The sequence below is a fragment of the Hemiscyllium ocellatum genome, chromosome 11, assembly GCF_020745735.1.
Source record: "Hemiscyllium ocellatum isolate sHemOce1 chromosome 11, sHemOce1.pat.X.cur, whole genome shotgun sequence".
Classification (NCBI taxonomy): Eukaryota; Metazoa; Chordata; class Chondrichthyes; order Orectolobiformes; family Hemiscylliidae; genus Hemiscyllium; species Hemiscyllium ocellatum.
The window spans coordinates 77,538,129-78,691,561 of NC_083411.1; the positions used below are offsets into that span (position 1 = coordinate 77,538,129).

Consider the following 1,153,433-nt stretch of genomic DNA (forward strand, 5'->3'; position numbering starts at 1 on the left):
TTCATGCCAATCTGGAATTGGAATTCAATTGTTGATGATGATCAAGAAGCATGTTTAAAGGGTGCCTCCTAATCAGCCTGGCTCAAAGTATGCTTAACTGAGTTGGTCAATATTAGCGTGTCTACCTAAACCTTGAGTACTGACAATGTTCCAATTCATGATGCTTGCCTTGCATGACACAATTGTATGAAACACATTCAGGGAAGGCTGAGCCACAAATAATTGATTTTCACTTTCTAAGTAACCCATTGTAGAAGTGATGATCATTTATTTTGGTCAATAAATATAAGCCATTTTGCTGCATATTACTCATATTAAAAATCAATAGAAGTTTAGATGAATGGATGGATGACGTACTAGGCTCTCTGCTACAGTGAAGAATGGCTGCAGCTTTTGTGTCACCTTTTATTCTTTCTTGGAAGCCAAGATTGCTGCTAAGGTAGCATTTATTATTCGTCTTTAATTGCTGTGATGTTGTAAGCTGCTTCTTGAACCTCGTTGCAGTCCATACGTAAGTTATTGAGAGAATTGTTCGGAAGGGAATACCTGGAATTTGATCTAAAAACAGTTGCAGAACAGTGATAGAGGTCTAAGGCAAGTTATTGTGTGGCTTCGAGGGGAACTTGGAAGGTGGTGGCATTCTCAAGCATTGGCTGCCCTTTTCCTTCTAGATGCCAGAGGTCGTGTGTTTGGAAGATGCTATCAAAGGAGCTTTGGTGGGGTTGTTGCAGTGTGTGCCATCACACATCAATAGTAGAGTCATAGAATAAAATTCTAGAATCCCTACAGTGTGAAAACAGGCTAGTTGGCACATTAAGTCCACGTCTGACTCTCCAAAGAATACACCATCCAGACCCAACCCGCTACCCGATAACCCTGCATTTTCCATTGCTAACCCACCTAGCCTGCACATCCCTGGATAGTATGGGCAATTTAGCATAGCCGATTCACCTGACTCACATATGTTTGACTGTACTCCTCCAGAGCACCTGGAGGAAACCCATGCAGACACAGCGAGAATGTGCAAATTCCACACAGACAGTCACCCGTGGAGAAGTGAAATTGAACTAGAGTTGCTGGTGTTGTGAGGCAGCAGTGCTAAGCACAAGCCACTATGCTGCCCATTAATGAGTTTTTAAAATGGAGGATCAGGTGTCAGTCGAATGGGCTGTTTTGTTCTGGATGGTGTTGAGCTTCTTGAATGTTGCTGCCTGCTCTGTCCACATCAGGAAGGAAGGGTAAACAGAATAAGTCCTCAGACTCTGAAATAAGGAATGCAATGTAAATAAATTCTCCATTGTTCCCATTCTATATGGATATATATTAATCTTATAAGTAAGCAAATCAAAATGGATATTGGTCACTTCAATAACTAAGCCAGACATCTGATCAAGTAACCTGCCATAGATTACTGTTTCAAGTTACACAGAAAAATTGGAGACACTGTCAGAACCTTTGGAACTTTTTGACAGTCTGAATGGAGGATTTGGGATGGAGAAGGCAGCAGAGGGTGGTTAAAGAGAGGGAAAGCAGGATTTACTTTCTAAATGAGGAAGAACAACTGAATTGGCCTACGCTTCAGTCAGAACTTGCAATTCTACTCAGAGTGCAGATTATGCTTCTGCTAGAAATAAAAGATTACCATGGAGGAAGAAATGCTGTCCTACCAACAGGTGACACAATCCTGTGCATAGTGAGTAGGACATTTAAATTTTTCATTCAGTTTCAGAGTAAGGACAGCCGATTTTAAGTTGGCGAATTTTGAGATGTGATAATTATTTCCCAGATTCCTGAATGCGAATGTCAGTGAATTTACTAGGATTCCTTCTCTATTTTATCTCTGCCTGAAGTTGTAGAGAGAAAGATCTTTTTAAACGTTTGCTGCAGTTTATTTATCTTCCGATAACAGCAGTAAGAGATTGGTGAGAGTGTACACGTTTCAACTCAAAAGGGCTATCTCAAAGGCCAGTTTTTAAAATAGCAGTAGGTGTGCAAGCTCAACAAAACTTTGAGAGAAACAAACAATTGTGCTGTAATATACAACCCAACCAGTGCATACATGTTTCCTGTGTAAGGTGAAAGGTTATTCGTGTGATAGATAAGATGTAATGTCCTTTGATAACTACCATTATTAAGGCACTTCCATGTGTAACTGGTGCTACTCATATAATGTCAACCATGAAAATTCTGATGAAAGTTGCACTCCAAGAGCTGAACATGAATAAAAAGTAGATCATGTTATGAGATATGTACGCTCAGAGGTGAGACAAGTTGCTGGAGGATGAATGGCAGTGTTACCCCCAACTGAGTTACAATAAGCTCTTCCTTGCCTTATAAAGTCCAAACTAGTTGGGGCAATAGCTGGATGAGTAAATTATTACAATGCATGATCATGTAGTTCTGACAGCACCTGTGAAAACTCAAGTATAAAACAAAGAACTGCAGATGCTGGAGATCTGAAACAAAAGCAGAAAGCACTGGAGAAACTCAGCAGATCTGGCAGCATCTGTAAAGAGAAAATCAAATTTAATGTTTCAAGTCCAATCATCCTTCATTAGAACTGTGTGATGATCAGTTGTGAGTAAGTGAGGACTGCAGATGCTGGAAATCAGAGTCAGGAGTGTGGTGCTGGAAAAGCACAGCAGGTCAGGCAGCATCCGCGGAGCAGAAGAATTGACATTTTGGGCATAAGTCCTTCATCAGAATGACCACGAATTATGAAAGTTCATTGGCCTTCTCAGATTTTAGAATGGAATTTTAAAGTCCATCTTAACAGCTGCCATTTTCACATTGTGAAGACAAAATAGTGGGGGTGCAACTATTTCATTATTTAACTAATTTAATCATTAACTAATGCATTGCAACTGAGTTGCAAACAGTATGTAAAATTATACACAAAAATGTTCAATCAGAATATAAAGGTAATGGGATGGCTGGCATGCCACAATTATTTCAATCAAAATATCTCTGCGTATCTGAAAAATGTGTTGCTGGAAAAGCACAGCAGGTCAGGCTTTCTATATACAGTTTTCTATCTCTGCATATCTCATGGAATCCTGATCAAAATTTAAATTCTGTTTACATAACTCATTTGGCACTCAGTTATTAAAGACAAACTTGTGGATACATGCAGAAAACTTCAAAGTAGTGTGAGGGAACAGGGATTTTGACACATTTTTCCACGAAGTGCCTTAAGTGGCAATAAAATAGCCCCTGAATGACCAATTGTCATCCTAACTCCGTAAACCTGTCAATAAAATGCTGAGCAGATTTTACATGGTGATACCCATCTACTCATTTTCTGAACCATCCATAGCCATATCAGTTGAGTGGCAGCGTCTTAGTCACAGAACTGACTTTGTCAGGAGATACAGCTGGAAGTGATTAAGATCTGCTACTCTTCTTCATTTTTTATGACAAGCATATTATTTGTGTAACTAGTGCTGACTGTAATAGAACAGAATATTAATGGCTGGAAATGAATTCTGTCACTTCTGGTGACATCAAGTCTTCAGTTTGCATTTTATTTTCAGATTTAGTTGCGCTGACATCAAAATATACATATTCTATTTTATCAGCATTCAATTTTTCATTTTGAGCAAGTGGCAACATTTCAAAAAACTGATAGTCAATAATTTAATTTTGTAAGTGGGTGAATTTGATCTGCACATTTGTGAGATGAACTGTGAAGACTATCTCCATAGAAAACTGTTTCCCTCTATGCTTCTCCTTGGCATAGTGCAATGTAGTTTGCACTAGGTACTGAGTCACTGGAGCAGCTCTCTTTTTATGTTTTATGAAGGTGAGGATGTTGGAACATCAAACAGATTTACAATGCACTCAGTGATAGCATCAAACACTTTCCAGACAGGCACAAAGAAGATCACCTTCAATATTTCCATGACAATATGTTTTTACACTCTCAGAGAAAATGTTCTGCGTTGCACAATAGAATTTCAGTTTTCCCCACTCTCTATCCATGGGATCTCTTAGAATGAGATTTCTGATTTAATAGTCTTTGGAGCCACATTTTAAAATAAGGTACTTTGGCACAGTAATGGATTCATTCAACTCATCTGGTCCAATTTCAAACCTGGACTCAAGGAACCAAAGGAATCTATGTCAATAATATTATACTGCCCAATCACAATACCATTCTAAATAAAATGCAGTTCAGAAAGCATAATGGATGCAAGAATGAAATACAATGGGTAGAAATAACAACTTCCTTGTCTTCTCTGGGGTAATTTTTCTACAAGTGACAGCAATACAGAAACAGTCACATTCATTTGATGGAGATTTAATAGTTAGTTCTCTCAAATATGATGCAGCAACTTGACTATGGAAAGAATGTGTGATTTACCTGACATTGTCATTGTAAATGCCACAAATGCAAAAGTGTCAAACTAAGTAAAATTCACTGTTGACTTTCAAAAAGAGGATGAGTTTGGTTGCATCAGATATGCAACATTAGAAGAGAAGTAGTGGTAGTCAAGTGATTCAATTAACTTCAAACTAATTGATTTCTGCTATTTCTTTATTTTGCAGCCATTAGCCTGGATTTAGTAAGCTTACTGGTTCATGGGTTCAGAAATGTACTTTTTTTTAATAAAGGTTTATTTCAATCAATAATTTACAGAAATATGTTTCATGCAGGTGTTGGTTTATTTTAGTTTTTAAAACTTAGAATCTATGCTGAAGCAATTAGTGAAATTTTCTGAACTCACTCAGAGTTTTGTCAGGTTGGCAGAGGTATATAATTGGGTGGGAGGTAAACGCCCCAGTTCCTGATTGTGGTTAAAGCTTTGCTGTTGATTCTTCCAAATCTTGCGAGTTGGGCTTTCCTGAACTGGTTTTGTGTTTATTAGTGTACTATGAATACTCATTAAAACTGCATCCCACTGGAATTACAAATTCACAGAATTATTATGGTGCATTAGGAGGCCATTGGCCCTGATGCCTGCAGTCTCTCTATTGTCTAGTGTCAATCTTCCACCTTGTCCCAACATCTCCCCACTCCAGCGTCTACCAAATAACTGTCCAATGCTTTCTTAAAATGATGTTCACTGGCACAATACTCCTGGGTAGAAACATGTGTTCACAAACCCGATCATATATAAGTGTGTATCCAGTGAGGCAAACTTCTTCTTCCAAAATCTAGTGAGTACAAATTTCTTAAATTAATTGGCTCTTTCATAACTAAGGTATTTCTTTCACTCTTTTGTGATTGTGTCAATGTCCTTTGAAAGGCAGAGGTCAAACACAGTCAGATATGTACATTCTCCTAGTTATGATAAAAAGTCAGTGATATGTTGGTGCTGACGCTCCTTTGATCCTTTCCCTGGCAGCTGTGTGAGAGGCAATATCACTGTCGTGTGAGTAATAAATAGTAGATGCAATGAAGTAACAAACCATGATTGCATATGAGCTATGTGATGCAGAGCCCTGGCACCCAATTTTCTCTGTGACAGTTCAAGTCAATGGCATAGTTATTGTCCAATTCATGCTCTTAGAGCATGGTGAATTGAGCAGACAGTGACATATCCTGCAGAGTGCAGCAGACCATTCATAATATGGAGGAACTGGAGTCAGGTCTATTAAGCCGTCACTGACCTCTGTCGAGATGTCTGTTCAAGCTTCCGTCATCACTTGGGAGGAGCCCTTGTTGTCATCCTTAGAGAAAGGAATTTCCCTGGTCAGCCTTCAGGAAAACCTCGTGGGAAGCATAGCTAGAGCATACTTTTTTCCAGGTTCCTGACCTCTCTAGGGAGTGTTTGAGGATGATGAGCAGAGGTTGACTGATGGTCCTGGGTTGCAGAATGAAGTACTGTCTGTGTGTTGTTTCAACATGGATGTTAGAGCCTGGTAGATCTTAGCAGACTTCAAAATGTCCTCCCTGTAAAATTTTCCCATGTATGCATATGTAATGAGATGAGAAAAACCTGGGGAGTTTCTCCATTGAAACAAAAGTGCTGCAAGAAGTTGGGAATCCTATGTTCTGATCTGGAACCTGGTGCTTTCTATTTTCGAGAAGGCAGGAATGGAAGCTATATACGTTGTGCATGTATGATTCCCAAAATTTGATGCCCATTGAAATGATCAGCTGCCTTCAATGAAATCAAATTTTGGAATCTCCTGAGTATGGACCCTGGAATATGGAAATTAGACCAGGTTAAGTCAGGTCTGTTCTCAGTGCATTTCCTTTGGATATCCAAGACATTCCAGTGGAATTGTTTGTTCCTGCCACACTACTCAGAGAAACTCCTGTAGTGATGTTCTGTAGCTAAGATGACTGACCTCCAACATTTGATAACCATCTTTCTTAAGGTATGCTCTAAAGTGCTCAGTATGGAAAGCTTTCTCTCTAATTCCCATTGACTTCAGTTCTTCTAAGGTTCATTGTTGCCACACACGGCTTGATACTGCCTTTCTTGAAGTCACTCTCACTTCTTCTCATTTTCACGTCTTTTGTTCACCTTTGTAATGAAGTCAGGAGCTGATTTGTCCTGGCAGAACCCAAACTGGCCTTTCTGTGCAGGTGAGTAAGTGCCACTTGGCAGCACTATCAACCATACCTTCCATCACTTTGCCAATGATTGAGAGCAAATTGATGGAACAGTAACTGGCTAAGTTGAAGTTGTCCTGCTGTTCTGTGGAAGGATATACCTGTTTATTTTTCCACATTGTAAAATGGATGCCAGTGTTGTTAATGTGCTGGAGCAGTTTGGCTCAGGACACATCTAATACTGGATTAAAAGTCTTCAGTAGTATTGCTGAACTGTTACCAGGGCCACAGTATTTGCTGTTTCCAGTGCCTATAGCCATATCTTGATGTCTCAAATTGGTGAAAGTATGGTATTCGTGATGCTGGGGATATTAGGAGAAGGTTGAAATGCTGTTCATTTACTATTGCTCCATTGCTTAGTCCCAGCATGGGTGACATCAGTAACAGCAGGCAACTTACCAGCACCTTCTCAATGGAAGTTAGAAAATGGCAATAAATACTGCGTCACCCACATTCCAGAAATGAACTGAAAAAATTAGGACATGGTTAGAGGTTGAGAGTACATTTTCAGTGCTGGTCCCATGCATTATTGCCTTGTCACTCAAGATACTAGAGATTGTGGTCTTGGAAGATGTTACCAATGAGTTCTTGGCAAATTGTTGCAGTCATCCCATAGATTATGTGTGTCCAGTCTATGATTCACAGAACACATATGCAGAATTCCCATTCCCCAGAATGTTTTGCACAGCCCAAAACAAACAAAAGCGAAAATTGTTGGACAAACTCAGCAAGTCTGGGAGCATCTGTAGAGAGAAAATAGACTTGCCAGTCTAGTCACCCTTTTTCAGAACTAGAAGCAGCTAGGAAAAGTTAGTATTCATGCTGGTGGTGGATGGTGGAGACAGAACCCAGACAGAGAGAGAGAAAAATAAGTCAGCAGACAAAGGGATTGTTGATAACAGGCTATGGAAGAAGGGCAGATATACAGGTGACAATGGGGACTATGTGTAATTGAAATAGTTGGTTGTACTGAAAGCAACCTATTTCATGACAGGACTAGGGTTTTGAGGTTTATTAAGGGAATGAATAGAGGTGTCCATGCCCTAAAATTGTTAAACTCAATGTTGAGTCCTGAAGCAAAATATGAGGTATTGTTCCTGCAGTTTGCATTGAGCCTCACTAGAACACTGCAGCAAACCTTGAACAGAAACTTTGGCATGGAAACTCAATGGTGTGTTGAAGTAGCAGTCAACTTTAGTCAATTTTACTAGTAGACATATTTACAGCTCATTCATGGGTGTAGTCACCATCATCCCAGAAGACGTATGGCTGCCCTTGAATGAGCAGAGAGACATTTGGTGGTGTGTTTAACCTGAGAGGCACTATGCTTTCTGTGAGAAGTGAGATTGAGAAGGTGGAAGCACGTGTGGGAATTGAACCCACACTATTGACCAACCAACCAACCAACAAACTAACTGACCCCTAAGCTCATTCATAGGGTTCTCATCAATATTACTTTATTTTAAATTAGAATCCTTACAGTTTGGAAACAGCCCTCCGAAGATTAACCTACTCAGACCCGTTGTCCAATATTTACACCTGACTAATGCACCTAACCTATACATCCCTGAACACTATGGGCAATTTAGCATGGTCAATTCACCTAACCTGTACATCTTTGGATTGTGGGAGAAAACAGGAGCACCCAGAGGAAGCCCATGCAGTTACAGGGAGAATGTGCAACCTCCGCACAGTCACTCAAGACAGGAATCGAACCTAGGTCCTTGCTGCTGTGAGGCAACAGTACTAACCACTGAGTCATCATGCCACCCCTTATGTAACCTTATGCAAGAAGGATCACAGACCATGAAAACATCGATGTCAGAAGAAAGTTTTTTTCATTTTGCTCATGATTTACTTGATACCAGATTCCAAATTCAGTTAAGTATAAATTGAAGATTTTATAAGGAGCTGCTCCTTTGATCTCTCTCCGAGGACCTTTTTCCCACATTTGTCCTGCTGCTGATTTACTGTCAATAGCAAATGCTGGAGAGAACCACTCTGTGATTGGAAATGTCAGCGAGACCTGGAGCCTTGGTGGTGAGTCTGCAGCCAGGCCCTGAAATAGGAGCTTTCATGGAGACTCTGGCTTGAAGAGGAAGGGAAGGAGGTGAGAGTCACCCCACAGGGAGAAAGCAATGAAAATCAGGTGACAGCAAGGACCACTATAGATGACTGGGCATGACACTGATAGGGTGAACTGATAGTCAAGCTTCCAAGTCACTCACACTATTGTTTCTTTCCCAAAACCTTCTGGCAGTGATCATCTTTTTACTACATCAATTGGTTAGCCTTATAGCATCCCCGTTTGTTCATTTGGCCTGGACACTCTTCTTCGAGATTGCAGGCGTGTGTTCAACTTGAACCTTCATGCACATGGCAGAGTGGGAATTCCTACTCAGAAGGATTCATTTCTAGATAAATTGTCTTTTACCAAATGGCACTTAAGTCTCTATTGGGAAAAAAAATCTTCGCTACTTTCATTTCAATGCGAAATGTTTGCTGGTGGAAATAGCGGTGAAAAGATTTGTAAAGTCTCATGGCTTATTTTCTTGAAGTTAAAGGGGGAAGAGAAAAAAACACAGACAAAGTGAGACGGTGGGAAAGGGAAGGGAGCAAATATGAGAGAGAGACAGGAAAAGGGATTGTGAGAAGCAGAATGATATTGTATTATTGTTAAGATTTGCTGCTTGTTACTTTTTAAAGTTCTATTTTGATTAATTACTCATTTAATTATTAATTTATTGGTTTTAGATTTTATTTTGTTTACTTTTCTGTCAGCCCTTATCTTTCTGAAATTTTCTCACTTCAAGGAAGAAAAAAATTGAGATATGGTTCACCATATGAAAATTTTGGATCACAGTGCAGATGATAGCTATTTTATCCAGTTGTGGAAGAATAGACATTTAAACAAAAAGGATTGGATACCAATCAAGACTGAAAGTTTACAGTAATTCTCTGCACAGTATCACTACATTGTTTTTCTGCATCAGTGCTTGCAACTTAGTGGATGCTTCAATAATCATATCATGGATTTTATTTCGACTGGTGACTGTAAGAATTATATCGGCAACATCACGAACAAAAGTGAGCGCTGGCAAATATCACCGATTTTACATTTCACATTGCTGGCTTGATAGTTTCAAACAGGAATTTGTCATTAATTTCTGCATTTTGGAATTCACTGGATTCATTTTTACAATAGTGATACCCATCTTCACCTACGCATTTTTCTCTGCTCATTAAGTTAAACATAAAGTGCTCAGCACATGAATCTTCATGAAATTAGACATTTTGGAACCTGTGACCTTTACTTCTCTTACCATTGGGAATGTACTGGCACAATGATGTACAATGTATCATAATGTATGCTTGCTGTAGAGAAGTAATTACTTACTGCTCATTTGTCATGATTTATTTGATGCTGAAGTAATTGTCCCATCCTTTGTGCAAAATCATAGTGCAATTTCTTTGAACACCCATCGGCATTGAGAAAAGTTGAACTGCATAGGTAACAGGGTATTGCAAATCACAGCCATCACCTCATGAAAGGGAGATCCAAAAATTATCATTGTAAAATGATCTTGATCAGTGGTAGCTTTGAAAAGCTTTTTGTTCATATCAATGTTACCACATTGATTTTATGTTACATTTCAGTACATTAAGATACCTAAATTAGATCAGGGACATAAAATGCAAAGAATCAACTCACCTTGTGAGAAAATGGAAAAGAACAAATGCAGTACATTTATCTTCAGGGAATTTAACAAATGGATGCAGGCTCTGAAGTTGTATATAATTAAAGGAAAACAAGTGAAAAGTACAAGCACAGATGAACTAGTTACTTCAGAATAGTTTGAATCACACACATCTTTTACGTGGTCATGGCAAATATCCCATAATGTGATTTAACAGGAAGTTCAAACTTAATTATTAGTGACTTGAAAGATTACTTTCTACAATGATCAGGTTTTGTTCGTAATTGCCTGTGGAATTTCTTTTGTAAAGGCATTTGTACAGACTCAGCTGGGATATTATAACTCTGATATCGACAAGCATTCTCTGTTGAAAATTAAGTGCTTACAATGGGCAGATCATATCTACACTATTATTAAAGCTCAAGAAGAAGCTTTAACAGTTTATACACTAACCTCAGATATAAGTGATGATCTAAATGCTATTACATTGGTTCCAGTGAAATCAGAGTTAAGCAAAAAGATAACAATTACAATAATTGGCCTTTTAAGTGGCTCACAATTGGAACAGTCTACATTTAATCGGCAAATACTAACATACTGATGGAGGAATAATATCTTGCAGTAGAGTTCATTGATTATTATTTCTTTTATCATCATTTTGTCATATTTATAAAACTTCAGTTATTTTCCTCATTTAACATAAAAGTTTAATTGATTTGACACCAAAATATTTAACTGAGTATTTCTGTGAATGGTAGCATTGCGTGAAAATTTGGCCCATTCAAATTAACTTGCTTTCTCGATAATTTTGATTGAAGCATTAATTCTTTTAAGTAAATTAACTCCTTGGTTAAATGTTTACATGATTATATCAGTCCCAATAATCTCCAGGCTAAAAGAATAGTATTGGCATGCCATACTAGCCTTATCTTGTTCCTTCTAATTATTTAATATGCATTTTTAAGGAGTTAGTAAATACCACTGATGGACTTTAAGGCCAACTGACCTCAATGTCACAAACAAATCACAAATAATAAATCAAGTGGGCTGCTCTTTAAAGGGTCAGTGTGGATTCGATGGGCCAAATGGCCTGCCTCCACACCGTAGGTATTCTATGATTTTATAACTCCATTACTTTACATCCAAGCCATTTTCAGTTATTCAAATTTTTTTCTCAACCCCTTAGTGATTTAGATGCAGGCAAAGCCGATCTGACTTTTGTTATTTTGTCCTTTGGTACTAAACAAATCAGTTACATTGAAATATCTGTAGATCTCAAGAGGATCCAGAAAAAAAGAAGAAATGTGGGAGCTTGGGAAATGTAAATTCCAAATGCATTTGCTTCCAAGTCTTGATGCTTTTTACATTGACACCATCACTTGTAAAGCAATAATAAAAATGGCCATTGTATTCTCATGAGCTATTTAACTATGCAAATGTCGATAATTATCCTTGGATCTGAAGGTTGCAAACAGGAGCTGATGGAGAATAATTTGTGAGGAATGAAACATGCCCTTTATTTCACAATTAATATTCCAATGCAGCTTTGTATATTTATTTTCAACAATGGGCAGATCTTTTTCCTTATATACCTGTGCCATTTGGAAGATAATTCATAAACCTGTTTTCTGATCCCTGTCAGAGTCCAATTTAGCAAGCTGTCCGAACTGGCACAGTTGTTTTCTTGAAACCTATTTGCTATAGAATCATAGGATCCCTATAGTGTGGAAACAGGTCATTTGGTTCATCCAGTGCACACCAATCCTCTGAAGAGAATCCCACTCAGACCAACCCCCTCTACCCCTGTTATTTTGCATTTCCCACAGTAAATCCACCTAACCTACACATCCCTGGACACTATCGGCAACTTAGCATGGCCAATCCACCTAACCTGCATGTCCTTGGAATGTGGGAGGAAACTGAAGGAAACTCACTTCACCCCAACTGTAAGCAACTTGTGTTCAATCTTTACATCCCTGTCTATTACAGCCATCAGCAATGTCTTCTTATCTTCCATTATCATTTTTTTCCAAATGAAAGAAGCAACTAGTTTCATTAGGAACCCGAATGGAGAGTGTCACCTGACTTGTGTTTCACTACCTTGCAGCACTTTAAGCATACACGTCAGCCATGTTTAACGTGTCAGTCAGTCTTTGGACCCAGCATTTTCTTTGTACAGGTTAAGTTTCAAAACCAGCGTTGAGTTTGTACCTACTGTCTGCTTCTTCACTTCTAGGCTACTATTCTTCTTCCTTCTCAAACAATGAAAGAGGGAAGTTGTACTTATACGGCAAATTACACAACTCTGGGATGATAAACATAAACCCACAAGCAATGAAGTAAAGTTACAAAGTAGGAAAAGGGACAGTCAACTGGCACACAGCAAGCTCCCACAAAATGACCTGTTTTTATCAATTCATAGAATGTGGCATCACTGGTTAAGGCAGCAATATTTGCCCGTCCCTAATTGACCTTTAGAAGGTACTGGTGAATTACTTACTTGGACCACAGCAGGCCATGTGATGTAAGGCACACCCACAGTGTTTTAACAAAGGCAGCTTCCCCAGAATTTTGACGTGAAGGAACATAGATATAGCTCCAAGTCAGGATAATGTGAGCTTAGAAGGGACTTTACAGGTGATGGCATTACCATACATCAGTTGTGTTTTTCTTTCTGAGTGGTAGAGGTCTTGGGTTTGGAAGGTTCTGTTGAAGGAGCCTTGGAGCATTGTTGCAGTGCATCTTGTAGATATGCACTCCGTTGTGTATTGGTAAAGGAGGCAATGAATTCTTATGGATGTGGTGCCAGTCAAGCAAGCTGTTTTGAGCTGGATGACATTGAGCTTCTTGAGTGTTGTTGGAGCTACACTCATCCTTGTGGAGCGAATTCCGTCACACTCCTGACCAGATAATCTATTTTAGGAAAATTCCTTGAATGTTGGCCAGGAGCAGTGAGAACTTCTCAGTTCTACAAAATAATGCCTTGGGATATTTTGCACCAGTTTCAGAGTCAAATGGAGTCTTGGCAACTCTGAAGTGAAATAGTAAAGAATCTGATTTTTTTAAAAAATTCTTTACTTATGAATAGCTATCCAGGCACAAAAATACCATCAGAACACTGAGTTGTATTGTAGGATAGCTGAAAATTTCTAAGGCAGTAAAGCTGGGGCTGAATGAACATATCTGAATAACTGCTTTGTCATTGCTATTCATCTCACTGAACATATACCATAATGATAAAACAAAATGCACTAAACTAAAATATGTCCATACTCCCATGATTATGAAAAGGATAGTCTTCCAATAAGCAGCCACTCATGTACAGAATCAAATTAGGAGGAGTGTTGACTTATTCACAATATATTTAAGTTTTACTTTCAATTTTGTTCAAATGTGCTTGTATAAAATTAGTTGTGCATCTGATTAACAAATTCTGCAGTAGAAAATGCATTTATGTTCTTTTGATTTCCTGCATTAATATGAACATGTTGAGGTTTGCGTAATGTGATTTTTTTTTAAAGCTGCAGTTACCATGGAAATTATTTTAACATAAGTAACTTCATCTTGAAATCAGTCCATTCAATCCACAGCTCATGGGGAAATAATATATTGCAAAAACTGTATTTTGCACAAATAACTTCTTGAGATTTGCCAATGTGCAACATATAAATTGTCACCAGTGTTTGCAGATGGAAGTGGCAATAGTTCAACCAGAAAGGACTGGTGCCAACAGGGACTTAATAATAGTGTTTAACTATTATTCATTAAGAACATAGGAAATAGGAGCAAGAGTTCAAGAAGGAGCTTGTCCCCTCAAGCTTGTCCACCTTTCGACAAAATCATCCCAGGCTGTCCTCCTCTTTTGTGCCAGCTCATCTTAGCCCCCAACTCCTTGATCATTCAAACCTCTACCATCCTCCTCTTTCAATACTTTCAGTGATCTAGCCTCCATAATTCTCTTCGATTGAACTATTTCAAATAAAAATCAAGAAAATGTCCACATAGCCGTCTAACAGTGGCTCAGCGGTTAGCACTGCTGCCTCACAGCGCCAGGAACCCGGGTTCGATTCTGGTCTTGGGTGACCGCCTGTGTGGAGTTTACACATCCTCCCTGTGTCTGTGTGGGTTTTCTCTGGGTGCTCCAATTTCCTCCCACATTCTAAAAGATGTACAGGTCAGATGAATTGGCCATGCTAAATTGCCCATAGTGTTAGGTGCATTAGTCAGGGGTAAATGTTGGGAAATGGGTCTGAGTGGGTTACTCTTCAGAGGGTCAGTGTTGGGCTGAAGCATCTGTTTGCATACTGTAGGGAATCTAATCTCAACTAATTCATTTTGCATATCTCAAATATAGCAGCATTTCTATTTGTTACTTCATCACTGAGGTTTTAATAATTTTATTGAAATAGTCAAGTGATCAAGGTATTTCAACATTTTGTTATGAACTAAGCCAGACCACTCAAAATGTCCTTCAGCAGGCAGCTCAGACCATAACTTTGCAATTTGTTTCGGTAAGAGTATAATGAAAATTACCCGGATTAAGTTAGCTAGTTTGACTACTACATTTTAAAACAGACAGAACTTTATTCACAAGGTACACAATGAAACACAAATAAAAGAATAAAGAAAACCTACAGAATTCAGCCTATCCAACTAGACTTAATTATGCTGTTTCAAATATACACAACAATCCCAATAAGCAAATTCCTTTAAAAACCAGTATAAATGGGGCAGATGCTTACAAGTTTAAGTTGAAGGGCAGAAAAGAGAGAGACAGTTTCCACAAAGCTCCCTGATGAACTTCCAATCAGGTCAGGACTGAACTAAAACTGCTCAGCTCAGCTTGAGAGCTGACCACTCCCCTTTCTTTATACAGGTCACTTCTAAAACATGAACACTTTGGCCTGAAGTCTCATCTGTTTATATAAACAAAAGGCCTCTCAAAATCCTTTTAACTTTGTACAAAACCAGACTGATCAGAACCCAGCCCGGTTTATTATCCCTCGGAAAAAAAAGTCAAGGACAGAGTCTCCTTGAACCAAGAAACAGTTTTTTTTTAAAAGGGGCTAGCTTTGTGACAATATAGATAAAAAAAAATGATATGTATATTTACACAGTACTTCACAATTTGTGTTCAATTAGTTCCTGTTGTTGGACTTGATTCCATAAGCTTTTGTCACAAACGCTGCTGTGCAACTTTAAAAATATTAAGCTGGGTCCAAAGAGAGCAGACAACTCAATGAGTTGATCAATGTATACCAAAATAAAATGCTTTTAGCTGACATGCATTAAATGATGAAACTGCTGCAAATGTGTTGCTGGTCAAAGCACAGCAGGTTAGGCAGCATCTCAGGAATAGAGAATGCTGTGCTTTGACCAGCAACACATTTGCAGCTGTGATCTCCAGCATCTGCAGACCTCATTTTTTACTCGAAGATTAAATGATGAAAGAAATGTTGGTCTGAGGATCATCACAGAAAATGCCCATGATTTCATATTTACAAAAGAAATAAAGACTTGCAATTGTATAATGCCTTTCATGACACCAAAGCATTTTATAGCCTATGAAGTACTTTGGCAGGGTAGTCTCTGTTGTATGATAGGAACTTTCCCAGCCAATTTCCTCAGCAAACTCCAACAAACAGCAATATGATAATCACTGGATAGCCTGTTTTGTTAATGTTGATTGAAGAAAAAACATTGACCAGGAAAGGGATCATTCTCCTGCTCTTCTACAAGATAATGCCATGGAATGGTTGGTGGATAAAAGGAGATCTGTATAACCGGAGGCTGAGGGGTGACCTTATAGAGGTTTACAAAATTATGAGGGACATGGATAGGATAAATAGACGAAGTCTTTTCCCTGGGGTCGGGGAGTCCAGAACTAGAGGGCATAGGTTTAGGGTGAGAGGGGAAAGATATAAAAGAGACCTAAGGGGCAACTTTTTCATACAGAAGGTGGTACATGTATGGAATGAGCTGCCAGAGGATGTAGTGGAGGCTGGTACAATTGCAACATTTAAGAGGCATTTGGATGGGTATATGAATAGGAAGTTGAAAATGTGTTGCTGGTTAAAGCACAGCAGGTTAGGCAGCATCCAAGGAATAGGAAATTCGACGTTTCGGGCATAAGCCCTTCATCATTCCTGATGAAGGGCTTATGCCCGAAACGTCGAATTTCCTATTCCTTGGATGCTGCCTAACCTGCTGTGCTTTAACCAGCAACACATTTTCAACTGTGATCTCCAGCATCTGCAGACGTCATTTTTTACCCATATGAATAGGAAGGGTTTGGAGGGATATGGGCCGGGTGCTGGCATGTGGGACTAGATTGGGTTGGGATATCTGATCGGCATGGACAGGTTGGACCGAAGGGTCTGTTTCCATGCCGTACATCTCTATGACTCTATGGCTTCCATTTCAGTGTCAGTCTTGAATTTTGTCTTCATTTCCTAGAGTAGGACATGAACCCACAATCTCTTCATCGGAGAGGAATCTACTACCACATTTGTCATATTCTAGTTGGCATACTCTGTTGTTAGTGAACCGTTGCCACTTTTCCACTCTCAATTGCTGATCTTCATAGATATTAAATTCTGTGACTTCAGCTGACTACACCACAAGTTAAGTTATGACAAGCCTATGTGCCACAGCTATTTGAATATGACTAATTATTTTTGCTTGCCAGTCTACACTTCCAAATCTTTTCGAGGTGTCAGGTTTTTTTGGCTGTCTCAGTATTTTTGAAACAGTTCTGCAGCTTTTTCTAAATTTCCAAATTGATATGTTGGTTTAAGTTTGCTTCAACTTATGTCATCCTAACTTAGTGAATACTTTAATCACTACAGGAATACATTGGTCATAATTGACAAAATATTCATATTTAGAAGCAATTACAACTTGAATATTGAACCATAAATTGATTTTTGATTGTACATATTCTATTTCTGTTCATCTTGAGTGGATTCCATTAATGTAACTGAAATATAATACTTACAGAGAATTTGAATGGTAGGTTTTCACTTTATTCTGTTTTAACATAAAGAATAAAAGGGCTCATGCCCGAAACATCGATTCTTCTGCTCCTCAGATGCTGCCTAGCCTGCTGTGTCTTTCCAGCACCACATTTTTCAACTCTTAATGTAAAGAATGATAAATAAAGATTCCACCAGGGAGATCAACTTATCAGCAAACATCATTAAATTCGATAAAGTCAATACTTGCAGAGTAGAGCAGCAGTCAAGTCATTGCAGTGCATGCATCTTAAAGAAATTCATGGCGTTTACTTTGTAATTGATGCCATCCGTCTATCAAACCAACAAAGCAATAACTGGGCAAAAGTACTATATAAGACATTAAAGATCAAGTGCATGCAATTACAAACATTAGAAAACACTAACTACTGAATGTGCAATTCTTGACTTGTGCCATTTTAAAAAATATATAATTTTTGATTAACAGTGTTACTCTTTGGTGTCATTAAACCTTTTGACAGCTTTTTAGACACAACATATGAATCAGGTACAGAAACAGAAAGTCCAATGAAAATAAAAATGATCCTACTGAAAATTATGCTAGACTGAAAATACTAATAATAAACAGAGGATATTAAAGAAAAGGGATAAATTATGCAACAATATATCAATCTCATTTTCATGAGCTGTATGCTCTATATTCAAAACGTTTTTTATAAAAAACACCAAGGCAGCACTTCAAAAAGACTATTAATCATGTTTTTGTGTCTGGTGAATACATTAACTAACAGGCAGTTGCTGGGTTGAGAATGGGTTCTGTTCTGGAGTCCATTCGCAAATTAAGTTGTACACAAGTTGGAACACAATGGAGAGTAATATAAAGGAGCCATTTGTAAGTATAGGAAATACTCATAAGTTGGATCTTTAAAATTACACCGTGGTATGAGATCAAGTTATAAGTATGAGCATTTGTAAGTCAGACTTTCATAAATTGGGTTGTCCTTTATTAAGACAATAGATACAAGGTATGTACCAAACATCAAAATTCATGCTTTGATTCAGTAATGCCTGGATTCCAAGGAAGAGTAATTGAGTATGCTAATATTGTATACATTATGTGTCATCTTCTTAAAAAAATTAGTTTTTGCCTCCTACAACTTCTCATTGCTATGCATCCTAAAATGACCCAATTTTCAATCTTATTTAAACTAGGACATGGTTGCTACCTGTAAATAGAAACAACAACATATGCCATGACTAAGATACATGAAGGTACTATAATATATTAATCGAACATACTGGCAACTTAAACAGATTGCTATTGAAAAGACTTATAAGCATTATTTGTAATGTTGCCTGTCAGGAAAACAATGTTTCTACTCTTCAAACAGCAGTGAATTAGAAATGAACATTCATATTAATGACAGCTTCTTATTATTGCTGTGTCTTTCTGTCTCTCACCACATTAAGTAGCACCGTCAAGGCACCAATCTATGTGTTTTAAGATAATGACATTAGATCAACTATTGTAATGGATTCCACCTTCCAACCATTCATAGGATGACGTTCCTGATACGAAGCTTCTGTGGTATGTAATTCTGACCTTCTTTCTAGTGGATTTAACTTAAATGGATTATACTGGTCTTTCTTATTCCTTTGCAAAGTAAAGAACTGCAGATACTGGAAATCAGAAACACAAACAGAAACTGCCGGAAAAGAAAACTCAGCAGGCTTGGCAGCAGCGTGGAGAAAAAGAATATATTTGCTTTCTCTCCTCAGATGCTGCCAGACCTGCAGAGTTTTTCAAACAATTTCTGTTTGTGTTTCTTATTCCTGTCTTATCCAAATGAAACACTTCATTTCCTCATGTCACCTTGTCAATGCAACTATTTCAGAACTGATGGCAACTAGCACAACTGAGGCAAATTATTGTGAATGATTGACAACAAAACAGAGTTAACGGGCACAATCTTAAGGCTTTGTTTTGCCAAGTGTGATCGCACCAGGTTTTTGTGCAGTATTTTTGCTGCTAGAGTGTTTTCTCAATGTGAGTTGCCAACAGATGTCATTAACCACCAACCCCATCCTAAGACTTTCCTCTCATTTAATTCTGTCCCCACTTCACCATACATCATTCCTGGAACAATTCATCACTCACCAGGTATCCCAGAATTGACTGGAATCGCTGGCACCAGCGCCAAACTTAAAAGGCCAATGTTTACCTGTACAATTATGCTCAGTCAGGAGCTGCCCTGCATGGTGCTGATATTTACCCAGGACATGGCAGACAAAGCATTTGGCAATCCCCATTGCATAGAAGGACCTGAAGCTATTGCTGGATGGGATGTTGCAGAGGAGTGATATACTCCTCCCTTCCCCCCAACAAGGACCAGCAGCGGAAGCCATTAAACCAGACTATGTCAACTTTGTTCAGCATTGCCATCCAGGTGTACAGTCTGGAGGAATAGGCAACAATGTAGGAAAAAGGTTGATGTCTTATCCATTCTATCAGTGCTACCATCTTCTTTGATACCTCACACTCAGTCTATTCAGTGTCCCATCAAGGCTCATGCTGCATCACTCTCAATATTGCCTGCAACATCTTCCCTCATTCACTTTCATCTATCCCAAACCTCAACAGCATCAAACCTGCTTGCCCTCTGCGTAGCCCAATCGCTTTCTAAGGACATCTACCCATTTGCATCAAAAATAACAACTGTATCACCCACTTTCACCTTCCATAATACCTGCATTATTACAATCCAGAAGAAAAATAGCCCAACAAATTGGTAAGAAGAGGCAGAAAGACTCATGACAGGTAGTGGACTGACTGACTGACATTTCACTCATCACTCCATATGTGGATAGCATCCTGCATCTGACTGACAGTGTCCAAGCACTGGTATTGGAAGTTGCCCTTGACAGACTGAGCTGGTACCTACTGAGGGAAGACTATTCCCTTGACTGGACTGAGGTTTGTTGGCATCTATAACAAACTTCCTGGCTTTGTGTCTGCTCTAAGAGGCAAGGCAATGAAGCAAAACTGTGAGCCTGATATCTCTGACTGAGAGGGCAAAAAGGCAAAGCAAAGCAATGCTAGACAGGATACTCTGAGTAACTAGGTAGACTGAAAGTCTGTGAGCAGTTTGACAGCAAGCAGACAGGCTTCAGATGCAGCCTGGTCCACTCAATAAGTTGGATTCACATGCCTGAATGCAGAGTGTCCTTGCTACAGCATTGCAATAATCATTGCCAGTGCAGCACTGAAGTGTAGAAGCATTCTGGTCGTGGAAAGGAGATGTGCCATGAGGCTTTTTAGAGGCAAGTTTATGGAGAATACCCTGGGATGTTGGTTCTCTGTGTCCAATATGGAGGTCTTTTGGACCAAGTGGTGAAATGAAGTCACCAGGGGGCCCCGAGCTCAAAATTTCTCAACATCTAGCTCGCTTGGTGCATTTGGTAAAATAGGATGCTAACTGTTAATAAGGGGAGAGTCTGTGTTAGGAAGGAAACTGTGTTAGTAAGGTGTCTAACAAGCTTTAATCCACTTTAATTGGCAACTTGCTCTTGCCTAGCAAGAACCTCACCTCACCACTTGACAAATGCATAAAAGGTGGAATGAGTTGCTCCCGACATTGACGATGGCCTTGCCCAGCTTTTCATGGGATGCTACTACAACTCTCACTGTAGCCTATATCATTCAGGTCACGATAAGATTACGCTCAATGTTTCTTTTTTTGAGATTATTTATAGTGTGGAAACAGACCCTTGGGCCAACAAGTCCACACCGACCCTCTGAAGAGCAACCCACCCAGACCCATTTCCCTCTGACGAATGCACTTAACACTACGGGCAATTTAGCATGTTCAATTCACCTAATCTGCACATTTTTGGAATGTGGGAGGAAACTGGAGCACCTGGAGAAAACCCACGCAGACACGGGGAGAATGTGAAAGCTGCCTGAGGCGGGAATTGAACCCAGGTCTCTGATGCTGTGAGGCAGCAGTGCTACCGTGCTGCCCACAGATAACTTCAGATAATTTCCAAATATTATCATGGGATTCCTCTCTGCAAAGATGCTGAGGGCAAATTCTCCCATTGCATTTGAAGTGTGGGAGTGAGTGCTTTCAGCAGTGTGGAACATGCTGGCCCCACTACCAAGAAAGTGACTGCATCTTCCACCAATCAGTTCATTAAAACCTGACTGGCAAGGTAGGGCAGGTTCCTTGATGAATTCCACATCTCCGGAATCTGCCAACCCAATCAGAAGCCCGAAACTTCAAGATTCTAAAGTCGAGGCCTATTCTTTGGAGACTCCAGTGGCAGGAAAATAAGTTTGAATTTTACTTTTCTCATGGGGTGGAGCCCAAGGGTTTGGATGCAAGTGCAGGCAGCTGGCTTCCAGATTGAGGCAGTTGAAGGCCACCCCCAACCCAAGTAGCAGGTCTATCCTAGTTTCCCAGACAAGAAGCTACCCACATTGAGGAAGGAGGAGATTACGGAGGCAACAAGATGAGAACCTCTCACCTAGAGGTTAGCTAGTGAGGTAGCAAAAAGGAGGTAAGTTTCTCTCTGGGGCCAACTGTCCTCCTTTCCACCTCTAAGGAGAGCAAGAAAATCATGCCTTGATTAACTTCTTGAGCTTTTCCAACATTTTATGTTTTCATATCAGATTTTCCAGCATCCACCATATTTTAAAGTCATCCAGTCATAAGAGGTCTTTAAGATGGAGAAAGTCCCTTCAACCCATCAAGTCTACAATGGTCAAAAACAATCCCTTAACTATGCTAATCCCATTTTGCTTCTATTTTAAATAATTGATGGCTTTGAGACAATGAGATTTTTGCCTTCACTTTCACTGAATACCTTGAATATCTCGCTCTCCATCCGAGTGAAAGAATTTCTATTAAAAATAATAAGCCTCTTTATGCACACAACAATCACTGAAGTCCTTAGTCTATTCATCAGGCGATCAATTATTTCAGATGTGGTAAATGCTTTCATATTCACTATCAGCATCCAAAAAAAGCTGATGGCCACATTGGTTACAGAGATTTTTATTCTGTCACCAAAAATCTGGAACTCAGCCACAAATCACTCATCATAGCAACTGCTAATCTAAATGCGGCATATACTGTGTATGGATTTCTCTTCACATCATGATCTGGGTCAGTGAACCATGGAGTAATAATCGTATACTGCAGATGGGTCTTCCATATAACAAAAGCATTGGCAGGGAAACAAAAACAGATGTCATGTCTACCAGATGTGGCATCAATTTTAACACCACCTGTGAACCCAATCAGCATTTATCAAGAACAGGTCAAGTAAGTCAACTGCTCAAAAACTGAAACACAGTTTAGCTGTAGCCAAGGAAACTATTTAAATATTTTGCCAAGTATATGGCTACCTCTTTTCATACTGTTCAATACATGTCAGACTTAACAACTTAGACATTTTGAAATACATAACCATTAGAAAGAGCTGAGCTCGCTTCCAGTAATCTCACAAGACAAGCCCAACACTAAGTGCCATCTATGTAACGTGGAGGTTCAACGATAGCCAAGGTACTGAATGACTTTGAACATGTATCAATCTCAAAAAAAGATGGAGGAAATCACTTTCTTTAAAGTGCTTAAGTAAAATGGTTGCAAAACCACAGCAAGTACTCTAGTGATTCTAAAAATAATTTATGATAGCATGACATAATTGCAACAGTGTTTCTCTGAGGAACACTTCATCCTTTGGGATTGGCAGTATATTGGAGTGAAATCCTTTATGGTTACTGCCAGTTTATTGTGCTTTATTTGATAGGAAAAAGAAAGTGACAATAAAACAGCATCATTAAATTTCTGACAATCCTTTCAAAATACAGAAAACCTGAATTGCATCAGATACCACATAAATGATATCACCAGCAGCACAAGGAGCAATTCATCACCTTTATACATCTGGAGAAGGTGCTGAAGCAGAGCTAAAATCTTTTTTTTCTTTTATAATTTCTATCACCATTCACTAAAAATTGTGCCGACACATTTCATTCAAATGTATGCTGAATCAGTTGATTTTCTTTAAAAGGAAAAAGGACACTCCTTCATTTCTCATAATTGTGTGCCCACATCCAGCCATTCCTTTACAAGATCACGAGGAAAGTAATGAGATGTTCGACCTCTGTCAGCAAATGAAGAAATACCAGGCAGTGTGACATATATTCAAAGAAGCCCATTTCAAAATGAACTCCCTTCCCAGCTTAGCTACCCATCTGACAAGACCATTATTCCTCTCCAACTCCAAATAATCATTGATTCAGAACCAAATAAGCTGCTGCATGTATTACCCCAACCTCCCAACTGACTGTATCACTCTTGGTGCAATAAGCTGCTGTGGTAATGTATTCCACATGCATGTAGTCAGAATCCTTGCAATAGTGGCATTAGAATCTATGTCTGGGAATGTACAGTTTCTTAAAATCCAACCAAATATACTTTGGAAAATGTATGATATTATATCTGCATATAGAATGGACTCATCAAAGGAATTAATAAGAAAACTACTAACGAGCTCATCGACAAAATTCCTTGCTGTTAGAACATATTCTCCACAATCAATGTATCTTATCTCTCCCTAATTTCGGTTTACTTTTGGGTCCTCGGTGGTTTTCATTAGAAAGTTGCCTTAATTCATAAGGTTTGGATTTAGTGTTGATTGTTGCAATATCACCCACCAAGAAAGTAAGAATCAGTATAAATAATAGGACATCTGCTCCAAATAACACCTCTTAAAATGGCTTTAAATGAAGTGAGAATCCTGCATAACAAAAGCAAGACACCATCACTCTAAAACGTCATTTCTTTCTGCTCCAAGGGAGTCCAAGGTTCATAATGGATACAGTGAATGCAAAGTTTGCCAATGTCTGATTATTTTGGAATATCTCCCATGAGGAGTTTTTTATGTTTCAAGTTCATCTCTGTTAAGCTCTCAGCCCTGCCATTTTAATCTGCAGCTAAAAAGTTGTTAAATGGTACTGCAGAATACTTCATAATGTAATGTCTAAGTTGATGTTGGCAGCAGCACCTGTCTATCCCAAAAGCACATAAAGTTGAGAAGGACTGCCATCTGTTTTCACACAGATGGAAATACCCATGTCAGTGCTTTGCCCAAGAAATGATCAAATTCATCACACATATGGTATGTGAAGTGCAAGAACATCAGTTTCATCTGGGACACAATCCCAAAATCGTGAAGCGTTGCTTTTATACCAGATTGCATAGAAATTTAAAAAAGGCAATAAAAATTGCAACTTAAAGGGAAAGTGTGTGCATGTATCTTAATTACCATCATCGTTATTTTATATAAAGATGCAGATCAATGTAATTCAGAACAATTTTCTACACAGTAACATGAGTTATGCAGTGTGTGAGTTAGAGGAAAGGGAAAAATCCTCCCCAGAACTATCTTTGCAGTGTACTTTCAAGATAAAAGCATTCACCATTGTATCAGCTAGGACCTTCCAACTTACAAACCATCATTTCTTATGTGGTGAGTGAACATACAAAAGTGATTTTTAGCAGTCCAATCTTTTAGGACAGATTCATGCTCGTAAAAACTAAATATAAAATGCAGGTGATTCAATTTATTTTATTAAAGATGTTTAATATCCAATAAGGGTCAAATGCAAATGGTGACCATTCAAATAATCACAATCCGAACCCACAACAGAAACATATAAGGATTGCTTCTTTTATTCAGTTTGTCAGGCAGTCTTTCTATCTCAATGATTTTATGTTTGGTCAACCCTGGTTTTGATTTATTGAGGAAACGAATGAATGTTCTTGGGTGGACAGTTGGACAGTTCCCAACAAAGAGATTTATGAAAGGTTCATGATACCATTCATTGAGCTTGGAGAAAATCCAAGGACTTTTATTTTCAAGGCAGTGATTGTTCTTAGATTCATGAAATGATTTTCATTTTGTTTGCATTTTTTTCTCAAAAGAACTCTCAACTCTTGAAAGACAGTCACTTTTAGTGAAAAGCTAATCAAGTTGATTCATTGAGGTGATAAACTAACATTCCTAGACAAGCAGGCAGACAGGCAACCTTAAGCATGATCATTTCAAATGGAATGCTGGAGTCCCATGAGATGAAGTCACTTATGTTTGTTGAAAAACAATAAATCAATGAACAATTTTTATGGTTATTGAGGAGACAAATTATAGTCTGATGAAAATGTCCTTGTGAGATTTGGTGGAAAGTTGATGGATCTATTTGCAGACAAATGGTTGGACACAAATTATTTCACTGAGTTTAACTCAATGTTCCATTCAAAAGCTAGATTTGTTTGCATGTGCACAATTCATTTAATATCCATTGGCTATGGTTATTAATGAATAGAGGTAAAATTATAGAATAATTCATTCCATCTGTCAAATTAATTACCAGCACAAACAACACCTAAATTAACTATCAAGCTGTCAAGTTTCATTCATAAAATGGAAACAAAAACTCTTGGCTACGAATATTCACAACATGTTTTTAGTGGGCAGGTTGCAATGTATATTTCTGACTTTGCACAGCTTGACTTTGTTCCAGCTTCATCAAATTGACCCAAGGAGCCATGACAAATCCTACCAGTAAATAATAATCATCATTTAGCTGATTCAATGTTCCTGATGTCCATTCAGTATAAAATTCCCTTTAATGACACACAAGGAGTCTGTGATCTATGCAATGTCTGGAACATTTATGTTCTTTAGTTTGCTAGCTCAGTATTCAGGAAAATACAAAGGTGGCTCTTAGATCTCAGTTAGTTATTACAGAATCAACTTTGACTTTCATGAGCTGCAAAAGGTTGAACACGAAGAAAACATGTCCATTATCTGGGAAATTGCTGTGGTAATGTAAGCAATAATGGAGAATCTTCTGTAATGTCAATCCAATATAACTCAATCAGAGGCTATTTAAAGTGTACTGTGTAATAGGTGTTCTTGTGCTGTCTTGCTAAGTCTCAGGGCAGAACCTGACCCATTTGTGTTAACAAGTCTGAATGAAGTGTTGGGCACGGTTGAATAAAACAAAATCAGGCAGAGAAACAGGTTATTAATGAGGGAAGTCAGGCCACTGTATTGCTGCAAGTAATCTCAATAGTATACATAATTAAGGCAATTCCAGCATGCTGCACTCTTCATAAAACTGAACAACATAACCTGCATCAAATATGTATTTCTACTTCACGAACAGTACAATCATGATCCGCAGAAAGGCATCCATTGACAATAAATTGGTCTCTACCAAAACCAACATTAACACATGCTTTCAAGTAACAATATTCTGTTCAGTTACAGAGTTGGCATCAGTGAATACAGAGAATGATGACAGAAAGATGAAACCAGGAAAACAACATACTGGTTGAAATCTTGAAGGGAAAGAGATATTTCAAATTTCAGTCTAATTACACTAGAAAGGTAACCTGGAGGCACTGAGCACTTAGAAATTGAACAGCTTTTTCACTCATACATTTCAGTGCTGCTAATGAAAGGTTTCGTAACCTTTCCAAACCGCAGCAGCTTGGTCAGAAACAGATCTTCCCTCATCATAACCGCTGAGTTCTTTTCAATATAATTGTATGAAAGTTTTGAAATGTGCTTTCAAGTGCCTTCTACACATGAGGCTCCTTTTTTTTGCAAGCTAGAACATCAAACTAAACACCATAATTGGTTCAATTGTATTACAGAGGAATTTGATTGCTTTGATTTACAATTCTTTTCTTCTTTACAGTTTGACTGCACTGTGTGAATACTGTCCTGGGCAGTTGACTAAATCTAAAAAGATCCATGGTAGTAATAAATAGCAGAGTGCACTTGCAACTTATAGGTAGATGCAATACTGAAATTACTACTTCCAAGACTATTTTAGTATCAACCCTGCAGGTATATGCTGTATTTCATCTTATTGTTATTTTCTGATGCTGATTTCTCATTGATAATGCAAGTGGATAGTGCTGATAAAGAGCTCCTACAAAACAGTTTTCTTGAGAAATGTGGTTTGGGGCTAAATAAATAAAATAGAGAGGAAAAAAACATAATAAACACGCAATTATTAAACATATGGCTTACAAATTAGACTGGCTGATTAACTGTTCAGCAACCATCTCTTGAGTTCTCCTTGATATACTTATCGGTCAGTTATGCTGATTTTTTTTTGATGATTGCACAATGATTAGTGAAACATCAAATTAAATTATAGAAGCAAAGTAAAGTAGCACCACCTAGCTTCACCCAAATGAGAAAAGTCCTAAGAATGGCACAAACAATTAAGATGAGACATTACATTCATAACAAAAAAAACAAACTAAAGTTTCACAACAAAATAAATGAATTGATAGCAATATTGAAATAAATGCATTTGATCTGGAAGCCATTACAGAGTTGTGCCTAAAAGATGAATAGGTTTGGGTCCTGAATATTGGGGACTATATGACATTCAGGAAGAATTGAAGGCTGTGTAAAAGTGAAACATTAAAATGCTATTCAAGGAAGACATTTGTGCAACAGTCAATATTGACCTCAGTTCAGAAGATCAGTATGTAGAACTGAGTTGGTTGCAGGTGAGGAATAGTAGAGGAAAGACGTCATTAGCGGGAGTGGTCTACAGGATTCACAACAGTCACCACAAGGCAGGACAAAAGATGCAAGAAGAAATGTTGGGTGTTTATGATAAAGAGACAGCAATAATTGTGGGCGGTTTTAACCTTCACACAAACTGCAAAAATCTGACTGATAATGATAAACTGAATGAGAAGCTCATAGATTGCTTACAAGATACTTTCTTAGTGCAACACATTTTACAGCCAACCAAAGAGTGGACTATATTAGACTTGATATTGTGTAATGTGATAGGATTAATTACGACCACAGAGTAAAGGTAGCATGAGGCAGCAATAGCTATGTGATCGAACTTAACATCCAATTTGAAAGGGACGGGTTGGTCTAATATTTGCATTTCAGACTTAAATAAGGACAACCATGTGGGCATGGAAGCAATATTAGTTGAAATGAAATGGGACACATGAAATGTGGATAGATTTCTTAAGTGCGTACGAGACCATTTTCTGATTCAGTATGTGGATGTACCTACTAGAGAAGGTGCAAAACTTGATCTGCTCTTAGGAAATAAGGCAGGGCAGGTGACTGAAGTGTCAGTGGGGGAGCACTTTGGGGCCAGCGACCATAATTCTATTCATTTTAAAATAGTGATGGAAAAGAATAAACCAAATCTAAAAGTTGAAGTTCTAAATTTGGGAAAGGCCAATTTTGACGGTATTAGGCAAGAACTTTCGAAAGCTGAGTGGAGGCAGGTGTTCGCAGGTAAAGGAACGGCTAGAAAATGGGAAGCCTTCAGAAATGAGATAACAAAAATCCAGAGAAAGTATAATCCTATCAGGGTGAAAGGGAAGGCTGGTAGGTATAGGGAATGCTGGATGACTGAAGAAATTGAGGGTTTGGTTAAGAAAAAGAAGGAAGCATATGTCAGGTATAGATAGGATAGATCGAGTGAATCCTTAGAAGAGTATAAAGGAAGTAAGAGTATACTTATAGAATCATAGAGTCATAGAGATGTACAGTATGGTCCAACCTGACCACACCGACCAGATATTTCCAACCCAATCTAGTCCCACCTGCCAGTACCCAGCTCATATCCCTCCAAACCCTTCCTATTCATATACCTATCCAAATGCCTCTTAAATGATGCAATTGTACCAGCCTCCACCACATCTGACATGGGGAAGATATTACACTCAAAGATATTACAGCTTAGCCCTTAGGAAAGCTCAGAAATTTGAAAGTCAGCATTGTTTCAGTTTGTAAATAAATAAAGATAGGTTAAATGAGAAGACAAAAATCTGGCAAATGCCAGAGAAAAATGTGAATTCACTCACCTTAGCAGGAAGAATTTTTTTTAAAATTACACACGATTTGGAGGTGCCGGTGTTGGACTGGGGTGGCCAAAGTTAAAAATGACACAAAACTAAGTTATAGTCCAACAGGTTCATTTGGAAGCACTAGCTTTGGTGAAACACAGGATGAAAAGGCAACACCTCGAAAGCTAGTGCTTCCAAATAAACCTGTTGGACTATAACCTGGTGTTGTAAGATTTTTAACTTAAAAATTAAAGCATTACTTAAACGAAGAACATCTGCAGAATTCTGAGGGACAGAGGTATAGGTGTTCACGTGCATAAATAACAAAACGTTAATATGTAAAACATATGTAAGGCAAGTGACATATTGTCCACTCTTGTAAGATGAATTGAGCATAAAGATAAGGATGTTATGCTTCACTTATACAGGGCATGTATGAGACCACATCTTGAATATTGTTTTGGCTTCCTTATATAAGGAAGGATGTAATATGTAAGAAAGGAGGAAATTCAGAGAAAGTATACGATATTAATAATGGAATGAATGAGTTTTCTTATAAAAATATGTTGGAGAGCCTGGGATAATTTCTATTATAGAAGAGTGAGGGGTAGCTTGATTGAATTCTATAATATTCTGAATGGTCTTGTCAAGGTGGATATGGAAAGGATGTTTCTTCTTGTGGGTGAGTCTTAAACTAGGAGGCGTTGTTTTAAAATTAGGGGTCGCCCTTTAAGGTCAGAGGTGAGAAGAATATTTTTCTCTCAGATAATTGTGCAACTTCAGACTGCTCTGCCTCAGCAGGTGTGGAAGGGCACTCATTTGATATTTTTGACAGGAAGACAAATTCTTATTGGGAAAGGGAATCAAAGGTTATTGGAGGTTGATGGAAATGTGGAATTTGAAATACAAGCAGATCAGCCATGATCTTATTGAATGAGACCACATGGGGCCTACATCTGTTTCTATCTGCCACTGCCATTATATAAAGTATCTATGCCTCATATATCTATATGTCAAATTTCACAGATTTGTTTCCCCATTTTTTAAGAAACGTTGTTCAATTAGTAATAGATGCACTAAAAATAGAAAACCAATTATATATTTTGAGCTGAATTAAAATGATCCAACCCTTTCCCAACGGGCACTGTTCTGATCGATATTGTATTTAAATTTGCAATGAGTTATATAGCACATCTTTGTTGCCTGTCAACTACAAAGTGTTAATTTGCCAGTTTGCCTTTTAAATATTTTTAGGTGAATAATAATACAACAAATGCTGGGAACTAAATTTTTTGAATTCCAGTTTCCAGGGTCATGTTCGGACCATGTTCGGCAGTGCTTTTTGGCATTGTCCTCACTAGTACTTGTAGAGAGTTAAGAGGGCACCAAATTAGCACTGGGCACGTGGCCTGGATCCATCATGAGTGACGTCTCCATATGATTGATCTCTTTAGCTTCCACACATCTCAACATATTTATAGATCCACAGTTTCTGATTATCCTAAAATCCAAAGGAAGACCAGGGGCCAGTCTCCTTCCATTTGCCATTTGGCCTCCTTTCTTTTGATAGGACATGTCCTGAATGAGCATTGGATGCAGATAGTCCCAGTCTTTGGAAAGTAAAATCATATTGGGCTCAAAAGGATTTCTTGATTTCCCCATCCACAGAGACCTGTTGAGTTTTTCTACCATTTTCTGCTTTATTTCAGATCCCCAGCACCTGTACATTTTGTTTTCATCCTCCCAGGAGAGGAGGTCCTCAAATTGGCTCCAATCCCAGTCACTAGCTGCTTAATAAGGTGCTCTTTGTAAGGCAAAGAGCAGTCTCACATGTAAAACAGAAACCCAGTAAGCCTCCACATATCTTCTGGGGCAATTTGCTCAGCTCCTGCTGGAATTATGCTGGGAAGCCAGAGGAACGTTCAAGGATTTAGAAATCCTCAGTGTTCAATAGTTTAAATCAAAATAACTATTCATAAAAACATTTATGCTGCTGCTGCTGCTTCTACACATTTCAAAATTGGAACAATTGATAAAAATCACACAACACCAGGTTATGGTCCAACAAGTTTATTTGGAAGCACTAGCTTTTTGAGTGCTGCTCCTTCATCAGGTGGTAGTGGAGTATAAGATCATAGTACACAGAGTTTATAGCAAAAGATTACAATGATGTAACTGAAATTATAGATTGAAACAGACCTGGATTGTTTGTTAAGTCTCTCAGCTTTGAGAATGGGCATGTTGGTTTCAGTTCTTTCATATGGTAATCCCAGAATTTACTTAAAGTTACATTCTCAAGTGAAATTTAACAATAGGTGCCATGTCAGCCCAAATAATGCATTCAGGGTGCATTCCGATGTATAGTTTCCGTTACACCACACTGTGACCGTTTGCTATATATTCTGTGTCATACGATCTTATACTCCACAACCACCTGATGAAGAAGCAGCACTCTGAAAACTAATGCTTCCAAATAAACATGTTGGATTACAACCTGGTGTTGGGTGCTTTTTTAACTTTGTACAACCCAGTCCAACACCGGCACCTCCAAATAAAGGGAACAATTGATGTTACTGTTCTCGTAACCTAAACTACATTTTCATACTCCTCAGAACAACCTCCTAATATCAATTATCTCAACTAGTTAATTCATCCAAAATTGCCCTGTAGCATGGATCAAAGAAGAATATGCATTCAAATGCCTGAAATGTGGATTAAAATTGATATAAATAAACGCATTTGAATTATATGATTTATATTACAATGTGTATCGATTATTTCGTACATGTGCATGACGAGACACTATTGAGAACAAGATGGAGAAAAACAAACATCCAAAAATGCCAAGAGTCAACCACTTCTCTTTGTGTGTTTGGAATCAGTGTTTTTCTTCTGATAGTACGAGATCAAGATGTAGCAAACGCTTCACTGCTTCTGTTTGTAGGTGGTGCTACTGGCCCGACAGTCAGGAAACAGCTGCAGTTCAGGAGGGTATTTCTCCAATTAAAACAGCACGATTGTTTGGTCCCATGGCAATCCAATTTAGGGGAGCCTTGAAACCTTGAAGCCAATCAATTAGGTGGCGTTTGTTTTAGTTTATAAAGAAAATGACTGCCTTATCAATTCTGTTAATTGACATTGGCCGGTGTTGTTTTTTTTTAAAAAGCTGAGAAACACAAATTTTACTTGTGAGTCTGTCAAAAGTGCAGTCAAAACACAGACAACATATAAACATCCACATGACCACAAGTACCTTGGCAGTGACTTTGCCTATCATGCAATCCTGGTAGGGAAGCTTTTGTCAAATGCCGGAATCAGACAGTCTTTCTGTCACAAACCCAATAGCAAAATGATCATGAATGACCATGACTAAATTTAGAGTTTGCCATTAGTTTGAGAAGTCAGGAATGAAATAGCAGAAACAAAAGCACTAAGCCAAACTGAAAATATAAGGTAATCCAGCATCCACAGTTTTATATTTTAAACACTTTCACTAGCTTATGTTGAATTACTGTATGTAAAATAACATTTGTGATTCTTGTTACTGATTGTAACATAATCTTAGGATCACAACTGCTTAAATTGCTTCAGCTGTAACCTTGCAGTTTGTGAGCAGTAAGAACTTCAATTATGGAGAAATCTTTTAAACAAGCTACTCGACAATTCCAGAATAACTCCTTCAGTGATGAGAGTATTATTTTAGGTGATCATGCCCCCATTGAACTGAGTGTTATGTTTTGGCAATTTTTGCCCATTTCTCGACAATGGAAATTGGAAATACTGCTCGTTGTAAATGTATTTAACACAATGTGTTCACACAAGTGAATCTGTTTGAAAGCCAGTTAAAATACTAACGAGTTATCTTTGATGTTGTTTCCCTACAGACTGTAAATGAGTAGCAATCTGTTGACTTGTCTTGGTAATTGATAATACTTACACCCATTTTGTTAAAAACTTGCTGAATCAGAGTGCTCACTAGACAATCTGACTGTCTTTCCCTTTTATCTGTGAATACAGAAAGACTAAAGAGAAAGTGGACATGAATTCCATTTGGTAGCACCTGTTTTTCAGAACTATTAGATTGGTATGGTTTCCAAAAAGGCATTCATGCTGCAAGCATTCACATTTGATGTGGAATCTGCCAGATTCCTTAACAGTAAAGGAATTAATGCTTGCAAATTAACTTTCACTGCAGAAAGGAAGGACAATCAGGATGCAATGTTGTTTTGACACCAGCGCTACTACTTTGGAGCTTCCCATCCCAAACTGTGGCCTCCCTCAATATTCTACAGGTAAGGATTTATTTAATCCTCTAAAGAACCCAACAATGTTAATCCAAGAGTTCACCGATTACATATAGGTTAATGACTGAATTATTTATATTTGCCAACAGCTTACAGAAACTGGGTTGACTGATATTGAAGCATTTGCCAACTTAAATATGCATGCACAATCCAGTTGCTTCCTGATTTGGTTGGCCAAGTGAATTCTCATCTTGGAATCGAGCAAAACCACAAAGTATAGAGGCCATGCAGAGCTGGACAAGCTGTTAAGAAATTGGAGAAGGAAAGAGGAAGGAGAAGAATCAGTGCTGTCATCCTAAGCTATTCCATTGACACACTACCACTCTTGTGAGGTGGTGCCTCAGTAATTCTTAAAAATATGTTGAAGGACAGATTGTTGAGACATCCTTTGAACATTAGAGTCTGTAGCTATTGTAGCAGCAATCTCTGCTCATATGACAGAAAGCATGTCAGGAGTTTCAAATTGCATGTTGTGATCCCAGATGATGTTTCTACTGGACAAATCACATCCCAGAATAAAATCTGGTTTTATAGCTAATACTTTTGTATTAATTTAATGTGGTGGTCTTTGACTGAAACATTAGCACACAAAGCTGTAAACTTAATATAACAATAAAATAGAAGTATAATATGCCCAAAATAAATAAAATGAAATAAATCATACCAAGGGATTGAAATATAATATTTTGAAACACACAGCAAATGAATGACCACGACTAAATCATAGCAAAACCAAATCTTATTTACTCCCCAACACCATTACATTATCAAACCACAGATAAAAAAAAGCCTTCCCTATCAAATCTGTAGGTTTGATATAACCGCTTATTTCTCTCAGTTCCTATCCTGAGGGTCATGAAGCCTTTTCCTTGAATCTTCACACAACTGAGATTTTAGACTTTCTCAGGTTTGAATAATCATTGCAGGTTTCTCAGCAAACACTCCTGGTTTGGATGTTTTCAGAAACTACAGTCTGTCACTAAGGTAACTTAGTTTCATGACTGCTCTGAACAATCTCCTTATTTCTAAGATAGCCTGAATCTTGTATCTCATTCACTCTGGCCTCCTTCAAACTGTCTAAATGTTTTCCAGCTTCTGGGTTTTTCTCAGTGAAAGTAACCAACTCTTGATTATTCTAAGCCTGAAAGCAAGCTAATATTTTTCTCCCCCCTGTGGTAAACATCCACAATATAAACAAACTTCCATTAACACTCCAGGAGTCCCTGGGGGCACTTGCTTTTTCACCAATACTGGTTTACAATCATGGTTCTGAAGAGGCTGAGCTAGTTAATTATCAAAGCTCTTCAGAAAAACAGACAGGTATCAACATGCCACTAGTTCAAAGGGGGAATTATATGGCATAGAGTCCAGAAAGCAGAATAATCTTCCATTATTCAGATAGAATTAAGATTGCAAAGTTTGAAGTTTGAAGAATGGATGCTTCACAATTCATCTACAGTCATGCAAGTTTGCAGATGTAGGATCAAGACAGCAAATTTAGTAATGATAGAGGAACAAATGGATAATTTTGATATTGGATTTCATGTTTCAGGATTTGCAATTCAGCAAGGCTCCAGGGAAAAAATGAACTATAGAACTAAAGGCCAACTTCAATCTTGTTGATGTTGTTGTGGTTCTGTTCGCCAAGCTGGGAATTTGTGTGGCAAATGTTTTGTCCTCTGTCTAGGTGACATCCTCAGTGCTTGGGAGTCTTCTGTGAAGCGCTTCTGTGATGTTTCCTCCAGCATTTATAGTGGTTTGTCTCTGCCGCTTCCGGTTGTCAGTTCCAGCTGTCCGCTGCAGTGGCCGGTATATTGGGTCCAGGTCGATGTGTTTGTTGATAGAATTTGTGGATGATTGCCATGCCTCTAGGAATTACCTTGCTGTTCCCTTTGGCTTGCCCTATAATAGTAGTGTTATCCCAGTCAAATTCATGTCGCTTGTCATCTGCATGTGTGGCTACTAAGGATAGCTGTTTGTGTTGTTTCATGGCTAGTTAGTGTTCATGGATGCGGATCATTAGCTGTCTTCCTGTTTGTCCTATGTAGCGTTTTGTGCAGTCCTTGCATGGGATTTTGTACACTACATTGGTTTTCCTAGTCCATGCAAGGACTGCACAAAACACTACATAGGACAAACAGGAAGACAGCTAACGATCCGCATCCATGAACACCAACTAGCCACGAAATGACACGATCAGCTAATAAACACATCGATCTGAACCCAATATACCTGCCACTGCAACGGACAGCTGGAATTGACAACCGGAAGCGGCAGAGACAAACCACTATAAATGCCGGAGGAAACATCACAGAAGCCCTTCACAGGAGGCTCCCAAGCACTGAGGATGTCACCTAGATAGAGGACAAAACGTTTGCAACACAAATTCCCAGCTCGGCGAACAGAACCACAACAACGAGCACCCGAGCTACAAATCTTCTCCCAAACCTTGTTGATGTTATTTTGGAGCAGCTTTTGGCTTACTGACTGTTTGATGGCAATAAATATTTAGTCAGTTTTTGATGATCGAGGTGACTGACTCTCCCTTTAATTAACTTATTTGAATGCTGTTAATCACATTTGAAAAGTTCACATCAAGCAAAGCCTGACAAAAAAAAATTCTTAAACAACAAACTGGTGAGAGTATTTTATTCTTGTCACAGCCACAGTTGCATGCCACAGTTCAGACCAGCCTGTTACACAGCAGTCCATGTCTCACCATCTGCAAGAGCAGCATGTAGAACACACCAAGTGAAGCAGAGTACTGTAATGGCTCCAATTATATTACAGGCAGAAAGATCAAACATGCTGGAGATTCCAAATACAATTAGTGCAGATAATGGCCGATTATTTCTCAAATAGGATGTTCAGAATGAAGTGTTTCTGAAAGTGGTATTAACTTCATTGAAAACAATGGTTTGTCTGAAAAGCTTTATGTCAAGTGCCTCCTCATGATTCTGTCTCTTACACCAACAGTTTTTTTTTAACTGACCATCAATTATGAAGTATATTTTCTGAGGTATAATTCTTTTGATGCACTATTATACCTAAGAAATGCTAATATTATCAAGGGAACCAAACAATGTTTGCAACTCAGTATATTTGAAGTTGTTGGCACGTCAGTGTCTTTGAAAGGTAGTTATTTAATAATTCATAAGTTGCATTTATGAGACACATCCTTGTAGTGCAAAAACAGGAATTCTAACAGTTGACCTGTAAAGCCTCATAACAATTTAATTTCTAATAAGATGCTTGTTTCATGCATAGTTATCCCAAGTTAATTATTATAATACCCATTCTGACATCTAAATGATTTAATATTTTGGCGCTCATGTGTTACAGAACCATCCAACACTCAGTGTGATTTGAAGGTTGTTTCTGGTCTGTGGGATCACGTATCCACAGATTGCAGATGAAGAACATTTTAAGACAGAGATGAGGATCATTAGAATGTGGAATGCTCGTCCCCGAAAGGTAGTGGAGGCCGAAACATTATGTTTATTCCAGATGGAGTTAGATAGAGTTTTAGTAGACAATGTAGTTAAGGGTTATGGACTAGAAGAAGCAAAGTTAAGCTGAGATCACAATGAGATCAACCATGATCTGATTAATTAGAGGAACAGAGTCAAAGGGCCAAATAGCCTACTCATATTCCTATGTTCCTATCAATGTTCTGCAGTGAGGGAATTTAAGATCTGAAGATGAGAAAACAATGACACAATCATTTGAAAGGAAGTCAAAAATGAGGGGATGTGTAGTAGTGGTGACCAAATTGCATTCATTGAATGACTGACAGTGTGATTAGAATTTTGCATTGTTTCGAGATTGAACAACTTGGCGGGGTAGGAGCATGCAGAGACAATGGGTCAGCAGGGATAGTGGATCTTGGGAGCAGGTAGATCCGGGCAGTGTGTGGCTGAGGGATGATGAGGTTGGAGATGGTGGAGGGGAGATCACTGGAGGCAATGAAGGCATAGGCAGTGCGGGTGAAAAGTGTGAAGTGATATATTTTAGTCATAATTTCAAGGTAAGGGAGCACACAATGAACGATAAGCATCTTGGACACAAATTAGCAGGCCCTAGATTTCCAAGCCTGTGACCCCATTTGCCTCCGGTGATCTCCACTCCACCGCCTCCAACCTCATTGCCCCCAGCCCCACACTGCCCAGTTCTACTTGCTCCTGAAGCCCAGCTACTCCGGCGAATCCATCGTCTCCGCATAGTCCTGCCCCACCAAACTAACTTCTTCCTAACTCAATTCCATCCTCTCCCCCTTTGTTTAGACACTTCCCACCTACATCCATGACACTAAACATGCCCTCCACTTCTTCAGTACCTTCCTGTTCCCCGGCCCCCAGCACTTTATCTTCTCTGAGGACATGTCCATACCTCACAAGATTTGGAGGTCCTGGTGTTGTCCAATGGGCCAAGGAGCAGAAGATGGAGCTTAATTTAGATAACTGTGAGGTGCTGAGTTTGGAAAGGCAGATTAGGGAAAGACTTATACATTTAATGGTAAGATCCTGGGGAGCATTGCTGAACAAAGGCACCTTGGAGTGCAGGTTCATAGTTTCTTGAAAGTGGAGTTGCAGGTAGATAGCATTGTGAAGAAGGCATTTAGTATGCTTTCCTTTATTTCTCAAAGCATTTAGTATTGGAGATGGTCATGTTGCAGCTATATAGGACATTGGAGTTAGGCTACTTTTGGAATATTGTGTGCAATTCTGGTCTCCCTCCTATAGGAAGGAAGTTGTGAAACTTGAAAGGGTTCAGAAAACATTTACAAGGATATTGCCAAGGTTGCAGGGTTTGAGGTACAGAGAGAGGCTGAATAGGCTGGGGCTGTTTTCTCTGGAGCATCAAAGGCTAAGGGATGATTTTACAGCGATTTGTAAGATCATGAGGGGCATGGATAGGGTAAATATACAAGGTCTTTTCCCTGGGTTGGAGAAGTCCACAACTAGAGATCATAGGTTTATGGTAAGAGGGGAAAGATTTAAAATGGACCTTAGGAGCAATTTTTTCACACACAGACTAGTGCTTATATTGAATGAGCTGCCAGAGGAAGTGATGGAGGCTGGTGCAATTACAACATTTAAAGGCATCTGGATGGGTACTGTATAAGAATAGGAAGGGTTTAGAGAGCCAAGTGCTGGTAAATGGGACTAGATTAGGTTAGGATATCTGGTCCGCATAGATGAGTTGGACCGAAGGGTCTGTTTCCATGCTGTACATCTCTATGACTCGATGACTACAGCAGCCTCAATGGGCTAAAAGGTGTCTTTCCATGCTGTAATATTCTATGATTCCATGACTCAGTTGGCATTAAAACAAAACATACTTTGAAACATGCCTGTTTGTTAGCTTCAACCCTATTTTAGAATCTTTTGGCCTCTTAGACAAAGATTCTATAACGTGAAAATATTAATTTCCATCACAGTTCAATGATCATGTACAGTTGGGGTAAAAAAATACCTTGACAACAGGCTATGACAAAAAGCTTTGTCATTTATCTCAATCATCAAGGCACACCCACTCCATCCCCACAGCTTGAGTAGCTTTCTCAAATCTCAGCAAATAATTTTTCCCAAAATATTGTTAAAGTAGTCAAGAGCTTCTAACAGTATTGGATTTTTTAAAATATGCATAACAGACTGTGACAGTACAACTCAAGGCAGCAACTAAGTATGCCTACATTTTTTTTAATGTTGGCTTGCAATAAGGATTTTGACATGAGAGAAACCAGAATTCTGAAACGTGCATCGGTCGAACTGTGTGGAATATTAAGGTTGGCAGACACTTTGACAAATGATTAGTGTTGGAACTTTATTTGAAAAAAGATGATATCACCAAAGGGGTTGAAATCATTATGAGGAAAAAATTAAGTCTGTTGTGTTCATTGTTATCGACATTTGATTAACAAAATTGACAGAAATTTAATGCCCTCTCCAAAGGCAAGTTTGGCAGTGAGGGGATTTAAAAACACTTAAAAGAACAACAGGCAGAGATGTGCCACCTTTTCCTCTCTCCCTGAACCTGATGACATCCGAGGTGGGAGGTTTATGAATGGTGTCCCACCCCATTCGTGGAGCAGAATAAGAAAACCTGTGCAGGGCTGTTTGCACACTCCCAGGTGGGTGACTTATTTAAGGGTGCACAGGCTGTGTCTGAGGGACCCAGCATTGCGGGGTCAGCCTTGCTGCCAATCATCTCCCCCATCTGACTATTACTATGACCTGGGATCCAACTACAATAGTAGCTCATGGTGGGTATTGCCAACAGACAGTGCCTCTGATTGGAAGGCAGCATTGAATGCGTGGATCCTTTGCCCTATAGCTTCAAGGAAAGACCTACTGCTCTCTAATTAAGCACTTGAGTGGCGTTTAATTCAGTAGGCTAAAAGAGGAGTTATGGATCTTCTGTCCCTTTGTCTGGCAGATGAGAACCCCGTCATTAAATACCACTATCTGTGCCTGTTAAAATGTTGCCTTTTTGATTAATTTCAGAAATAGATTTGATATTATGGCTGCAAATCCCATATCTAGGCTGTGCTATATTTCTCTCTTTTCCTCACAGGAATGTGTATATTTTTCTTCCATTAAAATTGTCACGAAATTCTAATTTTCTCTTCCCTGCTACATTTTGCTTCAAAGTGTTTAGTATTTCTTTGTTGGCTTCCTTCAGTGCAACAGTTTCCCATTGGAATTTCAGGCAATCAGTGCAAAAGAAAGTGGTTAATCTGCAAAAGTTGATGATATTCAGACGGTGAAACAGATAAAATGTGAATGATGTCATGATGCTTTACTGAGTGCCTGGGAAGCCAATAACATGAATTGCCAATAATTCTTTAAAGATAAGGTTGCGTGAGCAGTGATTGGACCAGAGAAACAAGCAGAAATTTAAGTAATGAGATATAAAATAAATTAAAATGAGGCGAAATAAATTACCTCACTGTTCGGTTTTTATTCCCTTCAAGCAAATTGTTGATACATCCACCCACCATATAATGAAATGTGCTACATTATGTCACCTAATTACAGCTTTCAACCTACATGAATTATGAGGAGTGAGATTTCATGAGCATAAGTGTGAGACAGATTGCAAAGCCACTGAAGCCTGTAAACCTGGAGTTGTTTTCAAGGTGTATGACACACAGGAAAAGTTTTAATGAATGCATCTCAAGACACAATGAAGCCGTGAAACTTGCAGTCAACTATATTGTTCATTCCGCAACTCGAGAAGTAAATCGCAAAGGTAGGTACCGGACCAATATGGCTGAACTTAAAAAGAGACCGCATTAAAATACCCTGGGCTCCTGCTACTGCATTAGACATAAGAGAGAATGTGACTAGCTGTTTGTGGAGCTGTTTCTTTGGTCTCCAGACACGTGACAACAATGACCAGACATAGATGGTGCAGTAAGCACTGGGGAAAAATCAAGTGGCCATCTTGGACAGAAGCATATCAGAATAACATGGCAACCTGGGCTATTGGTAAGAGCATTTTGCATCACTTGTACTGTTCCAAATACACTGAAACAAAACTTTCTCTTTTCGTTATTCCTCCTGCTACTTCCAAAGATAGCAGTTACACTTTAATTGTATTATATGGGAACCATCAAATCTTTTGGTTTTGTGAAATTGCAATGTCATAAATGATGATCCAAGATGACGTGGGGAGAATTTTCCAGTTCAGTGCAAGAGCAAAACTGACACACATCGAAGTACCAGAAAGAAAGGTCATGGAGGAGATCAGTTTGTCTTACAGAGTATTCAAATGTGGCATGAAGTTGCTGGCATTTGTAGCTCACCCAGATCCACTGCATTGATAAGTCCCTAAGGTGAGATAGAACATTTAATAATAAAACTGTGCTCGAATAAAAAGAAATGCAAAGTTTTCTAAAGGAATGAATCTCAAATTAGTTTTCTATTTTGGACTCTGGAAACAAATAAATGTGAAAATTATATTAGAGCATGGACATTTTTGATAGCTGGTCCAGTATTTTTGGGAGATATTATTAGTAATGGCCTGGTGTTTCTGATTTTTGCATGGTAGATGGGAGTTGTGCATTTGGATCCTGTGAGGATCCCCACGTAGCAGACTCTGAAGGAATGGCCCAGGAAATTGAAGATTCCACTCGTCAATTCCCCTCCACCTGGAACACTCTGACAGTATCCAGTCAAAGCGAATAATTCAAATGGTCCCATTGCAGTTAAGTCAAGTTCAGATAACTGAGGAAAAGTACTACTAAAACCCAATTAAAAACCACATGACACCAGGTTATAGTCCAACAGGTATATTTGGATGTACAAGCTTTCGTAATACTGCTACTTCTTCAGAAAGCTACAAGGGAGCAGTGCTCTGAAAGCTTGTACTTCCAAATAAACCGTTGGACCAAAACCTGGAATCATGTGATTTTTATAACTTTGTCCACCCTAGTCTAACACCTGCACTTCCACATCATTAAAGACCTAGATCAACTCTTGAGTAACTATTAATCTGATCCCTCAGCTCACCACCTACTCCCACCATCACACCTTTCACATTTCCCAAATCTCGAAAAACCAAAAACCCCCTCCTCACCATGACCAGATTCCCCACCTACTGCCAATCACTCCCTTTCTTCCATCATGGGATCTTACCTCCCCAGGGTCTGATGTACCCTGCTAACGCCCTGGACCCATGGTTTCAATTTATCCCATTGAAACTTGACCTCCCCTAAATGCTCCATCACTTCCCTGAACCCCGAGACATATTGGACCCTGGCACCTTACCCACTTGGCACCCTACTTAGCTGGTTCCCAGCCTCTACAACCCACCTGAAGACCTACCCTCCCGGCATCTTAACCTCACAGTTAGTTTATGTACTTAGTATTTCACAGCAATGGCTCTCTGTGATGCTGGACTATTAAATTACAGGATACAGCAAGTGACTGCTGTGTAAAAGGAGAAATGGTTTGCCTTTCCCTGACTATCTGCCACTTCAAGGGACCTGTCAGACTTAAAGCATTGCTACACATTTCTGGAAGAAGTCCTGATCATAATCTCCATCAGAAATTTGGAGCTTTTCCTCAACATAAAAAAAGGAGCAAGTGACAATCTTTGCATGTTTGCCACTCCTCTGAAAATCCAGCCTAATGTCTAGCCCAGTCTTTGACACAAAGCTTGGAGAGTTTTGTGTGTGGAATGTAGCAAAACAAGGTTTTACTGGATGTGATACACGGAACAGCTTATTAAAGGTTCTAATTGCATGGAGAAACAGCAGAACATAGAGGGATGGACAAGATTGCAATAGGCATAACACAATTTCCTAGTTTCACAGACAGAAGTTCTGAGGAAAGGTCACACAAACTGAACCATTAACTCTGATGTTTCTCCACAGATGCTGGCAGACCTGCTGAGTTTTTCCAGCAAATTCTACTTTTGTCTCTGATTTACCGCATCCGCAGTTCTTTCGATTTTCAGTTTACACAGACCAGAAATCCACTCACCAAGGGAGTCTTTGGGCACTGGGATTTGAACATATGCCAGTAATGAGAAACATTGGCTTTTATGTGTATTGTCATCCATCAGTTTCTCAGTGGTTCTGCAGTATCTTGTATTGTACTGGACTCCACACGTAAAGAGTCAAAAAGTGTGGTGCTGGAAAAGCACAGCCGGTCAGGCAGCATCTGGGGAGCAGGAGAATTGACTTTATGCCTTATGCCCGAAATGTTGATTCTCCTGCTCCTCAGATGCTGCCTGATCTGCTGTGCTTTTCTAGCGCCACACTTTTCAACTCTGATCTCCAGCATCTGCAGTCCTCACGTTCCCCAACACATTAGGAACCGACAATCAGACTGGCACTATCCATGGGTTTGGCTGATGCCTGCTTGGGGTGTCAGATTACAGATATATGCCAAGCTTTTTGGACAACATGTAGCATAATAGTAACACATCCAAAAATGGTGAACTGCATTCACTTTTCTCCTTGGATACATTCAATCGAACTACCTTGGATTCAGAATAAACCTGCTGTGCATTGTTGACATTTGACTCCAAATCATTTCTGAGTGGTCACCACCTGTCCTAATTTACTTGAATGCTGGAAGCTGAGAATTATATCCATGTCTCCAACTTGCAAGTGGCTCATTTCATTCAATCGTCAATTCCAAGCTGTCTTGTCTGACTCACAAGGGAGAACCAAATCATTATTAAGACTGACACAAATGTGTTTGAGTGGCACTAATTCTGGACTCAGACCCAAACTTGACTGCAGCAGTTGTGTAGCACTGGTTTAGAACACATTTGGTGATGATCTATTTCCTATCTGGAGGCCAAGCTATTTTCAGTTCAGGACAGGAGCTTGCTTGGTCAATTGAAGCCGATGCATCTGCCATCCACTTTGTAATTGGCCTTTATATTGAGATAATGGGTGAGCAGACCTGCTCTTTGGCTTAAATAAAAGGTGACACATCTGGTGACACAGTGATTCATGTTGGTTTAGATTGAGTGTCCAGAGTGGCAGCAAACACTTCTGCAACAAAAATGGAAAGGGAATACAGGAAGAAAGTAAAACATGGTTAAAATGTCGTGATTGTGTTCATAATGCACCATAATACATGTAAAAAGCGACCTTGCTTGGCAAGCATTTGTTAGCTTGCCTCACTTGATCTGTTTGAAAATGCAACAACTTATGGTTAGCACACATCTTTGACTGCAAATGAAATGTTTGAGATATGTGTTAACTGCAATCTGGTTGTGAGAAAACGTTAATTTCAAAATGCATCTTGATTTGCAATTGTTGACTTGATTGTCTGAATGAAGACTTTACAGGAGAAAGAAATCAGTAGTTTTATTTCACACATTAACTAAAGTGCAACATTTTTATCCATTTACAAGCTACAGCAAAGCAATAAAACAATATTACAGTGACCTTGAACGTCTCAGTTGTAGTGAAATAGATTGAGCTGAACATCAGAAATGAATTGAAGGCAGCAGAATCGAAAATCTGACACTGATGCACTATGCACTTTGCATAACCTACCTTCCTGGTGAAGAAAAGTACAGAACAAAATGTCAACATCAGACTCAAATCTTCAAATGCCATAAAACACCATTGGGAAATGAGTTTGGATTATTCCATTTCTAGACAGAATGCAGAGTTTAAAAAAAGAGTGCAGTCATTTCCAAAAGGTGATATTTGTAGTGGGAAACAATTTCAAGGACACCATCCTATAGCCATTTTGGATGTGGAAGGTTAGATGGTTAGGAGTGGAATATAACCACCTGGCCTATTCTTTTAGGAAGAAGCTAATTACATTGATGGCATGAACGTCATGCCACCAGCAAATTGCATGCATCAAAAAAGCGACCGCCACTTCCCACCACTTGCACATCGTTGTTGCTATGGGCCCTTACCGTTAATGTCCAAATAAGTAGTTGCAACATTTTAATTTTTTAATGGACTTTGAAGTTGTATTGAGCAGAGTTTCCGTGATATATGATTAGTGTGCCTCACATTTGATTCATGTTTACCATAGCAATGGGACATCAGAAAAATTACAATAAAGCAGCAACTCACAACCTCTATTTTTATCTCCATCAAGTTTCTACTTTTGGCATTTTTGCATGTGGAAGATTGGATGGAATTGAAATGGTTTCAAGTCAGAAAGCCACTACACTGGGGGGTGGGGGGGACGGGCGAAGGTGGTTGGCGACAATGGAGTACACCCCTAGGGGTGTTTTCCCACTCTCTTCAGTGATGTGTGCAATAATGAGTAGTTTAAACTTACTTGAAATACTGCACAGTGCCAATTGCTGACAAGAAGTTTAGAGCAGTTACTTGGTGGCAGCAGCTTGTCAACTGCTTCCCTGGGTCTACATTCACAGCATCCCTGAATGCTCCATATACACAGTCCTCTTTCACACTTTATGCACGCAAGCCGGCACTGGCAAACCACCAGCCACACCCCACCATCGTGCCTGCTCTTGAACAACTCAGACACCACTTCATTCCTTCAGGTTGGAGGACAGCTTGCATGTTTCTGCCAGGGTATTTTGTTTATAGACATGCATTGGCATCACATGGGTGCTAGTGGCTTATGTGGCAAAGACACTGCATGGATTACAACCAAATGGCCACGTCAGAGGACCAGTCTGTAGTCGAATCATCAGAGATTATGATTGGCCAGGTGATACTGCCACACTCAGTAAAGACTCTCATCTGATGCCAGTCCAGAGGATGGGCTACTGTCAGTCAAGCACTGCGTCCTACAAAGTACTGGGCCACTGTCAGTCGTGGCTGACCCATCAAGTCATTCCAGAAAGTGGACTATGGTCAGTCTGGAGGTTTGGGTGTTAATAGCTGAGGGTGTTATCAGAGGGACAGTCTATGGAGTTTTGGCGCATGTGAGAAGCTCAGGGCTTTGAGTTGGGCTTCTTTGGACTGGGTCACGAGGGAATGCTTACAGTGAAAGAGGGCAATTCAAGATTGAATGCTGGGTTCTCCTACAGCAATAGAATTGGGTTTTCACATGTTGCAATCATTCTGGCTAAGATGTGCACGCTAATTTGCAAAGCTGTGATCTTGGGGGTAAACTGGGGACATTAACCATTCTATAAAGGGGATGAACAAAAACTCGGTGAACAAAAAATGGGAAAGCTGAAATTGGGGAGTGGGACAGTAACAGCAAGGAAACATGAAGGATGTGAGAATCCTGCATATAAGGCAGAACCTACAAGTCAAGCACAAGATCACATAGCTGAAATCTCGCTATCTTTGAATCAAAGTCAATTGCACAATAACAAGCTAAAATAGTTGCCACAAGTGGAATAGGCAGAGTAACTTACCTTGTTTTGGGGGTAAGAGTCAAATTTTTGGAACTTGTGGCACTGCTTAGGGCAATTGAATCTATCATGCATCTACTGATTCAATAATGCCACCCATCTGGCATTAGATTATTATTCATTGGCAGGTGATTCTTTTTGCAAGAATGAACACTACAAATTATGTCCTCAAGCAACTATAACTATGACACCACTTGCACTACTTACCTCCTTGTTATGTCAGATAAGCAAATCTAAATCAGACATTAACTTGAAACTCATCTGTTCTTGTCGTTTCTGAATTCCAGTTCATACCTGGCATGGGAAGACAATGCTTCAGATTTGCCACGTTCACTCAACATACTGTTTACAAGCAAGGACAATCTCTGTGATTTCTAATGAATGGCATTTTTTGAGTGACAATGGGGGGAGTTATCATAGTCAGAATTTAATTCCACTAATGTTTCTGCTTCAAACATCTGAATAAGGTGTCACAACTCAGACCTCCTTCTGGAGGCAACGACATTGGCCCCTCACAATGCCTTCATGGCACTGTGTCAAGTCACATTATTCTTCGCTGTGGTTGATGAGAGGCCTCAGGTGTACTATTACTGAAACAGTGTTTTCCCTTCCTGACATTCCCTACAGATTAATGGCTCATTTATCTGACGTGATCATTGCAATTGCTGGAGTTCTTGTAGCCTTGGTTCACAGCATAAAGTAAGACAGAAATTACAAATTTGTCAGTCAGCCTGATAAGAACTGCAGCCTCCAGAGGGAGAAACAACAAATAAATATTCCCTAAGTTGACGATGGAGAACGATGAGACCCTACATCTATTGACTTAGCTAGCACTCTCTACAGATCTCAGAAACATTGTGAAGGTTCAGACAAGTCCATCATCACTGAACTGTGTCTTCTCCTGGAGCAGAATTCACTCAAAAAGAATAGGTGGCCATCTTGTCTCAGTGATATGAAGGTGACACCTGCCTGGAAATGTTATTCTAGTGGTTCATTTCAAGGTGCAGCTGGGAAACTGTGTGGCACTGCCCAATCCTTGACAAATGCATCTGGGATGTCACTGATCCCGGTTTCCATACATCACAGCTGTTTATTTCCGTCCCCCATGACAAGGAGAGATGGATAGTGGGATTCTCCATCTTTGCTTGCTTCCCTTAGGAAGGGAAGGGCCCTAGGGAATACATGCATGATGCTTTGAGAGTGCCCTATCACCAGCCTGTTGAGTCCATCAACACAAAAGACTTCGATCCCAACCAATGTTCAACTTATCCGTGATCATCAGTGCCAGATTTTGGACATATGCAGATATGTCCTAGTAACTGTATGATGTACATATTGGTGAACTAAGATATTGCTGAGATAAAGGCTAAGCCTTCTTTATATTGCTGATAATACTTTATTAAGCCCTCACACTGGCACAGAATGGTGATATAACATGGTTCACACTTCTACCAGTGGAATAACCACATGCCTCATTAAGAAGAGGTTGGAATGCTCACACAGGGCCTTGCAGTATAAAAGGAGGGAAAGTATGCAGTGTAGTATACTGTGTCTTTAACAAGTGGAGCCAACAAAGGAGGGATGTTCTGAATTGGGGGATATGCAACAATCATCTGAGGATGAACATGAGAATGAGGATTGAGAGATTGACTGGGAAAGATATCCAAGACAGAATGATAAAGGCCAAGAATCTAGAGAGAAAGAAACTGAGACCCGCTGACAGGATGAATGACTTGTATTTAATTGTATTTCTGTTGGTTGTATGCCAAGCACCCCTGTTAACTGCAAAGTGGACCTGGCTATTTTGGAGTCTTTATATTTTTCTCTATGTGAATAAATGATTTTATATCCAAAAAAATCATATGCTTGGCACCTTCAGTGGCCCCATTCTCAAGTATCTGCACTTTACAGGTCCTATTCACAGCTCGGGAGAAAGCAGCCTTCGGTGAGATAGGATGCGATCATTGCATTGTGCTAAGGTTAGGGAGTTGTTAAAACTTCAAACACAATATGAGATCCGAGCATTGTGCAATCAAATTTCTTGTGGCAGGCAGCAGGTTGAGAGGAATCCTGAGGCAGTTCCTTTGACCCCCTCCATCATCTGTGAGTCCTCCAACTTTCAGAATGAGCATTTACTGTTAGATTCACCAAAATTCCTTGAACGTACCATAGCATAGAATTTGACCCCCAATACAGGTAGCACTTTACACAGTTTCTCTCAGCACGATGAGGAAGATGGAGATGTGAACTTCCTTTTGAACACTCTTCTGGCCTTGAATGGCCTAAAAACTTTTGCCTTCAGAGATGTGTCAAATCATCACTAATTCCGCACTCTCACTCACAGGGTAAATGTAAATGTGGAGTGATGTGTATAACGATCCCTGCACATGGCACTTTCATGAAGACAACACTAAGCCTACAATCTGTTGGCTGTAGTCAACAATATCATTTTTCAAGGATCCAAGATATCTGAGTTTTCCTGCAGTCAAGGGGTCATTTGCTTGTGAAAGATGAGCAATATTTGGCCACTACAACAGCTTTCATTCTTGGAATGTCTGAAGAGATTCTCACATGAGTGCAACTTCATGGTGTCTGGTAGAGACAGACACTAGAGCAGATATATTATATATATATATTTATAAAAGTGCAAGATAATTTACAATGGTGTGTTATTATGACACCTATGTGCCCTCACTCGGTTTTTTTCCTTCCCTTCCCTATAACTATGCCAGCCAATATCAGCTGGTGGCATAGCCACAGTCTTCTTTGAGTGCCAGAGACTGAGAGCATTTCTTCCTTGACCAGCAAGGGACGCTGTCAGTTTCACACTCAACAAATTCTGTTCCAAATCTAATATTAACAGAGTACTCACTGAGGTGAATGTCTCTGAGCAGGTGGACAGCGTAGGTGAAAGTCTTTCTAGTGCTTCCTCTTCAGAGGTGGAAGCAAAGCAGATGGCGTCCATCAATAGTCTCTTCAGAGCAGAGGAACTTTGGCCACCATTAGTGCCTGCAAAATAAAAAGGAGGAATTGGCTATGTGAGACAGATAAGTACTTGCAGTCATAGTGTCATGCAGCATAGAAACAGACCTTTCAGTCTAACCAGTCCATGCCAACCACAATCCCAAACTAAACTGCGTGCTCCTGGCCCATATCCCTCTAAATCTTTTCTATTCATGTACTATTCCTAATGTCTTTTCAACGTTGTAACTGTACCCATGTCCAGAAAATTCATTCTACACACAAACCACCCTCTGTGTAAAAATGTGGCCCTCATATCTTTATTAAATTTTTCTCCTCTCATATTAAAAATGTGCCCCTTGGTATTTAAATTCCCCCATCCTAGGGAAAAAGGCAACTAGCATTAACTCTACCTATATCCTTCATTATTTTATAAACTTTCACAATGGTTTAGCCTCTGTAGTAATGAGAGAAGAGCACAGAACAGCACAACAAAGATGACTTGCTTGTTTGCCCACAGTGATCTCAACATCCCCATACGAATGATGGTGTTCTTTTCCAGCCAAATCGTACATCTTTCCCTCATATGGAATGAAGAGCCTGATGTCCATCGTCTGCCAAGCCAAACCTTTTTGGCATGGTTGTGTGATCGTTTTCCTGCAATGAGACAAGAAGCGAAGATGAGAAAATTCAGCCCCTTGTCTATGTGCGTTTCAGAAAGTCTGGTTGAAAAGTGAAAATAGTGGGATTCTGATTAATGTTCCAGACAACCTACATTTACGTAACACTGTATCACAGTAAAACATGGAAAAACAATTCACAACAACACAATCAGACAAAAGTTTACACCAAACAGAAAAGTGACCAACTGCTTGCTCAAAGATACATTTTAAACACAGTCTTAAAGGAAGAAAGAGGTTTAATGAGTTATCACAAGACACCTTAAGACACAGACGTGAATGGTACCAAGTCTACAGGTACTGAACAAACTTCTAAAACTTGCTGCCTAAGTTTGGCCAAATTAATATCCACCTGGCATTGAAGCTGACTACTTTCTGTTTTTATGTCACCCACTGAGTGCTGGTGGGATCTGCAAATATCAGTCGATTCTTAGATATTTGCATTAGTTTTTCAATACTTCACACAATTTTCCAAAGATTGTGAATAAACATATTATAGGTTACATTATGAAAATTACTTTTGCAAAACTATTGCATTAAGATCACTAAAAAAAAGCATTAGGAATTATAAATAGAGGCGAACTTCTCAATGTTTAGTAAGGCAAATAGAGAAACAATCAGACTGTACTACCTGTAGCTCCCATAATTATGTTTTATAAAGAAACTGTGGATAGTATTGAAGGATCAAGGAACTATGATAACTAGGGTTGAAATGAGTCAGATAATCATGGAATAACACAACACAGAAGGAAGGCATTTGGCCAGTGGTGTCTGAGCTGGCTCTTAGATCAGCTAGTTCAGTAAATCTATTCCTCTTTTTTTCTCCCCCATGGCCCTGTACATGTTTTTTCTTCACACATTTGTCCAAGCATCTTCAAAAATGTGATTTTTGAATCTGCTACCATTTCCTTTTCAGGCTAGACGGTCCAGACCATATTAGATTACTTACAGTGTGGAAATAGGCCCTTCGGCCCAACAGGTCCACACCGACCCACCGAAGCACAACCCACCCAGACCCATTCCCCTACATTTACCCCTGCCCCTAACACTATGGGCTATTTAGCATGGCCAATTCATCTAACCTGCACATTTTTGGACTGTGAGAGGAAACCAGAGCACCTGGAGAAAATGTGCAAACTCCACACAGTCAGTCACCTGAGGCGGGAACTGAGCGCGGGTCTCTGGCGCTGAGGCAGCAGTGCTAACCACTGTGCCACCGTGCCACCCAAATAGTTGTTTGCCTCATATTTTAACAGGTTATGGCATGAGGTGAACTTTTTCTGTGTGGCTGGTTTAAATTAGCAAAGGGGTTTACCTTGTGTTGTAACACAAATGAATGTATGCAACTGTCTTTGCTTTTGGAAGCTGAGAAATTGAAAGTAAAGCGTGAGTTGCTAACCAACCACAGGCTTGAGAAAATGCATTCTGTCTACAGTGGATTTGTTGCTGCTCCACTTGTGGGAACTTGGTAGAAAAACTTTTTCATGTACCTTTTTTTATTTTCACCTGCTAGTTTGTTTCTTTATAGGTCAGACAGCTCTATATCTTGCTGAGATAAAAAGAAATGGTTTGCCTCTGGATCTTTTGTCAACCATCTTAAGTTTGATCCTTCCACCATTAGTTTCTCCTTATTTATTTTCACCCATTCACGACTTTGAACACTTCTATAAAATGTTTCCGGAACATTCTCTGCTGTAACTAAAACGATCCAAACTTCTCTAGGCTCTCCACATGACTGAAGCCCCGAGTCACTATTAAGTCTCTTCTGCACCCTTTCCAAAGGCTTGACATCCTACTTAATGGTTGGCATTCGGTATTGAAAGACAAAAACAGAAGTTAATCAGGAAGAATTTTATAGATAACACCGAGCGGGGGTGCACTATGTTGTCAGGAGGAACAAAAAACTTAGAGCAGGAATGGGTGAGGTCTTAATTCAAAACAGTCACGTACTTGGAGATTAAGGCAAAGTAGGAAGAAAAGACTAACTTTGAAACATTCAAAGTACAAATTAACTAAATGAATTTATATATTTCTTACCACAAGCATCCTGTGTTGGCTGGAGATGTATTGCAAGTAGCAATAGGAACACGAACTCCCCAGTCACAAAGGACATGTTTACCAGACCTTTTTTCCCACAATTGCAACTGATTTTAGTTGACTGCCAAACAATAAAATAAATGCAGACATGACATGGTCAAGATTTTCAATCTCAGTAATGAATTACCCATCATTGTATATATTCTGTATCTATTTTCTTCAGGGTTCATTGCTAATGTCATATTAATTTCCACAAGTATTGTTTTTATCTATTCATGGGAGATTGGCATTCACAGTCGCCTTTGAGAAGGTGGTGGTGGGCAGGTAGACACACAATACCATGAGGAAGGGAGTTCTAGAATCTTTATCCAACAGCACTAAAGTAATGGTGAATTATTTCCCAGTCAGGTTGGTGAGTGGTTTGTAAAGGAACTTGCAAGTGCTAGTGTTCCTCTGTGTCTCTAGCCCTTATCCATCTAGATAGTTGCGATGGTGGAATTTGAAGGTGCTGTCTAAAAGTCATGGTGAATTCATAAAGTGTATCTTGTAGATAACACATGTTGTTGGCACCAAGTGTCGGTGGAGGAGGGAGTAGATGACTGTGACGGGATGGGACCATTTGCCACAGCAGATTCGCTGCCGCTGATTAGCCACTGCCCTTTGACCACCGAGGACGCTTAGCCACCGCCCACTGGCCACTGAAGATGATTTGCCACTGCAAAAAAGTTTACAATGTTAGAGAACAAACATATCTAAACTATATAAAATTGTCATCATATTGGTTAAGATAATGTTTGCATTGTTTCAGTAACATCTTATTTTCATTACAGGAGAGTTGTTTTTTAAGCTTGCATTTTTTTCCATTTACCCTCAAGTCTTCAAAATGGAAACAGAAATTATTAGTAAACATGGAAATAAGAAGTTTTACCACGATGGTTTTATATATGTTTTTGATAAACTGTCCAAGACCGATTCAAAGTATTACATTTTGGCGGTGTGAACATTCTTATTGTGTTCTTATAGCGTTCTTATTAACGAATGTGCAGCTGATGTCCCTCAGTCAGTCCTAGCATCTTTACTGATGACAAGCAGCATGAAGAAAATAATTTGACAAAAAAGGAATGATAGGAGACACAGACGATAGAATCCAAAAAATTATTCTTGAATACGGTGAAAGAGATTGTTTGGAATATCTTAGAGGAATAGCGTATAACTATCAAATGAACTAAAATTTCATTGATTAATATTAATGTGAGATTTTACTGCCATTATAAAGGTTTTTAAAATATATTTCCTTTTTCTGGTTAAAGTTTGCAGCTCATTTTTATACATAAACCAATAAAATGATATTTATTTTACCTCTTTTTTTAATCAATATGTAGTATGTAGCTGTATAAATAAAGAAGAATGAGAAGTATGAAAGAACAGGGGAGTGGGAAAACAATCAGTATATATATACATATATATATATATATATATTTCTGGTGTTGAATAGTCTCCAGAGGTCAAGCGATCCCAGTGGAGAAATGCTGGTAGCGAAGTGGCAGTGGCTAATCATCGGCGGTAAATCTACCCTGGCAAATCGTTACCAACCTGTCTGTGAATGCTGTGCCAATCAAGTGGACTGCTCTATCCTAGATGTTGTCAAGCTTCTTGAGTGTTGTTGGAGTTGCACCCATCCAGGCAAGTGGGGAGTATTCCATCACACTCCTGCCTCATGCTTTGTGGATAATGGTCGGGCTTTGGGGAGTGAGGAGGCGTTTTCCTTATTTTTCCGTGGGAAATATAAAATAATTGAATTTAATTCAGAGAAAGATGTATCCACAAGGAACAAATGAGGTGTAACTGGGGAAGGGTGTACACTTTTGGGATGTAATAGGGTGTGCTTGATCTCAGATATAATAGAATAGATAGTCACAGAGTTGAGCCTTGTTAAGTGGTAGATGGTACATGGACTAATGCCATGGAGGAGTGGAACGTAGCCTCAGGATGTGATACAAGTTAACACACAGACTCAGGCTGCATGCAGAGTGAGAGCATGCATTCAGTAACAACAACGTGTATTTATATAACCCCTTTAAAATGTCCCAAGTAACTTCAGAGAATCATTACATAACAAATTATGACACAGAAGGCCAAAAACCTGTTCAAATAATTAGGCTTTGAAGAGTGTCACAAATGAAGTACGAGTAGTGGAGAAATTAAAGAGGTCATTTCAGAGTTTATGGAATTGGTAGCTAAAGATCTGATTCCTAATGGTGCAGCACTTAAGTTCAGAATGCTCAAGAGGCCACAATTAACAATTTGCAGATATCTTGGAGTGCTGGGTCTGGAGGAGATTACAGAGACAGCAAGGGATGGACTCAAAAGCATGGATGAGAATTCCAATAATTGAGATGATGTTTGACCACAACCCAATGTCACTCAGCAAGCACAGGGGTGATGGGTGAACAGGCTTTAGCGCAAAAAAAGTCAAAATACAGCACTTTGAAAAGGGAGAGAAACAAGCAAAGGCAGCACATGGTGAGGTCTGTGCAGGAGAGAGAAAACTGACAGAGCACTGAACCTGCACAGTTACTGCCTTTGCTGCTTGAATTCATGTATCGCTGGACGTCAGAGTGCATCTGGGAAAATGAACAAATAATGAAATTCACAACTAATCTTGGAGGAACCTGTTTGGGAGAGGTTACAGCACAGAAACAGATAAGTGAATATTTTTAAGTGTGGCCTTACAGAAAGTCTGCAATAGTGAGTAGAGTGGGTTCCTTCTTGATTATATGTTTTGTTGATTAAACAGTTGACTACACTCAAAAATGTAAGCCATAAGTATTAAGTTAAACTGGAGCAATGCTTTGTAGAGGAAAAAAAAAGTGCTATTTTTCTGGGTCTGCAGACTGGAAGAAGCAAAAATTGCCTTTAGTGGAGTGATATGCTTTTCTTGTTAGATGTGAGAATTTAGGGAGAGTTTATATGTTATTGAAGATTACATCTGCAATAAATGCTATTGGTTGTGAATCCTATCAGATCAAATGGATCGGTTGGAGAGACAGTTAGAGGCAAAGAGGAATTTACAAAAGCAAGGGGATATGATGGATGACAGTTGCAGATACAGTACGTAGATGAGTTAACCCCAGGAAAAGTAAGAGAAATAGGCAGGTAGTGCATGAGTCTTCTGTGGCTACCCCATTTCAAACAAGTATGCTGTTTTGGAAAATGTAGGAAGTGATGGATTCTCAGGGGAATGCAGCAAGAACATGCAAGTTTCAGGTATTGAAACTGGTTCTAATGCAATGAGGAATACATCAGGTTCCAAGAGATCAATTGCATTAGGAACTCTCTAGTCCAAGGCACTGGTAGACAGTTCTGTGGCCAGCAGTGAAACATCAGAATGATATGTTGCCTCCCTCGTGCCAGGATCAAGGATGATTCAGAGAGGATGCAAATTTTCTCAAGGGGGAGAAGGAACAGCAGGAGGTCATTGTACACATTGGAACCAATGACATAGGAAAGCAAAAGAATAAGATTCTGAAGGGAGAATATAGAGAGTTAGGCAGGAATTTAAAAAGGAGATCTTTGAGAGTAGTAATATCGGGATTAGTCCTGGTGCTAGTGAGGATGGAGCAGATGAATGCATGGCTGAGGAGCTAGTGTATGGGAGAAGGATTCACATTTTTGGATCATTGGAATCTCTCCTGGGAAGAGGCTACCTGGACAAGAAGGATGCATTGCACCTGAAATGGAAGTGGACTAATATACTGGCAGCGAGATTTTCTAGAGCTGCTCAGTCATAGAGTCATAGCGTCATAGAGATGGACAGCATGGAAACAGACCCTTCAGTCCAACCTGTCCATGCCGATCAGATATCCCAACCCAATCTAGTCCCACCTGCCAGCACCCGGCCCATATCCCTCCAAACCCTTCCTATTCATATACCCATCCAAATGCCTCTTAAATGTTGCAATTGTACCAGCCTCCACCACATCCTCTGGCAGCTCATTACATACATTTACCACCGTCTGCATGAGAATGTTGCCCCTTAGGTCTCTTTTATATCTTTCCCCTCTCACCCTAAACCTATGCCCTCTAGTTCTGGACTCCCTGACTCCAGGGAAAAGACTTTATCTATTTATCCTATCCATGCTCCTCATAATTTTGTAAACCTCTATAAGGTCACCCCTCAGCTTCCGATGCTCCAGGGAAAACAGCCCCAGCCTGTTCAGCCTCTCCCTGTAGCTCAGATCCTCCAACCCTGGCAACATCCTGGTAAATCTTTTCTGAACCCTTTCAAGTTTCACAACATCTTTCTTATAGGAAGGAGATCAGAATTGCATGCAATTTTCCAACAGTGGCCTAACCAATGTCCTGTACAGCTGCAACATGACCACCCAACTCCTGGACTCAATATTCTGACCAATAAAGGAAAACATACCAAACGCTGCCTTCACTATTCTATCTACCTGCGACTCCACTTTCAAGGAGCTATGAACCTGCACGCCAAGGTCTCTATATTCAGCAACACTCCCAGGACTTTACCATTAATTGTATAAGTCCAGCTAAGCTTTGCTTTCCCAAAATGTAGCACCTCGCATTTATCTGAATTAAACTCCATCTGCCGCTTCTCAGCTCATCAGCCCATCTGGTCCAGATTCTGTTGTAATCTGAGGTAACCCTCTTCGCTGTCCACTACACCTCCAATTTTGGTGTCATCTGCAAACTTACTAACTGTACCTCTTATGCTCGCATCCAAATCATTTACGTAAATGACAAAAAGTAGAGGGCCTAGCACCGATCTTTGTGGCACTCCACTGGTCATAGGCCTCTAGTCTGAAAAACAACCCTCCACCACCACCCTCTGTCTTCTACCTTTGAGTTCTGTATCCAAATGGCTAGTTCTCCCTGTATTCCATGAGATCTTACCTTGCTAATCAGTCTCCTCAGGAGGATTTAAACTATTAAGGTGGAATGGGGGGTGGGGTGGGACCAAAGGAGATAGTGAGGAAAGAAATCAATCTGAGACTGGTATAGTTGATAAAGGAAATGAGTCAAACAGTCAAGGCAGGCAGGAAGAATGCAGAGAACAAGGTAGGACTTATAAATTAAACTGCACTTATTTCAATGCAAATGGCATAACAGGGAAAGCAGATGAACTCAGGGCGTAGTGAGGAATATGGGACTGCAATGCATAGCAATTACAGAAATGTGGCTCGGGAATGGACAGGACGGGCAGCTTAATGTTCCAGGATACAAATGCTATAGGAAGGATAGAAAGGGAGGCAAGAGAGGAAAGGAGTGCAATTTTTGATAAAGAATAGCATCACAACTGTGCTGAGGGAAGATATTCCCAGAAATACATCCATAGAAGTTACTTGGGTTGAACTGAGAAATGAGAAAAGATCGATCACCTTATTGGGATTGTTCTATACACTCCCAATAGTCAGAGAGAAATTGAGAAACAGATTTGTAAGGAGATCTCAGTTATCTGTAAGAATAATAGGATGGTTATGTTAGGGGATTTTATTTTTCCAAACATAGACTAGGACTGCCATAGCATTAAGGGTTTAGATGACCACTTTGGGGCCAGCGACCATAATTCTATTAGTTTTAAAATAGTGATAGAGAAATATAGACAAGATCTAAAAATTGAAGTTCAAAATTGGAAGAAGGCTAATTTTGACAGTATTAGGGAAGAACTTTCAAAAGCTGATAGGGGGCTAATGTTCGCAGGTGAAGGGATGACTGGAAAATGGGAAGTCTTCAGAAGTGAGGTAACAAGAGTCCAGAGACAGTATATTCCTGTTAGGGTGAAAGGAAAGGCTGGTAGTTGTACAGGATGCTGGATGACTAAAGAAATTGAGGGCTTGGTTAAGAAAAAAGGAAGCATATGTAAGGTATAGACACATTAGATCGAGTGAATCCTTAGAAGAGTATAAAGGCAGTAGGGGTATACTTAAGAGGGAAATCAGAAGGGCAAAAAGGGGACATGAGATAGCTTTTGCAAAAAGAGTTAAGGAGAATCCAAAGGGTTTTTTTACAAATACATTAAGGACAAAAGGATAACTAGGGAGAGAATAGGGCCCCTCCAAGATCAGCAAGGTGGCCTTTGTGTGGTGCTGCAGGAGATGGGGGAAATGCTAAACGAGTATTTTGCATCAGTGTTTACTGTGTAAGAGGACATGGAAGATATAGAATGCAGGGAAATAGATAGTGACAGCTTGAGGAAGTGCTGTCACCATCTATTACATTGGAGGATGTGCTGGATGTCTTGAAATGCATAAAAGTGGATAAACCCCCAGGACCTGATCAGGTGTACCCTAGAACTCTGTGGAAAGCTAGGGAAGTGACTGTTGGGCCCATTGCTGAGATATTTGCATCATCGATAGTCACAGGTGAGGTGCCGGAAGACTGGAGGTTGGCTAACGTGGTGCCACTGTTTAAAAAGGGTGGTAAGGACAAGCCAGGGATCTACAGACCAGTGAGTCTGACCTCGATGGTGGGCAAGTTGTTTGGAGAGAATCCTGAGGGACAGGATGTACATGTATTTGGAAAGGCAAAGACTGATTAGGGATAGTCAACTTGGCTTTGCGTGTGGGAAATCATGTCTTACAAACTTGATTGAAGTCTTTGAAGAAGTAACAAAGAGGATTGATGAGGGCAGATCGGTGGACGTGATCTATATGGACTTCTGTAAGTGTTCGACAAGGTTCCCCATGGGAGACTGGTTAGCAAGTTAGATCTCATGAATACAGGGAGATCTAGCCATTTGGATAAGGAAATAGCTCAAAGGTAGATGACAGAGGGTGGTGGTGGAGGGTTGTTTTTCAGATTGGAGGCCGGTGACCAGTGGAGTACCACAAGGATCGGCGCTGGGTCCACTACTTTTCATCACTTATATAAATGATTTGGATATGAGCATATGAGGTATATAGTTAGTAAGTTTGCAGATGACACCAAAATTGGAGACGTAGTGGACAGTGAAGTAGGTTATTAGGATTACAACGGGATCTTGATCAGATGGGCCAATGGGCTGAGAAGTGGCTGATGGAGTTGGATTTAGCTAAATGCGAGTTGCTGTATTTTGGCAATGCAAATATTAGCAGGACTTATACAATTAATGGTAAGGTCCTGGGGAGTGTTGCTGAACAAAGAGATCTTGGAGTGCAGGTTCATAGCTCCCTGAAAGTGGAGTTGCAGGTTGGTACGATCGTGGAGAAGGTGGTTGGTATGCTTTCCTTTCTTGGTCAGCGTACTGAGTACAGGATTTGGGAGATCATGTTGCGGCTGTACAGGACATTGGTTAGGCCATTGTTGGAATACTGTGTGCAATTTTGGTCTCCTTCCTATTGGAAAGATGTTGTGAAACTTGAAAGGCTTCAGAAAAGATTCACAAGGATGTTGCCAGGTTTGGAGGATCTGAGCTTTAGGGAGAGGTTGAATAGTCTAGGGCTGTTTTCCCTGAAGCATCAGAGGCTGAGGGATGACCTTATAGAGGTCTGTAAAATCATGAGGGGCATGGATAGGATAAATAGACAAAGTATTTTCTCTTGGGTGGAGAAATCCAGAACTAGAGGGCATAGGTTTAGGGTGAGAGGGAAAAGATATAGAATCACCTAAGGGGCAACCATTTCACACAGAGGGTGGTACGTGTATGGAATGAGCTGCCAGAGGCTGTGGTGGAGGATGGTACAATTGCATCATTTAAAAGGTATCTGAATGGGTATATGAATATGAAGGGTTTGGAGGGATATGGGCTGGGTGCTGGCAGGTGGGACTAGATTGGGTTGAGATATCTGTTCGGATGATTGCGTTGGATTGAAGAGTCTCTTTCCGTGCTGTATATCTCTATGACACTCGGTGTCTAACCTGACTCTACCCCAAGAACTGAGCAGCAAGGATTTGAGACACCTCAACTTAATGGAAATACAACATGTGAATCTGTTGAGGAGCACATTTCAAACGTCATTTGGTGAGTCAAAATCCTGGAACTTCCTAACAGCATTGTGGATGTAGCCGCAGCAAATGGCAGCAGTGGTTTGAGGTGACAGTACACCCAAACCTTTCCAAAGGCATGGGGATGCCCATACCACATGAATGAATAAATAAAAACATGAACCAAGGCAGGGCTGGAACTGGACAATGCTTTGTTGGTGAGTATAGGCAGTTTTATTGATTGCACTATTTGTGCTTGTAAGCTCATCACAGTGTCAAATATAATATTAAGTTTACGAGCTATCTGCTTCAACTTCAGACAGTTGTGAAGTGGCAGGATTGATTTGCTGCATTGAGAACAGAGCAACGTTTCATTTTCCTAATGTTTAATGAGAGGAAATCTTCACCAATCCAGTATTAGATGTCAGACAAGTAGTGTGACAGTTTAGAGACAGTGAAAATGGTAGTAAGCTTGAGCTGGTGTTCATGCAGAAAGAAAGCTGTGGATTGAACATTCTATGCCACTGCTGGGGGTGTTTTCAGTGCTGGGGAATGTAAGCTAGGGTGAATGCTCAGCCAACATACCATCCACCCTTGAACTCACCCCATTATCACACTAGTAATATTGGATAGATTTATCAGAATTTTGACCATCTGCCTTAATATTGCCTTCTGTGTCACATTTTGTTCTCTAATCATCCTTTGAAGTCACTTGGACATTTTATAACATTTTGAGATTAGTTTAGATTAATAATACTGTGGAAACAGGCCATTTGGCCCAACAAGTCCATACCAACCCTGTGAAGAGTAACCCATATGTACACCTGAGTAATGCACCAAACACTATGGGCAATTCAGCATGGCCAATTCACCTAACCTGCACATCTTTGGATTGTGGGTGGAAACCAGAGCATCTGGAGGAAACCCACACAGACATGGGGAGAATGTGCAAACTCCACACAGTCCCCTGAGGCTGGAATCGAACCCGAGTCCCTGGCACTGTGAGGCAGCAGAGCTTTACTAAGTCCTTGCCCTCACAACCTGAGTCTGTGTCCCATTCTCACCATTGCCTTATTCCATGATCAACTTCTCTACCCATCAAGTCTCAATTCTGTGACCATCGATGGGAGGACAACCAAAATTGGCAGCCAAATGCAAATCCAAACTGAAGGGTTTTTGTTATAGTGTTGGCAAAGAAGGGAAGGGAGTACTCATTGTGAGAATTGTCCTTTCCCACTGGGAATATATCCTGAGAAGGGAGTAAGCCCCTTCCACCAAAGTGAGCGAGTCTTCCCCAACCTAATACCACTCTCACAGCAGAAGCTGTGGCTCTCTTGCACGTGGGCCTGCCTGCAGTACTGGCAGCATTCACTAAGCTGCTGGAACTACTGGGGCTGCTGGCCAGAGGTTGCAAACTGTTCCCCACGGAGGGGTGTAAGTGCCACTCTTAATCATGCCGAGAGGTGGGGGAGGGGGTGGGGGTTGTCCCCTTAAAGCTGCACTCACCCGTAGTCTCTCTGTGGATCTGCATATTGCTATGGAAATGCCGATGCCATTTGCAGCAGTGACTTCTGACTCACCCTGCGCTCAGGCCTCAGAGATCCTTGTCAAAGAGAAAAAAAGTTAGTTGCCTGTTTGGAACAGGAATGTATTGTGGCAGGGTAGATGTTTTCATTACTTGCTGGTCTCTGACTTTTTAGTTTGGAGCTAAAGCCTTCTGAATCTCTACAAAAGTTAGCCCTATGTTTTTTGATTGATGCCTATTATGCGCTCCCAGGATAACAGTCTAGCTTTTACCGTGTGGTTATTGAAAGGGATGGATGTCAGCCGCGAGTGTCACCTGGGAGAGGATGCATGACGATTTTAAACCAGGAAGTACATTAGCACAGCATTGCATTTCCTTCCACACAACACCTACAAGAGCTGCCTGCAGATGAGAACTAGATGGGTGGGCTAAAGATAGACCAGACTGTTAGAGGGCAGCATGGAAAGAGAGCTTAGATCTGCATTGTGACAAGGTTCTCAGATTCAGAAATGTGTTAGAAGAGGGGCTTGGACAAAGTAGATTCTTAACTCAGGCTGTGAGGGGGAAATGTGATGTCAATTGTGGATTAAGACTTGAGATGTGAAGGCTGATCAATTTTTAACACTTTCGTTTTAAATAAATAGTTAATGATGTCTCATTGTGCTCTGTGTCAGGCTGGGACATGTATCGGCCTGACTGTTCCACTGCCGTGCATTTGCCAGTCAAGGACTGGGGAGCACAATGGTACAACTTCCCACCTTTATCAATCATATCTCCCTTCCAGACTGAAGTGCTGAAGGGAAGCACTGAAGAAATCAAAACCTCCATTCCAAATATAAATGTGAATTATTGAAAACACATGAATTTCATTACACTAATCATGCTCTTCACAGATAGTGATTGGGATATCGACATGAGAAAAGTTCCATAGCATACCTGTATCAAAATCAACCTTCAGGTTTCCCTGGGTTTCCACATGAAAACACACATTCTTGAATATCAAATATCTCCTGCTGTGGCAGCACTGTTTTCTTTGGTTTGTTGACAGTCTTTCAGCAGTTACCTCCAGGACCACCCCCTCCCCCCCCCCCTTGAGTATTTCAATATTCACAACAGGAATTCATACCAAAGTATGTGAAAATCACTTAGTTATAACATGCATCATAAGAATCGCACAGCAAATCTGTGTTGGATATTTTAAAGCATTTATATCTTCGAGGTTGAAGATGCATCTAATTAATAATGTAGAGATTAAGGAACAGCAATGATATACTCAAAATATTCTTCTGAATCCATTACGAAGCAAATCCCTATTTTCATCAGTTCAGAGGGAAAGAGTGAAGGAAATTTATCCTATTGATGACTCCAGCTCTAGGCATCTTGAGCACAGTGTCAGAGTTGATGGACAAAAAGTAATTTATGGAGCTGCAACAAAGCCCTCACTGCAGGATCCACAACAGAATTACAGAGTAAGCTTTGGGGCAGAAAGGTGAATTTTAGGTATGCTTTTGTCAACAGAAAAGTAATGTAAGAAAATCTTTATCTCAAGGTGGCTAGAATACAAAGTAATGGAAATTATCCTTCAGTTACATTAAATTTGGACTACTGCGCAGTTTTGGGAATCTAACGTCAGTAAGGAAAAATAGACCTTGCAAGGGACCTGGCAGAGATTCACCAGAATTACTTTGGATGTAAAGGGTTAATTTATGCAGCTACACAGTCTAAGTTTTCTTGCATCCTTCTTAGTTGACAAGGCTTAGGATGATTGAATCAAGGTATTTAAAATAACAAAAAGATTCCACATGCTGGCCATGGGATGGAGGAGTTAGGAACAAATGGGCAGAATCTCAAAATTATAACCAGTCATTCCAGTGTGTGACCAGGAAGTACTTATAAAGGGTAGTAGAATTCTGGAACTCACTCTGTCCAAAAGGCTACAAATACAGCATCAAATTAAATCTTCAGGATGAAGAGTGACAGAATTTTGTTTGCTATTAGTGACAACGAATATGGATCCGGTTGAGGCAGAGAAATATTCTCATAGAATTATGGAGCTGGTTCAAGGGGCTGTATGTTCTATTCCAGTTTCCACATAAACTTCTTATTAAATTTTTGATTGAAACGGGTCATCTAAGTGACAGCACACTTCAGCTCTTCTGACTGCAATTCTCAGAAAGTTGCTTTTCATATTCCCAATCAGATTTTTAAATAGATCTCACAAAATTATTCAGAGTGGGGGAATTCCCAAGAACCAGTGTCAAAATGCACAGTCATTTTTCATGGTGCTTGTGAAACCTCATCCATCTGCTTCGATATTTCACACATCGATAGATGAAGTTTGGTGGTGTCATACATCGGCTAAGTGATTTGTTATTGCTACACAACTGCATTTTCATTGCATCTGGGATCAGAGCAGGAATACACCACGAGCTGAGAAACTCTTGGGAAAAACACAAGATGTCATACGGCTTGTTGTGTCACTTGCTTCTGTAGCCATGCACCTGGATTATAGACTGACAGCATGCTCTCTGCACCCCAGAGTAAACACTGGGGCTGAACTCACCTCCACTTAGTCGGGTCAGCCCTCTTTCGTCATCTATTTCAGGCGATGGCTCTGTAATGAATACGAGGCAGGATGTCCTGCCTCATGGAGCTGTCAGCCAATTGGAAGCTAGCAACTCAGCGTTTCTTCAGGATTGGTGGTCACTGCTGGTATTGCAGGAAGTCCTGGAGGAAGAGTCATCATTGATGTCCCCAGACCCAGGTATGTGCAGGATGTTTCTCGGTCTAGATTGAGGACTTGTTGCACAGGGTACAGTGGCAGTGGCGTGGTTCTGGGGAGGTTACGTTGTGGTGGTGGGGTCTCTAATTAATACAATAAGCCTGGGTAGTTAACAGCTCACCTGTTGAGCAATAGTTGGGCATAGGTCTCTTACACCGCAAGTTAGATTGGAGCAGGAGAAGAGGCCTTTATTTGGGATTTAACTGCCCATGAAAAGCCTCGATTGAGCCAGGAGCAGGTGATGTACCTGCAACATTTCTTTTAGGGATGGTGTGTCTGTGAGCCCATAAAACTCATCTCATGGTCTCCCGAATAAAAATAGTCCATCTAACTCATTTACCCATTCAACAATCTTCACAGCCGTGCAACAATATTGTCAAACTACTAAAGTGTCAATGGTGCTGCATGAAAGGGATCTTAAGCAGAAAAAGTATCCAAGCAATGTTAACCTTCACCTTAAACACATCGGGCCTTGTCCATTGTCTTTTGATGAATAAGTTCTCCTGTTTCCACAGCAACCATGAGACACAATGAAAAACATTTAAAGGTATCTATGAATGAGACATAAATCAATAAAACAAAAACTTGGTCATGTGTTTGACAACAACAGCACTGAATAGATGAGAAAGTGAACTTCAGACCTAACACTGCCAGAGTTCTTTCTTTGATACAAATTTCAGAATTGTACATAAATACTTGAAGCAAATGCGATATCTCGAAAAAACAGTAATCAATATGTCAGCACAATGAACAATGGCAGAAAAATGAAGTATCCGAAATTCAAACGTGATGAAAAATTTACCTCAATAGTTAGTTGCAGCACAAATTGACAAGTACCGAACAGAGAGGATTCCTGGTCACAAAAACAACTAGATATTTTTGAAGCATGTGGAAGACCACCTGCCAATTGACTATTTCCAGAAATTGAGGAGTCGTTAAGCTCTGGAATTCGCTATCCCAGGAGGCTGGTTCATTGAATATATTTAAGGTTGCGGTAGACAGATTTTTGCTGGTGCCAAAGGTTATGGAGCTGGAGCAGGACTAAGCAGAGTTGAAAGCCACAATCAGATCAGCCATGGTCCTATTGAATGGTAATGCAGGCTCAAGGAGCAAAAGGCCTACTTCTCCACCTATTTCTTATGTTCTTAGGTTGAATGAAAGTGACATCGATACGAGATGTCACTTTCAAACAGCAGGAGAAAACATTTCTTTCTTACTCAAAGGGTTGTGAGATTATGAATTGCAATCAGAGATTATGCTTAAAGGAGAGACTTTGTCATAAATTCAGGATAGACTACACGGTTATAGACCAGTTAGTCTGACCTCAGTGGTCAGGAAATTATAGACCAGTTAGTCTGACCTCAGTTGTGGGAAAGATGCTAGAGTCTATTATAAAGGGTGAAATTACAGCACATCTGGATAGTAGTAACAGAATAGGACAGAGTCAGCATGGATTTATGAAGGGGAAATCATGCTTGACTAATCTTCTTGAATCTTTTGAGGATGTAACTCTGAAGATGGATGAGGGAGATCCAGTAAATGTAGTGTACCTGGACTTTCAGAAAGCTTTTGATAAAGTCCCGCACAGGAGGTTAGTGAGTAAAATTAGAGCGCATGGTACTGGGGCAAAGTACTAGATTGGATTGAAAATTGGTTGGCTGATAGGAAACAAAGGGTAGTGATAAACGGCTCCATTTCGGAATGGCAGGCAGTGACCAGTGGGGTACCGAAGGGATCCGTGCTGGGACCGCAGCTTTTTACAATATACGTTAATGATATAGAAGATGGTATCAGCAATAACATTAGCAAATTTGCTGATGATACAAAACTGGGTGGCAGGGTGAAATGTGATGAGGATGTTAGGAGATTACAGGGTGACCTGGACAAGTTAGGTGAGTGGACAGACGTATGGCAGATGCAGTTTAATGTGGATAAATGTATGGTTATCCACTTTGGTGGCAAGAACAGGAAGGCAGATTACTATCTCAATGGAATCAATTTAGGTAAAGGGGCAGTACAGAGAGATCTGGGTGTTCTTGTAAACCAGTAAATGAAGGCAAGCATGCAGGTACATTAGGTAGTGAAGAAGGCTAATAGCATGCTAGCCTTCATAACAAGAGGAATTGAATATAGAAACAAGGAAGTGCTTCCGCAGCTGTACAGGGCCCTGGTGAGACCACACCTGGAGTACTGTGTGCAGTTCTGTTCTCCAAATTTAAGGAAAGACATTCTGGCTATTGAGGGAGTGCAGCGTAGGTTAACGAGGTCAATTCCTGGAATGGTGGGATTACCTTACACTGAAAGACTGAAGCAACTGGGCTTGTATACCTTTGAGTTTAGAAGACTGAAAGGGGAACTGATTGAGACATATAAGATTATGAAAGGATTGGACACTCTGGCAGCAGGAACATGTTTCCGCTGATGGGTGAGTGCCGAAACAGAGGACACAGCTTAAAAATACGGGGTAGACCATTTAGGACAGAGATGAGGAGAAACTTCTTCACCCAGAGAGTGGTGGCTGTGTGGAATGCTCTGCCCCAGAGGGCAGTGAAGGCCCAGTCTCTGGATTCATTTAAGAAAGAGTTGGATAGAGCTCTCAAAGATAGTGGAATCAAGGGTTATGGAGATAAGGCAAGAAGAAGATACTAATTAGGAATGATCAGCCATGATCATATTGAATGGCGGTGCAGGCTTGAAGGGCTGAATGGCCTACTCCTGCACCTATTGTCTATTGTCTATTGTTTACTTAAGGAGCCAGGAATGGGGACAGACTCATTGGAATTGGACTGCTTTTCATGTGAATAATAAACATCAGTGGGGGCTGGTTGGGGCAAATGCTTGTTTTTATGTTGTAATTTCTTGTAAAAACTAAGGCAGTGAGCGAAATAAACAACTACCAATAAGGAAACAAAGGTTGCAATTAAGTTATGTAACGAGGTTCTCCCTTCAAGATTGCAAGCCAACCAGTTTACAGAATTTGTTGAGTCACATTTAATTCATTAAAGTCACATTCTCGAAGTTCTGGGATTTAGATTAGATTAGATTAGACTTACAGTGTGGAAACAGGCCCTTCGGCCCAACAAGTCCACACCGACCAGCCGAAGCACAACCCACCCATCCCCCTACATTTACCCCTTACCTAACACTACGGGCAATTTAGCATGGCCAATTCACCTGACCTGCACATCTTTGGACTGTGGGAGGAAACCGGAGCACCCGGAGGAAACCCACGCTGACACGGGGAGAACGTGCAAACTCCACACAGTCAGTCGCCTGAGTCGGGAATTGAACCCGGGTCTCAGGCGCTGTGAGGCAGCAGTGCTAACCACTGTGCCACCGTGCCGCCCACTGTGCATTACATATTAATGAACTGAAAACTACAACCTATTCTAAAAGATGAAAGATGCAGGTTAGGCAGCATCTCAGGAATAGGGAATTCGACGTTTCGAGCATAAGCCCTTCATGGCTTATGCTCGAAACGTCGAATTCCCTATTCCTGAGATGCTGCCTAACCTGCTGTGCTTTAACCAGCAACACATTTTCAGCTGTGATCTCCAGCATCTGCAGACCTCATTTTTTACTAAAAGATGAAAGACTTAACAACAACCTATGTTTGTTCAATGTATCATTTCAGTTGCATGACACTATAAACCTTTTGCTACCAGTTCTGTGTCTTATGTTCCTGCTCCATAACTATCTGATGAAGGAGCAGCACTCCGAAAACTAGTGCTTCCAAATAAACATGCTGGACCATAACCTGGTGTTGTATGATTTTTAACTTTCCAGGCCTGAAATTTGCGTGAACGGCAGCACGGTCTCTGTGATTGGTAAAACTTCAAAATGTTGCATGTTGGTTTTACAACGTTGTCACAAACAGACTCTTAAAGTAACACATCAAATTTCAGGCAATTTCAGGTCATAAAATAAGTCCATTCAGAAATTGATTATTTCTAAAAGAAGAGTTTTTAAAATAAAGTTATCCTGAATCATTATAATGGATGACCACAATATAGGATTGAATTCCATATAGTAAATAAAAGCTATTGATATTATAGGACAGATTCGTGCAAGAGGAATAAGCTTTACTCTTACAGAGTCATACAATCACACAACATGGAAACAGACCCTTCAGTCCAACTAGCCCATGCCAACCATGTTCCCAAACTAAACTAGTCCTGCGTTTGGCCCATATCCCTCCAAACCTTTACTATTCATGAACTTATCCAAATATCTTTTAAATGTTATAACTGTACCTGCACCCACCACTCCCACTCGCAGTTCATTCCACACACAAACCACTCTCTGTGTAAAAAAAGTTGCCCCTAATGTCCTTTTTAAAACTTTCTTCTTTCACCTTAAAAATGTGCCCCCTAGTTTTGAATTCCCCAACCCTAGGGAAAAACCCTTACTATTCACCTTATCCACGCCTCTTATGATTTTATAAACTTCTACAAGGTCACCATCATCCCCCCCTCAACCTCCTACAAACCAATGAAAGAAGTCCCAACCAATCCAGCTTCTCCTTATAACTCAAACCCTCCACTCCCGGCAACATCCTGGTAAATCTTTTTCTGAATCTTCTCCCATTTAATAATATTCTTCCTAATGCAGAGTTGACCAGGACAGCCACACAGTGCTCCAGCAGAGGCCTCACCAATGTCCTGAACACCTCAACTCCCACACCTAAAGGTATGAGCAATGAAAGCATGAAAACTAAATGCCTTCTTAACCACTGTGTCCACCTGTGATGCAAATTTCAAAGAATTATGTATCTGAACTCCTAGGTCTCAAGTCCTGCCCTGGTTTGCTTTACCAAAATGTAATACCTCACATTTATCCAAATTAACCATCTGCCATTCCTCAACCCATTTACTCAAATGATCACGATCTCTTTGTAACCTGAGATAACCTTTTTCACAGTCAGCTATACCACCAATTTTGATGTCATCCACAAACTTACTAACCATGCTGGCTATATTCTCACACAAATTATTTATGTAAATGACAAATAAAAGTGGACCCAGAACCAATCAGTTCAGTTGCAGACTACTGATCACCGACCCCCAGTCCAAAAAAACAACTCTCCACCACCACCTTCTATCTTTCCCCAAAGCTAATTTAATATCCAGTTAGCAAGGTCACCCTGAATCCTATGTGATCTAACTCCACTAACTAGTCTACCATGCGGAACCTTGTCAAAAGCTTTTCTAAAGTCCAGGTAAACAACATTTACTGCTCTGCCCTCATCAATCTTTTTAGCTGCTTCCTCAAAAAACTCAATCAAGATTGTGAAACATGATTTCCCTCACACAAAACCATGCTGACTATGAGGGATGAAACAGACTGAGCAATAATGAAGGATGGAGAGAGAAGGCTAAGAGAAATGGCAGGAGAGATGCAGAGAAGTGCAGAAACACAAAGAAATTAACAATTTGAGCTTCTGTGAACTGAATTTTCAAGGTGAGCCACCCGCTGCTATGTACGAAACACTGTGGGGGATTAACACACAGCAGGATCCAACAAACAGCAATGTGAAATAGTCCCCTCTGACCCCAGAAAGTGCTAAACCTCTCCGTTCAACAAGAGACAACGATATTGGTTCCTTGTGAGGAAGCTTGGTTTAAGTCATTAATGTTAAAAGTACATGCAACATAAGAATGATATGGTTGGACGCAAAAAAAATCAGACAGTAGTGAATAAATATCAAAATGCCTTCTAAACATAGAATAGAATAGAACAATAATTTATTGTTACTTGCATTTTTACCACAAAATACAGTGAAAAGTGTTGAAGTCACCATACTCTGGCACCTATATTAACAACAGAAATCAGACATTAAAAGAATCATAAACATTAAAACAAAGTCCATCTTTGAGGAAAATACAGAACCCACATTCCCCAGCACTGCAGAAAGCCAACATCAAAGCCACCAAATCCAGGGCTGTTGGACCCACCAGGACATGGCTGCAGTGGCAACGAGGAACAGAGCACGCTCTCTTCACCACTACAGAGGGCTCCTGAAACATCCTTCCTCCTCCAGCCAGTCGACTCTGATGCTGCCACCTCACTGCCAACATGAGAACTCCAGCCCACAAAAGTAAAAGCAACCCCGCTGCTACCAAAAGTCTCCCTCCAGACGATGCTCTTCAGCCACTTGCCAGAAGGCAAGTATAAGGAAAAACCTAAAGGAAAATAAAGAAAGGAGGAAAGAAAAAGAAGTGGACAAGCTCCAGGCTCAGGAGCTTGGATGCTGCTTAAGGGATGGGAGATTAAAGAGGAGGAGAGAGAGAAGGGAGGAAGACAAAGAGGGGAATGAAGAAAAAGGGGAGATGGGAGAGGAAGGAGGAGAAGAGATTAGAGGGGATAAATTGAAGAGAGAGGGTGAAGGGGGAAGAGAGGAAAGTGGTCAGGGAGAGAGGGAAAGAGGGATGAAGACTGAGGGATCGAGAGAGTCTTCTTTTGCATAACATTTGAAAGCTTATCATTGCTACATCCCACAGTTAGCATACAATATACCTCTAAGAGGCATGTTCATGATATCATCACCATAATATGACACGTGACCCGATCATGCAAATGTCTCAACTTCCTAGGGTCACTCGCAGTATAGCACAGTAAGTGTGCAACAGTTAGGAACTGAATTGCTCAGGACTAGCACTGACGCTGCCACCTCACTGCCAACACGAGAACTCCAGCCCACAAAGGTAAAAGCACCTTTTAATGTACAGGAGCAAACTTAAAAACTAGACATAGGTAACAAAGCACTGAAAAATTCAATATGACTTATATTGCAGCTCCTATGATCTACATCTGTGACAAACACAGGCACTAGCCAATCACTGCACAGACGAAAGATTGTGTGGATGCTACTGGCTTCCGGGATATCACCAATCATAAAGGAAACGGAGGGAGAAGGGGAAAAATATTTGATGGAGAGGAAGAGTCTGGTCAATAAGCAAATTCAATGGAGATGCAGGCATTTTAATTTTATTTAATGCAACACCATGTTTTTAAAAGAAGCAATGTTGTTGACGTGTTATGATTATCAAACTCAGCATAAAAAAGAAGCGAATACGAAAAATGCAAAAGATTTCTTAGAGTGATTGCAAGACTATCTAACTCAATTCCAAATTCTCTAACAGAAGGAATCTTATGGTGATTACAGAGGGGTGCAACACTGGAACTGGGATTAAACCAACAAAAAACAATTATTTTAGCAGCTGAAAGGAATGCAATTCAGATGTGGAAGAAGCAGACATGTGAAAAGATGAATCATGGTGTCAGTGGACCCATCATCTGGAGGACTGGGAACATTGCTTTGTCAGTTATCAGCTAACAAGCTTTTAGTCACATAAGGAACAAAAGCCTTTATGCAGATACTTAAAAATGTGAAGAGATGGAAAGAAATGCATTCAGTGTTTAGTTATAGAGAGATTATATTGTTACACTTTCAGAATGTCAATGGAAACACATCAGGATCCATTCAAGATTTCACTTGAGCCCATTACAGCTGCGTCAACAAAAGAGTCTATGTGAGTTAAAACATACCAAAAAATGTTGCTTTTATATGTTGCCTTTCAACAACCCAACCCATCCTAAACCACTCACATCCAGTGAAGATTTTTTTCAAACTGTAGTCACTGTTATACAGTAGGAAATGTAATAGCCAATTTGTAAATTAAAATAGTAATCAAAAAGACTGAGATAACAAACACAATAAAGAAAAATGTTAGGTCATGAGCTAACTGAATTAAAATATGAATGGCCACCCTCTCAACAAAAGTCAATTACACGTTACATTATTGTTCAAAAAACAAGATATTAATTTCTAAAAAAATGTCGTCAAAAGCATTTATCAGAATCTTGTGAACATAAAAATGCAATTTCATTGCAACCTTATATGTCTGACCATTAAAGGTACAACCATTATAGCGTAAACCCAAAGAAAATATGGCAGAAGACTACGGGTAGAGTGTTAACCATGATGCACCATTCCCAGGGACAGTTACTGCTTTCTTTATTTTTGCTGGTTCCAAAACAACAATTAAACATTTAAAGCACTGGTGACATTCATGAAGATACAGGCATCCAAACACAGAAGCTTTTCAGCAGTGAAACCCACTTTGGTTCTGCATTGTTGTTGTATGCATTCCTGTTCAGATAAGTTCAAGCCAAGGTATTTATTTAAATCATATTCAATTACACATTGTATTTGAAAATCTTGCAATCAACATTGCGGTCTTCAGCTAATCTAGTTTGAATTTTCCAGCAGAGTCCCTCTTCCATGACATTGATGTCATTGTTATGCTCATCTGCTTGTTTATTAAACCCCATCTCTCCATAAACCATAGCTGTAGCTGGCCTGCCAACCACACTGCCTTTAACATAAGCTTTATTAATAGCTCAAGAGTGTGATGGGTTTTTTTGTAAAAATAAACTTCAGTTATACATTTTTCACATTAGATTGGTTTGTACTATATTCTTGTGAATCATTATTTATTGAAAATAGCTTAGTAAGAGAGATAAAAGTACTGCATGCTTCATGGTTGGCATGCATTGATGTTTGTAGGAGAGTTAGAGACATTTCCTTTACTGTCAAAAGGCATTTTGCCATTTACCTTTTATTAAATAGTCATGTTAGTGTTCCATGTTATGCTTGCCACTCTGTGGTACATGGATGAACCCGTAGGCTCAGCTCAACCTTTCCATGTTTTGTGAAGGGCATTTATCCAAGATCACTCAGTGGAGATAATTGCAATTTTGGAAAAACTCAAAGCTCAATAAGCAATCCATCGCCCAGAATTGCAAGTACTGACAATGTCCCTTAAGCCCTTATTTTCTTGCCTTGACTGTTGTTGATGGTGACCTTCCATTACACCCAGGATGTCAGGCCCTTCGTTCTTTCACTGCCTTATGCTCCTGATCTGACTATTTGTCTTCCCTAACTTCCCTCATTCACTTGGAATCATCATGCCCCTGAACCCACCCTTCCATCCCAGCCCTCACCGTATACACATCCTAGGCAAAAGTGAGTCCTCATGACCCATCCCATCTGTCCATCTTCCTTCCCATTTATCTGCTCCACCCTCCCCTCCGACCTATCATCTTCCCCCCAATCTCCATCCACCTATTGCACTCTCAGCTACCTTCCCCCTAGCCCTACCCCTCTCCCATTTATCTTTCCACCCCCCGAGGCTCCCAGCTTCATTTCTGATGAAGGGCTTTTGCCGGAAACATTGATTTTCCTGCTTCTTGGATGCTGCCTGACCTGCTGTGCTTTTCCAGCATCATACCCTCAACTGATATACACATCCTAACCATCTCTGAGCTTCCATGCAGACTGCCATTCCTGTGCTCCAACCACCAAACATATTGTACACATGTGATAATAAAGGCTTAGTTTGTGATTTTAAGAATAGAATATAGATTAGAAGTACAAACAGGAAAAATGGCCCAGATTTGGCAGTCCCAATAGGAGCAAATGCTGAGACCTTTAATGCCTTTGAAGGCTGCTGCAGCACAACAAATTCTGGGAAGTTGACTTCTGCTGAACTTTATAGTTTGCCTATGTGGACTCCAGGTGTGCACATGCTGATGGTCCTTGCCAGGGTGTCCCAACAGTGTTAAATTATGGCTGTCAATTTCCAACTTCCAATAGGTAGATAGAATAGTGAAGAAGGTATTTGGTATGCTTTCCATTATTGGTCAGAACATTGAATATAGGACTTGGGAGGTGTTGTTGCAGCTATACAGGCCATTGGTCAGGCCACGTTTGGAATATTGTGTGCAATTATGGTCTCCCGCCTATAGGAAGGATGTTGTGAAACTTGAAAGGGTTCAGAAAAAATTTACAAGGATTTTGCCAGTGTTGGAGGATTTGAGCTACAGGGAGAGGCTGGACAGGCTGGGGGTGTTTTCCCTGGACCATCGGAGGCTAAGGGAGAAAGGTTTGTAAGATCATGAGTGGCATGGATAGGGTAAATAGACAAGGTCTTTTTTGTGGGGTAGGGGAGTCCACAACTAGAGGGCATAGTTTTAGGGTGAGAAGGGAAAAATTTAAAAGGGACCTAAGGTGGAGAGGAGAGTACTTCGGTCCACAGGTACTCTCTCGGTCAGCACCCTCTATTATTTATTAGGATGTAGTGTCTCGAAGGATATTGAGCAGCTGTGCGGAATCTGGACTCAGGAATTGGGGGTCGAGATCCCGTCAGAGGTATGGGAGGATATTTTGGGGAATGTAAGGAAGATTTTGAATTCCAGCAGGATGCAGGCTATGTAACTGAAGGTACTCCACATGTCTTATTTGGCACTGGAGCAGCTTGCAAAATTTAAGACAGGAGCACCCCAACCTGCCCCAAATGTAAAACAGATATTTGTACTCTTACTCATCGCTTGTGGTCATGTCACAAGCTTCGTAGGTATTGGGGTGCTATAGCGAGTGTCTTGGAAGGGGTCTTAGGAACCAAGATCAAGATAGATCCAGTGTCCCTCCTCTTGGGTTTGCCGAATCTCTCCTCTTTGGACACGCATGGGAAGAAACTCTTCAATATCCTTTCATTTTGTGCGAACAAGAACATTCTGATGAGCTGGATGTCGGATCATCCCCCCAGGGCTCTCAGGGTGATGTAGGTTAGTTATGGAGCACGTCCTTCTGGACTTCCTTACCAGTATGGTGCACCAGAAACAGAACTCTTTTATAGGACATGGCAATCCTTTTTGATGCAGATGCAGACTTGTCAGCTAGATTGACCAGGGCCTTTGTGTAGCCATGATGGCTATGTCTGGTGAGCCAGGAGCCTCTTGGAGGGAAGAATTCTGAATAAATACAGGTATGCCAACTGATGCTCCCAGTGATGGGAGCTTTGGTGGGGTTGTGCCGAGTGTTATAACTTAATTTAATTTAATTTGCCTTGCTTCAACTCGATTTAATTTAGTTTTTGGTTTAATTTATTTATTGATTTGTAGTTTGCCTAGGGTTTATTTTCTTTTTTTCTTTTAAATTGTTTGAGGAGTAGAATAGTAGTCTGTTTATTGTTATTATATAAGATTGTTATACTATTTTGTGAAAAAATTCAAAATCTTTTTCCCATTTAAAAATATTTACAAAAAAGGGACCTAAAGGAGCAATTTTTTCACACAGAGGATGGTGTGTATGGAATGAGCTCCCAGAGGAAGGGGTGGAGGCTGGTACAATTACAACATTTAAGAGGTATCTGGGTGGGTAAATGAATAGGAAGGGTTTAGAGGAATATCAGCCAAGTGCTGGCAAATGGGACTAGATTAGGTTAGGATATCTGGTTGGCATGGACGAGTTGAACCAAAGGGTCTGTTTCGCTGATGTACATCTCTGTGACTCTATTTGATCTTAATACCTGGGACTTTCATGAATGTAGGGGATTATGGACTCTCAGGAGAATGTAGCACGAACAGCCAAGTTTCTGGTACTGAGACTTGCTCTAACATAACAAGGGGTATGTCAGGCTCCAAGCGATCAATTGGGACAGGGAACTCTAGTCAGAGGCAAATTCAGATGCTTCTGCAGCCAACAGTGAGAGATCAGAATGGTGTGTGGCTGCCCTGGTACTAGGATCAAAGATATCTCAGACAGAGTGCAGAGTATTCTCAAAGGGGAATGGGACCAGCAGGAGGACATTATACACATTGGAATTAATGACATAGGAAGGGAAAAGGTTGAGATTCTGAAGAGAGAATATCGGAAATTAAGCAGGAACTTAAAAAGGAGGTCCTCAAGGTTAGTAATATTTGGATTACACCTGGTGCTACAAGCTAGTGAGGGTAGGAATAGGAAGATAGAGCATCTGAATGTGAATCTGAGGAGCTGGTGCAGGGGAGAAGAGTTCACAATTTTGGATTGTTGGAATCTCTTCTGGAGTAGACGTGACCTGTACAAGAAGGACAGATTGTACCTAAATTGGAAGGGGACTAATATACTGACAGGGAGATTTGCTACAGCTGCTCAGGAAGATTTAAACTAGTAAGGTGGGGAATTGGGACTTAGGGAGATAGTGTGGAAAGAGATCAGTCTGACACTGGTACATTTAGGAAAGGGAGCGAGTCAAACAGTCAGGGCTGGCAGGAACAAAGCAGAGACCGAGATAAATTAAACTGCATTTATTTCAATGCAAGAGGCCTAACAGGGAAGGCAGATGAACTCAGGGCATGGTTAGGAACTTGGGACTGGGAAATCAGAGTAATTACTGAGATGTGGCTCAGGGATTGACAGGACTACCAGCTCAATCTTCCAGGATACACATGCTACTGGAAGATAGAAAGGGAGGCAAGAGAGGAGGGGGAGTGGCGTATTTGATAAGGGGTAGCATTTCTGCTGTACTTAGGGAGGATATTCCCAGGAATACATCCAGGGAAGTTATTTGGGTGAAACTGAGAAATAAGAAAGGGGTGAATACCTTATTTGGATTGTATTATAGACTTCCCAATACTCAGCGGGAAATTGGGAAAGAAATTTGTAAGATCTCAGTTATCTCAGTAAGAATAATAGGATGGTTATGGTAGGGGACTTTAACTTTCCAAACACAGACTAGGACTGCCATAGTGTTAAAGGTTCAGATGCAGAGGAATTTGTTAAGTGTGTACAAGAAAATTTTCTGATTCAGTATGTGGATGTACCTACTAGAGAAGGTGCAAATGTTGAGCTACTCTTGGGAAATAAGGCAGGGCAGGTGACTGAGGTATCAGTAGGGGAGTACTTTGGGACCAATTACCATAATTCTATTCGTTTTATAATAGTGATGGAAAAGGATAGACTGGATTTAAATGTTAGAGTTTTAAATTGGAAGAAGGCTAATTGGAGGAAAATGGGAAATCTTCAAAAATGACATAACGAGAGTCCAGAGACAGTTTGTTCCTCTTAGGGTGAAAGGCAAGACTGGGAGGTGCAGAGAATACTGGATGACTAGAGAAATTGAGGTTTTGGCCAAGGAAAAGAAGGAAGCATATGTCAGGTACAGACAGCAGACATCGAGTGAATTTTTAGAAGAGTATAAAAGCAATTGAACAAAGAACAAAGAAAATTACAGCACTGGAACAGGTTCTTTGACCCACCAAGCCTGCGCCATTTGGATACAGTAGGAATACACTTAAGAGAAAAATCAGGAGGGCAAAAAGGGGACAGGAGATAGCTTTGGTTAATAGGGTTAAGGAGAATCCAATGGTATTTCATAAATACATGAAGGACAAAAGGGTGACTGAGGAGAGAATAGGACCCCACAAAGATCAAGGCAGTCTATGTGTGGAACTGTGGGAGATGGGGGAAGATAGTAAACGAGTATTTTGCATCAGGAGAAGGACATGGAAGATAAAGAATGTGGGGAAATAGATGGTGATAGATCTTGAAAAATGTCCATATTACAGAGGAGGAATTGCTGGATGTCTTGAAACACATAAAAGTGGATAAATCCCCAGGACCTGATCAGGTGTAACCTCGAGCTTTGTGGGAAGCTAGGGAAATGATTGCTAGGCCCTTTGCTGAGATATTTGGATCATCAATAGCCACAGGTGAGATGCCGGAAGACGGGAGGTTGGCAAACGTGGTGCCACTATTTAAGAAAGGTGGTAAGGACAAGCCAGTGAACTATAGACCAGTGGGCCTGACGACTGTGGTGGGCAGGTTGTTGGAGGAAATCCTGAGGGGACAGGATGTACATGTATTTGGAAAGGCAAGGACTGATTAGGGATAGTCAACATGATTGTGTGTGTGGGAAATCATGTCTCACAAACTTAATTGAGTTTTCTGGAGAAGTAACAAAGAGGATTGATGAGGGCAGAGGCAGTGGATGGGATCTATGTGGACTTCAGTAAGGCATTAAATATGGTTCCTCATGGTAGACTCGTCAGCAAGGTTAGATCACATAGAATACAGGGAGAGTAAGCCATTTGGATGCAGAACAGGCTCCAAGGCAGAAGACAGAGGGTGGTGGTGGAGGGTTGCTTTTCAGGCAGGAGGCTTGTGATCAGTTGTGCCACAAGGATCGGTGCGAGGTCCACTGTTTTTAATCATTTGTCTAAATGATTTAGATGTGAACGTAGGGGGTATAGTTAGTAAGTTTGCAGATTACACCAAAATTGGAGGTATTGTGAACAGCGAAGAAGATTACTTCAGAGTACATCAGGATCTTGATCCTGATGGTTAATGGGCCGAGGAATGTCTGATGGAGTTTAATTTAGATAAATATGATATGCTGCATTTTGGAAAGGTAAAACAGGACAAGACTTATACATTTACTGGGAGGTTCCTGAGGCCTGTTGCTGAACAAAGAGATCTTGGAGTACAGGCTCATAGTTTCCTTAAAGTAGAATCGCAGTTAGATAGGATAGTGAAGAAGGCATTTAGTATGCTTTCCTTTATTGGTCAGAGCATTGAGTATAGATGTTGAGAGGTCTTGTTGCAGCTGTACAGCACATTGGTCAGGCCACCTTTAGAATATTGTGTGCAATTGTGGTTTCCCTCCAATCAAAAGGATGTTGCGAAACTTGAAAGGGTTCAGAAAAGATTTATAAGGATGTTGCCGGGGTTGAGGGTTTGAGCTATAGAGAGAGGCTGAACAAGCTGGGGCTGTTTTCCCTGGAGAATCAGAGGCAGAGGGGTGACGTTATAGAGGTTTACAAAATCACGAGTGGCATGGATTGGATAAATAGACAAGGTATTTTGTCTAGGGTGGGGGAGCCCAGAACTAGAGGGCATAGGTTTAGAGTGATTTAAGAGAGACCTAAGGAGCAACTTTCCCATGCAAATGGTGGTGTGTGTATGGAATGAGCTGCAAAAGGAAGTGGTGGAAACTGGTACAATTACATTATTTAAAAGGCAGCTGAATTGGTATATGAATAGGAAGGGTTTAGATGGATATTGGCGAAGAGCTAGCAAATGGAACTAGATTAGATTAGGATATCTGGTAGGTATGGATGAGTTGGACCAAAGGGCGGTACAGTGGCTCAGTGGTTAGCATTGCTGCCTCACAGCACCAGGGACCCGGATTCGATTCCAGCCTCGGGCAGCTGACTGTGTGGAGTTTGCACATTCTCCCCGTGGCTGCAAGGGTTTCCTCCAGGTACTCTGGTTTTCTCCCACAATCCAAAAGATGTGCAGATCAGGTGAATTCACTATGTTAAATTGTCCGTAGTGTTAGGTGCATTAGGCAGGGGTAAATATAGGGTTGGTGTGGACTTGTTGGGCTGAAGGGCCTGTTTCCATACTGTAGGGAATCTAATCTAATCATAACAACACAACCACAGAGCTCCCATAGCTTCAATTTGCGTGAGCTGCCTGTGTCAACTTGCTTAAACTCAGATCTGCTTTCTGATCCTCAGTTGTATAATCCCCATTGTTGAGGAAAGTGTCAGCTACGCTAACCTCTACATTCGGTATAACTTTGACTTCTGATGATAAACTTTCTTTAACCATTACTCTGGTTACCATATACGATGGAAAAATACCTGGAAATTGTTACTGTGACTGTTCCTATCTCTACACATTCACTTGGATCTCCTGCGATACAGACAAAGCTTTCACTCTCACTCCTGTGTGTCATCACATAGCTGTAAGTTCACTTGATTCACTGGTAATTTCAGAATAACTACCACCATTGTTCCAGACAATAGTTCATATTTTAAGTGCACTTTGTACAAAGGAACATGTATACAAATCCTATTTATTAAAACTTTGCTTTCAATAATGCATTCTCTGGACCAAAAATGAGGTCCTTCTCTTGCAAAACAATTCGAGTACCTCTTGTATTCTTGATTAAAATAATGAGTTTAATTCCATATTTTGATGGAAAAGGGGTTACCTTCCTTTCAACAAAATGTTTCATCCACCCTATCCACCTCTCCTGCATGCATGGCATTGTCTAAGTTCACTTTTGTAGTGGTAGTTACAGCTACAATGTGATCTGTAGAATGTTCCTTCTATGTCCTCTTACGAACCCCAAAGAGTCCTAATAGCTTCCTCTCAACTTCCAGTATTCTGAACAAAAGGATCCCACTTTGTTACAATGGAAACACTCAGACCCGAGACTCTCACTTGCATTCTCAGCACCTCCCTTTCTGCTCTGCGCGAAGTTGTTTCATGCTCAGTGAGAGAGCAGGTTGCCACAATGATAAAGGTAGGGATATAGTTTTAAAGTATTGAATACCTCCACTCAACTGAAATATCATTTATCATTTGTCAACAATTTACCAAAGTATTTTTTTTCTCAAGATCAATGCTGATGGAGCATGAACAGTAACAGATGGCGACAGTAGGGTAGGCAACATCTGGGCTCCTGTGCCTGGGCTTGTTCTCTTCGTCTGCTTTTAGTTCTCTTTTTATTTTTCCTTTTCCCCTTCTTTTCTCAGTTTTATTTAGTTTGTGTTCAAACTTACTTGATAAAGAGAGCTCTTTAGTAGGAAGGTGGCTTCGATGGGTTCTAGTGTGGTGGGTGGCATCTTCAGAGGCAGTGTGGCTACAAAGTGTGAAGCCTGGAACAGGACTCTCATTTCTGCCTGGAGTGGGCAGGTGTATCCGGGAGCAGGACTCTGGTGGTGGCATGGCATGGGCTGGGAGGCCTAGAGTGAGGCTGTAGCAGCGGAGAAGGAAAAGTTGGACTCTCTTTAAGTTATCTTTCTTTATTTTTTATTTTACATTAATGTGAATGGTGCCAATGCATGGCAATGACACACACTCTTCACTGTATTTCACATTGAATACACGTGACAATAAATGATTCAATTCAATTCAAATCAAAGTAGATGCAGAAAATGAATAGTTAACACCAAGATGCTTTTTAGTGAAATCTGTACATTCTCAGTGTAAAGCAAGAAATTTGGAAAGTAACAGAGACAAAAATAGACAATTGTATAGGATACTGATGCAGTAGTGATAATTATGTGACACAAAGAGATGGAAACACACGAATGCACCAAAGAGTCATAAGAGTTCCAACAAAGAAGGTCAAAGTAGGGGAAAAGGTACAAAATACAAATCTCTTTACTCAATTGCATTCATAATAAAATTGATATTTTGCTAAAGCAAATAAAAATAAATGAGCATATGATATGATTGCCATCACAAAGACGTGGTTGCAAAACCTCAACGTTATAAGGAAGCTGATATTTCAGAAAGACAAGGAGAAAGGTAAAGAGGTTTGTTCACAAACAATGAGATCAGTGCAGTTGTGAGAAATAACCTTGATTTGGAAGATCAAAATATAGAATTAGTTCAGGTGGCGATTAGAACTAGTAAAGAAGTTACTGATACACGGAGTTTTTAGGGCCCTTGACATTACCTACATTGTTGCACCAAATATATATCAAGAAATAATGGGACCTTGCAATGATCATTGGTGATTTTAATCTCTTCATATTGATTAAGCAAATTAACTTGGCAAATGTAGCTTGGAAGATAATAAAGTGTATTTATGATAGCTTTTTAGATAAATACGTTCTGGAACCAACCAGGGAACAGCATAATTTTGACTTGGTAAGCGTGAGGAGACAGAATTAATTAATGACTTGTAGTAAAGGTTTGTCTCAGTAAAACTGATCATTACATGGTAGAATTTCACAAGCAGGTTGAGAAAGAGAAATTTCATTGGAAATTAATGCCTTAATCTTAAATAAAAAGAACTACATAAGTATGAAGGCAGAGTTGCCTAAAATTGAATGGAAAATAAAAGGTAAGACAGGATATAAGTATCAATCCTTTAAGGAAATATTCCTCAACTCTTGACAAAGCTATGTTCCAATGAGAAAGAAAGACTCAAATGAATGCACTAACAGTGTTAATTATAGAGACTGACATTTGGATTAAATTTGAAGAAAAGATGTACAACTTTGGAAAGATTATTGGTAGCCCAGAGATTGGAAACACTTCAAAAACTAGCAAAGGAAAAGAACGATTTAAAAAAAGGAAGAGATTGGAGTATGAGCTATAACTAGAAACATAAGTACAGTAGTAAAAGCTTTTACAAGCACATAAATAGGAGATGAAACTGGGGAGTTAAAAAAGATGGAAAGCAAGGAAGTGGCAGAGGCTTTTAGCAAATAGTTTGTATTTATGTTTACCAGAGAAGATACAGAGAGCATCCTGCGAGGATAAAAATATCAAGGGGTGAAAGGGAAGTGGAACTTAAAACAAAGTTGAAAAGATGAGGCACTAGAAAAAGCACAGCAGGTCAGGCAGGATCGGAGGAGCAAGAGAATCGAGCTTCAGCCATCATCAGGACTGGGGAGGGGGAAGGGGGAGGGGTGTGGGGCTAGAGAAAAGTAGTTGGGATGGCGATAGAGGAACTTAAAACAATAATGACTAAAGGTGAGGTTGACCACTGTGGCAGGAATAATAGAGAAGCATAATATTAACTAAACAGAGGGAACCAGCAAAAGGTAGAGTTATCTGGGAAACTTTGCATTTGAATCACAATTAAGTTAAATGCAGCAACTAATTAGAAAGGCAGTTAGAATATCGGCCTTTATTTCAAGGAGCCTGGAAGATAAAAGCTGGGAAATCTCGCTACAGCTGTACAGGACATTGTGAGACTACAGCTGTACAGGGCATTGTGAGACGACAGATGTACAAGACATTGAGAGACTACAGCTGCACAGGACATTCTGGGACTATAGCAGTACAGGGCATTGAGAGACTACAGCTGTGCATGGCATTGTGAGACTATAGCGGCATACGACATTCTGGGACTATAGCAGCACAGGGCATTGTGAGACTATACCTGTACAGGGCATTGTGAGACTACAGCAGTCAGGGCATTGTGAGGCTATAGCTGCACAGGATATTCTGGGACTACAGTTGTACAGGGCATTGTGAGACTACAGCAGTACAGGGTATTGTAAGACTACAGCTGTACAAGACATTCTGGGACTATAGCAGTACAGGGCATTGTGAGACTACAGCTGTACAGGACATTCTGGGACTATAGCTGTACAGGGCATTGTGAGACTACAGCTGCACAGGACATTCTGGGACTATAGCTGTACAGGGCATTGTGAGACTACAGCTGCACAGGACATTCTGGGACTACAGTTGTACTGGGCATATTGAGACTACAGCTGTACAGGGCATTGTGACTACAGCTCCACAGGACATTCTGGGACTATAGCTATACAGGGCATTGAGAGACTACAGCTGTACAGGGCATTGAGAGACTACAGCTGTACAGGGCATTGAGAGACTACAGCTGTACAGGGCATTGAGAGACTACAGCTGTACAGAACATTTGGAGTAGTTCTAGTTTTGGTTTCTTTTCTTCCAAGGAATATACTTGGAAAGAAGTCCAGAGAATGTCCATAAAGCTGATTCCAGGTTTTTCTTAGAATCAGGTTTTCTTAGAATCCCTACAGTATGGAAACAGCTTTCAGCCCTATAAGTCGACACTGATCCTCTGAAGAGTATCCCACTAAACCCATTCCCCATTACTCTACATTTACCCCTAATCTACACATCCCTGAACACTATGGGCAATTTATAGAGTCAAAGTCATTGAGATGTACAGCATGGAAACAGACCCTTTGGTCCAAATTGTCCATGCCGACGAGATATCCCAACTCAATCTAGTCCCACCAGCCAGCACCCGGCCCATGTCCCTCCAAAGCCTTCATATTCATATATCCAACCAGATGCCTTTTAAATGTTGCAATTGTGCTAGCCTCTGCCACTTCCTCTGGTAGCTCATTCCATACATGTACCACACTCTTTGAACAGAGCAGCGAGGAGAGAGGGCAGAGAGGAACGAGGGCTGCCGGGAAGTTTTTAAGTGGGTGAAATCTAAACCTGGGACCCTACACCATAGGGCATCCCTCCCACCCACCTCCTCTAACCTTACTAAGAGTCTGTAAACTTGGTAAGTTTTCAGGTTTTCTCATTTTTCTTTCTTTTCATCTCTTCCTTGTTCAGTCCCGTGTGGGTTTTCAGATTAGCGGGGTATGCATGTTCCTCCTGCAGAATGTGGCAGGTGAGAGACACGACACATGTCTCCGCTGACCACATCTGCGGGAACTACACCCAACTCCAGCTCCTTGAAAACCGAGTTAGGGAACTGGAGCTGAAGCTGGATGAACTGTGGATCATCTGGGAGGCTGAGAGAGAAAAATGGAGGGGATGTACAGGGAGGTGGTCACTCCTCAGACACAGATTGAGGACAGCTGGGTTACAGTCAGGGGGAGGAAAAGGAACCAACAGATAGAGCAGGGATCCCCTGTGGCCGTTCCCCTCAGAAATAAGCATACTGTTTTGGATACCGCTGTTGGGAATGGCATACTGGGGGAGAGCCATAGTTGTCAGGTCTCTGGCACTGATGCTCAGAAGGGAAGGAGGGGAGAACAGAAAAACGCTAGTGGTAAGGGACTCAATAGTTAGACGAATTGACAGGACATTTTGTGGCACTCCCGGGAGCTACGTTGCCTCCCCGGCGCCAGGATTCGAGATGCCACCGATCGGATTTACAGGATCCTGAAGGGGGAGGGTGAGCAGTCAGAAATCGTGCTTCATATGGGCACCAATGATGTAGCCAGGATAGGGATCGAGGATCTGAAAAGTGACTACAGAGAGCTATGTTGGAAGCTGAAGAGCAGGACGAGTAGAGTAGTGATCTCAGGTTTGCTCACGGTGCCATGAGACTGTGAGGTGAGGAACAGTCAGTGAGTGCAGCTTAATATATGGCTGCGAGGCTGGTGCAGGAGGGAGGGCTTTAGATACATAGGCCATTGGGATGCTTTCTGGGGAAGGTGGGACCTGTACATGAAAGACAGGTTGCACCTGAACTGGAGGGGTACAAATGTGGGAGATTTGTTCATGTGGTTTGGGAGGGTTTAAAATAAATTGGCAAGGGGTTGGGAATCAGAGCTACATATCTGAGAGGGGGTTAATTGTAGATGGGGCAGTGACAGGATGTAGTCAATCTGCTGGAAAGGTTTTTCACGTGATGAAACAAAGGAATTGGTTAAAGTGTGTCTGCTTTAATGCAAGGAGTGTCAGAAATAAGAGTGATGAACTGAGAGCATGGATCAGTACTTGGGACACCAGTTTCACAGGGGCAGGAATGGTTTGCTTGATGTTCCAGGGTTTAGAACATTTAAAAAGAACGGGGAGGGTGGAAAAAGAGGAGGGGGTGCAGCATTGCTAATCAGAGAATGCATCACAGCTACAAAAACGAAGGGGTTGTTGAGGAAGGTTTGTCTACGGAGTCAGTATGGGTGGAAGTTAGGAACAGCAAGGGAGCAGCCACCTCATTGGGAGTTTTCTACAGACCCCCTAATAGCAGTCGGGAGATTGAAGAACTCATAGGCTGGCAGATGTAGCAGGGTTGTTGTTATGGGTGATTTCAACCTTCCCAGTATTGACTGGATCCTCCCTAGTGCAGATGGTTTGGGTGGATCCGTTTTTGTCAGGTGTGTTTAAGAGGGTTTCCTTACTCAGTATGTAGACAGGCCAATGAGGGGAGAGGCCATTTTGGATTTGGTGCTCGGTAATGAACCAGGACAGGTGTCAGAAAACGCAATGGGAGAACACTGGTGACAGTGACCACAACTGCCTCACATTTACCATAGCCTTGGAGAGCGAAAGGAGCGGTCACCCAGGGAAGATATTTAATTGGGGAAAAGGAAATTATGACACTATCAGTCAGGAGTTGAGAAGTATAGATTGAGAGCAATTGTTCCACAGAAAGTGCACCGCAGACATGTGGAGACTATTTAAGGAGCAGTTGTTGTGAGTGATGCACAAATTTGTTCCTCTGAGACAGGTAAGAAGGGGTAAGATTAAGGAGCCTTGGATGACAAGAGGAGCCGCTCATCAAAAGGAAGAAGGCAGCTTACATAAGGTGGAGGGAGCAAGGATCCAGCACAGCTTTACAGGATTACAAGTGTACTGGAAAGGGGCTTGGAAATGGACTGGGGAGAACCAGGAAGGGGGCACGAGAAAGGCTTGGCAGGAAGGATTAGGGAGAACCTAAAGACATTTTACTCATTCGTGAGGAATAAAAGAATGATCAGGGAGAAGATAGGGCTGGCCAGGGATAATGCAAGGAACTTGTGCGTGGAGTTTGAGCCGATAAGGGAAGCCCTAAATGTGTTTTTTGCTTCGGTTTTCACCAAGGAAAGGGACCTTGTTATGAACAAGCTTGAACAGATCAAGATTAATGAAGATGATGTGCTGGAAATTTTGGCAAACATTAAGATCGGTAAGTCCCCAGGGCCAGACTGGATTTATCCTAGGTTGCTTCGAGAAGCAAGAAGGGAGGTTGGTAAGCCGCTGGCAAAGATCCTTGCTTCCTCAATCTCCACGGGAATCATACCGGAGGATTGAAGAGAGGAGAATGTTGTTTGTCTTTTCAAGAAGGGGAATAGGGAAATCCCTGGCAATTATAGATCAGTCAGTCTTACATTTGTGGTCAGCAAGGTTTTGGAAATAATTCTGAGGGATAGGATAAATGACTATTTGGAAAAGCATAGAGCGATTAAAGGCAGTCAGCATGGCTTTATGAGGGGCAGGGGGTGCCTCACAAGTTTTATTGAGTTCTTTGAGGAGGTGACAAGACAGGTTGATGAAGGTCAAGCAATGGATGTGGTGTCTATGGACGTCAGCAAGGCATTTGATAAGGTTCTCTATGGTAGGCTCATTCACAATGTCAGGAGGTATGGAATACAGGGAGATTTGGCTGTCTGGATTCAGAATGGTTGGCTGACAGAAGGCAGAGAGTGGTTCTAGATGGAAAGTATTCTGCCCGATGGTCAGTGGTGAGTGGTGTCCTGCAGGGCTCCGTTCTTGGGCCTCTGTTCTTTGTAGTTTTTATGAATGACTTGGCTGAGGAGGTTGAGGGGTGGGTTAATAAATTTGCCAATGACACAAAGATTGGAGGTGCTATTGATAGTATTGAGGGCTGTTGTAGGCTACAATGCGATATACACAGGATACAGATGGAGTTCAAAGTGGATAAGTGCGAAGTGATGCATTTTCAAAGGTTGAACTTGAATGCTGAATATAAGATTAAAGACAGGATTCTTGGCAGAGTGGAGGAACAGAGGGATCTTGGTGTTCAAGTGCATAGATCCCTCAAAGTTGCCACCCAAGTGGATAGATTAGTTAAGAAAGCATATGGGTTTTGGCTTTCATTCACAGGGGTATTGAGTTTAAGAGGCACGAGGTTTTGCTGCAGCTCTACAAAGACCCTGGTGAGACCACACTTGGAATATTATGTCCAGTTCTGGTTACCCTACTACAGGAAAGATATGGAGGCTTTGAAGACGGTATAAAGAAGGTTTACCGGGATGCTGCCTGGACTGGAGGGCTTGTCTCACAAAGAGAGGTTGACTAAGCTTGGACTTTTCTCTCTGGAGAGGAGGAGGAAGAGAGGTGACCTGATTGAGGTATACAAGGTAATGAGGAGTATGGATAGAGTTAATAGTCAGAAATTTTTCCTCAGGACAGGACCGACTGGCACGATGGGTCATAGTTTTAATATATTAGAAGGAAGGTTTAGAGGAGATGTCAGATGTAGTTTCTTTTCGCAGAGAGTTGTGAATGCATGGAAAGCATTGCCAGCGTTGGTAGTAGAAGCAGAGTCATTAGGGACATTTAAGCGATTGCTGGATATGCACATGGATAGCAGTGAATCTAGGGGAGTGGAGCTTAGGTTATTTTATTTTTGATTAGGAATAGTCCTCGGCACAACTTTATGGGCCGAAGGGCCCGTTCTGCACTGACCTTTTCTATGTTCTATGTTCTGAGTGAAAAAGTTGCCCCTTAGGTCTCTTTTATATCTTTCCCCTTTCACCCTAAACTTATCCCCTCTAGTTCTGGACACCCCCACCCCAGGGAAGAGGCTTTGCCTGTTTATCCTATCCATGCTCCTCATGATTTTATAAACCTCTATAAAGTCACCCCACAGCCCTAGCCTATTCAACCTCTCCCAACAGCTCAAATCCTCCAACCCTGGCAATATCCTTGCAAATCGTTTCGGAACCCTTTCAAGTTTCACAATATCTTTCCGATAATATTGCAGGCCATATTCCAAAAGTGGCTTAAACAATGTCCTGTGCAGTTGCAACATGACCTCCCAACTCCTGTACTCAATACCCTGACAAATTAAAAAAAGCACACCAAACGCCTTCTTCACTATCCTATCTACCTGTGACTCCACTTTCAAGGATCTATGGACCTGCACTCCAAGGTCTCTTTGTTCAGCAACACTCCCTTGGACCTTACCTTTAAGTGTATAAGTCCTGCTAAGATTTGCTTTCCCAAAATGCAGCACCTTGCATTTATCTAAATTAAACTCCATCTGCCACTTCTCAGCCCATTGGCACATCTGATCAAGATTCCATTGTAATCTAAGGTAACCTTCTTCACTGTCCATTACACCTCCAATTTTGGTGTCATCTGCAAAATTACTAACTATACCTCTTAAGCTCACATCTAAATCATTTATATAAATGATGAAAAGTAGTAGATCCAGCACCGATCCTTGTGCACTCTATTAGTCACAGGCTTCCAGTCTGAAAAACAACCCTCCACCACTATCCTCTGTCTTCTACCTTTGAGCCAGTTCTGTAACCAAATGGCTAGTTTTTCCTGTATTCCATGAGATCTAACCTTGCTAACCAGTCTCCCCTTGGGGAACCTTGCCGAAAGCCTTACTGAAGTCCATATAGATCATGTCTACCGCTCTGTCCTCATCAATTCTCTTTGTTCCTTCAAAAAACGCAATCATGTTTGTGAGAGATGATTTCCCACACACAAAACCACGTTGACTATCTCTAATCATTCCTTGCCTTTCCAAATACATGTACATCCTGTCCCTCAGGGGTCCCTCCAACAACCCGCCTACCACCGACGTCAGGCTCACTGGTCCACACATCTGGCTTATCCTTACCACCTTTGTTAAACAGTGGCACTATGTATGCAAACCTCCAGTCTTCCAGCACCTCACCTGTAACTATCGATGACACAAATATCTCAGCAAGTGGCCCAGCAATTACTTCCCTAGCTTTCCACAAAGTTCTTGTGTACACCTAATCTGGTTCTGAGGATTTATTCACTTTTATTTGTTTCAAGACATCCAGCACTTCCTCCTCTACAATATGGACATTTTTCAAGATATCACTGTTTCGTTATATTCTATATTTTCCATGTCCTTTTCCACAGTAAACACTGATGCAAAATACTCGTTTAGTATCTCCCCAATCTCCTGTGGCTCCACACAAAGGCTGCCCTGCTGATCTTTGAGGGCCCTATTCTCTCCCTAGTTACCCTTTTGTCCTTAATGTATTTCCTACATTTACCAGCCTTTCCTTTCACCCTAACAGGAATGTACTGTCTCTGGACTCACCTTATCTCATTTCTGAATGCTTCCCATTTTCCAGTCGTCCCTTTACCTGCGAACATCTGTGCCCAATCAGCTTTTGAAAGTTCTTGCCCAATAGTCAAAACTGGCCTTTCTCCAATTTCGAACTTCAACTTTTAGATCTGGTCTATCCTTCTCTATCACTATTTTAAATCTAATAGAATTATGGTCGCTGGCCCCAAAGTGCTCCCCCACTGACACCTCAGTCACTTGCCCTGCCTTATTTCCCAAGAGTAGGTCAAATTTTGCACCTTCTCTAGTAGGTATGTCACATACTGAATCAGAAAATTGTCTTGTACACACTTGACAAATTCCTCTCCATCTAAACCCTTAACACTAAGGCAGACCCAGTCTATGTTTGGAAAGTTAAAATCCCCTACCATAACCACCCTATCATTTTTACAGATAACTGAGATCTCCTTACAAATTTATTTCTGTATATCCCTCTAATTATTAGGGGGTTTATAATACAATCCCAATAAGGTGATCATTTCTTTCTTATTTCTCAGTTCGATCCAAATAATTTGCTGGTTTAGCATGACTAATTCACCTAACTTGCACATCTTTGGATTGTGGGCAGAAACCAGAACACTCGGAGGAAATCCATGCAGACACTGGGAGAATGTGCAAACGCCACATAGATAATCGCCCGAGGCTGGAATCGAATGTGGGTCCATGGCGCTGTGAGGCCAGAGCGCTAACCACTGAGCCACCGTGCTGCAGTTTTGAAGGAGTTTAGCTTACGAGGAGAGGGTAATCAATTTGGGTTCGTATTCATTGGAATTTGAAGAAACAGAAGTGATCTTATTGAAATTTATAACAATCTGAAGGGGCTTAACAGAGTAGATGCTGGAAGATTATCTCTGACAGAGCAATCTAAAAATAGGTTGATACAGCTAGAAATTAGAGATCTCCAATTTAAGATGGAAATAAAGACAAACTTTTCTGGCACGTTTGGGATTCTGCTCTGTATAGCAGTGAAGACTGGATTATTTATTCCTTTAAGGCAGTGTTATACTGACATTTGATTAATAAGGGAGTTATGGGAGTCAGAAAAGTAGAGTTTAAGACCAAACTCAAATCTTACTGAACAGCAAATCTTTCTCGATAGACCAAATGGTCAACTGCTGCTCTTATGTCCGACAATCCTCAGAAAGAGAATATTGCATTTATGTTGCACCTTTTCTGAACTTTGTATGATCCAAATAACTTTCCAAGTGATTCTTTACTTTTAAAAATAAGAGACTATTGTTGTAGTGTTAAAGTTTGAAAAGGTAGCGAAGAGATTGAATTTTTTTTATTGATAAATTCCTGAAAAGATTTATTTTTCCAAGCACACAATATGGTCACATCTTGAGGTTCAAAGGTTCCCTATTGCGATTTTAATAATAGCTATAAATCACGCAGAAAACATCTTGCTCTGTGGTCTTACAGAGTACTAAGTAATAACGTACTAACTGGAGGCAATTGGAAGAAGCAAGCTGTATTAAAGTGAGTGTTTCAACTGAAAATAGATGATTAGTAAATATCCCAGTCATCAAGTCCTGCTGCTTACACACTGGGTAAGGAACAGGAAATGAATAATTAGTCTTTGAGTCATCCTGGATTGATTTTGCCCAAGTTCAAATCTGCAAACAAAATAATCATCAACAGAAGTTGGCTTCTCATATTCTGAAGTTGATATGACACAAAAGAGATGAAGAGAAAAAGCTGTTCTTCATATGGTATTTTACAATTCAATCATTTATAGTAGTTTCTGGAACTGTTTTGTTTGTAGTTGTGTTACGTAACATAGCACACTCAATGCTGCAATGTCCAGCAACAGCATTTCTTCTCGCACAGGCCCAGGACAACGCTCTCTACAATTTTTGTTAGAATCCAGGCTGATTTCAAAAACTTCATTTTGAATGAAACAGATCTTATATCCAAGCTGCAGACTGGTAATCAAATTGCTAGGAACCAAGGCAATGTAGGAGGCCAGAGTTGATATAAACCATTACCAACCTCTTGAAGCTCTTCAAAATTATGGATGTCAGAGCAACCGGGTGGTAGACAATAGGCGTGGACTATTTGGTAACTTTCTGTACAGTCACCAAATATGGCTCTCTTATTTCTCCTCAAGGTACACAGATGTGAATTCATTGAATTCTAAGAATTAAACTCAGATCTTTTCTCAGCCCTGTCCACTTGAACTGCTAAAACATTTTAAGGTTCCTTTCCAGCTCTGATGACCTGACTATTGATAAAACGTAACTGTCCTTCTGTTGGTATAAATGGTTTTTCTCCGATCTATATCTGCTTATGGCGTCCGTCCACCTCTCTCTCCCCGGTAACACTTTTGCAATAATCCTAGCAGGTAGCTATGTAAGTTCTTGTCAATTTGCTTAATTCTGGGTAATCCAAAATGGAGGATGGGAAAAATTTCTGGCTGTAACAGCTGCTCCTTTTTTGAGGTATTTTAGGTGCTGGAGGTGATTTCTTCGAATTCCAGGAGCAGCAATTACTGTTTCATATGCTGTTGCATTGTTTTAGAACTTGGAAACAAAAAGTCAAAACAACAGCAATTTTAAAAAAGAACAGACAAAGGAAGCACATGGCAAGGTCAGTGCAGGAGAGAGAGAAAGAAACTGACACTGCCGTTGCTGTTTGAATTCATGTATTGCTGAACATTGGAGTGCATTTGGGAAAATGAACAAACAGTGAAATTCACAACTGATCTTGGAGGAGCGGTTGGGCGAAGTTCACAGCACAGAATCAGATGAGTGTATTGTTGTTTTAAGTATGGCCTATAGAAAGTCTGCAGTAGTGAGTAGAGTGTGTTCTTTCTTGGTTATATGTTTTTGGAGATATGTCTCTTGATTAAACTTAAAATATAAGCCATAACTATGAATTTAACCTGGGCCAGTGTTTGTAGAGGAATAAGACAGTGTTATTTTCTGGATCTGTAGATTGTGAAGGAGCAAAAATGGCCTTTAGTACAGTGATATGTACTTCTTGTCAGATGTGGGAGTTTAAACAGAGTTTAAATGTTACTGCAGATTATATCTGCCAAAAATGCTGTTAGTTGCGAATCTTATCAGATCGAATGAATCGGTTAGAGAGACAGTTAGAAGCAATGAGGAATTTGCAACAGCAACAGTATGTGATGGATGGCAGTTATAGGAAGGGGGGAAAGTCTCAGATACAGTCACATAGATGGGTTAACTCCAAGAAAGTTAAGAGAGATAGGTAGTTAGTGCAGGAGTCTTTTGTGGCTATACCCATTTCAAACAGGCACGCTGTTTTGGAAAACGTAGGAGCTGATAGATTCTCAGGGGAACGTAGCACGAACAGCCAAGTTTCTGGTATTGAGACTGACTCTAATGCTACGAGGGGTACGTCGGGTTCCAAGAGATCAACTGTGTGAGGGGATTCACTAGTCCAAGGTACAGACGTTTCTGTGGCCAGCAGTGAAAAAGCAGAATGGTGTGTTGCTTCCCTGGTGCCAGGATCAAGGATGTCTCAGAGAGGGTGCAGAATGTTCTCATGGGGGAGAGGGGCCAGCAAGAGGTCATTGTCCACATTGGAACCAACGACATAGGAAGGGGAAAGGTTGAGATTCTGAAGGGAGATTATAGAGATTTAGGCAGGAATATGAAAAGGAGGTCCTCGACAGTAGTAATATCTGGATTAATCCCGGTGCTACAAGCTAGTGAGGGCAGGAATAGGATGATAGAGCAGATAAATGCATGGCTGAGGAGCTGGTGTATGGGAGAAGTATTCACATTTTTGGATCATTGGAATCTCTTTTGGGGTAGAAGTGACCTGTACAAGAAGGATGGTTTGCACCTAAATTGGAAGGGGACTAATATACTGGCAGGGAAATTTGCTAGAACTGCTCAGGAGGAATTAAACTAGTAAGGTGGGGGGGTGGGACCCAGGGAGATAGTGAGGAAAGAGATCAATCTGAGACTGGTACAGTTGAGAACAGAAGTAAGTCAAACAGTCAGGCAGGCAGGACTAATAAATTAAACTGCATTTATTTCAATGCAAGGGGCCTAACAGGGAAGGCAGATGAACTCAGGCATGGTTAGGAACATGGGACTGGGATATCATAGCAATTACGGAAACATGGCTCAGAGATGGGCAGGACTGGCAGCTTAATGTTCCAGGATACACATGCTACAAGAAGGATAGAAAGGGAGGCAAGTGAGAACGGGGAGTGGCATTTTTGATATGGGATAGCATTACAGCTGTGCTGAGGGAGGATATTCCTGAAAATACATCCAGGGAAGTTATTTGGGTAGAACTGAGAAATAAGAAAGGGATGATCACCTTATTGGGATTGTCCTATAGATCCCCTAATAGTCAGAGGGAAATCGAGAAACAAACTTGTAAGGAGATCCCAGCTATCTGTAAGAATAATAGGGTAGTTATGGTTGGGGATTTTAACTTTCCAAACATAGCCTGGGACTGCCATAGTGTTAAAGTTTTAGATGGAGAGGAATTTGTTAAGTGTGTACAAGAACATTTTCTGATTCAGTATGTAAATGTACCTACTCGAGAAGGTGCAAAACTTGACCTACTCTTGGGAAATAAGGTAGGGCAGGTGAATGAGGTGTCAGTGGGGGAGCACTTTGGGGCCAGTGACAATAATTCTATTAGATTTAAAATAGTGATGGAAAAGGATAAACCAGATCTAAAAGTTGTAGTTCTAAATTGGAGCAAGGCCAATTTTGACGGTATTAGGCAAGAACTTTCAAAAACTGATTGGGGGCAGATGTTCGCAGGTAAAGGGATGGCTGGAAAATGGGAAGCCTTCAGAAATGAGACAACGAGAATCCAGAGGAAAGTATATTCCTGTCAGGGTGAAAGGAAAGGCTGGTAGGTATAGGGAATGCTGGATGACTACAGAAATTGAGGGTTTGGTTAAGAAAAGAAGGAAGCATATGTAGGGTATAGACAGAATAGGTTGAGTGAATCCTTAGAAGAGTACAAAAAAAGTAGGAGTATACTTAAGAGGGAAATCAGGAGGGCAAAACGGGGACATGAGATAGTTTTGGCAAATGGAATTAAGGAGAATCCAAAGGGTTTTTACAAATACATTAAGGACAAAAGGGTAATGAGGGAGAGAATAGGACCCCTCAAAGATCAGTAAGGCGGCCTTTCTGTGGAGCTGCAGAAAATGGGGGAGATACTAAACAAGTATTTTGCATCAGTATTTTCTGTGGAAAAGGATATGGAAAGTGTAGACTATAGGGAAAGAGATGGTGACACCTTGCAAAATGTTTGTATTACAGAGGAGGAAGTGCTGGATGTCTTGAAACACGTAAAGGTGGATAAATCCCCAGGACCTGATCAGGTGTACCCTAGAACTCTGTGGGAAGCTCGAGAAGTGATTGCTCGACCTATTGCTGAGACATTTGTATCATTGATAGTCACAGGTGAGGTGCTGGAAGGCTGGAGGGTGTCTAACATGGTGCCACTGTTTAAGAAGTGTAAGGACAAGCCAGGGAACTATAGACCAGTGAGACTAACGTCAGTGGTGGGCAAGTTGTTGGAGGGAATCCTGAGGGACAGGATGGACATGTATTTGGAAAGGCAAGGAATGATTAGGGATAGTCAGCATGACTTTGTGTGCAGGAAATCAGGTCTCACAAACTTGATTGAGATTTTTGAAGAGGTAACAAAGAGGATTGATGAGGGCAGAGCAGTAAATGTGATCTATATGGACTTCAGTAAGGCGTTCAACAAGGTTCCCCATGGGAGACTGATTAGCAAGGTTAGATCTCATGGAATAAAGGGAAAACTAGCCATTTGGATACAGAACTAGGTCAAAGGTAGAAGACAGAGGGTGGTGGTGGAGGATTGTTCTTCAGACTGGAGGCCTGTGACCAGCAGAGTGCCACAAGGATCGGTGCTGGGTCCTCTACTTTTTGTCACTTACATAAATGATTTGGATGCAAGCATAAGAAGTACAGTTAGTAAGTTTTCAGATGACACAATTGGAGGCGTAGTGGACAGCGAAGAGGGTCACCTCAAATTACAACAGGATCTGGACCAGATGGGTCAATGGGCTGATAAGTGGCAGATGGAGTGTAACTTAGATAAATGCAAGGTGCTGCATTTTGGGAAGGCAAATCTTAGCAGGACTTATACAGTTCATGGTAAGGTCCTAGGGAGTGTTGCTGAACAAAGAGACCCTTGGAGTGCCGGTTCATAGCTCCTTGAAAGTGGAGTTGCAGGTAGATAGGATAGTGAAGAAGGCATTTGGTATGTTTTCTTTTATTGGTCAGCATATTGAGTACAGGAGTTGGGAGGTCATGTTGCGGCTGTACAGGATATTGGTTTGGCCACTGTTGGAATATTGCATGCAATTCTGGTCTCCTTCCTATTGGAAAGATGTTGTGAAACTTGAAAGCATTCAGAAAAGATTCACAAGGATGTTGCCATGGTTGGAGGATTTGAGCTATAGGGAGAGGCTGAACAGACTAGGATTGTTTTCCCTGGAGCGTCGGAGGCTAAAGGGTGACCTCATAGAGGTTAACAAAATTATGAGGGGTCGGGGAGTCCAGATCTAGAGGGCAAAGGTTTAGGGTGAGAGGGGAAAGATATAAAAGAGACCTAAGAGGAACTTTTTCACACAGAGGGTGGTGCGTGTCTGAAATGAGCTGCCAGAGGAAGTGGTGGAGGCTGGTACAATTGCAACATTTAAAGGGCACTTGGAAGGTTTATGAATAGGAAGGGTTTGGAGGAATACGGGTTGGGTGCTGACAGGTGGGACTAGATTGGGTTGGGATATCTGGTCGGCATGGATGCGTTGGACCGAAGGGTCTGTTTCCATGCTGTACATCCCTATGATTCTAAGTCACATGACTTCTTGGAAATGATGTTTTGACCCACTCTGAAAATGTTTTTTACACTTAAAAATAACTGACCTTCACAGAACGAATATCTTATATCTATTTACCTCAACTTCATACACCAGGTTCCAAAATAATTATAATATAGAATAAACCTTCACCACAGGAGAATACCTCATGTAACTGTTGTACTTGTTTTCAGCTCAATAGCTGCAAAATTATTTTTATTATATTTTGTAAATGAAATAAACAATGCTTACAGGTGCTTCAAATGCTTGTGAATTCACCAGTCATCCAAGCTGAATACATTGCATGTAGATATTTGGAACTGGACTCTGGGATGACTCAATTCTTTTGTCATCTTCACACAAAGCCCTGGTATTTGGATTCTGTTATGCAAACTAGTTAAAAAATCCCTCCTTTGACAAGTTTTGTCTTACTCAATAGTCAAAAACTTCATGTTGGCACTGCCTCGATTGATTTTTTTTTAAAAGAAGGACACTCTTGTGGTTTTAGAATTCACACATTAATAGATTATAGGCTTTTTTAAAAAACAAATTATAATGATTTGTTAGGCACTCATTAACACAAGTTTAAAACGGCAATTATCACTCTGTATGGCTTTCAAAAAGCGTCATAATATAATTAAGACTTTAAGTAAGCTGCAAAACAAATGATTTTCTTCAAACTGTAAAAATGTGAATGTGTTTCAGAAATAGAACATTTCGAGTCTGACTTTCCTCCTGTGCACAAGTGCCTCCTGACTTCATCCTTGAAGGACCTTGCCTACTTTCAGGTTCTGGGCCCTGTTCTGAACTTCCCCACTAAAGGAGTAATCTCTCTCTCTCCACCTGTTTACAGATTTACCTTGATTATTTACCATGCAACAAAAGGTTGTCTCAAAATTCATTTTCATGGTCCAGGCCCAAGTAGGCTGAAAAAAAAGCTTTAAGGCATTTTGTATAATGACCATAAAGTTCTCTGTAACTGTGCTACTGTCAGAGATTAAATGACTAACAGTTGACAGAGTGTTCTGATGAAATTGACCTGGAAATTTAACGCTGTCTCATCCACAACAAATATTGTTAAATTTATACTGGGAATGAACACAACCCAATTCCTCCATTTGATGATGAGATTTGACCTTCCTGGGTTACTTCTGATTGTCCCAAGAGTTGTCATATATAGAAGAAACAGGTACAACATACATACTATTTAGCTGTTTTGAGCTGCATTTTCCCACCAAGGTGATGCCACGTTCCAAACCCCTCATCCCCTTTACCTTAATCTCAGTTTTACAGGCTCTCCTGACCCCTAAGTTCTGATTCTTCATTTTGTTCCAAATGAAAATCTGTCACTGGTAGATTCAACTAATAATTTTAACTCCGAGCTCACACAGTGCAAGAGAAGCCAGCAATTTACCCCAATGGGTCTGCTGCACCAATGTGATCATTGTTGGTCAAGGGAGGTGATTGCTTCCCCTGTGAATCTCGCCAACAAATATAAGGTCAGCCAGAGGCAGCTGCACTTTAACAGAAACAACTGACTCCCTGAATCACAGATTTCCAAATTAGAACCAGCCTCCATTTGCTCTTTAACCTCCTGCTGTGCTTAGTACTTCAGAACTCTACCATTTTCATAACGTCAGAAGGGCTTTCCATGTTGACAAAATTCAGGCCCATGCTTCTCTGTTCACAAACGTTGTCACTTATGTTGAGTATTTCCATCACTTTTTTTTTAACTTGAGATCTCCAGCATCCATAGTATTTTGGTTTTATTTTGGGATCAAATGGGTAAATGGTCAAAAAATAGTCAACATTTGAACTACAACCTGTTAATTCCTGTAATCATCTGAAACAGAATTTGATCCCTCTTTACACTGCTTATTTAAGGGAACTCCAGCTGATTTCATATTGCCTGCTGTCACAATTTAATCCTTTTATCTCAACTGATGAATCTATGTTGTGTCTTGCACCAAGACCAATATTCCTTTCAAGTGTTATTCCTCCCAAAATTTAATTCACCCCTTTCGATGGGACGTAGAGTCATACAGAACAGAAACAGACTCTTCAGTCCAGCTTGCCCATGGCAAACAGGTTTCTCAAGCTAAACTAGTCATATTTGCCAGAAGTTGGCCCATATCCCTCTAAAAAAAACAAATGAAATTACAGCACAGGAACAAGTCCTTCGGCCCGCCAAGCCTGCACTGATCCAGATCCTCTATCCAAACCGGTTGCCTATTTTCCAAGGATCGGTCTCTCTCTGCTCCTGCCCATTCATGTATCTGTCTAGATACATCTTAAATAATGCTATCGTGGCCATCTCTACCACCTCCACTGGCACCACGTTTCAGGTACCCATCACCCTCTGCATAAAGAACTTTCCACATAAAATTCCATTAAACTTTTTTCCCCTCTCACCTTGAACTTGTTACCCCCAGTAATTGAGTCCCCCACTCTGGGAAAAAGCTTTTTGCTATCCACTGTATCTAGATGTCTCATCATTTTTTAAACATCAGTTCGTCCCCTCTCAACCTCGGTATTTCTAATGAAAATAATCCTCATCTATTCAATCTCTCTTCATTGCTAGTGCTCTCAATACCAGGCAACATCCTGATGAACCTCCTCTCCACCCTCTCCTAAGCATCCACATCCTTCTGGTAATATGACAACCAGAACTGTTCCAAATGTGGCTGAACCAAAGACCTATATAACTGTAACATGACCTGCCAACTCTTGTACTCAATACCCCGTCCGATGAAGGAAAGCATGCTGCATGCCTTTTTGACCATCCTATCGACCTACATTGCCACTTTTAGGGTACAATGGACCTGAATACCCAGATGTCTCTCTACATTGATTTTCACCAGGGTTTTTCCATTTAATGGATACTTTGCTCTAGAATTGGATCTTCCAAAATGCATCACCTCACATTTGCCTGGACTGAGCAACATCTGCAATTTCTCTGCCCAATTCTCCAATCTATCTATATTCTGCTGTACCCTCTGACAATGCCCTTCACTATCTGTTATTCCACAAACCTTAGTGTCATCTGCAAACTTGCTAATCAAATCACCTATACCTTCCTCCAGATCACTAATGTAGATCACAAGCAATAGTGGTCCCAGCACGGATCCCTGTGGAACACCACTGGTCACAGTATACCATTTTGAGAAACTCTCTTCTACGGCTACTCTCGGTCTCCTGATGCCAGCCAGTTCTCTATCCTTCTAGCTAATACACCCCTGACTCCATGAGACTTCACTTTCTCCATCAGCCTACAATGAGAACCTTATCAAACACCTTACTTAAGTCCATGTACATGACATCAGCAGCCCTTCCTTCATCAATCAACTTTGTCACTAGCTCAAAAAATTCTACTAAGTTGGTAAGACATGACCTTCCCTGCACAAACCATACTGCCGATCACTGATAAGCCCATTTTCTTCCAAATGTAAATACATCCTATTCCTCAGCATCTTCTCCACCAGCTTCCCTACCACTGAGGCAGGCTTGCCAATCTATAATTACCTGGATTATCCTTGCTATCCTGCTTAAGCAAGGGGACATTAGCAATTCTCCAGTTCTCCATGAACTCACCATGTTCAAGGATACTGAAAGATATCTGTTAAGGACCTAGCCATTTCCTCTCTTGCTTCCCTCAGTAACCTGGGATGGATCCCATCTGGACTTGGGGACTTGTCCACCTTAGTGCCTTTTAGAATATCCAACACTTCCTCCCTGCTGATGCTGACTTGACCGAGAGTAATCAAACATCTATCCCTACCCTCAACATCTGTCCTGACTCTTTCCTCGATGAATACAGATGCAAAGTACTCATTAAGAATCTCATCCATTTTCTCTACTCCATGCATAACCTTCCTCCTCTGTGCTTGAGTGGCCCAACCCTTTCTCTAGTTACCCTCTTGCTCCTCATAAATGAATAAAAGACTTTGTGATTTTCCTTAACCCTGTTTGCTAAAGATATTTCATGACTTCACTTTTCTTTGGCAGCGGTTGGAGTGGGAGGAGCGACAGTAAGGACCAGAGGCCTGATGGGAAGGTAAAATTTTAAAAGATATAAAGGTTTACTTCATCTATAGGCAGAGTGCTCACTGAACAGGAACAGACACAGGACCGCTGGGTAAGTGAAACATTATATTTGGGTGGTTGCTTTATCCAAAACACTACTCGGGTAGTGTTTCCTACCCTTCCTCCTCCTCTAACCAAGAAAAGGTCCATTACGCCAATTGGTAAGTTGGCTGGTTTCTTTTTTAAAATTTTTCATGAGTCTCGTTGGGAATTTAGAATAGTGGGAATGGAGGTTAGAGCAGTTGAATGTTCCTTTTGCAGAATGTGGAAGTAAGGGTCCCTGCTGATTTCACCTATGGGAAGTGCATCCAACTCTAGTTCCACGAAAACCACATTAAGAAAATGAAGCTGGATGAACCCCGGATCATTCAGGAGGTGGAGGGGGTTATTGAGAGGAGTAACAGGGAGGTAGTCACACCTCAGGTTAAAGAAGAAGGTAGATGAGATACTGTCAGGAGATGGAAAGGTAACCGGCAGACAGTGCAGGTATCCCTCTGGCCGTTCCCCTCAACAATAAGTATACCATTTTGGATACTGTTTGGGGGGGGGGGGGGGGGGGGGATGACTTACCAGCGTAAGTGATGGGGCACAGGTCACTGGCACAGAATCTCTTCCTGTTGCTCAGAAGGGAAGGGGGAAGAGAAACAGAGCATTAGTCATTACGGACTCCATTGTTAAGGGGAAAGATAGCAGGTTCTGTGGGAATGAGACAGACGAATGGTTGGTGTGTTGCTTCCCAGGTACCAGGGATCGTGATGTCTCTGATCGTGTTTTCAGGATCCTTGGAGGGGGAGGGAGAGCAACCCCAAGTTGTGGTCCACAAAGGCACCAATAACCCAGGTAGGAAGAGAGATGGGGATTTAAAGCAGAAATTCAGGGAGCTAGGGTGGAAGCTTAGAGTTAGACAAACAGAGTTGTTATCAGAGCCTGTGCCACGTGCTCATGAAGCGAGGAATAGGGAGAGAGAGGAGTTGAACTCGTGGCTATAGGGATAGTGCAGGAGGGAGGATTTTGGATTCCTGGATACTTGGGGCTCTTTCTGGCATAGGTGGGACCTCTACAAACAGGATGGTCTTCACCTAAACCAGAGGAGTACCAATACCGAGGGGAAAATTTGCTAATGCTCTTCGGGTGGATTCAAACTAATTCTGTAAGGGGATGGGAACCAAAATTGTAGTTTGAGTAGAAGGGAGGATGAGAGTATTGAAGTCAGAATTAAGATTTTAAGCTCGCAAGGAGGCACCGGCAGGCAAGAATTTGGTTTGAAGTGTGTCTACTTCAACACCAGGAGCATCCAGAATAAGGTGGGTGAATTTGCAACATGGGTTGATACCTGGGATTTCGATGTTGTGGCATTTCAGGGACATGGGTAGAAAGGGGACATGAATGGTTATTGCAGGGACTTAGATGTTTCAGTAAGAACAGAGAAGATGGTTAACAGGTGTGGCACTGTTAGTCAAGGACAGTATTATGGTTGCAGAAAGGATGTTTGAGGACTCCTCTACTGAGGTAGTATGGGCTGAGATTAGAAACAGGAAAGGAGAGGTTACCCTGTTGGGAGTTTTCTACAGGCCTCCAAATGGTTCCAGAGATGTAGAAGATAGGATAGCAAAGGTGATCCTCGATAGGAGCGAGAGTGAGAGGATAGTTATTATGGGGAATTTTAACTTTCCAAATATCGACTGGGAATACTATCGTTCAAGTACTTTCGATGATTAGTTTTTGTCCAATGTGTGCAGAATGTTTCACACATATATGTGGTCAGGCCAACAAGGGGCGAGGCCACATTAAAATTTGGTACTAGGTAATTAACCCAGCTGGGGAAAAAGCAATTACGATGCGATTAGGCAAGATTTAGAATGCATAGGATAGAGAAGGAAACTGCAGGGGATGGGCACAATTGGAATGTGGAGCTTATTCAAGGAACAGCTACTGTTGATCTTTGATGTACCGGTCAGGCAAGGAAGAAGTTGTCAAGTGCAGGAAGTTGAATCTCTCTTCAAGAGGAAGAAGATGACTTACATTAGGATGAGATGTGATGACTCAGTTAGGGCACCTGAGAGTTACAGGTTAGCCAGGAAAGCCCTAAAAAGAGAACAAAAGAGCCAGGAGGGGACATTAAAAGTCATTGGTGGTTAGGGCCAAGAAAAATCCAAAGGCCTTCTATAGCTATATCAGGACTAAAAGCATGACTACAGTAAGATTAGGGCCTATCAAGCATAGTAGAGGGATGTTGTGCATGGAGCTAGAGGAGTTAGGGCAAGTGTTAAATGAATAATTTTGCAGCATTCACACTAGAAACAGACAGTGTGGTCAAGGAGAATACTGAGATACAGGCTTCTGGATGAGATGGGATTAAGTTGCATAAGGAGGTGTTAGCAATTTTGGGAAGTGTAAAAGTAGGTAAATCCCCGGGCCCGATAGGATTTATCGTAAGATTCTCTGGGGAAGCCAGGAAAGAGATTACAGAACCTTTGGCTTTGATCTTTATGTCTTCACTGTCTACAGCAATAGGGTCAGAAGGCTGGAGGATCGCAAATGTTGTTTCCTTGTTCGAGAAGGGGAGTAGAGACAACCCTGGTAATTATAGACCTGTGAGCCTTACTTCAATTGTGGATAAAGTACTGGAAAGGGTTATAAGAGAGAGGATTTATAATCATCTAGAAAGGAATAAATTGATTAGAGATAGTCAACACTGTTTTATGAAGAGTAGGTTGTGCCTCACAAACCTTATTGAGTTCTTTGAGAGGGTAACCAAATAGGTGAATGTGGGTAAAGCAGCTGATGTGGGATTTCAGTAAGGCATTTGATCAGGTTGAAAATGTGTTGCTGGAAAAGCGCAGCAGGTCAGGCAGCATCCAAGGAACAGGAAATTCGACGTTTCGGTAATAAGCCCTTCATCAGGCTTATGCCCGAAACGTCGAATTTCCTGTTCCTTGGATGCTGCCTGACCTGCTGCGCTTTTCCAGCCACACATTTTCAGCTCTGATCTCCAGCATTTGCAGACCTCACTTTCTCCATTTGATCAGGTTCCCCATTGTAGGCTATTGCACAAAATACGGAAGCATGGGATTGAGGGTGATTTAGCGGAAGGAGGTGGTTGATGGGAAATATTCATCCTGGAGTTCAATTACTAGTGGGGTACCACACTGATCTGTTCTGGGTATACAGTTGTTTGTCATTTATGTGGATGCCTGGATGAGGGCACAGAAGTCAATTTACGGATGACACTAAGGTCAGTACAGTTGTGGATACTGACGAAGAATGTTGTAGGTTACAGAGAGAAATAGAAAAGCTGCAGAGCTGGGTTGAGAGGTGGCAAATGGAGTTTAATGTAGAGAAATGTGAGGTGATTCACTTTGGAAGGAGTAACAGGAATACTGAGTACTGGGCTAATGGTAAGATTCTTTGTAGTAAAGATGAGCATAGAGATCTTGGTACATAGATCCTTGAAAGTTGCCACCCAAGTTGATAGGGTTGTTAAGAAGGCATACGGTGTGTTAGTTTTTATTGGTAGAGGGACTGAGTTTCGGAACCATGAGATCATGTTGCAGCTGTACAAAACTCTGGTGCACCCACATTTGGCATATAGTTTTAGGAAGGATGTTGAAGCTTTGGAAAGGGTTCAGAAGAGATTTACTAGGAATTTGCCCGGTATGAAGGGAAGGTCTTATGAGGAAAGGCTAAGAGACTTGAGGCTGTTTTTGTTCAAGAGAAGAAGTTGAGAGCCTACGTAATTGAGACATTTAAGATAATTGGAGGGCTAGATAGATTGGACAGTGAGACCTCTTTTCCTTGGATGGCAATGGCTAGCAGGAGGGGACATAGCTTTAAATTGAGGGGTGATAGATATAGGACAGATGTCAGAGGCAGCTTCTTTACTCAGAGTAGTAAGGACATGGAATGCACTGCCGGCAACAGGAGTAGACTCGCCAACTTTAACGGCATTTAAATGGTCATTGGATAGACATATGGACGGGAATGGAATAGTGTCAGTTAGATGGGCTTCTGATTGTTGCACCAATCTGTGGAACCATCGAGGGTTGAAGGACATGTTCTATGCTGTAGTATGTTTTATGACCCCTTCTAGTCCTCTTAATTCCTCATTTCAGATGGGTCCTACTTTCCTGATATTCTTCCAAAGCTTTACCTGTTTTCAGTCGCCTAGACCTTATGCATGCTTCATCTTTATCTCTTAGATAGTCCTACAATTTCACCTGTCATCCATGGTTCCCTAATCTTGTCATTTCTATCCTTCATTTTCACAGGGATGTGTCTGTCCTGCACTCTAATCAACTTCTCTTTAAAAGCCTCCCAAATATCAAATGTGGATTTACCCTCAAATAGCTGCTCCCGATCCACATTCCCTAGCTCCTGCTGAATTTTGCTACGGTTAGCCTTCCCCCATTTAGCACTCTTCTCTTAGGCTCATTCTCATCTTTGTCTATGTGTATTCTTAAATTTATGGAATTGTGATCACTACTCCCAAAGTAATCCTCTACTCAAAATTCAACCACCTGGCTGCGTTATTCGCCAACACCAGGTCCAGCATGGCCTCTTCCCAAGTTAGACTATTTACATATTGCTCTATGAAACCCTCCCGAATGCTCCATACAAATTCTGCTCCATCTAGACCTCTGACACTGAGTGAATCCCAGTCAATGTTGGGAAAATTAAAATCTCCCATCACCACCATCCTGTTGCTCCTACATCTTTTCATAATCTATTCACACATTTGTACCTCTATCTCACGCTGGCTGTTGGGAGGCCCGTAGTACAGCCCCAACATTGTTTCCGCACCCTTCCTATTTCTGAGTTCTGCCCATATTGCCTCACTGCTCGAGTCCTCCACAGTGCACTCCTTCAGCACAGCTGTGATATAGTCTCTGACCGGTAATGCAACTCCTCCACCACTTTTATCTCCCTCTCTATCCCGCCTGAAGCATCTATATCCTGGGATATTTCATTACTAATCTTGCTGTTCCCTCAACCAAGTCTTGGTAATAGCAATATCATATTCCCAGGTATTAATCCAAGCCCTAAGTTCATCTACCTTACCGAGAGTCATAGAGTCATGGAGATGTACAGCACAGAAACAGACCCTTTGGTTCAACTTGTCCATGCTGACCAGATATCCTAACCTAATCTAGTCCCATTTGCCAGCACTTTCCTCATTCCTGAAGAAGGGCTTATGCCCGAAATGTCGATTCTCCTGTTCCTTGGATGCTGCCTGACCTGCTGCGCTTTTCCAGCAACACATTTTCAGCTCTGATCTCCAGCATCTGCAGTCCTCACTTTCTCCTCGAAGATTTTAACCTACTGCGAATCCTCTTGCAAGGATGCCTTCCTTGAAGAAGCTCTCTTCCTCCCTCTACAAGGATTTCAGTGAGTCTCTCTCTCACTGCACACCCCAAGTCACCTCCTCTGCCCAGAAGCTCTTCAGCCACATTCTCAAACAGACTCGCTACCACAGCCACATCTCCTTCCTCAGCACCTGCCTACGGAACCGACTGATCCCGCACGGACTCTGGACTATGTTCCGACCAACAACATTTGGACCCAACCAGGACAACCAGTACCTACAACAAATCCGAAGCCTCCAGCAACAGACCTCCCTCCGGATCCTCCGCTCCACACTTGCAGCCATGCGTCGCTACCTACATTCCCTGCAGTTAGACCTACCCCAGCTCAGGATAACACACTCACAGATCTGCAAAGGACCTCTACTGTTCTTCATTCACAGAAGAATCCATACACTAAACAAACAGTTCTTCCTAGCCATATCGGAAATTAAAGACAGTAAGTACCAAAAACTTTCACGTATTTACCCCCACACTCTAGGTTCCTCAACTGTTCCAGAATCTTCCATCAGCGTCCAAAATAACTCGGACGCCATTAACCACGTGGCCGCTACAGCGCCCGCGGCAACAACCGCCGACGCCGACCATAACGTCACTTCCGCCTCCACCGACCTCGCAGCCTCCACGATCGCCGCCCAGACAACCGACTCCACAATCACCAGGAAGACCACCGCTGATGGATTCGCGACCTCCACGGCTATTGGGAATAACACTGTTTCTGTCGTCGCCACAGCCACTTCCACCCCTTGGGTTGCCGTCGCCGCAGCCACTTCCGCCCCCAGTGACATCACTAACTTGCACGACCACAACGCTGCATGTGTCTCCGCCCCCACGCCGATCTCCGTCACACCTAACCCCGCCCCCACGCCTTACCCCACCCCCGTGCCGATCTCCGTCCCCGCCCCCACGCCTAACCTCGCCCCAACTCCCAGCTCCAGCCCCACACCAGGTCCTAGCTCCCAGCCCTGCCGTGTTTTCACCATCCCTCCAGAACTACCCCTCTCTGAGGATGAAAGATCAGTCCTCAGCAGAGGCCTACCTTCATTCCCCTACGCTCTCGGATTAACGAGTTCAACACGCGACGAGACATCGAACAATTCTTCCGCTGCCTTCGCCTCGATGCCTACTTCTTCAACCAAGATTCTCGCCCACCCTCTGACGACCCCTTCTCCTGCCTCCAACACAGCCCATCCACCTGGACGCCCCGTGCTGGCCTCTTACCCGCCCTCAATCTCTTCATAGTCAACTGCCGCTGCAACATTAACCGCGTCAACCTCTCCACCCCTCTCACCCACTCCAACCTCTCACCCTCGGAACGTGCAGCCCTCCACTCCCTCCGCTCTAACCCCAACCTCACTATCAAACCAGCAGACAAGGGAGACGCGGTAGTAGTTTGGCACACCGACCTTTACACCGCTGAGGCTAAACGCCAGCTCGCGGACACCTCCTCCTACACCCCCCTTGACCATGACCCCACCTCCCACCACCAAACCATCATCTCCCAGACCATCCATAACCTCATCACCTCAGGGGATCTCCCATCCACCACCTCCAACCTCAGTCCCACAACCCCGCACCGCCCGTTTCTACCTCCTGCCCAAAATCCACAAACCTGACTGCCCCGGCCGACCCATTGTCTCAGCCTGCTCCTGCCCCACCGAACTCATCTCTGCATACCTCGACACGGTCCTGTCCCCCTTAGTCTAAGAACTCCCCACCTACATTCGGGACACCACCCACGCCCTCCACCTCTTCCATGATTTTTGCTTCTCCGGTCCCCAACGCCTTATCTTCACCATGGACATCCAGTCCCTGTACACCTCCATCCCCCATCACGAAGGACTCAAAGCCCTCTGCTTCTTCCATTCCCGCTGTACCAACCAGTACCCTTCCACTGACACCCTCCTTCAACTGACTGAACTGGTCCTCACCCTGAACAACTTCTCTTTCCAATCCTCCCACTTCCTCCGAACCAAAGGAGTAGCCATGGACACCCGCATGGGCCCCAGCTATGCCTGCCTCTTAGTAGGATATGTGGAACAGTCCATCTTCTGCAGCTACATTGGCACCGCCCTCCACCTTTTCCTCCGCTACATCGATGACTGTATCGGCGCTGCCTCGTGCTCCCACGAGGAGGTTGAACAGTTCATCCACTTTACCAACGCCTTCCACCCTGACCTCAAATTCACCTGGACCGTCTCAGACTCCTCCCTCCCCTTCCTAGACCTTTCCATTTCTATCTCGGGCGACTGAATCAACACAGACATTTACTATAAACCGACCGATTCTCACAGCTACCTAGACTACACCTCCTCCCACCCTGCCCCCTGTAAAAACACCATCCCATATTCCCAATTCATTCGTCTCCACCGCATCTGCTCCCAGGAGGACCAATTCCAATACCGTACAACCCAGAAGGCCTCCTTCTTCAAGGACCGCAATTTCCCCCCAGACGTGATCGACGATGCCCTCCACCGCATCTCCTCCACTTCCCGCTCCTCCGCCCTTGAGCCCCGCCCCTCCAACTGCCACCAGGACAGAACCCCACTGGTTCTCACCTACCACTCTACCAACCTCCATATACAGCGTATCATCCGCCTTCATTTCCGCCACCTCCAAACGGACCCCACCACGAGGGATATATTTCCCTCCCCTCCCCTATCAGCGTTCCGAAAAGACCACTCCCTCCGTGACTCCCTCGTCAGGTCCACACCCCCACCAACCCAACCTCCACTCCCGGCACCTTCACCTGCAACCGCAAGAAATGCAAACCTTGCGCCCACACCTCCTCCCTTACTTCTCTCCAAGGCCCCAAGGGATCCTTCCATATTCGCCATAAATTCACCTGCACCTCCACACACATCATTTATTGCATCCGCTGCACCCGATGTGGCCTTCTCTATATTGGGGAGAAAGGCTGCCTACTTGCGGAATGTTTCAGAGAACACCTCTGGGGTTGATAGATCTGAGGGGTTGGCATCGAGATCTATGTCGAAATGGTGGTTTTTTTCATCCGTGTGTAGGGCTATGAGGGAGAGGGGGTCGTGTCTTTTTGTGGCTAGCTGGTGTTCATGTATCCTGGTGGCTAACCATTTCGACTGGGACAACACATCTATCCTGGGACAGGCTAAGCAAAGACATGCCAGAGAATTCCTAGAGGCCTGGCACTCCAACCACAATGCCATAAACAAGCACATAGATCTAGATGCCATCTATCAACCCCTCCGAAAATGAACAGGAAATAACATCACCACAAACCCCAGAAACCCCACCCAGGAGAAAGATATAAATTGAAAGCAGGAGACAACAGCTTCGCTTCACTTGGAGGTCGCCACTGATGATGTTACCTAGCCAGGTAATGAAACATCTGGATATCAAACCGACAGCTCAGCGAGCAAACCCACACCCTAAACCTCAACCTGAGCTACAAACCTTCACAAACCTTGTGAAAAGGAAAAGCCTTACAACACACGCTTTATTTTGGTTAGAGGAGGTGGTAGGAGACACAACTTGTGTAGCGTCTCAGGTTTAGCCACTTCCCAAATATATGAGTTCACTCACCTTCCCAGAGTGCAATTTGTTCGCTCCCACTCAGCTCCTCGCTCTGACCACTCCTGCTGCAAAATGGAGGCCTCTGATTCCACGAGGTAAGTATTTAAATGGGAAACCTTACCTTCCCGGCAGGCACTGGTCCTTGTTCCCACTACTCCTACTGCTGCTGCAAAATGGAGGCCTTTCCTAATCATGTACCTTTCCAAATGTCTTTTCGATAGAGGCCAACATACCATTAGGCTTAATAGTTATATTGTTCTGTAGGTTGCCTGATTACTTCCATGTTAATCACATGAACGCAAGGCCTGACCGTCAATATTGGCAGGACCATCTGATGATAACAATGAAGGTTAGCATTGCTACATCACCCTCCAGTGACCTCTTCACATTACTTTGTTCAAAGTGATTATCCATAATGTTGAAGATCCCACCGTGCTGCACGGTGATGTTAGCTGGTTGTGATAGACTGCAGGAAGTGACTGCATGTATGCGCCCAGTTGAGAGGGTGAAAAAAAGGTCAAAATTGTGCTTGACAAAGCAAATCTTCCTGTCCTTTATGTTATTTCCTCTACTGTCACTCCTTCATTGCCCTTGCCTCACCAGCACCAACAAACTGTCTCCCGCTGCCACCCTGCTTGGGGAGATGTCCTTCCCAGAACTGGGACGTAATGCTCAATAAAGGTGGCTGCTGTTGCGCCTGTTCCTCACCAACCTCCTGCTCCCTCTCAGATGCCAAAATACTCACCGATGCATGTGCAGATGGGGCCAGTAGTCTCAAATGATCACAATGCTGTACGTGCATTCATTGCTGTGGTAGGGGCCGCTTATAGTATATCTGGCCTATTTTGTTACATAGAGTAACACTACGGCAATTATCCCATTTAGCAAGAATACAATTCTCACAGTATATTTTAAAATTTGTACAAGAGGATCTTCAGAATTATTGAAGACAATACCTTAAAAAAATGATAAGTGCAAAATCAGTTGCCATTGTCTTGTTAACGTAGCAACTTATGTGAGTTTGTTAAGTCAGATTCACATTCAAATTAATGATAAAAGACACTTTATTAGTGCAATATTTATAGACAGCACTAATCCATCATCCACATACAACTTAATGAATAAGTGCCTTCATCCAATGCATCTAAGAGTATTCGATAATATTTTCAGTGTTGGCAGTTAAATAAATCCTGACTAAAACTACAATAAATGTAAAGATTATTTTATGCTTCATACATTAATTTCAACTTCACAAATGACAATGTCATGATAAGTTCTTAAAATTTTTAAAAAGCATGCTGGTCTTAATCTTCACATAATGTTCAATATTTTGATAGCTATTGATAAATGTGACCTCGCTATTCCATGACAAGTTTAAATTTGGAATATTCAATGACCATAAAGTAATATGAGTACCTATTAAACAGTCCATAATATTAAAACATGAAGGCTGATGTGACATTAAAAGTCCTACTACACAACTAGATTTTGCAATAAATCTAAAAAAAAATTCAGAGGAAAAGATTTTACTTTTAAAATTCACCAATTATTTTATTGTAGCAATCATGAAAGTTAGCAAATATATATACTTCGTAAACATACATACTTTGTAAACATGTTTTCACAATGATCATGCATCTAAAAATCTAACCTCACAATTTGCAAGGACTTCACTTCATTGCTTCTCTTGATATTTTCAGGAATACTGACTGGTTCAGCATAAAGCAGGAGCTATGAGAATCATTAACAATTTCTCATGTTTCTGAGTGAAATGCACATTCACACCACATTTTTAAAAATTTGCATATGATGTTTATTTTATTTATTCTGGTTACATCAATAAACTATCTCGATATACACAAGGATTCACTGTAACATGTGCAATTTAATGCATGGATCCAGCAATTGTTTCCAAATAGATTTTTTTTTGTACAAATGATCAAATATTAAGATCATCAAAAATGGAACTACAAAAACACATGGATTTCAAACCAATACAAAACCTCCAGGTAATTCTAGAAATATGTTTTAAAGACCCAATTAATCCCTTTATGAATATTAAAAGTGACATCACTGCACAATACATGTATGTTCTTAAATGCAATGATATGTGACTCAGCCAAAGACAATTAAGAGGAAGCAAATAGTGAAGGAGATAGAGTAGAAATATAGCACATTGGAAAACTGTGATGATTTTAAGTTTGGGCTGTTCCAGAAACCAGTTCCCTCTGCAACCAATTCCAAATTAATGACACAGCATCATTAAGCAATTTGAGACATTGAGGCTGTTGAAGCACTCTAGAACTTCAATAATTTGTTTCTACTTTCACTAAGTTAAGGAATTCCAATACAATGCACTGCAAAAATTAGCTAGTGGAATTATCTGTAGGTAATAGTACTGAAATGAAGTTAAGTGCAAGTTCAAAATAATTTTGATTCTATTCTCTCTCAGCTACCGGTCTTCTGAGTTGATATCAAGGCCACGTGATAAAGTTCATTGTTTGTACATCAAGAAGTTATGTAAACAATTCATCATAAAATAAGTATGCAGATTCATAAATTGAGAAACATTTGAACTCCTATTTAATGAAATGTTCACGTGCAGTGTTTTTTAAATTTAATCACTCATGGGAAATGGACATTGCTGGCTGGGCAGCATTTATTGCCCGCCCCTAGTTGCCCTTGAGAAGATGGTGATGTGTTGCCTTCTTGAAATGCTGCAGTCCACCTGTTGTGAGTTGACCCATGATACTTTGAGTGAAGGACTTCTTGGAATTTGACCCAGCAACAGTGAAGGAATGGTAATACATTTCCATGGGGAACTTGGAGCAGGTGGTGTTCCTATGCATTTGCTACCTTTGTCCTTCTAGATGGAAGTGGTTGTGGGTTTGGAAGATGCTGAGGATCTTTGGTAAAGTTCTGAAATGCATTTTGTAGATAATACTTACTGCTGCTACTCAGTATCAGTGGTGGAGGGAGTAGATGCTTGTGGATGGAATACCAATCAAGTGGACTGCTTAGTCCTGAATGGTGTCAAGCTTCTGGAGTGTTGTTGTAACTGCACACATCCAGTCAAGTGGGAGCATTCCATCACACTCCTGACTTGTGCCTTGTAGATGGAAGACAGGCTTTTTGGGAGGGGGGGGGGGGGGGGTGGAGTTCAGGTGGTGAGTTACTCACCGCTGTATTCCTAGCTTTTGATTTGTTTTTGTACTCACTGTGGTTATGTGGTGAATCCAGTTCAATTTCTGGTCAATGGTAAACCAAACCTCCACCTGGATGTTGACAGTGGGGGATTCAGTGATCGTAACATTATTGAATGTCAAGGGGCAGAAGTTAGATTGCCTCTTATGGGTAATGGTCAAAGTTGGCATTTGTGTGGCATGGCACATATTTGCCACTTGTCAGCCCAAACCTGGATATTGTCTCGATCTTGCTGCATTTGGATGTAGTCTGCTTTAATATCTGAGGAGTCGCGAATGGTGCTGAACATTGTGAAATCATCAACGGACATACCCATCCTGACATTATGATAGAGGGAAGGTCATTGATGAACAACTGAAGATGGTTGGGCCGAGGACACTATCATGATAAACTTCTGCAGCTGACATGACTAACCTTCAACAACCATGATCATCTTCCTATGTGCACTTTATGACTCCAACCGGATACTCATTGACTTCAGTTTTGCTAGGGCTCCACGATGCCACACTTGATCAAATGCAACCATTACGTCAAGGGTTGCCACTCTCACCTCTGGAATTCAGCATTTTTGTCCATGTTTGAACCAAGGCTGTAATGAGGTCAGGGGCTGAGTGGCCTGGATAGAATCCAAACTGGGCATCACTGAGCAGGTGCTGTTTGATAACACTGTTGATGGCACCTTCCATCACTTTTCTGATGATTGAGAGTATACTGATGGGGGTGATAATTGGCTGGGTTGTATTTGTCCTGCTTTTGAAGTACAGGACATAGCTGGGCAATTTTCCACATTGTTGAGTAGATGTCAGTGTTGTAACTGTAACTGTACAGGAACAGCTTGGCTTGAGGAGCATAAATCTTCAGTACTATTGCCGGAATGTTGTCAGGGCCCACAGTCATTGTCTTATCCAATGCCTCAAACTGCTTCTTGATTTCACATGGAGTGAATTGAATTGGGGACCACTGAAGTAGGCTGAGATAGATCATCCACTCAGCACTTCTGGTTGAAGATTGCTGCGAATGCCTCATCCTTATCTTTTTGCACTGATATGTTGAAAGCTCTTGGGGTCACTATCTTAGACTTTACTTCACTAAGTTACTCTTACTTTTTTTCCTTTGTTCATTCACGGGATGAGGGCATCACTGGCTAGGCAGCATTTATTGCCCACTCCTTATTGCCCAGAGGGCACTTCAGAGTCAACTACATTGCTGTGGGTCTGGAGTAACATGTAAGCCAGATGAGGCAAGCATAGCAGTTCCTTTCCCTAAAGGATATTACTGAACCAGATGGGTTTTTGTGACAATCAACAATGGATTCATCATTAAATTCTTAATTATAGATATTTATTGAATTCAATCTCCACCATTTGCTGTGGCATGATTTGAACCCATTTGACTGGAAAGTTATCTGGGCCTCTGGATTAACAGTCCAACAATAATACCACTAGGCTATCGCCTTGTGCCTTCTAAGCCAGAAAATTTGCTTCCATCATAAAATTTAACAGATTTAAACTCTAGATTTGGGTTAATTTGTATGTCAACCTTGTTTGTGCCAGTTTTAGATTTTCTTAGCAACTTGACGTTTCCCTATGAGTTTACTTCTTTGCTGACAAATCATGAAGTATCACCAACAGTCTCAGGAAAAACGTGTGGCCTTGATGAACCCATATTTCTAGCCGGAGGAGGATCTACAGTAGTAAGGGGTTTGCAAAAGCACAAAGTAGGAAAGAGTTCACTTAATTTTTTATATTATACTCTTACAAGGCAAGAACTCATGAAATCTTGGCAAGTAATTTTGTCATGTACACTGCTAAGAAGCTCGCTCAATTTTTAAAAGTTGAATTTTTCTTTACAATTTGTCACTTTTTCAACCATATTTATTTGAGCCCTACAATGCCTGATTAATTCCAGAATTAATTTTGCACATGTGCATCCCTTCGCTGTAAATCTGCACAATGTTGAATATTTCTTCAATGCTTACTATGATTGCAGAGGAATCTGGTATCATCGTCTAGCATCACGAACTTTCTCCAATCTCTGCTTGATTCTTTGTCTAATTTACAGGGATAATTCAACATATCTAATTGGTTGCCTATTTGAGAAGATTTACTTACCATTGTACATTCTGTCATTACCATTTGTCCAGCTGTCTCCCAAGTTGAAATCTCTCAAAGGCATAGTTTCCTCTAGCATTTGGAACTAAACTGTACACATCTTTTCTGATGAGGCTTTTGAACAGAAGGATGTGCATACATTGGACAATAGACTTTGGAGTCAGAAAACTGCAGCAAACTGGTAAAAAGTCTTATTTCTCTGGTGTAATTCTAAGAATATGAGACCAAATAGTAAAGTTATATCCTAACAATTAAATCACAGTATTTAAATAGAGAAAAAGTAGTCAATAACAATCCAGTGACAAGAAGAATTTAGTAAAACAAAAAAATTGTGAAAGAAAGGTTTAAAGTTACCTCTACAGTTCTTTGCCTTGGGGTGGAAGTAATATCAATGAAAGAGTTAATCATCACTCTCAACATTACCCAGACAACATCTGTGGTAGGAAGTAGACCAGTCTCTTGCATAATTAGAATTTGAATTGAATAGTTCCATCAACAAAAGAGCATGTCTGGTCTGTTGGCCTGAAAACAAATGCAGCAGCAACGCAGGGCAAAAAAGGTCAGTCAGAAACAATGGGACCATTCGGGATGTCTACAAGATGAAGATTTCTCCTGATAGACTGAGACAACTTGCTTTCTCAGCACTAGAATTCACTTGCGGTTTTATAAAGTACTTTGAATTGAGAAGAAAGCAGGTGCTGTGTGAAAATTGGAAATACTTTAAATGACAACAATCTCAATAATATCAATTTTATTTTAAACATTAAAGGCATTGTGCTGATATACATTCTATTTTCATTTATATAAGACAAGCAACTCTTAAGTATTTGCAAATTCATTTACAACAAACCTTCACTATATATTTAATGGATTTGGAACTTGGTTGACTATTTGTAATTGTCATGGGAAGTGAAGATATTTGCTAACATATAAACTGGTTATGAAGTTTAAAATGAGTACTTTATTTGTCTGACCATTTAAACACATATCCCAACTACTGCTGAGATCTGCTTATAATACTTAAAACACATTTAAATGGAATGCATTTTATGATGCAATTTCCAAAATCATAATTTGTATAAAACAAATATGAGTGTTGCAACATTGCTATTGCACAATGTGGATATGACTAAACTTTCACTGCAGCAAAGCGGACTGTGCAATAACTATGTTATATTAAAACTCATACTTAATGTATTTTGCATGTGACTTCAGAAATCATGTAATACACACATTACTTAATAGATGTCAGTCTCTTGTGACAGGCAGTGACAAAATAAGAATGCTGTATTCATCATTTTGTTTCCTGAAAATATGCATATAAAGTACATACAAGTGCATAATTAGAAAATATTTTTGCTCAAGAAAAATACTTATTTTAGGGAAAACAGAAATGTAAAATAAGTCCTCCTGAAAAACCAGAGAGCAAAAGAAGGCTATTTTGCCACAGTTGATACACTGAATATGTTCAGACTTTGGTTATTTTGGTAGCATTCCATGACCCCAAAGCAAAATAACTTTGAACTAACTCATGTGAAGTACAAACAGAAAAGCATGAGAATCACGCCAAATTGGGATCTGAAGTATTTGAATTTCTTTTTTTTTAATACACAAAAAAAATTTAAACGAGTTTCAGAACACAATGGACAAAGTTACCTGTTCGCAATTTTAGGTCAGTTAGTGGGAATATAAAAATTAAAACTTTCTGAAGGGTCAGAAAAGGGTGTTCAACCTTGTGCATTCTCAGACACAATCTTTTCATGATTCCTTTGGAATCTCCTCTTTGCTGTCTTCACAGATTATTATCTGCACTAACATTCTGAGCTGCTCTGATGCCCAAGGCTTGTTAGAAAATAATCTTCAAACTTCAGTCCTTTGGCACCTTGGGATCATGCAAATGTTGTATTTCCATTGTGTCGTGAACGTGACCTCTCCAAAGTAATGCGCCTATTTTCTGTGACAAGAAATATAAACATTTGAATTTTAATGGCAAGTTTTCCAAAGAAATTGGTAAAACTTGAAAGTAAAATTGAAAACATAAAATTGCTATGAAAATAGAAATAGCAAAATTACATTGCTGTTGAAATGCATTTGAGGATCTTTAAAAAAAATTTCTTATGCGTAGTGTGATTTAGCAGATAAAGGATGCACAGGCACATTATCTTGGACAGTTATGAAGCAGAAATTACAACTAAAATTGCCTACATATTAGGAATCTATCGAGGTGACAATGAAGTGCACTTCAGACACCTTTGGGGATGGAATTACAGAGTGGTAAAAATGCACAGTGATTGTTAAAAGCAAAAGCAACAAAGATTGAAATGGTAGAAATGCACGCAATGTTTGCTGGCTCCCTTTCGTGTTGAATGTCTGCGATAGACAACACCAAGTCATCAGTTGTCCATAATATTAACCATTCCATTACCAATAAGACTGGGGTTTGGTACTGTACAGTAGATTCTATTGAGGACATCTTTAACAAAGTACTCTTACCTGCAATGTGATTGATTTTTCTTGCAGTATCTGGAGCCAAGTTGCAAAAGCATTACTGCAACAAACATGTCAGTTCTGCTACCTAAGGCTTAGTATAAAAGAGCTAATTCACTAAAATTGCAGTAATTCTATTAGACTTCATTTTGTTAGGCCATGAAACTACTTCAGAAGAACACAAGATACAGATGATATTTCAATAGGATAATCTGATAAGTGTTTTCTGCTATAAAGTGCATTATTTACATCATAAATAAAGATAATACATAATATAATGGGTCCAAGAGAAGCTGTTTGTTCTCTTTTCTGGAAGACTGATGCATGGTCAACAAGTACCATGTATGAATCACATAGCTTTTTCTCCCGCAGTTGATGATCTTTTTCATTGATGAATTGGAACAGCACTGCTCTGCAATGAGCTCAAGCAGTATATAAAATAAGAGATTATAGTCAAATGATTTTCAAGACTGCAGCTATTACACAATTATTCATCATCAGCAATGCGACCACCACAGTACAGACTCCAGAAAAAACCCTGAAACTGAAGATCCTACAAAGTTGTATAACTACATAACCAAAAGCACAACTGTTTAGTAGTATTCTTTAAACAAAAACTCTGAATAAGACAGCAGGCAAATTTGACAACTTCAAAGAAAATTGACACAATTCAGAGCTGTGACAACAAACAATATTTTTTAAGCAGGTTGTTCATGTCCAAAATTTCAGCTTTGATAATTAATACAGTTTGCATGCCAAACATACACACAATACAGCCATCTGTAGTAAGTAACTTAGCAAATTCAATTTCTGTTACCAAGTACAATTTGCAAACTGTTTGTGACAGTGTAAGCAGTGCTCTCTTGGATCATCATACCATGCAATAATGTAAATGATTGTCGACCTGACCCCTGCTAAACTTCAAAATTAAATTGCAAAAATGTCCCAAATACATGCCAGTTCCATGGTGGAAGAAGTTGTCAGCTCTCAGGATAAGAGTAACCAAGTTCTCTGCAAAATGTTTCTAGTACATCCAATTATACACAGGCGGTCTCTGGGTTGTGAACAGGCTCCATTTGCAAGGTGATTTGTAAACACCGAAAAGAATGCACAACTACATTAAGGAGTTGTTCATAAATACACAAAATATTTCTTTGACAGATCTTTAAAATTACAACACCTGTATGAGGTCATGCTCAGAAACACAGGCGTTAGTAAGTTGGACATTTGTGAATTGGGCACCCCCGTTCGAGCAACAAAATATTTAGATTAGGTTAGATACCCTGAAGTGTGGAAACAAGCCCTTTGGCCCAACCAGTCCACATCGACCCTCCGAAGAGTAACACACCCAGATCCATTTCCTTCTGTCTAATGCACCTAACACTATAGTTAGTATAACTATAGGCAATTTAGTATGGCCAATTCACCTGACCTGCACAACTTTGGACTGTGGGAGGAAACCGGAGCACCCGGAGGAAACACACACAGACACGGGAAGAATGTGCAAACTCCACAGTCATCCAAGGCTGGAATTGAACCTGGGACCCCTGGTGCTGTGAGGCAACAGTGCTAACCACTGGGCCACCGTGCCACCTCTATTTCAAATCATTTAATATAATGATTTGAAATAGAGTAAACAATTTTTCATTTCTATGCGCCAGTATCTTATGGGGTAGAAGTAACAATTAGAAATATTTATGCAATCAATACATTTGTGGACAACAGATTTTGATGTACTCTTTTTTCAGCAAGACACAGTGAGCAACGGATATTGAATCAAATGTACAATTCTAAACTGGATATCACAAAGAAATGGAGAAATAAAAATAAAGTTGCCATAGTCCCTGAGGATCATAGGGCTGCTCTCTCATTGGAGAGAGATAACTAATGGTGAGTTTAATCCCAGGTGAAGTGTGAGGTTGAGAAGGCGGGACCCTCATAAGTACCCTCAACCAGTGCAGGAATTGAACCCTGTATTGTAAATTGGCCCCTCTTTGTAAAACAGAGAAAGATTTCAGGAATCCAACATTAATGTGATTTATTTGAGATTGTCATACCTGAAGATTTGGGAGAACAATTGAAATGCTCATGACATTGGGGTGTCAAGAAGAAATAAATATTCTTCATCTTCTTTAATTGTCACCTGATTTGCAGTGTATTTTGCAACAGGATTCAAACAGTCGTGATTTTCTAAGTAGTGAATTCTTTAGAAGTAATTGGCTGCATGCATGATTCAGATTTGCCTCTGCTTTTTCCAGAAGTGCATCAAAACAAAAGAACCTGCGATATTTAAAAGTAACTAAAAGGAGCAAAACTGTTTTAACTACTCTTGTTTTAAAAGGACTAAACAATTTTGCACCACCTTATATATGAAGGATCTTTTACGCCAGGATGAATGATATCCTTTTAACAAGATCAAGATCCAGCTTTGCAGGGTCACCTAAAACAAATTGCATATATCTTCAACGAGCATGGATATTCTGAGAGAATCCAGCAAGTTTTGATGTATGCTTCTGTTTGTTAATTTATCAGCACTGTAGCTCTGTCAACCTTTGGTGACAAATCAAAGCTTTTAATATGGAGCTAGTGTTAAACTGCTGAATTGCTAGTTGTTGAAAGAAACAAAAGTTAAATTTTTACTTAGTTTTTGTTTCATTCACAAAGTGAAGCCTTATAGATGTATAGCTCCTAACTCTACAACCCAACATTGGAGTCAATGTACCTCTTTAGATGCATTGGAATAAATGAGAAACAAATTGACCATCACTTAAAGGGCCACTGTAGCAAAGAAAAGCTTAACTGAAATTTATAATATTAAATTATTATTTCTGGGGTTGATAAACTGCTCCATCCCGTGGCACCAACCACTCACAGAAGGTCTTAAGTGTACTGGTGAACAGCGTGTACTCTGTCACCAGTGCATGGACGTAACCATGGAAGAGGGTTAGAAATTTGGATCATAATACCTTGCGACCATGTGCTACCTGGACTTGTTAGTGACCACTCAGGCCAGTTCAATGTCTTTTTGTAAACAGTATCATCTAGCCATAGTTCTCAGAGGACCATAGAGATCTCTCTCAATCATAAAGAGATAATTTTGACCATAAGAAATAGGAAAGGAAGTAAGGCCATTCAGCCCATCGAGTCCCCGCCGCCATTCAATCATGGCTGATGGGCATTTCAATGCCATTTACCCGCATTCTCCCAGCATCACTTAATTCCCTGCGAGACTAAGAATTTATCAACTTCTGCCTTGAAGACATTTAACATCCAAGCCTCCACTGCGCTCCGTGGCAATGAATTCCACAGGCCCACTACTCTCTGGCTGAAGAAATATCTCCTCATTTCTGTTTTAAATTGGGTCCCTCCAGTTCTAAGGCTGTGCCCACAAGTCCTAGTATCCCCACCTGACAGAACAACAATTTCCCAGCGTCCACTCTTTCTAAGCCATGCATTATATTATAAGGTTCTATAAGATCTCCCCTCAACCTTCTGAACTCTAATGAAAACAATCCTAGGATCCTCAGCTGTTCATCGTATGTTAGGCCTACCATTCCAGGGATCATCCTTATGAATCTCTGCTGGACACACTCCAGTGCCAGTATATCCTTCCTGAAGTGAGGGACCCAAAACTGGACACAGTATTCTAAATGGGGCCTAACCAGAGCTTTATAAAGTTTTAGTAGCACATCACTGCTTTTACATTCCAACCCTTTGATTTGGCTACTTGGAGCTTGAGAGACACTGCTCCACAAGCATGGGGCAAGATCTCTATGAATTACCACTACCAGTACAGAGTATGAAGATGCACAATGGGTGTCATTTTGCACCACATTCTAGCTAACAAGGTAATTGAACTAAACAACTCCCTCACAGCTCCAAAAAGAGTCTCTTTACCTGTGCACAATTATCCAGTGAGTTACCCCCATTGTCATCATTAATTACTTTATACAGCAACCTTCTCCTTCCCAGAGGCCATTTTATGAGTCCAAACCACAGGTAGACAATGGTTTCTAAGGTTATGCATATTGGAGAATTTAGGTGCACACTGGCCACATGTTTTTGAAACTATAAGATGCAGCTGCAGAGACTTGTAAAATGACTCAGTAGATGTCTATCTCCCCATCCATTTTCTTCAGGACACAAATTTGTTTCGCTTATGCAACCAAAGTTGCCACTAAAATTGGTACAATGTCTTAAATGTAAAATAAGGCTCATTTTCTGTTAAGTATTTAAGTGGAACTATTTTGTATTTTTTTATTTTTCTTCTGTCTATATCTACGTCACTATGTATCCTCCATAAGACAGAATTCCAAGTTAATCCAGGTGTACACATTCCAATCAATGCAGTCAGATACATACTTCAAAAAGTAAATGACACGAGATTCAAGCATAGTGCAACACAAAGCGTTAATTTTTGTTTCCAATTGAATTGAAATATCTCATCTCTTAATAAATTGCATGTTAACTGACTAAATTCATTTGAATGTCAGATTCACTCTCATTCTTCTTGTTGAGAAATGATAAAAAAGCTGCCAAGATAAATTATTATATTAACTGTTGCATCCTAAAGTCATGCAGTGCTTACCAGAATTAAATAACAAATGTTGACAGTTGGGGGTGCCATTATAACAGTGCTGCCAAAATTGTGACATGACTAGTTTAAACTTGAATTTTGTAATCTTGATTCTCTAATGGACATTTAGTTTAATAGGACTCAATGCTAGTGGTATCTGTACACCCAAGATACCTTGGATACTTAAATACTTTTGCTTGATTGATAGACATGCATTTAATAATCTGAAGTTCAGCCTATCTTTAATGCTGTGAGCATGAGAGAACTAATGAGACTATTGTGATTCTAATCTCCTATTTGATTCTATTGCTATGGTGCACTTTTTCCATACATAACCAATCTGTTGCAGAGACAGAAACATTAAGGGAAAGTTACATGACCAAAATGCTCCTCAAATATCCCCAAAATATCCCATAGGAATAACAGCAACCCAGTTCACCTGGTGCAACTGAAAAAGTGAATCAATTAAAATTACTCAGATTACTTAAAGCTGCTCATGAAGAAATGGGTCAGACTCTAAGTATTGTGCCAGGGTCACGAAGGATAACATAAGCCTGTAAAGACAGAATTAAGTTCTTGAGATAGAGAATGTAAAGTGGAAAGACTCAGTGGGTCTGGCAGCATCTGTGGGAAGAAATCTGTGGTGAGACTGGTGTTTTGCCAGTGCTGACTTCTGTGGATGAAAATCAAGCAGGTTGCTGCCTGTGGAGTGTGTAATGTGATGTTGCTGAATGAAGGTAAACATGGATGTCCACAGAAGCAATCGGTGAACTTCGTTCACCGGGTAATTGCACACACATTGAAGCTAGGTAGTAGCATCTCTTAGCTTCTCACCAGTGCCTGGGAAAATCATGCTGATCATGAGGTGGGATGCAAAGATCCCTAAATAAGGTCCTTGACAATTACTAATGAGAACTCATTTAGCTGATGGAACATTAAGGGAAATGGGACTATTTTCCCTCAAGAACCTAATTTTCTTTTTGTTTTTGCTGTTATCATCCAAATTTCTTACCGTTGCCAATGCCTCGAGGGTTGGGAGAATTCAGTCAATCTCATCGATTCTCGTAATAACTCAAACATGTTTTGAAGAATAAATATGCCCAAAATGAATGTTGGAAGGCCAGAAATGCAGAAGTCAATGTCAATCAGAAAGTGAATCAGCTGCCAAAATAGATTTCTCAAAATAGCCAATTTTTTTTCTGGAGTAAAGAGATCTTCAATGCCACGAAAAGCAAAATAGCCAGCAAATGTAAAAACATGTTAATGGTGTAGAGGGAATGAGTGTCCATTTGAAAAGATTCCCTTCAACATGATCGTGAAAGACTAAAACCATTCTTTTCATAACACCAGCAAATTCAACACTCAAGATCTTCGTGAAAATACAATGGCAGTGACGTGGCTATTACTCAAACAACAAAACCTTTGTTAAATTTATCTCATACTTCTATGCAGTGCAGGGACAAGAGCATCTTGATTACATGCTGCATAACATTTTACTTGGATCTCTTTATTCTAAAGGAAATGAACATTTTCAAATTAAAAAAAAATCATTCATTTAAAAAAAAGCAAATCAGACTTCTCTATTCCCGGGATGGCAAATTTACTACTAATTGGAAAGTCATGCCAGAAAGACACAAAAAAAAATCAACATCCTCATGGCTACAAGGAAGGTTTCTGTTTATATTGAGTAACTGCCTTGGTATTACTGTATCATGTCAGGAAGCTGTCGAAGATCTTGTTCAATAGAGTTAATCTCATTGAGTACAAAGTAATGGAGCAGTTGTTAAGAATAAAAGGAAAATTGAATGTGTCTTAGTGAACAGGATTACAAATACCATTGGGGTATGTCCAGTGTCATGGATGGAATCAAATCACAAGATCGTAATCCACATCAACTATCCAATTTCCAACATTTCCACTCCCCCACCCCCCAACTTTCCTCTCTTTAAGTTCTCTAATCATACAAAATGCTCCATCTTCTTGTCAGGGTTAAAATGTTTTCTATAATGGAGATATTAGGGCAAATCAAGACTTTTACCATTGTAAAATCAAACTTAAAATGTACAACACTGACTTTATACTTGCAAGGAAAGCAACAAAGGATTTTTTTTAAAAAGACTGTGTGAATTCAAGTTAATATGATAATACAAGGATAAGTGTCAAAATCAGACTAAAGATCTATAGAAAGGCTAAACTCAGAGTGACATGAATTGTTCAATGTTAGTAGTCAGTGCCTGATATCAGATGAGTTCAGATCTGAAAGACTTATCAATATAGACAATTCCTTCTGTCTGTACAGATAAGGTACATTAAGGCATGTCCACAATGAGGTCACGTGTAGCAATCACCATGTTCTCTGATAAAGAGTTGAAATCTGATCATTAATAGTTACTGATATCTGTTTCTTTAAAGTAAATGGCATATAATCATATTGATGCAAATATTATTATGTTGTTTTAGTCTCTAACTAGTGACAGGCTGGCTGATTAGAGGGAAAGCATGGATTTGCAGTAGCTTTCATCATGGCTGATGAAACTAATTAAATCTTTTGAAAAGGCATTGACAGCAGAATGTCTATGGATGTAATTTACCTTTTAAGCAGATTTATAGAGGCATCTGATAATGTCCCGAATAACAGATACTTAACTGAAGTTGAAAGGGAAAATTGAGGGAAAATTATTCACTTAGTAGGTTGAGCTGAAATAGATTGCAGACACTAACAGCAGATTAATTAAATAGCAGGATTTGTCCAGTGGTGCTCACAAGGATATGTAATGGAGCATCAACTATTCACTGCATCAGTAATGACTCAGGTATTATTTTAAAAATCAGGCAAAAAGTTTAAGCTTTTCACCTTGCACCTCATTCGGACTGAAACACACAATTACCAACTTCTGAATGAAACAACAATTCATTCAACAATGGAAGAGGGTTCTTACAGTATGGAGTATGGTTGGTGTGGAGATGTTAATTATCTTCATTAACAGATTAAATTCAAACCAGGCAAGTCCATTCTAAATGTGTAGAGCACTGCCATGGTGATGCAGAACGGACTGGTTGTCTCTGCAGCTCTTTTCTCAGTGAGAAAGGCGAGATACATCAGTCTTCTTTTTGCCTAAGAATAAGGCCTTGAGTGTGAATAAATGTAGCTTCTTCAGTGCACTGCTTGACTGAGATGATAGGTTAGAAAACCACATATCCAAATTCACCAGTGTAAACAATATAGGTGGAAGCACAGCATGAAGGAGATAGTGATAGATCAAATGATTGAGGAAAGTGTGAAATAGATTTCAATGTGAGCAACTGTTAGGTTATCCAGCTGGGATTAAAGGAATCCTAAAATAGTATAATATCCACTTGATGGAAAACTAGAAACTAGATCCCGAAGAGACTTTGGGATCTAAGGTGCATAAATCATTCAAAAAAAACATGATATAGGAACTAACCTAAAAGGGCAATGGAATGCTGTTGTTAAAGGGTGATATGAATAAAATATTCATGTGATAAAGCGATAGGCTAAATTGGGAGAAATTATTCATGCTAGCTAAGGTCGGCTAGGAGCATGGTCAAAGAAACTAAGCTACATGTTTCAGGAATGAAAAAAGAAAACACTCTTCATACTAAGTGGGGTTGAAGCTTGGCATTCTCTTCTACAAATGGTAATTGGTACGAGATCAACTGTTAATTTTAAACTTCAATCTGTGTCACAACTCATTGGGGTAAGGTGGAAGAGTCGACACAAAAGTTGAAGCTGTTATCAAACTACACAAAATCCTTAATTTACCTGTCTGTTTAGACTCAAATTAACAGAAAACATGGGCTAGGTTTCTGATACATAAATAGATTCCAACTACAATAAATAACTATGAACTGCCAACACATAACATCAAATGTTCAAAATTCCTTCTAAAACCTGCCCTACATATATAGAGAGATTCAGAAAAAAGAAAAGGTTATATAGATGATGGGAAAAATTGCTGGGGAAATGGTTCAATAGTGCCAATCCTCAGGATTCGATGAATTGTTCATTTTGTTTTCCAAAATCTTCAGTTCTCAGATATTTTCCTTCAGGTTCTCTCAATTATTCACTGGTGGCACAGACTGATTGTTTTCACAAATGATGAAGTCTCTGAATTATTGGTTAACAGCAACAGCTTACAGCAACTGGTAGGAGAAAAGAAATTGGCTTTCTTCAGGTTTCAGTTATTTTACTGAAAGGATACACAAAATGTCCTTTCAGCAGTCTAAAGGCTTCTGCCAGTATTATTCACATGTATAAGCTGTTCCATTATCCAGGAACTAATCAGATAATTGTTGTCACGATAATGGATATTGGCATCCGCAATAGATCACAACTCCACAAACTAATCGGCAACTACTTGTTGGCTGAAACTAATTTTATAAACTGATCCCGATGTCAGAATACAGACAGTAGCAGAGAAAGTAGTCACTTTCCTGAGAAGGAAACCAGGATGAACTACCTACTCAATTTTTGGGGTGGTGGTTTACCTCTGTTGGCAATTGAAAACAAGGATGGGGAGTGTTCAGACATGTGGCTTGTGAAAGTCACGTTGCTGCCCTTGCCTCTGATTCTGTTTTTGTTGTGATTCTTCCCCTCCATAACTGTCCCCTTAAAAAACATACCTATTTGCCTATTCTTCTTGGCTGCATAGCTTGGGCCTCTAGCAACATGCCTCAGTTACTTGAGTCTCAGATTCTCCAGGGTGGGACATCATTGGCGAGCCTACTGGCTGGACAACAAGCTTGCCTGACACAGTTTAAATACCTAATTGGTCACTGATTCAGTGAGCGCTCTCACTGGTGGGGTTGAGGAATTATAAGTTAACAGCAACAGCTTGCAGCAACTTGCAGGAGAATAGAAATTGGCTTTCTTCAGATTTCAGCCATTTTACAGAAAAGATACATGAGGCTCTGCCATCCTGTATCTTAATTTCCATCACCAACAAAAATGAATCTGACTGAAATGAGGACAGCACCTCCACATCCACCTCCCATTCTTAAAGGTTCATGGAGTCAAACCAGTGACAATCCGACCCATTGTTTCCCCTGGAATCTAGAATGAGAGGCACAATTTCAGGCTGAGGGGCTGTTCACAGACTGAGGAGAAATTTCTTCACTATGTGGCTAGAGAAGCTTTGGATTTGTTTTCCCCGAGTGTCTGAATGCACCATCACTGAATATAATTAAAGCTGATGTGGACAGTTCTTTGGACTTTCAGGGAATCAATCAATATGGAAAATGAGGAAGGAAATCATAATGGAGTCTAAGACTGACCATGATCATAATGAATAGCAGAGCAGACATAACAGGTGATACAGTCTTCTCATATTCCGATTTTAAGGTGAAGTGTTCAATTTGAGAAAAGCAACTTATCAAGTGTATTAAACTGCTATGTAACCTTTCATCAAGAGAATGGAACATGATTAAAAAAAGAGAAATATTGTGTGTAAGTCAGCAGAATAAGAGAGTTAGCACTGCAGAAGTAGGCAATTAGTGTAGATTCACCTCACATGGAAAATTTATTATTAAACAAATGCAAGGCTTTAAGTTGTCACAGCCATCAAGGTCTTCAGCCAGACATTCAAAACTTTGATAGTGATAAGAAACCCAAAGTACAAATTTAACCCGATTTCGTAACATGGAAATTGTGGACACTGAGAATAGCTGCGAAAAACAAAATCCAATGAGCACTTAGATAAACTATTTACGGACCGCCATGATATAAAGTGTTATTTATTAAAAGGCAACCAAGTCTCTTTTGCAAACCTTATTGCGAATAGAAATTGGTTAAATGTCAAATATTTATAATCAGCTTAATAAGTTTCATTTTCCTGCAAACTATTAAAGTTTTAATTTCTAAAAACAAATTAGTGGAATGACTATTCCTTGATGATGACATCTGTACTGAGCCCGGAAATAGGCTATGGTTAGATGAGGCCTATCCGGAGACCAACTGAGTAGGTACTTAAAACAAATAACTATTCTACAATGTGTTGGGCTTTCCAGTTAACCTTGCTGGAATGTAAGTTAATTAGTGTGCAAGAATAGAATAGGAGTTATTTTAGTGAATCACTCCATGGCTCAACAGTCTGATAAGGAATTAGAACAGATAGACTGGTTAGCAGTTTTGAACTGCTCATTAACAGGCAATATGAACAATGAAGTCTCTGAGGATAGTATTTGAGGGAGTTATGAAACCGGGCATGGAGAACAGCTTGAGATAGATTTAAAAAAAGATAGTACAAGGCTTAGGTCTGATTGATCAAGGACAGACGGTATAAGCAAAGGCTCATGAAGTTAATGGCATGTGGATAAATTTAAAAGTGTATGATTCACTTAATGGCTTAAATAGAGAACTCAATGTTTCATGGAATATTTCAAAAGCAATTTGCATATGTCAGACGTCCTGTTCGATTTGGTTCAGTCCTCACTACTTGTCACAGCTTTGAGGTTTTTGCTGTATAACTTGTCTGTCATATTCCATACCAGACTCTTTAACTCAACATTCCACCATTTTGCTTGCAGTCAAATGTAATTGAAAGATTAACATTTTCACAATGGTCAATATTGTGGTGGTGATTTCAACTGTTATCAGAAATCTTTATAAATTACGACAATGTTAATTCCCATATTTTAGCATCTTAATGACTCAAGCAATTAGAGACCATAGTCTGTACTGCAGATAGTTCTTGTGACTGATTTGGTTTACGTAATTCCATGTATTTCAGAATGGATAATGCAAGGTTGTTCAAAGGATGATACATCCTTTCATGCTAAACTATTTCTAGTTTAAAACTATGCATGTTAACAGAAAGGAATAATTTTGAATGATGTTGTTTTACACAGATTACCTATCAGACGTTCAGAAAAGTTTAATGTATGTGGAATTGGTTCAATCATCTACATGGCAATATCTTCAATGGCTGAGGAACCTGGATAACCTGAGCAACTAAATCACAGTGGTAACTAAAACAAAACCTTTACTGATATGTGGAAAAAGGTTCTTCTGATCAGTTACTGAATAAAAAAGGAAGCACAAAAAAAACTTAACTTTTTTTTATGGGTCAGTTAGGCTACCATTTAATGATCATCCCTAACTGCCCATGTGAAAGCCACAAAGAAAGCCTCCCTGAACAACTGCTGATCATGAGATATATCTGCAACACTGTTAGAAAGGGATTTTCAGTTTTTTGAGCCAGTAAAGGAGAAGGATTCCAAGGCAAGACTGTGTATGTCTTGGAGGGGGAGTTGCAAGTTGTGATGTTTTCATGCACCTGCTGCTCCTATCCTTCAGATGTTAGGAATCACTGTTTTGCAAAGAGCTATTGACAGATCCTTGGTGATTTGAAGTGCATGGTGTACCTGGTACACACTGTTACCATTGTGCCATGGCAAGTGAAGAAAGTAAACACTGAAGGTAGTGAAAGAGATGTCGAGCAGCAGCTACTTTCTCCTAGATGACGTTGAGCTTCTTGAACGTTGTTGGAGCTGCACACAACCAGCTAAGTTGAGAGCATTCCATCATACTTGTGGCGTGTAGATAGTGGATAAACTTTGGGGAGTCAGACAAAACAAATGCAAAATTAGAATGTTATTTACTTGGGATGTAGCATAGAAACACTTTTAGTCCTTTTCTTAAGGTTACATTTGTAGCTAATAAAATTAGGGGCTGTTTAGCTTTTTGTACCATCAAATTTTAATTCCATACCAATCAGTAGAGGCATGTGACAAATGGATATGCACTTCACAACCAGTCTAAAATCTCAACCTGATAATTGCATGAACACATAAGATGCTCGGATCAAACAATTAAGCAACGTCAGAAATTCAACATAAGAAAGCTAAAGGATAATCTTCAGAATGATTTACTGTCCCAACAGTTTGTGGAATGGATCTTTGTTTCCATGTCATTTAGAACACAGCTTATGGCTTCAGAAAATGACTGCACAAAACAGCAGGTGCCGTGTTTGGTCACTTGCCAGGAATGTACAGATGTAGACAAATATTTTCAAACCCAAGTAACTATAGGAAATTTGACGCTCATTACACAATAGCACCACTTAAAAGCATTGCTGGATATCACACAGTGCAAGTGCAGTTTGGAATACATGCACTGTATGGATTTTTTTGAATAAGTACAAACATTTTAGTAAAGCAGACTGTTCTGCCTAGATTATGATTGAGATATTCTCTGCGCTCTGAAGATGAATTGCATTTATGTGCCCTATAACTATTCTCTTGACGACTCATTGAATTAATTTCCATGGAAATAATTCTTGCCAATGTTTTGGGAATAAATGTGATTTTACAAAGACCAACTCTGGTTTTTAGGTTCTACAATGTCCCGAGGGTTGAAAGTAGCTATGAGAGTCCAATTTTAATAGCTTACACCCTATAACCTTCTCTTTAGCTGACAGATTGCTATGGAGAACCTTGGGACAATTAACCTCTGAATACCACTGTGCACAATAAATGAAGTATCTTAGTAACAGTCAGTTCTTAACAAAATCTTCTGCTACTGATCAACTTACATATAAGTTTGGAGTTGTTTGCCCACCAAGTTCCATCAAGGTTCCAATGTACTTTCAAGATAGAAAGTGATCAACACATTTAATTCCTTTTAGAAAGACATGTCAACTTGGCTTTCCAAATTTTAAGTACTGCCACCATGCACAAATAAATGCTCTTATTATTACAAACATCAAAAATTGATTCTGCTGTGGAGGGAGAGAAAAACTAACAGAATAATTTCCAGAGTTCTTTAAGTCTATATACAGATGTTCAAGTTCAATCCATATGTTCTCCATGCATGGATCAGTGGATGAAATTGAAATTACCAATGTAAGGTTTAATGGTTCAAGTATGGCATTGAACTGAATGCCTGAATATTTTATAGATATAGAGAAAATCAGCATCGAGTTCATTTATTTGCTGATTATTGTATCACTAAATATTTCATTTCAGTCCTGTATTAATATTGTTAAGTTAATGAAAACAAGTCTTAAATACCAGTACAAAGTTTAGTAAATTTACCATGCATACAACAGTGAGAGCAGAATATCGAACATGCCAATATTTTAGAATCAGATGCCACTAGTCAAATATTAATCCTTTGGTTCTATGCTTCTCAAATAGTTCTTTATTTTAAAGACCCTTGGAGTATTTCTAATGAATTCAAATCGAATTCTGCTTGGTCATTATGTAAGACTGGTTGAGAATGCTTGAGCTTATTTAATTTGAGGGGAATTAATGGTTTAATGTGAAGAGTCTAACCCCACTGAGAATCAACAAGTCTTTAACAGTAGACAGATTTTAATTCTTGGCTGACAACTTTGAATGTCAAGCAATGCTGAACACAAATCAGTAAACATAAGGCTGTGAAGTTAGCAATGTAATAGCTACAGGTCGTTCTGCTGCAACCTGACAGTTCTGTTCCTCTGCGCTATAGAAAACTGCACTGTGGAAGATTGCTATACCCATTCAGCAGAACGTTTGCATATCCAGACAACGTGCACAGTTGGTCAATTGCATTATAACCAATTTGCGCTGACGAAATACGTTATAGCAGAATGACCTGTTCTTTTCAGTTACAATTACGTGGGCGGCACGGTGGCACAGTGGTTAGCACTGCTGCCTCACAGCGCCTGAAGACCTGGGTTCAATTCCCGACTTAGGCGACTGACTGTGTGGAGTTTGCACGTTCTCCCCGTGTCTGCGTGGGTTTCCTCCGGGTGCTCCGGTTTCCTCCCACAGTCCAAAGATGTGCGGGTCAGGTGAATTGGCCATGCTAAATTGCCCGTAGTGTTAGGTAAGGGGTAATGTAGGGGTATGGGTGGGTTTCGCTTCAGCGGGTCGGTGTGGACTTGTTGGGCCGAAGGGCCTGTTTCCACACTGTAAGTCTAATCTAAAGTCTAATCTAATCTAATTTTTGGTTTATGCTAACTCATAATTCCAGGAACTGCTACTTTTCCCTATTTAACAACTTTTTAAGAGGTGGCAGGCCAGTTTGATCCTATTTAAACTTTGATCACCAATTTTGAGAAGTAAATGCAATCCATTTGCCAGTTAAAATAACTTATTAAAACAAAAAACTGTTGAAGTAGTTAAAGGGTGGCATGGTGGCACTGGTGTCTCACTGCCTCAGGGATCTGGGTTCAATTCCAGCCTTGGGTGACTGCCTGTCTGGAATTTGCATGTTCTTCCCATGTCTGTGCGGGTTTCTGCTGGATGCTCTAATTTCCTCCCACAGTCCAAAGATGTGCAAGTTAGGTGGATTAGCCATGCTCAATTGCCCATAGCGTCCAGGGATGTGTAGGCTAGGTGGGTTAGCTGTGGGAAATGTGGGTTTACAGTGGGTCGAGGCGAGATGCTGTTCAGAGGGTCAGTGCAGACCTGATGGGTTGACTGGTCTATATCTGCATTGTAGGGATTCTAAGTATTCTAGTTGGAAGTTAATTTAATGAGTAATCTAATGTACCTTGGCTGTATGCTAACTTTATACTTGTTTGTGAGAATAACCCCCAAAATATTTTTGTATTCATGTCAGAACACTCAACACTGATCATAATATCCCTCTGTTTGCTAACTTAACAAGAGTACAAACTTACTCATTTTAAAAGGCTTAATGATTCTCTCAATATTGTAATGAGTATCAGATGAATATCACAGTAGCACTAATTTCAATGTTCGTTGTTTCTATATGAAATTAAAATAAAGACACAGAAACCTTACTAGTCTGTGACTGGAGTTGAGAATTAATTTGGTTTTGCAGAAGTAAATTTTGTTTTCTTAAATGGAAGGAATTGCTGGAAGTAAATAGTAGGTGTATCAGCATCTGTATTGAGAAAGACAAAGGCAGTATGTAATGGAGGTGATGGGGTTCCTTTATTGGTTGGAAAGCAGGTTAGAGACCCATCATGTTATGTATCAGCAAGTTAAGGATCTCAGGTTTAGAATCCCCGCCAATAAAGAATTGCCGGTCAATTAGAAGCAGGCAGTCCTATTGAATGGCAGTGCATCTGGAGGAATATGGTACCCATTTCTGCCTAATTTGAATTTCCTAACTGCAGTTGTTGGATTTGAAATCACAAATTTGAATTATTAATTTAGGCAACTGGATTATTAGTCTAATAATTGAATCACTATGCCACGATGTCTAAAACTGTGAATAGTAATTATAGGTCTAATTCCAATTTTCAGTTTCATTACTGTGAGGAGATTGTTCAACTTCTGGATCCCAAACCACAACTGATGGTGGGAAGGAAACTGTAAAGTGGGGTTGCTGGGGAGTATGGGTAAGGAAAGTGGCAGGCTTCCCTCTCACCAAATTAAATGGCCCCTCATCACCAAATCTGCCACCATGAAGAGAATTAACTTTTGCCTAGAGTTAATGTTTTTATGTGACCTTTCATCAGGCCATTCAACGTGCCATTCTCTTCATACTTGAATGTAAGATTAGCAAACAATTAGTTTGGAATTTTTCTTTCTTTTAAAATTTTAAATCTTGTAGAACAGTTGCTAGCTGACAATTGTCACATCATGTGCCTCTGGAATTGGACAATTCCTCACAGTAGTACTTTTGTGCCACACAAATGCTGGGCCATGACCATCACCAATAAGGAACAATCCAACCCCTGCCCTTTGACATTCAATGGTGTTATCATCACTGAATCGCACACTATGAATATTCCGGGGCTTACCATTGACCAGAAACTCAACTGGACTAGCTGCATAAACACAATGGCTACAAGAGCAGGTCAAAGACTAAGAATACTAGAACAAGCAACTCATCTCTTGACTCCCCAAAACCTGCCCATAATTTATAAGGCACAAGGCAGGAGTGTGATAGAATATTCCCCACTTGCCTAGATGACTGCAGCTCCAACAATACTCAAGAAGCTTGGAATCATCCAGAATAAAGCAGCATGCTTGATAAGCATCTACTACCTCCACCACTGATGCTCAGTAGCAACAGTGTGTACTATCCATAAGGTGCATTGCAGAAATTCACCAAAGATTCTCAAACAGCACCTTCTAAACCCATCACCATTCCATGTAGAAGGTCAAGGACAGCAGATACATGGGAACATTTTCACCTGCAAGTTCTCCTCCAAGCAACTCACCATCCTGATTTGGAAATATATCAAAGCTTCTTCACTGTCACTGGGTCAAAATTCTGGAATTCCTCCCCTAATGGCATTGTGGGTCAACCTGCAGTGGTTCAAGAAATCAGCTCACCACCACTTTGTCAAGAGCAACTAGGAATGGTCAATAAATGCTGGCCATTCAGTGACACTCACATCCCATAAATGAACAGAAAAGAAATCTTAAAATAATCAAATTAATTTGGAATAAAATATATAATGGTGACAACAAATCAAATGGTTCAGTACTTTGAAGGAAATCTGCCATCATTGAGGTCTGACCTATTTGTGGATGTATAGCAATGTGCTTGAATTTTCATTGTCTCTGAAGTGTATTTACAAAGACAGCTTCCCACACCTTCTCAAAGGCAATTAGAGTTTAATGATAAATGCCAAAGACAAATATCCTGAAATAAACAAAGAAAGAAGTCTGTCGATGGGAGCTCTAGTGGCTCTGTTGGCAAGTGGTATTTTCTGTCGATTGCTTTCAGAATTTACTGCACAAAAAATAAGCAGGTATACTGAACTCTCAAAATAATATTTTCTTCAGTTGTTTCATCACCTTAATGCCATTTGTTTTGCCCTTCACTTAAATTTTTGATTTGTAGTTTGAGCTTACCTTTGCTTACATCAAACCGTTCCATAAGAGACCACAGTAATTATACAGATCTGCTGGCAGCTTGAATCAATTTGAAATCCTAAAATATCTTGACACTCCTCTTCATTGATTACCTCCTCAAATGCTTTCACTCAGGACTATAAACCTAATGGTTTTTGTAAATTTCTACAAGGAGTGCAGGGATGCTAAATATCTGTGGGAAAGCAAAGTTAGCAAGGCAATTGTCTTTTCAAAGAATGAAACTGACATTGCGGAGGTCTCCTTGCCCCGTGCATCTTTTCACTAATGATATGTAGTGGCTGTGAGCCTGCAATAAGCATGTATGTGTCCATTCAGATTCCCATCATTTTGTGAAGCCAGACCGAGTTTCTCAAAAACAGAGTCACAGGAGACCAGAACCTGCTGAGGCTTGAAGGCATTTTTTGACAACAGCCTTCACTTTGCACTTAAAATGAAAATACTGGATTTGACACAACATACACCAAGTCATATGAGAAACCTTTTTATTCTCTTCTCCGAAGAAAATCCTTGACAGGAGTCAATACCAATCTTAACATCGAGCCACAGAATAATCAAAAACTTGAAATGAAAGTCTGAAAGTTGTTTTGTTTGAGATATTCTGCAAAAAATATTTTATTAAACAGTATGGAGAGTGCACTTTACGCAGAGGGAATTTTATTTCTATTTCTGTACAATCTATGTTAGCACATGCCTTTTCAAATAGCAGAAAGAGATTGAAAGCAGTCCAGGTGGATTCATCCCACACATAACGCAAAGCACTATATGCAAAATGAGAAAAATACATGAATATACTGTTTCAAGTCATCATTTTACTTCTCTGCTACTAGATTATTGTTCCTTTATATATTTCTGCTAAAAGCAACAGTGTTTTATCCTAAAGCAATACATTTTTTCTTGCTTTCTCCTCGTGTAGTGGTTTAAAACAAAATACCACTTCAAAAATCAAAGGCAACATTGAACCAAGCAAGTGAAGAAAATGCTTTGTTTCACGAAAAACTAAAGACAGAACCACTGTCTTTGTTTCTTGTATCCCAATAGTACAAACTAGTCTACGAAACAAAAACTGGCCTGAATCTTACATGAAAAGGCATTGTATGATGCCAATCGATATTTACTTTCAATCAGGCCATGTCAATGTCAACAAACACATACAACAGCAAATAATGTATTGCAAAATGGAACATTCACAAGGACCTTTGAGTCATGAATGACTGAGAAGTTGCAAACTTTAAAGTCCACTGGTTGCTCACAACAAGGAAAATGGGATATCTACTTTATCTGTTAGAAACACACAAAAATTCAAAGAGTTACTTGCTCAGCCTAATGGTTTGAAGAACTCTCTCCAATTTCAAAATTATACAATACAATAGTACAAGACAATACAATAGTACAAGACAATACAGCAAAGGAAGAGGCCCTACAGCCCACCAGGCCTGCACTGATTTCTAATCCTTATTGAGACCCGTTACTTATTGCCTGTATGTGTGTCTCTCTGTTAACCTCCCATTTATGCATCTATGAAGATATGCTTCAAACGATGCTCACTTGCCTGTTTTCACCACTTCTATTGGCAGTGCATTCTAGGCACCTACCACTGTCTGTGTGGAAAATGTTCCTTATACTTCTCTCCTAAACTTTCCCCTTTCATCTTGAAATGCTGAAAATGACAACAAATACAGAGTCTATATTTAACATTGCGCCACAAAGCATTGCCATGCTTTAAAGTTGTTTAGTTATTGACACCAGAAATCTTATTGAAGGCTGAGAGATATTTATGCTAACTTTGATTGTGGTGGGGAGGGGGTGGGGGGGATGGAGGAGAAGAGGTGCCTCTCTTGGTGAACCATGTGCACCAGGTGGCCCCCAGTCACTCAGCCTCTCTCGGTGAACCATGTGCACCAGGTGGCCCCCAGTCACTCAGCCTCTCTCGGTGAACCATGTGCACCAGGTGGCCCCCAGTCACTCAGCATGACTGCAGAAGTGGTAGCTCTCCCTCAGTGATACAACAGCTGCTGTTTAAATGGGAGGTACTGCCACATCCTCCAGGGCCTGTCGGGGTATGACAATGCCACCCCAGTCAGCCTACAGTGCGCTGACCTGTCCTTGTCTCCCAAAACAGCAGCTAGACAGTGCTACCAACACCATTACCAAGGAACAGATTCCCCATCTCCAACCCCTTCTCTCCCCACCTCTCCTCCCCCAACCAGCTAAACCACAGCAAACTGTGGTCCATCGACAGTAAAACAACACAGGAGAGTTGTTGAACTCCATCTGATTCAGAATGGCAATTATTCTTCACCAAAGGCCCCAGTCCTTTGCATACAGAGAGGCTGAGTGTGAGAGAGGAAAGAAAAGCAGAATAATATTGGCAAGATCTTAAGAAAAATACTGGGAAAGTGAATCCCAGTGACTTATGCATCTCTGAAAGAAGACAGTTATCTAGAGGAGAATAAGTAATCATAGTATGTATTAAAAATCTGAGTATTATTATCTCTCCTGATCTTGGTAATCAGTTTAATCAACTCTTTCCAATATTTGCCCGGAAGGAGGCCATTTGAACTTTATCCAAGAGCAACCCAAAAAGGATACACCCAGGCTTTCTGCATAATCCTCATTCCTGATGAAGGGCTTATGCCGAAACATCGATTCTCCTGCTCCTTCGTTGCTGCCTGACCTGCTGTGCTTTTCCAGCACCACACTCTCGACCCTTTCTGCACAATCCTCCAATTTCTCAGCTCTCAGGGGCTTATCCAATTCCTTTTTGAAAACCCTGACTGACTGCCTTCATCGTTCACTCAGAAAGCACATTCCACATTTGAACCACTAGCTGTGTATAATTTTGTCCTCCTCAAGCCAATGTTGGTTCTTTGTGAATAACTTTAAACTGGAGTCCTTTGGGTCTTGACCCTACCACTAGTTGGAACATTTTCTCTTTATCTACTCTGACAAGTCCCCTCAAAATTGTGAACACCTTTAAAAGGCCTCCTCTCAACCTGCTCTTGGTGAAGGAGAACAAGTCCAAATTCTTCAAACTATCCATATAACTGCAGTTCTTCATCTCTGGAGTCATTCTCTTAATTCCTTTTCTGCTTCATCTCTAAAGCCTTCAAGTCTTTCACCAAGTGTAGTACCAGACCTGGTCAAAATGCTCCAGCTGAAGCCAAAGCAGCATTTTATAAAATGATTCATCATAACCTTCTTGCTCTCGCACTCTCCGATTCTGTTTTTAAAAACCAGGATTTCTTATACTTTTGCTCAAACTGTACTGCCATGTTCAAAGATCAATGCATGCATATCTCAGGTTTCTTTGTTATTGCACCACCTTTACAATTGTCTCTTCCTAACAAAATTCCCATGGAATTAGAATTAGAATCCCTAAAGTGTGGAAACAGGCCATTTGGCCCAACAAGTCCACACCGACCCTCCGAAGAGTAATCCCATCCAGACCCATTCCCCTACACCTATTACTCTACATTTCCCCTAACTAATGGATCTAGCTTACACATTCCCTGAACACTACGGGTAATTTAGCATGGCCAATTCACCCTAACCTGCACATCTTTGGACTATGGGAGGAAACTGGAGTATCCAGACGACACTTAGGCAGACACAGGGACAACGTGCAAACACAGTCACCCGAGGCTGGAATCAAAGCCGGGTCCCTAGTGCTTTCAAAGCAAGGAAAACAGCCCAAATGACCCAATGAATATCTTGAAAATAGATAAAAGTGATTAGCTGATCATTTTTATATTAGTGCTTGTGGGAGTTAGCTGTATGTAAATTGGCTGTTACGATTCCTACTTACAGGACTTAATATATTACACTATACAAGCACTTTTTGACACTTGAAGGTGATGAGAGATGCTATATAAATGCAAGTCTTTCAAAATACATCAAACCACATCTCTCTGCATTAAATTTCATCTGCACATCTCCCTATTCTATAATTTATGATTTTATGAACTTTATCTTCAATACTTTCCAACATTTAACATATACATTTTAGCTATAGTATTACTATATGTATTCCTTTTGCCTTAACCAGCTGATCTCTCATTTCTAGTGATCTTACAAAACTTCAGTGATTAGTGAATGTTAAATTGGCTCTTCAGTAAGGCTGTAGGAGGTGCATTACACTGACTTCATTGTCAGTTGAGAGACTGATGAAGTGAATGGAATGATATATAAAATTCAAGTTCTGTTTTCGTCTTTAGCACTATCCTGTGACAATGATTTAAAAAATGCAAGCATCTAAGTGTTGGTAAAAATGGGAGACTACGTTGAGTTGTGACTTTTCCATAGCAGAATAGCTTGCCTAATCTTTAATTTCTGAAGTGAATAGAGACACTGAATGTCCATTGATATCTCGAAGACTTCACCTTCACATGAATCAATATTTTCAGAGAGTTACAGAGTATCTGTATAACAGAATAATGGTAGCAAAGGCAAACAGCAGCAATTATCAGCAGGAAAGTTTGATGGAAAATTTAGGAAAGAGAAGCAGAGGAGAAAACAGATGACAGATATAATGGCTGGATGAGATTCACTTTTTTTTCCCCACTTATTTTTTGTAAAAATACACGTGACAATAAATTGCTATTCTATCCTGTGTTGAAGTATAAGGGCAGTAAATGGCAGGCAGAGTTGTGGATTTGTGACAGCCACCTTTCTGGGTAGATTATACTAATGAACAAACAAACAGATATATCCAACCTCAAATACCCTGCAAAACAATCACCAGTATTCTCTGCCAGGTTCTGGCAGATAAACTAGATTCCTTGCTTCTTTTGGAATTTCTCAATGGTTTAAACTTGAATGTAGGGAAGCATAATTAAGTAACTGTAGATGATAAGCTGATTGCCTACTTGAGTTGTTGTAAGGAGGAATACTGCAAACTGCAAGATGATAACAATGAATTGGTCAAGTGTGCAGAAATGTGGCAAATGGAGCTCAAAGAAGTTTTAGGTGTTCCATTTGGGAAGGCAAGGGACGCACAAAAGATATTCAAAACTGACTGGCGTAGCTAAGCAGACAGACCATGGAGCCCATGCTTCAAATTCCTTGAAGATAGCAGCATAGTCACTATGGCAGTTATGCAGTACACTTTCCTTTATTAGCCAAAGCAATAGAGCAAAACAATTACACCAGGAGTGTAAAATAAACTAGTTGGGACACAGCTAGAATACAGCATTAATAGTTACAGAGGAGATGTTACCACACTGGAGGGAACGCAGCAGAGATTTATGAGAATGTTGCCAGGAATGCAGAAAATTTGCATAGTCTGAGGTTGTTTGTCATGGAACAAAGGAGGGAGATTTAACTGTAGAGTTTAAAATTATGAAGGTTTTGAAAAGTAAATATGAGGGATCACTTACTCCTAACACAGAGGTCAATGAACAGAGCGTATCACTTAATGCAATTTATAGAACAGATAAAAGAAAGTTGAGGAGAAATCTTTTCTCTGAGGGGTGTTAGATCTGGGAGGCCCCTGCTGGGGGTGGAAGATGGTGGCTAGATGACTAGGGAGAGAAGGGAGGAGGGGGACAGGGAAGGACAATTTTCAAAGCACCAACAAAAAATACTCAGCTAAGTGAGAGCCAGCACAACTTGGAATCTTGAAGCTAATTAATTCCTTGCAATTCCTTGCAAATAAATCTGAAATCTCTAGCTCAAGATTGCACATGCTTAGGGACTACTACTAGGGGTAGAAATGTTGTAAATGCTATTGTAATGAACTCTGTGACAATTCTAATGTTTTATCAGAATTTACAATCAGAGATGCAGTATAAAGAACATTCACTGCCATATTAAAATATTCTAGCATTGCACCCATGTGCGGGAAACACAGAGGAACCTCGATTATCTGAACGACGGGGAGCTTTTTGTTCAGATAATTAAATGCCAGATAACACAGTTTAGCCAAGCATCGGGACGTTGTGATCTTGTTTGGATAATCCAAATTTGGATAATTGAGGTTCCTTTGTACACCTAACCAGTCTGTGGAAGATATGTTTAAGGTAATTGTTTTTTTAAGTGTTTCCCAGTGTGCATGAGTTATTTTGAAAAATACTTTGACTGAAAATTTGTACCTGTTGTCCTGTGCCAATTTAAAAAGTGTGGTGCCAAGGAAATTAATGCTTTCCTTGTGTATTTTGGCTTTAACGTTGATGGAAAGTTGATAATCATTAAGCGCATTGATGAAGTCTTTTAATTGCATGCAATATTCCAAAAGTGGTCTAATCAACATCCTGTACAGCTGCAACATAACCTCCCAACTCCTATACTCAATTATAATGGTACTCATTTCAATATTAAGAAAAATCAAAGATACTGCACAGAATACAATCATCCTTTAAAATATTCAAGCAGTAGAAATGTAATTTATAGTCACAACTATCCTAAGTTGGTCAATAGATGCAATAGAAATAGGACATCTGAGGTGGAATACAAGAGGAGAAAGGGAACAGAATTTTGATTTAATAAACCTTGAATTACAAGATCTATGTAGCTCATCTCATTGTCAGACCAAAATAGCCACTAGGTTAACCTTGCAGGCATAAATTATTTCACACAGAGATGCTTAAATGCTGTACTGAAAACAACAAGCCTGTGCTAATTTTGAGCCAACCTACTGTGCCACTCGAATGGTAATTTTGTGTAAAATGGTATGATTAAAATGGATCATTCTCCTCAATAAACACAAGCAACAGTGAGCCTGCACTTATTCTGTATGTTTCATATAGAATCAATGCCGTACTCTCAAGCATTATTAATTTCTTCATATAAATCAATGTCACCAATGGTCTCTGTTCCAAAACACTAATAATATTATATTTGTTGTGGGTTGAGAATTATACCTTTTAAATGGAAACAATTCTGACACTCATCACTCAAGCAAATCACATTTACTGAGTGATATACTTTTCCATTAGGGGTCCTTGTTACAGAAAAAGGGTAAGAAAAACTGCAGCCAGGCACAGATCAAAGAACTTAATGCGGCTTCCAAACATTTCATCTTTTAATCTGAGGAACACATTTCTAAACTCATCAATTTTTCAAGCATAGAAAAAGCGATATTTCAATTTATCGTGCTAAGCATCTAAAAGCTTCAGGGAATGACACTGATTTGATTATTAGGGGGAAAATAACTCCAATGTAATACATAAGATTAAAAATTCAATTTGTATTTCCCTTTGTATAAAGTATATAAATTTTTGGCAACCATTTTAAAAGGTATACATAATTGTTTATTACAATGTCCTTCTGCAACTTAAATCCATTTAGAATGGTAGATTAATAATTCCTTTTGACAGAAAATCAACATTTAATGAACAACTGCCACGCTTGAGGGATAACTAGTTATATATAGTATCACTTCCCTGAAATTCTAAAAGCTCTTGTCCAGACAACTCCTGTAAGTGTACAGGAGGCATTGCCACTATCTACCAATAATACAATATGTCATAAATGAAGAAAATAAAAAATAATTTGTGAGTTCCCTAAATGTAAATTGCTTTTAGAGATTAAAACACATGTTACCTTGATACTTCCATCTGTGGCAATGTTATTCCATTTTTAAATCTAAACTGAAAATACACATTAATTCAGCCCATATGAAAGCCAAATTATTCACTATATGAATCATTTTAACCATTTATCAACTATCTGTATACATTGAAAATGTAGTTATTTTGAAAGGGTCAGCCTTGATCTGAAGTGATTTTGGCCTTGTATGGATTCTAAACTTGCATAGCGTGAATCTGGCATTAAGGCTTATTAAGGTATCTCTGGAGCAAAGTCGAGAAAGATGTCCTTCTCCAGGAAATCTCAGTCTCCTCCACTCTGATATCAAGTTAGGCCCTGACTCAAGGTTCATAACCAAGATAACAATTCAGTGGTGTACAAACAGCTCTCAGTAATTGAAATGTGAGGCAAAAATAGACAAACCAAAGTAGAATCAAGATGTTCGTGTATGAAAATATGAATGAATTGAACGTTTGAAGAAATATAAGACTCAATACTAAGAGCATCTGAACAAGGCCAGAAAAATAAAAATAAATATGGGGAAAATAACCATTGTGTCATAAAAATGTCTGCGTTCGCAAATATTTCCTCATTCTTACATCCAGTAAAAGATTACGGAATCTTCAAGTGCATAAACTGTAGCATTTTGGAAAAAAAATCAATTATAATTTATAACTGGGCATGGCAAGTGGTCAATCAGACCATTCAGACTCACATGCACAAATGAATCAAAAGTCAACTATTTATTCTTCGAGTCTGCTCCTCCATTCCATAAGATTGTGGCTGATCTCTTAGTATTATAAATTCCACATTCTAATCTATCCAAGAACCCGTGAATCCCTGAACAAATAACAATCCTTCCACCTCTGCCTTAAAGATATTTCTTGACTGACTCCGTTGCAGAGTTCCAAAGTCACCTCAACCTCAGAGGAAAAACATTCCTTACTTCTATGCTAAAAGAATGACTTCTAATTTTAAAAATAGTGCCCCCAGTTCTAGATTCACAACAGTAAACACCCTTCTCATGACCATGTTGTCCAAACCATTCAGGATCTTCTGAACTTCAAATAAATCACTCCTCATTCTTCGAAACTCCAATGAAAACAAGTCCAGCCATCTATCTTTTGATGACAAATCACTTGACTACTGCTTCTATATAGACCTGGTAAATACTTCCATTTCTTGCAGCTTTCTTTTTAAAAACTGGTATAAATCTACATGCAACAATTGTTTGTGATGCAGTGGTAGCACCCTCAACTTTGGACAGAAGGCCTGTGTTCAGGTCCAATCTGCTCCAGAAGTATTTCATAACAAGTCTGAACAGGTTGATTAAAAATATCTAAAATCTACTTCTACCACCAACAGGGAACTTCAAACAACATTTAGAACAGGAATAGGGCAGTCAAAGTAGCCTGGACTGTAATATCTTCTGACTACAAAGGTAACAATGGGCTGACAACACCCTGCTTAACAGCAAGCTATCTCCTGTGCATTATGGCAGACAGTGTTTTTTTCCTTTGAAGAATACAGAAGGACAAGAGTTAAAAGGCTAGTTTCAACTTCATTGAAGTGAATGTTCTTGTGTCTGCCATGTGTACTAGCATGGATTTGAGCAGAGCACACTGTGAAGGTCACAGTTGAAGAAATATCCCCTAGTCACCCCTGTGCTGCAGGTAAAGATTACTGCATATTTGTTTCATATTTGGAGTGCTGACAATCAGCCAGCCAACTAGTAAACAAGACATAATGAAACAAGACAAGAAAAGGGCTCTCTTTCCCCATGAATGCTGGAATTCAATCCTGGTTTATCAAAATCTCAAACAAACCAGCAAAACCATGAAACTTGAAATCAACTGTGCACGTCAGCACAATCACAACCTTCACTGCAATTGGATCCCTTTAAAACAGAAGTTCATCTGAATCTGGAAGTATCCCTAGGGAGGGGATACATTTTTAATTTAATCCTGTTGCAACTAACTGAGGGGGTAGGTGATTAAAGAAAGGGAGCTAGTTCATTCCTCCTCTCCTGGAGGTTTAATAATTTGGGTATCCTATGTGGAATTGTATGAATTATATTGCCTTGTTGACTTAAGTTATCATGGCTAAAATACAACACAAAGTGAAAATTGGTAATATTTTCAAAATATACCAAAAGGTGAAATGATCTGCTATAGTCACAGAACATATAACTTCTTCACACATGTAAGAAAATTGGTGATTTAACTCTCTAAAGGTGGACTGATGTAAACTAAGTTCTTGCTTTACATTGGTATCTATAGTTAAGGATAAAGAATCAAATTCTGATTTGACATCAAAGTGAAACAAGATGTCCTCCTCTTTGCTCCAAAGACAGGTAAGACATGAATTCCAGATTGATACCACATTAGATTAGCATCTATACAAAACCAGTACCATGCCAACAAAAGAGAAAACCCATGTAAAGTCTATCAACTCTGACTTGTAAAAGAGGAGATTCACTCAGTCTTCAATAATTAAGCTCTACATCAACTTTCATTATCACAGTTTTCATTTTATCACTTTAGCTTATGTACTTGCCCAAATAAATGACACATATACACATGATTCCTTTCTAATAAACCTCTTGGCCTTGATTTTCTGATCCGGAGTAATTGGATTATCATGAGCTTTAAAGTAATATCAACTGGATAATTTAGAAGCATGTGTTTATTGAAGAAGCCATAAAAGTAGGTGGAACTAGATTTAAAGCCTAAGTAGTACACAAGCTGCTTAGTCTCCAAACAACAGTTGCTAACTTAATGCTACCGTTTCCTCGGATATCTGAGGTGCTGCCCTGATGGAGGCAGAACCTGCATAAACATATGCAAGTTGTGCTCCGGTCACCCTGACTCAATTCTGACTGGTTATGAAGTATCTAATGCAGTGTTATTCCTCTGGATGGCTAAAAATTAAGCTTTAAAATAAAAGCCTACTTGATTTCTAATTGACTGATGTTGGAGGTGTAGTGGACAGTGAAGAGGGTTACCTCAGATTGAAACAGGATCTGGACCAGATGGGCCAATGGGCTGAGAACTGGCAGATGGAGTTTAATTCAGATAAATACGAGGTGCTGCATTTTGTGAAAGCAAATCTTAGCAGGACTTATACACTTAATGGTAAGATCCTAGAGAGTGTTGCTGAACAAAGAGACCTTGGAGTGCAGGTTCAGAGCTCCTTGAAAGTAGAGTCGCAGGTAGATAGGATAGTGAAGGTGGTGTTTGGTATGCTTTCCTTTATTGGTCAGAGTATTGAGTACAGGAGTTGGGAGGTCATGTTGTGGCTGTAGAGGACATTGGTAAAAACAATGACTGCAGATGCTGGAAACCAGATTCTGGATCAATGGTGCTGAAAGAGCACAGCAAATCAGGCAGCATCCAACGAGCAGCGAAATCGACGTTTCGGGCAAAAGCCCTTCATCAGGAATAAAGGCAGTGAGCTGGAAGCATGGAGAGATAAGCTAGAGGGTGGGGTGGGGAGAGAGTTGCATAGCCATTGTTGGAATATTGTGTGCAATTCTGGTCTCCTTCCTATCAGAAAGTTGTTGTGAAACTTGAAAGGGTTCAGAAAAGATTTACAAGGATGTTGCCAGGGTTGGAGGATCTGAGCTACAGGGAGAGGCTGAACAAGCTGGGGCTGTTTTCCCTGGAGCATCGGAGGCTGAGGGGTGACCTTGTAGAGGTTTACAAAAGTATGAGAGGCATGGATGGGATAAATAGACAAAGTCTTTTCCTGGGGGTCAAGGAGTCCAGAACTAGAGGGCATAGATTTAGGGTGAGAGGGGAAAGATATAAAAGAGACCTAAGGGGTAACCTTTTCACGCAGAGAGTGATAAGTGTATGGAATGAGCTGCCAGAAGATGTGGTGGAGGCTGGTATAATTGCAACATTTAAGAGGCATTTGGATGGGTATATGAATGGGAAAGGGTTTGGAGGGATATGGGCCGGGTGCTGGCAGGTGGGACTAGATTGGGTTGGGATATTTGGTCGGCATGGATGGGTTGGACCGAAGGGTCTGTTTCCATGCTGTACATCTTTATGACGGAGTTCCTGGAAACAATTAGAGCAAAGTTTTTGCCTTTGATGTGGAATACAGGGTTGAGACTCCCACCTTTGGTTTGGGCATAGGGAAGCCTATAATTGATATGGTGACAGATTGCTATCACTTTTGAAGCTTTGGAGGTTGGAATAGAACTGGGTAAGTTCAAGTGTGGGACTCAATTAAACAACCCACAGCAGTTATTACAGATGGTGTTGGTTGCCCTGAGGGAGAGGTCTGTTGTTTGGGTCATAAATTTTCTTACCATCAGGAGAAAGTGAGATGGTATGGGAGCTGGAGGCCTGGTATCTAGAATAGCTCCACACTTCAGCAATTCCAAACTGCATCTAATTCTGGAGGCCATGAGGGAAAGGAGAGAAATTCTTTGCTCACTACCAGAGGTGGTAACCATGTTGTGCATCTCCAATCATCTTCCTTTATCTCCAATTTTGTCTTCTCTCTTAGACTTGCATCTCTATGACCAGTCCCATTCCAGGGTGTCATTACCTTGAAGATCCACATATTCATGGAGAAGTTTGTTGTGGAAAAGGCAGCAGACCTTTACAATGACCGTTGCAGGTTAGTGTTAGAGAGCTAACAGATCCAGACACCAGAGTTGCATCTCTAAAACCCATATGATCAAGAATTGCAAATACTGGAAACAAAAAAACACAGAAACTGTTTTCTAGTTCTGAAGATAGATCACTGGACTCAAGATGTTAACTCTGCTTTCTCTCCTCAGATGATATCAGACCTGCTGAATTTCTCCACCAATTTCTGATTTGCGCCTGCAGGTTACATTGGTTGCATCATCTGTGTTCCTGTGTATAGAGTAGCCATCTCAGCAAAGGGTTTACCTTGACGCCTCGAATCCATTCATGTACTTTTGAGATCAGACTGAAAGTCTGAGTGAGCATGGACTGCTGAATATTGAGAGTCATGAACGCCACAAAGTGGAAACAAAATGCACACATGAAGGAACTTCTTGTTTTAGATGCTCCTATAAATGGATCCTATAAATGATTGGTCACTTGATGGCTTGACGGTGACATGGATGCAATGATGGTATCCTGTCCTTCGAGGAGTTCAGGAATGCCTATAACTTCATTGTTCTATATTCCCATGAGCCGAAGTCCATCGTGAAATAAAAAGTGTCTCCAGCTCTGGCACACTTCATTGATCAGGAAGATGCAGCGGTGTTTTCAGATGCCACTAATGTCAGCAACTGATCCTTAGAATGAGCCAGAACAGAAAACATTCAAGGTCAGTGATTTTGACCCCTGCAGGCAGGGCATGGAGACAGTGCTACGGGGTGAGAGTTCTTGGATGACAAGGTCACAGATCGGCTTGGAAAGTCACAATCTCCAACTGCACTAGTACTTGGTCATCTCCTGGTAATTCACTTTTTGGCAGTAGATCCAATGGAGAAGGTTTGGCCTCCATTGCTTTCCTGCTCCTACTTTCTGTCCTGTGTCCTCCTGCTGCTGGAGATTCTGCAATTTCTGTGGATGCTGTTGCTCCTTATTATCATTGTGCTCAAATTCTGAAAGACATTACTAGCTGCAGCCTTTCTTCAGAGCAATTGACCTTGGCTGCCTTTCACCTGCACTTTTGTCCACACAATGGCAGGAGGAATAGCTGATTTAAAGTTGGCATGATAGAGTGCCCACTCCCCCTACCACCTGCTCCATGCCAAGGGCACCCCTTCACCAAGTCTCCAGTCCATCTTTGGCCATCTGATCCACTTTTGGGGCTGTGGTGCTAGCGTGGCATATCGGTATGGCTTACTACATTTTCCCCCCTCCTTTTTGCTGGTCAGTTTCTCAAGATGTGGGTAACTCATCTGACACTTTAAGAATTGAGGAGTCTGGTCAGAACAGAGCTCCTAATGAACTTTTATAGTTTTAATTCATCCCTGTGTTTCTTTTCCTGGTAATTACTGTCAGCACTGGGAATGGTGTTTTGAAATAGTTCGGCTGCTTAAAACCAGCATTATTGGGGAAACTTCTGCCTCCATTCCTAACTATGGCCCTCAGACTCTAATGGAACTCATTTTATGTCGAACTATGTCAGACAGAGTAAAACCGCCCATTACATACATAATCCAGAGGAAACTCGATTTCCGAAAACAATTGTCTGAAAACCGGATTATTCGAAGGAGATCTCCAGGTCCCAATGGAAACATTACATCAAAGACGCGTTTCCAACAGTGATCGCATCTTTTGTTTACAGTGATTAAACAGGCACAGTCTCCAAATGACTGACTGCCCGCCCTCTCTCTCCCCACACTTGCCCTGGAGTTCTACACAGGGGTGTACCTTAACCACCCCGCCCCCATTTCCCCAGATAATTTGACCAACATTGTCCTGTACACAGCAAATGTCATAAAGTTGCAGTAAAAAGTTGTGTGGGGGGCTGTGACTGCGCGTGTGTGTATATGTGTGTGTGCACACATGCACTATTTGGAGACCTACCCCACAAAAGCAGCAGCAGTCTGGATGTTGGTGGACAGTCCAGCTGCCCTAAGAGGGGGCGCAGGGGTGTACGGCGTTGGGGCGGGGAGCGCTGCACGGGGGCGAAGTTGGGGGTAGTGATGGAGGTGCTGCACAGAGGCGGGGCCAGTGTTGGGCGGGGCCATGCTGCATGGGGTTGGGGCGGTTTTGCATAGTGTTGGGGGTAGGGGCGGGGCCGGGGCCTCACGTGCTGTGTGCTGTTGCAGTCTCCTGAATGGGGAGCAGACTTTAAAAATTCCGAGCCTCAAAGGAAAGGCATTTAAATCGATTAACTGAATAATCGATTATTCGAACGAAATATTACCCACCCATCACGTTCGTATAATTGATGTGCCACTGTATTCATCATGTTATTAAGTAGCGGATCTTCATGGAATCACAGAAATGTTACAATACAGAAAGAGGCTTGTCATGTTGGCACTAACTCTTTAAATGTACACCATTACTTACTGGCAATTACCTAATTCTTCCCACATATCCTTGCATTTTATTTTCATCTAAATGATCATCAAATATGCTCTTCAATGCCTCACTTGAACAAATCAACACTTAATATGAGTAGTGCTATATTATCATCTAAAAAACACTCATCAGTAAATTAGGTGGGATATTTGACTTAATTCTGGATTAACTCATAAGACTCAAAATTCTCAAACCTGACTGAAAATAACAAAATATTAAACATTACATAAAAATGAAAAAATAGCAGAATATTTTCCACAAACATTGCCCCAACAGTCCACCATTCCATTAAAAGAAATTCTACGTGTACTTGCAGAAGGCGATAACTTAATTTAGAAATACAGGTAATAAACCATAAGCCACTTGAGCTTCATTCTCATGGGTTACAGGATCAAATGAACCACTGCAATAATGCATATTCATATTGATTATTCCCAGCCATCCGTATCCCTACACAGACAGAGAGGGAAATTGAATGTAGCAGCCATTTTGAAATGACCTGCTTCTGACAGCAACAGTAAAGGTAAGAATACTTGATGCTGAAATAATAGTTAGTCAAAAGCATAGAAGTTACGTTGCTGGACAAGTAACCCAGATGCTAGCATAACTGGAATTCAGAGAACGGGATTCAAATCCCATTGTACCAACTTGACTTTCAGAGTTCAGTATTTGCAAATGAAAAACGTTTGCAAGTTAAAAATGGTTGGAAACATCCAATCAATGCATCAATGTCACTGAATGAAGTAAAGCTGCTGCTATTATTTGATTCTGAGCAATATGTGACTTCTTATCCATTAGAAATGTTTTTGAATTTTAACTGTCATCTGAAGTGCCTGAGCAGGCTTTGAAAAATCAAATGGTGAGGACCACTGCAACCTTGGCATTTAATCAGAGTAGGAGAAAAACAATGATCTCAAATTTAAGACAGCTGTGTCACAGACCGGACAGGCAACAGCCCAGTAGTTAGATTTCACAATATTAAAGCAATCCCCATTTCAGAGTCCTCCACCGCCATTTCTGGTTTTGCTCCAACTCACTAGTGAGACAGGCAGACCCAACAGAGTTCGTGCAAAGGGGTTGAGTTGAGTAGTGACTAATCGATGGTGTGGGGAGGTGCTTGGAAGGGAAGACTGGCTTTCAAAATCCATGACAATCATTCTGGATCCAGAACATCTTGTGGATTCAGGCCAAAAAGTGCAATAAAACCCTCTGCTGATTACAAGCCTTTCTGACCTTGCATATCACACTTCTGTGTTGAATACAAGTTTGAGAAAGTATTGTGGCAGCAAGGAGATGGAATGTTGCCCAGTGAGAATGAGGACCAGGAAATTAAGGAGCCTCAAATGTCCAACAAAGTCACCACAGGGAGAAAATGGCAGAATGTAGAGTCTGTGGTGAAGCTGAATGGCTATGCCTAAACCGACTATGTTGAGCTAAGTAAATGAGTAATATAGTCTCCCATGTCCAGGCATTGTGGATCTAAATGGGAGAATTTGCCAGGCTTCTAAATAAATGATGAGATAAAACTACACAACTCAACATAAATGATAATTGGATTTATGGTAAAATACAGCCTAACATAATATGCTGTACACTTTGGCAATCATTCTGTCTTTTAATATGGGCATGGCTGCATTGCAACAAAGACTTTGTGGTGCAGTAATATGATTGTATTGCTGTCCATACATTTTACAGGTTCTGCACTCAAAACATCCTGTCAACACAAAATGTTAAACTGTTACATTTTCTTGCACCCACATATAACAGCAAGTAAGCTTTGAATTGGTGAGTACAATCTCTGCCTTTCCAAATCTGAATATGTGCTGCTTTATATCTTCCTATGGTAAAAGACTACATATAATACACATGTGTGTAAAGATACTCGAGAGACACCTTCACATTGCTAGCTCGGATTTTGATGAGAGAACATTGGCTTTTAAATCAAAAGGCAGAAAGCAACAGGAGTAGGACAGATGGAGGTCAAAAGGGTTTCCCAAAGCTCAAGACTACCAATCTTTTCTTATTTATTTTCCTCTTTTCACTAAATTAGTATCATACAAGCACACATCGAACAGTCGTGGCATAGCACACAATATATTGGCATGTGATCTCTTCTTGAAGGGATTCTTTACTGTTGCCATTCTAACTTACATTGCTCTTTAGATCTCTGGAGCTGTCAGCAAATAAGCCAATATCTCACAACAGGCCATCACTCACTTCACCTGGCAGGCACCAAAGTCCAAAAATAGCACAAATGAAAGCTTTTTAAATTGTGTTTAACGTGGAAAAACATATTCCAAAGTGCTTCCAAAAGATGTGAGCAGACAAAAACAGGCATTCAGCCAATGTGCTATTCGATGGAATGTTCAAAAACCTTGCAAAAGAGGTTGCTTTTAGACCAGGCATAAAATAGGGAAAGGCTGGAGGAAAGAGAAAACTGGTTTTAGGGAAGGAATTTCACAGCATAGAACCTTAAAGGAAGACTTTAATTTCTTAAGTGTTTTTCAGAACCACTGACATGTCAAAGCATTTTATGGCCAATGAATTGTCCTGTTGTAATGCAGTAGTGAAATGGTGGAGGAGTGGCAATGTCACTGAATTACTAATCCAGAGGCCCAATCTATTCTTCTGAAGGCAAGGACTCAAATTCCACTATGGTCGCTGATTAATAAAATCTGAAAATGAAAAATAACATGAAGCTAACGTCAATTGTCATTGAAAAGTCATCTCATAGACAGCAAGGAAAACCCACCAATATCCATTACAGAAGAAAAGTTTCCATCCTCACCTGGTCTAATCTATGTCATTGACTTTTAATTACCCTCCGAAACAGCTTAACAATCCAGTCCATTCAATGGCAATTAGGGATGGCAATAAATGCTTGTCTCGATAGCGGTACCCCATGAAATAAAAATTGGGAACTCGCTAGCTAATTTGCACTCATAAAACACTCACAAACAGCAATCTGTCAATGAGCAATATTGACAGGATGGTGGGGACAACTCCCATTCTTTTCAATGAATTGATGGGGTTTTTTATACCACCTGAGCAAGCAGATTAAGCCTTGGTTTAATATCAGAAGCTAATTGTAATGAGGGCAGTGGTGACCAAGAATTAGTGAATACTGGGTATGGGTAGCAGAGTTCAATTTTATAGATGGGATCCATTTTGGGAATGTGAGTAGCCAAGAAAACAGAGGTACTTTTGAATGTCTAGGTGACAGAAGACATGGACATGGGATGCAGCAGCAGACAGAGGTTGGGGATAGCAGCCAATGTTACAGTTGGAAGTTGGGCAACTTTGCAACAAAGGGGCTATGAGATAAGAAGCTCATCTCTGGACTACGGAGGATGTCAGTATGCAACAGCTCCATTCAGCATGATAAAGTATGAAAGCATACACAATAAATATTTAGTTTGCTGTGGGGGCCAAGTATTGAAGATTCAATCTTGCCATGTTTCAGCAGGAGTAAATTGTAGGTCAACTAAGTCTGAATGCTTGGTAGGCATTTAGTAGGACAAAGCAGAAGGACAAAGGGAAAATGTTCGTCTCTTTTTCATAAGGACTTGTGACCCCATCAAGAAAATGCAATTTATTTGCCAAGCAACAAGTTTGCACTTATGTCTATTTCATTAGTCTTAAGTTGAAAAAAATATTTTCATGTCATGCACTTTTTAAAATCTCCCTATGACATAAACTCCCAAGTTTGCCAATTATGAAATCATCACTGATGTCAGCTTTCCCTATTGTCACTGGTTTACTGGGAGAATGAGATAATTTTCTCTAATAAGACATAAATTTTATCCAACAGCATTGCTAGCCAGTAATTTGGATCAGAGGATTAGATAGGGTAGACAGTGAAAGTCTTTTTCCTAGGATGATGACGTCAGCATGTACAAGGGGGCATAACTACAAATTAAGGGGTGATAGATTTAAGACAGATGTCAGAGGCAAGTTCTTTACGCAGAGAGTAATAAGGGCATGGAATGCACTACCTGCTAATGCAGTCAACTCAGCCACATTAGGGAGATTTCAACTATCCTAACATAAGCACATGGATGATTTTGGGATAGTATAGGGGGACAAGCTGAGAATGGTTCACAGGTCGGCACAACATCGAGGGCCGACGGGCTTGTTCTGTGCTGTATTGTTCTATGTTCTATATCTCTCTCTCTCTCTCGAAACTGTCACAACTTACACTTGGGGGTTGAGTGGGTCAGCATACATATATGGTAAACCTAATCTAACTGATTTCACAATGCTACACTTCTCTAGCTTCCACCCAAAACATATTAAAACAGCCATCCCCTATGGACAAGCCCTACGCGTACACCGCATCTGCTCAAATGAGGAGGAACGTGACAGACATCTGGAAATACTCGGGGATGCCCTCACATGAACGGGGTACAATACCCAAGTCATTGACCGCCGTTTCGCCATGCCACAGCAAGGAACCGTAATGACCTCCTCAGGAGACAGACACGTGCTGCAACCAACAGGGTACCTTGCGTTGTTCAGTATTTCCCAAGAGCTGAAAAACTATGCCATGTTCTTCATGACCTGCAACACATTATCAATGAGGATGAGCACCTCACCAAGACCTTCCCCACACCTCCACTTCTTGCCTTTAAACAACCGCCAAACATCAAACAGATTGTTGTTCGTAGCAAGCTGCCCACCTCTCAGGATAACTCCATACAACCCTGTCACGGTAGGCGCTGCAAGACGTGTCAGAGTGTGGACATAGATACCACCATTACGCGTGGGGACACCTCCCACTTTGTACATGGCAGGTAATCATGTGACTCAACCAATGTTGTTGACTTTATACGTTCCGGCCAAGGATGGACGGAGGCATGGTACATTGGGAAACGGAGCAAAGGCTATGATAACATATGAATGGGCACCACACAACAATTAACAGACAGGAGTGTTCCGTCCCAGTTGGGCAACACTTCATTGGTTCAGGACATTTGACCTCGGACCTTTGGGTGAACTTCCTCTAAGGCAGACTTCGGGACAGGCAGCAGCGAAAAGTGGCCAAGCAGAGACTGATAGCCAAGTTCGGTACCCACAGGGAGGGCCTCAACTGGGACTTTGGGTTCATGTCATATTACAGGTGACCACCATTACACTATACACACACACACACACACACACGGACACACACATACATGGACGTACACACACCCTTTCAGAAACACACTCCCACACGGACCCCCTCACAGACTTAAGACACTCTGCACTCACTACACACACACACACTTTCTCACACTCACAACCCCCAACCCAGACAGACAGACATACACAGGCAGACAGACAAAGACCCACATGCACACACATATTTTGTGGGGTGAATTTGTACTTTCAGGGCTACATTGTACTTTGCTCAAAAACTGCATGAATTCATGTAAAACTCCATTATCTCACTTTTTAGATTAGAATCAATCTAAACATCATGGCATAGACAGAGAACACAGGGGGCCAACACCTTCAACATATTGTCTAGCTATCACCATTGTTAACAGCTAACCCGAAAATGCAACTTTTTTAAAAAAAGGTTTTGTGATTTACACATGAAAGAAGTGAAACTGTCATGGTATTCTAACAGATGAAAGGCTTCACAGACTATCAATTTTTCAATGTATAATTTCAGTTACATCACACTGTAAATTTTTTATATAAATTCTGTGTTAGGATTGAGCCCTCCACTACCACCTGATGAAGGAGCAATGCTCCGAAAGCTAGTGTGTTTCCAATTAAACCTGTTGGACTATAACCTGGTGTTGTGTGATTTTTAACTAATAGAACTGAAATGACAATAGTACAATGTAGATACATAAAGAGAAACACTAGTATTTGTGAAATAAACTTGGTTTTAAAATGTTATCAATGGATAATCCTCAACTCACAGAGTCGTAGAGATGTACAGCATGGAACCGGACCCTTCGGACCAACTCATCTATGCTGACCAGATATCCTAAATTAATCTAATCATATCTGCCATCATTTAGCCCATAATCGGTCATAATCCTTCCTTTTCATATATGCATCTAGTTGCCTTTTAAATGCTGTAACTCTTCAGCCTCCACTATCCTATCTGAGCTCATTCCATACATGCATCACCCTTTGTTTTAAGTGTTGTAACTGCACCAGCCTCCACCACCTGCTATGGCAGCTCACTCCAGACACAATTCATGAAATTTGAATGTAAGAAACATGAATCAGAGTAAAATTGAACGGGTCTACTGATATGAAATGGAAGAACACAATAAATAGTATAAATATCAAATAGTACCTTGAGCCTACCCTGTAAGTCATTATGATCTTGGTTGATCTTCTGTATTAAACCTATTTTTCTCCCTATTTCTCATATCTCCAATTCAGGGAGACCAAAAATCTGTCTTCCTCAGCCTTAAACACACAAAACAACATAGTATTCACAAACTTCTGGTGTAGATAATTACAAATTGCTCTTTGGGATTTCTTCCACACTACCGATGTAACTCTTGTAGCCATCTGCAAGAGATTTTGAATACAGTAGCAAAAAGACTTTCTGTCATTCCTTCACTAAAGTTACTGTGTTCAGGAGAACCTCAAGAAACTGCTGGCCAAAGTCATTTCAAAGCATTATTTATTTACACAGTGTGTACTGCAAAACCTCATTATAAACTTCGTTTGATGGACTGGTTATACTTTATCTGCACCCCACCAAGACCTATAAAACATCGAGTCTGAGGATAAACATGGAGTCATACAGCACGAAAACAGACCCTTTGGTCCAACCAGTCCATGCCAAACAATCCTAAACTAAACTAGTCCCACCTGCCTGCTCCTGACCCATGTCACTCCAAATCTTTCCTATTCATGTATCCATCCAAAAGTCTTTTAAACGCTGTAAACTGTACCCAAATGCACCACTTCCTCAGACAAATCATTCCACACTTGAACCACTTTGTGTGTGAAAAAAAATCGCCTCATGTCTTTTTTAAATCCCCCTCCTCTCACCTTAAAAATGTGCCCCCTGGTTTTGAAATGTCCCATGTTCGGGAAAAGCTAACTACCATCAACCATATACCTCTCATTATTCTGTCAGGTCACCTCTCAACCTCCTATGTTCCAGTGAAACAGTCCCAGAATAAGTAGCCTTTCTGTATAACTCAAACCTTCCATACCTGACAACATCCTGAAACCTCTCCAGCTTGATAATATCCTTCCTATAATTGGGCAACCAGAACTGGACACAATGCTCCAGAAATAGATCCTCTACTAGTCTGCTCTTGTCACACTACTCCCTGACCATCAAGATCCATGCCAAGTCACTGGACAAAGTGGAACAATTCCTATATTCTGTGAGCAGTCTCTCAGCAAGGACAGACAACAATGGTGAAATTGAACCTCGTCTCCAGCATAACTATTTGCTATCTGAGAAACAAATTCATTGATAATAACGATTTCGAATCTGACACCAAGCTTATGCTTCATAGGGCAGTAGTATTACCAGACCTCCTGCATGCATCAGAGACATGGGCAATGTACCCCAGACACATCAAAGCTCTTGTGAAAGATCACTAGTAATGTCTCTGCAAATTTACTGACACGATAGCTGCTACAATACCAGTATCGTCTTTTAGGTCAAAATCCCCAATATCGAGGCATTAGTTATGGTCAATCAGTTGCATTAGATAGGCCACATCTTCCAGATGCCTGACACAAGACTTCCAAAAGAGACTCTCTATCCTGAGCTTCATCATGGTAAGTGGTTGTCAAGAGGACAGGTTCAAGGATGTTATTTAAAGCCTTTCTGAAAAAATGCAATATCTCCAAAGGCTTGTGGGAATCTCTAGCCCGACACTGCCCAAAGCAGAAAAGCGTACACTAAGGTGCTAACCATTTTGAGTAACTCTGACAGGCCCAGCACAAGCAAAAGAAGAAATGCACAAAAAAGCTTGAATGTCACATGCACCTGCCTCTTTAAGCACCATCTGCAACATGGTTTGCAGATCTGGTACTGGACCAGTTAATCAGCTCAGGAATCACACAGTGGAGTAGAAGAAAGGCATCCTTGATCCCAAGGAATTGCCTGAGGACAAGATGATCAGCAGCCCAAGAGCTTTGAACCATGAGCTTTGTATATTAATTTTCCAGTCATTGAAACAACAATGGCTGATGGATCGTCTAAAATAAAATGTCTGTAAGTATGCGAATAGATGATTGAGTTCATTAGCCTCTCAAAAGAAAGAAAGTGAGACTTCCTGTTCCACTTATTACACATTTTTTTTTGTTCTTAGGTTGGGCATTGGTCACACAGATTCATTTGCACAGGAATTATAAAAGCAGCACAAAGCCAACTCAGTGCTACATGTGGAATGTGAATATGCTCTAACTGTGCACAAAGAACTACTAACTTGAATGTTTTATTCATACTTAAAAAATAAGTGGTTACAACTAAAAATCTAATGACCTGGCTCCCAGAGCTTCAAATCACAAGTGTTTCTGTTGAGACACTCTAAGGGGTAACCATGTTAGATTCTAATAAGTTAAAAATCACACAACACCAGGTTATAGTCCAACAGGTTTAATTGGAAGCACACTAGCTTTCGGAGCGACGCTCCTTCATCAGGTGATAGTGGAGGGCTCAATCCTAACACAGAATTTATAGCAAAAATCTACAGTGTGAGGATCAATCAATGTTTCAATGTATAATTTCAGTTACATCAAGCAAAAATCTACAGTGTGAGGATCAATGTTTCAATGTATAATTTCAGTTACATCACACTGTAGATTTTTGCTATAAATTGTGTGTTAGGATTGAGCCCTCCATTATCACCTGACGAAGTGCACACTAGCACTCCGAAAGCTAGTGTGCTTCCAATTAAACCTGTTGGACTATAACCTGGCGTTATGTGATTTTTAACTTTGTACACCCCAGTCCAACACCAGCCTCTCCAAATCATGATTCTAATAATATTGCGTGTGTTAAGACTTGCTAACTTACAGATGGATTTATATATCATAGTTCAGGTTTAATAGGAAATATTCTGAAACTCATGGATATGAAAGTGAAAAATTCTGTGCTCTTTTCCACAAGTATTATTTTGATTATGTGCAAACTGTTCATATTTCAAGGCAGCTGAAGGGTTGCGATTCACATGATGTTCTTTGCACTTTGAATTGTTCAGATGCTTCTTAAAAATATTCTTTACTTACTTTTGCAGACAGGTAAATTATTACAAAAGTTACCTAATTTGCCACATTATGCTTCAAGAATCAGAATGGTGGCTCTGACCCTTTTTATATTAAGTAATGCAGATGCACCTTTCCTCCTGTAAAATCCTTGTAGGCTGTAATAAATCTCATAAAACTTTACAAGATTAACTTATTCAACTGGGGAAAGGAAAACTGCAAGAAAATGGATTGCCACTCCACACTACTTCCCCATTCCACTCCTCCGAATGGAGTTATGCAACCAAAATATCACACTACAAAGTATATCTGAGATATGCTCTCAAATATACACCACCACTTGGGATTATATTAACAACAATAAAGCTGTTAGCAATTTCCAGTTTACTATGAGAGCACTGTTTACAACCACCCCCTGCCTCATTTACACATACTGTTCTCTAATAACTATGTTGATCAGATTCATGATGATTAATTAGGAAGGACAATTTAAAAATCACAATGCAAACGATGCAGTTACGGTGATGCCGAAAACAATAATTATTTCTCCCAGGGTTTATCAATACAGAATTGGTTCAGAGCCCCTGTGCACTGCTATTTGTTACAAAGGTGATTATTTTTGAACATGTTTAAGATATTTAATTTTGCACTTAGTTACTGATCTTGTAAAACCAACCACGTTTTTAAAATGTTGATTTATATTTAAGAAGAAGAAATCTCTGGCTCGAAAATACAGTGGAAAAGTACTTTTGTATTTTGAGACCTCTTAAAAAACAAGAGAAGTTAAATTTAAAAAAAAGTATCATTCCTTTTATAAGACACAACTGTGGCAAGAGAAAAATCGCTTCTACGAATTCATCATAGTTCTTAAATAATAACCCGTCCTTGTGTGTATAAGGACCACAATTTGGGCAGAAATGAAATATAAACACAATTTCACGAATGTACAAGCCTTAAATGTAATGTTTAATATCCTGAATAGTGAATAATTCCTAATCACATATATCCCATTTCAGCTCTTCATCCTGCCCTGAATTGTCAAGTCGTCAACAACTCTTCAAACAAAACCTCTTGAGAAATTATCCTTTAAAACATTATCCTTTAAAACAATGTGAAGAGATAAAAGGTATAAAATTTGATTGCATAACACGGTTTGTTTTCTCAAAAAGGATATAATTCATTCATAAAGTTTTGCAAAAATATATCACATAATAGCACAATTCTGACATTACATACAGACCAATACAATTCAATTTTTTGCAGTACGACCCCTGGTATTTACAAGTATCCCCTCACCCTTATTGCTACTGTGGCTCAATAGTTAGCACTGCGTCAGGGATTTGAGTTCAATTCCACTCTTCGGCAAATGTTTGTGTTGAATTTGTTCATTCTCCCAGTGTTTGCATGGATTTCCTCCGGGTGCTCTGGTTTCCCCCCACAGTCCAAAGATATCCAGGTTAGATGGACTGGCAATGCTGAATTGCCTGTGCAGGCTAGGTGGATTAGCCATTGCGAATAGGGATAGGATAGAGTAGTGAGGTTGTTTTGGATGGGGTCTCTTTGGGGGAGGGGGGAGCCTGTGAGTGGACTCAATGAGCCAAATGGTCTACTTCCCCACTACAGCAAATCTATGATTCTACAAATAAAGATTACACTTAGAATATATATTTCATATTTACAGTCACAGGGGGTTTTCATGGATTCAGCCCTCAACGTATTATGCCAGGAGGCCCTTAGACTGTGGCCTTTTTCTACTGAGCCTTGACAAGAGCTGCAGTAAGCCTCAAAGTGCTGGATTTTGGATTGTGTCCACAATACTTGTCTGTGGTCAGGTCGTTGTACTGGAAGACTGTACTGTATTTATCACTGAGTTGATGACCTTCAAGCAGCAGTTAGAATTTGTCTCACCATTTCCCTGGGAACAGCCCGCATAGTGCAGAGGACTGTGCTATACAGAACAACCTCGGTTATCCAAATGTCAATTATCCAAATTTCGGATTATCCGAACCAGATTTCAAGGTCCCGTAAAAATGTCATCCGTTATCCAAATATTCAGTTATCCGAACAAAATACTCCCTACATATCTTAGTCAGATAATTGTGGTTGTTCAGTATATCTGTTATACAAGCTTGGAGAAAAAAAATTGAGCAGTTTTTTCAGACCTGCTTTACATATGCACTTACTTTGCATATACTTGAAGAGAAAATTAAGTACTTCCAGCTTGGGGATTGAGTTATTTCTCCTGACTCTTGCTAAGTATGAAGAAACCTTTGATTGATTCTACTGCAAGTTAGAGTTAGTGAAATTTAGAGGATGTGGTGTGACAAACATGAGGTCCTTGGCTCTGATTTGAAGGGCTTATGCCTGAAACGTCGAATTTCCTATTCCTTGGATGCTGCCTAACCTGCTGTGCTTTAACCAGCAACACATTTTCAACTCTGATTTAAAGTATCCTGTTCTCAGTAATAGAAACAGAAAGTTGTATCCTCCTTATTTTGGAGCATGACGTAGAAATGAGCAGAGGCAATCACATGTTGCAAGAGGAAAGAGGAGGAGAAGAGGAACTCATCAAGAAGTCTTATCTGTCCAGGATCCTCAGTGAGCAATTCTCCTTCCTCCACTTCAGTATGGAACAGTGCATCAGATGTCCTTGCTTTACCAAGGAGATGCTTACTGAAGACAGCCACCTGCTGCAATTCAAATCAGAGTGTCAAATTAGAATATGGATGGCATTGCAATTGCAAGGACATTGAAAGACAAACTGGAAGAGGCCTACTGGTGACAGGGAATCTCTAGATCCCTCACTTCTGAGGCACTTGCAGGCAGTCACATGATATATCTTCCCTTCTGCATTTCCTTGAACAAGGTATTTATTGCAGGTCCTTGGGAACCCACTCTCTTCTGTGAATTGTCACAATTCAGTGATCATCTTGCTCAGCCTGTCTTCTGAAACAAGTTGCAGCATCTCCTTCAGCCAGAATGCATCTCCACTTTGAGATACAGGCTGAATTTAAGTAGTAGAGACCAACTTTAAGTGGGGTTAACCTCTTATCATTGTGCATACTCATCTTCTGAGGGGTGCAGCCAATTAACTCGGGGCTACCAATATGAGTTAAACATTTAAATGAACAGGTAGTATGAAGTTTACCTGCTGCTTGTTTCAGCAACTGGCAAAGGTTAATAACTTATTACCATTCATGTCCCAATGGACACATTTTATCAAATTTTATGACCTGAGACCGTACAGCTTGTTACCACTTGTGACAACCATTAGCTCAATCAGATATCTGGTAAGAGAGTAAGTAATTAAACAGAGATAAATGTTGTGTACTTAACAGTATAGTTGTTGACCAAAAGGCGAGTATGCATGCATAAATAAAGCGCTGATATGTTTACAACTCAAGCATTATCCAATTACTCAAGGAAGTCTGCAAAGAACATAAATGAGCATATCAGGTTTTCTCTCGAAACACGAGAAATCAGAACAATGATGGTTTACAAAATAAGATCTATAAATTTGACATTTGTGATAGAGGTCACATGCTTCTGAACTTCCTCTTTAGCTTTTCAGTGAACTCAGAAGAGATCCTTTGGATTACAGTACTCTGATAAACAGTAAATATCAAGGAGAATGAACATGGGTGTACTGCCACAATAGTGGGTGGGAGTTACAGCTGAAGTTCCTTATTATAATGTACTACGTGATACAATCTAACAAGCAAGCTTCGTCCAAAAGACAATACATTGCCTCTTAGCATAATTAATTGTTTTTGAATCAATTCAATTTTTAAAGGCTAAAATAATTCAAAGCCTTTTTAAAAGCTGATACTTTTGTTCACAAACAAAGACCATGCAATAGGTAGTCCGCTGGCTGAAGTCTGTTAAGAATCAGATTAATTCCATATCGTACTCTTTTATACACCTGCCAGTTCAAAAATGTATCCTGCATTATGTCCCTGTGAATACACATTTTTCTCTGGCTGCTGCTATATGGTCAATGTTGTAGTTCAGCCGCAGAGAGAGAAAAAACTGCTTTCTGGAAAAAACTGGGCCACATGCCTCGGAGGAGAATGTTTGCATTATTTCATTCCCACCTTTTCTTCTTTTTTGGCATCTCAGAGGCTTACTATGCCCAGAAGTGCTTCAGTCAGACTGGACCATCAAATCAATTATCACAGCAGTCTGCTTCACAAATATGAATAGCAATGAATGACAAAGGCGAGGGTAACTTTCAGCTTAGATTTATCAGCAGTCAGGCGTCTTTTGTTTCAGTGAAGTTTGTTGAAGCCCAGCAATTCATCTGAAACTCGCAATGCCTGTCGCATCTGCAGTCTTCGAACCTTGAGTAAAACAGCTTAAAAAGAGACATTTACCTTGCTAAGTTGATATGAATGCACAAAGAATACTTAGTGCTACAAAAGCTTTTAGACTGTGGTGTCCTGAAAGCTTCTGGCAAAGCATATTTATCAACCTTTTTTTTTGTCCGAGCTTTGAATGGTTATCATCAGGAATATTAAGAAGAACAATAAGATGGAAAAGGACAAAAGATGTCGATGAAAATTGTATCCTTTGTCTTAATAGGAAAATTGCTACAATACCCAACATCAGAACTACAGTGAAATTTTTACACAGCAGTTGAATGATCAATGAGAGGTTTATCATTTTTTATCAGTATTTATTCTTACTTAAGGAATTCTGACAGCATTTTAAAGCAGCAACATTTTTCTTGGTTGCCTAATTAAGCTGACCTTTAGGACTATTGAATCATATCTAACAAATATATCTCATTATAATATAGCCTGTATCTGGTGAATACTTATGTATGAAAAATGATGTTGAGATATAAGACAAAAGGCCTCTGGTAAATTTTAAAAATTTAACTAGCAAAACAAACACTAAGGAAAACATTTGGACATATAAAGGCATATCATATTGCATACAGCTACTCTAACAAAAAGAAAATAGCTATTTCATATGGAAATTTAACTCAACTTTAAAGCTAACAAAGCAGTTTGGATGATTTATCAAGTAAATTTTATCTCTATTTCGATTTGACTTTTTGGTACATTTGATATATCTTTCAAGTGAGTCATTCACTTCGTTTATTTTAAACAGGACCAATAAATTTCCAGTATGATGTGGAAAGTGAGGAAATGTGTAAAATGGCCACAGTTCTAGAGAAAAAAATAGATTTGAATAAACTTACAGCCATTTTATCTCTTGGAAGCACAGCCCAAAATCTGAGTAAAATTCTTCTTTCCTATTAGCAGAATCTATTGCATTTCTGTAACATCATTCTTCTGGTTACATGAATGAACTAAATGGAACAAATCTTGTAGCCATAGCAATAACAGTCACCAATATAAAATATAAATTCCAGTGGGAAGAAAATATCAATACTACACTAATCATATTTAAATATGATTTAAACGGTGTTTAACTGTGTCACAGGCCTGTACAGCCTTCAGTCAGACATCAGTTATTCTTTGTACATCATAAAATGACTCAGGGTCTATCAGACCTACATGAATTACAGTAAGCCTATTATCCAAAATAATAGTTATAGGAGTTTTATAACCTGATAAAACAGTACATTACTTTTCAGTTGAATCTTGTATGGCCATTTGATAAGATTGCAATCACAGTCCATCATCATAACCTCATAACCCCCATTTTTTAAATAATCTTGTAATGAGTATCCTTGCACAATTCAATGAGTTAAGATGTTAAATTATCAATTGTTGAGTCATATAGCATGGAAACAGACCCTTTGGTCTAACTAGTCCATGATTACCATGTTCTCAAACTAAACTAGTCCCACCTGTCTGCATTTGGCACATATCCCTCCAAACCTTTCCCATTCATGCACTTATCCATGTCATTTAAATGTTGTAACTGTACCCGATCCACCACTTCCTCTGACAGTTCATTACACATACTAACAATTCCCTCTGTAAAAAAGTTGCACCTCATCTCTTATTGAAAATTTCTCCTCTCAACTTAAAAATATATCGCATAGTTTTGAATTCTCCAATCTCGGAATAAGAACTTTGCTATTCATCTTATCTATGTCACTCATTATTTTATAAACTTCTATAAGGTCACCCCTCAACCTCCTACGTTCCAGTGAAAAAAGTCCCAGCCTATTTTTATAACTCAAACTCTCTGGCAACATCCTGGTAAATCTTTTCTAAACCCTCTCCCATCTGTCTCATTCCAAGAATTATGCTCAAGCATTTCATACAAATGAGGTCTTGCCAATGTCATTAACATTCCGAAAACAAATAAAACAAAAATCAGAGAAGCTTTAAAGAGAAAAGCTCAAGCTCTAAAGGTGGGATGCACATAGGATAGAGAAACAACCTAGACGTTGAATATGGGGAAAACTTGGTTAAAAATTTTTGATCAGCTCTGTGAAAGCAAGGAATGGTGGAAAACACTACATAGTAGGGTAATGCTGAAATTTCCAGTTCCATGGAGGAGGTAGGAATTTGGCTTGAATCTGTAGAATCTCTGGGTCAAAGTAACTTATATTTTCGAGGGCTAGTGCTAAAATTTTCTTGAAGGCTTTTAAATTTTCAGGGTGACATGTTTTCAGGGAATTGTTTTTCATTCTCACAAGCTCCTTTGTTATATGATATAGTCACATAAAAACATTACCTTCTGTATGTGTTAAATTTTCAGGCATTTCGTTAGAAAGATAAGATCACACAAACATCAAAGATTGCTTACAAAGAGTATGATTAAATCTTTGATTTAGAATCAATAAGTAAGATTTTTTTAGTGCCTTATTAAATAGATATCCCAAATCTTATATTGTTTTGTGCATTCACAAAAATAAATAAATTGTGCAAACTTTATGGAAAAATTAAGATTAATAACAACATTAATAATTTTTTAGGCACTATGGATGAAATCTTAGAGAGGCCCGAATGATGTAGATTATGGTGAGGAATTTGGGAGAATTCTGTAAGAAGTCCAGAAGGGTCTTTCTTGCTATTGGGAGCAATAACTTGCATTTTCTAAGAAGTCTGAGTGGTGAAGCAAGAATTGGGCTTGCGAGTGTTGAGATGGTTTTTAGAGATACACCACAGAAAGCATTGTATCTGGATAGGTTACAACGTGGTATGGCAATTGCTCCCCTCGAGACCAAAAGAAACTACAGAGTTGTAAACACAGCCCAGTCCATCTCACAAACAAGGTCCCCAACCATTGACTTCATCTACACTTTCCACTGCATTGGGAAAGCAACCTACATAATCAAGGAACCCTCCTACCCCACTCATACTCTCTTTCACCCTCTTTCGTTGAGCAGAAGATATGAAAGTGTGTATACAAATACGAATAGATTCAAGAACAGCTTCTTCACTGCTGTTATCAGATTTTTGAATGGATCTCTTTAATGTTCATGTTGATCTCCCTCTGCTCCTTTTTAGCAGCTGTAATATTGCATTCTGCACACTGTTCTGATGCACTTGTATAGTACGATCAACCTGTAAAGCAGGTAAGACAATACTTTTCATTGTCCCTTGGTATACATGACAGTAATAAATCAAATCTAATGCTTATTAACGGCTTGATTGCTTGTCAGCCTCATTAACGGCAAATCTTGTGTCATTAATATGAAGATCCCCATTTTACCACCCACTGTGAGGAACAGAGATGCTAATATCTCCAACATGAAAGTCTAAGCAGGTATCTGACTCCAGCTCACTGCTTCTAGTTCTGAATCTCCAAGTTGAATACCTGACACCAGAGCCTTCGGGCATGCTTCATGGGCAGCGATCACATGCACCCTACGTTCATGGACTTTGACACTTTTCAGCTTCTATGCATCTTCATAACACACCTCCAGTCCACTTGAAGCATGCTGCTGTGGGGCCATACTGTTGCCATTAGCAATGCAATCCTACTGCAAGGACACTTGGTGTGCAAGGGATAGGAATCCAGCTCATGCATTAGACTAGGTTGCATATCAGGGCTGCTTGCTTGCTGGCTTAGGAGTCAGTTATCCTGAGCTTTCCTCAAAACTCTCAGAATCCTTGCCTTGCTTTGGCTTTGTGTGCTCTTCTCCTTCAGACTGTGCCGGGCCCACCAATGTTAAAGTCACCACGATCCGGCACCATCTCTCCCAGCATTTGTTCTATCTTGCTGTTTAGTGCAGATATAAAGCTAGGCAGATTGTCATAGTTGTCAGCAGTTCTCACTCAAGTCAAGGGAAACACTCCTCAGTCAGAAGGTGCCAGTACATTTAAGTCAAATGCAGTCTTCAACCCTAGTCCAAGGGCTTGGTCAGTCAGCTGCTTGGGATCATCAAGGTCAGTGTTATCTTCTAAGTGAGGAGGAACTATATGTGTACAGTTTACCCCCTTTGTTATTCCTGATCTAATTAGGATTGCTTTCTCCTGAAATAAGAGATGGCAGCAGCAGCACTGTAGCAGCATTCGGGCTCCATCTCTTCCACCCATTTCTTTTTGTTTTTGTTTTTCTTTTCTTCCACTTTTCTTATCTCTACAGCTCTCTCATACAATTTGCCCTTGGGGACCTTGGCTGTGACGGAACTGGTGGCATTGGCGACCATAGCCTGTACAGTTTCAGGAATAAAGTTCTCTAATAGAAGTTCCTTATTTGCTCTGTGGGCATTGTTTGGGTTTGGGGGGGTGGGTTATCCACGTGTTGGGTAAGTAGTCAAAACGTGAAGGAAGGGGAAAGAGACCAGAGACGGTGAAAGAGAGAAGGTGCAAGGGATAAAAGAGTGCTGAAGAAAGGAGAAAGAAAGGTAAACAGGAAAAATTAAAGATTTGTTCTTAAATCTGGCATATACAAATGACTATGGAGATTGATGAAATACAGGCTGTGGTAGATTTTTCATTTTTAATTAAAGGATTCATTAGTTACTAAGATAGCTGCTTCATCAAAAACAGAAACAACTTGCAGTTAAACATTGTCTTTACTGCAGAAATACCTCTCAATGTACATTATACACTGAGTACTAGAAACAGAAGTTAGGAGGGACTAACTAAAGGCAGCAAAAAGGTATTTCTTGGGAAGGCTTTTGAAGTTGGAGGAGATGTTGTAACTGGAAATAAAGGAATTTTACAGAGGAAGGGTACAGCCATCAAAGTCCTCCATGGAGCAGAGGGCGAGGAATCCATCAGAGTCAGAAGAGACTAGCATGAAAGCTGAAATTCAGGCGTGAAAGAGGATAAAATAAAGCAATACAAATAAGGATAAGAATTTTAAATTCACTGCATTGACAGACAGGGTTAAGAAAGGATGGTGAGATCAGAGGTGATGGTTGAGTGGGACTTAATTGGAAGCATAATTCCTAATGCTGTAGATAATAGTGCAATAGTCTCGCAATTTTGTGCCTCATCATCCTATGCATTTTCAAAGTGGCTAATTTGGCCACCGAAAGGTGACACAAGTGAACAAATGGCGGGTCAATCTGATTGTTTTTGATCACTTCAAATGAGGGATAAATGTGATCCAATGTCTTGGGAGAACTTGCTTTTCTTCAAACAGTGCCTTGGATCTTTTTTAAATTTCCTTCTCAATATTGAAAGCATGGACTCAACATCTGATTTTGAAGTACTCGGTCTCAGCCTAGTTTATATACACACGTCTTAAAGAATGAACCAAAACTGGAAATTGCTAGAAAAGTTCAGCATGTCTGGCAGCATCAGTGAAGAAAAATCAGAGTTAACATTGTGGGACTGGTCATCTTCCCTCAGAATACCTGATTTTGTTTTTGTCTTAAAGAATGAAATTTGAATTTATGAGCTTCTGATTTGAGCCAAGAGTGCAGCCAACTGAGCCAAACTGGCAAGAAACTTTAGAAATTGAATGGCAAAAGAGCAGGGATTAAGGATACAAGATGTCAGCATGGATGCATTGGAGTATGCAGCTGAGAGATGGACTTGGGATTCAAGGTGGAACATTTCTGGTACAATGGCTTTGATATCAGTAATACAGAGCTAGAAAATGTTATGTCTTGTCTATGATTTCAGACAGGTAACAGTGAAATGCCGCAACTGTTCAGGAGTAAAAGATGATGGTAGAAGGCAAATTAGCATAATTGCCTATATATGAAAATTGATCCATGAATATGAATAATTGCCAGCAGAGAGGTAACAAACATGAGGAGTCTGTGTAGTTGTGACTCAATTGGTAGCACACTCACTTCTGAACCACAAGATCTCAGGTCAAAGCCCCACTGCAACGCTTGAGTGCATGTAAACCAGGGTTGACACTCCAGTACATTACTGAGGAAGCACTGTACTATTGTTACTGCTATCTTTTAATAAGACATTAAACTGAAGCTCCATCTGCCTACTCAGGTGGATGTAAAAGATCCATTCTTTTGTAAGAATAGACAAGTTATCCTCCACTACTCTGGACAATATGTATCCTTCAATCAGCTTCACACACAAAAAAAATCTGATCCTGATCACAATGCCATATTTACAATAAAAACAAAATATGGATATTTGACTTTAAGGCTGATGCAATTAAACAGAAGCAACTCATCCATTATGGAAGAAAATTGATACACATGAAAGGAATGACTGCAAGGACATTAAATATAGGTTACTGCACTAGATACAGAGCATGGCCAGTGTGAGGAGACTTCAGCAGAGTGAGATGAAGGCTGAGTGAGTATATTGACTATACCAATTGGAAATTTGGTTCAATAAGGACTTTTGGTTCCAGGGGAGTAAGAGGTGCTTTGAGTGGGATTTACCATGAGATAGTAAACTTTCCCAAGCATGAGCTGAAGAGAAAGAGAAGAAAAGGCATGAATCGAGAGGCTGACCTGAAGTGAGACAAGCAGCAGATTAACGTCACAAATCAAAGGGCAACGCCTGTGCAGGGAAAGAAATTGATTGGTAAAGAGGACTGGTGATTAGATCTGGCTTTTAAAGTAAAAGTGAGGTGTTTAGTTTGCGTTTAGATTTCTAATCTTCTGTCTTTTCTTAAAAAGTAGCTGCTTAAGTATCAGATTTTTCTTCATTTTAGTTTACACAAACAAATATCATTACATTTAAGTGTAAAGAGCCAGAAACCTTGAGCAATTAATTTATAAATTAAATCTAATCACTTGTAATGCAGGATGGGTGATGTGTTGCTGCTGCAACGCATGGAAGTTGCTGGTCACCAATGTGATCCAGAGCAAATGTATCTGTAGTGAGTGTTTGCAGCTTGAAGAACTTCAAATCTGAGTTGAAGAGTTGAAATCCAAGTTTCAGACTGGTCAGGGAAGGGAAGATTAACTGGACACCTTGTTCCAGAGACTAGTCACACCTCTCAAATTAGATAATTCTGTGGAAGGTATGATGACTATGCAGCAGGTATGGGGGGGTGGGGGTCAGTGGTTTTCAGATGAGGAGCTCTGGTGACTGCAATTGTCTAATAGTTATGAGGTTCTTGTAAAGTGACCACAGTACCTTGGCACAGGAAGCCATTCACAAGTGGAGAGAAGAAACAGGAATGTAGTCATGGTAGTAGATCTAGATATTCTCTCTAGCCATGAATGGGCGTTCCAAGCCTGTGTTACCTGCCCGGTGCCAGAGTTAAGGACATTTCCTTGGGCAGGAGGGTACCAGTAGTCATTCTCTGCATTGGGAGAACTAGAAAGGAGGTTCTGTTGAAAGATTTTGAAATGCTGGGAGGTAAACTAAAAAGCTGAACCTCCAGGGTAATAATATCAAGATTGCTCCCTGAACCATGGGAAAACTGACATGGGGTAAATAAAGTCAAGGAATTAAATGTATGGCTCAAAGATTGGTACAGGTGGAATGGGCTTGAGCACAGTGGCCCAAGTACTGGGGTAAAAGGAGCTATTTCAGAATGATGGGCTTCCCTTAAACCATGCTGGAAACAGTGTCCAGGTGAATAAAAAAAACTAAAGGGGTGAAGAGGGCTTTAAACTAATTTGTGGTGGTGGTTTTGGTGGGTGGGGTGGGATGGTGGGCAGAGGGGAAAACGTGGATTGACAAAGCAAAAAGCTATTGCAGCATTACGGCTCAGCTGTCTGGAAAATGGTACCCAGAATGGGACAAGAAGAGACAGAGTATAGAAACATGGAAATATGGCAGTTAAATAGGATAAAAACAGTAGAAAGGCAAAATTAATAGCTTTTTACTTGAATGCATACAGTATTCAGACCAAAATAAATAAATTAATAACACAAATACAGATTAAGGAGTATGATCTTATAGCCATTATGGAGACTTGATTACAAGGAGATCATAGCTGGGGATTAAATATTCAGGGATATGTAACTGTTTGAAAGGACAGAGTAAAAGCAGGAGAGTGGAATTGATGGTTCTCAGATCAGCCATGATCTCACTGAATCCCACGTGGACAGATTCCATGGCTGAATGGCCTACTTCTACTCCTATGGTTTATGGTCTTATCCACTGACAATGTTATGGTGAAAAAGAATGAAACAGCCATGTGGATCAAACAGAAAATATCAAAGGCACTCAGGAGATGGAGGATCTGACCCTATCCGAGACCAGGAAGTGGTTCAGTTGAAATACAAGTTACTGTTCAAATCTGTGGCTTTGATGAATACGTTGTTAAGAAAAGGAATGCTGATAATAGATTTGACAGAAGGGATCAAACAACATCTGCAGTCTGAAAATAATTGACAATTAGAGCGAACATTGAACAAAGAAAGAGTTCAATGACCAGTGTAAGAGCAGAAAGTCAAATGTAGCAGTCTCATTTTAGAGATTAATGAAAGCACAAGTTCCATACATATCAAGAAGTGAAGGTAGAATACATAATACATCCACCTTATCGAATTTTCTGTTATTATTTTAATTGCGGTGAACAAATCATCCCTTAAAATCTTAAACTCAAGGGAATATTGAAAGAACTGTGGATGTTGTAATTTATCACAGATAAAATTAGAAATTGCTGGAAAAGCTCAGCAAATCTGGCAGCATCAGTAGAGAGAAATCAGAGTTAATGTTTCGGATCGAGTCACTCTTCCTCAAAACCGGTTTAACCTTTTAATTCCTAGATGAGTCAACATTACAATTTTTGAGGCCAACATATCTTTCTCGAAACTAAATCAGAAAATGGTGAAAAATACAGCATCTGTTGTGAGAGAAACAGATTGATCTTTGGGTTGGTCAACCCTTCTCTGTCAGAATTTAGAGGAGTAAAATATTTTCAGCAAGGCATAGTGGTTAGAGGATTAAAGAATAAAAAAGGGAGGTCTGTGATATGGTGAATACACAAGAAATTAAATGCGCAAGATCAAAATAGACAGGTAACCACAGCAAAAGATTTACCTGGAGGCTGTACATATGGGAAATGAGAATCATTATCACAATTCTCATCTTAGATTGAGCTTCATGGAAACTGTATAGGATGAAACCAGAAAGGATACAGTAGCAGTAGGCCAGAGAATTAAACTGACTATTGACCATAAGTCACTCGTCACATTTGCAAATGCTTCCTAAGGTCCGGTGTCCAAAACTGATTGTGGTATTCCTCAGTGCTGAAACGTTCTGACTACATTTTTCAAAAATGCACGAGCTATTACTGACATGTCTATATGGATACCTAAATCCCTTTGTTCCTCCACTGCTCTTAGCTTGACGGTAGGTCGATGTAGAATTGATAAGACTTCAGCATTTATATCAGCAAAAAGAAACATGAAGTTGAAGTTTTTTATCATGCACTAATCAGGACTGAAAAGCAAGAAAGCTGACTTCAACATATTTTGAATAATATTAAAGGTGACTTTTGTGAAGTCAAAGTCCTTCCTGATTTTTAGTATCCTTTCAACTTGTTGAAACAGAATGATATCTTAACAATGGAGACAGAGATGGCAGCTGAGCCAATACAGCCATTGCTTTCACTAAAAACTACATTTGAAAGAATTGAGAGGTTGAAAATGAGGTGATATGAAAGAAATATATTTGTGGAAAGAAGGGATTAAGTAAATATAGTTTTGTCGTTCTTGGCGCATTGGAGAGGAAGAATGGTAACTCACTAACTAAAAGGGAGCCTATGGAGATAGTACTCTAACACACCTCCATTTGGAAACTTGTTTCAATAACAGCTACAATGCTACTGCTATTGGTCATTCAATTTACCATACAAAATTCTTTCTTTTAGCTGTTAGGTAATAAGCTTTATCCATTCTTCTCCATCAATTTTATGTCACAGAGGAAAAAACTTCTTTGCAACCATCATGATTCTTCACATTGCTCAAATCATACATCAATATTATGCAAACATAAGAATAAAAGGTGTGAATCCTGCATATTTTAACAACCAATGAACACAACAGAATGGCTCAATATCAGTAGCATAACCAAGTGGGTGAAGAGAGCATTCTGTTCAAATAAATCATGTTATTCCAAATTGATCTCAAAAAGATATAACACACGAAATACACCTCAAGTAATAGAAGTATTTTATGATGTTCTTCCCCTTCACGTCCCAAACAGAAAAACAGACAACAAGCAAAGCAACAGCTGACTGAAGATTTCAGTTGAAGTTGGAAACCACAGTTCACTGCCTGAGGTGGTCAGTCACTGCACAAACATTCTTAAACACCAAGCACAGACATTGCACTTTGCAACTAATGCTCAGCAGCTTGCCCCACAAACATTGATCATTGAACTGTTCTCCAAAGCACATTCTTGGAGATGCATTGAATTTTCACTTGCTCTACAATTTCTGAAGTTGGCAGGACAAGGTGATAATGTTGTTATACAGGAATAGGCAATCTTTACCTCTATGAATAGAAACATAGGCTGAGATTTTCTGTTTTCAAGTTCAAGTACGATGTTAAGTATGCTGGCTGATGACATATCCACCGTGCCAGGGTGGGTGAACTCCTTTAATCTTGTGCTTCTTGAATTATTCGGTATGTGAGTTATGCATGAATTACTTTGTGAATCATGTGGTGGGCAAGCCAGAAATTCTTAGCATTGGCAGGACCTTTGGGGTTCATAGAGCTGGCATCATATTTAAAGGCCACCTAGACACCACTTCAGGCTCTCCAAGCCAGAACCTCCCCTCAAAATGTGATGATTACTCCCAGAAGCCGAGAAATGCCTGTGTTCTCCCAGCCTCCTGCCTACCTACCTTGGATTCCAGCATTTTTTTGTCTCCTTCCAAGAAATCAACAGGGAGAAAAAGTGAGGATCCTGATCCTGGAGACCAGAATCAAAAAGGGTGGTGCTGGAAAAGCACAGCCAGTCAGGCAGTGTCCGAGGAGTAGGAGAGTCAATCTTTTGAGCATAAGCTCTTCATAAGGAGTGTGGGGGAGGACCAAGAGGTCTGGGACTGGGGAGGTAGCTGGGAATGCAATAGGTAGATGAAGATGGGGGTGATGGTGATAGGTTGGAGTGGAGGGTGGAGTGGACAGCTGGGGGGAAAAAAATGGAGAGGTAGGACAGTTCAAGAGGGTGGTACTATGCTGGAGGATTGGATCTGGAATGGGGGGGGGGGGGGGGCGAATGAGGCAACTGGTGAAATAAACATTGATCCAGTATGATTGGAAGTTCCCAAGTCGGAAGATGAGATGTTCTTCCTCTAGGCGTCCTTCCTCAGGCAATGGGTGCCTAGAGTCTGGTTGTGGAGGTGTTCCAGGGCGTGCAGGCCCTTGTCAGGGTGGGAGGGTGAGTTGAAGTGCTCGGTGACAGGGTGGTGGGGTTGTTCAGTGCATGTGTCCCAGAGATACTCTCTGAAACTTTCTGTAAGTTGGCGCCTTGTCTCCCCAACATAGAGGAGACCACATTGGGTGCAATGAATACATTTGTTGACGTGTGTGGAGGTGCAGGAAAATCTCTGCCGGATATGGAAGGATTCTTGAGGGCCCTGGATGGAGGTGTGGACGCAGGTTTTACACCTCTTGTGGTGGCATGGGAAGGTGCTGAGAAGGGAGAGTCGGTTGGTGAGGGGCACGGATCTAACAAGAGAGTCATGGATGGAATGGTCTCTGCAAAACGCAGATAGAGGTGGGGAAGGAAATATATCACTGGTGGTGGGGTCAGTTTGTGGGTGATGGAAATGGCGGAGGATGATGCTTTGAATCGGGAGGTTGATGGGGTGGAATGTGAGGACCAAAGGGGTTCTGTCCTTGTTGTGATTAGAGGGATGCGGTTCAAGGGCAGAAGTGTGGGAAGTGGAGGAGATATGTTGGAGGGCATTGCTGACCACATGGGAGGGGAAATTGCAGTCCTTGAGGAAGGAGGCCATCTAGGTTGTTCTATGGTGGAATTGCTCCTCCTGGGAGCAGATGCGGCAGAAGCGGAGGAATTGAGAGTAAGGGATAGCATTTTTACAGGAGGTAGGGTGGGAGGAGGTGTAGCCCAAGTAGCTGTGGGAATCGGTGGGTTTGAAGTAAATGTCTGTTTTGAGTCGGTCCCAGAAATGGATATGGAGAGATCCAGGAAGGTGAGGGAGGTATCCGAGAGAACAGGGATCACCTGGACCATCTCATGGTCAACGATGCCCTTCAGCGCATCTCTTCCATTTCCCATACCTTTGCCTTTGAAGCCCAGCCCTCCAATCGCAACAAAGACAGAACTCCAGCATCCCCTCCCTGGTCCTCACCTTTCACCCCACCAAACTCTGGATACAACACATCATCCTCTGCCATTTCCACCAACTACAATCAGATCTCACCACCAAAGATATATTTTCCTCCTCAATCCTATCTGCGTTCTAAAGAAACCATTTCCTCAGTGATTCCCTTGTTAGGCCCACATTCCCAAACAACCCAGTCTCCACACCCAGCACCGTCCCTTGTGCATGAGGAACTGCACCCTTACCTTCCCCCTCACCAGTATCCAAGGCACCAAAGGATCCTTTCACATCCAGCAGAGATTTTATTGCATATCTAAACTCCTCATCTTCTATGTCCGTTGCTCTCGGTGTGGTCTCTTCTACATTGGGGAGACAGAATGCCAACTTGTGGACAGTGTCGGGGAACATCTCTGGGACACGCACCAAACAACCCCATCATCCTGTGGCCAATCACTTCAATTCCCCATCCCACTCAGCCAAGGGCACACAAATTCTGGGCTTCCTCCACTGCCAAATCCGAGCTACCAGATGAATGAAGGAAGAACGCTTCATCATCTGCGTTGGGACCCTCCAACCACACGGCACTTTTTAATGACCAGTTTCCTGATCTCTCCTCCCCCCACCTCATCCCAGATCCAACCCTCCACCACCCTTTTGAACTGTCCAATCTGTCCATCTTCCTTCCCACTATCTGCACCACCTTCTCCTCGGACCTATCACTATCAACCCCCATCTCTGTACCTACCCTATCACCTTCCCAGCTACCTCCTCCCCACCCCCACGCTTCTACTCATCTTTCAGCCACCATTCCCCCTACATTCCTGGTGAAGGGCTTATACCCAAAACATAGACTCTCCTGCTTCTTGGATACCGCCTGACCTGCTGTGCTTTTCCAGCGCCACACTTTTCAATAGGCATCCAATACAACCTGACAGCCTGCAAACTTCAGCATCACAAGTTTAATGGGCACTCAAAGGCCCACATTCACCTCATTGTTCCTGCCCATTTCACCGCTTTCTTACTTAGTTATGACAGCTCACATCACACCAAGTTATGCTCTCAAAATTCCCACCACACTGACTCTTTCTTTCTCACTGGAGAACTAACTGACCCTGACCCGGCCAGAAGTACCAGGATCGAAGGAGGGTGTCAGCTATCAGGATCACCCCATTATGAGGAGAGGAGAGTTGAGCTAGCCAGGGAAAGCCAGGACCGTTGCTATGGTAATGGGGGAGGCAGTGACGGGCCATGAACCTCGTAAGCAACATTGTGATCCCTTCTTCTCAGTTGTGCAGGAAACAAAACACATTGATCTCAATAAACTGCTCTAGATCTTCACCAGCTAATTCTTTCGATCCACTTATGCAGGCACCAGCAGCAGCCAGGAGTCCACACAATGAAAAAGGCTGCAGCCTGAACCTATTGTTCCATTACCACCTCTGAGGACAAGCACTATAAGAGGTCGCAATGGACAAAACACCTATCTGCACCCTCCACTGGCTGAGAAACTGTCAGAGTATCTCAGAGACACAATCTGGTGAGCATAAATGGAGAAACATCAAAGATCTCTGACAAGCTGAAGACTGTTGGAGACCAAGCATCTACTCAGTCCCGTGCAGAAAGGTCCTTGGCCATGTGAGATGGTCAATCTGCAGAGGTAGGCGGAAGTGAGGACTGCAGATGCTAGAGATCAGTATCAAAAAATGTGGTTCTGGAAAAGCACAGCTGGTCAGGCAGCATCTGAGAAACAGGAGAGTCGACGTTTTGAGCCTAAGCTCTGACCAGCTGTGCTTTTCCAGCACCACACTTTTTGACAGCAGAGAAAGGCACAGAACATCAGGCAAGCATGCCAGATAGCTTTTGGCAGACTGGAATGAAAAGTAGAGGAATCCTTCAGTATTTTTCAGCAGAATATTTCTTGGCTGTTAGATGTAGCTTCAGACCTGTATTTCATCAGTGTCCATGGCAAGGCTATAGGATGATGAAGCAATATGACTTCCCACCAGTGCCCTATCATTTCAAGTTGCTCTCTCTTGGGTGGAGGTAGGGGTCGAGGAGATAAAACCCTAATAAGGGCACATATATGGCACACAGTTTTAGTCATTGTACAGCATAAGTACTTTTGTCAAGATATCTTCATTTGAATTGTTCTAATATGTTATAATTTTATTATCTCAGAAGAGCCAGAGAAAGTTCTCCAAACTGAAAGATATGGAGCATCAACAACTAGCAAAAGCATTTGTTGCATATCAGTCATCTCACTTTGTCTCTGATAACTAGCGAAGTGGGGATTGCAAATAGTCTAATTGTCAGGGAATCACATAGCTATCAATTAGAGATTGCAGTCAGGTGCCTAAAGATAAATCTCAGAGACACTAAGCGTCTAGGAGAGTAGCTAGGACTCGGGATGTCCAGTTGGTAGACCCCTCACAAGCAGCTTGAAGTGACATTGGTATCTGTCAGGTGCCTACAGACAGGCTACAGGGCTTCTGGAATGGTGTTATACAAGGCCACACATCTCAGCCCTGAAATATGCTCACTTCCAAAAAGACAGTTACTTAGACCTCCACTGTGGGTGCTGCTTTGCTGATACTGAAACCTTATTGTGCAGTTGATTTGCACATCAATATCTGGATTAGTGGTGCTGGAAGAGCACAGCAGTTCAGGCAGCATCCAAGGAGCAGTGAAATCGAAGTTTCGGGCAAAAGCCCTTCATCAGGAATAAAGGCAGAGAGCCTGAAGTGTGGAGATGGTGAGCTTAAGACTTGGCATTCACTTCAGTTACTTCCAGGCTCTGCCCGTGACCCGCAAAATAACCCCTTATCCCTTCATACTCGCTTTTGTTTCATTGTCCTGTGCCTCCAATGATCTTTTATTTCCTCAGTCATTGAATACTAGTAGGCGAATGCTCAAATTTGAGCTACCAAAAACCTCAGTGACAGTCTGGACTAATGGTAATGTCACTTACCTAATTTACATCCCACCCCCTTGACATATCATATCCATTTCATGAATGGATTTTCAGGACAGCTCCCACTGAGTGAACTGATCTCTGAACCAAATTTGCAAGATGGCTATATGATTATGTGACCAGCAAAGCCCGGACTGAACGTGCTCAACTGCCAGGACTGTGTCCAATTTCCAGGCTGCAATGGCTTAGAACTACAAACACGAGCTGGACCAAGCATCTTGATGACCGTGGCCAAATGACTAGACTGGACATGGTCCAACTGCTGGACTGGCATCTTCCCTTTCACACATCAAAGGTCTTCAAACATATCTACTGTGCATGTCACATAAGCTACCAGCAAACGCACCATCTCTTAATGCAGCTCTATGGCACACACCATGCACCCCTAACTTTTATAGTGATGCCTCATTGTTTCACAGTTCTTGCCTCTCTTTCGGTATTAAAACCCCCTTTTTTGTCACAAGTCATCTGACTGTCAGCCTATACTAGAGTTTCCTTTAAAACCACAAGTTTTGTTTGATGCTAAAGGGCCCTCTCTAAAACAGAAGTTGTTGCCTGACCTTGCCCATTGAAGTACCACCTCAGAAACCAATGCTAGTGCATTGCCATTGCTCAGTTTGGTGGCATGGTGGCCCAGTAAGGCATTGTGCCTTGGTCATAATGAAAGTGCCGGTCACAGGTGGAGCAGCTCCAACTCAAGTGAAGAGAATGAGCATTGCAAAGATATCAGCAGAGGCTAGCAAAAGCTATATATTTGGTTGACCTGAAGAGAGAGAATCAACATCGCTGCCACATGCAGATGAGTAATTGGATCGGGCAGAAATTTAACTGGAAAAGGGAAGTTAATTCCAACAAACCAAGGTACTTAATGAAATGCAAATCAGTGCAGATAGGCTTTTTGCCATCTAAGGACAAATAACCAAATTGCGAATGTTTAACTTGAGGGTGAGAGCCCGATTGTTGGAATCTTGGCTGAGTAAGTTTATCAGAATCTCCATTATTCTTGACACCCCGGGGGGGTGCAGAGAATTTCAGGCAGTCGAAAAAAGCAAGTTTATGCTAAACTCTCACAAACACTCATTTGGTCCCAGCTGGACAACAGTGATAATTTTTGACAACAATATTTAGGAAAGATTTCAAGGCCTTAGGCAGGGGACCACAGCACTGTGAGGATTCAGCTATCCAAAAAGACAAGAAAATCTGGGTTTTTCTCCCAAGAGCAGAGGAAGTTAAGGGAAGATCCAATAGCAATGTTCAATAAGAGTAAATAAAAAGAAACCACATCTAATAATAGGTAGATAAGAAAGAAGAAAAGACCATTTTAAATTAAGTGAGAAAATTAAAAGTGGATATGAGAAATTAGTTTTAAACACGGCGTTGTTATGGGCTGGAATATGCCACCTGAAACAGCAATTAAAACAAACTCAATAATAATTCTTAGAAGGAAAATTATTAATCGTTTGAATGGGAAAAAAGAATTATTGAGTTAAGGTAAAAGAGCTCACTGAATAGCTGTTTCAAACAGTGATACTGGCAGGACAAGCCAATGGCCTCCTCCAACATTGTAAGGTTCTATGATTCTAATGATGTATGAATAACACAAAAATAGAAGTATAGGAGTATAAAGAGCAGGAAACTTCCTATATTTAAAAAGAGAAAGAACTGGCAATGTTAGAGGACAAATACTGAACATGCTCCTGTGGCATTTCTTTTTCTCTATTTTATTGGAGGCTATAAAACAAAGGTCAAAGAAATGACATAAGAATGAATCAAGTAGTGAGTTTGTTGTAGGAATATATCAAGAAAGTTTGTTTCTGTATATATATTGCATACTTAAAGCACAATATTAAATTAAAAACAGCTTGAAATTTACACTGTAGCTGGATTGTATAGCATGTAATATTTGGGAATGCTTACAAGACCAAAGGCTTGATATTGTGAATTACAATGGAGGCACCCACATCAGCAGCATTATTGTTTTCTTTTGGTTAATTTCACTTTGTTGCAGGAGCTTTCAGTGCAAATGACAACAGTCAGTGGATGACGTATGATGAAACTATATTAAAGCATTAATGGTTTTGATGCAATCATGTGCAATGAAATGGATTCCAGTGATATTCAGCAAACAGATGTTCATTCACAATGCATAGTGTTTCTAAATCTATGAAGTAAAGGTTATCATTTTTAACACATCAGTAAACAGAGAACAAAATCTGCATTTAGTTTGTGTTAAAAAAAAGATGAAATTTCTGATCACTTAAGAAATATTACCTTCTGATTATTATTCTTCCTAAAATAATTAGCTTCGGGTTAAAGGAAAGTGTTATCAGACCTGGTCAGTTGCACATGTAAATTGGAAGGAAAATGTCTGGTTACTTCAAGTTTGCTTTTAAAAACTGAACTGAAATGAGAAAGAGCTGTTTTATGAAATACTTGAAAACAAGTTTTGAAAACAAATAACCCGACAACCATGCCATGCATTGTATAAACAACTATTGAACAGAGCGGTAACTGTGGATTGGGTCTCATGTAATTGAGCAGCTTGGAGCTGGAAACAATTTAAAGAGAGGATGTGTGGTTCTTCCCCAGCTCAGGAACAGTCTCTCTGTTCTCTGCAGTCAAAACTCACTGCAAATTTGAAGAAAACCAGTTAATTTTTCCTGCAGCAGCTATTGTAAGCTGTGGCTTTTAAATGATAGGTTAGAAACTTTTTATGAGTGAGCTGACCACCATTTGTCTATTACCAACCAGTTGAATATCCAGAGAAAGATGACTGAAGCAATGTGCTGGCCAGCAGCAGAATCCTAAAGATCATCTCAATGACAGAACCAAGGTAGATAAACGAATGTACTGCCTTTCTAGCTTTTTATTCTGTCCATAACTTATTCTAGCAAGTATTTTTGTCTGCCTTTGTGTGTATAAAAGGGATGGGTTATAAATGGATTAATGTCTTAATTAGTAACGTATATGCCAATAGTTTATAACTGCCTATTTGTAGCTAGAGTCTAATTACTTGTAATAAGTATAATATTGTTCAGTATAAAATCCTGGTCATGGCTTTCTATCAATCTGGATCTGAAAGTCAGGCAGATTGAGGAACTTTGCGAACTTCTGACACCCTCCTTAATGATGGGAAACAATTTTGTCATGTGCAAAAGTGCGACTCATCACAGTCAACATGGAAAGACACTAATGGTCCTTGTGGACATGGAACATATGAACAATTTACAAGCAAGTCCAGTGAAGTGGAGGAGAGACTGAAGTGTTTTGAATAAAATATATAGATATGATATATATTTGGTAGAAATTAACTCGTCAGTAATTCAGCAGAATAGTTAAGCCACAAAACACGAGGCACACTTAGTTTTGTCATGAAAAATACTACTCGCAATTATACGGAGTTGAAAAATTTCACGTTACTGGACATAATTAGGTTTTATTAAATGCCATGACTGCAGTTATTAAGGCAAACTAAGAAATATAGCAAAGTTGTGAAGCTGATTCATTGCTTTAAATATTTGTTATTCTTCATGTTGGATATGATGAATTCTTTTGTTTTTTTACTCACAATTATTCATTGTTACGCCTCGTTTGCTCTGTCTAAAGCTTGAAAATGGATTAGACAAGAGAAACATAGGATCTGAAAGTTAATGACACTATGTAGTTGAGAGACTGGTACTGCAGGAGTACCAGTTTTTATTTCAAAACAGACTAGGAAAAGCATTACACACTATGAAAGATACCAGTTTGGAGGAATGCATTGTTGTATTAAATCTCTGCGGGATACAACAATATATTTGATTTCCCAGTATGCAGGAAGATGAACAAATCTTATGAATAAATCAAGTCTTGCAATGATTGTACCTCAACTGCCTTCAGTTGACCTGTTGTAGCATTTCTCAGAAACCAAGCCGCGTTAGTGAAAGGTTAATGCAGACAGTCCCAGTGTGGGACCATTTTTCTCCACCTTTTTAAATGAATGTAGTCCCTCACTGCTCTAGCTGACTGACAGTGGACAAACCCTGACCTGATGAACCTTTCACACTCAGAGCTGATGCACCTCTCTAGATAAGTGATAAGCCAAAGTCTAAGCCTTCGTACCCTCTATTCAGTCCCTTGTGTGCTGAATAACTGTATCAAGGTCTGAGAAACCACTGTAAACATTTATGAAGGACAGTCTCTGTAGAAATGTTGTCAAATTGATTTCCTTTCCATCAATTTACTTCCTTTAAAGAAGTTCCCATGGAATTATTTTTCTGCTCCTCTCAAAGGTGTGAACTTTAGTATGTAAATGGGGCATACATCATTATTTTCTCCCCATGTTCAACTTTTTCTCTTTTCTATGTATAGCTTCAGATGGACATGGTCAGCCTCGGCCTGATGGGGAGGTGTATGAACTAGAAGATAAATCTAATGTGGCAATGGTGTCCCAAACACCATAAAACCACAGTAAAACTGCATTCTTACTTGAAAGATGGTGCACCCTTTGCTCATTAGAATTCTGCCATCATGGAAATGTACTGTAAGCAATCTTGACTGGCATGTTGAAAAAGCCCTCTGCTTTAAAGATAGGGCCAGGCAAGAGGTATTAATTCCTTGCCAGAGATTGGCTTCTAAAGTTGTCCCACAATTTGGAAAGAAGCACTTACAAAGCATTCTGGCTAAAATCAAGGATTTATCACTTGGGATATTGCATCTTCTCTGTTTGACAATAAACACAGGCACATGTGTTATCTGACTAGCTTACCTCATTTCATATCCCTGTGTTTTTACTTTGCTAAATTGTATGACCTCTCAATATTTTTACAGATAGTTAAGAATCTAAATAAATGTTCCAATACTCGTTTCTTTACTTAACAATCTTTGCAGCTGCTAATTTCTCTCAATTCCATACAGAACAATGTGATCAACGGTCTGATATATTTGGTGGTCTATTTTTCACTTTGATCCTGTGTAATACAATGCGACATATATGCCCTGTTTGGAAGCAGATTTAGAGTGAATCAATCCAGCAATAGCTCATAAAACTGAATTTCAGTTGAATACATTGTGAAAATGCTTTACAAATAGCGATATGCTGTACTGCATTTTATTTTAAGTGATGGTATTCTATAATCTCAAGTGCATATTGAACCTAACTGGCCCCACCTTCAGCTTGATGAAGGAGAATGACAGATATGAGAGAGAGTTTATTGCTTCTCTCGATGTCCCATGACAGCCTGTGAAACAGGTCAGGCTTATAGGCAAGCAGCACCATGTTGCTGATGTTTTTTCCATTCCCTTTCAATTAAAACGGCAATCCTGCTCACATCTCAGGTCTGTTATTATTTTAAAGTAGTGTTAATGCTAACTGCACTGCAAAACATAGCATTTTTTGAATTAGTGAATTGAAATTAGCAGGTCATCGGTTGCAACACCAGGAATTATAAAGACAACTAAAAAACGGAATAAAGGCAATTTGATCCAGCGACCCTGTTTCTGCTCTGCTTGTACAAGCTGTGAAAAATTACTACTTCTTTAACTGTGCATGAGATTTTGCAAATTAAACATTCCTTTGGTTTTCAAAAATAATAATTGAACCATTATAAAGATGTTCCTTCTCTCACAGATGTACAATAGAAAAGAATTAATTATCTGAAGACCAACAAATGATACTATTTTATAACAGCTTCATTTTCAGTGCTGCAGCTACATTCATTCACTGTAGGTGTGAGAGGAAGTGCAGCAATTTTCACATTTATTAATATTACATATTTCATTTTCCTACCTAATTTCCTACCAACTGACAAGGATTAAACTGTCGAACAAAAGAAGAGGAAACGTTTGAGAAACAATTTTATTTAATTTGTACAATGAACGACTAAGATTTAGTTGAATCAAAGTTAACATTTCTTGATTGGATATATCTTCTAAGCAAATTCAGAAGATTGCTTTTAGAGTTTGGTAATGACTATCTTTCTAAACTAGCCAGGATTTTCATAATTTTCTTCTAAATGTGGAAATAGGTGCGTCTGGTGGCAAACTCACTGGAACCATTTATGCGAGAACTCATCATATTGTTCACCCATCAGTTTTTTAAAGAGCTGACAGGAAAACAAAGGAGAGTATATCAGGCATCTTGACACTGGTGACCAGAAGTTGCCTGTCTGGATCCTAAAGTCTGCTGGACAAGGTCTAAGCTGGAGATCCAGCAACAAGAAGCTAACTTATTTTTATCTTCTTGTTGCAGGTCCAGATCAGGGGAGAAGTGGGTAAGGGGGTCTAGGCAGTAGGCTTCCTTGCAGAGACATTGGCTCAAGCAACTAGAGGCAATTGCCATGGTTACCCAGTTGGAAAGGTATCCACCTTTCTTGTCAACCAGAGTGATTGGAGATCAGCAAGGTGCCATGTAGTTAATAATTTAATAAGTAATGGCTTTTAATTGCTGGGGAGTTGAAAAACTCACCCATGGATCTTCTTGCCCAGCATGTAATTGCCAGGGCTCTGAGAAAGGTGAGTATTTTTCTCTAGAGAGACTTGACAGATAATTTCTCATCATATTTTACACAACCTCCAGTGAAGGGAAAGTTCTGCCTAATAATGCACAAAATTTACTTGGAAAACAGATAACTTGGAGGAGAAATGGATGAAAACACACAAACTTTGCTCTACTGCATGTGCTGTCTGTAGTTTGCTCCATATTCTTATAAGATTCATTGGAAAGTCTATTAACAAAGTGGGCACAGTTCTGACATGGACCTATCTACATCAGCTCCATAACTTTTCTTTTCCTCTGTACTATGTTCTCTGAGAGGTGCGCAATATTCTTCTCATTGGCGGGAACAAAAATACATGAGGCAGCTTGAAGTCTCTGCTTGGAACATTTGAGCACATTTCAAGCAAAAACAGGCTGAATACAGGAATCAATGCTCACAGACAGAGTGAAACAATGCCATTTACACAGCTGCTTCTCAGTGGAGGCCCCTCCAGTGGGATTTGTTTTTATTGTTTCTGTTTGTGCATGTGCACATTTATCTGCATGCATGTGCAAACAAAGTAAATTTTTTTTATCTCATGTGGGAGTTCAAACAAAGTAGAGATGGCTGAATAAAGCAGAGGTAATCATAATTGTGACGACTGTTTATAATGTACATGATTTGGAGATGCCGGTGTTGGACTGGGGTGTACAAAGTTAAAACTCACACAACACCAGCTTACAGTCCAACAGGTTTAATTGGAAGCACACTAGCTTTCAGAGCGATGCTCCTTCATCGAATGATTGCCAATCACCTGATGAAGGAGCATCGCTCCGAAAGCTAGTGTGCTTCCAATTAAACCTGGTGTTGTTTTTATAATGTAGTTCTTCAATGGTCACCTCATATCACATTCTAATGACCTTAGATTTGATCGAAGTGGAGACTGTTACATTTAAATTAAATCCAGATTTTGGGGTTACTAAAATTATCACAATAATCAGAAGATTCTGGCAGCAGGGAAAGGGATAGATGCATGTTAAAGCTAAATGAACCAGCTGGTGGACATTGCTACACATTGTTATGATTCCAGTAGCTAACTGCAAACCATAATTACCAAACTTACTCAATGGACTTCAATGTAGATGTTATTGACAAGATTCCACTATTTCTAACATGAATCAGAACCAAAGCAAATTATACACAAATTCACAGATAAACAATACTTCAAATTAAAAGGTAAATGTCAACTTAAGTATTTGACACACCAAAGCACATCTTACACAACCACAAGTATCCACAGCACTCCCTAAGATACGTGAAACCATGCATTCATACTGTGCCACAATATACTGCTCTATAACCATGGCAGGAAGTTCAGGAGTTTTCACTTTCAAATCTCATGGCAAGGCACGCATCTCTTTCCTTTGGGTCATGACAATCCTGATGGTATAATTTTCTGAAGTTCTTATTCAACTGACTAAATCATAAAAATTTTGTTTGTCTGCATCTCAGAAAGCAACAAGCTCTTCAGCGTTTCTGAACTATTTTCACAGTTTTCTTAGTTTTCAACATTTTCTCCATGGGCTCCCATAATTTTTCCTGTCAAACTGGAAACCTGACCTTGTCCTAAGAGTTATTTGTTTCTTCTCACAGAAATTGTGTGAGATTTGCCTTCTGTCTGTTTGCACCTGCACCAGCCTTTGCAGATTCTCTGCCGCTTGTTTTCTTCCATCTGCTCTTCTGTCTGTACCTTTCCTTTTGTCTGTCAGCCATGTAGTTCTACTTCTAACTTCCTTATGGCTGGTACTGCTACCAGGTCATGGGATACCAGATCATGCAGACTATTATTTATTATTCAAGAAATTTGCAATTGATCCCTTTTATAATTCATGAAATCTATAGAAAATCCTCTTTTCAAACATATATTAATTCAGATTCTTTAGACATTTTACTAAAATTACAAACTTTTCTTACAGCATTGCTTCTAAATTAATGTCATGGCTTAACACATACACTGAAGTTACTTTTGAAGTTGGATGTCTGCTTTTGCGAAAAGTAACTCAATGACATAAATATGCTAGCCCTTCGAACATAAGAAATATGACCAGTAGGCAGCCCTGCAAGGTTGCCCCAGCATTCAATAGGATCATGCTTGATTTGCTTCATCTTCTGTTGTTCTTTCATGGCTGCTTTTCATGTCTTTCAACTTTTCGAAATTTCAACAAGCTATCTACCTCTTATTTAAATACTTTCAGTGATCTAGACTCTAGACATCTCTGGAATAGAGAATTCTAGATATCCAAGAAAAGAAATTCCTTTGCATCCTGTAGCTCTTATCCTGTAGCTATGACTCCTAGTCTGAGAATTCCTCACTAACATAAAAGTCTTCTCACGTCTACAATGTCAAGCCTCCTCAGAATCTTGTATGCTTCAAAAAGATCACCTCTCTTTCTACTAAACATGAACAAATAAAGGCCTAACTTGTTTATCAGGACGTCATAAGTCAACCGCTCTATCCAAGGAATCAGCTAAGCGAATCTCTTTTGAACACACTCCAATGCTAGCATATCCTTTTTTAAATACAAGGACGAAAACTGCACTCAGTACTCCAGGTGCAGCCTCATCAGCATTCTATGCATTTGAAACAAGACTTCCCTATATGTAAACTGAAATCCAAAATTCCATTTGCCTTACTTGTTTTACCTGCATACTAACTTTGTCCATTTCATGTACAAGAACCACAAGATTTCTCTGTGCTGTACATTCTTTGAGTCTCTAATGCCCTGGAACTCAGTCACCTGATGTTCCATTCCAGAAGAAAACTAAGAGTCAACCACACTGCTGTTGATCTGGAGTCACATGCAGGTCAGACAGAGTAAGGATAGCAGATATCTCTCTGAAAAGGACATTAGGGAACTAGAGGAGCTTTTATGACAGTCACAACAGTGACAGAGTCATCACTAGGCGAGCTTTTAATTTCACCATTTGCCATTGTGGGAAGTGAACCCATGTTCCAAGAATATGGGTTCATGGTTGAACAGTTCATTGACATTGCCATTACAAAAAGAAGTCATGCTTTAAATTAATTTTGTGAAGGTGGCAGCACCTCTGGTCTCCACTGTAATAATGTGGACCACTGACACCTCATGCTCCACCACTTCCTCTTGAGCCAATCTGGCTTGTCGCCAGGTCAATCTCTGAATTGCCAAAATTATGAGGGTTGGAGCTGACAAACTTCAGCATAACCAATGGAATTTTGAATACAAAATGCATAGGACCTTGCTCTAGTTGGATAAGGCAGCTGGCATCCTAGTTAGCAGTTACTGAATAATTGAGATCTACATTAACAAAGAAATTGTTGGCATATATTTTTATTTCTTTTCCCCATTGAGACACATTATCTGCCTGACTTTCTTTCTGTTAATTTCAAAGAATGAAAACTTGGGTGGGTTCTGTTATGCACCTGTTACCCTCTTTGCCAGAGACTTTGCATTTTGCTTTCATTCTGATTGACATCCAGGAAGTAACGACTAAAATCTACTTCATTATATTGAGATAGCCCTATTTGTTCTGAAAACAGCTGGAAATACTATATAGTGAGCTCATTTCTCAGGGCAAATTGTGAAAATGAAATTGTAGTCCACTGAACTTACAGCCATTCTGATCAATTCATGGGAGAGGTAAAAGTGAACTTATGTACCGCATAGTCTGAAGGACAGAACAAAAGCCACTGGATCAGTCAATGAGGATGGCTTGCTCAAAGACAAGAAAGAAAGGCTTAGGTAGCTTGTTGTTAGGTTTGCACTGAGTGACTTCGTAGTAGTTTTGTTTGTTTCTACCTAAAGCTTAATTAAATACAATTATATATTTGGCCCACTAATGGAACAAGGTGCATGTTTGAAAGGCATTTAAGGTGAAGTGAACTGAATTTTGATATTAACTGTTCAGCTGTAAAGCTATGTTTGAATCAACCTGTGTGGACACATTAGGACTAGTTCTGTGGGAAGTGGGACTTGCTACAGTGGAAGTTGGCACAAAATCCAGCGCATTGCTGGAACATATGAATCAGGATTGCTTGTACAAATGTCATTGTGCTGGGTACTAAAGCTGAGAGAATATGCAACAGATTTTTGAAATGAAATCTTTCCCACCTAACATGATATCCCTACTTCATCCACTAAAGAATATACTACGGTTTGAACAATCCACAACATCAAATTAATGGGCATTAGAAAACTAAAAGGCTGGATTTAGATGCACATTGAATCAGTTCTTTCCAGGCGAAGGGAAATCTTTCGGACAGTCGATGAAAATGTCTCATGACTGCCAATTTATATGCTTTAGTATCTTAACAACAATAAGTTTGGAGATATCCCACTAAAATTTTATTGTAGTAATCAGTTTAAATTAATAAGATGCATGTGAAAGATTTTATTGCATACATCTTTTCATACTTAGAGCATCTTTTCTCAGTTTTTCGGTCTCTGTTTTCTTCTTTCATAATAACTTGTGGCTGATAAAGAAAAAAGTTTTCTTATGAGTGTGGACAGAAGGGGATGAATCATTGAAGGATTATTTTCAATGGTGGAAATGAAATTCAAATACATTTATTCCCTGACATATCCTGTAAAAGCCAAATCTTTGAAAATACATTTCAAATGTTATGGATGTCTGACAAGATTTGTATCTTGATATGAAAGCAACAGATGACTCATGCTGACAACTGCTGAAGCAGCCACGTTCACTGAACCACTGAAATTGTCAATTCCAGCAGGGGCCCTGAGCATCCATTAGTAGTCGGCATTATTTGAAAGTAGCAACCAGTGCTGTTTGGAGTCCAAATTGTCCAACAACCTAAAAGGACAAAGACCTCGGGCCTGAAGCATCAATTATTGGTCCTCAATAGCCACTGAAGAAATCAGCCACCACACAAAAATGGCCAGAATAACTTTAGGCTGAAGCATCCATTTAGAAGGCAGTGGCATTTTGAATGTCCATTTAGGAGAAATGATAAGTATATTGCGCAACAATTGAAAGCACTTTCATGATAGCTGCAACAGCTTTGGCCTGAAGCCTGGACCTGGGAATCGGCTAATGTTGATCAGAGACAGAACAAGAAAACACAAAAAAAGGAAAATACAATACAGACAGCTAGGGGCTAGAATCTTACTTAAACCTGGATTGCCATACTGGAATCATGGATGAGAATTAAAATGAATTTATGGTAGACTGAATCATGTCGTAAATGTTAATGTGAGTCTAACACAATTTACTCATGTTTGGTAGTCAGGTCTTCACTGACAAAAACTAACAAATCACTTAGATAGCCAACAACAATACAAAATATAGTGAAAACACTACAAGATTCTCTCTCTGGAACAGGATGAGATTGCGTTAAAATTAAGTTATCATATCAGATTTGTTTCACCAATGAACCAAGTTGGGCAAGAACTGAACCAAATTTTTAGATTTGGAATATACAATTATTTGTTATAGTAATAAATGAGATTTTAGCTGGTTCTGACTATAATTCCTGCATATTAGAAAGCTTTTTAATGTTACTTTATACATTGTTTCTTAAACTGACTAATTTACACATATATTGAAGCAAGTATTTTTAACAACATATTTAAGACATACAAATAAAAATGAACTCAATATGGTACAAACCCTGTGGCATTTTAAAAAAAACAGTAGATGAAAGAATATTTTTTCTGCATTAAGGATGTCCACAGAAGCAGAATTCAATACTAAATTTTAAAAAAAACAATTTTAAATCCACGTTGTGTACAGCTAGTAATAGGATTAGAATGAAAGTTTCTGCTCATCAATCACTCATACCTAAATGCTGTTATAAAACTTTTTTTTTAATGTAGATATTTACACCTCCATTTTAAAGTGACAGAAAATAGACAAATTCCCATGATAGCATTTCAAACCACTGTCAACTAACATCTGAAATCTCTCCCTGTATGTGGTACAAATGTTACAGGAATGACTCAAAATCTAGGCAGCTATCAACACTAACCTCATAAATGTGCTTTAAATCCAGGCAGGAATATGAAATCAAATAGGCTTAATTCATAACTTATGCAATTATCATTTGTCGGTGTTGGATTTTAATGTACTTTTTCTTCTCTGCTTACAATGATGTGTTCGGTGGGTCAAAAAAACCATAGAACTCCTTGAATAACTATTCTAAGTGTAATCACCAACCCCACCCATGATCCTTACACAGCAGTGTAAGAAGATGGTGAACCACCACTTTCTCAAGGACAATTAAGGATGGGCAATAAATATCGATCTACCCAGTGACACCAGAGCCCTGTGAATAGATGTAAAACAAAAATCAATGCTGCAATATGAAATATTTTACTTAACACTTCATTGTCAAGTGGCTGAGTTTGTGGCCTAGTCAACTGAGTCTGAAGACTATGCATTCGAGACATAACCTATGGAGGTAACTGATGGTGATTTCACTTCTGTTCATCTGCCAAAATAAGTGTTAAACAAGGAACTGCCTTTTCTCCACCTCCAATACCATCCAGAAATCTCAAGAAAAAATACCCCACCAATAACAGTATCACATTTGTCTGGAGGGAAGGCCAACAAACATGACAGATACCCTTTTTACCCAGTTAGTTCAAAAGATTGGATGGCTGGTATGCAATGCAGAGTGATGCCAACAATGAAGGTTCAATTCTTACAGTGACTGAGGTTACCATAGAGGTTCTGGCATTTCAACCTCGGTCCTCACCTGAGGTGTGGTGACCCTCCCAATTGGTGACAATAAATAAACCAAATATTGGAAACTATTTTCCTTGAAAAAGAGAAGAGTGCGAAAAGATTTGATAAAGGGATTCCAAAGCATGAAGAGTCTGGGCTGAACAGAAAGGGAAAAGATTCTTCCATTGGTGGTAGGATTGAGAACCAAACGACACAGGTTTAAAGGGATTTGGCAAAAAAAAAGTGGTGAAATGTGGAAAATGTTTTCATGCAGCAAGTGGCTAAGATTTGGGATGCACTACCGAAGGTGGTGTTGGAAATAGCGTCAATCTAGGCTTTCATCAATGAATTAGATCATTATTTGAAATGAAAAAAAAATGCAAGGCTATGATGAAATGGCATTGGAGTGGCACTTTGAGAGGACCAGTACAAACACGCCTTTTTAGGTGCTAGAATCACTAGATGATTTATGTAAATTTCTTTCTCTGGAAGTATCTGCTCCTTCACGAGCAGATAATGTCAACCCAAGGTTTTCATCCTTTGAAATGATAGTTACAATCTGAATTTTAAATTTAAATTAAAAACTCTGGTAATAATGTTAGAGCTGCCTCACAGCGAAGCATATCGGGAGCTGGTATAATATGAAATACCCTCAATTTTCCACCTCGATCCTGGGTAAACCCTGTCTGCTCATTTACGAAAATAGCAGTCAAGCATTATTTCAAAGTGGCAACCTCCATTGCTGGACTCTTCAGTGCAACATGATCACCAATTGTTTCTTATGTTGATACTGCCACCCACACATGAAATCAAAAATTTATTAATTCCCCTTTCCTGTCATTCATTCAGTCCATTATCATGATCTGCCCCTGTAAATTTCTTTGTCACAAGAGAAACCACTTCGCTAAGATTTATAATTATCACTGTTATAATCTCTGCATATTATAAATATCATTAAATTCAAGGCTGTTCCTGAAGTTTGCCACTTCTCAGACTCATGGTGGCCCCTAACCCTTTATCGATTGACTTTCATGTCAAAGACCATCTTTCCCTCCTACTTTAATATCCATGTAAACTGGCTCTCTTGATGAAATTTTTGGGGTCTCATCTTTCTGCTTCTCTATTGGGAGATTTTAATGTCTTGTATCATTCTCAATGAGCCTATTTCAAAGGCCAATATATCTAAGATATACACCACACCTATTCTTTTCTCTTCTACTCCGAATTTTTATGCCTTTCCAGCTGTTTTTGATTAACTGTCCACCCATCTTCTCTCCTGCTCACACACTCCACCTTCTCTGTCTTCTCCCTTAATACAAGCTATTTTATCATAATAATTGTTCAGTACTGCATAAGCAGAAATTTCCTCCACTCATGTACTGGGAAGATTGAAGCCATTTTTTTTCAAACCTTGCTTCACACTCTGTTCCCTAGCAAGTGAATCAATCAATCAGTCCCCCTGGTAACAGTCAGAAACTAACGCAGGCCGTTTGCAATCTAGATTTCATATGGTTCTCTGTGTTGAGCTGCTGGTCACAGTTTTGAAGCATACTAAGACTGATTTCTACCCTCATAACATTGCCCAACTTGGCTCCTGTCTTTGCTCATCTGCCTTTGAAACTCAGTAATACCTTCCGCGGAAACCTTCATCTGGTAAGATCGCAGTTGAGGACTCCTAGGGTTTCCTTCACTCCATCCACTTTTTGTTTTCATTTTTGTTCCTTTTTTCCCTCTTTGCTCATTTATTTTCTTTTTTTATTTTACTTGCCTCTTGTTGAAGAGCTCAGTCGCAGCGACATCGTTGCCAGCGAGTGAACCCAGCGATGACTCAAAATGAGCCCAGTGCAGTCTCTTCGCAGTTGGCCAATGAGCTTAGCTCTTCTGCATCAATGAGGTGGCCATAGCACTGACACACGCTTGCTGTTTGGGAGCAAGTTTGGGTTCCCAGCATGTCTGTGTCTAGCACAGATTCACAAAGTGGCAGTTGAGGTGAGTTTGGGGCCAGTACGAGACCCTATGGCATCAGCAGTGGTTGCATTGGTAAGGTAGATCAGAAACAGACTCATGGCAGCTGCGGAGTTGAGTTTAGGCTGGTGCAGTAACTGGTGGCATTAGCGGCAACTGCATTGAAGAGGTCCAGCGCGAACTCATAGTGGCAGGGCATCAGTGGAGGCTGGATCGTGCCGAAGAGTGCCGACTCATTCCAGTGGTGCAGTGAATGGGATGCGTGGCTGGCCACTATGGCCCATGCCAGAACACTTATCAAGAATGATTGTAAAGTTGAACCCTTTTTTTACTTTTCTGTGTTTAAAGATGTCACAAGAGAGTGGCAACACTTTACAACACTCTTCACTGTATTTACAAAATACACATGACAACAAACAAAGTGTACCACTCCTTGTCTTAATTATTCTGATATTTTCCTGATTGATGTCCCAAATTGTGCCCACCACAAACTTAAGATCATCCAAAGGATCCCATAACCTAACTCACACTAAGTTTCATTCCCCGAATATTTCTGTGCTTGCTGAGTCAAGCATTATCTTCATTTATACATTCTCATCCTTGTTTTCAAATCATTCCATGGCCTCGGTGCTTCCTATCTCTGTAAGCTCAAGTCACATAGTCCTCCAAAACATCTGTACTTCTTTTATTCCAGACTCAAGAGAATCCCCAAGATTAATTGCTGTGTCATTGCTGGCTGGGTCTCTAGTCATCTCAGTTTGATTTTGCTTCCCTATACAACTCTCTCTCCACCCATCTCCCCTCCTTTAATCGTCTTCCTTAAAATCTCCCTCTTGTACCAAGCTTTTCTTCATCTGATTGAAACCTTATGCAACTCAATGGCATGTTTAGTTTAATAATACTCCTTGAAATATTGCCTGATGCTTTATAATGTTAAAGAACTATACAAACATATATTATTATAATACATACTTATTATGAACATGTGCTCCTTTTTCTAACTACCAGGGCTACAAATATGTTTGAAAATGTACACCTTGGTTTTTTTTCAAAGACATAACTTATATTTGCAGCCAGTAGCCTGATCTTATTATTCCCAAATACTTGGTTAAATATAAAAATGGGATCATCCTTCTTGAAGTTAGCAACAATGCCTTGATTGACAGAAGGTAGAATGTATGATCCAGAGTCCCTTATTTTACCACGTTATTAGATTGGATTTTATTAGACAGTCCATCAGTTGCAACTGAATCATTCATTTGCTCCTTATTTTCCCTATGCGTCTGAATTTTTCTTACACCCATGGATATGGACGAAAGAAATATTTCAGTCTTGGCTCAGTACTGTGAATTGGACACAGGAAAGAAGAAACAAATATATAGTTCCAGTAACTCACTAGTGTTCCCATCTCCAGGGTAATTACAAGCAGCTTACCTTTAACAAATTGTAACACAGAGCCCATAATAATTTGCATAATCTTGAAACATTGCAAGACAATGTTCTAAGACTGGAGCTGCAGTCAGCCACACATTGTTACAGCCAGCAAGATTTATTTAGTACTGCCCAATTTTTCTAAACAAAATGAGGTATCAATTGCAATAAATAAGAATTGTGTCCAATATGCAGTAATGAATCTTAAGCCCATGAAGTCAAATAAGTTGTCAGATTTCCAGACACCTACTAGAATTAATTCAAATTAAGCATTAAAAACTTTCAAAAATAAAACCTAAAGCTTGTTTTACAATGCTCTGGCTTTTTTTTTCTGACAAATTATCTGCCAGGGTGTCAAACTGTTAATGATATTATAACTACCTCTGGTAACTTAATCAAGAAACACAAATGAATTTAATTGATTCATGAAAATTATGCCTGAGGTCTTACAGTACTATCAGGGAACGGGATGCAATATGCAGCATGATACCTGGGAAATTAGTCCAAAAAATGAAATTGAAAATGGAGTTAATATTCCGTTGCAACATTCCAGAGATGAACCTATTAAAAGTAATAATAACATACACATCTTCAAAGCTGCTGCTTCCCTACGGCAAAAAGAAAGCAGATAAGACAGAATATCATAGATGTATTTCTACAGCACGAAATACAGAGTAAAGCCAGATTCCATTAAGAAAGTTTGGACTAGGTACAGTGCTTGACATTTTGAGCTTAATGTCAAGGCACCGGTTGAGGCAACACTGGGCGTGAAATTGATATTGCTGAGAAATCTAAAATAGAGATTTTCTAAGAACTAACATTAAGGGAAAACGTGCCATCATCAAACTGTCCTCCATCAGCCTACTGCCTCAGGCTCAAAATGAAGGTTATGGCCTATTATCTATCTACAGTAAAGAAGCTTTGGGTTAGATGAGAAAGTAAGATAAAAGCAGTAAGCGAGAAGTAGCACTTGAATTTTTTCCTTTACCCTTGTCAACAGGCCATCGGGATGTTGGACTAGCTGGACCTTGTTCACCTGCAACGACCAGGAAGCAAGCTATCAAAAACTACTTTAATTGAATGACAGATGAATTTACAATGAAGGAATCCTTGAAAACTACAGTGCATAAATTAACAGATTAGTCATAATGATCTGTTATGCAACTGGGAATATCTAAGCTGACTCAATAATATCCATTTTAATGACTGAATTTTAAAAAGACAAATATAGGTAAGCATATCTGAAAATGTTAGATCAGCATTACACATTAGTTCAAATAAACAGATTCTCAATGGCAAACCTTTGAATAATTTCTTGTAAACCTAAGTATTTTGGAAGGTGATTAATAACAAATATTTCTACTTGCTATTTATAAAACATGTTCAAAGGTCTGTACTCATTTGTGTTGAAATTATGAGAACTCACTTCTTTTACTTGAGGTTTTGTCAAGACATACATTACTATTTGCAAGATATTCAAAATTATGTGATTATCCAAACAAAACTAAAAGTGCTAAGAGATAATTAATACCTATGTACAATATTTAAATAAGTTTATACATAAGTAGTGATTAGTTTAGAGACTATATCGAGAGGAAAGAAAATTAAGGACTGAATTTCAGGTATTATTAGAAATATTTTGTGTAATTTAAACCTTTCCTCCTCTTTTTGCCAAATTAAAATAAAAAAGACCGCTAAGCTGTTAATTGCATAAATTGGCCTCGCAGTGACATTCATTAAGTCTGTGTTGAAGTAAAGTGGTCCATAGTTTCTCATGAGAAAAAGCTACTTTAATTTCTCCTTTTCCACGACTCTTATGGCTTGCACTTAAGTAACTGCTGATAACTACTTAATAACAAATGCATACAATTTCTTTAAGTACTCCTTAAAATATCCCTAAGGTCAGTGATAACACCTCTGAGGAAATAATCAATGCATCCTTTGTCTTACTTTCTATCCTGCACATCATATAGATTTTATGACTTACCGAGATTTCTTGGTGTGCGCTTCCTGCGATCCCTGAATGCAGCACCTGACTGCAAGGCCTCCAGCAGGCTATCCATTACTCCCGTTTCATTACCCTCTACAGAAGTGAAACAAGAAAATTACTTCAATTTTGCAACATAAAAGTACATTATCTGCCAAGAATATTTCAGTCTGCATACTTCAAAAATCAAATACTTAACAAAGGTAGCTTAAATTAAATGGGAAATCACAAGATTAGACAAATGGGGTGTGCAAATTTGAACAAAATGCAGCAGTCAAAAATATTATTCCATGGCAGTTACTTTATTACTGAGCTCAACAATAATGGAAAATTCACCTTAATGGATATGTTTACAAAAAAAATCAAACCGGAATTTTAGATGTCAACAAATCAGCACTTCAATAAACTCGATAAATACAACATTGCCAATCAGGGAAAAACGATGTCTGTAGTATAAAATCATTAGATGTCAACTCCTTTATCGTAAAAGGTCGATGAAGCATTCCATTTTTACTTCTTTCTTTCACATACTTTGACCCTTTCCTATCATAATGAAAATTACATGCTCAGATATTCTGCGTTCAGCTTGTAAACAAATAGTGGACAAACTATGGCATCACCTCAAAACATCTCAGCACATTTGCAATTTTGGAGAAGATTTATAGCTCAGGTTGTGAGTTTGCTTGCTGAGCTGGTAGATTTGTTCTCAGACATTTCGTCACCATGCTCGGTAACATCACTGGTAAGCTTCCGACGAAGCACTGGTATTCTGTCCTGCTTGCGATTTGTGTGTCTTGGTCTGTTATGGTGGGTGATATCACTTCTGGTTCTTTGTCTGAGAGTTTGGCAAATGGGGTCCAAATCTATATGTTTGTTAATGGAGTTCCGGTTTGAATGCTAGGCTTCTAGGATTCCTGTGCATTTGGTTAGCCTGTCCCAGGATGAATGTATTCTCCCAGTCAAACAGGTGTCCCTCTTCATCTGTGTGTACATGCATAGGAATTCCTGGAACATATCTACCAGCTCAGCGAGCAAACTTACAACCTGCTATCATAGCACAATTTGTAATGTTACTGTTCATCTTTCCTCAAGATTGGGCAGTCCACACAGTCTTTGTCAGAATGTGTTTCCAGTCACAAACAGCTATTTTCTTTGTAATTAACCCCAACTTTACAAATATGCCCCAAGAATGATACTGTTTTCTCAGGCAGGTTTGACAAATACATCTAATTTTAGTTCAACGTGAATTTAGTTTGTAAATTGAAAAGAGAAATAAGCCCCAGCTACCATGAATGCAGGCTGCCTTCAAAGATATAAAATTTACCAGATCTGTAAACGAATACACAACATCTAAAATATATATTGCAGGTACTCTTGTTATGAAGAAATGAAGCAGATTTAAAGTAGGGCTTGAAAAGCAGCTTCAAATAAGTGAAAGGCAATATAATTGTAGGAAGCAGTTCTTCAGACAGAGCAGGCAAAACTTCTTCTGGCAAAAAAAGAGGAGCATGGGAGAAAGTTGAGAAGGAAAAGCTTGGAAAACATTTAAGAGATATGTTGATGTTAAAATGGACAGATTTATCGGGCCCACATGGATAAATTAATTAGGGTGGAGTAAGTAGTCTTTTCATCTGTAATTATCTTGTGTACAAGCATTTTTTTCTCATTTATAAAGAATCTGGTTGCTATGGAAAAGAGCCTTACTTCATACTGTCCTTCAGAACAATGAATTTGTTCTTACTACTGAAGGAGCACTTGGAATTAGATGGAAAGACAAGTTAATTTCCCTTGGAGTCCATTTGCTAATTGAATCTCGAGGTAAGTTTCCTCTGGGTAAGAATGTCCTCTGATATTTCATTCCTTGTCACATCAGAGAAGATGGTGACTTGAAAAATAACAGTTACTAAACCATTTCATCAAAATAAAACTATTCAGTGATGTTTAGACAAAAAGAAAGATTTAAAATAGTAGTTTTATGCATTGATTAAAAATGTACAGTCCAAATATGGACATTCTGAGGACATCTTTCCTTTCAAAAGATCCATGATTCCATCAAAATTAAGATGCTCCATTAAAAAAACACCACAAAGGAGTCAAAGTATGGTTATTAAAAAATATTCAGTGCGCTGCGTCAAATTAAATCCATTGCAAAATAAAACAGCTTGGCTGAGCATAGTTATCCATGTGCTGATAAAATAAGCAAAGAAGAAAACTTGGCAAAAATGCCTCAATTAATTTATTCAATATATGATGGGGGCCTATTGTGGAAATGCTTTGAGAATCAACACGTTCTTACCTGTGACAGCTGAAAAGTAAACATGCCATTTATCTTTCAAATTAAATAACATAGTCATGTTCAATTGAAAAGCAGAGCAAGGAACATTTACATTTTTTTTATGATTAAAGTCTTGATTTTCACTGTCATGTACCAGGCCAGCCCTTGTCAAAATATTTCAAGAAGGTAGCCCAGATGTTAACTTTTCTACTTGTATCAAACAGGTATACAGTGGATGTTCCAGGAGTGATGTAGCTGGCCCAACCACTCAGTTTTAAACAAAACAGAAATTATTTATACAATACTGAATGAAACATGAACAAAAGAGAACCGAATTAAGAATAACTTAATCTATCTGAAAACCAAATTGACAGTATCACAACTGAATGATACTGTTCAAATACTTGCAACATGCCCATAATCAACCCCCTTGGGGGAAAAAAATAAAATCAAACTTAGATACTTAGAGAGAAATATCAAAAAGAGAGAAAGAGAGACAGATCAGAGAGAGAGCGACATATATATCAGGGCGAGAGAGAGAGATATTGGGGCGAGAGAGAGATAGATATATTGGGGCGAGAGAGAGAGAGACAATCGGGGCAAGAGAGAGAGAGACAGACATCGGGGAGAGAGAGAGAGACATCAAAAAGAGAGAGATCAAAGAGAGAGAGAGATCAAAAAGAGAGAGATCAGAGAGAGAGAGAGAGAGAGAGATATCAAAAGGAGAGAGGGAGATATATCAGAGAGAGATATCAAAGAGAGAGGGAGATATGAAAGAGAGGGGGACAGATATCAGAGAGAAAGAGGTGAGAGCGAGAGATATCAGAGGGAGGGGGAGATATCAAGAGGGAGGGGGAGATATCAAGAGGGAGGGGGAGGTATCAAGAGGGAGGGGGAGATATCAAGAGGGAGGGGGAGGGATCAGAGGGAGGGGGAGGGATCAGAGAGAGAGATCAGAGAGGGAGACAGCGATCAGAGAACAAGAGATATCAGAGAGAGAGAGAGAGAGAGAGAGACAGACAGATCAGAGAGAGAGAGATAGCAGAAAGAGAGAGCTCGATAGCAGAAAGAGAGCACGATATCAGAGAGGGAGAGCGCGATATCAGAGAGGGAGAGCGCGATATCAGAGAGGGAGAGAGACATCAGAGAGGGAGGGAGACAGAGAGAAGGAGAGAGAGAAGGAGAGAGAGACAGACAGATCAGAGAGAGATATCAGAGAGAGTGAGATAGCAGAAAGAGAGAGCTCGATAGCAGAAAGAGAGCACGATATCAGAGAGGGAGAGTGCGATATCAGAGAGGGAGAGCGCGATATCAGAGAGGGAGAGAGACATCAGAGAGGGAGAGAGAGAGAGAGAGAAGGAAGGAGAGAGAGAGAGAGAGAGAAGGAGAGAGAGAGAGAAGGAGAGAGAGAGAGAGAGAAGGAGAGAGAGAGAGAGAGAGAGAGAGAGAGAAGGAGAGAGAGAGAGAGAGAGAGAGAGAGAGAGAAGGGGGGAAGAGAGAGAGAGAAAATCAACATGGAACTTATTTTTTGGGTTTCTGGATTCCCAGAGAAATCTTGACCTGCTCAAACAAAACAGCCTGCTCAAATCAAACCAAATGCTGAACTGGGAGAATTAGCTACTCCCTTTTCATTTCAAAACACTTGTACAAAAATACTTAAAAACTTTTTTAAGTATGTATTTCAAGACCTAATGGAATCTCTGCCTTTACTATCCCTCTAAAATAAAAACAAAGGATAACACAACCTTGTTAAAGGAGCAGCATCGTGACACCACTGATTTTCGTTAAGTAATTATGCTTTGAACTGTATTTTTTTCCTAAGTAAAGTGATCTTTAATTCAGATTTCCCCACCTCCCAAAATTCTTAAGTAAACTTCAGGATCCACAAAGACCAATGATGCTGTGCTTCAGAAGAATAATCTCAAATAATGATATTTCACACTTGCACTCTTTCTGCCATTTTATAGATCAACTAAAGTTGTGAATATTGCTGGCAAATCTTTTCACAATTTTTCAACTATTTTACTTTGTTACTGGAATAACAGTTAAGTATCAGCACCTGAAGAAGGTGCACAAAATTTCAGACTTCAAAGTTTAATGCTGAAAAGTGTGCAGTTGCTTTGCCTGTATCTGAGTACTTGATAATGTAGGGCAGCCTCCAAGCTGGGAAATAAGCAAACAACAACAAACATACTGTTTTCTTAGCACCTCATTTATCTTTCGCGTTATTGTGATGCTGTATAGAAGCATGGTTCCAAGTTGTGTTTGATGTTCAATGCATGGATTAAACCCAAGATTTTATAAGGAACATCTTCAACTAAACCTATTATTTCTCTGCACTTACATTACATCTATAATACTTCAAACACAAACTCATATTTAGACCCCAATTTTCACCCACGGCGAAAATGCCAGAATTTGCTGAGAATCACAAGTGCTGCCCTTGAACTTGGCCTCAGCCATTTTTGCGAGGACAGGACGTATTTTGTATATATGCGCTTCCCAGAGGCTAAGAACCATATAAATTACTCACTGCCCACAGTGAAATGGGATTCTGGAGTCCTTATGATGTGAACACTGAGCGTGGAGAGGGAAGAGCAGTACAGCCCTCTAGAAAACTGATGTGCTCTTGTGGATATGAGGACAGGGAGGTTGTGATCCTTATCAGGAGGGAGCATTCAGTAGCCTCTGTGGGTGGGTGCATAAAGTACCATTTGGATCAGTTAACCGTGGAAAAGATTGCTTGTAAATGCCGCAGAAACCCCTTGGAAACTTCCAACTTGTCAAGACCTGTCAACAAATACCAATTTGTCCAGAAGTGGCTAGTTGTCTAAAAATGCATGGCACTAGCCAAAATATGAACTGGACCAGCCATATAAAAACTGTTGCGTATGAGAACAGTTCAAAAGCTGTGAGTTCTGTGTCAAGTAACTCACTTTCTGATTCCTTAACCAATGTCTGCTATCTGCAAAGCACAAGTCAAGACTGTAATACAATACTCGTCAATTGTCTACATCAGTGTAACTCAAACAGCACTCAAGAAAGCCAGCGCCATCCATGACAAAGCAGCCTGCTTCACTGGTATCAATATAACATCTTCAACATTCATTCCCTTGGCATCGAAGCTCAGTCAGCAGTTTATACTATTAACAAGATGCTCTGCAGCAAGTCACCAACACTCTTTAGACCGCATTTTACCAATAAAAATAATCTTTCAAACCCTAATCTCTACTGCCTACAATAAGAAGGACAGCTGATGTGAGGTGATACCATTATCTCCCAGTTCTCCTCCAAGCCATACATCATTCTAACTTGGAACTGTAAGACCATTCCTTAATTGTTGCTCAGTTAAAATCCTGGAATTTCCTATCTAGTGTAGCTAAATCACATGAATTGCAGAGACAGCTCACCAGCAGAGTGAGCTGTTGTAGACATTGGCAAAAACATTTATCATAAACAATGTATGTTGGTATTGGAGAGACTGAATATTGAAGATGCTAAGTAAGGGACTAATCAAGCAGACAACCTCTTCCGAGATGTTGCTAAGCTTCTTGAATATTGTTAGAGCTGCATCCTATCCAGGATATTCAAGGTGTTTGCAAAATGGATGAAGGAGGAAGGGGTGATTGATGGAAATTGGCACAGGGGCATGGGGAGCATTGTGGACTGACATGGACATTAGCTTGCATCGGCTGGTATGAGTGTGCATGGGGAGTGAGAGGGAGTATTGGAGGCATACTTTAAAGCTTCCACCTTTTCAAGACATAAGGCATCATCTTTGGATGTTACTGCTGGAGATAAATCACCATCAGGGATTGCGAAAAGACATGCTTACACTTAAGACATGAATAAGCTTACTGGGACTTGCAAAGGCTTTTGGATAGTTCCTTGACAAATATGGTTTAAAAAGTTCACTGCTGCAATGTTTGAGAATGCCAGTTTATATCAGACCCTTATAAAATTTGTGCAGCATGACTGATTTCCTAAACTATCATTTTCGTGATGGGTGTTTACTGATGATATCCATACTTGCTTACTGAATAGAAACGTTCATTCATAAAAGTATTTTTTAGGTACTTAAAGGAGGTGTTTATTGACATAAAGCTATAAGTGAATGTTCGCTAAGTCATTGAACACTTAAATTAAATGCTCGATTCTGTCAGGAATTTGTTCTACCAATTTCATTGCAATATATGTTTATTTTGCATCAAAGTGAGTGCGCTTTTTCAATACTAACAATACCAATAAATTGATGAAGGTATTAATACATGAGATATTGAAGATGCTAGACAGATACCCCGAAAGGGATACGGAACCGAAGGAGATTAGAAAAAAAAGCACAGTTTCACAAAGGTTAAAAGTTTATTTAAAAAAAACTAGTGTGAATAGTCATGATTACACACGTGGAGGTGTATAGATTAGAATTTAAACTTCTTTTTAGCTTTCAACACAAATGGAATAAGTATAGCTATGGATAATCATTTTAAAATCAACAAAGAAAGAAATATCAAACCTTCCACTACAAATGTTTCTCAGTAATGAAGCTGAAAGATACATTTAAATTATGAGTGAAGCCAGTTCTGACCACTTGAATTTGCTCATAATTATTAAGGTTTTACATCCTTATCCATGGTATGTGTTTGTCTAGCTTCCATTGAATACTAGACCAAGGGAAAGTGGTCTCACATTGCACATAAAAGGATCAACCATCTCCCATCTGCACTGGAATGAAGGGGCAGTAAATGAAACTTGAATGAGGAAATAAGTGTCAAAAGTTTGTCGCATTGTTCTCAGTTCCAGGAAGTGTGAATGAAATTAGGTTGTTGTGCCTTCTAATTTGCCTATAATAATCCTAGACCTTACGAGTATTAGGTCATAAGATGTAGGAACAGAAATAGGCCATTCAGCACATTAAGTGTGCTGTATTATTGGTGCACTACCTCAAATAACAGGAAGCAATAAAGTGATAATACTATAGAAACATCTCAACTTCATAGAAATTTAATGCAATATATTTGGCATGCAACCGTGTGTTGGAATAATGAAGCAAGCAGTGCCAAATTCAAAATACTGAATGCTTTTACAGTGAGAACTAACATCTTCATGATTCATATGGTTTGACATGATAAAGCAACGCTGATCAGGTCAAGCTCAGAAGTTTATAAGTATTTGAAACAAAATAACCTGTTACATTTGACCCATTCTTAAAAGACAATGAATGGTCAGGGAATAATAAGGACAGAAAAGTCATTATTTTGGACTTAATATATGTAGAAATGAAGTGGAACCTAATAAAACAAATAAGCTAGTCAAAAGGAAAGACAATAGGAACTAATCAACCTTGACTGAAACTAATTGCAAGGAGCAGCTCAGCAGCAAAGTGGGATTTACAAAATACACATAGGGTATTTCCATTTAAACAAGAGCAACTATGGCCATTCGGATGTTTGGCAATAGAGGCTTAAACTGCCACTTACAGTCTGTAATTTTCCACTCATATTCCGCAATGGCAAAACAAACATTTGTCTTGCAATATACCTCCAATCAAATTTCAAAAGTAGCTTAATTAATCTACCATAGTAACAGAATTTTGTTTGCTATGTTACTCGTACGTTCCCTTATTCCTTGTTTTCTATTTAAGTGATTTTTACATCATTATTTTCAGTTTTATTTCTCTAAACTCCCAAACAATTAGTTATTCTTTGATTTTTTCCCCCCAGGTTTTTTCAGATTATAGCTAAAAGCTGATTGATTTCATTTTCTCTCTCCAGGAGAATTAGCACAAAGCACAGGAATATATGTTAAATAGATGTCTGCACATATTTTTTCAAATGGGTAAGATAATTTTGTTTTCAATGGGAGGGAAGCAAGCACAAATGCTTTTTTCATTTAGATGAGGCACACCAGCACACCTCATTACCAGGATCAATTTTCAGTTCAGGACAAATGAGAAAATGTAAAATGTTTTAAAAAAAACAAAAACAACTTGTTAGCTTAGCTGGGCTGACAGAAACACCTTAATACAAAGCAGCATTATGAAAACGGTCACCTGGCGACTAATAATAACAGAACTTCAAGGTGCAACCTGTATCAGTTAGGAGTTTGGATAAGGAATCCCCTATTGAATGGTAAATATGGTTTCAACAAAACAAGGAATTTCACAGTGATCTTTAATATCAGTTGGCACTGTGTTCTCACTTTTTGTTAGCTGTTAACTCAGTCACCTAAGTGTCAACAGGTTTGAACAAATTTCCTATTATTAGTTTGTGTTCCTCAGTCTGAAATAGTTTTGCAACAATTATTGTAAAAGTGTAATAACTTGCTTCTCAGTTACAGATTCTTAGTTTCAATTTGCAAAACATCTGTGCCTTCAAATTCAATCTACAAAATAGCAATTGTGCATCAATATTCATCAAATACAATGCACTGTTATTAACCCAAAAGCTGCTAATGGTGTTCAAACAACCCACTTATGCAGCTAAACTAACAAGGACGAAAAGATTAAAAGGACAAGACCATTTTGATTGCTTCATACAGACAGTAAGCAAGAGATACGATGTGAGAGTTTGCTCGAAAATTGAAAGTTTTAATTTGAAACTTTGCTCATTTAAGAATGTAATATACTTATAAGTATCAAAAGAAAATTTCAGTCTTCATTACTTCTGCACTAACCTCCTCTCCCAACCTTCTTTGTTTCGGCTGACATTATGACAAAAGTTTGTCTGAGTGCATCAGCTCTAATCAAAAGTTGCATCTGAAATGCTCACCTTTTCTTTCTAAGGTACTCAACAATTTGCTGTACTTTTCCAACATCTGAATGTTGCATATTTAACAAAGTAATAAATCAATACATTACATAGCTAAAAATCACACAACATCAGGTTATGGTCCAATAAGTTTAATTGGAAGCGCACTAGCTTTCGGAGTGACGGTCCTTCATCAGGTGGTAGTGGAGGGCTCAATCCTAACACACAGAATTTATAGCAAAAATTTACAGTGTGATGAAATTATACATTGAAAAATTGATTGCCTGTTAAGCTTTTTATCTGTTAGAATGCAGTGATAGTTTCATGTGTAACTTCTTTCATGTGTAAATCACAAAACCTTTTTTAAAAAAAAGTTGCATTCTCAGGTTAGCTGTTAACAATGGTGATAACTAGGCAATATGTTGAAGGCATTGGCCCCCTGTGTTCTCTGTCTATGCCATGATGTTTAGATTGATTCTAATCTAAAAAGTGAGATAACAGAGTTTTACATAAATTCATGCAGTTTTTGAGCTCAGAGTTCTACATGAATGCATGCAGTTTTTCAGCAAAGTACAATGTAACCCTGCAAGTACAAATTCACCCCACAAAATGTGTGTGCGCATGTGGGTCTTTGTCTGTGTGTGTGTCTGTCTGTCTGGGTTAGGGGTTGTGAGTGTGAGAAAGTATTATTATATACCATTGAGTTTAGAAGAACTGAGAGGGGATTTGATTGAGACATAGAAGATTATTAAAGGATTGGACACTCTGGAGGCAGGAAACATGTTTCCGTTGATGGGTGAGTGCCGAATCAGAGGACACAGCTTAAAAATACGGGGTAGACCATTTAGGACAGAGATGAGGAGAAACTTCTTCACCCAGAGAGTGGTGGCTGTATGGAATGCTCTGCTCCAGAGGGCAGTGAAGGCCCAGTCTCTGGATTCATTTAAGAAAGAGTTGGATAGAGCTCTCAAGGATAGTGGAATCAAGGGTTATGGAGATAAGGCAGGAACAGGATACTGATTAAGGATGATCAGCCATGATTATATTGAATGGTGCTGCAGGCTCAAAGTGCAGAATGGCGTACTCCTGCACCTATTGTCTATATACACAGCCATGATTAGTGTTTCAGGTTGGGATAGCAACTGAAATTAGGAATATCGGTATGTAAACAGGAAACTTGACTTTGGTTCTAATTAACCTAACTTGGGAGTACGCTTCAAGAATTTTCAGTTGAGCTCAGTTGCTAGTACCCACACTATTGAACCTAAAGCTTATAGATTCAAGTTTCACTTCAGAAATGCTCACAAAAGGTGACATTTTAATACAGTTCTGAAAGATTGCCGATAGTTGGAGATGCTGTCTTTTGAAAAAGATAGAGGACCAAGTCAATCCTCTCAGGTGGACACATACATTATTTGGAAGAACACTAGGCAGCTCTTCTCAGGGCCTGGCCAATGTTTAACTATCAACTATGTCACTGAATGTATTACCTGGTCTTTACAGACAATTCCTGTTTGCGGGGTCTTACTGTGGGCATATTGGTTGCTGCATTTTCTAGATGATGGAATTTTCAATTTCAAAATACTTAATTAATTGTAAAGTACTTTTGCAATTCCCATTGTTTCAAAGGGAGCTATAACAAAGACAAATTTTTTAAATTTAATTTTTACAACAGAAAAATGTATCTAAAATATCTTAGAATAGGGAAATTTCAATAAACATGCTAAATCTGAAATAACTAGAAACTTGAAATTAGAAACAAGTGTCATTACTTAACAACACAGTCTATCGCAAGTTGGTCCATTTCAGCTATTATATATTGTATAGTCAATTCAGTGAAGTGTATTTCTTTCAAATATGGTACCTTTTATTGCTAATTCAGAAAGTGACCTTCAGCAGAAATACTTTTTACAACTCCTCACTAGAAAGTGGTTGGAAGTAGAGGCCACTGTGAAACTTAATTCATTTTAACCCTGTCAAAAAGTTCTGACTTCTTTTAACATCTCCGAAATTGGCAAACTTGTTTGGGAATTGCTGGCTGGCCATAGGAACAGATGCATTTGATGGCAAAACGTGTCAAACATCAAACTGACACATCAATGGCTTTCTCTGCAAATTATGTCAAGACAATAAAATCACCTGGAAACAAGAGTGAAACTGAACTTCAAAAAAAAATTGTAATGCGAACAATATCTCAGCAAGTAATAATGGATATTGAAACAACATCGAACAAACAGCCCACAGATTTTTCATAATGTTATTAGCCTGTGTAATTTTATACTTAAAATACCAAGGTGTCAGAAGCAATCAAAACTTCCACAGCGACTACTGCGCTTTCGTTGAACCATTATAAAGTAAAATAGGAAATTCAATTACTACAAGGGATTCTGACTCAGAGTTCAAAATCAATTCGCTTTTCTCTGGTTGGTACAATTTCCTCCATAATAAGCAGGACCTAATGAGGATGTAAAAATAATTAAGTTAAAATATCATCTAATTTTAAAAAAATACTGTCCAATCGGCATAGGACAGAATATTTTATGTTCTGGATAATTGCTCATTAACTCACATATTCATCTTCATGTCATTGAGTAAATAATGCAGCATGTTGCGGAATAATCTTTAACCAAGCCAACCTCAGTAGCCTCCTGCAGCTCCAAGCTTTCTGATCCCTGTCCATCAATAGTCTTCTGCTATCCACTCTCTGAAACTCTTTCCCACTGATACTCACTTTTCTTTTTAAGCTGCTTTTGTATACAATTGCCTTATGTAGTTCAGTTTCCAATCTTGCTTTATAACTCTATGAAGCATTTTTATGTTTTGCTACATGAAAAGTACTATAAAATACTAATTGTTACTGATGTTGTGACAACTCTGTTGTAATTCTCTCTTCAATTTCCAATCGAAATGTAGCACATAAACAAAATGGCCGAAATATTGACGTTCTGTTGCAAAACCTATCTCCTGGTGCCAGTTTATATCCAATGATGAAACACAGCTTTTGAATCAGACTAAAAGAACCATGATTCAAATTCACTAGTCCTGCTTCATTGTTTGTGAATGTGCACATGTTGGACAGGTAAGCTCACTTATCCAGGACAATATTATTACTGATAAAACAGCAAGTTGTCCCAACTACAGAAAATAGGCAAGCATAAATTTAAATGAAACAAAATGCAGAAATGTTACAGTAAAACAATGTTTAAAAGGCAGTTACATATGAGATAACCAACATTCTAGTCTAATCTATATGATGATGAATGGTCCGGGTCTAAAAAGGAACAGACTGGACTATATGTCTGACAGGCTAGCGACACCACCATGCTGTCAGAAAGCATTAATTAGTGAGGCTCTGTCTCCTATTTGATTCAAATAGAATTGGAACTTACTTTAAATGCCATTTGCGGTTATTTGTAGCTTTCTTTTTGCCATACAGACTCCAGATACATTACACATCAATAATGTCTGGAGCAAAACTTTAATAAAAAACATAATTAATGGCCAGAAAAATCTCTCTTTGACAAGTGTCTTGACACAATATACTTTAGAAACCATTCACAAAATAATCCAAATGTAACTAAGATCCATACACACAAGGGCCTGGAGACATAATTTTCCATCGCATAAAAATATTCAAAATGCTCTCGATACAACTTTCAGAACTCTTTAAGAGCTAAATCCTTGTTTTGGTATTTATTGATTTTACTGCTATTTAAAATGTTTAAGAAAAGGAAGCACACTAATTAAATCAGGTTGTAAGTTTGCTCGCTGAGCTGGAAGGTTTGTTTTCAATGCTAGGCAACCATGCGTTTCATCAGCATGCTTGGTAACATCTTCAGTAAGCCTCTGGTGAAGCACTGGTGTTCTGTCCTGCTTTCTATTTGTGTGTCTTAATCTGTTAAGGTGGGTGATATCATTTCTGGTTCTTTTTCATATATTTCCCCACATTCTGTATCCTCCATGTCCTTCTCCATAGTAAACACTGATGCAAAATACTTGTTTAGTATCTCTCCCATCTCCTGTGGTTCCACACATAGGCTGCCTTGCTGATCTTTGAGGGGCCATATTCTCTCACGAGGCTACCCTTTTGTCCTTAATGTATTTACAAAATTCCTTTGGAATCTCCTTAACCTGATTTGCCAAAGCCATCTCATGTCCCCTTCATCCCCTCACGATTTCTCTCTGAACTCTACTCCTACTGCCTTGATACTCTTCTAAGGATTCACTTGATCTATCCTGTCTACACCTGACATATCTCATACGCTCCAGGCAAGGATGCCCTGAGGCATAGTATATTGGTGAGACCAAACAAAGGCTACGGCAACGGATGAAAGGACACTGCGGAACAATCACCCGACAGGAGCGTTCCCTCTCCGTCAGAGAACATTTCATCGATCCGGGACATTCTACCTCGGACCTTCGGGTAACTGTCCTCCAAGGTGGACTTCAGGACAGGCAGCAGTGAGAGGTAGCTGAGCAGAGGTAACCAAGTTGGGTACCCATGGGAATGGCCTCAACTGGGACCTTGGGTTCATGTCATACTGCAAGTGACCACATTGCACTTGCACATGCACACGCGCGCACACCCTCTCTCATACAGTCCCGTACACACCCTCTCAGACTTAAACCCCTTTACACTCTCACACATATACACACCCTCTCACAGACACTCATAACCCCTTCCCCCTGACATACACACAAACCCACATGTACACTCACACATCAAAGTTTGTGGGGTGAATTTGTACTTGCAGAATTACATTTTATTTTGCTCAAAAACTGCATGAATCCATGTAACATTCTGTAAATCCGTTTTTTAGATTAGAATCAGTCTGACCAGTGTGGCACAGACAGCCTCACACAGGGAGTTAACACCTTCAATATATTATCTGGGCCGACATGACACGAATTATTAAAGTTCACTTGAGAATGTAACTTTTAAAAAAATTTTTGCAATTGACAGAAGAAAGAAAGGAGATTCTAAAAGATGAGAGATTAAACAAACAATCCAGGTCTTTTTCAATATATAATTTCACTTACGTCACACTGTAAATGTTTGTTATAAATTCTGTGCCTTACAATCTTATTCTCCACAACCACCTGATGAATGAGCAGCGCTCCGAAAGGTAGTGCTTCCAAATAAACCTGTTGGACTATAACCTGGTGTTATATGATGTTTAACTTAGTGCATCTGACATGTTTCCTTCTTTTTCTTAACCAAAACCTCAATTTCTCTCGTCATCCAACATACCCAACACCTATCCGTCTTCTCTTTCCAAGAACCATCCTCTGTTATCCGCTCAATGTCGAGGACAAGAGGGCATGGCCTCAAGATTAGAGGAAGCAGGTTTAGAACTGAACTGAGAAGGAACTTCTTCGCCCAGAGGGTTGTTAATCTATGGAATCCCTAGCCCAGGGAAGTAGTTGACGCTACTTTAGTAATTGCTTTTAAAGTTAAGGTAGTTTTTTTTAAAATAAAGGAATTAAGGGATATGGTGAAAACATGGGGAAGTGGAGCCGAGTCCACAAACAGATTAGCCATGGATCTTATTGAGTGGCAGAGCAGGCTTGAGGAGCTGGACGGCCTATTCCTGCTCCCAGTTCTTATGTTCTTCCGTTCACCCAAACAGGAATAGCCTGTCTCTGCACTCAAATGTTTGAAGGCTTCTCATTTTCCAGCCATCCTGCCCCCATTCAACTTGGCCTAATATCATCAAAATTGGCCTTCCTTCAAATCAGAAATTCAACTTTTAGATCTGGTCTATCCTTTTCCATCACTATTTTAAAACTAATAGAATTGTGACTGCTGACCCCAAAGTGTTCCCCCATGACACCTCAGTCACTTACCCTGCCTTATTTCTCAGATTTAATATTTCACAACAATACCTACAAATTACCTACTGTAAGTTCCATGTTGAGAAAAATCAGTAATCTACTACGACAGCTCATTTTTATTTGCACCGTTCTCTGTTAGTTATCATTAAACTGCACTAAAAAGTCTTCCACATCGTTCCTGAGATGGTGAGTTTTTCTTACAACTCTTTACTCTTATTTCAAACAGAGTAATCAACTAACTATATTCAATTGTGCTGTGATACTTGAAACAACATGCTGAAACAAGCAACAAGGACTTCCATTTTGATAGCAGCTTCAAAATAGGCACACAAAAAAAAAACAAGCAAATTGCCTCACTGAGGCATAAACAGAAATGAAATGTGAAGTCAAGGAAGAAGTTTTAGTAGATGATCAGAGATTAGGTTGAAGAGCTAGGTTTCAAGGAAAATCTTAAAGCAAGAGAGAAAGATGGAAGGATTTAGCCAGCATAATATTAATGAAACTGAAATGAGGGTGTCAGGGTTGAAAGTATATAATGTTTTCGATATTTTCAATGAATGTTAGCACACATCTCTGGAGCAGATAGGACTTCTGACCCAGAAATACGGTCATTACCACTATTCTGCAAGAACCTCATTGACAGCTTTGTTATTGGCCTTATGCAGTGTTCCAATGAGCCTCAAAGCAAACTCAAGGAACAGAACCATAGTTTTTACTTGGGCATTTCATAGCCTTCTGAGCTCAAAGAAATTCCACAAATTTAGATCATTATTGTTTTCCATCTTTCCTCTACAGAGGTTGGTCTTAGTCTGATGAACAGCAACTGTTCATCATTCTGCCATTTAAGCCTTCTTTAGACCTTAACCTTTCCTCCTTTACTTGTTCTATTGCTATTTTCTTCGAGTCTGCCTCTCCTTTAGTCTCTTCTATCCTTTGCTGACACCCATCATTTGATTGATCTCAAATCTTCCTTTTACCTGTTAAGTACTTCCATGATTTTCTACATAAATGCAAGTTGTTGGTGTCGTTGTTATCCAGAGGTCTCTTAGTATTGTGATTTACACTTTTTCTGGCATTGCCGATGGAAGAAAAGTGCTGTGGTATGAGCTTTCTCTGTGGTTGTAAACATAGAAACAGCTGCCAAATGAATATGTTTAATTAAATCTCCATCACTTTTCTGTTTTTTGCATATCTTTTGCTTAAAGACGTGGCCTATTTTTCAGAGCTTCACGCTTCCAGACTTCAAATTCTCACTTCATAGTAAACTGAACATTCACACATCCCACTGTCTCTTTTCAGTTACTCATCAGTTCCTAGTATGAAAGTTAATTAAGTAAGTCATATTGAGGGGATTGATCCAAATTGGAAATTACTAAAATTGGCAGAGTTCAAATCCTAGGCATACTAGCCATTGTTCTCACTCACTCTGCAATTTGGAACTTAAAGCCCTGAATTATAATATTATTAAGATTATGCAACAGGGATAGAAGATGACTTTTGGTAAATGAGAAAGCCACCTTCATTTTATGATGATGGATCAAGACTTGAATCTTAACCTCGGTTTTTCTCTTCACAGAATTTGCCAAACTTGCGGAGTATTTCCAGGACTTTTTGTCCATTTAATGATGTTATACTGATCTTGAAAACAATGCAGGTGGTGGTAGATGGGGTTTTATTCCCACCCATGACAACATAATCTGATAGAATGGAGGAAGTCCAATTTAAAACTCTCTATAAAATAGAATAGGAATTTCTGACGGAAAATGGAAAATTAGGAGAGTAATTAGTTTATTTCTTGTCTTAATCAAGGATAGTCTCACAATCCATTGGCAATAGAAAATTGAGGCACGCTTTATATTTATTATATACACATATATAACACACATACACACTTATATATATGTGTATGTATGAAGGAGCCCAGAACAAAATAGCGGTTTTAAAGTATAAATCATAGAGATTGCAGTTTACACTTTCTTCCACATGAAGGTGGGATGATGGAATTAGTGAACACAATTAGATTTGGTTTTCACTTTGTTTGTTCTTACAAAATGCTGTTTATTGAACAAATTCTTAACCACACACAAAAAAAGTCAATTTTAACGTAAGGTGTTAAAGTACAAACAGGATAGTCTTCACCCAAACCAGAGGGGTGCCAATACTCTGGCTGGGCAGGGGAGGGTGATTTGCTAACGCTCTTTGGGAGGGTTTAGACTTAGCAGGGGGATAGGAACCTAAATTGTCATTCCAATATACGGGAGGTTGAGAGTAGTGAGATCAGATATAAGGTTTCAAGGTTGCAAGAGGGCGCCCGCAAGCAAGAAGTTGGTTTGAAGTGAGTCTACTTCAACACCAGGAACATCCCGAGTAAGGTGGGTGAACTTGCAGTATGGGTTGGTACCTGGGATTTTGATGCTGTGGCCATTTCAGGGACATGGGTAATGGTTGTTGCAGGTTCCGGGATTCAGATGTTTCCGTAAGAACGGAGAAGATGGTAAAAGAGGTGGAGGTCTGGCATTGCTGATCAAGAACAGTATTACGATGGCAGAATGGACGTTTGAGGACTTGTTGGCTGAGGTTTGAAACGGGAGAGGAGAGGTCACCCTGTTGGAGGTTTTCTATAGGTTTTCAAAAAGTTCCAGAGATGGTGAGGAAATATAGCAAAGATGATTCTGGATAGGAGCACGGGCAACATGGTAGTTATGGGGGATTTTAATTTTCCAAATATTGACTGGGAATACTATAGTTTGAGTACATTAGATGGGTCAGTTTTTGTCCAATATGTGCAAGAGGACACAATATGCAGACAGGCCAACAACAGGCATGGCCACATTGGATTTAGTACTGGCCAGGTGTTAGAATTTGAGGTAGGTGAGCACTTTGGTGATAGTAACCTCAATTTGATTATGTTTACTTTAGTGATGCAAAGGGATAGGTATATACTGCAGGGCAAGAGTTATAGCTGGGGGAAAGGCAAATATGATGTGATTAGGGAAGATTTAGGATGCATAGCATGGAGAAGGAAACTGCAGGGGATGGGCACAACTGAAATGTGGAGCTTATTCAAGGAACAGCTACTGCGTGTCCTTGGTAATTATATACCTGTTCGGTAGGGAGAAAGTTGTCGAGTGAGGGAGCTGTGGTTTACTAAAGAAGTTGAATCTCCTGACAAGAGGAAGACTTATATCAGGATGAGACATGAAGGCTCAGTTGGGCACTTGAGAGTTACAAGTTAGCCAGGAAAGACAAAGACAGAGCTAAGAAGAGCTCGGAGGGGACATGAGAAGTTGTTGGCAGACAGGATCAAGGAAAACCCTAAGGCTTTCTATAGTTGTATCGGGAATAAAAGAATGTCTGGAGTAAGATTAGGGCTGATCAAGGATAACAGTGGGAAGTTGTGCATGGACTCAGAGGAGATAGGGGAAGCACTAAATGAATATTTTTTCTCAGTATTCACACTGGTAAAAGACAATGTGGTCTAGGAGAATATTGAGATACAGGCTACTAGAATAGATGGGATTGAGGTCCACAAGGAGGTGGTGTTGGCAATTCTGGAAAGTGTGAAAATAGATAAGTCCCCTGGGCTGGATGGGATTTATCCGAGGATTCTCTGGGAAGCCAGGGAGGATATTGCAGAGCCTTTGGCTTTGATCTTTATGTCATCATTGCCTATAGGAATAGCGCTAGAAGACTGGAGGAGAGCAAGTGTTGTTCCCTTGTTCAAGAAGGGGAGAAGAGACAACCCTGACAATTATAGACCAGTGAGCCTTACTTCAGTTGTGGGTAAAGTGTTGGAAAAGGTGATAAGAGATAGGATTTATAATCATCTGGAAAGGAGTAAGTTTATTTGGGATAGTCAACACGGTTTTGTGAAGGATAGGTCATGCCTCACAAATCTTCTTGAGTTCTTTGAGAATGTGACCAAACAGGTGGATAAGAATAAAGTGGTTGATATGGTGTATACGGATTTTAGTAAGACGTTTGATAAGGATCCCCATGGTAGGCTATTGCATAAAATATGGAGGCATGGGATGAGAGTGATTTAGCAGTTTGGATCAGATATTGGCAAGCTGAAAGAAGACAGAGGGTGGTGGGGTTGATGGGAAACGTTCATCCTAGAGTTCAGTTACTGGGATCTGTTTTAGGGCCACTGCTGTTTGTCATTTTTATAAATGACCTGGATGAGGGTGTAGAAGGATAGGTTAGTAAATTTGCGGATGACACTAAGGTTGATAGCATCGTGGATAGTGCAGAAGGATGTTATGGGTTAGTCAGGGACATAGATAAGCTAGAGGTGGGCTGAGAGGTGGTAAATTGAGTTTAATGTGGAAAGGTATGAGGTGATTCACTTTGGAAAGAGCAACAGGAATAAAGAGGACAAAGCTAATGGTAAGATTCCTGGTCATGTAGATAAGCAGAGAGATCTCGGTGTCCAGGTATCTTTGAAAGTTGCCATCCAGGTTGACAGGGTTGTTAAGACAACATACGGTGTCTTAGCTTTTACAAGTAGAGGGATTGAGTTTCGGAGGTCATGTTGCAGATGCACAAAACTCTGGTGCAGCCACACTTGGGAGTATTGCTTACAGATCTGGTCATTGCATTATAATGTAGAAGCTTTGGCAAGGATTCAGAGGAGATCTACTGGGATGTTGCCTGTGTGGAGGGATGGTCTTATGAGGAAAGACTGAGAGACTTGAGGCTGTTTTTGTTCGAGAGAAGAAGGTTGAGAGGTGACTTAATTGAGATGTATAAAATAATCAGGGTTAGATAGGGTGGACAGTGACAGCCTTTTTCCTTGGATAGTGATGGCTAGCACGAGGGGATATAGCTTTAAACCGAGGGGTGATTGATGTAGGACAGATGTCAGAGGTAGTTTCTTTACTCAGCGAGTAGTGGGGACGTGAAACGGCCTGCCTGCAACAGTAATAGACTTGCCAACCTTAAGGTCATTTAAATGGTCATTGGATAAACACATGGATAGTAATGGAATAGTGTAGTTCAGATGGGCTTCAGATAGGTTTCACAGGTTGGCACATTGAGGGCCGAAGGGCCTGGATTGTGCAGTAACGTTCTATGTTAAGTTAGTTATGGGGGAAAGATTTGTAGAATCAGCATCACTTACTTGATACTTCTAAAATACAATCAATATGATAGAAATATTATGCTAGTAGATTAGATTCTGGATGTCTTTTCCTTTAAACTTTAGATTCTTTCATACTTCTGTTATGATTTATAAAATTATGCTATTTCATTTCATTAAGATGTTGACATTCTCATCAAACCCAAAATTTAGATACATGTCATTCTTGTTTCTCCTGACATACTAATGTCAATGGATATACAACACACAGAATCCAATCTCTGGAATATTTCAGTTAAAGGTGTAAACCCACACAAAATAGAACAGGTGGAATGAATTGAAGTTTCTGAAGGATAGAATGTAAGACGTTTTCCACTAAAGCATTGGAGCAGACTAGTCTGGAGGTATCAATTGTATGAATGAGGATTTTAATTGTTGATTCACTGAGGTAAGGTGGTGACAATAAATATCACCTCATAGGAACAACTTGGTTTATATTTTCTCAGTTTTTCCAGAAATGTTAAGTACCAATGTAGCTATATCTCTCTTTTGAAATAGAATGGCTGTGAGTTGTTAAATTTATTGAAATATTCAGTGCGAAACGCATCATTGCATTAAGTTATGTAACGAAACCCTACACAGTGGTATGCATTTCATTCGAGCAGTGCCCAACTGTACTCTTTTGTATGCTGCCTGGAGTTAATGCTCCTTGCTTTGCTCCCAGTTGCTTTACCTCACCCACCACATCAGATCTTAATATGAAGCATTAAAACATTATCAGGAAACACACATGACGTATTGCACTATTAGTTTGGAAGTAGCTGTACTTATATTCTCTGTGGTATAAGCATCATCAAGTCAATAATGAATTTAAATTAATATTTCACTGTTTTGGATTTCAAAGGCATTGCAAGATAAAGCAGGAGATCTACCTTCTGATACAACAATTAACTGCTGAATTTCTCTCATGGATTAAATAAAGTATTTGATTTTTTAAACTGGTGAGCTTTCTTGCAGCCACATAGTCAAGAATGTGTCAACTCTCCAAGCCTCCTCCAACTGCACCTTCCAAAACTGTAACCTTCACTACTTAAAATATTTAATGACTTGTAACAAATATTTCAGTGAGGAAGAAGGATTCTAGGAAGGGGATAAACCAACCACAGAGAACCAAGGAAGCTAAGCTTAGTATCAAATTCAAAGAAAAACATGCAATGTGGTAATGATTAATAGTAAATCAAAGGATTGGGAATTTTCTAAAAGTCAACAAAGGACTATATAAAAAAGGGAAAATATAAACTGAGGATAACTAGCATGTAATAGGAATACAGGTGGTAAGAACCCCTTTAAGTATAAGGATCAAGAGATGCCAAAGTGAACACAGGCCCCTTGGAGATTGAGGCAGGGAAACCAGGAAATGGCAGAAGAGTTGAATAAACATTTTGCATCCAATGTCACAGTAGAGACTTTAATAGAATTCCAAAAGATGGGGAAGAAATGAAAACAGTAATTATCACTGTAGTAGTAGTATGAGGTAACTAATGGAGCTAAAAACCAATAAAGTCCTCTGGACCTCATGGATTGCATGGTAGTAATTTTCCAAGAATCCTGAGTGAATGACACAAAAGCAGGTAACTCTAGGCCACCCAGCTCAACATCCATCACTGGGAGAGTGTTAGTCTATGACAAAAATGTAATTGAAGAGCATTTAGAAGTGAGTAACATAATCAAGAGGAGGCTTTACGAAGGAGAAATCATGTTTGAAAAATTTATTGGAATACTCCGAGGAGACAAGCAGGAGAGATAAAAGGGATGTATTACATATTGATTTCCAAAGGATGCTTGATGTATAAAGCATGCTTAAAAACATAAGAGCCTGTGGATAGATGACTGGCTAACTAACAGAAAAGAGTTGAGTTTAAAGTGGATATTTTCAGGATGGCAACCCATAAAAAGGTGAGTGCCGAAATGATCAATGCAGGGCTACAATTATTTAAAATACAAGGGAACCTCGATTATCCGAATATCGGATTATCCAAAGGAGGTCCCAATAGAAACATTACATCAAAGAGCTGTTTCAACCCTGATCGCGTCTTTTATTTACAGTGATTACAGACGATCTTGGCTTACTGAAATGCTGCCGAGAACAGTCCTGGCCATCGATAGGAGCCCAGGTACCGTCTCTAAATGACTGACCTCCCAACCCTCTCTCTCCCGACACTTTCCCTGGAGCTCTATATAGGGGTGTAGTCTAAACCCTCTTCCCTAGATATTCTCTCTTACATTGTCATGTACAGGGCAGAGGTAAAACTTGTCAAAAGGTTGCAGTAAAAAGTTGCACACACGCTATTTGGAGACATACCTCCACAAAGGCAGCAGCAGTCTTATTGTTGGTGTTCACTCATGCTGCCCTGGAGGGGGAGGGGCTGATGGGGCCGGGTGGGACATGGAGGGTAGGGGGGCCGGGGGCGGGGCGTGGACAGGAGTCGGATAGTGGGTGGGGCAGGCATTGTTGGGGGTGGACAGGGATCAGTTTTAGGTGGGTTTTGGGGTGGTTGCAGAGCAGGTGGGGGTGCGGTGTTCAGGATGGTCAGGGATGGGTTTTGGACAGATGGAACTGGTGTTGGGGGGGGGTTGCAGGCTGGGCTGGGGGTGGTGTTGTGGATTGCGGCGGTGTCTGGGGGGCAGTGTTGCGGGTAGGCCATGGGCGGTCTTTTGGGGGGGGGGGGGGGGAAGACGTGTTGAGAGAGCATTGTTGGGGGCAGGCCGGGGCGGTGTTGAATGGGGTCCATTGGCTGGGGGGGGGTGGCTGGGCTTGCGTGTGGTGTTGTGGTGTGCCTAGTCTCCTGAACAGGGAGCAGACTTAGGGTGGCACGGTGGCTCAGTGGTTAGCACTGTTGCCTCACAGCGCCAGGGACCCAGGTTCAATTCCTGCCTTGGGTGACTGACTGTTGGGAGTTTGCTCATTCTTCCTGTATCTGCATGGGTTTCCTCCCGGTGCTCCGGTTTCCTCCCACAATCTAAAGATGTGCAGGTTAGGTGAATTGGTCATGTTAAATTGCCCATAGCCAGGGGTAAATATGGGGAATGGGTCTGGGTGAGTTACTCTTTGAAGGGCCGGTATGGACTTGTTGGGCCGAAGGGCCTGTTTCTATACTGTAGGGAACCTAATCTTAATAGAAAACTCCCGAGCCCTAGAGGAAAGGCATTGAATCGATTAACTGAATATCTAAACAAAATAGTGCCCACCCATTTTGTTTGGATAATCGAGGTTCCTCTGTATACACAAATGACTTGGATAAAGATAGTGAATGTACCATCGCCAGGTGTGTTGATGACACAAATGTAGGCAGGAAGACAAGTCTGCAGAGGGATACAGACAGGTTAAGTGAGTGATTACAAACCTAGCAGATGGAGTATAGTTTGGGAAAATATAGTGTTACTGCTTTGGAAGGAAGAATAGAGGAGCTAAATAGTAAGCGATGAAAGACCACAGAAAGCTGTAGGACAGATTTTGAGATGTTCATCCATGAAATTTATAAAGCTGGCATCCAAATTCAGCAGGTTATAGGGAAGCTAAATGGATAGTTGACTCTTTTTTCAAAGGGAATGAAATATAAAAATAGGGAAGTCTTGTAAAAACATATAAGGCAATAATTAGACAACACCTAGAATGCTGTGGACAATTTCGGTTCCATTATTTAAGATATACTGTTCTTGGAAGTAACCCAGACAAGGTTCACTCAGTTGATGTCAGGTATGCAGGGATTTTCTTGTGAGCACAGCTTGAGTCGTGGCACTGTAATCTTTAGAGTTAAGAAGAATGAGGGGAGGTCTTATTGAAAAATAAAAGATTAAAGGACCTGACAGAGTAAATGTGGAAAGGTTGCATCCTCTTTTTGGAGAATCTAGGACAAGAGTAAGGGGTCGCTAGCTAAAGACAGAGATGAGAAGGATTGTTTCTGAGGGTAATGAATCTATGGAATTCTTTATCACAGAGAATATCAAGATGGAGTATTAAGAATATTCAAGGTGAAGATAGACATTTTTTTAACCAATAAGGCAATCAAGAGTTATGTGGAAAAGGCAGCAAAGTTGAGCGTTATCTTATGAACCATTATCTCATTAAGTGATGGAGCAGACTCAATGGGCTGAATGGCTTCATTCTGCTCTCCTATCTTATGATCTAAAAAGGAAAAGGACAGTCAAAGCATAAGAATAACTCCATCTGCAAGCTCCCCTCTAAACCATATGCCTTCTTGACTTGGAATTATATCACTGTTCCTTCACCATTGTTGAGTTAGAAACTTTCCCCCTAGTAGCATCGCAGGTATATCTATACCATATTGACTGCAATGGTTTAAGAAAGTGACTCAACACTAGCGAACAGAGGACGGTAAGAAATAGTCAACAAATACTGGCTTTGCCAGTGGTACAATCACTACACTAATTCTTTATAAATTGCTGCAGACACTCAAGAGCAAGTATTGAAATTTCATCGAGAGATAACTTGGTTATTAGTAAGGAGGATGGATAACCATTATTGATGGCAGGCTCTCTCACAATGGAATTCATCAATGCCTTGTTGATTTTTATTATTGGCTAATAACACATTACACCTGTTACTGTTTTAATAATTTTGTGTTTGCTGATCCTATTTACCTACCTAATCTCAGAAGAACATAATCACTTCTGAAGACATGTGGGTAGTCTAACAGTTTCTCACATGTTTTAATGCTTTTTTTAATCATCTTGTCACTTATTGCATTTCTGAATTTTTCTTCAAGTTTTTTTTAAACTGAGTAGCAGTAGAAAATAAAAATAAACTTACTTTTACACGTAAATCTCACAATGACTTTGCCCCTTTCTGTTGCTGTAACCTATGACTATTTCGATCCGTTTGAGATTTCACCAGCTCTTGAGGGAGACAGTGGCAATATCATGGGACAAGTAATCCAGAAACCCAGGCTCGTGTTCTGGGACATGCGTTCAAATCCCACCATGGCATCATGGGTTTAAAAAAAAAATAAAGAGCTAATAGTGACCATTTAACCAGTGACAACCCATTTGGTTCATTAGTCTCCTTTACTGAAGGAAAGCTGTCATCCTTATGGTCATCCATGTGACTCTAAATTCTCAGGAATGTGGTTGACTTCTAATTTCCCTCTGGGTTAAGCAGGAATTGGCATAGCTCATGAACGAATAAAAAACATAATTAAATTTCATTGAACTATCCAGGTTCCGAATTCTCTCACTAAACTGCTAACTTTCCACCTTCCTGTTGCTATTAGCATCAAACTTAAATTTTAGTCCTTTAGCTACTTAATCCCCACTGTTGTCTTATTTGGCTGGGCAAAACCTCTTGACCGATTGCACCCTTGTGAAGGCTTGAGGCTTCTAAATTAAAAGATACTATATAAATATAAGTAGCAGTTGGCAACTTTGAATGGAAGTTGAATAAATGAAGTATATAGTGGGCAGGCAAAGATGCCAGAACTGTGCTGTGAAGAAAGTGCTGTCGTCATCAGATTGAGTGACAATTTTATTTCCACTCATGACAGTGGTGAAGCAAGCAACTTAGACAAACCTTAATGAGGTCGATTCTAGACTTTCAGCAGTATCTTTTAAATGCAGAAACACTCTGACAAATCTCCTGTTCATTTAATTCATATGGTGCTATACAATTACAATGATTTCACAGAATGACAGTGGGTACAAAGTCAGAGACCAAAAATTATTCTGAGCCTATCATTTGTACACAACAGAATTGTTAGAATAGAAGAAAGTGAGATCTGCAGATGCTGGAGATCAGAGTTGAAAATGTGTTGCTGGGAAAGCACAGCAGGTCAGGCAGCATCCAAGGAACAGGAAATTTGACGTTTCGGTCATAAGCCCTTCATCAGGAATAGTTAGAATGCCAAGATAGTTTCTATTTAACTACTATCAATTTTCAATTTCCTCATCTCATTTTAATAACCAAGACCTTCATGGACTCAGGGTTTAATATGGAAGAAACATGGACTGGAAATGGCTGTAGTGATCACCTGACCACAGACTGAGGCAAGTTTAGGATACTACTGTGGAATAAATGAAAATCTTTGAAGTGAAATTATCATTTTATTTGTAAGACATTGAAACCAGTGAACTAAGTCAGAAATCAGGAAATTCCCATCTGTCAATTTGTATTGATCTGATAAGTTGCATGAATGGACATGAAAGGTTGCCTGCAACTATCCATTTTGCAAAGACAATGAAACAAGCCTTGGAAATACATAAAAGAACCATATTTACATAGGTGAATTAGCAAAAAAGGAAGTGGGAGAAAGAAAAAGACTGGTAATGGCAAAGAGGGAAGACTTTCTCTCTTCCTCTTTCCTTATCATCACAAAGCTTAGAGAAACACTCATTCATTGAGTACATAAGGTTCCAGAAATTTTGGTACTGATGAGGCTATTGGACATTGACTCAACCTTTGTCATCTCAGGTTCAACTAAAACATGCAGGGACTTTAAGAACATTATAAACTGCATTTTCTTCACCTTCCTTTTGGCATTAGATACTTTTTAAAAAAAACTTTATGCCTTCATTTGTGTGTGTTTTGTGTTGGGTTTTATTAGTTTACTCAGGATTTGTCAGCAATAAAATTCTTTGTTTCATTCAAGTTCATAAATGGTTTCCTGATTTTGATCTCGTAAATTGTGTTTTCACTGAAGTGTGATACAGCTGAGTGCTTAAAAGAATTTTTAAAGTCTTTGCTTCAGTCAGCTTGGGGGTTTCAAAGGGAGCTTATTCACCCTCCCTACCTGGCTATAACAATAAATATATTCTGTGGTATTTACTGCAAGAAATTAACTCAAGTAGTACTGCTCAAGAATACATGCTCCATTTGTAATCATGGCCATGATTTTCAAATCATTTTCCACCTGACCAAACCTTTTGTTATACGGTGATAAGACAGAGAAAGTTGTTCTTTGTATTGAGACAGCCATTAATCATACTTGGGAATACCAATAAAGAAAGTGCCAAAGATTAAATGCAAGTTGTTTGTTGAAAATAATAAAAAGAGGGGGGCATCAGTCACTGTACACAATGAACCGCTATTTAGTTTAGATAGCAGTAAAATATGGTGTGCATTAAAACACCCTAATTATTAAATAAAGGAGCCTCCAGATTCTTCCTCTAATCCAATTTTGACTTAAATCCTTTTATGCCTCTACTTTGTTGTCGTAACACAAACAATTTAAGTCCATTTGGATAATAGGTTTGAGAGAAGGATCATAAAGTTACTAAGAATATGAAGTGACTGGTCACCTTTCACTAGGTGCTTATTCAATGACACGGTACATCATAAAATCCTGAATTTCACTATACTGCAGTAAAGAATATTTTTAGCCTTTCAGCAACATATTCTGAACCATAAAGGATGAATTAGCAAACTGCTTTCAATTTGACTTATCTGACATCTTCATTTTACCAGCATTGATTAAATAGGATGACTGCTTTATTGTTTTCACAGTATTTAAGCCTGTAAACCTTTTCCAATTTGTAAAATTGTGGAATCAATCATTCTACAATAGAGTGCAATAAAACAAGTGTTTTTTTAAATCCTTCTGCCAAATACTCCAGTATGTTGACAAAATTGCACCAAAGTAGATTTTTTTTCCCTGTATTATTTCTTCAGACAACTTGCATTTATATAGCAGTTTTGAGGCTGTAATGCATACCAAGGTGCTTCACAGCATGTTACAAAGCTAGAGCCACATGAGCCGACATTGGGACAGATAACAAAAATCTCAAACAAAGAGGAAATTGTAAAAGAACATCATAAAGGAAGAATGAGAGACAGTTCTACTTCGGGAGAGAATTCCAAAGTGTATGACTTCAGCAGCTGAGTGCACAATCACCAAAAATAGAGAAATTTAAATCTAGCCTCTTGAATCCTGATTTTGAGATGTTCAAGGGCTTGTGAAAAGAAAGGGTGGTTACAATTTGGGCATTGGTTTACAAATGTGCTTGGGTGAATTTTTTTGAGTAAGGAGTTAATTATGGGAGAGATGATATAGAATCAGAATTCCTACAGCTTGGAAGCAGGTTATTCGGTCTATCCAGTCCACACCGACCCTCTGAAGAGCATCCTGCCCAGATCCATTTTCACCCACATGCCATTGCCCCCCACCCCCACCCCACTCCCCTAGCCCTGTAAACCTGCATTTTCCCAGGCCTAACCCACTATCCTGCACATCCCAGGACACTATCAGCAATTTAGCATGACCAATCCACCTAACCTGCACATCTTTGGATTGTGGCATAAAACGCATGCAGACACGGGGAGAATGTGCAAACTCCGCACAGTTGCCGGAGGGTGGAATTTAACATAGTCCCTGGTGCTGTGAGGTAGCAGTGCTAACCACTGTGCCACCGTTTTGTCTCACTTCCTGCACTAGGAAGAGTACTTGAAGAGAAAACTATCAGCTAACCTGGAAACTACGAACAAAAATTGGTTCATCTGCAGTTAAATGGGAATAAAGTATAAATGGAGGAGATGTTCTTATGGACAAAATGAACACAAAAAGGGTACGAGTACAGTTTGGAAAGAAGTGGAGAATGAGGAGTAATCAGGTTAGGTTAGGGGTCATCCTAGTGGAAGTTTAGCCTGGTGATTAGATAGCATCGATCTTAACAGTAAAAAAAAAGCATAAATTCCTCACACTTACTAATGGTGATGAGGGTGGAGGAAATATCTTCAAAACTCTAACTACACAACTGCTGATATTTGAGCTTTTTTTTCCACAAGCTTGAACAAATGCCTTAATTATATTTCAGAAAATAATGTTCTCTGTAGGAGATGCCAGTATGTATGCAAGCTTTAACTAGAACACTTAGTTGTGAAATGAAATCAGAATATAAAATGAGAGAAAATGAAACAGCCTAATTGTGCAGTATATGAACCATAGATTTAGCTGCCACGCCAGAGTAAACCTATTTCTGATCTCTAATATGGAAATTAGCCTTTAATTAAACATCCCACAATTCTCCGTGCACCACTAATCTCTTCTCAACACCACTGCCTCACCCCTGCATCTATGATTTGGTCACAATCCATATCAAAACATTATCATCAGTCTCAAATAGTGAAACAGTGAGGTCTGACAAAGCATAGTTTAAATATGATGCTGACAATGTTTTCATGTTTGAAATATGCCATGATGATAAGAATCAGTGAAATGTGCACCTCTAATGATGTTGCGGAGACGTGGTGAAGGAACTGATGTCCATAGGGGGAAATAAAATTTAGACTTTTTGATGATCTCTTTCCAACATGGAAATAGGTGCAAGATCAGATTTAAACAATTACCTATTTGGAGTAGAATAAATGACTGACACAAGGTTTTTACACATAGGAAAGATCATTTGTACAAGAAGTCAGGAAAGGGGAAACAATAAGTTGAATTAAATCAAGGCATTTATTTGAAGAAAAGTCTACAGAAAGTGGAAACGTGTTGTGAAGAATTCTGTAAATCAGCACCTTGATGTGGTGGAAAAACTTGTGTACTCCAACGATCTCTTAAGCCATGCGGTCAGGATGTCCTTATACCTGGTTGAGCCACCAACGGCAACAAGGTCAGGGAAAGGTGCTAGACAATTTATGGTTCAACAATAGACCAGACAAATGAAGACCTACAACTCAGTGGTTGCAGAAGTAGAGGGATGCAGCAATAAGGTGATCTCAGTCATTTGACATGGCACTGAAACCTGACCACTAGCCACTTAAGATTATGTAGAGAATGGTAGAGCCCCAAGGTAACCAAATTGAATTCAGTCACATTCCAGATTCAAAGAGGGTCAAATTGACAGGTTTTGAGGTGATTGAGGATAAAGAATGGATTTCAGGCTGTAAACCCAAAAGTCCCCGTGTAGAATCTACACACAGGCGACAGATATCTGTAATCTACAATTTGCATTTGACAGCAATCTGCTTCAGAATTGCAAGCCACTCTCTATATCTTCAGTTCTGAATACAAGAAACTTAGCTTCTCCGTGAGTATTCTCAAAATTCCAATCAACCCACAGCTGCTCAGGCACATATTGCAGATCCCATGCACGTTGAGGGTGAGACTCTAGAGTACTTCTTGTACCTCTCTCAAAGGACACCAGATATAACCCCAGAGTACCTGCACAGGGTCAATCTTGATAAGCCACAGCAGTGAATGCTTGACAAGCAAGAACTCCACAAGTCTGAGTGTATTGAGCAGTTGCTGAGCACAAAATCCTGGATGGTGTATCAGCGACACATATGAAGATGAGAGAAATTCCATCAGTAAGACCTTCACTGGATCCCCCATACTCCAGAAGCTTGTCAAATGCTAGTCTCCTTCTTCAAGCCAGACACAATATCATTGAGAACAAATAATCTCAATGGACTCGGCATTATATCCACATGGTTAGAAATTGTCTCCTGTACCAGATTCTCTTCTCCCAATTCTCAAATAGACAACAGACCAATGGAAAACTAAGAAATTGCCACAAAGACACTTTGGTGTTTTCCTTAATGCATGGGAACGCTGGCTTTGATTGTGGAAGGAGCCTGCTACGAATGGCTCAGAATAGCTACTTGTCCATTAAGCTGCGCTTCGCTTCAAATCATAATAGGTTAATGATGAGGCAGTCAAAAATTGACCTGCTTAGTCACATCAAAACTGATGACAGAAACATTGAGTCTGATTAGCTATTATCCTTGAATCAAGGAGAAGCTGACAACGGAATTGACACTAGTTTTATGTAAACGATTGGAACAAAATCTCTGCTCTCATTTTATTATGCTGAAAAAATTTTATGATCAGTAAACTTTGTAGATAATTAGCATTCATACATCAGTGCATAATTTCATTAGAATTTGTCATACCTCATGCAGCTTTTATTTAGAAATATAGGGATAGATGGAATTTAAAAAGATGAACAAAATATCTGTGCATGGAAGACATATGTATTTGGGTATTCGTCTAGAAGAGAAATATTTTTATAACATTTGGCACAAACCATTACTATGCATTATATAAATAACTTCATATTTTGCTTGAAGCTGCATTGAGAGCCTTGTTGAGTGTATAGAAGACTCATGGAATCTGGGACTCATTTCTACTTGGTTGTGATTCCTGCCAACTGACGTTAGGAAAACAATAAGTCAAGTAGAGTTTCACAATGAGAAACAATGATTGGATTTGCTGTTTTCACAATTTTCTGTCAATTATTCAGGCAAATGATTTGTTGCAGCAAGACACTCTGTCACAAGCCCCACAAACCTGTACATTTATACCATTTAGCATGATTTGGTGCCCATATAGTGCATTTTTTTTTTCAAGAAAGCCCTAAAGCCTGAAGGAAAATACTTCTTTCTGGTCAATGGTTCCCTCGCCATCCATTTCTGCTCCCCACTGACCTCTGCACTATTTTATCACAGAAGATTGGAGCATCTCAGAAATTGAATCGCAATGACAATGAGCGCATCACTGGTATACTTAGCACATAGAATCAGCAACTGTTTGGATAGGAATAAGACAGAATTCCAGCAATGAGAGTGCCACAGACCAAGAGGTTTCCCCAAGAAACAGTTGCTATTCCTGATACTTCTGCTTCAACAATCACTTGTGAGAAAAATTTATTTTTAATGCCAAAGCCTTACCTTTGTTCATATCAATCAACTGTTTCTTCTTTTGCTGCCGTTCCAACTTCTCCCTCTCTGCTTTCTCTTTAGCCAGCTTTGCTCTTTTAATCTTTTCTTCAGTTTCCCTCTTCTTAATGTTTTCTTTCAGTGCTTCCTTTTTTTAAAGAAACAAATATTTGTGTTACTGATACATTCAAAACAGATACACTGGCATTGTCATATCACCATCATCATAAACTACAAGAATGTCCACTAGTAACTGTTGCATATGGGTCTTGAAAGGGTTAATACTGACTCAGTGTCATCGGCATATCTGCCAAGTAACTAAGGATCCTGAAGGAATGAGACTTCTGATCAGTCTCTTTTATAAAGTATACCACTTTCTTGTTACATAGAAATAGTCGTAGAAATGCGATGCATCCTCTTCACTATAACAGATCCTTGCAGTGAGACCCGAAAATGGCTATCCTTATCCATACTAGACTGTAGAAATGTATATCTGAAAGGTGGTTGTGGCAGAATGTAGAATGATAACAGCATTCAAAGTACTAACAACAGTATTTCCAAAGGGATTAGATATCAGAAAGACTTCTGGCTGTGGTTGCATCATTTTGCATTTGTGACTTCCAAGTTATGGATGAAGAAATAAATCATACCTGTTATTACACCAGCTGGGACACTTTCTAACCAACTCAGTTTATGGCTTAAAAATATTTACCCAAATTGAACAGTATCTCACTTTACTTTCAAATTTGTACTTCGGGTATCACATGTTTAAATTAATTCAATGTGAATTTTTCTCATTTGCTACCTCAGCCAAATCAAAGGTCAAATGGGAAGAGGTATTATATCAAGCTGCAAGTGAAGTAATAACCATTGCTGTTTTAAACTCAAACACTTTTAATGTGTGATGTACAGGCTCGGAACAAAATGAAAACTGGCACCTCTTTAAAAATCAGCAACACCCATATTCAGATTTTAAAGTATTAGCCTTGAAAGAAGTTGCAATAAACTAGTTGAAATTTATTGAGAAGATTCATCATATTGAGAAGAGTTGTTATCTTCCCGTGCTATTACAAACTGTAAGAAGAGAGGGGGGGAAGGTGAAAAAATGAGTGGAACTTAAGGTGCTGGCATTCAGGAGACAGACAGCAGCACAGTGAATACTTTAATTAGATTTAATAATGAAGCAACTTTTAATAATTAAATAATTATGTAATTGAGGCTACTCAATTCGTTGTAAACTGTGAACGCGGTTAATTTAAATATTAAAATGTAAACTACATCTAAATTTTAAAGGAAGAAAATCTGAAAGAAAGCTTTGAAGATGTGCTTTTTTAACAAGTTAGATGAAATTTTAGGTACAAGAATGGAGACATATAATCAAAATGAAAGCCCATTTTGCAGCTGTCTCAGAATGCTGTTAAAGTAAATAATACAGTCACAGCTTGTCCATAGTTTCAAAACATCTTGGCAAGATATTATCTACATTTAAAGTGGGACCATTAACCTTACTATTGGAAAGAGAGAGAGGCCAACCTTCTTTCTGGTCAAATGGTTGTGTCAACCAGGTCAGTGTCATGGCTTTTCTCTTACTCACCAGGTCAGGTGTGGCAGGCAGAAAAAAATCCTGAATAATATCTTTTACACATCATATATACAAACTTACCTCAATAGTATTGTTATTTTGCCCTGTTGGATTTTGTTCCTCTAAAATACACAGAGAAAGTCTGACAGCCTATAGATTAAGAAGGATAATACCTGGAATATTCCAGTTGAACAAGAATTGCTGAACACATCATTGGCCAAATTCAAGACATTTTGGAGCATAAAACTGAATGTCATAACAAACTAGACTGGTTGGTCCAATACTACCATATCTGTGTGTCAAACAATAAAATTCTTATATTGTAGGGTGAAAAAAGTTGATAGATACTGTGTCAGAAATTTGCACAGACGCTTATATAATGAAACAACAAAAATAAGTGTCATCTAAAAGGCTAAGAATTCCTCTTTCATTTTACAAAAAACATGCAGAGGTGGAATACACTTGCATTTTCTAAAGTGCAGTGTATGGCTGTTTTCAATTTCCATACAGAGATCTGGGTACAAAAACCTATGCTGTGGCAGTGAAACCAAGGCCTCATCTGATCTCTTAGGCGTATGTAAACTGTTCTGTGATTATGGGATTGACAACTGAAGAAAAACACAGGCGTTCTCCCTGGCATTCTGGTTAATAAATAACCCTCAACATCACAAACTGATTATCTAGTTATTATCAGAGTGCTTATTGTGCCCATGGCCTGCCACTTTTCCAATATTACAAATGACTCTGCTGTAATGGATTGGCTGCAAAGGCTTTCAGAATATTGAAGGTTGTGAAAGGCTGTGTAAATGGAAGATTTTCGTCTGCTTTGTTAATATTCAAACTTTTTTGGGAAATGATTGAAATTGAAGAATACTTCATCTGTTTTCTCACCAAGAAAAGTCGAAGTGCTATTAAGTGGATTTAATAAACTAAATTAATCTTTTGCAAATAACATAGTAACATGGGAACAAAAGAAATTTGAAGAATAAAAAGAACCCATTCAGCTCAATCGGCATCAATCTCATCTTTTCACAGCATCCATCATTTCTTTGTCCTCGCAGAAAAGTAGATAATTGACTATTGAAGTAATTGTTACTGCTATCAGGAATTGATTTTTTTGGGATCTTGTTGGGCAATAAGCTCTCAGTAACTTCATCATACTGAATTCTTAAATTTCTTTTGGCACTTCAAACTAACTTCAAAGTTATCACAACCAAATGTGGCAGCTCTCCTCAGATTCTGGAGAACTTCAAACCGGTCATACTGATGTAATATTTTATACAGACAGTCAAGATATACTTTTCTAAATCTTTCTTGGATGTCTATTTTTGTTTTTCATCGTTGTGGCCCATGAAATGTACCTGCAATGTCGTGACCAACTCATCCAACAGCACAATAGCTAGCATTGCAACAGAACAATTTCTGAGGCAGGAAACTATTGTTGTTGAAATGATTGGATTAGCCTGTGGTATTCCTCTGTTGGTTATTTTAATGGAAGCCTGGATGTATTCTTTCAATTTTAGTTTGCATTCTATTTTGCATTAATAAAACTTATTTCCTGTTATTTACTGAAGTAGAGATTAATTGTCTGAAATGCCATTATAACCCTATGACTGTGCTCAGTCTATTCAAGAAAGTTTCCATTTAGCGAGTGGTTTTCTTTAATTATTTTCTACTCTATGACTATTTTCCCCACTCTGGACATGTTCTCTGGACTCTCTCTATGACATCAGAAGACTCAAATTTCTCTTCATCTCTTATCAGTTTTCCACACTTCCACTCAAGTGTCTTTCTTTAGAGATTTCTCTTCAAACTTATGAAGAACACAACCTGATGCAAGCTTTACTGTTTCAGAGTTATTCAAGTCTCAAGAGAGTAAGCATTCGGGGTGGGAGGGGGGGGGGGGGTGTGAAGAAGGTGGAGTGGGGTGGAGACACTAAACTCAACTTTCAGAAAAATGGGCTTTTATGATATAAATTGGCTGCCTGTTATCAGGGATTGACCTGCCGTGTCTGCTGCTGAGGAGCTTTCGCAGCAGCATGGCTGCAGTTGGGAACCTTCTTGCTGCTATACTGCCTCCATCCATGTCCATTCCCACAATCCTGGGGCTAACTTAACAAAAAGCAATTGTACCTTACATTTGAAATTTTGACATTAAACTAACTGAAATGCATAATGACTGTTTTAAAACATGCAGCCTCACTATATGAAGGATTGTAGAACAATGCAACAACATGTGATCTGAAATGCACTGCCTCAAAGAGTGATGGAAACAGGTTCAATAGTAACTTTTAAAAGCAAATTAAATAACAAAAAAAAGGGATTTCGTGGAAGGGGCTGGGTAGGAGGACAAACAAAAGATCTAGTACAGGCACATTTGACCAAGTTACGTATTTCTCAGCTGCATCATTTAGCAATTATATGATATTACTACACAAGAACAGCTGAGCCACATGTATGTTATAGGTCCATTGCTTCAGAGTCAAAGGATTAGTCATGTGTCTCATCAGGTGACTCAAGTTTGCTCTCCCTTCTGATTTGATTCAACAAGCACTACACATGGAAGATTGCTGTTGATTTTATACACCAAAGAAAAAAGCTCTTTGCAATACATCACAATGAATTCTACTATTTGTAGAATCTGAGAGGCAGGAGAAGTGTGTTTGTCATGGCAATAATTTAAAAATTTCCTTTTATAAACTTAAGGCCTCTCAGAACAAAACTAATTTCATTACATTAACCATTTAGGCTTAAAGATCGACATTTTCAATTATAGCGTTTTTGCTGTTCTCTTATAAGCACATGCTTATTCCCAAGCATAACCTAACTTGACTTCTAACTGCAACAGATTAGTTATGTGATTAAGTTAAAGAGACGGGAGGAAAACTGGCTTAGTGAGCAACAAAATCATTGCTAGTTCAAGAAGAAAATCAGCAACTGTTGTAAAAATCTTGGCTATAAATGACAAAATGGCTTTGTGACTTTAAGGTGTGAGCTAATACCACAGAGATTTATTCAAATGTTAAATTTAAATGTTATGCTCATCATATTAATCTTTATCTCATTGATCAAACGGATGAAACCATATAGTGCGAAGGTTAACTTTGTGATGTGCATGCACAAAAAATGTAGTGTGGTTCTTGTTGCAAATCCACTGAACACTTTTATTTAATTTCCATTATAAGCATGGATATCAGAAAAGTTGACAATCAGAAGAAAGAATTTCAACATAAGAAGTGGATATGTACATTTAAAAAATATAATTGCAGTAACTGAAAGACAATCATTTGCTATTTTCATAGAATAATGAGCAAACTATAAGATGTAGGTGCAGGAGGCCATTTGGCCCATTAATCTAATTGTTATGTGGAAAAATGGAATGAATAGCAGAGCCAGATTCAGATTAGATTAGATTCCCTACAGTGTGGAAACAGGAGCTTCGGCCCAACCAATCCACACCGACCCTCCGAAGAGTAACCCACCCAGACCCATTTCCCTAATGCACCTAACACTATGGGCAATTTAGCATGGCCAATTCATCTGACCTGCACATAGGAGGAAACCGGAGCACCTGGAGGAAACCCATGCAGACATGGAGAGGACATGCAAACTCCACACAGACAGTTGCCCGAGGCTGGAATCGAACCTGGGACTCCAGTGCTGTAAGGCAGCAGTGCTAACCACTGAGCCACCATGCCACCCTTGATTGCTTCACTGATTAGAAATGTCTACCTCAGCCTCAAATTTTCAGCCCCTGCATCCCTCTGTAGTAAAGATTTCAGACTCATTCTCCTCTGAGAAAAATGTCCCTCTCATCACATCTTATGGAGGTACCTTCTTGATAGCTCTCATGTGGCTGTATGACACTTGCCCCTTAAAGGAGTTGGACGCAAATCCTCTTACTCTGAGGACATGTCTAGACAGTCTCACAATGGAAACAAGTTCTAAGTACTGACCCTGTCAATCCCACGAAGAATCTTAATTAGACGAGATATTCATATGGCCAGATTATTGTTACCCGAGTGTGGGTTGGAATTATATGTTGGAGAGCTGTGAAAAACCCTCCTAGAAAACACTGCAGAAAATGCCTGGAAACCAATCGCAATTCATCTACCCTTGGAAACCTCTGAAAGATTCCATTTAAATTCAATAATGCAGAGGTTTTCATAAAATTAAACAAATACTTACAGACAAAAAGTTATGTTACTAAATGCAAAGTCTAACTCCAAAATACCAACTGAACCTATCTTATGTTTAACTCACAACATCCAACGACACCTTGGCCAGACCACTTACACCACCCCACACTCTTACCCCGATACACATCTCAGTTCCTCGGGAGCTGAAATGTTCCCTTCCCTTGATCTAGTTAAACTATCCCCACCTAACCCCACACCCTTACCCCCATTGTGGGCCAGATCCGATCCACCTCCTTCCATTCCCCCAATATCATGGTAATACCGCCCCTCACCCTAACTCCACATCTGCCTCTCCTCTTACCACGGACCCAAATCCCCTGTCCTACCTTCACACACACCCACTTTTCCCACCACATTACAAAACTACACTGGCGAGGAACTTTTTCTACTCCCAACCACTAATTGGGACTTCAAACCCATATCCTGCCCCATCATACCCAATGTCAAGATTAGAGTGGTGCTGGAATAGCACAGCAGGTCAGGCAGCATCCGAGGAGCAGGAAAAATCGACATTTCAGGCAAAATCCCTTCATTAGGAAATGAAGCGGGGAGCCTCCAGGGTGGAGAGGTAAATGGGAGGGGAGTAGGTATTGGGAGAAGGTAGCTAAGAGTACAATAGGAGGATAGAGGTGGGCATGAAGGTGAGAGATCGGAGAGGAGAGTGGAGCGGATAGGTGGGAAGGAAGATTGGCAGGTAGGACAGGTCATGAGGATGGTGCTGAGCTGGCAGATTGGAGCAGGGGTAAGTTGGGGTGAGAGGAAATGAGCGAACTGGTGAAGTCTACATTGATGCCCTGGAGTTGAAGTGTTCCGAGGTGGAAGATGAGTTCTTCCTCCGGGCATCGGATGGTGAGAGCGCGACAGTGGAGGCGGCCCTGGATCTGCATGTCCTCGGCAGAGTGGGAGGGAGAGTTGAAATGTTTGGCCACGGGGTGGTGGGGTTGATTGGTGTGGGTATCCCGGAGCTGTTCCCTGAATGCCCTCTGCGAGAAGGCGTCCAGTTTCCTCCCCATATCGGGACAATGGATACAATAAATGACATTAGTGGATGTGCAGGTGAAACTTTGATGGATGTGGAAGGCTCTTTTGGGGTCTTGGATAGAGGTGAGGGGGAAGGTGTGGGTGCAGGTTTTGCAATTCTTGCTGTGGCAGGGGAAGGTGCCAAGAGGGGAGGGTGGGTTGTTGGGAGGCGTGGACCTGACCAGGTAGTCACGGAGGAAATGGTCTTTGTGGAAAGCGGGTATGGGTGGGAGGGAAATATATCCCTGGTGATGGGGTCCACTTGTAGGTAGCAGAAATGTCAGCGGATGATGCGCTTGTTATGTGGAGGTTGGTGGGGTGGAAGGTGAGGACCAGGGGTGGGGTTCTGTCCTTGTGGTTGGAGGGGTGGGTTTGAGGGCGGTGGTGCGGGACGTGGAGGGCATCGTCAACCACATGGGAGGGGAAATTGCGGCTTTAAAGGAGGAGGCTATCTGGTGTGTTCTGTGGTGGAACTGGTCCTCCTGGAAGCAAAAATGGTGGAGTCGGGGGAATTGGGAATACAGGATAGCATTTTTGCAGAAGGTAGGGTGGGAAGAGGTGTAATCCAGGTAGCTGTGGGAGTCAGTGGTTTGTAAAAAAATGTCATTGTTGAGTCGGTCATCATTGATGGAGATGGAGAGGTCCAGGAAGGGGAGGGAGGTGTCAGAGATGGTCCAGGTGAATTTAAAGTCTGGGTCGAAGTTGTTGGTGAAATTGATGAATTGCTCAACCTCCTCGCAGGAGCACGAGGTGGCGCCGATACAGTCATCAATGTAGTGGAGGATGAGGTGGGGAGTGGTGCCGGTGTAACTGCAGAAGATAGACTGTTCCACGTAGCCGACAAAGAGACAGGCATCGCTGGGCTCATGCGGATGCCCACGGGTACCCCTTTCATCTGGAGGAAGTGGGAGGATTCAAAGGAGAAACTGTTAAGGCTGAAGACCACTTCAGCCAAACGAATGAGTGTCAGTGGAAGGGTACTGTTGGGGACGTCGGGAGAGGAATAAACTGATAGCTTGGATGCCCTGGTATTGGCAGATGGAGGTGTAGAGGGGATTGGATGTCCAAGTTGAAGATGAGGTTTTGGGGAGGGCCAGGGAAACGGAAGTCTTGGAGAAGTTGGAGAGCGTGGGTGGTGTCTTGAACGTACATGGGGAGTTTCTGGACTGGGGGGAATAGGACAGGATCGAGGTAGGTGGAAATGAGCTCGGTGGGGCAGGCCAGGCTGAGACAATAGGTTGGCTGGGATGGCCAGGCTTGTGGATCTTGGGAAGGAGGGTGAATCGGGCGGTGCGGGGTTCCCGAATTATGACGTTGAAAGGTCCCCTTGATGTGATTCGGTTCGGTATGGTCTGGATGCCTTCTCACAGAGCACTTTAGGGAACATCTCTGGGACACCTGCAGCAATCAACCCCACCGTCCCGTGGCTGAACATTTCAACTTCACTTCCCACTCTCCCGAGGACATGTAGGTCCTGTGCCTTCTCCACCGCCACTCCCTCACCATCTGATGCCTGGAGGAAGAACGCCTTATTTTCTGCCTCGGAACACTGCAACCCCAGGGCATCAATGTGGACTTCACCAGTTTCCTCATTTCCCCTTCCCCCCACCTTACCCCAGTTCCAACCTGCCAGCTCAGCACCATCCTCATGACCTGTCCTACCTACCAATCTTCCTGCCCACTTATCCACTCCACCCTCCTCTCTGACCTCTCATCTTCATCCTCACCTCCATCTACCTATTGCACTCGCAGCTACCGTCTCCCCAGCCTCACCCCTCTCCCATGCATCTCTCCACCCTGGAGGCTCCCAGCCTCATTGCTGATGAAGGGCTTTTGCCTGAAACATCGATTTTCCTGCTCCTCAGATGCTGCCTGACCTGCTGTGCTTTACCAGCACCACTCTAATCTTGATTCTGATCTCCAGCACCTGCAGTCCTCACTTTCGCCATCATACCCAATGCCTCTTGCCCGCCTTTTCCTATCCTAGGCATTACATCATTTCCTGGCCTCTTTGTAACTTCCAATTCTGGCTTACTTGGCATCCTATCCCACCTGGCACACTAGGCCCATACATATTTTACATGCTGCTCACCTACTTGCCACCCTTATGCCCTGCCCTCCACAACACACCATTAATCTGGTACCATACTCTCCACTAACACCATACTAACTTCACACTTAGCTTATGTATGCCCTGTTCAACAGTGTTAACCAAAGTAGCTGTGTGTTCCAAATCTCTGAAAAAGGGGGCATGGTTTGGTCATCCCAGGGTGTCTTGCACTACAAGAGATCTTGTCAGAATGGAAGTCCAGTTTTGCAACTCTGAAGGGGTTCTGTTCAGAATCTCCTGTCAGAAATGCAGAGTTCTCTCATTTTATGAGGGGGGGGGAGCAGATCGCCACCCTTCAGAAAATTCAGCCCTATGTTGCAATAAGGTTATCTTTCATTCTTCTGAACTTGAGGACAGGGTATACCTATTCAATGTCTTCTGAAAATCCCTCCATGCTTAGGAATAAAATACTGAACCTCCTCAGGACTGACTTCAATGCTAGTTGATCTTTTCTTTGATAAGGGGACCAAACTGTTAAAAATATTCTAGGTGTGGTGCCTTGTACAATCTGGACAAGATATCCTGATTTTTATCCTCCTGTTTGCTTTGAAATAAAGGCCAATATTGCATTCACCTTTGACAATTATCTGCTGAGTTTCTATGCTAGTTTTTGTGATTTTTGCACAAAGACCCTGGAATCATGTGCTGTGGTATTCTGCAGTTTACCTCCAAAAAAATATTCAGCTTGTTTATTCTTCCTGCCAAAATCTCACATTATATCCGATCTGTGAAGGTTTTGCTCACTTACTTAACCAAAGTGGAATCCAAAATGCACAAATAAAGAAAAACTTCAGAGTATCATTCAAAATAGCTAATTAGGTCACTGTGGTAATACTAGGTAAAAACAATGACTGCAGATGCTGGAAACCAGATTCTGAATTAGTGGTGCTGGAAGAGCACAGCAGTTCAGGCAGCATCCGAGGAGCAGTAAAATCGACGTTTTGGGCAAAAGCCCTTCATCAGGAAGTACTGTTAATGCTAGATAGCATAAATGCTCTTCTTGCTACACAGTACCACATCAGCTGAGTCACCCTAATCAGGACTGGCAGCAAATGTGCTAAAGTTCATGATCTTTTGTGGCTTTGTTCAGACTAAAAAACATGAATCTTCTACTTCATAATATTTGTAGAGGTACAAACTTACCCAGAGAAGGCCTGTTTAATGGCAAAAAGCAAACAGAACAGAGTTCCAAAGCTACAAAAAAAAAGCTGTGTTTCGTGTATTACCAACTAAATATGAATCCTAGGACTTTTGCACTCAGTAAGCTCAGCACAATTGGGATAAGTTTTTTATTCTGTGAAAAAGTACTTTTAAAAGAGAAAGCATGAATTAATATCATTATTACCTATCAAGGAGCAAGGTATCCTACTAATTTAAAAGTTGCACTTTGAGCTTGTAATCAGCAGTATTTCAAGCAATCTCAGAACATAAACTTTCGATGGGAACCATATGCTATGTTCCAAAATATGAAATAATGGAAACTGGGGAACTTTTATATCCATGATTTTAGAAATGATGCTGTGATACTCAATGCATATGTGGAGATTTAGGACACATTCAAAGTGAGAACAGACATGATGAACTAAACTTTGATATTTCTAGCATGTAGATTTGGCACATGGAGAACAATAAAATCAATGGAATCATTTTTGTTATATCTTTATGTTCAGGATAGGTACACAGATTCACACGAGGTTAGAAATTATGTATCTGTTTATAAGTCATTTATAAATCTTGGCTGAAAATGTGTTGCTGGTTAAAGTGCAGCAGGTCAGGCAGCATCCAAGGAACAGGAAATTCGACGTTTCGGACATAAGCCCTTCATCGGGAATAAGCCCTTATTCCTGATGAAGGGCTTATGCCCGAAAAGTCGAATTTCCTGTTCCTTGGATGCTGCCTGACCTGCTGCGCTTTAACCAGCAACACATTTTCAGCTCTGATCTTCAGCATCTGCAGACCTCACTTTTTACTCGAAGATTTATAAGTCTTGCTCCATTACTCAGTGTAATTTCAAATCTGGGAATCCACACCTTTGGGTTTGTGTTGCATGGACAGAAGAGTATTTTTGTTTGTTCATATAACAACTCACTTGCTAAATTTATGCTTATTTCCAAACACTGAAGACCTTTGAACTGGAAACTGAATGACAGCAGGTGGTAACATTTCTGGGATTTAATTTGAAGCCAAAAGCAGAAATACCAAAATTAACACAATTACACGTACTGCAACATGATATCTGAGTAATAAAAACAGAGATGAAACAGTCTGTTTCCAAAATATAATGCAAAGTTTTGGTATCAACTAAATTATAATCTCCTGAGATGGATGCATTTGAAGACGTACATAAAAGGTGACAAAATAAATCATTTTAGCTACCCTTAACTTCTACAAGGAGATGAATATAATTAATGTGAGGACATCAAATGTTGAATACACAAGTAAGTAAAAGGTAAAGAAAACTAAGGGAGATATTTCTTGATCAAAGTCAGACCTTTTTCATAACAAATGCAAAATGGCTTTGGAAGAGTTGAAAAGAAACATTAAATCCTTGACAGTATGGAGATTCCACATCAAGGTTTCCTTTCCTGTCATAGGATTATTGATTATTGAATCAAGAAACAAAATGGATGCTGTAATTAAATATCAAACATATTTCTGTATTAGAGACTCAAAATCACTTGTGGCACAGAAGAATCCCTGTAGAGCATGCCAACTCTCAGTGGAGCAATCCAACCATTCCCTTCCTTGGACCAATCCTCATTGCCCTGCAGATCCTTTGAAATGGCTATTGAATTTCTGTTTGAAACCATTGACTGTTTCCATTTCCAATATTGATGCCAGAGTGCAATCAGTCCCAGGCGACTACGCCTCACTGCTTTTAAAAAAAGTTCTTCAAATTCTCCCTGCATTTCTTGCCCAAAGACTTAAGACTATGCCCTTTAGTCTTTGTATTATTATATACTACCTTATTCAATGGATTTATTTGATTGCTTTAAATGAGAAGTGACACAGCTCGATTTTCTTCCCCTTCATATATTTTTTGTTTTTAGGGACCATTTACATAGAGATGGCAATGCATTTTTTTGAAGTGATAAAAGCAAAGGTTGCAAGTGTAAATTTTTAGTTTGCGGTAGAATCCACTATTCATCTTTTCTGATTCCAGAGTGGATATGAATTGTAAGTTTATTTACGTTCAGATCAGAATGTATAAAGCTCTGTAAATCACAGAGTTAACCACTATAGTATTTTACAATTTCAACAGTGTTGTTGAGTTTATATTATTTGATAGAAAGGTAGGCACGAGTGGAAAAAAGAATTGATAATATTTCAAATTAGGTTATTAAGTTATTAAGTAATTCAACTGTCAGTTATAAGGTTAGATTTGATTGACACTTCTCACTTACCCCCTTCCCTGATTCCTCATGTCTACATGAACTACTAATCATAGGTTACTCACTCAAGTTGGACTTTCAGCAGAATTACCCCTTGTATCTCCTTGAATTCAATTCGTGGGCATAGAAAAGGCGACAACTGCAAAAAAACTGCAGTATAAAGTTTAAAACATCAAAGCCAACTTGTTGCATATTTTCTGTCATTGTACTTGACTGGAAAGTATATTAAAAGAACTTTTATTTTCCCCAATGCCATGTCAGCACATTTGCTTTCATGATTTTTAAATTTTCCTTGTCAAGTTTCTGCCAACAGAAAAGATTTAAAAAAAATGCAAATTTCTTGAGTGCTAAACCAAATTTCTAATGCTATGGAGGAAGCTTTGTTGTTTGAAGTGATTTTTTTTCTTTCTAAATATACTTTCATGGCGACACTGAAGTCTATTATAAAGATGACATTTTTGTCCTATGAGGACTTGCATATGTAATACACTGCATTCAGGATCTATTAGGCTGAATGACAAGGACTTTTACTCCAGGCAAAAAATAATCGATGTATAAGCACAACAAAGTATTGTTGTCTGGAAATCAAAAACAAGTGGAGAACGTCTGAAACAGCAGTTGCTCCTATTGGTTTCTATTTTACAATCATCTAGGATTTTTCCCAAACACCTTTAAAGTCTTCCATATAAATAAATTATTGCAGGGAGGTGGAAAAAGACTAATCCTGCACAACTGGGTTTTTCAACCAATGCTGTGAGAGGATAGATAACAACTGGTCGTACAAAGCAGTTTTGTCTTTTTAATTGATTGCATGAGGTGACAGTAATACTGGATCTCTATCTATTTTATGAAATCAAACTTGAACATAACAGTTAATTTCAGCTAAAGATTCTGTGAACTTTAGAAACTTTCTTTCTTCATTGCTCGAGTTTCTGTGCAAAGTACGTTTTACCTATTAACGGCATGCTCAGTATGAATAAATGCAGTCAACTGGTTGGTAGTGACATATATCAATATCAGCAGATGCAAAAAACTGGTAAATAGGTAATATAAACAAAAAAAAACTGCAACTCAACTGTTCTGAGGTATTTGTTAATATTTTAAACTGGAGTATCTAGTTCACACTTCAATGAAAGTTTGTTTCTCTCTCATTTGTCTCAATATGGACATTCCACAAGGAGAGCTTTTTCAGATGTTAATAACTTTTATGCTATTAAATGATCTTGGCAGTGTAATTCCTCTACCATTTGTTTAGCAATGTGAATACGTGTAATTATACTTATGGAGTGGAAGCAGATTGATACACATTAAATTAGATGAGATTTCCCAGAGTGTGGAAACAAGCCCTTTGGCCCAACAAATCCACACCGACCAACCGAAGACTAACCCACCCAAACCCATTTACCTCTGATTAATGCACCAAACACTACGGGCAATTTAGCAGGGCCAATTCACCTGACCTGCACATCTTTGGTCTGTGGGAGGGATTCGGAGAATCCAGAGAAAAACTACGCAGACACAGGGAGGATATGCAAACTCCACACAGATAGTCGCGTGAGGTTGGAATTGATCCTAGGCCCCTGGTGCTGTGAGGCAGCAGTACAAACTACTGAGCCACCGTGCCAGCCCTTTGAGTTGGTTTTACTCCGGTGAATACTGAACATCAATCTAAGTAAAAGACTGAATTTTATTTTACAATGTACATAAAAGTGATAAGCCTCACAGATGACACTACAATCAGATTACAACGAGATGGGCCAATGGGCTGAGGAGTGGCAGATGGAATTTAAATTGATAAATGTGAGGTGCTGCATTTTGGGAAAAATCTTAGCAGGACTTATACACTTAATGGTAAGGTCCTAGGGAATGTTGCTGAACAAAGAGACCTTGAAGTGCAGGTTCATAGTTCCTTGAAAGTGGAGTCGCAGGTAGATAGGATAGTGAAGAAGGCGCTTGATATGCTTTCCCTTATTGGTCAGAGTATTGAGTACAGGAGTTGGAAGGTTATGTTGCAGCTGTACCGGACACTGGTTAGGCCACTTTTGGAATACTGCATGCAACTATGCTCTCATTTCTATGTTATAAAACTTGAAAGGGTTCATAAAAGAGTTACAAGGATTTTGCTAAGGTTGGAGGATTTAAGCTATAGGGAGAGGTTGAAAAGGCTGGGGCTGTTTTCCCTAGTGCGTCGGAAGCTGAGTGGTGACCTTACAGAGGTTTATAACATCATGAGAGGCTTGGATTGGATCAATAGACAAAGTCCCTTCCCTGGGGTGGGGGAGTCCAGAACTAGAGAGCATAGGTTTAGGGCGAGAGGACAAAGATATAAAAGAGACCTCAGGGGCAACTCTTTCTTGCAGAGGGTGGTACGTTTATGGAATAAGCTGCCAGAGGAAGTGGTGGAGGCTGGTACAATTTCAACATTTAAAAGGCATCCTGATGGGTGTCTGAATAGGAAGAGTTTGGAGGGATATGGGGCTCGTGCTGTCAAGTGGGGCTAGATTAGGTTAGGATATCTAGTCGGCATCAACGAGTTGGACCAAAGGATCTGTTTCTGTGCTGTACATCTCTATGACTCTATGGTGTGGTGGTAGTGCCCCAATCTCTGAGCCAGGATGAATGAGTTGAAGTCCCATCTGCTCCAGAGATGTGAAGAGATTAATTAGAAAATATCTATAAAAATGAGTTGCAAATCTGTTTCAGGGTGAAAATAGACAATGTAAGTTCATGAGCTGCATGTAGTCTTCCCTTACAGTACTGTAGGTTGGCACTTGGAATTGTTACAGCACAGAACATTGTATCTATGCCAGTCCTCCAAATGACCAATTGGTTTTGTGCGATGTCTCTGCCCTCACCTTGTGATCCTGCACATTCTTCATTTTCAGATAGTAATCTGCTTTCTGTCACTATTGAATCGTTTATCCAACAGTCAAGCAGCAGACTCTAGATTTAATCACTCACTGAATGAAGTGGTTGCTGACATCTCAGTTGCTACCTTGGGGTCAGTTCCTGGACATAACACTCGAACAAGCTCAAACAAGTGTCTTATAGAAGTTTAATGTAACACCCTTCCTTGTGTACTCTATGCTTCTATTAATAAACCCAGGATTCCTTTATTAACTGCATCCTTGTGTCCTGCCAACAACCCACTCCTTTGACTACACCTTCCAATACCACAATCTCAATCACAAACACAAAAAAAGTACAACAGAGACCTGGGAATACGACTACTTGTAAGTTTGCCATCCATATATTCTCATCACAAATCATCTTGACTTGGAACAATTCCTTCACTGTCATTGGGTCAAAATTTTGGAACTCCTTTCCTACCAATATTGTGATTATTCAGATATAATCAGAACTGCAAGAACTCAAAGTGGCATTTCACCGGGACTTTGCCAAAGGACAAAAGGAATGGGCTTTAAATGCTATAAATTTCCTACCACTTAATCAACTTCAAAACAATGCCTTTTCTGTTCTCCAAGCAATAATTTTGTTCATCAGTCTATTGTGTGGCATTGTATCAGATGTTGTTTGGAAGTCAATTAACATTGCATCCACAATGTTACCCTCAATAACTTTCTCTATTACCTCTTCAAAAAGCTACAGAAAATTTTGATTGAACATGAGTTGCCCTTGACACATCCATCCTGACTTTGCTTAATTATGCAAAAATGAATGCAAAAAAAACTATTAATTTTGTCACAACTTATTATTTATAGGATCTTCGCAATCTCTGAAGTTAAACTGACTGGTCTATAGTTGCTGGGTTTAAATTTACATCCTTTTTGATCAAAGGTATAACAGTTGCAATTCTCCAATCCTGTGGCATTATCAATGAAACTAAATAAGACTGGAAAATTATGGCCAGAGCCTCTGCAATTTTCACTCTCACTTCCTTCAATGTGCTTGGATGCATCTCATTCAGCCCTGGTGCCTTATCCACTCTAACGATAGTTAACCGATCCTTAGAAATTTCAATATGACTACACATTAAGAGTGCATCATAATAGCTCTATTCTACTTGTCGAACTAACTGCATCCATTCATTTCATGAGTAAATGAGGCAGCAATATTCAATTTATAATGCGCATAACTTACAACATTCCTGAGGAATTTAGCTTTAGTTTTATAGCCAAGTAAATTGCCTGCTCCTCTCTCTTTCTCCTTTCTTCTACTTTTCCAGAAGACAGTGAACTACATGGGACATAGCGCATAGGTACCAGGAACTCACCAATGAATGCTCGAGTTGATCATAATGTACCATCTACATCATGAAAATCTCAACAACTGCTGGAGAGATGCAAATATTCAAATCAAGGTGGAGGAAGACTCTGGACCATGCAGGGGATGTTTGGGGGGGGAGGGGGGGGGGGGCGGGGGGGGGGGGTTGGTGACATAGCAAGGCAGGACTAGAGGCTGCCAACTTGAAGCAGACTTGACCAAGATGTGTTTCTAGGTCCAATCTATCACAATGTTAGGAGATTTCAGTCACAATAGTGGTCAAGTTTGATAACTGACTCAACTCATTAAAAAAAACAGAATTTTCAGTTGCAGCTTTGAATGAGCTATTGAAAAAGTATGTCTGAAAACGTTCAGCACAGACACTGAAGTGAATAATTAGCCCATAAGACAAAAGGTCTTCATTACAGAAGTAGGCCAGTCGACCCATCTAGCATGCTTTTCCATTCAGTTTGTGGTTGATCTGATAACCCACAACTTCCCTTTCCAGCTTTAACCTAACGACCTTTGATTCCCTTACAATTTAAAAATGTCTCTAGCTCAGCTATGAGTAACTTAACAGCCCAGTCTCAATAGCATTCAGCAGTAAACAGTTCCACATATTTAGTACTCTCAACAGAAAGAAATTCCTCCACCTCCTCGGTCTTAAATGGGCGACTCAATCTGTGATCAGGTCCTCTGATCCTGGACTCTCTCACAATCTCTATACATCTGCTTTCTCTAGCCCCTTAAATAATCTTAATGTTGCAACAAGTTTTTATCTCATTCTTCCAAACTCTAATGAGTACAGGACCAACCTACTAAATCTAATGAACCTCCTCTGGAATGCCTCAAATGACAGTTTATAGTTTCTTAGATAATGGAACAAAAATAGTTCACAGTATTCGAGGTATGGTATAACTAGTGCTTTGTGTAATTTTAAGAAAACTTGCACATATTTTACTTCATTTCCTTTGAAATAAATATTAATATCACGTGTTTTCCCTATTACTCACTAAGCTCAGATACTTTTTGTGATTCATGCATGAAGACTCCCAATTTCTAATGCTCTGTCATCTTCTGCAACTTTTTTCCATTTAAATAAAATTTAGATTTTCTATTCTTCCTGTCAAAATGCATAATCCGACATTTTTTTGTCATGTTACAAATTTTCAAGTTTGTTGCCCAATGACTTAATCTCTATCTCTCCACATTCCCTTTGTGTCATCCCCACCACTTACTTTCCCACCTACTTTTGTGTAATCTGCAAAACTGGCTACAGTACATTCACTTTCCTCAGCCAAGTCACTCAGATGTATGGCAAATAATTGCAGCCACAGCACTGATCCCTGTAGCATTATACTAGTAACAGGTTGCCATCCTGAAAATGCCCCCTTAATCTCAATTCTCTAGCTTCTATTATTTAGCCAATCCTCTATCAATGTTAATAACACATCTCCAACACCAGAAGCTCTTATCTTAAGCAGTCTGAATTAGGCAACTTAGTTCTCTGACCTCTTTGGGCAATGCTACAATTTACCATGATCACCTCAACATAGAGAATAGTTATAATCAAGAATATCTACAGCAGAGTCAACCACGTCAGTGTCTACAATTCCAATAATTATCGGGAATAAACAGATTGATGTTTCTCAAGGACTTAATTACACGACCGATTGACCTTTCCTTTCTTAATTATGTATAGTAGAATTTAATTAAAACAAACTTTTTGAAGGAAGTATACCATACATTGTTTTCAGCTCCCAGCACATTAAGTACTTAATTATGATAGCAGTATTGAGTTTTTTTTATTACCACTGCAGTTGTACAGGCATTTTTTTAAACTCATCATTAGAACCAACAAATGTGCAAATAGTCTGCTGCCAATACCACGTCAATGCAGAATCTTTAACAATGCAGCGTTATCTTCACATTTTAAACCAATTTTGTACTTTGTGCAACATGAAAATATTTTGCTACATCTCAAATTATTTTTAAGGTAAGTGTGAATAATTTAAACATTGTATGAAAATAAAAATGTGCAAATCAATTAGTCATTGATTCAGAGTTGGTGAAGCCACTTTGGACTATTGTGTACAGTTGTGGTCATCCTGTAATAGGAAGGATATTATTAAACTGGAGAGGGTACAGAAAGGATTTATAAGGATGCTACTGGGAATGGAAGCTTTGAGTTATAGTAACAGGCTGAATAAACTGGGTCTATTTTACTAGAACAACAACATTTAAGAGACATTTGGACAGCTACATGAATAGGAAAAGTTTAGAAGGATATGGGCCAAATGTTGGCAGATGATACTAATTCAGTTTGGAAAACTTGGCCGGCATGGATCAGTTGCTCTGAAGGGTCGGTTTTTGTGTTATGTGACTCAATGACTTTAAGACAGCAGAAGAACTTCCACTTCTATTACTAAATTAAATAAGATTTGGAGATGCCGATGTCGGACTGGGGTGTACAAAGTTAAAAGTCACACAACACCAGGTTACCGTCCAACAGATTTAATTGGAAGCACTAGCTTTCGGAGTGCTGCTTCTTGACAACTACCTGATGAAAGAGCGTCACTCGGAAAGCTAGTCTTCTAATAAACCTGTTGTCTATAACCTGGTGTTGTGTGATTTTTAACTAAATTAAACAAGCGATAGTGAATCTATAACCTACTGTACACCTGGACTAATTTTTTTGTCTGGTCTTTAAATGAGGAGTAAAGTGATCAATAATGTTTACATTTATATACTGTTAGTGAGTTTTGAGAAAGATTGTAGCTCAGGTTGAGGTCCTGGATGTAAGTTTGCTCGCTGAGCTGAAAGGTTCACTTTCAAATGTTGCGTCACCATACTAGGTAACATCATCAGTGAGCCTCCAGTGAAGCATTGGTGTTATGTGCCGCTTTCTATTTGTGTGTTTCAGTTTCCTTGGGTTGGTGATGTTATTTCCTGTGTTGGTGACGTCAATTCCTGTTCTTTTCCTCAGAGGGTGGTAGATTTATATGAAGTCTTTTGACTAATTCTGCTGTGTCTTCCATCCTTACCTCCAATAAAAATTCAAGGAACTCATGGGCTTTTTGCCACAAGCATTGAGACAACTAAAACAGTTGCCTCTGCTGCTTTCTTGCCTCCATTAGTCAATAGGATTCTCTTTTGGTACTGTTCTTCTCTACTTTGAAGATCTTATAATGAGCATTCTCTTCAAAACCATAGCACTTGAACCCACCCACCATCCTTACGAATTACCACCCATTTCCAAAATACTTTTCTCCTCGACTCCTTAAAAGTATTATCACTACCAAACCCACTCCCTTCTTGTCTGAAGTCAATGCTTGAATTGCTCCAGTCACACTTCCAATGCTGCAACACTAATTAGGTCCCAAATATCAACCATCATGACCATGAGTCACCGACAGTGCTATCCAGCACCATTTGCACACCAAGAACCTGCTCGTCAATTTTCAGTTGGGTTCTTGACAGGTCACTCAGTTCCTGAATTCATTAAAGTTTAGTCAATTTGAACCTACCACTGGGAAAACAAAACTTGAGTTCTTGCTGAATTACAACATCCAGATTTCCCACTCTTGCAGGCCCCATTATGGTATTAGTTTTTACACACATCCTGACAAAACAATACGCACCTCAGCACCATCCTCGTTACTGTTGCTCATCAAACTGCTTATCTGACATTCGACACTGAATGTGCAAGAAACATCCAATTAAATATTGCGAAGACTAAAGTCTTTGGTCACAATTACAGGCTAATGGGACTAATTGCACTGCTTCCCTTGAATATGAACTATTATTTGTCGCATGTGCGTCATGTTTGAAAGAAACGGAACCTCTCACGAGGTCGATGCACCTTTACCAATCCACCCAATTCCATCGACTCTGTCCCCAGCTACAATCTGATATTTAAACTTTTGTTGTGATTCTGTTCGCTGAGCTGGGAATTTGTGTTGCAGACGTTTCGTCCCGTCTAGGTGACATCCTCAGTGCTTGGGAGCCTCCTGTGAAGCGCTTCTGTGATGTTTCCTCCGGCATTTATAGTGATTTGTACCTGCTGCTTCCGGTTGTCAGTTCCAGCTGTCCGCTGCAGTGGTTGGTATATTGGGTCCAGGTCAATGTGCTTATTGATTGAATCAAGGACTGCACAAAACACGACATAGGACAAACAGGAAGACAGCTAATAGTCCGCATCCATGAACATCAACTAGCCACGAAATGACACGATCAGCTATCCTTAGTAGCCACACACACAGATGACAAGCAACATGAATTCGACTGGGACAACACTACTATTATAGGACAAGTGCTGAAAATGTGTCGCTGGAAAAGCGCAGCAGGTCAGACAGCATCCAAAGAGCAGGAGAATCGCCGTTTCGGGCATAAGCCCTTCTTCAGGAATGAGGAAAGTGGGTCCAGCAGGCTAAGATAAAAGGCAGGGAGGGGGGACTTGGGGGAGGGGCGTTGGAGATGCGATAGGTGGAAGGAGGTCAAGGTGAGGGTGATAGGCCGGAGTGGGGTGGGGGCGGAGAGTTCAGGAAGAAGATTGTAGGTTAGGAAGGCGGTGCTGAGTTCGAGGGATTTGACAGAGACAAGGTGGGGGAAGGGGAAATGAGGAAACTGGAAAAATCTGAGTTCATCCCTCGTGGTTGGAGGGTTCCTAGGCGGAAGATGAGGCGCTCTTCCTCCAACTGTCGTGTTGCTATGGTCTGGAGGAGTCCAAGGACCTGCATGTTCTTGGTGGAGTGGGAGGGGGAGTTGAAGTGTTGAGTCATGGGGTGGTTGGGTTGGTTGGTCCGGGTGTCCCAGAGGTGTTCTCTGAAACGTTCTGCAAGTAGGCAGCCTATCTCCCCAATATAGAGGGGGCCACATTGGGTGCAGCGGATGCAATAAATGATGTGTGTGGAGGTGCAGGTGAATTTGTGGTGGATATGGAAGGATGCCTTGGGGCCTTGGAGAGAAGTAAGGGGGGAGGTGTGGGCGCAAGTTTTGCATTTCTTGCGGTTACAGGGGAAGGTGCCGGGAGTGGAGGTTGGGTTGGTGGGGAGTGTGGACCTGATGAGGGAGTCACGGAGGGAGTGGTCTTTTCAGAACGCTGACAGGGGAGGGGAGGGAAATATATCCCTGGTGGTGGGGCCTGTTTGGAGGTGGCGGAAATGATGGCGGAAGATATGATGTATATGGAGGTTGGTGGGATGGTAGGTGAGAACCAGTGGGGTTCTATCCTGGTGGCGGTTGGAGGGGCAGGGCTCAAGGGCAGAGGAGCGGGAAATGGAGGAGATGCGGTGGAGGGCATCATTGACCACATCTGGGGGGAAATTGTGGTCTTTGATGAAGGAGGCCATCTGGGTTGTACGGTATTGGAACTGGTCCTCCTGGGAGCAGATGCGGTGGAGACGAAGAAATTGGGAATATGGGATGGCGTTTTTACAGGGGGCAGGGTGGGAAGAGGTGTAGTCTAGGTAGCTGTGGAAATCAGTCGGTTTGTAGTAAATGTCCATGTTGATTCGGTCACCCGAGATAGAAATGGAAAGGTCTAGGAAGGGGAGGGAGGAGTCTGAGACGGTCCAGATGAATTTGAGGTCGGGGTGGAAGGTGTTGGTAAAGTGGATGAACTGTTCAACCTCCTTGTGGGAGCGCGAGGCAGCACCGATACAGTCATCGATGTAGCAGAGGAAAAGGTGGGGGGTTGTGCCAGTGTAGCTGCGGAAGATGGACTGTTCCAAAGAGGCAGGCATAGCTGGGGCCCATGCGGGTGCCCATGGCTACTCCTTTGGTTTGGAGGAAGTGGGAGGATTGGAAAGAGAAGTTGTTCAGGGTGAGGACCAATTCAGTCAGTCGAAGGAGGGTGTCAGTGGAAGGGTACTGGTTGGTACAGCGGGAAAGGAAGCAGCGGAGGGCTTTGAGTCCTTCGTGATGGGGGATGGAAGTGTACAGGGACTGGATGTCCATGGTGAAGATAAGGCATTGGGGACCGGGGAAGTGAAAATCATGGAGGAATTGGAGGGCGTGGGTGGTGTCCCGAACGTAGGTGGGGAGTTCTTGGACTAAGGGGGACAGGACCATGTCGAGGGGTGGGGAGTTCTTGGAGTAATGGGGACAGGACCGTGTCGAGATTATAGGACAAGTCAAACAGAGAACAGCCAGGGAATTCCTAGATGCATGGCACTCATCCACAGATTCAATCAATAAGCACATTGACCTGGACCCAATATACCGGCCACTGCAGTGGACAGCTGGAACTGACAACCGGAAGCGACAGGTACAAATCACTATAAATGCCGGAGGAAACATCACAGAAGTGCTTCACAGGAGGCTCCCAAGCACTGAGGATGTCACCTAGACAGGGGACGAAACATCTGCAACACAAATTCCCAGCTCGGCGAACAGAACCACAACTATGAGCACCCGAGCTACAAATCTTCTCCCAAATTTTGAATTTAAACTTTTATTGATGCAGTTTTGATTATTCAATACAGTCCTGCCTGAACTTTCACATTTTACCCTCCACAAACTTGAAGTCATGCTAAGCTTACTTTAACAGTAGCTTGTCTTTCACAGTAGCACGTCTCATGGAATTCTGTTCTTTATTATGACAAGAATTGAACATAAAGGTAAGGATGTTATCTGTCATTCATACATGGCATTGGTGAGAGCACATCTCCAAAACCGTGCAGGGTTTGGCCCCTTAATAAAGGAGGAATGTAAACGTATTGTTGTTAGTTCAGAGGAATTTTACAAGATTGAAACCAGAATGGAGCAGGTTGTCTCATAAAGAAAGGTTGGACAGACTGCTCTTGTAGTTGCAAGTTACTAATAACTGTAGTGGAATGGCAAGAATTTTGTTTTCTCTCTCAGAGGGTTTTACAACTTTAGAAGATTTGATGAATGTTTGCCATGGTGGAGGATAATTTGTTTCTTGTTCGGTAAGGGAATCAAAAGTTTTTGGATTGATAGGAGTGTAGAATTTAAAACACAAACATACAAGGCATAATTTTATTCAATAACATAGCATGCTCAAGGGGCCAAATGGCCTACTTTTTCTCTTAATTGTACATTCCCAAGTCTCAGTCAGCCTTCATCTGTATACTCACCCACTCAGGCTGGCTCCCCATCAAGCAATGCATTAATTTAAAAATCATCATCCTTTTCAAATCCCTTTAATGCCTTGGTCCTCCCTATTCCTTTAATATCGTTAAGCTCAATACTGTCATAATTTGAGCTCTTTAGCACCTCTAATTTCAATTATTCCACCACAGGAAGTCATGCCTTCAGCTTCCAAGGTCCTAAGCCTCTCCCATCTTCCACAATTTTCCTTAAAATCTACCTCTTTGGCCAAGCTTTTGGCTATTTACCTGAACATTGCTTGATGTGTTTTACTGTTAAACTATTATTTCTTAACACTTCTAGGAAGTGCCTGGAGATGCTTTATTATGTTAAAAGCTACCATAAAAATACAAGTTCCTGTTGGCATAATAAAATCACCAAATTAAATTGCTTCTGAAGTTGATGATTATAAAATTTATAAAAAGACCTTTAAGAAATTACTGACTTTGAAGTTGGCTTGCACCTTTGCAGATGGAAACATTTTCTCTTTATTCAACTTCCCTGTACTACTCCTGTTTTGTTCTTTTCATTAAAACCCTTTGAGGTGTGTTAAAAAAAGACAAAGAATTCATACAAGTTAACATTTAATGCATATATTAATAAGATGTGAACAAAATTCCATCTTTGAAATGGATGAAAATTCTCTCTTGGTTTGTCAAACTTACCAGGAACATGGACCTGAAGTGTTTTAGATCAGTGAAGAAGTCTTCAATGCTGACTGTTTTGGGATTAAAGACAAAATAGTCACCCAGTCCTTTGTACAACTTCATCATATTGCTGTACATGTTGGAAAGCTTTTCATACTGGTCTCTTGCATGCTTGGCAAAGCTGTGAATTCTGGTTAAGGAATTTATTCCAAAATAAACTTAATTTTAAAATGGACAGTTAAAGCAGTTTCAATTTTTGCAAAATCTCAGGAATCATGCAACTTAAATAGGAAAACAAAAACAGCCATGTCAATTTTATATGTTCCATCAGCAGAAAAAAAAAGTAACTTCCTATTAAAACAAATTGCTTTTTGTAATTTTATTCCATTCATAGCAACAGTGTCTCCACAATGTATTAATCAGCCATGTTTTCTCTGGCTGTACCTCAATGCTGGTTATAATAGGTAGTATGAAAGAAAACTGGCAAATAAGTTCACAAAAGGGAATAAATGTTTTCTCTATAAACATACTGGCGGTGAAAAAAAACACACTAGCTACTAGAAATTGAAGAGGCTAGAAGCTGCGCATTGACAAAATAATTAGACATGCCAATGACCTCAATTTGCAGAAGAACTGGATACAGATAGCGTAAAAGCACATTGATGAGTGAGAATAAAAGAACCAGGTTTTATTTTTAGAGGTGACCTTCGAAAGTATGGTCATTTACAAAGATAATTAGAGATTTTACTCTCAATGCAGTTCCAGATACAATATATTTAAAATATAATATAACTAATTATCAAGTTCTTAAGTTTCTTTTTCAATTCAAGGTAAATGACTAATGGTTTAGAAATATCTGATTGTGAGTTTTCTTTTGAATGAAACAGTTGGCTAATATTTTGCTATATTTGGTGATCTCAAACATTTAAAGTTCAACTTTTCTTGGCAATGAGATTAATACCCTCTAAATATGACCTTTTTACCTTCATCAATTCATCTGCAGTGTGACCATTGTGCAACAACATCTCAGTGAGAAAATATGACAAATTTTTACTTTGGGATAATGGAAAGCAATTCACTTGAGACACAGTTTTTAGCCAGCAGTAAATCAACAACTTGTTTCCAGCATAAAATCTATGGACCTGTGTTCTTTTTGCAACAGCTGAGAGTCTGGCTTCACTGCATTACAGCTCAGAAGTTTTTAAAAGCACTTTACATGCAATAAGTTACTTTGAAATAAATTTGCTGTTCTGAAAGTACTTTGTGGATTAAAGACATGGACAGTTATACTCTGCTTTTAGTAACATTGATTGAAGTAGGAATGTTAAGCTGAGACAGAAGAAGACGTTCTTTATTTTCACCACTTGAACCTATTGAAATAAACTGACAATGCTGAGTTTTTGGGGTGTAGTAATCATATGCACTTGTTGTTTATCAAGGGATAGATGGGCCTGGATGTGATGCTCTTCAGAGGGTTAGTACAGATACAATGGGTCGAATGGCATCGATGCGCACCGTCGGAATTCTTTGATTCTATGACCTTCGTGCTTATTTTCAGTGACTGGGATACGAGGACACCCAGATCTCGATGAACATTCCCCGCTCTCAATTCATAGCAACTCAAATAATAATCCACCAATTTTTTCTACTAAAATGGATAATCTCACATTTATCCACATTATACTGCGTCTGTGAGGCATTTGTCAACTTGCTTGACTTGCCCAAATCACACTACAACATCTCTTCATCCTCCTCACAGCCCACCCTTCCACCCCAGCTTGATGTCATCAGCAAAATTTTGTGATATTACATTTCAGTCACTCATTTAAATCATTGATGTAACATTGTGAATAGCTGGGGTCCTCGTACTGAACCCTTTGGTACCCTACTAGTCACTGCCTGCCATTCAGAAAATAAAAACTCCATATATCCCTACGCCTTACTTCTTGTCTGCTAACCACATATGTCTCCAGGACAATACATAACTTTAAATAGCATTCTGAATTAATGTAGTTTATAAGCGAAAAATATATTTTGTTAGCTAACTTATCTGTGCAATGTGTCATTGCATTTTTTTGTGAATAAAGACAGAACAGGTTTCCAAGTTAGAATCATGGCTTTTTTTTGCAATTAAAGGTTTTGATTAACATCTTCCACCAAACAATTTAATATAGTGTTCAGATAAACTTGTACAAATAGTACAGCACAGAGAGCAAAGAAGTGAGATTTATCATGTTCTTGTTAGCTTATTTTCTTCATTGTTTATGTTTCATCCTTTCAGAGAACACCTTTTGACAGAAGTTCTTTTGGACATAAGTTTGCTCGCTGAGCTGGAACGTTCATTTTCATCACCATACCAGGTATCATCATCAGTGATCCTTTGGTGAAGCACTGGTGTTATGGCCCACTTTCATAGAAGGTTTTTTTGTAATATAGCCAGATTTTCAAAGACTTTACTACACAAGTAAAGTCTGTGCTTGTATTTTGTTGGAATGTTGCATTCAAAAACTTTGGTCGGCTTGTGTGGACAACTGAAAACTCAGATGTTACATACCTCATCTGTACTCTACAAAGCGAACAGCCATCAAAATGCATGTGATGTGACTGGCTCCATTTTTGTTGTATGAGGCGATGCATTGATGTACTGTGTCCTTCGTGCTGAGGTATGCTTGACTGAATTTAATTTCAGTGTATTTAGACCCCAATAGACATCATTATCAATGACTTGCATTTTAGGATGCAGAAAGAGAGTATGGGTGTCTTTGCTTTATTTTATGAACCAACTGTGCAGTTCAAGTAAGTGTTTTTTTGTTATATGTGCCACTAAGAGTTTAGAACACAATGGCAATTGTCCAAATGCAGTTACTATAGTTATTGCAACCTTTTTTCTCCTCAATTTTTAATTGACAGCAGATTGAAAGAAAGTGGCTTCTTCCACGTGCGAAGTAAATTTCTTGATATACAACCATATATTCCATAATCTGGGTTATAAGCCAGGCATACAACCTATCAATTGTGCAAATACAATTAATGATGATATATAAATTTGTTCAGCTACAATGTTTTATTAAGAAGCGTTGGCGCTGTAACTGCATTACAATCAACATATGTTTTAGAAGCTCACACTGTGGAAACAACATCCCCAATTCGTCAAATGCATCATAGTGAATTCACAATGATGAAATGCGCATTATTAAAGAACGATCTGTACTTCAAAGTTTCAACATCTTTAAAGGCTACTGTTTCAGAGGTAGAATATTATGGGACAGCTTCTATAACATATACAAAGATGGGGAGAATGCAACCAGCAAATGGCATTATAATTTGGCTCTGACTTGCCCTGATGGTTTCATAAAATCTGTATAGGCAGGCAATCAGAAGGAATATATTATTTATGGTTTTTTGTGGCTTGCACTTCTATAGCAACCATAGTTTCTAAAGGACTTAAATATGAAGCTATAGACATTAACAATAGTTATATAGTCTGTTCCATCTTATTTTAGCATAAATGGCCCACTGCACGTTTACAGGCAAGTTACTGAAATAGTCAACTGAGGGTGAAACAATTTCTTGTGCCACATTATCCATGAATGATTGGGGAGGGTCCAACAAGGCACAATGGTAGAAAACTGCTTGCCTGAATTATTTTGTGTGGTTAGGAGCAGTTCAACTATGTTTTTTTTTGGGGGAGATCCAAGATGGCGGCGACTCAGCAAGTCTGAGTTTACAGAGCTCTTCCCAAAACCTGGGTAAAGTGAGTTACTCACCCCCACCACACTTAGCAAACCACCCAAAAAAATTTTCTAACCTTAATTAGCTGTTTACTATTATATTTAAGCAGTTTAATATTAAGTGGATAATGAGTAAACCAAAGGGATCCCGCAGCTCTCAGAAAACAAAGACCCCTCCCCCACCCTCCTCTCCCCCTCCGGCTGCAGCTGATGTAAAAACAGGCCTTGAAGAGATGATTGCCAGGCTGGAATCGACACTCGTCAATTTCATCGCAGAATCCAGACAGAGATGGAATGCATTCGAAGAAAAGTTACAAAAGTACAGCCAGGCTCTCGAGGAATTGCAGGGCCGAGTGAAGGGGGCGGAGCTAAAGGCCACGACCTCCGAGGCTGCAGCACAAACAGCTGCAGAACAGGTGCGAGCTCTGGAGCAGAGAGTCCGGGCCTTTGAAATCTACATGGATGACCTGGATAATAGAAATCGGAGAAAGAATATCCGTCTTCTGGGCCTCCCTGAACAAGAAGAGAAGGGACAGTTAGCAGTATTTCTGGAGCGATGGTTGCCCCAGCTTTTAAACCTGGGGGCTGAAACTGACCGGGTAAGGGTGGAGTGGGCCTACCGGGTCGCAGTACGCGGATCTGGCCCAAACCAGCGCCCACGCCCGGTCCTGTTCCGGCTGCAGAGTTATAGGGAGAGGCAGATACTCCTGGATGCCTCCAGAAATCTTGGAAAGGATCCTAAAGCTATGATTCATGAAGGATCCAAGATTATGTTATTTCAGGACTTCTCCCGGCTTTGGCACGAAGGAGGAAGGCGTTTGATGAGGTGAAGAAATGTCTAAGGAACTTAAATATTCAATACACCTTACGCTACCCAGCGACGTTATGCTTTAACCACGAAGGATCCGAGTATAATTTTAGATCACCAGAAGAGGCTAAGGAACTTTTAGACTCGTTTAAATAAATCGTAAGAGACAATTTATGTTGGCTTGCCTCTTCCACACTCCGTGGGGAGAAATGGATACTTTACTCTACTTTACTTTTGCTTCTGGGAGCAGGGTTGTCTTCTCTTGCTATTTTATGTTATTATACTTAATTGTAATTTGTTGGAGTTGTAATTTTATAGTTATGTGTGTTTGTACGTGGCATTGATGCTATCAGATATACTCAGGTATGGGTGGGGAGGGGTGGGGGTGGGGCGCTCACTGTCAATTCTAGCTCGGTATTATATCTAAATCCTATTAAGGAGCGCCCGGGTCAAGGGTGGGACACTGTTTGGGAGAGGATATGGTGGACCTTTAGAAAGGAAGTAAGGCCCCCTGAGAACAAGGGGGAGGATCTCCATTCAAACATGTTTTATTTTTTTTTGTTCTTATTGTTTGGAAATAGTTTCCTTTTTATTATACTGTTATGAGTGTATTAGAGAACATTTTCTCTTGTTTGAAGGATGTAAGTGACTCAACTATACACTCTGGATAATTGTGGATTAGATTAGTAGTTAACTGAGTTTCATTGTTTTTCTTTCTTCTTTAGTATCATTCCTTTGAATTTTGATGATTATATATTTAAGATCTATTTTTATATTAATGTTTGTGCTTGAAAGTTCTGTTTATTTTTGTAAATCTGTCAAAATATTAAATTTCTAATAAAAATATCTTTAAAAAAAAACTATGTTTTTTTTAGCTACCTTATGTGATGCACCATAGAACGTTTCAATCTATGATCAGAATCATTGCTTTCTTTACATCTGCAATTTGCCACCTGCTTTAGAAGTGGTAAATTGCAGGAAAGCAAAATTTGTAATTTTACTTAAATGAGCTTGTGGAAAATCTAAAGTTGTTAAACAAGCATTTAATTATTTTGATCTTTAATGATGATCAAGCTGTACAGCATGATTCAATAGGCAAGAATGAAATGTATCACAGTGGCAGCAAATGCACTCCAGGAACTTGAGCACTTAATCTAACTTGACACTCCAGTGCTCTACTCAGGGACAGCCACACAAAGGTGTCATCTCTCAGACTCGCCCACGTGTGAACTTGAGCTGAGCCGCTAGTTTCTAAAAGTGCATTTTTTGGTTGAAAATTTGTTTGTGTGGGATTGATTGACCTAGCATAAAACAATTGCAACATTAACAAAAAAAAGCAGTTATACAGCTAGCCTCAATCTCTCTGCACGCTTGGGTTAATGATAAATTTACCAATTGTATTTTTTTAGTTTCCTGGGTAGTCTTCAACAGCAGGTATTGGGTCCCAGGTCTGAGAGGCCTGATGCCAGATGAAGGAGTGTAATGGAAAATTGTCAGTATCTGCCCAGAAAGAATTTGTCAGCAACCCGTGATGATCACAACAAATGTGAAGTGTTTTAATTTTTTTTACCTTTCGGAATAAGAGAACAACATTGAGACTTTAACTATCCCAGTATCAGCTGGGTTTCAAACAAGCTAAAGGGCATTGAGGGTGAAAACTTCATGTACTGCATCTAGGGAAAAAAAATAAAAGAAAATATTTGACAAGCCCAGCAAGATGAGACACAGTTCTGGATTTAGTTTTGAAAAATGAAGATGGGCAAGTGGGTGAAGTGACAGTGGAGAACCATATCCAGAATAGTGATCACAATTCATTACATTTCGTATTATTATGGAAAAGGATCGAGATAAATTAGGAGTATAAACTTTCATCATGACAGAATCCCTACAGATTGGAAACAGGCCATTTGGCCCAACAGGTCCACACCGGCCCTCCGAAGAGTAACCTACCCAGATCCATTCCCCTACCCTATTACTCTACATTTACCCCTGGCTAATGTACCTAATCTACACATCCCTGAACACTATGGACAATTTCAGACAGTCAATTCACCTAACCTGCACATCTTTGGATTGCAGGAGGAAACCAGAGTACCAGGACAAAACCCACACAAACACGGGGAGAATGGCAAACATCACACAGTCATCTGAGCCGGGAATCAAACCTGGGTCCCTGGAGCTTTGAGGCAGCAGCGCTAATGACTGAGCCACCATGCCATTTTTAACTGGTAGAAAGCAAGCTTTACAAAACTGATAAGTGATTTGGCTGAGGTGGTTTGGAGAGTAGTGGTAAAGGAAAAATCAGTGGTTAAACAATAGCAGGTACGCAAAAGTGAGACCCTTAGGGCATAAAACAGGCATGTCCCATCCAAAAATAAGAATGGAACTCCCAAATCTAGACCCCCAAGGTTGTCTAGAAAAATATAGGTGAAGATTAAACAGGAAAAGCTTATGATAGTCACAGAAAATCTCAGATAGCCCAGAAGAGTATAGCAAGTACAGTAACCAAGTAGAAAAAGAAATAAGGAAATGAAAGAGAAGACATGAAAAATTATTAGCAAGCAGGATAAAGAAAAAGCCAAAGATATTTTACGGGTTCTGAATACAGGTTTGCTCGCTGAGCAACAAACATGAAAATGAACCTTCCAGCTCAGCGAGCAAACCTACATTCAGAACCTCAATCTGAGCTACAAATCTTCTTAAAACTCAATATTTTACAGGCGTATAAAAAGTTAAGGAAACAGTGGGAACTATCTGAGATGAAGGGAACTTGTATGAAGGTGCAGAGGAGATAGGAAGAATTTTAAATGAATTTTTTATCTCTATATTCACAAAGAAAAGGGACAATGTGGACATAGTAATCCAAGAGGAGCATAATGAAATATTGGTCAAAATAATTATAATGAGAGAGGAAGTATTAGAGAAGTTAGAAATGGATATATCACCAGCGTTGGATGGATTGTTCCCTTGGATATTGTTGGAGGACAGAGAGGAAATAGCAGCTGGTCTGAGGATTATTTACTAATTTTTGTTAGACACAAGTGAGTTGCCAGAAGACTGGAGGAATGAAAATGTGGTTCCATTGTTTAAAAAGTGGCAAATGAAGTTTAGGTCAAATATGTTTATTTCTGATGGGCTGCACAATGGCTCAGTGATGAGCACTGCTGCCTCACAGCGCTAGGGACCCGGGCTCGATTCCTGCTTTGAACAGCTGCCTGTGTGGAGCTTGCACATTCTGGGTTTCCTTCAAGTGCTCAGGTTTCCTCTCACGGTCCAGAGATGTGCAGGTTGGGTGGATTGGCCACACTGAATTCCCATAGTGTTGGGTACATTGGTTGGGGGTGGGTTTGGATTGAGTCTGGGTGTGTTGCTCTTTGGAGGGTCAGTGTGGACCTATTGGGTCAAATGGCCTGTTTTCATACTGTAGGGAATCTAATCTAAAAACAAACTTTATGGAGCTTAAACAGTAAAAGGAAGTAGACAATAAATGGGAACATACTGAGGGGGGTAGATGCTGTTAGGGGTCTTAGTGTACAAGTGCACAGGTCATAAAAGGTACAGGTACATAAGGTGATAAAAAGGCACTTGGAATGCTCTCCTTCACTGGCAGGGTATAGAATACAAAAGGAGGGAATATAATGATGAAACTGTATAAGCCACCTGTAAGGCCATAACTGGAGCATTGCACACATTTCTGGTTACCACATTACAGGAAGGACGTAATTGCTCTGGAGACAGTGCAGGGAAGATTTACTAGAATGTTTCCAAGGCTGGGGAGTTCTATGAATGAGGGGAGATTGGAGAGATTCGGTTTGTTTTCCTTGGAATAAAGAAGGCCAAGAGGTACACAAAATTGAGTGGGGTAGAGACAGAGGAGACAGGAGGAACCAGTTTCTCTTCGCAGAGAGTTCAAAAACCAGGTCACAGATTCAAGCCAAATGGCAGAGAGTTAGAGGAAAAGCTTTCACCCCACAGAGGGTAGTAGGTGGCTGGAAGTCACTGACTCAGTTGGTGGTAGAAGCAGAGATCTGAAACTCTTTTCAGAAGTGTCTAGATCTGCATCTTAAATGCTGGAAGCTGCAGGACTATGGGCCATATGCAGGGAGATGAGATTAGAACTGGCATCTGGGTGTCTTTGCGTCAACATGGACAAGGTGAAATGCCCCCCTTCTGTGCTGTATCATTTCTATGGTTCAGTGGTCAACAAACTGTAAAATGTTTGATATAAAACCGTTAACTTGCTAATTACACTTGCTCTTACTTTATAATTCTATTTGCCTCATTTATTTAAACTAATTGTTAAAAAAAAGCTTGAGCTAATCAAATGAAGAGTAACCTTCTTCACTAACAGCTGGAACTTGTATCAAAATTAGGGGAGAACTCTTCCACAGACTGGTCAGTCATACCTAGACACCTTTCAGCTAATGTCACAGTCAGCACGATCATTGCTATGTGTTGCCTGTCAACAAGGCAGAACTAGCATAAGTGTGGCACGGTGGCATACAGATGGGTCAATGTCTGGTAAGGTTGGTAAAGAAATCTCATTCGGAATAAGAGAAGTAGTAGGCTATTTGGTATATCAAGCCTGATCGAACATCCAATAAAACAATGGCTGATCAGATTAATCCCACTTCCTGCCTGTCCCCCATTACTCTTGATTCTCCTAAGTATCAAAAATCTGAGCCTGTTCACAGTTGAGACAGGCAATGACACATAGTATCCACTGGTCATGGGAAAGAATTCCAAGACCAACAACCATCTGGGACAGGAAATTCCTAATTTCTTTTCCTTTTTCCGAGGGTTGAAATGTCTAATTCTGGGCAGCATGCAATTAAGGTGAGAGGGGACTATTCAAAGGAGATGTGAAGGTCAAGTTTTTTTTCATAAAAGAAGCTGTAGGAGTCTGGAATGTACTGTCAGGGGTGGTGGAAGCAGATACAATAGGGACATTTCAGGGACTTTTAAATAAACACAAGATTATGCAAGGTATGGAAGGATATGGTCAAGAAGCGATTAGTTTAATGTGGCATCACGTTTGTCATGACATTGTGGGCCAAAGGGTCCATTTCTGTCCTGTATTGTTCTATGTTCTATCTTTCTATTGTTGAGACTGCACTCCTTCTAAGATTTTGAAAATACTTCAAACTTAGATTATTAGTTTGAAGCTTGTACAATCAAAGAACAAACGTAGGCCATTCTGCCCAATGGGTCTGTACTGATTGTAAGTCAGAATCTTTTTAAAGTTAGATTCGTCCACTGAGTTAGACAGTTTTACGGTTAAAAGCAGACTGAAAAAAGTCACAGAACAATAGTTGTCTTGCTGAGTGTGTCAGGCTCAAAGAATCTTGTGACATTTATTTTAATTACATTATCTGCAATTCAAGGTTTCTTTGTCAACTTTGAAGAAATAAACATAAATTCTGAATTCAGCAGCTAGAACTTAATTTTGAAGAAAAAAAAAATATTTTAACAGGCTTTAGATTACCAATTGCCTTGAACTTTCTGCTATATCTGTACAATAGAACACCTATAATTTAAAAAGATATTCTTTCTTGATATGCTACTGGAAACATTTGCTCTCAAGAGCTGTACTGTGCATGAGATAGGTTAACAAGCTTCAAGTAGATTGTTTATAACAGTTTGTGTAAGAGGATCGGTTGTTCGTTTAGTTTAAGTCTGTACCTAAAAACAATGTGTAATTTTGTCACAATGGAATGCAACCTCAGGGCACTAAGGAAATAAAAGATGGAGATTTGTCTCAGGACTGCATGCACTTCATTACAGAAATAGGGTAACATCAGATGAGCTACATGTATAGTCATAAAAGGAGTTAATTCGAACTATTTACCAATAAGGCATGAGACAGAGTTGGGATTAATGTTGAAAACACAGAGCCCTTAGTTGCACACTTTTACCATCACTGTGACAAAATGCTTGTTTTCAGAGAATCATAGAATCCCTACAGTGTGGCGCAGGCCATTCAGCCCATCAAGTCCACACCGACCCTCCAAAGACCATCCCACCCAGAACCACCCTCCCTATCTTATCCCTATAATCCTGCATTTCTCTAGCTAACCCACACCGCCTGCACATCCCTGGACACTATGGGCAATTTAGCATGGCCAATCCATCTAACCTGCACAGCTTTGGACTGGGCGAGGAAACCCATGCAGACACGGGGAGAATGTCTGTGTGTCTGTGTAGAGTTTGCACTGTCGACCGAGGCTAGAATCGAACCCGAGTCCCTGGCGCTGTGCTAACCACTGAGCCACCTTGCCACCCTAACTTCTGCAATACAGTCCTAGATAATGTCACTTCAAAGACTGAAGAAGAAAAGCATTACCTGTGCTGGCAAGGCTTAAGAGATCTTAGAATTCTGCGTGATAAGCAACTTCCACACCGTCTTTATCTTGTTTGTTAAACATATATAACATCTCGCTTTGTACATTCATGAATTCTTGTTATTCATACCTTGTGAGATAAGACCCAATTGAGAGCCTCATTGTCAAATATTCATAATTTGGAGCCTAGACATTCTGGATTAAAAAGGTCTTAATCTCAAAATCTCCAAAGCTTATATCTGTAATTCCAGACTCGACAAGAGGGGACACCTTCCCAGCACCTGCCCTGTCAAGTCCTCCTATATCTATGTGTTTCAACAAGATTATCTCTTATTTTTCTACTCTCCAATGAGTACAGGATCAACCTGCTTAGTCTTTCCTCATTGAACAATTCATCCTTTCCAGGAGAAAGCTTCAAAAGCAAGTATATCCCTTCTAACATTATGAGACAAAACTGCACACAGTATCTTAGATGTTACCATTGCAATGGCTTGTACAGCTTGACCAAGACTTCTGCACTTTTACACTCCATCCCCCTTACAATAAAGGCTAACATTCTGTTTGCCTTCCTACTTAGTTGCTGTACTTGCATGCTAAATTTTGGGATTCATGTCAACAGCGTAAACAAGCAGCACTTGTTTCACAATAACCAACTTACAAGAGCTGGATTTTACACATAATGTGAGAATGATTGTCAAATATAGTTTTCATGCCAAAGTGTGGCATCCAGGAGCCATTGAAAAACCTGAATCAATGGGAATTGGGGGGAACTCTCTGTTGGAGCTGTACTTAGTGAACAAGATCATGATTTTGGCGTTGGAGATCTGTAATCCAAGTTCCAGGACCACTCTGTAGGAATTGTTCAGGGAGTGCCCTTGGCCAAAATATCTCCAGCTGCTTCATAATAAAGTCATAAGTGGAGACATTTGCTGATGATTGCACAATGTTCAGCATCATTCACAACACCTCATCTAACGAAGCAGCCCGTATGAGCAAGATCTGTTCATGACCCAGAGACAGGTGGACAAGTGGCAAGTAACATTATACAACACAAATGCCAGACAATGGCTATCCTCAATAAGACAGAGTCAAACAATTTCCCTATGACATTCAACAGCATTATCATTGTGGAATCTCTCACTGTCAACATTGTGATTACCACTGATAAGAAACTGAACTAGACTATCCTTATAAATAGAGTGGCTACTAGAACAGGGTCAAAGCTAGGAATCCTGACTTGCATAATTCACCAGCACTCTCTCCAAAGCTTTTTCACCATCTATTAGGCACAAGTCAGGGTGTGACGGAGTACTTGTCATTTGCCTGGATGAATGCAACTTCAACGATACTCAAGAAACTGGACACCATCCACATTAAAGCAATCCATTCGACTGGCACCTCATGTAACATTTTAAATGTTAACTCATCGAAAGCTGTTGTACCTTACTGGTGTGTACCTCACAGAAGCTGCATGCAGTAACTCCTCAAGGCTCTTTGGACATAACCTTCCAAACTCACTGGCTTTAAAAGCTGGCAGGACAAAGGCAGCAGAGACACAAACATGCTATCACCTGCATATTTTCCTCTTAACCACAAACTTAGAATGATATCACCATTCTTTCACTGTCATAAGACATAGGAGTGGAAGGCCATTCGGCCCATCGAGTCCACTCCGCCATTCAATCATGGCTGATGGGCATTTCAACTCCACTTAACAGCATTCTCCCTGTAGCCCTTAATTCCTTGTGACATCAAGAATCTATCAATCTCTGCCTTGAAGACATTTAGCGCCCCAGCCTCCACCGCACTCTGCAGCAATGAATTCCACACGCCCACCATTCTCTGGCTGAAGAAATGTCTCCGCATTTCTGTTCTGAATTGACCCCTCTAATTCTAAGGCTCTGCCCATGCGTCGTAGTCTCCTTGCCTAACGGAAACAATTTCCTAGCGTCCACCCTTTCCAAACCATGAATTATCTTGTAAGTTTCTATTAAGTCTCCCCTCAATCTTCTAAACTCCAATGAATACAATCCCAGGATCCTCAGCCGTTCCTCGTATATTAGACCAACCATTCCAGGGATCATCTGTGTGAATCTTCGTTGGACACGTTCCAGTGCCAGTATGTCCTTCCTGAGGTGTGGGGACCAAAACTGGACACAGTACTCCAAATGGGGCCTAACCAGAGCTTTATAAAGTCTCAGTAGCACAACGGTGCTTTTATATGAGGGAGTGTCACACTCCCTTCAACGATGTCGGAGAGTCAGTACCGAGGGAGTGCAGCAGTGTCGGAGGATCAGGACTAAGGGAGTGCCGCACTGTTGGAGGTTGTACTGAAGGAGTGCCACACTGTCGGAGGTTCAGTACTGAGGGAGGGCCGCACTGTCAGCGGGTCAGTACTGAGGGAGTGCCTTACTGTCAGAGGGTCAGTACTGAGGGAGTGCCACGCTGTTGGAGGGTCAAATTCTGGGAATGTCCTTCCTATTGGCATTGTGGGTGTACCTACATGTACCACGCACTGCAGCAGTTCAAGAAGTTGGTTTACTACCAATGTTGGAAGGACAACTAGGCATGGGCACGAAAGATTAATTGTAATGGAATGAAAATGACCGAGCTTTATTCTTTCTGTTGTGCACTGTCTCTAAAACTTTCAAGATTTCCCCACCATCTCTATTCTAAAATATTATGGCAAGATGCAGATCTACTCAAAAGCTTCTGATAATTCTGCAAGTAGAATCAGTAGGTTCACATCCACAAATTAGCTGATTTTCTTTCCAGCTGCTTTAATCCCAAACCAGATTGTATATTCCAAAATGGCTTGGGACCGGTAACCAATTTTGAAGAAATAGATTAAGTATGAAATCCAGGGGATTTACTAAGAGAATGAAGGCATACATTGCACAGTTTTGAACAAAAAGCAATTGAATTTACTGTGAAATATTAAAACAATACGAGAATCGAGAATATGTACAGCCTATATTCTAACATACAAGTGTTATATTTCTCAGAAATCTGGTTGGTCATGAAATATCAAATTTTAAAATGGATTACAATTTTTCCCTTTTGATGATCCAATCCTGACATTGTCAATAATTGTTCAGCCAGGACCAATGACAGATCCTGTTTGGTCATCCACCTTTCTTAGGTCTTTGCGTCCCTGCACACTGAAAATTGTGCTGTGGTACTGATACAGTTACAATTCCAGCTTTTTACTCACAGCTAGCTTCACCAAGCCAGAAGTACTCATTTATTTACAGTAATCTTGCTTAGTTATATCAAGCGAATACTACTGCAACTGACTCTCTGTGGCACTCACCTTCTCCTGAGCCCCCATATCTCCCAAGACGTTTTCAGAGACCTGACTCCATCATGTTGTTGTCCACTAATGCCTAGAACATCTGCTTAAGTTATAACAAATGCATAGGTATCCAACTGCTCCGGGACTTCTCATCGAGTTTTCTATATAGAGCCCTGTAGCTTGCTTGCAATATAACTAAAAGCAGCACTGCCTAAAATGGAAAAGTAGACTCCATAACTGTCTCTCATACTCACTCTCGGGCCATAACTTGTCCTGTGAGGAAACTACAAAACAAAACTTGGACCTTGCAGCATAAGGGAAAAAACACTAAGGTTTTGCATGAATATTATCTCTTATAAGAATATCATCTCTTGTTCCAAAAATGTTTATCTCTGTATTTCTTGCAGATGCTGGTCCATTTACAGATAATTTCCAACATATAATTCTTATACAACACTCGCAAAATTTGTTTTTTAAAAAAACTTTCATTTTCTGCACAGATGTTACTACTTTCAGAACAACTGTAACTTTGAAGTCATCTATAATTACAGTTCATATATAACTGCCTGGGAATGATATATTGAGATACTAAAAGGAGAGAAGACTACACACAAACCAAAGCTTAAAATTGCTTTTTCATACCTATATTAGATTACATGGAATCCTGAATGTTTCACATAGGATTCAATGACAGGTGTAAATAATGCTTTTTTTTTGTTTCACTGGGTGTTTGACAAGAATGGAAACTTAATGATTTACAGTTAAATAACCATACAATCCACGTGAAGGAAGAATTTGCACTAATATTGCAGCTGTCACATTGCCTGATGTGTCTGAGCACTTCATGACCGATGGAAGTATATTTAAAGAACGACTGTAACTTTGAATAATATTGCAGCCAGCATGTGCACAACAAACAATCCAGTACATGATGAGATTATCCATTACATGGGCAATAGTGGGGGGGGGGGCACCAAAACTGCCAATACATGACTGTGACTAGCTTGAGATGTGGCTAATATCTTCTAATTGCACAAGGGAGTCCAACAAGGCAGTCTGGGACCACAGAAAAAGCATCAAGCAGCAAGAAGAAAGGAACCCTATCTCAGACAGACAGTATTTCCAAACTGTGAAAAGAATGGCTCATTTGACTTTAAATAAACATAATAATTCTTCTCCACAGAACTGATCTCAAAACTGAGACCTTGGCCTCGGCTCCGCCTTCTGCAATTGGACCCGCAGTTTTGAGACCCACAGATCACAATCAGTGAAATTAGACAGCGACAAATCCTCCACAATAAAACTCAACACTACAGTCCCCCAAAGATGTGTCCTGAGTCCCCTACTGTACTCCCTGTACATCCACGCCCATGTTGCCAAATTCTGAATGAATTCCATCTACAAGTTTGCTGATGACACTATCTTGGTAGGGCAGATATCTAACAACGATGTCAGAATACAGAAGGGCGATAGAGGGCTTGGTGTCACGGTGTAAAGAGAACAACCTCTCTCTCAGTGGCGACAAAAGTAAAGAACTGATCATTGACTTCAGATAGAAAGGAGTAGAACACACCCATCTACATCAACAGAGCCGAGGTGGAGATGGTGAAGTGTGTCAAGTTCCGATAACTGACAACCTGTCCTGGACTTCCCACGCCAATGTAATGAATAAGCAGGCACAAAAACATCTCTTCTTTCTCAGTCAGCTACTGTCCGGGTGCATAATAGCCTACTATGGCAACTGCTCTGCCCACGACTGTACAAAACTACAGAAGTTTATCTGCACAGCTCAGACCATGGTGGACGATGAACCTTCCACCCTTGGACTCCAGTTAAACAGCTTGGTGCTGTGGAAAGGCTGCCAATATCATAAAATACCTATCACACCCTGGTACTGTTCTCCATAACCTTTTCTGTCAGGTAGAAGATACAAAAACCTGAACACATGCATCAATAGGTTCAGGAACAGTTTCTTTCGTGTCATAATTAGACAGATGAATGGATTCTAATTTCAAATAATGCTGCTCATGCAATGTTGATCTTGCCTAGTTCATGCCCTGTATGATGTAACCTGTATGCCTCTGTCATCATTTTTGTTTCACCCAATGATCTGTATGCCTTTGTTTACTATGATATGTCTGTACTGCTTGTAAACAAAGCTTTGCACTGTATTTACATACATGTGACAATAAATAAATCAAATCAAATCAAATCCAGCTATATTTTCTCATGAAAAATCTAGGATCTTTCGATATCTATTGTCATCAAAAAACCAAAAGAGAGAAATGTTCAGGCCTTCAATGCTTTCCATCTCAAAAGATTGGTTAAGATTAGATAACTAGCATCTTGCTACTCTGTTAGCAATCTAAATGCATGTTTCATTCTCCTTATCTTACTTTGTATCTTTGACTGTCTATGTATCTGACAGCAGGGATGTTTTGTTTCACTTTCATTTTGGATATTGTCAGAATACATGTTTATGCTTTACTGTGATTTCAGAATGACTAGAACAGTTGTTTGTATTTGGTTTTTGATGTCAAAGCCCCCCCAAAATGGCTACAACAATTCTTCTTGACATGCAGCTTGCTGCAGTCAACTGAGAGATAAAAAGAAAACCCAAACACCTTGCCTGCATTGTGACATGAGGAAAAATCTATCAATTTCAATCTTGATATTCTCATTGATTCACTCTGCACAGCCATTTGAATGAGGACATTTCAAATATCCATAATGTTCACATTAAAAAAAATGCTTTTTGATTTCACTGCTAAATGGCCTATGGTTTCTATCTTTAGTGCCTGTTCTTTCTGAATATCCCTGGCAATATTTTTTTCTATAACTCCTCTTTACAGTTATTTTAAATATTCTGTTAAGATTCCTACTCAATGATCTTAGTTTGTGGAAACTCAAAGTTAAATCGAAGGAATCTGGATTTATAATTTAGCTCATCAAGTATTGCTATCATTGAGATTAACGTATACTGAATCTCTTTCAAGGCCAACATATCTTTCCAGAAGTGTGGTCCCAAAAACTAAACACATTACTTCAGACAGAGTCGGATTAAGGCTCTGTGAAAGGGAAGAATCAATCCATAACTTCTGAATTCAGATTCCGTTGAGAAAGTAGTTAATACACTATTAGCTTTTCTTATTGCTTTCTGTTTCTGTGCAGTTTCTTTTGTTGGACATATCCAATTCATATTTGCACTGCCACCAACACCACCCAAACGATCACCTTCCCCCTCCCCCCAAACCAACCCAATATCTCTTCGGACTGGGATGTCAGAGACAGGAAATAATTCCTTAAGTGAGAACCCTGAAGTCAGCATGGTCAGTTGAACTTCGGGCTGAGATCAAACGCATTCCATTTTCTCTGGAGGAAGGGCTTTATTGCACAGGATGTGAATTACGAATTTTTTGATGCAAATGTCCTTGAAAGGTAGTTAAGCATATAGAACAAGCTGTCAAGTTCTTTACATCCATGGGCTTTTAAAAATCTAAAAGAAAAACTGCCTGCATCTTTAAGAGTTGAGAAAAATCAATTCTAACCATTTCAATAGCTGTTTAGTGATTCAAATGTAATTGTTTTCATTCTAGCATTTTAAATGTTTGCCTACATTCGGCACTCTATTATTTATCAGTGAGGACATCTTATTCATAGCTTGACCGACTGTTGAGCTTTCTTTGATGTAGGGTTAGGAATACAAATGCCTGATTTTATCTGGGATTAAGGACTTGAGGAGATTGCAATATACTTAATGTTCTTTCATGAATAAAAGAGTTTCATTTTATACAGTAAAGTCTATAGGAGGGTTATACAAATTTAAAAGTAAAATCTCAGCATCTCTTTCCATAATGGATATGGGTGTGCTGGCATCCACAGCGTAAGGGCAATGGGTGGTGCCTGGGGAGCATGAGGCAACACTAAGATGAAGCAGTTTTAAGCATGGATAAGGCTTAGTGGATAGGGCCGTGAGAATGAAATAAGGAGAAGATTGGCCTAAGAAGCAGGTGAGGAGAATGAAAGAAGAATGAAGGCAAGGGAATGTTCATGAAAACAAGTGGGATGCAACACAGACCATTTAAATAGTTCCTGTGGCTGCCTCTGATCCACAGCCTGAGCGATAGGTCCAACTTCATCTTGCATACACCCTTTCACACTACAGAATGAAAATTCCACCATTTGGGTTACTTTACTAAATGGAGCGCTGCAAGCAGGGTGATTTTTTTTGTTCTGTAACCCACCCGTCCCCATTCCTTTGGAATCGAGATTCAGACCCCAGTCTCCAACCATTAAGGAAATATCCTGATTTGACTTCTTCAAATCCAAAATAGATGACTCCATATTTCTCCACCTTTAACTCAACCTTCACTTATTTTGTCTTTATCCCTTCGTAACTCCCATCTCCATCTCCATAGATTAATACACTTGTTAATTCATTTGCAAATTGAGAATCATAATTTTATGTTCCTTCATTCAAAAAGATTTGGAATAATACCATTTGTTGTATCCTGCCAGGGGGTTATACTTTCAACCAATCAATAACACATTAGAAGTTACCAAATCTGTGTCCTCTCATGCAGAGACCAGTAATAAATACATTTTGGAACCCAACTTGACCTTATTTAGATAAATGCACACACCAGTAGTGCCGTGTTCAGTTGGTTCCTTAATCTCACCTTAACTGCAAAATTATGTTGTATCATTTTCTTAAAGTGGATCATCACAACGAAATGCAAACACTGCTGATAGTTAATAATGAACTGAGATTACATCAGAGACCACGAAAAACTACTGATATTCCTTATTGTAGAACATTACTGTCATAAGGTTCATAAGAGAGAATAATCAGAATTATTTCACATATCTAAAGCAAAATTACATGGGAATTAAAAGCTTTATACAGATTATGAGGGAGTTACTTTGCTATTGGGAAATAAAATGAGATTGTCATTTAAGACTGCAGTACTTGCATAAACATAAAATGGCATAAAATAGAAAATTGCGCCAACTACAGGAAAATTCAAATATTTTAAGATTTTGTTTTGCAAAACTGGACACTTGGTTCAGCAACAAAAGTATACATACTGATCTATATTCAATTTGAAAGTAACAAATCTCGTTTAGTGTCAAAACAGTCCAGTCATTTACAAATTAGAATAGACTTGTATTCATATCATATGTTGTGGCCTTCTCAAAGTTCTTTATAGTCAGTGGATTATTTTATAATAGAGGCAACTGACGGTATCCAATCCAGCATATGGCTAGATCCCGCAAAGCAATAAATACTGTTAGTTACTTGCTGCAAGAAGAATTCAAAGAATCCCTACTTTGCAGTTGAAGCCCATTCAACTCATTGAGTCTGCATGGACTCCGAACAGCATCCCACCCAGACCCACTCTATTCCCCATAATCTCGCATTGAGTTTTTACTAAAGTGAACTCATCTAATTTGGACATTGCCAGATACTATGGGGCAATTTTTTTTAGCACAGCCATCTACCTAACCTGCACATCTTTTTATTGTGGGAAGAAACTGAAGCGCCCAGAGGAAACCCACACAGATATAGGGAGAAAGTCACCCAAGAGTCAAACCCGGGTCCCTAGCACTGTGAGGCAGCATGGTTAACCAATGTGCTACCATGTTGCCTTCTGTCCAGGTGACTTCAAGAACTTCTCTTCCTTTTATCCATGGGATCTTTTATGTCTCCTTGAACTGAAAGATGAATGCTGGTTCAACTTTACACTTTAAAGACAACACCTCCACAAAGGTAGCACTTACTCAATATTCTAATTAAGTGTCACTTAGATTCTGTGTTCAAGACCACAGTTGGGTTTGAACTTAAACTTCTGAAACATTAATGGGAGGATTAAAACTGGGCCAAGGTGGTATACCTAAGTAAAGAAACAACAACAGATAAAAAAATTTACAGATGGAAAGGTGTACTTTTCAATGTGAAATATCCTAAAGAGTTGGTATAAAATAATATCATGAGCACAAAATGCATGTACGGTCTAATAGTTTGTGGGAGAAATATATAGCTTACAGATTTAGCAGTAACCAAATGACATTGTCAAGGATTACTGAAATATAGTTGTGCTGGATATAATACTGCAGTCACTAGAACAGGGTGAAAACTTGGAAAGAAATGATATTTACACAATGTCTCTCAACCTCAGAACCTCCCAAAGGGCTTCACAAGTGAGGAATTTCAAGTGTAAATACTGTTGCTATTTGGGCACATCTGATGCTCAATTTACACACAATGAAATACTGCAAACCATAAATAAAACCTTTCTTAGGGAGAAATATTAATTGGAAGACAAATGCCTACTGGGAGTATTCCCTATCTATTTTTCAAAAGCTAGAATCGGATCTTTCATTTTTGTCCTAACACAGACAAAACCTCAGTTTAATATCTCATCTGAAAGGTGACATCTCTGGCAATATAACAGTCCCTCAACAGCATCGTGATCTGCCAAACTAGATTGTGTGTTCAAATTGTGCGGGGGTATCTATGACCTGTAAACCAGAGCAGTGATTGCCATCATTGAGGCATATTGACACTACAAGACATGACAATAAACAAACAGATTTCTAATTGTCTCTGTTTCAAACCCAGAGACAAATTACAACATATGCAGTTGTAGTATCTATCAAAAGGACTGAATGTATTAAATTAATATGACTAAAAAGGAGGCGCAGGAATCCATTTCAGGTTTTTTGAGAAAAGAACATTTTGAGAAGAAATTTTGTAAAAATAGCTGGCACAGGGACCCAGGTTCAATTCCAGCCTCAGGCGACTGTGGGGAGTCTGCCCATTTTCCCCATGTCTGTGTGGGTTTCCTCTGCATGCTTCAGTTTCCTCCCATGATCCAAAGACGTGCAGGTTACATTGAACTGGCCATGCTAAATTGCTCGAAGTGTTCAGGGATGTCTAGGTTAGGTGCAGTGGTCAGGGGTAAATGTAGAGTTATAGGCCTGAGTGGGTTACTCTTTGGAAGGTCTGTTTAGAGTTGTTGGGCCAAATGGCCTGTTTCCACATTGAAGAAATTCTATAATTCGGTGTGTGTCCAAACAGTCTTTAAGTTTGCATCCAATGAATGTTGTGTTTCCCTTGTTAATAAGTTTAGTTTTAGCATGAGAAATCTACACAATTCAAAGTGTATAACCAAGGCTACAGTTAAATGACTAATTGCGTATCTTGAAAAACACTTTTAAAAATTCAAATTATAACAAGTAAATCTGGGTGCCCAAATGAGAGTCTGACTCAAATATATTAAAACTTCAGTCCCTCTAGTGGTGAGTCTCATATTGGTTAGGCTTTGCATTGATATAGCAGTCTACACTGCCCCTCCTGAAAGGTTCTAATATGTTCTTGGGATCTTTTATTGTGGGAAGAAAGTTGACAATCTTCTCATAATATTATCAATTATTTGTAAACAGTCAAATATGATATCTTCTAGGTAGAAATAACAAAATTGCAGTCACATTTGAAGATTTTAACAACATTGATGTTGGCATCATTTAAATTAATGTGTTATCTCAAATTAAAAGTATGTTCTCAAGACAGAATCTTTGTAGAACTCATACTTCAATTACAGATTAAAATTCAGACAAATTGTCTAATGACTCAAGAAATCTGAATAACCATTCACTCAAAGATTCCCAGCAGGTTAGGTTACCCAGCATGGTGATAATGGAAAATGTATTATTATGAACAAATACCATGAACAATTTCATCTTCTGGACTCACATGTGGACTAGATACTAAATATGCTGGTTAACTTAAAATCAGTGAACTCATTCATTTCCAACCTTCTCTTTGGAATCCTTCATCACATCTCAAAGAACAGAAATATCTTTTGAGATCTTTGAAATGCAGCAAACAATTTTTTAAAGCCCCAAACCAGTAGCACATAGATTAACTGGCATCCTGATCAGGATAAAGGGTCTATGCTCAAGGGTCTTGGTCAGATAATAAAAAAATACAGTGAAATACGTAGCATAGGAAAGACCGGGTGATGGAAACTTTTATCATTTTGTGGCAAAGTTAACATGACTCAGAGAAAATCTTGGTTAGAAAAAGTATTCATTGGCATACCATGCTTATTTATTATTTTCCATTTTCAAGAATGTGTATTAAAATTACGATTGCTATAATTGTCATTCTAATTATTCATATAATCATTGTGAAATAAATTGGCTAATTGTGTCGCATTTAATTTAGCACAATAAATTGTTTATCAGTTAGGGCCACACGATGGCTCAGTGGTTAAAACTCCTGCCTTACAGTGTGCCAAGGTTCTAGGTTCAATTCCAGCCTCGGGCGATGGTGTGTGGACTTTGCACATTCTTTCTGTGTCTGTGTGGGTTTCCTCCAGGGGCTCCACAGTTTCCTCCCACAGTCCAAAGGTGTTAGGTGGATTGGCCATACTAAATTGCCCATAGTATCCAGGGACGTGCGGGTTGGGTGAATTAGCCATGGCAAACTCAAGATTACAGGGATGGGGTGGGCCTAGGTGGGATGCTCTTCAGAGGGTCAGTGTGAACCTGATGGCCTGCTTCCACACTGTAGGGATTCTATGAGTCCACATTTTGGAAAATTGGAAAAGTGCAAGTGAAGGCATTCAACTTCTAGGTCACTGTGAAGAGAGGAACAGGTAGTGAGACCTGCTATGCTTTTCCATATTTTCTGGTTTATCATGATAAGATCAGATGTTAACCACCAATCAAAAATTCATGATTCTAAGTGGCATGGACCAACTCACAAAAGAAACCTTCTACTCTACAGCTGAGCAAACAGCTGAGATGTTGCAGTGGTATAAACAGTGAAACGATTGCATACAGAATCATTTGTCCACTGAAACTGACAGTAACCTGTTGATGCTTTAAAAGGGATGACAGGTCTTAAGTTACTTGCATTGGTAGAACAAATTTCAGAGAGTAGTTATACAAAGCTAGTTACTCGACTGCTGCTCCATTGATAGCACAGTGGGTTGGTGCTGAAGTTGGAGGGGCGGTGGATTTCCAAGTATGGAGGGGAGTAAGGATGGAACAAGAAATATACAGTAGTTAAGAAATGCAGGTCTAAGTAGGCAGTGAAGGAAATTATAGACAAGGAAGTTGACGTTTATGCACTGAGGTACACAAAGTTAATACAGATGAACAAGGATGTGTTTCCCAGACAAGCAGAACAGGTAGGCAGCAGAGCATTGAATACATTAAAATTTATAAGTAGAGAGTTTAGAGATAAAGGAATTAATACAGGTTAGGAATGGGTGGGAGGAGGGAGGGATGTCCAAGTATAAGCATGTAAGGCTTTGGAATTATATAGGTTAGAGATTGGTTCAAAGTCGGGAATGGCAATGTGGCAGACAGTGGTAGCTTGAGCAGCATCCAGAAAATGGCTAAGGTATAACATAAAGAGCAGATTCTGGTAGAAGTTGCTGGAAATTGTACAATATTGTTTAAGACTAAGCTGACTCAGCAGCTTATTTATTTCAATTTAAATTGGATTGTTCATATCATCAGCTACATAAAAGGTTGAAAGGACCAATGATTGTTTTTATATTTTGCTTCCCCAATTTTACTAATTAACATGTAAAGTGCTAATTAGAATAACATTGGCAGGCACACAAAAATTGCTATTATTATTATTCAGAGATTAATTTGCAATATGCATATCATGACTAACTTTGTATATGTCAGCCAAAGGATCCCAAGAATAATGAGAATGGAAGTTACAATCCTCTGAGAGTAATTAAGTAAGGTCTATTCAGATGAAAAAAATAAACATCAAAAGAACAATGGTGTGTAGGTATTTTAAGTAAATCAAATATTTATACGCTGGGAACTTACTATGGCTCACTGCACAGTTTTGTTTTTCAAAATTATGCAGAAAGTGATTCTAATGGGGCTAGTCAACTTCCTGCACATCACAAAATTTCCCCTCCTTGAAGCTGGCGACTTGAGCAAGTTCGGTCTGGAGAGATACTTGCTGCCTTCCTGCCACTTCAGCAACTGAATGCTGGGTGATAAAGAGAACGAAAGCTTTTCTCAACACACCAGCAATTAAGGCCTTAAAGTGGACAATAATCGCCACTTAAGTGCCTCAGCTTGCCATGGCTTTTCCAGCAGGCGAGAGAAGTAGTTGTATCCCTGAGAATGACCTGCCTGCCATGTTTGGGTATAGCCTCTATTCACCTCAACTGTAACCAATTAAAGACAGTGATGGAGCACAAGAAGTTGGGCACTAAAAGCTAGCCTATACTTTTCCCTTTGAACCTCCATCCCATGGAGGTAGAAAAGGCTTATCTTCAGAGTCTTAGATGGGGTAGAAGAGTCAAAGGCAGGAATGTGACTTTCACCAGCACCCTGGCTTAATTCATGCCACTGATTAGCCCAGACTGAGGCAAATTTAGCTTTCTTCTGACTGGCTGGTCGCTTTTGGCAGGAGAAGACTCCAGTTGAGTTTGCTGAGAGGTGCACTGGCTAGATCCAAACAAGCTGACTGGAGATTGACCTGGCAAACTCTCTGTGGTGGGGCCAACATATTAGTCATAACTGAACACACCTGGCCGACACTAATAATACAAAATCATTTCTTCGGATAAGCTTTTCTCTTTGTAAAACAATGTAACAATTGGCAACTTGCAGCAACTCATTTTATTTTAAATATTCCTTTTCTTTCCAACATTTTGATCAAACTCTCAAGCTTTTCTCTGAAACCCTTTGTTAAATGAACATTGTCTCAAAGAGAACAATTATCTGCATAGAATTCCATTTACAAATCTTTCTCAGACTCCTCCTCTGAGAGGATTTTCTTCAGAATATTAGACGAACACACAACCATATCCATCATTTTCACCAAAGCCAGTGTTTCGCAAGTAAGGTGCTTTTAACTGCTCTTTTGTTTTCTTAGCTTCCAGTGTCGATAGGCAGCATATGTTATTAATTCCCACTTCAAACATGATAAATACTGTTAATTTTGAATGTAATCCAGAAGATTAGCATTATCACACATCGTTGGTAAGTTCTACACCTCTCTGAATTCATTTGGTTAAATGGATTATTTGGTCTCAGGACCTCCTCGACTGTAGCATGTTTTATCATGATATTCAGTCACCACAGAATCCCTACAATGTGGAAACAGGCCATTTGGCCCAAAAAGTCTATACTAACTCTCCGAAGAATATCCCACCCAGACTCAGATACTAAAGGCAATTTAGCATGGCTAATCCACCTAAGCTGCATGTTTTCTGACTGTAGGAGGAAACTGAAGCACCCGGAGGATACACAAGAAGACATGGGGAGATGTGCATACTTCACAAAGACAGTTGCCTGTGGCTGGAACTGAACCCAGGTCCATGGTGCTGTGAGGCAGCAGTGTTAACCACTGAGCTACTGTGCCACATTCCCAATAGGTTACAACAAACATTGAGTCCAGTCTGCGGATGCAACCTGTCAATTGGGCAATCAAACTTCTGAATGGATCTATTTCTATTCTGGATGCAAAATCCTTTTCTGTGAGGCATAGATTCTATTTATTGGGATGCAATACACATGTTTTAAGTAAGATTTTTGATTCAAGGTCACTCCCAACTTACTCTGTTTAATATCCAATCCTACATATTTAAAAATTGCCAAAGTACCACCAATCTTACACTTCTCTTTAATTTTGTTGATCACACATCATTCAAATTATGCAGAAAAGTCATCAACATGTATTATAAAAATCCCTACTAATTTCACTTTATATCAGTCAAACATGGATGGACAAAACTGAAAAATACCACACTTTTATTTCATCCCTCAACCCATAAATTATTTATTTTCACAATTTCTCTTCCAGATCCTCAAATTCTTCAGCTAGATTTAGAAAAATGTCCTTATGAAATGATTACCTTGCAAAAATGCAGCTTTTATGCTAATCAATTTATATTTGCAGAAATGGTTTACTAAAGCAGCTTAGAAACTCATCAGCCTTACTTTTCATGCAGGGAAGGTGACTCGAATCTTGATCACCAAGTCTACCTTTAAAACCCTGAGACCCCTCTCTGGCTTTATCTTAAATGCACTGTAAGGAACCATTTTATTCTGAGCATATCCATCTTGTTATGAAGATGTGGATATACCTTTAAGACAGTTAAAAGCAGCAGAACTACCAGACACAGCATTAAGTGTGCTCAAAAAGGTAACATTGGAACACTGGGCTGAACAACTTGATTAGTTTGTTGCTTGGACACAAAAACAAACTCAAATTTGTCCAATCAGTTTAAATTATACCTGGAACATAAACTCCAATCAAGTTCAAAAAGAGTATACTGACAATCTTAAAATGACACATTCCGATGCTCTGAAATTTAAGACTGGAGAAAATTGAACAGTTGAGAGGAGAACTGCCAAGTCTAACATATGAGAGTTTGAAAAAAAATCTTTCTTAAAAAGCCCCTTTTCAATCAGTAACCTGTATTGCAGAAATTCCTAACAAGGAGAAAATACGGCATAGGAAGATCTGAAGACAAGAACTTAGTGCCTGGTTTTGAAATAAGAAATATTGTTTTTGTAAAATTTCATTGAGAGTTTTATCAGACTAGTATTATAGAAAGGAAACTAAAAGATAGGTTAGAGAAAGAAATTGTAAATAGTGGTTAATTAATTATTCTCTGTTATACTTTAAGAAATAAAGTAGCTAATTTTGACTTTAAATAGTTCTTGGCCACTCTATTTTGACAGATTACTCCATGGAATAGATCTTTTCTGTGTTGCTGGTTTTAAATTGAGCTGGAGGGTTTACTCCGTGTCGTAACAATCTGCATGATAAGACTGGCTATTCCTTATTTGGAGGTAGTGGTATTGGACTGGGGTGGACAAAATTAAAAGTCACACAACAGCAGGTTTTGTCCATCAGGTTTAGTTGGAAGGACTAGCTTTTGAAGCAGTGCCTCTTCATCAGGTGGTTGTGGACAGGACCATTAGACACAGAATTTATCGCAAAAGGTTACAGTGTCATAAGGCTGAAACTTGTTTGCTTGTCAATGTAGTGTGACTGGACTGCTGTACCTTGAATGCAAGCTGAGAGTGTGGATTCCATCTTGATTTTAAGATTATGGTGCCTGCTGTACACTTGGTGCATGAGATGATTGAGGAGTTTGCAAGAGGTGGGGTGGCAAAGTCTCCCCACATATCCTGTGTTGCAGGCTCACTTGAGTGGATTCTGTAACCTTTTGATATAAATTCTGTGTCTTATGGTCCTGCTCCACAACCACCTGATGAAAAAGCAGTGCTTCGAAAGCTAGTGTTTCCAAATAAACCTGTCGAACTATAACCTAGTGTGATTTTTAACTTTATCCCTTATTTGGCAGCTTAGTGTACATATGAAATTTTTCTAGCTTTTGAACTCATTTTGCTTGGCGTTCTTTGTCAACTTATCTTCTAAATTAGTAGTGAATGAAACTTTTCAATTATAATGACTTTTAATTCTCATGTTGTTTAATCCTATCTACTATTCTTGCTCTTGTCCAACTATGCAGGGCATTCATGTGCTCAGAAGTGGAGTTAATTATAGTCTCTTCCAAAGCCAGGGGATGACTACTGATTTCCAAAGAAAATTTGAGTTCTTTGCATGGACTGCTCACCTCAGGATAGGTGTTAATTTACAACCTTGCTAGTCTGCTAAGCTTCTGTGAAGCATATATTTCAATATGACTTCTTCCACAAACTCCATTTGTTAATGTACTTGCTCCTGCCATACAATGTCCACACTTTCATAACTTTCTTAAAATTCATCACTGACAAATTCTCTGCTAACTCCCATTGTCAATGAGGAATTTAACTAAAGGGAATGATAACTCAGGAGATATTATTATTGGAGTTGTTGGAATTCACAAAAAAAAGTACAAAACTAGCAAAACAGCACTTTACCTGAATGCCTGCAGCATTCTTAACAAGGTAGATGAGTTAATGGCAAAAATCACTGCAAATGAATATGATCATTCACAGTAGCCTTTGCAGAGACATGGTTGCCGGATGGTCACAACTAGGAGTTAAGTATGGAGGGGTATCAGACTACTCGGAAGGACAGAGAAGGAGGTAAGGGAGGTAGCATAGCTCTGATATTTAAGGACAACATCAGGACAGTGGTGAGAGATGATATAGGTTCTACGGAAAATAATGTTGAATCAATTTAGATGGAAATTACAAATTCTAAGAAGAAAATGTCAGTGATAGGTGCAGTCTATAGGCCACCAAATAACATCATCACACTGGGGAAGGCAATAAACCAAGAAATAAATGACACCTGTAAAATGGTTTGGCAATTCGCATGGGGAAATTTTAATCTACATGCTGATTGGTCGAACCAGGTTGGTCAGGATTGCCTTGTGGAGCATGAATGTACCCATGATTGGTTTCATTACATTCTGTTCAAGAAAACTATGAGGAAGACAGCTATCCTAGACTGAATTTGTACAAATGAGCGAAATAATACAAGTGTAAAGATGACCTGAATATGCACAAATCCTTGGATAATTTGAAAATCACTTAAAAAAAAAACTGGGATAGTTATCTTGATTGAGAGGAATAACATACTAAAAGGAATTTATAGTACGTTTATACAACAGCTAGATAACTCTGAACTAGAGCACTGGTTTCAGTTCTAGTCAGTACATTTTAGGAAAGTCAAGGTTGTGGAGAAGGTGCTGAAAAGATTCACCAGAATAGCTCGAGGGATGGGAGTTATGCAGCAAGGGAAATTAAAGCTGCACTCGGAAATTTTAAGGACAATTTTGACAGAAATATTTGCCAGAATGTTTAATCGTCCCCCGGACTTAGTTTGGTAGGGGAGCAGTTCATCTCACTGCTTTTCCGTTTCTTCCCCAATTAAACCATTGGATAGGTCAGTGGATGGCGTTCTTGCACTGCTGTTAATTGAGGGTCCTAAATGTCCTAACAATGCCCATTTAAGACCTCTGCTTGTTAATGATACAAGGTTGTTTACAGACTCTTGGGGACGATGGGTCACTCAAAGATACAATAGTGGCATCTCACATTGGGAAGGGTGAGTACCCCGAGGGCTATTCCCCACCCTCTTGTTTCCTTTCCACTCTGTGTTCTCACACCACTCTTACTCAGATACTTGAAACAATGATGGTAAATTGGTAGTAGGCAAATTAATCAAATTTTGCTGTGTTGTGAAAAATGTTCACATTACAGAGGAGGAAGTGCTGTATGTCCTGAAATGCATAACAGGGGATAAATCCCCAGGACATGATCAGGTGTACCTTTGATCTCTGTGGGAAGTGAGGGAGGTGATTGCTGGGCTGCATTTTGAGACATTTGAATCATCTATAGTCAGGGGCAAGGTGCCGGAAGACTGGAGGATAGTTAACTTGGTGCCATTAATTCAGAAAGATGGTAAGGAAAAGCCAGGAAATTATACACCAGTGAGCCAGACATCGGAGGTGGGCAAGTTGTTGGAGGGAATCCTGAGGGATAGGATTTCTATGCATTTGGAAAGCCAAGGACTGATTAGGGATAGTCAACATGATTTTGTGCATAGGAAATCATGTCTCACAAACTTCATTGAGTTTTCTGAAGAAGTAACAAAGAGGATTGATGGTGGTAAAGTGGTGGATATGGTCTGCATCGACTTCGTTAAGGCGTTCGACAGGGTTCCTCGTGGTAGACTGATTACCAAGGTTAGATCTCAGAGAATACACTGAGAACTAGCCATCTGGATACAGAACTGGCTTGAAGATAGAAGACAGAGGGTGTTGGTGGTGGAGGGCTGCTTTTCAGACTGGAGGCCTGTGACCAGTGGTGTGCCACAAGGATCGGTGCTGTGTCCACTGCTTTTCGTCATTTATATAAATGATATGCATGTGAACATAGGAGGTATAGTTAAGTAGGTTTGCACATGATACCAAATGGGAGGTGTAGTGAACAGCCAAGAAGGTTACCTCAGATTACAACTGGATCTTGATCAGATGGGCCAATGTGCTGAGGAATGGCAGATGGAGTTTAATAAATGTGAGGTGCTGCATTTTGGATAGGCAAATCCTGGCAGGCTTATACATTCAATGGCAACGTCCTGGGGAGTGTTGCTGAAAAATGAGACTTTCAAGTGCAAGTTCACAGTCCCCTGAAAGTGGAGTCATAGGTGGATAGTATAATGAAGGCCGTGCTTGGTATACTTTGCTTTATTGGTCAGAGGATTGAGTACAGGAGTTGAGAGGTCATGTTGCGGCTGTACAGGACATTGGTTAGGCCACTTTTGGAATAGTGTGTGCGGTCTGGTCTTCCTCCAATCAGAAGGGTGTTGTGAAATTTGAAAGGGTGCAGAAAACATTTACAAGGATGTTGACAGAGTTGGAGGATTTGAGCTACAAGGAGAGTCTGAAAGTCTGGGACTGTTTTCCCTAGAGTGTCAGAGGCTGAAGGATGACCATACAGAGGTTTATAAAATCATGAGGGACATGGATAGGATAAATAGACAAAGCCTTTCCCCTGCAGTGGGGGAAGTCCAGAACTAGAGGGCATAGGTTTAGGGTGAGAGGGGGGAAAACTTTAAACGGACCTGAAGGGCAACTTTTTCACACAGAAGGTGGTGCGTGTGTGGTGAGAGCTGCCGAAGGAAGTGGTGGAGGTTTGTACAATTACAACATTGAAAAGGCATCTGGATGAGTATGTGAATAGGAAGGGTTTCTTTGATCTTTACAGGTTTAGGAAGAGAGTCTGGATCGGAGCAGGCTTGGAGTCCGAAGGGCCTGTTCCTGTGCTATTATTTTCTTTGTTCTTTTGTTCATTAGAGGGATATGGGCCAAGTGCTTACAAATGGGACTATATTAGGTGAGGATATCTGGTCAGCATGGACGTGTCGGACTGAAGAGTCTGTTTCCATGCTGTACATCTGTATGACTCTATGAGTGGGCAAAGATCTGACAGATCAAGTACAATGTTAATAAATGTGAAGACATCCATTTCAGCATGATTAAGAGTAAAAAGCAATATTACTTGAATGGTAAGAAATTGCAACACGCTACAGTGCAGAGGGACCTGGGTATTCTTGTGCATAAATCACAGAGGTTTGGGCGGCAAGTGCAATAGGTGATTAAAAAGGCAAATGGAATTTTGTCTTTCATTGCGAAAGAGATTGAGTTTAAAAGTAGTGAGGTTATGTTGCAGCTGTATAGTGTGCTGGTGAGGCCACACCTGAAATACTGTGTGCAGTTTTGGTCTCCTTACTTAAGAAAGGATGTACTAGCACTACAGGGGATGCAGAGGAGATTCATTAGGTTGATTCTGGAGTTGAGGCTTTGGCTTATGAGGATAGGCCAAGTAGACTGGGATTATATTCATTGGAATTTAGAAGACTGGGGGGGTATCTTACAGAAACATATAAAATTATGAAGGGAGCAGATCAGGTAGAAGTAGAGAGGGTGATTCCATTGATGGATGAAAATAAGACAAGTGGGCATAGCTTCAAAATTACGGGCAGCAGATTGAGGACTGAATTGAGGAGGTACTTCTTCATCCAGACGGTTGTGAATCAATGGAAGGCCCAGTGATGTGGTTGAGGGTTCCTCAGTAAATGTTTTTTAAAGCTAAGATAATTTTTTGATCAAGAAAGGAATTAAGGATTTTGGTGAGAGGGCAGGTCAGTGGAACTGAGGCTATGAAAAGATCAGCCATGATCTTGCTGAATGGCAGAGCAAACTCAAAGGGCCAGGTGGCCTACTCCTGCTCCTAGGGCCAGATGGCCTCCTCCTTCTCCTAGTTCTCATGTTCACATGCTCCCAGTCCTGTCCCTATCCATTTCTCTATTATATGGTTCGTCAGGGCTTTTCCATTCTTTACTGCATAATATTAACTGGTTAAATTTTGTTCCAGGTCTACAAAACACAAAGTTCCTTTTTCACTAATTGCATTGCTGGTCCATTGTTGCAACTACTTCGAGTAAAAAAAATGAGGTCTGCAGATGCTGGAGATCACAGCTGAAAATGTGTTGCTGGTTAAAGCACAGCAGGTTAGGCAGCATCTCAGGAATAGGGAATTCGACGTTTCGAGCATAAGCCCTTCATCAGGAAGGGATTATGCTCGAAACGTCGAATTCCCTATTCCTGAGATGCTGCCTAACCTGCTGTGCTTTAACCAGCAACACATTTTCAGCTACAACTACTTCGTTCAAGCCTCTTATTCATGAGGGACTCACTACAGGCTATGATGGTAATCATATTTATCACTGATCTGATCTATGAGCTTAGTGCACTTTTGTCCCTTACTCCTGCACCCTTCAGTAATTATTTAACTTGAGGAGATTAATGGACAAATTGTGAATGCAATTTTAGGACTATCTGCCTTTTGTTCATATAAATTCTTATATATCCTGATGTCCTTAACACTTCTTTAATACATTGATTTAAAAAAATTACAGCCTTTTTCATTGATAGCCCACTTAGCAATAACAGGACTCATTTAACATCACATCTGTGCTGATACAATGGCTTCCCCATCATATTTTACATGGAAATAAGTCTTTTTTTTACTGACTTTAGGGTGTGGTCATCCCTAAACCTTAACTTTGCTGTAGTTCTTATTACTTCCAGAATCTAAGTAACATTTCAATCAATCCAATTTGCACTGGGGGCAAATATCCTCTGCACAACACACACAACTGAGTGACTGTGCAAATCAAACAGTCATTACTAACGGAAACTAAAAAGTACAATTCCTTCTGCCTGCATCAGTATTTTAATCTTCTCTTTCTGAAACTTTAGTATTGTTGTTGTTTTGAAAACATTGTTTTCATGATGGGTCAGTGGTCAGCACTGTTACCTTACAGCACCATGGACCCAGGTTTGATTCCAGCCTCAGGTGACTGTGTGTGTGGAGTTTGCACATTCTCCCCGTGCCTGTTTGGGTTTCCTCTGGGTGCTCTGCTTTCCTCCCACAATCCAAAGGTGTGCAGACCAGGTGAATTGGCCATGCTGAATTGCCCATAGTGATAGGTGTGTTAATTGACATAAATATAGGGTAGGGGATTGGGGCTGGGTGGGTTACTCTTCGAATGGTTGGTGTGGACTTAGTGGGCGAAGGGCCTGTTTCCACACTGTAGGGAATCTAATTTAAATCTAACCTAATCTGTTTATGGAAATTCATTATGTAATGGTTTTATATCACATCTAAAACATCTAATGACAAAATCCTTGGCATTCCTGGACCTCATAGTGATGTCGATAGCTATAATCAATGGTAGGAATTGGGGAACTATCAAAAGTATCTCCATCTTTACTCCTTCGAGTTGAAATTCTTCTTCCACATTGACACTTGCACCCAACAGCTGGATGGTTACAAAGTCTGCACCTCCACCTTGTTTTTTTGTCACTGCTAAGCCAGTTTGAGCCATGAAGGACTGCTGGGGATGAATGCTTTCTCAAGACCTGTGTAAAAGACGGTGTATGACTATTCTAAAACTTATCAGATTCACAGAAGTTTCCTTTAGAGTGGAAAATAGCTGATGTAACTAATTTATTCGAAAAAGGGAGGCAAAAACTAGAAACCTTGATGTCACTTCGCTTAACTTCTGTCGGAGTGAAAATTTTAGAAGCCAATACGAAGTACGTTATATTAGGCGAATTGCAGAAGTTCAGTGTAATCAGGCAGAGCCAACATGGTTTGTCAAAGTGAAATCATGTTTGACTATCTTATTGTAGAGCTTTGAAGAAGTAACTTGTGCTGCAGATAAAGAGACGACAGTGGATGTCTTGTATTTAGATTTCCAGAAGGCATTTGATACAGTGCCACATCAAATGTTATTGTGGAAAATAAAAGTTCATAGCGCAAGGAAAGATTGACTGCCCGAGCGGAGCAGAAAGTAAGAATAAATAGCCTTTTTCAGGCTGGCAAGATGTCACGAGTGATGTGCCAAAAGAATTGGTGCTGAGGCCTCAAGTCTTTACAATTTATATAAATGATATGGAGGATGGGACCAAAGAGTATGCAGGGAGACTACAAATGAATATCAATAGGCTAAGTGGGTGGACAAAGATCTGGTCAGAAGCAAAAAAAAGAAAGTTCATTAACTAAATGGTGAGAAATTGCTGAGCTCTTAGATACAGAAATTTGGTTGTCCTAGTATATGAAGTGCAGAAGGTTAGTGTGCCTGCCGCACCAACAATCAGGAAAACAAACAAGAAGTCAGCTTTATTGCAATAAGAATTGAATGCATGAGGTTCGACTTCAATTTTATCGCACATTAGTTAGACTGCATATGGAGTGCTGATTAGACGAGATTAGATTAGATTCCCTACAGTGCGGAAACAGGCCCTTCGGCCCAACCAGTCCACACCAACCCTCCAAAGAGTAATCCATTCAGACCCATTTCCCTCTGATTAATGCACCTAGCAATATGGGCAATTTAGCATGGCCAATTCACCTGACCTGCACATCTTTGGATGTGGGAGAAAACCAGAGCACCCGGAGGAAACCCACGCAGACATGGGGAGAACGTGCAAACTCCACACAGATAGTTGTCCGAGGCGGGAATTGAACTTGGGACCCTGGTGCTGTGAGGCAGCAGTGCTAACCACTGAGCCCCCGTGTCACCCCACTGTACTGTGTTTGGTACTGGTCACCATACCTACAAAGAAGGTTAATGCATTGAAAGAAGTTCAGAGAAGGCTTACTCGACTAATGCATAGATTGCCTTAAGGAAAGTCTAGATAGGCTAGGCCTGTATTCTTTGGAGCTGTCTGCTTTCAGAACTCAATATTGAGTTGAACAATTTTAGAACATGAACACTCTCCTCTGTGTTAGTCTTTCTTTCTGAAATCCTAGGTCCTGTTGTGTCAGGCTTGCTCTTAGCACAGCCAACCCTTTTTCAACCATTTATATATCTCATTAGCACTCAATCCAGCATTCATTTCTCTTTCTCTCTCTTGGCTTACCATCAGAAAAGTCTTTGTTTGCCTGTCTCTTTTTTTCCCTCTTTGGGCACTGTCTGCATGTACCCTAATCATTCCCCCTGTCTCCTACTTGTTATGTTAATGCAATTGAAATGAAACAGAAGAAAAAGACTTATGTCAAGAGTAAGATTTGTATTATAAATTGATAGCCAAGATAAATACAGAAAGTATACCGCAGAAAAAAAACAATGTAGTAAGGAGGATGGTGAGAGAACAAGAATCAGAACAGATTAGGTGATTAACAGAAAGAAAATCCAAAGTCCTAACAAACCTAAGTAGTAAAAGAATAGTTAAAGTAAGATTTAAGGATTTATTATTTAAGGACACAAAAGGAGATATTCTCCTTGAAGAAGCAAGAATGGCTGAGGAACAAAAGATCTACTTTGTTCCCACCTTCTCTAGAGAAATTGATTCTGCTAATTCTGCAGTTGTGGTAATATTGAACAAGATAAAAAGAGCAAGCATGACGTCAGTGATGGGGAAATCTTCAGAGACAATAATCTGCAATGAAATAAAATGGATTTGAAAAACCAGCACAAACGAAATGAAAAAGCACAAGCTTTGTTAAATATGGATTGTGCTTGACTAAATTAATTGAGCTCTTTGATGATGCAAGAGGGATGAGATACTACCTCAATTCACCCCAATCGTTGATGACACACAAGTCGGATCATGAGCTCTAAGTCTGCAATTGCCACTGTGGAACTCCAACACCCTATGTTGCACTTCAAGGGTTTTCTCATCAATGATTCCTGCTCTCTCAGTTCTCATGAAGGGGTCACACCAACTTTCAACCCTTGAAATGGAGTCTCAGTAGGAAAAGGTTTGGGAAGCATTGGTCTCGGGTCATAGAATTGTTGCAAAGGCTAATTGTGGAAGTCCTACATTCAAAAGTGGACAAAACATTATTCCATAAAATAAGCATAAAATTTAAATTGGGGAAGATAGTGCCATACTATGGTTGTATTACTGTATAATATTCTTTGTTAGGAATAAAGAAAAAAATGAGCTATTCTCTGATATTTAATGAGAAAGTGACTAGAATATTACAAGCCAGTATCGATGATAGAATCAAGAATGAAAGCTAGGTTTCTGATTTGATAACCAACGAATGTGATGAAGACATCAATCAATGACAACACTCAAAATTGACTCAGCATTTAAAGTTGGAATTAATGGGAGAGGTTCAGAATAATATAAACATTCACCAATTTAACAGGAAAATAGAAGCAATGACCTTGCACAAGTTACAGAACAAATCATTCTAATCAGGATCTGTAAAGAATACAGAATAGGCTTTGATCATTGCATTCTTATCAAAGACCTCAAAATATAAATAAAGTTAACTACATCACTGTGAAATTACTGATCGTGCTATTTAACCACTCAGAATAGTTAAATAATATAAAGCACTGATAAATAAAATATGAAATGCCAAAACTAAGGAAGTACCTAAAAAAAACAGAAGAATTTTACATTTAGGAGACACCACACAATTGTCCAAGGAACAATCAACAAAATGGAACCAAAAAATGCCCAACAAAGCAAAACCATTTGGTCACTTAACACAAAGCGGTAGAAAACATGGGGGAAAGAAAGAATAAAGCAGTTAACAGAGGAGGAATTTATCAATAAGTTAGGCATGTTTTCAGCATGGTAAGTCTTTCCAAGCTACTTAAGATGTTGTGAAGTACAACAGTAACCATAGCAGAAGTTACTAAAGAACAAAAAAAGTGGAATTTGCTTCTTGAAAGATAATGCAGCAGAACAGCTTTTAAATTCACCTAAACAACACCTGGATTTTTTTTGACAAGCAGATTAAAACAAGTATAACACATGATTGCTTAAAAATGTGTTGCTGGAAAAGCGCAGCAGGTCAGGCAGCATCAAAGGGACAGGAGTATCGACGTTTTGGGCTAACACATTACTGACAAAACACATTGCTGGATGCTAGATATTACAAAAATAACTAATCCTATATTTTTATTTACCTGCAATATTAGCAATTTGATAGCATAGGTATTCATCAAAAATGAATTCAGGATAAAAATGGATAATTGCAGACACTAAACAATGACTGAAAAATGAGGTAGAATTGTACCCCAGTTCAGCTGAGTTACAATGCAGAGTGAGATGTAAAATACCTGATTTATATGTATTTTCATCTCAATTAGAGTCATAGAGATGTACAGCACAGAAACATTTTATCGGTCCAATTTATCCATGCTGACCAGATATCCCAACCTAATCTAGTCCCATTTGCCAGCACTTAGTTCATATCCCTCTCAACCCTTGCTATTCATATGCCCATCCAGATGTCTTTTAAATGTTGTAATTGTACCAGACTCCACCACTTTATCTGGCAGCTCATTCCATACACACACTACCCTCTGCATGAAAAAGTCAACCCTTAGTTCCTTTTTAAATCGTTCCCCTCTCACCCTAAACCTATGCCTCTAGTTCTGGACTTGCCCCACGCTAGGGGAAAGATTATGTCTATTTATCCTATCCATGCCCCACATCATTTTATAAACCTCTATACGGTCATCCCTCAGCCTCCGACACTCCAGGGAAAACAGCCCCAGCATATTCAGCCTCTCCTTATAGCTCAAATCCTCCAACCTTGGCAACATCCATAAATATATGAGGAGAGTGTGGGTAAGTGGCATTGAAATGCCCATCAGCCATGATTGAATGGTGGAGTGGACTCGATGTGCCGAATGACTTTACTTCCACTCCTATATCTCATGGTCTTAAATCTTTTCTGAGTGCTTTCAAGTTTCACAAGACTTCCGATAGGAGGGAGAGTAGAATTGCACATCATATTCCAAAAAATGGTCTAACCAATGTCCTGTACAGCCACAACATGACCTCCCAACTCCTGTACTCAGTGCTCTGACCAATGAAGGAAGGTATACCAAATGCCATCTTCACTATCCTATCTACCTGCTACTCCACTTTCAATGAACTATGAACCTGCACTCCAAGGTCCCTTTGTTCAGCAACATTCCCCAGGATCTTGCCATTCAGTGCATAAGCCCTGTTCTGATTTGCTTTTCCAAAATGCAGCATCACACATTTATCAAATTAAACTCCATCTGTCACTCCTCAGCCCACTGACTCATCTGATCAAGATCCCATTGTAATCTGAGGCAACTTTCTTTCTTGTCCACAACACCCCCAATTTTGGTGACTGCAAACTTATGAACTATACTTCCAATATCCACATCTAAATCATTTATATAAATGACAAAAAGCAGTGGACCCAACACCAATCTTTGTGGTACACCACTGGTCACAGGCCTCCAATCTGAAAAGCAACCCTGCACCACTACCTTCTGTCTTCTACTTTCAAGCCATTTCTGTATCCAAATGGCTAGTTCTCCCTGTATTCCCTAGTTACCCTTTTGTCCTGGACAAATTTATAAAATCCCTTTGGATTCTCCTTAATCTAATTTGCCAAAGCAATCTTACATCCCCTTTTTGTCCTTCTGATTTCCCTATTAACTGCTTTTATACTGTTCTGAGGATTCACTCGATCTTTACTGTCTATACCTGACGTATGCTTCCTTTTTAAGCAAAACCTCAATTTATTTAGTCATTCAACATTCCCTACACTTAGCAGCCTTGCCTTTCACCCTAACAGGAACATACTGTCTCTGGACTCTTGTTATTTCATTTTTGAAGGCTTCCCATTTTCCAGCTGTTCCTTTACCTGAGAACATCTGCCCCCAATTAGCTTTTGAAAGTTCTTGCCTAATACCGTCAAAATTGGCCTTCCTTCAATTTAGGACTTCAACCTTTAGATGCAGTCTATTCTTTTACATCACTAATTGAAAACTAATAGAATTATGGTCGCTGGCCCCAAAGTGCTCACTCACTAACACCTCAGTCACCTGCCCTGCCTTATTTCCCAAGAGTAGGTCAAGGTTTGCACCTTGTACATCCACATACTAAATCAGAAAATGTTCTTGCACACACTTAAATTCCCCTCCATCTAAACCCTCAACACTATGGCAGTCCCAGTCTATGTTTGGAAAGTTAAACTCCCCTACCATAACCACCCTATTATTCTTACAGATAACGGAAATCTCTTTCCAAATTTGTTTTTCAATTTTCTGCTGACTATTGGAGGGTGGGGAAGGGGGTGGGGGTGGGGGGTTACATTACAATCCCAATTAGGTGATCATCCCTTTCCTATTTCTCACTTTCACCCAAATAACTTCCTTGCATGTATTCCCAGGAATATCCTTCATAAGCACAGCTGTTATGCCAACCATTATCAATGCTACTCCCCCTCGACTCTTGCACCCCCCCCACCCCGACTATACCTACTCTCGTATTTGTATCCTGGAACATTAAGCTGCCCGTCCTGTCCATCCCTGAGCCACGTCGCAGTAATTGCTATGATATCTCAGTTCCATGTTCCTAACCATGCCCTGAGTCCATCTGCCTCACCTGTTACGCCTCTTGCATTGAAATAAATGCAGTTTAGTCCTACCTTGATCTCTGCTTTGTTCCTGCTTGCCCTGACTGTTTGACTTGCTCCTTTTCCCAACTGTATTAGCCTCAAATAGATCTCTTACCTTACTATTTCCCCAGGTCCCAACACAACCCCCTTCCCCATCCCCCAACATCCCACCATCACTTACGAGTTTAAATTCTTCTGAGCAGCTCTAGCAAATCTCCCTGCCAGTATATTAGTCCTCTTCCAATTCAGGTGCAATCCGTCCTTCTTGTACAGGTCACTTCTACTCCAGAAGAGATTCCAATGATCCAAAAATGTGAACCTGCATCAGTTCCCCAATCATGCATCCATCTGCTCTATCCTCCTATTCCTACCCTCACTAGCTCAGAGCATCGGGAGTAATCTTGATATTACTACTCTCGAGGACCTCCTTTTTAAATTCCTGCCTAACTTTCTATATTCTCCCCTCAGAATCTCACCCTTTCCCATGTTGTTAGTTCCAATGCATGCAACAATTTGCTGTTGGTCCCTCTCCCCTTTGAGAACATCCTGCACTCTCTCCAAGGTATCCTTGATTCTGGCACTAGGGAGGCAACACACAATTCTGAGTTTTTGCTGCTGATCGCACAAATGCCTGTCTGTGCCTCTGAGTAGAGTGTTCCCTATCACAATCGATTGCTTGGAAACCAATGTAACCCTCATTACATTAGAGCCATTCTCGATACCAGAAACTTAGCTGTTCATGCTACATTGCCTTGAGAGCCCATGACCCCCTACATTTTTCAAGACAGCATACCTGCTTGAGATGAGGATAGCCACAGGAGACTCCTGCACTACCTGCCTACTCCTCCTACCTTTCATGGAGTCAATCTATCTACCTGACTGCATCTCTGGCTTTTCTCCCTTCCTATAACTGCCATCCATCACACCTGCTAGCTCCTGTAAATTCCTTATTGCCTTTAACTGTCATTTCAACCGATCCATGTATCAAATAGGATTCACAATCAAAGACAGTTCCTGCAGACATAATCGCCAGTAACACGGAAACTCTCCCTCAATTCCCACATCCAACAGGAAGAGCCAATCACGCTCCTGAAAGCCATCTTTGCATCTTAACAATCTACAGACCCAGAAAATAACACCATCTTATTGTTCGAAAAAAAATCACTGTTCAAGGCTAACTTAATACTTATGGCTTATATTTTTAAATTATTCTACAGTTTGGACTAGTAGCATGTCGGTTTTGTCTGTGTTTCTAAAGAGATTTAATGATTAACTTCTAAGTAGTATTGTAGCTGCAGTGATTTTCAAAAACACAGTCAGAGATAGTTTTTGAAGGCTGCTGGATTTTTGTTTCCATTACTAGATGATGAACTTTTCCAAAGTAAAGAGCTGTGCTCAAAGTTTTCAGTTAAGAAGGTTAGAGATTGACCCTTCTTTTTCTATTGATTGAGGGAAACTGCCACACCTTGAAAAAAATTATTTGAATTTCAGTTGACAGTTTCACAGAAGACTTAGCGAAACCTAGATGTCTGAAACAGCATTAAAGAATGGATATAATTTAAGAACTATTAAGAAATAGATTATTTCAGTGTAAGACATTTAGTTTTAAAGTGTCAGGCCAAAAGTGTTTAGTTACAACCTTGAATGAGTGATTTGAAAGTGAGAAATTCTAAGCTCAGTTGCGAGTTGATGAATCAGTCGGTAAATCTGAGACGTTGGTTGTTCTGTCCTTCACTTTGAAACCAATTTAAGAAAAAAGTCCATCTGGAAAAGCAATCTATTACTCCCTTTATAATTGCATTATTAGAAACTTCAGTTTTTCATGGTCAGGAGATCACTATTTTTATTTGTTAACTGGCATAAAATCATCAAAAGCAGCATTCTCAAAAAAAAAAGACAGACTAAAGCATTCACAATTCACACTTGATTGCTGTTTTTTGACAATGATCAAAAATACATTTCTATAGTTTTGGAACTTTGGTAACAATCTATATTAAATGAGCACAGAAGGAGAATGTAACTTGTTAAAAGATGTACAAAATTAATTTTACAGTACAATCTCTCTTTTGCCTGAAGAAAACCTTAAAATTAAATAAGACAATTAATTGTAGTAAGAGACAAAAGGCAATAAACGGTCAGGTAAATAAAATTCCGAGGAGCAAACATAAATTCCTTGGCTTGTAGAAAAAAAAAGCCCTGATAATTAAAACTTACCTTCTTCTGTAAAGAAGATCCATTTAAGCAAAACATTAATCTGTAGCATCACCGAATGCAGTATCTTGACAAAAAAAATGACAACTTCATAACTTTCAAGCGAAGACTGAATTACCTTGCAGTGATCTAATGTCTGAACAAAAAAGGTCTGCTATAAAGATAGCAATGAATTTCTGTTAAAAATGTTGTCTAATCAATAATCTGATTTACTGTGTTTATCGCATGTAGAATCTAAGTTCCACCAATTCTACACTGTCATATTTTCTGAGTACAGTCAGTTTTGTTCTGTGACAGGTCTTCTATTCTTAATTTACTCAGCAAAGGAAAATATGTCTAAAATTTCAGATAGTGTCTATTTATGGGAATAGAAGGGAATGGTCACTTTAATGATCAAATTCACAAAGCAGTGCATCTTGCTGCCTTTTCTGATGAGAATGATTTATGCCCCAACATCTCCTGTACATTTTCTGAAACAATAGTGCTGTGTCAATATATGTTCAGATTATTTTCATGCAATTCCATAACAATACTTTCTTAGTAGCATCAAAAACCAAATATTCCTACCAGAAATTATTAAACACAAAGTTGGGCAGTCTGTAGGAAACCGAATGCCCCTTAATCGTAATTTACATACCGCCCTGAATACATGCTGGAATTTTAGTACGTGAAGATTGCGATAAAAAGCTCTCCAGACATGATAATTTAAATTGATTTTCAGCACATGGTATGAACTGCAGTTGAGTTCATGTTCTTATATTTTCATGGTTTAATTCAGAGGTCATCAAAAGCTACATTTAATTAAATTTGCTTAAGAAAGGTAAGGAACAACCTTTGCACAACGAAAGTTTTCAGAAATATTTCAGTATTTATTGAAATCACAAGAATGCAGAATTTTCAACTCACAAAACACTTTAAAAAGCTCAAGATCCTTTCTCTCTATCAATTTGTTAATTCATCATACTGAAGATTTTGCCCTTTTTCCTATTTTTATTTGCGATCAGAGGAAGCATGCTCTGGTATTTGATTTTTCATGTCAACACTTTCTACTTTCTTTTAAGACTTTTCTAGTTTTCTCCTCTCTCCTACTGACGGCACTGACTGCAAGTCACATTCCTCAGACAAAGTGACCAGGATTCACCTGAAAGCACTAACATAGTATTGGATGGCCAAACCAGTTCACAAATATGCATTTTCACCAGGATTTGCAATATAATGATCAGATAAAGGAATTCTGGCTATTTTTTCTTCTCTTACCAGAAGCATGGAGAAAACTTAAGCGTCATAATCAATGAACACAGATAAGAGGAGTTAAATTAGTTGAAATGGACATTGAATCTGTGACATTCCTGTGACTTCACTTCAGAATCGTGTTTACACTGGACAAACTTCATGTATAACTTTACTCTTCATTTCTCTTTCATCCTGTCACCATTATTTTTCACCTTTGTAGGAACCTGTTTACGATACATATGCCCAAGTTCTTTGCTACTACTGGTGGGTCGAGTGTATTTTGAGGAAAAATTTCACCTCAGCTATTTATAAACTTTCAAAATGATTGCTAGGAGCAGTGAACATTGTCTATATGGACTTCAGCAAGGCATTTGACAAGTTTCTGCATAGTAGGCCAGTTATTAAGGTTAGACCAAATGGAATCCATTTGGACACAAGATTGGCTTGAAGGAAGGTGACGTTGGGTTTTTTTCAGACTGCAGGCTTTTGACTAGTTGTGTTCCACAAGGATCTATACTGGGTCCACCGCTTTTTGTCATTTATATAGACGATTTGGATGGAAATATAGCAGGAATGGTTAGTAGGTTTGCAGATGACATCAAACTCTGTGGTATAGTGGACAGTGAAGATAGTTATCTCAGAGTACAATGGGACCTTGATCTGATGTGCCTGTGGACCGAAGAGTGACAGATGGAGTTTCAATTAGCTAAAGGTGAGGTGTTATATTTTAGAAAGGCAAATCAGGACAGGAATTACACACGTAATGGTATGTCCTGGGCATGTTGCCAAACAAAGTGCAGGTTCTTTGAAGCTGGAGTCTCAGGTTAACAGGATAGTGGAGTTTTGTATTCTTGCTTTTATTGCCAGTACTTTGGTTAGGTCACAAAAACTTCCTGTTAAACTTGAAAGGGTGCAGAAAAGAGTTACAAGGATGTTGGAGGGTTTGAGTGAAAGGGATAGGCTGGGACTATTTTCCCTAGAGTGCCGGTTTACAAAGTTGTGAGGAGCATAGATAAGGTGAATCGGCAAGGTCTTTTTCCCAAGATAGGGGAGTCCAAAAACTACACTGTATAGATTTAAGGTCAGAGGGGAAAGATTTAAAAGGGATCTAACAGACGTTTTCACGCAGAAGGTAATGCATGTTTGGAATGATTGCCAGAGGAAATGGAGGAGGCTGATACAAATAAAGACATTGGATGGAGACAGGAATAGGAAGAGTTTAGAGGAATAGGAGTCATATGCTGACAAATGGGACTGCATTAATTGGGGCCGTCTGGTCAACATGGACAAGTTGGACATTAGGTTCTCTTTCCATGTTGTATGACTCCATGAATCGATAACTGCCATAGTGATAGAATGCTAGATTCTCAATTGACAGATCATATTAATTTTTACCATCATAGTGTGCCATCATAGTTAAGATGCAATAAACTCACATATGTATGTAACAACTCATCTTGTACACCTATTGATAATCATAATTTTTTTTAAGGACACTGAAGTACCATAGCTGTGTAAGACTTTTATTTGTGCCTCAGATAAACTCTGTAGGTAGGGCTGTAATACTGACAATAGCAACAGAAAATAACTTTGCTGTAGGCCAGACCAAGTAAGGAAGGTAGGTTTACTTCCTGAAAGGACACTAGGTACTACTTAAGCTTACATTTAGTATTACTGATTTATACCAACGTCACACAAGGTTCCCCTTAGGCCATCTTGACAATGGGAGTTTTCAAATAAATTTTTAATTTTCAATTGAGGACTTCAAAGAACATAAAACAATATTTATAGTCCCAGAGGCTTGAGTTTCATTGTACCTTTTGTCAATGCCTTTTCAAAAATAAAATGAATTTAAATTCATAAGCTTACCTGAATATGGAAGCATGATCCTTCTCCCATCTTGAGGACAGTGAGGTGCATCTAAACAGGCACAGAACATGACATGTAGCAGTTATCAGCCAGGATCTACATATCCATAAGACCATAAGACATAGGAGTGGAAGGAAAGCCATTTGGCCCATTGAGTCCACTCCGCCATTCAATCATGGCTGATCAGCATTTCAACTCCACCTACCAGCATTCTCCCTGTAGCCCTTAATTCCTTGTGACATCAAGAATTTATCAATTTCTGCCGTGAAGACATTTAGTGTCCCGGCCTCCACTGCACTCTGCGGCAATGAATTCCACAGGCCCACCACTCTCTGGCTGAAGAAATGTCTCCGCATTTCTGTTCTGAATTGACCCCCTCTAATTCTAAGGCTGTGTCCACGGGTCCTATTCTCCTTGCCTAATGGAAACAATTTCCTAGCGTCCACCCTTTCCAAGCCATGTATTATCTTGTAAATGTGAGACTCTTGTAAATCCTTTGACAATGTGGGACTTAGTGAAGACCTATCCACCACTCAACCTCTCATCCTCACTAACACACACAAATGCGAGGCAATGACCATCTCCAGTAAGAGACAATCTAACCACTGTCCCTTGACTTTTAAAAACATTACTATCACTGAATCCCCACTATCAACATTCTTGGGATTACTATTGTCCAGAGACCCAACTGGACCACCAATTAAACACAATGGCTACAAGAGCTGCTCAGAAGTTAGGGATACTGTGGCGAGTAGTTCACCGCCCGACTCCCCAAAGCCTGTCCATCATCTACAAGGGGCACGTGTCAGGAATGTGACAGAATACTCCCTATTTGACTGGATGAGTGCAACCCCAACAGCACTCATGAAGTTTGACACTATCTAGGTCAAAGCAGCCTGCTTGATATGTTTGCGCTCGTGTATGTGTATATGCGCACGCATATGTGTGCGTGTTTGGATATAAGTACACCTGTATGTGTCTGCATGTGTGTGTGTGTGGTGATGAGCAGAGGTTTAGTAATGCTCCTAGGTGGAAAGAGTGAAGTGCTCTCCAGCTGTCATTTAAATGTGACACACTGAAGTTGGAGCTAGGAAAGTTGGCACTTAGAGTGGGCTTAGCCATGAAGTTTGGCATTTTGCCCACACATGAATATGCAATGGATTGAGAAGAATGTAATTGCATGAGAAACCCTGACACTTCTGAGAAGAAGAATCTTTTGCCTTAAGAGTCGCCTTGACAATTAATCTTTTAAAAAAAAATCCACTCACTTCTTCAAAGGATGTGAACAGGAGCCATTCTGATTAAGAAAGGCAGCCTGGAGACTAGTGCCTGTGGGCAGCTCAAAATAATCAGACTACAGCATTGCAAAAGGATGAATGATCTGCTCTACTCTGTCAAGTCAAGGGCCATGTCTATGCAATGCTAACTTTAACTCCTAAGGGCATGAAACATTGTAACTTTGCCACTGCAGTAAACTGTCACAGCAATTCTAGATGGCAGGCATATCTGTTAAAATGCTTCATGTGCACTGAATATGTCACAATTCATTAGAGCACTTGTTTCCCAACCTGGACCATAGTGGAATCAGCTCGCTCCCATTTGAGAGGACTCTCAGTTAAAACAGAAAAAGATCTACAACACACATTTACTATCAGGTTACTGACTTTTCATCCTAACCAGCAGAACGTCTATATTGATAGTTTTTTGCCCAAAAATTGCATGGGAAAGATGATAATAACAAAAGACAGCTTCAATTAGTACACTGGAGATATTTCAGTTGTATATTTTATAAAATTTTATATTTTCTTTTACCTACTCAAATTTGTTGATAAAATAGATGTATGGTTTATTTGTAACCCTTAATGCCACTCTTACGGGTAACACAAACATTCGCATCTCAGTTTGCCTGCCTATGCAGAAGAGGAGATTGGATATGCACGTGTCAGGAAGAAGCCTTCATTCCACCATTCACAGTTACACCTGAGGTGGCAACATCTTAGAAATTCTTGCATAATGGCGGTGGGCTTAATGACAATGATAAATCTTTGTGGCTTCATAAGCAGCCTCTGGGTCCCATTCCCACTCCAGTGGCCAAAAAAAAAGACAAACTAAACCCCAGTTCCACCCTCGGACCACCTTAGGCAGCCATCTCAGATGAAGAAGAACAGGGACCATCAGAAGATGCACTGTAAAAGATGTTCCTCCCCACCCTTGATGCACAGAGAAAACATTTATGTTTTTGTGGTCATTTTTCCACAGTTGACTCAGGGTCACATTTTGGTGAGCACAGCATTCTCATAGGCCTACATTAAGATATGCTTAAATCTGCTTTTGGAAAATATTTATTAAACAATCCAACTGTGATAAAAGTTACACTGAAACCAATTTAAGATCATCACCCCGTCCTGCAGAGTGATGCATTAGCATGTACTTGAAGCGACATACATATATGCTCAGAAACTTGTTTTATGCAGACAAAAGGAATTTGTACACACATTGCACCAAAAAGAGGTGACAGCCAAACTCCACTCACTATCCTATGGCAATGCCTAGACCAATCAGAATTAACTTGCCTGGGTCTGAGAATTATGATTAACATTTAACTGCTCTTGCTATATCATCGTGCCAATGATCTTTCAACCAATGGATACCTTGTTCTTATTCTATATTAACTGCTGTCATATTTTTACAAATCCATTTCTCGAATCCTGCTTCTGATGAATGCAAGATGAAAAAAATGTAACTTCTGGTCTCCTTTTAGCAATAATCTGCACTGCCAAGTATGTACTTAACATTGAAATCATTTTGGGACCACATATCAATATTATGTAGAAACATGTTCACAAATATCGCATTTTTAAGACATTAATAAGAGGTCTTGTTATCTATGAAAGCTTCTGTTTGGCATCAGAGATAAAGAACAAAAACTAATGATTGCTGTTCATCACTGGTGCTCATGTGAGCAACTTGTGGAGCAATGCTCGAAGCACTGAGGCTGCCAGACACCACTACTCTCTGGGAGGAACATGACTAAGTGCAAACTTAAATTGATGCGTAGTCACTCGGACTCAATATGGTGTTATTTCCTCTCCAGCTCTCCAACGAATGAATGAATGAATGTCTGCTGGTCAGAGATGTTGGAGAAATATGTGCATAAACCTCAGTGCATTTCCATGCTAAAGTCCTGGCTTGGAAATGGAGTAGGAAGCAACTGCAACAAAACTAAAAAAACTTTACACTGAATGCCAAACATAAGGGAAAGTCTACATGCTGGGTAGGAATGCTTGTGTCCACATAGATTAATCAAAATAACTTTCACATGTCGGATACACTCCATTTTATCCTGTGAGAATAACACTGTGCTGATTGGGACAAATATCAAATAAATCCAGCAACTGAAAATTAGGCATCCATAAGGAGCAGCAGAACAGTGTTTAAACACAATCTGTAACCTCCACTCCATTTCCCCCTCTCCCTCATTACCATCACACTGGAGGACAATCAAAAATGTAGTATGAGTTAATAATCTGGTGAAAACACAGGATTACAGATACTTCCATGCTAAGTAGTGGAAATATCATGCAATAGACAAGGCTAAAGTGATTTTACAATTAAAGATAAGATCAAAACATTGCATTCCTATCTATCCGAACATGAATAGTGGTAGACAATTAAACGACTAACAGAAGCAGACTGTCCATAAATATGTGTATCCTCAATAAGAGTGGAGCCAACTGAACAACCTGAAGAGGAGTCATATTGGACTCAAAACATGAACATTGTTTCACTCTTCACAGATGCTGCTCAACCTGATGAGTTTCTTCAGCATTGTCCGTTTTTGTCACGTATTATATACTCCGGTTTGTGACTTGTTTTGTTTTAGCTGAATAGCAATGTCACTGTGAATGTAATTTCAGTGGGTTGGGGTTTAATGAATATTAATGACATACTAATGAATGCAAAAGACATCCCTGACCATCACAGTCAGGAAGGACCATCTATCTAAAAGGTTCTGAGAATTTGACTTCAAAATTTGAAATTGATATCAGGAATCTCAAGTTAGACTCCCCAAACTCCCTGCCTGGCCCTTCTGAATGTCCTAGGCATGCTAGCAATGTTCTGCCCAAGGACTTTCTTCACTTGTGATGCAATAGTACATAATTAGCTTGGAATTTTCCCATTGCTCCCATGAATGTCCCCCTAGTGAAGGAGAAAAGTGATGGACATGAATAACAGTTAACTGGACAAAGAAACAAGTGTCTGAAGAGAAGGAAGGGAGAGGGCCTGTAACATGCTAAATCTGTAATGTGGAGTTTGACTGATCCTATTAACTTGTAAGCACTGGCATGGTTTGTTGGTAGTAATCAAAGTTGAAGTGATCTGTTACTCCTAAAGTCTGGCTATATTGATTCTAAAGCATTTAATGTGCTTCATGTGGTATTACTGTGCTACTATTAAAAGAACTGAACAAAAGAAAACCTGCACAAAGATGCTGTAGGTCCGATTGAATATTAAATTGATGAGATTAAAGTTATTGCTAGATTTATAATGACGGTGTCACATGGGCTAGTTGCTTGGAGAAATGGGCAGAGAATGTCTTATCAATTTTGTGAGGGCTCGAGGACAGAGAACTAGTGATGTAAGGCGATCAAAAACGTTGATGAGGCTGCCAGAAGACAAATGGTCAATTACTGAACCTTAAGGCGGCAGGCTTGGATGATCATGCAAGTAGCAAGTACTCAGAGGGTAGAAGAAAATAGCTAGCTAGCTGAAGACACAGTAGGCAGAACAACTGCTTGGGGACCAGAGGTGGGAGCTGATCACTCCCTCTCTTCTGACTCTCAGTTAATCCAAGGCAACTTTGCATGTGAGTATAAGTCTCACGAAGTGTGAGTTTCTTTTGAATTTTTTTCATAATGTATTATGCCCACATGGAAATTTAGGGTCTTGACTGGTGATACCCACAGAAAACACCTAAAACAAAAAGGGGACATTCATTTACAAGGTGTATTATTTCAATAGATTACTAACTTGCCACTCGAAGGCTCCAGCATCACCACTTGTTTAGATCACATTCAGCATCTACAAGCCAGTTCCTTGAAGCTTAATTCTTAAATACACTTTCCTTCGCTATACAGCAGAATTCTAGATTTATTGTTTGTTACAGGTCCATAACTCATATTGTGCACTGGGCTGTTGACTCTTGTTGTAGTCGACAGCAATCCCCAAGTTAATTTGCTAATCTCAAAAGGCCATCAATGAAGAACACAGATTGCCTAGAATCTGGTGTGAACAGATGCATTTATAAAAACCTTCTGTTATGTCATCTAAAGGATCCACTGGAAGCTTTTATATTCAGATTAATGATTGAAGCATAGGTCCCAATGTGTATCAGCTACCTGATAACATCCAGCTTGCATAAAGTTAAAGTCACAAATGTCAGTCACCTGGGAATATCCAGTTAAACCAATAAAAAAGGTCTTTCTGGTTACTAATTTTGCCAAGTCTTGCTGTTTTAACTTTGGCTGACAACTGGTTGAATGAGATTTGTGCAAAAGGTAGTGCTGACATGGTTCTAGCACAGCACAATGCATGGCCAGCTTTTGATCTTCTTAAATACTGCTTCTCGTGATGATCAGTATAACGAGATTTCACTATCTGTGCAGGTGTTTTAAAACTATCAACCTGAGGCACAACATCTCAAAAAGGATATGGACATTTTTTCCACAAATTTATCATGTTCATCTTCTGTTTCAGGGAACTTCTTGATATCCCTTTCAAGACACTGGATCTGTCGTTCCATAGCATCCAAACTGCTCTTCAGAATTTGTTCTGAAACTGAGCACAACAAAGAATTATTATGAGAAATCAACGACGGTTCAGAATATTTCAAAATTTGCTGGCAATAACTTCCATCCTCTCTAGGCATTTTTAAATAAACAGAATAATTCTACCATGTACTGGACAATTTTCCCAAACCACAGGTTGCAACATTGCTCAGATTTAAAACAATACGAAAAAATATTAAACAGATGACATCGCACGTTGGGAAGATATCACAACTATAACCAGTCAGTCGAGTGTTGGCACTTACTCATTCAGTAAGTTATAGATCTAATACTTAATGTCGTTGTTGTAATACCAAACTTTAAATAAAAGCGAAGCTTTGAAGTTGACATTTGATCTTCAAAATCTGTGTCATGCTTCCTCAATATGTTTTTCTGATCCCTGACACTGAAGGCATCTTTGTGGATGATGAATGACTTTTTTAAAAAATTCAAAAATCTTGCATTTGAGTGCGTATTCTGTTCATATTTTACTTCACAGACACTTCCTGTGTCTATACTTCTAACTGTATACGCTCATGCCTACTTTTTCTGCTGTGATTACACCCTTCAGACAGTGGGGATTCTTTAGTACTTTAGTTTTATTTTATTTCTTAGGGCCTGACCTGTAAATGAAACTAAATGTTCTCCCAACCTGCAGATTTCAAAATTGGCAATTTTGAAACTGGTTCCTATTTAACTTTAAATCGCAATAGAAACTCACAGTATTAGGTTAATGATAAGGACAGAAACTTCAAAATAGTCACTGGCTTTCATCTGTCTGTCCTGGTACAATAATCTCCCTTACTCTAAATTTGCAACCCACGAACAACAGACTTGATCTTAAACTGCCCATGAGCAATAGCAAGGAAATTGACGGATGCATATTTAAAGTCATATCCAGGGCAACATTATATTTCAAACATTTTCTTTATAATCTGTAAAATTACATCATCTCTTCCAAAGATGAAAAAGCAAGCAGCTGCCAAGCGAGTGAAGTTAAGATGGATTAATCTCTAATCAACCCATGGTCATAAAAGACATACAATAATGCTATAGATGATTAACTAATGTATCAATAAAAAAAAACATGCAATAATTCTTTCATTTTGTATTTTACCCAAACAATGGCTTTTATTTAAGTAGACATACAATAATGCTATAGATGATTAACTAATGTATCAATAAAAAAAAACATACAATAATTCTTTCATTTTGTATTTTACCCAAACAATGGCTTTTATTTAAGTAATCTGTCTCAGTTTCCATTTGGGTACAGAATATAGTAAAGTATAAGACAGTATACAAAGCATTTCACTTGCTTAGCTCAATTTCTTTGAAAAGTCTCATACTTGATATAAAATGAATCACTTTGCAGTCTACTCTCTGTTAGTAACAGTTCAGCCCTGTGATTTGCAGTCATTCAATATGAGAATTGTATATGATATTACTGTCATTGCATTATCAGACAGAAAACAAGAGAACTGCTGATGTTGAGAATCTGAATTAAAAATGAAAAATTGCTGGTGAACCTCAGCAAGTCCAGAAACATCTGAGGAGAGAAAGCAGAGGCAACATTTCAAGTCCAGTTCTGAAGAAGGGTCACTGGACCAGATATGTTGAATCTGCTTTCTCTCCACTGATGCTACTCGAACTGCTGTGGTTCTCTAGCTATTTCAGTTTATCGCATCGAACAGACAGAGATGAGCATCATTAAAAAACACAACATTAAAAACACTTGTGAAGTTGTAAAGTTTGATTTTTTTTGCATAAATATCAAATTCAAACTTTGATGAGATCAAATATTTCATTCTGTCACCAAAATACTGATGCTGGAAATTTGAGAAACAAGTAGTTCTGAAAACACTCATTATGTCAGGCAGTAACTTTGGAGGGACAAGGTTTGAAATGTTTGAAGTCTTTTAGAACGAGAAGACACCAGAGATTGAAAAGCATTTGAACATAACAAGAAAAGAGTAAGTCTTAGGTTAAGAGGAAGTGCAAAAACAGTGGGCATAAATTTGAGAAAATAAATTGAATAGGCTGTGCTTGCTTTGAGTGCAAAATGGGAGTTTGTTAGATGGAAGAAGTGACAAGGCATTACAGACAGCACAATGAAACAAATCAAAGATCACAGAGCTAGTTCCGCTTGTTCATAAACATAGAGAAAAGAATAAAAATGAACTTTAAAATTCTGAATTTGCTCACCTTCTCTGTGACCTCCTTGCAATCCCACAACCCTCAGAGATGTTTGCTCTCATCTAAAGTTCTGCCCTCTTGAACATGCCTGATTTTAATTGCTTTGATGAGCCCCTTCATCACTAGATCTGATAACTCCTTATATGGCTTAGTGTTATTTTTATTCTAATACTCCTGCAAAGTATAGCGGGAGGTTTTGTGAAACTAAATGCATTATAGATATTGCTGTTGTTGTTATGATGTGGAGGTGTTGATGTTGGACTGGAATGGACAAGTTCAGAAGTCATATGACACCAGATGACACTTCATCTGAAGAAAGTGCAGCCCTCCAAAAGCTTATGATTTCAAATAAACCGGTTGGACTATAACCTGGTGTTGTGGGACTTCTGACGCTATTGTTGCTGTTGTAGATTTCATCAACAGCACAGTGTTCCAACACAGGATCCACACCTATGCATTTATTCCACTTAACGTAATTAGACTTGTTAAAATAAAACTTTCAACTAAAGTGTTAAGTTGTTGAAATTAGACATTAAAATTAAAATACTGAGGACATGCCTTGTGCTGTCCCTTATGGCTAGGAGTTGTGTGGCCATTCTAAAATGAATACTGAATTTGGCCATCAATTGTGTACAGAATTATGTTTTATGTATAATGCACACATAAATAGATTGGTAAACACGATTGGTAGTTGGACACTGTTCACATATGGATCAATGACTTGATTTGAAGTGACAGATACCTCACAATGATTTAATTTTTTTCGATGTATAATTCCAGTGACTATACTTCGGAATCAATAGCTACAGCATAGTATGTCTTAGTTTGCTGTACAACATAATAAATGTGGGTGCGTGTTTGTGAAGTATCACGGTTATGTTGTTAAGGAGATATGTGGAGATAAAAACAGTAGTAGACCATTCAACTCTGGTTTTAGATCATGACTGATCTGCACTTCGACTTAATTTACCGAGTTTGAAACACTCCAGGATCAGCTTACCAAACAAAAGAATAGCAGACATAGAAATGAAGCTCTTTCCTGACAGTTAAAAATGCAATAATGAATAAATAAAATAATTATTGTCACATATATCTAGGAAGCTCTACTGAGAAGTGTTGTGTCACCACAATCTGGCGCCATTTTCAGTTACAAAAAGAATGGAAAGAAACTACTCAAGTCGAGTTCATCTTCTGTTCAAATTTGGTCTCGAGCATGGCTCCAGGGCTTCTGCAAGGTGTTCCGGTCTTCAAGAAGTCCCTGCTCTGAGTACAGCCACAACAACACTGATGCCCAGGAGACCCCAAGCTCCACTGTTGCCACCGACACCTCCAAGAGTCCCTGTTCCAGGCTTCCCAATGAAGGTCAAGCTTCTGGTGGTTGGCACTTTTCAGGTCACAAATACGCTTTGGGCATATGGGGGCTGCCTCTAGCCACTCTAGCCCTGTGAGCCCCTTGCAACCGATAAATTAGAAGAAAAATTGTGGGATATGAGGAGTCAACTGGGAGTAGGACTAACTGCATTTGTTTTCAAAAGACCCACAGACACAATATAGCTGATTAAACCCCTTCCTGCATTATACGATTCTATTCCAAATAAGGAAAAATATAGAGATACAGGTAAAGAAGGCAAGCTATCTCCTCCGGGCAAGGCAACTGCTCAACCTTTTGATCAAGGAAAGTCGGTCTTTCATTGGGAGAGAGAAGACAGTTATAGATAAAAACAAACTGATAAATACGTAAGTACAAACCTGTTTAAGATTTGCATCAGAGTTGGTGAATTTATAACATTCTGAAAGGGTGAAAAAAAGATCATCAGTCTATAAGCCCATCCCATCTGACCCCACAGTACAACCTCACACAGATATTTATCCACAAGTTTATGCTAACCTGGAGAAGCACCACTACAGAAGGGAAAACACTGCATTGCAGCAAACCAAGAAGTAACAGTGGTAAACTTCCCTTCACTTGACAATCTTTGGAACAAAATATCGACAGAAGCCACAAGCCAATAATGATTGCAATTTAAGTGCTGTGATGGCCCAAAATTTTGGGCTCAACTTGTGTTACTTTTCTTACAAAGGACAATACTAAAGTATTTCCCACTGGACCAAAATTGAATTTATCAATTTCTTCACATCATTTATGCAATTTTTCTACTATTGTTCCAGGCCATGTATTATCCATGGCTAACCTGCAATACTGCTGCCTTAAACCAGCTAATAAATGAGAGTGGTTGGTGTTATAGTATTTCTAGATCTTTCTACAGATCCATATTACTCTGTAGGAAACAATCCCTGCTCTGTCCTTGGAAAGTTCTGCAAGATCACAGCTAAAATTCACAACCCAGGAGAATTTCCTTCTGAAAGTTTCTTTCCAAATGCATTTAGTGTCTAGGCAAATGGTATGACTGAGAATATTTGGATGGTCTCTGTTTTCTTCCAAGTTAATTTTTGGTCACTGATTAAGAAATTCAATGATATTACATGTATAGTTAGGGTCAAATGTACACACCATCGACTTCACCTCTAGATTTACACATTGCTCCAAACCCTTAATACATACCTACCAATAATCACAATTCATACCTAACACTGACAACTTCATCTCATTCTGACAAACTTATCACCATTAAAAACTTTAGACAACACCTCAAGTCGTACACAATTCCAGCTATTTAACTCTGATGATCACAGTCCCCAGTCACACTTCACTCCTGGATAGTATTTTACCTTTTTTGCAGAACAAGGTGCTTTTTAACTAGAGGGAAAGGACTGAATAGCTGCCTACAGCCATTGTATAGATGTCCTCAACCCCTCTGGAGGAGGTAGTGGGTAGTGTCCTTCCTCCATTGAAAACATGTTCAACTGAGCAAGATTAAGGGAAGGCAATATTCAGAGCATGGAGCTTCAAAACATGGAGCTGCCATTCATGTCACAATCTGCTTAGCCCTGTATAGCTCCTTCATGTACCACTTCCTATTGTGCAAAGTTGTCTGCATCAAATTAGAATCTATTGTGGCTCATAGCAGAAGTTACCATCTGCTCTGCCATTGCCATTGTGATGTCAAAGAATACTTTTTAAAAAAAACACAGACAGTAAGGAGCTGAATAAAGTGGTTAGCACTGCTGCCTCACAGCACCAGGGTTCCAGGTTCAATTCCAGCCTTGGGTGACTGTCTGTGTGGAGTTTGCACATTCTCCCAGTGTCTGCATGAGTTTCCTCCGGGTACTCTGGTTTCCCCTCACTGTCCAAGGATGTGCAAGTCAAGTGAATTGGCCACGCTAAATTGCCCATAGGTTCGTGCTTTAGTCAGAGGGAAATGGGTCTGGGTGGGTTACTCTTCGGAGGGTCAGTATGGACTTGTTGGGCCGAAGGTCCTGTTTCCACACTGTAGGGAATCTAATCTAATATAACTAATATTTTACAGAGGTCAAAGGAGGAAATTGTCATGAGAAGTTGGAAAAGATTATTTTTCTTAAACATAAGACAAGCTCAGGAAGTATTTCTGGTCTAAATATTCTTCCCTGGTTAGTATTAAACATCAATAGAAAAAGAATTCACTAAACCCAACATAAAACATCTTCGGCTAATTGAGTTCTCACAAGGTGTGACATTCTGATTCTCTTTTTATATGGCTTGTTTTGGTGACGGAGGTTAGAAAGAGTGATTGCATTTATCAAGGAGTGGATACATTGTTGTTAATGAATCTCAGGCAAACTGCTTTATACAAAGAAAAGATTAAATGGGCATGCAGCACAGCGAACTGATATTCGCAGATTAGCTCATATTCTGAATCACCATCTCTTACTGAAATCACTCTATGACTGGTTTGAAGCAAAGGTCTCATGAGGATATTTAATACAACAGACTATTAATGGCCATTGGTATATGCTCTGCATCAAAGTCTGAGCTGTAAGCAGAATACTCCCATGAGACTTTTCATCCTCTCTAAAGGAAGCCACTTGCATTAATCATGGCCAGGATTCAACTGGTCAATATGATGAGTGTTTTCACCATGATGCTACCCGTAGGTTCATGGTAGGGACATAAGAGCAGGAATAAAAAAAAAATTGGGTTATTATGTGCTGAGAACATGCAGAAGATATTGTTTGCCTTTACACGGAGACTCTTTTGTCAAGTATAATAGGCTGAGAACTGATAGCTAGAGAGGAGAGTTGGGAGCAGTGATGGATGGGTACCAGGAGTTTACATGTATCCTGTCAGATAAAGACATTATATGAATTTTTTCTGTTCTTGCCTGATAAGATTCAATATTGCAGAAATTCTTGATTAGGACTTGACTCAATGTATATTTTCTTCTGCATCTCCAGTTGAATAAATTGCAAGAGAAATCATGATCACTATCCTGAATGCAAAGCAAATTTCAATTAGACCTCTGTAGAATCTGGGAGAAATTCTAGTGAAAACAATTTGTCATTACTATCACTGCTACAAGGCTTGAATTGGATTTATGTCAATAATTAATTGTTAGTGGCTTTCTTTAAAAATCTCGGCAGTCAAACAAAGTAACATGAAGTGAAGGTTTGCGTCATGAGGTTGGAGAGGGGATTAGGTCCATGTTCCTGGAACTGATAACACCTGAAACTATTGAAGGAGAATTCCTTACATCTAAGACTTAAAATGCCATGATGTAATAGGTCTATTATCAGAATCAGCGTAAAATGCAGACATTAATTGGTTATTGGACTTAAGCTCATTAGAAGGACTGCAACATATTTTACACAAAATCAGAGAAAGAGATGTTCCTGAATAACAAATAAGCGCTTCAATAGTGACTGCTCACAGCTTTTCCGTTCAACATAAGGATGGTATTGAAACTCAAACAGTTGCAACTGACCTTCATCGCTCAGATGCACTGCAAATCAATAGTCATTGGGAAAGCAGCCTTTATAAATGAGCATCACTAAGACTGTCACTCACTACTAATGTGAATGCAAAATATATATCAAATCAGTGTAGTATTTACTATGTCAACCCTATTTCACTAAATAGAGAATCCTGCACCTTCTGGACTGCCATCTTGATTAGTCTATATAAAGGTAAGGATGTTCAAACTCACCAGGTGTGAAGTGAATTAGTGGCTGGTTATCAAGCATTGCCCAATCAACAGTTAAATCAAATGTTACATTTTACACAATTCATTCTTGTTATGGTATGCTTATTGTATGAAATAATACTTGTTCTCTATTTCATCAAATGTTCCTTGTCATTGGTACTAAAAGGATACTGGCATAGCAGTAACATCACTGCACTAATAACCCCAACGCCCAAGCTGTTGCTCTGGGGATGGTGGCTCAAACGGCAGTTCGTAGAATTTAAGTTCAATTAATAATTCTGGAATTGAAAGCCAGCCTCAGTAATAGTGCTCATTAAACCACTATTGATTGCTGCAAATATCCAACTGATTCATAAATATCCTTTGGGGAAAGAAATCTGCCATCCTTAACCAATCTGGTAGACATGCAATTTCAGACCCATGGCAACGTATTTGACTCTTAATTACCTTCTGAAATGGCCTAACATGCTAATCAATTCAATGGCAATTAAAGATAGCAACATATGCTAATCTTGTTGGCAACACCCACATCCAAAGAATAAAAAAGAGCCTGCTTTTTTTGATGCTCATTGCTGGGCTGGGGAGGGCAGTAAGTACAACCGAGATATTATTCCTTGATGCATTCTGGCAGAAGTAACTCAACAGCTATATTTTTTTTAAAGCTAATTAAAAGCCCAGACATTTCGTACATTTTGCCTTTTCGAACATCTGATAGAAGGAATTATTTATTATAGAACAGAGGGATCTAGGGATGCAGCACATAATTCTTTGAAGCTTGCATCACATATAGACAGGGTGGTTAAAAAGGCATTTGGTACACTTGTCTCCATTGCTCAGTTCTTTGAATACAGGTATTGGGAAGTCATGTTGAGGTTGTTTGGGATACTGGTGAGGCCTTTTCTGGAATACTGTGTCCAGCTCTGGTCGCCCAGTTATAAGAATTGATATTATCAAGCTGGAGAGGGTTCAGAAGAGATTTACCAGGATGTTGGCAGGTGTGGGAGGTTGGAGGTAGAAAGAAAGGATGGGACTTTTTTCATTGGAGCACAGGAGGTTGTGAGGCAACCTGATCGAAGTTGATAAAATAATGAGAGGTATAGATAGAGTTAGTGCGTAGTTGTCTTTTCCCTAGGATGGGGGATTTCAAGACTGTGGGGCACATTTTGAAGGTGAGAGGAGAGAGATTTTAAAAAGATATGAGAGGCAATTTTTTTCACAAAGAGGGTGGTTCGTGCATGTAATGAACTTCCTGAGGATGCAGGAACAAATACAACATTTAAAAGATATTTGGATAAATACATGACTGGGAAAGGCTTGGAAGGATATGGGCCAGGAATAGGCAGGTGGGACTAGTTTAGTTTGGGATTATGTTTGGCATGGATGAGTTGAACCAAAGGGTCTATTTCTGTGCTGTATGACTCTGACTCGATAACTGATTTTTAATGTCTCACAACGTAGAATTCAGTGGAATAAACAAATCATTATTATTTTGTGGCTTCAACTTATGACCGAGGAACGAGGACATGCCACAACCAAAAGGACTAGCCACTCTACCATACGTCAGGAGCGTCTCAGAACTGACAGCCAGACGACTGCGACCCTTAGGACTCATAACAGCACACAAGCCAACATCCACGCTCAGACAACAACTCACTAGAACAAAGGACCCAATACCCAGCATGAGCCAAACTAACGTAGTTTACAAAATACCATGCAAGGACTGCACAAAACACTGTATAGGACAAACAGGAAGACAGCTAACAATCCGCATCCATGAACATCAGCTAGCCACAAAACGACACGACCAGCTATCTCTAGTAGCCATACACTCAGACAACCAGCAACATGAATTTGACTGGGAAAACACCACTATCATAGGACAAGCCAGACAGAGAACAGCCAGAGAATTCCTAGAAGCATGGCATTCATCCCCAAACTCCATCAACAGACACATTGACCCAGACACCATATACAAACCACTACAGCTGAAACTGACACCCGGAAACGGCAAGAATATCCATCAACAGACACATCGACCTGGACCCCACATACAAATCACTGCAGCTGAAACTGACACCCGGAAGCGGCAAGAACAAACCAATATAAATACCGGAAGAAACATCAAAGCAGCGCTTCACACGAGGCTCCAACAGCACTGATGATGTTCCCTAGCCAGGGAACGAAACATTTGCAGCAAAAACTTCCAGCTCGGCGAGCAGAACCACAACAACGGATACCCGAGCTACAAATCTTCAATCAGATTTTAAACACTTATGAACTGATGGGTTGGATCTCAACGGAATAACCCTGGATTGTTTGATTTGCTAAGAGTTCATTAGTGATTTGACTTGATCTTAAAACAGAACTATTTTGTATCAAAGCTATTTATCGTGCTCCATATACATGTGGCTCAAAGAAATGAACTTAAGAATGCCTGGAAAAGAAAAACACAATTTGTTGTCTCTTAATGTTTCTATTTTCAACAAAAGGAATAGTAAATTATTTAGCATTTTATTTGGAATAATAAAACCTGTTTGAAAACACAATCCGATTTGAGTTTGGTACTATAAAATGACAGCATAAAATAAACTTCACAAGGAATACTTTTGTGAATGAAAATATTTTGATAAAACAGCAAGTAATACAACCTACCCACTTTCAGGCTATCCTTTCTCCCATCTTGCTGCTGAGACTCACTTGGAGTACAAGTGAGGACGGTAAAGTCTCACGCAGTAAGTCAGATACAACAAATGTTTTTTTTAAAAGGATATCATTGTCCCATTGAATCATAATCTAAAATATCCAGTTTGCAACTATAACAACAGAAAACCAGTGTAAATGTTGAGAAAAGATGTACACATATGTTTAGCTGCACCTGTTACTGATGAAAGAAAAAAAAACAACGAAAAGAGATTGACCAAACCTATGTCCTTCTGGTTGTAGACAACTACATATGCCACTTACCATTGCAAGGTGCAGATTCCAAACTCGAAACACCTCCTTCAGAACCAAATGCTTTCATAAATTTGAAGGCAGAGCCTCTTGGGAAATGCACATTCTATTGTTTGGCAACTCATCCTATCAGTTTATGGCAACAGAATGGATTTTCCTTCCAATGGAGGATTAAAAGTTGGCACACCACAAGAAAGCATATGGCCTCAGGGTGATATTTTTAAACTGATTTTTATGGTGTTTGTTATGTCACTTACAGCCAATCCTCTTTAGGCTTAATAGCATAGTTTCTCAACTCCTTCTCACTCTACAATGCTGTTTGGCGTTACTCCTATATTCACTAACGAGTAGGGCCTTCCAAAATACACCAGCCAATCTCTCACGAACATTTACTTCTTATGCCACTACATCTTTTTTGCTTTTTGCTACTAACTTCAGATTATTGAACAGCAGTTGCTTGAAATTTGCATTGGAAAGAACGTTGCTACCACAATGACACTGATGTTAACATGTTTCCAAGTAAGTTCCAGCTTACTTTGCATTGCTAATCTGCAAACTATTTTAAATAATACTTTTCTAGTTTATTTTAAATAAGACACTTACTTTACAATGTTATAAAATTAGGCATCTAACAGCCAGAAATATGGAACAGGAGTCAACAATTCAGACTGTTGAGCCTGCTTCATCAGTTAGCATGATCATGGCTGACTGACCACTTTCAATGTTTCTCACCCACAATATTCTCATAATTCTGCACGCCATTAGTAATCTAAAATTTTATCAAATATGAAATACACTCAAAACTGAGCTCCCAACCTAGGACAAAGAATTCTAAACTGTCCACCATCCTCTGAATAAAATGAAAAAAAACCTTCTTAGCCCTAAATGGCATCGCACTTATTTCTAAATTCCTTAAACAGGGCAAACTGCATATTGACAATTACTCAGTTGATCCTTTTATGTATTTTGTAGGTTTCAATGAGGCAACCTCTCATTCTTCAAAGCTCTAGAGACTACTGGACTAGTTTGACCAATTTTTCTTCTTATGACAATCCCACTCTCCTTGGAACAGGTCTGGTGAGCCTTTGTTGTACACTGTCTCTGGCAATAATATCTTTCCTGAGATAAAGAAATCACAACTGCACAGAGTACTCCAGGTGTAATCTAACCAAGATCCTAATACAATTGAAGCAAGACTACACTACTCCTGTAAGCTACAAGAATTCACAGTGAAATAGCACCATTCATGAAATGAAACATTTTTATGGGCTTCACAGGAATGCTATAAAATGAAGCCTGACACCAAGTAGGAAGATACTACATCATATGACCTAAAGCATGGCTAAAGAGATATATTTCAGGAATTTTTCAGGGGGTAGTTACTCCAGATCTTGGGCTTATGCATCTGAAGGCACAGTCACTGATAATATCGTGATAATAAGGCAGACATAAAGGAGCACAGATATCTTGGGGAGTTGTAGGGTTGGAGAAAATTGGTGATTGATGCTTTTTCAATACTTTGTTTTTAGATCAAATCAGTTGTCAACTAAGATATTTTTATCCAAGTAGGGTTTGAAAACAGATCTAAGAATTTTAATCAGAGCATTACTGAGTCAGGGCGAATTGACAAAGGCATTGTTGACAGTTGCCGGCTGCAGAGTTTTGGATGGTGTCAAGTTTCTGGATGGTTGAATGTTGGAGACAAGCCATGAGTGGGGAAAATACCTGGGCGAATAAGTGGCAAGTGATATTTGCACTACACAAGTGCATGCCAATAACCATTTCCAACAAGAGAGAATCTAAACACTGCCTGGTAACATTTAATGGCATTACCATCAGTAATTCCCCCACTAACAACATCTTGGGAGTTACCATTCAGTGGAAACGGAACTTGACTAGCCATATATATATATATATATACACATATATATATATATATACAGGAGCTATAAAAGTAGTTCAGTGGCCAGAAATCTTGCAGTGATTAACTCATCTCCCAACTCACAAAAGCTTGTCCACCATCTACAAAGCCAAATAAGGAGTGTGATGGAATGGATGAGAGGCATCACTTGCCTGGACAAGTGCAATTCTAACAACTCGAACAGCTTGACACCATCTAAGACAAAGCAGCACACTTGACTGGCACCACATCCACCAAACTTTGCTCCCTCCACCACCAGTACTCTGCAATGCAGCAATATGTGCCATCTTTAAAATGCGCTGCAGAGATTCACCAAGGCTCCTTTCAAATCTGCAACCACTACCATGGGAATAGTACTACCCCTACAACTTGGAAATATATCGCCATTCCTTCAGCATTGCTGGATCAAAGTCCTGAGACTCCATGGCAGCATTGTGGGTCTATCAATAGCAAGTGGAATAAAACAATTTAAGAAGGCTGTCACTTCTCAAGGGAAACTAGGGAAGGATAACAAATGCTGGTCCAGTCAGTGCCACCAACATCCCGCAAATAACTAATGATAAAGTATCAGGTTTAGAGGTCACAGAGGAAAGAATGAGTATTTCACTAACAGGTGATCTGGAGCAGACGTGAAGGTTTGGCACAGAAGATAAACATTTCTATAAAGCCAAAGGTTAGAAGGAAAGAAGGAAACAGAACTTCATGATACTAAAGGTGTTTGGAATTAAGAAAAAGATAAGCTTTATAAACAGTGAATGCAAAAAAAACTGACTCGCACCAAATGCACTGCCATGATAATAATGTAAATCCTTTCAAATTTACAGTAAAAATCCCGTGTTACAGCTTTAAAAATACATTTTAATTGGATTTCATTTTCATGTAGTTCTAAACTGCACATAATTAATTGGTGAAACTAATTGCAATTCAGACTTTATCACCATTAATTTAATTTTTAAAAAAATTCATAAACCATAACATTAAATAATCACCAAAAATATAGCTGAGCTTTGTACATTTAATTTTTATAGCCGTGAGAAATGTCTCTATTCAGAAAGTTGTAAAGGCCATTCAGTATTTCAAGGTGAATTTGCAAGCTTTGTATAATATAGTTACTGCAAATGACCTTCACTAATATTATGCCAATTTGAACATATTTGGAATCTTAGCATGAACGAAATGCTGCTTTTTAGGTTATGATTCACTAATTAGAATCGAATTACGTAGTGATATAAATATTGTTGAAGAATATTAATAGCAAGCTGAAATTCAAAGGCACCATTGAGTGAGCTTGAATTGTATACCAAGAATGCCTAGGAACAGATGGCAAAACACAGGTCTGTAAGTGTTTGCAGGTAAGCAGTTCTTTGTCATCCAGCTGTCACTTTGCCTGTGATTGTTATTGAAGAATGCCAATTGTTTGCATAAATAATCATGCTTACAATAATTAGGTGTTGCAGTTTATAGGTCATTCGATCTCTTGGCTTCCTGGGTTCAAAACTATCCATTTTGTTTGAAAGATGATTCACTGTCTCATTTCCACTGTTGCTGGTCCAGTCACAATGCAAAATTTGGCTCGTAATTTTCAGAGGTTGACCTCAGTATTCATGCATATACAAAATTCTGATGGAGAATTGCAATTTGCCTGTGAAAGGTTCATTTCTTTTTGGCAAGGGCCACAATAACTCTCATTTAAATCCTTCTCTTAATTCACTATACAAGCTCAAGTGTCTTCAATTGCACATACAGGCATCTTGGATTCATGGTTTAGAATGACACATTTGCAGAGGGCAGCAAATAAGCTTTTATATCCTTTCCTCCTCTCAAAATGAGCAATAATTGACATGGGTGAATTCTCTAGGTTGTGATGTACTTCAGGCTCTCTTCTAAAGCATCTCATGGGCCTTTGCTGCTGAACCTAGCAGTTACAGATGAATTCGATACTTTTTTTGCTCCATGAAAATCATTTATTGAAGAATCAACAGAACTTGCAATAAAAATGTCCTCCGAAATTACATTCAAAATTATTTTTATATATTATAAACCTTCACCTAAACCAAATGTAATAAACTGCTGAAAACATATAAAGATTAACAACCAAACCACAACACCCCTTTCACCCCCACACAAACATTGATCTATCTCATTCTTAAACACACAAGGACTCTGCTCCCACAACTGTCTGTGGCAAGGAGTTCCAAAGAATCTCAACACACAGAGTGAAGAAATTCTTACTTATGTCAGCCTTTAATTGGCACACCTTTATCCTGAGACTAAGTCCTCTGGATCTAGACTCTCCCAAGAGGTAAACACCCTCTCAGTACTTACTTTGTTCTTAAGAATCTGATGTATTTCAATGAGATCTCCCCTCATTCTTCTAAACTATAATGAGTAGTGTCACCACCAATGCAGCATATTTAATATTCTCAGATTGCATTCCAATTTGTTCATGATCTTGTCCCTCCTCCTCCTCCCCCCAGAATCTCCTTCAGTCTTACAACATTTGAATATCTGTGTTCCTCCAATTCTGGCCAACTTTTCAAACTTGATTTTGTTCAAAATTGAACAACCATGTCTTCAATCACATATGCCCAAAATTTGAAAATTCATTACCTGCATCTCTCCATCTGTTTCATTTCCTTTAAACCAATTATTAAAATTTATCGCTGACCAAACTTTAAGTTATCTACCTTGATGTCGTCTTCCTTAGCTCGGTGACAACATTTATTCTGATAATGTTCCTGGATTAGATATGATTTATGACACAAAAATGCAATACAAATACATGTTATTAATTAAAGTGAACTTCATTAAAATCGTTGTAACCGAGTCCTGGTTCTTAACTTGATAACAGCTAAGGCCTTCATGTCCTCAAAAGTGAAATGAAAAGGTAATTAAACTTCAGCAGTTCTAATCATACAAAAACACATGAAACTAAATGATTAAAGTCATTCAAGCTCAATACTTGGGGGAATTCATAAAGAATATTATCAGAAGCAAAATATCAAGTCATTTCAATTGCAACATTTGTGCATGCCATACTTTATTTCAACTTACTCAGATGAAGAGCTTGGATTTATTATTATAAGTTTTTGTGTCAAGCAGACTTCAGGAGTGAGATATTTGAGCATCAATCTCGAGCCTATTAAGTCTTTCAGCTCTGGTAAAAGCGTTACTTCTCACTTACTGTACAATGTTAAAATGTCTTCTGGGATTTCTATTTTATTTCATGATTTTGAACATTTTTGAATCAACTAACAGCGCCACAAATGTTGTTGGGCTAAATCTTAATTTTTTTGCTTTTAGTTTTGTTGGGCTTGAGATTTTCTAACGAGGATACCTAGTAAGATCTCTGCTGTGTCACCCAAACTTGCCCTATTACCTACCTCTCCACTCCGACAGTGCCTCTCTAGTCTGATTCTCGCTCTACCTTCCTACTTCCTGTTCCTGGAAGAACTCACTGCCAGACTACTCAGACCCCTTGGCATCATGGAAGTCCACAAACCTACCAACATACTAAAACAGCAGCTAATGAACTTGATAGACCCTATTCAGACAACAAGCAGAAAATTAGCCACCAGGGTACATGACATCAACTAGCCACAAAAAGACATGACCCACTCTCACGAGTATCCTTACGTACAGGAAGGACACCACTAGGACTTCTCGTAAGGATACAAGTGATAGTGAGTCATGTCTTTTGGTGGCTAGTTTTCTGCCTATTTGTCCAACGTAGTGTTTGTTACAGCCCTTGCATGGTACTTTGTAAAATGATATTTGTTTTGCTGGTCATTTGCATAGGGTCCTTTAGGTTCCTTGGCTGCTGTTTAAATGTGTTGGTAGGTTTGTGGACTGCCATGATACCAAAGGGTCTGGGTAGCCCGGTAGTCATTTCAGAGATGTCTTTGATGTAAGGTAATGTGGCTAGAGTTTATGGCCACGTTGTGACTGCTTGTTTGGGTTTTGGTGTTGAGGAATCCACTGACTGTGTTTACTGGTTACCTGTTATTCCTTAATATGCTGTATAGGTATTTTTCTTCAGCTGTTCGTAGGTCCTGGGTGTAGCAGTATGTTGTGGCTCAATGAAATAATGTCCTGCTGCAGCTCAGTTTGTGGGTGTTGGGATAATTACTTCTGTAGTTAAGTATTTGGTCTGTGTGTGTTTTTTCTCTGTAGACGCTGGCTTGAAATTCTCCATGAACTGATCATTCCACGTGACATCAAGGAAGGGGAGCCTGTTGTCGTTCTGTGTACGAATCAACTTCACAACCACAAGACGAGCATGTACGAGTTGGTCAGTGAATCGCAGGCTTTGACACTGGCTTCGTGGTTGAGCAGAAATTGCCAGACAATCTGAGGCCAACGACTTCTTGGTCCTGAGGACGGTAGACCGAGACCTGTTCCTTGGGGAATCCAGCAGTGGGATGTTAAGTAATTTTATTATACTTCTCAAGGAATGGGGATATAGAGAGGAGTTTAGAGATGAAGGCGGCAGGAGTGGAGTGGCTTTCAGATGCAAATGCCTTGCGCCATCACCTGTGCCTCCAACTGTCCTCAGATTCTAACAATTGGAGGCTCCATGCCGAATGTGGTAGGCAGGTTGCCTTGATTTCTCCTTTGGAAACACTGCTTTTCTAGCCCATGAGGAAGGCAGGCTAATGGGGAAGTGGTGAGTTGAGGCCCTTAAGTGGCTAATCATTGACCTGAAAAGGGCCTTCATTGGAGAGGGGAGGGGAGGAGAGGGGAGGAGAGAATATATTGCCAGGGCCATTTGGCCCAAATTTTTTCTTCTTTCATCATCTTCAGGAAGATCATACTTATGAACTCTTCTACTGTGCCAGGCAAACTGGAAAAGGGAATTACTTTCCGTGTTTTGTACAATATTTATCATAAAGATAATGATCATTCAGTATCATTAAACAGATAACCTGGCCTTCAGCACAAAGTTATTTCATGGAGTTTGCTGTGTGCATTACAAACTCCTGCGATCAATTTACAAGCTGTATAAACATAATTGCATTTTCTCTTCCCATAGCCCCAGCTGATCATTTTAAACTGGTTTTTCTGCTAGCCGTCAGAGCCCATTGCATCAGGGGGGAAGATGCAAAATTCACCTCAGTGTAGAAGTGCCATGGACAACATGGTGGCGAGAGGAAAAAATGCAAGCATTTTGCTCAGGAGTCAGTAAGAAAGCATAAATCTGTTCTTTCTCTTCCACTCATAGGATGGAATGTTCACATGCATTCTGTTACAGGAGTAAGAGGGCTGCAGTCGTAACCTGTAAGGTAGCTTCCTTTTGCCACTAAGAATTAGCGATAAATGATCTAACATATTTCAGCAAAGAATAGCATAGACAATTGCTACGAATTGTTATAGATGTTAGCAAAAAACTAACTTGCTTTTCGATTTAACAACTATAATGAAAATTCTTTTTGAAAGCTTGGGAATGCAATTTACAACATATGGGTACAAATAAAGGCATTTCCACCTTTCTATTTTTTCAGATGTTAGGACAGAGTCAGTTTTAAAAATACCTTGTTTACTCTGTTCATATTTTCGGCCCTGGAATGACATGCTTATAGAGGATGTGTAATTCAATAGTAGAAGCCAGGAAACACAAATATAGAGGCAGAGGGCTTTGGTGACAGGGCACACGATAAAGATAAACAAATGGCTGGTAAGAAAAAAAATGAATTGCATTGCACCTACTGGTTTCAGTGTACTTGCAAGGATCCCTTCCCATAGTTACCTTTTTGTGCTCTCACTGTTGACAAATGAATATGGGAATTTAGCACGGGGCCTTGAATTCAGAACTTACAATCAACAAATGGCAGAAAGACATTCCAACTATCTTCTAGCAACTGAAGCAAGAGATGGGAGTTTGGAAGACAAGTGAAATTGCATTCCAGGTTCCAAGAACATTTCTCTCTTGTGCATTAGGAAAATGGAGAGAACCAGAAAGTCGAAAACCAATATTTCACTGTGTATATAACTGTTGAGAAAACACAAATGACCATTTGTGACAGTGCCTTTTGGTAGCTAGCAATAATGTCCCATTATTGAGATCCACACTTCAGTTTAAAATTATGAATCAGGATTGGTATGAAACAAGCATACATAGTCAAATAGGTCAGACCTGTGCATTGTTGACCACAGCAACTTTTTTGATTTTCCTTCCTCCAATAGGAAATATTACTGTTCATAGCAATCTCATGAAACATAGTCTTTGTATACAAGTTTAACAACATCACATTTTACGAAAATTGCAGCAAGATGAAATATTTATCAGAGTGTATTGAACTTGACTGTGTAGAAACAGCATCCTTATCACCAGACTAAGTAAAATAATCTATTATGTCTGAGCAATAAACTAAATAAAATGTACATATAACTTTGGACATTTACCTCCAGATAACTGTTAGCTACAATGTACTGAAACATTGATAGGAGCAGGAGTAGGCCATTTGGCCCTTTGAGCATGCCCTTCCATTCAACATCATCATGGCCGATCATCCAACTCAGTACCCTTTTCACGTTTCCCCGAAACCCATTGATCTCTTTAGTCTCAAGAATGATATCCAACTCTTTACTTGAAAAGATTTAATACTCTGATCTCAACTGCTTTCTCTGGTGAAGAATTGCACAAGCTCAGCATTTTCTGGGTAAAGAAACGTCTTGTCAATACAGTAAAGGATTCTGGGTTATCCAAGATGGAGGACAGGAAAAATTTCTGACTGTAAGAGCAGCTCCTTTTTTTGAAGTATTTTAAGTGCTGAAGGCAATTTACTTGAATTTCAGGAGCAGCAATTACCATTTTATTTGCTGTTGCATTGACTTTTTTTCCAAAGTTCCAAAACAAAACAACAGCAGTTTTAAAAGGGAGAAGAACAGACAAAGGAAGCACAGGGTGAGGACCGTGCAGGAGAGAGAGAGAACAAACCTGCACAGTTACTGACTTTGCTGTTTTTGAATTCATGTGTCGCTGGATATCGGAGTGCTTCTGGGAAAAGTAACAAACAATGAATTTCACAACTAATCTTGGAGGAACCGGTTTAGGCGAAGTTCACAGCACAGAATCAGGTAAGTTAATTGTTGTTTTAAGTCTGTCCAAGAGAAGGGCTGTATTAGTAGGTACAGTGGGTGCTTTCTTGATTATGTGTTTTTGGAGATAAGTCTCTTGATTAAACTTAAAATATAAGCCATAGCTCTTATTTTGGCCTGGTGCAGTGTTTTGTAGAGGAATAAGATGGTGTTATTTTCTGGGTCTGTAGATTGTGAATGAGCAAAAATGGCCTTTGCAGTGATATGTACTTCTTCTCAGATGTGCAAGTTTAAAGAGAGTTTGAGGGTTACTGCGGATTATATCTGCCATAAATGCTGTTGGATGCGAATCTTATCAGATAGAATGGATCGGTTGGAGAGACAGATAGAAGTGATGAGGAATTTGCAACAGTAACAATATGTGATGGATGGCAGTTATAGGAAGGGGAGGGGGGATGTCTCAGATACAGTCACATAGATGGGTTAGCTTTAGGAAGGGTAAGAGAGGTAGGCAGCTAGTGCAGGAGTCTTTTGTGGATATACCAATTTCAAACAGGTATGCTGTTTTGGAAAACGTAGGGGGTGATGGATTCTCAGGGGAATGTAGCACGAACAGCCAAGTTTCTGGAGTTGAGACTGGCTCTAATGCAATGAGGGGTACGTCGGATTGCAAGAGATCAATTGTGTTAAGAGATTCTGTACTCTGAGGTACAGACAGATGCTTCTGTGGCCAGCAGAGTAAAAAGCAGAATGGTGTGTTGTTTCCCTGGTGCCAGGATCAAGGATGTCTCAGAGAGGGTGCAGAATGTTCTCATGGGGGAGAGGGGCCAGCAAAGAGGTCATTGTCCATGTTGGAACCAACGATATAGGAAGGGAAAAGGTTGAGATTCTGAAGGGAGATTACAGAGAGTTAGGCAGAAATTTAAAAAGGAGGTCCTCAAGGGTAGTAATATTTGGATTACTCCTAGTGCTACGAGCTAGTGAGGGCAAGAATAGGAGGATAGAGCAGATGAATGCATGGCGGAGGAGCTGGTGCGTGGGAGAAGGATTCACATTTTTGGATCATTGGAATCTCTTTTGGGGTAGAAGTGACCAGTACAAGGACAGATTGCAGCTAAATTAGAAGGGGACTAATATACTGGTAGGGAAATTTGCTAGAACATCTTGGGAGGATTTAAACTAGTAAGGTGGGGGAGGCCAGGGGAGCGTTGGTGGTGGTGGTGGGACCCAGGGAGATAGTAAAGAAAGAGATGAATCCAAGACTGGTACTTTTGAAAGCAGAAGTGAATGAAAGAGTCAGGGCAGACAGGGACAAGGTAGGACTAATAAATTAAACTGCATTTATTTCAATGCAAGGGGCCTAACAGGGCAGGCAGATGAACTCAGGGCATGGTTAGGAACATGGGACTGGGATATCATAGCAATTACAGAAATATGGCTCAAGAATGGGCAGGACTGGCAGCTTAATGTTCCAGGATACAAATGCTATAGGAAGGATAGAAAGGGAGGCAAGAGAGGAGAGGGAGTGGCATTTTTGATAAGGGATAGCATTACAGCTGTGCTGAGGGAGGATATTCCTGGAAATATATCCAGGGAAGTTATTTGGGTGGAACTGAGAAATAAGAAAGGGTGGTCACCTTATTGGGATTGTATTATAGACCCCCTAATAGTCAAAGGGAAATTGAGAAACAAACTTGTAAGGAGATTTCAGCTATCTGTAAGAATAATAGGGTAGTTATGGTAGGGGATTTTAATTTTCCAAACATTGACTGGGACTGCCATAGTGTTAAAGGTTTAGATGGAGAGGAATTTCTTAAGTGTGTACAAGACAATTTTCTGATTCAGTATGTGGATGTACCTACAAGAAAAGGTGCAAAACTAGACATACGCTTGGGAAATAAGGTAGGGCAGGTGACTGAGGTGTCAGTGGGGGAGCACTTTGGGGCCAGCGACCATAATTCTATTAGTTTTAAAATAGTGAAGGAAAAGGATAGACCAGATCTCAAAGTTGAAGTTCTAAATTGGAGAATGGCCAATTTTGACGGTATTAGGCAAGAACGTTCAAAAGCTGATTGGAGGCAAATTTTCAAAGGTAAAGGGACGGCTAGAAAATCTCAGAAATGAGATAACAAGAATCCAGAGAAAGTATATCCCTGTCAGGGTGAAAGGAAAGGCTGGTAGGAATAGGGAATACTGGATGACTAAAGATATAGAGAGTTTGGTTAAAAAAAAGAAGGAAGCATACATCAGGCATAGACAGGATAGATCGAGTGAATCCTTGGAAGAGTATATAGGAAGTAGGATTATACTTAAGAGGGAAATCAGGAGGGCAAAAAGGGGACATGAGATAGCATTGGCAAACAGAATTAGGGAGAATCTAAAGGGTTTTTACAAATATATTAAGGACAAAAGGGTAACTAGGGAGAGAATAGGGCCCCTCTAAGATCAGCAAGGTGGCCTTTGTGTGGAGCTGCAGATAATGGGGGAGATACTAAATGAATATTTTGCATCAGTATTTATTGTGGAAAAGGACATGAAAGATATAGATGGTGACATCTTGCAAAATGTCCAGATTACAGAGAAGGACGGACTGGATGTCTTGAAACAGGTAAACATGGATAAATCCCTAGGCCCTGATCAGGCGTACCCGAGAACTTTGTGAGAAGCTAGGGAAGTGATTGCTGGGCCTCTTCCTGAGATATTTGTATCATCTATAGTAACAGCTGAGGTGCCAGCAGACTGGAGGTTGGAAAATGTGGTGCCACTGTTTAACAAGGGCAGTAAAGACAAACCAGGGAACTATAGACCAGTGAGCCTGACGTCAGTGGAAGGCAAGTTGTTGGAAGGAATCCTGAGGGACAAGATGTACATGTATTTGGAAAGATAAGGACTGATTAGGGATAGTCAACATGACTTTGTGCGCAGGAAATCATGTCTCACAAACTTGATTGAGTTTTTTGAAGAAGCAACAAAGAGGATTCATGAGGGCAGAGCAGTAGATGTGATCTATATGGATTTCAGTAAGGCGTTCGACAAGGTTCCCCATGGGAGACTGATTAGCAAGGTTAGATCTCACGGAGTACAGGGAGAACTAGCCATTTGGATACAGAACTGGCTCAAAGGTAGAAGACAGAGGATGGTGGTGAAGGAGGGTTGTTTTTCAGACAGGAGGCCTGTGATCAGTGGAGTGTCACAAGGATCGGTGCTGGGTCCTCTACTTTTTGTCATTTACATAATGACAAAACGATTCGGATGTAAGCATAAGAGGTATAGTTAGTAAGTTTGCAGATGACACCAAAATTGGAGGTGTAGTGGATAGCGAAGAGGGTTACCTCAGATTACAACAGGTTGGCCATTGACCATGGGTATATGAATAGGAAAGGTTTGGAAGGATATGGGCCGGGTCCTGACAGGTGGGACTAGATTGGGTTGGGATATCTGGTCAGCGAGGACAGGTTGGACTGAAGGGTCTGTTTCCATGCTGTACATCTCTATGACTCCTTCGATTGTGATACCTGGTTCTGGACTTTTAAGTCATTGGGAACATCCTTCCTACACTTACACTGCCAAATCCACCCTGCACCTACCCAACCCCCCACCTCCCCCAAATTGTTCTAAATGTCATTGAATATACCATAAGTGATTCAGCCTCTCTACATATGTGAGGAAAAAAAAACTCAAAAGCCAATATGGATAATGAAAATATAAAATAAAAACAGAAAATGCTGGAAATACTCAGCAGTAGGATAAATACTTCCAAACATAGTGCACGTCTTGCTGAATTTCAACAATAGCACAAAGTAGACGAAGAAAAGTTGAAAGATTAACAAGCAGTTTCAGGATGGATTTTTAAACACATCAGGTGTGGAATAGAATGCATTTTGTCTCTGACCAAAGACAGAGAATTATTAATACTGTACTCTCTTTCAAATGCTACCTCAGTCAAAGGCAGCATAAGATTGCTCTGGAGTCAAATGGGATGAGGAAACATGGTGTTCTTGAAGCCCTTGCATTTAAAATATTATTTTGTGATACGATTGATATATTTTCAAGCTAAGACAGGAGACATTGGGCTTATCCATATTCAGCATCTAGAAAACCACTTAACCAAGAATTTGTTGGTTTTCTCCCTTTTCACTGATGCCCTCTTCCCCTAGGTACATTGCCACTTATGCAAAGACACTTTCATTGTAATTCCCCATTCTGTAGTTGATAAATGATGTTCTATCTTGAAATGACACAAACAAGCATATGCGGTGTTCACAAGGAAAAAAGTTTCTCATCTCTTGGGCTAAAAATGTTTAATATTTATGCTTTTGCAAGTGACTTGAGCTTCGCATTTGGTTCACAGCATCTAGTCCTGAAGTTAGGCATCACACAACACAATACAAAACAGTTAAAATAAGAAGTACTGATACTTCAGCCACCTTTCCACCACACTGCCAGAACATAAACCTGAACAGACCCAGAGGTTGCTTGCAGAAGTATACATGAAAACCAACAGACTGCCCACAATAATAGCAAACCAACCACATGTTCTCTTCTCACTTAAAATCTACAGCACCCAGAGCTGCATCTTTTATAACTCACAGTAATATAAACAAGACTTTAAGGGAGGGAAATAAACAGTTTAAACCACAGGTCTCCAAATTAAGAATCATGGATACACCAGGTATACACAATTCATCAATCTTCTTTAATTTAGTTAAATATCACACAACACCAGGTTATAGTCCAACAGGTTTAATTGGAAGCACACTAGCTTTCGGGTGAAGGAGTGTTGCTCCGAAAGCTAGTGTGCTTCCAATTAAACCTGTTGGACTATAACCTGGTGTTGTGTGATTTTTAATTTTGTACACCCCAGTCCAACACCAGCATCTCCAAATCATTATTTTCTTTAAGTAGCAACACATTAAAGAGACACCAAATGTGCAGATTTTGCATGTCACTACACATATTTAACTATTATCATGTGTTTCTTGTTACAAATAACAATAAACTTTGATTAACTGGCCATCCACTCAGTGTCACTTTCTGCTTGATCTGTTGCAATTTATGCATTTTTTGCTGCTCCTACACCAGGATTGGAAGAGAATTCTAGAATATTGACCAAGTAGCAATGTTAAAATAGCAAGTCAGGATGATAGACTACAGGAAAATTTGGCACTGACGGGGTTTTCTGATAATATTGATGCTCTTGTTCTTTACTACGCATGTCACAGCAGTACACCTGAAGTTATTGTAGTGGCAGTGCTCTCACCTCTCAGGAAGTGAATTCAAGTTGCACTCCAGAGACTTTGACCACAAAAGCCAAAGTTAACATTCCAATGTGGTCCTGATGTAGTAGTGCACTATTGGAAATGCTATGTTTTCCGACGCGATATTAAACCAATGGCTCCTTTGCCTTCTCAGGTTTAAGTAAAGGATTTCGTGGCAGTAATTCAAAGGTATCCTGGCCAACATTTGATCTTCAAAGAATATCACCAAAAATAAATCATTGCTGAATGTGGGAATTTGCTAAACATAAATTGGTTGCCTTGATTCCTACATTACTGCAATGACAAAGGTCCACATTAGCATAGAAACATCAAAGATAGGAGCAGGAGGCCACCATTCGGCTCTTTGAGGCTGCTCCACCATTCGTCATGATCATGGCTGATCGTCCAACTCAATAGCCTAATTTCATTTTCTCCCCATAACCTTTGATCCCATTCACCTCAAGTGCTATATCTAGCCGCCTTTTGAATACATTCAATGTTTTGGTATTAATAACTTCCTGTAGTTATGAATTCCACAGGCTCACCACTCTTTGGGTGAAGAAATGTTTCCTCATCTCTGTCCTAAATGGTCTTTCCCAAATCCTCAGACAATGACCCTGATTCTGGATTGCTCTGGGGACAAGAGTTTGAAACCTGGTGGAATTTAATTCAAATTGTGGCACAGTGGTAACATCTCTAACCTGTATCAGAAAGTCCGGTTTCAAGTCCTAGATGTGTGTCATAACATACCTGAACGAAACTGATTTGAAATAAAAAGAGGAGTACTTGGCCCATGATGGGCAGCGTTTATTTATTGTCAATTAGGCAATTTGACAAATTGGTGGCAGGTTTCAAAAATAAATAATTGGGTTATTATATGCTTTTGGGATGCAATGGTAATGCCCCTACCTCTGGGCCAGAAAGTACAAATTGCACTTCCTCTAGAAATGTCTGAACAGCCGGATTAAAATGGGCTGGATTATTTTAGTTTTTGATATTTGGCACGGTTTATCATTGGATGATTTATTAACTTCGTGATTCGGTTTCTTTAAAAATAAAGCTGGGTTCTTCCCAAGATGGGGAAATCACTTCTGGAAAAGGAAAGGGTCCAGAGGAAAAAAGTGGAAACTGGTGTTTATGCTAGAGAATTATAATATGACTCTTGTCAAACTCAGTAGGACTTTTTCTGCCTCATTCAACAAATAGATACTGGTCTGTTCAATAATCTTTATCATATGATGGACAGAAATCCATTATAGGGACTCTAAATATTAGATGTCAATAATGTTTCCACTTGGAATATTGTCATGATCTTCTCAGCGTTGAATGTTTGGGTTTCAATAATCATCACTGCAGCAGCAAATAATACACTGAACTCATCAATTCAGAAATCTGGTACAAAAATATAAATTGCTAGAGAGTCTCAGCGGGTATAGCAGCATCTGTAGAGAGAAATCAGATCTACAGTTTTGGCTCCAGTAACCCTTCTTGTGATCTTCAGAAACCTGGAAGAGTGGGGAGATTCAGATGAATTTCCGCAATGTTCTAATCTCAGATGCATAATATAAATATTATTGGTTTGCCATTTGATAGTGTTACGACGCGATGGTGACCTCTTCTGCTAATTAAACCAAACCCCCAGAAAAGCTCACCTCGCTTCGTAGTTTATTAAATATGAGCAACAGAGACCTCCCAAATTCCACTATTCTTTAACTTGAAAAGTGAACATTAAGCAAGAACTATTTAGAATTCTAAGCCTCCTTTCTCTGAAATGCCTACCATCTGCCTCCAATTCCATAACAATATACTGTTCCAATAAAAACCCTTATTAAAATTACATCAACTTAATTTCAAAATGACACAGCGCTGTCATCTGTGTCTGTCTTCCTCTGGCTGAAGATTTCCCTGGGTCATCTTCAGACTTTTGCTGCAAAGATGTTTCATATGCAAAAGGTACCTTTCATAGAGAGCATTTTGCTGGCAGTTACTCTGTTGATGGCAGTTGGTCTCACTCTAGCTAACTTTCAAACTGCTGGTCTCTTTTATCCCCCCAGCATCGAATCATCTCATTGAATTTATTGTTTTGCCAACATTGAACCAAACTCTATTGTGCTTTAGTAATCTGGGGCATAATTTAAACTGATTGGCTAAATTCAAATGGTTGTCAAAACAGCAACCAAAACTCAGATATTTGTTTCACAGCCAAATGTTAAATACTTTCTATTTTTGAGTACACTCTGAAACTGCTCGTCAGTCATATTACAGGTGCCTGCAAGCTCTCAGTGCAAAACAGCTTTCACTCTCTTTTAAAGGTATAGTGCATGCCTTCACCTTCATAACACCTCCACACTTCAGAAAAAAAATGAACCAACGTAATGAAAAGATGGCTTAATTTTATTTTCTAATTCTTAAGCCCCCATTAGAAGGAAATACATAGGACATTAATTGAAGTTCATATTAACTTCTGCACGCACGCGCACACACACACACACACACACACGCACACACACACACACGTATATATATTATATATAAATATAAATATATAACATTGGTATCTGTTCAACCTTGCCTATACTTTATCCGTTAAATGCGTGATAACACATCTGCTATCACATTTTTATGACCCGCAACATGTACAACTTGTAAAATAAAATTCTACAACATAAGATTCCACCAAAATAGTCTCATATTCATATTTCTAAATCATTCCATGACTGTAAGGGGTTGTGGTCCGTGAACACAACTGTCTCCGACACATTATTCATCACATAAACATTAAATTGTTGTAACACCTGCACCAAACTCAATAATTCCTTTTTGAAAATAAAGTATTTTCTCTGGTGGGTGTTGAGTCTCTTTGAAAAGTAACCAACTGGCTGTTCAATTCCATTATCATCTTCCTGTAGCAGTATAGCTCTAACTCCAATATCACTCGCATCGATTTCAACTTTGAAAGGTTTCAAACAATTTGGTGTAACTAAAACTGGCGCAGTGGTTAATACTGCTTTTAAATTGTCAACTGTCTCCTGGCATTGTTCTGTCCACCAAAATTTTCTGTTCTATTTCAGTAAATCTGTTAGTGGTGCCATTATGCTGCTGTAGTTAGGAACAAACTTCTGGTAGAATCTGCTTACTCCCAAAAATTGCAGCACCCCTTTCTTTGAGGTTGGTTGTGGAAATTTCTCGATGGCCTTCATTTTTGCTTTCCTTGGGGTCAACCTTCCATGATCAATGTTATGTCCCAAGAACATCACCTCTGCCGTCGCAAGTTCTGTTTTATTTAAGTTATCAGTTTTCCTTCCCTTAATCGTTCAAAGAGCTCTGCCAACTGTACCATGTGATCTTTCTATGACTCACTAACGATCACAACATCATCCAGATAGACTGCACAGTTTGTTAACCCAGCCATAACTCTCTTTATGGCGGGTGTATTCTTCATTCCAAAAGGCATCACCTTGAATCGATGTAGCCCATTTCGGGTTACAAACGCAGAAATTTATTTTGCTTTCTCTGGAGCGGTACTTGCCAATAGCCACGCTGCAACTTTGTGATGTAACTGGATTGTCCAACTTTCTCTATCTAGTCCTTCAATCCAGGAATTGGGTACGAGTCTGATTTTGTTATAGCATTTAATGTTCCAATAGTCCACATAAAATCATCGAGTCCCATCAGATTTGGGAACTAACACGATCGGCGAACTCTACTCACTCTGACTCGGTTCAATGATATCTTTGTTAGCACTTCCTTCTGGACCTGTGTGGCTTTGAAAAGATTAAGCCTGTAGGGGTGTTGTTTTGTCAGAACAGCATTCCCTACTTCTAACTCATGCACAATAACATTAGTCCTCATCATCTTATTCCTGCATATGTCCTCATACTGCTGCAACAAATCTTTCAACAGGGTTCTTTGCTCCTGAGACAGATAGCTCTCTAACCTATCCCACTCCTCAAGGAGTTCTTCATTGTTTAACTTACTTTGAGGCACAATCTGACTTTGATTCCTCATGCTGTGGGGCAGTAACTAACACCTGTTTCTCCAGTTCCTTCTCTCAATTATAATAACGTTTCAACATATTTATATCGACACAGCTTTGTTTCATCTTTCTGGTATGTTACCAGATAGTTTACCTGACTTAACTTTTTCTCAATTTAAACCTGACTCAACTTCTTCAAGTTTATAGGAACCATTAAACCTGGCTTTGAAGGGATCTCCTACCACTGGTAACAATACTAAAATGTCATTCCCATAGGAAAACATCTAAATTTCAGCGTTTTTATCTGCCACCTGCTTCATTCTATGCTGTGTCCTCTTTAGGTATGGTTTCGCAAACTCACCCACCCAACTTAATCTCTCCCTTCCTTCTCTCTTTCTTAGCTCAACAAAGAACCTTCTCTCTTTTCCTTTTTCCTCTCTCTTCTCTCTGTTTTTCTCTCTCTTTTTCCCTTTATCTTTTAACTCCATTTTCCAGAGCTGGAATTTAAGTTTTTCTAACTCTACTGCACTTGTATGTTTCTCTGACATATCTAAGTACTTGACTAACTTCTTTATAATTTCAGCTTTACTTTGGTCCTTGGTTAAACCCAATTCTAACTTCTTTCCTAATTCTAAATATATGGCCTCTTTCTGTCTTTCTAAACTTTCTTGGCAAATTTGGGAATCATCCTCAAAACCCAAAACCTATTTAGCAATCTGAAGAGCCATTTCTCTCACTTTTAATTTAACCAACCACAAGTAACTAAAATTAAACAAATTGTCTCATCTACGTTTTATTGAAAGATCTAGGACACTAATCAGCAGATGTTTAAATCTTTAGGGATCTCTCATACTCCAAATCTATTCAAATCTGTCCAAATCTCAGACTGGATCTGTCGAAATCTGGCCAAATCACCGACCCGAGCTCCCAAACTGTTATGATATGGCGGTGAACCTTTTCACAAATGAAACCAAACACCCAGAAAAGCTCGCCTTATCTCATAATCTATTAAAGTATGAGTGACAGAGCCCTCCCAAATTCCACTATTGAAAGAAAAAATATTAATTCATTCTTTAACTCTAAAAGTGATCATTAAACAACTATTACAACTCTAAGCTTGCCTTTCTCTTAACACTTGTTATCTGCCTCCAACTGTATAACAATATACTGTTCCATTAAAAACCCACATTAAAATTACATTAACTTAATTTGAAAATGACACACCGGCAATCATCTGTGTCTATCTCCCTCTGGCTGAAGATTTCCCTGGGTCATCTTCGGTCTTTTGCTGCAAAGCTGTTTCATATGCAAAAGGTACCTTTGATAGAGAGTGTTTTGCTGGCAGTTACTCTGTCGATAGCAGTTGGTCTCACTCTGGCTAGCTTTCAAACTGCTTCTTTTATCCCCCCAACATCAGATTGTCTCATTAATTTATTGTTTTGGCAACACTGAAACAAAGCTTGATTGGGTTTTAGTATCCTGGGCATAATTTAAACTGATTGGCTAAATTCGAATGGTTGTCAAAACAGCAACCTAAACTCAGTTATTTGTTTCACAGCCAAATATTACATATTTTTCATTTTTGAGCACACTCTGAGACTGCTGGTCAGTCATATGATAGCCGCTTACAAGTGCAAAACAGCTTTTACTCTCTCAAAGGTACAGCACACACCTTCAACTTCATAGCACTAGTTGTAGATGTACTTGCACAGAAGAGACTGCTGCAAGGAATTAAGAAAGTTTGCCCTGTAAATTGCTTGAGATCCTATCAATGGCAAAGGATATCAGTGACAACAATGTGCAGTATGGTGGGTTGTCTTTTTTTCATTCAGTGATAGATATTTTGCAGTCTAAACCGTAAGATGCATGTACTGATTCTAATATAGCCAGATGAATGATTTGATAGTGACAAGCGATCCCTAAGGTTCTTTTTATAAGCATGATAAGACACAACTTTCATACTGTGCCTCAAGGTGATTAGGAGGAGTGATCAAGGGATATGGAAAAAATAGTATTGATAACAGAAGAAAAAGAAAACTATCTGCATGACATGATAAGTAAGTAATTGAACAGGTATCTTTGGTAGGGGGTGAATAATGAGAATCTGTAGTAATTTTCTGCAAAATATTAAAAACTATACAAGCCTCAAGTTTTTACATAGACATAAAAATGCTTCAAAACTCAGAAATATTGCTTTGGAATTATGCCCAACTACAATTTACTGTCTTTCCTTAAAATTATCACAATTGCTCTGCAGATAAACATGACGTCATTTTGACTTCACAAAATGTATAAATTAGGTCTAGGCCTTGCATTACAGTAATTTACGATACCTCATTGCTGCATGAGGCAAAATATTATACATTATTCAAAAATGCGTAATCATTTTGTTTTTGAAAGCTGCAGTTTATTTTATTTCTTTGTCCATGACAGTAAAACTTCAATTATTGCAAGTTACTAAATTGAGACCTATACTTCATTAGAAAAATGCAGAGCAGGCACAGTCAATCTACCTTCTTGTATGATCTTCAGCTAGGGAAGATAAAGATCAGACTTATACTCCAGGCAACTAAGTATTGTTTAGATTTTAATGTTAAATATGGTTTATTTACAATGCTGAGAACTACATGGCACTCCTGTTGTCAACAGCACTTTAATGGATAGGTATCATTCACAATCCGAAAGGAAGTGATATCCTGCACTTCAATATTTTCCTGAAGTTGCCATTGGATTTTATATCCCTTGTATCTGCCTTGTGAAGGTAATGAAACACTTTCATTGTAGGCACCATAATGTACAACTGTACACTACTCAGTTTATGTAGTAATGAAAATTACATGAATATTTTAAAATCAAAACAGGAATTCATTGGATTTAGAAGTGCAGCACTTTTCCTCAATAATATTCCTTCTCCACTATATCAATGCTCCATTGTATATAATGGTGACTTGCAAACTTCATAAGCATTTGTGAATTTCCTATCCAGTCTTAAGACAGCAACATACACAATGGATGTCTGTAAGAGATCCGCTTAGAATACGAGCAATCTCTACGAGTTGCCATGTGTGGTTTTATAAATATTTCAAGATTGCTCAATGAGGCAGACTTGCATTTGCAATCAATTGAAATCTGAGGAAACAAAGTCCAGGATACAGGGATTAAGATCACATCTAGTACCGTCTTCAGGATTCTTCCTTGCAAGATATGAACATTATCAGATGTACTCAGTTTGATTATTTAGTACTTTGAGACCTTAGAACAATCAATGATTGTTTAATCTACCAAAATTGCTGGCTGTAAAAAATACAACTTTAAATCGTGGACACAATAAGCAGTTACAAACCAGGTGGCAACAGAAGAAAAAGAGGGACAAGTTACTGAGATAAAACAAACAAATATTTATTCATAAAATGTCCAAATTGTGTTTTAAGGATTATCATCTCAGACTGTCAAATCAAATAAGTCTGATATACAATAAAGGTTTTCAGTTTGCTTTGTGAATTGAAAATCATTCGAAAAAACTGCATGGATAAAAATATTTCAGTTTATAAGCAGCAACAAAATTTCACTTCACAAAAGTTCACTGCAATTTAGACAAAACTTAATAAGAACACAAGAAATATAAGAGTGCATCATATATCATATTAAATCTGCTCTGCCATTAAATTTGATTATGGCACCATTTCCCTACAGCTTCGCAGATAAATGGATTCCGAGTAACCAAAAATCAATCTATCTCACCCGTACATGCATTTGATGATGGACCATTTATAACCATCCGAGGAAAAGAATTCTAAAATGATTTACATATCTTTGAGTGAAAAAAAAATCCTCATCCTCAGGACGAAATGATTAGTTCCTTATCCTGAGGCCATGGTCTCATGTTCTCAACACTCCTGATTCACTTGCTCTGAGGCTGTGCCCTTGGGTTCTTGTCTCTCTTACCAGTGGAAACATCTTCTCCACATCTACTCCATCAGGGTCTTTCAGTATTCTGTAAGCTTCAATCAGATCTCTTCTCAGCTTCCTAAATTCCATCAAGCACAAACCCAGAGTCCTCAGATGTTCCTCATATGAAAAGCTTTCATCCCGAGGATCAAACTTGTAAATTACTTCTGGACTTTTTCCAATGCCAGCTCATCCTTCTTTAGATACACAGTCCAAAACTGCTCAATATTCCAAATGCAGTCTGACTAAAGCCTAAAACAGCCTCAGCAGTACATTTCTGCTCTTTTTTACTAGTCTTCTTGAAATTAATGCCAACATTTCATATGCCTTTATAATTGCCAAATGAACCTGCATGTTAAGGTTAAGATAATCCTGAACCAGGACCAGGACTTCTTAATCCCTTTGTCCTTCAGATTTCCAAAGCCTTTCCCCCTTTTAGAAAATAATCTACATTTGCAAAGTGCATAACCTCTCAGTTTCCCACAGTGTATTCATCTGTCACTTCTTTGCATCTTAGTCTGTACAAGTCTTTCTGCAGGTTCCCTGCTTCCTCAACACTGTCTGCCACTCACCTATCTTGTGTTATCTGCAAATTTAGCATCACTGCCCTTAGCCCCTTGGTCCAGATTGTTAATGTATGACATGAAATTAATTGTGGTCCCAGCATGGATCCCTGCACAACTACATTTGTCACCAGCTGCTCTCTTGAAAAAGACCTTTTATCCTTACTCTCCATCTTCCACCAATCAGTCAATCCTCTATCCATGCAAATACCTGGCCCCTAACTCCGTGGATTCTCATCTAATTGACGCTTCCTGTGCGTCATCTTGTCAAAGGCCTTCTGGCTCTCTGTTTAACTTGCTCATTACCTCCTCAAAGAATTCTAATAGATTTGTCAGGCATGATCTCCTCATGATGAAGCCATATTGACTTAGCACTACCTTGCCACGCACTTTGAAATGCTCTGCAATCTCATCTTTAATAATAAACTCTAAACTCTTATGAGCAACTGAGGTCAAGCTAACCGGACTACGGTTTCCTGACTTCTGCTTCCCTTCCTTCTTGAACATGGGTTTTACACAGATTGTTTTCCATTCCTTTGAGACCGTTCCTGACTCCAGTGACTCCTCAAAGATCACCAATGCCTCTATCAACTCCTCAGCGATCTCCTTCAAAACTCTGGGGTATAGTCCAACTGATCTAGTCATTTATCCACCTTCAGCTTGCCCAGCAGCTTATTGTTAGTGGTGGCCAATCCACTCACCTTTGTCCCTGACTTTCGAAGTTTTGGTATGCTGTTGGTATCTTCCACAGTGAAAACTGATGCAAAGTGTTTATTCAGTTCCTCTGCCATTACTACCTCTCCAGCCTCATTGTACAGTGGTCGAATCTCCACTCTTACCTAAACGAAAATCTAAATGATATCTAAACGAAAAACCTGCAATCTTCTTTTACATTACTAGCTACCTTACTCCCATATTTCATCTTCTCCCCATGAACTGCATTTAAGTTACCTTCTGCTGGTTCATATAGGCTTCCAATCGTTTGGCATCCTACTGACCTTCATCACATTCTGCGTTTTCTCTTTTGCTTTTAAGCTGACGTTGACTTCCCTTGTTAGCCATGATTGTAGCGCCCTCCCCTTAGTATGAATTTTCTTCCTCAAGATGAATTTCTACTGTGCCTCTCTAATTACCCCCGAAACTCCTGCCATTGCTGCTCACTGTCTTTCTTGCTAGGCTCTCCTTCCAATCAATTCGGGCCTCATGTCTTTGTAGTTACTTTTACACAACTGTAATGCTATTACATTTGATTCCAGCTTCTCCGTCGCAAACTGCAGGGGAAGTTCTATCATCTTATTGTCACTGCCTGAATAAAGTCAGTCTCATTTTCCATTGCCAAATCTGGAACAGCCTCCCAGTTACTTCTACCACAAGTTGTTCTAATAAACCATCTTACAGACATTCTATGAATTTCTTTTCTTAAGATCTGCTAAGATTTTCTCAGTCCACCTGTAAATTGAAGCCCCGATGATTATTGCATACCTTTTCTATCTCTTAAGTTATTTTCTTCTTCACATTCTGACCTGCTAGGAAGCCCATCAGGGTCTTTTTTTTCCTTTGCAGTTCCTCAACTCTACCCACACAGATTCTATGCCTTCTGTCTCTACATCACTTCTTGCTATCAATTTGATTTCATTTCTGATTAATAAGGTAACTCTGCCCCCTCTCCCCATCTGCTTGGAGAGAAAGGTTACCATTCTACAGACATGGGTTCAAATCCCACCACGGCAGGTCGTGAAATCTGAATTCAATAAACATCCTGGAATATAACGCTAGTTTATTAGTGACCATGTAACCATTGCCGATTGTCATAAAGATCCAGTTGACTCACTGATGTCCTTTAGAGATGGAAATCTGCCAAACCTACCTGGTCTGGCCCTCCTGACTCCAAACCTACAATGTGGTTGACTATTAACTCCCTTCTGAGCTATTAGTGATAAGCAATAAGTGCCAGCAGTGCCTACACCCTGTGCATGAAAAGAAAGGCAAGGCAAATCAATAATGCTATGAGCTTCCAAAGGGTCACTATCAGGGAGTGCGATGAAAACAAGCAAAGATTGCTGGATATATTATGATTCAATTCATGACATGGGTGCCCAGCCACGTTTACGAAGAGTCCCAAAGTGCAGAAGCATTACAAAGACAGTTGCAGTGCACTCTAAAGTAGCAAAGTGCAGAAGTATAATGTATGTTATGTAAAGAGACTGGCATGTGGTAAATGCCAAGGTCCATGAACATAGGGTGCATGCAGTTGCCAAGCCCTGAGATGCTGGTTAAGTGTCCAAGATGGCATTTAGGAACAAGCGGTGAGCTGGCATTGTCAGGAAACTGCTCAAACTTTCACCTTGGTATTTCTCAGCATCCAGCTTTTATTGACGATGAGAAAATGGGGAACTGCATTCAAATGAGGAGATTAACTAATAATGAGGCTGTTAATATGTGATCGTCCATGCAAATAAGCCTCCTGCCATTCAATAGGGAGAATTTCTTCTTGCCATTCAAAACTTGGTTATAAAATGGGACTTCTTTCTTGAAATAGTGAGAAGGTTCTTGCTGGACATCTCATCCAATTTAACCAACAGCACAGGTCAGTCAGAAGCTAGGAAGATTCCACCCTTTACATTTCAACCACAATTAACTACATAGTTTTTTTTGGTTACGTTGTGTTTGATACAGTTTGCAAAATGACAAATTCGAAGAAATCACAATCGTGTTTCAAATCTTGTGACTTTTCACATAGCTATGACACGTTTCTGAAAAGTCAGTTCATTATGTCGTTTTTGTAACAATGAAAGCAGTGAAGCATCCAGGAGTAAATAAATGCCAAAGAAATCTCAGCTGTGCTGTTTTCTCTCTTCAATTAAGATAGTGTGCTAATTTTTCAAGAAAAAGTAGCTTAAAGATTTAAAGGATTCCACTTGAAAATGTGGTACAAGGGGAAAAAAAGCTCACATTCTCTTTGTAGTAAATAGTTTAGCTCTACAGTGAAGTGTACAGAATAGTCATGTGGTGGATATCAAACCTTACTGAAAGAATATGATCTTTTCAGGCAAGGTATAAACTCACTTAACATTTGCAGTTTAGAATCAACCTTTCTTTTTTGGAATCAATGCATAATCATATTTAAGTATGCACTGTTTTAATATTTCTCATTCAGTTGTCACAAAGTGGTGCAATGGGGCACCATTGTTCCATCCCTTAATAATTGAAGCTGAAACTTAATTCAGCATCACTGGTTCCTGATTTTATCAATGCTGCTGTTGTGAAATGAAGAGCGAAATTTAGACATTTATCAGCATGGAATGAGATATAATTCAGAGGGAAAGCTGTCCTGAGGCAATCTGTGTGCAGATCCAAGCCACCAACAGAGATCTGTATTGGCAGACCAGGGATTAGGTTGCTCACCCTCTGGCAACAGCACATTGATGTACAGGACAGGGAGACGGGCAAGTGGGAGTAGGTACAGTGCGTTTACCCTCAAGTTGTTCAATAAAACTAATTGTGAAGAATAAATCAAATGCCAACACTTTAGTAAAACTCACAGGTTTAATGAAGGTCGAACAACACATTTTTCTGTACCTGAGTAAGATGAAATGATCAAAAAACCCTTTGCAGCCTGCATATCAAAAAAGAAAAGCATGTCTCAAACTTAAACAGCTAGGTTCTGACTACCCATCTAAATCCTTCCATCAGTACTGCTGAACAATCTTTCAAATTATAATTTCAAATTATATATATGAACTTAGTGAGAATATTTGTAAGAATTTATTTCATTATGTATCCTGCAAGTCATTTTTCAGTGAATTAGTGATTTACCTTTAAGCCAATAAAAATTCAGCACTATAATAGTTATATAGATGCTAACTTCTGTGTGAGAATACAGTCTCATGTAAACCTAATTTGCACTGCACAATGTAATCCTTTCACAGCTCATTCATTGCTAGTAAAACACATCTTATTCATAAGATAGGATGCAGTGAATGATCATTTTCCAAAATAGCAAACTAGTTGCTTTTGTACATTTTCAGCCATTGCCTTGGTCTGCTGCCAGTAACTGCATTCCTCAAAGATACACATGCAAAGTCAAAAACATCTGATTATGCCCCACAACAGAATTCCAAAAAAAAAGGAGCATTCAGTGCAAAAGGAAGGGTAACTAACTTTTGTACATAATTGACTAAATGTTCATCGGACTCCTTTCTGACTACAGCGACATACAGTGAGATCACTCACGGGTGGGTATTAGCATCACAGCTTTTGCTTCCAGAAGCAGTCAGATTTGGGAGCAGGAAGTACAATTTCAAAGCATGCAATGACGGAAAACTCGAGAAAATGATAAGACTTCAGAATGGCATTGACTGGTGAAAAAGAAAAACAAATGCCAGGCAGAATATATTGTGATCAAATGTGAAATGGCACATTTTCAAGAGGAACAAAATTATGAGAGGCTATAGCATACATCATAAATACATGAAAATTTTGGATGAAGAGAGGAATCTGAGGATGTAAATTTCTGATAGTGAGAGTAATTTGATAAGGCTGTACAGGAAATACTTGGTTTCATAAATACAAAAACAAGAAAACCATGCTAAAGTCATTGACTCAGTCTCATCTGGCAATATTTTATCCACAAATTCTATCAACAGACACATCGAACTAGACCCTATACACCGACCACTGCAGCGGACAGCAACTGACAACCGGAAGCGGCAGATTCAAACCAGTATAAATGCCGGAGGAATCAGCACAGAAGCGCTTCACAGGAGGGTCCCAAGCACTGAAGATGTCACCTAGAAAGGGGACGAAACGTTTGCAACAAAAACTCCCAGCTCGGCGAACAGAACCACAACAACGAGCACCCGAGGTACAAATCTTCTCACAAACTTTGAATATTCTATCCAAGTCTGAGCATGATACTTAGGAAGAAAATCAAAATGATGAGAAGATGCAGAGGGTGCTAACCAGGCAGATAAGAAGAATATTAGCTTTATGTGCAAAAATGCGAGAATGTGAGGTTGTTGTCCTTAGAACACAGAGGATCAAGGGGAAATATAATGGAGGCTTTCAAAATAACGAGGAATAATTTGCAGCGTTATGTAGCAAATTCTTGAATGTGGTCAACCAAATGGTCTTCACCTACACTGCAAGATTCTATGATTTTGTAGTTCATGCCCTGAATATTAAAAAGTCAAAATGTCTTAAAAGAAAAATGGAAAAAAAGTTTATAAGAGAAAGAGGTAGGAAAGAATGTTTCTTAACTTAAGAGTTAAATCTCTCTCTCTCTCTCTCTCAGAATAAATCCAACCTGGTTCAAAAATACAAGTGATAGCATTGTAAGTACCAGTTTGTAGATATTTTTGAAAATAACATTTAATATCTGCTGAAGACATTGACACTGCATTAATTACATGGATTTTAACAATTCTCAAATGTAGCTACTTTGACAGGTGAAAATATAGATAATACATCCTTACATCAATTTACAACTTTTGGAATTTGTGCAAAACGCATTCAAAAAAGCATCCTTAAATATATGGAGCATTTCACCCCCCCCCCCCCACCCCTCCCCAAAGCCACATAAAAGGATAAACACTAAAAAGTGAAATTCAGTACATGTGCAAAAAAAGGACAATTTAATCTCAATGACAAGGCAGAAGTCTGAGATTTCCTTCAGGATGATGCAGTTTTATGGTGGTATTATTTTCCTGTTAAATAAACTGATGTCACAGACATGATCTGTTTAAAGTTACAGGCCAACGAGATGAACATGTTGTTATGAGACTGAAACAATTGTAAAGAGCAAAATTTGTACCGTAAAATTCTGAGGTCTAATCCACTAGCAGGTAATCCAATTATCACCTAACTCACCCAAAAGAGAAAAAAATTAATTTCATCTCTTAATATTGACAACAGAAATATGGCTCAAAGTCTAAGCAGGTGTTGTTTAAAGGTAACTGATGTAAATCATATAATAAGCATCTCATAAACATCTAGAAGTGTTAACTGAGGTCACTGCTAGCAAATGAACATTTAGAAGGCCAAAGCTGAAATGGTTCATTTATGCAAAAACATGTGAATGAAAAGTGACAGTCTGCAGAATTGGAGGTGGCATAAAGCATCTTCTGGTTCTGTTGTCCAGTGGAATTGCACTGCTTTGTTCATCTAGTTACAGCTTCACCACCTCCAGCAATGGCTTCTTTTCCCAGTTCTGCACTATTACCTTTGGATTTCCCCACATTCTTGACCCTTTAATTACGCTCATCAAAATGGTGTGCCTCAGTGACATCACCCAGTCACAATGTTTATCTTTCCTCAGCCTCTTTACTTCCACCAAGCTGAGACCTAGCATGTCTGTCATCTAGTCCTGAACATTCTTGGTCAGGTCCACCGACGTCAACGTGGTGTTCTTTTCTGACCACTACCTCCTGCTGGCTGACTGTCGCCTACAGGACGAGCAGCAGGCTGGTAAGAGAACGTGTAAGCTGAACACCAAGTTGTTGACCCCGGGAAATATTGAGGAGCTCAAGAGGGATTACGAAGGTTGGAGAACCGTGAAGGCCCCGTTTGAGTCTCCAGCGGACTGGTGGGAAACAGTAAAAGGGAACATCAAGAGGTTCCTCATCCTCAAAGGTGTTCAGGAGGCGAGAGAGAGAGGTGGAGAAAACTGTCCCAACTCCAGGAAAGTATGCAGAACCTGCTCCTGCTGCAGACAATGGGGGTCTATGTCACGGAGAACCTGCAGGAGGTGAAGGGCTAGCAAGCCTCGCTCGCTGCCTCGGAGGCCTCCAAGATAATCTTCCGGTCCAGGGTCCGCTCCGTGGAGCAGGATGAGATGTGCTCACGTTTCTTCTTCTAGAAGATACACAAAGTGAGCTCCATGCTCAGAAGCCTGAAAGAAAAAGATGGCTCAGTATCGTCATCTCAGGCGGATGTCATGAGGATCAGCAAATCCTTCTAAGCCAGTCTGCATTACTCTAAGCCAACCAACAGCGTGGCCTCCCAGTCGCTCCTGTCCTCTATCACGGAGGTCTTAGACAACAGAACACGGAAGAGGCTAGACCAGCCACTATTTCTGGATGAGCTGACCAAGGCCCTCGAGTCCTTCGAAAAGAATAAAACTCCCAGAAGCGACGGCTTACCGGTCGAGCTCTATTCTGCTGTGTGGGACTTGATTGGCCAGGACCTGCTGGAGGTGTATGTCAGTATGCTTCTGGCAGGTAGCATAAGTGAATACATGAGGAAAGGCATCATCACCCTCATCTACAAGCGGAATGGGGAGAGGGAGGAAATCAGAAATTGGAGACCAATCTCACTATTGAATGCAGATTACAAAATCTTAGCAAAGGTCATCGCCAACCAGGTCAGAGCTGAAAATGTGTTGCTGGATAAGCGCAGCAGGTCAGGCAGCATCCAAGGAACAGGAAATACGATGTTTCGGGCATAAGCCCTTCATCAGGAATGAGGAAAGTGTGTCCAGCAGGCTAAGATAAAAGGTAGGGAGGAGGGACTTGGGGGATGGGCGATAGAAATGTGATAGGTGGAAGGAGGTCAAGGTGAGGGTGATAGGCCGAAGTGGGGTGGGGGCAGAGAGGTCAGGAAGAAGATTGCAGGTTAGGAAGGCGGTGCTGAGTTCAAGGGATTCGACTGAGACAAGGTGGGGGGAGGGGAAATGAGGAAACTGGAGAAATCTGAATTCATACCTTGTGGTTGGAAGGTTCCCAGGCGGAAGATGAGGCGCTCTTCCTCCAACCGTCGTGTTGTTATGGTCTGGCGATGGAGTAGTCCAAGGACCTGCAAGTCCTTGGTGGAGTGGGAGGGGGAGTTGAAATGTTGAGCCACGGGGTGGTTGGGTTGGTTGGCCCGGTTGGTTGGCCCGGGTGTCCCAGAGATGTTCTCTGAAACATTCCGCAAGTAGGCGGCCTGTCTCCCCAATATAGAGTGCAGCGGATGCAATAGATGATGTGTGTGGAGGTGCAGGTGAATTTGTGGCGGATATGGAAGGATCCCTTGGGGCCTTGAAGAGAAGTAAGGGAGGAGGTGTGGGTGCAAGTTTTGCATTTCTTGTGGTTGCAGGGGAAGGTGCCAGGAGTGGAGGTTGGGTTGGTGGGGGGTGTGGACCTGACGAGGGAGTCACGGAGGGAGTGATCTTTTCGGAACGTTGATAGGGGAGGGGAGGGAAATATATCCCTGGTGGTGGGGTCCGTTTGGAGGTGGCGGAAATGACGGCGGATGATACGCTGTATATGGAGGTTGGTGAGGTGGTAATTGAGAACCAGTGGGGTTCTGTCCTGGTGGCGGTTGGAGGGACGGGGCTCAAGGGCGGAGGGCACTTTCTCCGCCAACCAGGTCAGGTCTGCTCTGGGATCAGTGATCTACCCTGACCAAACCTGTGCTGTACCAGGCAGGAAGATCGCTGAGAATACGCACTCCTCAGGGAAATGATCGCCTATGTGCAGGACAGGGGGCTGGACCGCTGCCTCATCAGCCTGGACCAGGAGAAAGCTTTTGACAGGATATCACATACATAAATGAGAGATGTTCTCTCCAAAATGGGCTTTGGGGAGGGAATTTGCAACTGGATCAGGTTGCTCTACACCAACATTGTCAGTGCAGTCTCAATCAATGAGTGGGAATCAGATAGCTTCCTAGTCAGATCTGGAGTCAGGCAGGGCTGCTCTCTCTCTCCTGCCTTGTTTGTGTGCTGCATAGAGCCATTTGCCGAGTCCATCAGGAATTAAGCGAGCCTGAGAGGGGTGACTATTCCTGCAGCGGGGACCTGCAGGTTAAGGCCTCCCTGTACATGGATGATGTCTCCGTTTTCTGCTCGGATCCGCTGTCAGTGTGCAGACTCTTGTGCATATGTGACCAGTTTGAATGGGCCTCGGGAACCAAGGTCAACCGAGGCAAGAGTGAGGCCATGCTCTTTGGGAACTGGGCCGACCAATCTTCCATCCCCTTCAACATCAGGACTGACCACCTGAAGGTGCTGGGTATTTGGTTCGGAGGGGCTGGGGCGTGAGCCAAGTCTTGGGGAGAGTGTATCAAGAAAGTGAGGCAGAAACTGGGCAGATGGAAGCTACAGTCTCTCTCCATCGCAGATAAAAACCTGGTCATCAGGTGTGAGGCATTGTCAGTTTTGTTATACGTGGCACAGGTCTGGCCTATTCCCAGAACCTGTGCCGTCGCAGTCACTCGGGCCATCTTCCATTTTATATGGAGATCAAAGATGACCAGGGTCTGAAGGGACTCGATGTACAAAGATCTGGGCAACGGGGGGAAAGACACACCCTGATGGCCACCTTTGTGTGTGGCTGCATCAAGCGGTGCATGGATCCCCGGTACGCAAACACAAGGTGTCACTACATACTGAGGTTCTACCTGTCCCCAGTGTTGCAAAGGATGAGCCTGGCCTTGCTCCAAGTATTTGGACCGTTCCATATCACTTGTCCTTCGTGGAGAAATCTATGAAGAAAGACACCTTTGATCACAAGTCCATCAGGAAGTGGTTAGCACGTAGAATCCTCGAGACCCTTCGGGAAAAGAAGAGGGCAGCTCCTGTCGAGCAGTTCCCTGGGCAGACTGTCAAAGTCATTTGGCAGAATGCCTCATCGCCAGAACTTTCCAACAAGTACTAAGACATGGCTTGGCTGGTGGTGAGAAGGGCTCTTGCATGCCCAGACTCTCTGCTGCACCGCATGCTGCCCTCGAAGCGGCTGCAGGAGTGCGGAAACGAGACTCTCACACACTTCCTTCTGAAATGTGCCTACGCAAAGGAAGTCTGGAGAGGAATGCAGTGGTGTTTGTCGAGGTTCGCGACATGGGACTCCATGCTCTACGATCTGTTCCCCAGAACACACACCGAGACGAACATCAACTGTACCTGGAGGATCATCAACTCGGTGATAAATGCTCTTCGGTCTGTCCGAAAGCTGTTGATCTTCCAGCTGAAGGAGCTGACCCCGACTGAGTGTTGCAGACTGGCACATTCCAAGGTTCAGGACTACGTGTTGAGGGACGGGCTGAAGCTTGGGGTGGCTGCTGCCAAGGCACAGAGGGGAGAGACCACCATGTAATGTCTGCCTGCCAAAGAAGAACACGGGGCCCACTCAATAAGTGGGTTCTGCTGATGCCTCAGCTAAACATATGGATATACGGCTGGTAAATGTACAGACCTGTATATACAAATGGTTAATTCCCATCTCTGCATGCAAAGAAATAGAACATATACGTACATATGGCATGACCAATTATATAGATCATCAAAATATTTTATGAATAAAGTAAATTTTTGAAATAAAAAAAGTCTGTCATCCAGTTTCAGATAATCAGCAATTTAAACCAGTGATCCATCAGGAACATGAAAGCCATTATGTTTTTGGTACCTGTCAAAATTTATACAGCCTATTTGAGGACAGTCTGGTTTTCTGGTCCCATTTTCTTCCCATTAACTACTGTTCTGATATTACTGCATCAGTCACTACTTCCGTCGAGTGACAGGATGATGTCAACAAAGCATAACATGAGCGTGATGAGAAAGTCAAGAATACATATGTGGGGAAAAGGTAACCCTTATCCATTTTCGGTCAGACTGGTGCAATGCTCTCAATTCTGTCACTCCTCATGAAGGGCTTTTGCCCGAAACGTCAATTTTCATGCTTCTTGGATGCTGCCTGACCTGCTGTGCTTTTTCAGTGCCACACTGTCAACTCTGGTCTCCAGCATCTGCAATCCTCACTTTCGCCACAATTTTCTCAATTGCTACTCATAACCCTTATTCATGTATTCTAACCTTCCAGCGTGTTGTAATCCCACCGCTTGCTGACCACATTTGCTCTTGGTACCTCAAATGTGTTGAAAATTTACATTATGAAGTCCAAACTCCATCATGTCCTCACCTCAATGTTCAAATGCTTATCAAACGTGTATTATGCATGACCTAAACTAATAATCATTTTGTATCATGGTCTGTTACCTAACCTTACAATTCCTTTTAATTCACTTGTCCAAATGCCGCCATTCAAACTCATTGATCGTCTAGAATCATACAGTGCGGAAACAGGTCCTAAAGAATGGTTATATGGAAATGACAGTCACAAACTGAGGTCAGATTCTGAGATATATTTCTAACAATAATAAACGTATTAGCAGAAATCATTTGATTCAAGAAGCTATAAATTTATTTTGACAAACAAAGGTATGAATTGAATAGCATATCGTACTGGGAATGAAAAGTATTGAGAAACTTTGAAATATATCCATTGTAAGTTTCATGTGCAAAGTTAACATTTGTTATTTTTTGTTAACAAATGAATTTTGTTTTTGTATTTATGCAATGTGACAATCTTTGACAAAAAAATTGGAAGGTTCATCCATAACAAAATCCATCTACATAGAATAGATCATAGTGCTCTTGACGTCTTTTGAATTTGCTCAACAAATTATTTTTTCAGCTTATGCTGAATAAAAGAGACAGCTTCCATAATAAAACAGACAGGACACCATTTTGCCATATTTCCTCAAATGCAGGAGCAACCATGGTAGGAGCTAACTAACACAACACCCCACACAGCTGAGAGGGGGAATGCATCCAATCTCCTATCAGTCAGCTCATGCAAAGATGAAAGACAAGCATGGGAGAGTATATTACCACTGCTGACTCAGTTTTCAGAAGATGCTGGACAATCAGAAACTGTCAGCTTCTGGGTCCTAGAGTCCTTTAGTTGGGACCTAAACCTCAGGGACTGTAATATTTTCTATATAAGGTGAAGGCTTCAAGGAGGGCTTTCAGAGTTCATCACCCTGCAAAATATCTGAGCCAACAACGTCTCCCAGGCAGGTTACCATGCCCTCCCAGTTGGGAAACCAGACCACTTGGCAGATCAAAAGATTGGCAAATCGACCTTCTGACCCAGAACCTAAATAGTGAGGTGGCGAAAACAGGTGAGTTTTTCTCCAGGGCCAACTCACTCAATTATTTTCCCTTCTCACCATTTCTGTCACCACCTCCATTGAGGGGAAAATTTTACCAACACTTTTCTGAACCAGAACCAGGGGTAGAGACTACAGATACAGGAAGGGATATGTTCATTGCATATTAAAACAAGATCTTTGATAGACTGACGACATCAGTGAACACAGAGGTGATGAGTAAACAGAGCTTGTTCTGAGTTAGCATATAAGAATAGGAGTTCGAATATGTAAAATTTTGGATGGGGCAGACTTGTGTGCATATTTGAGGCTGAGAAGTATAGATTCTTGATCAATGGGGGAATCAAGTGTTTTGGTGAAAATGCAGGAAAGTAGAAATGAAGAATAGAAACAGAAACTGCTGGAAAAACACAGGAGGTCTGAAAACACCTGTGGAGAGAAAGCAGATTTCACATTTTGGGTCTAGTGACCTTTCTTCAGAATAGTTCTGAAGAGTCACTGGACCAAAAATCTGCCTTCTCTCCACGGATGCTGCCAGACTTGCTGAATTCTTCTAGTAAATTTTGTTTTTATTTCCGATTTCTAGCATCTGCAGTTTATTGGTTTTTTTGGATGGGAAGAATGTTCAATCAGCCATAATTCTATTCAATAGCGGAGCAGGTTCGAGGTGTCGAACTTCTTAATCCTATTTCTATTTCTTACAGTCTAACCCAGGTTTATCACGGTTAGGAATTGAGAAACTTGCCAGGTGGGCATTAGCACTGCTGAATCTGTAGGTTACTAAAGCTTTCAAGAGGGTTTATTTCTTGGGTTTATAAACAGTGAATACATAAACACGTTAAAGTTTGCAATATTTCATTTTATGAGGGAATTTGTTCACAGTATTGTATGTTTCCCTGTCCTCTTCTACAAATCTGGATAACATAGCCATAATGGGAAGTGTTTGCACAACTGAAACCTGACAAAGCCTCCAGCCCATTTAGCAGTATATTGTTAAGGGAGATAAAGAACCAAACTGCCAACTCATTATGTGATCCTGATTATTTTTCTAATCAAACTATAGAAAATGAAGGTTGAAAAAGGCACTGTCACAATTAATTAAACCTGTCAATCAAAGCAGATTTCAAAGCCTTCAAATCAGCAACTGCATAAATAGGATGTTGACAGGCCTTAGGAACAATAGAATTCTGAAGAAAGATCTGTTAACAGCAGGCTGTTTATCCCTTTTCTGATGCATTATAATATGACACATTTTGCCTTGATAATGAAGACTGCCTGTCCTTGTCATTAACTTTAAAACAAGATGAGACACTGGCAATTCTCTTTTAATGCAAACAATCTCAAACACAGAAAGAGGAAAAATTCCTCAAAGTTTCTCTGTTTGAATATTCATATGCAGGAGATGATGTGCCACGAACCTAAAGAACAGAATGCATATTTCACACTTTTACTTAGACTGAGGAACACAGATACCTTTTCTAAAAGCTGTCACAGCAGAAATTTAAAATTGTAGGATATAGCAGCCAAATAAATAGATGAAACAGAGATTCTTATGATATGAAATAGCACAGGTTAAAATAACATTTTGAGCTCCATACATATACTTTTTTTTATTACATTTACATTTCTGAATAGGTTGAAACATAAGAGTACAAATGCACTGCTACTTTCTGTGAAGCTTTGCTTTGGAAAAGAGACATCATAAAAAATATGATTGATTTGTAATCACTGGCAGCGCTGTAAATAGCCACTTATATTAAAAAAAGTACTCTCACAGATCAATTTTAGACTCATTTGTAAGTCATAGCTGCTGATTGGCTGTGCTGCAGCCCATCACTTGTAGCAGCTTGTCATGAACTAGGTAAATGAGAAAGTGGATGTCTGGACACTATCGAGAAGCACTTAACTCTACTGTACAATACTAACATATTCTCAGTGCTACCTTACACTCAAAGGGCCATCACTCTCTCCTTGCATAGGCCTGTCAACAAGGTTCATGGACTGTAAGTCTCAATATTATATGTAGCCTGTCCACTCAACGGCTTTCACTTCTCTCATCCTGCCAAACTACTAATTATACCTACTCTCAAATAAAAACAAAATACTGCAGATGATAGAAATCTGAAATCAAAACAAAACGCGCTGAGCTAAAGTATCTGTGGAGAGAGAAACAAAGTTAACATTCTGAATCCAATATAGAGTCATACAGCAAAGCAACAGAGCCTTCGGTCCAATTTGTCCATGTCAACCAAGTTAGCCAAATTAAACAAATCCCATTTGCTTGTACTTAGCCCATATCTTTCTAAACCTTTCCTATGCATGTACCTCTCCAAATGCCTCTTAAATGTTGTGCGTGCACCTGCATCCACCATTTCCTTTGGCAGTTCAATCCACATACAAACCACGTGTTACGTGAAAAAAGTTGCCGCCGAAGTCCCTTTCAAATTTTTCTCCTCTCACCTTAAGATTATACCCTCCAGTTTTAAACTCGAGGATAAAGACCTTTGCTTTTCATGTCCTTCCCCATGATTTTATAAATCTTGGTAAGATCACCCCTCAATCCCCAGTGAGAAAGGTCACAGCTTAACCAGTCTTTTTAGAGCCCACAGCATCCTGACTGACTTACCTGTAATCCCTGTACTGATTATATTTGATTTTTGGAATTAAGAAAAAGTCTCTTGGCTGACTGTGGTCGTGCCTCCAAACCCACTTCTGATTGCTCTCCTTGACTTTCAATTAGAGCTATTTGCTTTAAGCATATGCAGTGTGTTTGCCACATAAACTTTGGCAGTTGCTGCAAGTGTAAAGTTGATGTAACATGGTGCTGTATCCCCTTGACTGTTCAGTGTATCTCCATCAGCTTTTCAAAAGCAATGCAAGCCATAAAGGTTGGCAGACATGAAGTCAATGAACATGTGCTGAGAAGCAACATGAGGTGTATAGCAATAGGTCATCTCAAAGTATGCACAACAACAATGAATGATAAGAAATGAAACTAAGAGGCACAGATGCATCCTGTGCACACGTATGAAATGTATTCATGATTTGGAGATGCCGGTGTTGGACTGGGGTGTAAAAAGTTAAAAATCACACAACACCAAGTTATAGCCCAACAGGTTTAATTGGAAGCTTCCAATTAAACCTGTTGGGCTATAACCTGGTGTTGTGTGATTTTTAACTATGAAATGTATGGGTGTCTCCTGCACATAAGCTTACAAGTCAAAGGTGCCCCTGGTTTCAGGGTAAGGACAGAAGTGGCATATGCGTTGGTCCAGGAGCAGGAATGATATGGAGAGGATTATGGTTTGCTAGCTTAATGCACAAGAGTCAAGGAGGATGGTGTTCTCGTTGCATGTAGGGAACAAGCATTCTGTGAGCTGCAGCTACCACATATTAGCTCTGACCTACGTTGGAAATTTATACTGTCCAGCTTTTTGGGCAAAAGAGGAGAATTGGAAGTGGGATTTAAGGACAGTTGGGACTTTAATAAAATGGAAATAAGACAGTTGCTGTGAGATTCTGAAGTCACCATGTCAAGTTTGTAGGGAAAATCGCAAAACTTTTTTGATTCAAAATTTTGATTGTTTTTATTTCTGTCCATTTCCCATTGTTTTAATCCTTGCTTATGCTATACTGACGAGGAGAAAATTCCACCCTCTAAATCTGATATTGTAGCGCATCACTGGAATGTCTGCCTAGATTAAATGGTCTTTGGAGTGAGCTTGAACATGACATGATTACTGCCACTTAATATCAATGCATCAAATTAACTTTGCCATTTTACAATACAGGCGTGTGTTCACACATAAATGTAATTTTCCCCTCCTATTAACCCTGATAGATGTTAATCTGCAGCACCCTTGAAGAAAATGAGGCTACAGGCCAAAACAGCCAAGCAATATATCATCTTGCTAATTCTCATTTTATAACTACAACAGTCTCTGATGAAAGATATTAATTTGTTGGATATGTCAACCTACAAATGTTGTTTCATATTCCAATGGCCAGTAACAAAATTGTGTGCGTGGTTGGTTGATCTTTATGTAACCCTTTATTGTAAAATGTTTTGCTACAAGCATGATTGGAGTAACCATGGAATTAGATACATTATTCACTAAAGGAACATGAGCTGAGTTGCACTGAAGATGAATAGCTGTCATAATTCAATAATTGGCTTCGATGTTACTATTTCATAACAACATGGCCACCAATTTCAATTTATAAAGAATTAAGTAATAAAGATGTAATATATGGAGAAATACATAGCCTAGATTAACATAGCTTTGTCAATCAGACAGTCATTCAATATCGTTAAGCAATGATTACACTACATAAAACCATGTGTTTGATATACTCCACCAACAGCATTCAAAACATGTGGAGCTGTGTTGGTTACAATTCTTCCTTATTAAACAAGTGTCCTCTTTCATTCAACAAACAACCATGCTTGTTTGCCCAATACTTCTCAATTTAAAGGGTGCACAATAGGACATATGATAAGGTCATAGCCTAGTCTTAATGCTCTTCAATTCAAATTCATGGTTAAGTTTAAACAAATCATCCAAAATGCAAATTTGCAACTGACGTTCCTTTATGCAGGTCACGACAACCAAACATTTCTGAGGATGCAGTGCTTTTCATGTTGCTGAGAGGTGGGAGAAGGTCTGGGGTCCTCCACAAACAGACTAAGGTTTACACCATAATAACCATACTAAAGTTTTGTTTAAGCACTTTGGAAATGAGGAAACATTTATGCTTAAGTTTTCCTCCAAAAACTGACTGGGTATGTTTCCTACATTACACTTCAAAGTATTCATTGGCTGTAAAATGAATGGAGATATTTGGTCGCTGTTCAAAGCAGCTGATGACCTATGCCATTCTGATATTGTAGATTTTTCAGAGAGGGAAAAAATGTTTCAAGGACATTTTAGTTTTAAAATCTTCATACTGTAAATCAAACTCAAACATCTCTTCAAGATAGGAATCATAGCTGGCCAAAATCTAATGAAAAAGTGTTATCTCAGCCTCAAATTACAACAGAGAGATTCAGAATTCAACTCACCCTGAGCAAGACGATGGGTCCTTCAAAAGGTGCAGATAGCTCTCTGCTGGCCTCAACAAATCTCAAAAATGGGAACCATCAAAGTTAACAGTTGAGACATCTGAAAGGCTAATTGTTTCAGATAAAAGACAATGGAAGAGTCCAACCTCAGAACCTGGATTAATCAATTCACAAAGCTGGAAAGATAACTCAGTAAAGTGGGGTAGACAGCTTCACATTTAAGAAGTATATAAAAAACTGTGTTACAATCTGTGTTTAAAACTCCAAGGAGACAACTTGAACAAAACGTACTCGTGGGCGCGGAGGGTTCAGGGTGTATCTGACTGAGGGATGACAATGAAAAAAGTACTTAGCTGAAAGGAAACAGGATGAAATTGATGAGAAGCACGAAGAGAAGGAGCCTTCCCACTGCCAAAATCTGCTTCCATGCTGAGTACACTTGTACCAAAAAAAACTGTTCAATGACTGAAACCAAGACAGCCACTGCATCTGACTTTAAATGTTAACCTCATAGGCTTAGCAACAAGGAACTCAGGCAATTATAGTTGTTTAATTATGGTAGCTGCAATTTTCTAGTGATTAACTTTGTTCTTAAGGAACCTTCAGCAGTTGTTTGTATTGAAGGAACCTTTAACCTGTGTAACTAAAAGCTTTACTGCTAATTTACTTTTAACTTGAATCAAATTAAAAACAGGACTAAACAAATTAATTGGTTGCAACTTAATACAATAACCTGCTAGTATATAGTTTGATTGGATTTTATTAAAAAGGGCAACAAACGTAGATTTTACGTGCCATCGGCGGTCAAGGTGACTTAAATCTAAGCTTGCCTTGCACAGGAAACAAGAATACAAACACTCTTAAGAATATCATTTGAATTGGAGCAGAGTTCATTTCAGTTAATGAGCTTCGTTAACAAGCAATAATCTACATTAATAGACATCCTGCTGCTTCCACATAAGAATCTCATCTTGACACACAGAATTCTGTTTGAAAATGCAATAAGTTTCTCTTGATGGTAAGAAAGGTCTCACTTGATTTCTCATGTAATTCTCTCAGATTTCTCACTATAGTCTACATCATTCAGGACCCTCTAAGATTCCACCTTACGACTCTCATTAACTAAAGGACCAGAATTTAAAAAGTTCAGAACTGGTTTTAAATAATGTAATACGAAATGATCATATTTAATCTCTGAGAGGACAATATTGGTACAATTGAAGGAGGCTAACAAAACACAAGCTTTCTTGCAATACAATGCACTTAACTTTATTGTTAGATGTTAAACCTTGTGAGTAAAAAATGAGGTCTGCAGATGCTGGAGATCACAGCTGAAAATGTGTTGCTGGTCAAAGCACAGCAGGTCAGGCAGCATCTCAGGAATAGGGAATTCGACATTTCGAGCATAAGCCCTTCATCAGGAATGAGAGAGAGTAGCCAAGCAGGCTAAGATAAAAGGTAGGGAGGAGGGACTTGGGGGAGGGGCGATGGAGGTGGGATAGGCAGAAGGAGGACAAGGTGAGGGTGATAGGCCGGAGTGGGGTGGGGGCGGAGAGGTCAAGAAGAAGATTGCAGGTTAGGAGGGCGGTGCTGAGTCGAGGGAACCGACTGAGACAAGGTGGGGGGAGAGGAAATGAGGAAACTGGAGAAATCTGAATTCATACCTTGTGGTTGGAGGGTTCCCAGGCGGAAGATGAGGCGCTCCTCCTCCAGCCGTCGTGTTGTTATGTTCTGCCGGTGGAGGAGTCCAAGGACCTGCATGTCCTCGGTGGAGTGGGAGGGAGAGTTAAAGTGTTGAGCCACGGGGTGGTTGGGTTGGTTGGTCCGGGCATCCCTGAGGTGTTCTCTGAAGCGTTCCACAAGTAAGCGGCCTGTCTCACCAATATAGAGGAGGCCACATCGGGTGCAACGGATGCAATAGATGATGTGTGTGGAGTGCAGCGGATGCAATAGATGATGTGTGTGGAGTGCAGCGGATGGCACCACCCCCCACCTTTTCCTCCGCTACATCGATGACTGTATCGGCGCTGCCTCGTGCTCCCACGAGGAGGTTGAACAGTTCATCAACTTTACTAACACCTTCCATCCCGACCTGAAATTCACCTGGACTGTCTCAGACTCCTCCCTCCCCTTCCTAGACCTTTCCATCTCTATCTCGGGCGACCGACTCAACACAGACATCTATTATAAACCGACTGACTCCCACAGCTACCTGGACTACACCTCTTTCCACCCTGCCCCCTGCAAAAACGCCATCCCATATTCCCAATTCCTTCGTCTCCGCCGCATCTGCTCCCAGGAGGACCAGTTCCAACACCGCACAGCCCAGATGGCCTCCTTCTTCAAGGACCGCAGATTCCCCCCAGACGTGATCGACGATGCCCTCCACCGCATCTCCTCCACTTCCCGCTCCTCCGCCCTTGAGCCCCGCTCCTCCAACCGCCACCAAGACAGAACCCCACTGGTTCTCACCTACCACCCCACCAACCTCCGCATACAGCGTATAATCCGCCGTCATTTCCGCCACCTCCAAACGGACCCCACCACCAAGGATATATTTCCCTCCCCTCCCCTATCAGCGTTCCGCAAGGACCACTCCCTTCGTGACTCCCTCGTCAGATCCACACCCCCCACCAACCCAACCTCCACCCCCGGCACCTTCCCCTGCAACCGCAGGAAATATAAAACTTGCGCCCACACCTCCACACTCACTTCCCTCCAAGGCCCCAAGGGATCCTTCCATATCCGCCACAAGTTCACCTGTACCTCCACACACATCATCTATTGCATCCGCTGCACCCGATGTGGCCTCCTCTATATTGGTGAGACAGGCCGCTTACTTGCGGAACGCTTCAGAGAACACCTCAGGGACGCCCGGACCAACCAACCCAACCACACTGTGGCTCAACACTTTAACTCTCCCTCCCACTCCACCGAGGACATGCAGGTCCTTGGACTCCTCCACCGGCAGAACATAACAACACGACGGCTGGAGGAGGAGCGCCTCATCTTCCGCCTGGGAACCCTCCAACCACAAGGTATGAATTCAGATTTCTCCAGTTTCCTCATTTCCCCTCCCTCCACCTTGTCTCAGTCGGTTCCCTCGACTCAGCACCGCCCTCCTAACCTGCAATCTTCTTCCTGACCTCTCCGCCCCCACCCCACTCCGGCCTATCACCCTCACCTTGACCTCCTTCCACCTATCCCACCTCCATCGCCCCTCCCCCAAGTCCCTCCTCCCTACCTTTTATCTTAGCCTGCTTGGCTACTCTCTCTCATTCCTGATGAAGGGCTTATGCTCGAAACGTCGAATTCCCTATTCCTGAGATGCTGCCTGACCTGCTGTGCTTTGACCAGCAACACATTTTCAGCTGTTAAACCTTGTGAGTAAGCAAAAATGTGCAACAGTTAGTAATTGAAGAGAACCCCACTCCTTTCTCCATCCTCACTCCCATGACTGTCTACATATTCTACATTAGTTCTTAAGTATGGCATATCAAAAATGCATAAGGTAGCTTAATGAACAAACATCACCCAACACAACATCTCAAATCAATTGCTTCAAAACACCAATATAAGTATGTTCCTTTGGCAGAGAAATAAGCTTGACTATCAATTTCATGATAGTTTCTACTAATCAAATAGTAGATACTTATACAAGTAAATGATCAACTTGATTTTTGAAGTGCTGGTGTATGAAATAAAGTCTTATCAGTTACAAAGTTTTAATAAACATTGTAAGTAATTATATTCAATCAAAATTATATTCATGTTTTTGGCAGGCAGATGTTGAAACATAATGGCCCTTCTAAATATTTCTATTAGCATTTTAAATTCTAGATTCCTACATTACAACAGCATTACACTTGAAAGCACTTCATTGGTTGCATGAAATGACCCACTTCATGAAAGACAGTAAAATAAACTTGTGCTTTGTTTTCTAAGGACTAAAAGAACAACACAAGGTCAAAACACAGCCAACTTGTGATTGCAAATTACAATTGCTAACATACAGATTTTCATTTGATTTTACTTTTACTTCATTAAATTTTATTAGCATTTGGATCTGTTATGTCCGTATCTGCTTCTGAAATCTTACAGCATCAGTTATAGCTCCCTCATCTAAGCTCAACTCCCAGATCTAAGCACATTATCAAAGATGACATTTGCAATAAAGAGGTGAATACAGGGAGAGGTGATTGTACAGTGCTAATGACATGGGACAAGCAATCCAGAGTACCAGAACAATGTTCTGGGGACATGGATTTGAATCCCACCATTCAAAACACTGCGGCAAGAACATCCATCAACAGACACATCGACCTGGACCCCACATACAAACTACTACAGCTGAAACTGACACCCGGAAGCGGCAAGAACAAACCACTATAAATACCGGAAGAAACATCACAGCAGCGCTTCACAGGAGGCTCCAATAGCACTGATGATGTTCCCTAGCCAGGGAACGAAACGTTTGCAGCAAAAACTTCCAGCTCGGCGAACAGAACCACAACAACGGACACCCGAGCTACAAATCTTCAACCAGACTTTAAACTACTTGTATAATACATCAGAATCCATTTAGTTAATACCCTGAGACTTCAACCTTTACACTGGACCTACAGATAGCTTCATATTGTGCCTTTCAAAAACCTGCTTAAATGTACTCAGCATTAAATAACCTCTTTAGAGTTTTATCCTAGTACTTTAGATCTTGGACTAACACTAACTCTTTACTCCAAGGTAACTTAGTTTACTAGACAGAGGAACCTCGATTATCCGAATACTAATTATCCAAAAATTGGATTATCCAAAGTAGGTCTCAAGGCCCCGATGGAAACATTACATCAAAGATGTGTTTCCAACAGTGACCGCGCCTTTTGTTTACAGTGATTAAATAGGCACCATCTCCAAATGACTGACCTCCCACCTCCCTCTCTCCCCACACTTTCCCTGGAGTTCTACACAGGGGTGAACCCTAAACCCCCTGTCCCCACATAATCGTTCCAACATTGTCTTGTACAGGGCAAAGGTGGAACCTGTCAAAATGTTGCAGTAAAAAGTTGTGTGTGTGTGTATGAGTGTATGCTCGCACTATTTGGAGACTAATCCCACAAAGGCAGCTGCAGCAATCCCCACAGAGGGGGTGGGTGTGTACGGGGTTGGGGGGCAGGCAGTTGGTGATGTTGAATTGCATTAGGGGGTTGAGGCGGTGGACGGCGTTGCTCGGGAGTGCGGCACGATGTTGCTTGGGAGCGGGGCTGTGGTGTTGGACGGGGTTGAGGGCAGGGGCAGTGTTGGGGACAGGGGGCGGTGTTGGATGGGCTTGGGGGCGGGGTCTTGTGTGCTGCTGCTAGTTTCCTGAACCGGGAGCAGACACTAAAGACTCCGAGCCCCAGAAGAAAGGCATTTTATCGATTAATTGAATAATCAATTATCCGAACGAAATAGGGCCCATCCATCACATTTAGATAATCAAGGTTTCCCTGTATATCCTTCCCTTCTCAGGGGAGTTTATTATACAGGTGTCCTATTCTAAGGATTTCACAAGACTAAAAGTTCACAAGTTGAGTAACTTTGGAATATTCTTCCAGATGGTGGAAGTGGGATCATTAAAGTTTTTTAAAGATGAGGTGGACAAATTCTTGATGGCAAGGGAATCAGTAGTTATCTGGGGTGGATGGGAATACAGAATTCAAATCATAAATAGGTCAGCTAATTTTGCTGGGATAGTGGAGTATGTTTAAGGGCCAAATAATCTACATTAACTCCTTTCACTTAGGTTTAGTTTGTTGGTTAGTCCTGAGTTGAGCATGTTCACTCACATCCTGGATCTCTGACAAATCCATAGCTCTTTTCTTGATAAACTTAGCCCTATTTATGAATAAAGCTAATGCTTTTCTAGTTACAAGAAATCTCTCTTTCAGGTTGAGCAGCTGAATAGAAAGGACTAAAAGATGATGTTTATAGAAGAAGGTATACATCCATCCTCAAGCTAGCAGCACTGTTTTCCTTCTAAACCTGTATTGACTTGGACTTGGGCATACAGAACACTATTTCAAAATTGCAGATAACATAAAAAAAAAGGAACGGAGCACGATGCTAGGAGGAGAGTGACTGGTTGGGCAACACAGTGGCTCATTGGTTAGCACTGCTACCTTACAGCACCTGGGACCTGGGTTTGATTTCAGCCTCAGGCAACCATCTGTATGAAGTTTGCATATTCTCTCTGTGTCTGGGCGGGTTTCCTCAGGTGCTCCGGTTTCCTCCCACAGATGTGCAGGTTAGGTAGATTGACTGGGATAAACTATCCTTTAGTGTGCAGGCGAGGTGAGTTAGCCATGGGAAATGGAGGGATAGGGTAAGGGGTGTGGGAAGCTCTTTCGATGGTCAGTGTGGACTTGATGGGCCAAATGGCCTGCTTCCACTCTGTAGGAATTCTATATGACTGACCTCAATGGGACAGAGGCAAGCTGGTGGAATAGATGGACATGAAGCAGATGAAACTTAGCATGTAGAAGTTCAGCGTGATAAATTTGGCTAGCAACAGTGAGTAGAGGACTTCTATCTAGACTTTTATCAGGGCCAAAGGAATAGTGAGACCTGGCAGATGTATAAACATTTTTGAAAAAAAAACTAGGCCATTTGATTAAAACAGCATAAGCTGAAATGAAATCCCTGAAAAGAAAGCAGACAAATCAATGCTTTTCCAAACAGAACTGACTTAGCACTTCAAAAAGGGGGAAAAAATACAACAGTATCGAAAAAGGGATGCATGGGGAGGATAAATTTTATGGGCCTGATCAGTTCAATGGCCTTCTTCTGTGCTGTCACAATTCTATCATTCTAGAAGTTTCGTAATGTAAGCTCAATGCATTGTTACAGGATTTTTGGCTTCATTAGTCAAGTTACATTGCATGAAAAAGAAGGTATGATATACTTTGTTGAAACATTGATTCAGCCTCAACTACACTATTGTGTCCATTTCTGGGCATCACAGCTTAGAATGGATGTGAAGGCAACAGAGAAGTTGCAGAAAAGTTTTGTGAGAATGGTTCCAGAATTGGAGAATAGTTATGAGGATAAATTGGAGAAACTAGTATTGTTCTTGTAGACACATTCATTGAGGGGACATATGAAGAGATGTTTTAAGATTGAGAATTTTAGACAGGGGAGGTGAAGAGAAATCATTTCCATTGGTGGATAGGTGGAGAACCAAAGCAGGCATATTTAAGCTGATTGGCAAACATATCAAAGACCAACATGAGGAGAACCCTTTTTATCCAGTGGGTTGTTGTGATATGGAATACACTGACAGGAAGACTGACGTGGGCAGAATTAATTGTAGCTTTCCGAGGCAATTGGATGAACACCAAAGAGAAGGGTTAGCAAGTGGAGAGAAAAAAGGGGATGTGGGGAGGAAAGATTGAGAGAGAAAACTACAGGCAGCAGGTTGAGAATGGGATGAGGTGAACTGCATTTGTAGTAGGCTCTGCAGATCCACTGGTCTCTCCTTGTACTGTAGTCATTCTATAATTTTATACGTTTATTCATAATTTATATATTTTTAAATTTATTTCTGGCACCTAATTATATCACTGTTAGTAGGAACTTGCTGTGTACAAATTGGCTAAATTGTTTTCTTTCACCCTGACACCACTCCCTGTGCCTGTTAAGGTAGTTTGAGACAACCAGTGGTTGTGAAAGTTGCTACTTAAATGTATATCTTTTTTCCAAACAATTATAAAGAAAAATCCAGTGATTGAGCACACAAGATGACAGTCGACCATAGCAGACCGGTCAACTATCTTCTTGCCTTTGATTCCTGGGCAGACATTTCCCCTCTAGGTTTACTTCCTCTCCTCACATTTAATAACACAATTATGCAAAAGGATTCAGTTGCCTTCAGAACAGAAGTGGCTGATGATCATTTAAATATACTACATACAATGCGTTTTGGATGCATTTAATCCATATTTGTGGAATTATTTCAAATTATACACGTTTGTATATAACCATTGGTCAGCGTGCATTTCTATATACACCACATACAATTTTATACTTCACGTACACTATATAATGTGCTTCATATCCAATTTTAAGAATGCGCACCTTAAGTACATGAAAGAAAGAAAATATGCACATACATGCAACTTTTCAATCATTCTCATAATTTAATAACTAAAAGCCTGTGATTCACTCTTGCTGTTATGGTAATAATATTTTCTTCCAAAATCTGTAGTTTGATTGGACTTTTTTTTCAAACATTGGCTTGAAAGTTCTCAAAGGAATCGAAAACAAGTTTTGAATTTTCATTGTTGAAAACAAGAGTTCAAAATATATGCCAGAAATGCAATTTGAACTGTCTTTTGTACTTTTGAACCAGCTCAATTTTGCTACATTCCGCATAGCAAAAGTGTTTCATGAAAAATGTATAGCAAACACTTTTACTTGGAAGAGAAAGTGAGGTCTGCAGATGCTGGAGATCAGAGCTGAAAATGTGTGGCTGGAAAAGCGCAGCAGGTCAGGCAGCATCCAAGGAACAGGAGATTCGACGTTTTGGGCATGGTTTATGGTTCAAAGCCTTACAGTTGACTTAAGGAATATTAAACTATTGGCATTTGCTGCGTTAGTTCTCAGACTTTTACCTGGATGTATTCATCTTCAGGCAAATTCCAGTTGGTCAATCTCTCAGCCCAACACACCATGTGAACAAGAGCAAGTGTGGCTCAATTTTCTATGACCTGACAGGGAAAAGCATGGAGGTGGACAGGCATAGAATTTTATGCGACTGCTCAAAATACTAGATATATCCTACTCCCAAGCTTTTTTCTAAGGTTGAGGTGTTGGACAGCAAGGCTACATATCTGGAAGTAATGGGTAGCCACTTGACTCGACTAAAGGCTTTTGGATCTATTGTCAGACATGTCATCTTTAGATTACTGGAATCTGAAGGGAAGAAAGCGATAGCCATGAACTAACCTCCCAGTGCCAGTCCAAGATTCTACAGCCTCCCTCCCTGGCTGATCTTGGGTCACCCTGAGAGTTTTACTTCAAATTATCTTTCAAGGTCAATTGCAATAATTAACTTGCTCTCAGCACTTCATTTTTAACAGTTCATCTGCTGCTCTTAACTGGTGCCTAAGCTGACCCTCTGAGCTTAAACAGTTCCTTCAAGAAAAATGTACAAATGAGTGACAGCTCCCAAGACAGTCTGGGCTTCTGATTCCGAATTTAGCCTGGGGTTCAAAAGCTTGCTAGAAAATTCTAACTTATCTGAAACATCTCCTATAAAATGTGTCCCATCTGTGATTTACGATATTAAAGTAACAAAAATAGAACCCTGCATGATCATGGTCTTTCATCCAACAGTAAAGAGTCAAATCACATGTCTCATATTTATGAGTTGTTTAACTGTGGGAGAAAAATCCTATTGGGGGAAAAAGGTAGAAGAGGAATTTTGAAATAAAAGGCATTTATTTTAATCTGATTTCTCTTACAGTCATTTAGGTTATGTATTAACCTTAATGACACATGCTACATTTGTCTCGTCCTAAAGCTGAGGCCTACTGGTGTGGGTGCCAGTTTGTCTCAGGGAGAAACAAATGGTGAGTCAGGGAAAGCTAAGTGCCACTGTGGTGAAAAAAAAATTGCTGAACACCAGTCAGAAGTGAGACCTCGCAGCAGAATTTGAAGAGGAGGTATAGTTATAAGGTATGTTGGAAGTAGGCAAACCACCACAGATTCCATCAATTGTGGTCAATGGAAAGAGGTATCATGGGTGTCTGAGGTTGGCAAAAAAAAAATGTTATAGAGCTTTGAAGATATTAAAGCCAACTAATTACATTGATAATAAAGGATGAATTAAGAATTTGATTACTAATATACTTTTATTGTCTTGACAGAAATTCAATATGGGGTACAATTGCTGGTTAAAGAGCAGGTCGGAAGCTAGAAATCCTGCAACAACTAACTCACCTCCTGACTCCCTAAAGCCTGCCCATTATCTTCAAGCACAAGTCAGCAGCGTGATGGAATACTCGCCACTTGCCTGGATGAGAGCAGCTTCAACAACACTTAAAAAGCCTGACACCATTTAAGACAAACAAGTCCGTTTGATTGGTACCACACTGACAAACATTCACTCCTTCCACTACTGATGCACAGTTGCAGCAGTGTGCATCATCTGCACAAGATGCAATGCAGAATTTCACTAAGGGTCCTTAGACAGTACCTTCCAAACTTACAGCGACTTCCACTTAGAAGCACAAGGACAGGAGATGCATTAGAACACCATCACCTACAAGTTCTCCTCCATGCCACTCACCATTGTGATTTGGAAATACATTGCCTTTCTTTCAGTGTCGCTTAGTCAAAATAGTGGCAATGCCTTCCGAATGTACTGCAGATCGACCTACACTGAATGCACCAGTTCAAGACACAGCCCACACCAGCTTGTCAAAGGCAACCAGGGACAAGCAATAAATACTGTCCCAGCCAGTGATGTCCATATCTGATAAAAGAATTATATCAACAATACCAAAATCTGTGTTGCTACGAAGTAGTGGCAGCATTCAGAACCAGATAGAATAATGAGAGATGCAAAAATATGGCTAAAGATCTTCATGCTCTTTCCCCAGATGTTACCACCAATGAAAGTCTAATGTGGTTATGTCCTCCAAAAGCATCTCCTGAATCAGGCGTCGTTGGTGAATTGAAGAGAACAAAGATGAGGCAAAGGGTGGACATTCGGGGGCTCCACAATCCTGAGTTGACATGGTCTATTATAGATGCTCAGCCACCTTTAAAATCATGCTACTTCCTTTCTTCCATGAAGATTTGGCTTAAGTGACATCGTACACTTGGCTGGCCTGGCCCACCCTCAGGCATATGGAGGGCCCAAAAGTGGTCTCCAAGATGATGTAAAAGTGCACTGCTGTGAGATGACTGGCTCACTCCCAGGTCATATACCCACAAACAATATTTTGACAGTCGCCAATGAGCAGAAACAGAACTGGAATAGCCATATAAATACTCAGGCTACAAGAACAGGTTAAAGACTGCAGGGAATACCTTACCATGTGACTTTACAAGGCCTGTCCCCTGTCTACACGGCACAAATGAAGAGCATGATGGAATGGGATTGTTGTTTGGAAGATAGCAGCTCCAATACATTCAAGAAGTTACAGTCTCATAGGAGAGAGAGAGAGAGAGAGAGAGAGAGAAAGAGAGAAAGTGAAAGAGAGAGAAAGAGAGAGAAAGAGAGAGAAAGAGAGAGAAAGAGAGAGAGGGGAGAGAGAGGAGAGAGAGGAGAGAGAGTCTTGCGTAGCCACATGCAGGTGTGAATGCTGAAGGACAATTGTACTGATATCTGAAGGAGTCGATACCACAGATGTTCCTATCTTCAATAACTGTGGAGCTGAGCACATCAATGCACAAGATGAGACTTAAGGATGTGCATCCACTTTCAGCCAGAAGTGTGAAGAGGATCATTCTTCTTCGGGGGTCCTCAAGATCACAGTTACCAGTTTACAAGACAAATTTGATTAAATCCACCTGATAGCAACAAACAGCTGAACTGGATACAGGAGAGGCTACAGACCTGGACAACATCCCAGCGATAGCATGGAATATGAAACTTTGTAAAGCTAGCTGGTAAGTGAGGAGAGAAAAGCCAATTTTTAGTCTTTTGGATTAATCACAGTGAGACATTACTAATCTATCAATGAGTGGTAGGTTCTATCATATTCCTTCAGTGGTGCTACATCAAAAATTTAGAAGCCCCTTTCCAGTAGCGCTGTGGGTGAAGCTGCATTTTGCCAGGAGCAGCCACATCCCAGGAAACTCAATTTTTAAAAAAAAAGTCAAAATGAAAATGTACAATGAGATAGCAGAAGGTCACTTAACTCTTGAGCACATCTTTTTTCCACGACACAGTCTCCGTGGTGATTCCCTCCACAGATGATAGCTACTACTTACCTGTGCATACAGAAAATATTGTTTCTTCAAAGTACATTGAACTGCAGTTCAGTCAATAGTCAAATAAAATGTTCTATATGGACTACTACATTAAATACAGAGAGTTACATTCACTTAAAAAATGACAACATTTTTGACCAGAAAATGTAAAAATCATATGGCTTGACTAGACTATTCACTAGTAATCAGCAAAACAATATTGCAATTCTCAACTGAGGCTGAAGATCAGAAGGATTTACTTTTTCAGTCTTGTATCTGCGTGGATTAGTTTCAGCAGATTGTGTTACGTTGGGTTAATAGATAGAAGTAGTGACGGCACTAAATAGTACGTGGAGATATTTTATGAAACAAATGTTCATACATTGAAACAACTATGGACGTTGATGCCTGAAAACAAGGAAACCTGAAATAATGAATACCCACCGAGCAGGAAAAAAAAGTCCTTAAATAAATATGCATTTCAAGATTCTTTGAAAAATAAACAATCCATCCTCCTGATAATATGCCTATCACAACTTCTCATCACAGACATTTGTGCAAGGCGACACTGTGGTGGAAGTGGGTTCATGTGTAATCTAGATGTCAGCACAGATCAACTGGGGTGCATAGCCTGTTTTTAAATTGCAGATTTCATATCACTCAATGCAACTCACAAAGGAGCTCTTGGCAAATAGCAACCAAAGTTGTATTTTGTTCTGAAATACTGTTTTATTTGAATCTTGGAAGTTTGTATCTTGGTACATTATATCTCGTAATAAACAAAACGAGAATGTCCACAAAAGATTAAATGAGTCTGACTCAGAAACTATACATAATATATAAAATAAATCAAAGAACTCCTAATGCAAACCATCTGACCAAAACCAGAAACTGCTGGAGAAATCCAGGATATCTAGAAGCTTCTGTACAGAGAAAAATCAGAGTTAATGCATCAGGACAAAGCTATTGGAGTTACAAGGATACACAGACAAACTGGATGGACATTGTCAAGGGTGTGGTGCTGGAGGAGCACAGCGGGTCGGGCAGCAGCTGAGGAGCGGGAGAGTCCAAGTTTCGGGTATGAGCCCTTCATCAGGATAGACCTTGGTCATTATTCACTCAGTGATCTCTCTGCATCTCACTAGCTGTTGGGAAACCTGCATCAACTGAAAGATCTGCTCAGCCACATGAAGACCTGTGATGGAAACTCATGACCGTAAGTAGACATTGTCCTTAAAGTGAGAGAGAGCTAGGAATGACCAACTTCTGTACTTTGACACCGAATCATCAATTGTGAGAAGTGGTGGAAAAAATGATGCAGGGCCATTGGTTTTCCTTTCTTGGTTACAAACTTTCCCAGTTATAAAATACAATAACTATGAAGCCTTTTCTTTTCAGAGCAATCACCTTACAAGCATTGTAAATAAAATTGTTATTTATTATTCATTTTTCAGTTTGGAATTATGTTAATTGCAATACAAAAGGTTGCAACCCAGTTTTTGCTGCTTCACATCTGGGAATGAAAAGTACCAATTTTAATCTTTTTAAAAAAGTGAGCAAAATCTAATTGGTGATGATATAAAAATATTACTATTTAATGAATGAAAAGTTGTATTCTTAAATCCTGATTAAATGCAGTATGCCACTGGGAATGTACACTAGTTCTTCTGTTACCCTGCAGCTGTACCAAATTAGATTGTTGAAATGCATCTGTTCAAATGTGCTTAATGGTAAGGTCCGAGGGAGTGTTGCTGAACGAAGAGACCTTCGACTGCAGGTGCATAGCTCCTTGAAAGTCAAGACACAGGTGGATAGGAGAGTGAAGAATGAATTTGGTATGCTTTCCTTTGTTGGTCAGAGTATTGAGTACAGGAATTGGTAGGTCATGTTGTGGCTGTACAGGACATTGGTTTGGCCACTTTTGGTGCATGTATGGAATGAGCTGCCAGAGGGAGTGGTGGAGGTTGGTACAATTGCAATATTTAAAAGGCATCTGGATGGGTATATGAGGAGCAAGGGTTTGGAGGGATATGGGCCGGGTGCTGGCAAGTGGGACTTGCCCGAAACGTCGATTTCGCTGCTCCTTGGACGCTGCCTGAACTGCTATGCTCTGCCAACACCACTAATCCAGAATCTGGTTTTCAGCATCTGCAGTCATTGTTTTTACCTAGGAAGGGTATCTGGTTGGCGTGGGCAAGTTGGAACGAAGGGTTCACTTCCGTGCTGTACATCACTACGACTCTCTGAGTCTAAGTCCAGAGACCCTTTGAAGGATCAGTAGACTTTAAACACTAACTATACTTTTCCCTCCACAGATGCTGCCAGACCTACCTAATATATTTGGCGGAAGTGAGGACTGCAGATGCTGGAGATCTCAGTCAAGATTAGAGTAGTGCTGGAAAAGCACAGCAGGTCAAGCAGCATTCAAGGAGCAGGAAAATCAATGTTTTGCGCAAAGGCCCTTCATCAGGAAAGGTTGATGAAGGGCTTTTGCCCGAAACATTTCTTTTGCTTTTTCAGCACCACTCTAATCTTGACTCTACCTAATACACGCACATTTGCAAATAACATAACATGATAAGATTTGCAAGTATGTTGTCAGGACTAGAGGGTTTGAGTTATAAGGAGAGGCTGAATAGGCTTGGGCCTTTTTGCCTGGAGCATCAGAGGCTGAGGGGGGAATTAATGGAAGTTTATAAAATCATGAGGGTCACAGATAGGATGAATAACCGAATTATACCAGGTCAGATTGTGATGGCTGGTTGGCTTAGACGAACAGCACCTGAAGTGCCTGTTTACCTGCTGTATGACTCTACCACTCTCCTCTTTGCATTCAACAAAGGATAACACTCCCATGCCTAAGACCCAATGTGAAGTTTCACTGTACTGCTTCCAAAACAGGTATACATTATTTATCAACTTGTTCAGACGTTTACTGACACAAATCTAAAATGGGAGACCAAAGTTGTACAAAGTGTTCCAGGTGTGGTCTCACCGAAGACCAATAAAGTTGGAGCAGAACTTTCTTGCTCCTGTCTAAGCCATATGCCTTCCTAATTGCTCGCTATACTAGCATGCCAACTTTGTAGGAGTTCCGTGAATGGGTACGCTCAAGTCCCTTTGAGAACTAACATTTATAAGTTTCACACATTGTAAAAATGAATCTGCCTTTTCAGCCTGAAAACCAAAGTGAATAACCTCTGTCACAAAGCTGGTCCCTTTTTTGATAAAAGCTGTTCCTTTTCTCAAGGATACGGTGTCCTTGTTTTTTTTTCCCCCAGAGCGGTTACAAAACTGTCCCAGCTCCGAGATGACTAGTTTGGTTTGGAGATTAAAGGGTATTGAAAGGCCAATTCATTTATATGTAAACAGATGAGATTTCAGGCCAAAGTGGTCATGTTTTAGAAGTGACCTGTATAATGAAAAGGGAGTGGTCAGCTCTCTAGCTGAGCAGTTCAGTCCAGGACTAGTTTGGGAAGTTCAGCAATGGATTGCGTGCGAACAGGCTGCAAAAACTCTTTCCCCTTCTGCCCTTCTAACTTCAAGCACTTGTTCCATTTTTACTGTTTTTAAGGGGGTTTGCTTATTGGGATTGTTGTGTATATTCGGAACAGCATAATTGAGTCTAGTTTGCATAGACTGAGTTCTGTTGGGGTTCTTTATTCTGTTCTTTGTGTTTCGTTGCGTAATTTTGTGATTAAATTTTTTGTCTGTTTTAAAACCTGGTAGTCAACCTAGCTAACTTACTCTAGGTAATTTTCACTGTACACCTACTGAAACAAATTGTCAAGTTACGGTCTGGGCTGCCTGCTTAAGAATGTTTTGAGTGGTGTGGCCTAGTCCATATCACTTTCCACATTATATTCCACTTGCCACCTTGTTGACCACAACACTTGGAATGTCTATACATATCTTTTCAGCCCCTTTGTGCACTCCTCACTGCCTGCATATCCACTGATATAGTCAGCAGACCTAGAGAGATTGCTTTCTGTTTCTTGTTTGAGTCACTATTATGAAATGTAATTAGCAGAGTCTCCAGCAACAATCTAGATGGCATCCCATTAGATACAGCTTGCCTGTTTTTTTTTCATTTTACCCCACTCTTTGCTTCTTGTCACTTAACATACCTCCAACACCATGAATCTTTATCTTATGTATTAGTGTACTGTGCAACAGCTTGCTTACAGCTTTGAAATTAAAGGTAACTAGATCTACCGGTTCCCCGATGTTCACTATTGAAATTGTCCAGTACATTAATACATTTGTCAATAGAAGTAGTGAACACGTTTACTGCATACCCTTTATAGTCAATGTCAGAAGCAGTCAATTTATCATACAATCATAACATTTGACTTTTGAAATAGACTTGCATTTCATAGATGCATAATGATGTAAGTGAGGTACTATGCCTAATCTGTTTAATTTTCTAGGCAATGCATGGTTATGTAAAAGCAGTGGACCTTGGAGATCTAAATCACAAAGTACTGGAGAAACTCAGCAGGTTTGACAGCATCCGAGGAAACAGAAACAGATCAGGCATGGTCTTATGAAAGACGATGCAGATTTAAAGAACTTAATCACCTACTCCTGCTCATACTTCTTAAGACTGTATGGCTTCACAACTTCACAGAGATCAAAGCATTTTCCACCATAACAGGTGATAGAAGTTTTTAATTGTCCTAATGTGTCAAATAACAAATAACTTTTTGTTAAGTTCCAATGTAAAACAATTTTAATTCAAATGTTCTTCATTTAGGTCAGAATAGAAGGAATTCTTTAAAGCTCAATTTTCAAAAATTACCTCATTTTCAAATCCTCTGGCAGAACTCACAAATCACAAATTGTGTCAGTGGTTCTTTGTATAGGTTAAAATAAAGCTTGTCCCTGATTTTCAAGCAACTCCATGTGGAGAGCAGCTCCTCCAATGATAAACTATATCGACTTATGACAAAAAAAACAGCTCCACCTTTCTAATGGCTCCTTGAAATGTTAATTGTAAAACTTAATGTGTTTTAATGTTTGTTCATCATGCAATATATGACCAGGGTGTGAAGAAAAGCTACAAGATTCACACTGATCACTTAGCATTGATCTCAGAAATACAAATTAAAATTCCATAACACAAATTATCTATCTCTGCAAGTGTTTCATATTTTATATTTCCTTAGGGATGAGTTGCTCAATGATTTCAATGACCTAGGGAGGGGAACAAATAACAAATAAGGATGTTTGAGAGAATGTGCTTCCGTTATTGCAAATGTCTCTATAAAAGCTGAAGATAACATTGCTCTACAACAACTTAATGAACACTTTAGCTCTATTGTCTTAATATACAGTTATATGAATTTACTTTTCACCTTTTATAAGGCAAAACAAAATCCCATCAAGTATTTAAATCATGTCACAGAATTTCTAACAAAAAAATGCAAAACAAGATTATAATTTGTTAAAATAAAAAAAACCTTGTTGCACACATTTCCATAATGAAAAATAAGGCTGAATCTCATCATGAAAAGTTGGTTTATTTACATAATGAGAAAATTACTACTGTAATACACTAACTCTTGTGATTGAGGATGTAATTTTTCATTATTTTCATTGAAGTTTCTGGTCTTAAAATCCCATATGGTGACGCTGTTAGTACAATTGCACTGTGTGAGCTACAATAAATTACATATTAAACAAGTTCGATTGCAGCATATAACAGCTTAATGGCATTTTTGAGGTGAATGAGTGATTGCCAAGCAGTAGTAAATGATGTTGCAATGTCAGTAAGTAATGAATGATTTGATGCCATCTTGAGTATTCCAAAAGGAGTGCATATCTGCATGCTAATTCAGTAAAACTGATCTTTTGGAATACTAAACATCTTCAACCCAGCCAACATTTCCGAACTCTGTGTTGCCCCAAAATCACCTCAATTACCGGTTTCTTCCAGAAGTGCAGACCACCAATATATAATAAATGCAAATGAGAAATGCTGGAAATATGCAGCAGGTCAGGTTGCACCTGTGGAGAGGACTTCAAACTGAAATATTCACACCGTCTTTCTTTCCACTGATGCTGTCTAATGTATTGAGCAAACCCAACATACTTTTATCGTTCTAAATTCTGAAGATCCACAATGTTTTTCTCTGTTTTACACCATATTTTGAAGAGGTCAGGGATCTTATGGTATATTAATTAACATCCTCGGTAGGACTTGATGAACAAGAAAGGTGCATTAATAATGTATTCAAATAGACTGACTATTCAACTGCAGATCCTTCCAAAATATATCCAACAATAGGCAGCGAGAGCCAAAAAGATTCCTTGTCGATAATTAATGGAAACAAAGGGAAGCCTCAATCTGATGCCACACACGCCTGGAAACGTTGGTGTGGAGTAGGGCAGTGAAGAAGATGATTGGCTCAGCCAGGAAGACCAATGTAGATCAGATTGGTAAAACGGTTCAGTCCCTGAGCCAGGTGGACTGGATTTTAGACCTTCATGTCCTAATTGTGACAGAGGTCCTGGTGCTGCAAGCCTAACTTACCTTTGGCAGAGAACGGAGGGAAAAGAAAAACAACACACATGGTGGTTGTACTTCAAGATCAAATATGTCATTCCATCTTATTTTCTTCCTGCCACTGATGCTCTCAATCTTCAATCTAGTTTCAATACTGCTCCTCAGGTATGATGTTAATTTACGAGATTAGATCAGGGTGTATTCATACAATTGTACAGAATATGCAGCAACACAATCAAGACCATCTACCTTTGCATTTACTGTTCACTCAGTGTCCACTCTCATCTAACTCTAAATATCAAACCAAATCTTTCTGTCTCCCTCATATACTTATTCTTGTTTTCATCAAATGCATCTCAACCATCCATCTCAGCCACTAACTATAATAATGAATTTCAGGTTCTCAGGACTCTGAGTAAAGAGCTTTCCCCAGAATTCCCGACTGAATTTGTCATTGGTAACAATCTTATATTGTTGGCCTCTATTCTCCCACATAGCAGAAAAATATGTGCTTTGCAGTCTTCTGGCACTGTACCCTGTAACTAAATATAAAAAATATATACTGTTACCATTGCGATTTCTTTGGATTGTTTTAAAATTAGTTTGTGCAAAAAGCACATCTGAAACACTGCATGATTTCTACTGAATCATGTCCAAATTAGACAAACAACCTGAATCTGGAATGGCAGGTTAGGTGAAGATCAAGGTTGAGTTCACCAGCTGAAAAAAAATTCTCCTCCATCTTCTTTAATGTTTGCAATTCTTCAAAGTTTTGTGTCATGTCTATACGTGAGAGAAAATATAAACTCACTTTGAACAACGTCATGTGCTTATTCAATGAAAGTAGAATTGAATTATGGTCTGGGATTGGATAATCGCCTGATCCATGGAAAGTTGAAACCATTGCAAATGCTGCAGGTTACACAAATGTGGAGGAAGTTTCAAATTTGTTTGAACTTATTACCCACAGTTGTTCCTTCATTCCTGACGTCACTATGTTTTCTGACTCTTCTGCTTTGACGAAGAGACCAAAAAGTGAACATGAACTAAATCACAAAAATACGCTGCACACCACATCAAACAACAGATGTTGGCAAGTTGCACAAAAGCCAACTTCAACCTTTAGAGAAGCAACCACTTCATTGTGGATGCCAGACCAGTTGCCTTCATTGCAGTTCTTGTGCAGCAAGATAAGACAGGCAACTCATCAATCATTCCAATGCCAAGAAAATCACAAATATCTGTTGAGCAACATTTTTAGAAGCAGAGAGAGAAAAGTACTTTTCATTACATGCCATATGTATGCTTTCACATCTATCTCTATGAAAGTGAGTTAGGAGAGACAAAACAATCTCAGAGCTCCACACATAAACCAAACTAGTTACATGAATAGGTAATCAGACACACAATGTACAAGGAGGCCAGTTTCATTTCGAGTATTAGCAAGGCAAACTTGATCCAGAAGGTAACCTTTAGTGACATTTGTTGCTGACAGTTTGAACTATGAGCTATGAATAAAAGGTTGCCGCAACAATATCTTAAATATATCAGCACTCATATTAGAGCATAACATTAATCATTGCCATGTCAAGTAACCACAATGCAGAGTTTTCACGATCCTCTCAATATGTTTGAAATTTCTACAGGACAATGAATTGAAGTTAGCATTACTTTTCCAGATTTATACACAAGTGAACATTTGCTTAATTTCATTGGCAACTACTCAAATTTCTAGTTAGAGAAACAGTTAGTATTTATCCCAAAGTTCAGTTGGAACTTTTTTTGTTGACTTGCTCATTGAGAAGAAACAATGGAGAAATGAGTTCAGTAAATTTGTTAACTGTCAGGGCTTCACACTCAGAGAAACAATATCCCTCAATAATCGATAGTCAATGAAGATTCATGTGCCCAGCTAAGGCAGACAGCATGTCATGGAATCAAAAACTATGTCATTTCCTTCACAATAAGTGTACTATTCTGCAGTTATCTACTGGTAAGCCTCTATATTCAACTACCTGCATCTTGCTGAGCTACTCAGAGTCATGCAGCATGGATACAGACCCTTGAGTCCAATTTGTCCATGCCGGCCAGTATTCTAAACAAAACTAGTCCCAGTTGTCTGCTTTTGGTCTATATCCCTCTAAACCTTCCTCTTTATGTACTTGTCCAAATGTCTTTGAATGTTCTAACTGTACCCACCTCCACCACTTCCTCTGGCAGCTCATTCCAAATATGCACCACCTGCGTGAAATAGTTGACCCCCAGCTCCCTTTTAAATTTTTCTCCTCTGATCTTAAACCTATGCCTCTAGTTTTGAACATCCCTACCTGAGGGAAAATACCTTATCTATGTCTCCCATGATTTTATAAACTTATATCAAGGTCACCCCTCAGCCTCCTATGCTCTATTGAAAAAATGTCCCAGCCTATTCAGTCTCACTAGTTCATAGATAATGGCAACTAGGCTATATGCAGTACTCCAAGAGCAGCACCACCAATGTCCTATACAGACACAACATGTTGTCCCAATTCCTATACTCGATGTTCTGACTGATGAAAGCAAGTGTATTAAACAACTTCTTCACCATCTTGTCTAACTGTGACGCCACTTTCAAGGAACTATGTACTTGTAGCATAAGGCTTCTCTGGTCAACAACACTCCCGAGGGCATTACCATTAACTGTGCAAGTCCTGGCTTGGTTTATCTTACCAAAATTCTACACCTCACATTTATCTAAATTAAACTCCATCTGCCACTCTTTGGCCCATTGGCCCAGTCGATCAAGATTTCATTGTACTCTTAGAGAACTTTATTGAATGTCCACTATACCATCAATTTTGGTGTCATCCACCAACTTTCTAACCATGCTTCTATATTCTTATTCAAATTGTTTATATAAATGGCAAATAACAGTGGACTCAGCACAGATCCCTGCAGAACACTGCTGGTCACAGGCTTCTAGTCCAAACTCCAGAGCTAATGACCAACTTGCATGTAAACATGATCAAAGGCAGAACAATTTCATTAGTAAATACTGAAGGAAACTTGAAATTGAGATTGACATAGCTAGCCAGCTGTTAATGTGCTTCTAAAACATGACGGCTACACTGGAAATCAAATAATTCCCCATAACAGCCAGACATTTGTTGTGATTAACACAACATGAGCAATAACATCTGTTAAACATGTTTTACAAATCACCCAAAGCGTCTTCAAAGCATTGAAAACACTACCAGCAAGCATTGAGTTTGATTTTGACATCAAAATCTCACTGGAAGATCTGAGTAAAATGAGACTACCTCTGATGCCAACCAATAACCCTCACTTGAGAGATAAAACACCTACCATACTAAAATGATTACGTTCCAAAGTAAACTATTTTCAGTTAGAGAAGAAAGCTTTCATCACATAGCACATGACTACTGGTACATTGTCAAATTAATATAGAAGTTAGAATATGTGAAGTTAAATGTTTTTGAAAATAAACCACAGAAAATACTAAATCTTCATTTATTAAAAGAGAAAGATAAATTGAAAATTGCATTATGCATTTTGTCCACTTAAGGGAGTCCAGATGGAGAATAAACGAACCTATGTTTTAATATGCTGTTTTGATTCTGAATGTTCCTTGCTAAACCTTAACACATCTTTCCAACAACTTCACAATATCTAAGTTAACTCGTGACAAGGTAAATTGTCCATTTTAATTGAAGCAGATTCACTGCCTCAGGGGTTAATCTATATATATCTGTACTAAGGAAAACAAATTTCTAGAAACTTAGACAGGAGTTAAATGGGTAGCAAGGTTTTCTCAAGCCAGTAAGATCATCACTGAACAGGAATAATAGCCATGAAATTAAAAAAGTAAAGTATTTTGGCGAAACAAAAACACTAATCCCACTCTCTTGATTACATATCGTATTTGGTCATTGGCATACCTTTGCTTGCACTTTCTATGTGGTTAATTTCATCTGTGAATTTCAAGATTTCTGGATATTTCTCTTCTGTAATCTCTGCTAAAAAGTGCATCAATGTTGCCTTCTGGTCGACTGACTTAGTATCTTTCAGCTGCAAAAGAAAACATCAAAATGTTTAGAATGCAATGTAGATTTTATTGTTTTAACATTTATGCATTTCATTAACCTTTAGCTGCAATTACTTTTGTTTCCATTTTATTTTATTCCATCACTTTCAATAGTGCTGGCAGGCAATCTGTTCCTTAGCCATGCCAATGCAACTGTTCACCAGTTCTGTGGTACAGCATGAAGTGACTTGTTCTCTGATTTAATCTCATGCAAAAAAAAACAGAGTATGCTCTGTACCAACTTCAAAAGGTGTAACTGTCTCGATGCTGTCCACACACCAGAACCTATATATATATATCTTGAGAGCTTACAAACCCGTGCCTTAAAACATTGGAGTAACCTTGTGTTGCTCCAACCAATGTCAAATAGTGTCCAATTTACAGTCAATTGTGACCTACCAACAAAACAGTTCCTAGATGCTTTAGTCTTACAAAGAAGCACACCCGGTGTTCCAACTGATAATGAAAGAAATGTTCTTCATTTTTATTCTTATTTTCTGCCTTTTCCATAAAGTTTGAAGTATACATCTAAAATCATCTTTAAGTGGCAATATTTCATCGGTGAGTTTGCACAATAAGACAAGGTGAAATAATTGAGCAATATTATCCCAGTTTAAACCAAGGCAGAATAAAGTACCCTGGAATTTTCAGATATGAATACAACACACTGTTAATTCTTTGTCGATCAAAAGAGCTCTGCCAGCAACATTCATTTTTAAAAAATAACATACATACACATTCTCTTCATTTAAGCAGCAGCATATTTTCAAAATATTGTACCAAAGTAGAATAATGCATTGATTTAGCTCATCATTAAATCCTGCATCCACTTCAAAAGAATATGTGTGTTTAATGACTTATGCTGATGTATTAACCACACCCACACTAGAGAAGCAACAATTAATTTGTCAAAACAATTTTGATTGAGGATATTATAAGGTCTCATTATTACAGTGGTTCTTCCCTTCCATTATTTGCAGTTGTTCTTCTAAAATGCATTGATCATTATTGTTATTATTCTTCTTGCCCTCGATGATTATTTTGATGACATTTTCTCTTGCATTTTATACCACATTTACCTTTCAGTGGATTTCTTCATTTACAAAGTTGCAGCTTCATTGACAAATTATTTCACTTCCTTTTAACTCCCACTGACTACTTTTTATCTGACTAAATCTTAGCTTCAACCACAGGTCCTTTTTCTAACTTACTTGTGTTTCCTCACTGAGCCTCTCAATCCCATTTGTCTCACGAGTCAAAACACAATCAGAATTCAATCCACACTGGGGTTTAGTCTGGCAAGATACCTGCTTCAGCAGCATACTCTGCCAGCTATATTTATAGGCGGATTATGTCTGTATTAATGAAAAAATAATTTTAAAAAACTATCTGGAATGGCTACATTTCCAATAAAAACGTGTAATATCAACTGTCAACTAAATAACTATCTCTAGCTAATTAGTTGTGCACCTTAACATCTGTGGTTTGATTAACTATCAATACTCAGTTTTAAGCTTCTGCATCGATAACTGTCTTTATTAATAAATTTTAATACATGCTTAGCCATAGAAAATTAACTGAACTTTTACAGTGCAGTGCTTATTGGAAGGATGTTGTGAAACTTCAATGGGTTCAGAAAAGATTTACAAGGATGTTGCCAGGGTTGGAGGATTTATGTTATCGAGAGAGGAATAATAGGTTAGAACTGTTTTCCCTGGAGTGTCAGAGGTTGAGGGGTGACCTTATAGAAGTTTATAAAATTAAGAGGGGCATGGATAGGATAAATAGACAAAGTCTTCTCCCTGGGTTTGGGGAGTCTGGAACTAGATGGCATAGGTTTGGGGTGAGGGGGGAACAATATAAAAGAGACCTAAGGGGCAACGTTTTCACGCAGAGGGTGGTGTTTGTGTGTGGAATGGGCTGCCAGAGGAAATAGTGGAGGCTAGTACAATTGCAACATTTAATATGCATCTGAATGGGTATATGAATAGGAAGGGTTTGGAGGGATATGGGCTGGGTGCTGACAGGTGGGACTAGATTGGGTTGGGATATTTGGTTGGCATGGACGAGTTGGACCAATTGGTCTGTTTCCATGCTGTAGATTTCTATGACTCTAAGTCAAAATAAATGAATTAAAAGAATTGATAAAAAGACCACATTTGGTTTAAGAACTTAACTTCTGCCAAAATTATATCTAATAGTAATGTAATATCTCAGTGTGCTGGCGTAGTGGTAATGCCACTGAATTTTTAATCCAAAGTTGAGGGACTAAAGCTCAAACTCCACCCTGGCAGGTGGTGCAATTTAAGTTCAATTAACATTTTGAAAAACAAAGATTTGAGAGCTAATTTTAGTCATGGGAGTTGTAAAAAATCTGTTTCACTAAGGTCCTTTAGGATTGAAAATCTACCATCAGTCGCTCAATAATAGCAAATTTGAAAAGTTGCTAAAGAGAAAGATTCCTTGCAAATGACTGCAAGACAAAACATAGACTGGACTGCCATAGTGTTAAAGGTTTAGATGGAGAGCAATTTGTTAAGTGCGTACAAGACAATTTTCTGATTCAGTATGTGGATGCACCTACTAGAGAAGTTGCAAAACTTGACCTACTCATGTGAAAGAAGGCAGGGCAGGTGACTGAGGTGTCAATGGGAGAGCACTTTAGGGCCAGCGACCATAATTCTATTACTTTTAAAATAGTGATGGAAAAGGATAGGCCAAATCTAAAAGTTGAAGTTCTAAATTGGAGAAAAGGCCAATTTTGATGGTATCAGGCAAGACCTTTCGAAAGCTGAGTGGAGGCAGATGATCACAGGTAAAGGGACAGCTGGAAAATGGGAAGCCTTTAGAAATGAGATAACGAGAATTCAGGAAAAGTAAATTCCTGTCAGGGTGAAAGGAAAGGCTGGTAGGTATAGGGAATGCTGGATGATGAAAGAAATTGAGGGTTTAGTTAAGAAAAAGAAGGAAGCATATGTAAGGTATAGACAGGATAGATTGAATGAATCCTTAGAAGAGTATAAAGGAAGTAGGAGTATATTTAAGAGGGAAATCAGGAGGGCAAAATGGGGACATGAGATAGCTTTGGCAAATAGAATTAAGGAGAATCCAAAAGGTTTTTACAAATATATTAAGGACAAAAGGGTAACTAGGGAGAGAATAGGGCCCCTCAAAGATCAGCAAGGTGGCCTTTGTGTAGAGTTGCAGAAAATGGGGGAGCTAGTAAATGAATATTTTGCATCAGTATTTACTGTGGAAAAGAATATGGAAGATATAGGCTGTAGGGAAATGGATGGTGACATCTTGCAAAATTTCCAGATTACAGAGGAGGAAGTGCAGGATGTCTTGAAATGGGTAAAGGTGGATAAATCCCCAGGACCTGATCAGCTGTACCCGAGAACTCTGTGGGAAGCGAGGCAAGTGATTACTGGGCATCTTGCTGAGATATTTGTATCATTGATAGTTACAGGTGGGGTGCTGGAAGACTGGACGTTGGCAAACATGGTGCCATTGTTTAACAAGGGCGGTAAAGACAAACAGGGAACTACAGACCGGTGAGCTTGATCTCTGTGGTGGACAAGTTGTTGGAGGGAATCCTGAGGGACAGGATGTACACGTATTTAGAAAGGCAGGGACTGATTAGGGATGGTCAACATGGCTTTGTATGTGGGAAATCATGTCTCAAAAACTTGATTGAGTTTTTTTGAAGAAGTAACAAAGAAGATTAATGAGGGCAGAGCAGTAGATGTGATCTATATGGACTTCAGTAAGGCGTTCGACAAGGTTCCCCGTGGGAGGCTGATTAGCAAGATTAGATTTCACGGAATACAGGGAGAATTAGCCATTTGGATACAGAAATGGCTCAAAGGTAGAAGACAGAGGGTGGTGGTGAAGAGTTGTTTTTCAGACTGAAGGCCTGTGACCAGTGGAGTGCCATAAGGACCAGTGCTGGGTCCTCTACTTTGTCATTTACATAAATGATTTGGATGCGAGCAGAGGTATAGTCAGTAAGTTTGCAGGTGACACCAAAATTGGAGGTGTAGTGGACAACAAAGAGGGTTACTTCAGATTTCAACAGGATCTTGACCAGACGGGCCAATGGGTTGAGAAGTGGCAGATGGAGTTTAATTCCGATAAATGCGAGGTACTGCATTTTGGGAAAGCAAATCCTAGCAGGACTTATATACTCGAGTAAAAAGTGAGGTCTGCAGATGCTGGAGATCAGAGCTGAAAATGTGTTGCTGGTTAAAGCACAGCAGGTTAGGCAGCATCCAAGGAACAGGAAATTCGACGTTTCGGGCCAGAGCCCTTCATCAGGAATGAGGAGAGTGTGCCAGGCAGGGCTAAGATAAAAGGTAGGGAGGAGGGACTTGGGGGAGGGGTGATGGAGATGTGATAGGTGGAAGGAGGTCAAGGTGAGGGTGATAGGCCGGAGTGGGGTGGGGGCGGAGAGGTCAGGAAGAAGATTGCAGGTTAGGAGGGCGGTGCTAAGTTCGAGGGAATCGACTGAGACAAGGTGGGGGGAGGGGAAATGAGGAAACTGGAGAAATCTGAGTTCATCCCTTGTGGTTGGAAGGTTCCCAGGCGGAAGATGAGGCGGTCTTCCTCCAACCGTCGTGTTGTTATGTTCTGGCGATGGAGGAGTCCAAGGACCTGCATGTCCTCGATGGAGTGGGAGGGAGATTTAAAGTGTTGAGCCACGGGGTGGTTGGGTTGGTTGGTCTGGGTGTCCCAGAGGTGTTCTCTGAAGCGTTCCGCAAGTAGGCGGCCCGTCTCCCCAATATAGAGGAGGCCACATCGGGTGCAGCGGATGCAATAGATGATGTGTGTGGAGGTGCAGGTGAATTTGTGGCGGATATGGAAGGATTCCTTGGGGCCTTGGAGAGAAGTAAGGGAGGAGGTGTGGGCGCAAGTTTTGCATTTCCTGCGGTTGCAGGGGAAGGTGTCGGGAGTGGAGGTTGGGTTGGTGGGGGGTGTGGACCTGACGAGGGAGTCGCGAAGGAAGTGGTCTTTGCGGAACGTTGAGGGGAGGGAAATATATCCCTGGTGGTGGGGTCCGTTTGGAGGTGGCGGAAATGACGGCGGATGATACGCTGTATACGGAGGTTGGTGGGGTGGTAGGTGAGAACCAGTGGGGTTCTGTCTTGGTGGCGGTTGGGGGGGGCGGGGCTCAAGGGCGGAGGAGCAGGAAGTGGGCTCCCCCAAGTCCCTCTTCCCTACCTTTTATCTTAGCCTGCCTGGCACACTCTCCTCATTCCTGATGAAGGGCTCTGGCCCGAAACGTCGAATTTCCTGTTCCTTGGATGCTGCCTAACCTGCTGTGCTTTAACCAGGACTTATATACTTAATGGTAAGGTCCTAGGGAGTGTTGCTGAACAAAGAGACCTTGGAGTGCAGGTTCAGAGCTCTTTGAAAGTGGAGTCGCAGGTAGGTAGGATAGTGAAGGCTGCGTTTGGTATGCTTTCCTTTATTGGTCAGAGTATTGTGTACAGGAGTTGAGAGGTCATGTTGCGGCTGTACAGGACAATGTTAGGCCACTGTTGGAATATTGCATGCAATTCTGGTCTCCTTCCTATTGGAAAGATGTTGTGAAATTTGAAAGGGTTCAGAAAAGATTTACAAGGATGTTGCCAGGGTTGGAGGATTTGAGCTATAGGGAGGGGCTGAACAGGCTGGGGCTGTTTTCCCTGGAGCGTTGGAGGCTGAGGGATGACCTTATAGAGGTTTACAAAATTATGAGGAGCATGGATAGGGTAAATAGACAAAGTCAGGGAGTCCAGAACTGGAGGGCATAGGTATAGAGTGAGAAGGGAAAAATATAAAAGAGACCTAGTGGGCAACTTTTTCACGCAGAGGGTGGTATGTGTATGGAATGAGCTGCCAGAGAAAGTGGCGGAGGTTGGTATAATTGCAACATTTAAAAGGCATTTGGATGGGTATATGAATAGGAAGGTTTGGAGGGATATGGGCCGGGTACTGGCAGGTGGGAGTAGATTGGGTTGGAATATCTGGTCAGCATGGACGAGTTGCACCGAAGGGTCTGTTTCTATGCTGTATATTTCTATGACTCTATAATACCTGATTTCAAACAATCACCGCATATTATACTATTAAAAAAGCATATGCTGATTTGTTGGCAAATTAACTCACTTATCAGTACTTTTTTCTCTTCTCATGTAAAAGTGGTGATTATTTGAAGTTTGCCAACTTTGCTTTTGTCATGGTGTTTGCAAGATGAAAACTTCAGCAACAAATTTCCCTTTCAAGCAACCACTATGCACCCCTGTCATGTGACCCCAAACCTACAACAATATAGTTGACTCTCAGTCACTCACATTTGTAACTAGGGATGGGCAAGAATTGTTAGCTTTGCCAGTGATGTCCACATTCTGTGAACAAATTAAATGGATCAACTATAATATAAATAGTGATGGCAATACAGTTCAAGCTTCAGATTGAATCACTTTTTGGCTGATTTACATTTAGGTTCACTTCAATTCATTTCTCCAATGAAACTGATTATTATTTGTTTCCTGTCTATTCTGAAAGGCAACATCTACTATAGATTAGGGGGGAATCAGTTTAGCTCAGTTGGCTGGATCACTGGTTACAGAGCAGTGTGACACCAACAGCCTGGGTTCAATTTCCATCACTGGTTTGAGATTACCATGAAGGACTCTCCTTCTCAACCTCTCCCCTAGCCTGAGGTCTGGTGACCCTCAGGTTAAATCACGACCAGTCGCTTCTCACGCAAATGAGAGAGCAGCCCCGATTGCCTGGTAAGACTATGGTGATACAACAACAACTATAAATTAGGTATTTGGCCATGTCTTTTGGAATCATGTGAATGTTTCAGAACATTATGGACCAAAACACCATGGTCCACATCATCAAAATGCAGCCATGTAATCTGGAGTAAATTTTTTCATAATTCTTTGGATTACTATTGTACCTTTGTCACTGACAGTGAGAAGCAGCAATGTTTTCACTTCTCATAATCTGTTTGTCTATAATCATAACACGTCAGAAACTAGGTGAATTTAAAATCAAAACTTGGTATCCAAATTAGGTGTGGCCCAAATTAGCACTGCTCAATTTTTGGCAAAAATATAGTTTTTTGATATTGCAACATTTTAAAGGACCTATTAAGACTAGGAGATGAGGTAAACTGACTTTTTGTGAAGAATGCTGTGGGCTGTTTTATTAACCATGTTGCTGTTTGTTATATGGTGCATTTTCTCATTTGGCGTGATGGATTTTTTTGGAGCTGCTAGAGGTCAAATTCTTCAGAACAGATTGTTGTACATGGATTTGTATAAAGCTTCTTCAGTCAGGTGGAAGCTCTTAATAAAATTAGTTTTATCCCCCCAATTTCATACTTAGAAACCATCAAACAAACAGGCAAAAGCCTCAAGCAAGAACTGTGTAAGTGTAAAACAAAGATTAAAAAAATCACACAACACCAGGTTTAATTGGAAGCACTAGAGGTCGGAGTACTGCTCCTTCATCGGGTGGTTGACAACCATCTGATGAAGGAGCGTCGCTCCGAAATCTAGTGCTTCCAATTAAGTCTTTTGGACTATAATCTGGCGTTGTGCGATTTTTAACTTTGTACACCCCAGTCCAACACCGGCATCTCCAAATTTAAAAAAAGGGTTTGGATTAACACAGCATGGAGGAGATGTGCATTATAGTCAATACATTCTTCAATTTTGTTGCTATTATTTTCATCCACAAATAATAGGTTTTCAATTCAGTTATTTGGTATTATTGTTGTAGAGTTAAACACTCTTGCAAAATATTTTCATATTTAACCATATTGAATGTCTCTTGAAATTTCAAATAAACATCAGGATGACTTTTATAGATTTTTACTTTTGCTACAAAGTGTTGCAAATTGAGATTGTTGCTGAACAACTGGGTCGAAATGGCTTAAAGTCCAAGAGGATTTATCATTCATTAAATGAAGAACAGTAAATCTGGTGTCACCAGCTCACCTTCACTCCTACTATTCAAAGCAACCTTGCCATGTGAAGATCAGCAGGAATTTGTAAAAGATATGCATAAGATAATCCTCTTACACTATTTGCAGTGTCTTATTAAGTGCAGTATTATCTCTATTTCTATAACCATGTTATTTATTTCACAAGATATTTATAGTTTTAAATAAACTTCAAAATTGCTTAATTAATTTTATGAATTTTGGTCTTCATCACTGCTTTTTTTTGTTTAAAAATCAATTTTTTTGGTTATTTTTAAGCACCTCACTCAGCTGAGTTTTATTTTCTCATTTGGGTTGTGGCTCCTCCAGCCTGGACATTTTGCATTACATAGACTCTTCCTTCATCTTTCAGAAAGAAAGGCTTCGCTGCAAACTTTTCATCACAGACTCACTGAAACTACCAGAGACCATATGCTTGATCTCCAAACTCTGCTTCCTACTTCACACATTGCTTCCAGCTACAAGAGCATTCACGTGAAAATTCTCAGGCATTTTGTGTACACCAACTTTTGTTTTCTGAAGAACAAGAAGTTTATCAACCTTTGCTGCATTTTGCTATCATGAACGTATCTCCCACATTCAGACCGCGTATCCATGATCAATACAAACTATGTTAATAACATATGGTTTCCACCCATTACATACTTTGCACACATCCATATGTACATGATACTTAATATCATCAATTGGAACATTATTGAATCAATTCACATTTCATTACAATATGAATAGTTGGGTAGCTCAACAGATTCATGCAACATTAATTGATCTGTTATTTTAAGGGAGATAAAAATAGCGAGAAAACTATTACTCAGTCACCAACTATTATCTAGTTATTTCAAGTTCCGAGAAAGAACATTATTTTTACTGATAATGTAAAATAAGTTGAATCAACAGTCAGAAATCAAGTTTAATTGCTAACAGATCACTACTTGTGCAGAGCAGACCATGATGAATACTGTATAATTATTCAACAGTCTATTATTAGGATATAAATGTCACATATGGAGAACATTGTTGACCCTGAACTGAAGTTCCCTTTGGATTTTTGGATAAGGCCACACAATTCTCCTACTCGACTTGTTTAAGGACATCAACACACAGTTCTCTCCCACCATCATCCCATCTGAGACTAACAAATTGCAGACTAATAGAGTTCTTTCATTCTACGTTATAGAGCTGATTTGTTTAAGTACAATGTTTCAACTACTAATTACAATTTCACTAGATTCACTAAGTTCACTGGACAGGATGGATTCATCTGTTTGGAGTAGGCACAATGAAAGTTCTGAGGAAGGGTCACCAGACCAGAAGTGTTAACTCTGATTTCTCTTCACAGATGCAGTCAGACCTGAAGACCTTTTAAAACAACTTTTGGTTTTGTTTATAATAAAGGGTCCCTCAAGACTATTCTAGTTAGCTAGCCTGTGCATAGATGCTTAAAAATATCACTTGAAATTGAAGAATACAATAGACAAGTTTCTTCCCTTGTGCGCTATGCCACCCTATTTGTAAATGTTGATATAAATTATCACTCATTGTACATGAAAGGAGTTGCCCAGTTTAGCAAGCGTACTATTACCTGGAGCAAGTTGTTTTTACGTCATCTGAATGCCTGTTATGTATGGGTCAGTGAAGTGACTATTTTCTAAGTTACATTCACACAACTAGCATAACTAGGGAAAAATAAAATGTGGAGACAGGTCTGAATAGAAAACATCTCAAAAAAATTCCACTTCAATTCTTCTCTTAGTCAGTGAAGTAAACCTACAAGAAGATGAAATTTTTCTATTTGGAAAGTTTAGATGACTACTTCTTATCCAAGTGATGATGGCAATATCTGAAATGTGTTTTTACATATTTGCACAAAATAAATCTCTGCTTCAGGTTTGAAAACAAGAAGTGCATTAAAAACACAAAATGTGAAGTAACTTTTAAATTAGCATCAGCTAGAAGGATGGAATAACAGCTGGGGTGGCATGGTGGCTCAGTGGTTAGCACTGCTGTCTCACAGCACCAGGGTCCCAGGTTTGATTCCAGCCTCGGGTGACTGCCTGTGTGGAGTTTGCACATTCTCCCCGTTTCTGCGTGGGTTTCCTCTGGGTGCTCCAGTTTCCTCCCACAGGTCATGTGAATTGGCCATTCTAAATTGCCCGTAGTGTTAGGTGCATTGGCCAGGGGAAATGGGTCTGGGTGGGTTACTCTTTGGAGGATCAGTGTGGACTTGTTGGGCCGAAGGGCCTGTTTCCACACTGTTGTAAATCTAAAGTAATCAATAAATAACTAAAAATGATGCCCAAAATGAGAATAAAAATGACTTTTTAAAATATGGTGTATTATCTTGAATTGAGGATTATTATTTTATTTCAAAGTTCTGAAACCACCAGACTCTTTCTGGGAAAGAACTGTGAAAAAGTCATTTTGGAAACTTTTATAAAGTTGTGTCACTTGATAATAAGCTGTCTCAGAATGCATAATTTTATTCTAAGTTAAATCACTGTTTATCTGCTAAAGAATTACAGCTTAATGTTTTGAAAAGTCAAAATTTATATCTGCAAAATGTAATAAACAGAATGAAATAGTTTTGCATATTGGGAGGCTTATCAATAACACAACACCTCAATCTTTGGTCAGTCAGAATTTATTGGGTATTATCCATAGAAATCTTGTTTTCAATCAAGCAACCCACACTCTTTCCACCCACTGTTATAAGGCCTGTCGTTAAGATAGATGGCAAAAAAATTGCATGAATTCTGCTATTGATAAGATCACCTTCAACAAATACAAACAGTACAAGAAGGATTTATCAGTGATGTATAAATAAATGTTTATCAATCTACTCTAGGAATCAATTAACATATTTACAATTACAATAATTCATTATTGAATAATTCATTTAATTACAGCTCAGTTACTCCACTTTCCCCCTGGCCTAGCAGTGGTTTATTTTGGAACACAATTTCAGTCATGTTGCCATATCATCTAGTTTCCTGCATGGAGTATCAATGGATGGTATCATGGCCAAGTCCATGTTTGCATATGCTATGTTTCATGCATAATAAGGAGTAGAAAATCTTACTGAATCTTTTTCTTGTTCCTGGTGCAGGCAGAAATGGATTGTGTTTAGTGCCCATTGTTGCTTCTATCCAAGATTACTGGTTGGGTTTCTACAACAATCAACTATGGTTTGATTGTCATTAGAGTCATGCAGCAGAGAAACTGGCACTTCGGCCAACTCGTCCATGCCAATCAGGTTTCCTAACTGAACTAGTCCCATTTGCCTGCATTAGCCAACCTTTTTTGTTTGTGTATCTATCTACAACACTCTGCCAAAGATTCACAACACTTAGAATGAAGGAATTTCTCCTCCTCTCCATCCCAACTGACCAACTCATATCCTGAGAGTATAGGCCTAATTTAACAGTCTCGCAGGATAATTTTCTCATTCTAGAGATCAATCTAGAGAACTGTCACTATTGCTTCCAATGCAAGTGTATCCTTCCTTAAATATGGAGTCCAAAACTGTAAACAATATTCTAGATGTGATCTTACCAAAGCCCTGAACACTGTAGCAGAGTTCTGTATTTTTATATTCCAATCCCTTGCCATAAAGGGCATCATGCTATTTACCTTCCAAATGGTTCACTCTATCTGTAAAAATGCTTTCTGCTTACCTTGTAGAAACTCAGTGACGTGTAGGTTAGGTGGGTACACCGACCACTGCAACAGACAGCTGGAACTGACAACCGGAAGCGGCAGATTCAAACCACTACAAATACTGGAGGAAAGCGCTTCACAGGAGGCTCCCAAGCACTGAGGATGTCACCTAGACAGGGGACGAAACATCTGCAACACAAATTCCCAGCTTGGCAAACAGAACCACAACAGACACTTTATTATTCTGGAACCAGTTCAAAGCTGTTCTCCACTCCCAAAGGTCTGCTTCCTTTTTCCTTTCCTGGATAAGCAACATCAACTCCCAGAATTGACTTTTACCAAGTCAGTTACACTGGAAATTCCTCCCACTAGTCAAAGCTCAGCAAGTCTTTCAGCTTCATCTAAATTCATATGAACTTCTTCAATCTGAGTTTAGCATACTATGAACAATAGAATCTGTATTGTCACTGCATCACATGCAGGACCAGATGTTTTTCTGCCATGAGATCCTTGATGAGTGATATACTTCTCACAGATAGTGATATCTGAAAAACCTGGAACTCACTTTGTTGCTTATGTGGTCACACCTATTTTCCTCTGGAACCACACAAAAGCAGTCTGCCCAAGTTAGACAGCACTGGAGAGGTTCGAGTAGATTGCTGTTGTCAACCATGTCAAAGGTTGAAGAAAGGATGTCAAAAATGAGTCAAAAATGAGGTCTGCAGATGCTGGAGATCACAGCTGCAAATGTGTTGCTGGTCAAAGCACAGCAGGTTAGGCAGCATCTCAGGAATAGAGAATTCGACGTTTCGAGCATAAGCTTCATTCCTGATGAAGGGCTTATGCTCGAAACGTCGAATTGAAGAAAGGATGAGAAAGATTATGAAAGAACATTTATTTGTGGCAGAGTGACACTGGATGCAATTTGTGACTTGGATGAGAATTCGAGTTCTGAGAAAGATGGGATATGATGTGGGAGGCAATGAGACCTGTAGTGCTTGGAGAAGTTGGAGATTAGATGAAATTGAAGAGTTCGTAGAATTTTAGAATCCCTACAGTGCAGAAAGAGGCCATTTGGCCCATTGAGTCTACACCAACTCTCTGAACAGCATACTACCTATACTCAAACCCCCCATATGGGGTTTTACCATTGCTTAACCCACCTAACCTACACATCACTGAACCAATCCACTTAACCTACGTATGTTTGGACAGTGGGTGGAAACCCATGTAAGCATGGGGAAAATGTACAAACTCTACCCAGACAGTTGTCCAAGGCTAGAATCGAACCTAGGCCCCTCACATTATGAAGTAGCGTTGCTAACCACTGTGCCACCCTTAGCTGAGTTGAGGATTGCTTTTTGAGGAGAAAGCTGATGTCAGCAGATACAAAGGAGAAAGGGGAAAAACATCTGTAAAGAGCAAACTGTTTACAGCATTAGTTAACCATTGGGGTCAGGAGGGCATGTTTATTGATCTGCAATTTAGTGAGACTGGATTAAGAGAAGAATCGGTGGATCACTTGGACAAGACATACAAAGGAGAAGTAAGTTGTGTAGTGAGGGAAATCCAGAAGTAAACTGACAAGAAAGGGGAATTACTGCTGTGTTCTGACATGAACAACAAATCCTGTTATTAAACACCTTACAGTTACATTACAATTATGTGGGGAGTTCATTCAGAGGAAATTGAAGACAGTGTTATCTGGCACTGTACATTAACCTTTTAATGATGATAAGTGTGAAGACCAAACACAACCTATTAAATACAAAAATGCTGCAATTATACTGGCTATTTGTGAAAGAAAGCCTGCTGTATAATTACTTTTGTCAGCCCTGCCTCCATGGCTATAATCAGGTCTGAGTCAGAAGCTTGTGCATTCACAAGCTGTGCTGTCGGATGTTGGGTCTACAATCGAGGCTGATTCTTCAAATGCACAGGGAGAGCAGACTGCATGGTCAGAGCTGCTATCTTCTAGATGAAAGGTTACACCAAGGCAATGTCTGTCCCCTGAACTGCATACAAAAAGATTCCCTGTTGATGTTTGTCCTCCAACAATCACTTCAAAAGCCCAATAACTGGTCATTAATTGTGTTGCTTTTGTGGGAGCATGCTGTGTGCAAATAAACTCCTGCATTTGCACACAAAACAATGTCTACATTGCAAAATTAAGTTATTGGTGAAAAGCTTTCAGACCTTTGGGATACCTGAAAGATATCACAGAGCTGCAGATCTTTTCTTCCCCTTTAGTATACTAAGTTAATTAAATTAAGAGCTCAATTTCTGTATCAATGCAGTATTCCACAGTCCTTCTGGCTAGACTCCAGACCAGCTGTCAAATTTAGCTTGTTCATTGACATTCCTATATTTATCTTAATTTGCAGTCATATTGTTTCATCAACCTGATGTCAGATTTTTTTGTGAAATTTTCTGCTTCTGTGAAGCTTATTGGGTGTTTTGTTTTCCAATATGCATAATATAATCTCAAGTTGTTGTTGTTGGCTATAGCTCCCAAGCTAACGTGCTGTGATTCCAGTCAGGTCAGATTCAAACTGATGTTCACTAGTTTGAATTAGTTGAATTAGGGGATTAGCTGCCTCTGCACAGAAGACATTTCAAGTGCAACTCTGTGGAGCTCTGGATAATAAAATGCTGGCGTATAATTTTAACAAGTTGGTAACCATTTAGATACTATAATGATATGGGAAGAAAAACCTGCTGAAGATGTTAAAGTCTACGCAGATCACAATTCCATCTACCCTCACAACATCACCAAGACTCTCTCAAGAGCTATCTTTTGACCTTTGGAGGTAACTTATAGGTTTTCAGGGACTCCTTTTTCATTCAAGTGACTCATTTATTAAGCAATCCTGATAAGTTGTATGATTAGTTACTCTAATTGTGTTGACAAATGGGGAAATAGGTTATTTGGACTTGCAGAGAATCAGAAATAAACTTCATCAATATTCTCAGTTATTAATAACACTCCATTAAACTTATAGCTTCAACATAGAAAGACAAACGTGAATTTCTTATACAACACACTGTTTAACGTGGTACAACATAAGTTAACAGCGATTTTTAAAAAATGACTGACAGTCACAAAAGATCATCAACCTAAAGATACTTTCCATCAGTTGCTGAGGTCATATCGAATATTTTGATCACATATGCAGGAAACTGGTAGACAGCAAGCAGATGCTTTTTACTGTATCTCAAAGCAATGCGTAAATTTAAGTTTACCAAGTAACTAAATGCTCTTTATGGTGCATCTACTACATTTTTCCCAATATCATAGCTTCTGAACATTTGCAGCCTTAAGCAACAAATTCAACATTAATTTGCAGCAAATCCATTACCTTAGGTGATTGAGTTTTCCTGCTTTCTAGTAAGTTGAAAATTTCTTTGTTAACTAGCTTAAAGATTTGCTCAGGGCAAGTTCGTTTTAATTAATTTCATTGAACATTTCAATCAAGTAGCAAGGAAGGTGTTGAGGGTAATGTGATTAATGTAGTGTATATGATACTGAAAAGGCATTTGACATCAGGCAAAAGAATCAGTTCACCAGCAATGTTTAACTTATGGAGAAAAAGGTCAATAGTGAGCTTTCCTGGAGTGGGGATTAGGACCACTGGTTTTCTCACTGTATGTTAAAGACTTAGGTATGGGTGTTCAGGGCACAATTTCAATATCTGCTTAAGATACAAAATTTAGAAAGATTGTGAAATACGAAGTGGCTAGTGAGAGACCTGAAGCGGACATGGAAAGGTGAGTAGCTTGAGCAGAAATTTAATACAAAGAAGCGTGAAGTGAGACATTTTAGTAGGGAAAAGCAAGGTAACATAAAACAAATGAGGAAATCATTTTAAAGAGGGTGCAGGAACAGTGACATATGCTGAATGTTCATAGCTAATTACATGTGGTAGCACAGGTTCAGAAAGCAGTTGCATGCCAAAGAAAAGCATTGACATTGTGTTGGACCTTTATAAAATATTGGTTCAGCCACATTTGATGTGATGTGTAAAATTCCAGGGTCCATAATTAAGGAATGTTAAGGCATTGGAGAGGTTGCTGAAAAGACAGATCCAACTGATTCCAGGGATGGGGTACTTCAGTTTTGAGGAAAGAATAAGAGAGCTGTCTCAGTTTTCTTTTGAGAAGAGAAGGATTCAGAGTGCTCAACAGAGATCAGATGAATCCTGTGAGTGTTCAATTTTGAATTCAAATCCATGAAGTCTCACAGCATCAGGTCAAACATGGACAAGGAAACCTACGATTGATTATCACCTACCAATATCATCACCCTTCAAAACACCAGTAAGTGAACCAGTACTACTTCATGTTAAATACTAAGTGGAAGACACACTGAGGGTGGAAAGGCAACATCGTGCATTATGGGTGGGAGGCTTCAAAGTCCATCACCAGGCGTGGATTGATCAAACAAGTTGGCTAAAGGACATGGCTGCTAGCCTGGTCTGCAGCATGAAAAAATAAAAGATAATATCTTACTTGACCTCATTCTCACCAATTTATCTATCACAGGTACACCTGTCCATGATAGTTTTGGGAGGAATAACCACTGTAAAGTTCTTGTGGTGACAATGTTTTGTCTTCACATCAATGACATCCTCTATTGTGGCCCTACCATGGCTAGATTGTGAACAGAGTCAGCATCTCACAATTTTGCAACCATGATGTGCCATAGATCATTATTAACAACAGGCTTGTACAATCTGCAACCTCGTGGCCTGGCATATCCCAGACCCAACTACAACCATCAAAGCTAGGATATCAACCTTGGTTCAATGAAGCACGCAGGAGGACATGCCAGGTGCAGTAACAGACATACCTAAAAGTGAGATTTCAACCTGATCATGTTATATAACACAGGGCTACTTGCATACCAAAAAGCGAAAGCAACTTGCGACAGACAGAAATGAGCAATCCCACATTCACAGATCAGGTCAAAACTTTGTACTTGTCACATCTAATCAAAAATGGAGGTGGACAATTAAACAACTAATACAAGGCAGCTCTACAAATATCCACATTCCAATGGTGCAGCTATGCAGATCAGTAGAAAAGTCAAAGTGTGGCACTGGAAAAGCACAGCGGGTTAGGCAGCATCCGAGGAGCAGAAGAATCGATGTATCGGGCATAAGCCCTCCGTGATGAATGTGATTCCTGATGAAGGGCTTATGCCCAAAATGTCGACTGTGCTCCTTGAAAGCTGCTTGACCTACTGTGCTTTTCTAGTGTCACACTTTTCGACTCTGATCTTCAGTATTTGCAGTCCTCACTTTCTCTGAGATAAGTAGGAAAGGCTGAAGGATTGCTCCATGATTAGCCAGAAATGCCAAGAGGATGATGCAGCTTGGTCTCCCTTTGTACTTCTAATCATCACGACTACCAGTTTTCAACTGATTCCATTTGCTACATGTGATATGAAAAAGAGGTAACCATAGTTGTGGCTATGTTCACTGATCTGGGAAGTTGATTTGCAGACATTTCATCACCTGTGTAGGTGACATCCTCAGGCTTTGGAGCCTCCTGTTAAGCACTGCTATACTGTGAGGCACTGGATACATTGACCAAATATCCATTCCACAAAAAGGAGAATAAATCTTGCTATTATTATAATTCCAATCATCAGAAAAAAAACAAAATAGGTCATTGACAGTGCTAATAAGAGGCATTCGCTCAGCAATAACCTGTTCACGGGTACAGAGTTTTGGTTCCACTCGAGTTAACTCTTGATCTAATGACAACCATGGACAAAATAATTGAATTTCAGAGGTGAGGAGGGACTGACTGTCCTTGACATCAAAGCAGCATTTTACTGAGTACATCATCAAGGGGTCTGAGCAAAACTGGTGTCAATGCAAATCACGGGAAACTTCTCCACTGCTTGCAGTGACTCCAAGCACAAAGAACGATGCTTGCGGCTGTTGCTGGCAAATTATTTCAAACCCAGGACATGACTGCAAGTGCCCTCAGGATAGGTGCATTCTAATCTGTTCAGACTCACTAATATACACTAATATAGATGGGACTTAAACCTCTCTCTCCTGATTCAGAGAGACCAGAGTACAGAGACACTCTCTCTGTACCACAATAACCCTTGTTTCACTGTTAGAACGCTTTCACATTTTGTGAATTATTGCATGACTTCCTCAGAGTAGACATGCTGTTGAGTCATGTCACAATACACTTCTGGAGCAGGTGGGACTTGAACCCTGGCCTCCTGGTTCAGTGGTCGGGACACTATCACTGCTCCAGTTCTTTGGTCCAACCACATTCAGCTGCTTCAACAATTAACTTTGCTCCATCATAAGGTCAGAAGTGGGTGTGTTTGCTGAGAAACACAATATTCAGCATCATTCATGACTTCTCAGATACATAAAAACATATGTTCACATGCAGAAAGAACTAGTCAGCATACTGAGTCAGAATAATAAGTGGCAAGCAATATTTGTGTTATAAAAGTGCCAATGACTTTTGCCAACAAGGGAGAATCAACTATCTCCCATTGACATCCAGTAACATTACCATCACTTGGATTGTTGGGGGCAAAGGATTGAATTATTTTTCAATAATTAACAATTGTGCAAGTGAAGAATTAAACTATGCTTCATTGTTAAACAATTTCTGTAGGGAGGAAGGCCGCACAAACAGGCTTACTATTAACGTATGGTTTCATTGCAATTTTGTCTTTCAAGTGAATGTAAACCTAGGCTAACACATATGAGAATGTCTTTGAGGTAAAGAATTTTACTGAAAGACATAACTAAGTCTTCATTTTTTTTTCATAATAGCCTATTGCTATAACATAATTATAGTTGCATGTACACACCCACATTCATGAGAGACATATACGCATACATTCCTTTGCAATTAAGTTGTATGCTGGATTTTGTGATTGTTTTGATATTTTCAGATGCATAACTTTGGATAAGTTTCTATATTGTTTATATAGTTTCTGTTGTTTACACTGTCTTTTGAGTCTGTTAAGTTTAAAATAGAGTCTGGTTGCTTCTCCTCAAAGAGGAAAATCACAGAGCAAATTACAAACTGCTCAAGCACCTCCTGATGGTCTGGTTAAAACCAGCATTTGTAACAGTGTGCCAACTTGTTCAATTGGGAGCTGAATGTGACAGTCAGGAGCAATCTGTAAATATATAGTTAATTTCAAATGATGGTAAGGCTTACCTTGCAAAGATAGCTGATCTTGAAGCCAAAGGTTTGTGCATTTCTGGAACCTGAATTCATGTAGTTACCCACAAGAAGAACCAACTCCAAAATTTTACTGAAATTTTCGCTCTTCTTCACCTCTTCACAGGCAATTGTTACATTCATTATGTCGGGTTTGATGTTGTTCAAATACTCTTCAAACTGAAGTTTGAAGAGAATATTGTTCAGTCGTGGTCGTAACAACTTTACAGTGCTCATCTGCAAACAAAATGTGCAAAATTGATGCTTGTTTCAAATTTTTTTGCAAGAAAAAACCAAGAACAAATCATTGCATATGACGCAAGATTATTTATTTCATAAGGAGCCAATTGTATAAAAGTGCGTGATGAATAACATGACTCAAAATGTAGGAAGACAACAAAGTAGTCTTGATATTTTCACATGTGGAAGGGGAAAGAAATTATATGAAACTGAAAAAGTGTCAGAATTTGGGTTCCTAATCAATCACTCCAACAATGGCTGCAGAACAAATTAGTGTTAGACTAAATATGTCTGTAATTCCCTGAAATTGCTGCAGGTACTTAACACCTCAGATGAGACATCAATAAACCGTAGTGAGAATTACAGAGTCTTGCTGCCATTGTGGATTAAAACTTCAGTATAAATGAACATCTTTCAAGTTGAAAGACCAAAAACAGGAAATGACCACTGGAACATAGAAAGAATGTTTCAATTTCATCAGGTAAAATTGTTTTTCCAGATTATCACAATAGTCTCTAGCTTTTTCAAATACAATTCTGTAATTGCGTGCCAAGTGGTCATAAATCATAAGAAATGTATGAACATTCCAATTCATATTTATGCATTCACCAAGACTACCTACTTGCACCTCCAAAATTCCACACTGGTTTCACGCCAGTTTCAGCTGATCTACTGTAAAACCCTCATTCATGTATTAGCATTACTTGACTCGACTATCCCAACGTACTCTTCACTGGACTCTCACATTCCACTGTCCATGAACGTGAAGTCACCCAAAATTCTGCTATTAATGATTTAACTCACAATAAGTCCTGTTCCCTTATCACTCCTGATCCCGCTGACCAACATTAATACCTGATCAGGCAATACCTCGATTTTAAATTTTCATCCTTCTCTGCAAATGTCACCAAGGTCTTGCCTCTCTGTAATCTCCTTTAGCATCATAATACTCTGAGATATCAAAGTTCCTCTTGCCATGATCTCTTATGCATTCTTGACTTTAAATAATCCACTTATCAGTAGGCACCCCTTCAGTCACCAAGATCATAAATTCCCTCCCTGCACACCAACACCTCGTTACCTTGATTTCTCTCTTATAAGGCCTACTTTTTAATTAAGTTTTTGGACATTGATCACAATACTTTGTATGATTCAGCATCAAGCTTTATTTAATAATGCTTCTGTAAACCAGATGTTTTATTATGAAGTTTTATAGATGATAGTGATAGATGTCAAGAGAACACTTATAGGGTATATGACAGACACAATTTAATGTAGCGGTATGCTGCAAGATACATTTTGGAGAAAGAATGACATATTTAAAGAAAGCTTTGAAAAAGGGATGCAAATGCTTGGCAATGTAAGGTCACAAATTCTTAAAGGTGACAAAAAAAGGATAAGAAGCAAACTTCAGATCCTGGGCTTCACCATATGAAAGTGTATAAAAATAAAGTACTTTAGAAATTTTTGCCATTTTATCCTCTGGTGCCTAAAGCTACTGATTACTCTGAAGGGAATAGTTTTTCTGGAAAGTGATGAATTTGTCTGTGTGCAGTCACCTTCAGCCCAACACCAAATAAATGAAACAAATAAATATATAAATTGCTGGAATAGCTCAGCAGATCAGACAGCATCTGTGGAGAGAAATCAGAGTTCAAGTTTCGAATCCAATAACCTTTCCTTAGGAAGGTATCCCCTGCTTCAAGTTCCTCGTTATTTCTTTTGTCAAGGTCAAGGAATTTTGTGAATCTGATTAACAAGTAGCTTCAAGCAATACCAAATCAAAGTGAACCTAATAGTGAGGGCAAGGATTTCACAAATGAAACTGAATTACTTGTTGCAAAATAAAGAGGTCCATGTCTACACCTCTCAATCCAACTACTTTCCTGATTTCAATCTCCATGCACACATTATAAAACACCAAATTAGTACTGGGCATAGCAACGACATTCCTACAGTCTACTCCACAAAAAAACTCAGCATTGATTTTTTGATGTATCCTTCAATCTGAGATGCCAGATAAACATTAAATGTAAGTTTAATATCAAGGCACTTTTTTTTAGAAATGAAAACATGGTGCCAAGATTTTTCTAATAATGTATCTATTACAGGTCATGTAAAATGTTTCAGATTTACAATTTTCAAATTGTCAATTTTCCTGACAAACTTTTGATTAATGAATTATTTTATCAAATATTCATGCAAATATTCCACCAAGTGTGCAAACATTCAAATTTGTTTTTAATAATATCCACAGCAGGGATACATTCCACTTGCTAACTATATTTGATTTTAAGTTTCGTATAAAATTTAATTTAATTAGTTTGACAAGCATTACTTATTTATCATTTATCAAATAACATACAAGTTTATTATTAGGCAATTTTCCATTAAAATAAAGCTCAAACAATTTCCCTTTTTAATTAGGTCCACCATTTATTATAAAATGTTGCCTTGTCAACACTGCACTTCCCAAGATTGTGGTTTGTTTTTAAAGCCTCTGCCCACATCACTGTGGATTATTTCAGTGAACAATGAGCTGATCAAGAGGAGGACCTGTGAGTAAGATAAAGAAATGACTATACCAATGGACTTCAACCAAACAATCTCAATAATGAAACAATGCATTTATGCATTTCATAAATTTATGACAATTATTGACTGAATATATATTAAAATGCTATTTTTATTTTCCCAAAGCGAAAGCTATCCAAAATAAAAATGTCACAAAACTTGGTACATCTTCCAAAATGAATGATCCCAAAATTAAATGCATTTGCCCTTGAGATTTTGGTAGATTTTACACGTTTATTACTTTTCACAATGACTTATCAAAATAGAACTAGAAGCAATAATATGTCTTTCACAATGTTATAATGTTATGAGTGGAATGCCAGCTAATTCTTTTTTAACCACTAACTATTCCAAAGTGGAGGCGGCAAATTAGACTTAGAATTCTTTGCTAAGCAAGGTGATTTTGCTTGACAGCCTGAACAGCTAAAAGCAGCAAATAACTAAACTATTAGATTAAAAACTCTTCAGCATATGATGACTAAACTAATTTCTGAGGTGGGGTATAAATAGAGGGAAACAGGTGAGTCATAGAGATGCACAGCATGGAAACAGACCCTTCGGTCCAACCCGTCCATGCTGACCAATCTAGTCCCACCTGCCAGCACCTATCCCATATCCCTCCAAATCCTTCCTATTCATATACCCATCCAAATGTCTTTTAAATGTTGCAATTGTACCAGCCTCCACCACTTCCTCTGGCAGCTTATTCCATACACATACCACCCTCTGCGTGAAAAAGTTGTCTCTTAGGTCTCTTTTATATTTTTCCCCTCTCACCCTAACCTATGCCTTCCAGTTCTGGACTCACCCACCCCAGGGAAAAGACTTCATCTATTTATCCTATCCATGCCCCTCATAATTTTGTAAACCTCTATAAGGCCATCCCTCAGCCTCCAATGCTCCAGGAAAAACAACCCCAGCCTATTCAGTCTCTCCTATAGCTCAAATCCTCCAACCCTGGCAACATCCTTGTAAATATTTTCTGAACCCTTTCAAATTTCACAGCATGTTTCCGATTGGAAGGAGATCAGAATTGCACGCAATATTCCAACAGTGGCCTAACCAATATCTTGTACAGCTGCAACATGACCTCCTAATGCCTGACCAATAAAGGAAATCATACCAAATGCCTTCTTCACTATCCTATTGACTTGCGACTCCACTTTCAAAGAGCTATGTACCTGCACTTCTTTGTTCAGCAACACTCTCTAGGACCTTACCATTAAGTGTATAAGTCCTGCTAAGATTTGCTTTCTCAAAATGCAGCACCTTGCATTTATCCAAATTAAGTTCCATTTGCTACTTCTCAGCCCATTGGCCCATCTGATCAAGATCCTGTTGTAATCGGAGGTAACCCTTCACTGCCTACTACACCTCCAATTTTGGTATCATCTGCAAACTTACTGACTGTACCTCTTATGCTCGCTTCCAAGTCATTTATATAGATGACGAAAAGTAGAGGACCCAGCACCCACCCATGTGGCACTCCACTGGTCATAGGCCTCCAGTCTTAAAAACAACCCTCCACCACCACCACCCTCTATCTTCTATCTTCCAAATGGCTAGTTCTCCCTGTAATCCATGAGATCTAAACTTACTAATCAGTCTCCCATGAGGAACCTTGTCAAACGCCTTACTGAAGTCCATATAGATCACATCTACCACTCTGCCCTCATCAATCCTCTTTGTTACTTCTTCAAAAGACTCAATCAAGTTTGCAAGACATGATTTCCCACGCACACAGTCATGTTGACTATACCTAATCAGTCCTTGTCTTTCCAAATACATGTACATCCTGTCCCTCAGGATTCCCTCCAACAACTTGCCCACCACTGACTTCAGGCTCACTGGTCTATAGTTCCCTGGCTTGTCTTTACCACCCTTGTTAAATAGTGGCACCATGTTAGCCAACCTCCAGTCTTCCACACCTCACCTGTGACTATCGATGATACAAACATCTCAGCAAGAGACCCAGCAATCACTTCCCTAGCTTCCCACAGAGTTCTAGGGTACACTGATCTGGTCCTGGGGATTTATCCACCTTTATGTGTTTCAAGATATCCAGGAATGTAAGAGGGAAGAGTGTGAAAATGCTCAAAGGATTAACCTCCAGAAAATAATTTCAGAAGTATTGCCAGAATCAATTTTAGTTATGAGTGTCCAACTGTTGAGCAACTTGTCAACATGTGACCAAAGATATATCATACACAGCACAAACCTGCACTTCTAGATAGGAAAAGTGAGCAAATGGGGGAAAAAGACAAATATGATTAACATTCTCAATGAAGTATCATGAAACAAAGACTGTTATTTGGTTAATTATTATATCATTTTGACTAAAGAAGAGGATGACAGTCCAATCTTACACAATCCAAAATCACTGTGTGACAATGACTCTGCTTACACTGACATCACTGGAAGAAAGTGACACAGCTCAGCAAGACTGAAAACATAAAAAAAAACACTGAATGTACACTTAGATTACAATGCAGTTGTTCTGAAAATGTACTGGAGCATCAACATGTGATAACTTAAGTTGAAGGCATATTCAATATTTCAGAACACCCAGAAAACGAATGCATGAAAGCTTGAAAAGGAATGCAGGTGTTAATTTCCAAAGAGGTCTATTGGTAAAGTCTTTAAAAAATCTTGATTTTTGTCATGCTTGATTTACTATATTTCCTGGCATCGTTCCAGGGGACTATCCTGCAAATTGCTGACATTTAGAAGCAATCTATTGTTACCTTAATAGTTAAAATTGACAGTGGATCTAGGCTGAGAAAGTAGCAACCTTGCTCCTCTTAAAAAGCACCTGTGCAATAAGTGTCAGAGTGTCAGACATAAACCTGAGCCATTTCAAAAGTGCCTGCAATTCTGTGAAAGGGAAAGGCCCTCAAAGGGAAACACTATGCACTTATATACAGCTTCCTCTGCTTTGATGAAAGCTGTCAGACCCAATCTATTAAAATTCAACCATACAGTTCATACAGTGACCTCTGATGTTCAGAAACCTGGAATTGTTGCTTTTTTGAAATCTGTGAATGCTGGCAAGTGGTCAACATTTTGAACCTAATACTCATTTGATAATGCATGACAGATGGCATTTGCGAGAGTGCAACATCCTGGAACAAGTCAAAATGCTGCCAGTCCTGTCCATCATTTCTTTCTCACTTTGTTTTCTTTTTCATCGCCTTTTTCTCTTGATCATCTTCACTGAAGAACTTTCCATCCTCAAAAAAACAGATCCCCTCCACTCCTTTTCTTGTTCTCGAAGCCACTAGGAGAATATTGGTTAACTTGTTCAGAATTCTCCATTTTATGCAATGCGCATTTTCCCCTTTCCCTCTCAGAGAACTGGTCAGTAAATGCATTGAATAAGTCTGTAGCAGGCACAAGCAATGAAGCAAGATACTTTTTTTTAAACAGCATATACCACCTGAAGCTCAAAAATCAAAACAAAATTGGATTCTTAGCAAAATAAATGGATACTGGAAATCTGAAATTACAACACAAGATGCTTGAAATACTTAGCATTGTGGAAAAAGCAAATCAGCATTAACGTTTTAAGTCAACTCAGAGGAAGAATTACCAAGAATTTCCAGCGCTTTCTGTTTATGGATAGAATTCTTTGCAGCTGTGTTTGGAAAAGGTAGCTAATGCACCTTTCTGTCGTGAAATTGGATTCGTCAACAAATGGCACAGAAATGCCATCAAAAAAAACTTTCAAAGAACAATGATGAAACAGATAGAAAATGTTCCTGACTTCAAATAAGTGGCTGGCAAAAATAAAACTGTTGCAATGTGTTAATTGTGTGCTTATCCGTAATAAATTCTGGAATCATTTCCTCACACAGCCCATCCAAACCTCTGAAAAACTCTAGCGACACACTATCCATTGGAGGAAAGGTTATCGACTTGGAAGGTTCACACTTGCTTTGTCCACAGATGCTACCAAACCTAAGTATTTTCATTAGCTTCTGCTCGTGTTTCAGATTTCCAGAACCTCAAGTATTTTTACTCATGATATTGTGGAAATTTCCCCATCTTCATATGGCGAGGTTTGGTGACATAATAAGAACAAAAATATTCAGATGTTTGACAATAAGAAAAATGTTCCTAATTTTTGCTTTGAGTTTTAAATGTTGACTTTAGAGTCTTGCCTTTGAGTGGCAACTGCCGTATTTCCATGTATTTACATCTAATTAAAGGTAAAACTTATCCTTGTTACAACATGTTTATAAATTCCCTCTATTCTGCCAACAAATCTCAACAGGTAAAACAAAGCCACAGCTTGCCTGAAAGCTTGGCCCAGCCAGGAGAAAGTGAGGACTGCAGATGCTAGAGACCAGAGTTGAAAATTGTGGTGCTGGAAAAACACAGCAGGCCAGGCAGCATCCGAGGAGCAGGTTTCGGGCATAAGCCCTTCTTTAGGATTGAAGTTGGTGTACCTTTTATCTCAGCCCACTTGGCACACCAGCCTCATTCCTGAAGAAGGGCTTATGCCCAAAATGTCGATTCTCCTTCTCCTCGGATGCTGCCTGGCCTGCTGTGTTTTTCCAGCACCACACTTTTCATGCTTGGCCCAGCCATCAAGCAACTGCGTCACTTGAAAATTTTTCCATGGAAACCGTCCTCTCGCTATCACTAAACCTGCTCATGGATCAACCCAGACACCATTTTGGGCCTGAAACTTGGTGCTGAAGAGTGCCCCTGATTTGCCTACTTCAGCTAGGTTGCTTTGCCTGCAGGGACATTAGACTTAATCTTGCCTTAGTCTTAGTTTGCTTTTCAGCCCACACTTACTTCAGCGAAAGCATATATCTGGTTCATATTGTTTCCTCAGCACAAACTGACTTCAGTACTGAGTTAAAGGCTGCCAGCATGCCCATGGCACACATTGCTTTCTTCATGCACCAGGTCTTCAGAGCTCAGTTAGAAGTAGTGTAGCTCAGAGGAAGAGCTGGGCAGTCACTTGGGAGGTAAGTGCAGATCACCAGGTCATATTAACTCTGGCCTCTGTATGGGGAAGGTGTACGACCAACAATGTCATGAAAATTTCCAAAGCCTGTGAGTAAAGTGGGTACTGAGCACATTAATACTAATATGCAGTTGCTCAACTGAAATGGGCCACAGGGGTGTTAGGGACAATGAAAAAGCGACAAGAAGAATAATGGGAAAATTGTGAGTCACAGATGGTGGTTCTTGCATATTACTCACTAATATGACTTTTGAGCTTGGCATGTCAACCCTTCTTTTATTGTTTTTTAGGTTTAGATTACCCACAGTGTGGAAACAGGCTCTTCGGCCCAACAAGTCCACACCGACTATCCGAAGAGCAACCCACCCAGACCCATTTCCTTACATTTACCCCTACACCTAACACTACGGGCAATTTAGCACGGCCAATTCACCTAATCTGCACATCTTTGGACTGTGAGGGGGCACTGGAGCACCCAAAGGAAACCCACGCAGATATGGGGAGAATGTGCAAACTCCACAGAGACAGTTGCCCCAGACGGGAATTGAACCCGGGTCCCTGGTGCTGTGAGGCAACAGTGCTAACCACAGAGCTAAGGTGCCTTCTTGATGAAGGGCTCTTGCCCGAAACATCGATTTTCCTGCTCCTCGGATGCTGCCTGACCTGCTGTGCTTTTCCGGCACCACTCGAATTTTGACCCATGTCAGATCAAAAGTCAACTGCACAAAATACTTCCAACTGTAAAGTAGGCAGACCTACGTACTAAGGTTTACTCTGGATGCAGCAGGGTGGGGAAACTTCAGATTTTGAGGCTCTAGTGGGGGCAACTGCAGTAACCAGACCTTTACTGACCTGACAACTTTAACTTATTTATTATCCAAGAACACAGATTAAAAGTTATAACCTCAAGCAATTTTGAGTATGATGTTGTGTGCACTGAGAGTCGTGATAACATGGAACTGAAAAGCAGAACCTGAAATTCTCAAGCTTCCAAACACATTACAAGTTCTAGAAAACAATGCTTTCCAGTTTTAAGATTCTCACACTGAAATGCAAGGACATGAACTATGAAGTGGAAATGAGCCTTCTGAAAGAAAGAGAACTTCTATGGTAACCTATTGGCAAATTTCTAGCTCCAATGTAGCAACATTACATAATGATAAATTGGATAAGGTCACACACCTCAGAGCTCCTTATTGAGGTCTGATTGTTACTTGATTGGGAAGCATCTCTAATGTTGTACCCTCATGGTACATAGAATGTTTCACCCAAGGAAACCTTGGTATCAATAGAAAGCAGGAAACACCAGCAGTGCTTCGTCCGGAGGTTCACTGAAGAGTTACCTAGCATGGTGATGAAACATCTGAAAATGAACCTTTCAGCTCAGCAAGCAAACCTACATCCATAATGTTTCACTGTTATACTTGGGAGGACTCAGGATTTCCTTCAATAAAACTGTCATTTTTCTCACATTCCTTTCAGAGTACCGGCTCATGTAGCTCACATAGGCAAGACTGGAGTCATTGTGGCCTTTCTGTTTTTCCAAAAGCAATGTAGAAGGAGACAGGAAATTCAAATATGATCAGCAAGAACAACAATCTCAAGTGGCTGCTGCTTGGCTTTCAAGAGAAAGGCAATATGCTAAGATCCAGCAAAGATGCAAAGGTGAATAATTAGAGCAGATCTAAAACACTCTCAGTCACTTTCATCAACTGTCTGAATGGTAGTACAGTTGACAATTAAGGATATCCCAGCCCAAACTATTATCTGCTGGAGGAAGACTTGTGCTAAGAAGTGACAATCCCAAATCATTGGCTGTTAAGGTCACAAATAACCTGAAGTTTTATATCTGTGGCTCATTTCATCTCCCAATCTCCAACCCACAAACGTAAGTGATGGTAGTTTCTCCAAAGCACAGACTTTAACATCCTTCCCCTGTGACAATGAGAGTCCAGCAGCTTTGTTACTAGAATGTTCCACTAATACTGGTTTTTCCCAGGTGATCAACTGTACTCTGGTTGTTTTGTGAGCAGCCTATCACCAGCCCGCATAATTTGTCAACAAAAAGGCCTTCCAACTCCAGTGACAGTCAAATTATATGTAACCATCAATGCCACATTTTACAGGTATGCACCAGATTTCATAGAAACTGCCATGCCCCTTGTATACCAGAGAACTCTCAGGTTCCAGCTTCCTCCCAAGGTACTTGGATTACATAAGGATGTACAAGAGCTACCACTCTAATAATGGGTCATGACACCTTTACAAAACGCCCTATTCAAGTAGCATGAAGGTTTAATGCTGTTCATGTCAAAATGGAGCACACCACAGAGTTCCTCAAGATGTGTTTTAGATGCTTGGATCCTTTGGTAGTCAACTGGCAAAGAATTGCATTCCTATCCACTAGCGACTCTAGTTTTGTGTCGTGGAAGCAGGGAGATAGCCTGCCCTCTCTCTGTCATATTTTGTGCATCAGGCACTGCAATGGGACGTGCTGTTCTTGGCTAGAAGCATCCAAAAACAAGTGGTGTGCTGCAGAGCTTTAAATATGGTGCCAAAGGTATGTAAGCTGGAAGATCTCACTGGTAAGCATGCACATCTGTCTCATTCATTACACAGTTGCTGGGAAATGCACACAATATAATTAATGTAGTGAAAAGTAGAAGACCATGTGAGCAAACTTGGCTCTAGTGATGGTGACTGGGTAATACAAAATTAACTAACCACCAAGTTAGTTCAGCCCATTGTGTTGTATTCAATAGTTTAACTAGTTATCGTTCACTTACCGAAAAGAAGAAATGCAAAGTGAATGGTTCCAAATTCAGTTATTCAGACCACTGGAACTCTACAAAATACTACTTCATTGCAATAGGAAACTCCAACCTCCTTTAAAAGTGTGCGCTTTTAACTAATAACTCTATTCACTTGTGCTGGGTCCCACAACATTGAAAAAAAGAAATATTATTTAAAAGCTCAACCACTGTAATAATCTCAGCAGAGTGTGGGACAATTTGAAGCATTGAAATTCAGTGCCTTTAGCACAACCATAAATAGATAGGTGGTCTGGAAAAAAAAAATTGCATGCCAGACAGAATCAGTGAAGCAAAATCAAACTTTCAATTTGCCTACAGATTTAGTGCATGTATTATGGAATACTGCAGCTTAAAAAATGTAACTAAGGTATGACAGGAAATTCTGTTTCACAATAGCTTTGAGAACCACGTACATACAGTCAGTAAGAAACATGCTGAAACTATTATTTTTTCTAAGAGGATAACTACTTTGGAACTCTTTGCTAAACTGACCACTTGATCATAAAGAGTATCTGCAAGGCATCGTGTTCTCCAGCTACAGGTACAAAAACTGCCATTCTTCCCTCATTTGGAACAAAGATACTGAGGACAGCATTTACAGCAAAAATATATATTATTTCACTCAGTGTGCTGCCTCACCAATTCTGCAAAACAGAAATGGGAAAAATAGAGTGCATAAAATAGAAATTGAAGTTGAAGCCCTTTTCCATATCAAAGCTAAAGTGGGAGAAAATTGGAACAAAACATCAAAAGGGAAAAAACATAAGGTCAAGAGAATAGGTATGTCATAAGAATGTAAAGAAGATGATAAAAATAGAGCTTAATTTTTTATTAAGTAATATCTAACAAGTATAAATGTCAGAATATGGCTATCTCACTTCCAAATCGATCCTACACATCTGTATTGAGTACTTTTATCATTTAGATATTTCAAAGGACTTTGTGTTTGGTGAGGTACTTTGAACCAGACAACTCGTAGGCACACAAAGCTCCAGTTCAGGAATGCTACTAAGTGTGACAGGAGGTTCTTAATATTGCATATCGCACCGGGGCAGGTGGGGGGGATGAATTAAATAAAGAGAGAGTGAAAATGATAAGACTTTTGTTTTCTAAGCTGGTGGCTTACACATCATAATGGTCAGTGACTCCAGTGGCTTTACAACATATGCAAACGTCAAAAACAAGTTACAATGCTATTATGTAACTTTATGTGTAGCACTTGTGGCAGACTGCCTCTCAAGGGCTGACCTCTTCAACCATCAGCATGTGTGTCATATGAACACAGCCCAACTGAACTGGCCACTACCATTTACAAATGGAAGGCTGCAGGAACTAAGATATTGCCAGTGAAATGTATACACTGCAACAGATTTACAGCTGATATTTTAACATCACTACTTTGCATTTTTAACATTTCAATCATTAAGAATACAAATCATAAGCTCTGAAATATGAAATGTTGCAAGTTATGTTAACAGTCAAAGAGAAAATAATTAATATATTATTGAAAGATGTTCACTTTGCCTTGTTCTGCAGCAATAAGGTATTCTCAAATGTCTTTTCTGAGCCTACTTACCACCACTCCAAACTGCTCAGGTTCACATAGGTCATCATATTCATCTTTAAATTGGGATAAAGTATTAAGCTCCTTTTGCTCTGGTAAATATCTCACCAAGTTCTATAAAAATAGAAACAGAAGGAGAGAAACACGTAATCAGGAACTGTTTTGGTAAGGAGGCTTTGGAATTCGAGATATAAAAGGAATTGTCAGTGCTGGTGAACATTGCATTGGTGACTTCTGAAGATTGGTAACCCAGTTAGGTTGTATTGATTCAGAAGCTCGATCAAGTGACTCAGACATAATATGAATATTCGCGGAGGATGTCACTGCTTCTCATAGCTGAGGCGACAAAAACATTTGGACTCTATTTCTTGTTACTGAGACAAAGTTTATAACTTGCTTAAATTGTAGCAAGTTCGGTGTGACAGACATAACTTAACTACAAGTGTATGCCTAGAAAATCAAGGAAACAAAAAGACAGTCGTCTAAATTGGCAATTAAAACAATATACTTCTCTGAATATTCCCTTTCTCTCTTCACACTGAAACCAGGTGATCTTCCCACATGCTTACCAGGTAAATATCTGCTTAAAATGAACTTACTTAAAAAAAATACTTAATTCAAAATTGTGATCAATCACAATTCCAGTGTGCTGAAACTGACTACAGGAAACTTTAAAGTCATGTCACCATTCTTTAAACTCACTCGCAAAACCAAATGTGAAGTACATTGAATCTAAAAGTCCTTTTATACCGAGCCAAATAGTTAAGGATTTGAACAGTGAACCCTTAAAGCTTAAGTCCTAGGTCTGCCTATCACTCAAACTTCCTTGTCGTCATTGGGGAAGTTTCATTAAATCTCAAGTTGGCTGAATGATTGAGAAGTACATAGCAATAAGTCCTTCCAGCTTTACAAAGGAATAATGAGCCTACTGGTAATAGCAATTACAGTGCATAGGCAGCAATTGTGAAGATGCTTAAAATATAAGCCAATACAATCTATCCTTCCAGGACAAAATGCAATAAACTATTGAAGCGAGGAAAATGTTTTGAAGCATAAACTGATTTGCATTATGTGAAAGGTCAAACTTTTGCAGTTAATTTACATAATGTAACTTTACTTTGTATTTTGCTCCCTAAATAGCTGATATCACTTGTAATTATATTTAAAACAGGCAACTTACTCGTTAAATATTATACATTCTCTGAATTTTTCAGCTTGGATTACTGGTCAGTGATGACTTCAATTGCTTTAATGTTTGTCTTACGAACATGCATGACAAAATCCCTTCATTATTTTTTTCCAAGAACACTAACCTTAATAATTAGGCCTATAACATTTTAAGTTATTAGAATAAATTATTGCCCCAGTAGGCACCTTAAACTTCATATGATATTCAACCTCCACAAATAAATAGGTGGACTTTTTAATCCACCTTTGAACATTGACAGGTGCCAAACAACAGACCTTTTCCATCACTGACCCCATAAAAGCAATGATTTGTTTGCCAGAAAAAAAACCCATCATTGTAAACAATATATGCGTATGAAGTCAGAGACAACAAACTATGCTTTTAAGGTCACTTTGTAGTTGTGCATAGGTTGGCAGATCCAGATTGATGGAATGGAAGAACAGTTTGAAGAGAAGGTGTTAATCTTGTAATGGACCATGCATTTTTACTATTTTGTATTATAAACAGAAAGACAGGAGAATTTTGCAACTTGGAAATACCAAATGGTGCACATTTTTAGCTATGGACGACAATTCTGCTTTTTAAAGCCTGAGGGGGATAGTTTGAGACAAAGTGGCACCAAGTTAAAGAGAGACTGACGAAGAACAGCCCTTGGATTGGCTGAGTTGTAGTTTGCTACAAAACTATAAGTGCAGGTCAACCAGAGACACTGACAGCCTGTGACCCTATAACTAAAACATCTCTACCCCCAGTATACTGATATAACAATCTGTTAATTCTATAGTTCGTAAATTATATGAACTGTAAGGAACTCAAATAATTGTAAGGAACTCAAAATTATGACTCAGATTCCTGAAATAATCTCAAAAATAATGCTTCAGATGGGGTCAAAGAACCTCAGACAACATCGACAGAAAAGATCAAGAATTTCTGGCATGATGCTTTTGAGTTTACACTCCTGTGTACTGGTCTTCCAGCTCTGTCACAATAAATAGATATTATATTTTGTGAAATACACTTGGCAAAAAGGGGGATATTATATGGTGAAGAACTGTGGCAAAGCAAAAGGCTATGAATGCTGTTGTGAAAAGAAAATTACTTCAAAGCTTACCTGAATCATGGGCTCACTGAGCTTCTCCTCATCCACTTCTAAAATGATATTCCTGATTTCTTCATAAGCTATGCGATAAGAACCCAGGAAAATTGCTGCACAAAAACAAAAAAAGATGATTGTTGCTTCAAGAAAAGATGTGCATTTTCAATTTATAAGACAATAGACTGGATCTTGTGTGCTTTCGCCTGTTGTGTTTTGACCTGGGACACATTAAACAGGGCAGGTGCCCAGACCATCATCTTGTCATCCAACTCAAAAAGCTCAACACCAAAACTCTCAGTGTGCCTATCAAAGGGGAATAAAGAACCAAAGGGTCAACTGAATTTGCTATCCTGGTCATGTCAGAGAACGGTTGAGGTGGATGGAAAAGTGGGAGTGGTCGCTCTTTTTTTCTCTCCTAAAAAGCTTTTAAATGGTTTTAAAATTAATCTATCCTCGGAGGGTGCCTTTTGCCCATCTGAAGCACCCACACTAATATTTTACATCCCTTCTTTCCTAACTGCCAAAGTGTCAAAACCTGCAACCACACCACACTGCCCTGCCACCACCGTCACTCTGCCCACTCCACCCCACCATCACTTTCAGTCTAATACAGGTTTGTGTATACTATCAAATAGAACTTGAAGATACAGAGAATAGTAGATATGGTCACAGCTAAGAGAGTTACAGTGTGAAATAACAGTATTTTCAGGTTTTATGAAATACTTTGAACAAATATAATTTCCGTTTATCTTCGTACATCAAATGCTTTTGCTCAAGATATTTTCTAACCGCTCTGTTCAGAGAAGTTATTACATAATTCTGGAACAGGAGGGACTAAAAGCCAGGTCTCCTGGTTCAGAAGCAGAAAAACCACCACTGAGGCACGAGCCCCTCACCGACTTTGCTCCATACTGAGCCTGATCAAATATGCATTAAGTAATGACTATCCCAAAATTTTGAGAATGTGAAGCACTTACACAAATTCTGAGCTGTTTTAGGGTCCAATATCTTCAGTTCTTTTATTTTTTTCTTGGGAACAGACTTTTTTTCCTCAGTTTGAACATCGTCCTTTTTGACTGTCATATAAAACAGAACAGTCACAATGTTAGTGAAATAAAAAGCAGTGAGTTGAAGAAAATCAGCAGGCCTAGCAGTACCTGTAGAGACAGAAATTGAGCTAACATTTCAAACCCAAAGACTTATCTTCGGAACTCCAAGTGTTAATGATTTGTGCTGTAACAATTTATCAGCAAGTTGATTAAATACAGAACAGGGGAGATGGAGATGTTGAAGTGAAGTTGCACACAAAATCACATCACCAAAGCTAGTGGCACCAAAATATTTGAGGAAGCTGCAACATTATAGATTGCGCATCAGTAGGACTTGCAATGTTAACTGATAGATTTGAGTGTATATATTTGTTTAAACACGAGTTGTTTGTGGTTTCTCTGTGCACCTGAAGTTAATAATTAACTTGAATACATTTTTCTGTATTCATCAGGCTTTCATTTAAAAGCAAATTTTGATGCCTGGATTTATTTGCACCACAAATTAACTGGTATTTATTTCAGGTTGATTTGTGACTCAGCAAGGTAAATAATTGGACTTAAGAGTTGGAAGAGATTTCTCAAAATTGTTTCTTTGAGCTGACAGGAAATACCCATAGTATGGAGGGAAGTTTTTTTTAAAAAAAGTGTGAGGTTGGAGTGGTTCTGTGAAGCACTCAGAACAGCATTGGTCATGTGTTGGGTAACGTACTGGGTATTTTTGTATACTACACAAAAGCTATAGTTGCTAAATATATAAAGGAGTGATTTGGGATTAATAGCACTGTAAGCAAACTGGAAGCCTGGACGGAATCTAATAAGACCCTGAATAATGTGGGACATGGCGAGAAACCTGAATAATTGCCTGAGAATTTCAGAGAGGCCTTTCCATTTTCAAGCAGACCTCTGAGCATTGGGACAAGATTCTCATTCAGGTAAAGAAAGGGACATTTTTACAGGGATTATTGATGGTTGACACTCTTATTAACATGTAAGTTCTTTTTCTACCATGTGCCAGATACCAAGAATTCCTGATATGAAAGTAACAGTGGGTATCTGGCACCTCCAGCTCGGTACCTGCTCATCTGGAATATCATTTTGGACACCAACCACCAGAATCTCAGGACATGCTCGAGGACAGGGTCCATATGTACCTCACGTCCACAACCTTTGGCATTCGACACATGCCAACGTCTCCACATCATGGCAAATTGGTTCTGCTGTTCAAAGTTGCACTTCGGAACCCAATGACATGGAGTGAAAGAAGATGCCGAACGCCATCGAGAGAGTGGTAGAGCGTAATCCTTGGCAGAAGGATGGATTCAGTAGCAGAGGTAGAATGAGTGTGAAGTAAAGGAAAAAAGATGGTGACAGTAAAGCTGGCAGAGTGAAGAAGATCTGAGACTTTGTACACTGCTGGGCATTGCTCTAGATGGTTGAGAACACATTGACCTAGGTGGCAACCTTGGCAAAGTTCTGGTGTCCTGGTCTCAACTACTGCAGAAGTGGACAGCCACTTTGGTGCCATCCCATCCACTTGGACCCAAAGGTCCCTTCTATAAAGCAGAGCACCAATTTCTCCTATCTGACATATTTGGGACAAATGTCATTAATCATGTATGATAACAAATTGCCGTTACTTTACCAGGCCACAATGGTAAATTCTGAGATATCTCTGCAGTGATGAATTTTTCCAGCTATGATGAATGGAAGAATGCAACTAGCATCAAATAACAAGGAGCACCACAGGTGCGGGGTAGGTTATTAAGGAGATGACTATGACACTCACTGCAGCAATTCAAGGTGCATTAGTTAGTTTTCAAGTCTTAGAAAAGAAACAACCAAAGAAATGAAGATTGAGCTGAGGTGAATTCTGAACATGTTGAAGTTAAGCTAAATCAAGAAGGAAGTGTAACCATGAATACAAAAAACATACTAGATGGATGTTATGAAAATCTTTAAACAAAAGGCAATCCATTTCTGCACCCATCTTTGTCATTTGGCTATACCAAAGATGAAGATTTCTTCAAGATTGAATTACATGACACAATGACAATATCATCATTCTACCTTCTCTCCCTTTCCTATAAGAAGGATGAGCTAAGATGGACTGAATACTTTCTCTTTGTACCTTGTAATGTTCTCTTTCATACAACAATTGCTGTTCATGACTGAAAAGACGACAGATTTCATAAGCTTGGCTTGTGCTCTGCGTTTAGTACTTTAATTTTAAATGATTCCACTTATTTATTGACTAATGCACCTTTAAGATATCCCAAAACACTTTCCATCTAAAATGTTGCTTTTAACAACAATGTGACTGCTCGTTCAGGCACACTAAGGTGCCAAAACAACCAATGTCACGAATGGCTCGGTCATTTTTTTTATATAGCATTGAATGAAGGAGGAATAATGATTGCTGTATTGTGGGAACTCCCTAAGTTTCTTCAAATAACAAAGCAGTGGGTTTTTTTATCCATCTAAACAAGCACATTAAACACCAATGTACCATTTACTTTGACAGTTTGCAGCCCTCACAACTCCATTCCCTTAAAACAACACCAAAGTATTAACTATAATATGTACAAGTTCTGAAATTGAGGACACAAAGGTTCTAATTCAACAAACAAGTATTAACTCAACAACAAGGTAAGGTTAAGCTCACTATGATGATTATAACAGACATTAGATATCAAAATCACAAAGGATATGCAAACTAATCGAAAAAGAATAGCTAACTAATTCTTTCACTTATGCATTCAGAATATTAACTAATATTTACTGTTATTGTCACATTTTGGATCAATTGTTCATCATAAGACTCCATCTAAGATAATGTACATGAATCCTGGTATAATATAAGCCTATTATAAATAACATAAGAGTAGATGTGCTCTTCAGTCATCAGGATTAATCGGAAAATATGGGGAGACAATTATCTGGTATAACTGAATGATTATCTTATCAGAAACATAACTATCTACAGAAGTCTATATGCTGATAGTAAGTATTTTGCTGAACTCATCCAAGTCGATAGGAATTTAGTGAGACACTTGTTCCTGATAAGATTCATGATGTGAAAATTAAAATAGGTATTCATTCTTTGCATCTCGGTGTTAAGATGCTGGTTCATTTAGAATGTATGGGGTGGCAGCTGAGGAATACACATGCAAGCCAAGACCAATATCATTCAAATGGATCATACAATCAACAAACTCTTTTATAGTTGTGAGTGCTATTCTACTCAGAAGCCTTGGCTGGCAAAGCTGTTTTAGGAAAGCAGGGCAACAAAGATATCTGATGATGAAATCTGCTTTTGAAGAATTTTACTGATAGTAAAGAGTGTTATGAATAGGAGAATCACCCCTTGTGTCATTATTACCATTGGATACACTCAGGGAAAAGGCTGCAATCTGTCAGATATTGGACAAACCAGCTTGTGAACTCATTTGTGCCTTCTTCATAAGAACTTGTATCTGGAGCTGATGATGGACAAGAATGCTCAGAATGGAATCACAAACTGATTATCTTAATAACAATGGAATAGTTTTAATACATATGTGGATTAAAATTAGATCTATTTCCTAAGGTCATTTTAAAAAAATTATTTATTGACATGATATGCTTTAACAAATGAGCAATATGGTCAAACTAGATTTCCATATACCATTTTCTGCATGGATGATAAAGTTACAGTGAAGTGAAAGTGATGAGGTAAATTGAACATAAATGTAACTTTTAACATACTAGTTATAACATAATCACAGTGCTACAGTTCAGACATCAAGACATCATGTATGTCTAGTAGGTTTCCAATAATGTTGCCAAAGCTAAGTCAGGAGCTGTGATCATTTATAGCTATAACAGCTTTGTATCAGTCAACAAACTGTCACTGATAAAGTGCTGCAGACTACTTATGAAAGTTACAAAAACTACTAAATGCAATCAAGATTTAAATTTTCAGAAGAAAGGAAACAAAAGCAAAAAGAATTAGAAATCTGCAAAGGGGGCAATCAAGTGATGATCATTTGAAAATATTTAACACAACTAAGGGAACAGAAGTATCGACATGGAGTGGCTTTTCAAATTAAATTGTGAGAAAAGCGAACAAGACAAACAAAGGCTCCAGTAAAGTATGGGACAGGCCTCCAAAAAGAAAGCTCTGGACTGTCTTCACAAAGTGTTTTGAAATTGGAATGGAGACTTTAGAATTTAGCTGGATGGCTAAATTATGATGGGATAAATAACCTTTATTATCAGCAACTATCTCAAGACTGAGCAGAAAAGGAAAAGGCAAGCATTGATTTTCAGAGTAGGTTTACAGGCAACAAAAAAGCAAAATGAATTATAAATTGGAGTGAGCAGCCTAACAGCAGCATGCTTATTGGTTTCTCTACCTACTTTAGAATAAGAGAGGCAGTCAATGAGGAAGGGATTCATTTTTACGAAGGAATATCACAAGTTGACTTTTATTGATTTTGTGCAAAGGCCAGCAGAAAAAAAAATAAAACAAACAAATACATGGCAATTAGGATGATCTGTGAGAAGCTGCCTGGGATAATTTTGTTTGAAGTCTTTAGGAAATCTTAATTTTGAAAGTCTGGCAGCATAAATTCGCAAAAGGATCAATTACAAAAAGACAAGCGTGTATTATGAACCATGGAGAACGGCAAAAGCTTCAATGGCCTTCGTTCATCTACTACTGAAATCTGCATCCATGCCTTTGTTACCTCTATACTGAAGTATTTCGGATTAGCATTCCACCTGGCACCATGTGCTCAATACAATACTGTGACACCTATATCTGAAAATGCATTAAGCCCTTGTCATCCAACATCCATGCAGCTTGTTTCTCCCCACCACAGGAGCTATCTCCTGCACAACAACTTTTTGAAATGTTCGTATTCTTCCAATTCTGGCCCTTTGAGATTCCTAATTTCCTTCAGAGCTGCGTCATTCAACTGCACTGGCTTGGAAACCTGAGATTCCCTCTGGAGACCTGTTCACTTTTACAGCTTTCTCTTCCTTCTTCATAAAATCCTGACAATCTACCTCGTCTGTCGTAACATGGCTCCATGTCAAATTTTATTCAATCATGCTCCAGTGAAATGACATGGGGTGATTTACTACATTAAAGGCATTTTATAAACATTACATTGTTGTTGTATGGGTACTTCATTATTTTTTTCAGTCAGCTGCATTGGGTTGAAATCTTCATTTTTACCAGAGAACAAAATAGGCCAGACGAAAAAAAATATTAAATCAACTATTTTTAAATCTGTAACCATCAGAAATGATATCAACTTGTTGAACTGAAGAAACAGCCTCAGGGCTTCCACTGAAGTAGCTGGGAGGTACAAGATGGATAGAATTACTGTGCTATCCTTTGTGCTTGGAAGACTGAAAGAAGTGGTAAATCAAGTGTGATGTTACCCATGCAAAATAACATTAAAAATATTACTGAGTAACAATGGCATAAACAAGACAGAATGGTGGCAATATTGAGACATGGAATGTAAATTGATACAGTAGCAGGAAATTGTGCAGTCACAGGAATTTACAAATTCTGAAACCACAATCTTGGCATGTTCATACTGAATATTATCTACAAAATAAAAATGAAATATCAAAGACAAAATACTACTATTTTCAGGTAAAATTCACTGCACTTTCTGTCCATATCTATTTGTTACAAATGTTCTCCACGCCATTAGCTGCAGAAGTTAACTGCAGCTATAATTTTAACAGATACACTTTCTGTAAATGCTCAAGAACAACAAGCAGTCTTTCTTTTGAAAAACATGCAATTACCTATTCAAAGCACATCTTGCAGACCTTCTCAGAACTCCTAGTCTCCAAAGCTATCAAATACATTTTCCCAATGGTTGAAACAAATAAAAAAAAAATAAGGATAGTGAAAGGCTAGCTTTAATCTTAAATCAAGGGCAGACATCTTTGCAGCACTCCATGCTGATCACAAAACAATTAGAGTCAAGAGATGTGTCTCACGGAAACAGACCCTTTATTCCAACTCGTCATGCCGACCAGATATCCTAACCTAACCTAGGCCCATTTGCCAGCACTTGGCCCATGTCTCTCTAAACCCTTCCTTTCCATATATCCATCCATAACTCTAGGAGCTATGTTTGTTAACCCTTGAATGAGTGTGGGCTTACTATTAAAAATTAAAAAGAGCTTCTTCACCCTTTTCTATTGAGAAAAAAATACTTTAGAGACTCAAAGACAATCTAAACATTCAACTTCCGCTTGGAAATACTGACCTAATCTGCTTGCCAATCAGCTGTTCCCCAGGTACTTGTGACAGACATTATGCCACCATGGTCTTAATACATATTTTATTTTGTCTCCTACTCACATCTCACTCCGTGGACCTTGATTTATTTGAGTAAACCCTAATTTAAAGTACCTAGGTGCCCCCTCCCCCAAATTTCCACTTTGGCCTAAATTCACAGTTACTCACACTCTCTTTCTTCTTCATTCAGACCATACACTTTAAATAAGCCCTCCATATATAGAAAGCTCTGAAGAGTCTCTTAACTTGTTGCTACAGTAAACAACACCTAACTCAGGAAAAGAATTTCAGATGTTTAATAGGTAACTGCTGCTTTGACTAGAGTATTTTAACTTCCTTAAAGGCGATTATTCTAGATATATTTCTGATTTATACTCTAAAACTAAACTGGCAAAAGATTTACAAGTTGGACTTCTTCAGATTCTTAGAACTTTCACAGTTGTGATAAGGGAGGATATTCCCAGAAATACATCCAGGGAAGTTATTTGGGTGGAACTGAGAGGAAAGAAAGGGATGATCACCTTATTAGGATTGTATTATAGACACCCCAATAGTCAAAGGGAAATTGAGAAACAAACTTGAAAGGAGATCTCAGCTATCTGTAAGAATAATAGGGTGGTTATGGTAGGGGATTTTAACTTTTCAAACATAGATTGGGACTGCCATAGTGTTAAAGGTTTAGATGGAGAGGAATTTCTTAAGTGAGTACAAGACAATTTTCTGATTCAGTGTGTGGATGTACCTACGAGAGAAGGTGCAAAACTAGACCTACTCTTGGGAAATAATGCAGGGCAGGTGACTGTGGTGTCAGCGACCATAATTCTATTACTTTTAAAATAGTGATGGAAAAGGATCCACCAGATCTAAAAGTTGAAGTTCTAAATTGGAGAAAGGCCAATTTTGACATTATTAGGCAAGAACTTTCGAAAGCTGATTGGAGGCAGATGTTCACAGATAAATGGAAAGCCTTCAGAAATGAGATAATGAGAATCCAGAGAAAGCATATTCCTGTCAGGGTGAAAGGGAAGGCTGGTAGGTATAGGGAATGCTGGATGACTAAAGAAATTGAGGGTTGTTAAGAAAAAGTAGGAAGTATACGTCAGGTATAGACAGGGTAGATCGAGTGAATCCTTAGAAGAGTATAAAGAAAGTAGGAGTATACTTAAGAGGGAAATCAGGAGGGCAAAAAGGGGACATGAGATAGCTTTGGTAAATAGAATTAAGGAGAATCCAAAGGTTTTTTATAAATATATTAAGGACAAAAGGGTAACTAGGGAGAAAATAGGGCCCCTCAAAGATCAGCAAGGTGGCCTTTGTGTGGAGCTGCAGAAAATGGGGGAGATACTAAATGAATGTTTTGCATCAGTATTTACTGTGGAAAAGGATATGGAAGATACAGACTGTAGGGAAATAGATGGTGACATCTTGAAAGATGTCCAGATTACAGAGAAGGAAGTGCTGGATGTCTTGAAATGGTTAAAAGTGGATAAGTACCCAGGACCTGATCAGGTGTACCCGAGAACTCTGTAGGAAGCTAGAGAAGTGATTGCTGGGCCTCTTGCTGAGATATTTGTATCATCGATAGTCACAGGTGAGATGCTGGAAGACTGGAGGTTGGCAAACGTGGCGCCACTGTTTAAGAAGGGCGGTAAAGACAAGCCAGAGAACTATCGACCAGTGAGCATGACCTCAGTGGTGGGCAAGTTGTTGGAGGGAATCCTGAGGGACAGGATGTACATGTATTTGGAAAGGCAAGGACGGATTCGGGATAGTCAACATGGCTTTGTGCATGGGAAATCATGTTTCAAACTTGATTGAGTTTTTGAAGATGTAACAAAGAAGATTGATGAGGGCAGAGCAGTAGATGTGATCTATATGGACTTCAGTAAGGCATTCGACAAGGTTCCCCATGAGCAAAGAGGGTTACCTCAGATTACAACAGGATTTGGACCAGACGGGCCAATGGGTTGAGAAGTGGCAGATGGAGTTTAATTCAGATAAATGCGAGGTCCTGCATTTTGGGAAAGCAAATCTTAGCAGGACCTATACACTTAATGGTAAGGTCCTAGGGAGTGTTCCTGAACAAAGAGACCTTGGAGTGCAGGTTCATAGCTCCTTGAAACTGGAATCACAGGTAGATAGGATAGTGAAGGCGGCATTTGGTATGCTTTCTTTTATTGGTCAGAGTATTGAGTACAGGAGTTGGGAGGTCATGTTGCGGCTGTACAAGACATTGGTTAGGCCACTGTTGAAATATTGCGTACAATTCTAGTCTCCTTCTTATCGGAAAGATGCTGTGAAATTTGATAGGGTTCAGAAAAGATTTACAAGGATGTTGCCAGGGTTGGACGATCTGAGCTACAGGGAGAGGCTGAACAGGCTGGGGCTGTTTTCCCTGGAGTGTCGGAGGCTGAGGGGTGACCTTATAGAGGTTTACAAAATTATGAGGGGCATGGATAGGATAAATAGACAAAGTCTTTTCCCTGGGGTTGGGGAGTCCAGAACTACAGGGCATAGGTTAGGGTGAGAGGGGAAAGATATAAAAGAGACCTAAGGGACAACTTTTTCCACAGAGGGTAGTATATGTATGGTATGAGCAACCAGAGGATGTGGTGGAGGCTGGTACAATTGCAACATTTAGGAGACATTTGAATGGGTATATGAATAGGAAGGGTTTGGAGAGATATGGGGCGGGTGCTGTTAGGTGGGGTTGGGATATCTGGTCGGCATGGACTGGTTGGACCAGTTGGGTTGGGATATCTGGTCGGCATGGACTGGCTGGACCAATGGGTCTGTTTCCATGCTATACATCTCTATGACTCAATCATGAAGCAATTTTTAAACAAGCTTTAGTAATAGTAAGTGCTACTTCTATTCAAAGTAATTTCCAAAGATTCTTTTTAAATACTTTTTAAAAATATTCTGCTTCCAGCACCTCCTAGTTAGGTTCATTGAGTCATACAGTATGACCATGCAGTCCAACTAGTCCACACTGACATAATCCCAAACTAAACTGTCCTACCTGCCTGCACTTGGCCCATATCCTTCCAAACATTTCCTGTTCATGTACTTATCCAAATACCTTTTGAACATTTTAACTGTATCCGTATCGACCACTTTGTTTGGAAATCCCACACGCTAACAACTCTGTGCAAAAAAAACCTTTGTCTTCTCACCTTAGAAACATGATCCCTGTCTTAAACTTATCAATCCTAGGGAAAAGACACCTGCCATTCACTTTATCTAAACCCTTCATGATTTTTTCAACCTCTATAAGGTCAGCCCTTAATCTCCTGCGATCCAGTTAAAAAGGCCCAAGCCTCTCCAGGCCGTCCTTACAACTCTACCATCCATTACTGGCAACATCCTGATAAATATCTTCTGAATCCTCTCCAGCTTAATAATATTCTTTCGATAATAAGCTGGCTAGAACAGGACCACTGTACTCTAGAAGAGGCTTCACAACCTCAGCATGGCCGATATGTCTAATGTCTGTCTTGGGAGAGTACTAGGATCCATCGTTAAGGAGGTAGAAATTGGACATTTTAAAAATCATAATACCAACAGCTAGAGTGAGCATGATTACGTGGAAAGAAAAAATAAGTTTGACAAATTTGTTAAGCTTTTTTTGAGGATGATGTAATAAACAAAGCAAATAAAGTGGAACCATTAGATACAGTGTATTTCAATTTCGACAAGACACTTGATAAGATGTCATATCAAAGGTTGCTGGACAAGAGTTCATAACTTTTAGTGTGCTATGTTAGCATGTATGGATTATTTGTTAACAAGAAAAAGAGTCAAGATAAATGGGCTGTTTTGGTTTGGCAAACTACTTGAGTGCCACAGGAATCAGTATAATCTATCGCAATGACTTGAATTGTATTATAGCCAAAACTACAAACATAGGTACAAAAAAAGTTTAAGAGGGTACAAAGAGCTCGAAACAGAATTAAGTTAGTATAAGTCATTAGGCAAAAACTCAGGTAATTTAACGTGTGGAACTTTGAGGCTTTCATTTTTCTTTTAAGAATACAAAAGCAGAGTATTATTTAAATGTAAAAAAGACTGCAGAATGCTCCCAGTAAAGACAGACAGACTGTTCTGTAAGATAGACTGCAGGTTGTGAATGGGTTCCATTCCTCAGTCTCTTGAAGTCAATTTATACACAAGTTAGAACTTAATGCATGCAATACAAAGCAGCCATTCATAATTATAGGAAAGATTTGTATGCCAGATATTAGAAAATACATCCCAGTATGGGACTGAGTTCATAACAATGAGCTTTTGTTAGTTAGGCATTAATAAATTGGGTTCCCCCACATGTGAATCACAAAACATTTGCATGTGGGTACTGCAAATAGAATGTTAGCCTTTGTTGCAAGTGGGATGGCATATGAAAATGGAATAATTTTGTTACAGCCATAAAGGGTATTGGAGAAGCAACCCTTGGAGTACAGTATACAGTCTTGTCGCCAAACTCAAGGAAGGACATTTCTGGAATATGTATTAAAGTGTTTATTTTATGAGGAAAGGTTGAGCAGTTTGCATCTGCAGTCATTGAATAAAAAGTAATCTTATGAAAACATTTATCTTTAAGGGGGCATGATAGGGTAAACGTCAAGAGGATGTTTCCTGTTATGGTGAAGTCGAGCAACAGTGGGTACAGTTTAGAGATGAGGGGTCTCCTATTTAACAATGCAATAAGCAACAATTTCTTCTTTCAGAGGGCTATAAGCTTGGAAATTCTGTTCTGCATATAGCAGTGGAGATTGGTTAAGTTAAGACAGATCTTTGAATGAAGAGGGAAGTGAAGTTTAGTGAGGAAAGGGGACAAGAAGGCAAGTGGTGATCAGTCCTCAGTTACATATCATTATCTTATTGAATAACAGAACAGGCTCAAGTGGATCACATTGTTTGCTCCTGCTAATATTTCATATGGTATTGTGAAATAATCAATTTAAATAAACAAAGGAATTATAAAAACAAATCCAGTGGGCTTATTTTAACTTCAATCAATAAATGGGCCATATTGTATCTGTCAAGCAGTCTGCATCTTTTATAATTTTCCTTCACTTTGAAGTCAATTTAAACTCATCAGTATCAGATCAGTACTTAGTATGGTAGTAATGTAGATCACTGCAAGTTAAGTAAAAATTGGGTAAATATTTGAAAGAGTTGAAACAGGGCAATGGAAAAACACTAGGCAGGAGAATTAATTTTGAAATGTCCCAAGGAACTAACACTGCCATAATGGGTTTTTATGGTCAATAGATTTAACTCATGAGCATGTTAAGGTAATTTGTAGCCATTAACACCACTTTAACTGAAATTAACTGATGGCAGAAGAGAACATGGATTTAAATTACACTAAGTGACCATATGGCTCAAATTTACCTTAAGAAACTCGCAAGTCATTGGAAGAGCCATGAATCACTGAGGTGACTGAAGGAAATTTTCACTGGCTGTAACAGCCAATTTCTCCAGCCCTGAGCCTCAGCATAAACTGATTAACGTCATTTCTCATTGACATGCTACTCTTCAGCAATAATATCCAATTAATGCAAAATTTCCAGATTTGGACCAAGTAATGTAGGATGTGTGATGCTTAACTGCTTATTTCCCTTAAATATTATTACTCAAATATTCTCGACAAGGAAGTGGTCAAAACAAATCCAAAGTCAATTAAAGAATAGTTTGGCAATAGATTATTTCTCTATCTTCAGGAAAGGCTCAATTATACTAAGGCCAGAAAATGATTCCCACTTATTTTGTGTTGGATGTTCACAAAATAGTTTGAATGATAAAATCATACTCTGGCTTTTCTATATGTAGGGGCATAGAGTACAAAGAAATGAATTGATGCTGAATTTGGAAAAGACATCTGTCAGCTTACACTTAGCGTGTTGTGTTCTTGACACCTCATTATTGTACAGGTATGCGTTATGAAATACAACACAGAAGATTCATTAGAATAATGCCACAACTGAGAGGATTTAATCATGAAGACCTATTTGAAAGTTGTGGCTTTTCTCACTTGAACAAAGAATATCAGGTCAAATGGAATCAAATGGAGGGTCTCACATTTTAAAAATGCTTTAAGAAGTTCATAGAAAGCTTGGTTTTACAGAGTAATATTATTAGTAACAAGATGGGAGATTTATTTATGGGCTCACAGGTGACTTAGGAATCCAATCTTAACTTTGAAAGTTCTTCTGCATTCAGGACAAGTAGTTCGAGATGGCAGATCGGATTTTGGTTGTTGTTGCTTTGCTTGCCATTTTCTTCTCTTAACTTCTAGTTCTGCACATCTGCTAGCCTCAAATGTTGCTGTTCCTTCTCAGGTGATGGTTTGCCAGAGTTTGCTGTCCTTGGCATTGACATCAACAATTCGGAAACCAATGTTACATTTCTTCATGTTGGCTTTCAAAACATTTTTGAATCTCTTATGTTGTCCACTTCTTTTACATTTGCCTTCTTTAAGATGGGAGTAGATTTGTGTCGGCAGAAGTTCATTTTTCATCTGAACATGACCGCTCCATCTTAGTTGGTTCCTGATAATGTCGGTTTCAATGCTTGTTGTTTTTGCTTCATTCAGCACGCTGATGTTGGTTCTTCTATATTCCCAGCTGATATTAGAGATATTTCGAATGCAGCATTGATGGTACTTTTCAAGTGCCTTCAGATATTGTTGGTGTGTTGTCCAAATTTCTGAAACATACAGGAGCATTGGATCACCACAGCTTTGTACACTAACATTTTGGTGTCTGCCCAGATATCATGATCATGAAAGATTTTTGTCTAGAGATATCCAAATGCTGTTCCAGCGCATTTAAGGCAATGTTGGATCTCGTCATTAAGGTCGACACTGGAGGAGGGGTGATTTCTAAGGTACGGAAAGTGGTCCATGTCTTCCAGGGTTGTTTTGCCGAGTTGAATTGATGGTATCATCAGATTTGTCTCAGTTAGTGATGGTTGGTGGATGAAAAAAATGCCTTCTTGAAACTGATGGTAAGTCCAAATGGCAGTCAGAATCTGTAGTAGGTGGTTTTCTGAGAGAGCTGCCACACTGTTGTCATCTGTGCATTGGAACTCTATGACGGAACTCATAGATGTCTTGTTCTTGGACTTAAGATGGGCAAGATTGAAAAGTCTGGCATCTGTTCTGTAGCCAACTTTGATTCCTGGAGGGAGGTTGTTCTTGATGATGGGGATGATTGCCGCAGTAAAGATGGTGAACAAAGTTGGGGCAATCACGAATCCCTGTTTTATTCCTGATCTGACTTGAAAAGGCTTCCAGTCACTGTTGCTGACCATGACTGTGGCAAGCATGCCATTGTGGAGTCATCTCAGGATTCGAATTCATAGGTGGATAGGACATCCCACAGGAGTCCCCTTGATACAGAGTCAGAGGCTTCGGTGAGGTTTAACCATATAAAAAGGTTAAAGTTGTTCAGGACAGTTTTCATGTTGTTGTCACATAGTGAAGATCATGTTGATTGTTCCACGTGATGATCTAAAACCAACTTGTGTCTCCGAAAGGATCTTCTCAACTAAAGGCTTGAGCGGGTTGTTCATGAGGCAGGTGAGCATCTTTCCTACTGTTGCTAATAAGGAAATTCCACGATAGTTTATGCATTCAGATCGATTGCCTTTCTTTTTGTAGATGTTAACGGTTGCTGAGTCTCTAAAATCTGCTGATATGTCTTAATTTATCCAGAACTTGATGAGAAGTTGATGGAGTGGTAATGAAGCAAGTTACCTCCAATTTGTAGATCTTGGCTGGTATTCCATTGACTCCAGCAGCCTTGTTGTTTTTCAAGGTTTTGATGGCTTCCTTAATTTCTTCAAGTGTTGGTATTTTGCTTAGGGAATTGTCAACAATTCTTGGAATGTTGAGTGTGTGGTGCTGGAAAAGCACAGCAGGTCAGGCAGCATCCAAACAGTCGGAGAATCAACGTTTCAGGCAAAAGCCCTTCATCAGGAACATTGTTGATCACATTCCTGTCAAATGGGATGGTTTGATTTAGAAGATCTTCAAAAGTGGCCCCTTCATCTAGAATTGATGTTATCATTGGTCGCCAGGATGGTTGAACAATCTTTGCTTTTGAGAGAGGCTTCACTGAGAGTGGATGGGCCAAAAATAGCTTTAGATGCATTGAAGAAGCTTCAAGTGTTGTCAGCGTGTTCAAGTTGTTAAGATTTCCTGAGCTTTCTTCCTTCACCATTGGTTCGTCAGGTTTCAGGTGCTCTTCTGAACTGCAGGCTTGCATTCTTGAAAGCATTTCCTTTCGGTCACCAATTGTTGGTCATTTTGAAAGGTGATGAAAGCTTTTCTCTTTTTATCAATAAGTTGTTGGAACAGTTTATAGATATCATTAAACCAGTGTTTTTTTTGTCTTGAACCCTATTGTTTCTTTGCAGGTGGTGATGATAGCATTCTTCAATTGATCCCAGTATTCTTCTATGGATGGTGGGATTTGTTGAGGCAGTTGTTCTTGAAGATTTTGTTGGAATTTCTGTAAATGCTGGATGTTTTGGAGGATATCGATATTTAATTTCTTGATAGTGTTCTAATTTTGGTGCTTCCTTTTGGGCCGCCTTTTCATTCTCTTGGTGGATGAGGTGTGTCGATGGTCTGCCCAGCACTCATCGGCACATGCATTAGCTCTTGTTATTAGTACATCTTGTTGGTCCCGAGGTCGTAGTCAATGAAGTGCCAGTGTTTGGAGCATGCTTGCTGCCAGGAGACTTTATGCCTGTCTGTTCTGGCAAAATAGGTCATTTGCAATCACCAGATTGTGTTCAGCATATTTGGTGAGGAGGAGTGTCCTGTTGGTATTGATCTTGCCAAGTGTTTCCTTGACTATTATTCCAGTCTAGAGCCTACGTTCTTTCCAGACACTGGCACTAAAGTCTCCCAAAAGAAAGATCTTGTCATTGTTGGGAACAGAGGAAAGGACATTGTCAAGTTGGGTGTAGAAGTTCTCCTTTGCTTTGATTTCAGCATCTAGAGTTGGAGCACAGGCACTGATGATGGTGGCATGTTGGTTCTTGATCTGCTGGCTTCGCAGAGTCATGAGACATTATTGATTGCTAGTGGTTGCTCTGTCAGTTTCTGAGGTAGACTGTTTCAGATGGCAAAATCTACTCCATGGATCCTTGATTGTTCACAATCAAATCCTTTTCAGAAAAAGTGTATTGACCTTGCTCTTCCTTTAATTGTCCTTCTCCAGCTCTGCAGGTCTCACTCAGAGCAACAATGTCAAAGTTGAATTTTTGGAGTTCCCAGGCAACAAAGGCAGTTCTCCTGTCTGGTTGGTCAGAGTTTGGGTTATCTATCAGAGGTTATATATTACAGGTTCCAAATTTCATAATTTCATTTCTCATTGTTATTTGATCACATCATAGTGATCCCTCTGGATGCGGCCTTCCTGACTGGATGGGGTGAAGCAGAGTATTGTTAGGGCATCTTTTCTAGCCCCCTCCCAGTTCAGGGTGAGCAGAGTGGATCTTAAATAGTGCTGCTCAGACATGAATAGTGCTACCAAACAACTTTCCTGCTTCTGGCTAAAAATTGGGTGACTGAATCAAGTATTCACCGCTTTCATGCTGGTTCTTAACTGGGAGCTTCCAACCAGCGAATTGCCTGCTCCCGCCACCCTCCCCCAATCACCGAAAATCTTAAAGAAGGAGCCCACTGAGCGAAGATGCCTATGCATGTATTTGTTGAATGTGCACTTGATGTTGCACTCCAAGAAGCACATACTTCACAAATCAACCAGCTGATTCCAGTGACATGGAGACCACGACGATTGGTTCTGATGGATTTATTGCAGCCTTCATCCATTTTCACAGCCCTTGAGTTCGAATGTCTACAAATGTTCAGTGTAACATTAAATGGATCACCACAGATAGCTCAAACTTAAAATGTATCATTGGAAAGTAAAGTCTACAAATATTTTAAAAAGATCAGATATGGGAAAAGAATCAAAGGTACAGATGAACAGCATACGTGAACAGAGGCATATCATCAGCTTGTGCTATAAATTCTATAATTTCATTGTAAGTCTCCACTGGAAGACAACACGAGAAGCACGGGGTAATTCATGACCATTCAACTGATCAGGGTTCACTCCTTCCAAAAAAACAACCTTTCAAAAAATGTTATGTTCCTGGGGAAAAATGTATAGGGATGTATCAAGGCATGTACGTCATTTTTCATCACCTACAAATTATTTTCATTTATAAGAAAAAAAAACTAGCACTAGGAATCACAAATTACTTTCCTGCAGACAGTTCTGTTTGATAACTTTTGAAAAACGTATTAATTCAATGATGTGAGTTTATAGCCCTGGCCAACATTTGATTGATTTGTTGATTCTTAACTATACTGAGAGGCTGGTGATGAGCCTCCTTCTTGCATTTCAAATGAAAACGGGATTCCCAAAGTGCTGTTTGTTTCCACTAGCAGGTGATGCCCAGAAGCAAGGCCGACAAATATCAAATACTAGTCAAAATTCTCACGAAGTAACCAGAGTGTGCGGCAACAATACAATTTGAAAGGATTTACTCGGCGATAAATAATGTGAGCGGTCAGCAAAAAAAAGAGCCCCACACAATTACAATTTAAAGGGAACTCATCAACCCAAAGGGGAAATCAGGAGAAAATTCTCCAGCCAGAAATTCTTTTGAATGTGGAATTTGAGACCAAAAGGAAGAGTTGGTGTAAACAATGGTAGCATAAAAGAGAAGTGAAATGTGCATCTGGCAGAAAAAGAAATGAAGGACATGTTAACACAGTTAGATGAAGCAGGGTGGAGGAGATTTGGTTAAAACACCTGTCTCTATTGGTAATACTTCATAAGTTAAAAATGGTGCATATTCCAACTTGAATCAAGGCTGAAAATAGTGTGAAGGGGTTCTAATTAGAGTCATAGGAGTTGTGCAGCATGGAAACAGTCCTTTCAGTCCAAATCGTCCATGCCGACCAGATATCTTAAATTAATCTAGTCCCATTAGCCAACATTTGGCCCATATCCCTAAATGCTTCTTACTTCGGTCCTCATCCAGGAGCGCTTTCTATATGTAATTTTTCCAGCCCCCATTACATTGTCTGGTAGCTCATTTCGTACACACATCACCCTCTATATGAAAAATTTGTACCTTTTAAATCATTCCCCTCTCACCTAAAACCTATGGCCTTTAGTTTTGGACTGCCCACCCCAGAGAAAACTCCTTAGCTATTCAGCCTATCCATGCCCCTCATGATTTTATAAACCTCAGTAAGGTCAGCCCTCAGCCTCAGATGCTCCAGGGAAAATAACCTCCATCTATTCAGCCTCTCCCTATAGCTCAAACCCTCCCACTCCAGAAATATTCTTGTAATTTTTTTTCTGAACCCTTTCAAGTTTAGCAACATCTTTCCTATAGCAGGGAGACCAGAATTGTACACAGTAATTCAAAAGTGGCCTGACCAACATCCTGTACAGTTACAATATGACATCCCACTCCTGTACTCAATGCACTGACCAATGAAGGCAAGGATACCAACTACCTTCTTCACTCCTCTGTCTACCTGCAACTCCACTTTCAAGAAACTATGAACCTGCACGCCAAGGTCCTGGATCTTACCATGAAATGTATAAGTCCTGCCCTGATTTGCCTTTCCAAAATGCAACACTTCACATTTATCTAAATTATCTAAATTAAACTCTATTTGCCAATAATCGGCCAACTGGCCCATTTGATCAAGGTCCAATTGTAGTCTGAGGTAACCTTTCACACTGTCCAATGCATTACCAATTTTGGTGACATCTGCGAGTTATATTGTTTATATAAATGACAAAAAAGCAGTGGAGCTAGCACTGATCTTTGCCACACACTGGTGATCACAGGCCAGCAGTCTGAAAAACAACCCTCCATCACCACCCTCTGTCTCCTATCTTCAAGAAAATTTTGAATCCAACTGGCTAGCTCTCCCTGAAGCCCATGTGATCTAACCATGCTAATGAGTCTACTATACAAAACCTTGTTGGCATTGCTTATGTCCATATCAACAACATCCAACACTCTGCCCTTATTAATCCTCTTTGTCACTTCTCCAAAAAACTCAATCAAATTAGTGAGACATAATTTCTCACCCAAAGCCATGCTGACTATCCATAATCAGTCCTTGCCTTTCCAAATGCTTGTAAGTCTGGTCCCTCAGGATTCCCTTCAACAACTTACCCCCCAATGACATCAGGCTCACCAGTCTATAGTTCTCTGGCTTTTCCTTACCACCTTTAAATAATGTCACAACATCAGCCACGCTGCAGTCTTCCAGCATTGCACCCGTGAACATCAATGATACAAGTATCTCAATGAGGGACCATTTAATGATTACTTGTGACGAGATAGAACAAGTATACCTATCTATTCAAATCAAAATTAATTTTCTCGTATCTAAACTGCAATGGACGTGGAAGGGAAATTAACTATAATAATGCGGGAGAGTGGGGGTGGGGAGAGCACACAGAAAATGTAGTTTCTTTTTAGTATATGGTAGAATTGTTTTCTCCAGAGTAATTACCAACTAACCAAATTAGCAAGCATAGCAATGAGAAAGGCACTCACGTCTAATTTGATCTTCCCAAAAGTACTTCAAACAAAATGAAAGGGACGGGCACAGAATTAGTTCATGCTAAGCCTTCAAGTGTTGTAATTTTAATTCCATTGTTACAATATCAGGAAGTCCAAGGAGCACAGCATGTTTTCAGTGACTTCTTGCAAGCTGAGTGGCACTTGGCTATCCTTAGAGACAAGTCATCATTAGTTGTAGCTAGCTGTGTGGACTGATATGCAAAACAAATACCTGCATAATGTGTTCACTCAGATGTGCACAGTAGTGGTGCATTAGTTTCTGCTGTGATGGTGTACAGACCATCTACCATTTATTATGGCATTAAATTATGTGAACATAAAACTATTGATCTTTTCAAAAATAATTGAGTGCATCACATATTACATGTTATTTATTAATTCATGAATTCAGCTTTTAAAATAAATTGCAATTACCTTGTCTGTTTGGGCAAAATGCAAATTGAAATAAGTCGTTTTACAAATACTTACACCAACGTATAAAACATTAAAACAATTTTTAAATCTTTTCAAGTGCCTTTGAACACATAACAAAAGGACTTTTCTACATTCCTCTGACTATTTCAGAAAATAGATGTTACTCCAAAATCTTTTTTTCCCAATGTGGACATCCCTTCTGTTATTTTCCGACTCGTGAATGGGGTGACATTTATGAGTTGCTCCACAAGGGTTTGGAATGGTTTCTCTCACAGAGGGTAGCACCCCTCTCTTACATGGGGTAAAGTTGCAATTGTTAATATATTACACTTGGGGCTAACAGGAATAACATAAGGAAATATGAATAGTGCACATCAAAAAAAGTGGCTTCTTAAAGAAAATGTTTGTCCAGACTAACAAAGCTTATTATTTAATTTTTTAAAAAAGCAGAGAGAAATCTATTTATGAAGCACAGTTTAAGTAAGAAATTAAACACAAAATGTTAGTATCCAGGTGCTGAATAATTATTGGCAAGTATTCTTAATAAATGATCATATTCTCAGGTTGTTTCTCCTCCCAGACCATCAGGAGGAAGAGCGGTGTCATCTAAGCTGTTTAAAACCTCGATGTGAGAAAGTGAAAGGAATTATTCAGGTGCACTATCTTGGTGCTTTAGTATCAAACTACTGAAGGCTTTTTACTTGAGGAAAGAAATTCAGTGAGAGCTCTTGAAGACATTGTCATGTTGTTCACATAACACTGTCTATTTCTGTAAATACAATTTAAATGCTAATGAATATGACGACGATTGCATCCTCTGACTCATCCCATTTACTAGATTTCCGAACTTAAACTGATGGAAGATGCCAGTAAATTCTAGTATTCAGTGCTACTGCAAAATTAGGTAGCTGTTCATCATTGGCAGTCAAAGACGGAAGCACCTGTATTACAATGGCCCAAATCATCTTACGACGAGAATGGTACAGTAATTGAAAGGCATAATTGAAATGTGCATAAAAGCCAAACAACGTACATTAATATTGCTTTCAATCGATCTGACATTACATGGCTGAGAAATATTTGCCTGAAAATATTCATCATATTGCACGAATACATAAAAGTCACGCGAGACAATGTTTCAGGAATCAGTAAAGTAAGGAATGGAATCATGGATTTAAGAGATAGCAAAGCTTCAATTCATAAAATGTAGCACAAAAAAACTAAGTACTAATAAATTTGACATCTTTAATAGAAATACATTTGGAATGCTTCCTAAGAAGAAAATAGCTCTAATCAACAAGATAAATGCAGTGTGGCATTCAGGTCAGAGTTCAGCAAAAGGAAGAAATCTATGAGACAGATTAACCCAGTATGACCCATTCAACACTTCCACAAGGCTTTTGTGCCATGTAACAGACAATAATAACTACATGTATTTACATAATATAAGTCCCTTATATTGAAGGTGCAATGTGGGCAATATTACAATTAGAAGAGTACAATGTATTTGGCCCACATATTTAAATTACTAACAGAATAGATTTAACCAATGGAAATCATCTGTTAATGATTCTTTTGCCTAAGATTCAGAGTCTGCCTGTCTTGAAAGCCACAAACGTAACCAAGGAAATTCCAGTCAATGCAGAAGTTACAAGTCAACAACACTTGCTGTTTTCACAACACTTGCTGCCATATTTCAAGTAATAACGATCCAAGTCCAGTTTGATAGGCGATTGAAGACCAGTAACTGCATAAAGGTGGGTGAGGGGGGAATAGAGTAGCAGATCAGTCAGGGGGAGTGGCTGCTGGCTGCTAGTTGGGGGCATAGGATGGATTGGGACACCACGTTGAGTTGCTACTGTTGGGGGCTGAAGGCATTAGTAATGGCAGATGAAGGTCATGTTGGGTCCAGAAGGGTTTTTTTAAGTCAGAAAGGAACTTAGACAATGACCCAAGTGCAGCAGATCCAAGAAGACACATGATCACAATCAAGTGCCTGAAGTACCCCTTTCATGTTGCTGATTAAGCGGTTTATACCATTGAGTTTATAATGGGCAGAGGAAACAAAATAAGGCAACTTGCCTAATGTTGACTTCAGTAAAGAATGTTCAAGGTTCAGAAAAATCCAGCTTTGAGTTCAAAGGCTAGAATAGATTGTCCCAGCAGGAAAATTTTGATTTTAACAGCTCATTTCATGGGAACCAGTCACCTCACTGGAAGTATTTTCTAGTCTGTTGAGTTTCTAAGCTGGGAGAGTATGTATTAAATTCTCCAAGTTGTCAGAACTGACTAAGTTTAGCACCCCTCCCCCCACAAATTGTGAAAGTTTCATATCAACAGACTGGAAAAGGAACCATAAAATTGCCTGCAGAGAAAAGAAATGGGAAGGAGTCAGTTAAGTAGAAACTTAAGACATTAAGGTCAAAGTATAGTTTCTGTTGACTTAAGGTTGAAACTTGGTTTTGCTGTTTGTGTTAAAATCTTTTTAAACAACTTATTTTTCTCTTCTGTGTAATCAATATATTTTTTTAAAAAATCAACAATATTCTGTTGAATATGTTTCAGTGGCTAATCTCATTAAATAACAAATAAAACACACACGATGATGGTCAAGAAACAGCAATCAAGGGTATTCCACTGCGTAACAGGCAGCATATATGATATTTTGCTTTCACTGGTGAATAGAGTTTCCATCATTTATTTGACATATAATTATCCAATGACTTTTTGCAGGTTTGCCAACAGCAATTTCTTCTAATCCATCACCTAGTCCTGTGTGGCACTTTATCCAGTGGATCTATCTTTCATCGTAGGTTTCTGGACCCTGATGCTGGGACCAAAGGGAAATTCCGAACACATACTTGCTGATCGAGGAACAGTCTCTACGATTTTACCAGAGGTGGCCTTCTAGTGGCTGCCTCAGGTCCACTGTCCAATTAAAAATGACAGGCAATGTGCCAAATGCTTCTGGCCTTCCCTGTAACAGCTGGATATGCAACAAACTAGATGGTTCTACTATAACGCGTATTCCGTTCTCATGCAATCCTGTGTTATAAGAAAAGAAAATCGCATAGTAGCAGCACAATTTAAACTAATGGGGCTGGAATCACATTTTAAGCAATCCACACTCAAAATGTTTGCGCTTTAGAAAATGTCCCTAATTAGTCAATAGCATTAGAGAATCTGCATGAATGAAATGCAGGTAATAGCAGAATGACCTGTACATTCCAATTTGTCCATGAGGCATCCTGAAGTTAAACTGCAAAGTGTAAATTTTGCTTCCTCACATCCAAAATCTGCTTGCTGATTTTGCACCTCAATTTACTCATTAACAGCATCTCAAGACATTCAAAATTCAATGCAGGTATCTCCCACTTTTCAAACCCTCGCATTACACCAATTCGCTTTTTAGAACCTGTTATCATTAACTGAAAGAGGATTTTCACTTTTCCCAAAAACGCATGCAGCAAGAGTGGCGCTACCGAACACCTTACCCGGGAATGACACTCAGAATCTCTGCATCAAGCCGCCATAGCTTTGAACTGTGAGCATCTGTGATTTATCTCGATTTATTTTGTGCATCCGTTACCAAGATGCATCCTAAGGTATTCTGTACCTCCCACACCAACCTCTGACAGCCTTTACTAAATGTTAGCGTTAGTTTATGTTTTGTGTGTTTTATGGTATGATTTGGTAGGTTATTATTTGGGTCTGGGATCGCTCAAAAATTCTTCCCATATAAATTAACGGTAATTGCTTCTCTTTACACCATTTCGGCTTACAAACGATTTCATAGGAACACTCTACTTTCAGATAGCAGGAGACACCTGTAACAGGTTCACATATCTGATGTTAAGGTGAAAGCAGCATCACAATACAGTTTCGATCTCATGCCTTGATAAGCTTTTTTTAAAAATGTCTGAAACACATGACAAGTGCCATAAACCAAACAAAGTATGCTGTGAAAGAATTTTTACTTTCCCATAAAGTTATCAGGATTCAATGAGGACTTTGCCATTCTTGTGTCACAGTATCACATTATTTCTAGGAAAATAACTGCTTGAATGTGAATACTATTCTCATATTTGCATCATAAAACATACCAAAAACAGATAACAGAAGGAATCAAACCTCTCTCTCAGAATTCTTTAGCCTGTATTCTTGTTCTCTGCTAACATAAGTCTTTGATTATGTAATAGAGTTACTAGCACAAGCAAAATCTTGAGTAGTATTGAAGCTCTTACCTAAATTGTGTTATAAGCAATGTTAGTTCAAATTTAAAAGCACTGTTTCTACCTTTAATAACAGGAATATGAGAATGACCAGTTATTGACATCAATGCAACATCTGACCATGGAGCCTCATCAATAAAATCAATGAGAATCAGGGGAATACATCCCATTGGTTGAAATCATATCGAGTACAAATAAATAAAGTAGTAATTTTTGGAATCCAATCATCTCAATGCTTGGACACTGTTGCAAGTTCTTTACAGACCCAGTCATCTTCAACTGCCTGATTGATGTTACATCCATTATAAGGTGAGAAGTAGTGATACTTTCACAATACTCAGGACCATTGCAACTCCTTAGGTACTGAAACAGTCTGTGTCTGTATGCAGAAAGACTGACAAAATTCAAGATTGGGCTGCTAAGTGGCAGGAATTGCCATGCAATGACCATCTCCAAAAAGAGAACACCTAAAAACTATCTAGGAAATAAAAACAGGGCTTTTGAGAGCAATCTCAAATGACACTATGGCTATCGTGTGTCATTTGTTGTTCAAGAAAGCACAAATGAGATAATCGATATGAATACCAAGTCATCAAAAGAGGTTTGAAATTTGAAACAACCACCTCTGTCCTGATTCTTCATCAGAATTGTTAAGACTTCACACAACAATTCCTAGTCAAGGTAAGTACATCACAAATCTGCTGAATACTCTGTAAGCCTAAATATGAAAGTGTGGCAAACATAGTACAATTAACAATCATTGAAACATGACTGCATATTGATTGTCTTTTGTCTCCTTGCTAAGACAAATTTGAAAGATGACAACAGGGTAGGTAATGAGGAGCTGTAGGGATGAGAGTTTCATTCTATGTTCAGACCTATTAAGATTCAAGATTTCTGCAGCATATGGTGCTATTGAAAAAGTATAAAAGTACCATCTTTCATCTCCTTTAAGCTCTACCTATCAATGGTTGTAGCGACACTTGGACTTTAAATGTGTCAAATCCTTGCAATAATGAAACTCTCCTACTCATTACACTGCAGTGTTGAGTTTTTTTTAAAAGCTGCGCTGCTATGCATCACAATTATCATACAATGGTCTAGACATAGGCTGTCTGCGTTTTAAAAATTTTATTTTCATTTTAAAATGGAAACTTATAACAAATTCAAGATTGGACACTCTTGGAAGATCCATTTCAACTTTCTTTCAAAAGTCCTATATTAAGGCAAATGCATTTTCTCTCTTCGCAAATACTTAATTTTAAGCTGAAAACTTTTGAAACATACAGGTCAATTTAAAAGTATGTATTTAAATCCCTAACGTAAGCCAGAGGTAATTTAAAAATTCACACTCCAGGTTTTGATTTTTTAAAAGATATTTAAATTCTTGCAATATTCCTTTGGTCAAATGAATCTTTCCATGGAATTGTCTAAATAATTAACATTTGAACAAAAACATTTTGTTTCAAATTAGATCACACTTAAATCAATTGGAACTTCATTTTTTAACTGCATTTTTTTTGAGAGTCCTTACAGTGTGGAAACAGGCTCTTCGGCCCAACAAGTCCATACTGACCCTCCGAAGAGTATCCCACCCAAACCCATTACTCTACATTTACCCCAAATAATACACCTAACCTACACATCCCTGAACACTATGTGCAATTTAGCATGGCCAATTCACCTAACTTGCACATCTTTGGATTGTAGGAGGAAACCCACACAGACGTGGGGAGAATGTGCAAACTCCACGCAGACAGTCGCCGGAGACTGAAATCGAATCTGGGTCTCTGGCGCTGCGAGGCAGCAGTGCTAACCACTGAGCCACCATGCTGCCCCATGCATGTAAAGAAAACCTGGATCCATATTTTATTAAGAATTAATAGTGTCAATTAGTTTTCCATATACCTTTGTAGTCAGTCAGAAATTTAAGTTCATCACTGTGCCATCACTGTCTCCAAGCATCAGTAAGGAAAATTTACTATCTGTCAATAAGGAACTAATCAGCAGCAATTCCTAACTCCCTCTCCTACTCCCACTTTTTCTGCATTTGTCTGGACAGATACATCAAAATGCAGCAAACTCAACAACAACCAGAACCAAGCAGTTAATTACATTGATGCATTATCTACCAAACATTCACTCCTTCTGCAACCATTATGGCTGCAGTGTATGCTATCTATAGTCACCAATGAAATGACAACCAACATCTGCAGGGATAAAGGAAACATGCACACCAGAATATTATTCAATGCCCTCCACGAGGACAGAATTCCAGAATTTCCTACATAAATGTACTACAAACTATGACAGTGCAATATTTTGTTTACTACCTTCTCATGGGAAACTAAGAATAGACAATACTATTGGTTTCGCCAGCAATAGCAATATCCCTTTTTGTTTTAATTTGACTGATACTGTCAAATGCAAACCAAATGTAAAACTCTCATACCTCACTAACATCAGCTTGTTATAAAAATCTCATTTGAATTTTCATTTGGTTTGACATCCAGTACATTTTAGCTTTGGATACTTTCTCCCTTCAAGGAGATTATGCCTTGCATCTTTGGTCACTCCTTCGTGAATGCCCACTTCATTTTGTTACCACTGCACTCTGAAATCAACTTTTCCAATCTACCTCTGCCAGGCTCTAATTAAATCGCTGAAAAATAGTTCTTTTCCAGCTGAGAAGTTTTAAAAACAATCACTGACATGTTCTGATCTTTGTTAGTGAGTAAATAATGCAAACTTTATACTGAGAGCTAGATTATCTCCTTCTGTAATAGCTTCCATTTTTACTACCTCATTTCTCAGGGCCATATTCAACACTGCCACCTCTCTTGTCTCACTGCAGACATACATACAGGGAAAAAATTATTGATATAAGAAATTCCTCTCCCTCTGTACCTTAAGACTAAGTTCTTTTTGGTCTTTAACAGGGTAATTAAAATCAATTGCATGTCTGGTTTGGCTCTAAGTCTTGTTGACAAATTTGTCTTTCTTGTGGTTTGGAGCTCTTTAAGACCACTCCTTACAATACGATGGCTCCCCCTCTGTTTCTATGTAGAATACTACCATTAGTAATCAATACTATTGCAAAACCCACTCCTCTATTCTTATTATTTTGCCATTCCTGAATTCTTGGCAAACAGGAATCTTAAAAAATCTCAATGGATGCAATTAAGTCATGCAATATTTTATGCCCCCATCTCATCAACCTAATTAGATGATAAAACTGTGAAGTAAATAACTCACTACATTTACTAATTGTCTGCTATTTATTTCTTGGTCCTCTAATCTGAAGTCTGGACCTTGCTGCCATTTTCTACTCTTCCACAGCCAACTTTGATGATGTGCCACATATAAAATCTAGTAATGACACTGAAAGCTGAGCGAAACGAAGGAAAAACCTAGACAACTATAAATTATCTGCAGCAACAGAACACAATGGATGACATGAGAGAAATAGTGACATGGATCAGCGACATACTGAATTAGGTGCACAGATCACTGTTACTTCGACTTCATGTCAAGTACTTGGATTTTGAAACTATATGGAGCTCAAGCCAAATGAGAAGGAAGTGGGTGACAAAGTTCTTCAAAACATATAAATGCATACAATCCAAACAGATTTGCAGCGAACACAGATAACAATCAGATTTTAGAGAAATAAACAAGGGACAGTTGACTGACAGAACACAATTTTAAAGCTCTGACATTTGCACAAAATATGAAACCTGAACTGAAATTTATTAAGTCTATCAAAAGAATCCAAACAATTGCCAAACATTTAACACCACCTCTGCTGTACACCCTTAAAATGCATTATTTTGAACCAAAAGATCAAACTATCCTTTTGATGTACTCAGTACTACTCATCTGCCATCGAATTTTCTCAGTTTGCCTTTAGTATAAGAACATCACTTGAAAATGAGCATACTTTCACAGTATCTCAATTTACACTGTGCTGAAAAAGTATTCAGATTATTTTAGCAATACCATAAATCTCTCCAATAACCACTCCATAATGTGAAAATTTAGGGATGTAAAAAACCGAAATAAACATGCATGCTTTATATTAATTAGTCCCTGCACATGTAGCCACCTCTCTTTTGCACTCACTACGTGTTCCCATTACAAAGCTGCTCATTAAATCTAATACAGTTCACATGATAGAATGGAGACTGAACTGTGTGTTTGTAAATCAAAGTCTGTCACCATTTCTCGTGTATATCTCTACAAACTTCTGCACAAACAAGAGCAGTTTCTAGTTTTAAAAAATAATTGAAATCCTGGATACAATAAAAAAGTGATTCAACAAAATACTGAAGGATTGATGATTGATGGTCAGAGAGAACAGTGTCAGCATAACAGTGAAAACAAAAAATATATTAAAAATGTCAAATTCACCGAGTTATTGATAAAAGAAATTACTTGTCAATCTTAGTGAGCCATACACAAAATGCTTGATAATTTTGAATTATGTCAAAGAAATTTGAGTTTTCCAGTTCTCATTGTTTCATATATTTAACATGCTACAAATTTTAGGTCATACTGCAATCTCCCACATGCTGTTGATGAGCATAAAAGTATGCTGTGTGAGTTTCCCAATGGCGAAATTAGTTTATCTGTTGAAAGCACGAGCCATAGAGAAAACGACAGAATCTGTGCTGAGTGGATTGTAGCTGGGGCAAAGTGACACATGCAATTGACAGCACTTCTTAATTTAGGAAGGAGAAAATCTACCAGGCTGCTGTTCATGACGAATATTGGAAATTCATTCATGACCTGCAGCGAAGACTAAACAATTGTTGTCTGCAATGTGGTCGAATAACTGAATAAATTACCAAAATGCAAAATTTAGGCTCACAGGAAAAATAACTAAATAACCAATGGGATACCTGGTCACTGTAGAATTATATCCAAGTATAGTATTAATGCTATTAAGTGATGGAGAAAGAAGTAAATAGATCAAAAGTGGGAACTGCAATGTTGAAGAACTTACCGACAGGGCATGGTACAGGGCACCATTTGAGAAGGGGGAGCAAAAGGAATATAGTCAGGGCAGTACCACAAGAAGGATTGACAACGTTCACTGCAACAAATAGCCCAAGTCCAGAAGGTTGTGTTGCCTATCTGGTACCAGTATTTGGGATACTTGCTCAGGGCTAGGGAGGAACTCACAGTAGAAAGGGAAATATCCAACTGTTGTGGTCCCTGTTGGTACCAAAGACAAACGCAGGACTAAGAAAGGCACTGGCATTTTGGTCATGCCACTAGACTGGCAATCCAGAATCCCAGATGTCCCTAATGTTCTGGGACATAGGTTGAGATTCCAATTTGACAGATGGTGAAATCTGAATTCAATAAAGTATTCTGGAATTGTTATCTAGCCTAATTGTGCTCCTGTATTGATTGTTGCAAATATCCATCTAATGTGCTTTAGGAAGGAATTTTGGCATTCTCACAGAGTCTGTTCTACACGTGACTCTAAGCCCACATCAGTGTTTCATGACTGCACTCTGAAATGGCCAAGCAAGCCAATGAGTTCAAGGGCAACAAAAGATGAAAAATACATGCTGGCTTGGCCACCAATGGCCCAAAAGTGAACAAATTTGAAGACAAAAAAACAAGAGAATCTGTCTGGTTAATATGAGGGGCTCAGCATCAAATTACCAAGCAGAAGCTCAAAGATAATTCTGTCAAGACTAATTCCCAAGCCACAAGCAAATTGGCATTAGATAAATAAGGATTAGCAAATGGAAAAAAAAAGGCTCAAAGGTTGGTGAGAGTGAAATGGGTCATGATGCACTGCCACTGTTACTGAGGAAAATGGCATGTTTACCAACTGGATGATCTTCACTTGAACCATGCCTAATTACGGAAGTCAAGGTGCTTTTAAAAAGTGGGAACAAGTAATCAAATTTGTGAAGATGTGATAAATCATAGTGTAGAGAACAGGTGATAGAGCAATGCTCCATTAAACAGACCATGACAGGAAGAGAAGTAAAGGACATCTCTAAGAGTAATCTAAGAGTAAATAAGCAACCTTAGCTAGAAAACAAAAATAACAAAAGGATAGATTTTAAATCTCTGTATCTGAATGCATATAGCTTTGGAAACAAAATAGATGAACTAAAAGTGCAAACAGAAATAAACAAATGTAATCTGTTCCAGCACAGCTACATCACTGGCAGCTGCCTGACAATGTGGCATGCTTGTGAAGGCACGTTTCATTGTACACCACCATTCAAGATGATATGTGGCAGGACTGCAAAGATTAGTTCTGGGTTGCTGGCTGTGGAATTTCTTAGCTGTGTCTATCATTTATTACTTACACTGTTAGGCACATGGGTTTTGTAACCTCATTTTTGGTATTCCTTGTGCAGCTCCTGACATGCTCTCTTGCAATTTTAATTCATTAAGGATCTCTGGCTTGATGTCAATGCTAGAGGAGGCATACATCAGGCCATAAAGTTTCCAATTGTGTTGGAGCACAATTCAGCTGCTGCTGATAGCCCACAGTGCCTCATGGATGAACAGTCTCCAATTGTTATATCTGTTTGAAGTCTGTCCCATTCCGCACGGTAATGCTGCCACACAACATGGTGCAAGGTATTCACAATATGAAGGCAGGTCTTCATCTTCACAAGGACTATGCGATAGTCATTCTTACGGATTCTGTCATTGCATATGCATCTTTGGCAGGTAGATTAAGAAGGATGCTATCTGCTTGCTGATCAACATGGTAGAACACTAATTTATTTGCCAGTTGGAGAGGGGGGTTGCCCATTTTTGCCAGTGCCATGAGACTTGACAAGAATCTGAATTCAATATTGAGGATTCCCAGGGTAACTCATTTCCAAATATATAATACTTTGACACCACCTCTGCTCGGTGTATCCCACCAGTGGGACAAAACCAGGGATGATGGTGGGGTTGTTGAAGGTTTGATAAGGTTTGAGTATGATAATGTCAGGCTGTTGCTTGACTAATCTGAGACAGCTGGAAAAGCACAGCAGATAAGGCAGCATTTGAGGAGGAGAAGGAGATTCTCCTGCTCCTCGGATGCTGCCTGACCTGCTGCGCTTTTCCAGCACAACACTTCTGACTCTGATCTTGAGCATCTGCAGTCTTTACTTTCTCCTAGTCTGAGCCAGCTGTCCTGATTTTGGCACAAACACCCAGATGTTAGTTATTAGGATCAACAAGTCTGTGTTTGCCATTGCTCTTTCCAATGCCTAAGTTAATGCTAGTTTCATTGCCTTTATTCCTTTCTAGCCGTTAATGCAGTTGAATTGCCTGTACTGTTCTGTATTGTTCTATGTTCTACATTCTTTGTTCTATGAATGACTTACGAGGCGATTTCCAAACATTAAACACAATAGTGACGTTATGGAGTTACATGCAGGCCAGACCAGGTAAAGATGGCAGTTTCCTCCCGAAAGAACATTAGCAAACCAGATGAGTTTTCACAACAATGGTCACCAATGAATTTTTAATTCCAGATTTTTATTGAATTAATCTGCATGGTGGAATTTGGACCCAGGTCTTCAACACATTATCTGGGTCTCTGGATTCCAAGTCCAGCAAGACGACTGCTAGATCATTGTTTCGCTCCTAGGTAATGCATTTGATATCGTGAAATTACTTTCCTGTGATAATCCAGATTCTAACATGCCACGATATTTGATTGTCTCCGAACAAAACAAAAAAGGGAAAGACAAAATGAGCATGATGCTTTCAGGTATGCAGTCAGCAAATACTTTTCAATATGAATGACTGTTTATGACTTCATGATTATTGCTGGAAATCCCTTGACTCAATGCCAGAATCAAATCAGCATCAGAAAACATGTATTCCATGATATAGAGCTCATAACAATTGTCTGAGCAGTTTCCTTCGATGTTAATGGCAAAGATCGTCACTTTGCTCATAACCAAATAACTATTACTTGGTGTTGTCTCTGTAGCTGCTGCAAAAATAACATATTACAGCACTGTGATAGTTGAAGGTAGCAGGATAATGGCTTTCATGCACAATGTGTTGTTTCTTCCAGCAAGCAGAAAATTAAAACTTGTTAATTTATAGTTTACAGCACATACATGGAGGTTATTTCATCAGTCATTCCACACTACCACACTTTCAAACTCTGTATAAAATACCAAAGTCCATTTGCTTTTTGGGACATTTTCAACCATATTTTCCCCCAGATTTCAAGATCTATTTATCTCCAATCCTTAGACCTGTTTCATGACTCCTTCAGGCAATATAGTCTCATCTAAGATGAACTTTATTTAGCTGACAGATTTAGATTTTTAAATTGCGCATATTTTTAAATTGCGCAGAAACTTCTCCAAACTTAACAGTTATTTTTCCAACAGAATATTCGTTAAACCATGTGAAGTTTGTTTGGATTTCACTAGACTGTCATAAAATTGGCAAATGTTGCCAGAGCAAGAAACTTCCATAATTTATACAGCTGATAGTATTGCAGTGATGAGACTGAAGATTTTTCACTGCATGAAACTTGTGTTGAGCAAGCAATTTCTGCAAAGAACATTGGGCCCTGAGCAGACATAAAGATATATTTGTTGGAGCATGAAGCCTTCTGTACCTCCCAAGTTTGTATGGCTTACTTTGAGCAGAGAGTGAATACTCTGCAATGTTTGTGACATGAAATTACAACAGACATGTGAGCAAAACATCTATGGGACCTTTTGTTAAATTTAGGAAATAAACACTTGATCAGCCACACTTGTTTTGTGTAATCAAATTTGAATGTTCTGATAGAATAATATTACATGAAATTGCTAAATTATTGTGTGAAAAGAAAGCCTTATGTTGATTAACCATGCTCTCGCTGAATAACTGCGCAGACTCTGGGCTGTGTGGCCTCCTGCTCCAACGTCTTATGTTTTCCAAAATGTAGAAAAATTAGGGGTGGCACTATCACACGGTGGTTACTACTGCTTTCTCACAGCATCAGGGACCTGGGTTTGATCCCAATCTTGGGTAAGTGTATGTGTGGAGCTTGCATATACTCCCAATGTCTGTGTGGGTTTCCACTAGGGTCTCCAGTTTCCTCCCACAGTCCAAAGGGTCGGTGCACACTTGATAAGCAAAAACCTCTACCTGCACTGCATTGTATGATTTGATTTGTACATTGTAATGAGTTGGTGATTTCATTGTTATAATTGTTATTTAAATTCTCTCACCAGCAAAGAGAATGCAAGGTTTCTCAGGACAAAGGGTCTTGTTTTAGAATAAAATAAACTTAACTACATAGTGAGTTAGCTTGAGACTTTTTAAACATTCAGTACACTTGGCACTATTTGAAGAAGTGGTTCTCCTAGTGTCCAGGTCAACACGTGGCATTTAGCTCACATCAAATACTGATTAATTGCTATTTAGTCATTTGTTAGGTGCAGAGTAGTTGCTCATTTTCCTCACACACATGACTGACTTCAGAAAATATCACACATGGTGGAATCCGAGAACAGAATTGTGATCAAAATATTAACTAGTCTACGTGGCTGATCAGTTGTATATTCCTAGCATATCCACCTTTTGTTTCAAAATTAATCTTCTGGTTGTAAATATCTTGGTAGGGGACAGTGAGGACATACTAAATTGCAACATAATTCTTGTTTCTCTTCCTACTTAGGAAAATATGCGAATGGCTAGATTGCAACTGTACAGGGCTAGTCTCAATGTCAAACACTGAACTTTCAGACTGCAGCTTTGGATATATCTGCTTTTGATTTATAGAAAAATACTCTCAGCACAATCTATCAACTTACAAGCAAACTAAAGAAAGTAAAGTTCATCTAATGATGGCATTTTTACAATGTGTCTGAGGATGTGACTGCATACAAAGAGTGCAGTATTCATGCAAACACAAGGTCCAGATGTAACCTGATAAAGATCAACAGCAGATAAGCTAGGCCAATGTTTACAAATGTCCCTTGTTGGTGCTTTGGTTTACTTCGGCGTCGCTGGAATGCATCCTTTATGCAGTCCTTTTGTATGAGGATGAATGGAGTGGCTTCTGAAGCTCTGGAAAAGAAAGGCCTCACATGCTCCCTGAATAGAAGCAGGTGCTATCAGAGACTACTGTTTGCACAGTCGCTCCCAAGACCAAAAAAAATTACACAAAACAACACACAAATTAATCCCATGCCATGTACTCAGTCGTCACACAGACAATAGTCCAGCTGCAGTTTATCCTGTGTCGTTCCTAAGGTCACACCATTTTGACGACCATTCTCTTTCAATAATCCCATGTAATTTATGACTCATGAATCACAGCATTCTGATTTTAGGGGTAAATTTATTGTACTTGGTGATCATATAACTGTAAGGAAATAACTCTTTCAGTTAGCTGTATCTGGTGAAATGCCATTAGTGGCTATAACACAAAAATGCTGCAGCATTCTTAATTGTTTATCACCTTATAACTTGTTTCTCAAGAGAACTATTAATTGGAACAAGTAGAAAAAACATGTAGTTTCCTCCAGCTTGAAATGTTAAAGTCATAGATGATATGCAAAATCTTTGCAAAAGAATACTTTATACATGTTGCAAAAAATAGATTTATACGTAATCTTGGTGAATGTCTTCTAAATTTCTCGTCTAAATTTACCAAGATAATCAAGGCAAAATTCCCAAACTTAAATTAGGTATTTAAAATCAGCAGAGAGGCATGTTTGCATACTTAAACCATCCTAGTCTAGGGAATGATTCTGAAAACGTTAAGGTTGAAATTCCTTTAGCTCCACCCAATTAAATACGTCACACAATCTTTGAATGGAGAAACATGCAGTCTGACATGAGATGTGTCATCTCTGGCTCCTGGTAGTAATAACACCTAACAATCTAATTTCAGGTTGACAGTCAGACTCTCAGTGTGGTTTATTTGCATGTCCTGAAGACAACATTAAAAGAGCTTTACATTGTTGCAAAGAGAAAAGAGCATGTCTTTGTACCACACTTGTTTCAACACAACAAAATAGATGACAGCCATTCAGTGATGCATTTCTCACCAAGATGCTCTGACCAATCACAGTTTGCCTGCCTGGTTTTAAAATTAAACAATCATAAATAAACACATGGCAACGCTATTACCATTCATACTGCACTTGCCACCAATCAGCACTCTCATGCAGTTCACATATTGGGTTTCCCCTTGGAATAGTATTTTCACAATTATCCTAATGGGTGTAAGATGAAGAGGTTTGAAAAATATGCTGTTTATTAGCAATACAAAACTGATTTAAGTCATTTGGCCCTATTATTGCTATCATGCAATAAACTATTCTTTGCAATACAAGACAGATGCCCTTTTTTGTGAAGACTCTTTACTGAATTATCCTCCACCACTAACAACTAGACTTGCCCTTAGATTTGACATAGAAGGATGGTAATGAACTACCTCAACTATAACTCTCCAATGGTTGTTATCCAAAGCCTGCAGATGCAAATAAAATATTAGCTGAATAAGTGGAGGATGAATCTGGGTCATGACTATGGTTTGTCTCATGCTCAACAGCCACATACTCAAATTCCAACAGAAATTGCCCTACACTTGTACTCCTCTTTCCAGGTCATTGAAATCAGAAGAGACAGGACTAGTTGGATAACATTTTCCAGAGGAAGTCCTGCCAATCCAGTCTCTGTTGGCCTAACACAAAGATGATCTCCCTGATGTGAGCTTATGCGTCATGCAAAGATCATACTGTATACACTGTAGTAATAGTCAAATTTCTTTGACTACGTTTTAAGGTTAAAGTTGGGGGGATGACTATTACATGAATACTACTTTCGAGGGGCTGAAATTCATGCCCATCAAAATTCATACCATATCAGTAGCAGAAGCCCAAATGATTGCTAAACCAAAAGAAAACAAATTATGGTAATTCTGAAAACACTGACTGTAACACAACAGACAGCAGATTGGAAGACCAGGAGCGGAGTACTGAAAAGTTGGAGTGGAATGTGACAGCTGGCACACTCACAAACATTGATCTGTTATCTGTGAAGAACTAGGGTCGACTTTTACACGAGATAAGTGGAAAATTCCAGTGGAATATTTGGCCAAAAATCCGGAATCGACTTTTACATGAAACTGACTATTAGTCTAGTATATGTTACTATGGAAGTACAATCCATAAGTGTTTGATGTGTTCATGACCAAACAGCCATCAAGAAAGTGAATGCCACAATTTAAAAAAAACTTTAAACTCATCACTCAATTCTCTTTAAATGATGGGTACTAGACAAGAATATGCAAAGTGCTTTGCTTTGGATATTTCAAACGATTTAGGAATGTATGAAAAGTTGAAGGATGTTGTGTTCTGACTGGAGGCTGCCTCAGGAATTGCAGATTTTATAATGTTTCATAAAGTTGTAGCAATGATGTTCATATGCTTGTTCTCAAAGTTCTTTTGCTTTATTAAGTTACATGTATATTGCTATTTACCACTGGGACCGTATAACAATTTAAGGATTAATACCCAGACTACTAAAATGTTGCTAGCTCCAGATTAAAAAAAAGATACAAAGCATTCTTCTGGAATAACTGTGCTAATAGAATGTTACTTATCAGCGATTATAAGCCTGAAATGTAAATATGTTGCCATTATTGTTGATATCTTGCCCTTAATACCAAAATGAATGGATTAAACTTATTTCTTCAAGCAACTCAAACTTACAGAACAGCTTCAAAAAATAACTTTTTTTATACATGTTCTTACAGTTTTGAAGTCCACCTAAAAGAAAACACACCAGTCTTAAATGAAAAAAAACCTTAACGGCCTTGAGCTAAATTCTTTCAGATCCACAGTTCTGAAGACTTGGAATCTTAATTGTCTTCTAAGTTATTAAGTGTTCAGCTTTTATTCTTCTCTAATTCATTCAAAAATGCTTTACCAATGAACATGACCACACAGCAACAAAAGCTTTGTTCAAATAATCTACTAAATCTGCTCATAAAACTGGTCATTTGATTCCCATAGACTTGTATACAAGGTACAATCTGTTTCAGACCAGTTGCATAATGAAGATGATCCACAGGAGCCACAGGAAAACATTCAATATGAAGAGATTAAAAGAATAAAATTTATATTACACAGCAATTTTAGACTTTGCTCAGCCCTCTGAAATGTAACTTTATCTGGCACACAACCATATTAACCTTGAATCAGGTCTCTGACTAAAAAGTACAAGATTCTAGGCAAGACTTTACTACACATGGGCTCAAATAAATACCATATGTACTCTAGTAAAAGCTAATTCGACCCCCTATTTTTGGTTAAAGATATGGAAATTTTTCATATATCTCATGTAAAAATCGACTCTAGTTCTTCACTTCAGCCCTTCAAAAGTAGCATCAATGGACTAATTGATCCTCTAAATTTAATCTTAAAAAGTAGTCAAAAATTTGACTATTACTTGAGTGAAAAACAGTAATTGTCCAGAAAAATAAATGATGATTGGAACATTTGTATCAGAGTACAGTGGAGATATTAAACATGTGATGCAAGATAGGTTCCTAAAAAACAATTGGGAGGTAGATCTTGTTTTGATTATTATGCAAAAATGATTGAACTCCAGCAAATCATGCAATTGAATTCAATTTCGCAAATAACAATATTGTGAATGAACCAGTAATCTGCTGGAAGTTATACACTGCTTAGACCCAACTTTGACAAACTAAGTCTTTTAACCATGTGCAAACTGACATTTGCTACTTCAGCATCTGTGCATGTAATCGCTAGGATGTCTTGCTACTGTGAAATCTGCTATGCAAATTCAGCTACTCCTTCAGTGACAGTCCATATTTATTCATAAAACATACACATACTAAACTAAACAATGCTGCCAAACATACTTTCTTCACTTAGTAGTCAAACATTACATTGTCCAGGAGCAATTTTGAAATGGTCTAATTCAGCAAGACCCAAAAAGTTTATAGACAGCTCACCTGCAAAACCTGTAAAGCAAGTTGCATTTAGTTTTTACATTTTCATGCCTAACAGCAGAGTTGGGCATAGTATGATCCCCAAATGATGTGCCAGATTGATGCCCTGCAAAGGGAGTTCAGGGAATTACGTATGAAGTTGAAAAGCAGGACCTCTGGTATTGTAATCTTGGGATTCTTCTGTTTACCACATACCAATAAGGCTGAGAAAATAGTAAACAAGCAGCTAAAGAGCTGGAGTCGGAGGGAGGGCTTCAGGTATGTGGATGATTGGGATATCTCGAGAGGAGCAGGTGACACCTGTACAAGAATGACGGGTTGCAGCTTAACTAAAGGGACACTAATATCCTGGCTTGGAAGTTTGCTAGTGCTACTCAGGGGGATTCAAACTAGTGCGACAGGGGCAGGAACCAAGGCAGTAGGTAAACAAGTAAAATGACTGAGAAGTCAGAGACTAAGATCAGTAAGGTTGGCAGGAGGAACAGACGGAGAGATTATTGAATACAGCAGGACTGGCAGTCATGCATGTAGTATGACAGGTAAGACAGATGAACTTACAGCTAAGATTAACACATAACTAAGATGCTGTAGTTATTTCAGAGACTTGGCTGAGAGGGATTCGAGATTGACAGCCTAACCTTCCCCGATTAGGGTGTTTCATACGAGATAGAGAGAGGTGTAAAACGTAGGGGGATTCCATTACTGATAACGGAGAATTATCACAGTTGTACTGAAGGAGGACACCTTAGAGGGTCATCCAGTGAGGCTATACGGGTAATGCCCCAAAATAGGAAGGGTGCAATCATTTGATGGGATTGTACTACAGGCCCCATCAGTCAGTGGCTGATAGAGCGACAAATATTTGGAGACACTATGGAAAGATGTAAAAAGCAGGGTTGTTGTGGTGGGTGATTTCAACTTTCCCTAGATTGACTGGGGCTCACTTAGTGCCAGAGCCTTTTAGGGTGGAATTTGCGAGGTATGTCCAGAACAGTTTTTTGAAACAGTATGCAAATCTAAGTAATCCAACCAGGGAAAGAGCTCAACTAGCCCCAACTGTTCAAAGTTTCAGTGTGGGAGCATTTTGGGAACAGTGATCATAATTCTTAAGTTTTAAGTTACTTATAGATGAGGACAAGAGAAGTCCTCAGATAAAAGTTTTAACTACCACAGTATTAGGCAGGAACTGGGAATGTAGATTAGGGGTGACAGTTTGAGGGTAAATCCACATCTCGCATGTGGGAATCTTTTAAAGGCCAGTTGATCAGAGTTCAAGACCAGCATGTTCCTGTGAAAATAAAGGCTAAGGATGGTAAAATTCAGGAACCTTGGATGACAAGAGAAATTGAGAGTTTAGCCAAAAAGAAAACAGAGGCATACCTAAGGTTTAGGAAACTGAAGACAGACAGAGCACTCTAAGAACACAAAAATAGCAGGAATGAATTTAAGGAGTTAAGAGGGCTAAAAGGGGCCACAAAATGTCTTTGGCAGATAAAATTCAAGAAAATCCAAAGACATTTCATACATATATAAGGAAAAATAGGGGAGTTAAGTAAAAGGTAAGTAAAGGAACAAATTTATGCAGAGAGGGAAGGAAATGGGTGAGCTTGTTGCCGAATACTTTACATTGGCATTCAAAGGAGTGATTTTTTTTTTAGATTAGATTACTTACAGTGTGGAAACAGGCCCTTCAGCCCAACAAGTCCACACCAACCTGCCGAAGTGCAACCCACCCAAACCCATTCCCCTACATTTACCCCTTCACCTAACACTACGACCAATTCACCTAACCTGCACATTTTTGGACTGTGGGAGGAAACCGGAGCACCCATTGGAAACCCACGCAGACACAGGGAGAATGTGCAAACTCCACACAGACAGTCGCCTGAGGCGGGAATTGAACCTGGGTCTCTGGCACTGTGAGGCAGCAGTGCTAACCACTGTGCCATGTGAATGGTGGATCTAGAAAAAGGTATGTTGATATTCCAGGACATGCCAAAATAAAAAAGGTGGCAGTGTTGGGATATTTTGAAAAACAGTAAAGGTAGGAAAGTCCCCAGTACCTGATGGGATCGATCCCAGAATGCTGAGGGAGGCAGATAAGGAAATTGCTGGAGCCTTGCATTAAACCATTGTATCATCCTTAGCCACAGCAGAGGTCCCAGAGTACTAGATAATAGCCAACAGTGTACCTTTGTTGAAGAAGGGCGACAGGGATAATCTGGGAAGTTAAAGGCTGGTGAGCCTTACATTGATAGGCAAAGTATTGAAGAACATTCTTAGGAAATAGGATTCACTCGCATTGGAAAAATATGGACTTATTGGTGATAGGTAACATGGATTTTTGTGGGGAAGATAATGTCTCACAAACACAATTGAGTTTTTTGAGAAAGTGACAAAGATGATTGATGAGGGCAGGGCAGTAGATGTCTACATGGATTTTAGCAACGCCTTAGATAAGGTCCCTCATGGCAGGCTGATACAAGAGATGAAGTCGCATGGAATCTGCGGTTAACTGGCAAGATGGATACAGAACTGGCTTAGTCCTACGAGACTGAGAGTAGCGGTGAAAGAATGCTTTTTTTAGATTGGAGATCTGTGACCAGTGGTGTTTTGCAGGAATCATTGCTAGGAACCCTATTGGCTGTAATCATAGAAATTAAGAATTTGAAGAATGAGGGGCAACCTGACAGAAGTTTAGAAAATTATGAGAAGCATGATTAGAATGGACAGTTGGAGTCTTTTTCCCAGGGTAGAAAAGTCAATTACTAGAGGATATTGTTTAATGTAAAAGGGCACAAATTTAGAGGAGAGTTGAGTTAATTTTGTTTTTAAACAGAGGGCACTAAGTGCCTGGAATGCATGCCAAAGCTGGTGATGAAGGCAGATACAATATCAATGTATGGATAGGCAGGAAATAGAGGGACATGGGATAGTAAAGGGGCAAAGGTTGTTAGTTTGATTCAGTCATGTACTGGTGCAGTCTTGCTGGGCTAAAGGGTCTGTTCCTGTATCATATGCTCTTTGTTCATTTTCTTTGTTGTTTGATTGTCTGAGCTCAACTACATTGTTAATCTCCAACCTAACAATTTGGTCATCTGTTCTAATGTAGCATGCACAGTCAAATCTTTACAATTTGTCTTTTTCTTTTTAGCAATACTGACCTGAAGACTTGTGTTGATTCCTGTACTTTTAGCACATATTTCCAACATCTCTGGCTGATTCTTTTTCAAATTTCTTCAAGTGTTTAGAGATCTGCAAGGATAGCTCGATACAACTTTCCCAAACTGACACAATGAAACTAGAATATACTAATCATATTTTTATTGGTACTTTTATAAAAAAAAAAATGACAGAAGTACTTCGTCACAAACGCTATGAAAAGCCGTTTAGGTCCTATTTTTCATTCTTGCCCCATGGCACCATCAGATTTCAGATGCCACCAATGCAGTTTAATGCTGCCTATTCTAAATTACACATCCCCGATCTGCCCATAAACAGGATCCTGGTAAATCAGAGATTCAGTTGCACGCTTACACCACCTACTCCAATATTTCAGTACTCTACCAGAGTCATCACAAACTCAGGCTTCATTTATGCTTCTTTTTGACATAACTCCAACTCCTGCACAATCCATTCAGATTTCTGGTATCCCTATACACCCAAATCTTACTCACTACTTCAAAAATGCTCTTTCCAGGTGTTTTAAAATCTTATACATTGCCCAGCAGTTCAGGCATCAGAGACCCTTGAATTCAAATTTAACCATCTGCCGTGGTGGGATTTTACCTCGACTACCCAAATTTTGGGTTCTGGACAACTAATACAGTGATATTACCACTGCACCACTGTCATCACAATGGGGAGGTAATGCCTTTGAACTAGTAAACCAGAACTCTAGTGCAACTTTTTGGGGCAGAGGTTTGAATTCCACCATGACAAATGGCTAATTTGAAAACAATAAAGTTTTGCATAGTTTAACTGTTGATTGTTGTAAAAACCCAACTGGTACACTAATGTTCTTCAGGAAAGCAAATCTGCCATCCTTACCTGGCCTGGCCTACATGTGAAGAACCTATGGACGTAGACAACTTTATGTTCTATGTTTATATTCCTAGTGCTCCAAACATATCTCTAAGATAATTGGAAAATATTCTGGTATTTGGAATGGTCATTTGAGGGAGGTACCTAAGAGTACTAGTGCCCTATCTATCATTCACTGAGAAAAAAAAGACAAGAAAAGAAACAAAAATGATCAACAAAAATAGTTCCAGTAGTCTTTCATTTCCCAGCATGTCTACAAGTTACCAACTTTTAATTCAAGTAAGGACTCTTGTTTTAACGTTTTCTCTCATCCAAATCCCCAAAAGCACCACTTTGGCAAAGCAAATTTTTTTTCTCATTACTGAGCAGAAAAAGATTGTCACTGTAGGCTAAATTTGGTCAAAGAAGAATTGCAAACATCTCAATGTGTCTTACAAAGACATTTAGAAGATAAATACAATTTCCTCTGTTCAAACAAAGAACACCTTAATAGCACTTACCAGTCACCTTTATGAATGACAAAAACTTGTCTGACTGCTGGCCTCAGCTTAGTTGTTCACAGCTAAAACTAAATGTCAGCCGAAACGCTACATTTTACTCACAAACAAACCATAGCAATATGTTTGACCTTCACTAGATAGTTTGAAGACTGCTAGCATGTCAATGCCAGTCAACAAGCCATTTTCTTTCTCTAACCTAGACCACAATTATATATGATAATTGATAACAATGATCAAAATAAATAATTTCTATTAAGACTGGTCCAACTGCCTCAATTATAAAACTGGAGAGTCAAAAATAGACTTGTTTAATCAATTAGGGTGGCATCATAGTACAAGCAAATTAAAAATCAAATTGGACTTATTTTTAATTGCAAGTGATACTGCAAAACAAAAATAATTATTTGTCACTTTCGTTATTCTTGAGTGGTCAGCATTCACCAATGAGTCAAAATAATTTGGCTGTTCAAATTATTCAAGTACGTTGTTACCTTTTATTAGTTTGTTTGGTCAAATGACAGAGTAAATTATCATTTTTTCACATGGAAATCAAATTGTGCTAGTCTCAGCTGAAGAATCTAAAATGTGAGAAGCACAAAGATCCGTCAGCATCTTTTCCAGAGAACAAAGGCCATTACTTTTGGCAAGGCCAAACCTCCTGAAAGGGTTCAGCTCAGGAGCATGACCATCTTGTCTCTTGGCAGATGCACTGTGTATTTTCACCACTTTATATTATTTGATTTCTATCATCGAATTAAAGATTTGGGTTTGGAGTGAGAAAGACGATTTAGCAATGACCCGAGACCTGGCAGTGATACCAACCCAGTGGGAACTTTTGAAGTCTGTCTTACAGAAAACAATTGAAGAAGTGGTTGGTTTCTCAACCAAAAGAAGCAAAGAATGGTTTAATCAAAGTGACATGAAAAATCATGAATTTCTTCAAAAGGAACACTGGTGCTACAATAGACTGAATACTTGCATGCCTTGACAATCAAACAGTTTGAGCTGGATGAACCAACCCATGGAGTGTCACACCTACAGGTCCAAAGGGAACTTCAAATAGTAGTGCTTCAAAAGGCAGGGGAGGTGGTTTGGGCAATAAAAACAGACTAGACTGTAATCTCTTTTGATCACAAAAACAACAAGTGGCTGAACCTCAGTGCATAATGCCCCAAACTGCAGATACATTTTTGTTTATCCATTTAAAAAACAGGGATTTAAAAAGCCACTTTCAAATCTGCTGGAGTGTGTTCCTGGGACTGAATGTTCTCATGTGCATCAACCTGTGTTCAAATGTTAACATACTATGAAGGCCACAGTTAAAAAACTGTTAGTTATCCTTATGTTGCCTCATCATTCTGAGTGTTGAATACCAGACAAAATGAAACAGGCCAACAGAAGGACTTAACCCTGAATATTACAATTCTATCATGGTTGAAATAATTCAAAACTACAAAATCTCAGCCAATCAGCAAAAGAAAGATTCATGAAAAGATCTGTTCAATCATCAATGTCAACATTACTAGCAACCTCCACTGCAACAGCAGAATGTTCAACTATCGCTCTTTACAAGTGATTCGGAGACTGCTTTGCATATGTTTTATTTTAACTTTTATTATTTTGAGAATTGCCTCTTATTTTTACTGTGTGTGTATGCTATGTTAGTAATTTTTCTCACGTTTTGCAATTAATAAACTTACTCTTTGTTAACTCAAGGAAGTCTGGGTAAATTGGCTCATTTTAAAACATAACTTCAATTGGATCGAGGAGAAAAGTATTCACAAATTAATGGATCAGTTTTTAAATTAGATTTGTCGTGATCAAATGAGGAGGTGGAAGAATAAAGAGAGGAGCCAGTTCATGCCTCCTAACTTGGGGTCAATTTGTAACATGGAAGAATGGGAAAGTGCCTCAGGACCTTTGAGATGAAATAATTATTGCCTCTAGAGCCGTAGAGGTCTACAGCATGGATCAAGCCCTTTGGCCCAACTTGCGCATGCTGCCCAGTTTTTCAAATTAACTTAGTCCCATTTGCCTGTGTTTGGTCCATATCCCTCCACACCTATCCCATCCGTAATCTGTCTAAATGATTCTGAAATAACAAGATTGTACTCATTTCCACCACTACCGCTGGCAACCCATTCCAGACACTCACCACCCAAGAGAAAGAGGTGAATGTATAAACTACAGGGGCACCATCTTCAGTGTTCCCAAATAAACTTGACCCAGAAATAGCTGAGGGAAACCCAATGTGGATGGAAACCTAATCTGGGAACAACAGACAAGTTTTGCACTGAAATACATCCAGGAGAAATGTCGACTTTTTTTTATTCATTCATAGGATGTGACGCTTACTGGCTAGTCCAGCATTTGTGTCCCATCCCTAATTGTCTGGAGGGCAGTTACGAGTCAACCACATTGCTGTGGGTCTGCAGTCACATGTCAGGACAGAGTTTCCAAAGGAAGAGGTATTAGTGATAGAGGTTTTTTTTTAAAAACAGCAACTGATAATGGTTCCATGGTCATCAATTTTTAAATTTACCATCTGCCTTTGCAGGATTTGAACTTGGATCTCCAGAACATCACCTGGGACTCTGGATTAAGAGCTTAGTGATAATATCACTAGGACATCACGCATAAGACAAGAGCTTGTACTTAATCTTCGTAAATCTCACAAGGTGTTGGATTCAGTCAGCTGGTTTGGACTTAAGATACGACCTAGATTGGGGTACATGTACCTTTGCCAACTGCATACAAAGCCAAATCAAGCAGAATGTAGCCCTTCTCAGACAACTTCCCTGTCTCCAACAGTATTCGGTAAGGCATGTTGTGGCATCAGTTCACTTCCCTATTTTCTTCAGCATGATACTCCAGGAAGCCACGGTAGGCTTCCAAACTGACTGCATTTTCTTTAACCTGTGGTAACTATAATGCTACAGTAAATTACATAAGACGTATCATCAAACTTCTGGTTGCTGACATTGCCACCCATTTGGAACATAAAGTGGCCGTGCAGTTCACTATATACAGTTCCTGTGACTCATCAAATGTCTCTGGTTTTATTATTAGATTTGAAAAAAAACAATAGAATAATTGACTTGCAATGACTCAAGAAAGGCTCAAATAGACGACTATCTGGCATTGACCTTGGCATTGGAGACAACGGTGACAAATACAGCCCCTGTCAGCCCTACAGAGTCCCCCTTACTCATATCTGGGGGTAGTTGCCTAAACTAGGAAAGCTATCTCACGAACTAACCAAACACGAATTTAACAGAATCATCACAGAATCATACCTTACCTCAGATGACAACATCACCACCCCAATGGCAGGACACTTCTTTCAAAGGTGACAGCTCAATGGTGTTGACTCCGGAGGAAGCTGCCCTGGGAATCCTCAACAATGACACCAGAACCTCATGAAATCTCATTACATCAGATCAAACATGGGCAAGGGAGCCTCCTGCTAATTACCACATACTGTCCTCGCTTGGCCGATGATGCTGTGCTCTTCTATGTTGAGCTACACTAGGAGGAAGCACTGAGGGTGGAAAGAGTACAGAATGTACTCTGTAGGGGGTTTTCGATGTCCACCACCAAGAGTGGTTAGGCAACAACACTCCTGATTAAGTTGGTCAGGTCCAAAAGAACGTAGCTGCTAAACTGGGTCTCCTGCAGACGGTGAGGGAACTAACAAGAGGGACAAACATACCTGATTTCATCCTCACCGATCGTCTGGCTGCAGATGCATCTGTCCATGACAATGTCGGTAAGAATAACTACAACAATAGTTCTTGTGGAGATGCAATCTGCCTTCACATTGAGATTACTTCACATCTTGTTGTGTGGCACTTTCGTACAGACTTCAAACAGACCTAACATCTCAAGACTGGGTATCTATGAGGATCATCAAGAGCAAAATCATACTCCAACACAATTTGTAACCTTGTGGCCCAATATATGCCCCACTTTACCATTACTATCTAAACAGGATATTAACCCTGGTTCGATGGAGAGTGCAGGAGGGCATGCCAGAAGCAGCACCAGGCATACCAAAACAATGAGGCATCAATGTGGTGAAGCTGCAAAATAGGACTATTTGCATGCTAAATAGAATATGCAGCAACTGATAGAGCTAACAATTTCACAACTAATAGATCAGATGTAATCTTCAGTCTTGCCACTTCTAGGCTGAATGGTGGCAGACAATTAAATAACTCACTGGAGTCAGCAGCTCAGCAAATAGCCCCATCCTCAGTAAGAAGGAATCCAGCACATCAGTGCAAACGATAAGACTAAAGTATTTGCAACAAGCTTCTGCCAGAAGTGCCAAGTAGATGATCCATCTCATGCTTGTCCAGATGTCCTCACGATCATAGGTGGCATTTTTAGACAATTCAGTTTAATCCATGAGATATTAAGAATCAGCAGAAGACACAAGATACTGCAAAGGCTATGGGCCCTGTCAACATTCCAAAAATAGAACTGAAGACGTGCTCCAAATTAACTACTTAGTGATACTGCACACTGTTTCCACAGCTTGGCATGCATCTAGTCCAATGAATGTAGTGTTGCCATGAATACATTCTATGTTTGTGTTTGCCTGGTGTTGCTCCTGCACACCGTGAAGCAGAGTTGATCCCCTAGTTTGATGGCAATGGTATAATAGGTGATATTCCAAGCCATGAGGCTCCAGATTGTCAATCAATGTAATTCTGCTGATGATGCTGATACATGGCACTGTATAGATGTCCAGATCTGAGTTACTAGACCTGTTAGAAATCTATCCCCTCTAGCATGGTGATAATACAAGATGGAGGGTATCGTCAATGTGAAGACAGGAATTCATCTATATTTACACCAATATTGCCATGGAGAGATACATCTGCAGAGAATAAATTCAATTGGATTTTGCCCTCTTGTTGGTTCTTTCAGTACTTACTGCAGGCCCAGTTGTGCAACTATATCCTTGATAACAGCTGATTTGGTCATTTAGCAAGTTGATCTCACTTTACTGGAGCCCAGTTCACCATCTAGAATCATTTTGGGTAATCTGGAAACCTCCATGTGTAACACAAATCATTTAGGAAAGCAAAACTGCTGCCCTTATCTGGTCAGGCCAAAATGTACCTCATTACCAGTACAAAGACCAGGCAAAAAAGACAGCTCTCTTGAGCAAACAATGACGAAAAGGTATGGGAGAAGGAGATTGCTGACATAGCCAGCACACAATAGCCAATAAACTGAATAAATGTGAAAGATGTGAGGCTAATATAGGCATGGAATGACAGATTTTTTTAAAAATCAAAACCCCACCAAAACTGGAGTTCCTGTTGTCTATCTATTCAAGAGTTTCCAGATAAGATTTGGCCTTCTTAGTCACCAACAATTATGCCAATGACCACAGAGGTGAGTTTATTCATGATCATTGCAAGTGATGCATACACAGTCATCATTGCAAGCAAGGACCTACTTTTGGGACAGAATGAGTTTTTGTCATGACAATGCAAGAAATCAGGGTATTAATGTCCTGCAACTGGAAATATGAAACAAGAAACCTTGTTTATGTTTATCTCAGCAGCCAGTGTCCTGCCCTGTGCATCATTCAAATGCTGTTAATGAAACTGCACTAATCACTCTCTTCTGCCAATCCAAATAAAATTGAAATCTTTGTGTGTTACAAATTGCAAAATAAATCTGCATAATATTATCACAGATTTAACTCTTTTCAGATATAACACACTTGGCCCTTGTTACGATCGAAATTGTTCTTTTGAATATTTCTTTGCAAATTGAACTGTCTCATCAAGAATAAAAGCAAATCACTGGATGCTGGAATCTGAAACCAAGAGAGAAAATGCTGGAAAATCTCAGCAGGTCTGGCAGCTTTGACAAAGGGTCAATTAGACTCAAAACGTCAACTCTTTTCTCTTCTTACAGATGCTGCCAGACCTGCTGAGATTTTCCTGCATTTTCTCTTTTGGTGTCTCATCAAGTAATGTGCAGGTGTGTCCTTTCCATTCTAAGCACTTGACACAATGTCAGCTTATAGACTAAGGGAAGACATTTTTAACCAACTGTCAAATGTGCAAAACATTGTTTAATCAGTCTCAACCTAGTTTTTTGCAGGACAAAACTGGTCTCAATTAAAACCTGACCAGCACTTTGTTCGAGAAGACCATATGAATAGTAAGTGTCTGAAATGAGGGGAGGAAGTTCCATGATGGTTTGGGGTATCTCAAATTAAATCAAAGCACTGGGATTGCTCTGGAGCTGACCAGGCTTTTGAAAAGGTGACAGTGAGTATCCTTGTACTGCAGATGCGAGAGATTAGAGTCAAGACCGTTCTGCTGGAAATGCACAGTAGCTCAGGCAGCATCCAAGGAGCAGGAAAATCAACATTTTTGGCAAAAGCCCTTCATCAGGGATGAGCCTGAAACGCCGATTTTCTTGCTCCTCGGATGCTGCCTGACCTACTGTGCTTTTCCAGCACCACACACATGCTTTTGAAAACCCATGAAAACTAAACTGTTAAAGTGACCCATTCCTCAGTATTGAAGATCTTCACCTGTAGATTACAAACCTCACTTAAATGAATGCAAGTTAACTAAATGCAATCTATTAGATTTTGTGCAAACACTCAAAATAATTACAGATTTGTCCATTTGATGGAGGATGAAAACAGTGAACGCCGTGTGTTTAAGCCCTTTTACAATACTGATACTATACCTGAACTAGTTTTCAAGTGACCAGGTATTGTACATCTAGCATTTGCAGTTCATAAAGGTAAAACTATGTCAAAAAATGACAAAAAAAATGTCCAGCAAGTGAATATACTCAGTTGAACACAGAATTTCTAAGTTGTTTTCAATTACCTGCTGCTCCTCAACAGAGTGCATTGTTGCAGTTATTTATCCATTCAATCAACACAGAATCAGCAAACATTAGAAACTACAAAATATCTAGAATGAGCAAACTGACTCATACTTCAACATTTTATGCTCTAGTCTTGCTATAAAAATGACTGAAAATGTTCAGGTGTAACCTGAGGTTTCAATAGTGACCATAATTTTTTTTTTGGTTTGTCTCATTTATCTGTTAACAGTTCTTCAGACAAGTCTATTTAGATTTAACTAATTAAATGCTATTAGTAAGTGCTTCTTGCTTCTCCATAGCTCTGACGCTCAAATCTCACATGTCCATTTACCCTGCAGTCAGAATGTTGAAAAAATTAGCTACAAAGTCAGCAGATTTGGTTGGTAGAAAAATCATTTTATTAAGACAAAATTCTTCTGACATGGGGTGCCAGTTAGAACTGATCATTTCCTAGTATTTACATTTAATGCACTACATAGACCCCAGTGTCATATATTGCCTCCACATACTTTCTTCCAGCATCATTTTTTTAAAAATTCCGCATTTATTGAAACAAACTCATTTTTAATTTAATTCCTGCACTCTAACTTTCAAATACACGATATTTGGTGCTCTATGCCAGCTGTAAAGCTAACTGATATGTGAAGCAATTTATTTTACAGTAATTCAATAGCATTATAATGACTTCTACAAGCTTTTTGATTCAGGTTCATTAAGCTATAATTTTTTTTTAAAAATGTATTCAAATTCAAAATATGTTGTATGAAATTTGATTCCATGTTATCCAGCTTACAATATCCAGGCCTATGGATTGAGAAATGCAGTAACATCCACTACGTCGTGAACTGCAATGCATACAGTGGTGTGATTTCTTTATGCCTGTAACATTCAATTGACCATCCTGTAAACATACTGCACGATGGCGGCCACTTAATTCAGGGGTAGATTGCCAACTTTATATTTGTGACACCAAGTCATGACTTCAAAACAAACAAATAAATGCATACTTGCATGAGGATAGTATGAAATACCGCGAAACAATGTCATGATCACTGGGACAGTACATTTCTGGCGCCAATAAAATAAATAGGAGAAATGCATTTTTCATGGGGTTACTTGTGGTTCAAGATCCATGCCACAGGAGTAAATTGCTAAAGAATAACTCTGAATTACAACAGTGAATTTGGCTTATTGTGCCTGCACCCATTCTATTATCTGATGCCAATTTCCTATCTTCTCCCCATTCCTTTCCATAACATTACGATCCAAAGTCTGAATTGAACCTACCTCATTATCCAGGCAGTGTATTTTATACCCTAACTACTTGCTGAGTGAAAAAGATTTTTTCTCACATCACCTTTACTTTGTATGCGTATCACTTCAAGTCTATCACCCCTCCTTCCAGTTGAAGGAGCAGAAACAACTTTGTCGTATCTACTCTGTCGAGACAGCTTGCAATTTTGAAAAACTCAATCAGATCTCGAAGGTGAACATTCCCAAATTCTTCATGTTCCTCCCACAACTAAACACAATACTCCAGCTGAGGTCTAACAAATGTCTTGTGCAAGTTCAACATCATCTCCATGCTCTTCTAGTTTATGTCCCCATTATAAAGCCAAGAACACTTCATGCATCCTTTACTAGTATAACTATTTACAATTATTCCTTACCAAACTATAGCATCAAACAAATCTATAATGAGACAGATTTTCCATCTTTCCAAAAGTATTTATTTATTTATATTGCATAACATTTACCATTCTTCAGCCCAGAGATGAGATTGCTACTTTCAAAGAGGTTTATCAAATTTAAATGATCAATGATACTTCATGACGAAACATCTTATTACTGTAAAAACATACACACGAATGCTAGCCAATATCCAGAATTTGTAAGCATGCAAACAAACTTCTTTTTTGTTAAGTTGCTGGAAAATTAAACGTCCAGAGACACCGACCTTCAATTACTTATGCACTGTGACCTGACCTTGCCACTAAAGATGTTACAAGCTGACCCTTTCAGTTCCGTTGTCAGCAGAGGGCAATATCCAAAAATATTTTCAGCTGCTGTTATTAGTATATTTAATATTAGAAGCTACGTAGAGAACTGCTGATTCATTTGATTGAAACATTACAAAATCTTTCCAGCTGTGATCAACACAGTCTAAAACAGCTAACCGAAGCAAGATATAAAAGGAAAGCAATAAGCAGGCAACTGTGAATTTGCCTGGAGCAAACCTAATCTCTCTTTGCTGCTTCCAAATGCTAACATCAAGGCTGTGATGGAACCAGATAACTGAACAGGTTTGACAGGGCAAAGAAGTAAAATAATACTATTAGGGCATTATAATTATTTAATAGTGAAGGGGAAAAGGAAAGCCCTGGTTTTCAAAAGGCATTATTTTTAAAGGAGAAAGCAAGGAAGAAGCACCCCATCCCCAAAGAACATATTAGTCCAACCAAGAAACTTATCATTAACCTCAAAATGCAGTCACACCCTGTCAATAATCCTTGGATTAATTCAAATGTTTTTTTTTCCCCCTATATTACAAATTTTAAGTTACTGATTTAAAAAAAAATTAAAATACAAAATATAAAAAGACATGCTTCCTTTGCAGATCGGGACATGAATGAGCCTTTCAAATACTAACCACAATTGTGGCAAATCCATTTTACACTCCTTTAAGTAACAAGATAACTTCTGACAACAAAAACAGCATTAGAAACAATCTGTTGCTAATGAAGGCATAAAACTAAGTCTTAAGTGAATGTTTAATTAGTGCCTCTCAATGAAACTGATACATGCAACATTAAGCTATTTCCCTCCGTATCATCTGCAGATTCAAGATTTTGAGTCTGGTTCCATGTACATCCATTCAGTCAAGCTAGCAGTACATTTCATGACTGCTAAACTATACAAGGGTTTTGCGAAAAGGCTTGTAAAGTTATCAGGGGTCTGAAACCTGCAATTCTTTAATTTCTCTCTTTAATGTCATTAAGTCTTCTCTGAGTTTAATATGACCATGAAATCTAAAATGCTTTTTCTGTTTAATATAATCATACAGCAGAAGTACCTTTCCATTCCTAATTGCTCTCAAGAGGGTGTTGGTGAGCTGCCTTGTTGAAGTACTGCAGTGTGTGGGGGTTGAGGCACAAGTCATCATAGTTTCCTAGACCTTACTGCAGCTGTTTCATTAAAGAGAGAGAACTCGCTTTAACCATGCCTCAGGTGAGGAAAGAGGCTGAGAAGATGGTCCCTTCGTGGCAAGCTTAGTCAGTGCGGGAACTGAACCCAGACAATTGGCATCACTCTGCATCATAAAACAGCCAACTTAAATAACTGACCCCCACTACCTTGCTGTTAGGAAAATAATTCCAAGTCTCTGGACTGATTAGGGATAGTCAATATAGCTTTGTGCATGGGAAATCATGTCTCACAAACTTGACTGAGTTTTTTTGAAGAAGTAACAGAGAATTGATGATGGCAGAATGGTAGTCGTGATTTATATGGACTTCAATAAGGTGTTTGACAAGGTTCCCCATGGGAGACTGATTATCAAGGTTAGATCTCATGGAATATAGGGAGAACTAGCCATTTGGATACAGAACTGGCTTAAATGTAGAAGATAGAGGGTTGTTTTTCAAACTGGAGGCCTGTGATCAGTGGAGTGCCACAAGGATCGGTGCTGGGTCCACTACTTATCGTCATTTACATAAATGATTTGGATATGAACATAAGAGGTATATTTAGTAAGTTGCAATGACACCAGAATTGGAAGTGTAGTGGACAGCGAAGAAGGTTACCTCAGATTACAACGGGATCTTGATCAGGTGGGCCAATGGGCTGAGGAGTAGCAGATGGAGTTTAATTTAAATAAATGCAAAGTGCTGCATTTTGGAAAAGCAAATCCAGGCAGGATTTATATTCTTAATGGTAAGGTCCTAGGGAGTGTCGCTAAACAAAGAGACCTTGCAGTGCAGGTCCATAGCTCCTTGAAAGTGGAGTCACCGATAGATAAGAATAGTGAAGGCGGCGTTTGGTATGCTTTCCTTTATTGGTCAGAGTATTGAGTACAGGAGTTGTGATGTCATGTTGCAGCTGTACAGGACATTGGTTAGACCACTGTTGGAATATTGCGTGCAATTCTGGTCTCCTTCCTATCGAAAGATGTTGTGAAACTTCAAAGGGTTCAGAAAAGATTTACAAGAATATTACCCAGGTTGGAGGATTTGAGCTTTCGGGAGAGGTTGGATAGGTTAGGGCTGTTTTCCCTGGAGCATCGGTGGCTGAGGGGGGACCTTATAGAGGTTTATAACATCATGAGAGGCATGGATAGGATAAATAGACAAAGTCTCTTCCCTGGGATGGGGGAGCCCAGAACTGGAGGGTAAGAGGGGCAAGATATGAAAGAGACCTAAGGGGCAACTTTTTCACGCAGAGTGGTACGTGCATGGAATGAGTTGTCAGAGGAAGTGGTGGAGGCTAGTACAATTGCAACATTTAAAAGGCTTGTGGGTAGGTATATGAATAGGAAGAATTTGGAGGGCTATGGGCCTGGCAAGTGGACTAGATTGGGTTGGGATATCGAGTCGGCATGGATGAGTTGGACCGAAGGATCTGTTTCCATGCTGTAACAGCTCTATGACTCTGACATAGCCACGCTAGACTTACAGTGGCTGTGAATTCAGCCCTGCCAAACTATTCACCACCCAATTCCCTTCTGGGGCACATTGCAAATGGATCCCACAATGCCTTGTCACGAATTCTAAAATCACCAACATGTCACCTCTGGAAAGACCCATCAGTTGTCACTTCAAATGACTGTGCCATTCAGATCTTCATTTTGTTGGCCATAATGCCAAATTCATGCCAACGTTTGCATGGTCAATTGTTTGAATCTGTTTCAGGTTCCTTATCAGACTATAACATGAAATTATGAGCTAACAGAAGTTACAAATACCATTATCACTTCTTTGTCTTCAACCTCTATAAGGACCTTCAACTTTTAAAGTCAAGCTATATCTGTGCAATTGAGAACCTTACTCATGGAAAATAAATTCAGCTCAGCTTTCTTTAATGTTTAATTAATTTAGCCCTTTTAACATTGTACCCTTCAGCTACCAACTTGGTAATCCTGTTGCCTTTGTCATTTTCTCTACAGATTCAAAAGCTTGCTAAACCATTGTGAAAATGTCATACTTAACAGCTTTGCTTATAATACTATATATATTACAGAAGCCATGATGTGCACCACCATGTTTATGGAGCTCAATACACACACTATATTAAATAAAGTGCCGTTCATGCTGGAAGTGAAACCCAAGGATCATCCATGCCCCACATAACTGTAAGCAAGCTCCTTGGCACATTGCTGACAGCAGCCAGACATTCTTGGTGTACATGCATGTTCAGAAGCAGGAGTCTCAAAACCAGAATGAAATGCAACAAAATTATCATGCAATTTTGCCTTCTGGAATGCTGATATTCGAGGAATCCAAAACATTGCCCTAGCTCCTGCAATTTTGTGGTCAATGATTCACATGAAAAACTTTCCTTTAACCCACTCTTAAGTACAGACAGTATCAGTCCTTGAAATGGTCTTTTCTAAAATGAAATTAATTACTCAGCATCTTAAGGAAATCTTGTCTCCTCTTCCTAAAGTAGGAATAAACAAACACCTACACAGACAAAGACAATAGACAAGTCTTTTTGAAAGTCTTAAAAATTAACATTAGCCTTTTTAAACACTCACTCAAAAGCTCAACGTGTGACTTTAAATTATTTAGCTACATAGCTATGTACTTTTAAAATTCAAATTAAATTAATTACCTCTCTCATCAAGGAAGAATACTATTGTGTTAAACTTAGTGGGAAACATTAATAAAGCAATCTTTCCAACTGAGTGAATATTCACAATTTTGCTTGTGTGTTTGATGCAAAGACATGTGTTTCTTTTGAATTCAAAATATAAATTAAGTCACCATTTACATTAAAGAAAAATGCAAGTAATTTCAAAAGCATGCAAAAAAACTAACAATCTATTCATATACAAAAGGTGTCTGAGCTCTTAATTTGAATAATGTACAGTTCAACATTCATATCACATAGACACAGTACCATTACAACTGCAAGTATTTTGTACCAGTCTAATAATTATGTGTACATATTGCATTGGGTTACATCCACCAAAAAGATACTAAAGGGCTGCACCAGGAGGATAAACAAAAACAAAAACAAAAACAAAAACAAAGATATATGGGATTGTTAAGACGAAAGGATTGGAAGACATTCTATTGTACTAACATCAGAAACATTAATATTTGAAAATCAAAAAGAATGTTGCATTTTTTACATAGGTTCCAAAAACAATCTTTTTGCATTATAAGGTACGTACTGCCGAAAAAAAAAACAAGCTGTGTTAAGAAATAGAAATATGAAGAGCCTTGGAAATGTTTTTCTACATTAAAGGTGCCAGATAAAGCAAAGCTTTTCCTAACATAATGTGTCCAGTCCAATCCATTATAGTTACTACCAAACTATTTTAGTGTTTTCATCAGAATTTGCACTTTCTTTTTTCTTTAAAACAAAAGAGACTGAGTAGAACTATACCCCGACCAAGTCTTCTTTTTGCTGTGCAGGTAGGTTTAAGATCTAACCAACAGTATGTTTACTGTTCAAACAAAAAGAATTACTGGTTACTGTTTTTGGGACAAGATCTTGAAATCAACGTAACATTAAAGGAATCATGTGGCATGTTCTGAAATCTGCCTGACAGCAACTTAAGTTGATCATAAGAAATCCTGATTATATTGCATCACTTGCCTTCTTGTTTGAAAGTTACATTATGGGTCTCTGAACTTTTTATAGCCTCCCAAGTCCCAAAATAATAGGTACCAAGTTGCAAGCATTTGCACAGTAAACCATCTACTTACTTCCAAGATGCAAGAAAGGTTTATTTGGAAGCACTAGCTTTCTCAGCCTGCTCCTTCATCAGGTAGCTTGTGGAGTAAGGTCATAGGACACAGAATTTAAAGCAAAAGATCATAGAGTCATACATTGATGTGATATATTGAACAAACCTAGATTGCTGTTAAGTCTTTCAACTTTCAACCCACAGAATGGGTTGCAGGTTTGATTCATTAATAGGTAAATCACGGAACTTCTTTCAAGTCACATTCCCGAGATAACTTAAGGCTTTATTAAAAAAAAGGTGAAATCTCAGCTCAGACAATGCATTAATGATGTGAGGTTAGAGTCTGCATGTATTCCAATCTTGAGTCAGACTGGTTCTATTTCCAAAGTAAGAATTTATAAAATGTCACATGGATTATAAAAAAAAGGATTGCCGACAGATTGTGTGCTCTGTGAACAAAACAGAATGTATCTGCAAGTACAATTCTGCAAATGCAAATTCACCCCATATACTTACATGTGTGTGCACATGCATATGATGGGGGAGGGGGAGAGACAGAGAGAGAGAGAGAGAGAGAGAGAGAGAGAGAGAGAGAGAGAGAGAGAGAGAGAGAGAGAGTGTGTGTGAGTGAGTGAGTGAGTGAGTGAGTGAGTGAGTGAGTGAGCTTATGCGTGTGCGCACATGTGCTTGATGGATGCATGAGTGTGATGGAGTGTGTGCATAGGTAAGAATGTGGGGATTTTGTGTATGCCTGAGGGTGTGTACATGAGGGAGGGTCCGCGTGAGTGTGTCTACTATATGTAATAGTGTGTATAAGTGTGCTTGTGCAAAAATATGTAGTGTAGTGGATTCACCTGTAGGTCTGGGTTGAGGCCATTTTCGTGGGTACTGAACTTGGCTATCAGCCTCTGCTCAGCCACTCTGTTGTCGTGTATCCCAAAGTCTGTCTGAGAGGATGGCTACCCGAAGAACCGAGGCTGAACATCCTTGACCACTGAAGTGCGCCCTGACTGGGGGGGGGGGGGGGGGGGGGGGGGGGGGCGGGGAAGGGGGGTGTGAGTCCCTCTTTTACGATTGTTGCACGGTGTCCATTCTTCTGTTGTAGCATCTACTTGGTCTCGCCAATGTACCATGCCTCGTGGCATCCTTGCCTGCAGTGTATGAGATAGACAATGTTGGCCAAATCACATGAGTACCTGCCGCAAACGTGGCGGGTGGTGTCCCCACGTGAAATGGTAGTATCCATGTCGACACTCTGACATATCTTCCAGTGGTTGCTACAACAGGGTTGTACGGTGTTGTGATCTGTTGTGATGTTGGCCTGAAGGCTGGGTAGTTTGCTGTGAAAAATTAGTCAGTTTAAGGTTTTGTGGTTATTTCTGTTTAATGATTGGTGTTGTTTGTTCAGTATATCGTATCAGTGTATGACACATGATCTTTTGTAGGAAATGCTGTGTCCTATGATCCTACTCCACTAGCTACCTGATAAAAGGAGCAGAGCTCAGAAAGTTTGTACTTGCAAATAAAGCTGTTGGACTATAATCTGGTGTCATGTGATCTTTAACTTTGTCCACCCCAGTCCAACACCTGCACCTCGACATCAGAGGCAATCCAAGATTGACCATATGTCGTCCATGTACAAATAAACCAATTAAAAGTTTGAAATGCCTTTGTTCACGTACAGGGTTCATGTTCATGTTATGGCTAATAAGGGTCAATAATAATGATGATAATAATCACAATTTTAATAAGGGCTTTAGTTGTTCAATGCACTGGAAGGAAAATCAAAGACAGAAGAACAATTTCAGTCAATAGAACAGTACAAGACTGACATGGCCCAATCAAACTAGTGTCTCAAATTGTTATTCTAACATGAATAGACTGAAAACCATTGTCTTCATTAAGTATTTTTTTTGTACTGATAAACTTAATAAATTCTGGAAACATACTTGCACTGAAAACAGGAGTTGTAACTAATCAGGACTAATGAACTTTAGACTGGATCATTTAGAATTCAATCTATTATTGTAATTGACTTAGGTCTTACAATTAAATTTAAAGTGCACCCTAAAGTCTTAAAAGCTATGCATTTCATTTCTTGCTCTTCAAAACTTGACATAAAATGGTAAAACAATCCAACAGACTAAATGAACGACACACGCACAAAGTCAAACCCAAGAATACATTAAACAAGCAGACAGTACTCACACTATCATACTGATGTGCAATGATTTGAGGAGAGCTATCAATCTAATTAGTGAGAAAGAAATTAGACACCACGAATTAAAAGAACAAATGTGAAAAAACACTCATCAATGTTCATTATAATTTAAATTGTGACTTAAATTTAATTTTCAAATTCACTTGAACAAACCAAGGTTAATTATTCAAGCAAAGACTTACAAGAGAATATGCAAGTTCACATTCAGAAGCTACATTGCATCCATAACTTTCAACTTCACCTTTAGATTCTACAGCATGCCGTCAACAGTGCTGAATCCTACCATTAACATTCCACAGGTCACCAGGCCTAGAAACTTAATTGAAGCAAAAATATAAATTCTGTATTTACAATAGCAGTCAAGAGACAGAGGATCTTACAGCACATAATTCATTATGACTTTTGAAAACTTCAAAAGGTAAAGACACCATAGTCCTATTGGACCACAGGCTGCTCTCTCAGTAGAGAAAGATGTCTGGTAGTATTGATTAACCTGAAGGTTACCATGCCTCAGGCAGGGGACAGGGTTGAGAATGAGCTCTTCATGGTAACCTCAGCAAGTGCAGGAATTGAACCCATGTTGTGGGTGCCGCTCTGTTTCTCAAACAAGCATCCAGACAACTGAGCTAACTGACCCCTACACATCCTGATCAAATTTAAAGTTTTTTTACACTGGATATGTAACTCCTGATAATACGCACTTCATTTCCCCTTAAACATTGTCCATGTCACTGCAAATAATGCTGTCATGTTTAGTCACTAAATGAATTTAAAAGTCTATTCAAATGGAGTCATTCTTTCCTATTACCCCTAAACGATCAGTTCGTGAATTACAATAAGCACCGGATTCATGCATGACACAACCTGAAGGCCTAAAAGCAAAAATTCTACAGCTAAGTAAACTTCTTTACCTTCAATGGAACCAGCCTGTGAATAGTTTCATGTCAACACTATGCTTTCTTTCCAGGAATACTGCAGGAACAAACTTGAGGTGTAGACATGAGCACCAAAGCAAATCTTGTTCTTCCAAACTAAGTTTGGCCAAGTGTCTACACAGAATATCACTGATTTTATATTACTGCAGAGTAGCCAAAGTATTTTATAACACAAGAGCACATTACCTTTTAATCACCATTCGCAAGGATGTGAAATTATCGAGATGGATGCCGAAGTAAGCCATATATGGGCTGAAGCACTATGAATGCAGAACAGTTTGCACCACCAATACGGTTTTAATTACCACATGACGTAAGGTTAAGAAACAGCATTTCTTCTCAGCTTACTTGGGCAAGGGGGGAAGTTGCCTCTCACTTCTAACTATTCCCTGATGAAGGAGCAGCACTCAAAAAGCTACTTCTTCCAAATAAACCGGTTGGACTATAATGCGATGCTGTGATTTTTTAAAAAACTTTGTCCACCCCAGTCCAACACCAGCACCATCACATCACAATTTGAAAAAGTCTTTCTGATAAATTGTTGACTTTTAAACTATGTATCATAGTAAGTTTTTTTTAATTGATTGGAGTCATTAGCAAATTGAATGATGCACTGCTAATACCCATTGCGTCGTACAATGAGACAACCTATTTTTATATCATCTGAGAATGAAAGAACATTGAAACAGACCACCAGGTTTGTAATGGCACTTTTCCTTAAGTGAGCCCTTTGTTTAATCTGGCTAACCAATGCTACATACACTACATTATTTTGTAGGCTGTTTAATCTGTTTTAACTAACTTTCATATACTTATTCAAAAGTGATTTATCACACAAAGTTTTACACTTCATAAAAGCAATTTTTAACCTGTTTTTTGAAAGAAAAACCTTACAGTTTTATGTTCAATTAAGTTCTGCAATGATCTCAAGATTAGGTTGAGAGAGAGACAGAGAGAGAAAAATTGAAAGAATGGCCTTTAGTACAGTGATATGCTCTTCTTGTCAGATGAGTGTGTTTCAGATGAGTTTACTGAAGATTATATCTGCAATAAATGCTAGTCTCACCATTGGATGAAGGAAAAATGCTTTTATTTACATAATCTTAAATATTAGAAACTATTAAGTATTTCTAAAAGATGGGAAGGCATAATTCACATACTTGATGCGTGGCATAATGAGTTGCTGACATCAGGCATGCTGTTGCATGGAGACGCTAAATCGACAGTAGGAACTTAAATAATAACTGAAGAGCTGTCAATAAAACTTGAGTGAACATATTGGTTCAACCCATCTTGTATACTTCAAAATTGAGTTCAAAAATGATCAGTGTGCTCATTTGGAAATATTATTTTTTAGATTAATTTTTTTTTCCCTTCTGGGACCTGGCCTTCCATTGTGCTAAGCAATAAAAGTTAACTCGCATAGAGCCATAACTCGATCTTCCAGCTGGGATGGTGGTGAAAACTTGACATAAATAAATGGGCACATGTAACATATTCTTCAGGTAAGTCTTAATGTTCCCACCAGATGTTAAATGAAGCCAGGCTTTGATCAAGGTAAAGCTGTAAACTCCACAATTTTACGTTCAATTACAGTTTTGGAATGATCTCAAAGTCAAGTTGAGAGAGAGAGGGAGGTTGAAAGAAGCAAAAATGGCCTTTAGTAGAGTGAATAGCTCTCGTCAGATGTGGAAGTTTAAGGAGAATTTAATGTTACTGAAGATCATATCTGCAATAAATGCCGTTGATTGTGAATCCTATCATATCAAATGGATCGGTTGGAGAGACAGTTAGAGGCAATGAGAAATTTACAACAGCAAGAGCATGTGACGGATAGCAGTTAAAGGAAGGGAAAAAAGTTGCAGATACAATCACATAGATGGGTTAACTCCAGGAATAGAAAGAGAGAAAAGCAGGTAGTGCAGGAGTTTTCTGTGACTATCCCTATTTCAAACAAGAATGTTGTTTAGGAAAATGTAGGTGGTGATGGATTCTCAGGGGAACATCACACGAACAGCCGAGTTTCTGGTAGTGAGACTGGCTCTAATGCAAGATGGGGTATGTAGAGTTCAAAAAGATCAATTGTGTTATTGGATTCTTTAGTCGGAGGCACATACAGATGGCTCTGTGGCCAGCAGCGGAAAATCAGAATGGTGTGTTACCTCTCTGGTGCCAGGATCAAGAATGTCTCAGAGAGGGTGCACAAGGTTCTCGAGGGGGAGAGGGGCAGGCAAGAGGTCATTGTCCACATTGGAACGACAGAAGAAGGGAAAAGGTTGAGATTCTTAGGGGAGAGTATAGAGAATTAAGCAGGAATTTAAAAAGGAGATCCTCAAGAATAGTAATATCTGGACCACTCCTGATGCTGTGAACGAGTGAGGATAGGAATACGAGGATAGAACAGATGAATGCATGGCTGAAGAGCTGGTGTATGGGAGAAGGATTCACATTTTGGATCACTGGAATCTCTTCTGGGGTAGAGGTGACCTTTACAAGAAGGAATTGGAAGGGGAATAATATATTGGCAGGGAAATTTGCTAGAACTGCTTGGGAGGATTTAAACTAGTTGGGGGTGGGGGGGGGCGGGCCCCAGGAAGATAGTGAGGGAAGAGATCAATCTGAGACTGGTACAGTTGAGAACAGAGGCAAGGCAAACAGTCAGGGCAGGCAGGGACAAGGTCGGACTAATAAATTTAACTGCATTTATTTCAATGCAAGGGGCCTAACAGGGAAGGCAGGTGAACTCAGGCATGGTTAGGAACATGGGACTGGGATATCATAGCGATTACAGAAATATGGCTCAGGGATGGGCAGGACTGACAGCTTAATGTTCCAGGGTACAAATGCTACAGGAAGGATAGAAAGGGAGGTGAGAGGAGAGGGGAGTGGAATTTTTGATAAGGGATAGCATTATAGCAGTGCTGAGGGAGGATATTCCTGGAAATACATCCAGGGAAGTTATTTAGGTGGAACTGAGAAATAAGAAAGGGATGATCACCGTATTGGGATTGTATTATAGACCCCCTAATAGTCAAAGGGAAATTGAGAAACAAACTTGTAAGGAGATTTCAGCTATCTGTAAGAATAATAGAGTAGTTTTGGCAGGGGACTCTAACTTTCCAAACATTGACTGGGACTGCCATAGTGTTAAGGGTTTAGATGGAGAGGAATTTCTTAATTGCGTACAAGACAATTTTCTGATTCAGTATGTGGACGTACTTACTAGAGAAGGTGCAAAACTTGACCAATTCTTGGGAAATAAGGCAGGGCAGGTGACTGAGGTGTCAGTGGAGGAGCACTTTGGGGCCAGCGACCATAATTCTATTAGTTTTAAAATAGTGATGCAAAAGGATCGACCAGATCTAAAAGCTGACGTCCTAAGTTGGAGGAAGGACAATTTTGACGGTATTAGGCAAGAACTTTCAAAAGCTGACTGGGAGCAGACGTTCGCAGGTAAAGGGGCGGCTGGAAAATGGGAAGCCTTCAGGAATGAGATAATGAGAATCCAGAGACAGTATATTCCTGTTAGGGTGAAAGGAAAGGCTGGTAGGAATAGGGAATGCTGGATGACTAAAGAAATTGAGGGTTGGGTTAAGAAAAAGAAGGAAGCATAAGGAAGGTATGAACAGGATAGCTCGAGTGAATCCTTAGAAGAATATAAAGGCAATAGAAGTATACTTAAGAAGGAACTCAGGAGGGTAAAAAGAGGACATGAGATAGCTTTGGCAAATAGAATTAAGGAGAATCCAAAGGGTTTTCACAAATACATTAAGGACAAAAGGGTAACTAGGGAGAGAATAGGGCCCCCTGAAAGATCGGCAAGGCGGCCTTTGTGTGGAGCTGCAGGAGATGGGGGAGATACTAAATGAGTATTTTGCATCAGAGATTATTGTGGAAAAGGACATGGAAGGCATAAAATGTAGGGAAATAGATGGTGACAACTTGAAAAATGGCCATATTACACAGGAGGAAGTGCTGAATGAGTTGAAACGCATAAAGGTGAATAAATCCCCAGGGCCCGATCAGGTGTACCCGAAAACTCTGTGGGAATCTAGGGAAGTGATTGCTGGGCCCTTTGCTGAGATATTTGCATCATCAATAGTCACAGGTAAGGTGCTGGAAGACTGGAGTTTGGCTAACTTTGCGCCACTGTTTAATAAGGGCGACAAGGACTAGCCAAGGAACTACAGACCAGTGAGCCTGACGTCGGTGGTGGGCAAGTTGTTGGAGAGAATCCTGAGGAAAAGGATGTACACGTATTTGGAAAGGTAAGGACTGATTCGGGATAGTCAACATGGCTTTGTGTGTGGGAAATCATGTCTCACAAACTTGATTGAGTTTTTTGAAAAAGTAACAAAGAGGATTGATGAGGGCAGAGCGATAGATGTGATCTATATGGACTTCAGTAAGGCACTCGACAAGGTTCCCCATGGGAGACTGGTTAGCAAGGTTAAATCTCACGGAATACAGGGGGAACTAGCCATGTGGATACAGAACTGGCTCAAAGGTAGAAGACAGAGGGTGGTGGTGGAGAGTTGCTTTTCAGACAGGAGGCCTGTGACCAACAGAGTGCCACAAGGATCAGTGCTGGGTTCACTACATTTGGTCATTTATATAAATCATTTGAATGTGAGCGTAAGAGGTATAGTTAGTAAGTTTTTCAGATGACACCAAAATTGGAGGCGTAATGCACAAAGAAGGAGGTTACCTCAGATTACAATGGGTTCTGGATCAGATGGGCCAATGGGCTGAGAAGTGGCAGATGGAGTTTAATTTAGATAAATGTGAGGTGCTGCAGTTTGGGAAAGCAAATCTCAGCAAGACTTATACACTTAATGATAAAGTCCTAGGGAGTGTTGCTGATCAGAGACACCTTGGAGTTGCAGGTATATAGGATAGTGAAGGTGGTGTTTGGTATGCTTTCCTTTATTGGTCAGAGTATGGAGTACAGGAGTTGGGAGGTCATGTTGTGGCTGTACAAGACACTGGTTAAGGCACTTTCCGAATATTGCGTGCAATTCTATCGGAAGGATGTTCTGAAACTTGAAAGGGTTCACAAAAGATTTACAAGGATGTTATCCAGGGTTGGAGGATTTGAATTCGAAGGAGAAGTTGAATAGGCTGGGACTGTTTTCCCTGGAGCATCGGGGGCTGACGGGTGACCTTAGAGAGGTTTATAAAATCATGAGTCATGGATAAGTTAAATAGACAAAGTCTCTTCCCTGGTGTGGGGCAGTCCATAACTAGAGGGTATAGGTTTAGGATGAGAGGGGAAAGATATGAGAGACACCTAAGGGACAACTTTTTCATGTAGAGGGTGGAACGTGTATGGAACAAGCTGCCAGAGGAAGTGGTGGAAGCCAGTACAATAACAACATTTAAAAGACATCTGGGTGGGTATATGAATAGGAAGGGGTGGGAGGGATATGGTCCGGGTTCTGGCAGGTGGGAATAGATTTGGTTGGGATATCTTGTCAGCATGGACAAGTTGGACCGACGGATATGTTTCCTTGCTGTACATCTCTCTGACTCTATGACTGTCATATTTCTATCTTCATTCCTAAATCAACTGACAAGATTGACAGCATTTCCTTTTAGCAAGGTTTGTTATGTTCAATCGGATGTTATTTTCTCCACCTCTTCCTGAGACACACAGGCTACTTCATTGACTTTTCTCATTGAATTCTAAGAAAACAAATATGATTTTTTTAAATTCCCCAATTATTTTGAATACTTTCAGGCTACTAATCAGCACATCTGCTGGTATGGATCTTTCTGCTGAACTGAACCTGTTTCTGGCCTCTGGCACCTTTTTCTCTTTCTTTGGATCATGGAAACTCAACTCAAATAAACATTTCAGCAATTATCTCACCAGGAAGCTTGTCAAGTCATTTAGTTTAAATCACATGATTTCTTGAAAACATTACTTTGATCCTCTGCTTCAAAAACATTCAAGACATTTTTTCGAAAAAAGGCAGCTTCACAGAATTAGAAGATAGTGAGCACTGCAGATGTTGGAGAGTCACACCACATTTTTGACCTTCACAGAACTGAAAAGCAAAAAGTCAACTTTACAGATAGTATCCAATTCTGCCACATGTAATGTCTGATGTTAAACAGTTACTTCTGATCAATAATATTCTTTTTCCTGACAGTAAAATTAGTGAAAGATAAAAATCCTTCATGACTTCAGATGTGAAGGGTTACTGGACCTGTAATCTTAACTCTGCTTTTTCTCAACAGATACTGCCAGTCTTGCTGAGATTTTCCAGCAACTTTGGTTTGCATTTAAGATTTCAGTTAATATTAAAGCAAATACATTGTACACAGAATTACATCACCTGAATATAGGGTACATAAAAATGCTTTAGTTGCACAGTTTGATGAATTTTACATTGTACTCTCAAAAGTCCGAACCTCTCCAGTCTTTTTATGCTATACTGTCTAATGTTAATAGTAAGCAGATAACAGGAGTCAAATGACCCATGTACAACGCTGCTAAAAACTGGAAGAAGATAGTGTTACATTTTCTCCAACACAAGCATTGATGCTCTCCTCACAAATGTAGTCACACTTATCACAAAACAAGGAAAATGGGAATACTTTTGCACTTCCACAATTAATTGTACCAGTGCAAACCCCACAAGTTGTTGCTGGTACATGCAAAAATACAGAGAGCCCTGCCAACCACAGCAATATTTTGATTTCCAAATCCAGGCTAATGCATTTGGAACCAGATAGATATGTAAGTGTCATTAAATATTTTTATGGCATTTTTTTATGCAATCAATGTGATCTAAAATCTTTAAGTTGAAGCAAGCCAAAATTGGTGCATCTGTCAATAAATTTTCAACTTTCAAGGAGATATTTTTGTGACAACAGAAAGCAAATAAAATTCAAAGAACTAAGTCAGTGAATAAACAGAAAAGACTAACCAACGACAGGTTAAGAATTGGCACTGTTACCAGCTCAAAAAAATGCTCTGACTGTGTCCTTAACGTGATGGGTGAGTGAGACACACACTCACAATCTGAGGGCAGAGTGAGAAAATGGGTGCTCTTATGGTATTTTAAAAACCAAAGAATAATCCAAGCAGCAGCAAAATCTGGCAGCAGCAATGGTGAGACAAATTCAGAGAAGGGAAAAGAATGAAACTTCACAAAATTATTCAAAAACAAAGCAGGAAGTAATGAGAGATGATGGCAAGTAGATGGTTGGTGAGGTTTTTTTAGTTTTGTTTCTCTCACTATGGTTTAAAGTAGAATCAGGAAATTAGAAAGAGAATTTACAGCTTAGCTTAACTAATAACATTTCAATCAGGGCAAGAATAACAATATATGAATGAATAAGAGTCAGCATAGAACAGATATTGAGTCATTAATTACAATTATAGTTGACACTAGGCACTAATTGGATTCTCAAAGAAGGAAAAACATTTCTAAGATCATAGATGGGTAGCTGAGACTGATTGCTTGCAATTATTGTGCCACGACTGAACTTCAGGATACTTGGTGTATCATGGAAGACGACGTGCGCAGTACCTGAAGTTGCCAGATCTCAAGCTCAGGATTCCCAAGTTGATGCCACTGCAGAGCAGAAAGGATGACAGTTTCCTAGATTTTATATTTCAGGAGGTAGCCATCCCCCAATCAGTGAGTAATCATATATTGCCATCCAGAAGACTACAAAGATGCATACGATATAACGGTCTTTGAGGGTTGTGCCTCATTCAAACAGGTACTCCATTTTTTTCAGGTCGATTTGAGTGTCAACTCCTTTAAGGAGTGCAGACCATGACATCAATAGGCAAAGGATTCTGCAGGTCAGAACAGCAAAGAGTAGAAGTGCTGTCATTATAACAGACCCACATAGTTCAAGGGTTAGGTAGGCATGACTGTAACCAAAGACTTGAGACCCATATACTGCAATGCCGTATTGGCACCAGATTAAATGATGACACTGCAAAAGTGAGAAGTATTCTGCAAGTGAAAGAAAGTGTGTCAGAAGTGTGCGACATGCCTATATTAACAACAACTGGCACTGAGGTACTGTGATCAGATTTTCAGAAGCTGGGAAAGAGATTGCACGTAGTACCTTGAAAATCATTTCTGGATTACACCAGTGCCACACACTAGCAACAGTTGAAACTGGAAGATAGGGAGGATGAATGTGAACCTGAGGCACAATGCAAGAAGATTTATCGAAATAATGGAGAAGAACCAGAACCAAACTAAAACAGATATTGCTGAGAAAACTCTGCAGGTCTGGTAGTATCTGTGGAGAGAAATCAGAGATAATGTTCAGTTCCATGACTCTTCTTCAAGACCTGAAGGTCACTGGACCTGGAATCATCATTTTGCTTAGTCTCCACAGATGCTGCCAGATCTGGTGAGTTTTTCCAAGATTTTTGATTTCGTTTCTGATTTCCAGCATCGGCATTTTGTTTGTTTTACTTTTGCTTAAGCACCAAACTAGTATGGAATTTCTAAATTGGAGAAAGGGGTAAGTTCAATGGGATTGGAGGCAGCAGGAGAGAAGACATTGAGTTGTGGAATAACAGAATTAAATATTGGATGGAAAAAGCGTAAATGAACAAATACCTTTGACGAAGAAATGTTTCAGGTATACGCCAAGTGCATCACAATAAGGATGAATGCCAAACTCCTTAAATGATATGGGATATAAGAAGTGTGATGAAGTAAAAAAAAGTGTAGGATACATGTCAGGTGAGATATTCCTACACAAACCAGGCCTGAAAATGGATCAATGGATATGAAATGATAACTCTGCTTTACCTCCACAGATACTGCCAGACCTGGTGAGCTTTTATACTCTTATGGGCCAATGAATAGTATTTCAGGTGCCAATTAAGATAAACCCTTAACTATTCTCCAAATTTTTTTTCCACATCTATCAAAAATTGTGAATACCTCCTGCAGTCCATCTTCCCACCTTTTGACTTTCTGTTAGAAGGAATAAAGAGCTACTACTGTTATACAATACATGACAATGCAGAATGCTGGTCATCGGAGAACAGAATATTCTTCAATTCACTATAACTAACAGTAAGAAAATCAATTTACCACAGCAATGTATTACACCCGCTAACTTATTTTATGTTCTACAAGTGATATTTGATTTCCCAAATCTTTGAAATTTCTGAATCTTATTTCATGTTCTGAAATCCCCAAATCCAACTTACTTACTTTCAATCAACCATGCAACATGTTTTGAAATATAGCATATATGTTGACAAGTATCTGCATTGCACAATTATTATTGACACATAATATAATTATGAATTGATGACTAATTGCAGGGACTTGCTTTAAGGGTTGAGAGGACAAAGGAGAGGGACTATGGAGCTATGTCTGTTTGCCACTTTTTCCACTTCAATTATGAAATGCACAAAACGGCTTGAGAATGATAAACACTGAGCAATGTGCAGTTGAGTAAAATCTTGTGCTACTAATTCTTACTCTGCCTGTTATTAAATAAGCCATTCCAATGTAATAATCTAATAAAATTAACATGTTTTCCAAAACTAAATAAAACTCAATGCATCATGAACTCAAGACGACAACACAAACAAATGTTTATTTTTGTATGGATATCATTTTAAATACATTTCAGTTGCAAAAGCATGGATTCAACCATTCTGGTTTCCAAGCCAGAACACACATGCAGGTGCACTATTCAGCATTCCATTCTAAAACAAGACTTTTCAGTGTCATAATCCAAGGTTAATTTTACTCGCCCAGTTGAGTCGAGCATCATAGAGATGTACAGCAGGGAAACAGGTCCTTTGGTCCAACTTGTCCATGCCAACCAGATACATTTGCCAGCATTTGGCCCACATCCCTCAAAACCCTTCCTATTCCTATACCCATCGAGGTGCCTTTTAAATGTTGTAATTGTACCAGCCTCCACCACTTTCTCTGGCAGTTCATTCCATATATACATCGTCCTCTGCATGAAAAGGTTGCCCCTTAGGTCCTTTTTAACTCTTTTCCCTCACACCCTAAATCTATGCCCACTATTTATGCACTCCCTCACCCTGGTGAAAAAGATCTTGGCTATTCACCCTATCCATGACCCTCATGATTTTATAAACCATTGTAAGGTCACCCCTCAGACTCTGATGCTCCAAGGAGAACATTCCCAACCTATTCAGCCTCTCCCTACAGGTCAAACCCTCCAACCATGCCAACATCCTTGCAAATCTTTTCTGAACCCTTTCAAGTTTCACAACATCCAGGAAACCAGAAGTGCATGCAGTATTCCAAAGGTGGCCTAACCAACGCCCTGTACAGCCACAACTTCTATACTCAATGCACTGACCAGTAAAAGCAAGCATATCAAACTTCTCAATCACTATCCTATTACCTGTGAAGTCACTTTCAAGGAACTATGAACCTGCACTCCCAGGTCTCTTTGTTCAGCCACACTTCCCAGGACTTCAGTAAGTGACAACTTTGGAATTCCATAATGACAGAAGTAGGTAAATTAATATGACTATGCCTAGAGATCTGTAAATCAGAGCAACAAAGCTAATAAATAGGGTTACCTTGCTTAGCTAAGAGTGAACAGAAGGTTCTGCTTAAAACAGAACAGCAGAATTAGTTAAGATGGTGCCAGAATTATTATTCAATAAAATTATATTTCAACAAAGCTAGCAGACTTTTCCTGTAGTAAAGTTCAATCTGAGACTAAAATGATGATATTTGCAATTTAAATTGGGTGCATTTTGTGAAACAATTTTCCTTACATGCAATGCAGAAGAGAATAGGTGGGCTGAATGACCTGCCAACATCATACCATCATATGCTCTAATTTGAACACAATTTTCTTTCTACATAAGATTCTCCAAATGCAGACGAAATTTGGAAGCATCACTACCATGTAGTTGACATATTTAAAATGTAATGGGTGAGACATGCTTTATCCTGAAGTGACTTCGACTAAATTTTGAGGATTTTCTTTTACTGCAGCAACACTCATCTATAAACTTGGTGGAAAACAATAGTGTGAATTATTTCTTCATTTGGATATTTATCCTGTTACAACATTGTGGATCTTCACTTCTAGTTGGTGAGAAGATCAGGGGAGCACGCTGCCTCTTCCAGATAATTTTCATCCAATAAGTGTTACCAGCTTCTGTGCGCTGCACCACCACTGATGCTGCTGTGCTTTAGGTGGAACAACACTCCCCAGATTCCCAGGATCAAAGATGGCCCAGGCCTAAAGAAACAATGGGGAGCTGTTGGGGTTGCAGTTCATAGGAAGAGCTTGAAGCAGGGGCAAGTTTTTTTAATTTGTCAGTGGTCATCCTTGTCTGATTCCCAGTTACTCAATGGGGCACTAATTGTTTTGATCAAGCATCCTCCTCTTCTACAAGTTTACAAGCTGTTCATAAGTTAGCACTAACTGGGAAAGCTGCATTACCACAGACCTTCCTGCAGCTGTATTAATCTGAGCAGTGGTGAGCTGAGGCCCTCTAGTGGTCCTTAAATAACCACTAAAGGGATTCACAATTGTTGGCAGCGTGGGAAGGCTGACCTTTGCGCATTCTGGTGACGGGTTGGTGGCAGGGTTTGGGTATGCCACCACCCAACCAAATTAATATCTGTCCTGCCTCACAGAACATCACCGCCATGAGCAATAGGTCTCACCAATGGAATGAATGCCAAGTTGACTTTTGGACAGTATGTGATACAAGGAGAAACCTATTCAATACATATGATACAAGCCAAATAAAAATACATGTGCTTCACAAAATAGTTTAAGCTGGCAAAATGCTGTCAGAAATAGGTAATAGGATTGATTCATTTTAAATCGGAAATTTCAACCAATTTCAAATGACAGTTAGCCTAACAAAAATCTGAGTAACTCACAACTAGTAACTGATGACTCAGGGATGTCGGAATTATTGAATACAACAGTACAGAACCTGTACATTCTGCTAATCAATGCTATGCTTGTGTTTTTTTCTCTCTCTCAGATTTCTGTAATCATTTTCTGATCAACCACTCGATCTTGTTAAAACAAAATCAAGGTTTATACAATCTGTTCATCTGCTCCAGTCTACTTTTGCAGTCATGAATTCTGCATCCAAACCATTCTTTCCATGCTATTATTTTTTTCTGTAAATTAAACAAATATGTAAACATAACTTTTCTTTTGAAATGCTTTTGTGCAAAGATAAAAAGATTTTAGATCTTTCCGACATCATCACATTATTTTAAGGAATGCATACCAGATTAGATTCGAGAACTTACAATTCATTGCAATGAGGATCTTAGATATTCTATGCAATGCAGAGAGCTGTAATCATTCTTCATCTTAACAATGATTTTAAGGAACATGGATTAGGGACAGAACGTCAATCAATATTCCTAGGGGTATCTGCAAGAGCTGAAGGGAATGCCATGGTCACCTTTAGGGTCACATGAGTTGTGGGAATAATTGAGATGTCCAAGAGAAAGGCTGATACTTTAATGATATCATTCAAATTGTACACAACCAAACGATATTTTGAAGTTGTGATGTTCCATTATTCATTATCCATACGTTGATTCTGATCGCTATGCATTTACAGGTGAAGACATATGCCACCAAAAACATCAGTACAAATCATTATATTGTAGAGTTTCATGTTACTCAATCAGTGGATGCTATTAAACTTAGTGGTACAATATGTCTTCATAATCTCAACAGAACAAAGCTTTTATGTCCACTATGTCCATTAATTAATCAGATCCATTGAAGGATTTGGAGCTGGTCTCTGATTCTGCTACAGAGTCAGCCTGAAAAAAAAACTACTTCCCATAAGAATAGAAGGCAAAGTCTTGAGTCTGGGAGAATTTTAAAAGTCATGTCACAGGCACTGAACAGAGGATTATTGCGAGAATCTGAGCTGGATTTTTACAGTAAGCTTGCAAATGAAAGAAACAAAAGTAACTATTATGTGAGGATCAAAAGTGATTTTTAAATAATAAGTGTGAAATGATAAGACAAATTAGTTGCCTTATTTTCTCTCGGTAATGAAGAAACATTGAAATAAGTGTGAATTATTCTTTATTTTAAAAAATAAACTTATTTTGAAAGTGAAAAAGATCAATTTTATTCAAATTACCAAAACTAATTAAGTGGCAGCAATGAGTTAATAAATTTGGATGCAATGTCTGCATTTCAGAATAATTAAACAAGACTAAAACATTACTTATTACATCCAAATCTTTCCTGCTCCTAATTCTTCCTTATATAAACATAGAACATTCACAGTATCCCAGCGGTATTTACCAAAATTTGAAAACTAGCTTGAAATAGCATGTCAAAATATACCATTTATATTCTTGTGATTGCTCCAAGTCCAGACCTCAGATAAAGAAGCAAGTTCCATGAACAATCAGAAGGGCGAATAATTCCTTTACTTGCTTCTGAGACCCATATCACAGAGATGAATTTTAAAATCCAAATATTTTACAGTTTAATCATAACTATGCTGAGATACAAATTGGGCAGGTTATCTTATAACATCAACTTATTTTTAAAAAAAGTTATCAAGACAGTTTTACAAAAGACTATTGAAACAATATGTACAAGACTTACAAATTTTAGGATCTGGAAGGACACGTTGGTTTGGCCACTTATGGAATATTGCACTCAATTCTGGTCTCCCAGCTATAGGAAAGATACTGTGAAACCTGAAAGGGGTCAGAAAAGATCTACAAGCACATTACCAGGTTTGGAGGGTTTCAGCTATAGGGAGAGGCTGAATAGGCTGGGGATATTTTCCCTGGGGTGTTGGAGGATGCAGGGTGACCTTACAGAGGCTTATAAAATCATAAGGAGAATTGATAGGGTGATTAGGGAGAGTCCAAAACTAGAGGGCATAGGTTTAAGGTGGGAGGGAAAAGATTTAAAAGAGGGTGGTGCATGTATGGAACAAGCTATCAGAGAAAGTTGTGGAGACTGGGACAATTACAAGACTTAAAAGGCATCTGGATGGATAGATGAATAGGAAGGGTTTAGAGAAATACAGGCCAAATGCTAGCAAATAGGCCTAGATCAATTTAGAACATTTGGTCGGCATGGAAATGCTGGACCAAAAGGTTTGTTTTCCATGCTATACATCTCTATGATTCCAAAAACAATATCAGACTCTTAAAACTTGCAATCACAAAAGCACTGGATACAAAGAAAAAGCAAACGTGTAAACTAATCTAAAAGTAGGAGGAAGGTGAACATTGAAGTCAGCATTTAAAAAATCCAGTAACAAACGAGTTAAATCTTCTTTGGTTCATGAGATCTCAAAGTTGCATAGTTTGTATTAAATACATCTATTTCCCAGACCGTAGCTAGTGAAGTAGGCTTTCACATTTTAAGAAAATCTTGGCTCACAGTCAGAATTCTTTCCCACCAGGGCTGTCAACCTGGTACATTTCTTCTTAGGAGAGATGAGCCTTTTCCGCCTGTGTTCAGTTCTGCATTCTTAATTACATGTCTGCTTGACAGAAGTTCTTTAAAATAGAAACAGTTTGTACACTCTATGTTTGTAGAGGTTATTATTTCCAGACTGGCAACTGCAGAAGATATTTAATCTCCAACATGTACAAATTCTCATTGTGTTTTAAGTCAAATCAAAAATGAGATATCATTGACTGATTTCATTGCCTTTTGAAAAAATGTTAGTTTCAGCTCTAACTTTATAACTAATGTCTACTTCATGGCAAACCTGTGTAGGTCATGTTCATTCAGAGTTTTTGGCCCATGTTTAAAATATCACTTACTGTGCTTCCACGAAAATCCCAAATATTAAATGAGCCGATGGATTTCGAATATCCAGAGTTGGCATTTTATGCTATTGTTATTTTTAACGAATGGCTTTCAATAATAGTTTGTCTGTGATCTAGAACAGCTTTGTTTCCTATTTTTCTTTCTGTTGAAGTCAATTATTAACTCAGAATATGACCGAAATTCTCTTCCAGTTGCACTAACACGTTACTTTTCTTATGATTCCTCCCCTCCTGAAGGTACTGATTTGTCGTACAGTATTGCTCCATCAACAGTTTTCCAGAAATTCACTGAAATTAGCTACTCAATAATGGGGGGAAAGAGCCCATCACATTTGAGTCAGACTATTTTCTTCCCTGACACAGAAACAAACATCACAATTCTAACAAAACCATATTATAGCAATCAAAAGAGGGTACTGTAGCTGACTTCACTCCCTATTATAGCTGCATTAACCAAACCTACAAAATCAGCTTTAAATGGTAAGTGCAAATATACCATTGACAGGATTTTTGCTCCTGCTTACTGGAATTCATTTCCTCAACTAAGAATAATAGTATTACTGCTTCTGGCACCCAGGTTGAGATCAGTTTACACAGTATAGTGGGAATCAATCCCTTAAGTTTGGATTGCCCGTATCCCTCCGTAATAGTACACTCATTGAATGGGTTCGACAGTTTAGTGCACAGCACAGTTCTCACCATATCACAAAGGCGCCAACACAGCACCCAGAGCTTTCATGGCACATCGTCTTTTGGGGAAGAAAAAAACTTCAACTTGCAGTAAAAATGTAATGTATCAGCTTTGTTAACATATTGCCACCAGAGATGAAACTGCTGCTTAAAATGCCAAGAATGGCTTAGCCAAATTTAAGGTAGCACAAATGACCTGGACTTGGCCAGCAATTTTGAGGCATCTTTGAGATCATCAGCATTGAGTTCATCAGGCAGGGCAGGCAGCCAAAAACACTGAATAATTGACACTTAAAGCAAATCAGGAATTAAAATACATTGAATATTTTGAATGTTTTATGCAAACTTCACAGAGAGCAAAATAAACCGAGACAACAGAAACTGAAATATCATTCAAAACACTGAACCACCACACCCTCCCACTCCTCCACCCTAAAACAAGTTGAATGACCACAATGGAAAGAATGTCACAATTTAAAAGTTTAAAAAAGTTTGGTCAGCAATAATATACTTTAAAATTTCAGGAGAGGGGAGTTAATATTACATTGTGCAGTGTAAAAGTGCTGATCAGCTCAAGTTTTTTAAAAAAACTACCATCAGTAAGGACTTCAATAATGCAGGACCAAGCATGCAAAGTGACTTCTGGATGTCCATATTTAATTGTGTATACATAGACACAGAAGCTACTAGCAATTTGATTGTGTAGTGATGGTAAATATTGACAGTTACATTATAATTATAGATGCAACCTCCAATCCAATAAAAACTACCATGAGTTAATCTTTCAAAGTCCCAGTGAAGAACGAGACTAAATAAAATTATTGCACCAAATCACATAAATCCTCATAAATGTCACCCTCCCCTCAAAGGGAATGATCCAGGATGTAGAATATAGAATTATCACCCAAGCCACAAAATCTGTATCTATAGAAACTTTCACCATGTATCATTCTATTATGGTCAGCATTCCTTTCTAGTTCTTGTCTATGTATAAAGTGGTTCCATTGATTATAGTTATAGATTTGGAGTTTCTTTGTATCTTCATTCTCCTCAATGATCAAACAGTTATGTCAGGAGGTGTTAATCTCTATGATCAGCATGCTACAATTGCGCTTTGTCCCGATGTGCAGACCTGAAGACTTATCAACAAAAACAGGAGGATTCTGGTAACTAAAGTTAACAAATTAGTGCAATGCTGTACAATTCTCAGATCACCTTAGCAGCTAATAAATGTCATAAGAGCCACATCGAGAGACTAATATCAAAAACACTCCAACAATGCCAGTTCATTGAAATAAGGATGGTGTTTGCTTCCTCAGGCATCTCAGCAAACCAATCCTGAAGCCTCAAATCTTTGGTTGGAGCAGGCAACTTGTGCATTCCAATACAAAGATTTGAATGCATGGATCAAGCAGACAAAATAGTCCAAACTTTTGGCCATTTCTTAATAGAAGAATAAAGGTATCAGATACATGAGAACATCACCTTCTTCAAACTCCCTTCCAAAGTACTCACCTTGGAAATACACTGCCATTCCTTCACTGTCACTGAATCCAATCTTGAAACTCCCTCCCGGCCAGCAGTATGGGTGCACCCACATTAAAAGAGATTGCAGCAGATCGACGAGGAAGTTCATTACCACTTTCTCAAGATAAATTTGGGATAAGCCATGTTTATCCAACCAGTAACATCCATACCCCCTGAATGATTAAAGAATATTTGTGCCTCCTTCCCTTTTTGAATAAAGGAATTACATTTGCTCTTTTCCAATTTAAAGGAACCTTCCTGAATCTAATTGGCTTTGGAAAATTAAAACAAACACAGCAACTAGCTCACTAGCTATTTCTTTTAAGACCATACAAAAAAAAATCATCAAGCCCTGGAACTTGTCAACACACAGTTTCAATAATTTATTTAATAATACTTCCATGGTAATTGTGATTTCTGAGTTCCTTTGTCTTATTTTTTGATTTACAGTTATTTCTTGGATGTTACTTGTATCCTTTCTTATGAAGATGGACACAAAATGCCTGTTCAGTTCGCCTGCCATTTTGTCATTCTCCAATACCAATTCCTGAGATTCATTTTCACAGGAATAACGTTTACTTTATTAATTCTACTTCTTAAGTATCTTAAGAAACCTTTCCTGCCTGTTTTATATTTTTGGCTAACTTTCTCTTGTACTGTAGTTTTTTTTCTTTTGTAATTAACCTTTGAGTAATTTGTTATTGATTTAAACATTAAAAAAAGTAGGCCACTCAGCTCTTCAAGCCTGCTTTGCAGTTCAATACGATCATGCCTAACCATCCAAATCAGTATCTAGTTCATGCTTTCTCCCCATATCCTTTGATCCCTTTAAGACCCAAGAACGAGATCTAGATCTTTCTTGAAAGTCTTCAAGAAAGCATGGTGTTGTGCTCAAGTGGAAGGAAACTCGAAGTTTGGGATCATTTTTATACAGAGAACATAGGTGCTCTGCAAAGCAATCACTCAACCTGTATTTCATCTTCCCAACACAGACAAGACCAGGGCTTTTGCCCAAGACGGTGATTCCCCTGCTCCTCGGATGCTGCCTGACCTGCTGTGTATTTCCAGCACCACACTCTCAACTCTAATCTCCAGCATTTGCAGTCCTCACTTTCGCCACATTGTCAGCAGCGAAGACAGTAGACCAGTTTGACAGAAGTACAGGTATATCACTGCTTCACATGGAAGTTATCTAGGGCCTTGGATAGTCATTGGACAAACATTCCACCTTCTGTGATTGCATGGGAAGGTGTTATTGGGCTGAGAGGTCATTTTGGGAATGGAGGAGTGGACCAGGGTGTCCTGGAGGTGGGGAATGATCCCTGTGGAATGCTGACAAGGGAGGGAAAGGAATATTTGCTATTAACATTCTGCTGGAGATGACAAAAAGCGTTGTTTATGATCATTTGGATGTAGGCTGGTGAGTCATTAGCACCTGACTCCCCATTATCTCTCAATTTATCAAAAGCAATCCCTTTGTTTGTCTTGCACTTTTTTCTCTCTCTCAGTCTCATATCTCCATGTATTCTACTCCCTCCTTCGCTCTCTCCCAATCCCCAATCAACCACAAAACCAGTTATCAGTATAAATATTATGCTGAAGTATTAAGTCCAAAGATGTGCAGGTGAGGTTGATTGGCTATGCTAAAAACTGCCCATAGTGTCCATGCACATGCAGACTAGGGTTAGCCTGGGAAATGAAAGGGACAGAGATAGTGGGTCTGGGTGGGATGCTCTTTGAATAGGCGATGTGGACTTGTTGGGCCAAAAGGCCTGCTTTCAGGAATTCTGTAGAACACTGTAAGAATTCTATGATTATCCTTTCCCAGCTGCTTTCAGTTCTGATGAAGGGTCACTGGATTCAAAACATCAGCTCTCTGCAGATGCTGCCAGATCTTTTTGTTTTTTGTTTCAAATTCTTCAACTCAGTCTTAAAAGGCTTACGCTTAGTCATCAAGAACATCCTTGGTGCATTTGCCCTGTTTAATACTATTAGGATTTTGTAGGCTTCTAGAAGACACCCCTCATCTTCCAAGCTCTCGTGAATATTGTCCCAACAATCCAACAATCCAGTCTCTTCTTGTACGAGAATCATGCTATCCCATGAATCAGTTTTTTTTTAATATTCTGTCCAATCTTCTGGCCTGGCAAATAACTCTGCACAATTACGTTTTTTTGAGTTTGATAAGCATCTTTTTTTAAAAATACCTACAATGGTGGGTCTGTCTCTTAGAATGTTTCTTATTTGTTGAAATCTATCAATTCTGTGCTTTCAGGAACTTCCCCTGAAACGTCGACCACTTTATCTCTGTTGTTTCTTGAAAGTGGAGGTGCAAGTTTATAGGATTTGGTATGCTTTCCTTTATTGGTCAGAGCATCGAGTATAGGAGTTGGAAGAGCATGTTGTCTCTGTACAGGACGTTGGTTAGACCACTTTTAGAATATTGTTTGCAATTCTGGTCTCCTTCCTATTGGAAAGACATTGTGGAACTTGAAAGGGTTCAGAAAAGATTCACAAGGATGTTGCCAGGGTTGGAGGATTGAGCAACAAGGAGAGGCTGAATAGACTGGGGCTGTTTTCCTTGGAACACTGGAGGCTGAGGGATGACCTTGTAGAAGTTTATAAAATCATGGGGGGCATGGGTACAGTAAACAGACAATATCGTTACCCTAGTATGGGGGAGACCAGAACTGGAGGGCATACCTTTAAGATGAGAGGGGATGGAGAAAAAGGACTTAAGGGGCAATGTTTTCATGCAGAGGGAGGTGCGTGTATGGAATGAGCTGCTATAATGGTGGAAGTTGATACAATTATAACATTTTAAAGGCATCTGGATGGGTATATGAATCAGAAGGGTTTAAAGGGATATGGGCCAAGTGCTGGCATAGGGGACTGGATTAGTTGAGGATATCTGGTCGGCATGGATGAGTTGGACTGAAGGGTCTGTTTCTATAGTGTACATCATTACGACCTCTCTCTTAACTAAACTGCCAGTTTATTTTTGTTCGCTCTGCTTCCATGTCCTCATAATTGCTGTAGCTTAAATGCAAAATGGTAGCCTTGGATCCACACTTCTCTCTTTAAAGTGGATGTAATATTCAATCATATTATAGTCACTGCTTCTCAGAGGCACCTTCACTACAAAGGCAGCAATTAATACTGTTTCATTGGTCAAAACCACGCCTACTGTAGCCTGCTCTCTAGTTAGTGCCATACATTCAAACATTCAATGAGTTCCTCATCTAAACAATCTTTTTTCACCTAGTTATATCTTAACCAACATATAGATTGGAATATGATCATTGCTGTGATCTTTTGAGAAGCTCCCATTATTTCTTCTTTGATATATTGTCCTACCTTGTGGTTACTGTTAGGGGGCCTGTACACAACTCCTACAGGTGACCGCTTGTCTTTGTCATTCCTCCCAGATTGCCTCCAAAACCTGGCTTCCTGAATTTATGATCTGTCTGTATTGTGCTAATATAATCTTGAATTAACATAGCCACTCCTCTGCCCTTTCCCAGCTTCCTGCCCTTCCTAAATGTCACATCCTGTCCAATATTCAGGTCTCATTCTTGACCCATATCAATTAGGTGTATTCAATTATAGCACCTTAAGTTTCATCCATTTATTAGTTTTAAAATCTCTAGTCTAATCTGCTGATTTTCTCTTAGATGTTAATTCTGTTCCAGCCTGTTAATGTCCATTTGTCACTTCTCACATTAATTTTCCTCTTTTGCATTCTCCCCATTCTTTGATTCACCACAGCTTTCTAAATCCTGGTTCTCACTATTTAATTTAAAATCCACTCCCTTTCCCTCATTGTGTAGTTTGCAAGAGTACCATTTTCAGTACAGTTTACGTATAGTCAGTCTCAAAGGCACAGATCCTACTTAACCCAGCATTAATGCCAGTGCCTCATGACCCAGAATCCACTTTTCCCACCCTAATATTTTAGCCATGCAGAGTAACCTTTTGCAATTCATACAGAAGGCCACACAACTCCCTCAATTACTTCTGTAACTGCTCTGTCCTTTTTTTTTCACTCCCCTCTTTCTCTGCCTATATATTTGCCAAAAATTAGTTTATCTGTAATAGCTTCCAGATCTAAGGAAAGATCACAGGTACTAACTCAGCACCTTTCTTCATGGATGCATTTATCCTGCTCAATATTCGCAGCATTTTATATGTTTTTTAATGCTAGCAATTAAGAATACTGAAATAAATTTTGTTCAAATGCTCAATCTAAACATTTAATAAATCCAAAAAAAACTCAAATATAAACAAACAGTTTTTGTTTTTTTTCAGCATATCATATTGTTTGAGTTCAGGAGATGAGCAAAAAGATCTACTAAACTTTGAAAAGTAACTTTTCTGCTGGATTAGCATTTTTGGAATCTATTTCATCAAGGATGCTTCACAATAATCACTTCTATTTTAAATGTAGTGTCATATGCAGCATTCACAGTCTCCACTTTCAGTAGACAGTCCGAAGCATTTAAGAGTGACCAGGTCTGAGTGAATTTTCAAGAGATCCATCAACAGTAGATATTTGGCACATTCTCATTGTTGGATGCAAAATGATCCACAAGCCTTCCAAGTGATAAAAGGTGTGGATTTCCACTGAAATCTCTAGACCAACTATTGTTCTCAACAGGAGTCTGAAATGGTTGTAAATCTCAAAATACTACAATTGCATTTGACAAGTTTATTATACTTGTTACTCTGAATGGAGTGTGTCTGACCTAGAAACATGGCTTTTGGCTGAAAACATTTTCCTTTGTCTCAGCTGTATCTCAATCAAGACAAAGCAGCCCAACATTTCTGCAGCTACACCACCAGCTTGTGAACTATGGCACCAGAAAATGTATCACTTAATACATTAGCCAGACATCACTGCAGCTAATTCAATGACATGTACCTGAAAGAAAGCACACCTATACATTAGCTAGAACCACTGTTAACGACATACATGAACCTTTCAAATGCTGTAGCATTTCTTTTATCTATGTTTAAATTCAAATTAACTGCCAATCATATTGTACAAAATATAACAATACAATACTGCGAACATTTCAAGGGGCTGTACAAACTTAGAAAATCTTTCATTTCCAAGTGTATTGATTAATATCTGTACTTGTTGCGAAATTTTCAGGATGCAGTTTAAAGGTATGCACTACCATTCCTTTTTTTGTTTATACAGGGTATGATTTTGTACTTTGACAATTTAATGCTGATGTTCAAATATGACATTATTCTCGGGGACCATAAATGGCAAAGACAGCTGATCACTTTTTCCCCAAACCAGATTACTTTCTCTTTACTGTAAAGTGAACAATTCCCATTTCAACAATTGCATTCTGCATTCCATGTGAACTCAAAAGAGTAAGATGTCTCTTGAAAATGGCTGTGAATGTAAGCTTGCGGCAGAATGCTTCATCTCATCTTAATGCTAAAAGCAAGAATGAACTCTGTGTCATTAATAAAATAGATTTCCATTGTCATTGCAACATGTCACCCATAATAATGGAAACATGCATGACACAAGTGGTTTGGCATGACCACTTCGAATTCACTCCACAGTTAGCACATTTCACAATTGGTGTTACTTTAGTTGAAAGATGATCTTCATTTCACATAATATTTAAAAGAAGCTACTATCTTCCAACTGGTGTAATAGGAAATTTAGATTTTTTTTGCATCAGAAAGTTATTATGGTGTTTTATTCAGGCAAGATACAAAAAAAGGGTTCATTGATTGAAAATTAGAAATCAGAAATAAGATAATTGTCTCCCCTAAATTAGAAGTGTACATAAAAATCAATATATGGATGAAATGCCATATGCAGAAATCATTAATTAAGCAAATTTTTCAGAGATTCTCATGGACAGATTTGAAATGCTTGTAATATGGGATATAATCAGTGAATTGTTACAAAGGCATGTGGTGGCCAGAGGCAATCAGCATGGATTTGTAAAAAGCAGTTTACTACCTAATTTATCTTTTTTTTAAGAATATAAGGATTTTCAGAAGGTGTTTGTTAAGGTATCATATACAAAACTAGCAACAATAAATAAATTGCATACCAGAATCGTGAGGTGAGAAAACAAAGGGCTAGATTTTAGCTTTATTTTCAGAAACTAAGCATCATGCATCTTTTCAAACCCGGCATCATGTTGATACCTGACATCCCATAAAATCATTGATTAGAATCAGGCTTTTGCTCTGGCCATAGAACCAAAATGGATTGTACCAACATCAAACCCGACATCTTATGTGCTTGTGACAAAGATAAACTATCCTTTCTCAATACTTTTAACTTGATTGTAGCATCTGAAATGATTGACCACATATCCTCCTCCAATTCGTCTCCACATCATTCACCTGGATGGAACTGTATCCATTCGGTTGCACCTAATTTTATCCAGAGAAAATCTGCTCCAATTCCTGCTCCCACTCTGCTATTTTAGAATCCCCAAAGAACATACCCTTTACTACTACTTTCTTTTTAAACTTCATATTCATATTTAAAATATAGCATGAGACTGTACACAAATAGTCACCCCCATATCTACCCTTTAACTCTTCTACTGTTGAGTAAAAAGTGAGGTCTGCAGATCAGAGCTGAAAATGTGTTGCTGGTTAAAGCGCAGCAGGTCAGGCAGCATCCAAGGAACAGGAAATTCGACGTTTCAGGCAAAAGCTTTTGAAGGGCTTTTGCCCGAAACGTCGAATTTCCTGTTCCTTGGATGCTGCCTGACCTGCTGCGCTTTAACCAGCAACACATTTTCAGCTCTTCTACTGTTGGTAAATTATAAGGTAGTGTGGCCAATATCCAGCTCTGGATGAGCAGAAATTTCCTCCAATCAAATATTTGGAAGACTAAGCCTTTTCTTTTGATCCCTGTTCTGTCACTATGATGGTTTCCCTCTTCCTGGGAACAATGAGAGATTATGCCATTCTCGGTTCATATGTTCTATCTTCTGTAACCTAGGGCCACCCAAACATCTGCTGTCTTAACCTGTACCAAGGCCTGTTTTTTTTATAACTCTTTTGCTTCCTCACTTCCATCAACTCTCGGAGCACGAACATTTGGATTTTAAAATTCTCACTTGCAGATTTTATCTCTCCAAGGTTTTGTGCTTTCCCACCTCCATGATCTCTTTCAGCAATACAACTATCTGAGATGATCCACAGAGATCTTTGTACTATCAGGAATACGTCTGCAATGGAAAAAGGGACTGCAAACTGTAATGTATGGACATAGCATTAGAGTGAAAAAAAATCTTCAAAAACTGGAGTTCTTTAGCACTTGAACATTGAAAATTAACGTGAAGGATATACCACAGATTTTCAAAACGAGGAAGTATTTTTAAGAGTGAAACCATTTTTATGCTTTTTGATGCAACAGTAAAACAAAAGGATAAATTCATGACTTTATTACTGGAGGAGGTTAGACAAGTCGCAAACAGCTTATTCACAGAAATTGTCAAAATTGTCAGATGGGTGACTAAACTTCTACTTCTGAAATGAAAATTGCTGACAAGTGAATCTGGCAAGCATGTGAAGGGCAAAGAAGAATCTAAAATGATGCACTTAAACAGCAAGTCGGTATTGATTAGGCAGCAAGGTTCTTTTTGTGGGAGTCCTCAACTGTACTGAAAGGCCAACTCTTGTGGTCATAGTTTTATTTATCTAGATAAACGATAATGAAGATTTCTATATTTTTAAAAAAATAACATTTGTGATAAGGGTGGAAGCTCTAAGGGACAGGTTGCTAAAATTTCGTTTCACACCACATTCACATTTACGGCTGCCAATTAATACAAATTCAAATTTGCCCTAAAAATCAATCATGGCACAAAACTGAGCAAAGGACAGTAAACTATTTTTGTTTTAAACTTGTCAATGTAATCATTTTTATTCTATATGAACATGTGCCCTGGCCAAGCAGATGAAACTGAATGGCATTAATGCTACTATTATCTTGTTCAAATGACAGCGTTTGACATATATATCCACAGAGCGTACCCAAATTAAGTTTGAAAGATAAAGCAGTGCTGAAAATCAAAGCAGAAAATGCTACTAAAACAGCTCAGTGAGAATCAGGCAGGTTTAAAATTTTGGACCTTCACCTCAGGGGAAATCTATTTATGCAACCCATATAAAGAGGCAAGGATCTACAACAAAATATCTTGATTTCATGTTGCTATTGCAACAGCTGACAAATGATATACTGCACCACAAGAGTAATATCAGTGCAATTCCGGCTGCTGATAAACAGGGGAAACTGGCAATGGTGAAATACAGTGCAGTCTGGCTTTCATGGAACCATCAATGCTACAACAATCATAACTAGATTCAATATGTTGCAAACAGAAAAGTTAATTTCAGATCAAGATTTGAAAGTTGACAACCAGCTCTCACAATTTTTTTATTTATTTCCACTGGAAATCTGAAATAAAGTATTGGAGAAACTTAGAAGGCCCAGCGGTGGAGTTGATCTATACGGACTTCAGTAAGGCATTTAACAAGGTTCCCCATGGCAGACTGGTTAGCAAGGTTAAACTTCACGTAATACAGGGAGAACTAGTCATTTGGGTACAGAACTGGCTCGAAGGTAGAAGACAGGGGGTGGTGGTGGAAGGTTGTTTTCAGATTGGAGACTCTGTGAACAGTGGAGGGCCACAAGGATCAGTGCTGGGTCCACTGCTTTTCATCTATATATAAACGATCTGGATCTGAATAGGGTGGTTATGGCAGGGGATTTTAACTTTCTAAACATAGATTGGGATTGCCACAGTGTGAAGAATTTGGATGGAGAGGAATTTGTTAAAGTGTGTGCAAAAATATTTTCTGATTCAGTATGTGCATGTACCTACTAGAGAAGGTGCAAAACTTGATCTACTCTTGGGACATAAGACAGGGCAGGTGTTTGAGGTGTCAGTGGGGGAGCATTTTGGGGCCAGCGACCATAATTCTATTAGATTTAAAATAGTGACGGAGAAGGATCGACCAGATCTAAAAGTTGAAATTCCAAATTGGAGAAAGGCCAAGTTTGATGGTATTGGGCAAGAACTTTCAAAAGTTGATTGGGGGCAGAAGTTCACAGGTAAAGGGACTGGTGGAAAATGGGAAGCCTTCAGAAATGAGATAACGAGAATCCAGAGAAGGTATATAGGGGAACCTCGATTATCCAAATGAGATGGGCGGGCACTATTGTGTTCGAATAACTGACTATTTGGTAAATCGATTAAATGCCTTTCTCTGAGCTTGGAGTTTTTAAAGTCAGTTTCATGTTCAGAAGACTGCAGCAGCACACAGCGTGAGGCCCCGCCCCAAATACTGCCCCCATCCCGGTCCAACACCGTCCCTGACACCAACACTGTTCCCCCGCCCCCAACCAACACCGCCGTCCAACTCCAACAAAAACGCCCCCGCCCAACCCCACCTCCAACCCTGCCCAACGCCACACCCATCCCAACATCAACCCCCTCCAACACTTCCCCTGACCTGCCCCACACCGACCCCACCCTTAAAAGCATCCAACATCTCCGCCTGCCCCGAAAACCTTTCAACACCGCCCCCGAACCCAACACCGCCCGCCTGCCGCCCAACACAGACCTCAACCCCAACACCGCCCCCCGTCCCACACTGCCCCCACCCTCTCAACTATCCAACACCTCCCTCCACCACCAAAACCATCCCTTACTGCTACCGACCCCAATACTGCCCATTGCACCCTACCCTGCTCAAAACTGCCCCATCCTGCACCATGCCCAACACCACCCCGCCCACACCGTACAACACCGCCCCACCCCAAACACATCCAACACTGTCCCCCGCCCCCAAACCCATTCAACACCTCCCCTGACCCCAACTCTGCCCAACATCAGCCCCATCTCCACATACATCTAACACCTCCTCCTGACCCCAACTCACCCCGCGCCCAAACCCACCCAACACCAACCTCTGACCTGCCCAACACCACACCCCGCCCCACCCAACACTGCCCCACTCCCAGTCCACCCTCACTCTTTCTCTGGGTCATCTGGACTAGACAACAAGACTGCTGCAGCTGCCTTTGAGGGGAAAATCTCCAAACAGTGTGTGATACACACAAACACACATCTTTTAGACAGGTTCCACGTTTGCCCCTGTACAGGACAATATAAGAGAGATTATCTGGGAAAGTGGGGGGTTTAAGGATACACCCCTCTGTGAAACTCCAGGGAAAGTGTGGGAAGAGAGAGAGCGGGAGGTCAGTCATTTGGAGACGGTGCCTGTTTAATCAACGTTAACAAAAGATGTGATCACTGCTGGAAACACATCTTTGATGTAATGTTTCAAATCAGGACTTTGAGATCTCCTTCGGATAATCCAATTAGCGGATAATTGGTATTCAGAAAATCAAGGTTCCTCTGTATTCCTGTTAGGGTGAAAGGAAAGGCTGGTAGGTATAGGGAATGATGGATGACTAAAGATATTGAGGGCTTTGTTAAGAAGAAGATGGAAGCATATGTCAAGAAAAGGCAGAATAGATCGAGTGAATCCTTAGAAGAGTTTCAAGGCAGTAGGAGCATACTTAAGAGGGAAATCAGGAGAGCAAAAAGGGGACATGAGATAGTTTTGACAAATAGAATTAAGGAGAATCCAAAGGGTATTTACAAATATATTAAGGACAAAAGGGTAACTAGGGAGAGAATAGGTCGCCTCAAAGATCAGTAAAGTGGCCTTTGTGTGGAGCCACACAAAATGGGGGAAGACACTAAACGAGTATTTTGGAGCAGCATTTACTGTGGAAAAGGATATGGAAGGTACAGATTGTAGGGAAATAGATGGTGATGTCCTGCAAAATGTTCATATTACAGAGGAGGAAGTGCTGGATACCTTGAAATGCATAAAAGTGGATAAATCCCCTGGACCTGATCAGGTGTACCCTAGAACTCTGTGGGAAGCTAGAGAAGTGTTTGCTCGGCGTCTTGCCGAGATATTTGTATCATCGATAGTCACAGGTGAGGTATTGGAAAACTGGAGGTTGGCTAACGTGATGCCATTGTTTAAGAAGGGTGGTAAGGACAAGCCAGGGAACTATAGAGCAGTGAGCCATACGTCGGTGGTGCAAGTTGGAGGGAATCCTAAGGGACAGGATGTACGTGTTTGGAAAGGCAAGGACTGATTAGGGATAGTCAATATGGCTTTGTGTGTGGGAAATCATGTCTCACAAACTTGATTGAGTATTTTGATGAAGTAACAAAGATGATTGATGAAGGCAGAGCAGTAGATGTGATCTATATGGACTTCAGTAAGGCATTTGACAAGGTTCCCCATGGGAGACTGATTAGCAAGATTAGATCTCATGGAATACAGGGAGAACTAGCCATTTGGATACAGAACTGGCTCAAAGGTAGAAGACATAGGGCGGTGGTGGAGGATTGTTTTTCAGACTGGAGGCCTGTGACCAGTGGAGTGTCACAAGGATCAGTGCTAGGTCCTTTTTGTCTTCTATTTGGATGCAAGCATAAGAGCTACATTTAGTAAGTTTGCAGATGACATCAAAATCGGAGGTGTAGTGGACATCGAAGGAGGTTACCTCAGATTACAACAGGATCTCGACCAGATGGACCAAAGGGCTGAGAAGTTGAAGATGGAGTTTAATTAAGATAAATGCGAGGTGCTGCATTTTGCAAAAGCAAATCTTAGCAGGACTTTTACACTTAATGGTAAGGTCCTAGGGAGTGTTACTGAACAAACAGACCTTGAAAAGCAGGTTCATGGCTCCTTGAAAGTGGAGTCGCAGGTAGATAGGATAGTGAAGAAGGAATTTGGTATGTTTTCCTTTACTGGTCAGAGTATTGACTACAGGAGTTGGGAGGTCATGATGGTTAGGCCACTATTGAATATTGCGTGCGATTCTAGTCTCCTTCCTGTTGGAAAGATGCTGTGCAACATTAAAGGGTTCAGAAAAAATTTACAAGGATGTTGCCTGGGTTGGAGGATTTGTGCTATAGGGAGAGGCTGAATAGGCGGGGGGCTGTTTTCCCTGGGGCAGGTAACCTTATAGAGTTGTTAACAAAATTATGAGGGTCATGGATAGGATAAATAGACAAAGTATTTTTCCTGGGGTCAGGGAGTGCAGAACTAGAGGGCACAGATTTAGGGTGAGAGGGGAAAGATATAAAAGACACTTAAGGGGCAACTTTTTCACACGTAGGGTGGTACATGTATGGAATGAGCTGCCAGAGGAAGTGGTGGAGGCTGTACAATTGCAACATTGAAGAGGCATTTGGATGGGTATATGAAGAGAATGGCCTCTTACCCGCCCTCGATCTCTTTATAGCCAACTGCCGCCGCGACATTAACCGCCTCAACCTGTCCACCCCTCTTACCCACTCCAACCTCTCACCCTCGGAACATGCAGCCCTCCACTCCCTCCGCTCCAACCCCAACCTCACCATCAAACCGGCAGACAAGGGAGGCGCGGTAGTAGTTTGGCGCACAGACCTTTACACCGCTGACTGAACTGGTCCTCATCCTGAACAACTTCTCTTTCCAATCCTCCCACTTCCTCCAAACCAAAGGAGTTGCCATGGGCACCCGCATGGGCCCCAGCTATGCCTGCCTCTTCGTAGGATATGTGGAACAGTCCATCTTCCACAACTACAATGGCACCACCCCCCCACCTTTTCCTTCGCTACATCGATGACTGTATCGGCGCTGCCTCGTGCTCCCACGAAGAGGTTGAACAGTTCATCCACTTTACCAACACCTTCCACCCTGACCTCAAATTCACCTGGACCGTCTCAGACTCCTCCCTCCCCTTCCTAGACCTTTCCATTTCTATCTCGGGGCGACTGAATCAACACGGACATCTACTATAAACCAACTGACTCCCACAGCTACCTAGACTACACCTCCTCCCACCCTGCCCCCTGTAAAAACGCCATCCCATACTCCCAATTCCTTCGTCTCCGCCGCATCTGCTCCCAGGAGGACCAGTTCCAATACCGTACAGCCCAGATGGCCTTCTTCTTCAAGGACCGCAGATTACCCCCAGACGTGATCGACGATGCCCTACACCGCATCTCCTCCACTTCCCGCTCCTCCGCCCTTGAGCCCCGCCCTTCCAACCGCCACCAGGACAGAACCCCACTGGTTCTCACCTACCATCCCACCAACCTCCATATACAGCGTATCATCCGCCGTCATTTCCGCCACCTCCAAACGGACCCCACCACCAGGGATATATTTCCCTCCCCTCCCCTATCAGCATTTCGAAAAGACAACTCCCTCCGTGACTCCCTCGTCAGTTCCACACCCCCCCACCAACCCAACCTCCACTCCTGGCACCTTCCCCTGCAACTGCAAGAAATGCAAAACTTGCGCCCACACCTCCTCCCTTACTTCCCTCCAAGGCCCCAAGGGATCCTCCCATATCCGCCACAAATTCACCTGCACCTCCACACGTCATCTATTGCATCCGCTGCACCCGATGTGGCCTCCTCTATATTGGGGAGACAGGCCGCCTAATTGCGGAACGTTTCAGAGAACACCTCTGGAATACCCGGACCAACCAACCCAACCACCCCATGGCCCAACACTTCAACTCCCCCTCCCACTCCACCAAGGACATGCAGGTCCTTGGACTCCTCCATCGCCAGACCATAACAACACCCCGCTTGGAGGAAGAGCACCTCATCTTCCGCCTGGGAACCCTCCAACCACAAGGGATGAACTCAGATTTCTCCAGTTTCCTCATTTCCCCTCCCCCACCTTGTCTCAGTCGAATCCCTCGAACTCAGCACCACCTTCCTAACCTGCAATCTTCTTCCTGACCTCTCCGCCCCCACCCCACTCCGGCCTATCACCCTCACCTTGACCTCCTTCCACCTATCACATCTCCATCGCCCCTTCCCAAGTCCCTCCTCCCTACCTTTTATCTTAGCCTGCCGGACACACTTTCCTCATTCCTGATGAAGGGCTTATGCCCAAAACGTCGACTTTCCTGTTCCCTGGATGCTGCTTGACCTGCTGCGCTTTTCCAGCAACACATTTTCAGCTCTGGGTATAGGAATAGGAAGGGTTGGGAGGAATATGAGCCTGGTGCTGGCAGGTGGGACTAGATTGGGTTTGGATATCTGGTCAGCATGGACGGGTTGGACCAAAGGGTCTGTTTCCGTGATGTACATCTCTATGACTCTATGAAGATAGGAGGTATATTTACAAAAAGTTTGCAGATGACACCAAAATTGGAGGCGTTGTAGATAGTGAAGAATGCGAACTCAGAGTACAACAGGATCTAAATCAAATGGGAAAATGGACTGAGGAGTGGCAGATGAAGTTTAATTTAGATAAATGTGAGGTGCCGCACTTTTGAAAGGCAAATCAGAGCAGGACTTACAGACATAATGGGAAGGTCCTTGGGGAGTGCAGGTTCGTGCTCCTTGAAAGTAGAGTCGCAGGTAGATAGGATAGTGAAGGATGCATTTGTTATGCTTTCCTTTGTTGGTCAAAGTATTGAATATAGTGCTGGGAGGTCATGTTGCTGCTGTATAGGGCATTGGTTTGGCCACTTTTGGATATTGAGTGCAATTCTGGTCTTCTTCCTATTGGAAGAATGTTGTGAAACTTGAAAGGGTTCAGAAAAGATTTACAAGGATGTTGCCAGGGTGGGAGAATTTGAACTGAAAGGAGAGGCTGAATCAGCTGGGGTTGTTTTCCCTGGAGACCGGAGGCTGACCTTACACAGAGGAACCTCGATTAACCGAATACCAATTATCCGAATTTCGCATGAGCCGAAGAAGATCTCAAGGGCCCGATAGAAACATTACATCAAAGAGGTGTTTCCAACATTGATCATGACTTTTGTTTATAATGATTAAAAACGAACGAGGCTTACTGAAATGCTGCCAAAAACAGTCCTACTGCAGATCCCTTACACACAAGTATGTCCCTGCTCAGAAATAAACCCTGAGATAGAGAGAGGGAGCAAAGCAGGCAGAGCGGGGAAAAAGGAAACTTCAGAAAACTCCAAGCCCCAGAGCAGAGGCACTGAAACAATTAACCAAATAATCAATGATCGAACAAAATAGTGCCCCCCCATCTCGTTCGGATAATCAACGTTTCTCTGTAAAGGTTTATAAAATCATGAGGGGTATGGAATAGGATAAATAGACAAGGTCTTTTCCCCGAGTTGGGGAAGTCCAGAAATAGAGGCCATAGGTTTAGGGTGCGAGAAAAAGTTAAAAGGGACATAAGGGGCAACTTTTTCACTTAGAGGGTTGTGCATGAATGGAATGAGCTACCAGAGGAAGTGATACAATTGCAGCATTTAAAAGACATCTGGATAGGTATATGAATAGGAAGGGTTTAAGAGGGATATGGGCCAGGTGCTAGCAAATGGGTCTAGAATAGGTTGGGATATCTGGTCAGCCTGGACGAGTTGGACCGAGGGGTCTGTTCCCATGTTATACATCTTTATGACTATCTGGCAGTATCTCACTTATGATAACTTTATGTTCCTTACAATAAAAGCAAAATACTGTGAATGCTGGAAATGTGAAACAAACAGAGAATGTTGGAGAAAATCAGCAGGTCTGGCAGGATTTATGGAAAGAAAAATAGATTTAATGTTTCAAGTCTGCTACGGCCTTTCTTCAGAACTTGGTAACATCAAGAACATTTTTCTCTCAATCGATGCTGCCAGACCTGCTCAGCGTCTTCAACATACTCTATTTTCCATGTTCCAGTAACAGACAGATATAATAGAGAATAGAAATGTGGCAAGCACAAGGGCACTCTTAATTATGGGCAAAGAGGTGAGAAAGGAAAAAGAACTCTGTTACAGACAGGCGTTTTGTGCAGTTTGCATCTCATCCTTAAATTTATGAATCATTTTGGACACCAACAATTTAAATTCAACACCTCTATGAAAAAACTGCTCACATATCTGAACTTAATATCTACGCATGGCTCTCCATCACATCCCTCTTTGATCTTGATTGGTTTCCAAAAGCAGCCTGTTCATTATCAGATGACTGGGTAGATTAGCTCAAATACTAGCTTTCTCTTTTCCATTTTCATGTCAAATGACCCGTTGTGCATTTGCAGATTTTTACAAATTTATATTTGAACTCGGCACAGCATTTGAAAAATATTTGCATAAATCAACAAGTTTAAAAGTTAATGTGTTGGAAAAAAACACTTTGTTTATGAAATAAAACTAAAAGTAGAAAACAAAGCCAGGCAAACTTGTGTACATTACTATTAATGACACAGTGGCGTCCCTGACACAAGTGTCTGAGAATACTTTAACAAAACTCCATGACCGATTTAATCCCGTCTTTTTTCAAGATACAATGAAAACAGCCAAATCAAAAATTGTGATAATTGGTTCCTGCACATGTCAATACACATCTTGCATGTATTAAAAATATGTGAAGAAAAATAATATACTTCAAGTTGAAATTAAATCAGTGCTGAAATGATCACACAGCAGTCAAATTGGATAATATGAAGTATTATATTAGAAAGTGTTTCAGTTTCAAGTGCTATAGGGCGGCACGGTGGCACAGTAGGGCGGCACGGTGGCACAGTGGTTAGCACTGCTGTCTCACAGCGCCTGATACCCGGGTTCAATTCCCGACTCAGGCGACTGACTGTGTGGAGTTTGCACGTTCTCCCTGTGTCTGCGTGGGTTTCCTCCGGGTGCTCCGGTTTCCTCCCACAGTCCAAAGATGTGTGGGTCAGGTGAATTGGCCATGCTAAATTGCCCGTAGTGTTAGGTAAGGGGTAAATGTAGGGGTATGGGTGGGTTGCGCTTCGGCGGGTCGGTGTGGACTTGTGGGGCCGAAGGGCCTGTTTCCACTCTGTAAGTAATCTAATCTAAAAAAACATATTTAATGTTAAATAAAACACATCTTATAATCAGCAAATATGTCTTAAAATAAAATGTAAAATTGATATGTAAGTGTTTTAGCTAGTTGGGTTCTATTCCCTGCAATTAGCAGACAAAACACATGAGCAAGCAGATTTGTTTCCCAGAGCTAATTTTAAAGTTGTGACTTGAAAAAAAAAATCTAGTATGTTAATTTTAATGAGCAACACATTATTAAACAAATCTTTTTGGCCGTTCCATGGTACATTTAATACTCTCATACGTTTAATAATCCTCAGCATAACAAAACAATTCAATTGCAACAAAAAGAATAATTTTGTTGTGTTGAGACAGAAGTTTTCACATGAAACTAATAGTCTGAGGGACAGTCAGACTTGCGTTTCAAAAAAAAATTAATATAGTTCACCTAAGTTGGCAGCGTCACTGACAGGCTTGATCTTTTTCCCCATAAAAATCAATTCCAAGATGAAACAGCAAGTAAACAAGATCAGCACTGTCAAAATTTACTTGGAACAAGTTGTGAATTATGAAGCACATGCAGAACCAAGTACTGTTTTGAAAGACAATTTATCTTTTGAGCAGTAAGTTACACCAGTACTGCTGGAAAACCTTAAATCTCCCTCTCGCTCAATTCTTCTCATTTAGCCAGACTAGTTTGCCTCAAGTCTGGCTAGCTTCAGTGTTGATAATGCCAGAAAATGTATTTTCTTTCTCTCGTAAACTCACCAAAAATGCTATTCTTCACCCGGAGTTTGAATTGTTATAGGCAGTTAGATTGTGAATAAAACATAAAAAAAGAATGAACCAATATGCTCTTCATGTCCAAGCTTTCTTGTACAGTCAATGAATAGTTACCAAGAACAGGAGGTAGTGCCAATTCTATCATTGTTCTCCACTGCTACACTTCTAACTGACATCAATTAATATTGTATGTTACTGACTGAAACTTAATTGCCATAAGGGGTGTATGCTTAAGATAGCAAGAAACTCTACAAGCTTTATTTCACTGATATGGGAAATAATTAATCCCATATAACTAAAGTCCACGACCATGTTTCCTCAAAAATCATATGAAGAGGCGAATTTGTACCTCAAATGACAAAAAGTCAATGCGTTATAATTAAAACTCAAGTTGCGATATTGGACCAATTTATTTGTGCATTGAATGAGTTTTACCAGTTACTAAATGTTCATTTTTTCTAAACACATTTTGAAAATTGGTAAACCAACTAAAATCTTGCATGACCATGGAAAATCCTGTTTCCTACTTGTTGCAAAAGACATTGAATGATCTATTTTTTTGCAGAGGTTTCACCAATTGAAAAGTTACAAGTCAAAAGTGGTAAAGCCATTCGTGTCAGTTATAAAACGGAATTAAACAGTTGTTCAAGAAATTGAAAGGATTTATCCAAATACAAAATAGCATACGGATTTTAAATGTAGTTCGAAGGACAATTTTGAAGTGTTCTTAAGAGGTAGCACAATCAACAAGCATTACTTTTTAAAAAACTTTTTAAAAACTCTTTCAAAATAGAAAAATGGACATGACAGTAAGAAATGACAGGAACTAGAGGCAGGTATTGGAAACTACTTAAACTAATAATTAGGTGAGGATGCCTCAGGTGAGACTGATTAAAGAGCACCAGGTGACACAGGAGATACTGACAGTGAACAAGATGATAAGCTAGTCGTGTATTTTTGATGATGTCAGTCCAAAAAAATGTCAGAAATTGGCTGTCCCCAGGAGATAGAAGTAAACAGTACATACGTGAGTAAACTACTTTCCTGAAATAGCCAGGATTAAAAAAATAATCTAAGCCAAAGCCTATTGCCATTATTTGAAGAGGAAAGTGCCCTGGCAAAATATACCAATGTTACTTTACTGAAACCTTCTTTCAAGCAAATATGAACTATAAATGCCCAAACTGACTGATAAACATAATACACAACTGCACTGTAAAGAACAACCAACTAATTTAGCAACAATAACCCAAATGACATTTGTAAAATGGAGATTATGTCACTCATGTATATCAATAAATTATATTTTACATACTTCAAAATTTCAAAAAATGCCAAAGACCAAGAGTCAGGTATGAAATAAATTAAAAGCTCAACTTCAAATAATACAAGGATTCAAACCACCAAACCAATTTTCAGTACAATGCAAGTTGGACATCTTTCCACGTATAATGATGCAGCATAAATTCAACATGCAAATCAAGTACAGAGAAAAGTGTTGAAATAGACAAGGATAAACATAAGATTTGGCAAATAAAACATTAAAAAAAATGATCCAAAAGTAGAACACCATAGTTCGGCAAGACCTCATTATTACAATATTAACAGCAGTCACAAAATAGGGAAAGTATGAAAATATTTGTTGTGGGGTAGAGGCAAGGCAATTCCTAGTATCACTGGATAAATTGCATAAAGTATCACTTTGACTTCTGTTTCCAAACTTATTTAAACAATCCTGTTGTCAATATCAGTGGTTTAACTCCATCTCTCCTCCAGCTTCCCAGATGAAGTTTCTTTCAAAAAGCTCCCCCACTTAACCTTCAACCCATGTTGCTGACACTACCAAAACATAACTCTTCTGCTGCTCTCTGTAAAAGTAATAACATTCATTTTCTTAAAGAAAAATCTTTAATATACTTAGCGAAACCCAAAATATATACTTATATTTATATGAATAAATTGACTGACCTGGAATATACTGGTGCAGGGCAACTTTCAGAGTTCAATTGTGCAAAATGACTTGTTAAGGATGTCAAATTATTTACACAGGATGTTCCCTCAGAAATTTAACAAATAGTGTCATCCATGTCAGGTCAAACTGTGCTGTGGAAGGGATGGGGCTGAAGCCCAGAATGAGTTCTTTTCCAGCATATTCCATGCACTCATGCCCTCGTAAGGTTCAAGGTGACATGATTCTATATGATACAAAACTATTGGAGAGAGAGTATGAAAGTAATCTTTTAAAGTAGATGGTGCCCCAAATAAATGTGCACGGAAGTCAATACCGTAGCAAAAATGAAAAACTTTCATACATATACTTATTAAAATTCAAAATTTTGATAAAATTTCTTGGAAGAAAGCTGTACAACTTGAAGCGATGCTTCTTGATCTTCTACTTACTCCAATCAACATAGATATGATGGAAGATGGGCACATATAATTGCAAAAGTATGATTTTACATGAATACCATGATGTGGGACATCTTGAGATGTTCTACCTCCATTTAAATATGACAAAAGTGATAAGAAAATAAGTTATGGAATAGATTTGAAAACCTCATAGTGAAGAATAGTATAAGACAGGCTCCTAGACAACATAACAACACCAGGGACACAAGGACAAATGTAGTTTTCCCACTCCACCTCGAATCTTAACCAGTTCCATTACCTTAAATCAGGAGAGCAAATATGACTAAATGAGGCGGCGTTTCTTTATTGTACAGAATGTGAAACAGTGCCACATTCCATCCACGTGTCTATCGTTATATTTTTCAACAATGCCTGCAAGCTATTAGAAAGTTAAAGATCTGTAAACAATGATTGAACAGATTTAATCTATGATTAGATGAGTCATAAAGGTGCAAATGTGATGCTTGGTTTGTGCTGAGTTATCTAGTTGAAGAGAAGATAATCATTAGGACAATACAATTGGCCTCAGAACTCGAACGTTAAGAGAAGAAAAAATCGGACTTTGCTCCAAATCTGACAGGAATCTTGAAATCCTGTATTTGTGACTCTGGATACTGAACATAACTACAAGGAAAAGCAAATTGGAAAAAAGAGAGTTGGGAAATGGGTATAGGACAGGGAAAGGGAATTAGTGTTAGCACAATAGTAAGTTCGAATGGAAATACAGAAACATCCCAGAGACAAAATATGTCTTTAACCCCCATTTTCTTCCTTTGCAGAACAATTCTGAAGTGAACCTCAGTCTTCAGCATCACAAAACATATTCTCTTTCAGAGCTATTATACTTACCGGATTAATGAATGATGAATCAAGCCCTGGTTATGATTCCCGAGTACAGTGATTCATCCCTCACAGATTTCAAAAATCTACCTTTTGTTGCATTAAGGGCCTCTTGCCGAGATGTTTGCAACATCGATAGTCACAGGTGAGGTGTCAGAAAACTAGAGATTGGCAAACGTGGTGCCACTGTTTAAGAAGGGCGGTAAAGACAAGCCAGGGAACTATAGACTGGTGAGCCTGACCTCGGTGGTGGGCAAGTTTTTGGAGGGAATCCTGAGGGACAGGATGTACATGCATTTAGAAAGGCATGGACTGATGCGTGGGAAATCATATCTCACAAACTTGATTGAGTTTTTTAAAGAAGTAACAAAGAAGATTGATGAGAGCAGAGCAGTAGATGTGATCTATATGGACTTCAGTAAGGCATTTGACAAGGTTCCCCATGGGAGACTGATTAGCAAGGTTAGGTCTCATGGAATACAGGGAGAGCTAGCCATTTGGATACAGAACTGGCTCAAAGGTCGAAGACAGCGAGTCGTGGTGGAGGGTTGTTTTTCAGACTGCAGGCCTGTGACCAATGAAGTGCCACAAGGATCGGTGCTGGGCCCTCTACTTTTTGTCATTTACATTATTGATTTGGATGCGAGCATAACAGGTATAGTTAGTAAGTTTGCAGATGACACCAAAATTGGAGGTGTAGTGGACAGTGAAGAGGGTTACCTCAGATTATAACAGGATCTGGACCAGATGGGCCAATGGGCTGAGAAGTCGCAGATGGAGTTTAATTCAGATAAATGTGAGGTGCTGCATTTTGGGAAAGCAAATCTTAGCAGGACTTATACACTTAATGGTAAAGTCCTAGGGAGCGTTGCTGAACAAAGAGACCTTGGAGTGCAGGTTCATAGCTCCTTGAAAGTGGAGCTCCAGGTAGATAGGATAGTGAAGAAGGCATTTCATATGCTTTCCGTTATTGGTCAGTGTGTTGAGTATAGGATTTGGGAGGTCATGTTGCAGCTATACAGGACATTGGCTAGGCCACTGTTGGAATATTGCGTGCAATTCTGGTCTCCTTCCTCTCGGAAAGATGTTGCGAAACTTGAAAGGGTTCAGAAAAGATTTACAAGGATGTTGCCAGGGTTGGAGGATCTGAGCTACAGGGAGAGGCTGAACAGGCTGGGACTGTTTTCCCTGGAGCGTTGGAGGCTGAGAGGTGACCTTATAGAGATTTACAAAATTATGAGGAGCATGGATAGGATAAATAGACAATAAATCTTTTCCCTGGGATCTGGGAGTCCAGAACGAGAGGGCATAGGTTTAGGGTGAGAGGGGAAAGATATAAAAGAGACCTAAGGGGCAACTTTTTCACGCAGAAGGTGGTACACATATGGAATGAGCTGCCAGAGGATGTGGTGGGGGCTGGTACAATTGCAACATTTAAGAGGCATTTGGATGGGTATATGAATAGGAAGGGTTTGGAGGGATATGGGCCAGGTGCTGGCAGGTGGGACTAGATTGGTTGGGATATCTGGTCGGCATGGATGGGTTGGACCGAAGGGTCTGTTTCCATTCTGTACATCTCTATGGCTCTAAGACTCCAAGTGTTACATATATGAATCTCGTATCCAAAAGAATATTGGAGGAGTTAGTCTGGCTGAATTGCATAAATGAAGGACATTATGCGGGCCTCAAAATGCTTTCAAACAAACCTCAAAGGGACTCATTCCTGTTCTTCCTATTTGCTTCATATTGGTTTAAGTATTATATAGTGTTGTTGGTTGCTTAAAAAAAAGTATTTTTATTGCTCAAATGTGCATTGTTTTACAAAAACAAGTGAAGCCATAATGCAGACCTCAGATTTTTATTATACTCTATTTTTAGTTTGCCCTGGGTACAGAAAATTGATGGCACCTATGGTAACAGAGGTCCCATACTCAAATTTCATTGGTGTTCAGCACAGCCAGTTCCATAGGGTTCACTGGGGAACTAAAGCCAATAGTATAATGGTGAAAGTAAAATCTTTTCTGATCATTCAAAAGACAGACAGTAACTCGGGAATCCAGTATGTAGATACAATAACAAGTAACCAGACAGCCGGAAGATTGACATGTCGAATTATTTCCTCAAATGACAAACGAAACCTAATAATTTTATCAAACGACAACATTTCACTCAAAAAATGTAGCTAATTTAGCTGATTATTTGTGGCAGGTTAATTCTGTAGTCAGAATTTTCCACAAAAACAACATGGTACTTCAGATATTATGACTTCCTTTTCCCATTAAAGCTACGTTCTTCATTGAATGTATTGCCCAGACTTTCCAATCACTGGCAAGAAATGGCATTCATGACATTTCACAGTTAACTTTTAAATGGCGACCTTAGGCAATTAGAAAATTTATTTCAAAACAGCATTCGAGGGGAATCTTCAGATTTACAACGAACAGTAAGGAAAAGTGTGTCGCTTTATTCAGATTGAAGAATCGTTACTGAGCCGTGCAAAGTGTAAGCCAAGTGCAATTTAGAATATTCAACAGAATGCAAAATAATGCAATATAAAACAGTGGGAATGAATGTTAAGGTTAGAAAGAGAGATAGAGACAGAGAGAAAGAAGAGACAAAAGAAAAAGCCTTTATTTTCTGAAGTCTCCAACAAGCAATCGTGTTCTGTCCTTTCAGAAGTGTTCCTTATAACATTAAGGTATATCATGCTATTGCCATTTCATTTACACTTGACTGAGCTAAGACCTAACTAACTTTGTTTGGTGTGCTTTGGTACTCTCTAGAGAGTTAAGAACCACATCATTAATACATGAGAATGTCAAATCCCTCAGTGAGGTATCAGTTTTGCAAAGTCTGCAGTTGAACAGGACAATAAGAATGCAACACTCAAATCTGCACATTTGACTGAGCATTTTTGGATATCTGAACAGTTGAACAGCATGACTACAGAACCACAGAAGTTGATAGTTGTTCCTTTCATTGTTTGCAAATGAGAAGAGGTTGTTTCCATTCACTGGTTGAGAATTTACCCTTTTTCGTGTCGCTATTCCTTTTTCTCTTTCAACATGCAATTTGCAGAAAGAGCAGTTTGCTGGGAAATAGTGTGAGAAAACAAGTATGGGAGATTTTCTGCTATTTCTCCATGTAGGTGGGAGAGGGAGAGAGAGAGAGATTTATATGCTTTCTGCTTTATAGGTCAGATGTTTCTGCTCTGTTGTCTGTATACAGGGCTGTAACTATTTGACAGGGAAACAATCATTTGGTTGTGACCATGCTGAGCATGCCTATAAACACAAAGATCCTGGTTTTAAAAAGCACATCAAAGGACTGTGAGCAAAACAGCCCTGAACACACCCCCATAGGTGTGTCAGAAATTCTGTCCCATTGTTTCAATATAGCAACAATATAAGTACGGCTCACAGTGTGTTCTAGTAACTTGTTTCTAAAACTGAAAACAACTTCTTCCACACTTTGATTGGTTCAAATTAGTAACCTTTTGCATTTTGCAGATCACAGTCCAAAACAATAATAGTAGTATTGACAAGAGGTGGAAGCACCCAACAATGCCAACACCTTTCAGCACTCATGTTGCAGCCTCCATTTTTCAAACCCAACAGGAGACCACTTCAGATGCTGCAAGCCAGAAACATAGATCTCATAGAGACCCTACAGTGAGGACGCAGGCCATTCGGCCTAGAGTCCATACTGAAGTCTCGGCATCTCAGTTAGACTGAACCCCCTGCCCCATTCCTGTAAAGCCCCCTTTCCTAAGGCCAATCTACCTAACCTGCACTTGGACTGTGGGAGGAAACTGGAGCACCCTGAGTAAATCCACGCAGACCCGGGGAGAATGTGCAAACTCCACACAGACAGCCAGCCGAACCCAGGTCCCTGGTACTGAGGGGCAGTACTGCTAACCATTGAGCCACCAGGCCGCCAAATTGTGGTGCTCAAATCTCTGGACCCTGCACATGGCCAAGAGCAAAGAAAAGCTTAGTCTTTCCATCACGGATAGAAATTTTGAGTTCTTAGTGGATGAGGTTGTGGAGAGGATAATCCTTGGTCCAGATGATTTCCATAGGACGCCTCATCACCAGACCAAGCTTGCTGGACACATATTTCAAGCCAATTCACTGCAGTGATCTATGTGAAGCAGAATGCTCACAGGGTAAAAAAGGTCAATAAACCTCTTGGCTCCACAAATCTCCTGCTTATGCATTACCACTAACAGCACTTCAATCAATTCAACCTCTCCCTTTCTCCAAGTGCAGAAGAAATTGAGCCTGGCCCTGGATTAATGTTTCAAAAGCTCCCGACTGACCTTCTTGTAATCCCTAGACTGCTTGTACTTGACCTGAGAATTGATCATGGTCCAGTCACCAGAGTGAGGACATGGATTCTGGGAGTGGCATGAGTGGCAGACCATCCCCAAACTCCAGACTGAAATCAAATAAGCACCCTGACTGACTGCATCCCCTTCTACCTTATGAAAGATTTATCTCCTTTGACGTGCACACAAGATCATCATCTTTCTGCACACACAGTGTGTTTGCAGTGTAAACTGCTAGCATATGCAATTGGTGTGATGTTGATGAACAACGGTGTCACACAGCAACATGGTGGGCCCTATTATTGCACAATGATGCCCACCTTTCTCTCTGCACTAACAAGCAATACAAGACATGGGGCAGGCAGCCCATAACTAGGCACTGAAGATCCTGTGCTTTATAAAGCAATAATGTCAACCTGTGTTGAAGTCATTGAGTGTGTTGTAAACACAATGAGATGTAAAAAGAGGCTCCAAGTAAGTTCAAAGTGAATGAGCACAAACAGTGATAAAAGTCATCCTATGTAAATACACATGCTAAGCAACAATGACTATATAACATAAGTCATGAGTCTCTGAGCTCCAAAGAGTTGACAGGCTGAAATGGTGGCTGAGGTAATTTGAGAACAGGTGATTAATGACATGGTGAGGCTCATGGTTTGCCAATATTAATCAGCAAGGATGAAGGACACAGCAAAACAGTAGCAACTGAACATGTAAGAATTTTGTTATGAAGAAACAATTGCACAATGATTTGGAAAATTAGGCAGCACACCACAGCCATCAGATACCTGCCCTGATTCACATGCCAAGAATTTGCGCCAACTTGCTTCTCAGTTAGGGAGAGTAGAATTGAAATTTGCATAAAAATAAGGTGAGCTGAAGCTTTAATGAGATGCAAATGCATGAAAATGAGGTAGTTGTTGCTCAATGGTGAGATTCTGAAGTGCCATGTAAAGCTCACAGGGAAAATCAGAAATTTTGTTTTTAATGTTGGGATTCTGGTTTTTCCATGCTCACTGTACAGTAGTCTCCTACTCTCTCATCATTATTCACACCACACCAGGAAGGGCTCAACTTGACTGAAAGCTTCCATTGCATCACAATTAAATGTTCCAGCCAAGAGTCATAAACTATATGTCAACAATTTGCAAAGTTAAGTTAAATTTAGTTATTATAGACATTGGATTACTTATTCAATCAAATATTTCACTTTAAACAACCATTTTGTTTATTGTAACAAACCCTACGGCAATATCACCTGAACCTGTTACTGGATCTGGTATGGATTCTTAAGTCCTTGAAATACCAAAACCTTAAATTTTAGATCTATCGCCTTCAAAAGTACAAGACTGTGATGTACATATTTTAAAAGACCAAGCCAAACTTCCTTCAGGGAAAAGTAATGTTTGAAGTACATGCTGAAATGTTTACAATGTTGATAAAATGGGTTATAGCAATCAAAATGGTTACCTTTTGCTTGCGTAGCAAAACTAAGCACTAGTTTAGCAAATAGATCCGGACTCTCAAACTTTTCTTCTTTGGCTTTGATCCAAAAACACGTCTCTGTCATTTCCTGAGGCCCAATCTAGAATTGAGGAAGAACATTAACTAATATTGTTCATAATTTTCCATGTTTATCATAACTGCAACAATGGATCACCATCTGAGAACAGATTATAATCAAGTATTGCAGAACATTAAGACTTAAATTAGTTTTTCAACTTCAGCCAATTGTCTGCAAACCTTTGGGACTACACAGAAAGGAAACATTAATTTCCTCTTTTTTCCCAGTGTTGCTTAAATGGGTTCAATTCTTCTTAATTGAAGAAATAATTAGTAAATTCAAAACAGAGTTTCTAACACAAGAACAAAATTTCTTTTTGTCAGCTATTTATTTAAAATTGGGTGTTGACCTCTTCTCAAAAAAAACTTTTCAAATGTTGTTCGCTGTTTGAGAAGAGACAGCTGCTATTGTTAACAAAGTACAATAAAATATTACAACATTAAATATTACTGGTGCAAGGGGGAATTTTTCATTGTACAAGGCACTGATAAGCAACGCGCTGTCAGCATCTTTAAAATAGCTCAGACATTAAACTCAGTCTACTAGGGTATGCTGTGATTTAAAGTACAATTTCACCCAAGATTCTGCAGTCAAGGAACCATTTCTTCATTTGGATAGATGCACAGAATTAAAAAAAACTTGTAATTTATTTAATTCACTGTAGGTCTGAGTGGTAGTATATTTAATCTAAATAATCCAAGGATTTTTTTTAAAAGAGTAATTTCTCAACGAACACACATTTTTGGTATGTGGTCATGTAACATATCTGTAAATATTTTGGATAACCTAGTAATTTTATATGGAAAAAGCAGAAATCAGAGAAATCAGAACACTGTCACCATAAGCCAGATGATTTAATTATAAATGGATGGCACTGCAGAACAAATCCCATGAATTAGCAATAAAATCTGACCATTTCATAGAACAAAAATGAAATCTGAATTTGTTTGCATTAATGTGGATCTGAATATTTATGAAGTTTCATGGTAACCTTGAACTTCAACTCATTTTTCGACCAAGCAGTTTATGTAAGTAAGTCTGATGCAGCAAGTGTCTGTCACATTACAACTGTTGATTCAAATATCATATTTCTAGAAAAGTAATGTTTGTTCATGTAAGAGATTGAGACTACGCAATATATATTTCCATTAATGACAAAAGACAGAGAAGTTATTGCTGCAATTAAAATGGATATTTTTTAAAAAAGTAAAGGTATTGAAGGAATAAAAGAACAGGAATAGGCCATTTCGCCACACTAACCTGTTCTGAAGCTGTAATTATTGGTGATCTGACACAAAGCACATAAAGATAAAGGTATGGAGAGTGAGCAGAAAACTGGAACTGAGAAGTCTGAAAATGCTTATCACAACCCATGGACATTCCAAAGCATTTCAAAGTCAATGAAATTCTTTGCAAGTGTAATTATCACTATTATGTCAAAAATGAGGCAACCGAGATGCTTGTAACATGCTGTTCAAACAATAATCAAATAAATATGTCCGTACAAAGTAGTTATTGAGAAATACCTTTTGTCTGGACACCAGAGAAGCATAGGAGCAACAGGCAGCCATTTAGCCTATCAATACCAAATTTCGCAAGTCCAATTTGCCTCATGTTACATTGATTCTTTCCCCACACTCCCATAAAAGCTTCCTCCTCACAAAATGATCCAATTAGCTTTCAAATCACTGCATTAACAAGAATTTTCTTCATAGCATTATTTCTTCTGCATATCAGATGGAAGTAGTGTTCTGTGTATTATGGAAAGAATCAAATGTTCTTATCTTAATGGCTTTGATCACTACATTCGATATCAGGAATGTGTATTTTTGTAACCTCAGAGTGATCATGCCAATTAAATATTTTCAAGCAGCGAAAAATTAGAAATGACATTTATTATCATATTCTTAACACAAATATTGATACCACAGCATCTCACTCTCAAGATAGATCCATGCTATCACCCAGATAAAGACTAGATACACACAGAATTAAAACTAAGCAATTGCAGGTCTGTAGTTTCTTAGATGAGTTGAAATTTCAAGTAAAGCAAAATTCTCAAGAGCAGACGATTCTTGGTGAAATATATTTGAATTACCAGGAGGCTGGTAGAAAGTACTCCTTAACCCACTTTAAGACAATGTTCTTCATTACTTAGGCTAATTAAATGGCATACCGCTGGTTCAGTGATTTCGATATAGAACTCTAACTGCAGAACTATTTGATTCTGTTGTTATATTACAAGTATAGGTTGTGTCCTCCGTTATATGAATTACATATGTTTGAATGTGTTTCCTCCAAAAATACAGGAGTGTTGGTTATAATCCTGTACTTTCATTTGATGCATTAGGATGCACTCAGCCGAGTTTGGAGAAAGGAAACCGACTTAACAGAATGAACATTGATGGGATTCATTCACATTAATCAAAACATTAGCTTTTGACTTAAAAATAAATGGAACCAGAAAATACAACAGGTCAGGCACCATGCAGACAGAGAAAGAAGGGTAAATTTACAGGTCAGTGATGTTTCATATTTCATAATTCATCATGTTTTTGAATTTTGATGTAACCATTTTCCACATAGATGATGCCTCTTGTTAATGACGCAAACTTAAACAAAGGTATGTAGGGTTACAAATGTCGATACTTAATTAGATAAGTGCTGGGACTCAAGATCATGCAGAGCTCAAAATGCCCAAGGTCACAGTTTGCTGACGACATTTTAACAGCCTCTGTACATTTAATTGTTTCTGAAGTAGTGACTCAAAGTTCATCATGTCCTGAACTAAGACAGCTGGGTCTCTATCATTCCATTGATGAAAGAGCTTGTACCAACCTACTCCCACTAGATCCCTTATGATACTGCATACTCCTATCAAATTTTCTTTGAAACCACTCTTCTTGAAAGAGCACAGCATCAGTTTCTCCAATCTATGTAACTGAAGCTCCAGTCCTTTATGCTTAAAGCTAAAATTAAAAAAAATGTTTGTGTGAATCTCTGAATGGTCGTTTCCATTTTAAAGCATGCACCATTCTCAGAGTGAAAACTACAATTTTTGCAAAATGAATGAAAAAGTACAGATTAATTGACATAATAGAATAGTATTGCCATTCCTGCAGTATCATAGAATCAAGATTCATAGAATCTTTTGCAAATCGCACCATGGCTTTACCACACCACATGGCTTTTAACAGTTTAAGAAGGAAGACAAAGGAAGCCTTCTCAAGGGCCACTGGCAAACATTAAATGTTAGCACAGACAGTGACAGTCACATAGTCACAGAGTCATACTGCATAGTGTTATGAAGTTGAAGGCATGTGCTGTGCCTTTAAAAGAGAGTGAATGCGGTTTTGTACTGAGAGCTGACGAGCACCTATCATACCTAGCTAGCAGTTTTGGATTAGACTGAAAAATTGAAAGTATGTAACATTTTGGCTGAGAAATAGATACCCCAGTTGGTTGCTGTTTTGAGAACATTTCAAATTTAACCAGTTTAAATTATCCCTCAAAATACGATAACCCAATCGAGATTGAATTTATTGTATTTGCCAATATCAAACCAATGAGATGATACGATGTTGGGAGGATAAAAAAGCAGACACTTTGAAAGTCAGACAGAGTAATTGCCATCAAGAGAGTACCTGCCATCAAGACAGACCCAAACTCTATCAAAGGTACGTTTTCAGGTGAAACATCTTCTCAATAAAACAAAAGACGACGACCCAGGGAGATCTTCAGCCGAAAGACAGACAAGACACAGGCAACAATAGCCACAGTTTAGTATTAAAATTAATTTGATGTAATTTTAATAAGTATCTTATTGGAACAGTATCTTGTTGTCGAGTTGGAGGCAGATAATAAGCAGTTAAGAGAAAGGGGGTTTTAGAGTTGTGAATAGTGGTTGTTAATGTTCATTTTTAGAGTTAAAGAATAAATTGATGTTACCTTCTTCAAATAATGGAATTTTGGAGCTCTCTGTCACTCTTATTTTAATAGATTACACGGCAAGGTGAGCCTTTCTGGGTGTTTAGTTTAATTAACAGAAGGGTTCACCACCATGTGTGAACAATAGAAACAGACCTTTAGCCAACCAGTCCATGCTGACAATTATCCAAACTAAACTAGTCCCATATGCCTCCAAACACTTCTTATTCATGTAGTTATCTCAGTGTCTTTTAAAACATTGTAACTGTACTCTCATCAACCTTTTCCTCTGCAAGTTCATTCCAGTGAACCACTTTGTGAGCAAAATTGGTGTCCCTCATTATTTTTAAAATCTTTCTCCTCTCACATTAAATATATTCTACAGGAATAGTGCCAGAAGACTGAAGGATAGCAAATGTGGTTCCCCTGTTAAAGAAGGGGAGTAGAGACAACCCAGGTAATTATAGACTACTGAGCCTTACTTCAGTTGTTGGTGAAGTGTTGGAAAAGGTTATAAGAGATAGGATTTATAATCATCTAGAAAAGAATAATTTGATTAGGGATAGGCAGCATGGTTTTGTGAAGGGTAGGTCGTGCCTCACAAACTTTATTGAGTTCTTTGAGAAGGTAACCAAACAGGTAGATGAGAGTAAATCGGTTGATGTGGTGTATATGGATTTCAGCAAGGCATTCGATAAGGTTCCACACAGTAGGCTATTGTACAAAATGCGGACAAACGGGATTGTGGGAGATATAGCAGTTTGGATCAATAATTGGCTTGCTGAAAGAAGACACTCATCCTGGAGTCTAGTTACCAGTGGTGTACCGCAAGGGTTGGTGTTGGGTCCACTGCTGTTCGCCATTTTTATAAACAACCTGGTTGAGGGCGTAGAAGGGTGGGTTAGTAAATTCGCAGACGACACCAAGGTAGGTGGACTTGTGGATAGTGACGAAGGATGTTGTAGGTTACAGAGAGACATAGATAAGCTGCAGAGCTGGGCTGAGAGGTGGCAAATGGAGCTTAATGCGGACAAGCGTGAGTCAGAGTAACCGAAATGTAAAGTACTGGGCTAATGGTAAGATTCTTTGTAATGTAGATGAGCAGAGAGATCTCGTTGCCCAGGTACACAGATTCTTGAAAGTTGCCACCCAGGTTGACAGGTTTGTTAAGAAGGCATACAATGTTTTAGCTTTTATTAAAAGAGGGATCGAGTTCCTGAACCATGAGGTTATGCTACAGCTGTACAAAACTCTAGTGCGGCCGCACTTGGAGTATTGTGTACAGTTCTGGCCATTGCATTATAAGAAGGATGTGAAAGCTTTGGTAAGGGTGCAGAGGAGATTTACTGGGATGTTGCCTGATATGGAGGGAAGGTCTTATGAGGAAAGGCTGAGGGACTTGAGGCTGTTTTTGTTAGAGCGAAGAAGGTTGAGAGGTGACTTAATAGAGACATATAAGATAATCAGAGGGTTCGATAGGGTGGACAGGGAGAGCCTTTTTCCAAGAATGGTGACGGTGAGCACGAGGGGACATAGCTTTAAATTGAGGGGTGATAGATATAGGACAGATGTCAGAGGTAATTTCTTTACTCAGAGTAGTAAGGGTATGGAATGCTTTGCCTGCAACAGTAGTAGATTCGCCAAGGAATAAATTCTTCCATTTTCTCCCCAATAACATCAAAATTCACTTAGACTGGAAAATCATTGCCGCGATTTATATGTGAGACATCACTAAAAATTATTAATATTTATTGTTGGGATTGAGACAAAGCAGAAAATTACAGGGAAGCTAGCTTAATATCTGTCCTAGAGAAGATGCTAAAAAAAATCATGAAGTTAGTTAGAACAGGGCACTTGGATACGTTCAAAGGAATCAAGCTGAGACAACATAATTTTGAAAAGAGAAATCATGTTTAATCAAGCTATTGGGAGTTCTCTGCGGATGTAACATGTGGTGTGGATAGAAGGAAACTGGTGAATATACTACCGTGAAAAGGATGAAAGGAACTACAAAAAAGATTCATATAAATATCATATATATGTGCACACATATTATGTATACATATATATATACACACACACACACATATATTTTGAACTGGTTGGGCACAGATCTGCAAATCCAAGTGTATAATGTGGAAAAATGTGAAGTTGGGCAGGAAAAATGAAAAGGAAGCATATTATTTCAAAATTAAGATATTCTAACACTGAAATGCACAGCTATTGGGGTGCCAAGTGTATCAATCATGAAAGGTACCATTCAAGATACTAAATAATTAGAAAAGCCAATAGAATGTTATAATTTAAGGCAAGGGAAATTGAATAGAAAATGAAGAGGCTGTCCTTCAGTTATACAGGACACTGACACTACATCAGGAGTACTGAGCATAATACTGGCTACCTTATTTAAGGGAGAATGTAAATGTGTGGGAAACAATTCAGAGAAGGTCTACTAAACTAATACGTGGAATGGGTGGACTGTGTTATTAAGAAATGTTGGGCGGGCCAGAAGTTTAGAAGGCCAAGTGACAACATAATTGAATTATAAGATCCTGAGAGATCTTGACAGGGTGGATATGAACATCATATTTCCTCTTAAGGGAGAAACAAGGACTAGGAGTCACTCCTAAAAAATCAAGAACTGTCCATTCGAAATGGAGATGAGGCATTTTGTTTTCTCTCAGACAGTCTTGAGTCTTTGGAACGGTCTTCCTAAAAGGTGGTAGAAACAGAGAACTTGATTATTGTAATGTAGAGGTGGATAAGTTCTTGCTAAGTAAGGGGATGAAAGGTCATCAAATGTAGGTATTAATGGGGATATGAGGTTACAATGATATCAGATATGACCAAATATAATGATATAGTTTGGCTCAAGGGGCCAGATGGCCTATCATTGGTTCTTGTTTGTACAGCATTTGGAATTTTGAGTCTACAGCAGGTACAGGAGTGAAAGGAGATCTAGAAAGGGTCATGCTTACTTGGAGGTCATGTGGGACCTGAGATACGGTAGTGAGCAGAGATTTCCCTAAGACTAGAGGAGGGAGACAATGCATTCATCTAAGCAGGCCTGAATGAGGACGGCCAAGGAGGTGACAGTGCGCTCCCTCCAATCTGGAGATGGTGCATCAAAAGGCTCCAGGAGTTCAGAGTGGCTTGTTAATTTAAAAATCTCACAACACCAGGTGGTCGTGGAGTACCATATGAAGGAGCAACACTCTGAAAGTTACTGCTTCCAAACAAACCTGTTGGACAATAACCTGGTGTTGTGTGATTTTTAACTTTGTACACCACAGTCCAAAACTGACACTTCTAAATCATGGCTTGTTACGTTGACTGCTATAATACTTACCAGCTCAGTCTGATTTGCCTAGAATTCTGCAGCACACAATTTGTCAGGGGAATATACCTTTGCAGCTCACTCATTCCTTTCTTGCAGGTACCACACATCTCCATGTTACACTGAAATTCCCTCCCTCACATACATCTTAGTCCAACTCCACAAATGATGCCCTTCCCTCCTCTGTATATAGTCAATTACAAGCACTGAAATCTTCTTACTTCTTTTCTGCTTATTTATCAGAGGTTAGCAGACCACATTGCCCGTGGAGTAGACTCTGGTTTCTTCTGGTTGAAATCCAAGAAGATAATGACACTGATTTGACTTGTGGAACTTCAGTATGCGAATCGCAATGCCATTTCTGCTCTCTTGGAAAAGAATTTTTAAGTCTCGCTTAATCTTTTCATGAAAGGGCATCCAAGAATTGGATACAGTCTCAACCTCAAAAAGATTCAATTTTTTTGCTCACCAAACTATGTCAAGTTCTGGTCCATCTTATCATCAAGATCAATAGAGAAATATAGTACACTTCCTTTATGTGAGAAGCTACCTCTCATCAAAGCCTGATATTGACATGAAGATTCAACATTGCAACATGCAAGCCCTGCCTTCGACACCCAAGGACGAGAGTCTTCAATGACAGTGACATCCATTCGAATACCAAGATCCTTGTGTATAAGGCAGTCGTCCTTCCTATTCTTCTACATGGCTCTAAAACCTGGACTGCATATCGATGCCATCACAAAATCGTTGAGAAATGCAATCAACACTGGTTGATACAGTTTTTCTGCATCAGCTGGGAGGACAGGCATGTTAACATCAGCATCCATGAAGCAGACAATAGCACAAGCATCGAGACCATGAACATCGGAAATCAACTCCACTGGATCAATCCCATGCTTAGATATGACTGCCCAAAGCAAACTCTTTTATCCAGCTCAAGAAAGGTACTTGAATAAACGGAGGACAAGGGAAGCATATCAAAGGCTCGAGAAATTTAAAATAGATATTAATACAAGGAAAATTCTCTTTCATAAGAAACCAACTTGTGAGGAGCCCCTGTATGAAAAGACAATTCTTTGAGAACACGCGCCAGCAAGTAGTAGTAGAAAAGGAACTGAAGAAAGGAATATCAATGATCTCAAGGTCAAGGACTACGCCCACCTCCTAGAAACAACTGGTGAATGCATGGTCAGAGAAGCAGCTCTAGGTTCGGGTTCATCAGCCACACAATGACCCACAGAACTCATGACCAGTCATATGGAATTTACTAGGCAGACAATGCTATTCATTAGCAATTGATTGTTGATGACAGTCCAATTCCACAAATACTGTCCTTCCCTCCTCCACGTATTCCATTGCAAACAGTGAAACATTTTTTCTAACTTTCTATCAGAAGTCAGCATAAAACATTGCTAGCGACAGAGACGTTGTGGGAGTGAAGAGGATCCTGCGAGTCACAGGCACTGTCATTAACATTGACAATGTACGCCCATTCGATCTATTAGGAAGGATAACTTGTGTCAGGCAGCTTCAAATGACAAATGACTAATAACTCAGAGCCCTAATCAGCATAAAAAAATCACTGGGTACCCTGAGAAGTTAAGTAAGTATTTAACAGAGCACAGAAAACAAACTTAAAATAATACTTACAGTAACTGAAAGACAGTAACACAAAAGAACAGAGGCTTCTGGTTAAAGTAAAATTTCAGACAAACACCAGAAATATGTATTTGAACAGAATGGGTGGAACAGCTAAAATAGGTTGCTCGAAAGAATAGATTAAGTTTTCTGCAGAAGTCTCTATTTCAGAAACTGCTAGATGCCAAAATATTGATGACAAATTAAATCTGATATTCTGAAAGAGCAAGATCCAACTGCATTTACTTATCTTACATTATATTTTTATTTGCTTTGCAGAACATGCTGAAAAAGAAATTATCAAATATTTTGATGAGATTACCACTTCATAATCACTGTCAAACTGGTTTTGAAAATGCACTTATCCTCTCAGGTTCAAAGTTATCTTTGTCAATTTTATGGTGACAAACAAAATTTCTAATGTCATCACTGTTGACACCAGCAACAAGGGTTCAATTTCTGTACCAGCTAAGGTCACCATGAAGGCCCCAGCTTCTCAAATGTGCTCAACAGATAGTGACCCAACAGTTAACCTCACCACCAGTCATTTCTCTCTAATGAGACAGCAGCCTCTGGTTCTCTGGGACCATGGCAACTTTCACTTCACTCAGGGGAGGAAAAAAAATACAACTGCATAATTTTGAAATTCTTCCAAAGCCACATTACAAGAGCTATTCTATCTTGGAAATAAACAACTCAATGAAACAATACATTTGTTAATATTAATGCCCTTATGAAACTGTCATCCTACAATTCCTTTTCATTAATTTCTCTCTGTTGGACTTCAAACAGCAGTCATGCACATTTTAATATTTTATCCAATGTAGTTACATTCCAAAGTAAAAGGAGGTTCTGGAATATATTTACAACAGATATCTTTATAATATTAGAATGACAAGACAGTAGCTAAAGGCAACATGATTTTTCTCCCCAGTTTCCATCATTAAAAACTGCAAGTCTCAAAAAGGCCCTTATAACATCAAATTCAACATGTAACATCTTACATTTACATTTTTAAAATTTGAAGAAAATAGTCCAGATACAGCTCAGAGTTGAAAGGAGAGAGTATGGACATGAAACTAAAGAAAGATTAACCTTTCAATTGCCTGAATGGTGGGCTCAATTGGAATTTCAGTAAAGTACAGGCTTAAGTGGAATTGAATGCTGGGAAGTGACAGGCAAAAAACAGCTGATCAAACAGAGAGTGGCTTTTAAGGAACAAAGGCTCTCTCAACTAATAAACCCTGAAGGTCTTCGAAGCTAAAAGCCATTCAGTTTTGTGCATGCAAATAAGATGTGCATTAGCAGTGTTCTAAAGTCATTTAGAAAAGGGATGTGGCCAGCAAAGAGTATTTGCATATAGATATCGTATTCTGTTGAATTTTTGCAGAAACATCGAGATCCTTAAAATGCATAGACAGACAGTCATTAAAATTCCAGATTTCCCGAAGTTATATTTCTGAACAAATGTACTGGCAAATACTGAGGAACCTCGATTATCCGAATACCAATTATCCAAAAATCGGGTTAGATTCTCTACAGTGTGGAAACAGGCCCTTCAGTCCAACAAGTCCACACCGATCCTCCAAAGAATAACCACCCAGTCCCATTTCCCTCTGATTAATGCACCTAGTACTATCGACAATTTAGCATGGCCAATTCACCAAACTTGCACATCTTTGGCATGTAGGAGGAAATTGGAGCACCCTGAGGAAACCCACACAGACACGGGGAGAACGTGCAAACTCCACACAGTCACCCAAGGCTGGAATTGAACCTGGGACCCTGGTGCTGTGAGGCAGCAGTGCTAACCACTGAGCCACCATGCCACCCAAAGGCGATCTCGAGGTCCCGATAGAAACATTACATCAAAGACATGTTTCCAACAGCAACAGCCTCTTTTGTTTACAGTGCATCATCTCCAAATGACTGACCTCCCACCCTCTCTCTCCCCAAACTTTTCTTGGAGTTCTACAGTGGGGTGTACCCTAATTGCGCCCCGCCCCCCCACCTCCACCCCACTTCCCCAGATAATCTGTCTGACATTGTACCGTACAGAATAAAGGTGGAACCTGTCAAAACATTACAGTAAAAAGTTGTGTGTGGGGCTGTGGCTGTGTGCATGCGCTATTTGGAGACTTGCCCCACAAAGGCAGATGCAGTCGCAGTCTTAGTGATGGTGTCCAGTCCGGCTGCACCAGAGAGGGGGCAGGCGTGGAAGGGGGGGGGTGGTTTTGGACGGATGGTGTTGAACAGGGTTGGAGTGTGGGGGCAGGTGGAGACGATGTTGAACAGGGTTAGGGGCGGGGGGCAGCGCTGGACGGCGTTGGGGGGGTGTTGGTCAGGGTTGGGGGGCTGGGGCAGGCGGGGTTGGACGTGGTTGGCAGGTATTGGGGGCAGGGGCCCATGTGCTTTGTGCTGGAGGCAGGGGTTTGGGTGCAGGGCCTCGCACACTTTATGCTTCTGCAATCTCCTAACCAGGGAGTAGACTTTAAAAACCCAGAGGAATGGCATTTAATCGATTAACCGAACAAAATAGTGCCTGCCCATCTCATTTGGATAGTCGAGGTTTCCCCTGTAATTGACAATGGAGTAAAACAAGCTTGACACACATGACATTCAAATTGGTCAATTAAATACAAAGTTTCTTTCAAATTTCAAATTTAAAGACAGGGCACATGCACCCTGCTGGTTAGTTTTAAAGTAGTAGTCTTTCTTTGTCATGTTTAAGCTTAGATTCTGTCAGTGTTTCAGAGAGGGTGCAGAATGTTCTTAAAGGGAAGGTCATTGTACGCAGTGGAACCAATGACATTGGAAGTGAAAAGAATAAGATTCTGATGGGAGAATATACAAAGTTAGGCAAGAATTTAAAAAGGAGGCCTTCGACAATAGTTACATCTGGATTACTCCTGGTGCTACAAATTAGTGAGGGTAGGAGTAGGAAGATAGAGCAGATGAATATGTGGCTAAGGACCTGGTGCATGGAAGAAGGGTTCACATCATTAGATCACTGGAATCTCTTCTGGGGGTAGAAGAAACCTGTACAAGAAGGATGGATTGCATATGAATTGGAACGGGACTAATGTATTGGTAGGGAGACCTGCTCGTGCTGCTCTGGAGGATTTAAACTCAGGAGATTGGGCGGGGTGGAGATGGGGGTAGGGGTGGGGGGGTGGGGTAGTGGGGAGCCACAGACATAGTTAGGAAAGAGATCAATCTGAGACTGGTACAGTTGGGAAAGGGAGCGAGTCAAACATTCAGGGCAGGAAAGAACAAAGCAGAGACCAAGGGAGGACTGATAAGTTAAACTCCATTTATTTCAATACAAGAGGCCTAACAGGGAAGGCAGATGAACTCAGGGCATGATTAGGAACATAGGACTGGGATATCAGAGCAATTACAGAAACATAGCTCAGGGATGGATAGGACTGACAGCTTAATGTTCCAGGATACAAATGCTACAGGAAAGACAGATAGGGGAGCAAGAGAGGAGGGGGAGTGGCATTTTTACAAGGGATAGCATTGCAGGTGTACTTAGGGAGGATATTCCTGGGAATACATCCAAGAAAGTTATTTGGGTGGAACTGAGAAATAAGAAAGGCATGACCACCTCACTGGGATTGTATTATAGATCCCGTAATAGTCAGAGGGAAATTGAGAAACAGATTTGTCAGAATTTCATTACCTTTAAGAATAATAGGGTGGTTATGGTAGAGGATATTAGCTTTCTAAACATAGACTGGGACTGCCATAGTGCTCAGGGTTTAGAAGCAGAGAAATTTGTTAAGCATGTACAAGAACATTTTCTGAATCAGTATGTGGATTTACCTACTACTGAAGGTGCAAAATTTGACCTACTGTTAGGGAAATAAGGCAGGGCAGGTGCCTGGGGGGTCAGTGGGGGAGCACTTTGTGCCAACAACCAAAATTATATTAGTTTAAAATAGTGATGGAAAAGGATAGATCAGATCTACTAGTTGAAGTTCTAAATTGGAGAAAGTCCAATTTTAACAGTATTGGGCAAGAACTTTCAAAAGCGGATTGGGGGTAGATGTTTGCAGGTAAAGGTAAATTGGAAGCCTTCAGAAATGAGATAACAAGAGTCCAGAGACAGTATATTCTTATTAGGGGGAAAGGAATGGCTGCTAGGTGCAGGAAAGGCTAGTAGGTGTAGGGAATGCTGGATGACAAGAGAAATTGTGGTTTTGTTTAAGGAGGAGGAGGAATGTGTCAGATAGAGACAGGATAAATCGAGTGAATCCTTAGAGGAGTATTAAGGCAGTAGGAATATACTTTAGAGGGAAATCAGGAGGGCAAAAAGGAGACATGGAATAGCTTCGATAAATTGGGTTAAGGAGAATCCAAAGGATTTTTATAAGTACATTAAGGACAAATGGGTTAACTTCAGAGGAAATAGGGCACCTCAAAGGTCAGCAAGGCAGCCTATGTGTGGAGCCACAGGAGATGGGGAGATGCTAAACATCAGTATTTACTGTGGAGGAGGATATGGAAGATATAGAATGTCCATATTAGAGAGGAGAAATGCATAAAGGCGGCTAAATCCCGAGGACATGATCAGGTGTACCCTAGAACTCTGAGGGAAACTAGGGGAGTGATTGCTGGGCCCCTTGCTGAGATATTTGTATCATCAATAGTCACAGGTGAGATGCCAGAAGACTGGAGATTGGCTAATGTGGGACCATGATTTAAGAAAGATGGTAAGGAAAAGACGGGGAACTATAGACTATAGGGAACCTGACATCGGTAGTGGGCTAGTTATTGAGGGGAATCCTGAGATTCAGGATTGACATATATTTGGAAAGGCAAGAACTCATGAGGGATAGTCAGCATGGCTTTGTGCGTGGGAAATCATGTCTCGAACTTGATTGAGTTTTTTGAAGAAGTAACAGAGGATTGATGAGGGCAGAGCAATAGATGTGATCTGTATGGATTTCAGTAAGATGTTCGACAAAGTTTCTCATGGGAGACTGGTTAGCAAGGTTAGATCTCATGGGATACAGGAAGAACTAGCCATTTGTATACAGAAGTGGCTTGAAGGTAGAAGACAGAGGCTGGTGGTGGAGGGTTGCTTTTCAGACTGGAGGCCTGTAACCAGTGGAGTGCCACAGGATCAGTGCTAGGTCCACTCCTTTTTGTCATTTATAGAAATGATTTGGATGTAAACACAAGGGTATAGTTAGTAAGTTTGCAGATGACATCAAAATTGGAGGTATGGTGCACAGCGAACGTGGTTACCTCAGAGTACAACGGGATCTTGATCAGATAGGCCAATGGGCTGAGGAGTGGCAGATGGAATTTAATTTAGATAAATGTGAGGTGTGGTACTTTGGATAGGCAAATCCTAGCAGGTCTTATACACTTAATGGTAAGGTCCTAGGGAGTGTTACTGAATAAAGAGACCTTGGGAGTGCAGGTTCATAATTCCTTGAAAGTGGAGTCGTAGGTAGATAGGATACTGAAGGTAACCAATACTTTGCTTTATTGGTCAGAGTATTGAGTACGGGAGTTGGGAGGTCACGTTGCAACTGTATGGGACATTGATTAGGCCAGTTTTGGAATATTTCATGCAATTCTGGTCTCGTTCCTAACGGAAGGTTGTTGTGAAACTTGAAAATGGTTCGGAAAAGATTTACAAGGACGTAGCCAGAGTTGGAGAATTTGAGCTATAGGAAAAGGCTAAATACGCTGGGGCTGTTTTCCCCGGAACATCGGAGGTTGAGGGGTGACCTTATAAAGGTTAAGAAAATCATGAGGCGCATGGATAGGATAAATAGGCAAAGTCTTTTCCCTGGGGTGGAGAGTGCAGAATTAGAATTAGGTTTAGGGTGACAGGAGAAAGATAAAGGCAAGAAACCTAAGGAACAACTTTTTCACTTAGAGGGTGGTACATGTATGGAATCAGCTGCCAGAGAAATTAGTGGAGGCTCGTACAATTGCAACATTTAAAAGACATCTGGATGGCACAGGAGTAGGAAGGGTTTCGACAGATATAGGGCTGAAAATGTGTTGCTGGAAAAGCGCAGCAGGTCAGGCAGCATCCAAGGAACAGGAAATTTGACGTTTCGGGCATAAGCCCTTCATCAGGAATCCTGATGAAGGGGTTATGCCCGAAACGTCGAATTTCCTGTTCCTTGGATGCTGCCTGACCTGCTGCGCTTTTCCAGAGCTCCAGCATCTGCAGACCTCACTTTCTCCTCTTTCAACAGATATAGGCCAAGTGCTGAGAAATGGGATTAGATTAGGTTAGGCTGTCTGGTCGGCATGGACGAGTTGGACCAAAGGGTCTGTTTCTGTGCTGTGCATCTCTATAACTCTATCAATCGTTAGAAAATTCCCTGCTTTCTTCCATGGGCAGTCTATATGAAGTAGGTCATGTTTTTTAAATAAAAGGTACTCTTCAAGATATAAATGGTTGATTTTTGCCATAAGCGTACCAATCCCAAAAAATTAATGAGAATGAAATACAAATCATTCATTTAGAAGAATAAATGGATGATTGTTTGTTGCAATCTTTTTGTGAATAGTTTCTTAAGAAGCTACTCCCAGGAACCACAATCCAATGAGTAGCAGCATTTGGGCATCAGACAGAGGGCAGTTAATCAGAGCAGCACAAGGGAAGATAGCAGCATCATTAGGAATAAAGGCATGTACTCAGTGGGTGAATGCAGAGAAAAAGATGAAGATAGAGACATGGCACAAACTGGAACGAACCGAAAAATCCTAACATCTGAAATGGTCAGATTTATCAGCAGGGAAACACTTCCACTTGAATATATCTGCATGGAGAAGCACTGAATGCAACCTGGGTTTTCACTCCAAGATAACAATACATTCATGCTCCAATCTCCAACTGTATTCTCGCTTCTGAGAAGAGAGAAGCTGTTGACACAGCCAGGGTCGCCTGCACCTTTGGCAAATTGCCAATGCCGGAGGAAAACAACAATTGATTGGCAGCATAATGGCTTTAATTGGCCTCCAATTGCTGTGCGGGTCATCTCCCGGGCATGCAAGTAGCCCTGGGGAAATGCTGCCGGAGGCTGAGCATCTGGTGGTTAGTCAATGCACTTCTAAAAATATTTCTGGTCCCTCTCCCTCTAAAGCTACCTCCAAGGGGCTAGGAAAAAGCTTTCCCGAGTCATCGGATTTCACGGTTAAAATGTGCATCTAGCACAAATACAGTTGTGTCAATTCACTATACAATTGCTGAGATCAAGAAAGGTGACAACATCAATACTCATATTGGTGCTCAACCAAACCTGAAGATTCAAATGAAACAGATAATCCTATCTCCATTGGGGCTCAGCAACTTAAGGTGCCAGAGGCAATTGCCTCAGTCTCAGTGAAGGAACTTACTTTCAAGCACATCTCAACCAGGGACCTGACCTTTTAAGTTATGAAAATGTGTGTAAACACCAGCATTTGGACATGAATAAATAAAACAAAAATCTACCAACTAAAAACTGGCAACCTAATATTGTTAATTTCTCAATTTACTGAGATGGAACCCCAATTGTACTCCACCAATTTTGAGTAATCTCAGACAGAATTCTAACACACACAATGCATGATTGTTCAATTGTGAACTACAGATGTATCATCATAGAGTTGCTTAAGAAAATCAGTCATTAATGGGTTATTTCAAATTATTAGATAGCCCTGATTGAATCTATTCATATTTATTGAGTTTTGTATATCTGATGTTTAACTGGGAAGTTGTGCTCAACCAGTCCATGCAAACCTGTAGTGCACGGTTTCTTGTCCGACTTCATTTTTATGATTTGGCAAGGGAAGAGAATTCATGAACTCATTAAATCGTGGGCTCCCAACTGACAGTTGGTCAAGTAAGGACATATTCATTCTTAAATGGGTGATACAAATTGGCACAATGAGTTGACTTCAGGTATCAATCACACTAAAACTGCATGGTTTAAATCCCCAAATGATTCCTTAATAATAATGTAAGCTAAAGGGGTCATGTTTAACTGATTTCATAGCATTATGCATTACAAGAGACAGCCATTTAGCCCATCATGTCTGTGACAGCTCCTTAACACTCCTATTCTTCTCACTTTTTCCAAGTTGTTTACAATTGATAACAGACAACTTGGCAAGTGCCAAAATCCAATGCTGTTATAAAGCAAAATGGTGTTGGCACTATTAAGAGATTTAAGCAATAGCTTGGTCAAGATGGACACTAAGCATATGTTAAAACAAGGAAATGGAGAAGCCACAAAAGCGTTGAGTGTAAAAATTCCTACATATGGCACCTCGATACCTGAAAATACTGTCACTGATGGAAAGTTCAGAGTTAGGATTACCGGCATAAAACAAAAGCAGAGGGAAAAGTGAAACATTTCAAGCATTTCAGCAAATGACACACAAGTATGCATGTGAAACATTGGAGAAAAGGGAACAAATACACGTCAGCAGGCATGGGAATGGCAAAGAATGTCTTACAGCAATAGGGTTTTGGATAAGCTGACATCTTTGGAGAATATGACAAGGCAATTGGAATTGCCAAGCTTGGAGGTGGCCCAAACATCAAATGATTTCAGCTGCATATAGACTGAAACAGTCACATTGGTAGATAAGTGGAAAAGAATGCCTTGCTGAAGAACAAGCATTGAAGTCAGAATATTAGGTAGAGAATAACGGATTTCCTACAGACTCGGTTTCTGATAATGTTTAAATAAGGGATATGTTCAGTGGCAAAAATAAAATACTGGAAGAGGCTGGAAGTCAGACAATTAATCCAACAGTAGATTGGCAGTCTAAGAGTTAAAAGAGAGGGAATATTTGGAACATTTACGTATCAAAGTTATACATGTGCAAAATTATTCTGATCCTAATGAATGTTTATACATGATTGGGAGGAAATGATGCACAAAAGTTTCAAAGAAAATTATCAGTCTCTGATCAAGATAATTTTGATGTTGCAGAGGAGAAACCTGGCTGAAAAAAATTCAAACAGGAATCTGTGAAAAGGTAAACTATGGCTAAGTATATCCAAGGATTTTGTTAGGAAAAGGTGTTTGCAGTTGGATGGTGGTTAACAGGAGATGGATCATTGGACTTCTTTTTTGAGGAGTTGGAAGTAGGCAGTGATTTTGAAAGGGAGATGGACTGCCTGAACAAAACTAAACACTTAAAATTTTAGGTGGCTTGACTTCCCAAAAAGGAACTTAAGTGCTTAGGTGTTTAACTGAGATGGGTTTAAGGGATTGAGTGCTCAAACACACATGGAAAAAATGGGAGATTATGGTCAGAATAAGAACAAGTTATGAGCAAGAAGCGATTTAACTTGCTAGTAACAGGAAAGGATATGAAGCAATGCAGCTGAAGTGGCTTCCATTCTGTAAACAATGAAATCGATTGGCTTCTCATATGACAGATATCCGATAAGGTAAGATAATGAAGGTTTCGCATGCAATGCAGATGTCAAAAGTAGAGGTGTGGAGTTGTTTTTGCATCTTGCTTTTGAGGGCTACAAGCCTAGAATAATAACATCAAAATCATAAGGCATAGGAGCAATGTTAGATTCAAATAGAGATGAAGAATAGTAGTTTCATGAAGAGGAATGGAGGGTGCAATGTCTTAGTGACAGGAAAAGACAAAAGTAATTTGAACAAACTGAAAAGGTGAGCGTTTCGTTATTTAGAATAATTCCTTCAACTGTTCTTTGAACATTTAAATTACATATCTCGGTTGTTTTGACTTTTGTGCAGTACAATTTTCAGCAGCGACTGACTTGAAAGAAAATCTACCTAGAACAGTCATCTTTCAGGCTGGCAACTAGTGTTAGCTAAAACATAAATGACAGAATATTTGACACTTGAAGAAATACATTTTCATTTTACAAATGCTCACCTGAGACCAGTTGGCTCTTCGCATAGGAGCTTCTGGATTATATTGTTTTTTCGGCTGTAGTCCATGTGGTAGTGGTGCAGGAGCCTGCGAACGAACAGCTGGACCTCCAAAGGGTGGAGGAGGAGGAGCCGGGCCCCCAAACGGTGGCGGTGGTGGTGGTGGTGGTATGCCTGGGCCACCAAGAAGTGGAGGTGGTGGTGGTGGCCCACCACCTGGCAGGGGTGGTGGAGGAGGAGGAGGGGGAGGAGGTGGGGGAGGAGCAATGCCTCCTGGAAGGGGAGGTGGGACTGGAATTCCACCAGGGGGAGGTGGTGGTGGTGGTGGTGGTGGTGGTGGAGGCAGCGCATTAGAAGGCACAGATGCTGTTTTCCGCTGTGTGAAAATAATTGAATAAGAATTACCATATTAAAAATACGTAAAAACCTACAAGCAAAATTTGCCAAAGCAAATTCATAACTCAGGTGAATTACTGAAATATTGGGAGAATAGATATACCATGGGTGAATTAACTATTCAAGAGCAGAATATCTGCAAATATTCGCATCATAAATAGATTTTAAACATTACATGTGATAATCAGTTGCAAAGGGTTGATTGAAAAAGCTCATGTCCATTGTTTTCAAAATCATAACTGAGAACTGTACTCATTAATTTAATGTATTTTATTCAACTACTTGCCCTATTTATGCATTTTAGCATTCAACAGGCTTATTCGACTCAAAACAGTAGCTCCGCTTTTCTTTATCCACAGATGGTATCAGATTTAAGTATTTCCAGTGCGTTCTCTTATTAGAGATTTCTACCACCATTTTGACGTTATTTAGGTCTGTTCAGTGGTTAGCTAAATCTCCTTCAGCATAACATCTCAGGAGTCAATATCCTATTCTCTGTTTAATTTTCTCATTTCAGACAAAACTTGCAGACAGAAGCATTATAATTGGTCTCCAGGCCACGACTTTAGGGCATGAGACAATCAACTCTGATGCAAAGATCCTAAATCAGCACTCAGCAGTCCATGCAGGGGAAATGCACATGGACACTGAATATGAAACTGGGCTCAGCCTTGATGGCTGGACTGCAGATAAGAATAAAATTACACTTAGCTACTAGGTCTGTAATGTTTAAATAGCTTACCAACTACATTACTCAGCCAAATTGTCTCACAATATCAAGATGGGTATTAAACAGAGGAAGATTGTATCATCCATATCTCTGGCTAACTGAGTGGCGATATGCCCATGTAATCCATTAAATTTAACACACTTTTTCTGGACCCAACTTCAAGATAATTGAAATTAGCAAGACACTTCAGTAATTTTATTTAAAGTTAGAGCCCCATGGTGTAGAAAGGTTATATATTTTTTGGCATTTCACAAATTAATTTGGTGTAAAAGTTGACAATTTGGTTGCTTTTGATAGTATTCTTTACATTGCTTTCACGCAATGTATAATTTATTTGAACCATTTTACCTTTCATCAAGTACAAGAGAGAAGGATTCAGTTAAAGGCAATCAAGTACAATGTGAAGGGTTTCTTTAATTAATTTTTTTAAAGGATTCCCCCAGAGCGCTGAAGTTTGAAATATTATTTGTGTCATGTCAGGTATCACGTAATTGATAATTATAAGAAACCATGCACAGTCATTGATCGATTGTAGCAGAGGTCAACAATGGAGCAAGTCAATTTTGCATAGCTGCTTTTAAAAGTATTCTGCTGGTAACATACATTACCAAGGGTGTTCATTTATGATCCCAATTAACATATCATATCCCTAAGCAAGTTTTCTCCTGCAAACCAGCAACAGTACTTTTTAATCAAAGATAGACAAGTCAAAAGCAAACAATTATGTGTAAATATATTCGTTTGACAACTGTACTGCCCTCCTGAAATGTCACTTCAGTCTGGGAGATGGCTGAGTAAATCTTCACATTTCTTGCATTATATGGTAAGGGGTTAAGAGACTCTAAACCTAGATAAAACATTGAGAATATTATAATCATGTATCTAACTAACAGAAATAGTCCTTTTGTCTTGAACCAAACATGATTAGAATTTAATAATTCAGCACTAGTTTAACACAAAAAATGACTATCATTATAATTATTTCAACTATTAGACATTTTTGGGTATTTGTTCCTTTCTTGCTTAAGATGTGCCACTGAGATTTTTTTTTATCAAGAATGGTTTAAAAAATCTAAAATATCCATATCTCTTAAGTCCTGTGCATGCTTCACTATGCCCAGTGGCATAAGTAAATTTTTGATACTCATTAAAAATAAAAATCCTAGAAAATACATCATTGACATTTAAATATAAAATTGATTATTTAAAACTGCAGATGTCAGAAAGTTAATAAGACCACCCTGGTTAATGATCAGTCTGAACAACTTTTCTTTCATACCTCCTTTCTCATCTCTGCTTTCCTTTACCTGAACTAAAAGCAGTGAAACAGGAGCAGATCACTTAACCCCTCAAAACTGCTCCACTATTCATTTAGATGCTAAGTGACACGTACCATAAGTTCACTAACTTGTTTTTTTTAATCACATCCCTCGATTTCTCTACCTCTATAAAAATCTCAGTTGTGACCACTGAATTTCCATTTTGTCCTTTGTGCAAGAGATTGTTTCTTGATTTCACATTTGAATTGTATAGTTCTAGTCTTAATGCTGAATTATGTCTTTCTTGGACCTTCAGCAGTAGTTGGCATCACTGCAAGGCTGGGAGCTTCAGTAATGACTTCCATCATAGAATCCCTACAGTGTAGAAACAGGCCCTTTGACCTAACAAGTCTATACCGACTCTCCGAAGAATATCCCACAAAGCTCATTTGAGGAAATCTAAGCACCCGGAGGAAACCCAGACAGACAGGGGGAGAATGTGCAAACTGGACATAGGTTTGCTTGCTGAGCTGGAACATTATTTCAATGAGCCACCACACACAGCAGCACAAAGGAACTACGAAGAGCAAAGGAAAATTACCTACACGGTGTATTCAAAAAGAATGGGTACCAATGAAAAGAGTCCGCCAACTTCTCAGCAACAAACCCAAACAAGCAGACAAAACACGTCAGAAACCCTAGCCAGTCTCCCCTACATCAAATACATCTTGGAAATCACTACCAGACTGCTCAGGCCCCTTGGCATCATGGTAGCCCACAAACCCACCAACACACTAAAAGAACAGCTAATGAACTTGAAAGACCCTTTACAGACAACAAGCAAAACTACAACATACCTTGCAAGAACTGTAACAAACACTACGTTGGACAAACAGGCAGAAAACTAGCCACCAGAATACACGAACATCAACTAGCCACAAAAATGACATGACCCACTCTCACTAGTATCCTTACATACGGATGAGGAAGGACACCACTTCGACTAGGACAACACATCCATCCAAGGATAAGGCAAACAGTGACACACATGAGAATTCCGAGAAGAATGATATTCCAACTGGAACTCTGTCAACAAACACATTGACTTAGGTCACCCCTTGAGAAAAAGATCAGGAATTGGCATCACCATAAGAAATGACGTCACCACAGGAAATGACATCACCAACCCAAGGAAACCAAACACATGAATAGAAAGCAGGCTACACGACCAGTGCTTCATCTGGAGGCTCACTGGAGATGCTACTTAGTATGGTGATGAAATGTCTGAAAAACCTTCCAGCTCAGCGAGCAAACCTCAACCTGAGCTACAAATCTTCTCAAAATTCATTAATGTGAAAACTCCACAAAGACAGTCAGTAGAGGCTGGAATCGAACCCAGGTCCCTGGTACTGTGTAGCAGCAGTACGAACCACTGAGCTTTCTGGCCCACTTCTTTACATACTAGTTAGTGTTACAATTTGACTGTATGCAGGTAGAAAATAGGTGACTTCTTAGCACTAAAGGAAAGCCAGGCAGGTACAGGGGGACTCCCTTGAGTGCATCTCACACTCCGACCATCATACCTTTCTGAATACGGATGATAGTATTGATTCTACAATGGAGTGCAGCCAAAGCCAAGACTTGGACACCATGGATTGCTCAGTTGCACTGATGAGAGTGGGATAGAGGGAGGAGAAGATTCAGAAATGAACAGCAATGAGGAAATTGAGAAGGGAACGTACAGGCTACATCAGCAGCCCAGAATGGTATGTTACCTCTAGGTGCATGGTCAAGGATATATTGAGCAGCTGCAGAACATTCTGAGGGGGTGGTTAAATGGCCAGGAGTTATGACAAGTGAGATTACGTCTATACTATTAATGCATGGACCCAGGTAATGTTTCAGGAAACTAGGTTCGAATCCTACCATAGCAGATGGTAAAATTTGAATTCAGTAAAAAAAAACTAGAATTAACAGTGTGATGATGACCTTGAAACCAATGTTGAACAGGGTCAAGGGGCTGAAGTGCCTACTCCTGTTCCTATGTTCATAGTTCTTATCAGCACCAATGACACAGATAGGGAGAAGAATGAGGTCCTGCAGACAGAATTCATGGAGCTCAGAAACCAAAAAGCAAGCTGAACTTTGAAGGTGATAAATCCGGGAGTACTCTAGGTGCCATGTGCTAATATGAAATTGACCATCACAGACCCAAACAAACAAACAAAACACGACCAGAAACTGTAGCCTCTCTCCCCTACATCAAAGTCATCTCGGAAATGATTGTATGGCCTACAATTATGCAGATGACCACAATATCACTGCCCACTCTACACTAGTGAGAGATGCTCTTCGCCTCTTCGATTCTGATTCAAGAAACGCGGCCAAATGCTATAAAACAAAAATCATATTAACCAACACTACCTCATCCAGCTCCCAACCTTGTCCAGCCAACATACCCAAAGATCTGCAGATCAAATATCAGCTTATTCAGACACATGAAGATGCACAGCAGAAATTTATGACATAATGTAGACATCATCCATAAAGTAACTGACAGTTAAGTGAATTTAGACTGTTGATACAAGTTGCAGACAAGCTTCTCGTCTGAAAAATTAAAGGCCAAGGAATAAATGAAAAGTTGATGGATACAAAGTTGACATCGTGATGGATGACAGACAGTAGTGGTGAATGGTTGTTTTTCAGATTGGGGAAGATATTTCATGAGATTATCCACAAGTCAGCTTTAGGACATGGGTATACAGGACACAATTTCAAAAGCTTTGGATGATACCTCGTTGTCCCCATTTTGTGTATGTAATGGTAAATCTCAAAAGGAAAGTGTTGGAAGAATTAGTGGATCAGTGGCAAGTGGGATTTAATACAGATACGTCTGAAATGATTAAATGGGGTTAGGATCTACCCAACACTGTTAGACTGCAAGGTGAAGAACAATTCAGTCAAGGCTCTCAGAAGGTAAGTGGAAAGTCATCCAAAGAGAAGGTACATATAAAGCGAAGGGAAAAAAAGCAGGAAAAAAAGCAACTGGGGGTTGCCGTTTGCTGAGACTGGGACTGGGAGTCCATCGTTAGATTTGGGAGTTCCATCTGCCAGGAGTGGAAAGTCTTGGAGAGAGGAAAAGAGGCAGCCTCAAGAGGGTTGGGGGGCAGAAGGAGGCTGCAATATGGGTATGGAGGTAGAGGGAGGCTGCACCAGAAAGAGGACAGTTTATTTTTTATAGATATTTTTATTGGGAATTTAACATTTTGACAAATTTACAAAAATAAGCAGAATTTTCAAGCACAAACATTAATATAAAAAATAGATCTTAAATATATAATCATCAAAATTCAACTAATCCACAATCATCCAGAGTGTATAGTTGAGTTGCTTACATCCTTCAAATAAGAGAAAATGTTCTCTAATACACTCATAACAGTATGATAAAAAGGAAGCTATTTCCAAACAATAAGAACAAACAAAAAAAAATTAAACATGTTTGAATGGAGATCTTCCCCCTTGTTCTCAGGGGGCCTTACTACCTTTCCAACGTTCCACCATATCCTCTACCAAACAGTGTCCCACCCTCGACCCGGGCGCTCCTTAATAGGATTTAGATATAATACCGAGCTAGAGTTAACAGTGAGCGCCGCACCCCCTCCCAACCCATACCTGAGTATATCTAATAGCATCAATGCCACGTACAAACACACATAACTATAAAATTACAACTCCAACAGATTACAGTTAAGTATAATAACATAGCAAGGAAGACAACCCCGCTCCCAGAGGCAAAAGTAAAGTAGAATAAAGTATCCATTTCTCCCCACGGAGTGAGAGAGAGGCAAGCCAACATAAATTGTCTCTTACGATTTATTTAACCGAGTCTAAAAGTTTCTTGGCCTCTTCCGATGATCTAAAATTATACTCGGATCCTTCGTGGGTAAAGCATAACGTCGCTGGGTAGCGTAAGGTGTATTGAATATCTAAGTCCCTTAAACATTTCTTCACCTCATCAAACGCCTTCCTTCTTCGTGCCAAAGCCGGGGAGAAGTCCTGAAATAACATAATCTTGGATCCTTCATGAATCATAGCTTTAGGATCCTTTCCAAGCTTTCTGGAGGCATCCAGGAGTATCTGCCTCTCCCGATAACTCTGCAGCCGGAACAGGACCGGGCGTGGGCGCTGGTTTGGGCCAGATCCGCGTACTGCGACCCGGTAGGCCCACTCCACCCTTACCCGGTCAGTTTCAGCCCCCAGGTTTAAACGCTGGGGCAGCCATCGCTCCAGAAATACTACTAACTGTTCTTTCCCTTCTTGCTCTTGAAGGCCCAGCAACCGAATATTTTTTCTCCGATTTCTATTATCCAGGTCATCCATGTAGATTTCAAAGGCCCTGATTCTCTGCTCAAGAGCTCGCACCTGTTCTGCAGCTGTTTGAGCTGCAGCCTCGGAGGTCGTGGCCTTTAGTTCCGCCCCCTCCACTCGGCCCTGCAGCTCCTCCATGGTTTGATTCTGTTTCTGCAGCTTTTCTTCGAATGCATTCCATCTCTGTCGGGATTCTGCGATGAAATTGACGAGTGTCGATTCCAATCTAGCAATCATCTCTACAAGGCCTGTTTTTACATCAGCTGCAGCCAGAGGAGAGGAGGGTGGGGGAGGGGTCTTTGTTTTCTGAGAGCTGCGGGGTCCCTTTGATTTACTCATTATCCACTCAGTATTAGACTATTTAAATATAATATTCAGCAGCTAATTAAGATTAAAGAAATTTTTTGGGTGGTTTGGCAAGTGTGGTGGGGGCAGGAAACCCACTTTACCCAGGTTTTGGGAAGGGCTCTGTAGACTCAGACTTGCTGAGTCGCCGCCATCTTGGATCTCCGTCAGAGGACAGTTTTAACTGAGTCAATTGGGATTCAAAGAAACTTGAAATCACTGGAGAGAACTAACTCCTTTCAAGTGCATGTGGAATCTCTAGTTCAAAGTTGCACAAGTTTGACAGTGACAATCAAACATAGTAGATTCTGTAATATTGACTGTAATGTTAACGAGTTCTGAGATTAAGACCTAAGATGCAGTAAAAAGGTTAGTAATTGCCCGGCGAAAATATTCCAGCTTTGCGCATAAATGATGAAAACATATTAGCTCTGACCTTTCCAATCTACGAAACTTGTGTTTAAGGTGATGGTGTTGTGCATACAGAAACATGCCAGTTCTTCTAAAAAAAATTTCTAGTGCCAAATTATGCCTGTTGTTTTGTATGAATATAAACATGTATCACACAGGAATTTAATATTCTCTATACATGCTGTGACTTGAATTTTAATGGACAATTGATTACTACTAAAGATATTTACAATTCTTTAATCTGTTTTTTGCAAACCAATTTACCCCATATGTCAACATAAATACAGAACATATTGTTATTAAATGAAAGCATTACCTAAAATGTTACTGAATAAAAATTAAAACATAGCCTCCAAAAAACACAAACTCCCAAACCTCTTTCTTCACCTGAACAGGTTATTCCTTTAGTTACATGTCAGCTTGGCCTGTTTGCTCCATGTATAATAATTCACATGTAAATGGCATTTGTTACTGTCACTGTTTAATTTAAACATTTTGCAATTTTCTTCGAATTGCCTCAGTCCACCTTATGTAGTGATAGGAATTAGATAATTGGATATGATGTGGAGGTGCCAGTGTTGGACTGGGGTGGACAAGATCAAAAGGCACATGACACCAGTCAAACAGCTTAATTTGAAATCACAAGCTTTTGAAGCACTATTCTTTCATTAGGTGAAGTGGAGAGCAATGGGGCAAAGAGTTTATAATCAGAGACATCAAAACATCACACAAATGGATTGAGTAGTGTGTCGACAGGCTGAATAGGTCTCTGCAGGTGATCAAAAGTGTCAGACGGTGTGAGTAAAGTGTCCACAGCTGAACAGCAAGTGAAGGGATGACCTATAATTTAATTAATTGAGGCAGAGAGATAATTACAAAACAAAGGTAAGGTGGTGCTAGAGCAAACCAAATAATTAGAATAACATGCTAGGTAAGAGTCGCATGCTAAGGGTCTAACCAAAGTAACAAGTAACCCAAAACTATATAATCCAATCAATTAATTGGATTATAGGGTGATCCATTCACTTGTTATTCAGCTGTTGACACTTTACTCACACCATTTGTATCACCTTATGATCTCTCTGATTATAAACTGGGTGCTCTCTTCACTTCACCTGAAGAAGGGGCTGCACTTTGAAAGCTTGTGATTTCAAATAAACCTGCTGAACTACAATCTGGTGTCATAAGAGTTTTGACCATATAATTGGATAGATTTTCATATTTTTGAAATGCAGATATATAAAATGCAAACACCAATCCCAGTAAAGAGGGAATTTTCATAAAAAGATCAGTTTCTTACACTTTCAGGTGCATTCTTTATTCAAAATCTTGTCATAGTTTTACCAATCTGATATACTGTATTTCCTCAAATATCCCTGAAATCCATCATGTACCAAATCTATTAATGTCCCCTCTGTGATTCCTCCAACAACTATACCAAAGTTAACTGGACTTGACCTATCTTTGATAAAGCATACAAAGTACATTTATATTATTCCTGATTACGGATTCTCCCAATTTTTGCATCATGTCATGCAAGTTGCTGGTCTGCAGTTAAACTTTGCTTTGTTGAACAACAGGTTAATTTTTTATACTCTAATCCTATAGCCAGCTTCTAGCATGTGCTTAAACAACATTTTTCTTCAGTGGAAAACAACCTTATCTGTTTAAGCATTCACTTTAATCCCATTATTATATCATTAAACATTTTTTCCTTGCATTTTTCTATCCTATACCACGAACTTTGCATTTTCTCCATTGAAGAGGAGTCAAAATATTAGGGTAATTTTTCAGTGTCTATTCACATTTTCTATCATCATTTAGTAGTATATTAATTGGACCCACCTGTTCTTTGTGCGGATTTTTAAAACGTACTTACAAACCAATTTTGTTCATTCTCATGATACCAGCTGCAGATCTTTATCCCTGTATTTACAATTCTGGTTCTGCTAATCTGTCATTGCTTTGTTTGCCTAATATTCAATCTTGGCCTGCCTTTCATACTTAAACCTTTTCTATTTTATTTATTACTAGTCCAATCTAGTTTCATAAACCAAGATTATATCACCCCAGGAACATCCTTTGCCTTTCAATGGCATGCATTTATCTTACAAGCCACCTTCATGAATAGATTTGGCAGATTTACCAATAATAATAATTCCTACCAAATGCAATAAATCTCTTAATTATTTCTCGGGAAATTAATCTCATTCTAAATTCAAGACCAAAGTCTCTGACCCTTTTTCTCTGAAATATCTAAAACATAGCCACCCTTTCGCACCACGGATTTTTAAGGCACTTCTCCCCTAACATTCACAGGAAACTAATCCTGTTATTTTAAAAGATCCTTTGCTGTACTGATGCTTGCTGAGAATCATGTGTTCTCAAGATGCACTCTCCATGTGCAGTTATACCATGTGTTTTGACAAAAGCTTTGGATGGAAAGAGAAATTCCCACAATAACCCTTCCTAGCGAATTCAATTCAGGAATTTAGAAATTGCCTGATTGGAAAAAAAGGAAGCGGTCCATCAAGACTTGTAAAACAGCTTTGGACTGGCCCCTGATGCGCATTTAAGAAACAGCAGGATAGTCAGTTGTTTGATAACTTAAATGGGTGACATTTTCTGTAAATGAGAGTGCCAGCTGCTGACTGAATGGGATTTAGACAATGTCACTTTCAATTTCCTACCAAACAAGTTTTAGAATCTTGTTAACCTGTTGTATGATCCTTTCAGTCACTCAAGTTCATTCCTTTTGAAAGTTTTAGTCTCTGCAAGGATCTCACTATATTCTACTCAGGCTACTTTTCCACTGTAGTTGAAGAAATTATGAATTTTGATTGCATATTAATTTCCTGTTATGCACAACAATTCAAGTTACCAAAGTTTCTTAGAAAGCACGTTCCAGACCAGAATCTATGACATCTCCAAGGACAAGAGCAGCAGATACACAGGATCCTCACCACTGGCAAATTTCCCTCCAAGCCATTCCACTTTCTGATTTGGAAATATTCTCAAGGACAATTATGATTTGATTTAATTTAATTTATTGTTTTCACATGTACCTAATTTCAGTAAAAAGTTTTGTTTTGCGAGCAGTACAGGCAGATCATAGCAAACAAGGACATACAGGTCATAGGGTGCCTAAACATAGTGAGGCATATAAAGTTATGACTGCTTGGGAGGTGTACAAAAGCAAGGTCAACATTAGCTTTGAAATTAGAGGGTGTCCGTGCAGCAATCTGATAACAGCAGGGAAGAAGCGGTTCTTGAAACTGTTGCCTTTTATGTTCAAACTTGACTGGCAATAAATTTTGGCTGAACTAGTAACACCCAGATCCCACAAACTGATTTTTTTCAAAAAATTACTATCACTATGACATGCATTGAAAACAAAATATGGTTCTCCAAAAATGTAAAATTTATTCTCAATACATTCTGACCTTACTCACATTATTCAACTGTTCTTGTGTTGCAAAGCATATATTTATTACCTCTGCTTCCAACTGATGGAGTTTTGTTTCAAGCTCTTTGATTTTTTCATCTTTTTTTTGACTTTCAGCCTGTGCCTCCTGTCTTGCTGTAAATTCTTCATCAAACTGAAACACATATCAGTGAGGCCTTCAAGACATGCTCAGTTTAATCACAAAATACACACATGTACTGATATACACAGTTATATTTTATATACATATCATCTAAATAAAACAGTTTGCTTTATTTTTCATATTCCAACTAACAAGCACACTTTTGGCAGTCTACTTTCTTGTTTCTATTCAACTTGATGAGTTTTATCACAGATGATTCCCAACATATAATACTCTCCATTAGCAACTGGATATTTCCAAAAATGTATCATTCTTGATTGTAAGGAAGGAGGATCAAAACACACTACAATCCAAAAATAAGCATTGCAAATAGCAGAATGATAATTGCCACAACTGCCAAGCTCTGTAAAGATCAACTTTAAATGAATGTCAGCCAGTAAATCTTTGGAAAGAGATGCATCACTTTAGTTTACAGATAATATAACCATATTAAATCACAAGGATATTAGTGCTCCCTGAAACGCTACTAAATCAGCTAATTAACTTGCACGATGAACAGATTCAAGAATGCCCACAACTCAGTAAATCAAATAAGGGCCCAGATGGGATATGCATGTCAGTACGCCTATGGATCCCAGTATCGCAATCTCCAAAAGAATAGCTCTAGAAGTTTAAGATTTCAAAGTGAAATTTCTGTGTGTTCTAAACACTCAAAAAAAAATCCATTTAAATCAGAAAACTCTGCTACAATTAAAACTTATGCAGGAAAATTCAGAACATTAAAACCCAAATGAAACTATTGGGTAACTATTAACCTGATCCCCCAACTTATTAAATACACTCGCAACTGCAACTCTCCTCCAGGCCTCGTACATCCCCTAGACTTGGATCCAACATATCACTTCTCCCTGGACCAGCAATACCGTTCCTACACCACTGAACCAGAAATCCACCCTCCCACACTGCTGGAATTGACATCCACCCCTTTCCAGAGGCCTGACAACACCCCACCTCCCCTCCAAGACCCAATGCAACGTCTCTTTCTGCTAGCTCCAGGGTGTGACACACCACTCTGTCTCCACAAGACTTGACAACCCAACATTCTCACTCACCCACCTCATCAAGGTTAATTCACCAACTCCCTCCCATCCCAGTCCACTCCAAATGCTCAATTATACTGGGTACCCTACCCAAATGGCAACATAACCTCATGTTTATATTACAGATTATATTCCAATAAGCCCGTTCAGAGGTGTCATTACACACCTCTCGTATGTGGGACTGAACCTAGGTCTCCTGTTTCAGAGGTAGAGTGATGTCACTGCACCACAAGGGCATCTCATGCCTACCTTACACATGTAGCCTTTCACTGGAGCTTTTCTAAATTGCTGTCTGAGCAGTGGGACATTTAAATCAAAGGTGGTGGAAACAACTGCCATGCAGAAGAGGGCATGATTATTTTATTCCGACTATCCTTCACAAGGACATTCTCCAGAAATTGGAAGCTCTATCTTTATGGGAGGATATTGGAGCAGAGTGACAATCTGACTGTGATTGGGCTGGACTTTCCAAGGAGTGACAATGTGATTAAAGCTAACATTGATCTTCAAGTGCACTTGAAAAAAATTAGACAAATGTAAAAATCAGGCGAAACTTGGTTCAAAAAATTTAACGTTATACCCTGTCACGCCATGATATGGTCCTGAAGTAGAAAAAGCTCTATAATCAATAAGACACAAAGCCTATTTCAAGACAATGAAAAAGCAAGTCCTCAAGGCACTCCTTTTTGATCACTGTAAAGAATAACGACTCGTTGCAATTCATTCTGCAACAGGACATTAGTGTGGAACCACTTTATCTCACCCATTCTACAATCACTATGCTTTAGAAACTCAAAGCTGGTGTTACTCAATCACTATTTAAAAGAGTAATACAGGAATGAAAAATTTAGACAAAAGAACAGTACAACAGCACTGTCATTTTTAGGTGTTTCATTACATTAAGGAATGGGCATGAGAGCCAGAGAATGTGCACAAAATAGATTCACCAGCGTGATCTTGAGAATTAGAAATATGTAAGTAGAAACTTCAGAGACTACATCCATTGGCTCCAAAATGTTAAGTGGATATTTTAGAAAAGAATTTTATCATCATAAATAGGCTTTCCTTGAGCAAACCAAGAATAACAATTCCTTCCATTTGGAGAATTAATGATGAGGAGTAATATGCAATTTTACTAGAAGAGGGAGGAGAGAAATTAGGACAGATTCATTTATGGACAGGCTTTTTTTGGAGCCTAGACTGCTTAACAAAATAATGTCTGAAGCTGAGACAAATAGGGAGAGAACAAGGTGGTGGCATAATTTTACATTTCTTCAGCAAAGAACTGGCAAAGACACGATGGATCTAAAGGATTGTCTCTGCTCAAAACATTGATCCTTTTTGCATTCATTTATCAAATATTTTTCCTACTCCCTTAACTTTATGGTGTCCTAGCTCTGGCCTCTCAATAACAAAAAAATGTAACTTTCTGGACGAAACACATCATTCATATTATTGGGAGAGTTGAGTTTCATCATACTTGGATTCAGCCCTGCATCTGAGATTTTTCTTCAACCTGCTCACTGCAAACTAAATTCAATTAGCAGTTCACTACAATGAACAGATATAAATATACATTTGAATGAAGAAATTTGAGGAAGTGTTGGTAATCGAGTAGGAAGATACAATTAAACAAATAGCTCTTTGATGAAGAACATAAAGGTGCAAATGATAAATGTCTTCCTCCTTTATTTAAAACTTGTGCGATTCCTAAAGACTTAGGAGGGTAGATATAATTCTGAAAAAGCTATCGTTCTTGTGACAGAACAGTATAAAAGCAAATAGACAGAATTGCCTAATTAAATAATTTTTTGTAGGGTTTCTACTTTCTAATCTCTTTCTGTAATCCTGAGAGTATTCTTCTCAAATTGAAGACTCAGGACATTCTGATGTATATGTAATGCTGATGTCTGTAATATGGGACAAATTGTGGATTGACCTTATTAACATAACATGAACTTGAAGAAAAGTCGCCACTCCATTCACTTTTTTTTTTACTTTCGTTGATGACCACACGAAAAATACACAACTTTTTCAATAACATATGTAGCAAATTATGGCTTCAATTTTTTTTCTGCTACCTACCTTTTTGGAAAATTCTAATGCCTTTTGTTCACTTTCTTCTACTTTTGCTTTGTCAACACATTGATCTGTGGAGATAGACCAATTGATTATGTGTTCACACTTTCATTGCGTCTTACAAGAAGAAACTGTATTTGAGCTGAACTCCAAATTCCTTTACACAGTCAATATTTGTGTGAAGGTTACATATAAATCTTCATAATCCACCATCAAATAAAAACAGTTCACCCGCCTGCGATGGAGTTTGGTTTTACAAGCTATAAAAAATACTCATGAGCATGGTATGTCAAACCCAATAAAATGCACACACAGTAATAATATGGAGTAATTGAACATTGTTCTGGAAGTTTGCTAATCCCAGACTATTAAAGTCTTTACTGTTGTATGACCAATCATTTAATGGTGGGAATAACTTGTAAGAATTCTACCTAATATTCCTGGAAACCTCCATTAGAAAGTCAAGGATCTTCTTATTGTGCGATGTAGCATTAAAAATCATAGCACTTGTGAAAATATCAAAATTTCTATTAAAGTGCATATATTTCAACTAAGGAATATGCTGAACTGAATCTGAATAAAATTAACATAGTTAATGCAAGCATCTTTCAGTTAATTTCACAATTTATTCCAAATTTCAGCATTATTCAAATCTAATGAAGCAAGAGAATGACTAAGTGTTTTTGAATGCTTTCCAGGGTCTCATCATTCTGTATTTTCTGGCATCATCTGAATGCTAGTTAGGTTCAGCAAGAATTCACTCATTCCAAAACCTGGCTGTGCGTGGACATCCACAAATAGGCATTTATGCTCCAACTTATTTGGGTTGAATTTTTATCCAATAGTTAACTCGACTGAGAAAAGAATGTTTGGCAGGATTTTCTGAGGAGTAACAATCACACACATTGTTGCTCTGCACTTTACAAATCCAAAGAGTCCGTAGATCTAACAGAAGAGCCCACAATGAGGGCTCTTTCAGGAGTGTGTAGAATGCTAAGTGACTATGCAGTAGGGTACCGAATGGGTAAAGTGACAGAAGTTAATGTTGCAATCTGTTCTGGCACATTGAGAATCATGCATGGAACATCAGAGCATTTGCAAACGAGCTCAAAGGGAACACTGGTGCTGGGATGCGAGGTGGCAAGTGGACCAAGTATGCAATGGATTGCCGAAACATCAGGTACAAACGTTTAACAACACGGGGTGGGAGATGCCAGTGCCCTTTTCGCAGGAGATGGGGTGTGTTTGCATCAGAGCAAGAAAGGAGTAAAGGGGTGCAGTGTCAGTACAGGAGAAGGTGTTGTCAGGTTATGGGGGTGTCAAGTCCAAAGTAGGTGGGCTGGGAAAAGCAGTGAGCTACCTTGGGGGATTAATTGAATAGTTTGTCAGGAGTCAGACCATGTAAGTAACATTTTTGAGTAACTATTTACATAACTGCAATTAAACACAGACAGTCATAGAGATCCAGACATAGAGAACTGTCCAGTAGAATATTCCACATTTCAGGAGTCTCCCTCAATGGGGACCCTGGGGGTTTCACATGTGAAACATCTGTTGCAGAAATGATCATCTCGTCATTAGAAAGTCTGGGCCATTAATTTGCGTTGCACAGCATTTTGTCACTGCAGAGATAAGAGCAAAGATCTGTACCCTTCAATCAGATCTATGCGGTATTACTCAATTCTACCACATTGGCTGATTCACTGATAACTAAATTAGCTACTTAATTCATCAGTTCATGAAAATGTTTATTTATTAAACAGTCTTATTTTATTTCAAAGTATGTCATACTATTATCTTCGTGTTTTTGGAACTTCCACATAATTACAGCTGAGAATCAAGCAATAGAAAACTCGAGCATTATAAAAACTTCAAAATTGGTAACACAGTTTAAATATTCAATCAAAAGCTGAACAAGTATTCAAACATACCTATAAGATGACAAAAATCTACATCTAATCGTTTACGGTATTCAAAGTCAGGATCTACTCCATTCCGATGCAATACTATCTGGGATACACATTCTTCAATAATCTTGTAATACTGAGGTCTAGAAGCACAATAATACAGAAAATGATTTTCATGTAGGACTAATCAGAAGCAGCACAACACAAAACCTCACTAAAGGTCTTAACACTGAATTCAAAAGTGCATTCAATAAACTGAGCAAAAGATTCATACTCAATCACATCATGTTCAAGCTGAGAACATTTCAAAAAATATCCTACCCAAGACTTGCACATATGGTGTTAAAAAAATTTGAGGCTCTATTAGAAAAATCAAACCTTAACCAGCTTGCAAAGAATTGGATTGGGTATCAATGTCTTTTCAAAATAAAGGATAAATTAATAACTTGCATTGAAATATTTATTAGATTTGAAAGTTATGCTCTATTCTCCACTAAAAATCAGATGCAATCACTAGATCTTCACATTTCCATTTATTTCATAAACTGTTTATTTTAGAAAGCCAATTTTAATTACTTCATAGTAACAAGACTCTTTTTTTCTATTTGCGGAAGCAGAAACATAAAAGAATCAAATACCATAGAATAAAGTAGGAGGAAAAAAATTCATAGCTTCTCAGGTTTGACTTCCATATCCTTGTCTACATTTTCAATAATGATGAAAATTATACTTTCCTTTTGTGTCAATTACTCCAATCTAGGTTGGATACATTACTCTTACAAAATTCGCTTGGATGAACTGAACATAACCTGTTCAAAAGCCATATTCACCAAGGATGATACTGTGTACTACAAAAATTGGACATCTCATCTATTTACACAAACTATTATTGAAATGATGAATATTTGGTTATTGTCATAACACTGGATTGGAATTCAAAATATCAAAAATTCCACTCAGAGCGATCTCTCACCTGACATAATAATCATTCCTGATGAGCAGTAGATGTTGCAGCAGTGAGAGAAAATAATTCTCCGCTGCAGTGTCCTTCACCATATTAGAGAGCAGATGGTACACTTCATTCATGTCAGTACTTCGGAAGTTAAGAATAAAAAGCTAATAAAGTGTGCATTAGATTTTATTTACATGTACAACATTAGGAAATAAAGTAACACCCAACATACTTCCAATTCCAGTAAAAAAAAGTTAAGTTCACACCTAGAAGTATAAAACTTGAGAATACTTATCCAATACTGATTTCTGTCTGCTCGATTGTGGCATCTGATACTGAGATGAGTTTCAGAATCCAAATCTTCTCATCACCAAGACTGCCTATTTTCACCTTTCTAGCACCATTGTACTCTGACTCATCACATCGGCTGCTAAAATCCTCATCTGTTCCTTTATTGCTTCTATACTCAACAAATCTAACATACTTCTGAATGGATATGCACACAGTGCCAAAATACGCTTGAAAGCATTTAAACCTCCACGAATTATCACCTTAGAGTCACTTTGTCTGGCAACAATTCAATTTAAAACTTCACATTTTCATCTTCAAATCCCTCCATGGAATCGCTTCCCTGATTGATATAAAATTCTCCAGCCTTACAGCCCTTTGAAATCTCTTCACACGTCTAAGTCTGGCCTCTTCAGCACCTCAAGTTCCACCATGAGCAACTGCGCCTTTATCTTTGGATGTTACTCCAGAGATGTCCAGCCCTCTAAACATTTGTCTCCTCCTTTAGTGGACTTTAAGATGATCTTTCTAAGCCAATTCCTTATCCAGACATTTGGACATCTGTCTTGTATCTTTTCATGTGGTTCATGCTCAAACAGATTTGATACTGTTACTGTGAAGCATCTTTGGATGTTATGATGGCAAAGATGTTATTTACATGGCAATTTTTGGAATAAATAAAACACAGCAAACTATGACAGCAAACTGTTGATACATATAAAAGAGTATATGAAGTAAATCTTTATTTCCTAAAAAAGAGCAGGTTTGCCCTCATGCAGTTCATTTCAAATATAAATCAAAAGAACTTTTAGATATACTTCATCACCAAAAAAGTGAGGCATTTCACTGGGATGAAAAGAGCTGCGGCAGAGACATTATGTTAAACAAACAGTAGCAGGAGAAAGTGAGGACTGCAGATGCTGGAGATCAGAGCTGAAAATGTGTTGCTGGAAAAGCGCAGCAGGTCAGGCAGCATCCAAGGAGCAGGAGAATCGACATTTCAGGCATGAGCCCTTCTTCCTTCGATTCTCCTGCTCCTTGGATGCTACCTGACCTGCTGTGCTTTTCCAGCAACACATTTTCAGCAGTATACAAAAGCAATTGGAGCTAAGAAGCATTGTTTCTTTTCTTTTAACAGAAAGAGCATATCATTAAATGAATGGTTAAGCCAAACTAAACGGAACTGCAAATTAAAGAAAATGTCGACAGAAAATAGAAGAAGTCATGCATATATTCCCTATAACTATGACCAAAGACAACATTTCACAAGAAGGAATAACATGACTAAATGCTGATCCTACTACTGTCAAAGTAATCAGTTTGTTATACTGGTCTCACTTTCATTGACAAACCATTTCATATCCATAGCCCTTTCTTCTATCCATTCAGACCAATAATTTAAAAATGCCATTAACAACTAAACAGACCAGCCATTTTAAATTGTTGGCAAATAAGTTGACATTTGAAATCTTTATAAAAAAGCCCCCAAATCAGGTGCCAACTCACACATCAAGTGTAAAAGTGAATCAAAAGTCACTGTTTTGAAATATCAGCATCTAATGCAAAGAGTGGACATGTTTTAAACTCCCCATACATCTTCAAAACTTGAACCTTTACTCTCAGGTTTCAGAAACTGGTAAATAAAAAATAATGAACTTGAGAGTGAAAAATTGAGTACTAATTAGAGTACAGCATTTCCTGGATGAACAGCAGGTATTATGTTACTCACACAGCAAGTACGTAGTTTTGGGACCATAAAGGTTGTGTCATTTTTTATACAGCAAATTATGGCAATTGTAAGTTTTCTGTAATAGATAATATAAAGATATAACATTTCTGCTTTCTCACTCACTTTCATACATGCAACTAAAAATAAGTTATTGGAAGACACATTGTGAAGCATAGACAAATCATGGTTGCCAAAAATAACAAAAAGAAACAGATTGCATTCGTACAACATATTCGGGAGAAGAATGACTTCAGGGAACATCTCATGAATGGTTTTGTTCATTAACGAGAATCTGCAATTAAAAATACGATTCAGAGACTACTATTTAACCGAAGATGGGTTGGCAGGTCTATTTGTGCCATCACTTTAATTAAGTTAAAAATATAAGTACACTTCTCACATTTAATTGAGTAATAAAATAAAATGCAATTTGTTTCAATAGATAATGAGCTTGCAATGAAATAATCTGTCATTATTTTAACACGACAAAGCTTTCCTACTATAATTTGTTGACAAAACAAATTGGCTCAAAAACCATAAAAGACAGAAAAGAATTGTCACGTTGAAGTGAACTAAACAAAAACAAAAAGAAATAATAATTTGACAAGGATATTCCATCTCAGACCGGATGTCTTCCAGTCGATGTGACACCTCAATGAAGTCTTCTTCTTTGTTTTCATCGAACACTTTTAACTGAATATCTAGTTCTTCATTTTCTTTCTCTTTCAGCACCTAATAAATCCAAAAACACACTCACATACACATCATATGAAAGTTGAAGAACAAAAGGAAGTAGGGTCTGGGCCAGGTTATCACATCAAAGACTTCGATTAATAGATATTAGTAAATTCTTTGTTTATGTTAACAATGCTGCACAGCTCACTTCGAACTTCAATAAGCTTCTTATAGCTGTCCAACCATTAATAAAGAAAGACAAGGAAATGGATTAAACTTGGGCAGTTAAAAGTCAACACAACACTGAATTCAAAGCATTATTTTAAGCATTTCCCTTGCAACTGCAAATACAGCAATTCCTCCAGAACCAATATTCATAAATAAGCTATCGCCATCAAACCAACAGCAAATACTAAGCATACATCATGTCAAGGTGATACTTCCCTTTCAATGGACACCTTGCCAGATACGGAAAAATTTATTGCCGAGGATATGGAACACACAGCAAATCAATGTGAATGATGGGCTGTACTAAGCTTGTCAATTTTGGACACCTGCTTCCACATTCTTCCAGTCTTCAGAGCCAATGCTCCTTCCTAACAGTCTATTACAATAGCTTTTTTTTGTGTGAAATAATGTCAATTTCATCAAAATCACATGCAATACTTTCTATAAAATACAAAATGGTTTGCACTGTAATAACTTACAAAATCTGATAAATGAAATGTCAGCTAAAAATTGAAAGTCATTAGAAACATATTTTGCCTTCCCCAACTTCCCTGCCATCCCTACCACAAATGGATGACACTCGAGCTATCAGAAAGATCACATAGCAAGAAATACTTTTAACAAGTTAAGGAGCTTGTGAAGCTTTATGAAGAACTTTACTTTTCAAAATGCTTCATTTATGATTGCCTTGAAAACCTTGCTGAAGCCCTTTGTGAGGTAAAACACTTTTATATCAGTGACTATTTTATTTCAATCATTACAAGCCATGATGTAACCTTATAGCCCAATTACTATCATTTTCAAACATTTTTGTTACTTTGTTTCACACATGATAATATATAAAAACTCTTAATTCTTCTTACAGGAAGTATCTTTTTCAACCCACAACGCAGGAATTCATTTCTCAAGTGTATCCTGAAATCTAGATCATCTGGAGATGTGACCAAAGCATTAATTAACTGCATGCATGCGACCTAAAGAAAGAAAGAAAAGCACTCAATTTTAGACGGATAAACTAGTTCAAGCAATATTACAATCAACACTAAATTTGCTTAAATGATATCAAAGGAGTTTACAATTTAACAAAGAATGGAAATAGCAACCATATTTCATTGATCATTTCATTTAATTTAAGATTTCAGATACAGTCAGCATTTAGTTTCATAGAAAAGAAATCTACTCCAATATCAACAACAGGTACTTCTAGCAAAACAAAATGTTCAGAATGGGAATGCAAATCACAACTTTCCTTCCGCTGATTGCAATCTGCTTGTAGCAAACAACTATTGTAGCTCATATGTCAGATATAACAATAATGAAGAAAAAACTAAGCTGTTAAAGGATAAGTCAAGGACAGTGCTATAAATATCACTTGTGAAGTTTAATGAATATGTACAGTCCAAAGAGAATGCACATAATAATTAATGGCACAGATGTAAATGAGCAGTAATTAGTTGTACAGCAATTGAGTCCAAGTAGTAAAACCTCATTTAATACAGTATTACTTACATATAAATTGTAAAAGACCAGTATATCTACAAATTACAAGCAGGAAAAGATTAAAAGGGTGAACGGTGTTTATGGATAGATATGGAAGGGAATACAATAATAAGCCAGAATCACATTAATCAACTCAAAGACAAGACCATTAAAATACCCACACAGTCCCAAAGAAATAAATATCTTACTAACTTTCTGAAAGCTTAATTCATTCCATAACGATCATGTTTCACAAAATAGCTGAAATCACCATTGTCCCTTCTGCAGGGTCTGACAGTTAGATGCAAAGATTATTGTACCATCACTGGGCAGAGCAGAACCAGAAAAAAACTCAGAACAAGCATGGCCACATTTTATAAATGTTCTGTCCTCCAACTCAAATACAACTGTGGGTGCTCACAGGCAGCCAGATGACATGGTGATGTGCCCAGTGCAAGTGGGCAACAGATAAAGACAAAGGCAAAGGCAACTGCAGGCAGTCCTTCTTGGAGGATGGAGGAATAAACACAGCCTTGTTCAGCTAGACATGGGTGCAAAGCCACAAAACTCACAGGAAAGATTCTGCCTTGAACATCAGTATCTTAGTCAGTTTGTGTGCATCACCCTGATTCGGCACATGAACTCCTGTTGAAGGGCTCCTGCTCAAAATGTCAATTTTCCTGCTCCTCGGATGCTGCCTGATCAGCTATGCTTTTCCAGCATCACTCTAATCTCCAGCATCTGCAGTCCTCACTTTTGCCTACATGAACTTCTCCATTCAGAAGGTACTTAACTTCATTGGGAGTCCACATGAAGTACCACATAGGCGGGCCAGCACGGATTATGATCTGATGTTGTAGAATACACTTTGTAGTCTTGACCAATCAGTGGTTTGGAGAATGTTTACAGAAGTTATCAGTCAAACATAAACTGGTTTCCAAATCTATCCATCCAAAGGATGAGGCAATCACTGGGGAGGTAAGGTGTCATCTTTTGCAAGAAGTCTGTTTTTGTGCCTTCAAACAGAGGGATGATCTCTGGAACAGGGACCAGCTAAAGACTGCTGTTGCACTGATGTGCAAGTAGCTTGAATGACCAGGACAACCATCACATGGATCTCAGCTGAAAGGTGGAATAATTTGAACAAGTGGTTGAGCATAGAGATGACAGCACAGGGTCAATGTTATGGCTCATTTTTTAAACTATAATAATACCTTTTTTTTCCAAATTTTGAACATCATGTTAATATTGACACCCAAAGCCAGCCATCTGATTTCCCCTCTATGTATGGTCAGCACAGACAGTGCGTGAAGGGAAACATTTGTATGGTGACAGTGAAAACGGTGGACAGATTAACATTCCACATACAGTGGAAGAGTTCATGACTTGGTGGTGTAAGGTCTTAAATTTGGATTGGCTTAGATTCCCTACAGTGTGGAAACAGGCCCTTCGGTCCAACAAGTCCACACCGACCCTTCGAAGGACAACACTCCCAGACCCATTTCCTTCTGACTAATGCAACGAACACTACGGACAATTTAGAATGGCCAATCCGCATGATCCACACATCTTTATTTGGATTGTGGGAGGAAACCGGAGCACCCGGAGGAAATCCGTGCAGACACGAGGTGAATGTACAAACTCCACACAGACAGTTGCCCAAGACTGGAATTGAACCTCAGTCCCTGGCACTATGAGGCTGCACTGAGCCACCATGCCACCCTGTTATTTATTTACATTATTTACTTTAGAGTTTGTGGTTCTTGATCTGTGTTGGAAAGGATTTAATAATCAACTTGGCAGTATTTCTGGGGTCACAATTTTAAGCCAACATGTGTCAGAGAGCACGTGGCTACGATGGGAATTTGTTTGGTTTGTAAGGTTTTATGATCGAAGAGAGTAAACATTGAATGCAATTAGCTTGCTTTCAGTTTAAAATAATTTAGGTTTTTGTTTTATTTCGGTCATAGAGATGTACAGCATGGAAACAGACCCTTCGGTCCAAGACGACCAGATATCCCAACCCAATCTAGTCCCACCTGCCAGCACACGGCCCATATCCCTCCAAAACCTTCCTATTCATATACCCATCCAAATGCCTTTTAAATGATGCAACAACTCCACCACTTCCTCTGACACCACATCCCATATACATTAACACCCTGTGCACGAAAAAATTTGCTGCTTAGATCCCTTTTATATCTTTCCGCTCTCACGCTAAACCTATACCCTCTAGTTCTGGACTCCCCGACCCCAGGGAAAAAAACTTTGTCTATTTATCTTATCCATGCCCTTCATAATTTTGTAAACCTCTATAAGGTCACCCCTCAGCTCTGACGTTCCAGGGAAGACAGCCCTAGCCTGCTTAGCCTTTCCCCAGAGCTCAAATGCACCAACCCTGGCAACATTCTTGTGAATCTTTTCTGAAACCTTTCAAGTTTCACAACATCTTTCCGATAGGAAGGAGACCAGAATTGTACACAATATTCCAACAATGGCCAAACCAATGTCCTGTACAGCCTCAACATGACCTCTCAACTCCTATACTCAATACTCTGACCAATAAAAGAAAACATATCAAACGCCTTCCTAACTATCCTATCTACCTGCGACTCCACTTTCAAGGTGCTATGATCCTGCATGCCAAGGTCTCATTGTTCAGCAACAGTCCCCAGGACCTTACCATTAGGTGTATAAGTCCTGCTAAGATTTGCTTTCCCAAAATGCAGCACCTCCCATTTATCTGAATTCAACGCCATCTGCCATTGGCCCATCTGATCAAGATCCTGTTGTATTCTGAGGTAACCTGCTTCACTGTCCACTACAGCTCCAATTTTGGTGTCATCTGCAAACTTACTAACTGTGCCTCTTATGCTCACATCCAAATCATTTATGTAAATGACAAAAAATAGAGGGCCCAGCACCGATCCTTATGCCACTCCACTGGTCACAGGCCTCCAGTCAGAAAAACAACCCTTCACCACCACCCTCTGTCTTCTACCTTTGAGCCAGTTCTATATCCAAATGGCTAGTTTTCCCTTTATTCAGTGAGATCTAACCTTGCTAATCAGTCTCCCATGGGGAACCTTGTCAAATTTCTTACTGAAGTCCATATAAATCACACCTAACACTCTGCCCTTATCAAGCTTCTGAGTTTTTTGAAGAAGTAACAAAATCAGGTTTGTGAGACATGATTTCCCGGGCACAAAGCTGTACTGATTATCCCTAGTCGGTCCTTGCCTTTCCAAATACATGTACATCCTTGTCCCTCAGGATTCCCTTGAACACTTGCCCATCACCGACGTCAGACTCACTGCTCTATAGTTCCCTGGTTTGTCCTTACCACCCTTCTTAGACAGTGGCACCATGTTAGCTAACCAACAGTCTTCTGGCACCTAACATGTGTCGATTGATGATGCAAATATCTCAGCAAGAGGCCCAGCAATCACTTCTCTAGCTTCCCAAAGAGTTCTAAGGTACACCTGATCAGGTCCTGGAGATTTATCCACCTTTATGCGTTTCAAGACATCCAGCACTTCCTCCTCTGTAATCTGGACATTTTGCAAGATGTCACCACTATTTCGCTACTTTCTATATCTTCCTTATCCTTTTCCATAGTAAAATACTGATGCAAAATACTCATTTAGCATGTCTCCCGTTTTCTGCGGCTCCACACAAAGGCCACCTTGCTGATATTTGAGGGGCCCTATTCTCTCCCTAGTTATCCTTTTGTCCTTAAAGTATTTGTCAAACTCTTTGGATTCTCCTTAACTCTATTTGCCAAAGCTATCTCATGTCCCCTTTTTGCCTTCTTGATTTTCCTCTGAAGTACACTCCTACTGCCTTTATATTCTTCTGAGGATTCATTCAATCTATCCTGTCCATACCTTACATATGCTTCCTTCTTTTTCTTAACCAAACCCTCAAGTTCTTTAGTCATCTAACATCCCCCATATCTGCCAGCCTTTCCTTTCACCCTAACAGGAACATACTTTCTCTGAATTCTCAATATCTCATTTCTGAAGGCTTCCCATTTTCTAGCCGTCTCTTTACCTGTGAACATATGCCCCCAATCAGCTTTTGAAAGTTCTTGCCTAATACCATCATAATTAGCTTCCTCCAATTCTTCAACTTTTAGATCTGGTCTATCCTTTTCCATCAATATTTTAACTCTAATTGTATTATGGTCGCTGGCCCCAAAGTGCTCCCCCATTGACACCTCAGTCACCTGCCCTGTCTTATTTCCCAACAGTCAGTCAAGATTTGCACCTTCTCGAGTAGGTACCTCGACATATTGAATCAGAACATTTTCTTTTACACACTTAACAAATTCCTCTCCGTCTAAACTCTTAACACTATGGCAGTCCCAGTCTATGTTTGGAAAGTTAAAATCCCCTACCATAACCACCCTATTATTCTTACAGATAGCTGAGATCTCCTTACAAGTTTATTTCTCAAATTTCTCTATTTGGGGGTCTATAATACAATCCCAATAAGGTAATCATCCCTTTCGTATTTCTCAGTTCCACATAAATAACTTCCCTGGATGTATTTCCAGGAATATCCTCCCTCAGCACAGCTGTAATGTTATCCCTGATCAAAAATGCCACTCCCCCTCCTCTCTTGCCTCCCTTTCTATACTTCCTTTAGCATTTGTATCCTGGAACATTAAGCTGCCAGTTCTGCCCATCCTTGAGCCATGTTTCTGTAAATTGCTATGATAGCCCAGTCTCATGTTCCTAACCATGCCCAGAGTTATTCTGCATTCCCTATTAGGCCCCTTGCATTGAAATAAATGCAGTTTAATTTATTAGTCCTACCTTGTCCCTGCCTGCCCTGACTGTTGGACTCATCTTTGTTCTCAACTATACCAGTCTCAGAGTGAAATCTTTCCTCCCCCTTCCCAACCAACCTACCACGTTACTAGATTAAATTCTACGTAACTCTGTAATCTCCCTTCAAAATCTCAACCTTTTCCCTTCCTACGTCGTTGGTTCCAATGTGGATAATGACCTCTTGCTGGGCCCTCTCCCCCATGAGAACATTCTGCACCCTCTCAGACATCCTTGAGCCTGGCACCAAGGAAGCAACACACCATTCTGCTTTTTCGCTGCCGGCCAGACTAGACAGTCCCCTATCACAATTGATCTCTTGGAACCCGACGTACCCCTCATTGCATTAGAGCCAGTCTCGATACAGAAACTTGGCTGTTCGTGCTACATTCCCCTGAGAATCCATCACCCCTTACATTTTCCAAAACAGTACACTTGTTTGAAATTGGGATGGCCACACAAGGCTCCTGCACCAGCTGCCTAACTCTCTTACCTTTCCTGGTGTTAACCCATGTGACTGTATCTGAAACTTTCCCCCCTTCCTACAACTGCCAATCACCATACACTGTCACTGTTGCAAATTCTGTCTCCCCAACCGATCCATTCGATCTGGTAATTTTCCCAGACGCACTCCGATGTCCAGCGATACATGAATTCAAACATCAAAGGCAGTAACTGTGTAGGTTCACTGCTGTGTCATTTTCTCACTCTCTCTCTCCTGCACTGACCTCACCATGTGCTTCCTTTGTCTGTTCTTCTCCCTTTTAAAACTGCTGTTGTTTTGACTTTATTTTCCAAAGCTCCAAAACAATGCGACAGCATATAAAACAGTAATTGCTGCTCCTGGAATCCAAGGAAATCACCTCCAACACCTAAAATACCTCAACAAAGGAGCAGCTGTAACAGACAGAAATTTTCCCCATTCAAAACGCAGACTGGAATGCTTTTGATGCCGATTTACAGAAGAGTTTAGATGTAAGAACAGTTTCTCTTGGAGGTATGACTTGGTTCAGAACAGTTAAGAAAGAGGGTATGAGAGAGCAAGGTTTATAGTTGGAAAATTCTGAGTCAGAAACATTAAGTCAGAAAATCGAAGGAGTCATTTGAAGCCAAAAAAGTTTAAACTCAGTTGTGAGAATAATCAAAGAAAAGTTTGAGATTAGATTAGATTCCCTACAGTATGGAAACAGGCCCTTCAGCCCAACAAGTCCACAACGACCCTCCAAAGAGTAACCCACCCTGACCCATTCCCCAAACCTGTCTTCCCCCCGACTAATGCACCCAACACTATGGGCAATTTATCACGACCAATTCACCTGACCTGCACATCTTTGGATTATGGGAAAAAAAACCGCAGCAACCGGAGGAAACCCACACAGACACTGGGAGAATGTGCAAACTCCACACAGACAGTCGCCTGAAGTAGCCTACTGATTTTCCCTCTATGTATGGTCAGGACAAAAGAGGCACTGCGTGAAGGGAAACATTTGAATGGTGACAGCGAAAACGCTGAACAGATGAATATCCACGTAGTTTATTAAGCTGTCCAGATTGGGAATAGGAGAAAACAGTTAAGTCAAACTTGCAGATTTGGCAGAAAAGGTAACAGTGTCTCTGATAGGAGAGTATTACAAAGTTGTGGTGTTGAAATAGGTGGAATTTTGTTGTTTGTTTACAAATCTTTCAAATTGTGTTATATGCAAATATCTTGGTTTGTTCTAGTTTATCTTCTCCTTTTGAGCAAGGAACTTTTATTTTATTGCCAAAATCAAGTCTGCAGCACTGTGTGCTTGTGTTTCTTGAAAAACCAATACATTATAACATCAGCTGGGATCATCATAACGTCTAAACACAATCTTTGATGAACATGACTTGCAGGTGCTGGTGTTGCAGATAGTGGTGTGCAACATTAAAAATCACAACACCAGGTTATAGTCCAAGAGGTTTATTTGGAAGCACTAGCTTTCGGAGCGCCGTTTCTTCATCAGGTGGTTGTGGAGTCTAAGATTGTAATACACAGAATTTATAGCAAAAGTTTAGTGTGATGCAACAGAAATTATATATTGAAAAAGACCCTGATTGTTTGTTAGGTGTCTCATCTTGTTGAATGGGAAATTTGGTTTCAGTTCTTTCATTTGTAAATTCCCAAACTTTCCGGAAGGATGCATCTGACAGCTTGGGTTATCCAATGATTAAGCTAAATCCAGAAACCCCTGTTCCTGAAACCTCTTCGATCTGGATTTGAAAGTACAGTCTAATTCTCACAAGTATGGCATCGGTGAACCACGAGATGAAATGTGCATTTCTATTGGTAATGCGCCATCAAGGTCCACAGCTAAATCTTGGAAGGAATTTGAAAATGTTCAAAGCCACAGAGACTTGCAAGGCATAAGCAAGCAAAGCTATGAAGTCTTCCATGTGGAAGACACAAACACGTGCCTGGAAGGTTAAACTCTCTTGTGATATCAGTTCTCCATCATTTATACAGACTGAAAGCTGCACTGAGATGGTATGGAACTTATTGCCTGCTTGAGCCCTTCTTCTCTGGAATGAGCCTTTATTCCAGATTTTGCTCCTTAAAAGCATTCGCTCTGAACATGGGTGCTATGCTACCAATGCCTACCCAATTATATTTAAAGGTCAAACTAACCTCTTCTAATGCACTTAAAATGCCAACTGCGTTACAACCACTTGCATCACACAACTGCAGAAAAACACGCCCCACAGCCGAAGCACTTAGCACATTGGGATACGGAGCCAAACTCCTTTTAAACAATCATGACAGGTTTTCTGCCATGTATCCACACTTATGCACCTGCTTTGCCCATTGCAGCTCCAAACAAATTCACCACATCTCTCACAAGCTCTCAATCACATTTTTAACAAAGTTAATTCCACTCAGCAGACCAGGTAGGTTAGCAGGGCTGGCTCTCCTCCACCTTGACGAAGATTGCCAGTGGCAGGAGAGGCCACACCAGTGATTTAATCACTTGTCTGCATTCCTTCTAACACATGAAAGACATTAAAAATACAACCCTGAGTCTTTAATGTGTGTTTATATCTGCCTTTTTAGTTATATAAAGACAAAAGGGGAGAAATTATTTCTGGTAATCCAACTTGATGAATACAACACAGTTATATTAGTAAACCTCTGTCAACTTTAATGTAAATATTATGACTTATTTTTAGTTAATTAAAATCAAGAATTGACATAACAGCTTAGCTATTGAATTTTGAACACCAACACTAATTGTTAAGTCAGATGCTTTTTAAAATTTGGGATATTATCTGGACTTGGTCTAATCAATGTTATGGTCTACAATGCTTCTGTAACAGACAGTACAGGTAATACTTATCGTTCAGTCTGGTCCAGCATATAAAGGTTTCTCGGACTGCCCCATGGCTCATTGGTTAGCACTGCCACCTCACAGCATCAGGGACCCAGGTTTGATTTCACCCTGTCTGTGTCGAGTTTGCACGTTCGCGTGGTGTCTCAGGTTGTTCCGAATTGCGGTCTCAGTCCAAAGATGTGCAGGTTGGGTGGACTGGCCATGTTAAATTGCCCATTGTATCCAGGGATGTGCAAGCAAGGTGGATTAGCCCTGGGAAATATATGTTACAGGTAAAGGATAGGGAAGTTGTCTGGGTGAGATGCTCTTCAAAAGGGCCAGTGTGGATTCAATGGCCAAATGGCCTGCTTCCTGACTGTAGGGATTCAATGATTCTAACAAAACTTCAAAATATATCACTGATTAGGTCCTTTATAATTAGTATTTTGCATTTATGCTCACCAACTTTACTATACAGTCGGTTCTACGATAATGCACGTTCCTTCAACTCAAATTGGCTTTAACACAATTAAAGAATTTCAACCATTTATTTGTAGATCACAAACTTTCCACACTTATATTGGCCTAAACGCAGTTCTGGCCCCATTAGTCTAAATGGTGTGGCTTCTACACAATTTTCTTAACGCAAGATGACACGAGAACAGAACTACCACGCTATATCAGAAACAACTGCACAATGAAGTTGGTGAGCATAAATGCAAAATACTAATTGTAAAGAACTAATCAGTGTTATGTTTTGAAATTATGCCAGAATCATAGAATCCCTCCAGTGTGGAAGTGGGCCATTTCTAAAGTGTCAGGAGCAAAAGGAATGCTATCCTAGTGGTCAAGGATAGTCAGCCTCTGATGTTCAGGTGAGCATCCTCCAAGGTGGCCTTCAAGATAAACAACGTAGACTCACTGAACAGAAACTGATAGCCAAGTTCCATACCCATGAAGATGGCCTCAAACGTGACCTTGGGTTCATACTGCATTTCATGTAACTCCACCCTACTGTTCTGTATTTCTAAAATCTTCCTTACTGCCCTGTTTGGACACCATCATCTGGATAACTTATGTCCTCTCTACCTTGATAATTTAAACAGTTTTGGATTACTAGTTAGTTTGGTTAAACCCTCAGCAAGAGACTCTAATACCTACCATATTATTCCAACCATTTGATTTGTTTCCAGCACCACTTTATTTTCATTTTTTATGTAATTATCTCTTTGTCTCAATTAATCACATTATAGGTCATTCCTTCATTTGCTATTCAGTTGTGTACATTTTACGCCCACTTGATCACCAGCAGAGAGATATTATTTAGCCTGTCAACAGTCAACTCACACCATTTGTATGATCTTTTGATCTCTTTGCCTTTAAATGTTCCTGTGTGGTTCGTTTCATTCCACCTGGTGAAGATGAAGTGCTCTAGCATTGTTCTGGTTTCAATATAAGCAAGCTAGCTTGATGCATCCTGAAGCAAGAGACTGTAGGAAATATTTACTCGTTAAAAAAAAACACTCAAAATGAATTTTTAAAATTCTAGATCTCAAAATTATATTTAGGTAATGGTCTTGTGGCGGAGTAAAAACACAACGTAGAAAAAATGCCATTCTTCCAACTGCAGGGGATTGGTCAATGTGAGCCCCAAGTTTCCATAGGTATCATAACAATTTAATTTCACTGAAACACAAACCTGGCAAGAAAGATGCAACATTAAATCTTCACAACTACAGCATGACTATAAGGAAAAACGGTTCTGCCCTTTTGTCGTTGCCAGTGCCTTGTTCATGATATTTAGGCTTCTATGAAAATATCTTAAATGTGACATTTTCTGGACAAAGGCTAGTTTTATCGCACTGGCAGTGAACTTTTATTCATTCATTAAGCTGAACGTGATACTTTTAACAAAACAGAAATGAAAGCTGACAATAAAAAAAATTAAGTTTAACTGGAAATGTCCAGAAAAATGAATTTGTTCTTCAATTTGCTCCTCAATCATGTGAAGGAGCTGCATCATGCTACTTTTTGGTTGAGCATGCATCAACAGGTCACAGGTAGTCTAACCCAAATGTTAGAATTAGAATCCCTATAGTGTGGAAACAAGCCCTTCGGCCCAACAAGTCTACACTGACCCTCCGAAGAGCAACCCATCCAGAGCTGCTCGATATTTACCCCTAACTAATGCACCGAACCTATAGATTCCTGAACACTATGGCAATTCAGCATGGCCAATTCACCTCCCTTGCATAACTTTGAATTGTGGAAGGAAACTGGAACACCCAGAAGAAACCCACACAGCCACAGGGAGAAAGTGCAAACTCCACAGAGACAGTTGCCAAAGGCTGGAATCGAACCCAGGTCCTTGGCACTGAGACAGCAGTGCTAACCATTGAGCCACCACGCCACCCTTGTGGCTTCACATAAGCCTAGATGCTGAGAGCTTTAAATCTGAACTCCACCCATCCTTAACAAATGGAAACACAGGAATTACCACCAACTAGTGGCATATTACTGTAAAGGAACTCTCATTTTATCTTGTTATTTTACCCACTCTCTCTGTCTTGCTTAGAAGATCTGATATCACCAGACAGCTGAGATTAACTAATTCAGTATATTCCCAATTTGTATGGTTCAGTCGTTATGGACTATCCCTTGATACAATGATGGCATTTACACAGGGTAACAAGTTTATGTAATAAGTCTTCTTTTGACTGAACAGATCAATTCCTGAACCACATCTCACTAGGCAGTTTTATTCTTTCATGCAGATGTGATTGTCGCTGGCAAGATCGAAACTTGTTATCCATCCCAATTTCTCTTGAACGTGGATGAATTTGCAATAGATCATTAAGAATATTTTAGCATTGCAAATAAATTCTTTATTAAAAAGACATATTCAAACAATAGCAACATTACAACAAACTATTAGCAAATAAAACCTCCGTTTAAATGGTTCTTTTTTTTAAAACCACCGATGTTACTGCTGTTTGTAACTACAGCAAACCTTGTTTTAACTGGCACTTGATAAACCAGCAAAACCAATATACCTAAAAGACTGTAGTACCACAATCGCCCAAGTAAACAGTTGAGGTGCAAGTAAGAAGGATTTCTGCCAGTACGTTTTGTTTAAGGTAAAGTTGCATTAATATTTAAGTGATTTATGTTGTAAATAAAGTAGAACAGTGATATGTGTACCCCCTGTATTGTGTTATTTACTGTGTGTTTTTACATTATGTGGATCTCTTGATCAACCTGAATACTTGAGCAATCAGCACACTCCTGGTTCCACAGGTACAGGTTAATCAAGAGCTTGCTATACAAAAGCCAGGAGATCTGTTGTTATGCATGTTACGTGTATCTATCCTACACCATCCTCACACACCCATAATAGTTTGTGTGCAACTATTTTATAATACACAAGATCCAAGTATTGACATTTCTTTCTGCTACCCTCCATTTCATCTTCTAGAAGCAATCTTCGTATTTTCAGCTCTGATCAAATGACCAAATCCTGACATTTCCTTATTTGGATGTCACCTTTAAAGAATTCTAATTGTTCATACAATTTCACTTCATTTGTCTAGTGATCAGCATAGTTGTCTTTTAGCACATAACTTAAAATCCACATTTCAAAGGCTCTACTTTTGTCCATTGACCTTTAATTATTTACCAGCTTTCTGAGGCATAGACAGAATAAACCATCTAAAATGTTTTTGTTCCTTGTTAGAACCTTCTGTTGCCTTGTAGCTAACACAGCTTTCATGTTTACTGAGTTACTTTTGGCTAACTTTATCCTGCCATGTCTGCATCATATCTGTCATCTTCTATCATCATTCTGCTATCAAAGCAAAGGAATTTTCTTCCTCAAGAACTGACCCACAGTGCTCCTTTGTGAGCCCTGATCTGAATTCTCGAAGTGAACTTTATCACAAACTAACTTCAGGCAAACTTCCTGGAAAGTCACTGAAGTCAATTAATCCTAAATTTTTAAGATTTGCCTGCATATATTATTGCTTAATTTGGATTGCATTGTATTAATTATTCATATTCAGATTATTCTGCTTATTTGTCCTCTCTGCAGTTCAAATTTACTGCCATTTAAAATACATTTACTAATATTCCACGGAGATACTTTTTGAGATATTGTACAGGCTTGGTATAGCAATTATAGTATATCTAAAAGAAAGAAGTTATGCCTAAAGCCAATGAAGTGCAGCAATTGTTAGCATGGAAATAAAAAGGTTGAAATGTTATATTCAGTTTGAAGCATCATCATATTGCAAAACTGGTGTCAAGATCAAAATGTCAGTCATACTTTTTGCATTTTTGAACAAATGTCTAAAGGGCCATTCTGACCTATCAGAGGTAGCTTAACAGTAGTATTTAGCTCGGATAGAGTTGTTCCAAGTCCTCAACACTTACTCCAAACCCATGAAATTCGATGGCATCAAGTTAAACCCATGAAAAGAAACTGATCACCACCTTGTGCTGTCTCCCTCGACTGATAAATCAGTAATACTCCATGCTTACAGGACTTGGAAGGAACAGAGCACGCTAAGGGCAATATGTCCTCTGCGTGTGGACATCAATGTTTATCACCAGTAATGACTCAGCAGCTCAACTCTTGACCGAGCTGGTCAAATCTAAAATAACATAGCTACCAGACCGTGTCTGCAACAGATGGGCAGGGAAGCACCAAGACGGAGAAACATACTTGGCTCCATTCTCACCAACTTGCCTACTGCAGATGCATATGCCCATGACAATATTGGTAAACGTAACCATCACACAATCCTTGTGAAGACAAAGTTTAGCCTTCACATTGAGAATACTGTCTACCATATTTGGCATGACTCCCATGATAAATAGATATTGAACAGACGCAGGAACTCTAGACTGGCAACCATGAAGTCCTGTGAGGCATCAGTAGCAGATGAATTGCATTTCAACACAATCTGCATCCTCATAGCCGCTCATATCTTTCACCTACCATTACCATCCTGTCAGGTGATCTGCCATGCTTGAATCAAGAGTACAAAGGGATATGTCAAGAACAACAGCAGACGTAACAATGTGACAAAGCTACAACATAGGACTACTTGTTGGTCAAACTAGAGAAGATGCGTGATAAACAAAGCAAATCACAGCCAATGAATCAAATCTAATAAACTCTGCAGTCCTGCCACATCCAGTCTGAATGATGGTAAACAATTAAATACCTCATGGGAGGAGACAGTGCCACAAGTACCTCCATCCTCAATGAAGGAGAACAATATAAGCCAAGTATGTTGAGCTAATGATGCATCTTGGCTTCTTTCTGAGGTCCTCAATGTGTCCTCAGCCAACCTGATTCACTCTAGTGATATCAAGAAATGACTAAAGGCACTGTACACGGCAACGGCTGTGAGAAATGCTAACAGTAGTTGTACATAATACATGCTGTTCTAGTATAGCAACATTGAAACCTACCTTAAAATTGTAAAATTGCCCAGGCATGTCCTGCACACACAAAAAAAGGTAAATCCAACCTGACTAATATTACTCAATTAGTCTATTCTCAAACATCAGCAAATGATGGAAAGAATCATCAATGATGCTGTTAAGCAGCACTTCTCATTGACATTCACTTGATGTTCTGCCAGGGACACTCAGATCTTGAATTCATTACGTGTTCAGTGTTCAAAAATGGCCAGTAAAGGTGGGATAAGAGGGAGTGCCCTTGACATCAAGGCTACATACAATGCACTGTGGTATCAAGGAGCCTCAAGCAAAACTTGAGTCAATGGGATTTGTTCAAGAAAACTCTGCATATAGAGTCATACAGAGCACAAAGAAGAATGGCTGTGAATGTTGGAGGTCAGTCATCACGATAAAGGTTCCTCAGAACAGTGCCCTTGGCCAAACCATCTTCACTTGCTTCTGCAATGAACTTCCTTCCATGTTAATGTCAGAAATGTGGATATTCACTGATGATTACACAATGTCCAGCATCATTTGCAACTCCTCAAATGCTGCAGCAGTCCAAATTCATAAGCAGAATGGTTTGTACAACATCCAGGTTTAGGCTGACAAGTAGACAATAAAATTCATTTCAAACAAGTGCCAAGGGAAGTATCCCTAACAAGAGAGAACCTAAGTATCACTCCTCAACATTTAATACCATTACAATTGCTGAATTCCACATCATCCTGGGGTTCCCACCAACTAGATACTGAACTGGATGAGCCACATACTTTTGTGGCTACAAGAGCAGGTCAGAAACTAGGAATGCTGTCACAAATAACTAACCTCCCAGAGGGTTCTCACCATCTACAAGGTACAATTCAGGAGTGTGATAGATAACTGGATAAGTGCAGCTCCAGAAACTCTGAAGAACATCCAGGACAAAGGAACCTGCATGATTGGCATCACTTCCCTCAAGCCTTCATTCTCTCTAACACTAATGCACAGAAACAGCAGCACGTATGACAGGTAAGAGGTGCTGGAGAAGTTCAAGGTTCCTTTTTACAGCATCTTCAAACCCACACCATTACCATTGAGACGACAAAGGAATCAAATTCACCACCGTCTGCAAGTTACACTCCAAGACACGCAAGATTCCGATTTGGAAATATGTCACTGCTCTTTCACCGTTGCCAGATCAAATTCCTAGAACTCCTTTTCCAACAGCATAGTGCGTACACATACACCAAATAGACTGCAGTAGTTCAAGACAGCAGCTCATTGCCACATCACAAAGGGAATTGGGATGGACATTAAACGCTGACCCAGCCAGCAAAGTCCGCATTTCAGGAATAAGTTACAAAAAAGTAAAATTAAAGGTAATACAACCTCCAGATTACTCAAAAATGATGCAGTATTGTCTATAAAAGAGCGACTTTAGACAGTAACGTTAGGTAAATGCATTGACGAGCCAATCAACTGCCTGGATCTCTCTCTTACTGTTAAGCACAATCTGCTCTGCATTCATAAAATGCAGCTTGAGTGTAAAGGATTAAAATGGCTTTAAAAGCATACTTTTTTTTTCCTGATCTCCCCTTCCCTACTATTGGGTGTGAAGCTACTTTGCTCCGCCACTCTCCCAGCACCAATACTTCTCACCCACCCCAACTTACCCTAAAACACGAACACCTACCCTGACTCCTTAGCATCCAAGCACCCAACCTACCTACTCAACTGACATCCTACTCATTTGGAACTCTACACTCCTGACCATCCCTAGGTGTCCATGGATAGAAAGGCTAGATAGATTAGCCGTGTTCAGTGCGGGGTTAGGGTCAGGGACTGAGTTTGGTTGGGATGCTGCTCATAGGATTAGTGCAAACTCAATGAGCTGAAAGACCTTGATCTGTACTATAGGATTTTATGATTCTTTAACTGTACTGCACTACAAGGACTTATCTAAAAGAAAGGATGACTTTGCATTTCAGATGGATCCATGATCTGAATCTTCTGTTGCAAATGTGGAACTCCTTTGTTTCATAAAAAGGCAGAGAAATGATAGCCTATTGGGACTTTGACTCTTTGTAATCCCTTTCACAATCCCTATGCATAGTTATTAATTCTTACTACAAATAACTGTCTGTTGAAACTTGTCTTACTTCAACAATGTTGTTTCACTAGTGTTGGTGCTGTGTCCGATTTTTGTATAACATAACATTAAATAACGTTAGAAAAGTGACTGACGCTTTTGCCTGCAATTCTTTCAAACTGTGTCCCCTTGGTCTTGACTCACGTGCAAGCTTATGCAGATCAGTTAGCATAAACACCATATAGGACATCTATTCCCACTTTATTCCTCATCCACACAACAAATTCTGAGTTGAAACAACCTATTGAAAATTGAGTAGACTGTCCTTTATTAGGAAGAGGATGAAGTTCGATTAGATACATAAAATGAGTGAGACAGCACATTGGAATATGTGCGTAAAATTGAAAGTTTGTGTGTGTTATTTGAGTACCAACTGGGAGATACCAAAAATGTATTCCTCAAGGATTAATGCAGCCAATTAAACTCATAAGGAACAACTATATCGTACAACTTCATCATGCCTGAAACAGCAAGAAAAGAATGGAATCTAAAATTAAGTTTTGGGCTTCACTATGTAAACTAGCATTTGTTTCTTTTACATATAATAGATGAAATGCTAGTCACCAAATGAACATTGCCAGTTGTCGTAATTAGCATTCTTCCAAAGCACTGGTAAGTGTCTACAGTAATCACCAGCTGGTTTAGAATAAAGTTAAACTGAATAACTGTGCATTTTAATTGATTTACGAAAACATAAACAGACAAAGTAAATTCAGACATGCTAATTGACTTTAGTTGCCTATATGAGATGGCTGGGGAAGTCTTGGTGTAATTATTGTAAGCTCTACAAGAACAATACTTTCACAAAGAAGTTGTACTTTTAAAAATACAATAAGCACAACCAATGTAAAGTGCATTAATTGTTTTAGTTAGACTCTTAAATGTCTATTGGTTAAAAAACACAAAAGCATAATTTTCAAGGTTTCTATTACAAGCAGCCTTCAGCCTTCTGCATCAGTTAGCGAGAGATAATTTTCATGCAATGATCTTGGCTGTCAATCTTTCCATTGAAATAGCTCAAAATAGAAAGTTAGATTGCAGAGAGCATCAAAACTGATCCAAAGAAAACATTTTAGCAGCAGAGGTAAGTGAAATGATTATGATGAGAATAATCCTTCAATAAATGAGTTGAGTAGATATATTATGGGGACTCATTCATGGAAGATTTTTGATCTGAATGTCTCAATTATTCACAACAAGTTGCTGTGATCCGCATCCAGGTCCTTTCAAATTGATTCAGGAATCTTTATTACACAAAGGGCAATCAGCAGATATGGTGGTCAAATCTCATCAACTGAAATCACAAAACAATTTTTGAACTCAAGAAAAAAAAAACAGGCATGGCTTTCGCTTATACAGTAAGAAACAGCTTTTTAAATGGATTAAATTAGTTAGACCGAAGGTCAAATCTGAATTGTAGTCCACTGGAAACAAAACCACAAAAGTAAACTGCATGGATAAAGAATTTTCCTTAAAAATCTGCTAGAATTTTGAAGTGAGAAATGAATAAAACAGCTAGCGAAAATTAAACTTTGATTTTCCACGATGAGACTCCTGAGCAGGCAAAGCACAATGAAGCTTCAGAGTGTCGTGGAGTCTTACAGCCTGACAGCATGGAAACATAGCCTTCAGTCCAACCAGTTCATGCTGAACATAATCCCAAAGTAAATGAATCCCACCGACCTGCTCCTGGACCATAGCCCTCCAAACCTTTCTTACTCGTGTAATTAATCCAAATTTCTTTTAAATGTTGCAGGTGTACCCGTCACTTTCTCAAAAAGTTCCTTCCACACTCAAAACCCTCTGTAAAAAAATTTGCCTCTCATGTCTTTTTTAAATCCTTCTCCTCTCGCCTTAAAAACGTGTCCCCTAATCTTGAAATCACCCAAGTTAGAGAAAAGGTAACTACCATTAACTCTGTCTATATCTCTCAGTATTTTACACACTTGTATCAGATTACCTCTCAACCTAACCTCCTACACTCCAGTGAAACAAATCCCTGTGTCTTCAGCCTCTCTTTATAACTCAAACCTTTCACACCCAGCAATATCCTGGTAAATCTCTCCTGAATTTTCTCCAGCTTGGTAATATCTTTCCTGGGTGACCAAAACGGGACAGTTTTCCAGAAGAGGCCTCATCAACGTCCTGTATAACTTCAGCATAATGTCCCAATTCCCGCACTCAAAGAACTGAGTAGTGAAGGCAAGCATGCCAAACGCCTTTTTAACCACCCTACCTGTACGTGACGCAAATTTCAAAAAAACTACGCACCTGCATCCCTAAGTTCCTCTGTTCTACAACACTACCCTATCATTAATTATATAAGCCCCACCTTTGTATGTTGCACCAAAATGCAATACCTCACATTTATCCAGATTGAACTCCATCTACCATTTTTCAGCCCAATGATCGATTTGATCAAGAATTTTTGGTCATAATACAGCAGTAACCTGAAGGTTTCCCAAAAGAATGCCTCTATGCAGACTGAGTTATTTCACTTTATTCAGATGCAGTACAGGTTACTTCACTAAACAGCATTGGCAAGTTATAAATTTGACTGGATTATACTCTCATTAACCACAAAACACATGTAAGAAATGTACATTTGAACATAAGTGACCATGTTCATACCAAATTACTGTTCACTGTGCAAAGGTATCAGCTCTGCGATGTTGCTTAGCAATGAGACCTGTGGAATAAGTTTGTGAATTGATGACACTTAAGTTCAGCTCTAATACCAGCTTCACAGTGATGACAAGGATTCAATTATTACAAGCAATTAATGCGCACAATTGTTAGAAGTCAAGATTAGTAATGAGTAAAAAGTGAGGTCTGCAGATGCTGGAGATCAGAGCTGATAAATGCGTTGCTGGTTAAAGCACAGCAGGTTAGGCAGCATCCAAGGAACAGGAAATTCGACGTTTCGGGCCAGAGCCCTTCATCAGGAATGAGGGGAGGGTGCCAGGCAGGCTAAGATAAAAGGTAGGGAGGAGGGACTTGGGGGAGGGGTGATGGAGATGTGATAGGTGGAAGGAGGTCAAGGTGAGGGTGGTAGGCCGGAGTGGGGTGGGGGCGGAGAGGTCAGGAAGAGGATTGCAGGTTAGGAGGGCGGTTCTGAGTTCAAGGGAATCGACTGAGACAAGGTGGGAGGAGGGGAAATGAGGAAACTGGAGAAATCTGAGTTCATCCCTTGTGGCTGGAGGGTTCCCAGGCGGAAGATGAGGTGCTCTTCCTCCAACCGTTGTGTTGTTATGTTCTGGCGATGGAGGAGTCCAAGGACCTGCATGTCTTCGGTGGAGTGGGAGGGAGAGTTAAAGTGTTGAGCCACGGGGTGGTTGGGTTGGTTGGTTCGGGCGTCCCAGAGGTGTTCCCTGAAGCGTTCCGCAAGTAGGCGGCCCGTCTCCCCAATATAGAGGAGGCCACATCGGGTGCAGCGGATGCAATAGATGATGTGTGTGGAGGTGCAGGTGAATTTGTGGCGGATATGGAAGGATCCCTTGGGGCCTTGGAGAGAAGTAAGGGAGGAGGTGTGGGCGCAAGTTTTGCATTTCCTGCGGTTGCAGGGGAAGGTGTCGGGAGTGGAGGTTGGGTTGGTGGGGGGTGTGGACCTGACGAGGGAGTCACGAAGGGAGTGGTCTTTGCGGAACGCTGATAGGGGAGGGGAGGGAAATATATCCCAGGTGGTGGGGTCCGTTTGGAGTTGGCGGAAATGATGGCAGAGGATTAGTAATGAGCAATGTTGGTCAATACATGAATTGCAAATGAAGTATGGTTTTATACTAACGCGTTTGATAATAGATTCTCTGAATCTATAGATGTCTGATTAAGGCATAAGTGTCCATTACTCTAAAATGAAGTCCTGAGGGGCTGAAGTGGAGTCTGAATTCGTGTGAAAGCAGCCTTGATGATGTCATAAGGTTGGTGATATGGATGAAGGACGAATGTGGACAATATCCGTGAAGCATGCCGGAAAATAGTGGTGATGGTGATTTTGGTTGAAGGCCTGGAGAAGCAAACAGTGATCTATGTTGCCAAATAATTCCCCTGACTTTCATCGTAGGACTTCGTGCTATCAGCCTTGTTTTTTGTCCAGGAAGGAAGGAAGGAAGGGAGAATGGCAACCAGTACAGAAATGAAGTGAGAATAGCTATTACTGAGATACAAACGCATAAAAAAAAGGATGCCGCAACTCACAAGCAAGATTTACAATTCACTGCTTGCATTTCCTTGATTACAAGGAAATCTAACCTACTCACGTACCTCTCCAAATCTCTTAAATGTTGCAATCGTACCTGCATGTAGCATTTCCTCTGGCAGTTGATTCCACATACAAACTGTACAGTGTGAAAACTTTGTCCTCAGGTCTCTTTCAAGTCTTTCTCCTCTCCACCCACCTTAGGGAAAAGACTCTTGTCATTCACCTTATCTATGCCCCTCATGATTTTATAAGCCTCATAAGGTCACTCCTCAACGTTCTACGTTCCAATGAACAAAGTGCTAGCCTTTCCAGCCTATTTTTATATCTCAAACCCTCCATTTCTGGCATCATCTTGGTAACTCTTTTCTGTACCCCATCTATTTTAATAATATCCTTCTTATAATAGGATGACCAAAAATGCAATCAGTATTGCAGAGGCCTCACCAATGCCCTGTACCAGTGTAACATGACATCCCAACTCCAATACACAAAGGTCTCAGTAATGAAGATAAACATACTAAATGCCTTCTTAACCATCCAGTCTACCTGTGACTCAAATTTCAAAGAAGTACATGCCTGAATCCCTAGATTTCTCTGGTCAACAACATTACCCAGAACCTACCATTAATTATATAAGGCCTGCCCCTGTTTGGATTACCAAAGTGCAATATACAAATTAAATCCCATCCGCCACTCTTCAGCCCATTGACCCATTTGATCAAGATCGCTTTTTAATCTGAAATAACCTTCTTCACTGGTGTTATCTGCAAAATTACTAACAATGCTTCCAATATTCTCATTAAAATTACTTACATAAATGACAAGCAAAAGTGGATCCAGTACCAATCCTTGTAGAACACCGCTGGTGATAGGCTGCCAGTCCCAGAAACAACCCTCCAACACCACCCTTTGTCTCCAACCATAAAGCCAATTTTGTATCCAATTGGCAAGCTCACTCTGAATCCCATATGATCTAACTATACTAATTGGTCTACCATTCTACCCTCAATCTTTTTGATTACTTCATTAAGAAAGTCAATCATATTTTCCTCACACAGAACCATGTTGACTATCCCTAATCAATCCTTACCTCTCCAAATGCATGTAGATTCTATCTTTCAGAACCACCTTTGATAGTCTGTCATCAGTGGTGTAATCTAACAGGTCTATAGTTTCCAGGCTTCTCCTTATAGCCTTCTTTAACAATGGCACAATAGTAGCCATCTGCCAGTCCTCTGGTACTTCATCCATGTTTATAAATTATAGAAATATTTCTGCGAGGGGCCCTGGAATTTCCTCCCTAACTTCCTTCAACACTCTGGGATGTAACTGATCAGGTCCTGGAGATTTATCTACTTTTATGTTTTCTAAGAACTCCAGTCGGTCCTCTTCTGTAAAGTGAACTGTTTTCAAAACCTCAATATTTCTTTCAGAGTTCTCTAGCCTTCATTTGTTTCCCAATAGTAAAAGCTGATGCAAAATATTCATTTAATATCTCTACCTTCTCCTAATGTTCTCTCTCTAGTTGCTCTCTTCCTCTTAAATGTATTTTTTTGGATTATCTTTCACCTTATTTGCCAAAGTGCTCTCATATCCCCTCGATACTTTCCTGACTTCCTCCTCAAGAATGCGTCTACACTCTATTCTCTTCAAGAGATTCAGTTGATCCCAGTTATCTATAATCTGATTTTTTTTTTAACCTTCATGGCTAGAACTTTAATATATTTAATTCATTCATTGTTTCCAAGTCATACCAACCTAGTTGTTCACTCTAATGGAACATGATGCCTCTGAACTTTTGGTATCACACTTTTGAAGGCCTCCCAGTTGTCAGTTGTCCCTTTATCCTACTCCTACCAACTTTGGAAAGTTCTTGATTCATACCCTTAAAATTCTTAGCGTAAGGCAAATTTTAACTTTTATGGAAGTCTTGCCCTATCCATAACTATTTTAAAACTAATGGTATTCTGATCTATACCGCAAAGTGTTCTCCTACTAACACTTCAGTCACTTGCCCTGTCATATTTCCCAACAGCAGGTTAAATTTTGCTTTCTCCAGTCGGAACATTTGCACACTGAAAGAATTTTTTCTTGAACACACTTAAATTCTTCACCATCCAAATCTTTAACACTATGGCAGTCCTAGTAAATGTTGAGAAAATTTAATTCCCCTATGATTACAAACTTAATATTCTTAGTTATATTTAAGATCTCTCCATGTTTGCTTCTCAATTTTCCTCTGACTATTGGGGCCCTACAGTGCAATCTCACCAAGGTGATCAGCCCTTTATAATTTCTAATTTCAACCCATAATAATGTCACCAAAAGATCCCTCAGAAATATTTTCACTAATTACAGGAATAATGTTTTTCTTAATCTAAACTGCCACTCCCCATCCTCATTTGCCTCTCCTTCGATCTTTCATTTAATATCGAAAACCTGAACATTGAGCGGCCAATCCTGGCCTTCCTTCAGTCAAGTTTCTGTAATAGCTACATTGCCCCTGTCCCTACACATGCCGTGCTCATAAGCCTATGCATAAGAAATAAACGCAGTTTAATTCTTCAGAGTTACTTCATTCTCTGATTTGCTTTTGTATGTCTTTTCTAATTAACTTGCTATTTTATGATTCAGAACCATCCTCGTCTTGCTTTCTATTTTCAATGTTACTTAAAAAGGTAGCAAGCCCCCACCAGCCTTTTCTAAAGGTTTAGAGGCTTCTGAAATAGAACTAGCAAATCTCTCCATCAGAATATTGGTTCCTTTCCAGACCAGGTGAAACCTATCTATTTTCAACAGATTTTTGCTGTCCTAAAAGAGATCCAAATGATTCAAGAAACTTAATCCCTGCACATGGCACCATCTCTTAAATCATGAATTCATCTCCCCCCCAATCCTTTTATTCCTTCCCTCACTAAAGCATGACACTGGAAGTGAACAAGAGATTACTACTTTTGATATTCTGGTTTTTAATCTTCTACCTAATGTCACTCGGCATAGCCTTAACCCTTTCCGGAACCCATTCCTGCCAATGTTTACAACAACTTACAGCTTCATACTCTCCCTTTTGACAATATGTTCCAAATGTTTTGAGACATCCTTAATCTTGGCACCAGGAAAGCAACATATTGTCCTAGATTCATGTTCACTGCTGCAGAATCTCCTATCTGTACCCCTGACAGGAGAGTCCCTGAACAATTATCCTTTTAAATTTGACAATCAGGACATACAACATAACCAGAGGGTTACATAAGGTGGACAGCGAGAGCCTTTTTCTTCGGATAGTGAAGGCTGACATGAGGGGACATCATTTTAAATTTAGGGATAGAAGATTTATGACAAATATTAGGAGTAGTTTCTTTACTCTGAGTAGTAGTTGGGGCATGGAACGAGCTGCCTGTAACAGTAGACTTGCCGATGTTAAGGGCATTTAAATGAGCATTGGGCATACATATGGATAATAATGGAACAGTGTAGGTTAGATGGGCAGAGTAATTTTGCAGGTCAGTGCAACATCAAGGGTCGAAAGGCCTGTACTGCGCTGTAAAAGTTCTATGTTCCATTTTCCTCTGAGAGGCTCTCTCTCAATAGCACCCAAAACAGAATATCTATCTGTTTGAGACAGGAATAGCTGCAGGAGACTTCTAAACCATTTCTTACCTTTCCTGACAGGAGAAAGTGAGGACTGCAGATGCTGGAGATCAGAGCTTAAAAATGTGTTGCTGGAAAAGTTCAGCAGGTCAGACAGCATCAAAGAAACAGGAGAATCGACGTTTCAGGCATAAGCCCTCCCTGAAGAAATCGGGCATAAGCCCTCCCTTATGCCCGAAATGTCGATTCTCCTGTTCCTTTTTTTTACCTTTCCTGACAGTCAACCATATATTTTAGTGTTCTTCTTGTGTGACCATTTCTCTAAATGTATTAGTCCTCACACTTTGTTTGTTTGCCCGCAGTGACTTTAAATCTATAAAGAATCTCTCAATAGCTTACATGTAAAAAAAACCTTTCCTTACCCACAGATTTAATATTAAGCATGAAATAAGAAAAAATAAATAAACATATAAATATTAAAAAGAAATCAAACACTTAACTGAACAAATGGAAAAAAAATCTCCTGAAATAATCCAACATGCAGTTTTCAATCTAAGGATAAAAAAGACTTTCCAGTGTCCACATGTAGGCCTCCACCAGGTATATAAATAATCTTTCCCTTTTCATGTATTGTTTTTACATAATTTTTTTAAAAAATAAAAATAATTACTCTGCAGATCAAAATTCAACAAACACAACTCTTCAAAATAATTCAGTTGAAGAAACTTTGCTAGTTAGCAATTTTTAAAAAAAAACTTGCCTTCTTTTCTAAGGTAGATATTTTTAGAAATATTAAAGGTTAAAACAGAGAAAGAGAAAATAATTTTCTCCACAGATCGATACTTGACAAACATGTGGTGGCCCCTGATGGGGAAAAAAAAACTTGATTTCTTCACGTATTTTTGTAACTATTTAGATTTCAAGAATTCAAGGTTTGTGCGAAGATTTGTAGCTCAGGTGCTCGTTGTTGTGGTTCTGTTCGCCGAGCTGGAAGTTTTTGTTGCAAACGTTCCGTCCCCTGGCTAGGCGACATCATCAGTGCTTTGGAGCCTCCTGCGAAGCGCTTCTTTGATGTTGCTTCCGGTATTTATAGTGGTCTGTCCTTGCTGCTTCAGTTGTCAGTTTCAGCTGTCCGCTGTAGTGGTTGGTATATTGGGTCCAGGTCGATGTGTTTGTTGATGGAGTTTGTGGATGAATGCCATGCCTCTAGGAATTCCCTGGCTGTTCTCTGTCTGGCTTGCCCTATGATAGTGGTGTTGTCCCAGTTGAATTCATGCTGCTTGTTGTCTGTGTGTGTGGCTACTAGGGATAGCTGGTCGTGTCGTTTCGTGGCTAGTTGATGTTCATGTATGCGGATTGTTAGCTGTCTTCCTGTTTGCCCTATATAGTGTTTTGTGCAGTCCTTGCATGATATTTTGTACACTACATTAGTTTTGCTCATGTTGGGGATCGGGTCCTTTGTTCTAGTGAGTTGTTGTCTGAGCGTGGCTGTTGGTTTGTGTGCCGTTATGAGTCCTAAGGGTTGCAGTAGTCTGGCTGTCAGTTCAGAAATGCTCCTGATGAGTGTGGCATTGATGATCCGGTGTGTTTTTTCTATTTCCGTGTTTTTGATGATTACAAACGTGTCATCGATATATCTGACCCAGAGTTTGGGTTGAATTTGTGGTAGGATATGTCGATGACTCACAGGAATCCGATTCACGAGAGAAGAAGAAAAGGATAGCCAACTCCCATTCCTAGACGTGATAGTACAGAGAACACCGAACGGAGAATTCACCACAAGGGTATACAGGAAAGCAACACACACAGACCAAATCCTAAACTATGAAAGTAACCACCCCAACACACACAAACGAAGCTGCATCAGGACACTATTCAAAAGGGCCACAACACACTGCAGTACACCAGAACTGCGAAAAGAAGAAGAGGAACACCTATACAAGGTATTCGCCAAAAACGGATACCCGCGCAACTTCATCAAAAGATGCCTAAGAGAAAGACCACGGAACGAGGACATGTCACAACCCAAAGGACTAGCCACACTACCATACATCAGGAGCGTTTCTGAACTGACAGCCAGACTACTGCGACCCTTAGGACTCATAACGGCACACAAACCAACAGCCACGCTCAGAAAACAACTCACTAGAACGAAGGACCCGATACCCAACATGAGCAAAACTAATATAGTGTACAAAATACCATGCAAGGACTGCACAAAACAATATATAGGACAAACAGGAAGACAGCTAACAATCCGCATACATGAACACCAACTAGCCACGAAACGACATGACCAGTTATCCCTAGTAGCCACACACACAGACAACAAGCAGCATGAATTCGACTGGGACAACACCACTATCATAGGGCAAGCCAGACAGAGAACAGCCAGGGAATTCCGAGAGGCATGGCATTCATCCACAAACTCCATCAACAAACACATCGACCTGGACCCAATGTACCAACCACTACAGCGGACAGCTGAAACTGACAACCGGAAGCGGCAAGGACAGACCACTATAAATACCGGAAGAAACATCAAAGAAGCGCTTCGCAGGAGGCTCCAAAGCACTGATGATGTCGCCTAGCCAGGGGACGAAACCTTTGCAACAAAAACTTCCAGCTCGGCGAACAGAACCACAACAGATTTCAAGAATCCCATCATTATTCAAAATAAAAAATCTTACGATTCTGAAATGTAAAAACGATACAAACAAGAAATCCTGCAACTCAGAAGCATTTGCAAAACCCACACTACTGTCAGTTCACCATTTTGATCAGTTGACGTGTACTGTTATATTAAACAATACATCAGAAATGTATAAGTTGTGAACCAATTGCTCGGTGCCTCCTGCAGCAAATGATAATTCCTCAGGAAGGAAAATCGAGGGGCAGCAAGACCTGGCCAGCCAGAAGAATAATCTCAGCAAACCCGATTGACAGGGATCAGCGAACTAGTTGGTAAAACATGATTTTAAATTTCCAGAAATTTGAGAGTACCTGCACTCTTTACATCATGTTGAAATTGGGCATGGACTCAAAACCAAGAAAACCAGATCTTTGTGAGTCACTTAACAAAAAAACCATCATACAGTTGGGAATTTAAAAATTCTAAGTAACAAAGGTAGCATGCAAAATTATAGATCTCATATCTGCAGAAGTAAAAATAAAGATTATGAGGGACAAGCTAATTATTTAACCTGAACGATGATCACGAGACTAAAAAATAAGTGCAAATTAATCAGGCTAAAAGTGTAGCGTAAATTCCCAAACAATGCTTAAATAGCATTTCATTTGGAAATACTGCAATATTGGCATGATTACATTTTGCTTAACATTCTGCTCCTTCTTTAATTACCATTACCGGTTTCTCATTGATCTTTTCAAAATCAATATGAGAAAAACTGAATAAATATCAACTTCATTTTGAAAACAGGCATAGAATATTCAATATTTCAGTTATGATTCCTATGCAGCTGAAGTTGCAGACTTATTCTTGGAATTAGTCCTAGCTGGTAAATGTGGATTATAAAATTAGATTCACATCCTGATTTTGTGATCTGAGACTAAACAGCAGAAAATTCATGACATTATTTAATTTAAGATGCTACCTCTGATTTACCCCAAAAATCAATCTGCTTTTATAGATTTCATGAAAAAGAAATTGGATGCATGCTCTGAAATTAAAAAAACAAATTACTGGAGAAATTCCTCTTTCTGGTGATGCATTTCCATTTTAATAGTACAAGGACTCTTGAAAAATCAGACCCTGGGAAAAAAAGTATATATATAAAACAAAACTGCAGTATTTTGCAAGATAGATTTCTGATAAATTATATAGATGGTAAGATAAATGAAGTTTATTCAAATATAAACAAATGGCTTGAGGGACAAATCAGAGATAGCAAGAGAAGACAAAAATCATAATAAACCCTTTCATTAACATACCTTGGTTTGAACAAAATGGACTCTGGACAGTATTAACATATAAATAACCTGCACACTAATACAAACCCTTCAAGCTAGAAAAAAGAAATGCAAAAACATTATACATGGTGAGCATTTATTTTTGTATGTATTATATTTTTGGCCTTATTTTCTTTTTTCAAAAAAGCAGCAGTGATTAAAGGCTTCTTCATTCACCTGCAAATTACCATCAATTCGTTAAGTGATCTTTCACTCCCTCCTTATAAGGATGCTCCATTAGTCATTCAAAAAGTAATTGGTCAAGGGCATGATTTCCTTCTATGTGTTACCCCAATGCCACTCTCAAATCAGATACTCTAAGAAAGTGAGGATGCTGGAAATCACAGTCAAAAGTGTGGTGCTGGAAAAGTATAGCGGGTCAAGCAGGATCCAAGGCTTCATCAGGGCTTATGCTCAATATGTTGATTCTCCTGCTCCTCAGATGCTGCCTGACCTGCTGTGCTTTTGCAGCACCACATTCTCGACTCCAATCAGATCCTCTCAGGCAAGGCCAGCAATTGTCAAATGAGGCAACTTAATATTTAAAAAGTCCGAAGATTTTTGGTGGTATGCTTATTGTATCCTGTGGCATGTACTCATTTTTCCTGTAAAAATCGTAAATTATCAGACTTGTTCATAGTTGAATTGAAGTAATATAAATTGCCATGACTTTTCTCCCCCATAAGGAAAAAACATCCACTGCATTTCAGGTCATTATGTCGTGAAACAAAGAAGATTAAAGTTTCTAATGAAATAACAACTTGAAGAGAGGCCACTATTTACAGCACATCCAAATGAAAATTAGTAATGGAGGATCAAATTACCTAAGAACTTAGATAAATTGCAAGAAAACATCTACAGGTTGGCACCTCAAAATATGCCATAATAATATCAAATTTTCAATGATAAATTACAACCACAATACTGTTGAGGAGCTTCCATAAAAACAGGTAGCAGGAGTAGAATATTAAGATACAAACTCTAACCATCATAATATTGCAAAATTTCCAATTAGCTATTAAATGATGCAACAATCAATATCAACAAATGCTCAAATATTTCCTTTACAAAACAATTTGATGCACTTTTTGCATAAGTTTCATAATGGAAGGATCATTGCATTTGAAGAATTAATTTGTGTCTTCAGAAATATTATAGGATTATCTGGCATGCATTTTTTACTTGTCCTTTATCCTCCACAGTATGTGGGCTATACTAGCAAGTCAGCATTTAACAACTTTCCCACTGCCCTGAGGCAATTGTACTGCAAATTAAAACAGAAAGGCCACTGCAAAGAGTGGTTAAGAGAGAATCACTGTGATGGAACCGCACAGAAGACAGAGCTGGGGGTAAACAAAGAGAGTGCCTTTCTAATAGTACACAAATATTTGGGGTATACTAATCTCTGTTCACTTTAAATGAATATCGAGATATAAACATTAATTATATGGACTGATAGCACAGGCCTTGAAACTGTGCACAGAAACTTAACTGAAACACTACTATAACTCTGCTAAATGATATATCCACATTCAGCTGTATGCACCAGATGCATACACAGATCGAGCAGTCTCATCCTGTAGTGACGAACATCTTTGAGGATGTGACCATCCACCAAATATTTCCAATTTGCACAAAATCAAATGTCTGGATAGCAAGCTCAGAACTTATATCCTTATCAGCTTTTCCATATTTAAGATGAGTATAGTGGAAGGTGCACTTCTTCCTGATGAAGGGCTTTTGCCCGAAACATCGATTTTACTGCTCCTTGGGTGCTGCCTGAACTGCTGTGCTCTTCCAGCACCATTAATCTAGAATCTAGTTTCCAGCATCTGCAGTCATTGTTTTTACCTATACGCTTTATTATGCATACTGTAAGTGGGGAGATTGATATGTAAAAGACAAAACACTTCCGAGCCCCTCAAAATTAATATTCATTCATGTCCTTCAAAATAATCTGATAAAAAGCCCAAAAACAATTAAGTTGATTTTGTAAAAACGATCATATATAGTGTGTTCTATGTCCAGAACATTGCATTATTCAGATAAATACTAAATAGCGTTCAACAGTGCGCTGCTACATATGGATTAAACTGGGAAAGATCAACTTTCCGAGTGGACTAAGCACTTAAGTGATAAATGATTTCTATTTAGAAGTCTGGAGGTTGGCCATACCAAACAGCAACCTGGGGAAAGATCTCAGGAAAGCACAGTAAGCGACAAGTTTTTCAACACATTCCCACGAACCAGTATTTAGCAATTTTGAGCCAACTAATGAGCAACCTACATATTCATGAAATGGCAGTCTTTCTTAGCCATTCATAAGAAATTTAACAAAATTGTTCAATCACCTGAACTGCCGAAGTGGAAAACCAATTGGGGTATGCTTTCTGCATGAGATTCATATTTGCACCAAAAATATGTCCAAATATTTTGGTGATCTCTTCTAAATTCAGTACTCTCCACATTCCATGCACTAAAAATATAAAATCCTCAGGACTGTGGAGGATGTTGAGAGAATTCTGGCACGAGTACACCTTTACAAGTGGAATTTTATCAGATAAAGAGGCCAAACACAAGTCATTAATGCTATACATTTAAACAGCCAACCTGCAGGTATGAAAGGACAATTTACTGGTCTATAACTTTTCTGTCAAAAGCAATGGCGAAAGAGAATGAGGCTTATTTTACAACCACTTTTTTGGGAACTGATTGCCAAAATTTAAACTCTTATCAGAGATCTAACGATCACATCTGACAAAACACATTCTACATAAAAGGGTGCAAAATTGTGCAATCAAATTAACAATGGAAGCTCAGATTGAACTCAAATGTGAGGAGAAGAAGAAAAAAGGACAATACTTTCCTGACCCATGTGAAAATAACAAATTGACTTTCATAGAAACAAAGCATGGGTTAAGTTGCAGAATCGAGCATCATAGAGATATGCAGCATGGAACGGGCCCTTCGGTCCAACTCGTCTTTGCTGACCAGATATCCTAAATTAATCCAGTCTGATTTGTCAGTATTTCGCCCATATTCCTCTGAACCCTTCCAATTCATATAACCATCCATGTGCCTTTTAAATGGTGCAATTGTACCAGCCTCCACCAGTTTCTCTGGCAGTTCATTCCATACACGCACCACCCTCTGCATGAAAGAGTTGCCCCTTAGGTCCCTTTTCAGTCTTTTCCCTTTCACTTTAAAACGATGTCCTCTAGTTTTGCACTCCTTCACCCCGGTAAAAAAGATTATTTACCCAGTTCATACCCCTCATGATTTTATAAACCACAATAAGCTCACCCCTTAGCCTCTGACATTCCAGGGAAAACTGTCCCAGTCCACCTGCAACCTGGCAACATCCTTATAAATCTTTTCTGAACCCTTTCTAGTTTCACAACATCGTTCTAGGAGAAGGAATGCCAGAAGTGCACAAAATATTCCAAAAGAGGCCTAATCAATGTCCTGTACAGCTAAAACCTTACACTCAATGCACTGGCCAATAAAGTAGTAGAAAGTGAGGACTGCAGATGCTGGAGATCAGAGTCAAAAAGTGCACCGCTGAAAAAGCACAGCAGGCTAGGCAGCATCTGAGGAGCAGGAGAGTCTATGCTTCAAGCGTAAGCTCTTCATCGGAAGGCGGGGGCACACAAGGGGACCGAGAGACAAACGAGAGGGGATGGAGCTGGGGGGCAAGGTATCGAGAAATGCAATAGGCAGATGAAGGTGGGGTTGATAGCGATAGGTCAAAGTGCACTGTGCAGCTGATAGGTGGGAACGAAGATGGACAGGTAGGACAGTTCGAGATGGCAGATCTGGGAGAAGGTGAGGGGAAGGGAGAAGTGAGGAAATCAACTGGTGAAATCAATATTGATCCTGTGTGGTTAGAGGGTCCCAAAGTGAAAGATGAGGCATTCTTCCTCCAATCGTGAGTGGCTAGGATCTTGCAGTCAAGGCAACCTACGACTTGCAACTCCTTAGAAGAATGGGAGGGGGAGTTGAAGTAGTTGGCCACAGTGGGATTTGGTGCCTGTGTCCTGGAGATGTTCTCTGAAATGTTTCGCAAGTTGGTGCCCCATCTCCCCAATGTAAAAGAGACCAGATCATGAGCAACAGACACAGTGAATGAGGTACTTGGAGCTGCATGAAAATCTCTGCCGGACATGGAAGGACCCTTTGGGGCCTTGGATGGAGGTGAGGGGTGAGGTGTGAGCACAGGTTTTACACCTCTTGCGGTGGCAAGGGTAGGTGCCAGGAGGGTGGGTTGGTGGGGGGCATGGACCGAACGAGGGAATCGTAGAGGAAATGGTATTTACGGAATGAAATTTAACTCTGGTGGTTGGTTCTGATAGTAGCTAGCAGAAATGGCAGAGAATTGTTGGGTGGAAGGTGAGGACCAGCAGGATTCTGTCCTTGAAGCTGTTGGAAGGATGGGGCTCAAGGGCGAAGATGATGGTTCACTTCCAATAATGGCACTGACCAATAAAGGCAAGCATACCAAACTCCTCCTTCACTATCCTATCTACCTGTGACTCCACTTTCAAGGAACTACGAACCAGCACTTCAAGGTTTCTTTGTTCAGCCACACTCCCCACCACTTTATGGAACTCCAAATTTGTCAAGTACTAATGACAGAACTAGGTAAACTAATATAACTGCCTAAAAATCTGTAAATGACAGCAAAAACACCAATAGCATATAGTTACCTTGATTAGCCAAGAGTGGGCTGAAGGTTCTGCTTAAACCGAAACAGCGGGATTAGTTAAGGTGGTGCAGAAAGTGCCAGAATAGAATACAATATCCAATTATTCAATAAAATTATACTTCCAACAAAACTAGCAGACTTTTTCCATGGTGAAGTTCAATCTAATACTAAAATGGTAAAATTTGCAATTTAAATTTTGCATTTTGTGAAACAGTTTTCCATAAATACAATGCAGAACAGAATTGATGAGCTGAATGACCTACCTACATCATATAATCTTATGCTCTAACTTGAACACGATTTTCTTTCCACATATGATTCTAAAAATACGGATGAAATTTGGAAGCACCATTACCACATAGTTGACATATTTAAAGGGTGAGACATCTGTGAAATGGAATCATCTTGGACTAAATTTTGAGAATTTTCTTTTACTACAGCAACAACCTTCTATAAACTTGGTGGAAAACAATAAAGTGATTTATTTTTTCATTTGAAACTTATCCTGTTGCAACATTGTGGATCTTCACTTCTAGGAGAGTAGATCAGGGGAATATGCTGCCTCTTCCAGGGAATTTTCATCAAATAAGTGCTACCAGCCTCTGTGCTCAGCACCAGCACTGATGCTGCTGTGCTTGCAAATGGAACAACACTCCCTGAGATTCCGGAGATCAAATTTCAACTAACATAACAAATTAAGTACCATTGATCAATGTCTAGTGTAATTTAAGCACAAGAGGAAAAACTATCTAAATTTGCTGGAAAGTTTCAAACGACTAGCAACTTATAAATCCCAAAACAGTTGTATTTGATCGTGAAAGCTGAAATCATCTAACACAGCGTGAGGGACCTGGGTTTGCACATTCTCCCTGTCTGTGCACATTCTCCCTGTCTGTGCAGGTTTCCTCTGGATGCTTCTGTTTCTTCCCAGAATCCAAAGATGTGCAGGTTAGGTGAATTGGCCATGCTAAATTGCCCATAGTGTTCAGGGATGTGTTGTCTAGGTGCATTATTCAGAGGCAAATGTATAGTAATAGAGTAGAAGAATAGGTTTGGGTGGGATACTCTTCAGAGAGTCGGTATGGACTAGTTGGGTCAAAGGGCATGTTTCCACACTGTAGAGTTCTATAGACGACTTTTCCACCACTGCGAATCATACAAACAAGAAACAGTGCAAGAAATGAGCATGTAAAACCATAAAGCTGATGTCATTCGTAAGCAATGGAAGTAGCTGCCTCATTTGGGATTAACCAAGGACAAGCCTCATTTGGTGCTTGAAGCTATCATGACATATTAATGAAGTCTCCTCAACTACACCTCCACCTTTATTACTATCCTGCTGTCAATTATCATTCTCAGCATGAATCATTGAAATGTCTTCTCCTCCGGAACTGTAGTACCGTGTTTTGCCAGTATTACTTCCAATATGCACATAAATTCTCTTGCAGCCAGCTGATGTCATGGGTCCAGTCTGCAAATGCCCCAGTTGCCATTTTGGCATTTGGAATAAACTTTCTGTTGTTTCCCTGCAAGTAGGAGGAAGGTGCTGCATGTCAAAATGGCACCCTTGCTAACACCCACCATATGGCTTCTCCACACATTTGTGAAACTGTGTCTTATACTAGTGTAAAAAGAACGGTGAATTTGGCAGAAGAAAGGTCAGAGTTTCATAACATTTGAGCTGACAAAGGGAAAACAGTCTCAGATTTTCTTTTCAAATCAGTGCTCGTGTCAGGTATGAAATCAGATAAAAGATATGCAACGCATATCTGTAAAAAGATGAAAGGTGCACAGAGAAAAAATGAGGTACGAAGGTGAACTGGCCAATAATATAAAGGAGGATAGTAAAAGTTTTTTAGGTATGTGAAAGGGAAAAAAAATGGTTAAGACTAAAATTGGTCTTTTGAAGACAGAAACAGGGGAATATATTACGGGGAACAAAGAAATGGCAGAAGAATTGAATTGGTACTTCAGATCTATGTTCACTGGGGAAGACACAAGCAATCTCCCTGAGGTAACAGTGGCTGAAGGACCTGAACTGAAGGGAATTTATATTTGCCAGTAATTGGTGTTGGAGAGACTGTTAGGTCTGAAGGTTGATAAGTTCCCGGGGCCTGATGGTCTACATCCCAGGGTACCGAAAGAGGTGGCTCGAGAAATCGTGGATGCGTTGGTAATTATTTTCCGGAGTTTGATAGATTCGGGATCAGTTCCTGCAGATTGGAGGGTGGCTAATGTTATACCACTTTTTAAGAAAGGTGGGAGAGAGAAAGCAGGAAATTATAGAGCAGTTAGTCTGACCTCAGTGGTGGGAAAGATGCTGGAGTCTATTATAAAGGATGAAATTACGACACATCTGGATAGTAGTAACAGGACAGGTCAGAGTCAGCATTTATGAAGGGGAAATCGTGCTTGACTAATCTTCTGGAATTTTTTGAGGATGTAACTCTGAAGATGGACGAGGGAGATCCAGTAGATGTAGTGTACCTGGACTTTCAGAAAGCTTTTGATAAAGTCCCACATAGGAGGTTAGTGAGCAAAATTAGGGTGCATGGTATTGGGGGGAAAAGTACTAACTTGGATTGAAAGTTGGTTGGCTGATAGGAAACAAAGAGTAGTGATAAACGGCTCCATTTCGGAATGGCAGGCAGTGATCGGTGGGATACTGCAGGGATCAGTGCTGGGGCCACAGCTTTTTACAATATATGTTTATGATATAGAAGATGGTATTAGTAATAACATGAGCAAATTTGCTGATGATAATAAGCTGGGTGGCAGGGTGAAATGTGATGAGGATGTTAGAAGATTACAGGTGACCTGGACAAGTTAAGTGAGTGGTCAGATGCATGGCAGATGCAGTTTAATGTGGATAAATGTATGGTTATCCACTTGAGTGGCAAGAACAGGAAGGCAGATTACTACCTAAATGGAATCAATTTAGGTAAAGGGGTAGTACAGCGAGGTCTGGGTGTTCTTGTATACCAGTCAGTGAAGGTAAACATGCAGGTACAGCAGGTAGTGAAAGAAGGCTAATAGCATGCTGGCCTTCATAACAAGAGGGATTGAGTATAGAAGCAAAGAGGTTCTTCTGCAGCTGTACAGGGCCCTGTGAGACCACACCTGGAGTACTGTGTGCAGTTCTGGTCTCCATATTTGAAGAAAGACATTCTGGCTATTGAGGGAGTGCAGCGTAGGTTCACAAGGTCAATTCCTGGAATGGCGGGATTACCTTACACTGAAATTCTGGAGCGACTGGGTTTGTATACCCTTGAGTTTAGAAGACTGAGAGGGGATCTGATTGAGACATATAAGATTATTAAATGATTGGACACTCTGGAGGCAGGAAACATGTTTCCGCTGATGGTTGAGTGCCAAACCAGAGGACACAGCTTAAAAATATGGGGTAGACCATTTAGGACAGAGATGAGGAGAAACCTCTTCACCCAGAGAGTGGTGGCTGTGTGGAATGCTCTGCCCCAGAGGGCAGTGGAGGCCAAGTCTCTGGATTCATTTAAGAAAGAGCTGGATAAAGCTCTCAAGGATTGTGGAATCAAGGGTTATGGAGATAAAGCAGGAACAGGATACTGATTAAGGATGATCAGCCATGATCATATTGAATGGCGGTGCAGGCCCGAAGGGCAGAATGGCCTACACTTGCACCTATTGTCTATATTGTCAATGGTACTATCAAACAGCTTTTCAATAACCTGCTCATTGAGACTTGATTTTGGGTTTCCAGAATGCTCGTTCAGCTCCTGACCTCATTACAGCCTTGGTTCAAATATAGACGTATGAACTGAATTCCAGAGATGAGGTGAGTGTGGGTGCCCTTGATATCAAGACTACATTTGACTAAGTGTGACATCAGAGAGCCCTAGCAAAACTAGATTCAAAGGGAAACACGGAAAAAATCTTTGATTGGAGTCATTCTTCACACATATTAACGGGGTTGTGGTTGTTGGAGTTCAGTCACCTCAACTCTTGGACACCTCTGCAGTTTATCAGGGTAATGAGTTTGGGCCAACCACTTTCACCTGTAAACTATTCTCCATTAAAAAGGTCAGAAGGGGAGATGTTTGCTGATAATTGAACAATGTTTGGCACTATTTTCAGCTTCTTAGATACTGAAGCACTCCACATCCAGATGTTTGGACAACTTGTTGGCTTGGGCTGACAAGTGGCAGGCCATGACCATCTACAACAACAGGGAGACTAGGTATACTGCAGCCAGTAACTCATCTCCTGACTCCTCAAAGCCAGTCCAATAGCTGCAAAGCACATGACAGGAACATGAGGAAATATACTCATCCAGTCAAGATGGGAGTAACTTCTACAACATACAAGGAGCTTGAAGTCATCCTGGACAAGGCAGCTGTTTGATTAACATGACATCCAAAAACATTCACTCCATCCACCACTGAACGCCAGTAACAGCTGCATGTGCCATCGACAAGATGTACTGCAGACATTGACACAGGTTGCTTACACAGCACCTTCCAAACCTGCAATTACTACCATCTGAAAGTGTGAAGGCAGCAAATACATGGAAAGATGAACAATAGTAAAGTCCACTCCAAACCACTCACCATCCTGAAATGGAAATGTATAAACATTATTTTAGTGTTACTGGATCAAAATCCAGCGGCATTGTGGGCCTCCAGCAGTTTAAGGCATCAACTCAGCACCGCCTTCTCAAGGGGAATGAGGGACAGGTGATAAACGCTGGGTCAGCCAGCAATACCCACCCCCAATCAATGAACAACTAATGAAACAAAATTCAAGCACGAATACACAGAAAGTATTTAAATAAATTGCCAAGGACAAAGTGTGCCTTCGACACGTACACTTATTTCTAATGCTACTCAATGAACAGAGAACAAAAATTCACCTGCAGCTGAAGTGCTTCATGATTGTCCAATCCCTCGACAATGGGTGCAAATCGTTCTTTATTATTTTGCTCTGCAGCTGTAGTTATGGCCTCCAAGATTTTATCAAGGCTAAAATATTATAGAAAAAGTCATAGCAGCATGTTGTAGAAACATTTTTCCTTTTAATTTTTCTCTAGTCGTAAACAAGTTAAAAGATTAGTAGTACATTGCTATCATTAAACTGAATTTTTGAAAATAGAGAAAATCTATTTCATATTAAAATAGTCATTTACAATGATTATAATAATCAGTAAAAATACTAAAATGCTTGCCAAGCTCAGTCAGTGAAAGCAATATTATATAGCACAGCATATTGTTTTCTATAGCCAGCTAGGGGATTAACACTAATTTAAATTCAATAAACACATTCCAAAATATTTGTGTAGATTCCGATGCCACAGAATAGAAACATTTTTGAAGTGTTCCATTAAAGATTACTAATTCTACTGAGAAAGCTTTGTTTTCTTGCCAAGTTATATAACTTTCACTTTTCAAAGAATCAATAAATATTTGGTCTGACTGAAACTTTACTGTTCCGTGATCAAATTCCTAACAGCTCGAATTGAAAGGCAGAACAAAAAAAAATTACTTTGCAAGAAACAAAAAATATGAGGTTATTTAAAGTGAGATGATTACCCACTATGAGGAGTGGATGCAATGGTGCAGTGGCACCTACCCCTGAACCGTGCAACTCGACTTCAAAGGTGTGTAATAACATCTCTAAACAAGTAGATTAGAAAAACAGCTCAAATTTAAAAAATCCTCTGTTAAGAGGTCTCTCATGGTGCAGAGATAGCATCCCTACCTCTGAGCCAGGAGGCCCAGGTTCAAGTCCCACTTGCTCCAGATCTGTGTCATAACACATTACACAGATTGATTCAAAAGAAAATCCACTAAGGCTTGTTTCGGCTTCTAAATTTCTTTCAGATAATATAAAAACATCCATATGGAGTCAGTTAGCCAAGCAACTACTTGTCAGTCAGGCTAATGGCAACAGCATGGGTTCAGAGCTCCAGCTGAGCTAGATGTGAGATCTGTCTCTTTGCCCTACCTGCAACTAAATAATCACAGCACTTCACTATGGTGTGGCAAATAATCATCAAGGACCCGCCTTCGGGCTGAAAACTCAAGGTGGAACAAATAAATAATAATAGAATCAAAAGAAAATGTATTTAGATGATGTTTTTCAGAGCTCAACAAATTAATTTGTTTCTCACATGCCTTGATTCTCCTCCCTGACCTCATCAAAAGTAGCATTACAGGCAACAAATAAAAAGTATTAAAAAAGGAAAATTTAACGGCGTTTTCAGAAGCAAATGCTGAACTTCTTTTTAAATAGACTAACAGATAATGCATTTGTGTAGAAAACAAATACATGTTCAACTTACATATTTTCTTCTCCAACAATGCAAATTGCTGACAGAATTTTGACAATTTCTATCATCATGTTTGTTTGTTTTGGGTCAATCGCTCTTGCCAATAATAATAGACTCCTTTCATCGCCAAGTATTCTTTGCAAACCAAACTATGTAGAAACAGATAGGTTATAGGTAAGACGAAGTGATATTGCAGTGCTTTATTAAATGTCTAACCATAACATTCATATATGGAACACTGTTGCCAAACATGTGACCAACAAGAAATGCACCCTTCACACAAGGTTTAATCAAACGTCTACTTTCCATTACAGCTTCCCTATTCAATATTTTACCTATAGCTAGATCTTTCTTTTTAGGCCTATGACTAGCTGCTCATGGCAGTAAAACTGTCTTTATCTAAGTCACCAACATGCATTCAGCTGCAGTATGTGGTCACAAGCAATTCTATCCCTCACCAAGTTCAACACTGGAATTCATTCTCTTTGCTGATACCATCTCTTCAGTGTCTCTATGGCACAGCTGACTCATAATTCTACTCATACCCATCTAAACAGTCCTGTTCTCCTTCCATGTCCTGCAGTTATGTATATTTTGCATGAGATTGCCATCTTTAATACCACAAATCAATTTCAGGGACAAGATTTTACACAATGACTGCCACCATGGATAGGATTATAATATTTCACTGTTGATCCTACAAAATTGGAAAGTTTCCAATTATGCTTCGTTTAAAATGAGCAAGATTGCAATAAATGCAGTTTAATCTGCATCTACAGGGAAGCCATACTTAAGTTTGCCCCTTTAGAGTTATTTTGTTGTAATGAATTGGTGTCATTTTGGAACAATACCTCCCTCTCAAGTTTGAGGCTTCTCTGAGCCTTCCAATCTACAGCCATGCTGCTTGTTGTCCAAGAACTTCACTGAGGAGACCATACTCATCTGACCCCAGATCACCTGCCAGAGCTGCCATTTACCAGTATTCTCCCGGAGACCCTGCACAGGCTGCCATTATCTCCCACACACAACAGAATCAGTGACTGCCAGGTTTGGGCAGCCCTTCAACCATGGAGTATTGACTTATTCTGAACTGGGCAGCTACCTTCGTCCAATCCCCCAGATGCCAACGTAGTTTGAAATTGGTAGCTGCCCTGGCCTGCTGGGTGCCAATCTAGTTGGAGGTCAGCAGGCCCCAATCCCCGATTGGGAGTCACAGGACTAGTCTGAGTTTGATGCGCCCTCTTGGGGACAAGCTACTACCAAGCTCAGCAACTCACCTCTCCTCCTCTTCTCAATCTCTCCCATCACTCTTCTACTGCCTCTCCCCTCTTCCTTACACGGTGCCCACAAGTCAGCAGCCACGGTTAAGTTCAGCAACAACTACCACCGCCCCCCTCCCCTCCCCCGCCAGTTCCTCGGACCCTGGTAGGGGTTCCTATGTCAGATTTCAGCCCTCGGCCAGCAGAACAACACAAGAGAGATCTTCATCACAACATAGACAAAGATCCCTAAACACTGCAACAAACCATGTATCACAATCTGATGCAGAAATGCCACAGCACCGCCAGCACCCCATTCAGAAATGTAGCCAGGAATAAAAAATACAATCGGAAGACACCCCCACACCACAATCCCCTAGGTGTGCTCCTCAAAACAAGGTAGCAGACCCCCAGCTCTATTCTCAGAGGATCCACTACAGGAGCTACTTTAAATGAAATGTTGTATGTATCTTCCTTTTTAAAAACTTAAATAACAGTAGAAAAACGAAACATACTTGGAGATAAATGTACCGGAATTCCATTTAAAGGTAAATGCACATTAGATCAGTACACATCATTCACAAATTTTATTGTCTTTTATTTCTGGAATGAACAGTTGCTTTACTAACCAGTATAGGAATTAGATTTTTAAAGTACTGTACTTCCATTTACAGGGACGGACCAACAGACCCTAACTCCAATTTCAATATTTATTCCTTTGGGAAATCCCACATAAAAGTGGGATTTTCAGGAATGCAACCCTGACATTAGGTAAGAGCAACCCGTATTTAGATGCACTGATGCTCAAATCCCATCAACATCATCGGGTTAAATGCAAAAATATCTAGTTCAATGCATGAGAAAGAATGCATTAACTTGTGAAACCTCTCTCTCCAACACTGCTCAATAATTTTTGTACTGATTGTTAAGCATTTTTCCCATGCATTTGCTCCACCTGATCTCGAAAACTATGGTGTGCTTCTCCTCCATATACAAAATCACAAACCTATCTTGCAAATTCTTGTCAAGCTACATAGGCTTTGTAATCTACTGAATCAACTTAAAAACATTAGCTTTCAACACCCTGAAACTTAGCCCAATTTATGCAATATTCGTCATACATTCTTAATGTGTCCTATACTTTCTGCTACTTCAAATCACTGCTTTAGCCCATCTTCAATCTATCATTGTCCAAGGTAAATCATTCAGTTTCACAATTTAATTTTCAAACACAGGGAAACATTTTTCGTTAATGTGCACTGTAAACGTGTTGACCTTGCAACATGCATATCTTGTGCTATGTACAAAATTCAGTCAGATGCTCACAATTGTAGTAGCTAGTTTAGTATGGATTTTACATTGGGTAAACTTAAAGTTAGAAGATGAATAGTGCACAATGTAACATTTTACATAATCCAAAATTCAAATATCAAACCTAAATATCAGCTAAATGTTGATTAGCATTAGATTTTCATAAATAAGCTCCTACAGATACATAACTCATGGAAGTGAATTTCTATATTAGATATGTAACACTTTTTGTTTGGGAACAGTGATTGACCATGAATGTGACTACAGGGAAAATTCTGAATTTTTAAACAAAATGACATGTTATTTTGATGCAAACAAATGTCTTACCTTGTTGTTCATAAATGCTTTTAAACATTGGATAAGCTTATGTTGGTTTTTCTTGTCAATCATTTCTTGTCTAGAATAAAAGAAATGTATGAATAGATACACATTCTTCAAAGAGTTGTCATACTTTATTAAAACTTGAATGAAAAACATGTTTTGAACTAGAAATTTGTTTTATATTTTGGATGGTTAACACAAAATATTCACACAGAACCATTCTGCTAAATATTACTTGCCAATTGCCCAAGGATTAACACAAATGGACTCAAGGGCAAAGTAAGAATACACATCTGTAGCATTTTGTTATTCTTCAATAATTAAGAATTTTGACTTCAGTAAAACAGATGAGGAATAAAATTATGTTTTGTTCAATCATAGTTTGTTGTAAAATAGTTTCCATAATGAAGAAGCCACATGGTCGGGTCAAAAGTAAAGGCTTTGATTTGTGGTTTTATTGTTATTTTATGGCTCAGGCTAACGTAACCTAAGCAAATACACATCAGAATGAGTAAAAAAGTTTTTATTTGAGAAACAAAGACCAGCAATTTTTAAAGCTTAAAATACAAAACTCGACTGTAGATATTAGTTTGCAGGATAATTACATTTAAATTTGCCTCAGTAATCAGTAATTATTGTGTAGACACAAATGGTTGTTATAATTTAAGAACATTGAATTTTTTTGGAGAAAATTCAAATTGAACATTTGCAATGATAGCTAATCCCTGACAGTATACATTCTAAACAGACAAATCAATTGTGACTTGGTTCAACCTTATCTTGGTGAACATCTACGGAACTGATAAGCTAAGGGGAGCAAGCTGTTATAAAAGGGTTAATCATATTTCAAAAAAAAGTATTTAACTTCATGAGGTGACAGGAAGAAGTGGTGCAGGATGACCTTTGCTTTTAAAGATGCCAATCAGTAATTAAGCCAACTAACTAGCCAATCCAAAATTAACTATGAACTATTCATGCATTAATAAATTGACTTCAAGGTACCTCAGATCATGCAGACAGTGCAGTGGCTTGTAAGAACTGGGGAATATCATAACATCAGATTAGAACTCCTGAGTTGCTTCAGGATATTTTTTATTTTTGAACTAGATGTGTTTATTTTCAATTACCTGCAACCCAAGCATGCGAGACAATCCTACTTCTAAGAATGGAATTCACTGACTGCTAAAAGATTCCCTGTGAACCCCTGAAATGTTGATTCATGCTAAAAGATCAAAAGACATCTTCTTGCTCTGTGTACTGGAAGTATTCAGCAAACCAGCCACAACTGAAAAGGAAATGTGACCAAAAAACTTTCAGCTAATCTGCAAAGAAAAGAACCTTGAAATCAATTGTTCAACTACTAACATCAACACTAAGGTTCTCTCTTAATTTAATGGACACATCATTCCACCTTCTACTCTTCAAAAACAACCCAGAGGTTGATCATATTTCTTTTTCTTTCTTTACTCATTTTCATTTCTAATTTGTATGCATTGTGTTACAACTTCTCACATTTAGTCACGAAGGAAGGCATGCACTCTTTAAAGTTTGGTTAAACTGTCTCCTTCTTAAGCATAAATTCATTCAGTCTGAGAGAAATGTGTTCACAAAGGAAAGGAGCATTTTAAAATTAACCTTGTCACAACCAACTGAAGTCAGTAGGTGAATAAAGAGGAGCCTGCTCATCCCTCCTCACCCAAGAGTATAATTACTTGGGCTACCCCATCTGGAATCACAATAAATTGAAGAATCTTCCACAGGAATTAATCCAACGAGGAAGAGGAAGATCAAAGACAAAAAAGAACTTTAGTCAATAGAACAGCAGAGTTGAGTCCAGGCGAACCAGGGTTGTAAACTGATATCGCACGGATAGGCTGGAAGCCTTTTTTAAAAATAATGTACTTTTATCAAGCATATACTTATCATGACAAACTTGTATCACGTCTGTGTTCTGTAACTAAGTAGGACTAGCAAACTTTAGATTACTTTTTCCAAATTGTACTTAATTGTAATTGGTTTAAGTCTCAATTAAAGTGTGCCCAAAAATCTTACACACTCATCAGGATAAGAGTACTTAATATTCATTATGGTTCTGAGGTGAATTGTACAGAATGACTTGCAACACAGAATGCATCACACATAAAATCTGGAGACTTCATTACTAAAACATCTAAATGCCTTGGTGCACTCCAGCCAAAATGGAGAGATTGAGTAGGAATCTGGAAGTGAAGCAAAAAGCCTCAGTATCACAAAAGAACACAGCAGTGCAAAGGTAAAGTATGTTTCAAGATTTCCAGGTCCTTTTCCGATGAAACCTTATAAAATCAGCAAATGTTTAATCTATTATGTTTGTCATCTATAATTGTCTTCAATAAAACCAGAATATGTTTCCTTGCACATGTGTGAATATGAGAGAGACAGACTGAAAAACAAGAGAAAGAAAGAAGACAAACTTTGAAATAGCATTAGTGAAGGTTGGAAAGGAAACTTAATTTCCTCTGGTATCTCACATGAGAAAAGCCGGAGAGAAGCAGCAGAAAACAGATGGCAACATTGGATCTATACTCAAGCATCCCCAAACATGCAAGAATAGAGGGAAGAATATGAAGTTTGAAATAAATTGGGAATGAAATCCACCATGTTGGAAGGAGTACTCAATTGCGTATTGTTACCATATGTGGAGGAGGTTGAATAACTGGTTAGAATATCATCTGAGTATTATATCACAACGTTTTTTAAACACCTTGGGTTTTTATTTCGTCACCAACTCTTCTCCACATCATCTTGTGTCTTTAAATTAAAAGAACTAATTCTGACTTACTGTTTTTTGTCCAATAGTTTCTCCAAAGCATCAAGCATGAGACCAAGTCCTTCATGACCAAAGTTATTAACCCAGCTGAAAAACAAATACATGCATAAATTACATTTATACTACTTTAAAAAAAACATGAAGATTGTGACTAAACAGAATCAATGATCCATAAGAGATATGTTGGAAAATTTTACAATTGCAAAAATTCATATTTCATTGGCAGAGTTGGTAATTGCCTCAACAGCTAAAAAGAAATGTATGCAATTAGGCCAAACTTTTAAGAGGCATGACATTAAGGTGTTTCTGACTACATCTAAAGAGAAGGATAATTATATTGATGACTTCTGAAAAAGGTATTTTTTTTGTTCCACATTTTATTTCCTAAATTACATGTTGCAGTTTTGAGAAACCAACACAAATAAATGGTCTTAGACTATTTTTCTTGAGAATTTGATTGGACCACTGTCTCGGTTCTTTCATTTTTTTTCCTCATCTTTCAAATGGGTTGTTTCCATCCAGTCATTTCCTGTTTTCTTCTATCAAATTAAAAAAGAATTAGCTAAATCCAAAGTTATTTTTAATATATAAAATCCCTGTAAACTAATAATACTGTGGTTAAAACTTTTCCTCAAATGAAAAGGTTAACATGAACAACTGTGCTCCTGATGAAATAAAATATTCATTATTTGCATTTGGCCATAGCATTAGTCCAATGAAGTTTTAACTGACCTTTATCACAGTAAATTGTGTTCTTGAGACAAAACAGGACATCCAATTCTGATAGCCAAACTATCAACAGATGCCTCACTGAACTATGTCAGCATATAAAATTATTTACAATTTCAAATATAAATTCTAAAGATAAAAAAAACACAAGTACTGAACAGGGCAATATTTAGATGTGTATGATTATCAGTGCGACTGAATGGGGAGTCAGTAACCTATTGGAAGCCAAGGGGACTTAAAAAAAAAATGCTGGATTTTCCTCCTGAATTGGCCTAACTCTATGTCTCAAACAAATTAAGTAGTTTCTCCATATCAAATAATTTTAACATTATAAACACCAATCAGTTCACTTCAAAAATTTACTGCACTTGGAGAATTACAAAGCAAATTTATGCCACCTGTAGTTGCAAGTTAACCCTCCCAGTACAAGTTCCGTTCTTGATAGGTGTACAACAGGCCTTCTCAGAATTCCCAGTACACTGACAATGCGACATGCCCACAAAAATGGAAGTTCTGAAGCACAACAACCCAGTGTCCTGTACTGGATGGAGTTTCCACTTCCCTCTGAAGAAGTCCTATCTCTGAGTTAGATTCAGAGATGCTGGATGATTCCAACATATTTACCTAATGTTGAGCCAGCAAAGATCAAATGCATTAAAACCTGCTCTATCCCGAGAAAATACTGCCTACATAATATTAACTCCCCAATCAGTCATACTGGCACCGCCAGTCTCATGCAATGGTGCCCCACCCTGCCAAAGTCCAAACACCCGTTCACCCTCTCAACCACACCCCTAATTATGAGCATTTAACAAAATTAGAGTGATGGGAATATGTTCTTATTGGTTTCAGTGGCAGAATAAGGCCTCTAACACTCGTACTATTCCTATCTCAAAATTTAGGCTTTTTTATACTGTACAGTTGGATGTTATACAAACACTGGCAAAGACAATATGTGCAGTATTCAAATAGAAATCCAATATCCATTATCAATATTGAAATCCAAACATACTTTGATATTCATAAAATAAAATTTTCTTCAAATTAGCATTCAAACCATAGGAAAGTAATGGAAATCAAAGCAAGTTATTCAGACCATTTTGTCCGTTTCAGGTTTCTGCATGAGACACGCAATTACTCTGATTTCGTCCAATGTTCCCTCAAAGCCGAGCACACTTCCTTCAAAGCCTAGCAAATATTTCTTTTTCAAATTCCCTTTGGAAAGTTACCACTGTCTGTTTCCACCACAATCAGTTACATTCTAAATCATAAAGAGGTGCTGAGTAACAGAATACTAATCAAACCCCTACTGCTTTGCCAGTCATCTTAAACCTGTGCATTTTGGTTACTAGCCCAGCCTTCAAATGGAACCAGTTCCTCCCCATTTATTCGACCTAAAGAACTCATGATTTTGAAACATCATTTTTAAGATAATGCCATTCTAAAATTAACAATCCCAGCTTTTCCTGTCCATCCAATTGAAATCCCTCAATTCTTGGCACCTTTCTGGCAAATCTCCTGTACACCGTCACCAAACTCTGGACATCTTCCCTGAAGCCAGTGGGCAGAAATTGACAAAATACTCCAGCTGAGACCCAAGATTGATTTGTAAAGATTTATCATAGTATCTTTGTAGTTCATTCTATGTGGTTATTTTTAAAACCAGGATATTGAAATGTTGTGAATAACCTGCAGCTTTTTCCGGTGACATGTGATTCCACCCACACTTTTATCACTTTAAATACATGAGGGAAACAAAGGTGAATAGAATATAAAAGGAAGGTATTGCTACCACTGCAAGCAGCATTGGTGAGGCCATCTGCTTTCTTAAAGCAGAATTAAAACGCTCCTTGTATTTGAAATATCCTTCATGACCGATCTTCCTATAACTTGTCTTCTCAGTGGCACACCTCAAGGGTAAACTTTCACAAAAAGTATCCACACTTAAGAACATAAGGTTGGTAAGTGTCTTTTCCCCCGGATAGAGGATGTCAAGACTAGGTGGCACATGTTTAAGGTGAGAAGTGGAAGATTTAAAAAGACTTGAGGGACAAATATTTTACATAGAGGGATTGATATACTCCCTGAGGAAGTGGTGGATGTTGGCACAATTACCATGTTTAAAAAACATTTGGGTAGATACATGAATAAGGTTTGGAGGGATATGGGCCATGAACAGGCAAGTGGGATTAATTTAGTTTGGTATTATATTCAGCATGTACTAGTTGGACCAAAGGGTCTGTTTCTGTGCTATATCACTCCAAAAATACACGTAAACAGTCATATCCTCCTTTCGTAAATATACTGAGTAGAAACTTCAGAGGTTTTTTTTGGCGTGTGGGTGGAATCACATGTCACCGGAAAAAGCTGCAGGTTATTCACAACAATTCTTAGGAAGAAAGTTTGCCCTATCTTCTGCCCATCAGACTTCTAAGAGGATAGCAGTAGGAAATGAACCCGAGAGTTAAAGTCTCACCCATAGAGATGTTGGCCAATCAAACACCAGTCGTTCGAACACTCAACAGCACTGGGTGAGTATGGCAATGCTGGTACGACTCCACCAGGAGTCCCAGAATCAAGCAGCAACTCACGGAATAGGAAACACAGGTAGTGGAAATCAGGGGGAGAGCAAAGCTATGGCAATGAGAAGTGATGGCTCAGGAACGGCTCTCAGCAGTCACCTACCTGCCTCATGTCCATACCCTCGACAATGCAGACTTTAGTATAGATCGAGGGACAACCCCATCTCTTGAGCTGATGTACAATCCACAGTTTTACCTGTGATGCAGGGCTCACCAAAGATGGAAAAAATTTCAGCCAAGATGGTAAAGAGCCTTGTGCAGTCATTAATTGACTAATTAAGGATTTTAAGTGGAGGCTGGATGATAAGGTCGACCAGGAGTCTTCCCTGCCCTGAGGTTTGTGCAAGAGGCAGAAAGGTAATGGTACTGAGCCCATCACATTTGCAAGCCTTCCTGCCTCCTCCCTCACTTTCTGCAGCACAAGAACATACTGGCCATTATCACCATCTTGCCCAATATGAAGGCCAGAAATGAATTCAACATGCAGATGTAACTTTAAATAAGGTATTTACACTGTTCAATTTGCAAACTATGGCCTGCATTTAAAAATATGAATAGTCCAAATAGAATTATGCTTTAAAAAGGTATGCCAAGAACAAGTTACTTTTTTTAAATGAAGTGAACAAACACAATAATAGTTTTTAAAATAATGAAATATCAGACATTTTTCATTTTTGATAGAAACAGAAATTGTTTATTTTGGCCTTATTTGTGTCTTCATTAGTCTGCAGTGTTCAATAAACTTGCACTACCAAACATAACTTGTTAATGCTTCCACTGAAAATCCCTTAAAGTGCAAGTTTTGCAATGAAGAAGCAGCTCAATTGAAGCCATACACCAGAGTCCAATCATAAAGCAAATTGCATGAATTCGAAAACATTGAAGAAACCAAAGCAAATTACAAAACCAATTTTAATATCCCAATTACAATTAAGACATACTCTGAGCTCAGAGAATTGTCTTAACCCATTGGGTTATAAAACAATTCATGCTGCATTACTGAAAAGTCATGCTACAAAGATGATGTTAATATGCCATGCAGACAAGACTGCCTGCTAATCCATGCATAGATTTCCTAATTAATACCATTGAAGAAACCTATGATAGTCATACAAGTTGCAGCGAGCTGCATTATCTGCCCCCAAAGAATCAACTCACTTTACACAACTTGGTTTTGAAGTGGTGGTGCCTCACAAATGAATTTTTAGCCTTTCAGTCTGCGTGACACAATTAAGCAGCTGGACATTGGGGGCATGACTATTTCTTCTGAACTTCAATAATAGTACCTACAAGTATTGCAGTTATAATGCTATACCTCGATGCCCTGGATTTTACAGTCAGCAAAGAGATAGAGCTCACCTGTGATCTACAAAAACACTGAACACAAATATTTAGCAATCGATCTCTCATGTGAATTCCCTATTATGTCACAGGAATTTGAATTTTGGCTCCAAGGCTAAAATTTCTCCAGCTATCCAGCAAGGGATATCACCAAGTAAGGTAACAGCCAGTGACAAGAAAGTATATTCAGACAGCAAAGCAGGAAGCAAAGTGCACTAATTGAAACAACTACAAAGGATTATGGCAGAGGTTTAAATATCACAATCTTGGGGAGATCCAAGATGGCGGCGACTCAGCAAGTCTGAGTCTACAGAGCCCTTCCCAAAACCTGGGAAAAGTGGGTTTCCTGCCCCCACCACACTTGCCAAACCACCCAAAAAATTTCTTTAATCTTAATTAGCTGCTGAATATTATATTTAAATAGTCTAATACTGAGTGGATAATGAGTAAATCAAAGGGACCCCGCAGCTCTCAGAAAACAAAGACCCCTCCCCCACCCTCCTCTCCTCCGGCTGCAGCTGATGTAAAAACAGGCCTTATAGAGATGATTGCTAGATTGGAATCGACACTCGTCAATTTCATCGCAGAATCCCGACAGAGATGGAACTCATTCGAAGAAAAGCTGCAGAAACAGAATCAAACTATCGGGGAATTGCAGGGCTGAGTGGAGGGGGCGGAACTAAAGGCCACGACCTCCGAGGCTGCAGCACAAACAGCTGCAGAACAGGTGTGAACCCTCGAGCAGAGAATCAAGGCCTTTGAAATTTACATCGATGACCTGGATAATAGAAATCGGAGAAAAAATATTCGGTTGCTGGGCCTTCAAGAGCAAGAAGGGAAAGAACAGTTAGTAGTATTTCTGCAGCGATGGCTGCCCCAGCTTTTAAACCTGGGGGCTGAAACTGACCGGGTAAGGGTGGAGTGGGCCTACCGGGTCGCAGTACGCGGATCTGGCCCAAACCAGCGCCCACGCCCGGTCCTGTTCCGGCTGCAGAGTTATCGGGAGAGGCAGATACTCCTGGATGCCTCCAGAAAGCTTGGAAAGGATCCTAAAGCTATGATTCATGAAGGATCCAAGATTATGTTATTTCAGGACTTCTCCCCGGCTTTGGCACGAAGAAGGAAGGCGTTTGATGAGGTGAAGAAATGTTTAAGGGACTTAGATATTCAATACACCTTACGCTACCCAGCGACGTTATGCTTTACCCACGAAGGATCCGAGTATAATTTTAGATCACCGGAAGAGGCCAAGAAACTTTTAGACTCGGTTAAATAAATCGTAAGAGACAATTTATGTTGGCTTGCCTCTCTCACACTCCGTGAGGAGAAATGGATACTTTATTCTACTTTACTTTTGCCTCTGGGAGCGGGGTTGTCTTCCTTGCTATCTTATGTTATTATACTTAACTGTAATCTGTTGGAGTTGTAATTTTATAGTTATGTGTGTTTGTACGTGGCATTGATACTATCAGATATACTCAGGTATGGGTGGGGAGGGGTGGGGGTGCGGCGCTCACTGTTAACTCTAGCTCGGTATTATATCTAAATCCTATTAAGGAGCGCCCGGGTCGAGGGTGGGACACTGTTTGGGAGAGGATATGGTGGAACGTTGGAAAGGTAGTAAGGCCCCCTGAGAACAAGGGGGAAGATCTCCATTCAAACATGTTTAATTTTTTTTTTGTTCTTATTGTTTGGAAATAGCTTCCTTTTTATCATACTGTTATGAGTATATTAGAGAACATTTTCTCTTGTTTGAAGGATGTAAGCGACTCAACTATACACTCTGGATGATTGTGGATTAGTTGAATTTTGATGATTATATATTTAAGATCTATTTTTATATTAATGTTTGTGCTTGAAAATTCTGCTTATTTTTGTAAATTTGTCAAAATGTTAAATTTCCAATAAAAATATCTATTAAAAAAAATCACAATCTTAGAAATAAGTGTTTTGAAAATTTATGAATCTTTATTTTGTAATAGGAATATATGGAATTCCAGGAATGTGTGTTTTCAGGGCCAGAGAGACTTTTGAACATGAACTATAAGCAGTAAATCATCACAAACCCATTTGTATCTCATTTTAATATAGTGAAATTTTCTCAAGGATAGTTACATAAGACTAAGAGATTATCAGTTGAGTGATTTTTAATTGATTAAAGTCAGTAGAGGCTTCAACAGCACAGCCTTCAGGAAAATATAAAAACATGGCCTGCAATTTTGAATTTCGACACAATGCTGGACATGTAGAGACTGAAGTCGTTTCTTTGTCAGTCTCAACTAAGTTTTGATGAGACACCAAGACTTTCTTTTATTATTACCCCAAAATCTCAGTCCATCTCTGTGCATGTGAAGAATTGCACTTGAAATTTCAAGGAAAGCCAAAACGTCTGATTAGGTGTTTGGTTCTGCTGTATTAACAAGTCATTACAACAGAAGAATCATTAAGTAAATTTCACTCAAGTTGACAGTTACAAAAATGTAGGTTGCTGAGTGTCTGAATTAGAATTTATCTTTGTAAGAGTTTAAAACTTATGATTTTGCCACACATTTCAGGATTTTCTGAAAACCTGTTTCTACCAAATTTTAAAGTTAATATTAGGCACGTGTTCACCGGTAAAAGACCTTATTCAAGTGACTATTCTTTAAATGAATGAACATGGATGTTACACAACAGGTCATTTAACTGCTGGAAGATGACAGCTAAATCCAAATAAGTCCTTTCAAATGCACACTTGACTTTTGAAGAAAAGGACTGGGTAGCAATTAGAAACACAAACATGTTTTTTGCTTCATTAGCCCAGAAGTGCCAAAGCTGATAAACACACCTCACTGAAATCAAGGATGGAACACAGTTGTTTATCCATGTGGCTTAGAATTACTCCAGACAATGCAGCCCAAGAAGCAATAAGATAAATGGCTAATTTTTAACATATTTTATCTGACTATATAGTCTGGTGATATCTTAAAAGCCAATTAACTACCTTAGTAATGTAAAATTACACTACTACCAAGCTTATCTGGCCCATTAAAACCAACCATAATCAGATAACAGTGTGACTATACACAGTTATCATTACTTTCTGGGGAATAATGAAGATATGGTGGTGACATATAATGCTTTCTGAACGAACGCAATAAATTATTCTTAGCATCTAATCCAACTCTTAGTTTATGAGGCTTAAACCAATAGAATTTCTAGTTCCAGTATCACCGTTCATTTCAGAAAATACATTGAAACAGAGACATCCAAGTCAGGCTATGATCCTTGTCAGCAGGACGACAGTACTGGTAATAGGAGATAATTTGCACTGTCAACATATGCAAACTCCTGAAGAAACAAGATTTGTAAATAATGTTTGTTTCGGCAATGGTAATGCATTGCCAGCCAACGAAGAACTCCAGCTAGGCCTTTTGCTGCCATAGCAGGTTGACAGACTGGCAACTGGAGGCCCACTTCAATTGCTGTAGCTGTTTTTCATCCCTGTCCCGCATAATGACTTTAAGAAATAATGCAAGCGAATTCAGTGAGAGTCATTATGTTTGACCATCTGCACGGTGAAGGTGCCCTAAAGTAAACTGCCATTTATCCAGTGATCGCTAGTGCTTGTGGCAAATATGATAGAGAGTGTGAAGCCGCCAGTATGAACCTTTCATTTTTATCATGAGGGTGACTTCTGTCTGGTTGGTCTTCACCACAAGTGGATTTGCCCAAGTGGATTCAAGACTGATGGGGCAGAGTCACCTACTACTGTTTTTTAATCCTTAGAGTTTCATGTTTTCACAACTTGCTAGGCAGAGAAGTTTCATCTGATTTTTGTCTTTGGTTCCTTGGATTTTGAAAATCTGAAAGCTTAGATACATATCATTGAAAGGAGCTGAATATTTTTATGTCATGTTGCAGGGTATCCATACAATTTAACATCACAGGAATTGGGACTTAAATAAGGTTGGGATATTCTGCTCAAGTCTATTAGACTACTTGCCCAAATTATTTACTTAACAATAAACAGATAGAATAGTAACTTTTTTTTTCATGTACCATTCCCTCTCATTTCTCCAGCTGATGCGCAGACCTCCATGTTCCATGTGTTACAGCCACACTGAATTATATGCATTGGTATGGCTTCGGCATGATAAACAGCATGTGTTCAACTTTGGGTGGCTGAGAGGGAACATTGCAAGGTTGCTATTATGCAAAATTGGGCACCGAAACATGAAAGGAAAGTAAGAGCAGAAGGCCAATAGCTTGATAAAATAAGTTCATTAAAAGATTCCTGTAAGAACCAAAAATAGATAGGGATCTGTAAAGGTTTGGGGGAGAGAATTCCAGACCTAAACAGCTGAAGGCATGACCACCAATTATATTTAGCTGTGCCAACATGAATGCAGATATCCCAGAAGGGTGCTGGCTTGAAAAGATTGCATATATAGTGAGACACAACACCATTGAGGGATTGAGAACAAGGAAAAGAATTTCGAAGTCAAGGCACTGTTGGATCAAGAGCCAATGCAGGCCACCAGGCACCAAGATAATATGTGAATGTGACAGTTGTGAACAATTATAGAAGATGCAGAATTTTGGATGACTTCAGGTTTACAAAGGATAGAACGTGGGATAACAGATAGCAGTACATTAGAATTATCAAGCCTCGAGCTAATATTAAAGTAGTAAGTGAGGGTTTCAGCTGATGAAAGACAGGAGAAAATCTGTGTGATACTACAGAGGCAGAAATCGCCAATCTTTGTGGAGGTATGGACATGTAGTCAGAAACTCATTTCAGGACCAAATATGACACTAAGGTGGATTTAGTTTCAGACAGTAACCAGGAAAATGAATGTGCTTTGAACTTTGTACATTCTCCATGTCTGCATGGGTTTCTGCCGTAAGATCCAGGTTCTTCCCACAGTCCAAAGATGTGCATAGATGGATTGACCATGCTAAATTGTCCCATAACGGCCAAGGATTTGCAGGCTAAGTGAATTAGTCATAGGAAATGGAGGGGTGAGGTCATTTGGGGGGGGTGGTGTCGTGAATAAGCTGGGTTGATGCTCTTCTGAGGGTCAGTGTAGACTTGATGGGCCAAATAGTTTCTATTTGCAATGCAGGGATTCTGTGATTCTGCGACAGAAATAGAATCGGTAGTCAAGAAACACAGTTTGGATACGGAATCAAAAAAATGATAAATAAATGTAAATTAAATAAAAATTGCAATTTTTTTGTAAAAACACCAAGTAAAACAAAACAAAATTAGTTGTACACTTAACTATACTTCTAAGTGTAGGAAACAAAATCACTTCTCTTGCATTAACCTTCATTATCAAATTTGTTGCCAGCCAATCAGTTGCTAGACAGCTTTGAACCAAGATGGGTTAAAATGATTTCTAAACAGATGAAGGCTGCTGAATATAAAACTCCTCCATCATACAGCTGAGAAGCAAGGAGCTGCCTGTCAAATAAATTACAGTACATGACCCATCAAGTCTCCCTTTGAATCCTTGGACAGGAGGGATTTAAAATTATGTTTACTCAAATCGCTACAGTGACACAGAGGGAGTCAAATATATTTCCCAGCTTGTGCTTGAATTGAATGGCTTGACCCCTGCTCGGGAAGCGAAATATCTTGTCGCAACTGATTGGCAATGGGAACAATCCAGGAAATTGCTCTATTGGTGGCCCATTTTGATGGATCAGTAAGCAGGTACTGAGTCCTAACGTTTAGAAGCAGGTAGCTTGACAGGGGTTATGCCATTTAGCCATATAATGTGATAAGCAAGATAAAATGCCATGATATAATGTAGTATAAAGAAGAGCTCTTCATTTGTCACATACCACAGTGAATAGATACAAATAAGCACACCCTTCACTGAAACAGTTTAATACATCACTTATAAGCAACCTTCTGTGGATGTTGGTGAGCTGAAATAAAAACAGAAAATCCAGTAGGTCTGGCAACATCAGCAGATTCTGAATAAGAGTCACATTGGAGTCAAAATGGTAACTGTGTTTCTCTTTCCACAGATGCTGCCAGTCCGGCTGTGATTTTCCAGCACTTTGTTTATATTTAATAGACAACTTGTTTCTTTGCCTACGCCATTATTACCCACTTTTGTCGAGCTGAGTACTTACGTCTTCCCAATGAGTTCCAACATTTCCTGTCTTTCAATCCAAATGTTAAAATATCCATAAAATTATTTCCAAAGGAATTCAAATTGAGAGACTGGAATCCATGAATATGTGATCACCGAAGGGAAAATGTAGAGACAGAAAATATGGCACAGAGAATAGAAAATTTGCAAAATATTACAGCGTGCTGCTCAGCATCAAAAGAGGGAAGAAAAGAGACAGGATAATGTATTGTCTTGTCACAGCTGAAAATGAAGACAATGAAGCCACTTTGTAGGATGGAAGGTAAACCAAAAAAAATGAAGATATCAGACAGAATGACAGATAAACTACTTAAAGTGAAAGGAATATTCACCAGGAATATAGAACATTTTCCACACTGTAATGAAAATCCATTTAGAATGGAAGAACATGCAAATAACTTCGGACAAAGGAAAAATGCCAGAAATATTCAGCAAGAAAGCATATATGCAGAGGGAAAAATTAATGCTTCAGATCAAAGACGTTCCCTCAGAACAATATTAAGTCAATGGAATAAAATTTAAACAAATCTAAGGGCAGGAACAGTACAGTGAGAAAGCTCTGTGATAAGTTGAAGTGCAAGACAGATTACATGTCAAAAGGAACAATGTTATAAGGGAATAGTAGCGAGTAACGGGCCAACTAATCGAACAAAGCAGCATTTTGAGGAGATATAGATGGTAATTGCACAGTTGTCACCTACAGTTGCTGTCTGCAAAAGAAGTTAGGTGACAGTGAGGACTGCAGATGCTGGAGATGCAAGAGTGTGGTGCTGGTAAAACACAGCAGGTCAGACAGCATCCGAGGAGCAGAAAAATCGACATTTCGGGCAAAAGGCCTTCATTAGGAATGAGGCTGGGAGCCTCGGGGTGGAGAAATAAATAGGAGAATGGTGGGGTTGGGGGGTGGGAGAAAGAGGTTGCTGAGAGTGCAATAGGTGGATGGAGGTGGGGGTAATGGTGATAGGTCGGAGGGGAGGGTGGAGCAGATAGGTGGGAGGGAAAATGGACACGTGGGACAAGTCTTGAGGATGGTGCTGAGCTGGAAGGTTGGAACTAGGGTAAGGTTTGGGGGGGGGGGGGGGGGTAAAGAAGGGAAATGAGAAAACTGGTAAAATCCACAATGATGCCATGGGGTTGGAGGGTCCCGAGGCAGAAGATGAAGCATTCTTCCTCCAGGTGTCGGATAGTACAGGAGTGGTGATGGAGGTGGCCCAGGACTGCACGTCCTCAGTGGAGTGGGAGGGGGAGTTGAAATGTTCAGCCACGGGACGGTGGGGTTGGTTGGCGCGGGTGCCCTGGAGATGTTCTCTGAAGCACTCAGTGAATTGGCGTCCTGCCTCCCCAGTGCAGAGGAGACTGCATCAGGAGCAACGGTTACATGTGGAAGTGCAAACTCTGATGGATGTAGAAAGCTCCTTTGAGGCCTTGGATGGATATAGAAGGCTCCTCTGAGGCCTTGGATGGATGTAGAAGGCTCCTTTGAGGCCTTGGATGGAGGTGAGGAGGGAGGTGTCGGCGCAAGTTTTGCAATTCTTGCAGTGCAGGGGATGGTACCAGGAAGGGAGGGTGGATTGTTTTTTGGGAGGGGGGGGGTGGACCTGACAAGGTAGTCGCGGAGGGAATGGTCTTTCCAGAAAATGGATAGGGGTTATAGTATGCACACATGTGGAATCCAAAAGACTGGAAAATGCCTTTGAAATAGGTGAGGGAGCTGCTCCTTGAGGTTGCATCAAGTTTCCAAAGAAACTATGTAAGAGGTTTAACTGAGACCAATGATTCAAAATAAAGCTGTAGTGGAGAATTAAATGGTAGCCAACACCTCAGATCGTCACCAGTATAATGATTAGACCATTCTGCATACCAATCACCCAGCCTCTGTTTCATCTGCACAAAGTAGAGGAATTCACAGCTTGAGCAGCAGATGCAGTATACTCATAACTGCCTTGTGGTACCGAAAAACTAGACTGTACAATTTCCACTCATGTAAGTCAGAGTGGGGATATAGTAGCAACTCATTAATAGCTTAAGCTAGCCATTGTTCAATTATGTCTTAACATAATGACCCTGTAAGCTCCACATCCATCGTCTGCCTCAAACCTCTGTTCTCGCACTAGCAACAGTAATCCACCAGCCTCACCACATCATCATATCTTCTCTGACCAAATCTTATACTATCTCAACCCTTCAACACTTCATTTCAGAGCTCATAGGCACCAACCACATGGATATGTCTGCCAGTTAATTTTGCATGGGGCTACACAGATGCAACAAGTCCACACCGACCCTCTGAAGAGCAAAGCACCCTGACTAATGCACCTAACACTACAGGGAATTTAGTATGGCCAATTCACCTAACCTGCACATCTTTGGACTGTGGGAGGAAACCAGAACACCCCAAGGAAACCCATGCAGACACGGGGAGAATGTGCAAACACCACACGGACAGTTGCCCGAGGCAGGAATTGAACCAGGTCCCAGGCGCTTTGAGGTAGCAGTGCTAACCACTGAGCCATCGTGCCGCCCTCGAGGCAAATACACCGCATGTGCTTCACGCAAATGACCACGTCCTTAAGTCAGAGGACATCAGTCCTTAGTGGGATCCAAGGGACTTTGATCACTCAGGGGTGCTGACACAGTCAGTCAAGAAGCTTGTCCAATTTCAGTCTGGGGGTTAACCACTGTCAGTGATGCCTGGTTCACCTGGAGTCTGAAGTTTTGTGTACTTGCATTTGAGGGACTCAGCCATGTTCAGCTCTCAGAGCCAAGTGCAATGAGTCCAGAGATTACAGGTAGGTCAGGCAGGATGCAATGCAGATATTAATCAGTGACTGGACTATGGTCAATTTGAGCTGTCCTACCAAGTCAATCCAGGGTTGGACTGCAGTCAATCAATAGAGTTTTGTTAATAGTGATAAGTGAGCTAATCAGGTATTAAGTCCATGGAGTCCTGGGAAAAGCAGACATCTTAAGTCTGGGATGGGCTTCAATGCACTGAATGACTAAATGAATTACTACAATAATAGTAATTCTAGATTGAAGAGTGAGACCTTACAGACCATTTGAGGGAACAGAAATATCTGGAAATGGGGATTTTGGGGTTTCTCTTAAGTCACTCTCACCACGACAGTGTGCAGAGACATCAATGTCGGGCAAATTCAAAAGCCTTGGGCACGAAGTATAAAGTCGGGACAATAATAGTTATTTTGAAGGGGCTTCTTAGAAGGGGCATGTGAATGAAGTGGGGGAAATCATCCTGCATCTCAGGCAGAGTTTAGGTCACTCACAAAAAAGTGGAGCTGGAATCTTGCCAGGTCCAACTGAAACTCAACAATATAATAACAGCTCAAAATTCCTAAGGCACGTGCAATGAGGGCTAATTAATTTATTGCTTTTTTTCTCCTTCAGGTGCAGAGTGCCATCTTCAGAACTTGAGACCCTGCTCAGGGCAATTCTAATATTCACGCCTCCACCGATTCATAAATGCCACCCATCTGGCTACCTCACAGCTCTCCAGGGAGGCATGACTTGAGTAGCCTGCAAAAAGGAATAAAATGAGGCCTCATTGCAATGATTGACAGGGATACCAGTTTCTTCAATAGAACTGTACCATCTTTTCTAACATTCCTCCTGGAGGCCCTGTGGCCTTGCTTGAAATCTGCAGAAAACGTAGAATTTGAGTGTTGTCAGCAGGAACAGCAACCTCTTATATCAACTGCAAAACCTCCTGATACAGAAACATCAGCTGAAAATCCACCAAAGAGGGCAAAGCACAATCATGAGTCTCTAGATCGTCTGGCCTTGTCATCATTTTATTTGTCGTCATCTTAAAAACAGTGCAAATGCAACTTAACGATGTCCCAGGCCATCAGCCTCAACTGGGGCAAGTTCTGAAACAGAACTTGGACTTAGAGGACCTCCAGCAATGCCATCCCTGTAAATATCAAGTTCACAGCTGCCCTGAATTTTAATGCTAACAGCTCATTTCAAGAAGTAAACAAGGACTGATGCCATTTCCTCCACAGTACAGATCTTCACATCCTTTGCCAGGATGAGGGGAGTTAAACAGCCTGGGCAGCAAGATTCTCCATCATGATTGATGTCTCCCAGGTTCAGGGCTCTATCAACTGCACCTTCATTGCTTTGAGAGCACTAACCTGCAGAATACACCAACAAAAAAGGATTTCATTCTGTCCATATTTAAATGGAGTATGACCAGCAATGCTAAATCTTGACTGCCTGTACCCTGGGAACTGCCATGACTCTTACATACTAAAGATCCCAGAGGTTCCTGCATATTTCCAGGGTCCTCAATCTCAACATAGATTGTTAACGGGAGACAAAAGTGAACCCTCCAAACATGGTTAACCACATCTTTATTCATCCCTCAGACTGATGAAGAATGAAGATACAATGCTACTTATATTCGACCAGAGCCATTGTGGAACATATCACATGTCGTCTTAAGAGAAGGTTTTGATCCCTGGATTACTCTGACAGGGTCTTGTAGTACTGCCCAGAGAGGATACAGTCCATCAATGTGGTATACTGTACCCTTCACAACTGGGGCCAACAAAAGGGGAGATGGCTTGGCTACAGAGGAATCAAGAGAAAACTTCTGAAGATAAAATCAATAATTGATCAAAAAGACCATCCAAGAGAGCATGACAGAGCAATGCATTGTCAGTTCCATTTCCAGAATCAATGAGATGGGTTTCAAGATCATTTAATTAAGATCCTTTTTGTAATCTAGGAACCAGGCCTTTCTTTGTGTAGAGGACACATGGATCTGATAACATTTGCGATCTTTGACCTTTTCTGTTGATGAGTAAATGTCACATTATCCATCGCATGGCTGACATCTTCAGGTGATCAGACTTGATTGAAGCTTTGTGTTCTAACTATCCTTGGTCTCATATGATATTAGCTTCAATGAGTGTACAACATATAAGTGCAACTTGGTGAAGTTTCTCATGATAGCCAACAATTGAGAGGAATCCTACAGGAACCTCATTTTCTGCCTTCCTCTTTGTCAAACCTTCAATGTTTCAGGGTGGATGCAGAATACTAAGTTGCCCTGAAATGTTAGCGTATCAACCAGGAAAGCATTAAACCTGCAAGATACAGCACTTTCTGAAGATCACAGATCATAGTCTTAAGAGGGAAAATGTGAGCAGTCTATCCTTGATTGACAAAAGCTGAAGGACAGAATGAACCTTTTCCTTCAGGAATGTGTGAAATCATCACCATTTCTGTCCTCTGAATAATGTGTGCAGGTTGGAACCAAGCAGAATAGCAGAATCACTGAATGTTGCCTCAGTGATGTCCACACTGAAGTATAATGCCTTTGCTAAATTCCTCAAGGTCACGGTTCAAGGATCCCTGACATCTGAGGCTATATGCAGTAAAGGAGTCAGTTGTTTATGAAATGAGCAATGTTTAAGCATTATAAATTTTGTTTACCCTTGGGATATCTGAAGCTGCTGCTCATCTCTCACATGAATGAAACATAAAATCAGTTGTGACAGGGACAAACACATTGAACCAGTCATATAAAGTATACAACTTAATATATATTTACAAAATACAAGATTACTTACAATTATCCTTCACCCGTACACCATTATTTTCTTATTCTCCTTTTTACCATGTCCAAGTCTAATCCAGATTTCTATCATTGGAGTGGAGGAAGCCTGCTTTGTAGTTGACTCTATTGGCCTGAAAGACTTGTTTGGTTGTGCACATATCTGCCAGGTATTAAGGGTGCTGAACTTGGGTCTCCTTGACGGTCATCAATCCATCCATCAACATAGACCAACATAGGTCAGTGGGAGCCGATACACACTGGTAACATTGGTGGACACCTCCATCATATTGCTTACCGAATGCTCTTGTCAGAGTCTAATTTTCCTCTGCCTGTCTGTGCACTTTGGTGAATTCGCTAATGGCAGAGAATGAGATTGTGGCTGAGCAGGTCTCCGGAAGGCCAAAGACCAGGAGCATTTCTCCATCAGCAAACTGAAGAGATGTGCCAGCAATCTGCTCATTTGGTTATCCAAGCTATAGAAAGTACCCACCGAGATGAAAGTTTCTGAACTGATAAATGGTCAGGTGAAAGAAAGCCTTGTCAGTACAATATATGAGGATTCAGTGGGTTCCTGCTCAGAAGAAGGTGAAGCTGACAATCTCCATCAGTGGTCTATTTGCAGAGGGTCACCAGATACCTCTAGCATCTCCATCGAAGAGTACAGGAAAATAACTGACTGGCAGGGATAAAAGCTTAAACAGATTAACAATGACTTGCTGATAAGGCTGATCTTCTAGCCTATAGAAGGTGAGGAATATTAATACAATATAATATTTGCTGAACATAAGCTTACAGCACATAGTAGAAAACCAACTGAGAGATCCTCAATAAATATTTCAAAGAAAGCGAGCTGGTTTGTGTACCAAATTTAAATGAAAGGAAATCAATATTTCACGTGGAAGGATTATTTGCAGCCCTAGATGTTGCAAAGTCAAAATTCAAAATGTGGGTGTTTCACCTTCAGTGCTTGAAAACACATCTTTTTAAATTATTTAAATTCATTAGTTTTGTTATTTCTCAAATTTGCTAAAGCACAAAGATTGTTCTTAAATTTTCCTTTTCTTTTTCAAATTGCTCCAAATTTTATTTTACTATCTTAGAAACAGCAAAACTCAATGTTTAGAGCATGGTTCAAACTGTTCGAATCAATAGTGACAAGTAATGTTTTTCTGACTAAAATGGATCCTGTACCAAAACTAATTAACTCTTATTTATACAAGCTTTTAGATTATGAACTTATGTCGTGATCTGTTTTTGTACAGAAAAATGAATGCGCCTTAAAGTCGTAGAAACAGAATCATGCAAAAGTGATCACAGTAGTCATATGACAGCTGGTATTCACAACAGCCAAAGAAAATGCAAAACAAAGTCATGTCTTCTTTTAGCATCAATCACAAGCAAATACATTTAGAATTCTGTTATTCTTTGGACAACACAATGGGTCCTTCTATAAGTACAAGAATTCACAATTTCCACGAGAACAAGAGATTGGTAAGACACCACGAAGAAGTTCAGCATAATTGCCTTTGATTTGTAAAACAATGATTCATCAAGTTCCACACACTAGCAATATTTCTTTGGTCGTGGGAAAACAAGCTGGTAAAATTCCCCAGGGAGGACTCTGAGACACACTCTCCGGAAGAGAATTCTCAGTCAAAGACAGTACAAGGAGAAAAGTGTTTGGATGTCAATACCTGGCGTGCATTCAGACAATCTGCAAGTGCCACAACCACAGAACTAACAAGGGAAAAATCCACTTTGCCCCAAAGTCTGATCTAATTGCTGAAACAATTTGTACAAGTAATTTCCAATTAATCGACTATAGAAGGAATCTCAGCCGCTCAATTTTGACCTCAGCTTTTCATCCTTTTCATTACAGAAGGAGCAATCTTGAAGCAAGTCAGACCAACAATGAGTACAGATTGATCTGACTTTTATCATTCTAAGTATATTTATCTACATCTATTTTAATTCTGTCTGTATTTTCAGTAAATAACTTTGCCATGTTTATTTGAATAGCCCACTGCACTATTTTTGCAACAAACTAACTGTCAAGTTATTTAAAATTAAAGCTTGATTGCTGGTCATTTTTTTAAATTGGTATGCAAAAATCTATAAGGGGATTGGGTTAGCTAGAAAACTCAAGATTTATAGGCTACTCCATAGACATGCCTCCACCTGAAATAAACTGAATATGTTCTTTCAATGTAAACTCAGTTTAGCTAAAAAGATTAAAAACTGGGAAAACAAACCATCTTTGAAATGATTTGTAGGCATACATTTAATATTCAAAATAAATCAAATTTAGATTTTCAGCATCAATCCAGAATTTCTGAAATCTAGAAAAATATTTAGGAGAAAATGTTGTTGTTAATTATATGAACAAATAAAACTAATATCCAAACTTCTTGGAAATGTTTCTGGACTTTATTCTAATTGTTGATCTTGTGCATGCTGTGATACTAATAATAGTGTTACACATTTGCACATGCAAAGTTTGTAGTTACTCCCGAAGGCAAGATATCATGAGAAATGCAGTGCGTGCAGTTTCTTGTTTCTATTTTATTTTAACTTTCCATCTGAAGTGAACTCAGGGGCGGCACGGTGGCTCAGTGGTTAGCACTGCTGCCTCACAGTGTCAGGGTCCCAAGGTTCGATTCTAGCCTCGGGCGACTGTCTGTTTGGAGTTTGCACATTCTCCCTGTGTCTGCGTGGGTTTCCTCCAGGTGCTCCGGTTTCCTCCCACAGTCCAAAGATGTGCAGGTTAGGTGAATTGGCCACGCTAAATTGCCCATAGTGCTAGGTGCATTAGTCAGAGGGAAATGGGTCTGGGTAGGTTACTCTTCGGAGGGTTGGGGTGGACTGGTTGGGTTGAAGGGCCTGTTTCCACATTGTAGGCAGAGATTCCAATCAGAGAATCAGATTTTAAAGGATTTTTCAAAGCATTATTTACAGAAAAGATAGAGGACACGCAACAGTCCTAAAACTTTTGATTTTCAGCTGGTTAAAATCAGTCTATACTGATGCATTTCATTTATATGCGTTTTCTTATAACTTTGCCCTTAATAATACATGCAAAATGTATTAGCCAAGCCCTGTGGCATGTTCAGAGGTTCCAAAGACCTGGGGGAACATGACAAAAGATTAGTAGCTGCCAGGATTGGAAGTTCATTTGCCGCTGCAGAAGAATACATTTATGTGAGCAAATACTTAAGTATTAGATTAGACTTACAGTGTGGAAACAGGCCCTTTGGCCCAACAAGTCCACACCGACCCGCCGAAGCGAAACCCACCCATATCCCTTACCTAACACTACGGGCAATTTAGCATGGCCAATTCACCTGACCTGCACATCTTTGGACTGTGGGAGGAAACCAGAGCACCCGGAGGAAACCCACGCAGACACAGGGAGAACGTGCAAACTTCACACAGTGGTCGCCTGAGTCGGGAAATGAACCCGGGTCTCAGGCGCTGTGAGGCAGCAGTGCTAACCACTGTGCCACCGTGCCGCCCAAATTAGATTAGATTACTTACAGTGTGGAAACAGACCCTTCCGCCCAACTAGTCCACACCAACCCGCCGAAGCGCAACCCACCCATACATTTACCCCTTACTAACACTATGGGCAATTTAGCATGGCCAATTCACCTGACCCGCACATCTTTGGACTGTGGGAGAAATCCCACGCAGACACGGGGAGAACGTGCAAACTCCACACAGACAGTCGCCTGAGGTGGGAACTGAACCTGGGTCTCTGCCGCTGTGAGGCAGCAGTGCTAACCACTGTGCCTCTCCCTATAGCTTAAATTCTCCAATTCTGGCAACATTCTTGTAAATCTTTTCTGAACCCTTTCAAGTTTCACAACATCTTTCTGATAGGAAGGAGACCAGAATTGCACGCAATATTGCCTAACCAACGTCCTGTACAGCCACAACATGACACCCAACTCCTGTACTCAATACTCTGACCAGTAAAGGAAAGCATACCAAACGCCTTCTTCACTATCCTATCTACCTGCGACTCTACTTTCAAGGAGCTATAAAGCTGCACTCCAAGGTCTCTTTGTTCAGCAACACTCCCTAGGATCGTATCATTAAGTGTATAAGTCCTGCTAAGATCTGCTTTCCCAAAATGCAGCAACTTGCATTTATCTGAATTAAACTCCATCTGCCACTTCTCAGCCTATTGTCCCATTGATTCAGATCCTGTTATAATTTGAGGTAACCCTCTTTGCCGTCCATTAAAGCTACAATTTTGGTGTCATCTGCAAACTTACTAACTGTATTTCTTATGATCGCATCCAAATAATTTATGTAAATGACTGAAAGTAGAGGACCCAGCACCAATCCTTGTGGCACTCCACTGGTCACAGGCCTCCAGTCTGAGAAACAACCTCCACTACCACCCTCTGTCTTCTACCTTTGAACCAGTTCTATATCCAAATGGCTAGTTCTCCCTTTATTCCATAAGATCTAACCTTGCTAATCAGTCTCCCATGGGGAACCTTGTCGAACACCTTACTGAAATCCATATAGATCACATCCACTGCTTTGCCCTCATCAATCTTCTTTGTTACTTCTTCAAAAAACTCAATCAAGTTCGTGAGACATTATTTCCCACAAATACAGCCATGTTAACTATTCAGTCCTTCCCTTTCCAAATACATGTACATCCTGTCCCTCAGGATTCCCTCCAACAACTTGCCCACCACTGAGGTCAAGCTCACCGGTCTATAGTTCCCTGGCTTGTCTTTATTACCCTTCTTCACCAGTGGGACCATGTTTGCCAACCTCCAGTCTTCTGGCACCTCACCTGTGACTATCAATGATACAAATATCTCAGCAAGAGGCCCAGCAATCACTTCTCTAGCTTCTCACATAGTTCTCGGGTACACCTGATCAGGTCCTAGGGATTTATCCATCTTTAACCGTTTCAAGATATCCAGCACTTCCTCCTCTGTAATATGGACATATTGCAAGATGTCAACATCTATTTCCCTACAGTTTATATCTTCCATATCCTTTTCCACAGTGAATACTGATGCAAAATATTCATTTAGTACCTCCCCCATGGTGTTTCATAAGGTCTTGAAGAGAACACTGGAACAGAGGGATTTTGGATTCATATGCACAGTTCTCCGGAAGTGGAGTCACAGAGAGACAGGGCAGTGAGGAAGACTTTTGGCACACTGGCCTTCATTAGTCAGGGCACTGAGTATAAAAGTTGAGAAGTTACGTTGCAGTTGTACAGGCGGCACTTGAAGTATTGTGTTCAGGTCTGATTATATTTCTTGCTTTAGTAAGAATGTTTTTAAACTGTAAAGAGTGCTGAAGAAATTTACAAGGATGTTGCCAGGACTCAATGGTCTGAGTCATAGGGAAAGGTTGGACAAGTTAGGACATTTTTCTTTAGAGCTTAGGAGACTGAGGGAAGAGTCTCATACAAGTACTTAAGATCATGAGAGGCAGGGATAGGGTGAATACACTCAGTATTTTTTCCCAGGGTTGGGTAATTGAGGACTGGAGGGCATCAGTTTAACATTAGAGGGGAAGAATAAAAGCAAACCTGAGGCGCAACCTTTTTACACAGAGGATGGTACGCATATGAAATGAGCTGCCATAGGACGTGATTGAGGCATGTACATTAACAGCATTTAAAGTGGGTTTGGACAAATACATGGATAGAAAAGGTTTTGAAGTATATGGGAATAGCGTGGAAGGACATTTTGGCCAGCATGGACTTGTTTGGGCCAAAAGGGCCTGTTTCCGTGATGCAGGTCTCTATGTTTCTACTGATTCCAGTGCATACATCTAAGAGATTTTTGTTTGGATGGATCTGTCCCTGACAGCCAGTGTGTCCATGTCTAGTACTTTGTATTTGTTAACATTTCCCTGTGAATATGACAGTTTTCGATAGGTTACCTTTCAATGAGGATGGAGAGGTGATGTTTAACTCTCTTTATGTAATGAGATTTTTAGTTGTCCTTAATCCAACAAGCCATCTAGCTAATAAGTCTCACAATGCAATGAATGGTGAATGTTGCATTGTGAGCAAATTAATGCAGAAGAAGAATTTTAATGTATAGGTAATTATTCTTTAGATAGCATTTTTTTTTCCAAGCACAACACTCAATCCCAACTAGAAGACATTCCTTTATTTATGACTGAGAGCTTGGCCACTTTCAGACCAGGTGACTGTGGCAGTCATTGGAAACTACCGCAGCTGACATTTAGGTGTTTTTCTCTCAATACCAAAGTCTAAGGCTTTAAAGTTAGTGAGATTTTAAAGAGTAATAAACCATATTTCATATTCTTCCCCATGTGTTCCCAAGCTACGTTTCCCTGGATATTAAACAACAAACAGCAAGGAAGAAATTATCTGACTGTGATTAAACTTCAATCTAAAGTTATAAAATTGGAGTCCATACACTTATAGATTCATAGAGTCATACAGCATGGAAGCAAACCTTTTGGTCCAACCAGTCCATGCCAAACTTAATCCCAAACTAAACTAGTCCCACCTGCCTGCTCCTGGCCCATAGCCCTCCAAACCTTTCCTATTCACATATCCATCCAAATGTTTTTCAAACCCAGTGATTGTACCTATATCCACTACTTCCTCAGGAAGTTCATTCTCCATGCAAACCACCCTCTGTCTAAACAATTAGCTACTGAAGGAAGATTTTAAGCTGATTTAAATTGAAATGACAACTGCATTAATTAAGATGAAAAACTGCAAAGAGCGATAATCTGTCTGTGGAAAAACAGACTGGATCATTTGATCAGGTAAAGAGTGGGATTGTGACTTTCAGATTCACTTAACTGAGCAGTTTGAACAAAAGGAAAAAAGGCTCAACAAAATGCGCACATCTGCCTATCAAGTGCCACCAGCATTCTATTTGGATTAGATCCACCTTGATTGAAATTATTGAATGATTGTACTGGTAGAAATTCTGTCTGATGTGTTATTCTGTCAGGCTATTGTGATGAGAATGATTATAGCGAGTGTAAAGCTACGTACTTATCTGAAGAACTCAAAATAGTGGAATTGAAGAATGGTAACAATTTGTCTATCAAGCTCAAGAAAAAGTGTTGTGCCGACGTAAGTTAACTATCTTTCCACAGGTTTACTCCCACGATTTGTCAACTTAGATTCTCTTTCTATTAACGAACAATAGTATCCATTTTTTTTGTAATGAGTACATTGTATTGCCTCCAATATATGCTGTACGATACCTTTAGTTCACAAGATACACAAGTCTACACTTGAAAGGGAATAAGCAAGTAGTATTGGCAGATGGCACTTATCAGAAGCGAACATCATCTTCACGTACTGCAAACAGTCACATGTAGTCTAAATGAGACCACGGTTACTGTGCATCGTTTCATTTGCCTTACCAAAGGAAAGGCAACAAATATTCACTAGACTTACTCCAGGGGCAAGAAGATTGACATATGAAGACAGGTACAGTAAGCCTACTTTACCTGTAGTTTTAGACAATATATAGCAATCTAATTAAAACAAGATTCTGAATAAACATGACAGGGAAAAATATTTCCTGCTTGGGGAGTTGAGAATCGAAGGTTTATAATAAGGGAATAGTATTTAGGATCGAGATGGTTGAAATATATTCATTCAAAAGATAGCAAACCTTCAGAATTCTTTATCCCTGAGCACTCAGTTATAGAGAATAATCAAGACAGAAATCAATAGATAGCGTGGGAAAGTTGAGCTGAGATAGAAAACCAACTATGAGCTTACTGAATGGCAAAGCAGGCTTGAGTAATGGCCAAATACTTTTCCTATTTCGTGAGTAAATATTGCAGTGAAAATGGAAGTATAAATACATTTGTCTATTTTAGTGGAAGGCATTTCATGAGTTTAAAACATTTTAAATCATAACAGCAGATAAAGGATTTGAAACTTTGGAATTAAGAAATAACAGACATGTAGCCAACTTCTCTGAATCTAGCATGAACAGTGAATGGTTGCAAACAGGACTGTTCAAATGCTATCAGTGAAGTTTGATCACAGGAAAGAGATAGAGGGGGGGGCAACCACACGATCAGTCCCACAATGAGGAAACCTACTCCCATTGATTAATGAGTGCATAAGAATTCTGAATAACAGGGTACTGGATAATGGTGACTTTACTGTAATCTTGCAATCAATGCAGTGGCAATTCACACAACTGAATGCCCACATATATTGCTGCTTTGCTTTGCATATTGTTAAGTGTTGTATCCATTCAGACTTTGTGTACTTTCTTCTTACCTTGTTAACACTGGCATGTTGTTTTTAAATTTGTTCAATAGTTTTACTTCTCATCAGTATAAAGATGCAAAGTCCCAGACACCATTCCACATCCCAAACACACTTATCGACACATTCCACTCACTGGTTCCATGTGGTGAAATCATTACCATCAATACACAGAGCTCAAATTAAATAAAACCTGTCAATGTTTTGTCATTCTGACCACTAACTCAAACACTGAATTGACTGCAATATTTCATTATGCTCTTAAATCATATTTTAGAATCCCTACAGTGTGGAAACAGACTATTTGGCCCAACAAGTCCACACCGACTCTCCGAAGAGTAACACACGCAGAATCATTCCCCTATCCTATATCCTGTATTTACCCCTGACTAATGCACTTAACCTACACATTCCTGAACATTATGGGCAATTTAGCACAACCAATTCACCTAACCTACGCATCTTTGAACTGTGGGAGTAAACTGGAGCACCCGGAGGAAATGCATGTACTTTGCCCTTATCTAACCACAGATGTAGCTTCTACGCTTGGGAACCCAAAATTAGATGGTAGATACAATTGCTCAATACACCAGTATTCCGAGGAGTAAAATGGCTAAATGGCTCGAGTGTGGTGACACATGATGTCAACCGGCTTAATCCTGCTGGCAGCTGCAGTAATTCATTCGTGTAGGTCGATCTCTTTGTCTTGCCCCAGACTTAGATTTGCATGGTGCTCCTTAAGTCCTCAAGCTATATAACCAATTGTCCCTCTCAAGTGGCAAGATGTGACTCTGGTCCTTCATAGACTGCAGCTAATCACCAAAACGTAATAATAAACAATTCCTCATGAAGGGCCTATGTCTGACCTGCTGCGCTTTTCCAGCACCCCACACACACAACCAAAAATTAATAGTCTCCTCCTCTGTACTAATTTACCTTTGATACGAGTTAGATACTTAATTAGTTGTTTCCATTGTCGTTCTGTATTCCATCTCAAGCACCTTGAGGTGAGACCTTTAAACTCCTTTATCACTGCAAATGATTTAAATCATTTTTTTCAGAGTAGGGACAGGATCCAAACTACATTATGGTAGTTGTTTATATTTGCATATTTTCCCTTCTTTGTACATCATCTATATTCTTTCCATTCTTACCGGTACTTTAATGGACCAAATAAACTGACATACAATGTGAAATGTGAAAAGGTCCTCCTGCCTTATTTTATTTGCACCATTCGCAGAATCTTCATACTTTGGAGATGAATTCTCACTCATTATGATCAAACCTGGACCCAATTAACTTAGTTGAGAAATACAGCAAAGCTGCCACCAGGCAGCGGGGACCCCCAGTGGTGACCTCTCTATGTGGGAGTCCTCCCTCTTTCTCTATGATATCTGGAGTGAAGGGTGCTGCACGCAGCAGTCCCCTGTCACCGCAGATTGCGGTGATTCACGGATTCCCAACCAAATTGCTGTGCAGTCCGTGGACGATGTACATATGGGGTGTGGGCATCTGCACTCCCTTTTCACTTTCCTTAAAGACCTTCTTTCATGTTTTCAGTTGCACTTCAAACCCATGTTCCTAATCTTTGGGTACCCAGAGCAGAGGGGGGAGGACAAGTCAGAGGAGTCCTCGTAGGTCTGCTCCTAGGCCTGACCAGATTGGCTATAAACAGGTCCTGGCAGCAGGCTGTAGAGGGGGTCATTATGGTCAATTGCCTGCCCCTCTTCAGCAGTTACATTTAGATGGGGTGTCCCTAGAGAAGTAGCACGCAGTGTCTCCTAACACCCTCAAGATTTTCAGGGAGAGGTGGGCACTGCAGAGTGTGGAGTGTTTTATTTCCCCCATCGACTCAATTTTGATTTAATCCCTACCCTCCCATTCAATTTTTTGATCACCCAGTATTGTCCTTATTGAGAAGGGCACAATTTGTCATTGGCTACTCAGGTTTTTCCTTTCTTCCTGGTGGTGGAATATAAATAAAGATTTCTGCACTCGTTCTTCATCACTATGTCCTACACCTGCACAGACGCAACATATGTGCGAGAGTTAAAAAAAAGAGAAATAAAGAAAATGAAAACAAAAATACAATGAAGCTGCCATTTCAAAGGGGCTTATTTTGGCAGAGAAAAGGAATTGAATTCTGGACTTGAGAACTGAACACAGGTTGTCGAAGGTTTTCTTTCTGTCACTCAAGAAGAAAGCAGCAGGTGACAACACTTAAAGAATGAAAAATCAGGAAAATTTAAACTTAAAAAAGAAGTCTCGATAAAATATTCACTACTTCTATTGGTCCAAGAAACCAACTGAGACCGTCATGGTCTCAGGATAAAATGTTAAGCTTCAAGGACATGCAGAGAACTTTTCCTTCATCTTCCTTTTGTACTGAGCACTATTCCTTTTAGCTTTGCACTTGTGTATGCAGTTGATATCATAGTTTTATGATTTTTCACAGGGTAGCAGGTAATACAATTGCTCTGTCACTCAAAAAACATTATGATTGGCTCTGTATTTCTACAGTAAAAAATAATTCATTACATTTTAACTGGAGAAATGCAAGGATAATTTCAACCTCTATAGTGGTCACCCAATAACACTGAGAAGAGGGGAGCCAGAGCATTCGTTCGCATCTATCATAAATTACGTCAAAGTACATCACTCTTCAAATTAATTAATTTGATTTAAGTTGAAGGTACAACTGCCAGTTATTGCTGAAGTCAAAAACAGTGACATTAAAAAATGTAGCTTCGCTTTGTCTGAGCACACTAAAGTACTACTTTTACATGAGTCATTCTCATTTCAGTATTTAATTCTGCTTACGGGAGTCCTAAGAAAAAGCTATTTCGCGAGAAAGAAGGGACAAATCTAAACTCGAGGTCTCTCCACAATGTTATCCAAAGTCTATATCATGAAAACAATGGTGGATGAGCTTGATCAGCATACATTTAAACCTACAATCAGCTGATAATTAGTTAACCATCCATGTTGTCAGACTGTCCTGGATTCTTTCTGCTGTTTCTTGCTTCAAACTTGCTTAATTCACAGAATCCCTACAGTGTGGAAACAGGCCCTTCAGCCCAACAAGTCCATACCAACCCTCTGAAGTGTGAGCCATCCAGACCCATTCCCCTACCATATTACTCTACATTTAACCCTGACGATTGCACCTAACTTACACATCCCTGAACAGTATTGGCAATTCAGCATGGTCAATTCACCTCACCTGCACATCTTTGGACTGTGGGAGGAAACCCACGCAGACAGAGGGAGAATGTGCAAACTCCACACAGACAATCACCCGAGGCAGGAATCGAACCCAGTCCCTGGTGCTGTGAGGCAGCAGTGCTAACCACTGAGGCACTGTGCTACCCCCTCTTGTGCATTATACTATAGTCCGTAATTTGACTACTATACCGAAGTTTCACTTACCTAACTGGATTGCTGGTCAAAGAAACTCTCAGTGATTCTAAGCAGTTAAGAAGTTTATCATCAGTGATTCCAGAACGTAACTCATGAACATATTCTTGGGATGAGAGGGTACTTTCATGCTTGCTGTTCCTCAGCCCACCCTGTAGCAAGAAACAAACAGTTACTCATCAAGCAATTGTTGATTACCTAATTATTCCAGACTCCTAAGATCCATGTATAAAAGTTTATAATCAGTCAATTGTGTGAACAACTATGATTCTGAAGTGCAGTTTAAGTTATTTCATAATATTTCTGGAATTTGACAGATCAGATGTAAAATTACTGATTCTTTTTAAGGATACTTCCAATATATGTACATATTCATAGCACCAACAGACATTAATGATGAAACCTTGCAATAATTTCAATGAGGGATTGCTGCTGAATAAAATCAGTTTCAAATAAAATGTAAAAGTTAAATATTTACATTTACAAGTAATTTCCTATATGTCTATAAAGGGATCATTTTAAATAGAATATGGTGCTACAATAAATTATTTAAAGAAAGTAAAGGTTATTTTCAAAATACTTATTGTAGTCATCACTTACAAAGTTAACAAATCTGTATTGCAGGTTGTGTGCTTATGTGGCTGCTGTTAACAAGCAGTCTCCATATTGCTCCATTTGCAATTTAATTAGTACGCAAGTCAGAACACAATGCAGGACAAGATAAAGCAGCTCAGCAGTAAAGGAAATGTTCATAAGTCATAAATTTATATTGCCACCCCTGCATGGGATCACATTTGTAAGTTTGACTGTTTGTGTATCAGTTGTTTGTAAATCAGAGGTCCCCTTCAATCAGTTTCAAAAAACAACAACCTCTATCCTGTCATCCGTCACATCAATCTAGATTATATTGAATTGCATAGAAGTATAGCACACAATCAAGTGTTTTAGTTCAATTGATCCAAGTCAATGTTCACATTACCAAGAGGGTCTTCCCACTGTATTTCATTTAAACTTATCAACTATCCCCTTTCTTTCTCCCTCGCCTGTTTATGCCACTTTTCCTTAGTGTACCTCAGCCACTCATCTTGACTATTCCTTACGGTAGCAAAATCTATGCTCTATCTACTTTCTGAGTAAGTAGTTTTTGTTTCCTGAACACCATATTTGAATTATTACTCATCATCTATGTTTCTGACCCTTTATTTTAGTCTTAATTGAATTGCGGTATGTACATGGGATACTGTACAAGATTGAGACATACAACGATTACAACTCCCAAGATCGAAACACAATCTGTTTACACTTAATTCCATGAGGAATGACCATTGAATCATGTGTGATCTAGCAAGATACTTGCATGGCACTATTCAAGTTAAGGTCACAAGTGCCCTACAATGATTTACCAATCAGCATCATCAAAAATCAGATTGCAATATTTACTGTTACAAAAATCTATTCCATTGTTGAAATTTTATAAATATAGAATTGCTACAACGTGGAAGTAGGCCAATAGGCCCATCAATTCCTTCACAAACCAGGTTAAACTCACCACCAATGTGTCTGATGACAGAGCAACCTAAGCTCCTCAGACAGCGGTGAGTTTACCTTTGATGTTAAAGACTTCTTAAAATCACCCCTCAACCTTTTCTTGTCAGAAAAAAGAGCCCAGTTCATTCAATCTTTCCTGAACAATATTCCAGCTCCAATGTTATTCCTGAAGATTCTTCTGGCATATTCTCTTTTGGAAGATTTCCCAAACTTTGAAATTAGATTTCTCTGAGGCAACAATAGCAGTTATGGATGTTAGATTGAGTTTTGACAGTTATGAGGTCCCTTTCAGTGTTTGCATTTATTTTCAGTCACTTGGCACTGTGCCTTTTCTCTGCTTAGATAGCAACCTGTAAAAAGGTTAAGGCACAATCTCTACATCAGATTTAAACATCTCCACCACCTCGCCCCCATCTCCTTCTCCAATCAATGTCACCCCTCCCCACCAATCAAAAATCCAAGTAAGCACCAATTTGTACTCTGGGGTCACAAAAAGACTGAGACATTAAAATGAGATGACCACGAGAGATAAAGCTTGGTCAGTCTTGCCCTTGTGCGTTTAATGACCACAAAATTGATGGGCGGCACGGTGGCACAGTGGTTAGCACTGCTGCCTCACAGTGCCTGAGACCCGGGTTCAATTCCCGACTCAGGCGACTGACTGTGTGGAGTTTGCACGCTCTCCCCGTGTTTGCGTGGGTTTCCTCCGGGTGCTCCAGTTTCCTCCCACAGTCCAAAGATGTGCGGGTCAGGTAAATTGGCCATGCTAAATTGTCCGTAGTGTTAGGTAAGGGGTAAATGTAGGGGCATGGGTGGGTTGTGCTTCGGCGGGTCGGTGTGGACTTGTTGGGCCGAAGGGCCTGTTTCCACATTGTAAGTGATCTGAAAATGTAATATGGAGAACAAAACTGTTCACATGATTTCACACAAGTTTAATTTCTTCTCTGCTTTTGAATTGATCATTTCCATTCTTTAATGATTTATGTTTCTGCAACAATAGATCCTTTTGCTCCTCTACATCACTCATACAAAACAATGACTTATCGAGATTGGTGCACCATAGAATCTCAGTAATGTGGAGAAATGATCTAGAGACAGCGATAGCTGGGTATTTCAAATATTCAGTTCTCCACTCAATGTGAGTAATGTAACCAAGCCATGAAATTAGCATGGTCTCTTTGAGCCTTTATTGTGATTACTTCAGAATTTATCAAAGAGAAATTTACCATGCACAGACATGTGAAGGCATTATTTCTATGTACCACTGAAACCTTATTCTGCTTTACATTTACAAAATATACAAAAAGAATTAGGCTGGTATAAAAACAGCAACTTTTTTTTTAAAAAGGGGGGTGATGGTATGTGGGAGATGGACACCAAGGGAAAGATACAGTGGAGCTATGAAGCCAAGAATGAAATCCATCTTGAACCCTATGCATGAGGATTTTGAATGTAACCTGTGACAACTTTTCAAAGTGAAAATAAGATTATTTTCCACTCAGTTGGTCATTCCATTCAGTAATTCTTGGCAGAAGTACAGAGTAAAATTATCACAGAGTCACAAAGGAGTTCTGAGGCCATCTGTCTGACCCACCAACTGAAGGAATTATGCATTAAGGTGAGCAGCTATCATTGAAACATATCCTTGAAGGTTTCTTCTCAAAGATTTTTTTAAAAATCGAGTGACCAAAGGAAATATTCCTTTCAACAGAATAAAATATATTTTGTATAAATATTCATTTTATTGAATACAATCCACAATTAATAATAATTATTTGTTTATACAGTAGTGCATGTGTGTATATATCTCCAGACATGAATGTCAACACAAGCCTTCTGATAAAACATTGAACTTCCCGTTGTTAATTTTTTTAAAACATGGGATACTGTACAAGATTGAGACATACAACGATTACAACTCCCAAGATCGAAACACAATCTGTTTACACTTAATTCCATGAGGAATGACCATTGAATCATGTGTGATCTAGCAAGATACTTGCATGGCACTATTCAAGTTAAGGTCACAAGTGCCCTACAATGATTTACCAATCAGCATCATCAAAAATCAGATTGCAATATTTACTGTTACAAAAATCTATTCCATTGTTGAAATTTTATAAATATAGAATTGCTACAACGTGGAAGTAGGCCAATAGGCCCATCAATTCCACACCAGCCCTCTGAAGAGTATCCCATCCAGACCCATCCCCATTCCTGTAACCCTAAATCTGCTATGGCTAATCCAATTAGCCTTCACTTCCCAAATACTATGGGCAATTTAGCATGGCCAATCCACCTAACCCACGTGGTTAGACTGTGGGAGGAAACCGGAACACCCTCAAGAAACCCATGTAGACATGGGGAGAACGTGCGAACTCCAGGCAGACAGTCGCCATTGAGCCACCTTGCTGCACCTTTATAACTTGCAGATTTCGGAATTAAAGGGTGAAACAGCAGACAAATTGGAAACCCTGAGAGAATTTGGTAATGATGCTTATATAAATGCAATTGAAAAAGCTGGGAATTAGTTACACTTGGAAGTTGAGCTTATATTTATCTTCACGTTCAGACCATGAAAGCCAAAAAAAGTAAGCAGGCGATGGGGTGGAGCTTCCAACTTTGCATAATGAAGCCAGAAGGTCTGCCTTTATTTCAATATTTCTAGCTGGAGATAGTTGCAAGTCCAGAGTGCTTCAACCTTGTCTTTTGACATCATAGACCCTGACATCATTGAATATGCTCAGTATATCACAGAAATCAAGCCCTGGGGCCCATGATGTCTGTGCCAACTATGCTGCCATTCTAAATAAACCTATCTGCCAGCACATGGTTCATATCCCTCTTTTCCTTGCCTGCTCATGCATCTGTCAAAATGCCTCTAAAACGTTGCTATTGTATCTGCTCCTACCACCTTCCTGTCGGCTTGTTCCGGCACTTACCGCCCTCCATGTGAAAAACTAGTCTCTCACATCTGCTTTAAACCTCCCCTCTCACCTTAACCCCTAATTTTGGCATTTATATCCTTGGGAAAGAGAAGTCTGGCTATCCATGTCTTTCATAATTTTATATACTTGGATCAAATCATTCTTCAGCCTCTGAATGTCTCTCAAAAACAATCCAAGTTTGTCCAACCTCTCCTTACGTTTATTACACTCCAGTTCAGCAATATCCTGATAAAGCTCTTTTGCACCCTTTCCAAAATCTCTACTTTTCTGTTGTGCGACGACCAGAAGCACACAGAATGCTCCAAATGTGGCCAAATTAAGAGTTTGTACAGCTCCATCATGACTGACCAACTTTTGTACTCAGTTCTGCAACCAATGAAGACAAACATACCGCACACATTCTCTCTCACTTTATCCATTTGAGTTGCTACTTTTAGGGAGCTGTGGATTTGCATTCCAAGTCATTCTGTATATCAATGCTCTGAAGGGTCCTGCCATTCACTGCATACTTTTCTCTTGGATTTGACCTCCAAAAATGCAACACCTCATATTTGTCCAAGTAAATGCCATCTTCCTTTTCTCACTCCACTTTCCAACAGAACTTCTGTAACCTCTGACAACTTTTACCACTATACATCAAATTTTCATGTCATCTGCAAACTTACTGATCAGGCCACCTGTATTTCATCCGAATTATTCATATATTATAAACAACAAAGAACCCAACATTAATCCTTGTGTAACATCACTGGTCACAGATATCCAATCAAAAACATGCCTCCAGAACTACACACTGCCTATGACCAAGCCAATTTTGCATCCAACTTATCAACTCATCATGGATCCCATGTGGTATAATTTTCTGGACCAGATTATCATGAGGGACCCTGTCAAATGCTTTTATAAAGTCCATGTAGACAACATCTACCTCAGAACCCTCAATCATCTTCATCACTTACTCAAAAAACTTATGCAGATTTGTGACATAAGACCTCTCTTGCACAAAGCCAAACTGACTATGCCTGATCAGTTAGTTCTTTTTCAAGTGAGGGTAAATCCAGTCTGTAAGAACCTTCTCCAATACTTTCCCTATTACTGGTGTATAGCTCACCAGCCTCTCATTTCCTGGATTATCCCTATTGATCTTCTTAAACAAAAGAATAACATGGACATTCTCTAGTCTTCTGGACCTTGCCTGTGGCTTAAGAGGATTCAAAGACCTCTGTTGATGCTCTAGCATTTTCCTTCCTTGCCTCCTTCGGTATCCATATGTTCCCAAGGTCTCATCTATGTTAATGTTTGTCAAAACACTCAACACCTCTTCCTCCTTAATATAAACATGTCCTAGAATATCAACACACCACTCCCTAATGATACATGTCCTTCTCCTTGTTGAATACCAATGCAAAGAAATCATTAAAGACATCACACATTTCCTCTGGCGCCACTACAAATTCTCCTCTTTGTCCTTTAACAGACTTACTCTTTCCCTCGATGTTGTCCTCTCCTACCTGCCCACCTTCCTTCCCACCAGTCTGCTCCACCCTCCCCACTGACCTATCACTATTACCTCCTCACCTGCATCCAACTATTGCCTTCCCACCTACCTTCCACCAGCCCCACCCCCCACTATGTAGCCCTCAATCCCCCTCTGCATTCCTAATGAAGGATTTATCCTAAAATGTTGACTCTCCTGCTCCTTGAGATACTGCCTGACCTGCTGTGCTTTTCCAGTGCCAATCTTTTCACTTCTGACTCCCCTGCATCTGAAGTCCTCACTTTCTTCTTGTTTCCTTTCCTAGTTGGGCTAACTAGACACTGCTTCATGAAACCTCCTAGATGCACCTACAAAATTCTGACCTATCTAAGACCGTGGCACTAAGGGAATCCCAGTCAATATTGGGGAAGTTTAGATTAGATTACTTACAGTGTGGAAACAGGCCCTTCAGCCCAACAAGTCCACACGGACCCGCCGAAGCGCAACCCACCCAGACCCATTCCCCTACATTTACCCCTTCACCTAACACTACGGGCAATTTAGCATGGCCAATTCACCTAACCTGCACATTTAGGACTGTGGGAGGAAACTGGAACACCCGGAGGAAACCCACGCAGACATGGGGAGAATGTGCAAACTCCACACAGACAGACAGTCACCAGAGGTGGGAATTGAACTCTGGTCTCTGGCGCTGTGAGGGAGCAGTGCTAACCACTGTGCTTGCCACATTAGCAACTTAACTGGTTATCATAACTTGGTTTTGGTAACTCTAGCAGCATACTCAGGATTGTTCAGTCATTTGGAGAATTGCAACTAATGGTGGGTGCTTTATGTTGGATTTTGTAGGGGTGGGGTGGGGGGGGGAGGTGAGGAGGTATTAGTGATAGGTCACTCACAACAACAACCCTGTTGTCTTCATATCTTTCCATGATCTGCTTACATATCTGTTCCTCTATTTCCTGCTGTCTAATTTGAGGACAATAGGATAACCTCAGCATAGTGACTGTACCTTTCTTATTCCTGAGTTCTACCCAATGGCCTCGTTGAATGAATGCTCCCAGATTTGCTCTCTTAGTGCAGCTGCAGGAATTGTGCTAATCCAATTGTTACTTGCTCACCTACTACCATTCACAAGATAATGTGGCTAGATATAGAGACATACAGCACAGAAGACGTCTTTCAGCCCATCAAGTCTGAGCTGACCTTTCAACACCAATTCCAATTCATCTGACCAATCAATTATTGGATTACTTAACTCTATAGCATACTGCTTTCTTTGTCTGGACATACTTGGGGATGATAACAGAGGAGTATAGGACACTAGCTGGAATGAGTGATTCAGTGAGGACGGCTTTGTCAGACTGTTAATAAAATAAAAAAACAGTATAGTCAATCTCTGATTAATCCCTTTGAAATGTGGAAATGGAACAATTTTCACCTGTCCTTGAACAGGTCTTACTCAGCAAGTCATAAATAAGAATTTTGGAAGCGTTCTGTGAAATAGTAAGATGGACATTAACAAGATGGTTTTATGCCCAAGTGGAAAAAAGTACCATTTGTTTCATATAAATTCTACCATTAGATTGCTGCCATATTAACATGCAAGCAAGCGTGTTCATTTGAACACTATCATTAGTTCATTACCTTTGTCATTCAGAGCTTGTGAACTGAGTCCAAAACTTAAAACGATAGATTCTTTACACACACTTGATCATAAACACTACCATCTACTGCACTGCATAGTAGAACCAGGATGTGAAAGGAAGATCGAACATGCGATAAAAGTGTAATATCATTGTGCGTTGGAATTTACTTGAGCAATCACTTGACCATACCATTCTGAGCCAGAAAGTTCTAGCAATCACTTCAGACTTTTTTTACCATCAATATGAATGCCTAACAAAAAACATTTGCAAATCATATATTCCAAAAGTGCATTTAATAGATGCATTTACTAAAAATGTCCAAAGTGAGCCTTTATGAAAACAAAAGGAAGTTGCAGACATGAAGCATTTTTTTTACTTAAAAAGAGACTGGGTACATATTCTTAAGAAATGTTTTAACTTCACTCCATTACTTTAGCAGAAGATTGGAGGCAATGCTCAAGTTATGGACGAATCATTGTTTCTAATGTTTGAACTAGAATACCTTTCATTTTCCATTCAAGTTATGGTGGGAGGTCAGAACTCCTGGAGGTATTTCTGACACACACTTCTCAGGAGTTTGACTATTTATATCACTCAAGATCTTTGAAGTTATGTTTTTGTCAACATCACAATTCGGGTTTTCATTAAGATAACTTGAACACTATAAAGCTAAAGAACATGGGTAGATCCTAACCAAGAGGTTTTTAATGACATTAATGTAAACTGCTAAATACTAAACAGACAATTAATTAATTTTATTTCAGGTTAATGAGTGTTCGCAAAAAAAACACAATTGTTCATAATCACATCCTCTATTAGTTTTGATATCAGAAAGTGGCTAATCATCCAAAGTTGAAATGAAATGAAACATCACCTTACATTTGTAGAAGTTGCATTTCTTTCCTTTTAGCTTACAGTCATGCTTGCTGAGTTTCCAGAAGTTGTTCAGCACCTGATGTGAATGGCTAATCCATACTCAGTCAGAGCAGTGTTGTACAATGGAAATTGCTGATTTGCAATTATTACCATGGGTAATACTGCTTTTGTTCTATGCATTAATATTAACAGAAAACAGATTACAAGCACAATATAAATGAAGTTACTTCACATATGCATTTACTTAGCCTTTACCACCATTTACTAAACAAGAAGGAAAATTAATGTAAAAGACTTGCACGCACTATCTTTAATATTGTTACCAAAATAATTAGGGTCATAGAATCATAGAGATGTACAGCATAGAAGCAGACCCTTCAGTCCAACCCATCCATGCCGACCTGAAATCCTAACCTAATTTAGTCGCATTTGACAGCACTTAAGAGTTGGATAGAGTCTCAAAGATAGTGGAATCAAGGGTCATGGAGGTAAGGCAGGAAGAGGATACTAATTAGGAATGATCTGCCATGATCATATTGAATAGCAGTGCAGGCTCAAAGGGCTGAATGGCCTACTCCTGCACCTATTGTATATTGTCACTTGGCCCATATCCCTCAAAACTTGTCCTACTCATACATCCATCCAAATGCCTTTTAAATGTTGTAACTGAACCAGTCACCACCACTTCCTCTGGCAGCTCATTCCATCCACGCACCACTCTCCACGTGAAAATGTTTCCTCCGAGGTCCTTTTTAAATTTTCACCTTTCACCCTAAACCGATACCCTCTAATTCTGGAGTCCCCCACCCCAGGCAAAATATTTACCCTTTCCATACTCATGATTTTATAAACCTCTGTAAGGTCAACTCTCTGCCTCCTATGCTCCAGGGAAAATCAGCTCTAGCCTCTTCAGCCTCTCACTGTAGCTCAAATTCTCCAACCCTAGCAACATCCTTGTAAATCTTTCCTGAACCCTTTCAAGTTTCATAACATCCTTCTGGTAGGAGAGAAACCAAAATTGCACTCAATATTCCAAAAGTGACCTCACCAATGTCCTGTACAGCCACAACATAACCTCCTATCTCTTATACTCAATGCTCTGACCAAGAAAGGAAAGAATACTAAATGCTTCACTGTGTTATCTACCTGCGACTCCACTTTCAAGGAACGATGAACCTGCACTCCAAGGTCTTTGTTCAGCAACACTCCCCAGGATCTTACCATTAAGTGTATAAGGCCTGTTCAGATAAGTGTTTCCAAAATGAAGCAACTCACATTTATCTACATTAAGCTCTATCTGCCACTCCTCAGCCCATTGGCCCATCTGACCAAGATCCTGCTGTATTCGGAGGTAACCTTCTTCGCTGTCAACAACACTTCCAATTTTGGTGTCATCTGTAAACTTACTAACAAGACATCTAATGTTCACATCCAAATCATTTATAGAAATGACAAAAAAGCAGTGAACACAGCACCAATACTTGTGGCACACTACTGGTCACAGGCCTCCGGTCTGAAAAACAACCCTCCACCACCACCCTCTATCTTCTACCTACAAGCCAGTTCTGTATCCAACTGGCTAGGTCTCCCTGTATTCCATGAGATCTAAACTTGCTAATGAATCTACCATGAGGAACCTTGTTGAATACCTTACTGAAGTCCATATACATCACGCCCACCATTCTCCCCTTGTCAATCATCGTTGTTACTTCTTCAAAAAACTCAATCAAGTTCCCGAGACACTATTTCCTACACACAAAGCCATATTGACTATCCATAATCAGTCATTGCCTTTCCAAATGCATGTAAATCCTGCCCCTCAGGATTCCCTCCAGGGTCATCGGTCTACAGTTCCCTGGCTTTTCTTAAATAGTGGCTACACATTAACCAACCTCCAGTCTTCCAGCACCTCATCTGTGACTATCAATGATACAATATCTTAGCAAGGGGCCCAGCAATCATTTCCCTAGCTTCCCACAGAATTTTAGGGGACACTTGATCAAGTCCTGGGAATTATCCACATTTATGTGTTTTAAGACATCCAACACCACCACCTCTGTAATATGGACATTTTTTAAGATGTCGCCATCTATTTCACCATATCCTTCTCCACAGTAAACACTGATGCAAAATACTTATTTAGTATCTCCCCCATCTCCCGTGGTTCCATGCACAGGCTGCCTTGCTGATCTTTAAGGCGCTGTATTTCTCTCCCTAGTTATCCTTTTGTCCTTCAGGTATTTATAAAATCCCTTTGGATTATTCTTAACCCTATTTGCCAAAGCCATCTCAGTTTACCTTTCTGCCGTCCTGATTTCCCTCAAATATAATCCTACTGCCTTGAAACTCTTCAAAGGATTCACTTGGTCTCGCCTGTCTATATCTGACAAACACTTCCTTCTTTTTAACCAAAACCTCAGTTTCTCTAGTCATCCAGCATTTCCGACACCGGCCAGCTTTGCCTTTCACCCAAATAGGAACATAATGTCTCTGACTCTTGTTACCTCATTTTTGAAGGTTTCCCATTTTCCAGCCTTCCCTTTACTTGCGAACATCTGCCCCCAATCAACTTTTGAAAGTTCTTGCCTAATACTGTCAAAATCAGCCTTCCTTCAATTTAGAACTTCAACTTTTAGATCTAGTTTATCCTTCCATCATTCTTTTAAAACTAATTGAATTATGGTCGCTGGCCCCAAAATGCTCCCCTTCTGACATCTCAGTCACCTGCCCTGCTTTATTTCCCAAGAAGAGGTCAAATCTTGCACCTTCTCCAATAAGTACATCCATGAACTAAATCAGAAAGTTTTCTTGTACACACTTAACAAATTCCTCTCCATCTAAACTCTTAACCCTGTGGCAGTCCCAATCTATATTCGGAAATTTAAATTCCCTACCATTACCATTCTATTATTCTTACAGATAACGGAGATCTTACAATTTTGTTTCTCATTTCCTGCTGACTACTGTGGCGGAGGTGGTGGGGGCGGGCGGGCGGGGAAGAGAAGGGCGGTGGTATCTATAATACAATCTCAATAAGGTGATACAATTGTTGTACATAAGCAGAGAGCATGTGACCACAGAATGATGAAACAACATGCCCACCAACTGTATCTAATTAACTAATCATCAATTCTAAATCAATTATTAGCAACTAGAATGCAAGTAGTCACGTGGAATGGGTTAAAATATAAGGTTGCCATTTGCCCTATTGTCTCCAATCTAATTTGCTCTAAGAGCGATTCGGCAAGTCCCACTCCTGCAGGTTTGTTATGCCATGGCTTTGCAAATTTCTTTTCAGATAATTATCTAATTTCACATTTTAAAGATATACTTGTATCTGTATCCAACACACTATCAAGCAAGATTATAATTCAGATCCTAACCACTTGTGTGAAGATGTTTCTCCATATGGGGCGGCACGGTGGCTCAGTGGTTAGCACTGCTACCTCACAGCACTCTTGTTCAATTCCAGCCTCAGGCAACTGTCCGTGCAGAGTTTACACATTCTCCCATCATCTCCAAGGGTTTCCTCTGGGTACTCTGGTTTCCTCCTACAGTCCAAAGATGTGCAGGTTGGGTGGATTGGCGATGTTAAATAACCCATACTATCCAGGGATGAGCAGACTGGTGGATTAACCATGGGAAGTGCAAGGTAATCAGGATAGGGTAGTGTGGGGTGGGTCTGGATGGAATGCTCTTCACAGGGTCAGTGTGGATTCGATAGATGGAATGGCCTGCTTCCACACTGCAGGAATTCTATGAAAAGCTGTGGAATAAGGGGTGGGAAACTATCTGAACTGCTCATGTGATGAGTTACCTCTAACCAAATGTACGAAATGGTCTCATTTTCTGCTGCACTACTTAGCAACATAAAAACAGGAGTAAGTCATTCAGTCTCTCTAGCCTGTACCACCATCCACTGTAATTATGGCTGCTCTGTGGCCTCGTTTAGAGAATCCCTACAGTACAAAAACAGCCTGCACTGACCCTGGACATTACAGGGCAATTTTCAGCCTGACCAATCCATTTCACCTGCACATTTTTGGACTGTGGGAGGAAACCGGAGCACCCAGAGGAAACCCACACAGACACGGGGAGAAAGTGCAAACACCACATAGACAAACGCTGTGGGTGGAATTGATCCTGGTTTATTGGTGCTTTGAGGCAGCAGTGCTAACCATTGAGCCACCATGCCATCGAATTCCAAATTCCTGCCTTTGGCCCATATCTCTTGATAACATTTTATTTTTTAAGCAAGGGTATCAATTTCAGATTTAAAGTTAACTACTGGTCTAGTATCAACTAATGTTTGTGGAAGAGTGCTCTAAACTTCAAGTTTATCGCAAATCAAATTCTTATTTCTGCAGTTTAGTCAACAGAAAAATAATCTAACTTTGAGTTTCTGTCATGATTTATACTCAACTATCATTTGAGATTTAATTACGCTATTTCTTTGCTGAACTTCCACCCATTTAAAACAACAGTTTTTCCAATGCATTGCTTTATCAATGTTAAATGCTCAACTCGCTCCAAAACCTCCACCGCTCAGAGATTGCCTGTTGGCTCTCTTTTATTTCTTAAGTAACACATATCTGGTCAGTCTTTACCAAATGACAACATCTATTTTCAAGGCAAACCTGTTCTCACTCTAAACTTACACAATGTCAAATTTCATTAAAGTCAACAATTATTCTAGTTGTTAGCAGCTGCAGGCAAGAGTTTGATCTGCCTTGGGTCAATTTTCTGTTCTGCTGCTCAGCTACATCAACTGTGGTTGTACTGCATCTTGTACTTGGTCCAATTGTAGAATCATCAAAAGTAAAAGAAATCACAACACCAGGTTATAGTTCAACAGGCTTATTTGGAAGTTTTAACTTTCAGAGCACTGCTCCTTCATCAGGTAACCTGATTAGGGAGCAGTGCTCAGAAAGCTGGTATTTCTGAATAAACCTGTTGGATTATAACCTGGTGCTGTGTGATTTTTAACTTTGCCCACCTCAGTCCAACACCGGCACTGCCATATCATAGCAATCAAAAGTAGTCATTAGCTGTGTCAACTAAACAGACATCCACAATTTGTTTTAGTCATGGCATCCGACTCTTCCTCCTTACAAAACATACAGCCTTTCCAAGTTTCATCATACCACTGCATCGAGAATTTCAATAAAAATTTCCTTCCACGCTTAAGCTGTTAACTTACTTACACAGTTAAGATTTTCTTTGGTTTCTTTTTGGAAACCCAATGTCAGAGTTAAATGAGGTTAGAACCTCAGACAGTATGGTGTATAGTGACTTAGCAGCATATTTTCCCCAAGTTGGCCAATTAGTGATCAAAGGACAGGTTTGCTATTCAGTTAAGGACAGCCGGTAGTGTAAGGCTAAAGGATTAATATAATACTCTGCAAAAACTGAAGAAACAGCAACCTGCCTTTTCAGGTATTTCAAATAAAAAAAAAGCCATGCCACATTCTGGTGGAAGAGCCACTCAAGTCAGCCTTGAGTACGAACTCACCACTATGCCACCAGGATGTTGCTTACAAAAGCTGGTGAAATCAATGGTCAGAGATTGAAAGTCAGCCAATAATAAATGGTTATCTGCCACTTGTGGTCACAAAGCATCATTACCCTCAATGCTGCCTCTGAGACAATGATCTGGAGCAGCAACTTTCTTGCCGGTCTGTGTCTAGACTCTCCCCCACTATTATCCTTCAAATCAGACATAACATTTTTATCAAGATACACTGTATACACTAAAAATGAAATTGATATCTATGGGGTGTAGGTTTGATATCCAAATGTTTCATTACCTGGCTAGGTAACATCATCAGTGGGGACCTCCAAGTGAAGCAAAGCTGTTGTCTCCTGCTTTCTATTTATATCTTTATCCTGGATGGGGTTCCTGGGGTTTGTGGTGATGTCATTTCCTGCTCGTTTTCTGAGGGGTTGATAGACGGTATCTAGATCTGTGTGTTTAGTAATGGCATTGTGGTTGGCGTGCCAGGCCTCTTGGAATTCTCTGGCATATCTTTGCTTAGCCTGTCCCAGGATAGATGTGTTGTCCCAGTCAAAATGGTAGTTTTTTTTCTTCCATGTGTAGGGCTATGAGGGAAAGAGGGTTGTGCCTTTTTGTGGATAGCTGGTGTTCGTGTATGCTGGTTTCTTCCTGCTTGTCCTAAGTAGTGTTTGCGGCAGTCCTTGCGTGGAAGTTTGTAGACGGTGTTGGTTTTGTCCCTGGGTTGTACTGGGTCTTTTAAGTTTGTTAGTTTTTGTTTGAGAGTGTTGGTGGGTTTGTGTGCTACTAGGATTCCAAGGGGTCTTAGTAGTCTGGCTGTCATTTCCGAAACTTCTTTGATATATGGTAAGGTGGTTAGGATTTCTGGCTGTGTTTGGTCTGCTTGTCGTGGTTTGTTCTTGAAGAATCTGCAGACTGTATTTTTTGAGTATCCGTTCTTCTTGGATACGTTGTATAGGTGGTTCTCCTCTGTTTTCCGAAGTTCGGCTGTACTGCAGTGTGTGGTAGCTCGTTGGAATAGTGTTCTGATACAGCTTCGTTTTGTGTGTTGGGATGGATGCTGGTGTAGTTGAGTATTTGGTCAGTGTTTGTCGGTTTTCTGTATATGCAGGTTTGTAGTTCTCCGTTGTCCGTTCTTTCGACTGTGACGTCCAGGAATGCGAGTTTGTTGTCGGTTTCTTCCTCCTTGGTGAACTTTATGCCTGTGAGGGTGTTGTTGATGATGTTAAATGTCTCTTCTATCTGGTTTCGTTTTGTGATGACAAAGGTGTCATCTACGTAGCACACCCAAACTTTTAGTTTGATGGTTCATAGGGCTGGTTGTTCTAGTCTTTGCATTACCGCTTTTGCTACGAATCCTGATAGCGGAGATCCCATGGGTGTGCCGTTGGTTTGTTTGTAGATTATGTTGTTGAAAGTGAAGTGGGTGGTGAGGCACAGATCCACTAGCTTCATGATGTTTTTGTTGGTAATGTGATTGATGGTGGTTGGGGTGTGTGTGATGGTCTCTTCTAAAAGTGTGGTAAGTGTTTCCTTTGCCAGGTCGATGTTGATGGAGGTGAACAGTGCTGTTACGTCGAATAAGATCACCAAAAACCCCATCCAGGACAAACATATAAATAGAAAGCAGGAGACAACAGCTTCGCTTCACTTGGAGGTCGCCACTGATGATGTTACCTAGCCAGGTAATGAAACGTCTGCATATCAAACCTACAGCTCAGCGAGCAAACCTACACCCTAAACCTCAACCTGAGCTACAAACCTTCACAAACCTTGCATTGATATCTATTTCTGAAGGTTTATTGAGTTTCACCAATATTTATGCACAACTTACATGAGTTAGGCAAATACAATCAATATAATAGCACCGGCAAATAAATTATTTTATTTAAAGTTCAAAACAACAGGATAAATTCAGTGAAAGTATAAGTCAACAACTTCTGTCCACTTTTGATATTTTCTAATCAAGAAAAAATATACCACTGAATCAGTGTATCCTACATATAAAAGATTAGTTATTTTAACTACAATCAAAAAATGTGCTATGCATTGCTTTTCAAGTTGTGCCAATTCAGAACTTGAATTTCAGTGAACAATTCAATCACATGAACTGAAGCAGGTAATTAAAGTAATTTTCTAACATATTTCTGTTTGGAAAATAGAGGATTAGCTATAATTTTAAATGTAATGAAGCTAATTAACATTTTGGCAAATTAAATTTTTATTCAAATACAGATTGAAAATGTAATTTTACATTAGAAAGTTTCTGAACACTGAAAAAGGGCACAAATTTAAATGATCTAACAAGAATCCAATGCTGTTGTGGAGAAAAGCTACCCCATTTCATCATTATTTAAGTGACTACTGTTTAATTTTGATGCAAATCCAGGCAATTTTAAACAATCTCTTCAAATTAGATTTGGATATGCCAGTGTTGGACTGGGATATACAAAGTTAAAAATCACACAACCCCAAGTTATAGTTCAACAGGTTTATTTGGAAGCACTAGCTTTCGGAGTGCTGCTCCCTCATCAAGTGGGTTTGGAGTATAAAATCCTAAGACACAGAATTTATAGCAAAAGTTTACAGTGTGATGTAACTGAAATTATATATTGAAAAAGACCTGGATTGTTTGTTAAGTCTCTTTTCTTTTAGAATGTACATGTTGGTTTTGGTTCTTTGATATGTAATCGCAGAACTTTTTTTTAAAGTTACATTCTCAAGTGAACTTCAATTTTTTTTTAACAATCTTCAACTAGATCTATACCAGCTACTTTTATCAATATACATACACTTGTGTGAGATGGCCCATGTGCTTTTACAGGAAAACCTAAATTTCACACTGTGATAATGCCCCTTTATGGAACAGATTTCGCTGGAACATGACTGCAAATGAAAGGCAGCTTGTATCTTGTAAATTCCCATATGGTCAAGCTACCTGACTGATAAACAACAGTAAATGATGCATAAAGTAGAATTTAACAATGGGAGTGGGGGTGGAGGAGGAGCTTGCTTGTTTGATTCTGTTTCAGAAAACACAAGCTGCACATGCCAAATTCAGCTGAAATTTTCAGTTCCGACTAAAAGCTTCTATAACTAAAGACTTCACTTAATGAAATGCACTTCTGGGATAACCAAGTTTAGGGAAAAGTGAGCAGTCGAGGGAGCATTGTATTGAACTAATCCCATTATTGTGGTATATTTGGAGCAGATTTGAAGGAGCAACCTTACTAGAATTAATGTCAGGCCCTACATATCTCAAACCTTATCTAGATCAGTGAAACAGTACTCAGACCAAGTGGTTAATCTTCCAATTTCTGACAACTCCCTCATATGAATTTTTATTTTGGAGATTTAAGTTAAATTGGTACAGAAGGAAATCTCTCACAATCATTCAGCTTATAAATTACTTCTAATATCTTCAATAACTGTTTTCTGATTTCCAAGAGCATGTTACTGGCTGAGCCAAGATCATGACATCTATCTATATACATTGCTACAATCTTCATGAGGACCAATAACTTGCCAAGAGAAAACTGACCACCCAGTAATTAACTTGAAGGACTATGCCACTATGACACAAGGTTTTATGTGAAGCAAATTCAAACTTTTTTGGTAAAAATGGAATACACAGTTAATTAAGTTTGGCAAGACTCAACGAGCAGAAATCAAGTCGCATTTCTCTTCCCAATACCCATTGGGAATTCTCTTATTGGAATACTCTGTGCAACTTTGGTCTCCCTTCCATAGGGTGGATGTTGTGAAACTTGAAAGGGTTCAGAAAACATTTACAAGGATGTTGCCAGGATTGAAGGGTTTGAGTTGCAGGAAGAGGCTGAATAGCCTGGGGTGTTTTCCCAGGAGCATCAGAGAATAAGGGGTAAATTAAGAGAGGCTTATGAAATCATGAAGGACATGGATAGGGACAAAAGATAAGATACTTTCCCTGGACTCCAGAACTAGAGGGCATGGGTTTAGGGTGAGAGGGGAAGGATTTAAAGGGACCAAAGGGACAATTTTATCAGGCAGAGGGTGGTGCATGTACAGAATGAGCTGCCAGAGGAAGTGGAGGAGGCTGGTACAATGACAACATTTAAAAGGCATCCAGATGGGTATGAGAATAGGAAGGGTTTAGATGGATATGGGTCAAATGCTGGCAAATGGGACTAGATTAATTTAGGAAATCTGGTCATCATGGACGAGATGGATTGAGGGTCTGTTTCCATGTTGTACATCTCTATGACTCTGAGGTTTTGAAGATCCATTGTTTAAATCTGGAAGGAGAAGTCAAAGTATGCCACGTAACTCTGGAATTCACTTTGATTTCTCACCAGTGTTCCAATTTGTGGGGATCCATCCATTATTTGACCAAGTGGCCCTTCAAAATCTCAAGTGCAAACCTCTCAGTCTTAAGCCCTCATTGCACTTATGGTCAAAGACTTAAAAAATAGTAACATTCCTGTTCTAATTGGATAAATGTTTGTGTCTGTCCAAAGCTCGGTCAAAGATTATTTTTTCCCCAGACTGGTCCAAAGCTTTTTCAAAAAGGGCCAACAATAGATTTCTTCCTATAGTTCCAAGACAGACAAATCACCCAGCTTCTTTTCCCCTCTCAAATTTTGTCCCAAACTCAGTGGAAACTTCTACCTATATTTTGTGTGGTGAAGAGTGAAATCAGTTTATTCTCCATTTAACATGCAAACCTAGCTAACATTGATCATTTTTGCTCCTTCAACTCACAGTGAACAACAAATTACCTAAGACCAAAGCAGTAACTATGTCTGAGATATCATGGATTGAAAGAAAAATCTGCAGCTTGATTCTAAACACTGATTCCCCTAACATCTTCTGCATTTCACATGAAACGCCATAGCCCTGAGACCAATTCACAGGATTATAGAATTGGTAAGGTGCGGAAGGAGGCCATTCAGCCCACTGCCTCTGCACTGGCCCTCGGGACATTTTAACTTGCTGCCAATAGAAATACTAACTAGCTATCTTGGACTTCAACAGGGAAAGGTATTAGCATGATTCTTTAAACATTTTTGTAGCCTCCAAGAGGCTTAAGTATTCTGATTTTGGGAACAATAGCTGTGATTGTCCTCAAATGTCATCATTAGTCACTTTCATTCAGTGACACAATGCTTCTCATCGATATGAACTAATTACCATCCAGGAAGATGACAACATCATTAGTAAAGCAGGTGACATTTCGGCCTCGGCGACAAGCCGAGGAACTCTGACAGTGATTTCCTCGTGCTGCGATCATTGAACTCCAGAAGAAACACCACAACCACTAACCCCTCTCCTCCCCACCCACTAAATTCCCACCGGCTCTAATTTTGCTCAATCTCTTTGATGCTGAGTCAATATACTAACCTGACACTGAGGACAATCACTCTTACCTCACCACTGTCGTTCAGTCATTTTGTCTTAAGTTTAGACCACCACTCTGACAACCATGAAATGACCCTAGGTGGAATCCAAACCGCATGTCAATAAGCAGCTTATTCATTTGCAGGTGCTTCTTCATTACACTGTCGACTACCCCTTTTCGCAGTTTACAAAGACAATTGCGGTAGGTGATGCTAAAGACTCAAATTCTATTGAAAATGGACAAGCAGCAAAATTGAGTAACTGATATACAGTAAGCAGATACATTCTGTGGGACATAACAGAGTTGGTCACTCAATTTTCCAGTTTCTTAATCTAGACTTGAAAGCATCAGCTTCTCATTACTGTAACATTCAATAACTGGAAGAATATACCATGAAATAGTGATTGACATTTAAAGTTAATGCTTAGGAAATAAAAGAAAGACGCATGAAAACATCTATGACTTTATTAACATTGACGTCTGCCTGGAAGCAATGGAATCACATATTACTCCTTGAAAACAAAAGCTGTAAAAGCTCACTCCATTCTCCAAAAAAAAAGATTCTGTCACAAGCAAGAAAAACTTGAAAGAAAAGTAATTTAGCTTGGGGGAGAATTTGTCTGCTCAACTGCAGTTTAGAAGCAGAAAGGACACTTACTGTTTAGTCATGAAGCTGTACATTTCTTGGAAACATTTACCAGTGATTTGTTGAATTCCTTAATGCACTGAGAACTCTAATTTATGTACTGGATTATTATCATAGTTCAAAGTCAAAACTTTGCTTTGATGTCCAAACCCAATTAAAGCTCACCACATTCTTCAATTCAAACAACTCATATGCATGAAACACACCATCCTATGACAGGATGAACATTAGCAGTAAAAACGATCTCTGGATACACAACATTATTCTCCACCATTTCCGCCACCTACATTCAAGACCCACCACCAGAGATATATTTCCCTCCCCACCACTATCTGCATTCTGCAGAGACTGTTCATTCTGCGACTCCCTCATTAGGTCCATGCTGCCCACCAACCCAACCTCAATTTCCAGCACTTTTCCTTGTAAAACCTGTGCCCATACCTCCCCCCGTCCACCACCCAACCCCCCCCCCCCCCCCCCCCCCCTCACCTCTGTCCAAGGCCCAAAAGGATCCTTCCACATCCAGCAGAAATTTTCCTGCACATTGAAACACCTCATCTACAGTGTGCATTGTTCTCGATGTGGCCTTCTGTACATTGGGTAGATAGGAAACCAACAGGTTTCAGGAAACTTCTCTGGGAGATGTGCACCAAACAAACACACTGCTCTGTGGCTGACCATTTCAACTCCCCCTCCCACTCTGCAAAGGACATGCAAGTCCTGGGCCTTCACCACCACCAAATCCAAGCCACCTGACACAAGAACAAAGAAAATTTACAAGCGCAGGAACAGGCCCTTCGGCCGTCCAGCCCTCCAAGCCTGAGCTGATCCTAATGTACTATCTAAACCTGTCGGTCAATTCCTGAGCATCTGTATCCCTCTGCTCTCCACCTACTCATGCATCTGTCCAGACATATGTTAAATAAATCTACCATGCCTGCCTCTACCACTTCTGCTGGCAACGCGTTCCAAACGCCCACCACACTCTGTGTGAAGTACTTGCCACATGTATTCCCCTTAAACTTTCCACCTCTCACCTTGAAAGCATGACCTCTCATTATTGAATCCTTCACCCTGGGAAAAGTTTGTTGCTATTGACCCTGTTTATATCTTTCATGATTTTGTAAACCTCAATCAGATCCACCCTCAAGCTCCTTTTTTCTAATGAAAATAATCTAACCTACTCAATCTCTCTTCATAGCTAGCACCTTCCATACCAGGCAACATCTTCGCAAACCTTCTCTGCGCCCTCTCCAAAGCGTCCACATCCTTTTGGTAATGTGGCGACCAGAACTGCACACTGTATTCTAAATGCGACTGAACCAATGTCTTGTATAATTTTAACATGACTTGCCAGCTCTGATACTCAATACCCCGTCCAATGAAGGCAAGCATACTATATGCCTGCTTGACCACTCTATTCACCTATGCAGCAACCGTCAGGGTCCAATGGACCTGCACTCCCAGATCTCTCTGCCCATCAACTTTTCCCATTGTATAATGCGTCCTAGAATTAGACTTGCCTAAATGCATCACCTCATGTTTGTCTCGATCGAAAACCAACTGCCACTTTTCCGCCCAACTCTCCAGTCTGTCCATAACCTCCTGTATTCTGACAGCCCTTTATGCTTTCTGCTACTCCACCAATCCTCGTGTCATCTGCAAACTTGCTGATCATACCAACAGTGCCCTCTTCCAGATCATTTATGTGTATTACAAACAAGTGTCCCCAACACTGACCCCTGTGGAACACCACTGATCACCTTTCTCCATTTCCAGAAACTCCCATCAACTACTCTATGTCCTGTTGCTCAACCAGTTCTTTATCCAACTAGCCAGAACACCCTGCACACCAGGTGACTTCATTTTCTCCATTAGTCTACCATGGGGAACCTTATCAAGTGCCTTACTAAAGTCCACGTATATGACATCAACAGCCCTTCCTTCATCTATCAACTTGGTCACTTCCTCCAAGAACTTTAAGTTGGTAAGGCATGATCTCCCCCACACAAAGCCATGTTGCCTATCACTAATAAACCCATTCCTTTCTAAATATAAATAGATCCTATCCCTCAGCACCCTCTCCAGCAACTTCCCCACCACCAGCATCAGGCTCACTGGTCAGAAGTTACCCGGAATAACCCAATTACCCTTCTTGTACAGGGGGACAATATGAGCAACTTTCCAGTCCTCCGGCACCTCACCTGCATTTAAGGATGCCACAAAGATATCTGTCAGGGCCTCAGCTATTTCCTCTCTTGCCTCCCTCAGCAACCTGGGATAGATTCCATCCGGTCCTGGGGATTTGTCCACCTTAATAACCTCTAGCCTACCAAACACATCTTATCTACTTATGCCAACATGATTCAAACTAATCAAACTTCTATCTCTAATCTCAAGATTCAACATGTTCCTCTCCTTAATTAACACTGATGCAAAGTAATCAATCAGAATCTCATCCATTCTCTCAGGTTCAACACAGCCTTCCTTCATTATCCTTTAGTGGACCAATCCTTTCTCTAGTTACCCAATTGCTTCTTATAGAAGAATTAAATGCTTTGGGATTCTCCTTAATTCTTCTTGCTAAAGCTATTTCATGATCCCTTTTCGCCTGCTCGATTCCTCATTTAAGACTTCTCTTACACTTCCGATATTCCTCTAGGGACTGCTCTATTCTTAGCTGCCTCAACCTTATGTACGTTTCCCTTTTCCTGTTGGCTAGTTGTACAATTTCTTCTGTCATCCACGGTTCACAAATCTTGCCCTTCCTATCCTTTGCCTTCAATGGGATATGCCTTACCTACATTATCTTTGAAAGCATTCCACATCTCAAATGTAGACTTCCCTTCAAATAGCTGTGTCCAATTCAAGTTTCCGAGTTCCTGCCTAATTTTGATATAATTGGCCCTGACCCAGTTTAGTTCTCTTCCCTTAGGACCACTCTCTTTTTTTTTATCTACAAGCATTCTAAAACTTACAGAATTGTGGTCACTGTTCCCAAAGAAATCCCCTACAACTTTTACCACCTTTCCTGGCTCGTTCCCCAGTACCAGGTCCAATATGGTACCTTCCCTCGTCGGACTATTGACATACTGCTCTAGAAAACTCTCCTGGATGCTTCTTACAAATTCTACCCCAACCAGACCTCTGACGCTAAGTGCATCCAAGTCAATGTTGGGAAAATTAAAATCTCCCATCACCAATACCCTATTGCCTCTACATCTTTCCATAATCTGTTTATCTATTTGTCCTTCTACCACATGCTCACTGTTGGGAGGCCTGTAATACAGCCCCAACAATGTAACTGCACCCTTATTTCTCAGCTCCACCCATAATGCCTCACTACCCAAGACCTCCATAGTATCCTCCTTTAGCACAGCTGTGATATCGTCCCTGATCAGCAATGCAACTCCACCCTCTTTTTTTTACTTCCCTTCCTGCCCTGTTTAAAGCATCTATATCCTAGAACATTTAGTTGCCAATTATCATGCCCTTCCTTCAACCAAATCTCTGTGATTGCAATAACGTCATACGCCCAGGCACCAATCCAAGCCCTAAGCTCATTTGCCTTACACACTATACTCTTTGCATTAAAGTAGATGCATTTCAGGCCACCAGTTTTTTGTGCTCATCTGCCTACTCTTCCCTTTATTAATGCTATCTTCATAATTCTTATAGTCTCCACCTCACTGCCTACTTGTTTTCACTTTAGGTTCCCAGTCCTCGGCCACATTAGTTTAAAACCTTGCCAACAGCAATAGCAAAAACTCCCCCAAGGACATTGGTTCCAATCTGGTTCAGATGTAGACCGCCCATTTTATAATAGTCCCACCTTCCCCAGAACCAGTCCCAATGTTCAACAAATCTGAACCCTCCCTCCTACACCATCTCTCAAGCTATGCGTTCATCCTGTTTATTTTTTCATTGCTACGCTGGCTAGCACGTAGCACTGGTAATGATCCCGAGATCTCTACCTTTGAGGTCCTTCTCTTGAACTTCTCTCCTAGCTCCCTGAATTCTTCTTTCAGAACCTCATCTTGTTTTCTATTTATATCGTTGGTGCCTATACGCACCAAGACAACTGGCTGTTCACCCTCCCTTTTAGAATGCTCTGTAGCCGATCTGTGACATCCCTGACCCTAGCACCTGGGGGGCAACATACCATCCGGGAGTCCCGTTTTTAGCTACAGAACTGCCTATCTACTCCCCTCACAGTAGAATCCCCTATGACTATGGCCCTATGAGTCTTTTTTCTGTCCTTCTGAAGAGCAGTGCCTGCCACAGTGCCACGATCGTGATAACTGCTGCCCTCTCCTCATGCGCCATCTCCCCCAATAGTATCCCTGTTTTGGATGGACATGACCCGCAGGGGACACCTGCACTGCCTTCTTACTCTTTTTCTGTCTTTTGGTCACCCACTCACTGTCTCCCTCAGCAATTCTAACCTGCGGTGTGACCAGCTCACTAAACATGCTATCCATGACCTCCTCAGCATCGCAGATGCTCCACAGTGAGTCCATCCGCAGCTCCAGAGCTGTCATGCGGTCAAACAAGAGCTGCGGCTGGACACACTTCTTGCAAGTGTAAGAGTTAGGAATGCCAGACACATTCCTAAGCTCCCATATCGAACAAGAGGCACATACCATGTGTCTGAGGTCTCCTGCCATTGTAAGCTTAGCTTTATATGAACTAACTAAAACCAAAAAATGCACTTAAATATATGAAAAAGAAAGATAAGAAAGAAATAAGAGCATTACTTTAGAGTCTTTTACTTCCGGTTAGAGGAGGGGGGTGGGGGGGGAGATACAGCTCGGAAACTCGTCCATGCTGACCAGATATCCTAACTTAATCTAATCCCATTCGCCAGTACTTGAACCATATTCCCCGAAACCCTTCCTCTTCATGTACCTAACCAGATGCCTTTTAAATGCTGTATTTGAACCAGACTCCACCACCTCCTCTGGCAGCTCATTCCATACATGCACCACCCTCTGTGTGAAAAGGTTGTCCCTTTCATATATATCTTTGCCCTATCACCCTAAACCTTGGTCCTTTAGTTCTGAACCCCAGTGAAAAGACTTTGCCCATTTATCCTATCCATGCCCCTCATGATTTTATAAACCTCTAAGGTCACCCTTTAGCCTCCGACACTCCAGGGAAAACAGCCCCAGTCTATTCAGCTTCTCCCTAGGGCTCAAATGCTCCAACCTTAGCAACATCCTTGTAATTCTTTTCTGAACCCTTTTAAGTTTCACAAAATCCTTCTGGAAATGAAATTCGCTGTTTTGTCCAGTCCACCGGACTCCACAGTATTGCAGATGACTCTTCACTGGCCCCTTAAATTTCCTGGTAAGCCACTCAATGTTCTTTGCAAAGAAGATATCGAGAAATATGTAGTAGCTTTTGTCAAGATTCCGACTAAGCAACTCCTTGACACAGAACTGGGAACTCTCCTAGCTGTTTCCTACCAGAAATGTGCAGGTTAGGGTGAATTGGCCATGATAAATTGCCCACAGCGGTCAGGGATGTGTCGGTTAGGTGCAGTGGTCAAGGGAAAATGTAGAGTAATAGGATAGGGAAACAGGTTGGGAAGGTTACTCTTCGGAGGGTCAGTGTGGATCTGTTGAGCCGAAAAGCCTGTTTCCACTCTGTCAGGATTCTATGATTCTATTGTTACTGTATTTTCTTAAAGTCTGATTTGAATTGTTTTGTAATGTTTATACATACTTTATGGATAAAGTACATTTTTGCAAAACAAATTAGATGTGGAAAACAAATATTGAACTCACGAACAACACCCAAATCTCCTGCAATATGTTCACTGCAATCTGCCTGCAGGAGACAGTTTTTTTTACATTATCAATCACATGGTCAAGCTTTTAATCATTTGCACAATGCCATTGTCATGCTCCCACCACATTAAAAAGTCTTCATCAACTACTAACATTAACAGTGCTCACCCAGCACTGATCCCTGCATAACACTATGGGAAACAACCTTCCAATCACAAAATCACTGAACAACTTTATCCCATTGCTTTCAGCCAAGTAACAAATTTGAATTCAAATCAACACATGTTCCTGGATTCCATGGGCTCTGACTAGACTACCATGTTGGAGTCTGCAAAAGCCTTGCTAAATCAAGACTACATCAAGCTTGGGGCCTTGAACAACAAGCTTAAAAAAATTCTTTTGTTCGTAAATGCTTGCTGACAGTGCACATTTAATCTGTGTGTTTTGAAATTCCTTTTCATACTGCCCATCAAAATGCTGTCTAAATGTCTGCCTATCTCAGAGCTTGGCCCTGCTCTTACTCAGTTCCCTTTGTCCTTTTCAAAGCAATGGCACAACAATAGAGGCCCAGCAGTATCATATCTCTAGCCAAAGATGACTGAAAACTGACAGACAGAGCCTCTCAATTGTTTCAATAAGTTTCATTTCATCCAAGCCTGGTCATTTACCTTTCAAAGATCTTCACACATCTGTCACTAACTTTATCCCATCCAGCACTTCATAGTCCTCCACTACATATTCTCAGCCATCATTTTTTTAAGTGGAAATAAATCCACAGTATTCACTATGAATCATATCACAGCTTTCATCTCTGGACACACATCAGTTTTTCAGTCTCCACAGCATTTGTTGTAGTATTCCTCTATATATTTTTACTTAATTTCATGTGCCAATATTTTTCATGTTCTGGCTTCGTTTTCCAAATTTCAAGTTTAAATTTCATCCCTGATCATTTAAACTTGAACGCTGTATTGATATTAGCCACACTCTTTTGCATCATACTCTGTATGGTCGGCAAAAATGAGGACTGCAGATGCTGGGCGCAAGTATAGATTAGAGTAGTACTGGAAAAGCACAGCAGGTCAGGCAGCATCCGAGGAGCAGGAAAATCGACGTTTCGGGCAAAAGCTCTTCATCAGGAATGGAGGGCTTCTGCCCGAAACGTCGATATTCCTGCTCCTCGGATGCTACCTGACCTGCTGTGCTTTTCCAGTATTACTCTAATCTATACTCTGTATGGTCTTTGACATCCACAACACTTCAGATTGGTGGACTACACTTTTTGTACAAAAGTATTTGGTTTAAATCCTGTCCAGTTCCTTCCTGGATACCTATCATCATCCCCTTCCTCAGGGTTATTTGATCAGTCACCTTCCACAACACAAATTGCACTAAATGGAATTATTTTGCAAAAGGAAACTGAAAGAGAGACCAAAAGAAAATAGCCCATTGTTGCCCAAATGGAAGGGCTCCTTAACTAACATTCTAAGGTTTTGAAAGGACATGAGGGTATGTGGATTGTTCACGAATGACAACTGCTACGCACAAATGGAGGAGGCAGCATCAATTGGGATGTCAGAGCAGCGTGATTTCTTGACAATTGCTAGGAATGGGATATACGTGATGATTCACTATTGTTGTATGAGAAGGAACTCTGATAACTAAAATCACTGCTAGGGATAAGGGTAGAAACAGAGTGTTATAGGCCGATGGTCAAATAAGGCATTTCCTTTGGTTAATTAACACTACCAGTTAAAGCAAAATGCACCTCTGCGGCATCTAGTTGTTGCACAAAAGGAAACAGAGCTGGGAAAAATTGTCTATTTGAGGCATATTATCTCAACACAACCTGCATGAGGCAAAGCTAGGTCATTCCATAAACATTAAACCAAATCTAAGTTCTACAGTCTGCACCACTGAGCTGTGACCCCAGCATCTCAGTGCAAAAAGCAAGTCTAATATAGTTGCCACTATATTCATGCAAAAGCATCAAGTTGATGATCTGTTGAGGCCTCCTTTCCAGGTCCTCTGTGTACAACTGTGAGTGTTAAGCGCAGGAGAAGACATCTGGTCCCTCGAGCCTATTCCATCATCAAAAAGATCTCAATTGATCTTGTTGTGGTCCTGCTTCTAGATTCCCAACTACCTAAATTAACCATAGATTATTCACTAACTATGGAGTCACTATAGTTCTGCCTTAAAAGAAATCAATAACCAGCTCTCTGATGAAGAGAGTTCCAAAAATTCTTAATGAGGGAAAAAAAATCATCTCCAGCCTAAAATGAAATTTCTTTATTTTTAAACTACCGACCCTAGTTCTGCACTCCTCAGTGTACACATCCCATTAGCATCAACCCTGTGAATTCCCTTTAGGATACTGATGATTCAAAAAGATCACTTTTCATTTTTCTAAACTTTAATGGTTACAGACCAGCCTGTTCAACCTTTCCTCAAATAGCCCACCCACCCCTGCATATTTTCAAATTTAACATGGCAAAACTTAAAATTCAGTATGCTGTGTTATTTCTCTTGCCATCATCAGAAATCATGAACAATTCCTTAACTTTGCCAGCAGGTATTCAATAATAAAAGCTTATCAGTCAAATGTGATGGTAACTCTATTAGAGGCATATTACGCTGTATTTAATGGCCTTTGTCTCCTGTTAATGGTAACACAAATGATTAATTGTAACAGGGATTTATGCAGACTCAATTTGGCTGTGTGCTTTCCTTCTCAAACTCTGGAGACCAAGTAATTTTGATTTTCTCCAGTTGTCTGGAGCTTTACCCTGCCTAATGTGAACAAGTTCCAGTCTATATTTGGCACAGCTCTTTTACAGTGTAAATCCCAGATTACAAGCACTTTATGACTTATTCTCTGACTAATGACTACAGTGGAGAGTGTGGCACTCTCCAATTTCCTCCCACTTAACAAACATTTCTTGCCAAGTGTTTGTATGATTAAAGAACAATATGCTAACACTATAACAGTATCACTGCTGCTTACCAGAGGAGCCATTATTAAGTGACTCCGGGGCACTTATTAAATCATTGCTTTTTATATAGCCATTCTACTTTGCAGATAATTGCAAGAGACAATTACACTTTCATTTCAATGGCACTTCATTCGAGGCAAAACCAATCTGGTCTATTTTTGCACATACTTATCAACTTCTGTATGCTAAAACAAAATAGAGGAACCTTGATTATCCGACATTCAATTATCCAAATATCAGATTATTCGGTAAGAGCGCAAGGCCACGATGCTTGGCTAAACTATGTTTTCCGGCATTCGATTATCCGAAATTTGATTAACCAAACAAAATACTCCCTGCCCACGTCCTCTGGATAATCGAGGTTCCTCTAATGCAAGGTGACACTGCATCGAAATTCAGTAACCTAATCAGTCATTTGTTGCTCAATCACAGTGTAAAAGTTTCACAATCACTTTTCATTATAAAGTGAAAACTAAATGATGCAATCGCTTACTTCTGTAGCTGAAGAGGATTCCAAAAGTGAGGCAATGAATAGGTACTAACAACTTGAAGGAAACATATCTTCACATATTTACTTTTGGATCAGCAGATATTAAAGATGAAGATTGGCAAATTACACATGAAGTAGCATATTAATTGCAAGTACTTAAATAAGATTTTCATACTTCCCCACAGCAAAATTTGACAACTTGTCTTTGAAAGCTATATGATGATGTTTAATAACATTAGGTTGCTGAAGCTCTATCTCAAAATGTAAAGCAAGAACAGAAATTTACCAGTCTAATAGCAAAAATATCACAAATTAAGAGAAAATGCTTTCCACAATAAAAACACAAGAATAGGATGGATTGAAAATTAAATATTGCTGAAGGCAATGATCAAAAGGTTGGTGCTACACGTAAAACTGTCAACACTTAAGTTTGACTACATTATGAGACATCCACTAATTTAACATATTGACAGTAAATTTAAAGCTTGTTCAAAATATTTCATAAAAACACTAAAGCTGAAAGCTAAGGAAACTGCCTAAGTGAAACTAACTGGTGAACTCAGATTTTCAAATTTCACCATTGGTACCAAGTATTATTTCAAAGACATCTCGCTTGTTCTCTTTTTTTTTAAAAGTTCAAACACCTGTTCCACACACAACAATTAAATTTATGAATATATTTCCCACGACATTAGCATGTCAATATTAAGACCAGTGAGCATAGAGTCATAGAGATGTACAGCATGGAAACAGACCCTTCGGTCCAACCCATCCAGGCCAACCAAACATCCCAACACAATTCAATCCCACCTACCAGCACCCGGCCATATCCCACCTATTCATATACCCATCCAAATGCCTCTTAAATGTTGCAATTGTACCAGCCTCAACCTCATCCTCTGACAGCTCATTCCATACACGTACCACCTACTGCGTGAAAAAGTTGCCCTTAGGTCTCTTTTATATCTTTCCCCTCTCACCCTAAACCTATGACCTCTAGTTCTCGACTCCCCCACCCCAGGGAAAAGACTTTGCCTATTTATCCCACCCATGCTCTTCATAATTTTGTAAACCTCTATAAGGTCACCCCTCAGCCTCCGACGCTCCAGGGAAAACAGCCCTAGCCTGTTCAGCCTCTCCCTTTAGCTCAAATCCTCCAACCCTGGCAACATCCTTATAAATCTTTTCTGAACCCTTTCAAGTTTCACAACATCTTTCCGACAGAAAGGAGACCAGAATTGCATGCAAAATTTCAACAGTGGCCTAACCAATGTCCTGTACAGCCGCAACATGACCTCCCAACTTCTGTACTCAATACTCTGACCAAGAAAGGAAAGCATACTAATGCCTTCTTCACTATCTTACCTACCTGCGATTCCATTTTCAAGGAGCTATGAACCTGCACTCTAAGGTCTCATTGTTCACCAACACTCCCTAGGACCTTACCATTTCGTGTATAAGACCTGCTAAGCTTTATTTTCCCAAAATGCAGCACCTTGCATTTATCTGAACTAAACTCCATCTGCCACTTCTCAGCCCATTGGCCCATCTGGTCCAGATCCTGTTGTAACCGGAGGTAACCCTCTTCACTGTCCACTACAGCTCCAATTTTGGTGTCATCTGCAAACTTACTAACTATACCTCTTATGCTTGCATCCAAATCATTTATGCCAAATGACAAAAAGTAGAGGGCCCAGCACCGATCCTTGTGGCACTCCACTGGTCACAGGCCTCCAGTCTGAAAAACAACCCTCCACCACCACCCTCCGTCTTCTACCTTTTAGCCAGTTCTGTATCCAAATGGCTAGTTCTCCCTGTATGCCATGAGATCTAACCTTGCTAACCAGTCTCCCACGGGGAACCTTGTCGAATGCCTAACTGAAGTCCATATAGATTACATCTACTGCTCTGCCCTCATCAATCTTCTTTGTTACTTCTTCAAAAAACTCAATCAAGTTCACGAGACATGATTTCCCATGCACAAAACCATGCTGACTATCCCGAATCAATCCTTGCCTTTCCAAATACATGTACATCCTGTCCCTCAGGATTCCCTCCAACAACTTGTCCACCACCGAGGTCAGGCTCACCAGTCTATACCGCCCTTCTTAAACAGTGGCACCATGTTTGCCAACCTCCAGTCTTCCGGCACCTCACCTGTGACTGTCAATGATACAAATATCTCAGCATGAGGCCCAGCAATCACTTCTCTAGCTTCCCAGAGTTCTCGGTACACTTGATCAGGTCCTGGGGATTTATCCACCTTTAACCGTTTCAAGACATCCAGCACTTCCTCCTCTGTAATCTGGACACTTTGCAAGATGTCACCATCTACTTCCTTAGTCTATATCTTCCACATCCTTTTTCATAGTAAATACTGATGGAAAATATTCATTTAGTATTTCCCCCATTTTCTGTGGCTCCACACAAAGGCCACCTTGCTGACCTTTGAGGGGCCTTATTCTCTCCCTAGTTACCCTTTTGTAAAAACCCTTTGGATTCTCCTTAATTCTATTTGCCAACACTATCTCATGTCCCTGTTTTGCCCTCCTGATTTCCCTCTTAAGTATACTCCTACTTTCTTTACACTCTTCTAAGGATTCACTCAATCTATCCTGTCTATACCTTACATATGCTTCCTTCTTTTTCTTAACCAAGCCCTCAATTTCTTTAGTCATCCAACATTCCCCATACCTACCAGCCTTCCCTTTCACCCTGACAGGAATATACTTTCTCTGGATTCTTGTTATCTCATTTCTGAAGGCTTTCCATATTCCAGCCGTCCCTTTACCTGAGAACATCTGCCTCCAATCGGCTTTCGAAAGTTCTTGCCTAATACCGTATTGCAGCAATGCACTGAGGGTCAAAGACAAATTGTAATAATATTTTTTTAAATGGAAATCGGTATAGCTATCATGTAGGTTAAAATCATGTCCAAATAACACATTTGTCAACCTTTGTAAGGCCATCACTTTACTTGTTAATCTTTCAAAAACACAATGATATGAACAAAAAATATGAGCAGCCAATCAGGGATGCCAAATTCTACTGTTAACAAATATAGAAACAGATCTTAATAGCTTTACTAAATATTTAAAGAATCAAGTGAATGTTGGTCCTCTAGGAATCAGACAAGTGAACAGTGGAACATGAGGAATTGGCAAGTAAATTGAACTGATATTTTGAATTAATCTTCAGTGGAGAGGATAAAAGAAATATCCCAGAAGTAGTGACATATAAAGAAAAGGGTTGGAGGAACTCGATCACCAATGGTACTGAATAACTTGTTGAATCTGCAGCTGACAATTGCTCAGGTCTTGATTGGCTTCATCTCAGGATCTTGAGAAGTGGTCTCATGGGATATTTAACGTATTGGTTTTAATTTTCTAAAACGCTCCTGATCTGGAGATGTCCCACTGAATTGGAAGCTAGAGAATGCAACTTAAAAAGGGAGGGGGAAAGTAGAAAACTACACACCAGCCAGTTTAACATCAGTCTTACAAAAATGACTTTGGGCAGCACGGTGGCACAGTGGTTAGCACTGCTGCCTCTCAGCGCCAGAGACCCGGGTTCAATTTCCGCCTCAGGCGACTGAGGGTGTGGAGTTTGCACATTCTCCCCGTGTCTGCGTGGGTTTCCTCCTGGTACTCTCTGTTTCCTCCCACAGTCCAAAGATGTGAAGGTCAGGTGAATTGTCCATGCTAAATTGCCCATAGTGTTAAATACGGGGTAAACGTAGGGTTGCGCTTCGACGGGTCAGTGTGGACTTGTTGGGCCGAAGGGCCTGTTTCCGCACTGTAAATAATCTAATCTAAAAAAAAGGAGTACAAGATATGGCTGCTAAATTTTTGGACAACACACAGGTAGAAAAGTAAGTTGTGAAAATGATAAAGCAGTTACAGAAAGATATAGACATGTTACAATGTACAAAGACGTGTTAAATGGAGTACAATGTGGGGAAATGTGAAATTGCTCATTTTGGCAGGAACAGTACTAGCAAAGCACATCACCGAAATGCAAAACGATTGCAGACCTCTGAGATCCAAAAGAAATCTGGGTGCCCTCAACATGAATCATAAAAGATTTGTATGCAAGACCAGCAAATAATTAGGAAAGCTAACAGTATTTTATGTTATTTGAGGCCGCCTAGGAACCCTCAAACCACAAGGAATGAACTCAGACTTCTCCAGTTTCCTCATTTCCCCTCCCCCCACCTTGTCTCAGTCCCAACCCTCGAACTCAGCACCACCTTCCTAACCTGCAATCTTCTTCCTGACCTCTCCGCCCCCACCCCCTCTCCGGCCTATCACCCTCACCTTAACCTCTTTCCATCTATCACATTTCCAACCGCCCTCTCCCAAGTCCCTCCTCCCTACCTTTTATCTTAGCCCGTTTGGCACACTTTCCTCATTCCTGAAGAAGGGCTCATGCCCGAAACGTCGATTCTCCTGCTCCTTGGATACTGCCTGACCTGCTGCGCTTTTCCAGCTCTCGCTTTTATTTCTACAGATTCTGTTGCCTTCCCTCCATCTACAAGTCCTGCCTTTGTTCCCTCAACTCTATTCAAGCCCATTAAATCGTTAACCATTCAACTTTCTTTTCTGTCCCCATGTCAGGACATGTTGATAGTGACTGCCTTTTACAGATACTGTACACTTCAAATCTGCCGTCATACCCTACCACTTGAAAAATAACCACCCTTGATCTGTCTTACAAATTATCACCAATCTCTGATCTTCCGCTCATCTCCAACTCCTTAAAAGTGTTATCACCTCTCAAACAGGAGTTCTTCCAAAATCCACCCTATCCATGCTACAGAAATGTCCCTTAAATCATATATTATTCACTATTTATGTAACTCAGTCGACTATAACTTCTGATCTCTGCCAAACAATCCGCAGTCTTCACACAGTTGATCACACCTTACCCTGCCAAAACCTTTCCTCTACTGCACTTCCCTGATTCCATTTTATATCACCAATTACAGCCATACAATCACTCACAATAACTTATCTTCTCCTACACCATTACGCAAGAGCGCCCCAAGGATCTATCACAGGCAAGTTGATGTTATAAATTACTTTTAGTTTAGTAGGGAGAGGTTGAATAGACTGGAGCTATTTTCCTTGGAGCATAGGAAGTTTAGAGTTGACTTTATAGAGGTTTATAAAATCATGAGGGGCATAGATAGGGTGAATAGACAAGGTCTTTTCCCTGGGGTTGGGGAGTCTAGCACAAGAGGGCATAGGTTGAACAAGGGAAGGAAAGATTTCAAAGTGACCTAGGGGTCAGCCTTTTCACACAGAGGGTGCGTGTATGGAATGAGCAACCAGAGGAAGTGATGGAGACTGGTACAACATTTAAGATGCATCTGGATTGGGTATATGATTAGAAAGTGTTTAGAGGGATTATGGCCAAATCCTGGAAAATGGAACTAGATTAATTTAGGATATTTGGTCGACATGGACAAGTTGGACAGAGGTGCCTGTTTCCATGCTGCACAACTCTTGGACTCTAGTCATGATCAATAATCAAAGTGTATTAATCAATTAGTCTATTATTATGTTATTCTTAATTGCAGTCCTTATAAGCCACAATCACCGCATAAAACCAGTTTAACAGAAACCTAGCTCAGACTGCAAGTTTGTAAAACTGGACCACTTTCACAGCTTGAATCAAGCGTTTCAGGATGAAAGGTAGGATATGCTGTTAGGTCGTTATTGATAATAAATGCCCTGGAGATAATGAGAACCTGATCATCTCCAGAGAACGCTCAGCACTGTTTATTAATAAGGCTATGTGATGCAAATATTTCGATAGTAAATGGCAAGTGAACTCCAAACACATTATAATAAATGTGAAAATTCAGTCTAAGTTGTCATACTGTGATTTGGATACAGACCTTGCGTGGATTTTAACCAAGTGAGTCTATAGCACATGGTTGAAAAATGAAGTGTAATTGCTGAGCCCAAAACTCAAAGAGGCTGCTAAACCAATCACAACAGTAAGATTACAGTGGATACCTTGACTTTGTGACATATCAGACACAAGGATCCTGGTAGAATGAGAAAAACCAATAAGTTGTCTGACATCATTGGCATGTTACCTACCTGGAAGTCAACTGACTACCAGACTTGCTTCAAAATGAGCTGTGGAACATTGAAGCAGTAGCTATAAAGGTAATTAAGTCCAACTGGAGAACTGTGGCTGATCCTGGTGATTCAGAGTGCTCAGATCCTGTGATGGTCTTGTATGTAGGTTGGATCTAAGACTCCGAGTATGGAGCAACCAGAAGGAAGCATTCATGTTCCCTATGCCTATACTTGCCTTGCTGCAACTGTCTAGATGCCTCCATGTTTTGTATCAATTAATTGGCAGCCTGCCCCTTTGTTAAATGCCAGCTTCCAAATATGTTTTATTCTGTGATTATTAAACTTATTTCAACTTACGTTTACTTTGTCTCATTGGTATGAGTCTCATATGTCTGCTAGAAACATAATCAATACTTGACTTGCAATATTTTTGAAGAATGGCTTTGAGAGCCAAATGTCAAAGAAAAAAAATATCAGCACCAGGTGAAAAACAGATAGTGAAGCAAACACAGGTAAAGATGTAACTGGACTGCCTGAGTGCTCAGGAAGCAGATAATTTAGAAAAGTTGGAATATGGGGACAGATGACAAAATGATATTCTGTTTGAGAAGCAAAGGAGATGATGAGGCCTGAAATCACAATGCAGGGATAGCAAGTTTAAATTTCCAAACAGCATGTAAAAACCAAATATGTTATTTTAACAGTTCAATAAGATCTATTTTTGTACTTATGACAGAATTATAAATTATGTCCAGAAAACACAGGAAGTAACTTTTCTAAAGAAAATATGGTGTACCAACACTAAGTTAAAGTACATATACCTCTGCACTCTGCTTTTTTTTCTCCCCACAATTGATTAGTTTAAATCTAAAGCACTTGACAAGTTTGCAGCTTATTGGAGATGACATCAGGTCAAACAAATTATCATTTGTCAGCTTTGTGCATGGCTGCTATCCGTCTGTTTCTTCTGTGGCAAGGTTCATGCCCAGGTATCACTGGAAGGGAGCATATGGTATCCATCAAATATTCTGGACACCTCAGAGAGAAGAGTCACTTTGGGAGGCACAATGCCTTGTCGTCTCTTCCAAATCAATTTGATTTAACCCTCTCTCTTACTTTTGGTGGTCTTCATCACCCTCAATGGGCTTTTCATGTAAAGTAACCATATTGGAACACATGGGTGATTTACTGGGTGTGATTAATAGGTGAAAAATACCATGGGTGATTTGGTGATGGAGAAAAAAAAAGGGTTTTGTTGTATGCAAAAGCACTTCTGAATATAGAAATTTCTAAATGAGGTGGCTGGAGAACTCGTGGTACTGGTAATGTTGCGACCTCAGAGCACAAAGTTCTTGGTTCAAACCCCGCCTGCTCCAGGGACGTGTCAAAACACATCTGAACAGGTTGATTAAAAATACGGTTTCTAGAATTATACAGGATGGGAACAGCCCCTTCAGTCCAATCCATCCATGCCAACCATATACCTAAACCAATCTAGTCCCATTTGCCAGAATTTGGCCAATATCCCTCTAAACCCTTCCGATTAATGGACCCACCAGATGCCTTTGAAAGGCTATAACTGTACCGACCTCCACCACTTCCTCTTACAACTCGTTCTACACAGGTACCACCCTCTGCGCGAAAAAGTTGCCTATCTGGTCCCTATTTCTTTTCCCTCTCGCCGTATACCTATGTCCTCTCATTCCCCTCCCCTGGAAAAAGACCTTAACTATTTCACTCTATCCATGCCCTTCATGATTTTATAAACCTCTATCAAGTCACCCTTCAGCCTTCTATGCTCCACGGAGAAAAAACATCTCACCCAATTCAGCCTTTCCCTGTAACTCAAATCCTCCAAACCCAACAACATTCTTCTAAAACGTATACTACATTATATGTAAGTATGTGTATTTTACGGAGTCTGGTGACACATATTGAAGGAGAAATGGTCACTGAACTTGAAGCATTACCTCTGATTTTCTCTCGACATGCTGCCAGACAGCCAGAGTTTCTCCAGTGCTCTGTTTTCATATCAGATTTCGAGCATCCTAAGCTCTTTGATTTATCTTATATATTTTGCACCTTTTTGGGTCACTCTCATTTTTTTGTGGACACTCCTGTTTTGTTTATTACAAGGTGTAATGTACCAAGGCACAAACTTCTAAAATTCCATACTGTAGGAATCTAATCTCCAGTTATTCTTTTGCAAAGCAATTAATGTTTTGCACCATTCTAATTCAAACAGAATTGAGAAAGTTTTATGATGGGAAAATATTCAAAGTAATGCTGCAAAAGAGAAATGCATAACTCTCCAACTGATTTACTTTTATTAAAAACAACACAGCTTTCTGTATTCTTAAAATGGTCTGGACAATAATGAGAAAGATAGATCACTCAGTCATTGATAAAGCCACAGACCATTTATTATGAATGCACTGCCATCAGTGCTTATATCAAACCCAATCGTAACATTTTTCAGTAAGTTGTTTGTACACCAAGTAAGCAAATTAACTTTTCAGGAATAAAAGCAAAATGAAAGCAAATGAAGGGTCTTATCGTTTTCAAAACATTGACTGCATCTCACTCTCCCAGATCTACTGAGTTTCTCCAGCATTTTCTATTTTTATTTAAGTTTTCAAGAATCCTTAATTTCTTTCAACACAAACTTTAGCTATTTTTTGACTTTCCAAAAGTTGAGAGCTTGGAGAGAAATTTAACACATCTCTCTCCAAAATATGGCATTTGAATATGCCTAATATAGTGCGTCAGAAAGTCTTAGGTAATTGACTATTCAGTTCCAGAAAACAACTTTTCAAATCTACTGGTCACCAGCACCAAATATTTGGCAGCACCCTCAGGCCAAAAAAGTGCAAGGTAAAAAGATCAGGCTCTGCAAATCAAATATAAAAGGAAGCTAACAACAGAACTGTTTACAAGAACATGTTGCAATTGTACTTCCTCAGGACTTATACTGCCAGGAATACTTTCTGCTTCGAGACCTCATGGTCTTAATTCAATCAATGAAAAGTGAGTCGTCCGACGCATGCAATGCCACTGAAATATACCAAGTTAATGTTACTGCACATGCACCTGCCAGAATTCTATGACATTTTGTCACATTTTAAAAAAATGATAATTCAAGAGTATTCAATCATGGACTGAGACCTAGAGTTGTTACTGTTTTATATTGTTAACTGATTCCAATATTTTGTTTTATATTGTTAACTGATTCCAACAAAGTCTGGTTGAAGATTTGTAGCTCGGGCGTCCATTGTTGTGGTTCTGTTCGCCGAGCTGGAAGTTTTTGCTGCAAACGTTTCATTCCCTGGCTAGGGAACATCATCAGGGCTGTTGGAGCCTCCTGTGAAGCGCTGCTTTGATGTTTCTTCCAGTATTTATAGTGGTTTGTTCTTGCCGCTTCCGGGTGTCAGTTTCAGCTATAGTAGTTTGTATGTGGGGTCCAGGTCGATGTGTCTGTTGATGGATGTTCTTGCCGCTTCCGGGTGTCAGTTTCAGCTGTAGTGGTTTGTATATGGGGTCCAGGTCTATGTGTCTGTTAATGGAGTTTGTGGATGAATGCCATGCCTCTAGGAATTCCCTGGCTGTTCTCTGTCTGGCTTGTCCTATGATGGTAGTGTTTTCCCAGTCAAATTCATGTTCCTGGCTGTCTGAGTGTATGGCTACTAGGGATAGCTGGTCGTGTCGTTTTGTGGCTAGCTGATGTTCATGGATGCGGATTGTTAGCTGTCTTCCTGTTTGTCCTATATAGTGTTTTGTGTAGTCCTTGCATGGTATTTTGTAAACTACGTTAGTTTGGCTCGTGCTGGCTATTGGGTCCTTTGTTCTAGTGAGTTGTTGTCTGAGTGTGGAAGTTGGCTTGTGTGCTGTTATGAGTCCTAAGGGTGATTCCAACAAATTTACAAGTGGTACAAGGAAGCTGAAGTCAGAATGTTATACTTGACAGAGACTTGAAGTGACATAACCAGATCAACATCTAAACAATGCATAGTGCTCCAGTATGTCTCCGAAAAATGTCACAAGGAGATCATCTCACAACAATGATTAGATGGTTTGAAAGATGAAATACTTACAAGCACTTGGGAAGTGGTACAAGGACACATAAAAAAAAACAGGTAAAAGGATTTATTTCTAGGGGATGGAATTGAAAAGTAAAGAAATCAGGTAAACCCAATGTGATCCTTGACATTCTGTGTACAGTCATGCACAGTAACTTCTAAAATGGATGCTGAGGCACTTGAGGACACAAAGAATGATTCACAAAGATGATACCAGAAATGCAATGTTTTATTTTCCTGAAAAGCAAAGGATGAAAAGTGATCAAAGAGAGGTCATTAAAACTGAAGACTTTGGTAGACAGAGATAGTGCTGGAAAACTATGAAAAACAAAACTAGAGGCCAACAATATAGGAGAGTCGCAAAAACAAGATAATACGAACAATTCAAAAGAAACTCCTTTACTGAGAGAATGACATGAATGCAGAATTCGCTGCAACAAAGAGGTTGAAATCAACAATATAAATGCATGTAAATAGCTGCTTCTGAAACACAAGGGAGAAAAGAAACAAAGGTTATGGTGTTAGAAATAGATGAGAAAAGATGGAAGTTCCTGGTCGGGCGTAAACACTAATATTGATTGGCTAAACTTAACAATAAATGTCAGCACATAATTTGCACACAAAACTGGCTCTAAGGCAGAAAAGAAGTTTATGCCCCCTTGTAATTATAAGTTTGCACTTCAGTGGTTTCAAATGGGGCAGTAGCATAATAATCATTATTGAATTAGTAATCCAGAATTTTGAAATAATAATCTAGAATTCAATGTTACATCAATGCTAGCAGTTTAATAAATTGAAATAAATTCAAATAAAATCCGTATAAAACAAAAGAAATAAACTGGTCTGTCACAGTACTGTCATCTTTCTGGATTCTGGCCTGTGTGTGACACCAGTCCTATTCCAGCATTAATTAATCTTAAATACCTTCAGAATTTCGCTTGGAAAGCACTTGCAGAAAAATTCCTGCCTTAAAGGGAAATGTTGAAGAGTGTGTTGCGGGAAAAGCATAGCTGGTCAGGCAGCATCTGAGGAACAGGAGAGTCAACGTTTTCAGCACAAACTCTTAATCAGGAATGTTGTTAAAGGGGAATGTTGTTTGGTTTGCCACAGCAAAGTTTGGAGGTTAGTCAAAGCAGTGAAAATTAAAGCAAGAGGGAGTGCTGCCAGATTAAATTAAAAAAATTGGTAAACAGATGCCACCAAGATTAATGAGCACATCAAGACTTAATGTCCACAGGGACTTATCAAAACAAACAAATGTAGTCTTGGTTTTTGTGTTACTGCAAGTACTTAGCATTTTACCCCAAACTAGATTCTGTTTCAGGGAAGGTGAAACAAGGATTTTTTTAAAAAGCGGTTGAAGAGGTGAGCCAGTAAGTTAATGCTTCATGGGGCATACTGACACATTTGTTACATTGCCAGAAATCGACCCAAAGCCACTTTCAATATTGGTCACAATATATCAATCTTTTTCAAAAAGTTAAATTGTAATGCTGTGTCTTAATTCTGAACAGAATCCTACTTTAAGAATGCCTGATATTAATAATGCCCTTTTCAGAATATCAATGTGAGAACGAAAGAAAAAAAAGAAGAGAATCTGCTAAGCATTGCCAGATTGAAAAGCTATTTCACAACCAAAAACAAGTCATTGATCTCCTGAAATACTACATAAATAGTGATTGCAATCAAAAATCCACTGCACGGAGCAAATTTTCAGCCTATCACATACCTCTGTAATACCTAATTTGGGAACATAAAATTTTAACAGTATGATGTGTTCCACTTCAACATCCAATGCTAAGATTCTACCATCCCATGAGTACTAATTGGACGTTTCATTAGATATTTTACTATAGAGCATACATACCTGTGTCAAAGAAGATTTCAAACAGAAATTCTGTTTTCTTTGCTATGTAAATGCCACCAGCCCAGTTTCGAAAATTTCCAGTAGTTAATTTTTTTAAACATTCACAGAATGCAATAGGCCAGGAAATTATATTGTTTTATTTTTCAAAAATAATCCAGTTTTGAACACCACCTTGACATCTCTCCTTTCAAAAATCCTATTTAAAACTCAGCACTCTGACCTGGGTTTTGATCATCATCTCCAATTTCTCCTATTTCATCTTAGCATCATTTTTGCTTGTTTACACTTCATAAATATTTTGAAGAATACTTTTTTCTGCATTAAAGTGTTAAATAAATGTGATTATTTGAGACATTAAAACGGTTGATTCAGTTACATACAAGTTCAACATTTTAAAAAATGTTATTTATCCTATGGATTTCAGACAGTTAAGCTCAAGGACATGCACAGATCAGGAAGGTCCCATAATTGTGTCATATATTCTGAATTCAGGTCATAAAATTTGGGACCATTACAACTGGCCTCACTGCCAATGAAGGCGAAAGTTTACAAACATGTTCTCTCTCTTGCAACCTATTGGTTACTTGCCTTGGATGCCTAATTGACACTTTAAATCTATTGCTTTGCTCATGGTAACCAAGGATCTGTGAAAGCTATCAGGTTGAGCCATCAGTTTTTCAGTTGCGGAAACAATACCTTTGTAAAGATATTAAGGCTGGGGATTGCAAAGTCAACATATTCAAAAAGTTGCAAATGCTGCAAAACAAATAAAATCATATCTAATGTCACATTTTTATTCCAATATCGTTTTAGGTAGAAGTATTTTGTGATATATTTTGCTCCTGTGCTCTGCAGTCATTTTGTTTATACAATGGAATAGCTGGGTTTCATGATGCCAGCAGCAATTACACTTTTATAATCAATCCAAAAGTGCAAATGTCAATACGCTAATTAATTAGGCATGTCTCCAATTCCAAGATTATTCTAAATACTCTCCAAAGTTCCTTATCCAAAAACTATGTCCATATCTCCTTGTTCTGTTCTGCCTCCAGATCCTTTTGGAGAATAGGGCAGTCTATATCGCCTCAGACCACCTGTGCATGCTACAAAAGGGTGACACCATTATAATAATAACAATACAACTGCACAAATTCCAATATTGTGAAACAGTGACACTTATTTTCAAATAAAAAAATCGGACACACCTTTTATCGGACAGGTTCAGATCAAAGATGCTTATGAGTATGCAGGAATTGATGTTTTGCTAAACCTGCTCAAAAACCTAAATTTATCATGTGTGGAATCAGTCTTCTATTGTGAGCAGATGACATCCATTTTCAACAATCAATTACCTCCCTTGATTCCACAATATACTGGTAGCTGGTCGACTATCAGGACACTGGTGATCCACAGGGGTCTGTTTGGCACAGTGGTAATGTCCCTGCCTTTAAACCAAGAGGCTTCAGTTGCAAGTCCCACCTGCTCTAGAGTCCAGAGGTGTGATATAACGTCTCTAAACAAGTTGATTAGAAAACACGTTCAGCCCTGACAACGCTCTATCCTTACCACAGTTTTCCCATCTCCCTCTGCAACTGCTCATTCAAGCTGAACCAGGCAAAGTCTGAAAATGGTGCCCTGCTAGATATCAGCTTCTGTCCAAGATTGCTGATTTCTACGGTTACAAAGCCAAGTGTAACATCTAATCTCATTCCCAAAACAACTGATGCAATAATCCACTCACCTCGAGAATTTTTAAAATATCTTACCTCTAATCTCCAGTTCCATGTGTAATAAATATTAACTCATCCAATATTCTGCAAGTCACTCCAAACCCACACTTTATTTCAACAACCTCTTGGGAAATATAATACAATGAAATTCAAATTTGTATCCTGATAAACAAAATCCCTCCATAACTTCACCAAGGTCATCTCTTTTCTGACCTGCTCCAAGTTAATTGTTGTGTTCCACCACTCTGCTTTACAATGATTAGAAGCACTTTCAAAGTCTTAAACACCTAAGAACTTCAATGTTTAACAAGATATGACCATTTCTTTGAACCATACACTGAGGCTACATTGAAAACCAAATTGTAAAAGAAGTTCATTGCTTCTCTTTTGGGAAAACAAAACATCACTCAACAAAACTTGAATCTTAACATTGACCAGTTGCTTATCCTCTTTCTGGTCTGCTTTCCATCACTTCTGCAATTTCTGGACAACTTATGACACATAATTTTATTCAATAGCTTGATTCTGCCTGCAGATCAGAGCTTCAGATCAGATTGCTGAATTGATACTCAGTAGAATGCTTGTGGCCATATAGTTGAGACTGTCCACAAAACCATGCATTGTGTCAGAATAGCGGCCATATTGATTGAACAATAGCACATTCATCACATCTATTCAATCTTTTCCACATTCTGGACTATTGGACAAGTCTGAAGATTCAAATATAATTGCAATTTTGTCATTTGTGACATACTCTTCCAGTCAAAGCAAACACGGTAAAAGTAAATGTAATTCATCACAAAGGCCAACCTTCCATCTATAGAATCCATCTACCAGGCCCACTGTCAAAGAAAGGCCACCAGCATCTCAAAGATCCATCCCACCCTGGCAATGTTTTTGTATAACCTCTACCACTGGGGAGAAGGTACAGAAACCTGAACACACAAACCAGCCAGTTTCGAAACAGTTTCTACCCTACAGTTGTTAGAACTCTTAACGTTCGCCCGTACCTGTGTTTTTTGTTTTTGCCGCTACTTACCTATTATTTACTTATCTATGCTACTTAACTATGTGATCTGCCGGTATTGCTCACAAGACAAAGCTTTTCACCGTGCCTTTTCACAGATCCTTTTGTCCAACTTGCCCAAGCTGACCAGATATCCCAACCCAATCTAGTCCCACCTGTCAGCACCCGACCCATATCCCTCCAAACCCCCCCTTATCCATATACCCATCCAGATGCCGTTTAAATGTTACAATTGTACTGGCCTCCATCACTTCCTCTGGCAGCTCATTCCATACACGTACCACCCTCTACATGAAAAAGTTGCCCCTTAGGTCTCTTTTATATCTTTCTCCTCTCACCCTAAACCTATGACCCCTAGTTCTGGACTCCTCAACCCCAGGGAAAAGACTTTTTCTATTTATCCTATCTATGCCCGTCATGATTTTATAAACCTCTATAAGGTCACCCCTCAGCCTCCGATGTTCCTGGGAAAACAGCCCCAGCCTGTTCAGCCTCTCCCCATAGCTCAAATCCTCCAACCCTGGCAACATCCTTGTAAATCTTTTCTGAACCCTTTCAAGTTTCACAACATCTTTCTGATAGGAAGGAGACCAGGATTGCATGCAATATTCCAACAGTGGCCTAACCAATATTCTGTACAGCCGCAACATGACCTCCTAACTCCTATACTCAGTACTCTGACCAATAAAGGAAAGCATACCAAACGTCTTCTTCACTATCCTCTCTAGCTGTGACTCCCCTTTCAAGGAGCTATGAACCTGCACTCCAAGATCTCTTTGTTCAGCAACACTCCCTAGGACTTTACCATTAAGTGTATAAGTCCTGCTAAGATTTGCTTTCCCAAAATGCAACACCTCACATTTATCTAATTTAAACTCCATCTGCCACTTCTCAGCCCATCGGCCCATCTGATCAAGATCCCATTGTAATCTGAGGTAACCTTCTTTGCTGTCCACTGCACCTCCAGTTTTCGTGTCATCTGCAAACTTACTAAATATACCACTTATGCTCACATCCAAATCATTTACATAAATGATCAAAAGTAGTGGACCCAGCACCGATCCTGTGGCACTCCACTGGTCACAGGTCTCCAGTGTGAAAAGCAACCCTCCTCCACCACCCTCTGGTTCTACCTTTGAGCCAGTTCTGTATCCAATGGCTCATTCTCCCTGTATTTCATGAGATTTAACCTTGCTAACCAGTCTCTCAGGGGAACCTTGCCAAACGTGTTACTGACGTCAGTTAATGTGACCATTTCTTTTTTAAGCAGAGCAGTAAATTCTTATCTACACCCACACACCAACCAAAGGCTTTGCACGTTAATGGCATAGTTTTATGTTTCATTGATTGCAAAAATATTTTCTTGTTAAGGTGGAAGGTTACAGTGACAACATTCATTACATCACCATTAAAATGATCTTAACTTTAAGATATGTGTCTCAGTTTACAACTTTGTGTAATAGATGACAATTGGCAGCTTTTGACTGTCCAGACTGTTTTGATTGGTCAGGCGATGGAATGGATTTATCGCTGAATGAATTTGGTATGCAGTCCCGAAAGCAGAAACATATGGGTCACACGATTTTCAATGCCACTTTCGACTGGGACAAAAGGGCACTTGCACAAATTACATTTTCAGGGGACAGAAGCAGGAGATAGGCGGTAACTTTAAATGTCAGCTATTTGTAAGCCACTTGGGAAACAATTGCTAACTATGACTCTAAAAAATTTCTTGAATTCAACTAAACTTCGCAATAACTGAGTGACACTTCCATTGACTGCCAATAACTGGTGACAGCATTGAAGGCAGGGTAGAATGGTTGGAGTAGAAATTAAACAGGCAATGGCAGAACTCTGAGGGGCATCGCTATGCAGAGGGATTTGGGTGTGCAGGACCATAGATCACTCAAGGTGTTTGCACAGGGAGATTAACTATCAATAAAGGCTTATGGCATGCTTGCCGTTATTGGATGGGGAATGGAGTATAAGGATAGCCAATTTGTGCTGCAGGTTTTGCAGGTTTATAGAACTTCAGTTAGGCAATACTTGGAATATTGGATACAGCTGTGGTCACCACACGACCAGAAGGATATGGATGTTTTGGAGAAAGTACAGAAAACATTTACCAGGATGATGCCTGTTAAGGTGGAATTTTAGCTATGAAGAAAGGTTAGCTAAACTGGGGTTGTTTTCAGTGGAATGCAGGAGGTTGAGGGGGTGACCGAGTAGAGGTTCATAAAATTATGATTGGTATGGATAGAGTGGACATTATGAGGCTTTTATCCCAGGGTAGAGGGGTCAAGGTAAAAAGGGGAAGTTTTAAAAGCGATAGGTGAGGTAAAGTTTCACACAATGAGTGGTAACTGCCTGGAACATGGTGCCACAGGTGCTGGTAGAAGCAGAGACATTAGCAGCATTTGGATGAATATATGAATAGGAAGAGAAGAAAAGACTTACAGATCCTCTCAGTGAAGACAGTTTTAATATGTAAGGACAAAATGTGGCAGTAAAGACTTGGTGAGCCGATGGGTCTGTTCTTGTGTTGTATTGTTCTTTCTTCTTTGAGATAGGAGGAAGCAAGGGGCTGACTTTTTTTCTCTCTCTCTCTCTCTCGCCCTCCACTCTAGCCTGCCCCACCCCCAAGGGTGTCAAGCAAAGTGCGAACTTTCTTTCTGCCCCAGAAGTACAGTGAGGGAAAGAATGAACTTTCTCTCTAGCTCAGTGGAGTATGGGTGATGCAAGGATGTGATCGACCAAGGATACAATTTGAAATAGTGCATGCTTTCCTACTCTCCTGTCACCATCTTAGGCTTTTGTTCTGTTTGAAAACGTCCAATGCTACCTTGTGAGAATCAATTATGATGCTGCTGTCTCCAGAAGGTAGCAACCTCAATTATCTCATTGTTCTCTTCCACCAGCCTTTCTGCTCAACATTTGTTTCAGACCAAGCCTGGCCAACACCATCTTATCCCATACATCTTAGCACCACAGATTCAACAGTATGTCAATGATCACAGTCCATCTCAGTACTCCACTTCAGACCATTAAAGTGAGAGACTATCCTTGATATCAAGCCTGCAATTGAAAGATGTGGCAAAGAGCCCAAGAAAATCTGGAATAAATGGAGATCAGGAGGGAACCTCTCCACTAGTTAGAGTCATTAATTCCACTGGAGTGTTGAAAGTGAAGGGTGACTTGACTGAAGTGTTTAGAATCCTGAATGGTCTTCACATCGTAATTTGGAAAGGACATTTCCTCATAATGGAGAGTTCAGAACCTTTGAAAATTAAAGGTCATATTTTTAGGATGGAGTTAAGTAAAAATTGTCTCTCACAGAAGGTATGCAACTCTGAAACTGTGCTTTTAGAGATGGTGGAAGCTAGATACTTTTCAGGAGACGGAGGATGGATTTTTGTTAGACAAGATTATCTAAAGTTATCATAAACAGATGGGAATGTAGAACTCAAAACATAAATAGATCAGTAGCAGTGGATGCTCAAGGAGCTGAACATTTGGCATGGTTCAGAAAAGGAGCCTAGCGGAGAGCAGTCTGGGGAGGTAAGAGGTATAAAAACTTGCCCCATGCACCTGGGGCTATCACCTCAGGAGAGGTGACATGCAGAGAGCAGCTTGGGAAGTTAAGGGATCCTGTTTCTGAGTCTGAATGGGAAACTGAAAGGTAATGCACAAGGCAGCTGTGATTTAATTGGGTAATAAGGGGTCTGCTAAATTTGAAACAGTGCTAAATTGAACCTTGTTAATTTATTGGTTACAATTTGCAGAAGCAGAGATACAAAAACAGTTAAATATAAAGAAAAGACAAATTCAAAACTAATTAAATAACTTAAGGATGAAGGGTCAGATGATGTGTTGTTTCTACATAATGGGGAACTGGTGGATCCCATTGTGGTTCCCAGTGACCATGTCTGTAGTAAATATTGGTTGCTGGAAGAACTCTGGCCCAGAATTGATGATCTGGAGTCTGAACTTCAAACATTGTGACACGTCAAGGAGCGGGGGAGTTACCGAGATGCTGTGTTTCAGGATAGTCAAACTCCTTTGACTAACTAACTCTAATTCAGCCAGTGATCAGGAATTGCAGGGTGTGGCTGTGAGTGAGGCAGGTAGAGGGATCTAGGAGGCAGACTTGCAGGAGCCTCAGCCCTTATCCTTGTCCAACAGGTTCAAGAGTATTGAGCCCTGTGTGGAAAGGAATTGGAACTTCTGGGAGATTTAGCCGACTGACTGCAACATTGTGGTGCAGGGAGCCATTGAAGTGGGGAGAGAAGAGAAACGTTGTATTTGGGAATAGTATAGTTAGGGACATAACACTGTTCTTTATGACCAGGATCAAAAGGTCCCAGAGGTTATGCTGTCTGCCTAGTGCTTGGGTTTGGGAAATCTCATCTGGGCTGCAGAGGAACTTCGAGTGGGAGAGTAAAGATCCAGTGGTTGTGGTCCACGTATGTTCCAATGACACAGACACAACGAGGGCAGAGGTTCTGCTAAGGGAATATGAACAGCTAGGAGCGAAACTAGAAAGCAGAACCACAAAGTAATTATCTCTGGATTATTACCTGAACCACAAGCTAATTAGTCAATAAGATTGAGCAGGTAATGCATAACTCAAAAATTAGCGTAGGAGAAATGGGTTTAAATTCATGGGACATCGACAGCAGTACTGGGGAAGAAGAGACTTGTTCCGATGGGACGGTCTTCATTTTAACTGTGCTGGGACCAGAGTCCGAGTGAATTGCATAACTAAAACTGTAGACAGGGCTTTTAACTAAATAGGGGAGGGGAGGGCTCAGTTACAGGGGAAATTAGAAAACCTGAATTAAAAGAAGAGGTAATACTACATAACTCGAGAGGTTATTAAAGTCTCCATTACAGGCACAAATAGGACAGAGTATATGGAAAGGGTTAGCAATCAAACTTCAAATATGCTGGACCACGTGAATGACAATGAGAAGAGGAACAGTTAATACAGGGCTGACGGTCTTATATCTGAATGCAGCAGGATAAGGAATAAGGTAAATAAGCTTGTGGCACAAATCAAAGTTGGGAGGTATGATGTACTCGGCATCACAGAGACGTGACTGCAAAGGGATCAGGAATGGGAGCTGAATATTCTAGGATATACATCCTATGGAAAAGACAGGCAGGTGGGCAGTGGGGCTAGGGTTGCCCTCTTAGTAAGAAATGAAATTAAATCAATAGTAAGAAACAAAGTAGGGTCAGGTAGTGTAGAATCGGTATTGGAGAGTGAGGACTGCCGATGCTAGAGATAAAAGTCAAAGAGTGTGATGCCGGAAAAGCATTCCTGATGAAGAGTTTACGCTCAAATGTCGATTCTCCTGCACCTCGGATGATGCCTGACCGGCTGCGCTTTTCCAGCACCACACTCTTAACTGCTGGAAAAGCTCAGCCAGTCAAGCAGAATCCAAGGGGGCAGGAGAATCGAAGTTTTGGGCAGAAGTATTCACATTCCTGATGAAGGGCTTATGCCCAAAACATCAATTCTCTTGCTCCTCGGATGCTGCCTGACCAGCTGTGCTTTTTCAGCACCACACTCTTTGCCAAGAATCTGCGTGGGTAGAATTGAGGAACCACAAAACCAAAAAAAAAACCATAGTTGGAGCCACGTACAGGCCTCTAGACGGTAGTCAGGGGCTGGGTACACAAGATACACCAGGAGATAGAAAAGAGGTGTAGGGAAAGCAAAATCAGTGATCATGGGGGATTCCAATATGCAGGTTGACTGGGAAAATCAGGTTCGTAGTGGTTCACAAGAAAAGGAATTTGTGAAATGTGTATGAGATGGCTTTTTGGAGCAGCTTGTAATGGATCTGACGAGGGCACAGGCAATACTGGATTTAGTGTTGTGGCAGACTTGATAAGGGAGCTTAAGGTGAAGAAACCCTTAGGAAGCAGTGATCATAACATGATTGAATTTACTCTATAATTTAAGATAGAATCAGAAGTAATGGTACTTCAGCTGAATAAAGGCTGCCGCAGAGGCATGAGGGAGGCGCTGAGTAGAATTGAAGGGGAGAGGAGCAAAGCAAGAAAGACAGTGAAATAGCAGTGGCAGGCATTTCTGAGAGTAATTCAGGAGACACAGCAGAGTGTCATCCCGTGGAAAAAGCAGCATGGTACAGGGGGCCTGACGCAATCATGGCTGATTAGGGAAGTCAGGGATAGCATAAAAGCAAAAGAGAAAGGAGATAAAGTAGCGAACAACAGTGGGAAACTTGAGGGTTTAGAAGCTTACAAAGACCAACAGAGGACAAGAAAAAGAAAAAAAAGAGGGTAAACTAGACAGTAATATAAAGGAAGACCATAAGAGGTTTTTCAGACATGCAAAGGGCAAAAATGAACATTGGAGTGCTGGAAAATGACACAGGAGAGACAGCAATGGGGAACAAAGAAATGCCTGAGGAGCTGAATAATTACTTCGAGTCTGTCTTCACAGTGGAAGGCATGAGTAATTTCCCAAAAATTCAAGAGAATGAAGGGGCAGAGCTGGGTTTGGTGGCCATCACAAAGGAAAAGATGCTAGAAAAACTGATTGGCCTGAAGATGGCTACACCATCTGGACAGATGGACTGCACCCCAGAGTTCAAAGGGAGATAGCTGAAGATATAGTAGAGGTGTTAGTAGTCTTCTTTTAGGAATCACGATAATCAAAGAGGGTTCCAGAGGACTGGAAAATCAGTAGCATAACACCCCTGTTTAAAAAGGGTGTAAGGTAGAAGATGGAAAATTACAGAGCAATTTGCCCAACCTCAGTCATGGGTAAGATCCTGGAATCTATCATGAAGGGTGAGATTTCTGAATACTTGCAAGTAAAATAGGGCACAGTCAGCAAGGTTTCATCAAGGGGATATCATGTCTGTCAAATCTGCTAGAACACCAGAGGGTGATGGTGGAGGGTTGTTTTTCATACTGGAGGCCTGTGACCAGAGGAGCGCCACAAGGATCAGTGCTGGGTCCTCTACTTTTTGTCATTTACATAAATGATTTGGATGCAAGCATAAGAGGTACAGTTAGTAAGTTTGCAGATGACACCAACATTGGAGGTGTAGTGGACGGTGAAGAGGGTTACCACAGATTACAACAGGATCTTGACCAGATGGGCCAATGGGCTGAGAAGTGACAGGTGGAGTTTAATTCAGATAAATGCGAGGTGCTGCATTTTGGGAAAGCAAATCTTAGCAGGACTTATACACTTAATGATAAGGTCCTAGGGAGTATTGGTGAACAAAGAGAACTTGGAGTGCAGGTTCATAGCTCCTTGAAAGTGGAGTCGCAGGTAAATAGGATAGTGAAGGCAGCGTTTGGTATGCTTTCCTTTATTGGTCAGAGTATTGAATACAGGAGTTTGGAGGTCATGTTGCGGCTGCACAGGACATTGGTTAGGCCACTGTTGGAACATTGTGGGCAATTCTGGTCTCCTTCCTATTGGAAAGATGTTGTGAAACTTGAAAGAGTTCAGAAAAGATTTACAAGGATGTTGCCAGGGTTGGAGGATTTGAGCAATAGGGAGAGGCTGAACAGGCTGGGGCCGTTTTCCCTGGAGCATCGGAGGCTGAGGGGTGACCTTATAGAGATTTACAAAATTATGAGGGGCATAGATAGGGTAAATAGGCAGTCTTTTCCCTGGGGTCGAGGAGTCCAGAACTAGAGGGCATAGGTTTAGGGTGAGAGGGGAAAGATATAAAAGAGACCTAAAGGACAACTTTTTCACACAAAGGGTGGTACGGGTATGGAATGAGCTGCCAGAGGAAGTAGTGTAGGCTGGTACAATTGCAACATTTAAGAGACATTTGGATGGGTATATGAATAAGAAGGGTTTGGAGGGATATGGGCCAGGTGCTGGCAGGTTGGAGTAGATTGAGTTGGGATATCTGGTCGGCATGGACGGATTGGACCGAAGGGTCTGTTTCCATGCTGTACATCTCTATGACTCTAACTAATGAGCAGACTAAACCAAGGAGAGCCAATGAATGTTATCTTCCTGGACTTCAAGGACGCCTTTAACTTGGTGTCACACAGGAGGCAACTGAGTAAATAAGGGCCCATGGTGTTAGAAGGAAGGTGCTATCATGGATAGAAGCCTGGCTGTCTGGCAGAAAGCAGACAGCGGGGATAAAAGGGTCCTTCTCAGGGTGGCAGCCAGTGACAAGTGGTGTTCCGCAAGGCTCAGTGTTGGGACAACAACTTTTCTCTTTATACATTAACGATTAAGATGAAGGAACTGAGGGCATACTGGCTAAGTTTGTAGATGATACAAAGATAGGTAGAGGGATAGGTAGCATTAAGAAGGTGGGGGGCTGCATAAGGATTTGGATAGGTGAGGAGAGCAGACAAATAAGTGGTAGATGAAGTACAATGTGGGAAACTGAGGTCATGCTGCTTGGTAGGAAGAACAGAAGCATGAACTATTTTCTAAACGGGGAGGAAATTTAGAAGTCTGAAGTGTCTTGGGAGTTCTCGTCCAGGATTCTCTCAAGGTAAACTTGCAGGTTCAATCAGGAAGGCAAATGCAATGATGGCATTTATTTTGAGAGGGCTTGAATATAAAAGCAGAGATGTACTTCTAAAGCTCTATAGGATCTCGTCAGGCCACATTTGGAGTATTGTGTGCAGTTTTGGGGTTCCATATCTCAGGAACGTTGTACTGGCTCCGGAGTGTGTTCAGAGGACATTCACAAGAATGGTTCCAGGAATTAACAGCTGAACATATACGAATGGAGAAACTTAAGTTTAATATTTATGTTGTGAAGCTTTACCTACATATCAATTAAAGAGAATTGCATCCAGATAAAAATGTTTCATTGTACCATACATACATAAATTCAAAAGTAGTTAACGAATTAAATTTATGTTGGTGAGGAGAAGTTTGTGGAATTATGTTGAAATTACTGTGAACATTATGTTTTCCTATGAAAGCAGTTTTTCACAAAACTTATTCCTGTCAGAATTGCATGATGGTTGAATTGCATCTACCATCCAAAAATTGGAAGCAGTCAGGGTTGCAGCAATCATGTTCAGTATCAGTTGTACCTAATCAGTTCTTCGTTTTGAACCACAGCCCATCAGCTAATATGACACACAGTGCGGAACAGAAGATGTGCTGCATCTTCAAAAACGATGCCTTTTGAAAGAGATAATAAACCAAGGCTATGGATCTCTCAGATGGATTCCAACTGCTGCTCCCCACAATGAGCTCCATTCTACCCCTTCTACTCCTACCCCAAGTTATTTTCTACAGAGCTATTTAATTTCTAGAACAGAACAGCCTTCTGCTGCATGCCTAGTCAGTGTGATTGGAAGTCCACTTAGACCTCAAGGAGAAAAATTCTGGATTGAAGACAACTCCAGATTGATCACTTTGAAAATCTGGAAACAGCTAGATTTATTTTGCTCAAACAATCTAAACAATTTCCATCTTTATTGGGCCATCATGTTTACATCAGTTTCGCTAGAGTTACCATGAAATTAAAGTGGGTCAAAAAAACTCTCCAAAGCTGTAATCATGCTAGTCACACAAGAGGTTTTCAAAAGCCATTTGTCACAGTCACTGTATTGACACAATACAGGAGTTCCTAAAGAAAGATTTGACCCAACTACCTTCAGTGCTACATCAATCACTTTCCTCCGTCCTAAGATTACAGTCGAGACTGTACTCTACTGATTCCAATATGTGTTCCATTGACAATTTTTACAACAATGAACAGGCACCTTCCAGCTGAAAACAGAACCTACATAACATTCACGTTTGGCCTATGAATTCTCAAAAAAGTATGCAGAAGAAAAAGCATCACCATTACAGGTCCACTACCATATAAATAATATCCTGGGGATTACCATTGATGAGATGCTGAACAACATCATTTATCATGACCACAATAGGACGACAGAAATTGGGAACACTGCAAACAGTGACTCAATTCCTCACATTTCAAGGCCCCTTTAGCAACTGTAATTATTCAAATCAGGAATACTCACTGTTCACCAGCAGTGACACAGCTGAACAATGCTTCAACAAGCTTGACATAGTACAGGACAGAGAAATTTGAATGTTGTTGCTGCCACAGGATTTGTCACTCTTTCCCTCCAACACACTGTATGGTACGTAAAATGCACTGCAGCAATTGATTAACATGAATATAGAGCACCTCTCTATTCCTCAGTCAACATCAATAATAAGGTTGCAAGTTACCACTAAGTTCTATCTCAAGACAGTATTCTGACTTGGAAATTTATTGCTATCTTTCAACACAGTGGGAGCTCACAAATTCTCTCAAAGATATCAGGATATTTCCTGGTGTTCAGGAGGTTGAGAGATCAAATGAAGGTCTGCAAAGTGATTTTTAAAAAAGAAAAAGGATGAAAACAAGGAGTAATTGCTTCTGCAAATGATTCCAGGAAAAAAAAAGATAAAAATAGTAAAAAAGTAAAAACAGAACCACGCTGTCAGAGTGAGCTTCCACATAAGGTCATCAGGCATACGAAATTTGTATTGCTCCCTTTCTCCTACAGATGGCTGTGGATACTAGTTAATTATAATGCTGATAAGTGAGATCAACAACCATTTAATAGGTGAGGGATCAAGGGATAGAGATCAAAGGCAGATAAATAAAGTTGAGTTGGAAATCAGTTGTGCTGTAACTGAATGGCAGTGTAACTTAACAGATTGAAGGTTCTTGCAGAAGCTGCAATTTGTAGGATTTGATGTGAATAGTTTAAGCTAATCACATTGTTTAAGTATGCTAAATGATTTATCCCTAATTTAAATTTGAGATTGCTGAATTCAAATTAAAGCAGTTCGCCATTTAGTTCTGAAGAACACTGCATTGTTAATACATTCTTTCAGGTAGGGGAGGAAATCAAGCACCACAACACCACACGATAATGAAATTATTACAATGCTGTACAAAACATAATTAAAGTGTTGCATAATCCTCAGAGAAAATATTCAGTTTTTTTGGCAATCACATAAGTTCTATCATTGATTTATCATATCTTGATTTGTAATTGCATTTTAACACATAACAAATAACTAAAAATTAAAAATTCACCTACACAGAATCACTTGAGGTTCAGCAATATTTGGTTTCTTAAGAAAATGCTCAACCTAAGGTGTCCTGAAAGAACCTATTCACGTTCACCTTGTAAAGTGCAGACAGCTCTTCACAACATCAGAAGCTGACCACATTTCATATGTCAGCTCTGACAATATCATTGAGCATTCAGGAAACCAAATGTCTCTGCAACTAATTTCCACGCACACTGCTATTCAGTAATGCATATACAATGCAAATGCAACCAGGCTCTCCAGCCTTCTGTAGGGGGAAAATTCCAGCTTTAACACCCTGTGAAAGAAGAAATGCCTCTTCATGGTCTTAAAAGGACAATCCGTCCCTCTGAAATTACATTCAATGGTCCAAAATTCGACCAAAAGAAGAAACAACTTCTTTGCAAGTATTCTGTCAAGTTCCCTAAGAAGGTAAGACCATAACAACTAGGAACAGGAGTAGCCCAGTGAGTCTGTACCAGTTAAAACACCCACCCAACTATTTTAATCCCATTTTTAAGCACTTGGTTCATAGATCTGCATGCTTTGGCATTGCAAATATACATCTGAATACTTAAGTGTTAAGGGTTTTTGCCTCTACCACCTTATAGGCAGTGATTCCTATCACTCTCTTGGTGAAAAGTTTTTTCTCATGTCCCCTCCATACTTCCTGTCTCTTACCTCTCAATCAAGCAGAAAAAAAAATTCTTCCTGTCAAAGCAACCCCCCCGCCAAATAAGTTTATACATCACAATCATGTCCGCCCCAGGGAAAACTCTCTCAGCCTATCCAATGTCACTTTGCAACTGAAATTCTCCAGTCTAGGCAACACCTTAATAAATCTCTTCTACACTTGACTGTGCTAGAAGCTACAGATATTAACACACAAGACACTATTTTACAAACAAAAGGAATGTGTACATAGGGGGTCCCAAAGTTGCGAATGTCCAAATGATAAATGTTTGTACTTACAAATGCAATCTCAGATTGGCGTGTAATTTTAAAATCCAACATGGGAGCATTTCCTGTATTTATGGCTCTTTTATAAAGAATGGGTCCTTTATATTGCCCTACATTGTGTTCTGAATTGCATACAAATCAACTTGCGAATGAACTCCAGAATGAAAACCATTTATAACCTGAAGGGTGCCTGCATAAACTCCCACACTCCCACATGCATCCTCTCAGAGAGTTAGACCAGTCTACACTCATGTACATACATATACACTCTCACAGACATACTCAACCCCTTACAGACTTAAGACACTCTACACTCACATACACACACATATGCACACTCTCTCTCACTCTCACAGGCAGACAGACAGAGACACACACACACACACAGACTCACATGCACACATATAAATATATTTTGATGGGTGAATTTGTACTTGCAGAGTTACATTGTACTTTGCTCAAAAACTTCATGAATTCATGTAAAACTCTTATCTCACTTTTTAGATTAGAATCAATCTAAACATGACGGCATAGACACAGAACACAGGGGGCTAACAACTTCAACATATTGTCGAGCTAACACCAATTGTTACAGTTAACCTGAGGATGCAACTTTTAAAAGAAAAATTTCTGATTTCCACCTGAAAGAAGTGAAACTATTCGAACAAATGAAAGACTCAACAGACAATTAGGATATTTTTCAATGTATAATTTCAGTTACATCACACTGTAAACTTTTGCTATAAATTCTGTGCCTTACAATTGTGTCCTCCACAACCACCTGATGAAGGAGCAGCGCTCAGAAAGCTAGTGCTTCCAATTAAACCTGTTGGACTATAACCTGGTGCTGTGATTTTTAATTTTGTATAAAAACAGTACAGGTAAAGTCAGCATAGTCCTACCAGACCATAAGACTGCACTCTCATTAGAAAGAGAAGATTGGAGGTGGTTTAGTCTGACGGTCACCATGCCTTGGGCAAAAGGAGATTGAGAAGGCAAGTCCTTCGTGGCAAGTTCAGGTAGTTCAGGAATTGAACCCATGCTCTTGGCAAAACTCTGCTTTGCAAACCATCCATCCAGACAATTGAGCTGACCGACCTGCATCTACATTGTACTTTATTCTTGCAAAAAGGATCATGGTGACTGTCAATCTCTGCTAGCTGCCTTCCCACAGCAACATCCTGACCAATCAAAATCTAGGTACCTGGTCTAAGAACCAAGATTAAATTTAACTATTCTTGCTGCATCCCATGTCAATGGTGGCCAAACCAATAAGCATCCTCTTCTTATTTTGCATAAATTGGTTTACCCCTTTTCAAATCTGTTTCTTGATTCTAGTCCCAAAGAATGCAAGAGAAAAAGCTTAAACTTCTTGTCTCATGTTAGCAATGTGTAAGTTCTGTGCCCTCAAGCAAGAATATTGCCTGTATCAATCAATATAATACCAGATGGTTTACTTACCTGAAGAAATAAAGCAGCATTTTAAAAACTATAATTAATGGTCATTCAACTGGGCATTTTAGAACCATTGAGAATAGCTGAAAGGGAGACATGGTATTGATGTTCTTCATCTTCTAGTTATCACAATGGTACAATTCAAATGGAAGGATGACAATTTATAGTACAAGAGAAAACAGTGCTGATTATCCAAGGAGTTGTGGGAATGTACCAGGCAACTTTTGTCATCCACACAGATGCAATGCCTGGGCATCTTCTTTCTGCTTACAAACGCCAGGCCTTCTAGTAAGGGTACATAAGCTACAAGCTCAACAAATAATCTTAAAATTGGTGGAATTTGAGAGACACTCTTGAATTCTTATTGCACCTTGTGGCCGTTGCAGTTGTCAGGCCCACAGCTCCAACAAGTCAATCATCCAATATTGGTACTCCATTTGACAATGATAATTGATATATGTGTGTTGCTACTATCTCTGGGATCTGAAAAGGTGCTTTTTTCTTCCACAATAGACAGAGAAAAATACCAAAGTCAAGTATCAATACAATATTTATCATGTCATGTCTTTTTCTGGCATCAATTTTCTCCCTACTGATGTCGTGAGACAGAAATAAATTCCTAACATGGAATTTGGAAAAAAAAGGTACACAGTAATCCCACCAATCAGCTCTACTGTACCAATGTTACAGCAAAATAAGCTTTTACTTGAAACATGTAAAAACAGGGGGATTAAAGCATAGTTGTAAATTAGGTAAGCCAATACCATTATTATTTCTTACTACAAGTTGGAAACATGTTTACCAAAAGTAGATCCATATGCTCAGATTTAATCCACCTCTTCCAATAGCACTTGAGTCATATCAAGTTTATCTCAATTAATTTCATGAGCTATGAGAGCTCTCCTCCAAAATCAATCAATAGTGCTGCTTGGGGCTACCTGAAAACAGAGTTGACATTTAGAAACGTGCTACTCACATAAATTTTCACCATGTCTTTCACACAGCAAGGATCCCCAAATACACAAACCAGATGACCTTGGTAGAGTAGTAGGATGAGATGAGCATCAGCCAGGACACCAGCACAATTCCTAGGTTCTTCATAACCTTCTCATGTGCAGGTGAGAACATTGAGCCAAATGGAAATAACAGAACCAAGCAAAATCAGCTTTTTCAGTCTCTATGATTTTTTTCTCTGCACACCCAAAAAAGTATTAACCCTGAAAGCATTCTTGCAATTTCAGTTCATCTGCACACACTTAACATAATGTATATATGTTAAGGATTTTATGCATTTGTAATTCAAACTTAAGTCAGATGTTTAATAAAATGTTTGCCTGCAACCCCCTCAGGATTCCACACCACAGCAGATAATGAATAATACCTTCAAAATTCAACAATGTTCCAACATTAATCAGTGCAAAACTATAGTTATTGATTTGAGTGGCAATAGGACTCACTGCTATCATAAGGACGAGAAAGGTAATACATAATATAAAAGTACTTGCTGAAAACAACTAAACATTATCAAGTCTGCACAGTGCTCAAATCTTAATTATATCTCGACTCCATGTGACTCCTTTGAATGACTGTTTCTAAAACTACAAGGATGGATTGCTTCTCAGCCACCTAAATTTACTTAACTTTAGAAGGCACTTGCTGAAAATCCTTAATGCTCTTAATTACTGGAACTGATTCGTTTCATTTCCTGCACCAAATTAAGACTCCAAGGAAATCAATTTGGTTCTTTACTCAAGCTTTTGTATTCAAAACTCAGCAAGGATTTGACCATTGAGATTGCTTTCACCAAATCCTTTCATACTCTATTAAATCTCTTGCTAATCAATTCAATTTTGATTCTATTTCAGTAAATATTTGCTGCCAGTCGCTTGGGCAATGACAATATTTAAATAACATTGGAAGTAAATCAAGGGCATATTTACTGTCACATGGCTATAATCCAACACAGAAAATGCTAGAGAAACTCAGCAAGTCTGGCGGCATCTGTGGAAAGAGAAACAGTTAATGTTTTGACTGTGACAAGAGTGTTCTTCACAAAATGGCCTTGCCCGTATCTTTCAATTGTGACCCTTTGTTCTTGACACTCTGATCAGGAATCCCCTTCCTGTGTTTATGTGTCTAGTCTGGTGGAGCATAATCTTTGTGAATGTGGTGCCAATCAAGTAGGCAACTTCATCCTGAATGGTGTCAGGTTTCTTGAGTATTGTTGGAATTATACCCATCCAACAAGTGGGGAGAATTCCATCACACTTCTAACTTGTGTCTTGTAGAAGGTGGACAGGCTTTGAGGAGATGAATTACTCACCACAGAACAGTCAGTTCTGATATAACGTGATAGTTCCACTCTCATGCGATCTCACATTGCAACTAAATTGCACTACAGCCGCACAATTTAAACTAATGGGCCGGAATCATATTTGAGCTAATATGGGTAAGGAGAGTTCACATTCTACAAATAAAAGTGTAAGTTCTTCAATTGCATTAAAGCCAATTCACATTGAAGAAACACGTGTAGTAGCAGAACCGACTGTATTTCCAGGCTCTGACCTGGTCTCATAGCCAGTGTTGAAATGGCAAATTCAGTTGAGTTTATGGTCAATGGTAACCAAAAAGATGTTGATAGTGGGTGATTCAATGATGGCAACATCATCAAGCGACAAGGTGCAAAGGTTAGATGATCTCTTATTAGAGACGATCATGGACTTGCATTTGTGGGCACAAATGTTTTTGCCACTTGTCAGCTGAAACCTGGATATTATCCAGATCTTGTTGCGTTTGAACCTGGGCTGCTTCAGGATCTGAGGAGTCATGAATGGGCTGAAGATTGTGCAATTATTGGTGAACATCTCCACTTCTGACTGTAAATCTTTGATGAAGCAGTTCAAGATGATGGGATCGGAGAGGTCCTGGAACGGAGATGACAAATCAACAAACATCTTCCTATGTGCCAAGTATGTCTCCAACTAACCAAGAGTTTACGACCTGATTCCCATTGATTCCAGTTTTGCCATGGCTGCTTGATGTCACACTTTGTTGAATGTGACGTTGATGTCAAGGGCAGTCACTCTCACCTCACTTCTGGAATTCGTTTTTTCTTTCTATGTTTGAATAAAGGCTGTAATGAGCTCAACACATGAGTGGCTCCGGCAGAACCCAACTGGGTGTCAGTGAGCAGGCTATTGCTGAGCAACTGCTGCTTGGTAATACAGTTCTGACACCTTCCATTACTTTACTGATCATCACAAGGAAACTGATGGTGTGGCAATTGGCCAGGTTCGATTTGCACTGCTTGTTGTGGAATGCACCTGGGTGATTCTTCATCACGTGAGTTGATGGCAGTTTTATAATTGTACTCAAACAGCTTGGCTAGAGGTGCGGCAGTTCTAGAGCACAGGACTTTAGTACATTGCTGGAATGTTGTCAGGGCTCACAGCCTTTGCAAAATCCAGTGCCCACAACCATTCCTTGATATCATGTGGAGTGAATCGAATTGGCTAAAGACTGATATCCGTAATGCTGGGGACCACTGGAGGACAAGATGAATCACCCAATTGGCACTTCTGGCTGATGATTACTGCAAATGTTTCAGCCTTACCTTTTGCATTGTTGCGCTTGGCTCTTCCATCATTAAAGGAGGGTTTATTTGTGGACCCTGTTCCTCCTGTCAATTGTTTAACTGGCCACCAATATTTACAACTGGATATGGCAGAACTGCAGAGCTTAGATCCAATCCACTGGTTATGGGATCACTTTGCTACGTCTATCACTTGCTGCTATACTGCTTGGCATCTAAGTAGTCCTGTTTAGTAGCTTCATCAGGTTGACACCTCATTTTTACACATGCCTAATACCGTTAGGGGCATGCCATGACATGACGATAATGGATCAGTAGGTGATGTGACAGGCCAGGTGGTTGTAGATTGTTTTGGAATACAATTCTGCCACTGTTGATGGCCCACAGCGCCTTGTGGATGCCCAGTTTCGAGTTGCTAGATCTGTTCGAAATCTGTCCCATTCAGCATGGTGGCAGTAGCACACATCATGATGGAGGATATTCTCACTGTGAAGGTGGGACTTCATTTCCACAAAGACTGATCACTCTTACAGATACTTTCAAGGACAAATGTGTCTGCAACTGGCAGACTGATGAGAATGAGATCAAGTATGTTTTTCCCTCTTGTTGGTTCCCTCATCTTCTGCTAGAGACTCAGTCTAGCAGCTACATCCTATAGGACCCAACCAGATTGATCAGTATCCACTCTTGATGGTGAACATTGAAATGCCCAGCCAAAGTACATTTTGCACCTTAGCACCGTCACTGCTCCCTCCAACATGGAAAAGAATTGATTCATCAGTCAAAGGAGGACTGTATGTGGTAATCAGCAGGATGTTTCCTTGCCCATGTTTAACTCAAAGCCATAAGACTTCATGAGATCTGAAGACAATGCTAAGGAATCTCTCAGGGCAATTCCTTCCTGACTTTATACCACTGTGTCGCCATATCTGATGGGTCTGCTCTGTTGGGGGAGCAGGACATATACAAACAGTGGTAGTGGTGTCTGGGACATTGTCTTAAGATATGATTCCACGAATCTGACTTAGAGGGAAGGCCTACTAGTATTATCGCTAGACTAGTAATCCAGAGACTCCAATAATGTTCCGGGTTCCCAGTTTCAAATCCCACCATGGCAGATGTGGAATTTGAATTCAATTAAAAAACAAAATTGAAATTAAGAATCTACTGATGACCATGAATCCATCTGGTTAACTAACATCCTTCAGACAAGAGAAATCTATTATCCGCACCAGGCCTGCATTTGACTCCATAGCCACAGCAATGTGGTTGACTCTCAACTGCCCTCTGAAATGGCCTAGTAAGCCATTCAGTTTTACCAATCGCGACAAAGTCTCAAAGAAACAAAACCAGACAGATTGCCTGGCATCCAATGAAGCAGAAACAACCCTGGCGACCTGCAAGTCCTGCTTACTAATAGCTGAGGACTTGTGCCAAAGTGGGAGAGCTGTCTCACAGGCTAGTCAAGCATCAGCATGACAGTCATCCTCATGGAATCACACGTTACGGACAATGTTCCAGACACCACTATCGGGAGGGGAGGGTGGGTTGTTAGGGGACGTGGACCTGATAAGGTAGTCGCGGAGGGAAGGGTCTTTATGGAAAGCGAAGAGGGGTAGGGAGGGAAATATATCTCTGGTGATGGGGTACGTTTCAAGGTGGCAGAAATGACAGAGGATGACGTGATGTATGCAGAAGTTTGTACCGCAGTGGTTCAAGAAGGCAGCTCACTACCACCTTCTCAAGGGCAACTTGGAATGGGCAATAAATGCTGGCCAGTCAGCGATGCCGACATACCACAAAAATGAATACTTTTTTTAAAAATGTCTGGCTGTTGCTTGCTTAGTCCTTGAGACAGCTCTAAGTTTAACACATCTCCAGATTCTAGTAAGGGGGTCTTTGCAAGGTTAACAGGGCTGCTTCTGCCATTTTCTTTTTACATGCCTCATTCAATGTCAGGTGGTCAGGCCAGCTTAATTTCTTTGTTGAAACTTTGTAGGAATGAATTCAGCTGAGTGGCTCACTAAGCTATTTCAGAGAGTAGTTTAGAGTTAACCACACGGCTGTGGCTCTGGCCTCACACGTAGGTAAGACCAGGTGAGGATAGCCGATTTCCCTTTTTGGAGGACATTAATGAACCAGATGCATTTTAGCAATAACTGACAATTGTTTCATGGAACTCAGTCGGTTCTTAATTTCAGATTTTTAAAAAATTGAATTCAAATTCTACAATCTGCCTTGGCAGGATTTCAACCTCAAAACAGTAGCTGAGTTTTTAGACCATTCTAGCAATGATACGATTTCCCGCTGAATGCCATGACATCCCCCTCATCGTTCACCCTCCCTCCCACCCACCTTTATATTGGCTTTTAGCTTGGAGATATAACATTTAGTTCCCTCATCTAATCATTAACATGTACAGTGAATAACTGGTATCCGATCATTGATCCCTGTAGTATCCCACAAGTCACTGCCTGTTACTCAGAAATACACCCATTTATTTCTACTTTTAGTTTCCTGTCTGGCAGCCAGTCTCTATCCATATCAGGACACTACCCCTAATTCCATGTGCTTTAATATTACATGCTTATATCTTACATAGTAATGTATCGAAAACTTTCTGAAAGTCCAAGTAAACCAAGTCTATTTCCTCTCCTTATCAACTCTGGTGATTACAACCTCAAACACTTGCATAAGATTTGACAAATATGTGCACCCTTTCATAAATCCTCACTGACTTTCTCTGATCTTGTCACTGTTTGTCAAGTGTTCTGTTATAAAATCTTTTATAATGGATTTAGCATTTTCCCCATGACCGATGATTGGCTAACTGACCTATGATTCATTTTTTTCTTTCCCAATAGTGGGGTTGCATTAGCTCCTGTCCAAATCACAGGGACTGTTCCAGAGTCTATCAAACCTTGAATGACGACAATCCAATTTTTAGTGCCATTTCTTTAAATGATATTGTATAAAGATGTTTAGACCTGGGGGAATGTCAGCTTTTACTCTCATTAACTTTCACAATATCATTTCCAAGTAATAATGATTTCCTTCCGTTACTACCTGTCATCAGATTCTGATTTCCCAACCTTTCTAGGACCTTATTGCATCTTCTTTTGAGAAGACAGAAGTTTTTTTTAAATTGGTCTGCCATCCCTTTTTTGCCACTATATGTTTCTCTGATTCTGACTGCAAGTGATCAACATTTATCTTCACTAACCTTGCTTTCCCCTCACATACCCACTGAAGCTTACATTATCAGTTTGCACGTTCTCCACAAGCTTACTCTCATACTCTATTTGTCCCCTGTTCATCAATAACTGGCCGTGCTCCATCAAACAAGCTACTAGCCTGCAACTGAGATGAGACAAAAGCTTTGTAACATCCTCCATAAATTGCTGAGTCTCCACATTGCCCCCTCCTCCTTTAATATGTTCCTTCAAATCTATATTTTCCACAAAACTTTCAGTAACATGTCTTTCGTTTTGGTTTTATGTCAATTTTTGTTTGAGTGCGCTCATCCGAAATATTGAAATCTTTACTCAAAAGCACTGTATAAATGAAAACCATTGTTACTATAGTCATGCAATACAGGAAACATTTTGGTAAACCTACTTCATATAGCATAATTAGTTCAAAAGTCATCTAAGTTTTTAGAATAAATATAGAAACTACACAAAGAGAAGATAGTGTGTCACATCATTCAGTGGGTACAGAGCCTCTTGCACAAAAGCTTTCTGGATAAAGTTATACATTATATGAACAGAAAAAAAAACACAATAAAGAGAGGACCACTAAGTTTCCAACAAATTTAGAATTTGGAAAAATATAGTCAATTATAGAACACAAACAAATGCCCACTAATAAAGGCTTGTTGATATTACATATTCAAATGTGACAAGATGAAAAAAAAGACATCACTAAAAACTCAACTGGTCAGAAGCTATTCAGGAAAACAAGGAGTATGGTACAGCCTGCCAATTTAGGATGGTCATTCAGGCTCAAAGTGTGATGCACTTGCATGTTTGGGAAGCAACATGCATGTACTAGATGCATATATTGATAGACAGGCTCTGTACTTTGCAGCAAGGAACATGTACGCATACTGTACCTGAGACTCAACAAAATATCTAATAGCCATTATCTGGTTCACATGAGGGCAATGCCTTAACCAAAGTCAAGCTGTTTGAAAAATTAAACAAAGCTTGGTAATTAACTACAACCATCATCTAAGAAGCACATTCACTATGACAGTACCACTACTAAGTAGAGCCCACTTGCTAACCAAATCATCATTACCCTCTCAGAGTATAAACAGTTTTCCATTTACATTGTTATTTCTAATGAATTGTTGTAGACTCAAAATCTATACAGTTTGAAGTAGGTAATTCAGCCCATCACATTCACACAAGAGGATTCCACTTAGACAAACCTCTTAACCCTATGTCTGTAACCCTGCATTTCCCATGGCTAGCCTGCACACCTTGGACACTCTGGGCAACGTAGTATGGGCAATCTACCTAACCTGCAGATCTTTGGTCCGTGGGAGGAAACTGGACCACCTGGACGAAACCCACACAGACATGAAACTCCACACACAGTCACCAGAGGGTGGAAGTGAACCCAGGTTCCTGGTGCTATGAAACAGCATGTGAGAAAGACCACCATGCCATTCCTTATCACATTCAGTACAAGACAAAATGTTTTGGCACTTTTTTTTAAAAGAAGTATTTTCAAGACGGAAGAAGCTGAACTAAAAATCAGTCAATGCCAGGATAACCACTAAAATTCATTGATGCAATATTAGCTCAATACTTCCTGAATTTGGTCAAATTGTCATTGGCAATGCACAACGCCTTGGATCTGAAATATTAAGCACCCTCACAGTACTAGAGAAAAATAAACAATTTAATTCAATAATTACTCCTGTAACAACACCCTTGATCGAGTAAATTTTCTCTTCTCTCCAAGAAATAAAGAATTAATGCACTAGCAAATCTACAGAACAGTCCAATACTGAGGTTACTGGGAACCATTTAAATTCAAGACAAACAGCAAATTTTTAAAAAATCACTGCCTCAAAATATAAGTTCTTTGTTCCAAACATGCTTGCGCAGAGTAAAAAAGGAACTTGCAAGTTTCCTCAAGATTGCACTGATGAAACTTTGAGCATCTGCTAAGTGACTATTAGCTTGTCATTTATAAGATCATGCCTCCATGATTCAAGGTATAACCCACAATTTGAAACTACATTGTGTAATAAAGGATAAATCACAAGATTTCTCAACTAAGGACCACCTTATATCTGCACGCTTTTTCAATTTTTACCATCTGTTTACAACTAAAATTTCATTTGCTTAAACTGTCACTTATTCAAATTCCTTGAAAATTATTATCACAATTACGCAGTCAAGCAATGCAATTAAACCACTGATCTAATTAACAAGTCTGCTCCTCCTGTCAGTTTCCAATTCATAAATAATGAATGTTTAACAGCAGCATATGCATTTCTGTGCCAAAATACAAATAATAACAGGCTACAACATTTCAAAATGTCAGACTTTACAAAGAATGGGAAAATAAAACTGTGCACCACAGGCCAGAATTGGCCATTATTTGTTTTTTATCACATGCAACTAATTGAAAAGTAATTAGTATGCAGTTCAAGTTCATCAAAAAAAAGATAAACTATCGTTGGCCAGAAAAAAAACAGCAATTGCTGGAAATACTCAGATGTGGGAACATCTGTAGAGATTGAAACAGACTTAACACTATACATAAATGATCTTTGCTTTAATCTTCAGATCCAGTCACTCTCACCACAGATGCATGCACACCTGAGTACATCCAGCATGTTCAGCTTTTTTTTCAGATTTCAGACGCCCAATTTATTATTTATATACTCTTATCAAGCATGTGACGTCAATACTTCTATTCACAAGTCTTTTGCAAGAATGCTTGATGACAAATACAAACAACAAATGCTAGTTTTTTCCCTCCCCGTGTGCTTCACTTCCTTGCTGAATGGTGGTAGACACTAGCTGAGTCATGGGACATTAGTTAGTTTGCTTTGCTGAATAGTTGACTTGATCCAGAATGACACCAACAATGTGCACTTAATTCCTGGGCTGTTTGTGGTCACGGTGAAATTTCTGTCTTCTCAGCATCACTGCTTGCCTGAGGTGTGGTGACTCTCAGGTTAAGCTCACTATCAGCCATTGCTCTCCAATGAGAGTGCAACTTTATGGTTGTCTGGGACTTTGGTGACTTTACGCACTTTCAATATACACATATGAAGTAGATAGATAAAGATCAACCTGTGGACACAACAAAATTGGATTTTTGAAAGCCTTTCAAACAGGTGCCACAGAAGAGGTTGTTTCACAGGATTAGGCATATTACATAAGGTATTAACGTAGATAAAGGATGCAAGTCGATAAGAAATGAGGTTGGGGAATAAAATGGTCATTTTTGGATTGAGAAGTTCCAACTAATAGAATGCCACAATAACTAATGCAAGCGTTTCAACTGCTTGAAATTAATGTCAACAGTGACAGTTGTTCTGGTGCAGTGTTAGTCTCCTTATCTCTGAGCCAGGAGGCCAGAGTTAAAGTTTCATCTGCTCCAGAATTAAGTATTAACATCTCAGAATAAGTTACTTAGAAAATCTCAATGACTGAACAGAGTATAAGGGTTTTGTGATGATGCAAGGCAAGGTAGAAAAGCGAATGTAAAGGTAAAACCAAACAGGCAGAGAAGGAGTTTAGACCAGTTGAACCATGGGACAACAAGGTAGCAACGGGAGAATAATTTGGGAGAAGGTGAAAATTATCCACTTTGGAAGAAATGAGAGAAGAAGCTTATTTAATTTCAAAAGGTAAATCTAGTGAATGTTGGGTATCTGGCTGGTCTTGTACTCCTGTCACAAAATTAATTGGCAGAAATGGTATGCAGTTAGGAAGATAAATATATTAGATTCCACAAGAACATTAGTGAATTGTATTCATCACAAACATCAAGTGATTTCTGGGCACTAATAAAGGGATATGAGGACTGGGAAAGCAATGGAGTTGAGATCAAAGATTTTCCACATTTTTGTTGAAAGAGCAAAATACAGTTGTGGTATCAGGCTGCATTTCTGTAGAAGAGGATTAATTAGGCTTTCAGAGAAGTCAATGTGAACTAAATAGATTTGCAAAGAAAAGATTGTGTAATAAATGATCTGGTCAATGACCAGAGTTAGATCTCAGCAGACAAGGAGTAAGGGTAAGGTTTAGAGATGGCAAAGCTAATCCTGGGCTGAAAAGAGGAAGGTTATGTCTGCATATAAGCACATTATTAGGGGATGTTCTTGATCAAGGATCAAGCAAGAACAGGAAATTATTTCTCTTCCCCCAGATTGGAGTACTTCCAACTGTCAATAGCCAACTGAGTGGCATTTCTGGCATTTTCTCACACAAACGAGAGCAATATATACCTTCTGAAAATCACTTCCCAATTAAAATGAAGTAATTTTAACATGTGAAATAATTTGTTGATCATAACAAATAATTTGTTGAATGTAACTCTGGTCCAGGGACCTCCTCCCATAATATTCTGTTTTCACCAAAGAAATAGTTTTTGTCCCCCATTTAAATCAATGAAGCAGTTGCAACATTAAACATCTGACTGAAGTCATTTGATAGCTGAAAATAAAAAGCCCAAAACAATACAAGAAATGTAAAATGAGGACCAAATTTAAAGATTTAATAACGTGTTTTCTGAATTTTGAAGCCAAACATATTTTAGAAGTATTTTCCAAACTTTGTTTTCCAGATACATCTTTTGCTTCTGCACACAAAAAAATCTCAAAGTCTTCTGACACTTAGCCTGCATTTTACTCTCAAAAGTAGGTTGATTATACAGTTCTAAACAATGGACAAAGTTACATGAGAACAAAAATGGATTTAGTACACAAAACTTTATCTAAAAACTTAAATATAATGTTAAATTCAGCTAATATCCTTCATATTACACAGAAGAGATACCACAACTGAGGATATTTGTTCAAGATTACATAAAACATGATTCCTCAGATGTACCGAAGTGATCTATATCCATCTGCAGAGAGACTAGGGTAGCATCCAGGTTTGGGATGGTGCGTAACTGGTACCACTCACACCAGATAAATGCCTTGCAATGTCGACAACTCCAGCAAGAAAATCTAACAGGCAAAGTCAATCCCATCACTGATCCGTGCCATGGGCAACACTCTAGAGGTTAGCATTGACTAGAGGTAGATAAACCTTACAAATACTGTGGCTACAAGTTCAGGTCAACAACTGGAAATACAGCAGATAGTAATTCTCGTCCTGACTCCAAAAAGCCTATCCACCAGGAATAAGGCACACATCGAAAGTGTGATGCAATACTACCCACCTGCCTGGACAAATGCACGTCAAACAACATGCAAGAAATTCAAAATCATACAGGACCAAAGCATGCCACTTGACTGGCACCACATGCAGTCATCTTCAACATTCCATTTCACCCCACCATCTCCAGCAAACAGTGGCAGCAAAGTGCAGTGCAGCAACTTATCCATGCTCTTTCTACATCTCCTTCAGCAGCACCTTCCAAAAAGGCTACTTTTTGAATATTGCGTACAATTCTGGTCTCCTTACTATCGAGAGGATGTCATGAAATTTGAAAGGGTTTAGAAAAGGTTTCCAAGAAAGTGGCCAGGGTTGGAGGATTTGAGCGAGAGGGAGAGGTTGAATAGACTGGGGCTGTTTTCCCTGGATGACCTTATAGAGGTTTATAAAATCATGAGGGGCATGGTTAGGATAAATAGACAAAGTATTTTTCCTGGGGTGGGGGAGTCCAGAACAAGACAGCATAGGCTTAGGGTGAGAGGGGAAGGGACCTACAAAGCAACTTTTTCAGAGGGTGATGCATAATTGGAATGAGCTGCCAGAGTAAGTGGTGGACGCTGGTACGATTGTAGCATTTAAAAGGCACCTGGATTGGTATATGAATAGGAAAGGTTGAGGGGAATATGGGCCAAGTGCTGGCAAATGGGACGACAGTAGATTAGAATATGTGGTCAGCATGGACAAGTTGGACTGAAGGGTCTCTTTCCATACTGTACATCTTTGACTCTACATCTTTTAAACAATGTCAAAACAGAGGATGGACTGCTTCTGAATGTATTTTATTCAATTAGTTTCTAAAATTCACTGAGATTGTGGATAATTAAAAGACTGATGAGTTAAGTTTTGATAAACTTTTTCCAAAGTTTGCAAATACTTTGGCATTGCAAGAATGATACTACATTCACAATCAAGGTTTGGTGGATTTAAAACCCACCAGAGCCAATCGAAAAACTAAATTGAATTTGTAGAAGCAGATACCTCTCCGACATTTGAAAGACATTTGGACATGTAAATGAATAGGAAAGATGTTAGGGGCTTGGAAAGAGAGCAATTTGTTAAGTGTGTACAAGAAAATTTTCTGATTCAGTATGTGAATGTACCTACTAGAGAGGGTGCAAAACTTGACCTATTCTTGGGAAATAAGGGCAGGCTAGAGAATGACATAGGTGACAGTGAGGACCACAGATGCTGGAAATTAGAATCAACATTTGAGTGGCACTGGAAATGCACAGTGATCAGGCAGCATCTGAGGAGCAGGAAAATCAATGTTTCGGGCAGGAGCCCTTCATCAGGAAATCAGAGGGGCCAGTGACCATAATTCTATTTATTTTAGAAGAGTGACGGAAAAGGATAGACTGGATCTAAAACTTAAAACTATAAAATGAAGGAAAACCAATTTTGACAGTATTAGGCAAAGACTTTCAAAAGTTGACTGGGGGCAGATGTTCGCAGGCAAAGGGACAGCTGGAAAATGGGAAGTCTTCAAAAATGAGATATCACAAGTCCAGTGACATACTGTTCCTGTTAGGATGAAAGGCAAGGCTGGCAGGTATTGGGAATGCTGGATGACTAGAGAAATTGAGGTTTTCATCAAGAATAAGAAGGAAACATATGTCAGGTATCGACAGCCGAAATCGAGAGATCCCCTGGAAGGGTATAAAAGCAGTAATAGTATACTTAAGAGGGAAATCAGGAGGGCAAAAAGGGGACATGAGATAACCCTATTTGCCAAAGCTAAGGAGAATCCAAAGGGATTCCACAAATACCTTAAGGACAGAAGGGTAACTAGGGAGAGGATAGGGCCCCCTTGAAGATCAGCAAAGCCACCCAAGTGTGGAACTGCAGGAGATGCTAAACTAGTATTTTGCATCAGTGTTTACTGTGGAGGTGATCATGGAAGATAGATTGTGGGGAAATAAATAGCAACATCTTGAAAAAATGTCCACATTACAGTGGAAGTGGCGCTGGACTGTTAGATTACACAAAGGTGGATAAATCCCTGGGACCCAATCAGATGTACTCTACAACTCAGGGAAGAGATTACTGGGCTCCTTACTGAGATATTTATGTCATCAATAGCCAGAAGGATGCCGGAAGACTTGAGATTGGCTAACATGGTGCCACTATTTTAAAAAGGTGGTAAGGAAAAGCCAGGGAACTATAGAACAGCGAGCCACACATCGCTGTCACTATTCAGACCCCTTGCCATCATAGTAGCCCACAAATCCACCAACACATTAGAACAGCAGCTAATGAACTTGAATGACCCTAAACAGACAACAAGCAAGACTAATGTCATTTACAAAATACCATGTAAGGACTGTAACAAACACGACGTTGGACAAACAGGCAGAAAACTAGCCACCAGGATACATGAACATCAACTAGCCATAAACGTCGTGACCCTCTTTCACTAGTATCCTTACATACTGATGAGGAAGGACACCACTTCGATTGAGACAACACATCCATCCTAGGACAAGCCAAACAGAGACATGCACAAGAATTCCTAGAAGCATGGCATTCCAACCGGAACTCCATCAACAAACACATTGTCTTGGACCCAATTTACCACCCGCTGAAAAAAGAGAGGAAGTGACATCACCAACCCAAAGAAACCCAAACATACAAATAGAAAGCAGGAATCATCATTAGTGCTTCGTCCAGAGGCTCACTGAAGATGTTTCCTAGTACTAGATTAGATTAGATTAGATTAGACTTACAGTGTGGAAACAGGCCCTTCGGCCCAACAAGTCCACACCGACCCGCCGAAGTGCAACCCACCCATACCCCTACATTACCCCTTACCTAACACTATGGGCAATTTAGCATGGCCAATTCACCTGACCCGCACATCTTTGTGACTGTGGGAGGAAACCGGAGCACCCGGAGGAAACCCACGCAGACACGGGGAGAACGTGCAAACTCCACACAGTCAGTTGCCTGAGTCGGGAATTGAACCCGGGTCTACAGGCGCTGTGAGGCAGCAGTGCTAACCACTGTGCCACCGTGCCGCCCACGAACGATGAAATTTCTGAAAATGAACCTTCCAGATCAGCGAGCAAACCTACAGCCATGTACTTGGAAAGGCAAGGGCTAATTAGGGATTATCAATATTGCATTGTGCTTGGGAAATAATGTCTTACTAACTCGATTAAGTTTTTTGAAGAAATAGCAGGGTGGATTGACGAGGGCAGAGTAGTGGACATCATTACATGGGCTTCACTAAGGCATTCGACAAAATTCCTCATGGTAGACTGGTTAGCAAGTTTGGATCACATGGGATAGAGGGAGAAGTAGCTATTTTGGAAACAGAACTGACTTGAAGGGAGAAGACACAGGGTGCTGGTGGAGGGTTGCTTTTCAGACTGGTGTGCCACAAGGATCAGGTCTGGGTCCACTGCTTTTTGTCATTTATATAAATGATTTGAATGTGAACATAGGATGTATGGTTAGTAAGTTTGCAGATGACACCAAAATTGGAAACGTAGTGGACAGCAAAGAAGATTACCTCAGCGTACAACGTGACCTTGATCAGATGAGTCAATGGGCTGAAAACTAGTAGGTGGATAAATGTGAGGTGCTGCATTTTGGAAAGGCAAATCAGGGCAAGACTTATACACTTAACGGTAAGGTCCTGGGGAGTGTTGCTGAACAAAGAGGCCTTGAAGTGCCGTTCACAGTTCCTTGAAAGTGAATCCCAAGTAGAAAAGATAGTGAAGGCAACGTTTGGTATGCTTGCCTTCATTGGTCAGTGCATTGAGGATTAGAGAGTCATGTTGCAGCTGTTTTGAGAATTAAAGTTCAACTGTAAAACACAGGATAAATGCAACTGAAGCAGCCCGGACACTACGGCACTTAAACTTGTGAGATTATGTTACAAGGTTAATAACTAAGATATGAACATAGAGTTGAGGGGTAACTTAGCTGGAGACAAACTTTCTGTACACCTTGCAGTAATGGCAGTTCAGACTGAAGTTTTGTTTTTGGATTTAGATATCAAGGAATCTAAGTTTGAAAACATTCAATACTGGATAATGATTTGAAGGTCAGTCCAGAGCAGGAAAAATCATGATGGGGATGAATGGTATTTAGAGAAGTTCTCTGTTTTCAGTTGATCCTCCTGCCTACTGGGAGAATCATTTGCCATTTGGACTTTGTGCAGCTTAGAGCTCAAATAACAGAAGGAAATAATAGTTGGCTAGGTCGATATAATAAGCAGAGATGAAAAAAAAGCTAACTCCTTCATTTATCATGTTGAATGCAGGGAAGACTTAATCTCAACCTTAATTTTGCAACAGAACAGAAGTTAGAGGATTATTAATTTGAAGCTAGTATAAACTTTTGCATTGGGCACGAGAGCATCCTTTGGCTAAGAAAGCAACAAACATTTTATCATGCAAGTTTTGGAGAAGTATCCAGAAGAATGGATAGGTATCCTCAGTCAAAAGGTAACAGATGAAAGCTTTTCCTCTGAGAAACACAGGAGCTAAGGAAAACGTTCTAAAGGATTGTGGCAAACGCATAGATGGTATGATGACTGATTTATTGAAGAAGAAAATTCTTGGGGAAAAGAAAGAAGTAGACCTGAGGGCACTACATTATAGTTATAAGTTAGTGCCAAGTGACTTGCATTTGTTTTAAGTTACTTGATAAACAATAAAATTAGTGTTTTATTAAAATAAAGTGAATGGTGCAATGTAGTTCTTTTCTTTATTAAAGCACTCTCACCAAGCATAACTACATAAGTAGATTGTTAACAACACACCAAGTCAGGTCATGCCTGAGGAAAAGGTGCACATCACCTACACAAGTTTATGTTTATCAATGTTTTTTCTACCATGATTTCAAACTCTAGTTGAATCTCAATCTTTGTATTGCTCTCCATCAAGTTAGAAAAAGTAAACCGTTAACTTGCGCGTTCCTTCCTGTCTCATTGTTCATCAGAATTTTGAAAATGACTACTTAACCTAGTTACTGGACCACAGGCATTTTCTGTAATTGACAAGAATAAAATTGCTCTGGAAAGGCAAGATTGAGGTTCACTCATTTTTTTGAGAAAATTCCTTAAAGGTCAACATTAGTGCTATCAATTCAGCGCAAAAGAGCCAACAAGGTTTATGGAAAAGAAGCAAATGCACAATTAACAGCCCTTTAATTGATTTTCTAGTCTTCATTTCACAATGCTATGTAAATACCATTTCAAATAATAAGATGTGAAAGTTCAATACACGATCCATAGGGGCAAATTATATAGAAACAAACACATTCTTAAGATGCTACAATGAAATTAATTTTGTCAGGAGAGGAGAAAACCTGTGCAACATCTATAAGCGTAAAACAAGAGACCATTCTCATTTATTTATAACTCTGAACCAAGTCAGAATATCATTTCAAGACCAATTGTCTTCACTGTTCAATCTTCACAGTTAAGGCACAGAACGTACAATGGCCAAGCAGCATGCAGAGAGAGGAAATAAGAAAGGATATCAGACCAATCTAGTAAATTGTGGAACACAGTGGATAATAACCATTAACATGGCCTGAAACAATATTATTCTGCCATGCCTTAATCAAAAGGAGGAAAACATTGCAACAGTGAAGCACAAGCCACAAAATGAAGGGCAGCAAGCAAATATATAATGAGATTAAAATCAGCCATTACTATATACAGATGAGTTTACATTTAGGATCAAACTGGATAAAATCGGGAGATAATTACTCTTGATTTGTCATTACATCTCACTCACAGAAGCTACGACAGAAGTTGTGTAAAAATGGCAAATGTACTGTGTACCTTGAGATTGTCGCCATTACAAACAACAGCATCAGAGTGACAAAAATGTCATTTTAAAAAGTGGGAAGATGAGAAACATCAATATTAAATTGGAGGAAGCCACCAAAAACTGATATACAATATTTACAGTTATTAATTAAATGGTCCCCTTTGAAAATTAGCCACTGAACAGAAAAGTCATCTTAAATTTTTAAAAAGCGAATAAATCACAATGGTTTTCAGGTAAAGTCATTAGTCATTGACAGTTGTCACTGCTGCAATGATATAAACTGCACATCACGTCAAATATTAACTCTGGAAATTAAGCTTTACTATAGGACTAACTTTTAAGAACAATTAAATGTGAATTTTGAAATGTTTCAGCTTCAAACTGCTCAAATTAAATTCTAGAAAATTCTCTGAACCTTGATAAAAACCGAAAGAACAGGGAATGCTGTAAATCAGAAACAAAAACAGAAGTTGTTGGAAAAGCTCAGCAGGGTCTGGCAGCACATGTGGACAGAAATCAGAATTAACACTTCAGGTCCAGTGACCTTTCCTCAGAATTGCAGTTCGAGGAAACGTCACCAGACATGAAACGTCAGGTGTTTCTCTTCACAGATGCTGCCAGACCTGCTGAGCTTTTCCAGCAACTTGGTTTTTGTCTCTGAACCTTGACATTGATTTCACCTTGAAACAACGTAGTCAAATAAAGCAATTACCGTCCTTTGTAAGAAAGCAGTCCTCCTTTACAAGCCTATTAAAACTAACAATGCAGCACTGTACAGGAAAATTAAAACCAGCACTGATTTTTGAATATGCTTTTTAAAGCAAAATATTGTTTGTCAGTTTATTTTAAATAGAATAAATTTTAGCAGCTGGTTCAGTCCTTTTATATAAAGCATACGGTACACTTTCAAAAACTGTGCTTTGGTTAATAGTTTATACACTGATTTCTGACCTCAGCCCTCAAGTTGCACAATAAAAAACTAGTCAATAAATATTTACTCAACTGCGCACAATATATGTCTGCAAAACAGCTAAACAGTTGTCATAACTAGAGGAATTAATTCCTAGCTCTGCATTTCCAGCTACATTTTAAAATATTAAATAAGCAGCTCATAATTTTAGCCAGCAAACCTCAAAACAGTTTAAACTTCATCTTTTTCTCACACTGAATAAACAGCATCATCATGCTCATTCTCAGCTGATTAAATAACACGGAACAATTAAAATATGGCGAAATATGTGCCACTGTCAGCAAATTACTTCCTAACTTTATCAGAAATTGTGGTTTGATCTACACACATTCTTTTATCACAATGAAATATGAATGGCAACGTCAGCCTGATATTTGTACTGTACTTTAATGACTCAAATCTGTTTACACTGCAAGTCAATTTACATTTAGCAACTGACAGCACAGAAATCACAAAAAGCCACTGAATTCTTCAGTCTGTGTTGGGGTTTATCTGTTAATAACTGGTCATCCTAATTGTCATGTACTACTCTCTTCCCATATTTCTTAATGCCTGTCTTTCTAATCACCTGTCTAATCTATGCTTAAGGAAAACATGATCTCTGCAATATCATGATCAAGTTGCCCATTAACCCAATAATTTCTATTGAAAACATCAAGCATTTACATGGCTTTCACCATTTTTATGCTTTCTCAAAGCACGCAGGATTCCAGTGATTCTGTGCAATAACCCCTCCATGGCTCTTAGTATGCAAGCCAAAACTGTGACCATATTCCAATTATTTATGTTATCCACAGGTTCATCATGCACTTCCTGCCATAAAACACAATATGCCAAAAGTTCCCATCAAGTTTATATTTTGTTTGAAGTGCAACTTTCAATGTCATTCAACATGAAATCCCCAACAATTGATGATGCCAGGTGCTATAGAAGATCGAAGTATAATTACCAGCTAACACAATGCCAACTGCCACTTTGAGTCATTCTGCAATTTTACCAATCGTGCTTTGGTCCTCTGAATTACTTATAAATAACCTACTTTAATATTGTCAACAAATATGAACACTATTAATTTTGCTTTTGACTCAAACCATTGATATCCATAGTAAACAGAAGCAATACAAAAATAGAACATGCACTGAACGTGCTGAGAGATTAATTGGTTAATAACTTCAACACAGTTGAGATTCAGCTTATATTTTACATCGTAATCAGCTGTCTCAATACAACAACATGCACTCAATATAGAGTTTCTGTTATGGGTCTTCACATGAAGACGAATGAACAGGACAATTTCTCATCCTCAAATCTGTGGGCACTTGGGTTAAACTTCCCAACAAATAGTGGGATCTGGTAGTGCAGAATTATTTTCTTCCCTTCATTGACATTGATAAAAGAAGAATCAACAAGGATGTCGGCTTTGGAGCAGCAGAGACCATGAGTCGGCAGTGAAAAACGTGTTACAGAGCATGAGGGGTCATAAAGCTCAAGGGTCAACAGTGAGAAGACGAGTTAGAAAGCAAGCGAGATCATGAGACTAGAGGTTAGCAGTGAAAGGGTGGGCCAGAAAGCAAGATGTATGGCAAACAGAAGGCTTAAAGAAGTAACATTAGCAGTAAGCATGACTCAAATTGAATAGTCTCTTTTATATTTTTAACCTTACTTTTCTAAATAATTTATTTACCATCATAAGAACTTAGCAATATAAAATATGTCATTTTACAAAGCATAACATTTTAGCACAATCAGAGGGTCCATGCAAAACCCAACCTACTGCTTTTACTTTGGTTTTAATGGGCAAATCTGATTTGCTTCAAGTCATTTCATTTAAAGTTGCACTTTTCAGGAATTCAGTGACACCTTCAGGTCAGAATTTATAGTATGTAATATACACATGTGTAACACGCAAAATACTAACTACAAAATTAACCCTTAAACCTCCAATCTGTGTAACACCCTTGTATGAAAAATCATCTCTTCTAAAGTTTACCATCATGTAAAAGCTATATCACACTGGGAAACACATCGCCAAATGTAGTATTTTAAAGAAAGAAAATGACTGGGGCACTGGGTAATTTATCAAACTGCAAAATACCTTTGTCTTTGGCACAGCAGCAAAACTGAACCTCAGTTTAATGAGAAGTATGTCTCTTGCCTATGCCAAGGGCAAGAATTCCACACACAAGATTTTGAGTACTCTCAAAACCATTAAGGCAGGATTTAGGTCTACACCAACAAAATGGCCTAGAAATAGATAAGAACTAGCAACCCTTCCCCTCCCTTCGCCCCACCAACCCCCCCAGAAAGGTCACAAAGATTTCATACCAACTAAACTTCAAAGAAGCAATTCAAAGACACTGCTCCAAGACTGAGCAGTTTACTATTTGCATGTAGAGATACTATTCAAACTGAGATTCAATACCTGGTGGGATTCACAAATCTGTTTGAATGAAACTTAATGTGAAGCACGAATTCAATAAAATTTAAATATTTGAGGGACAAAGCTATAAACTGAGATGAAACCACCTATATCTATTGCCTTGTGAATTAATTTGAGCAGCCTAAACCCAATTTCTGGAAATTAGTGGCCAGAAAGCAATTCACCATTAACTAGTAGCTTTACTTGCAATAACAAAAAAATGACGACAATGGAAGTACAAATAGATACTTCAGTTATGAGTACAGAAATTGGACAACAGAAGAAAATGCTGTCCACGTTGATAGTTCAGACTGAGTGTAGCATTGAAAAAACTGTAAAATCAAATGTGTCTCCATCTACAAATTCATACTGTTGGCTTGTGTGCCCTAATCAAACTTAAGTCATTTTTTTTTTAACACTAGTAAAAAATATACATCTTCTATTTCTGTATAATGATTTAACAAGTATTATTTAAAAAGTATATAAAATCCAGTTATCATTCCCATGAATCCTCAAGCATAGCCTCAGTATAAACTCCGCACAAATGGATTCCAGAGACCACAGAAACTAACAAACAGGAACAGAGTTAGATCATTCTATCATCCTGTTCCAGCATTCTACAAAGTCAAATCTGATCTGTGATTTTAACTCCACTTCCAAGTGTTCCCCAAGTAACCCTCAAGATGCTTGTCAATCCAACATCTGTCAAACTCAGCCATGAATATATTGAATTACCTAGTCTCCACTCAGAGAAATTCCTTCTTACCAACTTAATCTCATTTATAGATTCCGAAAGAATAGGAAACATCCTCTCAGCATCCACATTGTCATGCGCCTCATAATCTTACTGCTTCGAAAAGATTACCTTTCATGAACTCCAATGGCTGGAGGCCAAAGCTATTCACTTTTTTCTCAGAAGTGAACTTCTTCATCCCAGGAATCAGTTTCTCTGAGCTATTTCTCTTGCACAACACAAGTTAGGTTGCCAAAACTGAATTAAGTAACATGTGTGGACTCACCATATTTCATGGCATGAGGACATTGTTGACAGGGTCAGTATATGTTGCCTTGAACAGAACAGCTTGCTAAGTAATTTCAGAGGGTAATGAAGAGTCGACTATATGACGGCGAGTGCAAAGCCTGTGAGCCAGATCAGCCAAGAATGACGAATCTCCATTTTTCAAGGACAATAGTCAACCAGATGAGTTTTTACAACAATCAATAATAACTGCATGGTCACTGTTACAAACCATTGTTTTCAATTCGAGAATTATAATTGAATCTAAATTGCACCAGCTGTCAAGTCTCCTCGGCCTCTATCAGTGACTGTACCAGAGTGCTTGCATGTGATGATTAAGGTTTATTATATTATTATTTGGGAACTTGGGTTACAAAGTAAAGGTAAATATGTTTTAGCTTTAAATTCAGTGAAGGTGATTTATCCACAATTCAAAAACATTTTTTAATCAGCTGGTCAAAACAGCATTTCCAATAAATCATGAAGTTTGCAGATGACACCAAAATTAGAAATGTAGTGGACAGCAAAGAAAATTACCGCAGATTACAACATGATCTTGACCAAATGGGTCAATGGGCTAAGAAGTGGCAGATGGAGTTTAATTCAGATAAATACAAGGTGCTGCATTTTGGGAAAGCAAATCTTGGCAGGACTTATACACTTAATGGTAAGGCCCTAGGGAGTGTTGCTGAACAAAGAGACTTTGGAGTGCAGGTCCATACTTCCTTGAAAGTGGAGTCGCAGCTAGATAGGATAGTGAAGGTGGTGTTTAGTATGCTTTCCTTTATTGGTCAGAATATTGAATACAGGAGTTGGGAGGTCATGTTGCAGCTGTACAGGACATTGGTTCACCCACTGTTGGAATATTGTGTGTAATTCTGGTCTCCTTCCTGTCGGAAAGATGTTGTGAAACTTGAAAGGGCTCAAAAAAAGGTTTACAAGGATGTTGCCAGGGTTGGAGGATTTGAGCTATAGGGAGGGGCTGAACAGGTTGGGGCTGTTTTCCCTGGAACGTCGGAGGTTGAGGGGTGACCTTCTAGAGGTTTGCAAAATCATGAGGGACATGGATAAGATAAATAGACAAAGTCTTTTCCCTGGGGTTGTGGAGTCCAGAACTAGAGGGCGTAGGTTTAGGGTGAGAGAGGAAAGATATAAAAAAGACCAGGCTCTGGCAGGGGTTGCAAGATTGCGTTGGGATATCTGATCGGCATGGACGGATTGGACCGAAGGGTCTGTTCTGTTTCCATGCTGTACATCTCTATGACTCTAAATGACCAGCCAAGCTACCTTGCTCAAGCATTTTCTAAATTGAGCTTTTCCAACCAAGAAGCTAAAAGCATGTCAGCAAAGAAGATCCATCCAACAGATATGCTATTTAGCAGCCTCGAAGTAGTCAAAGTCAGAAAGGATTCTATGATTTAGCTCATCAGTGTGTCTCAAGGAGAGAAGCTAGTGAGTGAGCAGAAAGTTGAGAGGAGGTCAAGGAATTACTTCTGAAAATAAGGATAAGCCAACATCTGATATAGTTTTAAAATCAGTATCTTTCCCATCGTCTCTCTCTCTCAAATTTGCTAACATTGCTACAGCATGAATTTGTGTTAGTCTTCTGCTGTAAAAAGCACATTCTAATTGCTAAAGCATTATTAATTTTTTGAAATGCAGTAAACATAATGACTGGTGCTTTTGAGATGTTTATTGCAGTTAATAGGCTGATAAGAAATGCGATCACTGTGCATGAGTACAGACGATGAGTAATTCAACATCAGGATTGTTAGATTAATTGGATATTGACTAAATTATATTTCAGTCCAAAAACACCTGCTTGTATTATACTACAAATGCCACTCATGAATATTGCTTCAAATATCTGAGAGCGGTTATTAAACAAATTTCAGTTTAATACCGTGAAAGGTGTTGAGAGGTATGGAGAAATGTCTTCAGTTGAATTGGATTTATTATTGATCATTAAAACTGAGTCTGAGTCTGAATCTATAACAATCAGGATAAAGATAAGAAATTGTCTGAAGATTCTGAAATTACTTTGCAAACCAAATTCCCACATCAAAACATTACTTAATGATTTTGAACACCTGATCTGTAGCAATTCAATTATGGTTATAGAACTCTGTCAAATGTCAATTTTTAAAATATAGTTTTAATCCTTTTTATTTCAAAGGTACAGTTATGTCTCTTGTAGGGTTTCTATTTTTAGTTTCTGCAGTTACAATACCTAAGTACTGAATCAGTTTCTATAACACAGAATTAGATATTTACTACTTGTACTCAGAATGTGAACTTCATGAAAAACAATATATTCCCAAAATAAAAAAAAAGTGCTTTCAATTTACAATATTGCTTTGCTCTATGTGTAGCATTACAAAAAAAAACCTGAAATAAATAAATAATCATGGATTTAACAGTCAAATTACTACAAGGTTTGTAGCTCAGATTGAATTTAGGGTGTAGGTTTGCTCGCTGAGCTGTAGGTTTGATATCCAGACGTTTCATTACCTGGCTAGGTAACATCATCAGTGGCGACCTCCAAGTGAAGCGAAGCTGTTGTCTCCTGCTTTCTATTTATATCTTTCCCCTGGATAGGGTTCCTGGGGTTTGTGGTGATGTCATTTCCTATTCGTTTTCTGAGGGGTTGATAGATCTGAGGGGTTGGCATCTAGATCTGTGCTTGTTTATGGCGTTGTGGTTGGAGTGCGAGGCCTCTAGGAAATCTCTGGCATATCTTTTCTTAGCCTGTCCCAGGACAGGTGTTTTGTCCCAGTCGAAATGGTGTTTTTTTTCCATCCGTGTGTAAGGCTATGAGGGAGAGGGGGGGGGTCATGTCTTTTTGTGGCTAACTGGTGTTCATGTATCCTGGTGGCTAACTTTCTTCCTGTTTGTCCTACGTAGTGCTCGTGGCAGTCCTTGCATGGAATTTTATAGATGATGTTGGTTTTGTCCATGGGTTGTACTGGGTCTTTTAAGTTTGTTAGTTTTTGTTTGAGAGTGTTGGTGGGTTTGTGTGCTACTAGGATTCTGAGGGGTCTCAGTAGTCTGGCTGTCATTTCTGAAACTTCTTTTGATATATGGTAAGGTGGTTAGGGTTTCTTGCTGTGTTTGGTCTGCTTGTCGTGGTTTGTTCTTGAGGAATCTGTGCACTGTGTTTTTGAGTATCCATTCTTCCTGAATACATCGTATAGGTGGTTCTCCTCTGTTTTTCAAAGTTCATCTGTGCTGCAGTGTGTGGTGGCTCGTTGGAATAGTGTTCTGATACAGCTTTGTTTGTGTGTGTTGGGATGGTTGCTGGTGTAGTTGGTCAGTGTTTGTCGGTTTTCTGTAAACGCAGGTTTGTAATTCTCCCTCGTCTTTTCTTTCTAACCACCTTACCATATATCAAAGAAGTTTCAGAAATGACAGCCAGACTACTGAGACCCCTCGGAATCCTAGTAACACACAAACCCACCAACACTCTCAAACAAAATCTAACAAACTTAAGACCCAGTACAACCTATGGACAAAACCAACGTCATTTATAAAATTCCACGCTGGGACTGCCACGAACACTACATAGGACAAATAGGAAGAAAGTTAGCCACCAGGATACATAAACACCAGCTAGCCACAAAAAGACACGACCCCCACTCCCTCATAGCCCTACACACGGATGAAAAAAACCACCATTTCGACTGGGACAACACATCTCTCCTGGGACAGGCTAAGCAAATACATGCCAGAGAATTGCTAGAGGGCTGGCACTCCAACCACAACGCCATAAACAAGCACATAGATCTAGATGCCATCTAACAACCCCTCAGAAAACAAATAGGAAATGACATCACAAGCCCCAGGAACCCCATCCAGGAGAAAGATATAAATAGAAAACAGGAGACAACAGCTTCGCTTCACTTGAAGGTCGCCACTGATGATGTTACCTAGCCAGGTAATGAAACGTCTGGATATCAAACCTACAGCTCAGTGAGCAAACCTACACCCAAAAGTCAAATTACTATTAACATCAAAACTGAATACAGGACAGGACCTCTTAAATATTCCATCAAATTTTCCATCAACTGCTCATATCCAAATGCCATCCTCGATTCAGTCAAAAACATACTGCACTACTAAACAAAGATTCTGCAAAAACTTTAATACTTTCTGTAAAATCTATAAGTAAAGGCTTCGAATGGCGTCAATTGTTTTGAAAGAAGGTGACATCCAACGCAATAATATTTTGAATGTGTAAGTAGTTTAATATTAATAAAACTATCTTGACTGGGCAAGGTGACTGGAGAGGTGAACAGCAAGAACAGCTGCCACAGCGGGACATAAAACCAGCAGTAAAACGCCCCTCCAACCTGTTTATACCTGTCAGAGTTGAAGTTTGACTTTGCAGGAAAACAGGTCAGCGATTAGTGGACGTTGCTATCATGTCTCTTTTGATTGGTCAAATGGTTTAAATTCTGGGATGTTATTATAGCTGAAGAGTACAGTTTGAAAATGTACTTTTAAATTATATAACAGAATACATTATTGTTGTGGTTCTGTTCGCCGAGCTGGGAAATTGTGTTACAGATGTTTCGCTCCCTGTCTAGGTGACATCCTCAGTGCTTGGGAGCCTCCTGTGAAGCGCTTCTGTGATCTTTCCTCCGGCATTTGTAGTGGTTTGAATCTGCCGCTTCCGGTTGTCAGTTCCGGCTGTCCGTTGCAGTGGCCGGTATATTGGGTCCAGATCAATGTGCTTATTGATTGAATCTGTGGATGAGTGTCATGCCTCTTGGAATTCCCTGGCTGTTCTCTGTTTGGTTTGTCCTATAATAGTAGTGTTGTCCCAGTCGAATTCATGTTGCTTGTCATCTGCATGTGTGGCTACTAAGGATAGCTGGTTGTGTCGTTTAGTGGCTAGTTGGTGTTCATGGATGCAGATCGTTAGCTGTCTTCCTGTTTGTCCTATGTAGTGTTTTGCGCAGTCCTTGCATGGCATTTTGTACACGACATTGGTCTTGCTCATGCTGGGAATCGGGTCCTTCGTTCTGGTGAGTTGTTGTCTGAGTGTGGCTGTTGGTTTGTGCGCTGTTATGAATCCTAGTGGTCGCAGTAGTCTGGCTATCAGTTTGGAAATGCTCTTGATGTATGGTAGTGTGGCTAGTCCTTTGGGTTGTGGCATGTCCTCGTTCCATTGTCTTTCCCTTAGGCATCTGTTGATGAAATTGCGCGAGTATCCGTTTTTGGCGAATACATTGTATAGGTGTTCTTCTTCCTCTTTTTGCGCTACAAATCTTCTCACAAACTTAGAATACATTATTAATTAAACAGAACACAAATGGCTGCTCAGATAATGTACAGCTGCTGCAATAAGTGAGAGCTGGTTTACAATGGTGATTGCTCAAGAGACTTTGACTCGAATTGATGAGTTGGAATTTAAGCTTCGCACACTGCAACACATCAAGAAGGGGAAAAGTTACCAGTCATTTTAACAAGACTGCCAAACCATTCAGATTAATTACATCAAATCTGGCCCAAGGTCAAGAATGGGAGGGTGTGATGATGGGTAAGCCAGCTTTGGAATCCAGAATTTAATACTGGAGGAGGCTCAACCAGTTCCTTGTCCAATAGGCATGAGGTTTTTGCTCCTAGTACGGAGGAGGCACAAACTGCAGGACCAGGTATTTTCAATACAGTAATGTATAATGAAGTACAATTAATGAAAGATCCTGAACTTCAGGATTCTCCGTGAGGCAGCGATCACAACATAGTAGGATTTCAAAACCAATTTGAGGAGAGAGCAATACAGATCTCAAACTGATGTCCTCAGTTTAAAAAGGGCAATTACAAAAATGCTATGAAAGAGCTGTCTGAAGAGGGCTGAGAAAGTAGCCTGAAGGGCAAGATCACAGATGTCTTTTTAAGAATCCCAACAATGTGGAAATAGTCCATTCAGCCCAACAAGTCCACACCAACTCTACGATAAGCAACCTCTCCAGACTAATTCCCCTACATTTACCGCTGACTAATGCACCTAACCTATACATCCCTGAACACTATGGAAAATTTAGCATGGCCAATTTACCTGACCTGCATATCTTTGGATTGAGGGGGGAAACTGGAGGACCCAAAGGAAACCCATGCAGTGCTAACCACTGTGCCGCCTCTCTTTTGATTGGCCAAGTGGTTTAAATTCTGAGATGTTATTATAGCTGGAGAGTACAGTTTGAACATTTACCTCTATATATTAATGTTATGTATTTTAATTAATTAAACAGAATACAAATTATTGCTCAGACAATGTGCTGCTGCTGCTGCTGCAGTAGATGAGAGCTGGTTTACAATGGTGATCGCTCAAGGAACTTTGGCTCAAGTTGATGAGATGGAATTTAAGCTTTGCACACTGCATCTCATCAGGAAGGGGAAAAGTTAGCAGACATTGATAAGCAGTGACAGACAGTGAAGCAGATATTTCATGATACAGGTGCACAATCCTTTATTCGAAATGCCTCAGACCAGCTGGTTTTCGGAATTCAGAATTTTTCAAATTTCAGAATAAGTGACAGCTTGATGGTGAAATTTTTAAAAATCTTAATGGAAGAGCAGACTCACTGAATAAAACGGGCCCTGAAGCAAAATTGAGGCCTGCCAGTGCTGGGCCAGCCTCCCCCAAGTCGCATCTGAGTGACACGCATCGAGTGAGTGTGGAGTTGGGTTAACAGCCACTCAACCTTGTTAATGAGAAAAAAAACCTTCATAAAAAAAATGTTCGGACTTTGGAGCTTTTCAGATTTCAGATAAAAGGTTGTCTACGTGTACAGCAAAAGTTTATTCCAGTCAAAAAGGACTTGACAAGGATGAACTATCCTTAATTAACAATGAGAGTCAAGCAGAGTATCCAATCAAAAACAAGTCATACAAAGCATGAAAATCTCATGAAGATCCAGAAGATTGGGAATTTTGTTTCAGTACCAGACGCAGATGATGAAAATGCTAATAAAAATGAAGAATATTATTGAAGAAAGTAAACTGGCAATAAATAATTTAAAGAAACAGTAAAGACTTCTACACATACTAAACACTATCGCTAGAGTGAGTTTGGGGCCCTTGAAGGATGCAACTTTGAATTGACAAAAGCTAAAAATCACAACTCCAGGTTATAGTCCAACAGGTGTATTTGGAAGTACAAGCTTTCAGAGCACTGCTCCTTGATCAAGTAGCTCGTGACCTGACAAAGGAACAGCACTCCGAAAGCTTGTACTTCCAAATAAACCTGTTGGATTATAATTTGGTGTTGTGATTTTTAACTTTGTCCACCCAGTCCAACACCGGCAAACAGGGAACAAAAAAGGTCAGATTATTTAAACCAAGATTTTGCAGTCTTCACAGTGACGAACATTATAAGCATTCCAATGACACCAAAGAAGGAAGGTGCTTAATGGGAAGCCTTGCAAAAGTTCCTATGGCAGAAGGACAAAATTTTTGACAAATTAATGGGAGCGAAGGCAGATACTCCAACAGGACCTGATGGCCTGGGTCCAAGGGTTTGAAATGAATTGTCTGAAAAGATGATGGCAGTATTAAACAAAACATTCCAGATCTCTCAGGATTTCAGGAGCAGTCCAATGATTTGGAAAACTGCTGGTGCAACACTTGTTCATGAAGAAAAGGAGACATGCAGCCGGAAACAATAGGACAGTTACCCTCACATCCATTATTGGAAAAAATGCTAGAGTCCATTATTAAGAAAGGCCATTTAGAAAAGTTAAACACAAATGAAGCAGTCAAGATGGTTTTGCAAAAGGAAAATTCCTTTTGACAAATTTGCCAGATTTCAGGATATGGCAAGCCGAATTGATAAATGGGAACAAATAGGTAATAACCCAGAGGTTTTCTGTTCAAATAACAGATGCATTCATATAATGGCCCATATTGGTGTATCATTATTTTCTTTATCTATTTATGGAATATGAAAACAGCTTGCAATTTGCTGTCCTCTCGTATACACCTGAAAATATCATGAGTCGTCGCCTTCTTGAACTGTTATGATCCATTTTATTTGGCTACACCCACTTATATTTGTACTGCAGTAATTCCAACACTTTGACACAGCAACAATGAAAGAGGGGTGATAAAATTCCAGGTCAAGATGGCTTTTGTTCCAAAAGTATTCTGCAGGTGCTGATGTTGACAAGAACCTGCTACACTCCAAGATGAATGAAGTCACAGGTTTGGAAGATGGTCTCAAAGAATTTGTGGCAAGTTGCTAAAATCTATCAAGTGAATTATATGCATATTGCTGTCATAAATTACTCTAAGAGGAAGTGAATACTTAAAGTGGTGATTGGGTTTTCATCAAGAGGGCCATTTATCCACAATGGCATATAGCTTCTTGATTGTACTTGGAGGTCCCTCACCCAGACAAGTGGTCACTATTCCAATACATGCCTGAGTTATGCCTTGGAGAGATTATGTGAGTCACAAGACAAGCACCACACCACAAAATTCTCAGCTTTTAAGCTGGTCTTGTAACTACAGTATTTAAATAGCAGTGCTGATCAATCATGACCAAAACTTAGTAATAGTGGGAATTCAAAAAGAAAATAATATATCCAGTGTCTGTCATGACTACCAGACATGAAACAGTGTCTTACAATGAAATATACTTTTTGATGTGTTGCAATGTTGAAAAATTAGGAGCAATAGCACACAGCAAACTTCCTCAATGTGATAATGGCCAAATAATCTACTTTAACGTTTTGGTTGTGGGGTAAATATTCACTAGGACAGCCTGGATAACATTCCTGCTCTTCTTTGAAATGGTACCATGGTATCTTTTGCATCTGCCTGAATAGGCCGGTGGAGCATTGCTTTAATGTCTCATCAAAAGAGCATCTCAACAAATCAACACTCCTGTATTGGACTAGAATACCTGCCTTGATTCTGAAGTGGAATTTGAAAATAAAACTTTGTGGCTCAGAGACTAATGGGCTATAGGAGCCACAACTGACATTCAAAAATGGGAATACCACTTACATGACACAAATATCATCAATCACTTTTCAGACGAAGTTTGAACGTTGTCCAAGACATGCTACCTGTGACTGCTTCAATACCTCAGGAGTTGTGAATTGTATGAAACCTATGCAATAATCAATGCACATCACACTTCTGACCTTAAGGTAGATGGATCAGTGATGGAAATGCTGGAAGATACCTGGGCTTAGAACATGACCTTAAAGAACTCCAATATTGATGTCCTAGAGTCGAAATGACTGGCCTTCAACAACTATAACGACTGTCCTTAGTGTTATATGAACTCCAAACAACAGAGTTCTGTAATCAACAGTGACCCCCACACCAACAGGAGTATTGTTCAATTCCCTAAATGCCACAATTGGTCAAATGCCTTAATGACAAGGACAATAGCTCTTACCTCAATGAGAATTCAGCTCTTTTGTCTACACTGGACCATGGCTCTAAGAAATGCTGGATAGCAGGAGTAGTGCAGATTTTGTGCATTTTTGGTATAATTTTATTGGGTTGAAGGCCCTCTTGTAGTGTACAATTCTGATTCTTATGATGCAAGGTCTAAAGCTCAATGATGCTGATGTTGTTTTGCAACTTAATTAGCACATGGTTCAGCAAAGACTATGTTACCAAGATTTTACAAATTTATGTCCAGTGCATCATGAATATACGCGGTATTGATTAAAACCATCCATCAAAACTCACTGTCCCCTGCGAAGTCACGAGTGACAAAATTAGACACTGATCATTTAAAGGCTTAATCTCACAACTAAACATGAAATGAGTAATTTTCCAGTTCAATGAGCAGATACATGTATAAACTACATTCACAGTGCAGACATGTCTTTCAATGGTAAATGGAGGGCATGCATCCAAAAATTTTCATTTTAATAAAATCAATGATATTACCTCAGAAAAACCAAATAATCACAGATAATCAAAATCAATACAAAATGCTCCAGATAATATTGACATATACATAAATTTTATATATAATATATATCACAAGTTTATATACTTTGAAAACATATAATTCTGTAATTTGTTTAATAAATCAGCTTTTAGTAATGACTGAAATATAGTCAAAGTCATCTGCAATTTTAAATCCTGCTCTGATAGCTTTCTACTTTTGATTTCTAAAAGTGGTGAGGCCACTTTTAAAATACTGTACACAATTTTAGTCTTCCTTCTACAGAAAATAACTTGTTAAATTGAGCGTGCAGTCCAACTCATCTGTACCGACCAGATATTCCAACCTGAATTAGTCCCATTTGCCAGTGTTTGATCCATATCCAGTGGAAGTAAAGCCATTCCGCACGTTGGGTCCACTCCGCCATTTAAGCCCTTCCTATCTACATACCCATCCAGATGGCTTTTCAATGTTGTAATTGTACCCACCTCCAACGCTTCCTCTAGCAGCTCATTCCACACATATACCATACCGTTTGAAAAAGTTGCCCATCAGGTCCCTTTTAAATCTTTCCCCCCTCACCTTCAATTGAAATTCTCCAATTTTGGACTCCCCTACGCTGGGGAAAGGACCTTATCTATTTACTCTATCCATTCCCTTCCTGACTTCATAAACCTCTGATAAGGTCACCCCTCAGTCTCCGAAGCTCCAGAGAAAAAAGCCTCAACCCATTCAGCATCTCCCTCGAACTCAAAACTTCAGTTCCAGCAACATCCTTGAAATTTTTTCTGCACCTTTTCAAGTTTAACAATATCTTTTCTATAGAAGGGCACCCAGAATTGTGTGCAATATTCTAAAAGTGGCCTCACCATGTTTAGATATTGGAGTAGAAAGCTATCAGAACCAAATTTGAAGTGTCACTTTTACAGAGCTGTGCTGCTATATGTCGATCATCTCAGGAAAACCAGAAGTCTTTTTAAAATTGAGCATGTCACAAAAAGTGAGATTATCTAATAAGCATGGTTGCACTTAATTGTTTTATTTCAAACTAGTTAAGCCTCAAATTAAAATTAATACCTGCAGAATGAAAATAAAACAAAAGCCACCTTTTACAATGCCTCCGATGATATTGGCATTTGGAGTCAACTGGGTGTCATCCTGCTTTACACCATGTTCTTAGCACACACTAAATTCATTACCAAAGAATGGCATGAAGATAATAAATATTATGAGAACACGATAGATAATTAATAATTTCCAGTAACTAATTCACAAAATTAGACGAGAGTTATTTAATATTCTCATTTTCAAACTTGCAATTTGCAGAAGGTATGTGAAATAATCTTAAGTGCAGTGCAATGCAAGAACTTAAAACTTCATGGCACCGAGTAACCAAGCAACACATTAATAAGAGATATTGAGAGTTCAGAGACAGTATGTTCTATTAGTGTAAAGGGCAAGGTTGGCAGGTGTAGGGAATACTGGATAACAAGAGTAATTTAGGCTCTGGTCAAGAAAAAGTATGTCAAGTATAAACAGATGGAATCAGGTCAATTCCTGGACAGGTATAAGGGCAGCAGGAATGTACTTAAGAGGGAAATCATGGAGCACAACGGGGATATGAGGTAACTTTGACAAACAGGGTTGAGGAGAATCCAAAACAATTCTACAAATAAATTAAAGGCAAAAGATTAATGAGGGAAAGAATAGGGCCAGTAAAAGATCAACAAGGCCATTTGTGTGTGAAACCACCAACACACACACACACACACACACACACACACACACACACACACACACAAAACGAGTATTTTACTGTAGTGAAGGACATTGAAGCTAGGCAATTTGGAGAAATGAACAGTTATGTCTTGAAAATTGTCCACATTACAGAAGAGATGGTGCTGGACATCTTACAATGCATAAAGATAGATAAAATCTCCTGACCAGATCAGGTTTATCCCAGAACTTTGTGGGAAAATAGCAAACTGATTGCTGGGCCCCTTGCGGAGTTACCGGAACACTGGAGATTGGCGAATGACATGTTTTTATTTAAGAAAGGTGGTAAAGAAAAGCCAGGGAACTATTGACCAGTGAGCCTAATTTGTCAATGGTGGGTAAGTTGTCGGAGGGGATTCTGAGGGACAGGATTTATGTGAATTTAGAAAGGCAAGAACTGATTTGGGATCGTGCATAGGAAATTGTGCCTCACCAACTTGATTGAGACTGGTTAGCAAGGTTAGATCACATTGAATCCAGGGTGAGCTAGCCAAATGGATTCAAAATTGGCTTGAAGATAGGAGACAGAGGATGGTGGTGGAGGATTTTTTTTTAGACTGGAGACCTGTGACCAGTGGTGTGCTGCTAGGATCAATGCTGGGTTCAATGTTCTGGTATGTACATAAATGTTAACATGAATGTGACCATATGAGGAATGTTTAGTAAGTTTGCAAATGACACCAAAACTGGTGGTGTAGCAGACAGTACAACTTGATCAGATGGGACAATGGGCTGAGGAGTGGCAGCAACAGTTTAGATAAATGTGTGGTGCTGCATTTTGGTAAGGCTAATCAGGGCAGGACTTATTCAGTTAATAGTAGGTCCCAGGGGAGTTCTGCTGAACAAAGAGACCTTGGGTTCTTAGATCCTTGAAAGTGCAGTCACATGAGGACAGGGTAATGAAGGCTGAATTTGACACATTTGCCTTTACTGATCAGTGCGCTGAGCACAGGAGTTGGGATGTTGTGTTGCGGCTGTACAGGATATTGGTTCTGCCACTTTTAGAATATTGCGTTCAATTCTGGTCGCCCTGCCAAAGGAAAAAAATGTTGTTAAATTTGAAAGGGTTCAGAAACGATTTGCAAGGATATTGCCAGGATTAGAAGGTTAGGTTACAGGGAGAGACTGAATAGACTGTAGCTTATCTTTCCCCAGAGTGTTGGAGGCTGAGGGGTGATCTTTTTGATGTTTATAAAACCATGAGGGGCATGGATAAGGCCTTCTTCCCAGGGTAGGGGATTCCAAAACTAGACAGCATAGGTTCATGATGAGAGACAAAAGATTTAAAAGGCACCTGAGGGACAATATTTTTGTGCAGAGCGTGGTGCATATATGGAATGAGCTGCCAGAGGAAGTGGTGGAGGCAGATACAATTACAGCATTTAAAAAGCATCTGGATGGGTAGATGAAGAAAAAAGGTTTCTTGTTGCAAATGGGACCAGATCAATTAAAGATACCTGTTTGGCATGTACCTGTTGGACTGAAAGGTCTATTTCCATGCTGCATAATTCTATGACTCTACATAGGAAGTACCTTGAATAGTTCAAGAGAATTGTTCCAAGTCACATCAATGTTGACAGTAAGCAACAGAATGACTGTAACAGGCTAACATCGAATCACAGCAGTGACAAATATCTCACAGGAGACTTCACTGGTGGGGAAATTTACAAGTTTTTCACAGGAACACATTTAACTTTGATCAGAAAAATGTGAAATTTGCTTGGACTTTTCAGTAATAACAACACATTACATTAACACATTATGTATAAACACAGTAATATCTGAACACATCACAGAGTAATCATCATCAGTGCTCCACCAGAAGGCAGATCCTTTTCGCTAATAACAGCCTTTCTTGGTCACTCATATGGAAACTGTATTGAAAGCTGCAAATGAACCATCTTTGATAACAAAGATGGCTTTATTTTGTTTCAAGGCTACATTATATCTGGTCTGGAAGTGCTCAATTCCAACAGCAGGTGTCAAAGTTGGAGAAGTTCAAGTGAACATCACAAACACAGCATCTTAGTACAAAATATTTCTCCAGTTTCACACATCTTAAAACATTTAAAATATTTAATCATGCACACTAAGTGCAGTCTGTAAGCAGAGTGAGCAGATACAAGTTTGGTGAATGACAGTTCGACAAAGACAGCAAAAGTGTACTTTTTTTTCCCCAATTTCTCACTATTATTATTCAGTTCTTAGCTCAGTGCAAGAGAAGAAGTGTTTAGTGAGTGACTAGTTGGCTATTTTACTTGGAATAAATCGCTTTTAATGTCAAGTTATGCAAGGAAACTTGGCCAAATGTTATGTGCAATCGGTGTCATGTCAAGAAATCAAAGGCCCACCACACGTACCAAGGCAAATACTTTTGTAGCAAGTGTGAGCAGCTACACAAGTTTGAGCTTAGGGTTTTGAAACTCAGCCACTGACTAGAAACATGGTGATAGAATTATTTGAATAGCACATTTAGAATGATGGTCACACTAAAGGGTAGGAAAACACAGGCAGATAGGGAATGGGTGACCTTCAGACAATCCAAGAGAACAAGCTGTTCGCTGAGACAATCAGGCTCACTGGATGACTATCCACTTGTGTGCTCATGACAGCAATGGTTCCACAGTGAAGCACAGTCAAAGCCAAAACTCTGATATCAGGAGTGGCTCAACTCCAGAGGATCAGAAGACCAAAATGACAGGTGATTCATTCATTATAGGAACAAAGGTGTTGATGTGGTTATAAACATGACTCCAGAACGGCTCACTGCCTCCCTTATGGCAAGGTCAAAAACCTAATGATACAGGGACAGGACATTCATTATATGGATGTTTCACAGTCTACAGTAGGTACAACATGACAAGTAGAGAGGATGATGAGGCTCTGAAAGTAAACTTTAGGGAGTTAGGAATATTAAAAATGATCAGCCGCAAACTCAGTAATTCAGAATTATACTTCATGTAGAATTGAACAAGTGGCTGGAGAAAGGAGGGCATCAGATTTTTGAGATATTAGGACCTATTCTGGGGCAGACGTAACTTAGACAAGATGGATGGACTACACCTTTGCAGGACTGACACTAGAAACAAAGAACAATAAAGCACAGCAACAGGCCCTTTGGTCCTCCAAGCTTGTGCCGCCACATTTTGCCCTTCCATACCAAAACTGGCTTCAGTTCCAGGATCCGTATCTCTCTTTTCCTTTCCCGTTCATGTATTTATGCAGGTGCTTCCTGAATGCTGCTATTGCATCTGCTTCCACCATTTCCTCTGGCAAAGCGTTCCAGGCACACACTGTGGAAAACCTGCATCGCACATCTCAATTAAACATCCTTCCCTCACACCACAAACCGGAGTCTCTTCGTAACTGGCTCCTCCACCCTTGGAAAAAGCCTCATATATTCCACTCTATCCATGTCATTCACAATTGCTAAAATTCCCCCATACCACACAACACCCTAGTAAACCTTTTCTGTATCCTGGCCAAAGCATCAAAGTCCTGCTTGCAGTGTTGTGACCAGAACTGTAGGCAATATATCAAGTGTGGTCCAACTAAAATTCTGTAAAACTGCAGCATATTCTCGTCTGTCCTTACACTCAATGCCCCTTCCAATGAAGGCAAACATGCCATAAACCTTTTTTTAACTACCTTATCTACTTGTGCTGCCACTTTCAGTGATTTTGGACCTGCACACCCAGACCCGTCTGCATATCAATATTCCTAACAGTTCTGCCATTTACTGTATAATTTCCAATGGTACATGACCTTCTAAAATGCATCACCTCTCAATATCCAGATTAAACTCCATCTGCCATCTTTGTGGCCATGCTTCCAACTTATCTATATTCTGCTGTATCCTTCAACAACTCTCCTCACTATCTGCAACTCCATCAATCTTGGTATATAAGTGACAGGGGATCTAAGATCAAAGGATCAGGATGTAGAATCAGTTTGGATGTAGAATCAGTTTGGATGGAGCCAAGAGACTTCAAACATTGGAGAAAGTGATTTATACACAATCAAACAATAGTGGTAATGTTAGGCCTGGTATAATCAGGAAATTAGAGATGCATAGACCGTGGATAATAGAGCAATAAAAGTTAGTTTAAATTTACATACAGAGTGGGTTAACAATGTCAGTAGAAATGTGATGAAAGGCAATTTCCTAGAGCATGAAGGAAACAAATTCCTTGAGTATTACAATGAAGAACCAACTAAGGATTGGATTATCATAGATTTAGTATTAACTAAGTCGAAAAGACTACATCATAACTTCTAATTCTGAAGCTCAGATCTTAAACCTTAAGAAAGGAAACTATGGAGTTACAAGAGCCAAGTTGGTCATGATGTCCGAGAAAAGTACACTGGAAGACTGATGATAAACAACAATAGCTACTATTACATTGCCAACAAAATATAGACACAAATATGAATCGACCATGGCTAACGAAAGTTAAAAATAATATTAGGTTAAAGGGAGTGACATCAAAAAGTGAGGACTGGAAGCAAATCAAAATCTAGCAAAGAAAAACCAAGAAACTGGAAAAGAAACAATAAGAATGCAAGACAGAGAGAAATGTAAAGCAGACTGTAAAATATTATTTTCAGCACATGAAAAAGACAAGATCAGATAGGACCAATGAAGGCTGATTACAGGTACAGACCAGAAAATATACAATGGAAGACAGGAAAATGGCACAGAAGTAAGAAAAGTACATTGGAGTGGAGGAAGATTTAGAGCATCTCCCATACTTACTCAGCAACCAAGGAACCTGTGAAAATTATCCTCTAAAATAAATTTGTATTAGTTTGAGATGAGTGCTTTAAAGGCTAACTAACTCAGGACCATTTCAGTTACATGGCAGCATATCGAAAGAGGACAGCATGGAGACACGCTGGTGATTTTCTTTTAAAAACTGTATCATTCCAACAGAATGGATAAAAACCACTGCAACATTTAACAAAGGAAGAAGGGAAATGGAGAATTACAAACCTGTTAGCTTAATGTATGTAGTTGGGAAAAGTTGGGTTTTTTAAAAAACTTATTCAGAAGATGTGAGCATTTCTAGCAGCACCAACATTTGCCTATCACTAAAGAAGATGGAAGTAAGCTTCCCTTTTAAAGTGTTGCAATTCATCAGGTGCATGTGTACCCACAACACTCCGAGCTACAGAAGTACAGTACTGTGATACAGTGACACTAAGGAATGACAAAATATTTCCAAGTCAGGATGGTGAGTGGTTTGGAGAGTAACTAGAAAAGTGGTTTTCCAACGTATCTGCTGCCCTTGCCCATTTAAATGGTAGTGGCTGCAGGTTTCGAAGGTGTGCAATGTAGGAAGCCTTGGTGAATGCCTGCAGTGCATCTTACAGGTGGTACACAGTCCTTCTACTGAGCATCAATCATGAAGTGAGTGAATGTTTGTCGAAGTGCTGCCAACCTGACAGGCTGCATTGGCCTGGATGGCATCAAGCTTCTTGAGTGCTGTTGAAGCTGCACTCATCCATACAAGTGGGGAGTATTCCATTGCACGTTTGACTTGTACCTTGCCCTCTGCAGAATTCCTAGCCTCTGACCTGCTCTTGTAGCATTGTATTTATAAGGATCTTGCCCTGTTCAGTTTTGGGTCAACAGCAACCTCCAGATGTTGACAGTGGGGGCTGCAATGATGGTTTTGAATACCAAGATGGTTAGAATCTCTCCTGTTTTAGATATTCATTGCCTAACAGTTGTGTATTGCAAATGTTACTTTCCAATGGTCAGCCCAAGTCTGAATATCATCTTGTGCCATTCAATCTTGCTGTATTTAGGCAAGGACTGCTTCAGCGTTTGAATCATGGCAAATGGTACAAAACTCTCTGCAGTCATTACTGAGCATCCCAACTTAACACCTTGTGATCAAGATTGTAAAGGATGTTGTGATTATAAAGCTTTTTCATCAAAGATGTGATAATAGGACACTTAGGAAAAAAATAATAAAATTAGTCAGAGTTAACATGATTTATGAAAGAAATAATCTTTGATAAACCGGTTCAAGTTACTTGAGAAAGTTCAAGGCAGAAATTAATTGATTTTGCAGACCAATGACATCAAGGGATATGTACATAAATGTAGAAAAGTAAGACTAGGGTAGGCAATCAGCCATGATCTAACTGAAAGGCAGACCAGACCAGATGGGCTGAATGACCTACTCCTTTACACAATTTACACACTACAAACAAGCCAGACTCTTAGAAGGGCAAATTCTAATTCCCAAAAAACATGCAATGTAACGTCAAATACGGAAGTCAAGAGGGACAATCTGTCAATCATAAACAATGAAACAACGTAGATCACAGCATGGACTTTGTTTTATACATAACAGAGCAAATTTCAAGTGCTTGCCAAAGTTCAAACTTCTAAAAGTATTCCAGATGATTATTTGATATCCCTCTTTACTCATTAGTCTAAGTAGAATTTGGTAAAATCACACAAGTATCTTACCATAAGAAAGCTGACTAAATGAGTGAATGAGTGAAAACGTATTAAGTTTCTTTCAAAGATGAGAGTTATTAAAACTAAAAGATACTGAAATCAGTAGTTTAAAATAAAATCCTCAAAACATAATTGTTGTAACAGGTCTTAATCTCATCAATCATTCAAATCATCAGTTATAAATATTGAGACGGTGCCACTGTAAACAAATGATAATTTTGCATTTTGGGTTCATTTTCATCTGTAAAATACATGTAGAACAAGGTTATTCAACAACATCTATTAGCTTGAATTGATGCACAGCACCTTGCCTTCTAATGAAAATATCTTATACAGTACTATTACTTTTCCTCATCAAAAACTCTGACTACTCACTTGAAAGCACGTGTTTGGGTAAATTGAGATTAAAAATTACTGTTGTAAGAATAGACAAAACTAAGCAGTATTACTCACCGAAACTTTGCTTCCAGTTATCTGAATGCAGTGGTTAGTGTAGTGCAAATTAGTAGTAGTTGGAGAGACAAAACAAAAAATCAAAACAGCATTATTAGTGAGCTCAGCTTTACACTGATTAATCATAATGTAGTTTAGTTACAGTATTAGTAATACATTTATAGCTTTGAGCAGTGTAGATTACCATACAAAACCAATTATTTTTACAAAAGATCTGATGAAGCATTTCAGCAGGTTTCACAGTAAGATGTTACCAATTTTCAAAAATACACTGGTCAGTTGATAATTGTTTAAAGTTACCAACTCCAAAATACAACCATGAATTTCATCAAGTCAAAATATCAAAAATGTGTTTTGAATGTTGTATAACTTTCATATGCCAGGTGCTTCTATCACTTAAATAGAATTCTGGATGCAAACATATCATTTTCCATGAGAGTTGGCAGAACCTTCATATTGAATCATATAAAGGTATTACATATTTATTTCACAACTTACAAATCTTGCTTCAATTTGTGTCTACTAGTTCCAAAATTAAGTACTGCACCTCAAACCTAGCACACACCATTTGTACCACCATAAAAGATCGATGTGTCAAATGACAATAAATATGAAGCATTTCCCAAACTGCAATTACCTCCAATTTCTCTGTCCTGATATTTCAAAATTGTATTAATTTTTGCTTTTCTGTTGCTAATTATCCATGTAATTTCTCGTATGATTGCTGTTCAACTACAGCCACTGTCACTGTAATATTTTATTTTGCAATTGCTTTAATGTAGATTTATTTTACAAGGTCAAATTTCCTTGTTTATCTTTGCTGCTTTTCATTCTCAGTCTAGGTCTGCTGAGAGATGCTGGCTGTAACTAACTTTTTATTGGTTTCAAAGATACTTTATGAAAATTTGAAGTGTGATAGCAAGTCAAAAAATGCCTGAATTAGATGGAAGAGTACTTGCTGTCCAAAAATGTTGAGTAAACCTGATCTGATATCCAACAATGTTAATATCAAAGCCATGTTTTATTCGCTGCAATGCATTAATTTTCAAATAATTCAGACTTGCAATATTTATCCCAAAGAAATAGAGGTACAAGTCCCTCAGATGGAGATAGATTCTAAGTTTTAAAAATTCTAATTAGTCAGGACAACAATATGTTTGCACAACTAAACAGGGTCAGAAGATGGAAATTTGCTACAAGCATAGAGCTAATGGCTCTTCATCAGAATACACATGCAGTACACTTGAATCAATGTCACAATCAGAAATCAACAGGTATAAACTAACTATTACAGAGATGTTGTTACAGCTTGACAAGTTTGAGAACTGACCATTCAAGGATATTTAACATTCTAGAAAGAGAGCACAAAGGCAAAATGCAGTCAGGTAGATCTGTTATAAAAAAAATTAAGGTCAATAGTGAGGAATGGTTCCATCTCAAAAAGATCAAAATGTGGAAGTAATTTGGGTGAAGCAGATTAGAAACTGGGAAATCTAGAGCAAGTTATTCACCTCATGTCTTCCAAATGCCTACCCAGTATCTGCAAGGCACGAGTTAAAAATGCAGAGGTCCCTAAATCACAAGAACTCCAGCAGTTCAACACAGCTCACCATCACTTTTCCAGTGGTATCAGGGATGCACAATAATTGATGCTCATATCCTATGAGCTAACTAAAAAGTAAGAAATAGCTAGGGTGCTAAGTTACTGTTGGGTACAATTTCCAGGTCTCCTTTTGTTTGAATTCATTCAATAGTAGGTTCTGAAAGTATAAAATATTAACAGCAATAACACAGTTGGATCCTGACAGTAGTTACACAATAGGACAGTGTTTTAATCGATAGATAGTTGGATCCTGGAAAACAAACAGACTGTGAGTACTATGGGTGATTTTAATCGTATTATGGTTTGGACAAACTAACCTGGCAAACGTAACCTTTAAAATGAGTTTGAGTGTATTCAACACATTTTCTTAGGACAATGTTTTAAGTTCTTAAGTAATCAGTATCAGTGGGGACAAAGATATAGGCAAAAAATGGGAATAAAGGAGGACCTGCAGCCTAGGGTCTTGAAGGCGGTAGCTACAAAGATGGTGGTGCAATTGTATGGTCTTTCAAATTTTCTTAGATTCTTGAAAGGTTCCAGTCAATTATACAAACTACAAATGCAATGCCCCTATTTTAGGATGGAAGAGGGAATAGAAACCAGCAAATTGTAGTCGAGGTAGCTTAACAACATCGGGAAATATTATAATCTATCATGAAGAAAGAAGCAGGTTATTTTGAAAAGGGTAGTAGTGGAGCAGCAAATTTCAGTGGTTAGCACTGCTACCTCATAGCAGCAGGGACCCGAGCTAAATTCCACCCTCCGGCAATTGCCTGTGTGGAGTTTGCACATTCTTCCTGTGACAGCATGGGGTTTCCTCTGGGTGCTCTGGTTTCCTCCCACAGTCCAAAGATATGCAGGTTAGGTGGATTGGCCATGCTAAATTGTCTGTGATGTCCAGGCTCACTGATTAGCCATGGGAAATGCAGGGTTATAAGGAGAGAGTAGATGGGGGTATGTCTGGGTGCAATGCTCTTTGGAAGATCGGTATGGACTCGATGGGTCGAATAGACTAGTTCCACACTGATTTTTGTCACTTGATTCTTTGATTTTTGAAAATGATGTTCTTTCATGGATGACTTGAATATCAAAGCAGTGAACAGCAGATAAATTTGTTGACAATACAAAGATAGTTAGGAAAGCAACTTGTAAGAAGAACAAGAATCTAATAACAAATATTGATAAAATGAGTGGGTAAGAATTTGGTAAATTGAGTATAATACAGAAAAGTGAGAGACCTTGCACTGTGGTAGAAAAGCAGAACATTATTCAAACGAGAAAGACTAAAGAGTCCTGTGATAGAGAATGATCTGGTTGCCCTCATATTACAAATCACAAAAACGTTGGTATGGAGCAAGCAATTAAGATGACAAACGGAACACTGGGCTTTATTATTAAAGGAGTGAAATCTTGATACAACTGTGTCGGGACCACGAGTATTACACACAGTTCTGGTCTCCCAAGACAGAAGACATGCATTCATTGGAGGCAGTTCAATGTATTGTGGGAGCAGCAATCACACGATCCAGGGTGGAGAATCTAATATGGAGCCAGCAATCTAATTGGTGACTCCACCAATTAAAAAATAACAGGCAATGTGACAAAATTCTGCTAGAGGCAGGTAAGTTTGCAGCACACTTGTTTAGAAATAAACAGGAAGGCTGGATTTAAGAGCAAAGATAAGGAAAAAATAAAGTTACTGTTACAGCTTCACAATAAATGAAGTGGTTGTCCAAAGCCAGCCATACAGTGCACCCAGCGTTGAGGCTTCAAGCGAAATTGTTTCTCGTAAAACCATGGGATCAAGACTGATGAGTGTAAAGCCAAGGAGGTTCTGAGGAATCTCCTCAGAGATTCTAATGAAGACCATTATCACAGAACTCAGGTTGGTCCAAAGTTGATCCATGGTTACACTAAGTCTTCACTGAAAGCTGCTGTAACATTCCTGAAATTCCGACTTTACCAGGGAATCAGAGGTTCTGATAAAAATCAAGACTAAAAGCAGAGTTTGGTTTCTTCAGACATTTTCAAGTATTTAAATAGTACTTCAATTTTTTTTTCCCCAAAGTGCACTCACCTGCATTCTTAGATTAACCAAACTCCATGCACTGACAGGCAACAGTCAGTGTAGAGAGCTGTAGAGTCCCTGCAGTGACCAACACCTGCTACGAGATGGAGCAATCTAGTAGGAATTTGAAACCATAGCCAGGAGAAGGAAATGGCTTCATTGGCAAAGGGAGCAGCCTAAAGTAAGGACAGAGGGAGGTAAGATCAGACAGGAGAGGCAAGTTAGGATGAAGGGAGGCAATGCAAAACGGAAGCAAAACAAAGCCAAGCCATAAGAAAGCAAGCAAGGGCAAAGCGGAGGCAATTCTGGGAGGTGGGCATTGGGGGAGCAACCAAGTTAAACAGGTATTGTAAACATAATTTGATGAAGCAGATCTTAAAAATAAAAGAACACTCCAAAAGAATTATGTTAATTAGGGAACCTAACAGCAAGGACTAGAATTTCAGAGAACTGAAGGTGGTTTTTAGCTGAAGTCACTGCCATGTATGTCAACTACACATGCAATCTATTCTTGTTATACCTGTTATTTACTGCAATCTACCTGGGAAATCTTTCTTAAATGTGTTTATTGTTAAAGTGCAAAAGGTGATTAAAAAAATGTGAATCCTTGTCTACAGATTTTCTCGCTGGAATCACTCAGTAAATTTGATAATTGTGATTTATTTTGTTTTCATTAAATCATAAAGGTAAGTTGCCAAAACTCTAGAGGACCATTGCGCTGTTCTCTCATTGCAGAGAGAGATAACTGGTGGTGTAACACAGTAAGCACTGTGCTGCCAATATAGTACTTTCACAATTTATTAAGGCAGCAAGCCAAAAGGTTGCAAGACTGAAGTAAAACTCCACCTAAAGATGAATGAAAACCAAACCTTACAATCAAGTGCATTATATTATTGTTATGTGGGCACAATACAATGAACAGCACAATTTCTTGAGATTCTATAACCAGCTCTACTCCCAAAAAACAAACACAATGATCCATATATCTCAAAATGCCGAATGCTGACATCTTGGTGACCTTTTACTGCAAAACCTGCTAAACCATATTAAACAAGTGACAGAGTGGCAACACAGGTCTGCTTTACATAGCAACTCAAAACGTATTGCTTCCTCAGTGCACACATTTGTACACTTCATTCTATTAAACTGTATTTTCATTTCAAACTAACATAGTATATTCTCTTAATGTAAAGTCACATTTCAAGTTATGTGATAATGTAAATATTTCAACATTAGGTTCTAATTTAGCTGTCTGTGCTTTTTACATGGTCAATTCAAAATTTTGGATAAAGCAATTTTGATTATACGACCACAATTACATAATTTAGCCAATGATTTCTGAGTAATTGGGTACCTTATTCTACACCTTAAGCAAAATGAAAATCAGAACAACATTCTTCAGTGAAGTCGGGTTTTAAATCTGATAAGTGTTATGGTCCCCCAGTCTTTGCAACTAAACTCTTGAATTTAAGTTCAAAGTTTATCTTTTTTCTGACTAAACGGGTTAAAGATCCATTTAAAGATGCATCACAGTAATGCCAACAGAGGGATGATCACCAGTTCTGTGTTACAATACACTGTCCTACACTATTGAATACTGCAGAAACAGGTTATTATAGTTTACAACTGCACAACTAATCCCACCGAATTCAATTTTAGCTCCATGTTGTAACTTAGTGTTGAGGAAGCAAAAATAACATGTTTTAATCAAATGAGAACAAAGAATCACTTTACCACCACTCCGTACTCCTGGAGATTCCAAGTATATTTATCCAATTATTTATGCCAGCGGAAGGAATGTAATTGAGTTTAAATAATCAGCATTGAAGATACATCCAGTCCAAAGACCAGCAGATTAACATTATTAAACTTTCTGCATGAGTGTATTTTGGGCCAAATCTAGTTGCATTTTAAATTTCAAAATTCAAAAGATTTATATCTATTACAAACTCTAGCAAAGTAGAAAGCTTAAATTCCAAAGGGAAATAAAAATGTAACAAAGGATGATGAAATAACAAAGGATGATGAAAAAAGTACCTTATCCCACGAACATGAAAGAAATGTTTGTTAAAGTTCAATGGGAATCGATGAAACCAGGATTTTTGAAAACCTAAGCATGTGCCAATGCCATACAAAAGCATTTCAAAGAGTGCACAAGGTAGCAGCATAAAGTTAATCTAAATACAAGTTGGTTTGAAGCTCACCCAGGGAACATTCAGCATACTTTAGCAACCAAGACAGCTATTTGCCCCAAAACAAAGGAAAAACTGAAACAAGTAAGCAAAGAAAGAGGAGGAAAATATTCAGTATAAACATTGTACAAACATGGAAGCCTTCAGACATTCATATCTTAGCAAGATTGTGAAGAGGTCAGTTAATTAACTATCGAGATTTCTAAGGATTACAAAAGGAAATTAAGTGCAGCTGGATTTTTATATCACCAATGAAAAGAAAATGCCTCATATTCAAGAAAGTTCTCAAGTTTATTTAATAACTGAAGAGGAACATATGCATTGAAGTTAACAAAACAAACCTGATTACCAAATCATTCACGACTCTTTTATGTTTCTACTCAAACCAAAAATAAAGTCACGTGTAGAATTGTATTGCTAAATGTATCATATGCTTTGGTTTGGACACCCAAAGCAAATTCTGATCTAATAGGTTACAATGGTCAGTTTGAATGTTTTCACCTTATGTCAATATATATTTTAATTTGGTATTAATGTTCACATTTCACAACTATGAATGGAACTGTAGTTGTACAATTTACTTCATTTCACTGCTCTGATTTTCCATGTATCAAATCCAAGATTTTGGAATCATGACAATGCCTTTCAGGAAAGCACTGATCACCTTGTAGACTGTCACAGTGCATTGTTTGCCTGGTTAGATATCCAAATGCTTAAAAAAAAGTCTGTTTATTTTTTAGTTCAAAGCTTTTCAATCTAACTAAAATGTCAGCACATTTCTCGATTACGTACTGCGATATTTTAATTAATAAAGCCTCAGAAGATACTGTCAACTCAAAGGCAATTAATTTTTAAATTGCAAATATTTTTAAAAGGAAGTCAAACTCGTAATATTGAACTGATCATCATCTGGAAATATCCTGACTTGCTTGTATAGCACCAGTGTAAAATGCACAAACAGCTTAGACTTTCTTTTCTTAGACAAACACAGTCACTAACCATTCCAAAGAATGAACATTCTAACAGCAGCTATATGCAAGGGCCTGCAATCTTTTGGAAACAAGCAGCTAACAATTCGCCTCTGCACAAACAGGTTTAGTCACAAAGATATCACAAAAGGATATTTCAGAAACGTTTGCTTGACAAAGGCAAATAGTTAATCGGACAAACTGTATGGCAATTAACAGGCATTCCTGTCCCGTGATTGACAGGTCACCACAGGGAAGTAATGCTGGGCAGCATTTCAGACAGTGGCATCAATTTTAAATTGAGGAGATAGCCAGCTGAGAGAAGATCAAAAGTGATACCAAAAGAGCAGCTGAAGCAGCAGTTTCAACAGAAACAAAGCTTTCAAAACATTTATTCTATATCTAAGGTACTAGTTGATAATTTGTCTGACTGCAATAGCTTTCAGCTCACAGGCTGTCTTAGTTTTTGGATTTTTGTTGTGTACTTTTTGCTGCTGTGCTTCACCCAGGAAATATGCTGTTATATATCATTTCCTTCATCTGCTAAATCTGGGCAAATCCTGTGCATCAGTTACAAGTATTAGCACTTTAAGCAAAGTTTGAAGAACAATGCTCAAAATCAAAAAATTCCCAAAGGTTTAATACTTCAAAAAAGTATCTCAATTTATAAATTGTTAACGTTGCTAACATTAGAATAATTTTAGAACAAATGAGTGCTTACTAAAAGAAAGAAAATTAGTGTTTAAACATAGCTAATTAAATAATGAAGCACATACTACAGAAGATTAAAAAAAAGAAATTCAATTCATTACATCATCCTTGGGTGCTTTGCAATTCCACCCATATTTTGAATTTTTTACTGAGAAAAAATTAATCAAATAATTACTGCATCAAAAACCATCTACCAAGACATATCCAGGTACACAGCTCCACAAAAATAAATGACAGGAAAATAAAATCAGAAAATACAAACTGAAACCTCATGAATGGGATAAATGGTCTTGTTGACAACATTTTTTTGTTTTCACTGGAGATATATTTCTGCCGTCAGATACTAAAAAAAAGTATGAGGTTTCTTCTGGTTGTAACTATTATACTTCATGCTCAGAGAAATGGCTTGAACTGGAGCTCTGCTTGTTTCAAAAATGTTTGTTTGAAGATTGTGAGCAAAATTGATACTATTCAATTTTGTTTTCAAGAAAGTGGTAAACTTTAGACAACATTATATTCACAAATTTCATATTCCTCAATTCAACCTAAAATTATACTGCAGGTTTAAACAATCAACTCAATCATACATGATGAGCAAATACATTCAATGGGGTGATAAACTCCCATTCAATTTCCTCAATATTGGTAAACCAAAACAAGTCATTGTGGAATATTCATCTGTTCTAGAACTTTTAAAATTATTAAAATTAATAATGAAGTGCAATTACATATTGAATATGTTAAACTGTGAACAACTAAAATTGGCCTCCATTCCTCTGGACAAAACATACCACCCAAGATTTAAAAATCACATGAATTACCCTTGGGCAGTAGATACAGAAGACACGAATAGTTTATAGCAATAAAAGCATCATGTTTCAGATTAGAGCATTTTGTGTGATGTGTGCCAAACCCACAAACAATTTATCCATAGGAGGAAGGCATTTTAAAACCACATTAAGTAGTGCAGCTTTAAGCAATGAAGGAGGAAACATTCAGGCAGCAATTATAGATTACAGTTTAGCCAAAGCCAAAAGCAGATCACTCCAAGCTGATCACATCTGACGATCGAAGGACTTGCATATACTGTGCTATCTTAAAATAGTTATTTACTCAAAAATAAACCTTACAGATTTGGCAGTTGCAGAGATGTAGTGAACCACCATTTCTCTCTTTGTCATCAGATCCTTTCCTCGGAGTGGAACTTTACGGTCCTCATTCAGATTCATGTCTTCCTGTGGTCAAACAATTGACGGAAAATATTAAGTAATTGATATTCACTAAGTATAACTGTTAGCTTTAAAAAGCAAGGGCAAGTGTTTCTTAGAAAACAAATCATGGACAAATTATAAACGTACATTTAACCATGAAAATGTGTTACTGGAACATTCTCAGAGTCCAGAAAAATTAACTGTACCAAATGCATGATAAACCTGGCATCGTAAAAGCTTCTGTTTTTCTTGGTTCAACATTTGCATTTCAGCTTCAAGAATAATGCATCAGAGACTTAAACAATTTGACACATGAACCGCAACGAAAAGAACAGGAAATAATGGACTTGCTACTTCGAATTGAAATACCACAGCCTGAGGGTTTCTTTTGGAGAAGTGTCATTTAAACCACAAATGTTGGACTTGACAGCTTCTTGTGGTTCAGCCTGAAAGGTTTATGAACAGACCATCAGAAAGCATGCATTTATCTAAGCAATTTTATTGGAAAGCCAACAGAGTTTTTTTTTCGATATAGCTCATTTATTTAATTTAAAGCTTCTGAGTGTCATGCTATTTTTAAATAAAAACTTCAACAAATTTGTATTTGTATAGCTCATAATACAACATTCCCAAGTACTTCACACTAACCAAAAACTACATGATTGACAGAAGATATGAGGGCAGATGACAAATAGTTTGATCAAAGGCAGGTTTTAAGGAGATCCTAAACAAATCAAAGTAGTATAGGGAGCAAATTCCACAGCTCAGGGACAACTAAGCTAAAATCAACAATAATGGTGAAGCAATTAAAACTATGGAAGCTACAAAGTACAGAATTGGAGGAGCACAAATATGCCAGAGGGTTGTTCAGTACAGTGTTGAATACAGTGAGAATGCTTTCATCAAACTTGTGAGAAATGTGATTTTTGTGAAGCTTTGTAGCTCAAGTTGTGGTTCAGCTTGCAAGTTTGCTTACTGAGCTGGAAGACTTGTTCTCAGACGTTTCATCACCATGCGAAGTAACAATATCAGTGAGCCTCAGTTAAAGCGCTGGTGTTCTGTCCTGCTTTCTATTTTTGTGTCTTGGCTTCTTAAGGTCGGTGATATCACTTCCAGTTCTTTTTCTAAGAGGTTGGTAAATGGATGTGTTTGTTGATGGAATTCCAGGTTGACCACCAGGCCTCTAGGAATTCCGGTGTATGTTTTTGATTAGCCTGTCCCAGTCGAGTTGGTGTCCCTCATCGTCTGTGTGTAAGGATACTCTGCAGGCTGCCTGCAGGACTGCAACAAACATTACATTGGACAGACTCGTAGGAAACTAGCCACCAGGATACATGAGCACCAACTGGCCACCAAACGATACGACCAACTATCACGAGTATCCTTACACATAGACGACGAGGGACGTTAGTTCAACTGGGATAATGCATCCATCCTGGGACAGGCTAAACAAAGACACAGAGGAGAATTCCTAGAGGCCTGGCATTCAAACCGGAACTCCATTAACAAACACGTCGATTTGGACCCCATTTACCAACCTCTCAGAAAAAGGACCAGAAGTGATATCGCCAACCACAACAGACCAAAACACAGATAGAATGTAGGACAGAGCACCAGGGCTTCAAAGGAGGTTCACTGACTATGTTTTCTAGCATGGTGACAAAACATCTGAGGTCAAATTTTCCAGCTCAGTGAGCAAACTTAGAACTTGAGAAGATGATTGAGATCAGTGACCTGTGCCATGGCAAACGCTGTCAGTAATTATTTAAAATTTGAATTATGCATACACATATTTAAATAGTGGCCAAAATCTCATTAAACATGAGAAAATTGCTCTGCTTTACCACATCTAGTTAGTCAAATGACCCCGAACCCACTTGGTTAAGCCTGAACTGCTCGAGGAATGTAATACACCTCTAATAATTTCAATAGTGTAATCTCAATTGAGAGTGCATTGCTGGAAAAGCACAGCAGGTCAGGCAGCATCTGGGGAGCAGGAAAAAAATCAACATTTTGGGCTGGAGCATTTCATCAGGAATCCTGAAGGTCTCCGGCCTGAAACATCGATTTTCGTGCTCTTCAGATGCCGCCTGACTTGCTGTGCTTTTCCAGCAACACACTCTCAACTCTGACCTCCAGCATCTGCAGACCTTACTGTCTCCTAGTGTAATGTCATTCTATCTGCGCACAATCCTTCCCAACTGTCTGTGTGTCAAAGGAAAATTCCAACCCATCAGTCCAAGGAAAAGCAATTCAAGAAATGTATGTATTTCAAAACACGTTTTATTAATTTTATGCGTAGTCTGTGTTGATAGAACCATTAAAGAATCTAAAGAGCAACTGCTGTAATGAGAATTTCTCAATACTTCAGGGTTACTTGAGGTTATAAGCTTATGAAGCGTACATTTCAGGTATAGTCAAGCAGAGAAAGTTAAAAGGGGACATGACATAGGAATGTAAGATTATGAGGGGCATGGACAGGGTGAATAGAAAACAGCTGTTGGTCTTAGTCAAAGGGCAAATAACAAGGGGGCATAATTTTAAAGTGAAAGGCAGGAGGCTTCGCAGAGATTTAAGGAAAATTTCTTTCACCAGGAATGTTTGGTGGCGGGGGGGCTGGAATGCATTGGGAGGGTAGTTGCCTCACAATAAACACTTGAATGAGCACTCGAGTGTCATAACATTCAAAGCTGTGGGCCCAGTGCAGAAAAGTGTGACTGTGTAAATAATAATAAGTTTTTGAAAGTAATGACACAATGAGCTGAAGGGCCTCTTCTGTTCTGTACTATTCCAGACTCCCTGTAAAAGGAACTTCCTCGAATCCTGTCAAACCTCCACAGAATTATACTTCTGTCAATAGGATCATCCCTCATGCTTCTAAACTCTCAATGAGTAAATGCTCAATCATTCTTCATATGACAATTGCTTCATTGCATGAATTAGCTGAATGAACTTTCTTCTGAACTTCTTCCAATATTAAATAAAATGATCAAAACTGAATAGAATATTCCAGATGTTGTTTCAACAATGCCCTAAGCTATTGCAGTAAGAACTTCTCATTTGCAATACACAAGACTATTCCTTTTTATTTGTTTGTCATACCTGCATGCTAATTTTTTTGTGATTGAAGCGCATGGAATCCCAGATCCTTCTGCACCTTTTGCAGGTTCTCTTTCATTTCAATGTTGTTCTGTTCTTTTGAAAAAGTGAACCTCTCATTTTTCCACATTATATCTCATCAGCCAATTCATGTCTAACACCACCTATCTAGCTTTGCCAACTCTTTGAATCATCCTCACAGTTTGCTTCTCTATCTACACATCAGCAGCAAGTATGATCACACTACAAATAGCCTTTACAAAGTCATTAATAATTCAAAAATAATAAAGGCCTGTGGAACTCCACTCATTACAGTTTTCCAGCCTAAACTACCCTGACTTTGTTTCCTGTTAGCTATATCTCTATCCATGTTAATCTATCAACCTCCAACAATTTCAGCTTTTGTGTGCGTAGAAACCTTTTGTGCAGCATCTTATTGAACGCCTTTTAGAGACAAAAATATACTACATCTACTGTTCCCCTTTATACATCATGTTTGCTACATCTTCAAGAAAGTTTGGCTAACACTATTTTCCCTTGCAGAAAACAACAATGATTTTATGATTTTCCAAATTTCCCACTATTACCGACATAACAATAAATTCAAGATTTTCCACAGTGGCAAACATTAGACTAACTGGCTCAGAGTTTCCCGCTTTTTTTTCCCCTCCTTTCTTTAATAATGGTGCTGCATTCACTATTTTCCAATCCGTGGGCCTTTAGGAATGTAAAAGATAACAAACAGTACATAAATACATCTTTTGAGAACCCAAGATGTGGACCAACAGGTCCAGCAGTCTTGAGTCTTCAGCTTTAGTTGCATTCTTAGTACTTTTCCTCTAGTATTTATGATTGTTTTAAGTTCCTATCTCCTTTTTTGCCTCTTCACTTCCTCCAACACTTGGGATGCTATGTCTTCTACTTTGAACACAAGTATTTGTCATACAAACTACTGTTCAAAGTCTGCCATTTCCCAGTTTCATTCTCTAAGGGACCAAAACTTACTTTAGTGTGATATAAAGACATTTTAATATCACTTATTTTAAGTTTGAGACTTGAGTCGCATGTTTGAGAAAATCAAGACTAGTATTTCCCTTGAACAGCATGCTTTGAACAAAGTTGACAAACTGAAGGCTGTTTTGAAAGCTCAGTCATTTGATGATAAATCAACAAAAGCTAAGCACTGAACCATCACTTCAATTCTTCAACTTCCTTCAAAATGCAAGAAATCATCCACAGATGACAAGATGACTTTTCATTCATAGACTTTAAGATAGTAGTATAACGGCAAACACAACCATGTCACTTAGCAGCAAGGCTAAAATCACGAAGAAACGATAAGAACATAATCATACTACCAGCAGACAAAGGCAGAATGACGGTCATCCTGGACAAAGCAGACTACACCCAAAAAGTGCAACTACTTGCAGACGACAACACCTACCAAAAGAGGGAGTTTGACCCCACACCACAGCTCACCAATAGGATAAACAACACACCAAGGAACCTACAAAAAAATGGACAAATAACCAGGTTTGACCACAAAGAATGAAACCTGAAAGCAACAACACCCCCAGATACTATGGACCACCTAAAGTGCACAAACCAGACATGCCACTCAGACCCATAGTATCACTACCAGGGACACCATCACACAAACTGGCTAAAGAACTACAGCAGAAACTGAAACATCTGACCAGCGCATCCAGACACTCTATACAATCAACACAGGAATTCTTGGACATCATCAGAAATATACACATAGACAAGGAAGAAACCATGGTCTCATTCGATGTAACGGCACTGTTCACCTCTATCGACAAAACCCTAGCCAGAGAAACAATAGCCAACCTGTTATAGGATGTTGAACCTATCAACAAAGACGGCATACTCAAACTACTGGACCTGTGCCTCACAACACACTTCACATTCAACAACCAAATATATGAACAAGTCAACGGCACACCTATGGGCTCACCCATCTCTGGTTTCATAGCAGAAGCGGTAATGCAAAGATTAGAACAAACAGTCTTACCGCAAATTCAACCCAAACTCTGGATCAGATATGTGGATGACACCTTTGTAATCATTAAAAACACAGAAATAGAAAACACACACCGGATCATTAACGCCACACTCTCAGGAATCCGATTCACGAGAGAGGAAGAAAAGGACAACCAACTCCCATTCCTAGACGCGTTGGTACAGAGAACACCTAATGGAGAATTTACTACAAAGGTATACAGGAAAGCCACACACACAGACCAAGTCCTGAACTACGAAAGCAACCACCCCAACACACGCAAACAAAGTTGCATCAGGGCACTATTCAAAAGGGCCACAACACACTGCAGTATACAGATCTGCAAAAAGAGGAAGAACACCTTTACAATGTATTCGCCAAAAACGGATACCCGCGCAATTTCACCAAAAGATGCCTAAGGGAAAGACAACAGAACAAGGACTAGCCACACTATCATACATTAGGAGCATTTCCGAATTGACAGCCAGACTACTGCGACCACTAGGACTCATAACAGCACACAAACCAACAGCCACTCTCAGACAACAACACACCAGAACGAAGGACCCAATACCCAGCATGAGCAAAACCAATGTAGTGTACAAAATCCCATGCAAGGACTACACAAAATACTACATAGGACAAACAGGAAGACAGCCAACGATTCGCATCCATGAACACCAACTAGCCACGAAACGACACAACCAGCCACACACACAGATGACAAGCAACATGAGTTTGACTGGGACAACACTACTATTATAGGACAAGCCAAACAGAGATCAGCCAGGGAATTCCGAGAGGCATGGCACTCATCCACAGATTCAAATCAATAAGCACATCGATCTGGACCCAATATACCGACCACTGCAATGGACAGCTGGAATTGACAACCGGAAACGGCAGATTCAAACCACTACAAATGCCGGAGGAAAGGTCACAGAAGCGCTTCACAGGAGGCTCCCAAGCACTGAGGATGAAACCTAGACAGGGGACGAAACATCTGCAACACAAATTCCCAGCTCGGCGAACAGAACCATAACAGGCGAATGAAAACTTTGGCCAAAGATATCTTTCAACAACTAAAGCAGAACCTGAAGGACTGAATAGTTTTCAATGCACCATAATGAGTCCATCAACATAGCCAATGTAGCCCAGTCGATTGTTATGTCCTTAAAGACGGTATGCACAAAAACAACGAAAGAAAATCTCATCTTTTATCTCTCAAAGACAGTACAAATAATGACATACTGCAAATTCAAGCTTGAAAAAAAACATTTCAAGTACGAAACTGATTTCCATCACAGCTGATGGTACAGCAGCCATGCTTGGTGCCAATGCAAACTTTTAGTACATTTTGTACAAATGATCCTGATTTCGCCTCTTTCATCAAAAACACAGTATAACCCAGCAGCAAGCATTAACAACTAAAGTCACGGACTGTTCTCATGTAATGCAAGGTAAGATTGTAAATTTAATTTGAGCAGGAGTCCTTCAGCATTTCCTTTGATCCTTACTAGACAAACCCGACTTTGCCTGCACTACAGTAATCCTCCATGCTGATATGCAATGGTTAAGTCAAGGAAGGTCCTGTAAAGGTTTTTACATCTGTTGCCTCAAATGGCCATTCTTCTTAAATGGAAGAAGGAACGGTGCAGTGAGCTGTCAATGCATGGTTGTTTGGCTTTGGGTTCATAGCAGACAACGTCAAAACTGAACTGTATAGTACTTGGAAAGCGCAGAGACTTTGTACATTCATTCAAACTGAAACTGGGTCGACAGGTCTCCCAATGGAAAAAGTAAAATGCTAACACTCCCCAAGTCTAGAAAAGTTAATAGGAAAAAAGTCAAAGGCAAAACTTGAAAAGGTTTCACCCAGAAAACACCTGTGCACACTTGAAGACCTTAAAATAAAAATTCAATTATTCAAGAATTAGAAGTGATATAATATATTTTCACATTTATCTCAAATCTATTCCGTCAAGTGGACATTGGTGGGTTGGCTGTCAAAATGCATCACTGTTTGATTTAAAAAGTAGTGGATATAAAATGGAGATGATTCCTGTGCAAAATAAGATTGAGCTCAAAGTCAGATCAAGGGACAGGAATTTGTCAAGACCTACAAAGAAAAATACCTAAGCATAAGTGGGTACTGCAGATGCTGGAGATTAGAGTCAAGATTAGAGTAGTGCTGGAAAAGCACAGCAGGTCAGGCAGCATCCAGGGAGCAGGAAAATTGATGTTTTGGGCAAAAGCCCTTCATCAGGAATAAAAGAAAAATACCTGTCATCCTATGCTTTCAAAGTTAAAGCTTACTTTGAGTCCACATACTTTTGCAAGACAGTGTTCACCCAATGAAGTCCAACTGTTGTACCTTTTTCACAGATACAAATTTGGTAGTTCAGACGTAACTAACAGCTTCAGACTACAACCAAAATTTCAAGACACTGGCAGAAATCACAAGTCTCACATTGTGACCAGGTGAGCAGAGGACAATACGATTGAGATATACAAATCTAAAACAAAGCATAAAATGAAAAATAAAACACTTATTCTGTATTTTCTTCAGGGCAGATCCTGGGTGTTAGTTAAATTCAAAAAGCTTAAAAATGTTGGAGACCTCTGGATAATATAGTTGCATTGGTTAATGTGTTTCAACATTATATAGGTATTTCAGTGGCTTCAGACTACTTTGGTTCAATGGTCATCATTGTTGTTATAAAAGTGTAAGATTGCCTTTTATCCTCCCAACATGTTGCTAGACGCTTTAAGTACATATAACAGAGGATGAGCAAAAGTGATTTTTAAAAGATTTCACCCGTTTCCTCTGTATGCCACCTTTACAACGATTCCACCACGTCACTGATGAATTCTGTGGAACAGGAGCAGGCAGAAACAATAGGTCTGCCTGGGCAGTCCTGTTTGCCGATATTTCAGTTTAGAAGTTTCTCAATTTCACTTCTAATTTCCATCCTGCCCTCGCCTGAAACTGATCCATTACTGATTCTGCCCATTCCTTACTTGACACCTGTTTCCATTTCTGGGGATAGGTGGCCACCAAAATCCACTACAAATTAACCGACTCCCAGAGTTACCTTCGCTTTTCACCTTCACAGCCTGCTTCCTGTGAAGACTCTATTCAATTCTCTCAGTTGCTCAGTCTCCATTGCATTTGTTCTCATGATGTCAATTTTGAGGAGAGGATCGCCAAAACATTCATGTTCCTCAACACGGATTCACCAGCACTGTAGTTGACAGGGCCCTCAGCCGGGTCTGACCCATCTCACACACTTCAGCCCTTATCCAGTCTCTTCCCTCCCACAACAACTGTAGGGTCCCCCTTGTCCTCACCTATCATTCTACCAGAAACCACACCCTGAAGATCATGAGCTGCCACTTCCAGTGGGATGTCGCTACAAGTCACTTATTCCCCTCCCCTCCCTGTCAGCTTTCCAAATGAACCATTCCCTCTAACACATCACAGTCCACTCTTCCTTTACTCTCAATAACCTCCTACAGCCTCAGAGCACCCTCTGCTACAATCACACAAGGTGTAATACTTGTCCGTTTACTTCTTCCTGCTTCAGTTTCCAAGTGCCCAAACACATCTTCCAGATGAAATAGTGCCTTATCTGCACTTCTCACAATCTAGTCTACTGCATTTGCTGCTCACAATGTGATCTCCTCTTCACGAGGGAAACTGAACTTCCAGTCATTTGTCACTTCAATACACTATCCGTCTCACACTTGCTGCTCAACGCAAGCTAGAAGAACAGCACCTTATTTTCCACTTGGGAACTCTACAGCCTTCTGGACTCAACATTGAGTTCAGCAATTTTAGGGCTTGAGGCATCTTTTCCCATGTCTTTACTGCAACCCCCACACACCAGGCCTTGTTATCACATTGTCTGTTATTCATACAACCCCACTGATCGCCACGAATAGTCCTCATGAGTAGCTATTCATTCTCAGACTGACCTTTAACCACTCCATTGTCTGTCCAAATGTTTATCTTTCTATTTGTCCTCTGTCTCCAACTATTGTTTATTTCTCAACCTCTCCCCCACTCTACCTTCTGCATATAAAAAACTTTTTCCTAGCTACCAGTTTTCAGGAAGGCTTACTGGACCTGAAACATTAACTCTGATTTCTCTCCAAAGATGCTGAGCTTTTCCAGCAATTTCTGTTTTTGTTTCAGATTATGTTACTTGAAGGATCAGAAGTCACAACACCAAGTTTAGTTCAACAGGTTTATTTGAAATCACTAGGACTGTAACCTACTGTCTTCTGACTTCAGACTTTGTCCAACCGAGTCTAACACTGGCACCTCTACATTATGATTTAAGAGCCACCAGCCACAAGAAACATCACATTGAAAATCACCCTCTCAAAGGTCACCTCCAAGTCTTGTAAACTGTAAGCCTAGACCCAATTTCCTCAATCTTTTTTTCATAAAATAATCATGCCATCCCAGTGACTGATCTGGTAAACCTCCATTGGCGCTCAATAGCAGGTATATCATTCCTTTGAAAAGACAAAAACTGTACACAACAGTCCAGGTGATAAATCAGCAAGACCCTTACACAACTGCAACAAGACATCTTAATCTATTCCTATGAAGGACCAGCAATAGCATGTCTTCACTTGACAAAACCTGACACTGCTATTTACTGCCAACAAATTAATAAAAGGCTTCAAAAGGTATTGCCTGTCAGATTCCCGGGTGTGAAGTTGTCTTCAGTGCACTGCCAAAACTTTTGAAGTATCTGAATTATGTTTGTAACAGGTGATGCTAGACATTTTGCGCTGCTACTTTGCAGTAAACAAGTAGTATTCGCACTAACAGAATGCTTCCAACAAGTCGAAAAGATCTGTTGCCTACCAAACATGGGTAATGTGACATTTGAGTTTGTGTTGATGTAATGCAAACAATATAAGCCAATGTAATTCAAGCTATAAAGAAACCATATCAAACAACATATCCCTTTGACTGCCCTCAGCAGGCAGGATGCCGAACATGACGTAGCAGCCTATGCTTGCAAACTTCAGAGAAGTGTGTCCAATATGACATGATTCTGCGACAGGACAATATTAGAATATCAGAAATACACATGGAACTAACTTATTTTCAGTTAGGCTTGCAGTGTGATTCATTTACATGCACTGGAGGTGACATTTATGCATACTTGGGGGCCTATAATTTGGAGGCTGAAGTAACATGCCCATATGAAAAATTATAATGTCTATGACGAGCAAGCTATGAGATAGTCAAGCACGCTGCATCTCCATGGCAATGTCCTGACCAGTCACTCAATTTGCCACATTTGAATTTAGTAAGTGAACTTAGATTGACAGTTAGTACTTCATCATGACAACCATTTTTCAATCAATCACCACTCTACCGCCATGTTGGATAAATTTTTCACAGTTGGTCCTTTCTACAGTTGGTTTTCTTCCACTTCAGTCCTAATGAGTGTGGAAGTCAAAAAGCTTCATTTTATGTCTCTTTTTAGCAATGTTTAAAAGCACACTATTTACTTCAACCATTCCCTATGGTCGCAAGTAACACTCTTATTATTCTTGGAACAAAACTACCTTCTGCATTTTTTTCCAGTAATTATATTAGTTTGATGGTCTCTAATTATAAATTTTCCCCACAAAAGAAATATTCACTCTGTAATCACTAATCAAAGCCTTTCATAGTTTTTAGGGGCACTGCTGAGCCTCCTTTTTTGAGAAATGAAAATCAGGTTAGTTAATTCTTTCTGATATGTATTGTATACCTATGCATATTGAGCATCATCATTGTAAACCTTCCCTGCACCCTCTGCAGTGTCCTACATTCTTTAAAAATTTCAGCAAACCAGTATCTAACACAGTACTCTAATTGTGATCGATAATGAAAGGAACAAGTGGATCAAGTAGTTACAAGTTGGCACAGAGGATGTGCATGTTTTAGCATTTTTCTTTTGTGAGCAATTATTAATTTAACAGCCACTGTAGATAATGTGACAACTATTGACCTGAACACAGCACAGCAAGGAGAACATGCAATTTCTTTAAAATATCTGCAGTATCTGTACCTGTTTGAAGAATGTCCAAAATTTTGACATTAAGGGCTTGCATTAATGTGACAGGATCAACTATAACTTTTTTGGATAACAAGGTGATAACTGGTCCATGAGACTTGCTGACACTGAATTTTGAACTTGTACTCACAAGAAGAATGCAGATGGTGTGTGGCCAAACATAAAGGACAGCTACAAGTGCAGGAGCTGAAGAGTGAAGACCCATATGCAGACACAAGGAAAATGAAAACAGATACAAAAAGCTCAGACTATTCTTTTGAGGAAAAACAACAAATCTCTGGAATATATATCAGATTTTCATTTCGGCAGAAAAGAAATACAAAGACAAAATGCAAACTGATTATGGAAGTTCTAATACCTGGAAAGCTTTGTGAATTTCTCAGAGATAATGAAGTGTTGTGCGCTTTCTCAGAAGTGATCAAACTGTGCACCAGACTATTATTGGTTAGTTGTCACAAAAGAACTGAAAAAGTACATCAGGATTGCAGTGACCAGAGGGAGAAACAATTTGTGGAATTACATCTTGTTAATAATAAATATAGTCACGAATATAGAGATAAAAGTTAGTGTCAAATAGAATGCCATCCTGTGGAACCACGGCATGTGCAAATAAAGAATGCCATCCTGTGGAACCATGTAGTGACAGTGTTACATTTACATGGAACTGATTAGGAGGTTAGTGGTTGTGCAAAACATAACTTTGTAACATCAACTATTTAAAGCAAAATTTACCATTTTACCTTATTTCCCATTAATTCCTGCTTAATTATACAGTTCTGATCCTTGTTAAAATAAAAGTTACAAAGTATGGACTCTTCTGTAATGTCTTCATTTTGGGGTCATCTTGTATTTGATTTACAGTTTTTAATATATTTCCACTTAGCAGCAATAACAGATCTATTTCTCAATAAAGGGATTTGTTTTATTATGCAATTGCATATGGTACCATTGATAAAAGCACCATAAGCAAGTATTCTTTCAAATTAGGAAAATTCTTCTGTCTAAAGAGACTATGACAGCTGACCACATCTCCAAATTTAAAATATCGTCCGTGAATAGATTTCCACAAGCCAATTAATATTCAGTTCAATAGGAAGGAACGTGGGATGGAAACTGCCCTATTCAAGCAGGGAAGGTGACAAATGTGGAAACTATTGGTTGACTAACCTTATTTTTATTGTTGGAAAAGTCTCTGAATCAATTATTTAGTCAGTAATAGAACATTTGTAAAATCATAATCTAAACAAGCCGAGTCAGCATGGCTTCAAGACAGGGAAATCGTGTTTGATTAATATATTGGAGTTTTCAGGGAATTCTCAACCAGAATGGACAGAGGAGAACCAGTAGATGTAATGTATTTAGACTTCCAAAATGCATTCAACAAGATACTTCACAAAAGATTAATTCATAAGAAAGGAGTCCATGGTGTTGGAGGTAGCATATAGACATGGATAGAGAAGTGGTTAATGGGCAGAAAGTAGTGAGTGGTGACGAACTGTGACCAGTGGAATTCCACAGGGATCAGTGTTGGGACCTCAACTGTTCACAATACATCTTAATGACTTGGAGGGAGGAAGCAAATTACTGTAGTCAAATTTGCAGACGACACAAAGATAGGTGGAAGAGCAGATTGAGAGAAAAAGACAGTTTACAGAGAGATATTGATAGGTTTACACGTGTGGGCAAAATGTTGTAAATGGAGTATAATGTGGCAAAATATAAAGTCGTTCATTTTGGAAGAAAAAAATTTGATTTTGTTGGAGAGAAACAATAGACTGTAGCAACACAAAGGGACTTGGGGATACTTCTGTATGAAGGACAAAGCTAGCACACAGCTGCAGCAGGTAATCAGGAAAACTCATGGAATGTTCGCCTTTATTTTAAGGGGAGTGAAGTATAAGAGTAGGGAAGCCTTATTGCAAAAGTATAAGGTGCTGGTGAGACCACATCTGGAGTACTGAGAGCAGTTTGGTGCCCTTATTGAAGGAAGGATATTATTTCATTGGAGGCAGTTCTGAGAAGATACACTAGAATGACCCTCGGGATGGAGGGATTGTCTTAGGAGCAAACGCTAAACTGATTGGGACTCTACTCGCTTGGAGTTTAGAAGAATGAGAGATGATCTCATTGAAACATATAGAGTTCTTAAGCGGCTTGACAGGGTAAATGCTGAGGGTTTTTTTCCCCCACATGGGAGAGTCTAGGATCACAGGGCATTATCTTGATTTAAGATTTACATGAGAAGGAATTTCTTCTCTCAAAAGGTTGAGTGTCTTTGGAACTTCTTAACACAGAGAGCAGTGGGAGAGGAGTTGATCAGTCTAGAAATCAAGGGTTACAGTGGACATGAGGAATGTCACATCAGCCATGAGCCTAATGAAGGGTGGAGCAGGTTCAACGGGGCTTAACAGTCTATTTCTGGCCATTTTCTTTTTTACAAGCTTGAGTATTAATTTTAATGGCCAACTTTGGTGCAGTAATGGTATTTGTCCCTGAATCAGATGGTCACGAATCTGAGCCCACAATGGACTTTATGCACAAAAGCTTGGCCAACACTTGAATCCACAATATTGGAGATGCCACATGCCAACCTACCATTTCAGTTTCTTATGACTACAGTTCAGAAAATGTGCTTTGATTTTAAAAAGAAGGTGTAACCCTTGATTTCTGGACTGATCAACTCCAAAAATGGCTGCAGATATACTTCAAGGGGCTGACTGGAGATAGAGCCTCTCAGATTGCACCCAAGATGCAAAGGGAACACCCTTCCAAAGTGGCAGGGAAAAGGTAACTCAAAACAAACTGGACAGTGATTACATGACAACAAAAATAATTAGGGGCTAATGACTCCTGCTCAACAGCAAGCCATCTTTCTGCAGAATATGTGCCAAACTACAAATACATTTTATCTTTCGCCCTTTAAAGAATACATAAGGATGTGTTAAAAAGCCAGTTTCCATTATACTGGAAAATGTGAGTGGATTGAAGACAAAGGAGAAGGAAATGGATGATGGTAAGAGTAGGAGGGATGTGTCAATGAAGTCATGGCAATGTTAAGGAGGAGTAGGTGCTAGATTGAAGATTTTTAAAGAACATGAAATTTTCCACTTGACTTGTCTTTTAGATCCAGATTGACAGAAAACATTGTCCAGGTTTCTGTACTTAATAAGAATGAATATATTTTGCAAATGTATAGACCCTAGCTACAGGTGAACAATGATAAACTGAGTAACGATAAACCTCTACTCATTAAAAACAAGTAACCCCTTTATAAACTTCCCTTCTATATACACAGAGACAGACATTGATGGGAAAATAAACATGGGCAGAAGAAAAGACTGGGAAGACACAGGATCCATTTAAGTGTTAATATGTCAGGCCAAATGGTCCTTGATTCTCCTCCAGATACTTTCACCTGCTTGTACAAAGGTGCAGGATGGCTGATTCAGACTTATAAAGTTTCTGGCTTACTGGTTAAAGAGACAGGGCTGACAGCAACCACAGAGGGGGAAAAAAAACTACCTTCAGGCTCGAGACAGAATATTATTAACTTCTCTTCCCTGAGAGGTATAATGATTTCCCTTAAAACAATCATGATCCTAAGCTCTTCAGCTACCTGGGAACGAATCACATTGTTGCTGGCAGATAGAATGCCTTTGTTGTCGATGCCTGTTTACTCATCCACTGAACAGACAGCTACTTGTTCCCAGCCAAAGCTGCATTTATAGACACTCCTTAGCTTCAGCTCATCTTGTTTCCACTACTACTTGAACAAACAGCTGTGTGAATAGCATTTAGAATGAGTATCAAGCCACTGGCTTTTAAAAAAGGTCCTGCAATCCTTCAACAATCCTCAGTTTTTTTTTGCAATGTTTCATTTCCCATTTGAGTGCACTGACAAATACAGAAAAATAAAAAGACACAGCTTTTAAGTGACCAAATTTAACTACTTGCCAAAATGCCAAGTTGTAACGTCTCTTTGCAGAAAAACTTCATTCTCCAATGACAAGATACAGAATTATAGATCAGCTAGAGATTCAGAATTGGCTCAAGAAGTTCAACAGACAGATTATACACATTTTTACGACATTGCTTTCAGATATCCTATAGTATTGCACTAGTTATCTTGAAAGCATCAACTAGCTCTAAGGACTTGTTGATTGGTACAACTACAATAATGTGCAGGTAGGGGGAAGGGAGCAAGGTTAATATCAAAGGTTGAGCCAGATGGTTGAAAAATAAAGCAGAGCCAGAGACAGCAGGATGGATGTTGAGCTCTAAACTGGAAAGCAGTAGACAGGGGATGCCAGGTAGATTTCTCAACCATTCAGTACACCTCAGATCACAGCTTTTTGAAGAAAATCTACCTGACAAATTACAGCCACGTGGCAGTTGAGTGCCCAAGGGTAGGTCCTCAACTCATTTTCGCCACCTCACAGTCAACTGCTTTCCTCTTCAGTTGTTTGAAAGGAATCCCCCACTTTCAATTTCAAGTAGTCTAACATTGTCATTCTGTTTCTTACTGTTGGTCTACATCTGTCTAACCTTCCTTCTGCCACCTCCTTCACCAAACTTTCGTTCTTTGGAATACTGTCAATCAAATTTTGTCACCTTTTCTTCTCCATTTCAACCCTTTCAAATCTTTGGATATCCATTTTACTCGAGGTTTACACTTCAGCTTGACACAGCAAGAAAACCAAAACACAGTTTTTCTAATTCAAGATGATCAAATTATTTCTATGCCGAGGATTCTTTGTTTAGAGAACACATGCTTTCTGTTGCTAGTTGAGCTCTGATTTGTGGATGGCAGTAATCATCTTCAATTGAAACTGCCGCAAACTTTTGGTTTTGGAGATATCTGTCAAAGACCGGCATTAAATATTAAGTAGTACAGGCACGAGATTCGCCTTTGTCTTGAAAATTAATTAGAACATTTTGAAGATTCATATTTTGCCTTGGCTACTTTGGTACACGTGGCTTAATGTTGAGTACATCATACTATATCCAAGTACATAATAAAACTAAATGGGCATTTGAGAAATTGAGCAAAGCTGATTAGACAATGCAAAGGAAACAATGCATCAACGGGGTGCTGCAAACAGAACAACAGCAAGAGGAAAGCTATGTGGTAGCTGATTTCTTTCCCAAATAAATCAATTTAAATATATTTCCCGAACAGAATTCAAAACAGATTGTGAAAGAAGATGGCAGTGGTCCCAAGGGCCTTTTGCTGTTACATGACCTAACAGTTGGAAGGCCAAGTGACAGTCTAAGAAGCTGCTACTTATAATAATTCCTATTATAAACAGCATATGCAGCAATTTGTATGGTATGAGAGCAATTCAAAATTGAGACATGGAAAGGGGTGCCAAGTAAAAAATTTTCATGCACTTGGATTCATAGTCTAATCAACTTTGCTCAATAAAACTAAATGGGCACTTGAGAAATTATGTACTTGGATATAGTATGATGTACTCAACATTAAGCCACGTGTACCAAAGTAGCCAAGGCAAAATATGAATCTTCAAAATTTTCTAATTAATTTTCAAGACAAAGGCGCATCTCGTGCCTGTACTACTTAATATTTAATGCTGGTCTTTGACAGATACCTCCAAAACCAAAAGTTTGTGCCAGTTTCAACTGAAGTGGAAGTTGACACAGGGCATGCTTACGTAGGATGCACAGACACAAGATGACTGCTGAGCCATAACTTGGTCACTTCGCACCCAAGATGGCTGCTGAGCCATTACATGGAGAAGTACAGTGAAATACACACAGATACTGCTTCAGCCAAACAGAATATCAGCACAATAGGCACAGAACATAATTAGTTTAAGGTGGGTGGGAGAGAGAATACACATCAGTAACATCTGTTGCCCACCAAAGTGTCTGAGCCCAGCCACCACCTTCAATAGAAATGTTAACTACCTGAGACTGCCTGTATACAGGTGTTAAGACCTTGGATTTACAGCAATGGAAAATTATCTTTCTTTCAGGAAGAACGATCACGACCACTTACTGCAGCAATAGACTTCTGCGTAGCTGCTGAAACTGACAATGACTCTGTAACATTCCTCTAAAACTGACAATGACTCTAATGTTTTCTGTAAACAAACCATGCTACATAAACAAAGATTCAATATCTGGGCCATTATACCATAGAATGTATAATATCGTGACACATGCTCAGAGGTTGAGAGAAGGCTCGCAGCTGACAGCCGTGCTGCCGGATGTGTCTCTCTCTCCAGAGCTTCGCTTTCTTTGTACAATAAACTCTGTCGCTGAATCCAGATTCTGATCCAGAGACTGGTGATTTTCCCCACATCACAACCAAATTTATTTGGTGAATGAGGGTTGACATCAATACGATTTCAAACAACGATGCCATCACATTTTTAGGTCGCAGTTGCAAGTGCTGCATTTGTATTAAATGGATAATACTGGAGCAGAATTGGCCACTAGAGGGCATTCATATTCAACATTTTTCATTCAAGTTGCACAACGCAGCACAATGTATAAAGCCCAAACGTAATCTCACAGAATGCATCAAAGTAAAATAACAGTTACTGTTGCTGTATTCCAATTTATTGGCCCAGATTTTCCAATTTGTGCCCAAATCAGAAAAATGTCTATCAGGAGCCTCCATCTCGTGTCATTGACCTGACCATCCAACTAACCTACTCCATTACCATTAAACCCCCTCCTCTCCAACATGCATACAATTTCTCTGTCCACGCCCATCTCACTCACTCACTCACTCTCACGCGCGCGCACACACACACCCACCCGTTCACTCACACATAGCATCACACAATTCTGGGACACCGATGGTTACAAGAATATGGCAGTTGGAGAAATAAAAAAGGGGGTATCGCTTCTGTATAGATTCTCTGCACTACTCCTTCTAAGAATTCCTGTGCAGATGAGGTTTCAAAAATCCTCAATTGGAAGAACAGCCAGAAAAAAAATTAAAGGAAAATGACATTTTTTTTAATGTAGTCATTTTTATTTCTTTATTAATGTGGAAGGAATGTTATTCTGAACTTAAATTTCAGTATGTTTCTAATTAATTACTATGACTTTGCACTTTTGATGGCTTGTAATGTTGGGCTTTTTATTTATTTTGCTAATTTTTTTTCCTAAGAATTTGTAATCAAGACTTTTCGTACCTCAGCTGGCATCGTAGGTGATAACTTGCAAACTTTTCACTGTACTCATGTAAGAACATGTGACAATAAAGATAATTCAATTCAAACGCCCAAAGGGTTCCAACAGTGACTTGGTGGCACAAATGGCTAGCACAGCTGCCTCACAGCGCCTGAGACCTGGGTTCAATTCCCACCTCAGGTGACGATCTGTGTGGAGTTTGTACATTCCCTGTGTCTGCGTGGGTTTCCACTGTTTTCCTCCCACAGTCCAAAGATGTGCAGGTTAGGTGAATTAGCTGTGCTAAATTGCCCAGTGTTAGGTGCATTAGTCAGGATGGGTTGCTCTTCGGAGGGTCGGTGCTGCCTGACCTGCTGTGCTTTTCCAGCAGGAATCTGGACTCTAATCTAGACCAATTTTTGAATTGCTGATTTCTTTTCTTCCAACTTCTTTTAAAAATCCTTCTGATTTCTTATCTTTCCTCCAGTTCCCTGTCCATGGAGTCTTTCCTGGTGGCCTTTTAAGTAATACCTTGTCAACATCTTTCTGAAAGTCCCCATATACCAAAATTCTCTCATCTCACAATTATCATGGTAAAGCTCAGGAAAAAGGAAATACAAATCATTGTCAGTGAGAATCAAGAGATTAATTGAGAAGGTTAATGTTGTGTAGATACAAAACAAGCAAATCTACTTCAAAGGGAGTTTCCAAAATTCTTAAGTTTGGAGAAAAGGAGGCAGAGGCCTCAAATCTCACCAAGACAGCGTTGTCTCCACCCTAGCAAACATTTAAGAAATTAAGAATCCCAAGGCTCACCTTCAAACCGAGCATTTCTCATTGTTGGACAAAGTTCCATGGATTCTAGCAGTATTACATTGGAAAACTAAACAGTTATCTCCAAATGAACGACAAAACAGTAACATCCCCAGTGCCTCACATTGTTCAAAGCACAGACTACAGCTCATCAACTCCAAATGTCAATTCCTGAACGGATTTCATTAGAGTTTGTGGTTGCTGAGGATCGCATTGGTGTAGGTGAATTCCCACGTAATCCAAGAGTCTAGTCATCCCAATTAGCATTTTATTTGACCTAAGTAGGGTTCAAGTTAAAGAATTCCATGGTTTTAAAAACAAGTTAACATAACTGTAAATTTAAAGACAAAAACTGTACCTCTATTTTAACAGTACATTATCAGGTTGTCTCAAAAATTGTCACAGCTAATAAAACACAGTAACTATTACAATTTGAGGAAATTCATGGACAGCCATATATTAAGAACATAAGTCAGGCTTGGATTTCTACAGCACCTTTCATCATCCACAAAGATACCAATCCGATGTTCACAATATTGAACAGAGGATAAATATTTAACAGGTCAACAAAATGTGAATAAGGGTGACTTGGACATGCTAGGTGAGTGGACGGATGCATGGCAGATGCAGTTTCAGGTGGATAAATGCGTGGTTATCCATTTTGGTGGCAAGAACAGGAAGGAACAGGAACTATCTAAATGGAGTCAAGTTAGATAAAAGGGAAGTACAACAAGATCTAGATGTTTTTGTACATCGGTCAGTGAAAGCCAGCATGCAGGTGCAACAGGCAGTGAAGAAAGCTAAAGGTATGCTGGCCTTCATAACAAGAGGACTTGATTATAGGAGCAAAGAGGTCCTTCTGCAGCTGTACAGGGCCCTAGTGAGACTGCACCTGGAGTATTGTATGCAGTTTTGGTCTCCAAATTTCAGGAAGAACATTCTAGCTATTGAGGGCGTGCAGAGCAGGTTGATGAGGTCACTTCCCAGAATGGCGGGGCTATCATATGTTGAAAGATTGAAGCGACTGGGCTTGTATACACTTGCATTTAGAAGGATGCGAGGGAATCTGATTGCAACATGAGATTATTAAAAGATTGGATACTCTGTAGGCAGGAAGCATGTTTCTGCTGATGGGTGAATCCAGAACTAGAGGACACAGTTTAAAAATAAGGGGTAGGCCATTTCGAACAGAGTGAGTGAAGAGGTTTCTTCTCAAGAGTGGTGGATATATGGAATGCTCTGCCCCAGAAGGCAGTGGAGGCCAAGTCGCTGGATACTTTCAAGAAAGAGATGGATAGAGATCTTAGAGATAGTGGAATCAAGGGTTATGGGGATAAAGCAGGAACAGGATACTGATTGTGGATGATCAGCCATGATCATAATAAATGGTGGTGCTGGTTTGAAGGCCGAATGGCCTACTCCTGCACCTATTGTCTATTGTCAAAAAGAATTCATTTTCTTCAAAAAAGTTTTTTAGGATGTTTCACACATGCAAGGGGCAGGAATAACCTCAGTTTAATGTTTCACCTAGAAGATGGCAGCGTCTAAGGTTTTGGAGAATTTGTTTGTCTCCAACTGGTGCACAAACATACAATCTTCTGATTCAAATGTGTTATGAACGTAGCCATAGGTGACACTAAACAATGTACTTAAAGAACCAGATTAATTTTTTTTTATTTCACAGAGACTTGTTTCACAGTCTCAATACTGATCTTTTTAAATCTCATTAAGATAATTCACAATATCAGTTTCATTTCCATTTCTAAATTGAACAGCTAATGACGTGTCAACAGTGCTAATATATTAAGCCCCAAGTCCCATGAAATTGGAATGAACACAAATTAGCATTACACTTTGCTCAATTCCTGTATAGTTAGATTAGAGCTGTGGGGCTGCCTTTGAACACAGCCCATGAATCTGAAGGAATGCCACACTGAAGACAGGCATGTAGCCTTTTGAAAATGCAAAATACAGTAGAGATGAGAAATCTGAAACAAACAGAATACTAGAAATTCTTAGGAGGTCTGGAAGCATCTATGGAGAGAGAAACAGTTAAAATTTGAAATGGAGTATGATGATTAATCAGAATTTAAAATGTTGGAAAATACTTCTCACAGAGGTGGAGGAAAAGGTGACAGATGTTGCAGAGCTGGAGGGCAATGCATAACAGGGTTGCAAAATGGGGGTGAAAAAAAAGAGATGTAAACTCTAAGTAATCTAATCTAATCTAAGTAATCTAACCTAATGTAAAAAGAGTGCAAATTAAGATGTGAAAGGGAGAGATTGGGTACTTTCTTACACGATCAAAGAAAACACCACCAACAAAACCAGGCTGAGTTTGGGGAAGGATGCAGGAAAAATTGAGAACTGACCACATGCAGTCAGTTTTTTTTTAAAGTTATCAAATTCAATTATGAAGGCTAGTTCCTTCAACTTGCACTATGTTTCACTGGAACATTGCAGCAAGTCAGGACAGAAATGTCATGCTATATTGCTGATGAATGGCATACCCCTCCAAAGTTTTTGTTGGTCATCTGAGCAGATCTTACCAAACAAAAAAGGAAATGCTTCCAAAGAAACCAAATTGCTTTGAATGTATCATTGACCGGGTAATGTTGTTGAAGAATGACAAATATGAGAAACAGAATATACCGAAACAATGCCTTAAAAGTTTCCACTGTAACACGTCTTTCTGATTTATATAATTTGATTTGAAACTGCTAGGTACATGTCCAGAATAAGACTCAGCAGCAAATTACCATTAAAATTGAATGAATAATTCTCAGTTTTGTGTCACACACTTATACTCTAATTAAGATGTTTCATTTTTTGCTTAAATTACAGAAATACTCAAAAATTACAAAGATTTGTGCCATTTTGCTCTTAGCTTTTCAAAATAGCATTTCACTCCTAACCTTTTCCAAATGCAGCAGTTTAATGAAACTCATGTCTATGATTCAAAAAACCTGCAACAAAAATTAAACCTAATAAATCATGAGTATAGTGCTGCTCTAACGATGTGATATTCAACATCTTTGAACCAGTCAACAGGCACGATGATCTGTTAGCATTTCTGGCAATTCACAGGGCAAAATATTTTGAAGTTAATGGGTACAAGAACAAGTCAAAGTGACCATACATTAAGAGGTATTGCACTAGTAACTGAGTGTTCAATCTGTAATGAATGTTTGTCAAGTAAAAAGAAATTCATCTGTCACAGAGATGTCTAATTACTGAATATTTAGATGAGTCAAGACAATTTTAACTGGAAACCAATTTATTCACCTGGGGTGAAATTATGTAGATTCACAATGGTGCATTTAGGTAATGAGCTCAGGTAGTGGTGGAGGTGGGTACAATTACAACATTAAATGGCTTCTGGATAGGTACATGAATAAGAAACATTAGAGAGATATGGACCCAATGCTGGCAAATGGGAAGAGATCAGTTTAGGAAAGCTGGTTGGTGCAGATGAGTTGGACTGAAGTTATATAACTATGATTCTATTGCTCCTGTAACTTTCAAGCACATGGTTTTGTAAGCATAGTTTAGAGAAACCTGGCAAACACTATGGGGAAGTTAAACAGGTCATGCAAATCACTAAAACTCAGGTTTTGACTCAAGTTCAGTGCTATGCTGACAATATAATATAGCACTGCAGGACATTTGTGTGGCCACACTTGTACTGTGTACAGTTTTGCGATCCTTATTAAGGATATACCTATTGTAAGCATTTCAGAGAAGGTTCACTCTACTGATTCCGGAAAATAAATGAGAGAAAAATCAGGATTGGCCCATACTAATTGGAGTTTAGAAGAATAAAATGTTGCATACAAAATCATAAGAGAACTTGGATGCTGAGAGGAAATTTCTACTTGTAGAGAAGTCTATGTCAAGGGCATACAGATGAGACCAAGCTGAAGAGAGTTTGTGAGAAGATTTGTAGGTCAGGATCTCGTTGTTGTGGTTCTGTTCGCTGAGCTGGGAATTTGTGTTGCAGATGTTTCGCCCCCTGTCTAGGTGACATCCTCAGTGCTTGGAAGTCTCCTGTGAAGCGCTTCTGCGATGTTTCCTCTGGCATTTAAATGCCTGAGGAAACATCACAGAAGCGCATCACAGGAGGCTCCCAAGCACTGAGGATGTCACCTACACAGGGGACGAAATGTCCGCAACACAAATACCCAGCTTGGTGAACAGAACCACAACAAGATGAAGAGAGTTCATTTTCATTAAAATAATTCACCCTATCCAACTGCAATTATTTTATGATGTATAGCAAGTTTTATCTGCAAACCTCATATACACTTTGCACTGATGTTTAACGTTCTTCACACGTATTGCAACAGAACCAATGTAAAACCCCCTAAAAGTATGAAGCTATGGAACCTCCATTCTGCTAACTCTACCAAAAATTCAAAATCATGATGATAATTCATGATGAGTTCTGCCTCTGAATAATTAAATAAGTATCCTGAATAGTGCATATTGACCTTTAAGATGCCCTTTCACCATTGCTTATAGATCGACTGGAGTCTACTGCAGTGCTGTTCATTCAGTAAATTATTACTAGCTATCATGTAGTTTTATTGGGAACATAGGGGCGATCATTTCTGAACAGGAGGCAAAATATGACTAATAGATGCATTCATTGAAAATATATCCTTAACACTCGATTTCACAAGTACTTTAAACTTTTGCAGGCAAAAATGTTAGGATGGAAAACAGCACTGCTGCAGCAGTATTGTTACCTTCTTGGTTACAGATTGGCAACAGTTGTTTATTAAGTAAATATAATGGTATGAAAAACATTTACTTGCATTACGTGGCAATGAATGATCTTTTATATTAAAAGCAGCGCATGTGGTTGAAACAATGCAATTATAGTTATACCTGCGCCGTAATCATCAAATGCTAATGGGACTGGACAACACTAGCCTGAAAACAATGGCAACTGCTAGTCTTGAAGATAATTGCTTACATTTTCCTGTCGTTGAAGCAATCTAAATAAACTATCACAAAAACCAGGCCCCCCATTTTTTAATCACTCTGAATTTACTGCCAGGTGGCCACAAAGCATCAGAATTTTGAGCCCCTGGAAGACTCGCAATTAAATCACCCGAAGTGGAATTCCTTCCCTTGAATGATATGCAAAATTAAAAAGAAATTGTGGAATTCAGAACTTTTACTAGCTTTGGACTTAGCAAAACCCTGTTTGTGACTTTTAGTCAATTCACATAAGCAAAGTTAAGCACTCACTGACAAACAATGTGCAGTCAAATGAGGATTGGGCAAACAGGAAAGCCATTACATCTTTCCTAGCTGGCTCTTAACACAAGGGCCTGATGTGAAACTAAGTAAACTTCTCATGCTGTCTGAACAAGCTACTAACTCCTGTAACCTGAAGAACCAGTGCACATCTGAGGTCACACAAAACAGGTAAATCATCTTTTCCAAAAATAAATATTACAAAATGTCTTCCTTTTCATGTCCAAGAGTCAATTTGTCTTACTTTCTTGGTTCTGTTAATCCAACCCAAAATTGCCAGAGAATACCTTTTTTGTTGATTTTCCCTTAAGGTACAAGATCAAGAATGTAGGGAAACAAGATGAAATTCACTAGCTAAGAAATCATCTTTACAATATTTCATTTTGTAACAGACAAATTTGACAAAGAATTTTTGGTTTGTTTTTTCATGGGGTATTGCTGATGGGCAATAAATGCTTGCCAATCCTCAACTGTCCTTGAAGGTGGTGGTGGCTGCCTTCTTCAACTGTTGCAGTCCATATGCTGCAGGTAAATCTATAATACTTTCAAGGGGGGAATTTCAAGATTTTGACCCAGTAACTGTGAAGGAACAAGCAATATATTTCCAAGTCAGGAGCTTGAAGAGGAACTTGTAGGTGGTGGCATTCCTATGTATCGCCTATCCTTGTCCTTCAAGACGGAAAATTGTGCATTTGGAGATGCTGTCCAATGAATTTCTACAATGCATGCTGTCAATAGTATATATACTGTTACCACCAAACTTCAGTTTGGAGGTTTTTTTTGGGGGGGAGGGGGGGTGCACGGTAGGGGTCAGAGTTGGACGGAGTCAATGTTGGAGCTGCATGCCTCCACTAAGTGGATGACATTCTATCACATTCTTGACTCGTGCCTTGCAGACAATGGACAGGCTTTGGACAGTCAGGTGCTGAGTTACTCACCAGGGTATTCCTTGCCTCTGATTTGCTCCAGCAGCCACTATTTATCTGGAGAGTCCAGTTGAGTTTCATATCAATGGTAATCTTACGGATGTTGACTGTAGGGGATTCAGTGATGGTGACATCACTGAATGTCAAGGGGAAGTGTTTAGATTGTCTCGAAGAAAATAGATTAATTTTACACTACCAGGATAAAGAGTGCCTGTCTATTCAATGCATTGTATTATCATTTCAATTTTAAATATGACCATTATAAATAGGCTGTCCTCTTAGCTCTCTGGCAAGAAGTTCAAAATACTCAACCCTCAGAAGAAATTTCGCCTTACCTCAGTCTTAACTTGGCACCTCTTTATTATGAGACAATGCCTGTGACTCTCCGATGAGGGGAAACATTTATTCTAACAAGCCATTTTCCAGTATTTATGTCAAATAAGCAATGCAACACACCATATGCAGATGAAGAGCCCAAGAAAATGATGGCAAGATTGAACTAAGTATTAACAACATATATGTAGAAACTGATATTTTCCTATGATATCAAAAGGTAGCACATATATGAGAAATAGCAGGGAGACAAACAGATACTTGAGTTCCTAAGGCAAATGTGGGATAAGGATTTTTACCATGAGATAGGTAAGAATGAAGCCAAGCTCCGGAGTTCTATCCAGTTGGACAACTAGAATAGGCAATGGAGGAGAATGGCGTGGATTTTTTTTATTCACTCATTAGGATGTGGGTGTCACGGGCTATATGTTGCCCATCCCTAATTACCCAGAGGACAGTTAAGACTCAAGCAAATTGCTATGGGTGTGATCACGTGGTCAGACCAGGTAAGGATGACAAGTTTTCTTCCCTGAAGGTCATTAGGGAACCAGATGAGTTTTTCTGACATTTGACAATGGTTTCATCATTAGACCAATAATTCAGGATTCTTTATTGAATTCAAATCACACCATGATTGATTGGAATTCAAATTCCACATACCAGCATAGTGAGATTTGAATTGCGTCCCCAGAACATAATCTGAATTTCTGGACCATTAATCTAGTGATAATACCACTAGGCCAGTGCCACCCCATTACTGCACTGCAAGCTGCAGACAGACTAAATAATGTAACAGGGTGCAATTTATCAAACTTCTCAACGAATGCCACTGTGACTTCAGAAAGGATGATTTCAATGCTGGTCCTGAGCTTGAAAGCTGAGTAAACAGATTCAAAGATGGAATTGTGGGAAATTGAAGATGAACCCCACTCCCTGGGTTTCTCTCATGGAAGCTCATATCTGAGTAACCTTAAGCATATTTTTGCCCTCACTGCTCAAAGAATATTTCTATATGATGCTCAAACTATGGAGATTTCTCATCACCACTTTATCAAACACCCTGTATGTGATGAGACAATATAATTTGTAGTTTCTCATCAAACCATGGCAGTCCTGAAACTTGCATTTATTTCTGTCTAAATTCTGTATCAGTTACTCTTAACTTTCTTACATATCTCTAAATGCCGTCTTGAACAATGGACCTGCATTTTCTTCACTTATCTACATTTAGGTTTCTTGTCCTTTTTGTTTCCTGAAACAAAGTATTGCTAATATTCAGCATACTAAGGATTATAAATTGCAATCAAATTCTCAGCTACTTTCTCTGACTTGTCACAACAGTCCGAAGTGTATAATAGCATCTATTCGATGATGGATTCACTTCAGTAGCTGCTATTTTTTTCAAAACTGATTCTGTCTTAACCCGGACCTTTGGAAGTCTTCCCCACATTCCAACAAACTGCATCAATATTCTCATTTCTATCTTCATTGATTAAAACCTTCTGCAGTTTTTTTTTCCCCACCATGAAAAGCAAGCATTTGGTATTCATTCAGTGAGGCAATATGATTCTTTTTCTTTTGTTATAATTCAACTAGACAGTACAACTGGTCAAGTCAGATTTCGGAATGAAACCTGACTTCAGAGATTTATTTTGTTATTTAACACACTGGTTGGTCACAAACATATTCACACAAGGCAGATATTCTTTATCAACAGAAAATAAATTTATTATACAAAAGCAAGGAAACAAACCAAACTCTTAGGATATCAATATATGCTAATTCAGAAAGATCTGAACACAAACTCAAAAATTAAGTTTCAACCGGTCTTCCTACACCATCCAATACAGAGATTCAAGTGCAGAGAAATTACACTTGTATCTCATACCTGGGTACTTTGAAAGGAGTCAGTTATGGCAGGTTCTTTCCTATGGACTGTAGAGAAAGTTGATAATTCCTCTCCAAGCTTATTATGATGGACGTTTCTGACAGCTTAAAATTCCTGAAGTCTAATAACGTGCAGTTTATTTTATCAAACAGCTTTCTGACTGAGAAGCTTCATGAACTAGAAATTTTAGCCGAAGTAACTAAGACTTATGTGAACTTATGCTAGGACAAAAACCAAAACTTGCTTCTCAACTCAAATCTGAATTTTCTAAATAGAACTGAAAATGAGATGAACGGCCTTAATTTGTTTACATTGTACATTACAAACTAAAAGGTATAAAAGAATCTTTTCATTAACACACCAGCTGTTTCAGTGACATACTTTCTGAACAATGTTGGATTTAAGTCACTGTTCCAAAATGACTACTTGTTAAACTTTGTAAAACAAATAATCAGAGCAATAATTGATCTCCATCTGCCTCGTATTTTACAAAGTCCAATTTCCAGAAATGATCACAGTTTTAACACATTTCACCACATCTTAACAGAATCTGGACTCCATGAATGCAAATTATTTGCAAAAGTTTAGACAATAGATGCAGGAGTAGGCCATTCTGCCCTTTGAGCCTGCACCACCATTCATTATGATCATGGTGATCATCCTCAATCAGTAGATAGGTTCAATCACCAGTCAGAAAAACTTTTGGTCTCGTGCCATTCTGGGAAGCTCGACATTCTAATAAATGCAAACATGACATTTCACAAACCACTGCATATAATATCCAACCAGAAAGCAGTCAGTTATTTTGAAAGATTGTGCCTGATTGTTAGAACAGCAAACACAGCAACAATCAAAGCTGTGATACTTTTTAAAAATCATTCCAAGTATGTGGACAAAACTGTGAATGCCATAATCTATTTACAATCCCTCAACAGATGCCAGTCAGGAGCCTTCTCCCACCACTATAGTCCATGTTGTGAAGACATCCCACAGTGTTGTTAGTTACTGATTGAAATTTTAATTCAGTGATGAAGGAGGAACAGCAATGCATTTCCAAGTCAAGGTGGCCTGTGAATATGAGGGAAACTTGGAGGTAATGGTGCCCTCATGTACCTGTTGCCCTTGTCCTTCTAGGTGTACACATGGAAGGTTTGGGAGCTGCTGTTGAAGGCGGCTTGGTGATATTCATGAATAACAGACTGCATTCACATTAAATGGCCATACAATTTGATGATCCATTTGTCAATCATTCTTACTGTATTTATACATCATCCAAAAATCATAGAACTGTAAAATAAATGGGAATGGCCAAACTATGATTACATATTATGGGAAATGATATGTCAACTTTCATGGTATGAAAGTGAACTTTCTCGGCTACATTAGATCAGGCTTTTACAAAGTGTAACTTGACTCAACTCTGACAGTAGCTGAGGAACAGTAATATCTTTCATTTTATCTAATGATTCAGCACAGATAATTCTCTAATGGACATCAAAATTTGATCAAAGTGATAACCAAATAACTGAACTGTACATTAATATTTTTAAAGACGTTTGTATCGAAAAGTCCATTATTACCAAACAGATTACCGAAGGCAAAAAGTAGTTCAACACCAAAATCTCAATAGAAGGACAGACTGTTGAGTATTGTCATGAAAGTTTTCAGGCAAATTTAAAGAAAAGACCAACAGGAGCATTTTAAAAATGCACCTCCCAATCTGAAGCACAGCAAAATAAGTAGAAAATGCTGGGCTCTTAATTCCAAATCACCAACAAAAAAAAGCCACACATGAACCAGATGTAAAGCTTGCTTCTTCAGGTGAGAAAAATTGAAGGACTGTACAAGTGAGAAAAAAATGTAAGACTCGGCACGGTGGCAAGCACTGCTGCCTCACAGCACCAGAGACCCGGGTTCAATTCCCGCCTCAGGCGACTGTGTGTGGAGTTTGCACATTCTCCCCATGTCTGCATAGGTTTCCTCCCACAATCCAAAAAATGTGTAGGTTAGGTGAATTGGCCATGCTAAATTGCCCATAGTGTTAGGTGAAGCGGTAAATGTAGGGGAATGGGTCTGGGTGGGTTGTGCTTCAGTGGGTCGGTGTGGAATTGTTGGGCCAAAGGGTCTGTTTCCGCACAAGGTAATATCTAATCTAATCTAAATCCTGTAAAGATGAGTGTTCAGCAGAATCAATACAGGACCAGGTAGAAACTTGTGAAAAGAATGATTAAAAAGGTGGAGACACAAAAACACAGGAACAGAAGAACACAGAAGCAAGTGTTAGCTATTCAACTCTACCGCAACCCTGCTCTGCCATCCTCGATCATAGCCAACCATCCACTAAAGCATTTTCCTGCATGAGCCTATTTGAATGTTCATAATGAAGAGCTTTAAGCCCTCAAGATGTGCCACTAACCTAGTGAAGAAATTTTGTCTCAGCTGTCCAAAATAGATTTCCCCTTAATCTGAGACTGCCCTCCCATCCCAGATTCTGGATGCCTCCTGAACATGCCCTCCATTCCCACACACAGGGAAAACAAACTTTCTGAGTCTATCCCAGCAAGGCCTTTAAAGACATTTGTAAGTTTCAATTAGATCACCTTTTTTCTAAACCTCAGACTGCAGGCTCAGAACAATCCTACCATCTCAATAAAAAATTTGATGAACGCCCAGTGCACCCCTTCTAGGAGATGGCCACTCTTCCCTAGGTAAAGACACTGGAACTGCACACCATACTTCAAATGCCATCTCATCAAAGTTCTGTAAAACTGAAAAAGAAATCACTTTTTAAATAACATTGAGGGTAATCAAAATAGGAGATAAAAAGCAAAGGTAAAGCCACCATAATCTTACCAGACCATAGAGTTGGTCTTTCATGAGAGGGAGCGCGAGAGAGAGGAGCGTACGCAAGAGAGCGAGCAAGCGAGCGAGCGTGAGAGGAGGCTGATAGCAGTTTAACCTATATGTGTCACAACACCTCAGAAAAAGGGGAGAGGTTGAGAAGGCAAGTACTTCACTGGGAACTGTACTCTCAATGTTCACATCACCCTGTATCACAAAAAGCCGTCCAGTTAAATGGGATAACCAACCCACCAACATAAAACTGAAGCTATTTCAAAAGTAGGGCAGAAAGTAAGAAACTAATGAATTAATCTCCTTTACTTTAAAATCTAAAAACAGTAGCTAATTTACTGAAAAGACCTTTTTCCGTTAGATGTTTCGTTAGTCACAAACTGATGATCTTGCATGATTATGCTGATACGTGCAGACTATTACCATGCAGATTCTGCAGAAACATCAGCATGACTTCATGTTGGCAAATGATGCGTCTCCGTCCCACTATATATTCAGCCTTGCCAAAGCAAAAAAATAGAAGGGGAACACCAGAGGAGTTAAATGAGGCTGTACTGATGGAATGGAGCCAATTGAGGAGTCCCAGTGGAAGCTCTGAGTAAGTGTAGACAGAGAAAGGGGGATACCCAAATGCAGTTGCCGCAAGGTTGTGGCTACAGATCCGGAGCGCATACAGCCCAATTTGAGACTGGCAAAATTTGCATGCACCTTTTGACAATCAGAGGGTCAGTGCATTGGAGGTCCATGAGATAGAAGAATTGTGAAAGGAGTGTAAAATGTTTGACCCACCCAGACAACACACACACACAGACAGGCAAGGACGTTGAGGAAAATGGGCAGAGTTTGGGAAAAGGAGTTAAGAGGACATAAAGGCTCAGGGAGGATGAATGGTACCCTTTAGAGTTCAAGGAGCGGCATAGGGAAATGAAACAAAGGGACCAGTCTCAAGGAAACCACCATTGCCTTTTCAAAAAGGTAGGAAGGGGACCTGGACATGGACAATGAGCCCTGCCTGCAGCCACAGGAAGTGGTAGGACTCCTAAGAGCTCACAGAAGTGCTTTATTTGCAACAAAGTGCACGACATCAGAATTTGTCCAAACCCCCAAAAGGGGCAGCACGAATGAAATGGAGGCCCAACCCTTGCCATTGCAGCATCACGGTGTCTCAGTGGTTAACCCTGCTGCCAGAGAGCACCAGGGTCATAAGTTTTGATCCAAGCTCAAGCGATTTTCTGTGGGGACTTTGTGCATTTCCCAGTGTCTGCATGGGTTTCCTCTGGATGCTCCAGTCTGAAGATGTGCAGACTACGTGGATTAGTCGTGGGAAATGCAGGATTACCGGGATAGGGTAGAGCTATGGGTCTGAGTGGAGTGTTCTTTAGAGGATGATATGAACTCAAGGGCCGAATGGCCTGCTTCCACAATTCTACGATATAACTAGAGAGATTCCAGCCCACGCCACAGAATAACGTGCAAACAATTGAGGCTACAAGTGGGTTGTGTCCCAACCTACAACGCCAGTCCCTCCAATATGGATGTGTGATGCAAAATGGGATATGACAGGGAAACTGAGTGGATGATAGGGTAGGACGCCACCCTATCATTTTCCTTTGGGTCAATGGTAGATCCCGCACCCTGAACATATGTATTGTAAGTAGTGACAACTGGAAAATAGAAACATAAATAATTTTGAGTGGTTTTATGGAACATCCTCAAATGGGATCAGTGAATAGCCCTTCAAATATACAAATAGGAGAGATAGAGATAATGTATTCAATAATATTAGTACAACTCCCAGGAAATCAACAGCATATCCTGGAAAGTGATTGCAGGGCCAGAGCAGCAAACGTATTCCAAGAGTTTGGGACTCCTGACCTGCTGTGCTTTTCCAGCAATACACTCTTGACTCTGATCTCCAGCATCTGCAGACCTCACTTTCACCTTACTGCAAGAGTTGCTTGGTCAGTTTAGACTAGCAGCCCACATCTCTCTCATGCTCACGTCAGTCGAGGAGGGGTACACAGCACATGAAAGGCATTTGTTGACTGTGTTCTGGGCGGTACGTTTTACTTACATTGTAGGGTTGAACCTATTGATAATTTTGACAGAACATTACTTCCATTCAGATGTTGCTGGGTGGATGTATTAACAACAGCACAATGAGCCAAACAGTATTATACAGAAACAGAGGTACAGTCATAGCGTCATAGAGATATACAGCATGGAAAGAGTTTTCGGTCTAGCTCATCCATGCTGATCAGATACCCTACATTAATCTCGTCCCATTTGCCAGCATTTGGTCCACATCCCTCTAAATCTTTCCTATTCATATACCTTTGAAATGTTACAATTGTTCCCACCTCTTCCTCTGGCAGCTTATTGCATACAGCACCACGCTCTGCATGAAAATATTGCCCCTCACGTCCCTTTTAAATCTTTCTCTCCTCACCTTAAACCTGTCCCCTCTAGTTTCAAACTCCACTACTCTGGAAAAAGACCTTGACCATGGCCATTATGATTTCAGAAACGTCTATGAGGTCATCCCTCAGCTTCTGACAGGAAAATAGTCTATTCAGCCTCTCAATAGCTCAAACCCTCCAAATGGCAACACTCTTGTGAATGTTTTCCAAGTTTAACAACATCTTTCCCATAGTAGGGCGAGCAACATTGAAAGTAGTAATCCAAAAGTGGCCTAACCAATATTCTGTACAGCCGCAACATGACATCCCACTCCTTTACTCAATGCACTGACCAATAAGGGCAAGTATATCAAACACATTCTTCACTGCCCCATCTATCTGCGACTCCACTTTCCAGATGCTATCAACCTGCACTCTAAGGTCTCCTTGTTCAGCAACACTCCCCAGGACCCTTACCATTAAATGGCAAAGTCCTGCCTCAATCTGTCCTACTAAAATGTAGAAGTTTTAAGATAGAGATTAAACTCCAGCTGCCACTCCTAGGTCCAACTAATCCAAATCCCATTGTACTGTGAGATAACCTTCTCTGCCCAATACATCACCACTAACGATACCTATTATATTCATATCCAAATCATTTAAATAAATGACAAAAAGTAGTAGACTCAGCACCAATCCTATGACACAGAACGCCAGTCTGGAAAGCAACCCTCCACCACCACCTTGTCTCCTACCTTCAAGACAATTTTGTTTTTAAATGGCTAGTTCTCCCTGTATCCCATATGATCTACCTTTTCCAATTGTTAAACACATTACAATGTCCAATGCTCTGCCTTCACATATCCTCTTCAACACTTCTTCAAAAAACTCAATCAAGATTGTGATACATGATTTTCGAAGCACAAAGTCATGTTGACTGTCTTTTATTAGTCCATGCCTTTCCAAACACATGTAAATCCTGTCCCTCAGGATCCCCTCCAACAACTTTTGTCCACCACTGATGTCAGGCGCACCAGTCTATAGTTCGCTAGCTGTTTCTTACTACTTTTCTTAAATAATGGCACCACGTTCGCCAACCTTGCCTATGACTATCAATGATACAAGGGACCCAACAGTAATTTCCTTTGCTTCCCACAAAGTTCTGGGGTACACCTGATCCGGTCCCAGGGATTTATCTGCCTTTGTGTGTTTTAAGCTATCCAGCACCACCTCCTGCATAATATGGACACTAAATATCGCTATTTATTTCCCCAAGTTCTCTAGCTTTCATATCTTTTTCCACAGTAAACACTGATGCAAATTAAGTGTCTAGTATCTCCCCCATCTTTTGCAGTCCCACACAGACAGCCTTGCTTATCTTTAAGAGGCCTATTCTCTCCTCTTTTGTCCTTGATATATTTTAGAAACACTTTGGGATTGTCCTGAACTTTATTTGCCAAAGCTCTCATGTCCCTCTTTTTGCCTTCCTAATTTCCCTCTTAATTGTATTGCCTTTATACTCCTCTTGGGATTCACTCAATCCCTGCTGTCTATACCTGGCATATGTTTCCTTCTTTTCGACCAGAACCTTGATTTCTCTAGTCATCCAGCATTCCCTATGTCTACCAGCGTTGCCCTTCATCCTTACAGGGACATACTTTGCCTGGACTCTCATTACCTCATTTTTGAAATGTTCCCACTTTTCAGCCTTGCCTTTGCCTGTGAATATGTGGCCCCAATCAAATTTTGGATGTTCTTGCCTAATACCATCAAAATTGGCCTTCCTCCAATTTCAAACTAACTTTTAGATCAGGCCTCTCCTGTTCCGTAACTATTTTAAAACTAATAGCATTATGATCAAAAAGGGTTAAAAGCATGACAATGCAGCAGATAATTTACCAGAGGACAGCTCACGAATGTTTGCTGGTGATAGCAAATGTTCCCAAGGAAGCATTTTTATCAAAACAAAAAGGAGGGAGACCTGATAAAAAGTACACAGGGAATTCCCAAGACAAAAGACAGATATAAACAAAAACACGAGAACAGCAAGAGAAAGCCAAATCACCCTTCAAAATTTTTGTTGACATCTCTTCACCTTTACATGATCAAGAACAGAAAACTGGCTGGAAGATGAACAAGGATGGGTAGTGGACAGTATAGCTCTCAAACTGCCAAAGACCAATATTGCTCTAGTTGGTGAGTTGGCAGTAATGGCACATAAATTGAGCCACCCAGATAAATTCCCCCAAGTATCTATTAGCTATTCACATAGTACTTACATATGCAACAGACTTGTGGGATACTTAACCTAATGGGAGGAGAGACACTTTGTGTCAGATTGGAAGGCCCTACTGCCTGCCCCATTGCTGAGGTTCATGTTTGAAAAGACCATAGGCAAAGAACAGTGATCAAAATAAAAACTCATTCTAATTTATCACCCGAGGGAAACAGATAGATAGATAAATGAGCCAAGCATGGAACAATAGCTGGAGAAGAATGGCAGCCACAAATCGAGGAAATAGAAGCACAGAAAGAGGAAGAAGCGATGCCAATTGATTTAGCAGAAGAACAAAGAAAGGATAAAAAATTACAAAAAGTATTGGAAAGGAAGGAGTCAGAGGAATATGAGGAACAAAAAAACATACAAGTTAAAGAGGGTACCGCATGAAGGGAAATTTGTATGGCCAGACAGTGAAAGGAATCAGATGATTTATTGGCATCATGAAAAATATGAACACCAAGGATTAGAAAAAACCTTGGAGGTTGGAGAAGGTATGTTGGTCGTCACAAATGAAAGGGGATGTGAAACATTATGTGAAAATTGTCCAATGTGCCTAAAACCACCCTGACAACAAAGTAAAGACAGGAACCCTCAGATAAGGCCAAGATAAAGGCTCCAGATACATCTACAAATTGATTTTGCAAATCTCCTACCCTCAACTATGGGAGGATGCAAATACATGGTAATAGTAAATCCTTCACCAAATGGGTAGAGGAATTTCCCACTCTAATCAAGACTGCTAAAATTACATAAAAATCCTGGGGTTGACCAAGGAGTTTTGAATCAGATCAAGGGAGGTATTTTACGGCCCAGGTGATCCACAATATCATGACACTGCAAGGGATAAAACAAAGGTTTCATCGATCCTATATGCCCCAATCCAGTGGAATTGTCAAAAGAATGAATCGAACTTTGAAGAATATACTTGCCAAAATGTGCAACAGTAGCAGTAATAGACCATATGACAGTGTTTTGTTTTGCCTTGATGATAATAGGAAGCACTGTAGCTTCCTCCACAGGATTTATCCCTTTTAGGTTGATTGGTTAAGAGATGCATTGCCTGAATTAGACCTATCCGAGCTGGAACCAGATGGAATAATGAAAGCTAAGCATGTACAACATCTGGTTGAGTCTGTAAAAGAAGCAAATTATGTGGCTGAAAATAACATGGATAGTAAGGTCCATTTTGACTCCAAGACAAAGCCAATGGAGCTGTCGATGGGGAAACAGGTACCTCTATAAACATCATACCTGACTGCTGGATTTGCAAGACCATATGAAGTGATAAATGAAGCAAGGCCATCAGTATACAAGGTGCTAACAGCCCCTAACAAGAGTAGCTGGTATCATATTAACCAGCTACAACTATTTGGAGGGAGGGACATTTAAATCATGTTGGAAGAATGTGACGCCCTAGAATTAGGAAACTAGGAATGGGATTGGGGTTGGTTTTGGAACCCAGACCAAGAGGATTGTGGGACCAAAGCAAACCGAACCAAATGGAGATCCAGCAGGTGGCCCCATTATCTCCTAACCCCTTAGGGGTCAGATGGACTCCTCAGGCTCACCAACGGAAATGAAAGTGAAAGAAAAAGAAAAAGGGAAACAACCGACAAAAAATCCACCTCCAACTGAATTGGATGAGGGGGAAGAAAATGGAAGGCTGGAACATGCCTTTGATGTACAGAATTGGCTGAAGGAGTGAGGAGACTAGCGCTGCAAATACAATAAAAAGTATAGAAAAAACTAAACAACAGAAGAAACTGTTTGGTTTGCAAGAAACTAAGACAATGGAATAAAATAGAGGAAGAGACAAACATGGGAGAATCGATGGTCATCATCTTCCTCAAAATTGCAATCTTGGGACAGGCAGCTGACGGAATTGTCTTTTGGAGTGAAGGGGATAATCAATTGCGCATATAAAACTATATTTTCGATCAAATGTCACTGTAACAATTGCATGTTGGGGTGAAATGTGGCCTTTTTTTGAAGATCAAGTTTTGGGATCCATTCCTTTAGGGAATGGCTCCACCAGGCAAAAAAGATGCTGATCGTTTTTACATGATCTGAGACAAGAGTAAGCCTTGAGGATTGGAGACTTCAACAGCTTTTGAATTAGAGTAGAGTATAAGAACACATTTACCTCAAAGCCAAATGTATCTGGAGGGATGGAGACAATTTGAATAGGTGCAATGGGCTAGGATCTTCACACAGTAGAGATGGCCCACCAACTGCCACCATCATGATCACTGGAATTACTCCACTTGTAGCAAGAGATGGGGTGGGGGGGGGGGGGGGGGTAGGGTTAGGGTTAGTTTTAGAAGAAACGAAAGAGAATAAACTCTGGTACCACAACGTAGACACATACAAGTAACGTTTAACCTGACAGACATGCAAGTGCCACGTTGGTACAATAGCACAATCCAAAAGCACTTTGACCACCTACTCCAGAGACAACTTAGTCACAATGAATTTACAGAAAGAAAAAGGAGAAAGAGAGGGTTGATAGAGATAACAGGAGCAGGCCAAACATCAAGGGTGGCCACTGTTAATACACACGACATATCAGAATTAAGTTCTCTCCAGGAAAAGATGAAGATAGTAGTTGGCAAGAAATCCCAGGATCAACAAAAGGCAAGGAAGATAGGATGGCAAGCAGTACAGGAAGCCTCAAGCACCAAAATGTTGAAATCAGTTCAGAACATTACTAGCAACCTGCAGTAATAATGCAGTATTTTGTTCAACATATACTAGCTGGCTCCTGTCTATGGTTAGCACAAATATGTTGCAATTAGGTGCTCAGAGTATTGAATTGGGTGTCAGATGATCAACTGACACAGGTAGGGAGAAGGCACCCATAAGCCACCTCAGAAGCTTCAATCTCACCAACCAGGTGTTGAGCACCTGTAATGGCAATAAAGGTCAGCTTTACATTGGTGCAGTGCTTCATATACCCAAACTTGGGGATAATCTGATACACCTCCAATAAGGAGTTCATAATGTGGGTAAATATGAAGGGACTTGGATATCATTAAGCAACTCGCCATTCCAAGCTATAGTTCTGGAGGGATCCAAAGGTTGGGGGGTGGGGGGCGCCAAAGAGGGTGATTTGTCTGAATGTCATCAAGGAGGAAACTACTGGGCAAAGGGCTAACTCACTGTGAACTTAGTAGGAGACATCTGTATCACCACAGCAGCCTCAGGATTTCAGAAAGGACAGAAATGGTGCACCTTAGATGGACAACACTTGGCTATCATCAATATTTCTTCCTACTTAAACAGAATTTGGTGGCTAATGATTAAGCCAGAACCCAATGAGAAACTGCACATAACTCTAACCATCCACCCATATGATACAGACGATGACTTACAGCTGGGGAAGTTCCACCTATTCCACAACTCACCACAGACTCTGTGAAGCTCATTTTTGAGGCAAAGGAAGTTATCCATAAATGGAGTATGCACATGAAGGAGACAAATACTCATGTGAACAGGCAGATAGGCACTTCCAGGCTCCAAGTTTCTGAAGTAAAATTTGGAATCTAGGATTGAACCTAGGTCCATCCATGGATTAGAGTCGTGTCTCACATGATTATTGTACTGCAATTTGTTATAATGTTGCAATAGTCTTGTTTTGTTTGTTAAAACGTAAAGTTAAGAAATGGAAGAGACTGACAATAGGGATTGGTCTCCTTAAAATAGCTTGTATGGAAGAGGGTTTGTTAATGGTTGCCTATGCAAGAACAATCTAAACATAGCTAGTTTGCAGTTCTGTTTACTATGTATTCGTCATTTGTATTGATATTGTACATTTCTTCTGAGATATGCAAAGCGTATAACAGCATATTTGCCAAGGAAGAAGAGAAAAATGAGTAAGATATTCAAACTGATTTATAAATTTGACTATACTGTTGATTACGTTTTTGATAAGTACAAGGAATATAATGTATGGAATGAAACAGGGTGTCTTTATGGCACTTCAGTCACTGTTCCAACAACAACTTGACTGTTGGAATACCGAGGCCAAGATAGTGTTTTGGATACAGATTTACAATTAAATATCAAACCCACAGCAGAAGTATATAAAAGTTGATCATTCATTCATGACATAGATACCACTGGAAATAAAGTGTCATTGTCAATGGATATTTTCCAGGCTGGAGGAAGGTTTGTATTGGAGTGGTCAATATTGTGACCCTTGTTTTTCCTAATATATTTTAATAATTTAGATTTTCGTACACAGGAGGCAATTTCAGAATTAATGAATAATACAAAACTTGGGAGTACTGTAAACTGAGAAGTCAAGGACAGCTTTAAGCTAGTAAAAGTAGGCAAACTGATGGCAGACAAAGGTCAAAGCACAGAAGCCTGAGGTGATACATTTTGTGAGGAAGAATATGGACAGACAATAAAAAAAAATACAGGTCTAATAGTTAAAGGGGTCAGGAGCAGAGGGAAGCTGAGTGTATACATGCACAGATCACAATGTGGTAGAGATCAGTTAATAAAGCATCAAATATCGTGGGCTTTATTAGTAGGGACATAGGATACAAGAGCAAAGAGGTCATGCTGAACTTAGGTAAAAGGTATTTGTTAGACCTAAGTTGGAGTGATGTGTACAACTCTGGGTGTCACATTATGAGGAGGTTGTGAATACATTCGAGTGGGTGCAGAAATTATTACAAAGATTAGAAACTTAAATTAAGACGACAAATTGGACTGTTCTCCTTGGTGAGAAGGAAGTTAAGAGGAGTTCTGATAATTTTCAAAACCATGAGGTATGCACTGAGCAGATAGGGAGAATCTTTTCTGCTCCTAAAAAGGATCAAGAATGAAAAGGAATGCATTTTAAGTTACATGCAAGCATAAGTGCAGGGAAACCAGGCAAATTGGCTCAGTGGCAGGACAGTCAAAAGGTGTTTGCTAACAGGAAGCCTGAGTCCAGTGGCATATTGTAGGGCTCATTGCTGCATCCCTTGATCTGGATGAGAATGCAGATGTGATCAGTCAGTTCACAACAACTGGTGATGTGGAAAACAACAAGGAAGAAACCCTTTGATCAAAGGACAAAACAGACCAACTGGTCAGATGGTCAAAAGTGTGACAAAGGGAAGTTAATCCTGAAAAATTAGACATCTTGCATTTGGAAGGACAAACAAAGCAAGAGAGTACGATGAATGATATAACCCTAGACAACAAAATGTCAGATGAGAGTAAAAAGTGAGGTCTGCAGATGCTGGAGATCAGAGCTGAAAATGTGTTGCTGGTTAAAGCGCAGCAGGTCAGGCAGCATCCAAGAAGCAGGAAATTCGACGTTTCGGGCATATCAGATGGACCTTGGTGTGCATGCCCACAGATCTTTGAAGGCCACAGGACAGTATGATTAAGGAGGCATTCTTCATAAGCCAAGGCACTGAATACAAGAGCAATGAGGTTATGATAGTACTCCAGCTGGAGTACTGAGTGCAATTCAGGTCGCCACATGACAAGAATAATACGATTGCAATTAAAGAGGGTGCAGAGGAGATTCACTAAGACATGGCCTAGGTTGAGGTATGGATTGAAACTAGATAGACTGGAGTTATTTACTTTGCACAGAAAAGGCTGAGTGGAGTTCTGATGGAGGTTACAAAGTTTGAGGTGCATGCACAAACATGATGGGTAGGAAGAAATATTTCCACTCAACAGGAGTGGTCAATAGCCATCTTTAAGGTCACCCCCACCTCCTGGTCCAAAGGTAGGACCACTACCACAGACCGAATTCCCCATAGTGCCAACAAACGCATTCAAGAAGAAACTGGATAATTATTTGACTGGAAACAATGAGCACATGTGTGGGTAAAGCCAGTCAAACATCACTAATTCATAATTCTTATGTACTTCATGATGGGCTAAATAGACTCTTCCTACATTGCAGCAATAAATGAGACAGTATAAACATTAATAAAAATTGGGGGCTTGTTCATCCTGAACAAAGAACAATGCTCAATAGCATATTGACTGTTTGAGACAATCTCAATGAACCAATAGATCTTATTCAGTTTGAATTTTTCTGCGGTGCATTCCAACAATTAGTGGGTTTAAATGTAAAAAAAGTAAGTGTAGGTGCTTGAGAGATCTTTAAGATCAAATTCCCAACAAATTAAACCTTTGAAAGGTTTTGAGTTAAAGGTTTTCAGTTAGTGAAAGCCAGCATGGATTCAAGACAGGTAGATCATGCTTGACAAAAAGCCTCACTGAAGTTTTGACAGGTCGCTAAGATAGAGAATAGTGAAATGTCATGGAAGTTGTTGACAAAGACTTCCATAAAGCAGTTAATGTAAGTCCCATAAAAGAGACTGTTAACCAAGCAGAAGCTCACAGAACTGAGGGCAATTAACTAACATGGCTGGGAAAGTTTTGACAGGAAGTAGTGTTAATGGATGTTACATTAACGTTAGTGTATTTAGCAGGATGCGACCAGTGGTGTCCCACAAGGATCAATGTTCGGGCCTAATTATTCACATTATTTATTAACAACTTGGATAATGGTTTAAAGTCTTATATCCAAGTTTGCTAATATAAAAAAAATTAAGCAGAATTAGAGACAGTATCAATGATAACAAAATTACAAAGGGATGTTGAAACACTAAGTGAATGGAAAAACTGTAGCAGATAGAGGTCATGGATAGCAAGTATGAAGTTATCCATTTTGGACAGGGAAAGGATAAATCCGGGTACTTTCTAGATTTTACAGAATTAAAAAAGTGGATGTATGAAGTAACGTGGCAGTTTAAGTACATAAATCTTTAAATGCTATGAACAAGTGCAGAAAATAATTAAGAAGCCAAAATAATGCTATCCTTGATAGAGAAAAATGGAATATAAAAGATAGAGGTTATGCTGTAGTAATACAAAATCAGACTCAGACCTCCATCTAAAGTACTGTGCACCAATGCAACTGGGCACACCACCTTGTGAAGAATATACTGGTCTTCAAAGGTATACAACCTAAGCTTAGAAGAATGAAACCCTGGATCTCACTGACTAAATTATGAGGAGAGATTATACAAATTTAGCCTGTCTAAGTTTTAGGCAAGTGTGATCTGATCAAAGTCTTCAAGATGTTAATAGGAAAAGATAGAGTAGAAGATAAACCGTTTCCACTGGTTGTGGATTCTAGAACGAGGGAACAATGTGAAAATTAAGGTTTGTGTGTTCAACAGAGATGTTAAGGAGCACTTCTACACACAAACCATGATAAAGGTTTGGAACAGTCTTCCACAAATGGCACTTGACACTTGATCAGTTGTTAGTTTTAAATTTGAGATTTTTAAAAATTTAGCAAAAGTATTAAGGGATATAGGTCAAAGCTAGATGCACTGAGTTCGGCCACAAATCAACCAGAATCTCATTACATGGAGGAACAGGGTCAAGGGACTGAATGGCCTACTCTTGTTGCTATTTCAGACAATGTTATAATTGTCAATTGCTCATGTAGCTAATAAAGTAAGCCACATGACAGATCAATTAGAGCAGTGAAAGGGAATCTGAAGGCACACTAAGTTAAGAATGGAAGAATACATGGAAATCCTACATTATGTAAGCTGCGCAAAGTCACTACTGCTAGCATAAAGTCATCAAGAAATTGAGTCAATCAATAGTTTCCAGTTAATGTCCAGTGCCTCCAAGTGAACTAAGAAATGATTCAGTAAATGTGTGGCTTACATAATGGCCCCTCAGAAGGCATGAGGTAAATTTGAATCACGTCCTGATGTTAAAATGGCATGGGCAAAAGTAGCTTTGACTTCTTGTAATTTTTTATTGCCAAACTGCTATTCTAAATCCTTAGGTAGTATTATTAAAGGTATTTTCTGAAAATATAAATAGAGATCAATTATTTTAGAAAAATATTGAAGTTGTCACTGAATGTGGTATTCTTTAAAAAAAAAAGCCTTGAAAAGAAAAGTTGCACATTTTGGTAAAAATACATCCTGTAACTGAAATATTCTGCAGGACTTAACTGGTGACTCAAATAGCCACTTTAACTGTCAAAGTAAACAAAACAAGTCATGACAATATCAAGTCTTCAATTAAAAAGCTGACCCTGCTACTTCATGCATGTTTAAACAAATCATGATGTAGCAGATCATAGCATCACAACTTCCTCTACAAACACAGCGAAGTGCAGAGCTACGAGCGATGTCATAGCCTGTCCATTTGCAGTTAAAAAATGTCTAGCCAGTAAATTTTTAGAGAAATTATAGAATTGTTCTTTCAGTTAAAAGCAGCATAGTACTCACCATCATTTTTTCAAAGAGATCTAAAATTTCTTTCTCAGAAAGATTCATAAAACACTCCTCAAATACTGGTTGTGCTAGTGGTAAGTCACACATGGCTGTTTGGGAGTCAGTAGGATGCTGTATGTGAGGTTTCTCTTTTTTTGTAGATGACTTTCGAAAGCTGGTTAATCTGTCACGCTGTCAAAATAAACACATTATATCAAAATCATTTCATAAATATTTCTAGATCTACACAACTGTCTAAAATATTCTATTTCAAGCACATTAATTACAAAAGCATGCATACTTGGAGTGATTCTTTAAGTGATTAAAATACAGCTTCATGCTTTATTTCTGACAAGCAGCAAAATTGAAGAGTCAAGTACCAAAATTAAAGGCTACACCCTACTTTTAAACTGCTCATGAACAAAAAGAATTTTAAGGAAGATAACTTATTTTTCAACTTAATAGGCAGTTTAGATACACAGAACATCTTGAAAATCGAAGTTTAGTTAAAAAACATGCAGTGAGAGTTTGTTGTAAAATATTGTTTTTGCCCTTGTTCCAGAAAAGCTTCCTTTTAAGTGAAGAGAAGATCAACAAAGTTAAACCAAACAAAGAATGATAGATCAGGCTGTTGCTGCCCCACTGAGCTAATTTCCTCCAATCTTCACTCCATCCTCTCTCCATCAGTCCAGACCCTGCCCACATACAAATGCGATTCCTCTAATGTCCTCTGCCACTCTGACAATGCGCAGTCCCTTGGCCCTAACTGTCTCCTGAAAATGTGTTGCTGGAAAAGCGCAGCAGGTCAGGCAGCATCCAGGGAGTAGGAGAGTCGACGTTTCGGGCATGAGCCCTTCTTCAGGATTCCTCATTCCTGAAGGGCTCATGCCCGAAACATCGACTCTCCTGCTCTCTGGATGCTGCCTGACCTGCTGCGCTTTTCCAGCAACACATTTTCAGCTCTGATCTCCAGCACCTGCAGTCCTCACTTTCTCCTAACTGTCTCCTGTTCACTATGAATGTCCAATCTCTATACTTCCATTCCCCACCAAGATGGTCTGGGAGTTTTTGGCTTCTTCCATGAACAGAAGCCTGAATAATCCCCAACCACCATCACTCTCCTCCATTTGGATGAACTTGTTGTTTCACTGAACAATTTCTCCTTTAATTCATCTCACTTCTGCCAAGTCAAAGGCACGACTATGGGCACCTGCATAGGTCCCAGTTATGCCTGCCTCTTTATGGGGTAAGTGGAACATCCTTGTTCAAGTCCGACACTGGCTTCCTCCCATAAATCTTTCTTTGGTACGTCAATGACTGTTCTGGTGCCAACTGTACCTTGACAAATTTGTTCATGTTGCCTCTAAATTCCACCCCTCTAACTTTCACATCGCCCATTCCTGACATTTCCTTTCCTCTGTCTCCATTTCAAGGGATAATCTGTCCGCTGTCATCCACTACAACGGCACAGACTCCCACAGCTGGCCTTCACTACAGCTATTCCCCCCCCCATGCCCTGCAAGATTCTGTTTCATTCTCTCAGTTCCTTTACCTACATCTTATCTGTTCAGATGATGCTACCTTCCAAAAAAAAAGCTGCTGACATGGTTTCCATCCTCTATAATCATGGTTTCCTGTCCACTGCAGTTGATAGGACCCTCAACTATTACCCATGCTTCTGCCCTTGCTTTCCCACCACTCACAACATGATCAGGACCTATTTGATCTCACTTCTTATCCCACCAACTTCCAATATTCAAAAGAATCATCCTCTTCCATTTCAGACGACTCCAGCAGAAGGCCACATCCAAGCACATCTGCCCCTCACTCCCAGTCTGCATTCCGCAGGGATCATTCCCTCCTGGACATCTTGTCCATTTCTCAACCACCAATGTAACCACAGAAGGTTTAACACTTGCCCGTTCATCAACTCCCTTATCACCACCCAAGGGCGTAAGCAGTCTTTCCAGGTGAAGCAGCAGTTCACCCGTACCTACTCCAATCTTGTACATTACATTCGCTTCACGCAATAAGGCCTACTACTCTTCATTGGAAAAACCAAATGCAGATTTGGTGACTGCTTTGCAGAATATCTCTGGTCCGTGCACATGCATGACCTCAACCATCCCGTTGCCAGTCATTTTAATACAGCGTTCTGCTTGCATGCCCACTTCTGCCCTTGACATGATGCAATGTTCCAGTGAATCACAGTGAAAACAAGGAGAGCAACATCTCATCTTCAAACTATGCACTGTACAACTTTCTGGACTCAATATTGAGTATGCTACCTTCCGATTGCGAACCCATTCCTTCCTTTTCTTTTAGCATTGTCTGTTACATTCTGTCACCGTGTCCTCGCTCCCCTCCCCTAACACCAGTGAAACTGTCTGTTCTTTCCAGTCTGGAATTTAGAGAGACCATTAGTTTTCTGTTCTCACATTTCAAATCACATATCTGTCGTCCTGCTGTAACACACGTTTCATTAACGCAAATTCACCGCAACACAACTGTCGAACTGGCAATACTGTTTCTAACACCCAAACTTTTAAAATATGTGTTTACTGTAACGTGATTACATCGCTAGCACTTTAAGCACTATTTCTGAAGTGTGATTTTTCTACAATCAGAATTGCACAAGAACACAACCATCGCATGATAGGAACTATCTGTAATCTGAACTGCCAAAATCCTTTCTACCCCAGTACCCCAACACCATCAGCCCCACCCTACGACTGCATAAGTACTGCCCCCTCCACACTTCACTTCAGCCCTGATAAAGAGTCATTGCAACTTGAAACATTAGCTTGCTTTCTCTTTATGGGTGCTGCCTGACTCACTATGATCTCCAGCATTTTTGTTTTCAGTAAAGAATTCCCTGCTTTGTCAGGTGTAATACATAAGATAGCAATCACATTTCTAAGCAACAACGTTGTAGATTCAAATCACATCCCAGGACTTAAGTGCAACCATTCGGGTTGACACTTCAATGATGCACTCAGGGCTTGCTACACTTTCAGAGGTTTATTTTGATTGAGGCATTAAAAAGGCACCATCTACCCTGAAATAGAGACAGAAAGATCCCTTGCTCCATCTTAAACAGCAGAGGAGTTATACCTAACACCCTAAACACTGTATCCCTTAATTAATACAAACATACCAGATTATCTAATGATAACATTCATGTTCATGGGACCAGTACTCAAATTTGTTGTCACATTTTACATGTTACAATACTGGGGACACATTCAATCATTATGATTAGCACTGTTTAAATGCAAACAATTTGTTATATTGTGACTTGACTACAGGTTAAACTGTAGGCATCACAGCACTAATCATGACAGCTTTATTCAAATTACATATGACGAAGCTATTTATACAGTACAAAACTTAAAAAGCCGAACTTGAAGAAGCCATATGTTAGAACACAAGTGCTTCCATACACATTGTATGACAATGAAGTTTTCTGCCTTTGCAACAAGTCCCTCAATTCAAGTCTGCTGTTTGAAGCAATGCAAAGATTTGACCTTTCAAGCAAGCCATGTTAAGACAATCTCAAATACTAAGCAGTCCTAAACAGTTATTAGTGCTCATCTAAAGCAGGTTGCTTCAATGTTCTTTTAATGGCGGTCATTGGGAAACTTAATGATAAAGAAAAGAACACTTCAAAGTGTGTCTAAAATGAAATGCAAAATCCTTGAATAGTAAAGTCATCACAGTCATGCAATTATAGAAAATGCATCAATGCTGTGTAAAGACAATAAAACATACAAAAAATTCATTAGTTTCAAGTGTCCCATTGTTAGATTGGCATGCATAATTAGAACATACACAGTTTAAGAAAGTTAGGAAAATGTCATCACGTATAAAGATACTTTTAACTGGCTTGCTTATGAAGGATCTCGGTGAAGCGTCCATGATTATATTTCTGCCCATTAAGTTTATACTCAGCTAAATATCTTCTCAGTCACAAAAAACATATCAGGACAATCATTCATAATGGAATAGGCTTGTGTCATGCTTAATATAACAATCCAATCTGGAAAGAAATAATCTTAAAATCCAACTTTGCAGTTAGTTATATGACCTTAAATTTGATTAATTGGTTCAAAATTCTGATTAATAAAATAATGGTCACCAGGGACAAATACTTTATTAATTATGTTAGAAATATATTCCAAAATGGGATCATCATGAACATGAAAGAACTTGCATAATTTATTGATCACATTAATATTGCAATTGTTTCAAGAACTGTAAGGGACTCCCAGGTTAACACAGTAAGGGACTCCCAGTTTTTTTTTAATTTACTCAAAGTTTAGTAGTGGCCAAGAAATCTCTGCAACATTGCAATTCAATTTTAATACTTGGAATAATGTATTTTATATAGAAGATTGAATTGTAAACATGAACATGCCACAGATTAGAAGAATTATAATCTGTAGTTAAATTCCTTGGGGGAAAATAAAATTAAAAACATCAAACAAGTTGAGATGGATTTATATTTCATCTGCTTTTTTTCTTTGAGACCCCAGACAGTGGAATTCAATTTTCCCAAATCATTTAACTGATTCATTGTCCATTTTTGAGTTTGAGAACTTTGCAGCTCTAAGTTGATTCTAGACATTATTTGCAGAGGACATAGATAAAACAAACTTCGCTAAAAAGAAGTCCTACTTTGAATTTCCATCCTACTGGGCAATAAATAGTTTGATTCAGCAAACATAGTGGATTTTAGAAACTAGAAGCAAAATTGAGGAACCACATTAATTGTTCTCAGGTTATTCTTGAAGGAGAACAAATAATGATGATTTCCACAAATACTACGAAAGTTAAAAACTACAGCTTTTTTTAGCATGCACAATTTAGTGATTTTAGATATACAGTGAAGAGTAGATTCCAGAACAGGCTTACCACATCATCCGCCAAAGTTTTTATGTTAAGGTTCTGTAGAAGGCAGAAAAAAAGAAAACATCACCTACAGCTGCAAAATACCCAACCACCATATCACACTTGTAAAGTAGTCGACCAATATATTTAAAAAGAAAGAGTAGAGTCTACGAAGTCCAGACCTAGAAAATCCAAAATCAAAAATGGGTGTTGGTTATGGGTTAAGACCCAGAGTTCTATTGCGTGACATCTGGAACTCCCAAAACTGAACTGCAATTATTTTAAACCTCTTTCGGCATAGAGTTAAACAACATTTTTTTTCACACAAACAATCTAGTGATATTGCACATAGACATTACTTTGTGACACATAAATATTAACAAAAACCTTATTAGCATCTATTTAATGAAGTGAAATGGTCGGTCACAAACATATAACCTTTTTTTTCCAACCTCCAAAGAGAAATAAACACCTCATCAAATCTACCACATGACCTCTTATCACCCATTTAGAATTTTGTACCAAATTGTTTTTTTAAGTTAGGAGGCCTTCCTCTTATTCTTCCACCACTTCTCCATTGTCGTCCCATTTCCCCCCTCAGTCTTCTCTGAAACAGCAGTTTCTCAATGAACTATGTAGTCATTTTACAGAGAGGAGCATCCAGATAAGGCAACATACATATTGATTGCAAGTCAGACAGCATCTAAGGTGCAGGGAAAATAAAAATCGATGTTTCGGGCATCAGGAACGAGGATGAAGGGCTTCTGCCTGAAACAGCAATCATTTTTGCAAGAGGTAGGGTGGGAAGAGGTGTAACCCAGGTCGCTGTGGGAGTCAGTGGGTTTGTAAAAAAATGTCGGTGTCAAGTCGGTCTTCATTAATGGAGATGGAGAGATCCAGGAAGGGGAGGGAGGTGTCAGAGATAGTCCAGGTAGATTTAAGGTCAGGGTGAAGTTGATGAATTGCTCAACCTCCCTCCCTCACCATCCCTCCAGACCTCCCCCTCACTGAGGACGAACAATCAGTCCTCAGCAAAGGACTCACCTTCATCCCCCTCCGTCCACGCATCAATGAATTTAATACACGCCGTGACTTCGAACACTTCTGCCGCCTCCGCCTCCGAGCTTACTTTCACAATCAGGACTCCCGCCCACTTTCCGAGGACCCCTTCGCCCACCTCCAACACACTGCATCCACCTGGACACCCCGTGCTGGCCTATTACCTGCCCTCGACCTCTTCATTTCCAACTGCCGCTGGGACATTAACCGCCTGAATCTGTCTACCCTCCCTCCCCCACTCCAACCGCTCACCCTCACAACACGCAGCCTTCCAATTCTTCTGCTCCAATTCCAACCTCACCATCAAGCCAGCAGAAAAAGGGGGCGCAGTGGTAGTCTGGCGCACTGACCTCTACATCGCTGAAGCCAAACACCAACCCGAGAACACCTCTTCCTACCGTCCCCTCGACCATGACCCCACCCCCCCCCATCACCAAACCATCATCTCCCAGACCATACGGAATCTCATCACCTCAGGAGATCTCCCACCCACAGCTTCCAACCTCAGTCCGGGAACCCCGCACTGCCCGGTTCTACCTCCTTCCCAAGAGGCACAAGCCTGACCACCCTGGCCGACTTCAGCATGCTCCTGCCCCACTAAACTCATTTCTACCTACCTCTACACTGTCCTATTCCCCACCTAGTCCAGGAACTCCCCACATACGCTCGAAACACCACCCACGCCCTCCACCTCCTCCAAGACTTCCGTTTCCCCGGCCCCACCAACGCCTCATCTTCACCATGGATATCCAATCCCTCTACACCTCCATCCGCCATGACCAGAGCCTCCAAGCCCTTTGATTTTCCCTCTCCCAATGTCCCCAACAGTACCCTTCCACCGACACTCTCAGTTATTTGGCCGAACTGGTCCTCACCCTTAACGATTTCTCCTTCGAATCCTCCCACTTCCTCCAGACCAAAGGGGGTAGCGATGGGCACACGTATGGGCCCCAGTTATGCCTGCCTTTTGGTTGGCTATGTAGAACAGTCGATCTTCCATAATTACACCGGCTTGATGACCGACTTGACACTGACATTTTTTACAAACCCACCGACTCCCACAGCTACTTGGATTACACCTCTTCCCACCCTACCTCTTGCAAAAATGTCATCCCGTATTCCCAATTCCTCCGCCTCCACCGTACCTGCTCCCAGGAGGACCAGTTCCACCACAGAACACACCAGATGGACTCCTTCTTTAGAGACCACAATTTCCATTCCCATGTGGTTAAAGATGCCCTCCAACGCATCTCATCCACATCCTGCACCTCCGCCTTCAGACCCCACCCCTCCAAACGTAACAAGGACAGCACGCCCCTGGTGCTCACCTTCCACCCTACAAACCTTCGCATAAACCAAATCATCCGCCGACATTTCCGCCACCTGCAAACAGACCCACTACCAGGGATATGTTTCCCTCCCCACCACTTTCCGCCTTCCACAAAGACTGTTCCCTCTATGACTACCTGGTCAGGTCCACACCTCCCCTACAACCCACCCTCCCATCCTGGCACCTTGCCCTGCCATCACAAGAATTGCAAAACCTGTGCCAAAACCACCTCCCTCACCTCCATCCAAGGCCCTAAAGGAGCCTTCCATATCCAAAGTTTTACCTGCACATCCACTAATATCATTTATTGTATCCGTTGCTCCCGATGTGGTCTCCTCTACATTGGGAAGACTGGACGCCTCCTAGCAGAGCGCTTTAGGGAACATTTCCTGGACACCCGCACCAATTAATCACACCACCCTGTGGCCCAACATTTCAACTCCCCCTCCCACTCTGCCGAGGACATGGAGGTCCTGGGCCTCCTTCACCGCTGCTCCCTCACCACCAGACGCCTGCAGGAAGAATGCTTCATCTTCCACCTCGGAACACTTCAACCCCAGGGCATCAATGTGGACTTTAACAGTTTCTTCATTTCCCCTTCCCCCACCTCACCTTACTTCCAAACTTCCAGCTCAGCACTGTCCCCATGACTTGTCCTACCTGCCTATCTTGTTTTCCACCTATCCACTCCACCCTCCTCCTTGACCTATCACCTTCATCCCCTCCCCCACTCACCTATTGTACTCTATGTACTTTCTCCCCACCCCCACCCTCCTCTACCTTATCTCTCCACCCTTCAGGCTCTCTGCTTTTATTCCTGAAGGGCTTTTGCCCAAAACATCGATTTTACTGCTCCTCGGATGCTGCCTGAACTGCTGTGCTCTTCCAGCACCACTAATCCAGAATCTGGCTTCCAGCATCTGCAGTCATTGTTTTTACCTGGATGAATAAGTGTCTCTGTTTTGTAATCATCTCAAAATTGATGGCTTCAGAGTCAGAGTTTTTACAGCACTTGTAGAGGCCCTTCATTCTATCGATTACACACTAGTTCCAAAATATCCACCTAATCTAACCCCATTTTCCAACTTTGTATGCTATAGCATTTCGAATATTAATTTAAATAATTTTTGATTGTCTTGAGGGTTCTCACCTTTACCACCTTTCTGGCAGACACCCACAACTCAAGTGAACAAAAGTTTGGTCAAATCTTCTGCTCATGATTTTAAAACCTGGTTATTGACCTTTATTAAGGAAAGAAATTTCTCCCTACCCACTATGTCGCTACAATTTTGTACACCTCAAACACCACCACAAATCAAACTCTTTCCAGTCCAAACAATACCTTGATGAATCTTTCTACCTGCTAGAATGGAATCACATCATCCCTAAACTGTGGCAACTAAACTGTACTCAATAATCCAGCTGTTGCTGAACTCTTGCCACAATATATAACTTCTGTATCCACTTTATTGAAGGCTTTGACAATTTTGAAGACTACTATTTCATATCCCTCAGTGCTCCATTTCGAAAAGAAAAGATTAGCTTGTCAACTTTTTCTTGATATGGCAAACTCAAGCATCCCTCGTATCATATTTGTAATCTATACACACACACAGACACACACACACCATAACATCCACAACTTAGTTAACCAAAATTGAAGTTAAGGTTTAGCATAACTTGTCCATTTTCCAAATTTATCCCTCCAAAAATAATATTTTATGCCTGGTTTGCTTTTGTTTTGACCTTGAAAACCCGTGGTTCAATTTTTAACAAATGGTGTTATTTGGATTTTAGATTACTTACAGTGCGGAAACAGGCCCTTCGGCCCAAAAAGTCCACACCGACCTGCCAAAGCGCAACCCACCCATACCCCTACCCCTACATTTACCCCTTACCTAACACTACGGACAATTTAGCATGGCCAATTCACCTGACCCGCACATCTTTGGACTGTGGGAGGAAACCGGAGCACCCGGAGGAAACCCACGCAGACACGGGGAGACCGTGCAAACTCCACACAGTCAGTCGCCTGAGGTGGGAATTGAACCCGGGTCTCTGGCGCTGCGAAGCAGCACTGCTAACCACTGTGCCGCCCACTCTTCATAGTTTAATACAATGGTAGACATGCAAATTATTTCAAATAGTTGGCATGTATGAGTTTGCACAAGATGTATGTCCCAAGCACAGAATAACTGGTGTGCAGCAAAAATGACAAGGGACCCTTCTTCATATGGAGCAGTCATCACAAGTTGAAGAATTACATAAAATCCATTGTATCATAGGCTACAAAGGAAGAAGTTTATTTCAAGACTGACACAAAACATTCACCATTCCTCAGCAAATTGCAATGGAATAATACGAGATGAATTGCCCTTTTAGTGATTCAGCACAGAAACAATTCGTATACTGCAACCATTCCATGATCCTAATGCTTTTCACTGACCTCAGCAATGCTCAAGCTCTCAAAGTGTTGTTCCCACTCAAGACAAGAGATCATGTCATTCTACATTTGAATTTTTATTTGATCCTCCAAGTGATAAGGTTAACACAGACTCTTCCGCAACAAATTAAAATGTTTCCAATTATCCTTCAATGCAGATCTTTGAGATCCTTAAAACAACCATAAAACAAACAAAGACACCAATAACTTAATGTCCAATTACCACAAGAATAATCAATGTGTTGTTCCAAAAGTGCAGAACTAAGGACTGAAACAGAAAGGAGTGTCAAAAGAAATGTAGACTTTTGCATCAATTGGTAATAGTTCATGTGTCCTGAATATCAGGTAAGTCAAAGATAGTTCATGTGAGGAAGCTGAAAAATGAGTTTTAAAAATTACACAAGGAGTAGATTCAAGGGGTAGACAGTACTGCCCTCCAAACAGGAACCATAACCTATATTGGACTTAAATTCTATTTCTGCTTGATCTCCTTAAATTCCTTGAGGAACCAAATATCCATCTCAAATTTAAATATCTTAGACAATGGACGGTCCATGTACTAAAAGGAGAAATTCCAAAGATTTACAAAGATGTAAGTGAAGATATTTCTCAAGCTAAATCAGGACCTTAATTCAAGACTATATTTCTACAATCCTAACCCGAGCTGAGGGCATCCCCTCACCATCTACCCTGCCAAGCTGCCTCAGAAACCAGTAAGCTTCAAGACCATCTCTTATTATATACAAGACCAATATTTTTCAACCCACCATTGGAAAACTCAAGCCAGCAACCTTCCATGTAAACTTCATTGTACTTTCCTCCAACACAAATATCATCATCTTCTGATATGGAGATGAAAACTGTGCATAGTACGTCAAGTGTGGTACAATTCTTGCAAGACTTGCTTATTCTTGTACTCCAGACACTATCCAAGAAATTGAAACATGCAATTTGCCTATTTCCTGTACACGTGTGTTAATGTTTTATGTTCCTTATATGAGCACACACCCAAATCCCTTTCAACATCAAGATATCTTTCAAAATATTCAGCTTTTCTAGGATGACCAATTTGAACCACCACTCATTTCCAGATACCATATTCCTCCTGCCATCTTTATACCCATTTATTAAATCTGTCTGCGGCTTTTGGTTGCTTCTTTGTATCCTCCTTATTGCTAACACTTCCATCCAGCTTTGTTTCATGACAGTTAGATATGTTACACCATCTACTTGTCAAAGTCATTAAGGAATATAGAAACAGAAGTCATTCAGCCCTTGAGCCTCTTCCATTATAAATAAGATTGTGGTCAATCTGTTGACAATAGATTACAAATAACAGCCTGCAGCAATCTTTGCAGCAAGCTTACCAATTTGAAAATACACTATTTATTCCTACCCATTGTTTTTTGACCATCAACCAGCTCTCAATCCACCCTAATATATTAAGTGCAAATCCATGAGCTGTCACTTGTGCGATAACTTCCCACATAATCCGTTATCAAATGAAATGGCACATTGTGGCTCAGAGGCTAGCACAGCTGCCTCACAATGCCATTGACATAGGTGCAATTACAGCCTTGGGTGACTGTCGTGTGGAGCTTGCATGGTCTCGATATGTCTGCATGGGTTTCTGCCAGGTGCTCTGGTTTCTTCTCACAGTCCAAAGATGTGCAGGTTAGGTGGATTAGCCATGTTAAATTGCCTATCGGTGTCCAGGGATGTACAGGCTAGCTGGATTACCCGTGAGAAATAGGATAGGGGTTGGGTTTGGGTTTGGGTGGGATGCTCCTCACCCAGTGCAGACTCCATGGGCCAAATGGCCTCTTTCTGCTCTGTTGGGATTCTATGAATCTACAGAATTCTTTTTGGATGACACTATCTCTCATGTCTCTCTCCTTTATCTTCCCTCTGAAAACAACTCAAGCTGTGCCTTTCATTTGAATATTTACTACTTTCTCTTCTTAATTACTTCATGGTACAGCTTTCCCCTTACAAACATTACTTTAAAATGGGAATGATCAATGTAAGATTCTCCTTTGCATTTTTTTTCCACAGCAATTTTTTTTTTAGTGATAAGCTACTTTTAAGGCATTAGGTTAAACAGAAAGCTCTGGGATGGGTCAATAGTGTGAAATCCTTCTATACTTTATCCAGAGACAGGTCTGTACAATTTGGTTGTTTTGGGAACAGAGGGCTGTGTGAGTACTCAAACTAGAGTTTCAGTTTTTACACCTGGACACTTTCCCACACCACCTCCACTTCCCTCTGGTGAACAATTCCAAAATGTTACCACCCTAGAAATGAAGAATCCCCTCTTACATCACTCTCAGATGGCCTGCTCCTTATTCCGAGATTGTGTTGCTTGATTTTACAGTTACAGGCCAGGGAAACATTCTATCTACATCAACCAATCTCTAAAAGTTTTCAATGAGATCACATTTTATTTTTTGAAAGTCTAGGAAATACAGATGCTGTTTCTTCAAATCTCTTCAATTTGTCTATCTTCAGGATTAAATTGGTGAAACCTTGAAGTTCCCCTGCAAATGTAGAATTTCTTAAGTAAGGGGACTGAAACTGTAGAATGTTAAGTTTAAAAGGAACATTGAGCTTGCAGTTGTTTGAATTAAAAGGAGAAAACTCAATTTCTGTTGTTCAATGTATTAGAAAGAAACCAAGTTATGGTCAGCCAAGAAAGAAACATTTAACGTTTCGACTAGATGTGAACTTTCTCTCTTCACAAATGGTGCCAAACCTAAGTTTCTCGAACATTCTCATCTGTTTCAGATTTCCAACATTCACAGCATTTTACTTTGATTTGAATGTTTAGTCAATGCTAATTTTAAAAATATAAAATCTTTAAGGTTAATATTTCAGCCAGTCACTAGAAAATTCAATATTTTAAAAGTTATGCATGTCCATAGACCCCAAATCTTCCTTGGATAGTTAATAGACAAACTGCACGTATAAAGCACCAAGCATAATGCCCTTTATTTTACACCGTATTAGTTAACTGACCAATTCTCCCTTCAGCTGGAGAGTAACCCAGTAACGGCAGCACTTCAGTAATAATTAACATTCCAGAATTTACTGATGGACATTAAATGGATGGCATTCTGAGAGAGAACCACAGTACATAGCTTACGCGATAGTCAACCAATTCCTGCTATTTAGTCTGCGTATAGACATGGCAACATTTTTCAAGCAATTCAAAGTGCTATCAACATCTACACATGGTCTTGAACAGTCAACTAAAGGTGCAATGAAATGCATAGGAACTCAATGAAGTGGAAGTCTAAGTGGAGGTATAAAGTTTGAATTTTCATTGAATATTCTTCCTGAAGGTATGAAAGAAGATGTGCTGCACCATTACAACATAGAACTAAGAATAGTACAGCACAATACAGGCCCTTCAGCCCACAATGTTGAGCTAAGCATTGATCTTAGTTTAAGATCAACTTAGTCTACACTCCCCTCAATTTAGTGCCGTCCATGCGTTTGTCCAGCAATCGCTTAAAATGTTCCTAATGTCTCTGACTCTACCACCATCGCTGGCAGTGCATTCCACGCACCCACCACTGTTTGTTTAAAGAACCTCCCTCTAACATCTCTCCAATACCTTCCTCCAATCACCTTAAAATTATGACCCCTCATGACAGCTATTTCTGCCCCGAGGAAAGGTCTCTGCTATCTACTCTACCTAGGCCTCTTGTAGCCTTCTATCAAGCCACCTCTCTCCTTTTTTCTCTCCAGTGTGTCAAGCCCTAGCTCACTCAATCTCTCTTCATAAGACAAGCTCTCCAATCCACTCAGCATCCTGGTAAATCTCCTCTGCACTGTCAGAAAGTCAGAGTCATAGGGACGTACAGCATGGAAACAGACCATTCGGTCCAACCCGCCCATGCTGACCAGATATCCCAACATAATCTAGTCCCACCTGCCAGCACCCGGCCCATATCCCTCCAAACCCTTCCTATTCATATACCCATCCAAATGCCCCTTAAATGTTGCAATTGTACCAGCCTCCACCACTTTCTCTGGCAGCTCATTCCATACATGCACCACCCTCCGCATGAAAAAGTTGCCCCTTAGGTCTCTTTTATATCTTTCCCCTCTCACCCTAAACCTATGCTCTCTAGTTCTAGACCCCCTGATCCCAGGGAAAAGACTTTGCCTATTTGCCCTATCCATGCCCCTCAATTTTGTAAACCTCTATAAGGTCACCCCTCAGTCTCTGACGCTCCAGGGAAAACAGTTCCAGCCTTTTCAGCCTCTCCCTACAGCTAAAATCCTCCAACCCTGGCAACATCCTTGTAAATCTTTTCTGAACCTTTTCAAGTTTCACAACATCTTTCCGATAGGAAGGAGACCAGAATTGCACGCAATATTCCAACAGTGGCCTAACTAATGTCCTGTACATGACTTCCCAACTCCTGTACTCAATACTTTGACCAATAAAGGAAAGCATACCAAACACTTCCTTCACTATCCTATCTACCTGCGACTCCACTTTCAAGGAGCGATGAACCTGCACTCCAAGGTCTCTATTCAGCAACACTCCCTAGGACCTTACCATTAACTGTATAAGTCCTGCCAAGATTTGTTTTCCCAAAATGCAGCACTTCACATTTATCTGAATTAAACTCCATCTGCCACTTCTCACCCCATCTGGTCCAGATCCTGTTGTAATCTGAGGTCACCCTCTTCGCTGTCCACTACACCTCCAATTTTGGTGTCATCTGCAAACTTACTAACTGTACCTCTTATGCTCACATCCAAAAAAAATTATGTAAATGACAAAAAGTAGAAGGCACAGCATCGATCCTTGTGGCACTCCACTGGTCACAGGCTTCCAGTCTGAAAAACAACCTTCCACCACCACCCTCTGTCTTCTACCTTTGAGCCTGTTCTGTATCCAAATGGCTAGCTCTCCCTGTATTCCATGAGATCTAACCTTGCTAATCAGTCTCCCATGGGGAACCTTGTTGAAAGTCTTACTGAAGTCCATATAGATCACATCTACTGCTCTGCCCTCATCAATCCTCTTTGTCACTTCTTCAAAAATCTCAATCAAGTTTGTGAGACACCTAAAGCATCTACATCCTTCCTATAATGAAGCAACCAGAAATGGACACAACATTCTAAGTGCGGAGTAACCAGGGTTTTATACAGCTGCAGCAAAACCTTGCAGCTCTTAAGCTCAATCCTCCTATTATTGAAAGCCAAAATACCAAATGCCTTCTTTACCACCCAAGTTGATAGAGTTGTTACTTTCAGGGATCTATGGACGTGGACCCCAAGATCCCACCATTCCTCCACACTGCTCATAATCCTGTCTTTAACCTTGCATTCAGCATTAAAATTTGACCTTCCAGAATGAATCACTTTGCATTTTTCCAGGTTGAAATCCATCAGCCACTTCTCAGCCCAGCTCTGCACCCTGTCAATGTCTTGTTGCAGCCTGCAACAGCCCTCGACATTACCTACAACACTACCGAACTTTGTGTCATCAACAAACTTACTAAGCTACCCTTTCACTTCTTCATCAAAGTCATTTATAAAAACAAGATGCAGAGGTCCAAGAACAGATCCCTGCAGGACACCACTGGCCACCAACCTCCAGGAAAACTTCTTTCCATCCACTACCACTTGCGGTCTTTTTTTGGCTAGCCAATTCTGTATCCAGACAGTCAAAATTTCCCTGTATCCCACACATAACTTTCTGAATGAGCATACCATGAGGAACCTTATCAAGTGCCTTATTGAAATCCATATACACGACATCCACTGTTCGACTTTTGTCAACTTGTCTCGTCATCCTCAAAAGAACACAATTAAAAGTCACACAACAACAGGTTATAGTCAAACAGGTTTATTTGGAAGCTTATTTGGAAGCACTAGCTTTCGGAACGCTGCTCCTTCATCAGGTGAAGGAGTGTGTGCCAAAAGCTAGTGCTTCCAAATAAACCTGTTGGACTATAATCTGGCTTCATGTGATTTTTAACTTTGTCCACCTCAGTCCAACACTAGCACCTCCAAGTTAAAGAACTCAATTGGCTTGAGAGGCATGACCTGCCCCTCACAAGGCCATCCTGACCATCTTTAATCAAACTATATTTTTCCAAATAGTCATAAATCCTATCTCTCAATCTTTTCTAGTACTTTGCTTACCACAGATGTAAAACTGACTGGTCTGTAATTCCCAGGGATTTCCCTATTCTCTTTCTTGAACAGAGGAAGAACATTCACTGCTCCCCAAACACCTGGTACTACTCCTCTGGAGAGTGAGCATGCAAAGATCATCGCCTGAGGCCCAGCAATCTCATTCTTCGCTTCCAATAGTAACCTTGGATATATCTGGTCTGGTCCTGGAGACTTATCTATCCTGATGCTTCCCAGAATTTCAGCACATCCACTTTCTTAATATCAATCTGTTCAAGCCTATTAACCTGGTCCATGGTGTTCTCACTATCAACAAGGTCTCGTGAATACTGAAGCAAAAAACCCATTTGAGGTCTCCCCTAGCTCTTCAGGCTCCAGGCACAAGTTCCCTCCACTATCCTTGGTTGGCCCTACCCTCTCTCTGATCATTCTCTTATTCCTCATGTATATATAGAATGCTGTTGGGTTTTCCCTAATCCTTCCCACCAAGGCTTTTTGGTGCCCCCTCCTAGCTCTCCTCAGTCCATTTAAGTTATTTCCTAGCTACCTTGTAACCTTCTAATGCTGTGCCAAATCCTTGCTTCCTCAACATTAAGTAAGCTTCCTTCTTCCTCTTGAAAAGAAGCTCCGCTTGTCATCCAAGGCTCCCTCACCTTACCATTCCTTGCCAGTCTCAATGGGACAAAGTTATCCAACCCTCGCAACAAGTGCTCCTTAAACAGCCTCAACATTTCTCTTCTGCATTTCCTGTAGAACAATTGTTCCTGTTTAATACTCCACAGCTCCTATCTGATAGCATTATAATTTTCCCTCCCCCAATTAAATACCTTACCTTACTGTCTGTTCCTATCCCTCTCCATGGCTATGGTAAAGGCAAGGCAGCTGTGGTCACTGTCACTGAAATACTCTTCAACAGAGAGATCTGATATCTCATTGCCAAGAATCAAATCCAATACAGCCTCCTCCTTCGTTGGCTTATCTACATATTGAGTCAGGAATCCTTCCTGGACACATCTGACAAAATCTACTCCATCAAGACCATCTGCACTAAAGAGGTTAAAATCAACATTGGGGAAGTTGAAGTCACCCATAACAATAACTGTTACATCTGCACCTTTCCAAGATCTGCTATCCAATCTGTTCTTCCATCACTCTGCTACTATTGCAGGGTCTATAGAAAACACCCAATAAATTGACTGCTCCTTTCCTGTTATTGACTTCTACCCATACTGACTCAGTAGATAAATCTTGCCCAACAACATCCTTTCTGTTAATTAGTGCATCACAGCTGCAATGTTACTCCCCCCTCCTTTTTTTACCTACGTCCCAGTTCTTTTGAAAAGATCTAAACTCTGGAACATGCAGCAACCATTCTTGCCCCTGTGAAATCAATGTCTCCATTATGGCCACAACATAATTGTCCCAAGTACTGATCCATGCTCTATCTAAGCTCATCATTCTTATTCCTGACACACCCTACATTAAAAGAGACACACTTTAACCCATCCCTTTGCCCGATCAACTATGTAATCTTCCCAACAGACTCTTTGCATTCTATTTCTGCCCGTTCAACAACTACCATCTCCTCTGATCTGTCGCTCTGGTTCCCATCCCGCTGCCAAGCTAGTTCAAACCCTCCCAAAATGGTCTAGCAAATCTCCTGCCCAGGATATTGGTGCTCTTCCAGTTTAAATGCAACCAATTCTAATTTTATTTCTCCATCACAGTTTTAAATTAAGTGGAGAAACTATTTGCATCATGTCTATCACTCTGACATCCCAAATACAAATTATAAACAAATTCATGTACTCAAACCAGTACAAGCATTAATATTGAATAAAAATGATTTTGCAATAGATTCCAATTCTTTTCAAACACCAACATAAATTTCAAAGCTATACAGCTTTCAACAATTGGCCCCAAAAAGTAACCTTAAAATGTACAAGTAAGTTAGTCTTTCCTGACAACCATGTACCCTTCAGATTATTCCTTGACCCATTATGATGAGATGGTAAAGCAACAAAAACTGTCCTTTATTGCTGACTGATACTTGAATCATGCCTGATTTACCAACCAAGAGCCTTTCCTTATCATGCTTAAAATGTTTCAATTTATACTAATTTGGGCACTACCAATCCAAGTAGTTAAAAAACACAAAACCATTATCAAGAATATGTTGCTTCATTTGAAGTTCTGCTCAAATTTAATTGTATTTAAAAATCGTGTCAGGCACAAGAAACACACACTAAAAGTTTAACTGTAGCATAAAAAATCTGTCCGTTCAAATCAAAAGACTGTCTCAAAGATTTTAATACTAGCATACGACTTGAGCAATATTACATTGCTACCAGGACATGAACAACAAAAATAGCCTGCATATTTCAACAGAAAGTATCTTGATATATCTCAAAAACAAACAATGAAAACTCTGCGCACTTCACTTATGGTCAAGACAAATACAGCAAATTCACAAAGCACATTCAACATTTTTGCCTTCACTCATGCTTATTTGACCCGGTAACAAAACCATTTTTTACACATGGGTAAAAGAAGCAAAATCAAATGACCTGCAAACAGCCGTAAATTTGTTTCGGATACAATTCCGCATGCAAGTTGCGCAGAAAAAGTTATAGTTGCAATATCTTGCCTCTGCCACTAGAAGCCACCATGCTATTGCATACCTCAGGAGAAAGTGAGGACTGCAGATGCTGGAGTACCAGAGTTGAAAAATGTGGTACTGGAAAAACACAGCAGGCCAGGCAGCATTCGAGGAGCAGGAGACTTGACATTTCGGGCATAAGCCCTTCTTCAGGAATGAGGCTGGTGTGCCAGGCGGGCTGAGATAAAAGGTAGTGTGGAGGGGTGCTGGGAATACGATAGGTGGAAGGAGGTGAGGGTGATAGGCCGGAGAGGGGGTGGGGACAGAGAGGTCAGGAAGAAGATTGCAGGTCAAGAGGGCAGTGCTGAATCCGAGGGTTGGGATTGAGATAAGGTGGGGAGAGGGAAAATGAGGAAGTGGAGAAATCTACATTCATCCCATGTGGTTGGAGGGTTCCTAGGCGGAAGATGAGGCGCTCTTCCTCCAGGCATCGTGTGACCAGGGTCTGGCGATGGAGGAGGCCAAGGACCTGCATGTCATTGGCGGAGTGGGAGGGGGAATTAAAATGTTCAGCCACAGGGTGGTTAGGTTGGTTGGTGCAGGTGTCCCAGACGTGTTCCCTGAAATGTTCCACAAGTAGGCGGCCTGTCTCCCCAATGTAGAGGACTCCATATCGGGTGCAGTGGATACAGTAAGTGATGTGTGTGTAGGTGCAGGTGAATTTGCGATGGATATGAAAGGATCCATTGGGGCCTTGGAGGCAAGTGAGGGGGTTGTGGGTTCAAGCTTTGCACTTGCGGTTACAGGGGAAGGTGCCGGGAGTGGAGGTTGAGTTGGTGGAGGGTATGGACCTGACAAGGGAGTCACGGAGGGAGTCGTCTCTCCGCCTCCTTGCAGAACTTTTCAGGGAACACCTCTGGGACACCCGCACCAATCAACCCAACTGCCCCGTGGCTGAACACTTTAATTCCCCCTCCCACTCCGCCAATGACATGCGGGTCCTTGGCCTCCTCCATCGCCAGACCCTGGCCACACGACACCTTGAGGAAGAGCGCCTCATCTTCCGCCTAGGAACCCTCCAACCACACAGGATGAATGTAGATTTCTCCAGCTTCCTTTATTTCCCCTCCCCCCAGTCCCAACCCTTGGATTCAGCACCGCCCTCTTGACCTGCAATCTTCTTCCTGACCTCTCCGCCCCCATCCCCTCTCCAGTCTATCACTCTCACCTCCTTCCACCTATCATATTCCCAGCACCCCTCCCCCAAATTCCATCCCCTCTACCTTTTATCTCAGCCCACTTGGCACACCAGCTTCATTTCTGAAGAAGGGCTTACGCCCAAAACGTCGATTTTCCTGCTCCTCGGATGCTGCCTGGCCTGCTGTGTTTTTCCAGCACCACATTTTTCAACTATTGCATACCTCAGTCAAGAGCAGCAGCACCATTGAATATTGAGTACTATACAAATTCAATATTTCCACAGAATTGAGAATTTTATCTCAGCACTTCAAATTTTTTTGAAATGTTGATTGATGAATATATATTGCCCTCTTTTTCAGAAAAAATACTTGTGAATAGAAAGCCTACAAACAAACTAGTTAGAAAACATTAAAAACAATTAAATCTGTTCTGAATAGAAACCCAGTCCACGTAGAATGGAACTAGAGTGAGTTTTTACATACTTGCACTTATTTATTGAGCATTCAGCTCCTTATCCAACATGTTTCAGTCTGTCTCCAACTATACTTTCTAAAAAGGAGTATACAGTTGTAAGTTTACTCACTGAGGCGGTAGATTTATTCTCAGACGTTTCGTCGCCATGCTAGGTAACATTAGTGAGCGTCCACTGAAGCACTGGTGTTCAGTCCCGCTTTCTATTTATGTGTCTTAGTCTGCTAAAGTGGGTGATATCATTCCCAATTTTTTTTCTCAGAGGTTGGTAAATGGGGTCCACATCATTTTGTTTACTGATGGAGTTGCGGTCTGAATGCCAGGCCTCTAGGAACTCCTTGGGGTGTCTCCGTTTAGCCTATCATAAGATGGATGTGTTGTCCCAGTTGCAGTGGTGTCCTTCTTCTTCCGCAAGGTATTAATGACAGCTGGTCACAGCTTTTGGTGGCTAGTTGATGTTCATGTAGTCTGGTGGTGAGTTTTCTGCCTGTCTATCCGAAGTAGTGTTTGTTACAGCCCTTGGAGGGTATTTTGTATATGACATTCATTTTGCTGGTTACTGATACAGGGTCCTTTAGTTTCATCAGTAGCTGTTTCAGTGTGTTGGTAGGTTTGTAGGCTACCACAATGCCAAGAAGCTGGAATAGGCTGGCAGTCACCTCTGAGATGTCTTTGATGTATGGTAGTGTGGCTAGAGTCTCTGGGGGTATTGTCGTCTTATTTGGGTTTACTCTTCAAGAATTGGCGGATAGTATTTATCAGGTACCTGTTGTTTTTGATAGGTATTTCTTCTGCTCGCAGTTCCTGGGTGCTGCAATGTGTTGTGGCCAGTTTAAATAATAGCCTGATGCAGCTCAGTTTGTGGGTGTTGGGATGATGGCTCCTGCAGTCAAATATCTGATATCCGATACTCAACTGCAGGAACAATCAACTTCAACAACTACCTGATGAAGGAGCAGCACTTTGAAAGCTAGTGCTTCCAAATAAACCTGTTGGACAATTGGTGGTTGTGTAATTTTTAAACTTTGCCCATCTTCAACACTCTATCTTTTTTAAAAAGATCTAGTTGAAATACCATTCAATAGTTAAGTAGGGCAAATTGAATTGATGAAACAGCTTTCTGCAAGCAGTATTTGTCAAAATGACCGGAACAAAACCCTGCCAAGAGGTGAAAAAAATTATACGCTATAATAAAAAACACTTTCACTTTTACTGAGGCTTATGTTCAGAACTTTGCAACTACCAGGTAACGTACTATAACTCAATTGCAATATACCCAAATCTAAGTAGATTTTCTTAGAACAGAATGTTGGCAGTTCGTATGATCAACGATCTGCTGAAAAATTTTCTTCATCCATTTCGTGACTAGTATTGAAAAGCTTGCAAATCCCTGAAGATTTAATGCAACACTTATTTTTAATGCAACTGCAGTCACTTCACATTGACCCAATTTCCTTCCAACCCTTCTCAGTCTGAAAACAGAACTATTAGTATTTTAGCTGTGGTTGATTCACAAGTCATGACAGCATTTTATAAAGATGGTAAAAATATTTGATCCTAAAGACTTGGTAGCATGAGGCAGGCATTAGACAAGACCAGAGACTCAGGGCTACCAATTGTTTAGACAATTCAAGGGACTTCAACGTATAGGTGTCACATTGGAATCCAAGTTGAATACATTGTATCCCATCAGGAAGTTACCTGAACATTTGATCAAGAAGGCAGTCACACTTCTGAAGTTAGTGGTCATGCAGCTTAATAGTCAGGAACATGAGGTGCGACTGTAAATCCAACAGGTGAGGAAATCCCCAAGTGCAATACCAGAGGAGCCTAAGCCTAGCTCCCTTTCCAACAAACATAAGATCGTGCTTCTAGGTCACTATTCAATTGAAGGTGGTGAAAATGAAAAGTAAGTGATTTTAGCTCCAAAAAAAAAAATCCATATGCAAAATTATTTTGAGTACAGCTAAGCAACAAAGACAAAAAAGTGTTATGGAAACTTATAAACTGCATCGACAAGAGTGATAATACCACAGACTAGAGTGTAACTCAGCAAATTAGAGGTGGTACATAACAGCAATAAAGCAACAATCACGGGTGACTGAATTCTTATGGGGCAGGCAAATCAAATTTGCAGGAATTATTCAAAGCAATTTTCTAGGTCTGTGTTTTGAGAACAGGGTATTTAGATTCAATATCGCTCAATAGCAATGCAGTAAAGGAGCCTCTGGAAATAATTGATTACAATTGCTTTTTTTCTAACTTATCATACAATACTTTGAAGAAGAGACAGGATAAACACCATCAAGAAATAAGTGATATCACAGGATAATATTTTATATCTATCTTCACAGGTAGGAAACAAAGATAAGTTGAAAGTTTGGACAACCAAGACTCCAATGAAATTGGGGAACTTAGAAAATAGCATTTGGTTTAAGAACTTTTCCATGACTTTTTAACAGACTGAAAGCTGACATCATAAGGTTTGAAAAGGGATAGTTACAAAAATAGTGGATATATCAGACTCAAGTGTTCAGAATTTACTCAATTCTAGAATTTGCCACAGATTAGAAAGTAGCAAACCTAATCTCAGCTCAACAAAGAAGGGGAAGAGAATAGAGGGAACTTCTGTATTTACATAGGCAGTTAGCCTCACGGTCATATTAAGAAAAACGCTGAAACTTATTATTATAAGCACTTAAATAGAGTCAAGGTGGATTTATGAAATGGAAAATTCAGTTTAACCAGTCACATTTTTGAAGCTGTAATGAGTTGAGTAGTGGATGCAATATATTTGAATTTTATGTCATTCAATGAGATGTCCACAATTGATGGCTCATATTTCCTTCATGGTTCTCTCAGCATGAGTGTTGCTTAACTGATTAAGAATAAATATACTGGGTTCAAGCTGTTCATAGAAACCTCAAAACCCTGCAATGCAGGAAGAGGCCATTCTTTTGAAGAATGAATGCAATTTATCTAATCTTGAGGTCAATTAGGGATGGACAAGGACAGTGATAATGCCCATATGCCAAGAAAAATTTTAAAACACATGTCAATACAGTTAGTTGTGAAAGTAAACCGAGGGCCACAGACTGTAAAAGAATATTAATAAAATCAATGAAATTGGGGATAAATGCAGAAAGATACAAGACATAGGGGATCAGCTATAGTTTTAGAAAATGGAAAAGGAAGTTGCAAGACTGAATGATCTACTCCTGCTCTTGTCTTTTGTTCTTTTTAATCATCTGCTTATAGTTAAGCCAAGAACAACCAACTTGAACAGATTCAAAGAGGAATTTGTGGCCAAGATTAGTGCAAAACTGGGCAACAATGAAATACTCAACAGCCTGAGAGGAGTGACTAACAAACAATTATTGGAGCAACTGAAAAGAGTGGAGGCAGCATCAGTGAGTACAAAAGCTTGACAGGGAAATAAAGAATAGATCTGCAAATATTTATTAAATATTAACTTTTGAAGAATCTCAATTAACCATTTACTTTCCGCAACAAACATAGTAAATTTGCAAGTCAATGGGTACAAAGTTAGAATGCTGTGCAAAAAAGTTACTTTAAATGGATTTGAAAAAGTTGGCAAAACAAAATACACCAAATTTCACATCTCGTGTAAGCTGCAGAAAAAAGTTCAAACCTAGAGAGAAGTTCAACAAAGCATGAAACCCTCCTCCAGAAACTGGAGCCAAACATTACAGCAGCAAAGCAGTTACAATCCATTGGCTCTGCTACTCCATATTTTACAATGTTACCTGTTTCTATATTGCAATGACAAGAAGATTTGTGAACAGTCTGTGGAAGATGTCCTGTACTGTTTTTAAAAATGCTACATCTTTCAAGGCTTAGCTAACCCAAAGTGAAGAGTAGCTTCATTAGCACGACTATGCATGGTCAGTTGCAATTTGGGTGTTTTACTAAAATTACATTCAAGTAAACAACTACAGGCATGATACTTTGAAGTACAACACTGGTACTAAATAAGTACTAATTTTGTGATCTTTTCTGCTTATGTTGAGTTTTTATTTAAATTGCAGAATTTATGGAATTCAAATTTCACTGTCTGCCATTGTGAGATTTAAATCCATATACTTTGAATTACCAGCCCATTAACAATACCATTATGTTGCTACCTCCTCTATGACAGTTTGAATACAAGTTCAACCGAAATTATAAAAGTTGTTGACAAAGTGTAATTATTATTGTGGCATAAAAGCACTGGATAATGTCAGGTGAGATCCCTATCCTAGGCAAACCAGATCTATCATCAAGGAGATCAGATGCTGAACATTGGCATCCTCATTGGTTTGCTATAAAGACAATAGAACAAGACAAAACTAGAATCAAGTTATACTTTGTGGAGCCAGTTTTAAAAATATCTCAATTGAGATAAGTGCCTTTTTTTGGAGCAGAATTCTCATCATTAATACTGCAACTTTGCCTTTACTGTTGTACTGGAGATCTACCAAAAATGAAAATTCAAAACAACGTGTACTTTACCAAGTTAACTAAATTTGATGCCGTGTTTGAACCCAAAGGCAGGTATCACATTAGAGAATATTTGGAATATTTGGAATCCCAAACACGCATTTGTAATGGTATGGTTTGTAAGCTTGCAGAGGACACCAAAATAGTGGACAGTGAAGAAGACAGTGATCAGACGGGCCAATGGGTCAAGGATGCAGTTCAATTTTGATAAATGTGAGGTACTTTATACATATACAGGAAGGCACTGGGAAGTGTTGCCAAACAAAGAGTCCTAGGTGTGCAGGTTCATATTTCCTTCAAAGAGAAGTTGCAGTTAGATAGGTCATAATATTGAGTATAGGAATTGGGATGTCATGTTGAGGCTGTACAAGACATTGGTGAATTCACTTTTGAAATACAGTGCACAATTCTGGTCACCATTCTCTAGGTAGAATGTTGCAAAACTTGAGAGGGTACAGAAAAGATTTACAAGGATGTTGCTGGGACTGGAAAGTTTGAGCTCCAGGGGGAGGCTAAAAATGCTCAGCGTTTCTTCCCCTGGAGGATCAGAGATAGGGATATAGATGTTTACAAGATCATGAGAGGCATGAATATGATGAATAGCCGATGCAGTTTTCCTAGGGTGGGATGAGTCCAAACATTTAGGGCATACATTTAAAGGTGAGAAGAAGAAAGATTTAAAAAGGAGGGGTACTTTTATCAAGCAAAAGGGTAGTATGTGTCTGGAACAAAATGCCAAAAAGGAAGTGGTGGAGGCTGGTACAATAACATCTAAAAAGACATTTGGATGGATATATGAATAGAAAGAGTTTAAAGGGATATGGGCCAAATGCTGACAAACAGGCCTCGGTCAGATTAGGATTTCTGGTCCAACCCCTCTACACTGAACAGTCAAAGACTCCACTTGCCACATAAAATGTCACTACACAAGTAAGAAGTCAGTGTTGAGCAAAACAGTTGGGATAGAAAACTGACAAAGGGAAAACAGAATTAGAATAAGTGGGTAATTTTCAGGTTGGCAAACTGTAATGAGTAGGGCAAGGCAGGGATCAGTGCTGATACCTCAACTACTAACATTCCATTTCCTGATTTGGACAAAGGGACCATGTGTATTGTACCATCAACAAGTTTTGTTACAAAGTTAAGTGGGAAAGCAAATCATGAAGATGACAGAATCTGCAACAATGTATAGATGGGTTAAGTAAGTGACAAAAATTTGGAAATGAGGAAGAGAAATTTTCATTTTGATCAATTGAATACAAAAGAAACATGGAAAATAAAACCAAAAGGAGGCCATTCAACGCATCAAGTCTGCTCTACTATTCAAAATGATCAGGTTGAGCTTCTATTCCAAATCCACGTCCTCGCTTTCCTCTTTAATGCCTTTAAAAATCTACAAACTTAGATATTATTTTCCAAAATATTTTCAGTGACTTGGCCTCCACAACCTCCTGCAGTGGAGAATTCCACAGATTCACTATTTTTTGAGTGAAAAAATATTTCCAGTGCTAAATGCATCCTGAGACTCTGTCCTCCGGTTCTGAACTCTCCAACCAGGAGAAACATCCTTCTAGTATCCGACCTGTCCAACCTGTTAGAATTGCATACTTTGCAAAAACATTCCCCCCCCACCCCTGCATATCTTTGTCGACACTAGTGAATACAGGCCCAACTGAACCAAACAGTACTGCCATCCCCAGTATCAGCCCAGTGAACCTCTGCTGCACCTCCACTATGCAAATACATTTTTTCGTAGGTAGGGAGATCAAAACTACATGCAATACTCCAGGTGTGGTTTCAACACAGCTCTGTATAAATTCAGAAAGACATTCCTACTTTGTAACTCAAAACCTCTTGCAATGAAGATCAATATACTATTTGCCTTCCTCACCGACTGGTAAAAATGGATACCTGGGATACCTTTGCACATCCACACATCCCAATATTTCCCCATTTAATTAATACTCTCCTTTGTTTACAAAACGAAGTCTATAACTTCACAGTTACCTATGTTGTATTGCATTTGACACGAGTTTGCCCACTATTCAACTTGTCTAAATTGCCTTGTGCTTTCCTTACAACTTCACCATGGACATCCAGTCCCCTGTACACCTCCATCCCTCATCACGAAGGACTCAAAGCCCTCCGCTTCTTCCTTTCCCGCCGCACCAATCAGTACCCTTCCACTGACCCCCTCCTTCGACTGACTGAACTGGTCCTCACTCTGAACAACTTCTCTTTCTAATCCTCCCACTTCCTCCAAACCAAAGGAGTAGCCATGGGCACCCACATGGGCCCCAGCTATTCCTGCCTCTTCGTAGGACATGTGGAACAGTCCATCTTCCGCAGTTACACTGGCACCACCCTCCACCTTTTCCTCTGCTACATCGATGACTGTATCAGCACTGCCTCGTGTTTTATTCAGATGGGAAAATCTCGAACAAGAATGTAGTTTAAAAATTAGGAGTCTAATCTCCTATTCAAGGTGAAGAGGAGCACAACTATTTTTCTCCCACAGGGCCAATAGTTTGTAGAATTCTCTATCTCAGAAGGCAGTGGAAGCTGAATCATCAAATATATTCAAAGTTGAGTTAAGCTTGACTGTTGATCAAGAGTGCTGACTTAAAGTGAAAGCAGGAAAACGCAAATTAAGCCAAAATCAGATCAGTCATTATTTCATCGAATACCACAGCAGTTTGAAGAGCCAAATGGCCTTACCATGCTACATCTGTCAATGTCAATTGTAGCCTCTGCTGGGAAACAGTTGCTTGGACACAACGTAGGACTAAAATCAACTACAATGCTATGCTTGCCATCATTAAATAATCTGACACTGACACTGCCATAATATCAGTTACCAGAAGAATGATCACAGCACAACGAGGTCACCTTCTCATCTTCTCAGCAGTTGTAGGAGTACTCTTTAAAAAGCTGGAAAAAAATCATTTCTTGCTCCTCACTGACATCTTTTTAATTTCTCTCAAAACAAAAAGATTCACTCGAATATTCCTTCCAGAAATTTAATGTTCAAATTTTTTCTCACACTTATAGTTATGTTTATCTGAAAAAAATTGTGCCAATCTACTGCAAGAAACATTCAGAAAATTCATAAATATTGAACTTTTATAAAGCAAATGGATAGCTTCAAGTTATTAACTGCATAAATTACTTGCATTTTTTTTAAATTCTAAAAATGAAATGTATAATAACTAAGGAGTACAACTTGTGCTCAAATTGCTCAAGTACATGGGATAAGGAATCAAATCCTTGTGTATCTGGAGTGTGCTGAGAACAAACTAGAAAAACTAAAAGCATTCTCAACTTTCTGCCAAAACGGAAATCATTATAATGCTAAGACTCCTATCTAGTCATCTGTCTGTTCTAAGTTTAATGGGACACAAGGCATGAAGACACGCAACAGCATTACAGTACAATTTGTTAACCCGTAATGCATGAAGATCTCTAATGCAAACCCATAATTTTCACTTACAACTTATTTTCAGAAAATACGACGTGATCCAATATTGATGATTTTGTTTTTAAATTTCTCAACACACCATTTCAGACCATTTTCCAACTCCCATAGATCCCTCAACTATGCATCCTCACACCCTACTTCCTGTCAGGGCTTCATCCCATTCTCCCAGTTTCTTGATCTCCGTTACTTCGTTTTGATGATACTATCTTCTGCCGAGAGGCCTTCAAAACGTCTACCTTTTCTCAAGTGAGGATTCCCCATTACTGTGGTCGACAGGGTCCTTAGGCATACCCAATCTATCTCCTGCACTTCTGCCCTCATCCCTTCTCTTCCCTCCCACAGCAACAACTGGGTCACCCTGGTCTTCATTTACCATCCCATCAGTCTCTGCATCCAAAGGATCATATGCCACCATTTCAGCCACCTCCAGCAGGATGCCACAAGACACACATGTCTCACTCCTCTTTTGTCAGCATTCTACATGGACTGTTCCCTCTGGGGGACCATAGACCACATGTTCGCCATTCATAATACCTTCCCACATCCTCAAGGCATCTTAGATTAGATTAGATTAGATTACTTACAGTGTGGAAACAGGCCCTTCGGCCCAACAAGTCCACACCGACCCACCGAAGCGCAACCCACCCATACCCCTACATTTACCCCTTACCTAACACTACGGGCAATTTAGCATGGCCAATTCACCTGACCCGCACATCTTTGTACTGTGGGAGGAAACCGGAGCACCCGGAGGAAACCCACGCACACACGGGGAGAACGTGCAAACTCCTCACAGTCAGTCGCCTGAGTTGGGAATTGAACCCGGGTCTCAGGCGACAAGGTGGTGTCCATTTACTTCCTCCCAATTCAAGACCACAGACATACATTCCTGGTGAAGCAGTGATTGAGTTGTATTTTAATTAATTTAGCTAACTGCATTCACTGTTCATAATGTTTCCTATTCTATGATGGGGAGATGAAATGCAGACTGGTTGACCATCCATTCTAAAAATTATTCAGAGCTTCCAGTCATCTGCTTTTTCAACACATCACTGTATTCCCATACCAACATTTCTGTTGTAGGCATGCAAGTGTTTCAGCAAGCCTCAGTGCCAGCTCCAAGACCAACATCTCACTTTTCACTTAGGCACCTTACAGCTTCTGGGACACAACACCAAGTTCAATAACTTTAGAGCCTGTTTTCATCCTTCAATGTTCTTGACCTACATCCACATCCAGGCCTGTTATGACATGGATTGTTTTCGCACAGCCAACACATTTTCACCCAGACCCAGGCCTATTTTACTTTATATGGTTTTCCTTCAGCACAGACTGCCCATTATCATTTATTCAGTTTTGAATTTCCTGTCCTGTCCAGTCCTGGCCTGCTATCCATAATCCCCTTGTTCACTTACCCCTTTCATCTCTCTCTCAGTTCCAGCTCCACCTTTCTGCTCATCTCTCCACATCAGCACCACCCACCCATTTCCTCCTCCCAGCTCCCCCAATCCCCATTCCTGACCCCCTCAACCACATTATCATAAATGCTACTTTTTCCTTACTATTATCCATACTAAAGAAGAGTCATCGAACTCAAAACGTTAACTCTGCTTTCTTCCCACAGATGCTGCCAGACCTTCTGAGGTTCATCAACAATTGCTATTTTCCTACCATTTCAGAAATTGCATAATTCCATTATGCTCAAGTTTTACCTAATCCCATAACTAATGTATCTCGTAGGTGCTGAATTCAGCTCTGGTATATTAGCATACTATTTGACATCAGTATAATTAACTTTGTCTGCTACATACATAAGAAATCATGCATGGCACAAATAAAGTTCCACAAATGCAGAACATCTAGAACAAAGGCAGAAAATGGAGAAACTCATCAAGGCCCTGACCTGGTATAAAATCATAGACCTAAAATATTGAGTCTGATTCCCTCTCAACCAACTTTGCAAGACCCGCAGAAGCATTTCTAGCATTATGAACTAATCATGTTCAGTCTTAAATTGAGAATGAAGTAATTAGTTTGCTTTATACTAATAAATGAAATATTAACCAAAGCATAAACGCTTGCTCAAATTATAACAGTAACTGTTAATTAGTTATCAGTGACAGAATTGACTAATTCAGTTGCCAGTTTTCCTAAACAGTAACCTTTTAGCAGTTTTGTAAAAGAACATCTTGTTCAGTGCTTGCGTGGGAAATGACATTAAATAGTCTTAGTATAGATTGTTCACACCCAAGATCACAATGGCCGATACAGAGACTTTACACAAATATGCTCTCCTGCAATGTGTTTTTTTTAAAAGCTGCATTGGTCTTCAGCAAACTAGACTAGAAAGAGTAGGTGAGGAGGGGAAGATGCTTCACAGACAGAAAGCCAGTATCAGCCAGGATCCCGCAAAACTCTCCAGCACATTCTGAATATTAACTGACAAGGTTTGGTTTGACTACACCTCTTTTCCACTTTATTTTATGATTTGGATTCAGAAACTGAAAGCAATTTAATCCATGTTGCAATTTAGTAAATTAGCATGAGTAAAGCAGAGCAGGCAACTCAAGCCTAGAAAATGTTAACAGTTAAGTTAAATGATTAGCACAAATATTAAGTGTTGAAATAGTTAAGAGATCCTGATCTTTCAAGAATACTCAATGAAACATCTCTACTGGTACCATAGCCATCAAGAGGACAAGTAGGCTTCTTGAAGTTGAGAGCTGTAACAGTACAGCACAATTAGTCCTTGAAATCAGAAATGAGCTATGAAGAAAGCTTAAAAAGCTTGAGCTTTCAAATTTGAAGGAGGATAGTGGAGAGATTAGATTAGATGAGATTAGATTAGATTACTTACAGTGTGGAAACAGGCCCTTTGGCCCAACAAGTCCACACCGACCCGCCCAAGTGCAACCCATCCATACCCCTACATTTACCCCTTACCTCACACTACGGGCAATTTAGCATGGCCAATTCACCTGACCCGCACATCTTTGGACTGTGGGAGGAAACCGGAGCACCCGGAGGAAACCCACGCAGACACGGGGAGAACGTGCAAACTCCACACAGTCAGTCGCCTGAGTCGGGAATTGAACCCGGGTCTCAGGCACTGTGCCACCATGCCGCCCACTTTTTCTCTTTTATAATGCACCTCTATCAGTGTTACTACCCCTTTTTATTCCTAAGCTTTACCCACAAATTTGATGAGCTATCCAAGGTAACATCTGGGGACAGCACTGTTAGCGTTGCTGGCTCACAGTGCCACATGCCTGGGTTTGGTTCCAGCATCCAGCAACTGATATAGACATAGGAAATGATACAGAGAGAGCAATGTGCTATTTCGGACAAAATTACACCGGGTTACAGTCCAACATGTTTATTTGAAACTGTAAACTTTTGGAGCCCCACTCTGAAAAGTTGTCATTTCAAATAAACCTGTTGGACTATAGCCCAGTGTCATGTGATTTTTGACTTTGTCCATCCCAGTCTAACACCAGCATCTCCACATCGTAACAAAATGACATTCGTGAGGCTAGTATACTACTTCAAATACAGCAAATTTTGTTTTATCTAGCATCTTATGAATTAGCACTCTCAATAAACCAGCAAACTACAAACACAAGTTTACTGTATTATTTTGTCTAATTATTATAGTAACTAATTTACCTCAATGCAAATATACCTGTTCAATGAAATGGCCACATGAAATATCAACAGTTGATTCAATTTCACCTCAATCTGCTGCAATATCTGAATAGTCAGTTGAAGAGGAGTGTGAGCTTGCTGGCTGCTATAGTGTTTTATTTAAGGCAAAGTTGATTTATTATTTAGGTGATTTGTGCTGTAAAATGTGGTATAATGTTGATGTGTATACACCCTGCATTAAATTTCTATTACTTTGTGTGTTTTTAAATTGATTATGTGGACCTCTTGATTGTCAGAATATTTGATCAATTGGCATAATCCTTGTCCCATAGATACTGGATAATAAAAGGCTTATTGTAGTTTTCAAAAAAGCAAATTTAAGACTTGTACAATTAAACTACTTTTCAAATAATTATGGGGACACAGAATAGACTTTTGTGTAGATTAGTGCCAGAAATAAAAACGGATCATTCTGGAAACATTTCAACACTAATGCAAGTCAAGGTTTTTTTTTTAAGTAGATGGCTTAAGGTGAATCTTCAAATTGTGATATCGCTGAAGTTCTCACAAAATTAGTGGTCATTTCAAAAGCCAAGACAGAGCTGGAAAATGCCAGTTTTATGCAACAGTAATGAAAGAAACAAAAAACTTGTCTTACAGATCACTGTAATTGCCCGTTTATAATGAGCAAACTGTTAATTGCTATCAGGTTAAAGATCCTAAATATCCTTATGGATGGTAGCTTCGGCTTCCATAAAGTACTGATTAAATTCTGAGAGATGGTGAAAACAACACAGAGCTCAGCGGTTAGCACTGCTGTCTCACAGCACTGGGGACCCAGGTTTGATTCCAGCCTCTGGTGACTGTCCTGTGGAGTTTGCATGTTCTCCCAGTGTCTGCTTGGGTTTCATCCAGGTGCTCCAGTTTCCTCCCACAGTCCAAAGATGTGCAGGTGAATCGCCCCTGCCAACTTTTCCAGTGTTCAGGAATGTGTAGGTTTGGTGCATTAGTCATGGGAAATTTAGAGTAATAGGATAGGGTAATGAGTCTGGGTGAGTTATTCTTCAGAGGGTCAGTGTGGCCTTGTTGGGCCAAATGGCCAGTTTCCACACTGCAGGGATTCTGTGATAGGAGTTGAAGTTGGTAGAGTAAGGAAGAATGGTCAGCAATAAAAATGTTTCCAAGTTGCTAAAAAAAACCTTCATAGACACAAAGTGCCAATTGCTAAATGAGTCATTGCTACATACTGAAATTTGTTTAATTCAGTATTTTAATCCAGCTTTTCCCAGACTGGCTGATATACAGTTTCTAATTCATTGCTTAAGACTAGTTAGCTCGACATTTATCCAGCAGCATAGATACTTAAAATGAATCCAACTTTCATTTCATTAAAGCTGAAATTCAATCAAATATTCTGCGGAAGACAGCCAAACATTCACATGACAGCTTCTTCATTTGACATTTTTGGAAGAAGAAAAAAAATTTAGAATTACAGGCTGTCTCCATTGAAGCCTGTGGTCTACTGAAAATGAGTATTTATGATACTAATTAATTAGAAAGTAGACTTGATCAGAAAATGATCCAAATTGATGATATCACTCAGATTGATATATGGATAGGATGTGGTTGAAGGGCGTGGTGCTAGAAAAGCACAGCTGGTTAGGCAGCATCAAAGGAGCAGCAGAATCAACATTGAAGATAAGCTCTTCATCAGGAATGAGGGGGTGGCCAAAGGGGGCTAAGGAAAAAAAAGGGAAGGAAACTGGTGAAATCCACATTGATCCCATGTTTTTAGAGGATCTCAAGGAGGAAGATGAGGCATTCTTCCTCCAAGCATCAGGTGGCTAGAGTTTGGCAGTGGAGGCTGCCCAGGACTTGAATATCTTTGGCAGAGTAGGAGGAGAGTTGAAGTGTTTGGCCACAGGGCGGTGGGGTTGTTTAGCACATGTCCCCCAGAGATGTTCTCTGAATGGATCACAGGCAACCATAATGTTAGTGTAACTGCTTCTCTTCCTGCAGGAGGCTTGGTTTCATGATTGTCATTGAACTGAACTGACTTTGTGAAGGTTGGATTTTCAATAGTAGGCAGAAGTGGTCAACACTGTTGACTGTGTTTCTTCTGACTAGAAGTCTGTATCCAGTGGAGTCCCACAGGGGTCAGTATTATACCCTTGCTGCATTTGTGGGTTATACAAATTATATAATCTGAAAGTAGGAGGGTTGATGGATAAACCCACAGATGACTCAAAAATTAATGGAGTGGCAAACAGTAAGGAGGATAGTCTTAGAGTACATGAGAGCATAGATTGGCTGATCAGTGGAAAATGGAATTCAATCCTGAAAAACTTGGGAAGAACAAACAACAAGGGGACCCTGGGAAGCAACGAGGATCAAAGGAACTTTGGTATGCTTCAACATCAGTCCCTTAAGGCATCAGGGCAGGTGAATAAAATGGTTAACGCTCCATATGCGATACCTAATGCGATATTAGTCAGGGCAAATCAACTCCCAGCTCGAACATACCCACAACCACAGCAGGGCACAGAGATTAGGAGCAGAGAGGTTATATTGGAATTGTGTAAAACTGTTTATGCCACAGCTGGAAGAGTGGACACAACTCTGGAAACACATTATCGGAGCGATGTGTTGACACTGGACAGGGTGCAGAGAAGAATTACCAGGATGTTGCTTGGGCTGGAGAGTTTCAGTCTGGAGAAATTGGACAAGTTAGATTTATACATTGAAATTTATTGCCATGAGTAGTTTCATATGAAAAAAGTGTTAGAAGTTGCCCTACCACTGCGCCAAAATGTATACATGCAGAGAAGACTGAGGGGATATGATTGAGATGTATTATATTATATGGGGCATAGATAGGGTAGACAGGGAGAAATCTTTCCCCTCGGCAGAGATATCAATGAACAGGGTGCAGAGATTTAAGGTAAAAGATGCAAGGTTCAGGGAAGTTGGGATGGAAAACTTTTCACCCAGACGATGATGAGAATCTGGAAAGCACTGTCTGTAAAGGTGATAGAGGCAGAAACCCTCATAATATTTAACTAATGTTTAGATATACCTGTGCGATACCAAGGCATTCAAGGTTATGGCTCAAGTGCCAGAAAATGGGATTAGAAGAAGAGGGGGGTGATTTTGATGAGTGCAGATGCTTTTCCAATGCTGGAGATTTTGATCACTGTGTGACGCCACGATTGCATACATCAAGTATCAATACTTCCTAGCTCCAAGTTTCAAAGAAAATACTTTGGACGTGAAAAGCAACTAATAGTTTTTGTTGTGCTCCACAAGTAAACTTTGTTCTTTCTTCCAGTCAGTGAAGGTTTGCTGAAATATGACATTTACATCCTCAAAAGCCTTATCAATAAATTGTCCAAAACTCTTCAACTGCTGGTTAACCAATCAACCATCCAAACAAAGGAATTCTGGACTGATAACACCAAGCTGGAGCCTTTGAACTCCATCATTCAAACAAGGACATTGTTAAGTTGGTATCCCACAGCTGTTTTCTTTTGTATTTGTTGATATATATTGAATTGGCTATCTTTACTAATGATATTTATACTTGTACGCCTCTCCCTCTAATCAAATTGGAATGCTGGACCAAACTACCACGAAAGAACTGTGATTTGAAAACCAAGTGCAACGTATACTGTTGAGCTGCACAATACAATGTTGCCTTTTGAATGACATCAAGAATCTTTGGGTTAAGGAAATAATCAGCCTGCTGTTATCAGGCAGTAAGTGTACTGCAGTGTGTGAAAAAGCTGAGTGAGTGTCAAGAGCAAACTGGTAAGAAACACGATGAGTTTCCAGACAAAAAGACAGAAACATGAAAGCTTAAAAGAAAGAATTTATACAAGAAAATCCCAGTTCACCTGATCAGCTATTGAATTGGAGGTTGACCATCACCTGATACATCCCTACAGAATAAAAGTACTAATAGGAAAATTACTTGCAATCAGAGCCTTAAAATCTTTGGAATTTTCTTTGCCCTGACTGCATGTTTTTTCCACCCAAAAGATGTGTCAAATAATATGCTTTGCTGTCTGCCTTAACTGTGATTGAGAATATGTTCATTTTGGGTTTTGAAGCGGTATGGTTTAAGTTGCATAAATTAGAAATTATTTCTTTTCTCTGCCCTTATTAAAGTTAGTGTATTATAGAACATTACAAGTGCAATACAGGCCCTTCGGCATTCGATCTGGTGCTGACCTGTGAAAATAATCTAATGCCCATCTAACCGACACCGTTCCATTATCCATATGAATGTCCAATGCCCATTTAAGTGCGCTTAACACCAGCGAGTCTACTACTGTTGGAGACAGGCCATTCCATGTCCCTACTACTGAGTGAAGAAACTACCCCTAATATCTGTCCTAAATCTATCAGCCATCAATTTAATTTTATGTTCCCTTGTGATAGCCTTCACCATCTGAGGAAAAAGGATCTCATTGTCCACTGTCTCTAACCCTCTGATTATCTTAGACATGACAACTGAGTTACCTCTCAACCTTCTTCTTTCCAACAGAAAACAGCCTCAGTTCCCGGAGCCTTTTGTCGTAAGATCTTCTGTCCATACCGGGCAATGTCCTATTGAATCTCCTCTGAACCCTTTCCAAAGCTTCCACATCCTTCCTATAATGGGGTGATCAGAACTGCATGCAATACTCCAGGTGGGGCCTGACCGGTGTCTTATACAGCTGAAGCATGACCTCGGGGCTCGGAAACTCAATTCAACTACCAATAAACACTATATGCCTTCTTAACAACCCTACTATCCTGGGTAGCACCTTTCAGGGATTTCTGCACCAGGAGACAGATCTCTCTGTTTATCTACACTGCCAAGATCTTTACCATTAGCCCAATACTTTGCATTCCTGTTACTTCTTCTGAAGTGAACTACCTCACACTTACCCACATTAAACTCCATTTGTCACCTCTCAGCCCAGCAGCTCTGCATCTTATCTATGTCGCTCTGTAACCCACAACATCCTTCGCACTATCCACAACTCTGCCTCCCATAACGTCATCTGCAAATTTATTAATCCACCCTTCTACGCACACGTCCAGATCATTTATAAAAATGACAAACAGAAGCGGCCCCAAAACAGATCATTGCAGCACTTCAAGATTAACATTTCCCATCAACCACCACCGTCTTCTTTCAGCTCGCCAATTTCTGATACAATTTGCTAAATCACCTTCAATCCCGAAACTCTGTATTTTGCGCAATAGCCTACCATGTGGAACCTATTTGTATCATCGACAGTCACAGGTGAGGTGCCGGAAGACTGGAAGTTGTTTGAGAATGGCAGTAAAGACAAGCCAGGGAACTATAGACCTCGGCGGTGGGCAAGTTGTTGGAGGGAATCCTGAGGGACAGGATGTACATGTATTTGGAAAGGTAAGGACTGATTCGGGATAGTCAACATGGCTTTGTGCATGGGAAATCTTGTCTCACAAACTGGATTGAGTTTCTTGAAGAAGTAACAAAGAGGATTGATGAGGGCAGAGCAGTAGATATGATCTATATGGACTTCAGTAAGGCATTTGACAAGTTTCCCCATGGAAGACATCCTCGGGGGGGGGGGGGGGGGGGGGGGGGGGGGAGGAGGGTCTGGAGGGATGGAGAGGGATCTCCCTCTCTGAGAATGAAAGATCAGTCCTCAGCAGAGGCCTTCATTCCCCGACGCCCTCGGATTAATGAGTTCAACACGCGACGAGACATTGAACAATTCTTCCACCGCATTCGCCTCTGTGCCTACTTTTTCAACCAAGACACTCGCCCACCCTCTGACGATCCCTTCTCCCGCCTCCAACACACCCCATCCACCTGGACACCCCGTGCTGGCCTCTTACCCGATCTCTTTATCGCCAACTGCCACCGCAACATTAACCGACTCAACCTGTCCACCCCTCTTAGCCACTTCAACCTCTCACCCTCGGAACGTGCAGCCCTCCGCTCCAACCCCAATCTCACCATCAAACCGGCAGACAAGGGAGGCGCGGTAGTAGTTTGGCGCACCGACCTTTATACCACTGAGGCCAAACGCCAGCTCGCGGACACCTCTTCCTACTGCCCCCTTGACCATGACTCCACCTCCCACCACCAAACCATCATCTCCCAGACCATCCATAACCTCATCACCTCAGAGGATCTCCCATCCACCGCCTCCAACCTCATAGTCCCACAACCCCGCTGCGCCCGTTTCTACCTCTGCCCAAAATCCACAAACCTGACTGCCCCAGCCGACCCATTGTCTCAGCCTGCTCCTACCCCACCAAACTCATCTCCGCATACCTCGACACGGTTCTGTCCCCCTTAGTCCAAGAACTCCCCACACGTTCGGGACACCACCCACGCCCTCCACCTCCTCCATGATTTTTCGCTTCCCCCGTCCCCAACGCCCTATCTTCACAATGGACATCCACTCCCTGTACACCTCCATCCCCAATCATGAAGCCCTCCGCTTCTTCCTTTCCTGCCATACCAACCAGTACCCTTCCACTGACACCCTCCTTCGACTGACTGAACTGGTCCTCACCCTGAACAATTTCTCTTTCCAATCCTCCCACTTCCTCCAAACTAAAGGAGTTGCCATGGTCACCTGCATGGGCCCCAGCTATGGCTGTCTCTTCGTAGGATATGTGGAACAGTCCATCTTCTGCAACTACACTGGCACCACCCCCCTCCGCTACATCGATGACTGTATCGGCGCTGCCTCGTGCTCCCACGAGGAGGTTGAACAGTTCATCCACTTTACCAACACATTCCACCCGACGTCAAATTCACCTGGACCGTCTCAGACTCCTCCCTCCCCTTCCTAGACCTCTCCATTTCTATCTCGGGCGACCGAATCAACACAGACATCTACTATAAACCAACTGACTCCCACAGCTACCTAGACTACACCTCCTCCACCCTGCCCCCTGTAAAAACGCCATCCCAAATTCCCAATTCCTTCATCTCCGCCGCATCTGCTCCCAGGAGGACCAGTCTAATACCGTACAGCCCAGATGGCCTCCTCCTCCAAGGACCGCAGATTCCCCCCAGACGTGATCGACGATGCCCTCCACCGCATCTCCTCCACTTCCCGCTCCTCCGCTCTTGAGCCCCGCCCCTCCAACTGCCACCAGGACAGAACCCTACTGGTTCTCACCTACCACCCCACCAACCTCCGTATACAGCGTATCATCCACCGTCATTTCCGCCACCTCCAAACGGACCCCGCCACCAGGGATATATTTCCCTCCCCTCCCCTATCAGCGTTCCAAAAAGACCACTCCTTCTGTGACTCCCTCGTCAGGTCCACACCCCCCACCAACCCAACCTCCACTCCCGGCATCTTCCCCTGCAACCGCAAGAAATGCAAAACTTGCACCCTCCCTTACTTCTCTCCAAGGCCCCAAGGGATCCTTCCATATCCGCCACAAATTCACCTGCACCTCCACACACATCATTTACTGCATTCACTGCACCTGATGTGGCCTCCTCTATATTGGGGAGACAGGCCGCCTACTTGCGGAACGCTTCAGAGAACACCTCTGGGACACCCGGACCAACCAACCCAACCACCCCGTGGCTCAACACTTTAACTCCCCCCTCCCACTCCAAGGACATGCAGGTCCTTGGACTCCTCCATCGCCAGAACATAACAACACGACGGTTGGAGGAAGAGCGCCTCATCTTCCGCCTGGGAACCCTCCAACCACAAGGGATGAACTCAGATTTCTCCAGTTTCCTCATTTCCCCTCCCCCCACCTTGTCTCAGTCGATTCCCTATAACTCAGCACCACCCTCCTAACCTGCAATCTTCTTCCTGGCCTCTCCGCCCCCACCCCACTGCGGCCTATCACCCTCACCTTTACCTCCTTCCACCTATCACATCTCCATCACCCCTCCCCCAAGTCCCTCCTCCCTACCTTTTATCTTAGCTTGCTGGACACACTTTCCTCATTCCTGATGAAGGGCTTATGCCCGAAACGTCGAATTTCCTCTTCCTTGGATGCTGCCTGACCTGCTGCGCTTTTCCAGCAACACATTTTCAGCTGGACCAGATGGGCCAATGGGCTAAGAAGTGGCAGATGGAGTTTAATTCTGATAAATGCAAGGTGCTGCATTTTGGGAAAGCAAATCTTAGCAGGACTTACACACTTAACGGTAAGAAACTAGGGAGTGTTGCTGAACAAAGAGACCTTGGAGTGTATGTTCATAGCACCTTGAAAGTGGAGTCACAGGTAGATAGGATAGTGAAGGCGGCATTTGGCATGCTTTCCTTTATTGGTCAAAGTATTGAGTACAGGAGTTGGAAGGTCATGTTGTGGCTGGACAGGACACTGGTTAGGCCACTGTTGGAATATTGTGTGCAATTCTGGTCTCATTCCTATCGGAAAGATGTTGTGAAACCTGAAAGGGTTCAGAAAAGATTTTCAAGGATATTGCAAGGGTTGGAGGATCTGAGCTACAGGGAGAGGCTGAACAAGCTGAGGCTCTTTTCCCTGAAGCGTCGGAGGCTGAGGGGTGACCTTATAGAGGTTTACAAAATTATGAGGGGCATGGATAGGATAAATAGATAAAGTCTTTTCCCTGGGGTCGGGGAGTCCAGAACTAGAGGGCATAGATTTAGGGTGAGAGAGGAAAGATATAAAAGAGACCTAAGGGGCAAATTTTTCACGCAGAGGATGGTACGTGTATGAAATGAGCTGCCAGAGAGGAGAAGGCTGGTACAATTGCAACATTTAAGAGGCATTTGGATGGGTATATGAATAGGAAGGGTTTGGAGGGATATGGGCTGGGTGCTGGCAGGTGGGACTAGATTGGGTTGGGATCTCTGGTGGGCATGGACAGGTTGGACCGAAGAGTCTATTTCCATGCTGTACATCTCTATGACTATGACTCTAAATGCCTTACTGAAGTCCAAATACACCACATCAACGGGAATAGTACCAGAAGCCTGGAGGATGGCGAATGTGGTCCCTTTGTTCAAGAAGGGGAGTTGGGATAGCCCGAGTAACTATAGGCCAGTGAGTCTGACTTCTGTGGTGGGCAAAGTCTTAGAGAGAATTGTAAGGGATAAGATTTATGAACATCTGGATAGGAATAACGTGATCAAGGATAGTCAGCATGGTTTTGTGAAGGGCAGGTCATGCCTCACAAACCTTATTGAGTTCTTTGAGCAGGTGACTAAGGAGGTGGACGAGGGTAAAGCAGTAGATGTTGTGTATATGGATTTTAGTAAGGCGTTCGATAAGGTACCCCATGGTAGGCTAATGCAAAAACTACGGAGGTATGGCATTGAGGGTGCATTAGAGGTTTGGATTAGAAATTGGCTGGCTGGAAGGAGACAGAGGGTAGTAGTTGATGGTATAGGTTCATCTTGGAGTGCAGTTACTAGCGGTGTACCACAAGGATCTGTTTTGGGACCATTGCTTTTTGTTATCTTTATAAATGATCTAGAGGAGGGGCTTGAAAGCTGGGTGAGTAAGTTTGCGGATGACACAAAAGTCGGTGGAGTTGTGGATAGTGAGGAAGGATGTGGCAGGTTACAGCGGGATATAGACAAGTTGCAAAGCTGGGCAGAAAGGTGGCAAATGGAATTCAATGTAGCTAAGTGTGAAGTCATTCACTTTGGTAGGAGTAACAAGATGATGGATTACTGGGCTAATGGTAGGCTACTTGGTAGTGTGGATGAGCAGAGGGATCTTGGTGTCCATGTACACAGATCTCTGAAAGTTGCCACCCAGGTAAATAGTGCTGTGAGGAAGGCATATGGTGTACTGGGCTTTATTGGCAGAGGAATTGAGTTCCGGAGTCCTGAGGTCATGTTGCAGTTGTATAAGACTCTGGTGCGGCCTCATCTGGAGTATTGTGTGCAGTTTTGGTCGCCATACTATAGGAAGGATGTGGAGGCATTGGAACGAGTGCAGAGGAGGTTTACCAGGATGTTGCCTGGTATGGTAGGAAAATCGTATGAGGAAAGACTGAGGCACTTGGGGCTGTTCTCATTGGAGAAAAGGTGGTTTAGGGGAGATTTGATAGAGGTGTACAAGATGATTAGGGGTTTAGATAGGGTAGACACTGAGAACCTTTTACCGCTAATGGAGTCAGCTGTTACAAGGGGACACAGCTTTAAATTAAGGGGTGGAAGGTATAGGACAGATGTTAGGGGTAGATTCTTTACACAGCGGGTTGAGAGTTCATGGAATGCCCTGCCAGTAGCAGTGGTGAACTCTCCCTCTTTATGGTCATTTAAGCGGGCATTGGATAGGCATTTGGAAGTTATTGGGCTAGTGTAGGTTAGGTAGGATTCGGTCGGCGCAACATTGAGGGCCGAAGGGCCTGTACTGCGCTGTATTTTTCTATGTTCTATGTTCTATAATTGCTTTACCTTCATCCACCTGTTTTGTCACCTTCTCAAAAAACTCATTAAGGTTAGTGAGGTACAACTTACCCTTCATAACTGTGTTGACAACTCAATCAAATTATTCCTTTCCAGATGATTGTAAATTCTATCCCTTATAGCCTTTTCCAACATCTTTCCCATAACCAAAGTAAGACTCACTGGCCTATAATTACCACGTTTGTCTCGATTCCCCTTCTTAAACTAGGAAACAACATTTGCTATCGTCCAGTCTTCGAGCACTACTCCTGTCGACAATGATGACATAAATATTAAAATCAAAGGCTCTGCAATCTTTTCCCTAGCTTCCCAGAGAATCAGAAGATAAATTCCATCCGGCCCAGGGGTCTAATCTACTTTCAGATTTCCAAAATTGCTAAAGCCTCCTCTTTGTCAACCTCAATCCCATCTAATCCTATAGCCTGTATCTCCATATGCTCACTAACATTGCCCTTTTCCAATGTGAATACTGACGAAAAGTATTCATTAGGCGCTTCCCCATGTCCTCAGATTCCACACACAACTTTCCACTACTATCTTTGATTGGCCTGAACCTTACTCTAGCCGTCCTTTTATTCTGGATATACCTATAGAAGGCCTTAGGGTTTTCCTTGATCCTACTTGCCAATAAATTCTCATGTTCCCTCTTGCCTCTTCTTAGCTTTCTTTAGATCTTTTACAGCTAACTTTTAACTCTCAAGCCCCTAACTGAGCCTTCACGCCCCATCCTCACGTAAGCCTTCTTCTTCTTGACAATAGGTTCAACTTCTTTAGTAAACCATGGCTCCCTCTCTCAACAACTACCTCCCTGCCCTATAGGTATACACTTAGCAAGGACCCACAGTAGCTGTTCCTTGATTAAGCTCCATATTTCAAGCGTATCCATCCCCTGCAGTTTCCTTCCTCACCCTATGCATCCTAAATCTCGCCTATTCGCATCATAATTGCCTTTTCCCCCCAGTGTTCATGATAAATAGTTATTTTCCTGTTACTAAAGCTACCTGGTGTGATTTTTATTTATTATTGGCTACGGGTAGAAATTATGCAAACAAACTGGTCATTTGCATGGTCTCACTGGGATTTGATACTTTTGGATGTTTGGTGAACACTTGTCAAAGTATGGGCATGACATGAGTATTGGTGCATTTTTCCCAGTTAAATCGTGTCAATAAGTTCAACTATGCAGAGGATGGAGGTGATGGATAGGGACTGATTTCACCTTTGAGATTGTGATGCTGGAAAAGCACAGCTAGTCAGACAGCATCTGAGGAGCAGAAGAATTAATGTTTCAAGCATAAGCTCTTCATCAGGGATTAGACTTGTGGGCCAAGGGGTCTGAGAGATAAATGGGATTGCATCCTCCTCCAATTTTTCTCTCAGCCCCCTTGCCCCACAAGCCTTATTCCTGAAGAATTTATGCTTGAAACATTGATTCTCCTGCTCCTCAGATGCTGCCTGATCAGCTGCACTTTTCCAGGTCCACACTCTTAATTCTGATCTCCAGCACCTGCAGTCCTCACTGATTTCTCCTTGTTAAAAGGAAGAGAAGGCAAATATTCTCAGTCTAAGTGGGGCTCTTGTTGTGCATTGGTAGTGTCTCCATCTCTGAACCAGACGGCCTGCGCAGTTTAAGTTCAACTTTTTCAGAGATGTGTCATCTGCGACCAGGTTGATTAACAATATGTATGTGGGAGATGAAGATGGAAAACAATTGAAGAATCATAATGAAAACAAAATAATTAGGGCCAGGAAACTGGGAATTAAGTCTTTGAAAGAATGATGAAACAACTGAACAAAAAAAAAGGAAGAAATTTATTCGGAGAAATGAACAGGCTGAAAAGGACAGTTCAACAGTGATTCTTGGGAAGGAAGTACAAGCTGGCTGAGAATGTGAGAGTGTCTTAAAAACCGTGGGCCCCCATAGGACATGAGGTCAGTGACAATCATGGAAACGATATTTTGATGTTTAGTGGTGGACTATGACCAGGGGATGGGAGATCGGAGGGGTCAAGCAAATTGACTCAGTCTCTACTACTAGATAGAGGTCAGTTTACCAAACTGAAATAGCACTACCCTTACATGTAGGTTTATGACAAATTTTAATGTTGGACCTGGGGAGCAGAAGGCTGAAATTTCTATGTTACTTTATTTATAATTTCATTTGAACCTTATTTTCCCTTATACCACAGTAGCTGTTCCTTGATTAAGCTCCATATTTCAAGTGTATCCATCCCCTGCAGTTTCCTTCCTCACCTAAATTCTAAATCTTGCCTAATCGCATCATAATTGCCTTTTCCCCCAGCGTTCATGATAAATAGTTATTTTCCTGTTACTGAAGCTACCTGGTGTGATTTTTATTTATTATTGGCTGATAATTATTTATTATCAGCCTTTTTGTCAATTAATCTCTCCTGTTTTCCACTATTACAGGCGTGTTCTTCATCCCACATCCAGTTTTGAAACAATAGTCCAGATTATGACTGCAACATGGAAGGGAGTTGTACATCCCAATGACAAGACTCGGAGGGAAAAGCCCAAAAATTGATGCTTCTGACAGACAATCCTCCCGAGCAAATAGTTACCCAAGCAAAGTCAGACATCTAAAAACCTTGTTTAACCCTTGGGCACTTATCAAATGAACCTCAAAACTATAATTCCTTTAAACCCTTTCCGTCACAAGGGAACCAACACCCCTCCCTCTTTTAAATCCGGCAAACTGCTTTTGAGTCATATGCTGATACAACCACCTCTCCAAAACTCTCCCCGAGACCAGACGCCTCCCACTCATGCCACAATCTCACTCTCCCTAAACTCTGCCTGCTGCTCGACCAGACACTTCCCCTCCCCATTGTCAGACACAACTCTCCCAACCCCTCTCACTGCTAGACTCAATATCCCACTGATCTCCCTACCCTAAATATCACTTACCTAGCATAAAATATGATAATCTCATACTTAATCTTTCACAGGAATAAAGTGACAGGCAGTATTTCTTAATACTTAATAAGAAGACTACTACCATGATAAAGGAAAAATAGTTTGACTTCCCCCGATGATACTGCACTTCAACCAACATGTTAGATTTTACTTATGTTCCACATTTCTGAAGGAGTCATCATCCATTTCTCAGCAACTTTCTCTCTTAAGTTCAAGGAGTGGAATCTGACAGTGAAATTCTACCCATGTGTTTCACTTCTCTATGCAGACCAGCTGCTTAATATTTCCCAATACTTTTTATTTTTCATTGCAGATTTCCAGAAGCTAATGCATTTTGATTTCATAAACATTACATGAAACGTATAAAGCAACAAAAAGACTTGTACCATGGTATTCAAACAATTTCTTCATGAGTTATGTACACCAAATGTGTGACCACATTCAATTAAATTCACTTACAAGTTAAATATTCTTCAGCTAACCAATGTATCATTTGAAAGGAGTGACATAATATTGAGAAAAATAATCAATGATTTAAATTTCAAATAACATTAAATCAAAGTTGATGTGATTACCTACATCAGGATTCTAAGCTCAATCTTCCTATTTGGTAATCCAATTCATTAATGGTGTAATGAGTCAGTCATACAGCATGGAAACAGACCCTTCAGTCCAAATTATCCACTCCAACCAAGTTTGCCAAACTAAATTAGTCCCACTTGCCTCCAAGCGGCCCATATCCCTCCAAAGGTTTCTGATTCATAACCTAGTCAGATGTCTTTTAAATGTTGTAACTGTATCTGCATTTAACACTTCCTCTGGCAGTTCATTCCACACAGCAATCACCTTCTGTGTGAAAAAGTTGCCAGTCAGGTCGATTTTAAGTCTTTCTCCTCTCACCTTAAAAATATGCTGCCTACCTTTGAACTACCCCACCCTCAGAAGACACCTGCTATTCACCTTACCTTCACCCCTCATGATTTTATAAACCTCTCTAAGGTCAACCTCTCAACCTCCTATGCTCCAGGTGAAAAAAGCTCCAGCTTATCCAGTCTCTCCTTAACGCAAACCCTCCAGTCAAAGCGACATCCTGTTAAACCTTTTCTGAACATTCTCCCATGTAATAATATACTTCTTATAGCAGGGCACCATAATTGTACACAATATTCCAAAGGTGGCCTCACAAATGAGGAGACATTTCAGCAGCCAGAGAGTGGTGGGCCTGTGGAATTCATTGCCACGGAGCACAGTGGAGGCCAGGAGGTTGGGTGTCTTCAAGGCAGAGATTGATAAATTCTTGATCTCGCAAGGAATTAAGGGCTACAGGGAGAGTGCGGTTAAATGGAATTGAAATGCCCATCAGCCAAGATTAAATGGCAGAGTGGACTCAATGGGCCGCATGGCTTTGCTTCCACTCCTACGTCTTATGGTCTTATGTGCTGTACAACCTCAATGTGATGTCCATTCAATGAGGCAAACTGCTGCTGTAAAGTATATTAATTCCTTTAGTAATTTGCACCAACTTCCTGTGAATGATTGGTCACTCCATGCCATAGATGTCTGTTAATGTTAGCCTAAAACAAGAAATTTATTAAAAGAAATCAGTTATAACAAATTGTAATTGCAATTGGCAAGAAATACTAATTCCATCTTTTCCTCAAGGAACACATTCACCCAAATTCAAGTGAATATTTTCCCAAGAAATGCTCATGACTCAAAGTCAACAACATGTGTAACATCAACAACACCAGAATCAACCACATCTCAACATAGTGACATATATATGTATCTATTATATCGCACAGTATATGTATGTCAGTTACATCTTGTTTACGTACAATTGTTGAAAATGCCTTCCAAAGCAGAGAAAGGAACAGGGCTATTTGGAGAGTGATAATCAGTGGAATGGGTTTTGGACTGCTCTCACAAAGAACTAATTTTGCATTGAAAGCTTAGAGAATTCAAAAATGGCTGAGAGGTAAGGCAAAGTCACCATTGTCCCACAGCACCACACATTTAATTCGAGCCACACAACTGGGGGTGAGTTTAACTTCAAAGTCACCACACCTCACGCGAGGAGCAAGGTTGAAAAGGTGGGATCTTAACAGTGACCTCAACTGGAATGTAAAGTGAACCCCTGCTGTTGGCATCATTTTGCATCGCAAAGCAGCTGTCCAGCCAAATGAGCTACGAACACAAATTGTCATGTAGATCCATGCTAAACCTGGCATGTTTCACTCAGGTAGTATGCTGGAAATCAAGCCCTGCCATTCCTAGAGACACAACAAAATTCAAACTTTCTTTAACAAATAAGCAGAAGTCCTCCAATTTACCTTTCTCTTTAGATTCAGCCAAAAAAAAGCATAGAACAAGTTTCTGTATTTAACAAGAATTACTTTTATTACAAAATATATTCTAGCTATGAGCAAACAATTACAAAGTGTCAACAAACAACTGCTAGTTAAAATTCAAACCCCTTTACAAAACTCCCCCTGCACACATAGATAAGAAACATGTTAACACCGTGTACGGAGGAAATAAAACCAGAATGACAGTTCACCGTCTCCCATCTACAGGTTTACTGAGATGATTCTTTTGTCTGCCAAGACTTCTAGTTCTTCAAATCTCTCTTCTCCAGGTTAGTTTCACTCCAATGCAGGAGGGTCAGAGTGAATGATTCACAAATTCATAAAAAATATTAGTTAAAAGCAAAATTCAAAGCAACTGGTGAGAGGTTTTCTTCAAGCTTCAGGTGTTTTTTTAAAATTACAGAGAAATGCACCACCTCCCTTCTCTGGAGACTTCAAGGCTTCAGATAATTTTGTTCACAACCACAAGCTGTTCAACTCCCCAAGTGGCAACTGCATGGTTGTTGGCAAGTGGATGGCCTTTGTAATGCATGGCTGGTCACAACTCCACAAGCCAGTTATCTGTATTCAGCAGACTTACTCTGTACACATCCCTTGGCACCAGGCCAGCAGCCCCAAGCCTCCCCCACTGGTTGAACAAAACAGCAATGTAAATGCCACTTAGAATGAGCATCAGTCGCTTGCTTCTTTAAAAAGTAGCACTGTCACTTCTATAATCTTTGTTATTGAAAAAGTCTTTTTCCCATTTCAATCCACAATCATAAACACAAAGTAAAACAAAAGGGTCTTTACAAACCAAATAAAATTAAGCTGGAGTAGTTTAGCTAATTCTGACATCTAACTTTTTTGATACTCGAAATTAATTACAGTTCACGAAAGTTGTATTTACTAGATAAACTGCTCTCCCCAATAAACTATTTTCAGAGCAATATATATTCATATTTTCTAGTTTCTATTTGACTCAATTGACATCTTAAATACTGGCTCTTTCACAAACATTGTTAGATAAAGTCAAAATAAAAACGACAAAATAGGTTTATAAACTGGAATATCATGGAGGTCTGTTGGGCCTACCAACGTACGTTGATAAATGTTTCCGTAGCTTCTGTTCTGAAAAATGGGGATAACAAGACAGGGTGCTCTAAGATTCAATCAATCAATCAGCAGCATTGAATAATATTTTGATATTGATTATCCAACCTTACAAGTAATTCTCAACAATGGCAAATGTAATGATAGATGTTCACTGTATTCTTGTATCCTTAACTTTCCAAGCTTTAAAAGTGTTACAAACTCACTGAAAGAGATTCAATAAGTCAGCTTGCAATTCACAAAGTTCAACAACTCCCCAAAACTCATCAATTAATTGATGAACGAAAATTAGTAAACCAAAAAGGTCCAAATAATGAAGTGTCAGTTTGAAGCTAATAAAAGACATCAGAGTAAAGATTATGAGAAGTAAAAGGATTACGAGATTAGACTTGAAGAAAGCAAACAGCTTCAAGTACCTTGGGTCAATAGTGGAAGATGATGGACTCATAGAAAAGGATGTTCAGAGATCAGGCAAGAGTTGAGGAAGGGTTATTTGACCTGAAGCATTAACTTTGATTTCTCTCCACAGGTGCTGCCAGACCTGCTGAGCTTTTCCAACAATTTCGAGTTTTGTTTCTACTTTACAGCATTGGAGTTCTTTCATTTTTTAAAAAGATTGTTTACAGTTAGTAGGTGAAGCAAGTCGCATATTTTATGTGTGATTCATGTTTCAAGATGTTTACTTTAAGAAACAGCCAAGAATACAATCAACTGAACACTTGTAGAAAACTAATGCTTAATACTACAGGAAAGAAATTGGTTGGAAACATGAACATTATTATACTTTACAATTTGCTACCACAAAGCATCAATTCTACACATCCTAGGATTTTGCACATGCATGTTTTGAAGAAATCAAAAAAATACATATACAGAGGGACTGTATTTTAAGGATCATGACTGTGGTTCATCATAAATGGCAAATGACAATATGAAAATTGATAGATAACATCAGACTCTAACAGGCAACACTCCAAAAGGAAATTAAAAGGAACTGAGTTCAGTGCACAGATTTGAAGATGACATCAGGAGAAACAAAAGAAAACTTGTCATAAGGCATCTGCAGCCAAGAGAGTCACCAGGAAGCAAGAACTGATTTGATAAACAATTTTGATGCTTGCTAAATTGTTGCAATTATCACTGCATCGAGTGTCTCAATGTCTGAAACAGTACTTAATCTCAAAAATATTAACCTTACTTTTCTTGCATTCAAGTCACAAATTTTATACCAGCCCACAATTGCTCCCAGTTTCCAATGGGTTTGTATTTCCACATTTCAACAAGTAGCTACTGAATTACCTACCTCTGCTCATTTTCAGCATTGCCTAAATTTGCTACCAGGATTAAACTCTGTCCCAAAGATTTTCGCCTCTGACCAAGTGAGGACAAAGATCCCTGAATCCTTGAGGTGGCTTCAGGATCTGTCTCTTCAACTCGCCCAATCCCCTCGTAGTTCGTAAAGCTGAGCAGAATCTTCTCTCAACTGAATACCCAAGAGATGCCATCTGTGATGTTTGTAACCTGGTCTCAGATATTGGCTTAAATACTTAAAAAGAACTGTAGAGACCAGAAACCTGAAATAAATGTTGTCATTTGCCATTTATCGTGAATGCTGGAGAAACTCAGTGAGCCTGGCAGCATCTCTGAAGAGCAGTGAAGGTCAAACATCAGATGGAAAGATGGATTGATGAGAGATTTAAACACAGCAGAATTGGAAGAAGAATGAGTGACTGACAAGACAAGAGCTCACTATCAAATACTATTGTGACAGCTGCAAGTAATAAACAGAAAGGATATTAAAAACTAAATACCTCCATTATTAAGTTCTAAGTTTATAATTTTTTAACCGGAAGAGTGTCTTCAACACTCTAATGAGGTAAGTCAATATTTATTGCATGATAACAAGAGCTTCAAAATTCCCGTAAAAATGTAAGAAATAGGAACAGCAAAGAATAGGCTGTTTGGCCCCTACAGTCTGTTATGCTACTAAAATAGGATTATGGCTGATCTGATATCCTTCAAACACGCTCCTGCACTTTTCCTATAACCCTCGATTCTCCTACTGATCAAAGACCTCTCAACCTTAAACATATACAAGCACTCTGGCCCCTCAGTTCTGTAACAAAAAGTTCCAAAGAATCAAAATCCTGATAAGAAATTTCTATTCATCTCAGTCTTAAACCGGCACACCTTAGTTCTGAGATTACACCCTCCAGTCCTCAACTATCCCGTGAAGTCCTTTCACCATTTACCCTTTCAAGTCCCTTAGGATCATGTACATTTCAATTAATCACCTCTCTGTCTAAATTCCAATGAGTAGATCCCAATCAGTTTCGCCTTTGCTCATTTGAAAATCTCTCCATATCAGAATCATCCTAGTCAACTGCCCTCCAATGAAATTATACTTTTTATTTTGATTTGATTTATTATGGTCACTAAGTACATTGAAAAGTTTTGTTCTGGCAATCATTACAGATAGATCATAACAAACAGGACATATAGATCATAGGGTGCTTATACAGAGCAAGGCATGCAAGGTTACAACTGCACAGAAGATACACAAAGCAAGATCAATATTATTTTATTTTAAGTTAGAGTGGTCCATTCAGCAGTTCACTAATGGCAGGGAAGAAACTGTTCTTCAATCTGTTGGTGCGTGTTCAAACTTCTGTATCTTCTGCCTGACGGAAGAGATTGGGAGAGAGCATTGCCAGGGTGGGAGGGGTTTTGGATAATTTTGATAGCTTTCCACAGCAACGAGAAGTGTAACTGGAACCCATGGGTGGGAAGTTGGCTTCTGTGATGGTCTGGGAGGTGCACACAACTTTGTCATTTCTTACAGTCCGGGCAGAGCTGTTGCCAGGCCATTATGCACTCAATAGAATGTTTCTATAGGCTGCTTTCTTTAAAAGGAGACTGCTCACAGCTGTGATCACATCAGCACTTTATACAATTGCATGATTTCCCTACTCCAATCCACCTGAATTAAGAACCAATATACCATTAGACATCCCTAATACCTGCTGAACCCACATGCTAGCTTGCTGCTTTTCTGCCCAAGTGCACATGTCCCTTTGTGCTGAAACTGTTTGCAGCTTTTCTCCAATTAAATAATAGCCTACTCTTTTGATCTCCCTTCAAAAGTGAGCTTCACATTTTCCCATATTATGTTTCATTTGTCAAAGTTTTGCCCACCTCTAGCCGAACAATATCTGTGTAAACTACAATTTTTCCCATCTTCCAACCTACCTTTCCATCTATTTTTCTGTCATCCACAAATCTGGCAACAGGACATTCCCTTCTTCACTCCAAGTCATTGGTATATTGGAAACTTTTGCGATTCCAGTACTGATCCCTATGGAACCCTATTGGTCACTAGTCGCCAACTTGAAAAAGAACGCCTTACTACCACTTGCTGTTTCCTGCTGATGAACCAGTTCTCTATCCATACCAGAGGGCTCTTATGTTGACTTAAAACTTGAGGTATCTCAGCAAATGCCTTCTGAAAGTCCAAATACAACACTGATTCCCCTCTACGCACTCTGGTAGTTATTGCCTTGAAAACCTCTAATATATTCATCAGGCACTATTTTCCTTTCATGAAGCCATGATGACTCTGCTTAGATTATGATTTTCCAAACATACTATCATTAATTCCTAAACAATTAATCCCACTGCTCATTGGTCTATAGCAAGCCCTTTTTTTTTGAATAGGCAGTTTTGAAATTCTTTGTTTTTCTCCAGAATACAAGGCTTTTTGGAAAGCTGCAACGAACGTATTCACCATCTCTGCAGCTACCTCTTTTAGCACCTTAAAATGCCAGCCATTAGGGCCAGGGGACTTAGCTGCTTTTAGCTCCATAAATCTGTCTGATACTACTTCTCTAGCATTGGTGATGGTACTTAATTCTTCCTCCGTACGCTTTTATACTGATGAGATGTTGGAAGTGTCTTCCACCCTAAAGGCTGATGCAAAATATTTAACTCCTCTGCCATTTATGAAGTCAAGGCTCAGTGTGGACGAGTGACTAGGTGCCAGCACAGACTGGGTTGGAAGGACTGTTGATCTGAACTTGTTATTACTCTATTTTCTAATTTATTTCTACAATATGCAATGCTGAACATTTCTTTATTTTTCTTTTCTTCCCCTAAGATTTTATACTAAAGAATCTGTACCTGGGTACCTTGTACCTAAAATGGTGCTGTATGTGGCCACTTGTAAATGTTTCACTGTGTTCATTTGAGTAAATGTCAATAACTCTCCATGGTTGTCTCCCCAAATTCCTTTTCTAAGGGGCCTGTGTTTACTTTGAACTCTCTTCCTTTCTTTATATTTGGAACAGCTCTTTTACAGATTAAGTCTGCTCACTGAGCTAGAATGTTAGTTTTCAGATGTTTCATCACCGTTCTAGGTATGGCAACTGCTACCTCACAGCACCAGGAATCCGGGTTCAACTCCTGCCTCAGGCGACTATTTGTGTGGAGTTTGCACATTCTCCCAGTGTTTGCGTGGATTTCCTCCGGATGCTGCCGTTTCCTCCCATAGTCCAAAGATGTGCAGGTCAGGTGGATTGGCCATGCTAAATTGCCCATAGTATTCAGAGATGAATAGGTTAGGTGCATTAGTCTGGGGTAAATGTAGATTAGTAGGGGAATAGGTCTGACTGGATTACTCTTTGGAGAATTGGTGTGGACTTGTTGGGCCAAAGGGCGTGTTGCCACACAATAACATCATCGGTAACATCATCAGCGAGTCTCCAGTGAAGCACTGATATTAGTGACCCGCTTTCTATTTATGTGTTTAGATTTCCTTAGGTTGGTGATGCAATTTCCTGTTGTTTTTCCTCAAAGGGAGGTAAATGGGACCCAAGTCAATGTGTTTGTTGAGAGTGTTCTGGGTGGAGTGCCATGCTTCTAGGAATCCTCATGTATGTCTCTGTTTGGCTTGTACTAGGATGAATGTGTTGTCCCATCCTCATCTGTATCCAAGGATACGAATGAGAGTGGGCCATGTCTTTTTGTGGCTGATTGACGTTCATATATCCTGGTGGCTAGTTTTCTGCCCGTTTGTCCAATGCAATGTTTGTTACAGTTCTTGCAAGGCATTTTATAAATGACATTAGCTTTGTTTGTTGTCTGTATAGGGTCTTTCAAGTTCATTAGCTGCTATTTTTGTGTATTGGTAGCTTTGTGGGCTACCATGATGCCAAGATGTCGGAGTAGTCTGGCAGTCATTTCCGAGATGTCTTGGATACAGGGCTGGGGTTTCTGGACGCATTTCAGGAGAACACATCTGCGTTAGGCCAAGCCAAACAGACATGCATGCACAAGAATTTGTAGAAGCATGGCATTGCAACTGATTTGGATCCTGTTTACCACCCACTGAGAAAAAGAACAGGAAATAATAACAACACAGCAAATGACATTGCCAACACAAGGAAACCTAAACACAAATAGAAAGCAGATCACCAATACCAGTGCTTCACCGGAGACTCACTGATGTTGCTAGTATGGTGATGAAACATCTGAAAGTGAACCTTTCAGCTCAGCGAGCAAACTTATACCCAGAACCTCAACATGAGCTACAAATCTTCTCAAAACTTGCTAATAGCTCTTTTAGTCTATATTTATATTCCTCACTAGTTTGAACTTAGTTTATTTTCCCTGTTTTTATTATCTCTTCATTACTTCTCTGTTAGGTTCTGCATTTATACCAGACTTCAGGGCTTTCACTGCCTTTGCCTCCTTAAGCACCTTTTCTTTCAACTTAATACTCACATTAGCTTCTTTGGTTCGCCATGGTTGGCTTATTCCTCTCAGTAGCTCAAGTGACTAATACTTGTGGTCACTATGAACGACAATGGAGTCCATCAACACTCACATCAAGCAGGTACAGCACATTGCTTAGTTCTTAATTCGTTTTTTTAAAAAAGAAAATCTTTCTGAACTTTCAGTTTTCAATCTGTAAAGTATTTTTCCCATTTATCTTCAATCTGCAAGTAAAATCAACAAATTAGCAATTACTACCAAACGAGCTTACAGTTTTCCTTTGATGTCTTTTTTTTGGGGCTGAGCCCCTATCCTGGGGTTCAATTCTGGAAATTTGATGAAACTTGATAGAACTCAGATAAAGACATTCAAATAAAAGATTCAAATAAACTTTCCAGGCTGAAGTATCATAAACACGAATGAAATAAAATTACTGGAATTCTGATCATACAGTTAAAGACGTTACCTGCTAATAATAAAGCATAACTTTCTGGGGATGATTTAACTGTGTTATAGCATAAAAGGATGCTTATCCGGTCAGTTCCAGAGGTTAACATCTCTTGACATTTCAACAGCTGATATTTTAGACAAATGGAATCAATGACAGCAACATGGCAATTTCACTTTCAACTACTCGTGTATGGACACCAGAAGTTGCTGTAAGTTGCATAAGGTAATAACAATAAGCAATAACAATTCTGCAATTCTCAAGACTTGAAACTCTCAGACAATATAAAACAATTAATATAAAAATATTTGTCTGATGATTTTAAAATAGCAAGTAATTTGTTCTTTAAAACAACTTTTTTGTATAAAACCTTTTAACAGGATACAGCATTATTAGCTAACCCAGCATTTGATGTCCATCCCTAAATGGCTTCAAGGTGGTGATGGTGTATTGCCTTCCGAACCAGTGAAATCTTTGGGGTTTAAGGTCACTCAGTGTTGTTAGGAACAACTTTATCACAGAAGCAGTGATAGATTTAACTCCAAGTCAGGATTGCACAGATCTTGGAGGGGAATTTGCAAGTGGTCACGTTCTCATGGTAATGATGTCCTTTCCTTAAAGGATAGAGATCTCTGAGAATGTATGTGGGTATAAGCAGGCAGGGAAAGAGTTAAGTTCTGAGTTTTGTGAAACAAGAGATTCAGCTGAGCATGACTCAAATCAGACAAGAACTTACAGTTAACAATGGGGTGCTGCAGGGAAGGGTAATGGGTTAACTAAGTGGAAAAGATTTCATTACGTAGAGCCATTTAACAAGATGAGGTGGCATTCAGTATGTATCAGTTAACAAGGTGAAAAGTATTCATTATGTGAAGTCAGTAATTCATTGTGTAACAGCAGATGGCTTAACCTTTACTATTGCCACTTGCTGATTGTAACGGTCACCTAATCAATATGTATGTTGCCTTATCTGGATGCTCCTCCTTGTAAAGTGACTTACAAGTTCATTGAGAAACTGATGTTCCAGAGAAGACAGTGAACTCATGTCTCTGTGGCGATCGTTCTCTCTCCCTCCAGGGTCCGGAATAAAGGTGGAGGTAAAGCTACAGTCTGAGCGTTTTGCTTCGAACGAAGGGGGGAAATGGGATGACAATACTTAAGTATGATGAGCGCCATAAAAGGATCATTATGAGCTACTACACTGCAGCTTGTAGATGGTGCACACTGCTATCATAGTGCAATGGCGAAGGGAGTGAACAGTGAAAGTGGTAGATTGCAGCATCAATTAAGTGGGCTCTTTTGCCCTGGACAGTGTGGAACTTTTTAAGTGCTGTTGGAGCTGCACCTTTCAGGGGTGGGGAGAAAGTATCCATTACACATTTGATTTGTACGTTCCAGATGGTAGCTAGGCATTGCATAGACAGGAGATGAGTTATTCACTGCAGAATTCATAGTCTGTCCTGTTCTTATAGCCGTTGTTACCTTTGTCAGAGGAAAGGTCACTGCACTTAAATGTTAACTCTGTGCTTCTTTCAACAAAGACTTTCAGACCATCCATGTTTCTCCAGCACACTTTTTGTTACAACTTTAAATATAATCAATAAGCCAGTCTCTGTTTTTTGGGGGTAGATAATTCCACACACTAATGATCAAGGAAAAAAAGTCTCAAAGCTATCACAATGTTCTTATCGCTCACAAAGCAAAGGTTCCTCTCAGAATCCACCCAGTTAAATCCACTTGAGTCCTTAGATATTTGAATAAGACCACATCTCAACTTTCTAAACTTTGATGGGTAGAGTATTAACCTGTTCAACCTTACTTCATATTATTACAATCCCTGCTCAGATTACTGGACAAATCAGACCTCTGACTGAAATGTGGCAAGACAGATCCTTTTTTGATTTTAAAAAGGCAATCTCTGTCTGAAACAAAAGCAAGCAATACTGCAGATTTAGGTTTAATGATAAAAGTTTATCATTTTAAGTTTATGATGCAAAAGCAAGGAAAATAAAACAAAGTAAACTATTTATATACAATACAAATTTAAGATTTCAATATTTGTCATCAAAATATATTCTCATTAATGCCTAAAACACTACTACTTTACAGATCCCCAATATACCCCAGCACAGCAGTGACACCAGCAAGAATTTCCTTCTCTCTGTTAAGTCGAGAGGCTAACTTAGTTGTGACTTCAATTCCTCTGAACGGGCAGCTCAGTAGTTTGTACTGCTGCCTCACAGCACCAGAGAGCAGATTCAATAATCCTGTGTATATATGGAGCTTGTACATTCTCAGCATCTGAGTGGGTTTCCTCCAGGTGCTCTGGTTTACTCCCGCAGTCCAAAGATGTGCAGATTAGGTGAACTGGCCCAGGCTAAATTGTCCATCGTGTCCAGGGATGTGCAGGCTAGGTTGGGTCAGCTGTGGAAAATGCAGGATTTATAGGCATTGAGTAGGAGGTTGAGTTTGGGTGGGATGCTGTTCAGAGGGGTGGTGTGGATTCAATGGGTTAAATGGTCTGCTTCCATATTGTAAGTATTCTATAATTCTAGCTGCAGAATCTGAGATCTTCTTAGAGCCATCATACACCTGGCCTTAAACATTTCCAGATTCTAAATACCCCTACTGGGTTTTACTCAAACACATTTAGTATGGAAGAGTAATTAAGCTCCATACTGAGGCAACCTACTTTTAAAACATCTAAACCATCTCTCTTTATCAGGAACAGCTTCTTTACTTGTCAATCTTCAGATAAGAACTCTGCAGAACTACCCCACACAAAGTAAAATGGAAGGTTTCTCTCAGAGATATGAACGTTTCCCCGAAGCTCAAAGCAAAAGCAGAATCTTCATCAGAAAATCTAACACAATGCAATGTTTATTTTATTCTTAAACCCTCCCAAGGGTAAACAAGAAACTTCTTTCTGACAGCTCCCTCTCTCAAATAGTTTCAAAAGAAATCACCATGGCTATAGGTTTACTTGCAAGTTAATCATTAAAGTCCTTCCAATCCGCAAAAACAAATGCCACTCAAGCAAAATTCACAGACCCAAACTGAAACCATGTGATATTAAAATATACATATCTAAATCAATCACAAACCTACCTCACAAGAAGAGAAGCTCCTCATCCCAGACAATAGTCAAGAAAACCTTCCCTAAGCTATCTCCAACAGAGAGCCCAAATTGTACACATTACACCAGATATGGATTCATCAAGATTCTGTACAGCCTCAGTAAAATTGTCCTCCTAGTATATTCCATTTCCCTTGTAATAAATGCCAACATTCCATTCAGCTTCCTAATCAATTGGTGCAGCTGAATAACAATTTTTGTATTTCACATACAAGGATGCCAAAATCCTTCTATTCTTTGAAGTTCTGCGATCTCTTTATTCAAATTGCATCCAGTATCTCTGTTCTTCCTATCTTCTGAAAAAATAATTGCTGTTGGCATTCTCCACCTTATAAATATAACAGGTTCATTCCAAGTATCAAAATTTTGTACTGTGTTTTATTGTGGCAAACCCAAAATTACATTTGATAGAAGAAAATTTCTGTAAGTGACAATCCCTTAATTACTGACAATTATTTTTCATTTAATTTTGGGCATTCCTTTTGAATAAAGACAATAACATGTGCCCTTGCATTACTACAGCATTTACTAATGATTGCAAAACTGATAAAAGATGGAAAACAGGATAAATGACACGTGCAGCCTTTCAACACTGACCACATTGGAGCTTCATCATTCTGCATCTATCTTTATTCATGAAGCACACCATTATTAATAACACCATAACATCCAAGAAATACACTCCCCTTTTGCTGTTATTGGGAAATCTACTCTTTTAGTGTGATGCAATCACACAAGATGAGACTGGCACTCAACCAAATTCAGAAAACCATTAACCGACTCTGCTTCAAAATATGCAGAGTGCTGAACAAGACAGACCCTCAGAATAAAATGTGCCAATGGTTCACTTCCTTTACTTCCACCATTATATTTCCTGAATCATGGTCAAACTGTCCAAAGAAACATTAAATGGAATACATAATAGCCAGCCAGAAAGTCAAAACCAGATTTGTTTTACATAGTCTTAGAACTTAAATTTAAATTCAAAGACTGAGAAAATAAATTCTGAATATAATTTAAAGCTTGAAATATAATTTATGAAGGTTTTGTTATAAGTGCTTTGAAACTGCAAATAATGTTTCCAAGCCTACAGCTAAAATGCAGCCTCAACCAAACTTGAATTTTCAAGTTTATTCAGTGTGTAAGTATTAACTCCTAATATGAAATTGACCTTTGGCTTTCTGAATGTGGAGATGTACATTTCGTAATGTAGAGTGGCATGGTGACTCAGTGGTTAGCACTGCTGCCTCACAATGCCAGGCACCCAGATTCGATTGCATCCTGGGATGACCGTCTGTGTGGAGTTTGCACATTCTTCCAGTGTCTGCATGGGTTTCCTTTGGGTGCTCCGATTTCCTCCCACAGTCCGAAGATGTGCAGATCAGGTGAATTGAACCATGCTAAATTGCCCAGTGTTAGGTGTATTATTCGAGGGTAAATATAGGGTAGAGGAATGGGTCTGGGTGGGTTACTCTTCAGGAGGGTCAGTGTGGACTTGTTGGACCAAACGGCCTGTTGCCATACTGTAGGGAATCTAATGATGGGCTGAATAGCCCACTTCTGCACCACAGTGAATTCATGATTCAGATTGTATTTGGTGCACACAGATACCATCTCAAGAATAAGCAGAATGGGGTTTACTGCAGGATATCACCTTAAAATGTCTATTAAATAGAAATCTTTACAAGTTATTCAAAGGGTTATTCGGATATTCTTGCATAAGAAACATGACTTATATATAATGTTTCAACATGAAGTAAACCCCTCTGCTAATTTAAACCAGACACAGAGAGGCTCACCTTGCAGTGAGATCTGTTAAATCTCAAGAGGCAAAGAACTATCCCTGAGGTCACTGTTTCAAGTAAAAACTAACAATTTTATTCTTTAACTCCAACAGAGAACATAAAAACAACAGCTGAATTCCTTTCTCTTAAACCTACCTTACCTCTCACTCTACAATATTGTCTTATAAAAAACCCCAATTAAGATTTACTAAAAATAATCACTTTTCCAAAGTAGTCAGCTTTGTTGATTCTCCTTTGTAGATTTTTCTCTAGGTCTGTTTTGATGTTCTGCTGAACAAACTTCTTATAGACAGGTAACTTTCAGAGAGCTCTTCAGCTAGCAGTCTATATTTGTTGGTGTCCTTGGCAGTTCCCTCCCTAACTATTCAAAATGTCCAGTTTTATACCCCAAAACATTGGATCATTTCATTGGTTTGATGCCATCCCAAAGAGTACAATTCAAATTTGACAGGATTTCTGTATGTGGGTCATAATTTAAACTGATTGGCCAAACTTGAATTTGTTTTTGTTCCATGGCAACGCAACTCCAGCTATTTGTTTCGACCAAGTGACATATTTTTACCTTGTTCAGGGCACACTGTGCTTTCAGTTGGCCCTTGCTGGCTTCCTCTCTCAAAGATACAGTACACCTCTACACCTTCATAACAGTAAAACATCATTTATTTTAGATATGGGATTTGAGTAGTGACACACTGTTTTGATCTGATGCTAAGTTAATTGTATCGTGAATGTTTTACAATCAGAGAGAGTAAACACAAAAGGATTAGATGACTTTCGGTCTAAAAGAATTAAGAATTTTTTTTCCTTTAGAAAATGCCCATAGATTGTAAAGCTTTGGGGCAGTCTGTAGAAGACTTGAGATCAGATAATATGGATAGTTCCTTCTGGACAGGAGTTAATTTGTAAGAGTTAGGAAATAGGTTACCCTTTGAAATCCATGCTGACTCCTGCAATATTTTCCTTTGCTAGATATTCTCTAATTCAGTAAGAATACCATTATTTTTCCTCAGTCTGATATTGAGTTGACAGATCGACAAATTCCCTTGATATGTTCAGACCTCCATGTTAAATACAGGAACTACATCAGTTCTTTGGTACTACAGGTTCTTCAAACAAATTAAATGATATTTGAAATCCTTCTGCTATTTTCTCTAGTTTCAGGTTTCAAGGCTGAGAAAGACAGACTTCTAAATCAGTAAGGGAATCAAGGGTTATGAGGAAAAGACAAACTGGAGAGGATTATCAAGTCACTCAATCTCCTGCAATGGTGCAGCAGACTCAATGGGCCAAACAGCCTAGTTCTGCTCCTGTTGTACGATTGAATCTATCCAGAACAGACACTTCTTTGTCAAAGTTTAATTATTCAACAGATACTTTTATTCACACAAAGTGTACCATGCAATTATTTATCTCTCATTATTGATTACATAACATTGATTACAGTCATTATTACCTATCCCTTCTGTCATCTCCCTCTCATTACATATGGTGAGAGTCTGTCAATCCCTTAATGATTCTACTCCCTTGGCAGTCTTCCTTCTTTTAGGAAAAGGTGATGATTACAGTGCAAAAAACAAAAACAAAATCACGTAGCCCATCGTGTCAGTGCGGATCCTCTGAAGCAGCAATTCATCTCCCTGCCATCTCCTAAGCCTTACACCTTCTCAGTTTACAAATAATGATCCTGTTCGTTTTTGAATGTCTTAATTGAATCCACTTCTATCACACTTGCAAGCAGCACAGTTTGGACCTTAACAACTCTGCATGGGAAAAAAAATTATGTCACCATTAGTCATTTTGTCAATTACCTGAAATCTGCACCCTTTGGCTTCAGATTCTTCCACTAACATGCCAGTAATTTTCCCCAATCTGTTCTGACCAGACCCCTCAATTTTAAAAACATTACAGCAAATCTCCTTTTAGATGCCTCTTTTCTGGTGAAAAAGAAATACAACTTCTCAAATCTACTAAAATTCCTCATTCCTGGAACCATTCTCATAAATGTCTTCTCAACAGTCACTAATGCCTTCCCATCCTTCAAGATGTGCAATACCCAGAACAGGGCATAACACTCTGGCTGAGGCCAAAGTGTCTCACGTAAGTACATAGTGATGTACTGCAAAAATAATTGACTGTCTGTATCCATTTTTGTACTGACTATTTACTGAAATCTCCCTTTTCTTCCTCCCAGTTGGTTAATTTGTGTTTCTTCCATTTTCAGTTCACTACCAGATAGATAGTTGTATGCGTGGTCTATAGACTATGATTGAATCGTTATCTTTTAACATCACCCACATAAATTGTATTTTACCTAAATTTAATCATTATAGGCTCACTAATCCGACCTCCTTAATATACTTTAAAACTGACATATTTCATTTCCAGTCCTGATTTTTCTGCAGCCAATCTCAATAATCCCCATACAGGATTCCTCCCATTGTATTAACTCCAACTCTGTTTTATTCTGTACATTTCTCTATGTTTGACTACATCTGCTGAATTACCTATTCGAGATGGTTCAGTGAATCCCTGATGGACTCTACCTGTAAGCCTCTCCCGGTTTGTCCCAGAGATTGTACTCTATGGTAGTCAGGAATGCAAAACTCTTACAGACAGTTTAGTTTACATCATCATCTTTGGATGTAGGTTTGCTCACTGAGCTGGAAGGTTCATTTCCAGACGTTCTGTCACCATACCATTCTGTATGAGGAAAGGCTGAGGCACTTGGGCCTGTTCTCATTAGAGAAAAGAAGGTTTAGGGGAGATTTGATAGAGGTGTATAAGATGATTAGGGGTTTAGATAGGGTAGACACTGAGAACCTTTTACCGCTAACGGAGTCAGCTGTTACTAGGGGACACAGCTTTAAATTAAGGGGTGGTAGGTATAGGACAGATGTTAGGGGTAGATTCTTTACGCAGCGGGTTGAGAGTTCATGGAATGCCCTGCCAGTAGCAGTGGTGAACTCTCCCTCTTTATGGTCATTTAAGCAGGCATTGGATAGGCATATGGAAGTTATTGGGCTAGTGTAGGTTAGGTAGGATTTGGTCGGCGCAACATCGAGGGCCGAAGGGCCTGTACTGCGCTGTATTTTTCTATGTTCTATGTTCTATACTTGGTAACATCTTCAGTGAGCCTCCGGACGAAGAATTGCTGATGATTCCTGCTTTCTATTTATATGTTTGGGTTTCTTTGGGTTGGTGATGCCATTTCCTGTCCTTTTTCTCAGGGTGTGGTAAACCGGGTTCAAGTAAATCAACACACATTGATTTGGACCCGATTTATCAGCCCCCGAGAAATTTCATCACCAACCCAAAGAAACCCAAACATATAAATAGAAAGTAGGAATCATCAGCAATGTTTTGTCTGGAAGCTCACTGAAGATGTTACCTGGTATGGTGACAAAACATTTGGAAATGAACCTTCCAGCTCAGCGAGCAATCCTACAGCCAGAACCTCACCTGAGCTACAAATCTTCTCAAAAATCGCTAATTATTATCCTTATTTACCAATGGCATCAATGTTCCACTACAACATAGATATCTACAAGCCAGGCTTGAGCTAAGATTCAAAAACCATTAGCAGTGTAGTCATGCCAGCTCTTAACGCTAAGAGCTCTCTCCCAGATTACTCTCCGTATTGCTGCAAATAAACTGTCTTTATACAGAATTTGGTATTAAATTACAAAAATGCCACATGTCCTTTAATCAGATAAGCAGCAATAAAATGGTAAAAGTTGCACAGCAAGCAAAACTCAATGACAGGTCTGTGTATGCTTGACCAATTAAGCTATATGCAAATCAAAGTGGGAAAACTTGATCCAGTCAGGCCCAAATGGTCGATTGCTTTGGCTAGACAACCTTCCTTTTTAAACAGTACACCATAACAAGGGGCTAGTCTAAACTATGTAGGAAAGGTCATGAGGTAATCTTCTCAGCTAACATCTCTATTATCATTGTCCTACAGAACGGCATTTTTCTTTTTTAAAAAAAATCTTAGATTCCCGTTTTGCAAATTAAATTCATAACCTTCCTGAATCTCGAGCTCCAGGGAACAACATACAATCCATGACAAACCAGTGTTCACTGAAATCAGACCACAAAGTTAAATCTTTCCACCAACTTCTGTCCTGTCTGTCTGTCTCTCTGTCCCTTGAACTCTTCAGTTAGTGAATGTACAGAAGAATGTTTTCGCACTCACATGAACATCTGCCACCTTCCTTACTATGTCAGTTTTGGCCTTCATATTTTCCTAGCCTGTAAAGGTTAATGAGACATTCACAATCCAGAACAGTCAAGATGAGGGAGCAGAGCTTCCTAAATTCAAATCTGCTCAGTGTGATTTGCATGAAAACTTATCAGGATTGCTCTATTACATGCATATTCCCCGGAGCTTATTAAATTACAAGTTCTTTTCCTATTGAGTATGAGTTTTAAGTCTTCAATATAACCAGAATTTTTAGTTATCCAACATCCTACTGTGAAATATGCAAGCCTCCAGTCCCTGGGTAAGAAGTACTACCACACATTCCACAAGTGAACAAATGTTATCATCTTATTTACACCAATCCCTTGACACTAACCACAGATGTCATCAATTCTTAAGAAATGGGCCTCCACCGCCATGGTCAAGCGCTTTCCTTCGCAAATGTGTAACACGTAGAGCTACAAGCTTTCTCACATCGTAATAGGATATTTCTTCACTTAATCTTTAAAGATATTTCTAATCACCCTCTTTAATTGAAATTGTTTCTTTGGCCTCAACATTCTGATTTATTTTATTTATTCTTTTCACTTCATTCCTGCCCTATTTTGTTTACATTTAGTCAATGTCCCGCTCTATCTTCCTTACTACTTTAAAGCTTTAGCCATCTTCTTACTTATACTTTCTCCTCGCAAAGGAATCCTATTCCAGCTCAGGTGGAGCCCGTGTCACTTGTACAGTTCCTTTCTGTTCCACAATTGGTGTCAGACTTTACCTAAATTCACAGTAAATTGTTACGTATTGCTCATCTCAAAGTCAGATTTGTAAGGTTCTAAACATGCAAACATCTGAATTGACAAGTGCTGTCAAAGGAAATAAACACAGTAGCTGTAGAAATGCACAAGTGGCATAGACCAAATGTATGTCTTAATTATTAATATTAATAATACATTTACCCCAAGTTGTGTTGCACTTTTCATCCCAAATACTTCCAGCCTGAAAATATTCTTATATTAACTTATTTTTGTAACATACTTAGTCTATTATTTCACTTTCTAACTAATACACTGTTGTTTATTGCTGCCTGTCAGAAACAAAGTTTACTTCCATAGTTCCCCAACACGACACTTTTGGTATCAATTCGGTTCAGCAAGGAAGCATTAAACAGAATTAAGCCTTTGCTATCATTTAATTGACTGTGAAGAGATAGAAAGTATACTTCATGTTTCAATGATGTCAGGATGGTGCAGCACATGATCAACAATGCACACCTGCACAATACACAAAACAAGTTTGAAATCTGTTCAAATAACCAGAGGATGAAATGCATCTGTCCTTAAGCAGAGAATGACTTTGTGGGAGACAATTTTAAGTTTTTTTTCACATATTAAATTCTACTTTTGACTCAAAGAACCTGTGGACAGACAAAATCTATAACAGAATGTGTCATTTTCATGCAAATTGTGACTACTTTTATGTTGCTATGTAACCAACTACTTTTCTGCAAAGAGTGACACAGAATTATACAAAAGTAATTGCACAACTATAATTAAAAGTCTGAATGAGGTTGTAAAGCATCTTGTAACACCTCTTGAAAGAGATACCAAAACTGATTCTAGACAGACTCGAAGACAACCTGACAACACGAGAGAAATGATGAGAGATTTCTTGCAGCCTTACACCAACTGCATTCGACACAGTTTCGAGCACCAGGCATTTTAAAATGTGCTCTGGACTTCACTTCTTAAAACAAATCTGATGTTTATTTAAATGATTTCTGCTACAGCGATTAAGATATATCCTGGGCACAGGGACAGCTGCACAGAAATCTTTTCCAATGTTTGAGACAGACCATCACAGGCTTCAGCCTGTTTGAATCCAATTTTTGATCCACACGTCTTATGCAGAACTGAAGTATAAGCACCACACTAAATTTACAAAATCACCAAGTATAATTGAATATGATGATTTGCAAAGTTTGGTAAGAAATTATTTCCACTTTTCCTTGGAAAGCTGTTTAAGATTGAAGATAATGGTCTTGGAGGAATTGTTTGGGCAAAGTTCACAGCACAGAAGCAGATAAGGTGTATTGTTTTTTATTGGACCCAAGAAAGTCTGCAGTAGTGAGTAGAGTAGGTTCTTTCTTGATTATATGTTTTTTGAGATATGTCCCGTGATTACATTTTAAAACATAAGCCATAGCTATTAATTCAACCTGGGATAGTGATTTGTAGAGGAATAAGACTGTGTTATTTTCTGGGTCTGTAGATTGTGAAGGAGCAAAAATGGCCTTTACGAGAGTGATAGGTGCTTCTTGTCTGATGTGGGAGTTTAAAGAGAGTTTAAGGGTTACTGCGGATTATATCTACAATAAATGCTGTTGATTGCAAATCTCATCAGATCAAATAGATCGGTTGGAGAGACAGTTAAAAGCAATAAGGAATTTGCAACGGCAACAGTATGTAATGGATGGCAGTTATGGGGGGGGGGGGGGGGGGGGGGGTGGAGTCTCAGATACAGTCACAGAGATGGGTTAATGGGTTAACTCCAGGAAGGGTAAGAGGGGTAGGGAGCCACTTCAGGAGCCTTCTGTGGGTATACCCATTTCAAACAGGTATGCTGTTTTGGAAAATATAGGGGGTGATGGATTCTCAGGGGAACGTAGCACGAACAGCCAAGTTTCTGATATTGAGACTGGCTCTAATGCAATGAGGAGTATGTCAGGTTCCAAGAGGTCAATTGTGATAGGGGACTGTCTAGTCCGAGGTACAGACAGACGTTTGAGGCCAGCAGCGAAAAAGCAGAATGGTGTGTTGTTTCCCTGGTGCCAGGATCAAGGATGTCTCAGAGAGGGTGCAGAATGTTCTCACGGGGGAGAGGGCCCAGCAAGAGGTCATTGTCGACACTGGAACCAACGATATAGGAAGGGAAAAAGTTGAGATTCTGAAGGGAGATTACAGAGAGTTAGACAAGAATTTAAAAAGGAGGCCCTTGACAGTAGCAATATCTGGATTACTCCAAGTGCTACGAGCTAACAAGGGCAGGAATAGGAGGATAGAGTAGATGAATGCACGGCTGAGGAGCTGGTGTATAGAAGGATTCACATTTTTGAACCATTGGAATCTCTTGGGGTAGAAGTGCACCTAAATTGAAAAGGGATTAATATACTGGCAGGGAGAGCTAGAGCTGCTCAGGAGGATTTAAACTAGTAAACTTCCACATCATATCAAGCGGAGACTGGTACAGTTGAGAACAGAAGTGAGTCAAACAGTCAGGGACAAGGTAGGACTAATAAATTAAACTGCATTTCTTTCAATGGAAGGGCATAACAAGGATGGCAGATGAACTCAGGGCATGGTTAGGAACATAGGACTGGGATAACAATAGCAATTACAGAAACATGGATCAAGGATGGGCAGGACTGGCAGTTCAAAGTTCCAGGATACAAATGCTACAGGGAGAATAGAAAGGGGGGCCGGGGGGGGGGGGTGGCATTTTTGATAAGGGATAACATTATAACTGTGCTGAGGGAGGATATTCCTGGAAATTTATCCAGGAGGTTATTTGGGTGGAACTGAGAAATAAAAAGGGGATGATCACCTTATTGGGATTGTACTATAGATTCCCTAATAGTCAGACGGAAATTGAGAAATAAACTTGTAAGGTGGTCTCAGCTATCTGAAAGAATAATAGGGTGGTTATGGTAGGGGATTTTAACTTTCCAAACATCGACTGGGACTGCCATAGTGTTAAGGGTTTAGATGGAGAGGAACTTGTTTAGTGTGTACAAGAAAATGTTCTGATTCAGTATGTGGATGTATCTACTAGAGAAGGTGCAAAGCTTGACTTACTCTTGGGAAATAAGGTAAGGCAGGTGACTGAGGTATCAGTGGGAGACCACTTTGGGGCCAGCGACCATAATTCTACTAGATTTAAAATAGTGATGGAAAAAGATAGACCAGATCTAAAAGTGAAGTTCTAAATTGGAGAAAGGCCAATTTTGACTGTATTAGGCAAGAACTTTCAAAAGCAGAATGGGAGCAGATGTTCGCAGGTAAAGGGACGGCTGGAAAGTGGGAAGCCTTCAGAAATGAGATAACAAAAATCCAGAGAAAGTATATTCCTGTCAGGGTGAAAGGGAAGGCTGGTAGGTATAGGGAATGCTGGATGACTAATGAAATTGAGGGTTTGGTTAAGAAAAAGGTGGTAGCATCTGTAAGATATAGATAGGATAGATAGAGTGAATCCTTTGAAGAGCATTAAGACAGTAGGAGTATACTTAAGAGGGAAATCAGGAGGGCAAAAATGGGACATGAAATAGCTTTGGCAAACAAAATTAAGAAGAATCTAAAGGGTTTTTACGAATACATTAAGGTCAAAAGGATAACTAGGGAGAGAATAGGGCCCTTCAAAGATCAGCAAGGCAGCCATTGTGTGGAGCCACATAAAATGGGGGAGATACCAAACAAGTATTTTGCATCAGTATTTACTGTGGAAAAGGATATGGAAGACATAGAAAGTAGCGAAATAGATAGTAACACATTGCAAAAGCATAAAGGTGGATAGATCCCAGGACCTGATCAGGTGTACCCTAAAACTCTGCGGGAAGCGAGGGGTGATGCTGGGCCTCTTGCTGAGATATTCGTATCATCAATAGTCACAGTTAAGGTACCAGAAGACTGGAGGGTGGCTAATGTGGTGCCACTGTTTAAGAAAGGTGCTACGGACAAGGCAGGGAACTATAGAGCAGTGAGCTTGACATCAGTGGTGGGCAAGTTGTTGGAGGGAATCCTGAGGGACAGGATGTACATGCATTTGGAAAGGCAAGGACTGATAGGGAATAGTCAACACAGCTTTGTGCATGAGAAATCATGTCTCACAAACTTGATTGAGTCTTTTGAAGAAGTAACAAAGGAGATTGATGAGGGCAGAGCAGTAGATGTGACCTATATAGACTTCAGTAAGGTGTTCGACAAGGTTCCCCATGAGAGACTGATTAGCAAGGTTAGATCTCACGGAATGAAGGGAGAACTAGCCATTTGGATACAGAACTCACTCAAAGGTAGAAGACAAGAGGGTGGTGGTGGAGGGCTGTTTTTCAGACTGGAAGCCTGTGACCAATGGAGTGCCACAAAGATCAGTGCTGGGTCGTCTACTTTTTGTCATTTACATAAATGATTTGGATGCGAGCATAAGTAGTACAGTTACTAAGTTTGCAGATGACACCAAAATTGGAAGTGTAGTGGACAGTGAAGAAGGTTACCTCCAATTACAACAGGATCTTGACCAGATGGGCCAATGGGCTGAGAAGTGGCAGATGAACTTTAATTCAGAAAAATATGAGGTGCTGCAATTTGGGAAAGCAAATCATAGCAGGACTTATACACGTAATGGTAAGGTCCTGGGGAGTGTTGCTGAACAAAAAGACCTTGGAATGCAGGTTCATAGCTCCTTGAAAGTGGAGTCACAGGTGGATAGGATAGTGAAGAAAGCATTTGGTATGCTTCTTTTATTGGTCAGAGTATGGAGTACAGAACATTGGTTAGGCCACTGTTGGAATATTGCATGCAATTCTGGTCTCCTTCCTATCGGAAAGGTGTTGTGAAACCTGAAAGCATTCAAAAAAATTTACAAGGATGCTGCCAGGGTTGGAAGATTTGAGCTATGGGGAGAGGCTGAACAGGCTGGGGCTGTTTTCCCTGGAGAGTCGGAGGCTGAGGGGTGACCTTATAGGGGTTTACAAAATTATGAGGGGCATGGATAGGATAAATCGAAAATGTCTTTTCCCTGGGGTGGGGGCCAGAACTAGAGGGCATAGGTTTAGGGTGAGGGGGGAAAGATATAAAAGGGACCCAAGGGACAACTTTTTCACGCAGACAGTGATACGTGTATGGAATGAGCTGCCAGAGGCCGTGGTGGAGGCTGTTACAATTACAACATTTAAAAGGCATTTGGACGAGTATACGAATAGGAAGGCTTTGGAGGGATATTGTCCGGGGCTGGCAGGTGGGACTAGATCGGGTTGGGATATCTGGTTGGCATAGACGGGTTGGACCGAAGAGTCTGTTTCCATGCTGTACGTCTCTGTAACTCTATAACTTCCACTCTAGTTTGATGAGTGCTAAATGTGTCTGTTAAGTTCAATGCACAATCAGCAGTCTCTATCACATGCAGGGTACACAAAACTTGAAGGAACAAACAGATAAGATGCTTCTAAGTCAGTGCATTCTCTTCAAATGCTCAAGTTAACCTCTGCATACTCCTGACAAAGTCTCATAATGTGCTTCAATCCTTTCCAAACAAAGCTTCTCCATTTCCGTCATTCAGAATCAGAAATTTCCAGTCAGTAAGTAGAAGGTGTTTCAGTTAAGAGTCAGAGATGTACCGCATGGAAACATACCCGTCGGTCCAACCCGTCCATGCTGACCAGATATCCCAAACCGATCTAGTCCCACCTGCCAGCACCCGGTCCATACCCCTCCAAACCCTTCATATTCATATACCCATCCAAATACCTTTCAAATATTGCAATTGTACCAGCCTTCACCACTTCCTCTGGCAGCTCATTCCATACATGTACCACCCGCCGTGTGAAAAAGTTGCCCCTTAGGTCTCTTTTAAATCTTTCCCCTCTCACCCTAAACTTCTGCCCTCTGGTTTTGGACTCCCCAACCCCAGGGAAAAGACTTTGTCTATTTATCCTATCCATGCCCCTCATAATTTTGTAGACCTCTATAAGGTCTTCCCTCAGCCTCCAACTCTTCAGGGATGCTTTGAGGAGAAGCCCTAAACTCTTCTGCTGTCCTCCTCGGAGTTGCCTGCCACAACAATGGTTCAAATAGAATTTCCAACTGGACCCGAGCACGCTAACACAAAACTATGAACATCTTCATAAACATCAGGACAAAATACCAAAACATACAGTCTGGCATTCTTTTATTCTTTCATAAGGGCATTACCGACAAACTCAGTATTTATCTATCCCTCAGTGGCTTGCTACATCAGTTCTGTGACTAGATAAAAGTTGACCACACTTCTTTGCATCAAGAGTAACACTGACCAGAGCAGGTAAAGATGACAGCTTTCCCTTAGGACACTAGCAAACAAGATGGGATTTTACAACAACTGATAATAATTGACATGATCACCACTTTATACCCCAGATTTATTAATCAAATTTCGTCCAGCTGTCGTCACCTCCTTTTTGGATAGCTTTCATTTGTAGAGGTTGAATATTTCTGATCTACAACTTAAAGCAATGCCAGAGCACTCACCTCTTCCTGTCAATCATTAAATTTTCATTACATGGCAGCTTTCCTTTCAATGGAACAACAAAGCAAGTGTATCCACCCATTCAATTATAAATACAATATATTTGGCACATGATAGCTCAACTTAAAATTCAACATTTGCTACATTACACTTAATTCACAAAATGACAGATTCTTAAATTTATCAGAGGACATTATGTTATTATAATATTACATTATGCTAAGAGAAGATTTTTCTTCAATTTTGCAAACATTCTACGCCATCTGAGAGTGCACAAAGACAAATCAGTACAAAACCTACATGATACTTCATGGAACACAGTAGTGACATAAAGTCGTGATGTACAAAAGAGGATCATTCAGACCACTGTGCCAAAGCCAAATGTTATAAGGCCATGTAACTTAAATTAAAAATAACAATTTGTTGGGCTGAAAACCACTGGTTGACTGAAACAAACTGAACAGCACTTTCAGGGCTTTAAACATGACCAAAATTTTCTTCACTGCACACTCACCAACTATCAAAACTGAGTCAGCTTTTTTCTTTTGGTGGTGGGTTGAACTAATAAATACCAAATGGAGTCATTTTCACAAGAACTCATATTGCAAGTACAGGAATTGAAATGCCGAGTTTGATGATTCAGCCGCAAGGACTATTCTTTCATGAACTGAGATAACTGATCTGCAGTCTCACATTTAACCTATTAAGGAATATGGTGCAAATCCAGTTACGAAGTTAACATAACTTTGAAAATCACAGCTTTCAAATTAATTGATATCACATCAATATCTATTTGAAGTCAGTTCCAAACTTCCATCATCCTTTGGATAGTGACATATTTCCCACTTTCATTTGCAACATGTTTTGCTTTAGTTTTTTTTTAGGTAACTCCCCTTATCCTAGACTTATCAGTGAAAATTTTCTCTCTCATGCTCTGATCTTTTCTCCTTCATATCGGTTTGGATATGTGTAGTTATTGAGTAGTCTAAATAGGTTACAAATGAAAAAAATATAAAACAAGTCCTGATTAACAAGTTTAATTTATAAATCAAAAATTTTTAAGATCCATAAGAAGATGAGACCATTGCAGAGTACAGTAACCAGTGTGTCATGGAACACATGAAATCAACTTACGTCTCACATAAGAAAAGAAAAGCAAACTATATGAAATAAATCATGGATTTCAAAGTTTGTTGATCACAAAGGAAATGGTTGCATTGTGTTAATCTTGTCCAAAGCATGGTTGGTGACGTTTGAATTAATTTCATAAGTCTGGAACATAAAACTAGTCTGTCAAATGGTGACCATGTTAACAATCACATACTGTTGTAAAAGAAAATCCCATCTGGTTCACTAAAGTCCTTTAAAGGAAGGAAATATGCTGTCCTTACATACTTTGGGTGACAGCAATCTCTCGGCAACGTGGTGACTCTTAATTACAGGGTGTACTCTCAAATGCTGAAAATGTGTTGCTGGAAAAGCGCAGCAGGTCAGGCAGCATCCAAGGAGCAGGAGAGTCGACGTTTTGGGCATGAGCCCTTCTTCTGGAATTCCTGAAGGGCTCATGCCCAAAACGTTGACTCTTCTGCTCCTTGGATGCTGCCTGACCTGCTGCGCTTTTCCAGCAACACATTTTCAGCTCTGATCTCCAGCATCTGCAGTCCTCACTTTCTCCCTGTACTCTCAAATGGCCTAGCAAGCACTTCAGTTCAAGAGCAGTTAGGGATGAACAATAAATACTAGCCTTGCAAGGATGCTCACATCCCATGAAAGAAATTTTAAAAGGAGCAAAGCTCACAGATGGGAATCATGAATTTCAGAGTTCCAGACCAAGTCAGACCAAGACAGGTATACCACACTATGCTTTTGTTTGACACACTGAAGCCAGAAGGATGCCCAGGGTGAGGATAAGTAACTCAGTTCAAAAGTTTGGTAGTTTAGATTAATAGTTGTAATGGGGTATTCAACTCCTCAACCGACAAATACAAGTATTGTTCATCAGTACTGAGACACAGATGACAGACAATTGAGAATGTTTCATTTCTTCTTCAACTAACACGCTAAGGTTTAAAACAGTTGTGCGGACTGCTATCAAGAACAAAATTCATTCGTTGAAGAATCCTAACCAGTTTATTGGGCCTGAAGCTGAAAGAAACAAAATTTCAAAGCACAGTTATAAATTTTGAAATCCACATGTTTATATTTGGCAGTCATGCTTGGTAGGTTACTCTTTCTTACAGCAATGAAAATATACAAGACAATACAACAGTTGTGAAATTTCATTTGAAATATGGAAGAACTAGACAGTACAATACACAAACCAAAATTTGGAAATACAATCCAGGACTGGATTACTTGTTTTTCACAGCTGGTATTACACATAGGAAGGAAAGTGTTGCAATCCAGTGCCTAACCATATTACTTTTACACTAATGTAGTTACTTTTACACTAACTACATTACAAAACACACTACTTTTAAAATTAACAGTTACTGGTTATTTGATCTAACTATCAATTACAGGGCGTCACAGAGAATCTTTCTTAAATATTCTGATAATGATCAGTGTTGTAAGTGATTTAACAACTGATTCTCAACACGTGGAAAAAAATGTCATAAATATCCCTTTAAACATCAGTGTCAAGCTAACACATCCAGAAGATTGCTAGCTTTAAAAAGTTTCTTTGAAAAAAAATCAAGACAGTTATTTAGAAATTTTGATCAACTATAGGGACGACGAATTGTAAAAGCTGTCCGATTTCTTATTCTTATATGTGGGCTAATCAATCTTACCAACGGGCCTGTTGAATGATTTGATTTTAAAATACTCCCAGCTCCATGCATGACTGACGTTTACAGTCAAATCATGACAACCTATTGTTACCTTTAATCGCCTCTCTTCCCAAACACGTTCTTAAAATAGGCGTTGTACACAATGTGTGTGGTAAACTGAGATATTGACATATCAAAGCAAATGCTGAATTTATTCAATGGGATAAATGAGCGAAGTGGGATTCCTTCTCTATACAACGCAAGCAATTTGCAGAATATTAAAAGTCTGAACAAATATGTTCAGTGCACGAATCGTGAAAACTTACATCTTAAGGAACAAATTTTAGCCCTCGGGATCTTATAGAAGGGAGGTACAAATGAGAAGGCCAGTGGTTCACTCATGTGCGCGCCAGCCAACACCATATTTGAGCAAAGCGCTGATAAATTGCAATTCTGCACCTGACAGCAAACGAACCGAAGGTTCAGCGTGTTTAGGAAGTGCCCATACCGCCGTGTCGCTCGGCGTGAGCGAGAAGGGCCTGCAAACTGCACCACCCCCTAATCCGGCGATTTACACCTGGCTGTCTCAACACAAACCGCGGGGGTAGGGGTAGGGGCAAGAGGGTTCGCCGCGGAAAGTGCGGAGCGCTCACCAGCTTGGTTTTGTTCCTTGGGTCGTCTTCGGCAGGTTTCTTCTTCGAGGAGGACCTGTCGGATCTGTCCCGGCTGCGGGGTGGCGACTCGCTTCCTGCAGCCGGCGGCTGCCCGTCCATGTTGTTGGGAGTGAGTGAGTGAGTGTGTCAGTGAGGGAGGGAGGGAGGATCCGGGCTCCCCCGGGAGGCTCTGTGTTTATCTACAAGTATCGGTGCTGGGCAGCAGCAGCCCGGCCCAACATTGCACACTCACAAATCCTCCTCGGTCCGCTCACAGCAACGTCCCTTCTGCTTCTTCCCCTCCCTGAACGGCTGCTTCTTCTTTTATTTTAATTTTAAATCCACGGCTCCTGCTTCCTCCCCCCCACCCCCCCCCCCAAAAAAAAAGTTTTACTTTCTCGATCTCGTCGACAACCAACAGTACTCGCCAAGTTCAGTGCCCGCCGGCCCTAACTAAAGGAGGAGGAAGGTTAGGGAGAAGACACAGCAGCCTCTCCTCCCCCTCGTCTGTCAACGGTTTGTTCCTTTCACACCCACAACCGCCATCAACTCCGAATGCGCAGGCGCAGGCATCGGTCCCGACCCCACGCCCACCTAGCCTCCCTTCGGTTGGCTGAATGGGACGTCAATCACCTCCAATCCCGCCCTCCGCCCCTGGTAGTTACGTCACTGGGTTCCTCCGGAGTGACGTCAGGTCAGGCCTGACTGCCCCATGTGTGTATCTGAGTGCATCAGAGAAGAGGTGAAAGCTCCATTCTGAAATATTGCCCAGAGAGACACATATACACAACACTGTAAACGGTCTTAAATTATTCAGAGGGATGCCTCTCTCTGTGAAATTATTCTTCAATTTATGTCCTGGCGCCAAGCTGCCAGCAACGTCTGAAAAGAGTAGTGGAAGCAAATTCAAAAGAGAAGTGAGACTTCACTTACAAAGAACATTGTCGTGAAAATAAAAACAGGAATCAGGTTGGCCGAGTGATATGGTCCATGGACTAATAATCCAGCATCTCAGGTTAATGCTTAGTTCTGAAGAAGGGTTCCTAAACATTAACTCTGATTTCTCTCCACAGATGCTACCAGACTTGCTCAGTTTTCACAGCACTTGCTGTTTCTGTTTCTGAGTTCCAACATCTGCAATTCTTGGATTTTTTTTATGAATACTCTGGTGAGATCAGTTCAAATCCGACTATGACAGATGGGTGAGTTTGAATTCTCTTTTTAAAAATCTGGGATAAAGTAAGTGGTCGAAAGTCTAATTGTCATAAAAGAATCCACACCTGGTTCATTAGCGTTATTCTTTCTCTTCTTCTGAATCATCAATATTTCAATGTGGGCTGAAACCCAATTGTGGATATCCAAGGGGAGGGTAGCATGGTGGCTCAGTTAGCACTGTTGCTTCATAGCTCCAAGAACCTAGGTTCAAGTCTATCCTCAGGCAACTGGCTGTGTGGAGTTTGTACATTCTCCCCGTGTCTGCATGGATTTCCTCCCACAATCCAAAGATGTGCAGGTTAGGTTAATTGGCCATGCTAAATTGCCCATTGTGTTCAGGGATATTTAGGTTGGGTGCATTAGTCAGGGATAAATGTAGAGTGATGGAGAATGGATTGGGTCGGGTACGTTTTAGAGGATCTTTGTGGAACTTGTTGGGCCAAAGGCCTGGTTCCACACTGTAGGGATTCTATGACATTCTCACAAAAAAATGATGTCATGGCATAAAAGATGCTTTCCCTGCAAGATGATAGACTGTTGTATCACTCCCTGCTCATTCTTTCTGTTTCTTCGATTTTACACTGCACAGGGTTATGTCTTATCTGTTACTGTTGCTTTTATTATGCAATACCAACCTTTATTCCACACATCTCTTTTCAGATCCAGTCCAAAATCTAGACTTAATCTTATTAGATGTACTCGTCCCTTGTTGTTCAGAATACTGCAGCAGGTCAATTTGAGGTGTACCATAGCAGGTGATTCAGTGATGATAAGTGAACACAAAAAAAGGCAGGGGGAGATATTAAACCAGAGACCCATTCTACAGAGAATCTTGTGTCCAAGCCCTGCTATAGAGGTTCAGATCAAGGCCTTCAGCCAAGCTGCAGACTGGCAAATAGTCAGTGTTCTAGACTGCATCCCTCAGAGCTTTCACATTGCAGCAGACTCCCAGATGATTAAATAGCCTTTGTCACAATTCCAGTACACCAAGGGCACCTGAAAACTTTAAGGACTATTATCGGCTGACACAGGTGGTTATAACCAAATATTATCTGTTTCAATACAGACCATTTATTTTCCTGAATCTGATCTTAATTGTGAAAACTCAACAAGGCAATTGAGTATATGCAGAAACGTGACTTTTGGAGTCATAAGAAAAGGTATACTTAACTACTGTAGTTTATGGTAACTAAAAATAGTGTAAGCTGAACTGATTGGCTTTGCGAAAAATCTCAAAATACCCTTATTGGACTTGGCTTTCACACGAGAGACTAGATTTTAATGAAGCAACTTAGTGCAATTGGGTGGATAAATGAGGATAATAGATAAGGTGAAACTAGAAGAGGGAGTTTCTTTGAAGAACAACTCCACCTTTACTCCCTATGTCCAGGTCATAGATATGTTTCTAACCTCATTTTTACATTATCCCTAATGAGTTTTGAAAAGATTTGTAACTCAGATTGAGGTTCTGGATGTAGAGTTTGCTTACTGAACTGGAAGATTCATTTCCAGACATTTCATCACCCTACTTGGTAACATCTTCAGTGGGCATCCAGGCGATGTATCCTGGTGGCTAATTTTCTGCCTATTTGTCCAATGTAGTGTTTGTTACAGTCCTAGTATGGTATTTTGTAAATGACATTAGTTTGCTTGTTGTCTGTATAGGGTCTTTCAATTCATTAGCTGCTGTTTTAATATGTTGGTGGGTTTATGGGCTAACATGATGCCAAGGAGTCTTAGTAGTGTGGCAGTCATTTCTGAGATGTCTTTGATGTAAGGGAGAGTGGCTAAGGTTTTTGGTTGTTGGGGTTTGTTGCCGAGAAATCGGCAGACTATGTTCATTGGGTACCCATTCCTTTTGAATACACTATATAGGTGATTTCCTCTGCTCTGCATCGTTCCTCTGTGCTGTAGTGTGTGATGGCTCATTGAAATAATGTTCTAATGCAGCTTCATTTCTGGGTGTTGGAATGATTCTTTCTGTAGTTCAGTATTTGGTCAATATGCGTTGTTTTCCTGCAGACGCTCGCCATTGGCTGTTCGTTCTACTGTGACATCCATTAATGGCAGTTTGTTGTTGTTTTCCTCCTCTTGAGTGAATTTTATGCCAGTAAGGGTATTATTGCTGGTCTTGGAGGTTTCCTCTAGTTTGTTTCACTTAGTGATGACAAAGGTGTCATCCACATAGTGGACCCAACACTAAAACAGCAGCTAATGAACTTGAAAGGCCCTGTACAGACAACAAGCAAAACTAATGGTATTTAAAAATACCGTGCAAAGACTGTAACAAGCACTACATTGGACAAACAGGCAGAAAACTAGCCACCAGGAAACATGAACACCACTAGCCACAAAACGACATGACCCTCTCTCACTAGTATCCATACATACAGAGGAGTAAGGATGCCACTTTGACTGGGAAAACACATCCATTCTAGGACAAGCCAAACAGAGACATGCACGAGAATTCCTTTGAGCATGGCATTCCAACGGGAAATCTATCAACAAACACGTTGAGTTAGACCCTATCTACCACCCCTGAGAAAAAGAGCAGGTAATGATGTCGCCACAGGAAATAACATCACCAACCCAAAGAAACCCAAACATATAAATAGAAAGCAGGAATTATCAACAGTTGCCTGGAGGCCCACTGAAGATGTTACCCAGTAGACTGATGAAATGTATAGAAATGAACCTTCCAGCTCAGTGAGCAAACCTACATCTGTCATCCTTAATATTGAAAAGGTAATATTGAATTTGATAAATGTGGTTTTGTGGTGCAAACAGAAAATTACTAGGTTTTTGTGAGACCTTTACCCATAAAAGATGGGTGGGAGGAAAAGTGTGTCAACTATAAGAAATATAGTTGACACCGAGAAATAGCAATATCTGAATATCAGGCAATGCATGGTTGCACCAAGGAAAGAATGATAAACTGAACAAAACCTAAAAGAACTGCAGAAGCTGGAAATCAACATCTGAAGAAGGGACACTGGATTTGAAATGTTAACTCTGATTTCTCTTCACAAATATTGCCAGCCCTGCCTGAGACTTTCCAGCAATTTCTGTTTTTTTGTTTCTGATAGAACCTGAGTTTAAGGAACTCATAGGTCTGCCTGAAGTTAATGTATGAGTTTAGTTTGCAGTTTATTTTAGGTATGACAGGGACATATACCAGCTGAGGAGAAAAAACATCTCATGAAAATGCAGAAATTCACTACAAGGAAACTAATTGCAGCTGCACCAACCTGAGCACAAACATTGTTGTGGAGGTTGTAACTGTTCACTGGCGTTTTATGTTTATAAGGATGTTGCTGGTGTAAAAGGAGAAGTGTGAATTTGAATCCTTTTTTCATGTGTGTAAAGATGTCTTTCTAACCTTTTTTGTCGAGTTATTATTAGATTCAATTCGATTCCCTACAGTGTGGAAACAGGCTCCTCGGCCCAACAAGTCCACACCGACCCTCCGAAGAGCAACCCACCCAGGCCCATTCCCCTACACCTACCCCTGACTAATGCACCTAATACTATGGTCAATTTAGCATGGTCAAATCACCTGACCTACACATCTTTGTGACTGTGGGAGGAAACAGGAGCACACCACGCAGACACTGGGAGAACGTGCAAACTCCACACAGACAGTCGCCTGAGGCTGGAATCGAACCTGGGACCCTGGTGTTGTGAGGCAGCCACCACTGATATTCTGAATAATTAAAGTCCTAATTGTTCCTAATTTTGGAATTTAAATTTAAATAAATAATAGACCACAAAGAGCTCATACAAGTAACTAATAATCCAAAAACAAATGTCACAAATTCTTGAATGATGTATGTGTTAAATGTACGTTCTATCAATAACAGAGTCCTGTAAAAGAAAACACAAGTCGGGTATTTCTCATGGCATGATGCTACTGACACGATAAAACCTCATTAAAAGAGCTATTTCAAATGATGCTTTTCCTTTAGGAATATGACAGTTGCTGGTTTGTTCTGTTGAATCCAGGAGGATGCATGTTACAGACGAATATGCATATGCTGTTATGCTCAAATATGTAGTCCTGCATTGGAGATGTTTAAACAAATACTTGAGTTGCAGCATGGAAGAAAATTACAGACCCTTCACTGTCACCCATGGCCATTCAATTCTTTTTTAAAAGCACATTATGCAAATAACATTTTTTGATACAATATGTACTGTAATAAATAAACAGTTGCAAACACTAGTTTGTCTTTTTTTACTCTCACTTTGATATCCACTTTTTACAATATGTTTGTTTTCAGTTTGAGAAGTTTCAGTTTGTGAAATTGTTCACAATTTTGTGGCTAATGGTGAATTACTTAGATATTTAGTTCTCTTTCATCACTCCCCCTTTTACCAACACTTCCTCTACCTAGCTGAATTTTATTTTGTATTGGGTTTTTCTTAAGATATTCCAACTCTCTGATCTCTGGGTGCCACAAAATATTGCAGCCTGACTCATGCTGATGCTCATATGGGGTCCAATCTCACTCTTAAATTTTGATTAACCTTGTAATGTGTAGAAGGATCACAGCAGTAACACTGAGTTGTTGAAATGTGACAATGCACAGACCATGTTTTGCAGCTGTGCAACAATCTCATTAAAATAAATCCCTTTGATCTGTCCAGGTTTCAAACATGAATCTGTGATACCTTGATGGGGATTATTTGGCTCTTTGAATGAGATGAAAAGTGAAAAAAGAAAATATCTTGCCTGTCTATGTTGCTATTTAGCTTAGGCAACATGCACCTTTACTAAAAAAACATAAGTTTAGAAGTTAAGAGCAAGAAAAAAATTAAAAGTCTGACCTCATTAGGCAGGAAGAAACCCAAATCCTATTTTTTCTATGTCAAGAACTATGTGGAGTTTGCACGTTCTCCCAGTGTCTGCGTGGTTTCCTCTGGGTGCTCCAGTTTCCTCCCACAGTCACAAAGATGTGCAAGTCAGGTGATTTGACCATGCTAAATTGCCAATCAAGAACGGATTTTGAGAGTCAAAAGTCTTTCAATGGTGCACAAGTTATTTCGACAGGAGAATAACTGCAGAGTTCTCTTCTCAAAAAACTGCATCCTGCTTGATATATCATCAATATCAAGGAGGGTGTATGGCTGGTCAATAACAGTCCAAGAACTGAATGAAATGCAAAATGCATTGTTTGTGCATCCAAGGCATGTGCAACAGTTATTACAGGTCATTGCAGATAGTGTTAATTTTGAAATGCTCCAAAACTACTAATGATATTTTATAATTTATAATGATATTTTGGGTGATATGCAATACTTGACAAATATATTGTTCTAGGTAAAAACAATGACTGCAGATGCTGGAAGCCAGATTCTGGATCAGTGGTGCTGGAAGAGCACAGCAGTTCAGGCAGCATCCAACGAGCAGCGAAATCGACGTTTCGGGCAAAAGCCCTTCATCAGGATTAAAGGCAGTGAGCTGGAAGCATGGAGAGATAAGCTAGTGGAGGGTGGGGTGGGGAGAGTGTAGCATAGAGTACAATGGGTGAGTGGGGGAGGAGATGAAGGTGATAGGTCAGGGAGGAGAGGGTGGAGTGGATAGGTGGAAAAGGAGCTAGGTGGGTCGGACAAGTCCAGACAAGCCATGGGGACAGTGCTGAACTGGAAGTTTGAAACTAGGATGAGGTGGGGGAAGGGGAAATGAGGAAGCTGTTGAAGTCCACATTGATGCCGTGGGGTTGAAGTGTTCCGAGGCGGAAGATGAGGCGTTCTTCCTCCAGGTGTCTGGTGGTGAGGGAGCGGCGGTGAAGGAGGCCCAGGACCTCCATGTCCTCGGCAGAGTGGGAGGGGGAGTTGAAATGTTGGGCCACGGGGCGGTGTGGTTGATTGGTGCGGGTATTTCGGAGATGTACCCTAAAGCGCTCTGCTAGGAGGCGGCCAGTCTCCCCAATGTAGAGGAGACCGCATCGGGAGCAACAGATACAATAAATGGTATTGGTGGATGTGCAGGTAAAACTTTGATGGATGTGGAAGGCTCCTTTAGGGCCTTGGATAGAGGTGAGGGAGGAGGTGTGGGAACAGGTTTTACAGTTCCTGCAGTGGCAGGGGAAAGTGCCAGGATGGGAGGGTGGGTCGTTGGGGGGCGTGGACCTGACCAGGTAGTCATGGAGGGAACGGTCTTTGCGGAAGGCGGAAAGGGGTGGGGAGGGAAATATATCCCTGGTGGTGGGGTCTTTTTGGAGGTGGCGGAAATGTCGGCGGATGATTTGGTTTATGCGAAGATTTGTAGGGTGGAAGGTGAGCACCAGGGGCGTTCTGTCCTTGTTACGGTTGGAGGGGTGTGGTCTGAGGGCGGAGGTGCGGGATGTGGACAAGATGCGTTGGAGGGCATCTTCAACCAAGTGGAAAGGGAATTTGCGGTCTCTAAAGAAGGAGGCCATCTGGTGTGTTCTATGGTCGAACTGGTCCTCCTGGGAGCAGATACGGTGGAGGCGGAGGAATTGGGAATTCGGGATGGCATTTTTGCAAGAGATAGGGTGGGAAGAGGTGTAATCCAGGTAACTGTGGGAGTCAGTGGGTTTGTAAAAAATGTCAGTGTCAAGTTGGTCATCATTAATGGAGATGGGGAGGTCCAGGAAGGGGAGGGAGGTGTCAGAGATGGTCCAGGTAAATTTAAGGTCAGGGTGGAATGTGTTGGTGAAGTTGATGAATTGCTCAACCTCCTCGTGGGAGCACGAGGTGGCGCCAATGCAGTCATCAATGTAATGGAGGAAGAGATGGGGAGTGGTGCCGGTGTAATTATGGAAGATCGACTGTTCTACGTAGCCAACAAAGAGACGGGCATAGCTGGGGCCCATACGTGTGTCCATGGCTACCCCTTTGGTCTGGAGGAAGTGGGAGGATTCAAAGGAGGAATTGTTAAGGGTGAGGACCAGTTCGGCCAAATGAATGAGAGTCAAAGGAGAAATAAATATATTGTTCTGCCCTTATGCTTCTTCGTAGATGGTGGTGAGAATGAGCAGACTCTAAGACAATGGATAAATGGACATTGTGCAGCAGTCACCAGGCAGGGGTGTTCCTTCCCAGTCAGGGGACACTTCAGTGGTTAGGGACATTCGGCCTCAGACAATCAGGTGGCCATCCTCCAAGGCAGACTTCAGGACAAGCAACAATGCAAAGTGGCCAAGTAAAAGCTGATAGGCAAGTTCGGTAGCCATGAGGATGGCCTGTCTCTCTCTCTCTCTCTCCCCTCTCCGACATATTCACACAGACTCTCTCTCATGTGCACACATGCACCCTCTCACAGGCTTATACCCCATTACACTCTCACACATATACAAACTCTCTCTCACATGCACTCGCGCCCACACACGCACTCACTCTGTTCTCCTGCATGCGCACATGTATAAGTTTATGGGGTGAATTTGTATTTGCCAAATTACATTTTATTTTGATCAAAAACTGCATAAGTCCATGTAAGATTCTGTAAATCCCACTTTTGAAATAGAACCAGTCTAACTCAACATTGGGACACAGACAAACTTTAATCTCACACTTCTAATGCATTATCTGAACTGAGATGGCACTTTTTTTAGAAAAGCTGAAGGTACATTCTTGAGAATGTAACTTAAAAAGAGTTCTGAGATTTTCATATTAAAGAACCGAAACTACCATATTCCATTCTAAAAGATGAAAGACTTAATCTACATTTGTTTAATATATCATTACGCCTCCTTGACACTGTAATCCTTTTACTATAAATTCTGTGTCTTATGGTCCTGTTCCATAACCATCTGATGAAGAAGTAACACTTCAAAAGCCAGTTTTTCCTAATAAACCTGTTGGATTATAACCTGGTGATGTGTGATTCTTAACATAGATGAATGTTAATAGATTTTTACCTCTAGCAAGGTATTGTACCTGATGCGGCAATACTTACATGACCACAACATAAAGCAGCAGAGCTGGGTCATTCAGTCCATTAAGTTTGCTCCACCCTTCACTGAAATCATTGCTGATTTGATCATTCTTAACTCCACTCACCTTCCTTTTCCTTATAACTCTTCATTCACTTACTCATTAAAAATCTGTATATCTCATCCTTGAATGCACTTACCAACCCAACATTGACAACCCTTTGTGGTATAATTCCACAGACTCACCACAATCACATAAAGAGTTCCTTCTCACTTTTGTCTTAACCCATACTCTGAGACTATGCCCTCTGAACCTAGACTGTCTCATAAGGGAAAACAAATTTCCGTATCCACTCTGTCAGGTCCCCTAAGAAGCTTGCACGCCTCATAAGGTCTCCTTTAAATTCAAATGGGTACAGGCCCAAACTACTCAACTTCTGTCATAAACAACTTGCCACATCTCAGTCAACAGAACCTTCAATGAATTGCCTCAATGTCAGTACATGCTTCTTAAATAAGGGGCCTGAAACTGTTCACAATAATCCAGCTGTAGTTTGACAAATGCCTTACATAGTTTGAGCAAAATCTCTGCATTTGTATACTCTATTCTCTTTGAAATAAAGGCCAACATTCCATTTGCTTTCCCAATTACACACTAAACTTGTCTGCTAGTGTTTTGTGAGTATTGAACAATTTGGTTACAAACTGTTACAACTTTCCCTCAGTATATGCTATAAATGGTCCCAGTAAGATGGAGATATTCCATTAGGTCACATACTATGATTTGGTGATTGTATCATGAACCTGTCTCTTAAAGGTATATTGCATACTAGCTCTGAGAGATAAAGAACGGAAAGGTGTGAATTAATCTCAGATTATCATCTTTGATTTGGTGAAGGGTTTTTGTTTGATTCCTTGCCTCCTTCCTGATACTTTGAGAAATTGGCTATTCTTGGCAGTATACGCAAAGCACAACCTGCTGATCCTTGTTCCCACATGTTTGTGCACAATTACACATATTGGAATCTGATTAAAGTGTCAGGGAACACACATAAATAAAATATTTGATGTTTCTAACAAATGTTCATTTTTCTACATGATATTATGAAACATCATATAAAATAAACTCTGGACTCAGAAGGTTCATGCAAACTGGGCTGATAATGAATTTCAATATCATTTTGAAAACAACACCCACGATACTGCAAAGGCAATGTGCATAATGTTAACTTCATTAGGTACTTATGATAAGGGCTGCTAGGTTGCCAAGCAACATAGACTCAACAGAAGTGTCACCTTCAAGGCTTAAAATTATTCTGTTAGTGATGGATGCAATTTTAGGCTGAATAGACTTATGCTGTTCACAATTTGTTAACCCGCATATAAATGTAAATGGATATCTCTTGTTATATTCCAGAAAGCCAGTTGTGGAAGATTGGCTCCAATCCTATCTTTACCCATTTCTATGAATATTTAATTACAGAGATGTATATGGCAAAACAGGCACTTTTTAAACTAACAATCACAACTTGTGTTTCTATTTAAAAGAGCAAAAGTGAATTCTGAGATATTGCCCATTACCTACATGCAATTCAATACAACATACATTTCACAGCTTGGGTTAATTTCATTCCTTGTAACATTGTGTAAGTGACATTGAATGTATACTTTCTTAGCTATGTCTATACCTTTGAATGAGATTCTCCATGTAGATGCATTTACATTTTGAAATCTGTTCAAATGTGTAGCTATATGATCTCAGATGAAGTTGTTACTGGACAATTAATGTCCCAGACTGAAGGGAGGCTTGATAAATCACAGTGATTTATATTGATTTTGACAAAGTGGTCTCTCTGAAACATATGTATTCGATGTTGCAGATTTTGCTATATCCATAAAACAGAAGTTAATGACAAAACATATGAAGGGAAAATACACCACATCATCTATTTATAATGTGAGTTCAAATATTTTTCAACACCCAATTAAGGTATAATCCCAAAACACTTAGAGTCATGGAGATGTACAGCATGGAAACAGACCCTTCGGTCCAACAAGTCCATGCCGACCAGATATCCCAACCCAATCTAGTCCCACCTGCTAGCACCAGCCCATATCCCTCCAAACCCTTCCTATTCATATACCCGTCCAAATGCCTCTTAAATGTTGTATTTGTACCAGCCTCCATCATTTCCTCTGGCAGCACCTTCCATAGATGTACAACCCTCTGCGTGAAAAAGTTGTCACGTAAGTCTCTTTTATGTCTTTCTCCCCTCACCCTAAACCTATTTGTCTAGTTATGGACTCCCCGACCCCAAGGAAAAGACTTGCCTATTTACCCTATCCATGCCACTCATAATTTTGTAAACCTCTATAAGGTCACCCCTCAGCCTCCGACGCTCCTGGGAAAACAGCCCCAGCCTGTTCAGCCTCTCCCTATAGCTCAAATCCTCCAACCCTGGCAACATCCTGGTAAATCTTTTCTGAACCCTTTCAAGTTTCGCAACATCTTTCCGAGAGGAAGGAGACCAGAATTGCACGCAATATTCCAACAGTGGCCTAGCCAATGTCCTGTATAGCTGCAACATGACCTCCCAAATCCTATACTCAACACACTGACCAATAACGGAAAGCATATGAAATGCCTTCTTCACTATCCTATCTACCTGGAGCTCCACTTTCAAGGAGCTATGAACCTGCACTCCAAGGTCTCTTTGTTCAGCAACGCTCCCTAGGACTTTACCATTAAGTGTGTAAGTCCTGATAAGTTGAAAAGAAACAAAACAGCTTTTGTATTGTACCCAAAATCCAAATCGTGATGTTCACCCTGAAGTACTGGTACCCAAACCTCAATAGGCTTGGCAATCAACTTTTAGTGAGGAACTGCACCTTCTTCCTGCAACCATCATGCATCTGAGCTAAAATGTACTACAGCTTAAAAGAACCTCTTGAGTTTTAGCCCAATAATTCTGGTCTGAAAAAATGCTAATTTTTCAGACTAAGGTAAACTAGTTCACTATGTACCTTTAGTTTCTCAGGAGCAATAGTCTTTTCAGCTATCCTATTCCATCTGCTGATTCAAGACTAGGTTACGGAGTGGTAATTTTTTATGTAAAGAACATGCCTGGGCACTTTTCCACATTGTTGGGGAGATGTCAGTATTGTAACTGTATTGAAACAGTTTGGCAAGGAGTGCAACATGTCTTTTGTACTATAACTGAACACTGTCAGAGCTCACTGGAGGTACCCAGTGCCTTGATACTATGTAGAGTGAATCGACTTATTTGAAGATAGCATTTGCATATGTGTCAGTCTGTCAGCCATATTGACTTACAGAGTAATTACTCCATTTAGTAATTCCAGTCCACGGCTGTAGAATCTGCACAAGTGTTTCAAAGTTGGCAACTTTTATTTGGTGTTAGTACCATCTACGGACCAAGATTTAACCTATTCAGTTGTAGGAAAACAGCTGCATCACATTCTCACAAGTATTTGGGAGCACACTGACCAGGCATGTTCACAGTGAACAGATTTTGAGGTATCCTTTGCCTCTGATGGCTTTTGACTATGGGAGGAAGATTGAAAGCTAAAGCCATAGTCTTTGAGAGGTGCAACAGTTCTAACAGGAGTTGTATCATGCTGTTATCTGGGTAATTTGTTGCAAACAGCAATAGGGCAGTCAGTGGCATACTCCTGAAACACCGATTATTAAGCTACTTGGAGGCACACTAGATTGTTGCATTAATAAATCCTACAGAATAATATTTTTCCTTATTGTATCCCTCATCCCACAAAATTTGTTCAATCAATAAGACAGTAACCTGACAGAACCTGCAAGCTTCTTCTTTTTCAGGGAGAATGGGCAGCCAGGTTACTTCAACCTGCTACAGGTACTCCATATTTCCAAGACACAAGACAGAGATCTGCTCTGTCAGCCTCAGAAATGTCAGACCCCCATGTCAATTCCACTTTTACTCTTATAGTACCAAACTCTCAGACTTTTCCACAGTTGTGTCAGCCCCAGAATTGGATGTACTGGCTCCCATCTCTCAAAATCTATTCCATAATTCTTTAAAAGAAACATCATCCTTTTCACTATATCCATGGTCCAGAGTATTTTCGCTAAGGTTCCAGATCCTGGCTCTTTCTCAAGTACTACAGCACCCAGAATGTACCTCCTAGCATTACCAGAAATCTGTTTCATCAGAGGAAGCTCCTGAGTTTTCTGTACCCAAGATGCCATCTCTTGATGCCAAGTAATAGAACATTCCTCCGGACCTCCAGATCCCCTTCCTCACCCCAGTTGTCACGCTACAGTGCACTGAAGATCCCAGTGCTTCAATAAACAGATGCTAAGAGTCTCTGAGAAACCAACCTTCAAGTTCCTCTTCTGGTGCAAACAATCCTGATCCTGATTTGACAGTGTATTTAATGGTAAGCCTTTAGTCCTCACCAAGGTTAATAGATCCACCACTCCCCCCACCTTGATCCTTTACTTCTCTATCAGTAACAGAACATATGAACCCCAAGAAACCTATGCCCTAATTCTGACAGATTCCAGAAATCTCTCATCGCAATGGCCCTGACTCAAGAACTACCTTGAGCACTGTTACATCCTACACCCCTCTATGCGGACAGATAGTATTTTTCTTAACAGCGGTCCCAAAGGTTTTTCTGCACCACAAATTTTGCTTACTTCAGTATTCATAGGCTTTGGTGGGTAATGAAGAAAGTACGCAACAGTAGTAGGCAGTCAACAAAACTTTTGAGTTACTTTCATTTGCAGTGAGCTCTTTTCATCCCTGTCACAACACTACTCAACAGAAAAGAGCTACTAAAGGAAAACAAATTTGCACTAGATTACAAATTAGTTTCTTTTCTCCTGGCCACAATATATCTAAGCTAAAAAGTGGTTTCTGCAGCCTGTATAGAATGCAAAGCCGAGAGAGAATGAAGATTGACTTGTTTTCCTCCTTCACAAATTGACTGTAAGTTGTGTAAACTGATTGTGGTTTCCTAAAGCTGAAAAAGAGAAACTGAGAAAATTTGTTGAGGTAGGAAGTTACAACTTCACCTTTATGAAAAATAATGGAAAACATATCAAAATTGTCAGAGAATGATAAACAGCTAACGTTGTTCTGAAGCCTCTGAACAGTTAAGCAAGGAAGTGGATATGTGGACACATATTATGTATCTACCAAAGTGGAAACAAGATATGGTCTTGGCATTGTCAATTTCCCATATGATCTGAAAGCCTATCAGTTGAATACTGAGAAAGGTTCAGGTCATGAGCTTGCTCACTGAGCTAGAAGGTTTGTTTTCAGACGTTTCGGTACAATGCAAGATAACATCATCAGTGAGCCTCTGGTGAAGCGCTGGTGTTATGTCCCACTTTCTATTTATGTGTCTTGGTCACTTAATGTAGGTGATATAATTACTGGCCTTTTTCTCAGAGTTTGGTAAATGGTGCCCAAATCAATGTGTTTATTCACGGAGATCCATTCTGAATGCCAGGCTTCCAGGATTTCCCATGCGTGTCTCTGTTTAGCCTGTCCTAGGATGAATCTGCTGTCTCAGCTGAAGTGGTGTCCTTCTTTGTCTGTATGTAAAGATACTAGTGATAGTGTCTTTTGGTGGCTAGTTGATGTTTGTGTATCCTGGTGGCTAGTTTTCTGCCTGTTTGTCCAATGTAGTGTTTGTTACAGTCCTTGCATGGTATTTTGTAAATTTTACTGGTTATTTGTATAGGGTCCTTTAGGTTCATCAGTCACTGTTTAAGTGTGTTGGTAGGTTTGTGGGCAAACATAATGCCAAGGGGTCAGAGTAGTCTGGCAGTCATGGCAGAAATGTCTTTGATGTATGGCAATGTGGCTAGAGTTTCTGGGCACATTGTGTCTGCTTGTTTGGGTTTGTTGTTTAGGAATCAGAAGACTATGTTTATTGGGTATCCGTTCTTCTTGAATATGCTGTATAGGTATTTTTCTTCTGCTGCTCATAGTTCCGGGTGCTGCAGCGTGTTGTGGCCCATTTAAATAATGTCCTACTGCAGCTCCATTTGTGGGTGTTGGGATGATTGCTTCTGTGGTTAAGTATCTGGTCTGTGTGTGTTGCTTTCCTGTAGACACTGTGAAATAATGTTCAGACAACAAAAACATGGACTCTTTGAAAAACTAAAGATTGATCTTGCTAGTGTCAACCAAATGTATTGAAATGATCACTATTTTTCTTTTATTTTTCTCATTTTAAATTTGAAATTATGATTTGCAGTTGAGGATTAAATTTTGAACTTGGAACAGCAGCTTGTCTTTAGAAAATAAGAACAAAAGACCAAATGTTTGCTGTTGGGAGCTGGTCTGGAACAATAATGCAGGTTAATTACTACTCTAATACTATAGTAAAAAATTCAGCACTGAGATATTGTTATACTCAGGGTCTGGCAGCTATTTGAATGATTGACCAATTCAACAAGGGAGAACTGGTGCTGGCCAGCCCACCATAGAAAATGTTGAAAAAGAAGGAAAAACAAGGAGAACTGGTTTTGAATGGAATTTTTGGCAGAAGGCAGTTTTTGCTTTTGAAACTGAACTTGGAAGCTGTTTCTTTTTGGTTTTCCTCTCTCTAGGTATTCCCATTTAGTAACTTGGTAAAATTCTGTGAAAAGAATCGCAGTTGTAAGAAATAAGCAACTCTCCAGCAGCCTGCGTAAGTTTTTGCATTGACCGGCGCTTTAGGAATCTTGCAGGATGTAGAGTTTGATATGCATGTAATAAAACCCATCATCAAAGGATTTTATGATAATCATTTCAACAATAAATTCCATGATATCAAACTGGCGTGTTATGATTCTTTTATTTCCTTTATGAATTTATCCCTTTACATGTCTGTTGGTGTGAGACTATATTCAAAGACATTAATTAGATTGCCTGGTTGTTTATCTGTGTTCTGCTAAAGTTATATTATCAATTATAAGTTCTTAATTTGTGTTTAAGTTATACACTTGATATCTGAGATATTTGTTTCATCAATAGTCACAGGTGAATTGGCGGAAGACTGGAGGTTGGCTAACATGGTGCCACTGTTTAAGAAAGGTGCTATGGACAAGCTAGGAAACTATAGACCAGTGAGCCAGACATCGGTGGTGGGCAAGTTGTTGGAGGAAATCCTGAGGGACAGGATGTACATGTATTTGGAAAGGCATGGACTGATTAGGGATAGTCAACATGGCTTTGTGCATGGGAAATCATGTCTCACAAACTTGATTGAGTTTTTTGAAGAAGTAACAAAGAGGATTGATGATGGCAGAGCTTTGGACGTGATCTGTATGGACTTCAATAAGGCGATCAACAAGGTTCCCTATGGGACACTGGTTAACAAGGTTAGATCTCATGGAATACAGGGAGAACTAGCCATTTGGATAGAGAACTGGCTCAAAGGTAGAAGACTGAGGGTGGTGGAGGGTTGTTTTTCAGATTGGAGGCCTGTGAACAGTGGAGTGCCACAAGGATCGGTGCTGGGTCCACTACTTTTCATTATTTATACAAATGATTTGGATGTTGAGTAAGGTGAGGGCCCATGGTGTTTGAGGTGAGCTACTGGCATGGACTGGGGATGGGCTGTCTGACAGAAGGCAGAGAGTTAGATAAAAACTTATTTTTCAGAATGGCAACTGGTGACAAGTGGGGTCCCGCAGGGTTCAGTGTTGGGGCCGCAGTTGTTCACTTTATATATTAAAGTTCGCCAATGATACGAAGTTAGGTGGACAGGCATGTAGTATTGAGGAGGTGGGGCGGCTGCAGAAAGATTTAGACAGTTTAGGAGAGTAGTCCAGGCAGTAGTTGATGAAATTCAATGTGAGCAAGTGTGAGGTCTTGCACTTTGGAAAAAAGAATACTGGCATGGACTATTTTTTAAACGGTGGGAAAATTCATAAAGCCATTCAGGAATCTGGGAGTGCTAGCCGAGGATTCTCTGAAAATTGATATGCAGGTTGAGTCCATGATTAAGAAAGCAAATGTAATGTTGCCATTTATCTCAAGAGGGTTGGAATATAAAAGCAGCGACATGCTTCTGAGTCTTTATAAAGCTCTAGTTAGGATCCATTTAGAATACTGTGTCAAATTTTGGGCCCACAGCTCAGGAAGGACATACTGGCACTGGAGCACGTCCCACAGAGATTCACACGGATGACCCTTGGAATGGTAGGCCTAACATATGATGATCAGCTGAGGATCCTGGGATTGTATTCATTAGAGTTTAGAAGGTTGAGGGGAGATCTAATAGAAACTGACATGATAATGCAGGCGAAGAAAGGCTGGATGCTGGGAAGTTGTTTCCCTTAGGCGGGGAGACTAGGACCTGTGAGCGCAGCCTTAAAATTAGAGGGGGTCAATTTAGAACGGAAATGAGGAGACATATGGTGTAGGTTTGCTCACTGAGCTGTAGGTTTGATATCCTGACGTTTCATTACCTGGCTAGGTAACATCATCAGTGGCGACCTCCAAGTGAAGCAAAGCTGTTGCCTCCTGCTTTCTATTTATATGTTTGTCCTGGATGGGGTTCCTGGGGTTTGTGGTGATGTCATTTCCTGTTTGTTTTCTGAGAGGTTGATAGATGATATCTAGATCTATGTGTTTGTTTATGGCATTGTGGTTGAAGTGAAAAAAACCACCATTTCGATTGGGACAACACATCTATCTTGGGACAGGCTAAGCAAAGACATGCCAGAGAATTCCTAGATGCCTGGCACTCCAACTACAATGCCATAAACAAGCACATAGATCTAGATACCATCCATCAACCCATCAGAAAATGAACAGGAAATTACATCACCACAAACCCAAGGAACCCCATTCAGGACAAACATATAAATAGAAAGCCAGGAGATAACAGCTTCACTTCACTTGGAGGTCGGCACTGGTGATGTTACCTAGCCAAGTAATGAAACGTCTGGATATCAAACCTACAGCTCAGCGAGCAAACCTACACCCTAAACCTCAACACGAGCTACAAACCTTCACAAACCTTGCATGAGGAGACATTTTTTCAGCCAGAGAGTGGTGAACCTGTGGAATTCATTGCTTCGGAGTGCAGTGGAGGCTGGGACGTTGGGTATCTGTGAGCCAGAAATTGATAAATTCTTGATCTCTCAAGGAATTAAAGGCTATGGGGAGAGTGTGGGTAAGTGGAATTGAAACGCCCATCTGTCATGATTAAATGACGATGGGCTGAATGGCCTTGTTTTCATTCCTATGTATTATGATCTCATGGATGTGAGCAGAAGTAGAGTTTAGTAAGTTTGCAGATGACACCAAAATTTGAGGTGTAGTGGGCAGCAAAGAAGGTTACCTCAGATTACAGCGGGCTCTTGATCAGATGGACCAATAGGCTGAGAAATGGCAGATAGAGTCTAATTTAGATAAATGTGAGGTGCTGCATTTTGGCAAAGCAAATCTTAGCAGGATTTATACACTTAATGGTAAGGTCTGAGGGAGTGTTGCTGAACAAAGAGACCTTAGAGTGCAGGTTCATAGCTCGAATTTACACATAGATTGAATAGTGAAGAAGGCATTTAGTATGCTTTCCTTTATTGGTCAGAGTATTGAGTACAGGTGTTGGGAGATCATGTTGTGGCTGTACAGGACATTCGTTAGGCCATTGTTGGAATATTGTGTGCAATTCTGGTCTCCCTTCTATCAGAGAGATGTTGTGAAACTTGAAAGGGTTCAGAAAAGATTTACAAGGATGCTGTCAAGGTTGGAGGATTTGAGATTTGGGGGAAAGGTTGAATAGGCTGGGACTGTTTTTCCTGGACCATCGGAGGTTGAGGGGTGACCTTACAGAAGTTTATAAAATCATGAGGGGCATGGATAGAATAAATAGACAAAGTCTCTTCCCTGGGGTTGGGGAGTCCAGAACTAGAGGGCATAGGTTTAGGGTGAGAGGGAAAAGATATTAAAGAGACCTAAGGGGCAACTTTTTTCATGCAGAGGGTGGTACATGTATGGAATGAACTTCCAGAGAAAGTGGTGGAGACTGGTACAATTGCAACATTTAATAGGCATCTAGATAGGTATATGAACAGGAAGGGGTTGGAGGGATAAGGACCGGGTGCTGGCAGGTGGGCTAGATTGGGTTGAGATATCTGATCGGCTTAGACGGGTTGAACTGAAGTGTCTGTTTCCGTGCTGGAAACATCTCTACAACTCTGTAACTCTAAGTCTTGTTTTGAGAGTCATTGAATGGTTTTATTTCATTATGTTACAAATCCAGTCAGAGTAAGGCTGATTTTGTTTGGCTTGCTATTCCTGTGTTGTAACAAATATAAGAAAGAAAGTAAGTCTCAATGATTGAATGGATTGACATAAGTCATCAATTATTTGATTTATCACAAAAAATGAGGGCCTATTGCAAAGGCTTACTGAGGATCTAAGAAGTCAAGCATCTTTTAAATGATGCTTTGTAGAGAGTATGAAAAATCACTTTTATTCTTCTTTGATTTGTTTTGAAATATCATTTGTTTATTTGAAGAAATGAGAAAGGGATTCAATTAATGGTACAAAGTAGAGTTAAGTACCTACAAGTGGGGTACTGTAGTTTTCCAGTAAGTGCTATCACCTGAAGGCAATGTTCAATGGTTGCAGGATTTGGACTGATACATTTTTAATGTCTGACTTTGTGAACAAACCTTAAGCCGAGTAAAGAATAACTGCTGATTTTCACTTTCACCCACTGTCTGTAAGATGATTAATAGTTCAGGCCATGCAAGAAATGGCTGGCAATGCAGGCCAGTCCCGGCAGTGAAAAGGTGGTGGTATCAATCAATGACCTTTGGGTTCCCTTCGATGCTATTCACTAAAGCTTCCTCATGTTCTCTTTGGACCTTGCTCATCACCTTTTTAACTTCCCACTGCAATCGCTATGCCCTGTACACTTTAGCAGCCTTCCTTTTCATAGACAACAGTTTGCGTCTTAGTGATCAATAGCCTCATGTGTCTCTGGACCCTCAGTCAAAGTGGTGTCCTTCTTTGTCTGGAAAGCAGTCTTTAGTCCATTTGCTGCACATGGGTTGAGAAGTTATAGGTTTCACTGGCCTCTTTTTTTACCTCTGAGCATTTTCCTTCATGCTCTTGGTCAGATTATTGTTGTTCCAGAACTCTAACTCAACTTGGATGGAACAGCTGCAGCTTATATTATGGACATATTGATTTCAATACCAACTGATAGTTTGCTGGAGATTTAGGAGACTATGTGAATCTAAGATATACACGTGAAGATACCAACAACCTACAGCATCACATTGCCACATCACCATTAATCGGTACTGGCAATGACTTTAACCACAGCATTTATTTTCCCAATTCTGACTATCAAACTATATTCTTTACAGATATGGCTCTGAATAAGTTTGCCAATGAAGGTGCATATTGATGTACCATTCTGGAGCAAAATTAGCATAAATCAAATTAAATGAAAAATCTGTCATGATCTCAGGTAGGCAAGGTTGAAACAGATTTAATACAGTTTTCTGTACCTGATAGTTGCCAAACATTTGATTTGCTCTGGACCTGGAGTATCTCCTCTTTTCAGATCTGCCATTTCTCATTGAATGTTTTCCTGGCAGCTTTCCAGTCCACCTGCACTAGTGCCCTCTCAAAACACTCAAATACTCGAAAATTGTTGATCGAATTGAGATGACAACCACTGTTTTGGTTTGGAGGTTAAAATAAATGTGTATTTTTATTGTTTCAAAAATGTAATCAGTATATCATTGTTACTTCTAAGCTAATTTTGATACTGATCCAATGTTGCAATTTTGAATGCATACCAAATATTCCAAGGCCAGCATCAAAGATCCCTGCCATAATTGATTCTTTGTTGTTTACACATTCAAGTATTAGCCAATATGCACAAAACCCACTGTGATCATGTTGTTTAGTTAGTTCAGTAAGCTCAGTGGAAATGCAAAGTACAGTTTCAAGTTTGTCTAGTCATCAGACAATAGAAGAATAATAATTCTTTCATAGTCTGAAGCTCAGGTAATAACCTACCAGTTAGGTTTATTAGAAGTCAATATTATATGGAAACAGAAGATCAACATAGCAGATTCCAGTAAATTACTTTAACTTTGTAGTTTTTGATTACTTAGTAAATAAAAGACATGATGCTTCATTAACACTCCAAACTGTGATAAAAGTATACCAGGAAGGTTAGGTGATGGCCTAGTGGTATTATTGTTAGATTAATAATCTCGAGACCCATGTAATGTTCTGGGGACCTGGGCTTGAATCCTGCCACAGCAGATGGTGTAATTTGAATTCAGTAATAATCTGAAATAAGAATCTAATGATGACTATGGAATGATTGTCAGGGAAAACCCATCAGATTGCTTAGGAGAAGTAATCTGCATCCTTAACTGGTCTGGCATACATGTGATTCCAGACCCACAGCAACGTGGTTGACTCTCAACTGCCCTATCCCAGTAATACCCTATCCCAAGAATTTAAACAAAAAAGTTATATATGAAATTAAGGTGACCACAAGTAACCTTCACACAATCACTTCTACATTGAGATGGAACAAAAGAGAAACTTAGTATTGGCAAAAAGGAGTCACGTATATCTTTGCTGAGACATCCAGCTTCCACTGAACTCTTTCCTCTATTAACAAGCCATAGCACATAACTGGCTGCAAACAAGTTATTTACATTTAGCGTTTCCAAGCATTTGAGATTTCTGCCATTTGAACAAAACACATAATAGCAAATGAGGCTCTCATGGTGCAGTAGTCTTGTCTCTACCTCAGGACCAAGCACCCTGAGTTCGAGTCTCTCCTGCTCCACAAGTGTGTAATACAATCTGTTAACAGATTGGTTAAAAATATCTTTTAGTAGCAAATACCTGGCCCAACTGATTGTCAAGAACAGTTTATCCTGTCTGATGACACCTACTTATTCTGACAACTCACATTTTTGAACGTTTGCCTATTGTTTAGATTAAGTAGTCAGCACATAGAATGTGCACATGGCCAATAATACTACTTGACTTCCGGAGAATGAAGTTCTGATGAATGAAAAATGAATCAAAATGCTCGACTTGCTTTACATTAAAGATAACGGGCCCAGGGCTAGACTCTTGCCTTTTTATGAATTCACTTTGGCGTCAAATATCCAATGCAATTTCCTAAGAGACAGCCAATTATTGGCCATGAAGCATGCACATCCTCTAATTAAGCATGGTAGGTGGATTTTTATGCCTGCAGGGTCAATGGGAGACCATCTAGCAACGCAACATCTCCGGCTCCAAAATCCACGGTAGAAGCTGTTGATAAAGGTAAGAGGGAGCCTCAAAATGGAAGTGGCTTTTGAAAATAGGATAAAAGATTTTCGATATAAAAAGGTCACAGATTTCTCAATAACACTTCCATTGAATGGCTATTGGCAACAATTGTGACAGGATGGGCCACGATGGCCTGAGTGAAATTGTAATTGTACAATGGATTACTGTCCTAACACACTATGTGCTCTTTCCAAAGCAAAACTAGTCTGGAGTTAGGAATGTGCAGGTAATCTTGGGCTCTTGATGCAGTGGTCTTATCTCTACCTCTGAGAATGGATATCTAGGTTCATTTAAAGGTATGCCATAACATCTCTGGACAGGCTGATCAGAAAAATATCTATGCAGACAATCTGGCAATTGCTCTCTGATGTTAGATTATAGGCCATTCCATCTCTAATGAGTAAACCAGAATTCTGCCTATGGTATTAGATGTAAGTTAATCCAATTATATGACAAATGTTTTTAATATTTATGAACAGATTCAATTCTAAATTGAAATAAATTGCATGTCTAAATATATACAGATTCACAGATGTAACTGTGAATATAAATGTGTAGAATATTTACAATTCTCATGAGATCTAGAATGTAGGATACTTAACTATTAGCCTGTTCTGTCCTTTTAGGGTCATTCTCAGGTACTCCAACCCAGTACTTCACTGAGACTGAAGGTGTATTAACTAGTCACCAAGTGTCTGGCTGCATCGTATGCTAACTCCAATAAAAATGCCTTGCACCTAACTCAGTATAACAATTGCTGTACAATGAGTAAGATTATGAAGACAAAGCTTTAAATTGATGGTCTTCTCATATTGGCAACAGTTTGTAAATCTCAGTCACCAATTGTAAAAAAATGGGTTTCACTGACTAGTCCAACTTCACCTCAGAATGTCCTTAGAAACGTGATGGTGAGCTTCCTTCTTGAAACACTGCAGTCCATTTGGTTTAGACATGTTCACAGTTCTGTGGGGGAGGAAATTCCAGGAGTTTGGCCGTGTAACAGCAAAGGAATGATAGCATATTTCCAAATTAGGATGTTAAGTTGCTTGGGTGGGACCTTGATGATGGTGGTGTTCCCTTGTATCACCTGTACTTGTCCTTCTCGGTGATGTTGTCTGAGGGGCCTTGGTTAATGTTTGGCGTTATGTTCCAAGAAGGACCTGGAAACCAGAACAGTTAATAGCAGCAGCTTTATTAAGGAGATGTTCACTCTGCAAGCACCAAGCTGTTTCAACCCAAAAATTGCTGATCCCATCATCATTTCATCATCTGATCAGAACTTTAAATCGACAGTCCACCATACTTACACAAACACACAACAGCATATTTTTGGAGTTCCGAGCATAACAGAAGGATTAGGTGGAAAGGAATTCAAATGTTCAAATGTTCTGAAGAAGAAGCATATTCTACTGGAAACATTAACTCAGTTTTGTCCCCACATAGGTTGCCAAATCTAATGAATATTGCTACCGCTTCCTGTTTTTCTCCAGATTTCAGGCAGAAACAGCATTTGTCTTTCATTTTGGTGCTACTGGGGGTTGTAAGATGCCTCAGGGAAATATGTTTCCTATTGACAGAAGAGAAATCAAGCAAGGGAAACAAAAGAAGCATAATCAGAGGTCGCTCTTGAGGTCTTCAACAGGAATTGAGTACAAACATTGTGAATTTGATGCTGAAAATGACTAACTAACCAAGAGGAAAGTCGAGTACAAAGACAAATTCACTGAAATCCTGATTTGTGTTATTATCATCCTAGTTCATTCTTCCACAGCATGCAGTAGCACATTATTTCTTATACCACTGACCTTGCATACCTATCTCTGTTAGTCATTGCATTTTCTGATCTGTCAATCCTCAATCTGCCACTTACCCTCCATTCTTATCCAATCTACTGCCCTTCCTTTAAGGTTTCCCTCAAGGAGTATACCATCCACCATTCAACACTTTATTCTGCTTTTGGAACATTTCTTTCTCCCCTTGCAATTGAGTACAAGGCAAAATCTCCAGCTTTTGTGGCTCAGTTGGCAGCATGTGTGTCTCAATGAGAACAAGAAAGCTCTGGGTACTAGATTCACTTGATTGAACTTAAGCATAAAAATGATACTCCACTGCAGTATCACCTTTTAGATGAGATGTTAATTAAGGCCCTTTCTACCTCTTCAAGCATAGATGAAATATCCTCCAACACTATTTTGAACATGATCATGAGAATTATCTACATTGACCTGGCTGCCATATTTAGTTTAGGGATATCGACCACTGAATGTAGTTTTGCTCCCATTTCCCACACCCTGAGAAAAAGATCAGGAAATGACATCACCATAGGAAATAATGTCACCACAGGAAATGACATCACCAACCCAAGGAAACCCAAACATATAAATAGAAAGCGGGCTGCACCACCAGTGTTTCACCCGGAGGCTCACCGAAGTTACCTTGTATAGTGACGAAACATCTGAAAACAAACCTTAAAGCTCAGCCAGCAAATTTACATCCAGAACGTCAACTTGAGCTACAAATCTTCTCAAAACTCAGTAATATCAACTACTGTCAGTGGTGATTGTGGATCATCATAGAACTGGACGATTCAATTACAATGAACTTGCAATATTTGAAATAAATATCTGAAACTAAAGAGAGTTTTTTTTAACAGAAAACAAATTCTGACCTCAAAAGGCTGCAGTGATGACAAAACTAAGTTGAACCAAGTTCATGAAACCATCATCAAATGAAGATTAGTCTGAGTCAAAACTGTGGTATTACATAAGATCTTGAAAATGCAGTCAGTATCTCCTGTTTGATTCACATCTTCCTGGAGATTATACATTCAGGTCAAGGTTGCCTGAAGATCATCAGCTTTAAAAAAAGAGGATGGAACACGACGCTTGAAACTGCACTGAACAAAACAGGGCAAACAAAAAAATGGATACGTAAGCAAGGATTGGAAGACTCTCACACACACACACACACAATCTCAAAACAAGTATCCATTGAGAACATGGGGGTAACTGCAGACATTCCCACTGCAAAATAAATGAGACAAAAATTAAACCATCAGAACTGAGGTGATTCTCATTACTTATAGAGTCATAGAGATGTACAGCACAGAAATAGACCCCTTGGTCAAACTCACGCCGATCAGATATCATAATCCAATCTAGTCCCACCTGCCAGCGTCTGGCCCATATCTCTCCAAACCCTTCCTATTCATATACCCATCCAGACGCCTTCTACATGTTGCAATTCTACTAGCCTTCACAATCTCTGCGAGCTCATTCCATATGCGTACCACCCTCTGCATGAAAGTGTTGCCCCTTAGGTCTCTTTTATATCTTTCCCCCACCCCAGGGAAAAGACTTTGTCTATTTATCCTATCCATGCCCCTCATGATTTTATAAACCTCCATAAGGTCACCACTCAGCCTCTGACACTCCAGGGAAAACAGCCCCAGCCTATTCAGCCTCTCCCTATAGCTCAGATTCTCCAACCCTGGCAACATCCTTGTAAATATTTTCTGAACTTTTTCAAGTTTCACAACATCTTTCCGATAGGAAGGAGACCAGAATTGCACGCAATATTCCAAAAGTAGCCTAACCAATGTCCTGTACAGCCGCAACATGACCTCCCAACTCCTGTACTCAATACTCTGACCAATAAAGGAAAGCATACCAAATTCCTTCTTCACTATCCTATCTATGTGCAACTCCACTTTCAAGGGGCTATGAATCTGCACTCCAAGGTCTCTTTGTTCAACAACACTCTCTTGGACCTTATCATTAAGTGTATAAATCCTGCTAAGATTTGCTTTCCCAAATTGCAGTATCTCGCATTTATCTTCATTAAATGCCTCAGCCCATTGGCCCATCTGATAAAGATCCTGTTTTAATGTGAGGTAACCTTTTTCACTGTCCACTATACCTCCAACTTTGGTGTCATCTGCAAACTTACTAAATATACCTCTTGTGCTCACATCCAAATCAGTTATTTTTTGACCAAAAGTGGTGGACCCAGTAACAATCCTTATGGCACTCCACTGGTCACAGGCATCCAGTCTGAAAAGCAACCCTCCACCATCACCTTGTGTCTTCTACCTTCGAGCTAGTTTTTAGATTAGACTTACAGTGTGGAAACAGGCCCTTCGGCCCAACAAGTCCACACCGACCCGCCGAAGCGAAACCCACCCATTTTCCCTTACCTTACATTTACCCCTTACCTAACACTACGGGCAATTTAGCATGGCCAATTCACCTGACCCGCACATCTTTGGACTGTGGGAGGAAACCGGAGCACCCGGAGGAAACCCACGCAGACACGGGGAGAACGTGCAAACTCCACACAGTCAGTCGCCTGAGTCGGGAATTGAACTCGGGTCTCTGGCGCTGTGAGGCAGCAGTGCTAACCACTGTGCCACCGTGCCGCAGCAGTTCTCTCTGTATTCTATGTGATCTAATCTTGTTAACTAGACCCCCATGGAGAACTTGTCAAACACCTTACTAAAGTCGATACAGATCACATTGACCACTCTTCCCTCATCAATCCTCTTTATTACTTCTTCAAAAAACTCAACTAACTTTGTGAGACATGATTTCCCATGCACAAAGCCATTTTAACTATCCCTAATCAGTCCTTGCCTTTCCAAATACATGTAGATCTTATCCCTCAGGGCAGCACGGTGGCACAGTGGTTAGCACTGCTGCCTCACAGCGCCAGGGACCTGGGTTCAATTCCCGCCTCAGGCGACTGACTGTGTGGAGTTTGCACATTCTCCCCGTGTCTGCGTGGGTTTCCTCCGGGTGCTCCGGTTTCCTCCCACAGTCACAAAGATGTGCGGGTCAGGTGAATTGGCCATGCTAAATTGCCCCTAGTGTTAGGTAAGGGGTATATGTAGGGGTATGGGTGGGTTGCGCTTCGGCGGGTCGGTGTGGACTTGTTGGGCCGAAGGGCCTGTTTCCACACTGTAAGTAATCTAATCTAATCAAAAAAATTCCCTCCAAAACTTGCCCAGCACCAAGGTCAGGCTCACCGGACTAAAGTTCTCTGGCTTGTCCTTACCACCTTTCTTAAATAGTGGCACCACATTAGCCAACCTCCAGTCTTCTGGCACCTCACCTGTGACTAACGATGATACGAATATCTCAGCAGGGGCCCAACAATCACCTCCCAAGCTTCCCACAGAGTTCTGGAGATTTAACCATTTTGATACATTTTAAGACATCTAGCACTTCCTCCTCTGTGATATGGACATTTTTCAAGGTGTTACCATCTATTTCTCTACATTCTGTATCTTCCATGTCCTTTTCCACAATAAAAACTGATGCAAAGTACTCACTTAGTATCCCCCCATCTACTGCAGCTCCACACAAAGGATCTTTAAGGGGCCCTATTCTCTCCCTAGTTACCCTTTCATCCTTAATGTATTTGTAAAAATCCTCTGAACTTTCCTTAACTCTATTGCCAAAGCTACCTCATGTCCCCTTTTTGCCCTCCTGATTTCCTTCTTAAATATACTTCTACTGCCTTAATACTCTTCTAAGGATTCACTCGATCTATCCTGTCTAAACCTGACATATGCTGAAAATGTGTTGCTGGAAAAGCGCAGCAGGTCAGGCTGCATCCAAGGATGCTGCCTGACCTGCTGCGCCCTTGGATGCTGCCTGACCTGCTGCGCTTTTCCAGCAGCACATTTTCAGCTCTGATCTCCAGCATCTGCAGACCTCACTTTCTTCCCTAAACCTGACATATGCTTCCTTCTTTTACTTAACCAAAACCTTCAATTTCTTTAGTCATTAAGCATTCCCTACAACTAGCAGCCTTTTCTTTCACTCTGACAGGAACATACTTTCTCTGGACTCTCGTTATCTCATTTCTGAAGGCTTCCCATTTTCCAGCCATCCCTTTACCTGTGAACATCTGCCCCCCCCCCCTCCCCATCAGCTTTTGAAAGTTATTGCAGAATACTATCAAAATTAGCATTTCTCCAATTTAGAACTTCAACTTTTAGATCTGGTCTATCCTTTTCTATCACTATTTTAAAACTAATAGAATTATGGTCACTGGCCCCAAGGTGCTCCCCCACTGACACCTCAGTCACCTGCCCTGCCTTATTTCCCAAGAGTAGGTCAAGTTTCTCTAGTAGGTACGTCCACATGATGAATCAGAAAATTTTCTTGTACACACAAAACAAATTGCTCTCCACCTAAACCCTTAACATTATGGCAGTCCCAGTCTATGTTTGGAAAGTTAAATCCCCTACCATAACCACCCTATTATTCTTAAAGGTAACAGAGATTTCCTTACAAGTTTGTTTCTCAATTTCTCTCTAACTATTGGGGGTGTCTATCATACTATCCCAATAAGGTGATCATCCCTTTCTTATTTCTCAGTTAAATCCAAATAACTTCCCTGGATGTATTTCTGAGAAAATCCTCCCTAAGAACAGCTGTAATGCTATCTTTTTATCAAAAACGCCACTGCCTCTCTACTCTTACCTCCTTTTCTACCCTTCCTGTATCATTTGTATCCTGGAACATTAAGCTGCCGGTCCTGTCCATCCTTGAGCCACATTTCTACAATTGCTATGATATTCCAGCTTCATGTTCCTAACCATGTCCCGAATTCATCTACCTTCCTTGTTAGGCCTCTTGCATTAATGCAGTTTAATTTATCGGTCCTATCTTGTCCTCTGCTTTGTCCTGCCTGCCCTGACTGTTTGATTTGTTTCTGTTCTCAACTGTACCATTCTCAGATTGGTCTCCTTCCTCACCATCTCCCACCCACCACTTTACTTGTTTAAATCCTTCCGAGCAGGTCTAGCAAATCTCCCTTCCAGTATATTAGTCCCTTTCCAATTCACGTGCAATCCGTCCTTCTTGTACAGGTGACTTGTATGCCAGAAGAGATTCCAATGATCCAAAAATGTGAATCCTTTTCCCATATTCCAGTTCCTCAGCCATGCATTCATCTGCTTTATCCTGTTTCTATCCTAACTAGCCCGCAGCACTGAGAGTAGTCCAGATGTTACTACTCTCGAGGACCTCCCTTTTAAATTCCTGCCTAACTCTCTGTATTCTCCCTTCAGAATTGCATCCTTTTCCCTTCCTATGCCGTTGGATCCAATGTGTCCTACTGGTCCCTCTCCCCCTTGAGAACATTCTGTACCCTCTCTGAGATGTCCTTGATCCTGGTACCAGGGAAGCAACACACCATTCTGATTTTTCACTGCTGGCCACAGAAATGTCTGTCTGTGTCTCAGAGTCCCTAATACAATTGATCTCTTGGAACCCGATATAGCCTTCATTGCATTAGAGTCAGTCTCAATACCAGAAACTTGCTTGTTCATGCTACATTCCCCTAAGAATCTATCACCCCAACATTCTCCAAGACAGCATACTTGTTTGAAATGTGGATACACACAGAAGACTCTTGCACTAACTACCTACCTCTCTAACCTTTCCTGGAGTTAACCCATCTATGTGGCTGGATCTGTGACTTTTCTCCCTTCCTGTAACTGCCATCCATCATATCTCCTTGCTCTTGTAAATTCCTCTACTTTTTTGCTCTAACTGATCCATTCGATCTGATAGGATTCACAATCGATGGCATTTAATGCAGATATAATCTTCCGTGACACATAAACCATCATTAAACTCCCACATCCAACCAGAAGAGCATATCACATTACTAAGGGCCTCTATTAACACTCTAATAAATTTTTGTTTCTTCCAATCTGCAGACCCAGAAAATAGCATTGTCTTATTCCTCTATGAAATACTGCTTCAGGCTAACTTATACTTACGTCTTATATTTTTAAGTTTAATCCAGAGACATATTTCAATAAAACATATAATCAAAAAAGAACCCACTCTACTACTGCAGACTTACAACAATGCCATACTTAAAACTGTTCACTTATCTGTTTCTGTGCTGTGACCTCTTCCAAACAGGTTCCTCCAAGATCCTTGTGGGCGGCACGGTGGCACAGTGGTTAGCACTGCTGCCTCACAGCGCCTGTAGACCCGGGTTCAATTCCCGACTCAGGCGACTGACTGTGTGGAGTTTGCACGTTCTCCCCGTGTCTGCGTGGGTTTCCTCCGGGTGCTCCGGTTTCCTCCCACAGTCCAAAGATGTGCGGGTCAGGTGAATTGGCCAAGCTAAATTGCCGTAGTGTTAGGTAAGGGGTAAATGTAGGGGTATGGGTGGGTTGCGCTTCGGCGGGTCGGTGTGGACTTGTTGGGCCGAAGGGCCTGTTTCCACACTGTAAGTCTAATCAGTTGTGAATTTCACTGTTTATTAATTTGTCTAGATATACTTCGATGTCCAGCGATACATGAATTCAACAGCAAAGGCAGTAACTGTGCAGGTTCACTGCTATGTCAGTTCACAATGTGGGTTTCTTTCTCTCTCTCTCCTGCACTGACTGATCATGTCTGTTCCTCTCCATTTTAAAAGTGTCATTGTTTTGTTGTTTTTCTCCAAAGTTCCAAAACAATGCAACAGCATATAAAACAGTAATTGTTGCTCCTAGAATTCGAGGAAATCACCTCCAACACCTAAAATACCTCAAAAAAGGAGCAGCCTGTTGCAGCCAGAAATGTTTCCCATCCTCCATCTTGGAATTACCCTATAAAAAGAGGAAATCCAATGCCTATGCGACTAAACATGCAATAGACCTTTGACATCAAAAGCCACAAACAGGTAGGTAGTAAATATTAAAAGATCCCTGGGGGAGTGGGTACCTCGTACAAACAAAAAGGCAACTGAGTTCTTTGCCTTTGTCAGAGGTCTATTGTATTTTTAGGTGAATAGGTATTGAATTTCCTCTTTTTACAATGAAGAATACCTTGTGATTTGGCTCCGTCATTTTGATGTGACTCGTTAATTTAAATTGAAGAACGATCATTGTGTCTTAAAAATATTTTAACTATTTGATGTGACAAACTGAGAGAGGTTTAGAGAGAGGTGAGCTGATTACCCCTCGTCATCTGGCCATAACCATGGGTCACTGTTGAGTCTTAATGAGGAGAGGTCATTGTTTTGAACAAAATGTAATTCTAGAATTAATTTCCAGTCCGCACTTGCTTCTGTGCTTCTTACCATGCCTGAAGCAAAAGTGTTTTACTATTAATTCCGACTTCTCCATTGTTAATCTTCTGTGACGTTCTCCACAGACAGTTTCACTATTTAACAGTTTCACTGAGCAGCTGCTGTAACTATTGATTGACCAGATTAATATTTCATAAAGCTGTAAATTCTTTAAAGTTGTAGGTGTCCAGTGAGGTTTTTGGGTACACTGGAATTTGTGATACTCGGGTCCTTTAGATTAGAAATCTCACTATTGTTTTCTTGTCATATGGTACAGCTAAATTGGAGTCAATTCTCATTTCTGATCACCATGTTGTATTTGGTTTTAGGTAATCAATGACTGGCAAACCTTGGTTGAAGAATTTGTTTCCACTAATTAAATCTTATTGAGAATAAGCTTGTAAATGAATAGTGTGGCATGAATTAATTAAAAATTACACCAGTTACTATGATTTTTGGGAGACTTTAAATTTTAATATTCACTCTGCAAGATCCTATGTTGCTCTTTCCACACAGGCAGAATGATATCATCAGATTGTATAGAACTTTCTAACATTAATCCATTCAGAATCATTGCTTACACAACACTCAGAAACAAAACCAGAAATTGCTGGAAAGCACAGCTGGTCTGGCACTGTCTGTGGAGAGAAATCAGAGTTCACATTTTGGGTTAAGTGACCCTTCCTCAGAACTCAGACCCTTACTCAGAAGCCCATTTCTGAGGGAGGGTCACTTGACCTGAAATGATAACTCTGATTTCTCTCCACAGATGCTGCCAGACCTGGTGAGCTTTTGTCGCAGTTTCTGTTTTAGTTTCTGTTTTACAGCATCTGCAGTTCTTTCAGTTTTTACTTATAAAACACTGGTTGATATTTATTACTCAATTAAAAGGACAAAAAAAGAGAACGTTAGGGAAATAACCTCCAATAACATGAAGATTCCTTCTCAGGACCAGTATTGTGAATAAACACTTCACACAAAGTTGACAAGAAAGCACTTTTAAGATTTTAGTACTTGTTGGTCTATTTCACTATCATGGCTTCAGACCCCTCAGTTGCGAATGAATTCTTGTTTTGCTTTCACTGGCGAATAACAATTAGTTTGGGATTCCTCCAGAGGCACAATTAAAATGTAAATACCATGTTAATTATAGAATAGAATCCCCACAATGTGGAAAGAAGCCATTCGACCCAATGTGTCCACACCAACCCTCTGAAGAGCATCACACTCAGATCCACCCCCTACCTTATCCCTGCGTTTCTCATGGCTGATGCACCTAAGCTGCACATCCCTGAACACCATGGGTAATTTCACAAAGCCAATCCACCTAACTTGCCCTTCTTTGACTGTGGTAGGAAACCAGAGCATCTGGTCGAAACACACACGATCACACAGGGAGAATGTGTATATTCCACACAGACAGATGTACAAAGGTGGAATTGAACTTTAGTCCATAGTGCTGTGAGGCAGCAGTGCTAATCACAGATTCAATGGATCACTCATGCTTTAATTGACTAATTAACATATTAAAACTAACACTTCGCATCTCACAAGCTGATTTTTGCCCACAGCCTAAGATGCTGTTGTTAAAATAGAAAGTTGGCAACTTACAACAGACTCCAAATACACTGTCAATTTCTCCAGTTTTAAGTTCCACCAGCTCACAAACCTACAAATTCCAAGACATTAAAGTTCAATCCCATACTAAAGCCATGGGAAATGATGTGCTATCAGCCTTGATAATAAAGCTGTGCAGCATTTGAAATTTTACAGTCTACTTCTGTGAGATTAGCAATTTCAGTGGCAAAATAAAATGCAGCAGCCAATGCTCAAGTTTCATGTACAATGCCCTCTGCTCCTGTAGTATTTGTAATGAGAAGGAAATAGGATATCCATGGAAGGGACAGGAAAGCCCTTGACAATACAACTGCAGTTTCAGGCATGGGAACAGATGTGATGCGTACTTCTCAAAAGTGAGGGCAGGAAGAAAAGCAATAAGGTAGATAAAATCCTAGTTGCCACTATATGTATGCATCAAAGAGGTATTTTTGTATGAGCTATTTGTAAATTGTGGTATGATCAGAAATGCAGTACATAAAAGGATGGTGAAAGCAGATTAATGAATAACTTTAACAGAAAATATAATCTATATTTGAAGAGGAAAACTTTGCAAGGCTAACAGAAAAGAACGAGGAATGGGATTAATTAGATAACTCTTTCAAAGTTTAATCAACATAGTCGTCATTTAAATGCTCATTCAAATCATGCAGTTCTGTGTAAAACTATGCCAGAAAGCTCCTTTTGCAGGATGAGCTGGCATTTAGCAGAAGAATGCATTCAGCCGTTTGAAATGGACATCTCCACGATATACGTAGTAACTATCTTTGATAAATCAATTGCAGGTGTTAAAAGGCAAACCTTAGTAGGATGTAGGTGATGCCCACATTTGGACTTGTTTGTACACTGTGAAAGGCATATGATCTAAGCATTGGTACATTTGCCCTGTCTGCACAATAACTTTGATGCTCTGCCACAAAAAAAGGAAATACCAGCAGTTGTGTGTCATACACATATGAACACCAAGGACCACTTCCTTTGACAATACCTTCAGAAGAAATAGAGCCAGATACTGAGTCATCCAGCACTCAAGAGTCAACACTGCATCTGGAGTCACTGCCAACAGACAAACTCAGCAGCCAGAGATTTATTCACGAGACTTGAGAAGATTTGTAGCTCAGGTTGAAGTTCTGGATGGAGATTTGCTCACTGAACTGGAAGGTTTGATTTCAGACATTTCATCACCATACTAGGTAATATCATCAGTGAACCTCTGGATGAAGCACTGGTGGTATGGCCCACTTTCTGTTTATGTGTTTAGGTTTCCTTGGGTTGGTGATGTCATTTCCTGTGGTAACTTCATTTTCTGTGGTGATGTCATCTCCTGTTCTTTTTCTCTGGGGGTGATAAACGGGATCCAAGTCAATGTGTTTGTTGATTGAGTTCCAGTTGGAATGCCATGCTTTCAGAAATTCTCGTGCATGTTTCTGTTTGGTTTGTCTTAGGATGGATGTGTTGTCCCAGTCGAAGTGGTGTCCTTCCTCATCTGTATGTAAGGATACTAGTGAGAGAGCGTCATTTATTTTTGTGGCTAGTTGATATTCATGTATCCTGGTGGCTAGTTTTCTGCCTGTTTGTCCAATGTAGCATTTGTTACAGTTCTTGCAAGGTATTCAATCCCAAACTGAAGCCGTGGGAACTGATGTGCTATCAGTTTTGATAATAAAGCTGTGAAGTATTTGAAATTTGAATCAAGCAAAACTAATGCCGTTTACAAAATATATTGGAAAAAAAAAGGATATCAGATTATTATTTCAACTGCTGTAAATTGAGAGAGGGGAATGTGCAATGAGACACAGATGTTCTCATGCACCAGTTGCTGAAAGCAAGTGCATAGGTGCAGCAGGCAGTTAAGAAAGGAACTGCATGTTGGCCTTCATAGTGAGATGATTCAAGTACAAGATCAAGGATGTTTTGCTGCAAACATACAGAGCATTGGTGAGGCCACACCTAGAAGTTTGCGTGCAGGCTTTGCTGTCTCTTATAGAATGTTTTGCTATAGAGGGAGTGCAGTGAAGATTTATCAAATTGATTCCTGGGATGGTAGGACTGATGTATGAGGAGCAATCGAGTCAGTTAGAATTGTATTCAATGGAGGGAAGTATCTCAAAGAAACCTAAACATTCTAACAGGACTGGACAAATCAGATGCAGGAAGGATTTTCCTGATTGTGGGGGAGTCCAGAACCAGGGGTCATAATTTAAGGATAAGGGTAATCGTTTTAGGATTGAGATGAGGAGAAATTTCTATCTCCAGACAAAGGTGAGATTGTGGAATTCATTACCATAGAAAGTGGTTGAGGCCGTTATGTTTTCAAGAAGGAGATAGAAATAGCTCTTGGGGCTAAAGGGATCAGTGGATGGGTGGGGGTGGGAGGTGCAGGATGGGGTTCTGAGCTCGATGATCAGTCATAATCGTATGAGTGGTGGAGCAGGCTCAAGGGGCCAAATAGCCTACATCTGCTCCTATCTTCTATGTTTCCAAAGGAGACCAGTAAAAAGATATCTTGAGTGCTAGGACAGGGTTATGCAATAGGTGAGAAAACAACTTGGGAAGAGACTCAGGTCGGGGGTAAACATCATTCAAAGCTGACCATGTATTTTCAGTCTGTTCAACTGTCCTGAAGAATTTATACACAACAAGGTGTATCCTGGTTTGGCCAGCAAGATATAAAAAGCAGTGCCTGACCCATGAGGCATGAACAAACACATCACAAAATATATACCTCGCCAGTGCAGCACTATTGCATTACATTTGTAAACTGTAGTGTATGTTATGCAAATAGGTTAAAGCTGAAAAGGTTTTCTCAACAGTGTTACGTCTGAGACTACATTCCAGTTGATGAGCACTCTTTTCTGAGTCAGAAATTTGTGGGTTCAAACCTTGGGCTTAAAAGCAAAATCAAATGTAACACTCCAGTGTGGTATTGAGGGAGTTTTGTAGTCCTTTCTGCGTAACAGATGATAAACTGAAGACCTGTTTGTATTGCTAGGTGACATTAAAAAAAATACAGAGCACTATTTCAAAGAAGAGCCAGAAAATGAACCCTGGTATTCTGCCTAAAATGTATTGCTCAATCAAAATAACAAAAGTAGATGGAATGATTATTACCACATGGATGTTCTAGGAACTTGCTGTGTATGAATTGGCTGCTTCATTCATTCAGGAAATGTGGACTCTGCTGGCTAACCAGCATCTATCGCCCACCTCCAACTCCCCTTGAGAGTGGGCAATATATGAATTGTCTTCTTCAACCACTAGATTCTAACAGTAACTTCACTTCAATACAACTGCATTGGGTGCGGAATGTTTCAGAAGGACCATTTGGAAGGAAGGGTTATACATAAATGCAAACCTCCTTTTACATGGCACTTAACAGATTTGATACACTTGGAGCGAGAACATGGACATATAACATTGATGGATTGGGCAAAATTGTTGGTGGAACATTTACAGCTGAAAATGTGTTGCTGGTCAAAGCACAGCAGGCCAGGCAGCATCTCAGGAATAGGGAATTCGACGTTTTGAGCATAAGCCCTTCATCAGGAATGCCTGTGAAGGGCTTATGCTCGAAACGTCAAATTCCCTATTCCTGAGATGCTGCCTGGCCTGCTGTGCTTTGACCAGCAACACATTTTCAGCTGTGATCTCCAGCATCTGCAGACCTCATTTTTTACTGGTGGAACATTTACACTTGCATTGAGCATTGATTGCCATAAGGGCTCATTTTTAACAGAGTGAACATTAACAACATGCATGATACTATGTTGATGTTGACTTTAAGTTCCCAAAAACAGATTTAAATCATTAAATACAGTCGTCCAAACTTTTCTGACGCAGGCACCTGCTGTTAGCTAGCCTTGCACTTGCCTGTTTCTTATCAATGATATTTTGAGCTGCATTTACTTGAACTTCAAATAACTCAGTATTCTGTACTGAGATCTGATTGAAAAAGACAAACAACTGTGCACCTCCGTAACCTGCCAGAATGAAGCTGTGTGAAGTTAACAGTAGAAAGGTTGAGAAGGATATGAAAGTAAAATTCAATTGAAAATCAGGTAAAGACAAAGAAATAAATAACAAGACAACAACTTGGACTTCAAAAAGATAAAAGAAAGGCATAAAATAAAATCAAATGAGGCTTTTTGAAAAATTTCCAACAGCAACTAAAAATTGAAGGAATAAAATTCCATATTTGAAATAGTCAGTGCAAGACAGCAGGACTAGAAATGATGTATACTTACAGTGATGCTAAAACTACCCAATGATTTGCTGTAATTTTCTAAGGTGAGTTTGCTTTGTACCTGCTGTGCAAGACTAGGAACCTCACACATCTTAATGTGTTCACATGAGGAGCCAGACAGTGAAATATCATTTATTAGGAGCTGATGGCTGAACAGCACATCTCTGATCAGAGCTTTTCAATTATTTTTCTTAAAATAAACAAATAATAGTGAATGCTGTGGATCTCAAACAAAAACAAAAAGTGCTGTAGAAACTCAGCCAGTCTGGCAGCAACATTGGAGAGGAAAACAAAATTAACATTTCAAGTTCACTGATCTTGTGAAAATGACCCCAAACTTCCAGTTGACAATAAGTCAACATGCCATTATGTTCCAACATTCCTGTCTCAGGCTTGTGCAGTATTCCAGCAACGCTCAATGCGCGCTCATCCTTGACCGAGTTATCTTAAACCCTCAGGACTCAAAATTGAGTTTAACATTTCAGAGTGTGAACACCTCCCTCCATGTTTGTAACCAAGTTCACACTTATACAGATAGAACCATTGTTTTGACAGCAAACTTTGGGGTTTTTTCAAAATTGATTTGTGTACCATTTTGCTAATGGAAGTTGAGGACAGAATTTTTCTGGGCCCTGAATGATATGGACTATGGCGAGAAATGTGCAAAAAAACAATTGGGTGAGATATCAAACGGGGCCCTTCTCAAGCATCAAGACCATTTTCCCAACATGGTCCTGACATTGAGATGAGATTCTTGCTTGTGAGCTGTGACAAGTCTTTTTAACAGGGATTAAAGTTCATTATCAGACTCATTGCTCCCTCACCTCACCCAATCAATATGCAGGTTCCCACTTTCCCACTCAGCAGATAGAAACTAGACACTGAGAATTTCCAATGGAAGTCTAACTGGATACCTGGTGACTCCAACTCGCAGCTTGATCCTCTGGACATGCACTCGGACACCCAGCACCAAGATGTGGTAATTCCAGTGTTGGACTGACAAAGGGGCAATGCTGTCTGAAAGCTTGTGATTTTCAATACCCCGATTGGAGTGTAACCTGGTGTCATGTGACTTGTGATCCAACCCCAAAACTCACCCCATGTCCACATGCCTCCAATACACCTACAGTATACTTCTGCACTTCACTGTTGTAATTTGGAGTGCACTGACACCTCTCATTGCAAAGCTGCTGCAATAACACAGTGCATGCAGGGCCAGGCACCCATCTCATGGATTTGACTGGGTCTGTTTGCTTATTTTCCTAGCATGCACTAACTTTGCACTTAGCTGGATGCTCATAGCCCTGCCTCAACTTGTCTATTTGTGCTTTGCCCCTCAGCCAATCTGAAAAACTTGTTGTTCAGTTTGCCTTGACAACTGCCACCACTCAAGCAGGTTGACAGGTCACGATATAGCAACGTGATGTATCAATCTCACATCAACAGCATGTGCCAGCAACCTATATGGCAAATGCATTTTATGTTCATCAACCAAATGGCCATGTTTCAGTGGGGAAGAGTAGACTTTAATCAAGTCATAGCAGGGGTGGGGGTGGTGGTTGCTGCTGTGGTGTCAGGGGTAGCATTCCTTCACTGAATGGTGTTTGGATATGATCTGTCATTCAACTGTCAAGGTCAGGGTCTCTGTTTCACTACACAACATGGGGAGTAAACCATGGTCAGTCTGGCAATTCCAGTGCAAGCAATAAAGGAATTTGCAGATCATCAGTTAGGGTTCTACATGAAGAACAATCAGGGGTCTGGTCAGTCTTCAGTCAGGACTGTCTGTCCAAGTTGGTCAGGGGACTAGACACAGTCAGTCCAGGGAGTCAACTCAATGAAGTTTCGTGGGGTGTGATAGTATCAGACAACACTGTTGTGGTAGGTAAGTGATCGCATTACATCACGGGATAAACCCTCCTGCTAAAAATTAAACCAGCAACACAGAAAAGATTTATCAATGCAGTAATCTGTGAAATTTTGAGAGGCTAAGAATTATTTAAACTACAAATTAACAACTTTATTTCTTAAAGTATAACAGAGAATAATTAATTGACAACTATTGACACCTCCTTCCTCTAACCTATCTTTGACTTTCTCTTCTTTAATACTAGTTTAATAAAACCTCCCAATTAAGATTTACTGAAAAAATTCAAATTTCAAAACCAGCAGTTGTCAAAATCTTATATTTGAATTTTACTCTGTCTTCTTTTCTTCTTCTTAGGGATTATGCTTCACAGGTGATGATGGATAAAGGTACTTTAAAGAGAGCTATTCTCTGGGCAGCCTGCAGATGTCGTCGGCTTGGCAGTTCTCCTCCCAACTGTTCAATTTTCCCCAGTCTTCTATCCCCAAAGCATTGGATTATGTCATTGGCTTTTAAGATTGTCAAGATACTACATTCAAACTTGATTGGAGTTTGGTATTTTCAGGGTATAATTTAAACTGACTGGCCTAATTCAAATCTGTTTTGTCATTTCCAGGCAACTAGCTATCCTAGTTTTTGACCGAGTGTTACCATATTCAGAACACTTGGTGCTGTCAGATAGTTCTGCTAGCTTTTAACTCTCCTAACAGTACACCCACATCTTCATAACAATAGTGATGAATCTTGGTGATGAATCTTGAAGTCGCTCATCCAGATTACCTTCTGCACCCTTGCCACTCTCCATTCTTTCTCCAAGTAGCAATCAGTCGGAGGTTCCCTTGCCTGTGTTTGACTTTACGATGCAGGATCACCAGGATTAAGTTTGCCATTGTCATTTCTAATGCTAGGATGGATGCCAGGTAGACCACATGGTTTCATTCCTGTTTTAAGACTTATTAGCAGTATAATACAACTGAATTTCCTGGTAGGTGTCTTCAGACATTGTCATGGACATTGCCACAAGTCTGGAGCAACATATAGGTCAGACAAGGTAAGGGCAGTAACCTTCCTTCCCGAAAGGACATTATTGAATCAGATGTGTTTTTAAAACAATCAACATGAGTTCCGCACTGGTGGTTAGAAATTAAATTCCAGATTGTTTTTAAAATCCAAATTCCTACCATGGTGGGATTCAAACACCTGAGTGCAGAGCATTTCCTGAGTTTCTGGATTGTTAGTCTAGCGACTATGGTAAATCACTATGATTGGGTGTGGGGGAGAACATAGACTTACATTGGGAAATTTTGAAGGAGATATCTTGGCATGGGGTAGTCATGGGGAGAATACTCTGACCTTACCTTTCAAAAGGTTTTCTTATTCAAATTATAGTTCGTGACTCCTCAGAGCTCTGAATTGTGACTTTTTAAAGGCCTGGCCCAACTCAGTGAAAATTGGAGAGGAGTAGAATCGTAGAATAGAGTTAAAGAGTCATAGAGTTGTACAGCATGGGAACACACTCTTGGGTCCAATTCATCCATGCTGACCAGAAGTCCAAAATCAATCTAGTCACATTTGCCAGCATTTGGGACAAATTCCTCGAAACTCTTCCTATTCACATACCCATCCAGATGCCTTTTAAATGTTGTAACTGTACCAACTTCCACCACTTCTTCTGACAGTTCATTCCATACATATAACTATCCTCTGGCCCTTAGGTCCCTTTTACACCTTTCTCCTCTCACTTTAAACCTATGTATTCTATATTTTGAACTTCACTACCTTGGTGAAAAGCCCTCGACTATTCAACCTACCCAAACACCTCATAAACCTCTATAGGGTCACCCCTCAGCCTTCAACTCTCCAGGGAAAATAGCCCCAGCCTATTCAGCCTCTCCCAGTAGCTCAAACCCTCCAACCTTGGCAACATCCTTGAAAATCTGTTCTGAATCCTTTCAAATTTAGCAACCTCTTTCAGAACTACACACAGACCAAAAGTGGCCTAACCAATATCATACAGCCACAACATGACCTCCCAACTCCTATACTCAATGCACTGACCAATAAAGGTAAGCATTCTAAACACCTCCTTCCCTATTCTGTTAATCAGTCTCTCCACTTTCAAAGAATTATGAACCTGTACACTAGGGTCTCTTTGTTCAGCAACACTCCCAGGACCTTACCATTAAGTATCTAAGTCCTGCCCTACCAAAATGTAGAACTTCTCATATATTGAGATTAAACTCCATCTGCCACTCCTCGGCCCATCTGATTAAAGTCCCATTGTACTCTGAGGTAACCTTCTTCATTGTCAACTATACCACCAATTTTAGTGCCATCTGCAAACTTACTAACCATACCTCCCATATTCACATCAAAATCATTTACTCAAATGACAAAAAGCAGTGGACCCAGCACCGATTCTTGCGGCACAGTTCTGATAACAACCCTTCAGTCTGAGCCATACAATACTTACAGTGTGGAACCAGGCAATTTGCCCCTCAAATCTACACCAACCCTCTGAAATACATCCCCACCCAGAACAATCCCTCTTTCCTGGCATTTCCCTTGGTTAATCCATCAAGCCTGCACATCCCTGGACACAGGGGGCAATTTAGAATGTCAATGCACCTAACCAACATATCTTTGGACTGTGGGTGCAAACCAGAGCACCCACAGGAACACATATACGCATGGGGAGAATGTGCAAACAGACAGGCGCCTGAGGGTGGAATCAAACCCAGGTCCACGCCTCTCTCTGGAATGTAACTAACCAGATTGGAATTGCTGGGTGTGGGCTTGTAATCTGAACCAAACCAAACCCTCAAAAGACACTCCAACTCTTTGGGAATCCTGGAATCGGGACCTGGACAATATTTTTAAAGGGTGTTCAAGTTAACCTGACTCAGAGAATATCTAGTCCAATGTCAGGAAACACTTTGTCACCCCTAGGAAAATTAGGAAATTTTGGAAAATTTTTGTTAGGGAAGATTGTTAAGAGTTGAACCATCAGGATAAAGATACGGAATGAAGTGGCAGATAAACCATAATATAATCAAATTACTGGAGGTGGGGATGGTGAAGGACCATTTTCTCACAAACCTTCCTTAGTTCCTTTCTCTGTATCTCTCTATTTATAGAACTGTCTGAAAAAAATACTTCTGACTTGGTTGGTAATTTTTTTGTCCCCCAGCTTTCAGTAGAGTCTTTCAAAATAATCCTTGGCTACAATCAAGAACCCACAGGACAGGCATCCATTTGTCTATGTATCACTTAATGCAAAGTAGAGCAATCCTATGCATTGACACCATGATGATATCATGATATTTTAAATTCTAAAATTTACACATTATTACATTATTTAACACTGAAATTTAGTGATATGTTAAGTTGCATAATGAGAGCGACAAATGGAGAAACAGTCAATTATGTTGTACTGCCCTTCACTTAAAATGTTCCCAATTGGTTCTCTTGAGAATTAGAACTAATTAGCAATTTAGTGCCAAGAAATGCTCAACTATTCATTGGCATTAGATTTAAGTAACTCATGCAGTTTCTCCACTTAACTAATGACCGACACATTTTGACCCAAGGCCAGAAATTACTGAAAATGTTTTCTAAGCTTCTGCACCATTTATGACTGTGAGAGAAAATAGATGGCAATTGTCCAAACCGATAATCACCCTGATTAGGACTGCTGTGGCACAATGGTAATATCCCCACCTATGAGCCAGTGAAGACTTGGATTCATAATCCTATCTACACCTCAAGGTATGTTTGAACAGATGAATTAAGAATATCAACAATCTCTGGTTTTTAGAAGAATAAAAAGTGATTTTCTTGAATCACCCAGGGTAGAGATTGAGAGGTTGTTTCACCTGCTGGAGAATCTGGAACAAAGAAACCAGACCTCAGAATAATGGTTGAAATGAGAAGAAATTTATTTCACTCAAATGGTTTTGAATCTTTGGAATTACAACTTCCAGAGTATTGTGGATGGTTTGTTGAATAGTATATACAGTGTAGAAACAGGTCACTAACTTAACCTGTCACACTAACCCTTATACTCTAGTTGACACCCTTCCCATTTTCCACGTCTAAATTAATTATAACCTCTGCTCCCTTGTCTTTCATATGTTTGCTCTAAATTTCCCTAAAATGCATCAAATTCTTGAGTTGAAGCATTCCCTACAGTGGTGAGTTTCACATGATTTGGGTAAAGAAGTTTCTTGCATGTTCCCTGTCGAACTTATTTGTTAATTATATAATGTTGATAATCAACAGTTACGTTTTTGAATGGGAAAACATTCTCTCTGCTTCCACTCTATCAAAGCCTTGCATAATTTTTATATCCTGCTTTGAGTCACCTCTTTGTTTTCTTTTCTTCTTCAAGACTGATCTCTCAGATAATCAAGGGATATAGGGAAGCTGACAGAAACACAGAGTCGAGTTAGAAGATCTGCCATAATCATTTTGAATGACGGAGAAGGCTTGTAGATTTGAACTGCTGCTCTGACTTCATATGCTCACCATCAAACATCTGTTAGCAAAGCTTGTTGAAAAGAATGAAAAGCCTCTACTTGAAGACAGAGAACACAGGGGGCTAACACCTTCAATGTATTGTCTAGCTATCACCATTGTTAACAGCTAACCCGAGAATGCAACTTTTAAAAAAAAGGTTTTGTGATTTACACATGAAAGAAGTGAAACTATCACTGTATTCTAACAGATGAAAGGCTAAGCAGACAATCAATTTTTCAATGTATAATTTCAGTTACGTCACACTGCAAATTTTTGCTATAAATTCTGTGTTACAATCGAGCCCTCTACTATCACCTGATGAAGGAGCGTCGCTCCGAAAGCTAGTGTGCTTCCAATTTAACCTTTTGGATATAACCTGGTGTTGTGTGATTTTTAACTCTATTTGAAGAGTCAACTTAACTCTTAAATGACACCATGCAAATTTTCTATCGTATGTACTGTTTTCTGTTTGCCAGTGAACTGCAATGTTATGATGTCAACTGCAGCCATCACAGGACTTGAAACCCTGATATCCTGAGACTTTGTTAATTACCCATATTTACAGGATTCAGCCACTTAGCCCTTCAAACGTGACCCAGTAAAAGTCATGGAAAAGCACAGCAGGTCAGGCAGCATTCGAGGAGCAGGAGAATCGATGTTGAAGGCATAAGCCCTTCATCATAAACTCTTCGGGCTTATGCCCGAAATGTTGATTCTTCTGCTCCTCAGATGCTGCCTGTCCTGCTGTGCTTTTCCAGCATCACACTCACGACTCTGATCTCCAGCATCTGCAGTCCTCACTTTCTCCCAGTAAGGGTCATGTCTGAATCATTGCAGCAAAGGAATATACCTTGGAGTTACAAATGGAAAAAACCATTGGCAAACAGACATGCCACCAAAATGGTAAGGATTTTTATTCAAAAATAAGGCCTGACTGAAACTCGCTCCATCCACCTGGTACAATCTTGTAGAATATCTCTTTCTTTGAGGTTTGTAGGAGTCAAGCATGACACCCCACTCCAGAATAGGCTTTGATCTTGCCAGAAAACCTGATGAGTTATTAAAGGTTGATGGTATGATCCCATCAACAATTTGCATAATGCATTGTCCAACAGATTTATTCCAGAATGATAGACTAACCTCCCTATTCCAAACAGGAGCCATCCAAGTAAGATTTAAAAATGTAAACATATTGATACAAAATACCATTACCAAAAAGTGATAATCATGAAGTCATGACAGTGAATACCTTCAGAATCAGTGAATATCACTGAATGTAACTTGGCCATGCAAGTTACTATTTTTGAAGAGAAATGCCAAGTTTGCCGTTCTCTAGCTGACTAACATAATTAATCTCAAACATGACCAGACCTTTACTGAGAGGAGCCAAAAATCTCGCATTGTGAACTTATTGTTGCTTCTATTGTTTTTTATTAATTTCTTCATGGGATGTGAAAATCATCGGCTGAGCTAACACTTATTACCAATGCTATTTAATGGAGAGCAGCAGTGTAATTTATTTTGCTCAACTTGTTCCTGGCTGGCTGGGTACATAATGTGTAGATTTTGAAATTAAATGCTGCAGGAGTTGACATGAAGAACATTTAGATCAAATTGAGACACGCAGGAAATTTCTGCTAATCTGTTTTCTAAACGGGTCCAGGAGGAAATCAAAAAGCAATTGCTTAAATATAAGTAGAAAGTGATTATCCCCAGATGGGCTACAAAAATTGCTCTCAGTGCACTCTACTGATGAATCTAACATGAATAGCATTTTTCACTTGTAAAACAGATGTTCAATCAATGCATTCCTTTCAAATATTAGATTACCTGAAGATCTCACACATTAACGTATAAAAAGAGAGGAATTTTGAATGATTATTAGCTGAATGAATGAATGAAGAGATTGAGATAATTTCCTTTTTGAGGCTAAGTATGGAAGTGTGTACAATAGGTGATAGGGCTTCTGCTTATGGGTGGGCCAGATTTCCCTGCAGTTACACTCTCCTGAGCTCATTACATTTACATGCACTGGTTAAGCACTGAACTTTATAGGCAGCAATTTCTGTCCCCTTGTTGGGAAGCTCTGGGCTGCAACACCTGAAAGCCACATTTCAAAGATGCACTTCTCTAATACAGGAATATCACTCAAACTTTGCTTATCAACCATACCTACCACTTGAGATGTCAGAGAACAGGCAGAAGGTGGGACTGTGTTTTATCGATGCCTACCCAGACATTTCTTGAAGACTACCAGGGAGAGAAGGGAAGTTCTTTTCCTGAGGAATGACAAAAAAGAAAACTATTCTGACTGACAAAGGCAGTCTGGAGAGAGAAGGCTATGGAGATCAGCACTTACGGGCAGCTCAAGAGATCCTGGCTTCAGTGCTGAAACAGGACCATTGACCGATTATGCTCAACCAGGCTATGTACCACTATTGTTTCGATGTTTCATACCTCTATGTGTTTGAGTTAGCATTGTAAGGTTGCCACTGCTGAGGACAGTTTAGGTATGAAGCATCTCCATCAGATGTTTCATGTTCATGCAATTTCTGTCACTTCATTGTGGCTACCAATGGAGCACTACTTGCACCACAGTGGTATAATTTGGAGGGAATCTGCCAGATTTCATTCTTAAAAAAATAAAAGGAGTTACAACATTCAGCAGCTCACTGACCTTCCACCATAACTAGGAGATCAGACACATCAAGTAGCTATTCACTCAAGGGTTGCATAGGACAAGGACACACCCACAAAGGATGGTCTCTTGCATTGAGTATCTCTTTGAGTTTTGCACTCTCTTGCTTCCTCTGGTTTGGTGAGGTTTGCTAGCACCAAACAGTCTTGGTGCCCCATCTGGCCAGGCTTAATAGCCTGGTCAGGTTTCACCACGAGAAACATAAGTCACAACAACAAGCCAGCTTGAATATGAGTGAAACTTCTCATGAGCTGATCAAATGGAAAAGTTTCACTCATTTACTATGTATTTACGCAAAGAAATGCCTTCGTTGTGAGGCAGCCAAACAACTGAAGGACTTTTTTTACTCACTGGATCGTGGAGGAAGAAGTTTTACCCACCAGATAAAGGTCTCAAATATAAAATTAGGTTTTCAGCTTACAAGATTACACCCATGAATATAATGCCAGTGGGCTGAAGTGTTAAAATGGATTAACAACATGATAATAAAATCCAGATAAGTTCAGAAAAGCCCTCCTGCCTGAAAGCTTCTGAAGAATTGATAGCAAAACCTTAACCTGTTGCTGGGAGGCGGAAGATTTGCCTCCTGTCCAATTAAGATACCTCACCAGCCCTGGTAAAAGTTCCGGGCAGGCCCAGAAAATTTCATCCACTGTGTTTCTTTCACAGTCATTTTATTTTATTTTCATTTCAGTGCATTTAAATTGCTCATTTTAATGATCAAACATCCTTGATTCAGATAAGGAACAGCAGAAATTGATACTTACGCATTGCATTCATGAAATGTAACATCCCAAGGTGAGAGTTAAAGGACAAAGTATGGCACCCAGCCCCATGAGGAGATAGTGTACTTGATTAAATGTTCTTCATTTTACTTGAATGGCATAGATCATGAGCATGGATCCATTTTTTCCCACTTCTAAGTTCCTCTCTAGCTCTGAGCATACGTCCCAAGCCCTGGCACCAAACAAGCAACTCAACCATCTGGATTCTCGCTCTTTGCTGCAGAGAATGGTGTTAATATCTCTTACTATACTATTCCTTTCTCCAACTACATTCCTTGTTGCATATTTCACTTGAATGGTTTTGTGTACCACACAGCTGTGATCCGTTTTTTCATCCATCCTGAGCCCCTGCTCCAACACAAATAGGCTGAGAGAACCTCTCACTTATTGGACAATTGCATAGACTGACAGTCTGTCTTTGGGTTCTCTTAACTGCCTCATTCGCAGTCAAACTCAACTGTCCCTGACCATTGACCAAATGTGAAGTCCCTATTGTAAAAGTGTAATAACTTCATCTTACAAAGAATCCAAGTAACTTTCCCTCTTCTTGATGCATCACTGTGCATATAGTTCAACCTCCAGCTCTTAAACTCTGAACTGACAATGCTAAAATGTCAAAACTCTTAATGTGGATGTATCTAAGAGCTCCTGCATACTGTAGCCTTGGCACATTGCCTGTCTGACCATCATTACTGGCTTTTTTAATTGATATGATTCAATTGTTTATGTTGCTTTTTAAAGAATTAATTACCTTTATCAATTTGCATACTATATTAAAACTTCAGAATAGAAAATGCCTTAACCACTTACCCAAGATTCACTATACAGCAAGTTTCTTTCTCTGTGTTAAAGTAGGTAACAATTTCAATCAGCTCCTATGAATCAAGCACTGTCTCTGACTGTCCACCTCACTGTTCTTTTCTTGTAAGCTCCTCCAATTATTGATGACTGCTTGTCTTGGGGTCCTCAACCCCTCTGCTCCTCTGGAAGCCTGGAAAGTTTCTGCTGTACATCTTGTGTAGGTGTGAATGTTAAAGGCTCTAGACAGGATGTCAGTCAAGTTGGTTGTTTTGTCCAGAATAGCATGGAGCTTCTTGAGTATTGTTAGTGTTCCCCCAATTCATCTCATTTGCATTCATACAGCCTGTATAGAAATGGAACTTCCAACTACTTTCTTTCCGAATAGATGGTATATATCTGCGGACACTGATTCAACTGAATACATTGATTTTAAATGTTCATAACTAAAATCAACTACATAATGATGTTTCAAGTTATTACATTGTGTCAGAATAAAGTTAGCAAGCCATAATAAAAGAGTACAGCTGTTCTCTGGACTTCAAAATAACCCTGCACACTGCCTGTTGAAAGTATTGACTTGACAAGCTGTCAAAAGCACTTATATTAAAAACCATCTAAACAGCTTATAAAGTGAAACAGTTCTTATTTCCACACTGTTTCAATACATGACAGAGCTAGCAGCCAACTCCTATCCTTGAAGCATAGAAAAACACTCAAATCCTCATTGTCACAATGAAAGTGAGATTTGTAGATTTATGTGAACCTGGATTAAAATGTTTGAACTGTTTTGCCATTTATCGTTGCTGTTTAAAAGCATTCTGTGCACAAGCAACTATTTACTTAACTTTTAATTGTATTATTAATATTACGAATTCTGCGCTGGGTTCTTATCATTTCCTTGCAGCAATGTGAACCCTTGTTTCTTTCTCTAATGTCAAGCCTGCAGTTTTCAAACACTATACAATCTAAAAGTAACACTGAGGGCACCACTTTCCGATTTCGACAGCAGGAAGAACTCACAATTGATTTGATTCCTGTGGTCCTTCAATGTCCTGTGTGTTACAAATTTTGCTTTAGAATTATGTGTCAGAGGTTTCAAGGATCCAGCAGCCCCACAAAACCTACCAGAGGAAGAAAACAAAAATATGAACAAAGTTTCTTCTGTACTTTCTGGAACTTACTGGTTTCAAAGTCAAAATATAAGCCAATAATTTGAGAAATTGAATAAATCTCACCAGGATTTCAAATTTCACCTGCTTTCTGCTGAAGGTAATAGAGTTAAATGATGTAGTTTGGGAGTAATAATGAAGACAATATAAATTAAATGGTACAATATTGATGGAATTTGTAAGAACAGAGAAACCTTGGGGTGTACATACACAAGTCTTGGAGAATTGACAAACAAACTGAGAAGGATGTTTTAAAAACAATAGGATCAAGGACTTTATAATTAGAGACAAATTGTGAATTTTAACACAGAACATGAATAACTAAGTGTTGGGTGGAAGGAGAATGTTTTAAATATCAGAATCCCAACTTCAGCTTGCCTCCAACATCCAGCATTTCAACTATGATTATAGACTGTTTGATTCATCATTATTCAACTTCTCAAAATTAAATATGGGTAGTCTATAAGATGGCCAAGTTTCCTGTATCTCAGGAAACCATAGATAACCCATCTAAGGGCTTGTAGCGTAGAGGAATTCAATGTCTTGTAGCGTAGATGGATTAAATTTGCAACTATCTACTAATTCCAGCATGCCTGCATCACAGCCCCCATGATTAACTACCCAATCCAAATCTTCCCTAGGAAACCTCTGACTTCCACCTGGGCCTTCAATTTGTGCCCCTTTCTTCCTGGCTTTTATCCTCACTTTTTGTTTTCTCGAACATTTTCCAAATCCTCAGATCATCCCTAGACCCTGTTGATCTCCCATCTCACCACTGCAGTTCCAGTAACATGCAAGAATCTCAACACCATCCAAGAGAAAACAAGTGTTTGTTTGTTGCCCTATTCAACACCTTAAACATTCACTGCCTCCAATAAAATTGAATTGATACATTGCAGCAAGTTGTCAAATCTCCTTCAATAGGACCTTCCAAACCCACAACATTTACCATCGAAAAGGACAAGAGCAGCAGGATCATGGGAATGGCACCACCTGAAAGTTTCCCTTACAATCACACACCATTCTGATTTAGAACTACATTACCGTTCCTTCATTGTCACCAGGTCAAAATCATGGAATTCCCTTCCTAACAGCAGTGTGGGTGGACTTACATCACAAGGACTGCAGCTGTTTAAGAAGATGGCGATTAGAAATGGATCAAAAATATTTTACTGACCAGTGACTGCCAGATCTGGTGAATAAATATAAGATGCATGTATTGTTGCAGTAATTAGTGGATGCCAAATAGGAAAACTACACGTCTCTCCCAACTTCACCCCACCCTGAATCTGTAATACCAATAATCTTCAGGTTGAGTTTGGGTGGTACATTGGTACTCATGGATGAACCATCTATTGCGTGTCTAGCCTGTTTTTGTATTCTATATGGAAAGGGATGTCAGGCAAATTGAACAACAATCTGCTTTGCAACCCATTAAACTACTTTCTAAGCTGTGCTGCCGCTCCAAGGATCCATATACACAAATCAGCAAGTTGAGAGCATTCCCAATGTTGACATCTGGTTTCAGCACTCACTGCCATGCATGGACCTTGGAGGTCAGCACCGAAGAAACCAAAATTATAAGGAACAAATCAACACATGCTTGTGAACAACCATGGATTTCTATTTAGGATCTTGATGGAAAAAGAGGATGTTGTGCTATATCTCAGTTACTATGCAGTATGCCTTAAAGAAACGTGCTCATGATATCATCACTGCATTTTTGTATTTGACCTGAGGTTACAAAGGTCTCAGCTTCCATCTTAACTCAGGACACTTGAAGCATTTCATGCTGCTGGAACAATTACTCAATTTCAAATATACATATAAATATTGCTGAGTACAACAAGAGTAATTTATGATATGGGAGAAGGCCAATTTTACTTTTCAACTTCTGATACAATTTATTTCGTTGTTGCTGCTCATTTGAAACTTCAGTCCCACATCAAATGTTCGATTTACAAATACATTCTTGTTGCAGGTTTCAGCCGCTAGATGACATTAATTTTCAAATAAGGGGTACAAAGATCACATGCTGTTCTTTGTGGTCATGTGAGAAGAATTAGTGAAACCAGCTGACCTCTTCACACAGGTTAGTGTTTTATAATGGGTGTGATCATGCAAGAGAGCTTTGTGTTTATGCTGTGAGTAGCCTTTGACTGCCACGTTTTGGCTCAGAGAGCAGGCTATTGTTTTGTGTTCTGACGTGAAAGATCTTACACTTTAAGCTAAAAATAAAGTGGCTTTGTCACCTGGCATTCAATTTTCAAGTCTCTAGTTATAGCAATTGATTTTCAATAAAGTTTCCAAATTTTTCCCATTGAAATCTTGAATTTTTTTTTAATGCACATTGATGCCACTATGAATTATCTCAGTAATGTATACTTTGCCTCCAGGAAGATATTTGTATCTGATGCAGCAATGTTTGTTTGTTCCAGTAACTTAAAGACTACAGGTAGGTAATGTGTATTGAAAAATTTAATGAAAAATTATAAAAGCTCCTGATTATACACAAATATTATGGCCATATCAATGTCTGGGTTTATGTTACTCTATTTGGTTGCAAAGAGTAGATCACTTCCACCTGCAGGCCGCACTTAATGGCATCAGTTAAGCTGGAGTTTGTGGCCTTTACGTAATCAGGTCACATGCTGTGATAGTGATGACATCATGAGCATGTCTTTTAAATGTATGCTGTGCACTAACTGGGAGACAAACAGGTCACAAAGCCCTTTGCTCATTTTTCTGTAGCAAGGTAACATTCAGTTTCCAGATGGCACAACAAGGAAGGTAAAGCACTGCTCCATTGCTTGGATTCTCTGTGTACTGTGGGATTTTTTGGCACTGAAAAGGAGAATAGTTGGTCTTTTTTCCAGTAGTAGGAGCAGTTTGTGTACCTTTTCAAATTAGGTGGGAGTCAGTGTTAACATTAGTGTAGCCTTGGTTGCAATGCATGTGGAAGAAAATCCTGGGTCCAGGAAACATCAGTGTCTCTGGCTACTGATGAATATGTACATCAAGAGGATTCCTCTGCTCCGTACTGTATGCTCATGTTTGGGCTTAGTTTCTGCTCTCTTACTAAAATCCCAGTGGGACACCTTGTATTAGCACTCAACTGAGACATGTGTTTGTGTCAAAACAGGAAATTCAAGAAGCCTGTGAATTCATGAGGTTTTTTTTTCGGCATCATTGTGCACCCAGATGGAATTCCAAGGTGGGGTTGGGGTCTAGTCATGAAATGGACAAAAGTAGACTGGGTCTTAAATTCTCTTTTATAACAAATTTTGTTTTTCCTTTCTTTATATTTTTGTGGAAGGACTGTTATTCCAAATTTTACATTCTTTATTTTTCTAATTCATTACTATGATTTTTAAAGGTCAGAAGTCTTAGACTTTTTATTTCTTTATTTTCTAATATTTTTTTCTGAAGAATTTGTACACAGGAATCTGCACCTAGATAGTCATGTGTCCATATGACAAAGCTAATTCAAAATTGTTATGATAGTACAGGTTGGGGACTTCATATCTATTGAGTGTTCAACACATGCCCACTGGGGAAATTGTAGTCTGTCATTTCCATGCTCTTTTCTCCCAATATATGGCAACAAGTTCAAAAGGGAAATCTGTGCATCAAAGTGTGATAGAAAAACATGAACATTGTTGTCATTCTTGGTTTATTCAGCAGCTTGTTAGGAAGCAGCTTCTTAGTTTGAGAAGTTGATTCACATATATTCATATGTTAGCAATCTAGTTTCTGCTTAGCCCATTAATTTTATGCTTCAAGTCAACAGGAAATAAATTACAGCAGCAGCTTGAACTCTGCAAAGAAAAAGAAGTGCTCAACATCTCTGGCAGCATCTATGAAATGAAAGAGCTGGTGTTGGACTGGGGTGGACAAAGTTAAAAATCACAGAACACCAGGTTATAGTCCGATGGGTTTATTTGGAAGCGTTAGCTTAAGGAATGAGGTAACTATCTGATGCAGGAGCAGCGCTGCGAAATCTTATGCTTCCAGATAAACTTGTTGGACTATAACCTGGTGTTGTGTGCTTTTTAACAGCATCTATGGAGAAATAGTTCATGGCTAGATTCTATTGGTGCTATGCACAACCCCAGCTAAAAAGGCATGGGAATGCTGCCTACAATCCTGATGCAATTTAATACTGGGAGCAGGAATTAATTACTTATAGGGAGACTTTCACCCCTTGACCTCTTTGAGAGCAAGCAGATCATTCATTTGATTGGCACCTCTTCAGCCCCTACCACAGAGGAGATTCCCAAAGCCTCACCCCTTAACAGATGCCTGCTAAAAGCTACTGGATCTCCTCGTGATGTGGATGAGTTGGTATCGATAGTAGTGAGATGAGGCTGGAAATGGCCTCTTGCAGCATTCAATAGGCACAATAAAAGGTGCTTCCCATGTCCTCTGTAAAATTTCAGACTAGGCAGAGCAGGTAGTTGGCATTAGTGGCTCCTGTTGGATTTTGTGCATTTCCCACTTTCAAACCCACTGGCCAGCCCGTACAAAATCCAGTCCGTGTTTCACATCATTGACCTTTCATTGGAATTCAATTTACTCTATATTTAGCTCTCTTTGCCAATTGCTGCCAGATTCTGATGGAGTGCAGTTATTTTTCTGACCAAATTGTTTTTCTTAAAAGAAAGGAGGAAAACAGTCCTGAATCACAGCAGACCAAATTATTCAGGTCAAAAATAGTACACATTTTGATGGTTACACGGTTTTTTTTTGTTGTGAGGATCATATTGGTTGACTGGCAATCTTCCAAAAATAACTTGTTTATCTTTTTTTCTGGAGATTATGAGCATAAATACAGCATGGTTATTAGAAATGTCCATTTTATAAATCAAGTAATAATTGGAGTCAAATAGATCCTTGCAAGCCATCAGTGGAATGACTACCTTGAATAAATACAAATTACTTGTTTCTGAGATATAGTCCTCTGAAGATAGAGTCCATAAAAAAATCTATGTAACTATGTCTAATCTGAGCTCTATCCATTATTCTGCTTTTCTGTGCATGATGATCATTCACTTCCAAATTGGATTGTATCCAATACTTGATCTCACTGGGAACACAGGCCAAAATGCTCAATTCAGCAACTATGTTCCAGAAGAATTTTCCCAGTCTGCTTGTGTTTATTTGTCTGTAAACTTCCCACACATGGGGGCATTAGAAAAGACTTTTGTGGTTCACGTCCAGTTCCTCAGAGTCTTTCCTGAACATTACAATGTAAACCTATTTAAGTTGTGATATTTATATTATTGTATAGAAAAATAAGATGAATTGAAAACTGCTTGAAAAAATGCAAGGCTGATGGACTGAGGTGATGCAATCCAAGATCAGACCTTTGAGTTGGTCAGGGTTAATGAGTGTAGGCCATTGGAGTCTAACCCCTGAACTAGATATGGAATACACTGCAGTGCTCCTCCAGAACATAAGAAGTAGGACGAGGAGAAGACTAGACAGCTTACTGAGCCTGTGCCACTATTCAGTATGTCCATGGCTGACTTTCAACTTCAACTTCATTCTCCTGGCTGATTTCCATATCCCTTATTTCCTGGAAAGAAGAAACATCTTCCTATTTTAGCTGAAATACTTCAATGGTAGTGCAGCTGCGACCCTCCGGGATGAAGTATTCCAAAGATTCTCAATCATTTGATTGAAGTGAATTCTCCTCATCTCAGTTCTAAACAATCACTCCCCCATCCTGAAACGGTTTTAACCAGGGGAAATAACATCTCAATGTATATGCTTTGTCAAGCCAGTTCATAACCTTCACTGTTTCCATGAGATCACTTCTTTTTCTCTTTAAACTCCAGAGAAAGTAGACAAAATTAACTTATCCTCTTGACCCCAGGGATCGCGTTAGTGTTCCTTTACTGCCACCACTTTGAATGCAAATATATCTTTAGAATGTGCAATCTGAAACTGTACAGAGTATCTCAGATGTGGATTTTATCCCTTTTTGAGGTTTTAACTCTTTCATCTCAGGGCCCAATCAGGTAAACCGTTACTGTATTGCTTCAAATGAAAGTATATTCTTCCTTAATAATGGAAACCATATTATTTTTAATTCTCTCATGGGATGTGGGCGTTGCTGGCTGGACCACCATGTATTAGATTAGATTAGATTACTTACAGTGTGAAAACAGGCTCTTCGGCCCAACAAGTCCACACCGACCCGCCGAAGTGCAATCCACCCATACTCCTACATTTACCCCTTACCTAACACTACGGGCAATTTAGCATAGCCAATTCACCTGACCCACACATCTTTGGACTGTGGGAGGAAACCGGAGCACCCGGAGGAAACCCATGCAGACACGGGGAGAACGTGCAAACTCCACACAGTCAGTCGCCTGAGTCGGGAATTGAACCCAGGTCTCAGGCGCTGTGAGACAGCCACTGTGCCACCGTGCCACCGTATTGCCTGATCCTAACTGTCTTCAGAGGTGGTGGTGGTGAGCTGCCTCTTAAACTGTTGCGGTCCATTTACTGTCATAATTAGGGTGGGAGTTCAGGAATTTGACCCGGCTCTACTAAAGAAACTGCGATATATTTCAAATTCAGTTGGTGAGTGGCTCAGAAGAGAACTTACAGGTGGTGATATTCCATCTTACTGTTACCCCTGGCCTTCTAGATGGAAGTATCGAGTGTTTGAAAGGTGCTTTCTGAGGATCTTTGATGAATTTCTGTGGTACATCTTTGCAATGGTACACACTGCTGTTACTGGCAGTCACAAAGGTTGCTTTAGGGGCTCACCTTGGTAATCCTAGACTTTGTTTTTATGGAACATGTTGGAATAATGAAACAAAAAACATTCTCCACCTCTCACTTCCCACACACTGTCCATGTTCCTTTAATGCCTCCTCAGTCCTGACCCACACCTGACCCACACACCCTCCTTGGCAACTTAACCAGTATCCATCAAGAGATGACAAGGAGTCGTGGTGAGATGAAATAAAGCAATGTTTATTGCAGATTTCGTTATATGTGAATTCTTAAAATAAAAAGAACACTTTTGTATTGATGAGATCACATCAATCAAAATATTACCAATATTGAAGTGCAACTCCTTGGTTGATGTCATCAATTCCATGACACTGTTTGTTAACAGTAGTCAAGGAGTAAGGTGCCTGTGAGAAATGGACAATGCTTGGCCATTACAACAACTTTCATCCTTGTCTGAAGAGGCTGTTCCTTTTTTCACATGAGAGAAATGTAACCAGATCTGACAGCCAAAATGACATGAGAATAGATGTTCACAGAGTAAGTGAGGATACATTTACAAAAGTGCAAGGTTATTTTCAACTATGTGTCACCCATGCCATCTCTGTGTAGCCTTGGTAAGTTTTTGTCTTCCTCACCCTACCACTGATGCCTAGGTACAGTCCCAACAACTGTCTTTGGAGTGGCCATTTTGGCTTGGAATTGGGCAGTCATTCCTGAGGCACTTAGACTTAGAGGGCCAAGACCTTTTGTGAATGTCTTGCCCTCCTTGGCTTGAACACCCAGGGTTTTTGGGATCGCAGGCAGAGGATCGGTGAGGGGCCAGTCAGCTCTGGAGTGTCCTGAAAAGAACCTTGTGTGTCAAATCTCCTTTCGAGAGGTGTCTCCTGGCACTACCTTTTCTCCCTATCAGGAAAGGCACCTGCAGGACATTAGAGATCCCTTGTCCTGTTCTTGCCATGGCTATGGCTGGACTGTTGGAGTACAGGTCCGTATGTATGTCCAGTAGACACTGAATGCACTGGAACTGGATCTATTCATGGAGACAATTAGGCACACAGGCTAGAACCAGGATGATAACATTGGTGAACACCTTTACCATTTAAACCAGATTACTGATTGCTTTCGGCAAACCTACCTACTGAATCCTGTATCTCCGTAATTTGACAAAATCATTTATAGATAAGAACATGGAATCATCTTCTGCCTGGTGTTGATTTGGCACCTGTTCCTGAGAAATCCCTTGACTGCTGGCAAACTAGGATGGTTCTCCCTCGATCAGCTGCTGAGACATGCCAGCAATGTGCTCCTGAAACGATCCTCGATAGCGAACACACCGAGCTGAAAATCTCAGAGCCCTTTGGAGGGTGCAAACAAATGCCTTGCCAGCCCACCCTCAGATACCTCATTGGCTTCCTTTGTAGAAGTGGAGATGAAGCTGAGAATGTGTTGGCCTCTTTCTGATGGGGGTTCACTGAGTTCTGCTAGTGCCTCCATAAGAGAAGAGAGAGAATTAGTTTGTGTAAGTGGAATAAAAGCTTGTTCATGTTCAGGTTGCGTTAGCCTTACTATTAATGGGAGAGCAGTGCACACAATGAAATTGACTGTGTTCATTTATATTTTGAGGTCTCTCTGTTCCCATATGAGTTCTCCTGCTTTCCTCTGGTCAAATTGCATATGACCTTCTCATGAGAAACCTGTTAACTGCCACCTCCCCTCTGATTCATCCTCTCAGTCATGCCATGGGTCACTTATTCCTGCTGTGAGACAAAGAGAGTGAGTACAGCGACAGTGGATGAATGAGCAGTTCGTGTTGATGCAGGGGCAGGAGAGGTGATATGGTGTACTCAGTGAGTAGGAAGCAGAGGGCAGGAGGAGTTGAATAGTTTGGAAGATGGGGTAAGTAATATGGCACATTGAGTGAGTGGACATGATGTGTGCAATTGTGAGAGGCATGTACAGTTAGAGTGAGTGCTGGCCTTGAAAGAGTGAAGTAGTAGCGAGGTGATGATGATATTTAGCTTTGTGGAACTCAAAAGATCATAAACCTCCTTCTTGCACTGCTGGTGTTCCTTATAATCCAGTACACAACCCTTGAGTGGGGTTACTACCTGTGCTCAGGCTAGCTGTGTTTGTTAGCATGAGTTATTGAGCACTCTGCAGGAACATTGATGGCTATCTTTCTCCACCAGACCATCTCTTATCACCTCGAGGACACCATCTGTGATAAGGGGAGTGAATGATCCTTTCTCCTGGCTCTGTGCTGAGTGACAATGGAGAAGCACCCCAGGGTGAAGGTCAGTTCCTGGCTTGCATTGTTTGATGGGCTTTAAATATGGTGCTGGTGGTGTGAACACTTGAAGCTCCTGGTAGCAGCGAGAGCATCTGCTTTTCCTGCTGCATGAGCGGTACACTAAAATATCCTGCTTTGAGATTAATGAGGTGATGAGCAGAAGATTGTGAGAAAAGTGGCTTTGTGCCATGGTGGACTGGATGCCATAATCTCCCTTGACAAAACACTTGTACTGAAAACAGGAAACTTCTGCTCAATATTTCCATCTTGCTGAGAAGCCTTTTTACTCCCAGGTGTTTTTTTTTTCATTGACATGCCACTAAACAGGGAGTCTACAAATCAGTGCAAAGAAAAAACAGCTTGTGCAAGAGTCTGAGACAACTGTGTCTAGGAAAAGCAGCAAGAAATTTGTGTTGCCCATAATTAAATAACAGTTCATGATTATGTACGTGGATCAAATAGATGCAACGTTTATGGACACAAATGACAGTTCCCACAGGCACATTCTTAAGGTCTTTGCTTCCCTTCTTTCTTTTTCCTGCCATTCTGAACACCACCTGCTCTGTTGTCATTAGTCTGTCTTCAGCACATTGCAATGGACGTGTGCACATTCTCATTTGCTTTAATCCTTCATCATCGGGAAGAAAAATCTGTCAAGCAGCATGAAATGGCAAGTCCAGTAATACTAACCTGTGCAATTTTGGTTTCTTCTGAATTTCGTGATGGGAACAGATCACACACCATGTGCGAATACTGTCATTACCATCCGCAAATAGATGGGGCTATTACTCTTCTGAACCTGAAGGTTTGATGATTCCTTTGAGTTTCCAATGAACTGAGACTGGGAATTTATGGATGCAAATTCTAAGAGGTCATTTTGGAATTCCTCGGATATGCAAGTGTGTTACACACTGGTGCACTGAGCAATTGCTTTATGTAGCTGACCATAAGGCACAATTTTCCTCTGGAAAAGGATCACCTCAAGTTGCTGTGGGCTGAATTTTTTTTTTATTTTGGTTCGGTCTGAATTGGTCTGAGTTTTATGAAAGGATTCTAATCGTGAGGCCAAGTGAGTCACCTTGCTGTATCTCAGCAAACTTGCCTAATGAACAACTTATCCTGCCCCTATGCTGTCCCTCCCATACAATTCTGGCCTCATCTTTATCATGTGCCATTCATAGAGCAACTTGTCTCTCAGCAGATGTCCCAGAATTCAATGGCATCCATTGTGCCCCCAACATCAATAAAGCTTGTTGTGCACACAGACAAGCACTGTCAATCAATAGCTGCCCTGCCTAGTTTTTGGCATTTGCCTAAGATATGGCTGACAGGGAAAACCAGTGTCTTGCTTTGGAGGCAGAGATCCGGGCGTGCTGCTGGAAAGGTTAGTGCATACGTGGGAATTGGTCCTCTCCTAAAACAGCAGATCATCCCAGCTTGGTCTGAAGTTAGCAACAGTGTTAAAGCAGTCTCCATTGTCTGGGGGAGTTCCTAGCACTTAATGAAGAAAGTCAATGATCTTCTCCACCCAACAAATTTTGGCTTTTTAGATGAATAATATCTCATGTGGTGCTCTTAGTTCAAGGTGCTGCCGTCCAGTTTTCGTTCAAAACTAATTAATTTTAAATATTAAATGCCTGCAGACTCTGTTCTCGTTATCTGTTGTTTCACTACACGACAATCCACATACTTGCAGGGGCGCACCAGACCCTTCCTTTAGTTTTTTTTACTTTTTGTTGACTTATTTGGTATGATTGTGCAGTCTTTTATTGTACATTGGAGAGCTTCATAGGAGCAGTATCCATGGGTTTTGTGTGATCCCTGGAGAGTCCATGCCCAATCTTTTGTAGAAAATGAGAATGTGGCGTATGCACTGAAATACATTATTTTCTTTTAAATTCTTGATGTGCCTTCTGATCTGGTGCATTTTGTTGTGCAGCATTTACAAGTAACTTGAAACACCTTAGAAGATTTGTTGAGCACCGGAGATGTGAAGTGGGACCAAAGACGTAAGAAAGCTGAGAATCTTTACTAAATTGTGCCAAGGAAAGGAAATAGAATCCAAAGCTTGCACAATACAATGACCTAAACCTCTGTACTCCATTATTCCAAAAATTTACAATCCAGTAAAAGTCCAGGCATTGAAAATGATGCCTTAGGTTTCAGTGCCAAAGTTTAGCTGCTTTGAGAATTTCACAGTTCCAAGGGTTTGAAGATTGCCATTTCTTATTCAGGTCATCTAAACCTTATGCTTTTGAATTCAATTTCCATGGACAATAAACACCATTCACGATGTTTTTTTTCCAACACATGATTACTGCCAACTTTATGAAAATATGAACTTCTTCAGATTGATTCTGTTCTGTGTGAAGGATCAACTCCAGCAGTATGACTCAGAGGTTTAGTTTTGATTTGCAATGAATGCTTTGACTTAGTTTAACGCTAATTGTCTTAATACCAATCCGTCAGGATTTGTATAGAATCTCTTTTAGCCTTGAGTAGTTTGTAATTTGCTAGTGGATTTGCTCATATTGGTCTGGGTGTATTTTAACTTTTAAACAGTGATGCTTGTTTTCATGCTTCAAATCTATGGGACACATTAGGGTTACACTATCTTTGAAACTGAAGTAAAAGAATGGAGAGAGCAGTATAAACCACATTGTTTAAGATTCCCATCAAGTGTTTTCCTCCATGCAATCATCAGTTTGACTTGATATCTTTTACTGAAGGAAAATTAGAATGAACAATACAAGTGATGTCATAGCGCTGGAGAGGATGCAGAAGAAATTTTACCGGGATATTTCCTGGGCTGGAGAGTTTGTTATGAAGAGAAATTGGATTGACTAGGGTTGTTTCACTTTGAGCACAGGAGAATGAGGGGGACATGAATAAAATGTATGAGATGGTGATGAGCATGGACAGGGTACACCAGTCATCATCAGGCAGACTTAAAGGGCAGGAGGTGAAGATGTGATGTGAGGAAAGTTTTTTTTTCCCTTCATATCACCTCTAGTGGGAACCTGGAAGTCGCTGCCTGTCAGATTGGTGGAGGCAGAAATGCTCATATCATTGAAGTCATATTTTGAAATACACTTGTGATGACAAGACATACAAGGCTATGAGTCAACCACTGAAAAATAGGATGAGAGTGGTCAGATTTTTTTTTCTGGAACGTACACGATGGGCTGAAGGGCTTTTTTAGTGCAGCAGGCTGCAAAGTCTGCGAGCCATATTTTATAATTCAACATTGCTAGTACATGTTGATAGTATTCTTATTTATTCTATGTCAATAATATATTGATTGCAGTTCTTGTGTTAATGCACACAAGCCAGGGGCAGAGCGTGAGAAAGGAAAATGATATCTTGTTCTTCAATATTTGACATTTTCTCACTAAAACAATAGTGCAAAATCAATAGATTATTGACAATCATGTTGACAACACCGATTTATCCTTCTGAGTGGAGTCCATCCAACTCAGATGTGAAATCAATATTTGAACCTAATGCAACACAGGAACATTAATATCTTGTGTTGTGGTGCCCATCACTTGATATCATAAGACTCTTTTTTATGCTCAAACTAATTGGCGATTATAGCCATCCTTTAGCAACAGTGAAGTGACTGCTTCAAAGGTTATCTTTTTTTAAAATGCCAAGAATGTAACAAGCAAGGTATAGAAAATGGGGATGCTGTAGTTGTAATTTATCTGGACTTTGAGAAGGTGCTTGATAAGGTGCCGCATAAGGTTGGATCATAAGGGATTGGGGTCATTTATTAGCCTGGGCAGATGACTGGCTGATGGACAGAAGACAAAGTCAGGATATATGTGTATTTTTCTGGAAGGCAAGATGTAACTAGTGGGGTGTCACAGGGTTCAGTCTTTGGACCCCAGCTACTTATAATCTACAATAATGACCTTGGATTCAGAGTTAGAAGTCTATAGCTAAATATGCGAGCAACACAAAAATAGGCTGGATGGCAAATTACAATGAGGAAATAACCTTACAAATGGATGTAGGTTCGGAGAGTCGGCCAAAATGTGGCAGATGGAGTTTAATGAGGAAAAACTACTTCGCCCAAAGGGTTGTGGAATTAGCTACCACAAAGTGCAGTGGATGCTGGGACAGTGAGTAAATCTAAGGAGGAGTTAGACATATTTTTAATTGGTAATGGGTTAAAGGGATATGGAGAAAAGGCAGGAAAATAGAGGTGAGGAGCATATCAGCCATGATTAACTGGAGGAGCAGACTCAATGGGCAGAATTGTCTAATTCTGTTCCTATATCTTACAAACTTTTAGGAATGAAATTTTAACTTCTTTAATCACAATAAAAGGAATTTAGAATGACATCTCAGCACAAAGTACATTTTTCAGGATGATATGTTGCTTTACTGGCCCTAGAATCACTGATGTTACAGACCAGCTGCACAACATTCCTGTCGGAGAGGCCATGGTCCACATTTGGAACCAAAGACAAAGATAGGAAGAGGGACATAGTCCTGCAATCAGAGTTACTGGGGCTAGGTATAAATGCAGGACCTCGAATGTTGCAATCTGTGTGTTACTCCTCGCTCCATGTATGAATAGAGAGATAGGAAGGTAGATAAATGAATGTGTGACTGGAAAGAATGTACAGGAAGGAGATTTTAGATTCCTGGGTTACGAAGCTGGGACTCTGGGGAGAGAGGTACCTGTAGAGGTTGGAGGGTTGCAGCTGAACAGAGATGGATCCGAGTTTCTTGTGGTGTGTTTTGCTAGTGCTGTTGGGGATGGTTTAAATTAACTCAGCAGGGTGTTACATATTCCTGGATGCAAGGTACTCAAAAAAAGGAGAAAGGAAGTAGCAATGACTTTTTTTTTGATTGAGGACAGCACTGGAGATTGTCACAGAGGGTTTAAAGACTGAATCGATTTTGCTGAGGATAATTGCTCTATGTAATCTACAAAACTCCCATGAGTAGGAAGGATGTTAATAGGAAAGTAATAGTGTGAAAAGGAACTAGGGGCAAATATTCCTAGATAACAAGTGAACCAGGAGACCTTATACTGCGGTGCAGAGTTACATATAGCACTGGAATATAGTAAGAACAGTAAGTCAACCACTTTTTAATAGATTTTTTTCATTGTGGTTCTGTTCGCCGAGCTGGGAATTTGTGTTGCAGATGTTTCGTCCCCTGTCTAGGTGACATCCTCAGTGCTTGGGAGCATCCTTTGAAGCGCTTCTGTGATCTTTCCTCCGGCATTTGTAGTGGTTTGAATCTGCCGCTTCCGGTTGTCAGTTCCAGCTGTCCGTTGCAGTGGCCGGTATATTGGGTCCAGGTTCATCAACACCACACTCACAGGAATCCGATTCACGAGAGAGGAAGAAAAGGACAACCAACTCCCAATCCTAGACGTGATGGTACAGGGAACACCTAACGGAGAATTCAGCACAAAGGTATACAGGAAAGCCACACACACAGACCAAGTCCTGAACTACGAAAGCAACCACCCCAACACACGCAAAAGAAGTTGCATCAAGACACTGTTCAAAAGGGCCACAACACACTGCAGTACACCAGAACTGCAAAAAGAGGAAGAAGAACACCTATACAATGTATTCGCCAAAAATGGATACCCGCGCAATTTCATCAACAGATGCCTAAGGGAAAGACAACGGAACAAGGACATGCTGCAACCCAAAGGGCTAGCCACACTACCATACATAAAGAGCATTTCCGAACTGACAGCCAGACTACTGCGACCACTAGGACTCCTAACAACACACAAACCAACAGCCACTCTCAGACAACGACTCAGCAGGACAAAGGACCCGATACCCAGCATGAGCAAAATCAATGTAGTGTACAAACTCCCATGCAAGGACTGCACAAAACACTACATAGGACAAACAGGAAGACAGCTAATGATCCGCGTCCATGAACACCAACTAGCTATGAAACGACACGACCAGCTATCCTTAGTAGCCACACATGCAGATGACAAGCAACATGAATTCGACTGGGCCAACACTACTATTATAGGACAAGCCAAAAACCTGGACCCAATATACCGACCACTGCAGCGGACAGCTGGAACTGACAACCGGAAGCAGCAGATTCAAACCACTACAAATACCGGAGGAAAGATCACAGAAGCGCTTCAAAGGAGGCTCCCAAGCACTGAGGATGTCATCTAGACAGAGGACGAAATGTCTGCAACACAAATTCCCAGCTCGGTGAACAGAACCACAACAACGAGCAACCAAGCTACAAATCTTCTCCCAAACTTGAAGTTTTCTTTATTTCAACATGTAGTTCCAACTAGGGGTGGTGCAGTATTGGCCCTAATTCTGTGGAATGAAGCCAGACAGGTGTTTCAGGTGGCATTGGGAGAACATTCAAGTGATAGCAATCAGGTTTGTTCTAGAAAAAGCCTACAAAAAAAAGGGTTTTGAATTGGGCGAAGGCAGATTTTATTAAAATACAGCAGGAGCTGTCCAGAATGGCCTGGGAACAGTATTTCTGGGTAAATGTACAGGCACGCTAGGGGCATTAATAACTGAAATTGGTAGATGATCCAAGATTGGATAGGTGGTTGACAGTGAGGAATAAGATCTTAGGTTACGAGAGAATGTAGACAGATTAATCAGACCATTGGCAGATGAAATGTAGTCCTGAGAAGTGCGAGGTGATGCACTGTGGAAGAATACGAGGAATCTTGAAAACAAAGGGATCTTGGGGTGTTTGTCCCCTGATCCCTGTAGGTGGCAGGACAGGTTAATGGGGTAGTTAAGAAGGCATATGAGACATTTGCATTATCTGTCATGGCATGTATGTTAAATTGGACATGTACAAAATGGTGCTTAGGCCATAGCTGGAGTATTTTGTGCAGTCTGGTTAATGCACTGTTGAAAGGTTTTGATTGCACTGGAGGGAGTACAGAAGAGATCCACCTGGGCCTAGCCTGGAATGGAGCAGTTTAAATATGAAGAGAGGTTGGACAAGTTCTCATTTTTTTTCCCTTCAGGGCTGAGAGGGGACCTGATTGATCTGTGTAGCAATGTGTGGCAATGTCAGGGTAAATATAAAACAGCTATTCCAATAGTTGAAGGGTCAATATCAAGGGATCTAATTTTAAGCTGAAAGGCAGGAGATTTAGAGGGGATTTAAGGAAATGTTTTTTCACCAGAGGATGGTGGGAATCTGGAATGAACTGCCTGGGAGAGCAGTTGAGACAGGAAACCTCTCAAAATTTTTAAGAAGTACTTGGATGAGCACTTGAATTGTCTTGACCTTTTCAGGCTATAGACCAAGTTCTGGGACGTGGTATTCGTGTAGATTTTGAGCAGTTTTGTCAGAGTAGACTTGATGAACTGAAGGGCATCTTCTGTATGGTATAATTCTATGAATCGGTGGATCACTGTCAGAGAGAAAGTTGTGAAGACTAAATCAGACTGTGTACTGCATGTTGTGAATGCATGCATTGTCGTTAATAAGACATAGGCACAGATGTAGGATTATGATATTTTGGTTCGAGCAGGAATGAGACCGGGTATTACATATTCCTGGTTGTAAAGTATTCAAAAAGAAAATAGGAGAAAGAAAGATGCAATGGCCTTTTTGATTGAGGTGAGCACTGGAGAATGTCCCAGAGGGTTTACAGACTGAATCGATTTTGCTGAGGAAAATTGCTCTGTGTAATCTATAAAACTCCCATGAATAGGAAGGATGTAGAATGGGAAAGCAATAGTGTGAAAAGGAACAAGGGGTAAATATTCCTAGATTATGTTCATGAAAATTTCTTACAGCAGTATGTGTGTCCATCCAACAAGAAAGGAGGCACTGTTATACCTGGATCTTGGGAATAAGGAGGGCCGAGTAAATCAAGTGTGAGTAGCATTTAGGGGGGCAGAGATCATTGTCATCCTAAATCTTATGATACAATGTGAAAGGAGAAAGGGCTATCCAAAGTAAGAATAAAGTCACCAGAGTCGCAACAGAACATTGGGCTGCTCCCTCATTAGAGAGATGGTGGTTTAACCTGAGGGATACCACACCTTAGGCAAGGGGAAAGGTTAAGAAGGAAAGTGTTGCACTAGCTGATGTTACTATGATGGAATTGAACACATGCTGTTGACATCACAGTCATCCTGCTAACTGACCTGCTTAAAAAAGTAAGAACACTTAATTGAGGAAAGTTCAATGGGGCAAGAACAGAGCTGAATCATAGAATGTAGAACCAAATGTTGACAGAAAAGTTAGTAACTGAATAATGGGCTATCTTCAATGAAGAGATGTTTGAGGCACAGTCAAGGAACATTCATTCAAAAGGGATAAACATGTCCACATGGTTACAGAATGACCCAAAGAGATAGAAATTAGGTTAAAGAAAAAGATGTTTGCTTATGACAGGTTCAGGTAGAAAATCCAAAGGAGAGCCAAGCTGAAAACAGAAGATTCAGGTAAAGCAAGTGAAGAAGGATTATAAAAAAATGTCTGGCAACTAACATAAAAGGGAATCCCAAGATTTCTGCAAATACTTATCCAGCAAAGAGTAGTAAAAGCAGAGTTGGTGCAGTGCAGGTATGCTAGACCCATAAGTGGCCAGAATGTGCTCCAGTACACATGTACTGCTAGGGCACTTGTGGCACAATGGTACTGCCCCTCCTTCTAAATCAGGGGGCTCAGGTTCATGTTCCACCTGCTCCAGAGGTATGTGATTTCATAGAATTTTACATTACAGAGGGAGCCATTCAACCCATTGTGTCTGTATCAGTTCCTGAAAGAGCTACCCAGATAATCCCTGTCTTTAGTCATAGCTCTGTAGCCCTCTGAACGAATCATTTTCAAATAAATATCCAATTTTTCTTTAATCTCCTATGAAATCTGCCTCCATCGCTCTCCCAGGCAGCACATTTCAAATCCAAATAGCTGTCATGTCTGAACAGGTTGATTAGAAAATGTCCAAAAAGGGAGGAAGACCTATCAGACATACACATGGAGACAGGAGGAAGAGTAGAGGTATTAAATAAATACCAACATTTGCTATCTGCTATCGGTTCTGAAGAAATGTCATTGGACTTGAAGCATTAATATTGTTTTTCTTGACAGATGCTGCCAGACCTGTTGAGTTTCTCCAGCAATTTCTGTTTGTTGTTTGTATGAAATGAAACTTTGCATCTGTCTTCACTAGGCTATGTTGACAAAGGAGGAAATTCAGTAACTTGAAGGGTTGAACATTGGAAAGGAGGAGGTATTCAATATCCTTGGTAATAAAGTTGACAAGCTACTAAAATTGGATGAGAGGCATCCTTGAGTATTGAAGGAAATGAGATTGGAAATTGCAGAGGCACTGACAATAAACATCTAGTCTGCCCAAGACTCTGGCATGATGTTGGAAAACTGAAGAATTGCAAGCATTATGTCCTTGTTCAAATATTGCTACAAAGATAGACCAAGCAATTACAGACCAGTCAGATTAATATTGGTGGAGGGGAAACTTGGAGAACCAATTTTACGGTATAAGATTAATACCCACAAGGAAAAAAAAGATTAATTCTGGAAAAATCATTATGAATATGTAATTAAGGGAAGATTGTGTTGAACTAATGAGCTGGAATTTCTTAAAGTGACAACAGAGGGTTGATAAGGGAAATGCTATTGATTTGCTGTACACGAACCTTGAGAAGTTATTCGATCCAATGCCAAACAACGGACTTGCGAACAACATTATAGCTCGAGAATAAAAGGGAGAGTAAAAATGTGGAAACAAAATTGGCTGAGGGATAGAAATCTGAGAGTAATGATCAATGGGTATTTTTTGGGCTGGAAGAAGATTTATGTTGGAATTCCCCTGGTGTTTTTCCTGATGCATTTTGATGATCTTGATCTTGGTTCTCAGCACACAATTTCAGAAGTTTAAGCACAAAACGTGTGAGCTTTGAAAACTGGAGGGCACTGTAAAATTTCAAAAGGACTTTGATAATTTGGTGGAGAGGGCAGATACTGGCAATTGAAATCCAGGGCAGAGAAGTGGGAGATGACACAGTCTTATACGAACAACATGGAAACACAGAATAAAATAAAGAGTATTCTATATAGTGTGGAGGAACAGAGACACCTGGGTGTTGTTGACTGTATTTGCCTTACAATCATCTGGAAAAAATGAACATTAAGCACACAGCACTCACTTCTTAGTATCTAAATGGTTGTTATTTCTGAATTGCCCAAAATTCCCTTCATACAAGCAATATCTTTACTGAGTTAGAGACAAAAAAAAACTTCAGATGCTGGAATTCCAAAGTAGACAGTCAGGGGGCTGGAAGAGCACAGCAAGCCAGGCAGCATCAGGAGATGGAGAAGTCAACATTTTGGGTGTAATCCTTCTTCAGGACTGGGGGGTGGGTGTAAATAGAGCTGCAGATAAAGGGGGTGGCAGAGGCAGGGTGGTGAAGTGGGGATATGTGAAGACTAGTAGGGGGTATAACCTGGTTGGTCAATGGGAGAAATGCATCCAGTTCATGGGAGGGAGGTGTGGAAGTGAGGGGGAGGGGCTGGGAAGGGAGTCAGGGGATGGGAAGGGACGTTTATTTGAAATTGGAGAACTCGATGTTTTGTCCTCCGGGCTATAGACTGCCCAGGCAGAAGATGAAGTGTTGTTCCTCCAATTTGCGGTTTAGTTCGTTGCTACATTGGAGAGGGCCAAGGATGGTCATGTCAGGAAGGGAATGGAAATGAGAGTGAAAATGAACGGTGACTGGGAGGTTTAATTCCCCTTTCCACTCCCATCCCAGCCCTTCTTCTCACTTCCATCACTCCTAGCCACCAATTAGATTCATTCCTCCTATTGACCAACCAGGTTGTAACCTCCACCTGTCTTCACCTATGCCCACTTCACCACCCTACCCCTCCCACCCCCTTTATCTGCACCTTCCCCGATAGTCACCCACAGTCCTGAAGAAGGGTTCTACCTGAAACGTCAACTCCTCCACACCTCCTTATGCTGCCTGGCTTGCTGTGTTCTTCCAGCCTCCTGCCTGTCTACAATAGCTTTACCGAAGCAGTTAAATGGAGCTGTTCAAGATGTGCTTTAATGGAACACTTAAATAGAGCACTTTACAGAAGTACATTTACAGCAAAATGTTTTATGGAGTACTTTTAGGTGGAGCACTCATATTGAAGGCTTGAGAGTTAGATGTTCCCCATTTGTAACTGAACTGGCCAGGCTGTGTTATGGAGCAAGGTGTTTCACTCAGGTCCTGGACTGGAAGTTTTCCTTCCTTCTGGCGATAGCGAGGTCCAAGTGCTCCATTTTATGTATTTTTTTTCTCCCGTCATGTGGAATATTCCATGACTGTATGATTTGATGAGCCCCTGGTTACTTGTGAAGTCACATTTCTCCTGATATGCTTTTGAGCAGTTTCTTGCTATTTTATCAACCTGATCCACTAAGCTGTAACCACAGTGACTCCATAGCTCTCAGAATACAAACAGCAGTGAGTGTTAAAACTTTCCATAGCAGTGGGCTCCCTTCCCAGATGTCCTTTTGGGATGTTTTTGTGATTGATCAGGTTTCAGTGAAACAGTGTTCCTTCTGCTCATTGGCTCCTCCTGATGTTGACTGTGTCTGACCAAATAATGAACACATTCCTGACAATATTCACCTGACTGGGGGAAAGTGAGGTTTGCAGGTGTTGGGAATCAGAGTTGAGAGTTTGTTGCTGGAAAAGCACAGCAGGTCAGGCAGCATTCGAGGAGCAGGAGAAGTGACATTTCGGGCCACAGCCTTTCATCAGGAACAGTTTGTTGTTGAACTAGTCAGGTCAGCAATTGATCCAAATGATTGACCTCTTTGCCCCACAAATGGATAATAAGAGGAAATTAGTCCGGGATTTCATCTTGAAGTATTGTCTAATTGCTGGAAATTGAACATGTGGAGCTTGAGTATGATTTGGAAGTGCCAGTGTTGGACTGGGATGTACCATAAAACCTGTCACCGTAGACACTGCAAGACATGTCAGATTGTCAACATAGCTATCACCATCACACATAGGGACACCTCCAATATGTACGTGGCAGGTACTCATATGACTTGGCCAATGTTGTCTATCTCATACACTGCAGGCAAGAATTCCCCGAGGCATGGTACATTGGTGAGATTGAGCAAAGGCTATGGCAATGGATGAATGGACACTGCATAACAATCAACAGACAGGAGTGTTCTGTCCCAGTCGGAGAACATTTCAGCGGTCTGGGACATTTGACCTCAGTGGCCGAGCAGAAGCTGATAGCCAAGTTTGATACCCATGGGGATGGCTTCAACTGGGACCTTGGATTCATAATCACATTACAAGTGACCCAATTGCACTACATACACACACAATCGCGTGTACATACACACACACACACACACACACATTTGTGGGGTGAATTTGTACTTGCACAATTACATTTTACTTTGCTCAAAAACTGCATGAATCCATGTAAGATTCTTTTAATTCCCTTTTTTAGATTAGAATCAGTCTGAACATTGGGGCACAGACACCCTCACATAGGGCACCTCACACCTTCAATGCATTATCTGGGCCAACATGGTACCTATTGTTAAAGTTCACTTGAGAATGTAACTTTAAGAAAATTTGGGAATTTACGTATGAAAGAACTGAAGCCAACATACCCATTCTAAACAATGAGAGATTTAACAAACAATCTACATCTTTTTCAATATATAATTTCAGTTACATCAACACTGTAAACATTTGCCATAAATTCTATGTTCTACAAACTTATACTCCACAACCACCTGATGAAGGAGCAGTGCTCCGAAAGCTACTACTTCCAAATAAACCTGTTGGACTATATAACCTGGTGTTGTGTGATTTTTAACTTTGAGCTTGAGAATGATTACTATGGACTTGCTTTGATACCCTGTACAATGCAATGGCCTGCTAATAATCACTATCCATATTCCCTTGAAGAATGTTCACTGAGTGAAATAGCAGAACCACAGCCCTGGAATTGTCACCTCATGAGTGCAAAATCTGATTTTTCTAAAAAGCCTTGTGACAACTTAATTTCAAATTTTATTTCAAAATCATGCCGAATTTATAAACAAATCTGGTATTGCCACTCATCAGCTTTTCACACATGTATTACATTGCATATTCATAATTAAATAATCTTTATGAAATGGAACACAAATTTCTCACATATTCCATTTAGTTCTCTGCAGTAAGAGCATGACCCCTTTTTATATCAGTGGAGCCATTTTTGTAATATTCAGTGGCTCTATTTAGAAGAGATCATTTCACCTCTGCCAACTGTAAAACACCCGATACTGTTTTGTGAAAATTGAATTCTGAGCTAACATTGTGACAGTCAGTTTCTTCTTTCCTCACCTCCTACATAAAAGAATGAGGCAAAGAGCTAAGAAGCTTCGTTGCCATAGTAAATGCTGCACAATTCTTGAAAGCTGCAATAAAGATTGAACCGTTGGGAGTATTACCTCCTCATTGTTGCCAGTCTTCCTGGCTTCCACACTCTGTTTCTCTACCACTGAAATGGAGCAAATACCCTGATAAGAAAGTTGGCAACCCATTTCACTGACATGATGTATTGTTGGATAGGGTGGTGAAGAGAAGGGAGTGCTCTTTTCTTCAGACCTACAACGTAGACCATACCTTCAGATGCAGCCAGTTTAGACTGAGATAGCTGCCTTGGTCAGTGCTGCATCCAGGGAATAAGGGAGCACCCAGAAGATCAGTAAAAGGTTTAACAACCTTTTGGCCTTTGCAAATTTACGTGCCACCTACTTTCACCTACCTCTCACTCAAGGGGCCACAATGTTGTCACTAACTATGCCACTGAATACAACCACACCAAGACTCTCCAACCTACCTTACCATTCCAAATTACTAATAATTCCTGCCCTCTGAGTTTCCTATTAAACCACTGGAGTCACCTCTCTCCCTCTTCTGCCATACCATGAACTCCTCTCCCATCTCCTTCCATTATATTGGTTTCCTCCCTTTGTATCGTTGAAAGAAGAAACATCTCAATTGAACTGTGAAGGTGAAGACCAGTGGGTTGTGGATGTTAGACTCCTCAATCTATCTGAGGGAAAAAATGCTGGAGTTAGCCATGGAAGGGTGCAGCCACGTAAGTGGGAACACAGAGATCTCTGTGCCCAACTAGCTGAGTCAGCTTCCTTCTGCTGTACTGTACTGTTGTTCCATTGATGCCAGTCATAATGCATTCTTATCCTGAACAAGCTTTTATTCCTTTTCCACAATGTATTGCCTCTGAGCAGGAAACTATTGAACCTTCCGAAAAAACTTTCACTTGCATCCTTCACCATCTCAGGGACAGTCACCCCAGTGGGTTCTCTTTCCAGATTTGACTTCAGAACATAAGCTGGTGAGCACACCATTGAACATATCTCCACAGCTAGCCAAAACAAGGAATACCTCAGGTCATTGGCATTCAAACGATTGACAGAGATCATGTACAACTCCAAGCAGAGTATAATCTCATGGTCTTGGCCATTAATGGCTTTGTCAAAATGCACAGACAAGCTCAGGCACTGCAGAGACAACCGGTAAACTAGATCAACAGGTAGAGGAATTCATCAATGTTGTCATCTCTGCGTTGGCATTGGCACATGTACCTCAGGCTGGGTTATTGTTATGGAATAGCCAGACCACTCAATACATTCTTAAGCAGGAAGACAAGACCATAACTTTGCAATTTATTTTGGTAAGTGTACAGTGGAAATTTCCCAGAGTAAGTTAACTCGGTTGACTACCACGTTTTAAAATAGATAGATTTATTCACGAAATTACACAATGAAACACAACAGAATAAAGAACTCCTACAGATCTCAATCTATCCAAAATAGACTTAATTATGCTGTTCCAAACATACACAACAGTTCCAATAAGCAAACTCTGTTTAAAACCTACTTTAAATGGAACAAATGCTTGCAGGTTGAAGTTAGAAGGGCAGAAGGAGAGAGAATTTTTGCAGTCTGTTTCCATACAGCTGAACTCCTAACTAGTTCTGGACTGAACTGCTCAGTGGGAGAGCTGAATGCTCCCCTTTCATTGTACAGGTCACTTTGAAAACACTTTGACCTGAAGTCTCATCTGTTTACAGATACACAAAAGGCCTCTCAAAATCCTTTTTCATCTCTGGGCCAAACTAGCCACCTCAGAGCCAGGACAGTTTTATGACCTCTCTGAAAAAAATCCAGGACACAGACTCCTTGAGAAGAGAAACAACTTTTAGAAAAAAGGGACCAGCTTTGTAATACCTCCCCCATTAAAAAAAAGAACCATCAATATCAAAAGATGGCTTCACTTTTAAAAACCTTCAAAAACCTGGTTAGTAGTCTAAAACACACGTAAACACTACACCAACTATGCACATGCAAACGTGCACAACCATGTGCAAATTCAGGCTGTGGCAGACCTGCCACAGAATGCCTCTGTACCTCATTCGAGTCTTGATAACCCATCGGCAATCATATTTTCACGACCTGCCAAATGCACAATTGTCAAACTGAATGGCTGCAACAACAAGCTCCATCTAAACTTTCTGGCATTTCTGTCATTAAATATTTCCACAAATGTCAATGGGATATGACCAGTGTATACAATTGTCTCAGATGCTTTGCTGGTAATATAAACACTGAAATGTTGTAATGTCAACACCAAGCTTAAAGTCTCTTTCTCCACCGTTGAATATTTCTGTTAATGAGCATTCAACTTCATGGAGAAAAACCCCTATGCATTTTTCTATCCCACCATCATCCTTCTGCAGGAGCACTGCACCGATCCCCACATCACTGGCGTTGATAGCCACCTTGAAAGGCTTCATGTAATCCGGTGCGGCTAATACTGGGACAGTATGTTCTGAAATCGAATCTGGAAAGAGAACCCACTGGGGTGGCCGTCCCTGAACTGGTGAAGGATGCAAGTGAAAGTTTTTTTAGTTTCGCATCAGAGGGTTCAATCGCTTCCTGCTCAGAGGCAATGCATTGTGGAAAAAGAATAAAAGCTTGTTCAGGATAAGAATGCATTATAACTAGCATTACCACAGTTTTTAGGCTGTTAAATGCCTTTTGATAGTCCACTGTCCACTGAAGCTTCTTGCCATTTTTAACAATTTGGTGAGTGGACCAGCCACACTGCTAAAGTTTGGCACAAAATTTTGGTAAAATCCACTCAATCACAGGAATCGTAGTACTGCTTTTTCCATTGACAGTATAGGAAATTCCCCATTTACTTTTGTTTTTGAAGCCCATGGGGCTGTTTGTTCATGTCCAGTAACATGGCCCAGGAAGGTGACTTGGGCTTTGGCAAATTCACTTTTAGCTCGTTTTACTGCCAAGCCTGCCTTCCAAAGTCGATCGAACAATTCCGATAAATGCTGTAAACATTCCTTTCATGAGTGACTAAATCACCAGGTCATCAATGTACACCACACAGTTAGGTAATCTGACAATGACCTTATTAGTCAGTATCTGAAATGTGGCTCAAGTGTTTTCGATGCCAAATGGCATGACTTTGAACTGATATCGTCCATTTGGTGTTACGAAAGTCGAAATTGCCTTTGCTGTCTCTGACAGAAGTATTTACCAGTAGGCTCTGAGCAAATCCAACTGAGAAATGTAAGTTGCTTGTCCCACATTTTCAACACAGTCCTCCAACCTTGCAATTGGATATGTAACAGTCTTTGTAACGGCATTGACTTTGCGATAGTCCACATATAATCATTGGGTACCATATGGCATCATGACTACAGGTGAGCTCCAGTCACTGTAACTCACTTCAATTATGCCACCTTGGAGCATGCACTCTGTCTCCTTCTGAACCTGTGCCAACTTTAGAGGGTAATGCCTATAAGGATGTTGTTTAATCGGAACAAAATCTTCTACGTCTACATCGTGCACAATTAGCTTAGTATTTCATAGTTTATTTCTGTATATCTCTCAATATGATAGTAAATATCTTTCAGGCCATTTTGATTTTCTTGTGGAAGTAACTCAATAATTTATCCCAATTTTTGACAACTTTCTCATTGTCCAATTTGATTTAAGGATGTTCAATTCAGAATCTTCTGAACTTGGTTCTTCCTTCTGTGCTGCAATCATTAACAACTTCTCATCTTGCTTTCCTTCCCTATCAAAATACCTTTTGAGCATATTCACATGACACTCTGTGAGATTTCTTCTTGTCTGGGGTCCTTATTAAGTAGTTCCCCTCACTCAATTGCCTCGTGACTTGATAAGGTCCACTAAACCTTGCTTTTAAAGACTCACCTGTTACTGGAAGTAACACTAATACCTTATCCTCAATTGCAAAATTGTGAAATTGTGATTTCTTATCCGCTTCTTGTTTAATTGAATGCTGTGATATTTTTAAATGTTGTCTAGCCAATTCTCCAGCTCTAGTTAATCATTCTTTAAAATTTGACACATAGTCCAAATGAGTGGTGTCTAAATTCTGACTTCTTAATTTCTCCTTAATCGATTTTAACAGTCCTCTTACTTCATGCCCAAAAATTAATTCAAATGGACTGAACTTGGTCGATTAATTTGGTGTATCTCTGATCGCAAAAAGCAAAAATGAAACTTCCTTATCCCAATCAACTGGATAATCCTGATCAAAGGCAGTCAACGTAGTCTTTAGTGTTTGATGCCATCTTTCTCGTGCTCCCTGCGATTCTGGATGATATGCAATAGGTTTGAATTGTTTTATTCCCAAATTATCCATAATCTCCTTGAATAGTTTGGATGTGAAACTTGATCTTTGATCTGACTGGATTCACTATTGGTGGTATGTATCTGGTAAAAAAAAATAATTCTTCTACAACCCTTTTAGCTGTGATGTTGTGTAATGGGATTGCCTCTGGAAATCTAGTCGACGTATCCATTATTATTAATAAATATTTATTCCCACTTTTGGTTTGAGGTAGGGGACCAACGTAATCAATCAAGATTCTTGTGAAAGGTTCCTGAAATGCTGGAATAGGTATTAAAGGTGCAGGTTTCATTACTGCCTGTGGTTTTCTGATTAGCTGACTTGTATGATACTTTTGGCAAAATTATATGACTTCTTTGTTTAGTCCAGGCCAGGAAAAATGTCTTTGTATTTTCACCTGTGTTTTCCACACCCCTAAATGACCTCCAAGTGGTAGCTCATGTGCCACTCGCAGCATCTCCTTTCTATACCCTATTGGCAAAACAATTTGATGAATCTTTGCCCCTTTCAGATCTGCTTGACTGTGTGATGGTCTCTATTTCCTCATTAAGACATTGTTTGTTAAGTAATAACACACAGGAATGCATTCACTCTCCTCTTTCTATGCCTTTTGATATAACTGTTTTAACTTCTCATCTTTCTGCTGTAACTCAATAAATGTAGCAGAGCTAAAGATATTTGCATGTTTACCTAGTTGCGAGTGGGTAGACATGCTGTGCCCCATTTTGCCGATCAAAAGAAGTCTCAAATAAGTCTACGTCAACGTCCTTATCTGTGCCGTTTGATCTCTCCTTCAACATGTACCTCTGTGACCTTGCGTAAGTTAGCTCTTTTTGTCTCACCATGAATTCTTGTTACCAGTAACTTTTCTGGTAATAGTCCCTCAGTAGTACATATGTCCTCACCCATCAGCATTACCGACTGAGAGGATCCCATGTCCCTTCATGTTGAAACCTCTTTACCTGCTACTCCTGGCCTATGTGAATATACTTTACCTTTGCATGTACACTTTGTAAGCAGATCTGGCACTTCCTCCTTAACCAACTGCTGATCATCTTGTACACTCTGAGGCAATTGTCTAACTTCCCTTGTGCTTTTTGTTACTAGTCCAACAAAACTCCCAGGCTTATCTGATTTTCCTACATCTGTCTTCCTCTTAGCCCACCAATGCTGTGATTTTGTGTGGCCTACTTTATTGCAATGAAATCACCAGAGCTTTTTAACTTTTTTGTCCCCTTCAAGGGTTTCTTTTTCACCCTGTAGTAAATTATCCTTGTGAGCTTCACTGAGATCTACCTTTCCATTTCCACATGAGGATTTCTTTTTGTCCCAGTTTCTATCCCTCATGGACTGAAATTGATTCTGGAAGCCAAACCGTGTTTTATGGAGCAACTCATAATCATCAGCCAAGTCAGCTGCTCACCTTGCCATTTTAACTCTCAGCTCTTCCACATGAGTTTGCATTACTTCAGGCAGTGAATTTTTGAATCCCTCAAAAATAACTACCTCTCTAAGAGCATCATAGGTTTGCTCGATTTTTAAAGTTCTTATCTATCTATTGAAATTACTGTTTGATCCTTTCAAACTCAATATAGCTTTGACCTGGGTCTCTCCTTAGATTCATGAAACGTTGTCTATAGGCTTCTGGTGCAAGCTCATAAGCACTTAAAATGGCTTTTTTCACCTCCTTATCCTCCCCAGATACCTCCCCTGATAGTGATGTAAATACCTTATTAGCCCTACCGACAAGTTTCGCTTGGATCAACAAAACCCACATTGCCACTGGCCACTGCATTTGTTTAACCGCCTTTTCAGATGAGGTGAAAAATGCTTCCACATCCTTCTCATCAAATTTAGGTAATGCTTGAACATACTTAAATAGTTTCTCACACGGCTTATGACTACCAGGCGTTTGCTCCTCCTCACTCTCTTCCTCTCTAAGCCTTTCCTCAACCTTTATCTCAAGCCTTTTAGGCCAATTTTCCTTTTTAAATGTCAGTTTATGAAGTTTTCTCACTCTTCTGCTGTTCTCTTTTTCCCTCTCTTCTGCTTTTAATTGTAACCCAAACTGTTTCATTTCTGCTGCCCTTTCCTTATCTCTCACCTCTAACATAAGCTGCTTCATTTGCAATTGAATTCTGGCCATCTCTATAGATTCTGATGATTTCTCCAACAAGGTTAAATGCTGAGCTACTGCTGTAATTATCTCTCCTTTCCTCACAGATACAATTCCAGCTTCTTTGCTAATTCCTGCAGTTTATTCTTATTCACCTTTTGCAAAACTTCCAAAGTCACCGCATCCACTTCCAGAAAATCTTTGGAGACTGAAAGAGCCATTACTATCCCAAGCAAACCAGCACGCTAGCGTATACCACTTGCTGTTTAAAATCCCGTAAAAAGCACCCAACCTGTTATAGACTAGGCCAGATCACTCAAAACATTCTTAAGCAGGCAGCCCAGACCATAACTTTGCAATTTGTTTCAGTAAGTGTACAGTGAAAATTACCCAGAGTAAGGTAGCGAGGTTGACTACCAGGTTTTAAAACAGACAAAAGTTTATTCACAGAATTACACAATGAAACACAAAGAACAGAAGAAAGAAGACCTGCAGAACTAAATCTTTCCAAACTCGCCTTAATTATGCTGTTCCGAATATACACAACAGTCCCAAGAAGCAAACCCCCTTTAAAAACAGTAAAAATGGAACAAATGCATACAGGTTGAAGTTAGAAGGACAGAAGGAGAGATAGTGTTTACCAGCTTGTTTCCATACAGTTGAACTCCTAACTAGTTCTGGTCTGAACTGTGCAGCTGGAGAGCTGACCACTCCCCTTTCATTATAAAGCTTCTAAAACATGACCATTTGGCCTGAAGTCTGCTTACATATAAACAAAAGGCATCTCAAAATCCTTTCTCATCTCTGTACCAAACTAGCCTCCTCGGAGCCAGGAAAGTTTTATGACCTCACTGAAAAAAATTCAAGGACAAAGTATCCTTGAGAAAAGGAACAACTTTAAGGAAAAAGAGACCAGCTTTGTGACACTAACACTGTGGAGACCAACATCCAATGCACTGAGTATCTGCTGGATGGATGCATACAGGGCACTCCATTGTTCTAGCTATAAGTGCTCAGCATCAGTGGCAAGGTGAAATGGTGACAAAGGACTCAAACTCGCTACAGGGGTCTCTTTTTCTCAGGGAGACAGGATGATGCCAGCAGACACCTCGATAGACGTGGTGTCACATAAACAGGACATTCTGATCACTGCTGCCCTGTCCCCTGCCTGTGATGCCAGTAGCTGCTGAATTTCAAGCAAAGGCAGGTCCATCTGCATCTGGGCAGGACACTATTAGCAGGCCATAGCTCTCTAACTCCAAACTCCATCAGGGACCACCAATCAAATCTTTGAGGCCAGCAGGGTCAACTGCACAGGCTCCCTCCAGATGCAGGAGTCAGGACTGCACTTAAACATTAAAGGAAGTAAAAGAAGAGAAAGGTTTTTATTGAGGACACACAGGTGGCATGGATGAAACATCATTGTAAATAATGCCGCTTTTTTTAAGATCTGTTTTCACTTACGTTCTTAAAATGTCTATGTGTTGGACCTGGCAAAGTTATACCCACGAGCAACCTCTTCAGACGTCCCAAGGATGAAAGAAGGTAAAACAACAAACCTTGTTCATCTTTCACTAGCAATGGACTCCTTTGCAGCAGATAGACTTTGACAACAGGGATCCTTGAACCAAAACTTGGACTGCAGCCAAGAATGTTGCACTTTGCTTGCAGCCTTAATGTTGTCTATATTAATGAGCAGGGGTTGTGGCAGAACCTGCTGTGCAAAACCCACCTATACACTCTGTGAGAGAGGGGACAGAATCAGTGATGATCCCATACATCTCTGCAGATAACATATCATTCTATCTTCAAGTCAAGGCTGGGAGGTTTATAGTGGCAGCTTCAGAAATTCACTCCCCCTCAAAGTGTCATGGCCTGCTGAGAGGCTGCACAAAGCATTTTTTCTCTCTCTCTCTCTCTCTCTCTCTCAGGTTAAACTTGTCCTACAGAATGCTCAATCACCTCAGTGAATTTCTCAATCAGTAATATCTCTGAAATACTGAAAGTTGACAGGTGATGGAAGGTGTAAATGAAAGGCCTCAAGATTGTTGCCAGCCTGCTGCCTACTATGAAAGACCGCTCTGCACAGCACTTGGATTCCATCTGCCCATCATAAAGCCTTAAAAGCCAGATCACCTCCATGTATATTAATGCCAGTCCCACTGACTGTTGCAGTGTCCTGACTGGTAAGGAGGCTTCTTAAAGTGCAGATTGTTTTATGGTAGGATCAGCTGAAGATACATATGCAATCATTTGGATCACATAACATTTATTCTTCAACACTAAATTTGACAGAGTGCAGAAATAAACAGATCTGAAGTACACTGCACTGACCAGGGCCTGCTTGCTGTAAACTTCCATTGGGAAATCATTCCAGGAAATCCAAACTCAGCTTATTCCTCCTGAAAGTGGGTTTCAATTCGGTTCCATCAGGCTTCTCAAGCTCATTGGTGTATGGCTCTGTCAAAGTCACTTGTCTTTTCCTCCAGGTCAATGACCTCATCCTCATCTTCAGCGGGTTGCTCTTGATCCCTCATGTCAACAGCATGCGGTCGCAACTACTTTGTCTCTTTCGTACACAATTGAGTTTGGTGTGAAGATAACAAGGCTTCAGTGTCTGGTCCCATGTCAGTGAATTGCAAGTTCCATCTAATGTTAACTATGATCTCCTACCTCTTACACCCCTCATATTTTCTTTGGTGTCACTGACATTGTCTGATGACCTTTCTGCCTCCCTCCATTTTCATTCAGCCCCTTTGATATGACTGTTAATATTTTAATTTACTCCTTGGCTTTACAAATTGCCATCCACTTGTTAGCTATTCACTGTCCTCACATTGAGGCTAATGTGATTGTAACTTGTGTGAACCCTATCCCACAGCACCCAGTTTCCTCCGATGTTGTATGGGATTCCACCTTTATCTGAAATCGCCTTCTTTCACCAATACCCTTCCTGCGGTTCACCCCAACACCAGACACAGGCTTCCTACTTTCCCAAAGTCTTTGTGAGTTGGTTCCTGACAAACCCACTGTGAATTGCTGCTCTAACAACCAGGACTGACTATGCCCTATGAATCCGGGCAGAGTTGAATGATAGCCCTGACTGAATACATCCCAGGCCCCAGACCAATTTCTCCACAGCTCGCCAACCTCCAGACTAATCGTTCTGAACCTGAAAAACTGATTGTAGCCCAGTCTCCAAACGGCAAGGACACTGATCTCTGGACTCTGGTTGGACCAAGTGCCTGACTCACCATGATCAAATATGCAGATTGAGATCAAATGCATCTTGACTGAATGTAGCTGTATCCCTGAGTGATATTCTTTCCCCCCCTCCTCATTCCTTTAAGGCAAGAACCTTTGACTTTCAGACACGGACATTAATCTAAAGCACATGCAATGTTCTTGCTACAAAGTTGCTGGAACATGCTGCAAGCATGATGTTGACATAATATAGTTCCATTGTGTAACCCCCTTGTCCACTGCCTTCAGTGGTCATTGGTCTGGACAATGCCTGTGTTATTTGCAAAGCCACAGAGACTGGTAGCCTGTAATATAAGAATGAAGTGCTTATGCCCTGAAAAGCAAATTAAGCCACAAGAGGCAGCAAAAGATGACTGAATGCTAAGAAAGAAACCTAAGAGACATCTAACTAAGATGGAGCATTTTACATTGATATGTGAGGTGCATGGTTGACTCTGTGGCCAAAACAGGCAAGACTCAAGTGTCCATGAGCTTCAAAATTAAGTCTTGAAGGGCTGGAGCACTGCATGGGTTGTTCAGAAAGCAACCACTATGTTGTGGTAAAGCTGATAGTTTGGTGATGCCCAGTTGTGTGGAGGAAGATGGAAGAGGATGCTGTCCATGCAGCATTCAGGACAATAGCGATGACCATGCAACAGATAAAGATAGGGAGAAGCAAGTGATGAGCTGTGGCATTTGATAAACATTTGGACTTTCATGTTGGGATTTGGCAGACTCTGTTTTCTTGGGGAAGGAGGAGAGAAGATGTCGCTGTATAGATAGGAAATGAATTTAATTAGGAATGAAGTGTAAATTCAAAGAGATAGTCACTGGTCATTTGTGAGATCCAGAACTGAAAACTAAATGGGAAAATTAGAATTTTTTTTGACATTGGGAATTCAACTTTTTTGTAATTCTCACAGCATTTTCCCAACTATCTCACAATCATCTTGGCTGCTTAAGAGATGTTAAATTCCTATCCAAAATTATGGTTTGCACATGAAAACCTGACTTGGTCATTTGTAATCATCATCTCCTGAATTTTCTCCTTCCAAAGTTCCTTTTTTGCTTTCTGCTCAAAGATATTAAATGTTTCATCCTGAAATCCAAGCTCCATCCCAAGAATCCAACTGGGGAAATCCAAGTTTGCTTCTTCAGTGAGCTGGTGTGTATCCAAAGATTAAATGTATTGAGAAGCTGCATGCTTCATCAAGTGGTGAAATCAGCCTGCACCCTTGGGTGGTGTATTCTCACCACAGTAGGTGCAGAAGTGGATTGGTTCCTTTGTTGTGGTTTTTATTTCTGCAGTGTAACCAAGAGGACACTGTCATGCCTATGACAGATGAAAAGTATCGAGCAAAGACTGTCATAAAATGGACATTTAGAGATGTGTTAACTGGAATTAATTCAGTTGAGCTGACTGTGAGCAACCTGACTGGTAAAGTGAAGCCCTGATTCCCTCCTTCCTTCCTCCTGCTCCTTGTCCTCAGCTAGTCTGTATATGGTAGTATGTGCTTGCATGACATTGAGGGTGTGCAAGATCCATCAGTGCTGAGTAGAGTTGTGCTTCTTAGCAATAATTTCAGCAGAGTTCTGTTTTGCAGCATAACTGAGTCTTGTCCATGCTTGGCATGTGTGTGCTTGTGATAGATAGCCAGCAGCTGGCCCTTGTCACCCAGTAGCTACGCTCTTGTTTGACAGGTGTTTCAAATACACGTGGAACAGCCAATTGGCACAGAATGAAGACATTATGGCTGCTCTCGGGATTAGATTACTTACAGTGTGGAAACAGGCCCTTCGGCCCAACAAGTCCACACCGACCCGCTGAAGCGCAACCCACCCATACCCCTACATTTATCCCTTACCTAACACTACGGGCAATTTAGCATGGCCAATTCACCTGACCTGCACATCTTTGGACTGTGGGAGGAAACCGGAGCACCCGGAGGAAACCCACGCAGACACGGGGAGAACGTGCAAACTCCACACAGTCAGTCGCCTGAGTCAGGAATTGAACCCAGGTCTCAGGTGCTGTGAGGCAGCAGTGCTAACCACTGTGCCACCGTGCCGCCGTGCTATCCCGGGATAGCAGACATTTACCTTCATGATGTCCTGAGCATGAATATGAAGCAAATGCACACTGACTGAATGATAACTTTTGTGGTTACAGTGTATTTCAGCATTTAGACTTGCCACCTCTAAACTCATGTGTGTTCAGTCAGTGCCACCAGACACTATGGAGTGTTCAGCTGTTCTGCATGCTGTGGGAGCTCCCTTTTCTTAACAAACATCAGCCTTAAGCTACAGTTGATGGTGAGTTGGCAGATATCATAAGTGTTGGCTCCAACCTGGAAGGATGACAATACAAAGAAATTAACTGTTAAAAATCACACAACACCAGGTTATAGTCCTACAGGTTTATTTGGAAGCAGGAGCTTTCAGGGGATGCTCCTTCATTAGGTAAGGGAACAGCACTCTGAAAGCTAATGCTTCCAAATAAACCTGTTGGACTATAACCTGATGTTATGTGATTTTTAACTTTGTCCACCCCAGTCCAACACTGATTCCTCCATATCAAGAAATTCACTTTCATTGCTTCTTTAATAGTTACCGACAGCTCCATCCTCATCCTGATGTGAGGCTGCAAGTCTGCTTGCAAGAGGAGGCAAATTTCAATGAATGCTACTTTCATTGTCTAGCAGACTGTTTTTCACTGAGGTTGATGTGAGAGGAATGTTCCCTGTCCTCATCACCCTCTCTCTGCGAGCACCTTTTCATTTGCCATTGATTCGACTTCCATCATGTCACAGGCTGAGGGGGATGTCAACTACAGACCCAACAACTGGGAATACATGGTCTAAGCTGATCTCCAAACCAAAGCATTCACCACAAGCAATGACACTCCTTTCAGACTTCACCAATGTTAAGAGTAATTGGAAGACTCTCTTCTCAAAGTCTGACAAAGCCAATCAAAATCACACGGCAACTAACCTGAAAGTAGTTGCTAATCCTGAAATTTGGAGACAAAGTAAATATGGAGGAATTGTCCTTTTTTACTATTCAATGCAGTGTGTTTAAGGGAGAGCGATTAACTGGAGCATTTGATGTTGAAAATGGCAATTTCAAATCACTAGTCACCATGTAATTTGATTATGTCACAATCTGCCTACCCTTCAGAATTTCAGTGCATTTCTCTTAATGTCCACACTAACATTCTCATCATAATAGTAAACTATTCTTGTAAGATTATGTGCATGATGTCATTTAGGTAACAAAGCTTTGGGTGCCAAAATTATCTACTTTGCCATAGTTTTTAGCCTCATTGCTAGATAACTATATTTAAGCCTAAGGACTTAAGAATATTTTACTCATAGAGAATATTTTGAAAGATAAGTGGAATTGGTTCATGCTTCTGATGAATTTCTTTTCAAAGGAGTTTGATCAATGTTTGTGAGAAGATTTGTAACTCGGGTACTCGTTGTTGTGGTTCTGTTCGCTGAGCTTGAAATTTGTGTTGTAGACATTTCGTCCCCTGTCTAGGTGACATCCTCAGTGCTTGGGAGCCTGATGAAGGAGTTTGATGAAATAGGATTGAATATTTTTGACCAAGGTTATTAAATACTCTGCAGAGCAAAGTAGTTGTTGTGTTCTTTGGAGTATCATATGTGAACTACACTATTTGGGGTTGAATAATATGGATATTGCTGCAGAATTCATCTTCTGGAGTTGTGTCCCCTGCCAGGGGATTAAATAATTTAGGTAGAATTCATCAAAGTGTACTGACTGCAAGATCAGTTGAAAAGCTCGTTGGGCTTAATTTTGAGATATATATCCACTGATTTTGTTTCCAGCCCCTGGTGTTAATTTCTTTTCACCTGTGCTAAGTAATATTTGCTCATTTTTGAACACTAGTGGCTTCATTAATTCTGTCTTTGCTCATGAAAATTGGCTCTGTAGATTTTTCCCATGGACTGTTCACTTAGGATGTGAATTACAATGAGCTCATCTGTCCTGTGCCTCTTTATTTTCATCAGAGGCATCATTGACTCAGAACCTATGTGGATTTCCATAACTATGAAATGCTTACAAGAAGCTCACTGTAGCTTGACCTTGGAAATCTTAAATATTAACTTCATGAGTGTTGTGCACTGAACGTGGTACTTTAAAGGTATACTTGAAGATTCAAAACAATGCATTTACTTCAACCTTTGAGTCTTTTGTAAACCATGTTTTTAGTTAACCTTAGGTATTTGCCCTATACTCATTCTATCTTTTTCCAAGTAATTCTTCAATTACTTTTTTCTATTTGCCTCAGGTTCTCCCCATTTCTCTTCCTATTACCGTATAATTTTCAGCTTAAGTCCAAGGTAAAATTAGTTACTTTATAGTAGTTACATGGGTACCAAACTTGGCTATCAGCTTCTGCTTGGCCACTTTTCATTGTCTGTCCCGAAGTCTGCCTTGGACCCTCACGCAGACCCTCTCTCATACGTTCACACATACACTCCCACACACACCCTCACAGACTTATAGCTCTTTACACTCATACTCACACACATGCACACACTCTCTCACAAACACCCATTATCTCCCATCCCTTACACACACCCACATGCACACATACACATATAAGTTTGTGGGGTGAATTTGTACTTGCAGAATTACATTTTACTTTGCTCCAAAACTGTGTGAATCCATGTACGATTATGTAAATCAATTTTTAATATATTAAATACATTTAATACACCTTCAATACATTATCTAAGCCAACATGACACCACTGTTAAAGTTCACTTGAGAATGTAACTTTCAAACAAAAAGTTTGGGGATTTACATATGAAAGAACTGAACCCAATATGTTCATTCTAAAAGATGAGAGATTTAACAAACAATCCAGGTCTTTTTCAATATATAATTTCAGTTACATCACACTGTAAACATTTGCTATAAATCCTGTGTCTTACAATCTTATTCTCCACAACCACCTGATGAAGGAGCAGCGCTCAGAAAGCTAGTGCTTCAGAATAAACCTGTTGAACTATAACCTGGTCTTGTGTGATTTCTAACTTTGGACGCTCCAGTCCAACACTGGCATCTCCAAATCATGGCAATTAAGTATAAGGGCAATGAAATTGTGCTTTGTAAATGTCAATTTACAAACAAACTAATTGTTTGTACTTATAGCATTTGTGCAATTTAAAACTCAACATACTTTTGTAAAATGATGGTACAAGTTGGATGCAACTAATTTGTTGGACGTTAAAGTCATTTTGACATATAGCTAAACAATCTTAATGAAGCAAACTCTCAGGGAAATTGTATACCACCATTATTTCTTAGATGGCGTCTGATTAGGTCATACATCGCTAACTTGTTTAATCCTGATTCATAATTTCTCAAATCTGAATATAGGCATCAATGTTCCTCTGTCCATCTCCCAGCATTTTCCTTAGTTTACAGCTTAAACCCATTTCATGAAGGTATATTATATTAATTTGTCATCCATTGCTTTCTCGAAAGTATTATGAATCATTTTCTGACTGACAAAAAAAAGAAAGTAACTACTAGATTGTTAGCTGCTCCCAATGAATTTTGTGGGAGTAGTTTATGCCATGAATATCAAATTGGTACTATTGAAATGTACTTCAACTAATTCAAAGAAAAACTGTTCTGGATCTCCTAATCAACTCCAACTTAAATTTATTTAATTCTATTTTTTTTCTTTTCTAACCAAATTGATCTTTCTTACACGACTAATTCTGTGCCTCCCTCATGCTTCTACCACTATGGAATCTATTTCGCATCATCAGTTTGTCTTCTAAATATGGCTAAAACTAATTTGGAAGTCTGGGCTTACTTCAACACTGGTGACTGAAACTTTTTGTTTACCAGCCTATTCATTGAACAAATATGTAAAAACCAAACATTTTGATGAATGTATGAGAAATGGAAGTCACCAAGAAATAGTTGTGGTGCCCAATGTTTCCTTGAACTTGCATGGGCCATGTACGTACATATCTCTGGGATAGCGAATGTGTAGACATTCACATCCTGAGGTATTCCACATTGATATGTTAAAGTGCAGGTAGCAGTATCAGTTTAAAACATAAGAAAAACATCTTTGAACTCTCCCCAACTCCCCTCGCTGCATTTGCTTTAGTCATAACATGTACAAAAGTTGAAGATTCAGCTTCTTTTAGGCAGGTGACAGGTCCCTGTATCTGAATATATGTAATTCCCAGTAAATAGAAATTAATCATGTGGACAGCCCAATAGATCATCTTAAATTTGTTGTTACTGGAATTCTTAACACAACGTAATTTTATCAACAGTTGCTTGCAAAACTCTATATTTTGTTCTGTGTTAGATTTGATTCTGTGTTTAGATGGTGCTCACTGAACAAATTGAGCATGTCAAGAATTATACTGACAATCAATTCAAAGTTATCAGTCAGACTTGCAATGTGATTACCTCTGCTTACCTGTCTTCTTCAGAGAAAAGGGAAAAGTTAAAATATTAGGCATTTTTTGAAATTAAAAAAGCACTTTGGGGACAATTGTTCCTTGACACATTATCCATGGTTGTGGTTCAACCAATCAGAGGCAATTTCATCACCAATTAACAGCCTTTTTCTCATGAAGGATAAATTGTTGCTCCCTTAGAAATTTTGTAACTGTCTCGATAAGGGCAAGACAAAAAGTATTGATGATGTGTTTCTTTCCTCAGGAATATGCAGGCTCTGTAATATCAAATTATTGCACTTTTATTTCGTATATGTACACAGCATATTTCCACAGAATATTGTAGAAACTTATGTTGATTTGGATACTTTGCCTGTTTCTGAGCTTGCATTTCAAATAGATACATAAAAGCACATTAGAGTGAGAATTGTTTTTTCACGTTGGATCTAACCCAGAACTGTGAGTAAGATGAATGTATTTATCTTGTGCTACCATTAGCTTTGATAAGAATAACAAATGACTGAGGAGACAAGCTGACTACTGAGACAAAATACCTCTCGGTAGCACTCCTTAAAGCACTTATTCAGCTGTAACCTGCATAGTATTCCAGACAACAAAGATAAAAAAGACCTTGTGATTTCCAGAGGGAGAGACCTATATGTCCAACAGTTAGCTATCCTCAGTGTCTTCTATCTGCATGTAGAAGTCAAGCAGCATCAGATATCTGTAAATCCACAAGCCTTTCATGACATGTTTTATCTGTAAAATGATTAATTCAGTACTAAAGACTCAAAGTCAGAGTCTCTTGTCTTTTTCTGATTTTCACTTACAATGATTTTGCTATTTCATTCAGTTGCCTAGAATTAGCTTTCCAAACTCTTTCTTTTGTTGTCAAAGTCACTTCTCATTCAGTATTGCATTTGTTGCTGCATGTAATATGCAATGAGAAGAGATCAGAGTCCCCACAGTCCTGTCGACATTTTTAACTTGTATTTCTGAAATATTATTTTGGGTAAGAGCTCTCATACAGCCAAAAGTGGTTGTGGATATAATCTAAGTGACTCTTTGGATAGAGATCTATTAAATGTCGCACCCAAATATGCAAAGGGAACATCAGGCAACAACATTTCAAAGACATGAGAGGCAAATAAAAGTCTAGATTGTGATCTCTCAAGATAATAAAGGCCTGTTGACACATTATTCAAACGCAAGGCACTCCCATGTGGGTTATGTTGCATCCACAGAAATATTTTGTGTTGTCCCTTTTAAAGAATACGAAAGGTCAGAGCTTAAAAAGCCATGTTAAATTTTCACCAGAATTATGGGAAGATATCTGGGGGAATGTAAGAAAAATTTCAGTATGTAACAAAGCACAGGCGATGCAATTAAAGACTTTACACAGGTTTCATATGGGACCAGAAAGGTTAGCTAAGTTTAAGAGAAGAGCATCACCAGAATGTCCCAAATGTAAAATTAATATAGGTACTCTCACATATTGTTATTGGTCATGTTGCAAGATCCAAAGATATTGGAGTACTATAGTAAGGGAGTTAAAGGACATTCTGGGGACTGAAATTAACATGGATCCAGTAATTCTTCTTTTGGGGCTGCCAAACTTGCCCTCTCTGGGGGAACATGGGAAGAGGCTGTGTAATATCCTTGCCCATTGCGTGAGAAAGATCATTTTACTGATTTGGACGTCAGAAAAACCACCAGGTCTTATGGGGTGGCATAAGCTGGTGATGGAGCATCTTCCTCAAGATTACCTCACAAATATGTTGCACCACAAAATGGAACATTTTAATAGGATGTGGCATCCTTTTTAAATTATATTGAAACTGACTTGCCAGCAATATTAGTCAGGGCCTTGGTGTAGCCGTGGGAATCTTTATGGGTGCCCGTGGGTCCTAGGGAGGAGGAGACTGGAAGGAAAACAATATGGGTACTGTAGGAAGTATTCCCAGGGATGGGAGCCTCAGTGGAGGTGTGAAGAGTAAGACAGAATAAAGTATTAAGATATTATCTAATTTAAGTAACTTGAATGTAATTAAAGCTAGTATTTATTAAGAATATTTGTAGTTAAGTAGATAGGTTTGTTCTGGTAGAATAGTGGGTTGTTTAGTAACAATGGTACTATGTTATGGCTTTGTTCTTTGTACTGTTTTTTTTCTGTTTTGATGGGTAATTTTTTTCTTTAGAAATAAATCTTTTATAAAAGATTTAAAAAAGATTTTCAATAAAAAATATTTATACAAAAAATTCTACTGGAGAGTGCTAGTGAGACTGATTGGTCCAATGTGTGCCAGTAGGTTAAGGTATTCATATTTCCAAGCCTGACTTTGAATGTTAGCATTGCTGTGAAAGTCACAATTGAAGAACTATCCCTTAGTGTTGTAGGTAAAAAGAGCATCGTATTATAAGTGCTAGAAGTCACATTGTTGGTGAACCAGAAGAAAGGAAATAAGACAACAAAAGATCTCTCGCGGTGAGTACTGGATTTCAGATAGAGCTGAGAGCAGTCAAAACAAGTGACTCTTCACCACCTTGCAAAACTAAGAACCTGACAATGAATTACTAATATCCATAGACCTTGGCTGCAATATTTAACTATCCCCTCTTCACAGACTACAGAGTCTGATCCATATATCTTTCTTTGGGACTCACCTCTTAGTTCTCATCTAGGCGTGTGTGTGGTCTTACTTATTCATGGCACATTTAGTCATTAATAAGCTCTCTCTTTGTTAAAGCCGGAAAGCAAAATTAAATTGGCTTCTTTCAAAGTGCATGCTCATTTGGCCTGAAATGTATCCACAAGAGAAGCAATCTGCTTTTGAATTAGCCTTGTCGTGACTAATTGAGAGGCAAGTTGAATAAAAAGGGAGGGTCAGACCATACACTGGGAGTTTAACAATTTGGAATATCCCACCTGAAACTATAAATCAGGGAACCTTGCCTGGGGTCCAGACTTAACAATGATAACTCTCTAATTTTGTTTTCCAATGAAGATGGTGAATCTGTGGGTTTTTTAAATGTATGCTTTCATTTTGGGTTATGTCTTTCTTCTTGTCAGAAAATGGCAAGCATCAATCTGTGGAAAGGCTTTTTCTTTCTCATTTTGTGCACTGTGATCAAAATAATGGACCAGACTACAAGTAATATGTATCAGCTTGCAGAGCAACTTGCTTAGTTTCTGACCAGATTAATCCCATATCCCTATTGCCAGGCTGTGACTGAATGTGAGTGGGTGGCACACAAGCTGGTGAGTGCAGGATACCACTGCTGTATGCAGTGCTCATCTTGTCTCATACATTCTCACCATTGTCAGCTCTCTCGGGATATCTTCATAATGCACAATTTATTGTAAGTGGTTTTGACATTTAAAATTAATGGCAGTGAAGAAGTGGTGAATGAAGCCACACCACCATTATTCTGCACCCACCTATGGACTGAATCTGCATTGAGATGTCAGTCAATTATCTTCCTGGATTTTCAACATAAATTTGAAGTCCATTTCAGAAATGCACAACTCTTGTGGCTGTGATGACTTTGTAATATATTATGACGTATTACAATACTTTGCACAATTTGGCCCTCTCTCTACCCATTAGCTAATTAATTCAAGAAAAATTACCCCCCTCTACTTAAGTGTTGCTGATAGTTGTTTTGGTGACAGTGTGGCCCCATGTGTGCAGTTAATTCTCTTGATGCAATCGAGCACAGTTTTCCCAAGTGGGATTCAGATCTCCAGAGGAGTCGCATACTGAAAGTTTGATGTTGTGAGGTCTGAGACAGCAATTGCCATCATAATTTGGATTATAACAGCTGTATTTCTGCTCCATTTGGATAACTGCTTTGCACCCCACCCATCTCTCAGTTTGCATGCGGGATGATGACAACTTTCCAGCCTCAAAATGGAGTCTCAATGGAATAACATTTGGGAAGCGCAGCAATTGGATTTTGTTGCGAATCTTCAACTGTTCAGGTCAGTGGAGAAAGTGATGAGCTCATTAGCTTCTGTGAGAATTTTGTTAGTAATCTGCTTAATGCAGCTCTCACATGGAGACTATGATAAGTGAATGTTGTCCCCTGCAGTTGCCTGGACTTAGCCCAGAGTGGTGTTAGAGTTGTGCAATTATAAGGAGTATCAAGCACTTGACTAATAGGTTCAAGAACTGACTCATGACCTAGACATCTTGATAGACCCAACTGTTTTGCTGGGGATCCTGCCCATGTTGGATGGGGCATTAAACTATGCTGGAGTTCTAATTGCGCTATCAGACCACAGTCTGCACATATTCTTGGCCCTTGTTCAGCTCTGGATACAGTAGCCAACAAAAAATAATCTGACTGCATTATTAATGTAGCAGAAAAAAAAGGAAACTGAACAAGTAATTCTGATTTTAAGGGCCAGCATGTAAACTTTAATATTACCCATTCCAGGTAGGTGTTTTATGTCTCACTGTTTTATCGCAAGACTTGAAATATGTTGTTATTTGTCCATATATTGGGATTTGAAGTTTGTGTTGTGTTAAGAAATTACATAACATGTGCTATAATTTAAAAATGAGGCCAAAGTGGCACATCCTGTATAAAAATCTCTGGAAAATTTGAGGGCTGATTCCTCTTGAGAATCTAGAGAATGATCCTATTTTTATATCATGAGATTAAGAATTATGAGAAAATGACCAATTTGTTTTGAAGCCAAATTACAGCGAACAGGCCTTTGGATTTAAGTATTGTCTGCTCATTATTTCATGTGACTTTCCTTAGATTTGACATGATTAACAGTGGGATGCTTGTTTATGGTTATTGGGTACTACCTTTGATCCCTGGAGTTTAATGCTTATCATTTTTTGCCTTCAAGGCATCTGAAAGTACAGTAACAGAAAATGTAATTCTTCCTTCAATCTGAGAGTTTGGGAGACCCAATTTGATTGAAGTTTTTGTCAATTATTTTTCATTCCACCAAATCACCTTGAACTGTATGTGTGATAACAACACATGAAGATGTAAATACCAAGTTGGAATTTATCCTCAGCATTACTTTTTGGACTAAATATACTGAGGGGTTGAGGATGAATAAATATGTCAAGTCTGCTGTTATCATTCATTACATTTTTTCCCCAAAATCAAGCACGCAGCTGTGAATTGACATACATTTCACATTTCGCACTTGTGTGGCTGAAACCTTCAGGCCATCTTTTGTGTCACCTGTGGCTCAGCTGACAGTACTTTCACATCTATGTCAGAAGCTCTTAAGCATTTAAGTCCCAGTTCAGAAAGAGAAAGTGCAACATTTTCAGATGAGAGGCTAAACATGGCCCTATCTACTCTCTTAAATGTTCTGTGATATTATCTCAAAGAAGATCAGGCAAGTTATAATTGGTGTCCTGGCAAATATTAATCCCTCAATCAGCATGATGAAACAGATTATTGCATGGCTGTTTGCAGAAACTTGCTGTATGCAAATTGGCTGCCACAATTTGCATATTATTCATGACTAAACTTCAAAAAAAACCTTAATTGATTCCAAAGTGCTTTGGGGAGTCAGATGGTCTGCAAAGTTATGAAATAAATCTCAGTCTTTAACTGGTGGCACATTTATGGTACAACTTTAATAGCTTTAACTCAAGAAATTGGGCAATGTGCCATCAAGTGAAAAGATGTTAATTTATTTTGCAGTTTTCATGAACATCTCATGGTGTAATGTATTCTTAAGCCAATGGTGTACTTTGGAAACCTCAGGGGGTGGCACAGTGGTTAACAGTGTTGCCCCACAGCGCCAGTAACCAGGGATCGATTCTAGCTTCGTGGTGTCTGTGTGAAATACCGCAGCTAATTTAGTGCACTCCCACAAGCGACACTTTTGTTAATGACCAGATATTCTGTTTTGATTCAGTGACAAATTGTGTCCCGGGTACCAAGAATAATTCTCCTGGTCTTTTTTGAAATAGTTCATGGGATCTTTCACATCCATCACAGCAGGAAGATTTGACCTCAATTTATGTTTCATCCATTATGGTCCGCTTCTGTGCTGCAAAATTTGCATGATTCCTCAAATAGTAATAACATGAAAGTCATTTTGAACATCTCCTGTCAGTGTTCCTTCTAAGCTCTGAGTGTGTATGTGCAGCTTCAGGTGTGCAGCCATTCTGATGTTCCAACCACAATGATCATGCTGGTTAACTTCCACTTCTGGAACTCATGGCTGTACACAGGCCCTGGAGGTCGGTTAGGAAATTAGAGGGTAGGCTGCCTTCAATCTGCCCCCACCCCCAACACACACACTCCATTGCAACACCCTCACTCAAAGCGTCACAGAAGTACTATGAAATACAGTTCAGAATATTCATTGCCTCTCTGAACTCATCATTTTAACTCCACCTCCTCCTACAATCTAACATAAAAACAAAATAAAAGGAAAGAATGCAGATGCCATAAATCTGAAACAAAACCAGAAACTATTGAAGAAACTCAAAAGGTCTTGATTAGTCTTTAGGTTTGGCCTTACTTGTCAAATAGACTTTAAAATTTCAAACAAAAAATGCCAGCCAAGTACAAAAGATTGAATAATACAATGTCAGGAGACTTTTTAATTGTTCATATCCATTTATTAACCCTTATCACTCTAATTAACATAATCTTAATTGATTCCAAAGTGCTTTGGGGAGTCAGATGGTCTGACTCCATAACCCATTGTTTATTTATTTATAACCCATTGTTATCTAGCAGCTTTTAAAGAATCTGTCTTCAATTATGTACAAAGATGAATGTTGTTGTGCAATTAAATGGCAAGTAGATTAAATTAAAAATTCAGACATTGCTAAAAAGGGAAAATCAATTGCTGATATCATGGACTTTCGACTCAATCAAATATGCTTTAAGGTTTTAAGTATCTGACATAGCGTTTAAAATCATATTACAGTAGACCAATGCTGATTGGCAGTAACATCTTGTACTATGTTAATTCATGCCAAGAAATTAATGAAATTTCATGCTCACTTTAACTGGAGAAACATAATTGAAAATGTATGATGAATGGTTCGTCTTGTTGTCCGGGCAGAAAGCAACACATGGTGATGTAAAGTCATGGTGGATGACACAACTGTGAAATAATTATTGCAGTAGTGGTGAAATCAGATGGTTTTGAGCACTTCAAGATCATTCATCACACTCTACTCTGTCTGATACTATGATTATTTAGGAAGGATGAAGTTAGAATTGTTAACACGAAATTTACTGAATTGACACTCAAAAATACTTTATAGATTAAAAAGCAGAAAGGTGTGACCTTAACTTAACAGGATACCTTATCACATTGAGTTTCAATTTGCTTCCAGCCACCATCTGTCAGGAATGTCTGTGATTCCACAATCCATCCAAACATGAGCTTTGCAGTGATGTTTTGTACTCTTTTGAATGATCGTCCTTGAATTGTTGAGTTGAGCTTTGAAGATCTCTCTTTATGGTGCTTTATTTATACGATTTAACCATAGCTCTCCTTAATGGTTTATCCACAAATAGGGTGGATTGTTCCCATTCACTGTTAAATTGCATTGTCAGGTGAGATGGGTGACACCAAGTCTGCCATAGATCACAATGACCTTTGTTGGACAATCTTCTGCTCTTGGCCATCCATCTCAGGAAAACATCATTTAGCTTGAGAGTTCAGGCTGCTGGCACAATGTTTACAACTCAGGCTGCACATCAGTTCAGATGCTGAAAGCCAGGAACAGATCCTCACGGTCCAGTGCTCGACCATTATCAATAAAGACATGGCCCAGATAGACAAGGATCTTGAGGTATTGGTGGATGGGAGGGGTTGGAGGGTGGAAGTACCTTTAACCAGCTAACTGCTGTTGGAGGCCATTCAATCATACAAGGCTAATCTGAGTCAGTTGTGTATTCCAGCTAAAATGGGACACCCCCAGTAGTGAATTCTACAAGCCCAACAGTCACCATCTTCTCTTTCTGGCCTCATGCTCATGGGAGAACCACTTACCTAAACCTGCCACTGTGCCCACGTCTCACCAAGGTTCACTGACTACAAATTTCATGATTTCATACACCGTGTTCAGTTAATGATTCTTGCCAGCCTCATCCTTCCAAATTACAACCACTTCCTGCACTCTTGGCACATCATCCGCACTCACTTGGTATACTTCACCATTGCTCCTGCTCCTGCATCAACACTAATTGCTCATTTCCCCACTTCCATCAAATTCAATCCCTCCCTTTTTCTCATTGTGGAAAAATTTGGTTAATATTGGGCCAAGGTGACCAAGAGAGGCTAGGGAATGACAGACATCAGGTTCTTCAGGAGAAAATACTCATTTTGATTAGAAATAAATAGGACATATAATGTGGGAATCAGGCTCTGACTGTGAGGCATGAATTCCCCCAATCCTTGGTGTGTCCTTTTGTGTTCCTATCTCTAAGGCACTTATGACCTTTTCAGTCTCCCTGCATTTCAGTTGGGTCCCTTCATACAACTACTAATGTGTCCACTTCATTCCCCCAACCCCCACCCCAGAAACAGGGACTTTGGAAATTTCCATGCCATTGGTGGTCCTTCACCCTTGCCATGAGGAGGCCAGAGTCAATGTGATTTCTGGAAATCCTAATCACAGCTATTCACCATGAGATTTTACTAGCTCTAGGTGCTCCATATCACTGACCATTCCCTCTGTGACTCTATACAATGAAACCTATCCCCAGATTTAATTCTCCACCCTTTTTCTTTCCAAAGTGCCATGAACTCCTTTATAACCGTTTTCACTGTTATTGATTAACCCTTTGGACTGACCAGGGCCCACTCCATTGACTGGGTTGGCAGGACATCCCTGACTGACCATAGCCCAGCACCTGAACTGTCATCTCCACAGCACCCTGTTTAAACCAAATGCAATCCCCAGACTGTTACACTTAGTGAGACTAACGTTGCCTCAATCCCTGAATGACAGGACCCTTGCGGGATCAAACCCCTGACTGACCAGTGCAAAATCTCTCAACAAGAATTGGACAAGCCCCTTGACAGATTCTGGTGGCACCTCCTGACTGACCACTGTCCCCCATGATCCCACTAAGTACTATTCCCATTTGACATTGACACAAAGCTATTTGCTTGAAGCACATGTGGTGTGCATGGTGACATAGCACAGTGCTGCACAGTGACATATCCAGCCCTTGACTCTTCAGGGATTCTCACTGTGGCAAGCAACTGCCTTTGCCTCTGCCCCTCACACTAGTCAGCAGCCATTAAATCAGTGCCGACTCAATGGGCCAGTATGAAAAAGAAGCAAGTTGAAATGTATACAGTCTGGCAAACTCCAAATAAGTGCAACTCAAGTGAGTGCTAAGAAAACCAAGTAAGAGCCATAAGACATATCTTGTTTAGATGCATGAGATGTTTCTGGGTCCTCATGCACAAAGTGCTCTGGAAGAAACATGAAAATTGTAGGCATCCTTGAATTCCAAATGGAAGTGTTGAAGGGCTGTTCTGGTGCCTAGGTTGATATGAGAGTAGGGCTGATGATATGGTGAGATTGGTAGTTTCCTGGTGCTGACTTGGATAGAGGAAGGGCTGATGATAGTGGTCACCATGGAATCTTTCTTTCAGTTCATTGATTGATGTCACTGGCTGGGTCAGTATTTTTTGTCTATCCCTGGTTGCCCTTGAGAGGGTGGTGGTGAGCTGCCTTCTTGAACTGCTCTAGTCACTGAGACCCATAATTTCCCAAGGGAGTTCCAGCATTTAGATTCAACAATATTGAAACAGCATTGTATATCCAAGTCAGGATGATGGGGAGCCTGAGGGAGTCTTGCAGTTGGTTGCATTTCCATGTATCAGCTGTCCTTGTCATTCTAGATGATGGTGTTCATGAGTTGGAAGGTATTGTATAAGGAGCCTTGGTGAATTTCTGCAGTGTGTCTTGTAGATAGGAGTACAGTATTAGTGATGGAGTTACTGGATGTTTGTGAATGTACTGTCAAACAGGCTGCTTTTGTTCTGGATAGTGTCAAGTCTTTTGAGTGTTATTCGAGTTAATCTCTTCTAAAATGCTTGATAAATCCTATCTTTTTTAACCAAGCTCATAGCCATCCCCTATAATACTTGGCTTGCTTTAAAGTGCTTCTCTGGCTTGTTTCATTAAAGCAAAGGCAAATAAATAAATACACTGGCATCTCCAAATCATAAATAACAACCAGTTGACATCAGATATGCTGAATCTAGTAATAATCAAAATCATTCAATACATTTGGACATGCTTTTATTTTCTGTTTAGTGAAATGCTTAACTTATAAGCCTGATCAATCCACCTCATGTAAAATTAGCTTACCTGGAGGTGGAAAATTACCTGAGATTAGAAGAAGTACAAAGCAGAAATTGAATGAAACCATCTGAGGACTCAATAAAAGGAAGAAGGCTTAATTATTGGCATTGATTATGCGATTGCAATTACAATGAATGGGGAGTCTGATCATTTATTCAGCCTTATGTTGTACACAAGCCATAATTGCATGAAAGCTTTTGTAGCAAAATTACAGAGTTCACAAAGTCAAGATGCCACTGCAGATGTAGTCTGTACAAAATGTGGAAGAAGCAATGTTATCGCTCAGTTACAATATCACCGGATGTATTTTTCATTCAAAACCACAGCTGACAAAATATTTGGCAAAAATTATGAGCAGTATATACCCCTCTCTTGTCTGGCAGGAACAATGAATGTGGTGAGATAGGTGGGAAAATAGAGAGAGACGAAAAAGAAAAATCAGAATCTCTATGTTGGGAAACATTTTTGATATTTTCTTCTTCGGCTCTAAATGACAACAACAAAATCTTAGGATTGAGCAGTGAATATCTTACTAATTAAAGCCCCAACTCATTTCATTTATATGACACATCCAATCATTCACTCCTACCTGGCAAAACTAGACAATGCAAATTCTCTATGTTGGCTGAAGAAGGGCTTATGCCCGAAATCTCCTCTTTCTTGGATGCTGCCTGACATGCTGCACTTTTCCAGCAACACATTTTCAGCTCTGATCTCCAGCATCTGCAGACCTCACTTTCTCCTCCAATGCAAATTCTCTACATGGTTAAAGTTGGGCGGACATGCAGCAGCTGTAACTTGTTGAATGTATGCCTTAGCCACTATGCAAATGCTTCGTCAAAATACACATAGAGTAGTAGTATGATTGCTAATTTAGCTACATTTGCACAGAGAGTGGTATGTGTGTGAAATGCACTACCAACTGTGGTAGTAGAGTTGCATTTAAGCAACTCTTGGACAGGCACATGGATGATAGTACAATGAAGGGTTGTAAGTTAGTCTAATCTTTGAGCAGGATAAAAGGTCGACACAACATCGAGGGCTGAAGGGCCTGTACTGAGCTGCACTGCTCTATATTCTATGTTCTAATCCAGAAATCCAGGTAATGTTCTGGGGGCCCTAATTGGAATTGCTCTAAAGTTAATAGAATTTGAATTTCTCAAAACTCTCTGGTATTTTAAAGTGTAATGCTGATTAGAAATTGTTGAATGTTGGCAAAGATCTATCTGGTTTATTGATATCTTTTTGGGAAGGATGTGTGCCTCTTGACCTGGCCTTGCCAACATGTGACTCCAGAGCCAGGGCAGTGTGGTTTACTCTCAACAGCCCTCTGAAATGGCCTAGCAAGGCTACTCAATTGTATCAACAAAGGAATAAAACCAGATGGACCAACAGACATTGATAAGTGTGCTGGAAATGATGACGGCTAAAACAGTTCCGTCAACCCTGCAAAGGTGTTCTTAATGGAGTTGAAAACCAACATTACACACACTGTCCCAGACAATGCCATCATTTTCTCTCAATAGGTCCTGTTTCACCGGTAGGACAAAACCAGCAGAGATGGTGGCACAGTGGTATGCAGTCAGGAGAGAGCTGCCATGAGTGCCCTCAACATTGATTCCAAACTCCATGAAGTCTCTTTGCATCAAATCAAACACGGGCTGATTACCACCTACGGCCTATGGATTGCTAATGCATTGGCATTCTACTATGCTGAAGAGAGGAAGCACTGCGGGTGGCAATGTAGTCTGAGTGGGGATTTCAATGTTCACCATGAACAGTGACTTGGCAACAATACCACTGTTAGAGCTGGTGAAATCCTAAAGGACGTTACTGCAAGATTTGTTTTACAGCAGATGATGAGGGAACCAACAAGACCCATACTTGACCCCATCTGTCCAGATTAGATTAGATTAGATTAGATTACTTACAGTGTGGAAACAGGCCCTTCGGCCCAACAAGTCCATACCGACCCGCCGAAGCGCAACCCTCCCTACCCCAACATTTACCCCTTACCTAACACTACAGGCAATTTAGCATGGCCAATTCACCTGACCGGCACATCTTTGGACTGTGGGAGGAAACCGGAGCACCCGGAGGAAACCCACGCAGACACAGGGAGAACGTGCAAACTCCACACAGTCAGTCGCCTGAGGCGGGAATTGAACCCGGGTCTCTGGCGCTGTGAGGCAGCAGTGCTAACCACTGTGCCACCGTGCCGCCCACTGTCTATGACAGTGTTGGTAAGAGTGACTACTGCACAGTTCTTGTGGAGACAAACTTCTTATTTGACTTTCAGTATATCTTACAACATGTTCTGCAGCACTATTACCATGCTAAACGGGATAGACACTGGAAAAATCCAGCAACTCAACTGCACATCCACAGAAATCTGTGCAACATCTACAGCAGCAGATGTTTCGACATAATCTGTAAACCCGTGGCCAAGCATTTGAGTCACTCTCTCTGGACTCTTCAGTGAGCTAGATTTGATCCCTGGCTTGATGGTATTCAACCTAAGGATCAAATCTAGTTCATTGAAGAGTCCAGGAACAGCACTTCCAAACTACAAACCTGCTGGATTAGCCATTTAAATACAGTGACTGAAGGGTAGATCAGAGGTCAGGAATTCTGCAGCAAGTAAATCACCTCCTGACTCCCCGAAGCCTGTCCTATATCTCAAAAGCGTAAGTGAGAAGTGTGATGGAGTGTTGCCTGGATGAACAGGTTCAAAAGAATTCTGTTATAAAGGTAGAAAACACTGGAGAAACTCAGCAGGTCTGGTGGGATCTATGCAGAGAAAGTGGAGTCAAGACTTCGAACCCAGTGACTCAACTTCAGGAAAAGGTAGTCTGTAAGCTGAAGATAGAGGGTGGGTGGAAAAGAAGAGAGCAGAATATGTAGAGATGGAGCCCAGAAAGTGAGAAAAGCTACTAGGCAGACTAAGGGATGGTTGATAGCAAGCCAGAGAAGAAGAAAAGCTGATAATGAGTGCAATGAGTAGATGAAAATGGGTTGGCTGTGCTGAAAGCAGCCCACATCATGACAGGAACTGGGATGGGTAAAGGACATGTAAGGAGGTGTTCAGGCTCTAAAATTATTGAACTCAGTATTGAGTTCTGAAAGCTGTATGGCCCCCAGGTAGAAGATGAGATTTTATTCTCATTGGTCTTCTTTTAAACATTACTTTCAAATATTAGCTCTGGGTTGAATCTTGCATTTTTATTTTGGCTAAATGCAAGATACATTGAGTTTCTTGAAGTAATTTTTCTTGTGAAATAGAATGAGTTCTCTCACTATATCTTCCCAAACTCATTGCATAATGAGCATTTCAGCCCTTATGATGAGCATCACATCTGATACACCATTTACAAACCCCTAGAGATCCTGGAATTCACCTACATTGCCACAGCTGACACCATCATTAAAAGGCCATTGTGCATCCTGTCAAGCACTATCAGCCTGGAGTTCCCCTGCACAGGTCGTAACATTCGCCCTGAATATGACAGATAGGGGGATTTCCACACACTACCTTGCAGGCTAGATCCCGAAGTTCCTGCTAGATGGGGTGGGCATAGTAGGACGACTTTTTCCTCCAGAACCAGCAGTGGACACTAGACTATGCTGCCTTGGTCCCAGGCTTCCACCCAGATTAGAGCAGTCTTAGCCATTTGGAGGAATGCCCAAAACTATAAGAAAACTGTCAACGATTTTCTTCACTCAACCAATATAAGTACTGCCATCTTCTTTCCAATGCCCCAGATTCAATCTCTGTCTGTTACTAAACCCACCTTCAACCAATGATCATGATCTACCTAAATGCACGATATTTCCTTAAATACCCATCCTGCAATGTCACTAACCCTGCCTGTCCTTTGTACTGCATACCTTCCCACTCGGGACACATTTTCACCCACATCAACATAATAGTTGTGCCACCTCCTCTTGCCAGCTATAATACTTGGCTTTCTCTCAGGAGTCAAATAGCTCCCAGGGCAGAAAGCATCAAGACAAGTGCTGAATGGCCCATGATACACCTCCTCATCTCTTATCAGGAGAAATCCTGATTTTGACTGCCCTGAGCAGAGCAAGGACTGATGTGAGACAATGCCTTTGTTTACTGTGCTGGGATCTCCTGAACAATCTCCTATCCCCTTGACAGTCCCCATAGTTTGCTGACAACCATAGCAAGCTTCCTGGGTTTACATCTGTGCTTAATGGCACAGCAAGACAGCAGTGACATATGTGGCATCTCTGGTTTTTGGGGCAAAGTGCAAAGAGTCAAAACGAGGCATCCAGCTAGGTTCAGAATGAATGAGCGCTGTGAAAGAGAGTGAACACATCTAAGATACTCAGAGTCTGGTAAGGTTCCAAACTCAACTTCTGTCTCCACAGATATAGCCACACTTTCTGAGTGATACTGAAATTTTCTGTTGTCATTTTAGGTTTCCCACGTCCACAATGACTTGTCTTTGTTAACGTCTGGGCCGAATTTCACCAATCATTCGTTAACTGTAAATTCAGAGAGTTTCCTGGGAGTGCTATCTCCTTATTTCACCTCGTTATGTGTGCACTGTGTCTCTATGGCCCTGGGATCTCATCATCTTGTACTCACCAGAAGCAAAATAGATGGTATTCACGTGACATTGTGGGATTTCTGTCACTAACATCACATATACTGCCCATATGTGTACCAGCTCAATTGCTGCTGGCCCTGAATGACCTTTCACAGTACATGTAGTAGATGTGAAATGAAAAAGAGCAGCTTTTGAGGGTGAATAGGTAGAATGGGCAACACTTCATTACAGTTAGAAGATGTTCATATTAATAAATGCATTGCTACTTTTCATCAATCATTTTCTGATGGACTGCCATTTGGAATCATAGATTTGAACAGCACGAAACAGACCTTCAGTCCAACTCATCCATGCAGACCAGATATCTTAAATTAATCTCATCCTATTTGCCAGCATTTTGCCCATATCCCTTCCTATTCATGTCCCCATCCAGATGTCTTTTAACTGTTGCAATTGTACCAGCCTTCACCACTTCCTTTGGCAGCTCATTCCATACTTGCATCACCGGCTGCTTGAAAAAGTTCCCTTTTAAATGTTTCCCCTCTCACCCTAAACCGCTAGTTTTAGTCTCCCCTACCTAGGGAGAAAGACCTTGGCTATTCACTTGATCCATGCCCCTCATGATTTTATAAACCTCTCCTGGGAGATTAGAGGGAATTTTGATGTTCTTGATGATTCTGCCTGCAGGAAGTGTTTCATTGGATCACATGGATCAATTGGAGCGATAGTTAGAGACAATGAAGAATTTACAGAATTTGTAACTGAACCTACAAAAAGCAAACCACAGAAGCTGCCTGTCCTTAACGCACTGCCATGTTCAAATCCTGGTGAAGGATCAAGCCCGAAATGTCGACTCTCTGCTCCTCAGATGCCGCCTGACCTGCTGTACTTTTACCAGCACCACAATTAATCGACTCTGACTTCTCCAGCATCTGTGGTTCTCACTATCTCCCGTCTAAGGGAATCTGACTCTTCCCTAAATGGCCAGTATAGCATGACATCTTGTCATTGGTCAAAGTCACTTTGCAAAGCCTTCAAACAGTTGAAAGCATTACCTTCAGTTGTACAACAGAAAAAGTGGAGAACAAATGAAAAATAATGCTATATTTGTTCATGATCACAAACTTCCTCCAAACCAAAGGAATAGCCATGGGCACCCGCATGGGCCCCAGTTATGCCTGCCTCTTCATAGGATATGTGGAGCAGTCCATCTTCTGCAGCTACACTGGCACCACCCCCTACCTTTTCCTCCGCTACATCGATGACTGTATCGGCGTTGCGTCATACTCCCACGAGGAAGTTGAACAGTTCATCCACTTTACTAATGCCTTCCACCCGACCTCAAATTTACCTGGACCATCACAGACTCCTCCCTCCCCTTCCTAGACCTCTCCATTTCTATCTCGGGCGACCGAATCAACATGGACGTTTACTATAAACCAACCGACTCCCACAGCTACCAAGACTACACCTCCTCCCACCTGCGCCCTATAAAAATGCCATCCCATATTCCCAATTCCTTCATCTCCACTGCATCTGCTCCCAGGAGGACCAATTCCAATACTGTACAACCCAGATGGCCTCCTTCTTCAAAGTCCCCAACTTCCCCCCAGACGTGATCGACAATGCTCTCCACCGCATCTCCTCCACTTCCCGGTCCTCCGTCCTTGAGCCCCGTCCCTCCAATCGCCACCAGGATAGAACCCCACTGGTCTTCATCTACCACCCCACCAACCTCCAGATATATTGTATCATCCGTCATCATTTCCGCCACCTCCAAACGGACCCCACCACCAGGGATATATTTCCCTCCCCTATCAGTGTTCCGAAAAGACCACTCCCTCTGTCACTCCCTCGTGAGGTCCACACCCCCCACCAACCCAACCTCCACTCCCGGCACCTTCCCCTGCAACCGCAAAAAATACAAAACTTGCGCCCACACCTCCCCCCTTACTTCCCTCCAAGGCCCCAAGGGATCCTTCCATATCTGCCACAAATTCACCTGCACCTCCACACACATCATTTACTGCATCCACTGCACCTGATGTGGCCTCCTCTATATTGGGGAGACAGGCCGCCTACTTGCAGAATGTTTCAGAGAACACCTCTGAGACACCCGGACCAACCAACCCAACCACCCCGTGGCTCAACACATTAACTCACCCTCCCACTCCACCAAGGACATGCAAGTCCTTGGACTCCTCCATCGCCAGACCATAGCAACACGACGGCTGGAGGAAGAGCGCCTCATCTTCCGCCTAGGAACCCTCCAACCATAAGGGATGAACTCAGATTTCTCCAGTTTCCTCATTTCCCCTTCCCCCACCTTGTCTCAGTCCCAATTCTTGAACTCAGCACCACCTTCCTAACCTGCAATCTTCTTCCTGATCTCTCCGCAGCCACCCCCACTCTGGCCTATCACCCTGACCTTTACCTCCTTCCACCTATCATATTTCCAACGTCCCTCCCCCCACGTCCCTCCTCCCTACCTTTTATCTTAGCCTGCTTGGCGCACTCTCCTCATTCCTGAAGAAGGGCTCAGGCCCGAAACATCGATTCTCCTGCTCTTTGGATGCTGCTTGACCTGCTGCGCTTTTCCAGCAACACATTTTGAGCTCTGATCTCCAGCATCTGCAGTTCTCACTTTCTCCTGAAAGCTAAGTTTATCTTGCTCAATGTCCCCCTTTGAAGCCAGGGTGGAGGTGAGCATGGATAATTCTCTCTTGCAGTACTCCATGTCCTCCAATGGCAAATCTCTTGTGTTGAGTTACCATAGTCATAATTATTGTTGTCTTTGCAGCCCCCATGCTGCCACTTATCTACACAATACCTTTCCCAATTTGCCTACCGCAGCGGTGACTCCTGACAACCTGCCTTCACTCTTGTGAATAGACCCCCCAGGACTATCCAAGGCACAACCCTCAGCCCAACTTGGAATGACAGCTCTAACTATCGAGTGTCCAGATCTCTGACCAATCTCTCTGCTGCTTATCTAACTGACTGACTGTGAATGCTTGGACTAGTCTTGCTAGACGTGAAGAATGGCTGTAATGATATGGGACCTCTGAGCTTGACCACCATAAGTGGACCTCTGACTATGTCCAAGATTCTGGACTAAGATCAAGTGCTGCCCTTAATATATTATGTCAGTTCCCCTTGATTGATGCATTCCTCTTGATTGATGCTACTCCCCTGGACATAACCAAAGGCTACTCCTGTCAGGCTCTAAAACATTGCCATTTGGTTGAAGCACAGGGAAAGTGTGTGCCAGGCAAAGCAGCTGACACATGCAATCGATGTGAAATTGATGTGGCAAACAGCAACACTTCCATCCCCTTGACTATCACTGCTGAAAACTGTGGTGCTCTGCCTGGCTTTGTGTCTGCCTAAAGGGCAGGCATACAGAGAGTGTGTTAAGTTCTGACAGAGGCAACAAAATTTAGCAAGGCAAAGAAAGGCAAGTCTATGAGCATTCAAGTAAGTGGTAAGTGAGTCAGTGCTAAGCAAACAAGAGCTCTGAGATGCATCCTGCTCCAATGAAATACATGAGATGTGTGTCTGGTAGCCACATTATTATGCAAGGTGTCAGTGTGCAACAGTGAAGTGGAGAACTTTATTGCAAGGGAGTTGGAGATGTATCATGATGATGTAGTGAGATAGGAAGGTGTGAGTTTGATGGATGGGAGGTGACAGTAAGCTGCTTTTTTGGGTGTGGCTGATTGAGCTGGAGGCCAAGAGGAGCAAGTGGTGATCTGGAGTTGTCAGGTATCCACTTTTATTGACATCTTAGGAATTAGAGTCATTGAGTCAAAAAGGACGGCAACAGACCCTTCAGACAAATCAGTTCATACCGAACATAATCGTAAACTAAACTACTGCCCCCTGCCTGCTCCTGGCCCACATCCCTACAAACCTTTCTTTATTCCTGGACTTATCCAAATATCTTTCAAATGTTATATTATTGCCCACATCCACTACTTCCTCAGGAAATTCATTCCACACACAAACCACCATCTGTGCAAGAAGAAAATTGCCACCCTGTCTTTCTTTTTTAAATCTGTCTCCTCTCACCTTAAAAATTGTTCCCATCTGGTTTCTCTCCATCCTGGGGAGAACACCAAACTGAATATAAATGAGGTGAGAAAAGGTCATAATGAGATTTAAGTATTCACAAAGAGGTCTCGTGCCACTCACCAGTGAGAATCTCAGCTTAGCTTTTGAGACTTGGGTGGAAAATCAGACTGTTTTTTTACCCCAGGGAGAAAGTGAGGACTGCAGATGCTGGAGGTCAGAGTCTAGAGTGTGGTGCTGGAAAAACACAGCTGATCAGGCAGCCTCCGAGGAGCAGGAGAATCGATTCTTCAGGTATAAGCCCTGCATCAGGAATCGCTTTTCTTTCAATGTTGCCATATTTGCCCAGCTGACTCTTCATTGCTCACATCATTCAAAGGCATTTTAGGACAAAGTTTCTTGATTAAGTTCTTTTTGACTAAGGTTATCCTGATCATAAAGTGGTTGGATGGTTTGTGGCATAAAGCCCACTGTGGTCTTCTATGGACAGTAATACTGTCACCTTGTGGTCACTTTCTGAAAATTGCTCCTGTTTTAAATTTAACTCTGTGTTCAAACACACCTGTAAAGCAGGTAAATTATAGTTTACTCTTTTTTGTATCATTCCACCTCAATTTCAACTCTTTGAGTTGTCTAATATTCATTACGATAACTTAGTTTATCAAATGATAACTAAAAAATTCAAGGAGGGATAATGGGTGGGGACAGGATGGGAGGAAAGAGATATTTACATCATCTAAGAGGATTCACTTCAATTCTGAGATCTGACTTTGCAAGTGCACCAATATATATACTGAAGATAATTGCGGATATGCATTTAATGTGATGTCCATTGATACCAGTCAGTAACTAAAAATAATTAATGAAGATAATGAAATTATTACCTCTATTCATTGAATTGAGCTCTTTGTCTTATGAAATGCCTTATCCCATACATTCACATGTTTCACATGCCAATATTTGCAAATCAACTAAATTGTAATTGAATAATGATTCCCATTATTTCAAACCAGTGAAATAGCTATAGTCTCTAAACACTGTGCTCAATGGAGACAACTCATTAGGATCTTACTCCTTTTAACTGCTGCTGTGAAGTACTCCCAGGAAGGATTTACTTTGTTCCAAAAATGAGTGACCAATGAGTGACTCAGAAATCTGAGTGGTCCTACAAATTCGCATAGCATGGCACAGAACAAAACTGGCATCACTCAGCTCCAGTGCATTCAAATCCTGTAAGGCTACACTTCTTGATTTTTATCCTTACAAAAATTCCATCACTTCATGATTCTTGCCCTACATAGGGCCTGCATAATAAAGTCACTACAGCTAAGGACTGCAATGTTTGTGAGTACAATCAGTTTTTGATGACTGCTTAATGTAACTCAACTTCATAGTTCAAAGCTAAGTGCCATCTTGAAGCAAAAACAATGTCAAGTTTTTTTTTAACAAGGTCATGAGAAGAGTTTTATTTTATTTTATTGTACTGTTTACAGTGCAACTCAGAAAAAATTTAGATTAGATTACCTACAGTGTGGAAACAGGCCCTTCGGCCCAACTAGTCCACACTGACCCTCTGAAGAGCAACCCACCAAGACCCATTCCCCCTAACTAATGCATCTAACTCTACGGGTAATTTAACATGACCAATTCACCTAACCTGCACATCTTTGGACTGTGAGAGGAAACTGGAGCACCCAGAGGAAACCCACACAGACACAGGGAGAATGTGCAAACTCCACACAGATAGTGGGCCAAGGCTGGAATCGAACCTGGGTCCCTGGTGCTGTGACCCACTGTGCTGCTTCTCCTAAGTTGTCTTGCAATAGGGTTTGTGTTCTCTTGAGATATGTAATATTCCCTGAGTAGTTGTTTCTAGCAGATACAACTTGAATACGAACCAGTAATTATCAATGCAAACTTGGCTCATGTTTATTGTAGACTTGTTTTTTTCATATCTTGTTGCCTGCAGGCAACAGATGCAGGTATTTTACTTCCATCTGAATGGATAATTTAAGCAAACTTTGCACAACATTTAGCAAAGTTATCACAGCCGAATTTATTGTTGTGTTTCATAGTTTACTGCAAAATGGAGGATGGTGAGTGCTTTCCAGGAAAGGAATACTCATTATGGAATACAGCTTGCCATCTTTTTGGGGCTAGGAAGTGCAAAGTGATGCTAATTGGATTCCACGCTGTAAATTGAGATTTCAATTGTTGATGTATAAAAGGCTGACATGAGCATTATTACCTTTGAAGGGTGCACCTGTCAACTCCAGCTTACTTTTTGTTTTTCAGTCTGGTGAGGAGAGAAAAGGAGCCAAAATTGTCATTGCCAATGAACATAGCTAAGGTGTTTTGCAAATCTAAGGATTGGAAACTGTATTCATTATTATTGCTTGAGACATATAGGTCAACCACTCAATATATCATCGAAAATGCGATATCCTTCGTTGACTAAAATTTCAATGTCTTAATTTCAAAGAAAATATTTCTCTAAGCTTTCAATTAATTATTTGTCAATGTAATTTTTTAGTAATTTATTTGAAGATATTTCAACAAAGATCAGCTGGTTAACTTCCTCATCTTATTTGCATAGAATGCTGAAAAATATTCACAGGTAGTATTGGCCAAATTATAAGTGCTTCTTGCTCCTATTTATCACACACGCTATGGGAATCCTTGTCATTCATTAGTGCAAGACGTATGACTTTGCTTTAATAGTTCGCACTGTGAGAAATACAATGCCCTTAATCCAACATAAGGGTAACTAAAGGCATCAACTCAATCTCACCACACAGGCCTTTAAACCTACAGCCTTTTAGTCTGGGAATCATATTATACTCTAAAGCCAGATTGAGTACTCTGAAAGAAATATTTGATTAATTTCTAACTTCCCCATGATTTGGTTACACTTTGTGTAAGGTTTCAGGTTGAATAATTTATCAGAGGAATAACAGCTGGCTAATTGTTGCAGGCAAAGCATAAAAATCTGCTAATAATTTCTGCTTTTGCAGTCTCGCACAGAAAACTTCTTCACAGTATATCATTACAAGATAATAAGGCCTTGATTATGTGAGCAGAAATCCCCAACATGGTGCAAAACAATTTAAAACAATTACTGTCAGCTGAAAATTTACTGTTGGTTTCATGCTGTTTGTTTGCGTTCATTTACATGGCATGTATTTTTATTATCCAGCCTCAATTCATTTCTGTTATCAGTCAGAAACATTCAGCTTCTGCATACTACATTTATTTAAGCACTGCTTTTGGAGTGATACAAATAATGAGTTGCTTTGGGTCATCCCAAGAAAATTAAGCTTAAAAGACGCACAAAGCAGAAAATAAACTCTGGCCATATAACTTCCAGGACTTGAAAGCAGATAAAAGGATCACAGTGACCTGCTATACTTGAAGCACTCAGCATGCCAACTTCATGAAGCCAGCTAAACTCTGTGAGTGTTGTGTGAAATGTGCATGTGGTGATTTTCCAGGACAGTGGGCAACATTTTTTGAAGTCTTTGGAAGGTTGGAGAGGAAAACACAATTGCGGAGAGGTAAAAAATTTCTGTTTCCCAAAAGTGGATGAAAGTTTTATTGTAAAGGTCTCAAATCTTTTCAGATGGCTCTGAGGTCTCTGAACTTCATGGTTTGGGTGCTGCTCTTCACTATTACCCCAGCCTACTGGAGTTATGTTTACAGATATGATTTTGGTCGCCAAAAGATGGGAAACACTTAATTCACAATCTTGACTGTACAAATCTGATGGGGTGGACTGCTTCCTCCAAGCTCCAGTCAGTACAAGAGTCTAGATTCTCCCAAATCCTTCAGAAACATACCCTTTTCTTTGATGGAAATGCTTCATGTTCGAGTTGAAAGCAATCCCTGTTGATTGTTTAATGAGAAGTCTCATTTATATACTGTCCATTTTCTTGCAGTTTGGCCTGCAGTGTTAGGGTTGAAGACTGTCCCTGTTCAATGGCTCATGAATATATAGTATGTCCTTGAATTTTGACACTTACATGATTTGTCCAGCAGACTCAGTGGACCCACTTGCCTGCCCAGACAAAGCAGCCTCAGTGGCTGTTTGCAGCAGACCTGAATGGAAGAGGTTTTACGGGAGTCACTTTAACAAAGAGGGTATGCAGGAAAAGTAAAGTTCAACCGATGCTGGAGATTTTGGAAAGAAAACTAAACACTGGAGAATTTCAGAATGCCTGGCAGCATCTGTGGATAGAGATCTAAAGTTGATATTTTGAGGTCAGAGCATTGAGTATAGGAGTTGAGAGATCATGTTGTGGCTGTACAGGATGTTGGTTAGGCCACTTTTGGAATATTGTGTGCAAATCTGGTGTCCCTCCTGTAGTAAGGATGTTGTGAAACTTGAATGGGTTCAGAAAAGATTTACAAGGATGTTGCCAGGGTTGGAGGATTTGAGCTATAGGGAGAGGTTGAATAGGCTGGGGCTGTTTTCCCTGGAGCATTGGAGGCTGAAGGGTGACCTTATAGAGGTTTAGAAAATCATGAGGGACAGGGATAGGATAGGTAGACACAGCCTTTTCCGTGGGGTGGGGGAGCCCAAAACTAGAGGACATAGGTTTAGTGTGAGAGAGGAAAGATATAAAAGAGATCTAAGGAGCAACTTTTTCACGCCTGGTGCATGTATGTACTAAGTTGCCAGAGGAAGTGGTGGAGGCTAGTACGATTGCAACATTTAAAAGGAATCTGGATGGGTATATGAATATGAAGGGTTTGGAGGGATATGGGCCAAGTGCTGGCAAATGGGATAGATTAGGTTGGACTGACCAGTCTGTTTCTGTGCTATACATCTCTATGACTATAAGAGTCCAGCATATGTGCACTAAAAAAGGGTGGATCATGTAGAAGCATTTTCAGCTTTTAGTGGTGATCAGTAATCCACCTCAGCTCCTCCTGAGGCTTCCAGCTCATGACTGATGTTAGCTTTTAGCCAATTTGATTCACTCCATGTGATAGCAAGAAATAGTTGAAAGCTTTGATTTTAGATAGCATGTCGGCTACAATATTGAAGTCTTATGCTCGACAATTATACATGTAGCCAAGCTGTTCCAGCACAGCTACAACTCTGGGAAATATCTAGCACTGTGGAAAATTACTCTGGTATATTCTGTCCACAAAATGCTGGACAAATCCAACCTGATCAAGTACAGCCGCATCACTCCACTTTTGATGAACAGCCAAGCATCAGCAGACTGTTTTATTCCCACTCCAGTATTGTACAATAGTATTTGTTTTTCACTTTTCTGAGTTATATGTGTACATTCTGCTGAGATTCCCTCCGAGCCATTTGTTTATTTCCAAGTTTACACTGTTACTGAACAGACGTGTTCTCTCAGTTTAGAATTACAATGGAAAAATACAGTAATATGAGGAGTAATATGACTCCTCATTATAAAATGTTAGTTTGTAAAATATAGGAGAATGGAATAATGGAATGTGCAATGTGTCCATTTCAGCCTATCATAACTGTGAGGGCTCTTTGAAAGAGCTATTTAATTTCTAAATCTTGTTATTTATACAAACTCTGCAATTTTTCACTTTCATGATTTTCCTAATTAAAAGTAATTTTCAAATTCATTTCCAACATCATCTATTAAATTTCCATGTTAGCACCTCAATTTCACCTTCTGTAGTCAGTAGATATAACTGAAATCCATTGTAATATCTTGATAATGATCTGTCAAAGGTTTCTGAAAATGTGGTCTCCATAATGGGACATACTACTTCAATGAATGCAGAACCAGTGATTTATAAAACTTTTGAATAATTTCCTTGCTTTTGTGATGATACTATGGCTTTGAGAAGTGTACTTTATCCGTTTTTAATGAAGAAAGGTTGAGTAAGAGGTAGCAGGCAGTCCGTTCAAAGCCAATGAACAGTTTGTAAAGTCTTGGGGATTTTTTAAAAGTTGGAACAATAGAACTGCCTGAAATGGGTGGGGTCAAGCTCTCACAGAGCCAGGAGTTTTAGCTTTAGCTTTCAGCAGTTGCTGGAGTTTTGAAGCTGGATGTGGAAGCTCGTATTCCTCTATGTTTCAGCTAAAAGCTGGGTGTTCTCTTTCTGCTGCTAGACTTGCATATGAGACAATCTATTTTACTGAATTTGCTTTTGCCAAGGGTGTGTTTATTAGATGTTACTATATTGAAATAGTTAATTAATGATTATTTTGTGAAACATTTCAATCAAGTTACAGTTAAGTTAGTTTTTTCTCTTATATTTTTACTTTGTTTGTATTTTAATTGGAGTGTAAAATAAAATGTGTTTTGCTTATAAACTTGGGAAGCTTGACTAATCAAATTGCATCTGGAATGCAACACATAGAACATAGAACATAGAACATAGAAGGATACAGCGCAGTACAGGCCCTTCGGCCCTCGATGTTGCGCCGACCGAGTCCTACCTAACCTATACTAGCCCAATAACTTCCAAATGCCTATCCAATGCCCGCTTAAATGAACATAAAGAAGGAGAGTTCACCACTGATACGGGCAGGGCATTCCATGAACTCACAACCCGCTGTGTGAAGAATCTACCCCTAACATCTGTCCTATACCTACCACCCCTTAATTTAAAGCTATGTCCCCTAGTAACACCTGACTCCATTAGCGGTAAAAGGTTCTTAGTATCTACCCTATCTAAACCCCTAATCATCTTATACACTTCTATCAGATCTCCCCTAAACCTTCTCTTCTCCAATGAGAACAGCCCCAAGTGCCTCAGCCTTTCCTCATAAGATTTTCCTACCATTCCAGGCAACATCCTGGTAAACCTCCTCTGCACTCGTTCTAAAGCTTCCACATCCTTCCTATAGTATGGCGACCAAACCTGCACACAATACTCCAGATGAGGCCTCACCAGAGTCTTATACAACTGCAACATGACCTCAGGACTCCGGAACTCAATTCCTCTGCCAATAAAGCCCAGTACACCATATGCCTTCCTCACAGCACTATTTACCTGGGTGGCAACTTTCAGAGATCTGTGTACATAGACACCAAGACCCCTCTGCTCATCCACACTACCAAGTAGCCTACCATTAGCCCAGTAATCCATCATCTTGTTATTCCTACCAAAGTGAACGACTTCGCACTTAGCTACATTGAATTCCATTTGCCACATTTCCGCCCAGCTCTGCAACTTATCTATATCCCGCTGTAACCTACCACTTCCTTCCTCACTATCCACAACTCCACCGACTTTCGTGTCATCCGCAAACTTGCTTACCCAGCTTTCAAGTCCTTCCTCTAGATCATTTATAAAGATAACAAAAAGCAATGGTCCCAAAACAGATCCTTGTGGTACACCGCTAGTAACTGCGCTCCAAGATGAACATAATCCATCAACTACTACCCTCTGTCTCCTTCCAGCCAGCCAATTCCTAATCCAAACCTCTAATGTATCCTCAATGCCATACCTCCGAAGTTTTAGCATTAGCCTACCATGGGGAACCTTATCGAACGCCTTACTAAAATCCATATACACAACATCTACTGCTTTACCCTCATCCACTTCCTTAGTCACCTTCTCAAGGAACTCAATAAGGTTTGTGAGGCACGACCTGCCCTTCACAAAACCATGCTGGCTATCCCTGATCACGTTATTCCTACCCAGATGTTCATAAATCTCATCCCTTACCATTCTCTCTAAGACTTTGCCCACCACTGAAGTCAGACTCACTGGCCTATAGTTACTAGGGCTATCCCTACTCCCTTTCTTGAACAATGGGACCACATTCGCTATCCTCCAGTCCTCTGGTACTGTTCCCGTTGACAATGACGACATAAAAATCCAGGCCAATGGCTCTGCTATCTCCTCCCTAGCTTCCCATAGGATCCTGGGGTAAATGCCATCAGGCCCAGGAGACTTATCTATATTCATCCTTTCCAATATTCCCAAAACCTCTTCCCTGCATATTTCCAGGGCATCCATTCTAATTATTTGTGATTCCATATTCACATCAGCAACAGTGTCCTGTTCCTGAGTGAATACTGATGAAAAGTACTGATTTAATGTCTCTCCAATCTCCTCCGCCTCCACACACAACTTCCCACTACTATCCTTGACTGGACCGATACCTACCCTAGTCATCCTTTTATTCTTGACATACCTATAGAAAGCCTTTGGGTTTTCCCTAATCCTACCAGCTAAAGACTTTTCATGTCCCCTTCTCTCTTCTCTTAGCTCCCTCTTTAGCTCCTTCCTGGCTACCTTATAACTCTCAATCGCCCCTACTGAACCTTCACGCCTCATCTTTACATATGCCGCCTTCTTCCCTTTCACAAGGGACTCCAATTCCTTACTAAACCACGGCTGCCTCACAAGGCCCTTTACACCATGCCTGACTGGTACATACCTATCGAGGACACGCAGTAGCTGCTCCTTGAACAATCCCCACATCTCATTAGTGTTCTTCTCTTGAAGCCTGTTTTTCCAATCCACACAACCTAAGTCATGCCTCACTGCATCATAATTTCCCTGCCCCCAGCTATAGCTCTTGCCCTGCGGCGCACGATTATCCCTCTCCATCACTAAACACCTTATGTTTACTTTTAAAACAGGAAAACGTTAGAGTCTAAGCTATCTTCTTAATACATGTTGAGAGTGTTTGGTCTGGTCCATAACATTTTTGTGGGCTATACTTCTGCCTACCAAGCCATCAACCTCTCATGCTCTTTTAAAGACATTTTCAGCTTAACCTGCCACTGTCTGATATTTGTATCTGTACACTTCCAGGTATTTGTGCATCTAGCTTAAAATTAAGCCATTTAGGTCATATGGGGGCATCTTCTCACTCACCCATCTGCCTTTTTGGGTCTGGACATCAGGAGTATTTAAAATTATGCCCTTGAAATAGTGAATGTTAACAGGTCATGTGTATATACAATAAAAAGAGCTCTGGCTGGAGTATATCTCCTGCATTGTTGGTTCTCATTGTGAAGAAGGGGACACCTGGAATGCTCACCATTTCATTGTTACCATACCTTTCAGTCATAGAGACCATTGAGCAGAGTGATGGAATGCAAGTGTGTACATCTCTCTAGCAGCCCCTCAGAGATTTGGATCTGGCTCTCTATGACAATCACCAACCTGTCAATAGAGCAGACATGTGGTTATTTGGCTTGCAGCCATTACATCCCACATACCTATCTGCAATTTCTGTTCCTCCCTGTGTATATGGGCAAAGTCGCTGATTGCTAATACCATAGGCTTATCTCCTGTCTGAGTCTGAGCAGGTACATGCCTCTGGCAGCTCTCCGAGTGCTAAAGGGGCAGGGCGTTTCTTCTTTGACCAGCTGCAGAACGGTTATAGTGATAGCTTCTCAAGCTAGAGGACAGCATTTGTCTCTGTGTCTCAAAAGAAAACAGATATACGTTGTCACAAACATTTGCAAAAGAAGCATAATTAAAGCTAAACTTCTTGACATTTTTCAATGACGGAAATTTCTAAAAATCATGCTCCATCTTTAATTTTTCACTGTTTTATTTGTCCAATTAATATAATCAATACTGATATTTTTCATACTTGTGTTTGACTTCAATACTTTAGAACTCACACCTGTATTATTTGGGTGCTGAGCCAATTCAACTGTCTGGTCAATTCCTTCCTTTTGGTTGTGGAAGGGCCTACATCTTTTTGTGAGGTTCAACTTTGAAAAATAACAACGAGGCTTTTGTTTTCCATATAATATTGCTGATGCATGGATCAAGTGACTCTTGATTCATTCTACCTGATTTCAAATTCAATGTCCTTAAAAGTCCCAGACCCTGACTTACAATTTTGAATTCTGCTTTATCACCATTTTTGGCAATGTTGTAAATGCATTAGTCTCCCCCTACAAAAGTAAGTCTATGTGCATCATAAAGATGTGTTGAAGTTCCCCTCATGGTTCTATTGAAACATGGCAGGCTCTGCTTTTAAAGGAAAGCAACCAAATTTTCATGAGCCGGGCCTTACTGAGAAGTACCAAACTCTCGAAACACCGATATATAGTGAAACATTCTGAGAATGCTCCCATTGAATTTAGTGCCTCTTTTGGAGGATGAAGAAATACTCCTATCTTGAACTGATCACCCCACAGAAATGGAGATTTAATATCAATTGATACACATACCCAAGCATTTGTTGCTAACAAAGCCAACCAACATTTCAGGATTACTTTGCCTGCCATGTATGGTTCTGCTCATACCTTTATTTCCCAGTTTTGTCTTCAAAATCTTGTGCTTTACCCATGTACATTCAATCAGGTGACACCTTTTCTGAGTATATCCATGCTCATCCACCTCTGTGTATGAACCAAACTTCCTCCACTTTCTCAGTTTGCTTATTTGGGATCTTTTATTAACTAGATCGCCTGGTCACATGTGCTTCTGCTCTTAGTGGTAATCTTGGTTTGGCTGGTCCTCGTTAAACTATACCTATTAATTTGCCTTCTGTATCTTTCTGGACTGCTACTATTTTACCTCCCACTTCCTATTAAAAGGTTCTCTTTCATGATCCATTTGTAGGGGCTAGATAACTTCCAGATCTTCTGTTTGAGCTTACACTTGTTTTTTTTACTTTCTATCTTTTTTACTTTCCATCGGTTTACTGTTCTGCCTGTCATCCTACATGTTCATCTAGCTTCTATGTATTTTTGTGACTTTCTTTGCTCTATTTATGTTAGTCTCACTTCTCCATGGACTAGCCAATTCTGATAAGTATTTGATTCTCGGACTTGCCTTTGGCAATTGTACTTTGGAACCAAATGGCCCCTCATTGACCTTCCAAACTGATCGTTGAACCTCACAACTGTCCAGGATTTGGGAGGTATGGAAAGGACCTGGCTCTTCAAGATTTTCTATAAATTCTTCAGAAACCTTGTAATCCATACAAAGCAACCTTGAAGAGTGTGCCTGATCCATTTGAGTCCCATGCTGTATAATTAATGCACTTCCACTTTTGCCATGACCCATCTCCAGACCTCTTAGTTCTGTATGCTCTTTGCTCATTTGATGGACTATATTTCTTTGATTGAAGCTAGTTTCCAATGCCCTTATCTGAAGGCTCATGGAATTCTTTGTCTGTATGCATTGCATTCAAATGTTCTTAAAATTAAAACTAATTGTAACCCTCCCTATGCTGGGGGCTGATCACTTGTTACTGATGAAACTTTGGGATTCTTAGTGAAGACTAACCAATATGGATTATCTCCTCCAACCATCTTAGCATGGATAGCTCACATTAGTGCAGATGATCTTTTATAGTTTATCTAATCTGACAAAATGTTATGAACGATTGTGGATGTGACAGTACAGCTGCTTTCACATATCCCATTGCGTAAAGGGTTTTCTGCACAAGCATAATATTCATATTCTGACTGATATCTATAAATCCGTTGTTTGTAAATTGGCCTTTCCTATCAGTTAGAAATTTGGTAGTGAGAGATCAGTCACAGAGTCATAGAGATGTACAGCATGAAAACAAACCCTTGGGTCCAACAGGTCCATGCTGACCAGATATCCAAACCTAATCTAGTCCCATTTGCCAGCACTTGGCCTATATCCTTCTAAATCCTTCCAATTTATATAGCCAACCAGCCTTTTAAATGTTGGAATTGTATCTGCCTCCACCACTTCCTCTGGTAGCACATTTCCATTCACATCTCACCCTTAGGTCCCTTTTAAATCTTTTCCCTCTCACCCTAAATCTATGTCCTCTAGTTCTGGACTCCCCCACCCCAGGGAAAAGACCTTGCCTATTTATCCTATCCATGCCACACATGATTTTATAAACCTCTATAAGATCACTACTCAGCATCCATCTACCACTCTGCCCTTATTGATCCTCTTTATTACTTCTTTAAAACACTCAGTCAAGTTTGTGAGACATGATGTCCCATGCACAAAGTCATGTTGACTATCCCTAATCAGTCCTTGCCTTTCCAAATACATGTACATCCTATCCCTCAGGATTCCCTCCAACAAATTGCCCACCACCGACGTAAGGCTTACTGTTCCATAGTTCCCTGGCTTGGCCTTACCACCCTTCTTAAACAGTGGTACAACTTTAGCAAACCTCCAGTCTTCCGGCACTTCACCTGTGACTATTGATGATACAAATGTCTCAGCAATAGCCCAGCAATCACTTTCCAAGCTTCTCACCGAATTCTAGGGTACACCTGATCAGGTCTTGGGGATTTATCCACTTTTATGCGTTTCAAGACATCCAGAACTTTTTCTTCTGTAATATGGAAATTGTTCAAGATGTCACCATCTCTTTCCCTACATTCTATATCTTCCATGTCCTTTTCCACAGTAAACACTGATGCAAAATACTCACTTAGTCTCTGCCCCCATCTCCTACAGCTCCACACAAAGGCCGCCTTGCTGATCTTTGAGGGGCCCTATTCTCTCCTGAGTTAACCTTATGTCCTTAATGTATTTGTAATAATCCTTCGGATTCTACTTAACTCTATTTGCCAAATTTATCTAGTGTCCCATTTTTGCCTTCCTGATTTCCCTGTTGTATATTTATACTGCCTTTATACTCTTCTAAGGATTCACTCGATCCATCTTGTCTATACCTGACATATGTTTCCTTCTTTTTCTTAACCAAAATCTCAATTTCTTTCATCATCCAGCATTCCCTGTACCTACCAGTCTTTCCTTTCATCCTGACAGGAATATACTTTCTCTGGACTCTTGTAATCTCATTACTGAAGGGTTCCCATTTTCCAGCTGATTCTTTACCTGTGAACATCTGCCTCCAATCAGCTTTTGAAAGTTCTTGCTCAATACTATCACAGTTGGCTTTTCTCCAATTTAGAATTTCAACTTTTAGATCTGATCTATCCTTTTCCATCACTATTTGAAAACTAATAGAATTAAGGTTACTGGCCCCAATGTGCTCCCCCACTGACACCTCAGTCATCTGCCCTGCCTTATTTCACAAGAGGAGGTCAAGTTTTGCACCTTCTCTAGTAGGTACATCCACATACTGAATCAGAAAATTGTCTTGTACACACTTAACAAATTTTTCTCCATCTAAACCCATAATGCTGTGACAGTCCCAGTCTATGTTTGGAAAGTTAAATTCCCTACCAAACTACCCTATTATTCTTACAGATCTTGTAGAGATCTCCTTACAAATTCATTTTTCAATTTCCCTTTGACAATTTGATGGTCTATAATACAATCTCAATGAGTTGATCATTCCTCTCTTATTTCTCAGTTCAACTTAATTTACTTCCCTGGATGTATTTCCAAGAACATCCTCCCTCAGTACAGCTATCATGCTATCCGTTATCAAAAACACCACTCCCCCTCCTCTCTTGTCTCCTTTTCTGTCCTTCCTATAGTGGTTGTATCCTGGAACATTAAGCTGTCAATCCTGTTCATCCCTTAGCCATGTTTCTATAATTGTTATGATATCCCAGTCCCATGTTCCTTACCATGTCCTGAGTTCATCTACCTTCCCTGTTAGGCTTCTTGCATTGAACTAAATGCAGTTTAATTTATCAGTCCTACCTTGTTCTCTGCCTGCCTGCCTTGACTGTTTGATTCGTTTCTGTTCTCAACTGTACCAATCTCAGATTGGTCTCTTTCCTCTCTATCTCCCTGGGTCCCACCCCACCACCTTACTAGTTTAAATCCTCCCAAGCAGTTCTAGCAAATCTCCCTGCCAGTATATTAATCCCCTTCCAATTTAGGTGCAATCCATCCTTCTTATACAGATCACTTCTACCTCAGAAGAGATTCCAATGATCCAAAAATGTGAATCCTTCTCCCATACATCAGTTCTTCAGCCATGCATTCATCTGTTTTATCCTCCTGTTTCTACCCTAACTAGCCCACAGCATGGGGAGTAATCCAGATGTTACTACTCTCGAGGACCTCTCTTTTAAATTTCTGCCTAACTCTCTGTATTCTCTCTTCAGAACCACATCCTTTTCCCCTCCTATGCCATTGGATCCAATGTGTACAATGACATTCTCCGCCTTGAGAACATTCTGCACCTTTTCTGAGACATCCTTGATCTTGGCACCAGGGAAGCAACACACCATTCTGATTTTTCACTGCTGGCCACAGAAACGTCTGTCTGTACCTTGGACTAGAGAGTCTACTAACACAATTGATCTCTTGGAACCCGACATACCCTCATTGGATTAGATCCAGTCTTGATGCCAGAAATTTGATTGTACCTGAGAATCCATCACCTCCTACATTTTCCAAAACAGCATACATGTTTGAAATGTGGATAGGCACAGAAGACTCCTACACTACCTCCCTACCTCTCTTACCTTTCCTGGAGTTAACCCTTCTATGTGACTGTATGTGCAACTTTTCTCCATTCCTATAACTGCAATCCATCAAACCCCCTTGCTCTTGTAAATTCCTCATTGCGTCTGTCGCTCCAACCGATCTGATAGAATTCACAACCAACAGCATTTATTGCAGATATAATCCCCAGTAACATGTAACCACTCCCTAAACTCCCACATCTGACAAGAAGAACATATTATTCTACCAAGGACAATTTTTGCTTCTTCCAATCTACAGACCCAGAAAATAACACCGTGTTATTCCTCTACAAAACACTGCTTCAGGCTAACTTAATACTTATAACTTATATTTTTGCGTTTAATCAAGAGACATCTCAATAAAACATATTATCAAGAAAGAATCCATTACTGCAGACTTACAGCAAGGCCACATTTAAAACTATTCACTCATTTGTTTCTGTGCTGTGACCTCTCCCAAACAGGTTCCTCCAAGATCAGTTGTGAATTTCACTGTTTGTTAATTTTCCCAGATGCACTCTGATGTTAAGCAATGCATGAATTCAACAGCAAAGGCAGTCCAGCATGCAGGTCATTGCATTCCATCACAAACTCTTCCATGATCTTATCCTCGGTACTGTCCATGGTACTAAATTTGTCAAAATCTGATGACACTCTGAAGCAGTCAATAAATTACCATTTTGATAATTAGTTTGCAGGAAATTTTTACAATCTGTCGAACCTTTATTCAAATTGTCATGTTCTAATCCTTCAAAACAAAAATCAAGATGCTTCATATCCTGATTCTGTTTGACAATAAAACAGCAAAGACTATATTTTGTTTCCTCTTTGGTAAAGATGTAACACAGGTTCACATGGTTACCTCATTTTTCCACTGCTTATAGCACTCACTTTCAGAAAGCAGAGATAGTTAATGATGCACTGAAACATCACAATTTGACTCAACAATGCTCTGCTATCAATGTTATACACTGGAAGATAACTGCTATTGAACAGAGAGCATGTCTATGATCATAATGAGACTTTAATTTAGTTAGCCACACACTATAATTCCCCATATTTATGTGATCAATTAGTTCCCCATACTTATGCAATCAATTTACACCAATTAACCCTTAATTAACATGTACATAACCTTAATTCTGTCATTTTGTTAGATCTCAGACCAAGGGGACAATAAAGACCTATTAATAACCTATTGTTACATTGTGTTTGAAAATTTGTTAATTCAATTTGAAGCAAGGCTGTTAACTTTGAATAAGGAAAATAATGAAAATGTGAGGCACGAATTAGCTAAAGTCTCTTGGGAAAATCCATGAATATATAAAATTGGCTTTAAAACATTATTACACAACTTAGAGCAACTACACATTCTGTCAAGGTATAAAAGTTTCTAAAGTCAATTGTAGCTAACAGATTCTCAGGATTGTCAAAGATTAAAAGAAAAGGCTTATAAAGTTGCCAGAAATAATGGTAAACCTAAGGATTAGGATGTTTTTGAATGCAACAAAGAAGGCTCAAGAAACTGATATGAAAAGGGTGAATAGAATATGAACATAGTATCTCCAAACACACAAAAATGGCTGTAGAAGTTTTAATCAGAATCTCAAAAGGAAATATTAGGATAAACTGAATGTGGCCATACATCTCGAGGAAGAAACATTTATTATGCGGAATAGAGAAATGACTGAGAAGCTAAATAATTAATTTGTCTTTTCTTTCATCAAGTAAGATACAATAATGTTTTCAAACCTACAGGTCCATGTAGCTATAGAGAATGAGGACTTGAGATAAATTAGTATTAGAAAACAGATTACACAGGAGAAGTTTGTGGTGCTGATAGCTGATACGTTTCTGGGACCTGATAGTGTAAATCCCAGAATGTTGAAGAAGGTATCTGTAGAGATAAGCAATGCACTGGTGAGTATATTTCAAAATTCTCCAGATTCTGGAATGATTTATGAAAATTGGAAGGTCACAAATATAACCCAAAAATCTAAGGTAGGAATGATACAGAAAACAGGGAAATATAAATCTATTACCCTTACATGAACAGTAAAGAAAACGCTAGAATCTATTACAGATGATATCGTGAACAGACACATAATAATGATCTGATTGAGCATAGCCAGCATAGATTTGTGAATGTCTGGTGAGCTTGTTGGAATTATTTGAAGGTATTACCACAAAATTAACAAAGGAGAGTTGATAGAAGTTTAATAGGTAGATTTTCAAAAGGTCTTTGATAATTTGCCCACACAAGGCAGGTTAGCAAAATTAGAAATAAATTAGTCATTTGCATATAGGCAGGCTGTGACTGATGGGTTATCAGTAATTGGATCCCAGCTGTTCACAATAGTTTATCAATGATTTGGAGGTGGGGACAAATATAATATTTCCAAATTTGTGAATGATACATAGCTAAGTGGGAAAGTGTGTTGTGAGGAAGATACAAGAGGATTTGGATAGGCTTTGTCAATGAGCAAGAACGCAAAAGACGGAATAACATATGAAAAATATGAGGATATCTGATTTGGTAGGAGAAATTGTTGTGCAGAGCATTTCTTAAGTGGTAAGAGTTTCGAAAATGTAGATGTGTAAAGGAACCTCGGCATCCTCCTTGATGAGTCACTGCTAATATGCATATGAATACGCTATAAGCAAGGCTAATGCAATGTTAGCATTTGTTACAAGAGGATTTGAGTAGAGTTGTTGAGAAGTCTTACCACAATTGTATAGGATCTTGGTTAGATTACACTTACAATACTATTCGCATTTTGGTTTCCTTAACCCAACAGCATTATTACTGCCATAGAATTACAGCAAAAGTTTACTAAATTTGTTTCCAGGATGGCGGGACTGTCCTATGAACACTGTTTGGGCAAAGTGGGTTTGTATTTTCTATAGTTTGAAAGAATGAGCAGTAATCTCATTGAAATATACAAAATATTTAAAGGGATAGCTAGGGCAGATGCAGGTAAGATGTTTTCCATGAATGGGTAATCGAGAACCAAGGGCACATTTTAAAAATAGAGAGATCTGAGATAAAGAGGATTTTCGTTTCATTGAAGGACTGTGAACCTTTGGAATTTTCCACCACAGAGGATTGTGGAAGCTCAAACTGTTTAAGATTTCTGATTTACTGATAGTGCACAGGGTTATGTAGATAGGGTCGGTAAAAGGCATTGAAGTGATTGATTGGCCAAGTTCATATTGAAACACAGCATAGACAGAAAGACTTGCTCCTGTTCCTATGTTTCTTCATTCGCTGAAAACAGTGACCACAGATCAGGCCTAATTGAGCCAATCTCTCCTCAAATGACAAACCTGCCATCACAGGAAACAGTCTAGTGAATGTTCGTTGTACTCCCTTGATGTCAAATAAATCTTTTCTTAGGCAGGAACACCAAAACCATACCCACTACATCAGGTTTGATCTTACCAGAGACCTGTACAGCTGCAGTAGAGCGTGCTTGCTCTTGAACTTGAGTTAACTTGAAGTGAAGGCCAACATGCAACTTGCCTGCTGAACTGTCTAAACTGTCTGTTGCACTTGCGTGGAGTACAATGACTGGTGTACAAGGACACCCTTTGTGCATCATCATTTCCCAATCTATCACTTTTTAAATGATACTCTGCCTTTCTGTTTTTCCTACCAAAGTGGACAACATTATACTAACCCACATTATATTGCAACGGCCATGCATTTTCACACTCCTTCAAATTATTTAAATTCCCTTGAAGGCTCTTTACAACCTCTTCACCACGCTCCATCCCAATTCATTTTGTGCTGTCAGCAAATTAAAAACACTCCATTTTATTCCTGTATCCAAGTTGTTGATAATTATTGTGAATAGCTGGGTCCCATGCTTCAATCCCTGTGATACTGAAGAATCTGTACCAAGGTACCTTGTACCTCAGTTAATGTCGTAAGTAGCAATTTACAAACCTTTGACTGTACTCATTTGAGTGCACGTGACAATAAAGCTAATTCAGTTCAACTTCACTCATACTGCCTCCCAATCTGAAAAAGACCCATGTATTCCTACTGTCTGTTTCCTGTCTGCTCATGAATTCTCCATCTTTGCCAATATATTATGACCAATCCCATATACTTTCATTTTCTAACTAACCTCTCATGTAACAGTTTATCGAAAGCTTTCTGAAAATCTAAATAAATGCATTGGTTTTCCCTCATCTGTTAGTTACATCCTCGATATATTGCAGTCAGTTTGACAAACAATTTCCCTTTCATAAATCCATGTTGACAATGTTTTGTAAGTGTCATGCTATCACATCCTTTACAATAGACCACAGCAGTCTTTTGTACTATTGATGCCAGGCTAACTGGTCTGTAATTCTCTACTTTCTCCAGACCTCGTTTTAAATTGTGATGATCAATTTGCCATCCTTCAGCTTGCCAGGGCTGTTCCACAATTTACAGAATTTTGGAACGTGCCACTCAATGCATTCACTGTTTCCATGGCGACCTTTCTAAGTACCCTGGGATGTTGATTACCAAGCCCTGGGGAATTCTCAGCTTTCAGTGCCATTAATTTCTCCATCACTACAGTTTTTGAAGTAATTTCTTTCAATAACTACTTCCCAATAGACCCTTCCTTCCCTCACATTTCTGGGAAATTATTTGTGTCTTTTGTGAAGGCAGAATTAAAGTCGTGGTTTAATTGCTTGGCCATTTGCTTCCTTATTGTTATCCATTCTCCCATTTCAGACTGCAGGGGACTCTCTATTTGTCTTCGCTAATCTTTTTCTTTTCACATACATATAGAAACTCTTACAGTTAGAATTCACCGAGGCATAAACATATCACCAATTCCTGCTATTAATGTTATTACATGTCAAGAATTAATCAATCATGACCTCAGGTTTAAAATCTCACATATCAAATGGCTTTCAGGACTCTTACATTGCATAACCTAATTTGTTTCTGTTTGCAACAGAAATTCTGTCTTTTAAACTAATGATTTACGTGTGTGTGTGTGTGTGTGTGTGTGTGTGTGTGTGTGTGTGTGTGTGTGTGTGTGTGTGTGTGTGTGTGTTGTCACTTTTTTTGTGTTAGTAGATAATGAAAGTCCTCCTTGCTTCACTCAAGATAGCCTTAATAATTAACTCAGTCATTCGGCAAAGAAAAGACCCTTTAACACATTGAGTACTCTCCAACCTGTCTTCACTAACCTTACTTTCCAGCACTTGGCCCATAGCCTTGAATGTTATGACATTTCACGTGCTCATCCATGTACTTTTTACAGGTTTTGAGGTGTCCTGTCTCAATTGTCCTTCCATGTGGTGCATTCCAGATTTCAACTACACTTTGGGTGAAAAAGCTGTTTTACCGATCCCCTCTAAATCTCCCACCCTTCACTTTAAAATGATCACTGCTTTTTAATTTTTATTTAATCTATTTTCCTAAATCACCTGTTCAGAGATGTTACTCCACACGGCTGGAGCAGTTGTGACTTGAACCTCGGCTTCCTGGTCTAGGGTTCGGATCCTATCACTGCCTTGCAAGAGTACCCCATTACTCCTTTTATTGACCTTTCAACTAAGGGGAAAAACTGCTTCCTATTCACCCTGTCCATGTCCCTCATAATCTTATACAACTCAATCAAATTCCCCCTCAGCCTTCTGTGCTCAACAGAAAGCTACCTGAGCCTAGCCAAGCTCTCTTTGCACCTGAAATGCTCCAACCCAGGCATATCCTGAAGAATTGAGAGTGTGATGTTGGAAAAGCGCAGCAGGTCAGGCAGCATCCGAGGACCAAGAGACTTGATATTTTCGTCATAAGCCCTTCATCAGAATTGAGGCTTGTGGGCCCAGGGAGCTGAGAGATAAATGAGAGGCAGGTGGGTCTGGGGGGGATTAGCTGAGAATGCGATAGGTACATGAAGGTGGGGGAGAAGGTGATAGGTTGAAGAGAAAGGTGGAGCAGATAGATGGGAAGGATGATGGATAGGTCAAGAGATGTGCCAGGTTGGAGGCTTGGGACGGGGATAATGTTGGGGGAGGGGAAATGAGGAAACTGGTGAAATCCACATTGATCCCATGTGGTTGCAAGGTCCCAAGGCAGAAGATGACTTCCTCCAGGAGTCAGGTGGTAAGGGTTTGATGATGGAGGAGGCCCAGGACCTGCATGTCCTTGGCAGAGTGGGAAGGGGAGTTGAAGTGTTCAGCCATAGTGCGGTTGAGTTGGTTGGTGCGGGTGTCCCAGAGATGTTCTCTGAAGCAGTCTGCAAGTTGGCATTCAGTCTCGCTGATGTCGAGACAACATTGGATGCAATGGATACAGTAGATGACATTAGTGGTGGTACAAGTAAACTTCTGTCAGATGTGGAAGGATCGGTGGGGGGGGAGGTGTGGACGCAGGTTTTGCACTTCCTGTGGCAGGGGAAGGTGTGGGAGTGGGGTGTGGACTAGTTGGGGAGGGTATGGTTCTGATGAGGGAATCACAGAGGGAATGGTCTCTCTGGAACACTTACAGAGGGAATGGTCTCTCCCGATATTCTGAAGAATCCCCTCTGCACTCTTCTGAAGCCGTCACATCTTTCCTAAAATGCTGCGGCCTACAACTTCAACATAGCCTTCCTGCCTGTATAATTTATGCCATGACTATTCAAAGCAGCCACCCAATGTGTCATCTTAACTACCTTGCCCATCTTCAGGGATCTGTGCCACCCAAAATCCATCTGTTTTTCCAAGCTTCCACAAGTCCTGCCATGTTCTAGTGAAGTGTGTTTTGATTGAAGTGTGATAGTTACAAAAAATAATAAAAGTATTTGCAATGATTGACCCAGAGGGTATTAAAATTAAAGGGTAACTGGTTCTTCTCATCCTCTGGTGTGTTTCAATAGAAATGTTCTTCTAATAATTGATTCTGAAAACTTTGCAATGTTCAAGCTATATAATGCAAATTCTGTGCAAATCTTTATATAACAAACCTTATAGCCTGGAACTAGCAATATTGTTGTTGACTGTTAAAGATTGGAAACCAAGATAGCCACCTAAATAAATAAATAATGGTGAAATAATCAAGGCAAAAGTTGACTGAGCAACAACACAACCTGATCAAATAATGCTTGTGGCAGCCCAGAAAAGACATTGAAGTATATAACTTTGTTCTAGTCACATTTAGGGACATTGTGGATCCAGTTGGATGTCATTTAATACAACAAAAAGATGATCCAGGTTTTTCTGAAATTGTATGATGGATGATGGACATTGTAAATCTCACAAGCCAGTTTCTGAATATGAACATAGTCCAAATTGCTGCAACATTACTTAGAATATAGCAGAGCATGGTGGCTCACTGGTGAGCACTGCTACCTCTCAGCACCATTGACCCAGGTTCGATTCCAGCTTCGGGTAACTGTACAAACTCCACATAGACATTCTCCCTGTGTCCGTGCGGGTTTCCTCTGGGTGATCAAAAGATGTGCAGTTTAGGTTAATTGGCTATGCTAGGTTGCCCATAGTATTCAGGGATATGTAGATTAGGTGCATTAGTCAGGGGAAATAAGGTCGGGGAATAGGTTCGGGTGGCCCACCCTTTAGAGGGTCAGAGTGGTGTTGGGCTTAAGAGCCTGTTTCCTCACTGTAGGGATTCTATGAATGTACTTAAGTGAGCAAAGAGGTGAATCAGAAACTGCACATGCAGTAATTGGATGCCTCTCCCTCATGCTGCATTCGGTATTTAATCAGTCATGCACAGATCAGTAATAGTACTCAATGGACCATTGTGAATAGCTTGTGGGACAGTAACAGCTTAAACTCCAGCTCAAAGTCTGACCTAGATCACTGCTTGAGAAATTTAGAGTTTTCCAGTTAATCTTGCCGATCCGGGGAACTTAATTTCTTGTAATGAAGCTGCATTATACCTCAGAGACTTAACTCTAAGATCTGAATTTGCCCCCGTTGACTGAGGACTTAACTTCTACATTATTTAGAATTACTTACAGTGCAATAGACTTGTGTAGGAAATCAGAACTTACATCCTGGATCAGGTAGTGTATTTGATCAACCACATTCAGAATGCCAGACCCCCACAGTTTTGTTCATACTTTCATGATATATCAATACGGCTTATCAACATGGCAAAAGTGCTCCTGCTGCCACAGCCTGAATTCTTTCCAGAGATAAACGAAACATTAGCAGTGTGGGCTGTGATTAAAAATGCATAATGGCTGGGAGCATAATGCCCTGCTCAACTGGATCATCGTAACATTGGAAAAAGAAACAGAAAATTAAAAATTCCTTCTAACTCTGACAATAAATCATTGCAAATTTTACTAATTTAATTATTTGATAAGGGCCTCAGACTAATAAGAGTCCTGCTGTTTTTCAGAGTAATGGGTCAAAAATCTGTCTAAACCAATGATTTACCAGAACATACCATCATGTAGCAAATCAAATATGCATAAATTCATTAAACAAATTTTATAAAGGTCATCGTTATATTTATTCCTTCCCACGACCAGTGCATGTAATCCATTTTTTCATTTAAAACATTATTTATCCTACCCTTAGGCTGCAATCGTAACTTTAATAGTTCTATGCCTCCATTTTGTAGCACTCTGATGTCATAATGGCACACAATGGTGCATAATGGAGGTCTTATCCATCAGCTGGACAGTCGGTGAGAATGCTGTCATCTCCTTTTGGGAGAACCTGCCAAATTCAGTGCTTAAATGGGCAGCAGCCAGCCTTTCTTGGGATCAAGGGACCACCCCTCCCCACCCACCCGCCAAAAGGACAAATCAGTAGCACTGGACCAATGAAAAGACCAGTGTACTTTGGGATATGGAACCAGTCGATAAAACTAGTCCTGAAACCAGTAACACTGGTTCATGTGCCATTAAGAAGAATCCTGCCACCAGTAGCATTGGTCACTGTCAGTCAATAATGTTGGTCTCGGAACCAGTACTGGTTTTGAAGCCAATAGCTCTGGAAGCAGAAACTGCACTCCTCAGGAATGGTTGTTCAGAGACCAATCGGAGCAAGGACAAGGGGGAATGCTTTCAGTGGCACCATTCCCAAAATCAGGTCCTTTTGATAGACCACTGACTGCTTTTGAATTAGACACTTCTCACCCTTTTCCACACCACCTCCCCCCCACCCCAATGCCTGAAATTGCAAGCAACCCCAGCAGGAGCCTCTGCCCATTAATGGGTTAATACCAGTGAAGAGGTGAGACTTGAATTGTCTGTTAATTGAGAATGGGGCTGGAATGCAATCCACAGATCTGTCCATCTCAGACTTGCAGAAAGGTGGCAAGATCCTCACCCCACGCTCTCTAATCTCGCCATCTAACACACTTGGGGGGAGGGCATTATATTCCATCCTCATTCTGATGGAAAGAGTCTATATTTGAGCCTCACTCTAGAGATGTGAGCCCTGGATCTTGGATGACATTCCTGTGTGACACTGAGGAAACACTGTCTTTCAGACAAGCTATTAAATTGAACCCCTAAATATTGTCATGTGGATATAAAATCACCACGATCCTTTGTTTGATATAAACAAAGGGAGATCTCACTGATGTATTCATTGATATTTATCCTCAATAACAGCACAAAGACAGGTGACCTGGCTATTCTCACAACCGTGTTTACTGTGAACAAATTGTTGGCTGCATTTTTCTACATTACAACATTGGACTACATTTCCAAAAGTACCTGAATAGTGGTAAAACAGCTTGGGGTGACTTGAGGAATGAATGTTGCTACTTAAAAACACATTCATCGTCTTAAAAAAAAGACTTCTGTAAAAATGAAAGGCAGACCCTTACAAAGTTCTGAGTGCCATGGGCTTTAGAAATATTTATGACAGAATTGGGTGAGAAACCCATTTTGACATTGAAATCATCTCGTTGCATCTTGTAGGCTTTTCTCAAGTGGTGTGGAAAGATTCTCGCTTGCTCGAGGTGAGTTCCCATTTGACGCTCATTGCTTGATAAACGCCATAACAATATATTTCATCACAATTTGTTATCTTACCAAAATTGTCATTCAAACTAGCTGTTGGGAAAACGTAACGTGCAACCAGAGTACATTCTTGGTGGGTTCAAAGTGCTGCTTGCTCCAAAACAGGTTCATTTTGATACCACTAACATCTCAGATACACTCAATGGCACCGGCCACACACACCCCCACATTGTCAGACATTGGCATCTGTCATGTGCCAGCCTCAATTAAGTCTCCTGGTACATCGCTGACTGACAGGACACCTCAATGCTGCAACTTAAGTTCTACCAGCAACTATTACTGTAATGGTACAGCAAGGACACTGTGCACTGAGGGAGAGACACCCAGCTCATGGACGAGACCTAGCTGCATCTCTGAGCTTTTCACTCACCGTCAGAACGTTTGCCCATGCTAAGCCTGCCTGGATGATCAGAACATCTCTGCCTTGATTGCCTTGCCATGCCTTTTAACGTTTTGTCCTTCACCTAGAGATACTGGGTTTATGCTGTTTTGTCATGACATTTAATACAGATACAAAGCAAGAAAGCTTACCATGATTGTCAGCAGACCTCAACCTAATCATTAGGGACAACCTAAGCTTGGGGTACCCAGCACAGTAAGCGAAGGGCAGCTCTCGATACCAGTCCAAGCCCTGCTTGGGGCTGTCATAGTCAGGATCCTTGACACATGAAGGCTCAGTGGTTAGCACTGCTGCCTCATAATGCCAGAGTCCCAGGTTCAATTCCGGGCAACTGTCTGTATGGAGTTTGCACATTCTCCCTGTGCCTGCATGGGTTACCTTCGGGTGCTCAGGTTTCCTCCCACTATAAAGATGTGCAGGTTAGGTTAATTGGCCATGTTAAATTGCCCATAGTGTTTAGGGATGTATAGTTAAGGTGCACTAGGAGTAAATGTAGAGTAATAGGAGAAGGGAATATGATCTGGGTGGGATGCTCTTCAGAGGGTCGGTGTGGACCGGTTGGGCTAAAATGGCCTGTTTCCACAATGTAGGGATTCTATGATAGCTGGTGAGGAACTGAATGACAGGCAGTCCACTAACTATTATGATTCCTTCTGATCTATTGTGGGCTGCTTTGCTCCTGGAATGAGAGAGGCACAAGCATTATGGCCATTGAAAGTTGGGAACATAGCTGTTGGTTTTGGCGCTGGGGTGGAGGTGTACCAAGTGAGCGAATGATCAGCACAGAGGGATGCAGAGATAGTGGTCACAGGTTGGGATGAGTGACAGCAACTGGGGAAAATGCTGCATCCATTGATGGTTGGGGGTAGCATGAAGCTTAGTGGGAGGTAGGTACAGTGGTAGAGATTGCGTGAAAATAATGTATGGGATAGAAGATAGTATATTAATTAATTGTCACATATATTGATGAGAATACAGTAAAATGTGTATAAGTTGTCATAATCAATTTGGCACCATTTTAATTACATAAGTTATATAAAAAATCTGCAAGCAAAGTTAAAGCAAACTTCATTTCTTTGTTCCAACCACGGTGTCTTGATTTCACAAGTGGCTACAGGACACTCTTTATTCCACGATTGTCATAAGCTGTCCCTGAGGCCACAACAGCAAGGGGGAAGCAGCCTGAAGCAGCCCCTTCTTTATTCTGGCCAAGAGGACGAGGTAATTGATATTCTTCGTAAAGCGACAGGCATTCCACCTGATGTGTGGTAACCCTGGACAAGGCTGGGATAGTCCTGAGAGAGAAAGTCAGATCTGCAGATGCTGGAGATCAGAGTCGAAAAGTGTGGCACTGGAAAAGCACTGGATGTCAGACAGCATCCAAGGAGCATAAGCCCGAACCCTGACACTCTTCCCTAACCCTAACCCTCTCCCTATTCCTGCCCCCCTCTCTCTGTGACCCTGACCCTCTCCCTAACGCCTCATCTTCTGCCTTGGGACTCTTCAACTACATGGCGTCAATGCTGATTTCATGAGTTTCCTCAACTCTCCTTCCCCCATCTCATTCCAGACCTAACCCTCCAACTCAGCACTGCCCTCTTGAACTGTCCTACCTGTCCATCTTCCTTGCCACCTATCCACCCCACCCTCCACACCGACCTATCACCATCAACCCGGACCTGCACCTACTTATTGCCTTCCCAGCTACCTTCCCCCCAAACCCCCCACCTCCTATTTATCACTCAGTCTCTACCCTACACACACCCCTAACACACATTCTGATGAAGGGCTTTTGCCCAAAGTGTTGACTCTCCCGCTCCTCGGATGCTGCTTGACCTGCTGTGCTTTTCCAGCACCATACCTTTCGACTCTGACATAGTCTGGAGTAGTGGCTGCCACAGCTGGTCCTGGGGGAAGATGAAGACTTGCCATTGCACCATCCCAGTTAGCAGGAGCTCCAGGTCCCTGCCACAAATCAGGGTGCCAATTTCCCATGTCTGCTGTGCCCAAGACAAGGGCAGGGCAGCTCCGGGCTGACAATATTTGTCTGGGCACACAACTGACGTTTACAGATGCCATCGGCACCATTGGTGTTGGCCAATTCCGAAAGATCCGGTGAGTGCTGAGTTGCTCCGGGAACAGCGTGTAGTAGGCTCGGGTGGAAATGGCACACAATACTCACCCTAAGGGCAAAGACGCCAATCTTTGTGTTAATGTTTTTAAGATATGGTCAGAATACACTCTAGGTCTCAGGGTGAGAATCACTTCACCAAACACAACTTGACATGCCCTTAAACAAAAAAAGAGTAAGATTCAGCTCAGAGTGAGAGCAGCTTACAAGAAAAGATTGCCACCAGCAATCTGCTGAAGTAACTCCTGCTGATTGTCTATGAGTGGAGGTGCACGGCACTCTTCATTTACTTTCTAAACAAAATAATGTAGCATTCACAGTACTTCAATGGTTGTAAATCACTTCACAACATTAGGATGTCTCCAACAGGCACTATACAAATGTCAACCAACTTTTGAATCTATCCATCTTTGTTTTCGTTTTTGCCTGTGTCTGTCATCCTGGTTAGTAGTTGGCTGGCTGCTCTATACTGTTGTTTAATTGTAAAAGAACACAAAATTTACAGGGAAAAGGAAATAATTGGAGCCTGACATAACTTCTTTAGACATTTCAGAGCAAATTAATTGTAAATGTCGCCAAACATTTATGAAGCTGAGCAGGTTAGGTGTGCAGGTTAGGTGAATTGGCCATGCCAAATTGGCCCATAGTGTTAGGTCAAGTAGTCAGAGGGTAAATGAGTGGGTTACTCTTCGGAGGGTCGGTGTGGACTGGTTGGGCCGAAGGGCTGGTTTCCACACTGTGAGGAATCTAACCTAATGTGTAAAAAGCAAGTGGAAATGGGAAATACAAGGAATTATGTCAATATGTTTAAATAAATCCGACAAACCTTGCTGCCCTCAGAATCATTATTTTGGAATCTAGATGCTGGTGGTATAAAATCAGGCTAAACTGGTTGAATATCATGGTCATTATTGATTCTGGTAGCAGAGATGAGTGATAATAATGACTTTACTCTTCGCAAAGCAGATTAAATGAAGGAGAGTAAAAACCCCAGGAAGTGCACCGAAGCGAAATTAATGGTCTAAGTTTCTTTCTCTACAATTTCCTTTGGTTTTTGCGATTTGAGGGGCCCAAAACTGCAACTGACCCTTACACTGATGCAAGACCCCAGGAAAATAGTGGGTACTTACAGACTTGCTATCAATCATAAGCTCAGCAGTAAAAAATCAACAAATTAGACTTTAAGTGTTTGATTACCAAAACGATCAGGGTTCTTTTCAAACAATACTCCCTTTCAGCCGCCTGCATTCTCCCCAACAACACAGCACAGTCAATACTGCTCATTTGTAAACAATGCAGCATTTTCTGCATTCTAAATACTGAAATTTGTTGCAAGGACAAACAGCCCCTGGGTATTTAATTAGATGTGAAACGAGGATGACATCAGCTGAACCGATAATACCACTGCAGAGCTCAATTAGTATTTACCAATCAAAAATAAACACAATGCAATGTGTTGAAGCTGAGAGACCACATCTATCTGGAATGACAGCTGTTCAGTGGGCACAAGGGCACTACCCAATGGAGGAACACTCCCTGGATCTACAGTTTGGAAATGCCCTTTGTTATATAAAACTAAGTCAAATATGCACAGGAGGCTGAGGGGCGGATCTCATAAATGTTTACGATGTAACATTATTGAACAAGAGTGTTGAAATGGCCTGGGTTTAATTAATGCTTTGTCATCTTTCTGCACATTATTCTTAATAGCAAATGTTTTACTTTGAAAGTCCGGTGCATAAAGCAACATATACAATGCAAAATGCTTTGGCACAAGAGTTCGCTTTCATTGATTTAAATACTCTGAACTGCATTGCAATCAATACCTATTTCATATTGCATTCTGAACAGATAAAATATTAATTCTATGCATGCAATATCACAATAGACTAACTGTGTGCAACACTCATTTAAATTGATGTCTTACAGACAGGCATCTTTCATAGACAAGGAATGTGTTGAGCAGTGTTATTCACATCATGGGCTCTGAAAATGTTTACCAAGTTTTTTTTTGGAAGAGCAGAGTATGAATGGGACTGAAGCCCCTATTGAATACTACTGACCTACAAAACAAGTGCATCTCATCAAACCCCACCCCACCCCCTCCCCAGTTGTAGGAGTTATGAACGCATGAAATGTTGTTTATTTCTGAGGTGATGAAATAATATACACCTTGTGTAAATGCAACAATCGACCTTGATCCCTTCAGTATCATCAATTAATTATGTCATCTTCGCTTCAATATATTATCCTTCCATTTCTTTTCATCCAATCCATCAGGCATTAATTTACCTGACTGGCGTTTGTTTGTTCTCAATATTGGATCTTTCACATTTGTCAGAATTATCACCATTTTCATAATCTCTTGACCATCTAAGATGACAACAATAAAAAAATTGAAGTAACAGAAGATATGACCGATACATTTCATTGTAGCACGTGGAATGAACATACAGCCTGGTTTGTTTGCAGACCTGCCACAGTGTTTTTTCTGGCCCTTTGTTGTTTGATTTGGACATGTTGAGGTAACTGGTCCTGAAGGAGTCTGTTATGCAAAGATGGTATTACAGATGTTTCTCTCCCTGATGAGGGAGACAAATGGATTCTCAAGTATTTAAAGCAAATTCCAGCAAATTTCCATGTAGAGAGATAGGAAAAACAACCAGAAAATGTCCACATTGTTCTTTAACTAATCCTTGATGTTAAAGCTCTGGGGCCTTCTTGGTTTGTCTTTCTGTCATCCACTTTGGAAACTTCCAGAGCTTTGACAAGATTGAAGTTGTAAATACCTCTGGCAGTCACTAGAGTCTGAAATGTCCATTTTAAAAAGCTTAAAATGTAAATCCAGCTGGTGAAATTAAAAAATAACATTTGGGGTGGCACAGTGACTCAGTGGTTAGCACTGCTGCCTCACAACCCCAGGGAGCTGGGTTCAATTCCAGCCTCAGGTGACTGTGTGGGGCTTGCACATTCTCCCCATGTCTGTGTGGGTTTCCTCTGGGTGCTCTGGTTTCCTTCCACAATCCAAAGATGTGCAGGTCAGGTAAGTTGGTAATGTTAGATTGCCCATGATGTTCAGGGATGTATAGGTTAGATGCATTAGTTTGGGGTAAATGTAGAGTACTAGGGTAGGGGTATGAGTCTGGGTGGGTTACTCTTTGGAGGACTGGTATGGACTTGTTGGGCCAAATGGCCTGTTTCCATACTGTAGGGATTCTATGATTTGCTGTAATACATCTTCATAACAACCTTGTGTCTGTTCTTCCAATTGGGATGCATGATTAATTACAATTAAATCAGAAAAATAGTCAGGGAACACTCAGAGTAAATTACTACACATTTCTCTGATATTCTGGCTTACTGTTGCTGGGATCAATATTGAATTTGCAGTGACTTATATCTTAAAAGTTAAGGAGCAAATTACTGCAGTTTCTGGAATCTGTACTGAAGACAACAAACGCTGGGGATCGCAGCGTGTCAAACAACATCCATAGAGAGAGAGCCAGCTAACGTTTCAAGTCTAGATGACTCTTTCAATGAGAAAAAGTCATCTAAACGTGAAACGTTTGCTTGCTCTCTCTCCATGGATGTTGTCTGACCCACTGCGATCTCTAGCATTTGTTGTCTTCACTATCTTCAAAGTTACAAGAGCAACAGTGTCCCAGCATTCAGAGATTTCAAGCTGACAACCTGCCCCAATTCTGTCAGTCTATGTGTTGAGAAACATATTTAATAGCATCCTACAATATGACTTAAACTTGTATTTTGAGATTAATTTGCACCTTTTTGCTATTTAATATGCTTTAAATATCTCGACTAACCAGGAAGATTCATGTGAAATGCTCTGCAACTTTTTTCTTGATGCATTGATCATTTAGTGATAATGGTTGGGCTAAAATGAATAGTAGGTTGAAGAAACACAAGAGGAGGCTTTTCAGTCCATCATGCCTAGCCTTACCCTATAAAAGTGTGATCCTGTTGGTTCTACTTCCTTACTCTTGCCCCACATTCTTTGTTTATGTTCACTTTGTAAGTATTTATCCAATTATTTTTGAAAGTTAGAACTGAAGCTGCTTCCACCAGGATGTTCATTTCAGATCATCGCAGCCTTTTCCCCATTCTCATTGGCTCTGTTTTTGTTTGCCAATTGCCTTGGATTTGTTACCAACTCTTTGCTGCTGAAAATCAACTTTTCCTTATTTACCTGATCAAAATGCTTCAACATTTTCAGCAGCTCAATCAAATCTCCCCTAAACTTTCAATAGCCTAAGGAGAATACGCTCAGGCATTAATGAATGTCACGCTGCCTGATTTTCCACCTGCCTTCTCTTTCTAACGAAGGGTGTTGATACCAGGTCTCGGTTTGCCAATTTTTGCTTTGACAATGAACAGCTCTAATCCCAATGGTGCAAATGAGCCTTCTTACAATACAAGCTTTGCTACCCATTGTAACTTTGCTCCCTGTTCTATTTTGCTCCATTTAACTAATGTGAATGCATTTAAATGCAATTTGCACCTCAATTAAATCTTGCAAGCATATCAAAACATCTTGACATATATGACTCCGGGGGAGTCAAAATTATGCTTAGTGAGAGAAAAAGAATGAGAACTGTTTTTTACCCAAGACAATAATATTTGCCCGGATCGTGCAATGATTGGCCAAATCAGTAATGCAAATCTTAGCTGTGACTAGTTTGGATAATTTAACTAAGCTTTAAGTGAGCAAAGAAAACAGCACTTCAATATTGCTTTGCAAGCCCTTTACAGCTGTTAACAACAGTATTTAGATGTTGAAACTTATGATATTTGTTTTGGTTTACATGATTTCTGGTGGCAATAAAAGGTATAATGTTGGAGCAAAAGGCAAGGTTCATTGCTGATATGGATGGAGTGCAGAAGCAATGAAAGTACACCTGGTGGAGTATAGAAACAAAATGGATTACAAACCACCTCCTTCCCCCACCCCAGTGGAGATTATAAAAATTGGAACACATAACACGTTTGAGGAAAGAGGAGTCTGCTTCATGAAACAGTTGGCAGGACTACAGAAGAACATCCAGGGAGATGAATAGAAACAAGAAAATAAGCAGGTTCACTTGCCATCCAGTTGCTATGTAGCAAACTGCACATGCCTGTACCAAGATGTTGAAGGGTGAATAGTAATCAGTTTTCTGATCTTATCAGTTTAATCAAGCTTACCTTAATGTCAGGTCATTTATCACACTGTAAGTGACTTTGACATAAATCCCTGAAAGGGGTGATAATTTGGTGGGGATGGTGAGTGAGAGAAAGACAGGAAGGGGGGAAATGAAGTGGGTAGTAGATGGCAATGCCTTTTGTATTGGAAAAACACTTCTAATTCTGGATAAAACATTAAAACAAAATTCTGGAATTTGTTCGCATCTGCAGGGGCCACTTTTGATAAATTACTACTTTTGGCTTTAGGCTCTTGAACAAAATTGGCCAGGTGCCTGAAAGCTTTTTTTTACCCTTTATGAAGGCTAAATCATCATTCCTTGTGCCCACTTGTGTTTGAGAAACAACTCCACAAGATGCTAATTTCTAATCCTGTAGATGACGTCCTAAAATACAAATAATCATTAATAAAGGATTTGCGCATCTTGGAGCAGTACTTGTTGTACATTCAAGCAAAGGATTATTAATGACATAGCTAAAGCTTTGAAAAACACTGTATCACTACTACCCATGTAATATCAACTGTGTCTGGGCTATTCATATCTGCTGCTGTTACAGCTGTTGCTAAAACCAAGCTAGAAATTTCCTAATGGTGGCAGAGGTTACTGCCTGAGCAGTTGCTAAACTCTTCAATGAACAAATGCCTATAGGTAGAGTGTCAGCAGAATTTTAATTAGCCACTTTGCAATCAACTCCTTTCATTAAATTTTCAAAAAGAGATACAGGACAATGGGTTAGTAGATAATACAAGAGAGGTAAGCATGCTGGCACATTATTGTACATACATTGTTAGTGCACATATAATACAAGCATTTAATGTTACTATTACTTGGCAAACTATCAATTAGGATGCAAACAGCCTAGGGCATTTAACAATGAAGGCACAAATAAATGCCATGCAGCACTCGCATAGACAGGGAAAGAAAGCTTGACTGACTGAAATGTATGAATGTGCCATTTTGAAAAGGCTATGTTGAAAACAAATTCTTTTACCAGAGGCAAATTGACCTTCCCACAGCATCTGTACTGTAGGGGATTTTGGCCATCTTCATTATCCTCCTGTTCCATGCTATGCTGTTGCTCCTTTTGTAAGCCTAAGATTAGTTTATTTTGGTGCCAAAGTGAGAACGATGAATGTTATCTTGTCACTTTATCTCAGATGCAAATCTCTAGAGTCATCAAAGTACAGAAAACTTTGTTTCATGAAAGCCCAGTGAAACACTTAAGACCTGTCACATTGAGATGTATTACAACTGTTAAAAATTATGAATGATGTATAAGGTTAACAGTCATGAATGCAGTGGATTGGGATGGTTTCCTGGAAGGTAATCTTTCTAACCTGTCATCCCCTGGAAAGAGTTATGGCCGATTACTCTGTGTTAAGAAGTGGGAACCATGAATATTATCAATGAAGGTAAATGTTTTTGTGCATGATCTAAGGAATTTCATCACAGATCATAATAAAGTTAATACATTCCTGTTAAGTAATTGCCCTGCATAAGTCTTGGTGTTAAGTTCATTACATATGTGCAATCTACTAAGCATTCTACTCGAGGATGCCATGGCAATCTGGCCACAATATTCAAAGTCACTCTATTGCTTTTGGTGTGGCTACTAGTTTATTTTTTTTAAAAATGTAACTCAATATGCTGGACAATGCAGAACTTGACTCCTGACAGTCAGATACTTCAGCAGATTAGCATAATATATACTAACCCAAAGGTTAGAAAGGTTAGAACAGCAAGTTTGAGTTGGTGTTAAGAATCAGAAAACAGCACAGAGCAAAAAGGTCAAAAGGGGTGCCATTTCTTCAGTGACCAAGGTGATACTCATGTAAGGAAATTCTTGTATGACGTTAAGATCATCAGATAAAATTAAAGGCAATATTACTATTCAACCTGCCGAGCAATTATCTTGAACAAATCCTGTGGAATCCCTAACACAATCTAAGCACCTGAGTATGCTGGCTTTGAAAGACTCTCATGAAACAGATTACTTTGTGTGGATGCATACACTACATTTGTTTTTGCAATAACGAGAAAACAGTTAATCCTATTTGGAACTATTTCCTGCAAATGACAATTCACACCAAGACAGTGCAGGCAAGAATTTACGGCGGAATTCACATGGTTTTAGTTGCAATGTAGCGAATGGTTTATTAATTTTCAGTTGATGTCATTATCCTTTTTTTATTGAAAAATGAAGCATATAGCTGTTGGGCACTTATGTAGAAATGAAACCTAACCGAGAACATTGAAACTTATGATAGGAGCAGAAACTGCCATTGGGCAGGTAAGTGAAATTGCACCATTACTCCAAACTACGGCTAAAGATTTTCATTCACTCAGATCAGTGATATCCTCTTGTGACGAACTTATACCTCACGGACTCTGTGCCAAGGAGTTCCAAAGACTCTCAATCTTCAGAGAGAAGAAATTTCTCCTCCTCTCAGGATTAAGTTGGCACCCCTTTATTGTGAGATGATGTCCTCTGGTCCTACACTCTCTAAGCATTTACCTTCCAGCCCCTTGAGAATCCGATATATTTCCAACGAGATCACCTCTCATTTTTCTAAACTCCACTGAGTAGACTCCCAAACTGTTTAATCTTTGTTCAAAAAGCGATCCCTGCATACTAAGGATCATTCAAGTGAATCTTATGGTCTTTTTCTATAATATCTGGCCTTATATTTTCCCAATTTGTATCAGCTTCTCTTAATCACAATGAGAGCACGCAACAATACTCAATTAACCATGTTAGCAATAGAGACAATGTGTTAGTGGTAGCATCTGGACATTTTGTTAAACATTGCTTTGTGGCTCTGGGTGACTGCATGTCAGGGAATGCCCTTCCTTAAGGAATCTGAAAAAAGGCTTTAATCCAAAGAAATAAAACAAGATCTGAAGACCGACTCTGATTTGTATTCAGATTTTGAATTGGAATTTTTACTATGTGGGACCTCTCAAGGCACAATTTTGGCCAGATTCTCTTTTATACTCCTGTTACTTTAAAAGACAGTGATGATAATAACGAGGCACCCAATTTACGATAAAACAAGTCATAAATATTCTAAATTGTTCTTAAATATAACATCATCATTTTATAACAAATTAACTTTCATCATTGCTCATCAAATGGAAGGTATTGTGTAAAATGACAAGTAAAACGTTGTCACATTTTGATCCTTGATGTACTGTGGGAGGTGATACATTGAGTTTGTGGAGTGTGGTAGCGCACTCACATGACAATTCACTTTGAATGGTGTTCTTGTTTAGGTTGTCAACTTTCTACTTGCAACTGAGTGGAATATACTTGACTGGGTTTGTCTTTATTATCAAATAACAAAGTGACTTTGCTGACAAAGACTAATTATTGATCCTTCAGTTAACATTATCAGTTGTAGGTGATGTAATTATTTATTCACTGTTATTATTCCTTAAAAAATGGTTCCTGGGTTGTCACAAGTATCAAATGCTGAAAGTGTTTTGGAATAACTGAAGAGGAACTTGTTCGAATTTCCTCATGAGATTACAGCTCAGTAAAATATTGTGGAAACTTCTTATGCTCAACATAATTCCACTTTCATTACTTGTACTGATTTTCATAAAGCTTTCAATTCAGTATCTCATACAGTCCTCCTGAGGAAGCTGGAAGCAAGAGAGTACTTTGCCATATCTTGGATTTTATCTAGGATATGCAATTCTGCTCCAATATCCATGCAAGTGTTAATGTGAGATTTACTGAAATTATTTCTCCTGAAATAGAAATGAAATAAGACATGACTTATGCAGTCACCAAAAAGGAACTAGGTTCCAAACTGAAAAGAATGAACAGGCTTTGTGAATGTCCATTTCAGACATGAATGAATGCACTCCTTTTTTGCAGGTAATATTATAATACATTGCTTGTAATCCTCCTGGAATTATCTTCTGTTGCAATGATGGATCAGAAACCCAAAGTATTTCTTGACATTTTTCACTTTTAGATTCAAAATGTGTTGTTTTTGAACAACAGGACTGCTGTGGAAGAGTTGTGGATTTAAATTCAGTGACTGGCAAAGTTCTGTGTGAAGTCCATGGAATGTTGCACATGTAACGTATCAAGGAAACATCAAACAGATTAAACTGTGATCTCTTGTGACTATAAAAATAACAAAGGGCTGGTGACTGCCTGCTCAGTAGCAATCTACTCTACAATTTGTGATTTTTCTTTCCTTTGAAGGTGACAAAGCAACAATGTAATACTTTACTAGAGTGGACTAATATAACTGAACACTTGTGGGTACCAGTCTGTGTTCAAGCTTTAGTGTGTCATGACAGTTAAAATTGAAGAACTATTCCCTAGATTCCTGTGCTGCAGGTAAATGAAGATTCCCAATCACTCCGAGAGCCACAAACACTTCAAAATAAAAGGAGCCAGAACAAAAGAACTTCAATTAATCAATAAAACCAAAAGTCTCAAGAAAACAATTGTTCAACTGTCACAATCAATGCTCCTTGTAATCTCAATTTGGAGATGCCGGTGTTGGACTGGGGTGAATTGTACTTGCAGAGTTACATTGTACTTTGCTCAAAAACTATATACATTCATGTAGAACTCTGAGCTCAAAAACTGCAGGAATGTATGTAAAACTCCGTTATCTCACTTTTTAGATTAGAATCAATCTAAACATCAAGTCATAGACAGAGAACACAGGGAGCTAACACCTTCAACATGTTGTCTAGCTATCACCATTGTTAACAGCTAACCCAAGAATGCAACTTTAAAAAGAAGCGTTTTGTGATTTACACATGAAAGAAGTGAAACTATCACTGAATTCTAACAGATGAAAGGCTTAACAGACAATCAATTTTTCAATGTATAATTTCAGTTACATCACACTGCAAATTTTTGCTGTAAATTCTGTGTTATGCTCGAGCCCTCCACTATCACCTGATGAAGGAGCGTCGCTCCGAAAGCTAGTGTGCTTCCAATTAGGCCTGTTGGACTATAGCCTGGTGTTGTGTGATTTTTAACCTTGTAATCTCCATTGCAACAGTTCCAATGTTCAACTATTCACTCTTCATGAACAATTTAGAAATGGATCCTTATGTGTATTTTATTCTTTTGTACTCAACTCTTATTTCTAATCTGCATTTATATGTGTTGCAATCTAATTTTTCTCAGGTTTAGTAATAAATAAACTGACTCTTTTTGTTAATTCAAAACAACCTGCTTAAATTGGCTCCCTTTTTAAATTAAGTACCTTTGGATCTAGGAGAAAAGTGTTAACAAGGGAAGTGATCCTTTCTAAGTTACTGTGTTGAAACCAACCAAGTAGGTGGATAAATAAAGAAGGGGAGTGAGTTCATCCCTTCTTAACCCAGGAGCTTAACATTTTGGGGTATCACAAAAGGAAATAAAGTAAGATGCAGAATATCTGTTGGTATCTTGATGTAATGCTTCATAATTCTGAGAAAAAAGGATAACCAGTGTGGGGGTTGACCCGAGGTGCAGCTTTGATTTACTCAGAGAACCATAAAGGCATTACCTGGAAAACCCAAAAGGCATCTGTCTCAATGGTTAGTTTATATTAGAATCAGGGCCAGAGAAGATCCCAGCTCTTCAATTGAAGATATCATTCTTCCTTGGTTTTCCTTGAATGTTAGCAAATTCCCCATGCACATGTAGTTTGTGATGTATAAAAGGTCACATCTAAACCATGTTCTTTCCCTCTAAATAGAGTCATTCTGGCCCATGTGCAAGATACTGTGCTAAACCATACTCTTTTTTTAAAAAAAACAGATTCATTGGCAGAGAGGGAGACCTCTAGTCTATTGATGACACTTAACCTTATGATGGACAGACTACTTTGTGAAGGGTTCTCCTATTGAGATCTCATTTGGTTACAATAAGATTGGTAAATCACATAGGACTGAGTTGTGGATATTGACACAGATATAGATTGGATAACACTTTTTAAGAACACTTCTACTCAGTCTTCAAACATGATCCCAAAGATTTATTTTCTTGTTCTATCAATTCTCCATCTTGCTCCCAACAGACATCTCCATCTTCGGCCTGCTGCAGTGTGCCTAAGAAAATCAATGTAAGGTCGAGCAACAGCACGTCAACTTTTGACTTGGCACTCTATGTCCCAGCAACTTATAAAAAAACATTGTCACCATTGAGTTGCTGTTAACATTTGACCTTCTACCCTTTGTTTGTGACGGATTCTCTCTTTTGTGTCCTGGAAGTGGATCAGCATGGTCCTGGCAGGTAAGAAATTGAATCTGCAAAATATCATCTCTTCCTCCTCCTCTTCTGAGGAAGAAAGCGTAGATATCTCAGTGGATGCACCAGCAAGGCTTCCTCCTACATCCCTCAGCAGATCAACACTGACTGTCAATGGGTATTTTAGCTGAATTAGGTTGGGAGCACATGCTGATGATCACCTTACTGACACCACTTGCCAAGGAAGAAATGGTTCCAGGTAACTCCTCTATCACAAGTCAACATTGGGATCCTGCTGCCTCCAGGCACAAGTTGGCTTTGGACAGCCAGTTTCAGTACATTCAGTATCTGCTGGATGTATGCTCAGTCCTGTACGCCATTACTCCAGCCATCAGTGCTTAGCACCAGCAGAGAGGCAACAGGGGGATGAAGAACCTTGATCTCACTTCAGGGTCCTTTTTGTCACAATGAGGACACATAATGCCTGTAGCCATCCAGGTGAAGGAGGAATTGCATTCAAACCAACCAGAAATCTTTTCTTACCACACCCAAGTGGCAGCTAACCCTGCAAACATCTCCTTGCATACCAGCCTCAGTTTGCAGCACTTCAAACAGAAGAAGATGGCCCTGCCTCTGGGCAGGACACACTCAACATGTCTGGGCCTTTTGATCATAAATAGACTCAGGGTCACTTGACCAAGGGTCCAGTGTAGGGCAGGCTCCCTTCACACCAGCCGCAGAACCCAGGACAGCACTATGGGACGGAAAGAAGAGGGCACAATACACTTCATTGTCAATACAGTCTCATATGTGGAAACTTACATTCACTTTTTCATAATCAGCTGTGTGGGCAAATATCTGTCACACTGTAACTACAAAATTGAAGGTACAAAGCTGAGCAACCTTCATGCTATACGATGCTTTATGGTCCTTGATATGGGAAGTGAGCAGCTCCTGCACCGTGCGCATCCTCTGGGAACTTGGAAGGCCCTTGATGTTTTGGCCACAATTGTGAATCTTTCTAAGCTGCAAAACACTGTTTGTGCTTCACGACCATTAATGGTATTGATTCCTGATGCTCATTGACGTGGCCAAGAGTGTTCCGGGCCTGGATTTGGGCTCACAACAGTAAATTAGATTCTGAAAATCAAATCCAGCCTGCAGTGCTGACAGGTGTCTTTCACCCTGCTGCCTGTGGAGTGCAGTTGTCCTCGGAAGGATCTCACATTGTTCACAGGTGAAATCCTGTCCCTCACAGAATAAAGTACGTATCCCGCCCACTTCAGGTGTGGTCGCAGCCATTTTCATTTCTACCTTGCACTTGTTATTTATTACACAATGTAAGGTAATAGTGGTCATTCCCCATGCAGTAAGTCTCTGGCCTCAAATGTACACATTCTCTGCTTGGTAATCTTAGGCTGTCCCTCTGTGTGTAGTGTCCTGACAGCAGCATTACAATGAAAGGTGGTGGCCCACTCCAAAGTGCAGCATTGTACTGAAGAAGGATACTGTAACTGGGCCAGAGATGTGCAAGGATGGTTCTGCGAGCTTGGTACACATTGAGTGCCAAGGTCAATGGACATGGTTGGGGGATTCGTGTGTATGACCACCAACTGTGAAATGTGCCCCAAGGCATTGGTACTTGGTTCCACGATGAAGGACGGGGAGAGTAAGCCAGGTGTCTCCTCTGCTTTTCAAATGTCACTGTCTAGTTTCTATCTGGTGGGTTAATGAGATGACATTAGGTAATAATTAGCTCATGAATGGTAATGTTTGCAAATAGATCTCTTGCTGTTCATCAGCAAGAGTCTCATCTTGCTGTTTAATATTGGTTGGAAGATTGGACTTTTTAATCTTGATGTTGAGACCATCCTAGGAGAAAGTGAGGACTGCAGATGCTGGAGATCAGAGTTGAAAATGTGTTGCTGGAAAAGCGCAGCAGGACAGGCAGCATCCAAGGAGCAGGAGAATCAAAGTTTCGGGCATGAGCCCTTCTTCAGGAATGAGGAAAGTGTGCCAAGTAGGCTAAGATAAAAGGTAGGGAGGAGGGACTTGGGGGAGGGGTGTTGGAAATGCGATAGGTGGAAGGAGATTAAGGTGAGGGTGATAGGCAGCAGTGGGGGTGGGGGCGGAGAGGTCAGGAAGAAGATTGCAGGTTAGGAAGGTGGTGCTGAGTTCGAGGGTTGGGACTGAGGGATGAACTCAGATTTCTCCAGTTTCCTCATTTCCCCTCTCCCCACCTTGTCTCAGTTCCAACAGTCTGGTGAAAACTACTGCTGGTGGTATTTCTCCAGTGTTTTGAGATGCTGTAGGTTGTCCAAATCTCCAAAGCATATAGGATTGCAGGGATCATTTTTCTCCAATAAGCCATGACATTAGTTTTGATTTTGAGACTGTGCCTCTCAATATTCTCACCCCAGTTGGTGTGAATGGCTGAGCTGACATATTGGTAGTGATGGTGAATTTCATCATCTATGTTTGTCTTTATCAAGGGAAGGTTACCAAGATGTTGAAAAAGGCTCTGTTTTCCAGAATCATATCTTTGAGCTTAATTGATGGGGAGGATGGTATGTAAAAAGGTTACATTTTAATTTCAGTGTCTGGCCTGCTGTCTATTATTCAAAGGACTGTATTTTGTTTGAGTGACACACCATGCTTATTTGTCGTTGTTTAATGGAAGCAATTAGTAGAAATTTTCCACCTTTGACTTGAAGAAGGAAAGTGTTTTCTATCACACTGTGAAATTCAAACTTCGAAAGCATTCCCTGTTCGGACACTCATTGCTTTATGCAATAACAGTTAGATAATAACAGCATACATAAACTTGTTACACTAATTTGAAATATGAAATAAATAGAAACAATCACAAACAGCTTATTGTGTTTTCAAATATCATCTCCTCTATTATGACTATAAGGAATCGAATTGACCTAAACATCAACCTATTTCACACATGCTCAAATTAGTTTAACAATGACAACCTCTACCTATTGTGTCAGATTTTCCCATATCTAAGTGAAAGCTGCATCAGTATTAATAATACATATTTTGTGATATGTATGTCCACAGTCCCTTACATTAAGCATTCCCATTCCTTTAACAAGCATTTATCAGCCTACCTCAGTACCATTGCAATGATTTTTAATGGGAACTGAGTGTGGACTAAGAAAGCATTTCTCTCAACAAGTCAATGCTGGTTTGTCCCCAGGGTAACCATTTAATACCTGCTCTACAGTATTTTCAGTAATTGTGTCAAGGTTAGCTCTTCAGAGGCCTATACATTTTGATTGTATGTTGCAATGCTGGTAAGTAATGCATACTCTTTTATGCTGTCAAGTCATAGTGAATTTGTAAATCGACATATAGTTAAATAAAATTTTTAAAACTGACAGATGAGATCGAATATTCTACGCTCCAGGAAGGATAGAGGTAATTGTGAAAACAACTTAATGGTACCCAAAGTGACTTGGAAGATGTTGGGTTCATTTATAAATTCAGAAACTTGGTGCAATTTGGGCAATCGTGGATTTTGGACACCACTCATTTTTCACAGGATGTTTGCTCTTTTGTAATATCTTGCACTGTGAACATGGATCATTGGTTATTGCTCTCCTGCCATCACAACCAACAGAAATTGGGATTGTAGCTGTTACCTGGTTTCTAGTATGGAACTAGAAAAAAAACTGTAAAGACTATTGTAGAATTTTGAAAGCGACGTTAAGAATTAATGCGTGTTTAATTTTGTCAGGCATTCATGATGTTTTCTGACTATTTATCACTGTGTATTGTATTATGTTTCATGTCATTTAATAGACCTTAAATCTGATAATACTGGATCAGGAATGTAGAACATAGAACAAAGAACAGTACAGCACAGGGACTGCACCTTCGGCCCACCATGTTTGGGCCAACCTAATTAATGAGTAATGTCCAAAATCCACGATTGCCCAAATTACACCAAGTTTCTGAATTTATAAATGAACCCAACATCTTCCAAGTCACTTTGGGTACCATTAAGTTGTTTTCACAATTACCTCTATCCTCCCTGGAGTGTAGAATATTCGATCTCATCTGTCAGTTTTAAAAATTTTATTTAACTATATGTCGATTTACGAATTCACTATGACTTGACAGCATAAAAGAGTATGCATTACTTACCAACATTGCAACATACAATCAAAATGTATAGGCCTCTGAAGAGCTAACCTTGACACAATTACTGAAAATACTGTAGAACAAGTATTAAATGGTTACCCTGGGGACAAACCAGCATTGACTTGTTGAGAGAAATGCTTTCTTAGTCCACACTCAGTTCCCATTAAAAATCATTGCAATGGTACTGAGGTAGGCTGATAAATGCTTGTTAAAGGAATGGGAATGCTTAATGTAAGAGACTGTGGACATACATATCACAACATATGTATTATTAATGCTGATGCAGCTTTCACTTAGATATGGGAAAATCTGACACAATAGGCAGAGGCTGTCATTGTTAAACTAATCCAATCTTCCTGCACTCTGTTCGTATTCCTCCATTCCCTGTCTGCTCATGTGTCTGTGTAAATACCTCTCAAATGTTACTGCTATACCTGCTTCTACCAGTTGCCCTGGCAGTGTGTTCCACCTAATACCCTCTGTTAAAAAAAATTGCCTCATACATCTCCTTTAAACTTTTCCACATTCACTTATACCTATGCCGTCTAGTATTTGGCATCTGGGAAAAACACTCTGACTATCCACCCTATCCATGTTTTTCATAATTTTATATACTTCTAACAGGTCGTCTCTCTGCCTCTGACATGAGTGAAAACAATCTAATTTTATCCTATCTTTCCTGACAGTTAATACACATCAAATTAATCAACATCCCTGCAAACCTCTTTGCACACTCACTAAACCCACCACATCCTTGCTATAGTTTGGCAAACAGAACTGCACCCAATGCTCCAAATTTATTCAAAGAAATTCACCTGATTTCAAATTGAAGTTTGTGTTATATGCATGTGTGTATTATACATTATACACTATAATACATGTGTGTATTATACATTATACATTATAATACATGTGTGTATTATACATTATATCTCATACTTCAGGATACTTCCTATTTTGGAAGTTACGTTTAAAGGTTGGCATTTATCATAACTCTAACTAGGCTTACGCAGACTCGTAGCCAAAGGCTGCACAATAACTAATACAACAGAAAGTGATCCTGGGGATTTTACATCCAGAAAGATAGTTGCACATCTCCCCCTGCTGCTGAAATATTGTACTATTTCATATTTTTAAAAGTCCATAGTTTGTACTTACAGTTAAAATTAGATAAATGTGCTAGCAGGAGAATGATTCAGAAAGCATTTACCTGACTGTGATGGGTCAAGCACGGGATCATTTCACTTATGATGGGGTGAGTGAGTCATTTATAAAATCTATTGCAAATGTTCTCATATCATTTCTATTAATGACTGTGGATCGAAGTTAAACAGTGGAGCTTTAGTCCACAGTCTGCTCATTGCTTCCACACAGCAGACAGTTTGACTTCCCAATATGGATGCAATAAACCTGCACATTAACCTGCTCCCTAAGCCCATCCCTGATTCCTACGATATGCTTTCCCTGTGAGCACGTAAGTGCCTTTTTGCTAGTTTTCAGTGGCACCACCTCTGCTGGCTTTCCACAATGTCATTTCTTCTGGCTTCTCCTGGAATAATGTGGAAAATGAAGTGTGTAGTGGTGGTGTTAGGGGGTGCAGCCAACTGATATTTTACCTTAAAAAGCAAATGCTCTTCTAATGTATCTAAAAAAAAAATTAAAATCAACTTCACATTGATGAAGTCTGAGGTTTGCTTTTTGCAAGCACATGTAATATATATATCACAAGGAATAAAATTTTTATTGAGTCACATATCTTGAAGTTTATTTCAACATCTATTAGTTACAGTCCTACAATATCACAGATTTACACTTAGTCTGGGTTCTGTGCTATTGGCTTTATGGTACATTACTTATACAACTGATTAAAGACACTAACACACACACACACACGTATATACCCAACTGTGATGTAGTATGATATCACATGATTTTCTTAAAGACACAGGCTTGTCTGATCTGGAATCTGAGGCATAATACAACACTGTTGGCATTGCCATCCCAATTCCTACTCAGCATCGGGATAAATGCTTGCTTCCATGGTAACATCAGGGATTTGAAGATGCTCTTTGTATTGATTGGAACCAGGTTAACCTCATTGACTATGAGATCATTGGTTGAGGTTGTAACCTGGGCCAATCAGGATATCCCAATATAACCAAGAGATAATGAAAAAATAACCAGGAGATTTGAATCTTGTCAGTTCAGGAGACTGACTCCGAGATGGCTGGCCATACCCAGTGTACTGTGCACAGGTAGATAAAGGGTGACTTGGTGCTGGGATAACTCTGTGTAATTATTTCACTCTTAACACCTCTGCCTATTCCTTTCCCCTCTCCAGCATTACATTCTGCATGCAGACCTCTGGGCTTCTGATGTGTTACAGGACCACCCTACTCCCAGCTTGTCTGTAAGTAAAATCTCCCGACTTCCAGAGAACATGTGAATAACTTGAGCTTAGTAAAAACCAGGCGTGATGGAAAGGAAGAAATGCTGGAACAATTCCAGGGGCTGAGAAAGACTAAAATCAAAGCAAGTCAATACCGAACAATTTGGCTCACCCTTGCTCCATTAAACCATCTCTACCTTATGCTGTACAGATAAGTGAGTGTGCGACTGTACTTTTTCTCACCAAACATTTTCCTTTCCTTTAATTGTACTGTATCTTCTCGTTTCAACACTGCTAAAGCACCAACTTGGTTTCTCTTTGTAGATACTGTGTGAATTGCTGAGTGTTTCCAGCATTTTCTGTTCCTTTCCATCAAATTGGAATTGTGCACATCACAATGAATTCTGAATCCTGAAAACTTACAAAATGAAAGTGACATTGGGAATAGTATTTTTGAAAAATCAAGAAAAATGACAGATATATCTTAATAGCATATATGCACTATGTCAACTCCATGACATTAATAGTTTAGTTACAAAAACTGACATTTAAGCCAATGTGTGCAATGACACCTTGAGTACTCTAGTCCAGGCAAAGCAGCAGATGAAAAGCCCATTGAAATTCAATTATGAAAAGGTTGTTTCAGTTGCAGTTTTAGATTGAAGCATTTCTGGTAAGCTGCTCCTTAAAGGTCTGTTTCATAAATTGTGTCGCCAATAATGCAACAGTCCTGATAATCAAATAATTTTCCCTTCAGCATTGGTGATTCCTTCTATCAGCTCATGATGCATTCTTTGCTATGTCTCACAACTAGTATGTAACACATCTATCAAAGGACATGCACAATATCATCACCATATCATGGCAGTATAGTATCCTGATAGTATAAAGGTTTCAGTCTCCATCTTGCCGAGCCCTCTCGCAGCTTGACAAGCTGAGAGATTTGTGTTTCAGTTTACAAATTGCTCAGTAATCGCTCAAAAATACAAGTGATTCGAATATACATAGATATCAGGATCCAGAATAAAAGTCAATTACAGTTCAACTTTGATTATCCGAATTTCGGATTATCTGAACAAGACCTCAAAGTCCCCATGCCTGGGTTATCCAAACATTCAATTATCCAGACAAAATACTCCCCACCCATGTTGCTCAGATAATAGAGGTTGCCCTCTAAATCCTTTAGTTCCTGCATTATCAATACCTTTTTAAAATTATTGGGGCACAAATAAACATCACTTCATCAGGTACAAATAACTTGCTGAAGTTTCAAAAGAAAACCCAGAGCCAATAACACTAACTCAAAAGATTATATGGAACATTAAGTGCAAATAGTGACTAATATTTCTTCCATATTTTGTGGCAGTTTAAAAAGTATCATACTAGAAACAGGTCCAATCTACAAAATTGGCCACACTGCAGTAACTAATTAATTACAACTGGGAGTTCATGCTTGTTGCTTTCCTTTGCAGCTTTTGAGGGGAAAATTAAAATTTAGCTGGATCTTTTTGACATAAGTACTCCAAAGTGAATGGTTTAAGAGCTCCTCAGTATATTTTTATTTTAATTTACGAGAAACCTGACTACTTTTCTCCAATATAATCAGGAAATAATTCTGTATATTTTAAAAGTAATTTTCAGCAATTTGAAACTGCATTACCCATAGGGATTGGACTGACTCTTATGAAGTTGTCTTTCTTGTGATAAGCCCATTTTCAGGCTGTATTATTCAAATTGGACCAGGTTACCATTTGAAAATATATCAAAGGATATTTTGAGTCATACAGCAAGGAAACAGACCCTTCGGTCCAACTAGCCCGTGCTAACCATGTTCTCAAACTAAACCAGCCTCATTCTCCTGTATTTGGTCCATTTCGCTCCAAACGTTTCTTATTCATTATACTTATCCAAGTGTCTTTTAAATGTTGTAACTGTACCTGCATCCATCACTTCCTCTGTCAGTTCATTCCACACACCGCTCTGAATAAAAGAAAGTTGCCCCCATACTATTTTTAAAACTTTCTTCTCTCACCTTAAAAATATGCCTCCTGATTTTAAATTCCCCCACTGAGGGAAGTGACGCTTGCTATTCACCTTATTTATGCCTCTCAGTTTCATAAACCTCTATAAAGTCACTGTCCTCAACTTTCTATGCTCCAGTGAAATAAGTTCCCAGTTTATTTTTATAACTCAAACCCTCCATTCTGATAAAGCTTTTCTCAGCCCCCTTCAATTTAATAACATCTTTCCTGTTGCAGAACAACCAGAACTACACACAGTACTCCAGAAGAGGCCTTACCATTTGGGGTGGCATTGTGGCTCAGTGATTAGCATTGCTACCTTACAAATGCTAGGGACTCAGGTTCAATTCATGCCTTGGGCAACTGTCTGAATGGAGTTTGCATGTTCTCCCTATGTCTGTGTGTGGTTTCCTTCCACAGTCCAAAGATGTGCAGGTCAGGTGAATGAGCCATGCTAAATTGCCCATAGTGTTAGGTGAAGGGGTAAATATAAGGTAGGGGAATGGATCTGGTTGGGTTACTCTTTGGACGGTTGGTGTGGACTTCTTGGGCAGAAAAGCCTGTTTCCATACTGTAGGGAATCTACTAAACCATTTCATCTTGGTTCTGAAATATTCTCATCCTCCTTTGTGGAATCTGCCACTGCTGTAACATTGAGGAAGTTGAAGAGATGGTGGCATACTGATCATGTGAAGTAATTAATAATCAAGCGCCCCAAAGCTATCAATTTTGTGACATGAGTTTGAATTCCTCCAATGTAGATGGTGAATTCAATAAAATTCAATTCAGGCCAGCTGCTCTTCTGTATTCAGTCATGTGAGCAAGGAGACAGGGCTTTCTGCTGGCAGTACACCTACACAATGCCTTGGATTGAATTGAGAGAGTGTGTCAACAGCAAGGGCAGGCAGGCGATGTAGTTTTCAGAGATTGCCTCTTCCTTGGAAAGGAAACACATAACATTAGTGTGCCCCCTGCTGCTGCTAGGTTCATATCAGCAGCAGAAAATGTGTTGCTGGTCAAAGCACAGCAGGCGAGGCAGCATCTCAGGAATAGGGAATTCGACGTTTCGAGCATAAGCCCTTCATCAGGAATCAGGAATAGGGAATTCGACGTTTCGAGCATAAGCCCTTCATCAGGAATCTCAGGAATAGGGAATTCGACGTTTCGAGCATAAGCCCTTCATCAAGGCTTATGCTCGAAACGTCGAATTCCCTATTCCTGAGATGCTGCCTGGCCTGCTGTGCTTTGACCAGCAACACATTTTCAGCTGTGATCTCCAGCATCTGCAGACCTCATTTTTTACTCATATCAGCAGCACATGATAATGTCCTCAGGTGGATATTTATTGCCTTCCTGCTATGGATTGATTGGGATGGGAGTAGGAAGAGGATGCTGTCCCTATCTGTGATCCTTCAACCTGATTAAATGCTCCCCACCAACAAAATTGCTGCAAAGGTACACACAACATTCTATTCATTGTATTGCTTTATTCAGTGAATATACTTTGGGATTTAATCCAAATAATTAAGACAATATAAATGCGCCTGGCTCAATTAGGTATTTTGGATGCTTCTTTTATTGATTTACAAGAAAAATCACCCAGATTAAATTCTTTTCATTAAAAGAAGATAGGCATTCATTTGGAATAATGAAGAATTAAGCAAATCCAGTTTCAACTAAGTTGAGAGAATAAATGCCAACAGTATTGTAGGGAAACTTTGCTTAATTTTAACTTGATCTTGTATATTCTCAGCGGCATCTATTTACATGCTGATGGCTGCTTTTTTTTTTGCAAATGCCTGTATTAGCTGTGTAAATGTTTACTAGTTAGTTACTTTCATATATTGAATCAGGGATGATATGTTGTTTGAATTATTGGCAGTAGTGTTTAAAATCCCCTTTCTGGTGCAAAGTCGTTTGAGAACTAAATTGATTTGAAACAAATCAAACTTCTAAACCAATAAGTCTCAACTGGCTGGCTTATCCCTAGAGCTGGAGTTCTTGTTTTAAATACATCATTTAGTTTCAGTTGTCAGGAATCCTATTAAAATTATGCAAAAGAAATTTCAAGCTCTGAGCCGATGCAAGTTCATGTCATAAAATTATTTTCTACATCAGTCTATATGTTAAAACAATTTTTTTTTGGTTGGGTGCAGAAGAATTGTTGTTTAGTAGTTATCAAAGTGTGTCTAGTGATTACACTACTTACAGTGGGGAAACAGGCCCTTCAGCCCAACAAGTCCACACCAACCCAACACCCACCCTTATATTTACCCCTTCACCTAACAGTACGGGCAATTTAGCATGGCCAATTCACCTGACCTGCACATCTTTAGACTGTGGGAGGAAACATAGCACCCGGAGGAAATCCACGCAGACACGGGGAGAATGTGCAAACTCCACACAGTCAGTCACCTGAGGTGGGAATTGAACCCAGGTCTCTGGCGCTGTGAGGCAGTAGTGCTAAGGAATATTTCTTGCATCAGAGCTTATATTCTGAGGAAGATTTAATAGGAACCTGGGTTGATGCAACATGGAATGACAGGATATAAAGGGAACATTAAAATATAACAAAGGACCACAGATGCTGAAAATCGGAAGCAAAAGCAGAAATTGCTGGAGAAATGCAGCAGGTTTGGTAGCACTTGTGGAGAGAAAGCAAAGCTAACCTTTTTGGATCCAATGACCATTCTTTGGAATGTCCTGGTGAAGGGTCATTGGACTCGAAATGCTAATTTTGCTTTAGATCTCACCAGACTTGCTGAGTTTCTCCAGCCATTTCTGTTTCTATATCAAAGGAACTTTATTGATTGACCATATATTAAAGTCATGATGCCAGCTGGACTATCCAGGGGAAACTGAATCTTGGTTTCAATTGACAAAACATTGCAAATTGTATCATTTAGCTTGAGTTACTCTTGCCTGCTTTCCACTTTCTGGATCAACATTGCTATCAACTAAAGATTACGCACATTGGGATGATTGCCCAACATTAATTTTCCGCCCACTGATGAAAGTGAAAATTTATTGCTTCATGCAAACCTTCCCATCTGCCTTTCTCAAACAAAATCCCTCACAGGATGTGGGTGTTACTGGTAAGGCCAGTATTTGAACCATATCCTAATTATCCCTGAGATGGTGATGGGGACCCACCATCGACATACTAGCACTGCTAATAGGAAGGGAGTTCCATGTTTTTGACCAGTGTTATGACTAATTCCAAGGTGAGGTTCCCCAATTTATTTAGCTTTATATGGGATACCCCAAAATGGAATATGAACAAGCACAGAGTCTCATTCAACTCAAAACAAAAATTGTCGTTCACTGGTTCATTACTCAGGTCATTGCTCTGACCAAAAAGAGCCATCTTACCTTGTTTAAATATGTTTTTGAAAGCCTGGCTGTTAATTGGCAATCAGTATAATTGAGTGTATGCTACATGGTCTTGCCTCAACTCATCAGCTTGCACTTGCCAACCAATCAACGTCATGCAGTATAAATGTTGGTTTTCCCCTTTGCAATTTTTTTGAGTTATCCTGATGAGTGCAAAATGAAAAGATTGGACAAAATATTTCTTTTCTCAGCAATACCTTTTCTCATTCATTCGTGGAACATGGGACCCCTGGCTAGGTTCACATTTCTTGCTGTCCTTAATTGATTCAGAGAAGGCAATGGTGTGCTGGTTCTTGAACCACTGCTGACCTAGGGATGTAGTGACACCTGAAGTGCTACTAGAAAGAAAATTTCAGGAATTCAACACAGTGACAGTGAAAGACAGCACTATTGTTCCAAGTCAGGATGCTATGAGGCATGGAGGAGAATTTTCAGATAATGGTATTCCCAAACATTTGCTGACCTTGACTGTCTGGGTGATAGAGGTCACAAGTTTGGAAGGTGCTGTGACAGTGGATTAGTGGATTGCTGCAGCACATCTCATAGATGGTACACATTACTCCCATAGTTCATCAGCATTGAAGGGAGTGAATGTCCAAGGTGATGGAAAGAATGCCAGTTAACCAGGATTGTTTGCCTTGGATTTGTGATTTTTTTGGAAGGGCACCCATGCAAAAGGATGGTACTCTATCACACTCTTGAGTTGTGTTTTGGAATGGTACATGGACTTTGTAAAGTCTGGAAAGTGAATTATCTGCCACAGAATCCAAGTCTCTGATCTGCTTTGGTAGCCACAGTCTTGATATCACTGATCCAGTTCAGTTTCTGGTCAATGGTAACCACCAGGATATTGATAATGGCGGATTCAGTGATGTTAATGCCTTAGAATGTTAAGGGAAGATGGTTAGGAAGATGGAGATGGCATTGTCTGGCACTCGTGCAGCACAACTTCCTTCAGAAATAAAACACCTTGCTGTAAAGTACAATTTTACATGTAGAACACATGGCAGGTGTGCATTGCAAATGAGAAACATTATAGTTAGCTAATCAAGAGCAGAAAAGAGTTGCAAAGCAGTGAAATAATGGAAGGTTAATAAAGCTTAATTTTTCTGTCAGAATTGTGTTAGCATTAGTGACCTTTTTGTGATAATACAAGAAACAAAATTCCCCTTAATACAAAACTTTGAGCAAGATCTTGACAAAAATAACTTTGTGCCAGGGCCAATTTATTTTTATTTTACAAATGCTGGAGTTGTCATGGCAGCGCAATAATTTCATAACAAAAACAAAAACAAACTTCCAAACATACAGGGGATAAAATACAGTGAAGTTATAATTGTAAAGAAATTCAGTACTGAAATTGCCTCTTGCATTGAGATGCACATTTATTTAATTTTAATCATAGAAAATTGCACATCTATTTCTTTTCAGACTCGAGCTCGTTCACTACCTTCTGTCTCTTCTCAAAAGTGCAGTCGCTAGAGGATCCAAATGAAGCCTGTAGCATTGGTTCAGCCAATGCATGATAATGGTAGGGACTGAAGTGTTCAATTTATTCATTTTTAATTGATCTGTTCAATGTTTTGGGATTTCAACTACAGTGACTGATTCATCAAGCCATCTCAATGCACATGTTGCTGTATTCCAACACCCAATAAAATGTTGGTAGTGCTGTCTTGGACATGAACCTGACTACTATGTTCCAGCTGGTTTGCTGAGAAATGTTCCAGACACTTGTGTCAGAGTGTTTTTTGGTCTCTGCCAGTGATCACATCACATTTACAGCTCAGTTAATGTGTTCAGGCAGGAAATAAAGCCCAATTAAAAGAGACTAAAACCTCTATATATCAGATACAGCAGATTGAGACATGATATTAGCAAAATAACAATCATTAGCCAAGCTGAAATGTCCTCCAGGCAGAAACTTATTATGGTTTCTTATTGTTTTTGAATTTGAACTAGCATAAATTTGTCTGAAACATCTAAATATAACCAGGGAGGATACATAGATCAGAAAAATCCAGCTGCAGTCTTCTCAAATGTTTAAACTCTTCCATGCCCCCAAATCATTTTCTTCCACTGTCAGTTAGAGACAGTAAAACAACATAAAGAAAGAAAGCAGCGTTAATACCTGGCAACGGGGAGAGTGGACAAAAGGTACCATTATTGAAACTTGTCTTCAAATGATGGAAAGCAATTTTGGACAAAAGAAGGAATGATACATTCTAAGTCCTGCTGTCCTTATAGATGAGGTGGTGGTGTTGTGGCAAACAGTAATGCTACTGGATTAAAAATCCAGAATCCTAGGCCACTGTTCTGAATACATTGGTTTGAATCCCACTGTAGCAGATGGTGATATTTGAATTCCATAATGAAAACTGGAATATTAAATTTGTTTAATGGTGACCATCTAATCATTGATGTCAAAAAAAAAATCTGGTTCGCTCATGTCCTTTAGGGAATAAAATCTCGTGTCCTTAGCTGATTGAGTTTATATGTAACTCCAGACCCACAGCGAAGTGACTCTTAACTGTCTTCCAGACAATTAAAAATTGCTAATAAATGGGGGCCTTATTAATGATGCCCACATCCCAGAAATAAGTTTAGAGAAATTAATTAAACATAATTGTCAATATTAATTAGGGATTCTGCATTGTTAATCGGAACAAAATTAAAAGGATTCAGAAAATTAACTATCTTTGACTATGGATCAGGACCTGGTCTCTCCAAAATGTGGATACTTCAATCCGTCTCCTCTTCCAGGTCCCTATGTGCCACTTTCTAAGGTTGTTAGGTAAGGAATATTACCAGGTCCATTACTGATGTGGCGGTGCTGGTGTTGGACTGGGATGGACAAAGTCAGAAATCACTTAACATCATGTTAAAGTTCAAATAAGCCTGTTGGACTATAACCTGATGTCGTGTACTGATTAGTACTGATTAAGTAACCAACAGTAACAGGTAGTCCTGGTTGAAATATAGTTTGTTCCTTTCTATGGTAAATGTTTAGCATTTGCTCATGAATTCTGTTTTTATAACCCAAGATTGACAGCATGGTTTGAAGCAGAGATCTTCCAAGTCCTTACCAGGACTTCTTCCAACAGCTGCACATATGAGGGCATCATAATTTTCTATTCATGGATAGTGTACCTGAGATCTCCCAATATCCATTAGCAACAGGCAGGAATCCTGACTTACATTGTGAACTCAGAAAGTCCTTTTTTTCTCATTTGCTGTTGGGAGCAACAGCATTTGTTCGTTTTTCATCAGAAGTTGCTGCAAGGATGGAGTTGGACTTTTTCCTCGAAACATTGTATTCCTTGTTGTGCTGGTGTTTTTATTATGGCAGTAGGTAGCGAATTCCAAGATATTGAACCAGGATGACAAGGATATGATTTGAATAGCATATGGACTAGATGGAAATTTAGAGTTACTAGTATTCACAGGCAGTTGCTGCTCTTCTCTCTCTTGATGGTGGGAGATGCCATTGAAGGAACTTGGGTGAGTTGCCACAGTCCATCATATTAACAATAGCCACAGTTTATTAGTAAGGGAAGGGGTGGATATTAAGTCCAGATGCAGAAGCAGAAATCAAGAAAACTGATACAACATTGGAGTGTTGTGCATTACCATTCAGCCTGACTGATGAATACCCTATTCACCTCCTGTCTTGCCGATGCTGAGTAAGATTAGAGAGCAAAGAGGTGAACCATTTGACATCAGGTCATGTCCCTCCTTTTCATATAGCCACCCAAATTTAAGACTTTCAAGTGACAAAATACATTTCACCGTAATTTGCAATAGTATAACTTTTTTAATTAAAACAATTATATTTACAATTGGTAGCAATAAAGATGATTATGGAGCTGTTGGAATATTGAAGGAACCTGATTGCTTCATGAGTGCCTTTTAGGGAAGGGAATTTGCAATCCTGTTTGGTCTATGTGTTAGTCCAAACTGTGAGCAATGTGGTTGGTTCTCAACTGCCCTCCGAAGTGACCCTAGGAAGTCCTTTAATTGTACAGACACATAGGCAATGGGAAATAATAATCAAACCTCTCCAATTATTGGCACTAACTGAGATAGAATAAATGAAGTTCATTTGATCTGAGTACTTTATTCTTATACCCATCAAAGTGCATTCTCTGAAATAAATTATCAGTTATATATGCACAAGAACCAAAGTTCAAGACCATTGTTGATGATTATAGATGTTTTATAGTAATTTCTTAATTCTGCTTAATATTTCCCATCTTTGGAAAGCTTTAATGATGAGAGAAAAATGTACGTATCTTAAAAATGTCAGCCCTGTTATAGCGTGTAATTTGCACAAAGATTAATTTGAGCCTTTGATCACAACATTAAATTGATTTGCTTCCCTGATCTATTTAGTTGCATTTTTACTTTGATCAAAACTACTTGGTTTATTCTCTTGTGGAATGTTTTATCTGTCCAACATGCAATTTGTTCTTATTTGCTACAAGATTAGCTGGATTTTTATTATTTGTTCTGAGATGTGGGTGTGATTGGCCTGGCAAAATTCCTCATACTTAATTGCTCTGATGAATAATATGTTATTTGTCAATTGTCAATTCAAGCCTGGATTTTTCTTCATAAGGCAGACCTTGCTGCAAATGGACATGGACTGATTATATCTGAGGAACCATTAATGGTGCTGACCAATAAGCAATGACCAGCTATATTCCTCAATTCTGATCTTATGATGGAGGGAAGGTAATTGATGAAGTGGCTGAAGATGGTTGGGTCTATGATTGTATCTGAGGAGTTTATGCAGGAGTCCTGACTAAGATATTTAAGTAAAAAATGAGGTCTGCAGATGCTGGAGATCACAGCTGCAAATGTGTTGCTGGTCAAAGCACAGCAGGTTAGGCAGCATCTCAGGAATAGAGAATTCGACGTTTCGAGCATAAGCCCTTCATCAGGAATAAGAGAGAGAGAGCCAAGCAGGCTGAGATAAAAGGTAGGGAGGAGGGACTAGGGGGAGGGGCGATGGAGGTGGGATAGGTGGAAGGAGGTCAAGGTGAGGGTGATAGGCCGGAGTGGGGTGGGGGCGGAGAGGTCAGGAAGAGGATTGCAGGTTAGGAGGGCGGTGCTGAGTTGAGGGAACCGACTGAGACAAGGTGGGGGGAGGGGAAATGAGGAAGCTGGAGAAATCTGAATTCATACCTTGTGGTTGGAGGGTTCCCAGGCGGAAGATGAGGCGCTCCTCCTCCAGCCGTCGTGTAGTTGTGTTCTGCCGGTGGAGGAGTCCAAGGACCTGCATGTCCTCGGTGGAGTGGGAGGGGGAGTTAAAGTGTTGAGCCACGGGGTGATTGGGTTGGTTGGTTCGGGCGGCCCAGAGGTGTTCTCTGAAGCGTTCCGCAAGTAAGCGGCCTGTCTCACCAATATAGAGGAGGCCACATCGGGTGCAGCGGATGCAATAGATGATGTGTGTGGAGGTACAGGTGAACTTGTGGCGGATATGGAAGGATCCCTTGGGGCCTTGGAGGGAAGTGAGTGTGCAGGTGTGGGCGCAAGTTTTACATTTCCTGCGGTTGCAGGGGAAGGTGCCGGGGGTGGAGGTTGGGTTGGTGGGGGGTGTGAGCCCCGCTCCTCCAACCGCCCTTGAGCCCCGCTCCTCCAACCGCCCTCCACCGCATCTCCTCCACTTCCCGCTCCTCCGCCCTTGAGCCCCGCTCCTCCAACCGCCACCAAGACAGAACCCCACTGGTTCTCACCTACCACCCCACCAACCTGCGCATACAACGTATTATCCGCCGCCATTTCCGCCACCTCCAGACGGACCCCACCACCAAGGATATATTTCCCTCCCCTCCCCTATCAGCGTTCCGCAAGGACCACTCCCTTCGTGACTCCCTTGTCAGATCCACACCCCCCACCAACCCAACCTCCACCCCCGGCACCTTCCCCTGCAACCGCAGGAAATGTAAAACTTGCGCCCACACCTGCACACTCACTTCCCTCCAAGGCCCCAAGGGATCCTTCCATATCCGCCACAAGTTCACCTGTACCTCCACACACATCATCTATTGCATCCGCTGCACCCGATGTGGCCTCCTCTATATTGGTGAGACAGGCCGCTTACTTGCGGAACGCTTCAGAGAACACCTCTGGGCCGCCCGAACCAACCAACCCAATCACCCCGTGGCTCAACACTTTAACTCCCCCTCCCACTCCACCGAGGACATGCAGGTCCTTGGACTCCTCCACCGGCAGAACACAACTACACGACGGCTGGAGGAGGAGCGCCTCATCTTCCGCCTGGGAACCCTCCAACCACAAGGTATGAATTCAGATTTCTCCAGCTTCCTCATTTCCCCTCCCCCCACCTTGTCTCAGTCGGTTCCCTCAACTCAGCACCGCCCTCCTAACCTGCAATCCTCTTCCTGACCTCTCCGCCCCCACCCCACTCCGGCCTATCACCCTCACCTTGACCTCCTTCCACCTATCCCACCTCCATCGCCCCTCCCCCTAGTCCCTCCTCCCTACCTTTTATCTCAGCCTGCTTGGCTCTCTCTCTCTTATTCCTGATGAAGGGCTTATGCTCGAAACGTCGAATTCTCTATTCCTGAGATGCTGCCTAACCTGCTGTGCTTTGACCAGCAACACATTTGCAGCTAAGATATTTAAGATTCAGTGACCACAGATATCTTCCCCTGTACTCGTTATGGTTCCCACCAGTGGAAAGATTATTCCCCTGAATCCCGGAGAGATTCTTTCTGCGATACTCAAGTCAACTGTTGCCTTAAGGTCGAGGGCAGCTACTCTGTTCACCTTGTCATGTTTGGGGACAGTGAAGCACTTTTGAAATTGTCCCTCGCAAGGAATCATAAATGACTTGTAGATAATCTATTTTTCATATTGATGATATTGAGATGCTGATGTTGGATTGGGGTGGACAAAGTCAGAAGTCACACAGCACTAGGTTATAGTCCAACAGGTTTATTTGAAATCACAAGTTTTCGGAGTGCTGCTCCTTTGTCATGTGAAGTCTGATGGGTTTTTCACATTGTTTCTAGAGGGTTAACTGTTGATTAGGACAAAAGACGAATTTCTTGCTCTTCATGCTAAAACCTCTTTGGCAGATATTCAGCTGAAATGTGGGAGCATTGAGAAAACTCTCTGAGGTCTGCAGTGAAGTGTTAGTTGATTGGCGCTGAGTCCATACTGTGCTGACCCATGTTAAGTTGAGAGCACCAATACTCGGCAGAGCCAGATCCTGATTAACACGTTATTAAGATGAGATGCAAATTGCTATGTGTCTTCATCTTACATTAAATTGAAAAACATCCAAAGAAATAGTTAGAAATAATTCTAGCTTACTTCAACTTAATTCTTGTTTGTCCTTGCAGTAAGCCAAATATAAATTTTATGCCATCTTACTTTTAGGATGTTAAGTATTTGATGCCACACCTGACACTATTTGGAGTGTGGATTTCTTTCGGCTTCTTTTGCTCATCTTATAAGCAAGGCTAGACTGGCCCTTGCACCGCAAATCATACGAAGTAAACTTTAAAGCATTTGCCCATTCTTCTGTTCCCGTTCTTGACTTGATTTGAGATCACCCACATCATTATTGAAGGATTGGCAATGAGATGCCAATCAAATTAGCTACTTTTTCCACTGCACTTGGAGGCATTGAGTAAATAACCCCAGTTGTTCATCAAAACAAAACAGGCAAGCCCAATAAAATGAGTTGGGTTGATTCATAGAACAGGCTCAATGATCCTTTTCTAAAACAGATTGCATTCCACAGACTGACTAATTTCACTTTAATGTTCATCCATTCGATCCATTTCGTACAGTACATTTCTTATGCTTGTGAGTACAATGCAGAGAATTGTACAGTATACAGTTCCACAAAATGTACCATGGACAGAAAATCCATACAATTTTGGATGTCAGTTATCACTGACACTTAGGGTCCCCTCAAGTCTCCATTAATAGGGTTGACAATGAGAACCTTTTTTCAGGTATTGAGTCAGCTATTACGAGGGGGCTTGGCTTTAAATTAAGGGGAGGCAGGTATAGGACTGATGGTAGGGGTAGATTCTTTACTCAGCGAGTCGTGAGCTCATAGAATGCCCTGCCAGTAGCAGTGGCGGACTCTCCCTCTTTATGGGCATTTAAATGGGCATTGGATAGGCATATGGAGGATAGTGGGTTAGTGTAGGTTAGGTGGGCTTGGATTGGCGCAACATCGAGGGCCAAAGGGCCTGTACTGCGCTGTATTTTTCTATGTTCTATGTTCATCCTTCCTTACCTAATTCTCTCAGCGTGGCCCTTTAGTTCTTTTATCTCACATGCTTACTAATTTTCCCATGGAATGCATCTATGCCATTCATCTCAACTACTTCCTGTTGGAGTAATTCCACGTTCTCATCACTTTCCTAGTACAGACATGTATTCTGCTTTCTCAATTTAATTCTTCATTGACTCTCATATTGATAGTTCTAGATTTGCTCTTTCCCATATTTGGAAATCTGTTTTCTTTGACTTCACTTTGCTAAATCTTTTATGATTTTCAGCATTTCATCAAATTTTAGTAAAAAAAAACTAGTATCTTTTAGTGATTTGAAAATTTGTGCTCTCAGATCACTATAAGATCAGTAAAAATCATATCCTTATTTTCTGCAGTAACACTACCTCTGCTACAAGAACATTGCACACACAACTGCATTCACGCTTCCATCATATTTTTGCCAGTTACTATCCCAGGCAAATTACTCCAAAGATTTATCAGTTATCATCCATCAAACAGAAAAAAAATCCCTCTGTTAAAGCCAGGAAGCAGTTTACTTCAATTGCTGCAAGTTGCAATTGATAGTACAGCACACAGATTGAGAGAGAAATGGGAACCAGGAATCATAGAAGTGTTACAGTGCTGAAAGGGATCATTCAGAAGGAGAATGCAGTTCTTAAAATCTGAAAGCTAAACTCATTTGAAACTCAACTCAAATTCTTAAAAATACAAAGGCAGATTCTTATCAGAAATTGGACCACATCCCTATGGTGCCTCTCTCAGGTGATGCTAGTCTGATTCTTCTACTCACTGTGGGCAGAAGTACACAGCACTGCCAGGACATCCTGGGATTCCTGCTGCCACAACTATTTTTAAAAGGCTGTTTGGCACCTGGCCAAGTGCTGACTAGGTGGGAGCTGCCTTTGCGTGGTTCATGATGTTTGCCCCAGATATGGCAGATAAGAGGCCTACTGTTCTGTGGTCAGGGACTTGGAGGTCCTAGTGGATGTGATTGTGTGGAGGAGGAATATTAGGACTGGCAGAGATGGCCATAACCCCAGACCAGCCAAGGATTGTGGCTTGGTTGGAGGTGGGCACAGTAGGAGTGAGAGAGAGTGAGTCATGAGGTAGCAATGAGAAGATGGTGCCACTTAGCCAAGCAGAAAGGAGAAGTTCAATGATCTTCCTGCAACACTGCTGTGCGTTCTTCCAATGAGTGGAGACCTCATCGATATGGGTGGGAATTTTGAGCCAGACTCGCACTGTCCAGAGTCTTTTGGTATCTGCCCTGACTTCCACGTTGGGAATTCCCGGTGCCCAATTTCCATCTGAAGGGGTGGTAGAATGGGCGACTACATATTATGAGGCAATATTAGGTAACAGCGAGGGTGACAATGTGCAATGATCTATAACAACAGGCCTCTTGCCACTCTCCAGTGAAAATCTTGTATCAACATTGAGGACTTAGTTGGTTTTTTCTGTCTGACTGGTGAGAAGGGATGTGTCGCCCAATTTTCCAAATTTCTCCCCACAATCAGTGTAATCCATCTTAACTGGTCAATCCCTCCTCAATGTTCCAGCCAAGCAAAAGACAGCACTATCATCTTTCATTAACCGAGTGAGACAGAATTTAAATTATCCACCATCAAAATGTATATACATTCCCTCCTCTGCAATATTGTCAGCTTTGAGATACTTCAGTTTCAAAGTTGCCCAAGATATTTTTAACATTCTGAATGATGACAGTGCTTCAGTATTCTGCAATGTTACTGTCCTTCTCCCAAGGACAGCCAAATCAGTCTGTGTCAGTGGCATTAATTTTTCAGGATGAATGCAATGAACTTCCCGACAAGACTAATGCATCTTAAGACAATCATTGTTACAGATGACATTAAATATTATCAAAGATCTTGATGGCATTATTTGAACACTGGACAATGTCTGGCATTTAAGTAAAATAGAAGGTATGGCTTTGGAAAGATTTAAATCCGATCAACTCTTCTTACTTGCTGATTATAACATCAAATAAAGGGTATATCACGGAACAAGCTCGAAATGATATGGTTTAAAGGCATGTGATCACACACAATGATGCCATAGAGAAAAATGTTGCAGCTCTAGAGTTAATGGGTGCAATTTGAATCTGATCTTTTCGCTTGAAATAGAAGCCGGCGATATGTGGGTCGATAGTAAGGAATACTAGTTACAGGAATAGATACAAATATACATCACCTGCTAATGTTGTTTTGTGGTTCTGTGGTCTGTGTAACGAGGTTAACCTCAGTGATGCTAATTAACAATACCATATGCTCCAGCCACTTTTGCAGCTCATATTTCAAGTGTCGTTGACACATGCATATGTTATAAATGAGATAAAGGTTACAGGGTGTGATTTGGAGTCAGTGCGAATTGATCAGATAAGAATACATTAACATTTATCAAGAAGCTGTTCATAGAGGAGAAACAGATCCATACATTAGGGAGGCACAATGAGTTTGCTCACTAATGTTCTGGTTATGCACATGGTTATACACACAAGGACATTCTGTTGCTCAAACCTACTTAAAATGGAGAAAGAGCTATTTGCTAAAATATCAATACACCGGATTGTTTGGTTTCAGAAAGTCTGTTCACAATTCCAACAAGGAGATACAGACTTTTGCTGGAGATAATAGCCTAGATAGTTTGAGGAGTTGTAATTGTAGTGAGATTTTGTCTATTTCTTATGATTTGTACTGAGCTCTGCATTCCAGCAGTGAATTTCAATCCTGGGTCCTTCAGCAACTAAGAGCATATCTGAAATCATAGAGGTTCTAGTATAACTCTGCAGCCTGGGAAAGGCAAGCCAACACCCCTTTTGTGTGCTGTCTTCAGAAATTTCAACATCTGTCAACTCAGCCAGACACTTTAACAGCTGTTGTTGAAGGGAAAGTATTTAAGATACTTCACCTCATGTGGGTAGCATACTGAAATCAGGCTTCATTATTCCCGAGCTGTCACAAAATTTACAGATTTTTAAATTGAGGAATTTCAGGTACTTCTTTTAGACCAAGCTGTTAGAAAGCATGGAGAAGTTTTCTGTACTTTACCAGAATTGTTATTTATTACAAATATATCTATTCTAGCTACAGATTAACAATTATGAACTATTGACAAATAAGTCCATACATTAAAACTCTAACCTCCTTATAAATTCCCCCTCCATACTGATATACAGACAAGAAGGAAAACGTGCCTGTTGTGATTGGAAAGAAAGATTGGGAGCTCTGGGAATACAGTTTTTCAATCTTCTTTCTTTCATTTGATTGCAGGAGGCTCAAAGTAACTGCTTTTGCATTATAAAAGTCTACTTATCAATTACATGGCACAGTATACAGCCATTGGAAAGGGGAAATAAAACAGCTGTCTTCAGTCTTGAAATGTTATTGTACCGAAGAGCAAAAACAACTCCTACTTCTCTCGAGATCTGGTCGCTACCAAAACGTTCACACCCCAAACTGTTTCAATCTCTGGGAGGCCAGTCATTAATAACTGATCAGTCAGCTACTTGTTGTTAGCCAAAACTTCATTCAGACACAATCCTGCGAATTAGACTTCCACAAACCCATAAAAAAAGCAGTTGTGTAAACAGCCCTTATCATGAGTGTCAGGTTTCTTACTTTTAAAAGTACAGCAATCCTTGGTTTTAAAACAGTTTATTTTTCCCACTTCGGATCATAATCAAAAATACAGAAAGATAAAAAGATGGAATCTTTACAAAGATAAGCATGGTATTAGGATGTCAGTTTGTTGAGGAGTTAGGATACCTGATGGGTAGGGTGCCAAAATGTGCTCAAGTTCAAGAGTGGAATTGATGAGAAATAACAAAAATAAACTCTTCAGGTAAAATGATTTGAATTAATGCATTTTTTTAACAGTTTATATATATATATATAAAATAAAATGTGGTGAAGCAAGAAATTTATATAATAAGCAATATTACATATTAAATGGTAAATATACGCAGTAAATTTAAACATATAAAGCTGTAAATGTATTTTGATGATAAGTCTCATGGCCTTCCACCCGTGAGGACCTTCCTTTGCAGTGGACGGTCTAGAGGACACGAGGTTCCTGGCACTTTTTGTAAATCCTGATCCATGGTGAAGTCCAGGAGCAAATAACACGTGTTAAGTTGACAAGTCTTACTATTTTCTTACAATCACAAATCCCAGCCCGAGGTGAAGTCCATTGAATAGGACAAAGTCCCTGATATTGGTACTATTCTGAATCTAGGGTTACATGCTGTATCATCATTTTGTGGTACTTTCAGTATTTTTCCAGACATTCAATTATACAGAAAAAACATCTCCAGGTAGCTCTGTTAGGTGGCCAAGCAGGAAAGTTCTCAGACAGTTGTGTGTCATGTCATCAAACAGTCAAAACAGGCTGTTTTTGCATTAGGCCTGTTTTCCACATACTTTTACACTTTAGACATGACAAAAAGAAATTGAAACAATTAACCCTCAATGGTTTGGCTTGAATATATCATTTTTAACCTTACCAATACAGAGTGCCAGGTGGCTAAGCTGCTAGATGAATGATGGAGTGCTTATGGTTGATTGGTGCGAGTGGGCTGGGGAATTATTTTGGATACTGAAACCAAGGGTGGGAGTACTGGAGAGAGGGGGAATGTAGCATAGAATGGCAGGTACAGCAGGGGGATAGTATCGGATCAGTTGAGGGTTGGATGAGTTGGCATAGCCTTTGGCAGGGGACAGTGCCGGGGCTGGCTGGCAGTGGGTTTTCAGGATTAGTATGTGCGGACTGACAAGGGTTCAGGCCGCAGCAGGAGAATTGGGTGTTGGGTCTGTCTTTTGGAGTCTGGAGTTAGGGCACACCAGTCAAGAATAAGTCTTACTTTTCAGTTGAAGATGATGACAACTTTTGTTCTATCAGAGTCCATGGAATTCTCTTCCCCCAAAAGCAAAGGAAGCTGGGTCATTGAATTAAATAGATTTTTGACAGACAATGATTATTGAGTGTGTATTTGGGATGGTGGGCATGGTGGGGGGAGCAGTTCAGTAAATGGAGTTGAGATCACATGCATGATTATATTGAATGGCGAATCACGATCTGAATGGCCAGCTCTTGCTCCTAAGTCCTATGTTCCCATGGCCACCTCTTTTAAAGCATCATCCCGAAGCTGGTGGAATGATATTCAGATCTTGCATTACAAAGAAATGTGGGAATGAATTCATGTCTACCATTTTGTGGGCACTGCATCACATTTTTCTAGTCATAACACAGTTGGGTTATATAGATTCCAAGTATGATTGTTTCATTTTCCGGTACAGTCAGTTCTGCTAGAACAATGTAGTTCCATTCTTGGGCAATCACGTGTAATAAGAAAATCATGTAGTAGGAGTGTCATTTAAACTAATGGAGCTAGAATTGCATTATCACCAATACAAAGGAACCTCAATTATCCAAACAACATGGGCAGTGAGCATTTTGTTCGGATAATTGAATGCCGGATAATTGAGGTTCCTCTGTACATGCTTAAAAACTTCGCACATTAGAAACAGTGTGCCCAACTTGTCAATTGTGTTATAGTGAAGCTGTGTTAATGAAATTTGCCTTATAGCAGAATGACCTGTGCTTGGCAAAAGTGCATATAGATATTTTGTTAATTCCTCAATGTGATGTAAAAGCCCAATGATGGAAAGGCAATGCTAGTTCCAAAATTTCTATATTGCTGTTGGGTATAGTCTCTATTCTGCAGCTACTCCCTTCATTAGTTCAAATTTGGTTTGGCTGCTCATATGTTTGACAGTCAATTGTAAGAAATTAAACGCTAACTTTTTTTTCCCTTTGAAATATCACAATGATTTTGACCAGTTGTGGCTGTAATTTAAGATAGCAGGCAGATTCTTTCAGTTATGATTGAAACAGAGCCATCCTCAGTATTTGCAGAATGTGTGCCTGGCTAAATCAACATATACTATTTATGAGGCGATGGTCCAAATATGAAATACTTTACAACCTGATGGAAGAGGATTTTGAATGCTATGATTCTGTTAGTTCCAGATTGTCAGTAATAGTGGAAATTGTGCTTACTCTTGCAAGTTTTGGACTCTGGCAAAATAGTAATAATATTTCTCAGACAGCTGTAAGCAAAGTAATTTCACTTCTCTTACTAAAGGAGACTTCAGTGGCTCAAACATTCTTCTGGGAACCAAAGAGAACTTCATTTCAAAACTTTTGCTTCATGCAGAACACTACTGACAATAATCAGATACTCATTCTTTTCTGAATGGGCGCTTCTGTGAGAGAACAGGATTTTATTTTATTTATTAGAAATTGTTGGAGATTTATATATTACATATTTTACTGAGATGGCTAAGTGAGGGTTAAATTCCAAATTCCACAAAAACTTGTAACTTGCATTTATGTCATCATTTTAAAGGAATTAAACATTCCACGGTGCTTCAAGTTGCGTAACAAAGCAGAAAAGATAATGGAGTGGAGGTATTATTTCTGAAATAATTATCCAGAGACCCAACTGAGGTTCTCGAGACCTCTGTTTGAATCTCACGACAACAGATGTTGGAAGTTGAATTCAATAATATCTGGAATTAAAAGTCTAAGAATGACTGTGAAACCACTGTTAATTTCATAAAATATCACTAATGTCCTTTAGAGAATTACATCTGCATGTGACTCCAGCCCATAACATATGGTTGACTCTTAACTGCCTAACAAGATATTCAGCTGTGTTAACTACAAAAAAACCTCAAAGAAGGGATGAAAATGGATGGACCACTTGGCATCAACTAAATAAAAATTAAGAATAATTCCACTCACAAAATGAAACAATAACCCAGACAACATCACAACCAGAGGTGGTGACACAAAGGTACATATTTGGGAAGGAATTGTCAGGGAGTCCTCAACAGTGACTTTGGACATCATGATGTTTCATGACATCAGGTCAAAAATATGCAAAGAGGTCTCCTGCTGATTACCATGTACGGCCACTCCTGTGAATCAGGAGAAAGTGAGGACTGCAGATGATGGAGATCAGAGCGGAGAGTGTCGTGCTGGAAAAGCACAGCAGGTCAGGCAGCATCTGAGGAGCAGGAGAATCGACGTTTCGACGAAGGGATTTTGCCCAAAATGTCAAATTCTCCTGTTCCTTGAATGCTGCCTGACTTGCTGTGCTTTCCCACACTTGACACTTGTGAATCAGTAATCCTCCATGTTAAACATCACTTGATGGCTAGAATGCAGAAAATTATCTCAGTGGGAGACATCTATGTCTATCACTAAGAGTAGCTTGGCAATACTGCTAAAACTAGAGTCCTCAAACTAAACTAGATCCTAGCTGTGAGACTGAGTCTGCAGCAGGTTATGAGGGAACCAACAAGAGGACAAAACAGATTTGATCCCATCCTCTCAAGTTTGCCTGCAGCAGATACATCTGTCCATGACATTATCTGTAAGAGTGACCAGTGGACAGCCCTTGAGAAATTAAACCCTATCTTCAGGCCAAAAATACCTTCCGTCATGTAGTGTGGCACCATTATTGTGCAAATCCAAGAGATGTTGTGATCTATCAGCGGCAGCAGAATTGTATTCAATCTGCAAACTTATGGTCTTGTGTATTCCCTGCTCCACCAGTACCATCAAGTCAAACAAAAATTAAACCTGGTTCAATGAAGGGTGCGGGAGAGCATACCAGGGAGTACAGAATTCATGCCTAATAATGGGGTGTCAACTTGGTGAAGCTATAAAACACGATGAGTTGTGTGCCAAGTGGCATAAGCAGCAAGTGTTCATCACAGCTAGACAATTCCACAACTAATGAATAAGACCTATTCTCTCTAGTTCAGCCACATCTAGTCATGAAGGGCGGTGGATAGTTAAACAATTCATTGGAGAAGGAACCTCCTAAAATATCCCCATCCTCAAAACTGGGGGGGGGGGTTCCCTACCACAACAGTGCTGATATATTACATCATAAAATGTTTGCAACAACCTTCAAGCTGAAGTGACAGAGAGATGATCCATCTTGGCCTCCTCCAAATGTCCCCAGAATCACAGATGCCAGTTTCCAGCCAGTCTGAGTAATCTACATGTTAGCAAGAAATGGCAAGAAATGACACTGAATTCTGCAATAACGGTGAGCACCAACACAATTAATGGGCGGCACGGTGGCACAATGGTTAGCACTGCTGCCTCACAGCGCCTGAGACCCGGGTTCAATTCCCGACTCAGGCGACTGACTGTGTGGAGTTTGCACGTTCTCCCCGTGCCTGCGTGGGTTTCCTCCGGGTGCTCCGGTTTCTTCCCACAGTCCAAAGATGTGCAGGTCAGGTGAATTGACCATGCTAAATTGCCCGTAGTGTGGACTTGTTGGGCCGAAGGGCCTGTTTCCTCACTGTAAGTAATCTAATCTAATCTAAATTCCAGTATAGCATGAAAGAAATGTGTACTCGAACTTGCTATGCTCATGGCCAAGTTGTTTCAGTACAGCTACAACATTGGCATCTACCTGACAACAGAGGAAATTGCTTGGGTACTCAAAGAGTAGGACAAAGCAACGTGGGCCAATTACAACCCCATCAGTCAAAGATCATCAGTAAAGGAGTGGGAGCTGTCATTATTTATGGTAGCAAGCAGTACTTGCTCAGCAGTAATGTGCTCACTGACAACCAGTTTGGGTTCTGTCAGGGCCACTCAGCTCCAGTATCCATAACAGCTTTCATCACTTCATTCCTGATGAAGGGCTTATGCCTGAAATGTCAATTCTCCTGCTCCTCAGATGCTGCCTGACCTGCTGTGCTTTTCAAGCACCACACTTTTCGACTCTGATCTCCAGCATCTACAGTCCCCACTTTCTCCTAATTGATTATAACAGCCTTGATCCAAGCATGGACAAAACAACTGAATTCCAGAGGTAAGGTGGGAGTGACAGCCCTTGACATCAAAAATGTGCCATCAAGAAGACCTAGCAAATTTAGAGTTAATAGGAAACAAAAAGGAAGGTCTCCACTGGTTGGAGTCATAGGTGGTGCAAAGGAAAATGATTGTGTTTGAAATTCGGTATTATAACATTACTGCCAAAAGGCCTCAGGGTGTAAAGTTAGAGTCCAACCAGAACAGAGATTACTCTTTTAATACAGACTGAAAACTAGTGGAGATTTAACCTGAAGTTCACCTCAGGCAAGGGGAGAGTTTGAGAAGGGAAATTGCAGGAATTGAATCCATGTTGTTGGCATCACTGTGCATTGCAAACCAGCCGTCCAGCTAACTGACCCCCAAAAGTAGACTTGTAGTGGCACGCGAAGTGGGATAAATGTTATTCGCCAAAATGGGTATTCTAAATGGCCTTGGGGAGAAATATGGTGTACAGGTTAACCATGCCTTCACTCTGAGAATATCTACTGGGTATATGAGAAAGAAGCTGTATTATTCATGGTATCAGGTCACATGGAACTATAACTTGTGTTTGTAGGGTTCAAGAAAGAAATCCTGAACTACTTTCCTTCTAAATGGTTGTGTTCAATGAAGCCTTTTAAGACTCATTCGCTGGAGTGTAGACAGATATTAGGACAAAGGATGGCGTGATCAACTATGTCAAAGGAGGAACAGTTTACCTTTGTCAATTCACAAAAGATGTCATTTGCTTAAAGATTAACTCAAAGCTGTTTTGATGCTACAGCAGTTACAAAAATTTGTTTGAGAGATTCAGGTGTAGAGTTCCAGGAAAGATGAGCACAGAGGCATGTGAGAATTCTGAAGAAGATGGGGAAGATGGAGACAATGAACGTCATTGATAATGTTTAAAAGAATTATAGGGAAGAAAAACTAAATCTTACTGTCTTGCAATGACCATGAAGTATTAAAGTATTTCCTTACAAAAGGCTTTTCCTTTTGTATGGAAAATGAAGAGCTAATTAAATTGAGACGTTCTGATGTTTCACGAACAGATAGGGTGGTTGGAAATAAGTTACTTCGACTAAGGGTGGATCCAGGACAAGGATATAGCTTTCAAATTAAAGCATGGGCATTCAGGGATGATATCAGGAAGCAGCCTTCACACTAAGTACTGGGAAAAACCAAGGACCTTCCTCAAATAATTGAATGTCTCCTGTTGTCATTCTCCTGTCTCCCTATGCAAAGCTGGGAGAAAGCAACAAAGTGGATTCACGTTTAGGTTGATGCATTGTTGCAAATATTTTCAGAGGATCAATGACCATGGTAGCATTACAGTATTCAGAAAGTTAGCAAAACAACGAGAATACTGAAGATTGAAAGACAGAGAAACTGGATTCCCTAGCTGCAGTCTTGCATCTTATTTGGTAACTCAGAATAAGACAGATGGTTTCTCAATGAACACTTATTTGCAGACAGTTGCTCAATGAAGGCCTAACCTGTGATTGTCGGTTGTCTGGTCTACATTCCTCAGGTAACAGATGTCATCACTCATTGGCTTGGCAGATGTCTCCTCAGCTTGAAATGTTCTCATACCTTCGATCAGAGGCAAAATATAAGGAACATTAATTCTGCTGAATAGCTTTTACAGCAAACCATACAGTCATTTAAAAAGTAGGTTCATTTTTTTTTAGAGTTTGGGAGTGTGCTTGTTGCCTGCATGGTATGTCATGACTATTGTTCCCATACTTTAGCAGCAACGACAAATATCTGACGGAGGTAGAGGGCCCAGATGGTGTTCCTGAATAAGACCACTTTGCTGCCAAGAACATGCGCTGTCGCATAATGTAAAATTACAGTTCCAAAGTGTTGCATCTAACAATTCTCAAATGCTGAATGTAATGGATGAGAATAAAGGTTTTGTGTGCAAGGAGGATCACTTTAGAGCTGATTCTCAGAGGTGTTGGAAGACTGCATGTGCAATTATTGCTGTGAAAAATAGACTGCTCGATCGAGAGAGAGAGCAAACCAGTCTCATCAGTGTACTATTTTTCTTCTACCTTCAATTTTATCCAATCTATTCCAGCCTTACACTGAATTATGAGGAGGCACGGTCTCACAGACACTAACTACCCTCTGCTATCTTGGTGCAGTGGCTGTTCTTCATATAAGAAATTATTCAAATATAGGTCACGTCGCAGTTAAGCCCCATATAATCTCACATGTATTAAATATTAGGTTGTACAAAAGGCCTGGATCTCTGGCTACTTGTGAATGTTTTGCCAAGAATAGAAACCCTGTGGAGTTTCCTTTCCTGAAGCTTGGAGTGTGGAGAAAAATCTTTTCTTCTCGTCAACATTTTGTTTGAGATAAGGCAGCTCAAAGCAGAATGACACAATCATTAATTGCAGTCATTTACTAAACAAATAAAAGCCATTCATGTTTATGTCAATTTTCTATAGGCCTTGGAAAAGTTCCAGAGATGTAGAGGAAAGGATTGCAAAGATTATTCTGGATAGGAACGAGAGTAACAGGGTAGTCGTTATGGAGGACTTCAACTTTCCAAATATTGACTGGATATACTATAGTTTGAGTACATTAGATGGGTCAGTTTTTGTCCAACGTGTGTAGGAGAGTTTCCTGACACAGTACGTAGACAAACCAACAAGGGGCCAGGCCACATTGGATTTGGTACTGGAATAATGAACCTGGCCAGGTGTTAGATTTTGAGGTAGGTGAGCACTTTGGTGATAGTGACCACAATTCGGTTACATTTACTTTAGTGATGGAAAGGAATAGGAACATACTGGATGGCAAGAGTTCACACTGGGGAAAAAAACAATTACTATGCAGTTAGGCAAGATTTAGGATGCAAAGGATGGGGAAGGAAACTGCGAGGAATGAGCACGATTGAAATGTGGAGCTTATTTAAGGAACAGCTACTGCATGTCCTTGATAAGTATGTACCTGTCAGGCAGCGAGGAAGTGGTTGAGTGATGGAGCTGTGGTTTACTAAAGATGTTGAATCTCTTGTCAAGAAGAAGAAGGAGGCTTATGTAAAGATGAGACATGAAGGCTCAGTTTGGGTGCTTGAGAGTTACAAGTTAGCCAGGAAGGACCTAAAGAGAGAGCTAAGAAGAACCAGGAGAGGACATGAGAAATCTTTGGCAGGTAGGATCAAGGAAAACCCTAAAGCCTTCTATAGGTATGTCAAGAATAAAAGAATTGTCTAGACTAAGATTAGGGTCAGTAAAGGACAGTGTGGGAAGTTATGCGTGGGGTCTGAGGAGATAGGAGGGGCTTTAAATGAATATTTTTCATCAGTATTCACACAGGAAACAGACAATGTTGACGAGGAGAATACTGAGATACAGGCTATTAGATGAGACTGGGATTGAGGTTCATAAGGAAGAGATGTAAGCAATTCTGGAAGTCTGAAAAAAGATAAGTTCCCCGGGCAAGATGGGATATACTTGAGGATTCTCTGGGAAACCAGGGAGGCCATTGCAGAGCCTTTGGCTTTGATCTTTATGTCTTCATTGTCTGCAGGAATAGTGCCAGAAGACTGGAGGATAGCAAATGTTGTTCCTTTGTTCAAGAATGGAGTAGAGTCGACCCTGGTAATTATAGACCAGTGAGCCTTACTTTGGTTGTGGGTAAATTGTTGAAAAGGATGATAAGAGATAAGATTATTAATCATCTAGAAATGAAAAATTTGATTTGGGATAGTCAACACGATTTTGCGAAGGGTAGGTCATGGCTCACAAACCTTATTGAGTTCTTTAAGAAGGTGACATACTGGTGGATGAGGATAAAGCAGTTGATGTCATGTATATGAATGTCAGTAAGGCATTTGATAAGGATCCCCACGGCAGGCTATTGCAGAAAATATGGAAGCATGGGATTGAGGGTGATTCAGTGGTTTGGAACTAAATTGGCTAGTTGTAAGAAGACAGAGGATGGTGGTTGATGGGAAATTTTCAGCCTGGAGTTCAGTTACTAGTGGTTTAACACAAGGATCTGTTTTGGGGCCACTGCTGTTTGTCATTTTCATAAATGACCTGGATGAGGATGTAGAAGGATGGGTTCGTAAATTTGCAGATGACACTAAGGTCGGTGGATTTGTGAAGAGTGAGGATGGATGTTGCAGGTTAAAGAGGTATATAGATAAGCTTCAGAGCTGCTGAGAGGTGTCAAATGGAGTTTAATGTGGGAAAGTGTGAGGTGATTCACTTTAGAAGGAGTAACAGGAATAAAAAGTATTGGGCTAATGGTAAGACTCTTGGCAGTGTAGATGAGCAGAGAAATCTCAGTGTCCATGTGCATAGATCACTGAATGTTGCCACCCAGGTTGATAGGATTGTTAAGAAGGTGTACAGTGTGTTTTCTTTTATTGGTAGAGGGATTGAGTTTTGGAGCCATGAGGTCCTGTTACAGTTGTGCAAAACTCTGGTGTGGCCTCACTTGGAGTATTGCGTACAGTTCTGGTCGCCATATTATAGGAAGGATGTTGAATCATTGGAAAGGCCGCAGAGGACATTTACCAGGATGTTGCTTAGTATGAAGGGAAGGTCTTATTAGAAAAGTCTGAGGGACTTGAGGCTGTTTTTGTTAGAGAGAGGAAGGTTGAAAAGTGATTTAATAGAGAATACAAAGTTATCAGAGGATTAGGTAAGGTGGACAGTGAGAACCTTTTTCCTCTGATGGTGATAGCTAGAAAGAGGGGACATAGCTTTAAACTGAGGGGTGATAGATGTAGTACAGAGGTCAGAGGTGGGTTCTTTACTCAGAGTAGTAAGGACGTGGAATACCCTGCTTGCAACAGTAGTAGACTTGCCAACTTTAAGGGCATTTAAGTGATCATTGGATAAACATATGAATGATAAAGAAATTGTGTAGGTTAGATGGGCTTCAGATAAGTTTCACAGGTTGGAGCAACATCAAGGGCCCAAGGGCCTGTACTGTGCTGTTATATTCCGTTATTTTATTCAGATTCATATCTATTTATATGCATTATATTTCCAATAACCTATCTGCCATGTGCTATGTCCAGCCCATGATCACATTGCTGTTTCTGACTCATGCTCCACAGAACTGAGACAGCTATGTATGGTGTGAATGAGGGCTCTTATGAGAACAGGAAGGTCTATTAAAATATATAGATCCCCAAGAATCAGCAGATGACTGAAATTAGGAACATTAGTTTTACAGATGGATTTGGTCTATTAGGAGAGGAAACACCAATGGTATCATGCAGTGAATGAAGTTGGGACAGCTGGTCTTTATTAATTTGTATTCATATTCTAGGTGTCCTTGATGGGCCTATAATTTGCAAGTTTTCAGAATATGCTAAGTTCCATGCAAGTGTCTGAATTGTCAACACTGCTTGAAAACAACAGGCTAATCGTGATGAATCGGAGAATTGGGTTTGAGTCTGACAAACTTCGTTCAATTCAGAAATCTTCAGTGTGACGTATGAGTATGATGAAAGTTCAATGCATTTTCACCTTTCAAGGCCACGTATTAAAGGAAGGGGAGAGAAGAAAGGTGGTAGTCATTATATTTCTTACTTGTCTTTGCATGAATTTATTTGAGCAATACCATGAAATGATAATTGGTGTGAACAGGTCTTGCGGTACATTTGGCTGACAATTAATTTTTGAGTTGAAGCATGTTCTATTGTCCTTGTACAAAACCTTGGTCATGCTTTGTTTGGAATATCTTCTCCTCATTTGATAATCTCATGAAGGGTGAAATTCAGGCTTTGGAAATGGTGCACTGAAGGTCTGAAAAATAAATTCTTTGAATAAAGCATTTTAGCTACCAAGATAACCTAAGAGTGCTTATATTTTAAGGAAATGCAGTGATCTAATTGAAGTTAGTAAAATAATGAAGTGAATGGTTTGTGTTCAACTGGCCACAATTAAATAGGCTAGGGAAGACCAATGGTCATAATTTGAAGTTATATAAGGACAGATGGAGATAAAATGTCTCAGAAGGTATTTTCCTTCTCCCTGAGAATAATGATCACCCTGGAATAGATTGCTCATTCAGTGAATTTGCAATTTGCAGAATTTCTCCAAGCAAGATCTGCTATTGTTGAGACTGGGGTAGAGATCAGGGCTGCATGGAGTTGAGATCCAGTGACCTCCTGGACAAGTATTTATAGTGGATTGGTTGGGGATAAATTTCCCAGATATTTTCCCCATTTTGCCTAAATTGTTTTTCATCCAGTGTATCATTTTTCCCAAGAGATCATTTGGCTTTTGGGTGGGGTGGAGAATGTGCGAATTGTGAAACATTGGGCTTTCACCATTATGTTTGGTTGGTGGCAGGAGTGTGTGGTGTGGAGGGGTGGTGGAGGGGGGTGCTGGGGGTGGGGGTGGGGGGAATGGAAATGAGTTGGGTTCATATCTTTGTCCTGACATTTGCAGGGAGACATGACGGGAAGAGAGAAAGCTAGGATTAATGAGAACGAGACAGAAGAAAAAGAAATGCTGGCACAACCAGAAAGGGGAGAGCAAAGCAAAAGGAACAAAAGGGGTGAAAAGAAAAAATGGACTGACTGAAATAGCATCTCACCAACTTTCTCAGCAATGCACCAAAGTACTTCATATTAGTTTTTATTTTGAATTGCGATCATTGATGATTTGTGAGCAAATGTGGTAAACATTTTGCCCATAAGGTGCCAAAATAAAATCTTCTACAATATAGGTTGCAAACTGTTTAATCATTTAATGTTCTGAGCCTAAATGCATATATTTCACTCTCTTTATGGTATTTGCATTAATTGAATGTTACTTGGAAGTTGGTGTAATGAACCTGTACTGAAGAGGTTAGCCTTCAGTTTCTAGAACATGATTTGTTTTCTCCTTTGAACAACTGCCACAGAGGACTGACATAAAATAAAGGTATCATTACTGCTGCATGAAATGTGGACATTCATGACAATGATCCTGTGCCAGTCGTCACTGACTACTTGACAATGATCGAGTAGAAACTCTTGTGCTTAATCATTGTCTGGGCATTTTGTATTAGGGCAATCAATAATGCCTTGGACTTTGGATAATTCTGCCAGGAGGAAGAATTGCAGTCCTTCTCTCATAAGATTGCCAGTTTTACATGGAAGAAATGATGACAGAGTCTGCAGTGGTGTGTAATGCATCAGTGGCCTACTCAATGTGTCTGTTCTGCGCAGACTGATGGATACTGTCTAATTACCCAGAGATAGCTCAGAAGTAGCTAAACACAATACAGGTTCAATATTACAGCCATTGTCAAAGCAACTATGAAAAGAATAGCTTATATAATATTATGCATGACCTCAGGATGATCCAAAAGATTTTACAGTTAACTGCAAACTTTGTGAGTGTGTTCATTGTCATAATGAAGGAAATGCAGTGGTCACTTGGTACAGTTCATTTTTTCCACTAATAACAATGAGAAAATGAACAAATCGCTTGCTTTAGTTGAGGGATAATTGTTATTCAGGGCCCAAATTACAGCTCAACTGTTCTTCTGCAAAACATTGACACTGGATCTTGTATGTCTGCTTGAGAGAGCAGTTAGGGCCTCACCCAGTTTGATATCTCACCCAAAAGGTGGCATCAATGACAGTGCTGTTGTTATTCAGTACAGTACTGAAACGTCAGCCTAGACTACATACTTAAGTCTACAGGGTGGGTTTATGAATCTACAATATTCTACCTCAGTGGTAAGAGTACTATCTACTGAGCTAAGGCTGGTAGCAGATGACCAAATTATATCCATTGTCTCCTTGGTGAAGTGAAATTTTTGAAGTAAGCTATTTCTGGTGCATGCCTGTGTTTGTACATGTATTTGCCTGGGTACAGCCAATCAACTGCTGGAATAAATAGAGCCACTCTACACATTTTCTTTTCTGAAGCTGGAAGAAGGATATGAGTTACAATCGATCCTCCAGCAAGGGTCTCCAATTTATGAAGATTCTGGGAGCGACGTGACTCGGTGATGTGAAATGAACTGGATCCCCTCCTTAATTCAATCTCTCTCTCTTGGTTGCTCACGACAAGTTTATTTTAAAAAGGGATCCCTTCGCTTGTGGATGCCTTTCCCGAATCCAAATAATTACGTTTTGAAAGGAGCCAAATTAACTTGGCTCATTTGAGATAATGAATGAGTGATTTTATCAACGATGAAAAATGAGACCGATAATAGAAGACGATACACCTACACAGAACTCTGAAATGCAGATGGAGTAGTAAGATAACAGTTAAAAAGATATGCAAATCAGTCTGTGGATTGGATGCAGAGTAGCCGGTGAAATGCTGTGACATGTCAGCTGATGCCAGTAATCCTTATGCCTGCAGTGAAGCAGTTGATTTGAAAATTCTTGGCTTTTCCAGCCAGCTGACAGGCTTTTGCCCGTTTCCTTTGCCATGGTGACTTCACCAGCTGGCCTGGATTCCAGCACTCAGAGTGAGAGATTTTCTTTAACTACAGCACAGGGAAATCCAATGCTGTCCTTAAGTTGTAACCTTCACAGCACACACTGATCCACATGAGCAGGTCAATCGACTTGCAACCGGAATCTAGGGCTTCGTGTGCTCGTGTGTTCCTGAGAGGGTAAATCACAAAATATCTTTCAGACAGTTCTGAAGAATGGTCACTGGACCAGAAACATTAACTCTGATTTTTCTCTACAGAATCTGCCATACCTGCTGAGCTTTCCCTAGTCAATTCTGTTTTCATTTCTGATTTCCAGCATCTTCAGTTTTTTTCAGTTTTTAATATGACTTTTGGTCTGGTCTATAATCCAAAGAAGATGGCTCTCCTGTCGAGGAAGTAATTAGTTTTTATCCTTACATTTCTTGCTTTTAAATGTCTCCGATGTTTTCCTGATAATCTAAGAGGTGATATTCCATGGGATCACAGTTGGAATTCACAGAGTATTGCATTCTTGGGATTTAAATTATCACTGATCTTTGTTTATAGGTCTTCCTTTTTAAAAATACATGTCCTGTTTAAAATTCAATGTATCCTAGTAATTTGGGGTTATGATCCATTGACATGACAAATGGAAAACAGAACTCAATCCAAAATCCACTTTAAGCATCTAAAATGCAATACTGAAAATGCCTTAATTTTTGATTGATATGAGCAAGCTAAGTGCTCAACGTGGCCCTAAACAAGATCACAAAGAGAAGGTTGAAATTCACCACAGGGATAATGTCACTCAATTTCCATATTATACTGCTTTGCGGCCCATTGTATGCAAGAGAACTTCATATTGTCTTGAAAAGCAGTGGGAAGATTGAACACAGCACAAAACAGTAGATTTGGTAAAATGGATTATCCTGTTGCTTTCTTAGGGCTGAAATTACTCAGTTGCTAAATGGTACAGCTGTCTTTTTGTACTCACATTGGCTGTTTTGCTGCTTTTTTGAGTAAATATTTTTATTGAATAAAGGTTTTTGGGTTTTTTGTTTACAAAATTTCAACATAGTGTAACCACTTTACAATATAATAACAGCATCTACATAAATTGAGAAAAGTAATTACTAATCTACTCTACAGACTGCCAAAACACAAAGTAAGATATAAGAAAGAAGACTCTCTCTCTCTCTCTCTCTATATATATATGAAAAAAATACAGTGTAGTACATAACTAACAACAAAAAAGAAAAAGAAAAAGTAAGCATTCAAAATAAAATTATATCGAGTCATAACAAGACCCGTATTTGCATAGAATTCTTCCCCCCAGGGGGTTCCGAAGCAACAAACATCATCCTCATGGCTAAACAAAGACCCTAGACAGTATGGCTGATAGATCTGTATCGATGTAGTTCAAGAAGGGCCGCCATGTTCTATAAAACAATTCTGTTTTTTTGGTGCACCACATTCATAAGGAAGTCCAGGGGAATATGTTCCACAACTATCCTATGCCAATGCAAAAGTCCTGGGAGACTTTCCGATACCCAGCTTGCTAAAATGCTTTTCCTCACACAAAAGGAGAGGATCGTAAACAGTTTCTTCCCATATGCATTTAGAGAAGGAAGATTTGGAAAACCCAAAAGGAGAGACATTGTGTCCAGCCCAATCTCTGTTTCCAAAAGCTTTGCCAATGCATTCGCTACACTGTTCCAGTATCTATGAATCTTATGGCATGTCCACAAACAATGAGTGAGAGTACCAATTTCTATTGGGGTCATTGTTGCCTCAAACATTGCAAGCCGCTCTGGTGTTATATGAGCCCCGTGAGGTATCTTCAATTGAATACCTTGAGTCCTTTTACACATAAAGATCTTCCAGGCATTTTACCAGATATCCTCCCACATCTCTAAGTTGATTTCCATCCCTAATACTTGATTCCAGGTTTTATATAGCCGTTCCATGTCCTTTGATACCTTATTACCTAGCGAGTGATAGAGAGTATCAACTGAGGGTGCACCCATCAGCCAAAGCATTCTCCTTTCCATATCTGATTTGTAAGGATTAGTCATCAATGTGGTTTTTTTTGTACGGAGTCTTGTACTTGAAAATATCGAAAGAGGTCCTTGCTAGGCAACCCGAACTTCTGACACAACTGTTTGAAGGGCATCATGATCTCCCCATCAAACAAATCTCCCAAGCAGGAGATTCCTCTGGACTCCCAAATTTTGAATCCAGCATCTGTCAAGCCGGGCTGAAATCCCAACTTTCCCACTATAGGAGTAAAAGGGGAGGTTTTAAAAATAAATTATCTTCAACCTGTCGTATCATCCTCCAAGCTTTGATTGTGTTTAGTACAATTGGGCTTTTATAACGAATGTGATAATTCTCATCTAATCCATAAATAATAGATTGATGAGGGGGCCTTTTGCTTGGGAAGCCTCAATATCCAGCCAAATTGATTATGGATCACAAGAGACACAATCAGCCACATAAGATAGCAGGGAACTCAATTGGTACTTCTGGAAGATCTAGACCTCCCCTTACTTGTGGAAGCTGCAACTTATCTAATTTAATAAGGGGCTGTGTATGATTCCAAGTAAAAGAACCAAGCCAACCATAAAGCTTATGCAGCGCCTGTCTCAACAACATCAAAGGAAGCATTCTCATGGGGTATAATTGGTGAGGGAGAATGTTCATCTTGACCAAAGCTATTCTTCCTAACCAGAATATCGGAAGATCTTCCCAATGTTGGAGGTACTGCTTTATTTTCTCTAATAAATGTGCATAATTAGCTTTATATAGCTGACCAAATACCGGGGTAATAAAAATACCTAAATAGAGAAAACCTCCCAGTGACCACTGAAAGGGGAAGCGGGATCCATCCGCAAAATTGGAAATGCTGATAAGATCTCCTCTGATGGCCTCTGATTTTGTAAAATTTATTTTGTATCCTGAAAGCAACCACTTGAATTATGTGGGGCACAGATGTCAATGGATCATTTAAGAAAAAAAGAACGTCATCTGCATAAAGAGTAATTTTATGCTTGCCCGATCCTACCTCTGGGGCTGTTATATTGGTATCAGTTCGGATGGTTTCTGCAGTGGTTTGGTCACTAGATCAGAGGTGAGAGCGGGCATCCTTGACAACAACCTCTGCCAACACTAAAACTATCTGATCTTATGCCATTGGTAATCAATGCTGCTTTCGGGTCATTTGACCCATTTGGTAAAAACCTCTCTAATGCCAAACCGCTCCATAGTATAAAAAGGTATGGCCATTTCACCCGGTCGAATGCTTTCTCTGCATCAAAGGAGACGATTATTCCCGGTATTGCTCTTTGCTGGCAGACTTGTACCATATTTAACACTCTTCTGATATTATTAGTAGATCTGCGACCCTTAATAAACCCTCTGTCTGATCCTCTTTTATAATAAATGATAAATCCTCTCCAGTTTTAATGCCAGCATTTTTGAAAGGATTTTACAGTCTGCATTCAAAAAGGATATAGGTCTGTACAAAGTACAGTTATCTGGGCTTTTCCTTTCTTCAGAATGAGAGAGGTATTTGCTTCTCTCAGAGAGGATGGGAGACTACCCTGCCTATATGAATAGTTATACATATCTATTAGTGGTCTGGCCAATTCATCCACAAACTCTGTATAGAACTCAACCTGAAACTGTGTCTGGCCTGGGCGCTTTACCACTCTGGAGCTGCTTCACTGTCTCCTGCACTTCCTGATTCACCCGGGGGGGGGGGGGGGGCATTCAAAAGAGACACCTGCTCCGAGGTTACGCCTGGAAGGTTCCGATTCTTAAAAAAAGACTCCATCTTCCTCACTCTATCCTCACAGCCCTCCAACTGATACAGCTCAAATAGAACTTTCTAAAAGCTGCATTGATCTTTTTAGAATCACAACTCAATGTATCAGCACCTTCTCTAATAGATGTAATGGATTGGGGAGCCTTTTTCTTTCTGGCAGTGTATGCTAGATACCTACTTGGCTTATCACCAAGCTCAAATAATCTCTGCTTTGCAAATAGTATCTCCCTCTTTGCTGTTTGAGTAAGTGCTGTTTGACTCAGCTGCCTTCAGGCGAGCCTCAAGCTGACGATGTTGTTCTCCCTTTTGTCTTTTCCATGTTGCAGAATATGAGATAACCAAGCCATGCGCATAAGCCTTAGCAGTCTCCCACATCACCGATGGATTACTGATGTCCCAGAAAGCTTTAAATTCCTGTGAGAAATATTCTATGAATTTATTATCCTTCAATAGGAAAGGGTTCATACGTCAATGCCAGGAGCCCATCTTGTCACGACTAGTCTTGACCTCAATATATACTGCTGCATGGTCAGAAATAGCTATCTTCCCTATTTTACAAAACAATATTGAATTCAGAAAGTTCGAAGGGGCAAAAAACTTATTGATTCTGTTATGGCACTTGTGCGGGTTAGAATAAAATGTAAAATCTCTACCCTAAGGATGAAGACACCTCCACACATCTACCAGTCCCAACTCCCTATTCAGATCAGCCAACTGTCTAGATCTCAGAGATATACCCGCAGAGCTCCTAGGTATCCTGTCCACCTCGGGATCAATAATACAATTAAAATCTGCCCCTATAATTATGTGACACACCCCAAGGGCCATCAACCTGGAGAGCGCATCTGTTATGAATTTAAAAGGATGTGCCGGGGGGCAATATACATTCAAAATCCCATAGTCCTCTCCATATATTAGAGTTTTAAGTATTATAAACCGTCTGGACTCATCTTTTATCTGGCTTAACATTTGGAACGGAAGATTCTTCTGGATAAGAATGGCCACTCCCCTACTTTTCAAATTGAAAGATGAAAAGAACACCTGACCAAATCATCCGTCTGCAGCTTCAAATGCTCCTTATCAATTAGATATGTGTTCTGGAAAAGGGCTACATCAACCCTCTCTTTTTTTAGACTTCATAGTATCTTTTACCTTTTAATTGGTGAGTGGCTCCCTTTAACATTCCAGGTGCACCATTTAAACGAATGGCAAGCCATGATCGTTCAAGAAAGCCCATGACCCTCCAGGAGGAAGAACCCCACTCAAAAAGCATCAAGTAGAGACCATAAACAATTCACATAAATGTAAAAATGCAACCTTTGAAACAACTAAATCAAAACTACTAAGAACTACTCTTAAGAAATTATAGAATAAGACATAACTAAAAGGAGACTTTCCCCTTGTCACCAAGGGGCATTCCTACCATCCAATAATCCCACCGTAACTCCTTCCAACTAGAGCCATGCCCTCGGCCCAGACATCACTGTGTAAGATAAACAAATACCAATGTCTTATAATACAGAAATTAAAAGTGGGCAACCAACCCGCCCCCTCCATATTATTATCTGAGGCATTCTTAACAAAGCAACATGAAATAAAATATATTAAATCACAATCCCAGAAAATATTGAAGGAAAACTCAAAAACATCCCCCAACAACCAGATAAACCAAGCAAGTTATAAATAAGAGTTAAAGGAAAGAACACACCCCAAAGGAAGGATGAAAAAAAGAAAGGGGGAAGGAGGAGGTAAAAAGGTAAAATAAAATAATTGTCCACAGAATTCAAGTTCCTCAGTCCTTTACTTTTGTTTTCTCCGTCGATATGGCCCAACAACCGAATATTCTTCCGACGATCTCGAAAATCGAGGTCGTCGATCTGCTCTTCTAAAGCCCGGACCTAGCGCTCCAGAGCCTGGACCTGTCCCACAGAGGATTCAGCAGTGCTCTCAGAGGCCGTGGCTCATTGGTCCGCTCCTCCAACTCCTGTCCAAGCTCCTCAATCTCTTGGTCATGCTTCTGCAGCATGATCGAGATTGACTCCCACCTGGGCCAGGTCTCCTCAATCAAAGCGACAATCTTCTCTTGGAGCTTGACAAACTCCGAGATCAGGCTCACCTCTGCAGGTAAGTCTCCCGGAGTGGTCGCGGATGCATCTGCTGCTGCGGTGGTTAGAGTGGGGGTGGGAGGGCAGCAGGTGCACCCTGCCTGTTGCGAACTCCGTGATCCTTTACCTTTAGTCATTTTAGAATGTGCCAAACTGCTAAAGTTTGGTGCAAAATGACTATAGCCCCTTGGAAAAATCTATTTTTAATAGTTTAAAAGTGAGGGTATGTATCCCACTTTGTGGGTGCTAGGCAGAGCTCAGTGGACTCAGACCTACTGGGTTGCCACCATCTTGAATCCGCCATTCTGCTGCCTTTTGATCAATAGGTTTGTGGCCCTCCGAAAGACCTGTTTCTGACAGGCTCCTGAACAGTGGAGTTTGGAGGGGAATAGTTCCCAATCTATCCACCCTTTCAGGTCACAAATGGAGTGCAATGAAATCTCATCAAGGTTCAATCAGGAACCTTATTCGTCTTGAAGGAGTTAAATGAGTTGTATGCAGGTAAATCCAGACACCATGTTCAGAGATGATCCGTGTTGTTTTTTAAGACTTTCTTCATTAGATCACTTAGAAATTTATGGATCTACAGAATCATAAGATGTTATAGAAAATAAGGCCACCACTTCATTGTGCGAGCAGTAGCTCTTTGGAAGAACTATTCAAATAAATCTCCTCCTCTACTTCGCTTTGTAACTCTTTCCTCCTTCATGTTTGTGCCCAACTTCCTTTTGACTACTGCTATCAATTCTGTACCATACATTTAAGCTATACATTCCAGATCACAAAACCTCACTGGATTAAAAAAACTCCATGTCATCCATGGCTTCCTCATCAAACACTTCAAGTCTCTAATGCATGAACAGCTTCCTCCATTGGAAACAATTTATCTTCATTTATTCTTTCACAACTATTCATGATTTTAAACACCTCTCTCAATATTCACCTGAGCTTATTTGCTCAAGAGAACAATCCTAGCTAAGTCTCCTCATCAAACTGAAGGCATCCATGGGAGTCACAGTCATAGAAATCATGAGCACAGGAAAAAGACCCTTCATCCCATCACCTCCACATTGCTCAAAACAACCACCTAACTATTCTCATCCCATTCTCTAGCACTTGGCCCATAGTCTTGTTTGCATTTATATTGCAAGTGCACTACAAAACACTTCTTAAATGTTATGAGGAGTTCTGCCTCTATCACTCACACAGACAGTGAATTCCAGATTCCAATCACTTTCTGGGTGAAAATGTTTTCTTCACATTTCTTCTAAAACTTTTGTGCCTTACCTTAAATTCTATATTCTTAGTAGCATTCCAAATAAGTATATTCTGCTTAGACTTTAAAGTTTGGTTCAGAATTAAAATTAATCATCTGACTGAGGCCTAGCCAACTTTGTTCACAGTGCAAGTTTGATACTGTAATACAGCACATCAAAGTCAACTTCAAGATAATGGCTACCTCAATGAAATCATTTCTAGACACACCGTGCGAATGCAGGAAAGGCTTTATGACAGTTACACTTGATCTTAAAACGTTTATCTCTGATTACCCAGGGAGGGTAAAGTATCTCAAAGGTTTGAATGATAAATGAACCTAGCTGTTTCATGCTACTACTGTGCAACAGCTGCACAAGTGGCTCTTGCCACTCACAGGATGCAAAATAAGACATTTTACCTATCATATAAATTAGTACTGTGGTATGTGAATTTCAGTGGTGTTGTGATATCAGGTATGTATGTCCCAAATGCTGGCAGATCATATCAAACATAAAAAGATTGCAGCTTTCTATTTTAACTTATTTTTGATTTTGGATTGAATTGGGGAAAAGGATGGAGTTATAAAAAAAGGACCAAAGAAGAAATAGCTGTATTTTCAAAAAAGCATGTTACCGAAAACCTTTGTGGTTGTGTTTTTTACTGTTGCTTTGCCTAGATGGTCCTGCACTAGAGTGTGTGTACAAAGTGAGGTTTAGCTGGCAAGAGATGCCAAAGGTCATGAGCTCAGCGACAATTCTCTGACATCTCTTGCTAAGATACCTAATGTTAAAAAGAGGCCAGCCATTTTCTCCTACCAATTGCTGCAAGCTGTTGCATTTAACCAATAGGTTAGAGACTTCATAATTTATGAACCAATCACTCTGTACCTCCTGTGAAGAGGTAAAACAAACCTGAAAAGATCAGAGAAGTGAAGGACTTGGGAAACAAAAGGAACATCCCATCGAATCCTGAGGACTGGTGCTAACGAATTATTGTTGCTCCAGTGTTTTACTTCCCTTCAACGATAACATCATTTTTTTTTGTCTGTATGTGTGTACAGGAGGATTCTTGATGTGAGTTTGAATGTTAACTTGAAGTTATATGTTGACACTTCATAATTGTTTGTGTTTACAATCTATTTACGTGTAATAATTAGTTCTTGTTAAGTATAGAAACCTGGTGGGTTGCCCACTGTGCACCAAACATTACGGTCAGTGAAGCACGTGACCAATCTCAGTTACGATAATGGACAGAATAAACATATTGAACTACAAAAACTTAGTGTTTCATCAAATTCTGCCAACCAGCTGAAGTACAAAATGTATTCAAGGTGATCTCTGTGCTGCAGGAATTTTCAGAAGTTGAGGTTTCCCAGAGTGCTAAGTGAAGAGTCAGCATCCATTGGTTGGAGATAGAAATTAAAGCTCTCAGTTGGGAGGAAATCTTACCTCAGAGAGTAGCTCTGTATCTCAGCAGCACCAGTATCAGCAGTGGCAAGGACTGGGACTGCAAGCAATTGGCAGATTGAAAGTCCAGGAGTTCAGAATCAGATAAATTTGAGTGGTCTCATGATAGGCTGGGGAGGTGAGGCTTAGGAAGGTGTTGGATGTCTCCTTGTTGGAGAGGCCATTTTGGGGAAAACAATCTCATGGGAAGGGGCAGAGCAGGGTGTTCAGGGTGCCACTTGATATGGAAGCAAGGCCATTGAATTCAGGTCCCCTCCTCTATACAGATGAGTTGCCATGTAGTCCCTATCCCTATATTGCTCCTGCCCCTGCATCCCTGAAAAAAAATCGAAGATGTGTGGCAAATGACCCTTAAGTCATTTTTAATTTCCCACTTAAGGGCATCAGTTGGAGAAAAGGTGGGTGAGTTGGCCATCCGTTTTAAAGTTGGGGACAGGTCCGGGTGGGGTGTTGGGAGAGCAGTGGGAAGGCCATTGTACAGGCCCTTTCCCTCCACCGAAATCTGCTACCCAGCAGCATGGGTCATGAAATTATGCCAGTGCAATCTTCAGGTTGAAAACGAAGCCAATGCATAATATTTTCTATCTCCAAGCAAATGTGAGAGCGAATTTAACTCAGGCATCCAATTTTTAATCAATTCTTTTGTAAAATGACTAAAATAGTTATTGTGCATGATGAACTTCTGCCAAATGGTTATTACTGACTTCCATGAAAAGGCTTGTTATAGGGAACTGGTGAGAACCATGAGAAAGAATTAACTTTGCATAGCTGTGGGATGAGAGTTAGTTATTAGTGTGGCCAGTGCAATTTAATGGACAATTGATTTTGCTCTGCAATATAGAAGTGATTTCATTGGCAGCACTGCTCTCTTGTTGGCTTGATTGCATCAAACCCACTCAACCATTCTGTGTTCCTGCAGCACCCCCTGCAGCTATTCTCCCAGAATTGCTAATGATTTTAATGTTTTGTCATAAATCCCTTATCTGAAGTGGAAAGACATTTTTTCACAACAGTTATGTGAAATTTGCATTTATTTTCATAGCAGCCAAAATTACTACTTTGATTTCATTTATTTTGATCTCTGTCAGGATTAATAGGTTTTTGGAGCTGCAGCACAAAATGCATTGGCTGATCTTGTTTTGATAATTGTTGGTTGCCAAAGGAGACCCTTAAAAGTCAAATCAAATACTGTTATTCAACTATACATGGCATTAAAACATTTCCTACTTTAAAAAAGTATAATGCATAATAAATTGAACATTAAAATGTTCATGCGTTGCATAAATCTTTCCTTAAAATTGGCTTAATAGCCATTAAATATTGTAAAACAAAATTCACAATGCGAGAATTCTAATGACCATATTGTCTGTTCCATGAATGCTCCAGCGAGATTTTGTCACAAGCAACTAACAACTTCTGAGGGTCAAGTTGAGTTACCTCAGATCAGCCTGAGTGGCATGAAAAATACTGCACTTGGTCTGAGCTCGCTCAGCACACACCAAGGTCTTGCTCAATTGGCATCTAGAAGGAGCTATTTTTAAAGAAAAGCAAATTGTTCTAAAGCGACTGATGAATGTAACAGGGCTATAGTTGGTGTTGGGTGGTCTTTCTCCTTGAACTGCCCTTCTGCTTCCATTACATGCATAGCTCAGGCTTTGGCCTCAGCAACATGAATGAGTGACTTTACCCACCCAGGCTTAAATAAATGAGTGAACTGGAAGGGAACTTAGTCATGGGGATGTAAGGCATTGAAACAAGCTTTGAGTTTTTGCAGTTGCACTCTCTAAATAGTCAAGAGTGTGGTGCTGGAAAAACACTGCAGGTCAGGCAGCATTGGAGGAGCAGGAGGATCGATACTTCAGGCAAAGCCTTCATCAGATGAAGGATTTATGCCTAAAACTTCGATTCTCCTGCTCCTCGGATGCTGCCTGACCTGTTGTGCTTTTCCAGCACCACACTCTTGACTCTGGTCTCTAGCATCTGCAGGCCTCACTTCCTGCTATTCTCCAAATAGTACACACTTTAGCCAAAGTGTGCTGATGGAGGAAGAAATAAATATTGAGTTCACTAGCAAGGGTACCAGTCAAATGAACTACTTTATTCTGCACCACTTTTGAACATATTTTTGTGAGTGAACCGATCCTGACCAGAAGTGAAAAATCTGTCACACTTCAGCTTTGTGGCTGGTGGGAAGATCTTGAGAGGGACAAAGGTAATGATTAACAGAAGTACATATATCAGTCTCAGGACTTGAGCACATTTGACTCAAATATTGAGTATTGAATATTCAATGGAAGTTCAAGCTTTAATATTAGCAATAAAGAGTGTGATGTATGTCCATAGATCCATTCCTTAGCAAGGAGTCAGTGTCTTCAGAAGCAAGGGGAGAAATATTATACATAATAAAAATTGCCATTAACACAACACTGAACAATAATGGAACAGTCACAGTTATCCTTTTTATTTTAGAAATTGCAGTTTTTAGTGATTTCATTCTTCCACCTTTCTCACGGTCAGAATAATCTTTGTGGTATTGACATTCCATTATGATTTACTGCCTAACCTTTTGTCCGTGTTCATACGTTTATCCCCACTTATATAATCAAATAAAATGAAAGCAGTTAATTTGGTGAGGGCAAAGGTTTAATTGAAAACTTGTGTGTAGAGACTGCAATAATAGGTTATGATAGCTGACAGGAAGAAAGGCAATCATCATCCACCTGTCACAGTAATAATGACAAGATAAAGCATCTACACTCATTGCTTTGCTGAGCAGGTATTTTTGCAGTTCCTGAACACATTCTGACTTACAATTAAGCTACACATTGTACAGTCATGTTAACAATAAGAATACTGTTACTTTTATGAGTAATATGTACATGTAAAAATCTAATGTTTAAAATTATCTGCACAGAATTAAATGAGACTCTATTGTATAATAATCTGGACTGCATTTTCACAGCCTGCTGTGACATAAGCACATATAATAGCTCCAAGTGTTTGGAATACTGCTTAGCCTTTGAAAGAAATTGGGCACATTAGTTTCCACTTTTGGGCTCTAAGTGTGTTCATAGATCTCATAAACAGCATCCATGGTGGACGTGCACGCTTTTGGGTAAGAAGTGCCAGACACCATAGTGGCACTTCAGCGAGATGAACCAGTTCTAGCCAGGTGGTCTATGAAAATGCACACAGCGGTTTCTGCAAACTCAATTCTCCATTCACCAATAGACGCCTATGTTACCTTCCCTGTGTCACCAAAGATCACAGCATTTTGTTTGGTCAAATTGAAAACCAATGCAGAATAAATACTCTAAACTAATTTTTAAATGACATCATACCAAATGGTGTGGGTGTTACTATATGTCGCAAGGTTTGTGAAGGTTTGTAGCTCAGGTTGAGGTTTAGGGTGTAGGTTTGCTCGCTGAACTGTCGGTTTTATATCCAGACATTTCACTACCTGGCTAGGTAACATCATCAGTGGCGACCTCCAAGTGAAGCGAAGCTGTTGTCTCCTGCTTTCTATTTATATCTTTCTCCTGGATGGGGTTCCTGGGGTTTGTGGTGATGTCATTTCCTGTTCGTTTGTGAGGGGTTGATAGATGGCATCTAGATCTATGTTCTTGTTTATGGCGTTGTGATTGGAGTGCCAGGCCTCTATGAATTCTCTGGCATGTCTTTGCTTAGCCTGTCCCAGGATAGATGTGTTGTTCCAGTCGAAATGGTGTTTTTTTTCATCTGTGTGTAGGGCTATGAGGGAAAGGGGGTCGTGTCTTTTTGTGGCTAGCTGGTGTTCACGTATCTTGGTGGCTAACTTCCTTCCTGTTTGTCCTACGTAGTGTTTGTTGCAGTCCTTGCATGGAATTTTGTAGATGACGTTGGTTTTGTCCATGGGTTGTACTGGGTTGTTTAAGTTTGTTAGTTTTTGTTTGAGAGTGTTGTTGGGTTTGTGTGCTACTAGGATTCCGAGGGGTCTCAGTAGTCTGGCTGTCATTTCTGAAACTTCTTTGATATATGGTAAGGTGGTTAGGGTTTCTGGCTGTGTTTTGTCTGCTTGTCGTGGTTTGTTCTTGAGGAATCTGCGCACTGTGTTTTTTGAGTATCCGTTCTTCTTGAATACGTCGTATAGGTGATTCTCCTCTGTTTTTCGAAGTTCGTCTGTGCTGCAGTGTGTGGTGGCTCGTTGGAATAGTGTTCTGATACAGCTTCATTTGTGTGTGTTGGGATGGTTGCTGGTGTAGTTGAGTATTTGGTCAGTGTTTGTCGGTTTTCTGTACATGCAGCTTTGTAATTCTCCCTTGTTCTTTCTTTCGACTGTGATGTCCAGAAATGCGAGTTTGTTGTCAGTTTCTTCCTCCTTGGTGAACTTTATCCCTGTGAGGGTGTTGTTGATGATGTTAAATGTCTCTTCTATCTTGTTTCATTTTGTGATGACAAAGGTGTCATTTACATAGCGAACCCAGATTTTTGGTTTGATGTTTGGTAGGGCTGTTTGTTCTAGCCTTTGCATTACCGCTTCTGCTATGAATCCTGATAGCGGAGATCCATGGGTGTGCTGTTGGTTTGTTTGTAGACTATGTTGTTGAATGTGAAGTGGGTGGTGAGGCACAGGTCCACTAGCTTCATGATGTTTTCGTTGGTATTGTGATTGATGGTGGTTGGTGTGTGTGTGTGATGGTCTGTTCTAAAAGAGTAGCGAGTGTTTCCTTTGCCAGGTCGATGTTGATGGAGGTGAACAGGGTGCTGTTACGTCGAATGAGATCATTGCTTCACCTTCCTCTATTTTGGTGTTTTTGTGGCTAGCTGGACAAAAAGACACGACCCCCTCTTCCTCATAGCCCTACACACGGATGAAAAAAAAACACCATTTCGACTGGGACAACACATCTATCCCGGGACAGGTTAAGCAAAGACATGCCAGAGAATTCCTAGAGGCCTGGCACTCCAACCACAACGCCATAAACACATAGATCTAGATGCCATCTATCAACCTCTCAGAAAACAAACAGGAAATGACATCACCACAAACCCCAGGAACCCCATCCAGGAGAAAGATATAAATAGAAAGCAGGAGACAACAGCTTCACTTCACTTGGAGGTCGCCACTGATGATGTTACCTAGCCAGGTAATGAAACGACTGGATATCAAACCTACAGCTCAGCGAGCAAACCTACACCCCCCTGTTACTATACGTAGTTTGTAAATGGCTGTCAGGGGTCAATTGCAGAACAGAAAGTTTATAATATCAATGCAACATGGAATTGATATAAGCGGTATTCTGTTGGAGTGCCACTATTCAGCTAATACTCTCCCTAATACTCTTGCACAGATGAATATGCATTCATTAGCAGGAAGGACCACCACCCCACCAGTACTATTTAAAGGGATCAGCAACATTTTGCCGGTTAGTAGCTCATTGATCTTTTCTGCCTGTTCCTTCATTTCTATAAGTACTGGATTCTTTCTATATTTGTTTCATGTTTAAAGATTTTCAGTGAGTGGTGGTAATGGTTGCACAATTGATTTCATGTGAATCCCTGGTCTGTTCTGGAGGCTTCCTGGAGGTGTCAAGTTTCTGGTGGTTGGTTTAGCTGTACAAAGTTGTACCATGAGGTCAGCCCTGGCCACCAGCTTTCATAACAAAGAATGTTCGTTCTCAGAATGTGATCATTGCTGATTGGGTGGGCATTCGTTGCCCACCTGTAATTGCCTTGGAGAAGTTTGAGAGTGAGCTACCTTCTTGAACTGCTGCAGTCCATGTGTTTCTGATACACTTACAGTGCTGTTAGGAAAAGAGCTCCTAGATTTTAACTCGGCAGCGGGGCAGCATGGCGGCTCAGTGGTTAGCACTGCTGCCTCACAGCACCAGCAACCCAAGTTCGATTCCAGCCTCAGGTGACTGTCTGTGTGGAGTTGGCAATTCTTCCTATATCGGCGTGGGATTCCTCCAGGTGCTCTGGCTCCCTACCACAGTCCAAAGATGTGCACGCCATACTAAGTTGCACATAGTGTTCGGTACATTAGTCAGAGGGAAATGAGTCTGTGTGGATTACCCTTCGGAGGGTCGGTGTGGACTTGTTGGACCAAAGGGCCTGTTTCCACACTGTAGGGAATCTAATCTAATCTTAATGAACAAAGACAGTTTCAAGTTAGAATGGTATATAGCTCATAGGGAAACGTGCAGGTCTCTGTCCAGTGATCAGCTGAGGAAGTGAAAGGCAGCAGGTTACCTAGATGACTCAGTTCTGCTCAGATTACCTGTGAAAATTATGCATTCGATTCAAACCACCAGTAACTGCAACCCCAATTTGCCCTTCCCTTCCCTCTGTCACCAAGGATCACAGTCAAAAATGAAAGCCATCATAAAATAAATATTCCAAAGCACATTTTTAAATGACATGATGCAAACTCTCTCACTAAACGGACACTGCAACACCCTGAATAGTTACTGAATGAAAAAAGCCATAAAGAAAAAATACAAGAGTAGATGGCCAGGAATGAGAGTCCAGGTTAGTCCAGGTTAGTCATTGGTATTAATATATGGAAAAGTCTTACAGGAGCGATATACACCAATCTAATCTAGAAACCCAGGAAAATTATAGTGATGCCTCCTTTGCCTTTAAATACTTTATGAACTGGATGCTAAATTGACAGCTGATACAGATATATTTTTGTGATTCAATGGTGTTACTTCACTAAAATGAAACACAGTAGGTTAAACTAAACCTTTATGAGTATCTATTATTACAGAATAAAATACAGTTCACACTATAAAATATTCACTCCGACGCATGCACTGAGCTGCACTTCTTGACACTGCAGATGTCTATGCTAATTATAATCTGCAAATCAAGTCAGCCTACTGTTACCCTGATTCAAGAAGCTAGTAAGTGCCTTAAATTGGGCCATTTAAACTCTAGATCATAATTCAACCAATCAAGTGCTCATCATCAGGAGCTACTACTAAACCAAAGACCAGGGATTTTCCGAGCAAGCCAATAGCAAACTCATTCTGAGCTAACAGTGCACTTGTGTTTACTGCAAAGTAGCATGAGAGCAAAGTGCCTGTCTCAGTTGCCAGTTAATGTTTTGAGCTCTCCCGAGGGAAATTGTATCAAAATGTAGAAGGTGATATAAATGCCAGACGCATTTGAATGCAATCTGTGTATGTGGCCAGAAGTAATGTTTTGTTTGTCTGCACTGAAGAAAGATTATGCTTGGGGATTTTAGACTCCAAAATGTGCTCACACCCTTCTCAATGTGCATCTGAAATGTTTCTTCTCCATATCAGTATTACCATCCAGAGCAAATTCTTGAAGATGCTAACTGTACTGATCACTTGTTGAGAGGTTAACTTTCCAATTTAAGAATACCAGCCATACTTTTGTTTCCACACCTAACTTGAACGTGTGGTGAGATTGATACTACTGTTAACATAGTATATTTTCAGCTCTATCGGAATATTATCTGCTGTTGTCATGACCACTGAAACCATCTTATTGCCATAGTCTAACTTACTGATACCTTTGGGAAAGGCTGACCACACAAAGTCTTTGGAAAAAGTAGGAAACGCTGAATAGTCTTACTACACAGCATTAACAGCTAGTTTCATTGCATCTCAATTACATGATAGTACTTTGTAAGACCTCAGGCTAGTCTTAATCATACATACTGTTAGTTAGATAGATATAGCACTTAATCGAAAACAAACTATAATGTTGGTTTCAAACTAATGAGTTCCTCCCAGGTACAAATTATCATTTATGTTCTGTGCTATACCAAGAGGTTCCCCAAATTGTAATGCTTCCTGAGAGTGAGAGTGAGACCTTTATTATTGTGTCTGCCTTCTAGCTCATGGACTTCTCACACTTAGAGTGGAAAAGAAGGTCCTCACCTGGAACACAGTGGTGTGCATGAGGGAATTCTTTGATGGTGACTTTGACAGCTTCCTGGTGTTTGAACCCAAGAAGGTATGCAGGAGTACATTCAGTGTCACCAGCAGCCTCTCATAGAACATTTTAAATTGTAATGGAAGAGAACTAATCCTTCTCTGCTTTGAAACAAAAACATCCTGAAAGTTTAACATGCCTCATTTCTGAAATTATATCAGTTTGTCTCTTAATTATGACAATCAAAAGCAACAAGAAGCTTGACCATCTATTTTAGCAGAGTTAAAGGGACAATATATCTTTCCCACTACAACCCACTGGTACTTATATTCACATATTCAAAGTAATGAAATTTGCATGCTTATAATGTCACTGTAATTATCAGTGTTCTGCAGTACTGAATTATTAGCAGTCAGGCATTTGTCTTTTAGACACTTTTGATTTGAAATGAGATTTTAGCCAAAGTTGATTGAGTGCAAAATACTTCATCGTATCTAATTAAAAATGTGCAACCTTATTGGCCAATAGAACAGGTTCTAATTTGAGCTTCAGCATGGCATTGACAAAACAAAACTATTGCTTATTAGCATTTTTAAAAAAAGTCAGAGCAAGAGCCATGAAAGACAGGCAACATATAGAGAAGTTAGAAAGCTCTTTAAGCACCTCATAAAATGTCTGAGAGGTAGTGGACCTGTCTGGAAGGATACAAATTGGGAGTGACTCTCAAAACCTTAGCATTACCACTGAATTGGAAAGGACTTGTTTGCAACTCAGAGTTGGGTTTGATTTCAGTGGAGTTGTCCAGAACTAACTCTGGAGCTGAATGGTATAAGACAGGTCCAAGGCTCATGTCTCTCACTTAATTGCAAATCAGAGATGGGTAGCTGTGCATTGAGTTTGAAAAAATCTGGATGGTGAAGTAGAGTTATAAGCTGATTGGTTGAAAGTATTGAGTGTTAGTATCTGCAAAGCGGATTGACTGGAGCTGCTTGGTAGGTAATTTTACATTCAATTTTCTTATCTTTTGTTTGAAACAAAATAATCTGAAAATATATTGAAGGCATAGCAGGTTAGCTCCACTCTGTGGAATGTCCATTTGCGCCAAATGAAGACTTACAAATGCTTCATGTGACCAGGATTGAATGTACAGCAAATGTTTCCAGTTGCAATAACTTGGGCTCTGTGTTTTGGGACTGGAGCAGACATTGAAGTCACTGATGTACCTGTGAGGCTGAACGAATTAGATAGAGTGATCACATCACAGATTAAAACCATTCAGGAAGGGAGGGAGTTAGGAAGCAAATGCTAAGCACTCTAGAAACACTGGGAGAAAATCAGGTCTGCAGATGCTGGAGGGTCAGAGTTGAAAAGTGTGGTGCTGAGAAAACATAGCAGGTCAGGCAGCATCTGAAGAGTTTATGTTTCAGGCATAAGCACTTTATCAGGAATGTGGAGGGAGAAGGGGGATGAGAGATAACTAGGAGGTGTAGCTGGGGGGAAGAAAGGTGGAATGGTGATAGGTGAATATAGGTGGGGGTGTAATGATGGTAGGTCAGTGGGGAGGGTGGAGTGGATAGGTGGGAAGGAAGATGGACAGGTAGGTCAGGTCAAGAGGGTGGTGCTGATTTGGAAGGTTGGATCTAGGATGAGTTGGGGCAGGGGAGATTTGGAAACTGGTTAAGTCAATGTTGATGTCGTTTGGTTGTTGGGTCTTCCCCTATTTAAAGGATGGCTTTGATTTGGCTGTGGAAGGGAGTGTGAAGGGGAATTGAAGTGGTTATTCACAGGGCTGACCCTGCAGGAATCTCCTGATTCTATCTCACTCATGAACTGGTATTCAATTTTGATACGAGTGAGGGCAATGTTCATCAAAGGGTTATAATAAAGCCAAGTCTGTGCTGGTATGAGTGGCTCAGTTGCACAGGTACAGGTGAAGAAAAGTGAACGAGCAAGGGTGATGGCTATTTCTGTGGCAGTAGAGCTGACTCCACATTAGGCTATTACCTTCCCAATAGACAGGCAGGAGGTTGGAAGAACACAGCAAGCCATGCAGCATCAGGAGGTGTACAAGTCAATGTTTTGGATATAACCCTTCTTTAGGACTGGGGGTGGGTGTAGGAGGAGTTGCAGATAAAGGGGACAGGGGAAAGGGTCATGAGGTGGTGATAGGTAAACACAAGTAGAGGGTATGACCTGGTTGGTTGGTGGGAGGAATGAACTCCCAACCTCCCTCTGAGGACCCCTTCTTCCACCTTCAACCTTCCCCATCTTGTTACCCTCTGCTGGCCTTGTACTAGCCCTAGACATCTTCATTGCTGACTGCCAACATGACATTGGCCAACTCAGTTTCTCCACCCCCTCACCCACCCCAATCTCATCCCCTCTAAACATGCAGTGCTGCCCTCTCTCCACACCAACCCCTGGTTCACCATCAAACCTGCTGACAAAGGCAGGGTGGTGGTAGTCTGGAGAATGGAATTCTATGTCACAGAGGATGAATGCCAACTCTCCAATACCATGTCCTACTTCCTCCTTACCCGCAACCTCACTACGACCCTTTAGTCCACTATCACCTACACTGTCTGTGCCCTTATTGCCTCCAGTGATCTCCCCTCCACTGCCTCTAACTTCATAGTCCCCCAACCCTGCACTTCCGAGTTTTACCTGCTCCCCAAGATCCACATGCCCAGCAACCCCGGCCAACCCATCAACTCCCTATGCTGCTGCCCAACTGAACTCCTATCATCCCACCTCAACTTCATCCTCTCCCCCTTGGTTCAGGCAGTTCCCACCTACATCCTCAACACCAACCATGCCCTCCACCTCTTCAGTAACTTCCAGTTCACTGGCCCCCAGTGCTTTATCTTCACTATGGATGTGCAGCCCTTAAACATGCCCATACCCCACAAGGATGGCCTGCGGGGCCTCAGCTTCTTCCTCTTCAACAGATCCATCCAGAACCCCTCCACTAATGCCCTCCTCTGCCTCACCAAATTAGTCCTCACCCTTCAGCTCTTCCCATTTCCTCCAAATCCAGGGGGGGCCATGGACACTCTGATGGCCCTAGCTAGGCCTGCCTGTTTGTCAGCCACATCGAACTGCCTTTCTTGACTCGCTTCAGTACCTACACAGGCACTGTGCCCCAACTCTTCCACCATTACATTAATGACTGCATTGGTGTAGCATCCTGCACCCAGGCTGAACTGGAACAGTTCATAGAATTCACACGTACCTTCCCTCCCCTTCCTCAACCTCTCCATTTCCATCTCTGGTGACAGTTTCCAGACAGGCATTTACTGTAAACCCACAGACTCTCACAACTATCTAAACTACACCTCCTCCACCCAGTATCCTGCAAGAACTCCATCTCCATTGCGTCTGCTTGGATAATGAGGCATTCCACTCCCAAGCATCCCAGATGTCCACCTATTTTGAACAATGTACTTTTCCCCCCTCTGTCATCCACACTGCCTCCACTCACTGCTCCATCCCTTTGTAAGCAATAAAGACAGTGTTCCCCCATATCCTTGCTTACCATCTGAACAGTCTCTGCATCGAACTGTATCTGGTGTTCCCAATGTGGTCTTCTCTTAAGCTCTGGGAACGTTTCACCGAGAATCTCAGCTGGGCCCGAAGGGGCTGACCAGACCTACCAGTCACTGCCCATTTTAATTCCCCTTTTCACTTCCTTTCCGACATGACCATCCTTGGCTTCCTCCATTGCCACAACGAACCAACTCGCAAATTGGAGGGACAATGCCTCATCTTCTGCTGGAGCAGCTTACAGCCTGGAGGACTCAACAATGAGTTTTCCATTTTCAAGTAACCTTCCTTCCCAACACATGACTCTTTTCCCAGTCCCTCTCTCCTCCCTTCCATTCCTCTCATTGATCCTTTTTCTAGCCACCTACCAGATACATTCCTCCCATTGACCAACCAGGTTGTACCCTCCATCTTCACCACCCTGCCCCCGCCACCCCCTTTATATTCAGCTCCCCTTACACCCATCCCTGGTCCTGAAGAAGGGTTATACCCTAAATGTTGACTTCTCCACCGCCTGGTACTGCCCGGCTTGCTGTGTTCTTCCAGCTTCCTGCCTGTTCACCTTGGATTCCAGCATCTGCAGTTTGTTTTTATCTCTAATTACCTCTCTGGTGACAGGGTCAAGGATATCTTGAAATGGCTGCAAAACATTCTATTAAGGGAGTCTGAGGAGCCAGAGGTCATGGTCAACATTGGCAATAATGAAAACTGGAGACAGAATGAGGAGATCCTGAAAGTCAAATTTAGGGATTCAGGCAAGGAATCAAAAAGCATAACATTTAAAGCAGTAATCTCAAGATTACTCCCAGAACCAAAGTGTTGCTGATTATAGGAATAGAAAGATTGAATGAGTGAGGGCCTTAGAATTCTGGAGCAGCGGGACGAATTCTGGGGCATTTGGGTCCTGTGCATGATAGATAGGTTGACCTTAACTGAGCTGAGATGAATATCCTGACTGCGAGATTGGGCAGTGCTGATGAGGAGAGTTGAAGCCAGCTTGTTAGAACTATGGAAATCCAAGGGAGAATTCAGAGAGAATAAAAGCTAAGCCAGTTAGAGGAAGTATGAAGAACAGGAAATGAAAGTGGGAACTGGCAGAAATAAATCCTAGAATCAGTCAAGGTCAAACTACAGAGTAATGTTGAAAAGGCAGAATTAAAGACAACTATCAGAATGTATGTAGCATTCACAACAAATTGGGCAAAAGGCTGGTGCAAGTAGAAGTGAACAGATACAATTTGATTGCAATTATGGATAAGGGGCTACAAAATGACCAAGACTAGAAACTACATATTAAAGAATTTTCAACATGGAGGAACAATTTGCAAGAAGGAAATGTATGTGGGTAGTGCTCGTCATAAGGAATGGGTCTAGTGCATTGGTGATCGGAAGCATATGATGTAGAAACTATTTGAATGGAACTAAGAAATAGTACGGAACAAAAATTATTGATAGGAGTGTTTGTTGACTACCCAATAGTAATGGTAATGTAGGGCACAATATACACAAAGAAATTAGAGATGCATATAGCAAGAGGAATGCAAAAATCTTGGGTGACCTCAGCCTACATGTGTATTCAGTAAACTTAATGAATATCAGTGCTGGAGAACAAGTTCCTGGACTGAGTTTGAGATGGTTTTCTAGAGCAATATGTTGAGGAATTAACTAGGAATAGGCTATTTTAGTTCTAACACTATGCAGTGATGAAGGACCATTAATAATCTTGTTGTGAAAGAGCCTTCAGGGAAAATGACAATAGTACAGTCATAATTTCCATTAAGTTTGAAAAAGATGGCTTTCAATCTGAAGCTAGGGTCTAAAAGCAATTATGAAAATAAGAAGAAGTAGTAGAAGTTGGCTGTGGTGGATTGGAAAATATATCAAAAGGGTTGACACCAGATCAGCTAGTATTTAAATAATTCATGCTTGGTTTTCAAAAAAAAAATGCATACATAGAACATTACAGTGCAATACACACCCTTCGGCCCTCGATGTTGCGCCACCCTGTCATACTAATCTGAAGCCCATCCCACCTACACTATTCCATGTAAGTCCATTTGCCTGTCCAATGACGACTTAAATGCACTTAAACTTGGTGAATCTATTACCGTTGCAGGTAAAGCATTCCACACTCTTACTACTGTCTCTGTTTGCCGTCCCCATACTTGGAAAAAGGCTCTCCCTGTCCACCCTATCTAACCCTCTGATCATCTTGTATGTCTCTATTAAGTCACCTCTCAACCTTCTTCTCTCTAACGAGAACAGCCTCAAGGCCCTCAGCCTTTCCTCGTAAGACATTCCTTCCATACCAGGAAACATCCTAGTAAATCTCCTCTGCACCCTTTCCAAAGCTTCCACATCCTTCTTATAATGCAGTGACCAGAACTGTACACAATACTCCAAATGTGGCAGTACCAGAGGTTTGTACAGCTGCAGCATAACCTCCTGGTTCCGGAATTCAATTCTTCTATTAATAAAGGCCAAAACACTGTGTGCCTTCTTAACAACCCTGTCAATCTGGGTGGCAACTTTCAGGGATCTGTGTACATGGGCACTGAGATCTCTCTGCTCATCTGCACTCCCAAGAATCTTACCATTCCTTTAATGATAAAATGTATAACTTGTAAAATAAGACAGCCATGGCAAATAAGTAAGTTGATTTTATCATTAGATCAAAGGAGGAGGCTCTTAATGTTCTGTATTGCAGATGGTGTTAGGAAACCAGCCACTAAATAAGGTCAAGACAGAGACTCAGAAATTTTTAGTTGATAATGACATGATAGGAAGTGCAGGAACATGGTTTTGAGGGAGATGTTCAACCATGATCTAAAATGGTCTGTGAGGTGTGTGGAATTAATGGAATTGGCACCTGGAAGAGAGAGCTTAATGCTGGGAATCTCATTGGTTCTTCAACACTGAGGTTGAAGGCCACTCTGAGATGATTACTTGCTGTGCCAATCATGAAGCACACAGCACACAATGTTGAGGAGGATGGCTGTAAAGGAACTCACAAGAGATAACAGAGTTGATTCATGAGGGACGGCTTTGTGTCAGCCTCTGATTACTGGTCATTCACCAGGAAACAACATTGTCCTCCGAAGCATGTTATCTTCCCAAATAAGTATGATGGATGCCTTCTCCTTGATCATCCTGCAGCATTGACCATCTTAGTTTTCAGCATCACTGCAGGGAAACTCTATCAGATGTAAACTCATGCATCCATCACCAGTTGAGTAGTACAGTGATGGAGGGATTAGGAGGTACTGGTATGTCAGTGTGAACTAGTGACGAGCATATATATTACTGGGCCTCAGCTCCCTCCTGATGTATTTGGACTGTCTTCTCCTGTAGTGATATATATGGTGTGAATAAGTAAGATACAAGCTGGTGCCATGGCTGTTTGGGTTGGTGCATATGTGGGGAAAGGTGTTTTGGAGTTGAGTGAGGAAGAATAGGGTACAACAAGAGTGAGTGATGGGAGAAGTTGCAAACAACTGAGGGTGTCAGAACATAAGCGTTGGTGGGAAGTGGGTATGATGGCACAGCTAAGTGTGAGGCAGCCAAGAGCGGAGTATTACACTTATCTGACAGAGTGGAGAAAATCATTGACCTTCTTCCTGCACAGTTGCCCAATCTTCCTCATGCTGGAGATGGCAATCTTTGATCATGTATGGTGGTGAACCTCCTCTGCCAGTCATCTCGGAAGAGGATTCTTCTTATCTCCACCACCCAGCTTATAATGACCTCTCAAAAAAGCATGGTGCCATCTTCTGCTTCTGTCATCTATTCTGATGCCTGTCACAGACATTCAGCATCTCCTGCAGTGGCAACAATTATATAGATGCGTTAAAAGATGGCATGGTCCCAAGGGATGCTGGTCTTTTGGAGGACCCTAGATGAGTGACAAGTTCCTCCACAAACAGCACATGCCAAGGTTGGGTGGAATATGGGCCTGACTCCCACCATGACGGCTCAACCGACTATTAAAATGGCATGTTGGGTAAGTAACTGTGATAAAGCCCGTTTCACCTCCCGGTGAGAATAATTCTATGTGACTCACACTTAGCCAGAAAAATGATGTGATTCAGCCCAAGGAAGATCTCCATTTCATGAACAACAGGAAAATTTCCAACATATGAATGACAGTAAAAACAAAATTTTGGAATTAATTTAGTGATGTTTAGCCATTTAACCATTCCAGAAATCAGTACTCATATTAGGTGAACTTTACACTTGGTCTTGGCACTGTTTAAGAACTCAGCGTTAATGGCATGTATATGAGCTCCATGTCAACAGTCAGAGAAAAGGATAATAAATACCGTTATGAATCAATGGCACTTCAGACTGATGATACATTTGCTGGGTTCAGGCACATTTCATTGACTGATCAGTCATGAATGGATTAAGATATAGTTTGTTCACTGGTTGTATACAACATCAAACTAAGCATGATAAATTGATTCAGTTGAGTGCTTCCTGGCCATGCTGTTAAAAAGGAGCTAGCTATTTGAGTACAAGGCAAAAAATGATTCTGAAGTCATTGTTTGTTCGTGACATATCACTGATCAAATTGTGGGGAATCAAATAATTTAATGTTATTTTGTACTTTTCGTGTCTTTATCACAATTCTGATGTAAATGAGCTGTGTCAGTTGTACCACTGGGACAATGGATTATGCTGTCTCCCTATCTATTGATCAAAGGAACTGTGTGCAAACCCTTCCTGCCCTCAGCATGGGTCATGTTATGTCCCAACAGGTTGGTTTGTATAGTCATACTGTAGTTGCTTTAATCAAATTGTGCAGATGTGGTATAACACACAGGCAGGGAAGGTGAGACTTGAAGTTACACCTTCTAGCCCAAAGGTAAGGCACTCCCACTGCACTAGGAGTGCCCTTAATTCACGCTCTACACTGTTTCATTCTATAAAGTATGAAATCCAGAAGCACACTAACAATAACCAGTGTGTCAGTCTTTTAGATTTAATTTCAGAAGAATAGTATATCGGGTATAAGGTCCCACCATGCTGTGCTGGCTGTTTTAGGAATATTTGTCCAAAGTTGACCAAATTAACATACAAAATGAAGGAGTTTCAAGCACACAATGCATCCAGTTCTAGTCAGGATTTTGTTTTTGCAACCTTTTGTACTGGTTTAAAAATATCACACTGGGATCCAGACTCACAATCCCTGGCCACACCCCAGAATGCATTGATCATAGTGAGTTTATGGCCATTTGAGAACCCTCATTAAGGCCTTTAAAAATAAGTTGTTTTTACTTTATGTGCAACATGTTTTAAGGCTTCTTTAAATATTTCTGAAGAAACTGCCCTTTTATATAACAAGTAAATGGTTCTGTGAAGCATTTTAAAATAATTTTCAGCTTTTAAAATTCAGTTACTCACAGCCATTGAATTTTCTTTCTCTGTTGATATCTACTTTCATATATGTTAATTGTAATGACCCAAGGAATAATTATTAAGAAAAATGGAGCTTTTCTTAGTGCATGTTTTTAAAAATTAGGTTGTGAAAATGCTGCTCATTTGGCTTGTTCATGGAAGATTCTACATTCGGCATTCTACATTTTGTCAAAAAATACATTTCTTAACACAAAGACAATTAGACTGGCAACCTTATTAAACACTTGTTATTGTTTGGTAACAAACTTTAAAATCCAGTGTATCATAGATTTTTGTCACAATCAAATAAAGTACAACTCCATTCTCAGGGTCAAACACAGCTGGAATGTAAATGTGAATGAATAGCCTATATGAACGGAATTTCTCTTTTCCAGTCATGTGAATAATGAGTACATAAGATAAAACTGGTTAAAAAAAAAATGCTAGTCACTTAATCACTACCGGAAGAAGTGTAGGTTGTGGTCATCGAGATGTATAGCATAGAATCAGATCGCTTGGTCTAACTCATCCATGCTGACCAGATATCCTACCCTAATCTAGTTCAATTGGCAGCATTTGGCCCATATCCCTCTAAACCCTTCCCATTCATATACCCATCCAGATGCCTTTTAAATGTTTTAAGTGTACTAGCATCCACCACTTCTTCTGGCAGCTCATTCCATATACACACCACCCCCTGCATGAAAAAGTTGCCCCTAAGGTCTCTTTTATATCTTTCTCCTCTCACCCTAAATCTATGCCTTCTGCTTCGCGATTCCTCCACTCCAGGGGAAAGACTTTCTCTATTTACCCTATCCATGCCCCTCATGATTTTATAACCCTTTATAAGGTCACCCCTCAGCTTCCGAGGCTCCAGGAAAAACAAACCCAACCTATACAGCTTCTCCCCATAACTCAAATTCTCCAACCCTGGCAACATTGACCTCCTTCCACCTATAACATCTCCATCGCCCCTCCCCCAAGTCCCTCCTCCCTACCTTTTATCTTAGCCTGCCTGGCACCCTCTCCTCATTCCTGATGAAGGGCTCCGGCCCGAAACGTCGAATTTCCTGTTCCTTGGATGCTGCCTGACCTGCTGTGCTTTAACCAGCAACACATTTTCAACATTTTTGTACACCTTTTCTGAACTCTTTCAAGTTCACAATATCCTCCCAATAGAAAGGAGACCAGAATTGCACACAATATTCCAACCGAAAAATGTGAATTGATGGTCACAACTTGGTTTCAAGTAATTTACACAAATTGATTTCTTTGCCACAATTAAGAAAGTAACTAATAGATGAAGATGTATAACTGGAAATATGAATTGCAAATTTTTCGAATAACAGAAACACTGATCCCAGCCCAAGAGATTTATTAAACATGATAAAAGGATACAAAAAAAAGGATATGTGATGAGCTCATTGACCATTAATAAGTCTAGCTTTTGTACCTAAGGGTTTTAAACTTTTTTTTTGTATGTCACACTATAACTTGAGCTGCTGGTAATGTTACAGCAAGGCTCCGAGTCAACAGTTCAAGCAACTGTGTACCTCCTTATCCAGTCAGATTGAAGGACTGTAAAAATAATAAGGACGTGCAAATTAGGATTGGTGAATTCCACATCAAATCGGGACAGAAAGTGAGATAAAGAAGAGACCATTCTGAAAAAGTATCTATTGGTCTGGAAACATTAAGTCTCTTTCACCATCCACACATGCTGATAGTCTTATTCAGCTGAATCCTATTTTTTTAATAAAGTATGAGAAGCTTCAAGTGTTCTGGAGAGATTCATGCTATAAGGCCTAAGGTGATTTCCTGTTGTATCTTACCAAAAGTGCCTTATTAACTGCCTACCGAGCCCCTCTGGTGTCTCTCATGTCTGATTCTAGCCCTGACATAGCATGTGCCATTCTCAATAAAACTTGGCAGTCAGTGATAGCACCAAAGGACTGGCTTCTCTTGTGTCCATGTCATCTATGAAGGGCTGCTGAACACCTGGAAATCTGACATTGCCCCTCACTGGCATTGTAACTGCTAATAGCATATAGCTGGCAAGGCCGACACTCCCTCACACATACAACACAGTCCTCTCACTCACGTCACCATTTAACCACAATGTTACACAATTTACCTGTTGTTAGATATGCCTTGTTTCAACACCCTCTCCAAGTCCCTAGTGCTCTTCCTCCAATGACCTGTGGTTATCTACATCTTGTCATTATCTTACAGGGGAACGTCACTAAGAGACAAGGATTTGGACAAGTCCAAAAGTGAGCTTTTAGTCAGAGACAGCAAAAGGGAATGCAAAGGAAATGAATGCCAGCTGCAATTTTCACCCACAATGTGAACCAAGTGCTGGCATCTTATCTCTTACAGTCCATTACTGATCTACTGCACTCAGTTCTACTGGAACTGAGTGTCAATCATGTCACATTTAACTTGTAGCACTCAGTGCAGCATGCATGAGGACAGCATTCTCTAGCTTTCCACTACTGCACTGAATATAAAAAAAAATTCTTTAATTCTGAAAGTCTTAGAGTCACACAACAGGAAACCCACTTCTGTCCAATCAGCCCATGCCATGCAATCCCAAAACTAAACTAGTCCCACGTGTCTGTGTTATGCCCATATCCCTCCAAACCTTTCCTGTTCATGCACTTATCCAAAAGTCTTTTAAACGGTTGAATGTCTCTGCAAGTAAAATTGACAAAATCATTGCTAATGCCCATTATGATACAAGATATATTTCTGGGATTAGGCTCTCAGTGTAATAAAAGTAGCAGCTTAAATATTTCTTAAAAAAATTCTTAGAGAATTACTTAGAGAAATATTGTTACTTCATCTTTTTTCTTCATTGAAGGATTTTTGTCTTGTTTGGTTGATCATTTTAAATTAGACATTCGCTTGCATCAATTATAATCTTGGAAGTTGCTGTGATCCCACTGTTACCCTCCTTGACATTGGGATTCATGTTTGGCCTTGATATGAGAGCACATTGGCCAGAGTTTTATTGGCAATGTTTGGGTTGATGATTGTTACCTGGACAAGTCAGAGATGTAATCATTTTTATGTAAGTGAGAGGGATGAAGTGGAAACAAGAACACAAGGGAACATCCATGATTATTGCAATTAAAACTTTTAAAAAATGCTGACAACATAAAAAGAAAGAACACTATTGGCCTGTCTTTTTGTGTTATTTGTGAAAAGGAATGATTGTATTGCAAGAAATATTCAATTTCCTCTCTTCGATAGGAAGGAACGTACTGAGCTACAGGATATTGATGTTCATGTAAATATGCACATGTGGTGAGGATCATCCTGAGATGGTGATCATAGAATCCTTACAGTGTGTAAGTAGACTATTTGGTCCATCAAGTCCACACTGATCCCCTGAAGACCATCCCGCCCAGACCCACTCCTCTATCTTATCCTATCCCTGCAACCCTATATTTCCCATGGCTCATCCATCTGGACACCACAGGGCAATTTAGCATGGTCAATCGACCCAACCTGCACATCTTTGGACTGTGGGAGGAAACCAGAGCACAAGGAGCAAACCCATGCAGAGACAGGGTGAATGTGCAAACTCCACAAAGACAATCACCTGAGGTTGGAATTGAACCCAAGTCCCTGGTGCTATGAGATAGCAATGCTAACCACTGAGCCATATGCCGCCCTGGTGACAGGTGTAAAATATATGTTGGGAAAAGAGTTAGACAATGCACCATATTCACTAATGAGTGCAGATAAAACAAAGCACATTGTGTGAAATCTGCAGACGATATTATATATTGGGGCTGATACTTATGATTTCTTGTGTTCTGAAGTTTTGACAATACTAAAAAAGTTCAATAGCTTTCTTTCTATTGAATTAGGATAACATACTCATTTAAATTTCTGTAAATAAATTGCTAAAAGGCAGAGTGATCGAGATTTAGAAAGCTTTTGTCTTAACAATTCTACATTTCTCTCCCTAACCTTCTTTCTTCTTTACCCTGAGACACATTGGACTAAGTTTCATAGCCATCCAAACTGTTTGTCTGAATCCTTGTCAGTCTATTCCACAAGCCCGTTGGAATGAGGAGGGTGGAGCTGATTTCTCCTCTTCAGTTCCTAATTTTAACTGGAGCTCCTGAAGTTTTCTAACCAAATGTAATTGTTAACCATTCCTTAATACGTCTGGCAACAAGCAGATTTTCATCTAATATTAGTATTTCAGAAGCAAATACGTTAGTTTGCTGTAGATTTTCAATATGTTTTAATGGAGACTCTTGGCTTTGTCCCCTTCCCAATCCTTAGGCCATTTAGATAGCATTGACAGAGGGGAGGGGAAATGACCACATCATTGTTGATATTCATGGATACCAGGAAATTGCATTGAGGTCCTATTTTGCCAGCTGCCAAATGGTAATTGCAATATCCTGAAGATATAGATTCACCTGAAAAGTTACTTCAAACGTCACCGTAGAGTGAAGCTCTGCAGGGTAATAATGATCATGAAGTGAACTTGAGAATTTATTCTGCTTCCTTGGCATTTGTATAAATTTGGGTAACAGCATGTTCTAAAGGTGTGGCTGAGCCTCTTGGGTGGATTCATTGCCACCAGTCCTTTTTATTGGTGTCAGTCTAAGTTACCCAAAGTTTTCACTGAAGACAGGCTACCAGTTGATCAACAATAGAGGTTTATTACATAATGCTTAATAGCGTGTTAAATTATACTTGAGATAAATGACAGTCCTTTGTAAGATCTGAGGCGATACTGAAAAGTTAATGTGCATTACCGTTAATTACTTAAAATTTACCAGTGTTCAAGTTTGGTTTGAGTTAAAAATTGGTTAGCTCCTTCCAGCAGCAATCCTTTATATCTTGATGAAGTAAAAAATCATACAACACCAGTTATTAATCCAGTAAGTTTATTTGGAAGTACTAGCTTGAAGGAGCAGTACTCAGGTTTTTAACTTTGTTCACCCCAGTCCAACACCAGCACCTCCATGTTATTATGTTCTGATGACAGAGATTATTTCTTAATGTCTTTCAATGCTTCCAGATACTAAATGCCTAGTGGAACAGAATTAAAAGATCCAGGGATGACCCAGTAGTGAGTTTCAAGGCAGTGAAACTTATGATATGTTCAGAATGCAAGAAAATGGAACAGGAGCAGGAGTCGGTCATAGAATTCCTCAAGCCTGTAATACTATTCAATGAGATCATGCCTGATTGTCTACCTTAACTCCACTATCCTTGATTCTTTGATTCCCCTAATTACTAAAAGAATTGTCAATTGTGAAATATACTTTAATGGCTGAGCATCTAGAGTTTGTTGTAGTACAGAATTCTGAAAGGTCAAAACTGCTGCAGTCACATGAAGAGAGTTGGGATGTTTCTCCTCTTTCTTTACACCTCATTTGACTGGAACAGGCTTTTTAAAAAGGATAAGTTTGCCAATTCAGTGTGTCAAATTCAGTATGTTTCTGTGTTTGTAACTATAAAAGATGCAGATGTTGTTTTGAAAAGAAAATGACAGTATTTGTTGAACTTGACAACATTGAAGCAAAATAATAAAAATGTTCCAACTTTCACACACCCACACGTTCTCACACACTCATATGTTCACCACTCGCACACCTACATGTTCACATACACTTACATATTCACAGACACTTACACATTCACACACACAATTCAGGGTGAGAATAAGCAGTTTAAAGTCCAGTAAAATTAAAAGGTTTACTGTTTTTGAACGCTAGGAAGTTGGCTTCCCTCAGATTGAATTTGGTGGCTCTTCTGGGTTCAACGTATATAGATATAGACAAATGATTTATTTGTTCTTCTAGGGACACCAGCTGATTTGGTTTTTGGGAAAGGGTGACATGGATTGGGTTCAAAATGGGTTCAAAATATGCATGTTTATTAGCGAGAGACCCATACATGATTCTTGCCTCTTCAGTGTCTCATTTGTTTGCTCCAAAGAGCACAGGTATTTAAATACACATTAGGTTATTTGGCTGATCAAAAAAACCTTCTCTCCACAACTCCAAATATGCCTGTGGTGAAATGGATTCCAGATACATGGCTTGCATTATTAGATGATGTCTGAATAATTTCTTTCACTCTCAGAATACAATTATCTGAGTGATTTATGTCTAATGGGTTGTCTCCACCTAGTGGAATACACTGGTCATTGGGTAAAGATGGCCTTCATTCATAGTCCCTCAATACAATTATTCCTAGTGTGACTTTGCTGATGGGCTATCTCTCTTTGAATGGATTGGAATGTTGAAGGATTATGCAAATAATTGTGATATCAAGTAATTGGAATATGACTTTATTCTTATTATTTTAAAAATAATAACTTTGGGTCCTCTAGCCTGTATGTTCATCAAATCATTTTTATGGAGGGTGGTTTTGTATCAATAATAACCCTTTCTATTGTCATTGAATAGAGCTCAGAAAGGCAATGTACCTTTAAGGCAGCTAACTGACATTACAATGTGTGAGGTTGGAGTGTCACAAGTCTTCATTTTACTTTACATTCCATTAGTTGGCAGCTGGTCTGTTACCAAGCAGCCAGCTGTCAAGTCAGTTAGTTAGCTGGTCAACTATGTATACATAACCTAAGTAAGCATATATCCCGGGCTGTATGTGTACGTTTAAGATGTCATATTGGAATGTATACCCATTTGCTAATAAATTTCCAGATGTCTGATTTAATATGAACTTGACATAAAGTTATGTAAGCCAAAATACAGAAAATTACAAGAAGCAAGTCAGCAGGCAACAAATCATTATATCACTTTTAAAGGAGAAATATCACCCCTAAACAGTTGATCACATTCTGAGGTAGTAATCCATATTTTAGAATCCATTGTCAGAAGAAAAAAATGCTCTCAGGAGCCACACACTCAGATCTCTGAGAATTGTATCTGTTTCAACAAGTTTGTCTCTCCTGCTCAACACTGGGGAATGAAGGCCTTGACGACACAATCCTAATCAGAAAATACTTCCCATCCTCGGAATCAATCCAGGAAGCCTTTAGTGTGTTCCCTTTAAGGCGAGCATATCCTTCCTTCAATGAAGAGACTGAAGTGGTACAATTTATTCCAGATGTGAAACACCTTAATCAACTGCAGTGAAACTTCATTAGTCTTATGCTGCAATCCCTTTGCAATGAAGGCTAATAAAGCATTTGGTCTTCTAATTGCATGCTGTATCAGCATGTTAACTTTGTGTGATTCATGCACAAGCACGATTAGATACCACTGAGCACCTTTTATGTCCCAGTCTTTCACTATTTCAAAAGTACTTTGCTTTAATTTTTCACACCACCATGGATTATTTCAGATTTCTTCAAATTCTGCTCCACGTGGCACACTCTTGTCAGCTCCCTGAACCCAATCAAATTTTTTCACATTGGTCTTTCATAATCCTTGTAGCTTACATTCTGACCTAACTTCCAATCATCAACAAATCTCTTTCTCTTCATTGAAGTAGTTGTTATAATGTGTACATAACTGAGGTCAATGCACTAATTTATGCTGGTTGTAGGCGAAAGTGAGGACTGCACATGCCGGAAACCAGATTCTAGATTAGAGTGGTGCTGGAAAAGAACAGCAAGTCAGGCAGCATTCGAGGAGCAGGAAAATCAATGTTTCGGGCAAAAGCCCTTCATCAGGAGTAGAGGCAGGGTGGAGAGATAAATGTTGAGGGGGGTGTGGGGCTGGGGAGAAGGTGGCAAAGAGTACAATAGATGAATGGGGGTGGGGATGGAGGTGATAGGTCAGAGGAGGGTGAAGCGGATAGTTGGGAAGGGAGATTGGCAGGTAAGACAGGTCATGAGGAGAGTGCTGAGCTGGAAGGTTGGAACTGGAGTAAGGTGTGGGGAAGGGAAATGAGGAAACTGGTGAAGTCCACATTGATGCCCTGGTGTTGAAGTGTTCGAGGCGGAAGATGAGATGTCTTCCTCCAGGCATTGGGTGGTGAGGGAGCGACGGTGGAGGAGGCCCAGGACCTGCATGTCCTTGGCAGAGTGGGAGGGGGAGTTGAAATGTTGGGCCATGGGGTGGTGGGGTTGATTGGTGCAGATGTCCCAGAGATGTTCCCTGAAGCATTCTGCTAGGAGGCGTCCAGTCTCCCCAATGTAGAGGACACTGCATTGGGAGCAACTGATGCAATAAATAATATTGGTAAATGGGCAGGTAAAACTTTGATGGATGTGGAAGGCTCCTTTGGGGCCTTAGATGGAGGTGAGGGAGGAGGTCTGAGTGCAGATTTTGCAATTCCTGCAGCGGCAGGGGAAAGTGCCAGGATGGGAGGGTGGGTTGTTGGGAGGCAGGGAACTGACCAGGTAGTCACGGAGGGAACAGTCTTTACGGAAAGTGGAAAGGGCTGGGGAGGGAAATTTATCCCTGGTGGTGGGGTCCGTTTGGAGGTGGCGGAAATGTTGGCAGATGATGCGGTTTATGTGAAGGTTGGTAGGGTGGAAGGTGAGCACCAGGGGGGTTCTATCCTTGTTACGGTCAGAGGGGTGGGGTTTGAGGGCGGAGGTGCGGGATGTGGATGAGATGCATTGGAGGGCATCTTCAACCACATGAGAAGGGAAATTACAATCTCTAAAGAAGGAGGCCATCTGGTGTGTTCTGTGGTAGAACTGGTCCTACTGGGAGCAAATACGGTGGAGGCAGAGGAATTGGGAATACAGGATGGCATTTTTGCAGGAGGTGGTTTGGAAAGAGGTCTAATTCAGGTAGCTCTGGGAGTCTGTGGGTTTGTAAAAAATGTCAGTGTCAAATCGGTCATCATTAATGGAGATGGAGAGGTCCAGGAAGGAAAGGGAGGTGTCAGAGATGGTCTAGGTGAATTTAAGGTCAGGGTGGAATGTGTTGGTGAAGTTGATGAACTGCTCAACCTCCTCGCGGGAGCACGAGGTGGTGCCAATGTAGTGGAGGAAGAGGTGTGGGGAGTGGTGCTAGTGTAACTACAGAAGATGGACTGTTCTACGTAGCCGACAAAGAGACAGGCATAGCTGGGGCCCATACGGGTTCCCATGGCTACCCCTTTGGTCTGGACGTAGTGGGAAGATTCAAAGGAGAAATTGTTAAGGGTGAGGACCAGTTCAGCCAAACAATTGAGAATGTCATTGGAAGGGTACTGTTGGGGACATTAGGAGAGGAAGAAATGGAGGTCTTGGAGGTCCTGGTCATGGTGGATGGAGGTGTAGAGGGATTGGATGTCCAAGGTGAAAATGAAGTGTTGGGGTCCAGCAAAACAGAAGTCTTGGAGGAGGTGGAAGGCGTGGGTGCTGTCTCAAATGTATGTGGGGAGTTCCTGGACTAGGTGGATTGGACAGTATCAAGGTAGGTGGAGATGAGTTCGGTGGGGCAGGAGTAGGCTGAGACCATTGGTCAGCTGGGATGGTCAGGCTTGTGGAATTTGGGCAGGAGGTAGAATTGGGCCCTATCGTGGTAGTATCCTATCAGTTAGAATCCACCAATCAAGAAATGACCTGTTTATTTCTTTTCTGCCAATTATTATTGTCTTAGTCCATGTGAATATAATGCTTTTTTTACACAGAGAATTGTTCATCTTTGGCTCTTCTCTCAGGGTGTCAGTAATATATGGAATCCTCTTCACTCAAGAGCAGTGGAGGCTGGATCATTGAATTTATTCAAGAGTAAGGTCCTGATTCTTGAAGAGCAATAGCAGGAGAAATACCTGCAGCACAATCCAAACCTTAAAAAGACATCATGCACTTCCTGTATTCAATCCAGGGTATTAGAATTAGGAACAGTTCCAAAAGGTTGATGAATCTTTCTGTACACAATCATCTCTACAGTTAACAATCCCAAAGGTGTCTAACCTCTCTGAAGGTGAGCTGACACCCACTCTAAATGCATTTGAGAATACCACCCCTCTAAAAGATTCTGAACTCTCAACCTAAGATGCCCTGGGACTATAGCCACAAAGTTCATTCATCTCCCTGAAGGGTAGCCTAGCTTTAAGAAATAAACAGAATATCGATCTGCTGTGTGTGCACTCTGAAACTCATGCTGCAGGTCTGCCAAAAATGGTTAAAATTGAGACATCCAGCATGAAGCCCAAGCTGACTCTGTTCCCATCCCTGTGGAAGTGGGAAATACCAAGTTCAGGATTTCAGGCCATTTATTGTGTTGAAAATCTGGAACCGAGTTAGACTTTTTGATGGAAAAGGGATTTAAAAATGATGAGTTGCAGGTAATGAAGTGGAGTTGAGACCATAATCATCCTGTTATTGAACTGCAGAAAAGCTGGGAGGGGCCAAATGGACTATGCTGTTTCCAATTTTTTACATTCTCGGAAAACTTTTAGTCCTTTGAGTTTTACTTTTGCATTTATATTTTAGATGTCATCCTACTCACACATCTTGAAAATCCAAATATAATATATCTACTGGTTCTCCCTTTAGTTACTAGTTACATCTTCAAAAAACCTCTAAAGAAGTTTGTCAAAATTCAAGTTTTCGTTCTTAAATCTGTGTTGATTCTGGGTGCTATGATATTCCAAGTGTCCAATTATTGCAAGATTACCACACCTCCAATAACGAATCTTAGTATTGTCTCTACAACTAATGTAACACTAATCACTTATTATCTCCTGGTTTACTTCTCCTTCCTTGCTTGAAAAGCAGAGTTACTTCACAGATATCTGGAAGTATTTCGGCATAGAGGGAGGCAATTCAGTCCACAATGCCTGCACTATTAAATGAACACCTTCTACCAACCTGCTTTTTCCCATACCTTTGCACATCTTTTCTTATCCAAATAATCATCCAATGCCCCCTTGAATGCTCCAGTTAAACATGTCATTAGTGCCCTTCCAGGCAGTGCATTCCTAACTATTCACTGAGTGACAAAGCCTATCCACACTTCACCCCTTACTTCTTTTGCAGATCACTTTAAATCTATGCCTCCTTGCTCTTGTTCCTTTGAGTGTGAACAGTTTCTCTCTATCTACGAATCACCCGACTTAGGCTAAGATAAAAGAAATGTTTTCAATATCTCTGCAGTCGCTCTTCTTTTTTCAAAAAAAAAGATCTCCAAACTGTATAGTGTTTGTTCCAGAAATTTCGTTTTGCCATTGAGATCACAGTAATTTCCCCAATACTATATCTTTAAAAATACAAATATGTCAAAAATCCTCATTTTCATCGACTCTGGGCTCCCTTTTTTGGCACATGTAGACTTAGACTCTGAAAAAAATATAAAAATATTTATTCCTTATCTCTGCCATTTCCTTTCTCTCCACCATAATTAGTCTTGTCTCTGTCACTGTCGTTATCGTGTTCATTATTGCTAATCTCATCCTTTTCACATGTCAATAGAAAACTTTACAATCTGACTTAAGTCTCTTGTTGCTTTGCTCTTGCATCCTCTTTTTTCAATTTCTTTATCAGCTTCTTTGTCATCCTTTGCTGAATGTTTAAATCCTCCTAATCTTCTGTCTTCCTACTCTTTTCTCCAACAATATCAGCCTTTTACTTTAATTTGAGATAACCTTTAACTGGTTCGTAACAGTTGGCCTAATTTCCCTATTAGGTTTGTATTCATTAAGGGCACGTATGATCATTAAAAATTATGAATCAATTCTTTAAATGCTTGACATTGCTTGTCTATAATCTTTTAACTTGGTTTATGTATGTTGGGAAGCAAACTCCCCTCATTTTTAACAGGTTGCTTGTAGAGGCAGAAGTGGTTAGTAATGACTTAACCAATAACTCTTGAACTACACATATTATAAGTATTTCATATTTAATTTCAGTTTTTAAAAGAAGGACAGTTTTCAAAGTGACAGCATTAACAATGTGGAAGAGAAATTTATATTTACACCATGTAACATTTTGTTATGAAAGTCAGAGTAATTGTTATATTAAAATAGCTCTTTTGAAGAAATATAGAAACACAGTCACATGTGAATGAATAGGGAAGTGGAATTAGAATAAATAATTCATGTGCAATCTTCAGGGACCAATTTATGTTGTTTCTTTTTTGTTGCATTCTATGCTGAAAATCCAAGAATTTTAACTGTTCATTTCTCAGAATAAGTCTTTGGCAAAAGTTGAAACTTGATTGTTGATTTGACAGTCTCACTTTCTGCAACAACTACATGACTAACTATCTCTCAATTTGACGCTAAAGATGTCGAACAGATTGAGTAGTCTAAACTTTGGTTCATTTTTTTAGTTTTTCATGTTGCTGGAAGATACATACTCCAAAAGCTTATTATTCTGCCTTTTCTCTTCAGGATGTTGATAAGCGTGTTGTTTAGTCATAGTGTTGCTGTTTTTGTTTTAGATTTACAACTATCAAAAAAGTTTTCCTTTTCAATCTACATTGATTGTTTGTTTGATTTATTTATTTATTTATTGTCATGTGTACTGAGGTACAGTGAAAAGCTTTGTATACAAGCAGTACAGGCAGATCATAGTAAGCCAGCATGTACAGATCAGAACGACTTAGACAGAGGCAACCAGGTTACATTGCACAGGGCGTGCACTAGTAAAGAGAATCATTAGCAAAGCCAGCATTATTTGAGTCTAGAGACTCCATTCCTTAGTCTAATAATGGCCAGGAAGAGCTGTTCCTGAACCTGTTGGTGCATGTGTCCAGGCTCCTGTATCTTCTGCCTGATGGAAGAGATTGTAGGAGATCATTACTGGGGTACAGTTATGTTGTACAATGATGTCCTTGATGATGTTTGCTATAAATGGAGTCCATGAATGGGAGGCTAGCTTCTGCAATGGTCTGGGCTGTGCGCACCAGCGTCTGTAGTTTCTTACGGTCCTGGGCAGAGCAGTTACCATACCAGGCCATTATGCACCTGGACTGTATGCTTTCAATGGTACATCTGTAGAAATTGGTGAGGGTGCATTCAAAGCAATTTAAAGAAATGAATAATTTGGAATCATGCACTGATTTCTGTCATTTGCCCAAGTTACCTTCACAGTGGAAAGCCCTGGAACATACAGTTCCAAAATTCAGCCTGATCTGCTGAGCAGGTGATAAGGACACTGTCTCAAATAGACCAGGTCTTTTTTCTATTTGTACATGTGCTTGAATTTTGAAGGTTAAGGAGTGATCTGATTAATGTCTTCAAGATAGTAACAAGCAAAGTCAGGGTAGAGCAACTAGTTCCACTGGTTGGTAATTTTAGATCCATGAGGCATTTGCCTGAGAATTAGGGCCAGATTTCTCATGAGATGTTAGAAAGCACTTCTAAACACAAAAGATGGTAGCAACAATGAATGCAATCAAAATGAGGAGAGGCTGTTGTTTGCCCCCATTAGCAAGTTAATTGCTGACATCAAGGCAAACCACTACTCTAAATATCATGATGGTCTGCGACACTGAACTATCATCTCCTGGAACTGGGTGTTAATCAGGTCTGTAGAGCTTGAGGCATCCGACACTGCTGATTCACTGTCCTCAACCTCATTCTTGGAAGACTGTTCCTAATTCCCCTTTTGCTCAGCATCCAGCTCTTCGCCTCTGGGTCTCCTGCAGAAGTCATGCATTCCTATGGACCCTGTGCCTGTGGCCTCTCCCTGTGCTGGGTGTTTTTCATTCCATCTGGTAGCTTGCTGCTGGTCCTGGCTGTGCCATCAGCCCTAATCTTCCAAATCAAGCTTTGATACCTTAGGAAGGCAGCCATTGTACTCCTGCTGGAAATGACCTATAGTGATGATAGAAAGAAAGGATGAAAGAGGTTTTAAAGTCTCAAAAGAGTAATTGGTGGCATACCTTGCAGATAAGCGTGGCATACAATCCTCCCGTATAGTGAGGTGTGTTGCACCGGCATTTGAACCCTTAGTACTTGGCATGCAATGCAAGTGGATGACAACTTTCTAATTCTCTCCTGGAATGCAGGCTTCACTGGGTGAGCCAGCATTTAATTGCCATCCCTGGTTGCCCTTGAGAAGACAGAGTAGTGACCTGCCTTTTGTGTAGCTCCAGCCACAATGCTTTAAGGGAGGAAGTTTCGAGATTTTGACCTAGTGTCACTGAAGGAGTGGTGATATATGTCCAAGCCAGGATGGTGAGTGGCTTTGAGGGTAACTTGTTGATGGTGGTGTTCCCATGTATCTGCTGCTCTTGTCTTTCCACATGATAGCAGTTGTGGGTTTGGAAGGTGCTGTCAAAAGAGGCTTGTTGAATTTCTGCAATGTAAGTGGTACACCCTACTGCTGCTGCATGTCAGTGGTGGAAGGAGTGGATGTTTCTGGATATGGTGCAAATCAAATTGTATGTTTTGTCCTGGGTGGCATCAAGCTTCTTAAGTGTTGTTGGAGTTGCAATCATCCGGTCAACTGTGGAATATCCCAGTATGCTCACTTGTGTCTTGTAGATTGTGGACATACTCTGCGGAGTCAGCACATGAATTACTTACTGCAGGATTTCTGAATTGCCATTGTAATTGCAGTATTTATATGGCTAAACCAACTTCTCATCAATGGTAAATCTCAGGATGTTGACAGTGGGGAATTCAATAATGATAATGTTATTAAACATTAATGGGCGATAGTTAGATTCTTTCTTATTAGAGATGGTCATTGCTTGGACTAAATTCAACTCTTTCATCCAGGCTTGAACTAAAGTTGTACTGAGGTCAGGAGTTGAGTGGTAGAACTTAAACTATGAAAAGATAATTGCTTACCAAGTACTGCTTGATAGTACCATTGATGACACTTTCCAGTACTTTACTGAAAATGGAGAGTTGACTGATTGACAGTAATTTCAAGGTTTGGATTTGTCCTGCTTTTTGTGTATGAAACATGACTGTACAATATTCCATGTTGTTGATAGAAGTTAGTGTTGTTGCAGTCCTGGAACAGCCTTGGCGAGGGTGTCGGCATGCTCAGGAGCATACATTTTCCATGCTATTACTATGTTGTCAGGGCCCGTAGCCATTGCAGTGTTGAGTGCCTCCTGCCAGTTCTTTACATCATTTGGAATTAATCAAATTGTGTGAACACTACAATCTGTAATACGAGGGACCTCCAGATGAAGCTAAGATGGATCATCCACTCAACATTTTGTAGGATTGAGCAAAAACCCCATCATCTAAAACAGTGGACAAGACTCTGAACTTGTCTAACATCTAAAATACTGGGCAAAAGCTTAAGCTCAGGCTGCAACAAATATACAGCCTGAATGATTTCAGTCTGGGACAGGTGTTCAGCCTGGAATTCCTACATACACCTCCACTCCAAGAGAACAATCAGCCAGACCTAGCACACTCGACTGAAACTAGCTTTTACACCTCAGGATACCCAACACAGACATTTTGGAACTTATACAGATACCGGACATTTAACTTCAATCAATACTCTTTCACAGAGACATCGAGTGTTCAACTTCAATCAGAATCCATTAGCATATACTCTTAACCATCAGGATGCTAATTGACCTCATAGGGAACATTAGAAACACAATGAATAACACAGAGATTTGAGAGGAAATAACGGAGCACGCATTCTGTATAACTGCTAGCCCTGATCTGACCTGGAGAGAGAGAAAGCTTTCTTCAACAAGCTTGTGCAGAGAACAGCTTTCCCACAAGCTTCCAGCCCCAACAAGCAGCTTCGGAACCAAGAACCACAGAAACTGAACAGAGAAGCTGAATTGAGAAGCCAAACCAAGGACATCAGAGAGGAGGGAGGCCAACTGAGTGCTATCTAAACAAGACATGGGCCTGTTCCAGACCAAAAGAACTCAGTGAGAACCTCAGCAACTAGACGCACTTTAAGTTTTCCTCTGGGGTGAGCTGAAACCCGTGTGACTCCTAAGTTTCCAACCTGGCTAGCAGTGAGGGGAAGGTGGGTGGTGACAGTGAACGGACCCTAAGGGTAGGAAGCCTGAAGAAAGTTTCTGTGATTAAAAATGCTGCTTAGCTTCTAATAGTGCTTCACCTGTGTTTAACTTAATAGCATATTTAATTATTGTCTTCTGTATTGTTGATTGTCAATTTCATTTCATTGTTTACTCTATTTGCTGTTGTTTCTTGTGTTATGTTTACCTTTTGTATTTAATAAACATAGAGATTATTTTGCCCTGAAACACCTGTCCACTGCCTTCTTCATTCCTCAATAAATCCAGCTTCCAAACCAGGGATCTGGGGGTGACATGAACCACCCAGAAATCAGTACATTACTGATTGCAAACTAGAACCGTACGTCATGTTTTGCACTGAAGTGTTGGGCTCCTCTATCATTTGAGATGTTGCTATTTGTGAAGCCTATTCCTCTGGTGAGTTGTTTAATTGTCCACCATCATTCACAACTGGATGTGACAGAACTGCAGAGTGTAGATCTGATCCATTGTTTGATTAGTTGTGTGTGTGTGTGACTGGAATGATGGTAAACTTTCTCTCCACAATGGGACTACTAACTGGTGTCTTGTCCTGTCCCATAGCATGTTGCATTCTGATTGCATTCCTGAAATCCGTGCATAATTTGGAACACTAAAATAAAAACAAATAACTGGAGATCTGAAACAAATTAAACCAGAAATTTAAATTCAGTTTCAAAGAAGGGTCACTGGTCTTGAAACATTAACTCTGCTTTTTCTCCCTACAGATGCTGCCAGACCTGCTGAGTTTCTCCAGCAATTTCAGTTTTTGTTTCAGATTTCCAACATCTGCAGTTCTTTGGTTTCTAATGTCACAAAGCTGGTTCCTTTTTTTTTAAACTAAAAGCTGTTCCTTTTCTCAAGAATGGTATGTCCTTGGTTTCTTTCCAGGAGTCATAAACACTCCCAGTGCCAATTAAACTGGTTTGATATAGAGATTAAAGGGTATCAAGAGGCCTTTTTGTTTATATGTAAACAGATGAGACTTTAGGCCAAAGTGGTCTTGCTTTAGAAGTGACCTGTATAATGAAAGGGGAGTGGTCAGCTCTTTAGCTGAGCAGTTCAGTTCAGACCCAGAACTGGTTGAGAGTTCAATAGTGAGCTAAGTGGAAACTCTCTCTCTCCTTCTACCCTTCTAACTTCAATCTGTAAGCATTTGTTCCTTTTTTTTAACAGATTTTTTTTAAAGGAATTTGTTTATTGGGACTGTTGTGTATGTTTGGAATAGCATAATTAACTTTAGTTTGGAGAGACTGAGTTCTGTAGGGGTTCTTTATTCTGTCCTTTGTGTTTCATCGTGTAATTTTGTGAATGAATTTCTGTCTGTTTTAAAACCTGGTAGTCAACCTAGCTAGCTTACTCCAGGTAATTCTCACTATACACTTAGCAAATCAAATTGCAAAGTTATGGTCTGGGTTGCCTGCTCAAAAATATTTTGAGGGGTCTGGCCTAGTCCATAACACTAAAAACAGAGATTTTTTCCAAACTGAAGGGTCACTGGACTTTGAAATTTTAACTCTTACTCTTGCTGAATTATACCAGCAATTTCTGTTTTTGTTTGGTACAATTTTAACTGATGGCCTGAACGATGAAACTGGGGCTTTACTGTCAGTTGAAGGCATAAACCGAATCAGAACAGCCCAATGTTCTTTTACATTGTTCCAGGCCCTATAGTGATAACTTTGATCTTTCAAGGCATGAACTAACATAACTCTTTCAGTAAAGCAATATACTCATCGAATAGTCATGGTGTTAGAAACAACATTCAATAAAATTTAGACGAGACCACCGAAACTGGAAACAAAACAATTTATTACAGACTTGCAAGTATGGGCTTCAATTGCATAAGCAAATGAGCAAATTAGAACTTAGGTTAGTGTACAGTTATGCCCTTTGAGCTGAGTGAGGTCATCTCTCCAGACTCCTAATTACCCAATCTCTCTCACTGTGCCAGACCACTGCCCAGCTGTGCTCCACTCTTATTACTGCCCCCTTCCCCAGGTTGGCAACCTTCCTTTCTGTAAGTGCTGACACATACATTTATTTTGTAGACAGTACATCCACGTCTGGCTCAACATTTTGTATCAGTTCTGCTGGTACATTCCATCCTCGGACATTTCATTAACTTGTATCATTTGTATAGCTCAAGCATTTTGTTTACCTCAGCTTTTTGCTGAAAGCATAATTTTACAAAAAGAACTTTTTGTTATAGTAATTACACACCAAAGTTAGTATTTAATTATCTACAATTATACACTGAAAATTCCCTAAATACGTGCAGGGTTAATAGTTCTCTTGCTGTACTCCTTTTCAGTATGCTTTTTCTATATCTGCAAATATAACACTTTGCCCCTTTTCTAACAATGGGAATTGATTTTGTTTAGCTGGTGGAGCCTGCTGAGCTTCAACCCTAGTCCAGCCATGAACTTTTTCCACCACCTCCTACATGGACACAGTAGAAAGTTGGTTAGGATAATTAAATTGAGACCCTGGAGTTAAAATTGCCTGGCCCTAATACTTGTATCAGTAGGTGAGATTGCAACTCACATTGTTACCCACTAACCCAAAACGTGCCTGGAGTTAAATCAATGTGAAAATCGTTGTTATGTTGTTACCTTGTAGATCAGACTGCCATTTTCCTCATTCCAAATATTCTGTTCAGAATATTTACTTCTGCAGAGGCCAATACGGATCAATATATTGTGACTCCAACATCACAGGAGTAGGATGTGTGGATTATAAAGCTTCGGGCAGGTAGTTTTGTATTGATAATATTGAACAAAGCTCTGTCTGTGAATTACTACATTCAATTTATCAGCTAGTAAGACTAACTTGTAACATGTTTTGCACTTTTGTCCAGCATTTTGAAACGCGATTTGCCACATTGCATTTTTGATTTGACCAAATGCCATTCAACTCCCTCCTTGTTTTAGTCAATTGTACATTTTCCCCCATAAGTAGTTTATTTGAAGGAACAACCTCTCCTTTCTCTTTTTCAGACATGGATCTGCTTTTCACTTCTGACATTTTCTGGATTTCCCATATCCATAACTATGTTAATGGAATGCATCTTGTGCAATCTTGTACACACAATCTGATGCAGAATTTGTGGAAAGAATCCAGTGCCATGCAAATAATGTGAAAGTAAATGAGGCACTTCAGATTTCTGAAAAAAAAATGCAATCTGTTTTTAGCCATCAATCTACTGCAGGAACTCATAGCTGCAAGGTCATGAGTGATTTCTGTGAAGATTTAAAAGCTTTTCAGGAAGCTTCAAAATTCTCACGAGGTGGAAAAGCAAGAAGAAAATTGGTTTGAGACATTTCTCATTCCTCTTTTCTCTATCCTCAATGTTTTATTTATTCCGACCTGTACATCAGTTGGATTTTTTTTCCCTGAGCATGTTTATTTAAAAACACGCGCTTTCATCTTGTGCATTCACAACCTCGATTCAAAGAGCACACTTTCTGCACCTTTCTTAACAGCCCTTGCATAAAATCAAATCAATCTTTTTCCCTGTAGCACTAAAATCTCCAGAGCTGAATCCTATTGCAAGACTTTTCTTCTCTCAGCTAAAGCAGACTTATTTGAAAGTCTGCTTAGTTGAGCAACATCTGTTCCTGGAAACTCTGAATCAAGATACAGGTACAAACATATTCTCTTCAAAGTATTTTAGATCTGAAGGAATAAGCCTCTTTTTGGGCAAGGGAAGAAAATAATCTGATATTTCTTTCATTATTGGTCTTGTCAAGATCAATTCCGTCAGTTCCCTTGTTTCCTTTTAGGTCTTGAATGCTGATATGAGCTCTCTCACTGATATTCTTCAATTGAGTACAAGACATTAGAATGTAAACGTTGTAATGTACATTTCCATTTAGACATTTTTGTTAGTTTACAGAAAAAATCTGCTTCAGGAGGCTGTTATGTAACATTCATTGAAATTATTTCTGATGCTTAGGATACAGTTGGAAAGATGTATGACTGAATAGTCCAATATTGTGGAACTGTTGTAAACCATGTATGAATACAGCCAGGGTTTTGTGCATTTCAGAACAATCTTACAATTGGTTAAATGATAATTATAAAACTGACTCACCATTTTCCAGGAACGCCATATTTGTAGAAGATGCGCAGTTGTGAAACATAGCTTCAGAATAGTGGATACACCGATGGTCACACATGTAAACAAGTCTACACAGTAGAACGCCAATTGCCATCAAAAGAGATACCGACAACAGACAAGAAACCCCCATTAGAAAGACAAAACCTGAGGTATATCTAGGGACATCAATAAATGCAGTTGTGCCAGAATTGACTTTTAATTTTGGAGTATCTGAGAAAAGCTTATGGATGCTTAAAGTTAACTTAGAAGAAACACACATGCAAGAGTTGAATTGTGAGCACTGTTGCTAATCAACTAACTTTACTGTTGACCCTGATGCATGACTTGATCTCACCTTCATGAGAAGAGTTTGAGGAGACCAATGACCTTCCAGAGCATAATTAGGCCCAAAGCAAACAGCTGTCCAACCACTGTCCGTGACTAAACAATTATTGACCAATCAGTCAAGAGGGAATCAATAGAAAACTTCATTGAGCTTTCCAGACAGAACGAAATCCAGACAGAAGAAAGGATCTTGCGAGATCAGGTATGTAAATGAGGGATAACCTCTTCCGATTACTTGATCTAGAAATCCAGAATACTACAAGGAACAAAATATTTAATTCAATAGAGTAGCTATCTTCCATGATGGAAATTCAGGAGAGTAAAGACAATAAAAGTAACAGGTGGAATCATTTGGTTCCTCAAGTCTGCTCCACCATTCAAAAAAATAATTTCTGATCTGACATTCTTCGCATTGATTTTCCTGGCCTATCCCCATTTCTCTTGATTCCCCTACTGATCAAGAATCTACCTATCTCAGCCTTAAATATACACAAGGACTCTGTCCCCACAGCTGACTGTAGTGAAGAGTTCCAAAGACACTCAACTCTCTGAGAGAAGATCTTTCTCCTCATCCCAATCTTATAAAAAGATGCAAATTTATGTTGTCTGAACCATGTCTTTCCAAGAAGGGAAACATCCTCTCAGCATTTTATGGCCATTCAAGTAAGATGGTGGACAATGCCTACAAAGAACAACATCTTTCACACAAGAATCCACATCTGCCACCATTACTTGGTCTACTCTAAATGTGACTCTGACTTTAGACATTGTGCTTTGGTTTTTGCAAGCACGTTCTGTTTATGTATGGTCTGTACTGTACTGATTAAGAGTATCTAGAAGAACATTATGTTTGATTTAATCAAGGTTTGGAAGTGCCAGTATTGGACTAGGGTGTACAAAGTTAAAAATCACACACACTGGGTTATAGTCCAACAGGTTTATTTGGAAGCACTAGCTTTCACAGTACTGCTCTTTCATTGGGTGGTTGTTGAGTATAAGATCGTAAGACACAGAATTTATAGCAAACGTTTACAGTGTGATGTAACTGAAATTATATATTGGAAAAAGACTTGGATTGTTTAACTCTCTCATCCTTTAGAATGAACATGTTGGTTTCAGTTTTTTCTTAAGTAAATTCCAGAATGTTCTGAAAGTTACATTTTCAAGTGAACTTTAACAATAGGTACCATGTTGGCCCAGATAATGCATTGAAGATGTGAGGTGCCCTGTGTGAGGCTGTCTGTGCCCCAAAGTTCAGACTGATTCTAATCTAAAAAAGGGATTTATAGAATCTTACATGGATTCATGCAGTTTTTGAACAAAATAAAATATAATTCTGCAAGTGTAAATTCACCCCATAAACTTGTGTGTGTGTGTGTGTGTGTGTGTGTGGCTATGAATGTCTGTGAGCGAGTATGTGTATGTGTGCGAATGTGAGTGTAAAGGTGTATAAGTCTATGAGAGGTGTGTGTGTGTGTGAGTGTGGGAGTGTATGAGAGAGAGTTTACGTATGAGAGAGAGTCTGTGTGAATGTATTGACCTGTAGGAGTGTGTGTATGTGTGCCTATAAGAGTGTCTGGTTGATCAAATGACACAATCATTGAGATATGAGGCCTGGAACCTGGCGTCACACCAATATTGCTCAATTGCATGGGTGGTAGAACACCTTTTCTTGGATTGACTGCAACATAATATGAGTTGGAAATATCACTCAGATTGCCTGTAGATATAGCAGCATGAAATAGCTTGCTGAACCTTCAGTTGAGTGCAGTAAGGTGTACAGGGGCTATCCAAGTTACAAGCATCTCTCTTATGAATGCTCCAGTTTATGAATGTGATCCCATACAGTGTAATTTCTTAAATATCAAATGTCTGAACATTTCCTGTACTCATGAATGGCTCCTTTATATTGTTCTTCAATGCATTCTGATTTATGTACAATCAACTTGTGAAGAGACTCAGGAACGTGGGGACTGCTGACTTAAGGAATCCTTACATGTAGCACCAGATTCAATGATCATGACCATATCATCTGCACAGCAGAATCATCAATTTGGAAACTATGAATATGTTAGTCAGCACAAGACCAAGAGGAGACCGCCTGTCTATATTTAATCTGATTCAAACCAGAGTCAGCATGAAATCAAGAATATTATTGGAGACACTTAGCAATCAGTGAAATTAGCTGTGGCAACCATCTGTGTTGTTTGCTCAGACCCTCTGAATTGGTATCTCTGGGCATTCCTCTCAAGTGAAAAGCATCTTTTGTTAACAGAGTGCTTTTGCTTTTTTATTGATCGGCCAGCCCGTCTGTGAGCTGTTGAAACGTCCAGGTTTCTAGAGTGTCATCCCATTATATCTTTGATCTTGAACTGACATTTCTGATCAATTTGTGGCTCAGTGACCTGAACAATATGTTAATATTGCACTAATCACCAAACATGACAAAACTGGTTCCCATCTGGATGAGACAGCAAACATTGTCACAGACACAAATGGCACAAATGGTTCAGCTATGCATCTAGAATTCCTATTAGTTTGAATCACACTTGGATACAACCAGCATAATCTCTCAGTGAGAAATGATTACAGTTATGCCTGTAGCTTTGCTTTGTGCTCGTTGTCAGTGACTCATCATCAATGCTACTGTACACTTCAGACAATTGAAGTGATAAAAATGGGGCTGCAATGTAACTTCACGATAAGTTTAATAAAATGGAGGATTTTTTTCTGTTAATTGCATCAAAAAAATTGCACCAATCTTGTAGTGAAGAGTCCTGGTCTTACAGACTGAATTATAAGTCTTGACTTAGATTCGTTCTCAGATGCAATATATTTGAGTTTTGTTGGCACAGATCTCCCTGACCAGTCATAGACTAATATTTCAGATGTATCAGGCATGCCTTGAAATGGGTGTCACATAGTGGCTAAAATGAATTTTCTATCTCAAAAAAATTGGACTATCCATCTCCAGAGTTCTTCAAAGTATCCGATGGCAGTTCGTAATGTGAATGGCAGCTTGGTAGGATTCTCTCTCAGAGATTCTATTATATATTACAATATAACTCTTTGCCTGAGACACTTCATATGGGCAAGGTGTATGGCAAGTCATATTTCACATAACCTTTTTAAAAAGGCCTAGCCCAACCACCACCACAAGCTCGTCTAATGTAATTACTCTCAGGAAGTATTTTAATGCGAATTATGGGACCATGATGTCCAATCGTATTTTCATAAAACATTTGAATTTGCTTCAATCACCTCATTCCGAACATTAGTAAACAGTTACCACAGTTAATTCCATTGGTTGTTATCTGTCTCAAATAATATTCTTGATTTCATTCTGACTCCGGTTTTAATAAGTCTGAATCAGATTAAATGTTGAGGCAAGTTGTAGCCATGAGATCTCCTCAAGGTCCTGTGCTAACTTGTTCCAAACATTGCTCTGCTTTATGTGCTGTCTTCATTTACCTGAACTGTTCAGTTCTCCCATTAAAGCAATATAATGTGCATTGTTCATTTTGGCCTTTGGTTCAGATCATAGCTGTAGCCATGTGTATTTTTGTTTCAAATTTTCTGCATAGAGATTCATGGATTTGTATCACCACTCAAGTCAAAATACTTTCTGATAAAATAACTTATCCCAATTAGGAATTGAAATGATTGAGTAAAGATATTCTGGTCTTTGCATTTTTGTTTTGCTGATGTGGTCACCAAAATGATCACAAAGATTTACTGACGCTCAAGGATTTCAACTCTCAAACACAGACTTGTTCTTCAATGACTAACGATGCAGTTAAATTATAACCAACAGCAGGTCATATACCCCAACAGAAAGTCAGCGCACCTACATTACATTGCTGATGGCTGAATTCAGGTCAATGACAAATTGGTTCTGTACCTAAAGCACACTAAACACCTTCTTCACTATCCTGTCTCCATGAGACTCCACTTGCAGGGAGAGGCTGAATAGGCTGGTGCTGTTTTTCCTAGAGTGTTGGAGGCTGAGGGGTGACTTCATAGAGGTTTATAAAATCATGAGGGGCATGGATAGGGTAAATAAACAAAATCTTTTCCTTGGGATGGGGAATCCAGAACTAGAGGGCATTGGTTTAGATTGAGAGGGGAAAGATATAAAATAGAAATATAGGCTCAGTACTGGTAAATGGGACTAGATTAATTTAAGATATCTGGTCGGCATGGATGAGTTGGACCGAAGGGATGTACAGCATGGAAACAGACCCTATGACTCTATGAGTATGATTCTGTGCACTGCTAAATTATTTAAGTCTTCCCAGGTATTCTCTTGACAACTATAGTACTGGTTATTCCAATTTATCATTCACACACTGGCCTTAATCAACAACATCAGAAGCTGCAGTCTGCAAGTTCTTGTGAAAATGCTATTTGTTTTATAAAACCCTGACAGCATTAAACAAAAAGGCTGCCCAAACTAATTTTTGAGGCCTGAGTCCTGTTGAAAAGAAACCTGTGATTAAAAGAAAATTTCTTACCTCTTGAAGATGAAACCTTCTGCCTCCCCTTTCACTGGTCTCGAACCATGCTATTCTCTACCTTTCCCATGGCCCAGTCTCACTGTGGCTAACTTCTCCACCTCTTCTCATATTTTCCATTGAGGGGTGTCATGTGAGACATGTGGCTTTTACACATTTCAATGTAATCTATTTTAGAGTTTGGCCTTTGACTGAGAAGCATGTGGGCTTGGTTTGTATCTCTGAAGGGGTTTAGTGATTAAGAGAGTGAGAAAGAGTGAAACTACAAATAAGAGTGAGACTTTGACTTGGACTTCCTGGAAATTGATAGGGTTTTGTTTTATTAGTTGAGTTTTACAAGTGAGCAGTGCAACAGGCTTAAGTTAGAAGGGTCGAAAGATTTATTTTGTACTTAAGGGGTACATCAGAGTTTAAAGGAAGCTATCCTGGTGTCAGTTTTGTAGATGTCTTCAAGCTTAGATGCAAAACAGTTGCTCCTAAATTAGGAGACATTTTAGAACAGTTAAGGAATAGACTACCTCGATGTAAGGAGTTTTGTTCTGAAATTCCCCAGTCCAGAAAGTTTTGGTTAAAATGCTAAAGCCATTCCTTGAAACTACAAAAACCTCCGGTCAGTTGAAAGAAGATTCAAAGAAGAGGTGATCAGATTCTCAGAACCAAGCTACTGAAGCACAACTAAGTCAAATCCTGTGTCTGATAGCGGAGGGAGTTCTCTTGGCGTGATAGTGTAAAGGACTGCTGTTGGGATAAATGGGATTGCCAATAATATATGTTTTGAAATGTACATAAATAATTTGCATTATTCTAATATACTCATTCTTTTTGTAAAATAAACTTCTGTTTTATTGTTAAAATCAAATCTGCATTCTGATGTGATTACATTCTACTGTGGGGCTGTTTTGTGAAAGCCAAAAAGGAAACAACTGTGATCTATTAAATCAGCTTTCAGTCCTAGATCAGATTTGTCCTGTAATGCCATCATGATAATTTTCAAACCTCAACACAATGTCACTGTGAGAAAGGGTTTGGAAGAATTGGACTAGAATGTGAAACTTATAACCAACAAAATGTTTGAATGACATAGTTACATTGAAAGGGATTTGGATAAACACAAGGGACAAAAATGAATAGAAGGATGTACTAATTAAGGTACGTGAAGAAGCCTAAGGCACAGCATAAACACTAATGTTGATCTTTTGGACCAAATGGTTCTCCAATATGCTGTGGATACTAAATAGCACTTCAACAAAATTTTTATAAACCTTTTCCCATTGGAAAATAGTGGCCAAAATCCCAAAACATGGCAATACCACTGAGTTCACTGGATCATCCCAGCTGCTTTCTAAATATTATCACAAAATCTTAGGTGTAGTGGACAACAAAGAGCGTTACTTCAAAGTTCAACAGGACTGTGATCAGATTGGCAGGTGGAGTTTAATCTAGATAAATGTGAAGCGCTGCATTTTGGAAAGAAAAATCAGGGCAGGACTAATACACTTAATGGTAAGGTCCTGGGGAGTGTTATTGGACAAAGACACCTTAGAGTGTAGGTTCATAGTTCCATGAAAGTGGAGCCTCAGGTAGATAAGATAGTGAAGAATGTCTTCAGTATGCTTACCTTTTATTGGTCAGTACATTGATTATAGGAGTTGGAAGGTCATATTGTGGCTGTATAGGACATTTAGCTAGGCCACTGTTGGAATACAACATTCAGTTCTGGTCTCCTTCCTATAGGAAGGATGTAATAAAACTTGAAAGAGTTCAGAAAAGATTTACAAGGATGCTGCCAGGGTTGGAAGGTTTGCACTATAGGGAGAGGCTGAATAGGCTGGGGCTGGTTATTCCTGGAGCATTAGAGCCTGAGGTTTGTAAAATTATGAGGTTTACAAAATTATGAGGGGCATGGTTAGGGTGTGTAGATAAGGTCCTTTTCCTGGGGTGGGAGAGTCCAGAACAACAAGGGCATAGATTTAAGGTGAGAGGGGAAGGATATAATAGTGACCTAAGGTGCAAAGTTTTCAGATAGAGAGTGGTGCATGTACGGAATGAGCTGCCAGAGGAAGTGGTGGAGGTTGGTACAATTACAACATTTAAAAGGCATCTGGTTGGTTTTTTGAACAGGAAGGGATATAGGCCAAATGCTGGCAAATGGGATTAGATTAATTTAGGGTATATGGTCGGCATGGAGATGTTGGACTGAAGGATCTGTGACTATGCTGTTCAATTCTATGACTCTACGACTCTATAAAGAAGGATTAAATAGTAAGGTTACAAAGTTCTGAGAACATTATGAATACATAAATTCCTATTAGGCTGCAATTATATTGCACCAAATTCAAATACCAGTAGACAAGAGAAAGGCTCTTACTGGGAGTTTATTTCTCAATTCTCGTGTTATATGAGGATGCAAAATTCTGAAACACTTAATGCTGAGGAGTACATTAAACAATGCATTATGTGATGATGGCATATGGACTAGGGTAAGGGTAAAAGCTTTGGGTCTGAAATGAGTAAATCCAAACATTGAAATCTTTCTCATAAGCTTGTAATGACATCTACCATACCAATGTAACTTGTAGTGCTGGTTGCTAACTTTCAATAAGCCATATTTGTATTGAAAGCAGTTCTATTCTCATTTGATTAGTTGGTGGATTTTGTCTACCACATTAGACCAAGCCAACCCTGTGGATCCCAAGCAAGAAAGAGAATTGGGGAAGCAAATCAACCAGGTGGATTTTACACCATGGTAACTGTCATGGAGGTTCATCTTACAACATTCATGATGCCCAAATATTAAGTAGTCACTTGACTTATGAGTTGACTGCCACTCTCTTCTAGATATGTGAAATGTTTTTCTTATCAATGCAACACAGCAATTTTAGTTTACACTTAGTTTCCAATAAATAATTATGCATTAAGAAATGCAGCTTCTCACTGAATATGGGTTGGACCAGCTCAGCACTTGTTTATTTTCAAGTATTTGTTAGAAGCTTGAGATGAGAATTCATAAGAATTGGAGGAATATAATATGTTGGTTGCTGAAGTGCGATCATTCTAATTATCTACTGGATAATTTTGGGAGCCTCTGGAGGGCTCAGAGAAATTAGCTCTGTGACTTGAATTATAAGTTAACTTCATGTCATCTTCCTTTGTTGAAGCAACTGTCATGGTACAGATCAGTTTTCAAATCTTTTGCTCCAACTCATGAAAAATAATGGCAACTTAATGTGAAAATGTTTGAACCTCTATTTTTGTATTTGTTTCTGCAGTGTGCCAACCCCAGGCAAAAAAAAGGGACTGCCAATTATAATCAATATTTCTATCAGAGAAATTTCAGTAATAAAGCAAAAATAAAATGCTGTAATATGGGGTTGATTTTTGCAAGTGCTTTGAGCACATGTTGGAAGACTGTCAAGGTGGCTGATGGAGTAACAGTGATCACCTGTCCCAACATGGCACTGCCTGCTCTCTCCAAATGCAAGTCCCTTACCTCGACTGTGGCTTGTACCTATTCCCAACCCTGACCTCACTTATCTGGCTGTGAAGATAGATGGTTATTTACGCACCACTTCCTCCCGATGCATCCCAGAAGAGGCCTGCACAAAAGATGGCCCAACAGAAGCTGCAAGACCACTTTGATCAATAGCTCATAAAGGGTCAGGTTAAGATGGATGACATGGATGCCAAGTAAATAGCTGTCCATAATGAGATGTGGTCCTGGGTCTTGCTGACCACAAAGTGGTTTTACCCCTTTGTTAATTGGGCTGCTTGGTGGGATCCATCAACATCAACATCTCATCACGGTGAACAGGAGACAAGTAAGTACTGCCGATGCTGGAAGTTAGAGTGAATAGCTGTGAAGCTGGTAAAGCACAGCCTGTCTGACCGCATTGGAGGAGCTGGAAAGTCAATGTTCTGGTTTGAAACCCTTCATCACAGCCTTGTGAACATTCTTCTAATTCTTCTTAACTGTTCTACAATTTAATATTATGAGCATGATATTGGTGATTGATTGTTTGATTACACTGTCAAAAAACACCCCTCATCACCTTCAGAGTAGGGAACTGGGGCAATGGTTTTCCAGATTGAGTTTGGAGTCGTTTTAAATAAGAATCTTAAGAAAAAGGAACAGTAGTCCATCCAACCCTTTGAGTTCCTTCTGACATTCAATGAGACCAAGGCTGATCTACCACTTCAGTCTATCTTCCTGCATTATTTCTATTTTCCTTGAAATTTTAATGGGTAGGGATCTATTACTCTACTTGAGGCCTACACTGGTTAGTTCCAAACGATTAATGAAAGAATTAGATTGGACAAAAAAGAATATCGATTCATCAAAAGTTCAAAAGCAGAGATGTTTTCTTGGCTCTGCAATATTAATGCTCAAATTGTCTAAATTTGATGCTAATGGTTTCATGGAACAGAATCGTATAACTCACAAAGAAAAAGACATTGTGTTACTGAGGTACTTTATATAACCTTACTTGGAGATGTTATGTTTAAAAAGATTGTAACTCAAGTTTGGTAGGCGTACAAGGAGTGGTTTCTATAAAAGAAGCCATTGAAAGCTCACTATAGACACTGGATTTGTTTTTAACAAGTCTTTCAACTGCCTGCCTTACTGTAGACCCTGAAGCGGCTATTTTGAGTTAAGGGCTTTTGCCCGAAACGTCAATTTTCCTGCTCCTTGGATGCCGCCTGATCTGCTGTACTTTTCCAGCACCACTCTGACCTAAATTCTGGTTTCCAGCATCTGCAGTCTTCGCTTTTTCCTATTTTGAATTAAGACTGGTTTGGAGAGTTCATGTCTTTTCTGGCTGAGTTGGAGAGAAGCCTGCTACAAACAAATTGTGTTGGAAGAAAGCTTGCCTTGAACAAACTAACGAGCTGATTTCGCTCAATTCTGAAAAGCAAACCTTCTAAATCAAACCAGTGGGAAGTAAAGCAAGGTCAGAAACTAACAGAGGTTCAGAAGCTCTACTGGAAGTTGTAAAACACTTGAGATTTGGGGCAGCTCAGCAAGAGCCACTTGAATTAAACTGGGGTGTGGACTAAGTTGCAGTATCAGAGTGGTCAGGTCAGAATCTGAAAGAATTAGGGAAAGGAATATATCACACAGCAGAAACCATTGATAGAAACTACCAGGAGCAGACCACGAGTTAAATAGTGAGTGACTCACTGGGAGACATAACAAATGGAAAGACTTCAAACCTCAACTAATCCAAACCAATAAGAGCAAGGTGCTAAATACAAGAACAAACACCCTGCAAGTGGAAAACATTGGTTGTATCTCACTGACCTCTGAGAAATCAAATTTTTAAAAGTGCCGTTCATGGATTATAGAATTTAGCAGTGAAGGATTAAAACTCAGAAAGATCATGCAGTCTGGTGTACAGATCTAGCCACTATTCTGTAAGGAGCTTGTGAACTCAGGTTAGGATGAAGAGAATGAATGCAGAATATGTGTGTTGTCATTTTTTTTGTGTTGTTATTTCATACCAACCTTTTGAATAGAATGCTCACTGTTGACAAAAAATGGGAAAAGTTCTTTGCATTAACTTCTCATCATGGAGAGCTGTTGCAATAGTGGTTAAAATGGGCTTTCAGTTTTAAACTTCAACATATGATGTTATCACCTGTAACTGTTAAAGGATTAAAGTTATGTTTTTAATCTGGAAAATGCTGACATAATATCCACAACAGTCACTCAATCAGATTGAGCCAAGGCTATGAAACCATCAATGTATGAAATATATACAAACACCTGTCTGAGCTGAAAATGACATTGTCATATAAAAGGTACTGAAGCTCAGGATTGGAAATTTAATACATTGGAATTAAAGTCGCATGCAAATTATCCAACTGTTACAAAAAATTACATAAACAAAATATGGGAATGCAGAGGTGAGCTGTATTTCAGAAAATAGTTTGTGAAAATATGAACACATGAACATGAAGCAGCAATAGTCCATTTGATCCATAGAGTCTGCTGAACTATTTAATAATATCATGGATGATCTTCGGGTAACCACAAATCCACATATCCATCTGCTCTTGATAACGTTCTCCCCCCTTGCTTGTGTAGAATCTATCCAGCTCTGCCTTAAAAGTAATCAAAACTTGTGTTCCCACCACCTTTTCAGGAACAGATTTCTGAAGACTCAGTCATCTGTAAGAAAGAATTTTGCCTGATTTCTATTTTAAATGGACAGCCTCTACGACTTAACAGTAACCAATAGTTATAGATCGTCCCGTGAGAGGAACCATCCTCTCCATATCCCTCCTGTCAAGATCCCTCAAGATTTTCTCTTTTTAAATCAAGTTGCATCTTACTTGTCTAGATAAGCACAGCTTAGTTAGGGCTCAGTCAGACCAATATCTGTTTCTGGTCTCCTTGCATGATGTATGATATTGAAACTTTGGGAAGAGATTAATTCACATTTTAAACACTTTATTTAGGTGCAGGTGACACTAAATTTAAAGCAGGAATGAGAAGAATGATTTGATCAAGATTTATGTAACAACTTTCAGATGTAACGGTTGTCATAATATCACTTTTAGAAAGTGATTTTTTGCTGATGAATACTGGACAGTGGAAGGCTGGCTGGTGTGGTTCATGCTAAGTTCTGGAATCATCTTCAATCAAAATCTATTTCTGGCTGGAACGGAGATAACGTCACGTTAAATGTAAGCACCCATATGCGCAAAACCAGAGAGATCATTTGAACTCCCTTCAATTTTTTAAGAAAAGAATGTTTTTCCTTTCAATAGGCCTGGATTTTAATTGTATTAATTGCCCTCTCGAAGAATTTTATGGTTTTCATTGGGGTGGGAAGAGTGTTTGTTGTGGTGTACAAGGCATCGCTGTTGCTTGGGAAAGGCTGCCTGGAGCAACTGATCTTTTCCTGTCTGTTATTATTAATCTGTTACTAAGCTCCAAAACATTATCCACTAACAAGCTTACTTTGTTGCACTGTCAGCATAACCACTGCAATACAGCATTTAAAGAAGTGGTCACTGTTCCCCATTCCTTTCTATTTACAATGTTACAAAAGGTAGAGCTGAGGAACCATTCATGACTGTTCAATCGTTGCCAAGCATCCTCTAACTATGAAAGGAGCAAAGCTTAAGATCCAACATTGAAACGCTGTCACTTCTCCATATCCACTCTTCTCTCAGCTACTTGTATAATTGGATGCACGCTGCTCTACAAATAGGCTAACATCGGATAGGCATTGCATTTTCAGACAAGAAATTCTTGTCAGTGGCCAACATCATATTTTATTACAGCTCATATTCTATGTTTGTAATGTAGACATAATGGGATAATATAGGAAACAAGTGCCAGTCACTTCTGGTTAAAGTTGGGTATTTTAAAGAAGATTGGTTTTGAGAATGAGATATTATGTTTATTATTTAATTAAGTATATACCTTGAGGAAGGGGAATATGTTCACACCATTTTCCATTTGCAAGGAGATGCTGCATCGTGACCAGCACTAACTTAGTTTGAAAGCAATGATGAAATTTTGTGTTCTCAGAGATTATTTTGCCTTGGGCATGAGTGTCAATGAGCAGCGCATTGTGTCATTAGCAGCAGGCACATCACAATTATTTTCTGGAAATTGATGTGCTATAAATCTTATTTTTATTTTTAAACTTGATTTCCTAATGTGTGGCATGCAGTGCTTTAATTATTAATTTCACCGCATCTTTTCAGAGTTTGCAGTATGAAGTTCATTCATATAGTGTTTGAAGTGTTGAAAAGGGATAGATTAAAGTAGAGTAGAACAGGGTTGAGAAGGATTGATAGTGGCATTCCTGGAAGTGGACCAGCAGTTAATCAGCAAATTTAAAAATAACACTTGCCTCTTCACTTCCTTTCAAAATGGGAGACTGTCCCTTTGTTTGGGAGTTCTCCTTATCTTTGCCTCCATCCTCCCTCACAATACACAGTATTGCATTCTGCTGTTAGATGTGGGTTAGGATTCCTGCACTTTTGATCCATCATGACTGAGTATGAATTCCTGCTTCCAGCGCACAGTAGCAAGGAGAACATAAGAACAAAAGAAACAGGAGCAGGAGTGGATCATTCAGTATTTCTAGCCTGACCTACCTTTCAAGAAGATCATGGCCAATCTGCTCCTGTTCTCAACTCATCTTTCAGGCCACCTCATTATAGCTGTCAACTCCCTGATAGAGTCATAGAGATGTACAGCATGGAAACAAACCCTCTGGTCCAACTTGTCCATGCCAACCAGATACCCTAAATTCATCTGGTCCTATTTGCCAGCACTTGGCCCATATCCTTCTTAACACTTTTTTAGATTACTTACAGTGTGGAAACAGGCCCTTCGGCCCAACAAGTCCACACCGACCCGCTGAAGCGCAACCCACCCATACCCCTACATTTACTTCTGATTCATTTATCCATTATAATTGCTGTAATTGTAATTGTAATTGTATAATATTATAATTGTACCAGCCTCCATCAATTTCATTCCATAGGCACCATTCTCTGCGTGAAAATGTTGCCCCTCAGGTCCCTTTTAAATTTTGCTCCTCTCACCTTAAATTTATGCCTTCTAGATTTGGACTCCCTCACCCTAGGGAAAAGATTTTGACTATTAAATCTATTCATGACCCGCATGATTTTATAAACTTTAATAAGGTCACCCCACAGCCTCTGATATTCCAGGGAAAATAATTTCAGCCTATTCAGCCTCTCTTTATAGATCAATGTCCTGTACAATCATAACATGGCTTCCCAACTTCTATACTCAATGCACGGACCAATTAAGGGAAGAATACCAAATGCTGTCTTTACTACCCTCCACTAACCTGGGACTCTGCTTTCAAGGAACTATGAACCTGCAACCATGATTTGGCAATACTACCCAGGAACTTAATATTTCAAAAAACTATTGAACTCCTCTCTAAATACTTGCAGAGTATTTCTGGGATAGACAATTTTAAATGATTCATGACCCTTTGGGAGAAAAAAAATCCTTTGGACCGAGGTTTTAAATGAACATCCCATTATTCTGGGAATAACTTTGCCAATCATTGTGGCATGTCTCCACTAGTGGACACATCTTCCCAACAACCATCCTGTCTATTTCCCTCAGATTCTTGTATGTTTTGTCTGCACTTTGATGAATAAGGCCGAATTTATCAAGATGTTCTTCATAGATTAACTCCTTCATCCTAGGAATCAGCTGAGTGAATCTCTTTTGAACCATCTCCAATGTCAGCATGCCCAAAAACTGTATGCAATGTCCCAGGTGTGATTTCATCAACACCTTGTAAAGACGTAACAAGACTTCAATATTTTTAAACTCCAACCTCTTAACATGAAAGGCCAGAATTTCATTTGCCATCTTAATTATCTGTTGCACATGCACGCTAACTTCTTGTATTTCTTGCATAAGGAATAAGGAGATCTTGCAGATCTCTCTGTGCTGCACATTGTTGGAGTCTCCCTGCATTTAGAAAGTAGCCTATCTTTTGATTCTTTCTGCAAAAGTATATGAACTCTCATTTTCTTACATTAAATCCCATCTGCCAAGATCTTGTGCATTCACTCATACTATTCATATCCCCTCGCAGATTCCTTATGTCCTTATGTAGTGATAAACGGCTCCATTTCGGAATGGCAGGCAATGACCAGTAGGGTACCGCAGGGATCAGTTCTGGGACCGCAGCTTTTTACAATATGTGTTAATGATATAGAAGATGGTATTAGTAATAACATTAGCAAATTTGCTGATGATAATACGCTGGGTGGCAGGGTGAAATGTGATGAGGATGTTAGGAGATTACAGGGTGACCTGGACAAGTTAGGTGAGTGGTCAGATGCATGGCAGATGCGGTTTCATGTGGATAAATATATGGTTATCCATTTTGGTGGCAAGAACAGGAAGGCAGATTAATACCTAAATGGAATCAATTTAGGTAAAGGGGCAGTACAGAGAGATCTGGGTGTTCTTGTACACCAATCAAGGAAGGTAAGCATGCAGGTACAGCAGGTGGTGAAGAAGACTAATAGCATGCTGGCCTTCATAACAAGCGGGATTGAGTATAGAAGCAAAGAGGTTCTTCTGCAGTTGTACAGGGCCCTCGTGAGACCATACCTGGAGTACTGTGTGCAGTTCTGGTCCCCAAATTTGAGGAAAGGTATTCTGGCTATTGAGGGAGTGCAGCTTAGGTTCACGAGGTCAATTTGTGGAATGGCGGGATTACCTTACACTGAAAGACTAGAGCGACTGGGCTTGTATACCCTTGAGTTTAGAAGACTGAGAGGGGATCTGATTGAGACATATAAGATTATTAAAGGATTGGACACTCTGGAGACAGAAACATTATTCTGCTGATGGGTGAATGCCGAACCAGAGGACACAACTTAAAAATACAGGGTAGACCATTTAAGACAGAGATGAGGAGAAACCTCTTCACCCAGAGAGTGGTGGCTGTGTGGAATGCTCTGTCCCAGAGGGCAGTGGAGGCCCAGTCTCTGGATTCATTTAAGAAAGAGTTGGATAGAGCTCTCAAGGATTGTGGAATCAAGGGTTATGGAGATAAAGCAGGAGCAGGATACTGATTAAGGTTGATCAGCCATGATCATAATGAATGGTAGTGCAGGCTCGAAGGGCAGAATGGCTACTCCTGAACCTATTGTCTATTGTTCTCAATAAAACATGCTCTCCTACCTACTTTTGCATCATTTGCTAGTTTAGATACAGTACACTCTGCCCCTTCTCCAAGTCATAAATACAGATAGTAAGTAGTTGTGTCCTAGGTCTGATTTTTGTAGCTTTCCAGTCAGCGTCATCCAATATGGAAACATAACCTTTAGTCCAACTTGTTCATACTGACCAGGTTTTCTAAATTGAACTAATCCCACTGTCTCATTTGGCCAATATCACTCTAAACATCTTCTATCCATGTCCAAAAGTCTTGTAAATATTCTAATTGCACCTGCCTCTACCCCTTCCTCTGGCAGCTCTTTCCATACACACACCACTGTCTGAGTGAAAAAGTTGCCCCTCAGGTCCCTGTTAAATCTTGATTCTCTCACCTTAAACATATTCCCTCTAGTTTTAGACTCCCCTTCCATTGGAAAAACATCCCTTGGTTATTCACCTTATCCATGCCCCCATGGCTTTATTAACCTCTATCAGTTCACCCCTCATCCTTCCGATACTCCAGGGAAAAACAGTCTTAGCCTATCCAGCCTCTCCTTACAGCTCAAACCCTCAGATTCTGGTAAAAGATCCTTGTAAATTTTTTTTCTGTACCCACTTTAGTTTAACAATATTCTTCTTAAAATAGCACAACCAAAATTGTCTGAAAGCTGTAGAGCAAGAGAGAAAGAAACCCACATTGCTAACTGACACACCAGTGAACCTATGCAGTTACTGCCTTTGTTGTTTGAAATCATAAATGGCTGGACATCAGAGTGCGTTTGGGAAAGTTAATCAACAGTGAAATTCACAACTAATCTTGAAGGAACCTGATTAGGAGAGTCACAGCACAGAAACAGACAAGTGAATATTTTAAATGTAACCTTACAGTAAGTCTGCAGTAGTGAGTAGAGTGGGTTCTTTCTTGATTATATGTTTTATTGAGAGATGTCTCTTGATTAAACTTAAAAATATAAGCCAGAAGTATTAATTTAACCTGGAGCAGTGTTTAAAAGAGGAATAAGACAGTGATATTTTCTGGGACTATAGATTGAAAGAAGCAAAAATGACCTTGAGTAGAGTGATATGCTTTTCTTGTCTGTCGTGGGAGTTTAGGGACAGTTTGCATGTTACTGAGGATTATACCTGCAATAAGTGTCGTTGGTTGCAAATCCTATCAAATCAAATGGATCTGTTGGAAATGAGGCATTTACAAGTGCAATGGGATGTGATGGATGGCAGTTATAGGAAAGGGGAAAAATTGCAGATACAGTCACATAGATGGATTAACTCCAAGAAAGGTAAGAGAGGTAGGAAGGTAGTGTAGGAGTCTTCTGTGGCTATCCCCATTTCAAACAAGTATGCTGTTTTGGAAAATGTAGGGGTGATGGATTCTCAGGGGGACATAGCATGAACTGCCAAGTTTCTGATGTTGAGACTAAAGCAGGTATGTAGGGTTCCAAGAGATGGATTGTGTTAGGGGACTCTCTAGTCCGAGGTACAGATGGACATTTCTGTGGCCAGCAGCAAAAAATCAGAATGGAGTGTTGCTTCCCTAGTTCTAGGATCAAGGATGTCTCAGAGAGGGTGCAGAATGTTCTCAAACGGAAGAGGGGCTAGCAAGAGGTCATTGTCCACATTGGAACGTAGGAAGGGAAAAGTTGAGATTCTGAAGGGCGATTACAGAGTGTTAGGCAGAAATTTAAAAAGGAGGTCCTCCAGAGTAGTAATATCTAGAAATCTCCCAGGCTACGAGCTAGTGAGGGTAGGAATAGGAGGATAGAGCAGATGAGTGCATGGCTGAGGAGCTGGTGTATGGGAGAAGGATTTACATGTTTGGGCCATTGGAGTCTCTTGGGGTTGAAGTGACCTGTACAAGAAGGATAGTTTGCACCTAAATTGGAAGGCGATTAATATGTTGGCAGGGAGATTAGCTCAAGTTGCTCGGGAGGATTTAAACTAGTAAGGTGAGGGGGTGAGGTTCCTAGGGAGATAGTAAGGGAGAGATCAACCTGAGACTGGTACAGTTAAGAACAGAAGCGAGTCAAACAGTCAGGGACAAGTTAGGACTAATAAATTAAACTGCATTTATTTCAATGCAAGGGGCATAACAGGGAAGGCAGATGAACTCAGGGCATGATTAGGAACATGGGACTGGGATATCATAGCAATTCTAAAAACATGGATTAAGAATGGGCAGGACTGGCTGCTTCATGTTCCCGGATACAAATGCTGCAGGAAGGATAGAAAGGGAGGCAAGAGAGGAGAGGGAACTGGTGTTTTTGATAAGGGACGGCATTACAGCTGTGCTGAGGGAGGATATTCCTGGAAATACATCTAGGGAAGTTATTTGGGTGGAACTGAGAAATAAGAAAGGGATAATCAGCTTATTTGGATTGTATGATAGACCCCCCAATAGTCAGAGAAATTGAGAAACAAATTTGTAAGGAGATCTCAGTTATCGGTTAGAATAATAGGGTGGTTATGGTAGGGGGCTTTAACTCTCCAAACATAGTCTGGGACTGCCATAGTGTTAAGGGTTTAGATGGAGAGGAATTTGTTAAGTTTGTACAAGAAAAGCTTCTGATTCAGTATGTGGATGTATCTACTAGAGAAGGTGCAAAACCTGATCTACTCTTGGGAAATAATGCAGAGCAAGTGACTGAGGTGTCAGTAGGGGAGTACCTTGGGACTGGTTTTAAAATAGTGATGGAAAAGGATTGACCAGATCTCACCTCTAAGTTGGAGAAAGATCAATTTTAGGCAAAAACTTTTAAAAGTTGATTGGGGGCAGATGTTCGCAGGTAAAGGAACGGCAGGAAAATGGAAGCCTTCAAAAATGAGATAACGAGAGTCTAAAGACAGTATATTTCTGTAGGGAGAAAGGAAAGGCTGGTAGGTGTAGGCAATACTGGATGACTAAAGAAATCGAGGGTTTGATTAAGAAAAAGAAGGGAGCATATGTCAAGTACAGACAAGGTAGATCGAGTGAATGGAAGAGTATAAAGGCAGTAGGTGTATACTTAAGAGGGTAAAAAGGAGACATGAGATAGCTTTGGCAAATAGAGTTAAGGGGAATCTAAAGGGTTTTTACAAATACCTGAAGGATGAAAGGGTAACTCAGGGGAGAATAGGGCCCCTCAAAGATCAGTAAGACAGCCTTTGTGTGGAGCCACAGGAGAGAGGGCAGATACTAAGTGAGTATTTTGCATCAGTATTTACTATAGAAAAGGACATGGAAGATATAGACTGTAGGGAAATAGATGGTGACATCTTAAAACATGTCCATATTACAGAGGATGATGCGCTGGATGTCTTGTAATGCATTAAGGTGGATAAATCCCCAGGACCTGATCAGGTATAAACTAGAACTGTGGGAAGCTAGGTAAGTGATTGCTGGGCCGCTTGCTGAGATATTTGTATCATCAATAGTCACAGGTGAGGTGCTGGAAGACTGCAGGTTGGCTAATGTGGTGCCACTGTTTAAGAAAGGTGGTAAGGACAAGCCAGGGAACTATAAACTGGTGAGCCTGATGTTGGTGGTGGGCAAGTTGGAGGGAATCCTGAGGAACAGGATGCGCATGTATTTGGAAAGGCAAGGACTGATTCAGGGTTTGTGTGTGAGCAATCATGTCTCACAAACTTGATTGAGTTTTTTGAAGAAGTAATAAAGAAGATTGATGAGGGCAGAGTTGTCGATGTGATCTATATGGACTTCAATAACGCATTCGGGAGACTGGTTCGCAAGGTTAGATCTCATGGAATACAGAGGGAACTAGCCATTTGGATACAGAACTGGCTCAAAGGTAGAAGACAGAAGTTGGTGGTGGAAGGTTGTTTTTCAGACTGGAGGCCTGTGACCAGTGGAGTGGCATAAGGATCGGTGCTGGGTCCACTAATTTTCATCATTTAAATAAATAATTTGGATGTGATCATAAAAGGGATAGTTAGTAAGTTTGCAAATGACACCAAAGTTGGAAGTGTAGTGAACAGCGAAGAAGATTACCTCAGATTACAGTAGGATCTTGATGAGGTGGGCCAATGGGCTGAGAAGTGGCAAATGGAATTTAATTTAGATAAATGCGAGGTGCTGAATTTTGGGAAAGCAAATTTTAGCAGGACTTATGCACTTAATGGTAATGTCCTAGGGAATGTTGCTGAACAGAAAGACCTTGGAGTGCAGGTTCACAGCTCTTTGAAAGTGGAGTTGCAGGTAGATAAGATCGAGAAGAAGGCGTTTGGTATGCTTTCCTTTATTGGTCAGAGTATTGAGTACTGGAGTTGGGAGGTCATGTTGCGGCTGTACAGGAAATTGGTTCGGCCACTGTTGGAAAATTGCGTGCAATTCTGGTCTCCTTCCTATAGGAAAGATGTTGTGAAACCTCAAAGGGTTCAAAAATGAGTTACAAGGATGCTGCCAGGATTTGAGCTATAGGGTGAGGTTGAAAAGGCCAGAGCTGTGTTTCCTGGAGCATCGGAGGATGAGGGATGACCTTCAGAGGTTTATAAAATAATGAGGGACATGGATAAGCTAAATAGACAAAGTCTATTCTCTGGGGTAGGGGAGACCAGAAGTAGAGAGCACAGGTTTAGAGTGAGGGGAAAGGCATAAAAGAGACCTATGGGGCAACTTTTTCGCACAGAGGGGGTACGTGTATGGAATGCGCTGACAGAGGATGTGGTGGAGGCTAGTACACTTGCAACATTTAAAAGACATCTGGATGGGGATATGAATAGGAACGGGTTTGGAGGAGAATGGGCCGGGTGCTGGCAGGTGGGACTAGATTGGGTTGGGATGCCTGGTCAGCATGGACGGGTTGGACTGAAGGGTCTGTTTCCATGCTGTACATCTCTATGACTCTATGATGCCATATTCTAAAAATAGTCTAGCCAATATCTTGTACAGTTGCAACATAATGTCCCAACTCCTGTACCCAGTGCTCTGACCAATGAAGGCAAGTATGCTGAATGTTGCCTTCACTACCTTGCTTACCTGCAACAACACTCCCTGGGAACCTACCATTAACTGTGTAAGTCTTGCTGTGGTTTGCCTTATTAAAATATAACATCACACATTTATCTAAGTTAAATTTCATCTGCTACTTCTTGGCCCATTGGCCCCATTTGATCAAGGTCTCTATGTCTTTGCAATCTGACAAAATTTTAAGAATCCAAACTTTCCGTTTTCTGTGGGTTAACCATCCTCAATTTATGCCAGTCCATTACTCCCAATTCTGTGTGTCCCTAACTTGAGGAATAACTTTTAGATGGCCCCTTATTAGATGCTGTTTGAAAAGCCACCTGCACTACATCTACCAGTTGTCCTTCATCAACAATGTTTGCTATATCTCTCTCGAAGGATTCTGGCATTTTCTGAAACATGATTTCGCTTTCACAAAGCCATGTTGACTTTTTAAAAATTTGCTATGCTTTTCTAAATGTCCTGCTAGTTGTTTCTTGATAATGGACGCCAGCAATTTCCCAATGAAAGATGTTAGGTTAAATGGCTTATAGTTTCCTGCTTTCTGTTTCCCTCCCTTTTTGAACAACTGCATTGCATTAGTGATTTTGCAATCTGCTGGAATAGTCCTGGAATTCAGTGAATTTTGAAATATTTTGAATAATGCCTCTGCTATCTCTGCAGCTACTTCCTTTAAAATCCTTGATTGCAGGCTGTCAGTTTGGTCTGCCTTTCCTTCCATTAGCTTATCAGATACTTTGTCCCTCATGACAAGACATTTCCTCCTGTTTGAACCTTACATCCTTTGAACGTGTGTAGAGTTCTCTATCAGGATGAACTTTGGAAAAAAAACTGTTTTAAGTTACCTAACACTTTCTTCAACTCTGTTCTTAATGTCACAGTTGCATTCCCCAAGAGTCCACACTTACTTTGCCTGCTCTTTTATGCATATTGAAGCCCTTGTTTTTATATTTTTTGCCAGTTTACTTCCATAATAAACTTTCTGCATTTTTAGTCGTCTGATGCTGGTTCAAAAAAAAAGTTTTATAATCTTTTAGTCAATGACTTTGCACATCTCAGCTTTTGATTAGATAGACACCTTGACTGCCTTTGTTAACTATGGACTGTTCAATCTTCTCATCAAGTCTTTCTTTTTGATCACAATACAATTTTGTTGAGCATTATGGACAAGATGCATAAGTATCAGCCCCTGCTCATCTACTGACTTTGTCTAATTTCCCAGCCTCTTTAAGCAGCTCTTCATACCTCTGGAGAAAGCCTGAACATAGAAGCAGATTGGCTCTGGAATATGTTTGTAGGGAGAGCAAGGACAGCTGTCTCTCTATTAGCTTTTAGGGTCAGAATAAAGAACCATAAAGTGGATTTATGAAGGCGGGAAAGAAAGCATTTATTTGTTTAGTGATGGTTGGGATACATATGGAGAAAGGAAGTTGGAATGTAAAACTGATTGCATGTCATTACCTCATAAAACAAAAGCAGCTCTAATGGCAAAATTCAAACAAAGAACAAATTTCATAATCCATTCCTTGACTTAGGTCCAAGAATATTAGCAGCGTAATTGTGAAGATTGAAATGGACATGTCAAATGGATTCAATATAAGTAACTCTTCAACATGACATTCGTTCAAGGTCACTGAGAATGACAAAGGATGAGATTTTCATGGTGCTGGCAGTCATATGAGGGAGTTGATGAATGCTCACTCAATTAGAAATAACCACTGGATGACTGCGCTATGAAGGGAATGAATTTAAAAAAAAACTTGACCTTTTCATCATTGAAATTAATCATGGAATCACAGCCATTTAGCACATGATGGTTGCACCAGCACTCTGCCTTCTCACTAGAGTTGTCCACTTTGATTAGATTTCTTGAATCCTTCCATTCTGCATTTTTGAATATTTATTCAACGCTCTTTTGAAATACAACATAAGGTCATTATATGCATCACCAGGTTTTATTTTCAATTAACTTGGAAAATGTTGTCAAGATTTTTAATTTCAGACCAAATGAAAACAGCAATAAGACTAGGAAACGAGTTTTCAAAAATTGAATTTGAACTATCATTCTGTGAACTTCAGTGAAAGGAGATTAGGGCTGCTGAGAAATCAACCACCATTTTACACTGCTGGCATAAACCAATTTAACTTCCATCTGATAATCTTGAGCACAGTGATTTGCCACGCAAATAAACTAAAAGCATTTCATAATTCTGAAATCCTCTGTTCGATTTCCCCCTTCGATGCTCTAGTGAAAAATGGTCTTTTATTAAGTGTTTGTTCATCAGTATGAGCTCTCATTCCTGCTTTTATACATTTTATTTTTTATCTTCTGTTTCCTTCGAACTGCAGCAATAAATGGACAGTAATGAGGGCTGCCAACTGTGTGCATACATAATATTGAACAAATTTGAAAGCACTTGTTTGTTTTTACATCATTATATATAAAACTCAAAATTGCATTTGTTAGTTTTAACTCTTGCTCTCTGCATTCCCACAATTAATAATGTGCATCTACAGAGACTTTTCTTCTGGACAGACAGAGGTATTACTGTCTATTATGTTTTGCTTCACTGTTTTCTCCTTCACTCTGATTGCAAATTTGCTACTTATTGCACAAAAATGTATCTGTTAACTACAACTTATGCATTACTCTAATAATCTCCCTGGGCAGTCCCAACGGCATTTCTCTTTAAATTTTCAAGAACACTAATAAATTAAACTGCATTTATTTCAATGCAAGGGGCCTAACAGGGAAGGTAGATGAACTCAGGGCATGGTTAGGATGATGGGACTGGGATATCATGGCAATTGCAGAGACATGGCTCAGGGATGGGTAGGACTGGCAGCTTAATGTTCCAGGATACAAATGCGACAGGAAGGATAGAAAGGGAGGCAAGAGAGGATGGGGACTGGAATTTTTGATAAGGGATAGCATAACAGCTGTGCTGAGGGAGGATATTCCCGGAAATACATCTAGGGAAGTTATTTGGGTGGAACTGAGAAATAAGAAAGGGATGATCAGATCACTTTATTGGGATTGTATTATAGACCCCATAATAGTTAGAGGGAAATTGAGAAACAAACTTGTAAGGAGATCTCCGCTATCTGTAAGAATAATAGGGTGGTTATGGTAGGGAATTTTAATTTTCCAAACATAGACTGGGACTGCCATAGTGTTAAGGGTTTAGATGGAGAGGAGTTTGTTAAGTGTGTACAAGAAAATTTTCTGATTCAGTTTGTGGATATACCTACTAGAGAAGGTGCAAAACTTGACCAACTCTTGGGAAATAAGGCAGGGCAGGTGACTGAGGTGTCAGTGGGGGAGCACTTTGCGGCTAGTTACCAAAATTCTATTAGATTTAAAATAGTGATGGAAAAGGATAGACCAGATCTAAAAGTTGAAGTTGTAAATTGGAGAACGGCCAATTTTGACGGTATTGGGCAAGAACTTTCTAAAGCTGATTGGGGGCAGATGTTTGCAGGTAAAGAGACGGCTGGAAAATGGGAAGCCTTCAGGAATGAGATAACGAGAATTCAGAGAAAGTACATTCCTGTCAGGGTGAAAGGGAAGGCTGGTAGGTATAGGGAATGCTGGATGACTAAAGAAATTGAGGATTTGGTTAAGAAAAAGAAGGAAGCATATGTAAGGTATAGACAGGATAGATCGAGTGAATCCTTAGAAGTGTATAAGGAAGTGGGAGTATACTTAAGAGGGAAATCAGGAGGGCAAAAAGGGGACATGAAATAGCTTTGGCAAATAGAATTAAGGAGAATCCAAAGGGTTTTTAGAAGTACATTAAGGACAAAAGGGTAACTAGGGAGAGAATACGGCCCATCAAAGATCAGCAAGGCGGCCTTTGTGTGGAGTCACAGAAAATGGGGGAGATACTAAACGAGTATTTTGCATCAGTATTTACTGTGGAAAAGGATATGGAAGATATAGAAAGTAGCGAAATAGATGGTGACACCTTGCAAAACGTCCATATTACAGATGAGGAAGTGCTGGATGTCTTGAAATGCATAAAGGTGGATAAATCCCCAGACCCTGATCAGGTGTACCCGAGAACTCTGTGGGAAGCTACAGAAGTGATTGCTGGGCGTATTGCTGAGACATGTATTATCGATACTCACAGGTGAGGTGCTAGAAGACTGGAGGTTGGCTAACGTGGTGCCACTCTTTAAGAAGGGTAGTAAGGACAAGGCAGGGAACTATAGAACAGTGAGCCTGACATCGGTGGTGGGCAAGTTGTTGGAGGGAATCCTGAGGGACAGGATGTACATGTATTTGGAAAGGCAAGGACTGATTAAGGATAGTCAACATGGCTTTGTGTGTGGGAAATCATGTCTCACAAACTTGATTGAGTTTTTTGAAGAAGTAACAAAGAAGATTGATGAGGGCAGAGCGGCAGATGTGATCTTTATAGACGTCAGTAATGTGGGAGCCATTGTGTGATGGCCTGCATAGAGATATTCCAGTGATGAGGGCCCTCAGGTTTGTGCATAGAACTGCAGAAGCAGACCTGTTTCTGTTTCCTGGAATTCCCTGAGCTGTACATTCAGCATATGAGTTCAACCTTGTCTCAAGGTTTGAAGCTCCTGAGTGCCTCCAGTGGGAGGTTAGCCAACCTCATTCAGAGACACAAGCAGTATCACCTGGAGTGTATGCAGGAGCAACACACTGTCATATCAACTTGGTATTTTGTGTCATCTGCACTGGTCAGTGCAACCTCTGAAAACTGATGACCATGGAATGCATGAAGCACTCGGCAGCCTGGACTGGTCAATTGAGCATGTTGCCCAAGGTCCTTGAGCATGTTGTGCCTGCGTACTGCCTTCCTCACGCCAGCCGGTGCACCAACTAAGAGCTGAGAACGTGCCTGACCAGGATGAGGAAGTGGATGCCCTATCCCTGACAGAAGGAACACCCATGAAGCACTGTCCAAGAGCTGGACCTGGAATGATCCAGACTGATCTATCTGTGGAGAGGTCATACTCATCATAGCCATAAAAGCAAAGATGGAAGCAATCTGCATCAACCAACTTTGAGGCAATAAGGGAAGAGTATTGCAGGATTGACCGATGATGGCATTATATCAGTCTCAGCACTAAATTATCCATCATGGTATTGTTTTACTATTGCATGTTATTCACAAGTAGGAATCAGCTTGTACGTAAAGTCATATCTGATCCATGATCATATTAATCTTATGCTAAAAAGTAGTAAAAATGTGTGAACAAAATATTTGCTTTTCACCATGCTGAGAGGACTCCATGTTGTAGTCAATCTCTCTGTAGTTGTAAGATTGCATAGGCTGTGCTAAGTCTTTCCTGTCCCAACATAAGCTTGCTGCTTTCACAGCAAATTGGTTACTTTTGCAGCCCACTGTTCACAAGTTGACATTCTGCTGAATCAGATGCTCCCCTGCAATTGCAGTCTCCTGGAAAGGCCCCATTCTCTTTCTTTGATTTGATAGCGCCTACTACTCTCTTCACATCTTCAATGGCAGAACAATTGGACAGGACATGAGAAAAAACTTTTTTCATACAGAGGTGATGCATGTCTGGAATTTGCTGCCTGAGTTGGTGGAAGCAGAGACCCTAAACTCTTTTTAAAAAGTACCTGGATCTTAAGTGCAGCAAGCTGCAGGTTTATGGGCTGTGTGCAGGATGATGGTATTAGAAAGGGCATCTGGGTGGTCTTAGGGATGGCACAGACAAGTTTGGCTGAATGACTGCCTTGTGTGCTATGTCATTTCTCAGGTTCTAAGATAACTGAATGGAGAGGAACTTCATAGCTCTTGGGTGCAAAGGGATTTATCTGAGTGTATGAGTCAGGTATACCAAGTAATACAAAGACAAATGGAAGAAATAGAGTATAAAAGTAATGAAGTGTTGCTGCATCTGTAGAATGCATAAGTGATACTGCAGCTTTCCATGAGGAGCGATGTAATTGTTTTGGGGACAGTTCAGAGGAGGTTCTCGAGATGGATTTCAGAGATGAGAAGTGATGAAGCGAGATCGGGCAGTTTAAGCCTATACTCTCTGGAGTTTAGAAGAATGAGAGGAGATCTAATTGAAATATATAAGATGCTAAAGCGATCGGCAAAGTAGATGCAGAAAAAGATGCTTCTTCATGTGAAGCAAGCTGGGATGAGAGTCACTGCTTCAGGATCGAGGGAACAAATTTAAAACAGAGATAAGAGAACTTACTTCTTTTAAAGAATTCTTGGATCTACTGAATTCATTACTCCAAAGTACAGCAGATAGTAAGACATTGAGTAAATTTAAGGAGGAGATAGACAGAGTTGTAATGCATAATGGATTGAAGGTTGCTGAGAGTGGGCAGGCAAGTGGAATTGAGGCTGAGATAAGATCAATAATGATCATATCAAATAGCGGAGCAGGCTCAAGGGGTTGAATTGCCTATTGCTGCTCGTGGTTCCTCAGTTCTTATGTTCTCCTGTCCCCTTGAAGCCATGAACAGCCTTGTGGATTCAGATAGAAGAGCTTGGGAGACTTGATCGACAAAGAATGAAAGTGTCATCGTACCTTCCAGGAAAACAGAGACACAATCAGTTTCTCTTGTGGTTGTAGACCAGTTATATTATTGAGAGAGTGGGAAGTCTTCCTGTTAGTGAATCCCCTTTTAGATGGTGGAAGCTCTGATGATGACATGAATGGAGTCAGCAATGGGAGTGTGCTTTCATTTTTATAACAATTGCATAATCAATAAACATTTAGTACTTCAAAAAATTTCATCTCACCATGGTGATGATGTCTGTGGTGGATGCAGGGTGTTGAAGTATAAAAATAAAGTAAGCATAGGTTCACTTGAAAAGTGAGGGGTCACTGGAGAGGTGAATGGGAGAGAAAGGGTGGCACCATGAGTATGCTGGATGTGTTGTATGTGAGTAAAGGTAGCTGTGAGGGGTGAAGAGGAAAGGGCTTTTCTTTTGGTTATTCTTTTCTAAGCAGTTCTTAGAACACCACGGCCAGACTGTCACACTGCTTCCCTCTGCCTTACCAGTCTCAGGGACAGTGTGCCCAATTCCAGTTAGCAACCAAATCTTGGAATGAAAATTTGATCATCCAATGCACTTTCTCCTGTTTCAGGTTTGCTGAGTCTGCATTTCCAACTTGGTGCCAAAGGTTCAGGCCAACGTGTTTGGATCCCAGTGCTTCAGACAATGAAAGCTCAAACATCGATCCCAATGAACATTTGTGCCTTTCATTTTATGGCTGACTTATCGATTTGAATTCTTCTTATGAATTGACTCAATGGCTGAGGAAGTATCTGAATGTATTGACGAATGTGTTGGTGAATCATGGGATGAGAATAAATGAGAGGGCCACCCTCTGACCTGCCAGAAATATGAAGAGAAGAGCAGCAAAGAGACACAGTGGGAGGCAGACAAAACATTTTGAGATGTAGAGCTCAGCCTCAGGCTTGAAGCAAAAATCCGTTCGGCATGTGTTTTTATTTTAGTTAGAAGTTGTCGAGTGTGAAAGAGAATAAACAAGTCAGCCAGCTCACAAAAGGAAACATGGTTTCCTGTTTTATTTTCACATTTTTAATGTAAAGAAGTAGGAATTGAGTAAAACATCAAAGGTTTTTTAGAACTGCTATTTTGTATATTCAATTGTTATCAGTGAAAGTTTAACAATTTGTCAGGTCTCATCTTGTGCCTCTTGACAGTTTGGTCAAATGTTTTTTGAGAGACTGCAAATGCAACATTATCTGGTTCAGGCCACATGGAGATGCAGGTTACTTGTTGGGCTACACTTTCAATTCGAATGTAAGCAGGTAAAATGACAATATTTTACTTATTCAGTCTTAAGCCAATTCTAGTAAAGAAATTACAATTAGTAGAAGCAGCTGGAAAGAGATGAGTTTATTTCCTGTTCCATCTCATGTTTCCAACACCAAAGGAATTGCACAGAAAATTGTAATGAATGCAGAAATACTACTGAGACTCCCTAAGCTCTTAAACCCAAGATGTTTAGCTGACCTCTGGGAATGATCCTGAAACAATATCCTAGGCAGATCGAAAACTTCACTTTGACACATTACCAAAAGCAGATACCTGCTGCATCCAGAATATTCACATGATCAATTTGGATGGCCCAAATAATTCATTTAGTCTAACTTAAGGAGGTGCAATGACAAGCAAGTCCCTTTTCATATGAAGAATGAACAAATCAGACAATGGACACAGACAAAGTTGTTTTTCAGTGTTGTCGATGTTGTCTTTGGTTGATAAAATGTGCTCAGTTGCATGACCTCTTTCATACCTTTCTGTGACTTGTTTTACTGTTGAGGGTGACACAGTATGTGTTACTTTGCAACATATCTATGACAATACTGTACATTTATAAGCATGGAGGAATCATTTTGAGAGAATAGGAGTGCCCTTTAAGAATCAAACTGTGTGAGCTGTCAGCAGTCAACATCAGCCTTGACATATGCTCACAATAAGTACATCTCGTCAAAATGTATCAGCAACATGTCATATTTATCTGTAAGCATATAAATATTATATTGCAGCACTCCAACTGATGTTCTCATGAAATTGCTAGGACATTTTTTGAAGAGCTTGGGGAATCTCAGTAGTATTTCTGCATTCATTACAATGTCTTGTGCAATTCCTTTGGTGTTGGAAACATTAGATGGAACAGGAAATAAACTCACCTCCCTTTCCAGCTGATTCTACTAATTGTAATTTCTTTTCTAGAATTGGCTTAAGATTGAATGATTAAAATTCTTTCATTTTACCTTGACATATAGACTTGTGTTCTGGCTTCCTGATGAAATGAAAATCTCCTATCTGTGTCACGTGGAAGATGAAATAACCAGGCAGAGTCAATTCAGTTTATGGCCTATGTGTATAGCGGGCACAAAGCACCATAACTCATCACCAGCTGCTATAAGTTTGTCAGCTTTGTTCATAAAAGTTCCTAGAATTGCTTAAAGAGTGTGTCTTCAAGCTGTCCATTCACATGAGGGGAGTGGTAATGAAAGCCCGATGTAATGAAATAAATCAAATAAGAAAGTTATGTAGAGGTGAGAACTGTAAAATGATGAGGCTTAAAGCCAATAGAGAAAAACTTAATAGGAAAACCGAGACATCAAATTGGAATAGGACGGATTTTAGAAAGATACATGAGTGAATTGTGGTGAGAAAGAAAAACTTGTAACCCTGAATTTTAGCCTGAAGGTGAGTTCAATGCAGGGAAGTTGTTGCCCAGAAGGACAGGATTTCCAAAACTCCTGTCGAATTTAATTGCAGAGCTCGTTTATCTAGTGTTCATGCCCACAGTGTAATAGAGGTTGAAGGGTTGATGGAAAGATACCTGTTTCACAGAGCTGAAACCCACATGTGAAGATAAGTGTATTTGAGAAACGAGTTTTGGAGGTTCAGGTGTATCCCAACTGTAGGTGAGTTGGGCACAGTGCAGTGTGGGAAACGAATTGAGGTATTTGGATTATGGGTAGTTGATCATGACTGCAGAGGTTTTTTTCCCTCAATATTTCCAAGACCCCTGAGCAGAGGAGGGAGTGGCTTGGTTGAATGGTAGACTGGGGATCTCAATATACAGGTCATCCAGAGCCAGAGAAACCTCACATAAGGCACCTATTGGTCCAAGTAAAAAATGAGGTCTGCAGATGCTGGAGATCACAGCTGAAAATGTGTTGCTGGTCAAAGCACAGCAGGCCAGGCAGCATCTAAGGAATAACTCAAATTGTTTCCTCAAAATCGTGTACTTCCTTCCAAATAATAGTGATTTTTTTTATGACCTTTACCTCAGGACAGGGTGATTAGTGGTGAGTTACTTGGTGATGAGAAAGGTGTGCAGACATATTCCTTTTAGGATGTACTGCCCTGCTGCAATCTGAACATATCCATGCAGGCCATGCACACGTTAACTTTGATCTAACGTCCACGGCCAAGCCAGAAAAGTGAAAAGACGCTCACACATATGCAAAATATTCCAGGGTGCATTGGAGTAGGGATGATTTTGGCAGGTTCAGGTTTAGGTTTACTGGGTAGCTTATTGGGCCTGGAGGACAGAGTCCTGTTGCATAATTAATTTGACTTTGGTTTAATTGTCACATGTATTTTACAGTAAGAATACAATAAAATACAGTGAAAAGCATTCATTTGGCACCTTTTTGAATAATTTAAGAATCAGGAAAAGGAAAAGGAAAAGATATAGCTCAAAGTGAATCCATCAGTCCTGAGCCAGCTCATCACTGCTAATGAACCCTCTGCTACCACTTCACTGGCACTGGATCTGACCACCATCGAAGTTGCCTACCCGCCAGCATCATCTTTGTCGCTGGGCCGATACTACTCCACCACAGCCTTGTCGTTGTTTGTGCCTGACCAAACAACGTCAGAGTCACGTCTCTTGCCAGGTGGTCCACCTCGCCAATGTTGCCATGAAGCCCTTCCGCCACCACCTTGCCCACTGCCAGCGCTGGATCCAATGAACAATAAAGTCGTCGATCCTCTGGCACCATTATTTGTCTCTGTGTACTGACATCCTGGTTTCAACCCCACCTCTCCATCATTAGGCTGCTGAGTTTCCTAAGGTCTAATAAACCCAGTTGCTTGGAGTTACAAATAAAATAACTTAAAATGGAAGTGCACACCCTGCTTACAAAATTAAGATGATCGACCCACTTCCCGCACAGGAACAAGCCCTTTGGCCCACCAAGCTGTGGCCAACACATGATACTTTTCTGAACTAAAATCTTTTGCCTCTACACAATTTGTATCTGTCTGTTCCCTGCCTATTCATTTGTCTGTCAGGATATCTCTTAAACGTTGCTGTTGTATCTGTTTCTCCTGCCACTCCTGGCATTGTGTTTCAGGCACTCACCACCATCTGTGTTAAAAAAAACTTGCTTTTCACATCTCATTTAAACTTTCCCCCTTTTACCTTAAACATTTGTCCCTTAGTAATTGACATTTCCATCTTCAGAAAAAGATGCCAACTATCCATTCTCTCCATGCCTCTCATAATATTGTAAATATCTATCAGGTTGTCCCCTCAGCCTCAGACATGGCCTGGTTTAGAAGGTCTGAAGAGAAATTGGACAAATTTTGTTTGTTTCCATTTGAACATTAGAGGCTGCTGTACATAAAGTTTCTAAGAAGGCCTGTGTTTCCATCTTCAACTTCAACCCTTACTGCTATCCCCTGTAAACTGTGGGACAGTGGGCTTCTCTCCCTGGGAACCAACTTCTCTATTTCAAACACTCAACCCACTGCAAGAAACTCCTGGGCCATTGCTTCCCCATCTCTGGATTCTGTGCCCCAGCTGGATCTCATGACAACATGGAGTGGATGGGCAATACTGGGTAAGATACCGGTGGCATTGTGAGGTGGCCAGGTGTGGGCATTAATGGAAGTAGAATTTGCCTTCAAGGCCCTACTGGTTAAGTGGAGCAAAACGTGGTAAACTGAGATCTCGAATTTTGCTCACCATTGAGAGCTTACCATAACAAGTTGTAGGTCCACAAAACTTTTCCTTGATGTATACCAGCTGCATCAACAAGTTGTTCTTGCATGTTACAAACACAAATATGTAGGTTTGGATACAGCAGGCATGCACAATAATTGAAACCTAATGACAATTAACGTAAGATTGCCATCGGTGAAGTAGTGAAATACCTTGATTATTCTTTGAGGTGGAAATTGGAACTGACCCACTGATGAGATGAATAAGGCATGTGATTGTGAAAGAGCTATAAATGTCCAGCCCTTGCCCACTCACATCCCTTGATGTGAGCACTGGCCCCTTGGCTAGTCCTTCCCAATGAGCACTTTTGGTTTTAATAGATTCAGAGAATCCCCACACTGTGAAAACAGGCCATTTGGCCCAACAAGTTCACATTGTTCCTCTGAAGATTAACCCACCCAGACCCATTCCCCTACCCTATTACTCTACATTTACCCCAAACTAATGCATCTAACCTGCACATCCCTGAACACTATGTGCAATTTAGCATGGCCAATTCACCTAGCGTGCATATCGTTGGATTGTGGAAGGAAACTGGAGCACCTGGAGAAAACCCACGTAAAAAAAGGGGACAATGTGCAAACTCCACACAGAGAGCTGCCTGAGGCTGAAATTGAACCCAGGTCCCTGGTGCTGTGAGGCAGTAGTGCTAACCACTGAGCCAACATGCTGCCAACTCCTGTTCTTTTTGCTTCCTCTCATCAGGCAGCTTTTGAAAAACTATTGACAACTCTTTGGGTATTGAACTGTGTGCCATGTTCCTGTATCCTCTGGTTACCTCTCAGTGAGGTTGGCCTAGAGCCCTGTGATGGTGCAGTTTCTCAATTTGTTGATCACAAAGCTTTTGAGATGGTATCTCTATTTCTAATTTTGTGTGTTGTTGGTGTTGTGATACACTGCCAGTAGTGGGATAATTCACTCATGGCCAAAGTGTTCAGGTGGAACATCATGGATTCGTCAGCCAGAAAAAAGGTGCTAGATTGACAGATGAGCAAGTAGGAAATTTTACCAAAGGGCTCTTAGCAACTTTCTCTTCCAATATAGAGTTCAGCTTCACTTGACTTACAAGTTGCTTTATTTTTTTTGTTCTCTCTCTCTCTCTCTCTCTCAGGTCAGTGACTCTTCATCAGAACTACATCATAGATCTTAAGTGCTAATTCTGTTGCTTTCTCCACAGATGGTATCTGAATATCTGAGCATTTCCAGCATTTTCTGTTTATATTTCAGATCCCCAGCCTCTGCAGTACTTTGCTGTTCTATTTTTTGCTTCTTGTTCACCATTGAAAAGTATGGTTTCTTTCAATTTTAAAATGAGAAAATATCTATCACATGCAAAATGTCATTTTTCTGTTGACAAAACCCATTTGTGCAGACAGAAATAACACATTGTCGCAGGTAAATTGGTTGATACTAATTTACATAAAGTTTGCCACTTTTAAACTTGGAAATAAAACCAGGAGTTATGAGCCAACAGTGTATGTCACTGTTCATTTAACATATTCTCTTTTGTACTTGGATTCTGGTTTGCAGTGCCTGCAAGGTTCAAGTCTTTTTGATGTTGCAATCCAGATATAGCATAGTTCAAAAACGTAGAGCTGGTTGCATAACCTGAATAACCAAGTTTGTGAAATATTCTGACAGAGTATATCATACTGAAACCTGAGTTTTGATGAGCATTTGTGGTCTTGGGAATAGCAGTTGTCATACCAAACTGCGAAGCTTTTGGATAGAATGCTGTCTATGGTGCATCTATAAAATTGATATGTGTCCTTGCTCATGTGCAGAATTTTCTTAGCCTTCTGAGGAAGTAGAGGCATTGTTATGCTTTCTTGATTGTCACATTCAAGTGGGTGGACCAGGACAGATTGCTGGTGATCATTGCTCCTAGAAACTTGACACTTTTGACCATCTCCATCTCGGTACCATTGTTACAGACAGGGGTGTACTCTCCACTCCAGTTCCTGAAGTCAATGAGCAGCTCCCTCATTTTGCTGACATTGATGAGTGTATTGTTGTCTTCACATCATGTCACTAAGTATGCAATCTCTTTTCTGTACTCTGTTTCATTGTTGATTGTTATAATGCCCTTTAAGGAAGGAAAATCTGCCATTATGACTTGGTCTGGATTACATGTGACTCCAGACCTGTAGAAATCTGGTTGACTCTTCAGAAGCAGTCTAGCAAGCCTCTCAGGCCAAGAACAATTTGTGATGGATAATAAAACTTGGTCAACTAGCAATACCCACATCCAACGTATGAAAAAAAATCTGGCTGACAATTAATTTTATTTTGTGGTACAATTTTGAAAGTTGTTCCTCCCATTAATATTAAACTGATTTTGCAGTGGTTGCTGTTTTTATCCTTGCACCCTGTTTTGAACAGGGTTTTAATATTTGCAAATTTCTGGACCTCTGGCACCAGCTCTCTATCTGAGGAGAATGGGAGATGATGGGAATACCTCTGCAACTTCCAACTCAATATCTTTGGAAACATTCTACCTGATTATGCTATCAATCTTCAATTTTTAAGTACAGACAGCCATTTTAATAACAACTTACTATAAATTTTAGACCTACTAGTATCTCACTTGCTACGATTACTTGGGACAGCTATCTTTCTTGATACAGGAGAATTTAAAACATTCATTTAGCACTTCAGTCATGCTTTTTGCTTCCATGTGTTTTTCCCTTTGATGGATCCAAACCAGTCCCAATCCTTCACTGACCACCTTTTTGCTATTTGTACGCTTAAGACATATTTTACTTTCTGTTCATGCTGGCTTCCAGTCTCTTTTCATGCTTGTTTTATTTCGTTGCTCTTATTTCCTTTTTCATTTACCTTATAAAATTTTGATTTATTTTTCCTCATTGGCCAAAAGCATAATTTTCCAAAAGAATCTCCTAAACACTCTTCAATAATTCTTTCACCTCTCTGCTCTCAACATGACATTATAAAAGGATAATTAGATTTACCTGTATAGTTTTGTTCATGGCTCTTTAATTCCCCTGCAATTTTCCATCTATATCATTCCTATTAATTGGAATACATGTGGAATATACCATCTAGTGAAATGGTACCTTCATTGTTCCCTATCTTTAAGATTTAGGTCATGACTCTTCTTTGGTATTCCAGCATGACAGTAATATAAATAAGGAGCAAATCACTGCAGATGCTTGAATCTGCACTGAAAACATCAAAGATCACAGCAGGTCAGACAGTATCCATAGACAGAGAGCAAGCTAACGTTTCAAGTCTAGATGAATCTCTCCATGGATGCTGTTTGACCCACTGTGATCTCCAGCATTTATTGTTTTCAGTTATATAATTAACACTGCCAACATCTTTTCATCTCAACTTTTCCTGCACACCCTGCTTCCAGGAATATTTGGTATTGTTTTCAATTATTGCTACAGCATCATTTTCCCATTTGTGACTGCAGCTCACCAACATTACTTACCTAACTCCACACATTCACATGCATGCTCAATAAAAAAAAAACAATGCTGACCTAATTGCATTTTCTCATGTTCGGGCCTCACCCAATTGGTTTCAATTTCTTACTCGAATGCTACCTTTCGCTCGCAATTCTTTGGCTTCCCATCTTTCTGCTAAAATAGCTGAAAGCTGTTCCAGTGTTAGTGGTAAATCATCTTGGAAGGACATTGGTCCCAATTGTATTCAGACGTAACCTGTCCAGCTCGTACACATGCCATCTCATCCAGAACAATTCCATATGATCCAGAAATCTAAATCCTTCATCACCTCTCTAGTCATGCATTTGCCAACTCTATCATCCTACTTCCAGTACATGTGGGATTAACAGTAGTCTACCTTTGTCCTAATTGCTTGCTAATTCTTTTCCCTTGCTCCTTGAAGTATGCCTGCAGGACCTCATCCTTATTTTTCCCAAGACATTGTTTCTAATAAGTACCATATGTGCTAACTCTGTAATCTCTTAGCACCGCACCTCTCCCCCCCCCCCCCCCCCCCCCCCCCCCCCCCCCCCCCCCCCCACCCCTCTCCACAACACACCAGGAGGTTTTGTCATAGCTTAGTGACATCTTAATCCTGGCCAAGGGAGATAGCATACCATCTAGGTGGCCTGGTGGCTCAGTGGTTAGCACTGCTGCCTCACAGCATCAATGACCCGGGGTTGACCACAGCCTTTGGTGACTGTCTGTGTGGAATTTGCACATTCTCCCCATGTCTGTGTGGGTTTCCTCTGGATGCTACAATTTCCTCCCACATATTGAGTTTTTGTGAAGAAGTAAGAAAGAGGATTGGTGAGGGCAAAATGGTGGACATGATGTATATGGACTTCAGTAAGGCATTTGACAAAGTTTCCCATGGGAGACTGGTTAGCAAGGTTAGGTCTCATGGAATACAGGGAGAACTAGCCATTTGGTTACAGAACTGGGTCAAAGGTAGAAGACAGAGGAAAGTGGTGGAGGATTGCCTTTCAGACTGGAGGCCTATGACCAGTGGAGTGCCACAAGGATCGGTGCTGTGTCTACTACTTTTCATCATTTATATAAATGATTTGCATATGAGCATAAGAGATATAATTAGTAAGTTTGCAGATGACACCAAAATTGAAGGTGTAGTGGACAGCGAGGAAGGTTACCTCAGATTACAATGGGATCTTGATCAGATGGGCCAATGGGCTGAGAAGTGGCAGATGGAGTTCAATTCAGATAAATGTGAGGTGCTGTGTTTTGGGAAAGCTAATCTTAGCAGGACTCATACACTGAATGATAAGGTCCTAGGGAGTGGTCTCCTTCCTATTGGAAAGATGCTGTGAAACTAGAAAGGGTTCAGAAAAGATGTACAAGGATGTTGCCAGGGTTGGAAGATTTGAGCTATAGGGAGATGTTCAATAGGCTAGGGCTGTTTTCCCTGGAATGTCTCACCCTGAGGGGTGACCTTAAAGAGGTTTATAAAATCATGAGGGGCATGGATAGGATAAATGACAAAGTCTTTTCCCCGGGGTGGGGAAGAGCAGAAGCAGATAGCATAGATTTAGGGTGAGAGAGGAAAGATATAATAGAGACCTAAGGGGCAACTTTTTCACGCAGGAGTGGTACGTGTATGGAATGAGCTGCCAGAGGAAGTGGTGGAGGCTAGTACAATTGCAACATTTAAAAGGCATCTAAAAGGCATTTAAAAGGATATATGAATAGGAAAGATTTGGATGGATATGGACTAGGTGCTGGCAGTTGGAACTAGATTGTGTTGGGATATTTGGTTGGCATGGACGAGTTGGATTGAAGGGTCTGTTTCTGTGCTGTACATCTCTATGACTCTATGACTCTATCACTCTTTGTGCAGGTTAGGTGAATTAGCCATGCTAAATTGCCCATAGTGTTCAGACATGTGTAGGTTTCGTGCATCAGTTAAGGGAAATGTAATGTAATAAGATAGGGGATTGGGTCTGGGTGGGATACTCTTCAGATGATCAGTGTGGACTTGTTGGGCTGAATGGCTTCTTTCCACACTCTAGCGAATCTATGATGATGATCTTGGATTTACAGAAGTGCATATAAACCTCTTTCATTATTACTTCCCCAATAGCATTCCTGCTCCCTGAGTAACTGAACTACCTGAGGTTCTGGGAACTTGCTATGGCTCCACTCCATTGAAGAACCATCTCTTTCACCAGTACTCATGAACAGACCATGAGTGGAGCACAAAATGCACATGAGGCAGTCCTGTTATCTATTTATTGTAAATATAGTATTTCGCATTGCCATTTAGTGACAAGTTTGAAATAGGTAAAGGAATAGGTTCGTGTTGCAAGTTTTACTTAACTGGAAACTGCCCAAGGGTTTGATTCCCTAGAAACAAGGTTGGTGGGATAATTAATTTTAGATAATGGTGGTTAGCTTGAACAAGGGGCCAAAGCTGGATAACTGCATAATTTAATAACAATACTACAGGGCTGTGTACAGATTTTTATTTAACCTTGCCTCGGAGGCCTGCTGAAATATGCAAGTTAATTGATGTCCCAAAACGCAATTGGAGTTACCTTAACGAATCATGATGGTTCAACAGGCTTTATGAACAGCATTGGGCATAAATAAGAAATGATAGGACTGCCACAGATAATTAAACTTTTGGGAGTTAGTTTGACAGCTTGAGATAGAATGTTACTAGTGAGGATGGAATTGGTCAGGGGGAACAGCTTGAGATGAGAGAAGGAAAGACTGCTACAGGAGCCTGATTGATCAAGGACAGGAGGTATATGTTGAGTCTCAGGAGATTAAAGGCACTTGGATAGCATTAAAGCTTTTTTTTACTCCATGGATTAGACTAGGTGCATGACAATTTATTGGATATTTTGAAATAAAATATGTCCTTGCAGCAAAATAACTCTTGTCAAAATCCACCCAGGTCCATTTGAAAATGGGGTAAGTGAAACTGGCACTGAACAAACATTCCAGAGGCCTAGGGTAGTGGTAATGGTGCCATGAAACTTGAGAGAAGAAACCACTCCAACCTTACCTGATCTGACCCGACTTTAGAACAAGATTATTACAATTGACTCTTCACTTTTTTCTAGAATGCCCTAAAAATTCTCATTTTAAGGGCAATTATGGATTGACAACAAATGTTTTTTGAGCGAGCAATAGCCACATCCCATGAAAGGACAAAAAAAGCAAAGGCTAAGGAGGGAATTTAAGAGATTTGGAAGTTCTCGCAGCAGTAGGTGGTGAGCAAAGTCTGTGAGGGTTTACCCATGCTAATATTCATTGGTAATTTTGAGAAGTTGTGAACACATGAGGCACAAAAAGAAATGAAAGCAGAAAGGAAGAGCCGTTTCAGCATTTCAAACATCTTGCTCAATCCAGATCACAACTCAATATTTGTTACAGTTGTATGTTTTTGCTGGGGAATTACGGTGTTAAATTCTGATTAACCACAAAAGCTATTTTGTTTTTAAGTATTTAGTCACAAACTATCTTTTAAAGGTTAAAGTCACTACTTGTCTGGGGATCCTCAACTGTCCAGCAGTTATTCATTTTCTCTCGCTCTGCATATGTGTACGTTACCAGAAGTTAACCGCGTCCAGAATTGTGCTCTCCACAAAACCCTCAGTATGTAGATGTGGCACAAATAGAATTCAGAAAAACTCTGAAATATTTTCTTAAAGGAAACTGTGCTTGGTATGGAGGAGAGAATGAATTCAGGAGGAGAGCAGCAAATTAAAATCAAAATTTATTCGAAGGGAACAAACAAATGGCCGAGCCAAAGAACAGGTAGTAGTGATTGGAAGGAAAAGACAATGTACAACATGGATTCATTTTGGACTTCTATTCATTAGGTCCATCAGTAATTTGTATTTCAGGCCAAAAGGTGTACCCCAATTTACAGCTGATACTAAATGTGGAGACAATAATTTCGAGAAGCATAAAGAATGGAAACAAAACAGTAATTGCAAAGCACCATGGTCAGAAAAAATGGAGGTTGCATTTTAATGCCAGTAGATGTGAGGTGATATATTTTGTTTAAAAAAATCATAACAATAATAATGATCCTTTGAATAAGGAAGGTTGGATGTTGTGGATGAGCAGAGCAATGTGTGATGTCAGGTTCAATGACATGAAGGGCAGCACTTCAGATGTAAAAGGCTATAAAAAAGCTAATGTAATGTGGGTTTTATGGCAAAAGACATAGAATATAAGAGTCAAAGCGTAACAGTGAATCTAGGTAAAATCTTAGTAAGACTACTGGGAATACTGTGTGCAGTTTTGAGCATTAGATGGTTCAAAGGTACAGCACAAATCACTACAATGGTTCACTAAGGCAGCTTGCCATTACTGTCTCAAGGGCAATTAGAGATGAGCAATAAATGTTGGCCTTGCCAGTGATGCTCACGTCCCATGAAAGAATAAAAAAAACTAGGATGCTATTTTTAATAAAGGAAAAGAAATATGACATGAGCATTTGTCATCATTTTCATTAGAAGAAAGGAGATTATAAAAAGAGATTTGATAGTTAATGCTTAAAATAATGAAAGATGGCATGTAAGAATATAGAGTAGGCAAGTTAGCTCCTCAAGTTTGCAGCAGCACCCAGTGCAGGCATGGTTAGTCTGTGACCTGACATAACTTTTATTTATTCTTTCCTAGGATCTGGGCATCACTGGCTAAACCGGTACTTATTGCCCACTTCTAATGACCCCAGTGATGGTTGTGCTGAGCTGCCTTCAACAAGTGCACTTGAAGTGGTGTTGGGAAGGGAATTCCAAGACTCTGACCCAGCATCACCAAAATACAAAGGTATAGTTCCAAGTCAGCATAGTTTGTGTCTGCAGGCAAATTGCAGGAACTGATGTTTCCATGCATCGGATACCCTTTTCCTTCTTGGTGGTAGAGGTTGCAAGTTTGGGAAGGTGCTTTTGGAGAAGCCATGGTGAGTTACTATACTGTACTACTGTGTATGTATTCTATAAGTATACATATGTCTGTGTCTTATGACATTTGGTTAACAACAGTATTGATGTGTGTTTGTGTTATTTTGTATACTGGGCATTCCTGATCCTCAAAAAGGTCAGAGGTCTATCATAGGGGGTTGAGAATGCAGAGCAAAATCTGAATAGTGCAAAGTGTGGCTTTTCGCACACTGAACCCAAATGAAAATTCAGCCCAAGATTGAATTGCTCCATAGCAATCAAGAGAATGCCTTTTGAATTGATTCCAGGCTGCTGTTATGCAGCAATTACAGAGGAACAGTAACAAGGGGCTTGTAGAAGGTCAACTTCTCAGCCCTTCAGCATGGTGTGCCAAGCTGTTATTCCCACCTGAAAGTGTTATAGTGGAAAAAAAAACATGAGGAAATAGTTTTCAATGTCGTGGGTGAATCTCATCAATTGCCTCAGGCCATTATCTCTGAATCTGGAGATCTTAAATTTGGTGACTGACAGTTATGATTATTTTAAATGCAATAAATAATACATTTACTTGCAAGATTTTAAGCATCAAAGGGAGTACAATTAATTAATACCTCTCACTTTTCACCCTATTCAGTTTCCACCCAAAGCCATAAATAATTCACCAGTTAACTTGGTGGACAGGTAATCTGCTGCTAGACCTTTGTAAATTCTAAGTGGTTGCCAGGAAACGCAAGGCATAGACAGCATATTTAAAATTGTTTACATTGCTTCCAAATGGTATCCTCCATGCCTCAGGCACTTATCGATAGAAATGTTCCTATCAGGTTTTGGGGTATGCACCTACAGAGAATTTTTGAAATTTGGATGAAAATGACATTTTGATTAATTTTAGAACACTTTTTTTTAAATATCGGGTAAACTGATTCCACTGAACACATTTGAGCATGGGCACCTTCAGATCAGACAGTTGGCCAAATCCAGTCTCCAGAATCCTTATATTGTATCACTTCAAGCAAGTTACACCATGTCTTCTAAATTCGCCGTTTTACTGATATTTTCAGTATTCCCATCTATATATTTCTGCCCAGTGCAGTCATCTTACATACAAATGCCATGTGAGCAATGCATTCTGTTTAATTTAAAACATATATGATGTTAAGAAATCATGTTTTTATCTCTTTACCACTACACTGCATTGGTATCCTTCCTGTAAATCACAAGATTGACGTAATCTGCATGAATATTTTGTCATTGGGTGGCTGTTTTGTGCTAGTGCTAATGGAAATTAATATTTTTACATCAATAAATTGCTCCCAGCAAATTCATCCTACTACACAATTTCCTCTACCCTCTAAATAAACTATGCTCCTATAGAGTGTGGCCTTTTGCCCTGACATTCTGTTAAAGGTAATCTAATCCTCAAACTATGCCTTAACATTATGTTCCCAAATATTATACTGAATTTTCACCTGGCACGAAGAAAACATACGTGCACATTTTCATGGCTTACAGATTGCACACTTGACCCTTGATAACGTTATTGAAGGTAATGACAACACCTCACAATTAACTTTTCAAATGTTCCTAACTTTTCAGCAACTTTCCATTTTTGCATAGACTCACAAACTAAGTCTGTTTTTAATGGACTTCCAGAACACCACACTCCCAAATGAGAATTAAAGAAATCACTTTTTTTCGAAAATGGGGATCCCAAACTCTGCAGATTTGGTGTTCCACCAAACGATCTGAGGAAAATATCACAGAAACAGAAATGTAATGCTTAAATTGCATTTCCTTCAAAATAAAACTAAGTGTAACCATTCACAAATCATAGCTAGGAGAAAGTGAGGACTGCAGATGCTGGAGATCACAGCTGAAAAATGTGTTGCTGGAAAAGTGTAGCAGGTCAGGCAGCATCAAAGGAGCAGGAGAATCGACGTTTCGAGCATCAGCCCTTCTTCAGGAATTCCTGAAGAAGGGCTTATGCTCGAAACGTCGATTCTCCTGCTCCTTTGATGCTGCCTGATCTGCTGCGCTTTTTCAGCAACACATTTTTCAGCACAAATCATAACTGCCTTCCCCATCCAGAAGAAAGTTTAGCTCATTATCTGCACAGTCTATCTTCGAGAGTTCTTTTCCCACATTTCAGACATGATGACCTCAGTTCACTTTTAAAAAAAATGTTCAAGTGATGTGGGTATTGCTGGTTTTAGCAGCATTTATTGCTCTATTATGTATTGAGAAAAAAATGATGAATTGCTTTCTTGCATCACTGTGGTCCATGTGATTTTGAGCATTAGATGGTTCAAAGGTACAGCACAAATCATTACAATGGTTCACTAAGGCAGCTTGCTATTACTGTCTCAAGGGCAATTAGAGATGAGCAATAAATGTTGGCCTTGCCAGTGATGCTCACGTCCCATGAAAGAATGAAAAAAAACTAGGATGCTATTTTTATAAAGGAAAAGAAATATGGCATGAGCAGTGCAGGAGATCAGAGTCAAAAAGTGTGGTGTTGGAAAAGCACAGCCGGTCAGGCAGCATCCAAGGAACAGGAGTCGACATTTGGAGCAAAGAACATATGTTTGAGATGTCGACTCTCCTGTTCCTTGGATGCTGCCTGACCGGCTGTGCTTTTCCAGCACCACATTTTTTAACACTCCAAGTGCAGTCAGGGCAGTTCCAGGATTTTGACCAAGTGAAAGTGAGAAGTGGAAATATAGTTCCCAGCCAGGATGGTATTGATCTTGTCAGGAGCTCGCAGGTGGTGGTGTTCCTATGTAAATGCTGCCCTTGTCCTAATAGTTGGGTGAGGTCACTGATTTGAATGGTGCTGATAAAATAAACTCAGTGAGTTGTTGCCATGCATGTTATAAATGACACACACTGCTGCCATTGTGTCTGTGGTAGATGGGGTGCCAATCAATGGCCCCCTTTGTTCTGAATGAACCCAAGCATGAGTGACATGACAAGTGGATATCTTGAGGAGTTGACAAGTGTGATGCTGGAAAAACAGCAGACCAGGCAGCATCCGAGGAGCAGGAGAATCGGCGTTTCGGGCATAAGCCCTTCTTCAGGAATGAGGCTGGTGTGCCATGTGGGCTGAGATAAAAAGTAGGGGGGAGGAGATTTGGGGGAGGGGCGCTGGGAATACGATAGGTGGAAGGAGGTGAGGGTGAGGGTGTTAGGCCAGAGAAGGGGTGGGGGCGGACAGGTAGGGAAGAAGATTGCAGGTCAAGAGGACAGTGCTGAATCCACGGGTTGGGACTGAGATAAGGTGGGGGGAGGAGAAATGAGGAAGCTGGAGAAATCTACATTCATCCCGTGTGGTTGGAGGGTTCCTAGGTGGAAGATGAGGCGCTCTTCCTCCAGGCGTTGTGTGGTTAGGGTCTGGCGATGGAAGAGGCCAAGGACCTGCATGTCCTTGGCAGAGTGGGAGGCGGGGTTAAAGTGTTCAGCCACGGAGCGGTTGGGTTGGTTGGTGCAGGTGTCCCAGAGGTGTTCCCTGAAACCTTCCTCAAGTAGGCAGCCTGTCTCCCCAATGTAGAGGAGACCACATCGGGTCAAACGGATACAGTAGATGATGTGTGTGGAGATGCAGGTGAATTTGCAATGTCTGAATGTAGTCTGGAGTCCATGCGGGGTCAGTCGGTTCCGTAGGCAGGTGCTGAGGAAGGAGATGTGGCTGTGGTAGCGAGTCTGTTTCAGGACGTGGCTGAAGAGCTTCAGGGCAGAGGAGATGACCTGGGGGGTGCAGTGAGAGAGGGACTCACTGAGATCCTTGTAGAGGGAGGAGGAGACTTCTTCAAGATAGGCACCGCAGTAGGTTAAGATCAACTAGGAGAAAGTGAGGACTGCAGATGCTGGAGACCAGAGTTGAAAAGTCTGATGCTGGAAAAACACAGTAGGCCAGGCAGCATCCGAGGAGCAGGAGAATTGATATTTCAGGCATAAGCCCTTCTTCAGGAATGAGGCAGGAATGTGGATATCTTGAAACAAGATGGAAGTATTAATAACAGATTTTAATCAGGCAATGAATTATAAACTTTCAATTTATTAGTGACTAAGATAGTTAATGCAATTTAGGACTCGGTTCCAAGTAGAAACCATGAGGGATATTAACGTAGAAAATTTATTCACAATGGTAAATGCCCGGGTCACATCCAAAAGCAGGTAGTCATGGCATTCCATGTTGACAGACACCACCATAAATTTCAAACTTTCTGGGAAAATCCAATACTCAAATTTACAGTCATAGACAATGTACTTCAAGGCAATGAGAGAAAATCTTAAACTAAAAAAAATTGATACCTCAGTTGAGGAGAAATTGAATCAGCCCAAAAAATGCAATAATGCCTTTGTAGTATTTTAGAACAGCAGTTGTAAGGCATTCAAGCACCAATCCATATGGTTAAACAAACCATCAAACTTGATGTGCCTCCTCATTTCTAGTCCTTTTGCCAGAGTCATTGTAGTATTGCAAAGCTATTAACGTAGCATTTCACTGTTGACTGAAAGTAAGATTGAAATAGATCTGGAATGTTTCACAGACTTTGTAACTCACCTCAGAATTGCAAGACTCTATATTTTTTATAATGTTATTGAATCCATAAAGTTTGGAAAGAGGCCATTTAACCCTTCGGGTTAGCAGCAGCCCAACGAAGAGCATCACACCCAAACCCAACCTCCTACTCTATGCCTGTAACTTGGCATTTACAATGGCTAATGTACCTAGACTGTACATCTTGGAACACTGTGGCAACTTAGCATGGACAATCCACACAACCTGCACATCTTTAGACTTTTGGTGGAAACTGGAGTACACGGTGGAAACGCACACAGGCACAGGGAGAATGTGCACACTCTGCACAAACAATCACCTGAGGCTGGTATCAAACCAAGTTCCTTGGTACTGTGAGGCAACAATGATGACCACTGTGCCATGATATCTGACTGGTGCATAGACAAGAGAACTGGGATTGGATCATTGCACCTTATTTGTGCTGTTCATAATTTGATGGCCATTGACAGTAATGGCAGTTGTCTGAAATGCATTGCAAATTGCTGACAAGACTTCTGTACTCAATTCTCCATGGAAACTCTTCTGTCAAACAAGCTGAATGCTAGAAGTGGAATATTCTGTTTTTTGGGTCTAATTTCCAAAGTGACAGTGGTTCAGTGTACTGATTAAAGCATGTTCACAGCATGCTGAAATTTACATTGCTGAATCATTTTGCGTGAAGGCCACACAATGTCCTGACAGGAAGCCAGACTGCATCTTAAGTACATAGTTCATTTCTGGCCGTTAAAATTCAAGACGAAAATTGAAGTCCTAGAAATTGATAAAAAAAAAGGCCCAGGTGATCATGAGGTCACTGATCTTTTTATAGACTTTAGTGGTTTTGACCTCTGTAACCAAAAGCACTTAAAACACAAGTCGCATCATGAGAGCAAGTTAAAGTGTTGTTTTCTCGACAGCTTCAGAGGGCTGAGCATTGAAGGAAGATGAAAAGTGTGTTCAATCTATTCATCACTAATAATATTCCAAGCTGTTTGAGATTGAATCCTTATTGGAAATCAGCTTAATCAGTTTATAGTGCAAATGTCATCTTGGTAGGTAAGTGATTTGAAGCCTGCATGAGGAATAGCTACCTTGAAATTTGTTAATGGGTCAACTCTTTAAACGTCTTGTGGAATTCACTAAACAGTCTCCATGCCATTTCAATACCTAACGCTGTCTTCTTCTAACAGTGATCATCTCTTTGGGACTAAATATAACATTGATGTCAATTTCACCTGCCGTTAAAAGGGTGGTCACTATTTCATCATCAATCACTGTTGGAGCCATGAAGTGAATCTTTGAATCAAATTGTGTTACTTTCTTGACATACTGCTGACCGCCTTCCATGAGTGAATTGAAAACAAAAATCTTCAAGTCTTCTCTGACATTTCATGGAACCTTTTTTTCCATAAATTCGGAGAATTTCACCAATGAAGGATGTTCTCTGTGCTGCTTCACCATGTGGGACACTATTGGAGACACATGAAGAAGGGAAGAACTTTGTCATGGCCAACTTGTTTGGAGTTTCCCTTGGTCTGTGTAAAGAGTAGAAGGAGCTCATGAGACCAGTACCCAGCTGCTGCAGGAGAAAAGTGAGAGAAACAGGAGGTGGCATCCTTTGGACAGGCACAAAATACCTTTACTGCTCTCAACTTCTTCTACCAAGAGATGCACAAGCAAGAATAAGGTACACTTCCCAGATTCCTGAAACAACTTGCAAGATGCTTGTGTGCACCAGCAGCACCTTTGGGGGAAGTGTTTATGAGATCCCCACACGTAACAACTGCAACATGAAAATTGCAGTTAATAAGAACTTAATGCTAAATCTGAAAGTGTCTGTTTTAGCACCTTCCTAGCAAGTTCAAGTTATGGTAATCAGCAACTAAGGCCAAAATTGTGTGAGGAATCCAGACTTTCAAATGCACATGTCTAATTAGCTCATTCCCCATTTAAAGCCAGTTTTTTTTAAACTCACTCGCTGAAACAACCCACTGTAAAAAGGCACCTGAATGTGATCTAATAGAAATCTGAGTTATTAAATGATATTGAAACCTAATGAATGAATGAGTTGATTTGAGCTGATGCCCCACCCACCTCCACCCTTGTCTGTGTTGACCTTGGGATCTCATGAAATGTTCCATCATTTTGTAGCTCTTCTTGTTTCATTGCATATGACATATGAAGTACTTTATCATGCTGATAGATCTCATCCGTCCAAGCTTTACTTATGGTGGGCAATTTACAATGACAAAGTCTCCACCGTGTGGCCAGAATGAAAATTGAAGCAATTACAATATCATCATAAAATGTCAGCGCAGCGTCTGCCGACACATTTTGACTGACTGCCCTTAAATTAGAATTCATTTTCTCCAGAAACAGAAATCAAATATATTTATTTCAAAAGAACAGTAAATTTGCAATTCAATTTCCATAATGTTTTGACCTTAAAAATAAAAATGGAATAAACTGATGATAGGTAGAAACACCTCAAGTCTTGCACAGATCTCTGATGCCACTGTGTGTTTAATAGTAGGAATTACAGGCAATAGATATCTCCAAGTACATCAAGAGAACCACTGAATATGGCATTTTGGCTTGATACGCAGCAACCTTACAACTTATAATTATAATTTTACAGATGTACTATTGCTGGGAATGGCTGTAGACCATTTGTGAGCTGATATTCCAAGGCATTTCTCGCAGTTAAAATAGTGAAAATGATTTATCATGTTAAACAGAATATCAACAAATATTTACTTACTTTATTTGTTTGTACAATTGCTTCTCTGCTAATTTATCAACAGAAATAAACTGAGTAGGTTTTTTTTGCATGCCAGTACTTGAGAAGGAACGCCATTATCCTTCCTTCATTTCTTCTTTTGTTTCAAATATACTTTAGTATGATACTTTGTATTCAGTAACATATGGTTTTGATTGTTATAAATTTTATTCCTTGGCTGCACACATTGCTATTAAACCTTTTTCTTTCAAGAAAGTAACATTTTAGTATAAAATCATACAGAAATACACAGAACAAACAGCAAATGGCCAAGTGGCAATCTCATTCTGAGATGTTGCAACTGAGAAAAATAACCCCATAATAATCCCAACCACCATTTGGCAAGTGGGTTGCCAGGAAGGAGTGTGAAAAATTCACAATTTGGCTGATTAAGGTGAAATATATTTGAGAAGTTTCTCTCTGATCACCAAAAAAGAATCAAAAACAAATTCCAGGGGTTAACAGTGGCCATGGGATAGCTAACACAACATTTCCCTGATCTATTGTTGACGCAAGTATGAGCTCATCTAGGAAATTATCTGCCTCCTCCTTGTATCTGCATCCACCTCACAGACTGGTAACTGATTCCAACGATCAATTATATTCTGGAAAACAAAACAACAGATATGAAAGGAAAGAAGTGAATAGAGATGCTTGGACTTTTATGGTTACAGCTAAGGTCATATGCTATAGTTTAATGGTGAATTGGGGGTGAGGCTGAAGCAGACAGCAGAACAGAGGGATGGATAGTAGGAGATCCCAACATAAGAACAAGAGGCAGCATGGTGGCAAAGGGGTGGCATGGTGACACAGTGGTTAGCACTGCTGCCTCACAGCACTAGAGACTCGGGTTCAATTCCCGCCTCAGGCAACTGTCTGTGTGGTGTTTGCACATTCTCCCGGTGTCCGCGTGGGTTTCCTCCGGGTTCTCCGGTTTCCTCCCATAGTCCAAAAATGTGCAGGTTGGGGGAATTGGCCTTGCTAAATTGCCCGTAGTGTTAGGTGAAGGGGTAAATGTAGGGGAATGGGTCTGGGTGAGTTGCGCTTCAGTGGGTCGGTGTGGACTTGTTGGGCCAAAAGGCCTGTTTTCACACTGTAAGTAATCTAATCAAAGAAAAGGGTCTGAAGAGAACATTTTCCCATTTTGTACATCCAGTGTCAGCATTGTGCAGGATACAGCCATTGCATGGTATAATCATCTCGACTCTCTTAGCTGCAGAACAGCAATATTCAGTGTGTGGTAAGATCATGTCTGGGTTCTTGACAGAACATGGTTCAAACTTTTGTTGATGAACATGAACAATCTTTACTCAGGACACGCACTGTATCCAGGAGATAGTAAGAGAGAACATCTGTAAGTAATCTAATCTAAAAAGTAATCTAAAAAACAAATCTCTGGAACCCAAACACTCAGGTTCCAGTTCCATGTGATCTGACATCATGAAAAGCTCATTACACATATGCTCAGTAGTTATATTCGAATTTGGTGTGCTTTGTGGTTTTCTATACTTGAGTCAGTGTAACGTAGTATAGAGAGTCCAGTACCTGCTGAGTCAGATGTCTTGATGTTCAGTAACAACACTAGTTACAATGCTACAACATTACAGACTTGTGCACAATCTGGGTTCTATTCTTGCCGATCCTTCTCCTCATGACACTGGTAGCAAAATGACACTACACCAACTCCATGAGAGTGTGAGTGGCTGATGACGAGGTTGCTACCTTTTTACTAGAATGTTGCATGTTGTGATTGAATGAAACTGCCTAAAGTTAGACCCCTGTCAGGTTTGGAATCTCTGCCAAAATACAATATATATTTTTCTTTTTCATTCATTGAATATGGGTGTTGCTGGCTGGGGCTAGCGTATTTTGCCTGTCCCCAGTTGCCCCAAAGAAGGTGTGGGAATGTGATAAACATATGGAAGGATTCATGTCAATATATTAACATGACTTGGCTGTTTTACTTCACGCTGTGATGTGCTGTCTGTAATCACAGATTGATGTATATCATTTGTCGTAGATGTATTGTAGTCTGGTATGTTATCTTCAGTATCTGAGTCATCATCTTGTCTTATGGATGGATGAAAATGCACAGTTTGGATATGCCATTTGTTTCGTCACGGGCAATGAGCATTGTTCAGCGTGATCTAGGCTGACACAACAACCTAATATGTTTCCGTGAATCCACCTGCTTATGTGAAAAATTGGAACTCGTATTCCTTGTTCTGGTTAAAGCTGGATAACTGACTGCATGGTCATTGATTCTGCTTGTAAACCATATTCTCCTTCATTTTCAACAATGCATTGCACACATGTGGTTGGATATTGAGAGTGTGGGAGGAAAAAAATTGCGTGGATCTGTCTCCAAAACATGATAGCTGCTGGTGAGGACAAAATGTTGACTGGAGGCACAACTCATAGGTTTGACACCACTGCCTGAAAATTGTGGCAAGTCATTTTATGCTTTGCGATCATGGAATTTATAATATTACTTATGAGCTCTGTGAGAGATTTTGACTAAAGGTAGTGAGGCAAAGAGGTAATATATTGATCACTTCATCTTGGAAGGGTGCATGATAATACTTCAGACTGTAATTCGGCAAAGTTTGCTAATGTATACCAAATATATTGAAAATAGTGATCGATGTGTCAATAACCATTGCACTTGTGGCATCTTTGATTAGTTACACAAAAGAGAAATTAGTGAAATACTCAGTCTTCTCAATGTAATTATTTTCTTGCATGTGGAAAGTGCCAGCCATAACCTTGCCCTGTGGCCCAGAAGCAATCTTGTTTGAACTGAGAACATCTCTTGATTTTTGAGGCTGATGCTGTTGACATGCTTCAGACAACTTAATTAGTTCATTGATTGATTATCAATTACAAAATCAATGTGTGGATTCATGAGCCAATCTTTCAGTTATTTTCAGTACCCGTGTGCCCTATATTTATAAAATCTGGACATGAGCTTACAGAATTGTGACTTATTTGACTTTGGAGATTACATGGTTGGAAAATTCTAATCTGTCTTTGAATAGCCATGAAGAAAATACAAGTGCAGAGACCTGTGTTATATTTAGAAGATAACCCAGACCCAAACATGTCTTTATTTTAAATAAGTGTAAAGTGTTGCATTCTAGATGCAATTCAATTGGTCAAACTACTTGACACACCTGTGTGTATATTAACTACTATTAATTAACTGTTCCAATATAGTCACATCCCATAAACACACTCTTGGCAAAGGCAAATTCAATAAAATTGATTGTCTCACATGTAATTCTAGCAGCAGGAAGAGAAGCTCAGTTTCTAGCTATAATAGGAAGAGGAATAAAAACTTTCACATCTAGCTTTACAACTCCAGCAACTGCAGAGGGCTAAAATGAAAATCCTGATTCTGTAAGAGATTGACCCCACTCACTCAGGTTACTTCTATTGTTCCAACTTTAACAAAAAAGCTGAAGGCCTCACACTCTGTTTGCTTTATTGGTTTTGAACAGACTGCTTGGTACCTCTTCTCAATCTTTTGTCATTAAAAAAACAAACCAAGACAGAATACACCTTTTAAAGCCATAGTATCACCACACCTGGTAGATGCATTCAGATCCACCAATAGATGATGCATGTTTAGAGTTTAATGTTCAAAGTTGTGGTCGGGAATCTTTGATGTTAAATCTGATGGGTTTGTTAACTAGTGGCTTGTGAGAATATGTAGATTTGTTCATACTGGTAGACCATCATAGCAGGTTCAACTGCTTCAAGAATGCAAAATGTTTTGGGTGTCCATCCATGTTTGAGACTGTAAATGCCAATGTACAGACAGTTTGACTCATTGTCAGCAGTTAACTAGTCCTGTGTGGACAAAAAAATTGCAGATGCTGGAAACCAAGGTAGACAAGCGGGCAGCATCAGGAAGTGGAGAAGTCAACATTTTGGGTGTAACCCTTTTTTAGGACTGCACTATGCTGTTCCAGTTGCCTAGGCAAAAGTGGGTTCTGCAGATGCTGAAGATAAGAGTAGTGCTGGAAAAGCACAGCAGACCAGGCAGCATCTGAGGAGCAAGAAAATTGATGTTTCTGGCAAAAGCCCTTCATCAGAAAATGTTCCAGTTGCCTGTGTATATCTTATGTAAGAGGCATAATGTGATAATATTTCTATTTGCAGCAATATTGGTCTTACTATACAATGGATGTTGTTAACATTTTGAATCAAGTAATTCTTTTTCAGAACTGAAGAACTTTCAGCTCTGCTTTTTCTTCACAGATTCTGCCAGACCTGCAGAATTCCTCTAGCAACTTCTGCTTTTGTTACAACATGTACTCTTTGACAGGGGTCTGTAATCTGTGTCACTGTGGTTATCTCTGAGACTTAATTGAAATGTTTGCATTTCTTGGTCTTGGACCATACTTTGGAAGCTTATTTGGCATTGTCCTTAACTTGCTCTTCTTCACAAATTGCTGTTGACCATTGCATTATACTTTATATTTCTCCAGGCGATTCAACTAAAATGTGGATGAATTCCCATGTCCTCTTGAGGAATATAGCTTGCATAGGTCAAAACATTCTGGACACTGTCTTTATGTCAGACAAACCAACCTCATAAAAGATTTGCATTCTCACTGAACTGATTGATAGCTGCAATAGTTGCTCTAATGACAAGCACTTGCAGACGTTGCTGACCTGAGACACTGGCTTTGAACTTGTACCCCCTCTTCTAGTAGAGTGATAATGGCATATTCTTAGCAATTGTCCAGAAGTAGTTTTATGAAAGATTTGGTTGTTGTGCAGGCATAGACTAATTCCATAAGCTTTTCAGCAAAATTGACGTGGGTAAAATCATATTCATTTCACCTTTGTGGGAGCAACTGCCTATGGATTAGTCAGTCAGTTGCCTTGCTGTTGTTGGAATGACATTAACTCCAATCTGTGTATCCTGAAACTGAATCAAATTTTAAATTCATCTCCTAAAGTCTGAAAAATGTGAGGATCTTCCTGAGTATAGTTAGAAATACTGTAGGATTTCTAACTAATAAATTCTTCTCAAGCCTTCAGTGATAAAAGTTTGAGAGATTTGACTGCCTGCCATTCTTTGTCAGTTATTTGCTTTTACAAAAAGCTTGATTCTTTCTTTAAATGACCAAAGTTTTGACAGAATGTCAATGAATTACCAAACCACACTCAGATGTTTGCTTTTCACCTTTCTTTTGAAGTTTAAACACCTTAAAGGTATTATAGAAATGTATTTATTTCAGTCTAGAGCTTGATCTGTTTTCTTTTGATAACTTTATTCTTGTTTATCTATACTTAAATATTGTGAACTTCTTAAAAGCTGTGCAGTTTTGCCTGTAGGAATGATGCTCAGATCAAAGAGATTGTGATGATGTCACATGCATTTTTAATTTTTGCACTCTTTCAGCAGATGATGTTGAGACATAACTAAGGACTTCTTAGTGCAGAAACCTTTTCTAGTTTAACCATATTTTATTCTTTAAGCATTTTCTCAGGTTGGACCTGTCCCCTTCTTTTTCATTTAAATTGGATCAGGAGCACCCACAAATGTTTCTTTTCTCTTTTTTGAAGAGAATGAGAGAGGGGTAATATTTATTTCACTTCAGAACAGATTTTGTAGCCTTTAGTTTTGTTTGTAGCACTTCACTTTTGATTATAGTTCTGATCTAAGCTCTTATCTTGGACAGATTGATAGATGCTAGTTTGGAAAATACTTTTAGGAGAAAGTGAGGACAGCAAATGCTCGAGATCAAAGCTGAAAATGTGTTGCTGGAAAAGCGCAGCAGGTCAGGCAGCATCCAAGGAGCAAGAGAATCGATGTTTCGGGCATGAGCCCGAACATTTCAGGACGTTTCCGGACGTTTCGGGGATTCCTCATGCCCGAAACATCGATTCTCCTGCTCCTTGGATGCTGCCTGACCTGATGTGCTTTTCCAGCAACACATTTCCAGCTTGGAAAATACTTTGCACAACTATCAGGCTGCTGTTACCTTGTCAGCCGTTAGTGTTCATTTACTGCTACTAACGATCTGTCACAACTAGCTTCTGGTGCCCACTTGCTGTCGCCATATTGCAGTTTGCATTTTCTATGTTAGCCCAAGTAAAATATGCACTACCTTTATGACACAAAGTCACTGTAGGTGAGACAGGGACCTTATGCCAGATTGTACAAAGTGGAGATGACATGATATTGACACTGAGCAGCATTTATTCTACACAAGGTGATATTTAAAGCATTTGTCCCAGAAGCTGTTCCCAACCCATTCCCCACTAGCTATCAATTGTGCACTTTGATGCTGGATTGTATAGTAGCAGATCAGAAAAGCTATTGCCTTTGGGCTACATCACGATGACATGGACTCAAATTGTCCAGTCTCAAGTCACAGTCAACCACCATACAGGGCAGGGCAACTGTGAAACAGAATCATGATGTGGAGGTGCTGGTGTTGGACTGGGGCAAACAAGGTTAGAAGTCAAATGACATCAGATTATAGTTCAACTGATTTATTTGAAATCATAAGCATTCAGAGCACTGCTCCCTCATCAGTTGAAGACTTTACCTGACAAAGGGGCAGTGCTCCGAAAGCTTGTGATTTCAAATCAACTTGTGGGACTATAACCTGGTGTTGTGTGACTTCTGACCTTGAGAAATAGAAGGATGCTATGCCAGTTTGCCAGACATTTTTTAAGCAATTGATAATTTTTAAGGTATCCGTTGGCCTGTAGCTTAGTTACAAATGATACAGTAATAAAGGCAAAGCAGTGTGCTTAGGAAGCTACATCAAGGATGGAATAGCAGAGAAAGATTTGGATCAGATTTGGCCTCTACCTCATCTATCCCCTAATCTCAATCATACCAATATGAGTTAGGAAGACACTGAGTGTATACCAAGTGCTTTGTTACTGAGAGAAACATCTAGGTGTTGATGGCATTTCTTCTTGAGAATTGGCTCTCGTAATCATTTTGTAAATAGTCTGGGAATAGCTGATCTGCTTGTTTTTGTGGGAAAAAGGAGAGAGATGTTGAAAACCCAGTAAAGAGGTGGGACATCACATCTTAACAGAATTTGTGATAACTATATCTCCCAACCCACATAATCTCCTATAAACCTTCTTCATCGCTTGAAATATTTACAAAATGTCCACAAGCAATTTTGCAAATGGTAGATTGGTTAACCGTGCACACATTAGCTCATCCTTTTGTTATTATGCTTCTTTAATTTGAAGTCATGTGATCAACTTGTCAGTTTGACCAAGCTTATGCATAACATCAGTGATTCAGTCTTTTAAAGTTTGGAAACTAGACTTGAGGAGGAAGTTTCACAATCAGCTTTGCATGGAGAAATCTCACATTGAAGAGAATTGTGAACTTGAATGCCTTTTTCTTTTTAATGTCAAGAACACTTATGGGAGGAAACTAAATGGCAGATATTCATAAATGTGATTGTGTGAGGGAGTTACATTAACAGTCCATATAAATATTCACCCAGAGCATTTCAGCAATCTGGCAATTTCAATTGCAAATATTAAATCGACTCTCCCCCATTCTATTAGCAGCAACATAAGTTCAAGGACAAAGCTGTTAATACTTAAACTTTTAAAGAAAGACAGTGCACTAGAACTCAATAGATGTTTCCATAAAAAAAGGAACTAAGATCAACATTTTTTTTGTTTGAAGATCTACTTTAAATCATTTGAGGTAAAGCTTCAACATGTGCCAATCTCAAAGACAACTTTCAAAAATCCAATTACCATAAACACACAGTGGCTCTAGAAATTTTTACTTCAAGTCTTCTTTCTCTCTGTCTCAGTTTTCCATTTCAACAAATGTGCATTTTTACTTTATGTCTAAAAGGCCATAGAAATTCTAGGCATGAAAACAATTGAGGGAGTGGGTATTGATGTTGACCGAGATCTTCGCAAGCATGTGGCTTGTATCCTTTATTTTTCATCCTGTATCTATTTATTCAGTCATTCCTTTACAGGCACAGATTTCATAATAGTGCAGTCTAAAATCTCAAAGCTCCTCTAATGTTGTAAATATAAATTTTATTTTTCAAAAGAAATTCTTTCCTGCATTGTTCCAAAGTATGCTGTTCTTTTCTTTTCCCCCTAACTGTGCAAGAGCAGATGATGGCATGACCCAATAACCTGTTCCAGTGAAGTACCTTGTGCTGGATTAGTGGTGCTGGAAGAGCACAGTAGTTCAGGTAGCATCCAAGGAGCAGTAAAATCAACGTTTCGGGCAAAAGCTGTTCATCAGGAATACAGGCAGAGAGCCTGAAGGGTGGAGAGATAAGTGAGAGGAGGGTGGGGGTGGGGAGAAAGTAGCATAGAGTACAATAGGTGAGTGGGGGAGGGGATGAAGGTGGTAGGTTGATGGGGGGAGGGTGGGGTGGATAGGTGGAAAAGAAGATAGACAGGTAGGACAAGTCAAGGGGACAGTGCTGAGCTGGAAGTTTGGAACTGGGGTGAGGTGGGGAAAGGGGAAATGAATAAACTGTTGAAGTCCACATTGATGCCCTGGGGTTGAAGTGTTCCGAGACGGAAGATGAGGCGTTCTTCCTCCAGGTGTCTGGTGGTGAGGGAGCAGCGGTGAAGAAGGCCCAGGACCTCCATGTTCTCAGCAGAGTGGGAGGGGGAGTTGAAATGTTGGGCCACAGGGCGGTGTCCCGGAGATGTTCCCTAAAGCGTTCTGCTAGGAGGCGTCCAGTCTTCCCAATGTAGAGGAGACCACATCGGGAGCAATGGATACAATAAATGATATTGGTGGATGTGCAGGTAAAACTTTGATGGATGTGGAAGGCTCCTTTAGGGCCTTGGTTGGAGGTGAGGGAGGAGGTATGGGCACAGGTTTTGCAATTCCTGTGGTGGCAGGGGAAGGTGCCAGGATGGGAGGGTGGGTTGTAGGGGGGCATGGACCTGACCAGGTAGTCACGGAGGGAACAGTCTTTGTGGAAGGCGAAAAGAGGTGGGGAGGGAAATATATCCCTGGTGGTGGGGTCTGTTTGGAGGTGGCGGAAATGTCGGCGGATGATTTGGTTTATGTGAAGGTTGGTAGGCCTTGTGCTGCCTACTCCAAAATTACAAAAAAAAATGTATCCAACATTTGATTTGGGAAACATGTAAGTTTGTCCTTTTGATGAATCAGATTGAGTTAGTCATAACATAGGACTTCAAGTACCTCACTTCTGCCTAATGGTCTCTTCTCACATAAAGTTCTGCCTTTGTTGAAATTCTGCCCAGCAATAGCAGACTGCAGGAAACTGATATGTTTTTTAGCAAGACAACATACCATAACTTGCAGCCATGACATTCAAGTCACAGCATAAACTTTTAAGCAGATAGTACAATCAATTGCTGCGATCATTGTAGTCTCATGACTTTGCACAAAAAGATACTTGTAAGATGACACCAACACTCAATAGTCAACACCCTTATTTTTCTCTTATGTGACAAAGAAACAATGTAGGGTAATAGTGAAGAGAGAGGATTTGACATTCAATGAATTGCTCCTTCAGAGATCAGGTACAGACATGACATGCGGAATAGTCACCTTCTGTCCTGAAACCATTCTACAATTGTTTCCATTTGTGAATATATTAAAGTAGTGCACAGTTCAAAGGAGAAGATATGAAGTAAACATTTTGTGTAAGGTAGACCACTGGGATAAGATAGAACGACACATTGCCGAGGCACACCACACAGTTTCTGTGGGTCATGACGCACAGATGTTCATGAAAGTAAAGATGTGAGAATTTTGTGAGAATTTGTTGTTCAGTACCACAAATTTTCAGTAAAGGATTGATAATATTAAATTAATCTTTTGTTTCAGTTATGAACCATGAATATAAAATTCTCTGCAAATTAACAACTTGTTTCCAAATTTTGATTGTGAATTACTTTGGAAATTGGAATTGCTGTATGTTATTGTATCTGATTTAAAAGATTAAGGCCAGAGCGACTAAGAATTTTGTGATAATTATTATGATGTCTTCATGTATTCTTTATTCTTTGTGCTCTGGTATGATCACCAGGAATCTCATTCCTCATCTTGAAGTGTCAATCAGCACATCGTATGAAATGTTGTTCAGGGGGATTGATGTTGGGGATTTTGTCTAATGGCTGGAGATCTGCCCAAGCTGATCAGGCAGTGATGAGGCCACCTTCTGATCTCCACCTGAAATGAAGACCCCAGTGATGGATGTTTCACTCAATGAGAACTACCATCCAATCAGAGGAGATTCTGGCTGTGGCCAAAAGGACACTCAGGATTGCAGAAAACCAAGATATAAGTTATGCGATTTGTTACTGGGAGGGTGGTATGAGGACATTTCTAGAATTGGGTGTCATTAAGAGAGGAAGGCAGAGAAATTGAAGAAAAGACAGCGGTGTGGCTCTCATTAGACATGCCGTTACCCTCTGTCCAGTCTCTGTAGAATCGTAGAGTCAAGATATACAGCATGAAAACTGACCCTTCGATCCAACTTGTTCAGGCTGACTAGATATCCCAACCCAATCTAGTCCCACTTGCAAGCACCTAACCCATATCCTTCCAAACCCTTCTTATTCATGAACCCATCCAGATACCTTTTAAATGTTGCAATAGTAGGCACAAAATCTCCTTCAATTGAGGTAACTCCCAAACATGTTATGGTTATATAGTTATATAGCTTCGGATGGATCTGTTGATCATATGCATTATAACATGCAGCCATTTTCTTTTGTTGTTGGTGGTGAGGGCCTTAAATAACTCTTAATGGCTCTAATTGATGAGGGGCTAGAAGCTCTACTACAGAGCTTCCCACTCTGAGCTTCAGTCCAGTGGAGGCAGGACTGCCATCCTGTTGTGAGTACTCCATCATGCTTTCCTGATTATGTGATGTCCTACTTCCAGGAACACAAGATTTCCCTCATAGCTTCTCAAGTCATAGAGTCATAGAGATATACAGCACGAAACAGACCCTTTGGTCCAACCAGTCCATGCTGACCAGATATCCCAACCTAATCTAGTCTCACTTGCCAGCACTTGGCTCATATCTATCCAAACCCTTCCTATTCATATACTCATCCAGATGCCTTTTAAGTGTTGCAATTGTACTAGCCTCCACCACATCCTCTGGCAGCTCATTCCATATACGTACGACCGTCTGCCTGAAAAAGTTGTCCCTTGGGTCTCTTTTATATCTTTCCCCTCTCACCACTCCACTCCCCCACCCCAGAGAAGAGACTTTGTCTATTTATCTTGTCCATGCCCCTCATGATTTTATAAATCTCTGTAAGGTCAATCCTCAGCCTCCAATGCTCCAGAAAACAGCCCTAGCCTAAACAGTCTCTCCCAATAGCTCAAACCCTCCAACCGGAGCAACATCCTTGTAAATCTTTTCTGAACCCTTTTAAATTTCACAACATCTTTCCAATAGGAAGGAGACCAGAACTGTATGCAATATTCCAACAGTGGCCTAACCAATGTCCTGCACAGCCACAACATGACCTCCCATCTCCTGTACTCAGTGTTCTGACCAATAAAGGAAAGCATACCAAACGTCTTTTTCACTATCCTGTCTACTGCAACTCCACTTTCAAGGATCTATGAACCTGCACTCCAAGGTCTCTTTGTTCAATAACACTCCCGAGGACCTTACCATTAAGTGTATAAGTCCTGCTAAGATTTGCTTTCCCAAAATGCAGCCCCTCACATTTATCTAAATTAAACTCCATCTGCCACTTCTCAGCCCATTGGCCCATCTCATCAAGATCCCATTGGAATCTGAGGTAACCTTCTTTGCTGTCCACAACACCTCTAATTTTCGTGTCATCCACAAACTGACTAACTATACCTCTTATGCTCACATAAAAATCATTTACATAAATAATGAAAAGTAGTAGACCCAGCACTGATCCTTGTGGCACTACACTGGTCACAGGCCTCCAGTCTGAAAAACAACCCACTAGTCTCATTTAATATTCTGGTTTTCCAGATGAAAAACAGAATTCTCCAGAGTTCAGTTTCCAATATTGATAAAAGGAATTGCTTTTCTTTTGTGGTATTAATGATTCCAGTCCTGCAACATTAGACAGCAGCAAACAAGTCGTTTTCCTCCCAAAGCCCTACAGACCGTGCAGAACTGATCCTGTTGTGCACACTGTTGACACTTCTATCTGTGAAAAGAAAATCGCCTTTGCAATATCATTTCTGCATCATCAAAGATTAATTAAGCAATTCTGAAGAGTATGAGCAAATGCCAACTATTCACCCATGACCATTTTTTCTTGATTGATTCCTTACCCTCTCTCACTTTAGTCCCAGCACTTCTACAAGTATTGTACAGAATGGAATATTTCCTGGGAAGTACATATGAGTGATGCAGCTAAAAATCTTTGACCTTTATCTGGTTTATCTTTTCCCACCAAGTTAAGTACATGAAGATGGGTGATTTTCACCCTTCAAGGTTGTAATGTTTGAAATTGTGCTTTTTGAAAATTTGCATATAAATGCTTAATGTGTTTGAATGTCTTTGTCTTTTTAACTCGATTTGAAAATTCGTAGGAGTTCTGTGGGCAGTAGCTCACTATTACAGCTAATTATTATGCCTAAAACAAAAAAACATGCAAAATGCTCCTATTATTTTTATTAGCGAGAAAAACAAATAAATCTTCCGTGGAAGAATAACTAAAAAGACAAAGCCAGCAATAGAATCCTTAGCAACTAAGAACAAAAGATTAACAATCTTTAGAACCAGAATTTTAGGAAGTAAAGAATAATCCAATTAAATATATAATTATATGATCTAAAGATACAGGTCATTAGATTTATTGGCAAATTCTTCACATTGACTAGATAGCATTATTGAAAAGCCACTCATGTAATTGGGTTGTTTCTTTCTCCATTGCTATTAATGACATCCCTTTATCTTCAACACTTTTGTCCTCTGTCAATTTGCATTGATTTATGCTTATCAATAATAAAATATAACTACTCTTCTTAAGACAATTGTGTTTAATTGGAGGACAAGCTGTAAAGGAAGTGAAAAGCTGGTAGATGTGCCACTTAGTGCCTGAATCATAGAATCCCGACAGTTTGGAAACAAGCCCTTCAGCCCAAGTCCACATCGACCTTCCAAAGAGTAACCCATCCAGACCCATTCCTCTTTCTCTATTATCTTATATTTAGCCCTGACTAATGCATCTAGCCTACACATCCATGAACACTATAGGCAATGACCAATTCGCCTAACCTGCACCTCTTTGGATTGTGCAAGGAAACCCATGCAGACATGGGGAGAATCTGCAAACTCCACACAGAGAGTGGCCTGAGACTGGAAATGAACCTGTGTCCCTGGCACTGTGAGGCAGCAGTGCTAAATACGGAGACAATGTTCTTGTTATAGTTACTTCTTGGTGATTGATTGGCAGTAATGAGCAAATCACATAATAAAAGAGGACTTAAATTAAAAATGACAAGGTTGAACTCTCCGTGGCAAATGTTCTTTATATCTCAGACACAAAAATAACATTATGGCATTTGTTATAGTTCAGGTAGTGACTTGCAGGCAGTGAGATGTTGTGATTGCACAACTAATTTATTTTGGATGTTTTTCAAATGCGCATTTACTCCCCATCTAAACTTACTGTATCACTCACACAACAAGCATACAGACACTGTCACTTGAGCTTCCTCCACTATTATAGCTGATCTGATTACTATACATTCCTGCCTCTGCAAGATACCCCTTGTTTATCAAGAATCTATCTATCCGAGTGCAAAACATTCAAGAACTCTGCTTCCGCTCCTTTTCGATAAAGAGAGTTTCAGAGAGTCTTAACCCTCTGAGAGAAATAAATTTCCTGGTTCTAAAAAATTTCTCCTGAAATGGACAGCACATTATTTTTAAACTGTGACCGCTCATCAATTCTTGCACAAGAAGAAATATCCTTCCCACATCCAACCTATCAAGACCTCTCAGATTCTTATATGTTTCAATCAATTTGTCTGTTATTCTTTTAAATTCCATCAAATGCGAGCCTAGCCTGTCCAACTTTTCATTATGTGACAACCCACCCAAATAAGAGAATAAAAGATGATGAACAACTTATTCAAATAATGCTTTTCAATCAGATGATGGTGAGTGAATGCTCAAGTATGTAATATCTACCCAGTCCCTTCTGGTTTTATACTCTGAGGCATTTGGACTTCCTACATCTGCTCCTCAACTTCCTCTTTTTGGCTTTGACATTGTATCATTAGCAGATCATGGAGTATGCATGAAATAACATCTTGCAGTGTCCGCTTTTCCTTTCCTCTGCAGAAGCAGTTCTTGCTTATCAAAACTTTCCTCTCCTTCATACCAAGAGGGACTCGCACCAAAATTGCATGACCAAGCATGTTCCTTTTCCTGATGTCTCCAAGAAAGGCTCAAACGAGCTGTAGTAGCACAGACGCACTTTCTCTTGGTGAAATCCACAGGGAATTTTAAAAGTAACTGTTGGTTGAGAAGATTTAACTAATGGCCCATTGATAAAAATCTCCCAACATGCATCAAGGAATGTCTTCAAATGCAGAATTGTCAGCTAATCTCAAGTTGAAAATGTAAAGTGAACTATTTGACCTACTTTTAAGAGTGCTTGCAATTCTCAGCAATTACTTGTTACTTTTGTCTGGTAGTTAATGGAAATGTCGTTAATAGAATTTTTTCATAATAGCAATAGTCAACAAAATGGTGCGCAACATCTTTAATGAAGTTGGGAGCCAATTTAATTTTAAAGCAGAGGCTGAGTCATTTAAGGGGTGGAAATCCCTAAGGTTCAACTCCTTTACCAAGGTAACGTTCAGTGCCAGACTCAAGTTAAAGCAGCATTGCCATTCAAGATGCCATCTTAACCATCTCAGAGATTCCTTAGTGTCAACAGCACCTGGCAGAACTATTCTAAGCTTCATTAATCGGAACAAAGAGTACAACAGTAGGAAGCCTGTTCTGAACCTGTATAGGACACTGGTTAGATTCAGCTGGAGTACTGTGTACAGTCTGGGTGCCACACTTTAGGATGGGTGTGAATGCACTGAAGAGAATGCAATGAATATTTTCCAGGATTCATTCCAGAGGTTAGAAATTTCATTTATGACACTAGATTGGAGAAGTTGGAGCAATTTTCCTTCCAGAGGAAAAGACTGAGGGGAGATTTTGTAGAAGTTTTCAAAATCATGAACAGTCTGGACAACATGTATAGGAATGAACTACACCTAATTTGTAAAAGGATTGGGAATCTGTTTTCAAGTGTTTTGTAAAAGAAGCAAATGTGAAGTGACAACACAGCACTTAGAAATATGTAATATGATTAAATATGTCGGCCTAGCTTCACAATTTGGGGTGGGAGGGGAGCACAGTTATGCCTGACAATATTTACTTCTTTGAAGGAGATAACAAGTAGGTAGATAAAGGGAGACTGCTGGATGTAAGATATTTGGATTTTCTGAAGGTGTTTAATAGGGTATCAAACATTTGGCTACTTATTAAGATAAGGACACATGGTGTTGGAGGTAGAACATTAACAAGAATAGATTTTAAAATAAATTAGTTAACAACAGGAGACAGTGAGTTAAGATAAGGGGATCATTTGCAGGATGACAACCTGTAACTAATGGAGTGCCATAGGAATCAGTGCTGGGGCCACAATGGTTTACAATAAACATCAATGAATTTGATGAGGAAAATTAATGTATTGGCACAAAGTTTGAGCACAACTCAAAAATAGATGGGTAGGCGAGTGGTGAGGATGGCATAGAGTTTGCAGAAGGAGATTGTTATGACATGGGTTAAACCCCTCTGCTAATTTAAACCCAATACACAGAGAAGCTCACCTCACACCGTAATCTGTTAAATTTTGAGAGGCAGAGAACTATCCCAGATTTTACTATTCAAAGTAAAAATTAATAATTTTATTCTTTAAATCCAACAGAGAATATTAAAACCACTATTTACAACTCCTTTCTCTTAAGCTTATCTTTTACCTCTGGTTCAATTAAAAAAAAACCCAAATAAGATTTACAAAATAAAAATCACGTTTCAAAACCCAGGTTAAGAGAATGGGCAAAGACTTTGAAAATGGAATATAATGTGGGAAAATGTGAGGTTACGCACTGAGAGTCCACAAATAACAAAAAAAAGCACCCAGGTTCAGGCAAATGGAATATTAACCTTTCTGTCAAAGGGAATGGAATATAAAATAGGGAGGTTTTTCTAAAGCTATATCAGACCATGGCTGGAAGACTATGAACAGTTTTGGCCCTCTTATCTAAGGAAAGAGAGACTGGTGTTGGAGGCAGTTGAGAGAAGCTTCACTTGGCCATTGGCAGAGATGAAAGCACTGTCCTGTGGGATGAGTAGGTTAGACCTGTACGCAATGGAATTTTAAAGAAGGAAGGGTGACCACAATGAAACATATAAGATTCTTAGGGGAAATAAAAAAACAAACAACTGTTGAAATCTGAACCAAAACTAGAAATGGCTGGGGAAGACCAGCAGGCCTGACAGCATCAATGGAGAAAAGAGAGATTACAATTCTAAAATGCCTCTGCTTTTTCTCCACAGATGTCTGACTTGCTCAGATTCCTAGGGATCTGACAGAGTAGATGCAGAGTAGGTCTTTCCCATTGTGGAAGAATCTAGGACCAGAGGGTAGAATCACAAACCACTACCTGCCATTAAGGGCCCAGAAACAAGAACCATGTCTGCATCATTCATTCAGCCTCAGCCTCAGCATGTGCTACCAGGCTGACTGACCAGAACATTCGGAGAAAGTGAGGACTGCACATGCTGGAGATCAGACTCAAAAGGTGTGGTCTTGGAAAAGCACAGCTGGTCAAGCATATATTTAAAAAAAAGATCAAGGATTTCTTCTCTGAGGGTCGTGTATCTATACAATTCTTTACCACAGATGGCTGTCAAGATTGAGTCATTACGTATATTCAGGGCTGAGATTGGCATAATTTTGATCAGTAAGAGAATCAAAGGTTATGGGGGAAAAAAAACAGGAAAGCGGAGTTGAGGATAGTCAGATCTGTCATGATCTCATAAGACTTGATGAAGTGAATGGCCTAATACCACTCCGACTTCTTATAGTCTTGTTCAAGCAATACATTGTCCAGTTTTGACTTGGATAGCCTCGGACTATGGTAGGGGCAGTTCAGTTGAGGCATTCAAGAAGGTATTGGATGATTAGCTAAATAGAAACAATGTTGTAGGGAAAAGCTACAAGTTTTGTATTATTTCAAAATATTCAGAGAATTGGTACAGCCACAATGGGCCAAGTGGCTTCCTTTTGCACTGCAACAATACTGTGATAAAAGAAATAGAAAGATCATAATGCAATGAGTAAATTATTGCACTTAGAAGGCTGGGAGTACCAAGACCAACAGTTTAAAGGATATGCAGTGAAATCTTTATTAGCTCCAAAACAATAGTCGAAGTCTTTGATATAAAGACACAACAAACTGAGACAGTAATATCCCTGAGTTCATTTCAAAGAGTCAGAAAGTAAATTCTAATTAAAACATACACCTTAGACAAGACAATATAGCCATAAACATAATGTTAATGGAAGACGATATGAAGGTAATTTATTTCAAAACACACAATGCCAATGCCCGAGGCTTTGCTGTCTCTCTAGCTAATTACAGATGATTCACTGGCATACTTGAAAGCAGAATTCTGGAGGTGTCTAATATGAAACAAAATTCACACTTGCAATTATGGACTCAGCCAGAACATTTAATGTGATAGATAAGGAACATTAATGACATATTCCATAACTTCAGATAATGCAAAAATAATAGCAATAATCTGTTTGAAGGAGGTCATATCTTGACATTTTTCATGCTTTCATACAAATGATTTAATTGCTTTTTATGTTGAAGCTTGAAGTGTGCTATTGGACCTTATATATAAAAAAAACTGTTAAGCATCTCAATTAAAGGTGATTCATTAACTCTGGAGGCTGTTTTCACCAAAGATTCAAACTATACGTAACCAAGCTGCAAGTCTTGGTAATTGGAAAGCTCCTCATGCCTGTTGTGTTGGAAAGTCTTTGATTCTTTTTCAGCTTTGAACAGAGCAAGGGAAATAGAGAAATAAAGACTTACTCAGATTATTATAAGAGAAAGCAGAAATGATTTTGCTCAAGGCAAAGAGGGTTGAAAACTGGAAGATATTTGGAAGTTGTTTTTTTTTCATAACAACATAACCAAAAAGCATATTAATAGTACCTCCTTGTTGCATCAACTGGACTTTGAAGTCTTTTACATGTGTCCTCAGAGAACTGACTGACGAAGCACTGCATAAGATAAAGTCTGAGATGAATTTATTAGTTACTTTATTTTAAAGTGATGTAAACACACAGAACAGTTATAATAGACTCTCTTAATTCAACCAATGCAATTTATCTTCTGGTCGTAGTTTTAAAAGAGTTTCAAAAGCCAATAATGGAATGAACAATTCTGTAACTGAACTAAATTAAATCTGATGGATAACACTGAATTTTCTAACCAGATAAATAATTGACTTTGAAGTGTCACTTCATTTCCATGGAGATTAATATAGATGTTTGTGTACCTGACCAAACAAAAATCATTAAATTTCGAATCTGATACGTTCATCATTTAAATAATTTTATTGTGGATTACAGCAGTTCAAGGAGCCAGCTCACCACCACCTTCTCAAGGGCAAGAAATGTTGGCTACCCAATGACACCCATGTCCCATAAATGAATTTTTAAAAAAAATCATATTGTGTGCTGTTCTGCCCCTTGCACTCCACACACCTTTGCAAAATGTATGACATGTTGGGCTGAATCTTATTATCTTTTTTTCCAAGTGTTTGTGATGTTGAGTCTTGTGGAGGATTTTTTTGCCATGTCTTTCATCATATCTTACTACACTCACATCTATCATATCCATCTCATCCACTTCCAATCCCACCTTAACCAGAGCAGCTCACCACACAACAGACATCCTCTGTAAAATTGGCATCACTTGCTCCTGTGCAATTCTTTAAAAGGCTGCCCTGCAATCTTTGGTGATAAGCTGTTTTCCCTTCCCAGCAACATAATGGCCACAAAAAAATGCTGCCCATGGTACATAGCCAGAATTACTGACATTTCCACCCACATACTCCCACACCTCATTCTCTGATCTTAGTCACTGTTTAATCAACAGGCCACACAGTTAACCTGTCCTTTGCTACATTTTGTCTGAACACCCTTTCTTTGTTACTGCAGTGTCCATCACATACTAGAAAGCTGAGGATGACCTTCACTCCTGTAGCCCGCAGGTCCTGTATTCAGGATAAATTTATGAGTGTGCCCTGACATGTGAAGCCAGAATCAGCCTTATGTCCCACTCATACTTCCTCAAGAAATTAAGTTGGGACAAAATACTCTGGACCTCCTGTGAGCACCGTGTATGCTGAGGAGACTTGCAGCTGTAAACTCTGTGTATTCTTGTGACTCCACGGAAAGTCCTCTGGACTGGCCATTGGTCCTTGTCCTCCTGCAGCTGCCTTTGAATATTTTGGGTAGGCAGCAACAATGCAGCAGTAGATAGAGCAGGACTCTCAATAGAAATTACCATTGCAGGAAACAAAGGAACAGAAATCAGATCATTCATTAGTGACATATCTTGCTGTGGAGTGCATTTCTCCATTTAGTGGGACATGCTGTTCCCATCCCACTACCTGCTAATAAGGGTCCTGAAACAAGAACCATGTCTGCATCATTCATTCAGCCTCAGCCTCAGCATGTGCTACCAGGCTGACTGACCAGAACAGTAGGAGAAAGTGAGGACTGCACATGCTGGATATCAGACTCAAAAGGTGTGGTCTTCGAAAAGCACAGCTGGTCAGGCAGCACCGAAGAGCAGGAGAGTCAACGTTTCGAGAATTAACTTTTCTTCAAGAATGTGATAAAGTCCTTATGCTCAAACTGTCGACCCTGCTGCTCCTCGGATGCTGTCTGACCAGATGTACTTTTCCAGCACCACACTTTTTGACCAGCACATTACATCAAAAACGCTGCTCCTGGTGCACTCCACATCAATCACACAGCTGTTCATTGCATTTAGCACAGGTCATCATTAAACTGACAATGCAGAGATGATGAAGGGATGGTGTGCACCTCTCACAGCACCCTTGGAGTTCACACAAATCATGGTTCACCTCTGGCTAGTATAAGTCATTGATTCTTATGTCAGCATTGCTGAGATGCCAATGTTCAATAAGCAAGCATCCACTGGCATGATGGAATGCCTTTGACCAGCGTCTGTCTCTTAAACGCCTTCACTTTGCCTGCATACTAATGGGATGATGAAATGATTGCTAACTAAATGGAGTAGGGATTTGCAAATGGCTGCTTTGTGTATTTTCCTCTTCACTGTGCTGGCATGTAGTGAGTGTGGGGCATGTGCTTTTCGCTGATTAACCTGACACTGACTCTGCCCACTCTGGGTATTGTCTCAATCATTTTCTAATCACACATCTCACCTAGTGACTGGCAAGTGCTGGCAGAGAACTCAGCTCACGGTGGACATGATCAGCATCAAGTTCAGCCTGGTCACCAGGTACCCCCCAGAAACACAACATCCCCTTTTACTTCACACAATCTCAACAGCCCATTTAAACCTTTCCACCACTCCCCCACCATCTGACCAAATTGAGCTGTCTACAACTATCCTCCATGTTCCTGAACTTTAGCGTCACAAGTTAATGATGTCTACCTTGCCCCTATACACTCTCCCTGTGGAGACTGCAGGCACTATCACTGACCTTCCCTCCTGAAGCCGACCATGCCCTCTGATGCTGGTCTGCTTTCATTCCATCCAGCTGGGGCTCCTCACCCCATCACAGTCCTTGTCCTCACCTCTGCTCCCCTCCAGCCTTGACTTCCTGAACCACTTTTGGCTGATATTTCACTGCTGCCATATAGGTTCCTCTCATACTATCCTTCCTAATAAACGGACAGAATCCCAGGACTGTGTTTGCCCCAAACCAACTTCAATGGGTAGCCCCTAGACGTGATTGAGCGGATCCCTGACCAGTGTCTTTGCAGCTCCATGACTGACGATTTGCAATTCTCCTGACTATTGGTGCTGGCCCTATAAGACAAACTACAAGCCACTCCCCAGACTGCAGACAGACATATCACCTGACCGTGAGCATCCCAACAGATAAATTACCGTGGCCAAACCCCTGCACTGTGAGCACACTGTGTTAGTGACACACTCACAGACACACTTAACAAAGCTGACAACTAATCTTCATCAGTTTGGCCATTTGATTGAAAAAAAACATGCAGGGTGTTTGCTGTGTGCGTGACTGGCACATCTTGTAGGCATTAGATTGATGTTTCAGTGTGCTATACATTGCCTTGCCTTGCATCCTGTACAGATCCCTTCTGGGAAGTGGACAGTCTGTGTGTTGTTGTGTGTTGTGAGCATGTATGTGTGTGTGTCTACTAAGAAGCACACCAATGCAACATGGCTGATCGTGTGTTGGCACACCAACCAGAGCCAAGTGCTTACAGGCATGGCAAGGCAAAGCAAAATATAGATACCCAGAGCATGCAATTATGTGCTAAGTGAGCAAACACTGACAGGGCAGGTGAAGAGCAGCTTGGTTCAATCTGTGAGAAGGATACTTATCCAAGCACGCAAAATGCCCTTGCTGTAACCTTTCAATGCTAATTGCTGGTGTGGCCTGAATTGCAGGTCTTGCTTCCTGAGTGGCCTTAGATTGGTGCCATTATGGTCATGAGGGGCTGGAAAATGCCAGATGCCAATGTCTGTGAAAGAGCTGCACCCACATGGTGTGCCCTGAGATGTTTGAGCCCGGTATTCAATGTGGATGTCCATCAGCTGAATTTATCAGCTACCTGTTCTCACCTCTATGTTGAATTTTCTCAACATTCTGACTTATTTGGTGGGTTGTTTGGTAAGATAGGAAGCTGAGTATTGATGATATGAGTTGGACTAATGATAAGGCATTTAAAAAGCAATAATTCCCCTTAACTGGCAACTCGCTGCTGCCTGGTGAGAACTTTACCTCACTACTCACCTGAATCATAAAAGCTAGAATGAGATGGTCCCTATGTCAAGATAGTCCTCACCAAACTCCCTATCCAACTCTGCCACAACTCTCACCATAGTGCACATAGCTCAGAGCCCTTTCAGACTCTGCTCATTAATTCCAATCCATCTTTTTATTTCTGATCCTCCTAATCCACTGCTTGCTGCTTGGCGCTGAACTTTCACAAAGAAGAGTAAAGTTTTATACCTTCAATTTTGTGCACATGCTGTGGTGATAAGGCCAGGGCTTAAAGTAGCCACAGTTACAGGTAGCAGATTGTCCATTTAGGATAAGCAACAAGTGCCCCAACAATGTAGATTTATCATGTTAGATTTATCTGTGGATTTGCAATAAGAGTTTACATAATTATAATCACATCAGGAAAAACCTCAGACTAAGTAACACATTTGTGTTGCTTAAAATGGAAAAAGAAAGTTGACGCTGTTCAGAGTACTGACTCCAGACCTCATCTGTCTCATGAAAAGTTCAGAGCTTTGAAGTACACAATTTAAAAAGAGATGATTTGAAATTGCCTATTAATGTCACCCACAATGGAATTTATAAAGGTTATCAGGTGACATTTTCAATGCTTGAAATTTGGCTGAAGAGCATGAAAACAAATCTGAGAAATCTCATAGGAAGAGATTTAAGAAAGCACTATTACTGAGCGTCATGGTTTCAGTGCACTGCAGGTATTTATACCAACTGAAATCAATCTCGTTCAGTTTTACTTTCTCATTTTTAAAACAGAAATCAGATCAATGGAATCAATAATAAATGAGTTTTGAGCTAGTATAGATTAATTCACAATAAAATTCTCTTCTACATTGTGTAAGAGCAAAAGGACATGTTCAGAATAGCCAGTGATTGGTTATGTATGGAGAGCAATCTAACTTGCTTCTTTCTGTCAGAAAAGCTATTTCAGATCTGTCAGATTTAAAACTCATGAATGCAATATTTTAAATTATTTTACAAATTGGCTGGTTTACAGTGGCATGAGCTAAAGAATGATCAGTTCAGATATTCAGATAACAATTCACAGCTGCAAGCTGATCATTTTGGAATAATAGCCTTTTATAATGGTTTAGGGGCTTGTTTTTTTTTTGCCCAAATCCCTGTTATTTGTTTTAGGAGATACGCTTAAGCGTAAACCGCACACTGACTCGCAAGAGAGATTTTACCACATAATGTGACGTGATCTCATCCAGGTTCACCTCCAGTGATAGAAGGAAAATTAAAAGCTTGTAGTGAAGCTGATTTGACATTTGAAAGAAAGGTCAGACTCCTTCTAACAAATAAAACTTCAATTTGGCATGTGACTAAAATGTAACTTAAAAAAACTCAACACAATAGTAAGAACCAGTTCAACTCTAGTAACATTTGACATGAAAGAAATGAAATGGCTTTGTGAAACCATGGTGCAAGTTCAAAGGTGAAAGAAGCCTGACTGCAGAATAAGACTACTGAAACATTAATTTGTCTTGCAATATCTTGAAAGTAATAAAATACACCCAGGCATTTCACAGAAACATTTTGAAATAAAGTTGCACAGCAATCCACATAAAGAGATGCCAGGTCAGAAGACCTAACGCTAAAGTTTAGAGTGCCTTAAAAGAAGAAAGCTAGGAAAAGAGATACAAAGAGAGTATTTCAGAGTTGAAAGAGGGTATTTCAGAAGCCTCAACCTACTGAAGGCATACCCACAAATATCAAAGCAATTAAAATAAGGGACTGAAATAACTGCACAGAGGCAGGTTCCCATCACCAAGTCACCCTTTATTTACACATGCATAGTACATGGACTCTGACCAGCTAGCTCAGAGCCAGTACCACCTCTTCTTCAGGTGGTAATGGTATTGAGACTGTGACATCACGTGCATCCATCTCAGACTCTGAGGTTTCTTTGATACTAGACAGAGGGGAGAACCCACAGTTTCTGCCAGCCTTTCTGCCTGTTGTGAGGGGCCAGGTATGTTTTCCTCCTGCTCGTTTTTGAAGAGCAGCTTTCATGCGATCACAGCATCAGAAGCTGAGGTGTGACCTTAGAGAAATTTATAAAATGGATCGGGCATTGATAAGGTAAATATACAAGGTCGTTTCCCCAGAGGAGAAGAGTCTCAAAATAGAGCATCGGTTTAAAGTGAGAGCGGAAAGATTTAAAAGGGACCTAAGGGGAAATTTCTTCATGCAGTGAGTGAATGGAATGAGCTGCCAGAAGAAGTGACAGAGGCTGGTACAATTACAATATTAAAAGGCTGGGTGGGTATAAGAATAGGAAGGGTTTAGAGGAACATGGGCCAAATGCTGGCAAATGGGACAAGATTAGTTTAGGATATGTGGTCGGCATTGGATGAATTGGATGGAAGGATGTGTTTCCATGCTGTACAGCTCTATGACTCGATGACATATTTGTTCAGGACCAGCTCACCTAACCGAACTTTGTATGTCATGAGACATGACCTTACATTGACCTTGCAGGGCTATTTCCCTGGTTTCAATACTAAGTTTCATCCTTTGAAGTAAACTGTCTCTCTTGCTTAGCTGGCATTGGTGTTTCTGATGGGACATACAAGAATTAAATGAATGTAGATATCTTGGAAGATTGTAGGACTGGAGGAAATCAAAGTTGGGGATGGAGAGATGTCTGGCATTTATGAAAAAAGTAAGTTAATTTTAAAATTAAGATGATTGGAACAATTGTAGAGGCATTAGGGAAATGAAACTTGGTGCAGACACATGGGCAACAGAACCTTTGATGACTTCACATCTATGGAGGATAGAATGTGGGATACCAGCTAGGAGTGCAGTGGAACAGTCAAATGTGGAGGTCGCAAAACATAAGGTTTATCACAGCAGAAGAGCTGAGAAAGTGGCAAAGTTTGGTGATGCTATGGAGATGAAAACAACCATTTTGGTGGCACATTTGGAAGTTCATTACCAAAACAAATGACAAAGTGTCAATTTCAGAGACTTCCATAGAGTATTTCTCTCTGTGAGCTATAGCGAGTTGCATCGTACAATTTTATTATGCTCACTTCATTATGTATCCACCACACTTCAGTCAAACCAATCTCACATTATCATTTGTTCTTCAATGGCAGAAGTACTCACAATTGCTGGGATCTTCCAAGATTTTTGAAGCCAATATCATAATTTAATCCCAAGGCAAAGGCTGCCATTTGTGAATAATTTTTCACAGTGTATTTAGTGGGAAGAAAAAAAAACAGGAGGTTCTGAGCACACAGAGATGGGTTGATGACACTTAGTTAATAAAAATGGACATTCGGAACGTATTGCTTTTTTTATATCATCATCCATCTGATTGACTGGCAAAGTAACTGCAGCTACAGGAATGAATCTATGCGGTTTACTGATCCCTTTTTTAATATGTTCAATTGTAGGAAATTATAATTCATTTCCCATTCCTCGTGACCCTATAGAAAATGGTGATGAGCTGCATTCTTGAACTGCTGCAGTCTACGTGCCATACACAGACCCACAATGCCCACAGGATTTTGACCCAGCAACAGTGCAGGAACAGTAATATGTTTTCAAGTCAGGATGGTGAGTGAGTTGGAGGCGAACTTGTAGACGGTAGCGTTCCCATGTGTCTGCTGTCCTTGTCCTTAGATGGTAGTGGTCATGTGCTTGGAAGTTGCTGTCTAAAGATCTTTTAGGAATTTCTGTCTTGCATCTTTCAGATAGAACACACTATGTGGCAGTTGTGGGCTAACAATACTTGACCAGGTGCACAGTGGCTTTTGTAGAGGGAGTGAATGATGTTGCATGGTGCATCTGAAGGGATGCCAATCTTTTGGCTGAGATTAAGAAGTCATCTATTGGTTCTCCCAGACACTGAGAAGGCGGATTAAATCATGGTCATTCTACTTCAAATTGTGACTGAAGTATGTATCAAATGCTTGAATCAATGTAGCTCACTCTGTAATACTTTCTTCCATGTTTTGTCGAACCTGAATGTCAGTTATTGGACTTGCAGCATATGAAAACGTGCTGACTTGACAACACTGTTCTCTCCTGTATAAACATGAAGACTTGCTATTTCATGGAAACTGTGGTTTACCAAACTATCATTTCAGATCTCACTGTGGACCTTCCATATTATCAAAAAGCTGAGGCAATGGCAAAGTATTTACTGGATTTGCCATCCCTTGGATGCTTGATGGACCTGATTTATTCTTTCGTATTGTGGAACCATTAAGATTTTGTATTTTCACTCTCCAGTGTATTGCAGTTTCGTGGCTAGGTTTTGAAGCCTTCCATTATTCCTTTTACTGCCTTTGGAGCCTTGCTGCTCTGTCATTCTATAATATTAGTCCATCTTGTCTTCCTGCTTTTCACTCAACGGAACTTTCAAGTCATCCGTGGTTCTGACTTGTCTGCAGAATTTTGCCTTTTCAACGTTATCCCTTGGACTCCCTTGCTTTTAACTTCAGATGCACCATGCAACATCATTCACTTCCTCTAGCGTTTCCTTTGGTTTTTAATAACTCCGACAGACTCATGTTTCATGTCTACAACAATCCAGTCACTTATGAATGTGCCTCTTATGTGTTGAATGGTCTATCATGATGGGCAGTGGTTTTAAAAATCTAGTGAATTACATATTAAATGCTTAGGAATTTATATCATCTCAACATGTCTCTGGAGGTCTGCTCATTGTGGAAACTGGGTAAGTTAGCATGAAATATGTAAGAATAAAGGATCATGGATGGGGGTCATGAGATGTCATAGGATTTAATGGTTCTTGCAAGGTTTGTAGCTCAGGTTGAGGTTTAGGATGTAGGTTTGCTCGCTGAGCTGTAGGTTTGATATCCAGACGTTTCATTACCTGGCTTGGTAACATCATCAGTGGCGACC

The 1,153,433-nt window shown here is 39.9% G+C and overlaps 1 protein-coding gene across 4 annotated transcripts; it reads right to left on the reverse strand.

The window, feature by feature from the left end:
* Positions 1 to 111,395: 111,395 nt before the first annotated feature.
* On the reverse strand, positions 111,396 to 850,951 carry diaph2 (diaphanous-related formin 2). 4 transcript variants are annotated; one of them, XM_060832630.1, is made up of 29 exons: positions 850,575 to 850,950; positions 780,844 to 780,876; positions 775,945 to 776,121; positions 732,467 to 732,571; positions 723,795 to 723,815; positions 625,366 to 625,505; positions 597,301 to 597,375; positions 594,486 to 594,555; positions 591,601 to 591,737; positions 590,173 to 590,281; positions 552,448 to 552,558; positions 551,295 to 551,413; positions 548,686 to 548,802; positions 547,737 to 547,855; positions 545,812 to 545,876; positions 542,573 to 542,677; positions 531,574 to 531,945; positions 512,687 to 512,801; positions 409,842 to 409,940; positions 408,880 to 408,974; positions 406,592 to 406,693; positions 394,408 to 394,647; positions 375,394 to 375,523; positions 302,954 to 303,079; positions 252,335 to 252,498; positions 228,042 to 228,177; positions 196,426 to 196,521; positions 195,427 to 195,474; positions 111,396 to 116,676 (listed from the first exon to the last, which is right to left on the reverse strand). In XM_060832630.1, exons 1-29 carry the CDS (start codon positions 850,692 to 850,694, stop codon positions 116,612 to 116,614), a joined length of 3,411 nt encoding a protein of 1,136 aa, XP_060688613.1. In that variant the 5' UTR covers positions 850,695 to 850,950; the 3' UTR covers positions 111,396 to 116,611. The 4 variants fall into 4 exon arrangements, with proteins under 4 accessions (XP_060688613.1, XP_060688617.1, XP_060688616.1 ...); XM_060832634.1 differs by lacking the exon at positions 195,427 to 195,474 and having other exon boundaries at positions 850,575 to 850,951; XM_060832633.1 differs by lacking the exon at positions 780,844 to 780,876.
* Positions 850,952 to 1,153,433: the final 302,482 nt, after the last annotated feature.

What these genes read in the sequence shown, in the direction of transcription:
- diaph2 (XM_060832630.1), bottom strand. Translation starts at nt 850,694, where the DNA reads ATGGACGGGCAGCCGCCGGCTGCAGGAAGCGAGTCGCCACCCCGCAGC. An exon ending in GACATCCGGTCTGAGATGGA is followed by an intron (nt 548,803 to 551,294) that starts ATATCCTTGTCA and finishes CTTCCGAAGTAC; the next exon opens with TGACATGAATGAAGTGTACC. An exon ending in TTTTGCTACGCAAGCAAAAG is followed by an intron (nt 409,941 to 512,686) that starts GTAACCATTTTG and finishes TTTATATGACAG; the next exon opens with TCAAAAAGGACGATGTTCAA.